This window comes from Triturus cristatus, chromosome 8 (genome assembly GCF_964204655.1).
Source record: "Triturus cristatus chromosome 8, aTriCri1.1, whole genome shotgun sequence".
In the NCBI taxonomy this organism is placed as follows: Eukaryota; Metazoa; Chordata; class Amphibia; order Caudata; family Salamandridae; genus Triturus; species Triturus cristatus.
Genome location: NC_140591.1, coordinates 1,055,582,485 through 1,056,434,580, shown reverse-complemented (window position 1 = coordinate 1,056,434,580; position 852,096 = coordinate 1,055,582,485). Strand labels below are relative to the sequence as shown.

The window sequence follows — 852,096 nt, the reverse complement described above, 5'->3', positions numbered from 1 at the left end:
TTCTAACTTTCTTTTCCGCCTCCCACCCACCCCAGAACCATGGCCAAGGGCACAGCTAGTGCCAAGGGCAAGGGACCTGCAGGAGCAGCAGACAAGGCCCGCCTGCCTTGCGGCAGAATGCGTCCTGCAGGGGTGCAGGCCCGGCAACTGTTTGGGGAAGAGGAGGTGGCCGCCCTTGTTTTTTTCATCCAGCGCCACCTCCCCTTGACCTTGGCAGCAGGCGGCAGGCCCAGCTCTGGGTATGCTACCCAGGAGAGGCACCGTCAGTGGGCGAAGGTGCGCCGGGCAGTGTTCCGGTGCTCTGGGGTCTGGCCCACCCACAATCAGCTAGCCCACCGGTGGTCCGACATCCTGGACCGGGAGCAGGACCTGTTGGACCTGCTAGGTGTCGAGGTCGTCGGGCTTGGTGAGTAACTTATTGTGTATAAATTAAATTTGATGAACAACAAGATTACTGCTGCGTGCCAAGCGTTGCTGGTAAATTACGTTCCAAAAAGCAAAATCTTCTTTGATTTAAGGACCCAGGTGCTCGGTGGTACTCTTACTTGTTTGCAACTTAGTTTGCGCTAGCTTGTGCTGATTATGTAAGAGTTTATTTTACAGAACTGAAGTTAGGTAATGCGATTTGCTAGAGAGACTCAAGTCCTTCCATTGTCCTACTGTGAAATAGTGGTGGATGGATATTGGATACTAGGTTTAGTTTGTTAGTATTAGTTAATAATTGTTTTATGTGGTCTGCGTGACGCCTCCTCTGTCACTGAGTGCTGCTTACCCCAGTCCTCCGTAGAACCTTTTGTACTTTGTTTAGTGAGTGGTAGGCTTAGCATGGTCAGTCGGAAACAGAACTAGATCAGAATCATGCAACCAACCCACATTTTGTTGTATGTATGTATGCACAAATGTATGCATTTGTCCTCCATGTGTCCTCCATCTCATCTATGCATTTGATGGCTGAAAAAAATGGAAATGCAGACTTAGTGATCAATTGGCCCGTCTGGAATAGGTGGTGTAGGTCAGATGGTACTTACTAGGCTTCGTATTGTAATCAGAATGATTATGGAACACTGGAGTGTTCATAAATAAGTAGACGATCCGTGAATGCAGGAAGAAGCCAGTAGTCGATCCATCTGATTAGATAGGTCAATTTTATTGCAATTGTTGTTTCCTAAAATGTTGTTTGACTTATTTTTCCAAATGATTTATTATTATTTGTTTCACAGCACTCCTTAATGTTTGTCTCTTTCTTTATTATATTTTACATGATCATCAGCACCACCCAGGGGAAAGAAGACAAGGTCGGAGTCGGCGGGGAAAACCACAGGACCGCTCCTCTACCGAGGCTCCTGCTGCTGGCCCCAGTAAGTCCTCCAGTGGTTATATTGACATTTATATTTCCCTAACTTTTACTGCATCTTTTTTTTCCGAACTATAAATTATGATTCCACTTTCTAATTCTATTTTTTCAAAAGCTTACTTCTTTGATCTTGACTATCTGTTTCCAAATTCTGTTTATCCCTGCCTCTAACTAAGTTGCTTCTAACTGCCCTTGCTATGACTCTCTGTACTACTACTACTACTATTACTATTATTACTCTGTCTGTAGCGAAGCTTGCACAGTTGCCCACTCTTTATTGAAGGTTTTCTTTGGAATAATAAAACTCTGATTGACCAATAGCTCTAGCCACTGTGTCCTGTCCTTTGGGTTGTCCTCTTCTAGTCTTCTCAATGTTGAGGCTTTGACAATTACCACAAACAAAATGGCCAACCAGATATTTGACTAGTATTTTTGATAGGATAGTACATGATACTACTATTGTCTAGTGATTCTGCAGAGCCACATACAGAACTATGCATAACAAAATAGGACGTTGGTGATGGGAGGTTGGACCTTACTGATCACACCTCAGTCTGAAGAACCCACGATCCCCTGACCGACTAGCTATAGTGTCTAACATAAGGGTCCCACTCCCGACCCCCCCACGAAGAAGATACACAATGTTGATGATGACTGAGACAGACAACCCAGAACATAATAACACCATTTTGCTCACTCACTTGTGTAAGTCCACCCCACCACACCAAATACCACAGAGTCTATGTGTAAGTTCAAAAGGTTTATTTGAAACAAGTAACAAACTCTGTACATCGTTAATATGAAATTTAATTTACTACAGCCATAGTCAATAAGCCAGCAAAAAGCCTAAGATTAAAACAGTAAACATTTACAAGTGCATGACAACAAGAACAAGAGCCAAGATCTTTTGAATTCTGGAAGACCCCTCACCGTAGAACGTAGAAATACTGGTTACATCATCTTGCATCATAATAAGCTCTGTAAATCTCTGGTTTGTAGAAGGGAATCTTCCGCCTATTATATGAGAAAAATTCTGCGCGTTAGCCGTTAGATAGTATACTGGTGAATGCAAGCATTTTGCAGTCATGGGAAAAAGTGTAACATGTATGTGATGGCTAAGCAATATGGACTAAACAAACTCAATAAGTGGGTTGTTTTTCAACCTCTTCACTTGTACGCAACAGTCAAGTGGCCTCAAAGACATCTACTGCACATGTCAATAAGCTGGCAGGAATAATTAAATATGCGCCAAAAGAGTAGTAGACGACAGGATGAATCTAAAAGGGTTACACATGGCTCAGGCTACTTTCAAAAGAGTAGAGTAGGATTATATGACCCTAGGAACCATATCACTACTAGTGTCTCTCTACTGACTGTACTTACTGTCTAGCCCTGATGTATGTTGGATTAACTTTTTTTTCAATGTTCCAAGTGAACACTATTAAAATAGGGGGAGGTTTCCAGGCATCTAAAAATGTTGATGTTTTTTTCTAGGCACACTACCATCCACCAGTGCCGGCAGGGCCTGCGGCGATGCGGCATTCCGGAGGGGGCAGGAGAACTGGCGGCACCTGCAGGAGAGACAGGGGGGAGCCAGCAGCAGTGGCCGGCGGCGGTAAGTTATATTCATTACTTCTTGACATTACTACTGGATGGAAGTGTGTTCACTATTTCCCTGTACTGTGTGACGTATTAAGTTGTAGTGAACATTATACAACGGTTGAAGAAGACACCCTTTACTTAGCATTAGCAGCGTGAGTTGAGTAACCAATGGCCTCTTCTATTTGACTCCAAAATCAGCTGTGAAGGTTTTATGGAGAAGACAAACTCAGATCAGATGACCTTGATGGATGTGTTGAACAAAGAGGGAAAGAACTAAGGGTGGAAGGACAGGCGAGATAAATAATATGACGGACTAGCAGAGAAGGATATGTTGTTGGAAGCATGCATAGGTGGCTGATAGTAATCAGATCAGATGCATGGGTTGTTGAAGGATGGGTGGAAGGTGAAAGAGAATGCCTGCCTGGGTGGGCGACACAGTATGGGTGGATAGTGCTAGATAGCAAGAATCAGCGGTGTTTGGTTCAAATTCAAACTCAAAGCCAAGGCAAGCAAGGAAGGAGCGGAAGCATGGGCGGTTGTTGGTGAAACCAACTAAGTATGAGATATATAAAAAAGAAGGATAAACATTTACTTTAATGGATGTATGCCTGGATGTACTATCATCAATTTACAGTATAGGTGGAAAGTGTCACTGGAGATTCTTACTTTGAAGAAAATGTAAAAGAAACTGCGCCACAGTAGCAAAGCGTAGGGGAATATAGGTAGCATTATCAGAATACAGTAGACTTGCAGTAGTTTGCAAGCACGTCATATATATATATATATATATATATATATATATATATATATATATATATTACCTACTGGCGGTCGCCAGTAGGTAGTTATAGTTAGGACCACGTTTCCATAGGAAAACCTCAACATTCTATTTTGAATAACTTTGGCGCCGGTCGACGAATCCTCGCGAATTTCTCAAAATAGGTGGGGCGCTACGCTCCGCTCCTACCCTGAAAGTCTCGGGGGGATTCGTCAAGCGGGGGCTGAGATAAAAGGGGGGTCCCAAAACGCGTTTTTCCCATGCATTTTTCCATAGGACCTTTAGAACGAGCTACAGCCCGAACGGCTGAACAGAATTACTAGAAATTTGGCAGAGAGGTAGTCCCTAGGTCAAGGAAGTGCCTTTTGTAGGTTTGGTGTAAATCTGTTCAGTAGATTCTGAGAAAATAGCCTTTAAATCAATATATATATCTGAGCCCGCTTACGGTACGCTTACCGTACGCTTACCGTACGCTTACCGTAAGCTTACGGTGGCGTGCGCGAGCGCGATTCTGATTGGCTCTTAGATCTTAGTAAACATTCGAATCGGCCGAAACCAGGAAGCGGTGTCCGCCATTTTGTCTCTCGCACTGAGTGTTGTTTATCAAACATGATGGCCAAAAACATGTTACGGGGCTGTTTTGACAACTCCCTCCCACATAGTCATGTTGAGGGAGTCCCCAAACATCCCCCAAGAGCAAAAACGGTTTTATTTTTTTTTCGGCAATTTCGCGGGGTACGCTTACCGTACGCTTACCGTACGCTTACCGTAAGCTTACCGTACGCTTACGGTAAAAAAATAAAAATAAAAAAAACACTATCCACACTTACCCCACCCCCTGTGCTTTTGGTGGCCGCAGGCCACCAAATGTGCAGGGCTTATTAATAGAGAAAAAAAACGTAATTTTGGCAACATGAAATTATAAAATCGAAATAAAAAAAACACTATCCACATTGACCTCACCCCCTGTGCTTTTGGTGGCCGAAGGCCACCAAATGTACAGGGCTTATTAAAGTTGATAAAAACCGTGCACGGAACGAACTGCGTTAAGTGGGCACGCACGCCACAAATGGCGTAAAGTAACTTAGCATTTAAAAAACCGTACAAATTCACTGAAAAAACCATAGGTTTCACACACGTTATAGTTAGGAAATAGCATTTAAAAAACCTTGCTAATTCACTGAAAAAACCATAGGTTTCACACATGTTATAGTTAGCTGGACATTTTACTGATAAAAAACCAATGAAATTCCCCCGTTATAGTTACTGTAGGCAACTATAACTCACGCGACCGTAATCCTCTGCTGATGACATATGTGTCTTTATGAAAAAAAAATATTTGTAATATATGTATAGCTAAAATTTAATGGAAGAAGATATGGGCAAATAAGTGTCTAAATACAGTATTAGCATCAGCAGAGGATTGCGGTCGCGTGAGTTATAGTTGCCTACAGTAACTATAACGGGGGAATTTCATTGGTTTTTTATCAGTAAAATGTCCAGCTAACTATAACATGTTTGAAACCTATGGTTTTTTCAGTGAATTTATATATATATATAAATACACACCACACTCCTTCGCTGTCTGCAAGAAGTAGAGCACACACGGGGATCTCAGGTAGAACTGCGCTTTAATGTGAACATTCGGCATGACGCGTTTCGTTCTTACGAACTTCCTCAGATGCCGTGATTAAGTGAACTGGTTGCCACCCTCAGTTTAAAACACAATGTTCCCTTGTGATTGGTGGGATGCACTGCGGGCACTGCTGCAGGGAAAGTGCGGCCCGGATTCAACTGTGTGCATCCGTGCATTGGCAGACAACAGGCGTTAGTACTGGCCCAAGTAGACGGTGTCTGCTAGTTCTCCCCGCTTGCCAAAGATCTTCTGGGGCGTGATGTTAGGCAGGCAGCAGTTCCTCTGACCCCTAACCTCACCGCTAGCGTCCCGGAACAGGATCAGCAGGAACCCCCTAAGTAAGAGATCTCCTCCTGCGAAGTCGCAGTCTGTCAGTTAAAGGCAGAATTCACCGTTCCAGGTAAGCAGGGGTCCAGCGTTTTCAAAAAGTTTTTGAATCACCAACACTTTGCCACATATTCCGCTGGATCACTTGAAAGGTGGGCGCTCACTGGGTGCTAGTGGCTGCACCCAAAACATACACACCACACTCCTTCGCTGTCTGCAAGAAGTAGAGCACACACGGGGATCTCAGGTAGAACTGCGCTTTAAGGTGAACACTCGGCATGACACGTTTCGTTCTTACGAACTTCCTCAGATGCCGTGATTAAGTGAACTGGTTGCCGCCCTCAGTTTAAAACACAATGTTCCCTTGTGATTGGTGGGATGCACTGCGGGCACTGCTGCAGGGAAAGTGCGGCCCGGATTCAACTGTGTGCATCCGTGCATTGGCAGACAACAGGCGTTAGTACTGGCCCAAGTGGACGGTGTCTGCTAGTTCTCCCCGCTTGCCAAAGATCTTCTGGGGCGTGATGTTAGGCAGGCAGCAGTTCCTCTGACCCCTCACCTCACCGCTAGCGTCCCGGAACAGGATCAGCAGGAACCCCCTAAGTAAGAGATCTCCTCCTGCGAAGTCGCAGTCTGTCAGTTAAAGGCAGAATTCACCGTTCCAGGTAAGCAGGGGTCCAGCGTTTTCAAAAAGTTTTTGAATCACCAACACTTTGCCACATATTCCGCTGGATCACTTGAAAGGTGGGCGCTCACTGGGTGCTAGTGGCTGCACCCAAAACATATATATATATATATATATATATATATATATATATATATATATATATATATATATATATATATATATTACCTACTGGCGATAGCCAGTAGGTAGTTATAGTTAGGACCACGTTTCCATAGGAAAACCTCAACATTCTATTTTGAATAACTTTGGCGCCCGTCGACGAATCCTCGCGAATTTCTCAAAATAGGTGGGGCGCTACGCTCCGCTCCTACCCTGAAAGTCTCGGGGGGATTCGTCAAGCGGGGGCTGAGATAAAAGGGGGTTCCCAAAACGCGTTTTTCCCATGCATTTTTCCATAGGACCTTTAGAACGAGCTACAGCCCGAATGGCTGAACAGAATTACTCAAAATTTGGCAGAGAGGTAGTCCCTAGGTCAAGGAAGTGCCTTTTGTAGGTTTGGTGTAAATCTGTTCAGTAGATTCTGAGAAAATAGCCTTTAAATCAATATATATATCTGAGCCAGCTTACGGTACGCTTACCGTACGCTTACGGTAAGCGTACGGTGGCGTGCGCGAGCGCGATTCTGATTGGCTCTTAGATCTTAGTAAACATTCGAATCGGCCGAAACCAGGAAGCGGTGGCCGCCATTTTGTCTCTCGCACTGAGAGAGATTTTTAAAATCGCCCAAAAACATGTAAAGGGGCTGTTTTGACAACTCCCTCCCACATAGTCATGATGAGGGAGTCCCCAAACATCCCCCAAGTGCAAAAACGGTTTTATTTTTTTTTCGGCAATTTCGCGGGGTACGCTTACCGTACGCTTACGGTAAGCGTACGGTAAAAAAATAAAAATAAAAAAAACACTATCCACACTTACCCCACCCCCTGTGCTTTTGGTGGCCGAAGGCCACCAAATGTGCTGGGCTTATTACAATGGAAAAAAACACTATCCACACTTACCCCACCCCCTGTGCTTTTGGTGGCCGTAGGCCACCAAATGTACAGGGCTTATTATAAGGGAAAAAAACTTAGCATTTAAAAAACCGTACTAATTCACTGAAAAAACCATAGGTTTCACACACATTATAGTTAGGAATTAGCATTTAAAAAACCTTGCAAATTCACTGAAAAAACCATAGGTTTCACACATGTTATAGTTAGTGGAAATTTTACTGATAAAAAACCAATGAAATTGCCCCGTTATAGTTAGCGCAGGCAACTATAACTCACGCGACCGCAATCCTCTGCTGATGACATATGTGTCTTTATGAAAAAAAAATATTTGTAATATATGTATAGCTAAAAATGTATGGAAGAAGACATGGGCAAATAAGTGTCTAAATACAGTATTAGCATCAGCAGAGGATTGTGGTCGCGTGAGTTATAGTTGCCTGCGCTAACTATAACGGGGCAATTTCATTGGTTTTTTATCAGTAAAATTTCCACTAACTATAACATGTGTGAAACCTATGGTTTTTTCAGTGAATATATATATATATATATATATATATATATATATATATATATATAATCAAGTGGAAGCCCCTTCCTCCCACTCTGGGGACCACTCCCTACCTATTATTATTAATGTATTTTCGATTGGGTCGGCCAGCCTGCAAAGGGTGGCCTATCTGTTGTTTATGGTTATTGGTTGCACAATCAATGAAAGCAAAGTACCCTCTGCAGTAGCAGTTGGTGGTGGGAGTGCTGGCGGGCAGTGACATGGGGAGGGGAAGGGTGGGTGGCACTGGCGAGTAAACTGTTTATTACGGCCAAATACAGGTAATCAACATAAAAATAAATAAAATATTTTCATTGTGCGCACTGCACCGCCGAATGCGATGTAGTGCGTGCAACAATTTTTTTTTTTAATGTATTGTTTAATTACCTGTGATTGACCTTAATCCATAGTTTACTATCCCCATCCTGCACCTTCCCACGTCACCACCCGGCAACACTCCCACCACCGACCGCTACTGACCTGATGTCGTATTACCATCTATAATATAAATATAAGCAATGATCATTGGATCAGATAAATAATCAGCCTTTTTGTAGTACTCAGGGCAGGGTGTACGTGAAATTGTTCATTTGCCCTCTATGTAACAGAGTATGGCCAGTGCCAACGGCCGTAAGGCATCATACAAAAATATTAGCTTCCCCACCTGCAGACAGTAGTAGTAAATAAAACTAACGTGAGTCTGCACCATGTGACTCATATCTGTTTCTCTTGGGTGCAAGCTTAGCTGACTGAGCTGGCATGCCGACTATAACAAGGTTATGTAATTACGCTAAACTACAGATAAGAACAACACGACTGGTGTACCGGAGTACATAGTATGATTATAATGTCCGAAACTCCCACAAATGTTAGAGTCCAAGGAAGTAGGAGTAGAGATACTTACCACCAAATCACAAATGTTATGAATTGTGCTTGCTAGTGATACTGTGACACTATGTGTTGAATGATTTTAGTGTTTCTGTTTTGCTAAGAGTATTGGCTACAACATGTTCTTTTTCTTTCTTGATATAGATACTCCTTCCACATCCACACCAAAACCATCTTGAAGGAGTTGGCCGCCGGGGCCCGGCGCCGTAAACTGGAGGCCATTTGCGAAGAATATCACTGGCTGGTGGCTCAGGCGGAGGAGGAGGAGGAGGCGGCTGCAGCTACCGCCTCCTCCAATGTCCCGGGCCCCAGTCAGGCCCTGCCTCCAGTTTCACAGCACCGTGGTCCGGCAGCCGCCCGCCGCCGCGCCTCCATCTCAACCACTGCTGCCCCCCACCCTGCATGTAACTGCAGGGCATTTCGCCGCCAGCTGCTCTGCCGGATGGCCCGCTTAGAGGAGAACCTAGAGGAGCGGGTAAAAATCCTGGTGGACAAACACCTGAAGGCCAGCCGACTATAGAGGACCTTGTCATTTGCCCCTTTTTTAATTCCTTTTGTTGGTGGGTGTGTTTTTGGGTGTTGGGGATTCGGTCGAACATTGGGACTCTTGGACTTTCGTTTCGTTTCGTTGTGGACATTGGTTAGGGTTAGGGAGGGGGGTGGGTTAGGTCAGAGTGGGATAGTTTATTTTTGTTAGGGGATATTACATTTTATACTATTTACTTATACGATGTTAATGTTTTGTGGTGGGTTACTGTTTTCCAAATTCAATCTAAGTTACATGGTTTGTTACTTTGTTTCCGTGCTGCTGTATGCCCACAGCCAGTGTTTGATTTAAAAGATCTGCCGATTTTGTAACACACAAACCGATAGATGCAGTACCCCTCACTGAGTTATTTTTAATTGTCATAATAGTACTGTCAGTCTCTCCTCCTAGTCCATACCGCCCACCAAACTTATCTTACCTGTGATTGATGATGAAGTTCGGCACACTGATGGCTGCATGATTGGTTTCCCAAATGAACAGAGAAGATGCCATTATTGTGGTGGTAGAAGTAGACACTGGCAATAGCATTTGAAAAAAGAAAGAGAAAGTCACTTGACTGATAGACTGTGGGAGGAGTAGTAGAACAAAGTAAACTACAGCATGGGTGGGCAAGCAGAAGAATATCCTTGCCCTGCCTTAGTTGAAATTCAATTAGTGTTGCTTTCACCACATCTGCCCCAGCAAGCGTGTGATCAATTGTTGGTGTACATTTAATGTAGTCACATCACACCTCAATATAAATCACACAGCCCGGGGGAAGAGGGTTAGGGATTGATGAATGGATGGGAAGTGGGGCTTTGGGAAAGTTTTGAGAAAGAAAAACAGACAGTATGCATAGACACAACAAAAGTAAAACACAAACTTGTAAGACAACCATGATCCATTATCAAAGAAATCAAAGTATAAAGTGAGAAAAAGCAAATGCATGCATGCTGAGGAAGAGAACTTGATGGTTAATGATAATGAGTTGTACTTACTAACTACTATTACCCAATGAGACAGTACAGGGAAGAAATTATTAATATGAAATTTGCCTTGCCTGTCTGCCACCCTCAGAGCTCAGACCGAACCAAATTACATAATGTACCGGGCTTACTTTTATTTTTCAAGCTAGCAAAGGAAATGAAAAAATAGTTGTAGGGATCAATTACCAAACAAACCACAACACACAGTCGTAATGATTGAAGAGAAAAAATAATCAAATAAATTTAAAGACGAATGATGAATGATACTAAAGTTACTGTATTATCCTGGTCCAAATGTGGAGTTGCATCATTCTCGTCATTCCTCTTGGTCCTCCCTTCCATGGACACTCCGCACATCAATCTTGGGTACCACTGCCTGCCTGATGCGGATTTGTAAGGTAAGTGTGAGTTGTTTCTCCCACTATAGCACAGGTTAAAGGCCGGCCTGTAAGTGTAGATGGAAAAACAAACGGAGCATTGAAAAATTACTGCATTTAAAACAATAAACTCAACTACAGTGGAGTGCAAGAAGAGAAGACAAGACTCTGGAGAGAACACTTTCAGACTGAGGCAGCTTGGATAGGATACATAGTGTCTACTCTACAGGATTAAGCTACAACAACAACGGGACAGGACTCAGGAGCCAGCACAGCCACAGAACAGGAGAACCGCGGCACAGGCCAGGCACCCTACCCCTTACTTACATTTTGACCGAGCCAGACAAATGTCATTTGCACTGCAGCAACCTAGCATTTTCCAAATGAAGTGACTAAATCAATGCGCCACTGTCCCTCATACCACTACACTCTACTCCAGTCCACACCACTACACGGACATCTAGCCTAGGTCTGCTGTGGTTCTTGTTCAAACTGTTTACCTTTTAAGTCAGCCCATGAAACGCAGTTATTCCATCAATTATCTCCGATCCAACTGACTGACTGTGTGCAAAGATAGTATGCTCAGCAGCGTCATGATGATGGCCGTGTGGTACGTGTTCTCCAACACCAACTCAGTCTGTAGTGACTGATTAAGTTTATAATATATTCCATATTACAAAATTGAAACGGATATTGGCCGGCACCTGCAGTGGTAGGAGTACAATGTGGTTATTAAACAACAAGGAAACATTAACTGTCACCTCACCTGAGTCACTTTTACTTTGTCGATAAACTAGTATAGTTCTACTTCATGCACATTCATTCGTAGTCAGCCAGCATCCAATGCAATGCATGCCATCATTCACAATAATCACTCATTACCTGTCTTGCTGTTCTCTTTGGCTGTCAGATCTGAGGCCTGCCTAGCCTTCTGACAGTCAGTGATGAGTTTCTTTCGGCTTGGAAACAAAACGGAATATAGCTGGAGTCACGTTTCACTTCTTATGGAGGGACTGTTAGAGGCAACATGTATTGTACTATTCTCCATCTCCATCCAATGTCTGGCTTGCTTGAAATGTATTTAGGGATAGTAAGGAAGATGGAGCAGGACCCTGAGGAGTGGAGTGGACAGTTATGCACAGACGTGCAACTCCAATAGGGAAATAAAAAGAGGAGACTGTTGATGGATTTGTTGTGATTAGATTTTGAACCAGACAAACTGATACACAGTCACACACAAATAAAGGAAGGGAGAACAATTTGAACGCCTAGTTGTCAGGGAAGAGGAGCTCATCCTCAAACTCTGGTGGTTCGGATAGAAGTACGTCTAACAACCCATTACTTATGTCATCGAAGTCGCTCTCCTCTTCCTGCTGTGATTCACGTATTTTGTACTCCGGTGGTATAAAGTGCTGATTCATTTTGATCATGGTTAACCTCTCAACGCTTTTGGGCGAGAGACTGGTCCTTTTGACAGTAACAATGGCACCAGCAGCACTGAAAACACGCTCTGAAGAGACACTTGCAACAGGGCAAGCCACATACTTTATCGCCAGCCTGCTGAGCACTGGCCATTGGCTTCTTTTCCCATACCAATACACCAATGGGCTTTGCTCCATGTAGACCTCTGTTGTGTCATCTAGATAGGCCTGAACCATCCGCTCAATGTTCAGGGGTGCTCCGATTTCCTGGGCCTCTTTTGCCTTTGCATCAGTCATGGATGTACAATACCCTTTCTGTAGAAACCAATCACCTGCCGTTTTTTTAAATGTGCCTGATGATCCTGTTGGTGCTGTTGATGTTATTGCTGGCAGTGTTGTTGACTGCTGGGAGGCAAACACACTGCTCTCGGCCTTTGAAGTAGAACTTGACTCTGGGTGCCCTGCAGTACTTTTTCTGCCCTGGGGGGGCGGGCCTCTAATTAAGATCCGTTCGTTTTCAAAGTCAGTGGCTTCCTCAGCTATCAAAGTTTTGTACTGGCCAACATCCACTTCTGAAAAAGGAATTACTTCATTACTGCGCTGCAATAATTTGTAACGTGGATCCAAAATTGAGGCAGTAATGTAATGTGGATATGACACAATGTTATTTTGAATCCTTGTATTGTCAGATAAGCGAGCGACTACGGTGTCTGCCAAATAATATTCGTCTACTTTGTCATCCACACCTGCGTACATTTCTGACACCTCCTTCAGCTCTTGCTCTAGCATGTACAACAATGGGATAGCTTGGCCCATAGTACAGTCCTCCCTGCTCACTTAACGTGTGAAGACCTCAGAAGGAAGTAGCATCTCTGTCAGGCATTTGACGAGGTCCCATTGGGCCATCTCAGCGGTCATGCCTTTCACAGTAGGATCTCCTGACCTTTTCATGACATAAGCATTAAGTGGTATGTACTGCTCAAACAGACGTTTAAGCATGTAATACGTTGAGTTCCAAAGTGTTGGCACCTCCTGGATTAGTGCTTTGACTGGCATTTTATGCTCACGTTGAATGACCCTCAGCTGCTTCCGAGCTTTAAAGGAATGGTTGAAATGTGTGCATATTCTTCTGCAGGTGGTCAGTAAGCTGCTGACATTGCTTTCATTTTTCAGAAAGTCTTGAACAACAATGTTAATGCAGTGTGCCAAACATGGGACCCTGAAATAGCCACCATCTTCATGGCCATAACTACATTACTGCCATTGTCCGTGGCAAAAAAAACAATGGTAAGCCCTCTTGGTCGCAGCCACTCAAACACCTTGCTGTTAAACTCATCCAAAATGTTTGCAGCAGTATGAGATTTCTCCATAGCAAACATGGCTATAGTTGCATGTTTGCGAGTGTCTTTAAAAATCTCAGCGGTGTCAACAACACCGTCAGATATCTTATCTTTAACACCCGAAAAAGAGACCCAGTGTGCAGTGATGCACATGTAATCAGTGGCTTGGCAACTGGTCCACATGTCTGTTGTCAGGTGTATACTCTGAACAGCACTCTGTTTTAAGGCTTTTCCAAGCAATTCCAGCACGTCGTGATGTAGTGCTGGAACAGCAACTCTTGCGAAATAGTAGCGGCTGGGAACTTTCCATTTTGGGCAGATGGTGATCATAAATTCAAGAAAACCCACCCCTTCAACAAAATAAAAAGGGAGAAGGTCCAGTGCTAACATTTTAGCCAGCTTCGCATTTTACACACGTGCTATTGGGTGGTTGCGTTCGTACTGCCCCTCCGGCCTAGTAAACATGCTAAGAATGGTAGGCTGCATGGTATTCCTTTCTGTGGTCAACGTCGCACTTTTTGGGCCAGCAATACTCCTTGGTGTCTCAGGCTGACTCTTACTCTTGTGCCAATGAGATGTGGCTGAGGATGTGGGCATTACCACTGCAGTGCTGGGGACAGGGCTACTTTGTGTACCACTACCACAGAGAATGTCTCCCTCTTCTTCCTGTTCCACCGTGAGCAGACTATCTACTCGTTTATGCCCAACAGCAATGGTTCCAGTTTTCATGCGACTAAGGTGCTCCTCCCACTGGATTGCGTGGTTGTAGGAAACCGGGGTCACCAGTCCCTATGGCGGTAACGTGACACGTGCGGCTGGGCACTAGGGGTGGGTGGAATTTGCGAAATCCACTTTTGCAAATTATCGCGAAAATGTTTAAAATTATCGCAAACAAGCGGAAATATCGCGAAGATGCGGAATTTTTTTTCCCGCATGTTCGCGAGATTTTCTGCTTGGTTGCGGGTCGCCAACTTACCCATGTGGTTGCTCGCGGGCGCGGCCATCTTGTTTTGAGTTGTCTCGCTGTGCATGATCGCGAGAAGAAAGACGTGATCGCGCGACGCATGACGTCACTGCGGGCGCGAACTGTCGCGAGACAGCGCAAATGGCTAAAAACAATCCAACATCTCATGGAGAACGCGACCGGATCAAGAAAACTTGTCAGCGAACGCAGGGATTCAGGTAAGGCGATCGCGCGCGCGCGAGAATGTATTATTTTACAGCGCGAGCAAGAAACAAATTATCGCCAAGCTGCAGAAAGCGGAAATTTTGACATTTTCGCGCTCTCCGCGGAACGCGAAAATGTCAAATTATCGCAGTTTCCGCAAACGGAACAAAATTTTCGCCCAGGCCTACTGGGCACCCAAAGGCCTGTGTGTAAAGCAACCATACAACACGCACCTCTCATGGAACGGGGAACACACACAATAAGGGACGCCACACTGTATATTTTATGCAAATAATTCAAGTTTATCCAAGCAGTTCATGATAGATGCAGTTCATGAGACATAGGTGCAATTCATGAGCTATAAATGCAATTCATTGAGATGTACCTGCAAGTCATGAGAGATGCATGCAATTCATGGACTATAAATGCAATTCATGAGATATCAATGCACTACAGGAGATATAACTGCAATTCAATGATAGGTACATGCAAGCTTCACTTATTCTGGCGTTGGATTAGCCAGCACCCTATTCACCAACACGTTATTTACCAGGATGTTTCCTGAAGGGTCTAGGCCACCCTCGTGTGTCTGACTCCCCTTGGTAGGGCTCGGGGAAACGTAGCGCCACTCCTGGGGGCGTGCAGGGACCCAGGGCAGACCTCGCGGGCCTGCCGCTTTACCTGTGGCGCCTCAGTGGCGATTACCGCGTTATACGCACTAAGCGGTGAATACCTCAGAACGGAGCATCTAGAATAAAGCACTACTCGTAATCAATAGCACTGAACACTTCACAACGGAGCATTTGGAATAAAGCGCTACTCGTAATCAATAGCACTGAACACTTCACAACGGAGCATTTGGAATAAAGCGCTACTCGTAATCAATAGCACTGAACACTTTACAACGGAGCATTTCAAATAGAGCGCTACTCGTAATCACTAGCACTGCAGATTTCAGACCGGAGCAGTTCACGGAGCACATCGGGTCTTACGGAGCGAGTCTCTCGTACTCCGGTGCAGTCCGCGGGGCACCATGCTCCTTGACAGTCACGGAGGAAAAAGGGGGCGGATCCCTCAGCGGGGTCTCTCAGTCAAGGTGACCGGGGGACTCCCACGGAGAGGGAACCCAGGCTCAGGGTGCGGTGTGGCTCCCAGCCAGCAGGGGGCGCACCGGGATCAGTCCCAAGCCTCCGGGCTTACCTTGCTCGACGTCGGGAGGCGTTCTCACCGGCTCCGCAGTCCGCAGGCGATCCTGTTGCGACGGAGGGGCCGGTCACAGCCTCACACGCCTTCACCACAGCTGCGACGGCAGGGACGGGGCCCCGGGCTTCTCCTCGGGCCTCGCGACGACGGGGGGCACTCTTCTGGCCTCCGGGCCGCAGCGGTGAGCGCGCTTCAGACTCCACACCACAGGGGGGCTCAAATTAAGCAGTGGAGCTCCGCGCTCAACGGAGCACGCTGCCGGGGATCCCAGGCCAGGTCGGGGAGCGCAAGGGTCACAGCGCTAAGACCTGGTTGATCCTCAGCGATTCCACAATCAGCTTGGCATTTAGGGTCAATGTTCAGTCTGGACACGCAGTCTCAGCATTCAGTTCCTGCAATCAGTTGCTCTAGGAAGTCTTGATGGCGCAGATGTATCTGGCGCCCTTAAGGGGTTCTGTTACAGGGGGGTCGGGAGTGAGTTGGCGACTAGATCCTTCCTAGTCAGGCTGGGCAGAGGTGTCCTGGGTCCTCCTACTGCTGGGCAAGATCAGTGGGTTTCACCGGGTCCCTCACTCACTTAAGAGGCAGCACCTAAATCCTTTCACTCTCAGAGGCATAAGTCCCTGGCTAGGTCCTACCGCCTACACTCCTGCGTGGACTCTCCAACTCTGCTTTACCCCACAGGCCAACTAACTACAAAAAGTTCCCTCCCTCACTTAAGAAGCCCTAAGTCAGGTGACCTCTAGCCAAGGCGGCAAAAGTAAAAACCACACCTCCCTTCTAGAAGGTTCCAGCACATTCCAGGAGCTTCCCCATTCTACCTATGGGACAAAAAAGGCGGGCTGGTGTCGCAACATTGTTGTGGGGTTCCAGCCAGCTCCTGGCAGCTAGGGTGCTACTATGAAGACCACTCTGCAGTAGCAGGGGCCTGTGGCAGCCATCTTGGGAGAAGGGAGCACCTGCACCTTAACACTGATTGGCAATGAAAAGGCGCCCGGAGACCTAGTCCAACATAAAAATGAGGGTGGAAAAAATGAGGCACGATCTAAAAATAGAAGGGGAGACCACCCTAGGGCTGACAGGTCTAACAGTGGTGTTTTTTCAGATGGGTCATTTGGCCTCCGGTACCAAAGTTTGTACCAAGCTTACCACGACTAACAGAGGTATGACAAACGGAGCATATAGCAATGTTCTCCTCCTTTCCGCTAACCGTAAAGAAGTCCCACATTGGGGAGCTTAACTTTTGTCTCCTGCTGGAGGTGCTACTCCCACTTCCAATGCCGGATGAACTGGAGGGTGTGTTGAATTTGACTCTGTGCAGTACCACTACCTACTTCTACTGAGGTGGTGCTTGTGCTGGATGTAGGACGCTGCCGGCCCTTTGCTAATGTAAATATGGAAGCTGGAGGTTGTGTTGGTGTTACCTGTGTTGGAGGTATGCGTGCTACATCCCTCGCAACCATTTTGGATAGTGTAAAAATGTTGGTCTCCATCTCATCAGGCCCAGGAGTGATGTTCATGATGACATCATCATCATCATCATCATCCTGCTCTTCTATATCAACATCCATAAGTGTAGGGCTTTCTGGAACCTTCCTTTTTCCATGCCTGCTCTTGTGACGTATTTCCCTCTCAGACTCAGTTTGTGGCTTCCAAGTGGCATCTAGATCATCAGAAGGGGGGCTTGGTGAAGAACTTAATGTACTAACCCTCCTTTTCCTTGCTGGGGATTTGGAAGCTAATGGAACTTGTAAAGGAGTGGCTTCCTCTTCTTCCTCTGCATGAGGCTCAATTTCCTGAACTGCCCCTACTTCGGGAGGAACTACAGCTACTATTGAAGGCGGTGGTTGCGGCTGTTGACCACTTATCTGCTGTGTTCCCTCCTGCGTTGATTGTGTACTACTTTGAGATAGCGATAAGTTTAGTTCAGGCTCAGCATCGCTGCTTTCCACCATAAGGCTGGCTACCTCTTCCACACTCATCTGCTTGGGCCTGGGTTGGTGGGTTGGGCCCACTGATGTGGAGGTGGTGCCCCCAGCTTGGCCCCCCGACACCGCTGCTGCAGGCGTCATTTTTGGTGTCCCAAAAAAGGGTTCGGGAGGCACACCACACTTAAGTAACACTTCCTTCTTCTTCTGTTCCTTCTTCTCCATGGCAACTTTCTTGGTACCGGAGGACCTGCTACCTGCTTTCTTTGGGGGCATCTTCATCAGATGTCAAAACAGCACTCAGTTGCACAAGTTGCAGCGATGCCTGGTCAGGTCACTCACACGTCACGTCGTGTACAGCAGCAGGACGCCGGTCTGGCACCACAACGGTCGATGATGATGACACACCTCCTGTCTTTTGTGCACCTAAAAGCAAAAAAGCCAGAAGAACATCAGTCAAAAGATCAATAATATAATAGATAACTTCTTTGTGTCTGGTGGGTGGTCACAATTATTAAATTTTATGAAGTCAGTGAACAACAACTGTATAGCCATTTAAGAGACTGACAAGGCCAGAGCTCCTGGTGTACTTGTACTGTGTACACTCAGGAAGAAGAATAGCAAAGAACAAAAACATAAATGTAGTGTAGCCTGTTTTCCCTAAATAAAAATTTGTGCATCTTATGGGATGGATGCAGCATCAGGGAGCAACAACAACGAACATATACACATAAAAACTAAAGGCATTTATTTACAACACCCAAAAAGTGAAATGTACCCCCGAAAAAAGTAAAGCCCACATTTTACAATTCAATCCAATGCATATTGAGAGCGCGAAAATGACAAAAACTGTAAGCCTGCGTTGTCGCGCTGTGCAGAGTTACCGAAAGTATGCGAGCTGAATCCCTAGGGTTACCTGCTGGCTGAAAATCCCTATTTTTTTAACACACACCCAAAAACTGCTATCCGACCCCAAAAAACACCTTTTGCAATGAAATCCAAAGCCATCCATTGTGTAAAAAAAAAATCAACAGACAACACAAGCTGTAAATTTAAATAATGCACCAAAAATTTGAGGATGACTACCTCTGGGCCTACTGGCAGACTAGGCCACAAGCTTGGAATAGAATGGCAAAAGCAAGCACACTGCTTGGATGGCTCCACAAAATGGCCGACACAGACCCACAACAACAAGAAATGGAAGACAGTCAATGTACGCCTATGGCAAAACCACAATGCCTGCCTTCCTAAAATGGCCGCCAAACACATGCTCAGGCCACCCACCACAATAATAACCAAAAAGTGATTACAAAGGACAGGAACAGGAAGTTGTAGTGTCTGTGGAACTTACTTCCTCACATAAAAATATTTTTTTTAAAATAAATGTGACTCCATGCTCCAAAACTACAGCTGAATGACAACCTGAGGAGTTTTTTTAGCCAAATGCACAAAATCAGCGTTTTCGAGAAGGATTTATGTTGCTCGCGAGATATTGTTTGCCAGATTGCAAATGCTGTGTGTTTGGGATCGCGAACTGTACAAAAAGGCTTTACCGCGTGCGCGAACACGTATATTGAGTGCGCGAAAATGACGAAAACTGTAAGTCCGCGTTGTCACGCTGTGCAGAGTAACCGAAAGTACGCGAGCTGAATCCCTAGAGTTACCTACTGGCTGAAAAGGCCTATTTATTTAACACACACCAAAAAACTGCTATTCCACCCCAAAAAAAACCTTTTGCAATAAAATCCAAAGCCATCCATGCTGTAAAAAAAAATCAACAGACAACACAAACTGTAAATTTAAATAACGCACCAAAGATTTGAGGCTGACTACCTCTGGGCCTACTGGCAGACTAGGCCACAAGCTTGGAACAGTCAATGTAAGCCTATGGCAAAAACACAATGCCTGCGTTCACAAACTGGCCGCCACACACATGGCCAGGAGCACACAACAACAACAAGCATAAGCCAAGGGGAACAAAGAAAAGAAATGCAGGCCTTTATGGAAAAAGAAGCACACACTACTAAACTACCACCACAAAATTGCCACAAGCCACATGGGCACTCACAGTCACAACAGGCCATGGAAAATAATGAACTGAAGCAGGCCTATAATATATGACCGGACAAAGGAGGCCTGCTAAACAACACAGCTTTAATACAAAAATGAAAATCAACAGGGCTACGAAAGGATTAGAAAGAAGGTACACATCAAGTACACACATCCAACAAAGGTATTTCACACACACACACACACACACACCAACAGTGAAATACACCACAGACACATTTAGCATTTCAATCCTATGCCATCCATGCCCTACATGATGTTGAAATTCTACAGACACCATGAAACATGGACCCATGGGTACCCTACTGGCTGAAATTGCAGAGAAAAACAACTAGTCCCCTATTGAAAGTACAGGCCACCCGCCACAACAATAATTTTTAAAAACAATGAAAATCCCTGAAAAATGTAGGTACAAACAAGCCCCAATGAAACAAACACACCAATTCTCCAACTTACTTGTAGTAAATTAAATCTCAAATCAAAAAGTCCTCAAATAAATCCAATCCAATGGTATGATGCAGCAGACAGACACAATAAGTGATCCTTCCAGCTCCAAATCCAAATGAAAGTGAACAGCACATGCACAAAGCACTGGGAGGAGCCTGCTGGACAGCAACAGGAAGTTGTAGACTCTGGGGCACTTCCTTCCTCTTGAAAAAAAGAGTTAAAAAAATTAAAGGACTCCTCCTTACACAAAAAGACTACAGCAAAATTACAATCTGAGGAGTTTTTCCGAGCAAAATGATCATTTTAGAGAAGGTTTTATGAAGCTCGAGAGATATTCTTCGCCAGATTGTAGTTTTTGCATGTTCGGGATCGCGATCTTACCAAGACAGCCGCCGGAAGTCAGCTCGCGCGCCCGAATGACGTGCTCGCTTTCGCACACTCTCTCGGGCTTGGGCAGCCATATTACAAATCTCGTGGCGCTCGAGAACGGACAGAAAAGCAAGTTGGCGATCTCAGAATCACGGTAAGACGTTACCGCGCATGCGAGAATGAATATTGAGCGCGCGAGGAAGCAAATCTACTAAGCTACGCGCTAGATTGCGTAGCAATCTGCAACTTCGCGCACTACGCGAATCGCAAAGTTACCTAAACTTCGCAAGCTCCACGAACTGAGCGTAGTTCAATGCCCAGGCTTAGTTTTGGGAAGCACGAAGTGAGACTTTCGCACTGACACCGTCGAAACATAAACCCGTTGTGGTCCGGAATTATCACCACAGACTGAGTAGGTAATGGGGGTATTATCTGAGCCACGATTGCAGATTATGATATAACCAGATTCTCCAGTTTGAACTGGCACACATTTTTTTCTACCCCTTCCCCATTTTTCATTTGTTTCCAGGAGTTTACAAACACGGAGAAATTAGGTATTTTTCAGTACTTGAAAGGGTGTTATGGTGTGATGTTATGGATGCTTTAATTACTAGCTTGACACTAGGCACCTATAATAAACGGGTACACGTCACGGAAGGTGTGTTAAGACCTTAAATGCACTTTGGTGTGACGCACTCATTAGAACTTTCACTAGTATTTTGAAAATAAACGGCGAAATTGTCTGGTCTATATGGGCCAAACCTTTTGTTCTCTCCATCTATATTTGGGTTATAGCCTCAAATCCACATTATCATCACTGTTATTAATAATCCTTCCTAATATCGTGAGTTTTTCAATTTTGAAATACTCTATGAAGATGACAGTTCACAAGTATATTAGAATACACAGTATTTACTTTGGTGTTAAACTTAATATGACTGTAATTTATTTAATTTAAAATTGGATTCCTTACATTGGCCTCTTGTATGTTTTTACTTGTACAGCCTTGAGAAAGTCGTGGGACTACATTCCTTACGCGACGAAACACGTGTTGGCTGTTGGGAACTATTGTGAAGGCCTTTTGAATAAAAAGAAAAAGAGAGAAGATTGGACTTACAATTCATTGTTACATGTTGCTTGTGGTGATTTGTTTTAACAAACGCGAATACCTTAAAACTTTTAATTTGCGTGTACTGGGGAATAAGTTGTGCACATCAGTGCATCCTTAAGGTGAGTGAGTTACGCTGAGCACCAGGGGCAGGATCCGCAGGTAGTACTATCCCAGCTTTTCATAGGAGTAAGTTTCCAGTCCTATCAAGAAGCTGGGGGGAGATTGACATGGGACTTACCCTTTTCAAACCTGGCGTTGTTGCTCTGTCAGGCTCCTCAATTGGGATTCATACGTTGCTGGTTCCATTGTCCAGCACAAGATTCCTGCTCTGCTTCTGATGTTGAGTTGTCAGCAAAGGAAGCAAGGTAAGTAAAAAAGGCTGTTTCTCTGTGCACGTGTGTGTATGTGTTTGTAAGTGTGCTTGTAAGTTATTGAGAGTGAATGTGATTTCGAAATTATGTATGCATGAGTGTTTGTGAGAGTTTCAATGAGACTAAAAGTGAGAAACTGTGTTTGAGAGATTCTATGAATCAGTGAAAGCGACATAGTTAGCGAAGGAATATTAGTGTGATAGAATGAGTGAGTGTTTGGAGATTGTGAAAGAGTATGAAATTAGTCAGTCAGGGGTGTAGCTATGAATGGTGCAGCAGGTACAATTGCATCTGGACCAAGAGATAGTGAGTATGTATAAGTGTGTTTCTGGGTGAGAGTGGAACCAGTGTGTCTGCGTATGTTTTATGTGAGTAACAGTGAGTGGGAGTTAGCATGAGTGAGAATGAATAAGAATAAGAGACACTTAGAGTGAACAAGGGGAGAGAGTAGTTACTATAAGAGGGAGTGAGTATGAGAGAGAGTGAGTGATTGTGATGAGTAAGAGTGTGTTTGTTGGTGCTTTTTATGATTGGACTCCTTCTGCTGCTCATGGCATACTTAAAATATTTCTAGACTTATGGTGGCATCCAAGGTAACATACTGCTGCTGGCATATTGAATATAATTCTTGTTATAAGGAAGGGCACACATGGCAAAACACAGGCCCTGACATACTAGCAGTATTTCCTGCCATGTTGGCGGTTGCCTACTGGAAGAAATCATTGTGGTGGGGGCACCTTTGGCAAAATGTTGGAGCTTGGATTTTGGTAGTAAATTTTGGCATAAGAGAGGGCACCCAAGGCAAAATGTAGACCTCAAAATACTGGAAATAATCCTTGATAAAAGGGAACACCTATGGCAAAATGTAGGTGCTGGCATACTGGAGGTAATTCTTTACCTTAGAAATGACAGCCATGTCATATTTTGGCTGAGGTTGCGGGTGGAGGAAGCAAACAATGAAAAAATGCTGGTTCACCCAGGGAATAGGGGCAGGATCATTCACAAAATTCTGATACTGGAATATTATATAAAATTTATGGCATAAGGGGGAGCCCATAACAAAATTCTGGCATTGGCACAATAATTCCTGATATATGGGATCACTAAAGACAAAATTTGGAAAACATGGGGTGAATCCCTGGCGAGTGTTACGCCCTATCACTTCCAAAGATCATCAGTCACCATAGCTAGTATTGTATTTGTGAATGATATGTCCTCCTCAGGAACATGCAGGACTTCCTCAGGGAGAAGATCCTGCTACATGCTCATTAGGCAAGTGTTTGCTGAGAGTAACAAGTTTCATTCAAGTGATTAAGCTTCTGCTACTTGTATGGTGAAAAAACATTTATATATATATATATATATTCACTGAAAAAACCATAGGTTTCACACACGTTATAGTTAGGAATTAGCATTTAAAAAACCTTGCAAATTCACTTAAAAAACCAAAGGTTTCACACATGTTATAGTTAGCTGGACATTTCACTCATAAAAAAACAATGAAATTCGACTGTTATAGTTAGTTCAGGTAACTATAACTCACGCGACCGCTATCCACTGCTGATGACGTCACATATTACAACACTGATGACATCATGCAGTGAAAATGTGTCTTTCTGTAAAATAAATATTTTTTATATATGTATATCTTGGAAGAATAAAAGCAGTGGATTGCTCTTTGAATACCAGCAGCAGACTTCCCTGGTGAGCAGTAGCTTTACTACAGTGATCTAATGAGCAACTAGAGTGCTAACATTCAGAATTTATTGCAAATGTGTGACACATCTGAATGTCTTCTTGATGGAACCAAATTAAAAAACTGAAAGTATTTCCTACTGAGGAGACTGCAGTAAATGAGGAAATTAGGAAACTTCATAACAAATAAATCTCCCAAGATGGCCACCAGAGACAAAAGAGCCCAAATGTAGCCCAAATATCACCCAGATGTAGCCCAAGTATAGCCCAATGACAGAATGTCCCAGAGTGTTCTAACGAACAACTAGAGTGCTAGCAGTCTTACTTATGACAAAAGTATGGCACACCTGAAGCCATCTTGATTGGAATAAAGTGGTAACACTTAAAACATTTAATTTACAAAGGAACAAAATGAGGGGGTTCATTTTGCCATAGAAATTATGATTAGTGCTGCAGAAAGAAAAATTAGGGCACATTTTGACTTCTCAAATCCTCTTCTATTTCATAAAAATATTCTGACATTCAGACTGAAACATGCACTTTGAATACCAGCAGCAGACTTCCCTGGTGAGCAGTAGATTTACTACTGTGATCTAATGAGCAACTAGATTGCTAACATTCAGAATTCATGGCAAATGTGTGACACATCTGAATGCCTTCTTGATGGAACCAAAGTAAAAAACTGAAAGTATTTCCCACTGGGGAGACTGCAGTAAATGAGGAAATTAGAAAACTTCATAACAAATAAATCTCCAAAGATGGCCACCAGAGACAAAAGAGTAGCCCAAATATCACCCAGATGTAGCCCAAGTATAGCCCAATGACAGAATGTACCAGAGTGTTCTTAAGAACAACTAGAGCGCTTACTGTCTTACTTATGACAAAAGTATGGCACACCTGAAGACATCTTTACTGGAAAAAACTGGTAACACTTAAAACATTTAATTTAAAAAGGAACACAATGGGGGGGTTCATTTTGACATAGAAATTATGATTAGTGCTGAAGAAAGAAAAATTAGGGCACATTTTGAGTGACTTTTCAAATCCTCTTCTATTTCATTAAAAAATTCTGATATGCAGACTGAAACATGCGCTTTTAGTACCAGCAGCAGACTTCCGTGGTGAGCAGTAGCTTTACTACAGTGATCTAATGAGCAACTAGAGTGCTAACATTCAGAATTTATGGCAAATGTGTGACATATATGAATACCTTCTTGATGGAATAAAAGTAAAAAACTGAAAGCATTTCCTACTGAGGAGACTGCAGTAAATGAGGAAATTAGGAAACTTCATAACAAATAAATCTCCCAAGATGGCCACCAGAGACAAAAGAGCCCAAATGCAGCACAAATATCACCCAGATGTAGCCCACATGTAGCCCATTGACAGAAGTGTGCAAAACACTTATTTTTTGTGTATTTGCAGTTTTATATAGTGCAGACTTGTCAGGTATTGGAGTGCTTTACATGAGCATTGGTTACATCACACAAGATCAAATTCATTTTGGTTGTAGATATGGGGAGATTAAGTGATTTGACCAGAATCACAGAATGTTGAGCTGAAGCAGAAACTCCAACCTGGTTTCCCAGTTGCAAAGTCTGCCGCTCTGGAAGTAACACCACATCCTCTCCCCTAAGTGCAACATTTAATCAAGTGGTCAACTGGATAAAAAAACATAAAGATTACAAATAATTTAAAAGTACTTTGTCGCTATTTGAAAACTCAGAAAATATGTCCTCATTTTAGTTTTTTAGAGCACTAACCATAATTTTGATGCAAATAAGACCCTCTCATATATGTAATTTCAAAAGGAAATGCTCTAGGTATTACAGTTTTGATTAAATCAAGATGACGCCAGGCGTTCCACACTTTTGTAATAAATATAGAATGTTAGCAATCTAGTTGATCATTGGGATACTGTTGAGAGGCAGAAGCCATGGGCACGGACTCTTAAAATTGAAAGCAGGTAGGAGAGTGCAGAGGCTACAATTTGACCATGCTGGGCAGGCAGGAAGGGCAGTGGCAGCACAACAGACTATGGAGGGCAGTGGAAAGGGGGGCAGGGGCAACAAAACAACAATACAGGACTGGCAAGAGAGGCTGTGGCAGAAATAAAAGGCAGTGGTAGTACAACCATACATGCCAACAGACGCATCTTCACGAACCTACATCCGCCGTGAGGGAAACGGCTGTCATGCTGATCTTGCCTTGACCATCTCATTTCCTCATCACTTTGCCCAGAAACGCCGTGAGGGGAACGGCAGCGCGAGGCACGAACTACAACCCCCAGAAGCCTTAGCGCGTTTGACGCTGTCACGTATCACGTGACCTCGCTGGTGGGCCTTATCTGGCCGAAGCACATCCCGCAGCGCGGGACGCGCGCGGGCAGCGCCCGGGCGAAGCCCGGGCCAAGGGCGGGCCCGTTTAAGCCCGTTCAAGCACGATCAAGACCGGACCGGGCCACCCCTCTGTCATCCCTGATACTGCTTGCTGTATCGGCTTCGAGGAGGATTGTAAGTACTGTTATTTTTGCTCCTTGATTAACGCACCATGGCTGCACCATCAACCAGAAGCAGGACTGTATTAACAGGAACTCTGGACAATTTTATAACAAGAGCAAATTCCGTAATAGACCAGGGGATAATATTAATGGAAAGAAGAGTCTCCCAAGACATAGCGTTTGCAAAAAGATCCTCCTTGGGTCATATTGCTAATGTAGGCTCTCCAAATGCTCCTAGCAGAGTAACACCAGATAATCGCCCCTCATGCATGGACAATGCATCCTGCAGTTCAGATCTATTGCAGCCCCTCCCATCTGAGCAAGCCCTAGATTCTACTTTAGCGTCAACAATGCTAAGCTCCCCTGAGAGGTTAAGTCTCCCCCAGTTGCGAGGAAGACGTGAGGGAGCGATGCCAAAAAGAAAATTGACTACGGTGTCGAGAGCGGGGGGAAAAAAAGCGAAATTTGCCAAAGGTCATACGGGTACTCAGATGATAACTGACTCAACTATAACAGCCCAACACGCAGCTGCTTTAGTCCAGGGCCCACCTATACCCTTAGGAACTAGGGCAGCAACTCCCATTAGTAGTGAAACCCCACGTGAGATACATGACACCTCAGCAGAGATAAATGCCACTATAACTGCTCTTCTGAGTGCTATTATTAATCCCCTGGAATTGAGATTGTCTCGTATTGAGCAGCAGCTTTTACGGCTAGAACAGGTGGCGTTGGACACACAGAGCAAGCTAATTCCAAATATACCTAATCCATGCCCTCTTCCTGCCAAAAATGGGTGTCTCCAGTCTGACTTAGATCCAATTAACAACACGCCTGTCCCTCCAAAAATACCAACAGCAACAAACCCAGCCACTATCCCAACCACCCAAATGGGGAAGGGGGATGCCAACACAAATGAAGGGAAGGGTGATCAGATGGAGAGCAAGGGGTATCTCCCCAAGGAACGTACCATAGATTTGCCACCAGAATGTAGCCCTTATGTGGCAATTTTGGTTGGAGTCCCCGAGCTCCCAATCTCAACCATAGAATCATACCCCTCCCTCAAAAATAAAGTAATAGATTGGCTTAACAAATACCGACCACTTCCCGAACGCATCACTAGCGAAATCCTTATGGTACGCAGAGCATCGTGGGTGGGTCATGGCCCAAAAAACATCAAAGGTGATTGTATTCTAGTAAACTTTAAAGACCCCCGAACTGCTGAATATATCTGCAATTGGAGGTACCAGGGACAGGGTGCACTGATCCAAACTCACCCGCTGTCTTACTTTTACCCACCGACCCGCTGGGATGCTAGGGAGAATGGCTGGACATTAGTACAACATAGAGGAGGAGCAAGGCCACCAAGGGCTCCATTTGACCATCCACCAGCACCCCCTAAAATATTAACACAAAACAGATACAGCTGTCTGGACCAAGTGGATTGACTTGATCGGGTAATGGGAGCGGCGCAAACTCAGAATAACAGCAAAAGTCGGGTTGTCAATGAAGCTGAAGGCCAATCAACAATAGATGGGCTCTCAACCACTATCATAGAGAAACACACCCATACTGCTGAACTCCCTTCTGAACTTCAAGAGGTTACATCTGATGCTAGGCGTCCAGACGTGCAAGAGGTTATAGAGCCGCACCTATGTGACAGTACTGTTACAATTAGGAGCGACTGTAATACCAGGGTACCTATGAACACTGAATCCATGGTAATTGCGTCTTGGAATGTTGCGGGCCTACATAGTAAAGTAGTGAGCGGTGAATGGGGAACGTTTATCGATGGAATGGACATATGTCTATTCCAGGAGACCTGGGCAAGAACTGAGGAAAGGAGAATGGGATTTGCGGGTTTTCATGTACCTGCACGATGGGGGGGTAAGGGTCGACCGTCTGGGGGTCTTACCATATGGGTGGCAACTCACTTGGGCTGTTCAGCCGAGTCTGTTAGCACACACTCGGACGATATACAGTGTGTAATCCTGAAATGGCCCAATAATTTCAAGCTGGCTGTTGTGAATGTTTACTCGAGGCCTGTCAGCCTATCTAGTGAGTCTACTACGGTCGACGAACTATCAAATTTTCTGTACTCCATCCCTACGGATGTGTCCTTACTAGTAGCAGTAGATTTTAACTGCCACTTTGAACCCTTACCGGGGATGGACCATGGTGCACTTGCAACTGAGGATGATTACTGGTCCATTCCGCAAGTCCAATCTCCTCACATCAGGTCCTGGTCCCCTCTAGCGGTCCAAATAACGGCCCTCACACTAAGCCACTCAATCAGGGCTTGTAACGGACGCACCAACTCAGATACTCCTTCCAGGTGCACATACAACAAAAAGGGCCACGAATCGCGTCTAGACTACATTATGGTTCGGACACAGTCGTGGTCAAAGGTTATCGACCTCGAGATTATCGTAAGGGACGACAGTGATCACAATTTGCTGAGGCTGGAGCTGGCTCCTCCGGTCACACAACCGAAGGATTTAGGACCCAGAGATGCCCGAGTAGACAGGTTAGTCCTAACCAATGACCGGCGCAGGGTCAAGTGGGACAAGGTGGAGGCATCCCCTGAGGACCTGGCAAGATTGTATAATTCAGTCTTGCCGTGTTTTATCGAATTAGATGTTTTAATAACCCAAGAACCTTCTCCAGATTTTAATATCAAACTGCAGGCCCTGCATACGAATCTCGTTAGTATCTTGTCAGATATGTTTAATCCAGCAGCAACCAAAAGAAAGAATAGGACCCCCCTTTCCTCTTGGTATAATGATGCTTGTCGCCTGGCAAAAAAAGAGTTGATTCGGGCTGTAAAGCAAGGCAACGACAAGATCCTTATCGCCGCCAAGAGAACTCATTATAAAGCTATGCTGAAGCTGGCCAAACAGGATTGGGACCATGTAAAATGGACCGATCTGTCATGCGCCCTAGAACAGAGAGATGCCCGTAAATTTTGGTCTATAATCAACACAGGAAGTGGGGATCCTAAACCGGCCACTGAGCCTAATATAGAGGCTAGTATCTGGGAAGACCACTTTAGAGCCCTGTATGCCATCGAAGTTGATATGGACACATATCCGGCACTATCAGCACTGAATGACTCCTATGATTGCATACAGTTTTTGCCTGAGGAAGTTGTTAATGCCATTTCGAAGCTTCCACCTAGCAAGGCCCCTGGGCTAGACAAATTGCCGGGAGACCTCTTTAAACACCAAATGGAGATCTGGGGACCATACCTATGCATTTTATTTAATGCAATCTTGAGAGGAATGAACGTGCCCTGCACTTGGTTGGGCGCAGAAATTGTTCCCATCTTCAAGAAGGGTTCCCCCTTGCTACCGGCTAATTACAGACCCATCAGCCTCATAGATGTCCCGCAAAAAATTTTTGCGCGGCTCATCCTTGAACGACTTGAGGACTGGATGGAGGAGCACGCTATACTGAGCCAATACCAAGCGGGGTTTAGGAGGAACACCTCTACCATGGACCAAATCTTTCGCTTGTTATTACTATTCTGGAAAACAGCAAAGATTGAGGGTGGCAGCCTCTACATGGTATTTGTGGACCTCCGCTCCGCTTTCGATATAGTACCCCGAGGGAAACTTTGGGGCGTGTTGGTCAGTCTGGGGGTACCCCTACCAATCCTGACAATACTGATCAAGTTGCATGAGGGCAATTTTGCCCAGGTGCGTCATGGGAAGAACGGGGCTTTAACCTCTAAGTTCCCCATTGGCAGAGGGGTGAGACAGGGGTGCGTTCTAGCACCCACCCTGTTCTGCCTATATGTCAATGGTGTGATTTCCCATCTTAATAGCGCCCTTAACAATGACGCCCCAATTCTGGCAGGTAGCAGGGTGCCAGCAATTATGTTTGCGGATGACACCCTGCTACTTTCCAAATCACCAATGGGAATTCAGCGTGTCCTTGACAGTTTCGAGGACTTCTGTAGAGGTCGAGGCCTGGAAATTAATGTGAACAAAACAAAGTATATGGTGTTTAATCCTTCACCTTCCACACGGCCAAACCCTAAACTTGATTCATCAAAGCTAGAAAGGGTAAAAACTTTTGATTATTTAGGAGTAACGCTGAGCGAAAATCTTTCATGGGCTCCACAAATTGCCAAGGCGCAGCTGAAATTAGCCCAGTATGCTGGGGGTATCCTTAAGTTTTCCAACACGTCCACATACAAACCAATTAAACCCCCGCTTGAAGTATATAAGAGCCAGGCCAGGGCAGCAATTCTATATGGAGCAGAACTTTGGGGGCACTTACCTGGGCTGGAACTTCTTAAAATTGAAAACAAGTTCATCAGACAGTTACTATCACTTCCACAGAGTACTCCGATGCATCCTCTGAGGATGGATCTGAATCTGAGGTCGATGGATGATGAACTAGCTTTGAAGCCCCTTAGGTACTGGCACAGGCTGTGGACTACACCAGAATTATTGTATTATAGATTAGAGCTGAAGGAAATTCTGGCAAGCAACTGTGTACCAAAAATCCCTTGGTTTGTGTTTATAAAATCCCAGTGCATCAAACTCGGGCTGGATGGCATGTGGTATGAACCGGAACTAAGCTGCAAGATGATCTCACGGAAGATGCTCACTAAGATCTATGTGGCTGAGAAACAAAACAGAGTGCAGACTGCCCCTAATATTGGAGTTTTAACTAAATCTTTTTTAAGTGTCAAGGATTTTTACCAATTTGAGAATTTTATGGATATTATTTATCCTATACCATCAAGAAAACTTTATTTGCAATGGAGATACGGCACACTACCTCTGCGAGCTTTTACTAGCAGCTGGGCATCAAATTCTGTTGAGACCTGCCCTGGCTGTAGTTGTGTTAAAGAGGATGAGCTCCATGTATTATTTTTCTGCCCTGCATACACAAAAGCTAGGAAGCAGTGGATAGTGCCTATCTGCAAAAACATGGGTTTTCGGCAATGTAGCCATGCTTTTAGAATTTTAAAAACAGACACATCTGAATGTATAGTTTTTGCAGTCTCTAAATTCCTCTTTGCAATGTGGAACAGGAGAAGGGGACTATGTATTACTTAATGTATTGTAATGAAATATTTCATTCTGTGCCAAGTTTGTCTGTATATATATTTATTTTTTTATGTACTTTTTAAGGCAAATTGCCGAAATAAAGATATCTTGATGATGATGATGATGATGATAATAAATATAGAATGTTAGCAATCTAGTTGATCATTGGGATACTGTTGAGAGGCAGAAGCCATGGGCACGGACTCTTAAAATTGAAAGCAGGTAGGAGAGTGCAGAGGCTACAATTTGACCATGCTGGGCAGGCAGGAAGGGCAGTGGCAGCACAACAGACTATGGAGGGCAGTGGAAAAGGGGGCAGGGGCAACAAAACAACAATACAGGACTGGCAAGAGAGGCTGTGGCAGAAATAAAAGGCAGTGGTAGTACAACCATACATGCCAACAGACCCATTTCAGCCAGGAAACGTCCAATGTTTTTAAGCTCAAATGGGCTTTATTTGATCTGTCTCCTGTCTACAATCTCCTCTTTTTCAATGTAACTCAAAGGGGAAAATCACTACCCCAGTTTTTTTTCAAAATCTTCCTCTTACCAAGTTCAAAATGTTTGCAAGTATGGTACATTGGATCATGTTAGGCAGGAGGAATTGGAGTAGGGACATGAACTCGGATAACAGAGGACAGGAGGGACAGGGAGAGGTACACCAAACTGACCCTACAGGGTAGGCATCAGGGTTTGCAGCAGCACAATACACCACACAGGGCATGCGGGACGGGAGTGCAGCACAACACTCCATAGAAAGCAATAGGGAGGGGACAGGACCATGCACATGGACAACAGAGAACAGAGGGGAAAGAGGCAATGGTAGCTAGCTGACCATAATGGACAGACAGGAGAGAAAGCTGCAGCATAACAGACCATAAAGGGCAGGAGGGACGGATCAGGGGCATTACAATGGAACAGACAAGCCAGGAGGGAGGGAATAGGGGTTTGCACATGGAAACAGAGGGCTGGGGGCAATGGGTCAGGGCAGGAGCAGCAAGATGACCATGGAGGTCAGGCAGGATGGGCACTAGAAGCAAGACACACAATGGTGAGCAACAGTGAGACTATGATGGCATACACACAGACCATGGAGGGAAGGTGGGAGGGGGTCAGGGGCAGCTAGCTGACCACACAGGGAAGGTGGGAGGGGCCATGGCAGCACAGAAGACCATGCATGGCAAGCGGGAGGGTTAGTGGCAGCACAATGGCTATGATGGGCAAGAAGGAGGGTGCAGGGGCATGCACAAAGGACCATGGAGGATAGAAGGGAGGGTCAGGACCTGGGCACAGACAGGAGAGTTCAGGGGAAGGGGCCTCACAGCAGACTGTGCGGGGCAGGCAGGAGGAGCAGTTGCAGCACAACAGACCAGGGAGGGCAGAAGGGTGTGGCAGTAAAATGGACCATGGAGAACAGGAGGAAGGGGATAAGGGCATGGCATGGGGACAGGCAGGGTGGAGGTGGCAGGGACAGGTTACACTCATCTGACAATGCTAGGCAGGTGGGAGGGGAGTGGCAGCTCAACAGAACACTCAGAGTAGATAGGAGTGGCAGGTCCATGGAACATGGTGGGCAAAAAGGATGGAGCAGGGGCATGCACAAAGACATCGGAGAGCAGGGGGAAGGAGAATAGGGGCAGCAAGCTAAGCACAGAGGCTAAGCAGGAGGTCAATGATGGGCCATAGAATTCGGCAATGGAGGGCAGGAGGAGTGGACTGGTACATCATGCAAAATGGAGGGCAGTGGCAGCACATCAGACCATGCATGGCAGGAGGGAGGAGGCTAGTCCATGGATTCAGACAACAGAGGATAGGGAGGAGGTGGATGGGGGAGCAAGCTAACTGTTCAGAGAAGGTGGGTATTAGGAACTTTATTGTTTTTAAAATGTGTGTCTGTGCGAACTACTTAAAATATGAACAAGTATGCAGCATAATCTCACTTTTATTCAGGAAGAAGAGGACGTTTGTGACTGTGACTCCGGGCTCACTTGGCAGAAACACCTCCTGACACTCCATCCCCCATTGCAAAATGTAATGCCCGTGAAAAGGGTAGGTGGACGCAGTGTTATATAGAACATAGTCCTGAGAGCATGATTGAAAATGAAAACTAGATATAGTATATGGTATAAACTTTGCACCAAAAAGTGTGATATAAGATGAACCGGGGCGTGAAATATAATATGCAATTGTGCACAATGACAGATTCATTGGAGAGCGCTAGATAGCACAGGCACAAGCGCGTGCTATACGATATGCGTCTTGGAGTATAATATGCACAGGGCAGGGTTGTGTAACCTAGCTAGTCTCTAAAGTTGTAATATAAAATATGTGCTGGGAGTGTAACGTTGCATATGCACTGTGACAAAGATATGGATCCCAGATTGTAATATGTATGGCATAGCGCTGTGCGTTATAACATAGGCATCGAGGAAGGCACGTTAGATGGGGCAATATAACTCATGCAAAAGCAAGTGTGGCATGACATATTCATGGGGCGGTGGCCTTATGAGGGGGGCAACGCAGCCCCCTCCTAAAGAATAAAAAAAAAACAAGGCCATGACCCGGGGGTTGGGGTCCCCGGGGCCGATAAATTAGAAAACGAAGGGGGGCAACACAGCCCTCCTTCTTAAAGAAATAAAATAAATAAAAGACCGGCATCGTGCTGGAGGCCACACCCCCTCCTTGCAGCACTCTGCAAACGTGCCCCCTGGCCAGTTGTAAGTTGGGGAATTAATTCCCCTTCAATACTGAAGGTCCCTGAGGGCCAACTAGCCCAACAGGTATCTCCAGTATGCACCGGGGAGCTGCGTTGCAGACAGCTGTTCTGAGGCCACGCCCCTTTTTACAACTCTATGCAACGCAGCTCTGTGGCGCTTACTGGAGGTGCCTAGTGGGCTAGTTTGACCCTAGGGACCCTTTGGGTTCAAGGGGACTTAATCTCTCAACTTAGAACGGCCACAGGGCGCGTTTACACAGTGGTGAAGGGAGGGGACGGGGCCTGGGGTGACGTGTGCAAACACGCCCTATGGCGCGTTTTAAGTTGGGAAAATAATTCCCATTCAATACTGAGGCCCCTGGGGGCTAACTAGCCCACCAGGTGCTTCCAGTAAGCGCCACTGCTCTGCGTTGCAGAGAGGTGGTCCAGGCCATGCCACTTTTTACACCTCTTGCAACGCAGGCTGTGGCGCTTACTGGAGGTACCTAGAAGGCTAGTTGGACCCTAGGGACCCTCAGGATTCAAGGGGACTTAATCTCCCAACTTAAAACGGCCACAGGGCGTGTTTACACAGCGCGGATGGGAGGGGGCGGGGCCTGAGGTGACGTGTGCAAACACGCCCTGTGGCGCGTTTTAAGATGTAGTTTTAATCCCCTGCCCTATTATACTAGGGGCTTACAGAGGAGGTCATGCTAATCACAGGGGGACCCCAACGCATAGTGTTCTCTAGTGTATGTAGGTGTTTTCACTGTATTCTGAGTGTCTTTTAACATAGCACTGGCTCTAGGACTGGTTAGTCAGATTCAGTTACCAACAGTATCCGTCTAAAAAAGTTGAGGGTACAGGATGATTTTGCAACAAGCCTTCTTTCTGCTCTTCTGTTTGTTCTTTCTGCACGTTATCCTTCTTCCTGCACTTTTCTTCGTCTTTGAGGACTTCTGTTGCTTCTTTCTGCATTCCTTTTTTTTCTTTCTGTGCGTTTTTTCTTCTTTCTTCACATGTCCTATCTCTGTAGGCATAGTTAGAAATTAGTATTTAAAAAACCTTTGAAATTCACTGAAAAAACCATAGGTTTCAGGCACGTTATATTTAGGAATTAGCATTTAAAATACCTTAAAAATTCACTGAAAAAACATAGGTTTCCGGGGCGTTATAGTTAGCTGGACTTTTCACTCCTACAAAACCATTGAAATTCCCCCGTTATAGTTAGTGCAGCTAACTATAACTCACGCGCCCGCAATGCAATGCTGATGACATCACATATTACATCACTCATGACATGGTCAGTGACATCACTCATGACATCACTGATGACATCTCAAATGAGATCACTGATGACATCACTGATGACATCATCCTTGTGATAGAGTGGCAGACCTCCTCTTCCCCTAATATTACCTTTGATGCACACATTCAAAAATAGAAACTAACATTTTCAAAACAATGGACATACCAATACCAGTTACAACAACCTATTCAGTAATTCTAAGATCCACATACACATCCACTCATTCACCAACAGTCCTATACAGTCACTCATATATGTACTCACTCATCATATGTACTCATACACCTATACATCCTATTACACAACGCCACTAATCCAGAGTTACTCACACACAGTCACTCATGCTAATAAAGAATCAAACATCCATTTACTTGCGTATTCAAATATACACACACCACCAAACTTACTTCCACAGAAACTTACACATACTTTCTTTTAAACAATCACTTATAGAAATATATACTTATTCATACAGGAACTCTTCCAATCTCTTACTCTCACATATACTCACTTATATACACCAATAGTCACATATACTAGTTTAAAACATATGTAGTTACTCATAAAGACAATTTTGAGACAGTCATTCACTCACTAACACACCCTTGCACACACTCATCCACCCATACAGTCCTGCACACATGCTGTCTTCAACACATACAAACAGTGAGTCACTCATTAATTCACCTATGCACTATGTAATACCCCCCACCCAACCATACAGACACTCAGACACTCATACTGATACTCAAAAAACCAACTAATAACCTATATAGACACTCATGTAGCTACTCACCAACCCATGCAGCCACTTATACACAAAGTGAGAGACTGATACAGATATTTACATATTTAAACATTACTCACTAAGCCATGTATTCACTAAGATACACTTAATCAGTCAGTTATACAATCAATGTAATATCTGACGTCATCAGCACTGGATTGCGGTCGCATGAGTTATAGTTCCCTTTACTAACTATAACGGGGGAATTTCATTGGGTTTTTATGAGTGAAATGTCCAGCTAACTATAACATGTGTGAAACCTATGGTTTTTTAAGTGAATTTGCAAGGTTTTTTTAATGCTAATTCCTAACTATAACGTGTGTGAAACCTATGGTTTTTTACGTGAAGTTGTACGGTTTTTTAAATGCTAAGTTATGTATTTATTAATATTTATTTTTTTCAGGTTTTTCACACCGTGAGTGCACCGTGCGCTTCGCGCACCGTGCGCGCTCTGTGGGCACTCGGTGCGCTTCGCGTACCGAGCGCCCACGATGCGTTGATCGTGCCGTGCTCGCAAGGTGCGCGCACCCCGCGCTTTTTCAAAAAAAAAAGGAACTTCCTACCCTGCCCCCTTTTCACGTTCTCCACCTTTGTTTTTCACTGCCTCAGACTGCGAGAGACAAAATGGCGGCCGACACTTCCTGATTTCGACCGATTCGAATGTTTACTGACATCTAACAACCAATCAGAATTGTGCTCGCGCACGGCAGGGTACGCGCACGGTGCACTCGTATAGATATTGATACGGTTTTAAATGCTATTTTCTCAGGAAATACTGAACACATTTACACAAGACCTTCATAAGGCACCACTTCCGTGACCTTATGGCTACCTCTCTGCCAAATTTCAGGTAATTCTGTTCAGCCGTTCGGGCTGTAGCTGCGACTAAAGGTCCTATGGAAAAATGCATGGGGAAAACGCTTTTTGGGACCCCCCCTTTTTCTCGGCCCCCGCTTGACAAATCACCCCGAGACTTTCAGGGTAGGAACTGAGCAGAGCGCCCCATTAGTTTTGAAAATTTCACGAAGATTCGTCAACCGGCGCCAAAGTTATTCAAAATAGAATTTTGAGATTTCCTATGGAAACACGGTCCTAACTATAACTATCTACTGGCGACCGCCAGTAGGTAATATATATATATATATATTAATTTCTAGATGGAGAATTAAGTAGCAGTGTGATTGACTGTTTACTTGACTAATTTATAGTGTCTCCCTAAATATATTGGATAGTGACTAAACTGTGTGAATATCTTTATCACTTTGTCAGTTGTTGTGTAAACTGCTGTACCAGTTGGTTACTAGCTACTTGAAAATCTAGTTATAGATTGGTTAACTGAGAATTTGTATGGGGAGTGAATATGTATGTGGTTCGGTGGGAGGTGTGTGACAGCCCAAAGATCTGTGAATAGTTGATTCAGTAGGTATATGAAGTTAAAACTACATGTTATAACAGTTGTTTGGGTAAGTGAATATCTTTATGGGTGTGGTGATGAGCCAATATATGTCTAAATGGTACTTGTCCAACAAACTAGAAAAATAAAAGCCAGTGTATGCGTCAGTTCTTGTATATAAATAAGTATACATAAGACTCAGTGATAGTATGAGTGACTGTATGGATAACTGTATACTTGTAATAGTGTTTTTATAACACACTAAGAATGAGGTATTATTATATATGAATAGATGAAGTGGTATTTTTATAAGTGTATAGCTAAGTAAAAGTAAGTATGATCCATTGTTTGCATAAGTGAGTAGGATGACTTCATAAGTGAATAGGTTGTGTGCTGGTGTGTAATGTCGATATAGGTGTATAAGTATATTTGATAGTGTTATATTGATCATTGACAGCATGTATGAGTGAATCTATAGGTGAGTGGTTAGATGTGTGTATAGATCTAGGAATCACTGAGTGGGTGTTTAGAAACTTGTATTGGTGTGTCAATGGTTTTAAACCTAGCACTCTGTATTTTACAGTGAGTGATGAAAGGTTATACTAGTGTATGATGAGGTGTATCTGATTGTCTCGTGGATGATGCCATCAGTGATGTCATCAGTGATGTCATTTTAGATGTCATCAGTGATGTCACTGACCATGTCATGAATGATGTAATATGTGACATCATCAGCAGTGGATTGCGGGCGCGTGAGATGTAGTTAGTACAACTAACTATATCAGAGGAATTTTAATGGTTTTGTTCAAGTGAAATGTCTAGCTAACTATAACACCCCTAAAACTTATTGTTTTTTCAGTGAATTTTTAAGGTTTTTTTAAATGCTAATTCCTAACTTTAATGTATTAATTGTTATACTGATTTTTTTTATACTGATTTTTAAAAAAAATATCTTTATTTGATTTTGCAACAGTTAGACACACCCAACCCCCCCCCCCCCCACACACCCTCCCAGGTCAGACACTTGATAATACAGTACAAAAGAAAGAGAAAAAAAAAATTGTATGTTCACACAAATTCATAGTCATGTTACATTATACATTATCCCAGCAAAATACCATTTTCAATTAAATCATAAAGTTGAATATAATTTACAATGTACTAGGTATTGTTTTGAGATTGACACCATTCTATTAATGGGGACCAAATTCTCAAACCCCTTTTAAGCCGTATCCTCCCTTTCCTTTTGTAAATAGCAGCCTCCAGATTGGAGATTGCAAGAAGCCTAGTGTCGTACTTTAATATTCGGGACCGCGTAGGGGACAGGGCCCTACCCCTGTCTATCTTGGTATTAGCGAACCGCAAATGGTAAATGCGGCATGTACGAGTGCTTTATATATCGTTCTAGCTATGAATGCACTGTGTACACGCTATTCTGCTTCACTACGCGGGTTCCATTTTGGAAGCAGTGGCCATCTTGTCATTGCCCTCACATAGGCTATGATGGAGTAAATACGGGCCTCTCAGTACATGGGTTTTCCCTCTGACTTCTCTGTGACCTGGGCAGCTGGCTCTGCTGCCCCGGGTCAAACCGGTCTCACGAGCTCCCCTTCCTCCGTCCACCTGTGATTAGCATCAGGGCTTGACCCGTCATAAAACCCTTTCATTCTACACAATCCCCCGGCTAATCTCTTCCACACCTGCTTGTTTCTGCTTTATGACTTGTTTCCCAAAACAGGAGATGCTCATGTTTATTGGGGGGTCTATTGACATACGATGTGGGATCTGAACCTTACTGTGTAAATCATTGTGGGCTGGCCGAACTGGAATGTGGGATGGTCATCATGACTCTGCTTTTTCGTTTGTAATGTATACCTTTATATGGCCATATCGTAAACCAAGGAATGTGTGCCTGGAGCATGATATTTTGTACTTAAGGAGAAGTCCGTTCCTATGATTTTCAGCAGTCTCCTGAGAACATACACGCTGTTGTACTTCTAGGATACCTGTCATTGGTCTGCAGCCAATAAACGATTCTTTGACTTCACCCAGAAGACTCTGTGTTTCTGTAGGTCCGGAACAGGGTGAACTCAGAAGTCATAGGGTGTGTGCCCCTGCACCGCTGGGTCTAAAATACCCAGTACTTCAGTTTGGCGCCCAACTCGGGACGATTTCAGCGGTACCAGTCCAAGCCAGAGGTTCGTGAGGAGCTTCGTGTGGAAATTCCGGAGGAAGGCCGCCACTTCATCGACCCCTGCATGTCGACGTGGTCCGAAAGTCTTTTCTGCGAGGTTCTCCGCGTCCCGGCGGCTACGAAGGACTGCTGCCCTGATTAATCGACCTGTTTTGGACCCTTGACGAGTTTGAGAGAGCGAAACAATCGAGAGAGTCTTCTGGTGACGCCATCGATCAGCAATATTCAGTTAAGTATAAGTGGAGCGTCTCCCATTTGTTTTTGGTATCCTTCGGGATCGTTTGACTTGGTAAATTGGTACTTTGGAGTTTGCAAACGCCAAAACCAGAGGACTCGTGTATTCACGAGAATATCGTATTCGATAATCCTTTGACGTTTGGATCTAGACTAGTGAGCGAAGATGCCTGGTTCTGGACTATTTGGTAGATTATTCTGTTTGGGTTGTGGAAAAGATTTCCAGCTAGAGGAATCATGTCCGGTTCCTCCGATTGGAACTCCAACTTATGAGCTCTATGTGAAACATGGCGTAGGCCCCATTGCATATAACGAAGTGTGGATCCACTACACCAGGAAAGATGGTGTTTTAAAATGGCCCCAAAATGGTAGTTTTGATACCGATATTTTAGATAATCTGGAAATTAAATTGTTTAAGAAGAAAGCCCGGCCGGCGATGTTTGACTCTTTCCGCTTATGGCGAAAGGAAGCCAAACAGAAGGAAATTAAGTTAGCGAAAAAGAATAAGAGAGAGAGAGGTATGTCAGTAATGCAAGCAGCTGTACAATTTGAAGACAATGAAGAGGAGCAAATGAATGAGCAATTGCACAGGCAGCGTAAGTTAGGGATTGACAAATGTTACCCAGCTTTGCCACATTCTAAGCAGGATGAGTCAGAAGAAAAGGAGAAAGATCCCTTGATGTCACATTTGTTGAGTTCGCCACCCCCGTATGCTCAAACTGCCACGGCGCCTCCCCAGCTTGTAAATATGCCGCCTCCAGTGCATATACTGCAAGCCTTGCCGCAACCGCCAGTTGCTTTGCAGCCAGTTCCTATTCCTGTAGCGCAGCCCTCTCAAGCGCCGCCAGTTGTGCTTCCAACTGCCCCCGCACTTCCTGCGACTTTGCCTAATCCAGTAACTGCCTCCCCTAACACTCTTCCTTCCACCACTCCAGTACCTGTCTCTACATCCTCTTTTCTTCCCTCTGTTTTTCCCCCTGTTCTCGCCTCAGCTTCTCCTTCAGCGCGACAGCGCTTAGCTAATGTGGTTACTACATTAATGTCTCCTCTCTTTGGGTCATCTGGTGCGACTCCTGGTTTACAGCGTAAACAGTTGCGCAGCCAATTGCCTAACCCCGATGAGAAAAAGGTAATAGATCACATGGCGCGTAGATGGATCGTTTTTCCTTCACTGTATGATGTGGAATCAGTTGTCAACATTTTCCATCAATGGGATGCCCCTAAACAGAGATATGTGTTTGAGAAAATGTGCGAAATTCTCTGTGAAGAATTGGAGGATAGTGGTAAAAATCCGAACCCGCAGGAATTGTGTAGAGTGAGGTTCGATTTTGGAACTGGTATAATTGTGGACCGCGAAGTAGATAAAGCAGTTGCGGTTGTATTGTCCTTAAGGAATGACGATTGCCAACAGTAATTGTTTGAACAAGAGGTCCTTGTGGGGAAAAAGGCAAAAGCGCGACAATACCCTATGAGAGAAGTTCCCCCGGTATGGAAGGAAGCGGTTGCAGCTGTTGGTGGTAACCCCGCTGTGGCAGCGCATTTCCAGCGTGTTTGGGTGCATGTTCCATGGAAGCGCTCTGAGGTGTTAGCGCTTAAGCAGTCCTTGCCTGATCCCCGTAAAAACCCAGCAGGTTATTATAAAGAGTTGTCACAGACGGCAGGGTCATGCATTATGAATCTGGCCGACATAGACATGTTGTTTGGTAATGTTGTTCCACAGCCTCTATGGGGATCAATTCGTAATGTAGATCACAATGCAGAACTAGGGGATACATGGGCTAACATTGTTGCTGCTGATGCTAGACAAACTGGTGGTGCGAAACCAGAACCTTTAGTAGCTGAATTGCCTGGTAGAATCATCACGTATATGAAGACAATAATGCCTGCGATGCACGTAAATTGGGACAAGTTATCTGCATGCAAGCAGAAGAAAGATGAGACAGTGTCAGACTTCTTCACTAGGTTTGAAGAAACGTTTATTGACCACAGTGGGCAGGATATGAGTACTGAGGGTGGCCAACGGCTGTTTGTGGATAAGTTTGTGCAGAATTTACTTCCTGACCTGTGTAAAAAGTTAAAAGATTCAGAAAGTTCTTCTGTTTCTTCTTCAGCGCAAATACTGGCTACTGCACAGTATTATGAAAATAGAGATAAAGACGAGAAAGATAGAACGGAGAAGAAAACGAAGGAACTCAAGACAAAGGTCCTTTTACAGCAGGCCTATCCGCCACGTGGAGGTGGTAAAAATTATAGGCAACCCCAACAGTTTCAGACAAACCAGCAAATGAACGGGTATTACCAACCACGTGTCCCTGTAGGTCCCAACCAATGTTCATACTGTAAAGAGGAAGGTCATTTTAAATACAGTTGCCCTAAATTAATGCAGCGGAACGGTAATGCGTATGGCGCAAGAGGAAGGGGTGGTCAGCAAGCTCCTAGAGGCAGAGGGCGTGGAAGTGTTCCCCAGAACGCGCGTCCTCTGCCGCCTCAAAATACCATCAATAGCTTTGATCAGCAAGCTAACGCGACTAGTAATACGGCACAGTATTATAATAATGATTATTATGCAGAGGACGGTGATGCAGAGAATATTGATTACTAGGACAGCCATAGACAGAGAGAGGGAGTTGTTTCAGTGCCAGTGGATCAGAGTGGACCGTATGTTGAGGTGACGACAGCAAATGTAACGGAGCCTTTTCTGCTAGACACTGGTGCTGCAAAGAGTTCAATCATGCATTCAAAACTCCCTGGCGCACCTTTGTCTGGCGATATAAATGTTTCAGTAGGTTTTTCTGGCGCCCCGGTTAGGAACCCGATTTCCAGTCCCATGTCACTTTCTGTTGGACCTTGTGAGCTGAAAGCACCCCTGATCCTGACAACAGGTTGTGGTGAGAATTTGCTGGGATTAGATTTGTTGAAAAGATTGCACGCTACACTGTATTGTTCTCCTTCAGGAGTACAACTTACATTAGGCAAGAAAGTGGTTTCCCCAATGTATTTGTCTAAAAACACGATGCCACCTGAATTGTCGTCCCTTCCGGATGCCCTTTGGGCTACTGGTCCCAATGATGTGGGCCTCTTGGAGATACCGCCATATGTGGTGACTCTAAAGGCTAATGTCAGACTGCCACGTATTCCCCAGTACAAGATCTCTAATGAAGGGCAGAAAGCATTGTTAGACATTGTCAGCGACTTGATTAAGAAGGGTGTGATTGAGGAGACAAGAGGCAACGTTTGCAATAGTCCGATTTTACCTGTCTTAAAACGAACGGACCCTTCACAGCCACCTGTTTACAGATTTGTGATCGATCTCAGAGAGGTTAATAAGATTGTTGTGCCACAGTTTCCGGTTGTCTCCGATATTACTGCCTTGTTAACGATGATTCCAGCCTCTGCTGCATGGTTTTCAGTGATCGATTTAAAGAATGCTTTCTTTAGTATCCCAATTGCAGAAGAGAGCAGAGATATTTTTGGTTTTAGTCTGGGAGGCCGAAGCTTCCGCTTCAAACGCGCTCCCCAGGGCTACTGTGAGAGTCCATCCATATATAGTCAGGCTTTGAAAGCGCAGCTTGATGCACTTGTTTTACCTAGTGGCGCTCTCCTGATTCAGTACGTGGATGATTTACTAATCGCCGCGGATACTGAGAAGATCTGTAAAGAAGCCACATTATCACTGTTGCGCCATTTATCCGTTTTCCATCACAAAGTGTCTCTCTCTAAGCTGCAATATTGTCGACAAGAAGTGACCTACTTAGGTCATCTCTTATCGAAGGAGGGAAGGAAACTGACCCCAGAAAGAATTCAAGCTATTGCACAGTTGAGTGTGCCAAAGACACAGAGAGAAGTGCGTGCTTTCTTGGGCATCACTTCATACTGTAGGCATTGGATCCCTAGTTTTTCCTTATTGGCAAAACCTTTGTTAGCCTTAACATGCAAAGACACACCGAATCCTATCCCATGGTCTGAAGAGTGCCAGAAAAGTTTTGTGGAATTGCGTAATGCATTATGTTCAGCACCTGTGTTGGGTACTCCCGACTACAGTAAGCCTTTTACATTGTATGTTCACGAGAAAGATGGATGTGCGTTGTCAGTGTTAACACAGCCTTTTGGCGACAGACCGCGCCCATGCGCATATTTTTCATCCACCTTGGACCCTGTAGCGAGGGCATTGCCAAGCTGTCTGAGAGCGACAGCTGCTGCAGCGATGTCTATCCGACAATCTGCTGGTTTGGTAATGGACAACACATTGATCGTTATGGTTCCACACGCTGTAGACACATTATTAAATAGGACCAAGACACAACACTTGACTAGTGCACGATTATCGGGCTACGAACTTACACTGTTAGCTAATCACATACACATAAAGAGATGCAATACGCTGAATCCAGCTACATTGTTGCCAATTCCAGCAGACTCAGATGAGATTGAGCAACATGACTGTCTGTTCAGAACAGAAGAAGAGACGAAAGGGAGAGTAGATCTAAAAGATACTCCCCTGACTGAGTGTGATGGCACTTTATGGGTAGATGGTTCATGTTTCAAGCTCCCTAATGGTGACACGACTGCTGCATATGCTATCACGACTTTGCACACGGTCGTGGAAACTGCACGAGTGCCACATAATTCGGCCCAAGCAGCAGAATTAATCGCCCTCAAGAGAGCATGTGTGTTGTCTGAAGGAATGAGAGTAAACATATACACAGATAGCCAGTACGCCTTTGGCGTGGCTCATAATTTTGGGCGTTTGTGGAAAGAGCGTGGGTTCCTGACGTCGCATGGAGCTAAAATTCAGAATGGCAAGTTGGTGAATGATCTCCTTGAGTCACTGACCCTACTGTTGCAAGTTGCGATCATGAAATGCAGTGCGCACAGGAAAGTCACAGATGATGTTGGACGTGGGAATGCGTTTGCTGATGAGACCGCGAAAGAAACAGCACAGAATGTGAAGACTAGAATGTATGTTGCAGGTCCCGCAAGATGGGTTAATGATGTGGGAATGTGTGAGAACACAATAGAGAGTGTGAAGTCGCTTCAAGCTGAAGCCACAGAGGAAGAGTTAAGCAAGTGGAGAGAAAGTATGGGTAAGTTGGATGAGAATGGTTGTTGGATTGATCTGACAGAACATAGGCGATGGTTGTTGCCTGATGCATATGTGCTTCCGGTGGTTACTATGGCACATGGAATGGCACATATCAGTACGAAAGGTATATGCAAGTTGTTGGCTCCAGTATGGCAGAATGCTGGGATTCCCAAGTGTGCAGAGAACGTGGTCAAGAATTGCATAGTATGCTTGAAGTACAACCCTGGTAGGGGAACCCCAACTCCGGCTGGTCACTTTGCACCCCCATCATGTCCATTTGAAGTTTTGCAGCTGGACTTTATTCACATGGAAAGATGCAACAACCTGAAATATGTACTGGTGGTTGTTTGTGCTTTCTCAAAATGGATAGAGGCTTATCCTCTGAAAGATAACACTGCCCTATCCACAGCCAAAGCCCTTGTGAAAGAATTCTTCCCTAGGTTTGGGATGCCAAGAATGGTGTGGTGTGATAACGGAAGTGAGTTTGTGGGTAAAGTGATGAAGAATGTATGTGAAGGGCTAGGGATAAAGCAGAAGTTCCATGCTGCAAATCACCCCCAATCAGCTGGATTAGTAGAACGCTACAATGGAGCCTTAAAGCTCAAGCTGGCCAAAATCCAGGCGAGCACCGGTCTTAAATGGCCTGACGCTCTGCCTTTAGCACTCCTGTCCACCAGAATGACCATACACTCACGAGTGGGGCTTAGCCCTTATGAGGTCGTCTTTGGCCGCCCGGCTAATGTATGGGGCGTGCCAAGACCGGCGAAATTTAGCGAAATAGAACATCCAGTACTGCTCGATTACCTGTATGATTTGACTGTTAAACTGCGTGTTTTGCACCAACAGGTACATGATACTCTTCCCCAAGCCTCTGAACCTCCTGGACACTCTATCAACCCTGGTACGTGGGTGCTAGTCCGAAATTTCTAGCGCAAGAGCAACGACGAGCCTCGCTGGATCGGCCCTCATCTTGTTCTTCTTTCGACAAGATCAGCAGTGCGAGTGAAAGGGAAGAAGCACTGGATTCATGGTACCCACTGCAAAGTAGTCCCCTTGCCTCTGCCATATGACCAGTGGGTCAAGGAGGGTATCGCCGACTCAGAGACAGACATTGTACCTCGCTTTGTACCGTTCAGTGACGCACGCTTAAGAGGCACAGTTTCAGACCACCGAGTGACAATATTCTGCAGGAAGCTGTGCCACCATCAAGTCGACTGGACACCACTGAGCCTGAACTTTTGTTTCAAGACCAAACAGCACCTGGCCGTCTCCGCTATAATTTGAGACCTAGGCCCATGGACAAATAAAGATTTCCTCACTATTTTCCCTTTTGACATTTTTTGCTCTCCCATCTGAAGGACTTTCTTGATTTTTGTTTTTCGAACCACCATCCGGGTTCTGCCGCAGGGTCGCGGTGCCAAGACTCTGGGGTACAGGCCGAAGACGCTAGGTCAACGGTTCTGGTTGGTCTAGGGCGTTTCCCTGGACTGACAGGCGTACTCTTTAGCAGAAGAAACTCATCCACCGCGAGCGGCCCGAGTAGAGGATGGAGTTTTTTAAGATGGAGAGACCGATTGAGGAAATGAACTTTAACGCAAGGATGTGTAGAATTGTAAAAAGTAAATGTTTTGTCTTTTTGTGCCTTTTTACACTGTGTAGCATAACAATGTTTATTGTAGGATTTGTGTTCTTCTCCGCTCAAAAGCCCATTGCACCCACTCAACAGCCTATATCTCTTTCTACTGCCTCCTCTCACTCTTTTCACCCTTTGCCTGAGCACGAACAGACCAGACGATCAGAGTTCGTAAATAACTCGTTTATCCAGCTCTTGCACCAGCACCAACTGGTAATGAATACGACCAATTGCTGGGTGTGTGGGTTAATGCCACATACCATTAACAAGGGTATTCCCTACCTGGTGCTGCCGTATAGTTACAATGGATCGTCATGGGCATTCCAAACCATGTTTCTCTATGCTCTAGATACATACTCCCCTCGCCAACCGCGTTCCATCAGACCTATCACCAATAATAAGGCTTTGATGAAAGGAGTTGCCGATATGAGTAGGGATATCGATGCATACTCATCTATTCCCAAAGAAGAGTTGAGACCTTATGTAGGATGGAACGCGACGGGGTATAGTATTAGTCTGGGTGAAAGACAGCGAAAAATCTCATCTCCAATCTGGGTCGTACCCCACATGGGTCGGTTCTGCTTACAGGGTAATGGTCAGAATCCTAGAGCTCAACTGGGAAGAAGTGACTGTACCGAAACGTACACCTTCCTGTCACAGTTTTCCCCTGCGTTTTTGGCTGCTAAGGGCACATATTTCATCTGTCATGACCGAGCATATACATGGCTGCCCCCTGATTTCTCGGGCACATGTTATATTGCGAACTTGCTACCGCCGACATTTACTGCTGCCTCTGACTATCACAAGACCAGAGTTGTGAGAGGTGTGATTAGTAAGGAGGATACTGCCGGTCAGGAAGCAGGAGACTTCTTCTTGGGTTTCCTGCCGTTTTGGGGACCTATGGTCAATAGTAGGAACCTGAGACAGCTGACACGTGTGGTTGAATCCACTGTCAATGTAACGGCTGGTGCCCTTAGTAATCTGACGGCTGAGCTCCAAGCGGATCGCCTTATGACTTTGCAGAACCGCATGGTTCTAGACGTTATTCTTGCAGACCGCGGTGGGGTATGCAAGGTCATCCAATCCAGTTGCTGCATTTTCATACCAGATAATGCTCCAACAGTGTATCAAGTCATCTCCAAGCTCCATAAAATATCTGAAGCCATACACGTGGATAAGGGAGATTGGTCACTGGTGGGGTGGTTCTGGGAATTGATATCTGCCTGGGGTTGGAAAGTTCTGATGGTCATTGGAATGATCTTAGCCATTCTTTTCCTGTTCTGTCTGTGTATACAGTGTGCTCCCGCGATATGTGGTCTCTGTACTACCTTATGTGTAAGGAAACCTGTATCGAGGGACGAGCTAAGTAGTAGGATGATGCTACAGCAACATCTCCATGACTTCGTGAACATTGACCTAGACTCGGATTAAGATGAGTATAGTGATTGCCTATGTAAGGGCAAAAGGAGGGTCTGTCGTACTTTAATATTCGGGACCGCGTAGGGGACAGGGCCCTACCCCTGTCTATCTTGGTATTAGCGAACCGCAAATGGTAAATGCGGCATGTACGAGTGCTTTATATATCGTTCTAGCTATGAATGCACTGTGTACACGCTATTCTGCTTCACTACGCGGGTTCCATTTTGGAAGCAGTGGCCATCTTGTCATTGCCCTCACATAGGCTATGATGGAGTAAATACGGGCCTCTCAGTACATGGGTTTTCCCTCTGAATTCTCTGTGACCTGGGCAGCTGGCTCTGCTGCCCCGGGTCAAACCGGTCTCACGAGCTCCCCTTCCTCCGTCCACCTGTGATTAGCATCAGGGCTTGACCCGTCATAAAACCCTTTCATTCTACACAATCCCCCGGCTAATCTCTTCCACACCTGCTTGTTTCTGCTTTATGACTTGTTTCCCAAAACAGGAGATGCTCATGTTTATTGGGGGGTCTATTGACATACGATGTGGGATCTGAACCTTACTGTGTAAATCATTGTGGGCTGGCCGAACTGGAATGTGGGATGGTCATCATGACTCTGCTTTTTCGTTTGTAATGTATACCAACTAGCCCACCAGGTAACTTCAGTATACGCCAGGGAGCTGCATTGCAGAGAGGTGTTCAGAGGCCACGTCCCTTTTTACAACACTCTGCAACGCAGGTCCGTGGCGCTTACTGGAGGTACCTGGTGGGCTAGTTGGTTCCCAAGGACCCTCAGGATTGAAGAGGAATTAATTCCCCAACTTAAAACGCGCCACAGGGAGTGTTTGCACACATATCACCTCAGGCCCCACCCCCTACCTTCACCACTGTGCAAACGCGCCCCGTGGGGTGTTTTAATTTGGGGGATTAAGTCCCCTTGAATCCTGAGGTCCCCTGGCAGACAACTAGCCCACCAGGTACCTCCAGTATGCGCCAGCGGATTTGTGATTGTCCGACGCTTGTTTGGATATATATATATATATTACCTACTGGCGGTCGCCAGTAAGTAGTTTTAGTTAGGACCTATTTTCCATAGGAAATCCGCAACATTCTATTCCCAATAACTTTGGCACCAATTGACGAATCTTCGAGACATTTTCTAAACTTTTGGCCAGCTCCAGTCCGCTCCTATACTGAAAGTCACGGGACGATTCGTGTAGCGGGGACTGAGAAAAAAGGAGGGTCCCAAAACGTGTTTTCCCCATGCAATTTCCCATAGGACCTTTAGCTGCAGCTACAGCCCGAACTGCTAAACGGAATTACACCATATTTGGCAAAGAGCTAGTCCTCAGTTCAGACTTGTGCCTTTTGCTTAAATGGTGTCAATCTGTTCAGTAGTTCCTGAGAAAATCAAAATCAAAATTACATATACATCTGGGTGGAGCCTAACCACACATCTCATCGTGAGATCTGATTGGCTGTCAGCACTTCATCCAAGAAGTGTTGGCAGCCATCTTGGGACCAATATACATGATAGCACCTCATTAAAAAGCATTGCAGTTAATAGAAGGTTTTAAGACTTTAGTTACATTATAAATCATTTGTTGATGGTATCATACTAATTTTAGGAATTCTGGTGTGTTCTAAGGTGATTTTACCATGTGAAAAAGCCTTTTGCTGGGATATCATGAATCATATTTGAGAGAAAAATATTTTCTCATGCTTTTCCCACAGAGGTTTGGAAGGTGATGTATAAGCTAACCTGACAGCGTATTTTCTGTAAATTCACATTATCTTTCTCAGTCATGTGAGAATGAAGTCTGACATTCTCAGTAAAACATGTACATCCAACAAGGGCAGAGACTGTCAGTTGATTCCTTTGTGTTCTACTGCAGCTTCCCAGAGTGTTCTAAAGAACAACTAGAGCGCTAACAGTCCTAGTTATGACAACCGAATGGCACACCTGAAGCCATCTTGAATGGAATAAAGTGGTAACTCTTAAAACATTTAATTTAAAAAGGAACAAAATGAGGGGGTTCATTTTGCCATAGAAAGTATGATTAGTGCTGCGGAAAGAAAAATTAGGGCACATTTTGAGTGACTTCTCAAATCGTCTTCTATTTTATTAAAAAACTTCTGACATGCAGACTGAAACATGCACTTTCAATACCAGCAGCAGACTTCCCTGGTGTGCAGCAGCTTTACTACAGTGTACATCTAATAAGCAACTAGAGTGCTAACATTCCTGATTTATGGCAAATGTGTGACACATCTGAATGTCTTCTTGATGGAATCAAAGTAAAAAACTGAAAGTATTTCCTACTGAGGAGACTGTAGTAAATGAGGAAATTAGGAAACTTCATAACGAATAAGTCTCCCAAGATGGCCACCAGAGACAAAAGAGCCCAAATGTAGCACAAATATCACACAGATGTAGCCCAAGAATAGCCCAATGACAAAATGTCCCAGAGTGTTGTAAAGAACAACTAGAGCGCTAACACTCTAATATATGACAAAAGTATGGCACACCTGAAACCATCTTGATTGCAATAAAGTGGTAACACTAAAAACATTTAATTTGCAAAGGAACAAAATGATGGGGTTCATTTTGCCAAAGAAATTATGATTAATGCAGCAGAAAGAAAAATTAGGGCATATTTTAACTTCTCAAATCCTCTTCTATTTCATAAAAAAATTATGACATGCAGACTGAAACATGCACTTTGAATACCAGCAGCAGACTTTCCTGGTGAGCAGTAGCTTTACAACCACTTGATCTAATGAGCAACTAGAGTGCTACCATTCAGAATTTATGGCAATCGTGTGATACATCTGAATGCCTTCTTGATGGAACCAAGTAAACAAGCATTGAAAATGCAATAGTTCTCGCCCTCGTTTAAGTTAAAGCAATTCTGTTTGTTATTAGGTGGCTTTTTAGCTTCGCTTTTATTAGTGTTTTCAAATTTTCATGTACATAACATGCATATGTATGCCTATATGTAGATGTATATGTATGCATGCATTTATATTTGTATTTATATAGATAGGCAGATTATATATATGTTTATATATGTATGTATATATATATTCCCTGAAAAAACATAGGTTTCAGGGGCGTTATAGTTAGCTGGACTTTTCACTCGTACAAAACCATTGAAATTCTCCCGTTATAGTGAGTTCAGCTAACTATAACTCGCGCACCTGCAATGCACTGCTGATGACGTCACATATTACATCACTCATGACATGGTCAGTGACATCACTGATGACATCACTGATGACATCTCAAATGACATCACTGATGACATCATCCAGTGAATGTGTGTTTTTCAGAAAATTAAATATGTTTTATATATGTATATCTCAAGGTCGATGGAAGAATAAATGGGTATATAAGTGTCTAAATGGATGATTATTTTAATGAAAAATTGATTGTATAACTGACTGATTAAGTGCATCTTAGTGAATACATGGCTCAGCGAGTAATGTTTAAATAGGTAAATATCTGTATCAGTCTCTCACTTCGTGTATAAGTGGCTGCATGTGTTGGTGAGTACCTACATGAGTGTCTATATAGGTTATTAGTTGGTTTTTTGAGTATCAATATGAGTGTCTGTATGGTTTGGTGGGGGGTATTACGTAGTGCATAGGTGCATGAATTAGTGATTTACTGTTTGTATGTGTTGAAGACAGCATGTGTGCATGACTGTATGGTGGATGAGTGTGTGCATGGGTGTGTTAGTGAGTGAATGACTGTCTGAATAGTGTCTTTATGAGTATCTACATATGTTTCAAACTAGTATATGTGACTATTGGTGTATATAAGTGAGTGTATGTGAGATTGAGAGATTGGAAGAGTTCCTGTATGAATAAGTTTGTGTTTCTATAAGTGATTGTTTAAAAGACTAAGTATGTGTAAGTTTCTGTAGAAGCAAGTGTGGTGGTGTGTGTATAACTGAATATGCAAGTAAATGGATGTTTGATTCTATATTAGCATGAGCGACTATGTGTGTGAGTAAATCTATGGATGAGTGGCATTGTGTAACAGGATGTTTAGGTGTATGAGTACATATGATGAGTGAGTACATGTATGAGTGACTGTATAGGACTGTTGGTGAATGAGTTGATGTGTATGTGGATCTTAGAATTACTGAAAAGGTTGTTGTAACTGGTATTGGTATGTCCATTGTTTTGAAAATTTTAGTTTCTATTTTTGAATGTGTGTATCAAAAGTTATATTAGGGTGAGAGGAGGTCTGCCACTCTATCACAAGTGATGTCATTTGAGATGTCATCAGTGATGTCACTGACCATGTCATGAGTGATGTAATATGTGACGTCATCAGCAGTGCATTGCGGGCGCGCGAGTTATAGTTACCTGAAGTAACTATAATGGGGGAATTTCAATGGTTTTGTACGTGTGAAAAGTCCAGCTAACTATAACGCCCCTGAAACCTATGGTTTTTTCAGTGAATTTTTAAGGTTTTTTAAATGCTAATTCCTAACTATAACGTGCCTGAACCCTATTGTTTTTTCATTGAATTTCAAAGGCTTTTTAAATGCTAATTTCTAACTATGCCTACAGAGATAATGGCATGTGAAGAAAGAAGAACAAACGCACAGAAAGAAAAAAAAGAAATGCAGAAAGAAGCAACAGAAGTCCTCAAAGACGAAGAAAAGTGCAGGAAGAAGGATAACATGCAGAAAGAACAAACAGAAGAGCAGAAAGAAGCCTTGTTGAAAAATCACCCTGTACCCTCAAATTTTTCAGACAGATACTGATGGTAACTGAGTCTGACTAACCAGTAATAGAGCCAGTGCTATGTTAAAAGACACTCAGAATACAGTGAAAACACCTACATACACTAGGGAACACTATGCGTTGGGGTCCCCCTGTGATTAGCATGACCTCCTCTGTAAGCCCCTAGTATATAATAGGGCAGGGGGATTAAAACTACCTCTTAAAACATGCCACAGGGCGTGTTTGCACACGTCACCTCAGGCCCCGTCCCCTCCCTTCCCCACTGTGTAAACACGCCCTGTGGCCATTTTAAGTTGGTAGATTTAGTCCCCTTGAATCCTGAGGGTCCCTAGGGTCCAACTAGACCACTAGGTACCTCCAGTAAGCGCCACAGAGCTGCATTGCAGAGAGATGTAAAAAGGGGCACGGCCTAGACCACGTCTCTGCAACGCAGCACAGTGGCGCTTACTGGAAGCACCTGGTGGGCTAGTTGGCCCCCAGGGTCCATCAGGATTCAAGGTGAATAATTTCCCCAACATAAAACGCGCCACATGGTGTGTTTGCACATGTTAACTCAGGCTCCGTCCCCTCCCTTCACCACTGTGTAAACATGCCCTGTGGCCGTTTTTAGTTGGGAGATTAAGTTCATTTGAATCCTGATGGGTCCCTGGGGTCCAACTAGCCCACTAGGTACCTCCAGTAAGCACCACAGAGCTGCATTGCAGCGAGGTGTAAAAAGTGGCATGGCCTGGACCACCTCTCAGCAACGCAGCTCAGTGGCACTTACTGGAAGCACCTGGTGGGCTAGTTAGCCCCCAGGGGCCCTCAGGATTGAAAGGGAATTATTTCCCCAACTTAAATCGTGCCATAGGGAGTGTTTGCACACTTCACCTCAGGCCCCGTCCCCTCCCTTCACCAATGTGTAAACGCGCCCTGTGGCCGTTTTAAGTTAGAAGATTAAGTCCCCTTGAATCCTAAGGGTCCCTTGGGGCAAACTAGCCCACTAGGTACCTCCAGTGAGCGCCACAGAGCTGCGCTGCAGAGAGGTGTAAAAAGGGGCATGGCCCCAGAACACCTGTCTGCAACGCATCTCCCTGGCGCATACTGGAGATACCTGTTGGGCTAGTTGGCCCTCAGGGACCCTCAGTATTGAAGGGGAATTAATTCCCCAACTTACAACTGGCCAGGGGGAGCGTTTGCAGAGTGCTGCAAGGAGGGGGCCTGGCCTCCGGCGCGATTCCGGTCTTTTATTTATTATATTTTTTAAAGAAGGGGGGCTGTGCGGCCCCCCTTCTTTTTCTAATTTATTGGCCCTGGGGACCCCATCCCCCAGGGCCTTCCCCCTATTTTTTTTTGTTTTTTATTCTTTATGAGGGGGGCTGCGTTGCCCTCTCCTCAGGCCACTTATGGCCCCAGGGACCCCATCTCCAGAACCGGCCTTTGTTTTTTATTATTTTAAAAAAAATATATTTATAGAAACACCTAGGACATGCTGGACAAACCGTATATACCTATCACCATGACAATTTGCATGATAATCAATAAAAGGCGACTATGCATAAAAAGAATTCACGTGGAATGTATTTACACCGCTAGTGAAGCTCTGACGTGTCTGACGCCCTACCGTGCCAAATCCCGGTGCCCCCGACAGTGGGTAGTCTCCAAGTAGACACCCTTGTCATTTATTTATACAAACATGGGTAGCTATTGAATGGCACACCAAGCCATTCAAAGGGGATTCAACAAAAATTAGACAAAAACTATGCAAGAAACCCCCCTCACGGTTAATAAAACACACATCCACTGCCGGATGTGTAATACCTTTAATTTTACTCTCTGGAAAGGAGACGAACCTCACTGGAGAGTCACAGCGGGCTCCTGGCTGAGCCCAATGCTGTGTTACACCCACCAGTGCCCGCCGAGTGCCACACATTTCTGTGTTGTATTCCACCAGCTAGTGCGTATGCTATGACACTATCTAGCCCATGTGCACTGTAACACCACCCCGTGAATATGTCATGCCACACTTGCCTTCGCACTGGTTATATTGCCCCATCTAACGTGCCTTCCTCAATGCCTTTGTTATAACGCACAGCGCTATGCCATACATATTACAATCTGGGATCCATATCTTTGTCACAGTGCATATGCAATGTTACACTCCTCAGCACATATTTTATATTACTACTTTAGAGACTAATTAGGTTACACAACACTGCCCTGTGTATATTACACTCCAAGGCGCATATCGCATAACACGCACTAGTGCCTGTGCTATCTCGCGCTCTCCAATGAATCTGTCATTGCGCACAATGTATTGCATATTATATTTCACGCCCCGGTTCATCTTATATCACACTTTTTGGTGCATAGTTTATACCATACACTATATCTAGTTTTCATTTTCAATCGTGCTCTCAGGACTATGTTCTATATAACACTGCGTTCAACTACCCTTTTCACGGGCATTACATTTTGCGATGGGGGTGGAGGGTCAGGGGGTGTTTCTGCCAAGTGAGCCCGGATTCACAGTCACAAACGTCCTCTTCTTCCTGAATAAAAGTGAGATTATGCTGCGTACTTGTTCATATTTTAAGTAGTTCGCACAGACACACATTTTAAAAACAATAAAGTTCCTAATACCCACCTTCTCTGAACAGTTAGCTTGCTGCCCCATCCACCTCCTCCCTATCGTCTGTTGTCTGAATCCATGGACTAGCCTCCTCCCTCCTCCATCCTGCCATGAATGTATGTCGTTACAACGCACACTTTTACAACGCATGCACTTACAACGCATTTTTTACAACGCAACATCCACTACAACGCATTCCATTACATAGCATGACACTACAACGCATGTTTAAAAACTACCTTTACAACGCATTTCATTACATCGCATACTACCTTTACAACACATACCATTACAACGCATAGTATAGGGGTAAAAATTACTATTCTAACTCCAGGGGGTGCAACAGTAGGGTAAGTGGTGGATTGCGTTGTAATGGTATGCGTTGTAAAGGTAGTATGCGATGTAATGGAATGCGTTGTAAAGGTAGTTTTTAAACATGCGTTGTAGTGTCATGCTATGTAATGGAATGCGTTGTAGTGGATGTTGCGTTGTAAAAATTTCGTTGTAAGTGTAGTGCGTTGTAACAGTTGCGTTGTAAAGGTTGTTCACCTCCTGCCATGCATCGTCTGATGTGCTGCCACTGCCCTCCATTTAGCATGATGTACCAGTCCACTGCTCCTGTCCTCCATTGCCCAATTGTATGCCCCATCATTGAACTCCTGCTTAGCCTCTGTGCTTAGCTTGCTGCCCCTATTTTCCTTCCCCCTGCACTCCGATGCATTCCCCTGCTCCATCCTTTTCACCCACCATGTTCCATGGACCTGCCACTCCTATCTACTCTGAGTGATCTGCTGAGCTGCCACTCCCCTCCCACCTGCATTGTCAGATGACTGTAACCGGTCCCTGCCACATCCACTCTGCCTGTCCACATGCCATGCCCCTATCCCCTTCCTCCTGTCCTCCATGGTCCATTTTACTGCCACACCCTTCTGCCCTCCCTGGTCTGTTGTGCTGCAACTGCGCCTCCTGCCTGCCCTGCGTGGTCTGTTGTGATGCCCCTTCCCCTGAATTCTCTTGTCTGTACCCAGGTCCTGACCCTCCCTTCTATCCTCCATGGTCCTTTGTGCATTCCCCTGCACCCTCCTTCTTGCCCATCATAGCCATTGTGCTGCCACTAACCCTCCCGCTTTCCATGCATGGTCTTCTGTGCTGCCACAGCCCCTCTCACCTTCCCTGTGTGGTCAGCTAGATGCCCCTGACCCCCTCCCACCTTCCCTCCATGGTCTGTGTATGCCATCATAGTCTCATTGTTGCTCTCCATGGTGTGTCTTGTTTTTAGTGCCCATCCTGCCTGACCTCCATGGTCATCTTGCTGCTCCTGCCCGGCCTCCATGCCCCCAGCCCTCTGTTTCCATGTGCAGACTCCTATTCCCTCCCTCCTGGCTTGTCTGTTCTATTGTAATGCCCCTCATCCATCCCTCCTGCCCTTTTTGGTCTGTTATACTGCAGCTTTCTCTCCTGTCTGTCCATTATGGTAAGCTAGCTACCATTGCCTCTTTCCCCTTGTGTTCTCTGTTGTCCATGTGCATGGTCCTGTCCCCTCCCTATTCCTTTCTATGGATTGTTGTGCTGCACTCCCGTCCCGCATGCCCTGTGTCGTGCATTGTGCTGCTGCAAACCCTGATGCCTGCCCTGTAGGGTCAGTTTGGTGCACCTCTCCATGTCCCTCCTGTCCTCTGTTATCCGAGTCCATGTCCCTACCCCAATTCCTCCTGCCTTCCATGATCCAATGTACCATACTTGCGAACATTTTGAATTTGGTAAGAGGGAGATTTTGAAAAAAAGCTGGGGTATTGATTTTCCCCTTTGAGTTACATTGAAAAAGAGGAGATTGTAGACAGGAGACAGATCAAATAAAGGCCATTCGAGCTTAAAAACATTGGACGTTTCCTGGCTGAATCGGGTCTGTTGGCATGTATGGTTGTATTACCACTGCCTCTTCCTTCTGCCCACAATGGTCTATTATATTGCCACAGCCTCTCTTGCCAGTCCTGTATTGTTGGTTTGTTGCCCCTGCCCCCCTTTCCACTGCCCTCCATAGTCTGTTGTGCTGCCACTGCCCTTCCTGCCTGCCCAGTGTGGTGAAATGGTTGCCTCTACACCCTCCTAACTGCCTTCAATTTTCAGAGTCCGTGCCCCTGGCCTCTGTCTCTCAACAGTATCCTAATGAACAACTAGATTGCTAACATTCTATATTTATTACAAAAGTGTGGAACGCCTGACGTCATCTTGATGTAATCAAAACTGTAATACCTATAGCATTTCCTTTAGAAATTACATATATAAGAGGGTCTAATTTGCATCAAAATTATGGTTAGTGCTCTAAAAAACTAAAATGAAGACATATTTTCTGAGTTTTCAAATAGCGACAAAGCATTTTTAAATTATTTGTTATCTTTATGTTTTTTATCCAGTTGACCACTTGATTAAATGTTGCACTTAGGGGAGAAGATGTGGTGTTACTTCCAAAGCTGCAGACTTTGCAACTGGGGAACCAGGTTGGAGTTTCTGCTTCAGCTCAACATTCTGTGATTCTGGTCAAATCACTTAATCTCCCCATGTCTACAACCAAAATGAATTTGATCTTGTGTGATGTAACCAATGCTCATGTAAAGCACTCCAATACCTGACAAGTCTGCACTATATAAAACTGCAAAAACAGAAAAAATAAGTGTTTTGCATACTTCTGTCATTGGGCTACATGTGGGCAACATCTGGGTGATATTTGTGCTGCATTTGGGTTCTTTTGTCTCTGGTGGCCATCTTGGGAGATTTATTTATTATGAAGTTTCCTAATTGCCTCATTTACTGCAGTCTGCTCAGTAGGAAATGCTTTCAGTTTTTTATTTTGATTCCATCAAGAAGGTATTCAGATATGTCACACATTTGCCATAAATTCTGAATATTAGCACTCTAGTTGCTCATTAGATCACTGTAGTAAAGCTACTGCTCACCACTGAAGTCTGCTGCTGGTATTAAAAGTGCATGTTTCAGTCTGCATGTCAGAATTGTTTAATGAAATAGAAGAGGATTTGAGAAGTCACTCAAAATGTGCCCTAATATTTCTTTCTTCAGCACTAATCATAATTTCTATGGAAAAATGAACCCCCTCATTGTGTTCCTTTTTAAATTAAATGTTTTAAGTGTTACCAGTTTAATCCAATCAAGATGGCTTCAGGTGTGCTAAACTTTTGTCATAAGTAAGACAGTAAGCACTCTAGTTGTTCTTAAGAACACTCTATGACATGCTGTCATTGGGCTATACTTGGGCTACATCTGGGTGATACTTGGGCTACATTTGGGCTCTTTTGTCTCTGGTGGCCATCTTGGGAGACTTATGTGTTATGAAGTTTCCTAATTTCCTCATTTACTGCAGTCTCCTCAGTAGGAAATACTTTCAGTTTTTTAGGTAGTGAGTGGGCCTCGGAGTCAGAGGGAGGTGCTTGATAACATACATACACAAAATATATGCTGTGCTGGTAAATTACTGTGAGTCAAGGGAGTATTCTGAACATACAACTTCTATTCTCCTTGGCTTTGCTACTCTGGCACGGTTTGTTTCCTTTTACATTCTCTTCAAAGACTCTACATCCAATGACAGTCTCCACCTATGCTATGATGGATACCATCCAGGCATCCATCCTTTCAAAGTAAAAATGTCTATCATTCTTTTTAAACTTTCAACAAACATTTTTCTTTAACCACCATCCATGCATCCTTCCGTCCTTGCTTGCATTTGAGTTTCACCCATGAAAAAGCACAGAGGATTCTTGCTATAACCCATAAAGTTTCATCCACCCAGGCCGGCTTCTTTACTTTCACCTTCCACCCATCCTTCAACAACCAATGCATCTGATTCCTATCAGCCACCTATGCATGCATCCCAGGTGGCTGGTATCCTTCTCTGCCAGTCATATATATTACATATCTCGCCCGTCCTTCCTCCTTCCATCCTTCGTTCCCTTTTCGCTCAACCCATCAATCCAGGTCATCTGATTCTTAGTCTTCTCCATAAAACTTTCCCAGCTGAGTTGAAGTCACATAGAAGAGGCCATTAGTTACTCAACTACTACTCCCACCGCTAATGCTATTGCTCTAATGCTAAGCAAAGGGTGTATTCTTTAACCGTTGTTCACAACAACTTAGTCTCTCTCAACATACAGTGTACAGTACACCCCTGCAGCGAGTGTGTAACTATTATAAATAATTAAGGAATATAAGTATAACATACCTCCGCCCGCCACTGCTGCTGGCTCACCCACCCCTGTGGCAGCTGCCGCATCCACTGCTCCCTCCTGTCTGGCATCTCCTGCCCCGCCCCTGGCCCCAGCACTGGTGGTCGGTGCACCTAGAAAAAACATTATACATTTTTTAGATGCCATATACACCTCCCCCTATTTATTCTTTTTCACTAGCAAAATTGAAAAAAAAGTTAAAATACATATATTTTTATATATACCACATACATCAGTAGTACAAATCGGGTACTAGAGTAGCGTAGACACTAGTAGAAGTATGTTCTATCCTATCAAACATAGTAAAATATCTGGTTGGGCATTATTGGTGGGAATTGTCAAAGCCTCTCAAGATTAAGAGGAGTAGAAGAGGACAACCCGAAGGACTGGACTCGGTAGCTAGAGCTATTGTTGAATCTGAGTTTTAAAAGCTTTTGAATAAAAATAAAGAGTGGCCAACTGGGCAAGCCAAGCTACAGACAGACTAGTAGGAGTACAGGGAGTCAGAGCAGAGGCAGTTAGAGTCAGGGATAACAAGAATTTAAAAACAGATAGTGTAGATCAAAGAAGATTTAGTAAAAAATAGAATTAGGAAACGGAAATAATAGTTTGGGAAAAATAAGGTGCAGTAAAAGTTAGGGAAATATAAGTAATATTAACAACTGGAGGACTTACTGGGACCAGCAGCAGAGCCCTGGTTAGAGAAGCTGTCCTGGCCTTGGGATTTGGAGGCATCTTGTTCTGCTCCCGCCGACTCTGACTTCGTCTTCTTGCCCCTGGGTGGTGATCATGTAAGATATAATAAATAAGGAGACAAACATTGATGATTAGTGTGAAACAAAATATTTTAAAAAACGCTCAAAAAAACACTTTCGGAAACAACAATTGATCTATCTAATCGACTAGTAATTTTGTGGGATTCGTGAACCATCTAGTTATTATTTATGAACACTAATACAGTGTTCCATTCTGATTCCAGAATCCTAATCCTAAGTACCACCTGACCTAGCCCACCTATTCCATACGGGCCAATTCAATTGTTCACTAAGTCTTGCATTTCCATTTATTTTAGTCCTCAAGATGCATAGATGGAGAACGCATACATACATTTTTGCATACACCAAATTGTTGGTTGGTTGCTGCTCAAGTTCTGCTAAGCCTATTACTCACTCACTCACTAACAAACTACAAAAGGTTCTACTAAGCACTAGAGAAAGCAAGCAGCACTCAGCGGCACGTGACGTGACAGAGAGAGGATGTGTCACGCAGACGGCTAAAAGATTACCAACTAATACTAATGAACTAATTAATCTACCTATCAATCCACCACTATCTTAGTGACAGGAGGACAAAGGAAGGACTAGAGGCTCTCTAGCATTACCTAACTTAAGGTCTCTAAAGTAAACTTTCTTACATAATAAGTTGTAAACACGTAAGATTAGTAGCGTCAAGCACCTGTGTCTAGAAGAATAACAATCACAGAAGATTTTTAAATGTAATTTACCTGCAATGTAAGCAGCAGCATTCTTGCTATTCGGAAACAAATTATATTTGCAATAACAGTAACACAGTCTAGAGACTACACAATACGTGTTGCTATTCACCAAGCCCCACAACCTCAACACCTAGCAGGTCCAGCAGGTTCTGCTCCCAGACCAAGATGTCTGACCACCGGTGGGTCAGCTGGTTTTGGGTGTGCCGGACCCCAGAGCAGCAAAACACTGCCCGGTACAACTTCGCCCACTGGCGGTGACGCTCCTGGGTAGCGTACATGGAGCCAGGCCTGCCGCCTGCTGCCAAGGTCAAGGGGAGGTGGCGCTGCACAAAAAAAACAATGGCGGCCACCTCCGCCTCGCTAAATAGAGACCGGGCGTGCACCCTTTCATGGCGCAGTCTGTCACAGGGAAGGCGGCTCTTCTTGGGTGCAGGCACCTTGCCCTTGGAGCCGGTACGTCCCTTAGCCATGGTTCTGGGGTGAGCGGAAGGCGGAAAAGGAAATGTAGCAGTAAAAAATAAAGTCAGGGTAAGAAGTAGGAGAGTAAAAATGGAAGTATTATGAAACAGTTGAAAAAAGTTTCAAAAACACAGTAAAAGTAGAAATAAAACCCAAAATATACACTTAGGGACAGAGATGGATAGAAAATAAATTACAAAGATCAGAAAAATAGTCTAAAAAATAAAGGATTGCAAAGATTGTAGAGGGATTGAAAGGCAGGCCCCAGAACCATGCAAAGAATAGGAAAACAAGATGTCCGCTCCCTTTGGCGACCGCGTGGTGAAGTTCGCATGATATGTCCCCCGAACAGGTCATCCGTGTTGCCAAACTTCCAAAACATCTTGCGAGCATATGCGAGCACACGCGAGCATGCGGAAAGCAGCAACTCCGCATGCTCGTGTAGCTACGCGTGACGCTGCAGAGGTTTTTATGCCGCTTCGCGTAGCCTCGGAAACTTCGCCCAGGGTTAATTATGATTGGTTATCCATGAGTGGCATATTTGATTGATTGGTAAGTCACTAGCAGAGTGCCTGTAATTCATATGCTACTAGTGGGCCTGCAGCACTGATTGTACCACCCACATGAGTCCAAACCTTCTCTTTTACTACATGTGAGGCACCCCTAAGGTAGGCCCGGTGTAGCCCTATGAGCAGGGCACAGGGTATGTGAAAGGTAGGACATGCACTTTTTTGTGCTTTACTTGTCCTTACAGTGAAATACTGCCAATTTCGTTTTTCACTATTGCAAGGACTGGCCCACCCATAGGTTATCATTGGAGCTGCCTTGTAACATATTATAAGTGTAAATTTGAGTTGGGAAGAGTTAGATGTTTGGAGTTTGGACCCTCTAAGCTCAGAATTTAAAAAAATATCTTTCAGCAAAGGTGGTTTTTAAATTGTGTGTTTGAAAATGTGTTTGAAAATGCCACTTTTAGAAACTGGGCATTTTCTTGTTTAACCATCCTGTGCCACTGCCTGACTGTGGAATCAATGTCTGGTTTAGACTGACAGGGGCCTGTTTGTTCATTTACTCTAGACAGTCACAAAAAGGGAGTTCAGGCGTGGGCTACATATCCTGTTGGCCCGTCACCAGGCTGATGGGCCTTTCTAGTGCATTACATCTGTTCTCGTTCATGTTTGTCCAGGAACCTGAACTATTAAAATGTACACCCAAATATAAGAAAATCTTAGTTATTTCAATTTTTCGAGTAGCAATAGAAAATGATGGTAATTGTTTTGGCTGTTTCCCCACTATTATGACATAGGTTTTTGATTTGTTTTCCTGAAGATCTAATGTAGCCATATATCACACATAATTGTCTATTTGTTTTTGAGGGCTAAACCTGTCCTAGCGACCAATACAACGTTGTCAGCATATAACAAGATAGGAATCTTTTTCTTCTTTACAATGGGCGCGTCCATCACCTCATAGTTTACTGCTGATTCCACGCCATTGGTATATAGTGAAAACAAAATAGGGGCTAGGACGCATCCCTGTCTAACACCCCGGAGAATAAGAAAAGTTCTTGTGCATTCACCCTGGCTGCCATACCTGACACATGCAAAAGACTAGGAGTATAATTGAGGGATAAAAAGTATAGTATTATCATCCACTCCCATGTCTTTCAAGATATTCCATAATTTATTGTGCAACACGGAATCAAAAGCAGCGGAGAGGCCATAAACGCCATAAAAACATTCCCTCCTTTGACATTAGTATACATTGCTGCAATCAAGTTTAGGTTTAGGCACTGATCCAGTGTCAGCATCCCGTTTTTAAAACCATATTGCACTGGAATTATAAAAATATTATTTTCAGCAGCCCATTCCTCAAGTCTGTTTAACAACAAATGGCCCATTAGTTGACATTTTCCGTCCAAAAGTGATATTGGCCAATACATTTTGGGCAGTGCTTTGTCCCCTTTCTTGTGTATTGGCACTATAACTGTCATTTTCCAGAAAGTAGGGGGGCCCTTATCATAGTTACATTGAAGACATTTATCAGAAATGGAATCCAGAGTACAGGGTAATCAAAGAATAAATCAATGGGGGCTCCATCTGGACCTGGAGCCTTCGCACTGCTGCATTGCATGAGTCTGTTTCCCACCTCTGCCAATGAAAAGGTAATGGGAATTCCCACTTCATAGATTGTATGAACTTCAATCAGGTTTTCCCTATCTAGGACTTGCTCAAATGTAGCTGAATAGTGGTCCACCCAAGCATTCTCCCCCCGTTTATACTTAGGGAGAGGCCTGTATCTTGGCTAAGAAAAGGTGAATTGACTTTCGCCCAGAATTCTTTAGAGCTTTTTAGAGCTGAGGCTAGTTGTAATTTGTTCCAGGCATCCTCTTTTATAGCTATAAGTCTGTCCCGCCTACATTTCTTGTATTTCAGACAGAGAGCACTGACCAAGAAGTTATTTCTTGGACTTTCCTGTAGGGCTTTATGTAGACTACTGAGTGACTAGGTTCAAGCCATATTAAACCAGTGGGGAGTCTTTGATACACAGGGTTTCTTCCAAGGTTGTAAATTACTTTCCACCATGCTCAACAGTGAGACAAAAGCCTGTCCTGTACTTTGTGGGTCACTATGCAAATCGAGGCAAGTTGATAATTCATTCTGGCTACTCCCAATTATAGTAGGTAGTAGTACATCTTTATTAGTTTTTGCCCATTTTAACACTATCCCATTCCTTCTTGCTATTCTTGGCATTGAATGTTTAGAACTGCACTATTAAAATAACCCTTCCAATGAATTTGAAAGATCAGCGAGGCAAGATCGCTAAAAGCTGAAGCAAAGTTTTCTATCAAGTTAAAAAACCTCTTAAAGGAAAACGCCACCACTAGGTAATCTAGTGTGGAGCTATGTATTGTGTCCCCACATGTTTTAGCCAAACTGTCAGTGTGCTCATCTGTAGGATTAAGTATTACCCGGTTTCTCATGACCAGAAGGCTATTCAATTTGTTCCCATACTGTGTATAAAAAATGGCAAGGAACAACCCCTTCTTCATCTACCAGCCCACAGAGCGGCGTTGATGTTCTAGCGCAGTTAAGATTCACCAACTTCATCTCAGAATACAAGAAGTCAATGTGGGATGAGTGTGGGATAAACTATAAGTTCTTGTAAGACTTTACTTTTACAGAGGGTTTCCCACCAGACGTTTTGCTTTTTGGCCTCCTGGTTTTGACCCTATTTTAGTTGGTTTTAAAATTCTGGGCACTTCACCACTGCTATTTAGTGCTAAAGTGCATATGCTCTCTGTGTAAATTGTTATTATGGAATGGTGTTTCCATAACTGGCTTATTTGATTTACTACTAAGTCCCTAGTGCAGTGCGCTGTGTGTGCCAGGGCCTGTAAATCAAATGCTGTTAATGGGCCTGCAGGACGATTGTGCCATCCACACATGCAGCCCTTCATAGGGTACTCACATCTGCCACTGAAGTGTCTGAGCACAGTTGTGACTGCCATGTCGACTTGGCAAGTGCACCCACTTGCCAGGCCCTAACCTTCCCTTTTCTTACATGCAAGACACATCTAAGGTAGGCCCAAGGTACCCCTGTGGGCAGGGTCCAGTGTATGTGAAAGGTAGGACATGTACTGTGTGTGTGACATGCCCTGATAGTGAGATAGAGTGTATTTCGTTTTTCATTATTGAAAGGTTATCTGTCCTATAGGATAGAATGGGAATACTTTGTAACATCTTAAAAGTATAACTTCCCATTGGGACAAGATAGAAAGGTGGAGTTTAGTATGCCTGAACTCAGAATATAAAAATGCATCTTTTAGTAAAGATGATTTTTATATTGTGTGTTTAAAGATACCACTTTTAGAAAGTGGGTATTTTCTTGCTTAGCCATCCTGTGTGCCTCTGCTGGTTTGTGGATTGACTGTCTGGCTTTGGAGTGACAGGGGCTTGTGATGCGCATTCTCTCAGACAGCCACTGGGGGGAGTTGAAGTGTGTCCTGCCTTTCTTTAATGAGTCAGGGCTGGGCTGAATAGATCTCGGTTAAATTTAGAGTGGTGGGAGGAGATTTCCCTTGCACCCAAAGAGGCCCTGTCTCCCTTGCACAATGCTGTCTCCACCTCCTGCCGGGAAGCTGTACCAGAGGGGACAGACTGGTTTGCACTCAGCACAGACACTCTCTGCCCCAGAGAACAAAGAGGAATGCAGTATAAATATTGGGGCCTAGACCTCAGAGCTTTAGATTAGTGCTGAACGAACCTGCCATGAAGCAGAGCTGGAAAAGCTGTCAGGAGGACCTGCCACTTGGCTGCATATTCTGCCGCCATCCACTATGTCTGTTAAGAATAATTTCTTTTTTTTCAGCTACTAATTTAATTCAGTATATTGTAAAGTTTAAAATAACATAATGCAAATAAAGATGTTTAAAAAATGGGGTTACAGGAGGTAGAAAAAATGGGTAAACTAGGTGGCTTGGAGACTGTAAACTTTGACTAATATATTGTAAACTATGTATCTGTATTAATATCATGATAATAGAAGCACATGGAGATGGAGACGAAGGCCATGGATTTATGTTTAGTATAATTCATTAGTGCTCACGGTAATTACCGTATTAATTAGTGCTCACAGTAATTACCGTAACTCCAGTGTGGGGCATTAATGGGTAACAAAATTAACCTCTACTGAGTTTCCCATGTCAGAATGCTCCCTATAGTGTGAAATTGGTGTTTATCACACTGATTACTACATGTTCTGCATTTATGTCTTAGCATTTTATCATGACAGAATTCCACTGGCATTTGCTGATGAAATCTGTCAGTAGAAAATTGCAAAGCTTGGTGATTGATGCACAAAACAGAATTCCGATCCATGTGCAAACATCCATTTGCACATGGAGCAAAATTTGAATCACAACTTTCAAACATGATCTAACTAAAGTCTGCACATTTATAGAAGGCTGGGATAGGTTAGGTCAATACAGGTTTGCCACCTGTGTATTGACATTATTATAACCTCATTGTACTGTTGCTGTATTTATACAATACAACACACCTATACCAAGCAATTATGAGTTAACCCTTATCTGAATGTGAATTTATGTGCAAATCCGGACTTACCATTTGGTGTTCCGAACGGTATTTCCTTTTCTGTGGAGTTTAACATCCAATTTGCCACCTGCTCTGAGCAGATTGTAAAACTGTGCAAAGGGCTGTGGTAAAAATATGCAGGGGGGTTGCAAGGTGGGGATCGAGGGTATCAGGAGGGTTAAGAAAGGGGTGGAGAAAGTTGATTGGCTGGGGGGGGCATGTAATGCTTCCTCTGTGCCTTGTCTGAGGTTCACGCAGGGGTTAGTGAAGGAGCTCAGGTTAGACGTCTGTCTTTTCCCACAGTTGTTTTACTTACTGAGTTTTCCCCCTGATAAAATCGTTTTTTTTATTTCTACACCCATTAAAACCAGGTGTAGAAACATTAGACCTTTAGAATTGTGTAGAATGGAACTCCAAAATGGAATTTATCTCCTCACAGTTCCCAATCTGGGCAGTGGCATAACACAAAATGGCGGGGTCCCCCTTCAGAATGTGAGAAGAGTCCCCAAGTCTCCCGTATCTTATAGATGTACATTGTCATTTGGCTGAATAGGGGGTCCCTTGATGGGTTGGGGCCCCCATACGCTACAAGGGCTGCAGGGGCGTTTGCGTTGCGCCCCTGAATTTGGCCTGTGTCTTTTAGGTGCACCTTGCCTGTGGGCTGATCAAGCTGAGTGAGCACGATACAATGAGGCACGAGGAGCAATGAAAAAACAAACAACGTCATCTCTACCTGAAATGGCTTTTAGATTACCTCAGGGGTTGAGATGGGCAGGATGATCTATTGTGAATGACAATTCAAATATTTTTTAATTTCCAAAATAGATAATGCTAACCTTCAGGTGCCTTTTGTTGAAAGGGGAAGAATGGGGTCTCCTGATCTGTGAAGCCAAGGGAGAGGCAGGAAGAGGAAGAAGAGACAGTCCAGAAGAAGAGACCGTCCTTCTCACAAGGGTGTCTGCTACCTGAAAGAAATGTAAATGTGTGCAAATGGTTATTCAGCAAATCTAAAGACAGCTTGAGAGGTAGTTTATGGATTTGATTGATGGAGTCATTTGTGGCTTTATGGTGAAGGGAGGTAATACATTTTTTAAGTATGACTTGCATATTGACAGTGCTTTCAGTCGCAAGAGGGGACCTCGTAGCACTACAAATGCACATATCACTATTCCCCAGTGCACCAACCAAGATTCAATTCTGTGACTGGTTCCACACACATATCTGCAGCGATCGCAGTAACCAATTGCTTTTTCCTAACATAAAAAAAATGCATTTTCCATCAAATACTTTGACACAGTTGCCTTCCATTTGTATGCACATCACCTAAAGATGAACTGCGAAATACTTTGTGGAAGGCTTTGTTGAGGCCCCATCTGCAGCTCAGTCCTAGCGGCTGGGAGGGAGGGTAGGTGGGGGAAGGGGGTATATAACCCTTTGAGCCCAATGGGTGTAGGTCTCCTCCTTTCCCTTGTGCCCACAATTCCTTCACCCTCTTCCCGTGTCTTCTATCCGATGACAGTTACTCCTTAGTAAAGCCACGTTCTGCTAGGAACCAGCGAGGCTTCAAGCTCTAATCAAAATCCAGTTTTTCTTGATCTTGTAGTCGAATTGGTGGCAATGAATTGCGAAAATCTGCTGTTTACGTCAAGGAAATGGAGGGAACGGTAACAAGGCTCAGAAAAAAACTGCACCATTGATTTGAAAAATATGCAAGTGATGCAACCTGGTCGGGCGTGAACCCCACGTAGACTGTGAGGAGCCCTTGTTACAACTAGTTGAAGCCTTCCTGTATTTTGTTAATAGAGCTAAACCACCAGAGACATCCCACTTTGCTGTAGGGTATTTTTTTTGCTTTTAAAACATGGACCCTGTCGCACAATTTAACAAGCTTCGAAATGAACTACCTGTGGCAAGAATGAACAAGCCATTTCTATTATGGCGTGTTCTGTGGTTTCCTTGCCCTTTCTATCCACACAATTAATACGCTGGATTAATTTTGCTTTTTTTATGTATATCACATTAGAGCACTTTTTCTTTGCTAGCTACTCACTGACACTATTTAGTGACTAATATTGTGCGCACTTTTCAGGGACATTCCTGTTTTTTGAAAGAGCGCTTATAAGCGCATCAACCTCTGTATTTATCTGGGATCGGCCTCAATTGTGGCGCGGGACATATCATTATGTTTTTTGAGAGACTAATCTTCGGAAATAGTGAGCTGGGATTGCCTCTTTGTGGTTCCGACTTGTTCTGTCTGACATTCATCATTCATTAAAACTCCGAGAAATTCCAAGATATGTGATAACTTTAGGCACCTCGCACACTAAAAAAGACGGATGCGCTTCCCATTGTTACTTTAATTCTCACTGTGAAGTAATTGGCACGCTTCCATGAAACAAGCCTTAGTCATCACTGCACACTTCCTTTTACCTATGATGCCACGCCCACTGTTGGCACTTCAGTACTTTGACTGCACGAGCTCCTTGTTTACTTGGGAACCGGGCGGAACAGGCAGCCCGCTCTAACTCTAGTCTGGCTACCGAACCCATTTTTACCAGGAAACTAATTGGATTCCTCTTCATAAATCCGTCTTTGTTTATAGAAAGACCGCGGCAGAACAAAATGAACTCGATAAGTTTGACAGTCGTTTTGATCCTCCTTCTCAAAGACTTCTTAATAGGTGAGTGGTTTTGCGGGTTATTAAAGGCTGTTTGTGCTGTCTTGTGTTGTGTTATCAGAGTTCGCGACATTTCTTCCTCTCATTGGCAAACATGACTAGTTTGGCCTTCCTTGCTTTTATCTTGTGTATGCTGTTTTAACCCAGCCCTCTGCTGACTGCATGACTACCTTTGCATGCTGTGTCAACTTTATTTCCAATCCATGCCATTTTAGTCCTTTTGATGATTGTACATTGCTCTTAAATCTATTTCGGGTGGGGATTTTTGTGTATAAGACAATACATATTTGAAGTTAGATATTGAGTTAAGACAGGATGTTTCTTGCCTGGTCTGTGCACATCCAATGTAGTGTATTGTCGAGAATCCTCTTTTTTTCAGTATGTGATAGTATTTTAGGGCATTGGTGAATGGAAATGCGAACATTAACATTTCTATCAATTCCCAATTGTGAATGGCTTACATTGTCGGGTAGCATCACTGTTTTAATGTAAGGTGTTTTTCGTCAATTAGAAGTCCTGCTATTTATGTTTCTATTGATGAAGATTCTTGTGCTTAGAAATAGAGAGCCCACATTGCCCCCTCGCCTGTCCCCCTAGTCCCAGTACAAACACATGAGGTGCCCCTACTACCGAGACAGCTCCTTCCTCAAGCTTTACATGTGAAGAAAATAGTTCTCTTCATTTTCTAAACCTCACCCCCCAGTATAAACCCCTCCTACCTCCCTGAGGCTTCCTTCTGGTTTCGCAGTCATTTCAAAGACTTATTTTGCATTTCATATATAAATGATTCTTTACTTACACCCTGGTACCTTACTGCAGCAGTTTGGAATGGCGTTCTCGACTTGTAGCAAGCCACCTGGACCCTAATGCAGTGGCTCAGTGCCCCGGATGTGCACTTTGTAGATCCTCTGGCCAAGAGTGGCCAGAGGCTATTTAATATAAAGGTCGGAGACCGCACTGGGGATTCCGCCTGTACTGTTTCCTAGTGTGTGCGTGTCTATGTGCATTGGTGTCCACTAGCAAAGCAACTATTGCCAGGGTAGCCGTGCAAGGTGAAGGGTCCCTGCAACAGTGGCGACAAGGGCTGTGCCTGCGTGCCTTTGCCACACCAAGTAAGGACATTCCGATGCCACTCAGCTGTAGTAAGCCTCACCCGTGCGATGGTGCATCCGTGGCCCCACCCCCATATGCAGCCACTGCACCCAACAGCTTCCGCTGTTCCTCTGGCACTGCTGATGAGGTCACTGCTGATCAGAGGAACAAACTCTGTACGTCTCATGATACCGATACTGATGACACCATCCCCAGTCATGGCCAAAAAGGCCTCCTGCCCGTGCCATGCCGGCCAGGTGTCATTGGGCCCCACCCTCCTTGCTTTGAGCTAAGAGCACACCAATTTCACGGTGAACAGATCACCGCCTTATTCCCATAGGCAGAAGGATTGTGTTTCCGCAACTGAAGAACGATCACGGCACGCCAGCCGAAAAGTCCACAGCCAGCACCCTGCCACCACCTAAAAGACGAAAGGGTATATAGTGGACATCAACAGTTTGCAAGAGGAGACAGCAGAGCAGCTGCCTGGCAGAAATGAAGTACAGAATTGTTTTTGTAAAGGGAGCACTACAACCTGCAAAGTGAGTGAGTACTTCCAAGTCTGGTTTATACCCCAGCAGGTGGGGAGTCAAATGCCGTGCATCCACAAGGACAGCATCCGCAGCAGCATGCACTAGTGGATGTTTTAAACACCATTCAGTGAGCTAGTCCACCCAGCTACAGCCTCACTCACAGGAAAACATGGCTAGGAAGGCTAGACAACTATTTCATTGCCACCTAGATAACGATGGAGCTGTTAAACGCTCACTGCTACTCCATTCCGCTGCAGGTGAAGAAATATATAAGTTATTCGAGCACCTTCCCAAAACCGGTGCATCAAATGACTATGATGCAGCAGTTTGAGCCCTCAACATGCCTTTTGATCCACAATTAAACCCGTACGTCGAGCGCTTCAAACTCCACCAAGCCTCCCAATGAGAAGGAAAGTCCATCAACACCTTCAATGCACGCCTATGCGTGGACAGAAGTTATATAATAAAAGAATCAGAGAGAGCCCGAGTCTTCCTCCTGTACGCTTATCTAGTGTGTGTATTTGCATTGGTGTCCACTAGCACAGCAACTATTTCCAGGGTAGCCGTTCAATGTGAAGGCTCCCTGCAACACCACTCATGTGCTGATCTGCTGAGGCAGGGATTGTCTACAGTGCTGCTTTCTGAAATTTTACATAAAAAGAACGGGAATTGAGACAAGACAAAATTGCACCTATCTCTAGTGTATTTGTTATCCGAGAAAGTAAGGTGCTAAGGACCGGAGTTTCATAACTCCTAAGACACAAAATGCATCAATTTATCACAAGCAATATACAATGGTCCAGCACTCTTAATGTTAGATAATATTCTTTAAGTATAACACATTTCCTCAAAGTAATGGCAATTCAGAAGTGTTGTTTCCATCAAGTTCTTTATTCATAACTTCTTTTTTTCAACACGATTAAAGACCGTAGCCAACGCGTTTCATCCTCTCGGACTTCTTCAGGGTAAAAGGCACATTTACTTGCGGTCTGTACTGTAATTCAAAGAGTGCTTTATCCCTTTCTGGATTCAATAAAATCTGATTATATCTTAAGTTAAAGTGCACTGTTGCAATCCTAATTATATATTGGATTGTTTCATTCTCATGGTAGATGGTCAGTCAATCTCAGCCATCCTCCGTGTTTCTTTTCCGAAAAGTGCCTTCGGTGAACGTTTAAATGTGGGGACGCTAAGTGAGCAAGTACATAGATTAAACCAATGACATGCACAGGGGTGCTTTCAAAGTGAGAGAAGAGATCTGTTCAATTTTGTAATAGCATGTATAAATGCTCCATTGCTCTAGCTTGGGCTGGGTGACACAATGAAGCACTGGAAGTGTGCAAAGTGGCATAACACTGAGTCGGGATCAGATGTGGAGGAAGTAATCTCATGTTAAAATCAGACTTGTAAATGCTGATAAAAGTGCTGTGAATTTTGCCTTAAAAGATTCAGAGGAGGATCTTAAAGGGAAAAATATTTCAAGCCAACAGCTCCTAATCCTTCTAGAGCATTTCATGGAAATGCTTAAGGTCCAATGTCAACCTTAACAAGAAGAGGAAGAATATTATTTGCAATATATCTCTGCGAGAGTTGATGGTGTGTTTCTTCATAATGTGATAAAGAATAGTATCACAAAAAAATAAAAGGAAATTGACAAGTTATAGAATTTTCCCAGCCTGGGTACTCGCCAATAACCATCATATAAGAAAGAAAGGTTTCCTCAGTTGCTTTTAGGTCCAAGAGGAGGGAAAAAAGGAGCAATTACAAAAGGTTGTAGCCTCTTATCCGACCTATCACTTTTTTCTCACCGGTAAGTACTCACAAACAATCTTTTTTTATATGTACATTAACAATTCCCCATAAGCAAAAACAACTCATCGTCTGTTAGATTTTTCATTTTTCATTTTTTTTATTTATCAAAATTATTAATTATTTATGTATTCATGTCATATTTGTCTTTTCTCTATTTTCTCTTTTTGTGCTCAAATAGTTCTAAAACATTTATATACATACAACTATTAGTGTGAACAATGTAAGCAATATTGTCAAATCACAATTATTTGATAAATGAGAGACCCCCATACAACACCATTAGTTCTGCATTCTCACCTCGCATACTATACATACATTCTAACAGACATACCACACAAAAAATGAACAATAAAATACACATCTGGAAAGATCATATAGGGTACATATATTTAGTGACTTCCCAAAGTCAACTATAACAATTGCAACATCTATTTGTATATCCTCCTTAGTTTTTTCAATTGATCCTTGGAAGGAATTCCCAGATGTGTAGTAGTTGGTCTACGTACGTTTCGGTGAAATACAATTTAGTATCACCTTCTTCAGGACCAATAAAAGAACAATTCTTTGATTCTGTATAGAGGGGGTTCTCTGTAAATACAAGTGTAATTCATATGAGATATGGGGAATTGATATACATAAGAGTCACTTTGCAAAAATGTTTCTTTGTTTTAATTTCTTTTTTATTTATCATGGCTTAGTCCTGCAAGGATCTTAAAGGGAAAAATATTTTGGGCCAACAGCTCCTATTCCTTCTAGAGCATTTCATGGAAATGCTTAAGGTCCAATGTCAGCCTTAACAAGAAGAGGAATAATTTTATTTGCAATATATCTCTGCGAGAGTTGATGGTGTGTTTCTTCATAATGTGATAAAGAATAGTATCACAAATAAATAAAAGGAAATTGACAAGTTGTAGCATCTTCCCAGCCTGGGTACTCGCCAATAACCATGCCACACACAGAACTTCATCTTTCTCGTCTTTATTCTGCTGTGTATAACTGCAAACTCAATATTCTAAAACAAGCTTTAATGGCATTGCGCTCTGACACCTACATCACAGACCCTTTAGTCCGTTCTAAAATCGCAAGATGCTACATCTCCCCTCTGTTAGATAAAAAATAAAAAAAGGTACAGATCACCAAATATATATAAATACAATCACATTTCCTCAATCAACCTGGTTGGCACATTAATTATTCGGCCTGATCTGGTTACTAGAAACTGTCATCTTCACTGTCAGAGAACTTCAAAGACGGTGAGGAAGTAACAGCAGCCGATGGTGACTCAAGTTCAGTCTTTCTTTCATCATCTTGATCAGAAGACCGAGGAATCAAATGCTAAAAGTGAGAAGAGTCTCTGGTAACAGACTTCCCAGGACGATGGGCAGTCACCATATATCCCTTGGTGGAAACAATGTGGAGAGAGGTGCAGTATCATATGGAGCATCAGATTTTCTCCTTTGCAGTGGCAGGCAATCTCTAGACCCTGTCTTAAATTCAATGTTCTTTGCATGTCGCCTCTTGTCAGCATAGACTTTAATTTTTTCTTTATTTACCAAGTCCTGCATTTGAGTTGTATTATTGCCTCCTTCTCTTTTGTTGGTCCATTGAGGTAACTTGGTTGCCATTGCTATTCCGAATATCAGTCGCAGGACTTGTTCCCGTTGTAAAGTGAGATGTTGAACAATAGGCTTGTAGGGTGGAATTGAAAACAGTTTGCAAATTGATCCTCTCAAGAGTTCCATGCTGTACTGCTTTCTTTAGCATACTCATAAAACACTCAATAAGACCATTGACCTGTGGCCACATAGGTCTACTCTTCTGGTGCTTTACATTCAGATGCTCCAGAAAATCATTGAATTCTCTAGTGTTGAACGGCAGGCCATTTTAAGACTTCAAAATGTCTGGAACATCCAATGTTACAAAAATGCTGTCTGGTCTCTCAATGACTCACTCATGAGTTGTAGAAAGGCAATTACATGGATGACAGGCTTTGAGTTCCTTTTCAACCCTCTCATCTTAATATGGAAACCAGACTCGATCTCGGAGAGCCGTTTTGGTGGCAACAATACCACAATGTCTTACCTAAGGCTCTTTGATTATCTTCTGTCTTGAACTTCCTGGAATTAAGATTCTAAATCTTTGCAGTACAACTCCTTCCTGAGTTATAGACAGTTCATCTCAAACGTTTTTGTACTCTTGGTATTCATCATCACTGATAAGAGGTCAATCATCATAGTTCCACGACTGATGTGCAATTATATCTTTTAAGTTCGGCATGCCACTATCATGGATCGTGGCAGTGATGATCTGGGTTAAGGATGTGGCAACTGGCATATTTGACTTTACAATTAAATTAATGTAGTCTGTGTCCATCTTGGATGGAGTACCTAACCTTATACTTTCTTTCTCGGGTTGAGAGCAAGCACGTTCTGTTTGGACAAATGTCTACTGACATATGCCACAATATACCTTTGAGTATGTGGGTGTCCGCTGTGCTAGGATAATGCCTAACCCAAAAGGGCTAGCATCAACAACAAATTGAGTGCCTGAAGCTTTAGATTGCAATTGGCCATTTTAGTAGCAGTTTCAATGGCTTGTTTGATTTTTTATAAACTTCTCTCACATTCCTGTGACCACTTGAATGAAACATTGTTCTTTGTTAATTGTTATAGAGGAGCACTTATGTTTGCAAAGTCTCTGCCTAAAACTCAACGCTGAAAAGACGGAAGTCCCGTACTCAGTACCACCCAATCAGCATGGGACAACACCTGGTGGGCGACCACCCTCGGAAGCCCACCAACCCCCTCGGACCACGCCAGAAACCTCGGAATCATACACGACTCATCTTTCACCATGGATTGACAGATCAACGCAGTCACCCCCAGGTGCTTCGACAACCTCTGCATCCTCCACTAGACTTTCAAATGGATCCCCCCCTGAGTCAAGGAAAACCGTCACCCATGCACTCATCACAAGCAGAAAAGACTATGGAAACGCACTCTACGCCGGCATCAACAAGTCCCTACTCCGAGAACTCCAGACGATACTGAACACCGCCGCCAGACTGGTCCTCGGCATCCTCTGGCACGAATACATCAGCCACCCCCTCCGAAGCCTCCACTGGCTCCCCGTGGATAAAAATGGTCACCTTCAAAATCCTCACCCACACCTAAAAATGCCTACGCAACACCGGACCCAAATACCTTAACGGCAGAGGTAACTTCCACATACCCAAGAGAAACCTCTGATCCTCCAAACTTGCTCTAGTCGAATCCCCGTGCATCCACAGAGCCAGGGCAAGTGGAAGATCCTTCTCCCACATCGCGGCCAAAACCTGGAACGAGCTCCTGGCAAACATCAGAGGCGCCCCCTCCTTGATCACCTTCAGGAAGACCCTCAAGACCTTGCTTTTTGGCTAACAGATCTGCGGACGCCCCCCCACGGGTGAATAGCGCGTTTACAATTCACTGATTGATTGATTGATTGATCATATGTATCTTGAACAGTAACTGGCCATGCCAATAAATTAATGTATCATAGAAACATCTTGTGGGAAATCAGCATTAGGCAGTGCTTGGACTTTAGCAGGATTGGGGGTACTACCTCCATCAGGAAAGATATGGCCAAAGAAAATGTAGTCTTGTAGAGCTCACACTTGTCTGCATTCGAAGTCAGGCCTGCATCAGACAGTAAGTGGCATACTTGACTTGAGTGAGAGATGTATCATGCTCCTTTTGTGTAGGACTGAAAATCAATATGTCATTGCTATAGTTGAATGCATTCACAATCTGAAGTATGACACATTGAATGACATATTGGAAAAGTTCCGCAGCCGATGACACACCAGAACTGAGTCTTTTATATCGAAACAGATGTATGTGTGTAGAAAAGGTTGTAATATATCTGCAATCTTCTTGAAGTTCTAACTGATGACAACCTTTATTTAAATAAAGGTGAGGGAAAACCTTAGCACAATTTAGTTGCATTATCATGTCAGCAATAAGTGGACCTGGATGTCGTTCTCCTTCAATTGACTTGTTTTCTTGGCTTATATCAACTCATATGCGTACAACTCCTTCAGTGTTTGTTTTGGGAATTACCACTACGGGAGAAAGCCATGGCATTGGACCCGTTGAAAACTCATTAATGTCATGTTTAAGCAATGATTCAAGTTCTTTTTCAACTGCTTCTTGTGAAAGAAAAGCAACGTGTCTATGTCTCTGAGCAACAGGATTGCCATTAATGTGTAACTTTACTTTCAGAGACATTAGCTTTCACAAACCATGAAACAATGAAACAAATTGACTCACTATTTCATGATGAGCATTCAGGTTATAATTCACAGAAATGAGTCCCATATCAACAGTGGTACTGTAACTGAGCAGATAGGCATTTGCTGGTGTACCTTGGAGCACATAGGTGGGTGCTTGCACCTTTGTTTTCTTGTGCTTCAATGTTGCTATAAATGAACCTTGACATTTTATAGGCATTGATGCATCCCAAGTATGCACTTTGGTCTTCGAAGGTGTAAGTTCAGGGTAATGGAGATAATTCATGATATTTCTCTTTAGGCATTATATTTATTCAAGCGCTACTGTCGATGATGAAAGATATCGAGCAGCCATTTTAGTCTGTGTCATTTTCGGACTGTGTTTGTATTACTTTGGTTCTTTGGCAAGCCGACTTTTCTTTGACTGACATTTTTCCTCGCATGAGGCCAGTCCGACATGCGATATTTTCTCTGAAGTAAACATTGACATGGCGCACCGTATTCCCCACTTTTCCTGGACACCAAGGTAGACAAACTGTGAAACTGTGAACTATGAAATAGATTACGATCAACTTCGTTCAGTGTCAATTTGCCTCAATTAATGTCGCCGCTTGACTTTGTGAGGAAGCATCGAGCCTTGACTCTGGAATGTTTTAGCGGCCATTTTGTCTTTGCGTCCGTGATGCACTTGCTTTTTCCTTTGCAAACCGTCCCAAAATGGTTGTCTTTCCCACAGCCTTTACATATCTGTCCATTGGCAGGACATTTACCTTCATGTGGAAACAAAAATCCACATCTAAAAGAAAACTGATTTTTACCTGTAGACTACAATTTATGTCCTTCAGTCTTTTGTTTTGGCTTACTTTTTATGATCATTACTGAATCACTTTGTGCAACTCCGGCCTCCATTTCAGTGGCTTGTCTTTCAGCACACTCTTTGGCTCTGGCAGCCATCAACACTCGCCCCATACTAAAGGTTTCTCTCAGCATTCATTTTCTGAATGAATCTGACAAGCATCCATCAATAACTCTAAATTGCATAGCTTCCTTAGCATTAAATTAAGTGAACTTGGTGTTTAATGAGCATATCAAGTCTCTCAACAAATTCATCTGTGGTTTCACCAACCTTTTGGCGCTCTTGACTGAAAATTTATCTTTAGTAATCAACATTTAGTACTGGATTGAACTTTAGATTCAGCATTTCTTTAATCTGATATTATGTAGTTTCTACATCAGTCTGCAGTATTTTCTTCATGGCTTCTTTCACACCATCACCAGCAAGATTTTTTAGATACCTAATAATCTTTTTATTAGTCTCTTCAAGTCCATCAATGAAATGATCAAAATGTCTCTATCCACGCAGACCATCGGTCGCCAATTATTTAGCTTTTTGGCAGTATCGGAAGGTGAGGGCAGTTTCAGGAACGCAGCAGTATTGTAGACCAGTGTGGAACTTAATGACACTGTAGGTGGATCCTTGTGACTTGCCTTAAGGAACTCATCTGTGAGACCTTGTGATGTGCTGGCCTCATCCTCATCTTTAATGGTTGCTGGAAACGTGGCTTTCTTCACAGCGATCTAAAAACTTTCACTATTCCAAAAGTTGCTCTTGGCTCCTTTTTTTCCGAAAACCTGTGAGGTTGTCCTGAACCTCAATCAGCACCTTTGTGAGTGAGACACTTCAGGTATGGATGGCTCCATAAGCACAACACTTCTCCTTGAGCCACCTTTACAGAGTGCAGTAGTATTAGGACTCTCTTCAGGACATTCAGTAAGTCATTCTTCTTGTTGTCTAAATGTCAATTTGCTTTTTGTAACACCTGGTTCATCTCCACCTTTCAGCATTTCTTTACTCAGTGTTATTTTGTAAGTTATGATTATCAGAGGCTGTACTTCATAAACCAGGTAGAATTTGCATTCAGCGTTAACACTCCGTATAATGTGCAGCTTTATCTTGCCTCGCAGCGTAGTACCTTTATGTATGACTTGACGATCAGGTTCTTGACCATCAATGTCTACATTCTTTGAAATGCTTCTGTTGTCTTCATATGCTTTACAGCAATTGGTGTTGCTCTTTGACTCCACGTGCATGATACAGCGACTGCGATCTTTGACAGTGACACACTTGGCACGCACAAGCAGTTTGCTTGGACCACGAAAAACCCTCTGGGAGAGCACATTCATTCTTCAGGTTCCTTATCCCCTATCTCGTCGCCATTTGTAGTGTCTTCCCAGCCTGGGTACCTATCAATAAACACACCACACATGGAGCTTATTATTACACGTCTTTATTCTGCTGCGTGTAACTGCAAACTCAACATTTAAAAACTAGCTTTTATGGCACTGTGCTCTAACACCTATGTCACAACTCTACAGGTTCCGTTAAAACCCCAAAAGGGCTCTATTCTAAAATATTGCAAGACACTACACAAGTCTTAGGGGCTTATTTACAAGAACTTAACGCTGCCGTATCGTCAATTTTTTGACGTTACAGCAGCATTTTTATCACCTAATTTGCAAGTTGCCTCAACTGCAGTTAGCGGCACTTTTCTAGCGTAAACTGGAATTTTCAAGATCACCATTTCTGTTAGTGGGACTTAACGAAAATGAGATGCAAGGTAAGCATTCCCATGAAAAAACTGCTGCTAACTGCTGATGCCACTTCGCGATATATAAAGTGAAGTTCCCGTACGTCGAAAACCTAGCTGGTCTTAAAATTGGTGCAAACACTTGGGTCCACATATAAGATGTTTGGGTGCTGGATAGCGCTGTAAGGAATATTGCTGCACTGCCCTGCCCTGCACCAGAACAAAAGGTCAGAAATGCCTCCTATCAATAAGATAGGGCGCATTCCTGGGCTTCACTCATGAAAAGTGTTGCACTGCTGTGACAAAACAGTGTTGCAACACTTTTCAAGTACGTCGAGAAAATGACACACCAGTGGCGTTAAACTGTTGGATAGGGCTAAGGAATTAGCCCCCCCTGTTTTATTCCCCTACGATGGCGCACAACGGTTGCCATGCGCCAACGAGGCACCCTTGCCACATGGTGCAAGGGTGACGGTGTTGCGGAGTTGATTGATGTTGTGGCTCCATCTATTCTCAAGTCGTCTGCAGGTGCGTCTGGACTAGTGGAGGGCGGGAGTAAATCAGTTGGGCTTCTTGGAGAGTTGTTTGCTTGTTTTTTTCTTGAGGGGTGCCAGCGCAGTTAGAGATCCATTGGTGGAGGTTGTGTGCTGTGGTGTTGGTGTCTGTAAGCGTTGGCAGAGTAGTGGTGTTGAGGGAGTTGACGAGAAGTTCTTTTGTGGCCTTGATACAGCTACGACGGGGAGGGGGCCATGATGGCGGTGGTGTACCATGGGCGTGGTGAACGCGTGATGTATACAATGATGGTTGGTCCAGGAAAGTTTGGTGGTGAGGTTGTAGTTGAATGTTACCACTGGTGGAGAAGCGTGTGTCTGGCTATGTGGGTTGGTGTGGTGACTATCTGCTTGAGTCCGATGTTGGCAAGGTTCTCCAAGAGGGTGGTGGTATTCTGGTCACTGGGGTTGTCCAGGTGGAAGTTGAGGTCTCCGAGTAGGATGTAGTCGGTGGATGGGAGAGCCTGGGGTGTGATGAGGTCTCCAATGGCATCTGTAAATGGGAGGATCATTAGCCTGGGGACCTGTAGACAGCGGGGCCTGCTGAGGGTGGTGTTGAGCTTGGTCCAGATCTGGAAGTGGAGGTGTTCGATGGTTGCCGTTGGGTCATTATAGTGCGTGGTCAGTCGGAGTGTGCTTTTGTATACAATGGCAATGCCTCCTCCTGGGCTGTTGGGGTGGTCCTTGTGGCTGATGTTGTAGCCGTCGGAGATGGCGATGGCGATGTCCGGTCCGGAGCAGAGGTTGGTCCAGGTTTACAAGAAGAAGGCAATATCTGAAGAGTTGGCGTCGAGGAGGTCCCAGATTTTTCTGCCATGTTTGTGGAGGGACCACACATTGAGGAGGATGCAGTTAAGATGGTCAGGTGTGCTGTTGGTTGGCTGGCCGGCAAGAGGCACAGTTGTGTTGATGTGGCAGAAGGTGTGTTCTCAGTTTCGGCAAGCAAAGGGTGCAAGGGTATTCTTCAGTGATGCTAGATGGCAGGCAGAGTGGCATCCAGGGTTGTGGGTGAGGAGGGTGCCACCATCATAGTGGTGGAGTGCCCAGGAGGCAGGGTTCCTTGCACTGAACGCTGTCCATGAGCGGACAGCGCAGATGGGCTTTCCTTTGTGTCACATTTGGGGCCCCAGTGGCATACCCACTGGGCATGGTCGCACAGCAGCCACCATTAAGTAGTACTGAGGAGGGCAGGACAGCTGGAAGGTGAGAAACACAGGAAAGGACACTGGAGGGGCGGGGCTGCGGGGAATTGCAGTGTCAATGAGGGAAAGGACAGGGAAAAAGGAACTCTACAAAAGCACAGGAAAGATAAAGTCAAACAAAGCAAAGAACAAAATACAGAGCCAAAGGTAGAAAGCAACAGAGAAGAGCAGAAAGAGGGACAGAAACAGCAGAAAAGAGGAACAGGAGGGAAGCCAAGCAGCAGAGCAGTGACACTCTACCACTGGACCACCAACGATGAGGTGCAGGCTGGAGCCTGTGGGGGAGGAGGACCTTGAACACCTGACCTCCGGGTCAGTGGAACCAGCAGCAGCAGATGGGGACAGCAACAGCAGCAGCTACCAGATAGGGCTGCACTGTGGGAAGAGGAAGTCCACCAAGGGTTAGTCGCCCATACACCCAAGAGGTTGCAGCACTCCCACCAAAGAAGTTTGGCGCAGGACAGGGGCCACACCCTTCACAGCATCTGGGCAGCGCCACATCCTCCGGCCTATGGTGCAGAGAGGCATGGCCCACCATTGGCAATCTCCACCGTGCACCCTGTTGTAGTGGTGGCACCTGTTATGCGATGCAGACCTCCCTACTTTGGTGCTCCAAAGGGTGCGAGGCAGTCTTCTCACGCAGGTCAGCAACATGTCTCCATGAGACCTGCCAGACTTCACCACCAGGTAAGGGCGATCGCCGATGCCTCAATATCTACTGCCATGGCCCAAAGTCTTGGTCCCGACGCTACCCGCCTCCACAGTCAGGCCGCAACAACTCCACAGCACCTCTACCTCACTTTCCGGGTATCAGACGCAGGCCGGGACTGTCCAAGCTTCCAGGCTTCGGCAGCCATGGTATCGCAAGGGAAGCGCTATGAAAAGTGATGCATCACAGTCAGGGAAGGTAGTCGAGTGGTGGTGGGGATGGGGAAGGAATCACATGTGTTGGTTTCACTTTCCCAAGTTCCACTGCTCTCCATGAGAGCAAAAGCAGTAGGAAGAAGCGGCTGCCGGCAGCCACAACCAGACGTGCTACAGGTACTGATTTGTATGAAGTGCTGTCTGCTCTCCCCATTAACTTTAATATAGATAGCGGGTCTGGGGGGTTTGCTTCCGGAGAAAGGACATGGTTTCCATGGTCCTGAGATGGGGATAAAATCCTGCTGTATCATCTCTGCTTAGCCAGATATCTCCTTGGCCAAGTCTGCGCTTTCTTTTGCCAGAGTCAAAACAGTCTTGTGTACAGAGGAAAGTTGAACAGTCTGCCTGTGCCATGGAATTTGGACTTGAAAACAATTGGATCTTGGAGGAAAAAAAAATTATTGCGCACTGCAGCATCTTTCTTGAGCTCAACTCCTGTCAAAAAATAGGTGTTGCTCTCCTAGAAAAGAAAACACAACTTGTAAAATCCATTTCCGCTGTGCTTGCTGTGCAGATCACATTTTTATAAATTAACTACGGCTGTGGAGGTCAAAATATGTTTTGGGTTGTGATTCTATGTTTTGGGTTGTGGTTCTATCTCTATTGGTGTTGGGAGGTTGGATAATTGATACAGCACCTCGAAGCAAGTGACTTTGCAGAGCGTGCGCTATTTACACTTCCAAACTTAAACAGCAAGAAACATGAACACAGTTCTGTCTAGTACAATGAATGGTTGTATTTGACATGGTAACGTTGAATTACATGCTTTAGATATCTGAAAGCATCGATTTATATGCTCTTGAACAATGTTTGTTGGGAAGTTGTTTTTTATGGAGAGTGGTGAATGGGGCAGTGGTTTGTTTTCAGTCAGTTTGCATAACTCGAGCTCATGCTCTGGCAAAACTGTGCTGGAATACAGATCCAGTGTCTATGGATGTAACATGCTCAGACTAGCATGGGGCAAAACATTTTTTAAATTATTTCTTTTTTTTTTCTTTACTAAGAATCGTGGGCGTTTAGGATAAAAGCAAATGCCACCTGTGTGTTTCTTCAAACTAAACATACCAAAAATTCTGCACAGAAGAGATGCAAAGCAAACATGCTGTCAGGGAGCCCGGTGGGACATGACTTAATTTCTCAGACGCTTACATGTTGCACAACTGCAAACTGTTTTATTCCAATTAGCAACGGTGCCAAAGGTCTTGTCAGGCAGACGCAGCTAGAACACGCACGTTGTTTTCCTGTATTGGGGTTTGCTTCTATTGGAGCTTTGCCAGACCAAGGCTGTTTGCTTATACCTCCCTTCGATGATTCCTAAGGTGCCCTTTTCAAAATGTATGTTCATTCTGGTTTCATAGACATAATCTACCACAGCTGCGGAGAACTCGATGTCAGGGGCGACTTTTTCTTACAAAAAACAGGGTGCCGTCACTGCTCCTCCAAACACTGCAAAAACCTTTAATTTCAGATGTTGTTTACTTAATATGTGCCAGTAGTAATCTCTGTATGCTTGTTGATCGATTTAAGGCACATGTGGTATGCCGATCAGTTGTCTCCAGAGGGCGGGTTCTGCTTATAGTAAATGTGAAGGAGTTTGGGGGCATATTATCAAGCCAGGCAATAACATTATCGCCGCTTTAGCGGCAGAAATCTGCAGCTAAAACGGCGATAATGGGCTTGATAATATGCTCTATGGAATTCCAATTGAAGCCCATGTTAGGCGTCCTTCACATTTAACATGGACTTCAATTGGAATTCCATAGAGCATATTATCAAGCCCATTACCGCCGTTTTAGCGGCGATAAATTTATCGCCAGGCTTGATAATATGCCCCTTAGTGTAATCCTGTGCACAGAATGGCAGATCAATACTCCGCACGTGCGCGGAACTCAGTGGACTTTGACTGAGGGTTCTTGTAACTCCGCGGAATTCCGTGGAGTCAAACCCCGCACGCTCCGCCCATGCAGTAAGTGAGAAATCCATCCTTTAGAAGAAGTCATTACAATCAACCTAGGGAACTGTCCATTTCGAAGCAGGGCCGCAGGTCGGGCACTGTGCTGTCTGATAAATCCTGGCTACAGTCAAGCGGTGTTCAACTGCTGACAAACCCTTGACTAAGGCTGGAATGGTGGGAGGAAGTTTAAACAAACATCACCATTGGTGGCAAAAACTGATAAATGACAACTGGGTATTTTCCATTGTCCGAGATGGTTACAGAATCACGTGGAAATGTGCATTTGAGTCCAATCTCCAAAGTGATGCAGTTTCCCAGATCAGAACTCAAGAGAAAAGTAATGTTGGAGGGGGTAGAACCATTGTTGAACAAAGGAGCTACTCTTCCAGTTCCTCAATTGCAGAGATGATATGGAATTTATTCTACAATCTATCTTATTAACAACCGAAAAGGGAGGTTCTGACCGATATCTGCCCTAAAGACTCTAAACAAATAGGTCCTGTATATATCATACAAGGTGTTGACATTGCAAAGCTTACTTCTTTTAATGATGAAGGGAGACTTTCTTGTATTCTGGACTTAAAGGAACATCTTTTTTGCACTCCCCTACAGGAGATCGGCCTGTTTGCGACCGCAAAAAAGGCTAATAGCATTTACAAACGCTATTTTGCGAGTCACTGACTAGCAAATTCGCGTTTGCGAATCTCGCTATCAGGAAGGGGCGTCCCTTCCTAATAGCAAGTCTGACTGCCATGTACTAATGTTTTGCAGCCGCATTTGTGGCCGCAAAACACTCACAGTTTACCACCTACTTCAAGTAGGTGGTAAACCACTCGAAAACGGGAAGGGGTCCCCTCCCCTTTGTGAGTGTGCGAGAAAATACTTTTTAAGAGCAGGCAGTTGTCCAAGGGACCACTGCCTGCACTTAAAAAATTAAACTGAAATGTATAATTTTTCTATGCATTCCATTTTCCTGAACAGTTAAAAAAAAAAATAAACTGCTTTATTTAAAAAGCAGTCCCAGACATGGTGGTGTGCTAACCCAGCAGGCCACCATCCTTGGGAGTGCTAGCCATTCCCAATGGGTTCGCAAATTGCGCTTGCCTCATGAATATGGATGAGGCATGCAATTTGCAACCCCATTGGGAATCACTAACAGTGTCTGTGACACTGTTGTACATTGCATTTTGCGAGTCGCAAATTGTGAGTCACAATTTGACGCAATTTGCAAAATGCAAGCGTCGTACATCTGGCCCTTAATGAGATAAATGAAAGATTTTTGCTCATCATCTAACCTGTATGTTTCCTATAGAATGGTGAACAAAGGTAAAAATGTTAGCTGCTAACTTTAGGTTTAAGTCAGTGGGTTCACCAAGGTATTTTACAGGCTTATTTCTCAGTAGGTCAGGAGCTGAAAAAGAGTATTCAAGGGCCCTCTACTACGGTGGTCGGTGCTTTATGGACAGAGGCAAGTAGGGTTTCTCTGCGAGCAGTTTGCAGGGTGGCCACTTGGTCTACCCCAAATGCTTTTTAATTTTATTATAGGTTATATTTGAGTAAGTAATTTTCAGATAATTTAACTAATGAAGTATTGAATATTTCAATGAAGTAATGGCAATAAATCAATATACTTCCATATAAAAAATAATGGCGTGTGGTGCATTGGTATTGCTAGTGTCTGGTTGAAAACAGTTGGGTATATGCTATGCATCAAGACTGGGTTGAGAAATACTGACAAGGAAGTATTGATTACTTACCTGTAATATTCATTACCCTCAAACCACCTTCTCTCCCAGCTAGATGAGGCACCCCCAATACCTTGTTGCTTGCTACTTGCGAGAAGGCTCAAGGATGTAGGAGGGGTTCATACTGGGGGGGTAGACACTAAAGGGGAACTATTTTCCTCATATCTAAAGCTTGTGGAAGGGGCTGGAATGAGCAGCATGACGAGTCTGGGTATTGAAGATTACCGGTAACTAATAGGATAATTTATGATGACATTTCCCTCTCAACCAGCAGCCAAACATATTATGGCCTGTATCTGAAACTAGGAGAACTTGGCAAATAAGTATCATTTACATTTGGATGGACATCTATGGCCCTTAATGAAGGGCTTGAAATATTGTATGCCGAAAAATGGAATCCAGTGGTAATGACACAAAGAGTTGGCACATTTCATACATGTTTAAGTGCATTATTCATGTTTTATTACAGGCTTAGCAATAAGTAGATAATCTTGATAATCTTGGAAATTCAATTTGAAATATTGAGAGAAGTGATATATTAATTGTATAAAAATGATTGCTATAGCCACAAGAATTTAAAATGTTCTTTTTAGCAAAGGAATCAATGGCACTAAAAACTCTATTAACAAAGCCCCGGCTTTGGAAGTCAGAAATTGCATCCATAGAGATTACATGATTGACAATAGCTCGCAGCAGTACTCTAAGAGTTCTAGGAAAGTCACAGATTGCCATAAGTATTCAAATGTCTAAAATGTATGCATGCATGATTTCCATCAGTTTAAACATTTTGTGTTGATAACTGCAGCACAAATCTGCATTTGAATATTTCAGGTTTTATTTGTTTACAATGAAGAAAGTAATTTCCCTACACCCCCATCAAACTTGGGATTGGTCCTTTCTCACTTCCCACCTAGAAATGCGTTTCTTGACTGGAGTAAATTTCCTTGTCTACCCTTGTTTTGGGAGAAAAACGTTTTCTGCATGATTAAAGATGTGTAACCCTGCCCTGAGTGCACTTCTGTACCATTGTTTGGATTCCTAATGCTGATTTTTTGTCATAGGCGAATACGGTTCATGCGTTTGTGCCATGACACAGGCCTGTCTTTCGGATTACAGTCTTGTTGAACTGGATCGGCACCCAAAGCACTACCCTCATAGTGGTGGAAGGCTACAGCCTTCAACAAGAGTTAAGCAGTACAAGCACTGTGGTAGCAGGATACTGTGTAGTGTTCAGAAGTAGGAAATAGGTTCTTTTTACCCTGTGTAATTAGAGTGAGGCCTTCAGGCTCACTCACCTTTTTAAAAATTCAGCTGCTGTGTGCTTAAATCACCCTTGGCCTACATCAGGTAGATGTGAAGTGCTGCGTAGCGCAGTAGTAGTGACTCTGTGCTGGATGTGTGTATGCCCGGGAGGGTGCAGTACAGGGATAGAACAGTCCTGTGTAGTCAATGGGGGAATAGTGAATGTGCTGAGTGTATGCTTGCCTGTGAGCAATTGATGATATGCAGAGGCGCAGCGTCCAGTGATGCAGCAGGTGCAATGCACCGGACATAGAACTGGAAGGGGGCCCAACTACAACAGCTGCTTGAGCACTGAGAGGGAACCTAAACAATCATGCTGAAGCTCAGAAGGTGAACGAGCATTAAACAGGACATTATTTTTTTTTCCAGTCACATTTGCTGTACATTGAAAGATAGAGGTCAAATGTCAGTTCAGTCTAGTCTTCTGACACATTGATGGCTATTCTTTTCAAATGAAGACTGGCATTTACTTTTCTTTCCCTTTCTGCAATTTTTGAGGAGTTTGTAAAGTGAACTATGTGAAAACCTTTCTGGTGTGACAGAGAAGGATGTAGGAAGCAAGATTTTAACAGGGTCAACCTTTTTTCCACCTATTACCAAATATGCGCTATATAGTTTTATCAGCAAAATTGTATGTCTGTCCAAATTGAGTGTTTTTGCCAATAGAAAATGTGCTGCATGTAAATGACAGGGGCTACCACACCATGATTTAGTGATATAATTGTGACAGTGTGGGCCTAACTGCAAAGCCAGCTACATACTACACTTTTACCAACCTCCTGCTGAATGGGCTTTGCTCATTTGCGACACTTTGTCTTTGTATGATGCTTGGATTTTTCAGAATCCCAATGAGTTTGGTGATGTAACATTGACGGCAGCACCACCAGTCTGAGAATTGCTCCAGCACCACTGCTGCAGGAGTCAGACTCTGGGAAGAATAATCTACTGAAGCACGTGCGGGGCACTGTGATGACCTCATTGTGTGCACACTAAATGGCTGAGCAGTATTCATGTTCACTTTTGAAAATGCAGAGTGCACATTCAGCCCTGGTTGCCTGATACCATCAGAGGTCAAAGAAGAAGTTATGACCACGGTTCTAGGTAGCTTCTGAAGACAAGGCTGTCACAGTAATCACTGTGTTCAGCCTTACAGATGGAGGGCAGGCAATGGTGGTTGGTAAATTAACACTGCTTACTTAAGACGTAGTGGTGGAACTGGGAAAATGAATTATCTGGGTGGTGTTTGATTTGTTTTATACTAAAAACAAAATGCACAGGGAATGTTAAACAACATCTTGCATTCTCTAATGAGCAATTTTTCATTATTAAAATCAGAACTAGGAATAGTTATCTTTCTGAGACCGGTGGAAACTGGCCAGAATCTCAAAAAACAAGATGTTGCTCCTCAGAGCAACATACCGAGATAGGGGGAGCTCGAGTAACTGCTATACACAATACTGCAGTAGAGGTGAGCCACCCAATAAATTAACAGTGAGAGCAGAGTTAAGGGTCTTTTTTAGCTGTAAGAGCCCCTCTTAGCTCAAAGGGCCCAGGCACGAGCTGAGACATGGGAACATTTGACATGGAAATCAAGCAACAAATAATATATAAAAATATGATAGTGTATTCAAAATTAAAAAATGTATATGTCTTTGACAAGCATTTCACCTTAGTACATCAGTTTATATGTAATGACAAAGAAAGGTAGTAGTGTTCCCAAATTGAGAGAGAACCGCACATCAAAAACAAAGAACAAAGGTCATACAAATCCAATCGAATGGCGTATCAAAAATACAATTGCTATGAGTATAGCAGGGGGCTGAGACAGCTGTAGGCACTCACTATGCAGAAGTGCCAATAGCAAGTTGACGAATCAACCTGCCAATATAGTTGCCAACAGAAAGCCAGCTATTTACGCACTCCCATGCTCAGTAAACAATGTCCTAAAATAAGGACCAATGTTGGATGCTAAAAAAGTACGAAATATACAGAAGACCTAAAGGAAAGTAATGTATTTCACAGTTCCACCGGATAGGATGAAAGGTCGTCAAAGCTTCAATATCATATTTTCTTTTTATTGGTTTTCAAGCCCATATCCATTTTCCAAAACAGCCAACACGTGTCATGGGATCAATGTATGATTCATCTAAGGTTTTCTGGTCTCACATTGTGTAATTCAGCCACTAGATTGATATCCTGTTCTCACTCCTGTTTGACATCAAAGTTTAATGCTTTTTCTTTCATTCCTGGTGCATGGGGTTCTAGCGTGGATAGCATGCACAAGCCAAAAGAAAGCTCAGCTCAGCTCATTGTGGGATCGAGGGATCAAGAGCACAAGCTGAATCAGAGCCTAGCATCTGACTTGAGCCGTCAGTGGCAAAAACACCTTCGTACTTTACTCTGCCTATTCTGTGCCTGAAATAAGCTTAGATGCTTCTGCCATTGTAATACCTGTTTTGTATGTGAGGATATCTGAGTTTCCACTGATAATAGCCATTCTGTACCTGAGATACATGTGAGGGGAACTTACACTACTGCCAAATGCTGCACGTTTTACACACAGGCTTGGACTGCTCTTGCAGATGGTGTCTACACTCTCTGCATGCAAGGGATGCTTACATTATTTCTGACCAGATCAGTATGTGTTCTATGGATGTGAAGGAAGCATGGACTCCTGCCTGATGCTTTACCTGTTTTGATTGTGAAAATCTTGCTATGCGTGTGAGTCAAGCTTGAACTCATACACCCCAATGCTGTTCCTTACAACCTCACCAAATCTGATATGCTGCTTGTTTATTGTATCTAGGGGAGGTGCTAAAAGGTGCCGCCCACATGTTACATGTCTTTGAAGTAAGCTTGTACTGGCTGTTTCTGCAGTCCCATACTTGTTCCATGACTTTGAAGCAAGCTTTCACTTGCCCTGAGTACCACACTTGTTCTATGTCTTTGAAAAGTGCTTGCACTGGCCCTACAGTGTCATACTTGATCCAAGTCTTTAAAGGAAACTTGCACTGGTCCTGAAGTATCACATTTGTTGCATGTCTTTCAGGGAAGATTGTGATGTTCTTGGCCAGTGCTGTATGTCTGGTGCATGTGACCTCAGGACCCCCTGTCATCCTGCTCCCTCTGCTCTATCAATTGCTGTGTGTTTTAGGTGTGATCCAAAGACTGTTTTAGCTGTCTCACCACCTCCATGTTTCTCAAAAATAATACATCATCTTTTTTTAGAGTAAATGGGTTTTAGATAAGCCAACTTCAGTTATTCATCAGACAGAATGCCATTCACATATTAGTTCAGTCCTTCTGAACAAAAAACTGGGCAGTGGATCAGCCCCCTTCAGCCAAAGACTTTGTTACTAATGTTTGTTTCTGCCTAGTAGACAACTGCTGTTCTTTAACCCCTTCCATGCTGCGCAAATTCCGCCGCTGTGCTGATGGAATCTTGCGCGGGCGTGGTCATGACGGAACGGTTCCGTCATGAGCACAGCTCAACCGTGGCTCATGACGGAACCGTTCCGTCATGAGCACCGAAGGGGTTAGTATGACAGGCAGTCTGAGTAACATTATGTTGCCTGCTTACTCTGTGCTACTCTGCATCCAGAGAAGTTCGATCTCAGGAGATATTTATTTTAGTTCGTCCCCCAGCAGCTTACATGCAAATTCAGATGTGTGCTATTTGAGTAGTACAAGCAGCTCTGTTGTATTGCTTCTGGACCACAACTTTATAATGCAGCATGCCAGGCATTACTGCTGCAAGCTTCAAAACCATGCCACCCTTATGAAATGGTATTCGGCATATGCTAAGATTTTCTACAGTTCCAAGATGGCAGACCAGTGCGAAACAGTACTTTAAAAACGTTTAATTGAAGCAAATGCTGTCCACAGTTAGGGGGCATATTATTTCTTTTGTTATTCTTTATTTTGTTTTTTATTTATTTTAGCATTTGTGTGGACTACAAAGAAAACCACCACCTTGTTTTTTTAGAAGGCAAGTAGGACTTTTTTTAAATGCCAAGACTATTCCCTGCAAACGTTCACAAAGATCAGACTTATAGTCTGCAGTGCTGGTCCAAGTATGGCTTATGGGAGATATGATAACCTCAGTGAAAATTCAGACTTTAGTGTAGCTTACAGCAATAACTTTGAATTACACTAGAGGACCAATGCACCATCCTATGCCACCATGTGTCCAATCTCTGCTCCTTCTCACCATATGTTCCCCACTATATGCTGTTTAATATCATTTGTACAGCCCTGAGGAAGCCCCAGGCCGGATGGCCATGTAAAAGGGGCGAAACACGTGTTGGCTGTTACTTTTTATTTTTTCTCTGTGACTCAAAGCTCTACAAACCACTCACAAACACGAAAAAATCAACAATTAAATATCTTCACCCTGCACACCCTGTTTTGGAATTTACTGCAGAAAAAGAAAATACCTAAAGCGTGTCCAGACATACATTTGGAACAACTTTTCGGAACTAGGGAGTCAGGGGTCTCAGACAAGCATATTCATTACCATTTGCTCCATGAAAACGGCTAGTATGGGTTTGGGACCAATTACCCCTCATTTCCCTATAGTTTTAATGCAATTTTACACCTGCATAAGGACTGCAGGAAACATCCAAAATGGTATTGAATACCAACAAGACAGTGCAAACTCATCAGTATGCGTGGATAGTGCTGTCCAACTAATCTGCCCTAATTTGATATTGTTTGGTTGCTTGTTTCTTACTTACTATTTTTTTATCGGTGGGCCAGATGTTTATGTTGTACTTGAAATAAATGTTTCCAAATGTACTTCTTTGTGTGTTGTGGTGCAAAACCATTGGCCAGGAGACTTGCTGGCATCCTGTCCTGAATGAGGAGAGAGCTCTGAGCTCTGTGGAGGTTTATAGGATGCTTTAGCGTGGTTTGAGGGGCATTCTCTGGCTCATTTATTCCCCCACAGGGAAGATGGTATAAATAGCATCTACTCTTCTGTGAAGTCTTGCCAAACAGTAAATTATTTCGCAATAGATTAATAATAAATAAATTTCAGTACACCCAAACATGCGATAATAAGAATAATCAAAGCTGTTCTGTCTGGCTCGCATTTTGAGTCCTGGCTAAAACAATGAGCAATGCCTTTTGCAGTAAAAATAACTCACTTTTTTTATGTTTGGTGCATGTGTGAGATAAAGAGTTCACTGAGTGATGTAACATAGTCCCTCATGCATTCCAGTGCAAGCACTCAGTAGGAGAGTCAATAGCATGAGCTGAAATTGGTACTATTTTCCTTGGGCAAAGCACTGTATACTTCCCTTTGCAGAATACAAAAACAAGGAAGTGGCTTGGCTGCTACTGCAGCCAAAGTCTTGTGATTTTTCCGGGCAGAATTACTGCCCAGAAAATTTTTGTCCAGTGTTCAAACACTCATGAAATTGGCATTGGGACCAGTGCTGGACAGGCCTTTTATTTCACTAGACGTTCCCCGGTGGGCTACACCCCTTGGAGGCTGGTTCTTAAATCCCAGGGCAGCTCCTGGTGCCTCCAGCTCTCAGAGGGTATTCACAGAAGGAATGGGAAGACCTCAAGAGTGAGAAATAAAGGGAGAAAGGGGTTTGTTAGAAAGAAAACGTCCAGAGAGAGGGAAGGAAGAGAGGATGGAAGTAGAGAGAGAGAGACTGGATGGATGGAAGGAGAGATAGTGAGTAAGTAAAAAAGAAAAGAGCGGCCTGGTTTGAGTATTTTTGCCAGGGTTATTTTGGTTCCCGAGTCTGGCTCTATGTGGAACCAATCTCAATCAGGCAGGGAGGAATTCCATACAATAGTTCTGCTTCACCTGACACATCGTCAGGGCCTTAGTCGTGAAGACAGCTGCGCCGTCAAGCCAGATTTCATAATTAACAACAACCACATTCATACTATTTGTAATGCTCTTGCCCCTCTGCAGATCTTCTATTCTGTCACTATCTAAAGTTAAATAAAGGAATCCGTACAGCATGCCCTGTGTAAACAAAGAAACATACCCTTTGAGGGGTGAACCACACCAGAAGGTAAACAAAATATTGTTTCAGTTTAGGTTAGGATTAAACAGAAGTCTACCTGTCTCCCTAAAGAGATCCAAACAGTGCTTAATCAGGCCAGGCCATCAGCTTCTAACGGTGGAGCTCCATCTTCCTTACATCCAAATCTTAGTTATGTGCAACCTGGATTGGGATGAAAGTAACAAAAAGGTAATTTTCCCAGCTTAAAGCTCAATTCAAAGTGGTGCACCAGCATGTGCTGCTCATTATGGCTTAACCCGAAAATACAAGTGATCAATATTCCAAACAAGCCTATTCTAAATGCTAAAAAATGAATGACCACTCGTGCATCACTCACTCTGCTAAGTAACTGGAGTACTGGCTGGTATACGCAACAATTCTAAACATGTATTTGTCACTGGGCTGCTGCTGTTGTGTAAAATTTTATAGTCAAACCATCATTCCACCTACTCTATGATATGTACAACCAGAGTTTCCCAAATACGTCACAGAAGAGTGATATTATCAATTGTTGGCAAATAATTGACTCACGTTTTGGAAATAATACCTTCGATCTTATCCGGCTCTTTTCATTCACCCTCATAGTACACTCACAGTAGTCAAAATTCACAAGCCTTCCATATTTTATAGACAAATGAAAGATGAGGTACTAGATATAATTAGCAAAAGGGATTGGTCATCGAATATCATGTGCTGGATAAGGTGACCAACAGAGAAATATGAAAAAGATGGAAAGTATCTCTATATTCCATAATTATGGTCCTCCAAACCACTCTTCTAGCAGCTGAGGCTAGGTTAATAATATCAGCTACCACAGACATTTTAGCTAAGATAGATGAGAAATACAGTAGACCTCAAAGACTCAAATTGGTAGTAGTTGAATTATTTTACTTAGATAATGAGATATACCAACTCACTGTCGAAATACATCTCAACTGCTTCACTATACATTGCGAAAATTTTGGGCAAAGTTTAATCAATCAATATTATGCTCAAAATCAGGTAGTTTAAAGAACATATTCAAATGTTTTTATTTTTTTTTAAAATATTTAACCCCTTCGGTGCTAGGCCTCCCCCCCCCCTGTGCTAAGCCCTTTTTTGGCAATTTGGGGTAGTTCGCGCTTACGCCCCTGTATCTTTTTGACCACATAAGGTATCCACGCCAAATTTGTGTCCTTTTCTTCTACCATCATGAGGATTCTAAAGGTACCCAGGGTTTGTGGATTCCCCTGGAGGGGACTCAGAAATTAGCCAAAATACAGCAAAAGTTTTTTTGGGGGGGGAAAAATGGGAAGAAAGGGCTACAGATGAAAGCGTCTGGTTTTCCCTACAAATGGTATCAAAAAAGGAGTTGTGGTGCTGAAATCACTATCTTCACAGCTTTCAGGGACAAGCAGACTTTTGTCAGAAAACCAACATTGTGTGTACAATTTTGTCATTTTTCTGGGACATAGCCTATTTTTGTTATTTTTTGTGCTTTCAACCTTCTTCCAGTTAATGGTAGAAATGGGTATGAAAGCAATAATGGATCCTGGAAAGCTATATATTTATGAAAAGTGGACACAATTCTGAATTCAGCAAGTGGTCATTTGTGTAGATCTTTCAAGGTTTCTTGATAGAAACTAACAGTTGAATATAGAAAAAAATGAAAATTAGTTGAAAAAAACAGCCATTTGTGCCACGTTTTCACCTGTAACTTCTCCAAATTATGAGAACTGTTTGAAAGCAATATTACATTACATCCGCTGGACCTTCCTGGTTGTGGGGATATATAGGACTTGTAGGTTCACCAAGACCCTGACGAACCCTGAGCCAATAACTGAGCAGCGTCTTACAATGTTTTTTTATAATGTACCAGGTATAGAGCAATTCATTTGGGACAATATATACATGGAAAAATCGGTATGAAAGACACCTATGAATTTCAGAAATAGGAATCAAATATAGAGTTTAGAAACAGTAGATATTTGCACATTTCCGAATTTGGGAGTACCCATACTAGCATGAGAATTATAAGTCATTTTTCAAAATGACTTCTGTTTTACACATTGTCTTTCATTTGGAAGGCAGAAATGCATCAAAAGTCAAAAGGTAATAACAAATGCTCTACAATTCTGTGTTACCCTAAGTCTCCCAATAAAAATGGTACCTCACTTGTGTGGGTAGGCCTAGTGCCCGCGATAGGAAATGGCTCAAAACGCAACGTGGACACACTTTTATTTCTACAGTGAAAACTGACCCTTTGTTTGCAAAGTGCCTAGCTCTAGATTTTGAACCCTAGCTCTGCCGGCACCTAGGGAAACCTAGCAAACCTATACAATTTTGAAAACTAGACACCCTGGGGAATCCAGGATGGGGTGACTTGACTGGCTCTCACCAGGTTCTGTTACCCAGAATCCCTTGCAAACCGAACAATTTGTCCAAAAAACACATTTTCCTCATATTTCTGTGGTGGAAAGTTGTGGAATCTGTATAGATCCACAAATTTCCACCCACCCCGCATTCCTTAATATCTTCCGAAACAAATGGTACCCCACTTGTGTGGGTAGGCATACTACCCTCGACAGGAAACAGTCCAAAACGCAACGTGGACACACCACATTTTTCAGAGTGAAAACTGACCCTTTGTTTGCAAAGTGCCTAGCTGTAGATTTTGAACCCTAGCTCTGCCGGCACCTAGGGAAACCTAGCAAATCTATACATTTTTAAAAACTAGACACCCAGGGGAATCCATGATATGGTTACTTGACAGGCTCTCACCAGGTTCTGTTACCCAGAATCCCTTGCAAACCTAAAAACGTGTCTAAAAAAACACATTTTCCTCACATTTCTGTGGTGGAAAGACCTGGAATCTGTGTGGATCCACAAAATTCCACTGACACGCGTTGTCTGAAGTCTTCCGAGAAAAATGGTACCTCAATTGCATGGGTAGGCATAGTGCCCGTGACAAGAAACCGCCCAAAACACAACATAGACACACCACATTTTCACAGTGAAAACTGACCCTTTTTTTTCCAAAGTGCCTGGCTGTAGATTTTGAACCCTAACTCTGCCGGCACCTAGGGAAACCTAGCAAACCTATATATTTCTGAAAACTAGACACCCAGGGGAACCAAGGATTGGGTGACTTGACTGGCTCTCACCAGGTTCTGTTACCCAGAATCCCTTGCAAACCGAAAAATGTATTTAAAAAAAAAATCTTCCTCATATTTCTTTGGTGGAAAGTTCTGGAATCTGCGTGGATCCACAAAATTCCATGCACCTGGCGTTCCCCAAAGTTTTCAGAGAAAAATGGTACCTCACTTGCGTGGGTAAGTCTAGTGCCCACGACAGGAAACGGCCCAAAACGCAACGTGGACACACCACATTTTCACTGTGAAAACTGACCGTTTTTTTGCAAAGTGACTAGCTGTAGATTTTGAACTCTAGCTCTGCCGGCACTTATTTAAACCTAGCAAACCTATACATTTTTGAAAACTAGACACCCAGGGAATCCAGGATGGGGTGACTTGACAGGCTCTCGCTAGGTTCTGATACCCAGAATCCCTTGCAAACCTAAAAATGTGTAAAAAAACACATTTTCCTCACATTTCTGTGGTGGAAAGTTATGGAATCTGCGTGAATCCACAAAATTCCACCCACCCCGCTTTCCACGTAGACTTCCGAGAAAAATGGTACCTCACTTGCGTGGGTAGGCCAACTGCCCGCGACAGGCAACAGTCCAAAACACAACGTGGACACACCACATTTTCACTGTGAAAACTGACCCTTTTTTTCCAAAGTGTATGGCTGTAGATTTTGAACCCTAGCTCTACCGGCACCTAGGGAAACCTAGCAAACCTATACATTTCTGAAAACTAGACACCCAGGGGAATCAAGGATGGGGTGACTTGACTGGCTCTCACCAGGTTCTGTTACCCAAAATCCCTTGCAGACCGAAAAATGTATTTAAAAAAACAAATTTTCCTCATATTTCTTTGGTGGAAAGTTCTGGAATCTGCGTGGATCCACAAAATTCCACACACCCGGCGTTCCCCAAAGGTTTCTGAGAAAAATGGTACCTCACATGCGTGGGTAGGCCTAGTGCCCACGACAGGAAACGGACCAAAACGCAACGTGGACACACCACATTTTCACTGTGAAAACTGACCCTTTTTTTGCAAAGTGCCTAGCTGTAGATTTTGAACCCTAGCTCTGCCGGCACATATTGAAACCTAGCAAACCTAAACATTTTTTAAAACTAGACACCCAGGGAATCCAGGATGGGGTGACTTGACAGGCTCCCGCTAGGTTCTGATACCCAGAATCCCTTGCAAAACTAAAAATGTGTAAAAAGAACACATTTTCCTCACATTTCTGTGGTGGGAAGTTATGGAATCTGCGTGGATCCACAAAATTTCACCCACCCCGCTTTTCCTGAAGTCTTCAGAGAAAAATGGTACCTCACTTGCGTGGGTAGGCCTAGTGCCCGCGACAGGCAATGGCCAAAAACGCAACGTGGACACACCACATTTTCACTGTGAAAACTGACCCTTTTTTTGCAAAGATCCTAGCTGTAGATTTTGAACCCTAGCTCTGCCGGCACCTATTGAAACCTAACAATCTATACATTTTTTTAAACTAGACACCCAGGGGAATCCAGGATGGGAGGTTTTGATACCACCCACCCCGCTTTCCCGAAAGTCTTCCGAGAAAAATAGTACCTCACTTGCGTGGGTAGGCCTAGTGCCCGTGACAGGAAACGGCCCGAAACGCAACGTGGACAAACCACATTTTAACAGTGAAAACGGACCCTTTTTTTGCAAAGTGCCTAGCTGTAGATTTTGAACCCTAGCTCTGCCGGCACCTAGGGAAACCTAGCTAACCTATACAATTTTAAAAACTAGACACCCAGGGGAATCCAGGATGGGGTGACTTGACTGGCTCTCACCAGGTTCTATTACCCAGAATCCCTTACAAACTGAAAAATCTGTCAAAAAAAACACATTTTCCTCTCATTTCTGTGGAGGAAAGTTCTGGAATCTGTGTGGATCCACAAATTTCCTCCCACCCACCATTCCCCCAGGTCTCCTTATAAAAAATGATACCTCACTCGCATGGGTAGGTCAAGTACCAGTGACAGGCAAGGGCCCAAAACCTATTGAAGCGACATCAAAATTACCTATCACAAAACAACCTGGTTTTGCAAGGGGGGTCCCATGAGTTTTTTGCCCCGGGCTTGGCGGCCATCTAGGGAAACATACCAAACCCACATATTTATGAAAACTGGACACCCGGGGGAGTACAGCGAGGTATGGCTTGCGTGGGTCCACTAAAGTTTTCCTACCCAGAATCCCCTGCAAACCTCAAATTTAGCTGAAAAAACACTTTTTTCTCAAATTTCTGTGTGAGAAAGTTCTGGAATCTATGTGGATCCACAAATTTCCTCCCACCCAGCCTTTCCCCAGGTCTCCCGATTAAATTATGATACCTCACTCGCTTGGGTGGGTCAAGTACCCGCGATAGGCAAGGGCCCCAAACCTATTGAGGCGACATCAAAATTACCTATAACAAAACAACCTGGTTTTGCAAAGGGGGTCCCATGAGTTTTTGGCCCAGGGCTCGGCGGCCATCTAGGTAAACCTACCAAACGCACATGTTTCTGAAAACTACACACCCAGGGGAGTCCAGCGAGGTATGGCTTGCATGGGTCCCCTAATGTTTTCCTACCCAGCATTCCCTGCAAACCTCAAATTTAGCTGAAAAAATCAAGTTTTTCACAAATTTCTGTGTGGGAAAGTTCTGATATCTATGTGGATCCACAAATTTCCTCCCACCAAGCATTCCCATGGGTCTCCTGATAAAAATGATACCTCACTCGCGTGGGTGGGTCAAGTACCCGCAACAGGCAAGGGCCCAAAACCTATTGAGGCGACATCAAAATTACCTATCACAAAACAACCTGGTTTTGCAAGGGGGGTCACCTGGGATTTTGTCCCCGGGCTCGCCGGCCATCTTGGGAAACTACCAAACCCAAACATTTCTGAAAACTAGACACCCGGGGGAGTCCAGCGAGGTATAGCTTGCGTGGGTCCCACAACGTTTTCCTACCCAGACTCCACTGCAAACCTCAAATGTAGCTGAAAAAATCACTTTCCCATATATTTTTGCATGGGATCACCGTGCCGGTACAAATGTCCTACCACCCATCGTTCCCCTTGTTCTCCCGAGTAAAATGATACCTCACTTGTGTGGGTGGACCAAAGGCCTGTGACTGGGAAGTGCCCAAAAGATAGGGATTTAGGGTATAGCACCGAGAATTGGTGCTACATTTTAAAAAAAATATGTTTTTAGCCAGTTCTGATTTGGACACCCACACAAGTGAGGTATCATTTTACTCAGGGGTAAAAGGGCAACGCTGGATGGTAGGACATTTGTGCTGGCATGGTGATTCCATGGAAAAATATGTGGAAAATATGTTTTTCAGCTAAATTTATGGGTTGCAGGGGATTCTGGGTAGGGAAACGTTGGGGGATCCCTGCAAGCCATACCTCATTGGACTCCCCAGGGTGTCTAGTTTTCAGAAACATGTGGGATGTGTAGGTTACCCTAGATGGCGGCGAGCCCGGGGCCAAAAAACCAGGTGCCCCGGTGTTATAGGTAATTTTGAAGTCTCCACAATACGATTTGGGCCATTTCCTGTTTCAGCCACTGTGCCTACCCACACAAGTGAGGTACCATTTTTATCGGGAGCCCTGGGGGAACACAGGGTGGTAGGGAATTTGTGGATCCATGCAGATTCCAGAACTTTCCCACACAGAAATGTGAGAAAAACTGGCACCTGGGGTTTTGGCCCTGGGCTCGCTGCCCTCTAGTAAAACCTACCAAACCCACCTGGAGGAGTCCAGCGAGGTATGGCTTGTGTGGGTCCTCCAAAATTTTCCAACCCAGAATCCTCTGCAAACCTCAAATTTAGCTGAAAAAATCACATTTTTCTCAAATTTCTGTGTGGGAAAGTTCTGGAATTTGTGTGGATCCACAAATTTCCTACCACCCAGCGTTCCCTATGGTCTCCCAATAAAAATGGTACCTCACTTGTGTGAGTAGGCATAGTGGCTGAAACAGGAAATGGCCCAAATCGTATTGTGGAGACTTCAAAATTACATATAACAAAACTACTTGGTTTTGGGGGGGGGCCTGGGGTTTTGGCCCCAGGCTCGCCCCCCCTAGGGAAACCTACCAAACCCACATATTTCTGAAAACTAGACACCCTGGGGAGTCCAATTAGGTATGGCTTGCATGAATCCCCCAACGTTTCCCTACCCAGAATACACTGCAAACCTCAAATTTAGCTGAAAAAACATTTGCCGCATATTTTTGGGTGGAATCTCTGTGGCGGCACAAATGTCCTACCCCACAGCGTTCTCCTTAGTGTCCCAAGAAAAATGATACCTCACTTGTGTGGATGTCCAATGCAGAATTGGCTAAAAATGTATTTTTAAACAAAATGTAGCGCTTAGAATTCTCGGTGCTATACCCTTATTCCCTATGTTTTGGGCTCTTCCCAGGCCCTTGCCCCACCCACACAAGTGAGGTATCATTTTACTCGGGAGACCAGGGGAACGCTATGGGGTAGGACATTTGTGCCAGCACGGTGATTCCACCCAAAAATATGTGGAAAATAATTTTTTTTCAGCTACATTTGGGGTTTGCAGGGCATTCTGGGTAAGAAAACGTTGGGGATCCACACAAGCCATACCTCATTGCCCAGGGGGCAGAAAGATAGGCATGCCCATCTTTGGCAACCCCCACCCCTAAATTTATCGGGGGAAAAAAAACCTGATGTCTAGTGGGCTTTCTGCCCCCGGGGGGGGCAGATTGGGGGCTACTGACCCCATCTGATGCCCAGGAGTGGCAGAAAGACTACCTTTGTGTTGGGGGTGGGACATTGGCATTCCCATATTGGGTAGCCCCTACCCCAAATTATAGTTAAATAAAATCCCTGGTATCTAGTGCGCTTTCTGCCCCCCCCCCGGTGGGTAGAAAGACTGTACCTTTGCGGCGGGGGTGGGGGCATTGGCATGCCCATATTAGGCAGCCCCCACCCCTAATTATAATTTGTAAAAAAAATCTCTGGTATCTAGTGGGCTTTCTGCCCCCGGGGGCAGAAAGACTGTAATTTTGTGGCCGGGGGTGGCGGCATCGGCATGCCCTTTTTGGGCAGCCCCACCACTAAGAAATATCCCATTAAAAATCCCTGGTGTCTAGTGGGCTTTCTACCCCCCGGGGGGGCAGATTGGGGGCTCATCATGCCAACATTTGTATGGGGGGAGCAAAGGCCCTTGCCCAAAGGGCCGCTCCCCTCTCAATGGTGCCTAGTGGGTTGATCCCTGCTTGGGGATCACCCTCCTGGGGTGATCCCCAAGCAGGGATCCACTAGGGAGGGGTACCATTGGAAAGGGGAGAGAGAAAGATAAAAGATTTTGAGACAAGGATTGAGAGAGAAAGATGTAGTCTAAACGAGAGAGGGAATTGTGAGGAGGAGAAAAGAAGGAGAAATACAGAGAATCAGGGTGGGAGAGTCTCCAAGAATCCACAAGGTGAACTTGGGAAATGGTATCAAGAAATTGTTTATGTGCTTTGTGGTGAGTGAAGCGAACTTGAGACCGGCGGTCAACAAAGGGGCCAACAACTTGATTACAATCACCTCCTAAAATAAAATAATCGTCTTTGAATTGAATACCTTTCTGTGTAATTAAGGGCCAGAAAGAAGAATCTGGATGTGTAGGCCCATAAACTTTAAAAACTGTTAAAGAAATGTTATTTATTAACAACTTAGCTAATAACCATCTCCCTTCAGAATCAGTCTCTTGTGATATAACTTTGCAATTCAATTTTTTGTGACATAAAATTATAACACCATTTTTCTTATTCAAGGAAGGGGAGTATAAAACTGAGCCTACCCAACCACGCTTTAACTTTAATGCCTCGGGTTCTGTAAGATGGGTCTCTTGTAAAAGGACCAAATCAGGGTTGTAAGAGGCAAGATGAGACAATATTCTCTGTCTTTTGATGGGATTAATAAATCCTTTTACGTTCCAAGAAATAACTCGGAACTCAAGGCATCAAGAAAACATATAAAACATATATGTGAAATGAAAGAATGAAGTGGATAAAAAAATAAATAGAGCAAAGAGATAAAAACGCTAGTAGAAAACCAAAGAGATACAAAAACCGTGAGATAGACAAGGAAAGAAGAAAGAAAAGGGAAAAAAGGAAAAAAGGAAGGGAGGAAAGAAAGAGTAGAAACAAAGCAGACAGTACATGTCAAACGACGACTGCAGTACGTACCTTAAGGAGCAGAGAAAGAATGGGAAGCGACAAAGGACAATAAAGACAGCACACCCAACAAGGGGCGACACAACACGTCAGGACATCCATAAAAAAGGACTAGGAGCAGGAGTGGGAACACGGAACACGGATGGAAGCTGAAGAATACATTAAGTCTGTAAATAGGAGAAAATAACATAAATGAAATCAAATACAAGGATGCATATACCAATTTTTTTTTCAAATCAAATAACTTTATTCGACAATTCTGTCATAAAAGCTTATCAAAACACATTACACCAGTTAGGCAATGTCAATGTGATTAATATATAAAACTATAAATGCAATTATTTACATAATAAAAGATCTTAAAGAGTATTAAATAAAAAAACATTAGTCGAATAATACTAAGAATGGTCTGGATACAAACCCCAGACAATTCCTATAATATAAAACACATTCTCTCCCGTGGGTACAAGACCACAGATTAGGGTTGCCTCCACATCCCCAATATTTCCAACTGTAAACAACTATCTCTTAGGGAGTAGGTGGATGTTGTTTTAACGCCTTAGCTCATATGGACCATGCCCAGCCTAAGAACTTGGCCAAAGCAATCGCAATATGAGGAGACGCATCTGATCGAAGAACTCTAAGTGCTTCCTCGTGCTTTCTAAAGCCCAGTGATTTGCAGATGGGAATGACCCATACCCTTCGTGGTACAGTATAGATAGGACAGAAAAACAATAGATGACTTAAAGTTTCCTGGTTATCTGGGCACCATGGACATACTTCTTTTGCGGACCCTACCCATCTGCTTGTGAACGGCCTCAATGGGAGGGAGCCAACCCTCATTTGAAAGTACAATTTCCTATCATGGGGTTTCATAATTGCATCCCAGTATTTTTCTAGTGCAGGTCTTTGTTTACACTCTAGAAATAGGCCTGTTAGGTGCATTGTGGATCTGCTCATACAGGCCTCTTCCATTACTCAATCCCAATACATGCTCTTCAATGCTTTTTTTGAGGGAAAAACTGAATTTTGGGGATCGTTCCACATTTCGCTCAAGCCCATCCTCACTAGGAGCGATCTGATTTCTTTTAGCCAAGGAATTTTATGGAAGGTATCAGCTTCCATAACGTCCTTGAGACCGTTGGCATAGTGTTCTAGTTCTTCTGTACACCAAAGTCTACGCCAATATAATAATGGTCGCAGCTTTGCGGAATCATTTACAGCCTTCCTGCCTAGATCTATCCGAAGTGGATACATCGGGGTACTCACTGGGACTCCAACCACTTTGCGTAAAAATGAATTCTCGACCACAGTCAGTTGATTCAGGTTCGCGAATCCCCATAACTCCGCTCCGTAGAGAACAGAGCTCAGAACCTTTAGCCCATAAATTTCCATTACCGGGGTAACGGGCTTCGTATAGGAGGTTCTAAACTTCCCTAGAAGCACCCCCACCTGTTGTTTAAATTTAAGAGCAGTCAGGTAGAGTTGATGTTTCCAACCCATGTCCTTCTGTAAGGATACACCCAAATATGCAAAGGCTTTAACCTGCTCTAGCATGACATTTTTCTTGCTAATATTGCCCCGAAAGGATCTATGTTCATTGAACGACATGAATTTAGTCATCCCCGTGTTTATTTCTAGCCCCCGGATATCACAGAACTCTTCAAACCTCTCTAAAGTTTTCTGTAGGCCACGGGGTGTCTTGGAAATTAGTAGGGTATCGTCCGCAAACATGAGGACAGGGATAAGGACTCCTGATAGTACTGGGGCGTCGGAGGGGACCCGGGCCAGGTAATCGGCCACCCCATTGACGAAGAGTGAGAACAGGGTAGGTGCAAGCACACACCCCTGCCGCACTCCCCTGCCAACAGGAAAGGTCTCCGTAACCTCACCCCTAGATCCCCACCGCACCCAAGCATAGTTTTCCTCATGTAAGCAGACGATTAGGTACAGCAACTCCAGAGGCATGCCCAATTCTCCTAATACGTGCCACAACTTGCAGCGTGGCACAGTATCGAACGCTGCCTTCAGGTCTACGAATACTGCATACAATGCTCCCCTGCCCAGTAAAACAGTCTTCCAGTAAATTGTCATAAAACGGAATACCTGATCTATTGTACTTATAAGAGGGCAAAACCCTGCCTGCAATGGGGTGAGTATATGGTGTTCGTCTATCCATGACTGTACTTTATGCAGAATCAACCGCCCTACGACCTTTTGGTGCATATACCACAATAGAATACTTAATAGAAATAAAATGAAGAGATAAATATATAGGAGACAAGGACGAAAATAACACCGGTGTACCTGCAAAGGAAAGAATAAGTTAATTAAAACGGACTTAAACAAATAACAATATAATTAGAAAGTATAAAATGAGCTAATTAGACAAATGAAGTAGTGCAATCAAAATACAATAGGAAAGTCAAGAACCAGATGAAGAAGTAGAAGTCTCCATTGACGTAGTAGAGTGGGATTGAATACATTTTCGAAGTTCAGCTGGGTCCCCAAAGGTAGAAATCTTGTTGAGAAAGGTGACTTTAAAGAGACATGGATGGAATAAACCATATCTTGCACCTAAGGAATGAAGAGAAGTACAAAGATCCAGAAATTCTTTGGGACGTTTAGCAGTCAATGTAGAGACATCTTGAGAAATAAAAACTTTGGTACCATGCCAGAATAAGTTATTTTTGGTTTTAGCTGCATTAGGAACCAACAGAAGGTCAGTGAATTGCAAAAATAAAATAATTATGCCACGGGGCTTAGCAGGTGCAGATGAGGAGGAGAGACGAGGATCTAGTCTATGAGCACACTGAATGTTTAATTTGGTGGGGGCAGGAAGGTCCAAAAACTGAGGTAAAAAAGACATAAAGTATGTGACGGGATCCTCCCCCTCAAGACCCTCAGGAAGTCCATAAATACGTAGATTATAACAACAATTTCTGTTTTCCAAGTCCTCAGGTGCTCTTTTCAGCCGAGAGATGTCTAATTCCAACGAGGATACCTTGGAAGACAGGATTTGAACATCATCCAGTTGATTCTCCACTGTCGTGATTCGAGAGTCCATGGAAGACCATTTATCATACAACATTTGTAGGCGAGAATTAGTTTCCTCGATGAAAGGGCGATGAGTGCGCAATTCCTCCCAAACCATCTCCAAGGAAACCGGAGAGGCAGATTTAGGGGGAGAAGGAGGACCCTGCTTGACAGTAGTGGAGGATAGTGGCCCTTTAGACGACATGTTGGAAGAAATTCCTGAAAGTTCAAGATGATTACAGTCTGAAGGTAATTGCGATAGGCAGGAAAATTTATTAAACGTAGATACTCTTGATGTGGAAGTGGTAGGAGTGATTGATGTCAATTTATGTTGGTGTAAAAAACGTCTGCCCCTACCCATGAAGTGCCGTGGAAGTTGCCTGGAAGAGGAAAGGCGCCACACAGAAAAAATGAGGTAAGTTAAGAAGAAAAATTTCCACAAAACAGTGACTTCTCTAAGGAAAGCTGGTATCGCAGAAAGAAAAACACCAAAAATAATGTCAAGGCATCCAAAAGCCATAAATACAGGGTGTCAGTAGCAATTTCGCGAAGAGAAAGTGGGCAGGAAAACCATCATGCTGCAAAATGGCAGACACCAAACTGCAACGCAAAGTTCACCTCAGTAGAAGCTTCATTCTACCGGACATCAAAAAGCAAATCAGCACTTCTCTGAGTAATATTGAATGTGGAAAGAAAAGGCACAGTTTTCCAGAGACAGCACTCGAAATATGTCATTAGAGGCACCATTCAAGAAGAAGCAGAAATTGAGGTCAGGGAAAAAAAAAACGGCAAAAGCAAAATGGCGTCCGTTAACGAGCCATGGACATCACCTGGATATTTCTCAGTGTTCAGGAGATTGTAGAAAACACAAAACACATCACTTTAAAACAGTGATGCTCCGATGTCTGAATCCATCATTGTTGCCATGTGAGATGTGCTGGAGCCGCTCAAGGGCCGCTCAAGGGCCGATCGAAGGTCCGACGACGTGCGGAGTCGCAGCGTCAGGCGCCCATCTTGAGTACCGGTGCGCAATGTTTTTTAGTTTTGAACCTGCACCATAATAGTCACGTCACTCCTTTAAATGAAACCTTGTTTTTAATCTAGATAAATCAGAAGCTCTCTAAATTAGCAGATCTTTCTGTACCTGGAATGAGTGACTATCATGAAGTGAGGGAAGTAGCAGTCGTCTTTAGGAAGATACCAACATTTTGTCGATTTTCTTGGCAAAAGTGAAGCCGGTCGTCTACACCTTCACAATGGTTTCAGTTGCCCAATAAATCTCAACAATCAAATGTATGGTTTAATGGAAGCAAAGAACAACAATTAAACAAAATGTAAATAACATCTTCATTCGATAGGCAAGTGACCGGTGGCCACTTCAATGTTTTTTGCAATAGTGTGGCTGTACTCAAGATAGCTGCGATTTCTCACTGTAGTTTAGCTTTTCCTATGGCCCAACTTATTTGTTTCAGTCACTGGGGAGAGGATGTGGTGTTACAGCCAGAGCTGCTGACCTTGGAAATAAGGAACCAGTTTCACCTCTCAGCATTGGCTCAACATCCTCCGAGTCTGGGTAAATCACTTCATTTCCCGTTCCTAAAAAATATAAGTGACCTTGTGTAATGTAACTAGTTCTCATATAAAGCGCTCCAATACTTTCGGGTTGGAGTTGTATAGAAAACTGAAAACAAGTGTTTTTTGATTTGCTGTTATTGCAAAAAATTGCATCGGTTTTAATAAGTGAGAAAATCTTCTGTAAAATGTTTTCAGCTTAAAATAATTAACTTTGTAGACAGCCCATCCTGAAGACCCATTTCAGGAGACAGACAGCCTTGTTTTTGTCAGAATTTACATGTTTGTGTTGCGTTAATTCTGTTAATTCCAGCCTGTTACACTCATCCATCCCAAATCGGCTTACTTTCTATATAGTGTACCATTGTTTCCGTAAAACATACAGTGCATTGGTAAGTGCACCTTTCATAAACGGAGATGTGTGCCAGTAGCAATTAGGAGTTTGATATTTCTGTACAATTCAATAAAATGTATCTAACACTGAAACTAAATTTCAGATACTTAATATTATGAATAGTTTATTTTCTGATTTAAATTAGAAATGCATTTGCAATGGAAAAAATTTCTGAGCTCACATTTTATAATAAGTGCAAACATTAGCAATCACACACCTACATTTTATAATAATTGCAAACATCAGACCTGCTTATTGTTTTATGTATGTGTGAGAAATATCCAAATTAGCATATTTCAGTTTCATTACGCGCTTTTGGGCATGACTTAGTAGTGTACAAAATAACTGACAAAATCGTGCAAGGATGTCTGACAGGGCACTCCTAGTAAGTCAGCATTTATGGACGAGCCAGACTGACTACATCTCATGGGCTCTTTTTTTCTGAATATTAACATTATTGTGGACTGGCTAGAACACTTACTTAGTCATGTATTTTCACGTATGTGTAGCATGACACGGCATAAGGGAATAGTGGAAAAAGATAATATCACTATGAAAATAAATGCTATGTTTATAATTTCTCATTAATGAAAATAATTACAATTATATAAAAACAACCCCCAACAAACTAAAACAAATTTAGATTTCAAAATAGATATTGTTAAAAACAATCTCCAACAGAAAGACATTATTTGTCTGCCATCGAGGATAGAATTGATTATTCAAGGTGCATAATTCTGATTTCTCTACCCAATCTAAACCTGGAACCTCATTTAAGATGCTGAACATCACCTGTATTTTTGTGGTTGAACATACTTGTGAAAGGGAACATGCTGATTTTAAAGTTAAGTCCAAAGATTTGTAAAACCACAAACTAGGTTTGCAAGAAATAGTTATTGAGCCTCACATCAGTACTAAGCCATATTTTATGCTAATAGTTGTTAGAGATAGGGTTTCTGGTTGACTAGGGTATGCACCTAAGCCAAGCAGTACCTACCACTCTAGTCCAGATAAGTCAGATACACAAATGAGATGATCTATGCTCACCCTCTGGTAGCTTGGTACAGAGCAGGCAGGCTTATCAAAAGAAACAATGTGTAAAGTATATGTGCAACACACACACACACACAGTAACACAATGAAAACACCACAAAAATACTTCACACAGTATGTATAAAAATATCTTTGTATTATAAAAACATTTAGAACCAACACAACTTAACAATCATGTATACTTTGTAAATTATGCAATTGTCAAGTTATCACAATTTTAAGAAATACTGTTGATTCTGATCTGAATTAGGCCAGAACAACATACATAATATATATACTTTATATAATATGAACCCTCGTTATCCTGCACAAAACAAACTTAAAAAATTAGAATCAGATAAGTAGGCCCGGACTAAAATTCCGTTCCGCTTGCGGAAATTGCGATAATTTGACATTTTCGCCCTCCGCAGAGAGCGCGAAAATGTCAAAATTTCCGCAATCTGCATTTTACTGGAAATTTTGGGCTTTTGCTTGCTCGTGCTGTAAAATAATACATTCTCGCGCGCGCGCGATCGCCTTACCTTCATTCCCGCATTCGCCGACAAGTTTTCCCGATCCGGTTGCGTTCTCCACGAGATGTTGGATTGTTGGTAGCCATTTGCGCTGTCTCGCGACAGTTCGTGCCCGCAGTAACGTCATTCGTCACGCAATCACGTCTTTCTTCACGCGATCATTCACCGCGAGACAAGTGAAAACAAGATGGCCACGCCCGCGAGCAACCGCGTGGGTAAGTTGGCGAGCCGTGACAACGCTGAAAATACCGCGAACGGGCGGGAAAAAACTTCCGCATCTTCGCGATATTTCCGCGTGTTTGCGAAGATTTTTAACATTTTCGCGATAATTTGCGAAAGTGAATTTCGCAAATTCTGCCCACCCCTACAGATAAGGGATTACAGAAATATCAATTTTTACAACTTCATAGGTAAAATCAGTGCTCAAACTCACTGGGCCCATTTTTAGAGTCAAGGTGGTAATTTACCTTTTGCTGCAATAAGCCCTCGAGTAGAAGTGAATTATGGCCTTTTGGGACCGGGAAAGCAGTACAGCAAATGCAGAGCAAAAGGTATGTCAGTCATGGTCCCTCAAAAACAGAACAGCAAATGCAACAACTGCAGACACAACAGGCAGCTCAAAACTGCAGCGCGGGGCCTCGCCCGGGGAACACCAGCATTGAGGTTGAGCAGTCCGCTCCCTCACTTATGTGTTCTCTATTCGTGGTTGAGCTACAGAACCTGCACACCCCAGGCAGGCCAGAGCTGTAGAGCTGGATGGGCTACCTCTTCCTCTGCAGGATCGGGAGCAGTACGGAGCGAAGCCTCTGCCGATCACATCCCATGTATCTCGGTGGAGGTCTCGCCATTGCTAGGCGACGCTGGGCTTCCCAAGCAGGATTTCACTCGGTGCCGACAGACGCCTGGTGAGCAGGAACACACGCCAATTCTGGGTCCAAAATAAAGCACCTCAACACGTGCTAACTGGCAGAATCTTGAGCAGCACTCCACATGCTCTTGAAACAAGCCATAGAACTATTGTTCACCACACACTGGCCAGCTGAAGCCGGGGAAAGACACAGAGCTGTAAAACACACTCCTTGTTGAGATGCACTACTGTCAGACTCACGAAAGACTGGGTTCCATAGCAGTGGTGCAAACTTGAAATCTTTGATGGCCCTGAGATCTCTTAAAAAGGGGGGAAGGCCAACAAGCCCTTGGAGATCACAATTTAGGTGCAGTCAAAATGCAGCAGGCCAGCACACCCAAGCAGGTCACATTGTATCAGTCTCTCCTGTAGCACAGCACTCAGCAAGCTGGAGACCAATACAGCAGAGTAGTTATAGAGGTGGCAGTCCCTTCTGGCAGCACAGCAGATCCTTATGGTAATGTGCAGATGTAGAGCCAGCAATGTCTCTTTACAGGTTCAAAATAAATCTGATTAGATGGGGACAAAGCCCCAGTACGTATACCCTAAATTGCCTTTGAAGTGGAGTTGAGTTCAACGGAAAGCCTTTGAAGTGCACAGGTCCACTTTCAGCCCAGTGTTGTCTGCCAAGCTACCCCAGGGTTTTTATCGGACCATTGTGTGGGAGCAAGACACTGCCTTTTCTAGTGTATGTGTTAGCTCCTCCCCTTTTCTCCTGCCCAGCAAGACCCATCAGAATGCAGATGTATGCAGATACAGCTGAGCGTCCTGTGCTTGTGGCCGTCTAGAGGGAGTGCACAAAGTGTAGCTTACACTCAAACCAAGACTTGTATTGAAGACAAGCTGTTAGGCACACAAAGAGCTGAGAAATGCCCACTATCTAAAAGTAAAAACAATAGTTGATGGACAGAATGCAGAACAATGTCATACATTCACCCCAGTACAGAGATCTAAGCTTAAATCCATTGGTTTTTTGCTCACCATGCCATTCCAGTTTGAACCCAGCCATATGCAAATCAGTCTTGACCCTGTGCCTCATGGGAACAGTCCAGCCCGAACTGCCAAGCTAGGTCCTCCCTGGACTGGAAACAAGCATCCTACAGACCAGTTTTGGGGTTTCACCCCTCTTCAGCCAGGATAGCTTGATTCCAGTGGCATGGAGAGCACGGGACCCACGTCTGGGCATACCTGTCCCACTTGGGGGTGACAAATGCAAAAACAACAGTTGATGGACAGAATGCAGAACAATGTCATACATTCACCCCAGTACAGAGATCTGGGTTTAAATCCATAGTTTTCAAACTGGAATGGCATGGTGAGCAAAAAAACAATGGATTTAAGCCCAGATCTCTGTACTGGGGTGAATGTATGACATTGGGTACATGGGATACCACTTTACAAGGGGCTTACATAGTGGATCAAATATGTCAAGCAGGTGAATCAGCCAAACAGGAGGTAAAAGGCAAAATGTATGGGGGAACACCAGACTGAGAATGCCAGGTCTGGTAATAGTAGTGTACTAGTGACCTTTTTCTAAAATTAAGTGTAATTGAAATTGAGGGCATACACACCCATTAATAAGTCTGAGTCCACAATCATGAAACACCCTGTATGCTTGTTTTGATGGGATTAGCTTTAACCACCGAGCTAGATCAGTAAGTGTCTGTCTTTAATCTTAGATGATATGTTGCTAGCATCAGTCATAATAACAGTAAAGTTCAGTTTCAATATGAAACAATCTTATCTTATTTATTAACAGGGAGTATATTTTAAAGAAAATCTGTAAATTAATGTAGTGATGGTGTGTATATATATTTATAAAGATCACTTTCTTTCTTCGACAGTGTTTTCTTGTGAAATTGATCTTAAACACTTGGATGTGCACCGCGTTGGTGTCAATTTCAGTAGCCACAACATCCTAAGTACTATTAAGTAAATGAACTAGGCACTTCAAAGTCAACCATCTCAGTTGTCCATGTTTCCTGAATAGAAATAACATTGTTAGTACCCAAAAAATCCCAGATTTTATTGACTCCAAAAATAAGTTTGATTCAAGTCACAGTGCAGAAGACTAAAGTAACATTTTCCACTGCTTTTGAATGTTCATATGATCCTCTATTAGCTCTGACATAATTGTCATTAGAGGTCTATCTGACAATTTTAGACTAGGGCAATCCAGCTCCAGTCAACATCGGCCCTAGTGTTTGGGTTTAAAATTAAGGCTGAAAGGTATAAACATCATCAAGACTTTCCTCTGCTTTTGTTCTCTTTTAGATTATCAATCTGTATGCATGTACAAAATGAAATAAAACAACTATAAGAATATATGACAAAATACATACACCAAAATTCATAAGCCCAGACTTGGAAATTCAGGTTATCTTAACAGCTCATCAAAAATGAATTAATGCTGAATATTTGTTTGAATCTTAAAATCCATCCCATCGCATTGCCAATTTTCCCCAACAACTGTGGAATTTTTCTGCTTTTAAATACAGAATAAAACAAATAATTCTACTGTTTGATTTTCATCGTTGTAACATGCCAATAGGAAAAAGATATACTTTTGGAGATTTCCAAAGATGAGATATAATTGATTGGGTGATGTGCATTGAGACAAAGATACAAAAGTTACCTTAAAATGTCAGATGCATCTCGTATTCTACAATGCCTAAATATACTGTTTTGGTAGTGGGGCTGAGTGGAAATGGAATTGCTTATTAAAGTAATTAAAAATTGCTCCACAAACTCATTCGGAGTGGTTCATTCCAAAAATCGGTGTTTCTGGTCCCACAAATAGAGATCTGAAAAAACCATGGAGGGCAATTAGCAGTTGTCAGGGAGATCTTATTCAATGTATCTGAAGTGTAGTATGAAAGCATATTAAAAACACTATCCAGTGCAAATTAGATCCCTTCACTGTTCATTGTGTCAGGTTGCTAATATTGCACCACTATTGGTCACAATATATTATCTGTGTCCAATCCTCCAGATTTCATTTTGCAAATTTACTGGTAACACCTATAGCCCATTACACAAAATTCCAACTTTAATATCAGTGTGACTTTTGTAATATAATTTCCGCACCAATTCTGTGGTATTTTCAATGTCTCCCTCGAGAAATTACTTTAATATGTGGCTACATTTGCACGTTAACTACATGAAACCTGCCAGAGTCTCGTTTATTCCCCAGTAGCTGAAGACACACAAAGACCTTAAGAGTAAAGTTAGTATGAAAATATCTGAGTTTGACATCCCCTACATGACTCTACTTTTGGAAAAAGAGCAGATTATATTAGGGGTCAAACGATTGTGTTGCATGAGTAGAGTTTACTGTTTCAAAACTAGAACCTGAGAACCACAGTAAAATATTGACTTAAGCTTACTAAAAGCTAGTAGAAACATGTACAGAACTGTTTTAGGAATCTTAGTAAGTTTAATGAAGCTAGACTAATGAAGCTGGTCTGGAATTTTCATTTCATTAAAAGAAATCTATGATCAAAGGAAGGCCTGCCCCTCCCTCATTTTCACAGTCTTAATTTTAAATCTGCACTGTTTGTTGTTCTAGATGATGCTTGAGAAAAGCCCTTCAATATGATTTAAAATCAGAATTCTGTTTAAAACTATGAATGCACATACCAAACCAGAAAACTAGCAATAACACAAATATATTGAATCCAAGAAATTCAACAGATAATCAAAAGTCTCAGGTTATCTTATCTTTGAAAATGATTTTTGATTTTACTAACCAGAGAATTATCATTGATATCAAAGAGGGCTTTGGGGCATTCGATGCATTTTATCCAAAGTTGCATTTTAGTTGTGTAATATAATGCAAGTGTAGTAATATGTCCTTTAAAGTGTTGAAAACCTCAAGTAGGTCTTACCAGCATCCACGGCTACTATTGTTGTATTTAAAGTCACCGTAAGATTTGCAGTGATCTAATACATGTTGAGTTTTTATCACTGAAATCTCTATAGGGAACTACTAAGAGATCAATAAATAAGGCAAAATGAATCAGAGAAAAGGAGCAACTTTGACTGTTACCTGTTTGTACCTGTACCCTCCCTTATAAATATTTCTGACGATGATTTAAGTTGATGAGATCTTGTACAAAGATGTTATTAACATACTGGGAAGGGAAGATACACACTTTGAAAAATAGAAACAAATATTCCCATCTCACAAAGTCAAATGCATCTTGTTATCAAGTAACATCAACCCAGATGATATTTTGTCATGAAAATAAACAGATACATCCGCCATGAACAAATGTACCAGTGCCTAACTTTTAACCGGTTAGGCAACTCTTCTGATCATTGTGAATTAAATGGGATCTTACAGACATAACACATCTAGTTATGATCTTAACACAATTTTACTATCAATAGTTAATATGTTAATGAGATGATAATACTTGAGTTCCAATGGGGATTTTCCAGCCGTCAAAAACTTACTAGGACTCCTTTTCCAAAAGTGAGTGGAAAGTTACCACCATCTTTTATAGTGTTACATACCTAGTGAAAGTAGTCGGTAATTTGTTTGTGAAAAATGTCAGAAATTCAGGTCCAAAATCATCTTCACTGGGAGTACCACTGGGCAACTATAGTACAGACTCTCCTACTTAAACTTTTGAAAAGGGGGTTATGAAATAGGCTGAAGAGTCTGTGGTAAGAGTGGACAATTGTAGATTGTTTAGAAAGCACTTGCAGGTAGCATGTTTTAATAAACAGATTCATAGTGATTCCAAAACAACTTAGAAATGTTATTATTATTGTTGTCCTGATTCTTCAAGGGTTTCTAATAAATGTAATAAGATTACTTTTAGCCCTTTCCCTTGCTGACAAAGTTAGGAAGCGCCCTATTTTCCATCCCTTACTCATACACTTTGTTTTTGAATGCTCATTCAATAATATTAGCCTTTTGAAGGTTGTATTCTTAAGTAGCCAGTTTGGCATATTCTTGCTTTTCTAATAAAATATGAATGACTATTTTTACCATTCTGACCTTAAATGCTTGCCTGACCACTAAATGGTCAGCAGTGTTACACCAATCAGAAAAATAATTTTAATTGTAGCCCTTATAGCGTGAGTGTTTTCCTATGAAGTAAACAAAATAGACATATGAGTTAAATCTATTCTGTATTTACAATAGAAAATGAAGGACCACCACAGAGTGGTCTGAGAAGCATGCCAATTGGTAACCTATCAATCCTAGATAAAACTGCTTAAACTAAGAAATAATCAATTCTGGAGGATTTATTAAAAATGTTGGAAATACATGAGTGATCATTGGCATTACTGTTATCGTGCTGCCACAGATCCATTCCTCATAGCACATTACAGAAACTTCAAACACATTAGGCATGGTTTATGTTATGGATGCACCTGGGATTTGAGCAACCTGAATCAAAAAGTGGTAAAAAATGTATGTCACCCTCAATTATAATTAAAACTGGCATAATTGACACCCTGACTCTTGTAGGGGAGCTGCATTATTGCTAGTAGGGCAATAAGATAAAGCCATTCTAATTAGTAATCAGTCAAGCTGAATGGGAACTATAACCTAATGTTCATGAGTGTCAGCAACCAGGGTACTAGGCTTTGGTCATGATTAGGGTGGCACCGACGAAGGCATTACGATGTCCCTTTCCAACAGCCTTTCCATGATGGTTCGACCACCATGGAGAGGCTGCTGAAAATGGACTTTGGGGCCCCCAACAGGGCCCCGACCCCCATGGTCCTCCTCTATTAAGCCCAGTGGTCTGGCACACGGGGCATGGATGTTTCAAAACATTCCCTTTTCCACTCCGGCTTGTGCTGCGGGGCTTTTCTGGGCCGCTAGTCAAGCTGCAATGGAAAAGAGGCTGTTTCCCACCGCCTACACGGCGGTTGCATCCTGATTTGGTGGGTCATACCACCGACTACATATTGGTCGGTTTCCAACCCACTGCGATAGTGGTCGGAGGCATTTTAATTAGGCCGTTTGTCATGCATACCCTTTTAACCACAATTACCATTCCCCTTTAGTTGCTGATGAAGAAGAGAAACGTTTTCAGCCAGCCATGGACATTTTAGTTTGTTTTTAGTGGCACTTCCCAAGTAGGCTTCTTGCACTATAATATTGGCAGACACCTTGACGTGAGCTATTTCAAGGCTGTTTTAATTTTGTGTCAATTATTTAACCCATTTACATTAAGGCTAAATATGTAAACCTTAACCATAGGACCTAAAGATAAAAAGCTTGATTTACATTACCTGCTGCAGAAACATCACAAGGCAGTGTACTACAGTGAAAAGATTTTACTGTCCCACACCTTTTTATTGGATGCCTAAAAATGCCAGATTAATTTTTCACAGCTAGTCTATAAAACTGACAGCTCTAAACATATTTAGCAATTCAAACATTGCAGTTATGTTCAGTTATCCTGTTTAAAAATGCAATGAAATACTTGATTGTCAATTTGCAATGGGCAGCCTGGTCTCCCTAAAGTGGAAAAGTATTCACAGTATGATCCTTTAGCAAAAATGAGTGTGACGCCTTTCAGGGTTATTTGGATCCCCCTCCCCTTTAACACCTACTCCCAGTCAGGACATAAGTGGCAAAAAATATTACTGGTGGCCATTTACAAGGTGACTCACTGCCACTCTGTTTTCACAAAAACTACACCACTCTTTTCAGCATTATGCTCATTTTGGCCATGACAGCAGGCAGAGTCTCTAAGTAGTTTAAGCTTCTTCAGCTACATCAGCTGGGTCTGGGCTCCTGCCGGTCTGACGTTTTCAAACAGCTGTCTAAATTCTCTTCTGAATCTTGAAGTTTCATAGCACACATCAGGATATATCACAAACCTAGATTAATTTTGGACCTCAACAGTCCTCAGTTGTATCGCTTTACCTACAATTAGTGTTTTAATCGTGAAATCCACAATGTTGACAAGAATTGTACATGCTTTGTGCCAGTCTTAAGAGGTGCTATCAAAATTTGACGAGCTCTAGTAATTGTGCAGTCCAAATCCTATTGCTTCATTTTTTAAGTAGAAATGTCCTTTGAGATGGATTGAATCAGAGCTTACATCTGACATTTGAAGGCCTATTCACAAAGGCAAATCTACATGTGTAGATTTACTAATAGCAAATTTACATTTGCACTTTTGAGTTTGACATGTCCTGGTAGTTTCACAAAAGTATAGAGTTGCACGTCTCCACCACCAGAACCAGTGGGTGACGTCAGTAAATATTTAATTTATGATTTTAAGTTTACTGCTAGTAGTGAATTTATGACCATATTTGATACTCCACACACTTTGCGGGACCTCAATAATTGAGGCAGAGCTCTTCCTATGGAAAAAGTTTTAAAAGTTAATAAAGTTAATAAAACAAAAATGTCAAATATTATTGGTAAATGATTTTAAATATTTACTTAAAATGTAGAACAAATGTATCCTAAAAGAATATTAAATTAAAATAAATTGTAATTAAGTTTGAATAAATCTAAAAATTCCCCCAAAGTATAATTTTTGTATATTTATTTTGTATGTACTAAAATACTAATAGTCATGTTTATAATTATATTAGCATAATCTAAATACTTGTATTAAAACATAAAATTTATATTAATTTTAAATTTAAAATAAAGTTATATATATATATATTACCTACTGGCGGTTGCCAGTAGGTAGATATAGTTAGGACCTATTCTCCATAGGAAATCTGCAACATTCTATTTGGAATAACGTTGGTGCCGATTGACGAATCTTCGCGAAATTTTCCAAACTTTTGGCCAGCTCCGGTCCGCTCCTATCCTGAAAATTTCACGGTGATTCGTCATGCGGGGGCCGAGAAAAAAGGGGGGTCCCAAAACACATTTTCCCCATGCATTTTCCCTTAGGACCTTTTGACGCAGCTACAGCCCGAACTGCTGAACGGAATTTCACCAAATTTGGCAAAGAGGTAGTCCTCAGTTCAGACTCGTGCCTTTTGCTTAAATGGTGTAAATCCGTTCAGTTGTTCCTGAGAAAATTAGATATAAAAAGATAGATATATCTATGGCCTTGGAGGATCCGCGCACCCTCCCCGCACCCAGCGCGCACCCTGCCATGCACGAGCTGTATTCTAATTGGCTGTCAACACTCCAGATCAGGAAGTGTTGGCAGCCATCTTGTGCCTCGGTAGCACCGAGGCAAAAGAAACCTATAAAACAAACGCGAAAAACGCGACAAGGGGGCAGGGTAGAAACACCCTGACCCCCTAGTCCTGCTCAGAGGGTCCCACAAGGACCCCCAGGGCCAAAACCCCCATTTTTTATAAAAATAAATCGGCAAGATTCACGCTCCCAGCGCGAATTTCGGCCTAAAATAAAAAACAGAAGCGCAGGGCTCCCGTGCTTCTTTGGTAATTGGCCCCCGGGGGGGCCAAATCCCGGGGGCGGAAATAAAAAAAGTGTGGGGTGGTCCCAATCCCCCCCACAGTGCCCCGGGGACCGCCACCCCCGGGGCTCAGAGATACTATATGCGGGGGGCTCACGGCCCCACCCGCAGCCCCGGGGACAACCACCTAACTTAGCTTATAGAAAATGGGAGGGGGGGCTCACAGCCCCCCCAGCCCCGGGGACTGCCACCCCCGGGGCTTAAACGTATTTGGGATGGGGGGGCTCTCAGGCCCCCCCAGCCCCGGGGACCGCCACCCCCGGGGCAACTTGTCCATGTGGTAGGGGGGCCATGTGGTCCCCCTCCAGGAGCCTTGAATAGGCCCTGGGGACCGCCACCCCCCAGGGCCGGCTCCTGCAGTGTCCTGGGGTGCACGCCCCGGGACACTGTAGTTTGCAATGACAGGGCGGGAGCCTCGCGGCTCCCACCCTGTCATTACAAACTACTTTGCTTCATTGAAGCGAGAGCAGGGAAAACTTCTCTCACTTCAATGAAGCAAAGCTGATTGCTTTTCCACATGGGGAGCAGCATGTTAGCTGCTCCCCATGTGGAAAAGCAATGCCGGCTCCCGCAGGATGCGGGGAGCCGGCTGGGACCGTGGGGGATTGGGGACCCCCCACAGCCCCCAACCGAGGCCAGGCCCCAGGGGATGGGGTCCCCGGGGCCATAAGTGGCCTGGGAGGGGGGCCACGCCGCCCCCTCCCCAATTTAAAAAATAAATAAAATAAATAAACAATGGCCGGCCCCGGGGGATGGGGTCCCCTGGGCCTTAAAGTGGCCAGAGGAGGGGGGCTACGCAGCCCCCCGCCATAACATTTTTTTTTTTAAAGGGCAATGCCCCGGGGGATGGGGTCCCCGGGGCATATTATGGCCCCTGTGGCGCGTTTTAAGTTGGGGAGTTAATTCTTCTTCAATCCAGAGGTCCCGTAGGGGCCAACTGGCCCACCAGGTACCTCCTGGAAGCACCACGGAGCTGCGTTGCAGAGTGTTGTAAAAAGGGGCGTGGCCTCTGAACACCGCTCTGCAACGCAGCTCCCTGACGCATACTGGAGGTACCTGGTGGGATAGTTGGCCCTAAGGGGACCGCAGGATTGAAGAGGAATTAATTCCCCAACTTAAAACGCGCCACAGGGCATGTTTGCACACGTCACCTCAGGCCCGCCCCCTTCCTTAATCATTGTACAAATATTCCTCTAAAATCAGCCGAACTACGAATTCCGATTTACTCACCTGTTATCAGGAGGGAACCCAGGGCTGCATCTTTTAGACCAACACTGACCCTGAAAAGTAATTCTAAGCGTACTTACCAGTAACTTGTATTTCCTTCCATAGGAATCCATTGTGTGATTTTCAGCAGAAAAGTTTCTAAGTGTCCATTTTTGAAACAGACAAATATTCCTCTAAAATCAGCCGAACTACGAATTCCAATTTACTCACCTGTTATCAGGAGAGAACCCAGGGCTGCATCTTTTAGCCCAGCACTGACCCTGAAAAGTAATTCTAAGCATACTTAACAGTAACTTGTATTTCCTTCCATAGGAATCCATTGTGTGCTTTTAAGTAGAAAATGTTATGTCTATTTTCACAAACTAAAAATATTCCTAAAAAATCGTCTGTATGACTTAAACACATTCTTTCAACTGTTTACAGGAGATTCACCTGTGCTGGATCCAGGATACACCACTGAGTGAGAAAAAGTAACGATAACACTACTTACCTGCTAAGTGAATTTTCTGCCATAGGATAACATTGGTGATTCTATGTGAAAAATGTTCAGTGTCAACTTTTAAAATACAATAATAATCCTTAAAAATCACTACTGTAACCAAAACGCTTTTACTCAACTGTTTACAGGAGATGTCCAAGGACTGAATCTAGTATCCAGTCCTGTGGTTAGAAATGTAATCCATAAAGTAACTAATTGCATTTGACTAGAAATTCACATTGAGCTCAATGTTGTTTTGTGTTTGAAATTGTGTTGCCCATTGCAACAACTGTAACTACTGTACTTAAAAGTCTATTGCCTATTTGCAAAGTATTTAAACTAAAGTAATTCATTCTGAGAAAGTATATTTTGTATTATAATGTATAATGTAAATAAAAAAATAAAATATCTAAAAATAAACAGTTTAAACAATGTAGTAAATCAGCATAAAAAAAATCAGTATAACAATAATACATTAAAAATTGTCATTTACAAAACCTTTGAAATTCACTGAAAAAACCATAGGTTTCAGGCCTGATATGGTTAGGAATTAGCATTTAAAAAACCTTTGAAATTTACTGAAAAAACCGTAGGTTTCAGGCCTGATATAGTTAGGAATTAGCATTTAAAAAACCTTTGAAATACACTGAAAAAACCATAGGTTTCAGGCCTGATATAGTTAGGAATTATCATTTAAAAAACCTTAGAAATTCACTGAAAAAACAATAGGTTTTAGGGGTGTCATAGTTAGTTGGACATTTCACTCGAACAAAACAATTGAAATTCCTCCCATATAGTTAGTTGTAATAACTACATCTCGCGCGCCCGCAATCCACTGCTGATGATGTCACATATTACATCACTGATGACATGGGCAGTGACATCACTGATGACATCTCAAATGACATCACTGATGACATCACTGATGACATCATCCACGTGACAATCAGATACACCTCATCATACACTAGTGTAACCTTTCATCACTCACTGTAAAATAGAGAGGGCCAGATTTAAAACCATTGACACACCAACACAAGTTTCTAAGCACCCACTCAGTGATTCCTAGATCTATACAAACATCTAATCACTTACCTATAGACTTACTCATACATGCTGTCAATGAGCAATAGAACACTATCAAATATACTTATACACCTATATCGACATTATACACCAGCACACATCCTAATCACTTATGAAGTCATCCTACTCACTTATGCAAACAATGGATCATACTTACTTTTACTTAGCTATACACTTATAAAAACACCACTTCATCTATTCATATAAATAATAACTCATACTTAGTGTGTTATAAAAACACTATTACAACTATACAGTTATCAATACAGTCACTCATACAATCACTGAGTCTTATGTATATTTATTTATATACAACAACTGACACATACACTGGCTTTTATTTTTCTAGTTTGTTGGACATGTACCATTGAGACATATATTGGCTCATCGCCACACCCATTAAGATATTCACTCACCCAAACAACTATTATAACATGTAGTTTTAACTTCAGATACCTACTGAATCAACTATTCACACATCTTTGGGCAGTCACACACCCCCCACCGAACCACACACACATTCACTCTTCCATACAAATACTCAGTTAACTAATCAATAAATAATATAGACTTTCACATAGCTGGTAACCAACTGGTGCAGCAGTGTACACAACAACTGACAAACTGATACAGATATTCACACAGTTTTGTCACTATCCAATATATTTAGTGAGATACTATAAATTAGTCAAGTAAACAGTCAATCACACTGCTACTAAATCCTTCATCCAGATATATATACTTTTATATCCACCCATTCTTCAATGCAAATTGCTATATATATATATATATATATATATATATATATATATCATACATATTTAAATAACGAATCAAATCACATTCACTGGATGTTGTCATTAGTGATGTCATTAGTGATATCATTTGAGATGTCATCAGTGATGTCACTGACCATGTCATGAATGATGTAATTTGTGACATCATCAGCAATGGATTGCGGGCGCGCGAGATGTAGTTAGTACAACTAACTATATTGGAGGAATTTCAATGGTTTTGTTCGAGTGAAATGTCCAGCTAACTATAACACCCCTAAAACCTATTGTTTTTTCAGAGAATTTCTAAGATTTTTTTAATGCTAATTCCTAACTATATCAGGCCGGAAACCTATGTTTTTTTCAGTGACTATATATATATATATATATATATATATTTATATATATAAATATATATATATATATATTCACTGAAAAAACCATAGGTTTCAGGGGCGTTATAGTTAGCTGGGTTTTTCACTCGTACAAAATCATTGAAATTCCCCCGTTATAGTTAGTTCAGCTAACTATAACTCGCGCGCCCGCAATACACTGCTGATGATGTCACATATTACATCACTCATAACATGGTCAGTGACATCACTCATGACATCACTGATGACATCTCAAATGACAACACTGATGACATCATCTAGTGAATGTGTGTTTTTCTGAAAATTACATATGTTTTATATATGTATATCTCAAAGACGATGGAAGAATAAATGGGTATATAAGTGTCTAAATGGATGATTTGTTTTTGAAAAATTGATTGTATAACTGACTGATTAAGTGTATCTTAGTGAATACGTGGCTTAGTGAGTAATGTTTAAACGTGTAAATATCTGTATCAGTCTCTCACTTTGTGTATAAGTGGCTGCATGGGTTGGTGAGTAGCTACATGAGTGTCTATATAGGTTAGTAGTTGGTTTTTTGAGTATCAGTATGAGTGTCTGAGTGTCTGTATGGTTCGGTGGGGGGTATTACGTAGTGCATAGGTGCATGAATGAGTGACTCACTGTTTGTATGTGTTGAAGACAGCATGTGTGCAGGACTGTATGGGTGGATGAGTGTGTGCATGGGTGTGTTAGTGAGTGATACTGTCTCAATAGTGTCTTTATGAGTAACTACATATGTTTTAAACTAGTATATGTGACTATTGGTGTATATAAGTGAGTATATGTGAGAGTGAGAGATTGAAAGAGTTCCTGTATGAATAAGTATGTGATTCTATAAGTGATTGTTTAAAAGACTAAGTATGTGTAAGTTTCTGTAGAAGTAAGTGTGGTGGTGTGTGTATAACTGTATGTGCAAGTAAATGGATGTTTGATTCTTTATTAACATGAGTGACTATGTGTGTGAGTAACTCTATGGATGAGTGGCGTTGTGTAACAGATGTATAGGTGTGTGAGTACATATGATGAGTGAGTACATGTATGAGTGACTGTATAGGACTGTTGGTGAATGAGTGGATGTGTATGTGGATCTTAGAATTACTGAATAGGTTGTTGTAACTGGTATTGGTATGTCCATTGTTTCGAACATTGTAGTTTCTAATTTTGAATGTGTGTATCAAAGGTTATATTAGGGGAAGAGGAGGTCTGCCACTCTATCACAAGGATGATGTCATCAGTGATGTCATTAGTGATGTCATTTGAGATGTCATCAGTGATGTCATGAGTGATGTCACTGACCATGTCATGAGTAATGTAATATGTGACGTCATCAGCAGTGCATTGCGGGCGCGCGAGTTATAGTTAGCTGAACTAACTATAACGGGGGAATTCCAATGGTTTTGTACGAGTGAAAAGTCCAGCTAACTATAACGCCCCTGAAACCTATGTTTTTTTCAGTGAACTTTTAAGGTTTTTTAAATGGTAATTTCTAACTATAGCGTGCCTGAAACCTATGGTTTTTTCAGTGAATTTCAAAGGTTTTTTAAACGCCTTTTTCTAACTATGCCTACAGAAATAGGACATGTGTAGAAAGAAGAAAAAACGCACAGAAAGAAAAAAAAGAAATGCAGAAAGAAGCAACAGAAGTCCTCAAAGACGAAGAAAAGTGCAGGAAGAAGGATAACGTGCAGAAAGAACAAACAGAAGGCAGAAAGAAGCCTTGTTGCAAAATCATCCTGTACCCTCAACTTTTTCAGACGGATACTGGTGGTAACTGAGTCTGACTAACCAGTCCTAGAGCCAGTGCTATGTTAAAAGACACTCAGAATACAGTGAAAACACCTACATACACCAGGGAACACTATGCGTTGGGGTCCCCCTGTGATCAGCATGACCTCCTCTGTAAGCCCCTAGTATATATTAGGGCAGGGGATTAAAACTACCTCTTAAAACGTGCCACAGGGCTTGTTTGCACACGTTAACTCAGGCCCCGTCCCCTCCCTTCACCACTGTGTAAACACGCCCTGTGGCCGTTTTTAGTTGGGAGATTAAGTTCATTTGAATCCTGAGGGTCCCTAGGGTCCAACTAGCCCACTAGGTACCTCCAGTATGCGCCACAGAGCTGCGTTGCAGAGAGGTGTAAAAAGTGGCACGGCCTGGACCACCTCTCTGCAACTCAGCTCAGTGGCACTTACTGGAAGCACCTGGTGGGCTAGTTAGCCCCCAGGGGCCCTCAGGATTGAAGGGGAATTATTTCCCCAACTTAAAACGCGCCACAGGGCTTGTTTGCACACATTAACTCAGGCCCCGTCCCCTCCCTTCACCACTGTGTAAACACGCCCTGTGGCCGTTTTTAGTTGGGAGATTAAGTTAATTTGAATCCTGAGGGTCCCTAGGGTCCAACTAGCCCACTAGGTACCTCCAGTATGCGCCACAGAGCTGTGTTGCAGAGAGGTGTAAAAAGTGGCACGGCCTGGACCACCTCTCTGCAACGCAGTTCAGTGGCGCTTACTGGAAGCACCTGGTGGGCTAGTTAGCCCCCAGGGCCCCTCAGGATTGAAGGGGAATTATTTCCCCAACTTAAAACGCACCATAGGGCGTGTTTGCACACGTCACCTCAGGCTCCTTCCCCTTCCGTCCACACTGTGTAAACATGCCCTGTGGCCGTTTTTTAAGTTGGGAGATTAAGTCCCCTTGAATCCTGACTATACCTAGGGGCAAAATAGCCCACTAGGTACGTCCAGTAAGCGCCATTGCATAGAGGTGTAAAAAGGGGCACGGCCTGCACCACCTCTCTGCAACGCAGAGCAGTGGCACTTACTGGAAGCACCTGGTGGGCCAGTTGGCCCTAAGGGTCCCTCAGGATTGAAAGGGACTTATTTCCCCAACTTAAAACGCACCACAGGGTGTGTTTGCACACGTCACCTCAGGCCCCGTCCCCTCCCTTCACCACTGTGTAAACACGCCCTGTGGCCATTTTTAGTTGGGAGATGAAGTTCATTTGAATCCTGAGGGTCCCTAGGGTCCAACTAGCCCACTAGGTACCTCCAGTATGCGCCACAGAGCTGCGTTGCAGAGAGGTGTAAAAAGTTGCACGGCCTGGACCACCTCTCTGCAACGCAGCTCAGTGGCGCTTACTGGAAGCACCCAGGGGCCCTCAGGATTGAAGGGGAATTATTTCCCCAACTTAAAACGCACCACAGGGTGTGTTTGCACACGTCACCTCAGGCCCCGTCCCCTCCCTTAACCACTGTGTAAACGCACCCTGTGGCCGTTCTAAGTTGAGAGATTAAGTCCCCTTGAATCCTAAGGGTCCCTAGGGTCAAACTAGCCCACTAGGTACCTCCAGTAAGCGCCACAGAGCTGCGTTGCATAGAGGTGTAAAAAGGGGCGTGGCCTCAGAACACCTGTCTGCAACGCAGCTCCCTGGTGCACACTGGAGATACCTGTTGGGCTAGTTGGCCCTCAGGGACCCTCAGTATTGAAGGGGAATTAATTCCCCAACTTACAACTGGCCAGGGGGCGCGTTTGCAGAGTGCTGCAAGGAGGGGGCGTGGCCTCCAGCGCGATGCCGGTCTTTTATTTATTATATCTTTTTTAAGAAGGAGGGCTGAGTGGCCCCCCTTCTTTTTCTAATTTACTGGCCCTGGGGACCCCATCCCCCAGGGCCTGCACCCTAATTTTTTTGTTGAAAAAAATAAATTTGGCTCTCCCAAGGCCTTAATCGGCCCCAGGGACCGCAACCCCCGGGTCATGGCTTTTTTTTAATTTAAATTCTTTAGGAGGGGGCTGCAATGCCCCCCTCCTCAGGCCACTTATGGCTCCGGGGACCCCATCCCCCGGGGCCGGCTTTTGTTTTTTATTATTTTAAAAATATATATATTTATAGAAAGACCTAGGACATGCTGGACAAACCGTATGTACCTATCACCATGACGATTTGCGTGATATTCATTAAAAGGCGACTATGCATAGAATGAATCCACATGGAATGTATTTACACCGCTAGTGAAGCTCTGACGTGTCTGGCGCCCTACCGTGCCTAATCCCGGCGCCCCCGCCGGTGGGTACTCTCCAAGTAGACACCCTTGTCGTTTATTTATACAAACATGGGTAGCTATTGATGGGCACATTTATTATACACGCACACCAAGCCATTCAAAGGGGATTCGACAAAAATTCGACCAATCTATGCAAGAAACCCCCCTCACGGTTAATAAAAAACACATCCACCACCGGATGTGTAATACTTTTTATTTTACTCTCTGGAAAGGAGACAAACCTCACTTGAGAGTCACAGCGTGCTCCTGGCTGAGCCCAATGCTGTGTTACACCCACCAGTACCTGCCAATTGCCTCACACCTCTGTGCTGTATTCCACCAGCTAGTGCGTATGCTATGACACTCTCTAGCCCATGTGCACTGTAACACCACCCCGTGAATATGTCATGCCACACTTGCCTTCGCACGGGTTATATTGCCCCATCTAACGTGCCTTCCTCGATGTGTATGTTATAACGCACTGTGAACAACACTGGGTGTGGCTCTGATCAGCAAGGCTGAGCCGAATAACTATGTGAACAAGGAAGTGCCAATGCTGATGAGTAATTCGAAACAATCAATGAAACGTAGAAGAAAACCTGAAACAACCACGCAAGTACTAATTAATAGTATTTATTTCAATATCTTTTCATAAGGTTATTGATTCATCTTATATGAAAATTATTTTTGTGTACATGAATAAGAAGCCGTCAACAAATTTAAATACATGAACAAGTAAACGCATAGTAAAGAAATAAAATTAGAAAACCTGAAAGGAAACTACACTACACTACACTCATCTGCCAGAAAGACAGACAAGATGCTTTCAATGAACATTCATACACCACTCCTCATACATCCAAACAAACATTCAAACACACTTTCCTTTGGTAGCCTATTTATTGCTTATTGGAATTTACCAACGGACCTATCAAACCTGGTGAGAATTGAACAAAATTATATAAAGGTGCATAACAACAATTGTTTCTCCAATCCTTCACAATTCAAGTAAATTTGTAAGAATGCACCAGCTTGATATATTTACACCAGTGTTTATCAATACAAAAAACAACAGGTCGATGCGTTTCGAACCACTAGTCCTTGGATAGGGGGTTCTCCTCAGGACCAAGACACTAGAACGGAAATGTGAGAAAAGAGGGTGTAACTACACCTGTGAAATATACAAGCGCCTCAGGATTAAGCCTGGGCAAAGCACTACGCTACGCTCGCGTACTTTGCGAAGTTCGCGCTACTTCGCACTACACGAACTGTACGTAGCACAGTGCAAACACGCGTAGCGTAGTGTTGCGTAGTGCTGCGGTAATTTTTTGCTTACTTGCGGTCCTCAACGTCAAGTTGGCGATTGCGAGCAAGCAAAATGACATCCCGGCGAGACTTTTTCCTTGTTCGCGATCAGCAACATCAAGTTGGCGATCGCAAGCATGGATAATAAACCTCCCGGCGAGATTCCCAACGCGAGGAGGTCAGGTTTCTCATTGTGAGGGGTCGCGTATGCTCGCGACCGCTCGCGATGAGAAACTACCAGTTCGCGTTGAGAAAGCTGCTGCTCGAGTAAAAATCTACTCGAGCCGCAGAAAACTACAGCTCGCACTGTGCAAGATGCCATTTTCAATGATTGCACAGTGCCGGTTGCTTGTCCGCACTGTGTAATCATTGAAAACGACATCTGACACAGTGCGAACAAGGTACTACGCAGTTCGCGAAGTGCTACGCGTAGCTTGCATAGTGCGAACTGCACTTTTCATAGCTTCGCGAAGTGCTACTTCGCGAACTACGCCCAGGGTTACTCAGGATTCTAAAAGCTAATAAATGGAACTCAATAGGTACGAGTCTTACCAGAGTGGCAGCGTGAGTCAAGCTTTTTAAACACGGGGCCAACTAAATAGGGAAAAATAGGACTGTATTAGCACTAGCAGTGAAAACATAAAACCATGTGCAAAATGTCAGAGTCATAACAGTCATTACGGTCACGCCATTAACTCACATCTTATGGCGGAGTAGAAGTTTTCTCATTGTGCAAAGTTGACAAATCCCATGATTGAAGTGGGGCGAGGAAGCTCTGTGCGGACGAAATGGGGGAAATTAAAAAATGACACCGGAACCGGTGAATGCTTAATGAGACTGTTTGAGGTGTTGGGGGGAACATACCTTAGTTGTCCCTTCGTTACCCCGCAATGTAGACTTTCGAACTGGAGATGGCAACGCCGAATCTGCACGGATAAGGAAGGCATTTAGATCAGAGCACTCCGAGCCACAGAAAACCTTTTTGAGAGCGGCTGACAGCAAGGGGAGTCTGAGCGGTTACCTGAATCACTGCGAAAAGCAATTGATTTGCAGCAGAGTGCGGGCATTAGCTCTGTGGATACTTCCGTAAAGAACCTAAATGGGATTATGGGATATCCGGAATTGTGGGTAATGTAGTTCCCAAGTGTGAGTTGGAGTAAAGTAGCGAAAGAAAACAGTGGAAAAAAACGTTGAACAGGTTTGAGCTTCAACTAAAGTGTAAATACTAAATCCTTTGAAAAATAGGGGGGTTTTTTGGGGGGGAGGGGAAAAAAAGGGGGGGGCTCAATGCAATTTTGTGTGTCTCTGGGGATGAAGGAAAGAGCTAAGGCAGACCAAGATCCCGTGCTGTAGCTGAAAATGAGAATGGAGATGGAGCCTCAACCATTACAGTCTGTAAATCTCAGACAATTCGTTAAGGCCATTAATGAAGGTGTCAAATTTCGCAATTAGCATGGCTTCGCGCTGGGATCGTTTTGAGAAAAAAATGTGGCCAACCACATAGTTAGGGCATCATTAGACAAAATTCCTCAACCTACACTAAGACAAATGTTGGGTCTTGCACCCATACAAGGCCACCACAAATGTGGCAATTGTTCTTGTTTCGATCAAACGTTTGGAGGAGTTCTATTCTCCCATAAAGGCATCCATTGGAAGCATGAAACTTTCTCCAACTACAAGACGAAATACGTCATCTATGGCATTCTATGCCGGTGTGGAAAGCTATATATTGGCAAAACTAATCAGGAGGTGCGCCATCGGATAACGCAACATAAATCCCGAATAAGGAAAAATGTGGAGACAGCCCCCCTTGTAAATCATTGGCATAAAATGGCATATACCGATCAAGATCTCAGGTGGACGGTAATTTCAAAGGTAGAATGTGACCCCCGAGGAGGGGATCTCGAGTTAAAACTATCCCAGCGTGAAGCCATGCTAATTGCGAAATTTGACACCTTCATTAATGGCCTTAACGAATTGTCTGAGATTTACAGACTGTAATGGTTGAGACTCCATCTCCATTCTCATTTTCAGCTACAGCACGGGATCTTGGTCTGCCTTAGCTCTTTCCTTCATCCCCAGAGACACACTAAATTGCATTGAGCCCCCCCCCTTTTTTTCCCCTCCCCCCCTAAAAAAAACCTATTTTCCAAAGGATTTGGTATTTACACTTTAGTTGAAGCTCAAAAGTGTTCAACGTTTTTTTTCGCTGTTTTCTTTCGCTACTGTACTCCAACTCACACTTGGGAACTACATTACCCACAATTCTGGATATCCCATAATCCCATTTAGGTTCTTTACGGAAGTATCCACAGAGCTAATGCCCGCACTCTGCTGCAAATCAAGTGCTTTTCGCCGTGATTCAGGTAACCGCTCAGACTCCCGTTGCTGTCAGCCGCTCTCAAAAAGGTTTTCTGTGGCTCAGAGTGCTCCGATCTAAATGCCTTCCTTATCCGTGCAGATTCGGCATTGCCGTCTCCAGTTCAAAAGTCTACATTGCGGGGTAACGAAGGGACAACTAAGGTATGTTGCCCCCCAACACCTCAAACAGTCTCATTAAGCATTCACCGGTTCCGGTGTCATTTTTTTATTTCCCCCATTTCGTCCGCACAGAGCTTCCTCGCCCCACTTCAATCATGGGATTTGTCAACTTTGCACAATAAAAAAACTTCTACTTTTGCCCCAAGTGACCATCTCCGCCATTAGATGTGAGTTAATAGCGTGACCGTAATGACTGTTATGACTCTGACATTTTGCACATGGTTTTATGTTTTCACTGCTAGTGCTAATACAGTCCTATTTTTGCCTTTTTAGTTGGCCCCGTATATAAAAAGCTTGACTCACGCTGCCACTCTGGTAAGACTCGTACCTATCGAGTTCCATTTATTAGCTTTTAGAATCCTGAGGCGCTTGTATATTACACAGGTTTAGTTACACCCTCTTTTCCCTCATTTCCGTTCTAGTGTCTTGGCCCTGAGGAGAACCCCCTATCCAAGGACTAGGGGTTCGAAACGCGTCGACCTGTTGTTTTTTGTATTGACAAACACTGGTGTAAATATATCAAGCTGGTGCATTCTATTTACTTGAATTGTGAAAGATTGGAGCAACAATTGTTGTTATGCACCTTTATATAATTTTGTTCAATTCTCACCAGGTTTGATAGGTCCTTTGGTAAATTCCAATAAGCAATAAATAGGCTACCAAAGGAAAGTGTGTTTGAATGTTTGTTTGGATGTATGAGGAGTGGTGTACGAATATTCATTGAAAGCATCTTCTCTGTCTTTCTGGCAGATGAGTGTAGTGTAGTTTCCTTTCATGTTTTCTAATTTTTTTTCTTTACTATGCGTTTACTTGTTCATGTATTTAAATTTGTTGACGGCTTCTTATTCTTGTACACAAAAATAATTTTCATATAAGATGAATCAATAACCTTATGAAAAGATATTGAAATAAATACTATTAATTAGTACTTGCGTGGTTGTTTCAGGTTTTTTTCTATGTTTCATTGATTGTTTCGAATTACTCATCAGCATTGGCACTTCCTTGTTCACATATGTTACAAAGCACAGCGCTATGCCATACATATTACAATCTGGGATCCATATCTTTGTTACAGTGCATATGCAACGTTACACTCCCCAGCACATATTTTATATTACAACTTTAGAGACTAGTTATGTTACACAACACTGCCCTGTGCATATTACACTCCAAGGCGCATATCGCATAGCACGCGCTAGTGCCTGTGCTATCTCGCGCTCTCCAATCTGTCATTGCGCACAATGTATTGCACATTATATTTCACGCCCGGTTCATCTTATATCACACTTTTTGGTGCATAGTTTATACCATATTCTACATCTAGTTTTCATTTGCAATCGTGCTCTCAGGACTATGTTCTATATAACACTGTGTCCACCTACCCTTTTCACGGGCATTACATTTTGCGATGGGGGTGGAGGGTCAGGGGGTGTTTCTGCCAAGTGAGCCCGGAGTCACAGTCACAAACGTCCTCTTCTTCCTGAATAAAGTGAGATTCTGCTGCATACTTGTTCATATTTTAAGTAGTTCGCACAGACACACATTTTAAAAACAGTAAAGTTTCTAATACCCACCTTCTCTGAACAGTTAGCTTGCTGCCCCATCCACTTCCTCCCTATCCTCTGTTGTCTGAATCCATGGACTAGCCTCCTCCCTCCTGCCATGCATGGTCTGATGTGCTGCCACTGCCCTCCATTTAGCATGATGTACCAGTCCAATCCTACTGCCCTCCATTGCCCAATTCTATGGCCCATCATTGACCTCCTGCTTAGCCTCTGTGCTTAGCTTGCTGCCCCTATTCTCCTTCCCCCTGCCCTCCGATGTCTTTGTGCATGCCCCTGCTCCATCCGTTTTGCCCACTATGTTCCATGGACCTGCCACTCTTTTCTACTCTGAGTGTTCTGTTGAGCTGCCACTCCCCTCCCACCTGCCTAGCATTGTCAGATGACTGTAACCTGTCCCTGCCACCTCCACCCTGCCTGTCCACATGCCATGCCCCTATCCCCTTCCTCCTGTCCTCCATGGTCCATTTTACTGCCACACCCTTCTGCCCTCCCTGATCTGTTGTGCTGCAACTGCTCCTCCTGCCTGCCCCGCGCGGTCTGTTGTGAGGCCCCTTCCCCTGAGATCTCACGTCGCGTCCATCCTTGAAGAATTAGAGTATCAGGGAGTGATTGAGACATGTGTGTCACCCATGAATAATCCTTTATTCACTGTGACGAAGCCTGACGGGTCGTACCGCCTAGTTTTAGATTACCGGCACTTAAACTCGCACTGCCGGACGTGTGCGGTACAGAATACTCATAGTTCGGCTCTCGTCGATAGTCTTGTGAGAAAACGGTTCAAAACCACACTTGACTTGTCCAATGGCTTTTTTTGCCATAACCTGTCCCCTCACAGTTATGAGTGGACGGCATTTACCTTGGGTGGAAAACAAAAATTGTTCAAAAGACTCCCGATGGGCTACAAGAACAGCCCTGGGGTTTTTGCTGCTCGTGTGGTCTCTCTCTTGGAGATGATAGACCCGGAGGCATACTCGTATGTTGATGACATCTATCTAACTGACGACGAGTTACTTCCACACCTTGCTCGCGTGGATAACATAGTAACTATGTTTGCGGACTTCGGTTACAAGTTTAACTTTAAGAAGTCCCACATTGCTGAGTACACAGTGTTATTCTTGGGGTACGAACTCAATAATGAGGGTCGAGGCTTGGCACCGCAGTTCCTTGAGAAGTGCGTATGCCTTTGTATCCCAACGACACTGAAAAGACTACAATCCTTGCTGGGCTTTCTGAATTTCGGTCGTTCCTACATTCCTGATTATGCCCAGCATATCAAGACGCTTTATGCCTTGGTACAACCAACTTTTACCAAATCTTGCTGGCTGCCAGAACATTCAGCTGCATTGTATTCATTGCAGACTGACCTTCTTACTGCTAAATACTTACAAACTCGTGATAACCACAAAAACCTGGTCATTAGAATTGTTCCAGGCGTAGAGGGTTTCACGTACTTAACGTTCAATGAGGGCGACACAGTCCCCATTGCCTATAAATCTCAACTGTACACTTCGGCTGAGCTGCGTTTTTCCACTATTGAAAAGGTTTTGACAGCAGTTCAGATGGCGATCCTGAAAGAACGAGCGCTATCACAAGGGAAGCGCATACTGGTGGTAACACCGTTCCCTGCTCTCGAAGCATTCACGAAAGCTAGTGTACCGAATTCTAAGGGTTTGCATCCAAGGTGGATACAATGGGCAACCTCCTTGGCTTCGCCTGACGTCGAATACATCTTTGACGCGGCGTTGCAGACTCAGGAAAGTTTGGAGTATGAATTCGTTCATCCGGCTCCTCTGTCATTGCGCCCGCTTGAGGAATACCATTGTGTCATATACACTGACGGGTCTGTGCAGCCCGCAATTGGATCAAAGCACGCTTATTCAGCGGCTTGCGCGATTGTTGTCGGTACTTTCGTGAATGGAGATTTCCAATCTGATGCTGTGCATACACAGTCATTGGGTGATTGTACCGCACAGTTGGCAGAGCTTCGTGCTCTAGTGCTTGCACTGGAGTTTGCTGATTACAGGGTCACTACTCTTATAGTGAGTGACTCTTACTATTGTGTTCAATCTTACAACGACAATTTGCCTTTTTGGATTATGAATGGTTTTCGTGATTCCAAAGGTAGCACTGTGAAGCATAAGATGCTTTGGGCTCGAGTGGCGGAACTTAAAGGGAGTCTGCCACTTGTGAATGTAGTTCACAATCTTGGTCACCAACGAGTTGGTGTCCATGCTGTCGGTAACAGTTTGGCTGACGAGGCAGTAAAAACAGCAGTGGCAACATATTTAGTAGCAGCAGTTACAAGATCCAAGTCTAAGATTGATGATGACAACATGGCAGCTATTGCTGCTTCAGTGTCTGGGGAAAACTACCCTAGAGGTTTCCCTTCAAGATACCATTATCGCTTAAGTCCTGATAACGTCCCGTTAGTGAGGATTAACGACGTTGGTGATAGATTAATTCCCAACGCGGACTGCAGACCATCTTTGATAACAGCTGCCCACGAAGGAGTTGCGTCTGTGCATGCTGGAGTGTCAGCAACTGTGTCTCTATTGCAGGAACGTTATTGGTGGTACGGTTTGTATAAACAAGCGCGGGCTTATGTACTTAGTTGTGACATTTGCCAGCAGATTAAACCTTCTTCTGTCGCGCGTCCGCCTCAAACGCAACTGCATATATCTAATCAACCACTTGCGTGTGTTTATTTAGATCACTGCGGTCCGTTTACCTCTGATACTGCGTACAAATACATCTTAGTTGCAGTAGATTCGTGCACACGTTTTCTGTGGGTGTGGCCACAAAGGAGTGCTGATGCCAGGACTGTCATCAAAGTATTGCGTGTCTTTATAGGGAGTTTTGCATGTGGCACCCTTCATTCTGATCAGGGCCCTGCGTTCGCCTCTAAGGCGTACAAAGAAGCTATGAGAAGTTTGGGGGTCCAAGTCAAATTTTCGTCTCCATACCGGCCTGAGGGCAATAGTGTTGTGGAACAAAATGAACCGTGACCTAAAGCAATCGTTGACAGCCAAGGTGTTAGGTACAGGCCGGAACTGGCTTGCCCACTTGTATGACGTCCAACGTGCACTTAATAATCTCCCTAGAAGGTCTCTGGGTGGGCGGACCCCGTACATGATGCTCTTTGGACTGAGAATGTTTGTTCCGGACCTTGATGGTCTAGACATGGCGGCAGCTGCCGCGCCTTTTGACCTAGATGACCACTGTGCTGTATTACAGACTCTACAAGAAGCAAGAGACACTCTAGCAAAGGAACACGTGCCCTCTACATCCGAAGCAGCGCTCCAGATTCCGGTAGTCGGCTGGCTACCTCGAGTTGGTGACCTGGTCCGTGAGAAGGTGGAGAACAAAAAGGAGTTCGGCCCCTCTTATCGTGCACCGGTCCCGGTGCTTGGAGTACTGGGTACACGTACAGTTGTTTTACCCCCACTTCCTGGTCGCAAGGATAACAGGTACATTTCAATTGAGAATGTCAAGCTACACAAGGTGGCCGATTCTCCATAGTATGACACCTTCGGTTTCTTGCCCTTCGATGCTGAGAAACTCTGTTGTGGTGCCATCCTCTACCATCTTGCCTGAAGTTTCCATTGAGATGCTCACAGTTACTGTTCCGCCTGTATCACCTACTGCTGGTGGTTTACCTGCTGATCCTGAGTATGCTTATCCTGCAGAAGTCCCTTTGCCTCTATCACCCTCGTCAACACTTGCCCAGTCCCATTCTTCCTTTGAAACTGAATCATTGACTTCCACTGCCCCTTCCAAAATGTTTATATTTTTTGCCTGGTTCAAGAGACATTTTTTGGTTGCACCTTGGAATTACAACTGGCTGGTGCTGATTTGTATTTTTTTATTCATGACAATTGGCTTTGTGGTAGTGTTTTTTAGACTTATCAATGGACACTACCTGAATGAACGTTCTACAATTCGATTAATTGATGGAACTTTGGCCCCACATTCCTCATCACACATCTTGAAAAGAGACCAGACTTTTGTGATCATCACCGCCTGGCCTGTACGTGATGGGATTGCCTGGGATGCAGTGAACTTTCAGATTCATGGTCCCACCGAAGTTGTTAATGTGCCTACTGTTTTTCGTGTTTCAATGGGTGATGTAGTTAAACAAAACATCCGATCGGATGATTGGGATGTACAAGCAATAGAAGCACTGTTTTCTGATTTGAAATATTATGCTGCATCCGATGCTGAAGATTTGTATTTAAATACTGCTAACTACGATGAACAATTTTGTTTTCAACATTATGGCACACATTTCCTACACAGAGCAAATACTTTTCGGAATTTTGAAAATTTCACTCAATGGGAACATTGTCCTGTCCCTATGTCCGGCAGTTCTGCCACATTATTGAACAAGTTCACATACTTTTCGGATTTTAGTGTGTCAAATCCTGCTTCCTTTTATTTTAAAGTGGTGGTAGAGCCCGCATCTAAGGTTAGATTGACACACACTAAATTGTTGTATTCCAAATTCTTCATGGATGAATTGGCTATTGTAGGTTATGATCTATGGAAAGCTACTATCGATCTTAAATCGGTTTGGGGAACTAAACCGTGGCAGGTACAGGGAACAGAAGCTTTGCATCGTGCCTGCCTTATCCCAAACCATATGTTATTTTTGAATTCATCTATTTTTCAGACCACCTGTTTTGGATTGGCTACATCTAAAAAATTAAATTCCCCCTCGACCCCGGATCTGGGTGCTTATCCTGGTTGGGGAAATCACTCAGATCTGTCCCTTACTATGTTGCAGTCCCTTGTTTCCAACGGTACCTTCAATATTTCGGCATTAAATCCTGAAGGTTGGTTGGTTTGGCAAGCAAGCTCAGATTCCTGTCAACGTCATTTTCTGGATTTGGCTCCTGGGTATACACAACTTAGGGTTGACCCTCGTTTCACATCTTCACACACAGTGACAACCTACTCTGTAGGTAAGTTATGTCAGTCATGGCTGCAACATTCCACGTTAGCTTCAGTTAAGCTTCACTTATCACAATTAAATGACAAAATAGATTTGAATGATTTTATTAAGGGTCCTGCGAATGGCAGGTCCAAAAGATGGGTTTATGCTATTTACAATGAAATTTGGAAATTGTCGCAAATTGAAGCTGCTTCAAGATTACGTGCTATTGACCAGGCCAACATGGAAAAAGTGTTGGCTGTCATAGATAATAGTATTAATACTTTGTCTTCTAGAATTTATACATTAGATAACATTGTTTCTTCTGTCGTAGACATTGTGCAGGATGATGTATCTGTGTTATATCATGGTCAAAATCAGTTACGTTCAATTATGCAGTTTGCATGGACATTGCAAACGTTAAAGGCAGGGAAGGTCCCTTGGGATTACATGAATACTTCATCGTTGTTCCTTCCTTTTAATTTGACAGCAAAACAGCAGTTCATGTCCATGAAGTACGCATCATACGCATTGCTGCATATTGAAAAGTTAGAACCTTTACCTTTCTCTGTTGCTGAATTGAATTACGCCGTGTGGCTTATACACGGATTGGTCACGCTACCATTCAGTCTGTTTAAATTCAGTTTGTGCATGAAATATTATGCCATCGGTAGATATGAACAACTTGGTGATGCCTTCCTGCACGAAGTTTGGTCACTTCCTTTCGCTTATAGATGCATGAGAGATGGGAGGGAGGTTTATTTGAAAGGTGAAGAATGCACTTCCGCACCTGATCACTCTGTAGTTTGTAGACATATACAGTTACATGGCGCTTACAATATAAATGCACCTAATTTAGCCTGTGTTCTGAAAGGGATTCCAGTGTCAGTTATATCGCCATCGTTTAAGTTGCTTGCTAATGGTAGTTATTTGCTTTTAAATAGTGAAGCATGCTGTGGGATGCTGGTCGGTATTCCTTACATAGTAACAGTTTCACGCAGGGTGATTTGCTGTAATAACGTCCTTTTCCCACCCCCGCAAGGCCGGCTTGATATTTCTATCTGGCCAGCGATTCCAACCTTGAACGCAGAGTTCAATAGGATGAGCAGAATAAGAGCTCTTTTGTCTAAAAAAGAAGTGGCTTTAACTTTGTCCCGTGAAACATTTCTTCTTAACGTGGCAAACACACGCACTGAGGTACAAGCTCTTTTAAATACTGACCTCCCCCTACATTTTGGAACTTTGATTCAGACTATCTTTAATGCTTCGTGTACGAGTGGCCTTGTTCATTTTTTTAAAATTGTGGGCTCGGGCCTCGTGACCTCTTTCCAAACTATTTTTGGTGTGATTCCCGCATTTTTACATTCTATTTTTTTGAGTGTCTTCGGAGGGTTTCCCCTGCTCCTCGCTCTTGTGGCTGGGATCCTGTTGTTGATCTGCGCACTTCGTTATGGCTGCACGCCTGGTGTCGCGAGACAACACGCTCCGCCTGCGTCATCTTTGTAGCCGGATGTTTGAATACTATGGCACTTTACCTCTGGCGATCTGAAGCGTCAAGTATGGATTGTCCTTCCGGTTTCCTTTTTTTACTTGTGTGCAGCCTGTTTTTCATTGCCTAGATTGTCCCTTCCAGTGGGCTCTGGATTTGTGCCTGTCAAACTTGGTGTCGCTTGACCCGGATTTTGATGAACTAATGTGTCCCTTAGTGGCACATGAGTTTGACTGTTCTGGAGTCGGGTTTATGGGTTGGGTGCTGCACAAGGAGTCCTTGGTAATTGGGACATCGAAGAGGCCGCAATTGGATTCCTCGAACGGAGTCATCTAGAGGATACTAACAGTTGTCCTATGATGGTGCTGGATGCTCCGTTGCTTGAAGAACATGTATGTTCTTTTCCCTTGCTCAATTGGATGGCAGATACATTTGCAGAATGCTCCAATGATTTCCTCTTGGAAACGGTTGCAACTTATGGTGCCTACACCTTGATGGATTAACATTTTTCAACTTGTCGCATCGATGGGCATCCATGGATGGTGATTTTTCCACATTTTTTTTTTACGTGGTTGTTTCCCCCTCTGAAGACATCGATCCTAAAGTTTTATACATTTTTTTTTCTTCTCTATTTCTCGAACTTTACACTCACTTTATATGGACTTCTAGTTCATGCCCTTGGTTCCGTTCTATCTAACTTGAACTCTGCGTTCTTGATAAGTGCGCCCCTATTGGTTAGTAGCTCGAGCAAGGGAGGTGTGGGATGGTTTAGCCCCTCCCTATTTACAACGCTAAGTTAGCATGACAGAAACAACGGTTGGAAAGCCAGCTTGCCATTTCTGCTGCTTTGCACGCGACACTGTTGTTATGTGTTATTCATTTTAGAAGTGCTTGCTCGACTTTTCATTACAGAATAACAGTCTGTTGTTTAACATTCTTAACAGTGTGCTGCGAACTTCGTCTGTACATCATGTAGAGAACGAGTCTAGGACGCTAGACAGTACAGGGTGTTGTGTTCAGATTGATCGTACCACCTTTTAGACATATCACACGTGCAGCTACCAATATCTGAAGGACAAGTGCTTTTAATATGGCAGTACAGAATGTTTTAGATTCATTCGAACAGAAGAGCTGATGCATGAGAGGGCTAGCTGATCCTTTGATGTGATTTCACTACGCTGATCTGTAAGGTACGGGGTCCCCTATGCAAGCCTGAGAGACCTTCTATTAGTATAACAATAATAATAATATATTAGTTGTTAGAGAAAGGAGTGTGGATGTAGACCACTGTCATTATTAATATGATTGCTCCTTTCATTTTATATGGTATCGTAACAATGCTGATGGTCTTGATCTTAACCATTTGTCTACTAGTGTTAGCCAAAGTACTGCATCTTAGGACGCGAGGTTTATAAAATAAACTCTTTAAACTTTCACCGTGTCTTTGTTATTCTGTTGTGGACGAATATAAATGTACAAACAGGTATTTCGGATTCCCACCACTCCTGAGAATATCTAAGTCGCTTGTTCTGGGTTGTCTATACATTGGGACCGCCTAGCTAGATCTAGGCTAACGAATGGGACACTAAGCTAGTCGGGTAAGGGGTTCTTGGTTCTGAGGGGAGTTTCTGGTACACCACAATTCTCTGAGGTCCTGGTTTCCTGCGCATAGTTCTGTGCATAAGCAGAATCCCTGCAACATGGCGCCCCTAACGTTTGGTCTTAAGATCTGAGACGCCTTATTAGTACTTGTATTAGTCCACAACCGCCCTCACTCTAGTTTCCGGATAACGGGAGTGACGGCTTAGCCTACCTGGGTTTGCGACTAAAGGTTCTTTCAAGCTTGATAATTAAAAAGGTTTTCATTTTTCTAAGCCCAAGTGCTACTGTAAAAATCGTCGTTGCTTTTTAGTGTGTCCTTATGGTGGTTAATATTCCCGCTCATAGTAGGATTCCTCTTCGCACTCATTTGAAGGCGTATGGGGTACCTGATGACGGGATGGCCGTGGTCTTTGTGGTAAGTGCTGAAGCCGCCTACCCCTATGAGTTGTTTTACTCTTGGGTGACCTTTGAAGAGGTGGATACGGACGATAATTTGTTCCACGAATATACAGCCACGCCTGTGCCTGCGGTTTATGCCCCATATAGGATACTAGAAATACCTATTTCTGCTTGGCAGCATACAATTTGGTTTAATGGCGCCCTCCCCCATGAGGTCGTACCGGCGAGAATGGGCCCGTTGTCCATTGCAGGGGCCACTTGGCCAGTACTGGCCGGATATACTCCACACCCACGCTACCTGACGGTGGGAGTGGGTGATTTACGAACACTACACACAGCCCTGATTACAGTACATAGGGCTTTAGTGCAGTATGTGTCATGCACAGTTCAGGTGGGAGCACCTGCGGTTGCTGGGCACGGGGCTGACCACCATCATGTGGTGGTCATAAGCCCTGTTATGGTAAATGCAGTTGTCGGCAAGCGTCCCCTGAGCAAAGATGAATTTCCTTTCTGGCTTGCTGAAAAAATTGATCAACTGGACGCCGTATTTCCAAATACAACTCCTGTGGATAAACACAGGATACTCACCATTACTTTGCCGAAGGACCTAGTCCCTGACATTGTCGATTGTGACAATTGGGGCAAGATCTTTGCTGCGACCTATTCGAAGTGCTACGGCACTCCGTCTATGTCTGTACTACCCTCCGTCATCAAGAAAGTCCAAGACAATCATGGTGCGGAGGCAGCTATTGAATTGGGAATGAGGCTTGTCGACAGTTTCGATGTGGTTTGTTCCATGGTAATGGGCAACCTCAAAGGAGATGCCATGCAGTTCCAAGTTGGTAATATGCTGGAACTTGTGGCTGCAGCCGACAGACCTAGGGAGTTCGCATAGTTCTGTGCATAAGCAGAATCCCTGCAACAGATTCAAATGAACTTAATCTCCCAACTAAAAACGGCCACAGGGCTTGTTTACACAGTGGTGAAGGGAGGTGACGGGGCCTGAGTTAACGTGTGCAAACATGCCCTGTGGTGCGTTTTAAGTTGGGGAAATAATTCCCCTTCAATCCTGAGGGACCCTGGGTGCCAACTAGACCACCAGGTGCTTCCAGTAAGCGCCACTGTGCTACGTTGCAGAGAGGTGGTCTAGGCCGTGCCCCTTTTTACATCTCTCTGGAACGCAGCTCTGTGGCGCTTACTGGAGGTACCTATTGGTCTAGTTGGACCCTAGGGACCCTCAGGACTCAAGGAGACTTAATCTCCCAACTTAAAACGGCCATACGGCGTGTTTACACAGTGGGGAAGGGAGGGGACGGGGCCTGAGGTGACGTGTGAAACACGCCCTGTGGTGCGTTTTAAGAGGTAGTTTTAATCCCCTGCCCTATTATATACTAGGGGCGTACAGAGGAGGTCATGCTAATCACAGGGGGACCCCAACGCATAGTGTTCCCTAGTGTGTGTAGGTGTTTTCACTGTATTCTGAGTGTCTATTAACATAGCACTGGCTCTAGGACTGGTTAGTCAGACTCAGTTACCACCAGTATCCGTCTGAAAAAGTTGAGGGTACAGGATGATTTTGAAACAAGGCTTCTTTCTGCTCTTCTGTTTGTTCTTTCTGCATTTCTTTTTTTCTTTCTGTGCGTTTTTTTCTTCTTTCTTCACATGTCCTATCTCTGTAGGCATAGTTAGATATTAGCATTTAAAAAACCTTTGAAATTCACTGAAAAAAACATAGGTTTCAGGCACGTTATAGTTAGGAATTAGCATTTAAAAAACCTTAGAAATTCACTGAAACAACCATAGGTTTCAGGGGCGTTATAGTTAGCTGGACTTTTCACCCGTACAAAACCATTGAAATTCCCCCGTTATAGTTAGTTCAGCTAACTATAACTCGCGTGCCCGCAATGCACTGCTTATGACGTCACATATTACATCACTCATGACATGGTCAGTGACATCACTCATGACATCACTGATGACATCTCAAATGACATCACTGATGACATCACTGATGACATCATCCTTGTGATAGAGTGGCAGACCTCCTCTCCCCCTAATATAACCTTTGATACACACATTCAAAAATTGAAACTAAAATTTTCAAAACAATGGACATACCATAGCTGGACATTTCCCTCGTACAAAACCCTAGAAATTCCCCTGTTATAGTTAGTTCAGCTAACTATAACTCGTGCCCCTGCAATGCACTGCTGATGACGTCACATATTACATCACTTATGACATGGTCAGTGACATCACTGATGACATCACTGATGACATCTCAAATGACATCACTGATGACATCACTGATGACGTCATCCATGTGATAAATTAGTGCATCTTCTCACATCCTAATATAACCTTTGTTACACCGACTCAAAATTTCAAAAGGCCATTTTGAAAACCATAGATACTCCAATACCAATAACTACATACCCACTCATTGACTCTTAGGTCTACATACACCTCCACTCACTCACCTGTACAGTCACTCATACTTACAGTCACTCAGTACAGGACAATCATATGCATTTATACACCTATATAGACACTCACACACCGCCAATCATCCATTGAGGTACTGACACACCTAGTCAGTCATGCAAATAATTAATTACAGTCCAATTTACTCACCTATACAGTTAAACACACTCAAGTTCACTTACTCATAAAAATACTAACAAATTCTGACTCTCTTATACAATTACTGATACAAGCACACACTCATCCATACAGCCACTCCCAAAATCACACACTCTCACATATAAATAGTTATATACTCTTACACACATATACATTGCGTTTCACATATGTAGTTACTGACACATGTACAACTGAGATATACATTCAATCACTAACACACCCTTACATACAGTCACTCAACCATACAGTCCATCACAGATGCACTCTTAAAACCATGCACCCACTGAATCACCCATTCACACATCTATGCACAGAGTCATACACACCCTACCCACACAAACACTCAGGCACCCATACAGATACTCAGACAACCAATCAATAACCCATATAGACACTCATATAGCTATTCACAAAACCATGCAGCCACTTATACATCAACACACAGACACATACAGACATTCACACAGTTTAGTCACTAGTCTGCAGTAAAATACATTTAATGACTCACTTATAGAGTCAGTTACGCACCTAGAAAATCACCCATTCACAGACTTATACACCCACTCATTCTTCCATAGACTTTTCACTATAAATATATAAAACATATTCAAACTTTTCAGAAAAACACACATTCACTGGATGATGTCATCAGTGATGTCATCAGTGATGTCATTTGAGATGTCATCAGTGATGTCAACAGTGATGTCACTGACCATGTCATGAGTGATGTAATATGTGACGTCATCAGCAGTGCATTGCTGGGGCGCGAGTTATAGTTAGCTGAACTAACTATAACAGGGGAATTTCTAGGGTTCTGTACGAGGGAAATGTCCAGCTAACCATAACGCCCCTGAAACCGATGTTTTTTTTAGTGAATATATATATATGTATATGTATAAATATTTTTTTTAACAACCACCACCAAAAAGTATTCTGGAATCTTAGTTTGTTGGGTGAGTGTGTGTGGGATTTGAGCATCATTGTGACATAGTGTACATGATGCCTCATTTAAATCTATTAGGTGGCCTCTGGGGTACACATATAGTAACCTGCCTTTAACCAGCTCTGCCTTCCATTATAGATACCCGGGTCAGAGTGGAATGAAGGCCTCACACTTTCTGTGCTATAAGTGGGCCTTTCAGTCTCAGATGCCTCCGTTGGAATGCGTAGCCCGGAAGAGATGCTATGCAATAACAGTCTCATTCTCTGAGTGAATGCGGGTGCTGGTGTCTTTTACCTATTGATGTGGCACATGAGTGCGCAATCCCGGTGTCCAATGTTTTCCCTGGGGCATAGCTTGAAAGGTTGGGGAGGGGTGTGTGCTTAGGGTATTACACCTCCCCCCACATTAAATGTCATTTCTGATCAATTGTTGGGTACAGTTTTTTTCAGTTGGGTATGCTGAGTTGTTTGTTGGATTTCACCAGGGATTTTTACTTACACACGGCCAAAAACGCACACACGCTCTCTCTCTCTGTTTTGAAAGTCCTCAAAAATGTTGGGTATTACAAAATATTGTGTTGTCGCTCTAAGTACTCCTACCAATTGGCATTCTTCTCTCTTTCCACTGTACCTTCGGCCGCTCTCATGGACACTGCATGGCGCATAATGTATTTTTGCATTATATGAATCTAAAGCTCACAACACCCCCCCACCCCCCTCATCTTCTGACCAAGCCGTGCCCCTGTGTCTTGCATGCATGTTCATTACAATGGCGGGATTTACGGCTGCCTGGGCTTGCAGTTAACGAACAACAAATATATTTTTTCAAATATTATTGATGCTGTGTCTCTCTTCATCTTAATGTGCCCTTTACCGAAATATGAAACAATCCAAAAAACGGTACGTCTTATGTTTGAGGTGGACCTCAACTAATGATTAATTTCAAAGTAAATCCATTGAAACTATACAGAAATATCTGTGTGATAAGGAAATACATGCAGAGCACAGTAAGGTATTGCAAACCTTAAGTATTATATACTACACTAGTCCTTCTTTATTTCGGACAGCGATCCCCCAGGTGCTGTGCAAAGGTAACCGTAGAACACAGATGGCAGAGAGAGTCACTGCACAATATCTCAAGACCTCCACCAAAAACGCATCAAGAGCCCAACATTCACAGAGGGCAGCCCCGGTGCCCCCTTCAAACCAAAGCTGGAGTACAGATGCAAATCCCATAGACAACTTTATACACCAAAACACAATTAAAACAGGGAAAATTAGTATTCTCACAGACTGAAAATGATGCTATTAAACACTTTCAAAGTGTTTTGTGGGGTGGGGCAGTGAGGGGGTGCATTTCAGCTTGTAACTTCTGGAAAACTTTATAGGACGCGTCATACTGAGAGGTGTAAACAAGTGAACACTACTAATATTGTAATAATGTATTACTATTTGTTTGTATTCAACCTTTTTTTTCTCTGGGCCAACTCATGGTGGGTTCCACCGTCACAGAAGCAGGTTTATGGGCATCGTTATGTCCAGCGGGCATGGTTGTGTCGTCTTCTCCTGCAGGAGGCTGGAGGTTACCCATAAGTAAGGCACGGGTCACACGTCACTGTCTGTTCAGGGATATAAGAATCCTCTAACAACAGACGCATGGTGTGACCTTGAGCAGTTCATGCGTACAACTATAGACACGGTACCTTATGCTGTTTCTTCACAATAATCATAAAGCGAGCTGTAAAGCGAGCCTTCTGCCACCTCCACCTGTGCGTTTGTGGTGGGTGTTGGCGAGGGTGGCTTGGGTGCAGGTTCGGCAGGGACCCTAGTGACACCTGCACGGTTCATCGAGCAGGTGTTACCTACTAATACAGGGCTCTGCTGCGCTCACTGCTAATAAACCGCACTTTGCAAAGCGCGCAGCTGCCAGCTCGAGACGCGGTGCGAGCAGGGCTTCAGGATGTGGGGGCTGCAGAATCCAACATCTGCAGAGTCACTTACTCTATGCACACTGTCAGCTGCAGTGAGCGTGCACATGCCGCCCGCTCTGTTCACCAGGCCGGGGGCAGCGATTCATTAATGGGAAACCAGCGAGACAAATATACAGGCAGACCTGTGCATCATGGTAATCCTACTGCATGTATTGATGTATGAGGTTGCTGTAGGTCTCTTTTCTGGTCTCTAACCTGTGAAACCACGTATAAGTGATTGTCCCTCTCTATAACATGATATTTTAAGAGATCAGAGTTAAAAAGAAAACGTTCTAAAATAAATCGCAGTGCACTGAAGTAGTCATTGTTTTACCTCATGTGTGTGGTAAAATGACTATAACGCACACTGCTTGGTGGGGTTATGGACTGCACGTTTTTAATTGCAGCATCACCCACTTATGTCTGCAGCCTTGCGCCCTACGAGTCACTGCCTGTAAATTGTTCCGGAAAATAGAGGCCAGCTGCGTGACGTCCCCACTTTGGATATAAGTGGAAAACACTAGCATCAGATCCAAAACATTGGATGTTGACCAATGTTGAAGGGTCCACTGCAGGCCGAAGTAAACACAGTTTAATGCAACAGTTACCCCAGAGAAATAGTCAGTTCAGCACAGATTACTATGAATTTTTAAAATCAAAATCCTAAATATTCACTCGTTCTACCCCAAAGTTTTGATTTAGGTCTCACTTCCCAGTCGTCGTTTGCTGGAGGCATCGATCAGTGCGAAAAAAGAAAACTAACCATGCTTACTTACTTTGTTTTGTTCAATGATATTGCACACATTTGATGCCGAAAATAGTCCCGTTCCCCTACCAAATTTTTCTTCGCCTGGCACTCACGGTCAGCCACAGGAATTTCAGGTATAAATATACGGCGAAGGACTTGCTGGAAACATATTTTTCAGGCTCTTTTCAATGTTCTACACTATATGAGGGCAACCTTCAAATAACACAGAGGCCGATCGATTCATAGGGAGCCGGTGAATGTGTGCACACGTGCCACCAAAACTGATTGTTTACATCTATAGGATGCTTGTGTGCGCTTCTGCACTTGACACATACCTGATACGCACATAGGTAGCCATCCCTGCTATATGAGGTTACCTCATTTTTTATTTTATTCAAGAAAATGCTGAAGATTCTTTCTTTCTGGTGCTGTCGGACCTCACATTCTTTAAGGGCAGCATTCGTACCCATTGGCAAATATCACACTTGTTCAAACACACGCAACAGGTGCACACCTGTACACAAGCTTACAAACAGAAACAGGCACAAACACATCCACTGACAATCATGAGCACAACACAGTACAATCCAAAACTCACACAGACACACACTACCACACATACACAAAATACACACGCTCAAACACAAGAGGTGCACACCAGTATTCAAGCAGGCATGCTGAAACACACACAAACACATCCAACACATGGTCAATAACGCACGCACACAACACACACGATGCAACTGCAGGCAGTTACATATATGCGTGAAGCACACACCTTTGTCTTAGTGTTCCACCCGGTCACCGGTCAGGCGTACACTCTCGGCTCAAAGTGACTTGGAAAAGTGTGCAGAGAAAGAAGCTGCCTCACCATGAGCATCAGGTGCGCGTCACATTACAACCAAAGAAAGCTTATTTATTTACCTGCTTGGAGCTGCATCTGAATTGCCCACTTGTTTAGTAATAAAAACGTGTGCTTTCCGACACATGTGGAAGCTCTTGGTCTGGGACGGAAACTGAGCCGCTTCTGGGGTATATGACTTTAGCAGGTTTTCTCCAACATGTCAACATTTTTGTGGGGCTGCTGCACAGCGTTTCTTTCAGTTGCTGATTGCGCTTGCAGCGTGCAGTAGGTAAGGCTCCCACGCATATCCGACCTGCTTCTGTTGGGTTGAAGTACCCGGCTTTCACTGGACATGAGTGGGTCTGTGGTTGCGCACACACGTAGGTATGAGTTGGAGAGGCACTGTAAGGTGACGGGAAAGTGTGTACCTGTGTGGGCATGGGTGGTGTGGCCCTGCCGTGCTATGGGGGCTTACGACGTGTTGTGTCTAACATAAATCTACCCATCGGCATCACTAAAAAAGCCTCTCTTTTGAGAGATTCGCACATCCTGCTTTAAAAATGCCAGTTTCTTTTGGCTTTGCACCATACAGCCCAATGCCTCTGATTTTAAAAACAGTGAAAACCAGCAATTGTCCTTTCCTCTGTGAGTCTGAGCACAGTTGCAGACAAGAAGACGTTTGGACGAAGCAATCCAAGTGTTCGTGGGGCAGGCTCGAAATTATGACCGATCTAGGATGTGTTATTTATTGCTTCGGGTTTTGCTTTAATTTTTTTAATCAACAGTTTTTTCTTGACGTTTTTAAGTGTAACCCTAAAGAGCGGCACAACGCACACGGAAACCAAAGCATTCAGGTAATACTGCAGTTGACGCTGATATGAGAGGTGTGAATAATTGGTGAGTGGACGGTCCCCGGGGTATCTCCTCGGGGCACAGGTGGCACCTTCTGCAGTTCCCGCTCTTTTGTTTCAAACTGTCATCAAACAGCCGAAGCATCTGCGTTGGCACACAGAAGGTGCGGCTGCACGTGCCCTGCGTGCAGTTACTGCTGGGTGCCTGATGCGAGGGTGGGTGCACGCGTGTCTCCCCCTAAGGGTGCTGGGTCTCCCACTGACAAGGTGCACAAAGCTACTGTTCGCACTAGAGGAGTGCACTCTCCCTTAACGTCTCCGCCTATGTGATTTGGGTTTTTTCTTGCACGTCAGGTGCTAATGCATTGAAACGTCCTGTCAACCTACTCCTGTCACTCAACGCTGGGAATTATGCATGGGGTAGGATGTCAGGAAATGGTACCCCCTGGACCGTGGGTGATAGCCAGGAAATACTCTATAATATTACCACGCGTGTCTTGGTGGGTCACCCACCCCCACTCCCCCCTCCCCTGACCATTTCTTCTCTTCTCCCACTCTCACTGGGGAGGCAGGCCAGTTGTAGAACCGGGGCCGTTTTCTAATGTTTGTTATCCCGGAGGACCAAACTGTGCAGTGCAGGCCTCATTTTATTTAGCTGCTAGATTGGGACCCACAGAAATACTGTACTATGTCTCTCTATACGGTTCCAAGTCATTGCACCACCAGACCCATCCGGAGGGTCCCAACAGGAAGCTTGAGCCTCTGCCTCCTGGGATACACAGTGTCGCTCCGGCGGAGACCAGTGTGCGCCGCGCTCTGGAGCGGGGTCAGGTCCGACAGCCTCTCCCGAAGACCTCGAGTGACAACGCCCAATCCGAGTGAGAGAGCTGCCTGCGATGTGCTGTCTCTTCTCCAGGCAGCCAGCTGGGATCCCGCCCCCTCCCCAGCCACGACCCCGCAGAGGAAACAATTATTATTAGTAATATCCAGCCCACAATAGGCTCCTGGAGAGCTGCTTCTTGCACTGCCCATACCAACTTTCACTTGATGCGAGGCACAAGATGGTTGCCAACACTTCCTGGTTTGAAGTGTTCACAGCCAATTAGAGCCAAGCTCGTGCTCGGGGGTTAGGCTCCACCCAGATATTGAAACTTTTTTTTTATTTCTCAGGAACTACTGAACGGATTTACACCCTTTAAGAAAAAGGGCTCTTTCTGAACCAAGGGCTACCTTTTTGCCAAATTTGGGGCAATTCCGTTCAGCAGTTCGGGCTGCAGCCGTGTCCAAGGTTTCCTATGGAAAATAACATGGAGAAAATACATTTTGGGACCCCCCTTTTTTCTCCGCCCCCGCAAGGCGAATCACCCTAAAACTTTCAAGACTGGAGCTGACCGGAGCGCCACACTAGTTTTGAAAATTGCGCAAAGATTCGTCATCCGGCACCAAAGTTATTGGGAAAACAAAAAACTATAATTTTCAAACCATCAACACACCAATACCAGTTAGTACATATCCACTCACTAATTCCTAGCTCTACACACACATCTACTCATTCACCCATAAAGTCACTCATACATACAGTCAGCCATCAATACAGCATTATCATATGCACTCACATATCTATACAGACACTCACACACTGCCTCTCATTCATAGAGTTACACACACACATAGTCAGTCATGGAAATAATCAATCACACTTTAATTTACTCACCTGTACTGTTATACACACACACCACCTCACTTGTTTAAACATATAATAACACATACTTACACTCTAATACAATAACTGATACAAGCACACACTGATCCATAAAGCCACTCTCACAATCACTCACTCTCAAATATAGTCATTTATACACTCCAACACGCACAAATGGTGCCTTTCACATATGCAGTTACTCACACATGTACCACTGAGGCATCCATTCACTCACCAACACACCCATACACACACTCACCCATCCATACAGCTCTTCACAGGTGCACTCTTGAACCTATACACCCAGTGTATCATCCATTCACACATTTATGGACAGTTACACCCAACCCCACTTACCGACACAGACTCTCAGGCACCCATAGAGATACTCAAACAACTAATCAATAACCTATATATATCCTCATTTAGGTACTCACCAACACATGGAACTGCTTACACACAAACTGACAAACTAAACTGTGTGAATGTCTTTATTAGTCACTAACTCATGCATTCAGTAAGACACAATTAATCACTCACTTATACAGTAAGTCACACACCTACTAAATCATCCATCCTGACTCTTATACACCCATTCATTCTTCAATACACCTTGGCATATATAGACAAAATATTTACATTTTATAGAAACACAATCACTGGATGATGTCATCAGTGATGTCATTTGAGATGTCATCAGTGATGTCATCAGTAATGTCATTTGAGATGTCATCAGTGATGTCATCAGTGATGTCACTGACCATGTCATGAATGATGTAATATGTGACGTCATCAGCAGTGCATTACAGGGGCGTGAGTTATAGTTAGCTCAAGTAACTATAACAGGGGAATTTCTATGGTTTTGTATGAGTGAAATGTCCAACTAACTAAAACATCCCGAAACCTATGGTTTTTTCAGTGCATTTCTAAGGATTTCTAAATGCTAATTTCTAACTATAACGTGCCTGAAACCTATGTTTATTTCAGTGAATTTCAATGTTTTTTTAAATGCTAATTTCTAGCTATAACATGCCTGAAACCTGTGGTTTTTTCAGTGAATTTCAAAGGTTTTTTAAATGCTAATTTCTAATTATAATGTTCATTAAACCTATCTTTTTTTCTGTGTTTTTAAATTATCATCCCATTCTCAACCTGGTCAAAACTGCAAATCTCACCACTTTTCCATCGATACCTTCTGCCAAAAAAATCACCACAAATGAGAGCCACAACTAACACTATTGATATGCAAAGTAGGCGTTCCCGTGGAAAAAAGAACTAAAACACCAGTTCCCCATATTTTCAGCGACCAGACAAATCTGCAATGCGATCCAAAAAGCAGGTAATAAGCCGAGTTAGCAGTAAGAAATTACCATCAGCCTTTAACTCGTGTAAGGAGGTCGACTATCTACAGCGTGAATTGGACCCAACTCACAGCCACATCTAAAGACCAACACATGATACAGCTACTGATCATGCAGCTCCGATACCCAAGAAGGCCACAACACCCACTGCCACAACCACCAGGACCTCCCCCCGGACCACCCCCCCTACTACCACCGAGGCAGCACAAAACAGGACAACGGACCTTCCCAAAACACCATGGCCCCTCAGCCGCACAATAGCTGAATGTTGGGAGATGTGGGAACCAAGTATGTGTGAAAGAGGCAAGTCACCCTTCAATAATAATGCACACAGTACCAAGTGTAGCGGTGATGTGCTGAACAGACCTCACTATGGAAAGCACAAACCTCTCCATGTGGACATATACTACTGATACTTGTAGTGTTGTGCACAGTGGACGCAACCATGTTACGTCAGGCAATGGGGAAGATCTCAGTCATGTAGCTGTGTTGTCCCCCCTGGAAGCTTAAGTGGAGTGGGCTGGTCTAACGTACGGCACTCCAGCGTAGGAGTATGAATGAATAGGCTGGGGCTCTGGGCATGGTTCACTTGTGGGAAGGCCAAAGCATCTGCCAGAGCGGCAGCCCTCACCCTGCCACATGGCTGCCGCCATGACTGCGGGCCTCCTCGACACAGGCCCCCTGCAAACCCAGCAGCACAGCACCACAGACTTATGTCTGTACAGACTACTGCCTCCGATCTACACTGAGGACAGCAGGGCTCACAATTCAGATGGAGTGGCAATTGCAGATGAAGCAGTCCAGTAGGCAAGACACATTGCTCCCAGTGCGGCCCACCCAGACCATGCATCATCGCAGGCTGCGCACACGCTGAGTGCCAAAGGTACTACTAACTCAGTGCACCATAAGTCATCGCAAGGAAGAGTGAACAGTTTTATGTCAGCAGTGAGGCATACTATCACTCAAAAATCGAATTGAGGCAGAATTCAATAGACAAAAGACATTGGTCAGAGTGCCGCCCCCCTGGACCACGCATCATCGAAGGTCAGGTACACGCTCAGCACCAAAGGTACTTCTAACTCACTGCACCACAAGTCATCACCACATGGCCTTATTGAGGCAGAATTCAACGCAAGCCGCAACATATCGTGCCACTAACCCTGTTCAACACAAGAGAGCGACACATGGTGCCATTAACCCTGTTCAACACAAGCTGCGACACGTGGTGCCACTAACCCTGTTCAACACGGTGAGAAGTCAAAATATTGAAAATTAAATATCGACCTACACTAATATCGAGTTGACAATATTAAAGGGACAGAATATCGATGTTAAGAATATCTATGGACAGAATATCGACCCTAAGGTAAGTAATATCGATTTTTTTTATATCGATGTTAGTAATATCGAAGTTAGTAACATCGATATCAAATATATCGATGTTAATAATATTGATGTTACTAATATTGATATTTATATTATTGTTATGTATTTTAATATGTATTTAATATGTATGTGTTATATGTTTTTTGTTAAGTGTTCTACTGGATTTAAAATAAATGTATACAATTTGTATATGTTAATAATGGTTTTTTAAGTCAATTTTGTGTTTTAGTACCGTAGCGGGTTGTGGGTTTATAGGGGAATAGGGTGGGAAGTAATTTAATTATATGAAATTAATTATACATTTTTAGGAATTATTAATTAATTGTAATTAATTTTTGCGTTTAAGTTCTATAGCGGGTTGTGGATTTATAGGGGAATAGGGTGGGAAGTAATTTAATTGTAATTAAGTAATAATGTATTTTCATTTATTGGTATTGATAATTATATTACTGTTAATTGGTAATTAATTTGTATTAATTGGTAATTAGTTTTTATTAATTGATTAATTGATAATTATGTTAAGTGTATTTTTTTATTGGAGTGTGTTGTGCGTTTATAGGGAAATAGTGTTGGAAGTAATTGAAATCTAATTAAGTAATTATTAAATTCGTTGTTGGGTATTGATAATTAATTTATTGGACATTAATTATTAATTGGTAAATATTTTAAATTATAATATGTTGGTTATGAAAACGAATTTATTGCTATTAATCATTAAATGGTAATTAAATATGATTCAATTGTATTTATTGATATTTCTAATTAATATATTATTAAATTATTATTAATTGGTAATTCTTGTATAATAATTATTATTTTTTGGTATAAAGAATATTTATTTGTTCAATATTTTTAAATTGGTAATTAATGTTTAATAATTAATATTTTTGGGTATAACAAATATTTAATTGTTCAATATATTTTAATTGGTAATTACTTTTTAATAATTAATATGTTATTTGTTATGAAAAATATTTTATTGTTCAATATTTATTATGTTGTAATTAATGTTTATTAATTAATATTTATTGGTATTTATTATAAATTTATTGCTAATTAATTATTCATTGGTAGTTTGATTTGTAATAATTATTTATTGGTATTTGTAAATAATTTCGAGGTATTTAATAATTAAATCAATAATTATTTTAAATAATTATTTTCTTTATAAGTATGTTATTTTTTACCCCTACGCTATCCAACACTTTCCCTACTGTTGCACTCTCTGGAGTTTGAATAGTAATTTTGACCCTTACGCTATCCAACACTTTCCCTACTGTTGCACTCTCTGGAGTTGGAATAGTAATTTTTACCCCTACGCTATCCAAGACTTTCCCTACTGTTGCACTCTCTGGAGTGGGAATAGTAATTTTTATCCCTACACTATCCAACACTTTCCCTACTGTTGCACTCTCTGGAGTTGGAGTAGTAATTTTTACCCCTACGCTATCCAACACTTTCCCTACTGTTGCACTCTCTGGAGTTGGAATATTAATTTTTACCCCCACGCTATCTAACACTTTCCCTACTGTTGCACTCTTTGGAGTTGGAATAGTAATTTTGACCCCTACGCTATCCAACACTTTCCCTACTGTTGCACTGTCTGGAGTGGGAATAGTAATTTTTACCCCTACGCTATCCAACACTTTCCCTACTGTTGCACTCTTTGGAGTTGGAATAGACATTTTTAACCCTACGCTATCCAACACTTTCCCTACTGTTACACTCCCTGGAGTGGAAATAGTAATTTTTAGCCCTGCGCTATCCAACATTTTCCTTACTGTTGTTTTTGTTGGAGTTGGAGTAGTAGTTTTATTCTCTCTGCTATTTAATATTTTTTGTATTATTTTAACTATGTAAATTTTTTTAATTTGTTATACGTAAATATTTAATTTTTATTCATGTTATTGTTTTATGTGTATAGATGTATTGGTAATTTATAATATTTTTTAATATTTTTTTTTGTAACACATTTTTATTGACATTTATTTTAAGATAATGATTAAAACTAATTATTACGTAAGTATATATATTATATATTATATGTATATGTTTAATTAATGTTTTAATAAATTATATATATTAATTATTAATTTTAAACATTATAAAATATATTTAATTAATAGTATTATTTGGTTTATTTTACATATCTTTTTAACTAAAGAAAAAACGATATTTTTTAATAACGATATTTTTGACATCTATATTTTATTTTCGATATTATTGTACTTACCATGATGTAGATAGGATGTCGATATTCTTGACATCGATATTTTTGCTCCAATATTTTTGTAGGTCGATTTTTTGACCTTTGATATTTTGTCAGTGATCCGTTCAACACAAGCTGCGACACGTGATGCCACTAACCCTGTTCAACAGAAGCCAGCGACACGTGGTGCCACTAACCCTGTTCAACACAAGCCGATCCCACGTGTGGAACTATGTCCTGAGTCCTGAATGGCTGTGACCCCATGTCTGTGGCAGCGACCACAGCACCAGACTCCCTTCGATCAGTGAGGCATATTTCTATATGCAAGGCCGGCGACACATGGTGCCACTAACCCTGTTCAACACAAGCCGGCGACACATGGTGCCACTAACCCTGTTCAACACAAGCCAATCCCACATGTGGAACTGTGTCCTGAGGCCTGAATGGGTGTGACCCCAACTTCGTGGCAACTACCAAAGCACCAGACTCCCTTCAGTTTTATTTGTTGCTGTTTTCTTTAAATAAAATGTTTTATATGTAAACCTATACATGACTAAGATTCTTGTTTGTCCAACCACACAGGGACACTTCCGGGGCCAAGAAGGTTGTTGGGGGTATGTTGGTAATGTGGGAAGAGGATGCATTACCTGCTGATGTGGGGAAAGTCAGCGTGAAAGGGGTATCTCTCACTGAAAGAACTCCAGTATGTTTTCAGAAATGCCTCAGACAGATGCCAGCTAACGGAATATATCACAAAATGGTTTTTCAATGCTTATGTAGTGTGAGTTATAAACAGTTCACACCCAGGCTCTCAGATGGACAACTGTGGCCCATCCGCTCCACTCACAAACACAGTACTACGAGCCGTCCGCTCCCAAAGGAACAGAAGCATAGTAGCTCGCAGAGGTGCAGGCACAGTAGCGTACTAGCTCGTAAAGGTAGAGAGCTGCGAGCCGACGGACTGGCTTTCAACGGCATAGCTGCAAAATGGTGATGTTGGGCAGAGGGAGCGTGAAAGAGTCATCTCGCAGAAACAGAGCTCCGGTATATTAAATTGCCCCCGAGACCTTTCTTTTATATTTTCACTCGATGCGAGAAAGGGCGCTTTCTGGACCAAGACCTTTCTCCGTGCCAAATTTGGTGTAATTCCGTTCAGCAGTTTGACCTGTAGCCTTGTCTAAAGTTTCCTATGGAAAATCAATTAAGAAAACACATTTTCACCCCCCCCACATAGCTACCTGTCACAGGCGTACTCGCTGTTGGTGTGCAGGTCAGTGGTCTAGTTGTCAACATTTCACGGCCACTCCCTGAGGGCAGGTTTGCACACATGCCACACCCATCCAGCACATGCGTCACAGGCCATGTGACCATGCAAATAAAATGGATCGACAAAGTCACATCCTTTATTGCCGGTGGTGACTGGATGGCGGACGCTCCACGGGTCTCAATCATAAAGAGTCCTTGAAAAGTTGCGTAGAGGGTTAGTCACACCCTGAGCAGTATGATCGTCAGGGGCCTACTACTATGTAGCACGGACTTGAGTTCCACAAGGTTAGTGCCACCCAAAGCTGATGTGGCCGTCAGGGGCCTACAACCACGTGGCGCAGACTTGAGTTGCACAGGGTTAGTGCCACCCGAAGCTATTGTGGCCGTCAGGGTCCTACCACCACGTGGCTCGAACTTGAGTTGCACAGGGTTAGTGCCACCCGAAGCTGATGTGGCCGTCAGCGGCCTACCACCACGTGGCACTGATTTGCGTTGCACAGGGTTAGCGGCACCAAAAGCTGATGTGGTCTCCGCCATTGATGACTCAGTACTCAGCGACATGTGTGTGATCTGACGGCCGCGGATAAGCTGATGTGGTCTCTGCCATTCATGACTCAGAACTCAGTGACATCTGTGAGATCTGCCGGGCCGCGAAGCTTTGACAGGCGTGGAGTGCCCACTGGTAGACACTCCAGTGGCAGCAGGTAATTATTTGGTCATGGATGCGCAGGGGCGGCAGTATCTCTCTCTCACTTCCCTCTCTTCACTCTCTCTGTCACTCTCTTCCTTCCTTTCCTTCTCTTTCTCTATCTCCCTTCTCCCTTTCTCACTCTCTCTCTTTCTTTCCTTCCCTCTCTTTTTCTCTCTGGCTTTTTTTTCCTTCTCTGTGTCTCACTCCTTTGATGTGCGCATTACACACGTCCTTATTTTGTGCTTTATTTTCCAGGTTGTGTCGTCGAAATTCATGGTCCCGAAAGGAGTCTTCCGCCTTGTTGTTTTGTGTTCAGTTTGTTAAATTAAGTTTATCCTTTATATATACGTATACGAAAAAATAACGTTAGAAAAAAAAATTCAATAAAGTTTTTGATTGTTACTTAAGTGCTGTGTGACTCTTTCTCGTTCTTATTACTAATATTTTGTGGTGTCCACCATGGTGTTAAATTTTGGGGCAGTTATCACGGGAATACTGGTGATGTCTGCAGTTTGCACCAGCTTCTGAATAGTGTGTTAGATTTATCTCAACTTTAGTTGCATTAAAGAACTGATAATGAAATGCAGAGTAGGCGTTCCCGTGCAAAAAGACACGAGGTGCACCTTTGCGATTTTTTCTAAATACTAAAATCCTCTATTGAACTGCACTGTGGTAGTGGGTGCACTTACAGTGTACACACAAAATCAATGAAGAAATGTCATTGTATTTATATTGATAGGGAATAGTGGGTCAGGTGCTGGATCTTGATGGGATGGGCCCAGTTAGTTTATTTTTCTGTACACGAAAAAACCACATCACAACTTTTGCAACAACTGCGATGCAAAACAAATTCCGGCGATAACCTGCATTAGCACCAGGGACTTTACACCTGATTTCTGCTGGTGTTAAGCAGGATGACTACCTGCAGCATGAAAGGGAACACAGCCAAGAGCCACACCGAAACACCCACAGGTGCCATAGAGTCAATGAGCATAATACACGGATACCCATGAGGTCCACAACACTCATCGCAACAACCCCAGGACCGCCAACGCCCCCGAACCTGCATCTGAGCAAGTGTGTAGGTGTGGTCATCGGACGTTACCATGTCACCTCAGCATTGGCTGTGAGCCTGAACATGTAGCTACACACGCATCCGTCTGCATGCACAAGCGGCGTGTGCTGGTCCGGTGTACACAGGTCAGCGCAGGGCTCTTCATATCCGGCAAGGGGAATGGGGTGTCTCAGACACGTCCGTGATTAGGAAGTGCGGTATGTGTGTCTCTGTGTCCTGGTGTGGCTGCCACAAGGGCCACAGCAGTCGATGTTGTAAAGTGGCATGCACCACCTCCAAAATCCAGTGTCACGGTGTGGTTGGAATGCTGCAGGACAGTGAACCCACCCATGTGCCACATGCTGGGCATCTCATCCATGATGACCAGGGTCGCAGACATCCCACAACACCCACGACCGGCCTTTGTACACATCCTGTATGAATTCAGCTGGAGAAGTTACTGTAGGGATGAAAGGTTCTTTGTCTGAGCTATCTTGCGCTAGCACATCTGCTGCTCCAAGAAGGAACTTGCAAGTGGCCAGCCCCCCTGACAGATATGATAATATTTGCATCCGTCTCCCACACTACGCACTGCCCGATTTGAGAACAATGAATACACATCCCACACTCAAAAGTCCTTCATTGTAGTTAGCGTGCGTGAAATGACCTTAACACATACTCCCACCACACCCCTGCCCTACTTCCATTGCACACAGACCCGGTTCATTGCACCAAGCTTTGCCATTTCATCCACAAGACTGGCACACAGCAAGCCAGTGCAGCTACAAGCAGAGCCACTGATGAAATGGCAGAGCATCCCAAAAACATGGTCGACTCCATTCGCGTCCACCTATACCTTGCACATCTGCTGCTTGTTCGGGTGCACTGCCTTTGGCAGTACTGCGGATCACTTACGGCCTGAGCTTATGCATTGCGGACGTCACCTAAGTTCAACCTGTATTGCAATGGACGTGTGCCTCTCCAAAGTGTGGGTAGCTGACATGAATTACGATGGGTTTGTGCTCCCCCTGTTGGCCCATGACCAGGAGTGTCATGATGATGCCCGTTTATGGCATGCATTGATGTTTGGCATGCATGTTGGGAACTGGGCCTGGGAGATTGCATGTGTTGTATTATGCAGTAAGCAAATTGACCCACTTCCCAATTCTGCTTTGGTGCATATTGGGTACAGTGGTTGGAGTCAGCACATCTGTCCCGGTCAGCTGATGGATTACGTCGATGACATGTCAAATATTGTGGCCAACCATCACTCATTAGAGATAGTGGCTTATGCAGCTGCACTCACGTTCATGGACGAGTGACAAAGTACCTGCAACCACGACTCGATGTGCCACATTGCACGTGTCCCCCCGCATCATTGCATGTTGTACATCTGGTCACATGTCCGAAAACAATAGTGGACATGGCTGCATTGGTGTCGAATCATGTCCGATGCGCGGACAACCAGCACTGCTTGACACTGACGTGTGTTGGTGATGAACTACCCCGAGGTGAACATGGATGTTTTCCTACGTTCCTTATTCAGGCATGCTGCTGCATTTCTCTGCATATCGTGGCACTACTCTTGGCCGTACTGACACACACTTTTTTTTATAAAGTTTCCACATTTTCACTTGTCTCCAAATGTGTTGTGTCTTCATTTGTATGCCAATGTGTGTGTCACGGACTCTCTGGCTGACTGCCATACGTGATTTGCTACACCATCCGGACTGTGGGTTTGTACTTATGCGTTCTCATGTGCCTGTTTCGTACTGATGCTTTTGGACACTTATCCACCACAGGCGAGTGCATTTGTGTCTTGTGTTCGATTGTGCGAATGTTTGTGTTTGGACAACATTTTGTTGGATGTTGGTGTACTCGGCTTCCTAAGTGTGTGTGCTGCATTGTGTGTGAGATGTCCCTTCATGTGAGCTTTTGTTCACCCTTCTCCCTTTCAGGCAGTGTGGTTTTCACTTCTAAGCTTGTTCAGTGGTGTGATGTTGGTGGGTTGTGTGACTTGTGCTTCTTGTTGGTGTGTTTTATTTTGGCCATGGTTGGTCTATAGTTGTGCTGTACTTTATTGTGCATGTGTGCCATTGTGCCCATCTCCCCCCGTCCCCCCACTCCCTGCTTCTTCCTCTTCCTGGTGCTGTTGTGTCTGTAAGTCTGTTGCTCCACACATAAATACATGTAATGAATACATTAGAATAGTTCCTTGATTCTTTGAGGTTTCAAAACTTTTCTGTATTGTTTTTTTTTAATCTTCCATATAAACAGTTTTGTTAATATTCAAGGACACATAGAAGTCAGACGTGCAACGTATTCTATCAACACACTTTCTAGAACATTCTACAACACGTGCAGGTTTAAAGTTCATCAATTTTTTTAAACCTAATGAAACTATTTTGCAACATTTTCTCGAACATTTAACGGCACATGCAGGGTAAAAGTTTACGATTGTTTTAAGTTCGAACAGTGCCTTCCAAATGCAAAAAGTAGCAGGTGTGGTTGAGTTGAGCAAATTTTATCCTATGATATGTACTCCACGTTTAAACTGCTTTTTCTTAACCAATCACAAAGATGCTTTTCCACAAAACTAATGTGCACCCTACTTTTAAAAAAGAATGCTTTTCATGATATCTTCAGAGATAAGTTATAGATAGGAATTAGCATTTAAAAAACCTTTGAAATTCACTGAAATAACCATAGGTTTCAGGGACGTTATAGTTAGGAATTGGCATTTAAAAAACCTTAGAAATTCACTGAAAAAACCAAAGGTTTCAGGGGCGTTATAGTTAGCTGGACATTTCCCTCGTAAAAAACCCTAGAAATTCCCCTGTTATAGTTAGTTCAGCTAACTATAACTCGCGCCCCCGCAATGCACTGCTGATGACGTCACATATTACATCACTCATGACATGGTCAGTGACATCACTGATGACATCACTCATGACATCTCAAATGACATCACTCATGACATCACTGATGACATCATCCATGTGATAAATTAGTGCATCTTCTCACACCCTAATATAACCTTTGATACACCGACTCAAAATTTCAGACGCCCATTTTGAAAATCATAGATACTCCAATACCAATAACTACATACCCACTCATTAACTCTTAGGTCTACATACACCTCCACTCACTCACCTGTACATTCACTCATACTTACAGTCACTCCGTACAAGACTATCATATGCATTTATCCACCTATATAGACACTCACACACCGCCAATCATCCATTGAGGTACTGACACACCTAGTCAGTCATGCAAGTAATTAAACACAGTCAAATTTACTCACCTATACAGTTAAACACACTCAAGTTCACTTACTCATAAAAATAGTACCACATTCTTACGCTCTAATAGAATCATTGATACAAGCACACACTCATCCATACAGCCACTCTCACAATCACACACTCTCACATATACCCACTTATATACTCTTACACACATATATACTGCCTTTAACATATGTAGTTAGTCACACATGTACCACTGAGATATACATTCAATCCCTAACACACCCATACATACACTCACCCAACCATACAGTCCATCACAGATGCACTCTTAAAACCATGCACCCATAGAATCACCCACTCACACATCTATGCATAGAGACACACACACCCTACCCAAACAAACACTCAGGTACCCATACAGATACTCAGACAACCAATCAATAACCCATATAGACACTCATATAGCTATTCACTACACACAGACACATACAGATATTCACACAGTTTAGTCACTAGTCTGCAGTAAGATACATTTAATGACTCACTTAAAGAGTCAGTTACGCACCTACAAAATCATCCATTCACACACTTGTACCCCCACTCATTCTTCAACAGACCTTTCCCTATATATATTAAACATATTAAAACTGTACAGAAACACATACCTACTGGATGATGTCATCAGTGATGTCATTTGAGATGTCATCAGTGATGTCATCAGTGATGTCACTGACCATGTCATGAGTGATGTAATATGTGACGTCATCAGCAGTGCATTGCGGGGGCGCGAGTTATAGTTAGCTGAACTAACTATAACAGGGGAATTTCTAGGGTTTTTTACGAAGGAAATGTCCAGCTAACTATAACGCCCCTGAAACCTTTGGTTTTTTCAGTAAATATATATATGAATATCACTGAAAAAACCATAGGTTTCAGGGGCGTTATAGTTAGCTGGACATTTCCCTCGTACAAAACCCTAGAAATTCCCCCGATATAGTTAGTTCAGCTAACTATAACTCGCGACATGGTCAGTGACTTCACTGATGACATCACGGATGACATCTGAAATGACATCACTGATGACACTGATGATTGATGAATTTCTAAGGTTTTTTAAATGCCAATTTCTAACTATAACGCCCCTGAAACCTTTTTTTTTTCAGTGAATTTCAAAGGTTTTTTAAATGCTAATTCCTATCTATAACTTATCTCTAAAATTATCATGTTTAATGATTTTCATTGTATTTCTATATTTTTCAATTTCAGTGTGTCAATTTCATTAATTATGTTTTTTTGAAATTCTTTTTTAACACTATTCTTTTAACCAATTTTTTCATTTAAATCTTTTCAAAATTAAAAAATATTATTTGTTTGCATTGGGTTTTTCAAACATATTTTTAAAAATATTTTTTTAACTATGTTCAAAACTTTATTTTATATATTTTTTTCTCCATGTTTTTTGGATCCGCGCACCCTATGCGCACCGTTCTCGATCCCTACGCGATTGCATCCGCGCATGGTTTGCGTTGGGGACGTGTTTAGTGCGCAATCGCAACGTGACCGGTACGTGACTCCCAGGCTATATGCGACACGTTCGATGTACGTAACGCGACGTTTACACGGTTCCGCGATGCGTCATGTGCGTGCAAGACGCCGTAGGTGCGCGGATCCCGCGCAATATTTAACATTTAAAAAAACAGATATATATATATATATATATTTCATGTGAATATTAATTGAAGACAAACTCTAAACTAGTCTTAAAAGTAATATATTTTTACATCTAATCCTATATTTCTTTTTAATTCAATTGCGCGGATGCGCGCTGGGTGCGTGCAGCATAAGCGAAGGGTGCGCGGATCCCATGTGACCTGCAAAAAAAGAGATTTGATTGGTTCATTACACTTCCTGTTCTAACTATTGAAAGACCCCACCCATTTCAATCATTCTTCATTCACCTTCTTTGGAGGAGAATCTCTTTGCAGAGAAGAAGATTTTTTGGACTAAGTTTACACTTAGCTCTAACTTTTTTCTCCTAAAAATGGCTTCAGGGCAGCAGGCATCACCTGCATCTCCTCATACATCTGAGGATGAATTTTTGGAGGAGCCAGCATGCAGACCACGTTTTTCTTCAGTGGTGTGGAAATTTTTTACTTTTCCCGAGGTGCAAACGAAGACCAATGAAACCTTGGTCACGTGAAAGATTTGTAAACGAGTGCTGTCTCGAGGGGATCCGACAAAGAAATACTCATGCGGGACAGCCAGGATGCTGAAACACCTACGGACCCTTCATCCTGTTAATCTTGCACAAGAAGAATGCCGACGGATGAGAAACACTCCTGCGCCTTCCACCTCATCGCAGCCGAGCACTTCAAGAGTGCATCCGTCAGCCCAAAACTTGGACATCCGTCCTCAATTTCAATTTTTAAAAGTGCTCTGCACTAAGTGCAATGCGACTATGCTACGGGGAGCGGTCGATCGATCTGATCTGCCGCCGGCAAGAAAGTCACCATTGCTAGTTTATTTTTTATTTATTTTTTTTGTTCCCTGAAGTTCATTGTTTGGTTCCTCCTGTTATGTTTTTTTTTTTCCCAGAAAAACCAAAAAAATCACAAAATCGTTGGAAAAACCAAAAAAAATATATAAAAGAAGAAAGAAGAAAAAAAAAGTTCTTCTAAGAACTAACTTTCCTGGTTTAAAAAAAGAGCTAAATTTCTTTTTTAGTCTGTGAAAGTTTAGATGAATGTATGTGTAGTACGTAATTGACTGAATGAATGCATTAGTAGCGTATGGTGAATGTATAAGTGCAGAACTATGAGGAAGTGCTGCAGCATCACACAGTAACCTCTTTAACTGCAGTGTGCTATAGTACTTCCGAAGCACAGGGATGCAACATATTTACATAAATATGTTGCAAATCTATGCTTCTCTCTGCACGGCTGCTTAAACTGCAGCCATGTGGTGACACAGGCACCCTTGCACCATAGTGCAAGGATATCTGTGTCATGTGCTGTTTGTTTTTGTGCAGGAAGACACACCTTCCTGCACAAAAACAATCAGTAAAGGCATTTTTCTCTTTCAATGTATGCTGAGCATTGTAGCATGCATTGAAGATATAAAAATGTGGAGAAATGAAAACAATTCTCCTTGTTGTGCTTTCCTAAACCAATTTTAGAATGGTGCAGCATTCACACACGTATCGAGATTTATGATTTCTGATAAATCTAGACATGTGTCTTGTTCTATGAGTATTCAGTGCAATCATGCACAAAAACACTTATAGAACACCCTTTCAACGCAAACTGGTGTGCATAATGAGGTTGTATTTAAATTAAGTATAAAAAAAGTGCACAGAGTGCCTTTTCCTCTCTTTGTAAATATGAAAGAGTGTCTTGCGCAATAACTATGTTACAAAAAGTGACATATTTCCGGTTTTAAAATTCCTTGCGAATGATAGAAGGTAAGCACAGAGTTTTGTCTGCAAAGATGTTCAAAGAAGAAAGATTGAAATGATTGCGGTCCTTCAATAGGTAAAATGGGAAATATTATGAACCCCTCAAATCTCTTTTTTTGCAGGTCCCATGATATCTGATTATGGTCAGATTTCAAAACTACATAGGTATAAACAGAGTGTTTTTAGAAACGTGTTTCAACTTTGTAGCTTCTTGCAGACCTCCTCAGTCTGCATATTGAGACTTAGTTAAACTTACCTTCACAGTAATAGGAATAAAAAATGGTACACATTTTTTTCAGATTTTCATTGCAATCTAAATTGATATAAATTGCTTATTTTAAAATGTGGATCTGTGAAAGAAAAGAAAAAAAAAATTATAACACAGAATAATTTCCACAAAGTAATTTGTTTGCCTTTTTTGCTGTTCTCACAATATATTGAATTTCACTAGAAATAGTGATTTCAATCGTACTCATCACTTAACAGCGGGCAAAAAAAAAACAATCAGAAAGATTGTTAAAAAAAACAACAACATGCTATTCTCAGTAAAATACCAGACAGTACAAATCACACATATATGAAGTGCTTACGGCTTACAAAATGTTATAACTTTAACTTATAAAAACTGTAAATATTGCCGCTTTAAAATATTCACCGATTCAATGACCACCAAAAAGTCCATAATTCAAAAATATACCTTTCCTTGAGGCCAAACGGTATTTTTGCACTCCTTCTTTATGTAAATTGTCCAATGGTAGTCCTATTAAATTATAATAATAAGTTCCTCAGAGAATGAATTATCTTCCTAAAACTTTGACTTTAAAAATATTAGGTAGGAATTTTGTAGTTCCCTAGGCAAACGTTGTTTAAAAACCAACTGAGAATCATTACAAAGTGTCTAGCTTTTGTCACATTTTAGATTGGTAGTGTAATGTCCAGATGTGGTGGAAGGACCATCATGGAAAATTATAGCAATTGCTACAAAAGTCCTTCCTGATATTGATAGTTGAGCTGCTACAAATTGCTTTATTAAAGTATCCAATTTTCTTCCGTCAGCTGTACAATGTTGCAGCATTAAAATTATGTATTTTCCATATTTTGTTAAGAATAATGTGGATAACATTTCTGATTTACATTGGCTACACTCCATGTTTTGATTTGCACCTTTAACTGATTTATTGAAAGACACTGATTTACAGTCCGGTAATGTTAAATACAGAAATCTCTCAGTGTCTACATTGGTGCTACATGTATACATGCAATTTTCACAATGATGTTCCCATTTGTAAGAAAGGCCAAAAATATTTTCTATTTCTACACCTTCATTTTCAAAAATGGTAAGCATATACATTAAAAATTCCTGAGCATCTTGTTGGATATTTTGTGAAAATTGTGTAGAACCAGAACACACATCCAAAACACTACGAACATCTGAAACAGATTGTATTTTACTTGTATCTGTTGTCAACTTTTCATAAACAGAATGCAACAGAGAACAAAATCTTTTTAGCCGATTCTGCATAATTTGTTCTCGCAAACCTTCCAGATAAAAAACAACATTGACCATTACATTAGCATAGCAGTTGACACCTGAACTATTTTCAAACTGATAACCAACAATCTCTTCAACAGTGTCCAATTTCTTTTTACCTGCAATCACAACATTATCTTGTTCTTTTCCCTTCTTGACATCTTCAGTACAGATATTCTCAAACCTTCTTTTTTGACCAACCACACGCTTTTCAAATACAGGATATTGACCTAAATTGTGAGCATACACCCTTCTTAACCTATTACACTCTTTTACACAGTTTGCATCTGAAGTAACCTTCGTCTCATCAAAATCAATCAAAAACAAACCAGATAATGTTCTGACTCGTGACAAAGCAACATATGCCATACCCTCTTTAAATACGATAGATCCAATGTTCACCAATGCACTGTCTACACTTAATACTGGAGATTTATGAATAGTCACTGCGTATGCCAGAGAAAATGGAAATTGTTTCCTACAGACATATAAATCTTTAACAAGCAAAAAACGAACTGAACAACGACCAATTTCTTTAACTTCATCAATCTGATCAAATCTATTTTTTAAAAATTAAATTCCTTCTTTTTTCTGATAATTCACAAAATCCACCACTTTACCCATTGCACCAATAACTAAACCTTTCTCTACATCCAAATTACGCCTTAAAATTACCCGACAGTTTACACACGCATATAGGTGCCGATCACGATCCGGCAAAAACCGGGTACGAACCGTCGGACGGAGCACAATCTCCGCCCGACGCGTACCCGGTCGTCAATTTTTACAAACACGGAATTACGATTCGCACGGGTACACCATTACCGTACGAATCGTAAAAAAGCCCGACCGAACAAAAAAACACCTACCAATGCGATCCGGGAAAGCGCCGACCTGACGTCGGGACGCTCCCAGCCAGCCATTCACGACCCAGGAATCACGATTCGCACCGACGTCACCCCGCACGGTGAATATTTTGCGGCAGCCAAAAACTGCCGGGAAATCAGGACGACGCGAACAAGGACCACCAGTACGCGACGGACAGACGACGACGCGAACAAGGAGGACCAGTACGTGACGGACACACAGGACGACGCCACCAAGGAGGACCCGTACGCGACAGGACGACGCGATCAAGGAGGACCCGTACGCGACAGGACGACGCGAGCAAGGAGTACCAGTACGCGACGGACAGACATGGACCCAAACCTACGAGTCATCCCTGCCCTCATAGCAGTCCACCTCCTCTACAGGTTACGACGCAGACGCCGCAGAAGGTCAGAATAACTAAGGGAGGGGGGAAAGTGGGGTGGGGTGGGGGTGGCACGACCAGGGCAGGCCACAAAACAACCACATAAGTCACACACCACACATGGCCTGGACATACCTGACTCCCATGCCCTGGTCACCACGAGGGGGTGGGGGCGTGTCCTGATAAGCCAGCGACCGCCACAACGGAAGTCCGTTACCACGCGAACCGGCAACACAACCAGACAGGTACGTCCCGTACCCACGCCTGAAGAGCATGGGTACGAGTCGGACCACGCCCACACACGTCACCCCAACAATGGCGGGACGGATCGCACCCACGTGGCAAAGGCCTGGGTACGGGCCGCACAAACATCACATAGCGTGGGGACGGATATGTACGGACCCTACCCCCACCCCGTATGCAAGGAGCGTACCCCCCACCCCAACAGTGAAAGTACGACCCGTACCCCCACCCGCGTATGCATGGAGCGCACCCCCCATGCCAACAGTGTAAGTACGACTCGAACCCTCACCCGCGTATGCAAGGAGCGTACCCCCCACCCCAACAGTGAAAGTACGACCCGTACCCCCACCCGCGTATGCATGGAGCGTACCCCCCACCCCAACAGTGTAAGTACGACTCGAACCCTCACCCGCGTATGCAAGGAGCGTACCCCCCAGCCCAACAGTGTAAGTACGACCCGTACCCCCACCCGCGTATGCATGGAGCGTACCCCCCACCCCAACAGTGTAAGTACGACTCGAACCCTCACCCGCGTATGCAAGGAGCGTACCCCCCAGCCCAACAGTGTAAGTACAACCCGTACCCCCACCCGCGTATGCAAGGAGCGTACCCCACAGCCCAACAGTGTAAGTACGACCCGAACCCCCACCCGCGCATGCATGGAGCGTACCCCCCACCCCAACAGTGTAAGTACGACCCGTACCCCCACCCGCGTATGCATGGAGCGTACCCCCACCACACCAGTGTAAGTAGACTCGTACCCTCACCTCGAATGCATTGAGCGTACCCCCACCGTGTATGTTCCAAGCGTACATATCCTGAAATCGGAGGTGTGTGTGCAGAGTCCACCCAGCAGTGCCCTGAGACAGGAGGGGTGGGTGTGGAGTCCTCCCAGCAGTGCCCTGAGACAGGAGGGGTGGGTGCAGAGTCCTCCCAGCAGTGCCCTGAGACAGGAGGGGTGGGGGCCTATCACTCACAGCAGTGCCCTGAGACAGGAGGGGTGGGTGTGGAGTCATCCCAGCAGTACCCTGAAACAGGAGGGGTGGGGGCCTATCACTCACAGCATTGCCCTGAGACAGGAGGGGTGTGTGCAGAGTCCACCCAGCAGTGCCCTGAGACAGGAGGGGTGGGTGTGGAGTCCTCCCAGCAGTGCCCTGAGACAGGAGGGGTGGGTGCAGAGTCCTCCCAGCAGTGCCCTGAGACAGGAGGGGTGGGTGTGGAGTCCTCCCAGCAGTGCCCTGAGACAGGAGGGGTGGGGGCCTATCACTCACAGCAGTGCCCTGAGACAGGAGGGGTGGGTGTGGAGTCATCCCAGCAGTGCCCTGAGACAGGAGGGGTGGGGGCCTATCACTCACAGCATTGCCCTGAGACAGGAGGGGTGTGTGCAGAGTCCACCCAGCAGTGCCCTGAGACAGGAGGGGTGGGTGTGGAGTCCTCCCAGCAGTGCCCTGAGACAGGAGGGGTGGGTGCAGAGTCCTCCCAGCAGTGCCCTGAGACAGGAGGGGTGGGTGTGGAGTCCTCCCAGCAGTGCCCTGAGACAGGAGGGGTGGGTGCAGAGTCCTCCCAGCAGTGCCCTGAGACAGGAGGGGTGGGGGCCTATCACTCACAGCAGTGCCCTGAGACAGGAGGGGTGGGTGTGGAGTCCTCCCAGCAGTGCCCTGAGACAGGAGGGGTGGGGGCCTATCACTCACAGCAGTGCCCTGAGACAGGAGGGGTGGGTGTGGAGTCATCCCAGCAGTGCCCTGAGACAGGAGGGGTGGGGGCCTATCACTCACAGCAGTGCCCTGAGACAGGAGGGGTGTGTGCAGAGTCCACCCAGCAGTGCCCTGAGACAGGAGGGGTGGGTGTGGAGTCCTCCCAGCAGTGCCCTGAGACAGGAGGGGTGGGTGCAGAGTCCTCCCAGCAGTGCCCTGAGACAGGAGGGGTGGGTGTGGAGTCCTCCCAGCAGTGCCCTGAGACAGGAGGGGTGGGTGCAGAGTCCTCCCAGCAGTGCCCTGAGACAGGAGGGGTGGGGGCCTATCACTCACAGCAGTGCCCTGAGACAGGAGGGGTGGGTGTGGAGTCATCCCAGCAGTGCCCTGAGCCAGGAGGGGTGGGGGCCTATCACTCACAGCATTGCCCTGAGACAGGAGGGGTGTGTGCAGAGTCCACCCAGCAGTGCCCTGAGACAGGAGGGGTGGGTGTGGAGTCCTCCCAGCAGTGCCCTGAGACAGGAGGGGTGGGTGCAGAGTCCTCCCAGCAGTGCCCTGAGACAGGAGGGGTGGGTGTGGAGTCCTCCCAGCAGTGCCCTGAGACAGGAGGGGTGGGGGCCTATCACTCACAGCAGTGCCCTGAGACAGGAGGGGTGGGTGTGGAGTCATCCCAGCAGTGCCCTGAGACAGGACGGGTGGGGGCCTATCACTCACAGCATTGCCCTGAGACAGGAGGGGTGTGTGCAGAGTCCACCCAGCAGTGCCCTGAGACAGGAGGGGTGGGTGTGGAGTCCTCCCAGCAGTGCCCTGAGACAGGAGGGGTGGGTGCAGAGTCCTCCCAGCAGTGCCCTGAGACAGGAGGGGTGTGTGTGGAGTCCTCCCAGCAGTGCCCTGAGACAGGAGGGGTGGGTGCAGAGTCCTCCCAGCAGTGCCCTGAGACAGGAGGGGTGGGTGTGGAGTCCTCCCAGCAGTGCCCTGAGACAGGAGGGGTGGGTGCAGAGTCCTCCCAGCAGTGCCCTGAGACAGGAGGGGTGGGGGCCTATCACTCACAGCAGTGCCCTGAGACAGGAGGGGTGGGTGTGGAGTCCTCCCAGCAGTGCCCTGAGACAGGAGGGGTGGGGGCCTATCACTCACAGCAGTGCCCTGAGACAGGAGGGGTGGGTGTGGAGTCATCCCAGCAGTGCCCTGAGACAGGAGGGGTGGGAGCCTATCACTCACAGCATTGCCCTGAGACAGGAGGGGTGTGTGCAGAGTCCACCCAGCAGTGCCCTGATACAGGAGGGGTGGGTGTGGAGTCCTCCCAGCAGTGCCCTGAGACAGGAGGGGTGGGTGCAGAGTCCTCCCAGCAGTGCCCTGAGACAGGAGGGGTGGGTGTGGAGTCCTCCCAGCAGTGCCCTGAGACAGGAGGGGTGGGTGCAGAGTCCTCCCAGCAGTGCCCTGAGACAGGAGGGGTGGGGGCCTATCACTCACAGCAGTGCCCTGAGACAGGAGGGGTGGGTGTGGAGTCCTCCCAGCAGTGCCCTGAGACAGGAGGGGTGGGGGCCTATCACTCACAGCAGTGCCCTGAGACAGGAGGGGTGGGTGTGGAGTCATCCCAGCAGTGCCCTGAGACAGGAGGGGTGGGTGCAGAGTCCTCCCAGCAGTGCCCTGAGACAGGAGGGGTGGGTGTGGAGTCCTCCCAGCAGTGCCCTGAGACAGGAGGGGTGGGTGCAGAGTCCTCCCAGCAGTGCCCTGAGACAGGAGGGGTGGGTGTGGAGTCCTCCCAGCAGTGCCCTGAGACAGGAGGGGTGGGTGCAGAGTCCTCCCAGCAGTGCCCTGAGACAGGAGGGGTGGGGGCCTATCACTCACAGCAGTGCCCTGAGACAGGAGGGGTGGGTGTGGAGTCCTCCCAGCAGTGCCCTGAGACAGGAGGGGTGGGGGCCTATCACTCACAGCAGTGCCCTGAGACAGGAGGGGTGGGTGCAGAGTCCTCCCAGCAGTGCCCTGAGACAGGAGGGGTGTAACACATGTGTGTGAGGCCAGAATTATCCACATGCATACTGGCTACAAGGGAACATGTCCCCATGAACTCATGTCAACAGACTCCACACACAAGTACAGTGATCACCAAGGATGCCACGATTGTTGCAGGTGGACACATGGCCCTGCATGCATGGCCAAAGTAGAAGGGCTCCGTCACACACACAGCTCATGTAGACACAGCTCTGCGCTAAACATTGGGAACACCCTGCAGGGAAGAAAGCTGGGTACACAGAGGAAGGAATACACCCTGGGACAAGTGCACCATGCAGTAACTGCTCACATGAACAAAGAAAGTTAGCCAACACCTTGTGATGGCACACAGATCCCAGGGTCCCACCAATGAGCAGTACACCACTACATATCCCACACACCCAAACCCATACACACCACCCAAAACCATGTAGCAGCCCCACCAACACCAATACCAGCATAGCAGTAGTGTGATAATGAAAACAAAATTAAGCTTTATTCAGCATGAGCACAATGTCCGTGGATCGCAGGCAGTTCAATATTCACAAAGCCCATAGGGCAGTCAATGATTCTCAGCTGGATGGGGGACACAGTGGGATGCGTGTCCCCTACCTTGCCTGCACAGTCAAATGGCATCGTCTTCCACACTGGTGAGGGCATCAGGGGGGGGGGGAGCAACAGGCACCGCAGGGACATCAGGGCAAAGGGGCGGCGTTGTGGGTGCAGAGATGGAGGACTCCACCACAGGGGGTGGGTCAGTGCCAAAGGCGGAGGCCAGGATGGCACTACACACCTTTGCAAGGTCCTCCAGGGAGTCCCCTGCACCCGAAGGGACCTCAGGCCCCAAGGAGGGGGGGGGGTCAGAGGGATGGGTCGCAGCGCCACCGGGGGAGGGTGGAGACAGGGGGGGAGACTCAACCACCCTGACCGGGGACCTCCTTGACCGCTTGCGTGGTGGTGTAACTGTGGGGCTCAGGGACAGAGCGGCCATGAAGGAGTCCTTGGGGGAGATGTGGCCAGGAGAGCTGAGGGGAGGGGATTTGGAGGGAGTGGACTGGGTGGAATGCGGACTCCCACTATGGCTGCGTGTCACACGTTTGCCCCCCGACCCAGTGGGTGTGCCTACCTCACCCTGTGTGTGCGTGTCAGGAGGAGTGCGGTGGACCTTCCCTGCTGGTGTGGTGCCCGTGTCCGTTGATGTGGGTGCATGCCGACGTCTGGGTGTACGTGGGACAGGCTTGGGAGTGGGAAGTGTGGATGGGGCAGGGGTAGGTGGGGGGAGGTCGCGCTGCAGGAGACCCACTGCTGCAGTCAGTGTGGAGTCTATGGACCTCAGCAAGTTGCGTTGGTCAGCCTGCGATGAATGAATGCCCTCCAAGAAAGCCTCGATGTTGGTGAGGGTTTTGCCGTGGGCATGGAGGACATTAAGGATCGCAGCCTGACCAACCTGCAGTTGCCGCTGGATGTCCACAGACTCTGCATTGGCGGCAGCAGTGGAGACAGGGGCAGGGGGTGCGGTGCCTGGCAGGAAGGAGACATGCTGTGACCGGGCACGCTGGGTAGGGACACGAGCAAGTGGGAGGCGGCTGGTGGAAACTGAGGGGGCGGTGCGAGGTGTTGTTCCGCTGTCAGCTGCTGGTGCAGCCTCCGCCCACTCGGAGACATCCTCCTCGGACCTGTCAGCTTCGTAGTCTGATGTGCCAGTCGACAGGTCCTCGGCCACACTCTCCTCCGCCTCTGTCCCACTCGATGTGCCAGACCCGATGTCACGGCTGGCACTGGTGCTCGGTCCCTCCGCCTGGTCTGTGTCCATGTCTCCCTCTGTGTCCCCCGACGATGCTGTGGGCAGGGTGGAGAGACAGAAATTAATCAGACACCTGTACACATCTGTCACATGAGTCCAATCTACATAGGTAACATTGCATGGCCTGAAAAGGAAGATCCCTAACATCTACTGAACAGGGTACCGATGTAGGGCATGAAACACACACTTGGTTGAGCCACCATGCCACTGAAATACCATGGAGAGCATGAGACAATAGCTAAACACAGGAAACAGAGTCTGACATAGCACCCAGGCCCTGGGGACAATCCAGCACTGCATCTGCACCACACAGCTTTGGCGAAAATACCGATGACCAGGGAGCATATCCATGAACTTGAGACACATGCTGCATAGGTAATGCTGAAAACATGCACAACATGACTCGGTCACTGCACCTTGCGTGTGTGTCCAGACACATCACACACTGCCCAGACCCAGCAAGTGGAAATCAGGAGTTAACACATAGGCATTGCCCGCCCCAACAAGACCCTACACGAGGCAAATTGTTGAGACACAGGTGGCACCAACATCTCATAGTCTGGGTGATACACACAGGGGCAGGCAAAAAGCAAGATTGGACGCCAAACAGCCAAGGTGCGCCTGTACAAATAATGAGGTACCAGTGCCCATCCTCAGATGAGTAGAAAAAGACACACAGGCACTGGCAACTGTGAGTATGAAGAAGGACAATCAGGTCAGGCTGCACAGTGGACACCTGTACATAATAGCACGTCTATATACATGGTGACAGGGAACAATGGCACAGAGCACAACCTACGCTGTAGACACTGAGATTGGCCACGTTTATGATGACACATACACCACTGAGGAAAAGGTGCCCCAGGGGACCGTAGTGGGTACGCAACTACATGCTACTGAATGGTAATGACTGCAACACACGTCACCATCCCTGCACTATGTGTATCGCACACTCATGCACATCATGTCACAGGCCACTACATAGGACATGCGCGCTGTAAGGCATGACACATGAGAGACCAACTCCCATGTCTGGAGTCAGCATCAGTGGCAACTGACATGGAACCCACATGCAGTGAACTTGACAGTGCACAGGCAAGGTCCCACAACCTGTTACACACCACCCCCACACATGATGCTACAGTCATTGTTCTCGTGGACAAAGCGCCAGCCTACATTACCTTGTGAAGGAGTGACTACACACAGACCAGGGAACACATTGCAAGGAGGGGAAGGGTGGCAGGGGCACAGCGCTATACTGGGGCAAACAGGATCTGCACAGCACCTTTAAACCCTGCCAGTGAAATCATGCTACTGTGCCCTTACAAATGCCGGTGACACACAACAAACACAAATGTACCTACCCCTTCCGGCTGCTGCATCGCCTGTAAGCGCCTCTCCAGGTCTGGAAAGACCACCGGCAGCACACGCCTGTGGAGGTGGCTCAGACGGCGGCGGCCGCGGTTCTTGTGGCTCTCAGGTGAGTCCCCCAGCAGGAGCTGTGCAATCCTCCGCGTCCAGCACCGGATATCCTGCCAGCGTTTCCTCACCTGGGGCAGGCTCCGCCTCCGACCATCCACACCCCTCACGGCACTGACGGCGGTCAGCCAGATCTGCTCCTTGGCAGTGGCGCCTACCTGTGAGGAGGAACAAGTGACACCACATCAATACACCAGCCACATGTCACAGAGAGACATATGGGTACAAATTAGCTGGTAACAACAAGGCATGTCATGCAGCCAACGCATTGCACCTTTGTCATAGGGACATCATCCCCTGGTGAGGGCAAAAGCAGTACGTGCCACAGTGGGTACACAGGTGGAATGATGGCAATGTCACAATCAATGATCAAGGCTCACACTGTGCATCACACCCACCCCTCCTGTCTCAGGGCACTGCTGTGAGTGATAGGCCCCCACCCCTCCTGTCTCAGGGCACTGCTGGGAGGACTCTGCACACACCCCTCCTGTCTCAGGGCACTGCTGGGAGGACTCTGCACACACCCCTCCTGTCTCAGGGCACTGCTGGGAGGACTCTGCACCCACCCCTCCTGTCTCAGGGCACTGCTGTGAGTGATAGGCCCCCACCCCTCCTGTCTCAGGGCACTGCTGTGAGTGATAGGCCCCCACCCCTCCTGTCTCAGGGCACTGCTGTGAGTGATAGGCCCCCACCCCTCCTGTCTCAGGGCACTGCTGGGAGGACTCTGCACACACCCCTCCTGTCTCAGGGCACTGCTGGGAGGACTCTGCACACACCCCTCCTGTCTCAGGGCACTGCTGGGAGGACTCTGCACCCACCCCTCCTGTCTCAGGGCACTGCTGTGAGTGATAGGCCCCCACCCCTCCTGTCTCAGGGCACTGCTGTGAGTGATAGGCCCCCACCCCTCCTGTCTCAGGGCACTGCTGTGAGTGATAGGCCCCCACCCCTCCTGTCTCAGGGCACTGCTGTGAGTGATAGGCCCCCACCCCTCCTGTCTCAGGGCACTGCTGGGAGGACTCTGCACACACCCCTCCTGTCTCAGGGCACTGCTGGGAGGACTCTGCACCCACCCCTCCTGTCTCAGGGCACTGCTGTGAGTGATAGGCCCCCACCCCTCCTGTCTCAGGGCACTGCTGTGAGTGATAGGCCCCCACCCCTCCTGTCTCAGGGCACTGCTGGGAGACATCAGGCACCCCTTCCCTGGGACCACCCCGACAGTACATGGCATGTGTGTTACACCTGGACGCAATGGCAGAAGTCACAGTCACAACATAGGGACAGTCTGTGGCAGTGGCCTATGCACTCACCTGATACCCTGATCGCCCATACAGCATGGAGTACTGTGGGAGGATCACATCCAGCAGAGCCATGTTCTCCTCCAGGGTGAATGGCTGTGTCCTCTCCACAGCCCTTGACATGGTTCCAGGGAATCAGTAGCAGCAGCTGGGTCGACGAATGCAAAGATGTGCAGGCAAGTGCTCCCTCATGGGACCTGGCTGCCTTATATGTGCCCTTCTGCCCAGTCTCATGCACAGGAGTACAGAGTGATTGGTCACTCACATTTGCATCCTATGTTTCCACCAATCCCTTCAAACCTAGCAGTCTGTGGGTTCTCTATCGGTTTCACTCTCCTGCATGATGTCAGCCCCACAAACACATTGCAACAAAGTAGAAGAATTCCAACTGACTTCTGCTGTGCACCTTCCAGAACAATTTCGAAATTTGAACTTGGTCTCCATGACAACCAGCATGCATGTAGGCCTTAATACTTGTCCCCTATGTAATTTGGAGCATCACACACAGGTACGGTGCGTTTCGGGGCCCTAGGGCACCCCAAATGCATGGCAATGGCAACGGCCCGTAATTCATGCCTACGTTCACTATCACTATGGGTCTACACGCGTATGCATACTCGTAGTGGTACGGACCGTACACACGCATGTACGCTCACTATCACTATGGGTCTGCACGCGTATGCGTACCCGTAGTGGTACGGACCGTACACTCGCATCTACGCTCACGATCTCTATGGGTCTGCACGCGTATGCGTACCCGTAGTGGTACGGACCGTACACTCGCATCTACGCTCACTATCACTATGGGTCTGCACGCGTATGCGTACCCGTAGTGGTACGGACCGTACACTCGCATCTACGCTCACCATCACTATGGGTCTGCACGCGTATGCGTACCCGTAGTGGTACGGACCGTACACTCGCATCTACGCTCACCATCACTACGAGTACGCATACGCGTGCCGACCCATAGTGATTGTGAGCGTACATGCGAGTGTACGGTCCGTACCACTACGGGTACGCATACGCGTGCAGACCCATAGTGATAGTGAGCGTAGATGCGAGTGTACGGTCCGTACCACTACGGGTACGCATACGCGTGCAGACCCATAGTGATAGTGAGCGTAGATGCGAGTGTACGGTCCGTACCACTACGGGTACGCATACGCGTGCAGACCCATAGTGATAGTGAGCGTAGATGCAAGTGTACGGTCCGTACCACTACGGGTACGCATACGCGTGCAGACCCATAGTGATAGTGAGCGTAGATGCGAGTGTACGGTCCGTACCACTACGGGTACGCATACGCATGCAGACCCATAGTGATAGTGAGCGTACATGCGTGTGTACGGCCCTATCACTATGGGTCTGCACGCGTATGCGTACTCGTAGTGCTACGGACCGTACAAATGCCTGTACGCTCGCCATCACGATGGGTACACATACGGCAGCACTCCCACAGTGATTTGGGAACATGCACAGGCCCTCTCAGCAGCAGTACGGCGGTTTTTACACATCACTGTGGTGATAGGCGACACACAGGTAGGAATAGGGCGGACATACTTGTCCATGGATGGACATACTTGTCCATGGATGGACATACTTGTCCATGGATGGACATACTTGTCTAGGAATGGACATCAAGGCATCGTCTGTGCATTACTACATGTGTGGGGCACAGGTGTCACAGGCTGTGATGTGGAACATGCCTCCTGAGTGGAGAAGGCACCAGATGTATGATGAGATGTGTACAGGTGTACTGTGTGATGGTGCAATGTGTGCCAGGCATGCCCTTGACTCCTTTGACATGTGTGCATGTGGGACTGCGCACTTGGGGTGAGCGTCACTGGCATGGCACGGACACCAACACACGGAAGTGTCCCATGATGCCCGGTACAGGGGTCATGACACATGACTTGTCACTACCCACAGTGCACAATGTGACTATGTCATATATGTGTCCGGGATTTACATCAGGTTGATGTTGTAGCACCCTCAAAAGCTGCAGCCGTTGCAGCAACCAACATGTGGCTGTGTGTAGATTGTCATTGCACACTGTTCCGCACACCATGCCACATGTGTTATCGGATGTGAGGTGCACATGTATGCATGGGACACGGAGTAGCGTGACAAGGCCATGTCAGCATCCTCACAAGGAATGTGTGGTGAGTCATGACATGTGCACCTTCATGGCAAGGTGTGTGGGCTGGACTAGTGTAATGTCATGTGACCTGTGGTTCCAGTGTTCCGCTACCAGTCTCTGCAATCGGCATCCCACTTCTGCTGATGTGTGGGCGTATGTCACTCCTGTCTTGCGTCTGGCTGTTCACTTGCACTGGGACACAGCTATTTCCATGGCGTGGCATGGGGAGGTTCTCAATCACCGTGTGTAGCTGGGTCTTGGAAGGAGTGTCACCTTGCATCCATACGTGTCCTGGGCATGTAGCACATACCGGACTCCCTATGTAGCATGTGTGTATTGCCAGATTTACATGTGCTCAGTAGACATGAGTTGTTCTCGTAGTGCACTCACTCTTCCTTGTCACTTCCAAATTACTGCAGAGCGCCGCCTCTTGCCCGAAGAATTCCAGACTTGGCTACCATGCAGGAGAATGACAGGATCCGGCTCTACCGCTTCACCCAACCGTTGATTCTGGAGCTGACGGCGAGACTGGCACCACACCTGCAACCGCAGCACAGGTATCCTACGGCACTGACACCCCAGCTGAAGGTAATGGCTGCCCTACATTTTCTTGCCACGGGTACCTTCCAAAATACCATAGCTCATGTTGGTGGCATGTCCCAGAGCATGTTCAGCGGTGTGCTGCATGATTTCTTGGAGGCCATGTTGATTCACCTGGATGACTTCATCAAGTTCCCAACCCCTGAACAGATGACTGAGGTCAAGCGTGGATTCTATGCGCTGGGAGGGATGCCCCATGTCATTGGGTCCATAGATGGGACACGTGTAGGTTTGGTACCACCACACGCACGGGAGGTGGCGTACCGCAATCGGAAGCACTACCACTCCATCAATGCCCTTGTGGTGTGTCTGTCCAATATGGTGATTTCACATGTCTGTGCTCGTTTCCCAGGGTCAGCACACGATGCCTACATCATGAGGCGTAGCGGGATGCCTGATATGATGATGCAGCTGCGCAACGAACGGGCATGTGTTGTTGGTGGGTACAGTCTGTCTGTCCTGTATTCTGTATAGCCGACCAGCACGACCGCCTCACCAGTTCTAACGATGTCCATGTGCTTCACATGTAGGGGACGCTGGCTATCCCAACATGCCTTAGCTGCTGACACCTCTCCGCAACCCCATCACGCCGGCCCAGCTCCGCTATAACACCGCCCATGGCCGGACAAGGCGAGTGATAGAGAGGACGTTTGGCATTCTGAAGAGCCGATTCCGGTGCCTCCACAAGACCGGCGGTGCACTCCCTTATGCCCCGGCGAAGGTCTGCAAGATCTTCATGGTCTGCTGCATGCTGCACAACATGGCAGTTGAAAGAGCTGTGCCACTCATCCTGAATCAACATGACGAGGACCATCCACCCGTGGAGGACGAAGGGCTTGGCAATGGGGCTAGTGATGTGGAGGATGTGGAGCCGCAAGAGGACATCCGGACTCGGCTCATACGTGACTTCTTTGCTTAGTGGTGAGTACCAGGGTCTGAGTGTGCACACATTGGTCCCCGTGTGGCATGCGTTGTGATGTGTGTCTCCACCTGCATGTATGGCACGTGTGTCAGAGGTGTGTGTGGGTGTGTCACTGGAGTGATGGTGGCAGTGATGGTAGTATTTCCCCAGTCATAATTGTGACCTAGCATGTTGTCATCCATACATGTGTCGAGTAAATGCACATGCAAGTGGCTGTGCTTTTTGTGGCTGACTTCTTGTGTGTCTCTCTTCCCCAGGTACCTGCGCATGCCGTTTGCTGGTTGCATTGTTGTGGCACTGCTATTCCTCATGGACATGACATCGTGGGCTGACTCAGCGTTACAGGCACGGACACGTTTGGAAGTCTCCATGGGGTAAGGGATGCATCTGGGGTGTATTGGGTGTGGCTGTTGTTCACGATGTGTGCACACTTCCCCGATCGGGGTTTGGTTCCTCTGCAGTCATGTGGCATCCCCATGGGACACGACATGCAGCTGGGTACACCTGAATAGATGGGCTGCCTGGTTGTCAGTCATCAGTGATGGGATAGTGGATTGTGATGATGGCATCAATGTGTGTGACACTGCCCTCGGACACATACGGTTGACATTGTCTTGGCATGGCGTGGGACTTCCACATCAGCGGATCTATGGTGTATGTCAGGCTCTCCATGTGCAGCTGTGGGTTTTAGCTGTTAGCCGACACTTGTGTGCCAGTTCCATGGCTATCACGCATTTGTGGTGCAGAAGGGGGGTGCCAGTGTTGGACCCACATGTTACTCCACATGATGTGTTCATGTGTACTTCAAGTTGCCTCTGCAATCCCAAAAACATGACTAATAAAGGTGTCCCTATGCCTCCAAGGTGCCTCTTCTCAGTCAATGCTGGTGTGTTGGCACGGTGCATCCTGCATGTCTGGCATGGTATTGCCTGATTGTGGCTATGTGTCAATGTGTCGTGTGGCAAGATGCAAGCTGTGTGTGTGTGCTGAGACTGTGTATTGGGCATGATGTCCATGACTGTGTGGGTATTGTGACATGTGCCATCCCCATGCATCCAACCTTGTCCATGACCCCATTCTCTGCATCCACCGGACTCAAGCTTGCAGGACATGGTTCTGCCACCTGTCTACACATACCTGGGTGCCCCCCAGGACACTGGCCAGGATCCCTGACCTCTGCGCATGACTGTTGCTGTACTCAATGTGTCTGTCAGCACGGTTGTTCGGCCACCCCCTCAGCTGGTTCTGCCCATCACGGGTGTGTATGGTGCTCCATGTCTGTCTTGCCTAATGAACTGTGACCCATGTGTCCTGTGCCAGACTCAGGCCCCAGGGTGTGGATGGTTGAAGTGCACAGATGACTCAGGCATGTTTAGACTGTACAAGACACATGTTAGGTAATAATGCTACCAGCAGGCATCTACTCTTAATAGTGTGATTTATTATTGGGGGGGGGGGACAAAGTGAGGGGCTTTCCGGGATTAGGGAATCCAAAGTTCAGTAGGGGAGTTGGTGTCCTTGCCATTGGAAATCCTCAGAGTCCATGCCACAGTCTTTGTCAACATTGGTCAGCCAGTGACCAGCAGGGCCATGTGGCAGAGAATGTCTCTTGATGCTGTGATGCTGTTGCTCCAGTGGGCCAGGTGCCAGGCCAGGTGTCCTGGGAGACGGTGATGTAGCAGCCACCCTCACGGTCCTTTCCGTGGACGACCCGGCTTCCTGCGGGGAACCTCAGCAGCAGGCCGTGACGACGTCTGGGATGCTCCGTCGGATGTTTCCTCCTCCTCCTCCTGATCCCTCCCTGTGGGTGGTGATGTTCTCCGCCTTCTGGCACAGGGAGGGTCGGCCATGGTGTCGGCCATCCGACGGAGTGTAGCGTGAATCCCCTGGAACGCCGTCACTTGCTCATCCTGTCTGTCCTCCATCCTCCGTTGGTGTACCTGTAGACAGGCTATTAGCTCCGCATGTTGCTGGGCCTGCTGGACCTTGATCCCCTCGAGGACGGACACAACCTGGGCCATGCCCGTGGTGTCCTGCCGGTATGAGTCCAGGATGTTACGGACATGGGAAAATACCGGATCCCCAGCCAACTGGTCAGGCTCGCGCCTCCGCCGTCCTCCACTCCCACCACCCCTGCCCACTTGCGTCTGGCCTGCACTTGTGGGCACATCGAGTCTCCGGGACCCCTGAGGGGTGGCATTGGCGTTCTCGCCTGCCTCCTCCTGGGTGCCCGGGACACCGTGTCCCTCCTGGCGAGCCTGGCTGCATTGTGGTGTTGGGGCAGGGATCCTGGGTGTCTCCTGGGATGTGGCAGGAGTGGGGGTGGTGGTTGGCACGGTTGTACCTGACGCAGGTGCTGCAGGTGGTTGGACACCAGAGGGGCCAGGTCGGTCGGGGTCGTCCGCAGAGTGGTGAGAGTGGTCGCTGCCGGTGGGATCGGTCTCCTGCAGATCCGGGTCCTGTGAGTGTTCCCCCCAGTGTTGGGGGGTGCAGCACGACGTTGACCTGTGTGTGAGAGAGAAAATGTTAATTTTGGTCCATGCAACATCCATGTTTCATCCGTTTCAAAGTTGGCACATTTCCTCTTGGAATTAGGATCTGTCTTGCATTCCACTCACAGTGCACTTGTGCATGGGTGTGTCCCTTGGGCACCAATTTGGCCCCTTTAACTATGTGTGGCACAGTCTTACTTGCTGCGTCAAGTGTGACTGCAGTCAGCCGTGGAGTGTGCAGGTGTGGCGAGCCATACATTTGCGCCTTCCTTGTAGCACTGTACATGTGCACATGGAGTGGATCCACACACTTATATGATGCAGGTGGCTGTCCTTGTGCTCGTGTACAGGTTGTGACATGGCCCTGCGTTTTGCCATGATGAAGAGGGGGGGTTCTGGCACTGGCCACCCTTGTCTACATGCACGCAGTCCACCTGCTGACGAGCAGACATTCCCACACACCAAAGGACTGATTTGCTCTCCCTGTGTCTCCCTCCTTCTCTGTCCCCCTCTCCCTCCCTCTCTGTCCCCCTCTCCCTCCCTCTCTGTCCCCCTCTCCCTCCCTCTCTGTCCCCCTCTCCCTCCCTCTGTGTGTCAGCCTCCTCCCTCTGTCCGTCTTCCTGTGTCTCCCTCCCTCTCTGTCCCCCTCTCCCTCCCTCTCTGTCCCCCTCTCCCTCCCTCTCTGTCCCCCTCTCCCTCCCTCTCTGTCCCCCTCTCCCTCCCTCCGTGTGTCACCCTCTGTCACCTTGGCCCAGCTTCCTGGGCACACACTGTTAGCAGATCTTTGAGTGGCCCTTGGCCTGTTGATGTGAGTTTGTTTCTGGTCTCCAGGCACCCATTGTGTCTGCTGTGTGTCTGTGCGCTGCTGCTGTGGTGGTGTGTGCTGCCACTCTTTCACAATGTTGGCTGTTCATTAGCTGCTGTCATGTGCAAAACAGTGCCTTCACCCCCATGTGTTGATGCAAGGCGTCCGCCATTTGCTGGCAAGTCATTCCTGTGTTGGGACACAGTGTTTGTCTGGCTGTGACCTAGGCCATATGGGCAGAGGGCATTGTTGTCTGCTTTGGAGTCGCACTATGTGATTTTTTGTGCCCAGCCTCCCGCCATCCGGGTTACCGTGTCATGTGTTGTTGTCTTCTGTGGCCTGTGACTTGACATTGTCCAGCTGGGTGCATGGGGCATGGTGGCAGCAGTGGCATGTGCCTGCTCATGGAGTGTGGTTGAGTCATGCGATGGCTTGTGGTGGTTGCGTGCCTGTTAGTAATTTTGGTTGTGGTTGCAGTTCCCCCCATGTGAGGTGCGTTGTTTGTGTACTCACCCGGGTCTCGGAGTCCTTCTACTCCTTCAACTGCCTCCACCGGCAGTATGGCCATCACCCTCTCCTCCCAGGGATGGTACTGTACGGCTCTGCGGGAGGGCCCTCCTCCGGTGGCGTTGGCCTGGTCGTGTTCCTCCTGCCTCTTGGCTCTGACCCTCCTCCGCAGATCGTACCACCTGTTCTGGCAATCCTGCTTGGTCCTCCTGGTGTCCGCAACAGCATTCACAGCATCGACGATGGTCTGCCACATGGCTGTTTTGGCTGCCTGGCTGGTGCTTCTGACCAATGTTCCAAAGATCTGTGGCTCGACTCTGAGGATTTGATCAACAAGGACCTCCAACTCTCGGTGACTGAACTTTGGATTCTTGGTAGTGGGCATGGTGAGGGGTGTGGGTGGGGATGGTGTGGGTGTGGGGGGTGTGTGGATGTTGGGGGGGGGTGTGGATGGTTGTGTGTGTGTGTGAATGTGATGAGAGGGTGTTTGTGAGGGTGGTCGTGTGAAGGTGTGCAAGTGTAAGGTGTGGTGTAGCTTGTAGTCTGGTTCTGTGGTGTCTGGCAGCAGTGAGTCTGTTGCAAAGGCTCATGGTTTGTGTGTGTGGGCCCTTTTTATTGGTCCATGGGTGGGTGTGGCAGTGTTTGAATTTTGGGTGGGTGTGTTATAAGGAGTGGTGGTGTATTGGGCCTCTGTTTGTTTTTGGCAGTTGCAGGTCAGTGATTGTGTTATTTTAGTGGTTGTTGGCCATGTTTAGTGGCTGTGTGCCTTTCGAATGGTGTATTCTTGTGTTGTTTTATTTTGTCCTGGTTGTGTACGTGCGTTTTGAGCGTGTGTACGGTGTGTACATGGGCCATTTGGTTGTACGATTATGTCCTTGTGTGTGGCTTTGTACGACTCGTACATGCGGTCGTGATGTTGGGGCATGGGGTGCGCTCCGTACTTAGGAGGTTGTGTTGGGGGTGCGCCAGGAACTACTGGGGTGTAGGTTCACGGTGGTACGACACGTACTGGGGTGGGGGCACGACTGGAACGTACTGGGGTGTACATGGACGGTGGTACGACACGTACTGTGGTGGGGGTACGACTGGAACGTACTGGGGTGTAGGTACACGGGGGGTATGACACGTACTGGGGTGGGGGTGGGGCTCGAACGTACTGGGGTGTACATTGACGGTGGTACGACACGTACAGGGGGGGGTGGGTGTACATTGACGGTGGTACGACACGTACAGGGGGGGGTGTACATTGACGGTGGTACGACACGTACAGGGGGGGTGTACATTGACGGTGGTACGACACGTACTGGGGTGGGGGTACGACTGGAAGGTACTGGGGTGTAGGTACACGGGGGTATGACACGTACTGGGGTGGGGGTGGGGCTCGAACATACTGGGGTGTACATGGACGGTGGTACGACACGTACAGGGGTGGGTGGGTGTACATTGACGGTGGTACGACACGTACAGGGGGGGGTGTACATTGACGGTGGTACGACACGTACAGGGGGGGGTGTACATTGACGGTGGTACGACACGTACAGGGGGGGGTATACATTGACGGTGGTACGACACGTACTGGGGTGGGGGTACGACTGGAACGTACTGGGGTGTAGGTACACGGGGGGTATGACACGTACTGGGGTGGGGGTGGGGCTCGAACGTACTGGGGTGTACATAGACGGTGGTACGACACGTACAGGGGTGGGTGGGTGTACATTGACGGTGGTACGACACGTACAGGGGGGGTGTACATTGACGGTGGTACGACACGTACAGGGGGGGGTGTACATTGACGGTGGTACGACACGTACAGGGGGGGGTGTACATTGACGGTGGTACGACACGTACTGGGGTGGGGGTACGACTGGAACGTACTGGGGTGTACCTAGACGGGTGGGGGTATACATATACGGGGGGTACGTGTCGGACATACGGGGGCTGGGGGGAGTGTTGGGCGCGTATGCGGGCACATGTCTCCATGGTTGCTATAGGTGTTCGGTGCGGACGGTGTTTTTTCCATACGGTTGTAGGCTCGGACGCACGGGATGGATCGTGATTCCTCGGTCGGACTTGGATTTTTACGTTTGTAAGGTAAATCGTCCGAGGACGTGTCGGACACATTTTCCGACCCGAGGACGTGTGGGGAATGATTCCCAGTGCGGTTCGTATGGACTTTTTACCATGCAAATCGTGATTGCCAGTTCGTACGGCACTTGTACGATTCGTACGGTAAAAAGACCCGATACGAGTCGCACGGGGACATTTTTTACCGGATCGTGATCGGCACCATAGTGTCTTTTCTAAACCAGCAGTTTTAGATATTTTTTTTCTAAACAATTCAGTTTTGATCTCAACTTTCCCGTCAAAATAATAGTGATTCCTTCATGCTGTATTTTATCGATGGCTTCCATTTTTACAATTTCTTCATTTTCCATTTTCAATAGTTCTTCGTTGGATATGGAACACTCGCGCAGTGTTGGCATTAAACAAATCACTGATTTAATTTTAGCAATTTCCACGTACACTTTTGCAGGAACTGCATTTTCATTTGGAAAGACATTGCAAAGTAATCGACTCTCCAAAGCTTGTTTGCCTTGTTTTGAAAGAATTCCAATTCTTATATCTTGAAGAATACTTCCATATTCAGCATCATTTGCCTGTCGCATATTTGTTGTCAGTTCTTTGTATTCAAAATGAGTCCAAATGTTCACATTACCAACACTGCAAAGAGACTTTCTGGTATCTTCATGGGCTAGTGTTTTAAATACCGGTTGTCCTTTTACCGGAGTCAGTTGCAGTAGATCTCCAAAAACTATGACGTGTTTTCCTCCAAATAACTAGGGGTGGGCGGAATTTGCGGAATTAACCTTCGCAAATTATCGCGAGAATGTTTAAAATTATCGCAAACAAGCAGAAATATCGCAAAGATGCGGAAGTTTTTTTCCGGCATGTTCGCGAGATTTTCTGCATGGTTGCGGGTCGCCAACTTACCCATGTGGTTGCTTGCGGGCGCGGCCATCTTGTTTTGAGTTGTTCTCGCGGTGCATGATCGCGAGAAGAAAGACGTGATCGCGCGATGCATGACGTCACTGCGGGCGCGAACTGTCGCGAGACAGCGCAAATGGCTAAAAACAATACAACATCTCATGGAGAACGCGACCGGATCAAGAAAACTTGTCGGCGAACGCAGGGATTCAGGTAAGGCGATCGCGCGCGCGCGAGAATGTATCATTTTACAGCGCGAGCAAGAAACAAATTATCGCCAAGCTGCGGAAACCGGAATTTTTGACATTTTCGCGCTCTCCGCGGAACGCAAAAATGTCAAATTATCGCAATTTCCGCGAACGGAACGAAATTTTTGCCCAGGCCTACAAATAACACGTCATATTCTGTTTTAAGAATTTGCTGCATTCTTAAATGCACAAAGGCAAGCATCAAGTTTGAGACCATGCTCACCTCATTAATAATGAGAAGTTTCATTTTCTTCAGGACTCTTGAAACTTCACAACAAGCTTCTCCAGATAGCTTGTGGTATTCCAATTTGTTCTCATGCTCTACTGGCAGCATTAGTAAACAATGTAAAGTAATTCCTTTAACCCCTTCAGCGCGGCGCGAATTACCGCGCCGTGCTGAAGGTTTTATTGAGCGGGCGGGGCCGTGACGGAGCGGTTCCGTCATGCGCACAGCGCAACCGACGCGCATGATGGAACCGCTCCGTCATGCGCATTGAAGGGATTAATGTTATGTGCTGCCAACCCAGTTGGAGCAGTGACAACACAAGACATATGCAAATCAGTTGTTTTCTGCAGATAACTTGTAATTACTTTAATTATTAAAAAAACTTTTTCCTGTTCCAGCTTGACCACTCACATACATTCGGATAGGTTGAAATGATGTACATGAGCACCCTCTCTTTTCATGAAGTAATCCATGGTCAATCTGCTCTTTCACTTGCTGATATATTTGTTTCCAAGTTCCAAGTTCTTCCAAGTTCTTGAGCTTGATATATTGCTGTTTCCCCTCATTCATTGCAATCGCTGCTTCTTTTTCAACAATTGGTTGTCCTAGTGGATCTTGACTCAGTGCAGCAGAACTTTGACTGTCTTGAGAACTGTCTCTAGCAATCTCAGCTGCAATTGTAGCTTCTTGATCAATTTCATCATTCAACATTTTGACATAATTTGCGAAAGCACTGCATTGTATGCTATCTTTACAAGCATTAAACGAATCTTCATAGCTCTGAAAATCTCCAAGTAATTCCAGTTCTGAACGCCATGGTTTGAACATTTGCAAAAATTCCATTTTATCAGCAGCGGTGCAGCTCAGTTTCCTGTGATTAATTACATTTCCTTTCCTCTGTTTCACCAGACATCCTTCAGAACCAATAACTGCATATTTTCCATCATTGATGTTCTCTGTAGTATTCCATTTAAAAGTGTAGTTTTGCAGCACTTCATAGAGACACATGCTCTCAAGATGATGACTTCTGTTCGGGTAGTATGTGTCCAACATATTCGTTTTCAAAATATCTGTACTTTCTGGTTCATTTTCTGCTAAATGTTCAATTTCTTGAACAGATTTCAGTACCCGATTTCGCATTCCTGCAAGACCTAGACTCACCCAAATGATTCTTCAACTTTTGGAATATGGACTTGCAGATGATAACCGATCTGAACATTCCTATGCTCCAATTTCACGATGTGATAACATCTTCAAACTGAAACTGTATAATTTCTTACTTAGAGTCTTCTCGTGAGAAATCTCTTCCCACATTTCTTTCAATTCAGTCTTTTCTGATTTAGTAATGTAAGATGTTACATATCAAGCAACAGCAATGGAATTGTCTGCAACATACTGAATATCCATGTTAGTGTTCCACATGGATAAAATAACTGGATTGTAGTCATTTATGTATTTCGATTCTTCGCTTCTTCTTAAGTTGTAGGTGTTTTTCGGAGACTTTCTTGTGATGGTATGTCGCACAGCTGACATAAAACTGTTCACTCTTCCTTTGGATAATACAGGACGTGGAAATCCAAAACGACATTTGGTATAGAACTTATCCTTTGACTTGTACTTTCGTCAACAGTATTTTCCACACCTGTGGCTTTGAAATCATAGGACTTGTTGTTTTAAGTTTTTATCTTCTCTGCTATTGGGAAGAGCACATGTAGCATAATCTTCAATGAAAGAGAAAACAGTTTCATCTGAATCTGTTTCAAATTTGGGGTCATCCTTGATCCATAACAACATATGTATGTGAGGAGCACCTCTTGCTTGATACTCCTTTCTCCAAAAGAAATCCACAACTTCTCCAAGAGGAGGATTCTTTTTATTGCAGATGAAAGACATCATTGCTTCGAATCTATGATTGAAATATCTGCATACATTGACAGGATCCAAAGAGCACAATTCTCCAGGTGTCTTGTATTCAATATATTTTATATTGGAATTTGCCTTTCAAAGAAATTTAGGTAAATCATCCCGAGCATACTCAGCACAGCTTAGTGTAACAAACCATGTAGGAGTTCCCAAGTTCCGTAGCATACATTTCAGTTCTCCATGTCGACGGTACCAATATTCTCTTTTTTTTTTTTTTAAATATCTTTATTCAAAAATTTTTAACAGCAATCTTAATTCCCCCCAGCTCCCCCCAACCCTCCTCCCTTTCCGGACAGACAGGAGTACATACATTTATACATCATGAATTTGGATCAACAAAAGGCAGGAAAGAACAAAAATATATATGTTAGGGTATCCACAACTGATTACCAGTTAAACCTACAATTCAGCCCAAAAAGCAAGGAGTCTGTCGCCATAGAATTAAAGGGGACCACATTTTTAACCCTTTTTTACGTCGCCTAATGCCTTTACATTTATAAATTGCAAATTCGGTGTTTACCGACAGCCAGAAATTGGGCTAACCATTGTTGGAAGGTGGGGGCAGAATTATCACGCCACGCTGAGGCAATACAAAGCCTGAAAACAGCTATGGCGATAAAGACAAGTTTGTGACCTACCCTGGAGTTTCCAGGGTCTACTGCCCCCAATAAAATAGTCCCGCTGGATAGAACAGTAGTGTTATGCAAAATTGGAGATAAAAATTTCTCTATCTCTTGTTTGACCGATTTTAGTCCTACACAAGTAGAAAAGATATGTATACAGTCCACCTTATAAAGCATACATCTAGGGCAGCAAGAGCTCGGGCCAGTGCCCCATTTTGCAATTCTATCCGGTGTGTAGTATAAGAAGAAGCAAGTTTTAAAGAATTGTGCTTGAAGTTTAGTTGGCATTAAAGTTGTTTGTGACATTTCGTAAGTGTAATTAAACTCTTCGTTAGCGATATCAGCCTTCTCTAACCATTTCTGTGCAATTTTCTCCATATCATCAGGAAACAAAGCGTTAACGTAAGAATAGATGCCCCCAATCGTGTTATTTGTATCAGATAGCAATGTGTCTACTAGTTTGGTTTTATACTTAACCATCCCCACCGTCTGTCTTATTTTCTGTAACAAAAAGTCTCTAATTTGCAAGTATTTAAAAAAATCCCGCCAATCTTACCAAATTTGTTTTTTAATTCTTCAAAAGAAGATACCCCAGTAGAGGAGAAGAAGCAGCCTAAATGGGTAACTCCTTTATTATGCCATTTATGGATATATTTGTCATTAAAAATTTCGGGCAGATCTGGATTGTTTTTTATAGGTGTATAGAATAGTGGGTAATAACTTCCAAGGCAATTGTTGTAGGATAATTATCACAATAAATGTCTATTTCAAGAGACAGAACCAAAACTTGTCTAAAAAAGCACAGTGTACCACAATAGATGATTATAAATAAACTTTTTTTCATTATTATAAAGAAATTATAATTTGTTATATAAAAATGTTTTTTTTGGCCATGAAACAATCACAGGTTAAAAAGAGGAACACATTTTTCCAAAACGTAAAAATAAATCCAATTTTCTCTGGTTATTTTTGTTGCTATTATTACATTAATACACCATGAAATTTGTGTATAATAACCACAAAAATTAAATTACTGAAACAATAACACGACAAAAAATCAAACAGTACATTAAAATATAATGCGGCAGTAGATTGTCTTCGACGCGCGTTTCGGCGCACTGGCGCCTTCGTCAGGAAAGCCACACAAATATTTTTTTTTTAAATTGAGAGGTACACTGGGTTTATGTTTACAATACTTGATTTACATTGACATATTTTAAGTTAGAGTCAGCTCTTCCAGAAAACCATAGTATTCTATTAAGATATAAAGATAATAGAGAGAAAAAAATCAGAGAAATATATATAAGAAAGGCCTCTACGGTAAGCCTATACCATAGAAAAGGTATGTAATCAACTCTTTATGTAATTATTAATGGTAACAGTCTATACGTCATGAAGAAAGAAAAAAGGAAAAAAGAAGAAAAAAAAGAGGAAAAAAGTGAGAGGAAGAAAGGAAGAAAAGGAGAAAAGAGAGAGAGAAAAGAAGAAAATCCCCGGATATAAAGTTTTCTTTAAAATGAAATTGGTGAAAAACAGATACACCCTCAAACCCTAATCAGAGAGAGTGATGAAAACAAGGGGCCTAGAAAATTAAAGCTAACAGATACAAAAACTTACTGATGACTGAAGAGTAAATTCTCATGTTTTTTCAGAAGACTTCTATTGGTAGAAATATATATGATAACTAAGAAAGGATTTAAGAGATAAAAAAGAAAACGAAAAAATTGATAAATATTTTTTATATATATAACTCTTATAATCAATTGGAACCTCTTTGGTGTATACCTTATGACGGCGTAATTAGTTGCCAATCATCCTAGTCGTATGCGGTTTAAGTATATAAAAACCAAATGGAGAGGCAGCAGAAAGGACCCAATGTTATCTAAAACGATATACATATAATGTATTTTGTTAATCACTATCAAAGATTTCTTTTAAAATTATTACCTATAAAGTTCAAAAATAAAAAGGAGGGCGTGATATTACCTACCTAACTGTGATATTGATGAATATGATATAAACTCATCTTTTTCTTTTCGTTGATTATCAAAGAGATCCAATGTTTTATTCTTTTCCACGATTGGTCTATAAGTTATCAAATAAAAAGGCAACATGTAAATTTCAAAGTTATAGGTTGCGATTAATTTAAGGACGAATTACATAAACTGTCAGTTCAGGTGAGCAATTCCATGAGCGAATTTCTAGAATATAACCTATATAGTTAAGAGCTTTTGTTACTGGTGAATTTATTTAAATTATTTCTTCCATCTATACATATCTTAGAGTATCACCGTATGTTAAAGAAGCATAGTTGCAAACATCGTTTGTGCAGAGAGACTTTAGAACCTTTATCTCTACGAGACTCGGTCATAATTATTTTTTACCGATAAATACGTCTCAAGGTGCCAAGACGTTGAAAGCAAGCATAATTAAATGAAAAATTAGTGCTATATTGATGGATAGCAATTCCTATTTTACTAACCTAGTGGTTAAAGATCCTCGTATGGGCACGATGCGCCTCACAAGTTCACCTCTTCTAGGCTTGAGAGATTTCCGCACACAAACATTGTATCTCGCACAGCGGTGTGATTTTAAATCGTTATCTGCATACGTAAAACGGTCATGTGCTAATGTACATATTACCTTTAAAAGGTAGTGGAGAATGAATAGTAGAAAGTAGTAGAGAGTGAGTAGTAGAGAGAGAATAGTAGAGAGTAGTAGAGAATGAGTAGTAGAGAGTGAGTGGTAGAGAGTAGTAGAGAGTAGTAGAGTGAGTAGTAGAGAAAAGTAGAGAGTGAATAATAGAGAGTAGTAGAGAGAGAGTAGTAGAGAGTGGGTAGTAGAGAGTAGTAGAGAGTGAGTAGTAGAGAGTGAGTAGCAGAGAGTGAGTAGTAGAAAGTAGCAGACATGTCAACTCATGCCCCGCCCCCTTCCTTCACCATTGTGCAAACGCGCCCTGTGGCACGTTTTAAGTTGAGGAATTAATTCCCCTTCAACCTTGAGGGTCCCTGGGGGCCAACTAGCCCACCAGGTACCTCCAGTATGCACCAGGGAGCAGCGTTGCAGAGTGGTGTTCAAAGGCCACGCCCCTTTTTACAACTCTCTGCAACGCAGATCTGTGCAGCTTACTGGAGGTACCTAGTGGGCTAGTTTGACCCTAGGGACCCTCAGGATTCAAGAGGACTTAATCTCCCAACTTAAAATGCGCCACAGGGCGCGTTTACAAAGTGGTGAAGGGAGGGGATGATGTAGGAAAGTGGCTCTATATATACTGAACCGAAGTAAAATCAGCCGAACTACGAATTCCGATTTACCCACCTGTTATCTGGAGAGACCTCAGTGCTGCATGTTTGAGCCCAGTGCTGATCCTGAAAAGTAATTCTAAGCGTACTTACCAGTAACTTGTATTTCCTTCCATAGAAATCCATTGTGTGGTTTTCAGCAGAAAAGTTTCTAAGTGTCGATTTTTGGAACGTACAAATATTCCTCTAAAATCAACCGAACTACGAATTCCAATTTACTCACCTGTTATCAGGAGAGACCTCAGTGCTGCATGTTTAAGCCCAGTACTGTTCCTAAAAAGTAATTCTAAGCGTACTTACCAGTAATTTGAATTTCCTTCCATAGGCTAACATTGACTGGTTTCACTTGGAAATTCTTCTAAGTGTGGAGTTTTGGAACTTACAAATATTCCTCTAAAATCAGCCAAACTACGAATTCGGATTTACTAACATGTTATCAGGACAGACCTCAGTGCTGCATCTTTCAGCCCAGTACTGATCTTGAAAAGTAATTCTAACCGCACTTACCAGTAACTTGAATTTCCTTCCATAGGATATCAGTGCCTCCCACCCCTGTTTAACAGTACTTCTGTGAGTCATTGAGCTGACGAGCTCGTGGATGAAGCACCCACATGCCTGTGAGAGGAACCTGACCTGAGAAAGATGTTGGCAGCCTACTCAGCAAACCCCAAATTTCAAAGACTGTAATCTCTACTGATGAAGGTTAAAGAACCAGAAACACGTGTCTAGAGATCTGCACTATCTGCGCCAACTGTGGTGAAATACTTGAACATTCTTGAAGCAAGCAAGTAACCGAAACTGCATTTACCACAATGCCAGGGGCGAACCTTGCTGGGAGGTGAAGCGGTGTGCTCCCACTCCTGTTCCCGCTTAATAGTACTCCCGTGAGTCATTGAGCTGACAAGCTGGTGGATGAGGAACCCGCATGCCTGTGAGAGGTACCTGACCTGAGAAAGATGTTGACAGCATTCTCAGCAAACCCCACATTTGAAAGACTGTAATATCTACTGATGACGGTTAAAGACCCAGAACCACGTGTCTAGAGATCAGCACTATCTGTGCCAACTGTGACGAAATACTCGAACACTCTTGAAGCAAGCAAGTAACTGAAACTGCATTTACCACAATGCCAGGGGCGAACCTTGCTGGGAGTTGTAGCAGTGTGCTCCCACCCCTGTTCCTGTTTAATAGTACTTCCATGAGTCATTGAGCTGATGAGCTCGTAGATGAAGCACCGTATATAACTATTCATAATTGCACCTTGCGCCATTGTCGCTGACTTCACAATTGTCACTTGCGTCGCTATTTCTGTCACTTACGTATTCCAAGCACCAAGTCCAATGCGGGTTGTTCTCGCATTTAATTTGCCTACAGTGCTGCTACAACTGTATTTTCTTGTTTTTTGAATCTTCATCCACAATTATATGATGCAATGTGCACATTCTAAAAAACAATTCAGAGTCTCCCGTTTTCTTTGCACGTAATGTTTTATACATACATGTCTATTTGTACTTCAGATTTATACCAGTTGAGATATTGTTCTTCTTTTTCGAGCTCGTGGATGAAGCACCCGCATGCCTGTGAGAGGTACCTGACCTGAGAAAGATTTTGGCAGCCTACTCAGCAAACCCTACATTTGAAAGACTGTAATATCTACTGATGACGGTTAAAGACCCAGAACCACGTGTCTAGAGATCAGCACTATCTGTGCCAACTGTGACGAAACACTCGAACACTCTTGAAACAAGCAAGTAACCGAAAATGCATTTACCACAATGCCAGGGGCGAACCTTGCTGGGAGGTGAAGCGGTGTGCTCCCACCCCTGTTCCTGTTTAATAGTACTCTTGTGAGTCATTGAGCTGACGAGCTCGTGGATGAAGCATCCGCATGCCTGTAAGAGGTACCAGAACTGAGTAAGATGTTTGAAGCCTACTCAGCAAACCCCAAATTTCAACTACTGTAATCTATACTGATGACGGTTAAAGAACCAGAAACACATGTCTAGAGATCAGCACTATCTGGGCCAACCGTGGCAAAATACTCGAACACTCTTGAAGCTAGCAAGTAACTGAAACTGCATTTACCACAATGCCAGGGGCGAACCTTGCTGGGGGGCGTAGCGGTGTGCTCCCACCCTTGTTCCTGTTAAATAGTACTCTTGTGAGTGATTGAGCTGACGAGCTTGTGGATGAAGCACACGCTTGCCTGTGAGAGGTACCTGACCTGAGAAAGATGTTGACAGCATACTCAGCAAACCCCGCATTTGAAAGACTGTAATCTCTACTGATGACGGTTAAAGAACCAGAAACACGTGTCTAGAGATCAGCACTATCTGTGCCAACTGTGGCGAAACACTCGAACACTCTTGAAGAAAGCAAGTAACCGAAACTCTATTTACCACAATGTCAGGGGCGAACCTTGCTGGGAGGTGAACCGGTGTGCTCCCACCCCTGTTCCTGTTTAATAGTACGCCCGGGAGTCATTGAGCTGACGAGCTCATGAATAAAGCACCTGCATTCCTGTGAGAGGTACCAGACCTGAGAAAGATGTTGGCAGCCTACTCAGCAAACCCCAAATTTGAAAGACTGTAATCTCTACTGATGACGGTTAAAGAACCAGAAACACGTGTCTAGAGATCAGCACTATCTGCGCTAACTGTGGCGAAACACTTACACACTCTTGAAGCAAGCAAGAAACCGAAATTGCATTTACCACAATGCCAGGGGCGAACCTTGCTGGGAGGTGAAGCGGTGTGCTCCCACCCCTGTTCCTGTTTAATAGTTCTCTTGTGAGTCATTGAGCTGACGAGCTGGTGGATGAAGCACCCTCATGCCTGTGAGAGGTACCTGACCTGAGAAAGATGTTGGCAGCCTACTCAGCAAACCCCAGATTACAAAGACTGTAATCTCTACTGATGACGGTTAGAAAACCAGAAACACGTGTCTACAGATCAGCACTATCTGCGCCAACTGTGGCGAAACAATCAAACACACTTGAAGCAAGCAAGTAACCGAAACTGCATTTACCACAATGCCAGGGGCGAACCTTGCTGGGAGGTGAAGCGGTGTGCTCCCACCCCTGTTCCTGTTTAATAGTACTCTTGTGAGTCATTGAGCTGACGAGCTCGTGGATGAAGCATCCGCATGCCTGTAAGAGGTACCAGAACTGAGTAAGATGTTTGAAGCCTACTCAGCAAACCCCAAATTTCAAAGACTGTAATCTATACTGATGACGGTTAAAGAACCAGAAACACGTGTCTAGAGATCAGCACTATCTGCGCCAACCGTGGCGAAATACTCGAACACTCTTGAAGCTAGCAAGTAACTGAAACTGCATTTACCACAATGCCAGGGGCGAACCTTGCTGGGAGGCGTAGCGGTGTGCTCCCACCCTTGTTCCTGTTAAATAGTACTCTTGTGAGTCATTGAGCTGACGAGCTTGTGGATGAAGCACACGCTTGCCTGTGAGAGGTACCTGACCTGAGAAAGATGTTGACAGCATACTCAGAAAACCCCGCATTTGAAAGACTGTAATCTCTACTGATGACGGTTAAAGAACCAGAACCACGTGTCTAGAGATCAGCACTATCTGTGCCAACTGTGGCGAAACACTCGAACACTCTTGAAGAAAGCAAGTAACCGAAACTCTATTTACCACAATGTCAGGGGCGAACCTTGCTGGGAGGTGAACCGGTGTGCTCCCACCCCTGTTCCTGTTTAATAGTACGCCCGGGAGTCATTGAGCTGACGAGCTCATGAATAAAGCACCTGCATTCCTGTGAGAGGTACCAGACCTGAGAAAGATGTTGGCAGCCTACTCAGCAAACCCCAAATTTGAAAGACTGTAATCTCTACTGATGACGGTTAAAGAACCAGAAACACGTGTCTAGAGATCAGCACTATCTGCGCTAACTGTGGCGAAACACTTTCACACTCTTGAAGCAAGCAAGAAACCGAAATTGCATTTACCACAATGCCAGGGGCGAACCTTGCTGGGAGGTGAAGCGGTGTGCTCCCACCCCTGTTCCTGTTTAATAGTTCTCTTGTGAGTCATTGAGCTGACGAGCTAGTGGATGAAGCACCCTCATGCCTGTGAGAGGTACCTGACCTGAGAAAGATGTTGGCAGCCTACACAGCAAACCCCAGATTACAAAGACTGTAATCTCTACTGATGACGGTTAGAAAACCAGAAACACGTGTCTACAGATCAGCACTATCTGCGCCAACTGTGGCGAAACAATCAAACACACTTGAAGCAAGCAAGTAACCGAAACTGCATTTACCACAATGCCAGGGGCGAACCTTGCTGGGAGGTGAAGCGGTGTACTCCCACCCCTGTTCCTGTTTAATAGTACTCTTGTGAGTCATTGAGCTGACGAGCTCGTGGATGAAGCATCCGCATGCCTGTAAGAGGTACCAGAACTGAGTAAGATGTTTGAAGCCTACTCAGCAAACCCCGCATTTGAAAGACTGTAATCTCTACTGATGACGGTTAAAGAACCAGAACCACGTGTCTAGAGATCAGCACTATCTGCACCAACTGTGATGAAACACTCGAACACTCTTGAAGAAAGCAAGTAACTGAAACTGCATTTACCACAATGGCAGGGGCGAACCTTGCTGGGAGGTGAAGCGGTGTGCTTCCACCCCTGTTCCTGTTTAATAGTTCTCCAGTGAGTCATTGAGCTGACGAGCTCGTGGGTGAAGCACCTGCATGCCTGTGAGACGTACCTGACCTGAGAAAGATATTGGCAGCCTACTCAGCAAACCCCACATTTGAAAGACTGTAATCTCTACTGATGATGGTTAAAGAACCAGAAACACGTGTCTAGAGATCAGCACTATCTAAGCCAACTGTGGTGAAACACTCGAACACTCTTGAAGCAAGCAAGTACCCGAAACTGCATTTACGACACTACCAGAGGCGAACCTTGCTGGGAGGTGAAGCGGTGTGCTCCCACCCCTGTTCCTGTTTAATAGTTCTCCCGTGAGTCATTGAGCTGACGAGCTGGTGGATGAAGCACCCTCATGCCTGTGAGAGGTACCTGACCTTAGAAAGATGTTGGCAGCCTACTCAGCAAACCCCAGATTACAAAGACTGTAATCTCTACTGATGACGGTTAGAAAACCAGAAACACGTGTCTACAGATCAGCACTATCTGCGCCAACTGTGGCAAAACAATCAAACACACTTGAAGCAAGCAAGTAACCGAAACTGCATTTACCACAATGCCAGGGGCGAACCTTGCTGGGAGGTGAAGCGGTGTGCTCCCATCCTTGTTCCTGTTAAATAGTACTCTTGTGAGTCATTGAGCTGACGAGCTCGTGGATGAAGCATCCGCATGCCTGTAAGAGGTACCAGAACTGAGTAAGATGTTTGAAGCCTACTCAGCAAACCCCAAATTTCAAAGACTGTAATCTATACTGATGACGGTTAAAGAACCAGAAACACGTGTCTAGAGATCAGCACTATCTGCGCCAACCGTGGCGAAATACTCGAACACTCTTGAAGCTAGCAAGTAACTGAAACTGCATTTACCAAAATGCCAGGGGCGAACCTTGCTGGGAGGCGTAGCGGTGTGCTCCCACCCTTGTTCCTGTTAAATAGTACTCTTGTGAGTCATTGAGCTGACGAGCTTGTGGATGAAGCACACGCTTGCCTGTGAGAGGTACCTGACCTGAGAAAGATGTTGACAGCATACTCAGCAAACCCCGCATTTGAAAGACTGTAATCTCTACTGATGACGGTTAAAGAACCAGAACCACGTGTCTAGAGATCAGCACTATCTGCACCAACTGTGATGAAACACTCGAACACTCTTGAAGAAAGCAAGTAACTGAAACTGCATTTACCACAATGGCAGGGGCGAACCTTGCTGGGAGGTGAAGCGGTGTGCTTCCACCCCTGTTCCTGTTTAATAGTTCTCCAGTGAGTCATTGAGCTGACGAGCTCGTGGGTGAAGCACCTGCATGCCTGTGAGACGTACCTGACCTGAGAAAGATATTGGCAGCCTACTCAGCAAACCCCACATTTGAAAGACTGTAATCTCTACTGATGACGGTTAAAGAACCAGAAACACATGTCTAGAGATCAGCACTATCTAAGCCAACTGTGGTGAAACACTCGAACACTCTTGAAGCAAGCAAGTACCCGAAACTGCATTTACGACACTACCAGAGGCGAACCTTGCTGGGAGGTGAAGCGGTGTGCTCCCACCCCTGTTCCTGTTTAATAGTTCTCCCGTGAGTCATTGAGCTGACGAGCTGGTGGATGAAGCACCTGCATGCCTGTGAGAGGTACCTGACCTGAGAAAGATGTTGGCAGCCTACTCAGCAAACTCCAGATTTCAAAGACTGTAATGTCTACTGATGACGGTTAAAGAACCAGAAACACGTGTCTAGAGATCAGCACTATCTGCACCAACTGTGGCGAAACACTCTAACACTCTTGAAGCAAGCAAGTAACCGAAACTGCATTTACCACAATGCCAGGGGCGAACATTGCTGGGAGGTGTAGTGGTGTGCTCCTACCCCTGTTCCTGTTTAATAGTACTCCCATGAGTCATTGAGCTGATGAGCTCGTGGATGAAGCACCCGCATTTCTGTGAGAGGTACCTCACCTGAGAAAGATGTTGGCAGCCTACTCAGCAAACCCCATATTTGAAAGACTGTAATCTCTACTGATGACGGGTAAAGAACCAGAAACACGTGTCTAGAGATCAGCACTATCTGCGCCAACTGTGGCGAAACACTTGAACATTCTTGAAACAAACAAGTAACCGAAACTGCATTTACCACAATGCCAGGGGTGAGCCTTGCTGAGAGGTGAGGCGGTGTGCTCCCACCCCTGTTCCAGTTTAATAGTTCTCCCGTGAGTCATTGAGCTGACGAGCTTGTGGATGAAGCACCCGCATGCCTGTGAGAGGTACCAGACCTGAGAAAGATGTTGGAAGCCTACTCAGCAAACCGCAAATTTGAAAGACTGTAATCTCTACTGATGACGGTTAAAGAACCAGAAACACGTGTCTAGAGATCAGCACTATCTGCGCTAACTGTGGCGAAACACTTACACACTCTTGAAGCAAGCAAGAAACCGAAATTGCATTTACCACAATGCCAGGGGCGAACCTTGCTGGGAGGTGAAGCGGTGTGCTCCCACCCCTGTTCCTGTTTAATAGTTCTCTTGTGAGTCATTGAGCTGACGAGCTAGTGGATGAAGCACCCTCATGCCTGTGAGAGGTACCTGACCTGAGAAAGATGTTGGCAGCCTACACAGCAAACCCCAGATTACAAAGACTGTAATCTCTACTGATGACGGTTAGAAAACCAGAAACACGTGTCTACAGATCAGCACTATCTGCGCCAACTGTGGCGAAACAATCAAACACACTTGAAGCAAGCAAGTAACCGAAACTGCATTTACCACAATGCCAGGGGCGAACCTTGCTGGGAGGTGAAGCGGTGTACTCCCACCCCTGTTCCTGTTTAATAGTACTCTTGTGAGTCATTGAGCTGACGAGCTCGTGGATGAAGCATCCGCATGCCTGTAAGAGGTACCAGAACTGAGTAAGATGTTTGAAGCCTACTCAGCAAACCCCGCATTTGAAAGACTGTAATCTCTACTGATGACGGTTAAAGAACCAGAACCACGTGTCTAGAGATCAGCACTATCTGCACCAACTGTGATGAAACACTCGAACACTCTTGAAGAAAGCAAGTAACTGAAACTGCATTTACCACAATGGCAGGGGCGAACCTTGCTGGGAGGTGAAGCGGTGTGCTTCCACCCCTGTTCCTGTTTAATAGTTCTCCAGTGAGTCATTGAGCTGACGAGCTCGTGGGTGAAGCACCTGCATGCCTGTGAGACGTACCTGACCTGAGAAAGATATTGGCAGCCTACTCAGCAAACCCCACATTTGAAAGACTGTAATCTCTACTGATGACGGTTAAAGAACCAGAAACACATGTCTAGAGATCAGCACTATCTAAGCCAACTGTGGTGAAACACTCGAACACTCTTGAAGCAAGCAAGTACCCGAAACTGCATTTACGACACTACCAGAGGCGAACCTTGCTGGGAGGTGAAGCGGTGTGCTCCCACCCCTGTTCCTGTTTAATAGTTCTCCCGTGAGTCATTGAGCTGACGAGCTGGTGGATGAAGCACCCTCATGCCTGTGAGAGGTACCTGACCTTAGAAAGATGTTGGCAGCCTACTCAGCAAACCCCAGATTACAAAGACTGTAATCTCTACTGATGACGGTTAGAAAACCAGAAACACGTGTCTACAGATCAGCACTATCTGCGCCAACTGTGGCAAAACAATCAAACACACTTGAAGCAAGCAAGTAACCGAAACTGCATTTACCACAATGCCAGGGGCGAACCTTGCTGGGAGGTGAAGCGGTGTGCTCCCATCCTTGTTCCTGTTAAATAGTACTCTTGTGAGTCATTGAGCTGACGAGCTCGTGGATGAAGCATCCGCATGCCTGTAAGAGGTACCAGAACTGAGTAAGATGTTTGAAGCCTACTCAGCAAACCCCGCATTTGAAAGACTGTAATCTCTACTGATGACGGTTAAAGAACCAGAACCACGTGTCTAGAGATCAGCACTATCTGCACCAACTGTGATGAAACACTCGAACACTCTTGAAGCTAGCAAGTAACTGAAACTGCATTTACCAAAATGCCAGGGGCGAACCTTGCTGGGAGGCGTAGCGGTGTGCTCCCACCCTTGTTCCTGTTAAATAGTACTCTTGTGAGTCATTGAGCTGACGAGCTTGTGGATGAAGCACACGCTTGCCTGTGAGAGGTACCTGACCTGAGAAAGATGTTGACAGCATACTCAGCAAACCCCGCATTTGAAAGACTGTAATCTCTACTGATGACGGTTAAAGAACCAGAACCACGTGTCTAGAGATCAGCACTATCTGCACCAACTGTGATGAAACACTCGAACACTCTTGAAGAAAGCAAGTAACTGAAACTGCATTTACCACAATGGCAGGGGCGAACCTTGCTGGGAGGTGAAGCGGTGTGCTTCCACCCCTGTTCCTGTTTAATAGTTCTCCAGTGAGTCATTGAGCTGACGAGCTCGTGGGTGAAGCACCTGCATGCCTGTGAGACGTACCTGACCTGAGAAAGATATTGGCAGCCTACTCAGCAAACCCCACATTTGAAAGACTGTAATCTCTACTGATGACGGTTAAAGAACCAGAAACACATGTCTAGAGATCAGCACTATCTAAGCCAACTGTGGTGAAACACTCGAACACTCTTGAAGCAAGCAAGTACCCGAAACTGCATTTACGACACTACCAGAGGCGAACCTTGCTGGGAGGTGAAGCGGTGTGCTCCCACCCCTGTTCCTGTTTAATAGTTCTCCCGTGAGTCATTGAGCTGACGAGCTGGTGGATGAAGCACCTGCATGCCTGTGAGAGGTACCTGACCTGAGAAAGATGTTGGCAGCCTACTCAGCAAACTCCAGATTTCAAAGACTGTAATGTCTACTGATGACGGTTAAAGAACCAGAAACACGTGTCTAGAGATCAGCACTATCTGCACCAACTGTGGCGAAACACTCTAACACTCTTGAAGCAAGCAAGTAACCGAAACTGCATTTACCACAATGCCAGGGGCGAACATTGCTGGGAGGTGTAGTGGTGTGCTCCTACCCCTGTTCCTGTTTAATAGTACTCCCATGAGTCATTGAGCTGATGAGCTCGTGGATGAAGCACCCGCATTTCTGTGAGAGGTACCTCACCTGAGAAAGATGTTGGCAGCCTACTCAGCAAACCCCATATTTGAAAGACTGTAATCTCTACTGATGACGGGTAAAGAACCAGAAACACGTGTCTAGAGATCAGCACTATCTGCGCCAACTGTGGCGAAACACTTGAACATTCTTGAAACAAACAAGTAACCGAAACTGCATTTACCACAATGCCAGGGGTGAGCCTTGCTGAGAGGTGAGGCGGTGTGCTCCCACCCCTGTTCCAGTTTAATAGTTCTCCCGTGAGTCATTGAGCTGACGAGCTTGTGGATGAAGCACCCGCATGCCTGTGAGAGGTACCAGACCTGAGAAAGATGTTGGAAGCCTACTCAGCAAACCGCAAATTTCAAAGACTGTAATCACTACTGATGACGGTTAAAGAACCGGAACACGTGTCTAGAGATCAGCACTATCTGTGCCAACTGTGACGAAACACTCGAACACTCTTGAAGCAAGCAAGTAACCGAAACTGCATTTACCACAATGTCAGGGGCGAACCTTGCTGCGAGGTGAACCGGTGTGCTCCCATCCCTGTTCCTGTTTAATAGTACGCCCGGGAGTCATTGAGCTGACGAGCTCATGAATAAAGCACCTGCATGCCTGTGAGAGGTACCAGACCTGAGAAAGATGTTGGCAGCCTACTCAGCAAACCCCAAATTTGAAAGACTGTAATCTCTACTGATGACGGTTAAAGAACCAGAAACATGTGTCTAGAGATCAGCACTATCTGCGCTAACTGTGGCGAAACACTTACACACTCTTGAAGCAAGTAAGAAACCGAAATTGCATTCACCACAATGCCAGGGGCGAACCTTGCTGGGAGGTGAAGTGGTGTGCTCCCACCCCTGTTCCTTTTTAATAGTTCTCTTGTGAGTCATTGAGCTGACGAGCTGGTGGATGAAGCACCCTCATGCCTGTGAGAGGTACCTGACCTGAGAAAGATGTTGGCAGCCTACTCAGCAAACCCCAGATTACAAAGACTGTAATCTCTACTGATGACGGTTAGAAAACCAGAAACACGTGTCTACAGATCAGCACTATCTGCGCCAACTGTGGCGAAACAATCAAACACACTTGAAGCAAGCAAGTAACCGAAACTGCATTTACCACAATGCCAGGGGCGAACCTTGCTGGGAGGTGAAGCGCTGTGCTCCCACTCCTGTTCCTGTTTAATAGTACTCTTGTGAGTCATTGAGCTGACGAGCTCGTGGATGAAGCATCCGCATGCCTGTAAGAGGTACCAGAACTGAGTAAGATGTTTGAAGCCTACTCAGCAAACCCCAAATTTCAAAGACTGTAATCTATACTGATGACGGTTAAAGAACCAGAAACACGTGTCTAGAGATCAGCACTATCTGCGCCAACCGTGGCGAAATACTCGAACACTCTTGAAGCTAGCAAGTAACTGAAACTGCATTTACCACAATGCCGGGGCGAACCTTGCTGGGAGGCGTAGCGGTGTGCTCCCACCCTTGTTCCTGTTAAATAGTACTCTTGTGAGTCATTGAGCTGACGAGCTTGTGGATGAAGCACACGCTTGCCTGTGAGAGGTACCTGACCTGAGAAAGATGTTGACAGCATACTCAGCAAACCCCGCATTTGAAAGACTGTAATCTCTACGGATGACGGTTAAAGAACCAGAACCACGTGTCTAGAGATCAGCACTATCTGCACCAACTGTGATGAAACACTCGAACACGCTTGAAGCAAGCAAGTAACTGAAACTGCATTTACCACAATGGCAGGGGCGAACCTTGCTGGGAGGTGAAGCGGTGTGCTTCCACCCCTGTTCCTCTTTAATAATTCTCCAGTGAGTCATTGAGCTGACGAGCTCGTGGGTGAAGCACCTGCATGCCTGTGAGACGTACCTGACCTGAGAAAGATATTGGCAGCCTACTCAGCAAACCCCACATTTGAAAGACTGTAATCTCTACTGATGATGGTTAAAGAACCAGAAACACGTGTCTAGAGATCAGCACTATCTAAGCCAACTGTGGTGAAACACTCGAACACTCTTGAAGCAAGCAAGTACCCGAAACTGCATTTACGACACTACCAGAGGCGAACCTTGCTGGGAGGTGAAGCGGTGTGCTCCCACCCCTGTTCCTGTTTAATAGTTCTCCCGTGAGTCATTGAGCTGACGAGCTGGTGGATGAAGCACTTGCATGCCTGTGAGAGGTACCTGACCTGAGAAAGATGTTGGCAGCCTACTCAGCAAACTCCAGATTTCAAAGACTGTAATGTCTACTGATGACGGTTAAAGAACCAGAAACAGGTGTCTAGAGATCAGCACTATCTGCACCAACTGTGGTGAAACTCTCGAACACTCTTGAAGCAAGCAAGTAATGCCAGGGGCGAACCTTGCTGGGAGGTGATGCGGTGTGCTTCCACCCCTGTTCCTGTTTAATAGTTCTCCAGTGAGTCATTGAGCTGACGAGCTCGTGGGTGAAGCACCTGCATGCCTGTGAGACGTACCTGACCTGAAAAAGACGTTGGCAGCCTACTCAGCAAACCCCACGTTTGAAAGACTGTAATCTCTACTGATGACGGCTAAAGAACCAGAAACACGTGTTTAGAGATCAGCACTATCTGCACCAACTGTGGCGAAACACTCAAACACTCTTGAAGCAAGCAAGTAACCGAAACTGCATTTACCACAATGCCAGGGGCGAACATTGCTGGGAGGTGTAGCGATGTGCTCCCACCGCTGTTCCTGTTTAATAGTACTCCCATGAGTCATTGAGCTGATGAGCTCGTGGATGAAGCACTCGCATGCGTGTGAGAGGTACCTGACCTGAGAAAGATGTTGGCAGCCTACTCAGCAAACCCCACATTTGAAAGACTGTAATCTCTACTGATGACAGGTAAAGAACCAGAAACACGTGTCTAGAGATCAGCACCATCTGCGCCAACTGTGGCAACACACTCGAACACTCTTGAAACAAGCAAGTAACCGAAACTACACTTACCACAATGCCATGGGCGAGCCTTGCTGGGAGGTGAAGCGGTGTGCTCCCACCCCTGTTCCTGTTTAATAGTTCTCCCATGAGTCATTGAGCTGACGAGCTGGTGGATGAAGCACCCGCATGCCTGAGAGAGGTACCTGACCTGAGAAAGATGTTGGCAGCCTACTCAGCAAACCCCAGATTTCAAAGACTGTAATCTCTACTGATGACGGTTAAAGAACCAGAAACACGTGTCTAGAGACCAGTACTATCTGCGCCAACTGTGGCGAAACAATCAAACACACTTGAAGCAAGCAAGTAACTGAAACTGCATTTACCACAATGCCAGGGGCGAACCTTGCTAGAAGGTGAAGCGATGTGCTCCCACCCCTGTTCCTGTTTAATAGTACTCTTGTGAGTCATTGAGCTGACGAGCCCCGGAATGCAGCACCCGCTTGGCTGTGAAAGGTACCTGACCTGAGAAAGATGTTGGCTGCCTATTCAGCTAAACCCGCATTTGAAAGACTGTAATTTCTACTGATGACGGTAAAAGAACCATAAACACGTGTCTAGAGATCAGAACTATCTGCTCCAACTGTGGCGAAACAATCAAACACTCTTGAAGCAAGCAAATACATGAAACTGTATTTACCACAATGCCAGGGGCGAACCTTGCTGGGAGGTGAAGCGGTGTGCTCCCACCTCTGTTCCTGTTTAATATTTCTCCCGTGAGTCATTGAGCTGACGAGCTGGTGGATGAAGCACCCGCATGCCTGCCTGTGAAAGGTACCTGACCTGAGAAAGATGTTGACAGCATTCTCAGAAAACCTCACATCACTCGTGCAGGCGATGCTGAGCTTTAGTTATGGAAGTTTGCAGAGTTGAGGCTGCTTTATCTGTTAAAGGATAGGTGCACCAAATCTTTAGTAGGTGGTGTGACAGCCATGTGTATGAGTGTCACGGCAGCTTTACAAATGCTGTGGGCATGTCATACATTGCGGGTGATGATTTTACTCCTGTGCACACGAGACAGGGGTAGTACAGGTTCTTTATTCAGGTCAGGGACAGGGCTGGCCTGAACTTTGTAGAGGTGGTTAATTTCCTTTTGTCAGTGCCGTCTATTATTTTACACTGGTATGCTGCAGTAGACTACCGCTAGGTGGTGCAGCAGCTTGCGACATAGGCTAGGCCACAGTAGTCTTCTGATGCTGGAAGCCTCTGGAGGTGTCGACATGGATAGTAACTTCCTGCAGGTGTGGCCTCTGCTGAAGTGCAACACCCTCCTTCCTTGGGGAAAAACAACAAACAGCCTCGGGCAGGGAATGCCAGTGCGGATTTCCCACAATGCTGATGACGGCAGATGGGTCGCTAGTCCCGCATCTTCCTTCTTCTGCACGGAAGCCGTTGCAGTTTGACTGCCTTCTTAGGGCCTGATTACGACTTTTGGCACAGCGGTAGCAAGTGGCTTGCCACCGCCCAACTGGGCCAAAGCCGTGGTCAGGCCTCCCTCCAGATTATGATTTTCCTCCTGTCTGCTGGGCTGTTTCTTGGTGTTTCTACAGGGGTGCCTCTAAAAATGGGCACCGCAATGGAAATTCCAAAAACAGTTCCTTCCCGGCTTGAACTGTAAAGCCCATGCCATGCAGGAACTGGTGTGCCCCCCACTGTGCATCCACATGGAGTGATACACCAGAGGGCCCTGTCGGTCCTCCTTTGTTTCCTCACTGCCACAGTTTTCATCGCATTGGAACCACCATGAAAATTGTGGCGGAGAGGAAATAAGATTGGTGGGACCACTGTGGTACAGCCGAGCATTGTGCAGCCTCAGGACAGCTGCACAACTGCTAGGGAATGCAAAAACAACAGTAGATGGACAGAATGCAGAACAATGTCATACATTCCCCCCAGTACAGAGATCTGGGCCTTAATCCATTGTTTTTTTGCTCATCATGCCATTCCAGTTTGAACCCAGCCGTATGCAAATCAGTCTTGACCCTGTGCCTCATGGGAACAGTCCAGCCCAAACTGCCAAGCCAGTTCCTCCCTGGACTGGAAACAAGCATCCTGGGACCGGTTTTGGAGTTTCAACTGTTGTTTTTGCCACTGCTAGGGAATGGAGGTTCCCTGGTGGTGTCTGCGGTCCCAGGGTGGTCTGACCAGCCCATTACAACTTGACTGGACTGCCACCACAACACCAACATGAGTCTGGTCTTCAGACTCATAATCGACCCCTTAGTGTGCTGGAGCAAGGGATGACAACAGCACCAGACTATTTCTAACAATTATGGCTTTGCAGAGCTTTTGCCAGTTTGTGCTAAGGGTGAGTAAATGTATTTTTTTTAGAAAATGCCACCATTCTTGATTTTGCAACTGAGGAAGAAGATGTTGCCCTGATAAATGCTGATGTTTGCATTTCTAAGATACACTATAGGGCAAAAATACCTTCATGCACACTATGTCATACAGCCCCTGATGTGTGATCACAGTGGCGTAGCTACTGTATGTAACATTGAAAGCAGCTGAATAGGCATGAATATGAAGTGGATGGTTGTTGCAAATGAATTTCAGTATCTTCAGTGTAATTTCGCAAGAGAATTTAAGTATGTTTGAATACACAATCGTAATTTCGATTGTTCAACAGTTTTATTTTATCAAGAAATAAGATGTTTTTCTTATTTGGCAATGTTTCCTTTTTCTTCAAGGCTCAACACAGTTCGTACCATCACCGTGTACCTTCGAAGGGGACGTCGCACAAATGAAATGTCCCCTGCTTAGTGAAGAAAATCCAAAGGATTCCCAGAACTCAGGAAATGTATTCACCTGGTTCAGAGAACATGAAAGTAAAGAGTGGACACGTGTGAGCCAAGAAACAAACAGCAGACTTCTTGCCATTAAAGACAGACTTCAATTCTGGCCAGTTGAAGCAAATGACAACGGGAAATATCGTTGTGTTTTGGGGTAAGTAAACAAGCTATTTAAAACCGTGTATTAACAGCAGAATGTCAGTGATCAGTGCAAGCCAATAATAAAACATGTTGGCTATCAATAGATCACTAATGGTTTTGCAAAACCTGAGACTAATTTTTCAACTGACTTTACTACATACTTCTCCTATGACCTTTCTTCATTGTTTATAATTGTAAGAAATTGAGTTATTAATTTTGCAGGATATGCTTGGAATTTAAATTTTTTTTTTAGGGGGAGGTGGCACTCACAACTCCAAAGTATGTTTTTAGCATCCTCTCCTCTCGATGAATTATAACCTGTTTACTATACCTTGATATATTTTGTATGTGAATCTTCCTGCTTCAAGGTCATGACTTTTTAAACTTTTTTTAAATGTATATTTATATGGGATGTGTATATATATTGTGACTTTTATGGTTTTTACATTGTAAAACCGAATAAAGTTTATGAAATGAAAATGAAATATCAAAGGTAAAAATATAATTTTTAGTGTTATTATTATTGTTGCAAAAAATATCAATGAAGAAAATATTGTTGTATGTTATATCATTTGCAAGTGTTAATTATTATGTAATGTTCACTGTGTTTTACTGTAACTGTTTTTTTTATATGTGTGTTTTTTTGTCAGATAATTTTTTAGTTATGAAATTGTTGCACTTTGTATATATAGTTTTGTTCATTTATACAAATAATTACTATATACATTTTTGGAGGGTTATTAGGGGATAAGGGTGGGGAGATCTAAAAAAATATATAGTTTACAATAAAACTAATAATTTTGAAGATATGACATCTAACAAAATAGAGTTTATAAATTCTTTTTGAATTTTTAATATTATCAAACAATGTATTTACATTTTAGATAAGATATATAATAATGGCATCAAATAAACTTAAACCAAAATAAAAAATAAATATATAGCAATCATTTTCATAAAATAAAATCTATAGAATTTTTTTTATGCCAGATTGTGTTCTTGATCATTTTTGTAAAACTTTATTTCAAATTGTTAAATTTGTTTCATTTCTTAAAAATAGCTATTTTGTTTAAATATATATATATATATATATATATATATATATATATATATATATATATATATATATATATATATATATATATATATATATATATATATATATATATCAAAGCTCCAAAGTTGCCCACGTGGCGGGAGCGCACTCGGGGAACAGCTAATGCTATGTAGATGCTGCCAGTTCAGGAGATACAGCCTGACGCGTTTCGAGTAAAATCTCTTTTTCAAAGGCTTGTTCGTCTGCTTGACACGACATTATAGGCCACACCTTTAAATATATTTAGCTGCCTTCTGATAGGCTGTTGCTCATGTGAGCCTTTTCTAGCTTTTCCCACAGAATTGTGGTCATTGAAGTGTGGCGTGCTTTAACCCAGATGGGTGTCGGAGATGCAGAGTCACTAATGTTCGCCCTGGATGGGTCTCGTGGACCGGTGCATCAGAATTTCAGCGCTGGTCTCCTCGAATAGCTGGGAAGATTCCCAGCCGTCGTCCCGCTTCTGATCCAGCGGTGGTGCGCTCCCCGCGGCAAGGCCCGCCGCGTATAAATCAAAGCTCCAAAGTTGCCCACGTGGCGGGAGCGCACTCGGGGAACAGCTAATGCTATGTAGATGCTGCCAGTTCAGGAGATACAGCCTGACGCGTTTCGAGTAAAATCTCTTTTTCAAAGGCTTGTTCGTCTACTTGACACGACATTATAGGCCACACCTTTAAATATATTTAGCTGCCTTCTGATAGGCTGTTGCTCATGTGAGCCTTTTCTAGCTTTTCCCACAGAATTGTGGTCATTGAAGTGTGGCGTGCTTTAACCCAGATGGGTGTCGGAGATGCAGAGTCACTAATGTTCGCCCTGGATGGGCCTCGTGGACCGGTGCATCAGAATTTCAGAGCTGGTCTCCTCGAATAGCTGGGAAGATTCCCAGCCGTCGTCCCGCTTCTGATCCAGCGGTGGTGCGCTCCCCGCAGCAAGGCCCGCCGCGTATAAATCAAAGCTCCAAAGTTGCCCACGTGGCGGGAGCGCACTCGGGGAACAGCTAATGCTATGTAGATGCTGCCTGTTCACGAGATACAGCCTGACGCGTTTCGAGTAAAATCTCTTTTTCAAAGGCTTGTTCGTCTGCTTGACACGACATTATAGGCCACACCTTTAAATATATTTAGCTGCCTTCTGATAGGCTGTTGCTCATGTGAGCCTTTTCTAGCTTTTCCCACAGAATTGTGGTCATTGAAGTGTGGCGTGCTTTAACCCAGATGGGTGTCGGAGATGCAGAGTCACTAATGTTCGCCCTGGATGGGCCTCGTTGACCGGTGCATCAGAATTTCAGCGCTGGTCTCCTCGAATAGCTGGGAAGATTCCCAGCCGTCGTCCCGCTTCTGATCCAGCGGTGGTGCGCTCCCCGCGGCAAGGCCCGCCGCGTATTAATCAAAGCTCCAAAGTTGCCCACGTGGCGGGAGCGCACTCGGGGAACAGCTAATGCTATGTAGATGCTGCCAGTTCAGGAGATACAGCCTGACGCGTTTCGAGTAAAATCTCTTTTTCAAAGGCTTGTTCGTCTGCTTGACACGACATTATAGGCTACACCTTTAAATATATTTAGCTGCCTTCTGATAGGCTGTTGCTCATGTGAGCCTTTTCTAGCTTTTCCCACAGAATTGTGGTCATTGAAGTGTGGCGTGCTTTAACCCAGATGGGTGTCGGAGATCCAGAGTCACTAATGTTCGCCCTGGATGGGCCTCGTGGACCGGTGCATCAGAATTTCAGCGCTGGTCTCCTCGAATAGCTGGGAAGATTCCCAGCCGTCGTCCCGCTTCTGATCCAGCGGTGGTGCGCTCCCCGCGGCAAGGCCCGTCGCGTATAAATCAAAGCTCCAAAGTTGCCCACGTGGCGGGAGCGCACTCGGGGAACAGCTAATGCTATGTAGATGCTGCCAGTTCAGGAGATACAGCCTGACGCGTTTCGAGTAAAATCTCTGTTTCAAAGGCTTGCTTGTCTGCTTGACACGACATTATAGGCCACACCTTTAAATATATTTTGCTGCCTTCTGATAGGCTGTTGCTCATGTGAGCCTTTTCTAGCTTTTCCCACAGAATTGTGGTCATTGAAGTGTGGCGTGCTTTAACCCAGATGGGTGTCGGAGATGCAGAGTCACTAATGTTCGCCCTGGATGGGCCTCGTTGACCGGTGCATCAGAATTTCAGCGCTGGTCTCCTCGAATAGCTGGGAAGATTCCCAGCCGTCGTCCCGCTTCTGATCCAGCGGTGGTGCGCTCCCCGCGGCAAGGCCCGCCGCGTATAAATCAAAGCTCCAAAGTTGCCCACGTGGCGGGAGCGCACTCGGGGACCAGCTAATGCTATGTAGATGCTGCCAGTTCAGGAGATACAGCCTGACGCGTTTCGAGTAAAATCTCTTTTTCAAAGGCTTGTTCGTCTGCTTGACACGACATTATAGGCCACACCTTTAAATATATTTAGCTGCCTTCTGATAGGCTGTTGCTCATGTGAGCCTTTTCTAGCTTTTCCCACAGAATTGTGGTCATTGAAGTGTGGCGTGCTTTAACCCAGATGGGTGTCGGAGATGCAGAGTCACTAATGTTTGCCCTGGATGGGCCTCGTGGACCGGTGCATCAGAATTTCAGCGCTGGTCTCCTCGAATAGCTGGGAAGATTCCCAGCCGTCGTCCCGCTTCTGATCCAGCGGCGGTGCGCTCCCCGCGGCAAGGCCCGCTGCGTATAAATCAAAGCTCCAAAGTTGCCCACGTGGCAGGAGCGCACTCGGGGAACAGCTAATGCTATGTAGATGCTGCCAGTTCAGGAGATACAGCCTGACGCGTTTCGAGTAAAATCTCTTTTTCAAAGGCTTGTTCGTCTGCTTGACACGACATTATAGGCCACACCTTTAAATATATTTAGCTGCCTTCTGATAGGCTGTTGCTCATGTGAGCCTTTTTATAGCTTTTCCCACAGAATTGTGGTCATTGAAGTGTGGCGTGCTTTAACCCAGATGGGTGTCGGAGATGCAGAGTCACTAATGTTCGCCCTGGATGGGCCTTGTGGACCGGTGCATCAGAATTTCAGCGCTGGTCTCCTCGAATAGCTGGGAAGATTCCCAGCCGTCGTCCCGCTTCTGATCCAGCGGTGGTGCGCTCCCCGCGGCAAGGCCCGCCGCGTATAAATCAAAGCTCCAAAGTTGCCCACGTGGCGGGAGCGCACTCGGGGAGCAGCTAATGCTATGTAGATGCTGCCAGTTCAGGAGATACAGCCTGACGCGTTTCGAGTAAAATCTCTTTTTCAAAGGCTTGTTCGTCTGCTTGACACGACATTATAGGCCACACCTTTAAATATATTTAGCTGCCTTCTGATAGGCTGTTGCTCATGTGAGCCTTTTCTAGCTTTTCCCACAGAATTGTGGTCATTGAAGTGTGGCGTGCTTTAACCCAGATGGGTGTCGGAGATGCAGAGTCACTAATGTTCGCCCTGGATGGGCCTCGTGGACCGGTGCATCAGAATTTCAGCGCTGGTCTCCTCGAATAGCTGGGAAGATTCCCAGCCGTCGTCCCGCTTCTGATCCAGCGGTGGTGCGCTCCCCGCGGCAAGGCCCGCCGCGTATAAATCAAAGCTCCAAAGTTGCCCACGTGGCGGGAGCGCACTCGGGGAACAGCTAATGCTATGTAGATGCTGCCAGTTCAAGCACGCCACACTTCAATGACCACAATTCTGTGGGAAAAGCTAGAAAAGAGGCTGTATCTCCTGAACTGGCAGCATCTACATAGCATTAGCTGTTCCCCGAGTGCGCTCCCGCCACGTGGGCAACTTTGGAGCTTTGATTTATACGCGGCGGGCCTTGCCGCGGGGAGCGCACCACCGCTGGATCAGAAGCGGGACGACGGCTGGGAATCTTCCCAGCTATTCGAGGAGACCAGCGCTGAAATTCTGATGCACCGGTCCACGAGGCCCATCCAGGGTGAACATTAGTGACTCTGCATTTCCGACACCCATCTGGGTTAAAGCACGCCACACTTCAATGACCACAATTCTGTGGGAAAAGCTAGAAAAGAGGCTGTATCTCCTGAACTGGCAGCCTCTACATAGCATTAGCTGTTCCCCGAGTGCGCTCCCGCCACGTGGGCAACTTTGGAGCTTTTATTTATACGCGGCGGGCCTTGCCACGGGGAGCGCACCACCGCTGGATCAGAAGCGGGACGACGGCTGGGAATCTTCCCAGCTATTCGAGGAGACCAGCGCTGAAATTCTGATGCACCGGTCCACGAGGCCCATCCAGGGCGAACATTAGTGACTCTGCATTTCCGACACCCATCTGGGTTAAAGCACGCCACACTTCAATGACCACAATTCTGTGGGAAAAGCTAGAAAAGAGGCTGTATCTCCTGAACTGGCAGCATCTACATAGCATTAGCTGTTCCCCGAGTGCGCTCCCGCCACGTGGGCAACTTTGGAGCTTTGATTTATACGCGGCGGGCCTTGCCGCGGGGAGCGCACCACCGCTGGATCAGAAGCGGGACGACGGCTGGGAATCTTCCCAGCTATTCGAGGAGACCAGCGCTGAAATTCTGATGCACCGGTCCACGAGGCCCATCCAGGGCGAACATTAGTGACTCTGCATTTCCGACACCCATCTGGGTTAAAGCACGCCACACTTCAATGACCACAATTCTGTGGGAAAAGCTAGAAAAGAGGCTGTATCTCCTGAACTGGCAGCATCTACATAGCATTAGCTGTTCCCCGAGTGCGCTCCCGCCACGTGGGCAACTTTGGAGCTTTGATTTATACGCGGCGGGCCTTGCCGCGGGGAGCGCACCACCGCTGGATCAGAAGCGGGACGACGGCTGGGAATCTTCCCAGCTATTCGAGGAGACCAGCGCTGAAATTCTGATGCACCGGTCCACGAGGCCCATCCAGGGCGAACATTAGTGACTCTGCATTTCCGACACCCATCTGGGTTAAAGCACGCCACACTTCAATGACCACAATTCTGTGGGAAAAGCTAGAAAAGAGGCTGTATCTCCTGAACTGGCAGCATCTACATAGCATTAGCTGATCCCCGAGTGCACTCCCGCCACGTGGGCAACTTTGGAACTTTGATTTATACGCGACGGACCTTGCCGCGGGGAGCGCACCACCGCTGGATCAGAAGCGGGACGACGGCTGGGAATCTTCCCAGCTATTCGAGGAGACCAGCGCTGAAATTCTGATGCACCGGTCCACGAGGCCCATCCAGGGCGAACATTAGTGACTCTGCATTTCCGACACCCATCTGGGTTAAAGCACGCCACACTTCAATGACCACAATTCTGTGGGAAAAGCGAGAAAAGAGGCTGTATCTCCTGAACTGGCAGCATCTACATAGCATTAGCTGTTCCCCGAGTGCTCTCCCGCCACGTGGGAAACTTTGGAGCTTTGATTTATACGCGGCGGGCCTTGCCGCGGGGAGCGCGCCACCGCTGGATCAGAAGCGGGACGACGGCTGGGAATCTTCCCAGCTATTCGAGGAGACCAGCGCTGAAATTCTGATGCACCGGTCCACGAGGCCCATCCAGGGCGCACATTAGTGACTCTGCATTTCCGACACCCATCTGGGTTAAAGCACGCCACACTTCAATGACCACAATTCTGTGGGAAAAGCTAGAAAAGAGGCTGTATCTCCTGAACTGGCAACATCTACATAGCATTAGCTGTTCCCCGAGTGCGCTCCCGCCACGTGGGCAACTTTGAAGCTTTGATTTATACGCGGCGGGCCTTGCCGCGGGGAGCGCACCACCGCTGGATCAGAAGCGGGACGACGGCTGGGAATCTTCCCAGCTATTCGAGGAGACCAGCGCTGAAATTCTGATGCACCGGTCCACGAGGCCCATCCAGGGCGAACATTAGTGACTCTGCATTTCCGACACCCATCTGGGTTAAAGCACGCCACACTTCAATGACCACAATTATGTGGGAAAAGCTAGAAAAGAGGCTGTATCTCCTGAACTGGCAGCATATACATAGCATTAGCTGTTCCCCGAGTGTGCTCCCGCCACGTGGGCAACTTTGGAGCTTTGATTTATACGCGGCGGGCCTTGCCGCGGGGAGCGCACCACCGCTGGATCAGAAGCGGGACGACGGCTGGGAATCTTCCCAGCAATTCGAGGAGACCAGCGCTGAAATTCTGATGCACCGGTCTACGAGGCCCATCCAGGGCGAACATTAGTGACTCTGCATTTCCGACACCCATCTGGGTTAAAGCACGCCACACTTCAATGACCACAATTCTGTGGGAAAAGCTAGAAAAGAGGCTGTATCTCCTGAACTGGCTGCATCTACATAGCATTAGCTGTTCCCCGAGTGCGCTCCCGCCACGTGGGCAACTTTGGAGCTTTGATTTATACGCGGCGGGCCTTGCCGCGGGGAGCGCACCACCGCTGGATCAGAAGCGGGACGACGGCTGGGAATCTTCCCAGCTATTCGAGGAGACCAGCGCTGAAATTCTGATGCACCGGTCCACGAGGCTCATCCAGGGCGAACATTAGTGACTCTGCATTTCCGACACCCATCTCGGTTAAAGCACGCCACACTTCAATGACCACAATTCTGTGGGAAAAGCTAGAAAAGAGGCTGTATCTCCTGAACTGGCAGCATCTACATAGCATTAGCTGTTCCCCGAGTACGCTCCCGCCACGGGGAACAACCTTTACAACGCAACTTTTACAACGCACTACCATTACAACGCATTTTTTACAACGCATAATCCATTACAACGCATGATATTACAACGCATGACACTACAACGCATTTTTAAAAACTACCATTACAACGCATTCCATTACAACGCATACTACCATTACAACGCATACCATTACAACGCATAATATTACACTATACTATCCAACACTTACCCTACTGATGCACCCCCTGGAGTTAGAATAGTAATTTTTACCCCTATACTATCCAACACTTACCCTACTGATGCACCCCTTGGAGTTAGAATAGTAATTTTTACCCCTATACTATCCAACACTTACCCTACTGATGCACCCCCTGGAGTTAGAATAGTAATTTTTACCCCTATACTATCCAACACTTACCCTACTGATGCACCCCCTGGAGTTAGAATAGTAATTTTTACCCCTATACTATCCAACACTTACCCTACTGATGCACCCCCTGGAGTTAGAATAGTAATTTTTACCCCTATACTATCCAACACTTTCCCTACTGATGCACCCCCTGGAGTTAGAATAGTAATTTTTACCCCTATACTATCCAACACTTACCCTACTGATGCACCCCCTGGAGTTAGAATAGTAATTTTTACCCCTATACTATCCAACACTTACCCTACTGATGCACCCCCTGGAGTTAGAATAGTAATTTTTACCCCTATACTATCCAACACTTTCCCTACTGATGCACCCCCTGGAGTTAGAATAGTAATTTTTACCCCTATACTATCCAACACTTACCCTACTGATGCACCCCCTGGAGTTAGAATAGTAATTTTTACCCCTATACTATCCAACACTTACCCTACTGATGCACCCCCTGGAGTTAGAATAGTAATTTTTACCCCTACACTATCCAACACTTACCCTACTGTTGCACCCCCTGGAGTTAGAATAGTAATTTTTACCCCTACACTATCCAACACTTACCCTACTGTTGCACCCCCTGGAGTTAGAATAGTAATTTTTACCCCTATACTATCTAATACTTACCTTAAATGTAATTTAATATTATGCGTTGTAATGGTATGCGTTGTAAAGGTAGTATGCGTTGTAATGGTAGTGCGTTGTAAAGGTATTTTTTTAAAATGCGTTGTAGTGTCATGCGTTGTAATGTCATGCGTTGTAATGGATTATGCGTTGTAAAAAATGCGTTGTAAGTGCATGCGTTGTAATAGTGTGCGTTGTAACGTCATACATCCTCCCGCCACGTGGGCAACTTTGGAGCTTTGATTTATACGCGGCGGGCCTTGCCGCGGGGAGCGCACCACCGCTGGATCAGAAGCGGGATGACGGCTGGGAATCTTCCCAGCTATTCGAGGAGACCAGCGCTGAAATTCTGATGCACCGGTCCACGAGGCCCATCCAGGGCGAACATTAGTGACTCTGCATTTCCGACACCCATCTGGGTTAAAGCACGCCACACTTCAATGACCACAATTCTGTGGGAAAAGCTAGAAAAGAGGCTGTATCTCCTGAACTGGCAGCATCTACATAGCATTAGCTGTTCCCCGAGTGCGCTCCCGCCACGTGGGCAACTTTGGAGCTTTGATTTATACGCGGCGGGCCTTGCCGCGGGGAGCGCACCACCGCTGGATCAGAAGCGGGACGACGGCTGGGAATCTTCCCAGCTATTCGAGGAGACCAGCGCTGAAATTCTGATGCACCGGTCCACGAGGCCCATCCAGGGTGAACATTAGTGACTCTGCATTTCCGACACCCATCTGGGTTAAAGCACGCCACACTTCAATGACCACAATTCTGTGGGAAAAGCTAGAAAAGAGGCTGTATCTCCTGAACTGGCAGCCTCTACATAGCATTAGCTGTTCCCCGAGTGCGCTCCCGCCACGTGGGCAACTTTGGAGCTTTTATTTATACGCGGCGGGCCTTGCCGCGGGGAGCGCACCACCGCTGGATCAGAAGCGGGACGACGGCTGGGAATCTTCCCAGCTATTCGAGGAGACCAGCGCTGAAATTCTGATGCACCGGTCCACGAGGCCCATCCAGGGCAAACATTAGTGACTCTGCATTTCCGACACCCATCTGGGTTAAAGCACGCCACACTTCAATGACCACAATTCTGTGGGAAAAGCTAGAAAAGAGGCTGTATCTCCTGAACTGGCAGCATCTACATAGCATTAGCTGTTCCCCGAGTGCGCTCCCGCCACGTGGGCAACTTTGGAGCTTTGATTTATACGCGGCGGGCCTTGCCGCGGGGAGCGCACCACCGCTGGATCAGAAGCGGGACGACGGCTGGGAATCTTCCCAGCTATTCGAGGAGACCAGCGCTGAAATTCTGATGCACCGGTCCACGAGGCCCATCCAGGGCGAACATTAGTGACTCTGCATTTCCGACACCCATCTGGGTTAAAGCACGCCACACTTCAATGACCACAATTCTGTGGGAAAAGCTAGAAAAGAGGCTGTATCTCCTGAACTGGCAGCATCTACATAGCATTAGCTGTTCCCCGAGTGCGCTCCCGCCACGTGGGCAACTTTGGAGCTTTGATTTATACGCGGCGGGCCTTGCCGCGGGGAGCGCACCACCGCTGAATCAGAAGCGGGACGACGGCTGGGAATCTTCCCAGCTATTCGAGGAGACCAGCGCTGAAATTCTGATGCACCGGTCCACGAGGCCCATCCAGGGCGAACATTAGTGACTCTGCATTTCCGACACCCATCTGGGTTAAAGCACGCCACACTTCAATGACCACAATTCTGTGGGAAAAGCTAGAAAAGAGGCTGTATCTCCTGAACTGGCAGCATCTACATAGCATTAGCTGATCCCCGAGTGCGCTCCCGCCACGTGGGCAACTTTGGAACTTTGATTTATACGCGACGGACCTTGCCGCGGGGAGCGCACCACCGCTGGATCAGAAGCGGGACGACGGCTGGGAATCTTCCCAGCTATTCGAGGAGACCAGCGCTGAAATTCTGATGCACCGGTCCACGAGGCCCATCCAGGGCGAACATTAGTGACTCTGCATTTCCGACACCCATCTGGGTTAAAGCACGCCACACTTCAATGACCACAATTCTGTGGGAAAAGCGAGAAAAGAGGCTGTATCTCCTGAACTGGCAGCATCTACATAGCATTAGCTGTTCCCCGAGTGCTCTCCCGCCACGTGGGCAACTTTGGAGCTTTGATTTATACGCGGCGGGCCTTGCCGCGGGGAGCGCACCACCGCTGGATCAGAAGCGGGACGACGGCTGGGAATCTTCCCAGCTATTCGAGGAGACCAGCGCTGAAATTCTGATGCACCGGTCCACGAGGCCCATCCAGGGCGCACATTAGTGACTCTGCATTTCCGACACCCATCTGGGTTAAAGCACGCCACACTTCAATGACCACAATTCTGTGGGAAAAGCTAGAAAAGAGGCTGTATCTCCTGAACTGGCAACATCTACATAGCATTAGCTGTTCCCCGAGTGCGCTCCCGCCACGTGGGCAACTTTGAAGCTTTGATTTATACGCGGCGGGCCTTGCCGCGGGGAGCGCACCACCGCTGGATCAGAAGCGGGACGACGGCTGGGAATCTTCCCAGCTATTCGAGGAGACCAGCGCTGAAATTCTGATGCACCGGTCCACGAGGCCCATCCAGGGCGAACATTAGTGACTCTGCATTTCCGACACCCATCTGGGTTAAAGCACGCCACACTTCAATGACCACAATTATGTGGGAAAAGCTAGAAAAGAGGCTGTATCTCCTGAACTGGCAGCATATACATAGCATTAGCTGTTCCCCGAGTGTGCTCCCGCCACGTGGGCAACTTTGGAGCTTTGATTTATACGCGGCGGGCCTTGCCGCGGGGAGCGCACCACCTCTGGATCAGAAGCGGGACGACGGCTGGGAATCTTCCCAGCAATTCGAGGAGACCAGCGCTGAAATTCTGATGCACCGGTCTACGAGGCCCATCCAGGGCGAACATTAGTGACTCTGCATTTCCGACACCCATCTGGGTTAAAGCACGCCACACTTCAATGACCACAATTCTGTGGGAAAAGCTAGAAAAGAGGCTGTATCTCCTGAACTGGCTGCATCTACATAGCATTAGCTGTTCCCCGAGTGCGCTCCCGCCACGTGGGCAACTTTGGAGCTTTGATTTATACGCGGCGGGCCTTGCCGCGGGGAGCGCACCACCGCTGGATCAGAAGCGGGACGACGGCTGGGAATCTTCCCAGCTATTCGAGGAGACCAGCGCTGAAATTCTGATGCACCGGTCCACGAGGCTCATCCAGGGCGAACATTAGTGACTCTGCATTTCCGACACCCATCTGGGTTAAAGCACGCCACACTTCAATGACCACAATTCTGTGGGAAAAGCTAGAAAAGAGGCTGTATCTCCTGAACTGGCAGCATCTACATAGCATTAGCTGTTCCCCGAGTACGCTCCCGCCACGGGGAACAACCTTTACAACGCAACTTTTACAACGCACTACCATTACAACGCATTTTTTACAACGCATAATCCATTACAACGCATGATATTACAACGCATGACACTACAACGCATTTTTAAAAACTACCATTACAACGCATTCCATTACAACGCATACTACCATTACAACGCATACCATTACAACGCATAATATTACACTATACTATCCAACACTTACCCTACTGATGCACCCCCTGGAGTTAGAATAGTAATTTTTACCCCTATACTATCCAACACTTACCCTACTGATGCACCCCTTGGAGTTAGAATAGTAATTTTTACCCCTATACTATCCAACACTTACCCTACTGATGCACCCCCTGGAGTTAGAATAGTAATTTTTACCCCTATACTATCCAACACTTACCCTACTGATGCACCCCCTGGAGTTAGAATAGTAATTTTTACCCCTATACTATCCAACACTTACCCTACTGATGCACCCCCTGGAGTTAGAATAGTAATTTTTACCCCTATACTATCCAACACTTTCCCTACTGATGCACCCCCTGGAGTTAGAATAGTAATTTTTACCCCTATACTATCCAACACTTACCCTACTGATGCACCCCCTGGAGTTAGAATAGTAATTTTTACCCCTATACTATCCAACACTTACCCTACTGATGCACCCCCTGGAGTTAGAATAGTAATTTTTACCCCTATACTATCCAACACTTTCCCTACTGATGCACCCCCTGGAGTTAGAATAGTAATTTTTACCCCTATACTATCCAACACTTACCCTACTGATGCACCCCCTGGAGTTAGAATAGTAATTTTTACCCCTATACTATCCAACACTTACCCTACTGATGCACCCCCTGGAGCTAGAATAGTAATTTTTACCCCTACACTATCCAACACTTACCCTACTGTTGCACCCCCTGGAGTTAGAATAGTAATTTTTACCCCTACACTATCCAACACTTACCCTACTGTTGCACCCCCTGGAGTTAGAATAGTAATTTTTACCCCTATACTATCTAATACTTACCTTAAATGTAATTTAATATTATGCGTTGTAATGGTATGCGTTGTAAAGGTAGTATGCAATGTAATGGTAGTGCGTTGTAAAGGTATTTTTTTAAAATGCGTTGTAGTGTCATGCGTTGTAATGTCATGCGTTGTAATGGATTATGCGTTGTAAAAAATGCGTTGTAAGTGCATGCGTTGTAATAGTGTGCGTTGTAACGTCATACATCCTCCCGCCACGTGGGCAACTTTGGAGCTTTGATTTATACGCGGCGGGCCTTGCCGCGGGGAGCGCACCACCGCTGGATCAGAAGCGGGATGACGGCTGGGAATCTTCCCAGCTATTCGAGGAGACCAGCGCTGAAATTCTGATGCACCGGTCCACGAGGCCCATCCAGGGCGAACATTAGTGACTCTGCATTTCCGACACCCATCTGGGTTAAACCACGCCACACTTCAATGACCACAATTCTGTGGGAAAAGCTAGAAAAGAGGCTGTATCTCCTGAACTGGCAGCATCTACATAGCATTAGCTGATCCCCGAGTGCGCTCCCGCCACGTGGGCAACTTTGGAACTTTGATTTATATGCGACGGACCTTGCCGCGGGGAGCGCACCACCGCTGGATCAGAAGCGGGACGACGGCTGGGAATCTTCCCAGCTATTCGAGGAGACCAGCGCTGAAATTCTGATGCACCGGTCCACGAGGCCCATCCAGGGCGAACATTAGTGACTCTGCATTTCCGACACCCATCTGGGTTAAAGCACGCCACACTTCAATGACCACAATTCTGTGGGAAAAGCGAGAAAAGAGGCTGTATCTCCTGAACTGGCAGCATCTACATAGCATTAGCTGTTCCCCGAGTGCTCTCCCGCCACGTGGGCAACTTTGGAGCTTTGATTTATACGCGGCGGGCCTTGCCGCGGGGAGCGCACCACCGCTGGATCAGAAGCGGGATGATGGCTGGGAATCTTCCCAGCTATTCGAGGAGACCAGCGCTGAAATTCTGATGCACCGGTCCACGAGGCCCATCCAGGGCGCACATTAGTGACTCTGCATTTCCGACACCCATCTGGGTTAAAGCACGCCACACTTCAATGACCACAATTCTGTGGGAAAAGCTAGAAAAGAGGCTGTATCTCCTGAACTGGCAGCATCTACATAGCATTAGCTGTTCCCCGAGTGCGCTCCCGCCACGTGGGCAACTTTGAAGCTTTGATTTATACGCGGCGGGCCTTGCCGCGGGGAGCGCACCACCGCTGGATCAGAAGCGGGACGGCGGCTGGGAATCTTCCCAGCTATTCGAGGAGACCAGCGCTGAAATTCTGATGCACCGGTCCACGAGGCCCATCCAGGGCGAACATTAGTGACTCTGCATTTCCGACACCCATCTGGGTTAAAGCACGCCACACTTCAATGACCACAATTCTGTGGGAAAAGCTAGAAAAGAGGCTGTATCTCCTGAACTGGCAGCATCTACATAGCATTAGCTGTTCCCCGAGTGTGCTCCCGCCACGTGGGCAACTTTGGAGCTTTGATTTATACGCGGCGGGCCTTGCCGCGGGGAGCGCACCACCGCTGGATCAGAAGCGGGACGACGGCTGGGAATCTTCCCAGCTATTCGAGGAGACCAGCGCTGAAATTCTGATGCACCGGTCCACGAGGCCCATCCAGGGCGAACATTAGTGACTCTGCATTTCCGACACCCATCTGGGTTAAAGCACGCCACACTTCAATGACCACAATTCTGTGGGAAAAGCTAGAAAAGAGGCTGTATCTCCTGAACTGGCAGCATCTACATAGCATTAGCTGTTCCCCGAGTACGCTCCCGCCACGTGGGCAACTTTGGAGCTTTGATTTATACGCGGCGGGCCTTGCCGCGGGGAGCGCACCACCGCTGGATCAGAAGCGGGATGACGGCTGGGAATCTTCCCAGCTATTCGAGGAGACCAGCGCTGAAATTCTGATGCACCGGTCCACGAGGCCCATCCAGGGCGAACATTAGTGACTCTGCATTTCCGACACCCATCTGGGTTAAAGCACGCCACACTTCAATGACCACAATTCTGTGGGAAAAGCTAGAAAAGAGGCTGTATCTCCTGAACTGGCAGCATCTACATAGCATTAGCTGTTCCCCGAGTGCGCTCCCGCCACGTGGGCAACTTTGGAGCTTTGATTTATACGCGACGGGCCTTGCCGCGGGGAGCGCACCACCACTGGATCAGAAGCGGGACGACGGCTGGGAATCTTCCCAGCTATTCGAGGAGACCAGCGCTGAAATTCTGACGCACCGGTCCACGAGGCCCATCCAGGGCAAACATTAGTGACTCTGCATTTCCGACACCCATCTGGGTTAAAGCACGCCACACTTCAATGACCACAATTCTGTGGGAAAAGCTAGAAAAAAGGCTGTATCTCCTGAACTGGCAGCATCTACATAGCAATAGCTGTTCCCCGAGTGCGCTCCCGCCACGTGGGCAACTTTGGAGCTTTGATTTATACGCGGCGGGCCTTGCCGCGGGGAGCGCACCACCGCTGGATCAGAAGCGGGACGACGGCTGGGAATCTTCCCAGCTATTCGAGGAGACCAGCGCTGAAATTCTGATGCACCGGTCCACGAGGCCCATCCAGGGCGAACATTAGTGACTCTGCATTTCCGACACCCATCTGGGTTAAAGCACGCCACACTTCAATGACCACAATTCTGTGAGAAAAGCTAGAAAAGAGGCTGTATCTCCTAAACTGGCAGCATCTACATAGCATTAGCTGTTCCCCGAGTGCGCTCTCGCCACGTGGGCAACTTTGGAGCTTTGATTTATACGCGGCGGGCCTTGCCGCGGGGAGCGCACCACCGCTGGATCAGAAGCGGGACAACGGCTGGGAATCTTCCCAGCTATTCGAGGAGACCAGCGCTGAAATTCTGATGCACCGGTCCACGAGGCCCATCCAGGGCGAACATTAGTGACTCTGCATTTCCGACACCCATCTGGGTTAAAGCACGCCACACTTCAATGACCACAATTCTGTGGGAAAAGCTAGAAAAGAGGCTGTATCTCCTGAACTGGCAGCATCTACTTGGCATTAGCTGTTCCCCGAGTGCGCTCCCGCCACGTGGGCAACTTTGGAGCTTTGATTTATACGCGGCGGGCCTTGCCGCGGGGAGCGCACCACCGCTGGATCAGAAGCGGGACGACGGCTGGGAATCTTCCCAGCTATTCGAGGAGACCAGCGCTGAAATTCTGATGCACCGGTCCACGAGGCCCATCCAGGGCGAACATTAGTGACTCTGCATTTCCGACACTCATCTGGGTTAAAGCACGCCACACTTCAATGACCACAATTCTGTGGGAAAAGCTAGAAAAGAGGCTGTATCTCCTGAACTGGCAGCATCTACATAGCATTAGCTGTTCCCCGAGTGCGCTCCCGCCACGTGGGCAACTTTGGAGCTTTGATATATATATATATATATATATATTTAAAATCTATGAAAATATAACATTTGTTCAAATATATTTTATTTTACGATTGTTAATTTTGGAATAACAGTTTAGTTGTTATTTTATGGTTTATAGTTTAAGAAGGTTATAAAACAATCTGAAATACTTTTTCTATATTAATATTTTAATTTACATAGGCTTGAAATGTAGGTCAGTTTGTTTTTATAATAAAAACATTTATGTGTATAGTTATGAAACTGTGTATGAGTATGGAGTATTGATCATGTATTTAAATAGTATAAACTGTATTACCTTGTTTGAAATGTTTTATATTGAAGAGGATATTGTACAGTTGCACCCAATTCCTGCAGGGTATGGCATGCATGACATGGTGCATGCCACACAATGCAGGAATGTGCTGCAGATGCTGTCACGATGATTGTCTGCTGTTAAGGCTCTCCTTTAGCCTTAAACAGCCACCACAGTGAGACCATGGCAGAACAGCCCGCTGGACCTGGATTCAACTCTGACTCTAGCAGGCAGGTGCACCACGGCCTTGGCGGTCCACCTGTGGACAGAGTGGTGGCAGTGCTGCAGCAAGACTGACAAAGTCATAAGAAGGCCTTAAATATTTGGAATGGTTTGAATCATGGCTTGCTCAAAGTCTCTGAATATTGTTTGGGGTAGTAAGTATTTGTTTTATGTTTGATATGGTGTAAGAGGTCATAGTAAGTGCTGCTTAGTTTATTTGGTAGTGAGACATATACAAAAGCGTTATTCGTGTTTTGATATTCGCCATGGATGGTGTACATCTGAGAAAAGGGTTTGGGACACATTTTGAATGTCACATCCATCATCTACTTTTCACATTGTCTCAGTTTTAGTAAGGTATCTGCTGTAGAGAATATTAGGATTTATTTTTCATTATTTAGGTTGTCATGTAAAAGGAAAGGTTCCTCATTATGTGTCATTTTTTAATGTTCTGGTGTGTATGTGTTAGTATCTTTTAAGATCAGGTAGGGTATCACTGGTGGCTTTTTTAGTTTGTGCAAAAAAAAACGTTTTAAAGTGGGGATAGGTGGTAGTTGGCCTGTGGTGTGTTCAGGGTGGTAGTTGTCTTGTGATGCAAACGGAGACTTTAGATAGTATATCTTTAAGGATTTTGCTTCAAGATTGTGGGTGCTAGTGCTTGCCTCCTGTATCTTGCAATATCGCGCTTACGTTCTGTGACATTTGGAGGATAGTTGTGCTCTCTTACATGAATTACAACATCATATTTTGTAGTTCTCCTCACATAGCATGTATTAAAATACCATTTAGTACATTTCCAGTTTAGGGTCGCTGTTGATGCACTTTCTTGACTGTTGGTGTATCCCATGTGATTTAGTAACTGTTTTCCTTTCTGCAAATTTATATACTTTGCAGCTTTGTCACTGTATCTGAAAGTAATTTAATAGTATAAATATATGGAATATTTTAAAGTGTGTACATTTGTTATTTACATGTAAAAATATGCAACTACTTCTATTTTGTATACTTACAAGTATGCAGTAGCAGCCCGTAGAGGGAGTGCCGCGGGGTGGTGGGGTGGGGCGGGGTGGTGCAGGGTGGGGGGTTGTAAACTCTGGCTCAATTCCAACCGCAGTAATGTAAACAAATAAATCAATAAAACGAATTTTGTTGCATGCGCTGAAACGCCAAATGCATTTCAGGGCGCGTAATGAAATTTGTGGTATTGATTTATTTGTTTACATTACTGCGGTTGGAATTGAGCCAATTGCGGTTGGAATTGAGCCTTGCATGCAGACGCATTGCCCATGTTTTGATTCGCAGCGGGTGCTGCGTGCTGCAGCACCCGCTGCAATACAAAAAAGGGACAGGAAACACATCCCTGCACTACCATAGGTGCCCCCAACACCCAAAGTCAGGGGTCAGCGAGGAATGGGGGCCCGATATGGGTCCCCAAAGTCCCTTTCCACCAGCCTGGTCATGGCGGGTTAAACGCAATGAAAAAGCCGGTGGAAAGGGACCTTGTAAACCCTACTGAGGTGCAAGGCAGCATGGTAGGGATTACAAGCCCCTCCACCACACCGGCGGGCTCAGGGAGCTCGTTGGATGCATGGAGGTCCAACTTTCCACCCTCCATTACCCCGCCCGCCATTGTAATATGGCGGCAGGAAATATGTCTCCGATGGCAGGTAGACCACCACCGACAGCCTGTCGGTGGCAGTCTCCCGGCCATCATAATCAGGCCATTAGTTAAGTAGTTGTCAGGTCTGGTAAGAAAATCCGCACGTGAGTCCTTTTTCATTTTTTACTGTGGTTTCGGCATGTGCGGTAAAAGGGGAGCACTTGTGGCTGCCGATTAGTGGTGACTGATATTCGGCAATTCAGTTGCGACGAATTTATTGAATTTACTGACGTTCGGGAGTTTTTGGGAAAGACAATGAAAGGACACTTTTCATCCACGATTGGCCGTGTGTGATTGACCCTAAACAGCTGCTGAGTTAAAGAGTTGAAAGAAGTTGAATTTTATAGAATGTCCAGTTAATATTTTCATCTTACACAAACATTAAAAAAAATTAAACACCAGCACTGAGTTACATTTTGCTTGTGCCCTTCATGCAAATAAAATTATCTGGTGGGATGCTCAGTTATTTATCTGTCCTGAAGATGACCATATGCTCATGACAAAGGTCGAAACGTGGTCGACGCAATTGTGGCCACAATTTATGAAGGACACATTGTTCTGTGTGTTGTAGTTCCAGTGTTGTTTTGGAACTCCGACTTTTATGTAACCTCATTTTGTATGCCACTTGTCTGTTCGTGTGTGTCTATTCATTGTTATATGTACCAGCTTATACGTCTGAGCCTCACGATACTACTTTTTTATTAAATAAAGAATGTTTTTCATGTTCTTATAACTAAATTTGTTTCCTATATAAGGGCCATATTTTCTAGTATTATTTTTTCTTCTTTATATTTTCTTTTCCCCTTGTTTTCATCTTAGGTGCCCAGTGTTGCTTGATTTAAGTATTTGTGATTAAAAAAATATGTGTGTGCTATGATAATTGTGTGTACGCTGTGAACCATTGTTAGGATAAAATACCGATTGCCCCTGGTTCAGGTGGTTAGGGCTGCCCCTGTGGTGGTTAATTTGGCGAGAAAATCCGGCAGAGGTTCCTTGTCTTACAGAGTTTGTCATTTTTAAATTTGTTATGTTTTTTTTAGTGCCCTTTTTATATTGCTAATTTCATTGTTTGCTTGATTTTTTTATTTGTTTATTACTTCTAGGGTGAACACTAACATAGGTATTATTTTTATATATGTATATATTTATTAATCTTTAAGTTCAAATGTTTATCGCTCATATTAATATTTTTTGGGGGAGGTATTGTTATAATTGTATTTATAATTTTTGGGGATGAATAATAAAGACTTTGTTGATGGGGATGCTTCTTTGGGCCACCAGAGGCCCCACTGATCTGCCACTGTTTGCTGCTGCCTTGCTGGGGTGGGACACGGTCCCCAGCGCATCGAGCACATCACAAGTGGGTGGGCCTGACCTCCCTGACATGCCGTAAAGGCGCCAGAGTACTCCTGCACCGCAGGATATTTCTTTGGGCCACATGAGGCCCCACTGACCTTTCGTTGTTTGCTGCTGCCTTGCTGGGGTGGGACAAGGTCCCCCAGCACAGCAAGCACATCACACGTAAAGGTGCCGGAGTACCAAGGGTGGGCCCATCTGTGCCCGTCAGCACCACAAAGAGGCAGGGCTGGGTCCCATCCATAACATCTTAAGTTTGTGACTCTGGTGCTCCTTCATGAGCTTTTATGTTCAGCCATAGCCAGCTGGGCTATTAAGTAACTGTGGGGCTGGGATTGTGACTCTCTGTAAGATCTGCATTGTCAGATGACCAGCCAGCACTGAGAAATAGCATGCAATAGGCTTTTTAGAATTGCCCACTACTTTGTTTTCTCTGATAACTGCTAATTTTGTGACATACTAGCGGATAGCTACAAAGGCAGCTTGCGTTCCATAAGTATTATCTGTAAAAGGAAGGCAGGGGAGGGTGCAAATGGCTCCAGGAAAACTAAGAAGGTCAAAAGAAATGAGTCAAAAAAGGCGGGGGTAAATGTCTTATAGATCGGATCGATGACCTCTTGCGGGAATGTGAAGAGTTGTTAAACCCTGTTACCTTTGAGCCCCCTATAGTAGCATCTACGAGGGAATCTCCCACATTGGCGGGCACGGATCGGTGTCAACCCCATATTCCAATTATGTTCATGAAACCTAAAACCTGTCCCGAGGGTATACAACTATATTTGGATTTAAGTAAAAATCTTGATTATGGCCCTAATTCCATAGTAAATGTATCATCTGGCAATGTTGGTTTTCCTTGCAAAAATCTGGTTTTACCCTCACTTGAATTAGCAGATGATGTTTCATTACAGAATTCTAGCACTAGCTGTCCGCCTATTAGTTTAACAGTTGTTTCTATCACTTCTGTTACTGATTGTATTCGTCTGATAATGGAACTCAAGGTGGAGTTGAGTGAGTTAAAAAACATTATTAGCCAGTTGATAACAACAGAAAAACAACTTCAGACACCCAAAAGTTTAATATCAAGGGTAACTTTAATCCAAGCTTCTGGGTACACAGTATCACTGCCACCACCTCTACCTTTGGCTAGCATGCCTGCGGTTCACAATCACCACTCACCACCTAATAGTGTGTATTTGTCTTACAAAGCTTGCGAGAGAGGTCCTAGTCCTCTAAATGTTGCTGGGTGTATGACTAAACCCACTCCCATTCACCAAGGTTGTACCAGGCCATTACTTCACTCTTATGATAGAGGGACACAGATACCTGATGGTTGTGCAGGGGGGTGGAGTGGTAGGTTTAGTATAAGTCAAAACAGAAAGAATCCACAGATGTATAATTCTGTTGCAAATGTAATTTTTATGGTAAATGTCCCAAGACCCCATTCCTCATCTGGTAAGCATGACTCAGAAGATTCACTTATTAATAAGGTAACACACTGGATTAGGTACGTCAGAGGGTGTCGCTCTTTGATTTGAGAAGATATCTCTTAGAGCATGGAGATAGTCTGGGCTCCTTATCTAAATCTTCTGTCTAATGCAGTTTCTGATGGGGGAGAATTACCTGAGACCTGGAGGGGGTGGAAATAATAACTATACACAAAAAAGGTTATGCCTCTGCCCCATCAAACGATAGGCCGATTAGCCTATTAGAAAACATGCAAATGTGCTAGACAGATTCTGGACAAATTCTTAACCTGGATGGGTGACAATAAGATTCTGTCATCTTATTAAGCAGGATTCCACACCAAAACTAGTACATATGACCAGGTGCTCAGGTTCATCTTACTTATTTGGAAATACATACCAATAAAAAGCAAGAATTTTATGTATCTTTTGTTGCTCTGCCTGCCACCTTTGACCAGATGCCGCGGGAAAAGCTTTAGCTTGTTTTAAAAGGAATGGTAGCCCCGTTCCATTTGGTGAATCTTCTTGTGAGGCCTCATGAGGGTAATTAAGCGCAGGTTCAATGGGGGAAATCCAGTGAATTAACTATGAAGATCCCTATCCGGCAAGGGATACAGCATGGTTGCGTCCTCACACCCACACTGTTTTCCCTTTATGAAAACAAGGTATTCAATGAACTGCAGGATTGTGAGAATGATTCCCCAATGTTAAATGGCAAAAAAATACTTATCCTGCTGTTCGCTGATGACTCATTAACCATATCTAGGACCCCAATGGGACTCAAAAGGCTAATTGACAAATTTCTGGTATTCTGTGAGACAAGGGCCTGGAATTAAATGTGGAGAAAACAAAATACATGGTATTTGGTAAGAACAAAGGGAAATGTAGACCAGTGAAGATAATGGGTAAATACCTGGAGAGGGTATCTAAATTTGATTATCTGGGAGTAAGGCTAAAGGAAACCCTGAATTGGGATCTCCAATTAGAGAAAAGCCTATGTTATAAATCCAAATCTATATTGTGATTCCACAAACAGGCTTGGTTCTGGTCAATTACTCCCACCCTGGAGGTTTATTGGATGAAGGCTCAAAATGCTGCACTATATGGTGCAGAGTTATGGGGTCACGCTACCTTGCACAAACTATTTGTGAGCAAAAATATATTTGCTACTTGCTAGAGCTTTAATTCCTGTTCATGCCAGCACTCCGCTGACTCCGCTGTTCTTTGATCTAGGGATGAAGAGAATTGATGACGTGGCTGCAATTAAATCATTGGTCTACTGGCTATGAATCTGGTCCACTCCGGAGCTAGGTGAATGCTGTGAACCCTGAAAGATGTTTTAAATCTAAGTGGTGCTAAACGGATCACTTAGCTTTGCCATGTTCAATTCTGGTGTAGATCACTGGGGCTGATTCGCTTGTGGGACTGCCCGGAATGCATTAGTAAGAATGCTATATCCTCTGTGAAGGTTAAGTATTGGGCCTTTGTAGAAGAACGGTATGTTTAAAGTAGACCTGCTGGGCGCTTGACTACTGAGTTCTTATGTTTCAAACCTTTTCCCGAGTTTGAGCTTTTTATGACTTGATTTCACCACCTATGGTAAAAAGTTTCATGTGAGATTTAGATTAGGCTGTTTACCCTTAAGGTCATTTGATTCAACGTATGGGAAACAAATACAGATACAACTGCATGCCCAGCCTGTGGCTACACATTGGAGACAGTCAATCACATCCTATTTTTCTCCAAATAATATCACTTTCATTGCAAAAAATGGATGCGCTCCATCTGTTGTAGATTGGGAATCAGACGTTTTAGGCTGGCACTGAGGACATTAAAATCTGACACTACAGCATTTATTGTATTTGCTGAAAACAGGTTTCTGATGAGTGTTTGATTCAGGTGCCAGAAGTTCTTGTCCCAGGTTTTTTGTGAGGTTCCAGCCTTAATTGAGGTGCAAGTATAGCCAGGATTAAACAACTGCCACCTTAGTAACTTCTACCTAGGATTGTTTGATGAACTGAGACACCTAGAACTTTATGGTTCTGAGTTGCAATCGTAGTTAGATAAATTGATTATTATTATAATAATATTCATTTCCAGGGATTACTGACTATTTGAGGTGTTGAGCATTTTATTGGATTTGATCATTTAATATTGATATGTTTTTGTCTTTTGGAGGTTTTATACTGTTTTATGGTTGTAATATATGGGTAATTTTTTACGCCATTGAATAGCAATTATGTATGTTGTAAGTTAACTAGCAGAATCCTAATAACATTAAAACAGTCATCTTCTGATTTACTTTGATTACGTAGATCTGAAATGTGAAGGTGCAAGTTGCCTCAAGCTCACTGACTGTTTGTGGTCATTGTTTGTGCCAAACCTATTTTATTATTCTGCATATCAATGGCGTTTTACTAAGGTTACTATATTTTTACATTTTTTATGCATTTTATTTTTGTGCACTTTAATGGCCATATGACCTAAATAAAGTATTAATTGATTGACTTTGTCGATGTTAAATTCTAATTTAATTATGGTATGTGTGTAAAATACCTTGGTTTTATTTGAAGTAATTGTTTAATACAAAAAGTTTTAAAAATATATTTATTAGTGATTATTTAATTATTTTGGTGATAATATTGTAATCCGTATTGTGATTCAATATTTTTACTTAAAGTTAAAAACATTTATTTTTTTATCCAATATATTTGCTTTCAGTTAAAGTTACAGTTAAAAATCAATATTTGTAACAATATTTTTGTTTTCAATATTTCTGGTTTTATTAGTTAAGTAGAGGGGGTTGATATTTTTTTTATTGATATTTATTTTCTGATATTTTTGTGTTTCAATAATGTATGCATCAATATTATTTCAGTGATCCAGTAGAAGACAAGTCTATTGCTTTTGTCAAAGGTCATCACATTAGTATACATGGCAAGGCTATTTGTTTTGTCAAAGGGTCACTCTGTCAAGAAAGCAACAATCATATGTTAAAAATTACCATCTTGTCACTGCAATCACTAACCATGTTCAAATGTGGGCATTATTGTTACTAAAACATTGGTGCGTTTGTCAAAATGACTCTCTGCAATATACCTTTCATAAAACATTTAAAATGAAAATAACATGAGTCTGAGTCTTTTTTAAATATCTTTAGGCCACATAGACTGCAGTCATAGAACCAAATGCTATAGAAAATTGCTCTCCCAGGCAGTAGAACAAAAGTTCAAGCTTTAAAAAAGTTAAACAACCTTTACAACACAACTTTTACTACGCACTACCATTACAACGAAACTTTTACAACGAAGCGATGTAACCACACTATGCCATTACAACGCACGTCTTTACATCGACTTGCGCTAGATGGCGTGCTAACATTTCAAATAGTGTAGTTTACTATCCTAACACCTTCCCTACTGTTAAGTGGACTGGAGTTGGAATAGTAAATTACGATTTTCTAATGTTAGCACGCCATCTAGCGCAAGTCGATGTAAAGACTTGCGTTGTAATGGCATAGCGTAGTAACATCGCAGTCGTTGTAACCGCGATGTAACTGCACGCGTTGTAATGACTCGCGTTGTTACGTCATACATCCTTTAAAAAATATTTGACAAAGAAGCCAAAGTACCGCCAAGTCATGCATTTTGGGACCTGGAAGACATAGGGTTATTTTCAAAAGTTACCCTAGAAGGATTCTACTGTGTTCCTGCAGACTCCAACCACTTGCTTAGACATGTTTCTGAAGCCCCTGCCCATTTTTGGGATCACCACAAGGCAAGATAAATATGAAAATTCAGGCCCTCTATGCAGCAATACATTTTGATGAGCGGGTTTACTCACTGTGCGGCATCCGATGACTTATTTCTTTATGCTGTTTTTATGAGGTGCTCAAAGGGTCCTAACCAGGAAAACCTGAAACTATCTTTTGTGTTTAGGGGTGCGGGAAGAGCTGCCATGACCCCAACCTGCTCCCTGCACATGCACACACACCTACGCTCAGGTAGCAAGGAGGAACTCTTTTGCTTGTTGTCCTGGGGTGGGTTCACAAGACCCAGTAGTTGACTTCGGTGCCCAGGGATTGGGCTCAGGGTCCTCATGAAAAGTATATTCTGGCACAGGGAATGGGGCCCTGGGATGAATAGAACTCTGAGGAGGGGGCCTCAAGCACTCTTCCTCCCTGGGAAGTAATTTAATTATTTGTGTCAGAGCTCAGGCCCTGACCCATGCTGGGGGAATTTCTGAAAATACAGCGGTGCCCCAAGTGCTCTGTTTCTCAGCCAGGGGGGTTATAGCACCAAAGTCTTTGGAGGTTCATAACTCAGGCTCTTTTGTGATGATTTTGATGATCCTGGGCTTGTACTCCTGGTGGTGAGCTTCAGCCACCTGGAGCAGATTTAGCAGGTGACTCTGCACCAGCTCCTGGGATACCACTCCTCCTGCTGAGTGCAGAAGTCTAGCTATTCCCATGATTGGTGTGCAGAGAGTGTAAGGGAGCCAGCAGCACTCGCCCTTGGAGACACACACTAGTCTTGGGATCAGCTACAGACCAAATCCTCAGTCCATTAGTACATCAGGGGGCTTTACTTTCCAGCTGTCCACGGTGCTGCTGCTGTCACAGTCCAGGGCCAAAGTCTTGCTCCCCTTCAGCTTTCTGTGATGTCACTTTCATGTCCAGTCTAGCTTGTAGGTGGGAGAATTCCCCCTTTGTCTAACCTTTCTCCTTTCCTAGCTTTTGCTACTGCCCGGCTAGTGATTCAAAATGCTGGTTTCAGGTCTCTTTGTGTATGCTTAGGAAAGACCCTTTGAAGTGTAACCAGGGAATGTCCTTTGTCCTCCAAAGCCATCCTGTCAGGAAGACTCACTCCCTCTATTCTCAAACTGTTGTTTTTTGCACTGTCTGACTCCAATATGCATTCACCAGTCGGAGAGCCATCACTGGACTCGGAAGCTTGAAACTCCCCAAAATGTTAGACAGGGAAATACCAACATTCTAAAAGTGGCATTGCTAAAATATTAATTTAAAATCTGACCTCATCATCTAAGTGGACTTTAATATACAGTTCAAAAGAATGGAAGAATCATTTTTCCAGCTGCTACCATTCTGAATTTAGCATTTACATAATGTAGCAATGTAGTCCGATGGTTCCCTGTGGCAGCAGCACCCTGGGTACAGTGAGAATCATTTTGGGAGTTATTTCACTGTAAGGACATGTTCAACGTTAATTCCTACATGTTCTATCTTTAAATATCTGCCCTCTTCCTTTATTGGCAATAAGCTCTTTATATAGTAGACTTATTAATATTTAAAAGGAAGGTTTATGTCTGTGAAAAGGGAAATTTTGTCTACTCAAATTTGCAGCCCAAAACTGCCACAGGCAGGTTACCAATGTGCAGCTACCAGTCTGTGCATGACTGTGATCTCTTAGGGGCAGCCTGTACAAATGCACCCACGTGCGTGCCCACATGTTCATGTGTATTCAGCTGATTGCTACTTAGCATAGCTGGGTCACAGTGACCTTATCTTAAAAGGTAGACACTGACAGTAAATACAAGCAGTCTAATTTCACCATGAAATTACTGGGACTGAGGCTCAGGTCGGGAGCCCGCAATAGGGGTCCAAAACAGAGTGCTAAAAAATCTAAGCAGAATAAACAGATGAAACCCATTTGCAACAATAATGTTAAGCAGATGCAATAGGAATTCTGTGGCAGCTACTATGTTGGTTGTGAAATAATCAATATTTTTTTCTGCACTTAACAGGCATTGGTTGTGGAAAATACAGCGTTTTTTGGTTTCATGCATGAAGAAATGATGCATGCACATAGCCATAGAAAGCTGAGAGCCTTATTCTGAATTTGGCAGTGTGGGAGCTGACCGCCATGCCAACGACCTGCTACTGCATGGCCATAGCCATGATTAGACCACCCGCCGGATTCCGACTGAAATCCTGTCAAATGCGGTGCCTGATTAAATGCTCACAGGAGAGCCATAACTGGCACCACAAAGGGACCACCATTGCAGGTTCCTGCAGGGCATGTACTGTTAAGTCCATGCCCTACAGGAACTGGGGGTGCATGCAGACAGAGGGGCACACCATATGCCCCCTGCGTGTATCAACTGGTGCAGAGGCAACAGGGGGCCCTGTAGGGCCCTCTTTGTTTCCTCTCTGCCACACTTTTCATGGCAGGCTCACTTTCATGAAAACTGCGGTGGAGAGCAAACTCTTAATATGCTTAGCAGGGCCACAGCGGCCCGCCAAGCATATTACAGCCTGAAGACCACCACAACACCACCAGGGATCTCTGGTGGTTGCGGTGGTTTCAATGCAGTCCGATCGCCCAAGATGTAATGAGGTGGTCAGACGACCAGTGCGGTGGCTACGGCAGTCCTATGGACTGCCATAGTCATAATAAGACCCTAAGTACCCTGTGGCTATACTGGAGTAGAAAGTCTTCCCCTGTAGGGCAAAATGTAAAAAGAAAAAAAGGAACTTCCAAAGGCATCAATAGACCAAAATACCAGGGAGAGACGGAGAGACATCACATATACTTTGACCTTAATGACATCACAGAAAGTGACATCATAAACTCTTGCTCTCATTTTCTTCAGGAAAGCATGTCACATGAACTCAATATTACAACAAGTGATATTGCTTAAGTTCTCTAATAACTGCAAGATTAGTGTAACAACACAGACAAATGCCTATTTAAGACACCCCATATATTAAGGAACTGACTTGATCTTTGAAAGTTCTGGGGCATAGTTCCTGCCCTGAATTATAGTAAGCAAGTTAAGCGAAAAAGTCAGACACTTTTCCTGAGATTCCCACCTAGAATGATTGGAAAAGAATAGAGTGAAGTGGTGCATTTTAAGGCACAATTTTTACATTAATTGCTCAGTAAATATTCAAATCCTTTCATTGTTTGCCAAGCTAATGAAACCTGATGCTCCCCAATACTTGAACCCATCTTTTTTAATATGTGCTATGGGTGCCCTCAGATGTAAAACAATTACCACTATTTTGCCAGGCCCAGCAATTTATCATAGCTACCCCCATTTGACTGGCATATTTAAAGTCATTTTTTATATTAGGGGCACCCCTTATATCAAAAATGACTTTAAACATGCCAGTGCCTGAATTTTGCAATTCATGCAGTCCCTCAAGCCCAGGTGACCCCTATGTTAACAAGCATTTGCAATGCAATCGGTCTCACCATTGGGACCTTATAAGTATTTACCTATGCAGCACATTATCGCACATTACTGCAACACAGCGATTTGGCAGCAGCTTTTGCAGCTGTAGCGGTGGAAGTGGACCACTTCAGTGACAGAGGTGGGTTGCCAAATATGGTTTTTAAAGCTGAAATTATGTATGTATTTAAAAAATGAATTGTGCATTGATCTTTAATTAACCACATAACAAAGAATAACATTGAAATATTGAAAATGTATTTTCATTCTAGATTTAGGAAAGGAAACAAATGAAGGAAGAATCCTTCCGAATACTAAAAGCAGATGCAGTGTTTTCACATAGGGCCAGATCTTGATTGTCAGACTCCTCTGAAAACTGCATACTTCATATAACTGTTGCACACATTGAAGGAAAGCATAACTAATTTGCAATTAGAAGAGAAGTGGGTGAAGAGAAATAAAATAAGACTAAGTGGATTAATTTGGAAGTTCCATGCCAACCACAAATGCACAAATACATTTGAAAACAGGCAAGAGGAAACTGACCAAAGCTAAATAAGCGAATCATAGTAGTTTAAATTAAAGTTTAGAAAACTGGATAAACTTCTCCTATACGGGCATCAAGCAGTGCAACTAGGGGAGGCTTCCTTAGGGGGAAGTGCTACTTTTAAACAATTAGGACATGTCTTGTATCAGAAGACGATATCCTACTGCACGCCTAGAATCAAATAAACAATGTTATATATATATACAGCAAAGTTTAAATTGGAGTGCATGAGGCACCTCACAAATGACAATTTATGACTTCAACCAATCTTCTTGTGTACACATTGCTCTATAAACGGGCATGGCATTAGAGCTATGAAATTAACAGGGTTGCCTGTTTGTGAAGCGGTTTCTTTGCTCCCTGTGTCACGGTGTCACGGTGTCCAAATCAGCGCCAGCGGGACGCACTCATCACCGCACCTTGGGGTTTCCCTGCCGCCGCCGTATCCACCAGCTAAACGGCCGCTGTGTGCAGGGAAACTACAGCTCCCGGCGGCCCTTGCGGGACGAGCCCGCCAACGTCAGCGGAAGCGCGCCTGAAGCGCATAAAGCGATTGAGAGCCCCCGGCAGAGCGGGGTTGCCTGTTTGTGAAGCGGTTTCTTTGCTCCCTGTGTCACGGTGTCACGGTGTCCAAATCAGCGCCAGCGGGACGCACTCATCACCGCACCTTGGGGTTTCCCTGCCGCCGCCGTATCCACCAGCTAAACGGCCGCTGTGTGCAGGGAAACTACAGCTCCCGGCGGCCCTTGCGGGACGAGCCCGCCAACGTCAGCGGAAGCGCGCCTGAAGCGCATAAAGCGATTGAGAGCCCCCGCGACGCGGGACGCGCGCGGGCGGGCGTCGGACGAAGCCCGGACAAAGGGCGGACCGTCTGAGGCCGTCAGAGGTCGGAAGAGGTTGGGTTGGGACTATCCTCTTACATCCGGCCTGATCCCTGATCCCACATTGACTGCTGTCTTGGGGTGAGTCGCACAACCCTTTGTCACGTATCCTGTCAACACCGGGGCGAGCCATGCAAAGAGGGAACTCAAAACCAAGTACGAGGGCTGCAGGCATGGGGACTTTGGACAATTATTTAAAACAGGCTGAAACAGCCGTAGTAAATGAAATTGCACTGGTTGAACGGCGACTATCTCTTGAGCCTAATGGTCATCTAAGTATCCCGCAACCTACAGTTGATATTTCCTCCCCGAATGTTACACAAGCAGTATTGTATCCCCGAGTCATTCCTAATGAGTTGATGGCGGAAGATTCTATTCCTATTCCCACTATTATTACTCCTTTAAGCACAGATAGCATTGCCCCCTCACCCGTGGCTATCCATACTAGACAGTCCAGGTCGAAAAATGGCACTAAGTGTAATGGGGGGAGCTCTGTTACTGGTAAAAGGAAAGCCATAAATAACCCTGCGGGGAATCGAAAGCAGGCAAAGCAACCAAGGATTAATACCTCTCTTTCTAGGCAGGAGAAAGTTAATTCTAGCTCTCTTCACTTGGATAGGGCAGATTCTGGCGAGAATAGACGTACTAGTTTAAACGTAGAGGTGGACCAGAGTAGGGAGACATTTATGTCTAGTATTATCACAACTATGGAAGCACATCTTACCTCACTTATTCAGCCCCTAATAGTCACCTCGAAACGAATAGAGGACCGTATTTGTATTATGGAATCTCACCTTAGAAGCAAAGAACCCCAAACAGGTCCAAAAATTGTTGCAGGGGATACATTAAGTACACTTACGGCTTCGGTAGATAACTTGTTGAGTTCCATGATCACTTCCTCACAACAACCAGCCCCTCCTGTAGTGCCCATCTGCCCAGGATCTACTACTTTCCAACCAGTCTTAGATAATTTGGGCAAGACCTTAGGAACGGTAGGGCAAATGCAGACTAAGGAGGGGGGCTCATATTTTCCTGTTCCTCAGCAAGGAGGGGATTTTTCCTTACATTTACCAGCTGAGGCATGCCCCTACACTATTATTTTAGCCAATGTGCCTAAACTGGAGCAAGACAAAAAGGAACATTGGTCTTCTCTGAAAAACAAGGCCTTTCATCATTTGTCTAATAAAACGGTTCTGGGCCATCATTTTAATAAGCACTTCATGATGATTAGAAGGGTACCTTGGGTTGGAAAGACTGTTAAACATCTAGAGGGTGACTGTATCGTTATAAGTTTCAGATCCCCAGGGTTAGTAAATGACATTTTAAGACAGGCAGGGTCTGTGAGAATCCATAAAGATTATGTGAATATTCTCCCCTTGGGTTTCTTTTATCCTCCATCTCACTTTGGTTCATCATTTTCCATTCAACCACTTAGACTCGGTACTAGATTCAGTTCCACCAATAACTTTGCTGTCCCTGTTTCCAATAGATTTGAGGTCTTCTCCAATCTGGATGATATTGAGTGACTAAAGACCAGCGATCAAGTCACCTTTCCTGATATACAAGTCCCTGTCCTTCCAATTGTGAAACCCCCAAATTGTGGTTCCATCTCACTAGGTCCAAATCAGGAGTCTTTGGGTCTTTCTTCTAAATTGATTTCTTGGAATATAGCTGGTCTTAGAAGTAAAGTAGATGATCCCACCTGGAGAGATCTAATTAGATCAGGTTACATTATTGGTTTACAAGAGACATGGGACACTGAGGATACGCTGTACATGGATGGGTATGAGAGTTTTTTTGTATCCGCCACTCCGTCTAGTTCGGGGAGGGCGAAGGGTGGGCTGGCTATGTTAATATCAGCATCTATACCCGGCTCATTCGCTCAACTAGATACAGGCTCGCCAAACTTCTTGGCTATTTTTATCCTGATGAATGAGGGACCTGATTTTCTGGTAATTAATTTTTATACCTCATATGACAGAGTTGCCACGACCGATCACCTGGCCGCATTAAATAGTTTTTTAGCTGATCACATGGAGACCAATAAACTCAACAGTAAGAATTGCCTTACTATAGTGATGGGTGATTTTAACATCCATGGCTGTCCACATCTTTGTCTCTCCTCGGATCCCCTGGGACCGATTGAATCAAGTGCTGCACATTTCGAACATTCAGCGGCGGGACTTCTTCTTGAATCCATCTTGGCAGACCACGGTTTGTTTCTCCCGTCTTTGGAGGGAGAAATTATTCCCACTTTTAAAGGAACTGGGAAAGATTCGGTTATTGATTACATCTTTGTTAGTTCTGTTTTGGGGGCTAATATTAAAAAATACGCGACGACCTGGTCCCATTTAAGTGATCATAACCCCGTGACTCTAATTCTCTGTTACATTTTTGAAAAACCGGCTAAACCCCCAATAAGAGTGGATAAATCCGACATTTGCCCATCAGATCAGGCGCGTAGAATTAGATGGTGCAAAGTAATCCCTGGCGACTTTTATAACAACCTGAAAAGTAAGGTAGGATCTGAGCTAAAAACTTGCCTGGACCTCGAAGCAGGGGATGATGAGGTCCTATCGGCCTACTCAGTCATCTGTAGTCAGATCTTTGCTGACTTGAGCCGTCCTGGGGAATACATGGATAAGGCAGAGCTAGGTTGGTTTGACAAAAGCTGTTCAACCGCTAACAGAAAGTTAATGGCCGCCTTGAAATTTAGGCCAGTAAATAGGATTTTGGTCACGGAGTTGAGAAAAGAATACAAGAAAACTCTGGATGCCAGGAAAAAGGTGATTAGGGAGGAAGCATGGGAAGAACTTTCCTGCGTGGATGTAATAAGAAATAGTGCAAAGTTTTGGTCTGTGGTCAATAAACCCTTTTTTTCCGATATAGGAAATGATCAACTAGACTGCGGCATCGGGAAACAATCGTGGCACTCTCATTTTAAAACAGTCTATGAAATGGGAACTAGTGGTGAATTGAGTATTTTTCCCACCACTGCGAACCCATATACTTTATTAGTCTCTAAGCAAGAGGTGGTCGAGGCCATCGGTAAGATGACAAGTAATAAGGCCCCTGGCCCCGATGGCGTACCAGCGGACCTCTTTAAATCTGATCTTGAGACATGGTCCATAGTACTAACCAATGTTTTTAACCGGGTATGTGTCGCTGGGATTCCTGACACCTGGTCCAAATCAGTAATCATACCCATTTTTAAAAAAGGTAACAGGGGGGATCCTAGTTGCTATCGGCCTATCTCCCTTATTGATTCAGCTGTGAAGGTTCTGGGGCGTGTGGTCCTGGGCAGACTAACTGATTGGTTAGAAGACACAGCTACTCTCTCGTGTCTACAATATGGGTTTCGAAAGGGCCGCGGGACCATAGACCAGAGCCTGAACCTCCAACTTCTAATAGGCAAGTATACCATTGCAAAAAAAGGGGCTTTGTATTTGGCCTTTATGGACTTGTCCTCGGCGTTTGACCGAGTGAATCGTTCAAAATTGTGGGGGTTACTACTTAACTGTGGAATAGATGCCAATATTGTTTATTTTCTAGCGGATTTGCATAGAGACCTCACCGCCACGGTTAGATATGACCGTCAGGGCAATTCCACGGATAAAATTGGAATCACTAACGGCGTTAGGCAAGGATGCATTTTAGCCCCCCTGCTTTTTACATTATATATTAATGATTTGGGTTCTACACTAACTAAGTCTTGCAAGGATATTCCTAGGGCAGGCAAATTCGCCATCCCAGCATTATTGTATGCTGACGATGCCGCTCTCTTAGCACGTACGGCTGTAGGGCTCCAAAATCTTTTAGATTCTTTCGCTAAATTTATGATTGCACTTGATCTTGGAGTGAACTTCTCCAAATCCCATGTGATGTTTCTGGGTTCTATTCCAAAGAGAGTTAAAACCATGTCTTGTGAAGGTCATGTTCTATCACGGGTCTCAAGATTCCCTTATTTAGGTGTCATTTTTGACGACAAGTCCACCTGGGCCCCACAATTGGCTGCCAAACGCAACGCTTTTGCTAGGGCCACACTTGCTGTCTTAGAGTTTGGACGCAAATTGGGGGTGAAGCCCATGCAAGCTATGTTGAACGTTTACGTAGCAAAATGCACCTCCATTGCACTATATGGGGCAGACCTGTGGGATTTTAAAAACATTTCTGATCTACAAGTTGTAGAAAACAGATTTTTAAAATCATTATTATCCCTCCCATGTTCAACATCAGGCTATATCGTTCATCAAGAGTGTGGGATTGACTACTTAACTGATCGTATAGCCATTGCCCCACTTTTGAAATGGATCTCAATTTGGCTAAATCCTGAACTAGAACTGAACCATGCAATTTTAAAAGATTGCTTATCCTTAGAGTATGGCAAAACTATACCGTGGTTGAACCATATTAAATTTCTAGCAAGGTATCTGGGCCGACCTGAGTTATTTGAGAATCCAAGCACTATAGTAAGGGGGGATTTAAAATGGGCTAAAGTCACCTATAAACAGAGGGCTATGATAATAAGGGAGGAAAGAGAATTACTCAAACCCACTGTAAAGGCACACCAGCTGATCACTACATCTAACAGTTTAGAGCCTTACCTGGGTATTGTCAATAAGATGGACCATCGTTTTTTATTAATTAAGTTCAGAATGAACAAATTCCATCTTTTATTGACTGACTCTCCTGGTTGGACTAAGGAGAAGGATTTGGGGATCTGTTCGTGCGACAGATTCTCCATAAAAGACACTATGCACTTTATCTTCTTCTGTGACCACCTGTCTTTAATCCGTAAAAAATACATTATTCCTCTTTTAAAAAATAAAGGTTTCAGACAGGCGAAACCAGCTCTCATGTATCTTCAGATGTTGGGTTCTCCTTGGGAGATATTTAATATTGCCACTTTTTTAGTAATATCAATGAGATTGAGGAAAAAGATCACATGGTTATAGTGTATATCATTTTTGTTTTCTGAGTAAATAATTATTGTAATTTTATGTCAAATGTTTTTAAATGGTTGTACTGTTTTACGTTTGTCGTACTTTTATGGTTTTTGCTATGAACCGAATAAAGTAATTTTGACTGACAAGTGCAAAATAGCTCAGAATGATATAAACCATAATTAATGCAATCATACATACAATCCTCATAGGTAAAACAAGATTTTGTTATTTGCAACATTGACCATTTACCATCCACTTCATGGGTAGCAGAGTTCCTGTTGATTTAACAACCACAGATAAAGGGTAACCTCTACTGCATACGATGTTCAATCTGCATACAACTTTTCAGAGAACACCAAATTCCTCTAAACACAGACACCCTGTTACATAACTAACACCCTTCCTACACACAGTCTTTACCTGTATCAAACCCCTCTCAGTCACCAAACCTACAGAGAGAAATGAAAGTGGATATCAGTAGAAAAGTGGGTACTGTAAATAGTGTTTACACTATGGAGACAGTTTACTCTGTACCACACTGTTTGCAGATAGTGAAACTCTCATGAGAAATAGACCACAGAGTATTACAAAGTACCTACTATGAACAGAATATACTTTATTCAAAACTTGTCCAAAGAGAGACTATTCACTTAAAATAACCAAGGTCTCAAGGTGCTAAAGGTTACACTACCTGCAGCCTCCATACTGTGGTGAAACCTTTACAGATAGGCAATCTAGTGAAGCAAAGCAAGCGCATGTACATGCCTTTGGCACCTGGTGCCCACCGTCGTCTATGTTATGTCAAAATTATCATACTGAGGCAATTCTGTGTAAGAACTCAAGGCTGCTTTCAATTCTATGTATATAGTACATAGAATGTTTGCTCTGTTGAAAACTTTTTTTGCAGCACAAAAAAACTTCTGTGCAATGTGCTGTCACCTGCACATAGGGTTACTCTTCAATACAAAGATTTATACTGTGTTAATTACCTGTACACAACTATGATGCACCAGGGGCATATGCATGTTGGGGACACTTACACTCATTAGCTGGACACAAGCTGTACAAAATTAGGTAGAAAAGGAATATGGAGGTTACCCGCCATTATGTTAACTATAAATGTATTGGAGGAGGTCATCGGGGATGTCATTAATTATGTCATTTGAGATGTAGCTATAATGTTAATTTCTCCTTTTTAATTGGATGAATGTATATCACAAATAAAAAGCCTGAGGTTTCTCAGACATATTCTTGTTTTCTAATAAAAGGAATTTGCTTTTTTATAATTGTTAACTTCTAGATAGTGAGCCAATACACAGTTTTTTTGTTGTAACCTATAAAGTATTTTTCATTGTTGTAAGCAATCATACCACCTGTTTTTTTATTTTACTTAAAAATGAAACTATATTATACCAATTATCTTTAGCAGACTTCCACATTTTTTCAGTAGATTGTATTTCTTTTTACATTTTTATATAGTACTATTAGCTCTTTCGGTATTGGCAAAACTATGGAAATAACATTACTTATTGTACCTTTATTGCATCTAATTTTAAACAACAAGTGGTATTACTTGCATCATTGTCCAAGAAATAATTCAGAAGTGCTTCATGCAGTACGTTTGTGTCCTTCAATCAAAAGAACATCAGAGATCATACGCCATATGGAACTTAGAAATGTACTGTCTGACATTCTCAAATTAAATTCAAGTTAAATAAAATCATAGCATGGTCTGAAACACAAAATGGAATAACAGAGCAAGGCAGAATGTAAACAGTAACTAGAAGTTAGAAAGGAGTCAAGAGAAGAATGTGATTTGTGAACATCAGATACAAAGGTAAAAATCTTTTGAGGTTGGATATTTTAAACACCAAATTGGGAGAGGTAAATAATGCAACACCTTGGATATGAAGTAGTGAAACGTATTGTTAAGGATACATTTTTCCTAGTGATACATTAATTCAAAATATTACCTTGTAGAACAGATGCGTTATCTGAACAAATCTGTGCTTTTTATATAAATATATATTTGAGTGTCTAAAGTCATAGAAGATGCAGTAGAAGACACACATATATATATATGTGTATATATATTATTTACTGGTGGTCGCCAGTAGATAGTTATAGTTAGGACCTATTTTCCATAGGAAATCCGCAACATTCTATTCCCAATAAGTCTGGCGGCGATTGACGAATCTTCGCAAAATTTTCCAAACTTTTGGCCAGCTCCGTTCCGCTCCTACCCTGAAAGTTTAGAGGTTATTCGTCAAGTGGGGGCCAAGAAAAGAGGGGGTCCCAAAACGTGTTTTCCCCATGCAATTTCCCATAGTATCTGTTGTCGCAGCTACAGCCCTAACTGCTGAACGGAATTACACCAAATTTGGCAAAGAGGTAGTCCTCAGTTCAGACTCGTGCCTTTTGCATAAATGGTGTGAATCTGTTCAGTAGTTCCTGAGAAAATTAGGGTAAAAAAGTTAGTGATATCTATGGCCGGGGAGGATCCGCGCACCCTACCCGCACCGTAAGCGAACCCTCTCCGAACCAAGCGCACACCCTGATGATCACGCACTGAATGCTAATTGGCTGTCGAGTGTCTGTCTACATTCGAAACCAGGAACTGTTGGCGTCCATTTTCTGCCTCGGTAGAAGCAAGGCTGAAGAAGCAAGGGAAATAAGTGTGTAAAACATATAAAGGGGGCAGAGTGGAAATACTCTGACCCTCTAGATCTGCTTAGGGGGTCCCAGAAGGACCCCCTGGGGCCCCTTTTTTTTTTTTTCTAAATGGTGAAATGCGCGCAGTGTGTGCGCATCCTATCGCGTTGGGTGCACGGATTCTCTCACATTGGGTGAGCGGTTCCTATCGCGTTAGGTGCGTGGATCCAAGGAATTTTTTTTTTACATTTTTGGGAGATAAACATCAAGCTTAATTGTTTTGTTCTTGAGTGGCTCTAAAAAGAGCCATTGTGTTCATTGAGAGATTTGGTACTTATAAGTAAGTACCTATACAGAGTCTAAAGTTGTTGAGGAAGACTCTGTTTCCTTCATCAGTAAAGTGTACTCCATCTCTCCTATATATCTCTTGCATATGAAAGCGCAGATTGTTATTGAAAATGAACCCCCTTCTATAGTCTCGGAGAAAAGCAGAAACAGATTCATTCACATGTTTCCTAGCTTTCTCAATTTGTGGACAAAAATGATCGGACTAGTTCCATTTCTGCCTTTGGCATATGTTAGAATACACAAAGGCAGTTTTGGGGAAAAGGGAAATCAGTCCTGCAAAGGTGTCCTTCATAAGCATTTCCAGACCAACCCCAGTCAAAGTGCCTTGGTCATTGCCACCACAGTGCACTATTATGAGGTCAGGGTGTTGGATGAAGGATATCACCAATGGCATCAATTGGTGCCACTTTAACCCTCTCTGTCCAATCCATTTAATGTCTACATTTGGCAAACCTAGGTCTTTGTGAATGCCTTTGTTTTCTGCATACCTTTGGCTCCAGAAAATATAGCTGTGTCCCACAATCCACACTCTAAGCATCTTGAAAGGAGGTCTGGATGCACTCAGATGGTCTCTGTAAATGAAATGGCAGTTTGGAAAGTAACATTTTTCTAAAATGGTGGCTAAGATGCAGTTTTGAAAAAAGACAATAAATCATTGGTTGTTTGACAACCTTCTACACTGAAAGGTAGGGTGCATATTTCTGTTTTTTAAACGCATGATTCTTATTGGTTAACAAAAACTGATTGTAAGGAACATTATATATGATAAGCTGATATGTTGAAAAGTCATGCACACTTGCTGTCTTGATTAGCTACATTGTGTGCTGAACTTGTGACCTGTGTGCTCAGTATAGTGTTCCTTGACCTGTTTCTATGGTAACAGGCAGAAGGCAGATTGGGGGAAGGGTTCAAATGTATGTCATTTGGAAAGGGTTGAAATGTTTAACCAATAGAAATGTGTGTTTGGTTTTGAATTTATGTGGGAAGGAATGTGATTTGATGTTTACATGTATATGTGGGGAAAATGAGAGGGAAACTTTGCCATTATTTGGTTATGCTGACAGCTGCACAGTGCAGAGATTCTGTATAAGAAAATATGGTGTGTGACTGATATACTTCTTAATCTACAAAACTACTTGAAAGGTGAGTTATTTAATTGAGAGGAGGTCTTTTGTGATAAGCATTTGTGTTTTCATGTGTTTGCAGGGAGATAACTGTGCTGTTTTTATATTTTGGTACAATTTGAAATCAGTGATTGTTTATGAATTTGTGAAATGACTTATGTTTCTACACTAAAATGTAGTACTCCTTCTAGATGAAGAAATGTGTTTTGGTATAGTGCAAGGGATAGTGTTGTTTGTCTGGAATCACACAGTGAGTCTGTGTGCATTTGGGAGTCACTGTGAGAGAAGCATTTGGTAACATTATGTATTTGCTGGCAGATAACTGTTTTAAAACCTGTCATGTTGTAAAGTTGTAGTAGCATTAGAAGGCAGTTTTTGCTTATGCATTCATAAAATGAGTCAGGCTTTGAGACTAAAGTGCAGTTCTGAAATATGTAGTTTGTGTGCAGTCCCCTTACCTCGTCCACTGTAGTGAATGAGTTTTGGTAAACTCCTAGGGATAGTGGTGCTTGTCTAGAATCACACTGTGAGTCTGTGTGCATTTGTGTAATCACTGTGAGAGAAGCATTTGAGAACTTCATTGCTTTGAATATGCATAACTGCTTAAAAAATTTCCTGTTCTCAAGTTTAGGTAGAATTAAATGGTAGTCATTCCTTATGTATTCACCGAGGAACTGTCCTTGCAATACTGTAAACATTCAGTTAATATTCAAGTAGTAATGGAGTGAGGCAGACCTTTGCACATGCATTGATTATCTACTATGCATGCAGTTCTCTAACCATCTACATAGTTCTCTTTCATACCTTTAATTCCACAGTCAGTATCCATACACTTCAAGCAAACGCCCTGTCACTCCCTATGTACTCCTCTAGTGACCCATTCAGCACCATGTACTAATCCATTCACTGCGCAAAAAGTAAAACACTTATAAATTCTCCCAGGCACTCTCTTTGAAGTACTTTAATCATTCAGTCAGTGTCTAAGTACTCATGGTGTGAGCCAGGCCTTTCAACATGGACTGCTTTAAACCCTATACAGTATGCATACAGGCTTCTAGTCACCTACAAACTTATCTTTCACTTCTTTAATTAACTAGTCAGTATCTATATATTTCAATAAACATCTTGTCAGTCATCTTGCACTCATGCAGTGACTGATTCAGTACCATGTACTATTCTCTTCACTGCGCCAGAACTGAAAATTTAAAAGTTTTACCCAGGCACTGTCCTAGCAGTAGTCTAATTATTTAGTCAGTTTCCAAGAACTCATGTTGTGAACCATGCATTACCACATAGACTGCTTCAAATGTCTGTGCAGTATGCATGCAGTCTTCTAACATACTATACACTGGTCTTTAACAGCTTCAATTCCCCAGTCAGTATCCATGTACTTCCAGCAAACATTCTGTCACTCCCCTTGCACTGTTCCATTGACCCATTCAGCACCATGTAGTAATGCATTCACTGCGCCAAAACTGAAACACTTATAAATTCACCCAGGCACTCTTCTTGCAATAGTATAATCATTCAGTCAGTACCCAAGTACTAATAGAGTGAGACAGGCCTTTGCACATAGATTGATTCACACGTGTTCCACTATGCATGGAGGCCTATAAGTACCAACACAATTGTCTTTCAGACCTTCAATTTCCCAGTCAGTATCTATAAACTCCAATAAACACTCTGTCACTTCAATTGCACACATCCACCGACTCATATGGCATTAAGTACTAATCTATTCACTGCACCAAAACCAAAAAACTTACTTCCAGTCACTCTTTTTGTAGTACTGTAATGATTCAGCCAGTACTCAGGTAGTTTTGCAGTGATCCAAGTTTTACTCTATGGACTGTTTTAAACGTCTATCTACTATGCATGTAGGTCTCTAGCCACCTACATACTTGTCTTTCACACCTTCAATATTATAGACAGTATTCATACAGTTCCCACAAACACTCTGTCACTCTCCTTCTACTTCTCCAGTGACCCATTCAGCACCATGTACTAATTCATTCACTGTGCCAAATTCTAAACACTTATAAATTCACCCAGGCACTCTCCTTGCAGTACTCTAATCATTCAGTCAGTACCCAAGTACTCATGCAGTGAGACAGGCCTTAGCACATGGACTACTTCAAACGCCTATGCACTATGCATGCAGTTCTCTAACCATCTACACACTTCTCTTTCACACCTTCAATTCCCCAGTCAGTATAAATACACTCCAGCAAACACCTTATCACTAAGGGTGGGCCTAGTTCGCGAAGTAGCACTTCGCGAACTGCGTAGTACCTTGTTCGCACTGTGGCAGATGTCGGTTTCAATGATTGCACAGTGTGAGCTGTAGTTTTCTGCTGCTCGAGTAGATTTTTACTCGAGCAGCAGCTTTCTCAACGCAAACTGGAAGTTTCTCATCGCGAGCAGTCGCGAGCATACGCGTCCCCTCGCAATGAGAAACCTGACCTCCTCGCGTTGGGAATCTCGCCGGGAGGTTTATTATCCATGCTCGCGATCGCCAACTTGATGTTGCTGATCGCGAACAAGGAAAAAGTCTCGCCGGGATGTCATTTTGCTTGCTCGCAGTCGCCAACTTGACGTTGAGGACCGCGAGTAAGCAAAAAATGACCGCAGCACTACGCAACACTACGCTACGTGTGTTCGCACTGTGCTACGTGCAATTCGCGTAGTGCGAAGTAGCGCGAACTTCGCAAACTACGCGAGCGTAGCGTAGTGCTTTGCCCAGGCTTACTTATCACTCCCCTTGCACTCCTCCAGTGACCCATTCAGCACCATGTACTAATGTATTTACTGCACCAATAGCCAACCACTTGTAAATTCACCCAGGCACTTTCCTTGCAGTATTCTACTCATTCTGTCAGTACCCAAGTATTCATGCATTGAGTCAGGCCTTAGCACATAGACTGCTTCAAGGATGTATGACGTTACAACGCACACTTTTACAACGCATGCACTTACAATGCATTTTTTACAACGCATAATCCATTACAACGCATGACATTACAACGCATGACACTACAACGCATTTTTTAAAAATACCTTTACAACGCATTGCCATTACAACGCATACTACCTGTACAACGCATACCATTACAACGCATTATATTAAATTACATTTAAGGTAAGTATTAGATAGTATAGGGGTAAAAATTACTATTCTAACTCCAGGGGGTGCAACAGTAGGGTAAGTGTTGGATAGTATAGGGGTAAAAATTACTATTCTAACTCCAGGGGGTGCAACAGTAGGGTAAGTGTTGGATAGTATAGGGGTAAAAATTACTATTCTAACTCCAGGGGGTGCAACAGTAGGGTAAGTGTTGGATAGTATAGGGGTAAAAATTACTATTCTAACTCCAGGGGGTGCATCAGTAGGGTAAGTGTTGGATAGTATAGGGGTAAAAATTACTATTCTAACTCCAGGGGGTGCATCAGTAGGGTAAGTGTTGGATAGTATAGGGGTAAAAATTACTATTCTATCTCCAGGGGGTGCATCAGTAGGGTAAGTGTTGGATAGTATAGGGGTAAAAATTACTATTCTAACTCCAGGGGGTGCATCAGTAGGGTAAGTGTTGGATAGTATAGGGGTAAAAATTACTATTCTAACTCCAGGGGGTGCATCAGTAGGGTAAGTGTTGGATAGTATAGGGGTAAAAATTACTATTCTAACTCCAGGGGGTGCATCAGTAGGGTAAGTGTTGGATAGTATAGGGGTAAAAATTACTATTCTAACTCCAGGGGGTGCAACAGTAGGGTAAGTGTTGGATAGTATAGGGGTAAAAATTACTATTCTAACTCCAGGGGGTGCAACAGTAGGGTAAGTGTTGGATAGTATAGGGGTAAAAATTACTATTCTAACTCCAGGGGGTGCAACAGTAAGGTAAGTGTTGGATAGTATAGGGGTAAAAATTACTATTCTAACTCCAGGGGGTGCATCAGTAGGGTAAGTGTTGGATAGTATAGGGGTAAAAATTACTATTCTAACTCCAGGGGGTGCATCAGTAGGGTAAGTGTTGGATAGTATAGGGGTAAAAATTACTATTCTAACTCCAGGGGGTGCATCAGTAGGGTAAGTGTTGGATAGTATAGGGGTAAAAATGACTATTCTAACTCCAGGGGGTGCATCAGTAGGGTAAGTGTTGGATAGTATAGGGGTAAAAATTACTATTCTAACTCAAGGGGGTGCAACAGTAGGGTAAGTGTTGGATAGTGTAGTGTAATATTATGCGTTGTAATGGTATGCGTTGTAATGGTAGTATGCGTTGTAATGGAATGCGTTGTAAAGGTAGTTTTTAAAAATGCGTTGTAGTGTCATGCGTTGTAATGTCATGCGTTGTAATGGATTATGCGTTGTAAAAAATGCGTTGTAAAGGTAGTGCGTTGTAAAAGTTGCGTTGTAAAGGTTGTTCCCCCTGCTTCAAATGCCTATTCACTAAGCATGCAGTCCTCTAACCACCTACACAGTTGTTTTTCACACCTTCAATTCCCCAGTCAGTATTCATTCACTTTCAGCAAACACCCTGTTACTCCTTTTGTACTCCTCTAGTGACCCATTCAGCACCATGGACTAATCCATTCACTGTGCCAAAACCCAAACACTTATAAATTCACCAAGGCTCTCTCTTGCAGTACTCTAATCATTCAGTCAGTGCCCAAGTATTCATGCACTGAGCCAGGCCTTAGCACATGGACTGCTTCAAACGCCTATCCACTATGCATGTAGTCCTCTAACCACGTACATACTTGTCTTTCACACCTTCAATTCCCCAGTCAGTATATATACACTCCAGCAAACACCCTGTCACTCCCCTTGCACTTCTCTAGTGACCCATTCAGTACCATGTACTAATCCATTCACTGTGCCAAAACCCAAACACTTATAAATTCACCCATGCACTCTCCTAGCAGTACTCTAATCATTCAGTCAGTATCCAAGTACTCATGCAGCGACACAAGCCTTAGCACATGGACTGCTTCAAACCCCTATCCACTATACATGCAGTCCTGTAACCACTATACACTTCTCTTTCATAACTTCAATTCCCTAGTCAGTATCCATACACTCCAGCAAACACCCTGTCACTCCCTTTGCACTCCACCAGTGACCCATTCAGTACCAAGTACTAATCCATTCACTGCGCCAAAAGCCAACCACTTATAATTTCACCCAGGCACTCTCCTTGCAGTACTCTAATCATTCAGTCAGTACCCAAGTACTCATGCAGTGAGCCAGGCCTTAGCACATGGACTGCTTCAAACACCTATCAATCAATCAATCAAGCTTTATTCGACAATTAAGTCATAAAAGCACATTTACAAACATTGCATAAAACAATTAATAAATTACCTAAAAAATTAAAATTACAATTAAGTCTTTGAACAACCGTCAAACGAAGAAAGAAAACATGATTTGTAGAGCCAGCCCATATGCACTTATATTACACAAGTATTAGCATGGTATAGCTTAATGGTCACACTACTTTGGTTACCTTCATATAATAACTACATCAGGTAGATTTAACTGAATACAGTTTTTGTTTTTGGGGGGGGGAGTTACAGCGTGCCTCAGAGCTTTTGACCTTATGCCCCAGGCCCACCCTAAAAATTTAGCCACGGCTATACAAATCGGGGGTGCGGAATCTGTGCACAGAATGCGAAGGGCTATAGCATATCTTCTGATACCCAAAAGTCTACAGATTGGTTTTATCCATATTTCCCGGGGTGCTACATACATTGGACAGAAAAATAATACATGTCCTACAGTTTCGCATTCTACTACACATCTGTAACATTTGTCGTTATTGATTCCTTGTCCCCCCCATCTGGAGGTAAATTCTGCAACGGGTAGAGTGCCCACCCGTATCTGGAAATATAGTTTACGATCTAAAGTTTTTTCAATAATATCCCAGTACTTCTCTAGGGAAGGGTAGGCTTTTAAATCAAGAAAACGGCATGATAGATGGGTGGAAAGGCCTTGAGAAATTTCCGACTTATAGACCCATTCCCAGTACATTATTTTCAACTTTTCTTTGGATGGGAAAGCAGCATTTGCAGGATCTTTCCAAAGTTCAATCAAGCCTATACTACCCAAGAGAGACTTAATCCCAAGTAACCATGTTATTTTGTGGAACCTATCAGATTCTATTATGTCCACAAAGCCACTCCTGTAATGGACAAGTTCGTCTGTACACCAGAGCCGGTGCCAATAGAGTATTGGACGAAGCTTCACCAGATGTTCAAGTGGCTTTTTGCCAAGGTCCAATAGTAAAGGTCGCAATGGCATGCTAGAAGGGAGATTTGTGATCTTGCGTAAAAACGCATTTTCTAGTACCTTCAAACTATTCAGATTTCCGAAGCCCCAGAGCTCAGCCCCATAAAGGCATGAGCTCAGGACCTTCATCCCATAAATTTCTAAAGCTGGAGAGACTGGCTTTGTGAATGAGGTTTTGAATCTAGACAGAAGAACACCTGATTTTGATTTGTGTTGTAGCACGGCACGATGTAACTGGCAGCCCCAGCGCATATCTTTCTGTAGTGTTATGCCCAGGTATGTAAATGAGGTAACCTCCTCCAAGGGTAGCTTGTTCATATACATTTTTCCTTTAAAGGATTTGTGGGCGTTAAATGACATGAACTTCGTTTTTCCCGTGTTAACTTCCAAGCCCCTCGCTGTGCAAAATTCTTCAAAACACCCGAGAGACTTTTGTAGGCCACTTGGGGTCTTGGAGATAATTAACGTGTCATCCGCAAACATGAGGATGGGAACGCGTACTCCTGCCAAGACCGGCACGTCGGTGGGGGTCAGTGAGAGGTGACCGGCCACCCCGTTGACAAAGAGCGAGAACAGGGTCGGCGCCAAAACGCACCCCTGCCGCACACCCCTGCCAACCGGAAAGTCCTCTGTCACCTCCCCCACGCCCCCCCACCGCCCCCGGGCAACATTTCCCTCATGTAAGCGGATAATCATGGTAAGAAGCTCAGGTGCAATACCCATTTCCCTCAGAACCTGCCAGAGCCTTTTACGTGGAACCAGGTCGAAAGCTGCTTTTAGGTCCACAAACACCGCGTATAGGGCACCATTCCCCAAAACCACCGTCTTCCAATACAAGTTGACAAAACGGAAAACTTGGTCAATTGTGCTTGTCCGGGATCGGAATCCTGCCTGCATTGGGCTTAAGATATCCCGGTCTTCTATCCATATTTGAATTTCATGGAGGAACATACGGCCTATAATCTTTTGTATCGAATCTATTAGACTAATTGGCCTGTAATTACTCGCGATTGATTTATCCCCCTTTTTGAATACTGGGACAATTTCTGCACCCTTCCACGAGGGGGGGATATCAGCTCCCTGGGCAATTGCGTTAGCAAGTCGCATAATATAGCTAGACCAGAGGCTTCTGCCATTGATGAACATGTCCGCAGGGATTCCATCCATGCCAGGAGCTTTTCCCCCAACCACTTTATCTAGGGCTCTATCTACATCTTTTAATGAAAATATTGCCTTACCATAATAAACATGGCTAAAAGTCTCGCTAGGGGTTTCTTCACAGGGGGCAGCATACTGAGGTTTGAAGTAATCAACCCATGCATTCTGCGCCACGTTGTTCTGTGGACGCTCTGCTATACCACCCCTGTCCCATTTGTATGTATCCCAGAATTCCTTGCTATTCTTGTTCCTGCAAGCGTCAAGGAGATCCTTCCACATTTCGTTATCCCACGTTTCCTTTGCCTCCTTCAATATCTTCCCATAGTGTGACCTAGCAGATCTTACCAGTAGTGGATCTTTCTGTTTAAGTGCGCTACCGAGTTCAGCCCGGGCTTTCCTACAATCAAAATTATACCATCCCTCTTTGTTGTGGTGTTTAAAATTTCTTTTAGAGATGGGTTTAACAAAATATTTTCTCAGGCCCTCAAAAAGCCTGTTATGAACTTCCACCACTATCTGGCAGGAGCTATGGCCCTCAATTGCTATAACCGGTACTTCTAGTGCACCAGTTACTTCTTCATTTATTGCTAACAGGGTCTTTGGATCTTCTACGATCCGGTCCCATTTTAACTCGTGTGTGCCGTGTTGAAGTGGTGGATTACCAAGCAAGGACATATTGAATAGTGAAGCTAATGGGTGGTGGTCGCTCTCAACCTTCATGTCTCTAAAATGGGGCCAAAGTGTAACATGGATAAGCAAATAATCTATTCTACTTGCCCTACGGCCATTATCAAAGGTGTTTGTCCCATATTTATCTGACAAACTTCTGCCGTTGGCTGCTCTCATATAGTTGCCTAAGCACAGTCCATTAAACTGGATTGCCGCCTCAGTCCACCTTTTTACAGGAGTGATCTCAAGAAATGGAATTCCCCAGCTAGCGTCTTCTTCTGCAGTGAGCTGTGATGTATCATGATCCAGGGGCTCAAAGGATGCATTGAAATCACCTGCTACAAGAGGTAGAGTGTTCGAGGGCAAGAAGTCTATTGCTTCTTCCAGTAACTTTACAACTTGAAGTACTGGGTATTTTAGACCCAGCGGTGCAGGGGCACACACCCTATGACTTCTGGGTTCACCCTGTTCCGGACCTACAGAAACACAGAGTCTTCTGGGTGAAGTCAAAGAATCGTTTATTGGCTGCAGACCAATAACAGGTATCCTAGAAGTACAACAGCGTGTATGTTCTCAGGAGACTGCTGAAAATCATAGGAACGGACTTCTCCTTAAGTACAAAATATCATGCTCCAGGCGCACATTCCTTGGTTTACGATATGGCCATATAAAGGTATACATTACAAACGAAAAAGCAGAGTCATGATGACCATCCCACATTCCAGTTCGGCCAGCCCACAATGATTTACACAGTAAGGTTCAGATCCCACGTTTGATGTAAATAGACCCCCCAATAAACATGAGCATCTCCTGTTTTGGGAAACAAGTCATAAAGCAGGAACAAGCAGGTGTGGAAGAGATTAGCCGGGGGATTGTGTAGAATGAAAGGGTTTTATGACGGGTCAAGCCCTGATGCTAATCACAGGTGGACGGTGGAAGGGGAGCTCGTGAGACCGGTTTGACCCGGGGCAGCAAAGCCAGCTGCCCAGGTCACAGAGAAGTCAGAGGGAAAACCCATGTACTGTTAGGCCCGTATTTACTCCATTATAGCCTATGTGAGGGCAATGACAAGATGGCCACTGCTTCCAAAATGGAACCCGCGTAGTGAAGCAGAATAACGTGTACACAGTGCATTCATAGCTAGAACGATATATAAAGCACTCGTACATGCCGCGTTTACCATTTGCGGTTCGCTAATACCAAGATAGACAGGGGTAGGGCCCTGTCCCCTACGCGGTCACGAATATTAAAGTACGACAAACTGGAGACTTTTTGCCCCCCGGTAGACCTCGTGCATAAACATTAAAGATTTCTAACTTAATCCCAAACTTTGGAATAATCCTTACAGATAAAATATCGTCACTAATTCTGGGGCCTTGGGTTACTCGGCACCCCAAGTCTTGCTTTAGCCATATAGTTAGCCCGCCAGACGGGCGACCTTTGACGTTTTTTAGTGCTGGGATATAAAAGTTAAGAAATCCATTGCATAGCAGGGGATCAATTAGCCAAGTCTCTTGAAAGAGACATATATCAAATTTGGATATGAAACCCAACCAATCAGGGTCTACAGCTTTGCGGCCTAGACCTGCAATATTCCAAGATATTATGAACATTAGGCCGTTCTCTCTGTTTCCCCCCTTGATAGAGTCGGGGCTCCATGGTAGAGGGCTTATACTATCCCTTTCTAGGTGAGCCGGATTGTCCTTAATGAGAGTGTTTACGTTAGTTATTACACCAAGCTCTGTTTCTTTTCCTAAATCAGTGACACAGCTTAATGGGAATATCACCCCTGTCCCAATGGTTGATCGGCTTTTCTCTCCTGTCTGATACCGGTCAGATGTTATTATCCCAACAGGCAAGTTGGGTTCATTACCGGTTTCAACATCCTCAATTGTAATTGTACAATCAACCCGTTTTTCTGCAGGGGTTATAATTGGTTTAGTTGTTTTATTCCTATTACTATAAGGGTTTAGTCGTCAATCACAGTCTTCTAGTCCAGAGGACCCAATTGCCTCATACTGTACATTAGGTCCTCTGTTGTGCCTGGGCCAAATATCCATACCTCTCTGGCCACAATCCACTAGGTTAGGCTGTTGATGATCACAGTAGAAGAAGGACAAGGGCAGGAAAAGAATAGGAGTACGAGAATTTGAATTCTGCCAGTTACAGATATGGTCCACTGCCCTAATGTCTCTAAAGTAGATTATTATACAGTCTCCTTCTATTGTTTTCCTCTTTGAGCCTACCCAGTTAACTCGTCTTACGAAAAGAATTTCTGTTGAGACATGCTGGGGTAAGGGGTGGTTTGAATTTAACCAGAACACACATTTATTCTTTAGTTCCCTATAATCCTCCCTTTTATCTAGGCCCAGAGGTTTAACCCCTGCCAATATTATCACGTAGGGCCTGGACTCTGGTGGGAGGTGTATACTTGGGAATTTTCTTGTTGCTGGAGTACTGGATGCTTCCCTCCCTGGTTGCTTTGCTACTGGACTTCCACTTGCTAGTGCCAATGCGCTCCCATTCTTGGTGGTAACCCGAGTTACCTGCCCCATTGTCGGCGGATTGGATTTAGCTACAGTGGGAATAAGAGTTGGGGTGACATTAACAGTTGTGATGCTTTTGTCAGGGAACATAGCTGGTAACTTGTCACACGCTTGACAATTACTAACATTTTTCTGGTGAGTCTGTGTTGACGAATACACCAACTCCAAACAGGTCAGCCTATTTTCAATTCCATCCAGTCTGTCATATATTGGTTGACATGTTTTGTAGAAGATGGACTCTATCTTTCCCCAAAATTCGTCTCCTACGTCTTGTAGTTCCTTAGGTGGAGCTAATAAAGACGGTATTGGTGCTCCATCCTTTTCTCCAGCTGTGGCTATTCCAGGGAGAACGGGGGACATCTCGGGGATATGCTCAGGAATAGTTCGCCTTGCCTTTGCAATTTGTCCTCCGTTTGTCGGTTCTCCGCGTTTCCTTTTGGGTCTCTGATTTTTCATGCTCCCCCTGTTGTTTGGGGGTGGTATTTTTCCCTTTGGATTCGTGGCGGACCGGGTCTTCACACTCTCGGACACGCCAGCCTTTCTTGGTCTAGCGCTGAGATTAGCCCCTTCAGATTCCGGAAGGCAGTGAATGGATCTTTCATGAGAGGGAGAATTATTTTCCGGCACACATATCGCAGAGTTTACATCGTTGTCGGATCCCTGTTTTTTGTTGTGGACCGGGGAATGTGCGTGAGTCAAATGGCCCAGAGAGGAGCGTTTGTCTACCAAAGATCCCAGGGATAGGCGTTTCTTGGTATAATCGATTTCCTTGTCCAAGATAGATGAAACTCTCACCAGGAATTGTTCTAATGTACCAGCCAGGGACTTCCGTCCCATATCAGTAACAGCAGTCATTATACAAACGTAAGTTTATAATTAGCTTGAGGCCCTAGACACGCTATGGGATGCTGCTGATGCAACAAATGGTAATTATATCCCTTTTATTTTGGGGCACCAAGTAGATAGTAGAATATGACTAACATTGTTGATGGAATCGAAGGGGGGGGCCCGACCCGTCCTCAAACGTCCTCTAACGGGCTCAAACGGGCCTGCCCTTGGCCCGGGCATCGCCCGGCGCGCGTCCGCGCAGCGGTGGTAGTGGTGGTTCTTTATGCTGGCGGATAGGTGATGCGCTGCAGGTGTGTGCCTCCAAGCCCTCTGGGCAACGTAGTCCTGGTCCCGCTTTCTGCTTTCTCCAGCCGCGATGTGGCTCCCGCGCTAGCGGGAGCGGCGAGGGTCTTTGTGCTGGCGGATAGGTGATGCGCTGCAGGTGTGTGCCTCCAAGCCCTCTGGGCAACGTAGTCCTGGTCCCGCTTTCTGCTTTCTCCAGCCACGTCAGGATGCACTGCGATAACCCGCGTGCAGGCAACTTTTCTTTTCAGTGGTAGCTCCTGGTGCCCCCACTATGTCCTCACAAAGTGCTAACTGCTACTGACCGCCACTGCTACTACTTTTATCTACATGGTCACAACTATTACGGGGTGAGCTTAGGGTAGGAGAGCATCCATCAGCTTTTGGCCACAGCGAGAGGCTATGTCTCCTCAAGTCAGCCTCGCCAATGCGTCTCCCTCCTTTCTAGTAAAGAATTGCGCACCGGTGACACAGATACAGCCCAGGCCCAGGCCCGTTCCACCTTTGAGGCTTCCAGTATTATGCCACCCTCTGTCTCTGTCTCTGTGAATGTTAATCTTAATAGCCCACTAGGCGCTCAGGGCGGTCTCCGGGGGGCCCCTGTACATAGGAGATGAAGGTAAGGTTGAAGGTAAGGAGGGGCAGACAACCGTACCTCCGTTCCCTGATCTCTGCTCTCTCTGTGCTCTCCAGAGCAGGTCTTCCTCCTAGGCTCCTAGATACACTTGCACAGTCCTCAGCACAATCCTCTGTATGAAAAACAGCATGCTAGGGGCTAGGGGCGGGGGTACAAGGGAACACCACTATGCCTGAATTGGTCCACCCTGCCCCGCTCCTCTCGTGCACCACTCCGCTCCTGCTTCCCACTTCCCCTCACCTTGCTCACTCGCTCGCTTGCTCAAGCTGCCCAGCTCTGCTCCAGCAGGCCGCCCACCACACGCATGTCGGCTTCACGCCTCAGACGCCCAAGCACCCAGGGACCGGCACTGGCACTGGCTCAGCAGACTCAGAGACCGGTGGCGGTCTCGACGGACTGGCAAACCGCGGTTTTGACAGTTTTGTGGCGGTTCTGCGGCTCACAGTGTTCGCCTATCCACTATGCATGCAGTTCTCTAATCACCTACACACTTGTCTTTCACACCTTCAATTCCCCAGTCAGTATTCATACACTTCTAGCAAACACCCTGTCACTCACCCAGTCTGTTTCCTTATAGTACTGTAATCATTCAGTCAGTTAGCATATAGTCTTTTAGTGAGGTAGGCTTTAGGGCATGAACTGTTTCAAAGTAGTATGCACTATGCATGTAGTGTTTTAACCATTATCACACTTGTGCTTCAGGGTTTTAGTTTCTTCGTCAGTTTTTATATAAAATGTGTTTCTACAGGAATAGAATAGTATAAATTTGAAAGTTATTAATACACATTTATTTGTGATTCTTTTTTACAGATACTGTTTTTCAACGTTAAAATAGAGAAATCATGCCTAAAAGAAAAAGAAAAAGAAAAGAACAGAGACAGAAGGATTACTTGAAGAAACATCAACCACAAGTATTGAATGTACAAGATAATGTGGCTAAAAGGAAAAGATCTTCTGGTAAGATCACAAAGCAATTTATTAAAAATGTTTGTAGGATCAAACAGAATGTACATAATGCTGGAACTACTGAGAATGCTTCAACTAAGAAAAAAAATTCAAAATAAGAGGAAAAGCAAAAAAGCAAATGGTCAGTCAAAGGAGATAAAGTATGGTAAAAGAAAGCAAAATCAGTATAAGGAATTACGCAAAAAAATATTTTACAAGAGAGAAGTGCATAATTTGCTGAAAGATGTTAAGAAATATAAAAAGAGAGCTTTATTTTATAAAAAGAAGAAGTATATTGAAAACATTGTGGTAAAGGCTTTTGAAATAAAAAGGAAACTGTTTATTTTATTAGTAAACAGAATTCGATCACTAGATAAACCAATCCATGTAATGAAGGCCAAAAGTAGGAGGAAAAGAGTTATTAATAAAAAAATAATTTGTGATGTTTTTTTGGGAGAATGGAAACACAGTTCCAGTTCACAGCCTTTTTTTAACGAAGAGAGTTATTCACAGAGCGTAAAATGATTGTATGCAGTTGACACCAGTGGTAGAGGTTATGAGGTTAGAGACGGTTGTCCAATTGAGAAAGAGAAAATGGTTGAAAGAAATGCAGAAGAAGTGATAGCTGATGAAGTTTTAGGTTGACGTGCTAAAAACCCTGTGTACACTTGGGATTGCAGTAGTATTTGCAGTGTACGACAGGAATCTATTGAACAATTATGTAGTTTCTTACGAGCCTATACTAAAAAAAGTGTAAAACAAAAGATTAAGCTGTTGCAAGGACTAGACCCTTGCAGAGTGAGAAAACATACTGGTTTACAAGGTCATTCTCTGGCTTGCCTTTCTAGGAAAGTTTGTCAAAGTGTTTTTCACCATTTCAGAATGCTGGCAGTACATCATACTCAAATGCGTAAGTTAGTGAGAAGGTTGTATTATGCAAAACGTCCAGCACTAAAGTTAAGTGAGTTGAACAGTGCTCTTTTGCGTGGGTCAGTATCAGATGTGAAGCAGGTCTGTGATGGTATTGAGTTTTGTTACTTTGGTCCTCAGCAAGAGAGTGAAGAAACTGACACATTAGTAGAACAAAATGTTGAAGACAATGTACAACCCGTAATTACAGAAAAATTGGAGGATGAAATCACAAAGTTTAAGGTAATTTCAGGTGAAAGACCAAATGTTTCTTGTATTTGTCGAAGTCACTATACAAATCAGACTAGGGGTGTCAATCTGTATTTAAAAAGTGAAATAGAAAATAATGATAAGTGGATGGAATTTTCAACTTATTTGTTGGTAGAGGATTGTTTTGATTTGGGATCTGAGCAGCATATTTGCAAATATTGTTATAACAAATTAGATGAGAATAAAATGCCTGCTAGAGCTGTTCATAATAATCTAGAGTTGGTTGCTATTCCACCAGAGCTGATAGATTTAAATATGTATGAGTCTATTCTCATACAATGTGTTCACTCGTTTTAGGCTATTGTTCGTATGGAGCCCAAAACAGATAAATTACCTCCATCAGAGTTGCAAAGAGGATTGAAAGGAAGAGTTGTGTATTTACCGGTAGATTTAAGGAAAAATATTGAAACTATTGGTGTAGACCATGCAGAAAATGAGCCACTAGTCATTCTAGTTAATATTGTTCCTACTAAGAATAAGAAAATTTGGCAAGAGTTAGTGGATGTTAGAAAAGTGCAAAAGGCGTCATTGTATCTGTTAAAAAATAATGAGTACTATAGAAATGTGTTTGTTGGAGAAGAAGAAATAGATTTAGCAGAAGATACTGAAACAATAAGTGGACAAATAGAAAAAGTGGACATGTCCAAATGTGAAGAGATCAATGAACATTACAGTGTACATCCTCTTCATTCCAAAGAGGTGATTGGGAATGTAATTGAGTTGTTTCAAATGAAAAAAGCAACAGGAAGTCCCATGAGTGTATGGGAAGAGAGCTTGGAAGCTTGTTGTTTCACGCAGTTGTTTCCAACAGGAAAAGGTGGACGATATGATGAACGTCCTGTGCAGATTCCTGCATCTGAATATCGGACAACAAGATTATATGCAGAAGATCCAAGATTTCGACAATGTATCCCTTATATGTGTCATCTTCTGTTTGAAAATGACTTGTCTGGACTTTCATATGCAGTAAATCACATTTTGAAAACTGGAATGCATCTTCAAAATGTAACTGCAAAGGATTTTATGGATAAAGTGCATCAGAGAGATGATCATTTAGAATCTCAGTTGATTAATCTGATGGCATGTCAGCATGGGACTAATGAATATTGATACCGTCGACATGGAGAACTGAAATGTATGCTACGGAACTTGGGAACTCCTACATGGTTTGTTACACTAAGCTGTGCTGAGTATGCTTGGGATGATTTACTTGAATTTCTTCGAGAGGCAAATTCCAATATAAAAAATATTGAATACAAGACACCTGGAGAATTGTGTTCTTTGGATCCTGTCAATGTATGCAGATATTTCAATCATAGATTTGAAGCTATGATGTCTTTCATCTGAAATAAAAAGAATCCTCCTCTTGGAGAAGTTGTGGATTTCTTTTGGAGAAAGGAGTATCAAGCAAGAGGTGCTCCTCACATACATATGTTGTTATGGATCAAGGACGCCCCCAAATTTGGAACAGATTCAGATGAAACTGTTTTGTCTTTCATTGAAGATTATGCTACATGTGCTCTTCCCAATAGCAGAGAACATAAAAACTTAAAACAACAAGTCTTACGATTTCAAAGCCACAGGTGTGGAAAATACTGTAGACGAAAGTACAAGTCAAAGGATAAGTTCTATACCAAATGTAGTTTTGGTTTTCCATGTCCTGTATTATCCAAAGGAAGAGTGAACAGTTTTATGTCAGCTATGCGACATACCATCACAAGAAAGTCTCTGAAAAAAACCTACAACTTAAGAAGAAGCGAAGAATAGAAATACATAAATGACTACAATCCAATTATTTTATCCATGTGGAACGCTAACATGGATATTCAGTATGTTGGGGACAATTCCATTGCTGTTGCTCGATATGTAACGTCTTACATTACTAAATCAGAAAAGACTGAATTGAAAGAAATGTGGGAAGAGATTTCTCACGAGAAGACTCTAAGTAAGAAATTATACAGTTTCAGTTTGAAGATGTTATCGCATCGTGAAATTGGAGCATATGAATGTTCAGATCGGTTATCATCTGCAAGTCTATATTCCAAAAGTAGAAGAATCATTTGGGTGTGTCTAGGTCTTGCAGGAATGCGAAATAGGGTACTGAAATCTGTTGAAGAAATTGAATATTTAGCAGAAAATGAACCAGAAAGTACAGATATTTTGAAAACGAATATGTTGGACACATACTACCCAAATAGAAGTCATCATCTTGAGAACATATGTCTCTATGAAGTGCTGCAAAACTACACTTTTAAAAGGAATACTACAGAGATCATTAACGATGGAAAATATGCAGTTATTGGTTCTGAAAGATGTCTGGTGAAACAAAGGAAAGGAAATTTGATTAATCACAGGAAACTGAGTTGCGACACTGCTGATAAAAGGGAATGTTACTATTTCGCCCTTTTGCAAATGTTCAAACCATGGCGTTCAGAACTGGAATTACTTGGAGATTTTCAGAGCTATGAAGATTTATTTAATGCTTCTAAAGATAGCATACAATGCAGTGCTTTCACAAATTATGTCAAAATGTTGAATGATGAAATTGATCAAGAAGCTACAATTGCAGCTGAGATTGCTAGATACAGTTCTCAAGACAGTCAAAGGTCTGCTGCACTGAGTCAAGATCCACTAGGACAACCAATTGTTGAAAATGAAGCAGCGATTGCAATGAATGAGGTGGAAACAGCAATGTATCAAGCTCAAGAAGATGCAATACAGTTAGGAAACTTGGAAGAACAACTAAATGTTGAACAGAAACAAATATATCAGCAAGTGAAAGAGCAAATTGACCATGGATTACTTCATGAAAAGAGAGGGTTCTCATGTACATCATCTCAACCTATCCGAATGTATGTGAGTGATCAAGCTGGAACAGGAAAAAGTTTCTTAATTAAAGTAATTACAAGTTATCTGCAGAAAACAACTGATTCACATTTGTCTTGTGTTGTCACTGCTCCAACTGGGTTGGCAGTACATAACATTAAAGGAATTACTTTACATCATTTACTAATGCTGCCAGTAGAGCATGAGAACAAATTGGAATACCACAAGCTATCTGGAGAAACTTGTTGTGAAGTTTCAAGAGTCCTGAAGAAAATGAAACTTCTCATTATTGATGAGGTGAGCATGGTCTCAAACTTGATGCTTGCCTTTGTGCATTTAAGAATGCAGCAAATTCTTAAAACAGAATATGACGTGTTATTTGGAGGGAAACACGTCATAGTTTTTGGAGATCTACTGCAACTGACTCCGGTAAAAGGACAACCGGTATTTAAAACACTAGCCCATGAAGATACCAGAAAGTCTCTTGGCAGTGTTGGTAATGTGAACATTTGGACTCATTTTGAATACAAAGAACTGACAACAAATATGCGACAGGCAAATGATGCTGAATATGGAAGTATTCTTCAAGATATAACCAGCGGGTAGCGTTCATAGCTTTGGCAGGGGCCTGTCGCCAGAGGAGCTGGCAGACAGACAGGCCACCAGGGATCATGAAATGAAATTGGCAGAGCTGAAATTAAATGGCCAATTGGAGCTAGAAAGCAAGAAGATGGCTCTGGAAGAAAGGAAAATTCAGATGGAGCATAATGAAAATGAGGGATCTGGAGCTAAAAGCCAAAAGTTTGGAAAACCCTCCCTCTGGTGGCAGCGCAACGCCGGTGCAGGTAGAGTCAAGGGTGTACATGCCAAAAGATGTAGTAAAAGAGTATTTTAAGAATGATGACATAGGGCAGTGGTTCAAGGCCTATGAGGTAGCCATGTCCTCCCACCGGGTCCCTGAGAGAGATTGGGGAGCGGGGTTGCGGGGGCGGTTCCTCAGTAAGGGGCGGGACACACTCTTAGATTTGCCCTCTGAAGTCTATAACTCTTACCCCCACATGAAGGAAGCTTTAATGACCAGGTATGGGTTAACTCCTGAATTATATAGACAAAGGTTCAGGGGGTGTACTAAGATTGTTGGGAGTACCTATGTGGAGTATGTAACCTTTTTCTGCAGAGCACTGGATGGCTGGGTGAAGGGTAGCAAAGTGAATGATTTCCAAGGTCTCTTTGATTTATTTGCATGGGAGCACTTGTCCCTTAATTGTTTTCCTGAGCTACGCCAACACCTGATTGATAGCAAGCTGACTAACCCTAGGATGCTTGCTGAAGCACCAGGGTCCATAAGGGTCACGTGGGAGACTCCGCCAAGGGTGGGCAGGGTCCCCAGCAGAAGAGTGGGGGGGACAGGGGAAAACAGAAAGGGTTCTCAAAAGGCCCCCAAAGTAATACCCAAGGGAACCAGCAGAAAGGTTCTCAGCCTCCCCCACCCCCAAAGCAGGCAGGGGCCCCGACAGTTAAACCTGTTCCCAAGGGGCCCCCACAATGTTATAAATGTGGTGAGCTGGGTCACTTTGCCAGTGATCCCAAGTGTCGCCAGTATGTAAAACCAGCACCCACTGGTGCTTCACCCAGGCAGGTGGCTACAGTAGCCTTTGGGGAGGAGGTAGAAGTCCAAGGTGGGTGGGACCCCGTCCAGATGACCCTAGTCTCATTAGGAGACAGTGAAAGGGTCCCTGAAACCTACTTGCCCTCCAACACTAAGAAATATGGGCAAGTGGTGACCGTCAATGGGAGGAAGGTAGAGGCTCTTCGAGACACAGGCGCCAGTTTGACTGCAGTCCGGCAGCACCTGTGTTGGACTTGGCCCTTTTTGCAGGGTCATCCCTAAACTTTTTGCCTTCCTCCTGTATTTTTTCTGACCTGTTGTTGGCTGTTTTAAGACTCTGGGCACCTTACCACTGCTGATCAGTGCTAAGGTGCATATGCTCTCCCTATGGTAAAATGTTGCTGTTCATTGGATTCCATGATTGGCTTATTTGGTTTACTATCAGCCCCTAGTAAAGTGCACCAGGAGTGCCAGGGCTTGTAAATACAAATGCTGCTGGTGGGCTTGCAGCACTGCTTGTGCCACCCACAGAAGCGGCCTAGTAAAATGTGTCTAAGGTCTGCCATTGCAGAACCTGCTTGCAGTCTGGTACTGTCAAGCTGACAGCGCAAGTGCACCTACTTGCCAGTCCCTAAACCTTCCCTTAACTACATATTAGTCACCCCTATGGTAGGCCCAAGGGCAGGGTGCATTGTAGGCATAAGGTAGGACATGCCCTGATGTGTGTGGCATGCCCTAATAGTGAATTACAGCCATTTTCGTTTTTCACTATTGAAGGCTACCTGATCTCCATAGGCCAGAATGGGCTGCTGGAATTATTAGACTCTATAATCCCAACGGACTCAGAGAGCATGGTAGAAAGTCAAGTTTAGTATGCCTGAACTCAGAATAATAAAATACTTCTTTTAGTAAAGTTTATTTTAATATCCTGTGTTTGTAAATACTACTTTTAGAAAGTTAGTATTTACTTGCTTAGCCATTTCAGTCCGCCTCTGCTTTGTGTGTGTGTGTGCTGCCTAGTTTCAGTGAGGGGCAGGGCTTGGGAATTCCAGGAGACAGGCTGGCTGCCAGGTGGTGGGTAGAGAGATTACACCAGGATGGGTGGGAGGAGTACATCTTGACTCTGAATAGACCTGTGCTCTACCACCACAATGCTGGCTCCGCCCCCTGTGGAGCGGCTGATGTCTCTGCCCTGTGCACTGAAAGGAAAGAGCAGAGTCACCACAACAAAGTGCTCCAAAACCGGACTGAGCCAGGCACAGTCCCCCTGGCGACAAAGAACAAAAGAAACTGTGTATAAAAGAAGGAGCCCTGCTCCTAAGAAATCAGATCCTGTTTACGCCAAGAAGAAACTCTGCCTGAAGAGGAGGACCTGGGAAAGCTACATGGAGGACTACTGTCTCTATGCCTGAGAGACTGGCCTGTGGTGGGTGCCTTGCTGCAAGAAGGAGAGGAAAAGACTGAGAAAGACTTTTGCATCAACTTGTGCTTTTGTGAACAATCTCCAAGGGCTTGCTTGTGAACTTGCCCCCTGAACTGCACCCCAGGAACAGTGGGCACTACCCCTCCAAGAGGAAAAGGAAGCTGCTGCTGTCGAATTGTCTCCTGACTCCAGAAGAACCTGTGTGTCCCCACCTCTCTGAGCACCGCGACCTCCACCCGACTGTGCTGCTGTGAGCACCGTGACAGCCTGCCCTGCCTGGCCCGAGCAAAGTGAACTGCTGCCCCCTCGAGCCGGAGTTCGCAACGTAAGGAAAGACTGTCTCCTCCTGAGCACCGAGGCTCTGCGACCCCCGCGTGTAGAACCCATCGCAAAGGCTGATGTCACGAAGGTTCAGCGCTTCTGGACAACGTTGCAGCGCTGCGCGCTGAATTCGCCCCCGAGCCGCCCCTCCTTCCTCGTACCTCGAGGTGACCTGTGGAAGTCCTGAGGCGCCCCACGAAGCATCGCTGTCCTCTGACCAAGCGGAACTGCAACGCGACGCGGGACGCCCCTCTGAAGACTGCTGAGGCCGCCGCGAACTCCCTGTAAAAGAATAAGGTACTGTGTGCCCCTGTACGACGCGTACTTCCCACCGTACGGCCTGGACTGGCTTTCCCGTATGCTGACCCCAGCGAGAAGCGTGAGGAATTGCAGGGGAAGCGGCCCAGAGTGTACGGAGCGTACTGACATCTGTACGACCCGTACCTTCGTTTGTACGGCCCGTACAGCGTACGCCGATTCACGCGGGAAGCGTGAGCAATCAAAGGGAGCGTTCCGAAGAGTGTACGACATGTACCTTTGTCTGTACGGTCCGTACAGGGTATGCCGGTTCTCGCGGGAAGCGTGAGCAATCACAGGGAAGCGTCCCGCAGAGCGTACCAACACCCGTACGACCCATACGAACCGCGCTATGGTGCGCACGGACCCCAAAGAAGTGCAGATTGCACCCAAATTGACCATTTTAAGAACTGTGGACCCCCTGAACATTGATTACAAGTAACTGGAACCCTCTTTTGAAGTGAAACACTGTATTTAAAGCCTGCTTGAAGAATCCTTTATATAAAGAACTTTATTTTGATATAAATACAGTCTTGTGTCTCTGTGTGGTGGGTTGGTGGTTATTGTGGGACGCCTTAAATGCTTAACCTTATGCCCTCTGGGATTTAGCCTGACTGCTCACGCTACGTTACATAGAGGGTGAGCAGAGGTTATTTTTCAAGAGGTAATCCTTTGCCCTGACTTAGAGGAAAGGGTCCCTGCTTGTTGCAAGTGCATACCTGCACCAACCAGAGACCCCGGATTCTAACAACCTGGTATCTCAAGAGCAGGTTGTACCCCATGCCTATTGTCGGGTTGTCAATGCTGACAACACAGAGAGTGGTTGTCCAATGGCTCAAGTTCCCTTTGAGTGGGGGGGTCTCTGGTACTCTGCAAGTCGCAGTGAGAACTGCCATGCCTGTAGACTGTCTCCTAGGAAATGATTTGGAGAGCTCCCCTTGGGAAAAGGTGGAGAAGACAGCTCACCTGCGGATGGTGGGTTCACCCTAATGGGGGTGCGTGACCACCCGGTCAATGGCAGCCAGTAGGGGTGTTCAAGAGATCCTGGAGCCTGAGGGAGAGGCCCAGGTACCGGCCTTAGGGAGAGGGCGCAGGAGGCGCGGGAAACCGGCCCCTAAAGTTCCCACGGCCCAGGAGGAAGCAGACCTTGCGGGGGATGCCCTGGAGTCTACCGGGGAACAGATAGCCAAACTGGGGGACCTGCCTGAGCTGACCCATTGGCAGCAAGAAAGCGGCCACTCCAGGGAGGAATTATGCAGGGAGCAGAGAGAATGCCCCTCTCTCGTGGGTATGCGCCAGCAGGCTGCAGCCCAGGCCAATGGTGATCAGTCCGGTACACATTTCATTTACTGGGAGAATGACCTCCTGGATTCCGAGCCTAAGGTTGCTGAACCTGGGTCAGCCCGTGCGCTGGTGGTACCCCAGAAGTTCAGAGCCTTCCTACTGGGGCTGGCTCACGATGTGCCATTTGCAGGGCATTTGGGGCAGGACAAGACCTATGAGAGGCTTGTCACCCACTTTTATTGGCCTCAAATGCACAAGAGCTCAGATGCTCATTGTAGGACCTGCCAGACTTGCCAGGCAAGTGGTAAGAATGGAAGGAAGCAAAAGGCTCCACTCCAACCTTTCCCTGTGGTCAGTACCCCATTCCAGCGAGTGGGGATTGACATTGTGGGGCCACTGGACCCCAAGACAGCCATGGGCAACAGGTTCATCCTGGTCTTGGTGGACCATGCCACCCGGTACCCTGAAGACATCCCTCTGAGGACAGTGATGGCCCCGTGGTGGGACGGGCACTGATGAGAATTTTCTCCCGAGTGGGATTCCCTCTAGAGGTGGTGTCTGACGGGCACCAATTTCATATCGAAATATATGAAATCCCTTTGGCAAGAGTGTGGTGTAACCTACAAGTTCACCACCCCTTACAGCCCCCAAGGAAACGGGTTGGTTGAGAGATTCAACCGAACCCTAAAAGGCATGATTATGGGTCTTGAGTAGGCCTGGGCGGTAAATTCCGTTCCGTTCGCGGAATTTGCGGAATTTGGGTAATTTCGCGTTCCGCGGAGAACGCGAAATTGCCCAAAAATCTGCGTTCCGCGACTTCGCGAAATTTTTTGCATGTTCGCGTTCTCAATATGCGTGTTCGCGAGATATTTCACCCCGAGCACGCAAACAGCGATCGCGAACAAGAAAAAAGTATCGCGAACAAGCAATTCCGCGTGTTCGCGGAATTTCTGCGTGTTCGCGGAGATTTTTTACCGTTTCGCGGAGATTTGCGTAACGCGATTACGCAAATTCCGCCCACCCCTAGTCTTGAGGAACCCATGAGGCTTAAATGGGACATCCTCTTACCATGCCTTCTCTTTGTGTACCGTGAGGTGCCACAGAAGTCTCTAGGGTTCAGTCCCTTTGAGCTTCTGTATGGCCACCCAGTACGAGGACCTCTCAGTCTGGTCAAGGAAGGCTGGGAGCAATCTCCCAGGAAACCTCCCCAGAATGTATACAGTTACATGCTGGCCTTCAGGAACCAGACTAGGTGTTTCAGGCAACTTGCTGAGGCAAATCTGGAAGCCAGCCAGGAGGAAATGAAGCGGTGGTACGACCAGAATGCCACTCTGGTTGAGCTTCAACATGGATAAAAGGTGTGGGTCCTGGCCCCTGTGGAGCCTTGTGCACTCCAAAACAAGTGGACCGGACCCTTTGAGATTTTGGAGCGCAAGAGTCCTGTCACCTATTTGGTGGACCTGCAGTCTCCCAGGAACCCCTTGAGGGTCCTACATGTCAATCGACTAAAGCCCCACTTGGAGAGGTCCGAAGTGGGCATGCTCTTGGCCACAGATGATGGGGCGGAAGAGGAGTCCGAGCCTCTTCCTGACCTTCTGGTAGCCTCAGAGCGAGACGGGTCAGTGGATGGAGTTAACCTCTCACCCACCCTGACCCCTTTGCAACAGGATGACTGCCGCCAGCTGCTGGGGCAGTTTCCTGACCTGTTCTCCCTGGTTCCTGGTGTCACAGATTGGTGCGTCCATGATGTGGACACATGAGACAGCTTGCCTGTGAAGCACAAGGCTTACAGAGTGACTGACAGGGTCAGAGCCTGCATCAAAGAAGAAGTCTCAAAGATGCTTGCTCTAGGGGTGGTTGAGCCCTCCAGTAGTCCTTGGGCCAGCCCAGTGGTCTTGGTCCCATAGGCTGCAGCGCTGGGTGCTACACCCGAACTCTGGTTCTGTGTGGACTACAGAGGACTCAATTCAGTCACCCAGACTGACGCGCACCCCATCCCCAGAGCTGATGAGCTCATCGATCGGTTAGGGGCTGCACGGTACCTCAGCACGTTTGATTTGATGTCTGGGTACTTGCAGATCGCCTTGACTGATGGGGCCAAAGAGAGATCCGCATTCTCCACCCCAGATGGGCATTTCCAGTTCCGGGTTATGCCATTTGGGATGAAGAATGCCCCTGCCACCTTCCAGAGGTTGGTCAACCAGGTGGTGGCTGGGCTGACCGAGGTCAGCGCCGCCTACCTGGATGACATCGCAGTGTTCAGTGGCACATGGAAAGAACACCTGCACCACCTCTGGGAAGTGTTGATGGCACTGCGCAAGGCAGGCCTCACGATCAAGGCAAGCAAGTGTCAGATCGGGCAGGGTTCTGTGGTGTACTTGGGACACCAAGTGGGGAGCGGCCAGGTGGCGCCCCTCCAACCCAAGATTGAAACCATCCTGGCTTGGGAGTCCCCAAAGACCCAGACCGAGGTGAGGGCCTTTTTAGGACTCACAGGGTACTACAGGAGGTTTGTCAAGGGGTATGGCAGCATTGTTGCTCCCTTGACAGAGCTGACTTCGAAGAAGCAGCCCAGGAAAGTGATCTGGACTGATACCTGTCAGAAGGCTTTTGACACCCTGAAGACTGCCATGTGCACGGCGCCCGTGCTCTTGGCTCCTGACTTCTCCAAAGAATTCCTAGTGCAGACAGACACATCAGAGCATGGTGTAGGGGCTGTTCTCTCACAGATGACTGAGGAGGGCTGGGACCAACCTGTAGCCTTCATTAGTAGGAGGTTACTTCCACGGGAACAAAGGTGGAGTGCAATCGAGAGAGAAGCATTTGCTGTGGTCTGGGCGCTGAAGAAGCTAAGACCTACTTGTTTGGGTCTCACTTCCGGGTTCAGACAGACCACAGGCCCCTCAGATGGTTGATGCAAATGATGGGTGGGAACCCAAAACTGTTGAGGTGGTCCATCTCCCTACAAGGTATGGACTTTACGGTGGAACATCGCCCTGGCACAGATCACGCCAATGCTGACGGTCTGTCCAGGTTTTTCCACCTTAGTGAAGAGGAACTCCCTGGGGTAGAGTAGTTCCCCCCACATTTCAGCTGGAGGGGACACGTGTTAGACCTGGCACCTTGGCGTGAGTCTCCCTTCCACTTTTTGCTGATGTGCCTCATGTGTTTTGTTGGTGTTAGCTGCTCAGGGCACTATGCCACTGCCAATCAGTGCCGCAGTGCAAGTGCTCCCTATGAAAAGTGTATACATTGATTGGTTTCCATGTTTGGCTTATTTGGTTTACTATCAGCCCCTAGTAAAGTGCACCAGGAGTGCCAGGGCTTGTAAATACAAATGCTGCTGGTGGGCTTGCAGCACTGGTTGTGCCACCCACAGAAGCGGCCTAGTAAAATGTGTCTAAGGTCTGCCATTGCAGAACCTGCGTACAGTCTCGTTCTGTCATGCGGACTGCGCAAGTGCACCTACTTGCCAGTCTCTAAACCTTCCCTTAAGTACATATTGGTCACCCCTATGGTAGGCCCAAGGGCAGGGTGCATTGTAAGCATAAGGTAGGACATGCCCTGATGTGTGTGGCATGTTCCTAATAGTGAATTACAGCCATTTTCGTTTTTCAGTATTGAAAGGCTATCTTCTCTCCATAGGCCAGAATGGGCTGCTGGAATTATTACACTCTATAATCCCAGCGGACTCAGAGAGCATGGTAGAATGTCAAGTTTAGTATGCCTGAACTTACAATAATAAAATACTTCTTTTAGTAAAGTTTATTTTAATATCCTGTGTTTGTAAATACTACTTTTAGAAAGTTAGTATTTACTTGCCTAACCAGTTCAGTCCGCCTCTGCTGTGTGTGTGCTGCCTAGTTTCAGTGAGGGGCAGGGCTGGGGAATTCCAGGAGACAGGCTGGCTGCCAGGTGGTGGGTAGAGAGATTACACCAGGATGGGTGGGAGGAGTACACCTTGACTCTGAATAGGGCTGTGCTCTGCCACCACAATGCTGGCTCCGCCCCCTGTGGAGCAGCTGATGTCTCTGCCCTGTGCACTGAAAGAAATAGCAGAGTCACCACAACAAAGTGCTCCAAAACCGGACTGAGCCAGGCACAGGCCCCCTGGCCACAAAGAACAAAGGAAACTGTGTATAAAAGAAGGAGCCCTGCTCCTAAGAAATTAGATCCTGTTGACGCCAAGAAGAAACTCTGCCTGAAGAGAAGGACCTGGGAAAGCTGCATGGAGGAGTACTGTCTCTAGCCTGAGAGACTGGCCTGTGGTGGGTGCCTTGCTGCAAGAAGGAGAGAAGAAGAAAAGACTGAAAGACTTTTTATTTCACTTGTGCCTCTAAAACAATCTCCAAGGGCTTGCTTGTGAGCTTGCCTCCTGAACTGCGCCCCAGGAACAGTGGGCGCTACCCCTCCCTGGAAGAAGGGAACTGCTGCTGGTGAATTCCCCCTTCACCGCTGACTCCAGAGACCTGAGTTCGTCTGGGAACCTGTCCCGCACTCTGAGAACCTGTGCTCCCTCATCCCGCCGAGCAACGTGACCCATGGATGACTGTGCCGCTGTGAGCACTGTAACGGCCTGCCCCGTCTGGCCTGAGCACCGCAAACTGCTGCCCCCTCGAGCCGGAGCTCGCACCACAAGAAAGGACTGTCCGGTCCAAGCAACGAGCCTCTGTGGCCCCCGAGCCGTAGAGCTCAACGCAAAGATTGCCTGCACCTGGGTTCGCCTCTCCTGGATGATACCCTGTTGGCAGCGCCCCGACGCTGGATTCACCCCAAGCCGCCGCCCCGCCTTCCTCAGCATCGCGACGGACGCCGGAGTCAAGAGGCGCCCCACAACGCATCGCTGCCCTCTACGAAGCAGGACCACACCGCGACGTGGGACGCCCCCTCTACGACTACTGAAGTCGCCTTGAACTCCCAAAAAGAAATAAGGTACTATCGGACCCCCAACGTACGGCTGCCTCACAAAGAACTGTACGCGTCCGCATAGGCAACCCGTACGGCCCGTACTGCCTGGAGATCTTGGCCCCGTACGCTTGCTCACACGGGACGCGTGAGACGTAGTATGGATCGTCCTGAAGAGTGGTACGACGCGTACCAAGAGCGGTACGACGCGTACCAGGAGCGATACGACGCGTACGAAGAGCGCTACGACGCGCACAGACCCCAGAAAGGTGCCAATAGCACCCAGCCTTGAATTTATAAGAACTGTGGCATAAGAAATCGTAACAAGTAACTGGAACCCCTTTCAAAACCTTAAGACTGTATTTAAAAACCTACTTAAGAAATCTATATAAAGAGCTATATTTTTACAAATACCGTTTGGTGCCTCTGTGTGGTGGGTTGGTGATTATTGTGGGACATTGCAAATGCTTAACCATATGTGTTCTAGAGATTAGCCTGACTGCTCGCATCACACTACCTAGAGGGTGAGCAGGGGTTGTCTGCTGAGAGCAATCCTTGCCCTGATTAGAGTAGAGGGTCCCTGCTTGTCGCAAGTGCATACCTGCGCCAACCAGTGACCTCCGATTCTAACACCCCCCTTCACTGGCCGAACACCACTGCACTGCCCTAAAACCTAAAACACCACCCCCCATCAAGACCCCCTACACTGCCCGACCACCACTTCACTGCCATAAACTCTAAAACACTACCCCAGCATGAGCCCCTACACTGCATTAACACCACTGCACTGCCCTAAACCCTGAAACACCACCCCTGAACAACCCCACTACCTGAACACCACTGCACTGCCCTATACCCTGGAACACCACCCCCTGCACGACCCCTACACTGCCCAAACACCACTCCACTGCCCTAAAACCTGAAACACCACCCCCTGCATGACCCCCTACACTGCCCAAACACCACTGCACTGCCCTAAACCCTGAAACACCACCCCAGCCACAACCTCCTACACTTCCCGGACAGCACTGCACTGCCCTAAACGTTGAAACACCACCCCTACATGACCCCTACACTGCCCGAACACCACTGCACTGCCCTAAACCCTGAAACACCACCACCTACATGACCCCCTACACTTCCTGAACACCACAGCACTGCCCTAAACCCTGAAACACCACCCGCAGCATGACCCCTACACTGCCCGATCACCACTGCCTGGCCCTAAAGCCTAAAACACCACCCCGCACATCCCCCTACACTTCCCTAACACCACTGATCTGCCCTTAACCCTGAAACACCAGCCCCAGCACGACCCCCTACACTGCCGACCACCACTGCACTGACCTAAACCTTGAAACACCAGCCTCAGCAAGACCCCCTACACTGCCCGAACAACACTGCACTGCCCTAAACCCTGAAACACCAGCCCCAGCACGACCCTCAATACTGAGTGAACACCACTGCACTGCCCTAAACCCTGAAACACCTCCTCCAGCACGACCCGCTACACTGCCCGAACACCACTGCAGTGCCCTAAACCCTGAAATACCACCCCCTGCATGACCCCCTACACTGCGCGAACACCACTGCAGTGCCCTAAACCCTGAAACACCACCCCCGCATGACCCCCTACACTGCCCAAACACTAAATGCAGTGCCCTAAACCCTGAAACACCACCCCCGCACAAACCCCTTCATGGCCCATACACCACAGCATTGCCCTTAAACCTGAAACACCACCCCCGCAAGACCCCCTACACTGTCTGAACACCAGTGCACTGCCCTAAACCCTGAAACACCACCCCAGCACAACCCCCTACAGTGCCCAAACACCAGTGCACTGCCCTAAACCCTGAAACACCACCCCCAGCACGACACCCTACACTGCCCGAAAACCACTGCACTACCCTAAATCCTGAAACAGCACCCCCTGCACGACCCCCTACACTGCCGGAACACTACAGCACTGCCCTAAACCCAGAAACACCACAACCTGCATGACCCCCTACACTGCACGAACACAACTTCCCGGCCCTAAAGCCTAAAACACCACCCCTGCACATCCCCCTACGCTTCCCAAACACCACTGCTCTACCCTAAACCCTGAAACACCAGCTCCAGCATGACCCCCTACACTGCCCAAAAACCACTGCACTGCCCGAAACCCTAAAACACCACCCCCTGCACGACCCCCTACACTGCCCGAATTCCACTGCCCTGCCCTAAACCCTGAAACGCCACCACCTGCACGACCCCCTATACTCCCCGAACACCACTGCACTGCCCTAAACCCTGAAACACCACCCCTTGCACGATCCTCTACACTCCCCAAACACCACTGCACTGCCCTAAAACCTGAAACACCACCCACTGCATGACCCCCTACACTGCTTGAACACCACTGCACTGCCCTAAACCCTGAAATACCACCCCCAGAACAACCCCCCGCACTGCTCGAACACGACTTCATGGCCCTAAACCCAGAAACACCACCCCCGGCATGACACCCTGCACTGCCCAAACACCACTGCAGTGTCCTGAACCCTGAAAAACCACCCCCGCATGACCCCCTACACTGCCCGAACACCAGTGCACTGCCCTAAACCCTGAAACACCGTCCCCCAGCAAAAACCACTATGCTGCCCGAACACCACTGCACTGCCCTAAATCCTGAAACATCACCCCCCACACGACCCCCTACACTGCCCGAACACCATTGCACTGCCCTAAACCCTGAAACACCAGCCCCAGCACGACCCCCTACACTGCCCGATCACCACTGCACTGGCCTAAACCCTGAAACACCACACCCTGCCCAACCCCCTACAGTGTCCGTTCACCACTGCACTCCCTAAACCCTGAAACACCACCCCCTGCATGACCCCGTACACTGCTGGAACACCACTGCACTGCCCTAAATCCTGAAACACCAACCCCTGCACGACCACTACACTGCCCAAACACCACTGCACTACCCTAAACCCTGAAACAACACCCCCTGCACGACTCCCTACCCTACCCCAACACCACTGCACTGCCCTAAACCCTAAAACACCACCCCAAGCACGACCCCCTACGCTGCCCGAACACCACTTTACTGCCCAAAACCCTGAAACACTACCCCAGCATGACCCCCTACACTGCCCGAACAGCACTTCACTGACCTAAATCCTGAAACGACACCTCCTGCACGACCCCCTACACTGCCCGAACACCACTGCAGTGCGCTAAACACTGAAACACCACCCCCCGCACGACCCCCTCCACTGACCGAACACCACTTCACTGCCCTAAATCCTGAAACAACACCTCCTGCATGACCCCCTACATTGCCCGTACACCACTCCACTGAACTAAACCCTGAAACACCACCCTCACACGACCCCCTGCTATTCCTGAACTACACTGCACTGCCTTAAACCCTGAAACCCCACCCCCAGCACGACACCCTACACTGCCCGAACACCACTGCAGTGCCCTAAACCCTGAAATACCACCCCCTGAAAGACCCCCGACACTGCCCGAACACCACTGCACTGTCCTAAAACCTGAAACATCAGCCCCAGCACCACCCCCTACACTGCTCGAACACAACTGCACTGCCCGAAACCCTGCAACACCACCCCCTGCATGACCCCCTACACTGCCCGAACACCACATCACCACATCACTGCCCTAAACCCTGACACACCAGCCCCAGCACGAACCCCTGCACTGACCGAACACCACTGCACTGCCCCAAACCCTGAAACACCAGCCCCAGCATAACCCCCTATACTGCCCGAACACCACTACTCTGCCCTAAACCCTGAAACACCACTCCCAGCATCACCTCCTGCACTGTTCGAACACCACTGCACTGCCCTAATCCCTGAAACACCAGCCTCAGCATGACCCCCTGCACTGCCCGAACACCACTGCACTGCCCTAAAACCTGAAACACCTCCCCCAGCTCAACCCCCTACACTGCCCGAACACCACTTCACTGCCCTAAAACCTGAAACACCACCCACAGCACAACCCCTACACTGTCCTAACAACACTTCACTGCCCTAAGCCCTGAAACACCACTCCCTGCACGAACCCCTACACTGCCCGAACACCACTGCACTGCCCTCAACCCTGAAACACCACCACTGCACGACCCCCTACACTGCCCACACACCACTGCACTGCCTTAAACCCTGAAACACCACCCCCCACACGACCCCCTTCACTGCTCGAACAACACTGCACTGCCCTAAGCCCTGAAACTCTAGCCCCAGCATGACCCTCTACACTGCCCAAACACCACTGCCCTTCCCTAAACCCTGAAACACCACCCATAGCATGACCCCCTGCACTGCCCGAACACCACTGCACCTAAGCCATGAAACACCATCCCGAGCATGACCACCTACACTGCCCAAACAGTATGGAACTGCCCTAAACTCTGAAACACCAACCCCAGCATGACCCCTACACAGCACGAACACCACTGATCGGCCCTAAACCCTGAAACACCAAACCCAGCACGACCCCTGCACTGCACAGACACCACTGCACTGCCCTAAACCATGAAACACCACCCCCAGCACGACCACCTACACTACCCGAACACCACTGCACTGCCCTAAACCATAAACACCACCCCCAGCACGACCCCCTACACTGCCCGAACACCACTTCACTGCCTAAAACCCTGAAACCCCACCCCCAGCATGACCCCCTACACTGCTTGAACACCACTTCACTGTCCTAAATCCTGAAACAACACCTCCTGCACAACCCCCTACACTGCTCGAACACCACTGCAGTGCCCTAAACCCTGAAACACGACCCAGCACGACCCCCTACACTGCCCGAACATCACTGCACTGCCCTAAACCCTGAAACACCAGCCCCAGCATGACCCCCTACACTGCCCGAACACCAATGCAGTGCCCTAAACCCTGAAACACGACCCCAGCACGACCCCCTACACTGCCCGAACACCACTGCACTGCCCTAAACCCTGAAACACCACCCCCTGCACGACCCCCTACATTCCCCGAACAACACTACAGTGCCCTAAACCCTGAAACACCACCCCCAGCACAACCCCCTACACTGCCCAAACACCACTGCACTGCCCTCAACCCTGAAATACCACCACTGCACAACCCCCTACTTGGCCCGAACACCACAGCACTGCCCTAAAACCTGAAACACCATCCACGCACGACCCCCTGCACTGCCCGTACACCATTGCACTGCCCTAAACCCTGAAACACCACCCCCCACACAACCCCCTACACTGCCTGAACAACACTCCACTGCCCTAACAACACTGCACTGCCCTAAACCCTGAAACTCCAGCCCCAGCACGACCTGCTACACTGCCCAAACACCACTGCTCTGCCCTAAACCCTGAAACACCACCCCCAGCACGACCCCCTGCACTGCTCGAACACCACTGCACTGCCCTAAACCATGAAACACCATCCCCAGTATGACCACCTACACTGCCCAAACACCATGAAACTGCCCTAAACCGTGAAACACCAGCCCCAGCACGACCCCTACACTGCCTGAACAACACTCCACTGCCCTAACAACACTGCTCTGCCCTAAACCCTGAAACACCAGCCCCAGCACAACCCCCTGCACTGCCCGAACACCACTGCACTGCCCAAAACCCTGAAACACCAGCCCCAGCACGACCCCTTGCACTCCCTGAACACTGCTGCCCTGCCCTAAACCCTAAAACACTACCCCCTGCACGACCCCCTACACTGCCCGAACACCACTGCACTGCCCTAAACCCTGAAACACCACCCCTTGCATGACCCCCTACACTGCCCCAACACCACTGCACCGCCCTAAAACCAGAAACACCACCCCCTGCATGACACCTTACACTGCTTGAACACCACTGAACTGCCCTAAACCCTGAAATACCACCCCCAGCACGACCCCTTCACTGCTCGAACACCACTTCACAGCCCTAAACCCTGAAACACCACCCCAGCACGAAAAACTACACTGCCCAAACACCACTGCAGTGCCCTGAACCCTGGAAAAACCACCCCTGCACGACCCCCTGCACTGCCCGAACACCACTGCACTGCCTAAAACCCTGAAACACCAGCCCCAGCACGACCCCCTGCACTGCCTGAACACTGCTGCCCTGCCCTAAACCCTGAAACACTACCCCCTGCACGACCCCCTGCACTGCCCGAACACCACTGCACTGCCCTAAACCGTGAAACACCACCCCTTGCACGATCCTCTATACTCCCCAAACACCACTGCACTGCCCTAAAACCTGAAACACCACCCACTGCATGACCCCCTACGCTGCTTGTACACCACTGCACTGCCCTAAACCCTGAAATACCACCCACAGCACAACCCCCTGCACTGCTCGAACACGACTTCATGGCCCTAAACCCTGAAACACCACACCCGGCATGACACCCTACACTGCCCAAACACCACTGCAGTGTCCTGAACCCTGAAAAACCACCCCCGCATGACCCCCTACACTGCCCGAACACCAGTGCACTGCCCTAAACCCTGAAACACCGTCCCCCAGCAAAATCCCCTATGCTGCCCGAACACCACTGCACTGCCCTAAATCCTGAAACATCACCCCCCACATGACCCCCTACACTGCCCGAACACCATTGCACTGCCCTAAACCCTGAAACACCAGCCCCAGCACGACCCCCTACACTGCCCGATCACCACTGCAGTGGCCTAAACCCTGAAACACCTCACCCTGCCCGACCCCCTACAGTGCCCGTTCACCACTGCACTCCCTAAACCCTGAAACACCACCCCCTGCACGACCCCGTACACTGCTGGAACACCACGGCACTGCCCTAAATCCTGAAACACCAACCCCTGCACGACCACTACACTGCCCAAACACCACTGCACTACCCTAAACCCTGAAACAACACCCCCTGCACGACTCCCTACCCTACCCGAACACCACTTTACTGCCCAAAACCCTGAAACACCACCCCAGCATGACCCCCTACACTGCCCGAACAGCACTTCACTGACCTAAATCCTGAAACAACACCTCCTGCACGACCCCCTAAACTGCCCGAACACCACTGCAGTGCGCTAAACACTGAGTCACCACCCCCGCACGACCCCCTCCACTGACCGAACACCACTTCACTGCCCTAAATCCTGAAACAACACCTCCTGCACGACCCCCTACATTGCCTGTACACCACTCCACTGAACTAAACCCTGAAACACCACCCTCACATGACCCCCTACTATTCCCGAACAACACTGCACTGCCCTAAACCCTGAAACCCCACCCCCAGCACGACCCCCTACACTACCCAAACACCACTGCAGTGCCCTAAACCCTGAAATACCACCCCCTGAAAGACCCCCTACACTGCCCGAACACCACTGCACTGCCCTAAACCCTGAAACATCAGCCCCAGCACCACCCCCCTACACTGCTCGAACACCACTGCACTGCCCAAAACCCTGCAACACCACCCCCTGCATGACCCCCTACACTGCCCGAACACCACATCACCACATCACTGCCCTAAACCCTGACACACCAGCCCTAGCACGACCCCCTGCACTGCCCCAAACCGTGAAACACCAGCCTAAGCACAACCCCCTATACTGTCCGAACACCACTACTCTGCCCTAATCCCTGAAACACCACTCCCAGCATCACCTCCTGCACTGTTCGAACACCACTGCACTGCCCTAATCCCTGAAACACCAGCCTCAGCACGACCCCCTGCACTGCCCGAACACCACTGCACTGCCCTAAAACCTGAAACACCTCCCCCAGCTCAACCCCTACACTGCCCGAACACCACTTCACTGCCCTAAAACCTGAAACACCACCCCCAGCACAACCCCTACACTGTCCTAACAACACTTCACTGCCCTAAGCCCTGAAACACCACCCCCTGCACGAACCCCTACACTGCCCAAACACCAACGCACTGCCCTCAACCATGAAACACCACCACTGCATGACCCCCTACACTGCCTGCACACCACTGCACTGCCTTAAACCCTGAAACACCACCCCCCACACGACCCCCTACACTGCTCGAACAACACTGCACTGCCCTAAACCCTGAAACTCTAGCCCCAGCACGACCCTCTACACTGCCCAAACACCACTGCTCTGCCCTAAACCCGGAAACACCACCCATAGCATGACCCCCTGCACTGCCCGAACACCACTGCACTGCACCTAAGCCATGAAACACCATCCCGAGCATGACCACCTACACTGCCCAAACAGCATGGAACTGCCCTAAACCCTGAAACACCAACCCCAGCATGACCCCTATACAGCACGAACACCACTGCTCTGCCCTAAACCCTGAAACACCAAACCCAGCACGACCCCTGCACTGCACAGACACCACTGCACTGCCCTAAACCATGAAACACCACCCCCAGCACGACCACCTACACTACCCGAACACCACTGCACTGCCCTAAACCCTAAACACCACCCCCAGCACGACCCCCTACACTGCCCGAACACCACTTCACTGCCTTAAACCCTGAAACCCCACCCCCAGCATGACCCCCTACACTGCTTGAACACCACTTCACTGCCCTAAATCCTGAAACAACACCTCCTGCACAACCCCCTACACTGCTCGAACACCGGTGCAGTGCCCTAAACCCTGAAACATGACCCAGCACGGCCCCCTACACTGCCCGAACATCACTGCACTGCCCTAAACCCTGAAACATCAGCCCCAGCTTGACCCCTACACTGCCCGAACAACACTGTAGTGCCCTAAACCCTGAAACACCACCCCCTGCACGACCCCCTACATTCCCTGAACAACACTACAGTGCCCTAAACCCTGAAACACCACCCCCGCACAACCCCCTACACTGCCCAAACACCTCTGCACTGCCCTCAACCCTGAAACACTACCACTGCACAACCCCCTACATGGCCCGAACACCACAGCACTGCCCTAAACCCTGAAACACCTTCCATGCACGACCCCCTGCACTGCCCGTACACCATTGCACTGCCCTAAACCCTAAAACACCACCCCCCACACAACCCCCTACACTGCCGAAACAACACTGCACTGCCCTAACAACACTGTACTGCCCTAAACCCTGAAACTCCAGCCCCAGCACGACCTGCTACACTGCCCAAACACCACTGCTCTGCCCTAAACCCTGAAACACCACCCCCAGCACGACCCCCTGCACTGCTCGAACACCACTGCACTGCCCTAAACCATGAAACACCATCCCCAGCATGACCACCTACACTGCCCAAACACCATGAAACTGCCCTAAACCGTGAAACACCAGCCCCAGCACGACCCCTACACTGCACGAACACCACTGCTCTGCCCTAAACCCTGAAACACCAGCCCCAGCACGACCCCCTGCACTGCCCGAACACCACTGCACTGCCCAAAACCCTGAAACAGCAGCCCCAGCACGACCCCTGCACTGCCTGACCACAGCTGCCCTGCCCTAAACCCTGAAACACTACCCCCTGCATGACCCCTACACTGCCCGAACACCACTGCACTGCCCTAAACCCTGAAACACCACCCCTTGCATGTTCCCCTACACTGCCCCAACACCACTGCACTGCCCTAAAACCAGAAACACCACCCCCTGCATGACACCTTATACTGCCCAAACACCACTGCTCTGCCCTAAACCCTGAAACACCACCCCCAGCACGACCCCCTACACTGCCTGAACAACACTGCACACCCCTAACAACACTGCACTGCCCTAAACCCTGAAACTCCAGCCCCAGCACGACCTGCTACACTGCCCAAACACCACTGCTCTGCCCTAAACCCTGAAACACCACTCCCAGCACGACCCCCTACACTGCCCGAACACCACTTCACTGCCTTAAACCCTGAAACCCCACCCCCAGCATGACCCCCTACACTGCTTGAACACCACTTCACTGCCCTAAATCCTGAAACAACACCTCCTGCACAACCCCCTACACTGCTCGAACACCGGTGCAGTGCCCTAAACCCTGAAACATGACCCAGCACGGCCCCCTACACTGCCCGAACATCACTGCACTGCCCTAAACCCTGAAACATCAGCCCCAGCATGACCCCCTACACTGCCTGAACAACACTGCAGTGCCCTAAACCCTGAAACACGACCCTGCACGACCCCCTACACTGCCCGAACACCACTGCACTGCCCTAAACCCTGAAACACCACCCCCTGCACGACCCCCTACATTCCCCAAACAACACTACAGTGCCCTAAACCCTGAAACACTACCCTCGCACAACCCCCTACACTGCCCAAACACCTCTGCACTGCCCTCAACCCTGAAACACTACCACTGCACAACCCCCTACATGGCCCGAACACCACAGCACTGCCCTAAACCCTGAAACACCATCCATGCACGACCCCCTGCACTGCCCGTACACCATTGCACTGCCCTAAACCCTGAAACACCACCCCCCACACAACCCCCTACACTGCCGGAACAACACTGCACTGCCCTAACAACACTGCACTGCCCTAAACCCTGAAACTCCAGCCCCAGCACGACCTGCTACACTGCCCAAACACCACTGCTCTGCCCTAAACCCTGAAACACCACCCCAGCACGACCCCCTGCACTGCTCGAACACCACTGCACTGCCCTAAACCATGAAACACCATCCCCAGCATGACCACCTACACTGCCCAAACACCATGAAACTGCCCTAAACTGTGAAACACCAGCCCCAGCACGACCCCTACACTGCACGAACACCACTGCTCTGCCCTAAACCCTGAAACACCAGCCCCAGCTCGGCCCCTGCACTGCCCGAACACCACTGCACTGCCCAAAACCCTGAAACACCAGCCCCAGCATGACCCCTGCACTGCCTGAACACAGCTGCCCTGCCCTAAACCCTGAAACACTACCCCCTGCACGACCCCCTACAATGCCCGAACACCACTGCACTGCCCTAAACCATGAAACACCACCCCTTGCATGTTCCCCTACACTGCCCCAACACCACTGCACTGCCCTAAAACCAGAAACACCGCCCCCTGCATGACACCTTACACTGCCCAAACACCACTGCTCTGCCCTAAACCCTGAAACACCACCCCCAGCACGACCCCCTACACTGCCTGAACAACACTGCACACCCCTAACAACACTGAACTGCCCTAAACCCTGAAACTCCAGCCCCAGCATGACCTGCTACACTGCCCAAACACCACTGCTCTGCCCTAAACCCTGAAACACCACCCCCAGCACGACCCCCTGCACTGCTCGAACACCACTGCACTGCCCTAAACCATGAAACACCATCCCCAGCATGACCACCTAAACTGCCCAAACACCATGAAACTGCCCTAAACCGTGAAACACCAGCCCCAGCACGACCCCCACACTGCACGAACACCACTGCTCTGCCCTAATCCCTGAAACACCAGCCCCAGCACGACCCCCTGCACTGCCCGAAGACCACTGCACTGCCCAAAACCCTGAAACACCAGCCCCAGCACGACCCCTGCACTGCCTGAACACTGCTGCCCTGCCCTAAACCCTGAAACACTACCCCCTGCATGACCCCCTACACTGCCCCAACACCACTGCACTGCCCTAAAACCAGAAACACCACCCCCTGCATGACACCTTACACTGCTTGAACACCACTGAGCTGCCCTAAACCCTGAAATACCACCCCCAGCACGACCCCTTCACTGCTCGAACACCACTTCACAGCCCTAAACCCTGAAACACCACCCCCAGCACGAAAAACTACACTGCCCAAACACCACTGCAGTGCCCTGAACCCTGAAAAACCAACCCTGCACGACCCCCTACACTGCCCGAACACCAGTGCACTGCCCTAAACCCTGAAACAGCGTCCCTCAACACAACCCCCTATACTGCCCGAACACCACTGCACTGCCCTAAATCCTGAAACATCAACCCCACACAACCCCCTACATTGCCCGAACACCACTGCACGGCCCTAAACCCTGAAACACCAGCCCCAGCACGACACGACCCCCTACACTGCCGATCACCACTGCACTGGCCTAAACCCTGAAACACCACACCCTGCCCGACCCCCTACACTACCCGTACAGCACTGCACTGCCCTAAACCCTGACACACCACCCCCTGCACGACCCTCTACACTGCCCGAACACCATTGCACTGTCCTAAACCCTGAAACACCCCTGCACGACTCCCTACACTACCCGAACACCACTGCACTGCCCTAAACCCTAAAACACCACCCCCAGCACGACCCCCTACACTGCCCGAACAACACTGCACTAAAACCTGAAACACCAACCCCTGCACGACCCACTACACTGCCCGAACACCACCGCACTGCCCTAAACCCTGAAACACCACACTCTGCACGACCGCCTACACTGCCCGAACACCACTGCACTGCCTTAAACCCTGAAACACCCCTGCAAGACTCCCTACACTACCCAAACACCACTGCACTGCACTAAACACTAAAACACCACCCCCAGCACGACCCCCTACACTGCCCGAACAGCACTTCACTGCCTTAAACCCTGAAACCCCACCCCAAGAATGACCCCCCTACACCGCCTGAATACCACTTCACTGCCCTAAATCCTGAAACAACACCTCCTGCACGACCTACTACACTGCCCGAACACCACTGCAGTGCGCTAAACCATGAAATCCACCCCCCGCACGACCCCATCAACTGCCCGAACACCACTTCACTGCTCTAAATCCTGAAACAACACCTCCTGCATGACCTCCTACACTGCCCGAACACCACTGCACTGACCTAAACCCTGAAACACCACCCTTACACTACCCCTACAATGCCTGAACAACACTGCACTGCCCTAAACCCTGAAATGCCAGCCCCAGCATGACCCGCTACACTACCTGAACACCACTGCTCTGCCCTTAACCCTAAAACCCCGACCCCAGCACGACCCCCTGCACTGCCTGAACACCACTGCTCTGCCCTAAACCATGAAACATCACCCCCAACATGACCACCTTGACTGCCTGAACACCACTGTACAGCCGTAAACCCTGAAACACCAACCCCTGAAAGAACCCTTACACTACCCGAACACCACTGCACTGCCCTAAACACTAAAACACCATCCCCAGCACGACCACCTACACTGCCCGAACAACACTGCACTAAAACCTGAAACACCAACCCCTGCACGACCCACTACACTGCCCGAACACCACCGCACTGCCCTAAACCCTGAAACACCACCCCCTGCACGACCGCCTACACTGCCCGAACACCACTGCACTGCCTTAAACCCTGAAACACCCCTGCACGACTCCCTACACTACCCGAACACCACTGCACTGCCCTAAACCCTAAAACACCACCCCCAGCACGACCCCCTACACTGCCTGAACAGCACTTCACTGCCTTAAACCCTGAAACCCCACCCCAAGAATGACCCCCTACACCGCCTGAAAACCACTTCACTGCCCTAAATCCTGAAACAACACCTCCTGCACGACCTCCTACACTGCCCGAACACCACTGCAGTGCGCTAAACCCTGAAACACCACCCCTCGCACGACCCCCTCAACTGCCCGAACACTACTTCACTGCCCTAAATCCTGAAACAACACCTCCTGCATGACCTCCTACACTGCCCGAACACCACTGCACTGACCTAAACCCTGAAACACCACCCTCAGACGACCCCCTACAATGCCCAAACAACACTGACTGTCCTAAACCCTGAAACGCCAGCCCCAGCATGACCCGCTACACTACCCGAACACCACTGCTCTGCCCTTAACCCTAAAACACCGACCCCAGCACGATACCCTGCACTGCCTGAACACCACTGCTCTGCCCTAAACCATGAAACATCACCCCCAACATGACCACCTTGACTGCCTGAACACCACTGTACAGCCGTAAACCCTGAAACACCAACCCTTGAAAGAACCCTTACACTGCCCGAACACCACTCCACTACCCTAAACCCTGAAACACCACTCCCCGCACAACCCCCTACACTGCCTGAACACCACTGCATTGCCCTAAACCCTGAAACACCACCCCCCGCACGACGCCCTATGCTGCACGAACACCACTGCACTGCCCTAAACCCTGAAACACCAGCCCCAGCACGACCCCCTGCATCCATCCCTTAAGTCCCGGTCCCCCATCTCGGGACCGGGACTTAAGGGATCGAGCCCTCGCGGCTCCTCCAATGACTCCTTTTCCGGGGCTCCCTCCAGCCAATGAGAGCCCCGCAACGCTCGCACTACTTCCTGCTTTGCTGACTCAGCCGCAGGTCCCGCCCACGTCACAGGCAGACTTGCCTGACTTCCGGGCAGCCGCGGCTGGGCAGCGGCGGCAATTTCTCCGAGCACAACGAGGGGTAGGCTCCCTCGAGAGCGAAAATAAATGTAGAAGCGGGGTGGGCACCCGCGTTGGACTCAAATAAGCGGGGTGGGCACCCGCATTAATTATGAAATAAAAAACTAAGAGGCAGGGTGGGCACCTGCATATAATTAAAGCAAAAGAAGCGGGGTGGGCACCCGCAAGGCTCATGAGGAGGGGGGAATCCCTACGATAGGGATTCCCTCGGCAAGGGCTGCTGCTTGGCACTGCTCAGCCTCCTAGGCTCCAAGGCAACACCAAGCCTTGGCAAAAGCAAAACAAAAGGAGACAATAGGTCCAAGAAGTCCTGGGCATAAAGAAATGGAGCAAAAAAGCTCCCAGAAAAGAAAAGTCCTCCAGGCATCCAGGGGCAGGGCAGGGCCCAGGGAGGCAAGCCTTCCCCTGAGCCCCAGCAGCAGCACGCCCCTGATAGTTTCCAGTCCAAGAACAAGAACATTTTCATGGGGTCACAGCCCTCTTTTATACACAGAATCCTTTGTCTCCAAAGGTGCAGAAAAGGGGCGAACCAGATGCAACTGGTTCCTGAGCACTTTGTTTTGCTCAGCCCCTCTCCCTATTCACAGGACAGGCCAGGGACATCAGACGCACCACAGGGGGTGGAGCCAGCATTGTGGAGGGAAAGCCCAGCCCTATTCAGGTCCCAGGTGTACTCCTCCCGGCCATCAACATGCAGATCTCTCAATTCACCACCGGGGCAGACCCATCCTGAGTCCTGGAGCCAGGCACACCAGCCAATCACCAGCCAGTCACTGCACATTTATTACACAGACATGCCTGCTTCTAGAAGTCAACCAACTGATGGTTGACACTGTGCATTGTGCTGGGGGTGTCTCAGACACTAGACAAATAATCGCCTAATCATAAAGAATCAAACACAACGGTCCAAATCAAAATAGGCATATATTAATAGATATGCAAGGTAAATATATACACAAATTGTTAAACCAATGATCATTGGTTTAACAATTTGTGTATATATTTACCTTGCATATCTATTAATATATGCCTACTTTGATTTGGACCGTTGTGTTTGATTCTTTATGAATAGGCGATTATTTGTCTAGTGTCTGAGACACCCCCAGCACAGTGCACAGTGTCAACCATCAGTTGGTTGTGTTTTAGTTTCCTTACTGCTATGCCCGATAGACAGCGAGCATCACACTGTAGCACCTATATCAAAAAATCACAAGTGTTTGTAAAGTTAAGCAACAGGAGTGCGCTGCCCCCCCATTTCTTCACTTTTGCTTCTAGAAGTGGCACTTCTACACTAGACACAGCAACGCTGCACGCATCATCGCGCAGCATTCAATCTCACATCAGGACTTAACACGGTCACTCAGATCCCCCATGCATTCCTATGGGAGGGCAGGTCAATCTCACTAAAACATACACAAAGCGCACGCACTTTCCACTGGGACACAGTGTATAAGCGCCTAGAGGTCTAAAACCACTAATGCAACATAGAAAAAAGGCTAGGATAAATGCAAAAAGTTCTAGGGGTGAACTTGCCAGAAGGGCCAAGTCCAACAACATTGCACTGCCCTAAACCCTGAAACACCACCCCAGCTCGACCCCCTACACTGCCCGAACACCACTGCACTGCCCAAAACCCTGAAACACCACCCCAGCTCGTCCCCCTACACTGCCCGAACACCACTGCACTGCCCTAAACTCTGAAACACCAGTCCCAGCACGACCCCCTGCACTTCCTGAACACCAGTGCCCTGCCCTAAACCCTGAAATACCACCCCCAGCATGACCCCCTTCACTGCTCGAACACCACTGCACTGCCCTGAACCCTGCAAAACCACCCCTGCACGACCCCCTACACTGCCCGAACACCAGTGTACTGCCCTAAATCCTGAAACATCAACCCACACAACACCTACACTGCCCGAACAACACTGCACCGCCCTAAACCCTGAAACACCAGTCCCAGCACGACCACCTACACTGCCCGAACACCACTGCACTGGCCTAATCCCTGAAACACCACACCCTGCCCGACCCCCTACACTGCCCGTACACCACTGCACTTCCTAAACCCTGAAACACCACCCCTGCACGACCCCCTACACTGCCCGAACAACACTGCACTGCCCTAAAACCTGAAACACCAACCACTGCACGACCCACTACACTGCCTGAACACCACCGCACTGCCCTAAACCCTGAAACACCACCTCCTGCATGACCCCCTTCACTGCCCGAACACCACTCCACTGGCCTAAACCCTGAAACAACACCCCTGCATGACACCATACACTACCCGAACACCACTGCACTGCCCTAAACCCTAAAACACCACCACCAGCACAACCCCCTACACTGCCTGAACACCACTTCACTGCCTTAAACCCTGAAACCCCAACCCCAGAAAGACCCCCTATACTGCCTGAACACCACTTCACTGCCCTAAATCCTGAAACAACACCTCCTGCATGACCCCCTACACTGCCCGGACACCACTGCACTGACCTAAACCCTGAAACACCACCCTCACACAACCCCCTACAATGCCCAAACACTGCTCTACCCTTAACCCTAAAACACCAACCCCAGCACGACCCCCTGCACTGCCTGAACACCACTGCACTGCCCTAAACCATGAAACATCACCCCCGCATGACCACATTGACTGCCTGAACACCACTGTACAGCCCTAAACCATGAAACACCAACCCCTGAAAGAACCCTTACACTGCCCGAACACCACTGCACTGCCCTAAACCCTGAAACACCATTCACCGCACAACCCCCTAGACTGCCTGAACACCACTGCACTGCCCTAAACCCTGAAACACCACTCCCCGTACGACCCTCTACAATGCCCGAACACCACTGCACTGCCCTAAAGCCTGAAACACCACCCCCCGCACGAACCCCTGCACTGCCCGAACACCACAGCACTAAACCCTGAAACCGCACCCCCGCATGAACCCCTACACTGCTCAAACACCACAGCACTGCTCTAAACCCTGAAACACCAGCCCCAGCATGACCCCCTGCACTGACCGAACACCACTGTACTGCCCTAAACCCTGAAACACCAGCCCCAGCACGACACCCTACACTGCCCGAACACCACTGCACTGCCCTAAAACCTGAAACACCACCCCCAGCACGACCCCCTACACTGCCTGAACACCACTTCACTGCCCTAAACCCTGAAACACCACCCCCAGCACGACCCCCTGCACTGTCATAACACCACTTCACTGCCCTAAACCCTGAAACACCACCCCATGCACAACTCCCTACACTGCCCGAACAATACTGCAGTGCCCTAAATCCTGAAACACCACCCCGCACAACCCCCTACACTGTCCAAACAACACTGCACTGCCCTCAACCCTGAAACACCACCACTGCACGACCCCCTACATGGCCCAAACACCACAGCACTGCCCTAAACACTGAAACACCATCCGCGCACGACCCCCTACACTGCCCAAACACCACAGCACTGCCCTAAACCCTGAAACACCAGCCCCAGCAGGACCTCCTGCACTGACCGAACACCACTGCACTGCCCTAAACCCTGAAACACCAGCCCCAGCACGACCCCACACACTGCCAGAACACCACTGCTCTGCCCTAAACCGTGAAACACCACTTCCAGCACAACCTCCTGATCTGTTAGAACACCACTGCACTGCCCTAAACACTGAAACACTAGCCCCAGCATGACCCCCTACACTGCCCGAACAACACCACTGCACTAAACCCTGAAAAAACACACCCAGCACGACCCCCTACAGTGCCCGAACACCACTTCACTGCCCTACACCCTGACACACCACCCCCTGCACGACCCCCTGCACAGCCCGAACACCACTGCACTGCCCTAAACCCTGAAACACCACCCCCGCACGAACCCCTACACTGTCCGAACACCACAGCACTGCCCTAAACCCTGAAACACCAGCCCCAGCATGACCCCCTGCACTGACCGAACACCACTGCACTGCCCTAAACCCTGAAACACCAGCCCCAGCACGACCCCCTACACTGCCCGAACACCACTTTACTGCCCTAAACCCTGAAACACCACCCCCAGCACGACTCCCTACACTGTCCTAACACCACTTCACTGCCCTAAACCCTTAAACACCACCCCCTGCACGACCCCCAACACTGCCCGAACACCACTGCACAGACCTAAACCCTGAAAAAACAGCCACAGCACGACCCCCTACAATCCCCGAACACCACAGCACTGCCCTAAATCCTGAAACACCAGCCTCAGCACGACCCCCTACAATGCCCGAACACCACAGCACTGCACTAAACCCTTAAACAGCAAACCCAGCACGACCCCCTGCACTGCCCGAACACCACTGCCCTAAACTCTGATACACCACCCACTGCACGACCCCCTACTCTGCCCGAATGACACTGCACTGCCCTAAACCCTGAAACACCACCCCCTGCACAAGCCCCTACACTGTCCGAACACCACTGCACTGCCCTAAACCCTGAAACAGCCCCCCAGCATGACCCCCTACACTGCCCGAACACCTCTGCACTGCCCTAAACCCTGAAACACCACCCCAGCAAGACCCCCTAAACTGCCTGAACACCACTGCCCTAAACCCTGAAACACCACCCCTGCAAGATCCCCTACACTGCCCGAACACCACTGCACTAAACCCTGAAACATCACCCCCTGAAGACACCCTATATTGCCCGAACACCACTTCACTGCCCTAAACCCTGAAACACCACCCACTGCATGATCCCTACACTGATCGAACATCACTGCACTGCCCTAAACCCTGAAACACCACCCCCAGCACGACCCCCTACTCTGCCCGAATGACACTGCACTGCCCTAAACCCTGAAACACCACCCCCTGCACGAGCCCCTACACTGTCCGAACACCACTGCACTGCCCTAAACTCTGAAAGGTCACCCCCAGCATGACCCCCTACACTGCCCGAACGCCTCTGCACTGCCCTAAACCCTGAAACACCACCCCAGCAAGACCCCCTAAACTGCCCGTACACCACTACCCTAAACCCTGAAACACCACCCCTGCAAGATCCCCTACACTGCCCGAACACCACTGTACTAAACCCTGAAACATCACCCCCTGAAGACCCCCTACATTGCCCAAACACTACTGCACTGCCCTAAACCCTGAAACACCACCACCTGCCAGACACCCTACACTGCCCAAAAACAACTGCAGTGCCCTAAACCCTAAAACACCACCACCAGCACGACCCCCTACACTGCCCGAGCACCACAGCACTGCCCTCAACCCTAAAACACCACCTCCAGCATGACCCCCTACACTGACCGAACACCACTGCACTGCCCTAAACCCTGAAACACCACCCACTGCATGACCCGCTACACTGATCGAACATCACTGCACTGCCCTAAACCCTGAAACACCACCCCCAGCATGACCCCCTACACTGCTCGAATGCCTCTGCACTGCCCTAAACCCTGAAACACCACCCCAGCAAGACCCCCTAAACTGCCCGAACACCTCTACCCTAAACCCTGAAACACCACCCCTGCAAGATCCCCAACACTGCCCGAACACCACTACCCTAAACCGTGAAAAACCATCCCTGCACGACCCACAACACTGCCCGAACACAACTGCACTGCCCTAAACCCTAAAAAAACAGCCCCAGCATGACCCCCTACACTGCCCTACCACCACTGCACTGCCCTAATCCCTGAAACACCAACCCCGCACGACCCCCTACACTGCCCAAACACCACTGCAGTGCCCTAAAAACGGAAACACCATCCCAGTACGAGCCCCTACACTGCCCGTACACCTCTGCACAGCCCTAAACCCTGAAACATCGCCCCCGCACGACCCCCAACACTGCCCGAACACCACTGCACTGCCCTAAACCCTGAAACACCAGCCCCAGCACGAACCCCTGCACTGACTGAACAACACTGCACTGCCCTAAACCCTGAAACACTAGCCCCAATCATAACCCCACACACTGCCTGAACACCACTGCTCTGCCCTAAACCCTGAACCACCACTCCCAGCACGACCTCCTGCACTGTTCGAACACCACTGCACTGCCCTAAACCCTGAAACACCAGCTCCAGAACGACCCCCTACACTGTCCGAATACCACTGCACTGCCCTAAACCCTGAAACACCACCCCGCACGACCCCCTACACTGCCCTAACACCACTGCACTGCCTTAAACACTGAAAAACAACCCTTGCATGACCCCCTACACTGCCAGAACACCACTGCACTGCCCTAAACCCTGAAACACCACCCGAGCACGACCCCCTGCACTTCCTGAACACCACTGCACTGCTCTAAACCATGAAACACCACCCCCAGCACAACCACCTACACTGCCCGACCACCACTGCACTGCCCTAATCCCTGAAACACCAACCCCGCACGACCCCCTACACTGCCCGAACACCACTGCAGTGCCCTAAAAACTGAAACACCACCCCCGTATGACCCCCTACACTGCCCGAACACCTCTGCACTGCCCTAAACCCTAAAACACCACCCCTGCACAACCCCCAACAGTGCCCGAACACCACTGCACTGCCCTAAACCCTGAAAAAAAAAACAGTACGACCCCCTACACTGCCCGAACACCACAGCACTGCCCTAAACCCTTAAACACCACACCCAGCACGAACCCCTGCACTGCCCGAACACCACTACCCTAAACTCTGAAACACCATTCCCAGCACGACTCCCTGCACTGCCTGAACACCAGTGCCCTGCCCTAAACCCTGAAACACCACCCACTGCACAACCCCCTACACTGCCCGAACACCACTGCACTCCCCTATACCTTGAAACACCACCCCTTACATGACCCCCTACACTGCCCAAACACCATGAAACTGCCGTAAACCCTGAAACACCACCCCCGTACGACCCCCTACACTGCCCGAACAACACTGCACTGCCCTAAACCCTGAAACACCACCCCCCGCATGCACCTCTACACTGCCCGAACACCACAGCACTGCCCTAAACCCTGAAACACCACACCCCGCACGAACCCCTACACTGCCCGAACACCACAGCACTGCCCTAAACCCTGAAACACCAGCCCCAGCATGACCCCCTGCACTGACCGAAAACCACTGGACTGCCCTAAACCCTGAATCACCACCCCAGCACGACCCACTACACTGCCCGAACACCACTGCACTGCCCTAAAACCTGAAGCATCACCCCCTGCAAGACACCTACACTGCCCGAACACCACTTCACTGCCCTAAACCCTAAAACACCACCCCTGCACAAGCCCCTACACTGTCCGAACACCACTGCACTGCCCAAAACCCTGAAACAGCACCCCCAGCATGACCCCCTACACTGCCCGAACACCTCTGCACTGCCCTAAACCCTGAAACACCACCCCAGGAAGACCCCCTAAACTGCCCGAACACCACTACCCTAAACCCTGAAACACCACCCCTGCAAGATCCCCTACACTGCCCGAACACCACTGCACTAAACCCTGAAACATCACCCCCTGAAGACCCCCTATATTACCCGAACACCACTTCACTGCCCTAAACCCTGAAACACCACCCACTGCATGACCCCTACACTGATCGAACATCACTACACTGCCCTAAACCCTAAAACACCACCACCAGCACGACCCCCTACACTGCCCGAGCACCACAGCACTGCCCTCAACCCTAAAACACCACCTCCAGCATGACCCCCTACACTGACCGAACACCACTGCACTGCCCTAAACCCTGAAACACCACCCTCTGCATGACCCGCTACACTGATCGAACATCACTGCACTGCCCTAAACCCTGAAACACCACCCCCAGCATGACCCCCTACACTGCTCGAATGCCTCTGCACTGCCCTAAACCCTGAAACACCACCCCAGCAAGACCCCCTAAACTGCCCGAACACCTCTACCCTAAACCCTGAAACACCACCCCTGCAAGATCCCCAACACTGCCCGAACACCACTACCCTAAACCGTGAAAAACCACCCCTGCACGACCCACAACACTGCCCGAACACCACTGCACTGCCCTAAACCCTGAAAAAACAGCCCCAGCATGACCCCCTACACTGCCCGACCACCACTGCACTGCCCTAATCCCTGAAACACCAACCCCGCACGACCCCCTACACTGCCCAAACACCTCTGCAGTGCCCTAAAAACGGAAACACCATCCCCGTACGAGCCCCTACACTGCCCGTACACCTCTGCACAGCCCTAAACCCTGAAACATCGCCCCCGCACGACCCCCAACACTGCCAGAACACCACTGCACTGCCCTAAACCCTGAAACACCAGCCCCAGCACGACCCCCTGCACTGACTGAACAATACTGCACTGCCCTAAACCCTGAAACACTAGCCCCAATCACAACCCCACACACTGCCCGAACACCACTGCTCTGCCCTAAACCCTGAACCACCACTCCCAGCACGACCTCCTGCACTGTTCGAACACCACTGCACTGCCCTAAACCCTGAAACACCAGCTCCAGAACGACCCCCTACACTGTCCGAATACCACTGCACTGCCCTAAACCCTGAAACACCACCCCGCACGACCCCCTACACTGCCCTAACACCACTGCACTGCCTTAAACACTGAAAAACAACCCTTGCATGACCCCCTACACTGCCAGAACACCACTGCACTGCCCTAAACCCTGAAACACCACCCGAGCACGACCCCCTGCACTTCCTGAACACTACTGCACTGCTCTAAACCATGAAACACCACCCCCAGCACAACCACCTACACTGCCCGACCACCACTGCACTGCCCTAATCCCTGAAACACCAACCCCGCACGACCCCCTACACTGCCCGAACACCACTGCAGTGCCCTAAAAACTGAAACACCACCCCCCAAATGACCCCCTACACTGCCCGAACACCCCTGCACTGCCCTAAACCCTAAAACACCACCCCTGCACAACCCCCAACAGTGCCCGAACCCCACTGCACTGCCCTAAACCCTGAAAAAAAAAACAGTACGACCCCCTACACTGCCCGAACACCACAGCACTGCCCTAAACCCTTAAACACCACACCCAGCACGACCCCCTGCACTGCCCGAACACCACTACCCTAAACTCTGAAACACCATTCCCAGCACGACTCCCTGCACTGCCTGAACACCAGTGCCCTGCCCTAAACCCTGAAACACCACCCACTGCACGACCCCCTACACTGCCCGAACACCACTGCACTCCCCTATACCTTGAAACACCACCCCTTACATGACCCCCTACACTGCCCAAACACCATGAAACTGCCGTACACCGTGAAACACCACCCCCGTACGACCCCCTACACTGCCCGAACAACACTGCACTGCCCTAAACCCTGAAACACCACCCCCCGCACGCACCTCTACACTGCCCGAACACCACAGCACTGCCCTAAACCCTGAAACACCACACCCCGCACGAACCCCTACACTGCCCGAACACCACAGCACTGCCCTAAACCCTGAAACACCAGCCCCAGCATGACCCCCTGCACTGACCGAAAACCACTGGACTGCCCTAAACCCTGAATCACCACCCCAGCACGACCCACTACACTGCCCGAACACCACTGCACTGCCCTAAAACCTGAAGCATCACCTCTGCAAGACACCTACACTGCCCGAACACCACTTCACTGCCCTAAACCCTAAAACACCACCCCTGCACAAGCCCCTACACTGTCCGAACACCACTGCACTGCCCAAAACCCTGAAACAGCACCCCCAGCATGACCCCCTACACTGCCCGAACACCTCTGCACTGCCCTAAACCCTGAAACACCACCCCAGGAAGACCCCCTAAACTGCCCGAACACCACTACCCTAAACCCTGAAACACCACCCCTGCAAGATCCCCTACACTGCCCGAACACCACTGCACTAAACCCTGAAACATCACCCCCTGAAGACCCCCTATATTACCCGAACACCACTTCACTGCCCTAAACCCTGAAACACCACCCACTGCATGACCCCTACACTGATCGAACATCACTACACTGCCCTAAACCCTGAAACACCACCCCCAGTACGACCCCCTACTCTGCCCGAATGACACTGCACTGCCCTAAACCCTGAAACACGACCCCCTGCACAAGCCCCAACACTGTCCGAACACCACTGCACTGCCCTAAACCCTGAAACAGCACCCCCAGCATGACCCCATACACTGATCGAACATCACTGCACTGCCCTAAACCCTGAAACACCACCCCCAGCATGACCCCCTACTCTGCCCGAATGACACTGCACTGCCCTAAACCCTGAAACACCACCCCTGCACGAGCCCCTACACTGTCTGAACACCACTGCACTGCCCTAAACCCTGAAAGGGCACCCCCAGCATGACCCCCTACACTACCTGAACGCCTCTGCACTGCCCTAAACCCTGAAAAACCACCCCAGCGAGATCCCTACACTGCCCGAACACCACTGTACTAATCCCTGAAACATCACCCCCTGAAGACCCCCTACATTGCCCAAACACTACTGCACTGCCCTAAACCCTGAAACACCACCCCCTGCCAGACACCCTACACTGCCCAAAAACAACTGCAGTGCCCTAAACCCTAAAACACCACCACCAGCACGAACCCCTACACTGCCCGAGCACCACAGCACAGCCCTCAACCCTAAAACACCACCTCCAGCATGACCCCCTACACTGACTGAACACCACTGCACTGCCCTAAACCCTGAAACACCACCCCCAGCACAACCCCCTACTCTGACCAAATGACACTGCACTGCCCTAAACCCTGAAACACCACAACCTGCACGAGCCCCTAGACTGTCCGAACGCTACTGCACTGCCCTAAACCCTGAAACAGCACCCCCAGCATGACCCCCTACACTGCTCGAATGCCTCTGCACTGCCCTAAACCCTGAAACACCAACCCAGCAAGACCCCCTAAACTGCCTGAACACCTCTACCCTAAACCCTGAAACACCACCTCTGCAAGATCCCCAACACTGCCCAAACACCACTACCCTAAACCCTGAAAAAACACCCCTGCACGACCCCCAACACTGCCCGAACACCACTGCACTGCCCTAAACCTTGAAAAAACAGCCCCAGCATGACCCCCTACACTGCCCGACCACCACTGCACTGCCCTAATCCCTGAAACACCAACCCCGCACAACCCCCTACACTGCCCGAACACCACTGCAGTGCCCTAAAAACTGAAACACCACCCCCGTACGAGCCCCTACACTGCCCGTACACCTCTGCACTGCCCTAAACCCTAAAACATCAACCACGCACGACCCCCAACACTGCCCGAACACCACTGCACTGCCCTAAACCCTGAAAAAACAGCCCCAGCACGACCCCCTACACTGCCCGAACACCACAGCACTGCCCTAAACCCTGAAACACCAGCCCCAGCACGACCCCCTGCACTGACTGAACAACACTGCACTGCCCTAAACCCTGAAACACCAGCCCCAATCATGACCCCACACACTGCCCGAACACCACTGCTCTGCCCTAAACCCTGAACCACCACTCCCAGCTCGACCTCCTGCACTGTTCGAACACCACTGCACTGCCCTAAACCCTGAAACACCAGCTCCAGCATGACCCCCTACACTGTCCGAATACCAGTGCACTGCCCTAAACCCTGAAACACCACCCCCTCACGACCCCCTACACTGCCCTAACGCCACTGCACTGCCTTAAACACTGAAAAACAACCCCTGCATGACCCCCTACACTGCCAGAACACCACTGCTCTGCCCTAAACCCTGAAACACCACACGAGCACAACCCCCTGCACTTCCTGAACACCACTGCACTGCTCTAAACCATGAAACACCACCCCCAGCACAACCACCTACACTGCCCGACCACCACTGCACTGCCCTAATCCCTGAAACACCAACCCCGTATGACCCCCTACACAGCCCGAACACCTCTGCACTGCCCTAAACCCTAAAACACCACCCCTGCATGACCCCCAACAGTGCCCGAACACCACTGCACTGCCCTAAACCCTGAAAAAACAGCCACAGCACGACCCCCTACACTGCCCGAACACCACAGCACTGCCCTAAATCCTGAAACACCAGCCTCAGCACGACCCCCTACACTGCCCGAACACCACTGCACTGCCCTAAACCCTTAAACACCACACCCAGCATGACCCCCTGCACTGCCCGAACACCACTGCCCTAAACTCTGAAACACCATTCCCAGCACAACACCCTGCACTGCCTGAACACCAGTGCCCTGACCTAAACCCTGAAACACCACCCACTGCACGGCCCCCTACACTGCCCGAACACCACTGCACTCCCCTAAACCCCGAAACACCACCCCTTACACGACCCCCTACACTGCCCGGACTCCACTGCACTGCTGTAAACCCTGAAACACCACCCCCGTACGACCCCCTACACTGCCCGAACAACACTGCACTGCCCTAAACCCTGAAACACCACCCCCCGCATGCACCCCTACACTGCCCGAACACCACAGCACTGCCCTAAACCCTGAAACACCACACCCCGCACAAACCCCTACACTGCCCGAACACCACAGCACTGCCCTAAACCCTGAAACACCAGCCCCAGCATGACCCCCTGCACTGACGGAACACCACTGCACTGCCCTAAACCCTGAATCACCACCCCAGCACGACCCACTACATTGCCCGAACACCACTGCACTGCCCTAAAACCTGAAACACCTTCCCCTGCAAGACACCTACACTGCCCGAACACCACTTCACTGCCCTAAACCCTGAAACACCACCCACTGCATGACCCCCTACACTGATCGAACATCACTGCACTGCCCTAAACCCTGAAACACCACCCCCAACACGACCCCCTACTCTGCCCGAATGACACTGCACTGCCCTAAACCCTGAAACACCACCCCCTGCACGAGCCCCTACACTGTCCGAACACCACTGCACTGCCCTAAACCCTGAAACAGCACCCCCAGCATGACCCCCTACACTGCCCGAACACCTCTGCACTGCCCTAAACCCTGAAACACCACCCCAGCAAGACCCCCTAAACTGCCCGAACACCACTACCCTAAACCCTGAAACACCACCCCTGCAAGATCCCCTACACTGCCCGAACACCACTGCACTAAACCCTGAAACATAACCCCCTGAAGACCCCCTATATTGCCCGAACACCACGTCACTGCCCTAAACCCTGAAACACCACACACTGCATGACCCCCTACACTGATCGAACATCACTGCACTGCCCGAAACCCTGAAACACCACACCCAGCACGACCCCCTACTCTGCCCGAATGACACTGCACTGCCCTAAACCCTGAAACACCACCCCCTGCACAAGCCCCTACACTGTCCGAACACCACTGCACTGCCCTAAACCCTGAAACAGCACCCCCAGCATGACCCCCTACACTGATCAAACATCACTGCACTGCCCTAAACCCTGAAACACCACCCCCAGCATGACCCCCTACTCTGCCCGAATGACACTGCACTGCCCTAAACCCTGAAACACCACCCCCTGCACGAGCCCCTACACTGTCCGAACACCACTGCACTGCCCTAAACCCTGAAAGGGCACCCCAGCATGACCCCCTACACTGCCCAAATGCCTCTGCACTGCCCTAAACCCTGAAACACCACCCCAGCAAGACCCCCTAAACTGCCCGAACACCACTACCCTAAACCCTGAAACACCACCCCTGCAAGATCCCCTACACTGCCCCAACACCACTGCACTAAACCCTGAAACATCACCCCCTGAAGACCCCCTACATTGCCCAAACACTACTGCACTGTCCTAAACCCTGAAACACCACCCCCTGCCAGACACCCTACACTGCCCAAAAACAACTGCATTGCCCTAAACCCTAAAACACCACCACCAACACGTCCCCCTACACTGCCCGAGCACCACAGCACTGCCCTCACCCCTAAAACACCACCTCCAGCATGACCCCCTACACTGAATGAATACCAATGCACTGCCCTAAACCCTGAAACACCACCTACTGCATGACCCGCTACACTGATCGAACATCACTGCACTGCCCTAAACCCTGAAACACCACCACCAGCACGACCCCCTACTCTGACCACATGACAGTGCACTGCCCTAAACCCTGAAACACCACAACCTGCACGAGCCCCTACACTGTCCGAACGCCACTGCACTGCCCTAAACCCTGAAACAGCACCCCCAGCATGACCCCCTACACTGCTCGAATACCTCTGCACTGCCCTAAACCCTGAAACACCAGCCCCAGCATGACCCCCTGCACTGACCGAACACCACTGCACTGCCCTAAACCCTGAATCACCACCCCAGCACGACCCACTACATTGCCCGAACACCACTGCACTGCCCTAAAACCTGAAACACCTTCCCCTGCAAGACACCTACACTGCCCGAACACCACTTCACTGCCCTAAACCCTGAAACACCACCCACTGCATGACCCCCTACACTGATCGAACATCACTGCACTGCCCTAAACCATGAAACACCACCCCCAACACGACCCCCTACTCTGCCCGAATGACACTGCACTGCCCTAAACCCTGAAACACCACCCCCTGCACGAGCCCCTACACTGTCTGAACACCACTGCACTGCCCTAAACCCTGAAACAGCACCCCCAGCATGACCCCCTACACTGCCCGAACACCTCTGCACTGCCTTAAACCCTGAAACACCACCCCGGCAAGATCCCCTAAACTGCCCGAACACCACTACCCTAAACCCTGAAACACCACCCCTGCAAGATCCCCTACTCTGCTCGAACACCACTAACCTAAACCCTGAAAAACCACCCCTGCAAGATCCCCTACACTGCCCGAACACCACTGCACTAAACCCTGAAACATAACCCCCTGAAGACCCCTATATTGCCCGAACACCACTTCACTGCCCTAAACCCTGCAACACCACCCACTGCATGACCCCCTACACTGATCAAACATCACTGCACTGCCCGAAACCCTGAAACACCACACCCAGCACGACCCCCTACTCTGCCCGAATGACACTGCACTGCCCTAAACCCTGAAACACCACCCCCTGCACAAGCCCCTACACTGTCCGAACACCACTGCACTGCCCTAAACCCTGAAAAAGCACCCCCAGCATGACCCCCTACACTGATTGAACATCACTGCACTGCCCTAAACCCTGAAACACCACCCCCAGCATGACCCCCTACTCTGCCCGAATGACACTGCACTGCCCTAAACCCTGAAACACCATCCCCTGCACGAGCCCCTACACTGTCCGAACACCACTGCACTGCCCCAAACCCTGAAAGGGCACCCCAGCATGACCCCCTACACTGCCCAAATGCCTCTGCACTGCCCTAAACCCTGAAACACCACCCCAGCAAGACCCCCTAAACTGCCCGAACACCACTACCCTAAACCCTGAAACACCACCCCTGCAAGATCCCCTACACTGCCCCAACACCACTGCACTAAACCCTGAAACATCACCCCCTGAAGACCCCCTACATTGCCCAAACACTACTGCACTGCCCTAAACCCTGAAACACCACCCCCTGCCAGACACCCTACACTGCCCAAAAACAACTGCATTGCCCTAAACCCTAAAACACCACCACCAACACGACCCCCTACACTGCCCGAGCACCACAGCACTGCCCTCAACCCTAAAACAGCACCTCCAGCATGACCCCCTACACTGACTGAATACCACTGCACTGCCCTAAACCTGAAACACCACCCACTGCATAACCCGCTACACTGATCGAACATCACTGCACTGCCCTAAACCCTGAAACACCACCACCAGCACGACCCCCTACTCTGACCAAATGACAGTGCACTGCCCTAAACCCTGAAACACCACAACCTGCACGAGCCCCTACACTGTCCGAACACCACTGCACTGCCCTAAACCCTGAAACACCACCCCAGGAAGACCCCCTAAACTGCCCGAACACCTCTACCCTAAACCCTGAAACACCACCCCTTCAAGATCCCCAACACTGCCCGAACACCACTACCCTAAATCCTGAAAAACCACCCCTGCAAGATCCCCTACACTGCCCGAACACCACTGCACTAAACCCTGAAAAACCACCCCAGTACGACCCTCTATCTACCGAACACCACTTCACTGCCCTAAACCCTAAAACACCACCTCCAGCATGACCCCCTACAATACCCGAACACCACTGCACTGCCCTAAACCCTAAAACTCAACCCACAGCACGACCCCCTACACTACCCGAACACCACTGCTCTACCTTAAACCCTAAAACACCACCCCCAGCACTACCCAAACACCAATGCACTGCCCTAACCCTAAAACACTAACTCCGCACGACCCCCTCTTCACTACACAAACACCAATGCACTGCCCTAAACCCTAAAACTCCACCCCCAGCAAGATCCCCTACACTGCCCGAACACCTCTGCACTGCCCTAAACCCTGAAACACCACCCCTGCACGACCCCCAACACTGCCTGAACACCACTGCACTGCCCTAAACCCTGAAAAAACAGCCTCAGCACGACCCCCTACACTTCCCGAACACCACTGCACTACCCTAAACCCTTAAACACCACCCCCAGCACTGCCCCCTACACTGCCTGAACACCACTTCACTGCCCTAAACCCTGAAACACCACCCCCTGCACGACCCCCTGCACTGCCCGAACACCACTGCACTGCCCTAAACTCTGAAACACCAGTCCCAGCACAACACCCTGCACTGCCTGAACACCTGTGCCCTGCCCTAAACCCTGAAACACCACCCACTGCACGACCCCCTACACTGCACGAACACCACTGCACTCCCCTAAACCCTGAAACACCACCCCTTGCACGACCCCCTACACTGCCCGAACACCACTGCACTGCCGTAAACCCTGAAACACCACCCCCCCGTACGACCCCCTACACTGCCCGAACACCACTGCACTGCCCTAAACCCTGAAACACCACCCCCCGCACGCACCCCTACACTGCCCGAACACCACAGCACTGGCCTAAACCCTGAAACACAACCCCCCGCACGAACCCCTACACTGCCCGAACACCACAGCACTGCCCTAAACCCTGAAACACCAGCCCCAGCGTGACCCCCTGCACTGACCGAACACCACTGCACTGCCCTAAACCCTGAATCACCACCCCAGCACGACCCACTACACTGCCTGAACACCACTGCACTGCCCTAAAACCTGAAACACCACCCCCTGCAAGACACCTACACTGCCCGAACACCACTTCACTGCCCTAAACCCTGAAACACCACCCACTGCATGACCCCCTACATTGATCGAACATCACTGCACTGCCCTAAACCCTGAAACACCACCCCCAGCACGACCCCCTACTCTGCCCGAATGACACTGCACTGCCCTAAACCCTGAAACACCACCCCCTGCACGAGCCCCTACACTGTCCAAACACCACTGCACTGCCCTAAACCCTGAAACAGCACCCTCAGCATGACCCCTACACTGCCCGAACGCCTCTGCACTGCCGTAACCCTGAAACACCACCCCAGCAAGACCCCCTAAACTGCCCGAACACCACTACCCTAAACCCTGAAACACCACCCCTGCAAGATCCCCTACACTGCCCCAACACCACTGCACTAAACCCTGAAACATCACCCCCTGAAGACCCGCTACATTGCCCAAACACTACTGCACTGCCCTAAACCCTGAAACACCACTGTTAGAAATGGGATTTCTGGTTGGCTAGGGCTTGCGCCAAAGTCAGGCAGAAACCACCACTCTAGTCCGGGCAAGGAAGTTACACGCCAAAGATAACCCCTGCTCACCCCCTTGGTAGCTTGACTCGAGCAGTCAGGCTTATCCCGGAGGCAATGTTTAAAGCGTTTGCGCGCGCACCCAGCAACAACACCCAAGGCCCACCACAAAGGAAACTCCACACAAGGTTATATAAAAATAGCCTTTGTATTATACCAAAACACAATAGATAATAAATACACACTTTACAATGTGCCACTGGCACGGGTAGAATTTACAGGGGAATTATCTACATGGGACAGGGCCTCATGGACCACTGTCAGGAATAAGCACTTCAGAACTAGCACGTTGTAGAACTGGCACTTTGTAGGAATAACACTTTTAGAACATAGCACATACAATGGCTGTAGCACCAATTAGAAAATGTAGCGCACAACCAGTAACCACTGGTAACAGGTAAGTACCACCTACGCAACCCTAACCACCTTAGGAAAATATTACGCAGGGAACCAGGAACACACTAGTAACACTATACTACTAGCAAAACAATCTCCAATGCATGAACCCAGTTTAGGAGTGAGAACAGCATAAAGGCATTGCGCAGGTGCTGAAGTACACAGTTAACAAGGTTCAGGTACCCTAGGTGAGGGCACAACACAGCAAAATTGTCCCCAGGCCAACTGGCCTCTCAGGGGCTCAAACGCCCTTTTTCCAGCAGAGTCAGGGCTAGGCTGCGCAAGCCAAAGCATAAAGGGCACAGCCTAAACGTTGCAGCTGCCCACTAAGTGCTGGGCAGCTGGGAAAATGAGCGTGGGCACCACTGTGCCTGTACCAAATATGGCATATGTTGGAGCCTCTCTGGGCTATGGGAAAATAATGCCCCCGACTTTGGAGCCTTCTAGGCTCTAGAACACTGCACTGCCCTAAACCTTGAAACACCACAACCTGCACGAGCCCCTACACTGTCCGAACGCCACTGCACTGCCCTAACCCTGAAACACAATGTGCCCCCGTCGTTGGAGACAACCTGACTTCCGGGTTTTCTGCGTTCGGGATGGCTCGGGCCGGCGGCGGTGATTGCGATCCGGTGGCAATGACGGGTGGGCTCCCTCAATCAAAACAAGGCAATAAGCGGGGTGGGCACCCGCGACAGCACCAGTATGCGGGGTGGGCTCCCGCAATAAAAATAATTAAATACGCGGGGTAAGCACCCGCGAGGACCGTGAAAAAGAAAACGGCAAGGTCCCTGGCGGGGTGGGCACCCGCTAGGGATAATAATTCCCTAATAAAGCGGGATAGGCTCCCGCTCGAACAGCTGAGAAAAGGGGGGGAGGCCCAGGTAGTCTTCCTTCGCTGCCAACACCCCCTGAAGCGCCCTCCTAGAGAAATGGCAGATCCCAGCAAGTCCTTGGGCTGGGGGGACCCCAGCAAAGCACAGCCAGGCAGGCCAGCACACAGGGACCCTCAGGAAGCAGCAGCTGGGTCCCGCGGCCATTCCTCCTGGCAGGGTGTCCCCCTAAAGTTAGGAACAAGTCAGAACATTTTACATGGGGTCACAGCCCCTTCTTATACTCAGGTTTACCTTTGTCTCAAGGTGCAGGGGAGGGGCGAACCAGATGCAACTGGTACTTGAGCACTTTGTTTTGCTCAGCCCCTCTCCCTATTCACAGGACAGGCCAGGGTCATCAGTCACACCACAGGGGGCGGAGCCAGCATTGTGTGGGGAAAGCCCAGCCCTATTCAGGTCCCAGGTGTACTCCTCCCACCCATCTGGCTGCTGATCTCCCCATTCACCACTGGGTGACTCCCCCTGACTCTGGGGATTCCCTAGCCCATCACATGACCTCAGCCAGCCCATCGCCAGACAAGGCACACATTTCACACTGCACACAGAAGTGCCCACTTCTAGAAGTGGCACTTCCACACTAGATGCATGCACGCCGCACACAGCATCGCGCAGCATTTCATCACACGAGTCCGTACATACCAAACTCGCACCTGCACTCCCCACGCATCAGGATCTACCAGGGACACATACATTCCCCCATGCATTCCTATGGGAGGGCAGGCCAGCCTCACTACACGCACGCACTTTACCCTGGGACACAGTGGCAAAGTGCGCAGAAGCCAAAAATCACTACACCAAGTCACAATAAAAAGCAAAAAGTTTCAGGGGTGAACCTGCCAGAAGGGCCAAGTCCAACAACCACCCCCTGCCAGACCCCCTACACTGCCCGAGCACCACAGCACTGCCCTTAACCCTAAAACACCACCTCTAGCACGACCCCCTACACTGACCGAACACCACTGCACTGCCCTAAACCCTGAGGGCCCGATTCACAGAACTAACTTAAGACAAAATCCTAAACTTACTACCATTTTCGTATTTACAGAAGGCACTTACTCATTTTGGTATTCACAGAAGTTAGGACTCCTAACTTTAGGACTCCTAAATGCCTTCTGTGAATACCGAAAGTCTTAAAGTTAGGATTTTTCTCAGTTTAGCAGTAGTGAAGTTAGGACTCCTAACTTTAGGACTCCTAAATGCCTTCTGTGAATACCGAAAGTCTAAAAATTAGGATTTTTCTCAGTTTAGTAGTAGTAAAGTTAGGACTCCTAACTTTAGGACTCATAAATGCCTTCTGTGAAGTCCTAAACCCTGAAACACCACCCCAGCAAGAGCCCCTACACTGTCCGAACACCACTGCCCTAAACCCTGAAACACCTCCCCCAGCAGGCCCCCTACACTGCCTGAACACCACTGCCCTAAACCCTGAAACACCACCTCATCACGACCTCCTACACTGCCCAAACACCACTGCACTACCCTAAACCCAGAAACACCACCCTAACAAGACCCCCTACACTGCCCAAACACCACTGCTCTAAAACCTGAAACACCACCCCCAGTAAGACCCCCTACACTGCCCAAATACCACTGCCATAAACCCTGAAACACCACTCCCTGCAAGACCCACTACACTGCCCGAACATGACTGTACCACTGCCCTAAACTCTGAAACATCACCCCCTGCAAGAGCCCCTACACTGACCGAACACCACTGCACTGCCCTAAACCCTAAATCACCACCCCAGCACGAACCCCTACACTGCACAAACACCAATGCACTGCCCTAAATCACCACACCCAACACGACACCCTACACTGCCTGAACACCACTGCTCTGCCCTAAACCCTGAAACAACACCCCAGCAAGACCCCTTTACTGCTCGAACAACACTGCCCTAAATTCTGAAACACCACCCCTGCAATATCCCCTACACTGCCCGAACACCACTGCACTAAACCCTGAAACATCACCCCCTGCAAGACCCCCTACACTGCCAAAACACCAGTGCACTGCCCTAAACCCTGAAACACCAACCCCTGCAAGACCCCTATACTGCCCGAAAACAACTGCAGTGCCCTAAACCCTAAAACACCACCACCAGCATGACCCCCTACACTGCCCGAACACCACTGCACTGCCCTAAACCCTAAAACAACACACCCAGCACGACCCCCTACACTGCCCGAACCCCACTGCAGTGCCCTAAACCCTAAAACACCACCACCAGCACGACCCCCTACACTGCCTGAACACCACTGCACTACCCTAAACCCTAAAACACCACCACCAGCACGACCCCCTACACTGCCCGAACACCACTGCACTGCCCTAAACCCTAAAACACCACCCCCAGCACGATCCCCTACACTACCGGAACATCACTGCACTGCCTTAAACCTAAAAACACCACCACCAGCACGACCCCCTTCACTACCCAAACACCACTGCTCTGCTCTAAACCCTAAAGCACCCCCCAAGCACGACCCCCTACACTGCTCGAACAGCACTGCCCTAAACCCTGAAGCACCACCCCCAGCACGAACACCTACACTACCCGAACACCACTGCACTGCCCTAAAACTTGAAACACCACCCCAGCAAGAGCCCCTACACTGCCCGAACACCACTGCCCTAAACCCTGAAACACCTCCCCCAGCAGGCCCCCTAAACTGCCTGAACACCACTGCCCTAAACCCTGAAACACCACCCCATCACAACCTCCTACACTGCCCAAACACCACTGCACTGCCCTAAACCCAGAAACACCACCCTAGCAAGACCCCCTACATTGCCCAAACACCACTGCTCTAAACCCTGAAACACCACCCCCAGTAAGACCCCCTACACTGCCCAAATACCACTGCCATAAACCCTGAAACACCACCCCCTGCATGACCCACTACACTGCCTGAACATGACTGTACCACTGCCCTAAACTCTGAAACACCACCCCCTGCAAGACCCCCTACACTGACCGAACACCACTGCACTGCCCTAAACCCTAAATCACCACCCCAGCACGAACCCCTACACTGCCCGAACACCAATGCACTGCCCTAAATCACCACACCTAAGACGACACCCTACACTGCCCGAACACGACTACACTGCCCTAAACCCTAAAACACCACCCCCAGCAAGACCCTCTACACTGCCCATACACTACTGCACTGCCCTAAACCCTAAAACACCACCCCCAGCACGCCTCCCCACACTGCCCGAACACCATGCACAGCCCTAAACCCTAAAAATCCACCCCCAGCATGACCCCCTACACTGCCCGAACACCACTGCACTGCACTAAAGCATAAAAAACCAGCCCCAGCACGACCCCCAACATTGCCCGATCACCATAGCACTGCTATAAACCCTAAAACACCACACCCAGCACGACCTCCTACACTGCCCGAACACCACTGCACTGCCCTAAACCCTAAAACACCACCCCCAGCATGACCCTCTACACTACCCGAACACCACTGCACTGCCCTAAACCCTAAAACACAACCCACAACACAACCCCCTACACTACCTGAACACCACTGCTCTGCCCAAAACCCTGAAACACCACCCCAGCAAGACCCCCTTTACTGCTCGAACAACACTGCCCTAAGCCCTGAAACACCACCCCTGCAATATCCCCTACACTGCCCGAACACCACTGTACTAAACCCTGAAACATCACCCCCTGCAAGACCCCCTACACTGCCCAAACACCAGTGCACTGCCCTAAACCCTGAAACACCACCCCCTGCAAGACCCCTATACTGCCCGAAAACAACTGCAGTGCCCTAAACCCTAAAACACCACCACCAGCATGACCCCCTACACTGCCCGAACACCACTGCACTGCCCTAAACCCTAAAACACCACACCCAGCACGACCCCCTACACTGCCCGAACACCACTGCATTGCCCTAAACCCTAAAACACCACCACCAGCACGACCCCCTACACTGCCTGAACACCACTGCAATACCCTAAACCCTAAAACACAACCACCAGCACGACCCCCTACACTGCCCGAACACCACTGCACTGCCCTAAACCCTAAAACACCACCCCCAGCATGACCCCCTACACTACCCGAACACCACTGCACTGCCTTAAACCTAAAAACACCACCACCAGCACGACCCCCTACACTACCCAAACACCACTGCTCTGCCCTAAACCCTAAAACACCCCCCAAGCATGACCCCCTACACTGCTCGAACAGCACTGCCCTAAACCCTGAAACACCACCACCCAGCACGACCACCCTACACTACCCGAACACCACTGCACTGCCCTAAACCCTGAAACACCACCCCAGCAAGACCCCCTACACTGCCCGAACATCACTGCCCTAAACCCTGAAACACCTCCCCAGCAGGCCCCCTACACTGCCTGGACACCACTGCCCTAAACCCTGAAACACCACCCCATCACGACCTCCTACACTGCCCAAACACCACTGCACTGCCCTAAACCCAGAAACACCACCCTAGCAAGACGCCCTACACTGCCCAAACACCACTGATCTAAACCCTGAAACATCACCCCCAGTAGGACCCCCTACACTGCCCAAATACCACTGCCATAAACCCTGAAACACCACCCCCTGCAAGACCCACTACACTGCCCGAACATGACTGTACCACTGCCCTAAACTCTGAAACACCACCCCCTGCAAGACCCCCTACACTGACCGAACACCACTGCACTGCCCTAAACCCTAAATCACCACCCCCAGCACGAACCCCTACACTGCCCGAACACCAATGCACTGCCCTAAATCACCACACCCAAGACGACACCCTACACTGCCCGAACACTACTGCACTGCCCTAAACCCTAAAACACCACCCCCAGCACGACACCCTACACTGCCCGAACACCATGCACAGCCCTAAACCCTAAAAATCCACCCCAGCATGACCCCCTACAATGCCCGAACACCACTGCACTGCACTAAAGCATAAAACACCAGCCCCAGCACGACCCCCAACATTGCCCGAACACCATAGCACTGCCATAAACCCTAAAACAACAGCCCTAGTACGACCCCCCACATTGCCTGAACACCACTGCAATGCCCTAAACCCTGAAACAGCACACCCAGCAGGACCCCCCACACTGCCCGAACACCACTGCACTGCCCTAAACCCTGAAACACCACCCCCAGAACAACCCCCTACCATGCCCGAACACCACTGCACTGCCCTAAACACTGAAACACCACAAACTTGCACGACCCCCTACACTGCCCGAATACCACTGCACTGCCCTAAACCCTGAAACACCACCCCCAGCAAGCCCCCTTACACTGCCAGAACACCACTGCCTTAAGCTCTGAAACACCATTCCCTGCAAGACCCCCTACACTGCCCGAACACCCCTGTACTGCCCTAAACCCTGAAATACCACCCCCAGCACGACCCACTACACTGCCCGAACACCACAGCACTGCCCTAAACCCTAAAAAACCACCCCCACCACGACCCCCTACACTGCCCGAACGCCACTGCAGTGCCCTAAACCCGGAAACACCACCCCCTGCTAGACCCCCAACACTGCCCGAACACCACAACCCTGCTCTAAACCCTGAAACACCACCCACTACATGACCCCCTACACTGATTGAACACCACTGCACTGCCCTAAACCCTGAAACACCACCCCCAGCACAACCCCCTAATCTGCCCGAACACCACTGCACTGCCCTAAACCCTGAAACTCAACCCCTGCACGAGCCCATACACTGTCTGAAAGCCACTACACTGTCCTAAACCCTGAAACACCACCCTTAGCACGACTGCCTACACTGCCCAAACACCACTTCACTGCCCTAAACCCTGAAACACCACACCCTGGATGACCCACTACTCTGTCCGAACACCACTGCACTGCCCTAAACCCTGAAACACCACCCCAAGCTTGACCCCCTACACTGCCATAATGCCACTGTACTGCCCTAAACCTTGAAACACCACCCCAGCAAGACCCCCTTAACTGCCCGAACAACACTGCCCTAAACACTGAAACACCACCCCTGCATTATACCCTACACTGCCCGAACACCACTGCACTAAACCGTGAAACATCACCCCCTACAAGACCCCCTACACTGCCAAAACACTACTGCACTGCCCTAAACCCTGAAACGCCACCCCCTGCAAGACCCCCTATACTGCCCGAAAACAACTGTAGTGCCCTAAACCCTAAAACACCAGCATGACCCCCTACACTGCCCGAACACCACTGCACTGCCCTAAACTCTAAAACACAAGCCCCAGCACGACCCCCTACACTGCCCAAACACCACTGCACTGCCCTAAACCCTGAAACACCACACCCTGGATGACCCCCTACACTGTCCGAACACCACTGCACTGCCCTAAACCCTGAAACACCACCCCCAGCTCGACCCCCTACACTGCCATAATGCCACTGTACTGCCCTAAACCCTGAAACACCTCCCCTGCAATATTCCCTACACTGCCCGAACACCACTGCCATAAACCCTGAAACACCACCCCCTGCAAGACCCACTACACTGCCCGAACATGACTGTACCACTGCACTAAACTCTGAAACACCACCCCCTGCAAGACCCCCTACACTGACTGAACACCACTGCACTGCCCTAAACCCCAAATCACCACCTCCAGCACAAACCCCCACACTGCCCGAACACCAATGCACTGCCCTAAATCACCACACCCAACACGACACCCTACACTGCCCGAACACCACTACACTGCCCTAAACCCTAAAACACCAACCCCAGCAAGACCCTCTACACTGCCCGAACACTACTGCACTGCCCTAAACCCTAAAACACCACCCCCAACACGACACCCTACACTGCCCGAACACCATGCACAGCCCTAAACCCTAAAAATCCACCCCCAGCATGACCCCCTACACTGCCCGAACACCACTGCACTGCACTAAAGCATAAAACACCAGCCCCAGCACGACCCCCAACATTGCCCGAACACCACAGCACTGCCATAAACCCTAAAACACCTGCCCTAGTACGACCCCCCACATTGCCTGAACACCACTGCAATGCCCTAAACCCTGAAACAGCACACCCAGCATGACCCCCCCACACTGCCCGAACACCACTCCACTGCCCTAAACCCTGAAACACCACCCCCAGAAGAACCCCCTCCCATGCCTGAACACCACTGCACTGCCCTAAACACTGAAACACCACCACCTTGCACGACCCCCTACACTGCCCGAATACCACTGCACTGCCCTAAACCCTGAAACACCACCCCCAGCAAGCCCCCTTACACTGCCAGAACACCACTGCCCTAAACCCTGAAACACCATTCCCTGCAATACCCCCTACACTGCCCGAACACCCCTGTACTGCCCTAAACCCTGAAATACCACCCCCAGCACGACCCACTACACTGCCCGAACACCACAGCACTGCCCTAACCCTTAATAAACCACCCCCACCACAACACCCTACACTGCCCGAACGCCACTGCAGTGCCCTAAACCCTGAAAAACCACCCCCTGCAAGACCCCCAACACTGCCCGAACACCACAACCCTGCCCTAAACCCTGAAACACCACCCACTGCATGACCCCCTACACTGATTGAACACCACTGCACTGCCCTAAACCCTGAAACACCACCCCCAGCACAACCCCCTACTCTGCCCGAACACCACTGCACTACCCTAAACCCTGAAACACCACCCCTGCACGAGCCCATACACTGTCTGAAAGCCACTACACTGCCCTAAACCCTGAAACACCACCCCTAGCACGACTCCCTACACTGCCCGAACACCATGCACAGCCCTAAACCCTAAAAATCCACCCCCAGCATGACCCCCTATACTGCCCGAACACCACTGCACTGCACTAAAGCATAAAACACCAGCCCCAGCACGACCCCCAACATTGCCCGAACACCACAGCACTGCCATAAACCCTAAAACACCAGCCCTAGTACGACCCCCCACATTGCCTGAACACCACTGCAATGCCCTAAACCCTGAAACAGCACACCCAGCATGACCCCCCCACACTGCCCGAACACCACTCCACTGCCCTAAACCCTGAAACACCACCCCCAGAAGAACCCCCTCCCATGCCTGAACACCACTGCACTGCCCTAAACACTGAAACACCACCACCTTGCACCACCCCCTACACTGCCCGAATACCACTGCACTGCCCTAAACCCTGAAACACCACCCCCAGCAAGCCCCCTTACACTGCCAGAACACCACTGCCCTAAACCCTGAAACACCATTCCCTGCAATACCCCCTACACTGCCCGAACACCCCTGTACTGCCCTAAACCCTGAAATACCACCCCCAGCACGACCCACTACACTGCCCGAACACCACAGCACTGCCCTAAACCCTAAAAAACCACCCCCACCACAACCCCCTACACTGCCCGAATGCCACTGCAGTGCCCTAAACCCTGAAACACCACCCCCTGCAAGACCCCCAACACTGCCCGAACACCACAACCCTGCCCTAAACCCTGAAACACCACCCACTGCATGACCCCCTACACTGATTGAACACCACTGCACTGCCCTAAACCCTGAAACACCACCCCCAGCACAACCCCCTACTCTGCCCGAACACCACTGCACTACCCTAAACCCTGAAACACCACCCCTGCACGAGCCCATACACTGTCTGAAAGCCACTACACTGCCCTAAACCCTGAAACACCACCCCTAGTACGACTCCCTACACTGCCCGAACACCATGCACAGCCCTAAACCCTAAAAATCCACCCCAGCATGACCCCCTACACTGCCCGAACACCACTGCACTGCACTAAAGCATAAAACACCAGCCCCAGCACGACCCCCAACATTGCCCGAACACCTTAGCACTGCCATAAACCCTAAAACACCAGCCCTAGTACGACCCCCCACATTGCCTGAACACCACTGCAATGCCCTAAACCCTGAAAGAGCACACCCAGCATGACCCCCCCACACTGCCCGAACACCACTCCACTGCCCTAAACACTGAAACACCACCCCCAGAAGAACCCCCTCCCATGCCTGAACACCACTGCACTGCCCTAAACACTGAAACACCACCACCTTGCACGACCCCCTACACTGCCCGAATACCACTGCACTGCCCTAAACCCTGAAACACCACCCCCAGCAAGCCCCCTTACACTGCCAGAACACCACTGCCCTAAACCCTGAAACACCATTCCCTGCAATACCCCCTACACTGCCCGAACACCCCTGCACTGCCCTAAACCCTGAAACACCACCCCCAGCTCGACCCCCTACACTGCCATAACGCCACTGTACTGCCCTAAACCCTGAAACACCACCCCTGCAATATGCCCTACACTGCCCGAACACCACTGCCATGAACCCTGAAACACCACCCCCTGCAAGACCCACTACACTGTCCGAACATGACTGTAACACTGCACTAAACTCTGAAACACCACCCCCTGCATGACCCCCTACACTGACCGAACACCACTGCACTGCCCTAAACCCTAAATCACCACCTCCAGCACAAACCCCCACACTGCCCGAACACCAATGCACTGCCCTAAATCACCACACCCAACACGACACCCTACACTGCCCGAACACCACTACACTGCCCTAAACCCTAAAACACCAACCCCAGCAAGACCCTCTACACTGCCCGAACACTATTGCACTGCCCTAAACCCTAAAACACCACCCCAGCACGACACCCTACACTGCCCGAACACCATGCACAGCCCTAAACCCTAAAAATCCACCCCCAGCATGACCCCCTACACTGCCCGAACACCACTGCACTGCACTAAAGCATAAAACACCAGCCCCAGCACGACCCCCAACATTGCCCGAACACCATAGCACTGCCATAAACCCTAAAACACCAGCCCTAGTACGACCCCCCACATTGCCTGAACACCACTGCAATGCCCTAAACCCTGAAACAGCACACCCAGCATGACCCCCCCACACTGCCAGTACACCACTCCACTGCCCCAAACCCTGAAACACCACCCCCAGAAGAACCCCCTCCCATGCCTGAACACCACTGCACTGCCCTAAACACTGAAACACCACAAACTTGCACGACCCCCTACACTGCCCGAATACCATTGCACTGCCCTAAACCCTGAAACACCACCCCCAGCAAGCCCCCTTACACTGCCAGAACACCACTGCCCTAAACCCTGAAACACCATTCCCTGCAATACCCCCTACACTGCCCGAACACCCCTGTACTGCCCTAAACCCTGAAATACCACCCCCAGCACGACCCACTACACTGCCCGAACACCACAGCACTGCCCTAAACCCTAAAAAACCACCCCCACCACAACCCCCTACACTGCCCGAATGCCACTGCAGTGCCCTAAACCCTGAAACACCACCCCCTGCAAGACCCCCAACACTGCCCGAACACCACAACCCTGCCCTAAACCCAGAAACACCACCCACTGCATGACCCCCTACACTGATTGAACACCACTGCACTGCCCTAAACCCTGAAACACCACCCCCAGCACAACCCCCTACTCTGCCCGAACACCACTGCACTACCCTAAACCCTGAAACACCACCCCTGCACGAGCCCATACACTGTCTGAAAGCCACTACACTGCCCTAAACCCTGAAACACCACCCCTAGCACGACTCCCTACATTGCCCGAACACCACTACACTGCCCTAAACCCTGAAACACAACACCCTGGATGACCCCCTACACTGTCTGAACACCACTGCACTGCCCTAAACCCTGAAACACCACCCCCAGCTTGACCCCCTACACTGCCATAACGCTACTATACTGCCCTAAACCTTGAAACACCACCCCAGCAAGACCCCCTTAACTGCCCGAACAACACTGCCCTAAACCCTGAAACACCACCCCTGCAATATGCCCTACACTTCCCGAACACCACTGCACTAAACCCTGCACTGCCCTAAACCCTGAATCACCCCCCCCTGCAAGACCCCCTATACTGCCCGAAAACAACTGTAGTGCCCTAAACCCTAAAACACCAGCATGACCCCCTACACTGCCCGAACACCACTGCACTGCCCTAAACTCTGAAACACAAGCCCCAGCACGACCCCCTACACTGCCCAAACACCACTGCACTGCCCTAAACCCTGAAACACCACACCCTAGATGACCCCCTACACTGTCCGAACACCACTCCACTGCCCTAAACCCTGAAACACCACCCCCAGCTCGACCCCCTACACTGCCATAACGCCACTGTACTGCCCTAAACCCTGAAACACCACCCCAGCAAGACCCCCTTTACTGCCCTAAACCCTGAAACACCACCCCTGCAATATCCCCTACACTGCCCAAACACCACTGCCCTAAACCCTGAAACACCACCCCCTGCAAGACCCCCAACACTGCCCGAACACCACAACCCTGCCCTAAACCCTGAAACACCACCCACTGCATGACCCCCTACACTGATTGAACACCACTGCACTGCCCTAAACCCTGAAACACCACCCCCAGCACAACCCCCTACTCTGCCCGAACACCACTGCACTACCCTAAACCCTGAAACACCACCCCTGCACGAGCCCATACACTGTCTGAAAGCCACTACACTGCCCTAAACCCTGAAACACCACCCCTAGTACGACTCCCTACACTGCCCGAACACCATGCACAGCCCTAAACCCTAAAAATCCACCCCAGCATGACCCCCTATACTGCCCGAACACCACTGCACTGCACTAAAGCATAAAACACCAGCCCCAGCACGACCCCCAACATTGCCCGAACACCTTAGCACTGCCATAAACCCTAAAACACCAGCCCTAGTACGACCCCCCACATTGCCTGAACACCACTGCAATGCCCTAAACCCTGAAAGAGCACACCCAGCATGACCCCCCCACACTGCCCGAACACCACTCCACTGCCCTAAACACTGAAACACCACCCCCAGAAGAACCCCCTCCCATGCCTGAACACCACTGCACTGCCCTAAACACTGAAACACCACCACCTTGCACGACCCCCTACACTGCCCGAATACCACTGCACTGCCCTAAACCCTGAAACACCACCCCCAGCAAGCCCCCTTACACTGCCAGAACACCACTGCCCTAAACCCTGAAACACCATTCCCTGCAATACCCCCTACACTGCCCGAACACCCCTGCACTGCCCTAAACCCTGAAACACCACCCCCAGCTCGACCCCCTACACTGCCATAACGCCACTGTACTGCCCTAAACCCTGAAACACCACCCCTGCAATATGCCCTACACTGCCCGAACACCACTGCCATAAACCCTGAAACACCACCCCCTGCAAGACCCACTACACTGTCCGAACATGACTGTAACACTGCACTAAACTCTGAAACACCACCCCCTGCAAGACCCCCTACACTGACCGAACACCACTGCACTGCCCTAAACCCTAAATCACCACCTCCAGCACAAACCCCCACACTGCCCGAACACCAATGCACTGCCCTAAATCACCACACCCAACACGACACCCTACACTGCCCGAACACCACTACACTGCCCTAAACCCTAAAACACCAACCCCAGCAAGACCCTCTACACTGCCCGAACACTATTGCACTGCCCTAAACCCTAAAACACCACCCCAGCACGACACCCTACACTGCCCGAACACCATGCACAGCCCTAAACCCTAAAAATCCACCCCCAGCATGACCCCCTACACTGCCCGAACACCACTGCACTGCACTAAAGCATAAAACACCAGCCCCAGCACGACCCCCAACATTGCCCGAACACCATAGCACTGCCATAAACCCTAAAACACCAGCCCTAGTACGATCCCCCACATTGCCTGAACACCACTGCAATGCCCTAAACCCTGAAACAGCACACCCAGCATGACCCCCCCACACTGCCAGTACACCACTCCACTGCCCCAAACCCTGAAACACCACCCCCAGAAGAACCCCCTCCCATGCCTGAACACCACTGCACTGCCCTAAACACTGAAACACCACAAACTTGCACGACCCCCTACACTGCCCGAATACCATTGCACTGCCCTAAACCCTGAAACACCACCCCCAGCAAGCCCCCTTACACTGCCAGAACACCACTGCCCTAAACCCTGAAACACCATTCTCTGCAATACCCCCTACACTGCCCGAACACCCCTGTACTGCCCTAAACCCTGAAATACCACCCCCAGCACGACCCACTACACTGCCCGAACACCACAGCACTGCCCTAAACCCTAAAAAACCACCCCCACCACAACCCCCTACACTGCCCGAATGCCACTGCAGTGCCCTAAACCCTGAAACACCACCCCCTGCAAGACCCCCAACACTGCCCGAACACCACAACCCTGCCCTAAACCCAGAAACACCACCCACTGCATGACCCCCTACACTGATTGAACACCACTGCACTGCCCTAAACCCTGAAACACCACCCCCAGCACAACCCCCTACTCTGCCCGAACACCACTGCACTACCCTAAACCCTGAAACACCACCCCTGCACGAGCCCATACACTGTTTGAAAGCCACTACACTGCCCTAAACCCTGAAACACCACCCCTAGCACGACTCCCTACACTGCCCGAACACCACTACACTGCCCTAAACCCTGAAACACAACACCCTGGATGACCCCCTACACTGTCTGAACACCACTGCACTACCCTAAACCCTGAAACACCACCCCCAGCTTGACCCCCTACACTGCCATAACGCCACTATACTGCCCTAAACCTTGAAACACCACCCCAGCAAGACCCCCTTAACTGCCCGAACAACACTGCCCTAAACCCTGAAACACCACCCCTGCAATATGCCCTACACTTCCCGAACACCACTGCACTAAACCCTGCACTGCCCTAAACCCTGAATCACCCCCCCTGCAAGACCCCCTATACTGCCCGAAAACAACTGTAGTGCCCTAAACCCTAAAACACCAGCATGACCCCCTACACTGCCCGAACACCACTGCACTGCCCTAAACTCTGAAACACAAGCCCCAGCACGACCCCCTACACTGCCCAAACACCACTGCACTGCCCTAAACCCTGAAACACCACACCCTAGATGACCCCCTACACTGTCCGAACACCACTGCACTGCCCTAAACCCTGAAACACCACCCCCAGCTCGACCCCCTACACTGCCATAACGCCACTGTACTGCCCTAAACCCTGAAACACCACCCCAGCAAGACCCCCTTTACTGCCCTAAACCCTGAAACACCACCCCTGCAATATCCCCTACACTGCCCAAACACCACTGCACTAAACCCTGAAACATCACCCCCTGCAAGTCCCCCTACACTGCCAAAACACCACTGCACTGCCCTAAACCGTGAAACACCACCCCCTGCAAGACCCCTATACTGCCCGAAAACAACTGCAGTGCCCTAAACCCTAAATCACCACCACCAGCATGACCCCCTACACTGCCTGAACACCACTGCACTGCCCTAAACCCTAAAACACCACACCCAGCACAACCCCCTACACTGCCTGAACACCACTGCACTGCCCTAAACCCTAAAACACCACCCCCAGCATGACCCTCTACACTACCCGAACACCTCTGCTCTGCCCTAAACCCTAAAACACCAACCCCAGCATGAACCCCTATACTACCCAAAAAATCAATGCACTGCCCTAAACCCTAAAACACTAACCCCGCACGACCCCTTTCACTACACAAACACCAATGCACTGCCCTAAACCCTAAAACACCACCCCCAGCAAGATCCCCTACACTACCCAAACACCACTGCCCTGCCCTAAACCCTAAAACACTACCCCAGCATGACCCCCTACACTACTCAAACACCACTGCACTACCCTAAATCCTAAAACACTACCCCAATCATGACCCCCTACTATACCCAAACACCACTGCACTGCCCTAAACCCTAAAACACCACCCCCAGCACAACATCCTACACTGCCAGAACACAACTGCACTGCCCTAAACCCCAAAACACCACCCCCAGCACGACACCCTACACTGCCCAAACACCACTGCACTGCCCTCAACCCTAAAACACCAACCCCAGCACGACCCCCTACAGTACCCAAACACCACTGCACTGCCCTAAATCCTAAAACACCACCCCCAGCACGACCCCCTAAGCTACCCGAAAACCACTGCACTGCCTTAAACCCTAAACCACCACCCCAGCACAACCCCCTACACTACCCAAACACCACTGTCTGCCTTAAACCCTAAAACACCACCCCCAGCACGACCGCCTACACTACCCAAACACCAATGCACTGCCCTAAACCCTGAAACACTAACCCCAGCATGACCCCCTACACTACCCAAACACCAATGAACTGCCCTACCCCTAAAACAATACACCCCACACGACCCCCTTCACTACACATACACCACTGCACTGCCCTATACCCTAAAACACCCCCAGCATGACCCCCTACACTACCCAAACAACACTGCACTACCCTAAACCCTAGAAAAGTAACCACCACCCCATGCCCAATCCCCCTTACCTCTCACACATCGTGGTTCCTATCTCCTCGAGGTTCCTGCTTCATGTCGTCTCTGAGGGGCGGTGCACGTCGCTGTGAGGAAACGGAACAGCCTCTGTTTCCTTCCAACGACATGGATTGTCTAAATTTTTTTAGAATGCACGGTCATTTTCCTTACATACTTTTTCAGCAAAATTTGTTGTAAAGGCATGCGCGGTAAATGACCATGCGTTCTAAAAAAATGCATAGTAATAACTTTGTGATGTACAACGCATGCGTGGTAATGCATGCGTTGTAATGGTATCCCGAAGTAAAAAAGTCCTTGTAACGGCTATTTACCGATTGAAGCTGGCCCCTGTTCTTCAGTGAGTCGTTTATTTGATAAATTAGGAGTTAGGAATGTGGTTTTTTTTACCGAAAAGTGCATTCCCGGCTGTTGCATTGTGAAAGTGTCCGCGTGGCCTGGGTTCACTTCTGGTGAGAAAATGGAAGAGTCTGTTTATATCTAAAGGGGTTCTGCTGTTGGACGGGTCCGGCGCGACACGTCATCAGAAAACACAGCTAATAGAAAGCGTTGTCCCCGAAGTGTGGAGCAGTGCCATGAGAGTTCAACGAGTATGCGTCCCACCTTAGCATGCCGTACCGCGTGACCCATATGCCGCCTCCAGTGTACGGAAGGCAGAAGCTGCAACCATCGCAGGTCCTCTTGAAGACTGTTGTAGCACTAATTCTCCATTTTGGAACTAGGGCATTTTAACCTTGTTGTTCCTGCCATATAGAAAGATAAGATCCTGTGTTATTCAGTGCCCTCGTTACCTTTTCTGTGGGTAGTGGTGATTGTCACTTCGCTGCCCCACCGGTGCACACGACTGGGCTCCCCACATTATGTGCCATCTGCAGGGCCTCTGCCCTCGAATCACTGGTTTCGGTTTCTGGAGTGGCAACATAAACAGTTGCTCCCAAAGGACTAGCCTGAACACTTAGGTGAATATCCCTTGCGCCAGCATTCCACAGAAATTCTTTCCTAGCTCTGCCACCTCGATGACGATGTCATAATAGCACGGCTCCGCTCGCGACACTGTATGACATCATAGGAGCCATAAGAGGACCTTGTCGGCGTTCTGACGTCAGTTCCACCCATTTTTTCCTTGCCACCGATGTAAACAGGTGGACCGACACACTTTCACATGTGCACATAGTATTATATATATATTATCTACTGGCGGTCGCCAGTAGATAGTTATAGTTAGGACCGTGTTTCCATAGGAAATCCGCAACATTCTATTTGGAATAACTTTGGTGCCGGTTGACGAATCCTCACGAAATTTTCAAAATAGGTGGGGCGCTCCGCTCCGCTCCTACCCTGAAAGTCTCGGGGGGATTCGTCAAGCGGGGGCTGAGAAAAAAGGGGGGTCCCAAAACGCGTTTTCCCCATGCAATTTTCCATAGGGACCTTTAGTCCAAGGTACAGCCCGAACGGCTGAACAGAATTTCTTGAAATTTGGCAGAGAGGTAGTCCTCAGGTCAGGGATGTGCCTTTTGCAGGTCTGGTGTCAATCTGTTCAGTAGTTCCTGAGAAAATCAAAAGTAAAATCATATATATATGTGGGCGGAGCCTAACCACACATCTCATCCTGAGATCTGATTGGCTGTCAGCACTTCATCCAAGAAGTGTTGGCAGCCATCTTGGGACCAATATACATGATAGCACCTCATTAAAAAGCATTGCAGTTAATATAAGGTTTTAAGACTTTAGCTACATTATAAATCATTTGTTGATGGTACCATACTCATTTTAGGAATTGTGGTATGTTCTAAGGTGATTTCACCATGTGAAAAAGCCTTCTGCTGGGATATCATGATTGAGAGAAAAATATTTTCTCATGCTTTTCCCACAGAGGTTTGGAAGGTGATCTATAAGCTAAACTGAGAGCTTATTTTCTGTAAATTCACATTATCTTTCTCAGTCATGTGAGAATGAAGTCTGACATTCTCAGTAAAACATGTACATCCAACAAGGGCAGAGACTGTCAGTTGATTCCTTTGTGTTCTACTGCAACTTCCCAGAGTGTTCCAAAGAACAACTAGAGCGCTAACAGTCCTACTTATGATAAACGTATGGCACACCTGAAGCCATCTTGCTTGGATTAAAGTCGTAACTCTTAAAACATTTAATTTAAAAAGGAACAAAATGAGAGGGTTCATTTTTCCATAAAAAGTATGATTAGTGCTGCAGAAAGAAAAATTAGGGCACATTTTGAGTGACTTCTCAAATCCTCTTCTATTTCATTAAAAAATTCTGACATGCAGACTGAAACATGCACTTTCAATACCAGCAGCAGTTTTCCCTGGTGAGCAGTAGCTTTACTACAGTGATCTAATGAGCAAAAAGAGTGCTAACATCCTGAATTTATGGCAAATGTGTGACACATCTGAATGCCTTTGGAATCAAAGTAAAAAACTGAAAGTATTTCCTACTGAGGAGACTGCAGTAAATGAGGAAATAAGGAAACTTCATAACAAATAAGTCTACCAAGATGGCCACCAGATACAAAAGAGCCCAAATGTAGCCCAAATATCACCCAGATGTAGCCCAAGTATAGCCCAATGACAGAATGTCCCAGAGTGTTCTTAAAAACAACTAGAGCGCTTACTGCCTTCATTATGACAAAAGTATGGCACACCTGAAGCCATCTTGATTGGAATAAACTGGTAACACTTAAAACATTTAATTTAAAAAGGACAAAATGAGAGGGTTCATTTTTCCATAAAAAGTGTGATTAGTGCTGCAGAAAGAAAAATTAGGGCACATTTTGGGTGACTTCTCAAATCCTCTTCTATTTCATTAAAAAATTCTGACATGCAGACTGAAACATGCACTTTTAATACCAGGAGCAGACTTCCATGGTGAACAGTAGTTTTACTACAGTGATCTAATGAGCAACTAGAGTGCTAACATTCAGAATTTATGGCAAATGTGTGACATATCTGAATACCTTCATGATGGAATCAAAGTAAAAAACTGAAAGCATTTCCTACTGAGGAGACTGCAGTACATGAGGAAATTAGGAAACTTCATGACAAATAAATCTGCCAAGATGGCCACCGGAGACAAAAGAGCCCAAATGTAGCCCAAAATCACCCAGATGTAGCCAAAATATAGCCCAATGACAGAAGTGTGCAAAACACTTATTATTTTGTGTTTTTGCAGTGTTATATAGTGCAGACTTGTCAGGTATTGGAGTGCTTTACATGAGCATTGGTTACATCACACAAGAACAAATTCATTTTGGTTGTAGACATGGGGAGACTAAGTGATTTGACCAGAATCACAGAATGTCGAGCTGAAGCAGAAACTCCAACCTGGTTCCCCAGTTGCAAAGTCTGCCGTTCTGGAAGTAACACCACATCCTCTCCCCTAAGTGCAACATTTAATCAAGTGGTCAACTGGATAAAAAAACATAAAGGTAACAAATAATTTATAAGGGCTTTCTCGCTATTTGAAAACTCAGAAAATATGTCCTTATTTTAGTCTTTTAGAGCACTAACCATAATTTTGATGCCAATAAGACCGTCTCATATATGTAATTTCTAAAGGAAATGCTCTAGGTATTACAGTTTTGATTGCATCAAGATGACGTCAGGCGTTCCACACTTTTGTAATAAATATAGAATGTTAGCAATCTAGTTGTTCATTAGGATACTGTTGAGAGGCAGAGGCCAGGGGCACGGACTCTGAAAATTGAAGGCAGGTAGGAGGGTGCAAAGGCAACAATTTAACCACACTGAGCAGGCAGGAAGGGCCGTGGCAGCACAACAGACTATGGAGGGCAGTGGAAAGGGGGGCAGGGGCAACAAACCAACAATACAGGACTTGCAAGAGAGGCTGTGGCAATGTAATAGACCATTGTGGGCAGAAGGAAGAGGCAATGGTAGTACAACCATACATGCCAACAGACCCGATTCAGCCAGGAAACGTCCAATGTTTTTAAGCTCAAATGGGCTTTATTTTATCTGTCTCCTGTCTACAATCTCCTCTTTTTCAATGTAACTCAAAGGGGAAAATCAATACCCCAGTTTTTTTTCAAAATCTCCCTCTTACCAAGTTCAAAATGTTCGCAAGTATGGTACATTGGATCATGGATGGAAATGGGGTAGGGACATGGACTTGGAGGCAGGACCATAATGGACAGACAGGAGAGAAAGCTGCAGCATAACAGACCATAAAGGGCAGGAGGGATGGATCAGGGGCATTACAATGGAACAGACAAGCCAGGAGGGAGGGAGTAGGGGTCTGCACATGTAAACAGAGGGCTGGGGGCAAGGGGGCAGGGCAGGGGCAGCAAGATAGCCATGGAGGTAAGGCAGGATGGGCACTAGAAGCAAGACGCACCATGAAGAGCAACAGTGAGACTGTGATGGCATACACACAGACCATGGAGGGAAGGTGGGAGGGGTTCAGGGGCAGCTAACTGACCACACAGGGAAGGTGGGAGGGGCCATGGCAGCACAGAAGATCATGCATGGCAAGTGGGAGGGTTAGTGGTAGCACAATGGCTATGATGGGCAAGAAGGAGGGTGCAGGGGCATGCACAAAGGACGATGGAGGATAGAAGGGAGGGTCAGGACCTGTGCACAGACAAGAACGTTCAGGGGAAGGGGCCTCACAACAGACCGCACGGGGCAGGCAGGAGGAGCAGTTGCAGCACAACAGACCAGGGAGGGCAGAAGGGAGTGGCAGTACAATGGACCATGTAGGACAGGAGGAAGAGGATAGGGGCATGGGATGTGGACAGGCAGGGTGGAGGTGGCAGGGACAGGTTACAGTCATCTGACAATGCTAGGCAGGTGGGAGGGGAGTGGCAGCTCAATAGAACACTCAGAGTAGATAGGAGTGGTAGGTCCATGGAACATGGTGGGCAAAAAGGATGGAGCAGGGGCATACACAAAGGCATCGGAGGGCAGGGGGAAGGAGAATAGGGGCAGCAAGCTAAGCACAGAGTTTAAGCAGGAGGTCAATGATGGGGCATAGAATTGGGCAATGGAGGGCAGGAGGAGTGGACTGGTACATCATACTAAATTGAGGGCAGTGGCAGCACATCAGACCATGCATGGCAGGAGGGAGGAGGCTAGTCCATGGATTCGCACAACAGAGGATAGGGAGGAGGGGATGGGCCAGCAAGCTAACTGTTCAGAGAAGGCGGTTATTAGGAACTTTATTGTTTTTAAAACGTGTGTCTGTGCGAACAACTTAAAATATGAACAAGTATGCAGCATAATCTTACTTTTATTCAGGAAGAAGAGGACGTTTGTGACTGTGACTCCGGGCTCACTTGGCAGAAACACCCCCTGACCCTCCACCCCCTATCGCAAAATGTAATGCCCGTGAAAAGGGTAGGTGAACACAGTGTTATATAGAACATAGTCCTGAGAGCACGTTTGAAAATGAAAACTAGATATAGTGTATGGTATAAACTATGCACCAAAAAGTGTGATATAAGATGAACCGGGCGTGAAATATAATATGCAATACATTGTGCGCAATGACAGATTCATTGGAGAGCGCGAGATAGCACAGGCACTAGCGCGTGCTATGCGATATGCGCCTTGGAGTGTAATATGCACAGGGCAGTGTTGTGTAACCTAACTAGTCTCTAAAGTTGCAATATAAAATATGTGCTGGGGAGTGTAACGTTGCATATGCACTGTGACAAAGATATGGATCCCAGATTGTAATATGTATGGCATAGCACTGTGCGTTATAACATAGGCATCGAGGAAGGCATGTTAGATGGGGCAATATAACCCGTGCGAAGACAAGTGTTGCATGACATATTCACGGGGTGGTGTTACAGTGCACATGGGCTAGAGTTTCATAGCATATGCACTAGCTAGTGGAATACAACACAGAGGTGTGTGGCACTCAGCAGGCAATGGTGGGTGTAACACAGCATTGGGCTCTGCCAGGAGCCCGCTGTGACTCTCAAGTGATGTTCGTCCCCTTTCCAGAGAGTAAAATAAAAAGTATTACACATCCGGCAGTGGATGTGTGTTTTATTTACCGTGAGGGGGGTTTCTTGCATAGTTTTGGTCGAATTTCTGTCGAATCCCCTTTGAATGGCTTGGTGTGCATGTGTATTAAATGTGCCCGTCAATAGCTACCCATGTTTGTATAAATAAACGACAAGGGTGTCTACCGGGATTAGGCACGGTAGGGCATCAGACATGTCAGAGCTTCACTAGTGGTGTAAATACATTCCACGTGGATTCATTGTATGCATAGTCGCCTTTTAATGAATATCACGCAAATCGTCATGGTGATAGGTACGTACAGTTTGTCCAGCATGTCCTAGGTGTGTCTATAAATATATATTTTTTAAAAATATAAAAAAATATAATTAGGAGACAGGCCCTGGGGGATGGGGTTATCAGGGCCAATAAATTGGAATAGGAAGGGGAACCACACAGCCCCCCTTCTTAAAAAATTAAAATAAATAAAAGACTGGCATCGTGCCGGAGGCCACGCCCCCTCCTTGCAGCACTCTGCAAACGCGCCCCCTGGTGAGTTGTAAGTTGGGGAATTAATTCCTCTTCAATACTGAGGGTCCCTGAGGGCCAACTAGCCCAACAGGCATCTCCAGTATGCACCAGGGAGCTGCGCTGCAGACAGGTGTTCTGAGGCCAAGCCCCTTTTTACACCTCTCTGCAACGCAGCTCTGTGGCGCTTACTGGAGGTACCTAGTGGTCTAGTTTGACCCTAGGGACCCTTAGGATTCAAGGGGACTTAATCTCTCAACTTACAACAGCCACAGGGCGCGTTTACATAGTGGTGAAGGGAGGGGACGGGGCCTGAGGTGACGTGTGCAAACACGCACTATGGCACGTTTTAAATTGGGGATATAATTTTCCTTCAATACTGAGGGCCCCTGGGGGCTAACTAGCCCACCAAGTGCTTCCAGTAAGCGCCACTGAGCTGCATTGCAGAGAGGTGGTCCAGGCCGTGCCACTTTTTACACCTCTCTGCAACGCAGCTCTGTGGCACTTACTGGAGGTACCTAGTGGGCTAGTTGGACCCTAGGGACCCTCAGGATTCAAATGAACTTAATCTCCCAACTAAAAACGGACACAGGGCGTGTTTACACAGTGGTGAAGGGAGGGGACGGTGCCTGAGTTAACGTGTGCAAAAACACCCTGTGGCCTGTTTTAAGAGGTAGTTTTAATCCCCCTGCCCTATTATATACTAGGGGCTTACAGAGGAGGTCATGCTAATCACAGGGGGACCCCAACGCATAATGTTCCCTAGTGTATGTAGGTGTTTTCACTGTATTCTAAGTGTCTTTTAACATAGCACTGGCTCTAGGACTGGTTAGTCAGACTCAGTTACCACCAGTATCCGTCTGAAAAAGTTGAGGGTACAGGATGATTTTGCAACAAGGCTTCTTTCTGCTCTTCTTTTTGTTCTTTCTGCACGTTATCCTTCTTCCTGCACTTTTCTTCCTCTTTGAGGACTTCTGTTGCTTCTTTCTGCACTTCTTTTTTTTCTTTCTGTGCATTTTTTCTTCTTTCTTCACATGTCCTATCTCTGTAGGCATAGTTAGAAATTAGCATTTAAAAAACCTTTGAAATTTACAGAAAAAAAACATAGGTTTCAGGCACGTTATAGTTAGGAATTAGCATTTAAAAAACCTCAGAAATTCACTGAAAAAACCATAGGTTTCAGGGGTGTTATAGTTAGCTGGACTTTTCACTTGTACAAAACCATTGACATTCCCCCGTTATAGTTAGTTCAGCTAACTATAACTCGCGTGCCCGCAATGCACTGCTGATGACGTCACATATTACATCACTCATGACATGGTCAGTGACATCACTCATGACATCACTGATGACATCTCAGTCTATGAATTTGTAAATAGATTTCGACTGTGTTTTTCTAGGTCAGCTTTGAGTGTTACCAGTTCTTTTCTCGTTGTTTCAAGATCTATCTGCGCGTACTTAATAAGCATCTCCAGCATGCCTTTACATGTTTTAGCCATAAACTGGGCCCATTCCGTAAGCAGATCCTGGTTTGGATTATCGTATGTTGGTACGATTGTAATTCTCAAGCCCCTTGGTACACGGCCAACCTCCACGTAGTTCGTTAGGGAGGCAACTTCCCACCACTTGTTTATTTCACGTTTGCTCAGTTTTTCCAGTAGAAGTAATTTCTGTTTGAGAGATGAATCAGCTCCCACGGGGACTGAACTGGTTGTAGATTTAATTATTGGCTCGTCCTGCTCCTCATTAAACAATGAGATCGCATCTGCTCTTCTCTCATTCTCCCAATTGCTCATAGTTCATCAGTTCACTGACGCCGCAACGTATTTTGCGGCAGTCGCGTCTGTAACCCGTACCATAAATTCAAACGCTGGACTCAGCACTCAGGGCAGAGGCTCCGTGTCGAGCATCACGAGAGATGCGTTTGGCCAAATATGTATATATATTAAACCAATCCTGAATTTCTGGCATACAAAGACAGGCGCTGACTCCGTGGGACGATAAATCAAAGAAATTTTTATTTCACAAGGACGCCCACACGCGTTTCGACGGATAAACCGTCTTCTTCACTACATCTGGTCCCTCTACAGTGTTTGTTTATATCACTAAAACGAGGCACATTCCACCATAGTTGCCACAGCAACTCTATACATAGACATAAAGAAAATATCAGGTATGTCTAAACCATATAACCAAAATTGTAATGCAGTAATTAAATAAGATACACTTCGCATTTAACCTGTATGGGGAAAAATATTAATGCGTATTAGCAAGGAAAACACCATGTGTTAGTTTAACTCTGCATGAAATACTATGATAATGCACTGGTGTGTGAAATTCAATGTGTCAAACTGATTTGATGCTTGTTTGTAAAGCCCAAGTGGGCAGACAAGCAAAGTGTTAAAAAATGAAAAAATATAATAAAGGTGTGTGTGCCATGAAAAATTGAAGTATTGTGAAAAGAGAAAGATCCACATGTTACGGATCGGAGTTCAGGAGCGGGATACGTACACAGTTAGGCATTTGCTAATTTTTAGAGATGTACATTTAGCGCTTCGTCAGCATTCATCCCGTTGGGGATCTTGCTGTCCAGAAGTATAATGTATTTCGATTCCAGTCGTCTCAGACTTAATTGTCTGTTCCCTCCCCTTATGTTTTTTGCAATGCTGTCAATTACAAAATATATATATATATCTACGTTGCACTCCAATCACTGCAAGGCTTCCAGCATCGAACAATAACGGAGGACGGACCACAAATACGTGCAAGTTCAATTTATTGTTCTTTTCCCTTGCACACTCGCCTGATGCGTTTCGATCCTCTAGGGATCTTGATCATATATATATATATATATATTATCTACTGGCGGTCGCCAGTAATTATAGTTAGGATCGTGTTTCGATAGGAAATCCGCAACATTCTATTTGGAATACCTTTTGCGTCGATTGACGAATCCTCGCGAAATTTTCAAAATAGGTGGGGCGCTCTGCTCCGCTCCTTCCCTGAAAGTCTCGGGGGGATTCGTCAAGCAGGGGCTGAGAAAAAGGGGGGTCCCAAAACGCGTTTTCCCCATGCATTTTTCCATAGGGACCTTTAGTCCAAGCTACAGCCCGAACGGCTGAACAGGATTACTTGAAATTTGGCAGAGAGGTAGTCCTCAGGTCAGGGATGTGCCTTTTGCAGGTCTGGTGTCAATCCGTTCAGTAGTTCCTGAGAAAATCAAAAGTAAAATCATATATATATCTGGGCGGAGCCTAACCACACATCTCATCGTGAGATCTGATTGGCTGTCAGCACTTCATCCAAGAAGTGTTGGCAGCCATCTTGGGACCAATATACATGATAGCACCTCATTAAAAAGCCTTGCAGTTAATAGAAGATTTTAAGACTTTAGTTACATTCTAAATCATTTGTTGATGGTACCATACTCATTTTAGGAATTGTGGTGTGTTCTAAGGTTATTTTACCATGTGAAAAAGCCTTCTGCTGTGATATCATGAATCATGTTTGAGAGAAAACTATTTTCTCATGCTTTTCCCACAGAGGTTTGGAAGGTGATCAATAAGCTAAACTGAGAGCATAATTTCTGTAAATTCACATTATCTTTCTCAGTCATGGGAGAATGAAGTCTGACATTCTCAGTAAAACATGTACATCCAACAAGGGCAGAGACTGTCAGTTGATTCCTTTGTGTTCTACTGCAGCTTCCCAGAGTGTTCTAAAGTACAACTAGAGCGCTAACAGTCCTACTTATGACAAAAGTATGGCACACCTGAAGCCATCTTGGTTGGAATAAAGTGGTAACTCTTAAAACATTTAATTTAAAAAGGAAAAAAATGAGGGGGTTCATTTTGCCATAGAAAGTATGATTAGTGCTGCAGAAAGAAAAATTAGGGCACATTTTGAGTGACTTCTCAAATCCTCTTCTATTTCATTAAAAAATTCTGACATGCAGACTGAAACATGCACTTTCAATACCAGCAGCAGACTTCCCTGGTGAGCAGTAGCTTTACTACAGTGATCCAATAAGCAACTAGAGTGCTAACATTCTGAATTTATGGCAAATGTGTGACACATCTGAATGCCTTCTTGATGGAATCAAAGTAAAAAACTGAAAGCATTTCCTACTGAGGAGACTGCAGTAAATGAGGAAATTAGTAAACTTCATAACAAATAAATCTCCCAAGATGGCCACCAGAGACAAAAGAGCCCAAATGTAGCCCAAATATCACCGAGATGAAGCCCAAGTATAGCCCAATACAGAATGTCCCAGAGTGTTCTAACGAACAACTAGAGCGCTAACAGTCTTACTTATGACAAAAGTATGGCACACCTGAAGCCATTTTGATTGAAATAAAGTGGTAACAGTTAAAACATTTAATTTACAAAGGAACAAACTGAGGGGGTTAATTTTGCCACAGCAATTATGATTAGTGGCGCAGAAAGAAAAATTAGGGTACATTTGGACTTCTCAAATCCTCTTCTATTTCATAAAAAAATTCTGACATGCAGATTGAAACATGCACTTTGAATACCAGCAGCAGACTTCCCTGGTGAGCAGCAGCTTTACTACAGTGATCTAATGAGCAACTAGAGTGCAAACATTCAGAATTTATGGCAAATGTGTGACACATCTGAATGCCTTCTTGATGGAACCAAACTAAAAAACTGAAAGTATTTCCTACTGAGGAGACTACAGTAAATGAGGACATTTGTAAACTTCATAACAAATAAATCTCCGAAGATGGCCACCAGAGACAAAAGAGCCCAAATGTAGCCCAAAAATCACCCAGATGTACCCCAAGTTTAGCCCAATGACAGAATGTCCCAGAGTGTTCTAACGAACAACTAGAGCGCTAACAGTCTTACTTATGACAAAAGTATGGCACACCTGAAGCCATCTTAATTGGAATAAAGTGGTAACACTTAAAACATTTAATTTACAATGGAACACAATGAGGGGGTTCATTTTCCCATAGAAATTATGAATAGTTCTGCAGAAAGAAAAATTAGGGCACATTTTGACTTCTCAAATTCTCTTCTATTTCATAAAAATATTCTGACATGCAGACTGAAACATACACTTTTAATACCAGCAGCAGACTTCCGTGGTGAGCAGTAGCTTTACTACAGTGATCTAATGAGCAACTGGAGTGCTAACATTAAGAGTTTATGGCAAATGTGTGACATATCTGAATACCTTCTTGATGGAATCAAAGTAAAAAACTGAAAGCATTTCCTACTGAGGAGACTGCAGTAAATGAGAAAATTAGGAAACTTCATAACAAATAAATCTCCCAAGATGGCCACCAGAGACAAAAGAGCCCAAATGCAGCACAAATATCACCCAGATGTAGCCCACATGTAGCCCAATGACAGAAGTGTGCAAAACACTTATTTTTTGTGTATTTGCAGTTTTATATAGTGCAGACTTGTCAGGTATTGGAGTGCTTTACATGAGCATTGGTTACATCACACAAGATCAAATTCATTCTGGTTGTAGACATGGGGTGATTAAGTGATTTGACCAGAATCACAGAATGGTGAGCTGAAGAAGAAACTCCAACCTGGTTCCCCAGTTGCAAAGTCTGCAGCTCTGGAAGTAACACCACATCCTCTCCCCTAGGTGCAACATTTAATCAAGTGGTCAACTGGATAAAAAAACATAAAGATTACAAATAATTTAAAAGTTCTTTGTCGCTATTTGAAAACTCAGAAAATATGTCCTCATTTTAGTTTTTTAGAGCATTAACCATAATTTTGATGCAAATAAGAAGGGCAGTGGCAGCACAACAGACTATGGAGGGCAGTGGAAAAGGGGGCAGGGGCAACAAACCAACAATACAGGACTGGCAAGAGAGGCTGTGGCAATATAATAGACCATTGTGAGCAGAAGGAAGAGGCAGTGGTAGTACAACCATACATGCCAACAGACCCGTTTCAGCCAGGAAACGTCCAATGTTTTTAAGCTCAAATGGGCTTTACTTGATCTGTCTCCTGTCTACAATCTCCTCTTTTTTAATGTAAATCAAAGGGGAAAATCAATACCCCAGTTTTTTTTTCCAAATCTCCCTCTTACCAAGTTCAAAATGTTTGCAAGTATGGTACATTGGATCATGGTAGGCAGGAGTAATTGGGGTAGGGACATGGACTCGGATAACAGAGGACAGGAGGGAGATGGAGAGGTGCACCAAACTGACCCTGCAGGGCAGGCATCAGGGAGTGCAGCACAACAATCCATGGAAAGCAATAGGGAGGGGACAGGACCATGCACATGGACAACAGAGAACAGAGGGGAAAGAGGCAATGGTAGCTAGCTGACCATAATGGACAGACAGGAGAGAAAGTTGCAGCAAAACAGACCATAAAGGGCAGGAGGGACGGATCAGGGGCATTACAATGGAACAGGCAAGCCAGGAGGGAGGGAATAGGGGTCTGCACATGGAAAAAGAGGGCTGGGGCAAGGGGGCAGGGCAGGAGCAGCAAGATGACCATGGAGGTCAGGCAGTATGGGCACTAGAAACAAGACACACCATGGAGAGCAACAATGAGACTATGATGTCATACACACAGACCATGGAGGGAAGGTGGGAGGGGGCAGGGGCAGCCAGCTGACCACACAGGGAAGGTGGGAGGGGCCATGGCAGCACAGAAGACCATGCATGGCAAGCAGGAGGGTTAGTGGCAGCACAATGGCTATGATGGGCAAGAAGGAGGGTGCAGGGGCATGCACAAAGGACCATGGAGGATAGAAGGGAGGGTCAGGACCTGGGCACAGACAAGAGAGTTCAGGGAAAGGGGCCTCACAACAGACCGCACGGGGCAGTCAGGAGGAGCAGTTGCAGCACAACAGACCAGGGAGGGCAGAAGGGTGTGGCAGTAAAATGGACCATGGAGGACAGGAGGAAGGGGATAGGGGCATGGCATGTGGACAGGCAGGGTGGAGGTGGCAGGGACAGGTTACAGTCATCTGACAATGCTAGGCAGGTGGGAGGGAAGTGGCAGCTCAACAGAATACTCAGAGTAGATAGGAGTGGCAGGTCCATAGAACATGGTGGGCAAAAAGGATGTAGCAGGGGCATGCACAAAGACATCGGAGGGCAGGGGGAAGGAGAATAGGGGCAGCAAGCTAAGCACAGAGGCTAAGCAGGAGGTCAATGATGGGCCATAGAATTGGGCAATGGAGGGCAGGAGGAGTGGACTGGTACATCATGCTAAATGGAGGGCAGTGGCAGCACATCAGACCATGCATGGCATGGATTCAGACAGCAGAGGATAGGGAGGAGGTGGATGGGGCAGCAAGCTAACTGTTCAGAGAAGGTGGGTATTAGGAACTTTATTGTTTTTAAAATGTGTGTCTGTGCGAACTACTTAAAATATGAACAAGTATGCAGCATAATCTCACTTTTATTCAGGAAGAAGAGGACGTTTGTGACTGTGACTCCGGGCTCACTTGGCAGAAACACCCCCTGACCCTCCACCCCCATCGCAAAATGTAATGTCCGTGAAAAGGGTAGATGGACGCAGTGTTATATAGAACATAGTCCTGAGAGCACGATTGAAAATGAAAACTAGATATAGTATAAACTATGCACCAAAAAGTGTGATATAAGATGCACCGGGGCGTGAAATATAATATGCAATACATTGTGCGCAATGACATTCATTGGAGAGCGCGAGATAGCACAGGCACTAGCTCGTGCTATGCGATATGCGCCTTGGAGTGTAATATGCACAGGGCAGTGTTGTGTAACCTAACTAGTCTCTAAAGTTGTAATATAAAATATGTGCTGGGGAGTGTAACGTTGCATATGCACTGTGACAAAGATATGGATCCCAGATTGTAATATGTATGGCATAGCGCTGTGCGTTATAACATAGGCATTGAGGAAGGCACGTTAGATGGGGCAATATAACCCGTGCGAAGGCAAGTGTGGCACGACATATTCACAGGGTGGTGTTACAGTGCACATGGGCTAGAGAGTGTCATAGCATACGTATGATACGCACTAGCTGGTGGAATACAACACAGAGGTGTGAGGCACTCGGCGGGCACTGGTGGGTGTAACACAGCATTGGGCTCAGCCAGGAGCACACTGTGACTCTCAAGTGAGGTTCGTCTCCTTTCCAGAGAGTAAAATAAAAAGTATTACACATCCGGCGGTGGATGTGTGTTTTATTAACCGTGAGGGGGGTTTCTTGCATAGTTTGGTCGAATTTTTGTGGAATCCCCTTTGAATGGCTTGGTGTGCATGTATATTAAATGTGCCCGTCAATAGCTACCCATGTTTGTATAAATAAACGACAAGGGTGTCTACTTGGAGAGTACCCACCGGCGGGGTCGCCGGGATTAGGCACGGTAGGGCGTCAGACACGTCAGAGCTTCACTAGCGGTGTAAATACATTCCATGTGGATTCATTCTATGCATAGTTGCCTTTTAATGATTATCACGCAAATCGTCATGGTGATAGGTAAATACGGTTTGTCCAGCATGTCCTAAGTGTTTCTAAAAATATTTTTTTTTTTTAAATAATAAAAAACAAAGGCCGGCCCTGGGGGATGGGGTCCCCGGGGCCATAAGTGGCCTGAGGAGGGGGGCAACGCAGCCCCCTCCTAAAGAATAAAAAAAAAAAAAAAAAAAAAGGCCTTGACCGGGGGGTTTGGGTCCCCGGGGCCGATTAAGGCCTTGGGAAGGCCACATTTTTTTTTAAACAAAAAAATTAGGGTGCATGCCCTGGGGGATGGGGTCCCCAGGGCCAGTAAATTAGAAAAAGAAGGGGGGCCACACAGCCCTCCTTCTTAAAAAAATAAATAAAAGACCGGCATCGCGCCAGAGGCCACGCCCCCTCCTAGCAGCACTCTGTAAATGCACCCCCTGGCCAGTTGTAAGTTGGGGAATTAATACCCCTTCAATACTGAGGGTCCCTGAGGGCCAACTAGCCCTACAGGTATCTCCAGTATGCACCAGGGAGCTGCGTTGCAGACAGGTGTTCTGAGGCCATGCCCCTTTTTACACCTCTATGCAACGCAGCTCTGTGGCGCTTACTGGAGGTACTTAGTGGGCTAGTTTGACCCTAGGGACCCTTAGGATTCAAGGGGACTTAATGTCTCAACTTAGAACGGCCACAGGGCGCGTTTACACAGTGGTGAAGGGAGGGGACGGGGCCTGAGGTGACATGCGCAAACACGCCCTGTGGCACGTTTTAAGTTGGGGAAATAATTCCCTTTCAATCCTGAGGGACCCTGGGAGCCAACTAGCCCACCAGGGGCTTCCAGTAAGCGCCACTGCTCTGCGTTGCAGAGAGGTGGTGCAGGCCATGCCCCTTTTTACACCTCTCTGCAACGCAGCTCTGTGGCGCTTACTGGAGGTACCTAGTGGGCTAGTTGGACCCTAGGGATGCTCAGGATTCAAATGTACTTAATCTCCCAACTAAAAACGGCCACAGGGCGTGTTTACACAGTGGTGAAGGGAGGGGACGGGGCCTGAGTTAACGTGTGCAAACACGCCCTGTGGTGCGTTTTAAGTTGGGGAAATAATTCCCCTTCAATCCTGAGGGACCATGGGGGCTAACTAGCCCACCAGGTGCTTCCAGTAAGCACCACTGCGCTGCGTTACAGAGAGGTGGTCTAGGCCGTGCCCCTTTTTACATCTCTTTGCAACGCAGCTCTGTGGCGCTTACTGGAGGTACCTAGTGGTCTAGTTGTGAGGAAATATGAATTTTTATGGTCAATTGTGTCCCCTATCTTAGACCCCAACGGCTCCATGTACATGCTACAAGTACATGTATGTTCCCTCCAGTTCCAGCTATGAAGACGCAAATACATGTGCGTCCAACGTCAACATGTCCTCTTTCAGATCCGCCATGAATGGGTCGAATATTCCATTCCTAAGTATGATTGGCCACCGACTTTATATGGTTCACTTTTCACGTTTTACAGTTCAGGCGAGCAGGCCCTGAATTCTGCCATCAAACCTTTTCCTGCTTCTGCCTCTGAAATGCTCCAGCTTGGACCTGCATCCGTATCCATGAACTTTGTCCTACTCCCTGCGCGGCCAACGGTGCCTGACGCGGCCTGTTGCCTGCCAAAAACTGTATTCAGCCTTCAAGTTATCTGCTCCGCTCCTCATCCAATGCATTCCTGTCTAGTAGTTTTAGGTAAACATCCTTCCAGCTACCGAGCAAAGAGCTCGGCCTCGCTGTCTTCATGCAAGTAACTCATAGCCCCTGTTACCATGGAAGATTCCTGCCCCCTCGCATCTCATGTAGACACATAGACGCTTGTACATGCACTAACAGTCAGTATAGAATAGATTCCGTCCGAGAGACTTTTCCTTTTGGATAAAACAGTTCCTTAAACAAAGATATTAGATACGATTTGGGATTAGGTTGACCTGACCCCCCAGACTTCTGTCTCCACATGTAGAGCTAAATGTCAATTTCCCCTTCACCCTTTAGTTGCACGTCAATCACACGTCATGCAGCTGCGCGCGCATCTCTGCCAAATATTTCTGCTGACACTGCAGGATTCTCTTATGGATCCACCCACTTGTGACATCATTTTAAATGACGTTTCTAGTATACGCCTGTTATTACGCCCATTTTCATTACGTATGTGTATTCTTATCTGTATTATCAGCTGTTACGCCTCCTGCATTTGTCTTAATGCAATGCTTTTCATATATATATTGTTACTTGTCAATAATGTATTGCCTATCCCTTCCTGAACCTTCGGGGTGATGGAATAAGATTGCCTGGTTCGAACCATAATTCCTTTGCAAGGAATAAAGCCCTTTTCAGAACCTCTAATACCACGGATTCTGCCTCTTATTTTGACTGAGTTATTCTTACTAGACTTTTCCGCATAAAAAATAGTACCGGTAATTTAAATATTTACCACAGTTGGACCCTAGGGACCCTCAGGATTCAAGGGGACTTAATCTCTCAACTTAAAACGGCCACAGGGCGTGTTTACACAGTGGGGAAGTGAGGGGAAGGGGCCTGAGGTGATGTGTGCAAACACGCCCTGTGGCGCGTTTTAAGAGGTAGTTTTAATCACCTGCCCTATTATATACTAGGGGCTTACAGAGGAGGTCATGCTGATCACAGGGGGACCCCAACGCATAGTGTTACCTAGTGTATGTAGGTGTTTTCACTGTATTCTAAGTGTCTTTTAACATAGCACTGGCTCTAGGACTGGTTAGTCAGACTCAGCTAACACCAGTATCCGTCTGAAAAAGTTGAGGGTACAGGATGATTTTGCAACAAGGCTTCTTTCTGTTCTTCTGTTTGTTCTTTCTGCACGTTGTCGTTCTTACTGCACTTTTCTTCGTCTTTGAGGACTTCTGTTGCTTCTTTCTGCATTTCTTTTTTTTCTTTCTGTGCGTTTTTTCTTCTTTCTTCACATGTCCTATCTCTGTAGCCATAGTTAGAAATTAGCATTTAAAAAACCTTTGAAATTCACTGAAAAAACCATAGGTTTCAGGCACGTTATAGTTAGGAATTAGCATTTAAAAAACCTTAGAAATTCATTGAAAAAACCATAGGTTTCAGGGGCGTTATAGTTATCTGGACTTTTCACTCATACAAAACCATTGAAATTCCCCCGTTATAGTTAGTTCAGCTAACGTGCATGAAACCTATGGTTTTTTCAGTGAAAAAAAAAAATATATATATATATATATATATATTCACTGAAAAAACCATAGGTTTCAGGGGCGTTATAGTTAGCTGGACTTTTCACTCGTACAAAACCATTGAAATTCCCCCGTTATAGTTAGTTCAGCTAACTATAACTTGCGCGCCCGCAATGCACTGCTGATGACGTCACATATTACATCACTCATGACATGGTCAGTGACATCACTCATCACATCACTGATGACATCTCAAATGACATCACTGATGACATCACTGATGACATCATCCAGTGTCTGTGTGTTTCTATGAACTTTAAATATGTTTATTATATATAGGGAAAGGCATATTGAAGAATGAGTGAGTGTATAAGTGTGTGAATGGATGATTTTGTAGGTGCGTGACTGACTCTATAATTGAGTCATTAAACGTATCTTACTGAATGCATGGGTTAATGACTAAACTGTGTGAATGACTGTATGCGTCTGTCTGTTGGTGTGTAAGCGGATGCATGGTTTTGTGAATTGGTACATGAATGTCTATACAAGTTATTGATTGGTTGTCTGAGTGTCTGAGTATCTGAATGGGTACCTGAGTGTTTGTGTGGGTGGGATGTGTGTGACTTTGTGCACAGATGTGTCAGTGGGTGGTTCACTGGGTGCATGGTTTCAACACTAGGTCTTAAATGGACTGTATGGGTGGGTGAATATCTGTATGGTTGTGTTAGTGTGTGAATATATATTTCATTAGTACATGTGTAATTTACTACATATGTGAACAGCAGTATATATGTATGTTGGAGTACAGAAATGACTGTAACTGAGAGTGTGTGATTGTGTGAGTGGCTGTATGGATGAGTGTGTGCTTGTATCATTGATTGTATAAGACCATAAGAATGTGCTAGTATTTGTATGAGTAATTGAGCTTGTGTGTGTATATCTGTATAGGTGAGTAAATGGCAGTGTGATTAATTATTTGCATGACTGAGTATGTGTGTAAGTAACTCTATGGATGAGTAGCGGTGTGGGAGTGTCTATATTAGGGGTGGGCGGAATTTGCAAAATCCACTTCCGCAAATTATCGCGAAAATGTTTAAAATTATTGCAAACAAGCGGAAATATCGCGAAGATGCGGACGTTTTTTTCCCGCATGTTCGCGAGATTTTCTGCATGGTTGCGGGTCGCCAACTTACCCATGTGGTTGCTCGCGGGCGCGGCCATCTTGTTTTGAGTTGTCTCGCGGTGCATGATCGCGAGAAGAAAGACGTGATCGCGCGACGCATGACGTCACTGCGGGCGCGAACTGTCGCGAGACAGCGCAAATGGCTCAAAACAATACAACATCTTATGGAGAACGCGACCGGATCAAGTAAACTTGTCGGCGAACGCAGGGATTCAGGTAAGGCGATCGCGCGCGCGCGAGAATGTATTATTTTACAGCGCGAGCAAGAAACAAATTATCGCCAAGCTGCGGAAACCGGAAATTTTGACATTTTCGCGCTCTTCGCGGAACGCGAAAATGTCAAATTATCGCAATTTCCGCGAACGGAACGAAATTTTCGCCCAGGCCTAGTCTATATAGGTGTATGAGTGCATATGATAGTCCTGTACTGAGTGACCATAAATATGAGTGACTGTACGGGTGAGTGAGTGGATGGGTGTTTAGACGTAAGAATCTGTGATGGGGTATGCACTTATTGGTGTTGGAGTGTCTATGGTTTTGAGAGTGGCAGTATGTAATTTAGAGTGGGTGTATCAAAGGTTATATTAGTGTGTGACAAGAAGCATCAAATGATCACATGAATGATGTCATCAGTGATGTCATTTGAGATGTCATCAGTGATGTCATCATTGATGTCACTGACCATATCATGAGTGATATAATATGTGATGTCATCAGCAGTGCATTGCGGGGGCATGAGTTATAGTTAGCTGAATTAACTATAACGGGGAAATTTCTATGGTTTTGTATGAGGGAAATGTCCAGCTAACTATAACGCCGCTAAAACCTATGGTTTTTAAAGTGAATTTCTAAGGTTTTTTAAATGCTAATACCTAACTATAGCGTGCCTGAAACCTATGTTTTTTTCAGTGAATTTCTAAGGTTTTTTTAATGCTAGTACCAAAAACTCTCAATGAACACAACAGCTCTTTTTAGAGCCACTCAGGAAAAAAAACACTTAGGCTTGATGTTTAGCTCCCAGGGAAGCTGAAGGGGATCAGCTGGCTGGTGCTTTTTTACCATTAAATGAGAGCTGATGCTTGGAGCTCTCCATCGCTGTTCGAGTGCATCTCGCAAGACGATACCAAGCGTGAAGCAGTAAGATAAAGGCGGCGGTCGTGCCGTCGAGTATGCACCACCCTATGAGAAACGTACACTGTCCAACCACAGTTCCTTTTATTGCTCAATAGCGCGCCCTTTGACGGGCTGCTCCTAATGAGACTGCGCAATGCTTTCTGGGAATAGTAGTATGGGGAGAATATTTGCATCCCTTTTTAGTGCACTCATTATCCTGTTGGTATCTTCAAAGCTCATAGATTGAACCTCAGTCAGCGTGTGCCTTCTAAATCCAACATCGATGACCCATAGCCAGAGGCTCGTTGAATACTCGCCTCTGTGGCCCGTCAAAGGGCGCGCTATTGAGCAATAAAAGGAACTGTGGTTGGACAGTGTACGTTTCTTTCCTTAACCACTAGCCTCTGATGAAGAAAGTTATTCGAAACGCGTTAGGCTAAGGTGGCAGCAGGACTGTGAAGGGGATCAGCTGGCTGGTGCTTTTTTACCATTAAATGAGAGCTGATGCTTGGAGCTCTCCATCGCTGTTCGAGTGCATCTCGCAAGACAATACCAAGCGTGAAGCAGTAATATATATATATATATATATATATTTATTTACTGAAAAATCCATAGGTTTCAGGCACGTTATAGTTAAGATATATATATATATATACATACATAAAAATGCATAACCATTAGAGACATAAAGAAATAGCAACAGATCAAGCATTTCTCACTATTAAAACATAAGCATGATTAAGACATATTAAAAACATTCATGCCAAACAATAAAAGCATCTTTTTTGTAGAAACAGGTGGACAACGGGGAGGCGGTGGGACAGTGAGGAATCCACAGGCAGATACTGTATCCACCAGAAAAAGCGTTACCGAAGGTAAGTAATTTGCTCTTCTGATGGATACTTCTGCCTGTTGATTCCTCGCCTTTTGAATGGAATCCTCTAGCCGTACCTCACCCGGAGGAGGGTGTCCACCTGACCAAAAAATCTTGCAAAACAGATCGAGAAAAATTGCCATCCCTCCTAACCTCCGAATCCAATAATAATCAAAATAATTTTTAGTCGAAATTATATTGAAAATAAAACTTTAAAAATACTTTTATTAATAAATTTAGATAAACACTTAAAGGAAAACTTTTATTTATAATTAATTTAAAGATATTTCATACTTTACAAATTACGTTGAAGTCGTGACCCCAGCGCGACTTTTAAAAATTGCTACCGGAATGCACGCAGCCATCGTATAGGGTGCGCGAAGGATGCATGACTTCTGTATAATATTTTTTTTTAAAAAGAATGAATATAATTTTCCTAACTAAAAATTATTCAAAATGTTTTTAAATATATATGGATATATAGGATTGAGGTACATTAGACTTACAAATTTTCATTAAAAAAAACCTTTGAAACTCACTGGAACAACCATAGGTTTCAGGCACGTTATAGTTAGAAATTAGCATTTAAAAAACCATTGAAATTCACTGAACAAACCATAGGTTTCAGGAATGTTATAGTTAGTTGGACATTTCACTCGTACAAAACAATAGAAATTCCGATGTTATAGTTAGTTCAGCTAACTATAACTCACGCCCCGGCAATGCACTACTGATGTCACATATTACATCATTCATGACATGGTCAGTGACTCTGCCATCTGTGGGTCCTGCCCTGCTAAGTGGTGCCAATCCAGTCTAGTCCTGGGCCCTTGAAATGTGACATTTGCTGTACAGAGCCCTCAAAAGTGACTCAGTGACGACTTTGCGCCAATCAGAACTGATGCATTGCCCTTCGATGCTGACACAGAAGCTGATCGATGACATTGCTTTGACGAATTGCGCAGCTCAAAAACGACAGACAGCCCGGCTCGACAACAACGCATTGCCTGCATTCGTAAAGGGGTTCATCGATGAAGCCTTTCGACGCTTGCTCCATCCAAGGTACTTTTTCAGCTCGACCTGCGTGAGTGCTGTAGAAGGCCTGCCCTTCATCATGGCTACTCGATTTGCTTCTAAACACTTCTTTTCCATTCATTCTTTAAAGATTTGTAATTTTGGTTCGAATTATTGGATCTTTGTAATTTTGGTCTTGCTTTACTCATATAAATGTTTTGTTTTTCCAACGTATTTTATTGCTTTTTACAAACATAAGGATTGCAGTTAGATACAGGATATTTCATACATTGTGACATATCCAGAAAAGATGCATTTGTTAGAACACCAGTGAAAAGACACATGAAGTGTATATATCACAACATTATAATTGACGTACAGTGCACTGGAAAGTATAGCCCCTAAAGCAGTAACCACTTCCCACCCAACTTACAAACCACCCAATCCTGCCACTAAGATAGTCTGGCCTAAAAACATAAAAAGGGCGCATGACTCGTCAGAGAAGTGTGTTGTGTTCCATCACATTATATACTTTTGTAGTCAGTTAACATACTACACATATGCTGAGGGGAATGTCAAATGCCAGAGATTAAGGGTTGAGGAATCTGCCACTATTTGACTGTCATCAGTCAGAGTCCTCTAATTTTGCCTTGAATTGTTCCAGCAAAGCGTCCCATATCAGAGCCACAGGCCCCTTGCGTAGCCCTCAGTATTCCCCCCTGCGTAATGCTGAACTTTCAGCGGAACCCCATCGGCTGACCCCCCAAGTACAGTAGGTGGGATTGGGGACTTCCAACAACGTGTTATCTATTGTTTGGCCACGAGGAGTGCCAAGACAATAAAACATGAATCTGCTGTAGAAGTCTTAGATCTGGGATAAAAAACAAATATGCAATGTTCCATCATGCCCCAGTGTGTGTTTTCAGTAAGATCTCTGAGTGTGTCCCATATCCCCTCCAAATATGATGACAAGACAGGGGACGTCCATATCATGTGTAGGAGATCAGCATTATCAGTTTAACATCTAGGGCAATTAGATACTGCTGTGGGAAATATTTTGTGTTATTTGGGGAGTGTTAGATATGAACTGAATACATTTGAATCATGTGTTGTGGGGTATCATGCTAGGGTATTCCAGAAGCAGCTGTCATTCATTATTGTGATGTGGATGATCCAAGTCTATTTCCCAGCGATCCTGCAATGAGGACATAGCTACAAACAGGTAGGAGTGTAGACCATTGTATAGCCATTGCCCACATCATTTGTTGGTTATTCCAGTGATTAAATGGCAGGTTTAGCCCTGATGGGCAACCAGTGATGTTGTACATAAAGTAGGATGATGGTATGTGTAAGAAACTGGCCCCAGGGACTTCATGTGAGTGTATAAAATCCAGGTGTAAAAGTAATTGTCCATTCTCGAAGAGGTCCCTGATGCTGGAGACACCCACTGCCTCCCAGGGTGCTAGGCTGTGAGGGCACAGGCTGGAGTGGTTAGTCCACGTCAGGGAATGTTTGGTGCATAAGGAGTTGTGGTGTGTGATATGAAGAGCAGTATTCCAATATGCAATAGCATTATGAAGTAGTAGAGGCAGCATGTTCGGAGGAGGTAATTTCCGCCTGGGTAACATTAGGATGTATAAGCTCCCAGTGCTCAATTTAGAAAGAGTGCACCCTATTTCTTGCAAGTTTAATCCCGATACCCAATATGATAACCACTGTAGTTGGGCCGCAAGGAAATAAGAGCGAAAGCCAAGTGCACCCAGTCCACCATTTTCTGTTGGTAGCTGTAACTTAGAAAGATTGATCCGGCAGCGGCCGAAGCCTATAATAGGTCTTTCATTAAGGAGTCCAAAGCTTTAAAGACTGACTGTGTTATGATTTTAGGTAGATTTACAAAATAGTATAAAAGTTTGGAGAGCATCACCATTTTGGCAATGGCCAAGCATCTTGTTACCGAAAGAGGTAGGGTGACCCACAAGTTCACTTCGGCTCTAAGTGCAGAGATAGCTTTGAGTAGGTTCCCCTCAAGAAGATCGATATGGGAACCATAACCTATATACCTAGATGCCTAAGTACCTAAATGTGTGGTTAGCTACCAGAATCATTTGTGTTTGTTAAGAGTATCTATCCTGGGGTATCGAGTTTTGGAAGGCAAATGCATGCAATTTGGCATCATTTATTCTCTAGCCAGATAAGTCTCTGAACTATTGGAGTGTGGTGGAAATAGGTGCAAGGTCAATTCCCAAATCTCTAGTGTACATAATCATGGAATCCATGTACAATGAAACTGCGTGGGATTGGATTCTGCATGTAATATCCCAGCCTGACGCTCCTTGATGAAGCCTCAGTGGAAAGCCTTCTATCGCCAGTACAAATAGTAAAGCAACAAAAGGAATCCCTCATGTGTGCCAAGATATATATACGGTACTGTGTGGAATTATGTGTGCCTATTTTAGCACGGGCTGTTGGGTTAGCATAGAGCACCTTAGCCCAGTTGATAAAGGTGGAAGGAATGTTAAATTTCCATAGCACTGAGAACAACTAATTCCAATCTGGAGAATCAAATGCCTATTGTAGGTCTAGGGAGAGACATCCAGCACCAGGGAAGGTTTTGCGTACAATTTCCACAACTTGGTACAGGCATCTGGGGGCCAGATGCATCAAAGGGTATTGACCATTCTGTGTCTATGGGAAAATGTGTTCATGCATATGGCCCCTAATGTTTAAAGAGATGCTCCTACGTGGAACAAAGCCACATTGATCAATATGTGTCAGGTCCGTGAGTAGAGGGAGCAGTCTCTGAGCTAGGCTTTGCTGAGGATTTTGTACTCTGAAGTTAATAGTGAGAGCGGTCTGTAGGATGAGAGATCATCCGGGGCTCAGTGGGCTTAAGCAGAGAGGTGACAAGAGCCTGACTATTCACTGAGGGGAAAGCCAGCCTCTAGTGACATCGTATAAAGCTTCTCTAAATGGGGCACTAGGCGTGTGGCAAAAGTCGAGTAAATGCAATGGAAAGTCCATCTATGCCTGTCGCTTTATTACTGTCTATCCCCCTAGTTGCGCTGTGCAGTTCTTCTGACATTATGGGAGCCACTAATGAATCCTGAGCGGCTACAGGTGCCTGTGGGAGTCGCAAGGCATCTAGAAATCTACCCCTCATTGCTGGGGGGAGGGTGTAGAACTAGCTGTATGAAGAGTTTCACAATAGAAACGAAAAGTGTTGTTATTGTGCAATTGCATAGTACAATGCTTTCCTGCTAGGGAAGTGATGGATGAGATTGGTGTGTGGGACAGTTGTGATTGGATCAGGCATGTTAGCAGCGTTCCTGCCCTGTCTCCTTCCAAATGCAGCTTTTGTAAGTAAGCTGTGTAATCAATAAGCCTCAGTTTTTCTAAAGTCTTTGTATGTTGTATTCTAGTGTCCTGTAGCTCTGGTAAGCTTGTGGTTACCTAATTGTTTCTCTATGCTCTTGAGGTCACGAAGAACGTTGGACTCCACTTGCAGTAGCTATTGAGACTCCACTGACCACCACCTTCAATGCTTCCCATTCTAATAAGGGTATGGAAGCTGTGCCCTCATTCTCAGCGCAGTAAGTGTCGATGGCGGTACCCAAAGTGCCCCTTAACACTGCATCTTCCAGCAGTGTTGGATGCATGTGCCATGTGGGTAAGGGATAGGGAACCCCAACCCATGTCATGACTAATTCAAGCAGAATATGATCAGAGAAGGTCTTTCCCAAATAATTTGCATTGGAGAAGTTTCCCATCATGTGTACAGGGTAAATGATATGGTCTAAATGTGTGTGTAAGCAAAAAAGGAAGTGAGACAAAGGAGTATTCCCACATATCTATTTTGTGGACACTCCATATGTCAGTCAGGGACCAGTGGGATATCCAGCTCGATAAGGATGCGGCCTGTCTGCTGAGTTAGTATTGGGAAAGGGTGGATGCGACCAATCAAGGTTTGTATCGAGGACCCTATTAAAACCTCCTAGCGCCCAGGGAATTTGCGCCCATTCAAACTGGATTATGGGTAGTTGTTGTAGGAAAGCATCCTGGTCAGTATTCAACTCATAAATGCTTCCCTTAACCCCTAGCGCCCTGTCCAACAACCCCCAAACAAAAACATACCTGCCCTGTGTGTTGATTGTTATGTCCTGTGCCGCAAATAGGACCACTGTCTTTAGCCAGATAGCAGCCCCACAGGCGAACCCCAAGCATGTAGTAGCAAATAATTGACCCTCCATTTCATGTGTAGCTTAAGCACTTCTGGGGCTGAGAGGTGAGTCTCTTGCAGGTACACATTTGTGAAATTACAGTAGGGAACAGAGCCACATTTGCATTGGAATCCGCGTCTGAGTTCACACTAGCTGAAAAGCTTGAGGAGTGTTGTTGACATTGTGGGGCAAGTGTTGACGTAGTCACCAGTACTGCCATTCTGCCCTCCAGGGCCTGTTGAGGAGAATTGACTGGTGAGCTTGTCTATGATGGCGGGGCAACCCAAGTTCTCTCCTCTGATTAAGCTCCCCTAGAGGTGGGCAAACCATATTTGGGTATTGGCGATCCAACAAGTCCCATCAGCCTAAGGAGTATCAAAAAACATTGAACACCCCTCATGCATGATCTTAAAGTGGGCCAGGATCATTAGGGCATAAGTAGGTCTCTCTGAGCGCAGATGCAGTTGAACCGTTTGGATGGATGCATGTAGTCTTTGCACTTCCAATGTATAGTCTGGGAAGTATATGCTGTGCGCGCTCTACAGTAGACAGGGGTGAGAGGCCCTGATGGGCTAATGTTTTCTTAAACCATTGTTCAATGAACAGTGTCAGATTGGGGCATGCATCTGGCATCCCCACTATTGAAACGTTATTATGACGTGCTCGGCCTGCTGTCTTCTGCCTCTTTATGCATCCTGTACTCTTGTTAATTCAAGGCTTGGTATATCGCTCTGGAACACAGATGGGTGGAATTCATGAAGTAGGAAACAAAAATAAATACATAACTATATGTCTTAGTCAAGCTTGGTCGATCTTACAAAAAATGCATCCTTGATTTGTCCATTGGAAGCTGTTATTGAGTTTAAATGTGGTTTAGGTGAGTTTTCATCATTATGGTACAACAAAATTCAAACAAATGTGTGATAGTAGAGCTTACTGTACTGGTGTATAGGTTCTCTAACAACTTCAAACTTCCCACAAGAACCAGAGCGCCTTAGAATGCAGAGTTAGAATACAGAATGCAAGATACAAGGAAGAGTGGTTCATGGCCGGATTACAAAATTATAGCATGATAGTAACTGTAAGCCCAACAGAACATATGCATCCCATAAAAATTATGCATATGCATTCACATCAATGAATACACAAAAAGGCCACAGCGCCTAAATCAGCTTTAAGGGTAAAAGACAATACAATTTCAAGTTAACTCTACATTTAGCCCTGCCATTGTTTAATTAGCTGGCCAGAGTAGTTGATCAGTGAACAAATGAGAAACTGCAAACCACAGTTTTTACAGGAGTTCTGTTACTGCCCTGCTAACCAGAGGGCACAGAACTCAATGTATTGGTTCTTTAAACTACAAATGCTCCATTATGACATGTAATCATTAACCTACCCTTGAGCTCAGTTACAGTCTCCAATCGCGTAGGTTTCTACTTACCTGGGCACTACCAGTAAGTTAGTTGATTTTATATTTATCAGTTGTTGATGAATTGGTATTTATATAGTGTGAAGTTATCTCGGAGGCAAGTAAATCATGTAAATCAAATAGGTGTTCAGAGAGTAATTAAATTTGAGTACATCAACTGTGGTTTTTACATATTTGCAGTAGACAATCTTCATGTTACACATTCACATTGTAGGGGAAGATACTGAAAAATTATCTTCCTGTTTCCCTCTTGCCATATTTGGCTAAATTACTAGAGGCACATGTAGCCTGCCATCTTTGCTCATTTATAGACGACTCAGACGTCCTTGACCCCTGTCAAGCAGGATTTCGTCCAGTACACTCCACAGAATCAGTGATCATGCCAGTAGTAGATGATATGTGAAAGGAAGTTGACAGTGGCTAAACCCAAGCTTTGGTGCTCCTTGATCTGTCAGCGGTGTTTGACACGGTTGACCATTCTCTTTGGGTTTGACCATGTCAGGGCCACAGGCCTACGGGATTCAGCCTTCAACTGGATCATTTAATTTCTGAGAGATAGATCTCAGTTGGTTAGATTATCCTCTTTTCATTCAGCAGAGGTACAATTAAAGTGTGGGTTGCCACAGTGGCCCTCTCTTTCTCTCCACCTCTACATACGCCCCTTGGTCAAATCTCTTCAAAACAAGAAAGTCAATGTATTAAACTATGCGGACGACATGCAATTGTTATTTACTATCAATGATAGCCCCACGTCCAGACAGCAGTTTCAAGACACTATGCTGTTTATCCGGACTGGATAAACAGCAACCACCTGAAGCTAAACTCCGATAAGATGGAGATAGTTATCACAAAAAATAAGGTTGATCGCTGGAATCCCTCGTTCTGGCCCAGCGAGATGGGGCCTCCGCCTCTGCCCAAAAAGTCAATAAAAAGCCTCTGTATCATCATTGATGAGGAGTTATCATTCGAGCAGCAGGTTGGTGCAGAGACTCCAGCCAGCGTCTGTCAACTCCGAAGCATAAAGAAGATAAAAACTGTCCTTACTAGGGATGCCTTGATACAAGTCATAATAGCCTTAGTCATGTCTACAACTGACTAAGCCAACAATGTTCAAGGTGTGCTGTACAATATTTAAGGTTTGAATATGAACTGTCCCCCTTTATTATATCCAAAGCTATTAAATATTGCCCTATCAGAAGACTTAGATCCAGTCCCCTACACAATATGGTCATCCCCTCATGCAAAAAAAAAGGACAGGAGGATGTAGGTTCTCTGTCATTGCTTGTCGGGCATGGAATACATTGCCACTGGAACTTATGACCACTACTAACTATGCTAGATTTAGAAAGCTACTGAAGACATGGTTCTTCAAACAAACAGGCCTACCGATAACAATGGATCACTGTGGAATCAGCTACTTAGCATCAACAGACCGTCTAGTAAACCGGCGCTTTAGAAATTTGCAGTAACATAACAAAAACATAACTTTTACATTCATTACACGCATTATTTGAAGAATGGGGCATTTGAGGTGTTGATTTAAAAGGTGTTTGAGCATATTGGTAATAATTGTGTAAACGTAGAAGTTTGTGATATTAATTTCCACATTGTACTTGGTAGAATAAGGATTTCTGGATTTTTATAATGATAAATTCTGCATCCTGGAAATGTTTTATTTCAGAAATACGTATTTTGTAAATTTAGAGTTTGGGGCAGGGCAAGTAACATTCTATGGATTGTGGGGGTGAGTGCCATTCAAAATGCAGTGATTGTGACAAACGTGAGTTTGTTGCTGTTTACAAGCAGTTTCTCATTGTGGATACCTATTCAAATATACTCCAATATGGGTTTGGGCACAAAGATGGTCCCAAAATTGGATAAATCTGTGCAGATCATGTCAAACCCTGGTGTATAGACTCCGTGTACGTAACATTTCATGCACAAATCACTTTTCTTTTTTTACTAGTAACTGTACTGAGCCATATAGGGTTCCAGTACGACGATCGGCCAAACTGGGACAATAGCAATAATAATAAAGGGCTCAAACTGATTGAGGTCAATTGGTATAGAGATTGTGTAGATCATAAACTGTCCTTTATTAGTGTTATTTTGTAATGACATTTCATGGTTTGGTGGGGGCGCAAATGAATTTGTGTTGTGATGTAATGACCTTTTTTATCGAATTTACATCCTGGGATGTAACGATTTTAATTATTCGAACATCAATAAATACATATTTTAAATATCCTATTAAAATATAATCCAATCAATGGCAGCAACAAATACCTTTCAAGTTTAGGGTGGAAGCTAAAATTCCCACCATTGAATAGCATACAGAGGAAGTAGCTTTGTCTGTAAGAAAATCATCCCACATGAAAAACGTTTCCCCTTTTAGAGTGAAAACATTTACGTTAAATGTGCAAATTAGCATTACTCCATTTATGAATGCAGATTATCCACCTACAGGAAAACCTTCATGAGGTCATTTTGTGACGTTGTAGTACGACCAAAGCAGATTTCCAGGTGTATTACTGAGACTCTTAGTAATTTACATAAAAGTTGAAAATCTATCGCATCAGATTAAGTTTATGGAAGTAGATTTCAGAATTAATTTTCAAAACCTGTGTTTTGTGAATCAGGCCCTGATCGATTTGCCCTGAGTACGATCACGTTGTCAGGGTTCCTAGGTCTACAGCGTACCCACTAAATCCCACATGGTTGTGCTATGGTTGCTAATTTTATTATTTGTAGATAATTATTGATTTTGTGCCACAGCTGGCTGGGAGTAATAGCAGGGATCCAAAAATAGATTAAGATCCAACCAGGAGGTGTTGATGGGGTTTCATGGCTTGATAGTTAAATAGTTAAAATGCTTCTATTCTCCCTGAACTGGATCCTTTGATGTTTGTTGGAAGTGCCATGTTCAGATACAAAGTCCAATACACATATGCCACCATATCGAATTAGAAGGAGTACCACGATAAAAGTGCACTTGAAGTTATATAGGAATAAACAAAGTGGGCTTACTCTGTAACCTAGTGGAAAATGGATATACAAGCAAAGACTCTTCAGGAAAGAAAAGCAAAGATGTAATCAGAACAGAAGGAGCTTGACCAAATATCCCAATATAAACTGGCATCATCTGTCATAGAGTTCCCAAGAGCTCAGCACTCCCAGGAGAGCGCAAGGCACCTTCTAAGACATGAGGCATGCTGCAATAAAGTAGAAGGAGAGGCATACATAGAGCCTGAAATTAAACAATGGGCAATTCTTATCTCTCAGTAATCAGCAAATGCCATACAATGGGATTAAGAGTTCTGGAAACAAAGGGAGCAGTCCACAACTCGATTCATGGTGTTTACCATGATTACACAAAGCTTACCAATGCAGAGAGGCGTAAGAATGATTGTTTAAATAAGTTTAATAATACCTTTGCTTGACTTAAGCCCCAGGAGACCTGTTCCGTAGCAGTTTCCTCAGAGGTTTCAAACTCACCACAGTTTTGAAAAGCTTACTATAATACTGGCATCATATAGCAACAGATAATGGCTTGACCTTAGAATCGGATGCAGGGGCCAATTAAATCGAACAGTGAGTCCATCAGAGCAATGAACCTATGAACCTATCAGAAATGGTATGCCCACATAATCAACTTGTGATTGAAGCAACTTACATTGGACGCTGAGTACTAATCTTCCTTTAGAGAGTCTGGAAACGGAGTCTACAAACACATCAAAATGGGAGTAATACTTTGGGTAAAAGTTAAGATTCCACATTGGAAATACTCAAATCGTGCATCCAAATCATCAAATATGTATCCCATAATTCTCCGATAAACAGTGATGGACAAAGCTCTCTAAAAGGTGCATTTTCAGGCCAACCCTATACTATGCTTGCGTTTGTTAGACGATCTGTTGTGTGCACTTTGTATGGTCTGACTCGTAACACCGCTGTTGTCTGTGACATTCAAAAATGGTAGCCTGCAAATGGCTATCGGTGTTTGTCCCACCTTTTACTCACAAGGGGGCATATCAACAACAACCGGCGATAATTATCTCTAAGCGCACTTAGCGCTAGGATAATTATCGCCGGCTAGCGTGAATTTTTATCGCTGAGATAGCGTGCTATTAGCAACGCTTATCTCAATAGCGATAAAAATCCTCACGCTAACAGGCTAACGTGAGATTATCGCTGGAAACCCAGCGATAATCTCACGTTAGCTTGTTGATAGGGACAGACAAACTTAGCCATGATATCCTCCTTCCATAGGATATCATGGCTAAGTCTGAAAAATACCCCACGTAAAAAAGCAGCGTTAACCGCGGTTAGTGCTGCTTTTTTTGTCTCTAACAGGGTTAGCGACATTCTTGATAATAGAAGAAATGTCGCTTAGCGACATTTCTCCTATTATTTTACTCTGGAACGCCCCCTTTGCATCTCATTAGAGATGCAAGGGGAAGCGTAGAAGAAAAGGGTGCTAACATGCAAATTTGCATGTTAGGACCCTGTTGTTGATAGGGCGCTAGTTTTATCTCTCCTTTTTTGGCTTTTAAAGCCAAAAAAGCAGAGATAAAGCCCTTGTTGATATGCCCCATAGTAAGTCCCATGGAGTATTGCCGCGGGAACGAGCAGCGATGCGCATGCTGCTTGCGTGCCTTTATATTGTTGTACCTTCCGGACCGATATTTCCGCCACTCGGCTCCAGTCATTCCTGGACCGGCTATAGTTACAAAAGACCTGATACACCTATTATATCTTGATAACAGTAGGTGTTTAGCAAAGGAGGTCACAACCTGCCACCAGGCATGTTCACTGACTGCCTCTGGATTCCTGGAGGTAGCTGAGACATCCGGTACTATGCTTCCAGTTCGAGATAATTATTTCCGATGGGTTCAGTTTCGATTCTCTGATGCTACCTGCAGGTGGCCAGTGAAACCAAGGCAGAGGAAGGAATCTGAGCTCCACTGAGTTGTGAGGGGCATGGACAGAAGAGAGCTCTGCTGCAGGGGCGGAAACTCACAGCCCACCATCTCTTTCTAAATTCCAGTGCATATTCCCTGCAGCCCTACAAACCCCTAAGTGCTTTGAAGCTATTCATTATATTAAGATGACTGTTTATATTTGCCCCTGCTTTTTATTTCCAGCACGCCATGCGTGCTTTCACTTTCACTATGTGGCCACACATACTACTCTTGGGATGCTGCCCTTGCTTAAGGTCAGGGATAAACAAGGTCAGTGTATATGTGATTGTTAGAAATGGGTTTTCTGGTTGGCTAGGTTTTGCACCTAAACCAGACAGAATCCACCACTCTAGTCAGGATAAGGGGATAGAACATCCAATATAACCCCTGCTCACCCCCTTGGTAGCTTGGCACGAGCAGTCACGCTTATCTCAGAGGCAATGTGTAAAGCATTTGTACATAACACACACTAATACAGGGAAAACACTAGTAAAGTACACCACAGTAATCCACAATACCAATAAAGCAAAAATTGATTTTACATACAGTTCCTTGAAAATCGATAGCTCCGTCTGTGGCTATCACTGCATCATGACCAAATAAATCCAAACAGTTCTGGCTGACCGCGGTGTCTCAGGCCAGCTACAGTGTTGGGAAGACAGACAAAACAGTACCTTTAAAAATGCAGGGCATCGGTGACCTCTTGTTGATCTCCGAAGAGACAGCATCGGCAGGCGTTTGCTCCAGAGGTCAGTGCATGAGCCATCAGGCCCTTGAATTCACACGGCACTGCAGGTCCAACTCTGTGGGTTTAATGTCAGGATCCCCTGCATCGGCAAGTGTCGGGGCTGCGTTTATGTGTGAAGTGCAGCGATGAAGCTTGCAGGGCCCTCAGGTCGGGGTGCAGGCAGTGGCTTGGTAATGGTTGTACGATGGCAGGTCACGGTGCAAGCAGTGTCGTTGTCGAAGCACTGTCATCATAAGACCCAAGGCCGTGGTGTGAGATGGGCCAATGCGTCATGCGGGGCCCACAGGGCACTGTACAGGCAGCAGCGTTGGTTGACCATCTGTAGTCTATTGTGCCGGCGGGCAAAGGCTGCTGTGTGGGATGGGGCGGTGCGTCAAGTAACCTATGAGCGGTACCCTCAAACCACGGTGCAAGCAACGGCGTCGATGTCAGTTTGGTTGACAGTGGCAGTGAGACCAGGGCTGTTTTGCAAAACGAGACGGTGCTCCGTGCTCTCCATGAGTGGTGTCCACAGGTCACAGTGCAGGCAGCGGCATCAGTGTCAGCATTGTGGCATCGTCGGGGATACCAAGATGGCAGTGTGTGCGAAGTGGTGCAAAGTGTGGTGCCCAATTGTCACGGTGCAAGCAGTGGCTCGGTGGCGGCGTCTCACAGGCATCATTGGTGAGACCAGTGTTGTGGTGTGAAGTGCGGCAGTGCCCTCCTTGGTGCATTCAGGTCACAGAGCTGGCAGCAGCATTGTTGACGGCAGAGGGTTACCTTTTTCCTCTGCGGCAGTTGAAACATCCAGTTCCAGAAGCTGGTACCCAGAAGATGTTGAAGTCTTTCATTTCCCTGAGACTTCCAACAGGAGGCAAGCTCTGCATCAAGCCCCTGGAGATACTTTGAATGCAGAAAGAACAGTCCAGTCCTTTCCCTGCCTAAGACAGAAGCAGCAACTGCAAGCCAACCCAGCAAAGCACACTGCAAAGGGGCAGTACTCCTCCTGGCAGCTCTTCCAGCTTTTCTTCCAGGCTGGTTCCTCAGTCTACCAGAAATCTAAAGTTCTGGGGTCTTGGCACCAATATTTATGCCACATTAACCTTTGTTCTCTTGTGGCAAAAGTCTCTCAGCTCAGTCTAAACCAGTTCTGTCCTCTCTGACCAGCTTCCTGGCAGGAGGTGGAGACAGCATTGTGCAAGGGAGTCAGGACCAAGGGAAATTTCCTCTCACCACTCTAAATGCAGACCAGGCCTATTCATCCCAGTTCTAAGTCACCCAAGAAAGGCAGGAAACACCTCAACCCATCCCCCCAGTGGCTGTCTGCAGTGAATGCACATCACCAGCCCCTATCACTCCAAAACCATTCAGTCAATACACAAACCAGCAGAGGTACATAGAAGGGCTAAGCAAGATAATTCCCACTTACTAAAAGAGGTATTTTCAAACATATAATATAAAAATCATCTTTACTAAAAGATGCATTCTTAAATCCTGAGTGCAGGCATACTAAACTCCACTTCTCTATATTGTACCAATAGGAAGTTATACTTGAAAGATGTTATACATTAGCCCCCATTCTATCCTATAGGACAGATAGCCTTTCAATAGTAAAAAACAAAATACACTGTATTTCATAATCAGGACATGTCACACACTCCACTACATGTCCTACCTTTCACATATACTGCACCCTTCCCATGGGGGTACACTGGGCCTACCTGAGGGGTGCCTCAATTAGGAAAAGGGAAGGTTATGGTCTGGCAAGTGGGTGCACTTGCCAGGTTGACATGACAGGTAAAAACTGAACACAGGCAGTGACAGGGCTGAGATACCTTTACAGGTCTACTCCTCTGGGTGGCACAATCAGTGCTTCAAGCCCACTAGTAGCATTTAATTTACAGGCCCTGGTATACCTTCTGAGGTACTTATCAGGAAATCAAATAAGCCAAACATGGAAACACCAATTCATAAACACAATTTACATGGAGAGCATATGCACTTTAGCACTGAATAGAAAGTGCCCAGAGTCCTAAAACCAACGAAAACAGGGTAAAAACAGGTGGGCAAAAAGCAAAAAGTCTGGGAGTGAACCCGCTGAAAAAGCCAAGTCTAACAGTTATGATCGCATTTGTCCCGCATTCATTGTAGCATGGACCTTCTTCCAAGTCCCGCTAGCTACAGCGCAGAATGGTTGAAGCTCAACTTTTAGCACTCTTTAACTAGAAGCTAGCTTCAGCTATGCCCACAGCTTATGTATTTAAGCATGGGTTAACAATAAATACACCGGAGGACCAATGCCGAGACCCTGCCCATACCCATTACCATTTCCCAGGCATAGCAACCAGTACAGTCCGAGCCGTAGGAGCAGCAATGCCAGCACTACCATGCTATTATCAATTTTAGAAACCGTGCTCCTTCTTATTGTTTTGCAGTTTTGTATAGCGCAAACACGACCCTAAGGTATTGACGCACTTTACATGAGCACAAGTTACATTACACAAGGATATGTTCATTTTTCCATAGGTGCTCAAAAAAACTTTTTTGCTTTTTTGCACTCAAATATTTATTTTGCCCTTCATTCCTCTTTCTCCTCCTTTCTACTTTCTTCTGTCCATCCTTCCTTCCTTTCCTCTTCCCCCTCATCCTTTCCCCATCCCTTCTTCAACTTCCCTCATCTAGCCTTTCCTTTCTTTCTCTATCTAACTGCTCTGCGCCCTCCACACCTCATTTCCCTTTCATCCATCCTTTCTCTTTCTCCGTCTGGCTACTCTTTGCCCTCCACACCTCTCTTGTATATCCTTTCCTTTCTTTCTCCATCTAGTTGCCCTGCGCCCTCCATACCCCTTTTCTTCCCTTGGTGTCCTTATCTCCCCGTTCAAGCCACATTCTGTGACATCTCATTGAATGACTACCCGGCGGTGGCCCTCATGAGTGGGAAGCGTTCTTGTCTTGGTGGGGCCCTCTGCACCCCTGCTGGAGACCATTCTGCTGCCAAAGAAGCCCCCAGAACATCGATCTCCTCAAAGAGGCTCTTGGAGTTCTCAGCCCCCAGGAGATGTGATAATAGAACCATTTGCCAGACACACATGCTTTACACGACCCTCTATACATTCACCTCCCACAGTGGACACCTGGGAATCTAACACCACAAACTGTCTTTTCAGTTTATTTTGGTTCTCTTCCTGCGAAACTACAAAGAGCTTTTATCATGACCGATCAATAAAAAAAAAAGTTGAAAAAGTGAGCATGTTCCGAGACAAGTGTGTACCCAATAGTCCCACCGGGTTCATCGCGTCTGACCCTGGGCTGTTGTCCATTTATTTCATTACTGTGTTTTGTGTGAAAATGTATCTTTCAAAACGCTACACAAATGTCCGCTCAGATTTTAGAACCTCAGCCGTACGACACGTTAATAAATGGTGTTAGCCGAGGCATGTAAACTGCACTTTTATGTAGTCATCGTTTGGCATAAGACTTCCTTCTCCTGCAATAAAATGTCATTTTTTTATAACGCGCTTTATACTGAAATACTGGCATTTCTAAGAACTGTGAATTACCATGTGAAACTGTTGTGCACTTCAATGTGTTAGAGTGTGGCACTACCATCAGAGCTGACGACTTGGGAGCTGGGGAATCAGGTTTGAGTCTCGGCGCTGGGTCAACATCCTGTGACTCTGGGCAAATCACTTAATCTCCCCGTGCCTACCACAAAGTGTCCTTGTGTAACATAACTGGTGCTCATGTAAAGCGCTCTGATACCTTTGCGCTATATGAAACTGCAAAAAATAAAAATAAAAAATGGCCCTCAATTTACCAACCGCTAAAGGTGATCAGCTGATCTGGCCTAAGCTTTGAATTTGTTACAACCGGATCATTGAGGATGCCAGCAGTGAGTGTTTAAATCACTAACCCATTGTGCTAGGCGAAGGGGTGCATATGGTTATAAAGAAGTATAAAACATGACTAACTCTGAAAAATGCAAGACCGATTGCATTGCAAGTGCTTGTTATACTTGAGGTCAAATGTTGGAAAACAGTGGCCCCTTCCAGCATCAAGACCACCGCATTTATTTGAGGTAAACGGCGGTAGTTGTCAATTACAATGCTAAACTTTGGAACTCTGGCTAGGAAAACAGGGAAGACCCATTCAGATGATTCTATTTCTTCATTTATGTTTTTTGAAGCCGTAATATGTAGTGATGGGTTTTGAGAAAATAAAACCTGGTCAGATTAAGTCCTTCATAAATTTTACTAACAGTGTGTTGTGGAAATAACGTGCAAATCCACAAAAAACATGGGGACATGCGTTGGGCATGCGTGCACTAATGCGTGGACTAATGCATGAAAGACTAGGCCACATTTGCACTCCACTTTTAAAATAAAACAAAATAATGCCACTCCTCCAAATTAATGCGCTTGTTAGGAATATAATGTGGGATAGTGCAATGGTGGTTGGTAAACAGTGAGAAATATATTTTCATGAAATTAATAATGTCTGTGTTTCGTTCATTGTAGTAAAGCAAACATGGGCCTACATCTTTGCATGTCAGTCGAGGGTTAAAGAAAATAAATTTGAATAAATAAGCTGAAAATCGAACTCTGAGAGAGAATGGAGAAGGCAAAGGCTGATAACCTTCAAGGATTATTGTGAGTCTGTCAAGTAACGGAAGGATGGCCATGAGATCAAGTGTAAATGTACAAACGTCTTCCACAAAAACTGCAGAGGCGAACAATGAAAATGGAGAGACTTGCAACATGTTACTTTTTGGAGGAAACGTGTATTCATGAGACGTGGCTAACATAATACAAAATGTGTAAAACAAAGAAATCAGTGAAAATTATGAACATGACTATGGTGGTGTGATAGAACACCCCCTAAATTAGCCAATGAGAGACTGAGTTTCTGAAAATGTTTCAACAAATGTGGGTTGGACATGTACGATTTTTAAGGTATAATTGAGGTGTCCTGGGAGGTGTAGGAGGGCGATGCTTTGGCAGAAACTGTAGGGAAGCTGGAGTGAGGCTGAGTCGGTGTTTGCCCAGAGCTAGAGGGAGATCGTCGCTGTAGTCGGTTTGCTGATAGAGGCCTACCTATTTCCTGCTCTTGACCTGAATGCCGTATTCTGATCAATTCTTTGCTCTCCAAATCTTTACACGGGTAACCCCCGCTATTCCTTTGGCCAGAGGGGTGGTTTTCCTCAGATTTCCATAGGTTAGTATAGCTAATTATTCATAATTTGCATAATCATTTGCAAATGTATTTTGGTCTCTGAAACTACTGTCTCTCCGCTTATCCACTCCTTCATTTGCATATGTTCATTTGATATGAGTTTGACACTATTTGCATTGAAAATGTTCTCTCTCTCTGTGATTGATTCTTTGTTTTCCTTGTAAACCTGTACTTGATCAGCATTTTTACCTTCACATTATTTTGCGATAAACATTGTTAACCTTACATAGAGTTTGTGATTATTTAGTAGTATAGATAGATGGATAGATAGATAGATAGATAGATAGATAGATAGATAGATAGATAGATAGATAGATAGATAGATAGATAGATAGATAGATAGATAGATAGATAGTATTAATTATTGCCATCAACTTCTCAACTATAGGTCCATCAACCAGAGGAAAGAATTTGAACTACAGGTTCAGTTATGTATTTAGTGTGTTAAATATGAGCCTGTATTATGAACAACTGATTTGTTTTTAACCTTGATAAACTTATACCAGCACAACAGGGATTTATTTTAAATTGGGTGAATGAGTATGGGCCTGTGTTTGTTGTATTGGCTGATTATCGATCCCTGATTGGTGCTGGATCAGTTTTTGGTAGCAAAGGATGATTATTTATTGATTCGTTTGGTAATAATTATTGATTATTGATTATTTGTTTCTTAAAGTTAGTGCTTTGTTCTATTTTATCTAGAAGTGCGGGTACGGAGTTACCTGAGATCCCGGGATAATATTATTTTAGCCTGAAGAGGCACAAGAATAGTGTGGATTAGGTATCGCACTACAGAAGTACTTTGTCTGTTGTCATAATACTGAATGATGAAAGGCTATTGGTGTTATATCATGGACTATTCGTTTGAGAGTAGATTTTGCTTGAAATAGTGAAGGGTCCACTTCCGAAACTCTGTTCTTACATCCCCAAAGGAGTATTAAGACCTCTTTCCATGAGAAAGTCCTTTTCCGAAACTTTGGCTAGTATCCCTAGAGGAGTACCAAGTACTCCTGTAGCTTGTTTGTGTGTAGAATAGCGCTGGTCATTATTTTACTTGAAGTGAAAGAATCTTTCTTTTTGAAGTGGAGACTATCTCTTCATTTAGAAGAACAGACAAGGTAGCATTGTTTAATGTTGTTTTCTAACAAATTTAGTTAAGAAAAACTGAGAAATATATTGCTGTATTATTTTGTAAAGGGAGGGTCAGTAGTTGGAGTGGTAACGATGCCACAAAATACCTCGCTGGCATAGGCCAGACAGCGGGTGCTTAGAGAGCTGTGATTGGTCGGTTGGTGTAAGTCGCACTGGTATTGGTCGAGGTACTGTTTTTGTAGAAGTATTTGGATTGGTCGGTTGGTTTGAGTCTTGCTGGTATTGAATGACTGTTAGCAAATAGGATAAGCAGCAGTATGAAGACTTTGTTGTTTGTTTACTGAATTTTATTTTAGCCTGAACAGTCAGAACAATGAAGCTGATTAATAAGATAAAGGCTTTCTTTGAAAAGGACAAACCAATAGTAACTAGAGAGGGAATTCCTATTCCACCTCCAAGAACGCCTGCTTTTTTTATGATGTTGGAACGTGGTTACCCTACGTGTACTTGGTTAGAGAATTGGGTGCGATACACGGAAGATGATGGTGTCTCAGCATTTTCAGAGTATGGTATATTTAATGTAAAGGATTCTCCAGAATCTGAGAGGACGAATGAACTCTCTCAAACCAAGTGCTTGAGGAATTGGAATATGAGGCGTACGAGCGCGAGAAATATACGGGTGGAAAAAGATATAGAAATATAATGTCTAGATATCCTTTTGAAAAACGGGCTGATAAAATGAAAAGATGAAGGAGAGCTGTGCTAGCGGATGGTTTGTATCAAGTTTAAGTTGCTGAAGAAGCAACTGGAGACAAACGTAAAGAGAAAAAGAAAAATGTATAGATATCAGTATTACATTTTGACCCGAGTGAATCTGATGACGAGTTGATAGATAACATCTTGATTAAGAGACCTCCACCATATCAGGAAAACGCAAGTGAAACTGTTCCAAATGCACCATTAATGGGAACCCCATATATTCCGCAGGTTTCACAAGTCCAGGTAGTTGCTATGGTGGTGTAAGAAAGTGAAATGGACATGTTGAGAAAGGCAGGGAAAATTTGACTCAGAAAATGAATCAATTGAGTCTGAATCCAGAAGCATTAACAGTGTCAGTAACGATTGGTCCTCTAGTTCCATTGTATGTAGAAAAACAGAATATATTGAGAGTACCTGCATTGACAGTCCCGATGAATAGTGACAGGAATAAGGTGGTAACGATAACTGATCAGGCTGGACAAGCTGAAACAAGTACGTCATTGATTGATCTTCCAGTTTGTGAGTTGATAACTGAAACCCCTAAGAGAGGTGTGCAAATGGATCCGAGGAGAATAGTGCGGAATGTCACTCCAGTGTCAGGGAGTTCGATGGGTGAGTCGCAAGATGAATTAGATGATTGGATAAGGGGGATGGATACGCCAAAACCTCAACCACAGAGTATAGATGTGAGTAAACCGAGTGGATTTGGAAGAAATTATTATTGGTACGATAAGTCCAGACAGATTGAGTACTTACCGTGATAAAGAGTTATTATTCTTATGTAAAAATATTACTTGGGAAGCAAGAAATCTTCATGAGAAATTGACAGAGGCTGCTTGTGAATATGGAGTAGACATAGAGAAGTCAAGGATGTTACAGAAAACATATAGATTGGATTTGTCTGAAAAGGATTTAAAGAGTTTGAATGCGTCTGGCAAAAGATTTCAAATAAAGGAATTGAAAGCATCTTGAAGAAATGGGGAAATGTAGAATGGTGGAAAGGTAGATGGGCGAAAAAGAAAGAAGAAATGATTGCCAACACAAATGCGTCTTTATTTCCATTAAGAGAGTCAGGACAGGCTGAAATGGTGTGTCTGATGAGAGAAGTTCCAGGTGGTGAATATGTTCATGTTCCTTGGACAAGACAGGATATATTATCCTTCATTAATGACTTTCCTATATTGAGGGAAAACCGGTTGAGTGGTACAAACACAAGTAGAGAGGTTTGTGAAGGTTTCAAAGGTTTTGTTAATACATTTAGATAGATTGTTTGAGATTGTTGTTCCAGATGATTTATGGACTGAGTGTAAGATTGCTGTTGATTGGCCTAAAGAAGAATATTCTAGAGGTGCGAAAACGGGTGCACATCCAGATGAGGTTATGAAAAAATACAATCAGGTAATCACATACCTGAAAGGTAAACATTCCCCAAAGGAAACCGATGGGGTTAAAATCAACAGGACAACACAAGAACCAAAAGAGTCGGTACATGCCTACTATGAGAGGTTGTTCCAAGTGTTCAAACAGTACAGTAGGTTTGAGAATATCGGAGACAAAGATATGGGACATTTTGTGTATAGTTTTGTGTTTGGATTGAAGCCAGAAATTAGTAACATGATTCAGCAACACTTGATTTGGAGTGATGATATTGAGTCGAGACACAAAAAGTTAAAAGAGAAAATCATGTGGGCACAGGTGAAAGTGGCAGGACAGCAAGAAGGAAACAGTGGTTCTTAGACAAATTATCAGATGAAAGGTCAGAATCAGAATGGTCAAGTATCCAGTGGTGGTAAAGTTAGAGGTGAAATGAATAAAGATGAATTGAAAAAGAAATATCCTTGTCATGCGTGCAAAAAGATTGGACATTGGAAGAGTGTAGATATGTTCCGAAGAATAGTGGGATGAATCAAAATTTAAATTCACAGATGCAGAATGAAGTGGTTGTGAATCAACAAAAGAAACAGCATCAGCAGGTAGTTACTCCACAATTACAGGTGCCACAAGCTCCTATGCCAAATATTATGAATGCTCAAGTGCAGAGATACAGTGCGAACACTGGGTTTCACGCAGGTGAACAAGTTGGTAAGAATCAAAATGTGCAAATGGTTTCGCAATTAACCGTGGGCGTAGTTCGCGAAGTAGCGCTACGCATAGCTACGCAAAGAGCACTTCGCACTACGCGATCTACGTGTAGCCCTTCGCGAAGTGTGTAGTACCCTGTTCGCACTGTGCAAGATGCCGTTTTCAATGATTGCACAGTGCGGACAAGCATCCGGCACTGTGCAATCATTGCAAACGGCATCTTGCACAGTGCGAGCTGAAGTTTTCTGTCACTCGAGTAGAATTTTACTAGAGCGGCAGCTTTCTCAACGCGGACTGGTAGTTTCTCATCGCGAGCGGTCGCAAGCATACGCGATAACTCGCAATGAGAAACCTAACCTCCCCGCGTTGAGAATCTCGCCAAGAGGTTTATTTTCCACGCTCGAGATTGGCAACTTGATGTTGCTGATCGCGAATGAGGAAAAAGTCTAACCGGGATGTCATTTTGCTTGCTCGCGGTCGCCAACTTGACGTTGAGCACCGCAAGCAAGCAAAAAATGACCGCTGCACTATGCTATGATACGCTACGCGTGTTTGCACTGTGCTACGTGCAATTCGCGTAGTGCGAAGGAGCGCAAACTTCGCAAACCACGCGAGCGTAGCGTTGTGCTTTGCCCAGGGTTATTTGCAATACTTGTTACAGTGCAATGAGAGTGATTCAGACTCATCTCAATGACGGTGACTGAGGGGGAAGGAAGAGTGCGTGCTTGGCGCATCTCTAGAGCTAGATCAGTCAGGTCCATTTGTTGATGGAAAAGTGGAAGGTCATAATATTTCATTCCTTGTGGACACTGGTGCTATCTGTTCTACTGTGAGAGCAGCAAAAATTACAAACCTACCCCTCTCAAGAGAAACTATCCAAGTCATAGGAGTCTCCAATAAGCATATCAAAACCCCAATCACAAAGCCAATAGAAGTTCATTATGGAAGATTCAAAGACATGCATTAGTTCGTGGTATGTGATACGAGTCTGGTGAATCTTTTAGGGAGAGATCTGCTTTGCAAGATGAACTGCACCATCTATTGTACACCAGATGGTATCACTTTTGAAACACCAGATGAGGATGTTAAATTTTAAATGATGATACCAAAGCAAGGGACAGAAGTGGATGAGTTGTTTTCACTTCTCACTGAGGAACATTTGCCTGCAGAGTTGAGAAATACAGTAAGGTCTGATGTATGGGATTTTACTGGAAAAGAGAATGGTCTGATGAAGGGTGTGGATCCTATTCAGATTGCGGTGAAACCGGGTGCAACATATATAAAAACACCTCAGTACAATATGAGTCCTGAAATAACAGCAGAAGTTATTCCTGTGATTGACCAAATAATGGAGCATGGTATTTTATGAGAAATACTAAGCAGTCCATGTAATTCACCTATTATGGGAATTAAAAAGCAAAGAGGAAAATTTAGAATAGTACAAGATTTACGCAAAATTAATAAGACTGTGGTACCCTGTTGTCCAATAGTGCCAAATCCAGCAGTGATTCTTTATCAAATTCCCAGTGATGCAGAATGGTACACAGTAATTCATCTGTGTCAAGCATTTTCTCGGTTCCTTTACATCCGGATAGCCAGTATTTATTTGCTTTCTGGTTCAGAGACCATTTTTTGGCATGGTGCCGAGTTCCTCAAGGGTACACAGAAAGTCCTTCAACTTTTTGACAGATACAATTGACTTACTGAACCATTTGGCAGAAGGTGGGCACAAAGTGTCAACAGCAAAATTACAGTTTTGTAAACAGGAGGTTCAATATTTAGGACACAAGATAAAAATGGGAGTCAGGAAGGTGACACCAGAACGGATCAGTTAATTCAACAAATGAGCGCTCCTAACACTCTGAAAGAAGTTTGGATTACCTTGGGAATGGTTGAATACTGCAGACAGTGGATCAGTGGCTTTTTACTGATTGCAAAACCTCTACAGAGGTTGACACAGAAAGACGTGACTGATCCGATTGAGTTGGACGATGAAGGTATGAAAGCTTTTATTGAATTATGAGACAGTCTTTGTCGGGCACCTGCATTAGGGATGCCAGATTATACAAAGGATTTTGAATTGTACTGCTGCGAGAGAGCTGGGTGTGCACTTTCAGTTTTAACTCAAAGACATGGAATGGCACGAAGTCCAGTGGCATATTTTTCTGCTTTTTGGATTCAGTGGCTGCAGCGTTATCAGGCAGTTTGAAAGCAGTTGCTGCTACTTGTGTGAGTCTCGAACAGAGTGAAGCGATTGTGATGGAACATCCAGCCAAAGTATATGTGCTACACTCAGTTGAGATTCAATTAACAAGAACATGAACACAGCACATGAGCTATAGTCAAGTGACTAGGTATGAAAGAGTAATCTTGGGTGCTTAGAATGTGACTGTGGTAAGATCCGCAACAATAAATCCGGCAACAAAGTTACCTAGTCCATTTTGTGAAGAAGTGAAAGATAAAGCAGATCATGATTGTTTGGATGTGACAGAATTGTGCACGAAACCAAGGCCAGACATTAAGGATTGAGGATAGAAGTTGTCCTAAAGGCTAGGGCAGTTGACCTCGAATCTGGGGAACTGGGTTCGAGTCTCGGCAATGACACGGAACATCCTGTGATTCTGGGCAAATCACTTAATCTCCCTGTGCCTAACAAAAATGAATGTGTCCTCATGTAATGCAACTGGTGCTATATAAAGCGCTCTGATACCCGATTCGGGTCAAGTTCACGCTATATAAAACTCTGTAAAAAAAAAAAAGGATACACCGCTCGAGGAATCAGATAGTGTGATGTTTGTTGATGGATCATGTCTGAGAAATGAAAGTGGTGTATCGAGTTCTGCCTATTCAGTGTGCATGGTAGCTACAGTTCTAGAAGCATCCTGTCTAAAAGGGGTAAACTCTGCACAAATTGCTGAACTAATAGCTCTGATTAGAGCATGTAAAATTGACTGAAATCAGAGAGTAACCATATTTATTGACAGTCAATATGGTTTTGAGGTGGTCCACGATTTTGGTCAGTTATGGATGCAAAGCTGATTTCTGGCTTCTTGAGGTTCTCTGATCAGGAACAGTAAAAATGTAAAAGATTTATTGGATGCTTTGCAATTGTCCAAAAAGATTGTGGTGGTCAAATGTTCTGCACATAAGTCAGAAAATGATTATGTGATGAACGGTAACAGATACCCTGATCAGGTAGCATTTATCTGTGCACAAAATTCAATTGCAATAAACAGAGGGGTGGAAAAGAAAAATACTAATTGTCACTTGATGTTTCCTCTTTAGAAACTTTGGATGAAATTAGGCAGTTGCAAGAAGAGGCAGGAGATGAAGAGAAAGAACTTTGGATAACACCAGGCTGCAAAAAAAGAGCAGAGGATGAAGTATGGGTGTACACAGATGGAAGACCAGTCATGCCAGACTGTGTACTTTCTCAGGTGACAAGGGTATACCATGGAATTGCACATGTTGGAAGGGATGCAATGATCAGGCTCTTCAAGCAGTCATGGTATAACCCTAAGTTCAGTGTCATTGCAGAGAGTCTATGCCAGAGGTGTGCTATATGTCAGCAGCAAAATCCAGGTAGAAAGACAGTTGTTAGTTGGGGATGAATTGGAAAGGCAGCAGGACCATTTACAAAGCTTCAGCTCGAGTTTATCGAGCTTCCCCCATGTATTGGACTAAAATATGTGCTAGTTGTTGTTTGTTTGTTTTCTTGTTGGGTAGAGGCCTTTCCAGCAAGAAGGAATGACAGTCTTACGGTTGCAAAATTGCTTTCGAGAGAATTAATACCAAGGTTGGGCTTTCCAGTCACTTTAGAAACAGATAGGGGATCACATTTTAACAATGAGATAATTTAAATGATTTGTGCAGCATTACAAATTGAGCAAAAGCTGCATTACACCTATCCACCAGAAGCATCTGGAGTGGTCGAGCAAATCAATGGCACTATAAAGTCTAGACTGGGAAAGGTGTGTGCATCCACAACACTGAAATGGCCTGACGCTTTACCTCTGGTATTGATGAGTCTTAGAAGCATTCAGATAAAAAGACTGGACTGAGTCCTCATGAAGTCCTAATGGGAAGAACAGTGAGACAAGCGATTGTACCAGCAAACAAACTGAGGAGTATTTCTGATGAGCTAGTGCTTCATTGTTGCAAAGAATTGGCTGATCTGGTGCATTCTGTGTCTCATCAGGTTGGAGAAATTGCAACCACAACACAGCCGCATCAAGCACATGATCTGTGTCCAGGAGAGTGGGTTCTTGTCAAGAAACACGTGAGGAAGTGGTGTTTAGAACCCAGATGGCATGGACCATATCAGAATATTTTGGTGACAAAGACAGCAGTGAAGTGTGGAGGCTTGCCAAATTTAATACATACAAGACGTACAACAAGAGTCTCAAGTCCACTTGAAAAAGAAGGTGAGCAGCAACTTTCAATGGAAATAAGAAACCAGAAGCTGCAGCTTGTGAAGCTAAAGAATCTAAAGTGACAGGTTCTGACAAGCAAGTGGATGATGAACAACCTAGCACAAGTCAAGTAGAGTGGGCACCGGCTACTGGGTCTTGTAAGACTGTTGTTGAGCAAGAAGAAGAGAAAGTTACAGAAAATAAAGAGCAAGTACAACAAAGAAAAGGGCTAAATAAAAGAACTTGTGAACTAGAAAAAGAAGGTGAAGATCCGATTCAAGCAAAGAGAGCAAAAAATGCTGACAATTGGCCAAGTGGAGTGAAAAGACTGAAATGCACTTTTGAAAGGAGAAAACCAGATCAAATAAATGAAGTTTCAAGCCAAACTGAACAAGAAGAATCAGAGGAAGATTTAGTGCAAAGAACAAAGAGAATAAGAATTCTGAGCAAGAAATACACAGCTCCAGAATGGAGATATGTGATTTTGGTAGAAATTGCAAGCACAGATCAAATAAAAAGAGAAGTTGGTTCTGGTACTGAACAAATTAACAAGAGCAAATTGAAACCGCCTTAAAAAGAACTGTGGAAAGGTAAGGTGCAACAACTTCAGTCAAAATAAATTTAAAGATCCGGAAATTTGAAAAAGAGGGGGGTAAAGAAGAAAGCCATGAGGTGTAGGATACACTATTTTCTGGGGGTTTTTGAACAAGTTTGTCAAAATCTTTAGAGAGTTTTTAGAATTTTTTCTTGGAGTTTTCCTAGATTTCTTTAGTTTTTTTATAGTATACAAAATGGCAGGAGATATAGTGACTGGGCATCAAAAACCTAGTCTAAAAAGTGGATGTATTAAAGTTTGCTTATGTAGAGTCCTACTACTAATGTTGAGGTGGTTAATATGGACTGTCATTGTCCCTGTTCCAATGGTGACTAATAATAAAATTAACACTAATAATGTGATAAGTGAGAGGGTGAATTCAGTTACTAAAGAAACACCTATTACTAAATCAGAAGAGATAGATGAAAGTATGTATCATCATGATAAAACGATGAATGATTTCTTGTTAAATGTTTTTACAAAATTATTGTATGAGTATAATGAGACAATGAATGTGAAAGATTGTTATGTTTGCATGCAATCACCTTCGTCTGTCTCAGAGGGGGTGACTTACCATCACTTACCTTTAACATATGGTGTGTCATGCAGTGTACTAACCAGTTTTGCTTTACTTGACGGGGAAGTTAAAATATTATTATTCAAACATAGATTTAGTGTTTTCAAAAATTCCAATTAGAAAATATATGAATAAAGTGTATAGTAATAGAAATGCTGGATACGTGGGAGAATTGTTTCATATTACTTAGACACTAGATATAGTATATTCTCATAGACATAATCTTACCTGTAGTTTATGGGATGAAGACAAAGATTTTATTAACATGGAGAAGACAAGATTTCCAAAGAAAAGCTGCTGAAAAGAAGTCACATGTACCACCATGCGCTTTCAGAGAGGGAAATTATAAAAAAGGTGAGACTTACGCTGCAATGTCTCTGGATTGGTATCAGAAAGGGAAACTTTGTTTGCATAGACTAAAAAAGGACTATAATAATTATTTCATTGGTACTAGTGAATGTGAACATACCTTTTTAATAATTAGTGGATGGGGATTGAAGGGTGCAACTGATCCTTTTTTTCCAGGAGTTTAATAAGTGTGCGGTAAGAATGTTTACTATAGGTTGCCTGTACATTGGTATGGTAGTTGTTATTTTGGAATCGTATTTTCCAAGGTGTATCACATTGATAGAAACAATAAAATCAATGAAATAAAGCATTGACTAAGACCACGTTTTTCATAAATAATTGGTGATATTTTTGGTGCACTGATACCTTCAGTTGGAGTTGTTCTTATTTCGCATAAAATTCAAAAATTGTCCACAGTGTTTGATAGTTTATCAGCAGATACTGCTTGTGAGTTCTTGATGATTGATACTAAAATGGTTGCAATTAGATCAATGGTTTTGCAAAATCGACTTGCCCTTGATATTTTATTGGCAAAAGAGGGCAGAATCTGTGGCATGTTGAAAATACAACATTGCTGTACTTATATCCCTGATAAAAGTAAAAGTCTTGAGGGGTATATTGAGAACATTACAGAACTACATGACGATTTGATCCTATTTCACTAGCTGTAGTGACATTATCAATAATAATGGCATATAAATGTTGCAAGTGTAGATGTGGAAAGAAGGAGATGACAGAGTCAGAGAATAAACGTAGAGCAAGAAAGAGAAAAAGAGAGGAGATAGAACTAGAAGATATGAGAGGAAATTATTATGAAATAATAAAGAACTTAAATATGAAAATAGCAAAACGGGAAATTAGTACAGCCCTTTAGATAAAAATAAAAGTAGCAATTAGTATGATGGTTATTTTTGCGATGGCTAAAAAATGCCATCAAAAGGGGAAATTGAGGGAGCAGGGTTTTGAGAAAATAAAACCTGCTCGGATTAAGTCCTCCGTAAAATTTACTAACTGTGTGCTGTGGAAATATCGTGCAAAAACACTAAAAACATGGGGAAATGCTTTGCGCATGCGTGCACTAATTCGTGGACTAATGCATGAAAGACTAGGCTGCATTTGCGTTCTACATTTGGAATAAAACAAAATAATGCCGCTCGTCCACATTAATGCACTTGCTAGGAATATAACGTGGGATAGTGCAATGGCAGTTGGCAAACAGTGAGAAATATATTTAATACAATTCATAATGTTTGTGTTTCATTCATTGTAGTAAAGCAAACATAGGCCTACATCTTTGCATGTCAGTTGAGGGTTAAATTTCTTCCGCAGAAACTGCAAAGGCAAAAATCAAAATGTAGAGACTTGCAACATGTTACTTGTTGGAGTAAACGTGTATTCATGAGATGTGGCTAACGTAATGCGAAATGTGTAAAACAAAGAATGCAGTGAAAATTATGAACGTGATTATGGTGGTGTGCCAATGAGAGACTAAGTTTCTAAAAAAAATTCAAAAAATGTGGGTTGGACATGTAAGTTTTTAGGGTATAATTGAGGTGTCCTGGGGGGTGTAGGAATGCAATGCTATGGCGGAAACCGTAGGGAAGCTGGAGTGAGACTGAGTAAGTGTTTGCCCAGAGCTAGAGGGAGATCTTCGCTGTCCGTCGGTTTGCTGATGAAGCCCTACCTTTTTCCTGCTCCTGACCTGAATTCCGTATCCTGAGAAATTCTTTGTTCTCAAAATCTTTACACTGGGAACCAGCGCTTTCCCATTGGCCAGAGGTGTGGTTTTCCTCAGATTACCTTAGGTTAGTATAGCTAATGATTCATAATTTGCATAATCATTTGTAAATGTATTTTTGTCTCTGAAACTACTGTCTCTCCGCCTATCCACTCCTTTATTTGCATATGTTCATTTGATGTGAGCTTGATATGAGTTTGACACTATTTGCATTGATAATGTTCTCTCTCTCTGTGATTGACTCTTTGTTTGCCCTGTAAACCTGTACATGATGAGCATTTTTACCTTCACATTATTTTGCGATAAACATTGTTAACCTTACAAAGAGTTTGTGATTTTTTAGTAGAATAGATAGATAGATAGATAGATAGATAGATAGATAGATAGATAGATAGATAGATAGATAGATAGATAGATAGATAGATAGATAGATAGATAGATAGATAGATAGGATTAATTATTGCCATCAACTTCTCAACTATAGCGCCATCGACCTGAGGAAAGTATTTCAAATACAGTTTCAGTTTTGTATTTAGTGTGTTAGAAAGTAGCCTGTATTATGAACAACTAATTTGTTTTCAAACTTGATATACTTACACCAGCACAACAGGGATTTATTTTAAATTGGGTGAATGAGTATGGACCTGTGTTTGTGTTATTTGCTGATTATCAATCCTTAATTGGCACCGGATCAGTAGCATAGAATGCAGCTAGTTTCTGACACCAATAGGTGCGCCCCATAGATTCTGCTTATCAGGAATGGTGAGGTTTTAGGCTGTCATGCAGAAACTATTGCAACTTCCCATGACTGTCACGGAAGGATCTGGGAATGTGTTAATATTTGATGTTTGTTTTATCTGCGTCCCTCACAATCATGACTTGTAGAAGTTTGGTCTATGACATCCCACACACAAACCTCTTCATCAATCAATCGATCAGTATTTTGCATTTAGGTTGAGGCTGCAAAAAGTGTTTATTAAAAATCCGTGATCACAAAAACAGGACAGAGATGTAGAAAGATCTACAACGTTGGCTATCTAAGGATTCACATTCTTTTCGTCTTCATTGTAAGCCTTGGCAACATGTCCTTTCCCGATGCATATTTTACAACTTGTGTAACTTTTGTGTAAGTTAAGCTTTTTGGGGGTTTTCACAAACTATGAGTTTAATTTTAATGAAAGCAATTTTATGACTGTGGCGACTGTGCAGTCAAGCGGAAAACTCTGCACATAAAAAGATAGAAAAAGCCTATCTTTTTATGTGCGAAGTCTCCACAGTCGTAAACCTATTATTAGTAAAATTAAACTCTTATTTTGTGAATACCAAAAAAATAGTAAATTTGAAAAAAAGTGTACATTTACCTTTGTGAATCATGGCCTATATTCCTGATTTGTAAAGGCAAACACACACTTTTTAGTAAGATTGATATTCACAAACTACGAGTTCAATTTTACCACTAGTAATTTTATGACTGCAGAAACTCAGCATTCGTGGAGGAGACTCATCAGTCATAATATTACTAGTCCTTACTTCAGAGTGTATGTTTACATTTGTGAAACAGGCCCTTACCTAATTAAGAGAGTGCCTAGTTAAAAAACAATATGGAAAGTACTTCCATTAAACATGGAGTCATTTTTTCGACTTTTGTTGACTTCTGATTTTGGCAATTTGTTACTAACACTACCAGTTTCTCAGAAGTTTTTCCGACAATTTTCACTCACTGTCATAACCCAAGATGCTGACTGTTTAGTCAATTTGGCAATTGTGATGACTTTGTCTGAAGTAAGGTTCCACATAACCCAATAATGTTCCCGGATTTTTTTTACTGTTTGTTTTGAAAATTAACTGCTCCCTGAGCATACCATCAATAGTTGCATGAAGTTACTGAGTGTGTAAGACCTCTCTTGGCAAAAAATATTTATCAAAGGTCTACCTTTTTGCTGATATGTTTGAACATTGTACCTATAAATAGAAAAGCTAATGCACAGACTAAAGTATATTTTTAATCCATTGAGAGCCTCCTCAAATTCCTTAATGCTTCACTTTGCAACAAATAGGTCAACTCTGGATAGTTGTCTTAAAATATCTTAGTATTCATATGCAAGACAATTGGACCTGCAGTTTGTACTATGTTTAGCTTGTGCCCATCAAGGACTTTATAATAAGCAACAGCTATGTGTTCCTGTCACAGTTTTGAATAATGTCGGACTATGTTTGCATGGTGTGAAGAAAAACTTGTTGAGGGAACCTTTAAATTTACTTTACAGAGCACGCTTTAGAGGTGTGTGTCTCATCGAATTGATAAGAAATAATTATTCTGTCACAGGTTTAAGCAAAAACTACTTCATAGACTAAAAAGAGTTTAATTTGAAATATTTATGACCTGTATATTGGTTGTGAATAATTGAGTTGTTGGTGGGAGGGGGTGAAACCCCACTCAAGTAACAACCATAATCCTGGTCAGAGTGAACCACAATAAGCCACTAAATGAATCTGAGCTCAACCCTCAGGAAGCAGGGCACAAAAGCAGTCAGGCCTTCATGCAGCACACAAACAGCAATAAAGTGAAAACATATAAGCAAAATCTCACACCAATTTAGAAAAATAGAGCAAAATGTACTTAACTATTTGGCACCAAATTGACAAAAATCTATTCAGTAGAACCAGAAATATACTATTATAAAGAATTAAAGTAAGTATAGCACCTAAAAGCACAAAGCGCCACTCGCGGTTATGTGGTTTTCTGAGACAGGATGAAAGTCCCAAGTTCAGGTTAGTCCAGCTAAAAAAGTTACCTTCAAAAGGATAGTGTGAAGAGTCCAGCTCGTAGTGGAGGAGGCCGCGATGAGAAGGGGGAGCTTTGCGGATGGTCATTGCTGTAGTGCGACACGCAAGATGCATGTTGTGGATGGTCATCGCTGTAGGGTGAAGATCCTGTCTGGTGTCGTGGACGTTCGTTGCTGGAGATTCGCATTAGGTGTTACAGTGGACTGTGTATGCTGTAGCACAAAGTGCAGATCTCACATTGCCGGTCGTCACTGGGATTTGCTGTAGCGCGAAAAGTGGTATCCAGCAGAGCTTTGAATTGGTCATCAGGCGGCAAGATCTTGGCACGAATGGGCCCGTTAGTGGTCCTGAAGGGACCAACATTTTTGTATTTCTCCTTTTCTTCAAGGAGGAACTCAACTGATGCCACACCACATGTGTCTGTAATTGCCTGCCTCCCTGCCCTAGTCCCATTCTGTCTGGGGGCGCAATAGGCTAGTCCGAAGTCCTTGTGTGTGGGCTGCAGCAGCTCCATTGAATTGCAATTGTGCTAGTTGACAACTCCAAAACTCTCATCCTGCCAGAGATGGCCCATTCTGCCAGCACTCAGACCCTCTATTGTGTGGCTGTCTAGGAGTAATACACAAAGACCCACTACACCTATTCATGTGACCTAGGAACAGCCTGCAGGCACTGAATGGTCAGGACAAGAAAATGCAAACTTTCAAAAAATGTCATTTTCAGAATTGTGACTTAAAATGTGACTTTACCATTAGTGAGAGTTTTAAAATACAATTTATCAGATACCAAACATTATATTCTCACCTGCTCCCACATATATTTTCAACGATTGTGTTCACATCACCATGCAATTGTTCATACAAAAGTGCCCATTTACATCTTTTTTATTAATCTGTCTGTCACATTGTTTTAAATATTTTTTTATTAGTATGATGACCAACTGCAGGTTAAGTAACAAACATTGCAATTATGTTGTTGAACAATCATAAAATACACCTGTACATTCTTTGATGGGATTCCCGTGTAGGTGTTGAGCATAATAAACATTGTTCAGTCTTGAAATATTTCTGCATTTAAACTGTTGCATTAGCATTAGGAATCACAATTGGAAAATATAATATGTAATAACATATATAACAGTTTAAGCTAAGCAATTAAATGAGTGTGAGCACCTGAGATATCCACAGGGAGAGTTGGCTGGTGGTGGTAGGGGAATGTGTTACCTGGGAGAAAGTTGTTGTTTGCATACAGCCTCTCTATACAGGAGAACGATACAGGGTGGGAGGAAAGCGGGAGCGGCCTGTCTGTAGGGCCTTGTATGACCTTGCTTTTAAGGATACATTTGCGGGGGCGTTACAGGATTTGGCTTCCACTGTCTCCAAGTATCTCTGCCAATTTGGGGGTTAGACGGGGTAGGGCACCCTGACATAGCATTACATAATGCTTCTTGCTCAGCAATTATGCGAGTGTGTAAATCGGATAGCCACAATTTAATAGATGGGGCAACAGCTGACTTCCAGCTCATGGCTATCCTGTGCTTAGCTAAGGCCAATGCTAGATTAATAGATTTCTTGACAGGTTTATGTGCAGCAGAACTGGACGTGATTCCTAGTAGGTAATGTAGGCCATCCTTTCTGACTGGGGATCCTCAGGTCTCAGAGAGAATCTGTTGCAATACTTGTTTCATCATGAAGATGGTATTTTCAAGATTTGAATTTCCTAAAATGCAACAAATGTTCCACTTGAACACTGTTTTGTTTTTGATCATGGTTACATTCCTCAGATCAATGCTGTCAAGTACCCAACAACCAGTTCACATTGAGTTGACAAGCAATGTGTTTTCCATTCCAATCAGGATTTTACAGTCAGTCTAATGCTTCAAATGCATCACAGAGGAATGCCACTGTGTAATGACCTTCATTGTGTGCACCTCAAGGGACCATTTTATTTGGTGTACTTTCTTGCACTCCACTCGACTGCTCTCACACACAACCAGCATTCTCTTACTGAAACTTCCAGCATTCCTGAAATATAGCCCTCGCAAGCTACTCACTTCTCTTACTTTGTGTGCGTGGTGCAGTCCCTTTGCCTACGAGTGCCACCAAATAGAAGTATTTATTTTTAAAATTACAATTAGGATAGTTACTAAAAACCTCTGTGTAGCTTACTATCTTTCCCCTGAAATCAGAATAGTGTAAATATAATGCCTGATGGCCCTGCAGAGCTGGCAATCCTGGCCACTTTCTGAAAATTCAGTTCTTTCTATCAAGGCATGTTACCATGTCTTCTAGGCATGCTGGTCATCAAAGTGAAGTTTATTTCAAGAAAAAGATGTAAAATATCAAGGCTGATCTGAAAATGTAATGTAGAGACACCCCGGTCACATCTAACAGAATTCCATTTCACACCAATGCAAAATCTCTGCTTAATATAGATGTGTTCATGAATAGAACTTGAGAGAGAGAATCAATGTGATGGCCAAAAATCACACTTTAGAACCCAGACCTGAGTGCAAAAGATAGTTTGCACCCAAATCAGGACTCACGGGACTCACAGGACCATGAAAATGAGGTCCCAAGATGAGAAAATGGATCTGATCATCTAACAGAAGGCTTGCAGCTGCTAACAGCTTCTTGTATAAATAAAACTATGTCATATACTGAGTATAAATTATACATCCCTCAGCAATATTGGTAAGGTTGAAAGAATCCCTTTTCATGTTTTGGCAAAGGTAAGTCTGTTTGGCAATTAAAGACACATTTACTGAATTGATTAGAAATACCTAAAGGTCTTATTCATTTACAAAAATAGCTGTATAGCTGTCTTTATTATGAATCAAATGTATTAATATCTTAAATAACCTCTTTTATCATACAGAAATAGTACTCACAACGCCACCTCTGCAACTTTATCTTTCATTGTGAAGAAGAGAAAAGCAGATGAATGCTCCAATCCACTTTGTGCCCAGTATATATCTTCAACCGGAGGAATTTCTGGATCAGTTTCCTGTGAAATTTCTAAGACTGTTCTAAATATTACTAATATAGTCTGGTACAAGGTAGGGTTTTAAATTATTGATTACATTATCTGCATATTAAAGGTCATCCATTTCTAGATAGATTAATCTGTAGTAAAATATTGCTGCAGCTTTCTGGTCTGAATAGGGTGGCGTGTTATGTAGTGCTCTGTACTCTCCTGCATCTTATGGTATTGTCTGTCCTATTAAACTATTACATTGTATAATGTTATGTTATGTTATATTTTGTTACATTACATCTCCCTCTCAGACTTCCTACCAACCATCGAAGACTGGATACTTTACAACTAGCTTAAAATTAATCCCTTCAAAAAGTAGGGCCCGATTGCCAAAGAATTTGCTGTGATTTATGCTTGCAGTACTCCTAAACTCAAAGAGTAAGCCAGGAATAAGCCATCATCAAATTCATGAGCCAAGGATTCTAGCAGAGCAATTCCCACCTACTCATAAACCAGTCAATCGTTATTTGTCTTCTGCAACTATTTTGATAGCTGGTCTTCTGTCTTGCTGGCTTTTTTCCACTCTGCTCTACAGTAGCAACCCCAGTGAAGAACCTGGGAAGCAGAAATAATATGCGTTGTAGTGTTGGTAAATTCAAGCCTTGATCACACCACACAAATCCCTTGTTTGAATAAGACTAGAAAGCCAGAGAATGTGGCTGGTGCTGTAGGAAGATAAATATAGACCATGGTACGGAAAAAGTAACTTTCCCGCATAGAAATTCTGTTGGTCTGTTTAAAACCAGACGCTGGATCTGGGGGCAGCTTTCAGGGTCCTGAGAAATAAACATCCAGAAAAATAAACTCCTTCCTGGGGTGGATGATGCTAAACAGTCTGCTGAAGGAAAAAAAAGGTCCAACTGTTTTTGACTGTAAAATAGTTTTTAGGGTCCTGAAATTGTATGCTGCGAAAAGCAAATTCTTGAGTTTCATCTACAGATTGATTATAGGTTAATAAATATAGATTAAGACAGTGTTGGGAAAATCCAAGACTTTAGGAGAAACATTTGAAAATGTAACTGTTGGTGGCATTGTGAGCATTGTGATAAATGGCTCCAAGTAAAAAGCATCAGTGGGAATACATGGAAACTGCTTTATGTCCTATGACATCCGATGTACTCAGAATGACACAGTATTAGTTGCGAACAAGGGGGCCTATTTACAAGCCTCTTGCGCCGCCGGTACGTCACTCTTTCCCAAATTAAAAGGGACGAACCGGCGGGTGGCGCAAGGGACTTGTAAATAAAACCCAAAGTGTTGGTATTCATAATCTTTTTACAGCCTTTAAACTCTATTGTTTCCAGCAGAACATAAAAACAAATGCTGGGACGCATAACATTATTTTTATAGGTATAAAGTATGTTTATTTAGGTCAATTCTCGTTTCAGTTATGGTTCGGTCTGCAAACCAAAGCTCACACAACTTACCATGCAAACCATAACTCACTCACCAAATGCAATGATTATGACCTCACATTTACAAAAAGTTTTTAGTGTGTCGTACTAAGTGGGGACAGGTATGTTCAGACATGGGTCCAATGCACACTGTTTAAATGGAGCCAAGTGATACCTAGCTGATGAGCCCTAACTAGGGAGAAACTAGTCCTACGTTGCCTGTGTTCTGGTTAAGGGAGGACCTGGCCTGGGAGTTTGGGCTGGACTGTTTCCAGTGGAGCAGGGTCAAGACTGATGTGTATAAGGCAGGGTAAAATTAAGGTGGCATGGTGTACAAAAAAATCTTTTGACCCGAGTATTTATCAGAGGCTGAAATTAATTGAAGCATCCCATCCATCACTTTTTGTATACTTCAAGCATTCCATTCATCACTTTTTTGTAAACTTCTGTGTGTTACCCTAAGTGGGACAGGTATACTTAGACGTGGGTCCTGTGCAGTGGCAGCTGGTGACATTTGAAAGTGGTGAGGGTTAACATTATTTTACTGCACTGCGGCGAGTGAGCGTAGCGAGTGAGCTCAAACACCCTACGGGGGTTTTGGGGTGGTTCTCCCCCCAAGAAAATTTTGAAGACAGAGTGGACAAATGGTGAATTTTTAAGCAAATTTGAGGAAGCAGGAAGGTTAATAAAGCAATTAGTGCTGGGCCTAAACTTCCCTCACAGGCTTATCTACAAGTTCCTCATCTCAGCACATCTCAGACACTGATAGGCTGGCCACCCAACCTTACTTGCAGATCTCACCTAAGCCTTGTTTGATGGTAAAGCCAAAGAGTGCATATCCTATCTCGCCGATTGATCTTTCTTAGCCTTCTGCTGCTCCTCCACTTGCCACCTGCCCTCCTACCTGTTAGTGAGCCCCATGGTTCTGTCCTGGACCTTTCTTTTTTTTACCCTTTACATGATGGTGATCCCAATGATGTTCTTTTTTCTTCCTCCTCTGCCTGGAACTTAAGGACCCTATTTAATCCTAGTTTGTGACAACAGTTCTTCAGAGCATGCACAGCTACCATGAGTTGATTACAGCTACTTAACAGAAGAAATAACCCCAAGCGCATTACCCGTCCACACTGCTAATGTTCTGATTAGCACACTGCTTGCTAATAGTAAACTAAATTACTGCAACAATCTGATACTGCGACCCAACAGACTGTTTCTCAGCAAAAGAACATTTATAATTTTGCTACATACACACTGTTCAAATTTCACCGCTAATCACCAAGCACTGCACAATAAAAAGAGGGAGGCTGACTCTAATACACAAAGCGCACAGGACATGTTTTCCATCCGACCTCTCCCATCCAGGGCTAACGGCGCCTCTTGGAAACCCCAGGCCCAAATAAATGCACCCTGCATGAACATTCAAATATCCTCCCATAAGCAATATGGTGCAAGCAGCACGGGAACTTGTGTATACATGTACCACCAGCTAACTGGTGTCTCGCTGCACATGTGTTCTATGGTGAAGCGCAGCTGTGCTTACTGTTATAATTGTAACCTACATAATGCAAACACCAGTTCAACACGTGCAGCACAGCACAAGTCGAATGTAATTAACTGCACAATTTCATGAGCATTTTTTACAAAAAGTGATAAGCGGAAGCATGTTGGTTAATAGATGGCTGGCAAATGAAAAGGAAGTGCTTATTGATTTCCGATCAAATATAATTTCGAGAACGTAAATGGTCATATTTCTCTATAAGGGGGGTGGAAAGGGAAGCAGCTGGAGATACTGAAAAGGGTGCGTTCACAGTGTATTCACATTCAAAGTGATACAAGGAGCAAACACAAGTAAATATCTGTAAAAATGGGCATTTCTTATTAATCAGAGCAGATTCCTTATTGCACACAGGAAGGAGGGAAACTTTCTTTCAAGAGTTTCAAACTTTAAATAAATAAAGTTATAGTAATTCTGAGAAATCAAATATACAATTGAAAAAACACAAGCGACGAGAGGCCAGGAGGAACGTTCTGGGCAGTAACCAGTTCAAGTTTCTCTACAAGGGATTGTGTTTTGGGGCCTCTTCTGCCACCGAAAACTGACTGTCCCCGCAGAAGGAAAGGTTGAATAAGGCAGTACTCATTGTCCATACAATTGAGACGGTTGCACACTCTAATAACATTGGCACCACCTTCTGCCGCTCCGCACAAAAGAAGCTCAATGGGGCAGATTTACATTTGCGTCGATGATTCTAGGATTTCCACCTCTTGCCTGTCAAGAACTCGGGTTGCATTTGAGGCGCTGTGAAAGTTCACACAGATGACATTAAACCCAGGCTCAGTTTTCTATCCACCTCTGGTGTGCTGGTGACTTTCTCACAAAACCATAATTAAACGACCTATTAGCACATGACAAAACAATGACCACACACGGCACCATAGATTAATGGCCACAAACCACCAAACTCAAAGAACAGACACATGGCATACACACGTACACACACATTCACATACATGCACATACATACACACTCAGCCACACACAAGTCAACACTCCGTTAAAAATGGGTGATTTCTCCCCTTTCATAAGAACTCTAGCAATGACGGAATGCAAAACATATGCCTTCTCTGAGGTAATTCTTCAGTGCCTTTGTTTTCAGATGACCTTGTAGCACGTTATGCCCCCCTATAACGTATTGAAATTACTTCCAACCTGATAAGAGACCATGGTGTAGCCCCATGCTTAATTTCTGGAGACTTTAACACCAATCTATTCTCAAGCACCCCAGAGGACTATAACGAAATACTCCCTGCCGCACCGTCATACCTAGTGCCCCATCTCAAAACCACCTGGCATTAGGCCGAGCAAATTGGGTGAATATGCCGTTTTACAACTCAATGGTCTGGGTTTCACTGTATTGAATGGGAGATTTTCCATATATTCTCCACTGGCCTGGACTCGAACTAACGGTCTTTCCTACTCATTTCTTGATTACACGCTTGGAAACTTCAAAAGGCTCTTATTAATAGAGAACTTTTATATTGCATCACCGGGCGTCAGTGATCATCGCCCTCAAATAATAGGATTATCCCTCAATGTTGTTCAGCACTCGGCAGTAGCCCACACTACAACTGGCATATATACAGAGAACCTTAAAAGATTGAAATGGACTGATCATCTAATTCCTGCAATAATGGACAAATGCAGATCTCTCCTAGGAGAATGGAGCACAGCAGAAATAGTCCCAATTAAAATATGGGAGCTCCTTGTTCAACAATTACTGAGACAATTTCTGTCTTCAGTACATAAATCTTCAAACTCTGAACAAACACCTATTACAGCTGAGACCAAAAAATTAAAGACCAAACACAATTCTGCATTACGTCTCGCAAGGAAACGTCAGGGAGATGTTCATGCATTCTCCATCTATAAGCAAGCCCAGAAAGCATTTAGTATATCCTTTAACAGGGAAAAACAAAAAGCAGCCGACCAGTTCTGGTTAAAATTAGTCCACGCCAGTAAAAACTCCAATTCTAAACCATTTTGGTCATTGGTGAACAGGAGGACATTGGGCGTAACTGGCCAATGTAGTGCAAATATAAGTGAAGCCGAATGGGCTCTTTTTCTAACAAAGCACTTCCAAGACCACACCAAAGGAAGGGATCGATTGAACATCATTTTACCATGGGAAACACTGAGAAATGGCACATTAACCACACTTGATAAATTAAATGCTTCTGCTTCACTTATCAATACCGTGGAAACCAAGTTTCAGCAAGACTCTTTATTTTTCTGGCTCTCTTTTGAAGGCATGAGACAAAATATTACTCGCCGTATCAGCAACGCCCGGATGGATGGGGCCCCAGGCCCTAATGGGCTCCCGCAGGCACTGTTTAAAGCCGGCCCCACGCTTTGGTCCGATCATCTGGCCCCACTATTTTTGCACTGTGGGCACACTCATGACATACCAGAATCATGGAACGGAGCAATAATTCACCCAATTTTTAATGGAGGCAGGAGAGCCGATCCTAAAAATTACAGGATGGTAGCCATCCTAGATGTAGACTACAAATACTACGCAAGCCTCCTGTTTGAAGACCTCTCGTACTGGGCGTTAAAAACTCAGCGGCTGCCATTTACTCAGACTGGCTTTGTGGCCAAATCAGGCACCACTAGCAACCTATTGGCCCTATCCGTACTTACGGAGAAAGCAGTATTCTCAAAAATGTAATTACACTGCTGCTTCGTTGACTTTAAAGCGCCCTTCGACCGGGTGCCTAGGGACCTGCTATGGCACAAATTACAAAAATGGGGAATCCCGAGTGCCCTGTTAAAATCAATAATCCAACTTCATTCAAACACCTGGATTCGTATCAAGCCGGGTGACGGGTCACACGTTTCAAGGAAAATACCGATCTTCTGTGGGGTCAAACAAGGGTGTGTGTTGGCCCCCCTCTTATTCAATCTTTTCATTTCTGATTTATCCCATCTATTGGACAAGGTCAACTCTCATCCCCCCTACTTGGTGGATCCCGAATTAGTAATTTGCTCTATGCCGACGATCTTGTTTTATTCAGCCATACGAGGGTCGGTTTACAGAGACTTCTTGACCAGCTGCTTTCTTTTACATTAAGAAACGTTCTGGAACTAAATCTTTCAAAAACGAAAGCCATCACCTTTGGGAACCGGAAGCAGCAAACTGGTGGGTGGTTCTTTGATGGCAAAAAAATTGAAACTGTGACATCGTACAAATACCTGGGCATTTACATGGATTCCAAGGGCTCTTTTGTAAAACAGAAAGAAGCGGTCAAAACAAAAGCATTGTCCCTTGAAGCAGCATCAATGAAACTTTTGACACAGCTACTTGGACCTAGCTTATCCCCCATCCTGACAGTCATGAAGGCAAAGGTTACAAACTGTCTAACATACGGCCAAGAAATAATGTTGGGGAGCAATTTGTTAATGCTGAATAAAACAAGAACTAGAATCTTCAAACGAGCCTGGCACCTTCCGAAATCAGTATCGCCAGCCCAGACCAGTCTCGAGTTTGGCCTTCAGAACCATGAGGGTGTCGGAGCAGGTGCATTCATCAAGTTGTGCCATAGGCTGCGTAACTCAAGGGAAGGAACCCTGGAGGCCAAGTTGTGGAAAGAAATATCAGCAGGGCAATCTAGTCAAAAACACCGACGTTACCTTGAACACTCCTTGAAATTGCTTGACGTTGTGGATTACTGGGGTACTAATCTGCCGCAGCAGGCACTAAAACTGTCCATTAAAAGAAGTGTTCGACTCTGGTCTTTCCATCAGGACAGGGCACAATTGTCTAAAAGAAAACACGCCTGGTCTATAATTGCGGAGCTCAAATCCAGACCCGAGGCCCTATATCTTTCGAGCACTTATGCAGCCATCTGGAAGAAAAGATTCATGGCTCTGAGGATGGGTGAATGGCCCTTTTTTAAACATTTGCCAGCATGACGTCGCACAAACAAGGACATCAACTGTAGGGGTTGTGGTCATCACCCAGAAACAATCGAGCACATGGTGTGTGTTGGCCCCGCATTTCTCAACGACAGAAGGCGGTTGCTGCTGGGCGAATGGATCAAATACGGCATTCGATCTTGCCGTCAAGCCATTATATCAGCAATGAATCCCAACAACATGATGCTTAATGTTAGGTTTACAAAATTTGTCTTTAAAACTGTAAAAAAAACTTAACTCTGTAGGTTTACAAGAACCCTTGTCACAATCTGTGAATATATGACCAAACCGGGACCCCCGTGTTCTCTACCAAACCTCAAGACTTTTGTTGGTGGTGCCTTTGCTTGTTTTACTGAAAGCCAGGGGCGGGTTTCACACCCACCAACAAGGTCTCTATGTTTTTAAACTCATTTTAGCTTTTTCTTGCACACTTTGAAAAAAGAAAGAAAAAATATATACATATACATATATACATTTATATATATATTTGGCACCACTGTAATTTTATTTTTATTCTTTTCAACTTCTTCCTGTTGCACTTAAGATGAAATGTGTCTTCTTGCTTGCTTTATCCCAAATTGTCATGATTTTAAGTAATCGAACAATTAACAATATCTTTATTGGGGGGGAATAACGTGCTACAAACAGAACACTGTTTGCAACTGCAAAAAGAGGGAATTCCACTCTCAGAATGCCGACGATTAAGACAACACAACAGCAATGCTTTTTACAGGACCCTCTGCCGAGCCTACCCAGCCAGAAATGCATTTCTCAAGTCTGCGGAACTCCCGGAGGAGTCCTATAATAGGCTCAAAAACAGCCCAACTGCGCAAAATGTGCTTTGGTGATAAACAGCTGGATGACGTGAAAAGAACACACATTGGGGCATATTAACAAGCCAGGCGATAAAATTATCGCTGCTTTAGTGGCAGAAAACTGCCGCTAAAACGGCGATAATGGGCTTGATAATATGCTCTATGGAATTCCAATTGAAACCCATGTTAGATGTGAAGGACATCTAACATGGTTTTCAATTGGAATTCCATAGAGCATATTATCAAGCCCATTACAGCCGTTTTAGCGGCAGTTTTCTGCCGCTAAAGCGGCGATAATTTTATCGCCTGGCTTGTTAATATGCCCCATTAAGTCTGATCCGCGGGGTGTTAGTCTAAATTATGGCACAGTAGCAAACTCTTTAATTACCAATAGACCATTTAATCTTGCCTATGTTTAGAGCAACAACAACATATATTTAAAATATAGAGATATTTTGCTGCTCACCCACAGATTTATAAATGTATTCATGCTTTCAGTTTTTATATAGCGCGAACTCGACCTGAAGGTATAGGAGCTCTTTACATTAGCACCAGTTACTTTACACAGGGTCACTTTGTAGGCACGGGGAGACTGATGATTTGCCCAGAATCACGGGATGTTGAGCCAACGCCGAGACCCAGTTGCAAAGTCAGCAGCTCTGGCTCTAACGCCACCTCCTCGCCAATACTTAAACTGATACTATCGGCTACTGACATATTAATAATATTGACAGTCTAGCGTATATCTGACCAGCATGCAACTCGAAATACAGGATCTTTCATGCAGGTCTTTATTTCAAACCTAGCGCCAAGTGTTCTAATGCAGGCTTCTCCGAGCTTCTAGAAGAGAAGGGTTTCCTCCCAATAACCACAAAGGTGTCAATGCACGCATGTGCTTCTTCCCAGGGGTGAAGCCGGGACTTTCAGACTGCACACTTCACCCGTGCATTTCTAAATACGCCCTCCCAAAACTGCACCCATATCCACTCAAATACCTTTAAATCCCGCGTTAAAGTCCCGTTCCATTTAGAGCGCAGACTGGGTTGGTGCTTAAATCCCAGCTGTGCAGCCGGCACCACTGCATGCTGTTGAAAACTACAAGGCACTAGGGAGTAGTTGCGTGCCCTCACTATGCTGGGTAGGTCACACCGAACATTCTATTCCATCGATTATGAGCGATGTGACCTGCTCGCCAGAAAACACAGGTACCGGCTCTTGGAGAGGGGGTAAAGACTATGAGGGCAAAAATACAGTCGCGACCAGTGATACCCCCGGGGGGGGGGTCGCGTGTTTGTGTGTGTGGGGGCCGGGGGAGAGATAAAAATTTTAAAAAAGAACACTTACCTGACCGGGTCAGTCCGCGCCGCCTCCCCTCTGCTCCTCGGCTGGGTCCCACGTGGGCGCAATGGCGCCTCTTCTAAACAGGAACAGCACTGGAGTGGCAACCACTCTAAGTCAATACTGGCGCTGCTCCGCCAACATCAGGATTGGCTTAGCAAGGCTGCTTGCCACCCGCCTGCCCATTAGGAGACCGAGGTTTGAGCCTTTGCTCAACCCTCAGTCTCCTAATGCGCAGACGCCAGCCTGAGCAGACACTAGTGCGCATGACTGGGCTGGTCGGAAAAATTTGCTGACCTTCACCAATCATGCACACTTGTGCTCAGTGGCTGCGTGCCCCATGTCTGACAATGCATGTCAGTCAACATGACGCCAGACCGCCCACCCCCTTCAGACTCTGAAGGGGTGGGCGGTCTGACATCCTGCTGACTGACCTGATTGTCAGTTCTCCCTCTGCGTCTCTGAACTTAAGTAAACTGAGAGTTTACTTAAGTTCAGAGACGCCGAGGGAGCTGCGGGCGGCTTGTGGGGCAACGCCCAAGCGCCCTAATGGACGTACTGCCCCTGGTCCTGTGCACAGTGTGTTATTGGAAACAAGCTATACTAGGCTGATGAGCACTAACTAGGGTGAAACCAGTACTAGTTTGCTAGTTTTCCAGTTCATGGAGGACCTGACCTGGGAGTTGGGACTGGACTATTCCCATTGGAGCAGGGTCAATATGATTTGCAAATGGCTGTGTCCAAACTTAATTTTCAAGGTGTGCAAAATAATGATGGACTGGAAGGCGGCCCGAGTTATTACCAGTGGCTTAGATTAATTCAAGCATTCCATCCATCACTGTTTTGTATGCTTTAGTGTGATGCACTCAGTGGAATGGGTATGCCCAGATGTAGGTGCTTTGTAAACTTTGTGACTGGAACCATGTTGTACCTGGCTGATGAGCCCTAGCATAGGCAAAACTGGTCCTAGGTTGCTTGTGTTCCAGTACAGGGAGGACCTGGCCTGGCAGTTGGGGCTGGATTGTTCCCAATGGAGCAGGCTCAAGATTGATTTGCATATGGCTGGGCCCAAACTGAGGTTGCATGATGTGCAAAATAATGATGGACTGGGATACCACCCAGAGTAATCACCATTGGTTGAGATTAATTCAAGTATTCCATCCTCACTTTTGTGTTTACTTTTTTGTATACGTTAGTGTATCCATAGTAATGGCACTCATAATGGGAACGGAATTATAATATGGCATGTCACTAGTGAGATAATTAACATAATTTAGAAGTCACCTGTTACATCAAACTTACATTAAGGTTTTATGGTCAATTAACCATAACATTATATTAACTATTATTAAATGGAAGAGGGAAAGCGTTTTATTGGCAGTTGGGTGGATATATTTGATGTATTGTGGTGAATCATGATGCCACTGTATCATGCTGCAGCCTACCCCCATTTCTGCATGGGTTTCAGGCTGTGTGCAGTGATGATTGACTACAGGCCTAGCTCCAGACCAGGACGCGGCAATACCACCTTAAACACTTATCATGCCTTTGAAATTAATAGTAGAAAATCTATGTCCAATGGGACAATGCTTTTATAAACCATATTTAGGACACAATGTTTATGTCAGATGGTATCATGACAAAAGTAGTCAGACATATAACATATAACCCCTCACACGTGCAATCTATAGGTGAACAGAGCCTTCAAGATCTCCCCTCCTCTTCTGACATGTATACTTTGTGGGATGAGTGCAGAAACCCAGAAAATGAAAACAAACAAATTGATAATCTGCTGCTGAAGTTCCAAAAAGTAGCTTCTACTGCGTACATGCTGGTGCTAGTGCTGCAATAGAGACATGAGCAAAATCTGTCAGTGCATACAAGAATGACTCCATGATGGTACATTGAAGGCCCATGTCTGAGTACATGTCATGTATGGCTTAAATTTAAACCTTCACCCGGTCTATAACTCTCTGCTTGCTTTTGAGTGGAACTCTTTACCCTTGGACATTCGTTGATAATCATACTTGGTTTAGGAAAGAATTGTTTCTTTCCTGGTTAATGGATGGCAGTACATTCCTGTCTTGGTTTAATGAAACTCTCTCAGTGGACGGGTTGGCATTGTTATATCCCCTAGGGGATAAGTGTTGTGCTCTACAAATACGAAAAACAAATAAATAATTTGACACTTAGTCTATCTTCAGTTCTTGAATGTGACCCCATCTATTGGGTGTGTCAATAGCCAAATCTAAACTGGATCTCTCTTCTTGCCATTAAGACTTCGGAACAGAGGGCACCAGCATCCCTGAGGTCTCACCTTTTTGGATTGTAGACCAGCTGACACCTCTGTTCCTGTAGCAATTCATTGTGCTTTTCAGTTTTGAAACACTAAGACTCATAGTCTCCAGGCTTAAAGTTTGACTACTGGTTTCACAGTTCTTTCTTCAATACCTACCGGAAGATCAATATCCAAGTAAGATTAGACAGTTTGGGAGCCATTGCCACATTTTCAAATGCTTTATGCAATGCAGCACTGTATTGCAGGAAAAGAAAACAGCAGTAGAAAATACTATTGTATGCAGTAAAAATACTTTACTCAGACATAGTTTACAACTTTTCCAAGTTTGTATGTCTGCCATAAATAGTTGGAATAGTTTGGAGAAAAGAAAACTTTTCTCCAACATTAATTCTATCTCCAGGAGGCATACCTTTTTAATGGAAAGCTATATCTAACTTTTTAGTGGATATTGCTTTGCTCCATAAACCATGGGTGGTTACATGGAAACACCTATTCTATCCCCATCCACACAATGTAGAGCACAGTCGTGCTTAAGACACTTTCCATTATTTCAGGGCTACTCTCCAATGCAAAACAAGTTTTGGCTGGAAAGTAAATCCCAAATCAAAACTCTGTGCCAGTGTGCATTATTTTGTGATGTAAACCTGGCACAAACCATTTGTAAATGTGTGTCTTATTTTATGCATCATGATCTTTTGTATTATCACACCTGAAGACTGCGTTTGGGACTAGTACATTTAACAAAGACTTTTTCTGACTGTAACAGCGCTGCAAAATTGGCTTTGCAGCACAGCCTTCAAGAGCTACCTGGTTCTGTGGAGGTTGCCAGCTGGCTATTGGCATGTCATGTGTTTCTTAGTTTATTTAGTCGTCCAGTCATTTATCTGAATGTATGACTACTAAAAGACAAAGAGAATTCTAGAACCTACCACCATGAGTGAGTACTAGTATAGGAGATAGGTGAATGTTTCTGAATAATGTTTTGTTAATATTATTTCAATAGTAGCTAAAGTAGACCCGTGGTAACCTTGATTCTCTTAAATTTACAGCATAATATAATAATTATTGCCAACTAGTATTGTACACTGCTCTATATTGAGAGGACAGGAGAAGCCTCTTTAGAAAGAATACAACCAGATAGGCACTTGAACAGACTGTATATACCACACAAGGTGTGTGTAGTGGGAACGAGTGGGAAAAGCAATAAAATACGTGTATTCTTTTTTTTCTCTTAGTTCCTTTCCCCTGCTCATGTGTGTCACTCACCTCATGATACTTCATGCAGTAGTCACAATTAATTTAGGGAGTGGGGGTTCCACATTGCTCCTGCAGGACCAATGACGGCATCATACAAGTTAGTGCATGTTGTCTTCTAACAGTGGGACTGTAGCTGTGTGAGATCAATCAATTTTGGAGTTGTTCTGAGACTACTAGCAGGTGAAAAGTAAATTTAGCTAATGCTACTAATAACATAAAACATTTGTGATTCTTGGTTGTGCAAGGAGAATGAAATGTGCTACTTAAACATAGAACTTCCACTTGTGTGTGGCTGGGGCCAAACACATAACACATCTTTTCCCACCAATGTACATTTGTGACATCTAGCATAGGGTTGACAAGTCAAGTTAGATCCACCACTGTAACCCAAGGGGTACTTAACCATTGATTATAAGGGGATAGAAGGACTCAAACACATGCATCATGCCTTGAATATAAAAATAAATCGAACATACAATGAATAAATAGGAGTTAAGCTAATAGTTGCTAATGCTTTGTAGCCACACAGGTTGCTCTAATAGCATAGAACTCGGGGTGAGGGGTTCAATAGTGATCTAGCTGCTCCCTTCACCGAGGGATGATGTGAAGTGAATTAAAACCCAATGTAGTAAAAAACATTACAATCATAAAACCAAACCTAGTCCCCTGTAGATAGGCAATGTCTGGATAATGATGTATTTGCTTGACCTTGAATATTACTCTGTTGCCCTGGCATTTAACTCTAAAGAAAACAAAGTGAATGCCCAAAACCAAATACAATGCTGTAGATGTCTTATTATGTGCCTGACCTAACACTGCTCCCCATCCTCAAATTCTACTAATCTGGCAACTTTATTTTCATCCCATGTCTGATTAATGTATATAGTATTTTTATGAAACACAGCTTTCCATCTATAGCTGTTATTTTACTAAGAGAAGAATTATATCTACCACTTGATTTATTTGAAAAGCAAGTAACTGAGTAACATGTAGGGCCATTATCCATGTACTTTTGTATATACTAACTCCAGATACGTTGCAGATGGTCGGTTCCATCTTGAATGCTAACTGTATTTATTTTGAAATTATATGCAAGTGAGATGACCTTTAGAGGTGAATACAACTGTAAAATTGTGCTTTTCTAAAAAGCACAGGAGGGGAGGAGAGGACAGGACAGGACAGGAGAGAAGAGGAGAAGAGAGGAGATGAGGGGAGTGGAGGAGCGGGTAGGGTAGTGTATTGCTCCGCCTTTCAGATAATACAGAATCTCCCACACATTGGCTCAAACAAAACATAAAACACAACAACACCGAGAAAGAGGTTTACTTTACAAGATGCAAAGACTCTCTTTTTAGAATTTGGCTTGGGGTTTTCTTTATGCAGGTTTATCGTTTTTTTCCCGTGAACAAGGTCTCGGCTGAGACCGAAACGCTTTGGGGTGTGTTGGCAGCTTTGAAATTAAACACCCTTGAACTACAACATACGGATTGTGATTAATTGATTTCTAAAAATACGCGGAGCAGTGAGTGCGGTGAGAAATCCCTTGCATGAGAAGTGTGGCAATAATTAAAACGGCTTGGTCCTGCCATACTCCGAATGCACCACCTTAGAAGCGCCCACATGGCCAGAAAAATGGGACTATGCGGACAGGAATATATATATATATATATATATATATATATATATATATATATATATATATATATATATATATATATATATATATATAATGAATACTTTGGATGTGTACTCTGACTCAATCACACATCTCAAGGAAAACACCTCAAATGATCAAAGCCACTGGCCATACATCACAATGGCAATAATCAAACCTCATCACTTTACCTGGTGCAAACACTGCATCTTAGCCCACTCCGGACCGGGGGATTTAATATCCAGGGAAAGGAACCTCAGCAACCAGGGTTCCGCTGTAATGAAGTAGACGCTTCCCTCTCCATTCGGATTCCAAAATCTCAGTTTCTAATTCAACAACCATCAGCTTTATAATCTCAAAACACACTAGAAGGTTCGAGAGTCTTTCCCTCTGTGCCAAAGAAACTTACTGGAACCAGCTAACTTTCAGGCAAGCATTCCACAGCAAGAAGGAGTTCGCACGTTCCCTCTACATTCTCAAATGTTCCAGCCTTTAAGTTGACGAAGCTTACGAAAGCCTTCCAGGGTACATTAAACAATCTCTCACAAAACAATCCTTGAACGTGATTAACACAAACAACTTTCAGGCCTGTCTGTGCATGCTGAAAAGCTCAAGCAAGGCAGAGTCAGAATCCAGGATGACAGGAGGCCATTTCAAAGCCAATAGTAAGAACTTAATACTTGCCAATGTACAACACAATGCATATTTGTGTATCACTGCCTATAGCATCTCCTACTTCATCTCTCAATGTACAACACGGTGCACATTTGTGCACCAGTACTCATTATACTACACTTTGGGACCAAAAAGTACATTCCACACCTCTCTCTCTCTCTCTCTCATGCTTTCAAATGCACATCCCACACCTTCTGTTCTTGGCAAGCTGTTCTACTGTGACAGCTCCCACTTCAAAACTATGAGAAGAGAAACAAGGCATATGAAGGATGTCATACATTCAGGATAGGATAAAATAACACACCAAAGTAAAATAAAATTATAGTAGTCAAAGGTCATCAAGTGGTGTCAGACCACAAGAGTGCCTCTAGCACTACAGGGAGGAGAGTGGAGGCAAGATAAGGTGGGGAGGGGAGGGGAGGGGAGAGGAGAGGAGAGGAGTGGAGAGGAGAGGATAGGAGAGGAGAGGAGAGGAGAGGAGAGGAGAGGAGAGGAGAGGAGAGGAGAGGAGAGGAGAGGAGAGGAGAGGAGAGGAGAGGAGAGGAGAGGCGAGGAGGATCCATTCCTTCAAAGAAGCTCCGATAAGGTAAATTACCTGCGAGACAAAAAAGGAGTCTGTGAAAATCCCTTGTCTTTAATCATCTTCATTTCATCCCCCTCTTTGGCCTACTCTGCTCAGTCTTTCCTGGAATATATTAAGTAGAAGGTCTGTGATCTAAAATTGGAAATCAATAAGACGTTCATTGAAAGGACAATCATGCCAGTCCTGTTACTTTATTTGCCAGACAACAATGACTTAATTTCATAAAAGGCCCAGTGTAGTACCAGCAAAGCAATAGTTCTGGCTATTTGCATGCTCCTACCCATCTTCCAATTAACAAACATGTGAAGAAGCTTCTTTTACAAGTGTTTGTTGTGATTTGCATTGTTTTGTATTTTTAACTCATCGCTTTTTAAAATCAGTCGACCCTTAAATGCAATATAGGCCTAACATGCATTTCCTTACCATTTGCAATATACTGTTTTGTAGAATATATAGGGGGCTGTTTCCTGACAATTGAAAGCGGATCCTTGTTGCTTACCTGTGTGGCCTCGTGTGTTTCTTGGGACCACTCGTTCTTCTTCATCTGGCCTCACGACCCCCCCCCCCCCGCCGTCGCCTGACATCGCGACCGCCGTGTGGGGGGAGTTTTCAACGGGGACTACATTACCCAGGCCCCTCAGCGACCCGGAAGCAGAAACCACGCACTTTGCGTGCCCGGAGGCGCTACTTAACTGATCCCGCCCCCGGCAGAGCGGGGGCTGTTTCCTGACAATTGAAAGCGGATCCTTGTTGCTTACCTGTGTGGCCTCGTGTGTTTCTTGGGACCACTCGTTCTTCTTCATCTGGCCTCACGACCCCCCCCGCCGTCGCCTGACATCGCGACCGCCGTGTGGGGGGAGTTTTCAACGGGGACTACATTACCCAGGCCCCTCAGCGACCCGGAAGCAGAAACCACGCACTTTGCGCACCCGGAGGCGCTACTTAACTGATCCCGCCCCCCGCGTCGCGGGATCGCGCGCGGGTCGGCGCCGGGAGAAGCCCAGGACAAGGGCGGGACCGTCTGTGGCCGTCCGGGGCCGGAAGAGGCCGGGCTGGGCCACACCCTGTTTCGTTCGCCATTTCAAGTAAGCCGCTGTTGGTTGCTAAACCGGGACTATTGATGACTGTTGATATTTACACTTTGTAGATCACTGCGCTGTAGGTCCCGTGAAAATGGCAGGGAAGGGGAAACGTACCGCAGCTCAAACCACAATTGCAGGGACCATGGACCAATTTATCACCCGTGCCGTCTCGGTCCTGGAGCATGAAATTGCCATTACCGAAAGACGTCTCTCAACAGAGCCCCTATTTACAAGGCGTTCATCACTGGGCCCCTTAGTTCACGTAAGCTCACCAAGCAATAACAGAGAGCAGCCACGAGAGGAGGTATTACGACTTATATGAGATACAACTGACCTAGTGGCTGCATCACCAGTAGAGGAAGTAGAATCTATACTAGCACCTAAAACCCCTCGCCCCCAGACTAGAGCAGGGGCTAGATCTTCTACACCCACTAGATTAGTTGCACAGAAAAGGAAAAGGGGGAGGGCGACTGAGCGCTCTAGACCAGCTAAAGTTTCCAAAGCACTTAAAAATATTGTGCCCCTTGACTCACCTAATATTAGTCCCGGCACTTCTGAGGAGGATGCTGGTAGACTTGAGTTACCTCCTTTTCACCCAAGTAACTTTGCTCTTCAGCTAGAAAGCATCATTCGTACTCTAATATCCCCTTTAATGGAAAGGATCGAAATGGTTGTATCCAAAGTAGATAAATTGGAACAAACTATTCTGGATAACTTTTGCTCGGTGAAGAATGTCGTTAAACTATGTGCTAATACATATCCAAAAATAATTACTCTGTCGGTTCTGCTGGTCCTGTCCTACCCATATCTGTCATACCGCCTGTCTCTGCCCCTATTCCAACTGCTGTAGATACTTCAACCACAAACAGCAATCAGTCATCTCGACAGAAGGGAACGACACAAAACTGTAAATCCCCGAGGTGGGAGGGTAGGTCAAGTATAGATACACAGGGCACCAATACAAATACCATGCATTTGGGTGGTCCGAGCACTAATCCTCCTAGTTTGAACGCTGTTCCACAAGGAAACGAATCTAGGCCATCCCCGATCCAACTCCATCTCCCTTGTGAATCCTTCCCTTATGTTGTAGTTTTAACTGGTGTTCCTGAACTTCCCACTAACAAATATGAATCTTATGAGCAATTAAAAAACAAAGTTAGTCACTGGCTCAACATTCATAGACCTATTCCAAATGAATTGAATGGTCGAATTCTTTTTGTTAGAAGGGTCCAATGGGTAGGACCTTTAACCAAAAATACCCAGGGCGATTGTGTTGTTGTTAATTTTAAAGATGCGCGCCTTCCAAAGTTTATCACGGAAATTAATTCCTATGGCCCTAGATCTGGAATTGCGGTGCATGATTTAAACTACTTCTATACTACACCTACATGCCATTGACAATTTCGTAGTATTGACACCCCCCTAATTCCTGTGGCATTAGGGGCTACTGTTAATCCAACAATGGATGGACTGGTAATCATGCCAGAGATCTCACCGTTGTCATCACATATGCGCGAAGCGAGGGTAAATGTATCTGGATATTCTGCTGAGCCCCGTGCTATATGCGCGGGTAAAAACTTGGGCACTCTTTTGTCTTGGAACCTGGCTAGTATCACAACTAAAATTGATACTCCTGAATGGGCGAGTTTTATTAATGATTTCGATGTCTGCCTATTCCAGGAAACATGGTCCCTCGAGGCCCAGTACATGCCGGGCTATCTGAATTTTCATGTCCCAGCAACCAAAGGCACAAAAGGACGTCCTTCTGGTGGTTTAACTATATGGGCTCGCCAGAACTTATTTTCACATGCCACAGGGATTGACACTGGGTCCCAGGATATTCAACTGGTTAGGCTCACGTTCGGCCCCAAGAAGTCTGTGGATATATATAATGTCTACCTGCGGGGCACGAAGGGTAAGAAGTCAAGTGTGCTTGAATCCCTTACTGCACTCATAGAATCCAAATCGAGTAGCAGGGACTTGATTGTAGCTGGGGATTTTAATGTCTCCTTTGAACCCCTCCTAGATAGCGATTCTGAATGGGGGCTTGACCCCGAAGAGGACCAACGCTGGGGCATCCCAGCCCTCGCATTACCTCCAATCAAACGGTGGTCTATGGTGGCTACACAGGTCAATGCACTCTGTCTAGAATTCGGGCTCCGGGCATTGAACGGTAGAGTCAACGGAGATAAGCTTGGAGCACCGACCTTCGATAACGGCCGCTCATGCAGCCGGATTGATTATGTCCTCTGCTGTATGAGACTGTGGTCCCCCCCTATTGATATGGAGGTGGTGCAAAGATTGGAGAGCGACCACAATCCCATTTGTGTCTCTCATAGCTGGTGGGGTAAATCATGCTTAATGTTAAAAGAAGCAATTCGGGTCCCCCCCGCAAGCGTGCCTACCAACGACCTACGAAGGTTAAAATGGGCATCAGTAAAGTCCAAAGATTCAGTATTAGCCCAGATTAATATTAAACTCTCTGCAATCATGGCGAATCTTGAGGATATTTCGCAAAGCCGAGACCAAGTAATTAGGCTGCATGAGTCATTTTTTGAGGGTCTACGTCCCTTTTTTTTTAAGCAAATAAGGCACGGTACTAAGCAGCAGCCCAAGCAACCTAAGTGGTACGATAAACACTGTAAAAATGCAAGATCCACCCTGGCTAAAGCCTTATCTAGTGGTAGCACCCCACTCATCCAATTAGCAAGATCTGCTTATAGGAAAAGCATCACACAAGCTAAAATAAAGTGGGAAGAAATGTTTTGGCAGGACCTAAAGGAAGCCAGCGATTCCCGAGATGCTAGACTATTTTGGAACGTTCTGAAGTGGGGCAGAGGAGGTCTATCAGAAAATCCTTCAAACCATGTCTCAGAAGGGGATTGGCTGGGCCATTTTAAGCCCCAATATGCGCGTGATCCCCTCTACATAAGTCAGGGCACAATGCCTTATGCTTTTTATTCGTCAGGGCCTTTCACCCCCGAAGACTGTTTAGCTGCACTGTCTTGTGTAGCTGCAGGACGGGCTCCTGGGTTAGATGGTATTCCTTCTGATCTCTTTCTAGAGAATAAAGATTCATGGAGCAAGTATATCGCTCTTATAGCGAATGCCGTGGCTGAAGGTGCGCCAGTACCTAAATCTTGGGGAGGCGCAGTCATAATTCCAATTTATAAAAAGGGTGACAAAAGCCTCCCGGGGAACTACAGGCCCATCAGCCTAATTGACACAATTCAAAAAGTCATTGGGAGGATGGTCCTGAATGAGGTACATAATTGGATTGACGCGAACGAGATTCTTTCTAGTCTCCAGGCGGGTTTTCGCAAATCCATTAGCACCATTGATCAGGTGTTCCGCTTTAAGCAACTGTTATGGAAAGTTGTTGAACTGGGCAAAGGCAGTCTCTATGTCACCTTCATGGACTTAAGAGCTGCCTTTGACCTCGTCCCTCGTGAACAGCTTTGGAGGGTCCTAGAAAAGCTAGGACTATCCTTGGAACTCCTGACCTTAATCCGAAGATTGCATGAGTCCAACTTCGCAAAAATTCAATGGGGTGGCCTGGGGGAATCAGCCATCGAGTTCCCAGTAGAGCGGGGAGTCCGTCAAGGATGTGCAATGGCCCCAACACTATTCTCTTTGTACATTAATGGAATAGTGGACTACATGCTTCAGACCAATACTGATGCTCCAAAATTGGCAGGTGTTACAACACCAATACTAATGTTTGCCGATGACACTCTTATAGTGTCAAAAACCCCGAGCGGCATGCAGAAGGCATTGGCAATTTTTGAAAATTTCTGTAAAGACCATGGACTGGAGGTCAACGTGGCAAAGACAAAGCTTATGACCTTCAACCCACACACTAGCTATAGGGTTGGTAAGCTTAGGATGAATGGCCAAACCCTCGAGGAGGTTACGAACTTCACATACTTAGGCATTCATATGTCCCACAACAACCGGTGGAACAGGCATTTGGAAATGTCAACATTGAAACTCACACAAATATCGGGAACGCTGGCCAAAGAGTTCAAAAAATCTTTTACTAAACCTCTTAAACCGGTGTTACAAGTCTACGAGGCAAAGGCCTTAAACTCGGTTCTGTATGGAGCTGAGTTATGGGGCTTTGATATATTAACACCCCTCATGGTAGTTGAAAACAAATTTTTCCGCTCCATTACAGGCTTGCCGCAAAGTACGCCAATGGTCCCACTGCGTTACGACCTAGGTAGGAAGTCCATCAAAGATTTGGCAAATCTCCGTCCAGTTTTATACTGGAGGAGATTGTGGACTACTCCGGAGCTTCGATCTTACGCAGTGGGTATCATGGACGTAATCCAGGTTGACACATTTCACAAAATCAAGTGGTTAAGGAACCTCCGAGATTCACTAATTGCCTTGGGACTGGAAAACTTATGGAATGACCCAGTGGCCGCTGTCTTCCCTATAAAAAAGCTTATGAAAAAACTTTATTGGGACAAGGTAAATCACAGGGTGTGGGCAGCTTCTACTTCCCCTTCCATGACTCATCGTTTCCTAGAGGCAAAGGTTATACCCCTATTGGAACCCTACTGGGATCTGATAACATCTCCAAAGGATAGGAAACTCTATTTTCAACTCAGAGCAGGCTCTCTTCCATTAAGGGCTTTAACTTCTGGGTGGTTTGGTGGAAGTACATGTATTTGCCCTGCCTGTGGAGACAAACGAGAAACCACTGGCCATTTCCTTTTCGTGTGCCCAGTATATGCCGCCCCTCGACGTCACTGGCTTTCCCCTTTATGCAAATTGATGGGCACTAGGAGCTCTGCCGTAGCTATTCGAATCTTATGCACGAGCACCTTACCAGTCCATTCAATAGGCCTAGCTAAATATTTGGGGTGGGCATGGTCACTTAGATTAAAAACCCTTCATTCCTTAGAGAATGTACATGGGCTGGCTTGAAGTTTGCAAAATGCACTGCTGTCACTTTTGCCTCAATTATCCTCTTTTAATCTTGTGCATTTCACGTCATTTGTCTGTTGCTTGTTTAATATTTTCTTATCTAAAAGGTTTTATCTATTCATTGGAATGTATTTATTGAACCGGTTACTGTGATTTTATATATTTGTGATTTGTTGTGTCTTGTATGAATTATTTTTAATTCGAATAAAGACTTTTGATGATGATGATGAGAATATATGTATATTATAAACATTTAGCAAACCACCTTTGTCAGAAATGGGATTTCTGGCTGGCTAAGGCAGGCGCCAAAGCCAGGCAGAAACCACCACTCTAGTCAGGGCAAGGAAGTTACATGCCAAAGATAACCCCTGCTCACCCCCTTGGTAGCTTGGCACGAGCAGTCAGGCCTATCCCGGAGGCAATGTGTCAAGCATTGGCGCACGCACCCAGCGACAACATCCCAGGCCCACAACAAAATAAACTCCACACAAGGTTATATAAAAATAGCCTTTGTATTATCATAACACATTAGAATAGTAAGCACATATTATACACTGGGCCAATTGGCACTGGGCAATATTTACAAGGGATTATGTACACATGACAGGGCCACATGGACCACTATCAGAACCATCACAAAGCGAACTTAGTAAAAGTACAGCAGATCACAAACACACAACCTGCAACCACTGGGAATCACTGTTCTTAGCATCCGCCTGTAACATAAACTACATTATGCACAGTATCACATTAGGCACCAAACGCATTGTACGCCAACCTCATCAACCTAACCACATTATGCATTTCTCTCCCAAGTCTAAACATATTAGACCCTAACCTCCTAAGCATAGCTACATTAGGGAATAACTCTCACTAGCCCAACCCATTATATGCGAACCAACCTCATAATCATAACGCACATTTAGAGGTATCAACACCGGTTCGTAAATCATTCTACATACATTACATTTCCTAGCACGCATGAATCCCAGTCGGGCCTGGTGCCCTATAACTCTAACATTCCCCCCTGGCCAACTGGCCATCTCAGGAAGTGGGCTCAAATGCCCTGTGTCCCCAAAGTCAAGGCGTGCTGCAAAGGCAGCGAAAGTCGAGGGTGCGCAATCTGCGCAGACCTAAAGGTTTCAGCTGCCCACTACTTGCTGGGCAGCTGGGAATATTAGAATGAGGGCCTAAACGGTGCAGCTGGCACTAATTGCTGCGCAGCTGTAAATACTCAAATGCGGCATGGGCTTTCAGTAGCCCTTAAAACAAATGTACCAAACGTTGGAGCCACTTAGGCTCTAAAAAGGATGGGGGCAAACGTGGGAAAGAATGCGGGCTCCTCTGGCCCCTTTTAAAGTAGATATGCCCCCAGCGTTGGAGCCATCTGGCTCTGAAAATAAGTAGCCCCTCTGGAGTGCACTGGCTCCGTAAATAACGCTGGCCTGAGCGTTGAAGCCATTTGGCTCTAAAGTAATGATGCCCCCGTTGGGGCGACCCGCTATCAGAAGGGGCCACCCAAGAACCCTAATCACGGTGCCTTCACTGGCACGTAAATCAAGATATGCTCCCTTCGTTGGAGCCCGCAGGCTCTGAAAATAACTCTGTCCCCGTTGTTGGAGTGGCCCGCTGCCATCTGGGGCCGCTCTAAAAGCATAACTGGCACCGTGCCTTTAACAGGCACCAACAGTAGTCCCTAGGGAGCCCCCAGCCCTTCTAGACTCACCGGGCTTGCTCCTGGGGACTCCGCTCCATCTGCCTCCTCTTCACCCGGTCCCTCTTCTGGGACCGGGGCTTTTTCCCTCGCCGCACATCTCGCTCGTCCCCCGGGGCTCCCGAGTCTCCCAGCCACTCAAGGGAGCCCTGTTGGGACGCGAGGCACTTCAACCGGTCCTGCCGCCTCCTTCTCTTTCTTCACCTGGGCCCCTTCCTGGGACCCGGGACTCGCATCGGTAAGGTCAGCACTACGCGGGGCTTCCCTCCCACATGGGAGCCCCGCGCTGCTCTCTGCCGCTTCGGCTGCCTCGCTGGACATCCTCCTTCCGGTGCAGGCTCCGCCCCAGGTCAGGCGAACGTGCCGGACCTCCTCCTTACAATCCGCGGCGGTGATTTCTTTTTTGGCGGCAAGAGGTTCCCAAAGTGTGGAAATAAAGTTAACATGCGGGGTGGGCACCCGCTAGGGCTCACATAAGCGTGGTTGGCACCCGCATTAGTTTATTAAGTAAAACGAAGACGCAGGGTGGGCAGCTGTGCACTAAAAGCTAAAAATAAGCGGGGTGGGCACCCGCAAGGCTGGCATCACGGGGGAATCCCTCGGTTGGGGATTCCCCCTTTCTCCCTGGAATCAGCACGGTGCCGCAAAGCCTCAGCACTCCTCCTAAAATAAAGGGCCAAATTCAGGGCAAGGCGCTCCCAGGCGTTAGAAGAATGCAGCAAAAAGGTCCTAGAGATGAAGAGAAAGTCCTTCAGGCATCCAGGGGCAGGGCAGGGCCCAGGGAGGCAAGCCTTCCCCTGAGCCTCAGCAGCAGCACGCCCCTGGTAGATTCAAGTCCAGAACAAGAACATTTTCATGGGGTCACAGCCCCTTCTTTTATACAGCATTTTCCTTTGTTCTGCAACTGTAGGGCCAGGGCCGAACCAGATACAACTGGTTCAGGAGAACTTTGTTTTGCTCATCTCCCCTCTCCATTCACAGGACAGGCCAGGGACATCAGACGCACCACAGGAGGTGGAGCCAGCATTGTGAAGGGAAGGCCCAGCCCCATTCAGGTCCCAGGTGTAACTCCTCGATCCCATCTACATGCAGATCTCTCCATTCACCACCAGGCAGACTCACTCTGGCTCCTGGAATTCCCCAGCCCTCTCAGCTCCTGTTAATCACAAGCCAGACAGGCAATTCACATCACACAGCACACAGACATGCCAACTTCTAGAAGTGGCACTTCCCCACCAGTCACCATAAATCTGTGCACACCATTGCGCAGCATTTATTCCCACGAGTTCTCACATACCAAACACGCCCCTGCACTCCTCTCACCTCAGGAACTACCACGGACACACATATCCCCCATGCATTCCTATGGGAGGGCAGGCCAGTCTCACTACATGTAACACAGAGCGCACGCACTTTACACTGGGACACAGTGCTAAAAGTGCCTATAGGCCTAAAACTACTAACACTACATAGGGAAAAAGGCCAGGATAAATGCAAAAAGTTTGGGGGTGAACCTGCCAAAAGGGCCAGGTCCAACAACCTTGATGTCATGATATAGGTTAGTTTTAACGAGGATTGTAGTTACACAATAAACTGTGCAATATTTTTATTAATGTGAATGCCCTCGTTGTAGAAAAATGCAATAATAGTGTTTTTGATTATTTTTTTAGGGTTGTGACATCTTCAACCGGAATGAATTAACTCTTCGATTTGGAGAATTAAGTGATACCGACTCTGGGAACTACACATGCATGGCTACACTTACTAATGAAGGAAAGAACTACAACTATGCCAAAACAATTCAATTGCTTGTAAAAGGTGTGGAGATTTTTTCTAATTTTTTTTTTTGTCCCAATTCCAAAAACAAATGCTGAGTTCCACCATTTGAAAAGGGATTTATTGTTAAAAATTAACTTATTTTTTGTGGGGCTGTTATGTTTGCCATATTACAAAGCTACTGTTTCTCTACATAACTAGGCCCGGGCAAAATTATAATTATAGTGGCATGATTAGCATTAGAAAGTTTGCACTATGGTTGTTACATGAAATCCCCGCTAGTAAGACACCTCATGTAATTACAGCGCTGTACACAACAAAATTATACTGAAGGCGAAAGAACAATGGGAACAACCAGGACGCGAAAGGCTGTCATTCGTGGAAGATGCATTTTGCTTTAAAATATCATGCTAAATGACAGATTTGCATCTCATGCAATTAGTAGTAATTATGCGTAACGTTCCCAAATTTCACATAAATATGCAAAAGCAAGACACACGCTCCCTGTGCCAAAATACTTTTGATGTAGATTTTTGAGGCAACATATTCTGCATGTATGGTCAGGACTGATATTTCTATTGCATGAGAGAGAATATTTGCATCTTTAAGCCAGTGAGAAAGGGAAAGTAATTTGCAATCCAGGCAAAGGAATCAATGTCATGCTTAGATGGCCAGGGTTGAAGTATGCCATGATATAAGATTAGAGATGGTGGGCTAGCCTGACCTCAGCCACTGTGCATAGTGAGGTGGAGGCTGTCACCTTTCTAGGACGTTTTCTCATTGGAAGATGGACAAGTGCATATGCATGCACCATCAATGTCTCATCATCATCATATAAATTTTTATTCGGATAAAAGTCATATCCATAAAAGAATCACAAAAATAAGAAAATATAAAACACAATAATAAAGTAAAATTAATTTCCATTTCACAATAAATCATTGCAGAGGTAATAAAGTTTAAAAGGAAATAAGTATTTGAAATAACATAAGACTGAGCACGGGCTCTCAAAAATCTCCTTGAAGGCATGCCTCTCTCATAAATCTCATAGGTGACTAGTAAAGGAGCATCTCACTTCAATACAGTAGGCTTGTGTGATGATCACCATACAATATCCTACATCATCAGAAGTGCAGAATGTTCTCAGTCTTTGTAGCGTATAAAACACATAAAAAATAAATCACATTTTGACTCCAAACCATTGTCATAACTCAACCCCGTATGTTAATGCTTCCAAGTATGAAAGACGTTTCCTTCTAAAGATGGCACTTAAGATAAAAGTGGAAACATAATAACATAGATCTACATTGTCAAGAGTACAGATATAGCTGAACGCTTCCTGGTAATGCATACAATTTCCAGTTATAAACAAAGGTTGTAAAATTTGCTTTCTTATGTCCCTATAAAATTTACAGAACAAAATAAAGTGCTGAGTTGACTGATTAGATTCCCCATCATATGGACATTTGGGAAGCATCTGTGACCAAGCCCACATTTTAGGAAAAGCAGCCATAAAGTGCAAAGCACCTAGCCAATATCTTGTAAGATAAAATCTGTGTTGCATATTTTGTACAGTTAACAGATAATTTTGAATTCCTTCTTTTGTGGGGCATGAGCAATAGCTCTGTACGGAAGACTTATTACTCTCTCATTTGTCCCTATCTGTCTTCTTACCATAACCTAAAATGCTGACAAGATCCTGAATACCAATATTTTCATCCACCACCTTTAGGAGGTTTTTTAAGATAGGCCAGCCATGGGATCTTCTCTCTGTGCTGAAGGGTTAAACAATCTGTTATCAGCTTTTTAGTGAACCTTGTAGTAGATTTACTCCATATGCTGTGCAAAAATAAGGCAGGACTTGTCTTGATGGCACCTCCTAGGAAAGATACTGCAATTCCTTGTGTACAATTTAAGAGGAAGTTGACTTCGGTGCTGCCAAACGTCTGCCTAAGAAAGGATTCTCTGGTATCTGTAGGGGAGAGCAATTTGCCCAAACCCATGATGGGGCCCCATAGCTAAAACTGGGTGGATATTAACTTTTGTATAGGGTCAATAATTCTCTAATTGGTTTATTTTCTATTTTAGCAGAAAATCTGGAAAGGGCTTCTGTAGATTTTCAATTTCCAGGTTTTCAGCTGTGGCTCCTACTGACCACTGCTAGAAAATCAAAAACCAAGGTATGAAAAATGTTGGGTTTTGGCTAAACCCTCACCTTTAATACAGTGGATCCTCTTTTTGGCCCTCCTTTTTCCACACACCATGGTAAAGGATTTCTTTAGATTAATTTTCATATCTTTGTCCTCCATATATGAGGTGAAGGTGTCAATCAAAAGCTGGAGCCTATTGGTGGTTCTAGAAATTCGGACCGCATCATCAGCGTATAGTAGGAAAGGGGTTGGAAATGTATCATCCCTAGAAGCCTCAGCCTTCACTTTTTGAAATATCTCATCCTCTCTATTAAAGTATAATGAAAACTGGAGGGAGCAAGGGCACAACCCTGTCGCATCCCACGTGTAACTTTAAAGCGGGAAGTGCCTTCCCTACTCGGCCCGTATCATACACGGGCTGTCAGGCGGTTATACAATTGTGACGGTAAGATAATGATCCCAATTGGGGCACCCACCTTTGCGAGTGTCTTCCACAACTTAGCATGATTCACTAGATCAAATGCGCTACTTAAGTCTGCAAACCATAGATGGATATGTCCCTCTTTTGCTACAGTGTATTTGCTAATGAGGAGATGTAAGTTAGCACATTGTTCCATAGTGCCAACATCTCTCCTGAACCCATATTGTGAGTCTGTAAGTATATGATTTCCAGAGGGAATCACTGACTGCAGCTTTGCAAACTTGCGTTAATATAGTGGCCCATATGGTTACATACGATTTTTTTTTTTTTATTATTATTTTTCTTTTATCAATGTTCCACAAAATGAAGCAGATAACAAACAATTGAAATAGAAGCATACCAATACGTATATATATATATTTTTTAACATCATATATATAATAAGTACATAAGGATTGATAAATAATAATAATAAAAACCAGTATAGGAAAGAAATCTATTTAAGGCTCATCACAAATAGCAGAACAAAAGAAAATTAATCAGTGAAATAATCCTTTAGCGGATGCCAGATAGCAAGGCCAAATTTCATTTTAAGTGATTTTTTAAGCGAATACATACTAGTTTCCAAATTATACAAGTTAAATAATTTGGCGCACAACAAATCAAAGCTCGGAGCCTGAGGTTGCAGCCAGGCTGTAGCTATTGATAATCGTGTTACTGCAGCTATAATGAAGAGAAAGTAACGAAATTCAAAAAGAGGTTGCCCCTGAGTAAGATCCCCACCTATCCCTAATAAGATCATACTCGAAGACATTGAAATGGGTTTGCCAAGAACATAAAACAGAAAACTTCTAATTTGATTGAAAAGAGGTAGCAAAGAAGGACAAGAAAAAAAAACATGTACTATATCGGCATTACATTCTCTACAACGAAAACATTCCCCAGAATTAAAAAATTGAGAAGAGCTGCCCCATTTCATCATCACCGCAGGAGTGCGGTATAAATTAAACATGGTTTTATAATGCTGGGCCTTTAATGAGGCAGAATGGAAAACCATATGGGCAATCTTGATGGAATCTTTGATACTAATAGACGAAGATGAAAGCCGGCATCTCCACTTCTCATTTGTTTTATCAAGATCGTCTGGTCTAAATTCTAACAGCACATAATAAATTGATCCTATTCGCAATTGAGATCTGACAACATCAATGATGCGAATAGAGGTAAGTTGAGTAGTATGTATATGAAGAAAATCACGAATCTGAAGAAATTAAAAAAATTGATTATTAGATAAGTCAAATTTCTGTCTAAGTGCATCAAAAGAAAGACAGTCACCCTCCCCTGAAACAAAATCCCCTAGACATGTGATCCCTTTGGAATACCAGTAACGCATAACTGAATCACAAAAAATGGGGGGTAGAAGGTGTGATGCAGTAGGAGGAGTATATACTGTATATTTAGGAATATGGCACATTTTTTTAACAGTTTTCCTAACAGTAAAGGCAGAAATAATAATTTTAAACCGAGTACGTTTATAGTAACTACCATCGACCTCGGATATCAGGCAGTTTTTAGCAAACGAGCCAAGCGCAATTTGGTAGATCGATGGAACTTCTGCCAGATTACCAACTTCCTCACCCGTAAGAAGAATACGCATATTGAGGAGTAAGCACGAGATCTGATATAATGCAAAATCCGGGATTCCCCACCCTCCTCGGGCAGATGGTAACGTCATCAAGCGTGAAGCTCTGCGAATCTTCCCAGGGGCCCAAAGATATTTTTCGCATACTGACTGAAATTGGCGAATCTGAAGTTTAGGAACCAAAAGAGGAACAGCTCGAAAAAAATAAAGTACTCTAGGTAAAATAATCATTTTTAACAAATTAGATCTACCAACAAGAGTGAGGTGAAGGCTCTGCCAAGAGTCCAAGGCAGATTTGGTTTTATCCAAAATATCCTTCCAGTTAACCGTAATCACATCTTCCAAATTGGGTCTGATCTTGATGCCTAAATAAACCACTTCCTCCACTAGCCTGGGATCCGACACTATAGCTCGGTCCGTACATAAGCATTGTGTCTTGGCAGTGTTGAGCCTATACCCAGAATATCTGCCAAAACACTCCGCTAGATGTTCTATGATGGGCAAAGCGATGTTTAAATCTGACGTAACCACGGCTATATCGTCCGCGTAGGCGAGGACGCTATACTGCGTGTCCTGAGCTATAAAAGGGGGAATTTGTGAATTAAGATCTAGCATTTTAATAAATGGATTGATATAAAATGCAAAAAGAAGTGGGGAGCAGGGATCTGAACCCCCTCCGATTTAATGCCCATTGCGCATATCTTAGCCGTAGGGGCCTGATAGAAAACCTGAAGGGCGCGGATAAAGCCAGAACCAAACCCCGACCGTGCCATTAACTCCCATAGGAAGCCCCATGAAACCTGGTCAAATGCCTTCTCGGCGTCGAGCAGGACGAGACCCAGTACCTGGACTCGACCTGCGCGACGTCGAGAAGAGCAATGACCCTGTTGATTATGGTTAAGGCTCCCTGTTTTCCGTTTTTACTGATTTTTACAGATAAATACAGACCGAATACATTTATTTTCTTGTCTGTATTTATTTTTAAATTTGGATAAAAACGGAAATCAGGTTCATTTTTGAGTGATTCTAAATACCGTCTGCCATGAATGTAAGGCAAATAGTTGTGTGGATTGATAGGTAAGGGGGTTAAAAAAGAAAATCATTTTAGTAAAGCATCTCACTCAGCAGTAGATATGCACAAAGTTGATACTGAAATGTGCATATTTTCATGTAAGTGCATTGATTTATCTTCTGCGCGTATTCATATAATTGAAACATGGCAGGTGTTCAAGCATGAGTGCATATTATCCATTAAATAAATGTGGAAATATACTATTTTCAGCTTTATTTTTTCTCAAAACCCCAAATAAATATGGATAAATACAAATAAAAGTAGCAAAAATAAATATGGATAAATACAGACGGAAATGTCAAAAAAATAAATACCATAAAACTGGGAGCCCTAATTATGGTCAACTGTGCCCCGGCCCAGTACAAAGCCATGCTGCTGCGGCGATACCAGTCCAGCAACGAACGGGGCCATTCGATTTGCCAAAAGTTTGGCATACAGTTTGCCATCACAATTAACCAAGGAGATCGGACGATAAGATCCTGGTTGATCAGGAGGCTTCCCCTTCTTGGGAAATATAACTACATGTGCTTCATCCCATGAACGGGGGGAGAATCCTATCCTAGCCGCCTGAAAAGTATTCAGCAGATCCTCACGCAATTCCGAAAAAAAGACCTTATAAATCTCCGTCGGGAGAGAATCTGGTCCAGCCGCCTTGCCAGAAGGCAATTTGAAAAGTGCTTGTTCAATTTCTTCACTAGAAAATGGCATATCTAATCTCTCAGCATCTACAGGATCGAGCTTTTCCCATTCTAATGCAGGTAGCCCAAGATCAAGAGGAAGATCTCCAATATCCGGCTGGCTATATAAATCAGAATAAAAATGCTGGAATACTTTCATAATAGCCTGGGGTTCGTAGATTAGTATATCTTGATCATTATAGATAGAATTAATTTTTAATGCTTGATTTTTCACGCGTATTCTGATTCCCCAAACTCATAAAGTTGCCTCCTATGGAGGTGATGTTTAAGCGCGATCTCCTCGGCCCATACACGATTAATATTTGCCTTACAACATGCCAATTTATCAAGACTATCCTTAGGATCAACCGCTGCCCGCAGTTGAACAGAAAGATCTAATTCAGCATTCCTCAATTGGGTAAGCAGTTGTAGCATATTCTGTTTACGTAATTTGTGTGCATGAAGACCATAGCTGAGAACCTCACCCCTAAAACATGCCTTAAAAGAATCCCACACTACCGCAGGGCCGGCTGTGCCTTGGTTAAGTTGAAAAAAGTTTGGGGTCCATTTTTTCATGTGACTCAAAAAAAGAGCATCAAACAAAAGCTTCCTATCAAAAGAAAAAGCCTTAATATATCTGGGAATAACAACATTCGAAAGAGAAATAACTAAAGGAGCATGATCAGATAGTAGTCTAGGGAAAATTTGGATTTGAGTACAGAAGGCCCAGGCTACAGGAATAAGAAAATAATCCAGTCAAAATAATTTATTGTGAGGTGAGGAAAAAAACGTATATCCAGGATCTTGTGGATATACGGAATTCCACACATCTGCCAACCCATGATCACCCATCAGATTCCTTAATGCCTGGAACACCTTAGGCTTACGACCCCTATATACCTGAGAAGAGGAGCTCGTCCAGTCACCATCCAAATGAATATTAAGATCTCCACAAGGTATTAACGGTGAGGGCCATAGAGCGAGTTCCCCATTCAGGAAATCAAAAACATTTGCCTCATCCAAGTTAGACCCATACACAGTGCACAAAGTAAACCGTATCTCTCCCACTGAGCATTCAAGAACTGCCCAGCGACCATGTATGTCTACCAGAGAGCGCTCTGACTTAACTAAAGAGGGTCGTGCTAATATAGCAACTCCTCGCGTCGTATCCGATTGTTTAGGGGCAGCAAGTGTAACATATCCTAGGTCAGCCAGCTTCTACCTGTGGGACCAAGAAATATGTGTTTCCTGAATGCACATAATATCAGGATTAATGATTTTTAATTCAGCCTGCATCTTCTTCCGTTTGTCATAATTATTGAGGCCACAGATATTATACGTACCAATTTTTATCCTCATATTAGCCGTTTACCTTCATATATTGAAATACCAACATAGAAAAACTCAGTCATAAGTACAACAGATATTAAACAGGAACAAGACAGAAAAAAAAGTAGAAAATATAGATCTAGAATCATTTTGTGGAACATAGTTTTTTTAGTACCCCCCCCGGGTCCCACCCCTTCCTCTTCCCACATCCTCACCCTGCCCAACCTCCCTTCGCCCTCCCACCTCCCACCCACCACACCCTCCCTTTATTGAGGCAATAGGACCTGGGTCCCTAACGATGTGAAGCTGGTGACGCTCCCCGCGGTGCCCCCCCTTAGGAAAAACAGAAAAAATCATAAAACTAATCAATTAATCAACATATGCCACTCCACCTTCAGCTACCGGGCCCCAGTGAGTGTAAATATTCTTTAGCCTGGATTTCAGAGGGAAAAAACTTATTCTGGCCCTGGTATACAACCTTCTTTGCGGGGTTGAGTAAAAACGCCTGCCCCCCCTTAGCTTGAAAGAGAGGTATCAGCTGGCGAAACTGCCACCTGCGCACAACTGTCTCATGACAAAAGTCAGGTCTAACGAAAAAACGGACACCTTTAGCAAATCTCTTCTGATTCGGTCTGGCCAAATCATAAACAGCTTCTCGCGCGAGAAAGTTGTTAATTGAAATCAGGATGGCACGAGAATGGGCAGGTTCATGCCCAGGACGGGCAGCTTGTTGCTTGCTGTGAAAAGGGAATCGATGAGCTCTCTGTAGTTCAATCTCCCAGTCCCATTGAGAGAGTTCCGGGAAGGCCTCTACAAATAACTGGATGATAAATTGCTCATATCAGCCCCCTCTGCCCCCTCTGGAATGCCCAAGACTCGTAAGTTGTTACGCCTCATCCGGTTTTCAAGTTCAGACAGTTTCCAGGTGACATCATCTTTCTGTGTCTTTAAATCATCTACCAATCCTTTCTGTGTCATTAGCTCATCCTCCAAAATAGATATACCAGTTTCTGTCTCGCTCACTCGAGTGCCAATCTCGGCGCTTGTCTTATTTATACGTCTAATAGCATTTTGTAATTTACGACAAGCCCCCTGCATTCTGGCATTCTCAAGTTTGGTCTCGGCCCTATGTGACAACATCGTATCATAAATCATCTCCAACGTAATTGGTTTCGGAGGATCGGAAGAACTGGCTGTGGCAGAAATCCCTTGTGCCCCATCATTACCGGGGACAGATGGCTGTGCAGTGGAAAATGAATAATCCCAAGCCAGATTCTCCACCTGAGGGTCAGAGATGTTATCAGGTAGAATGGAGCCCAAAGGAATCACCTGTCTGCTCAGAGTCTTACTTTTCCGAACTGTACCGCCCGGGGGAGCCAGATTCATATATCCACCCAATAAACAGTCATCGATCTCTCCCTGACTGGCTGACCCGGCCTCATACTCGGCCCAGTCCCGGCTGGTTGTGTCATCATCATCTGAAGTCGTGGATGCATCTGACAAGGAAAATAAATTATCTAGCGGGTCATTTTCCGGGTTGGACCCAGCCCTACCACAAGCGCCGTCCCCCTGAAAAAGCCCAATCTTCAAAGTATCACCCGAGGCCTCTACCGACCTGATAGAGAGAACCTCAGATCCCAGAATGCACCTTGAAGGACCAGCCAGGTCAGCTTGAGAACCAACAGCCAAATCGGTAACTACTAATTGACTCACAGCATTTTCACCCCCGCTATCTTGGCCGTGAGGGGTCGTTACAGAGAGATCGACCAGCTTATGCCCTTCCGATGGAGAGTTCAGGGCAGAATCCGAGGCTTGCAACAGCCCGGGATCAGCAGGTTTAGATTTAGATACAATCTGTACCATATTTTTAACTGAGCGTTTCACAAATAACGGTGCCGTGTGCCTTATCGTGGCCATTGCTGTGGAAGCAGAGGGGATCTTATCCGCAAAAATCTTCACGTTAGGTGCAGAATCAGCGACAGGACCAGGGCCAGTATCCGTGGGCATTATTTTCACCAATCCCCCAGGTGTAGACTCTGTACCTGTTGTGAGCTGACCGCTATGGAGCTTGGAGCTCCTTGCTGAAATCTTGATGGCTGGCTTGGGCGGCATTCTACCGGCAGGCAGAGGGGATTTGCCGGCAGTCAAAAAAGTGGAAGAAAAAAAGAAATGCTGAGCTCCGCAGCAGAGAGCTCTGAGACGCCAGGTGCCTCTGCGCTTCAAAGTCAGGAAGGACGCCGCTGTGAGTACTATCATCGCCGGGAGCTTCAGACAGCAAATTCCGCTTTCAAAACTTTTCTCGGATACCGCAGCCTCAGGGATCTAATCAATATCGTAGCATACGAAAAGGAGGAATCAACCGCAGGGAGCGTTCAGATCCAGCTCACTCGGCCAAAGCGTCGGCCGCCATCTTGCCTATTGTTGTTCGGTTACATACGATTTAAATGTACCTAATGATACCCAATTAGGACCAAGCACCTTTGAGTTAGCAGACCTTTCTAGGGCATAGGTTACCTCTTCTAGACTTATTGAGTTTAGATGTGCCAGGCCTGTTGGGTATATGGCAACGGGGTGTAAAGTCATAGCACTAAGGTCATTTGAATTAAAAATCCCTCAATGGTTTTTTAACTAATCCTCCTGCTGTATGAGGGCATCAAACCTGGAAGCAGCTGAATCTTTAAAGAATGGCTGATTAATAATTTTACAGAAAAGTGTGTTATCTTTTGTGTCAGCTGCCTGTTCTAAATTTGCCCAGGCCTTATCTTGCCTCTCTCTTCTCCTTTTTGCCAAGGCTTGTTTATAAATGACTCTTAGGGTAAACAATGTGTCCCTATTTCTGGGTATGACATGAAGAGCTTTCTTCAGGTTCTGAATCACTCGGGGTAATTATAGTCAAAACAACCATGAGCCTTTTTATCAATGGCCATATTGGCAGATCTCATTTTGCCAGCAATTTCTGCCATTAATTTACAAAAGGCAACTATAATTACGCATGGAGAGGTGTTCTGATCAGGTCAAGTAACAAAATCACTAAGATTTTCTTGTATTACACTTTTTAGGAGAGAGGTACTATTAACACGTGTCCATCTGAGGCTGATGCCATTGTTATAGTGGGTTTCAAAGTGGTCTGTAAGTGATGGGCTATTTGTATCGGATCTCTTGATGTTAAAAACCATCAGCAGAGAATGATGGTCACTAAAGGGACTCGGGATGACCTCAAAAGATTCCATCAAACCCATGCCTTTTTCAGAAACCAAGATATGATCAACAGTAGAGTTATGACCATTCCCTTGAAAAGTTGGGATTGATGCTTCTTCTAGATCGTGAGAATGTTCTAGCAACACTAAGTTGTATTTAAAAATTATTTCATTGATCTTCTCCCCATATAAATTATGCACGAAATGTTGAAGGTCGTCCCTGGTTTCTCTTAGATAAAGAACAAATTTTAGCCAATGAAGCATCACTTCTGCTGATATTAAAGTCCCCTACCCATGTAACTATACAATCATCTTTAATGTGACGCATAAAGGATTCCAGCTCCCTTCCAAGATCGACTACGACCCTAGTTCTAGTGATGTCAAAAATGTTATTATAGAAATTGATTAAGATGATATTCAAATGATCATCAGTCTGGAGATGAAAAATCAGAAAGTAAGGTGAGCTGGAGTATGACTTTTTAATATGAAAGGGGCAGATATCGATATTAATCACTATAAGATCATTTACCTGCTGGTCGGCTGGCTGGCCGGCCGCCTCCGTCCTCTCCTTCCTCTTCATGGCTTCTCTGCTAACAGAAAGCAGGAAGCACTCAGGCTCCCTAAGCCAATTTACAACGCTGCAATGCAATGTTGTGATTTGACTGAGCACCATGGCTCAGCGCTCAGACAGGGAATGCGAGCCTGGGCATGATCTCCACCCAGGCTGTAATGAAGCCTGGGTGGAGAACATGCAAAGTGCGCATGACTGTTTGGCTGGCCCAAGACAGCCAGCCAAACGGTCATGGGCAGTTAGAGAGTGCCACCACTTCTCCCCCCTGCACTGCCCAGCTTAGATCCGCCCCACCCTGCAAAACTGTCTCAGTACAAGAAAATAAAATGATAATGACCGTGCCTTATTATAATTTTATTTTTCCTTTTTTTCAGTGCTGGAAGGCAGTGGGGCGACGCTCCTGCCACTAGAACATATTATAAATTTTCTATGTTCAGAGTGACAGTCGATTCAGGCTAGACGAGCCCCTGGAGTCAGTCCTGTTCTTCAAAACTTGTGAGAGGTGCAAATCTGTTTGAGGTTGGAACATTTATATACGTGCTGGATTAGATGGAGGAAGTAAGTGTGCAGGGCCATTATATATGTTATTAATCAAAGTGGGTTTATAGAACAAACCAAGGGGTTCAGCCCTGATTACCCCACATTGTATTACCTCTAAGATGATGTCTACGACCAAGGTCAGAAACGAGAGATTTAACCACCTTGGGGGAGTGGAAATTTACATCAATGCAATCGCTCTAGCCTACTTTTCTAGAAGGGCCAACCCAATCCACTCTTCTCATTCTTAACACTTCATGGAAAAAAACATTTGAGTCACAAATCTGTTTTGACATCCAGTGTATCACCTTGTTTTTTAAAACTCTCCATAGCTCGAGTAGGTTTGAGCGTAATTTAGCAACGTCTCTTAATACAATAACATACGGGGTCGCCTCTGGTGGAAGGAGCAGGAAATCTGATACAACAACTATAGGCTACAGTTCTAAATCTCTCTCAGGAAGCGCAGGTAGTGATTCCTGGGGAACAGGGCAAGGGGTTTGTAACATTCAAGAGTTATGTGAAGTGGGATTGCCTGCTATCTTAAGGCTAAGTGGACCACCATTAGATTGGGCTTTACTTCCAGGGCCTGAGGGAATAGTATTAATCATTGAAGTAGTCGAAGAAATGGTGTGAGGTTGTTTCGTCATCTTATGTAAGGCTAAGATTTCATTTACAGGTTTCTCCAGTATGGAGATTCTCTCCATCATCTCACCCAAAAGATTTTCCTTCAAGTTCTCCAACTTAACATATAGCTTCTTGAATGTAATTTCTAGATTTTTAGAAAGTGCTGAGTCCTTCTCCTTATCAGGCACCTTGGTGCTGCTATCCTTCCTGCAGGCCCTGATAGAAATACTCACTTTCTTAAGTCTAGGGGCCGAAGGAGTCAGAGACTTATGGCATTTCTTCACTGGAGGTGGGGTCAGCTTGCGAATGTATGACGTTACAATGCATACATTTACAATGCATGCCTTTACAACACAGTTTTTACATTGCAACATCCTTTACAATGCATTATTTTACATCGCATGCCATTACATCGCATTTTCAGAAACTACCTTTACAACGCATTCCATTACATCGCATTATACCTTTACAACGCATAGCATTACAATGCATACCATTACAACGCATTTAAGGTTAGTGTTGGATAGTATAAGGGTAATAATTATGATTCTAACTCCAGTGAGTGCAACAGTAGGGTAAGTGTTGGACAGTGTAGTGGTAAAAATTACTATTCTAACTCGAGTGAGTGCAACAGTAGGGTAAGTGTTGGATAGTGGAGGGGTAAAAATTACTATTCTAACTCCAGTGAGTGCAACAGTAGGGTAAGTGTTGGATAGTGTAAGGGTACTATGCGTTGTAATGGTATGCATTGTAATGGCTTGCGATTTAATGCCTGCGTTATAGTTTGGTTGTTTCCCTCAGCTCGCTGTTAGAGGATAGCTCAGTTATCTGAAGAGGAGCGTTAGAAACACAGGGAGACTGGGCGTGCTTTGGTATATTTTTTGCCGTGTTATCACATATAAGCAAAGGTCCCTCATCTAATGAGGCAATCTCATCGCATACATCCTCCATAGCACTATGTAAGGTGGACTTAGTTGCAGCTAGTCTTACCTCTGCATTAGCAATTTCACTGTTTAATATGCCCATGGCATTAGTAAGATAGTTTGTAATGGCATTGGTGGTTTCCGCTGGCTTCATGCCTTTCCCTCCATGGACATGTGCCAGATTCCGCTTGTCCATTTTTATGCTTTCTTAACAAAACTGGGCTAAAATACAGTCATCATCAATTACCATAGACAAAAAGGGTGTTCTTACAAGCTCTGAGGTTCGGGGCCTAGATCGTAAAGACCAATAGAGTGGGCCCGGCCTCGGTCGGCCACGAACGGGCTCACACAGGCCTGCTCTTGGCCCGGGCGCGATGCACATGTCTGCAGGGAATTAGCAGCCCTTAAATACAGGCTGCTGCTGATGTGCGGCACCTGTGTCTGCCCTGCCGCAGTGCATGTTGGTCATTGTAGTGTTTCCTGTAATCCTGGTGTGGTGTACCCATGAAGGAGATGGTGGGCAAGTAATATCAGCCACAGACATCCAGAGAAGTTGCCCTCAAATATGGTGTAAGGCCCTCCTTTGCAACCTGAAGCACCCACGGAGCTTTAGCGCTACCAGCGCCGCAGAGTTTAGCAGCCCTTAGGTACTGGCTGCTGCTAATGTGCGGCACCTGTGTCTACCCTGCCACAGTGCCCCCCGGGAATTTTAGTGTGTCCTGCGACTCTGGTGCAGTGTGCCTGTGAAGGAGATGGTGGGCAAGTAATGTCAGTCACCGAAATCCAGAGAAGATGCCCCCGCATATGGTGTAAAAGCCCCCTTTGCAACCTGAAGCCTCCACAGACCTTTAGCTCATCACAAATGATTGTTTAACTGGCAACATTACAGCAAAGGACCTGTCAACTGTATTCTTGTTCCAGGTGTGACCTGTAATATAGTTTGAGGCAGATTTATCAAGACACAAAGTCATACAAAGTGACTCAAAGATGTGTAAGCTCTTGAGAGGGAATTTACTTTCCAGCATAAAAGCTTTTTTTATCCTGGAAATGGCTTTTTCTTTTTTAGCACAAATACAATTTTGCACCACTTTTCATCACGAGGATATTACATGGTTGGTATTTGAGCAATCCAGCACAAGCACCCATGTTTTTGATGCAAACCCCTATGTACAGTTTGTACTTCGTATAAAACAATACCTGCTCCTTGAGCCAGGCGCAAAGTTGGAAAAACATATTTATATCTCCAACATTTCACAAATTGCATGTGTACTGCACTGAATAACACACATCCAATGTGTGAAAAGTTTTGAACATTGTCTTGGCGTAGGATTTTGTTTAGAAAGGGGATGTGTCAAGTACTAAACCTTCTAGAGATCATGAACACACGATTGTCTCTTGATGCAAAGATGTGCAGATGGCGCTATTCAGCCTGTTTGTGCAGTCTAAGACAGAAGCAGCAGGCCATGTTTAGTAAATATGGTTGTGGGCTTCTTTCACACCCTTGGGGTCTTACATACTGTCTTTATTAGTGCAAAATCGAGATAGCCAGCAGCATTTTGGTAAAAGCAGCAAACAAAATACAGTAGGGAAAGATGCTGTTTAAAGTGTCTAGTGTACGTTCAGTAACTGATTTATATATGGACTTGAGTTAGTAGAGAGCACATTTAATCCATTGGATTGTATTGCTATTTCTTTCATGCTGCAATATCTTTTAGGTCTTTGGAAAAATATGAAATATTTTTTCTCTGTGTAAGAAGAGAAAATACCCAAAAATATCCTGGGTCACTTTTGCGCCACCGGTGCGTCACTTTTTGTGACGCACCAGTGGCGTAAAACATGCGCCATGTTGCGCCATATTTACGAAGTGACGCATCTAGGTAGATGCGTCACTTCGTAAACCCCTGCGCTACATTACACCTGCGCCAGGTATAATGTATGCAGGGTGGGCGTACCCCCGCAAGAAAGGGTCGTAGGAGTGGCGCAGCAAAATCTATGAGATTTCGCTGCCCCACTACTAGGACGCCAATGCGTCAAAACCTTACGCCTGCCTCATGGCAGGCGTAAGGGTGGCGCAGGCCCTTTCACGTGGGGCTTGCCCCATGTGAAAGGAACATTGCTGGAATTGCATCAGGCTTCCGACACAACTCCAGCAATGTGCCACTTTTTGTGCCGACAGATACGTCAGTTATACTAACGTATCTGTCCTTGCTTGAGACATGATGCGTCATATTATAAATATGACGCCTCATTGGTGTCGCAAGGAGGGCGCACCGAGAAGTGACGCATCGCTGCTTTCACGCAGCGATGCGTCACTTCTCATAAATGAGGCTCTCACTTTCTATTCATACTATGCGTAGATGTTTACTGCCTAAAATTGTACAAAGGGTATTCCCTCTCGTACAAATGGCATGCTGGTTACCAAATCAACTTATTGTACTTGCAATTGCCAATGCCATTCTGTGAATGCTGTTAGTACAGCTGCGGCACATATACAGTTTAACAAGACCCCCAAGGCTATTTCTTCTCGAACCAAGCTTTCCATGACAAAATTAAATTAAAAGCGTAAGCTTTAGAAAATAGAAAATTATAAGAAATAAGTAATAATTGGGATTTTTCGCTTCACTTTAAATTTACCTTTTGCCTTCTATTTTAGCAATTCTTGATTCCATTTTTCCACAATCCCATTTTCGGCACAAAGGTGAGACATTCATGACTCCTATTTGCATTTGATTATCAAAAAGTGTTTTGGGATGTATGTGAAACAGACACAATTATATTTTGTTTAGAGGAGCAAGTACACCTTGGAAAAGACGTAACTTGCTTAAATGGTACAAAGGTGTGCAAGATTTTTTCCCCCCACAAAATTGCACTTTATAAGTAGAACCTGGAAACATCTGGTTAATATTTACAATTTGTCAATTGCATATGCTAAGCCTGGACTGGAGAATTTCGAGTCAAAGAAAATTGTTGTAAATATACCACCCCACTTGAGCTAATCAGTACAATTTACTCTGAGATTTGGTGCATCATCGAACCATCCTTTATTTGAATTGCCTGCCATTAATCCCTCCTCCGAATTCTCAAGTGTGGCATTAAATGTGCATGTTCAGCGTCCTATGGGGATCATATGCACTACATTGCAGGCATAAGCTTGCTGAGAACACATCCACATATCCATCAGGACCTCCCCAACACTGCTCCAATTTAGGAAAGAGTTGAAGACTCATCTCTATAAAGAGCAGTAAGACCCAGCTTGCTCTACTATTACTCCATGACTTCACGCTTGTCTTTGACCATGTACAGTGCTCTGCTGACTTTGGTTAGGATCGGGCCATAGAAATACCATATAAATACATACATACACATTGAATGGTGGCCAGCAAGGCCAGATCCATGCCAGATTTTCAGGGCCATCGCTGAACCTGTGAATATGTTCCAGTTAGGGTTATTGGTCCTGCGGGCGTTTCCCCGGTGGGACGGAAGAGTGGGGGCCATTTTTGTTGCTGGGGGCCGGTTTGCAGCAGTGCTGCAAAATTGGCCCCTTGTAACAAAAGCACAGCAGCAGTAGTGTTCCAGCCCTGGCAATTACGTCCAACCGACCTTCCAATACCCCCCACCCCAGGGACAGTCGTACGTAATTGCCAGAGCTGGCTTATGATACCAGTCCAGCCCTAGGTCCTGCTCACAAAAAACAAGCTTGGGAAATGATACTTTAAGTGTAGCCTGAGCAACAGTTTTGGACTGATTCGTTTCATGTGAGTTTGTGGAGCTGTTTCAAATGCATTTGTCCCATTTAAAAGTACTAAGAGGTATATTTACAGGGCTCTATCGCCACCACATCTCTTCCAGTGACACTGTGATGGCGATGGGGGCCTCACCTTATCTACAAGGCAGCGTTAAGCCACTTAACGTGACCTAATGCTGCCTTGTAAATAAGGCACCCTTTCACGCTGTATTTGGTGTGAAAGGGGAGGGTAATGGGTGTTGCGGTGGGTGTTCCACCACAACACCCATTGATTTTGATGCTGCCTCCTATTTACAAAGGCAGTGTAAATAGGAGGCAGCGCCATCATTTAGATCAGGGTAAACCTGGTCTTAAGCAGAAAAAACAAGGAGAAATGCTTTATTTCTCATTGTTTTTGCTGTTTCCATGTGTGCTGCCTTGTGCAGCACACATAGAAACAGCAAATTGCCTATTATTGTTTATGTGCAGGAAGGTCTCCCTTCCTGCACATATACAATATATTTTTTTTAAATGCCAGTTTGCGACTTCTATGAGTGCTGCATTAAGTAGCACACATCGAAGTTACAAAACAGCATTTTAAGATTGTTTATGTGCAATGCCGTTTTGTAACTTCTATGTGTGTATATGTGCGAAAGTTCAGAAAGACTTGGTGCAGTGAGGATGAGGAGTCTGCTGCGTGGGATACTTGTGGGATGTATGGGCTAGTGACCACTAGCTCCTCCCCCCTTGACGCTGCTCCCACTAGTCAGATGCACGGCAGGTGATGATGATGGCGGCACACCGTGCGCAAATGCTCCCCGAGGTGCAACTGGAGTGTGGAGTGTGGTGGCAGTAGCAGAGAGCAGCAGGCAGCAGGTAGCCAGGACTATTAATTTCTGCAGGCTCACGGTGTGCGAGGAAATCGATGTGAATAAGAGGGACAAAAGGCTCTCTGTGTGCTCCAAGGCTTCGATGTTGGGCGGAATCCAGCGCTGAGTGTGGGGGTATTTGGATTACTGTTTCCTCCTTGCTGGCTCTTTGCTCCCGGAGTTACAATAAAAAAATAAAATAAAAAAGAAGAAAAATGGCACAAGAAGAAGACGACTGTGGAGAGCTGTGGGGAACTTTACTATAAACGGCTGGTAAGACTGGAAAGCGACCTGGAGGTAATCGCTGAGTCCTTATGATTTGAGGTGAGCTATTCAGCTAATTGCTGGCTAATTACTGGCTGCATGGGTGGTTCTATGGACTAAGACTTAATTTTGGCACACTGCGAGGGGGCAAGAGTCCTAGAAGCAGAGGGGATTGGAAGTGGGGCCTGTTGATTTCACCCTTTAGCACAGCTAGTGATTCTGGACCCCCCATCTCAATAATCCTACTTGGGGGATGCTATTAATAATAAAGGAAGGCAGGATATCAGAGGTGTGACCACGGCCCTGACCAAGTTAAATTTGCCCCCTTCGCACCAGGAGGCCCTTGCCTTTGCTGTAGGTGAAAAAAATGGGAAAGCATTTAAAAGTAACAAATCTAATGACTAAAGTAAACTCTGAAAGCCAAAACATGACTAGCACAAGCCAAGGGAGCATCAGCAGTGGCAAGAGTAGAGTATAGTTGAAAAACACAAACCAGTTCTACTAGACACTCTAGCTCGGCGAGTTCAGAAGATGAGCTGCCTGAAACCAGCCAGGACTTTGAAGCAAGGGAAGCAGCAACAGGGAATACAGCGGAAGGAGGGCCAGTGGTTAATTCAAATCAACAGCAAGAGCCGGGCCCACTGGACAAAATATCAAGAAAATAAAAAACAAGACCTAGTAACAGGGGCTCGGGATGATGGAAAGAGTACAATAAACACCCCTTCTTTACAAGATATAAGAAAAGACAAAATGGGTATTACCTGCAAGCAATGTAGGAAAGAATATTTGTTGTAGTCTAAAGGCAAAACACCCGTGGCCATTACGGTTCCAGTGAAGACACCCCTCAGCTCCTTGCAGGAAGACCAAGCCTCTGTGGATCAATCAGTTTTCCTGGATGAAAGAAATGAGCACAGTTCTCCTCAACAGGACAACAGCCTTTCCGCGGAACAATAGCAGGCCTCACTATCTCCTTTATCCCTGCAGCTACAACTACAGCAGTCTATGCAGGGCTCGATATTTCCGCAGCTGCAGTTTCAGCAACAACAGCAGCTCCAGAGGCTAAGTAAAACAGGATTAGATGTCTCAGGCCATCAACGAGAGTCCCTGAATTGAAACAAAGGACTCGAATCCATCCCGTCGATACAACCACAGGAAGAAAGAACTCTTCTGCAATGCAAATTAAAAACTATGCTGAATCTCATCTTAGACAAGATAAGGGAGCTTAAGACAACACAAGCCAATGAGATAGCATCCCTTCATCAACGCCTCTCAAAGATTGAGGAAGCAGTGGGGAGTCTGCCGACAAGGATGCAAGAAGCAGAATTGAGGATCGCACACCTCGAGGATCGAATGATTACAATCCAAAGGCAGGTGACTGTGGCCACTGAAGAGAAAGTCCCAATGGAGATTAAGCTAGAGGAGCTTGAGAACCACTCACAGAGTGTAAATTTGTACATAGTGGGGGTCTGAGAAGAGAGTGAAGGCTTGCAACCCTTTCTTTGGGTCAAATTTTTCATCAAAAAGAGCGTACTCCCAGAATTTAAAGGCGATCTTGATATAACAAGGCAAAGACGTGGGTCCCTTGCTCATTTTGCCACTGGATTCAAGCTAGCCTGGCTGATGATGGCTGATTAGCCAGAAACCGGTCCCAGGATGCTTGTTTCCGGTCCAGGGAAGACATGGCTTGGCTGTTCGGGCTGGACTGTTCCCGTGAGGCACAGGGTCAGACTGATTTGCATATGGCCATGTCTGAACTGGGGTGGCGGAGTGAGCTAAAGGTTGATGATGGATTAAACCCAGATCAGTTGACTGGGGGTGAGTGCTTGCAATGACCAACACTCCGTCCATCATTCCCTTTGGTTTTGCTTTGTTCACCCTAAGTTGGCAGGGTATGCCCAGACGTGTGTCCCTTGCTCACTTTGCCACTGGATTCAAACTAGCCTGGCTGATGAAGGCTGATTAGCCAGAAACCAGTCCCAGGATGTTTGTTTCCGGTCCAGGGAAGACATGGCTTGGCAGTTCGGGCTGGACTGTTCCCATGAGGCACAGGGTCAGACTGATTTGCATATGGCCATGTCTGAACTGGGGTGGCGGAGTGAGCTAAAGAATGATGATGGATTATCCCCTTTAGTTGTGCTTTCTTTTCTCGGACATGTAGGGCAGAATCCAAAAAGGGGGAGAGAAAAGGGAAAAAGGGGAAAAAAGAAAGGAAAAAGAAAGGAAGGAGGGGAAAAAATGAAATAAGGTACAACTAGTATTAAAACATTTTTTTTTCTCACTTTAGCACTTTTTTGCACTGCACTTTGGTATTTTGTAGCTTGGAAAGTATTGTAGTGAATTCTACAGGCGGCGCTTGGTGGTGTGCCTGGAAGATGAAGATGATTGTTTTCTTTTCTTCTTCATTTTCTCTCTCTATTAGAGTATGTTCAGATGGTAAATCACCATATTGCACTTTACACAGAACTATGTCCGAAAGTAGAATTTTTAATATCATGTTTCGATGGTAACCAGCACAATCCTAATTGGATTGGAATAGCATATATTCCTAATATATTGCATCTCATACTTTATACAGGTTTGTTATTATTGTATTGCACTTTGTTTAGTTTTTCCGCAAAGATCAATTGCTATTTTTATGTCTAGATCGAAATTAGCATACTGTGCTGCTATTGGAAAATACCTGCTAAAGTCAATTCCATTAGGAATGACATATCGTGGTTAAATATGGCACCTTGCACTTTATATTTGTCTTAGTTGGAAATGTATATGTACACAAGATGCCTATTCTCCAAATCATTTTGCAGTTTTTTCATTTTCTGTATCTTCTGTGTTTCTGCTCAATGCATATGGTGCACCGTTGCCTGCTTTGGCACTAGGCATCTAAATTTAGCGCCAGTGTAGGGGAAAGACAAGGCTGCACCATATTCTAGTCATTATGGTGCAGCCCTGCGTTTCTAAAGTGACAAAGCATGTCATTAGCCTTCTTTGCTTAACAACATGCTTCAACACTTTATTGTAAATATGCCCCTTAAAGCCCTTGATGTAGCGCCCGTTAATGCTCTGGAATTTCAGACTTCCTTTTTAAAAATTGAAGCAGAGAGCCATTCAAGCTTTTTCCATCTCCCTTAATGACATTTAGGTAATGTCCTTTGAAATGTACAGCAACATGTACTCCAGGTTGTACGGTGAGACTCTTTGAATTACAGCCACTCTTCACAGACATCTTACTCCAAGGGAACATAGTAAACTGTAATTTAAGAGTGAACGAAAGATCAAAGTTAATATTTTTGCACAAAAAATGCTGAGTGTGGCTATACATTGCTTTGTGTAAATCACCCATCATTAAGAATGCATATAAAAGCTGAAGTGCCTCGATATAGTGCAGACCTATTGTTTCCAACAGTTTATCATATACGTACACTGGGCTTTGGGACAGTTCTTGCTCGTGGAGGCTTTCTTTGCCTGTGTTGTCCACTTGAAGTCGCTGCTGGTGAATGGATGGATTTCCTCCATATTCATGTGCTTATCTCACCCAGAAACATCTCAGTTGTCCTATGCTTTCATTAGACGAGGTGGTGCCTTCCATTGCACACCTCAGTAAACTATTCTTTTTCAGGCCTGGGACTGTAGCCTGGTTAAGGAAAGGGAATATGCCTGTCCCCTTGGGACCTCTGAAAACAGACTAAAAGAGTACTCCCTGCTTCAGCAAAGGATGTGTGCCTGACTCCTGGGAGTCTGGTTCAGAAATGATTTGTTTCTGACTACAGAGGCCTGTAGTGATGACCTTTGGCACTGCAGCCTGATTACAGCAAGTACACATGCCTGACGCCAGGAACCTCTGGTAATGACTTGGATCCTTCAGGCTGATTACAGCAAGGACATTTGTCAGACTCCATGGACCCATGCTTAGCCCTTCATTGAGAGTTATACAGTACTGGGGGCATAGTAAAATTGCATGTAATATTATTGTTGCTGTACAGTATATCGGTCCAAGTATCGTGCAATTACAGATTACACCCCATGGAATGGGAAATTACCGTGTGAGGCTGATGTTTTTCTGATCATGAAACTACATGGAATCCCCATTGAGGTTTCACGCAACAATTTACCACCTCAAGCAGGTGGTAAATGTATGCAAAGACTTCTGGATGTGGTAGGGGAAATGGATGAGTTAGGGGAGTGGAGGGAAAGAGAATGTGTTTTTTGGCCGGGATAAGCATTGTATTCTCCCTGGTCTGAAAAGAACAAGGAATGAGACTCAGCTGCTACTGTAGCCAAAGGTCGTGGTATTTTACAGTGCGAAATTACCACCCAGTGAAATAGTGTCTCGAGGGAGCCTGCTTCAGAAAAGTTTATTTGTGATTTCAGGGACCTCTTGTAACTGTCTAAGGTACTGCAACCTGCTACATTTGTTTTTACGTTTATTTATATTATTACTTTGTTCACAATACAATTGCACACTTATTGATTTATCAAAACATTTGCTGCACAATAAGTAAGTTAAAAGAATTGTCTTTGTTTTCCATTAGTTCAAACAGTTATATCATCCATTTTAACAGATGTTTACCACCCCATCCCCAGTGCCCAAACATGCTTACAAGAAATATTTGTTTAGGACTCCAGCGGTGGCGAGTAACATCTTAGGGAACAGTAAACTGTTACAGAAAATGATTTGTGTCTTTCTCCAGAGAGCCTGCTACAGAATGGGCTTCATACCATTTTCATTCATCCCTGTGCTCCCTGCTTTCAAGCTGCCCCATTGTATTCCTGCATGCCTGTTTCGACATGCAAGTGTTGGTACTAGTTACAAATATTAGAAAAGCCTCTTCCAGAGCATGTTGAAAAGCATTTAGACCCATCAAAATTACTATCATAATAAACCCGCATTAACATATGTATTTTGAACATAGAAATCAAAGAGTAATAGACTTGATAAGGTAAATATGCAACTTTATGTTGAAGTTACACCCTCTCTGTGGTTTAGCCTGCTGAAAACAAATGAAGACTCATTCCCATTGTTTCTTTGTACCTACAATAAAAGACTGATGCTGAGTTCCATGTTCTAAATTTACTCAAGAGCCTCTTGCTGATGGTCTTTGTTGCCTAAGTGTGGAGGGGAGGAAACAATTTCTACGGATTAGACATTTCTCTGTCTCCATGCTTCTAAAGGAGCACAGACACTTGATCAGTGCCGGACTGGCCGTAGCGCGCACCGGGCAATCCCCCGGTGCACCGCACGGGTGGTGGCCGGTTTTGGGCCCCTAGAGCTGAATTGTGTGCACACCAGAACGCCATTGCCTCGAGGCGAGTGCACTGCTGCCGAGGGAAGCGGAAAGCCACCGCAGAGAGCAGTGAGCAAGGGAAGGGAAAGGAAAAGCAGGCTGCCGGTCGGGCGGCCGGCCCTCGGCTTCACACCTGTCACTCGTCCCCATCTGCCGATTCAAACGGCTCACAGGCTGGTTGCTCCCTGCCCTGTGGTGTGCAGTGCTGACCAGAGCGCGGGAGCTCGACCGCAGGTGGCCGCCAGAACTCGCAGCCTTTGCAGCAGCGGCCGCGGGCAAAATTCGGGAACGGCCCGGTCGCGGCGGGAGCCCTCGGCAGGCAGCCGGCCGGGGCCACGAGAGCTCTTGGTCAGCTCAGGGACAGTCTGGAAAGCGGAGAGGATTGCAGCAAGGTCCCCTACAGCGGCAGGAGCATTCCAGAAGCCGCGGGAACACTCAGCAGCAGGAACAGTAGCAGCGAGGGCTTCCCCTGAGGCGGTGGGAGTCGCAGGAGCCACTGAGACCAGCCTGTACATCTGTGTATCTGCCGACGCGGGAGACAAGAGGTAAGAGGTGGAGGCAAGCGTGGCAGCCGTTAGAGGTCGCCGCTAAGTAAGAGCCAGAGGGTGCGGTCTGAGGGGTTGGTAGACTAGGTCTCCAGCTTGCAGCCCCCCTCGTGTGCACCGCTTGCTAACCCCCTCCATCCCCCTCCACGCCCTCAAAACAAAAAACACAGCTCAACCCAGGGGCCCACATCAGCACTAGTACTGGTATTCCCTCCCCCCCAGCACAATCAGGCACAAACAAGCCTAGCCCCAGCAAACGGCGCAAAAAGAGATGACGCTGAGGAAGACTAAATCCTGCACGGAGGATGAGGGGGAAGTGAACCCTGAGAGTCTAGCTCAAAGAAGGGTAACCAGAAGCATAAGCACCCAAAAATCCCAGGATCTGGTCTCTGGCAATTCCCTCCCCCAAGGCCTTATCACTCAATTCTTTCAGGCCTCAAACTGCCCCTCACCTTTGGATGAAACGTCACAAGATCCCGCGACCAATGCCATACCGGGGATCCCAAAGATCCACCTGGACCTAAGGGACTCTTACGCCTGCGAGTCTGCTAACTTCGAATCACCTGGGAGCCTTGATGCTTGTTTTCAGCCTGAGGCCAGGACAAAGAGCCCGATTAGGGTCATTGCCGACATTCACGATAGGCCAAATCTGGGGGCAAACGTGGATTCAGATACTGGGAGGACAAGCGAGGCTGTCGCATCCTCCTCCCCAAAGTGCACAGGCACAGGCAAGGGTCTGAATGCAATTGTGACACCTAGGGAAATACAGAGGCCAATCCCCCAAGGTACGGAGGTTCCAACAACTTCGTTTTTATTAAAATTGGAACAGACCATTGAACGAACACTTGAAACTACCCCTATTAATATAGGAAGAGCTAAGGCCCCGAGAACTGCACAAACGGAGGGTTGGAGTCCGCTGAGTTTAACTCATCACCAAGACTTAACCGACCCAATTGATGAACCCACCTCTAAAGACCTTAACTTGTCAGCAATAAGAGAAGTCCAGGACACAATGGCCAGGGCACTGCTATGGCAGTCCGCAAAGATGGAACTCCAAATCGAACTTTTGCAGTCGATAGCCCAGCATTTGGTGTGCCAAGATGATAAGCTGGCAAAGCTGGAAGTTCAACTTAATGTCCAACAAGCTCATGCCGCCAGCACCAATTCCTGTGACGTCTTAATTGATAAATGGGCAAGTCTACCTGAAGTCTTAAAAGAGATGCTTGCATTAGCCAAGGGTCAGGGCGAGACAACCACGCAAGAACAAGCCGCGCAAAAGCCACCACCACAGACGACAGAGCATGCCGAAACAGCAACCCTTAGTACAACGGGCAATAGCGCCTCAAAGGTTCCCCTAGTAGGGCCCCGCATTAACTTTACTTTGGCTAATAAAGGGAATGGTGACCCCGAGGTCTCGGATCTCGAGTCCGTTAGTGATGACCTGTCTGTTACTACCTCTCAGGTGGAGAGGGTCGAAGGAGCATTAGCAAGTGCCAAAGCCCCGTTATCAAGAAGAGCCAAAAAAAGACTCAAAAAACAACTTAAGAAGTCCAAAGCTAGAAGCAGAAACACACCCTCGGTGGTATCAACTCTGGGCGACACTGAAACTAAACGCATCCCTAAACCACTCTTCCCCATTTTCTTACCCAAGCAGGTGTCTAAAATGGACAAGTCATGTGACGCACCTCTTGTTCGCGGTGAGGCCCAAAGTCAACAAATCCCTCTCATGGAGGGTCAAACCAATGAGCCTCTCCAACAAAGGCCTTCACAGGTGGCCGTCGCCGCTCCATTAAGTGCCCCCAGCCCTTCTGGTTGGGTTCTGAAACATGAGTCTGTAACAAATCCCAAACTACAACAGGGCACACAGCCAGTACAGTCTAGAGTGGTAGGTCTACAAACTGAGGGGCAGGGGAATCAGCAACCAGGAGTTGCACTCAAAAATCACCTAAACTTAGCATCAGACCAGGGGGAGTGGCAAGGATGTCCGAGTGTGGAAGGCCAATCAAGCATGGGGCCCAATGGGCAGCAGCCAGAACCCACTCACAAAAATCCTTTAAATTTCAGTTACCAGAGGCTAAAGCTCCAGGGAGAAGGGGTGAGTTTGTGGTCCATCACACAAAAAAACAAACAATCCACCTATGAGCTGCAGTTAACCCCAAGGTACACAGCAAAAGGCTCATTTGACATCTTGAACAGGTCCAACATTGTCCGCCTGTTTGGCCATATTGCCTCCCTGGCCCAAATCACCTCAGAAAACATCAAGTGGGTGACATTCAAGAGACTGGAGACAGACACTCATGACGATTCCACCATAATCGGACTTGCGAGTCAGCAAGTCCAACAGGCTGTCCTTAAGGAAGCAACACTGTTCGCTGAATGGGGCATTGAAGTTGCAGCACCAAGTACACTGAAATATCCACACGTCCTGTTGCCGCAACAGGACACCCCAGAACCGTCATCCATTCTCAAAGGCATAAGGCACACCCGCCCAGAAATAGGGGCGAAATCAGGGCGGGCAAAAACCCCGCTAAAAATTAAAATCCAGCAAAATGACGGGCAACGGAGCGTGCAGCGGCATTTCCAGACATCGGATCACCTGGAGGCCACATGGAGACAGTGTCCCTAACCTAATAAACAGCCATGTAAATAACGCCTGTTCAAAACCACTTAGGGGCCTAGTCCGCGAGTTATCCATCATCTCATGGAATATTGCGGGGATGAGCAACATCTTTAGGGACATAACTACACCTGAATACCTCGCACAGGGGGACATACTGTGTATTCAGGAAACCTGGGCAAGGGCAACGACCGCCATCGGTGGCTTTTACGAACATTTTAAACCAGCGACCAAAAGGACAATCTTCGGACGCCCGTCAGGGGGCCTCTCTATCTACGTAAGTCATGCGTGCAAAATTAACACAACTGAATTAAAGTTGGGGTCTCCTGATCTTCAAGCCATCCTAATCAGTGGGTTGTCATCGGGTCGAAAATCTCGCCCCTTTTTACTAATTAATTGTTATTTCAACCCAATCAAGTATCAATCCTTCCAGGCCATGGAATCACTTATTTCAATTTTGGAAGATCTTTTAATAAGTTGGAAGGACCAAGACGTAATAATCGCGGGCGACTTCAATCACAGAGGCTTGGGTTTAACTTCGGAGACTCCATCAAGCAAGAAGTCAGTCCCATTGACTGAATTTCTCGCAAATTTTAAGCTGCACTCCACCCATAGAATACAAAAAAAGACCCAACCAGAATGGACCACCATTCCGACCTTTAGAAATGTCTCTACCATAGACTACATCTTTATCAATGAAGGGCTTGCCCACAATCTTTGCAACTTCACAGTGGACGACAGAGAGGAAAGCGATCATAGGCCCCTCCGCGCCACATTCAATCTGGCGCGGGTACAAGCAGAATTACAAGCAGTTATTGGAACTACCACGGGGGAGGAACATCACAATGTGCTTAAAAGAATAAAATGGTCAACCAATCTTAGTCATAGCCTGCTAGACTATGTAGCTAGAAGGGAGGAAGAACCTAACCCAGTTCAAACTAAGAACATCACCCACCTCTGGGAAACTCTGACCTCCGACTTATTGGAACGTCTGGGCAATAACCATCATCCAAGAAGTCGCCAATTCCACTCTGATCCTCGCCGTGTAACATCGTGGTGCCTGTCACAGTGCAAGCGTGCTCTAAACAAGGCAATCAGGGCACAAAAGAAAGGCACTCATTTGTCAGGGAGATATTCCATTGCTGCTCTGCGAACAGACTATAAAAAGAAAGTCTGGGCCCACAAAAAACTGCAGACTGAACAGAATTGGTTGACTGTGTTCTCCTTAATTAAAGGTAATGACAATAGCAAGCTTTGGCGTTTCATTAACAGTCTGACCCCCAGAGGAGAGCAAAAGGAAAATAGTGTTGCAGGGAAAGTGTGGGAACAGTATGCCAAGGGGCTGTATACCTGCGAGTCAAATCTGCAGGAAGCCGTGCGTGGTCCAAGGTGGCGGCGGAAATTATCGAATCCGAAAGAGCTACGTCAGAAGGCGTAAACTCGACCTGCACCGGATCATTCACAGAAATGGAGGTACTAAAGTGCATCAAGGCCATAAGAACTGATGGCGCTCCAGGCCCAAATGGGATTCCGGCCCAGGTTCTGAAAACCGCCTCAGCCTTTTTTGCATCCAGACTCACCCCTTTATTTAACCATTCTTTTGCCACGGCAATGTTGCCATCCTCTTGGAAAGGTTCTATTCTATTCCCCATCCATAAAAAGGGGGACCACACGAACCCGGCCAATTATAGGCTTATAGCTCTCCTCGACATAGAAGCAAAGATTTACGCCCGCCTTCTTCTCAGGGATCTGGAGGATTGGGTGGACAAGAACGGCATTCTTCCGCCCACACAGACCGGCTTTAGGGCCCATAGCTCCACTCTTGACAACATCTTAGCCCTCTCCTACCTCGCGAAGAAGGCCAATACGAGGAACAAACCGCCCCTGTTCTGCTGTTTCATAGACTACTCCACAGCCTTTGACCGAGTGAACAGGGGCCGGCTCTGGGCAAAACTTGACTCGTGGGGGCTACCACAGGCTCTGCTAAAAGCTATAAAAGCGCTCTATGAGGGCACCTGGGTCAAGGTGAAGCTAAGCCCCACAATAACAACTGAAAGAATTGAAACCAACTCGGGCCTCAAGCAGGGGTGCGTCTTGGCCCCCATGCTTTTCAACTTGTATACTGCGGACATGGGGACAGCTCTGAAAGATGCCAACTTAGCACCTCCAAAACTGGGGAGGCTCGTCTTGGGAACACTCCAGTATGCAGACGACACGGTGATCATGGACCACACTAGGGTGGGGCTCCAAAGAGCCTTAAGCAGTTTGGCCCTATACAATAAGTCAAATGACTTACGGATCAACGTGAGCAAGACCAAAATCGTCATTTTTGGCAAATACCCCCTCAAAAAAGAAGCTTCATGGTCTCTGGGGGAGCACCGTATCGTCACTGCCCCATTCTACAACTATCTGGGCACCTGGGTCTCTGAGAGTGCCTCTGCAGTCAAACATCTGAAGGAGCTTAAACCCAAAATTAACAAAACCATTCTGTCGTTAAGACGCTTATGCCACCGCTTGGACAGTCCCTCAGCAGAACCAATGTTGACAGTGCTCCGGGCAAAACTGATCCCTGCCATTTCATATGGGCATATAGCCTACCCTGGTGCATTTGACAAAGTGGTAAACGCTGCCCAAGCGAAAGCCTATAAGATGGTGCTACAGGCCCCTAGATACGCAAGGAACACTAGATTAAGGCTAGAAATAGGCCTTAAGCGACCTGAGCTGGTATTACTGGGGGACCTTTTAAAACTCTATATTAGAGTATTGAAAGCACCAGAACATTCGCTAAAGCACTCCCTAAAATCAATCTTTGATGAGGTGGGCTCCCCCTGGTACTCAAAGGTAGGACAAGCTATTGCAGCATTGAAAATCGAAAGAAGGAGTTTGCCCCTGCATGAAATTCCTTTCTCAGCCTGGGCCCAAGCAGTTAAGCGCCAAGTCCGGATCATCTCCTTTGGACTTGACCTTGCATCTCTTCGGCAAAATCCACTAACTCAGGCCCTGGACAAATCATATATTCCAGGTAAACCCCAACCTTACTTGCAAGATCCAGTATCCACTTGCGCGAGAAAGAAAATTTTGTATTTTCGACTTTTGGCCCTCAGGATCATGGACTTCAACCCCAAATGGGCCCGTACGGATGGCACCCTGGCCTGTCGTCTATGCAATTACCGCAGGGAATCCTGGCTACACTTGCTGTGCTGCTGCACAAAGCTGGCCAATGACCGCCATCGCTTGCTGCTTCCGATTTTATGGAATACGGACTACAGAACTTGCAGAGAGGCTTCGGACTGGTGCCTCTCAGTCTCCACGACCTGTCTGATAGCCAGAGTTGCGAAATTTATACACCAGGTAAAAATGGCACTCGACTCCCACTCAACGGCATTGTCTGCAAAGTAACTGGAAGCCTTTCGCCCCAGTTATCTAATCTGGGCTGGTTTAAAGACCCACGAAGAATCCATCTTTCGTCAACAGCCCTTGGTACATGAATTGACTTTACCGAACTTTCATGTGCCTCCCCTTATCAGTTGGGAAATACTGGTACAACCTATACATCACTCCTTTTAAAAGAACTCTGCTCTGGACAGCTAATCAGGACTAATATGCTAATATTTAACCCAAAGTGACTTTCACTTTTATGTGTGGATGGGACTTGTGAGGGGGTGAGTCTGGACGTTCATAAATCTTTTTTCTTTTTTTTTTTAATCTTATACTGTAAAGATTTTAAGTAATCATGCAGTTTATTAATAAAATTGTCAAAATTGTCAAAAAAAAGAATTGTCTTTGTTTTCCATTAGTTCAAACAGTTATATCATCCATTTTAACAGATGTTTACCACCCCATCCCCAGTGCCCAAACATGCTTACAAGAAATATTTGTTTAGGACTCCAGCGGTGGCGAGTAACATCTTAGGGAACAGTAAACTGTTACAGAAAATGATTTGTGTCTTTCTCCAGAGAGCCTGCTACAGAATGGGCTTCATACCATTTTCATTCATCCCTGTGCTCCCTGCTTTCAAGCTGCCCCATTGTATTCCTGCATGCCTGTTTCGACATGCAAGTGTTGGTACTAGTTACAAATATTAGAAAAGCCTCTTCCAGAGCATGTTGAAAAGCATTTAGACCCATCAAAATTACTATCATAATAAACCCGCATTAACATATGTATTTTGAACATAGAAATCAAAGAGTAATAGACTTGATAAGGTAAATATGCAACTTTATGTTGAAGTTACACCCTCTCTGTGGTTTAGCCTGCTGAAAACAAATGAAGACTCATTCCCATTGTTTCTTTGTACCTACAATAAAAGACTGATGCTGAGTTCCATGTTCTAAATTTACTCAAGAGCCTCTTGCTGATGGTCTTTGTTGCCTAAGTGTGGAGGGGAGGAAACAATTTCTACGGATTAGACATTTCTCTGTCTCCATGCTTCTAAAGGAGCACAGACACTTGATCAGTGCCGGACTGGCCGTAGCGCGCACCGGGCAATCCCCCGGTGCACCGCACGGGTGGTGGCCGGTTTTGGGCCCCTAGGGGCCGTTTTTGTTACCTGGCCGTTTTTGCAGCATAGCTGCAAAATCGGCCCTGTAACAAAATCGGCCGAAAACCGGCCCTGGCAAAGAGCTCAGCGACACACCCAATCCCCCGGGTTGGCCGGACGAGCACTTTGACAGGGTCGGTTTTGGTTCCCAGTCCGGCCCTGCTCTGGATTCCAGTTGCTGACTTTATTATGAGGCCAAAAGAGGTTGAATTCCTGCACCTGCAGTGAGGACGAGAAAGAGAAACTCTCTATAAATGCATACATTCTAATGAAACTTATAACTTGAGAGCAGACAAGGAGAATTTAGAGAATCAAAAGTTGGGCTTGCAAGATTGGCTAACCTAAGAGCATCCATTTACACACCCACATTACACAAGTCTCTTATATGAATCACTTACACAGAAATGGATGCATTTCATATATGCGTAATATTCGTAATATGTATGCATAACTACATTATTTCTTTAAACATGTGCAACATCCATCCTAATCGTTCTCGTATACAGCATTACAGATGTTTTCCACTGTTCTGATATAACGATACAGGTATCATTCTAATAACATGAATTACAACAAAACAATGGATATATATGAGTGCACATTATTCATGAGTATAATACACCGCTACAATTTTATTAAGAGCTCCGAGCGCTCTATCAAGACCATCTAAGGCATTTGCTCTATACATAATTCTCCAGTTTCCTGAGATTATTGGAGTAGTGGTGGACCTCGAGTACTTGCCTAAAGTACTGCAGTCCAAATAAAAGTAGGACATGTCTGAAATCAGGGGCATCTAGTAACAGCCTAGGAAACCGCATCCAAATAATTTGTGCCTCATTCCTGGCAGCATTCTTCAGAAAAGTGTTGTTTCTGACCCCTGCAAACTTCATTTATGGCCTAAGACATTGCAGCCCGATTACAGGAAGGTCATACATCTGACTCCAGTGACCTCAGGTTGTTGTATTGCAGCCGGCTAAAGAAAACAATTTGCATCTGACTCTAGTAAACCTCTTACCATAGGAATTATTTAACATTTTAGTTTTACCAGACAACTGCAGCATGTCATTGTTTTTCCCTTACTTTCGTGTAGCTGATTCTATACAGTCTTTCCATTTTCCACTTAATTTCAGGTTACAAGTGCTGGCTTTAACTTAATATGTTAGGGTGAGGTGTTCTAGAGAATGCATGAATGCGTATAATGCCATGACAATGACTAATGTACTAAAAAAAAAAATAAACAACATAAGAGTGAGGCCAGTGAATGAAGAGCCAGCCAAGAGGAATCACTCGTTTAAAAGAACCCTCACTCACCAGCCTAGTTGGCGACATGCTTCATCATTCGGTTCCCACCAGAGAGGCAGAGTGCCTCCCTGGTGTGCTACAACGCCAGACTACAGCGGAGCAGGTTTATTTGTGATTCGTGAGTGTGAAACAGTGTAAGTGAGTGAAAAAAAGGGGGGTTTTAAAAATGACTTGATTTTATCCAAGCAAAACATTATTTATTGGTGGATAATCAGGCACAGGTTAAAAATGGTGTGGCGGATGTTCAGAACTGGGTATATTGACCAGTTACTTCCTAATGTAAATAGAGTGTGTGATCAACATGTTTCTGCCTCCTGCCGCCCCTAGCGAGGCATTCGTCAGGACCAAAACCACGGCGGTATGCACACGCTAAGGCGCACCCTAACCTGTGGTAGATGAAAACAAGACCGATGTGGACGTACGGTATTGGGAGTGCCTTCAGGATTACTGAAAGCTCAAAAAGGGATATGGGGTGTAGGAGAACCTTACACCATGGGTCCAGGGGGACAGGGGCTAGTAGTCACACATACTCCAAAGCCAAGCGCCCGTGTGGCGACTAGCAACTCCCTTCGTCAGGACCCCGTCTCTAATATCCTAACAACCTAACACTGGCATATTTAGTAGTACATAGAAAGCAATAAAACATTGATGCACTTGTAAAAGTGAACATACCCTCCCTTTCATCTAGTCTGCTGAAAACAAACGCCTGGTCAATTTTTTATTATTGTGTCTTTGAACTTTCAATAAAAGACATTCAAGGACATCCAGTATATACATAATTCTCTGGAATCCTGAGTTTGAAGGGACAGTGGTGAATACCAGTGGGACCTTCAGGATGTATATAAAGTGCTACCGCCTGGATAGCTGAAGCATATATGTCTCAATTAGGTACCTCATAAAACAGCCTAGGCGACTACACCCTGCTTCAGAAAAAAACATTTGTAACACAACAGACCATTAATAAAGACCCAGTGCACTGCAGCTTGCTTCAACATTTTTTAGTATCTGACTCCAGAAACCTCTTGTAAAGACCTATGGCACTCAGCTCCACTGCAGAAAATAATCTGTAATGCACCTTGTTCATGAATGTATTTGAGTGTAGCTCAGGGGGCCTCGAATAACAACTAAGAATACTGCAACCAGATTACAACATGAACCTATGACCTAGTCTGAGGTACTGTAGAAACAATTGTTTCTGACTCCAGGGACACATAAGGTACCATGGTGTACTACAGAAAACATATGTTTCTGACTCCAGGCTCCTCTAGTAACACCTGAAAGTAGCACAGGCTGTAAAGGATTGGTGTTGGATTCCATTGAGGCTTCGAGTGAGGTATTTATAGAAAGAATGTATGTCTGACTTCACAGTCTGCTAGTAACTACCTAAAGTACAGTAGCCTCCTACAGCAAGTACCATTGTCTGATTGGAGGGATCTTTAGTCGCAAGCATTAGCAAGCTAATATGGCTGACTTGCTTTTTCAGTTACCTGACAGAGCTATTGGCTTTGGCAAAGGTTGGTAAAAAAATGTGGGATCTATTGACTTTGCCTAGACTTGTTTTCTATTGAAGACAGTAAACATGTCTAATTTACATTTCAGGTTAGGTTTCTGATCGGTAATTTAGGGGTCCCGCTTTCTTAGCCGCTCAAGCTTTTTGCCATTACCTGCTGTCTCCGCTTCTGCTGCCTCCGGCCTAAGGGGACTACAACCACTAGCCTGCCTGTTTTCCAGGGCGCTCGGCCGACAACGCCATCATCAAGCGCCAGGAGGCGCTTCAAAGGCGGCCTTGGGTTCCCGCAGTTTGGGTCCTGCTTTCTTAGCCGCATAAGCTTTTTGCCCTTACCTGCTGTCTCCGGTTCTTCTGCCTCTGGCCTAAGGGGACTACAACCACCAGCCTGCCTGTTTTCCGTGACGCTAGGCCGCCAACACCATCATCAAGCACCAGGAGGTGCTTCAAAGGCAGCCGCGGGTTCCTGCAGTGCGGAACGCGCGTGGGCGTGCCCAAGCCACGCCCGGGCGAAGCCTGGGCCAAGGGCTGGCCCGTCTGCACTCGTCCGCATCTGGACAAGGCTGGGCTGGGCCAGGTTATTGACACTTCAAGACCCGTGGGATTTTGTCTGGTATAGTAGCTTGAACTGTGTGACTTGGGCATCAGGAAATAATGGATATAATGTTTGCTTTTGAGGCAATTTATATATTGTATAAGAGGGGGCCGGTAGAATGAGCAGACATAAATCGCTAATGGGACCGTGGTCGTGGGAACTCTAGATGAATTTTTAATTAGGGCTCAGTCGGCATTGATGCATGAAATTGCCCTAACTGAATGCAGAATATCGCTTGAGCCTTTAACACACCCAACTCATTTTCCAGTGACTGCCCCTGTAGTTAACACCATACATATAGTTGATCCCCCTGCCTCCACTATGCCACTTTTAGTAACAACTGACCCTGAAACTACAAACTTACCAGAGGTCCAGCAGCTGTCTAACAGAGTAAATAGACCAAATGTTACCACCAGGGGTGAAAAGGTGAAAAATAGTCATATGAGGAATCTTGCCCCCCCACCCAAGAAGAGGAAGAATCAGGGTACTAACAAGAAATCTCACCTCATGCATGAGATAGGGGGATGTATATCTGACCCCGGGGGGAGTGAGTTGAATCAGGAACATGCTCTGCCCCCTAACGTTAGGGCAGTAACTAGCGGTATTTCGGCAGTGGATCATGTCGATTTTTGGGAAAAGCTGGAGCTAACTGTTTCAGCCCTTTTGAAACCATTAACAACTATATTAACCAATATGGAGTGTATGTTAGTCAATTTGGAAAGGCATATTAACAGTTTTTCCTTATCTCCAACCGACCTTCCTTTAAGCAGATTAACAGTCGCACCCCCCAGTAGCAGAGGGGATTGTATATTAAACCACTCACATGTTAATTCCACGAATGGAGTTCCCTGCCAAACACAATTACAAGCATTCAATTCCCAAAATGTATTCAATAATCTGTCTCAGACTAGGTCTAGCCTGATGGGTGCATCAGCTGGGTCATGTTTATTATGTTTAGATATTGACTCCACCCAGAGTAGACTTATAGGGAAACAAACCACGAGCAATGATTCAAAATGGGTTACTTCAGGCAGGGGGGGCCTTACATCAATCCCAGGGGATCATACCCTAGGTAGATTAGGATTTCAAAGCATGGCTCGGGGTCACCATTCGGAACCAAGGCAGCTACATCTCCCCCTGGAAGTAACCCCACACAGCGTGATTTTGGCCAATGTTCCCTTATCTCCAGCAGGAGAGGTAGAGCACTGGTCTGCCCCGAGAAATAAATCTTTGCACTTTCTAAGCAGGATGAACGGAATAACCTGTAAGTTATTTACCGAATTTAAGATGGCTAGGCGAATTGGCTTGGTTGGTGGCACTAAAAAGTAATTGCCTGGAGACTGCGTAGTGTTGTCATTTAGGTCTCCAGCCTTGGTCCAAACTATTTTGGACAGGGTGGGCAACTGGCCGGTCAGAAGCATGGGTTTCTTTTACCAACCAAACAGACTACCTCAGTATACTTTGGAGGAGGAAAGACCCATGGGAACAACACGTTACAGATATGCAGTTCCATTCAATAATTACTTTCAGGCTTTCAACGATCTGGAAGATATTGACTGACAGTCACCCTCTGCCCAGATCTCAAAAAGGAATGGCAGTCGGGCCAACTACAACATAGTGGGCACAATTAATAAGTTTAGCTGTCAAGATCAAACCACTATTGCAGAAAGATTTTCCTCCTCCTCATTCAATAAAGAACACAATAATAGGGTAGGTAGCACTGAGCTGTTGACTGCCCTGTTAGAACAGCATGAGTGCCCTTTTAATTCACTTGTTCCACCCGGTATTGATCATCCTGCTACCCCAGTGTTGTTGCCTTCTAGTCCCCAGGCTACCATTGCGCCCCCTCCTGTAACATAATCTCATGGAGTATATCGGGGCTGCGCTCTAAGATCCATAATCCTGTTTGGGGGGAGTTCATTTCAAATACTGATATCCTCTGTCTACAGGAAACCTGGCTTTTAGAACCAATCCATATAAATGGTTATAAGACCTTCTTTACTGAGGCCATGAAGGGGCTAGGGGAAAGACCAAAGGGAGGACTCTGTACGTATATCTCAAACCAGCTGAAGTACGATAACATAGAATTCCATTTGGGGGATTGTTATTATCATATAATTGTATTATCCTTAACTGCTACCTAGCATTTTGTTTTGGTTAATTTTTATAATAATGGTCCATCTGGTAAACTTTATATGGTGGTAAAGAACTTAGGGGGTGCTTCAATGACATCTGTAATGCTGGATCGAAAGCTTCCATGATATTTGTGGTGGGGGATTTCAATTGCACTTTGTGCAATTTGCAGGATCTGAGAATGTGTGGCACTGTTAACGAAGAGGGGAGTGTAATACCCATTGTTGTCACACTTTGGTGGGGGAACTGTTCAATGAACTCCTATTCACTAGTGATCTGAGATTTGTGAATGAATTTTTAGCCACTCCAGGCCACATGCCAAGTACTTTCAATAGTAGAGGCCTTTTATCCACTTTTGATTTCATGTTAGCCTCAAGGATTTGTGCAACTTGGGTGCTTTCTTTTAAGGTTGGGATATCTCCATAAGTGACCACTTTCCACAATGCTTATCGGTTAAATTGCCTATGCATCTGACCAAAAGGGCCGAAAAAATCAATCCGGTTATTGGCAATATAGAATTGATCAAAACTAATGCTTACTCCTTACGGTGGGCTAAAGTGGACTCAGAAGTGTTATTAAAGCAATTAATCAGGAATTGTAAACCCGCCTTCGATGCTTGCCTGAGTGAGCAAACCCCCTGTGAGGACATAGTGCAGTCTTTTGTTGAAATCTCAAAAGAGGTTAAGAATCTATTATTGTAAAATGTTGTAATAAATCCAAGGCTTCTGGGTGGTTTGATAAGAAATGTACTCAAGCATATTCAAATTTGAAGCGCGAGTTACATAGGCAGCCTAGATTACCTAATAGTATTAGACTGGCAAGACTGGAGTATAAACGGGATATTAAAGCGAGAAAAAGCACTATGAGAGATGAAGCATGGGAATCCCTCCACAGCGCGTCGAAACAGAAAGACAGTGCTGCTTTCTGGAGAGCAGTGAGGGCCCCTTTTTTAACAGCTGGTGAGGATCCCACAATTTAGATCACTATATCCAAGGATTCTTGGATCAAGCACTTTTCTAAGGTCTATAGCGACCAAGGAAATCTTGTCTCACATTCGAATGGTACCCCGTTAGAATATACTGACAAGGTGGTGCTGAGAGTCACACTGGAAGGAGTGAATAGAGCTCTTGCTCTCAGTCTGGGTGGCAAGGCCCCTGGACCTGACGGTGTACCAGTAGATTTGTTAAAATCCAATGTCTCCTTATGGAGCCCTATATTAGCTCAAGTTATTAACGCAAGTTGTGAGACAAATATCCCTAAGTCCTGGGTGGAATCCATTATTATTCCGATTTGCAAGAAGGGGGACCGCATGACCCCGGTTGCTATAGAACGATTTCTTTGCTTGACTCGATGGTCAAAGTGACTGGACGTGTTATCTTGGAACGCTTGCAAGACTGGGCAGAGGATACACATATACTCTGACTTACAGTATGGTTTTAGGGAAGGGCTCGGCACTATTGAACAAAGCCTAAACCTAGTAATTTTAATTGGAAAATATACAAGAGCGAAAAAGGGTAGAATATACCTGGCCATTTTGGACCTCACCGCGGCCTTTGATTCGATCAGGCACAACAGATTATGGGAGGTCCTTAAGTCTGCAGGGGTGAATCCACATGTAATCGCTTTTTTACAGCGTCTGTATAGCGGAGCTACTGCTAGTGTGCACTACGGCCTGGGTGGTGAGCGCTCTAAAACCTTCCCTATCAGGAGAGGGGTCAGGCAAAGGCTGTGTGCTGGCCCCCTTCCTTTTTAATCTCTATAATAATGGACTGGGTGAAGCCCTACTAAAGAAGGACCAAGACTATCCCCAAGTTAATTGGTGACCGATACTGGCTCTGCTTTACGTGGATGACGCTGTACTGATGGCGCGTACACAAATAGGCTTGCAGCGGGTCCTAGACAGTTTTAAGAACTACATGAAGGACCTTGGCCTAAGCATAAACATTCCTAAGACGTATAATATGAGATGTGGTCACGGGACCCACAGGTTAAGAGACAAGTTTGTGGATGACAGTTAATTATCCTCAAATAAAAGTTTTTCTTATCTTGGCATCTTATTCAGCCAAAATGACTCATGGTCCCAAACAATAACTATCAAAAATTGGCGTTCGCTATGACAACCACTTTACTTGTATCTTTTGCAAAGAAGTTGGGCAGGAAGCCACCAGGCGAACTCCTGCATATATATAAGGCCAAGTGCATTTCCACCATGATGTATGGAGCTGGGGTGTGGGGTTTTGTTAATTCCTCGGCACTCCAAACTGTGGAAAACTCCTTTCTGAGGTACATCCTATCCGTTCCACCCAGTACCTCCTCTTATGCCTGTCACGGGGAGTTGGGTCTCCCCTTTATTTCTGACCTCATTAAGTTGGAACCTCTACTTTTATGGTATAGGTTATGGAGTATATTAACCAAAGGACAGGGTCAGAGCTTTTAAGGAACCAAGCACCAAACGTCACCAATAAATCTGCCTAATGTATCACTATTAAGCCTCGGTGCAGTAAGATCTAGGGTGTGACCCACATACACCCAAATTGGTGGTTAAAAACCACGTTGCCAAACTATACACTGATCCTGCACCCGAGAGATGTATATTTCATATTTCCCAATATAATATGGCTGATTCTGATGGAAACATTACAAAAACACAGTTATTAGGCTTCCCATGCATGCATTTGTCTATAAACGACGTAAGTCTTGATTGTAGCTTTTATTCCATTCTTTATTGAAGTTCAATTATCTTCCTTTAACACCAAAAAATGATTGCTTTGCCAACGCGTTTCATCCCTCATGGGACTTCTTCAGGGCTAGAAAGCAATTTATAAAAACACTATTTACAAATCTAAATGTACAACTCTTATATACAATATTTATATGTTAAAAACATTAGTGTGTAGCTCTATGTACCACATGAACATCAATTTATATCATTTTGTATGTCATAATACTCTATCAATGACACAATTCATATTTATGAATATAGGTATATTCTCATTGCATGCTAAGTAGACTGGGAATCAACTTTATGTAGTGCCTAGAATTTTACAGCTTTAATTTACTAAGGAGGAAGCATCTCTACTCTGTGATACTTTAAGGTATTACAGTAACTGTATTCACTCTATAGTTAGTGTATTCTCTAAATAAGAGACCCAATTCATTATGGCTATCTCATAATCAATAAGTAAATTCATAGATCATACATTGAATCACTCCTAGTTCTAATTTAAGTCAGGTTGTTGTTTATATTAATAAATTGCTCTAATGCTGTTATTCATACCTCATCAACGTGCTGTCTTTTTTTTATGGTAAATATAGTGCCAGATCAATATTGTCTGCACCCAAAATGAAATTCCGTATACCTGAACAAAAACCAGTTATATCTCAGCATTTTGGCTTTGGCTCATCATATGTTCATATTATAAACATATAATTCAATATGCTTATAGACTACAACAATTATATCTCTGCTCTTGGGCTTTAACTCAACACATATTTATATTATATACACACATACAATCGCAAAATATTAATTGTATTAACAAATCAAAAGATAATAATGCACAGTATACTGACAAACAATAAATTTAGAGCAATAATGCATTTCAGAATATGTGAATTACTGCTCATTGTGCATTAATGTGTGTATATCACCAATATACTGTGACTAGCTCAGTTAAAAAGCTAGCTTTTTATCCCCAAATAGTGTCATAAATTGTGTCACCAAAAGACTATGAAAGAACACTGAGAGGCATTGAAGCAGACTTTAAGGCAAGAGGGTATAGCAACACCTGCCTTAGACAGTGGTGGCTGTTGACATTTTGAAATGGTGAGGTGTAAAATTTGCAGTACAGTGCGCCGTGGAGGGCGAGCGAGGCCAAACCATCTATGGGGGGCTTGGGGAGGATTAAAAATATTATGCATAAACATATAAGCTGTACATTTACACATGTGAAAACACGCTACAGAAGTGCCCTTTGCAAATGCAATCTGTACTGTTTTTTGAGGAGAAACCCCACATCTCCACTAATTATTGGGTACTCCCTTCCAGGCCATTCTCTTTCTGGTTGGGGACTTGCCAATGCATTTCATAAGAGTGAAAAAACATCTCTGCGCACCACAGAGAAGCATACACACTGATTGCCAATGCTCTTGGCTTTAGTAACATTGCTATCTTGCAGATAGAAATGTTTCTGAAGCTAAGAGCATTGGCACGCAGGGTCACAATGGTGCGTGCCACAAGGACATCTTAATAATTACGTCGTTTATAGACAAATGCATGCATGGGAAGCCTAATAACTGTGTTTTTGTAATGTTTCCATCAGAATAAGCCATATTATATTGGGAAATATGAAATATACATCTCTCGGGTGCAGGATCAGTGTATAGTATAGGTTATGGAGTAAGGATCAGACCAAACTAAATAGGGAGATTCTGCAAGACACTCTCAGATTGGAGGGGGCCCTTACGATTCCCTTGGTTAGGTTTGTATGGGATTTCATGAATGGTCTGGGTCATCCAGACTACATCACTAACCTGAGCGCCATGCTGGCAACTACCAGAAAGGCTTTAACGAAAGAGGGTCTTGAATTATTGTGCTCTATATGAATGTCAGATGAAATCCTGAAACCTAGCGTCATGCAACATCAACTAACGCTCACTACCTAGGGAATGGAGCCGTATTTATCATTTGTACCCCATGGGTTTGATAGGTTGCTTTTAAAAAGATTTAGATTGGGCAATGTTCACAGACTAGTGACATTCACAAAAATGAACGATTGGTCACGTACGCTGATACTCTGCCCTTGCGATAAACGATCTGAACAATCCACCATCCACTTAGTCCTTTTTAAAAATTTTAGGTAGAGTTGAGAAAAGTGTGGATAATAGCACTTTTAAAACAACTGGGGTTGAGGCAATGCCACCCAGCTCAAATCCGACTGCAGTTACTTGAGCACGAACGTGTAGCATAGAGGTTATCAATGTTCCTGAAAAAGGTGCTCCAACTCACAAAGAGTATGTAGATTGATAAATTACAACTGCTGTGTATTCACTCTGTTTTTGTATGTGGTTTTTAATAGAGTTGATTTAATCTTTATTTATTTTGTAAATAGAGTTATTTGATCATTTTACTAATTTGTGTAGATTTAAATGTAATTTTATCTGTATGTTTTATGTGTTTTTATGATTGTTAAATATAACAGTCGAATAAAGCTTTCCTTGGCTTGATTTGATCTGTAATTCAACAAGAAATATTTGTATCTTCTGATCTTCTGTGTGCCAGAGGCTTGGATTAAACCATACTACCACAGAAGCCCACGTTTTATGATACAGTGATATGCGTGTTTAGATCCTGTACTGTGCCATCTTTCACCTAAGAGATACAGTACTTGCTGACCATAAAATGTTTTGTGATCCAGCCTGTGAATTCAAATTTATCTCATGTGGATAGCATGAAATTCTGTAAAGGATCCAACCCTTCTGGATTTACATTTGCCTCCTGTACAGTTTTATTTGCTGCAAGGCCAGAATAAGTGATATTGCATTTCTTATAAGTGTGCTTATGTTCATTCCACAGAACCTGAGGAGAGTGTGAGCCCACACATACTAGAGAGTGATTCAATTAGTTTTGAAGCAGTGGAAATAGGTAAGTTTTAAAATCACATTCACTGTATTGGTTTTAAAATCATTGAGCTGTTAGAACATATCTTAAGCACTTATATAAAAGTACATGATGAAAAAACATGTTGCTCTCCAGTTTTCAAAAGTATGATATGAAACAAAGCAGGATCCAAAATGATTGTGTTCTATTTTTTTTTCAAACTACAAAAGTAGTGCACAATTGGTTTGCTTCTTTTTTCGTGGGCCAGGATTTCCCTTTTAAAATGTCTACTGTAGCCTGGGTGAAATTTGAATTCTTTAGCAGTAAAGGAGGTGAGGATTATGTTTGTCTTTCTTGTATTCAACTCTCCAGCAGACTTTACCGAACACTAACATCAGAACTAACTTTCCCATGAACATGATGGAAAAGGAAGAACTACCATTCAGTCAATTATCTGTCCCAATTGGCAACAACAGTCCTTGGTCTCACTCTCTCTGCCTCCTCTATCCTTAATACTTCAGCAGCCATCAGTTAAGCACCTCTAGCTCCCTTCAACAGGTTGCTAGACCTGTCAGCCTTAGGGTGGTCTTCTCCCCAACTTTTTCCCTTCCTCCTCCATTTTTCTGACATCATTTATTTTGGTCTTACGACTCTGAGCACTTTATCACTGCTACCCAGTGTTAAAGTGCATGTGCTCTCTCCTTTAAACAAGGCTCATAGCCAATTGGCATATTTAATTTACTTATGAGAGCCTAGTAAAGTTGTACTATAAGTGTCCAAGGCCTTTAAATTAATTGCTGCTAGCAAGCCTTCAGCACTGGTTGTGCCACCCACTTAAGTATAGCCCTTTAAACATGCCTCCTGCCATTGCAGAACCTGTGTGTGCTGTTTAACTGCCATTTTAACCTGGCAAAATTAACCTTTTGCCAGGCCCAAACCTTCCTTTTTAATACGTATAAGTCACTCCGAGGGTAGTCCCTGGACAGCCCAGAAGGCAGGGTGCAATTTATTTAAAAAGCAGGACATGTACTGTTATATTTTACTTGGCCTGGTAGTAAAAAACTCACTTTTTTCACCATTGCAAGGCCTATTGCTCCCATAGGATAATATTTGAGTTACCTTATTATATTTTATACATGTAATTACCAAATGGGAAGCGATAAAGCCTTCAAGTTTGGGGTCTCTGAAATCACAATTTAAATTCATTACATGGTTAAGTCAGATTTTAAATTGCAATTCACAAAATGTCACTTTTAGAAAATTGGCATTTTCTTATCTTAGCCATTTGGTGCCTGCAGCCTGTCTCTAGTCACATGACTGGTGTAGTTGGCAGTTGGACTTTGTGCATTCCTCCTAGACAGCCACACACAATGGGAGCTTAGGTGTGAGTAAATGGCCCTTCACTGGCAGGACGGGAGGGAGGAGCAGGGCCCAGCCTCACTCACACCTTAATAGGCTGTGTCCTGTCTCCACACAGAGGGCTACATACACCTGTAGTTAGTCTGGAGCCAGGGCGGGGAAGGCAGGGCATCTGTGCACTTCAAAGGCATGCCTCTAGGAGCTTCTCCAAACTTCAAAAGCACAACTGTGTATAAAAGAAATACCTCAGATACCACCACTTCAGTACACTCCTGGATCTGTGGATACCCTGCCAGGATGAAGGACTGGGCTGTGCTGCTGAAAGGACTGCAGCTCTTCAGGTCTGCTGCTCTGAAGGAATTGCTGCCCTGCTGTGCTGATCGACTGCCTGTTGCCCTCTTGCCTGGGTGAGGAGGAATGGGCCTGCATCTCTTGAACCCAGAGTGACTCCAAGGGCTATTTGACTGGCCTCATGATCTGAAGCCTCAGGGAAATAACAGGCTTACAACTTTGCATCTGCCCCAGGAATATGCCACCTGTGAGTGTACCCTGCTAAGTGGTGTTACCCCAGTCCTGTACCCTTGTACGTGGGCCTCATGTGCTTGCCAGCTGAACTGATTCATCGTTTCCGCTGAGTGATGCATCCCCGAGCACCACTGATGCATCTCCTCAGCTGAGCAGTTCATCTCTGAACAGAATTGCTGCATTGTTGCTGCTGTATGGATTGGACTTAGGCAGGATAGAGAAAGCCGGTCAACCAAGAACCCCGATAAAAATCCATATCACGCACAGGGATACACAGTGGAGAGTGCAGCTGCTTCAGCAGGAGCAGGCCCATAAGGTGGAGCCTCAGCAACAGCGTCCCTTACCCAAGAAATGAGAATGCCAGAAGGGGACGCACCCCATGTATTGAAGAACAAGGTAAACTAACCCTCATTTCATGGAGCACCAACCTCAAGGATAAGGCTACACAAGATTATCTCGCAAAGGGGGACATTTTGTGCTTCCAGGAGACCTGGGCCAAGTCAAATATCCCAATAAGTGGCTTTTACGAACATCACAAACCAGCTACTAAAAATAACATCTTTGCTCATCCGTATGGTGGTCTTACCATATTCCTAAATCATGCTCGTAAATTCAAAACCACAGTCATAAAAGTAGAAACAGAAAGTGAGGAACAAACACATTCAGCCGGTGACGCCATTCTAGGTCACCATCTTGGTTTTACTGACGGACCAGGGTTTGTACCAATTAGTACAGTTTTTTGGTGGCAAACTACCAATCATGCTCAGTATTTAAGGACACTGACCACACTGGCTCAATGTTCCACGGTGCCGTGGCGAGGCAGTGTCCTGGTGAGGAGGTAACCTTGATATTGTAAGCACAGCACAGCCGATTTGCATCAGTGAAACGCTGCTCAATAAGGAAGGATCTCAAAACCAACAGTTTTTCTTTTTCTCTTTCAATTTCTTCCAACAGTGTGTGCCTATAGGTACCCCTTCCCTCCCGTTTTGATGGCTCATGGGGCATTATCTGGGTGATATAAGAGTACGTGAACAGCCTAAACTTTGGAGGCTTCTTTATCTGTCACTAAACTGTTCTTTGAAGGAGAGATATATTTAACAGATACTCTTAGATATACTTATCATATGGATATGCACACCATGCAGTCCTTAGATATAGAGTATGTGTTTTATGTTTTGTATGTGTATGTTTTTGTATTGTCCCATCTCGCCACATAACACAGCACTGATTACCAATCATAACGGATAAAGATAAGAAAAAATATATCACAGAAATATATCACTTTTCTTTACAGGTCAACACCACATATGGTGCAGGTTGGATGTGTTATGTTATTTTAACTATGTTTTTATTCTTCCAGAACCTATTCAGCAATATACCTACTGAGGTATAGTATAGTGTGGATGTAGAATTTATGTGCACCACTTAGTTAGGATTATATATAAATACACAGTTGTTTTGATTTGAGTGTAGAAGGAATCTCTTCTAGTTCCCGATGACGCTCATTAAAGCATAGTATCTCCATCTCATTCCCCACTTTTAACAATACTAGCTCAAAGGAACATTAACATTTATTTTTTCCACTGAGCCAGGTATTTTTTAATTTTTCACCATTCACCATTCACTCACTCTGACCCTTCCACTCACACTCCTACACCACACAGTATTGTTTTTCATAACCAGTGCTCCCACGTAGTCGTAAGTCTAAGCACACCCCATCCCGCAGCGGGGCGGGAAGACCCCGATGATGAAGCATGCCACCAAGGGTCCTTTTGGTGGGTGAGGGGTATTTAAAAAAGCTGTGTGATTTCCACCACTGGAGGAACACTATACTTTCCCAAAAGGATGGACCCCTTGTTTTTTGACAATATAATCTGAGGAGGACATATCCACCTCTTATGCTTTTTTGAGCATTACCTCTTCACTTCCTTCTTGTGTTACTTTGATAAAAGTAGAAACACCAGACATCCAAGGTATTATAATCGAGGAGCTGAGAAAGGGAGAAGAGGCCCAGTTTCTACTATTAATTAATTGTTACATCAATCGATCAAAACTTCAAACTCAACAGGCCATGGAATCCTTCATTAATATCTTGGAAGATATACTCATAAGATTTGAGCAATTGCAGGAGATTTCAATACAAGGGGTCTAGAGCAAGACCCAGTGTTATCTAGCTGTGGGAAGAAGGTGGGCCTGTTGCTCTCCCTTCTCAAAAACTTCAAGCTTCAATCCACCCATGGAATAAAAAAAAACATTGTCCCGCTTGGAGCCCACTGTCAGCTTTCAGGAATGTATCCACTATAGATTATATTTTAATCAAAAAAGGGGAGGCTCTCAAACTAAGCGACTTCGCAGTGGATGACAGAGATGAAAGGGATCATAGGCCATTTTTGCCATTTTCAATCTGGCCCCGGAATCAGCAGATGTCCAGGAATCAATGGACGCATCCCTAGGCGAAGAACGATATCTAATACCTAAAAGATTAAAATAGACCGCTAACCTAAGCACCAACCTCCTGGAGTATGTAGCCTGAAGGAAAGAGACATACCAGACTCAGCAAACTAAGAAAATCAATGAACTCTAGGAAATGCTGATAATGGATTTACAGCACTATCTGGGACATGCCAACAGACCAACAGGAGCCATAACCCTATTCAATCTGCCCCGGAATATAGAGCACCAAAATTCCTGAAACAATGCAAACGTGAGCTCAGAAAGGCTATTAAGGTAAAAAAGAATGGAGCCCGTGTGTCAAGGTCGACCTCAATTTCGGCCCTGCGAACCACATATAAAAAAAAAGTGTGGGAGCTGAAAAGATCCCGTACGGAAAGGAATTGGTTTAAAGTGTTCTCATTAATCAAAGGAAAAGATAACTGCAAGTTATGGAGCTTTATTAACAGCATGAGCTCCCGTTGCCCGCCCAAAGAAAAAAATATAGAGGGTAACGTGTGATAACAGTACATGAAGGTGCTGTACACAGGGGCATCGACCACAGTGGGCCCTTCCAGCACAGAGTGGGCTCAGGCCGCAGCAAAAAGTAACAAGCCACATATGGTGCAGGGAGAACCCATACTGCCCAGTCAGTTCGATGTATGTACAGTGGGTGAGACCCCCAGGAACATCAAGGCTACCAGAACCAATGGGGCCCAAGGACCAAATGCTATTCCAGGCCCAGTCTTTAAATCGGCTCCAGACTTTTTTGCATCTGCCCTTACTTCATTATTTAATCACTCATATCTCACAGCAACAGTTCCACATTCTTAGCAAGGCTCTATTCTGTTTCCAATATATAAGAAGGGAGATCACTAGAATCCTGCCAATTATAGGCTCATAGACCTGCTCGACATTGAAGCAAAGATCTACGCCTGCCTATTATTAAGGAACGTAGAAGACTGGGTGGATAAGAACGGCATCCTCCCCCATACCTAACTGGTTTTTGGGCAAACAGCTCCATTATGGACAACATCTTAGAACTATCCTACCTTTCGAAGCAAACAAGGGCTCCAAAGAGCATTAAAAGGTCTGGCATTATACAATCAGGAAAATAGCCTGCAATTCAACACAAATAAGACAAAGATAATCATCTTAGGTAAATACCCCCATGAAAAGCAAGCGACATGGTCCCTTGGTGAGCATCGAATTAGAACAACTACTGCCTATAATTACTTGGGGGTATGGTCAACAGAGCGGGCCACAGCATCCAAACATATAAGAGAGCTACGGCCGAGAATTAATAAAATAATTCTGTCTCTTAGACGACTAAGCTATCATCTAGCAAGTCCATCGATAGAGCCCATGTTGACCGTACTCAGGGCCAAACTAATGCCTGCAATTACTTACGGTTACTTAGCCTTTCCAGGCGCCCTAATGAAAGTTATCAATTCAGCTCAGGCAAAAGCATATAAATCTGTGCTGCAGGTGCCCAGACATGCTAAGGCTGAAAATATGCCTAAGCAGACCTAACTTAGTTCTTCAGGGGGAACCTAATAAAATATTACATCGGAGCATCGAAAGCACCAGAAAAGAATCTTAAACACTCTTTAAAGCTGATCTTTAGGACTGAGGGTTTATTTATTTATTTAACAGTTTTGTATAGCGTGGACATGACCCCGGAGGGTATCAGAGCGCTTTACATAGGTTTAGGTAGACAAAGGAAAATAGGTAGGTGAGAGAAATCATGGAAAGAGTAGGGCAATATACAACAGGGGCAAGCAGAAATTGGGGTGGGCAAAGGAAGCAGGAAGGGTGAGAGCGACAAGTAGGGCAATATACATCAAGAGCAAACCAGACAAAAACCAATCACTTAGAGGCAATAGGAGCACAGCATCAAGTTCAGCGCATTGTTCATTAGAAGAGTTTGTTCAATAGTAGAGTTTTGACTTCCCTTTTGAAGGCAAGAGTAGAGGGAATCATTCTTGTTTCCACTGGAAGGGAGTTCCAGATTCTCGGGGCGATGCCAGAGAATGCACGGTTGTAAGTTTTAAGCTTATTAAATTTCTTGGGCTTGAGCAGCAGTGTGCCGGTGCTCCTTGTGGACCTGGAGCCACCCTAAAGTTCCAGCTTGTTTGTCAGGTAGAGTGGGGTGTTGAAGTGTAGTGCTCTGTGATTCATACAAGCGATCTTAAGTTGTATCCTAGCTTCAAAGGGAAGCCAATTGAGCGGTTTCAGGTCCGGTGAAATGTGATTGGTCTTCTTAGAGCCCGTGGTGAGTCTAGTGGCAACATTTAGAGATGCTCTGATAGGTGCTAAACTGAGTTTAGTTAGACCGCAAAGAGTCGCACTGCCGTATTCTAGTCCCAAAATGACAAATGCTTGCACCGCTGATTTAAAGTCATTTTGGAGAAGGTAGGGTTTGAGTTTTCTTAGGATGCAGAGTTGAAAGTTCGCTCCTTTGGTTGATGATCTGATGTGATCTTGCTGTTTAAGTTTTTGTCTAGCACAACTCCCAGTGATTTAGTGAAGTCAACGATGTGAGGTGCTCAGTTGAGGACAGTGAGGTTACAGAGAAATTTCAACACATTGGGGGTTTGCCTAGCGGGTGCAGTGAGGAGGAATTCCGTCTTGAGGGCGTTTAATTTGAGATGGTTGGAGGTTAGCCAGTTAAGGGTTTTGAGAAGGGTTCTGTTGAGTGATTTGATGTCTTCGGGGGAGGAGATTTTCATGTAGAGTTGGGTGTCGTCCGCATACATGTGATATTGGATGTTGGAGGCTTTAAGAAATATAGTCAGTGGTTCCAGGAAAAGGTTGAAGAGAGTGGGGGAAAGTGAGGATCCTTGGGGAACACCCAGTGTGCAGGGACTCGGGTTGGAGAGAGAATGGTTGGATTAGACCCTTTGCGTTCGGTTGTTGAGGAAAGAGGCAAACCATTTAAGGACCGTGCCTGAGAGCCCCATTCTGCGTTCCAAGAGGAAGAGTAGATTGTCATGTTTGACAGTGTCAAATGCCGATGAGAGATCGAGTAGAATTAAAAGGCAGGTTTTATTTTGGTCAAGTAAAGTGAGAGCGTCGTCCACAATGTGAGTGATGGCTGTTTCGGTGCTGTGGCCAATGCGGAAACCCGATTGGAATAGGTCGAGAAGCTGGAATTGCTCAAAGTGTTTGCGAAGTTGTTCATGAACACTTTCTCCAGAAGCTTCGCCAGGGTCGGTATGTTTGTGATTGGGCAGTAGTTGTTCAGGTCAACAGGGTCAGCCAAGGGTTTTTTGAGAATAGGGAGCACTAGGCCCGCCTTCAAGCAGTCCGGGATGTCACCTTGAAGACGTGAGGCATTGATGATTTTGGACCAGAGTGGTGCTAGTGAACCTATCATTTCTTTAAAGAAGTTAGGGGGGAGAGGGTCATTGAAGTGTTTTGAGGGTTTAAGGATAGAGAAAATGTTGAGGATGTTTATGTCATTGAGGGGAGTGAAATGGCTCCAAGAGGCATCGTTTTTGAGAGAGAAACCCTGAGGCAAGGGCAGGGGTGTGGATAAAGAGGAGTCATGAGAGTGCGAGAGGGTGAGTGCAGCAGACCTTAGATCTGATTCAATTTTATTTGGCTTTTCGAGGAAAAATTCAGCCACCGCATCGCAGTTTGGTTGCAGGCGAGTGGTGTGCTAAGATTGGGTAGAGGTGTTGTTGGATTGTGATTTAATGAGCTCAAAAAGTCGCTTTGGGTGATTTTTGGCTATGTCAAGTTGGTGTTTGAAGAAATTGGCTTTCACCTTTTTAATGAGTTTGTTGTATCTGCTTCTTTGGGATCTTAGAGTGTTTAGAAGATCCGTGAAGGGAGAGTATCTCCACTTGCATTCAGCTAGTCTAAGACTGCGTCTGTACGCATTTAGTCTGTCATTGAACCACGGTTTGGAGTCTTTTATGGGAATTCTTTTTAGTTGAAGAGGGGCCGAGTCAATCAGGGCAGATAGCATGGAGATGTTATAGTGGTCGGTGAGGTCATGAACATCAGTCATGTTAGAAGGCGGCGGAAGGGAGAGATTGCAGTGTTCTATGAGATCTTTAACGCTAGTGTTATGGAGCGGTCTTTTCCAGTGTTTTCGTTTGAGTGGTTGAGCAGATTTGTGGTTCCAACTTTCAGGTATCAGGAAGTTGATAAAATGATGGTCAGACCAGTCACAGGGGAGAATGGATTTGAGATGAATGGAGTTGGGGTTGGAGATGATGAGATCCAGTGTCGAGCCTAAGTTGTGAGTGGGGCTGTCACAGAATTGAGTGAGAGATAGGTCGGTAAGGAACTTTTTGAGGGTTGTAGCAGCCTGATCGTGGGGGTCATTCCAGTGGAGATTGAAGTCACTAAGGAAGATCTGGGTGGAGTGACAGCCCGGGTTGGAGGAGATGGTTTCCATAACTTGTTCGATTAAGTGGAGGTTATCACCTGGGGGGTGGTAGAAGATGTGAAGGCTGCATAAGGGTCTGTGTGTGCTATTGATATCTATGCAAAGGTATTCACAGGAGGAGAGATTAGCTGAGGGGGACTGTTTTGCTGTGAGAGAGTTGCAGAAGATACAGGCAATGCCACCTCCTAATTTCTTAACTCGGTCGAGTCTAATAATGTTTTTTTTTTCTTTTTCTTGTCCTCATCAGCTCAGGTCCACAAAAGGTATAAGAAACTAAACTCTGGGGTCTCCCTGGAAATAGCACCGTCTGGAGCCCTTTTGTAATCAGACCTAAGATTGGTCACTCTATACCTTGCTTCTTGTACTCCCACCACAGGAAGCCTTTCAATCGACCAGACCCTCTCTAAGGCCGCCACTGGGGTAATCAAGCAAAGTGGTATAAAGGCCTAATCATAAGACTACAATGATATATTTACATTTACAAAACGGTTATCCCGTTCTCAAAGGGGAGCCAGAACTCATTACGCTTAAGCTTTGAAGCTCTGTCCCTCCTAACCATATATTTTATAGAAGCCAACAATTCTGCTTTTTTCGGGGGCGTAGCTTTAATCCAATACTCACAAATTTCTCTGCGGGCAAGCAATATTAAGTAAAAAAATGGCTTTGGGTATTATGTGATAGAGTTTCGTGATTAACCGGAAGCCCAAAAAAGACAAGGTAAATGCTTACCTGGAGCGGTTCTCTTAGTAGTAAAGATACCGTATTACTCACATCCTGCCAATAATCTCGGAGTACAGGGCAATCCAAGAACATATGTTCATCATTGCTTTTTTCTTCCCCACACTTGGGACACCTCAGCGTGACACCTCTCGCAAATTTTGCCAGCTTATATGCGTCCAATATACCCTGTGGAGACAAAATAGGTGGTTCTGCCTTAAATTTGCGGCACGTACTGTGGGGTATAGCATGTTACAAGATACTTGCCATAAGTCTGTAGACTGCTCTCCCGGCAAGCTCTTTTCTCACAGTGTTGCTGGCAGATTAAAGTCTCCATCCGAACTCTCCACTAGGCTCCAGTACCATCTTGCCACCTCTTTTCCATGGGATCCTTCAGATTTTATTGAAGATTCTAGTACGTTAGATTGTCCTGCGCCTAGCCCATCCATGAGGCTCCAACTTTTAATTTGAAGAAATTTAAACCTTGACAATTGCCCATCCGTTATCTCCTGGGCCTCCTCCCAGGAAATTAGTACTCCATCAACCACCAGTTGACCCCAAGTTTTTATTCCTGCTTCTTTCAAAGGATGAGCCAGGCAGTCTTTTGACCAATCCGGAGAGCCCGGGAAGTCCCAAACAGGGGCCAGTCCACTGTAGTAGTTTATATCAGTCTCTCCTGATTTTATACCAAGTTATTGCAAAACGTTGCAAAGTCTTAAGCCTCACTTTTTTAAAATAGAGTGGATCTCCATATTTGTGTATGAACTCCTGCTCGCCCCCTTGTACATCACATAACATGGCTTTGAACATTCTCCCAATATCAGAGCTATCTGGCTTGCTTAATAGACATTTTCCTCCTTTTAATAAAAGCACCCAGGCATAATAAGACAGATCCGGGAGTCGTAGCCCCCCTTTATCATATTGCCATCTAAGCTTTTTCCAAACAATTCTTGTACCTTTCGACGCCCAGATGAAGCTCGTTACCTTGGATTGGGAATTCGTGAGCCAAACTTCCTTAAAGGCCATTGAAATATTTTGAAACAAAAAAGTAAACTTAGGAAGGATTGCCATTTTTACAAGGTTAACTATGCTGTAAATTGTTAGAGGAAGGTGGGACCAGCTAAGTAAGAGTTTCCATACTGCCTTATTGACCTTTTGGAAATTGATTTCGGGGTTTGTTCTATTTTCTGCACAATTTGGATTCCTAGGTACCTAATTTCTTCCTTTACACAGCTCAATTGCTAGTTAATATTCCACTTCATTACAACTGTTTTGTTTTCATTTATCTCGTAACCAGAGAGCTGCCCAAACCATGCTGCCATGTAGTATACTGTTGGTAGTGCTGTGTTAAGATCTGAGGTATACACTACTAGATCATCTGCATGGAGCCATACTTTTTTCTCCCATTTCCAAAATCTAAAAGAATGTATGCTCTCATGACACCTTATCTTTTCCGCTAGTGGCTCGATATACAAATTAAAAAGTAGGGGGGACAATGGGCACCACTGCCTGGTCCCTCTATAGATGTTAAAACTATTAGAAATGTTTCCATTCACCAAAACCCTGGCAGTAGGATTCTTATATAAAAGATCTATTGCCCTGCAAAAGTTTTATCCCAAGTTAGAAAGCTGTAGAATTTCCTGCAGATAAGACCAATTGACCCGGTCGAATGCCTTTGTCGCATCTACAGTAATAACTGGCAATGGTATTTTGAAAGTGGTTGCTATGTCAGCAGCACCAATTAAGTTGTAGGTTAGTTCTTTAATGCCCCTGCCCCGCACGAAGCCCTTCTGATCCTCACGTAGAAACACGTTCAGTACTCCACTCAGCCTATCTGCTAATAACTTCGTAAAGATCTTGTAGTCTGAATTGAGCAGCGAGATAGGCCTGTAAGAGTCGCAGCAGTTAGGTGGTTTAGCTAGCTTGAGGATCAGAGTGACAATGGCGTCATACCAAGATTGAGGGATCTCCTTACCCCCTTCAAAAATCTCAGTAAACAATCTAACCATTACCGGGACCAAAAATGTCTCCAGTTTTTTATATACCTCTACCAGGATACCATCTGGTCCTGCTGCCTTCTTTGCTTTCCCGGCTTTAATAACATTTCTAATTTCAGGATCTAGAATTGACCTATTTATTTCTTCCCTTAGGGGTTCAGACAGCTTGTGGGGAACTTCTTGACCCAACCACTCTATCACTTCCTCTCCCTGCGTAACTAAATTTTCAGAGTATACTTCCCCGAAATTATTGATCATAGCCTCTTCTATACCTTCCCTTGACCTGGCTAGGCCCTCTGACCCCTCCAACTTTCGCTCTTTTATGAAGTTTTTTTGCTTGATCGTTTTTTATCTTCCAGGCAAGTAGCTTGCCACATCCTTCTCCATAGTTAAAATGGGCCAGTCTGCTCACTAGCCATCTCTCCTGCACTCTATTTTCCTAAACACCAACTAACTCCACTTTAAGGACCTCAATAGCAGCAACCCCGGACTCCTGTACTATTTCTTTGTCCTGTATTTTTTGTTCTAACCGCTTGATCTGATCTTCAATGGTAGCTATTTCTCCCCTCCGTTGCCTGTTTTTATAGGACTGGATAGATGTTACCCTCCCTCTTAAAAAGACCTAGTAAGCATCCCATACTGTACCTATTGGGGCACTATCTAAGTTCTGTCCAAAGAACCATTGAGATCCCACCCCCAGTTCTTCCATCATCACCTCATCAGCTAGTATTGTACAATCAAAGGTCATCTCCTTTGACGCAGTGTATTTGGGGGAGCCAAAAGTAGAGAGATGGCTGAGTGATTCAACAAATGAGAACCAACATGACTAGCATCCCTAACCTCGCCCTTTATAGCTTGGTCAATCAAAAAATAATCTATTCTCAATTGGTGAGCATATTTTTTATTGTTAAACATAAAGCTTTTTAAAGACCCCTGCCTTTCCCGCCAGATGTCACTCCAACCTAGATTCTTTATTGAATTTATAATTAGAGAGCGTGATTTATTATAGGTAGTCGCTCTACTTTTAGTGGGGCGATCTAGCCTGTCATCTAGCACCACATTAAAATCACCTGCCATTATAATAGGGTCAGGGAAGTCCAGCAGTTCCAAGAGTAAATTACTAAATGGAGTAGGATTGTCTAAATTTGGGCAGTAATAGCCTACCAACGTGTAGGTCAAGTTATAACAACTCATTTTAGCTATTACCCATCTGCCTAACTTATCAACTCTGCTATCTTCAATAATTATCTGAGGATTGGATTTTACAAGAATCGCCACTCCTCTTATAGTGAGTTGATGATCCATGCAGAATACTCTCTGAAGCCATCTTCTAGACTTAAAAATTTCCATTGTTTCCTTACTCGTTAAATGAGTCTCTAGGAGGAGTATAATTTGGGCAGGGGCATCCCTTATATATTGCAAGATTTTTTCCCTTCTTTGCCTCACCCTAAGGCCATTAACGTTCCAAGACAATAACTCTATCTGGGCCTCCCTACTAGTACTCATTTTAGATTCCTAACTTTCACCCATCCCTTGCAACCGGCGTTCCTGGACATTGGAAGAGGACACATTTTTTTTGTATTTTTTCCCTTTGCTCCCCTATTCGGGCCTTCACCTGTGCCCTCCCCTTCCCCTCCCTTGGAAAACCCTCCTCTTTCTCCTTCATAGCCTAAGCCTAGCCTAAGCCTTAAGGAGACTTCCTGAGGTTAAAGAGCTATTGCTAAAAAATGAACAAAACCCAGTGAAAGAAGTGATTTTCTGAATCAGGACTAAGTGCAAAATACAACAAAATAGGACAAAAAGGACATAAAGAAGATATCAGCGTGTAGGTAGGGGGATAAAGATTACAAAAGAAGTAGTCAAAAAAGGACCGAAACACCGAGAAAAAACATCCTCAGCTTCCTACTTCACACTAGTGTCAGATAGAGATCTAAGGAATTCTTCGGCTTCGTCTACTCTCCCAAAGGTTTGAATTTTTATTGTTTTGCATCACCCTCAAACTAGCGGGGAATCTTAGATGTGCCGTCGCACCCCATTTTCTGAAGGGTTCAATCAGGTTACCAAACTCCCATTGCTTATTAGCTGTAATTTGGGAGACATCCGATCTAATATCAAAGTTAATTCCATCTACTGATAGATTTTTTTGTTTTAAGGCTCTTGGTAATATTTCTTCCTGTATTTTATACGTAAGAAAATTAACCAGGATTCTCCTGGGTTTTGGTTTCTTTGGGTTTAACCTGAAGGGGTCTCTCTGAACCCTCTGCATGTCTTTAACCAGGTCTTCTTCAGAACATTCCATATGCACTCTCAGTTTAATCAGCCGTGCCACAAAGGTCTTGATATCCTCTCCCCATTCCAAGATTTTTAGAATACGCAGATTGTTTCTTCTCTGATTATTCTCCATTGATTCCAACTTTTCCTTCAATATGGCCTCATTCCCTTTTAAAACCATGATCTCTTTTGAATTGGCCTCAGACTGTTCTGTTAAATTTCTTACCGAGCTTTCCAACTGCGATGTCCTAGCTGTGATGTCATCCAGTTTTTTCTCCAGACTGTCACAGGAAGCTCTGATCTCTTTTTGATTAGTTTCGGAGGTTTCAAATCTATTCCTAACCTCAATTGTTAACAACTGAATGAGATCCGAAACTGACTGGGACTGTGACTGTTCTTGGGGCTTATGTTGCATCTGGATATGGCATACGTCTTTTGTAGGATGCTCCCCCCCTGCACATTCCTGAAATTCCGGGAGGGCATTACTAATTAATATTTCTGAGTGGGAAAAATGCTAATCCATATTACCAGAAGGGGAAAACGCTCCTGCCTCGCTGGTTTGAGCGCTGCCTCGAGACTGTATACGCAAAGGCGAGGAGTTCTGGGCTGAGATTGAAGGTTTACCTGGAGACCTCTGGCAGGCTGCGGTGGGTGTTGTCCGTTGTTTGTGAGAGGCCCCTGGGGGGGGCGAGCGATCCCATGGAGGTTTTGGGATTGCCCGACCGGGTCTCCTGCTTGGCTCGTGCAGCTTGAGAGCTCGGCAGGGGCCGGAGGGCTGTGGCTCGGCGCTCCATTCGGAGTGGCTTGGCCGGGTTCAGCAGAGGCAGCACAAGTACCAGTGTCGCGGGTATCCCGCGCTCCAGTAAATCAGACAGTCGGCCAGCGCTGGAAGAACAGAGGTATCGGGAGACGGCGGAGCCGGTGGAGCCTCCCAAAGCTGGGAGGACTGCTAGCTGCACGGCACAGGAGGTAGGGCAGACATTTTGGGAGGTAAAAACAACAAAAACTGGAAAAACTGTTGAGGGGAGAAACGCCGGGGGTGTCGTGGAAGGGAAACTGTGTAACCTTAATATCGACAGGAAAGAGGCTCTTCTCCCTGAAAAGCAGGAAAGCACATCTTTGAGCACACAATCTAGTGGTGACTCAAGGGTGGCAGAGTTAGGTGAGCCAGGAGAGAAAGTCGCGCTGCCTGGGGATTACAATTGAAGAAGTTTGGGGGCTAGGAAAAACATAAAGAGCACTCTGAATAGAACCCATAAGAATATCTGCAGGTTTGAGCCTACCCTTTCTCTTAAAGCTGATGAAGGAGAGTGGGTGACCCCGAAAAAGAGGTCAAGAAGAGAAAAAAGGGACTAACAGGTATCTAACCTAAAAATTCCCCCCTCATTAAGAACATACTTTAAAGTGGTGCCTAAGACTTTGGAATTAAAAAACCTTTGGCTTCGGTAATTTCAAGGGAGAATGGGGATGGGAACCGAGACATTTTAAGCCCTAACAAATATCAGGTGTTGGTAGAATCTTTAGAGGCCAAAAAATTTCCCCTCCCAGTACCCCCAGAAAAACAAAAAGATAATGTTGTGACTAGGAGGGACTAATAGGTCAAGAATGAGGCCAGAGGAGTCGTTGAGCCATGCTTCTGTGAGGATAAGGAGGTCCAGATCTTGGGCTAGGATGAGATCAGCAAGGTCTGTGGCACGTTTCACCGCTGATCTAAAGTTAAGTAGCATGCTTTTCAGGTGTGATTTGTGCAGGGTGTCCTACGGTGCAGGTTGTGAAGTGGGGATCTGCAAGAGGTTATTGAAGTTTATGGAATTGTCGATGAGTCTGGGTGCTCTATGGGGGTTAGGCGTGATGGTTTGGATGGGATCCGCATTATCATGGTTAGGGAGTGTCGAGTTATGTGCAATTAGTGGGGCTGTTAGAGAGCATATAGCAGGGCTAGATATGGTCAAAGGAGGAGAGGTGTGCTCAAGGAGGAGGGAGAGAATATCAGGTTCTGGATATGGATTTAAGGATCTGGCAGGTCTACCCGGGGCGATAGGGTAGGGGGTGGTGTTCGAATTTTGGGCAGTGGGTTTCGGGGGGATCATATGTGGGATCTCAAGTGTTGGCCTGATGGAAGAGAGATGGTGGATCTCGAGTTTGGACATGTTGGGAGAGAGATCAAGGGCTAGCTCTTCGGTGACCTTAATGAGTTTAAGTATAGTAGTTTTGAGAGTTAGCAGTCCATGGTTAATTTTCCTGAGTTTAGAGGCAGGATCAGAGTGTGGATTATGGCTAGCGTGGAGGGGAGGAGGACTGTTGGTCAATGGGGTGGGTGGGGGGAGATCAGGGCAGGTGTGCTGGAGGGGTGGGGGATGACCCCTAATGGAGAGTTCCATCTCTGAGGTACTGTCGCACGAGTGGGTGATGTAAGGAAGGTTACGGGAAGGGAGATTGATTGAGTTTCTGTTGGAAAGTGGGCAAGCCTGCTGTCTAGTGAGGGAGTTATGTAGGCAAGGGCTAGTGGGAGAGGGGGTGGGGGAAGTATCAGAGAGGTGGTCAGGGCGAAGGAGAACAAGTAGATCAAAGTCTGGTCAGGTCGTGGCACGAGGGGTGAGTTAGGGGAGCCTGGTGTTGGAGGAGCTATGGTCCAGTGGGTGTTGATCGGGGTAGGTGAGGCAGTCCTCAGGCTGTGGTCCGTTAAAGAGGGATCAGGGACCTCCTGAGATGGGGTAAGGTAAAGATTGTACCTGGATTGAGTAGGGGAGTTGCTAGGAACCAGGGATCTTTTAAAGAGTGCAAACCTGTCATCAAAGATGTCCAGGCTCTGATCGGTGGCCTGAATGAGAATAGTCCCATTGTTGAAGATGGATATAGTGGTATTTGCTCTAAAAGTGGGGGACTTTGTGACCAAAAGTCGCAGACCGTGCAGGAATTTATGGTAGAGGTGATGCTGAGTAGAGCGTGGAACGTCGATCTCCACTGAGCTCTTCTTTTAGTGTAGAAGATCAGGTCGTTAGTAAGTACCTTTTTTTGGGCAGAGGTAGGGGTCAGAGATAAGGGTTTCTGGGTTGGCTTTGAGGAGTCTGTGTTTCAGAATTTTGGTCGCATTTTTGGAGAGGTTGTACGGCTAGTTAATTGTGTAGCTGTTAGATGCAGACTTTTCAAGTCTGGAGTCCACGCTGCAATGTGAAAGAGTGGTCGTGGAGGAGAGAGCTTAGTATACGTGGTTAGGCAGTGAGGTAGGAGAGAGCAGGATCTTAGTTTACGTGGTTTGGAAGTGAGCTAGGAGTGCGCAGGAATCATGCTCAGCACTGCATTGAAGCTCCTACAAAGTTACCCACTGAGTTCAATACATGACAATTATGGTAATTACATTTATCCAAAAACCTGCCAAAAATATGCATTGACTTTTCCTGTTTTCTTTAGCACCCCTTTTGTTCATACACACAGCTGATGCGAGAAGTACTGCAGACTAAATAGTTTTCAAAAAGCCACTGATTTTCTGCTGATTACAATCACTGCACAGCAGCAGATGGGCGAAGGGGTGGGGGCCGTTACACAATGGCAGGCATTGTGTAATATTCCATGGGCATAGGAGGGGGACAGCAGTTTAGCAATAGGGAGCAGTTACAAATTGATGCCCCTGAGTCGGTAGCCATTACAAAATGCTGCCAGTGTATGTGACTACACCATACTTTCAATTTGTGATGGTTCAACCTTTTTTGCTTTTGTGATTGTTTTTTTTTAATAGATAGATTTGGCTAATAAGGTTGTTGGTGGTTAAGCGGGGGAAGGCCTGTAAGAAATTACCCAGGTTAATTTCCTAAGGCACTCTCCCAGGTCATGAGATGTAATGTGCCTATCTGGCACGATGTGTGCTGTGTTTTGCAAAATCTATTTCTGACAATCCATAACTACCAAGATTTCCCAACATCTCCAGGCACAAAAGGCAAGAGTCAATTCAAACAGCAGGGCATCCGTGAGGCTTAGCGCTGCCGGGCATCGGGAGAGGCTTCTGCCTTACGGGGCTAGCTATGAAGGGAGGGGTGAGCGGATCAGGTGATGAGGGGAGAGTGTGCTGGTAGTAGAACTGGGCTGGTATAGAGGTTCATTGGATGTATGGGGCCTCAGTTGGAGCTACGGGCAGAGCTCTGCGTGCATCGTGGAGCTCACCTTGGATCCGATGTGGCGTCTGATGGAGCTTGCAGCAGTGAGAGAGCGCAGAAGGGTTCTGGGCTGAGTGAAGAAGGTAACTTGGCAATCAAGTGCTACCGCAATGGATGGTGGTATCGTGGACAGGGACCAACACCAAAGAAAGGGTATCTCCCACGTACCTCGGCTCAGCAGCAGTCGGTCTCCGGCATAGTCACGCTTCCAAAGATGAGGAGAGGTGGGGTGGGCCACCGTAGAATTCCAGGGCCGACCACGTAAGATGCCGGTTGAAGAGTGCGGCTCCAGGCTCAAAACATTGCAAAGGGCCTAATCTCGAGTGTGGCAGCACACCAGGCTGGGAAGGCAATGGGCCTTCGTGGCAGGAAGGACCTAGCTAGGCTCAAATATCACTAAGAGGTCTGTGGCAAGATGGCACCCAGCAGCTCATCTGGTTGAAGCTTCTCGACGGGCATTGAAGCCGTGACCAGGGTTTATTCCTCTGCCAGAAGCCCGCTGAGGTAGAACGCCATCAGCAAACCAGGCTGAAGGAGATAGGGTCCTCGCAGGGATAAGCAAACCGCAGTGCGCCGCCAGCTCCAGATGCAGCGCTCACCAGTTTTGTGAGGTGGTTCCAGTTCGTGCCTGACCCAGCCAAGCCCCCGGTCTGCTGGCAGAGGGAACCGGGTGAGGGAGGTGTTTCAGAGTGACCAAGTTCAGACTCTGTCCTTTGAACTGCATCGATCCTCACTCCGGTATAATTCTTTCACATTGTCGCTAGACAAGTCATACGCTCCTGGGAAAGTTCAACCTTACATGCGAAACTCTCTCAGGTCAAGCAAGAAAGAAAATCCTGTTTTTTCACGTCGCCGCCCTCAGGATTCTGGACTTCAACCCAAAATGGGTGCAAAAAGACAACATTGTCTCTTGCCGGATATTCAACTACCACAGGGAATCCTGGCTACACCTTTTATGCTGCTGCCCAAAACTAGCCACAGACAGTCATCATCTGTTGCACCCAGCCCTAAAGGATAAGGGCCTGAGAACGTGCAGGGAAGCCTCGGACTGGTGCTATTCAGAAATGACTACCTACTTACTTGCTAGAGCTGGCAAGTTCATTCATCAAATAAGAATAGCACTAGACCCCCAGCAAAAGGTCATAGACCCCAGGGCTTCAACTTCTCTGTAATTAAATCAACTGACGTCCCCACTCTGATGGAAGTTATCCAACTTAGGGGTCCGCAGCGTGGCCAATTAGACTACAAGAGAGAGCTGGTCCACGAAGGGGGCTCATTTAGAACTGGTACCAATGACTGACGGATTCTATATAAACAGGGATTTTAATGGGACTAAGCAAACATTGGGGTGAACTGGAGTGCCCTCATAATTTTAACTCATTGTAACGTAGTGTCTTTTAGTGACATACAGTTAAAAATTGCACCCATGCAGGCATGGTGCATTTTATTTGTTCACTGTGTTTTACTGTAAAGATTTCAAGTAATCGTATGGTTAATAACAAAGAAACAAAAGATTGAACTTGTCGCAAGAAACTATAATCGCCTCTGCAGTCCTCAGAACCAATGCATCACCCTCATGGTGCTGAACATCCACAGCCCAGGTTCGCGCCTCCCTCATTGAAGGCAGCCTTGACAATGACAGTGGGCTCTGCATCATGGCCTTGCAGCTCTTCAGAACCAACACACCGCTCACTGTGGGACGCATACCCACTAATGGGAATACCTCTCTTCCTGCTGCCATAATCGTGATATTCTTCCCTTTGGTATGTGAACATGGTCGTGAATTCTTTCACCTCGTGGAGGGCCAATCAATACCTCAACTGAAAGGACATATCTGGTAAGTTAGCTAAGCTGCTGCATCTTACACCGTACAGAAGAGTTCCAGATATCAGAGAACTAGACATATTAGGTAGGGTGTTCACTCCCACAAGGGTTACTTTTCACATATCTAGGTGAACGCAAGGTAGTTCAAGTTCTGTGTCATATCAGTGATTCCCACACTATGGGGCCTATTTATGAGCTGGTTTGCGTCGCATTTGCACCACACAACATGGTCAACGTGTGAAGCAAACCTTAAGGAGGATTTATGAAGCCATGCAAGACCGCTTTGTGTGGCCCTGAGTGGCTCCATAAATCTGGTGTAAAGCAATGCAGCGCAAATCGGTGCGTTGCCTTACTCTGTGCAAAGGAGACGTTCCACGGGTGTTGCGTGGGTGATCCCATGCAACTCCCTTGGTTTTTTTATGCATTACCGGATTTACCAGAATTGGTAAACCTGGGAATGCAACAAAAAGATATGCCTGCCCAGTGTGAGAAAGTGGCTCTGTATATACTGTTCCTTAATAGGTACAGGGTGTACAGAGTCCACAGTCCCCCAGTGTTTGACAGAGGTTAAAGTTAGATATAACCTTACTCTCTAAAGTGGTAGCTTGGTCGAGCAGTAAGGCAGTATCAGAGGACAGTGTAAAGCAGGTAGGTACCCCGGGATTGGGCACAGGGGGCCGCGGGGCGCCCCGTGCAGGGGTGCCTTTGGTGTCGGGAAATCTTACCCTCTGTTGATCGCGGTAGGGGGGCACCTTGTTCTGAGGTTGCAGGCTTCTTCAGGAGTGTCGAGGGAGGTCCTTGGGTGCCAGACTCGGGGTCACAGTCGCCGTGGGGTCGTCCTCGTGGTCTTTGTTCAATCCGGCACTGGCCAGGCTTGGCTGGTGCAGAGTGTGCTGGGTTCGCGGTTCCGGGCTCCTGCCAGGGATTAGAGGTACGTTTTGAGTAGAGCCTCTACTCATGGGAGTCCCAGGGGCTTAGAGCCAAAAGGTATCCAGGTCCTCCGGGGTTGGTGAGGTTGCTGGCCACAAGAGATGCCGGGTTGGAGCAGGAGCAGGTTCGAGGGTCGACAGGCCAGTAGGGCTGGGGCCAAAGCAGTTGGTGTCTTCCTCTTTTTAGCAGCTGCAGAGCAGGTCTTCTTTCTTCTTGCTCTTCTTTGTAGTTTTTGAATCTGGAATCCGGGGAAGGAAGGTTCAGGGTGCCCCTAAATACTAGATTTAGGGGCGTTACAGGTAGGTGAAGGGCAGGGACCAATGGGTCCCTGTCCCGGGGTGGGTAAACCCCCTATCCTGTGGGAGGGGGGCAGTAGCCTAGTCCTGATAGGGTAGGGCTCCCCATCTGCAAGATGGCGAGAGCCCGGAGATGTGCTTCACCTCGCCTCCCCCACCTGAGAGGTGGGGTTGGCAGGCTGGCACATCCCCTGTCCTTATTTGGGGTTTCCGGCCAAAGCTTCCTGCCAGAGTGGGGGGTTGCAGTGGCCTGGGGAAGCTCACAGAGGCGGCATGCCTTTGAAGCTTCCCCCTGCCCATCCTGAGGGAGGAGATTTAGCACCTCGCCCAGGATGTGCATTGTTGCAGGCCCAGGAGAGCAGGGGCTCTCCTACCCAGGGGTCCAGCAACATGTCTGCTGGGTGGCAGCCTAGGCAGCCTCAGGGCAGACGTGGATTGTAGGTTAGGTTTAAGGGGGCACCTCTAAGATGCCCTCTGGGGTGCTGGGTGCAGTAAATCCCACACTGGCCTCAGTGTGGGTTTAATGTGCTGAGAAGTTTGATACCAAACTTCTCAGTCTTTAGTGTTGCCATTATGGTGCTGTGGAGCTCGTGTTTGCTCAGGAATGGACCTGGGCACTGTAGGGGCTCCTGGTCCTGTGCCCACACCATTGGCATAAGGCACCCAGCTAGAGGGGTGGCTGATGTATGCCATGGCAGTGTAGGTGATGGGCATGGCACACAGGGATGTGTGTCATGTCGACTTTGTTTTTGTCTTGCACCCAAACACTCAGCCTGCAAAGGCAGGTTGTGTGTGTAAGGGTACAGGGCCTCTAAGGGTGGCACAAGGAGTACTGCAGCCCTTAGAGGCCTTCCCTGGTCACAAGGCCCTGGGTACCTAGGGTACCATTTACCAGGGGCTGACATGTGGTCAGGGTTTGCCAATTTGGGTTTGTTTTGTTTTAGGGAAGGAACATAGGCCCTGGGCACCTGCTTGGCAGGAGTCCAGGGCACACTCAGTCAAAGTACATTCAGCAATTCAGCAAAAAGTGGGGGCATACCATGCAAGAAAGATGGCACTTTCTCACACCCAGGTATTATGCAACACACATAAAAGAGGAATATGCCTCTCAGGAATGTTTTGTGGAGGGAGGCACCCTTTCCTGCACAAAAACAATCCTGCATGCAACATAGACACCTTTACACCATGGTCCAATGGTGCCTGCATTGGCACTAGGCTGCCAAAGTGTGCCAGCACAGGGAAAAAGGCAGGAATTCAGACGGCGCATTCCTGCCCTTTCCCTGTCAAGCAGTTTAACTCAGCAAGGTAATTTGTTGTGCTGCACTGCATGACAAGTTCGTAAATAGGCCCCTCTGTGTGCCTGGAAGTGTTTTAGGGCATGGCCAAAGAGTTAAGCCCAGCAGGTGAGAGACAACTTCTCATAGGGCTGTTTCCACCCCAGCAATTGCCAGGTAGGTTTGTTTGATTTTTCAGGAGGCAGCATAGTTACAAAGGATATTGGTGCCCACTGCGCCAGAGGGGCTATGGCGTCTAAGGTTTTTGGTCTAGGGGCCAGGTTGGAAGACATTCTGGATGCAGCAGATTAGTCTTCAGATTCCACTTTTAAGCGATTTTATTTTAAACCGGTGGTGGATATGGCCTCTCTGGTGGTAAATAAGCTTTGAACTAGCCTCCTCTCCTGCCATAGAATTAGAAATTTCACAGCTAACGTGCCCTCAATAGAATTGAAACATTCCATTATGTTAACTAGGATATTTTGCATTACACTGGTCTAATTCGCATAATTTCAGGAAGTTCTAATCTTACAATAGTCTACCCATAATGCTATCAAAATAAGTAGTCTTTCTTTCCTCGAATCTCAGGTATGATTGATATAACAAGCTTGTTACATATTAGAAAAGCTATCAAAAAAGCCATTGAAACATACAATTATTTCTAAAGACAGTGGTCCCTAGACAAAAGTTAAATGAAGCAGAGAAATCAATATAGACCCAATCAGTGCTATATTACAAGGCTGTCCACCTGGACATCGGTCTCGCCTTTGGAACCTTATATGTATTTAGCAATACAGCATATGAATACTTATTATGATATACTTTTTTCTCCCTGCAGTTCAATTTCAGCATTTTGTACTTTCTCCTCCTCTCCGCTATTGTGTTCTTTCCGCCAGCTGAGTGCCAAAATTCTGACAAAAAAACAGAACAGACTGCTAGATGATGGCACTGGTCCTAAAACGTGCTGTAAATGAAACCACGGGCCATTCCAGCCTCCTGTAACCTGAAAACGAATGAACACCCTATTCCCAGTTTTAGACATTTTCCCGTTTCTGAGATTCATACCAAGGTCAGGGTTGAAATGAGAATATATTCAAATAAAATGGACCATGCGAACATCATCTCAGAAATGTCCGAGTCCACAGTCTGTCAAGAGTGTTAGCAGATAGGCTATTAAACACTTCTTCCATACTTAAAGAGTTTTGAAGAGCATGCGCGCGTTTTGGTCTTCGTGTCCTGCATAGCGCTGCATGTCAATACAATACCTTTTTGTTTAAAGGGTAAAGAGATGGCCAATCAGCTTTTGAATATGTACATGGTACCATAACCTCTTGGCAGTGCTCAGAATTTAAAGCGGTTTTATCTGCTAATTCGGAGAAACGCACCATCCAGCCACAACTCATGTGTATCACAATTGAACATTATGCTGCAGTTATGTCACTGTTTTATGGCAGCGTTGATCTCGCTACAAAGCCCTTCTTGTATCAATTATTTTCGACCCAAACATGGAATCTTTCTACCTCTCGCTTCCTGCCTGCCTCACTCTCTTTTTCGCGGATGTCATGTTTTCTTTCACACTCATTATCAATTACCGACATGTCACTCTCGAATGACAAATTCTGCCACGGGACGGTAATGGGAATCAAAATATTGTTTCCTAGACAAACATATAGCTTGCGGCCTTCTGCACAGTGATACTTTTCGTTATAAACATCACTCGCTCATGTCACTGCGCGGTTCGAGTTTTCTCTTGTGAGCATTAGTGTACATTAGTTGGCTGTCAGTGTCATACGGTTGCCAGTCTAATCCAGCAAGAAAAACTTTTCTTTTTAAAATTGCTGTATAGCCAAGAGCCCGTGTTTTATATCAAGGGTGGTGTTCTTGAAAAATGCGCCGCCCTTGCCGCCGACCCCACATACGGTCGCACAAGCATCTCCACGAATCTTTCGTGAGATATGTTCAGCATGTCTGTCTTTTGTGAACCATAAATACAAAAGCTAGGCGATCGAAAGAGTGGTCTTCTTCACTGACTCATTATTATATGAAACCTGGCTACTTCGTGGGCTTCTGCTAACACTGCCATCGGCGCCCTTTGGAACCAGTCCTCTGCCCTCGTCATCTCACACGGTACTTGTGGGCATGATCTTAGTGTGCAGTTGTGTCAAGCACGGATCCCGTGTCAGTCAGAAATGCCATACTTTGATCACAATCTGCAGTATAACTGCATATTAGTAAACAAGCCTAGACAAACTCTCTTACCCTCTCCCGTGAATGTTTGATTCCTCGTGCATTTAAGGGACGGGGAGCGAGAAGGCACCGGACTAAGGAGGGGGGGGCGAGAAGGCACCGGACTGCGGGGGCGGGATGAAATTGCTTCACGAGTAACGCGAAAATGAACCCATTACTCCAGAGCAAATAAAGTCGCATTGCGAGCCGCCGATTTATATTTCTTCCTTACTAAATACCGCATCCAGCCTGCAATACACCAGCGTGCCCACCGCCCATTTTAACCACAATGCTCGCTTTAACCAATTCCGGACTGCAGGGGGGAGCAAGACGGCATGGGACTGCAGGGGGGGAGGGACGGGAAGGAATTGCCTGAGGCAGAACGCGAAAATGAAACCATGTCTGCCACACAACTAGCGTAGGAGGGAGCCTCTAGGGCGGGTACAGCACCGCTTCCGGCATCCTATACGCCAATAGCATACCAGTTAGGTGCTCAAGGACGCGCCTCCTGCCCTGGAATGTGCCATCAGGCAGCCGTTTTGGATTTGCTAAACCAGTATCTCAGTGCAATCGAAGCAATGCGACACCCATTGTACCTAATGTACAAAATGCTGAAAATAATTCTAGACTCGCTCGAAAAACTTTTTGAGTAATACGTAATTGCTCCTAGTGCATTATATTTGTAAATATTTTGAAACATTCTTTTTACGAATTAAAGAAGATATTGCAAGAATCCCATTGAAATAAAAAAACAACGCATTTTCTTCCGTTTGCTTTACCTAACAATGCCATTAGCTTTCCATTAACTTCCAACCCTGCCCGTCAAAGATGGCCGCCTTCGTTGCACTTATCTCCAGGAAGTAGGCGCGGCTGGTAGCCGGTGTAACTCCAGAGCTCGGAGCACGATCCCTCCGCAACGCAGACAGACTGCAGGAGGGGGAGAGAGGGAGGGACGGGAGGAAATCGCGTAGCGTGTAACGCGAAAATGAAACAAGCTTGCAAAAGAAGTAAAAAAAAAAAAAAGAAAGGCACATTTAAACCGGAGCAAAGAAAAATAGTCTGTGCAGTTAAGGGGCTGATAGCCGTGGAAGGACACAAATGACGACATGGCCGTCATGGGGAGGGACTAGGAAGCTGAAAACCAATCAGAATGCAGTATTTAGGATGTAAGCCAATCCAAAAGATGGGCGGAGAGTGGGCGGAGCTTAAATGAAGCTTCCCTACTATAGTATATACTGCATGTCTCAACGAGACAGCGCAAGCGTGCCTAGGCGAGACCTAAAAAGGGCAACAACATAAAGCAGAAGGCTCAGGCATGGCAAACTGTTTGTTTAAAAACCATTTTGATAGAACAAACAAATTATAGAGGAGACACCTTTACACAAAGTAAGTAAAAATAAGAAAGTGTATAAGGTGTACAATTTGTCGACGGTGTTCGATCCTTAAAGGAGCATACAAGGATCATTATCAGGACATTAGAAATAACCTGCCTGTGTACATATGCCTGCAATGGCTAGAACCATGAGAAAAAAGGGGAAGGGGGAGAGAAGTAGTAAGGAGTTAGTGCAAGGCAATCAAAACATATAAGTACAAGCGAACCAGTCGCTGGCAATGGAACCGGCGTAATGAGAATCACTTAGAAAAATTGAGAGTGTACACACGCAGCAGCTTACGGTGCATCCGAGAAGGATGAAGCAGGTGCAAGACAATCGAATAAGTAAAGAACATAAGCAGTATGATCGTGCGAACTGATTTGAAAACCAAACCGTTCCCTCGAGAGACATAGATAAATTCCAGGAGAGGTAAGTATCGGCAGCTGCGTGCAGTCTGAAAGTGCACGATGCTAAAGGGGAAAGTGATCACGTTGAAGTGAAGTAGTTAAGGTGATGGTAGTGGACTAATGAAGTGAGTGCTATATACCTATCCAGGCGGTGGATTACATAGGAAGGCATGGAATAGTTCAGAGGAGTGCTAGCCCATTACAGTGAGGAAGGTGAAGTGAAGATATTGCCAGATGAGAAAGTGCAGTTTACCTATCCAAGTGAAGTATTCAGGATGCGTCCAACTGGACTGAATGACTGGGTATAGGAGGAGCTGCACGTACAGTCTCAAGGTAGTCCGTAGTGCATCCGAGATAAATCTATGAGGGAGAAGTCAGAAGAGGAATAACGGAGGAGGGGGAGAGGACGCACAATTGACCGTTGCTTACCAGAATACATGATGCTGTGTGGACGACGCACAATGGCGCTGTGAGAGTAGGATCTGAAAGGGCCACAGAGGGTTGTCGTAAGAGGCAGGAATGGACTGACTGGCTAGAGCAGGAGGAGCACAATGAAGATAGCTTATCAGGTGACAGTTTGCTTTGTACATGGAGTTGGCGATGTCCTGCTGGGGTCAGCGGAAATTCTACGGGAAAAGTGAGCACAATGGTTTGTGCAGGGAAAAGGGGAAGAATTAAAATAGCCGGGCGAGCAAGCCGATAGTGGCCGTCCTTACATGGCGGTTAGAGGCTAAGATGAAGCCCGATCTGTGAATATGCGTATGATCCGAGGGAATTTGTGCCTTTATCTAAAGTAGAAAGGAAACTGAATCAGGGGGTCTCAACGGAAAAATGATTCCGTGTAGAGGCGCCCTGCATTGTCGCGCTTACAGAGGACTGCAGTCTCTCACAGCGGGGAAAGTCCTTATTCCATGGAGATCAGCAGTGTGTGAAACACCAGGGGTGGCTTAAGGCGGTGATGGAGCTGGTCATGTGACTCGGTGAAAAGTAGGAAGTGAGAAATAGAAGAGGGTCACGGAGTGCGAGTGAAGTGGCCATTTTGGAGTGGTGTGAGGTGAAGGGCACGTTACTTAATAGAAGATAGTGGAGAAAAGTGAGCAACAGTGGCATTTGCGCCTAAGATGCTTAAGAAGGTGACAGGATTAGAACCAAGAGAGATATATTTACTAAAACAACATAAACAAGGGCTATTAAAACATTACACAGGCTGTTGGTGAAAGATCTGTTTAGTACTGTTCATATTAAAGAGGTCCAGTCCTCAAGGCGATTGAGGCCAGTGTGGATGCTTCCAGGATGCAAAATCCACTTCAGTTCCTCCTTGAGGAGTTGAGAGATGTCCGCACCTCTTGGCAGTGGTTTTATCACGCTGATGATTGTCCAGCGTATATCATCTTCAGTATGGCCTGTTGTCACAAAATGTTCAACAAGGGGGGCATTCGGTGTCCTGCAGCGAAGTCTGCTGCGATGTTAACAAATTCTTATTCAGGCTTTTTGTATTGTTTGTCCAATATAGATCTTATTGCAGGGACAAATATTGGCATAAATGACATTGCAAGTGTTACAGTTTGAAAATGTTTTAAATTCAATTTTGACTTTTCCAAACACAAATTCTTTACATTCTATTGTAAATTTGCATACAATACAATCACCGCATTGTACATGTCCTGTTAGGGGCGGTAGGCCAAAGTGTGCGCAAGGGTGCCCGTGGATTTAAAGATGGGTACGGCAGTGCAAACTAAGTGATCATTAATGTTTTTATTCTTGCGAAATACAAATAGCGGCCGCTCTAAATTCAAGATGCCAGCATTCAAGACCTCCCAGTGTTTAAGAATCCTTTTCCGTATGGTGTGTGACACTGGGCAAAAAGTAGTGACACACACCAAACGGTTCTGTGTGTTCTTAGGTTTGGGTTCAAGAAGTACATCCCTCGTACAGTACCAGGCTCTTTTGAGGGAATTGTGAACCAGCCTGCGATGGTATCCTCTGGGGGTAAGTTTGTTGCTGAGGACTTTGGCCTCGTGAAAGTAATCCTCTTTAAGTGAACAATTCCTTCTGATGCAGAGAAACTGGGAGCAGGGGAGTGAATCTCTAAGGGCACGTGGATGATTGCTATCATACCTCAGAAGCATATTGCATTCTGTGGGCTTTCTGAAGAGGCTTGTAATCAATGTCCCGTCTTTGTGTTGGATGTTTAAATCTAGGAATGGTATGCTAGTCTTGCTGTGACCAATGGTGAAGTTGAGTCCCTCACAATTGTTGTTGAGCCAGTGGAGAAATTGTGTCTTGTTGGTGAAGGAATCTTACCAAATCATGAAAATGTCATCTATGTATCTTTTCCACATAGCAATTCCTGTGTGGAATGGGTTTGCTGGTGACAGGATACGTTTGGTCTTGAGGTTGTCCATACACAAAATAACCAGGTTCGTGCAAAAGCAGCCGCCATGGAAGTTCCCTTAACTTGTTGATAATACTGATTATCAAAGAGAATTATTTTTTTCTTGTAAGGCAGATCTCGAGCAGCTGGAGTATGAAAATAGTGGGCACAGTATGTGGCGTGGGGCGTTTGTTAGGTACTTGTTCAATGACAAGAAGGGAGTCAATTTGAGGGATGTTGGTATAAAGAGACTCTACGTCTAATGTACACATAGTGTCTGAGGTCGGGTTGAAAGGATGGTCTTCAACCAAGTTAATCATTGCCATGCTGTCACGAATGTAACAGTCGGTTTCAGGTAAAAAGCCCTTGATAAAGAAGTCTACGTAGCGGTCAAGAGGTTCCAAAATGGAACCACAGCCCGATACTATGGGGCGGCCAGGTGGTTTTTCTGAACTTTTATGTATCTTGGGAAGAGTGTAAATTACTGGGGTGAGGAGTGAATTAGTGTTGAGAAACTGGTGTTCGTGTTTACTTAGAATTCCTTCCTCTACCCCTTCATTTGTGACTTGGAGAATGAGATTCTGAAGTTCTTTCATGGGGCTTGTAGGTAGTTTACAGTAATGGTCAGAGTTGGCCAATGGTCTAAGGGTTTAGTTTTTGCATGCTGCTGTCTCTTGGAGGACTATGCCTCCACCTTTGTTAGCTGATTTGATGACAAGGGTATCATTAGTTTTCAAATTTGTAAGTGCCGTTTTCTCTTGTATGGAAATGTTATAAGGAGTGAAGCGGCGTGAGTTTTCAAGTTGTGTGATATCATTGAGGATTAATTTCTCGAACGTCAGTATTTCTCCTTGAATCATATTGGGCAACAGTGAAAAGGTGGAGGGGGGGCCTCAGTGGGGTGTTGGGGCTACTGCTAGGTTTAGGATTGAGCATGAAATTTCTGTGTAATCTTATCTTGCGAAAGAACCGTGAAAAGTTCAGTTTGGAGGTCCAAAAAATTGGGACGGATAGTGGGTACAAACGAGAGTCCTTTATTTTGCAGAGATTGCCTAAGGACCACTGTCTTTAGAAATAACTAACTACCCAAGGTCCCTGACCGACTGTATTTGGGCCCCCTTGTACTTCATAATATTAAAACATGCAAAGGCTTACCTTGTCTCCATGTAGGTGGCATCAGAAATGTCTGCCAATGACCCACACATCACGTTTTAATATGGACTCTGCCTTGCAAAATATCAAACTCTTTTTATTTTCGGGTTATGAAACCAGACAAAATGAATAATACATAGGATGAAATTACTGCAAATATCACACCATGAAAAACTACAGAATATGTAAGAAGCTGCTTAAATTAAAATCCATTACTATAAAAGTGTAACTGTGAGATAGACCAATAGACTGTTAAATAACTACAAGTTCTTCTGTATTTGGATTGCTACAAAATTCATTAGTGCTCAAATGTTCCTAAAAAGGCCACATATAGGGCCTCTTTGAGACCTGAGTTTCTTCAGAAAGACCTGCTAGTAGTTTTACATATTTGTGTAGTGAAAAAACAGATGACGATTAGGTTTAAATTCATTGCCACAAAGGTTACAAACTCTCTCATGCTGGAAATATCATGCCACTCCCCTTCAACTTTAAGGAACATTGAATTTTTAAAGGTAGCATGTATTTCCATCTCTCCTCAGTATCAAAAGGAAGGTCTGATGGACACTTCTACCTGCAAATTCCTTACCTTTTGAATATCCCAAGCTCAAGACTAGATCGGAAAACTTTTCAGTAACTCTTCCACACCGTTAGGGTGTACCCACTCCATCACGGCTCTGAGCGCTGCACCCCATCGCCATATGATGTCACTGGAGCCATAAATTGCACCCGTTTGCAAACTGATATCAGATCCCTTTTTTCTGTGCCATTGACGCGATCTGGAAGTTGTCATTATTCAACTATTTCTCTTTTATCTTCCAACTTCAGTGCAGTTTTCTTTTCAGATGTTGCCAATGAAGGAGCCCGATTTCAAGCCCTGTCGAGTCTTAACAAGACTGCGAGGGTTCGATGTTCATCACTGACTCTCATCAAATCTGACTCTGGTGGCTGGGATATGACCATGAAGTTCACACATGTCAATTGTTCCAGAAGATGCATCCCAATGATTGTCAGGAACATCGGAAGGCCCCTCCTAGATCCAGATGCCTGTCTTCGAAGTCTTTGCGGAAAAAGCACAAAAAGTGAGAAGGCATGAACCCGACAACATTTGTCAAAAAGTAAGTCACTGAGGCCTTTGACTCCACAACCAATGTCAGACTAGTAGCACAATGAAATCGACTCCATGCCTTTGGTGTTGCCTCCTTTTCTAACTGGCACCTGCGGCGCTATCTGACCTGGCACCAGCCCCGGTTCCGATCCTTCCTGTAGTGCCAACTCCTCTACCCCAAGGTCATTCACTGTACCCAGAGCTTCCAATACCTAGGGCAGATATATTTCTTTCTGAATGCTATTTTCAGTATCTTTAAAGAACCATGCTTCCATTTGGTGCGCCGGCTGGCCTAATGGGACAAATATCCAATTCCTTAGGAGGCTTACTAGTGCCCCATCATCTGGCACCTTTCATACTGCTCCAGCTGATGCCGCAGTTGAATTAGACTAGCTCTCTTTGTCTACAGTCCCAACCTAGAGATGATAGATGATTTAAGAAATGTTGAGGCTTTATTAAAAGCTTCTTCTTTTGAGGGTGCAACAGCAGCAACAACAACATCAACAACATGCAAATCCCCTCTACAGACAGCACAGGTAAAGTGGCATAGGAAGACAGCGTGGCCTACCTCTTCCTGTGTCCTCTTCCTCCTCCTCTTCTCCAGCCACCACAGGAAAGCAACCCTATTTCCACTGTGTTGTAACATACTCTACCCATTGGAGGATGGGTATCCTCCTTTCTACAAATGTGGAGGACCATTACCTCAGACCTTTGGGTTTTGCAGATTGTGGAAAGAGGATATGCCCTACCCTTCCTTCAGCAAGATATCCAAACTGTATTCCTAAAGAGTGCAGTGGATTTGATTCCAGCAGTCCTTCATAGTTCACAGACAGGAAAATTACAAAAAACAGGAAATAAGGATAATCCTTCATTGTACAAAATGGAGCAGATAATATAGGTAAGACAACCAAATGCTGGTACAAGTAGAAAAAAGAAAAGAAAGCATAATGACATCAGCAACATGGAAGATGACTGTTATTTGCAGGAAAAACAAAAGCAGGTGTGAATACAGCTATACATAAAAAATACCAAAAGATAGAGAGGAGAAAAAAAATCACTCCTACACCAGTACATAAAGGGAGAGTGATAAAAATCGAAAAGGGGAAATGGCGAGAAGAAATGCACTCATTCTGGAAGAAGGATGATGTGTCACTAATGTCTCTTAGCCTGGAGGGGGTCGGTGGGGAGCTGGTAGGGCAGTTAATCAGTAGTATGGGAACCAAGGGGAGACCAAGGGTACTCAGCATGCTTGGTCAAGGAGTGAGTTGAGTGGTCAGTGCCTACTCTTGGAATTTGTCTACAAGGGTGTCCCAAAGGTCGGAGATAGTATGTTTACAGACTACTCCCTGTACTTCATGATACACAAAAAGGTGGCAGTCTCTGCTCAGCCTTAGGGCTCGGGATTTTAAACTGGTTCCTCAAAAAGGAAAAGTTCAAAATGCTGTCTCTAGCTCTGGTTCTGGTTGTGCTGGAAGAGGAAGATGGGATGGTGTCTGTCAATCTGCAGGATACTCACCCTACAGCTCTACAGGCAGCATCTTGCTTTGTGGTTAGATCTGAACATTACCAGCCCACTGTCCTTCCATTTGCCATACTTCTGCAACTTGAACTTTCAAAAAGGGGATGACAGTGGTAGTGGCCAGATAGATCTGTCAGCCTTGGGGAGGTTTTACCCTAAAGCTTTTGTCTTCATTCCTCCTGTTTTGCTGAATTCATTTTATGAGCCTTAGGACTCTGCACGGCTTTCCCTTGCTAACTTGCTTGTGCCCTCGCTTTTAAACATGGTGACATTTCTCAGGAACCCAATTGGCACATTTAATGTACTTATATATACTCCCTGGGCCTGTAATTCAAATGCTACCAGTGGACTTGCCGCATTGCTGCATTGATTGTGCCACCCACTTAAGTAGCCTTTATACCTGTCTCAGGCCTGCCTCTGCCCTTTCGACCTGGCAAAATAAACCTTTTGTCAGGCCTAAACCTTCCTTTTTAATTCATGTCAGACACCTCTAGGATAAGCTGTATATAGCCCACAGGGCAGGGTACAGCACATCTAAAACGGTGGAAATATACTTTTAACTTTTGCATGTCCTGGTATTGAAAACACATTTTTCACTACTACAAGGCCTATCTCTCGCACCGGATAATATTGGGTTACCCTATTACATTTAATAAGGAATAGTTAGGAATGTTGAGTTTGGTTCCTAAAGGATGAGGATTTTAAACCCTCTCTAATAGAAAAGGTCAGACTTCAAGTCACAATTCAGAAAATGAAGACGGTGGCAGCACAGTCATTGATGAATGTGTCCCCCTAGGCACTCTAGTGATCTCCGTTAGGAGATGTGAATTTGAAAAAACAGGTTCAATGAGACGTTTGTGTATTACTTATGAAGTTTTATTCGTTGCACTTCAAAGTGTTCGTTTATTCATTTGTTCATTTGTTCATTCAAAGTTTTCTATAAACATCTTTTAGATCATCTGATATTTATGTCCTGTCCAATGCATTTCGGGTTACGTGAACCCTTCGTCAGGGACAAATCTAGAATGCAATTATAATGAGGAGGTAAGTAAAAATCTAATTTTCAGAAACAAGATAGTTACGTTATCGCAGTGACAACGGTGATTTCGACATTATGGCAACGTGATCAGAGTGAGGATCAGGTTGTTAATGGTCTGTGTTTAGGGGAACAGGTGGGGATTCTCGACGTTGCGGTGTTATAAATCCGATCTTTAAAGTGAATAAAACGGTGTGATTAGTATTTGTTCAATGTGTGTGATAGAGTAAACATGGATTTCCGTGTGGCAAAGTGAACATGGATACCTGTATTAATATCCTTGAAGTGGTGTTAGTAATTATTACGGTCGATGTGAATGTAAAAGCGCCAAATTACATACGCCGTATTTATAGAGTAGGAAACACGTTGTTCATAATCTGTAAAGAATATTATATATTTGTTGCGGAGTCTCAAAAAATGCTCTCAAGTCATGAGCTGCTGTACTGGGTGAAAGTTGCAAACAAACAAATCACTTACTTTAAGATTCATGTTGGCGGGTGTTTGCTTCTCCATGTATCAATGTGGTTAACGGCGTTTGTTAACGCTGATAATAAATAACGGACTAATGAGTTAGAACGCTTGCGTAAAAAATGAGTGAAACGCTGCTTTAGTGTGGTGGCGTTTTTTTTTGGTGGCCATGTTTAATTTCAACGCGAGTGTTGTTAGTTTGTATGGCTGTTGTTAGTAGGGCAGGGGGTGTATCAAGATTCACATAATAATCATAATAACATGGCGTTGGTGAGCGCTCGTGATAAAATGAAAAGCTACTCTGGTATGGTAGCTAGTTGTTGGTGGTTATATTGGGATTCAACGTGAATGGTATTTAAAAGGGACTATTTACAATAAACTTATGAAAGGTGGGCGGGTTAAAGAACATTGTTTACAGTTATGTAATGGTCATATTAACACAACAGATTACAAGGGTACAACAGAAAGCAGGAGTTTAAACAAGATAAAGCGTACATCTATATAGGTTATCAGCATGATTTTAGAATATAGGTGTGAATGTTAATACAAATAAAAGTGAAGATAAGAATAAAAAAGATAAGAATAAAAAAGAGAAAATAAAAAATAATAAATGAAAAAAAAATTAAAAAAATAAGAGTAATAAAATTAAAATTAAGATAAAAATGAATTTAAAAAAAAATAAATAAAAATGAAAATGAAGATGAGGTATAAAGAAGAATGAGAGTTAGTGAAGATAAATATGTCCATGGACAATACAAGCTGAAAAATTGCGAATCGCTGTTGATTCAAAATCCGAGTGTTTTGACTTTGTTCATAAGTAACATTGATATTCCATACAGTCATTGAGACCGTGTGGTTTCAAAGAGTCCATTTTTTTGATCCAGAAATTTTCACGTTGTAGTAAATGTTTGTTGATGTCTCTGCCTTCTTTTCTTGTCGCGGTTTCTAAAATTAAAAATTTCAGTTGCCTGATGTGATGGTTTTCAAGAAAATGAGTGGCAATGTTGGATTTGATGTTGCATGTGCGAATGTTAAATTTGTGTTCATTAAATCTTGTTTTGATTTTCCGTTCGGTTTTTCCAATGTAAACTTGGCCACACGGACATTTTAATAGGTATATCACATTAGCTGTGTCGCAGGTAGCTGTAACTTGTAGTTTGATTTTGTGTCCTTTCCGTGGGTGTGTGATGAATGGTCCTTGGATGATGTTGTTGCAATTGTTGCAGTTATGGCATGGTTGAGTCCCTTTGTAGATTTTGTTTATCTTCTCATCTTTAGTTTTCAATAGTTCACCCAAGTTTTTACTTCTCGTAAATGCAAAGATTGGGAGTTCATTGAATAAGTTGTTGAAGTCTTGTTCTTGTTTTAGTATAGGCCAGTGTCTTTTAATAATATTTTTGAAATTGTTGCTAACTGTAGAGTATTTAGATACCAGAACATTCCGTTTGGTGGCTTTCGGAGTGGATTTGGAAAAAAGATCATTGCGTGTTTTTTGTTGACTGCGTTTAATTGCTTCATGTAGGATTTTATTAGGATACCCTCTTTGTTTGAAGCGGAAAGACATTTCTTGTATCCTTTGGTTTGCCAATTGTGGTTGTGAAACAATTCATTTAGCTCTCAGGATTTGCGAATATGGTAAATGGTTTTTGAGTGGTTCCTGGTGGAACCTGCTGTAGTGTAGGATGTTATTGCGATCTGTTGGCTTTCGGTGCAAATCTGTTTGTAGCGTGTTTCCAATCTTAGTGATGGTTACGTCCAAATAAGAGATGCTTTTTTCTTGTATTTCATAGGAGAATTGTATGCGTTCATTGATGGTGTTCAGATCATTTAGGGCTTGTATCAAGATGTCTTTTGATCCATTCCATAGGATGAAAATATCGTCAATGTAACGTATAAACATTTTGCTATATATGTTCCATGAGGCTTTTGAAATTATATGATCTTCCTCGAATTTCTCCATGAACAGATTGGCATATGCTGGCGCAGCACAGTTGCCCATAGAAGTGCCAGTCATTTGCAGGAACCATTTGTCTTTCCATTTGAAATAACTCTGGAATAGGGTAAAGTGTAGTAATTCCATTAGAAAGAGTTGCATGTCATTCTTGAAGTTAGAATGTGTTAGAGTGTGTTCGATGGCCTCAATGCCAAGGTTGTGCGGAATTGAGGTATAAAGAGTCTTGACGTCTATTGTACATAGTAAGATGAATTTGTCGTTGTTAATGTGTATTTTATTGATTTTTGACAGAAAGTCTGTGGTACCTCTGATGTATGTTTTCATCTTAACAACGCTAGGTTGAATATATTTATCGATAAATTGGCCTATAGGTTCGTGAAGGCTTCCACGTGTTGACACGATTGGTCTGAATGGAGGATTGTGAAGGTCTTTGTGGATTTTTGGTACCATATAAAGTGTAAATTTTAGGATTGCTCTGTATCAGGAACTTAACAGCTTTGTCATTGATGGTACCATTGTTGTATGCTTTTTCAACGATTGTTTTGAGCAAATTCAAGAATGACTCTGTGGGGTTACTGTTTAATTTAATATATGTGGTTTGATCAGTAACATGTTTGGCTACTTCATTTTCGTAATGTGCAGTATCGAGAATCACAATGGCTCCCCCTTTATCAGCTTTTGTACATGTTATTTTGGGGTTGTTGGCTAGTTTTTTGAGGATTCCAAATTCTTTTTGTGTTAAATTACCTTTTCTTTTTTTCTCATAATTGATTTTCGTCAGTTCAGATTGTACTAGGTTTTCAAAAGTATCTAAGGTTTTGTGGCTAATAGGTGCCATGTATGTACTGTGGGTTTTTAAACCTAACAGTTGATCCGGTTCTACTGATCGTTGGTTTGATAATACGTTGTCAAAAAAGTGTCGTAGTCTGAGTTTTCTCATAAACTTAAAGAGACTAATTTCTAATTCTAGTTGGTTTGTCGATGATGTCGGAACGTATGAAGTACCATTTTGAAGTAGTTTGAATTCATTGTCATCAAGGATATGTTCTGATATGTTGATAACTAGGTTTGTTGTGTCTGTTTCTTGCCTTTGTCCTTCTTTGTTGTGGCAGTGGTACTTCTGGTAACTGGTGTTCCTTTGTCTTTTTCCTCCGGGGTCGTCTCTTTCGGTTTGTCCCAATTCATAAAATGCCACTTTAAGAAAGGTGGCTCTTTCTTGTCCTAATAATTGGTGCCTGCAGCCTGTGTTCTGGGTCACGTGACTCGGTGTAGCTGGCAGTTGGCCTTTGTGTATTCCTCTCAGATAGTGATACAAAGGGGGACTAAGTCTTTTTAGGATGGGCCACCCTTAGCAGGATGGCAGGACGGAGCTGTCACCTACCACACCTGCACTGCAAAGGGGCTACCTCAGCACACTTACAAAGGGTTTAGCAATAGTCTATTGTGACCCCAGACAACCTGGGGCTAGGACAGGGAGGAAGGAAATTCCAGACACATCTGTGGGGTTAAAACTCTCAAAGCTTCTCCCACTTCAAAAACTGACAGCAGGTACATATGTTTGACGCTCTGCTGCCTTGCTGCTTGAAAGACTGCCCTGCTACAAGAAGGACTGCCATGCTACCTAAGCAAGGGAGGACTGAACCTGCACCTTGAACCCAGGACCACCAGAGTGACTCCAAATGCTTGTTGGGTAGCCCCATGTTCTGAGTTACATGGACATAACAAGCTACAACATTGAAGTGATAAGGTGGCAATATCGGTGTATTATACAAAAAAGTGACATGATGCTGTACATATATGTACAGGTGAAGTTTTTGAAAACAAGGCCCAATTCCAAATTGTAACGACAATGACCCTAGCTCGGTAATTGAATCAGGCCATCTACTCAAGAGACTTGGCTTAGGCCACTCTGAGTGCCAGGACCTCCCGGTCACCAGGAGCCTGATTCAGTCAACCCCTGGCTACCAGTTGGACCAACCCCTGGTTCCCTTATCCTAAGACTTTAGCGTCTTAATCCACGTGCGTCCTTCGATTTGTTTGAAGAACCGGCTGTGCAGCTTATCCCTTGTCCTGAAGAAGACCAGTTTTTGACATCCTTAATTTATGCTGTTTGTCACGGTCGACGGTTATCTGTCCATGCTTCAAGAGGTCTCCTAGCTTAGAAATCTATGTAATTCAATTACCGAGCTAGGGTCATTTTTGCTACAATTTGGAATTGGACCTTGTTTTCAAAAACTTCACCTGTAAATTTATGTACACTATCATGTCACTTTTTTGTATAATACACCGATTTTGCCACCTTGTCACTTCACTCACCGTTTCACTATAAATCAGGTTCACATGCGCTGCTTTGTCAACTGAATTAACACACTGCCTGTTTCTTGTTTTTTCTTGGTAATTCTTGATCTTGCATAATAACTTGGAAACATGAAGTAAAGTATTATCTTCCTTCCAAAATAATTCTGTTTTTGTGGTTGTGTTCAAGCGCCCCGTGTACTCTAATCACTTTGTCCCATGTAAATGTTTAAAACTACAAAGAAATTGTTTGACCTGACAGAACCGATTGTTGTTTGTAGTATTGCTTGAGAAAGTCTCACACCCCCTAAACCAACAACCAAATTTCTCACATGGCCAATCTCAGAGAGTTGAGAATTCCGGTATTGCCTTACCTCGATGAGGGGCTCATTAAGGCCAGTTCACCATAGATGGTGTCTTACTGCTTGCAAGAAACAACTCAGTTGCTGTTTAACCTGGACTTTTCAATAACAAGCCCAAATCTCACCTGGCACCCTCTCAGTGCATTCTGTTTACAGGGAAAGTACTGGACACAACATCGAGTTGAGCCTTTCCACCTCCTCAGAGTACTAAGGATATGCAGGCTGCAGTTCTGATGTTTCAGGATGAAGCGATCATTCCAGTCCTGATGGTCTTACATCTGATCAGTCTGCTAGCCTCCTGCATTCTGTTGGTAACTCATGTTCGTTGTCACCTAAGGGCCATCCAGTATTACCTCTTAAGGCTATGTTTCCAACACAATGTATATCTGTAAGCCTGCATCAAGATCGAAAGGGACACTACAGCAGATCTGCAACGGTAAAGTGTGAGCATCAACCTTTCTCAAGGGAAGCCATTTCACCCCCTTTCTCTGATGGCAACAGTAAACACAGATGCCTCCATCCTATTCTCATCTGAAGTAAATGGATTTCAGATGCCTATAGTCAGCAGAAAAACAGATTCTGCACAACAATCTGTTGGAAATGCAGGCAGTACATCTGCCTGAAGGCCTTCCTCCTTCCCTTTGTGGTTAGTCCGTCCATATCTTGATAGCCAACATGACTGCTATATGGTACATCAACAAGCAAGTGGGAGAATGGTTTGTTTCTTCTCTACAGAGAAGCTCCACAACTCTGGTCCTGGGCTCAAGGCCAAATTTGCAAGGCCACACAGGGTGTAGTATGCAAACCTCAATCACCACTCCCTACCTACCTACATGCCTGGAGACTGACTTCATCAACTATCATTCTGTAAATCTCCTGTTGTTCAAAGATTCCTTAAAGGTCTCACAAGCAAGATCCCTCCAACTGCCTATCTTTGGATCTCAATTTGATTCCTACCTTCCTAAAGTGTTCTCCATTTGAACATTTACATAGTTGTCCTTTGTCAATATTTATATTCAAGACTATCTTCATAATTGCTCTCATGTCGGCTAGACAGGTAAGTGAACTTCAGGTTTTGAGTGTGAAGTCTCCCTTCACCTTCTTTCCTGACAAACTGGTGTTGAGAACCAGGACTGCCTCCCTACAAAAAGTGGTTACTCCCTTCTATTTATTTCAATCTATCACTCTTCCCACGGTCCATTCTATTCAATATGCAACTAAAGAGGAGGAAAGAGGAGGGAAACAACTGTTAGCTTCTAGATAGAAAGAACACATGAGTTCAGACTGGGTGATCATATCTTTATGTGATACATTGGAACAATGAAATGCAAGGCAGTCCCGAAGTGGACACTCTTAAGATGGATTATCTTCTCTATAAAGATCAGCTATGCCATGTTACACAAGGAGTCTCCAGAAGGTACGCATGCTCATTCCACCAGAGACAAATCTTCTAACTCAGCACTGGCAAGAGGAATACTTGTAGCAGATATTTGCAAGGAAGCGAGTTGGTTGTCCCTTCACACTTTTTTTGGAACAGTATTGCTTGAATTCCAAAGTAAGGAGGGATAGTCACTTTATTTACTCTGGTCTTCAGAATTTTGGGGTATAGACAGTCATGCACCCACCTCCAGGTGTGGGACTGCTTGGGGAGAATCTATTCAAAAGATGACAAATCTGCAGGTAGAAGTATCCAGCAGAAGAACTATTTTCTTAACTTCAGTAATTCTTTTTCTGATAGATACTGTATCTACCTGCAGATTCCTCACCGACATGACTACCTCCCCTTGCTTGGTTGTATTTACCAATGATCCTGATCATCGGAAATCTTCATTTCTATAAAACCTGCACCTATATCTCTGATGTTAGTTTCATCCATTTGTCTCAAAGGCGCACTAAAATAATGGATGGTAACTGACGTCAGCATGCTGATCGGAGAGCTTTATGGCTGCAGTGACATCATGCTGGGCTGCGTGCAGAGCATCATGCAGTTGGTGCCCCCTACAGGCATGGGAGAGCTATCGAAAAGTTTCCAGATCTAGTCTGGTGCCTGGGATATTCAAAACGTGAGGATTCTGCAGATAGATACAATAGTATCTAGCAGAAAAAAGCATTGTTGAAGGTAAGTAACTTGTTCTTTTGTGTACTACAAACATCTCCCTTGATAATACCTGCATAAAGTAGCAATATAGATATTTTTTGTTATGCAAGGATTGTATTGTCATGTACTCGCGATAGCTCCTTGATCGCTACATTTGCTACTTTCTTGTATGCTTCCCTAGATATATTGGCATCATTTTAGAAGCTAATAGGAGATGCCAGAAGGTGTTCATGTACAACCTGATTTCAGCTCTCCATCGGACCCCCTAATTGCTCCCAAAGTGAACGCATGCTTCCCTCAGAAATGTGAATATTATACCTTCCCAGTGCATCCTTCAAATCATACTCAGAATTCCAGATGGCTGTGAAGCAGGATTCTTAGATAGAAATAAAGTCATGCGTGAGTCAAATCAGGTCTTCTGGTGCATAAAGGGCACACACTTATTAATGTTTGCCTTACTTGCATTTCCATATTTAGTTAGTAAGTATGGCAATCAAAAGGCGCTTTAGAGAATAAGGTGGGATATAATTTTCTTAGAAGGCCCTGTTAGTCTCATTCAATTGAAAGATTGTCATACTTGTCATTGAAGTGACACATAACTTTAATAATGGTCTGAACTCTGGTATGCTTAGCCTCTTTCATCAAGTACCTGGAGAGAAAAGTATGAATTATGATAACTCGTTAATGTGACACCATTGGTCACTAACCACCCTAATGCTATTCTGGTCCTGGCCTATTCAAAAGTTACCAATGAGCTTTCTTAGGCTGACCATCAGATCTTTCTGCAAAGTGCATAGGATTTGAATATTGAAGGTGTACTGGTAACCTTAGCCGACAGATGACAATACTTTAACTGCCAACACAACAACCTTGAGACCATTGCTATAAATTGAAAAACTACTAGGGGCCACAACACAATCCCCAGCAAACACCTGCCATACAATGCCCTTTTTATTATTATCCCTCTTATGGTAGAGTTGTACCATAGACTATTGGGATACAAGATGCCTAGAATATGTAGCCTTGCCAGTGGGGAGGGTGGGTGTTTAGTGTAGATTCAGGAAGTGTCAGAGACCATGTTCCCGTTGGGATAGGTGGGTAGGGTGAGTTGAGAGAATATTGTGCAGGTTTGTGTTGGTTTGTGTGTATTTTGGATGAGGACCACTGGGGCAGCCAATTCCATCTGGTGGTCCCTGGATTTCTTGAAGGGGTGAAGGTAGATGGCTGTGACAGAGCACCCATCCTCCTTCCCATTATTTCCCTTACCCTTTGCCTTGAGCTTAGTGTAGTGTAGCCCTTATGTCATATGTAGAATATTTAGCATAGCACATTTTTATTCAATAATAGCTTGTCTCCTTGGAGACTAAGATTGTGCTGGGAGGACCGGCAGTTGACAGTTGGTGTTGCAGCTGATGGTCCTACTGCGTGTCTGATCGTAATTAAAGACTGTGAAACGTACCTTCATGCAGTATCTTTACTACACTTAGCTACCCCAAAGTAGTTCTTTTAACACTTCCAATGCTCAGTTGATGTATGTAAACATCATACAGTGGTCTCTACGGAATTCCTTTATGACGTATGTACATGTCAAATTTGAAAGGGGCCTCTTCTTTTGTTTTATTTCCCTGATGATGAACAAACTCCTTTGTCTCCTGGGGAATGGGGGAATATTTTTCCGGTGCCCGATTCCCTTTCAATGAAGTGGCTTGATACTCATTTCTGATGTGTTCCATGAATATGCATGTGACATGACTAGATGTCACCCGCATATCGGAATGGGCCTTGGAGGTATTCCTTAGCTCCTTCAATGTGCATCCAGAGATTGAGCTGCATCAGCTCTTCACTAGTCATGCTCACTAGCTCAAGACATTATTTTCTGTTAGTGAGGGGAGAAGTGGGAGGGAGGGTGGTAGTCTTCCCACCATCCTTCCCACCATCTCTTACCTGCCAATAGTAACAACTTGAATCAAGAGTTTTGGAATGAAAGCTCATCGATTAGTATTGTTCCCAGTCCCTCGTGATTATAATCACCACTTTCTGATTCCGTTTCAGTCAGCTCTTTTGTCTCCCAATGTGACTGTGTCAGAGAGAGGCACACGGAGAGGAAGAAACTGTATCTTTGTGGCTCAGAGAGGAGCCAGTTGCTGGTTGGGGTTTCTTTCACCTACAAAGTCCCAACAGTGACTTACTCCTTTCAGTGGAACAGACGCACACAGTTCTGGACCTCAACAAGGAGCCACAGGTTGTTTGGATGTTTTCTTATGTTAGGAAAAAATCCACACAGAGTCTGAGTACTTCATCAGGTGCAGGCATACAAGTATGTGCACCAGCAAGGAGCCACAATGCTGTTTGGATTTTTGCTTGTTTCCCGAAAAAAAACCAAACAGCACCGGGCTTCTTGTTGAGAAAGAAACACAAAGGCCTGCGAACCAGCAAGGAGCTCGGATACTGTTATGAATTTTCTTAACCTGAGAAAAAAATCCACACAGCACCTGACTTCTCCCTAGGGTGCAGACACACAAACTTGTGCAACATGAAGGAGTCTGGATGCTGGTTGGATTTTTCCTGAGCTTCATGTAAAAATAAAACAACGCCTGGATCCTCCATGGGGCACAAACATGCACACATCTGCCTGTCAGCTGGGACGCCTGATACTCCATGTTTTTTTTGTAATCCTAAGAAAGAACCCACACAGAGCCTGTCCCCTTGGTGAGGTACAAAAACATATAGCTGGGCATAATGTTCAGCATCTAAGGACACCAACCAACCTCAGGCATTTCTGATCATTAGACATGTGGAAGAATCTTGGCTATTGTAGTTTGCGAGGATGCCGTAACTTTTTCTCACACAGGTCAAATATTGGTTATGAAAGGATTTCCTCATGCTTCTGTGCCAAAATGTTCTGGCATGTCTGGGAATCAGCAACACTCCCACCATCCAGTGTTCTCACATATCTGATAATAAAAATAGCACCTTGTGTGTGTTGGCCTAATATGGGACTGTATAAAGTCAATGCAGTATCAATATAGTTTAGACATTGTCACAGTTTTGACCTGTTCCTGTCAATAAGTCCATCCACACATGCACTCTTGCTGTTGAGAGAAGTGAATGAAAATTGAATTGAAGGACTTTTGCCATTAGCCTTAAGTTCTGGAGTTGTCTGTCACAAAAGATTGAAACATTTTTGTTTTTTTTCATCCATACCCTTACACTTGCAGGGGACTCTGCATAATACTTGTGGTGGGACTTATGAAAGCCACATCGCCATTGATTTTCCCTTTGACTATAGTTTTCATAAATGTCTAGGGTAAGTGACTTCCCTGGAAGTGGGCTGACCCTTGTACCCACAAACTGCAGACATAGCCAAAGGAAGGTCCCCATCAAAAACATTCCCTTGTGTTGAGTGTGTGGTTTGCATCACAGACCGAAAGAATACCCACCCATATCTGGTAAATTCCGGCTTCCAGGATTAGGAGGCACAAAGAGGGTGATCATTTTTTGACAGGGATATGTTACCTTGTGAGGGAGACTGGAGGGAATAACCATTTAGTTAAGGTGGGGCAAAGACATGTCATTGATGGGCAGTCCCCACCCCTATGTTAAAAATATAAACTATACCTGGCATTGAGTGGGCTTTTTGCCCCCGGAGGGCAGATAGGGGGAATCAACCCATCTGCCCCCAGGGGGAGCAGAAAGAGTGTTGCCCTATTTACTAGGAGTAGGAGGCATGGCCGTGCCCATACTGGGCTGTCCCTACACCTATATCTGAAAATTGAAAAACATTCACTGGTGGCTTGTGGACTTTCTGCCTCGGTGAGGGGAGATTGGGTGTAAATACCCCATCTGCCCCCCAGGGGCCAATAGAAAGACTGTTGCACCATTTACGCTGGATGGCAGTCCCCTCCCCTAAATATTTATAAAAAGAAAAACATTCTGGTGTCTAGTGGGCTTTCTGCACCCCCCGGGCACATATCGGGAGAAATCACCACCATCTGCACCCCTGGGGGATCAGAAAGATTGTTATTATATGCATTAGGAGTGGTGGCATGGCCATGGCCAGGTGGGCATCCCCAACCCCTAGATTTATATTTAAAAAAAGAAGCCCCTGGTGGCTAGTGGGCTTTCTGTCCTCCCCAGTGGGGCAGGGCAGGGACAATTACCCTCCTTTGCTACCCAAGGGGGCAGAATGACTTACAATTTTAAGAGGCTGTTGAGGGGAGCACAAGTCCTTGCCTAAGGGGCCGCTCCCTCTATTCCTGGTGTCAAGTGGGTCGATCCCTTCTTATGGATTGCTATTCTAAGGCAGATCACAAGCAGATATTCACTGAGCACAGGGACCATTGGAAAGAGGAGATTGTCCCCTTTCCAACATTATATCTCCTAAGAGAATCAGTGCTCTGGGCTGAGATACACCTGTAGTGAAGTTCCTATATCCCTGATAGGCTCTGTGCATTGGAATAACATACACTATAGATTTGACATAGGACTAAGGTCAGTATGTCTCTATCGAGTATATTAAACTTAATTACTTGTGTGTGCCAACTAACTCAGAGGTCACTAGAAACTTCTCGAATATACAAGAAGGGATTAGTCTCTGACAGCTGCATAAACATGAAAACTTTGTTTACCTTTAGAATCGGAACAGTCTCAGAATCATGGAGACAATAGATAACAGTTTCACTCAGTCAGTCGTGCATGCTTTGTTTCTACAGAGTTGCACAGTAATAGGGAGATGGCCGTTTCAATAAAAAGGGTTTATTGAACAGTCTTATTTCTCGTGCAAGAGATATGAATTGCTACAATCGTAAGACAGACTGCAAAGTACAATATGTACGAGGTTAGCAGTAAGATAAAATGATACTGCAATAGCATGGTTTGTGGCTATGATATATATTAATCAAAATACATATGCTAAAATGTGATACTCCTCTGATATTTCAAAATTGTTCTACCCCAGGGTACCTAACCTAAGTGCAACACGAGGTTTGAAGTAGGTGCTATTTCTAAAGTATAGCTAGCTATATTTTAGTTTAGCCAAGAGTTGTCAAACGTTTCTCTAAGTTCTAGTCAGCTCTATACCTAAGAATGAGAGAGGTTGGAATCTCTTTTCTGGACTCAATAGTCTAACCCCCGCAAAGGAAGTCAGAGAGCACTGGAGCTGGATTCTCTGCAAGGAGGATGACAGCGTCTGGTCAGTGCATCAGGCTGGAACTCGATCTCCTTCCGAACTTGCCGTGGCAAACCGTGTAGTCTAGGTTGGATCGAATCCTCCGGGAACCACAATTTGCCAAAGCAAGTGCTGGTATATTTATACCTTGAAGGTGTCTAGGAATGCCAGTATTGATGTAAAAGTCAGGCAGAGGAACGTCATGAATGAACCACTAAGGAATAGATTTTCATGCATACTTAATGAGTTCTTGGAGAAATCAATATTCAAGCTCGGGGAAATTCCTTAAGGCTTAAGGGTCTGGTTTTCCAGGAAATCATTGTGACGTGGATGGACGGATGTAGGTGGCCATGCCTGTATTTGGTATGTACGGACAATGTCTAAATAAGGGCCGGATTTCTATGTCCAAATAAGGGCAATGTGAATTGTACCTATATAAGGGCATAAATCGGGATACCTATAAACAGAATCTAAATCTACACACAACACGCCCCTAAGCATTGATTACGTGAAAGTATGAGCACATTGGCTTATTTTACTTTCACTTTCAGGAGTAATGATGCCAGGGTGCCCTGTGTGCTGATTGTCACTACAAATAAAAGAAAACCCTGAGGCCTTTTGAACCCACCTCTGTGTCGGCCAATAGCCGACAGACACATTGGGAAGGGAGTGCGGCCATTGGCTATTGGGGGCAGCCATATTTAAGGGGTTAATAAAAAGCTCAATTTCTAGGAACAAGTATTACATATCATTTCTTTCACCTTTTTAAGAGTCAGTGTCCATATTATCACTTTGTTGCATAAAGCGCTGTACCAGCATCATATGCATCTTATTTTATTCCAAATAGATGCCTTGCAGCCTGATATTTGTGTTATTGCATTATTTTCATAGCATAAAGCATGATTGAGAGGTGTTTTCAAATACTTCAGAGCTTCATTTCTACTTGTATGCCATTTACGGATTCGATTTAAAATAGATAAGACTGATGCCTTCCCTACAAGTCATTCTTATGTATATAAGCATAGAGCAGAGTGCACACTCTTTGTTTATCTTGAACTGCCTTTATTAGCACTGTTCATTTGAACCCATATGTATATATATATTCATATATATATATATATATATATCAGCAGCTTTATTTATGATAGGCAGGAACAAGGATCCGCTTGTAGAAGGCGCTCCGTAATGGAATTGCCTGACGCGTTTCGAAGCTCCATATGCTTTTCCTCAGAGGCTTGGACGGAGACGGTGTGTGTAAACGCTGAACCCATTTCGTCATTTTCATATTGCACACCCACCAATGGGAAGCTCGAATGAGACTGTGCATTGTGGGAAATGTGGTCTGGATAGCACACAAATCTTGTCCTGTATGGACCCTGCAAGTGGACTCGTCCTCAATCCTGTTTGCCGCTGCTGGCCCACATTGCCGACATGATAGTTACCATGTCGGGTTGCCCCATAACATTATGGGGTGGTGCACACTCCGCGGCAGGATGGCCGCGTATTACATTCTGCTCCAAAGGTTGTCCACTTGGCGAGTAGCACTCGGTCAGCAGCTTTATTTATGATAGGCAAGGACAAGATTTGTGTGCTAGCCGGACCACATTTCCCACAATGTACAGTCTCATTTGAGCTTCCCATTGGTGGGTATGCAATATGAAAATGGCGAAGTGGGTTCAGCGTTTGCACACACCGTCTCCGTTCAAGCCTCTGAAGAGAAACTTATGGTCACCAGTAGGTAGGTATAGTTAGGATCTATTATCCATAGGAAATCTGCAACATTCTATTTAGAATAACTTTGGCGCTGGGTGATGAATCTTCGTGAAATTTTCAAAACTCATGGCCCGCTCCAGTCCGCTCCTATCCTGAAAGTCTCGGGGTGATTCATCAAGCAGGGGCCGAGAAAAAAGGGGGGTCCCAAAACATGTTTTCCCCATGCAATTTTCGATAGGGACCTTTAGTCGCAGCTACAGCCCAAACTGCTGAACGGAATTACACCAAATTTGGCAGAAAGGTAGACCTTGGTTCAGAGTCGTTCCTTTTGCTTAAATGTTGTTAATCCGTTCAGTAGTTCCTGAGACAATCAAAAGTAAATTCCCATATATATCTGGGCGGAGCCTAACCACACATCTCATCGTGAGATCTGATTGGCTGTCAGCACTTCATCCAAGAAGTGTTGGCAGCCATCTTGGGACCAATTTACATGATGGCACCTCATTAAAAAGCATTGCAGTTAATAGAAGGTTTTAAGAATTTAGTTACATTATAAATCATTTATTGATGGTACCATACTCATTTTCGGAATTGTGGTATGTTCTAAGGTGATTTTACCGTGTGAAAAAGCCTTCTGCTGGGATATCATGAATCATGTTTGAGAGAAAACTATTTTCTCATGCTTTTCCCACAGAGGTTTGGAAGGTGATCTATAAGCTAAACTGAGAGCATATTTTCTGTAAATTCACATTATCTTTCTCAGTCATGTGATAATGAAGTCTGACATTCTCAGTAAAACATGTACATCTAACAAGGGCAGAGACTGTCAGTTGATTCCTTTGTGTTCTACTGCAGCTTCCCAGAGTCTTCCAAAGAACAACTAGAGCGCTAACAGTCCTACTTATGATAAACGTATGACACACCTGAAGCCATCTTGATTGGAATAAAGTGGTAACTCTTAAAAAATTTAACTTAAAAAGGAACAAAATAAAGGGGTTCATTTTGCCATAGAAAGTATGATTAGTGCTGCAGAAAGAAACATTAGGGCACATTTTGAGTGACTTCTCAAATCCTCTTCTACTTCACTTTAAAATCCTGACATGCAGACTGAAACATGCACTTTCAATACCAGCAGCAGACTTCCCTGGTGAGAAGTAGCTTTACTACAGTGATCTAATGAGCAACTAGAGTGCTAACATTCCGAATTTATGGCAAATTTGTGACACATCTAAATGCCTTCTTGATGGAATCAAAGTAAAAAACCTGAACGTATTTCCTACTGAGGAGACTGTCGTAAATGAGGAAATTAGGAAACTTCATAACAAATAAGTCTCCAAAGATGGCCATCAGAGACAAAAGAGCCCAAATGTAGCACAAATATCACCCAGATGTAGCCCAAGTATAGCCCAATGACAGAATGTCTCAGAGTGTTCTAAAGAACAACTAGAGCACTAACAGTCTTACTTATGACAAAAGTGAGTGAGTAGTAGAGAGTGAGTAGTTTAATTTAAAAGGAACAAAATGAGGGTGTTCATTTTGCCATAGAAATTTTGATTAGTGCTGAAAAAAGAAAAATTAGGGCTCATTTTGACTTCTCAAATCCTTTTCTATTTCATTAAAATATTCTGACATGCAGACTGAAATATGCACTTTGAATACCAGCAGCAGACTTCCCTGGTGAGCAGTAGCTTTACTACAGTGATCTAATGAGCAACTAGAGTGCTACCTTCAGAATTTATGGCAAATGTGTGACACACCTGAATGCCTTCTTGATGGAACCAAAGTAAACAATCACTGAAAATGCAATAGGTCTCGCCCTCGTTTAAGTTAAAGCAATTCTGTTTGTAATTAGGTGGATTTTTAGCATTGCTTCTATTAGTGTTTTTCAAACTTTCATGTACATAACCTGCATATGTATGCATATATGTATATGTATATGTATGCATGCATTTATATTTTTTGGCCTAACCATCATAGTCTTTATTCGAAAGTTCAAATTCATAAAAGACACAAGTATCACATAAATACAAGTACAATAAAAGCACCCTAATGGATGCAAAGAACCATAAAATATATCATATGATAAATATTAAAAATATGAATATAAAAAGAGATTAAACAGTAATTCGGATGACTAGATGGTGGAATAACATATAAAAATGCGAAAAGTTAAAACATCAAGAGTATTCCATGGCCCTACCAACAAAGCTCAATTAAGAACTAACAGAGTGAGCGTACCGATTTATTCCTTAGATTCCATGCCCAACCCAGATATTTGGCAAGACCAATAGAAATAATCGGAAGGGTATTAGTGCGTAGGATCCTTAGGGCCACAAGACTACTCCTTGTGCCCAAAACCCTACACAATGGAGACAACCAGATACGTCTGGGGTCAATATAGGCAGGGCAGACAAACAGGAAATGGCCAATTGATTCAGACTGCATGCCACATGCGGGGCATGTATCATTACCAGCACTCGACCACCTGCTTGTAAGGGACCTGAGTGGCAAGGAACCTACTCGTAGCTGAAAATATAACTTCCTGTCACTTGGTTTAGTAATCAAGTCCCAGTAAGTTTCTAGGGCTGGAGTAACCTTTACCACTCGGAACCAATTAGTCATCCAAGAACAATTAACTTGGCTCCAGGTTTTATAATCAATATGTTCCCAGTATAACATTTTCAAGGAGCTCTTAGAGGGGAATGTCGTTGTCATTGGATCATTCCACAGCCCCTCCAAACCCAGATCTAGGAGGGCCACACGTATCTTCCTCAGCCAACCAATCTTATGAGAAGTATCAGACTTGATGACATCCAAGAGCCCCCTGGCATAGAAGGAGAGCTCCGGAGTAGACCACAACCTCCGCCAGTATAAAACCGGACGGAGATTGGCTAGTTCCAGAATAGCTCTCCTACCTAGATCGTATCTTAAAGGGACCAAGGGAGTACTCTGGGGAAGGCCTGTAATACTACGTAAAAATTTATTTTCAACTACCATTAGTGGACTCAATGAGTCATTTATATTTGTATTTATATAGATATGCAGATTATATATATATTTATATTTGTATATATGTATTCACTGAAAAAAACATAGGTTTCAGACATGTTATATTTCGGAATTAGCATTTAAAAAACCTTAGAAATTCACAGAAAAAACCATAGGTTTCAGGGGCGTTATAGTTAGCTGGACATTTTATTCGTACAATCAATTTTACAAAAAAAAAAAATTCTGCCATTTAGACACTTATATATAGGGGTGGGCGACAATTTCCGTTCTGCTCGCGGAAATTGCGACAATTCGACATTTTCGCGTTCCGCGCGGAACGCGAAAATGACAAAATTTCCGCGATCCGCGAGGGAACAGAAATTGTCACCTTGAGTCCTTTCTTTTCCTGTCACAATAATTAAACCTTAACAGGAAGCACTTACAGATATAAATAAAGCAGGGGCCCGAGTTGAAGCTCAAATTCAGTAACGCATTAATCAGCACAAAACATTCGGGAGCTAGGTCGAGGCTGGGCAGGTGTGCTTTTCTCCCCATATCTATCGTCAAAAATTAGCTGTGATCTTTGATGGAGCTCTGTGCACCCATGACTTTCTCGGGCGCAATCCCCGTGTAGCTCCTGACACCAGGAGGTTCTGTCTCCTCGTCTGCTGCTCTGATCGGTCTCTGGCCCTTTAAACAAGCGGCATGTGAACTGCATGGAACCCCCACCACACACACCAGCGGTGGGCAACGTCTTCCCGCCCTTTCCCCCACTATGATGGACAGCTGACTCGAGGGACCCCAGGGCCGTCGGCGCAGTGGCAACGTTACAGACACACATTGCCACTGTGACTGGAGACAACTCTTCTGGCCCTTTACGCAGCTGTAGTGTAGGAAAAGCACTATACATTTACCCAACGAGGTAGCACTTACTGATTAGCCAGTAGAAAGTACTCAAGTTGAGTAGAGGTATTGCACAAAACGGTGGCATCTTCTTGGGTAAATATGCAGGCCAGGATTCATTCTGGCACGATGCTCCTGTCACAAAAATAATGAAACCCCAACCAGAAGCACTAATCTCCGCGATCACGCGGAATATCGCGAGATCGCAGAGATTTTGTGCCGTTTCACGATATTTTGCGAAAGGCACTTCCGCTAATTCCGTCCACCCCTACTTATATACCCATTTATTCTTCCATCGACCTTGAGATCTACATATATAAAAAATATTTAATTTTCAGAAAGACACACATTCACTGGATGATGTCATCAGTGATGTCATCAGTGATGTCATTTGAGATGTCATCAGTGATGTCATGAGTGATGTCACTGACCATGTCATGAGTGATGTAATATGTGACGTCATCAGCAGTGCATTGCGGGCGCACGAGTTATAGTTAGCTGAACAAACTATAACAGGGGAATTTCAATGGTTGAGTGAAATGTCCAGCTAACTATAACGCCCCTGAAACCTATGGTTTTTTCAGTGAATATATATATATATCAAATTGAATGACAGGGAATGTTACCTCCCGCACACGCAACTTACTGGCACTTAGGGGAATATACAGTGAATTCTACGGCAATCTTGTAGCTTGGAAACGTGCGGGGCTTCTGACGACTGATGAATATAAGTTTATCAGAAACGACAACCCCAAGGTACCGAATATATATTTCATTTCTAAAATCCACAAAAATGTAAAAAAGCCACCAGGAAGGCCGATTATATTGGCACAGAATAGCTTACTAGAAAATGCTTCAGTCTATGTAGACTACTTTCTACAAGATCCCGTTAAAAAACTACCATCCTACATAACAGATACCAGTGATTTTATATTGAAAATTAAGGATTTTGTGTGGAAGGGAAACTATTTGTTAATGACTCTCGATGTGGCATTACTATCCACATGTATTAACCACAAAGACAGACTACGTGCCCTGGAATTCTATTTAAGAAATGCTGAGACTGTATTAACTCCACACAGCGCAATGTTGATGAGTATGATTAGTTTTTGCCTTAATAACAATGTATTTTTATGTGACAAAATGTATTATCAACAAATGCGCGGAGTAGCAATGGTCTTGGGGGTGGCACATAATGAATACATGGAGAACGATGTTAAAGCATATTTTCGTTTTATAGATGACTTGTTCATTGTATTGAAAGGAAGTGTGGAAAAAGCAGATGAATTTTTAGCCGCTATTAACATGAATGATATGGATTTAAAATTCACGCCACCATTAGTGAGAAAAATATTAATTTATTAGATGGAGAAATTACAAGAATAAAGAGAGTATGCAGTAATCTGTCAGATTTAACAGCTGCACAACTGGAAAGTAAAAAGAGATTTCTAGAAAGAGGATACTCCAGGAAGACAACAGAGGCAGCCATTACTAAATCCAATACTACAAACAGATCTCTCTTACTACAAACTAAAAAGAAAAGAGAAGAAAATGTAGAGCGACCGGTACCAGAAATTAGGTTGATTCTAGCATATAGTGCCCAACAACGAGAAATAAAGAAAATCATGCAATGTAACTGGTCAATTGTGAAAACTGATCCGGTTATTGCCGATATTATTCCATGCAATTTGGGGGTGACATACAAGAGAGCTCCGTCCATGCATAACAGCTTAGTAATTAGCAGCCCAGAATTCAAGGAGCAAAGAAAATGGTGGCTACAGAATGGATTTACCAAATGTAAAAACTGTGAGGCATGCCAATATGGAGTCAATACCAAGACCTACAGATTAGCATTTAGTGAAAAAGTTTTAAAGATTAACAAACCACTAAAGTGCAAAACTGAATACGTCATCTATATCCTAGAGTTCTCTTGCAACCTTAAATATGTGGGCAGCACTAAACTCCCTGCCCACAAGAGAATTCTGCAACATATCAGGGCGATCAATAATAATGATCACAACTACCCGGTTGCAAGACACTTTAAGGAAATACACCAAAATAACCTAAAAGAGTTCTCGTAATATTTGATTGACTCTATCCCTCTGAACAGGAGTGGAGGAGATAGAGAGGGGCAGTTGAGAAAGCTGGAAACTAGATATATTCTCAACTTTGACAGCAAGCCCTTGGGGGTTTGAATACAACCGAGGATCTGTATACATGTCTGTAAATCAAATAATATGTCAAGTGTACACCGAAGGCAATTTAGTACTCTTTTCAATATTTAAATGGAGAGTGATATAAAATTATTAGCTGAACTAAGTGAGGCCGCCAAACCGACCACAACCACGAATATAGTGTTTTTTTAATTTTCACTCCGAAAGAAAATGTATAAAAAGAAAAATCAAAGAAAACAAGGTTATATTTTTCATTACGGTTATGGGATGTGCACTTTTTACCTTTTGTATCACTCAGCATTTGCACTTTATTGAAACAGTTCAAAGAGATGGCAATAGACTAAGTTTAGGCAGAGGTGATAAGGGGCTTTGACTCGTGTAAAGACAAGGGGAAAGTAAAGGAAAAGAATTGTTTAATTGCGTGAAAACTATGCATTATGCTGCAATTGTGATCACTAAAATGAATTCGCTGACCTCTAAAAAATGATTTTGATAAACCAATAATTGATTTTTAAGTGAATAATTATGTATTTATATATTTATTCTACAGAAATGTATGAGAATTAAGTGTTTTTCATAAAAATAATTTGTATTGACACTGTTTATACTGTGTATAAATTGTTTTAGACTTTTATCATGAAGTTATAAATGTGGTATTACATAGAGGACCAGTGAATTACGCATTGGGTTAAGCAATTAAGTGGGGTCTTATTTTCACTTTTTCCTTTAAACATTTTAGAGATTAGATCCTTTGTAAATGCAAGGATGTATTAAGCTTATTTATTTATTTATTTATAAATAATATAATGTTTGTAGTTTTTTTTCTATGCCTATAGCCTTCCTCTGATTGAATTTAAAAGGGGTGAAAGTAACTATGAGCATTGTCATGTGATCAAGGTCCGGCTGGACCGAAATGCGTTATGGCCGACAACGATAAAAATTAAATAAGCACTCATCTTGTGGTCCGTGCCTGCTTTTCCACGACGTGAAGCAGTTGGAAGAGAATGCAGATGAATTGTATATATATAGTTAGGAGCTATTTTCACAACATTCTATTTCCAATAACTTTGGCGCCGGTTGATGAGTCTTCGCAACATTTTCAAAACTCGTGGGGTGCTCCGGTCCGCTCCTATCCTGAAAGTTTCGGGGTGATTCGGAAAGCAGGGGCTGAGAAAAAGGGGGGTCCCAAAATGTGTTTTCCCCATGCAATTTTCCATAGGAAACTTTAGACACGGCTACAGCCCGAAATGCTGAACGGAATTACACCAAATTTGGCAAAGAGGTAGTTCTTGGTTCAGAAAGAACCCTTTTTGTTAAATGGTGTAAATTCGTTAAGTAGTTGCTGAGAAAATCAAAAGTAAAAACACATATATATCTATGGCAGCAGAGGATCCGCGTACCCTCCCGATCACGAGCTGTATGCTAATTGGCTGTCAAGACTCCAAACCAGGAAGTGTTGACAGCCATCTTGTGCCTCGGTAGAACCGAGGCACAAGAAATCAGTCATACAAGTGTGCAAAACGCAAAAAAGGGGGCAGGGTAGAAACACCTGACCCCCTAGGCCTGCTTAGGGGGTCCCACAAAAATCCATGGAGGATCTGCGGATCCAGCCGCGAAAAAAAACAGAAGCGTGGGCTCCTTCGCTTCGATACTATTTAGCCCCCCTGGGGGTCAAGTCCAGGGGCAATATTTGTATGTAGCCCCGGGGACCGCCACCCCCAGGGCTCTACTTGATTGTGATTGCGGGTGGCATACTGCCCCCCACAGCCCCGGGGACCGCCACCCAATGGGGCTTCCTAGTTTAATGTTGGGGGGCCTCTAAGGCCCCCATGCCCCGGGGATCACCACCCCCGGGGCTTTAAAAAAAAAAACCTGTGTGGGGGGCTCAAGCCCCCCCTCATGCCCCCGGGACCGCCACCTCCCCGGGGCTCTAAATATTAAAATTTGAAGGTCCGTGATGGACCCCCCAGCCCCGGGGACCATCGCCCCCCGGGGCTTTGTAAATTGTGGTAGGGGGGCCACATGGCCCGCCTCCTGGAGCCTTGTCATGGCCCTGGGGACTGCCAACCCCCCAGGGCCAGCTCCTGCAGTGTCCTGGGGAGCCCACCCCCGGTACACTGTAGTTTGCTATGGCACCGCCCTGCCATAGCAAACTTGGTTTGGATTTTGAAAGAGAGAGCAGGGAAACCTGCTCGCTCTTTCAAAACGCAAATCAAATTGCTTTTCCACACGGGGAGCTGCATCTTAGCAGCTCCCCATGTGGAAAAGCAATGCCGGCTCCCGAGGGACGCGGGGAGCCGACGGGACCGTGGGGGGATCGGGGACCCCCCACCGTCCCAAACGGAGAGCGCCAGCCCCAGGGGATGGGGTCCCCGGGGCCACAAGTGGCCGGATATGGGGGCCATGCGGCCCCCTCCCCAAAAATGTTATTAAAAAAACTAAATAAATAAAAAACAAAGGCCGGCCCTGGAGGATGGGGTCATAAGTGGCCTGAGGAGGGGGCAACGCAGCCCCCCTCCTAAAGAATTAAAAAAAAATGCCAAGCCCCGGGGCATGGGGTCCCCAGGGCCGATTAAGGCCTCGGGAGGGGGGCCACGCGGCCCCCTTCCAATTTTATTTTTGTTTAAAAAATAATTAGGAGGCAGGCCCTGGGGGATAGGGTCCTCAGGGCCAATAAATTAGAAAAAAATAAATAAAAAATAAAAGACCGGCATCATGCCGGAGTCCACGCCCCCTCCTTGCAGCACTCTGCAAACACACCCCCTGGTATTGGTATGTCCATTGTTTTGAAAATTTTAGTTTCTATTTTTGAATGTGTGTATCAAAGGTTATATTAGGGTGAGAGGAGGTCTGCCACTCTATCACAAGGATGATGTCACCAGTGATGTCATTTGAGATGTCGTCAGTGATGTCATGAGTGATGTCACTGATCAGGTCATGAGTGATGTAATATGTGACGTCATCAGCAGTGCATTGTGGGTGCGCGAGTTATAGTTAGCTGAACTAACAATAACAGGGGAATTTCAATGGTTTTGTATGAGTGAAAAGTCCAGCTAACTATAACGCCCCTGAAACCTATGTTTTTTTCAGTGAATTTCTAAGGTTTTTTAAATGCTAATTCCTAACTATAACGTGCCTGAAACCCATGGTTTTTTCAGTGAATTTCAAAGGTTTTTTAAATGCTAATTTCTAACTATGCCTACAGAGATAGGATATGTGAAGAAAGAAGAAAAAACGCACAGAAAGAAAAAAAAGAAATGCAGAAAGAAGCAACAGAAGTCCTCAAAGATGAAGAAAAGTGCAGGAAGAAGGATAACGTGCAGAAAGAACAAACAGAAGAGCAGAAAGAAGCCTTGTTGCAAGATCATCCTGTACCCTCAACTTTTTCAGATGGATACTGGTGGTATCTGAGTCTGACTAACCAGTCGTAGAGCCAATGCTATGTTAAAAGACACTCAGAATACAATGAAAACACCTACATACACTAGGGAACACTATGCATTGGGGTTCCCCTGTGATTAGCATGACCTCCTCTGTAAGCCCCTAGTATATAATAGGGCAGGGGGATTAAAATTACCTCTTAAAATGCGCCACAGTGCATGTTTGCACACGTCACCTCAGGCCCCGTCCCCTCCCTTCCCCACTGTGTAAACACGCCCTGTGGCCGAGAAGACCACTACGCTATTGCTGCTTTCACTGATCTTGCTGCTCGTTTTTAATTTTTTTAGCACTACTTTCGTGATTTTTAATATTACATTGTTGAGAGTGTAATTGTGTTGTTTTTTACTGTCCTCATTCCCCCTTTTGTCCGCACTGCCCGCACTTTAAAACAATAACGCACAAGACTCACCATTTCGGTGTTTTAAACTCGGTGCTGCTCCCGACCGCCATCTTGTGTGGGTATAGGTGACGCTCCCAGGACGCTTTTGGGGTCAGCGTTCAATTGGCGGCACAAACCTCCTGGCAAACTCTATTTAGGGGACTGGTTGTTCGTGCAGGGCTCTAGAGAAGACCACTACGCTATTGCTGCTTTCACTGATCTTGCTGCCCGTTTTTAATTTTTTTAGCACTACTTTCGTGATTTTTAATATTACATTGTTGAGAGTGTAATTGTGTTGTTTTTTACTGTCCTCATTCCCCCTTTTGTCCGCACTGCCCGCACTTTAAAACAATAACGCACAAGACTCACCATTTCGGTGTTTTAAACTCGGTGCTGCTCCCGACCGCCATCTTGTGTGGGTATAGGTGACGCTCCCAGGACGCTTCTGGGGTCAGCGTTCTAGTGGCGGCACAAACCTCCTGGCAAACTCTATTTAGGGGACTGGTTGTTCGTGCAGGGCTCTAGAGAAGACCACTACGCTATTGCTGCTTTCACTGATCTTGCTGCCCGTTTTTAATTTTTTTAGCACTACTTTCGTGATTTTTAATATTACATTGTTGAGAGTGTAATTGTGTTGTTTTTTACTGTCCTCATTTCCCCTTTTGTCCGCACTGCCCGCACTTTAAAACAATAACGCACAAGACTCACCATTTCGGTGTTTTAAACTCGGTGCTGCTCCCGACCGCCATCTTGTGTGGGTATAGGTGACGCTCCCAGGACGCTTCTGTGGTCAGCGTTCTAGTGGCGGCACAAACCTCCTGGCAAACTCTATTTAGGGGACTGGTTGTTCGTGCAGGGCTCTAGAGAAGACCACTACGCTATTGCTGCTTTCACTGATCTTGCTGCTCGTTTTTAATTTTTTTAGCACTACTTTTGTGATTTTTAATATTACATTGTTGAGAGTGTAATTGTGTTGTTTTTTACTGTCCTCATTCCCCCTTTTGTCCGCACTGCCCGCACTTTAAAACAATAACGCACAAGACTCACCATTTCGGTGTTTTAAACTCGGTGCTGCTCCCGAACGCCATCTTGTGTGGGTATAGGTGACGCTCCCAGGACGCTTCTGGGGTCAGCGTTCAAGTGGCGGCACAAACCTTCTGCCACACACTATTTAGAGGGCAGTATGCAAGCGCACAGCGCACGCGCACAGCGCACGCGCGCAGCGTCGCGCCGGAGGAGCTCCAGAGGAAAGCCCGTCTGTGCCCGTCCGAGCCCGGACGTGCCCAGGGCCGACCATTATGTCCGGTACATCATACTTGCAAGGTAGTCGTATCAGGTATGACACGACTGATCTCACATTACGACCATCGAAATCGGATACATGTGGTTTTTTCGTGAAGGATGGTCAACCTTTTATAAGTTGTAAGGTGTGCAGCCCGGGGTTTGGGGCCCATAAGACCAGAAAAAATTTAGAATTTGGCCTGTTGAATTGGAGGTCACTTCCTCGCCACTCCACGGAAATTAATTCATTAATCGTGGACTATGACCTTGATATTTTATTCTTAACAGAGACATGGATCACGTCCACTTCCAGCCCAGACATGGTCCAAGCCCTCCCGCCGGGATTTGTGATTTTCCATCTTGATAGACCCACAGGGCGGGGAGGAGGTTTGGCTATTTTGTATAGGGATACGCTCAGTTGCAAAGCACAGGAAGCAGGGATTAAGGACTGTGAAAGTTGTCAATTTACCCTTCAACTGTCCCCCACGGTTGTTATTTCAGGGCTCCTGGTGTATCGCCCCCCTGGGGCAGTGGCCAGCTTCACTGACTCACTAATGGAATCCGTCACCTGTCTTGCCTCCTCAACTACGAATTTTATCATGCTAGGAGACTTGAACCTTCATTTTGAAGACGCAACGGATCTGCCGGCTATGGACCTGCAGTCTGACATGGGTGCTATGCAGATGAAAAGAATCAACTCAGGTGCGACCCATGGAAAGGGTCACCTGCTTGATCCTATTTTCTCCAATATGGAGCAACTAACCGCCCTACCTCCCCTTGCTATACCATGGTCGGACCATTGTCTAGTTTTAGCTAGCTGGTCTCCTGTGGGCTGGGATTCTTCCACACCTAGGACATTCAGGATAGATAGAGCTTGGTCGAGGCTCCCCATGGATAAATGGACGGCCCATTTGGAGTCCACATGCCCCCAAGGGGGGTCTGACCCGGAGGAGGCGGACGCCATCTTGGAGAGCTGGTTGAGTAGTTCCTTAGATGCCATCCTTCCAATGAAAAAGATGCTCATCAGGGAGAAGAGAGTGGGCTCGGCCCCTTGGTACTCTCCTGAGTTAAGGGCACTTAGAAAGAGCTGCAAAAGGTCAGAACTGGCGTGGAGGAAGGACTGGGGGATAACAAGTAGGAACAAGTATCGCTTAGCCATGAGACTATATAAGAACGCGATAAGGGAGGCTAAGATCAAATACTTTGACGAAAGAATTTGTAAAGCCACCTGTTCCTCGAGAGAGTCCTTCAAAGTAATGAAAGAGTTGCTTAAAACCCCCGACCCACCGGTTATTTATGATAATGCCCAAGGGAAATGTCTGGAGCTGGCTACTTACTTCAGTTCTAAAATTGAGACCATCCTACGCTCACTCCCCCAGCTAACCGCAGTGGCAGTGTCAACGGCTCCGTATAGGGCAGGTACACCGGAGTTGGATCTGTTTGGCCCTGTGACGGCGGAAGAGGTTTTGAGTGTGCTTGGGAAATTGAAGAGTGGCTCCCCTAAAGACCCTGTCCCGATGCGATTTTTAAAGCAGGCTGCGCCGACCATTGTGGCCCCAGTGACCGAGCTAATTAATCTGTCTCTGTCACAGGGAGTGGTGCCACCTGGATGGAAAGGAGCGGTCGTCAAGGCCCTCCTGAAGAAGCCAAGCCTTGACCCCTCTGATCTGGCTAATTTTAGGCCGATTTCCCTGCTCCCGGGTGTAAGCAAGATTGCGGAAAGATTGGTTAACCACCAACTATCTAAGTTCTTGGAGACCAATGGCCGGCTACGGGATTCCCAGCCGGGATTCTGCCCTGGACAGGGTACTGACACCGCCCTTCTGGCCGTGGTGGAGGGAGCCAGGTGCATTCTGGATTCAGGAGGGTCAGTGGCAGTGATCCTCCTGGACCTGAGTGCGGCTTTTGATACCGTAAACCACCAGGTATTACTCCAACGGTTGGAAGGGCTGGGTGTCACAGGGATGGCTCTGAGATGGCTTGCCTCCTTCTTAGGAGGACGGTCATTTGAAGTGTGGGAAGGAAATGAGAAGTCCCCCCCCTTTGCCCTCCAGTGTGGGGTCCCTCAGGGCTCGTCGTTGAGCCCGACCTTATTCAATGTATATATGGCCCCCCTGGAGGATGTGGTGTCTCCGTTCGGCTTTAACATCATTAGCTACGCGGATGACACGCAGTTGGTTGTTGGGCTCTCTCAATTAGAGAAGCAACCTGCGGTCCTTCATTCTTGCTTGGAGGAAGTGTTTAGGTGGATGTCGATTTCATCCCTTAAACTGAATGGCTCAAAAACTGAGCTCATGATTTTAGGCCAAACGTCTTTTGCTCTGTCTCCCAGTAGCTGGCCTGATTGCATGGGAGTCCCTCCCAGCCCGAAGAAGGAGATCAAGAGCCTTGGGGTGTGGCTGGAGCAGGATTTGACATTTAGAACACACGCCAAAAAGACCGCTGGTGTATGTTTTAGTATGCTCCGGTCAGCCCGCAAGATTCTGTCACTCCTCCCTGACACCTCCCGTAAACTGCTTATGCAGGGGCTTGTCATTTCGAGGCTGGATTACAGCAATGCACTCTTCCTGGGCGCGCCGGAATCCACATTTAAGAAGTTGCAGCAGGTGCAAAATGCCGCGGCCAGACTGCTGATAAATGTCCCCAGAAGGCAGTCGGCCAAACCGGCACTAAAGGCGCTTCACTGGCTTCCGGTGCGGGAAAGAGTAACCTTCAAAGCACTCTGCATGGCACAGAAGAGTCTGCAGGGGAAGGGTCCTGCGATCCTAAGAAATATGATCCAACCCTATAAAGCAGCAAGGGCCCTCCGTTCGGATCATAAATTCCTCCTTCAGTCTCCTAGAGTAAGACGAGCCCGTACTGGAGGGAGAAGGTTCTCAGTGAACACGGCCTCCGCTTGGAACTCGCTTCCACTTGTTCTGCGGGCAGAGACTAGTACTCGGCGTTTCAGCAAACTTCTAAAAACTCATCTTTTTCCAGACTAGTGGATCACGTGTTAGTTTCGGTCGGTCTCTGGATAGCGCTGGGATGCTCTAGGGTAACCGTGCGCGATATAAAACTCCAAATAATAATAATAATAATAATAAGTTGGGAGATCAAGTCCCCTTGAATCCTGAGGGTCCCTAGGGTCAAACTAGTCCACTAGGTACCTCCAGTAAGTGCCACAGAGCTGAGTTGAAGAGAGATGTAAAAAGGGGCGTGGCCTCAGAACACCTGTCTGAAACGCAGCTCCCTGGCGCATACTGGAAATACCTGTTGGGCTAGTTGGCCCTCAGTATTGAAGGGGAATTAATTCCCCAACTTACAATTGGCCAGGGGGCGCATTTGCAGAGTGCTGCAAGGAGGGGGGGTGGCCTCCGGCATGATGCCGGTCTTTTATTTATTTTATTTTTTTAAGAAGGAGGGCTGTGTGGCCCCCCTTCTTTTTCTAATTTATTGGCCCTGGGGCCCCCATCTCCCAGGCGCTGCCCCCTAATTTTTTTCTTTAAAAAAGAATTTGGAAGGGGGCCGCGTGGCCTCCCTCCCAAGGCCTTAATCGGCCCTGGGGACCCCAACCCCAGGGGCATGGGCTTTTTTGTTTTTATTCTTTAGGAGGGGTCCTGCGTTGCCCCCCTCCTCAGCAACTTATGGCCCCGGGGACCCCATCCCCCGGGGCCAGCCTTTGTTTTTTATAAATTAAAAAAAAAAATTATAGAAACACCTAGGACATGCTGGACCAACCGCATGAATCCACGTGGAATGTATTTACACCGCTAGTGAAGCTCTGACGTGTCCGTCACCCTACCATGCCTAATCGCGGCGCCCCCGCCGGTGGGTATTCTCCAAGTAGACACCCTTGTCGTTTATTTATACAAACATGGGTAGCTATTGACGGGCACATTTAATACACATGCACACCAAGCCATTCAAAGGGGATTCGACAAAAATCCGACCAAAACTATGCAAGAAACCCCCCTCACGGTTAATAAAACACACATCCACCGCCGAATGTGTAATACTTTTTATTTTACTCTCTGGAAAGGAGACGAACCTCACTTGAGAGTCACAGCATGCTCCTGACTGAGCCCAATGCTGTGTTACACCCACCAGTGCCCGTCGATTGCCACACACCTCTGTGTTGTATTCCACCAGCTAGTGCGTATGCTATGACACTCTCTAGCTCATGTGCACTGCAACACCACCCCATGAATATGTCATGCCACACTTGCCTTCGCGTGGGTTATATTGCCCCATCTAACGTGCCTTCCTCGATGCCTATGTCATAACGCACAGCGCTATGTCTTACATATTACAATCTGGGATCCATATCTTTGTCACAGTGCATATGCAACGTTACACTCCCCAGCACATATTTTATATTACAACTTTAGAGACTAGTTAGCTTACACAACACTGCCCTGTCCATATTACACTCCAAGGCGCATATCGCATAGCGCGCGCTAGTGCCTGTGCTATCTCCGCTCTCCAATGAATCTGTCATTGCGCACAATGTACTGCATATTATATTTCACGCCCCGGTTCATCTTATATCACATTTTTTGGTGCATAGTTAATACCATACACTATATCTAGCTTTCATTTTCAATCGTGCTCTCAGGACTATGTTCTATATAACACTGCGTTCACCTACCCTTTTCACGGGCATTACATTTTGCAATGGGGGGTGGAGGATCAAGGGGTGTTTCTGCCAAGTGAGCCCGGAGTCACAGTCACAAACGTCCTCTTCTTCCTGAATAATAGTGAGATTATGCTGCATACTTGTTCATATTTTAAGTAGTTCGCACAGACAAACATTTTAAAAACAATAAAGTTCCTAATACCCACCATCTCTGAACAGTTAGCTTGCTGTCCCATCCACCTCCTCCCTATCCTCTGTTGTCTGAATCATGGACTAGCCTCCTCCCTCCTGCCATGCATGGTCTGATGTGCTGCCACTGCCCTCCATTTAGCATGATGTACCAGTCCACTCCTCCTGCCCTCCATTGCCCAATGCTATGCCCCATCATTGACCTCCTGCTTAGCCTCTGTGCTTAGCTTGCTGCCCCTATTCTCCTTCCCCCTGCCCTCCGATGTTTTTGTGCATGCCCCTGCTCCATCCTTTTTGCCCACCATGTTCCATGGACCTGCCACTCCTATCTTCTCTGAGTGTTCTGTTGAGCTGCCACTACCCTCCCACCTGCCTAGCATTGTCGGATGACTGTAAACTGTCCCTGCCACCTCCACCCTGCCTGTCCACATGCCATGCCCCTATCCCCTTCCTCCTGTCCTCCATGGTCCATTTTACTGCCACACCCTTCTGCTCTCCCTGGTCTGTTGTGCTGCAACTGCTCCTCCTGCCTGTCCGACGCGGTCTGTTGTGAGGTCCCTTCCCCTGAACTCTCTTGTCTGTGCCCAGTTCCTGACCCTCCCTTCTATCCTCCATGGTCCTTTGTGCATGCCCCTGCACCCTCCTTCTTGCCTATCATAGCCATTGTGCTGCCACTAACCCTCCCGCTTGCCATGCATGGTCTTCTGTGCTGCCATGGCCCCTCTCACCTTCCCTGTGTGGTCAGCTAGCTGCCCCTGACCCCCTCCCACCTTTCCTCCATGGTCTGTGTGGATGCCATCATAATCTCACTGTTGCTCTCCATGGTGTGTCTTGTTTCAAGTGCCCATCCTTCCTGACCTCCATGGCCATCTTGCTGCTCCTGCCCTGCCCCCTTGCCCCAGCCCTCTGTTTCTGTGTGCAGACCCATATTCCCTCCCTCCTGGCTTTTCTGTTCCATTGTAATGCCCCTGATCCATCCCTCCTGCCCTTTATGGTCTGTTATGCTGCAGCTTTCTCTCCTGTCTGTTCATTATGCTCAGCTAGCTACCATTGCCTCTTTCCCCTCTGTTCTCTGTTGTCCATGTGCATAGTCCTGTCTCCTCCTTATTGCTTTCTGTGGATTGTTGTGCTGCACTCCCATCCCGCATGCCCTGTGTGGTGTATTGTGCTGCTGCAAACCCTGATGCCTGCCCTGTAGGGTCAGATTGTTGCACCTCTACATGACCCTCCTGTCCTCTGTTATCCAAGTCCATGGCTGTACCCCAATTCCTCCTGCCTTCCATGATCCAATGTACCATACTTGCGAACATTTTGAACTTGGTAAGAGGGAGATTTTGAAAAAAAATGAGGTATTGATTTTCCCCTTTGAGTTACATTGAAAAAGAGGAGATTGTAGTCAGGAGACAGATCAAATAAAGCCCATTTGAGCTTAAAAACATTGGACATTTCCTGGCTGAATCGGGTCTGTTGGCATGTATGGTTGTACTACCACTGCCTCTTCCTTCTGCCCACAATGGTCTATTATATTGCCACAGCCTCTCTTTCCAGTCCTGTATTGTTGGTTTGTTGCCCCTGCATCCCTTTCCACTGCCCTCCATAGTCTGTTGTGCTGCAACTGCCCTTCCTGTCTGCCCAGTTTGGTCAAATTGTTGCCTCTGCACCCTCCTACCTGCCTTCAATTTTCAGAGTCCATGCCCCTGGCCTCTGCCTCTCAACAGTATCCTAATGAACAACTAGATTGCTAACATTCTATATTTATTACAAAAGTGTGGAACGCCTGATGTCATCTTGATGTAATCAAAACTGTAATACCTAGAGCATTTCCTTTAGAAATTACATATATGAGAGGGTCTTATTTGCATCAAAATTATGGTTAGTGTTAAAAAAAAAAAAAATGAGAACATATTTTAAGAGTTTTCAAATAGCGACAAAGCACTTTAAATTATTTGTTATCTTTATGTTTTTTTATCCAGATGACCACTTGATTAAATGTTGCAGTTAGGGGAGAGGATGTGGTGTTACTTCCAGAGCTGCAGACTTTGCAACTGGGGAACCAGGTTGGAGTTTCTGCTTCAGCTCAACATTCTGTGATTCTGGTCAAAACACTTAATCTCTCCATGTCTACAACCAAAATGAATTTGATCTTGTGTGATGTAACCGATGCTCATGTAAAGCACTCCATTACCTGACAAGTCTGCACTATATAAAACTGCAAAAACAGAAAAAATAAGTGTTTTGCACACTTCTGTCATTGGGCTACATGTGGGTTACATCTAGGTGATATTTGGGCTGCATTTGGGCTCTTTTGTCTCTGGTGGCCATCTTGGGAGATTTATTTGTTATGAAGTTTCCTAATTTCCTCATTTACTGCAGTCTCCTCAGTAGGAAATGCTTTCAGTTTTTTACTTTGATTCCTTCAAGAAGGCATTCAAATATGTCACACATTTGCCATAAATTCTGAATGTTAACACTCTAGTTGCTCATTAGATCACTGTAGTAAAGCTACTGCTCACCACGGAAGTCTGCTGCTGGTATTAAAAGTGCATGTTTCAGTCTGCATGTCAGAATTTTTTAATGAAATAGAAGAGGATTTGAGAAGTCACTCAAAATGTGCCCTAATTTTTGTTTCTTCAGCACTAATCATAATTTCTATGGCAAAATGAACCCCCTCATTGTGTTTCTTTTCAAATTAAATGTTTTAAGTGTTACCAGTTTTTTCCAATCAAGATGGCTTCAGGTGTGCCATACTTTTGTCATAAGTAAGACAGTAAGCGCTCTAGTTATTCTTAAGAACACTCTGGGACATTCTGTCATTAGGCTATACTTGGGCTACATCTGGGTGATATTTGGGCTACATTTGGGCTGTTTTGTCTCTGGTGGCCATCTTGGGAGATTTATTTGTTATGAAGTTTCCTAATTTCCTCATTTACTGCAGTCTCCTCAGTAGGAAATGCTTTCAGTTTTTTACTTTGATTCCATCAAGAAGGCATTCAAATATGTCACACATTTGCCATACATTCTGAATAGTAGCACTCTAGTTGCTCATTAGGTCACTGTAGTAAAGCTACTGCTCACCACGGAAGTCTGCTGCTGGTATTAAAAGTGCATGTTTCAGTCTGCATGTCAGAATTGTTTAATGAAATAGAAGAGGATTTGAGAAGACACTCAAAATGTGCCCTAATTTTTCTTTCTTCAGCACTAATCATAATTTCTATGGAAAAATAAACCCCCTCATTGTGTTCCCTTTTAAATGAAATGTTTTAAGTGTTACCAGTTTATACCAATCAAGATGGCTTCAGGTGTGCCATACTTTTGTCATAAGTAAGACAGTAAGCACTCTAGTTGTTCTTAAGAACACTCTGGGACATTCTGTCATTGGGCTATACTTGGGCTACATCTGGGTAATATTTGGGCTACATTTGGGCTCTTTTGTCTCTGGTGGCCATCTTTGGAGACTTATTTGTTATGAAGTTTCCTCATTTCCTCATTTACTACAGTCTCCTCAGTAGGAACTAATTTCAGTTTTTTACTTTGATTCAATCACGAAGAGGTGTCACACATTTGCCATAAATTCAGAATGTTAGCACTCTAGTTGCTCATTAGATCACTGTAGTAAAGCTATTGCTCACCAGGGAAGTCTGCTGCTGGTATTGAAAGTGCATGTTTCAGTATGCATGTCAGAATTTTTTAATGAAATAGAAGAGGATTTGAGAAGTCACTCAAAATGTGCCCTAAGTTTGCTTTCTGCAGCACAAATTATACTTTCTATGGCAAAATGAACCCCCTCATTTTGTTCCTTTTTAAAATAAATGTTTTAAGAGTTACCACTTTATTCCAATCAAGATGGCTTCAGGTGTGCCATACGTTTATCATAAGTAGGACTGTTAGTGCTCTAGTTGTTCTTTGGAACACTCTGTGAAGCTGCTGTAGAACACAAATAAATCAACGGACAGTCTCTGCCCTTGTTGGATGTACATGTTTTACTGAGAATGTCAGACTTCATTCTCACATGACTGAGAAAGATAATGTGAATTTACAGAAAATATGCTCTCAGTTTAGCTTATAGATCACCTTCCAAACCACTGTGGGAAAAGCATGAGAAAATAGTTTTCTCTCAAACATGATTCATGATATCACAGCAGAAGGCTTTTTCACATGGTAAAATCACCTTAGAACACACCACCATTCCTAAAATGAGTATGGTACCATCAACAAATGATTTATAATGTAACTAAAGTCTTAAAACCTTCTATTAACTGCAATGCTTTTTAATGAGGTGCTATCATGTATATTGGTCCCAAGATATCTGCCAACACTTCTTGGATGAAGTACTGACAGCCAATCAGATCTCACGATGAGAAGTGTGGTTAGGCTCCGCCCAGATATATATGTGGTTCTGATTTTCTCAGGAACTACTGAATGGATTTACACCATTTAAGCAAAAGGCACGGCTCTGAACCAAGGTCTACCTTTCTGCCAAATTTGGTATAATTCGTTCAGCACTTCGGGCTTTAGCTGCGGCTAAAGGTCCCTAGGAAAATTGCATGGGGAAAACATGTTTTGGGACCCCCCATTTTTCTCAGTCCCAGCTACACAAATCATCCCGAGACTTTCAGGATAGGAGCAGACCAGAGCTGGCCAAAAGTGTGTAAATTTTCGCAAAGATTCGTCAACGGGCGCCAAAGTTATTCCAAATAGAATGTTGTAGACTTCCTATGGAAAATAGGTCCTAACTATAACTACCTACTGGTAATATATACATACTATCGCCCTATAAGTCTGATAGACTCCACCCAAAAGATAGCTGGTAAAGCTATCCTTGGAAGGATTCTCCATTGGGTGGAGGAGAATAAAATCCTATCAGACTTTCAGGCAGGTTTTCGGGCTGGTATGGGGACAATAGAGAAGGTGTTTAGGCTGGCACTATTGGGGTGGAAGGTGGTGGAACTAGGCAAGGGTAGTCTTTATTTGGCCTTTATAGACCTGAAGACTGCCTTTGACCTAGTCCCCCGGGAAGAGCTCTGGAGGGTGCTTTGTGAGTTGGGATTACCCCCTTACATCTTGTCCCTTCTCATTAGCCTTCATGCCCATACCTTTGCACAGGTCCGTTGGGGTAAAAATGGAGAGCTCACCGAGAAGATACCAGTGTCCAGGGGCGTAAGACAGGGCTGTGTCTTGGCACCCACCCTATTTTCACTATATGTGAATGGGGTGGTAAAACATCTTCAACAAGAACCAGCCAACGCCCCCTGTCTCGGAGGAGTCCGTATCCCCACCCTGCTTTTTGCGGATGACACGCTCCTGATCTCGAAGACCCCACAAGGCCTCCAGAAATTGCTAACGCGATTCCAGGAGTTCTGTGCTGCAAAAGGCTTAATAATAAATGTGGACAAAACAAAATACCTAGTCCTAAATCCTCCTAAGAAACTGGGCCGTCCACCTACACTTAACTCGATTCCCTTAGAGAAAGTAGCCGAATTCGATTACCTTGGTATTCGGATTACGGATAGGATGTCTTGGGCAAATCATATTGACAAAATGGTCCTCAACCACAGGAGAGTAGGAGGAGCTCTCATGAGGGAGTTCAGGGCCTCACCTAGGAGATCACTTACCCCAGTAATCGATATCTACAAGGCCAAAGTAGTGACATCAGCCTTGTATGGGGCAGAACTGTGGGGCCACTGCCGATTGGACGCCCTAGTGACAGCGGAGAGCAAGCTACTGAAATCCATTATCTCCATTCCACTGAGCACACCATCTGTACCAGTGTGGTTGGACACGGGTTGTAAAAACATCAAAGATCAGGCCCAGCTTCGCCCGCTCCTGCTATGGACACGAATCTGGAGGGGTGAAGAACTAAAATCCTATGCTGATGCCCTGGGGGAAATAATGAGTCTGGGGGCTTGGGCTAAGATAAGATGGTTAAGAGAAACTAAAAAGCTTCTGGAGAAGATCGGTCTAGGAGACTGTTGGTCATCACGTTCAGCCCCTCCAAAAGAAGTTGTCAAGGCGCTTTACTGGAAATGGACTGCGGAGCGTCTAATTACAAACCCTAACCACTGCAAGTCCACTGTCGCCTTTTTACAAATCAAAGACATTGTGGCTTTTGAACCCTACCTGGACCTTATCACCCTCCCCTTTGACCGAGCCCTTTATTTTAAATTTAGAGTTGGATCCCTCCCCCTAGGTGCTGTGGTATCGAATTGGACATCAGCGGCCCGTACTTCTCCAAACTGTGCATGTTGCCCGAGTAGGGTTGAGTCCATTGCGCATGTCCTATTTGAATGCCCGGATTATGCAAGGCCTAGGAGTTTTTGGTTGAAACCTCTTTGTCGAAATATGGGCACACGTAGCCACCTAGTAGCCTTGCGTATCCTAACCACGGACACTTCCCCCCTATAGTGTGTGGAACAGCAAAATTTTTAAAGCAGTTTTGGCTTATTCGTAGTAAGAGATTGTCAGTAGCTGTTTAATTCCTTTTTTAGCTAATTTAGTAACGGGCATTTCATGTCCTTTTATCTTTTCTAATGAATTTTATACTGGCTTCTTGTAGCAATGCTTTTTGTACACTGTAATGATTGTATTCTAATTGTGCTTATAAGATATCTTGCATATCGAATAAAAGCTTATGATGATGACATATATGTATATATATATATATATATATATTCACTGAAAAAACCATAGGTTTCACACATGTTATAGTTAGCGGAAATTTTACTGATAAAAAACCAATGAAATTGCCCCGTTATAGTTAGTGCTGGCAACTATAACTCACGCGACCGCAATCCTCTGCTGATGCTAATACTGTATTTAGACACTTATTTGCCCATGTCTTCTTCCATACATTTTTAGCTATACATATATTACAAATATTTTTTTTTATAAAGACACATATGTCATCAGCAGAAGATTGCGGTCGCGTGAGTTATAGTTGCCAGCACTAACTATAACGGGGCAATTTCATTGGTTTTTTATCAGTAAAATTTCCGCTAACTATAACATGTGTGAAACCTATGGTTTTTTCAGTGAATTTGCAAGGTTTTTTAAATGCTAATTCCTAACTATAACGTGTGTGAAACCTATGGTTTTTTCAGTGAATTTGTACGGTTTTTTAAATGCTAAGTTACTTTACGCCATTCGAGGCGTGCGCGCCCACTTAACGCAGTTCGTTCCGTGCACGGTTTTTATCAACTTTAATAAGCCCTGTACATTTGGTGGCCTTCGGCCACCAAAAGCACAGGGGGTGGGGTCAATGTGGATAGTGTTTTTTTTATTTCGATTTTATAATTTCATGTTGCCAAAATTGAGGTTTTTTTTAGATGTAATAAGCCCTGTACATTTGGTGGCCTGCGGCCACCAAAAGCACAGGGGGTGGGGTAAGTGTGGATAGTGTTTTTTTTTCTATTTTTTTACCGTACGCGTACGGTAAGCGTACGGTAAGCGTACTCGGTGAAATTGCCGAAAAAAAAATAAAACCGTTTTTGCTCTTGGGGGATGTTTGGGGACTCCCTCAACATGACTATGTGGGAGGGAGTTGTCAAAACAGCCCCGTTACATGTTTTTGGGCATCATGTTTGATAAATAACACTCAGTGCGAGAGACAAAATGGCGGACGCCGCTTCCTGGTTTCGGCCGATTCGAATGTTTACTAAGATCTAAGAGCCAATCAGAATCGCGCTCGCGCACGCCACCGTACGCGTACGGTAAGCGTACCGTAAGCGTACCGTAAGCGGGCTCAGATATATATATTGATTTAAAGGCTATTTTCTCAGAATCTACTGAACAGATTTACACCAAACCTACAAAAGGCACTTCCTTGACCTAGGGACTACCTCTCTGCCAAATTTCTAGTAATTCTGTTCAGCCGTTCGGGCTGTAGCTCTGTCTAAAGGTCCTATGGAAAAATGCATGGGAAAAACGCGTTTTGGGACCCCGCTTTTATCTCAGCCCCCGCTCGACGAATCCCCCCGAGACTTTCAGGGTAGGAGCGGAGCGTAGCGCCCCACCTATTTTGAGAAATTCGCGAGGATTCATCGACCGGCGCCAAAGTTATTCAAAATAGAATGTTGCGGATTTCCTATGGAAAAGGGGTCCTAACTATAACTACCTACTGGCGACCGCCAGTAGGTAATATATATATATATATATATATATATATATATATATATACATATATATATATATATATATATATATATATTCACTTAAAAAACCATAGGTTTCACACATGTTATAGTTAGCTGGACATTTCACTCGTAAAAAACCAATGAAATTCCCCCGTTATAGTTAGTGCAGGCAACTATAACTCACGCGACCGCAATCCTTTGCTGATGACGTCAGATATTACATCACTGTATTTAGACACTTATTTACCCATGTCTTCTTCCATTAATCTTTAGCTATACATATATTACAAATATTTATTTTTCATAAAGACACATATGTCATCAGTGATGTAATATCTGACGTCATCAGCAGAGGATTGCGGTCGCATGAGTTATAGTTGCCTGCACTAACTATAACAGGGGAATTTCATTGGTTTTTTACGAGTGAAATGTCCAGCTAACTATAACATGTGTGAAACCTATGGTTTTTTAAGTGAATTTGCAAGGTTTTTTAAATGCTAATTCGCAACTATAACGTGTGTGAAACCTATGGTTTTTTCAGTGAATTTGTACGGTTTTTTAAATGCTAAGTTATTTATTTATTAATTTATTTTTTTTCAGGTTTTTCACCGTGCGCGCACCGTGAATTATTTTTTTTTAAAAAAATCGCCTAGCGCTCTGTGGGCGCTTGGTGCGCTTCGCGCACCGTGCGCCCACGGGTCAAAATCCGTGCCGTGCACGCTAAGTGCGCGCACCTCACGATTTTTAAAAAAAAAAAATTGTTTTTTTCTCCCTTGGGGGTCCTTTTGTGACCCCATGACCAAGGCTAGGGGGTCAGGAACTGTCCACTCTGCCCCCTTTTCACGTTCTCCACCTTTTTTTTTCACCCCCTCAGACTGCGAGAGACAAAATGGCGGCCGACACTTCCTGGTTTCGACCGATTCGAATGTTTACCGACATCTAACAACCAATCAGAATTGCGCTCGCGCACGGCAGGGTGCGCGCACAGTGCGCGCACGGTGCGCGCGTATAGATATTGATATGCTTTTAAATGCTATTTTCTCAGGAAATACTGAACAGATTTACACCAGACCTGCAAAAGGCACTTCTTTGGCCTTATGGCTACCTCTCTGCCAAATTTCAAGTAACTCTGTTCAGCCGTTCGGGCTGTAGCTGTGTCTAAAGGTCCTACGGAAAAATGCATGGGGAAAACGCGTTTTGGGACCCCCCTTTTTTCTCGGCCCCAGCTTGACGAATCACCCCGAGACTTTCAGGGTAGGAGCTGAACGCAGCGCCCCATTAGTTTTGAAAATTTTGCGAGGATTCGTCAACCGGCGCCAAAGTTATTCAAAATAGAATTTTGAGATTTCCTATGGAAACTAGGTTGTAACTATAACTATCTACTGGCGACCGCCAGTAGATAATATATATATATATATATATATATATATATATATATATATATATATATATATATATATATATATATATATATATATTCACTGAAAAAACCATAGGTTTCAGGGGCGTTTTAGTTAGCTGGACTTTTCGCTCGTACAAAACTATTGAAATTCCCCCGTTATAGTTAGTTCAGCTAACTATAACTCGCGCGCCCGCAATGCACTGCTGATAACGTCACATATTACATCACTCATGACATGATCAGTGACATCACTCATGACATCACTGGTGACATCTCAAATGACATCACTGGTGACATCTCAAATGATATCACTGATGACATCACTGATGACATCATCCAGTGAATGTGTGTTTTTCTGAAAATTACATATGTTTTATATATGTATATCTCAAGGTCGATGGAAGAATAAATGGGTATATAAGTGTCTAAATGGATGATTTGTTTTTTAAAAATTGTTTGTATAACTGACTGATTAAGTGTATCTTGGTGAATACATGGCTTAGTGAGTAATGTTTAAATATGTAAATATCTGTATCAGTCTCTCACTTTCTGTATAAGTGGCTGCATGGGTTGGTGAGTAGCTACATGAGTGTCTATATAGGTTATTAGTTGGTTTTTTGAGTATCAGTATGAGTGTCTGAGTGTCTGTATGGTTCGGTGGGGGGTATTACGTAGTGTATAGGTGCATGAATGAGTGACTCACTGTTTGTATGTGTTGAAGACAGCATGTGTGCAGGACTGTATGGGTGGATGAGTGTGTGCATGGGTGTGTTAGTGAGTGAATGACTGTCTCAATAGTGTCTTTATGAGTAACTACATATGTTTTAAACTAGTATATGTGACTATTGGTGTATATAAGTGAGTGTATGTGAGAGTGAGAGATTGAAAGATTTCCTGTATGAATAAGTATGTGTTTCTATAAGTGATTGTTTAAAAGACTAAGTATGTGTAAGTTTCTGTAGAAGTAAGTGTGGTGGTGTGTGTATAACTGTATATGCAAGCAAATGGATGTTTGATTCTTTATTAGCATGAGTGACTATGTGTGTAAGTAAATCTATGGATGAGTGGCGTTGTGTAACAGGATGTATAGGTGTATGAGTACATATGATGAGTGAGTACATGTATGAGTGACTATATAGGACTGTTGGTGAATGAGTGGATGTGTATGTGGATCTTAGAATTACTGAATAGGTTGTTCTAACTGATATTGGTATGTCCATTGTTTTGAAAATTTTAGTTTCTATTTTTGAATGTGTGTATCAAAGGTTATATTAGGGGGAGAGGAGGTCTGACACTCTATCCCAAGGATGATGTCATCAGTGATGTAATCTGAGATGTCATCAGTGATGTCATGAGTGATGTCACTGATCATGTCATGAGTGATGTAATATGTGACGTCATCAGCAGTGCATTGTGGGCGCGCGAGTTATAGTTAGCTGAACTAACTATAACGGGGAATTTCAGTGGTTTTGTACGAGTGAAAAGTCCAGCTAACTATAACGCCCCTGAAACCTATGGTTTTTTCATTGAATTTCTAAGGTTTTTTAAATGCTAATTCCTAACTATCACATGCCTGAAACCTATGGTTTTTTTCAGTGAATTTCAAAGGTTTTTCAAATGCTAATTTCTAACTATGCCTACAGAGATAGGACATGTGAAGAAAGAAGAAAAAACGCACAGAAAGAAAAAAAAGAAATGCAGAAAGAAGCAACAGAAGTCCTCAAAGACAAAGAAAAGTGCAGGAAGAAGGATAACGTGCAGAAAGAACAAACAGAAGAGCAGAAAGATGCCTTGTTGCAAAATCATCCTGTATCCTCAACTTTTTAAGACGGATACTGATGGTAACTGAGTCTGACTAACCAATCCTAGAGGCAGTGCTATGTTAAAAGACACTCAGAATACAGTGAAAACACCTACATACACTAGGGAACACAATGCGTTGGGGTCCCCCTGTGATCAGCATGACCTCCTCTGTAAGCCCCTAGTATATAATAGGGCAGTGGATTAAAACTACCTCTTAAAACGTGCCACAGGGCAGAGAGATGTAAAAAGGGGCACGGCCTAGACCACCACTCTGCAACGCAGCGCAGTGGCGCTTACTAGAAGCACCTGGTGGGCTAGTTGGCCCCCAGGGTCCCTCAGGATTGAAGGGGAATTATTTCCCCAACTTAAAACGTGCCACAGGGCTTGTTTGCACATGTTAACTCAGGCCCCGTCCCCTCCCTTCACCACTGTGTAAACACGCCCTGTGGCCGTTTTTAGTTGGGAGATTAAGTTCATTTGAATCCTGAGGGATCCTAGGGTCCAACTAGCCCACTAGGTACCTCCAGTAAGCGCCACAGAGCTGCGTTGCAGAGAGGTGTAAAAAGTGGCACGGCCTGGACCACCTCTCTGCAACGCAGCTCAGTGGCGCTTACTGGAAGCACCTCGTGGGCTAGTTAGCCCCCAGGGGCCCTCAGGATTGAAGGGGAATTATTTCCCCAACTTAAAACGCACCATAGGGCGTATTTGCGAATTTACGAATTTATAACTTTATTCGACAATAAGTCATGTTTGCACACGTCACCTCAGGCCCCGTCCCCTCCCTTCCCCACTGTGTAAACACGCCCTGTGGCCGTTTTTTAAGTTGGGAGATTAAGTCCCCTTGAATCCTGAGGATCCCTAGGGTCAAAATAGCCCACTAGGTACGTCTAGTAAGCGCCATTGCAGAGAGGTGTTAAAAGGGGCACGGCCTGCACCACCTCTCTGCAACGCAGAGCAGTGGCGCTTACTGGAAGCACCTGGTGGGCTAGTTGGCCCCCAGGGTCCCTCAGAAATGAAAGGGAATTATTTCCCCAATGTAAAACGCGCCACAGGGCGTGTTTGCACACGTCACCTCAGGCCCCATCCCCTCCCTTTAACACTGTGTAAATGTGCCCTGTGGCCGTTCTAAGTTGAGAGATTAAGTCCCCTTGAATCCTAAGAATCCCTAGGGTCAAACTAGCCCACTAGGTACCTCCAGTAAGCGCCACAGAGCTGCGTTGCATAGAGGTGTAAAAAGGGGCGTGGCCTCAGAACACCTGTCTGCAACGCAGCTCCCTGGCGCATACTGGAGAGACCTGTTGGGCTAGTTGGCCCTCAGGGACCCTCAGTATTGAAAGGGAATTAATTCCCCAACTTACAACTGGCCAGGGGGCGCGTTTGCAGAGTGCTGCAAGGAGGGGGCGTGGCCTCCGGCGCGATCAGTCAGTCAGTCAAAAAGCTTTTATTTCGGTATAATACCATAAAAAGACATAAATAACTATTTACAATAAAAATGATTAAAATCAATTGCATTAGATATAATCCATCATAAACACCTTGTTTTAGAATTCCCATTAAAACACAATTGCAAGCACTATTAGTAAGGACGAAATAAAACAATATTCAATCCTTAAATAGTCTCATATCTAAACATGCTTTCGCTACATCCCTAAAAAAATCATCATTGGAGACAAATTAATACCTCACATTTTGTAATTTTTTACACCTAGAGAACCACATGGAAAGGAGAAATCTAGCCGTTGCAAAAACTATCATAGGGGTGGTGTCGTATTTGAGGATTCTAAACACCTCCTGACTTACAGAGTTGGACCCTGGACCCTGGACCCTGGACTTACAGAGTTGAATAATCCACTTTTTTCTTGCCGTGGCGTAGAGAGGGCAAAAGAGGACAACATGCAACTCTGACTCACAAATATCAATACATTCTGGACAAGAGCTCGTGAGACAAGGCGCATTAGACCATCTATGGGTGAAAGCCCTTAGTGGTAGTGAGCCGTGTCTAAACTGAATGTAAAGTTTCTTGGCCAATGGGGGCTGAATAACGTGTTGGTGAGCCTACCCAAGGAAGAGTGTAATAAGATTTCCTTTCGATACTGCTGTAAGGCCACAATCAATGATTTCTTAGTTAACATACAGCAAGACTCTTCAGGAGCCGACCACAAAACCCCCTTTCCTATAAGGTAGCAAAGGTTCTTAATATGCATCAGCCATGGGATTTTCCCCAAATTCCCTCTTGACAAAATATCACCAAGATCCTGCCTATAACTCACAAGCTCGGGTGTAGACCAGAGTCGTCTCCAATACAGGAGTGGGCGGTTCAGGGCAATATTTTCAATGGGAACTAAACCCAAATCCCATCTTAGGGGGGTTAAGGGGGTACTCATAGGTAATTCAGGAGTCTCCTAATAAAAGAGTTCTCAATTGAAGTTAGAGGGGCGATGCTACAATGTCCCCATAGCTCTGCACCATAAAGCGCACCCCCTCTAGCTTGAGATTTATAAATTTCCATAGGAGGGCCTAGGGGTTTAGATGAGGTATTATTAAAAACCTTCAAAATACCCCCCACAGTTTGTGCTAACTTCAAATTGGCCTTCGCCATATGAGACCCCCATATCATTTTGTCATTAAGAGTAACCCGCAGATAATCAAATGTGGATACACGATCCAACTCTGTACCATCCATCTGGGGGTGAGGACAATTGGCTGGGCTAGAGCTGAAAACCATGAATTTAGTTTTAGATAAATTCAATTCCAGACCCCTGATTTTACAAAAGGAGCAAAATGCCTCTAGGGAACGCTGGATGCCCATAAATGATTTTGACAATAAGAGCGTATCATCCGCGAACATTAGGGCAGGTATCTTACGCCACGCTAACATTGGGGAATCCAGATTATTAGCACACAATAAGTACTCAATCAACCCGTTAATAAAAAGGGAAAATAGTGTTGGAGCCAGAACACATCCCTGCCTCACACCCTTTTCAACCGGAAATGGGCCCGAAATTTGCCCACATCTCGCGTATCTCACCCTTGCATAAGTACCTTCATGCATACGTTTAAATAAATGACAGAGATAAGGGGGAGCACCCATCTCCATTAATAATACCCATAATTTCTCTCTTTGGACCATATCAAACGCGGACCGAAGGTCCACGAAGATCAGATACAAATTGCCAGCCCCCATAGAAACTGTCTTCCTGTAGATCAACTGTAGCCTGAACAGTTGATCAATGGTGGAAACTTTTGCTCGAATGCCTGCTTGAAGAGAGGTTAAAATTTCATATTCCTCCATCCAAGTCAGTAATCTTGTTAAGAGCACACGAGCAAACAGCTTCTGTAAAACATCGATCAGGCTTATGGGGCGATAATTGGCCGGGTCCAGAGGTGAAGATTTTTTGTGGATGGGTATAATTTCGGCTCCTAACCATGTATGGGGAATTTCAAGGCCCTGCAAGATAGCATTGAAGTATACCCGAATGTAGGGAGCCCATATCCTATCGAGACCCGGGGCTTTCCCCACAGATAGGGTACTAAGAGCCAACTCAATTTCCGGAAGGGTGAAGGGTCGGCTCTCCATATCCACATGTTCCGGATGCGCCACAATATTGTTTGGCCGGATTACTGAATCTAATCTACTATTGGTATTACTGAGCGAATAGAGGGGCTTGAAGTACTCAAGCCAAACCTCCTCGCTAAGATCGGGAATGATATTTAATTTTTTTAAGAAGGAGGGCTGTGTGGCCCCCCTTCTTTTTCTAATTTACTGGCCCTGGGGACCCCATCCCCCAGGGCCTGCACCCTAATTTTTTTTGTTGAAAAAAATTAATTTGGCCCTCTCAAGGCCTTAATCAGCCCCGGGGACCCCAACCCCCGGGTCATGAACTTTTTTTTAAAAATTCTTTAGGAGGGGGCCCCGGGGCCACTTATGGCCCCGGGGACCCCATCCCCCGGGGCCGGCCTTTGTTTTTTATTATTTTTAAAAAATATATATTTATAGAAACACCTAGGACATGCTGGACAAACCGTATGTACCTATCACCATGACGATTTGCGTGATATTCATTAAAAGGCGACTATGCATAGAATGAATCCACATGGAATGTATTTACACCGCTAATGAAGCTCTGACGTGTCTGACGCCCTACCATGCCTAATCTCGGCACCCCGGCCGGTGGGTACTCTCCAAGTAGACACCCTTGTTGTTTATTTATACAAACATGGGTAGCTATTGACAGGCACATTTAAGCCATTCAAAGGGGAATCGACAAAAATTTGACCAAACTATGCAAGAAAGCCCCCTCACGGTTAATAAAACACACATCCACTGCCGGATGTGTAATACTTTTTATTTTACTCTCTGGAAAGGAGACGAACCTCACTTGAGAGTCACAGCGTGCTCCTGGCTGAGCCCAATGCTATGTTACACCCACCAGTGCCCGCTGAGTGCCTCACACCTCTGTGTTGTATTCCACCAGCTAGTGCGTATGCTATGACACTCTCTAGCCCATGTGCACTGCAACACCACCCCGTGAATATGTCATGCCACACTTGACTTCGCACAGGTTATATTGCCCCATCTAACGTGCCTTCCTCGATGCCTATGTTATAACGCTCAGCGCTATGCCATACATATTACAATCTGGGATCCATATCTTTATCACAGTGCATATGCAACGTTACACTCCCCAGCACATATTTTATATTACAACTTTAGAGACTCGTTAGGTTACACAACACTGCCCTGTGCATATTACACTCCAAGGCGCATATCGCATAGCACGCGCTAGTGCCTGTGCTATGTAAATGTAAAATGTAAATTTGATACTTGTATAGCGCGCTACTCACCCGCAAGGGTTTCAAGGTGCTTGTACGAATACCGCTGTGGAACCAATCCTTGCTTTCCCTGTGAGGCGTCCACTCCTGGGCACCCCCAAGGTGGAGGCCAGGTATCCTTAGCGTTGTAGGGTTTGTTGTGGAGATTAAGCAAGCTATTGCCCAGAGTTGCAGAGTGGGACTCCATGATTGGAATAGGCACCGAGGCGAGAATTATCAGGTCCATGGAATTTTTGAGCCCAAGACCCCCCGACGTGGGGAATTGAACCCTGGTCCCGGGCTAGACCTCTGCATCAGGGTCTGCCGCTCTAATCATTGAGCCACACTTCTCCACTGCTATCTTGCGCTCTCCAATGAATCTGTCATTGCGCACAATGTATTGCATATTATATTTCACGCCCCGGTTCATCTTATATCACACTTTTTGGTGCATAGTTTATACCATATACTATATCTAGTTTTCATTTTCAATCGTGCTCTCAGGACTATGTTCTATATAACACTGCATCCACCTACCCTTTTCACAGGCATTACATTTTGCGATGGGGGGTGGAGGGTCAGGGGGTGTTTCTGCCAAGTGCACCCGGAGTCACAGTCACAAACGTCCTCTTCTTCCTGAATAAAAGTGAGATTATGCTGCATACTTGTTCATATTTTAAGTAGTTTGCACAGACACACATTTTAAAAACAATAAAGTTCCTAATACCCACCTTCTCTGAACAGTTAGCTTGCTGCCCCATCCACCTCCTCCCTATCCTCTGTTGTCTGAATCCATGGACTAGCCTCCTCCCTCCTTCCATGCATGGTCTGATGTGCTGCTGCTGGAGCGGGTTATGCAAAATTTCTGTATACCCATCCCATTTTGCATGTCGTTTTAATAATTAGATTAATTAATTAATCATAATCGTACTAATGGTTTGGAGTGATGTGGAAATAACTAATCAACCTTATTAATGACCGAAATACACGTGGGTTTTGCATCTGCATGGCCTAATTAATGACGTGAACTAAATTTCGTACGCATATTAATGATAGATAATTAGAACATTGCATGATATATGTCGCTTTGGTGATGAAATTGTGATTCGTGCTTTATTTAGTACGTATAAACCGCATTGAGTGTTGCTTTTGGCTAGATAAATACACACACATATGGGTATTAGCGAGGGAATAACATTTAATGAGTCATTTCTATGTATTCATTACGTTTTTATGTTTCTTTGCTTAAGTTGACTATTCTGGCCTATCAAATGATGGCTGCTTTTGGTGCCTAACACAACTGCCGACACTGAACCAGGCTTGGGTGAAGTGCGCCTGCACTAAAAGATGAGCAACAATGGCCCTGTCTTGACCCCAGGCAAACTGTACTTATCAAGGCCACTGGGAAAGGTGCCAGCGCTACAGACAAAAGGCTTTATTAAAGAACCGGAACCAGCAAGTATGCTGACAACATGGACTAAACCTTATGGGAACGGAGAGGTTGACCCCTGATCAGCCAATCAGAACAGTTTAAAACTCAATAGTGTTACATTTTGCTATTGAAATTATTATGAAACCCATAGAATAGAGAGGTTGGAGGGTCGCTCCTTCGATTTCCTGATGATATGCTGACGAAGAGGACGGTGACACTGCAGGACAGCTGTTAGCCTGAATCTTTGACGGACTGAATTAATGCCCAAAATCCTGATGAACTTAACCTGCTAAATTGATGGGCATAGATTTGCGAGATTGCCAGATTTGACATAGAGGATGACTTTAGCCAGAATAGGTAAATATGAATGGCAACTTGATCAAATGAATGATTTAATCTGCAATATTAATATACATTTGGATTTGAACATGTACAGAAATGAGTTGGGTTGTTTATTCATTGAAATGTGTTAATGAAAAGGTTAATTAGAGTATTAGAATTTCACTCAAATCTACAACTAACAGATCCATCCCGGTCATGAGGGGAATACCAAATGTAGAATCTAGGGCATAATGAGTTTAAGAAGGGTTTGAAGGTTTGTTGCTCATTAGGGTAAAGTGGTATCTTCCTCCCTCATTATCCAGCACTTGGAAGGATAATCGCCTCTCGTACGGACTGATGGTGAGTGTGTGTTGGTGTTATGGGCCCCACTAGCGAATGTATGGATAGTGTGCGTGTGTGAGATCTTTTGGTCTGCAACGGTAGGGAGGGATTTTGCACTCCGCGCTGGAGCACTGCCACTGCCCTCCATTTAGCATGATGTACCAGTCCACTCCTCCTGCCCTCCATTGCCCAATTCTATGGCCCATCATTGACCTCCTGATAAGCCTCTGTGCTTAGCTTGCTGCCCCTATTCTCCTGCCCCCTGCCGTCCGATGTCTTTGTGCATGCCCCTGCTCCATCCTTTTTGCCCACCATGTTCCATGGACCTGCCACTCCTATCTACTCTGAGTGTTCTGTTGAGCTGCCACTCCCCTCCCACCTGCCTAGCATTGTCAGATGACTGTAACCTGTCCCTGCCACCTCCACCCTGCCTGTCCACATGCCATGCCCCTATCCCCTTCCTCCTGTCCTCCATGGTCCATTTTACTGCCACACCCTTCTGCCCTCCCTGGTCTGTTGTGCTGCAACTGCTCCTCCTGCCTGCCCACGCGGTGTGTTGTGAAGCTCCTTCCCCTGAACTCTCTTGTCTGTGCCCAGGTCCTGACCCTCCCTTCGATCCTCCATGGTCCTTTGTGCATGCCCCTGCACCCTTCTTCTTGCCCATCATAGCCATTGTGCTGCCAATAACCCTACCGCTTGCCATGCATGGTCTTCTGTGCTGCCATGGCCCCTCCCACCTTCCCTGTGTGGTCAGCTAGCTGCCCCTGACCCCCTCCCACCTTCCCTCCATGGTCTGTGTGTATGCCATCATAGTCTCATTGTTGCTCTCCATGGTGTGTGTTTGTTTCTAGTGCCCAACCTGCCTGACCTCCATGGTCATCTTGCTGCTCCTGTCTTGCCCCCTTGCCCCCAGCCCTCTGTTTCCATATGCAAACCCCTATTCCCTCCCTCCTGGCTTGTCTGTTCCATTGTAATGCCCCTGATCCATCCCTCCTGCCCTTTATGGTCTGTTATGCTGCAGCTTTCTCTCCTGTCTGCCCATTATGGTCAGCTAGCTACCATTGCCTCTTTCCCCTCTGTTCTCTGTTGTCCATGTGCATGGTCCTGTCCCCTCCCTATTGCTTTCTATAGATTGTTGTGCTGCACTCCTCTCCCGCATGCGCTGTGTGGTGTATTGTGCTGCTGCAAACCCTGATGCCTGCCCTGTAGGGTCAGTTTGGTGCACCTCTCCATGTCCCTCCTGTCCTCTGTTATCCGAGTCCATGTCCCTACCCCAATTCCTCCTGCCTACCATGATCCAATGTACCATACTTGCGAACATTTTGAACTTGGTAAGAGGGAGATTTTGAAAAAAAACTGTGGTGTTGAATTTCCCCTTTGAGTTACATTGAAAAAGAGGAGATTGTAGACAGGAGAGAGATCAAATAAAGCCCATTTGAGCTTAAAAACATTGGACGTTTCCTGGCTGAAATGGGTCTGTTGGCATGTATGGTTGTACTACCACTGCCTCTTCCTTCTGCCCACAATGGTGTATTATATTGCCACAGCCTCTCTTGCCAGTCCTGTATTGTTGGTTTGTTGCCCCTGCCCCCCTTTCCACTGCCCTCCATAGTCTGTTGTGCTGCCACTGCCCTTCATGCCTGCCCAGTGTGGTCAAATTGTTGCATCTGCACTCTCCTACCTGCCTTCAATTTTCCGTGCCCCTGGCGTCTGCCTCTCAACAGTATCCCAATGAACAACTAGATTGCTAACATTCTATATTTATTACAAAAGTGTGGAACGCCTGACGTCATCTTGATGTAATCAAAACTGTAATACCTAGAGTATTTCCTTTAGAAATTACATATATGAGAGGGTCTTATTTGCATCAAAATTATGGTTAGTGCTCTAAAAAACTAAAATGAGGACATATTTTCTGAATTTTCAAATAGCGACAAAGAACTTTTACATTATTTGTATTCTTTGTTTTTTTATCCAGTTGACCACTTGATTAAATGTTGCACCTAGGGGAGAGGATGTGGTGTTACTTCCAGAGCTGCAGACTTTGCAACTGGGGAACCAGGTTGGAGTTTTTGCTTCAGCTCAACATTCTGTGATTCTGGTCAAATCACTTAATCTCCCCATGTCTACAACCAAAATGAATTTGGTCTTGTGTGATTTAACCAATGCTCATGTAAATCACTCCAATACCTGACAAGTCTGCACTATATAAAACTGCAAATACTCAAAAAATAAGAGTTTTTCACACTTCTGTCATTGGGCTACATGTGGGCTACATCTGGGTGATATTTGTGCTGCATTTGGGCTCTTTTGTCTCTGGTGGCCATCTTGGGAGATGTATTTCTTTTTTTTCTTTTTTTTTTTTTTTTTTTTTTTCTCACCAAAAAAAAAATAAGCACAGTTTCACTTACATTGAATACACTTTAACACGTGCAATATTTCCCTTAATTTCTATTATTTAAATTCCATCTTTGGAATATGCCACACAATTTTAGCACTTTGTTTAAACAATAAGGGAATCTAAAATAAACAATGACAAAAACCAAAAAAAACTAAAGGAGAGGTAAAGCCACCGCATTCTTCCCATCCCCCCCTTATTCGTCCTTACTTTGCTTCTCCTTCCATTTACTTAATGGCTCCCAGATCCTTCTTCCCAAGCATCTTCCTCTCCTCCCTTTCCGAGCATAGATATTTTCCTCCATATTGTATGCGTACAACGTATTTGCCAACCAAGTTTGAAACTTTGGGGGATTTTTATCTAGCCAAGCCCTAGCTATTGTCAATCTATAAACAGCCATTATAACAAACAAAAATTCTGCGTACTGCTCCTGCTCCCCTTCAGCCACTCCTAACATAATCCAAGATGGTACAAAAGAGATCACTATACCCAAGGACCTTGCTAAGAACCCCTCTATCTCTTTAATCAGTGATTGTAGCTGGGGACATGTTGCGAAAATATGTATGCTATCTGCCTCTAACGCATCGCAGCGAGGGCAGTTAATTCCTGAACTCCCACCCCATTTTGCTATCCTTGCAGGCGTAAAGTAAAGAAAATATAATGTTTTATAATGCTGAGACTGCAAAGGGGCTGCACTTAATATTGTGCGTCCTAAGTTCAGAGATTCGACAAACAAATTGCTTTCAACTCCTATTTTATCTGCCCATTTCATGCTAAATGTCTCTAGATCATCCTGGCTTTCTTTCAACAGAATTGCATAAAACGACCTTATTGAGCAATCCCCCATCAGCTTAATTTTCTCCATTATTTCTATTTTATTAAAGCCTGCAGGGCCTCCCGCTTTGTTTTTAAAGAAGCTTCTGATCTGCAAATACTTAAAAAAGCCCCTGTTGTCTATACCATATGCAGCTCTCAGATCTGAAAATTGCTTAAAACCATCCTGAGAAAACAAATCTCCTATTTGCGTAACCCCCCTTGCTGCCCACTCTGCCATTATCTGATCAGCAAATATTTCCGCTGGGAGTGATCTGTTATTAATTAAGGACACATATCTATTATACCTCCCCATCTTAACTTTCTTTGAAAAAGCGTCCCATACCGTAACTGCCGCCTTAACAGTTTTAAACCTGGTTCTCTTGAAGTAACTAAAATCTGTACATTTTAAAAAACAGTTATAGGCATTTGCCCCTAGCACAACAGCATATACCTCAGTAGTCATATTATGCATTCTTACATCATCAATATTCCCCCCAATTAATCCTTGTATATATTGCAAAACAGTTGCCATATAATATAAACGGAAATCTGGTGCCCCCATCCCCCTTTTTCCCTAGAAAGTGTCATAAACCTATAGGCCCTCCGGGTCTTACCGTGTGCCCAGATGAACCTATTGCATATGGTCTCTAGGCCATTGAACCAGCTGGCTTCAAACAGCAGGGGTATGGACCTAAAAAAGTATAAAAATTTAGGTAAAACCAACATCTTAATGATGTTTGTACAGCCTACCAGTGACAGGTGTAGATTATTCATTTTTTCCAAATCCTTTTTGACTTGAGCTATTAAAGTTGCCATATTAGTTTTAACAATCTTATCTACCTCTGCTGTAATTTGCACCCCTAGGTAGGTTGCCGCTCCCACCACCCTGTCATCATTACATATTACCCACTGGTTTTTGACTATCTGAGTTTTATCATTATTCAGGCTATATCCTGAGAACTGTCCAAATCGCGCGGCTTCTTCTTCAATTGCCCTGATAGCGTCTGAAGGTTTTGCAGTCAGGATGGCCACATCGTCAGCATATGCTAACGTTTTAAATCTACAACCATTTAAAGCTAGCGATGGAATCTGATCATTGCTTTCCAACTTACGTATGTAGGGATCAAGGTATAAAGCAAAGAGGAGGGGAGAAGAGGGACATCCCTGCCTTGTTCCTCTCTGGATATTGACTGCGGATGCTTGTCCTCTATTGACCCTTATCTTGGCCGTCGGATTTATATATAAGGTCTGCAGGGCCTTAATAAATCCTGCCCCTATACCATACCATCTCAAGACTTCCCACAAGTACCTCCAGGAGACCCTATCAAATGCTTTCTCAGCATCCAGAAACAAAGCTGCCATAGGGTCTTCTAAAGTGCTTGCTGCATCAAATGCCGTGATTACTTGTCTGATGTGTTGAGTTGTTCCTTTACCCGGAATAAACCCATGCTGAGAAGGAATTACCAATGATTCGACTACCCTAGATAACCTTTTCGCCAGAATTTTAGAGAACACCTTGACATCTGCGTTCATTAGAGTAATGGGGCGATAGGACCCCGGGATGTCTGCAGGTTTACCCTTCTTCGGTATTACAATGATATCTACGCCGCCCCACGATTCTGGAGCAGACTCGCCCTTTTGTGCTAGCACCATAACGTTAAACATTTCTTTTACAAGAGAAGGTTGAAAGGTTTTGTAAAATTCTACCGGAATCTGATCCGGACCAGCTGCCTTCCCGGATGGTAAATCCCTCAGAGCCTCAACCAGTTCATCCAACTGCAATATCTCTTCCAACCCCTTCCTGTCCTCCTCTGCTAGCACTGAGGGTTCTATCTCACTTAGATAAGACCTTATATCCTCCTCTCTCTCCAGACCATCCTTTGTGTAGAGCTCCGTATAAAATTGTTTGAAAACCTCTCTGATCTGTTCAGCTTCTTTCACCCTAATTCCCTGAGAATTTTTAATCTCCTTTATATCAGCCATCCCGTCCCTTTGCCTGGCTCGCACAGCCAGTATATGGCCAACTCTTTCACTGAGTTCATATACCTTTTCTTTATTTACTATGTACCTCTCTACTGTTTTTTTCGCCATCCCGTCCATAGCTTCGGCCTTAAGAGCAGCTATTTTCAATAAGATCTGGTCAATTGGAGAGTGTGTATGTATGGCTGTAATAGGTGCTTCCTCTGCTTCCATGATTAACTTATTAGCTTGTTCAGCTTTTACCTTCAACATTCTTTGATCCTTAATTACATAACTCAGGGTTTCCCCTCTTATTCCAGCTTTAAAAGCATCCCAGACTATCCCTGGCGATGATGTACCCCTGTTTATCTCCCAATATTCCTTAATCCAATTACTCATTCTTTCCCTATACCGATGATCCTGGAGCAGTGTTCTATCAAATGTCCATTGCCTTAACTCTTTATTTCTTCTTTGCCCAATTATTACAGTTAAGACTAACGGGCTATGGTCTGAGATGATCCTTGGTTCCCTATCTATTCTTGCTCTGTCCAACAGTCCTCTTGTTATTAAAAAGTAATCCAGCCTAACCATTATCTGGTGAGGAGCTAAAAAAAAGGTGCTCCCATCTAGGTTTGGGTGGCATTTTAACCAAGGATCTTCCAACAAGTTATGTGTTACCATATCCGCCAAGGCTGTATAAGTCCTCTTTTTCCTCCCTGAGTATTTTCTACCAGGGTCTAAAAAACTACTGTCTACATCATGCAGATTCAGATCACGGCAAAATATAATGGGCTCCGGCCATTGCGCCAATTCTGTGTCTAAAAATTGAAAAATATCCGGATCATTTCCTGTAGAGCCATAAACCGAGACAACCGTGATAGTTTCCCCCCTAAACCTTAGCTCTACCATAGCCCATCTACCCCATTTATTTCATTTCATTTCATTTATTCCATTTGTAACGCGCTCGGCTACTCAGGAGTGTCCCGGCGCGAACCAAAAGGGGGGGAAAGAGACATTCATACAAAAAGGAGTGTTTTAAGCTTTTTCTTGAAAGATGCGAGCTCCTGAGTGTGGCGAAGATGAAGAGGAAGGGCATTCCAGGCCCTACTAGCTCTGACCACCAGAGAGCTGCCTCCCATCCTCTGAAGCTTGAATCGCGGGACGACAGCCAGGCGGAGAGCCGAAGAGCGCATGACCCTAGCAGGCGCATAAAAGGCAAAGCGTCTTTGAAGATAGAGTGGGCCCTGCCCATGAAGAGCACGATGTGCCAGGACCAAAGATTTAAATTTAATCCTGGCCGAGATCGGCAGCCAGTGAAGAGATTTAAGGTGCGTGGTGACGCTCGACCTAGATGGAAAACCTAAGACCAGCCTAGCCGCCGTGTTCTGGACCACCTGCAGCTTCCTGACCAAATAACCAGGTGCTCCAGTGAACAAGGAATTGGCATAGTCTAGCCGAGAGAGAATAAGCGCGCAGGCCACGGTTACTCTGGCTGCCTGCGGGATCAGAGGGAAGAAGCTTCTGAGTGTTTTAATCAGGCCAAAGCAGCATCCGGCCGTTTTCTTAATGTGTGTGGAGAAGGACAGGTTCTCCTCAAACCAAATGCCCAGGTTCTTAGTGGGCTGTCCTTCCGAAAAGGGAGGAGGGAGCTCTTGAGGCCACAGCTGTTGACGGAAGTCAGTAGGAAACGTGCCGAAGAGCAAGATCTCAGATTTCTGCTCATTGCACTTGAGCTGAGCATTAGCCAGCCAGGAAAAGATGGATCGAAGGCACTGTTGGGCGGCCAGTACAGAGCTGGAGGTCTTATCCCACGTAAAAAGTAGCTGGGTGTCGTCAGCATACGCCAGTACCTTAGCCCCCAGATCCTCTGCAAGATGAATCAACGGTGTGACGTAAATATTGAAGAGCAGGGGGCTAAGTGCAGAGCCCTGCGGGACTCCCGTAGTGACCAAATGCGGGGAGGAACTAAACGGGGGGATCCAGATCTGTTCGGCCCTTTCCTCCAGAAAAGACCTGAGCCAGCCCCACACGGCCCCAGAGACTCCAATCTCCGTGAGACGGGTCAACAAAAGGCCGTGTGGGACCGTATCAAAGGCCGCCGAGAGGTCCAATAGGATCAGGGCAGCTCTGCCCCCATCATCCAGGCAAGTTCGAACCGCCTCAACCACCTCGACCAGGACCGTCTCGGTGCAATGGCCAGTCCGAAACCCCGATTGAGCCTGGTGTAAAATACCCTCCGTCTCCACAAAATCCGACAACTGTTTGTGCACCACCTTCTCACAAACCTTAGCAATAGCAGGGAGGAGGGAGATGGGCCGATAGCTGACCGGATTGAGCGGGTCCAAAGACGGTTTCTTCAGCAAAGGAAGAATCTTTGCCTGCTTCCAGACCTGAGGGACCACCATAGACTGAAGGGAAAGGTTGATAATCAAATTAACCTCCAGATAGATACAATCGGCAGCCTCTGCTAAGAGTCTGGCCGGGCATGCATCAGCAGGGGATCCCGACTTGAGCCCTTTAAGAATTTTCAGAGTTTCCAAGGGAGAAACCGGGGAAAAAGCAGACAGTAAGGTAGAGGGAGTGGGCAAAGCAGTCCGTACACCATCCCGTACATCACTGTCAGGAGAAAAAGATGCCTGAATGGCCAGTATCTTATCTCTAAAAAACTCTGACAGAGAATTACACCAATCGAGAGAGGAGGGTGTGGAACTTTTCTGAGCCAAAGGAGAGATGAAGCTCTGAACTATAGCGAAGATTTCTTTGGAATTGTTCCTGGCCGCCTCAATGCGGACTGCATAAAACTGCCTTTTAGCCGCAGATATGGCACCATAGTAGGATCTTTGCATAGAACGTAGTTTTAATTTCGCCTCGGGGCAGTAATTACTCTTCCGCCATGCCCGCTCCAAGATTTTGCAATCGTGTTTTAGAGCTTTGAGAGCCGGGGTAAACCATGGTTTAGAGGGGGATGCTCTAGCTGGTTTTATGGGCTGACGAGAGGTAACAGAAATCACCGCTTTGGACAGCCAATCCGTGAGTCCCGTCATACACTCTTCTAAGCTCCCGGACAGTGCCGGCCTGGTGGAGTCCAAAGCGTGCAGAAAGTCCTGGGTGTCAATTTTCCCCAGGACAGGTTTCGAAAAGCCAGGCAACCCAGCCTCTGTCCTGGAGACTGTCCAGGAAAAATACGATATATAGTGGTCGGACCACGTCAGAGGGAGAGGGTCGTTAACCGTGATGGCAAAATTGGAGCAAATAGGATCCAATAGATGGCCAGCCTGATGAGTAGGCAGGCGAACAAGCTGGACAAGTTGGGCCATGGCTAGATGATCCAATATGTCCATCACCTCCCTCTCATGAGGCATATCCAAGTGAAAATTCAGGTCTCCCAACACCAAATAATGAGAGAACCTGACCGCCCTAGCAGTAAGGGAATCTCCCCAAGTTTGGAGAAAAGAGCCGGGCGGGCCCGGTGGCCGATAGATCAGGGAGGCCCCAAGAGTGAAGTGAGCTGAAAGTCGGACACTAAAGTCCAATACCTCACAGCCTGCCCAATCCTGAGAGTCACCCAAGGAAAGATCCCAGCATTCTTTGTAGATGACAGCAACACCTCCCCCTCTTGACCCTTTACGATCAGCTCTCAAGATCTTATAGCCCAAAGGGGTGGCCAACGCGACTATAGGGGCCGCGGAGGAGTCAAGCCAGGTCTCCATAAGAAACAGCATATCCAAGGCCCCATCCTCTAACAGCCCATGAACTTCCGCATGATGTTTTCTTAGTGAGCGAACATTGATGAGTGCAGCAGAAAGCTGCACCGGGATAGATCCCCCTTTAAAACCCCGGGTTATAGTAGGGGGAAGCGCACAAACCAACCCCAACTGGAAACCGCAATAGCTACAGGCTCCAAGCGGGATGGCTGTAACATCCCATGCATGTGAATGACGACAGGCTGCCACATTCAAGCCCCTGAGAGCGGCCCCAGAATATACCACCCGACCGGCAGTAACAATCCTCCTTCTTTCTCTTAACCAGCGTATCCTGTCTCCTACCTAGAATCGCCACACCTCTCGTCTTTGTGTTTTGGTTAGTTTTTGCTAGTACATTAAAGCCAAGCTGGTCCAGCAAATAAGCCTTAGTGCCTTCAATATGTGTTTCCTGTAGGCACACTAAGTCGAGATTTAACGATTTTAGCAGGGCAGCCGTTTTAAGCCTCTTATTTAGCTCATTTAGCCCACAGATGTTTATTGAGGCTATCCTACAAGTCATTGTGATTCATACTTTTTCCTACCCTCTGTATATACCTGTGCCAACAATATTTCAATAAGCTTCATTATTTCCTTACCTATAGTTTTATTTACTAAGCTACTGTGTAACCTGCCTCGCCAATCTTCCTTACATGTACTGTGCTTGCGAGCACCTCCTAAGTGCGTGTCTTTCCCCCCCCACCTCCACCCCCTTTCCCCCCTCTCCCCCCCTCCCTTTTGAATCCCATCCCCCCTTACTACAGGCAAATAGGTCAATCCTGACCTATGTGTAGCCCCTGTAGTCTGCAGTGTCGCTACTCTCTCCTATCCTGTTCTTTCATCTGTTAGTTATATCTATGTGTCTCTTACGGGGCTTTTGGTGGGCTATTTGGTGGCGTTTTCGATGGAGTTCTTCCTTTGTCTAGCTCCGTGATCTCTGCTAGGTACTCTCCCGCTTTTATCTCAGACGTAAACATCTTGGTGTACCCCTTCCTAATGACTTTCAGTCTTGCCGGAAACAACAAATAAGCTTCTGCACCTTGCTTTTGAAAGGGTACTATCATCTGCCTTAACTTCCACCTTCTTTCCACGGTAACGTGGCAGAAATCTGGCCTGGCGAAGAATGTGTTTCCGTCAGCTGTCTTTCTGGAATCTGGTCTAGCTTGATCCATTATTTCTTGCCTCGCTAAAAAATTCCCTAGAAAAACCAACATTGCTCTTGGTAGTGCGTTCTCTTGACCCCCACAATTTTTTCTTACAAACAGAGGATATCTGTGGGCTCTTTGCACTTCTAGATCCCAGTGCCACTTTGATTCTGGAAAGGCTTCTTTTAGTACCTTAACCACATATCCTCTCGGGTCCTGTCCCTCCCGCCCTTCCTCAAGTCCCAAAAGTCTTACGTTGTTCCGCCTTTGGCGGTTTTCAAAATCTTCTAGTTTCCATTGTAGGTCTTCCACTACTTTTCCTTGTTCCATTCTAAAAGTCTGCCAATCTGTTACCTCATCTTCCACTCTGCTAGTCCTTTCTTCAACTAGGGTTACTCTCTCCTCAACCTCTTCGTACTTTCTGTTTACTCTTCTTAGTGAAGCTTGTAGTTTTTTTGTATCTCTTTTTGCTCTTCGACTTTCTGCTCTGGCCTCTGACTGCATCTGCTTTAGTGTACCAAATAACATTTCAAGAGTTACATTTTGAGGTTTTGGCCTCCCAACATTATCTCCTTCTCCCTGCTCATTTTCCTTGTAAGTCTCTGACGTAGCAGAGTAGTCCCACAACAGCTTTTTATTCATAATACTTCTAGACCCTCGACCATCTCTTCTAATTCCAACTCTTTTTTTTTGGGTCACTAGATCCCTAGAGTCCTTACTTGTGTCTGAGCCCGAAGTGTGTTCTGTGCAGCTCCGCTCCTCCTCATTTTCAGGATCACTAATGTCCGTTGTATCAGAGCCCTCATTGACTGAGAAAAATTCAGGGGATCCACCCCTCATGCCTCTGTCTTCTCTGCCACCCTTAACACTGTCCCGATCAAGGTCTTGGTGCCCTTCGAGGCTCTGGGTGCTCCCCCAGCTCGGCTCAGAATGTTGCAAAGTTCTTTTGTTCAACCCTGCCTCCACGTTTAGCAGTGCGTCTAGCATTTGCACGTTATTGTGCCTCTCCAGCTGCTCTAGCGCGTTACAATCTGCTTCAGCTTTCTGCGTTCCCCCCTCGCTCAACTTCTTGGCTCCGGCGCTCTGCTCCGCTTGTTGCGTGCTATTTCCCTCAGCGTTCAGCGGTTGCCCAGCAACCGGGTCTACAGCGCTTACGTCCTCACGGTCTGCCGTTTCTTCGGCGCCCACGTTCAGCGCGGCTGGAAGCCGCGGGGCTCCTGCTCCGATCTGTGATGCCGTTGGATGTCCGCTCATCCCCCCAGATTGTCGAGGTTCGTCCGCTTGCTTCTGAACCAGCGGGGCTGCTTTCAATACGAAAGATTCAGGTAATGTTGATTGCCGCATCTGTTCCTTTGAGGTCGCCGTTTGCGAGCGCTGTGTTTTCCCTTCTGGCTCCAGTGCCAACTCCCTTGCAGCCTTGCTCGCTGCTAAGCGGGTCTCTGGTTTTGCCTCAATTTTCTTTTCATGCCTTTCAGTTTTTCTCAGCAGGGCACTCTTTGTGGAGCGATTGAGATGTTCCGTTTGTTTTTTGGCGGTAGTGACTGGCACTTTTGGGATCGCTCCAGAGCGATTTTCTTCTCTTGTTGCTGAGCCTTTAGTCGACCCAGTTGCTACTGCTTTGTCTTTATCTCTATCTTTGTCCTTGTCTTTATCCAGTTTACTTCTCTGCGACATTTTGAAAGGTGCTTCAACTCTGTTAATTATACTTCTCCAGCAGCCAGACAGAGTTGTCCTCGCCTCAGTTGAAATTCTCCTTAGTAAGCCTAGGCTGGGTGCTCCTGCCGAGATACTGGATAAAAGTCCACCAAGGACCCACATCCCCGTATTCACCAGCCGCTTAACATCCTAGGATAGGAGAGAGGAGGAAAAGCGACTTCCTTCTACAGAGCTACGGCGGCCATCTTGCCCCCTCACTTTTGTCATAATGAAGACAGTAAGCGCTCTAGTTGTTTTTAAGAACACCCTGGGACATTCTGTCATTGGGCTATACTTGGGCTACATCTGGGTGATATTTGGGCTACATTTGGGCTCTTTTGTCTCTGGTGGCCATCTTGGGAGATTTATTTCTTATGAAGTTTCCTAATTTCCTCATTTACTGCAGTCTCCTCAGTAGGAAATGCTTTCAGTTTTTTACTTTGATTCCATCAAGAAGGTATTCAGATATGTCACACATTTGCCATAAATTCTGAATGTTAGCACTCTAGTTGCTCATTAGATCACTGTAGTAAAGCTACTGCTCACCATGGAAGTCTGCTGCTGGTATTCAAAGTGCATGTTTCAGTCTGCTTGTCAGTTTTTTTTCATGAAATAGAAGAGGATTTGAGAAGTCAAAATGTGCCCTAATTTTTCTTTCTGCAGAACTAATCATAATTTCTATGGCAAAATGAACCCCCTCATTTTGTTCCTTTGTAAATTAAATGTTTTAAGTGTTACCCCTTTATTCCAATCAAGATGGCTTCAGGTGTGCCATACATTTGTCCTAAGTAAGACTGTAAGCGCTCTAGTTGTTCGTTAGAACACTCTGGGACATTCTGTCATTGGGCTATAATTGGGCTACATCTGGGTGATAATTGGGCTACATTTGGGCTCTTTTGTCTCTGGTGGCCATTTTGGGAGACTTATTTGTTATGATGTTTCCTAATTTCCTCATTGACTACAGTCTCCTCAGTAGGAAATACTTTCAGTTTTTTACTTTGATTCCATCAAGAAGGCATTCAGATGTGTCACACATTTGCCATAAATTCAGAATGTTAGCACTCTAGTTGCTTATTAGATCACTTTAGTAAAGCTACTGCTCACCATGGAAGTCTGCTGCTGGTATTGAACGTGCATGTTTCAGTCTGCATGTCAGAATTTTTTAATGAAATAGAAGAGGATTTGAGAAGTCACTCAAAATGTGCCATAATTTTTCTTTCTGCAGCACTAATCATACTTTCTATGGCAAAATGAACCCCCTCATTGTGTACCTTTTTATATAAAATGTTTTAAGAGTTACCACTTTATGCCAACCAAGATGGCTTCAGGTGTGCTATACGTTTGTCATAAGTAGGACTGTTAGCGCTCTAGTTGTTCTTTAGAACACTCTGGGAAGCTGCAGTAGAACACAAAGGAATCAACTGACAGTCTCTGCCCTTGTTGGATGTACATGTTTTACTGAGAATGTCAGACTTCATTCTCACATGACTGAGAAAGATAATGTGAATTTACAGAAAATATGCTCTCAGTTTAGCTTATAGATCACCTTCCAAACCTCTGTGGGAAAAGCATGAGAAAATAGTTTTCTCTCAAACATGATTCATGATATCACAGCAGAAGGCTTTTTCACATGGTAAAATCACCTTAGAACACACCACAATTCATAAAATGAGTATGGTACCATCAACAAATGATTTATAATGTAACTAAAGTCTTAAAACCTTCTATTAACTGCAAAACTTTTTAATGATCTGCTATCATGTATAATGGTCCCAAGATGGCTGCCAACACTTCTTGGATGAAGTGCTGACAGCCAATCAGATCTCACAATGAAATGTGTGGTTAGGCTCCGCCCAGATATATATGTGATTTTACTTTTGATTTTCTCAGGAACTACTGAACGGATTTACACCATATATGCAAAAGGCACATGCCTGACCTGAGGACTTCCTCTTTGCCAAATTTCAAGTAATTCTGTTCAGCCGTTCGGGCTGTACCTTCGACTAAAGGTCCTATGGGAAAATGCATGGGGAAAACGCGTTTTGGGACCCCAATTTTTTTTCGGCCCCCGCTTGACAAATCACCCCGAGACTTTCAGGGTAGGAGCTGAGCGAAGCGCCCCATTAGTTTTGAATATTTCACGAAGATAAGTCAACCGGCGCCAAAGTTACTCAAAATAGAATTTTCAGATTTCCTATGGGAACTCGGTCCTAACTATAACTATCTACTGGCAACCGCCAGTAGATAATATATATATATATATATATATATATATATATATATATATATTCACTGAGAAAACCATAGGTTTCACACATGTTATAGTTGGGTGGACATTTCACTCGTAAAAAACCAATGAAATTCCATTGTTATAGTTAGTTAACCTAACTATAACTCGCGCGCCCGAAATCCACTGCTGATGACGTCACATATTACATCACTCATGACATGGTCAGTGACATCACTGATGACATCTCAAATGACATTACTGATGACATCATCCATTGACTGTGTGTTTCTGAACATTTTTAATATGTTTAATATATATAGGGAAAGTTATGTGGAAGAATGAGTGGATGTACAAGTTTGTGAATGGATGATTTTCTGGGTGCGTAACTGAGTCTATATGTAAGTCAATAAATGTATATTACTGCAGAGTAGTGACTGAACTGTTTGAATGTATGTATCTGTCTCTGCGTTGGTGTATAAGTGGCTGCATGGTTTTGTGAATAGCTATATGAGTATTTATATAGGTTATGTATTTGTTATCTGAGTATCTGTATGGGTGCCTGAGTGTATGAGTGGGAGAGGTGTGTGTGACTCTGTGCATAGATATATGAGTGGGTGATCCTATGGGTGCATGGTTTTAAGAGTGCAACTGTGACGGACTGTATGGTTGAGTGAGTGTATGTATGGGTGTGTTAGGGATTGAATGTGCATCTTAGTTGTAGATGTGACAGTAAGTACATATATGAAACAGTGTATATGTGTGTAAGAGTATATAAGTATCTATATCTGAGAGTGTGTCATAGTGGAACTGGCTGTATGAATGAGTGTGTGCTTGTACTAGAAATTGTGTAAGAGTGTCAAAATGTTTTTTTATTTTTATAAGTAAGTAATTTTGAGTGTGTTTAACTGTATAGGTGAGTTAATTTGACTGTGCTTATTTATTTGCACAACTGACTAGGTGTGTCATTACCTAAATGCTTGATTGGTAGTGTGTGAGTGTCTATATATGTTTATAAATGCATATGATAGTCTTCAACAGAGTGACTGTAAGTATAAGTGACTGTACAGGTGAGTGAATTGAGGTGCATGTAGATCTAAGAGTCAATGTGTAGGTATGTAGTTATTGGCATTGGAGTATCTATGGTTTTCAAATTGCCCGTCTGAAAGTTTGAGTTGGTGTTTCTAAATTTATTTTAGGGTGGGAGAATTTGTACTATTTTATCACATATATGACGTCATCAGTGATGTCATCACTGATGTCATTTGTGATGTCATCAGTGATGTCATCACTGATGTCACTGACCATGTCATGAGTGATGTAATATGTGACGTCATCAGCAGTGGATTTTGGGCGCGCGAGTTATAGTTAGGTGAACTAACTATAACGGTGGAATTTCATTGGTTTTTTATGAGTGAAATGTCCAGCTAACTATAACATGTGTGAAACCTATGGTTTTTTCAGTGAATTTGCAAGGTTTTTTAAATGCTAATTCCTAACTATAACGTGTGTGAAACCTATGGTTTTTTCAGTGAATTTCAAAGGTTTTTTAAATGCTAATTTTAGAATTTTGTAATATATGTTTTATATATTTCTTTTACAAAAATTGACCTATGTATACATTTATAGATTATCTGTATCCTTTAATTTGGTGTGGCTCATTTTTTTTTTACTTTGAATTTGGATAAAGTTGAACAGCATAGTTAATATCTTCTATTAGCTTATGTACACTTTAATTCTTTTGTTCTTTTCTATAAATTTTAAGGGTGCGCGCACAGGGCGCGCACCTAGTACGCATGCGTACGTTTTTTGTGTATGCATGCGTACGTTATCTACGTACGCATACGTACGTTTTAGTACGCGCTCTCAGCGCGCAACCAGTACGCATGCGTACGTACGCTTGCGTGCCTTGTACGTGCTCCACGCGCTACACTCGCGCATACGCGCGGAGTACGCGCGCTGACGTTCGCGCATGCACGCTACGTACGCGCATAATACTTATGCGCATGCGCGCGTACACATTCGCGCATGCGTAATTGCACCGTGCGCGCTCTGAGCTTGCTCCGTGCGCGCTCCTCGAGTTATGTGATTAATAAAACAACACTTTTAATTGGTTTTCATTACTTTCAGTTTCAGATTGTTTCAACACCACACCCAATCCCCTCATGGCAAGTCATGTGATCAAGAAACATCACTTTTCATTGGATCAAAGTACTTTCAGTTCCAGATTCTTCCAAAACCACACCCACTCCCCTCATTGTTAGTTCTGATTCCCTTGGAGAAGGAGCTACTCTGTTTTTGTGAGACAATGGCAGAGCACCAGCCATCTTCTGAGAGTGAACAGGACAATCTTGAGAGACAGAGGCAGAGGAAGCAGAAAGACTCCTTTATATGGCAGTTTTTCACTTTTCCTGAGGGACAAAAGAAGGTGAATGCACCAAAAGTCACCTGCATACTTTGTCAGCGGACCTTATCACGTGGGAATGCTAATAAGAAGTACTCTTTTAGTATTCACACAAGGTTGAGGCATGTTGAGAAAATGCATCCTGTGACTTTTCGTCAAGCTTCTGGGGCAAACCCTCCACCTGCTCAGCCGACGACATCTGCAGCAGCTCAGCTGAGCACTTCTTCTGCAATGGTGCCTTCACCTTCTTACACACCTCTGGCTATTCGTCCTTGTTTTGAGAGGATGTCTACACGGTGCATGGATTGTGGTACTTTTATTACTATGGGTGAGAGCAGTGTTGATCTCATTCAGAGAAAATTTGAGCAGCACTCTTGCACTAGGCCATAGTTTTGTTATTTTTTTTTTGTTTTTCTCTTCCTCTGTCCCTGCATTAACTCAAGGGCTCTTTTTAGAGCCACCTAAAATCTAAACACAAAAACTTGTTTTTTGAATCTATTTGTCATCTTTTTTTTTGGGGTGCGCGCACCCTGCGGGCACCCAATGATGTTTTTTAAAAAAAATAATCATTTTTTCAACTTTAGTAAACCTTCAGGGACTCCCTGACAAAGAGAGGGGAGTGGCAAAGTAATTAAAAAAGAGATGGTGTACATTTCACAGATGAAGGGAAGAGAGTCTTCCTATTAAACTTTAAACTCTGCATCAGTACTTACGTATAGGTACCCTAAACCTATCAAAAAAGATAATAGCTCATTTTAGAGCCAACCACCATCAAAACATTTAAATTTGATTTATGATTTCTCGTAAATAAGGAGATTGGTCTAGTTCTATAAGTGTTGTGTGGGAACACAAACAACAACACCCATAGAATACCCCTTCAACACACAGTGTTGCATTTGAATTGGCTGTATTTACAAGGAGAGGAAAAGACACACAGAGTGGCTTATCCTCTCCTTGTAAATATGGAGGAGCACCCTGCGCCACTAGTACGTCAAGAAAAGTGACGTAGTGGTGGCGCAGGTGGCTTGTAAATCTGCCCCAGAGATGTTAAGGAAATTAAGGGTAAAACAGACAAACAGAGAGTGACAGATACAGAGACAGAGAGCAAACAACTGAGAAGGAGTAAGGCAGTTAAAAAGACATATGGATACAGAGAAAGAAACATGGATCAAAAATTAGTGATGGAGGTAGTAAAGGTAGGGGAGTAGTAGAGAAGGAGTGAGGGAGTTATGAAAGAGTAGTAGAGCAGGAAGAGAGAGAGAGAAGAGACATGAGAAAAGCAGAGTGAGGAGAGGTGAAGAAAAGGAAGCTTGAAACGAAAGGAGTGAGAAATACAGATATTTGAAACTTACCTGACCATCAAAGTAACTTATTTAGAAATAAATGTTTTTATTTAATTGCAAGGAAACTGAATTACATTTTCTAAATTTTCTTTCTAGTTCTGAAAAAAAGAAAAAAAGTATTAATATTCAACAATACATTTTATTAAACAGTACATGTTTTGTCATATTTAGCAAAGCAATTTTTTGCCCTTTTTTTGCTGTTTTCAGAATGTTTTGATTTTCACTGAAAATAGTGAAATCAATTGTATTCATCATTTAACAGCGGGCAAAAAAAAAAAAACAATCTGAAAGATTGTTTAAAAAAGCTCAAAATGTATCCTCACTAAAACATACCTTGATAGAAATGTCACATATGTATTAAAAATACCTTTTAAGTACAATAATATTTTTCAAGAAATAACGTCTGTAAACCTTGTTGCAAAAGAACATATGCCAAAATAATATCTGTCAAAGAAGTCCACAATTGTTTGTTTTACCTTTCCATGAGGCCAAATGGTAAGTTTAAAATCCTTTTTGAGTGAAATATTCAATTTTAATCCTTTAAAATTTAAATAATGCTTTCTTCAGATGCTGAAATTAGTATTTAAAATTTGTGTTTCAGAAAAATTAAGTAACAATTGGGTAAATCATAAGGCAAACGTTGCTTGAAAATCAATTGAGAATCATTACACAGTGTCCATCCTTTTTCACATTTAAGATAAACTGTGTAATGACCAGAAGTTATAAAAGGACCGTCATGAAAAATTATTGCAACTGCTACAAAAGTTTTTCCAGATATAGATAATTGATTACCAACAAACTTCTTTAGTAAAGTTTCCAATTTTGTTCCATCAGCTCTACAACGTTGTACCATTAAAATTACATACTGTCCATATTTCTTTAAAAATAACGTTGACAACATTTCAGATTTACATTCAGAACATTCCATGTTGTGATTAGCATCTTTAACTGATTTACTAAAAGTCACTGATTTACTTTCTGGTAATGGTAAATATATGAACCTTTCAGAATCAACATTACTACTGCATGTGTTCATACAGTTTTCACAACAATGTTCCCATTTATAAGAGACACCAAATAAATGTTCTACTTCTACCCCTTCATCTTCCAGTACCATCAGCATATACATTAAGAATTCCTGTTCATCTTGCTGGACATTTTGTGTAAACTGCGTACATCCAGAACATACATCTAAAAGATTTCTAACATCAGAATCACTTTCGATTTTATTTTTATCATTACTCAGCTTCTCATAAAGGAGACTCAGCAAAGAACAGAATCTTTTTCCCTGATTTACTATTATCTGCTCTTACAAAAATTCAAGATAAAATACAACATTCAGCACTACATTTGCGTAGCAGTTGACACCAGAGCTATTTTCAAAATGACAACCAACAACCTCTTCCACACTGTCCTTTTTCTTTTTGCTTGCAGTCACATCACTGTCTTTTTGTTTTCTCTTCTGTACATCCTCATTACAGATATTCTCAAATCTCCTTTTCCGACAAACAACACGTTTTTCAAACACAGGATACTGACCTAAATGATGAGCATAGCTTCTTCTTAATCTATTATACTCCTTTACACAGTTTGCATCAGCACTTACTTTTGAGTCATCAAAGTCTATCATGAATAAACCAGATAATTTTTTCACGCGTGACAAAGCAACATATGCCATACCTTCTTTAAACACACTAGATCCAATATTTACAAAAGCACTATCTACAGTTAATCCTTGAGACTTGTGAATAGTTACAGCATATGCTAGAGAAAACGGAAACTGCTTCCTACGTATATATAAGTCTTTCACTAGCAAAAAATGAACGTAACAACGACTAATGACTTTAACCTCTTCAATCTGATCAAATTTTATTTTTAAGAATTCAATTCCATCTTTTTTCTGGTACTTTACAAAATCCACAACTTTACCCATAGCTCCATTCACTAAACCTTTTTCTACATCCAAATTACGTCTTAAAATTACTCTACAGTTCATACATACATAAAGATTCTTTTCCAAACCAGCTGTTTTTGAAATGTTTTTCTCCAGAGAATCCAATTTAGTAGCCAATTTGCCTGTCAATATAATAGTCATTCGTTCATGTTGAATTTCATCCACAGCTTCCAGTTTTATGATCTCTTCATTTTCCAATTTCAAAAGTTCTTGATTGAATACAGAGCATTCATGTAGTGTTGGCATTAAGCAGATTACAGTATTTTTTTCAGCAATTTTCTTGTATATTTTCTCTGGAACTATTTCTTCTGTTGTAAACAAATTACTCAGCAATCAACTCTGTAATGCTTTTCTGCCATGTTCTGTGAGTAGTCCAATTCTTATATCTTTCAGAATACTTGCATAATCCTCATCATTGGCTTGCCTCATATTGGTAATGAGTTCCTTATACTCAAAATATGTCCAAATATTTACATTGCCTATACTTCCTAACGACTTTTTCGTGTCTTCATGTGTAAGTGTATGGAATACCGGTTGTCCTTTAACTGGAGTAAGTTGCAAAAGATCCCCAAAAACTATGACGTGTTTTCCTCCAAATAACACGTCATAGTCTGTCTTTAGTATTTGCTGCATTCTTAAATGCACAAAGGCAAGCATTAAGTTTGATACCATGCTTACCTCATCAATAATGAGTACTTTCATTTTCTTCAATACTCTTGAAACTTCCAAGCATGCTTCTCCTGCTAGTTTGTGGTATTGTATTTTGTTCTCATGCTCTACTGGTAACATTAGCAAACGATGTAAGGTAACTCCTTTTATGTTATACGCTGCTAACCCAGTTGGAGCAGTAACAACACAAGACAAAGTTGAATCCGTTTTGTTCTGTAGGTAGCTTCTAATTACATTAATTAAGAAACTTTTTCCAGTTCCTGCATGTCCACTTACATACATTCTGATTGGGTCAAAAGATGTGCATGAGCACTCTTTATTTTCATGTAGTAATCCTTGATCAATTTTTTTCCTGACTTCTTCATAAATTTGTTGTTGTTCATCATTCAGTTGTTCTTCCAAATTCGGTAAGTTTATTAAATCATCCTGAGCTTGATTCATAGCTGTTTCGACTTCAGTCATGGCTATTGCTGCTTCATTTTGACAGATTGGTTGTCCTAGAGGATCTTGACTGAACGTCCCAGAACTTTGACTGTCTTGAGAACTGTCTCTAGCTACTTCAGATGCAATTGTTGCTTCTTGTTCAATTTCTTCATTTAACATTTGAACATACGTTGTGAAAGTACTGCATTCTATGCTGTCTTTGCTAGCATTGAAGGAATCTTCATAACTCTGGAATTCTCCAAGTAGTTCGTCCTCTGAACGCCATGGTTTAAACAGCTGCAAAAGTGCCAAGTAGTAAAATTCCTTTTTGTCAGGAGTGTTGCAACTCAGCTTCCGGTGATTTATCAAACTTCCTTTTGTTTGCTTCACCAAACATCCTTCCTCACCACTGACTTTATATTTTCCATTGTTGATGCCTTCTGTGGCATTCCGTTTAAAAATGAAGTTCTGCAGCACTTCATAGAGACACATGTTCTCAAGGTGATGACTTCTTTGTGGGTAATATGTGTCCAACATGTTTGTTCTTAAAATGTCTGTACTTTCTGGTTCGAACTCGGCTAAATATTCAATTTCTCGAATAGATTTCAGTACCCGATTTCGCATTCCTGCAAGGCCTAAACTTACCCAAATTATTCTTCTGGATTTCGAGTACAGACTTGCAGATGATAACCTATCTGAGCATTCGTAGGATCCAATGTCTCGATGCGATAACATCTTTAAACTGAAACTGTATAGCTTCTTACTGACAGTCTTCTCATGAGAAATCTCTTCCCACATTTCCTTCAATTCCATTTTCTCAGATTTAGTGATGTAAGATGTGACATACCAAGCAACAGCAATAGAATTGTCAGCCACATACTGTATATCCATGTTAGCATTCCACATGGATAAAATGACTGGGTTGTAGTCATTTATATATTTTGACTCTTCTTTTCTTCTTAGGTTGTAGGTATTCTTAGGCGATTTTCTTGTAATAGTATGTCGCACAGCTGACATAAAACTGTTTACTCTTCCTTTTGAAAGAACAGGTCATGGAAATCCAAATCGACATTTTGTGTAGAATTTATCTTTACTCTTGTACTTTCGCCGACAGTATTTTCCACACCGATGACTTTGGAAACGTAAAACTTTCTCTTTTAAGTTTTTCTCTTCTGTGCTTTTAGGTATAGCACATGTTGCATATTCTTCAATGAAAGATAAAACTGCTTCATCAGCATCTGTTCCAAATTTTGGGGCATCCTTGATCAACAACAGCATATGAATATGAGGAGCACCTCTTGCTTGGTACTCTTTTCTCCAAAAGAAATCCACAACTTCTCCAAGAGGTGGATTTTTTTTATTGCAGATGAAGGACATCATAGCCTCAAATCTATGATTAAAATATCTGCAAACATTAACCGGATCCAATGAGCACAATTCTCCTGCTGTCTTGTATTGTATGTTTTTAATGTTTGAATTTGCCTCTCGAAGAAAATCCAGAAGATCATCCCAAGCGTACTCAGCACAGCTTAGGGTAAGGAACCATGTAGGAGTTCCTAAATTCCGTAACATACACTTCAATTCTCCATGGCGTCGGTACCAATATTCATTAGTCCCACGCTGACAAGCCATCAAATTGATCAATTGAGATTCCGAATGATCATCTCGCTGTTGCACTTTGTTGATAAAGTCCTTTGCTGACTCATTATGTAGATGTACTCCAGTTTTTAAAATGTGATTTACTGCATAAGATAGTGCAGACAAGTCACTTTCAAATAAAAGATGGAACAAATAAGGAATACTTTGACGAAATCTTGGATCTTCTGCATATAATCTTGTAGTCCGATACTCCGAAGCAGGAATCTGTACTGGACGTTCATCATATCGTCCACCTTCTCCTGTTGGAAACAGTTGGGGAAAACAACGAGCTTCCAAGCTCTCCTCCCATACACTCACAGGAGTTCCTTTTGCTTTCTTCAACTGAAACAGATCAATAGCGTTTCCCATAACTTCTTTAGAATGAAGAGGATGTATGCTGAAATGTTCATAAATTTCTTCTTCTTTTGACTCATCCACTTTTTCAATTTGCCCAGTTGGTATTCCTGTGTCTTCTAGTAAAACTTCTTCATCTTCATCCATATAAATTGTTTCATACCATTTATTATTTTTTTTCAAATACAAATTTGCTCTTTGTACTTTTCGTACATCCACCAGCTCCTGCCAAATGTTCTTATTCTTTGTAGGTACACCATTAACCAGAATAACTAATGGTTCAGTTTCCAAAGTATCTGCATCAATTGTTTCCATATTTTTTTCCAATCCAATGGCAAATAGACAACTCTTCCTTTTAAACCTGTTTGTAAATCCGAAGGAGGTAATTTACCTGTTTTTGGCTCCATACGCACTATGGTCTGAAACGGATGGACACATTGAATGAGTATAGACTCATACGTATTTAAATCAGAAAGTTCAGGAGGAATATCAACCAATTCTAATTTATTATGTACAGCTCTAGCTGGCATTCTATTTTCTTCTAACTTGTTATAGCAGTATTTACAAATACGCTGATCTTCACCCAATTCAAAACAATTTTCCAGAAATATATATGTTGCAAAATCTTTCCACTTATAATTATCTTCATTTTCACTTTTTTTATACAGATCAACATTCCTTGTTTGAATTTTATAATGGCTTCTCCGGCAACAAATACAAGTAATATTTGGTCTTTCATTAGAGATGATAGTAAATTTTGTCATTTCATCTTCAAAATTTTTACTATCAGTAAGTTCTACATTCTCTTCCACATTTTCATCAATAACTGTGTCATTTTCTGCACTTTCTTGTTCTGGACCAAAGTAACAAAACTGAATCTCATCAGTAACCTTCACTACATCTGATACAGATCCACGGAACAGAGCATTATTCAACTCATTTAACTTTAGTGCTGGACTTTTAGCAAAATACAATGTTCTCACAAACTTTCTCATTTCAATATGATGTACTGCCAGCATCCTAAAATGGTGAAAAACACTTTGACACACTTTCCTAGATAGACAAGCCAGAGAATGTCCTTGCAAACCAGTATTCTCTCTCACTCTGCATGGATCTAGTCTTTGAAGCACCTTAATCTTCTGTTTAACACTCTTTTTACTATATTCTCTTAGAAAGTCACGTAATTTATCAATAGATTCCTGACGCACAGTACAAATACTACTACAATTCCAAGTGTACACTGGAGCTTTAGGACGTCTCCCCATAACCTCAGCAGCCATCACTTCTTCCTCATTTCTTGGAACCATTTTCTCCTTTTCCATTACACAACCATCTTTAACTTCATATGCTCTACCATTGGTGTCAACTGCATGCAACAAACTATTACTTCGAAGATAACTCGCTTCATTAAAAAATGGTTCAGTACTTGAACTATGCTTCCAATCTCCTACGAACACTTTACAAAAGTTATTTTTTTTCACTTCTCTTTTCCTTTTGCTTTGTGACTTCGTTGCATTGACTAATTTATCTAATCTACGCATCCCGTTCAAAATTAAAATGAATAGTTTTTTTTTTATTTCCAAAGCCTTCGTAACAATACTTTCAATAAATTTCTTTTTCTTATAAAATTTGGTTTTCTTCTTATATTTTTTCACATCCTTTAGCAAATTTAACATCACTCTTCTCTGAAACATTTTTCGACGAATGTTTTTAAAATCAATTTTTCGTGTTAAGTCACTCTTTCTTACTTCTGATTGTACATTAGCATTTTGTTTTTGCTGTCGACTCTGTTGTTGTTTTGTACTTGAAACACTGTTTGAAGATATTTAACAATTTTTTTTTTTGAAGATATTTTTTAAAAATTCTTTAGTCTGCTTACCAGAAGACTTTTTCTTTTTTTCCAACACAAGCTTCTCCTCCTATTTTTTTTTTACCAGTTGTCTTCAAATATAGTTGTTGTTGCTTTTCTTTTCTCTTTTATGACTTTATAGGCATCTTTAAATTTTTTCACTGTTGCTCAGCAATACCTGCAAGAAACAAAAAAAAAATACCTTTATGTAATTGTAATTCATTACAATTTTTTTTTGAGCTTTTCAAATCCTATCATATGAGCTGACCCTTTCCTACGAGTCCAAGTCTTACAAAACAAGAGAAACATGAATTAAATCCCTGACAACAATTGCTGTGTGCACACAGACTCATGGTGTGATTCTAGGCAGAAAGCGATATTTCTTTTGGCAATTTGAAAGCACATTTAGTACTGTGGTGGAGCAAGTGATAATTACTGTGACAGCCTGACACATTTTTCTTATATTTTAGACAAGCAGAAAAGAGCACATGTCCTAACAGCTCCTTGAGACCATGACCATGTGTTGCAGGGTGAGTGATTAGACTACAGCAAAGGAAATGAGCCTTGGTGACGTTGAATGTGTTTGCGTTACACACTGCTATCTGAAACACAACACAGAGCTGAGTATTACGCATGGGAGTGTAGGAGAAGCTGCCGCATGTGTGCAAAGAGTATGTTTCTGGAGACTGTGTATTGTCAGGTGCAAGAGAGATCTGCATGGAGACTTCCACAACTGCATGAAGACTGCAGATATGTGTGTAAGAGTCCATGTGTGGAAAGGGTTAATTGGAGTTTTGAACATGTAGGGACTACCTCACCCATTACAAGATTGGAAGGAAAATCTACCCTGTTGATTTCAAATGTGTTAGCATTTGCCTCTCATTTGTGAGTAACTGATTTCTGCTGAATGCTAACCATCACACTTTAAGAAAACAAACTGCCCCTTTCCTGCGAGTGCAAGGCTAACAGCACAAGAGCAACACAAATTAAATCTCTGACAACAAATCCTGTGTGCAGACAGACTCATGATGTGATTCTAGGCACAAAACAGTATTCCTCAGTGATACCAGTATACCTTAACTTATAGTGAAGACATACTCCATAATATCTTACAAGTTCAAGACAGTTGAATATCTCCTAAAACACAAAATGTAAAACACAACTTTAAAAGAAGAATGACAATTCTAATATTTATAACAAAAATCACCACATACATCCCCTCTCAAACTCATAACTCACCTTTAAAATTAGTTAGTTGAGAAAGAAATGTGGCACTCAAACAGCAGATTATCAGAGCCAGAATCTCAGAGCTGCACACCTCTCTCCTCTCACCACAACCAGTAAATGGCAATGTTCCCCTCCCTTTTTTCACACATATACATGTTAATGTAAAATCACAGTCCTTCCCACATTTTTTCAAATGGAATCACACATTTCTATTGGTTGCAGCTTTCAACCCCGCGATGTTTTAAAAAAAAATTAAAATCTTTTTTTTGGCCCTTCGTGGTCCTACTGTGACCCCCTGACAATGGCTAGGGCGTCAAGAACTCCCTACTCTGCCCCCTATTCACGTTCTCCACCTTTCCTTTTCAGTGCGACAGACAAAATAGCAGCCGACACTTCCTGATTTCGACCGATTCGATGTTTACTGACATCTAACAACCAATCAGAATTACGCTCGCGCACGGCAGGGTGCGTGCACAGGGCTTGCACACTGCGCGCACGCTGCGCGCGCATAGATATTGATATGCTTTTAAATGCTATTTTCTCAGGAAATACTGAACAGATTTACACCAGACCTGCAAAAGGCACTTCCTTGACCTTATGGCTACCTCTCTGCCAAATTTCAAGTAATTCTGTTCAGCCGTTCGGGCTGTAGCTGCGACTAAAGGTCCTATGGAAAAATGCATGGGGAAAACGCATTTTGGGACCCCCCCTTTTTCTCGGCCCCCGCTTGACGAATCACGCCGAGAAGTTTGAAAATAGTTTATTGTTTACTGATTTATGATTATAAAAAATAAAGTTTGAAAAAAATAATAATAACGTTTTTGGTTGTTCTCTTAACTACTGTGTGACTATTACTGGTGTTGAATTTTGGGGCATTTATCGCTGGAATACTGGTGATATCTGCAGTTTGCACCAACTTCTGAATAGTGTGTTAGATTTATCTCAACCTTACTTCCGTTAAAGTGCTGATAATGAAATGGAGACTAGCCGTTCTCGTGCAAAAAGACACGAGGTGCACCTTTCCAATTTATTCTAAATACTAAAATCCTGTATTGAATTGCACTGAGGTATTGGCTGTACTTACAGTGTACACACAAAATCTATTAAGAAATCTCATTGTATTTATATTGATTGGGAATAGTGCGTCAGGTGCTGGATCTTGACGAGATACACTGCTCAGTTCATATATTGTTCTGCACACGAAAAAAATCACATCACAACTTTCACACCAATTGCAATGGGAAACAAATTCCGGCGATAAGACACGTTAGCACCAGGGATTTTACACCTGTTTTCTGCTGGTGTTAAGCAGGACAACTACCTGCACCATGAAAGGGAACACAGCCAAGAGCCACACCAGAACACCCACAGGTGCCATAGAGTCAATGAGTATGATACAGGGATACCCATGAGGGCCAGAAGACTCATCTCAACAACTCTAGGACCGCCAATGCCCCCCAAACCCACATCTTAGTAAGTGTGTCCCTGTGGTCATTGTCTTAGCATGTTTGGCACGAGCCCTGCAACATCACAGTGTGCTGTCACCTCAGCGTTGGCAGTGAGCCTGGTCGTGTAGCTACGCACGCATTCTCCTGCATACACAACTGGCGTGTGCTGGTCTGGGGTTCACAGGTCAGTGCAGGGGTGTGCCTATCCGGCAAGGGGATGGGGTGTCTCGGACATGTCCGTGCACAGGAAGTGTGGTAAGTGTGTCTCTGTGTTCTGGTGTGGCCTGCTACAAGAGCCGCAGCAGTCAATGTTGTAAAGTGGCATGCACCACCTCCAAACGGCACTGTGATGGTGTAGTTGGAATGTAGCAGGACATGCGCAAATAGGCATTACAATGGTGTGCTGTACGTGTGCATGAGATACAACAGCGCACCGTACAAAAGTGTGGGGGCTCGTGGGAGGGAGGAGCAGCCGTTTGGCAATATAACACACAGTGAACTCGACCATGTGCCACATGCTGGGCATCTCATCCATGATGACCACGGTCGCAGACATCCCACAACACCAAGGACTGGCCTTTCTACACATCCTGTATGAATGCAGCATGGTTTTTACTTCTATGCTCGTTTAGTGGTGTGATGTTGGTGGGTTGTGTGACTTGTGCTCCTTGTTGGTGTGTTTCGTTTTGGCCATTGTTAGTCTATATGTGTGTTGTACTTAATTGTGCATGTGTGTCATTCTGCCCATCTCCCCCTCCCCCCACTCCCTGCTTCTTTCTCTTCCTAGTGCTGTTGTGTCTATAATTTTGTTGCTGCACACATAAATACATGTAAAGAATAAATTAGAATAGTTCCTTGATTCTTTTACGTTTCAAAACTTCTCTATTGGTTTCTTTTTAATTTTCCATATGAACCGTTTTTTAAATATTCAACAACACATAGAAGTCAGAAGTGCAACGTATTCTATCAACACACTTTCTAGAACATTCTACAACACGTGCAGGTTAAAAGTTCATCAATTTTTTAAAACTTAACGATATTTTTGTGCAACATTTTCTTGAACATTTAACGACACGTGCAGGTAAAAAGTTCACGATTGTTTTAAGTTCCAACAGTGCCTTCCAAATGCAAGTAGCAGATGTGGTTGAGCTGAGCACATTTTATCCTATGATATGTACTCCACGTTGAAACTGCTTTTTCTTAACCAATCACAAAGATGCTTTTCCACAAAACTAATGTGCACCCTCCTTTTAAAAAAGAATGCTTTTCATGATATCTTTAGAAATAAGTTATAGATAGGAATTAGCATTTAAAAAACCTTCGAAATTCACTGAAAAAACCATAGGTTTCAGGCACGTTATAGTTAGGAATTAGCATTTAAAAAACCATAAAAATTCCTTGAAAAATCCATAGGTTTCAGGGGCGTTATAGTTAGCTGGACATTTCCCCTCGTATAAAACGTTAGAAATTCCCCTGTTATAGTTAGTTCAGCTAACTATAACTCGCGCCCCCGCAATGCACTGCTGATGACGTCACATATTACATCACTCATGACATGGCCAGTGACATCACTGATGACATCACTGATGACATCTCAAATGACATCACTGATGACATCACTGATGACGTCATCCATGTGATAAATTAGTGCATCTTCTCACACCCTAATATAACCTTTGATACACCGACTCAAAATTTCAGACGGCCATTTTGAAAACCATAGATACTCCAATACCAATAACTACACACCCACTCATTGACTCTTAGGTCTACATACATCTCCACTCACTCACCTGTACAGTCACTCATACTTACAGTCACTTTGCATTTATACACCTATATAGACACTCACACACCACCAATCATCCATTGAGGTACTGACACATCTAGTCAGTCATGCAAATAATTAATCACAGCCCAATATACTCACCCATACAGTTAAACACACTTAAGTTCACTTACTCATAAAAATACTAACAAATTCTGTGTCTTCCTGCAGAAAAACAAACAGCACATGATACAGATATCCTTGCACTATGGCGCATACAGCCACTCCCAAAATCACACACTCTCACATATAGATAGTTATATACTCTTACATACATATACACTGCGTTTCACATATGTAGTTACTGACACATGTACAACTGAGATAAACAATCAATCACTAACACACCCATACATACACTCACCCAACCATATAGTCCATCACAGATGCACTCTTAAAACCATGCACCCACTGAATCACCCAGTCACACATCTAGTCACAGAGTCACACACACCCTGTCCACACAAACACTCAGGTACCCATACAGATACTCAGACAACCAATCAATAACCCATATAGACACTCATATAGCTATTCACAAAACCATGCAGCACTTATACACCAACACACAAACACATACAGACATTCACACAGTTTAGTCACTAGTCTGCAGTAAGATACATTTAACGACTCACTTATAGAGTCAGTTACACACCTAGAAAATCATCCATTCACACACTTGTACACCCACTTATTTTTCAACAGGCCTTTCCCTATATATATGAAACATATTAAAACTGTTCAGAAACACATACTCAATGGATGATGTCATCAGTGATGTCATCAGTGATGTCATTTGAGATGTCATCAGTGATGTCATCAGTGATGTCACTGACCATGTCATGAGTGATGTAATATGTGACGTCATCAGCAGTGCATTGCGGGGGCGCGAGTTATAGTTAGCTGAACTAACTATAACAGGGGAATTTCTAGGGTTTTGTACGAGTGAAAAGTCCAGCTAACTATAACGCCCCTGAAACCTATGGTTTTTTCAGTGAATTTCTAAGGTTTTTTAAATGCTAGTTCCTAACTATAACGTGCCTGAAACCTATGGTTTTTTCGGTGAATATATATATATATATATATATATATATATATATAAATATACATAAATACATACATACATACATACATGGTTTAAAGTTCTATCGCCTAATTGCAATGTAGACGGTCGGAGCTTAAACTGGCCGGTCGGACCGACTAACTTCCAACTCACATAATCCCCTATGGACGGCGTTTCCACCGTCAGGATTATGATGTCAGTTACTGGAAGGCTTTTCATGTCAGGTTTTCCAACATGAAAAGCCTGTCGGAAAGCGACTTTGGGGACCCTAGCAGGGTCCCCATGCATCTGCAGCCTCCAGTTGGGGACCTAAGGGGCACCCATGGTGCACCTCTGTAAATCCCTGCACTGTGGGCAAGCATCGTGAGGGATTTACCAGAACTCCCATTTCTCTATGGGAGCTTGTGCTGCGGCCGGTTTCTGATTGCCCTACAAGCTCCTATAGGGAAATGGGAGTGTGCTTCCGCACCAAGTATGGTCGCATTGTAATAGGGTGTTCGGTACTGCCGATCTACGGTCAGTTGGTACCTTCACAGAGACAGTGCCTGTCGGACGCAACTACGACCAAAATCGTAATTTGGGCCTTAATTTTAAATAGTAACTAAAATAAAATTAAAACTATCACACATCTATACAAACAACAAAACTATGTAACCTTATTTACATAACATAACAAACACAATTAATAGGTCTATACATTGAATTACACTAAAAATTCAAATAATATACACATTTATATATTTGAAAAAATATAATAACAATGTTTTAACAAAATAAAAAGTATATATTAAAAGTTAGTATTCAAAGCAATATAATCAATATAAAACATGTAAAAACAGTTTTTAAAAACCATGCAAACATTTCAAAGAACCAAAATATTATACATAAAGAGAAAAATAATTAAACAACAATAAAAAAAAACAGCATAAATCCTCTCTAACCAACATTAGGGAAGCTGTTAGACTTCAAAGAGTTTAGATTTATTATTCTCACTCTAATTTATGGAACAGTTGGAAAGTATCTAGACTCTGGAGGGGTTAGATTTACTATTCCTGCTCTTACTGTTCTCACTTCAGTCTAAGCACCAGTAGGGGAAATGTTGGTATTCATAGTGGTTATATTTACTATTCCCATTCCATTCTAAGCAACAGCAGGAAAAATGTAGGACTTCAGAGAGGTTATTTTGACTATTCTCATTCCAGTCTAAGTAGCAGTAGGGAAAGTGTTGAAATGCGGAAGGGTTATATTCACTATACCACTATAATGCATGCAACAGTAAAATGAGTTGAACTTCGGAAGTATATAAACCATTGTAACAAAATTATTTTCTTGAAAATAATTAAATACTTCACAACAATAAATGTTTAAAACATATCTTACAAATGTTTTACAATGTATAATTACAAAATAAATAAGATATGAAAAAAATGTTTAACATTTTTTTATAATTGAGCAAAATTAAATAAATTCCCCCACAACCCCAAAAACACCCACAAATAAAAAAATAAAAAAATAAAAATATTTAGATGAATGTATTTCTGAAATTGAACAAATAAAATGAAGAAATTCATTCCACTCATAATATTATTAAAAGCACATATCAATGAATAGTTTAAAGAAAACATATAAAATATGCATCATTTCCACTTATAATATTAATTAAGATGGACTCTTAAATAATCTAGAATTCCAATTAAGATTAACTGATAAAAAATGTACATACTTTGAATCACTTCCATCCCTATTCCCCTTTGAAACCGACAACCTACTACCAAAATATAAATTACTATCAAAAGTATAACAATTTAAATATGCATTATAATTACAAATTAAACCTTAATAAATTGAAAACAATAATTTAAAAAGCAATTAAAAAAATATGAATTGATTAAATATGTATTTTACGGTAAAAACATTATTTATCTCATGAATTAAATTAAATATTATTTAATTACCTTCTAACCCTGTTACCCTACAAACTCAACAGCCCACTCCTAAAATATGAGCTGCTAGCATGCATAAAAAACATATACATTAAAAATTAACAAATTGCAATTAAATAAACAAAATAAGAATTAAACAATTCCTTAATAGTTAATCAATAAAAATATCTATTTAATAATAAAAATAACAAGCAATAGAATTAAATAAAACAATGAATTAAATGTGTATTCTATTCCTATGCAAACCCAACAGACGGCTACTACATTGCAAATTACAAATAAAATAAAATGATACAATTAAACATTTAAAATTGCAAACTGTGTTTTAAAAAATAAACACAATTATGCTAGCAATACAGACATGTAAAATAAACATGTATAACAAATATATTACATTGATAAAACAACAATATTTATTACTATTAAACAGTATTAAATACAACAATATTCTTGAAAAGGTATTAAATACAATAAAATCAATACTCTGTTCCAGGATATTCTCTTCCACATTAATTTGAAAGTCAAAATATTTTTGACACGATATTCATGTCACACATTGTTTAGAATCCGATATTTGTGTCATTTACCCTTGTCAGGGGGTGTGGGGGTGGCAGCTGACAATCTTTTCCAGTTGTCCATAAAAAGTAATACTCTTTGCATGGGCATAAAGTGTAAAGTGAAAATCCAGTACTCTCCTTTTCATGTGTGTTCAAGTGGGCCATACATGCACAGAGCCTCTGGAGACGCTCAACCTACGAATTGATGCAAAGGTTGAAAGTTGGTGTATCACCCATGTAGACTTTGGGTGTGGCCTTGGAGAAGTCTAGGCACCCTACCAAACACCCATTCGAAAAAAAAGCCTAAAGCAGTAAAATACAATTCAAGTAGTCTAGTAAATCTGTACTCTTAATTTGAGTCTTCTTTTTAACTAATTAAATAATCACCAATCCACTATGTTGTTTCATTTGCTCCTTGTTTTTGCAAATGGCACTAGCACAATATTAGTCACTATTTTCACTATCCACCATCATTGCTCTGTTACTGTGGCATACCTACGTCATGCAAGATTGTTTGTATATAATGATAACTAGCAAACAAATCAAGTCAAACTTTATTCGGTTAGTTAAAACCATCAAAGTACATATCACAAAACAAAACAATTCAGGCACAGCACATACATACATTAAAATGACTCAATCAAGTTATGGTGCCTTACTAGAAATTGGGATAAAACATCATATAAAAAAGTCGGGCCCCAGATCATCCCTAATAGGAGAAACCAGGATGAAGTGCTCCAAGCAAATTTAATCAGTCCTGGGAATTAAATAAATATCTAAAATAACAATTGACCAGATAAAAACTTAACCATTATCAAACGAGGTAAAAATAGAATAATAAATGAGTGACATAATTAAGAAACGGAGTCCCCACCATGGTCCGGTGGTAGCTTGTTCCTACGCCTAATTGCGCCTACTATATAGCTTGCCACCCCAAAACACACCACTGGTGTCGCCAGCATTTGCAGGTATGCCAGTGCTGGCCTAACTTGTTCAAAGTTGTGACCTTTTAGGAGGGGGATAATATGTTTCTTACGTAGTGAGTGATAACTAGCAAACAATTTAATACATCTACATATATGTACAAATGCGTAGACCACATTATGGTGTCAGGGAAGCTTAGGTTTAAATCTTCCTCAGAGGGAACCACAGTTTATATGACTAAATACGGAGGTTTCCAGGAATACAGGGTTGCCTCTTAATATTTTGTACAGTAAAATACACAGCAGTGCTTTGATCTCTAACACCATCTTTCACTATTGTGCTCTCTTAGGGTTAGGAGCTATTAAAACATTAGGCATCCGCACTGATAGAGTGCATTTGTTTTGTATTCAGAGGGCCTTATCACTGGCTATGTGGAGCAAAGAGGGAAATGAGGTCTGTGCTTTTTCTTTTCTTGAAATAGTTCTGTCTACAGTGCATGCATTACCTTGATACATCCATGAATTAATGCATGAGTTATAGACTGCATAACTCAGAAACATAAAGAGGAAATTAGTTCTCACTGTTGCGAGCTCTGCTGTTTGCAGCCATTGTACTAAAACGGAGATTTTCTGAATTAATGTATGTGCTGTGGATATGGGAATATTGGGAAAACAAACAGACAGAGGAGCACAATAGTGTACAGGGACATTGTGACTGATTTTGTAACACAGACTCTACTGGCAAACAAGCACTGGCAAAGCTAATAGGTCCTGCCTTGGCAAGATGATGCAATGGTCCATTTCGTTATTATATTTTACTGGAAGAATGTGCCACAAAAAGAATAAAGGAAAATATGACACAACCTAAACAGAGCCACCATATGCTTGCTGATGTGACCTTTTCTTTTTAGCAGTGATGATTTTTATATAGAAACCTTTCAGTTGTACCATGAATATTCTTCTTCTTATTCTACTTCTTCTTCTTCTTCTTCTTCTTCGTCTTCTTCTTCTTCTTCTTCTTCTTATTATTATTATTATTATTATTACTATCATCATCATCAACATAATCATAATTATTATTATTATTATTATTATTACTACTACTACTGCTATTGGAGAAGAAGATCAGCATACATCCCCGTATAACTCAGCTCTAAGACTGCTGGCAGTTACAATGTTACAATGCCTCACAGAGTGAGGGGTTTTGATCTGGATGTCGCAAACCCTTTACGTTTGAGGTAGAATTTTGTTATTCCCCATTAGTCTCAGTGGGGGGAGAATCCCCTTTCCCACTGAAACATAAACTTCTCTAGAAGATGTGAGCTCAAAATGGGCTTATAGGTGTCCTTAAACTGTAGATTCAATTCTATGCAGAGTGTAACTAAGGACGCTTATAAGCCAAATTTGATCTTGCATCTTCTAGGGAATGTTACAATGCCACATTATTGAATGAATGAACTGCCAATTGTACAATGTGACAGCTGCTTCCAATGAAGTGTTCTGGTGCTAGAAAGCACGGCCAACGAATCTAGGTACTGAACTTTCCTAAACAGGAAAGTCTTCAGGCTTCTGTTTTAATCACTCAAATCTTTCGGCAAGTCATTCTACAGCTTAGCAGCCAGTATAGAGATAGAATAGTCACCTCTCCTAGTCTTTTCAACTCTGGGAATGCAGAGAAATCTCTGGTTTGAGGAGTGGAGCTCTCTGATGGGAGGATATTCAGTAAGGCTGCTACAGGGGTAGTGAGGCCCCTTTCTTTCAATAGCTCTACAGCGATAAAGAGAATTGGCATAGTTGTGCACTCTTGTTTTTCGTGAATGGGCTGGTAAGCATATTAGGGTCTTTTTAGAGACATCAGCATTGCGAAAAAAGTTGCTGTAATTTCGCTAATTTGTGGTTTGAAGGAGAGTTTCTCATCAATGTATCCCTAGGTTTCTCATTATGTAGCTGAGGCCTGTGGTTCTCCAAGATCCTTTGGCCATAGACTCAACAGGTCTAATGGAGAGGGGGTTACCAAAGACAAGTTCCTCCAATTTATTGGAGTTCAGCATTAGGCCACTCAGCTGCATCCACCTTGTCATGGCAGAGACAGCCTTGGAACCTTTCCGTCATTAAATCATTTACGTGCTATGAAGAGACACAGGGACTTATTACGATCAGAGTTGGAATACCTCCGACCTCAGGCTTAACGAGCCTCATCGCAGTTTCAACTCCGACCTCCTAATTTCATGACATGGCAGAGACAGCCTTGGAACCTTTCCATCATTAAATCATTTACGTGCTAGAAAGAGAATGTAAGTTGGGCATCATCTGCATACAGTATTACATTGAATCCCCTATGTTCCACTGCCTTTGCTAGAGACACCGTATAGATGTTAACCAAGGTGTTCTTAAGGCAGAGGCCTTGGGGACACTAGGGGCTCTTTTATGATGCCGTCGGAGTTGCCTCCAACTGACACCGTTGTGGTCTCTGGAACATCCGACCTCCAGTCCGCAGTCCCGACACAGCAATTACAATACAACTGCACATGGTGCGGTCAAACTACTCCAATTGCTCTATGGGAGATTATTCTGCGGCAGTAAACCGGTCGCAGTACAAGCTCCCATAGAGAAATGGGAGATTCTGTTCATCCCTACACCACATGCCAGGCACCTCAAGTTGCCTGCCACACAGTGCAGGGATCAACAGGGGGGGCACAATAGGTGCCCCCTCGACCCCTAACTGGAGGTAGCAGGAGGAGGGGGGCTCTGCTAGGTCCCCAAACTCGCATTTCAACAGGCTTTCCATGTCGGAAAGCCCGGCATGGAAAGCTTGTCAGAAACCAAGCATCGTAATCCAGATGGTGGAAACGCCATTGTATAGGGATTACATGCCGGTTCCGACTAGCCAATGGGCTCCTTGAGACTGTCGGAAGCTAGCCAGAATGACTGGCCGGTTTCAATTGCGACCGCCTACATTGAAATTAGGCGGTCGGAATTGAAACTGCAATGAGGCTTATTAAGCCTGAGGTCGGAGGCATTCCAACTCTGATCATAATTAGTCCCTGTGTCTCAATTCTTTATAGCTTGATGTGTAGGAGGGAGATAAACGGCTTCGCCCTCTCTGCTATAAAAGGTTTTAGCCTTAGATTGGCCTTGCCACCCACCCCATCTGTCCCTAGCCATTGCAACAAGATCTTGGGGAATCCGTGTCAAAAGTAGTTGAAAGATCTAAAAGAATGATGCCTATTATTTCCTATTAGTTGGTTTGAATAAACTCCAGGACCTCTAAAAGCGCAACCTCAGTACTAAAGCCTGGCTAAAGTTGAATTAAGATGTATGCACGATCTCAATACATTCAGAGAATTGGCAGAGCGGCTTGTTCGCCAGTTTTTCCAGAATTTTCCCCGGAGCTCAGAGCAAGGAGATAGGTCTATAGTTGTGCAATATTGAAGAATTAGCATTAGGCTATTTCAACAGTTCTGGCACTTGGAGATTTTTTACAATGGGGTGACTGAACCTAGCTCCAGGGATTGGTTGATCAACACATTGATAGATTTCTTGAATGTTGAGTCCACATATTTTAGGATTCTCGGGTGACCCCAAGTTTGCATTGGGGATAGCAGATTCTGATCCTCCAGCAAAACATTTTCAAAAGCATCCAGTGCTTTGCCATCTCTCTTGCTCTGATCTTGTGGGCCCTGGGCAGACATTGAAGCATCTGAGCTTTTGAAAAAATTGTAATGTATGACCTTCACCTTCTGATGAGAGTATTCAGAGAGATTTTTGCAAAGAGATTGTGACACGATTATTTTTTGTTGTCCTTCTGCAGGAGATGGAAAGGACTGAACTATCTTAAAAATCTCCTTAGGTACTTTGCCAGTCTTACCCATTTGTCTTGAGAAAGCCTCTGCCTGTACTCTTTTGATTCTTTTATCAAAATTTTTTAGAACTATTTTATAGACTGTCTTGCCCTCCAGAAGGTAGTTCTTCCTCCATTTTTGTCCTGAACATATTATAACTTCAAAAAGGAGTTGGATAAGAAATCACCCTTTAATTGAACCTCCAAAAAAGGAGACAAAATCAGTAACCTCTATTTTAAGTTAATATTGAAAAAAGACTCAAATTAAAAGCACACTTGAAACTATGTTTATCACTGGAGAGAAAGGTACTGTGTTCAGGGGGCTGTGAGTAACGTACAGAGGTTTTATCAAGTCACTCACATTTAAAGGAGCCAATGGGTAAGATGGGCTGAGCCGTTTCCCCATGCTGTATGCTGTGGTGGGCATAAGGAAAATGTGAATGGCAATATAGCAGACAAGTGGATGAAGCTAGCCTCAAAGTCACGTGTAAAAACAACACAATTTGAGCTGAATATTTGTGGTCAATTTAGTGTGAGAAATTTGCTGCAACAAGATGTTTGTCCAAGAGAAAAAAATCTGTTTGTGCTAATGTGCTACAAAATTTGGTAAAAACAAAAGGCAGCCTCATAACCATGTTTCTTTTATATTTCCAAATAAGTAGTATCAGTTGACCAGAAAACTTGTTACAAATTCTGCCTAAGGTTTTAAAAAACTACCCTGACATCACAATTGCAATAATATTTTATATTTTAGGTTTGGGCAAAAAACAGCACAGTTTAAGTTGATTATTTGAACTGAAATTAGCATGAGAAAGCAGTTGCAACATGATTTATTTGCCAGAGAGAAAAACATCAATTTGTGCTAATTTGTTGTAATGTCAGTGTCAACCACAGAATCTGGCAAAAAAACAGTAACCTCACAATCAGTGTATATTTCTAAATTTGTAGTATCCATATCAGTTGCTCAAAAAATTAATTTTCAAACTTTGAGGTTTTATGAGCTACCCTGACATTACAATTGAAGTAATGTTTTATTTGCTTGTTTATTTTTCTTGTAGGAAAGCCACATACACTAAAGTGCAAAGGATTTATTGGCCACATAAAAGAAAACAGAGATGGTAAACTTTACTGGCTAAAAAAGGAAGCAGGGAGTAATCCAAATTTTCTTATGGAGTGTGCAAATAAAATATGGAAAACACCGTGCGAAACTGAGGTCAAATTTAAGTAAGCATAATAAGATTCCCCTTCCTTAGAGCTCTAGGGAAAGTAATGGGAAAACTGGCAATTTATGTTCTGAAATATACCTGCAGATGCCTGCGATTATTGAAAGTATTTTCTTAAAATATTGTTTATTGCCATTAATGCAATGTTTCTTGACTATTTCCCCACATTATCTAGGATCCTAATAGACACTTACCTAAATTGTCTATTCACTAAAAACATAAAGGTTGAAGTGATATTATAGTTAGTTATAGTATTAAGATCTTACCTTACATGGTTATTCTCTAACTTGGGCACCCTTAAGAGTAGCTTAGTTGTGCATGTCTTCCCCAGTTTTTTTTCAAAATCTCCCTCTTACCAAGTTCAAAATGTTCGCAAGTATGGTACATTGAATCATGGTAGGCAGGAGGAATTGGGGTAGGGACATGGACTCGGATAACAGAGGACAGGAGGGACATGGAAAGGTGCACCAAACTGACCCTACAGGGCAGGCATCAGGGTTTCCAGAAGCACAATACACCACACAGCGCATGCGGGACGGGAGTGCAGCACAACAATCCATAGAAAGCAATAGGGAGGGGACAGGACCATGCACATGGACAACAGAGAACAGATGGGAAAGAGGCAATGGTAGCTAGCTGACCATAATGGACAGACAGGAGAGAAAACTGCAGAATAACAGACCATAGAGGGCAGGAGGGACGGATCAGGGGCATTACAATGGAACAGACAAGCCAGGAGGGAGGGAATAGGGGGTCTGCACATGGAAACAGAGGGCTGGGGGCAAGGTGGCAGGGCAGGAGCAGCAAGATGACCATGGAGGTCAGGCAGATGGGCACTAGAAACAAGACACACCATGGAGAGCAACAATGAGACTATGGTGGCATACACACAGACCATGGAGGGAAGGTGGGAGGGGGTCAGGGGCAGCTAGTTGACCACACAGGGAAGGTGGGAGGGGCCATGGCAGCACAGAAGACCATGCATGGCAAGCGGTAAGGTTAGTGGCAGCACAATGGCTATGATGGGCAAGAAGGAGGGTGCAGGGGCATGCACAGAGGACCATGGAGGATAGAAGGGAGGGTCAGGACCTGGGCACAGACAAGAGAGTTCAGGGGAAGGGGCCTCACAACAGACCGTGCGGGGCAGGCAGGAGGAGCAGTTGCAGCACAACAGATCAGGGAGGGCAGAAGGGTGTGGCAGTAAAATGAACCATGGAGGACAGGATGAAGGGGATAGGGGCATGGCATGTGGACAGGCAGGGTGGAGGTAGCAGGGACAGGGTACAGTCATCTGACAATGCTAGGAAGGTGGGAGGGGAGTGGCAGCTCAACAGACCACTCAGAGTAGATAGGAGTGGCAGGTCCATGGAACATAGTGGGCAAAAAGGATGGAGCAGGGGCATGCACAAAGACATCGGAGGGCAGGGGGAAGGAGAATAGGGGCAGCAAGCTAAGCACAGAGGCTACAGGAGGAGTGGACTGGTACATCATGCTAAATGGAGGGCAGTGGCAGCACATCAGACCATGCATGGCAGGAGGGAGGAGGCTAGTCCATGGATTCAGACAACAGAGGATAGGGAGCAGGTGGATGGGGCAGCAAGCTAACTATTCAGAGAAGGTGGGTATTAGGAACATTATTGTTTTTAAAATGTGTGTCTGTGCGAACTACTTAAAATATGAACAAGTATGCAGCATAATCTCACTTTTATTCAGGAAGAAGAGGAGGTTTGTGACTGTGACTCCGGGCTCACTTGGCAGAAACAACCCCTGACCCTCCACCCCCATCGCAAAATGTAATGCCCGTGAAAAGGGTAGGTGGACACAGTGTTATATAGAACATAGTCCTGAGAGCACGATTGAAAATGAAAACTAGATGTAGTATATGGTATAAACTATGCACCAAAAAGTGTGATATAAGATGAACCGAGGCGTGAAATATAATATGCAATACATTGTGCGCAATGACAGATTCATTGGAGAGCGCAAGATAGCACAGGCACTAGCGCGTGCTATGCGATATGCGCCTTGAAGTGTAATATGCACAGGGCAGTGTTGTGTAACATAACTAGTCTCTAAAGTTGTAATATAAAATATGTGCTGGGGAGTGTAACGTTGCATATGCACTGTGACAAAGATATGGATCCCAGATTGTAATATGTATGGCATAGCGCTGTGCGTTATAACATACACATCGAGGAAGGCACGTTAGATGGGGCAATATAACTCGTGCGAAGGCAAGTGTGGCATGACATATTCACGGGGTGGTGTTACAGTGCACATGGGCTACAGAGTGTCATAGCATACACACTAGCTGGTGGAATACAACACAGAGGTGTGAGGCAATCGGCGGGCACTGGTGGGTGTGACACAGCATTGGGCTCAGCCAGGAGCACGCTGTGACTCTCAAGTGAGGTTCGTCTCCTTTCCAGAGAGTAAAATAAAAAGTTTTACACATCCGGCGGTGGATGTGTTTTTTATTAACCGTGAGGGGGGTTTCTTGCATAGTTTGGTTGAATTTTTGTCGAATCCCCTTTGAATGGCTTGGTGTGCGTGTATATTAAATGTGCCCGTCAATAGCTACCCATGTTTGTATAAATAAATGACAAGGGTGTCTACTTGGAGAGTACCCACCGGCGGGGGCGCCGGGATTAGGCACAGTAGGGCATCAGACACGTCAGAGCTTCACTAGCGGTGTAAATACATTCCATGTGGATTCATTCTATGCATAGTCGCCTTTTAATGAATATCATGCAAATCGTCATGGTGATAGCTACATATGGTTTGTCCAGCATATCCTAGGTGTTTCTTTAAATATATATATTTTTCAAATAATAAAAAACAAAGGCCGGCCCCGGGGGATGGGGTCCCCGGAGCCATAAGTGGCCTGAGGAGGGGGGCAACGCAGCCCCCTCCTAAAGAATTTAAATAAAAAAAAGGCCATGACCCGGGGTTTGGGGTCCCTGGGCCGATTAAGGCCTTGGGAGGGCCAAATGAATTTTTTTCAACAAAAAAAACTTAGGGTGCAGGCCCGGGGGGATGGGGTCCCCAGGGCCAGTAAATTAGAAAAAGAAGGGGGGCCACACAGCCCTCCTTCTTAAAAAAATAAAATAAATAAAAGACTGGCATCGCGCTGGAGGCCACGCCCCCTCCTTGCAGCACTCTGCAAACGCACCCCCAGGCCAGTTGTAAGTTGGGGAATTAATTCCCCTTCAATACTGAGGGTCCCTGAGGGCCAACTAACCCAACAGGTATCTCCAGTGTGCACCAGGGAGCTGCGTTGCAGACAGGTGTTCTGAGGCCGCGCCCATTTTTACACCTCTATGCAATGCAGCTCTGTGGCGCTTACTGGAGGTACCTAGTGGGCTAGTTTGACCCTAGGGACCCTTAGGATTCAAGGGGACTTAATCTCTCAATTTAGAACGGCCACAGGGCGCGTTTACACAGTGGTGAAGGGAGGGGATGGGGCCTGAGGTGACGTGTGCAAACACGCCCTGTGGCGCGTTTTAAGTTGGGGAAATAATTCCCTTTCAATCCTGAGGGACCCTGGGGGCCAACTAGCCCACCAGGTGCTTCCAGTAAGTGCCACTGCTCTGCGTTGCAGAGAGGTGGTGCAGGCTGTGCCCCTTTTTACACCTCTCTGCAATGGCGCTTACTGGACGTACCTAGTGGGCTATTTTGCCCCTAGGGATCCTCAGGATTCAAGGGGACCTAATCTCCCAACTTAAAAAACGGCCACAGGGCATTTTTACACAGTGGGGAAGGAAGGGGACGGGGCCTGAGGTGACGTGTGCAAACACGCCCTATGGCACGTTTTAAGTTGGGGAAATAATTCCCCTTCAATCCTGAGTGCCCCTGGGGGCTAACTAGCCCACCAGGTGCTTCCAGTAAGCGCCACTGAGCTGCGTTGCAGAGAGGTGGTCCAGGCCGTGCCACTTTTTACACCTCTCTGCAACGCAGCTCTGTGGCGCATACTGGAGGTACCTAGTGGGCTAGTTGGACCCTAGGGACCCTCAGGATTCAAATTAACTTAATCTCCCAACTAAAAACGGCCACAGGGTGTGTTTACACAGTGGTGAAGGGAGGGGACGGGGCCTGAGTTAACGTGTGCAAACAAGCCCTGCAGCGCGTTTTAAGTTGGGGAAATAATTCCCCTTCAATCCTGAGGGACCCTGGGGGCCAACTAGCCCACCAGGTGCTTCCAGTAAGCGCCACTCCGCTGCGTTGCAGAGAGGTGGTCTAGGCCATGCCCCTTTTTACATCTCTCTGCAACGCACCTCTGTTTCGCTTACTGGAGGTACCTAGTGGTCTAGTTGGACCCTAGGGACCCTCAGGATTCAAGGGGACTTAATCTCCCAACTTAAAACGGCCACAGGGCGTGTTTACACAGTGGGGAAGTGAGGGGACGGGGCCTGAGGTGACGTGTGCAAAAACGCCCTGTGGCGCGTTTTAAGAGGTAGTTTTAATCCCCTGCCCTATTATATACTAGGGGCTTACATAGGAGGTCATGCTGATCACAGGGGGACCCCAACGCATAGTGTTCCCTAGTGTATGTAGGTGTTTTCACTGTATTCTGAGTGTCTTTTAACATAGCACTGGCTCTAGGACTGGTTAGTCAGACTCAGTTACCACCAGTATCCGTCTGAAAAAGTTGAGGGTACAGGATGATTTTGCAACAAGGCTTCTTTCTGCTCTTCTGTTTGTTCTTTCTGCACGTTATCCTTCTTCCTGCACTTTTCTTCGTCTTTGAGGACTTCTGTTGCTTCTTTCTGCATTTCTTTTTTTTCTTTCTTCACATGTCCTATCTCTGTAGGCATAGTTAGAAATTAGCATTTAAAAAACCTTTGAAATTCACTGAAAAAACCATAGGTTTCAGGCACGTAATAGTTAGGAATTAGCATTTAAAAAACCTTGAAAATTCACTGAAAAAACCATAGGTTTCAGGGGCGTTATAGTTAGCTGGACTTTTCACTCGTACAAAACCATTGCAATTCCCCCGTTATAGTTAGTTCAGCTAACTATAACTCGCGTGCCCGCAATGCACTGCTGATGACGTCACATATTACATCACTCATGACATGGTCAGTGACATCACTCATGACATCACTCATGACATCTCAAATGATATCACTGATTACATCATCCAGTGAATGTGTGTTTTTCTGAAAATTACATATGTAACTAGGTTTTTTAAATGCTAGTTCCTAACTATAACGTGCCTGAAACCTATGTTTTTTTCAGTGAATATATATATATATAAATACATACATACATACATCCACGGTTTAAAGTTCTATCGCCTAATTGCAATGTAGACGGTCAGAGCTTAAACTGGCCGGTCTGACCGACTAACTTCCAACTCACATAATCCCCTATGGACGGCGTTTCCACCGTCAGGATTATGATGTCAGTTACTGGAAGGCTTTTCATGTCAGGTTTTCCAACATGAAAAGCCTGTCGGAAAGCGACTTTGGGGACCCTAGCAGGGTCCCCATGCATCTGCAGCCTCCAGTTGGGGACCTAAGGGGCACCCATGGTGCACCTCTGTAAATCCCTGCACTGTGGGCAAGCATCGTGAGGGATTTACCGGAACTCCCATTTCTCTATGGGAGCTTGTGCTGCGGCCGGTTTCTGATTGCCCTACAAGCTCCCATAGGGAAATGGGAGTGTGCTTCCGCACCAAGTATGGTCGCATTGTAATAGGGTGTTCGGTACTGCCGATCTACGGTCAGTTGGTACCTACACAGAGACAGTGCCTGTCGGACGCAACTCCGACCAAAATCGTAATTTGGCCCTTAATTTTAAATAGTAACTAAAATAAAATTTAAAAAACTATCACACATCTGTACAAACAACAAAAATATGTAACCTTATTTACATAACATAACAAACACAATTAATAGGTCTATACATTGAATTACACTAAAAATTCAAATAATATACATTTATATATTTGAAAAAATATAATAACAATGTTTTAACAAAATAAAAAGTATATATTAAAAGTTAGTATTCAAAGCAATATAATAAATATAAAACATTTAAAAACAGTTTTTAAAAACCATGCAAACATTTCAAAGAACCAAAATATTATACATAAAGAGAAAATTAATTAAACAACAATAAAAAAACAGCATAAATCCTCTCTAACCAACATTAGGGAAGCTGTTAGACTTCAAAGGGGTTAGATTTTTTATTCTCACTCTAATTTATGGAACAGTTGGAAAGTATCTAGACTCTGGAGGGGTTAGATTTACTATTCCTGCTCTTACTGTTCTCACTTCAGTCTAAGCACAAGTAGGGGAAATGTTGGTATTCATAGTGGTTATATTTACTATTCCCATTTCATTCTAAGCAACGGCAGGAAAAATGTAGGACTTCAGAGAGGTTATTTTGACTATTCTCATTCCAGTCTAAGTAACAGTAGGGAAAGTGTTGAAATGCGGAAGGGTTATATTCACTATACCACTATAATGCATGCAACAGTAAAATGAGTTGAACTTCGGAAGTATATAAACCATTGTAACAAAATTATTTTCTTGAAAATAATTAAATACTTCACAACAATAAATGTTTAAAACATATTTTACAAATTTTTTACAATGTATACTTACAAAATAAATAAGATATGAAAAAAATGTTTAACATTTTTTTATAATTGAGTAAAATTAAATAAATTCCCCCACAACCCCAAAAACACCCACAAATAAAAAATAATAAATAAATAAATAGTTAGATGAAGGTATTTCTGAAATTGAACAAATAAAATGAAGAAATTCATTCCACTCATAATATTATTAAAAGCACATATCAATGAATAGTTTAAAGAAAACATATAAAATATGCATCATTTCCACTTATAATATTAATTAAGATTGACTCTTAAATAATCTAGAATTCCAATTAAGATTAACTGATAAAAAATGTACATACTTTGAATCACTTCCATCCCTATTCCCCTATGAAACCGACAACCTACTACCAAAATATAAATTACTATCAAAAGTATAACAATTTAAATATGCATTATAATTACAAATTAAACCTTAATAAATTGAAAACAATAATTTAAAAAGCAATTAAAAAAATATGAATTGATTAAATATGTATTTTACGGTAAAAACATTATTTATCTCATGAATTAAATTAAATATTATTTAATTAACTTCTAACCCTGTTACCCTAGAAACTCAACAGCCCACTCCTAAAATATGAGCTGCTAGCATGCATAAAAACATATACATTAAAAATTAACAAATTGCAATTAAATAAACAAAATAACAATTAAACAATTCCTTAATAGTTAATCAATAAAAATATATATTTAATAATAAAAATATCAAGCATTAGAATTAAATAAAACAATTAATTAACTGTGTATTCTATTCCTATGCAAAACCAACAGACGGCTACTACATTGCAAATTACAAATTAAATAAAATGATACAATTAAACATTTAAAATTGCAAACTGTGTTTTAAAAAATAAACACAATTATGCTAGCAATACAGACATGTAAAATAAACATGTATAACAAATATATTACATTGATAAAGCAACAATATTTATTACTATTAAACAGTATTAAATACAACAATATTCTTGAAAAGGTATTAAATGCAATAAAATCAATACTCTGTTCCAGGATATTCTCTTCCACATTAATTTGAAAGTCAAAATATTTTTGACACGATATTCATGTCACAAATTGTTTAGAATCCGATATTTGTGTCATTTACCCTTGTCAGGGGGTGTGGGGGTGGCAGCTGACAATCTTTTCCAGTTGTCCATAAAAAGTAATACTCTTTGCATGGGCATAAAGTGGAAAGTGAAAATCCAGTACTCTCCTTTTCATGTGTGTTCAAGTGGGGCATACATGCACAGAGCCTCTGGAGACGCTCAACCTACGAATTGATGCAAAGTCTGAAAGTTGGTGTATCACCCATGTAGACTTTGGGGGTGGCCTTGGAGAAGTCTAGGCACCCTACCAAACACCCATTCGAAAAAAAGCCTAAAGCAGTAAAATACAATTCAAGTAGTCTAGTAAATCTGTACTCTTAATTTGAGTCTTCTTTTTAACTAATTAAATAATCACCAATCCACTATGTTGTTTCATTTGCTCCTTGTTTTTGCAAATGGCACTAGCACAATATTAGTCACTATTTTCACTATCCACCATCATTGCTCTGTTACTGTGGCATACCTACGTCATGCAAGATTGTTTGTATATAATGATAACTAGCAAACAAGTCAAGTCAAACTTTATTCGGTTAGTTAAAACCATCAAAGTACATATCACAAAACAAAACAATTCAGGCACAGCACAAACATACATTAAAATGACTCAATCAAGTTATGGTGCCTTACTAGAAATTGGGATAAAACATCATATAAAAAAGTCGGGCCCCAGATCATCCCTAATAGGAGAAACCAGGATTAAGTGCTCCAAGCAAATTTAATCAGTCCTGGGAATTAAATAAATATCTAAAATAACAATTGACCAGATCAAAACTTAACCATTATCAAATGAGGTTAAAATAGAATAATAAATGAGTGACATAATTAAGAAACGGAGTCCCCACCATGGTCCGGTGGTAGCTTGTTCCTACGCCTAATTGCGCCTACTATATAGCTTGCCACCCCAAAACACACCACTGGTGTCGCCAGCATTTGCAGGTATGACAGTGCTGGCCTAACTTGTTCAAAGTTGTGACCTTTTAGGAGGGGGATAATATGTTTCTTACGTAGTGAGTGATAACTAGCAAACAATTTAATACATCTACATATATGTACAAATGCGCAGACCACATTATGGTGTCAGGGAAGCTTAGGTTTAAATCTTCCTCAGGGGGAGCCACAGTTTATATGACTAAATACGGAGGTTTCCAGGAATACAGGGTTGCCTCTTAATATTTTGTACAGTAAAATACACAGCAGTGCTTTGATCTCTAACACCATCTTTCACTATTGTGCTCTCTTAGGGTTAGGAGCTATTAAAACATTAGGCATCCGCACTGATAGAGTGCATTTGTTTTGTATTCAGAGGGCCTTATCACTGGCGATGTGGAGCAAAGAGGGAAATGAGGTCTGTGCTTTTTCTTTTCTTGAAATAGTACTGTCTACAGTGCATGCATTACCTTGATACATCCATGAATTAATGCATGAGTTATAGACTGCATAACTCAGAAACATAAAGAGGAAATTAGTTCTCACTGTTGCGAGCTCTGCTGTATGCAGCCATTGTACTAAAACGGAGATTTTCTGAATTAATGTATGTGCTGTGGATATGGGAATATTGGGAAAACAAACAGACAGAGGAGCACAATAGTGTACAGGGACATTGTGACTGATTTTGTAACACAGACTCTACTGGCAAACAAGCACTGGCAAAGCTAATAGGTCCTGCCTTGGCAAGATGATGCAATGGTCCATTTCGTTATTATATTTTACTGGAAGAATGTGCCACAAAAAGAATAAAGGAAAATATGAGACAACCTAAACAGAGCCACCATATGCTTGCTGATGTGACCTTTTCTTTTTAGCAGTGATGATTTTTATATAGAAACCTTTCAGTTGTACCATGAATATTCTTCTTCTTCTTCTTCTTCTTCTTCTTCTTCTTCTTCTTCTTATTATTATTATTATTATTATTATTATTATTATTATTATTATTATCATCATCATCAACATAATCATTATTATTATTATTATTATTATTATTACTACTACTACTGCTATTGGAGAAGAAGATCAGCATACATCCCCGTATAACTCAGCTCTAAGACTGCTGGCAGTTACAATGTTACAATGCCTCACAGAGTGAGGGGTTTTGATCTGGATGTCGCAAACCCTTTAAGTTTGAGGTAGAATTTTGTTATTCCCCATTAGTCTCAGTGGGGGGAGAATCCCCTTTCCCACTGAAACATAAACTTCTCTAGAAGATGTGAGATCAAAATGGGCTTATAGGTGTCCTTAAACTGTAGATTCAATTCTATGCAGAGTGTAACTAAGGACACTTATAAGCCAAATTTGATCTTGCATCTTCTAGGGAATGTTACAATGCCACATTATTGAATGAATGAACTGCCAATTGTACAATGTGACAGCTGCTTCCAATGAAGTGTTCTGGTGCTAGAAAGCACGGCCAACGAATCTAGGTACTGAACTTTCCTAAAAGGAAAGTCTTCAGGCTTCTGTTTTAATCACTCAAATCTTTTAGCAAGTCATTCTACAGCTTAGCAGCCAGTATAGAGATAGAATAGTCACCTCTCCTAGCCTTTTCAACTCTGGGAATGCAGAGAAATCTCTGGTTTGAGGAATGGACCTCTCTGATGGGAGGATATTCAGTAAGGCTGCTACAGGGGTAGTGAGGCCCCTTTCTTTCAATAGCTCTAACGCGATAAAGAGAATTGGCATAGTTGTGCACTCTTGTTTTTCGTGAATGGGCTGGTAAGCATATTAGGATCTTTTTAGAGACATCAGCATTGCGAAAAAAGTTGCTGTAATTTCGTTAATTTGTGGTTTGAAGGAGAGTTTCTCATCAATGTATCCCTAGGTTTCTCATTATGTAGCTGAGGCCTGTGGTTCTCCAAGATCCTTTGGCCATAGACTCAACAGGTCTAATGGAGAGGGGGTTACCAAAGACAAGTTCCTCCAATTTATTGGAGTTCAGCGTTAGGCAACTCAGCTGCATCCACCTTGTCATGGCAGAGACAGCCTTGGAACCTTTCCGTCATTAAATCATTTACGTGCTATAAAGAGACACAGAGACTTTTTACGATCAGAGTTGGAATGCCTCCGACCTCAGGCTTAACGAGCCTCATCGCAGTTTCAACTCCGACCTCCTAATTTCATGTCATGGCAGAGACAGCCTTGGAACCTTTCCATCATTAAATCATTTACGTGCTAGAAAGAGAATGTAAGTTGGGCATCATCTGCATACAGTATTACATTGAAGCCCCTATGTTCCACTGCCTTTACTAGAGGCACCGTATAGATGTTAACCAAGGTGTTCTTAAGGCAGAGGCCTTGGGGACACTAGGGGCTCTTTTATGATGCCGTCGGAGTTGCCTCCGACTGACACCGTTGTGGTCTCTGGAACAACCGACCTCCAGTCCGCAGTCCCGACACAGCAGTTACAATACAACTGCACATGGTGCGGTCAAACTACTCCAATTGCTCTATGGGAGATTATTCTGCGGCAGTAAACCGGTCGCAGTACAAGCTCCCATAGAGAAATGGGAGATTCTGTTCATCCCTACACCACATGCCAGGCACCTCAAGTTGCCTGCCACACAGTGCAGGGATCAACAGGGGGGCACAATAGGTGCCCCCTCGACCCCTAACTGGAGGTAGCAGGAGGAGGGGGGCTCTGCTAGGTCCCCAAACTCGCATTTTAACAGGCTTTCCATGTCGGAAAGCCCGGCATGGAAAGCCTGTCAGAAACCAAGCATCGTAATCCAGATGGTGGAAACGCTATTGTATAGGGATTACATGCCGGTTCCGACTGGCCAATGGGCTCCTTGAGACCGTCGGAAGCTAGCCAGAATGACTGGCCGGTTTCAATTGCGACCGCCTACATTGAAATTAGGCGGTCGGAATTGAAACTGCGATGAGGCTTATTAAGCCTGAGGCATTCCAACTCTGATCATAATTAGTCCCTGTGTCTCAATTCTTTATAGCTTGATGTGTAGGAGGGAGATAAACGGCTTCACCCTCTCTGCTATAAAAGGTTTTAGCCTTAGATTGGCCTTGCCACCCACCCCATGTGTCCCTAGCCATTGCAACAAGATCTTGGGGAATCCGTGTCAAAAGTAGTTGAAAGATCTAAAAGAATGATGCTTACTATTTCCTATTAGTTGGTTTGAATAAACTCCAGGACCTCTAAAAGCGCAACCTCAGTACTAAAGCCTGGCTAAAGTTGAATTAAGATGTATGCACGATCTCAATACATTCAGAGAATTGGGAGAGCGGCTTGTTCACCAGTTTTTCCAGAATTTTCCCTGGAGCTCAGAGCAAGGAGATAGGTCTATATTTGTGCAATATTGAAGAATTAGCATTAGGCTATTTCAACAGTTCTGGCACTTGGAGATTTTTTACAATGGGGTGACTGAACCTAGCTCCAGGGATTGGTTGATCAATACATTGATAGATTTCTTGAATGTTGAGTCCAAATATTTTAGGATTCTCGGGTGACCCCAAGTTTGCATTGGGGATAGCAGATTCTGATCCTCCAGCAAAACATTTTCAAAAGCATCCAGTGCTTTGCCATCTCTCTTGCTCTGATCTTGTGGGCCCTGGGCAGACATTGAAGCATCTGAGCTTTTGAAAAAATTGTAATGTATGACCTTCACCTTCTGATGAGAGTTTTCAGAGAGATTTTTGCAAAGAGATTGTGACACGATTATTTTTTGTTGTCCTTCTGCAGGAGATGGAAAGGACTGAACTATCTTAAAAATCTCCTTAGGTACTTTGCCAGTCTTACCCATTTGTCTTGAGAAAGCCTCTGCCTGTACTCTTTTGATTCTTTTATGAAACATTTTTAGAACTATTTTATAGACTGTCTTGCCCTCTAGGAGGTAGTTCTTCCTCCATTTTTGTCCTGAACATATTATAACTTCAAAAAGGAGTTGGATAAGAAATCACCCTTTAATTGAACCTCCAAAAAAGGAGACAAAATCAGTAACCTCTATTTTAAGTTAATATTGAAAAAAGACTCAAATTAAAAGCACACTTGAAACTATGTTTATCACTGGAGAGAAAGGTACTGTGTTCAGGGGGCTGTGAGTAACGTACAGAGGTTTTATCAAGTCACTCACATGTAAAGGAGCCAATGGGTAAGATGAGCTGAGCCGTTTCCCCATGCTGTATGCTGTGGTGGGCATAAGGAAAATGTGAATGGCAATATAGCAGACAAGTGGATGAAGCTAGCCTCAAAGCCACGTGTAAAAACAACACAATTTGAGCTGAATATTTGTGGTCAATTTAGTGTGAGAAATTTGCTGTAACAAGATGTTTGTCCAAGAGAAAAAAATCTGTTTGTGCTAATGTGCTACAAAATTTGGTAAAAACAAAAGGCAGCCTCATAACCATGTTTCTTTTATATTTCCAAATAAGTAGTATCAGTTGACCAGAAAACTTGTTACAAATTCTGCCTAAGGTTTTAAAAAACGACCCTGACATCACAATTGCAATAATATTTTATTTTTTAGGTTTGGGCATAAAACAGCACAGTTTAAGTTGATTATTTGAACTGAAATTAGCATGAGAAAGCAGTTGCAACATGATTTGTGGTAATTTGTTGTAATGTCAGTGTCAACCACAGAATCTGGCAAAAAAAAACAGTAACCTCACAATCAGTGTATATTTCTAAATTTGTAGTATCCATGTCAGTTGCTCAAAAAAATAATTTTCAAGCTTTGAGGTTTTATGAGCTACCCTGACATTACAATTGAAGCAATGTTTTATTTGCTTGTTTATTTTTCTTGTAGGAAAGCCACATACACTAAAGTGCATAGGATTTATTGGCCACATAAAAGAAAACAGAGATGGTAAACTTTACTGGCTAAAAAAGGAAGCTGGGAGTAATCCAAATTTTCTTATGGAGTGTGCAAATAAAATGTGGAAAACACCGTGCGAAACTGAGGTCAAATTTAAGTAAGCATAATAAGATTCCCCTTCCTTAGAGCTCTAGGGAAAGTAATGGGAAAACTGGCAATTTATGTTCTGAAATATACCTGCAGATGCCTGCGATTATTGCAAGTCTTTTCTTAAAATATTGTTTATTGCCATTAATGCAATGTTTCTTGACTATTTCCCCACATTATCTAGGATCCTAATAGACGCTTACCTATATTGTCTATTCACTAAAAACATAAAGGTTGAAGTGATATTATAGTTAGTTATAGTATTAAGATCTTACCTTACATGGTTATTCTCTAACTTGGGCACCCTTAAGAGTAGCTTAGTTGTGCATGTCTATTTAGATTTGCTCCACTTCCCACAGTGCCTTATCTGGTCTATCGCTTAGATGCCTCTTGTTTTAATGAGCTTTAACAAATCCTAATTGTAATTACAAAACATCTTAAAAAACGTTCACTGAAAAAATCCAAGGTTAAAGTAACATTACAGGTAAGGTGAAAAGATTTTAGCTTACATTAAAAAATCATAGCAATTCACTGAAAAAAAAGGTTGAAGTGACTTTATAGTTTGGTGTTGAAATAATACAACCACTAACATTTAAAAAACTAAAAAGACACACACTGGTTATGATCTCACATCACTCATGACATGTTAAATGACATCATTGTTAACATCACTGATGACATCTCAGATCACATCATAAAATTTGTATTACCTTACCTAACTATAACATCACTATAACATCACTTTAACTTTTGTTTTTTACAGGGAATTTCTTGTTTTAAAAAAAAACATATTCACCCTACTACCCTGCTGAACACTGTTTTTGGTCATATGCAGCAGGAGGCTGCCGAAGGGCCTGACCTGCAGCATGGCCCTGTGCCCAACCCCTAGCAGACAGCAAACATCCCCACCAAGCATAGCCTTTAGCCGTGGGTAGTGTGGGTTTGCCTGGAGAGCCTGGCTTGTGACTAGTCCCTGCACCCATCTCAATGCAGGCACCTGACTCCTACAGCACATGGTCTTTGACCATGGATGTTGGGGTGTTCCGTATATGGCCTGACCTGTGGCCAGGCCCTAGACCCAATGGCCACAGGTTCTCAACACCCACTGCACATAGTCTTCAGCCACGGGCAGTGTGGATTTTGCCATAGGGACTTGCCTGAGCCTAGGCCCTGCACCCAATCCCCTGTAGCTGACCAATACTTCCTAGATCACCCCATAATTTTCCTATTTTTTTTTGGCAATACAATCACATGGAAATGCCACACAAGCTTCCCCTATATGGCACTCTGGGACTGTATAAGCTTCACTTATTGAATCTTTTGCTGTTGTGTGGTACCATTGGGGTGCCACATATATAGCCGCTCCCATGGGAGTCCCATACTACCTAACAGTAATGGCACGCTGTGTCCCTTGGGAGTACCGCAATACTGACGGTACACAATTTATTTTGCCCATATATGTTTTTCTTTAAATAACTTTGGGATAGAGGATCTGAGTCCGGAAACCCCTAACAGTGGCCACAACATTTAAGTTCAAGTTACAGGCAGCTAAACAAATCACACCGATGAACCGGTACTAGTTCTATAGACCAAGATGACCAACAGAAATAAAAGCTCCCTTGGACAATAAGATAACTTAATTATTTGCATTTATAGTACTGCAAGAGTCTCAGGGGACTCCTGAGGGACTGAACATCAAGGTATGCCTTATCCCTTTAGAGCACCACGTTAAACACAAATTTCTCAAAACCAGCTGAACAGATATACACCAAAATCATGGTTTCTTTGTAAAGTTCCAATAAAATGCCAACTTTAGTAATTCTGTTCAGCCATTTTTCTTGCTAATGCTTACCAACATTTTCCATGGGAGTTAGCATAACAAAGTTTTGGGACCCCCCCTTTTTTCTTGATCTCTGTGTGATGGATCACTACAGGAAGGAGCTGAGAAGAAAGAACTTTTTTGGAAAAGTGTTGCACAGATTCGACAAACAGTGTCAAAGTTATTGGCAAATCAAAAATGATTTGCTGATAGAAACTCTGACCTAACTATAACAACACAGGGGCTACTGCAACTGTGTGATACATTGACAACCTCTTTGCTCCCTAACTAGAGAAGATCAAGTTCTGTGAGCAACAAAAAATGTATTAAAATTAATTTGATGACTGTAATGGTTTTTAAAATCACATTCACTCTTCATGGGCCCCACTTAGTTTAGAAGTGCATCCCTGTCATCAGGTGTATGCCCGTCCTCTATCAAACCAAGTTTTTAGAGAGCGAGGGTGGCTGATGATGAAGCATGACACCAGGTAGTGTGTGAGGCAAGTCCTTCACTTTTTGTGAGATGCCAACACTCACAGTATGAATTTGACTTCTTGAGCACCACAGGTCATTCTAATCTGGGAACAGCCCCATTTGTGTGTAACATTGAATGTTGGAGGCTGGCTCGCTCCTGGCGTCCTGTGCCTCTAGTTCCCTCCCCCAGCTATCTGCTGGAGCTAGTGTGGTTTAACAACAAAAAACTGCAGTGACATTTACAGAGTTTACCTAGATCATTTATCTTTTTACTATTTGTCAATAAGCTTCAAAACTTTAAAAAAATATTTTTATGTCTACAATTTTGGTTTTAGATATTCTATGTAAAATGTAGCTTTGAATATGAGCACCCTGGATGGGAAAGTTCTGTTTATCACACCTGTTAAAATCTGACACCCAGGGGATCTGAATTGAATTGGTGTAATACATTTCACCTATTACAAGTAGTGCCCAAATATGTGTTTACTGGGCCTTTTCCCGAGTTAAACTCCAGCAGATTGACATGCCGGTATTTATCTGTGGTATGATCTAATACTCAAGTGGCAGTGAATGGCTGCCCTAAGCATCGCACAATTTGTAATTGTGGTCCATGTGCAAAGTATTGTTATTTTACGAGGCTGTCAAAATCAAGGCCTTAGAAACATTTTATATAGAAATAACCTCCTGGATGAACATCTGGGGCTGTATTATGTTGAAGGCGCATTTTCATTGTTTGCACTGGGTGCACCTTTAAAAAGGTGGATCCGACACAAAAAATGAAATTGCGCCGTATTACTGTGAATGAGCTGCCCCAGGGCAGCTGTGAACACACAGTGCCATGGGGGCAGCATATTCCAGTGAAATATGGAGCGGCTACATTACAGTTACTCCGTGATTCACAGTGCAGGCGGCAACCTGCCTGCACTTTGAAGGAGGATGAGAGATCCCCTTGAAGGTAGGTGCAGTCAGTGACTACAGATGCCTGCAAGGGGATGTCTGAGGGGTCTGTGGACCCCCATTTACCCCCTGCAGAAGGCTGCTCTCAGGAGGAGCACTGACAGTGCACCACCTTTTAAATGACACACTGTCTTCACGCCTCCTGAGGGCTTCTTTGCCGCTGTGCCCACATCTGCAATATGACGTGGGCGCAGAGGCAAAGGGATTCCCTCATTTATATGGGGCACAACCCCCATGCAAATGAGGAAACACACCCTGCAGATAGCGATGGTGCTCTTTGTGCACCAGCGCTATTGGTATTACAGAAGGGGTCGTCCCAGCGTCTGCGACCCCTACTGTAATACCAAAGTGCCCTGGGGGAGCGCAAAGTGGGTGCAAACGCCCTTTGCGACCCCGTGGAACTTAGTGTAATAAGGCCCCAGATAGGATTCACCCAAGATATAATACGGAAAGTGTTATCCTAAGACTTGTAGATAATGCCTTACACTCTCGGAATACCCATACCTGCTGTTTTTGCTAGATCTTTATCAGAATCTGACACCATTGCAAAATCCTGATTCACACATTGAAGTTTCACATGGAGAAAGAAGCGAAGGCCTTTTAAAGGTTTGAATCATAACTTGCAATCTGTTCTCAGCAGATAAACATTGTTACTCTTTCTCAAGCACTGTTCAATAGCACATACAGAGCCCTTTTCACAAAGATAAACTTTCAGACGTAGAATTTACTCATGTGTAAATTTACACTTTCATGTCTCTGTAAATCTACACTTTTTCCTTATTCCTCATTTCTGTATAGATGTACCCTTAAATGTAGAATTACATGTCTCTAGCCCCTCAGTTCAGGGGGTGGTGAGATGTAAGACTGAATGTTTGAGTGTGAAGTTACTAAGTGTAACTTTTCACATGTAGATGGAGATCCCCACCACCGGGGAGAAAATCTTCCTATTAGTATGTACAGAGAGAAAGAATAAAGTTTATAAATTATTTGTGAAATATTGAACATATTTTAATGAAAAATCTAAATGTAAAATAATTATTATAAACCTAAATCTAATTTCATAAAATGCCACAATACATTAACTCATTTGATTCAAAAAGTTTATTAAATGTTTAAATATTTAAAATATATAATAATTGTATAGATATAAAAAAAGTGTTCAATTAAAATATACACTATTAATTGATAGTTAAGTATTTTGTATTGATTTACAATATTTTAAAATAGTGTTATAAAAATAAATTATTGATCAATAACTATAATATATGCTATTTTAACTTTGATATAATATTTTAAACTACATTTTCTAATATATTTATTTAAACTTCAAAATAGTTTATTTTATTTATGTCATTTCCGTGGTATATTATATTAAGTCGCTTCCTCCATTATTTTCTATGAAAGTGAGTTGCACTACCTGAGTGGCCATTTGAGGTGTTTGTGCTTGCCTTATTCCAAGGCTTAGCTGGAGTACATTTACTTCTGTTTTGGTGACCCATTACAGTAGTAACTGTAGTTTGTGAATAACAATGGGCTTACTCTTTTGTGGGTGTGTGTTTGTATTTCCATGTCCCTCTCTAAACCCTTCCTTACCCCAGCCTTAACTTCGGCCATTTAGTAGTAAGTAGTTCCCATCTCTCAGCCACTCTCCCTGAGCTTTGCCATCTTTACCAGCAAAAGTGTTTAGCAAAGATCTCCACACTAAAAAAATAGGAGTGGAGGAGGCAGAGGTCTCTGCCCCTAGGTTAATGAATAGCATTTTGTAGTATGTGAGTAATTGTAGTAATACCTTACCTACTATAAAATGCAGTTAGTGAATTGGGTCCAGAGTCTTCAACCTTTATCTCAAACCTCTTGGTAACCTTCAATAGGACCCAGTCATACTATATCACCAATATCCAGACGATGATGAATTTTACATGAAGATCTCCTCTCATCTCCTCTCATGGCAATAGGTCCCACATAGCCAAGGCTCCTAGTAGCAGTAGAACATAGTCGGACTAGCCATTTTCCAAGACATCCAGGGATGCAGGTGGTCTTGTGGGCCTTTTTTGGCCCTCAGTCCTATTTCAACCTCAATTATTACAGAAAAATAAGCAATTAATAAAAAAGTGCAGCATGCCATTAATTTCTATGTTTGCTACTGTCTGCTTATTTTATCTGCAGCTCATTTTCGTCTGTATTTATCCATATTTATTTTTAACCATCTTATAGGTATTTATTTTTATTATTTTGTGTTTCAAGAATGAATGTATCTGTAAAATGGAATATTTTCGTGTTTATAAAACTCTTTGCTGTGCACTCAAACATGGATGCCTGTCACATTTTAGCAAACTAAGCAGTCGTGTATAACAAAAGACTACACCCACGGGTACATATTAGCATCATACTACAAATGTATGTTAACATATGTCTGTATTTAAGGAAATCTCATCCTGTATTTTAACCCTCCATGCTGTCTGCCTGCTCAGATGTTGCCTAGAATTCATGAAAGAGAGCATGGATAGTTTCTCACAAGAAGCACCGTTTTCAGTATTTTTCCACTTTTGAAAATAAATACAGACAGGAAACACATTGTTTTCTGTCTGCATTTATCTGTAAAAATCAGTAAAAATGAAAAAACGTTTTCTGCCTGTATTTTTCTGTAAAAATCAGTAAAAATGAAAAAACGGAGGACCTAATTATTAACCAATCCTACATAATAATTGATCCTTTGCAGGTTTCATTTTTTGTGATGATAAATAGTTTGACAATAAAAAATTACATTACTGCTAGTGTTAGACTTCATGTATAAATTGCATACCTTATCTACCAATTTCAGCCAGTTATTGACTACAGGAGGATTAGGTTGGAATCAGTTAATACAAATGCCTCATTTAGCAAGAAGCATCAAGTAAAAGACAAAGCTTTTTTGATAATTTTGTATATGTGTATTAAGATGGATATTCCAAAACATATTAGGTCAAACCTTACGGTAATCCTCAAGGAGAGAATTTCTGGTAATGTGCCACTTACTTTTGACTAAATTTTCTCAACTATAGGGCAGGTAGCAAATGTGTTCATCATGTGTCCATCTCCGCACCTTTTGCAAAACTGTGTATTTTCCCTTAATGAAGTCTGCCAGATTCTTTGCTGTCATATGTAGTCTATGTAGAGTATAAAAAGGATTTTTCTCAATAGTGGCCAATTTCACAGTGAAATAAAAAAAGGTTCAAAGATAATTGCCATACGTTTGGTTGGTCCAGCATTGGTAAGAATCCTTTCCATTGATGTTGCGGGATTTCAGGCTTTTATCATCTGCATTTATGAACTCACAGTTCCAGATGGATATTTACTTTTGTAGTGGCTGTGAGTCTTGTATCTGTTCTTTGAATTCCCAACTCTTGCCCAAATTATATATTTAAGCTCACCACCTTGATATCAGTTGGAAGTATTTCAACCTCAAGGCACCTTTGATGCCACTGCTAATCTATCCGAAGAAATCAAATTCAACCCTTCCCACAGTTGTCCCCAGTGTATTAAGATTGATTGCATCATTAGTAAGCTAAGACTATCTTTCAAGAAGGTTTGTGCACCTGAGGAGTTCCATATAGGTGAAAATGTTGAGCAATAATAAGTGTTTCCATAGGTTGTACCACAATTCTAGGTCAGCTCTCAGCACTTTCATTCGCACATTTTTGAAAAACACAAGGGCACAAAATTTGTCTAGGGTGCCTATCATAGAGGAATATAACCTCTGTCTACTTGAGTCGCCAGGCTGCAGAGAAGCATTCTACCGTTTTTAAATTGAAAAGAGTAGCAGTATATCTATACTTCAGGAAATGTCAGGGCACCTTTATCTAGCTTCATTCTTATTGTTTTCCAAGTAACTCTGACACTTTTAGAAGCCCAGATCAAACTGCGCAGCATTACCTCTATCCTGACCATAATATCTTTAGAAAAAGAGACTGGAATTTTGTTGAATATGTAGGTTAGTATCGGAAGAATTTACATTTTGATTACATGGGTGCAACCATAATTTGTCAAAGGAAGGCTTCCCCCACTGGTTAATTAGCCCTTCGATCTCTTTCATTACCCTATTTAGATTGACCCTGGGTAGCTACTCTAATTTTTGCATCAAAGTAATGCCTAGGTATCTGATCTTAGTTTGACTATGGGTTCAATTTCTCTTTATCTTCCAGCTCATAATCTCTGTCTTAAATTTGTTTATCTGGGATACTGCGAAAGCCCAAATTAATCTCTGATTTATTCCATCTGGGTTACCAGTTTTCTCAGATTGTTAGTGTTTAAAAATGATATTGTTTACCTACATGGCAATCTTAATTTCAAAACTATGGGACACAAAGGAGAAAATCCTGTTATTTCTTGGATGAACCTTTGCCAGGGGTTCAATATTAAGATAAAAAAAGTAGCAGAGACTGCAGGTATCCCTGTCAGGTCCTTGTTGAGATGTTAAGTATCCTAGTTTGATTCTCATCAGTATGATTTGTGTTGATGGTGCATTATATATAGGTTATTATTACATTTATCAATACAGGGTTAGTCCAAAAGTTGACAAAACCTCCCATAGGTGAACCCAGATTACTCTATCAAATTCCTCAGTAGCATCTATGGTGACTATGGCTAAAGGGTTGGATTTGCAGCAGACAAATCTATAAAAGATATTAGAAGGTGAGTTAAATTGTGCAACTGGCTACCCAGTATATATACTTTCTGATCTGGGTGCATGTTGTTAGGGGACACAATGATGAGCCTTTTAGGGAGAATGCCTGCAAAAGTGATAATTCAGCAGAGATAGTGTCCTGTAAGAGTCAGCTCTTTGGGGTTTTTATTAGGCTTTAAAATTAATGTTGTTGTGGTGTTGTACAATGTAGGGGATATCCCAATTGTGTTCAAATATGTTAAATTAAACAGGTCCTTTCTGATGGGGATTATAATCTCTAGCAGGCCTTATAAAGTTTGCCTAGTTTACCGTCTTTGCCCTCAGCATTCGTGCGACTAGTTTTCTTGATTTGCTTAAAGTTTTCATCTACTGTAATTTCTCCTAGTAAAGTTTGCTGCTCCTCTTCATAGGGAAGCAATAGTTGTTTTTCTTTTAACCACACTCTTAGCTCAAGAAGACCCATAATACTTGTTTGTATATATAGTGTTTTGTAAGACAAGTTGGGTCAATTTCTCAGGATTATCTGATAAATTACCATTTTCAGTTCATTTCAATAATTTCTCCCTTTGTCAGTTTTTGTTCAACAAGCTAAGAGGCTATCACTTCTCTCCCCCTATTCAAATTGTCTCAATTTACTCTCATGCCATCTAAATCGAATTCTGTTCTCCATTAATTGCTTGAAAGCCTTTTATTTAGTTTTTGTTTTGTTTCCAGTTTCCACGTAAATAAATCACTCTTTATGTCTGAGCTCTCCCTCTAGCTTCTTGACCTGTTCCCGAGCTCTCATAGCTTTGATGGCTCCCTATTTACAGAAGATTACCCAAATATACATGTTGCAGGCATCCCTGATGAGATTTGAGGAGGCAGTTCCAGCATTATTCTTAAAACATTGTCAGCTCTCTTCTCGTAAATCTCATAGCCCTTCAGGACCAAGTAAAAGTGTTCGATTCAGTGTCCATCTAGAGTTAATCATAAAATCTGAATCTCAATGTTAGTACCATAGCTGAGTGATCAGAGCAGTGTGCTAGAATATGTTTGGTTTCTGTAATTTTATTTAGAAGGATGGTATCTACAAGAATTTAGTCAAATCTTGAATAATGTCCATATTTGTTACTAACAAAAGTGTAGCCTCACTATACCCCAGTTTTCTTACATCAAATATCGTACAGGTCAAATCCTGCATAAAGTTTCTTATTGCGTTTCTGACCTTCGGGGCATTTATGAACTGTTTTTTAGTAGATCTTTCTGATTTGATATTTAACAGTGAATTAAAATCCCTTTCAATAAAATTAGTCATATGGAAATCTAATACATTTGATGCTAAAGTGCTAAAAGGAGAAGATTCATCACCATTTGGACCAAAAAACAAGAGCATCTAAAGGTTGTCTGTCTGTACTTGACTTTCCCAAAGATCCACCGAATAGAAGAGGCAGTTTTACATTCTATAAGATCTTTGACAGATTGTTTTCAATAAGGGAGGTTTACCCCTTTGAACTAATTGATTGTCAATATTTGCTACCGGGTGCACCCAGCCTTGTTCACTAAAAAGTGCTTTACACTCTGATGAAGGCAGGCGTGTTTCTTGCAATATTTAGACATGTGCTTTACTACCTTGTCGGTAATCAATCTTTTTTTCTTTTTGGTGTGAAGGCCGTTCACATTCCATGTTAATATATTACTTTTGTTTAGTCCGTCAGCATCTTTTGTAAGTAATTCTTCTCACATCTGCCACCCCTTCAATATTTCTGTTGCAAAGAAATTACAATGTGAATGAGGAAAATATTTGCCTTTTCCCACTATGTTCGCCACCAAGTGTCCGGACCTTTGAAGCACTCACAGTCATCTGTGGCATGTAATTTTTATGCCTATGCAGATCTTTGCCTGTAAGTGTACAATATCGCAAACCCCAGATAAGAAATAACTCTTTATTAAAGCAAACAGGATCACATTTAATTTATCCTCCTGTTCCTTCTTCTCCTACATCATTTCCGTCCTCTTATTTTGTTTATTTGGTGCCCATTCTGAAAAATACTCTGGGATATATTCTCAAGAATGGGCGATAATCATCTCCAAAATTGGTTAACGCAATCTTTCATATCGCCGTCTATCATAGGAAAATACCTCTGTGTCAATGTCATATTCTCAAAACGGCGGTAACATGCGATATTGTCCCTACAACGCGTCAAATGTCCACGATAAAAGTCACTGGATGGTGATAAAAATCTAAACCCCAACGTGAAAAAACTTGCAATGGGCACAACTGCGATAAAAAATCCAGCGAGAAGAAGCACCAGCCTGCATGTCCCACAAGTCAGGCGGCCAAAATCACTATAAAAGCGGCAACCAAAAACACAAACAAGACACAAACAACTGCAAAACACCGTGGAGGTAGCCAGAGCAAGTACAGAGGACAACCAGAACCACACAAGCCCCACGGAGGACCAGCCTGGGACCATCATTGGGGAGACGGTGGCAGGAGTTGGGGGACCGGACACTGCACAACATGACCTGAGCCAACAGCAATAGGGTGAGTAACGACCAGGGACTGGGGGATCAGGGGGTGATGGGCAGAATGGCACACATGCACAAGTAAGTATAGCACATCTGCGGACAAACCATTCCCAAGAGTCACAACTCCAACCAAGAGCTCAATTTACGCACGTCTGCAACATCTGAGCACTGTATAAGAACAGAAGTGAAAGGCACACTGCCTGAAAGGGATAAGGGCCAGCCAAATCAGAGCCAAAGGGGCAACTCACCCACAATGCTGCACACACACATAAGAATCAGAGCAAATCAACATTGACAACAATGTGGTACAAACTGCAACACTTTCACAACAGAAGAGGACAAAACTGTAGCCGCTTGTGTGTAGAAAATGGCCATTCGCATTTGGCATAGCAGGAAACTGTGAGATGACAATGTACAAGTACAACCTCACATCCCTGATAGTGTAGAAATGCCAAGTGTCCCGCTTCAAATAGGTGTCTCCTCAGAAACAGTCACAATGTACATTGCCATGCAGTCTGACAGTAAACTTGTACAATGCATGAACATACATGTGAACACAATGTCAATATGCATTTCCCCTTCACATTGCAAAGGGAGAATCAACACCTCCTGCAGAGCAAACCCAACACTCAGCACTGATGATGAAGAAGACCTCCCCAACATCTACACTGGCGCACTCCAACAGCTCAGGGACTGCTCCGGTACCCCACTTCCAGGAGCAGGGCAGCCCAGCTGCATATATGAGACCCCATCCCCTGCACAGACCACAAAGCAGGAAGCACCCACCACCACGGCTGTCTCCCAGGACCCCCACGACCAACACATGGCAAGCCAACGCCGTCTGTTAGGGTGCCAGGAGGAGATGTCTGACCAGCTGCGGGTGGGGTTCGACCTCATGGCAGCCAAACTAGAGTCCATACATGGGTGTCTAAGCCCCATCAGGGACCACTCACAGTCCCTAATGAACACCCACTGTCCGCTCCTTGCTCTACAACAAGCCATGGCTGACATCGCCGGAGTCAAGAATCTGAGCCAAAAACAACTGTCTAGTCAGAGTGGCGCCAGCGATGTCATCCGTGAGTTAGGACACATAAGGAGAATGATGGAGAGCCTGGAGCGGATGCAGGTGGAAAGAATGTTTGCCACGGCTGCTCACCAGCGAGATGTAGCTGTGATTTCCATGCCCTGCAGATCCTCGTCATGGCATTGCCACCACAAGGCCTGGCGCGGCTGGATGCTGGTGCTAATATTACATCCACATCTCCTCCCCCAGAAGTGTCAGTGTCACACAGTGATGCAGACAAAACACCATCACCGGCATGTGAGGCACCAGACACATCAGAGGACGAAGATGATGATTAATCTAGCTTTGTGGCTAGAATGAAGTGGTAGCATTCATCTCCGCCATATGGCTATGTTCAGCTTGGTTCTGTCCTCTGTATCATGACCTGTAATAACACCTCCCACTGTTCCCCTATACACAGAGTGACATTCACCGTGGACCTCAACATGGACTGCCATATTTGGTTTGGTTACCAATGACACAGCAATCACACTTCAGACTGTAGTCTTCCACTCCCTATGAACTTGTCAACCCTGAAAGGACTCTGGCTGGCCCTCCACGGGCCAACAATGTAAAGTGGTGTTTGCATGGCCCTGTACTGGTCCAGCTTCAACACTCCACTGCATGTGAATAAACATTCCAATTCACACAGTTCTGCCATGGCCATGATCAATCAAGAAAGAAAGTATAGATGAATGTAGGGACAGTGATTCCACAAAAAGGTATTCCCTGGGTAATGCTATCCATGCGCATGTATGGCCCTGACTCAGATAGGCATTGAGGCACACATTGTCATTCAAATCAACACTCATCACAGTTGAATACAGGTGACGGTGCATAGACTTTATTAGCATATGCGTGTCAGTACGGGCAAGATAAGTGCCACAACATGCAGACCAATGCAGCAGTATGTCAGAATGAGGAACGTTGCCAAGCGCTGCTGATCACTCCCGCGGAGTGCCTCACCTTTCACAGGTGTGTGTTAACCTGCATTGTTGTCCGCTCATGTATTCGGAGTCCAGGCGAAGGCAGCCATGCCCACTGTTGTCATGGGATATGTGACCAGATCTCCAAGATGCAACTAGGTGTCGGGACATGTGCAATGTGTTCCAATCTGTTGTGACTGCAGGTACGTAGTTACTTGTCCATGAAAGTGATTGCAGCTTCGTAGGCTAACATTTCCAACATGAGGTTGTTGTCGACTTCACCAAACACGACGGCAAGGCGATCCATTAGCAGGTCCGGACAGATGTGCTGCATCCGCCCGTTACACCAATTAGCACTACAGCCCAATAGGGGGGGCCGTTCAATGTGGTCAGTGCACACGAGGATTTGTGCAATCTCACAGGTCCATGTATGGCAAGTATCAAGGCATCCCATAAACGGGTATTAGGGTGACACTCCTGGTTGTGGGCTAACAGGGGGCGCACACACATATCAAAATCCAGTTCAGCTACCGTCCAGTTGGATAGGCAGACATCCATGGACCACTCGAATATGCAGGATCGACAATGCAACACAGGCTGAATGCAGGTGATGTTGGCAAGGCGGAAGCTTAGTTGGTAACTGATCCGCTGCACTGCCAATGGCAGTGCCCCCAGTAAATGCAGCATTCGTGCACTGTACAGTTCCACGTGACAGGGGTTGTGCATGTGTCTGGGATGTTCGGCCATTGCATTAGTGGCTTTTGTTGCAGCGGCACTATTCTGACCTGCGTCAGTTCTGTTGATGAAATGCCACATCTCGGCTCAATGAGTTGTTTTAGTGTTCAGCGGTTGTATGCCTGAGATGTTGTGGGAGTAAGAGTGAAGGCCATTCCATGCAAAATAACTTCAAGCAAGGACTCCTGTGTGTGATGTGTATATACGTTGTTCTCTCGTCGGACTGTGTGTAGTGTGGGAGTCAGCATCAGCTGCCATAGTATCTCTAAGGGGTCGCCGGGCACATGCAATTCCGAGATCGGAGGTGCAGATGTGCTTCCGCCTGATAGTTCAGACAAAGGAGATATCATCCCTAGTGTAAGTTTTAAATCTGCTTGCATTCATGAAATGTAAACTAGCTTGTTGGGGGTGGGGTGGGATGAGTGCGACTTTGGGATTCATTTTTGACATGTCTTGCATATGGCATATGAGCGGCATCACTGTGTGTTACGTTGCCTCACAGCTGCTCCTCCCTCCTCCCGAACCCATTTACTTATGTGCGCTGCGCGATTGCATCACTTGCACTCCTATGGCACAGTATTGTCATGCCTGTGCGTGCATGTCCAAAAGCCTGACAACGACACTGTGATGTTGGCCGTTGAATGTGGTGGGCCACGTAAGTGTAGGCTTATGTTAAGGATAGGGCGGACACAGATGTAGAGTACATGCCTGGCTGAACTGGCGCAGCTAATGTGGCTAAGCATTTGGCTCATGCTGCGCCAATACAGATACACACAACACTTGGCATGTATGATCCTGGACCCCCAGCGGTCTTGCTCTCCTTCATTATTCCGTTTGTGCGAGCCCGCCCTCCGGGTACATGCTACATTGCAACATTGTTGCTTACAGGGGGGATGACTTAGCTACATGTCCAAGCTCTGACCCACTGCCTGAGGTGACATGGTTGCGTCCGAGGTCCACAGCACAATGTAATGTGGTAGGGCCCAGGGCCATCATTCATACATATTGACCACACGGACATACATGGATAGGCAGTGGAACTGGCTATGGGCACGTGGTTCCGGACCCTTTTTATTACCAGGATCACATATCCAGTGACGCCTGTGCTGGATGGGTGTGGGGTGAGTGTGAGCCAGCCCTCAGGGAGTGGTTGGTGCTGGCAACAACTTGAACAGGGATCACTATTAAAGCGGAAACAGAAAACCCCAACATAAGTAATCCAAACAACTGCGAAGCATCATGGAGGTAGCCGGAGCAAGTATAGAGGTCACCCAATATTCAATCAGAAGGGGCCATGACCTGTAGTGCACTGAGATAGGGGCACCAGAGCTGAGAGTGCTCATGTGAAGAAATTGTCAATGATTGTGTCCCTTTGGGATATTCCTGCTGCAGCTGCAGTGAGGTGTGTTACACCTGCCTCATCTTCAGCACCATCGTCCCAGGTGTTACGAACTGCCTGAGGTGACATTGTTGCATTCCGCAGTCCACAGCACGTAACTCAATCATAAAGGGTCCATGAGTTGTGGTGCACAGAGTCAGTTGCACCTGTGGTGCTCAGCAGGTGCGCAGCCTGCGATGATGCATCATCCGTGAAGGTCAGGAATGGATTTGATGTGTGTGAGCCCTGCTGACCGCAGTGTAGGCTGGAGGCAGAGGTCAGCAGGGGCCCAAAGCCACGTGACATTGGCTTGTGGTGCACAGAGTCAGTGGCACCTGAAGCGCTCAGGGGGTGCGCAGCCAGCGATGAAGCATCAGCCGGGAGGGCCGCACAGGGAGCAATGTCTTTTGCATACTGAATTCTGCTTCAATATGGCCCGTGGCGTTGGCTTGTGGTGCACAGAGTTAGTGGCACCTGAAGTGCTCAGGGGGTGCGCAGCCTGAGATGATGCGTGGTCCGGGTGGGCCATACTGGTAGCAATTACTGTTGCCTACTGGACTGCGTCGTCTGCAATCACAACTCAATCTGAATTGTGAGCACTGCTGACCGCACTGTAGGTCGAAGGCAGTAGTCAACACAGACATAACTCAGTGGTGCTGTGCTGCTGGGTTCGCTGGGTGCCTGTGTTGTGGATGCCAGCGATCGGCTGAGGAGGCTGGCGGTCACAGCAGCGGCCTCGTGGCAGGGTGAGGGGCGCCGCCCTGGCAGATGTGTTGGCCATCCTGGAAGTGAACCACACCCAGAGTCACAGCCTATTTATTCACACTTCTACTCTGGACTGGTGTAGGTTGGCCCAGCCCACTATGCTTACACTTGCAGTGGAGACAACACAGCTACATGACGGAGGTCTTCCCCACTGCCTGAGGTAATATGGTTGCGTCCACTGTCCACAACACTACAAACACCAGCAGTATATGTCCACATTGACAGGTCTGTGCTATGCATACTGAGGTCTGTTGAGCACATCACCACCACACTTGGCATTGTGTGCATTCTTATTCATGGGAGACTTGCCTCCTTCACACATACTTGGTTCCCACCTCTCCCCCATTCTGCTATTGTGTGGCTGAGTGGCCATGCCATTTCGGAATGTCTGCTGTCCTGTTCTGCGCTGCCTCGGTGGTAGTCTGGGGGGAGTGGTCCGGGGGGGGATGGGGGTGGTGGTGGTGAATGTTGTGGACCTCTTGGGTCTCTGAGCTGCATTATCAGTGTCTCCATGCCATGTGTTGGTCTTCAGATGTGGCTCTGGGCTGGGCTCCCATGCTGCTGGTAGTTGTCCTGCTTTACACCAGTAAAACACAGGTGTTAAATCCCTGCTGCTAACACCCCTTTTCACCTGTTTTTGGATCGCATCGCAGATCTGGATGGTCGTTGAGAATATCTCGTAGTGGTGTTTTTGTGTGTTTTTGCACGGGAACGCCTACTCTGCATATCATTGGTGTTAGTTATCTCTCTCATCCGTGGCGATGTTTTTTGTGGAAGCTATCGCTGGAAAGCTGGCGATATCGGCAGTTTGCACCAGCTTGAGAATGGGTCGATAATTCTTTTGCCACTTTTGCTGCGCTAAAGTGCCGATAACTCGGTGATAAGTCCTTGAGAATATGCCTCTCTGGATCTTATTTACAAGCCCCTTGTGCCAGCGGTACATCACTTTTTCCCCATACCGGCGACACAAGCGGATTGTAAATAATCCCCCCTGAGTCTGTTCTAAACGGAACTATGTATTGTGTTAATTAACTTATCTTATTGTTCGACTTTCCTGATATTATACATCTCATTTATCCACATACTTCTGAGCAAAGATTGGAATTGTAATTACACTTTGACTCCAAGCTTCTGTAGTTCTTCCATTTGCGACCAAGCTCTCTTTGCTGCTGTTCTGTAGTTCTACATATCAGATCTAAGGGTATATGTAAAATCTTTGCCGGCCAAGGTTTTAGCTTTCAGTGGCAGACTCAGGAACTGCCATTGGGTGTTATAATACTGTAAATTCCTTATGATCTTCCTTGGTTTCTTCTGATTCACAGTTTTGTCTACAGGGGTCTCTATGGACTCTCTAAATTTCTTTTTCTGGATCTATTTCCTAACTGTCTTTGGGACTCCTTAAGAAGACTTATTATAAATCCCTTATGGTCACTGCCCTTAATGCCTTCCAGGACATTTAACACTCTTAGGTGAATGCACTGAGAATGAAGTTCCAGAGTTTCTTTATCATCTTGTCGACTCTGATTACATTGTATCAATACAGTGATTTCGGAGGTAATTTGGTCAGTTCTTGATCCAATTGATCCATATTAATATATAATATAGAATAACTTATACTACCATAGTTATGTGAGTGATCTCGTCAGGTTTGGCACATGTCCTGGATACCTTTCTGAATAGATTAAGATATCTCAAATCTCTTCTCGATCTCAGACCTGAGACCCCACAACATGTTTTCAAATGAAGCCGGATTAGAAATTAAAAGTAGTTATTTTATCTTGGTGCTCATATATTTACCACTGTGATGGGGCCTTCACCAGCCCTCCCAAGCCTTATTTCCCATGCAGGCGCATCCTTTGGGGAAACCTCAGGGCACCTGAAACAAGTTCTTTGAAGTTATGTCCTGCTTACTTTTAAAGTTTGGACTATCAAGGGCAGGGGTCTGCATAGAATTAGCCGTGTAACCAGTATGATCTGTGCGAAGAAGTGTACCTGCATGTTTTTTTTTTGCCAAAGTCCTTGTCTACCAATGGGGTAGATTTGTTATGGATTTGTCTAAAACAAAAAAATGGGCAGTTGCATGGGAATGCTCATGTGACACCCATGAAACGCCCCCTTTATGCAAAGTAGTGAAATGTGTGTATGGTGCTTCTTTGCTTTACTTTAGACAGCTTTCCAGTACAAATCAGGATTTGTGCTGCAAAATAAGTTCTCATACAATATTTTGCGCTTTATGCCACTTCTGCAACACAAACCCTGTGCAAAGTGTTGATACATCGTCTTAGTCTATGAAAATCTATCATTCTTACCCTCCTCAGTAGAAGTTAACAAATGAAGATCTCTGAGTTCAATGTCGATATACTCTTCACATAAGAAAAATATTTCATGCTAAACATTAATACATTTTTGCTATCACAGTAATGAGAATGGCGACGCATTCCTGTCGACAGAACTACACTTCGAAGAGGTGAAAGAAGAAGATATTAAATTCAATTACATTTGCAAGTTGGATAGCCCTTTTGAAAGCAAAAACAAAACATTTGCACTCAGAAAAAAAGGTACAGTCCAAAAGGTTTAACCAGTTGTCAGTATACATTTACTTTTGCACCGTGTAAGAATGTAATGCTTTTGAATATTAATTTAACGAATCGGAAGCGAGCAGCATACAGTTACTCAGAAAACACTGCTCGAGGTATGGGTGCCCTTTACACTCACTTATGAAGGTGTTTCAATTATTTGCTATACATAACAGTTATTAAAATAATATCTGATAAATTAAGGGGCAGCGCCGCGCCGTCTTGTTTACTTAGAGATGTGCATGTGCAGGCCTAAATGTATACAGCTTGCCTAAACATTTCCAAATGCACAATTTGACTGATTCATAACAGTGACGTGCATGTTTCTCGAAGTCCTCTACCACTGTGCAGTGTTGTGGTATCAGCTTGCTCTAGAATGTGCTAGAGCCGAGCAGAATGCTCATCCTTGAGTAATTACTGGATTGGACGTCCCACTCAGTGATTGGGACAAAGGGTCTGATTACGAGTTTAGCGATCCCACAGCAGACGGTGCAACCTGCCGTGTCTGCTGTGGGACCGCCAAACCCATGGAGCGACCGCCTGCCAAATTAGGAGTCAAATCCTTGTCTGGTGGGTGTTTTTTCGTGCAGGCATGATTGTCACACTGTGCAGAAACTGTGGGTACAAATATAGGGGGTCACTACATGTGCCCCCTGCATGCGCCCCCTGGGCCCAGCGGTGACAGGGACCCCTAAATTGCCTCACCACCACCATGAAAGGGGTGGTGGTGAGGCAACTAGGAGTATGCTTGGCAGTGCCACAAAGGCACATCAACATTGATCCTGGCGGTTCAAGTGGTCTCGTGGTGGTCTGACCACAGCAGCCAAAATACTACGGGAAGTCCCACCGGGTCGGTGGAGGTCGGACCACTGGACCTATGGTCCACTGAACTTGTAATCCAACCCAAAGACTTGTATGGACAGATGTGGCCATATCACGGAAACTGCATTGTGTCATAGTTATTTATTTTCACCCCATCAAAGGGTTCAAAATAAAGTTTGTCAAACTGTTTCACCCTCTGAGTCTGTCTCAAATCGGTTGTGATACTGAATTTAGTGGCAGAAGGCACACTTGTTTGAGGTAAGTGAGATTGTTGAGTTTACCTAATCTGTTACTGCATAAAGATGCATCACAATTTAAAAACAAGCATTGGAAATGCAATAGGTCTCGCATTTGTTGGAGCTCGAGCTATTGGTATTGTAAATGGCAATGTTTTGTACTTTGAAAAAGGTCTTGTGTTTGTTGGAGCTATTCACATTGTAAATGGCAATGTTTTTTTTAATCCTTAGGGTTCTATATAGCACGAACTTAACAGCCTCTGTTGTGAATTTCGATTCATCAAAGTTTTGTGAGCCCTGAAATTTGCAAATGTAAAGTGCTAACAGTATAAATATGGGCACTGTTTAATAAACAAAGCCACTGCAATACAAGAGCAAAGGTGACCGAGTGACTGCTTCTGGGTTTACGGAGTTGCTTACACTCACTGCCCGTTAAAGCTAGCTAGCCCGCTACTATGAGTTTATCAAACTTAATGCTATGTTTTCTTATGTGTTGTTATGCTATGCTATTCTATGTTTTGTTATGCTATGCTATGTTTTGTGTATGCTATGCTATGTTTTGTTATGCTATGCTTTGTTTTGTTATGCTATGCTATGTTTTGTTATGCTATGTTTTGTTTTGTTATGCTATGTTTTGTTGTGTTTTGCTATGCTATGTGTTGTTTTGTTAGGCTATGCTATGTTTTGTTAGGCTATGCTATGTTTTGTTATGCTATGCTATGTTTTGTTGTGTTTTGTTATTCTATGCTTTGTTATGCTGTGTTTTGTTTTGCTATGCTATGCTTTGCTGTGTTTTGTTATGTTCTGTTATGCTATGCTATGTTTTGTTGTGTTTTGTTATGCTATGCTTTGTTAAGCTATGTTTTGTTTTGCTATGCTATGCTTTGCTATGTTTTGGTATGTTCTGTTATGCTATGCTATGTTTTGTTGTGTTTTGTTATGCTATGTTTTGTTTTGCTATGCTATGCTTTGCTATGTTTTGTTATGTTCTGTTATGCTATGCTATGTTTTGTTGTGTTTTGTTATGCTATGTTTTGTTTAGCTATGCTTTGTTATGCTATGCTATGTTTTGTTATGCAATGCTATGTTTTGTTGTGTTTTGTTATGCTATGTTTTGTTATGCTATGTGTCGTTATGCTATGTTTTGTTATTCTATGCTATGTTTTGTTTTGTTATGCTATGCTATGTTTTGTTTAGTTATGCTATGCTACGTTTTGTTGTGTTTTGTTATGCTATGTGTCGTTATGCTATGTTTTGTTATTCTATGCTATGTTTTGTTTTGTTATGCTATGCTATGTTTTGTTTAGTTATGCTATGCTACGTTTTGTTGTGTTTTGTTATGCTATGCTTTGTTATGCTATGTTTTGTTTTGTTATGTTATTTTTTGTTATGCTATGCTATGTTGTGTTTTGTTATGCTATGCTATGTTTTGTGATGCTATGCTATGTTTTGTTGTGTTTTGTTATGCTATGCTTTGTTATGCTATGCTGTGATTTGTTGTGTTGTGTTAAGCTATGCTATGTTGTGTTTTGCTATGCTATGCTAGGTTTTGTTATGCTATGCTATGGTTTGTTATGCTATGCTATGCTTTTTTATGCTATGTTTTGTTTTGATATGCTATTCCATGTTTTTTATGCTATGCTATGTTTTGTTTAGTTATGCTATGCTATGTTTTGTTGTGTTTTGTTATGCTATGCTATGCTATGTTTTGTTGTGTTTTGTTATGCTATGCTATGTTTTGCTATGCTATGCTATGTTTTGTTATGCTATGCTATGTTTTGCGATGCTATGCTATGTTTTGTTGTTTTTTGTTATGCTATGCTTTGTTTTGTTATGCTATGTTTTGTTTTGCTATGCTATGTTTTGTTACGCTATGCTTTGTTATGCTATGCTGTGATTTGTTGTGTTGTCTTATGCTATGCTATGTTTTGTTGTGTTTTGCTATGCTATGCTATGTTTTGCTATGCTATGCTATGCTATGCTTTTTTATGCTATGCTATGTTTTGTGATGCTATGCTTTTTTATGCTATGTTTTGTTTTGTTATGCTATGCTATGTTTTGCGATGCTATGCTATGTTTTGTTGTGTTTTGTTATACTATGCTTTGTTTTGTTATACTATGTTTTGTTTTGCTATGCTATGTTTTGTTATGCTATGCTGTGATTTGTTGTGTTGTGTTATGCTATGCTTTGTTGTGTTTTGCTATGCTATGCTTTGTTATGCTATGCTATGTTTTGTTATGCTATGCTATGCTTTGTTATGCTATGTTTTGTTTTGATATGCTATGCTATTCTATGTTTTTTATGCTATGCTGTGTTTTGTTTAGTTATGCTATGCTATGTTTTGTTGTGTTTGTTGTTTTTTGTTATGCTATGCTATGTTTTGTTATGCTATGTTATGTTTTGTTATGCTATGCTTTGTTATGCTATGTATTGTTTTGTTATGCCATTTTTTGTTATGCTATGCTGTTCTGTTGTGTTTTGTTATGCTATGCTATTTTGTGTTTAGTTATTTTACGTTTTGTTTTGTTATGTTATGCTATGTTTTGTTATGCTATATTTTGTTATGCTATGCTATGTTGTGTTTTGTGATGCTATGCTATGTTTTGTTATGCTATACTGTTTTGTTGTGTTTTGTTATGCTATGCTTTGTTTTGTTATGCTATGTTTTGGTATGCTATGCTATGTTTTGTGATGCTATGCTATGTTTTGTTGTGTTTTGTTATGCTATGTTTTGTTTTGCTATGCTATGCTATGCTATGTTTTGTTATGCTATGCATTGTTATGCTATGTTTTGTTTTGGTATGCTATGTTTTGTTTAGTTATGCTATGTTTTGTTGTATTTTGTTATGCTATGTTTTGTTATGCTATGTTATGTTTTGTTTAGTTATGCTATGCTATGCTTTGTTATGCTATGCTATGTTTTGTTTTGCTATGCCATTTTTTGTTATGCAATGCTGTTTTGTTCTGTTTTGTTATGCTATGCTATTTTGTGTTTAGTTATGCTACGTTTTGTTGTGTTTTGTTATGTTATGCTATGTTTTGTTATGCTATATTTTGTTATGCTATGCTATGTTGTGTTTGTTATGCTATGCTATGTTTTATGCTATGCTGTTTTGTTGTGTTTTGTTATGCTATGCTTTGTTTTGTTATGCTATGTTTTGTTATGCTATGTTTTGTGATGCTATGCTATGTTTTGTTGTGTTTTGTTATGCTATGTTTTGTTTTTGTTATGCTATGTTTTGTTATGCTATGCTATGTTTTGTTATGCTATGCTACGTTTTGTTGTGTTTTGGTATGCAATGCTTTGCTTTGTTTTGCTATGTTTTGTTATGCTATGTGTTTTTGAGTTTTGTAATGCTGTGCTATTTTTTCTTATGCTATGCTATGTTTTGTTATGCTATGCTATGTTTTGTTATGCTATGCTATGCTTTGTTTTGTTATGCTATGCTATGTTTTGTTATGCTACGCTACGTTTTGTTGTGTTTTGTTATGCAATGCTTTGCTTTGTTTTGCTATGTTTTGTTATGCTATGTGTTGTTGAGTTTTGTTATGCTATGCTATTTTTTCTTATGCTATGCTATGTTTTGTTATGCTATGCTATGTTTTGTTATGCTATGCTATGCTTTGTTTTGTTATGCTATGCTTTGTTATGCTATGCTATGTTTTGTTTTGATACTTTTGTTATGTTATGCTATTTTTTGTGGTGTTTTTTTATGCTATACTGTTTTGTTGTGCTATGCTATGTTTTGTTGTGTTTTGCTATGCTAGGCTTTGTTTTGTTATGCTATGCTATGTTTTGTGATGGTATGCTATGTTTTGTTATGTTTTGTTATGCTATACTATGTTATGTTATGCTATACTATGTTATGTTATGCTATACTATGTTATGTTTTGTTATGCTATGTTATGATTTGTTATGTTATTTTATGTTAGGCGAGGCTATGTTTTTTTATGTTATGTTTTGTTAAGTTATGGGATGCTATGCAGTGGTTGTGTTTTGCTATGCTAGGCTTTGTTTTGTTATGCTATGCTATGTTTTGTGATGCTATGCTATGTTTAGTTATGTTTTGTTATGCTATACTATGTTATGTTATGCTATACTATGTTATGTTATGCTAAACTATGTTATGTTTTGTTATGCTATGTTATGATTTGTTATGTTATGTTAGGCGAGGCTATGATTTTTATGTTATGTTATGTTTTGTTAAGTTATGGTATGCTATGCAATGGTTGTGTTTTGCTATGCTAGGCTTTGTTTTGTTATGCTATGCTTTGTTTTGTGATGCTATGCTATGTTTTGTTATGTTTTGTTATGCTATGCTTTGTTTTGTCATGCTATACTATGTTATTTTATGCTATACTATGTTATGTTTTGTTATGCTATGTTATGATTTGTTATGTTATGTTAGGCGAGGCTATGTTTTGTTATGTTATGTTTTGTTAAGTTATGGTATGCTATGCAATGGTATGCAACGCTAGGCTATGTTTTATTATGTTATGTAATGGTATGTTTTGTTATGTTAGGATATGTTCTGTTATGTTATGCTGTTATTTTATGTTAGGCTAGGCTATGTTTTGTTATGTTATGCTATGTTATGGTGTATTAGACTACTGTGGATTTTATAACATCCAAAAGCTGATGAATGGAGCGGGCTTGTACGTCTTTGGGCTTGCGCGCGCTCCCCTCCCTCCCCCACCACAGTACTTTGCATTTTGTCCTTTGTCTGTGTTTAGTTATGCTACGTTTTGTTGTGTTTTGTTATGTTATGCTATGTTTTGTTATGCTATATTTTGTTATGCTATGCTATGTTGTGTTATGCTATGTTTTATGCTATGCTGTTTTGTTGTGTTTTGTTATACTATGCTTTGTTTTGTTATGCTATGTTTTGTTATGCTATGTTTTGTGATGCTATGCTATGTTTTGTTTTTTGTTATGCTATGTTTTGTTTTGCTATGCTATGCTATGTTTTGTTATGCTATGCTATGTTTTGTTATGCTATGCTACGTTTTGTTGTGTTTTGGTATGCAATGCTTTGCTTTGTTTTGCTATGCTATGTGTTGTTGAGTTTTGTAATGCTGTCGTATTTTTTCTTATGCTATGCTATGTTTTGTTATGCTATGCTATGTTTTGTTATGCTATGCTATGCTTTGTTTTGTTATGCTATGCTTTGTTATGCTATGCTATGTTTTGTTTTGATATTTTTTGTTATGCTATGCTATGTGTTGTTGTGTTTTGCTATGCTAGGCTTCGTTTTGTTATGCTATGCTATGTTTTGTGATGCTATGCTATGTTTTGTTATGTTTTGTAATGCTATGCTTTGTTTTGTTATGCTATACTATGTTATGTTATGCTATCAGTGGAAGCAAAGCGTGAAGGCGATACACTGAGGACAAATGAGTGTGTGGCAAAGGAGCAGAGAGTGATGTAAAGTTAACTAAGGACAACATAGGAGGAAGGGCGAGATGGAGAAACATGATGCAAGCGTCGATGTATAGTCATGAGCGAGGAAACATGAAAATCTGCTGCGCGCTGACAAACACACGTGCTGAAGACAAAGTTGAATGGAAGCACAAGCGATTATCCTTACCGTTTGTCTGATCGTGCCTTTACATTTATTTACATGCGTTAGAGGACACGCGCTGTAGATGATATGAAATGAAAGTACAAGCGATAATCCTTCACGCTTGGCTGCATGCTGTTAGTTGAAGATGGGTAAGACTTCCCTTGAAATCGGAACAACCGCGTATGAATCAAGGCTCAGCAAAATAAAAGAAAATCAAAGGCGGTAAAAGGCTTGAAAAGTTTGTAGCGGCGAAAGTGAAAGTAATCGAGCAGAGCATCAAAGGGCTGGGTGAGAAGGGAGGGGGGAATGCAAGGGTCAAAGCGGCTGAAGTGAAAGAAAGCTATAGAGAAGGGAGGGGGGAGTGGGAGCAGCTGTGCACGTGCATGTGATCGTGCACTCAAGGTTTAGGCCAGCCAAAACTGTGGGTAGCACTTTGAAAATTCCACATACAAAATGTCTCTTCGAGCCTTTGGCTCGCGAGACCTAATCACACATACAAGTCCCTCTTTTGCACAAATGTGATGCACATCTCATAGTCTGTTCTAATTAGAAATTGTTTCAGTTTTTAATTTAGAAGAGCGTGGTAATGATTTAGCTGCCAAAAAAGAAGGATAAATGTATTTATGACCTCTATAGTGTCGTGATACTATGAGCACTAGGCCCCTATGGTCCTGTGAGGACTCTAAACAGGAATTATGTAATCTGCTGGGAAGTGTTAAGGTGTGGTTATAAAAGTTATGACGCAATGAGTGCAGTGTGATAGTACGCCTGTTATAGAGCTCCTGTGTTATGTGTTCATTTGCGTGCTCTTGTGCTGGTGATGACATTACATTCTCCTTTCTTTATGCCCGCCTGTGGTACAGTACAGGGGAAACAGAGTTCCTGATGGTTGAGATGCTATCTGTTCTGACATCTCAGGAATTCCCTTATTAAGGAACCGATGTTAGTGGACAGTGGAATGGTGTTGAAGAGGCTATCCTAGTTGAAGAAGCTCTCTCGTGCTATTTGCGCTGCCATCCTTTCTTTCCGGGACTCCATTGTGATCCTAGACATTTAAAGTAATGAAATGAGCAACGTCTGTGGGGGAAAGCTTCCAGCAGGTGGGGGCTGTAGTGATGTCATACTGGTATACCCAGTTTTCCATTTTTTATCAGATAAAAGGCACTCTGGGTATGTTTCTATAGTGGACTTGACCTGACTTTCCATGGAAGGCCACCAATAGAACTCCTTAATTCTCTTGCAAGTTTTAGAAATACCAAGGTGGCCTTGGTGTGCTAACTGAATGATATTCTTGCACAAGTTTTCGGGAGGAACAAACAAATCATGACGCATGACAATATTACTCACAATAGAAAGTTCCTCAGCGACATGAGCAAATTTATTTAAGTCGCAAGATAGTGTCCTGGTTGCTGGCCAACCGCAAGTAATAAATTGTTTGACCTTTTGAAGATTATGATCTCTATCACACTCTAACATCCAAGTGTGCTCAGAAATAGAAGGAAAGCCCACAACAGCGTCAATAGCTGCAACTACACACTCAGAAATATTATTGTTATCTTCATTTTGAACATCTTCTAGAGACATCCTGGAGAGGCAATCAGCTCTAAAAAATGTTCCTCCCGGTAGATGTTTTATTACAAAATGGTATTCTTGCAAGGTGGATAGTAAATGAATACGTCTAGCAGACACTTTGTTTGTGCCAGAACCTGAAAGTATGTAAACTAAAGGTTTATGGTCAGTGAAGACATCAAATTCTCGTCCCCAAATATATGACCTACATTTTTGAATAGCCCAGACGCAAGCGGCTTTACTGGATGTATTATTTCTGAAGATGAACTACTACTTTGGTGTTCTAGCTTCAGGAACAGCATAAGCAGTCCTGTCAGGTATGGTATGCCAGAAGGGCCACTAAATTTTTCTCCTGGAAAGAGGGCAGGACTTATGAACCAAAAGGAGCCCTACTACAAATGCTCAAAGACAGTCCTTCTTTTTTCACTATTCACTCTATCTCTCTGTTTTGATCCATGCATTCTCTCTCCCTCCTCTCTTTTCTCCCTGTCTCATAGCTGCTTTCTACCTCCCTCGTTCTCTTGTTCTCTTTCACACACTTGAAGATTTTTTCACCTGGTCTTTTTTGCAGGGTTGTCCCCAAGCATTTTGCCTTCTTCCTCCTATGTTACTGGCCTTCTGTTTATTGGATTTAGGACTCGCAGCTCATTGCCACGGCTAATCAGTGGTAAAGTGCATGTGCTCTCTTCTTTAAACATGGTATGATTGGTTTACACCTTTTTGGCATACTTAATTTACTTGTAAATCGCCATATAGTGGTATCCCATTGACCCAGGACCTGTAAATTAAATGTTACTAGTGGGCCTGCAGTGCTGCTTGCGCCACCCACAGAAGTAGTCTTTCAAACCTGTCCCAGGCCTGCCACTGCAGTTTACTGCCACATTGACTTGGCATTTAAAAGTACTTGCCAAGCCTTAAACTCCCCTTTTACTACATATTGGTCAACCCTAATATAGGCCCTAGGAAGCCAATTGGGCGTGGTGCTGTGTAGATAAAAGCTAGGACATGTGTGGCATGTCCTGGTAGTGAATCATTTCATAATCTAGCACTGGGAATTCTCTTATAAGTGCTTAGGTGATAATTTCTGACCTGAAAGGGGTAGCGTTGCCTTGTTTGGTATGTTTGGAATAGTGGTGCAAGATCAAGCTTACTGAGTAGTTGATTTTACATTACTATTTTAGAAATACCACTTTTAGAAAGTGTTTGCCATGGAGTGAATAGTAGCAGAATGAACTGAGTCACACGTTTAAATAACGAGAAAGAAGTCATTCATATTTGGGAACACAGACTTTCTACAATGTCAACTACTGCTTCAAAACTCTGAAGTAAATCTGTGCCAAGCCAATCGTGTATGATGCATCCGGCATGTTTCATCTTTTCAGTAAATTCAAATGCAGCAAATTAAAGACATCCACCATTGAAAAATTGATGCATTGCACTGCCAAAAACTGCATTGGGAAATCTAAGAGGCGACTCGCACAACCCATACTGCATTTGGCGATTAGTAATTCCATAATGCTCTGTGTTTTGGCCTCAATGGAACAATTTCCACAAAACAAATGCAGGAATGAATAACCCCAAAATCAATGGTGGGTTTGAAATTTGTTTTTTAACTTTATGGTTTTGGGTGCTCCATTCCTTTGGATATAAGAGCCCCCTCTCCTTGAGATTCAAGGGTTTGAAATGCATCAGCAGTTTGTCACTTACTGATTGTGTCTATGTAAAAGAGAATTATAGGCTGACAGGGAATGGTTGGTGGAAAATAAATTGAATGTTCAGATCTCGTGAGACCTTAAACTAAAAAAAAGGTTAAGTTAACAGTCATAGGTTATAAGTCAATTCAGCAGGGGCTAAATAAGGAAATTGCACTTTGTGCCCCTTTTGGTTTCTTCCATTTTCAGAACTGGTATATTGAGTGTTCCATGTTTTCTCTCATGTGTTTTAATGTTGTGTTTGTCAATTCACAGTAGTTTCAATGTGTTGATGTTTATTTATTGTGGGAGATGTGATGTATGATTTTGTGTTCTGCTACATGAAGATGTTTCTCCTCTGTTATTAAACGTTATACGTGCAATGGATAATTTCTGATGTACAATGTGAGAATTAAAGGGGGATAACAAATTGAAATCATTGTGTTGTGAAAACAGAGTGAGTATTGGTGCTTATTTTGTCCTTGGAAATATGATAGTAGCCTAGCTTTGCTGACATTACACAGACCAAACCCCTCGTTAGCTATTGATCTTTTAGAAAGTGGACATTTCTCTGTGCTTATAACTCTTGTGCTTTGCAGCCTGACTCCAATCCACTTCAAGGGCAGAGTGAAAGCTACACTTTGTGCATACTTTCCAGACAGCCACAACACAGGGAGGGCTAGGTGTGACAGGAGAGACATCTGCATGCATTCTGATAGTCTTACTGGGCTGGGAGAGAGGGAGGTGAGGCACACTTACATTTGTTTAGGTTGTGTCCTGTCCGCACACAAAGGGCTGATTTCTTCCCAACTGACATCTGAAGCCAGGGTTAAGATTGAAAGGAGATGTTGTTCATTTCTAAGGTTTCTTTTGAAGTGCCCCCTAGATCGAAGACATTTTGAGTCTACGTACAGGGGCTTTGACCCCACATCTTTAGAGCACTTTTGGAACTGAGACCAAACCTTTGTCAGAAGTATTGCTGCTCTGCACAAAGGACTCATCTGGACTGCCCTTCTACTGTTGCCCTGCTACCTGCTACTACTGGGTGGCCTAAAGGACTCATTGGATTGCTTTTCAACTTGTTGCCCTGCTGCCAGCTGCCCCCCAAGACACAGATCCAACCAGATTCTCCAAGCTGCACAATTGCAAGAGGATGCTAAGTTACAAGAAGGGACCACCATTTGCATCACTTGCTCTCATGAGCTGGCCTGTCTTCTGCTCCCTGCTCTGTGCCTAGTGTTCTCAAAACACACTGCAAGAAATCAATGGTACCTGTGGAATTAGTATGAAAATGAACCTAGTATTTAAAGTAAGATACAGAATCAGCACAATGTCAAAATATGGAGCCCAGTAGGCATTGTGATTTATATTAAGTAGAAAAAGTACAAACAAAGGGGGTTCAATGAACAGTGTAGGGTACCCCAAGTGAAAGGTGAAACCTATAAATGAAAGTGACAAGTAGTGACATATACGAAGGTTTGAAAAGAATACAGAAAAGCAAAAAGCAACCAAACTTAATCAATTTGCAGAAAACTTTCACAGTCTCCTGTGACAATGACGGAGGCTGTGTATAATATTTCGCTTTGCAATTGTGAGTAGGGTTGTCCTTGTCTCCTTTGAATGCAGTGTTTTCAAAAGGCATGCTGGTTGCCCCAACTGTTGTTCGGGGAATCTCAGGGACAACAAAAAATTCCCCCACAGCGCTGTTTTCTGCTCCTGGACTTCAAAAAGTCCATTGCGTGTGGAGCGCTTTGCTGTTTCCCTAAACAAACATGTGCTGAGCGCTGTTATACTTGAACCCAGTGCTCGTGCTGCACTCAGAGTGGTGTATGTATTTATATCAGGAAACCAGTGTCAGAAACTCAGAGGCACACCAGATCGCCAAAAGCCTCTGTCGATGTGTTGCTGATCGACCGAATGCACCGCCTGCACTTCTTGCTTTCCAGATCACCAGCTTTGTTGAGTGCAAGTGTGGATTGAGTTTGTCAACCCTGTGGGTCATGAAGACACTGCAGAGCTGAGAGAAGGCTGGGGGCAAGGCACCCACATTGCCGTGGTGATCCTGGGATTCCATGTGATGTTGGTTCCAGCCCAATGGAACAGAAACAATGCCAACGCCCGCCTCAGAGTGCAATAACCCCTCCCCTACTAGTTGCAGGGGAAACGAGGCTTCTAAATACTTCAGGACATCATTGATGCCTGTTAGACCTGGCATTCTTGGCGTGGTTTTCCCTGACTTTTTGCCTCTACCTCCTATGTTTTTGATGCTATGCTGGATTTTGTTTTTGCTGGTTTAGATGCTTTGGGCACTTTGCCACTGCTGATCAGTGTCAAAGTGCAAGTGCTCCCTATATAAATTGTTATGGTGATTGGTTTCCCATGATTGGCATATTTGTCTTACCAATAGATCCCTAGTAAAGTGCACTAAGTGTGCCAGGGCTGGTATGTCAAATGCTACTAGTGGGCCTGCAGCACTCATTGTGCCACCCACCTGAGTAGCCCCAAAGAGATGTCTCAGGCCTGCCACCGCAGTGCCTGCACACAGTTGCTAACTACCATCTTGACTTGACAACTGCACCCACTTGCCAGGCCATACCACTCCCTTTCTGTGCACATGGGACACCCCAACAGCAGGCCCAAGGTAAGATGGTTTTTAAATTCTGTGTTTAAAAATAGCACTTTTAGAAAGTGGCTATTTTCTTGTTCATCCTTTCTGTGTGCCCCTGCCTGTTTGTGGATTGACTGTTTGGCTTGAGAGTGACAGGGGCTGGGTGGCTCCAGGAGTCTGGGTGAGTCAGCACTAGGCTGAATAGACCTATCTGCATTTGGAGTGGTGGGAGGAGTAGGACCTTGGGCCTGAATAGGGCTGTGCCTGCCTTCCACAATGCTGGCTCCACCTCCTGCGGTGCGTCTGAAGACCCCGCCCACATTCACAAAGGGAGAAGTTGCGCACTGTCAGAGTGCACCCAGAACTGGTTTGAACTGGGTCCGGGACCCCCTGACACATAGAGAACAAAGACTGTTGGGGTATAAAAGTAAGAGCTGAAACTCCTGTAAGATTAGACTACTTTGTGATCAAGAGGAACCTCTGCCAAAGAAGAACAGCTGAAGAGACTGAGGAGTAGTACTGCCCTTTGCTGTGTGCTCTAGGGCTGGCCTGCAGTTTACTGATTTAACTGAGGAGAGAACAAGGGACTTTGCTGTGTGCTGTGTCCTGCAGGAGTAATTCTCCAAGGGCTTGAGGAGAGCTGGCCTCCTGTTGCTGAAACACATGGATCTAAAAAGTTTCCAAGGATTTTGAGGCTCGCACTTTCTGAACATTGCTTCGCTTTTTATACTGCCTCTGAACATAGCTGTGTGTTCCAAGACGCAGCTGGTGCCCTATGTGAGACATGCATTGCCTACATGTCTTTTGCGCCCAGGATCATTGTGTTCCCGTTGTGTGTAAGTCAGTGCCCAACTGAAGATCTGTGGGGGTTCTGCTTTGTCCCAGTGTGCTGTGTATTTCACCGCTGCCGGCCTGATCACAGGACCGAGCAACCCTTCCTTTGGAGCGCGCCGAGCAGCTGCTACGTGCTGTCTCAGGCAGAGACAGCCGCTACAAACCCCCTTTGTTTCGTCACCACCTGCGGCCTCGGGCTCGAGGAGGAGATCGCGCTGCAGCAGAAGCCATGCGAGAAGTTGCCTAGCAACGCGGATCAATCGCAGCAGGACAGTGAAGCATGCTCTCTCTTGTGGGCCAAGAATCTATGTCATCGAAAAAGCTGTCGAGAGTCCGGCTGGCTGTGCATAGAAGGCCGGAGGTGCCTGGAGGAGACCAATACCCCAGGTAATGACCGGACTGAAGTCCGGGACCATAGAATGGGTGGCGTTGCCTGGGGGCAGGTTGCCGGCTTAGAGGGGACTACGGACGGCCGTACGTAATTCACAAGGGATAGGCTGTCCCGGGGGCCGGAGATACGCCTCCCACCTCCGTTAATTGAATTTGGGGGCATGTTGTGGCAGTATTGACTGTGGGGTCAGCTGTGACATGAGACAGAGCCATTTGTAGGCTAGAGGAGGCACCGTGCACCGCTAACGAGTGCCCGGTGCTTGATGATAAGGTCTGAAGTTAAAGCAGGAACTGTCTCATCATCCACAGGGACAGGATAGTCTGCAGTCCTTCTTTTTGCATGCCAACGGAAGAGAGACAGTCTATACAAGTCCTTGATTTCATTCTCCTGAAACTGCCTTTTGATCCCCGTATATTTACCTAAAGGGATACTGCCCCTACCAGATTGTCTTGTGTGATAATACCTACCAGATACAGAGCCTACAAGGTTATTACCAAGAACTTTATCAAAAACCTTTCTAAAGAAGAGCTAATCGTGTATGTCAGATTTTTTGTAGTTTGGGTCTTGCCTAAAATTAGATAAAGATAACTTTAGTTTTATAATAACCTGTGCGGTGTCCACTTGTGGTGTTTCAATGTGTTGCTGTGGGTAATGTTAGGTGCAAAGACTTTACACATTGCCTTGGGGAGAAGCCTGTCTGCTCATGCCAAGCTACCAAGAAGGTGAGCAGGGGTTATCTACAGCGTGTTTCCCCCTTACCCTGACTAGAATCAAGGGGTTCTATTTGGTCAAAGGTACCTACCTCTGCCACCTCAAGACCCCCATTTCTAACATTGGTGGGCAGCGGTGAGGATTTAAACTTGTATTTGTACTTGACCCACAGTGATTGGTGTACATCACTAGTTTTAGCGCAAAACACTACGCAGCCACATACTGTGTTTTGTTTTGGTTCTACTTTTGACCCGATCTTTGAACCATCCAAGCATCATGTCTCAGAATGGGAAATCAGCAAGTGAGAAAGCAGAATTGGAGTTTCGCATTGAGGATTTGTAGTGCTACAAAGTAGATCAACTCAAGCAATTTTGCAAGAACTTGGGATGCCCCATGAGGAGTAGCTCTAAGAAGGATGAGCTACAGATGGCCTTGAAGGCCTGGTGGAAAAATAAAGAAGCTGAGGAGGGAACTAATGCAGAAGTGGATGAGGATGCACCAGTGGACTGGTTCAGGTCACAGGATTTGCCTGTGCCAAGAGGAGCCTCGATGGCAGGCAGTGTCCATTCCGCTGGAAGCTTTACCCCAGAGAAGAGGGAAGAGAACCAAAGAATCAGAGAGCACAAGCTAGAAACTATGAAGCTCAAGGCCAAAATGGAGGAAAGTAAAGAGGCTTGTTCCCTAGAGGAAAAGAAATTGCACTTTGAGAGCAAAAAGAGAGCAGAGGAGAGCCAGAACGCTCTTGCTTTAGAAGAGGAGACACTTCTTTTGGCTCAGGAGTTGAGCATGAGGGAACTGGACATTAAATCCAAACAAGTGGAGTTCAGTTCAAATGGTGGCAGCGCACAGCCAGTGCAAGTGGGTAAGGTGTATATACCCAAGGTTTTAGTGCAGAATTATCAGAAGGGTGACAATATTTATGCCTGGTTAGAATCATATGAGCTTACAATAAAGATGAATGGGGTACCTGAGAAACACTGGGGGGGGCGGGCCTTTGGAAACACTTTTAAGCTTCTGGGAGGGATGTCTTGCCACCCTTAGAGAAGGCGGGTAACCTGACCTACGTCAATATGAAGGAGGCCTTATGACTCAAGTATGGGCATATGTCAGAACAGTACAGAGTAAAGTTCAGAAACTTCAAGAAGCTTGATTCAAATACTTGGGTTTAATGTGTGGGTTCGTACACACGTGCATTGGAAGGTTGGATAAAGGGCAGCAAGGTAACTGATTATGTGGGGTTGTGCCATTTAATTAGTTGGGAGCACTTGAGTAGTCTGTGTGTACCAGAGCTGTACCAGCATATTTTGGATAGTAAGCTAACTGACCCCAGTGAGCTTGCTAAGGAGGCGAACCGCTGGACTAGCACCAGGGTCCCCAAGGGGATTGTGCGTACCACAGCCAAAGGTGGACAGGGTCCCCAGCAGAAGGTGGGGGAGGACAAGGGCAACAAAAAGGAGTTCTCTAAAGGGCCCCAAAATAGTTCCCAGGAGAAGGAGTCTCAGCCCCCCAAGCCAAAGAGGTACTGGCCCCCTAAGAACAGACAGGACAACCAAGCTCCACCCACCTGTTATTCATGTAAGGAGGTGGGTCGCCTTGCCCCTCAGTGCCCCAGAAACCCAAGCACCCACTGGTGCTCAGAAACTGGATTTAGTAAGTGGAACATTGGGGGAGGAATTAGTTTCCAGTGAAGTGGGGAGCAAGCAGTGATGACCCTTGTCTCTTTAGGAGACAGAAAGATGGTCCAGGAATCCTACCTGCCTGGGAACATTAAAAAAAATACAGGCAGTGGGTGACCATCAATGGGAGGAGGGTGAAGGCTCCTAGAGACACAGGAGCAAGTGTGATGTCTGTCAGGTGTCAATGGGTGTCTGAGAACCAAAAAAACAGACCCTGCAGCTCCTACCACCCTACCACCCTATGGAACCTACCTCCGGTTAGCGGACATTACCCCTGTGGTCAATGCGTGGTTTGCCCACTAACCCGAGCTACAAAAACAGTTCAACTCACCAGCAACTGGAGCTGGACCCAGAAAAAACACACAAACTGTAATACACGTAACTGTATTTACCTCATTACGTGTCCTTGCCCCTTACAATACATTGGGATGACCACACGCCCAGTAAAAACCAGATTAACTGAACACAGAAGTAATGTACGGTGTAAAAAAACCAATACCAAAATGTGTTCACACTTTGCGGAACATAATCACACGCCTAATGACCTAAACTGGACTATTCTAGAGGCCTTCCCTACCATCACAAAAGAAGCCCTGTTTAGGAAAGAACAATGCTGGGTGTTCAAGTTGGGGTCACACTCAAGGGGTTTGAATGAAGACATACCTTGGGCTGAACTGAACTTAAATAGCTAGCGCATCTAGGCTAATTCGGTATGATGTCTACTTCAACTCCCCAAAATCTCCAACTTACATTTTACTTTATTAGCTGATTACGTTTGGGTTTTCAAGTGGGACTACTCTCAAGGGTTTTAAATGATGACACACCTTGGGCTGAACTGAATCAAATAGCAAGCCCGTCTATGTACACTCGGTATGAGGTCAACTTGAACTCCCCAAGTCTCCAACTGATACTTCATTTCATAGCAGACACTGTGGGCACGTTCCTTATGAGTACTTCCGGAAGTGTTCCTTGTTTACCATTCTCCCATGGTAACATCACGAATTGCAAAATATTTTTTGAGAGAAAAAATATCTCGCCGAATCACTAGTACATCATCACAGTAAAGTTGTCTACCCTCCTGTTACAAAGAATTTACTCGTCCCTTCTGATCTGTTTCAACATCTATACTGGTCATACCCTCTTTCCCCGTTACAATATGACTTCCACGAAACAACTCGGGTCACTACCACTTCCCGGATGCTATGCTGATTGAAGAGCGAAGATAGCCCTATCCAAAATGGCCGCCACGTTCGGGGACGCTTCTCAAACAGCGCTATTTAAGAACTCCCCCCGGAAGGTTTCCTTACGGGGCCCAGAGCGAGGGTAGGACACCGGCAAGTTGCTCGTCTACCGCCGTGAGTACTCTATTGGTTGTCTGGATCTAGACGGTAAGCTTATTATTATTTTTCGCCGAAGTGTTGTCACTAGTTTGATGTAACCGGACCTCTCTTGTTCCTTTAATTGTTTTCATAGACTCCGGAGCAACTAATGTGCTCTGTTCCTCCCCGTCAGCCAGAACTAGGTTATTGGGGGTGAGTCTTCAGCGTGTGCCCGGCGCTTTACTTTTCTGACACCAGCGCGTCGAGCTTGCATGCTTTTATGTCAGTCACCAACATTTCATTTTTAGTCTCCTTTGGCTGCCTGTTTTTAGCCCCTTTTTCATTTGTCAGTGTCCCTCAGGTCCCGACCTTTTTAACTTTGCTTAATTTATGTTGCCAATACATGTGCGCAAGGGATGAACGTTGAGAGTGATTCTCACCAATAATGACGAGTGATTAGATTGGTTCCTCTACCAAGTCACACGAGATCGCTTATTTTTCGTTCACGTTACCTTCAGCCAAGTAACCACTTCTGGCACCAGAGCACTGTTAAAGTCACGCCGCATCTACTTAGTCAACCTGCACTCACTGGCCGGTTTTGGATGTTATACAGTGAATTGAATCTTATTTTACGAATCACAAGTGTGCTTCTCACCGTACCACCCACCAGTACATGTATTGTATGCCTCCCGGCAGGTTTAACCGCTGGTTCTGTTTTCTTTTTCCTTTTTCCCTTTTTGGTCTTCTCTCCCCTCTCCTACAGGTCTCTGTACATCCCAGTACCAGTTCTTAATTAATTACCCCCTACCGTAATTAGCAACTAGTGCTATACGGTAGTGCACTCATCTCACACTCACTTGGTCCTGACGAAGTGCCATTGACCCCTTCTTGGGCAGCTGGGGCACGAAACATGTTGACCACACCCACGCTTGATTAGCCCTTAGGGAACATTATTTCCTACACAGGGCTTCTACATATTTTTATTAAGGCTGGAGCTACCTCAATAATTAAAACTTGAATTTAGTAGGACGGCTCTAAAACCTTTTTTATCTATCCCACTCCTTGTGCACTACCTAGCCCTCACACCCACACGCACCCATACGGCTTCTTCAAAAGATCCCTGATAAAGAGCCCCGGCTTCGGGAGCCCGTCAGGCATTGCAGCGCCGGCCTGACGAGGGGCAAATGCCCAAATGATGAAGCATGACATCCCTTGGGGTGTGTGAGGGCATTTCGAAGAAAGACCTGTTCCTCCCCTTCCCCTCATTTCCCCTCCCCCTGTCCTACACAGTAACCCCTAGGAACTGCTCATTCCTTATACAATACTTCCTTGGGGCCTACGAGCAGGACCTTAAAAAACTTGGCTCCGTGTTCCCCTTTGGTTTAAAAGTAACGCGTGGCGGATCAGCCGTGGGACTTTCGTTCTTTCTACTAGCCACTGCTAGTTCCCTCACGTTCACCATGGATAACATCCAAGGTCTCTCCTTTGGTGAGGATTGCGTCTCAGAAATTCTGAGTGGACCCTCCATACTGGACCCAGATGGAGGAGCATCGACTAGTAATTCTGCTGGTGATTGGACTACTATCACAAACATGAATAGGCAACTCATGAAAATTATCATGCATGGTGCCATCATCACGGAATACTTGCGTGCAAATATAGCACCGAATGGTCTGATCGTCACCAACACCCCAAGGATCTTCCTAGAGGATAAATTATTCAAGGAAGAATGGTCCCTGGTGTCATGGAAATGCACCAGGGACCTTTTGGTACTCATTATCAAGACTAAGGGTGGGCGTAGTTCGCGAAGTAGCACTTCGCGAAGCTACGCAAAGTGAAGTTCGCACTACGCGAGCTACGCGTAGCACTTCGCGAACTGCGTAGTAACATGTTCGCACTGTGCAAGATGTTGTTTTCAATGATTGCACAGTGCGGACAAGCAACCGGCACTGTGCAATCATTGAAAATGGCATCTTGCACAGTGCGAGCTGTAGTTTTCTGCTGCTCGGGTAGATTTTTACTCGAGCGGCAGCTTTCTCAACGCGAACTGGTAGTTTCTCATCGCGAGCGGTCGCGAGCATACGCGACCCCTCGCAATGAGAAACCTGACCTCCTCGCGTTGGGAATCTCGCCGGGAGATTTATTTTCCATGCTCGCGATCGCGAACAAGGAAAAAATCTCGCCGGGATGTCATTTTGCTTGCTCGCGGTCGCCAACTTGACGTTGAGGACCGCGAGCAAGCAAAAAATGACCGCAGCACTACGCAACACTATGCTACGCGTGTTCGCACTGTGCTACGTGCAGTTCGCATAGTGCGAAGTAGCGCGAACTTCGCAAACTACGCGAGCGTAGCGTAGTGCTTCGCCCAGGCCTAATCAAGACTGCAAAAAGGTTGGCTGACGAACTTATCCAAAAAATTGCCATAGCAGAAGGTACCATGAAGGCAAATATTACTATCGCCGCCTTCAAGGCCAAATTGGCAGAAATAACAAAAGAAATCAATGATAATAAAGATTACTTGATGAGACAAAAAGTAACAAAGCTCCAGAAGGACATCACGCGGTTCAGCAAGGAAAAGGTATATCCCTATCTAAAGGACGACTTTGTACCTTCCGGAGATGATTACTTATCCGATGACAGTACTAACTCTCGCCGGCGTACAAATTCCTCAGGCAGCAACTCTAGCTCTGAGACGCAAGGCACATATTACCATAACCAGCAACCTAGAAGACCTACCAATATCATGTACGGGTACGGCCATCCACCATACCAAGGATCGGGGCCCTTCCAAGGACCGCCTCCTTTCCAAGGACCCTTTCCATTCCATGGACCACCCATGTGGCAATACCCACAAGGACCACCACCCCTCTTTCCACCCTTCCAACCACAACCTTTTTTAGGCAGAGGCTGGGGCAAGGGGCGAGGCAGAAGAAGAAGAGGCGCACAGAACCAACAAAAACAAGTACAATGGCAGGATCAGGCACAACAACCACTACTGCACATGGAACTGCGGAGCCACCAGGAGAAGAAAAACTAATCGTTAACTTGTCAGATCGCCTTCTCACTAACACAGAAACTAATATCCTTAAAAGAGGCCTAGGATTTGTGCCCACCCCTAAAGTGGATTCCTTTGGCACAAACCTTGAAGTTCACAATCTTTTTAGGAAAATCCGCCTCAAGGCTTACTTTGGCGATCAACCTAATTCACCTCCAACTGACACCGGTCTACGAAAACCTTCTACTTTCACTCCAACCACCAGTATGGTTCCATCAGAAGTCCTGACTTTCGAAAAAGCAGTACTGAAAGAAATATCCAAAAAACGCCATACTTCGAATTTTTCAAACATTACCAATGTAGAGGCACTAGCTATCAAAACACTAGCCAACGACGCTTCCATAACAATCAAGGAAGCAGATAAAGGCGGTGCCATAGTCATTATGGCCAGCATAGACTACCGGACGGAATGTCTACGCCAATTACAGAACACCAACTACTATACACCACTTACTGCGGACCCCACGCCACGCCTATCTACTAAAATAAGTTCAATGGTCACAGCGGCTAAAAACCAAGGATGGATTTCTAAAAACGAAGCTGAGTTTTTAGTGAACACCAACCCAAAAGTACCCTACTTTTATACACTGCAAAAATTCACAAAGGGGTCTCCCCACCCCCTGGAAGACCCATTGTGTCTGGCATAGGGTCCCTCTTGGAACCATTATCCAAATTTTGTGACCATTTCTTACGACCATTAGTTCGTACCACCCCCACATTTCTCCAAGACACCAGAGATGTTCTGAAACTGATTGAACTAACCAACTCGGAGGGTCCACATCCAGATGTACTCCTTACACTGGATGTAGAGGCCCTCTATACCAATATCCCTCAGCTCAACACTCTTAAGGTGGTTGAGACGATCTTGCTCAATACAAACTGGGATTCACCAACCCCCGTGAGCTTTATCATGCAGTGTGCTAGCATCGCTCTTACTGAGAACTTTTTTCAATTTGAGGAACAGATGTTCCACCAGACCCAAGGTACTTCGATGGGCAGTACCTTCGCCCCGAGCCTGGCATGCCTCTATATTTCAGATTTCGAGGCGAGGTATGTGCTCACGGATACCAACCCTTTCTCGAGTAACGTTCTCCTATGGAAGCGTTACATCGATGACATTTTAATTTTTTGGAAGGGCAGCATGGATAGTATTCCAAATTTCATGTCATGGATTAATGATCTCAACCCCTTTTTAAAATTCACTGCTAACTGTTCCGAACAGGAACTACCATTCCTTGACCTGACTATTATTAACCACACGGGCTACCTGGAGACTATCACATATAAAAAACCCACTGACAGCCATTGTCCCCTACAATACAACAGTTTTCATCCCAAGGCACTTAAGGACAATCTTCCTTATGGGCAGTTCCTGCGTATTCGCAGGAACTGCAGCCAGATAGAAAACTACAAAAAACAAGCATCTGAACTTAGTGTCAATCTAGCTCAGAGAGAATACCCTGCTCGCATCATTAGCAACGCACAAAAACGAGCACGTAACACTAACAGATCGACTCTTCTTGAATCACAAACTAAACCTGAATCAGATCTTATCACATGTGTGACCACTTTTACCACAGAGTCTAATTTGTTAAAAAGGGTCATCAACGAACACTGGCGAATACTAGACTCGGGCGAATTGTTCCTACAAAAACCGAGATTCGCTTTTAAACGCACATCCAACCTCAAGGATCTCCTCATTAACACCAGACCCAAAAAAACAGACCCTGCAGCTCCTACCACCCTATGGAACCTACCTCCGGTTAGCGGACATTACCCCTGTGGTCAATGCGTGGTTTGCCCACTAACCCGAGCTACAAAAACAGTTCAACTCACCAGCAACTGGAGCTGGACCCAGAAAAAACACACGAACTGTAATATCGTAACTGTATTTACCTCATTACGTGTCCTTGCCCCTTACAATACATTGGGATGACCACACGCCCAGTAAAAACCAGATTAACTGAACACAGAAGTAATGTACGGTGTAAAAAAAACAATACCAAAATGTGTTCACACTTTGCGGAACATAATCACACGCCTAATGACCTAAACTGGACTATTCTAGAGGCCTTCCCTACCATCACAAAAGAGGCCCTGTTTAGGAAAGAACAATGCTGGGTGTTCAAGTTGGGGTCACACTCAAGGGGTTTGAATGATGACATACCTTGGGCTGAACTGAACTTAAATAGCTAGCGCATCTAGGCTAATTCGGTATGATGTCTACTTCAACTCCCCAAAATCTCCATCTTACATTTTACTTTATTAGCTGATTACGTTTGGGTTTTCAAGTGGGACTACTCTCAAGGGTTTTGAATGATGACACACCTTGGGCTGAACTGAATCAAATAGCAAGCCCGTCTATGTACACTCGGTATGAGGTCAACTTCAACTCCCCAAGTCTCCAACTGATACTTCATTTCATAGCAGACACTGTGGGCACGTTCCTTATGAGTACTTCCGGAAGTGTTCCTTGTTTACCATTCTCCCATGGTAACATCACGAATTGCAAAATATTTTTTGAGAGAAAAAATATCTCGCCGAATCACTAGTACATCATCACAGTAAAGTTGTCTACCCTCCTGTTACAAAGAATTCACTCCTCCCTTCTGATCTGTTTCAACATCTATACTGGTCATACCCTCTCTCCCCGTTACAATATGGCTGCCACGAAACAACTCGGGTCACTACCACTTCCCGGATGCTATCCTGATTGAAGCGCGAAGATAGCCCTATCCAAAATGGCCGCCTCGTTCGGGGACGCTTCTCAAACAGCGCTATTTAAGAACTCCCCCCGGAAGGTTTCCTTACGGGGCCCAGAGCAAGGGTAGGACACCGGCAAGTTGCTCGTCTACCGCCGTGAGTACTCTATTGGTTGTCTGGATCTAGACGGTAAGCTTATTATTATTTTTCGCCGAAGTGTTGTCACCAGTTTGATGTAACCGGACCTCTCTTGTTCCTTTAATTGTTTTCATAGACTCCGGAGCAACTAATGTGCTCTGTTCCTTCCCGTCAGCCAGAACTAGGTTATTGGGGGTGAGTCTTCAGCGTGTGCCCGGCGCTTTACTTTTCTGACACCAGCGCGTCGAGCTTGCATGCTTTTATGTCAGTCACCAACATTTCATTTTTAGTCTCCTTTGGATGCCTGTTTTTAGCCCCTATTTCATTTGTCAGTGTCCCTCAGGTCCCGACATTTTTAACTTTGCTTAATTTATGTTGCCAATACATGTGCGCAAGGGATGAACGTTGAGAGTGATTCTCACCAATAATGACGAGTGATTAGATTGGTTCCTCTACCAAGTCACACGAGATCGCTTATTTGTCGTTCACGTTACCTTCAGCCAAGTAGCCACTTCTGGCACCAGAGCACTGTTAAAGTCACGCCGCATCTACTTAGTCAACCCGCACTCACTGGCCGGTTTTGGACGTTATACAGTGAATTGAATCTTATTTTACGAATCACAAGTGTGCTTCTCACCGTACCACCTACCAGTACATGTATTGTATGCCTCCCGGCAGGTTTAACCGCTGGTTCTGTTTTCTTTTTCCTTTTTCCCTTTTTGGTCTTCTCTCCCCTCTCCTACAGGTCTCTGTACATCCCAGTACCAGTTCTTAATTAATTACCCCCTACCGTAATTAGCAACTAGTGCTATACGGTAGTGCACTCATCTCACACTCACTTGGTCCTGACGAAGTGCCATTGACCCCTTCTGGGGCAGCTGGGGCACGAAACATGTTGACCACACCCACGCTTGATTAGCCCTTAGGGAACATTATTTCCTACACAGGGCTTCTACATATTTTTATTAAGGCTGGAGCTACCTCAATAATTAAAACTTGAATTTAGTAGGACGGCTCTAAAACCTTTTTTATCTATCCCACTCCTTGTGCACTACCTAGCCCTCACACCCACACGCACCCATACGGCTTCTTCAAAAGATCCCCGATAAAGAACCCCGGCTTCGGGAGCCCATCAGGCATTGCAGCGCCGGCCTGACGAGGGGCAAATGCCCAAATGATGAAGCATGACATCCCTTGGGGTGTGTGAGGGCATTTCGAAGAAAGACCTGTTCTTCCCCTTCCCCTCCTATCCCCTCCCCCTGTCCTAGACAGTAACCCCTAGGAACTGCTCATTCCTTATACAATGTCTGAGAAGCAGGTCATTACCAATGCACTTCACCCTGTAGTTGCAGCAGACAACTCTGTGCGCCTGTGTAAGGTGGCGCTAGTTCCCTTTGAGTAGGGGGGTCTCAGGTCTCTTCAAGGTTGTTGTTAGTTCATCCATGACTGGTGAGTGTCTGCTTGGAAATGACCTGGAGGGTTCCCCATGGAAGGAGGTGGAACGCCAGGCTCATTTGGGGATGTTTGGACTGCCTGAGTGGGCCTGTGTGACTACTCAGTCAAAGGGAGCCAGTAGGGGTAATCAAGAGGACCTGGAGCCTGAAACAGTTGCCCAGATGCATGCCTGGAGGAGAAGGGGCAGGGGGTGCGGGAAACCAGCCCCAGCCATTCCCACGGTCCAGGAGGAAGCAGAACCTGAGGGGGATGCCCTGGAACCTACAGAGGAACAGGCGGCCGAACTGGGAGACCTGCCTGAGCTGGTGGTGAGTCTGGAACTCATCTTATTTACTGGGAAGATGGATTACTCTATAGTGAGCCTATGGTTGCTGAGCCCGGTGCAGCCCGTGAACTAGTGGTTCCCGAGCACTTAAGGGCCTTCCTAATGGGTCTGGCTCATGACTGGCCCCAAATGAGGAAGCACATCGGTACACATTGTAGGACTTGCCAGACTTGCCAGGCAAGTGGCACGAGTGGAAGGAAATATAAGGCTCCCCTCCAACCCTTTCCTGTGGTGAGCACCCCTTTTGAGCGGGTGGGCATCAACATTGTGGGGCCACTGGAACCCAAGACAGCCTTAGGCAACAAGTTTATCTTGGTCTTGGTGGACCATGCCACCAGGTACCTGTAAACTGTTCCTCTCAGGACAATCACTGCCCCCATGGTGGGCCGTGCATTGATGGGGATCTTTTAGTGTGTGGGGTTCCCCAGAGAGGTGGTCTCCGACTGGGATACCAACTTCATTTCAAAGTACATGATGTCTTTGTGGGAGGAGTGTGGGCTAAATTACAAGTTCACCACTCCTTACCATCCTCAAGGGAATGGGTTGGTTGAGAGATTCAACGAAACCCTGAAAGGCATGATTATGGGCCTTGCGGAGCCCATGAGATGGAAGTGGGACATCTTTCTGCCATGCCTGTTGTTTGCCTACAGCGAGGTACCCCAGAAGTCCTTAGGGTTCAGTCCCTTTGAACTCCTGTATGGTCACCCTGTGTGAGGACCTCTGAGTCTGGTGAAGGAAGGTTGGGAAAAGTCCCCTGGTAAGACCCCCCAAGATATGTTCAGCCATGTGCTGGCCTTCAGGAACCAGACTCAACACTTCAGGAAGCTCGATCAGGCGAACCTGGAAGCTAGCCAGGAAGAAATGAAATGATGGTATGACCAGAATGCCACTCTGGTAGAATTTCAACCTGGGCAGAAAGTGTGGGTGATGGCACCAGTGGAGCTCTGTGTGCTCCAGTAGAAGTGGACTGGTCCTTATGATGTAGTGGAGTGGAAGAGTGAAGTAACTTATCAGGTTGACTTGTAGTCTCCCAGGAACCCTTTGAGGGCCCTACATGTGAACCGCCTCAAACCACACTTTGTGAGGTCTGATGTGACAATGCTCCTTGCTACAGATGATGGGATGGAGGAGGAGAATGAACCTCTTCCTGACCTCCTGTCAGCAAAGGAGCAGTATGGTTCAGTGGATGGGGTGAACCTCTCGCCTACCCTGACCCCAGAACAGCAGAGGGACTGTCGCCATGTGTTGGGTCAGTACACCTCCCTGTTCTCCCTGACACCAGGAGTCATCAATTGGTGCATCCATGATGTAGACACTGGGGACAGTCTGCCTGTGAAACAGACATTTTACAGAGTAGCTGACAATGTCAGGGCCAGCAGCAAGGAAGGGATTCCCAAGATGTTGACGCTAGGGGTAATTGAGCCCTCCAGCAGCCCCTGGGCTAGCCCAGTGGTTTTAGTGCCAAAAGCTGCTGCACCCGGTGCCACTCCAGAACGTCTGTTTTGTGTGGACTACCATGGGCTCAATGCGGTCACCAAGACTGACGCACACCCCATCCCCAGAGCTGATGAGCTTGTAGATCGGTTAGGCGCTGCCCGGTACCTCAGTAGGTTTGATTTAACATCTGGGTACTGGCAGATTGCCTTAACTGAGGGGGCCAAAGAGAGGTCTGCATTTTCAACACCTGGGGGACACTACCAGTTCGGTGGTATGCCCTTTGGATTGTAAAACGCCCCTGCCACCTTCCAGAGACTGGTCAACTGGGTACTGTCCGGGTTGGAGGAATTCAGCGCTGCTTACCTGGATGACATTGCTGTGTTCAGCTCCACTTGGGAGGAACATCTGCAACACCTCTGTGAAGTGTTGAAGACTCTTCAAAGCGCAGGCCTCACTATCAAGGCCGGTAAGTGCCAGATAGGGCAGGGATCAGTGGTTTACTTGGGACACCTAGTAGGGAGTGACCAGGTGGCGCCCCTACAGGCCAAGATTGATACCATTCTGGCTTGGGAACCCCCTAAGACCCAGACAGAGGTGAGAGCCTTCTTGGTCTCACCGGGCATTACAGACGGTTTGTCAAGGCATATGGCGCCATTGTTGCCCCCTTTACAGAGCTGACTTCAAGGAAGCAGCCCAAGAAGGTGATCTGGACCGATGCCTGTCAGACCGCTTTTGATGCCTTGAAAACTGCCATGTGCACGGCACCCGTGCTCAAGGCGCCTGATTTCTCCAAAGAGTTTGTGGTGCAGACAGATGCTTCAGAGCATGGTGTGGGAGCAGTACTTTCACAATTGAACGACGAGAGCTTGGACCAACCCATAGCTTTCATTAGTAGGATGCTACTTCTCAGGGAACAGAGGTGAAGTGCAATTGAAATGGAAGCTTTTGCTGTGGTCCGGGCAATGAAGAAGCTAAGGCCCTACATGTTTGGGACTCACTTCCGGGTACAGACAGACCACAGGCCCCTCAGATGGTTGATGCAGATGAGGGTTGAGAACCAAAACTGTTGAGGTGGTCCATCTCCCTACAGGGAATGAGCTTTACATTGAAACACCGCCCTGGCACCGAATACGTCAATGCTGATGGTCTGTCCAGATTTTTCCGCCTTAGTGATGAGCACTCCCAAGTGGAGGGGTAGTTCTCCCTACTTTTCAGCTGGAGAGGACATGTGTTAGACCTGGCATCCTTGGTGTGGTGTTCCCTGAATTTTTGCCTCTATCTGCTATGTTTTCGATGCTATGCTGGATTTAGTTTTTGCTAGTTTAGATGCTTTGGGCACTTTGCCACTGCCATTCAGTGTCAAAGTGCAAGTGCTCCTTAAATAAATTGTTATGGTGATTGGTTTTCTCTGATTGGCATATTTCTCTTACCAATAGGTCCCTAGTAAAGTGCACTAAGTGTGCCAGGGCTGGTAAGTCAAATACTACTAGTGGGCCTGAAGCACTGATAATGCAACCCTCCTAAGTAGCCCCAGAGAGATGTCTCAAGCCTGCCACTGCAGTGCCTGTGCGCAGTTGCTAATTGCCATCTTGACCTGACAAGTGCACCCACTTGCCAGGCCATACCTCTCCCTTTCTGTGCACATTGGACACCCCTATAGCAGGCCCAAAGTATTCCCCTGGGCAGGGTGCAATGTATGGGAAAGGTAGGACATGTACTGATGTGTGTACCATGTCCTGATAGTGAAATACTGCCGATTTAGTTTTTCTTCATTGAGAAGCCATCTTGCCCATAGGACAGAATGGGAAATGCTGTGTATCATGTTTAACAGCATACCTTCCCTTAGGAGTGGGATAGGACATTTGTGTCTGGTATCCCTGAACTCAGAATTCAATAACACATCATTTAGTAAACATGTTTCTCAAATTCTTTGTTTGAAAATGGCACTTTTAGAAAGTGGTTATTTTCTTGTTCAACCTTTCTGTGTGCCCCTGCCTGGTTGTGGATTGACTGTCTTGCTTTAGAGTGACAGGGGCTGGGGTCTCCAGGAGTCTGGGTGAGTCAGCACTAGGCTGAATAGACCTATCTGCATTTGGAGTGGTGGGAGGAATAGGACCTTGGGCCTGAATAGGGCTGTGCCTGCCTTCCACAATGCTGGCTCCACCTCCTGCAGTACGTCTGAAGTCCCCGTTCCACATTCACAAAGGGAGACGTTGTACACTGGCACAGTGCACCCAGAACTGGTTTGAACAGGGTCCAGGACCCCCTAACACGTAGAGAACAAAGACTTTTGGGGTATAAAAGTAATAGCTGAAACCCCTGTAAAATTAGACTACTTCGAGATCAGGAGGAACCTCTGCCAAAGAAGAACAGCTGTGGAGACTGAGGGAAAGTACTGCCCTTGCTGTGTGCTCTGGGGCTGGCCTGCAGTTTGCTGATTTAACTGATGAGAGGCAAAGGGACTTTGCTGTGTACTGTGTCCCCCCTGCTTGCTAAGGACTTTGCTGTGTGCTGTGTCCTGAAGGAACAAGTCTCCAAGGGCCTGAGGAGAGCTGGCCTCCTGTTGAAGAAACACAGGGATATTAAAGGTTTCCAAGGATCTTGAGGCTCACACTTTCTGAACAGTGCTTCACTTTATATACTGCCTCTGAACAAAGCTGCATGTCCCAGGATGCAGCTGGTGCCCTTCGTGAGACACGCATTGCCTACACGTCTTTTGCTTCCAGGATCATCGTGTTCCCGTTGTGTGTAAGTTGGTACCCCACCGAAGATCTGCGGGGGGTTCTGCTTTGCCCCAGTGTGCTGTGTATTTCACCACAGCCAGCCCGATCGCAGGACAGAGCAACCCTTTCTTTGGAGCGCGCCGAGCAGCTGTGACGTGCTGTCTCAGGCAGAATGAGCTGCTCCAAACCCTCTTTGTCTCGTCACCGCCTATGGCCCCGGGCTCGAGGAGGAGATCGCGCTGCAGCAGGAGCCACGGCGGGACGTTGCCTAGCATCGCAGATCAATCGCAGCGGGAGATTGAAGCATGCTCTCTCACGCGGGCCGAGATCCCGTGTCATTGAAGAAGCCGTCGAGAGTCCGGGTGTCCGTGCAGAGAACGCCGGAGGTGCCAGGAGGAGACCAATACCCCAGGTAATGACCGGACTGAAGTCCGGGTCCGCCAAGTGTGTGGCGTTGCCTGTGGGCAGGTTGCTGGCTTAGAGGGGACTACTGACGGTAGTACGTAAACCACAAGGGATCGGCTGTCCTGGGGGCCAGAGTTAAGCCTCCCGCCTCCGTTAATTGAATTTGGGGGCATGTTGTGGCAGTATTGACTGTGGAGTCAGCCGTGACAAGAGACAGAGCCATTTGTAGGCTAGAGGAGGCACCGAGCACCGCTACCAAGTGCCCGGTGCTTGAAGATAAGATCCAAAGTTAAAGCAGGAACTGTCTTACCGTCCACAGGGACAGGATCAGCTGTAGTCCTTCTCTTTGCTTGCCAACGGAAGAGAGACAGTCTCTACAAGTCCTTGATTTCTTTCTCCTGAAACTGTCTTTCGATCCCCATACATTTACCTAAAGGGAAACTGCCCCTACCAGATTGTCTTGTGTGCTAATACCTACCAGATACAGAACCTACACGGTTATTACCAAGAACTCTTATCAAAAACCTTTCTAAAGAAGAGCTAATTGTGTATGTCGGATTTTTTGTCGTTTTGGTCTTGCCTAAAGTTAGATAAAGATAACTTAATTTTTATAATAACCTGTTTGGTGTCCTTTGTGATGTTTCACTGAGTTACTGTGGGTGTTGGTGCAAATACTTTACACAATGTCTTGGGGATAAGCCTGTCTGCTCGTGCCAAGCTACCAAGGGGGTAAGCGGGGGTTATCTACAGCGTGTTTCCGCCTTACCCTGACTAGAAGCAAGGGTCCCTATTTGGTCAAAGGTACCTACCGCTGCCAACTGGAGACCCCATTTTCTAACACTGCCACACCCAGCAACGCATGGAACCCCAAGTAGCCCAATATTGGTGGCTGGCAGCCTTACTAAAGGTATTTATACACACACACAGTCCCACCGTGTAAGAAAAGGATGAAGTTCTCTGTTGCTCTACAGCTGCACCATGGTTTTAAGTTAAGCCACCTTTATGTTTCCTACACGCGGTGGACCCAATTGAGTCTCCCTGCCCTAATCTATGGTGTGTGCCCCCCAGCAATGACACATAGCTTGGGCACATGTGCATGGTCAGTGATGGCATGGGCGAAACAGCCCAAACGTCCAGTAACAGATGTAGTAGGAGTGCAGGTGTTCCTATATCTACATTTGGAGTCGAATTACCACACAATACCTAACAGGTGCTCTGGAGCACTGTGCCCTATGATTTCCTGGGAATATTTGGTAAATCATATGTGTTTTCCTGACTAAACTTGCATCCCATGCCCTGAGAGTATCAGGTATGTCATTCTGATCTTTGCCTCATCATGAATTGCACACTATGTACGGTATGGATGATTCCTGTATTGGTAGCATATAACCTGTTGCATTTCATACCCTGTTGGTATAATGTATATTGCCCTCATTCTTGCACCAGCAGGATAATGAGTTCTCTCTCATTGTTGGTGTAACATGCACAATATCTATGATTTATGTTGTTCTGGTCTATGTGTTGTGTACAGTATACTATATATTTTTATATAATGCTATGTGAGGTCTCTTTTGTGGTGTGGTCTCTGTATTACTGGTGTAAGTGTGTGGTGCAAACACTTCACACATTGTCTATGGGCATTAGCCGGACTGCTCTGTGCCAAGCTACCAAGGAGGTGAGTACAGGTTAGCTTTGGTGGTAGTATACTTGCCCTGACTAGGGTGTGGGTTATTCCTGGCTTAGTTACATACACTAGACAACCAGAAAACCCAATTTCTATCATTGGTGATCAGTAGTGAGGATAGAACTTGTGTTTGCATGATACCACAGTAACTCAGTGTTGCACTATGACTCTGCGCTCAGACCATTACATGTGTTCTTTCCTGATTATTGCATAGGTAATTTTTATTGTTTTCTCATGCTTCAGCTCTTCTGCCTGTTAATCTTGTTTTTGCACTTGTGGTTTTGTACCTTGTCGAAATGGGTTTAATCTTTGACTTAGATGACCTGTTCTATTACAATTTGGCTGGGTTCAAGATTATCTGCAGTGAGAAGTGGCTTACTGTGAGAGAGGAATCTCATGTAGCAGACCTTTGCAGAGCCCTGTACTATTTTTAAAGGGACTGCAAAAAAGTGTCAACAGAAAACCAGGAGGGGTGGTGTTAGGGAGGACTCTGAGTGGGAGTTTTCCCAATCTGCATGCCTCGAGGGCAGTGGCCCTGAAGAAACTGAGGAGGAGGAAGAAAATGACTGGGCAGGGATGCAAGTAGACAGAGAGGACACCATAGACATGGAGTCCCTTGCTGGGTCTAGTGTCAGGAGCAGTATCACCTACCATACCATGTCTTCCGAGGAGCTCAGAGATAGACAGGCTGAGAAGGACCTGAAGTTGCAGCTGGTGCAGCTAGCTGTAACAGAGAGAAGGCTTGAGGCAGAGAGCCCTAGCTCAGTAGAGAATGGTGGAGGCTGAAAGGGCCTTCACCACCAGAGAGAAACAAGAGGAGAGAATGGTGGAGGTTGAAAGGGCCTTCACCAGAGAGAAGCTAGCTCTTGAGGAAAGGTTGTCCCTTGAGCATAGTTTAGAGTTCTAGACTTGCTAGCATTACAGGTGGAGTCCAGTGGTGGCACCAATTGTGAATCTAGTGTTAGGAACACCACCCACATACCCATGGACTTGATGCCTAGATTCAAGAAGGGGGATGACTTACATCAATGGCTACAGGAGTATGAGAGGGCACTAACAGGAACTGCAGGATCCCTGAGGAGGATTGGGGCACTAGCCCGGAAGTTTTATTCCTGGTGATGGGAGGAATGCCCTACTGGCCCTAGAAGCGATAGACAGGCAGAGGTACACCCATGAAGGAAGCCCTGATTACAAGGTATGAAGTCTCCCCTGAAGGGTATAGGTTGAGGTTCAGGGGCAGTAGGAAACTGCCTCTCCATTCTTGGGAGAGTTTGTGGAGGATTGTTGCAAAGCTCTAGATGGATGGGTGAAGGGTAGCACAGCAAACCATTTTAAAGAGCTGGGCAATCTAATTATTAGAGAGCACATATTCTGTTGTTTGCCAGGGTCATGCCAACACCTAGAAGGTAAGTTCTCTGACCCCAGAGAACTTGCGAAGGAGGCAGACCTTTGGGTGAGTACCAGAGGGTCTGGCAAGGCCCTTGGGATTAATCCTAAACGGACTGGCTCAGATTCCCCCCAAATGAGGACGGGAGAGTTTTAGAGTAGCCCAGACAGTTCCCAGTGTAGTGGGGTGGGTACAGGATTCCATGTCCATTTTTTAAGAGGAGCAGGAGACGTGGGGCAGGAGAAGTCCTGGGTACCATATGCCCAGTCCAAGAGCCTCGAGAGTACCCCGAGGTGCCCCAAGAAGGGGATCTAGTTTGTAACCGAAGACTATGCATTGGGGGGACCTTTACAGCACTGAAAGAGGAGCTTAAAAGCGACGGTCTCAGAGGTCATTTTAAAAAATGTGGTTGTCAGGCGATAATCTGAGAGGAAAATGAAAATACTGTTTAGAGGAATGTGCACCCAACAGTACTCCTTACTACGGACTTCCTCACATAGTTATTTAAGTCTGTGTGGCAATTGACATTTGAGCCATTTTATTAGGATATTGCATATATTTGGCATTGTCTCAGTTATCAAACATTGTGAATATTTACTCACAACTCATAAACTGATAAATTCACCTAACAAGGAGTGTAACGGTTGGGACAAAAACCTTCTGCTTAACATCTCGCCATTGTAGGTTTTTTTGGATAGCCCTGTATGTTTTGCTCCAATAACATTGGCGATCCCGTGAGTCTGTTGGAAGTTATCCAGTTTACATGATTTAAGACATCGGAGCTGGGACACACAAAACATACCCTCTTTTGTGAGTGGCTAAAGCCCTCTGCAGCAGGCTATACAATAATTGTCAGTGGTAGCAGTGTTTTTATAGTCAGGCACAAAGTCATTTTAATGTATCCGTGCAGGCTTCTGCCTACTGGCTTCTACCAGTAAAAAAGTTGTTAATTCTCCATAACCGGAGTTCTTTGCCTTCATCATGTCCGAGACATGTATGAAAGGTATATGTTGTGGGCTTGGATTTGTTTGTGTATTGAATGAACTGGTGAATGCTAGAATACACTGTGTTCCACATGTGGGTGCTTCACAATATAGGTGTCTCCATTGTCTAGGGCAGACATTGTTCTTACAAATATGCTAGCCCACATGAACGAATTGCCTGTGCCCTCCTTGAAACAAGGTGTATATGGTGGAGGGAAAGGAAGCTACTCCAGCCCCTTTTTGTAGCTTAGATTTGCACTCCCAGGAGGAAATTACACCCCACCTTAACTTCTGTCTTCGGGTCATCTACCATGACAATTATCATGCAGGCAGCAATGCTGGACATCCCAGTCTTAATCAGACGAAACTGGTACCAGTGCAGGCAGCAATGTGGACAGCAGGGCAGGAAGTCTGTGAATTTGGCCACAACAGCAGAAACATGATCACTCAGGTTTGGAAGAGCCTTTAAGCATCTGAATAATGCAGTCTTTGTGATTGGCAAGGATTGGCCACCAGAGGAAGATTGGTACCCCCTAGCTCCTCAGCCAATACTGGTGGCCATATTTATGGCCAAGCCAAGCAGTGCAGCACAGCAAATCACCTTGCTGTGCTGCACTGCATGAATGGGAAAGGGCAGGAATGCACTGTATTTAAGTCAATACTGTGCATTTCTGCCTTTTCCCAGAGCTGGTGCCCTTTTGACTGCCAAGCGCCAATGCAGGCACCCTTGCACCAAGGGTGCCTGCATTGGTAGGAGGATTGTTTTTGTGCAGGAAGAGTCACCTTCCTGGACCAAAACAATCCAGAGGCTTTTTACTCTTTTTATTTGAGCTGCAGAATGCGGCACACATAAATAGAAGAAAAAACATGTTTCTCCTTGTTACGCCTCACTTGCGGAGGCGCAGGTTTTTGGCGCATTCCCAGGTCTGCCACTTCTGGTAAATATGACAATGCGTCAAAATCCATGGATGTTGTGTGGGAACACACAAGCAATGCCTATGGAAATACCTACCTGGCACAGAGTAATGCAACACAGTGATTTGTGCTGCATAGCAGTACTTGAGATTTATTAACCCCTTGCATGCTCATGACGAGCTGGACTCGTCATGGCACACAGTGCTCGTGTGCTCATGATGAGTCCAGCTCGTCATGAAACATCGCAATGGAAATTCCTCTGGTGCGGGAACCAGAGGGATTGCCTTTTTGCCAAAAAAGCCTCAGGAGCTGGGGAAGAGCTTCCCCAGCTCCTGTGGCCCCCTCACTGGTTTCCCTGAAATGACGATCGGTGCGCATGTCGTGCTGGCGTCATTTCAATGAAACCGAAACTGAAATGAGCCAAGAGGTTGGGGGCATTGCCACAACTTTCCCACACAAACATGTGTGAAAAAAGTGATTTTATCAGCTAAAATTGAGTTTTGCAGGGGATTCTGGGTAAGGAAACATTGACTGACTGAGTTATTTATTAAGCGCACTTATGCCGAGGCGTCTTGGCGCTGTGATAGAAGGGGCGAGGTGGAGCTGGACTAAGAATTGGTGAACAGCCAGGTTTTCAAGGCCTTTCTGAACGGGATCATGTTTGTTCCCAATCGAAGTGCTGTTGGTAGGGTGTTCCATAATCTTGCTGCCTGGAACGAGAAGGCCCTGCCTCCCCATCGGGACCTCTTAAATTTTGATGGGCAAACTAGGCCCATGGTAGAGGATATGAGTGTGCGAGAGGGGGCATAGGTAGGAAAAAGGGACTTCATGTCGTCAGCCCCTCCTCCATGTACAGCTTTATGCACTAGACATAAGGTCTTAAATTGGATCCTGTTACGCACAGGAAGCCAATGGAGTCTCCTCATGTAAGAAGATGTGGGATTATGCTTCGGGAGATCGAGCAGAACTCTGACAGCCGCATTTTGCAGGGATTGAAGCTTTGAGAGCTGTCGCTCCCCTATCCCAGCATATAATGCATTGCAGTAGTCTATGCGGGAGAGGACTAAGGCCCCCACTACTGTTTTCCGTAAGGTAAACGGGATAAAAGGTAGGATCTTCCGAAGTATTTTGATCATCAGGAAACAGGCCGAGGTCACCTGATTGACTTGGAGCGTCAGTGAGAGGTCTTTGTCCATCAGGAAACCTAGGTTCTTTACTTTGGGTGCGGGAACTGGACAGGTGCCCGCTTCAGTCGGCCACCAAAGATGGTTCCAGATGGACGGCTTGTGACCGAATTCTATCACCTCCGTCTTCTCAGTGTTAAGTTTGAGGAAATTCAGACTTATCCAACTCATCACTCTAGAGAGGCAAGTTCTAAATTTCTCTGCAGTAACTTCAACACTTTGCGACAGGGACACCACTAATTGTGTGTCGTCAGCGTAAGAAACCAGATTTAGCCCATGATCCTTTATTAGGTTAGCTAGTGGAGTTACATATAGATTGAACAATGTGGGGGATAATGCTGATCCCTGAGGAACACCACAGGGAAGAGAGAGTTCTTCAGACTGAAGACCATCCCAGTGGATCTGCTGAGATCTGGACTCGAGAAAAGAGTGAAGGAGCGCCAGAGCAGAGTCCTTTATGCCTAGCTGGATCAATCTATCATGTAAAACTCCATGATTGACGGTGTCAAACGCCGCCGTTAGGTCGAGTAGGACAAGAGTGGCCCTGCCCCCACTGTCCATGGCTCTACGGAATTCCTCTGTAGCCATTATTAAGGCAGATTCAGTGGAATGGCGTGGTCTGAAACCATGTTGTGTGGTGTCCAAGGAGCTATTAGTCTCGATGAATTGCATTAGCTCCTGATTGATCACTTTTTCTAAAACTTTGGCGGGCAGTGGAAGACAGGATATAGGGCGATAATGCTTAGTGACCTGAGGGTCAAGTGAAGGCTTCTTAAGAATAGGCCTTATACTAGCCTTTTTCCAAGTTGAAGGGAAGACACCTGAGCGAATGATCTCGTTTAGCAAGGGAGTCAGAGATGCACTTATTACCGTAGGGGCCAAGTGGTAAATGCGAGGAGGGCAGGGATCTAGGGGAGAGCCTGATTTTATTTGGAGTAGTATGTCACTGACCTGTTCCTCACTAAGAGGAGAGAATTGGGACAGGCTGTTGGGCGATATGGGGACCTCCAAGGGATGGCCTATGTTATTCCCAGGATCAGATTGTAACTCCTGGAGTTCCTTATAGACATCTTGGATCTTGCGTTGATAGAAAAGGGCGAGATTATCAACGAATTTTTGATCAGGACAGAAAATGGAATCGTTGGGACTCTTAGATAATAATGTCACTATTTTGAAGAGTTCCTTCGAGGAACTATTAGCCTCTTGAATTTTGTTAGTAAAGTATGTGATTTTGGCTTGTTTTATAAGGGACTTATACAGATTCAAAGTATGATTATATTCCTTCTTTAATGCAGGACTGTAATCTGATCTCCAAAGACGTTCCTGCCGTCTACATTTGATTTTAGCAAGTTTCAGCTCTGGTGTATACCAGGGTGACGTCAATAGTCGTTTTTTTGGCTGGGTGGGTTTCACTGGGGCTAGTTTGTCTATTGCCTTACTGATCCAGGAATCAAATTTAGTGGCCCCGCCATTGCTATCCTTAGGGTGGGGAGAACCATCTAGCAAGGCTTCAGCTAGTTCGATGCCTTGGATATCCTTTCAAGGGCGGGTGTTAACCAGCCGAGGGCGAGATTTCCGTCCGGTTATGGGTAGATGGAGGTTCACCTTAAAAAGGATTACTGCGTGGTCCGTCCAAGGGACCCGTTGAATATCTTTTACTGCAAGCCTATCATTATTGGTAAAAATTCCATCTAGTGTATGACCTGCCAAGTGAGTGGGTTGTGTTATAATTTGACAAAGTCCATATCCTGCCATGATGTCAATAAGGTTAGATGAGTCTGAATTGGTAAGGTCATCTAGGTGGAAGTTGAAGTCACCTAGAACTGTAAGTGTTGTGGTATCATAGCACGATTCAAGAAATGTCTGTAAAGATTTTGTAAAAGGAGCTCTTGCTCCAGGGGGTCGATAGACCAGTAGACCGGATAGAAGTTCCACATTGTTGAATTTTATAATGAATGACATGGCTTCGGCCTCTAATGCGGATTCTTGTTTAAAAGAAATTTTGAGATGGGAGCGATAGATAAGCGCAATACCCCCTCCGACCGATCCTGTCCGGTCTACTTGCGCCAGTGTCCCTGGGGGATAGCACTGTTCCAATCTGGGGCAGAGGTGACCGATGACCAGGTTTCTGTGAGAAAGACCAAGTCAGAACTGGTGGCTGAGATGAGATCCTCCAGTTCATACTTATGCTTTGCCATTGACCTTGTGTTAAGGAGAATACAGTGCGACTCGTTGGAATATTTTGCGATATTAGCAGAACTGAAGTTCCTTTCAAAGGGAGCCGTCTGATCAGAACATTGGGTAGGAGGTCTGAGGCCAGAGTGGTACAAAGGGGTGGAGATACCATGAGGCGTAATAAAAACCGTCTTCAGGCCGCACATTGAGCAGCAATTAGGACCTACTGCATCATGGTCGAGCAGGAGAGTCGGCCGCTGACACGTACCAGTGTTTAAGGCCAGTAGTTCGTCCGGCTGATACCTGAGTCTGTCACCGACCGTACGGCCCATGGCGTTGGCCACGATCTTGGCGCGGACGGGCGCAGACGGGCTTGCCTTTGGCGCGCCGCCGGCGCGCCGCCGGCGCGCCCGCTGCGCGCGTCCGCTGCGCGGTCGCGTCATTGCGTGTTTTATAGTGTGCGATATGAGAGCTAGAGCGCTGACTCAATTGGGAATGAGCTTGCTCCGAAATGGGCTCCGCGCTAAGCAGCGGTGACAAAACAGATTACCCACGTTAAAAACACAGTGCAAATTCGGCAAAAAGCAATCAATAATTCGTTAAGATTAAAAAGGTGGTCTGAGCATCAATATTAAAACAGTCTCTCTCCCCCCTTCAATCAGGTGCGCGGTCGCGTCATTGCGTGTTTTATAGTGTGCGACCTGAGAGCTAGAGCGCTGACTCAATTCGGAATGAGCTTGCTCCGAAATGGGCTCCGCGCTAAGCAGCGGTGACATAACAGATTACCCACGTTAAAAACACAGTGCAAATTCGGAAAAAAGCAATCAATAATTCGTTAAGATTAAAAAGGTGGTCTGAGCATCAATATTAAAACAGTCTCTCTCCCCCCTTCAATCAGGTGCGCGGTCGCGTCATTGCGTGTTTTATAGTGTGCGACCTGAGAGCTAGAGCGCTGACTCAATTCGGAATGAGCTTGCTCCGAAATGGGCTCCGCGCTAAGCAGCGGTGACAAAACAGATTACCCACGTTAAAAACACAGTGCAAATTCGTCAAAAAGCAATCAATAATTCGTTAAGATTAAAAAGGTGGTCTGAGCATCAATATTAAAACAGTCTCTCTCCCCCCTTCAATCAGAACATTGGGGGTCCACGCAAGCCATACCTAACTGGAATCCCCTGGGTGTCTAGTTTTCAGAAATGCGTGGATTTTGTAGGTTTCCCTAGGTGGCCGCCGAACACCGGGCCAAAATCCCAGGGTACCCCCTTTGCAAAACCAGGTCATTTTGTGATAGGCAATTTTGATGTCGCCTCACTATGTTTTGGGCCCTGGCCTGTCACGGGTACTTGTGCCTCCCACACGTGAGAGCCACAGTTTTTATCGGGAGACCCGGGGGAACGCTGGGTGGTAAGACATTTGTGTCAGCCCAGTGATCCCACAACTTTCCCACACACAAATGTGTGAAAAAAGTGATGTCTTCAGCTAAAATTGAGGTTTGCGGGGGATTCTGGGTAAGGAAACGTTGGGGTATCCACGCAAGCCATACCTCCCTGGAATCCCCCGGGTGTCTAGTTTTCAGAAATGTGTGGGATTGGTAGGATTCCCTAGGTGGCCACCGAGCACTGGACAAAAGACCCAGGGTACCCCCTTTGCAAAACCAGGTCGTTTTGTGATAGGCAATTTTGATGGTGCCTCAGTACGTTTTGGGCCCTTGCTTGTCACGGGTACTTGTGCCTCCCACACTTGTGAGGCACCGTTTTTATTGGGAGACCCGGAGGAACGCTGGGTGGTAGGAAATTTGTATTAGCCCGGGGATGCCACAATATGCCCACACAAAAATTGGGAAAAAAGTGCATTTTTCAGCTAAAATTGAGGTTTGCAGGGGATTCTGGGTAAGGAAACGTTGGGGGATCCACGCAAGCCATACCTCCCTAGAATCCCCTGGGTGTCTAGTTTTCAGAAATGTTTGGGTTTGGTAGGTTTCCCAAGGTGCCGGCAGAGCTAGGGTTCAAAAACTATTGCTAGGCACTTTGCCAAAAAAGGGTCATTTTTCACTGTGAAATTGAGGTGTGTCCACATTGCGTTTTGCGCCATTTCCTGTCGCGGGCACTAGGCCGACCCACACAAGTGAGGTACCATGTTTATTGGAACACTTTGGGGAAGACGTGGAGCATGGAAATTTGTGGATCCACGCAGATTCCAGAACTTTCCACCACAGAAATGTGGGGAAAATGTGGTTTTTTTGACAATTTTTTAGGTTTGCAAGGGATTCTGGGTAACAGAATCTAGTGAGAGGCAGTCAAGTCACCCCATCCTGGATTCCCCTGGGTGTCTAGTTTTCAAAAATGTATAGGTGTGCTAGGTTTCCTTAGGTTCCGGCAGAGCTATGGTTAAAAAACGACAGCTAGGCACTTTGCCAAAAAAGGGTCATTTTTCACTGCGATACTGAGGTGTGTCCACGTTACGTTTTGCGCCATTTCCTTTCGTGGGCACCTGGCCGACCCACACAGGTGAGGTACCATTTTTCTTTGAAGACTTTGGGTGGAAATTTGTGGACCATTATGGACCATTTTTCCCGGAAGATTTTGGGAAACGCGGGGTGGGTGGAAATTTGTGGATCCACGCAGATTCGAGAACTTTCCACCACAGAAATAGGGGGAAAATGTGGGTTTTTTAACAAATTGTTTGGTTTGCAAGGGATTCTGGGTAACAGAACCTGGTGGGAGGCAGTCAAGTAACCCCATCCTGTATTCCCCTGGGTGTCTAGTTTTCAAAAATGTATAGGTTTCCTAGGTTTCCCTAGGTGCTGGCAGAGCTTTGGTTAAAAAACTACAGCTAGACACTTTGCCAAAAAAGGGTAATTTTTCACTGGGAAATTGAGGTGTGACCACGTTACATTTTGTGCCGTTTGCTGTCATGGGCACTAGGCCAACCCACACAGGTGAGGTACCATTTTTCTTCGAAGACTTTGGGTGGAAATTTGTGGACCATTGTGGACCATTTTTCCCGGAAGATTTTGGGAAACGCGGGGTGGGTGGAAATTTGTGGATCCACGCAGATTCCAGAACTTTCCACCACAGAAATAGGGGGAAAATGTGGGTTTTTTAACAAATTGTTTGGTTTGCAAGGGATTCTGGGTAACAGACCCTGCTGGAAGGCAGTCAGGTCACCCCATCCTGGATTACCCTGGCTGTCTAGTGTTCAAAAATGTATAGGTTTGCTAGGTTTCCCTAGGTGCCGGCAGAGCTATGGTTAAAAAACTACATCTAGGCACTTTGCCAAAAAAGGGTAATTTTTCACCGCGAAATTGAGGTGTGACCACGTTGCGTTTTGCGCCGTTTCCTATCACGGGCACTAAGCCGACCCACACAAGTGAGGTACTATTTTTATTGGCAGACTTAAGGTAATTCAGATTTGTAAAGCAACTGTTATTACCTATTGACTTTCGATGCATTTCTGCCTTCCAAATGAAAGACATTGTGTAAAAAAGAAGTCATTTTGAAAAATAACCGATAATTCTCATATTAGTATGAGTATTCCCAATTTCGAAAATGTGCAAATATCTACTGTTTCTAAACTCTATAATTTGTTCCCATTTCAGAAATACATAGCTGTCTTTCATACCGATTTTTCCATGTATACATTTTCCCACAATAATTGATATATACCGCTACATAATAAAAAGCGATTGCCAATGCTGCTCAGTTTTTGACTCTGGGTTCGTCGGGTTCTTGGTGAACCTACAAGTCCTATATATCCCCACAACCAGAAAGGTCCAGTGGATGTAAGGGTATATTGCTTTCAAAGAGTTGTCATAATTATAAGAAGTTACAAGTGAAAACGTTGACACAAAAGGCTATTTTTTTCAACTAATTTTCAATTTTTCCTATAGTTAACTGTTAGTTTCTATAACAAAACCTTGATGGAGCTACACATATGACCCCTTGCTGAATTCAGAATTTTGTCTACATTTCTGAAAAGTATAGCTTTCCCAAAAGTCTGTCATTCCCTAGAAGCTGGGAAAATGGTGATTTCAGCCCCAGAAACCCTTTTTTGATACCATTTGCAGGGAGAAACCCAGATGCTTTAATTTGCAGCCCTTTTTTCCCATTTATCCCTCAAAAATAAAATGTAGCTGTATTTTGGCTAATTTCAGGGACCCCTCCAGGGGAATCTACAAACCCTGGATACCTTTAAAATGCCCATGATGTTGGAAGAAAAGGACGCAAATTTGGCGTGGATACCTCATGTGGTCAAAAAGTTACAGGGGCCTAACCGCGCACTACCCCAAATTGCCAAAAAAAAGGCTTAGCACAGGGGGGGAAAGGCCTAGCAGTGAAGGGGTTAAGTCACTCAGGGCCACGCAAGGCACCAATGAGTGGCTTCATAAATCTTATTTTTAAATTGCGTCGCTCTTGCACCACATTGTGTGGTGCTAGAGCGATGCAAAGGGGCTCATAAATATGTCCCTGGGTTCACAACTATTGACTCAACACCAAGAAAGTTTGTATACTAATGCAGAAAAGGAATACTAGAGCCATTATTTTAGCCTTTCTTTGGTGGTAACTCTACCTATGTACTGGGCCTAAGTCGTGGAAAGCGTTTGCAGTCATTTTCCTGCTTTACCTGTGGATGGAGGGAAGACCTACTCCCTTGCTTCAGATGCTAGACTACGCCAGCCTGGAGGAGTACCTGATCCATGGAAAGAGAACCCTAGGTCTAGAGCCTTTCTGAATGGGGAGCCTACACTATTCTCAACCCTAATTATACACATCAGGTGATTGTATTTAGTTCCTTTGATGTTTTGTGGGGCTTGAAGACAGATGGTCTTTAACCACTGGTGTAGCATTCCATCCCACTGACTCAAGGAGGATGTACTGATTCCAGAGCCAGCAGAATCATTGCTTTAGCGGCCACATTTACAGAGATATCCCTGGGTGCAACCATTGACTTAGATTTTTAGCATGGCTGGGTTTTGGAAATTGGCTCTTTACAATCCAGAGGATATTTTTCATTTTCAAATCATTGCAATATTGTTGTTACACTGTTTCTTATGTTGCACCTCTGCTCTATTGGCTGGGTTCCAAAACCAAAACACTTGAAACTCACCCAGTTTGATCTATTGCAGCTTCTAATATTTAGCATTAGCCATCGGGCTTAATGCTACCTGGAAATCCAGTCACCTAGCATGAGGTGTAGTGTAGTTCCTATTTCCCTAAAAGGCTCTGCGCATTGGAATAATATATCCTATAGATTTGGCATAGGACTGAGGTCAGTATGCCCCTATTGTGTATATTAAACTTAATTAATTTGTACCAGCTAACTCATAGGCCACTAGAAACTCCTTTTAAGCAAGAAGGGAGTAGTTTCTGGCAACCGCATAAACATGACAACTTTGTTTCCCTTTAGATTTGGAACACTCTCAGAATTGTGGAAAAACAGATAACAGTTTCACGCAGCTAATCATGCATGCTTAGTTTCTTCAGAGTTACACAGAAAGAATAGATGGGCGTTCCAATAAAAGGATTTATTGAACTGTCTTGTTTCTCGTGTAAGAGATATGAGATGTTAAAATCACAAGACAGTATGCAAGATATATTATGTACAGCGTAAGCAGTAGGAAGAAATAATATTTCACTAGCATTATCTTTTAGCTATGAAACATATATATTCATATACATAAATAACATAAGCTAAAAAATGCGAGTACTCTTGAGATGCTTCTCTAACTAGTTCTACCCCAGTGTACCTAACCTAAGTGTAGTACAAGGTAAGAAGTAGGTGCTGTATGCTATAGTATGGTAGGCTATAGTATGGTATGCTAAGTTTAGTATGCCAAGAGTCCCTCTAGGTTCTTGTGAGCTCCATACCTTGAGAATGAGAAAGGTGGGAATCTCTTTCCGGGTCTCCAACTCTAACACCCCGCGAAGGGAGTCAGAACACTGGAAGCTGGATTCTCTGCGAGCAGGGATGAAAGCGTCTCTTGTCAGTGTGTCGGGCTTGGACACGGGCTCCTCTAGAGTCGAGGTCTCCTCCTACTTGTTTTGGGCAAGGGAAAGTATATTTCTACCCGGTAGGTGCCTTGGAATGTTAGCATTGACGTAAAGTCGGGCAGAGGAAGACGTCAGGAATGAACCCTTAAGGAATGGTGGTTCATGCACAATAAATGAGTTCTTTGAGAAATCAATAATCCTGTGCTATAGGAACTCCCAAGACCTTAAGGGTCTGGTTTCTAAGAACTCATTGTGACATTGGGGTGGACGGATATAGGAGACCATGCCTGTATTTGGATAGCATGGCTAATGCCTAAATAAGGACTGGGTACTAAATGAAATAGTGGTAAATCAGGTGACAATGTGTCCCTGGAATCCTTCAAAGAAGTCCGTTCTATATGAATAGTTCTACTGTAGCAGATTGAATTGCCATGTATTTTCGAATTTAGAAAAATGTCAACTTTAGGAAGAGTTCCAAGTTCTGTTCTCTTATGAAAATATGGAGGCCAAATTCATTGCTTCCCTGGTACACTGTGAGCCGAATCAAAGTCAGTGTATGGGTCTGGAGAAAACATGAAATAATCAACTCTTGTAGACAAAAGATCATCTACCGATGTCGGTGACAGTTGGAACACATCATTTAGAAGGTTAACTGCACAGCGATGTGAAGCATCGCCTTCAGCATGGGATGCTGCAGCAATGTTCGCGTAAGTTGTTACCTGTGTGCCTGTTGATCCATCTCGAACCTCAGCAGCAGCAGGAAGCATCTGTGAGATCTCAACAAATGCCGTCATCAGGGCTGGTACCCTCTGGGTACAACACAGAGCATGGGCTGTTATCGGGTCCAGCAGAGTATCGATATCCGTTGGCATGACTGATGGGAGTGTTAGACATATGTCTAGCATGCATTCTTCACCGCAAAGCAGGTAGCGTAGAACAGGTAAGATACAATCTTGCCAGATTGGTCTAAATGACAGAAACCATGTTGTATTAAGTTCCCATAGACAAGGTATGACCAAAAGTTGCACTATGCGCTCACGGCACTTCTGTTCTAGGAGAGCTTTCTCCAGGTTTCTGGGAGTGACGACGGTGGTTAGGCTTGCCATAGCATTGCTGTAAGAACAGAAACAGGATTCCTCCAATGAGCGCTAGAATAAATGGCAGACCACCAAACACTGAATGCACAAAGTTTGGAATGATTCTGATGACTGCCTGAAAAGGTGAACATATGGTCTTAAATACATGAACATATGGTCTTAAATTCATGTACAATCCCGCTCTTATCAGACATGTTTAAGATACGTCCCATCATTTCTACGAAATGTATCGGGCAGTTTGTACTTATTAGATCCTTATCTCAGCCGAAGTCCTTGCAATTTGTAGATCATAGGTTTCTGTGGCCGAGGTCAAAGGCGCGGTCTGTTGCAAAAGCATGGCTTTCATTCTGCTTAAAGTATCAAAACGTATAAAAGAAACATTCAATGAAGGCCATAGAGGCGACTCCCTGACTGTGTCTATTTGGGGGAACAATACTTGCATACAACAAGTAACCCTGGAGCTAACCATTACCAGATATGGGATTCCTGGCAACATACCACAGCAACTTTGATCATTCAACATGAGGTAACTCCTGTTAGAAAGTTGGCCAAACGTTGGATTAATCAAAGCAGCTGGTGTACCCTGCAGGTGGCAGGACACGTTTGCCACAGGACCATTGCAAGCCCCGTGTAAAGAAATGTCCTGACATATCAGAGATCCGCTCAGTGCATTTTCACAGCGTGTACCGCTTAGAAACACTTCACGACATCCACTCCAACATCTGTATTCGTAAGGTAAAACCCAGGATGTCTTAATGTATTCTTTACCCAACCTTTCATATTTGCCTGCTTGCATTTGTTTGAGGCTATACTGAAAATGAAATGTAGTGACAGGCAGAGTTATTTTGCCATGGATAAGCCATTCTCTAGCTGGTTTTTCTGCTACCTGAAATGGTACTTTTTCCAGTTATTCACTGCTCAGCACTGTATACTTTGCTCCCCTTTGTGCCAGTTCGATCTGTTCATTTATGAGATTGTATTCTGAAAACAGAGACGACGTGTTGATAAAACACCAAGGCACATAGCCTGCGCGCAAGGATTGCAGCGTCCATCCTAATAACATAATAGAACATAACTGAGATTGGCCTTGTTGTAACATGGCTAAATCTTGTTCCAGTATGTCAATAGCAGAGGATACAATGTTGTCCAGTGAATATATTCTGGATGTCAAAGTTGTTAACCCATTGTCGACCACAGAGAGAGTTAATACGATCAAGCTCACATATTCTTTCGGCGGCCTCCGCCTGTGAAACCTTCCGTATTCATTCTAAGCAGCATAAATGGCGGCATATATGAAACGTTTTTGACGTGGTTTTCTCGGTCCTAGCAAAAAATCCCTAAGGTCTGCGTCTTCTTTAAGTAAAGATAAGTGTTGTTTCACATCCTCGAGTGTAGATTTTTGTAGCCAGTCGACGCACAATTTTCCTACACTGTATGTTATTACTACCCCTGGATGCTGTCGTTGAACATAACGTGGGTCTGGCCTATGTATAGTACAGCCCTATCTTCTATTCAGGAATCTTTCTTGACAGATGTTTGTGTCTGTGGGCCAGAGCAATCATTTTTCCCAATCAGGATCTGATCTGTTGGTTTGTAGTATTGTGTGTACTGTGACCGCTCCCTGTGTAGTGCTATTGCTTGCAGTTGTTGGAACAGAAGGTGTGTTCATGTCTTTGATTTTGGCTAATGCAAGGCAAGACATTTGTTGCACAGTGTCATTCAAAACATTATTTGCTGTGGGCTTATACAGGCTCTAAACAAAGCTTCTATCCCCTGCACTTGCCAATTTTTAGAACCCCAGACAGATTTTGTGTCGATTGTGTCTTTCCAAAAGTCAAACCCTTGTCTAGAGAATTGGGCAATAAAGGCTGCAGAATAAATCTGTTTTGTATGTATTAACATATTTGCTGTCCTGTTTTGTTTACATTTCTATTGAGGAATGTTTCTGGATCAGATATATTGTACCCTGAAAAATATGGAAACTTATTTGCAAATGCTTTTGAACTACCCTTTGGCGGTGTAGGACAATGTCTCCATTGGTTAAACATAAATACATTTCTAGGTGTTGCAGATCTATGCTAGAAATGATGACCATAGTGGGTGTAACAATAAAGCTAGTCGTAGTCTGATGTACCCTCTAAGTTTTAATTTTTAGAGAACGCAGCAGGCCTTTCTAAATCAGAGATCATTTTATTAACAGGCTCAAAGTCCCCATCATCAGAAAGGTACTGGAGGTAATAAAGTCACTGAATGAAATTTTAAATAAATGTGGAATCTTCAAAAGTTACGTCGGGCAGAATAAGTCGAAATCGGTTTTGTCCCAAACTATACCATCCTGTACAGGAACGGTGGTGATGTTCACTGCTGACAAATCTCTTGCTTCATGATGGGAAGACTGGTGTGGTTTTAAAAGTAAGTTCACATTTTTACTTTCAGTGTCCATACGAATGTATCTGCCATTCAAAAGCACGCTAAGAGTTATTACCAAAGCTAGCCAAAGCAGAAAGAAAAAAATTCCAGAAATAATCCATACTTCAATCCATGGTGAAACCAGATAAGTGTCTTCAGAAAACGAAAAAATTCTTGTACTTGTCCTTTGAACGTTTTTAGGGCTGGCGTTGTTTCAGGCTCACTTGGATCCTCAGAAAACGTATCACAGTTAATGAAGTAGCCAGAAGCAGTTTGGTCAAGTGTTGGATTTGCATCACGATTCGTCGAAATTGCTGGAACCAGTTGCTCACGGGTTACGTTTGTATAGACAGGTGTATCTGGACGAACTGTTACTTGAGTTTCAAGTGGGATGAGTTCTATAGCATTGTTACTTAGTCCTTCATCTCTTACTGCTGAATTCTCTATGGTTATGAGTCTTTCAGTCTGAACCTCTTGGATAGTAGCGAGAGGAGGGCGTCTGCTACTAGGTCGGAGTTCACGATGCCTACTATTTAGTATCGGCCACATAGTGTGGTTTGATGAGGTTGATTGACACAAATCTTTTCTCCTTTTTTTCCAGCAAGGGGCGGCAAAAGTACTGTTGTTGTTGCGTGGACGGCTAGGACAGGTACTGGTTGTCTGTAAGAAGGTCCATATTCCTTCTTGTCTGCAATCTTCTCTCCGACTGGATCCCCAACTTTTAGGATCCAGAAAGGCCTTGCTGGGACTGCCAGTTTTTCCCCAGTGGTGGTTGGCTTCAGGAACATGTTGCTTTGTTTCGATCTTAGTTCATTTAGATCCTGTTAAACAGCCAAACGATCTTTGATATCAAAGGGTTTATTTTCCACCACAGTGCCTTTACATTCAAGATCAGGACCCCACATTCTTGTCCCAAATAGGATCCCATATGGAGTGACCCACCCTAGAGAACTTCTTGGCCAATTATTTAATGAGCGTTGGACCCTATAAAGATGTTTGACCCACCCATCACCCGAACCTAATACTCTAGCTGTTATAGACTGCTTTATGTTCCGGTTTTTCCTTTCCACAACAGAATTTCCCTCAGGATGAAATGAAGAGGAGTACCGCACTGCTACACCCAAAGTGGCCATGGCTTCTTTGTAAGCCCGAGATCTAAACGCAGGGCCCTGGTCAGAATGTAGTGTGCCAATTGCGTATGTGCCGATAAAGACTCGCAAATCATTTATAACAGTTTGAGCGTCAGCCGAGAGCTGAGGCCACATCCATATGAACCTTGAGCATGAATCCACTGCGACCATTATATCTTTATAGTTACCGTCCCTTTGCAAGGTACCGCAATGGTCCAGGTAAACACAAGCTAATGGTTTGTCTGAAAACAACAGGGGTGTCTGCGCAGGACGTTTCACTGTGGAGACTTTAATCTGCTGGCATATTTCACATTCAAAAACATAGTTTTTGGTTTGGTCTGTTTCCTAATGCCAGGTCACCAATATCTTTGTTTTAGGAAAGATACTGTTGCAGAGACACCTGCATGGGCAGAGGCTATCCCTTCATGTGCTGCTAGGATCAGTCCTAATCTATGTTTCATGTTTGGAATTACCCTATCCCCGACTCCAGGGATTCGAGCAAAAGGCACGTTGTTCACATCAATTACATAAGAGTACTTGAGTGGAAATTTCTATGGTAACGCTGCACCACTGCCTTTGCTTCAAGCATTGACAGCCAACAATATCTCACTGTCTGTTCTCGTTTTTGAACGAATGATCGCAGCTACGGAAGCCATCTGAACAGCCCCCTTTGCGGCTTGATCAGCCAATGAATTCCCTGCAACATGAACGCCATCACGTTGATGAATAGGTTTTCTAGGTTTCCCTAGGTGCCGGGCACTAGGCCGACCCAAACAAGTGAGGTTCCATTTTTCCCGGAAGACTTTGGGGAACGCTGGGTGGATGGAAATTTGTGAATTCACGCAGATTCCAGAACTTTCCACCACAGAAATATGGGGAAAATGTTTTTTTTTTCACAATTTGTTTTGCTTGCAAGGGATTCTGGGTAACAGAACCTGGTGGGAGGCACGTCACCCCATCCTGGATTCCTATGGGTGTCTAGTTTTCAAAAATGTATAGGTTTGCTAGGTTTCCCTAGGTGCCGGCAGAGCTAGGATTAAAAAACTACAGCTAGACACTTTGCCAAAAAAGGGTCATTTTTCACTGCGAAATTGAGGTGTGTCCATGTTGCGTTTTGCGCCATTTCCTGTCACGGGCACGGGCACTAGGCCGACCCTCACAAGGGAGGTACGATTTTTTTCCAAAGAGTTGGGGAATGCGGGGTGGGTGGAAATTTGTGGATCCACGTAGATTCCAGAACTTTCCACCACAGAAATATGGGGAAAATGTGTTTTTTTTGATAATTTGTTTGGTTTGCAAGGGATTCTGGGTACCAGAACCTGGTGGGAGGCAGTCAAGTCACCCTATCCTGGATTCCCCTGGGTATCTAGTTTTCAAAAATGTATAGGTTTGCTAAGTTTCCCTAGGTGCCGGCAGAGATATGGTTAAAAAACTACAGCTAGACACTTTGCCAAAAAAGGGGCATTTTTCACTGCGAAATTGAGGTGTGTCCATGTTGCGTTTTGCGCCGTTTCCTGTCGCGGGCACTAGGCCGACCCACACAAGTGAGGTACCATTTTTCTTGAAATACTTTGGGGAACGGGGTGGGTGGAAATTTGTGGATCCATGCAGATTCCAGAACTTTCCACCACAGAAATGTGGGGAAAATGTGTTTTTTTGCAAATTTTTTAGGTTTGCAAGGGATTCTGGGTAACAGAACCTGGTGGGAGGCAGTCAAGTCAGCCCATCCTGGATTCCCCTTGGTGTTTAGTTTTTAAAAATGTATAGCCTTTCTAGGTTTCCCTAGGCGTCAGCAGAGCTAGGGTTCAAAAACTACAGCTAGGCACTTTGCCAAAAAAGGGTCATTTTTCACAGCAAAATTGAGGTGTGACCACGTTACGTTTTGTGCCGTTTCCTGTCGCGGGCACTAGGCTGACCCACAAAAGTGAGGTAGTATTTTTCTCGGAAGCCGTTGAGAGACGCGGGGTGGGTGGAAATGTGTGGATCCATGCAGATTACAGAACTTTCCACCACAGAAATGTGGGGAAAATGTAGTTTTTTTGCCAATTTTTTACCTTTGCAAGGGATTCTGGGTAATAAATGGAAAATTTCAGGGACCCCTCCAGGGGAATCCATGAACCCTGGTTACCTTTACAATGCCCATGATGTTTGAAGAAAAGGACGCAAATTTGGCGTGGATACCTTATGTGGTCAAAAAGTTACAGGGGTCAAAGCGTGCACTACCCCAAAAAGCCAAAAAAAGGCTTATCACAGGGGGGGAAAGGCCTAGCAGCGAAGAGGTTAAGCCACTCAGGGCCACGCAAGGCGCCAATGAGTGGCTTCATAAATCTCATTTTTAAATTGCGTTGCCCTAGCACCACATTGTGGGGTGCTAGAGCGACGCAAAGGGGCTCATAAATATGTCCCTGGGTTCACAACTATTGACTCAACACCAAGAAGGTTTGTATACTAATGCAGAAAAGGAATACAAGAGCCACTATGTTAGCCTTTCTTTGGTGGCAACTCTCCCTATGTACTGGGCCTAAGTCATGGAAAGCGTTTGCAGTCATTTTCCTGCTTTACCTGTGGATGGAGGGAAGACCTACTCCCTTGCATCAGATGCTAGACTACGCTAGCCTGGAGGAGTATCTGATCCATGGAAAGAGCATTTCTGAATGGGGAGCCTAAACCATTCCCAACCCTAAATATACCCATCAGGTGATTGTATTTAGTTCCTTTGATGTTTTGTGAAACTTGAAGACAGATGGTCATTAACCAGTGGCGCAGTATTCCATCCCACTGACTTGAGGAGTATGTACTGATTCCAGACCCAGCAGACTCATTGCTTTAGCTGCCACATTTACAGAGATATCCCTGGGTGCAACCATGGACTTAGATTTTTAGCATGGCTGGGTTTTGGAAATTGGCTCTTTACAATCCAAAGGATATTTCTCATTTTCAAATCATTGTGATTGATTTTGAGGTCTAGATATATCATTGCAATATTGTTGTTACACTGTTTCTTATGTTGCACCTCTGCTCTATTGGCTGGGTCCCAAAACCAAAACACTTTGAACTCACCCAGTTTGATCTATTGCAGCTTCTAATATTTAGCATTAGCCATCGGGCTTAATGCTACCTGGAAATCCAGTCACCTAGCATGAGGTGTAGTGTAGTTCCTATTTCCCTAATATGCCCTGCACATTGGAATAATATACCCTATAGATTTGGCATAGGACTTAGGTCAGTATGCTCCTATTGTGTATATTAAACTTAATTAATTTGTACCAGCTAACTCAGAGGCCACTAGAAACTCCATTTAAACAAGAAGGGAGTAGTTTCTGGCAACCGCATAAACATGACAACTTTGTTTCCCTTTAGAATTTGAACACTCTCAGAATAGTGGAAACAACAGATAACAGTTTCACTCAGCTAATCGTGCATGCTTAGTTTCTTCACGCAGAAAGAATAGATGGGTGTTTCAATAAAAGGATTTATTGAACAGTCTTGTTTCTCGTGTAAGAGATATGAGATGTTACAATCACAAGACAGTATGCAAGATATACAATGTACAGCGAAAGCAGTAGAAAGAAATAATACTGCACAAGCATTATCTTTTAGTTATGACACATATATTCATATACATAAATAACATAAGCTAAAAATTTGAGTACGCATGAGATGCTTATCTAACTAGTTCTACCCCAGTGTACCTAACCGAAGTGTAGTACAAGGTAAGAAGTTGGTGCTGTATGCTATAGTATGGTTGGCTATAGTATGGTGTGCTAAGTTTAGTATGCCAAGAGTCCCTCTAGGTTCTTGTCAGCTCCATACCTTGAGAATGAGAGAGGTTGGAATCTCTTTCCGGGTCTCGAACTCTAACACCCCTTGAAGGGAGTCAGAACACTGGAAGCTGGATTCTCTGCGAGCAGGTATGACAGCGTCTCTTGTCAGTGCGTCAGGCCAGGACACGGGCTCCTGTAAAGTCGAGGTCTCCTCCTACCTGTTTTGGGCAAGGGAAGGTATATCTATACCCAGTAGGTGCCTTGGAATGTTAGCATTGACGTAAAGTCGGGCAGAGGAAGACGTTAGGAATGAATCCTTAAGGAACAGTGGTTCATGCATAAAAAATGAGTTCTTGGAGAAATCAATATTCCTGTGCTAGGGGAGGATAAACACTTGTGAAGTGGTAACTTGACCCTGAAGGTGCTAGGGCCTCCAGTTTTCCCTTTTAAAAGTAAAGCACTGACTGAGCATTCAGATTATTCCCTATCATATAGTGTGACACTTTGTGGTTTAACTCTTTAAATCCCTACAAGTCCTACCGTAAGCAGTGACTGCTTATCCTGGCTATGCAGAGAGAAGAACGAGCTAAGTGGGAGACCTTGCCCATTCAATGGGAGTGCAGTGCTTTTGTGATCCTAGGACAGCAGTGGGAAATGACCCTAAACATACAGGGTCGGGCCCTATAAACCCTGACTGCCTGGGGTCCCAAGCTAAGACCTCACATGTCCCTCAGACCTATCATTATGATCTCAAACATTCTAAACAATACATTTTAAAAACGATTTGTGTTGAAATTCCATTTAGCTCATCTTAGAAAGTCCTAGCTACCTTTGCCACTTGCTCAGTGACAAAGGAATTATAAAGTGCTATATTCACTTGGTGTTGCCAAAGGCTAGCATCCCCCATTCTATCAACTGTTTAGGCACCACTGACAGGGCCTTGAGAAAGTGACAAAGGCACAACCAACGGACTTGGGCTTTTAAAACTGCTTCCGATGGGTCAAGCCCAGCAGGGAAATGCCAAATAGAATGAAAAAGCAGTCGGGCCTTGTATGGAAATGGCTTTGTGCGGAAAATCAATGAAGATGTGCTTCAATGGGAAAATGCCCTATGAAAGTGCAGACTACTATTAATTATGTAACTTCCCATCGTTGGCGTGGGAGAGATTGTGCCTACCAATAAAATACCTTACAGTGGCTTTCATAAATACTGGGGTGAAAGGTTTGGTGAAAGGGACACAAATGGTTGGAAAGTCGTTTCAGTGACACCAATTTAAAAGGCACAGATTTGAAATGCATGCAATGTGCACTGGGTGATCCCACATTTGCCCGTGCACCCACGCAGATCTAGTCACATGGACAAATAAGCTATGAGTGACACAATTAATCTAAACTAACCAAGAGGTGGTGCCCAATTAGTGCACCCACCTGAACACCATCACAAATGAGGGTAATCAAAAAGAGAAAGACCACTTGGGGGAGTCCCTGACCCCTTCAATAAAATCCAGGGTGAAACTGCAGAGACACAGTTGTGCTACCAAATCTGTGTTGTTCCCTGTGTCTTTACATGGGAACCCTACACGCCAGTCTCTCAGTCGATGATAGAGTGTCTGAATGCCATCATGAGAGTGGAGTCAGTTATAGACTTCAGGTTCAGCACTAGAGTCAAAGTGGCACTTGCAGGGAATTGATTTGTCTTTCACTCACAGTTTTTGCACGTGTGCGGACGGTGTTGTTTTTTCATAATAATGCATACATCTCTGCTCTGTGTCAGGTGTACCAGATAATGGCATGTGACAGTGCAAACTGTAGCCATGCTCAGTATGTCCCATGGTGTACATAATTATTGAAACGCTTAGGCCCTGATTGCGATGTTGGGCCAACACCGTAGCGGTCTGGAAACCACCCTACCATAGGTCAGTGGTTCCGACCTCGATATTACGATGTGACCGCCCATAGGGTGGTCGCAAACATGCATTTTACAATGGAAATATGTGCCGGCAGAAAAGGCCCGCAGCACAAGCTTCCATTGTAAAATGCATGTTTGGAAACATGGAACGTGAGGTGCCAGCCACACAGTGCAGGGATGTTTAGGGGGCAAACCCCCATTGCGGAGGGCCAGGGGGAAAAAGGAGGCTTTCTAGGGGCCCCCGAAACACTTTACGTCAGCCTATCCATGTCGGAAAGGCCGAAATGAAAGGGTTGTTGGAAACCGTCATCATAATCCTAACAGCAGAGCTGAGCCTGGCTCCGCTGTCATTAGGGGATTATGGTATTATCCGATGACCCAACAGGCTCCTTGGGCCAGTTGAAAGTGCCGTGGATGTTCTCTTTGCCTGATGCCTCCAACCACTGCATCATAATGTGGTGGGCGAACTGCAATGTCAGATGTCGGGCGGACCGCAACCAACGGTCGGTCAGTTGCGGTCTGCCGGACATCGCAATCCGCCCATTATATATTAGAGAGAAATACGCTCAGTCAAAAAAGACAGTGACATATGTCGGGCAGTTTCATAATGTTCATCTGATGGAGCACTGTGCCACAGCATGTTGACATGCTGAGAAGGCCTGGGCAAAACAGAAATCATGCCGGTATAAATTGTTAATTTTGGGAATTTTATGTTACACTTGTTCTGCAAAATTCTTGACATTACGCCATTATGGCACGTTGCATAATGATGCGTCCATTCATGGGAAGACCAGAAACACTGCAAACAACTGGAACGCGAGCTAGTGTTGCTTGCAGTAATTGTGTTTTTCATACTTCCTTTAGCGCAAAATTTGTCCTCGCTTCATAAATTGACACATATCACATGCCATGCTTAAATATCGTACTAAATTATAGATTTGTACTGTGCGTAATTACGTTTAATTTTGCATAATGTTCCTGACATTTCTCGCAACGACAAAAAAGCAAATTACACAAATATCACACTCATATTGCAGAATATTTCACCAATGTAAACCCAACAGCTGATGGATCTAGAGACAGAGCTTCAAGGACTAATAAAAATGGCTGCAGAAATTAATTATAGCGACCTCTCAAAAACCTTTGTGCCTACTACAAACTGCAATTTGTAATACATTTAGTTGTATTACAATATTATTACTACTAATGCACTACAAAACGCTATTTCCAAATCTATGTGCGAATGTCTCTGCTTCTGTTGCGCCTATACTTACCGTCCGGAGCTCATTGCCTCAACTTCGGAGATCTCCACACATGTAAGCCTACATTTAGTAATAAAGGTAAGAAGAGCAGAGAAGAGTGGCTGAAAAATGGGGATACTTATGATTAATGGGAAGGGATTAAGGGAGTAGCTAGGAACGTTTTAGGGAGCGCAAGGTAACGGTTTATGAGGGACATAAATCCACCCACAACTGAGTAAGGTCATTGCTGTTCAAAACTGCATGACTATAGTCAGTAGAGCCAAAAAAGACTCAATACAGAAATAAATGTACTCAGCTCAGAAAAGGAGAAAGTCTAGCACCACACATGGCCAACTACTGGAGATGCAACACCCTTCCATGAAAAATAATGGAGGTAGGAAGTCAAAATATACCTTACAGGGACCAATGTTAAATTAAATTTAGTTTTTTAAACTATTTAAAAGTATCAATAAATGTAATTTAATAGGAAACAATCTTCAAAAAAAATACTCAGTTATTTCTAATTTATTCAATAAATCATTTTTATTAGATACAAAAAATATGAGAACTCATTCACAAAGCAAAAAGTACACTTTTGTATAAGTTTACTAATTTTCAGCGTATTAGGAATAGTAATGTTACGACTGCAAATACTTCGCACTTGTTTGCAAATTCCCCAAAAAACAGCAAACGTGCAAAAAAGTGTAAGTTTACCACTGTGAATCAGGCTTAATTGTTTTATTTTAGGTGGAATTATTTTCTTAATTTAAATTTTAGAAATAATTAAGATATTCAAAATAATTAAATATTTATTTAAAATGAAGTTGTTAATGACATAACATTTTTTGTTATGTTCTACATTTAAAATAATTATATACAATTAATTAACATTAAAAAAAATCAATTTAAAGAAAAAGTGTAATAAACTTTTACTCTTTTCATTATACTTTACCTAAAGGAGATCTCTGCCCCAATTGTGGAGACTCTGCCATTGTGAGATTGTCAAATACTGTTGTAAATCCCCACTAGTAGTAATTTGATGGTCGTTTATGACATTTTTAATGATTCCACCACATCTTTTAGGGGATTTGAGTGTGCATATATATGCATATATATCATCGCACATCATAATAATCATTGCTGGATCCTGAACATTAGTTTATGAAACATTTAAAATGCTGAGTTTTCATGCAAATACAATGGTGTTTATTCACATGAAGAGACTTCCACATGATCAAATCTACAATTGTTTACTCTTACACTAATACATTTCTAGTTTAAGCTATTCACGAATTAAGACTGAAAATTTACTAAAACTTGCTAGCTTGCATGTCCAAATCCTCTAAAAGAAGTGTATATCTATGTGTATATATATATTCACTGAACACCTTAGAAATTCACTTAAAAAACATAGGTTTTAAGGACGTTATAGTTAGCCGGACATCCACTTTTACAAAACCATAGAAATTCCACTGCTATAGGTAGTTCAGCTAACTATAACTCACGCACCCTCAATTCACTGCTCATGACGTCACATATTACATCATTCATGACATGACATGACGTGTATTACTAAACACATGGGTTAGTGACTAAACTGTGTGAATGTCTGTATCAGTCTGTCTGTTGTTGTGCAAGCTGCTGCATGGGTAGGTCAGTAGTTATATGAGTGTCTATATAGGTTATTGATTGGTTGCCTGGGTGGCTGAGTGTGTGTATGGGTGGGTAGGAGGTATGTGACTCTGTGCATAGATGTATAAGTGGTTGATTCACTGGGTGTATGGGCTCAACAGTGCATGTGGAAATACCTGTATGGGTACGTGCGTGTGTGTATCGGTGTGTTGGTGAGTGAATGGATGTCTCAGTGGTACATGTCCCAGTAACTACACATGTAAAAGGCAATGTATGTGAGAGTTGAAGTATATAAAGGACTCTACACGATAGTTGGTGATTTTGAGACTGGCTGTATAGATGAGTGTGTATCACTGATTATATAATAGAGTAAGTATGTGTTAGAATCTATATAAATAAGAGAGGTGGTGTGTGTATAATTGTATAGGTGAGTAAATGGGACATTGATAGATTCTTTGCATGACTAAGTAGGTATGTGAGTAACTGCATGGATGAGTGGCGGTGTGTGCTTGTCTGTATAGGTGTATGAGTGCATATGATAGTGTTGTATTTATGAGTGACTGCGTGTATGAGTGATTGTATGGATGAATGAGTAGATGTGTGTGTAGACCTAGCAATCAGTGATTGCATATGTAGTAACTGGTATTGGTGTGTTAACAATTTCAAAAATGGTTGTCTGTATTTTACAGTGGGTGTATTAAAGGTTATATCAGAGTGTGAGGAGATGCATCAGTTTTTCACGTGGATGATGTCATCAGTGATGTCATTTGAGATGTCATCAGTGATGTCAATAACCATGTCGTGAATGATGTAATATGTGACATCATGAGCAATGCATTGTGGGTGCACAAGTTATAGTTAGCTGAACTAACGATAACGGTGGAATTTCTATGGTTTTGTAGGAGTGAAATGTCCAGCTAACTATAACATCCTTGAAACCTATGGCTTTTTTAGTGAATTTCTAAGGTTTTTTTTAATGCTAATTTCTAACTATAAAGTCTGTCAAACCTATGTTTTTTTCAGTGAATTTCAAAGGTTTTATAAATGCTAATTTCTAACTACAATGTCCCTGAAACCTATATTGTTTTTAAGTAATACTTTTTGTTGTGAAAAACTAACTGTAACAGTAGTCTGTTGTTAAAGTGAGAATGTGATGCCCTTTAGGGTGTGGTCACCTCACCTGTGAACACAGGCCACCGACACAACTCTTCACTGAGGAACAAGGAAGAAAGATATAAGATGACGAATAATCTGATTGGAGTGGCACTTTTATTCCATAAGTAAAAGACATATCAATAAATGCATATCATTTCATTATGTTAAGCATAGTCATTATGAAAACCTGACTCCGTCAGGGATAAACCACATGATCATTATAATGCTCAGAAGTCCAGAAACCTGGTTGGAATTAGGACCTGTAAAATGGCATAATTGAAATCAGTGAGAAATTCAAAAGACACCGAATACATTCTTATGAAAATATAGCGCCTAGAGGCAAGCTTTTCTAAAGAGAACTAGATATGCAAGATTAACATTTCAAGAGACCCTAAATGCAAGGAATTGGGTGTGGATGGAAAATACACATTTAAGATGTCATTAGTGATGTCATCAGTGATGTCACTGGCCATGTCATGAGTGATGTAATAAGTGACATCATCAGCAGTGCATTGCGGGCGCGCGAGTTATAGTTAGCTCAACTAATTATAACAGGCGAATTTCTCTGGTTTTATGTCAAATGTTCAACTAACTATAACGTCCCTGAAACCTATGTTATTTTTAGTGAATTTCTAAGGTTTTTTAAATGCTAATTCCTAACTATAACGTCTGTAAATCCTATGGTTTTTTCAGTAAATTTCGAAGGTTTTTTAAATGTTAATTTCATATTTTAATGTTTATAAAACCTATATTTTTTTGTTTTATATTTTTAAATATTTTGGAACTCTATTATACTTCTTGTTTTTAACTTTAAAAATCATGTAATGTTTTATATCTTCCCCAAAAAATATGTACATATTTTTTTGGGGGGTGAAAACTAAACTCCCATACCAGTAGCATACCAAGCTCCACCACCACACGAATCCTATCCACCATATTGCTAAACTCGTAAATAATGCACATTTCGTATCTGACGAGTTCGTGGCACCATGTCCCGCGTAACATCATATACGCATGTCACCCCAGGTACTACTTTGGTATCCGGCGGTCACACAGTACCAAGCCATGCATTACGTCATGTACGTATGGGGTCGCGGCTGCAGCGTGTTGAGTATTCGATGAGTACACGCTGCCAGGGTACGCCATTCTCTTTTTTTTTGTCTCAAAAGTATATCTAAATAACTTTAAACAGTATATGAGAGCACGCGAAAATCTAAATTATTTTAAACATTTATATATTTCTAACTGTGATAAACTTATATTATGATAAATATATTTTTTCAAAATCGCGTCAGGTGCAGCCTCCTTGCGCGCTCGGTGCGCGATTGACATGTGACCTTAAAAAAAAGCATTTGATTGGTTCAGAACATTTCGCATTGTAACAGTTGTACGGCCCCACCCATTTTACTCATTCTCTCTACAGCGTTTGATGAGAGACACCTTTTCTGCTTAGAAAGCTTTTTTGAAAAGTGCTTTCCTGTATTCACATATCTTATACTACGCACAACATGCAATGATCATCTTGATCAATATTCATGCTCTGTACATTAGCCTTCCATGTGTGATTGCCATGCATCTCAAACATTCCATCAAAAAACAAATATGTGTTACACGATGCCCCTGGTGTGTGTGTCTGCACATTATTGTGCTGCCTTTCGGCCTGGGTATTGCTGGCTCTAAGGAGCATCATCAGCCACGGGCAGACTGCACATCCTAGAGCACATGCCATCTCATTAACGATAGTTTATGCCCTCCCGACACATGCTACACTAATCTAAATTTCTCACTCTGCGAGGTCAAAACTACAAAAGAAACACACATAAGTACACTTCCTGGCCAGGCAGGAACTGGAAAACGGCCAAGTACCCGAAATAATTATTCACACCCCTACGCTGGCCTGGCGTACGCAAGCCAAGCCCACTTTGTGTACGTATAAATAGGATAACCACAATGCCAGACGTCCCTCTTCTTCCACACTACCTCAAATGATTTGCCGCATCCACCTCGCATATCACAATGGGCAATAAAAAAAAGAAATGGATCCATGAGATGTACTCCATCCTGGCAATCAACACGGGCTCAAAATTATGAGCCCTACTGCCCGTCGTCTACGAAAGGGATCCATGAGGTGTATACTCTCCTGCAATCAACGCTCCATCTGAATTGTGAGCACTGCTACCCGTAGTGTTTGCTCACACAACAATGACGGCAGGTAAGCAGAGTGGCCTGGGTACACAGGGCCTCCAATTGAGCGTGCTGCGGTGAGAGGGGTGGGGTGCTTCAGCCTAGCTACGCAGGTCCGAACAAACAATATTGCCATGTTTTATGATGTGATCTTTGACCTCATTCAGTCACATCTCTGTTTCATTTTAAAGACCTGCTGGATTGTACTGTAGGCCTGAGACAGCGGGCAGCGCTGCCCTACAGACACCTCTTCAGCGCGCTGCTGTGGGAGGGATGGAATGCATCAGCCAGACTGCGCACGTGCGAATAAGCGATATTGCCATGTGTTATGATGTGATCTTTGACATCATTCAGTCACATCTCTGTCTCATTTTAAAGACCTGCTATACCATAAGGAAGGCCTGAACCTACGGGCAGCGCTGCCCTACAGACACCTGTTGAGGGCGGTTCTGCGGGAGGGGTGGGGTGCATCACCCTGAGTGCGCAGGTGTGAAAAAGCGATGTCACATCAGTCTAATTTTAAGGACCTGCTGGACTGTACTGTAGGCCTGAGCCAGCGGGCAGCGCTGCCCTACAGACACATGGCGTTGGCTTTTAGGACACTGTAGTGAGCTCCTTACTAAGTGTACATGCACACAGGCTCCCACCACTGCATATCACGCGCACATTATGCTTCTAGCATGCGCTCTGTTCCTTTGTATGTGAACGTTGGCATAACATATTATTATTTAACCTTGTATATTCTCATGCACTCCAACTCCTCCTTGAACCATGATTACCACTAACAGTTGGTAGATTGGACTTCAAAAACGAAGGATGCACTCAACTCCTATTTTCTACCAAGCTTGAAATAAACCTTCATTTACCTCCATACGTTTCAACCATTAAATTATTTCTCCCTTTTCAGACATTCCATTGATTGCCACAAGAAGGGCGGAGCGGGAGATGACCCCGCAATGAAGCCCTGGCATTCTGACACCTTCCATCGTGGTATCAAGACACCGTCCCTGACCGGAGACCTGGTCTATCATACAAACATACCCCGGACTAGGAGCTTGCACCAACACGTCGTGGGGCACACCAGTGGTGGCATGTGAGCAGTGAAGCCTCGGTGTGCAAGACCTACAATTGAGCACAGTGCGGGGGAAGGGACAGGAAACTGCTGCTAAAGCGACGATAAGGGGTTGATAATATGCCCTTATAAATTCCCATTGAAGCCCAGGTTCACACGAGAACCTGGGCTTTTAAGGGAATTCACAAGGGCATATTATCAACCCCTTATCGCTGCTTTAGCAGCAGTTTCCTGCTGTTAAAGCGGCGATAATGTTATCTCCCTTTCTTCATAATATGGCCCATAATCTCTGGCCTCATGCTTTTAATTTTAAGGACTTGCTGAACCACACTCTTTCTCACAGACCCCAGCATCCTAGACAAACGGGAGACGGAGGGTAAACACTAAGGGCTGGGTGCAATAGGCCGACGCTCTGTCTCCTCCTCCCTTTCTTCTTTTGACTCTCTCTCCCCTTCTCCCTTCCACCCTCTCCCTTCCATTCTCACTGTGGTCCTTTCATTCGGATTACCTTTCTTTACCTCTTCCACATAGCACACATACTTATGTTTCATTTCTGTCTTGCGGGTTTCCTACGCTGCTTCCACTGGAGTCCAACCCACGTTTTTCTTATTATAATGTTCTATTAAAGTTACATTTCTATTTATTTCTGTTTTAATAAAGGTTACTTATTTTTTCAAATAAATAACTGAGTGTATAGCTCTTCTTTTTCTGACGACATTTGTCTATTGTTCATTGTGAAAATCATATGTTTATAGGATATTTTAAGGACAACATTATTTAATATTAGAGTGCACCTACCAAACATAATCTAACTGACTATTAGACAAACGAAGCCTGGGTAATTGTACAACTGAAAGGGTTCTATGAGTGTATCACTTTATAACACCATAAGTACTGCCCGTGTGATTACAGAACAAATAAGGCACTGCCTAGGACCACCGAGGCTTCAGGGACTGCCATTGTCCACCCTGCATATTTAAATAAAGACCCGGAGTGTGGCGATCCCCGGACTTCAGTTGGCCTCGAACCCCCCGAACAATTAGTAAACAATACCCGTTGTGGCGCTCCCCTAGGCTGCAAAACGTCTCTGTGTCCTTCGGTGCCTAATTTAGATGTGACATTAAGATTCCCAGTCCTACAGAGGCCCCGCAATATAATAATTGGATTGGCCACGGAACATTACCCACCCACCAGGGGCCTCATTCAAAGGAACGGATGAGACCCTGCTTTTTTTTGTTGTTTCTACATTTTTACCATCCGCATCCGCTCTATTACAGGGATAACAGGTTGTCCTCCTCTCGCTTCAAGTAGTCGAACAAGTATTTGCTATCACAGGGTGGAAGCCATGCACCACCCTCTAATAGAAAACACAAATGTCCAATGAATGCACACCCCGGAACATTGATTGAGCTGCGCCTGAGAGGTCGCCCTCCTTATTACCATGATGCATTTGTTATTATAAACACATACTAACACTACTTACACATGTGTAGTACAGCGACCAGAATGTAGAGAAGAAGCAGAGGAAGCGCAAAATCTAAAAATATAAATCCTACCAGAAGTCGGATGACATAGTTCAATGAACCGACGACCCTGGCATGAGTAGAAACAGCTACACGAACAAAACGGGTCTTCAGTACAACGCAAGCAAGTTTGAAATATTGCTGAGTGGTGCCTTCTTTTTGCCTTCTCCCACTTGTCGCCAAATTTATGTAGTGAAGAGGCAGACAGCAGTGAATCCAATAAGTAGATTTATTACAAGAAAACAAGACACCTGAAACAACCACCAACAGGAGCAGACAGCAAAGCAACCGTCTAATCCAGCACCATGTACAAACTCTGCAAGGTTACCCTCATGACAGCCCTACATTCTAACATTACATACTGTGGGCCATATTATCAAGGAACGATGTTAAAATTATCTCCGATTTAGCGGCAGGAAACTGCCGCTAAAAGGACGATATTGGGCTTGATAATATGCCGTAGAGAATTCCAATAGAAGCCCGTGTTCTCATGTTAACACGGGCTTCTATTGGAATTCTCTACGGCATATTATCAAGCCCATTACGCCGTTTTAGCGGCAGTTTCCTGCCGCTAAAGCGGCGATAATTTTAACGCCGTTCCTTGATAATATGCCCCTTAGATTCTAGTAGAATTTCATACTAATATTCTTCTATGACTGACAATGGAATACTACACAGAGCACATGACTTTACAGCAATGAGCTCATAGTTTCATCCACAAGTCTTGACACCGGTAGGGGTAATACTTTCGCTTCCCACTCCCTGTATTGTATGAACGTAAACTAACACTTCTTCCACAAGTATGCTGCAGCGCCCAGAGCACATCACTTTGCAGCAATGAGCTCACAATTTAGGCTCACGGTTTAATCCCCGAGTCTTCACATCAGTAGAGATGAGTAGTTCGCTTCTTACTCCCTATATACTATAAACGCATACTAACACTACTTACACACTTATAATACAGCGGCTAGTATCCTACACCGCCCAGAGCCCATCACTTTACAGCAATCAGCTCGGTTTCATCCCCAAGTCTTCACACCAGTAGGCGTAACTACTTCACTTCCTGCTTCCCGTATACTATCAACACACAGTAGCAGTCAGTAATTTGCTTCCCACTCCCTGTATGCTATAAACGCCTACTAACACTACTTGCACATGTATGCTACAAACACCAGACCACATCACTTTACAGCAATGACCTCACGGTTTAGACTCTCGGTTTCATAACCGAGTGTAGCACCATATCATATCACCACCATGCCATTCTGAGCAATACCGCACTTTCAGACTGTTAACAGTGATAGCGACCGCCAATAGGTAATCAAGAACAAATTACAATAGTTCATTGATTCTTTTAGCTTTCAAAAATTCTCTCTATTACTGTCTTTCTACTTTTCCATATAAATATGTTTAATATTCAAGTACACATCGAAGTCAGAAATTCTATCAACACACTTTCTAGAACATTCTACAACACGTGGAGGTTAAAAGTTCATCAATTTTTTTTAACCTAACGATATTGTTTCACAACATTTTCTCAAACATTTAACGGCACGAGCAGGTTAAAAGTTCACAATTGTTTTAAGTTCGAACAGTGCCTTCCAAATGCACGTAGCAGGTGTGGTTGAGTTGAGAAAATGTTATCCTATAATATGTACTATAATATGTACGTGCAAACTGCTTTTTCTTAACCAATCACAAACATACTTTTCCACAAAACGAATGTGCACCCTACTTTTAAAAAACAATGCTTTTCATCTCCCAATCAGGTACCGTACTGTATGCGAAAAGAAACTAGTTCCCCATCTTTGAACATATCTCTTATTCTACGAAGGAACTGCATGAGCTACAGACATCTTTCCATACCTTCCAGCCATACCTTCAAAATGCTAGTGTGGATCGTAGGACATAGCTATGTTTTCTGGTACAAGAGGTATGTAGAACAAAGATGTATTGACTTAGACATAGGTTTACAAAATGTGGATATTAAATGGTTTGGACAGAGAGGATTGAAGTGGCACCAATTGTTGCCTTTGGTTAAAACCTGTTTGCATCTCCAACACCCTGACCTCATGATTGTGCACTGCGGTGGAAATGACCTAGGCACATTGACTGGGGTAGACGGTTCAGGGGCTACCTGTCCCTGCTCTGGCGTGAAACTGGACAAAGGGAAGTGGGTGTAACCACCCCCTACCCTGACCCTCCCAGAGGAGTGGTCATAGAGCTAGTCCCTCCCCTATCTTCAGTATAAGATAGCAAACTTTGCCATTGCAAAACAGATAACCCTGGACAATGCTCTACAAAGAAGAATCCTGGCCCTTCGACGTTCCACTACCTTTGGAAGACAGAAGAATCCCCTGCTTGGCAGGCACCAGGAACTCTAATCAACGGTCGCAAACTTTCCCGCTCCCGCCAGAGTCCAAAGTCCCTGCAGCCCCAGAAGTAGATTTCCTGTCTTCTTGATGGCCATTGTGAGTCCCCAGCAAAGCTGAGGTGAGTGGACCCCACGAGTGACGAGGAACTGCAATACCTGGGAACCATGCACTATTGTCGAGTACAACCCCTTCATGACATTCTACAAACTTGTGCTTTGGACCATTTGTGTCCCAAGCCTCCAGCAGGTTGTGCAGTGAAAATCAGAGGCCTACCCCATCCAGAGGGCCATGGGCTCCTGTGAAGCATTTCCTCATGAGGCGTCTTTGCGATCCCTTGCCCGTTGCCTTGTGGGTCCCCCAAAGACTTTCTTATCAACTCAAAGGGCTCCCCTGGTTGCTCAAGGCCTGCCCTCACTTACCCTCACTGGGTGAGTCCCTCTACACCATTGACTTTCTTCACTCTACACAAGACTTTCTGTTGCCAAGGCTTGTTGGCTCCAATCTGGTTGCCGACACCACAGTCAGCTGCAGACATCGTGGGACACTCCGAATCGAGCTGCTGGTCATCATTGATCCTTTCTGGACCTTGTGAGCAAAGAGTCAAAACACCCTTGAAACCCAGACGGTAACTGATTCGCAAAACTGCCATTGGCAGAGCTCCCAACAGATGCAGCATTCATGCACGGTACAGTTCCATGTGACAGAGGTTGTGCATGTGCCCAAAATTGCCTGCCATTGCGTTTGTTGGTCTCGTACCACCAGCTTTCCTCAGACTGACGGTTCTGTCGGCGATATGCCACAGCTCGGAGACATGAGTCGTAGGTGTGTTCAACGTTTGGACGTATGGGTTGTTTTTAGGCAATGTGTTTGGGGCATGCCATGCAGGTGTACCTCGAGTAGGGACAGGTGTGTGGACACGTTGTACTTTCATTAGCGCAGTTCATGATGTGGGAGTCATAGGAGTCTGGTATGGTATCTCACTCAGGGGGTGCCTTGCGCAATGGAGACCAAGGTCGGAGGTTCGGATGTCCTTTCGCCTTGTGTATTGAGACAAAGGAGCTTTCATACCTAATTTTAGTCTGACTAATGCTTGCATTTTTTAAATGTGATGTGGCCTTCGCTCTGAAATCGTTGCCAAGCCTTAGATTTAGGGTGCACCAATTGCGAAACACACGCAACAGTTGGCATGTATGAGCCAAGGGCCCGATTGTCCTTGTGCTCCTTGTTCAGTCTCTCTCTCTCTCTCTCTCTCTCTCTCTCTCTCCCTCTGTCCTTCGATGAGTGCCTGACAAACCTTCTTATCTTGGATATTGCCTTACAGGCTGTCACTTACAGATTGTCCAGGGGTGAGCCACCATGACTCTTCCAAATAGTTTTTGGGAGAGAAAGTTGATTGTGATATTTTGTTTGGACTTTCGTTGGTGAATGATTCATTCTGCCTTTTCTGTACCCACATGACTGTTAGTTGTTGTGATTTTGCGGCATCAGGCAGATGATGTTGTTCATGTTTCAAGTCATTGATGTGCAGTCTCTTGGTCCAGGGGAGGTGGTGGGTGCCCAGGGTGGGGCCTGGGGTGGGAGGGTGGTCCAGGCATGGGTGTCGGTGGGTGTTGTGGCCCTGTTGGAGCATCGAGCTGCATGATCGTTGTCTCCATGGCTTCTGTTTCTCTTCAGGTGTGGCTCTGGGCTGTGCTCCATTGACTGCTGCCGGTTGTCATCCAACTTGTTACCAGGTCTGAGCTGGTGTTAATTTCCTGCTGCTAACTTGCCTGTGTTCGTATCATGGATCTGGCTGGTCATTGGGAATGTTGAGGTGTGGTGTTGTCGCTGCTTTCTGCTCAGGAACACCTACTCTGCTTCTCATTGGCGATAGTTCCTGGGGTCATCCGTGGCGATGTTGTTGGAGGATGCTATAGTCGGAAAACTGGTGATATCGGCTGTTAGCACCAGCTTGTGAATATTTATCGTTACTTTGGCTGCGCTAAATTGCTGATAACTCAGCGATAACTCCTTGAGAATATTCGCCCCAGTGTACACACATTTGGTCATAATAGTAGGCAGTTCTAGCTTTCTGCGTCACAGCATTAGATTTTCTTAGAGCTAGGATGTAAGATATTCTGGGGCATTATTACAATCCCCTCTTGCCACCACAGCATCTCTTTTGCCAATATTGTGGTGGTGATAGTGGCTTTGCCTTATTTACAAGTCGGCGTTAAGCCACTTAACGTGGCTTAACACCGCCTTATGAATAAGGCACCCTTTCAAGCTTTACTTATCATGAAAGGGGCAGGCAATGGGTAATGCGGTGAATGTCCCACCGCAACCCCCATTGATTTTTTGACGCTGCTCCATATGTACAAGGGTGGCATAAATATGGGGCAGCGCCAAAATTAAGACCAGGGAAAACCTGGTCTTTCACTGACACATTGAGGAGAAATGTTGAATTTCTTCTCGTTTTAACTGTTTCCATTTGTGCTGCGTTATGCCATTGATTGTTTAAGCGCAGGAAGGTGTCATTAAAAAAATATATGTTTTGCAATTTCTATGTGTGTTGCATTAAGCAGCACACATAGAAGTTTGAAAACGCCATTTCAGATTGTTTATGTGCAGGAACCAACACCTTCCTGCACATAAACAAGAATTCCCCTCAATGCAGGCATCCTTACACTATTGTGCAAGGGTGCCTGCATTGGCACTAGGCAGCTGATATCAGCACCAGCGCAGGGTAAAACACAAAGCTGCACCATATTCTTGTAAATACAGTGCAGCCCTGCATTTTAGAAGTGGCAGAGCGCGGCGTTAAGCCAAGGAGGCTAACACAACACTCCATCACTACCTTGTAAATATGTTTCTCTGTTTTTCTGCGGTCATCAGTTTCCTTGAGTGGCATTCTTGCTGTTTTTCTCTGTATTTTATATTATTAAGTTCATGGTCATTCATTGCGACCTGATTTTTGGACTTCCATCTTTACTGATATGGGGCTCTTCTTGATCTAAAGCTTTAGTTATCTGGCTAAAAATTGTTCATATGCCTCTGAGGGGTCAGAGTAAGAGTTGGACAGATGGAGTTGTAGAGACTTTGAAATTAATATGACTGGTATGAAGAAACATATCTCCAATATAATCCAACCAAATATGTTTGGCCAACTGAATGAATTTTAATTTGCGCCACTGAGCAAAAATTAGGTCAATGGTTTGACCTGTCCAGTGAGAAGGATTGTTCAAACTTTGCAAGGCTTAAAGAACGGTTCATGATACCCACATTGTCTGGTGTGTCAGTTTTTATATTAAAGTTGCCTAAAAAGATGAACGTAGAGGATTTCAAGACAGAAAGGGAAATCACAGCAAAAAGATCAATGCCAAACTTGGTAGAAAAGCCTGGGGGGTGGCGTAATTCAATGTTTGTAGCTCAAGCACGATCGATTTCACTTGGTATCTGCCTACGTACCATTTCCTGAATTCTGTTCTGGTTCATTGTTTGGATTTTGACTTCCATTACGCTATAAACTTACCTTGCTGGGGTGGTCCTAGTCTCCTTTCTGTCCTCACCACTAGATTTCTTCTAAAATACACAACATTAACCTTCCCTTTCTGGATTAACAATTCCATTTCCCCTGGATCTTTGTCAATGTCTTCTTCATTTTATCACTGCCTAACTATTAGCCCAAACTAAGTTATGGTGAGAGGTTATTGCCACTGATCCAGCACAAGACTGGAAAATGGGGAATAACCTTTACCAATACCCTCCCTGCGTCGCAGACCCGCTGTCACACTAGCTCATTCACACATGCAGCCATTGGTGGGGCCCATAACACCAACACTCACACGTCTCTCACTCACGAGTCTGCACACACAGGAGGGATGAGCAATTCAAGCGCTGGACATGTGGGGGAAATACCTTATATACCATAGGGAGAGAAACTTTATTTTACAAAATATACATTGACATCCTTCGTCTACAGATCCCTAATATCAAACATCAAGGCACTCCTCCCACTTGGTCGAATGGACCAATTTAGTTGGATTGGTTGATGGTGATTTAGAACCAGCTAAAACAAATTTTAAGATTCAAAATCCTTATCTTTCTTAATGAAAAACCACAAACTCATTAATTCTCGTTAATCAATATTTGTTTATCTACATTTTCATAATGATTATTATTTGCATTTGTCTCGTTAAAGTTTTAGGGATTTAGATCAATTTAAATAAATCGCAGAACATCATATTTACCTAATCTGGCTATTTGAAGTCCTCTAATTCTTTGGCTCTGCATAACCAAAATTTGTCGTAAATTGTCCGAAAAGCAGGCCAAAGCTCAAAGTCCTCTGCTCAGCACGCTACAATCCCAAATTTATCAAAGGACCAGAAGCCGTGCAAGCATCTATCATAGCCCGTAGATTTTGGAAAAGTTTGCAGTCATCAAACAATCGGGCAGCATCTGGATCACCAGGAAAAGCGTCACGAACCCAGTGAACGAACAAAGCAATGAACCCCTTTTTCTAACCCATCCCTCATTTTTATAATAAAAGCTAGGTTAACATGATACAATTTTTAGGCAAAGAACGGTGGTGATTGGCTGGTTGGGATCGTCTGATTCTTATGCCCAGATTTTCTGTACAGTTCGAGGGGTGATGTCACTTGTTAGCCCAAGTGTCGGATTGTTCCGGTTTACTGTAAGGTTGATTGTTCCCCTTTCTTGGCGAAAGTCCCATTTGTCATCCTTGACCAGGGACAGTCTGTGTAAAGGTCGCTACGAGGTTTAGGAGATTTCTTGCACATGCGCAGTTCACTCCGCACCTCATGAGACAGTGGTATCTTCGTCGTGTGGTGACAGCGGCCATCTTTGATTTAGGCCCAAATGCCAAACAAACACAAAATAATAATTAATTCATGGAATTGGTGATCCTAATGTTAACCCCTTGCTAATCCCTATATGTGCTTGTATTTATCTAGCATATAGCGACATTTAAAGCCATTATATTCACCTTTTCGATCCAATCAGGAAAGCAAACATCACAAAAGCAACATATATCATGCAGTACCACATATACTATTGTTAATATGCGTACAGATTTAAGTTATAAGAGTTATTTAGCCATGCAAAATGCAAATCCCATATGTAGTTTGAGTTTTAATAATGTTGATTAGCACACATGCAATACTCGTTTAATAATATTATAATAAATAGATTATTTAATTAGTATTTTCATGCAAAAATGGAGGAGGTATACAAAATTTTGCACTACCTGCTCCATCAATCCCCCCTTTGTGATTTTATCACCACAATACCTAAAATGTTGTATGTTTTTTTATGAAAAGAAAATGAATTCATAGAGTTTTAGTTCACAATTCTGTTTCCCCAATTTCTTCTTCTCTCGCTTTTCTATACATACTATCTTTCATTTCTTCTAATTCTACTTCTTCAAATTCTCTTTCTCGTCTTTTATTCTCTTTCTTTTTCAAAGTTTCTCTTTTTAAATTTTTCTGCATATTCTTTCTTTTGCAACATAAACACCCTAGTCTTAAAATTAATACTAGAAAAATTACACAGGTTAGTGGAAATAAGATTTTACCTATAAATGTACTACTTAATTTCAATAGAAAATATTTAATAGAAGATAATTTCTTTCCAATCTTTTCCCAAACACCTTCAACCTCCAGTGGTGCAATTTCCTCATGCAGATCAGTTATATTTTTAATGTATGACTTTAGATCTTGACTTTCATCTGGAATATAAGTACAACAATGTTGGCATTCCACAGACTTCACCCTCTTTTGCCAAGATTATATCAAGGGCAAGTCGATTTTGCATTACCATGGCACGCATGGCAACCATTTCTGTATTTACCAATAAAAATCCTCCAGCGGTGCTTGTTGACAAGCGATCCACTATTGTTGATAATTTTCTAATTTTATGTGCATTCAGAGATATTCCCACTACTGGTATCGATGCTCCAAAAATGTCTCCCACAATTTCCGTCCAAGATTCTCTCTTTCTACGTGTTAGTTGTCTACCTAGCTCATGTACACCATCTCTTCCTCTTCCCACATGGAATATCTTTGGGAAAACCAGGCCCACATAACATGTGCCAAACCAATGATCTGGTAATCGATAATATGCTTTGTTCACGCAGATAAAATATAATCCAGGAAAAACTGGATCATTTCCTCCTTTACATCCTCATCCACCCATGATTTGATATGTATCATGGCAATCATTGTTACCTACAAAATAATTATCATATGCTGTTTGATTCCTTCTAATACACATTTTTCCTTTCTGAGGCCAATCTAAAGCCATTGTTGGACTAATTTCTCCTTTCAAATGTTTTTCCTTTTCAACATCCCAGACTGTCTTTTCCTCTCTTCCCTTAGATGCTTTCTTTTGTATTTTTAATCTCCTTTCTTCTACCATATCCAAGAACACTTTCTCCTCCTTCTTTAAACTACAAGTTAGATTATTTCTAAATATAGACTCTAATGTTAATTCTTTAGTTTCTAAGAAAAATTCACCTAATACCTTTGCAGGTTTTACTTTATTCAATTTGTTAATTACAGGTACTTGTGAAAATATGTTATCTACATCTGAAAAGTAATATTCTAATTTCCCTATTTTGTAAAACAAACTTGCTATTACGCTACAGGTTATTCCATACGTTACTGGGAGGTGATGATAGGTCACTCCCTCAGATACAGATGCAGGTAACTGCATGCAGACGTAGCAATCCCTCACATCCATTGTCTTTACATATTCATATAGTAGTTTTGAAAATACATTGTTAGAAAAATCATTTAAAGACCTGTCTGTATGTCAACAATTTCTATCTATATTAGTCAGATATACTTTCTGAAACTTTTCTACATTAGTTTTATTCTCACTATGTCCTTCTATTGTATCTAGTGTAACTTTAAATGAGATCATCAAAGCCAAAGCACTCCATAGAAGCATTAGTAATCCTTTACAACAACAACACATTTTTAACCACCTTCTAAGAAATATACATTTAGTTTTTCTATTCTCTGTGTTTGCCATTTCGAAAAATGAACAGTGTCTTTTGACTTAGCCTCCTCTACTTCACAACTAGTTTTGTCTAACTCAAGGCTCTAAGCACCTACTTGGTTCTATCAGTTATGTCTCTTCCAGTAATTTTATTGTCTTTCCATTGGTATCGCTTTTGGTCTTTTCAGTTTGACATTTGCTCGTCTTTCACTTTTCTTTCACAATCTTGATACAGAACTTCCTGAACATCCGTTTCTTCTCCAATGTCGGACAAGATAACTCTCAGGATTTCCGATTCTTCGTCTTCCTCATCCACTTCTGGTACAGTCACTTCTGGATTTTCTTGGCTATCCGCCTCTTCCTTTATTTCAGGCAGCGCCACATGTGACCATTCCGGCGACTTATACTTCTGGTTAGGTTTTCTTGTTCTCTTATTTTCTTCTGTTGTCGTTTTACCCTCGTCTTTCAACTTTTCTTGACTAGATACTTCATTCACTTGTTCAGCTCTAGATGAATTCACTCGTGTCAATCGGTATCTCAATCTCTTTATTTTGTTAGGCCAAATTTCATCTTTTGCTGGTCTTTTCAATTTATTTCCTTTATCATTCTTCTCAGCTCTCCATGCTCTTTTTCTCAGAACTCGACCTTCAGGTACCTCTTCATCACTGTCTTCTGATTCTGGTTCAACTTGACTTTTACCTTCAACCGTTTTTCTTTCCACCACCTTTTCAATTGTCCCTACTTGTGTTCCTCCTCGTGTTTCTTGCATACAATCTTCCTGCTGACTAACTGTCCCTTCCTCTAACTGGATGTTTGAATTCTCTACAACTCCTCGGGGGTCCTCCGCAAAAATCTTTCCCTCACTCTCTATATCTGGCACCTGACCATCTGCTTCTGTTACTTCCGGTGGAATTTCTCTCAACTTTCCATCAGTAATTTCTTTATCGAGAACCTCTTTTATTGTCTCTTCACTGTTTTTCTCTTGTCCAGTATGTACTTGTGCTTGTTCTGTTTCTGAGTCTGAGCTGGTGTCTGATATCTGCAACATTCTTCTCAAGGGAATATTCTCTGGGGCAACAGTCAAATTTGGTTCTGACTCCCCCCCTTTCAGAGTTTTGTCCTGTTCTTTTGTCTTCAGTATCAGATTCAGAGCTGGATTCTGATTCTTCAAAATACTCTCCTTCCTTGTTATCTACTGGATTTGGAATTCGCAGGGTATGACTAGCATGGATCCAGTTCTTTATTCCAGCACACTTTACAGCTGTTGTTGTAGTTAAAATCACTTGTTGTGGTTTTCCCCAACGTGGGACCAAACAGTTCCTTCTTCTGTGCACTTTAATTCTCACCCAGTCACCTGGGCTCAGATCATGAGCTGGCTTCTTTTCAAGGGTGGTGGCATCCGATCCAACCTGATGAAACACAGAATGTACGGCGTCAGCAAGCCCCTTACAGTAATCCAACACCAAGTCATCAGATATAGGCAATAACTTGTTGACTGGAATGAATACATGCCTCATTGCTCTCCCCACTACACTTTCGTGGGGACTCAAACCTGTGTTTCTATCGGGAATTGATCTAATAGTCATGAGTACCAGAGGCAAGACATCAGGCCATTTCAGACCTGTGGCTAAACACATCTTTCCTAATCTGTTTTTAATAGTGCCATTTACCTGTTCTACCACACCAGAAGCCTCTGGCCAATAGGCGCAATGCAGTTTTTGTTGTACATTCAATGCCTCACAAGTTAGCTTCATGATTTCATTATGGAAATGTTTTCCTCTATCTGACTCAATTCTGACTGGAAATCCGAATCTTGGGATGAACTCCCTCAAAAGCAGTTTTGCTACTGTTATTCCATTACTTCTTCTTGTGTGATATGCTTCGACCCATCTAGAAAACATGCAGACCATCACTAAAACATACCTCAACCTGTTACAGGGAGGCATCTCAATTAAATCGATTTGCATTCTGGTGAAAGGCCCTCCTTCTCGACCTATTGTTCCTAGAATTACCCCTGTTTTTCTTCCAGGATTGAACTGCTGACATATAAGGCATCGTTGACAAAGACTCTCAGCTACAAGTCTGAATTTTGCATTGTACCATGTCTGCTTAGTCTAAGCATGGCATCTCTCCCTACATGTGCTTGTCCATGATACATCCGGGCCATGGCTGACACCATGCTATCAGGCATAACTGGTCTTCCATCCCGATATACCCACACATGATCTGTTTCCCTTGGTACACATCCTGCCTTGACCCATTGTCTCATTTCCTCATCTCCTGCTTCTTCCTGTAACTGCCTCACCTCTTCCCAGGTAGTCACAATGTTAGTAAACAACAAAGGACATGAATTCATTTCCTTATCTTTTGCCCTGTTAACCGAATTCTAGTTTCACGCACAAGATTGAGCCATAACGTTTGCATACATGTTCCCTACTGCTACATAATCTCCAGTTTTGGAGTGTGCAGCACACTTCACAATAGCCAATTGCTTAGTCAGCTGTATCGCCTCAAGCAATTTTCCAACCACTTCAGCATTCTTTATAGGGGTTCCACTCGAAGTCAAAAATCCTCTCTGTGACCAAATCTGGCCAAAGTCATGCACGACACCAAAGCCATGCTGACGATCAGTTATCACAGTCACTCTCACATTCTTTCCCAATTTACATGCTCTTGTCAATGCGAAGAGCTCAGCTATCTGGGCTGATTTTACTCCTTTTAGGTAAGATGCTTCCATTACTGGTGCAACTGTATATACTGCATATGCTGCACTCAGATTTCCTTCGTCCGTTCTCAAGCATGACCGTCCACAAACATCACATAATCACTTTCTGACAAAGGTTCATCTTTTATATCAGGACGTGGTTTGGTACAGAAATCAAGTACATCCAAACAGTCATGATCCACGTCGTCTCTGACTTCCACATTCTCTGCATCCGGCAATAACATTGAAGGATTCACATCCAGACATCTCATAAGGCTCATATTTGTTGCACCTAATATGACTTTTTCATATTTATTCAGCCGACTATGTGTCATGAACTGAGTGTGGCTCCTTGTTAGAAGGATTGCCACATCATGAGGTACAAACACTCGCACAGGATATCCCATCACAATTCCTTCACTCTGTTCCAGACTCTTACAAGTGGTAGCCACTGCTTTCAGACAACCAGGTAACGCTACAGCTACTGGGTCAAGCATAGCTGAAAAATATGCAATTGGTCTTCTCAGTTTCCCATGTTTCTGTATTAATACAGACAGTGCACATCCATTCCTCACACTGCAGTACAATTCAAACTCTTTCTCATATTCAAGCATACCCAAAGCTGGTGCCTCACACAAACTGTCTCTCAATTGTTTAAAGGCTGTTAACTCTTCTTTATTCAATTCACTGGGATCTTTAACATCACTTCTTGTCAGACGTACCAAAGGTTTTACAATCAGGGAAAAGTTACTTATCCACTGACGACAATATCCTACCATTCCAAGGAACATTCTCACTTCTCTTTGCGTCATTGGTGCTCTCATTCCTTTTATTATCTTGATTCTTTCTGCTGTTATTTTCCTCAGTCTTTTTTCAATTTTATGGCCAAAATATTGTACTTCTTTCTGGCAGAATTGCATTTTCGATGAGGATACTTTAAGTCCTCCATCTGCTAGATGATTTAGCAATGCTATGGTATCCTCTACACAAGCTTCTCGTGTTTTTGACGCCACAAGCAGGTCGTCAGTGTACTGGACTAGTACTGAGCTCTCGGACATCTCTAGATCTTCTAAGGACTTTTTCAATATCTGGTTAAATATTGAGTGGCTCTCTGTATACCCCTGTGGGATTCGGCACCATGCCAAAATACGGTCGCCAAAACGGAACACAAATATCTGCTGACTGTCTTGATGCAATGGGATGGAAAAGAAAGCATGACACAGGTCAACCACTGTATACCATTCTGCATCATGTGGAATCTGATACAAAATTACTGATGGATTTGGTACAATAGGACAACAAATATTTTGTTAATTTTTCTCAAATCTTGCACTAGTCTGAACGTTCCATTAGGCTTTTTCAGTCCCATAATTGGTGAATTACATGGACTATTCATTATTTCTCTCAAAATACCTTGTTTGATCATTTTCTCTATTATAGGAGTAATTCCTTCAACTATTTCGGGTGTCAATTTATACTGAGGAATATTTGGATAACGTATTCCCTCTTTCACTGTCACTTTTACAGGGTCTACATTTTTCATGAATCCCACATCTTCTCCTGTGAAATCCCAGACTTCTGCCATTACTGTCTTTTTCAGTTCTTTCGGTAGCTCTTCAGGGTTAAATATAGCAAATGCTTCAGTAATTTCGGTTTCCATGTTGGCCATAGTCATTTTATACAATACATCTTCGTCAGGGGTCTCAAATGCTATACCATCGGGAGTGCAAAATATGGTGCAATTCTTTTTGCACAACAAATCTCTTCCCAACAAATTTACAGGGCTTGAATCACACACGACAAAGCGGTGCATTTCAGAAAATTTCCCTATGTTAACCTTTACTGGTTCCGTAAGATACGTTTTAATCTGTCTGTTGGATACTCCAACTACTTGGATTGTTTCATCCGAGAGAGGAAGGTTTTTAACATCAGCTGACCTAACTGTGGACCGAGTAGCACCAGAATCTACTAGGAAAGTAATATTTTCATCATTTAACTTTCCATCCACAAAAGGACCTGTCTGGTCTACTTCTAGAGTTGCGCCAAGTAGGCACTCTTCTTCCTCCCCACGGCACCGTCAATAACTTTCTTCTTACTCAGTCTCATTGCGTTGTAGCCAATACTGCGAAACAGCACTAGCGCACGGTAGCCTAGTTACCTGTTCTTCGTTGTAGAATCCTGTCTCATTACTGTATTTCTGAGGATTTACGCTCTGTGGAAAAGGTGGTTTTGGCGCCTGATTCTGTGGGGCAACAACCTGCTGCTGTCGCTGTGGTGAACAACTCACCTCTTTCTGCACCTGCAAATTTAATGATGCATTATCACTATTAGTACTCTGGGGAAATTTACACACGGATTTCCAATGCCCCATTCTTCCACAATTGTGACATGGCCACTTCTTTTTGGCTTCTTCTATATTAAATTGTCCCTTTCCTTTTCCATTATTACATTTTTGTTTCATACCTGCACCATTGGCCTGTACAATTAATTGAGCTTCCTGTCTTTCTGCCACCTTGACCTGTGCCCACATAGCTTTTTCTTTTAACTTACACTGCTTGGCTTCAATTTCATCACTGAAATATTTTGCATGTCTCAGTACTTCATCTATTTTCTTATTCTGCCAGTCTACTGTATGCTGTTTAATCATTTCACTTATCTCTGGACGCAGCCCAAATACAAATCGGTATACAAAGTGACTTAAATCCTTTTCACTCAAATTTTCATCACCACTAAACTTCTTAAAGGCGAGGATCAACCTCTCATAATAAGCGTGTACTGATTCCAAAGCTTCCTGATGAGTCCTGTAAATTTTTACCCAATCAGTCTCCTTGGGACGTACTTTGTTTTTCAGAAAGGCAATTACCTGTTCATATTTCTTCATGACTTCGGGGTCAGGGGCTCCCGTTTTTGGATCCCTAGGGTATTCTTGTGTAGGCCAGCTAATCATAATTTTACGCTCTGTCCATAAATCTGCTGGTACTATTATGTCAAAAAGACTAGTTAAATCAATCCATTAAACTTTCGATAACTTTACAAACCTTTCCACTTGCCTATACCACTCGAGTGGCTTTTCGCGTAGTCGAGGGAAATCATTGGTAAATGACAAAATATCTTGTCTAGTCCAAGGGACATGTACATATCCCCCTCCTGGAATTTCTCTCATGGGACATTCTGTTACTACCTTTTCCTTTTCTCTTACGGGGAAAGCTGCAAACATTTTGTCCGAGGCATCATCTCGTTTTCGAAACCACATACTCTTCCATTTATCTCCCCATTTTCTTAACAAAATGATTATGTCCTTGATCTGGGTTGTTCTTCCTGCGGTATTCAGATTTTCAATATCTTTTTCAGAAAAATCTACTCTATATGGTTTTTGTAAAGCTTTAACTTTTTCGAAGTCTATACCCATTTCATTTGCCATTTCTTCTAGTCTTTCATGTAGGTTTCTTGCTCTCCAGGTTATACTTTTACATAAAAATAGTAATTCTTCATCCTGGTAGGCTTTTAACTTCTCCGTGGAGATAGTCCCTACTATTAATTCTTCCAAAACAATCTTCAGCTTGGCCACATCTATAGATTGGGATTCTTTATCTTTTTGCTGCAAACTCCTTAGCCATTCACCTAATTCTTCTGAAGTAGGCCCTACACTATCTTTCTCAGTAATCTAATAATAACCATCATACTGCTACCAGAGAAACTGATCCAGAGCAAGACTGGGATATGGGGAATAACCTTTACCGATACCCTCCCTGCGTCGTAGACCCGACGTCACACTAGCTCATTCACACATGCAGTCATTGGTGGGGCCCATAACACCAACACTCACACATCTCTCACTCACGAGTCTGCACACACAGGAGGGATGAGCAATTCAATCGCTGGACATGTGAGGGAAATACCTTATATACCTATAGGGAGAGAAACGTTATTTTACAAAATATACATTGACATCCTTTGCCTACAGATCCCTAATCTCAAACATAAAGGCACTCCTCCCACTTGGTCGAATGGATCAATTTAGTTGGATTGGTTGATGGTGATTTAGAACCAGCTAAAACAGATTTTAAGATTCAGAATCTTTATCTTTCTTAATTCTCGTCAATCAATATTTGTTTATCTAAATTTTCATAATGATTATGATTTGCATTTGTCTCATCAAAGTTTTAGGGTTTTAGATCAATTTAAATAAATCGGAGAACATCATATGTACCTAATCTGGCTATTTGAAGTCCTCTAATTCATTGACTCTGCATAACCAAAATTTGTCGTAAATTGTCCGAAAAGCAGGCCAAACCTCAAAGTCCTCTGCTCAGCATGCTACAGTCCCAAATTCATCAAAGGACCAGAAGCCGTGCAAACATCTATCATAGCCCGTAGATTTTGGAAAAGTTCGCAGTCATCAAACAATCGGGCAGCATCTGGATCATCAGGAAAAGCGTCACAAACCCAGTGAGCGAGCGAACCAACGAACCCCTTTTTCTAACCCACCCCTCATTTTTATAATAAAAGCTAGGTTAACATGCTACAATTTTTAGGCAAAGAACAGTGGTGATTGGCTGGTTGGGATCGTCTGATTCTAATTCCCAGATTTTCTGTACAGTTCGAGGGGTAATGTCACTTGTTAGCCCAAGTGTCGGATTGTTCCGGTTTACTGTAAGGTTGATTGTTCCCCTTTCTTGGCGAAAGTCCCATTTGTCATCCTTGACCAGGGACAGTCTGTGTAAAGGTCGCTATGAGGTTTAGGAGATTTCTTGCACATGCGCAGCTCACTCCGCGCCTCATGAGACAGTGGCCACTTCGTCGTGTGGTGACAGCGGCCATCTTTGATTTAGGCCCAAATGCCAACTTAAGCGGAACAAACACAAAAGAATAATTAATTCATGGAATTGGTGATCCTAATGTTAACCCCTTGCTAATCCCTCTGTGTGCTTGTATTTATCTAGCATATAGCGACATTTAAATCCATTATATTCACCTTTTCGATCCAATCAGGAACGCAAACATCACAAAAGCAACATATATCATGCAGTATTCTATTACCACATATACTATTGTTAATATGCGTACAGATTTAATTTATAAGAGTTATTTAGCCATGCAAAATGCAAATCCCATATGTAGTTCGAGTTTTAATAATGTTGATTAGTACACATGAAATACTCGTTCAATAATACAGTATTTTCATGCAAAAATAGAGGAGGTATACAACATTTTGCACTACCTGCTCCATCACTACATTCCCGCTTGGTGTTTTTAATGGTGCAGCTTCAGTTTTGTCTCAAATTACACATTCTGTTTCATCATTTATAATGGAATAGGACAGGGAGTGAAAAGTTCCTCTGTGACCTCCAATAAACTGTGACTCAGGCATTCTCCTTGATGTTGTGAACCTGATAGTACTTTGGAAAAATATGGGCATTGTGTGGATCTAAAAGTGTGACCACATAGCAACATATGCATCTTGAGGCCAGGTATAGTTGCGAAGGCGTGCTGACGTTTAAAGGAGGATTGTTTTCAGTGTGTTGGGAAGGGGCATTAACATCAAATTTCAGGACATTCACTTTGCATAACAGATGTCATCATAGCACTGTTTTATATTGAGAGTGGCTACCTCATCCTCTGCTCTGCAAGAGAGACCTAGCTTTTTTGGTAGGATCTGATTCTTCACTTGCTGACTCAAGGGAGTGGCTCTGCATGGCATGGGCATGGCCCACATTCTTTCGGCATCTGATTTGAATTTGTAGCTGGTGCATTATGCCTCTGAGAGTGTGGAACATCTGCAAGCCGTTATCCATTCCTAATATTCTTATATGTTTGTGTTGCAAGTTCACTGAGGCCACTAGGGTTGATCCTACATACTGTAGTCATACTGCCTAATCTTGTCTGAGTGTTACTGAGGGACCACCCAATAGACGCCTGTACGAACCTCATTGCCTTCTGCTTTCGAAAAAACCCTCCTCTGATGGTGTAGGACTACCATTCCTCCACTCACAATTCACAAGTGATTGACCCTCTGTGAATGACAGAGGGAGTTGGGGTGGTAAGAAGAATGGTTTGCTTAAATGAGCAATGGTGAAGCACAGAACTGTCAACGAGAACCAAACCAGGACCCTGTAGACTAAACAATGGAGTTTTATCATGTTGATTGAGAGAGGCTGGAGAAGCACCATATGGGAAGGGTGAGGAAAATAAACAGGAGAATCTTTTGAAACTGGGACAAGCACTTATGGAATTGGTCAAGACAGCTGTAGAGTTAGAATCTGGAAAATTCCTAGCTGAGGAAGAGCATAAAGCTACAACGTGTCCCAGAGGCCTTGAATTTTTGATGATTGCATCTCTCTTATTTGTGGCCTGGGAAGAGTGTACATATACTCAACATTCGTTATGAAATTGCATGCACTGGTCGCTTGCTAGACAGTGATTTTCTGCACAGAATTTCATATCAACACTAGCTGGTTGAAGGTGCATGAAGGTAGCCCTAAATGAAGTTTGCATTCTGCCAATGACATTTCTGAAATTCCCAAATGTTATATTACATGAAATTTAGAAAGTTTCTCAAAATTTTACATTTTGGAATTTTGCATTAATGTTTAAAGCGAGTGCATACCTTCCATAAAAAAAATGTCTTGTGAGAGACCAGCAGGAGTCTGATGTGCGAAGGAAATGTCCTGCCAAGAGACAGTTTCTGCCTGAACCAGTCTCCTGCTGGTCTATTGCTAGACCTTTGAACATAAGGTGTGTGCACACATTTAAAAACATATGTGTGATACCAGCAAACCCTATTTTGCTTTGAAAGTGTAATATGGCAAAATTTGCATGCACTTTTTTAAAATCTCATTACGAAATTCTGCAATGTTGCACATCTCAGCATAGAAGCAACTATTTGCTCCACGGGTGCTGTGAAAAAAATACGGCTCAGGTATCACTGGTTTTGACTGTGATCCAGAATAAAATGCAACATAGGTGGTCAATTTACCCAAAGGGTCAGTGACAACATAGCCTGGGAAAGTCTGGTACTTGAGGTACATGTCACATATAAAGGGGTGGTGATCAGAAGAGACATTGTGGTTGATCATATGGGAGGAAGCCACCTACCTGTAGCTGTGGCCCAAATATTGACTGTCTATCCAGTCCCAACAATGACATTATGACACCCTCTCTGCTGGCTGGGGCTGTTAGGGGACATGTTGCAAGACTTTAGGTGTAAGTAAAACAGGGAATGTCTTTATGGCCCCTTGACCTTGGAATCATAGAATATGTATTTAAGACTCACACCTGGTCAACAGGGTGGCAGTATCACACCTGCAAACAGTCTAATGATGGCAGTGGCAACATGAGACAGACATCAACAATTCTTATTGGATCATGAGGTGGCCCAATTCTGTGACCGGCCAGCTCATAACAAAGGAGAAATTCTGGATCTCATCTTCTCAAAAGGAAACCATCACACAGGATGCCATCACCCCTTGCTATTTGTCCGACCATTACAGCATCTTCTTCTTTACTAACAGGGCGGTGTCCCTGAGGAGGGATCAACCAAAGAAAATGAAGCCATGGCAAAGGAACCTCAGAAATATCAATATGGCTGAACTAGCAACCCATGTAAATATACCTTGTCTTCCCAAGTTCACATGACAGAGGTTCATGTACTCACTGAATTCTATAACTCTACTATCTCTAGTATCATGGACTCCAAACCTTGGTTAAACGACAACCTACATTTGGAACGTGCAATTTAAGGCCAGTTGAACGATCCTGGAGTGCCAAACCATCCTCAGATCATCTAAAAGTCCTTAGATCAGTTAAGGGAGCTCTAATAACAAACAAATCAAGAGTACTAAGGCCGACTACTTCAGATCCCAACTTAATCAACCCTCAAATCGCCCCAAGAAACTTTTTGAAATTGTTAAACAACAATCGGTGGAAGCACCCAACCGCCTCGACCCAGAAGACAGCCCTTCCTTATGCAAAGAACTGGCTGCTTTCTTTACGGAGAAAACAACACTCATCAGTATTGATCTGGAATCCTACAGGATTGCGCCTCCGCCGGCCTAATTGGAGAGGCTCGAGCCATTTAGTTTTAGCACCAAGAACAATGCATCATTGTGTACCTTTACTCCCCTCAGCAAAAGAGACAGTCACAAGATTCTTCTTAGTATCAACCCTGCTAATCATTTCAGCGACCCGCTGCCACCACCCGTCTTCAAAGAAATCAAGGATGCCTTCATCTCCCTTTGGAGAAAGACTGTCAATGCTTCATTGTCTCAAGGCACGAACACTGAATGCCTAAAAGCAGCTCAGGTTTCACCCGTTCTACAAAAAACTAATGCAGATAGAGCTGATCTTAACAGCTTTTGCCCTATCCCCAACATCCTCACTCTGGCTAAACCCCAGAAAAATGCATCCAATCACAATTCTGCCCTCACATTGCAAATTTCCAACTCCTGGATCAATATCAGTTTGGCTTTCGGAGTGGTCACAGCACAGAATCAGTACTCTCTGGTATGGATTACATTTAAAAAAATTCTTGACCAAAACGAATCTTGCCTCCTAATCCTCCTTGACCTTTCTTCTGTGTTTGACACTGTTAACCACAACAGTCTTTAATCCATTCTTGTGCACAGCATGGACCTTTCCGGTCTGGTTTTGCAATGGTTTTCATTCTTCCTTCACCACAGATCCCAAAGAGTAAAGGTGAATCAATCTCCATCCCAGTCCTTGACAGTCTCCATGGGGGTCCAACAAGGGTCTGTCTTATCTCCAATACTCTTCCACATGTTCTTGGAACTGTTAGATAATGCACTAAGCTCCATGAACATTCTTTTTCATATGTATGTGAATGACACGCAACTTTACCTGAAAACTTCACATCACTCAACACTACCCTGACAAATACTCAAAACTGGCTAACTGAGAGCCACCTCCTGCTCAACACTTCCAAACGAAATTCCTTCTCATATCTCCTCCTAATCACACCCCCAAGATAGACCCCTGGATGAAACACCTCACAGCCTTCAACTGCTCTCCTCACATTATTGATTCAGTCAAATCTCTCAGATTCACCCTGGATATGCACTTGAACATGAAGAATCATATAAGTAAGGTGTGCAAGGGTGCTAATCACCAGATGAGGGCACTTAGGAATCTCAAACCATTCTTTCCACAAGTTGACTTGAAGCAGGTGGTCCAAGCGCTTGTTTTGCCAAAGCTAGACTATGGCAGTGCTATGCTCTGCGGCCTCTCCATATATACCTTGGCCCCACTAAGGGCTTCCTTGAATGCCACTGCCAGATTGATTACAGGCACAAAAAGAAATGCTCACCTATCCCCAGCCCTAAAATCCCTAAATTGGTTGCCCTGCGAAGCAAGAATACAGCTAAAGATTGCTTGCATGACTCACAAAGCCCTCCATTCCAAAACCCCCGGTTATCGGGCTCAAAAGCTAGAATTCTCTGGAGGTGGTAGACCATAAAGAAGTGCAAACTCTTTCCTCTTGAAACCACAGATTTTTTTGCATAAAGAGAATGAGTCACAGAGATTTCTTAAGCTCTGCCCAGAACATCTGGAACTCTCTCCTACCGGAAGTCTGCGGAGTCTCCTCCACGGTTGCTTTCAAAATGGAAGTAAAAATAATCCTAATGAACAAGTTCTTTCCTTAAATGGCCATGGATCGTCTGTTTTACTACTGTAGTGGACTTACACCTTTGAAGGCCAGAGTCAGCTGCTATACTCCTATAAGTAATTGTCTGTTTCTCTCTCAGTTCGCTATTGTACTAGCTAAATGTGATGTTCTTTGATGCCCCTTTGTCATTGTTCTTCCTTGCATACTTAATTGACGCCTGTCTTTCCCTTTATTATTTCCTACACTCCAAGTGTGAAGTGCTCTGATACCCATCTGAAGGCGGCTGAAGACGGCTGAAATGCCAGAAACCGGTCCTAGGAAGCTTGTTTCCGGTCCAGGGAAGGCATGGCTTGGCAGTTCGAGCTGGACTGTTCCCATGAGGCACAGGGTCAGACTGATTTGCATATGGCCATGTCTGAACTGGGGTGGCAGAGTGGGCTAAAGAACGGTGATGGATCAAACCCAGATCTGTTGACTGGGTGTGAGTGTTTGATTGGTTCTGATGCTCCCACCATCACCACCCCCTTTTGTACTGCTCTGATACCCATCTGGGTCATGTTCGCACTATGCAAAACTTTACAAATAAAAATAAAATAAAATAAAAATCAAGAGTGATGGTAAGAGGAAGAAGGTGCTGTAGGGTAGAGAGTGCAAGTGAAAACATGATAAAAGACCTCTACCTAGCTCTACCATAGGGTTCGGGTATATGGTCTGCTGCAGTGACACTGTTGCATCAAAGCCTTTTGTGGTGGTGTCTGGAATTAGGGAATGTTGCAAGAATGTAGATGCAAAATAAGACAGATATGGGTTCATGCCCTATTCACATTGGATGCACATGAGAATGAGACGCAACCTACATCTTCCTCAAAGGAAGGTGCATATGCATATACATTAGTTAAACACCAGTTAACTTGCATGAAGTTAGTGACAATGGGCGGCCTCTATACTCTAAGTTTGTTGATGCTGCAGGTACTGGAGGACTCTGTGGACTGAACATCACTTGGCATGTCACTAAATCATCTGCTCCATGCTACATGCAGGAGTATACACACACATTTTTCGTGATCACCTCTATATTGCATGCACTAGAAATATTGCTGAGCTTCCTTCCTCTAGGAAGCTCATCATCCCCCTGTATTCACCTATGCATGCTATGATCATCCGTCTTTATTTAACTATGCATGCTATATAGCTCCTGTGGCTACCCCTAGGGTTGGACTCAATTGACAGGCTGTACCCAAACAAAGGCACTATTGCCTAACTATAGGCTATGCTTCATATGCGTCTAATAACCTCACAAGATATATTGCACACCTGAACTTCACAAGATGGGCTGGCTCTGCATTTACTTCTCACGTGATGTGATGTAGAGGGAAGTGGCATATTTTCAACACTTATCCTGACTCTGCCCGGAGGTGGCCAGCTTTTGGTAAATAGTATTCCATAAAATAGATAAAATGACGAGAGCTGAGGTTCAATGCATTCCACTTGTATCCCGTTTGGGCTCTGTCAAGGATGTACCCCAGGGGTGCCTAAACTCACTGCATTAATGTTGCTACTGGCTAAGCATAGGTTGGCGATCCATTTGGTACGTGGTACCACACCCCATTTAGATAATGCTGGAGCCTGTAATATATTGCCAGGAGCAATTAGAGGAATATCAAAAGCTTATGCCGTTTCGAACCCCACCTTGTGACATTTGGGGCACCCTTGTCACCTGTCTGGCTTTGCAAGAGAGGAGTGAGTGAAAAATGAAGACTGGAATACTGGATGTAACCCCTTAAAAAACTGCATTTGGACAATTAGTGCTGTAATTTTTGTGACGTAGAGAAAAGAACAAGGGGACCCGTTTTGGTAGCCTAGGGACCTCGGGTAATAACTTATTTTAAAGAACAAAGGTCCTTGGCATAAAAGGAAATAATTCGAATGTTTCAACATAGACTACAATGAGCACTATGGAGGTTCTTCCAATGTCCAGCCGGACAGAGGAATATTTATTCAAGTGAGGTAACAAGATGGGCAAAATACAAGGCACAACAAAGATGGCGAACGGCACAGTCCTGTACCGAGCGTTTGAAAAGAAGGTATAAGTGGTATAGATGCAGGAAGGAAACAACAGGCAAAAAGAGGGGAGAGAGCAAAAGGCGGCTTACATTTACATAATAATACTATGTAAGCTCAAACCAACAAACAGCACACTCATTTTTTCACAATGGTTAAATAGTGGTGTTTGTTACATAGGTCGACGTTTCGATCCCTAGCTCTCAATACTAAGGGATCATCATCAGGACTAGGAATTGAACTGTTGCCTGATAGAAAGTGTCAAGGAGCCTGTAGGGTAGTAAGACAGGAAAAAGGAACAACAAAAAATTGGTAAATAAACAATAAAGCAAGTCCACCTTACTACGAACAAAACTGGTCAGGAGACCGTTAGAGGGGTCTAAAATTCCGCTACGTGAAGAGGGTGAGTGCATGTACATGTGAGGGTACACATGCGGAAGGAAATGGCAGCGTTGTTGCAGTGCAGTGCAGTGACGCACAAAGTGAAGACAAGACCAAGGAGGTCAAGGACGGTGAGGAAACAGGTGGGGACGTGAAGAGTGCCCGTATGGATCAAACAGAGAAGATGCTAACGATGCGTGGTCTGTCATTGCAGGAATTACAATTCGAGAAAGATGCTAACGACGCGTGACCAATTAGACAAGGAATGGATGTGTGTCCTACCGAGAGAGGAGGGTGAAAACAATGGTGGTGGGACGGAGGGGGTGGCGCCGTGCTGTTGGGAGCAAGTAAGTGCTGACGAGGCGGGATCCGTGTGAAGTTTAGGGAACCGGGTTCAGGTGTGAAAGGGGGGGAGGGGAAGGGGGGGCGGGGTGTGTGCTAACCTGGGAGCCAGCTCGCAGTGGAACTGGGAAGGCTCGGTGAATGCCAGGGGCAGCTCAATGGGTGCCTGGAGTTCGTCGGCAATACGTGAAAGCCTGACGAGGGCGTCTGGAACAGCCAACCGATCAGGAGGGCTGGAGCTGGAAAAGGAAAGGATAATGTTGACGGGACCCCAACAAAAATCGACTAGTAAGTTCCGGGGCCGTCGTAGGAAAGGGCTTACCTTATGAATAAAACCAGGGCGCAAGGGGCCAGAACCGAGTGTTCAAGGGCCTGCGGTGGACAGTCTATGCAGCGGAGTGGGCTGCCAGACAAGGCGGGACCGGAGCTGGGAGAAAGTTAAAATAAGGAGATTATATGGGGGAGCACATAGTTTGCGCTCTGGCGGATGGCGTGTGGATCAAGGCTTACCTCTCAATGAGTAGCTGGCGGCCGGAGGAAGCACGGGTCTGCTTTTCCGTTCGGCGTGATAGCAAGGAACAAACGGGACTGTGGGTGTTTTAAGGCGGGCCCGGGGAGTGGGCGAAAGCAAGGGAGGACTATGACGGGGATCGGGAAAGGCCGGCGGCCATGATGGAATGGGGAGGAAGGTGAGGGGCTACGTGAGCATGCTTTAGGAATAGACAATTGTCACTGGAAGTTGACAAACCGTAAAACAAAGGGACACATAATAAAATGAACACAATTGACTTGGAGGTTGATGATAGCAATTGTCAACAAGGGGAAAAAACAGCTGAATATTATTTGCATAATTTTACAAATCAGGTTTAGGCATGGAGTCCCAGCGGGGGTAGTCATGCCAACTTATAGTGACTGGAGCGAGGAAAACAGGTGATTCACAACTCGCACATGATTACAGTAAGGATGTCCAGTCTTCTGTTCTATTGAGTCCAGTGTTGATAGAATTGAACAGAATGATTGTCTTAAGTTCCTCTCTGTTTAAAAGTTGAGCCATGTTGCCACCTCTTGGAGGTAACTTCAATGATTTGAGTACCGTCCAGCGCAAATCGTCCTCATTGTGGTTGGCCTCAGTGAAATGTTCAACGAGGGGGGCGTTCTGTGTATTGCTGCCAAAAAACTGTTGGAACAAATTGAGAAAACTGTTGCAGATTTCCATAGAATCGAACAGAACAAGAAAGCTAACAAAATAAAGAAAGACATAAAAACCTATAACATTGAGACTACCTACCCTTACCTGCAAAAAGACTTCTATACTAATAGGTCCTATTCCACACATCAAAACAACCGTCCGTGGGGCCGCTACAACAGACGCCACAACTTAGTAGGCTTTTCGGATACATCTGCTGATTCATCCGACAACTCAGACCCAGGAGAGGGAACTAGTACCACTAGACGTGTAGGCTTAAATCAAAACACTTTTTTAGCCAGGGGCCAACAAGAGCAACCCCAACGAGGCAGAGTGAAGAAAACTCAGCGGTGGTACAATCCACCGGGAGAGAGACGCACACGCAACAATTTTTACCAATGGTAATGACAGATACTTCTACCAACCAACATACTGATGTGATTCCCATCTTCAATCTCTCCTCTCACTCATTGACCCCCGACGAACTCTCTCTCCTCAAAAAAGGTTTATCCTTTGTCCCTACAATTCCACCCAATTTCATGGACCTACAGACTGAGCTTCTCAGATTTTTCCGGCGCATCCGCCTACAAGCATTTTTTCAACTGCACCCTATGCCAGATCAAGTGGCTAATACTCCCTTCCGGCCCCCATCCACTTTCTCACCATCAGCCAGTATGGTACCCCCAGAGGTAATCACCTTTGAGAAAATGTTATTGAAAGATCTCTCTAATCTACAGAACAACAAAAGGTTCATCCCATTTAACATTACACGCAAAGAGAAACAAGCTATCACCCAGTTAAAGAACACCGACTCCTTGATCATCAAAAGTGCAGATAAAGGTGGTGGAATAGTGCTCCAGGAAAAAACAGCGTACATATCGGAGATCCAACGCCAACTTGACAACACAGAACACTACTTGAAGTTGGCATCGAATCCTACTAAAGAGATTCAGGGTTTGATCCTCAAGACAACCACAGAGGGTCTCCTTGCTGGCTTCCTTTCAAAAAAGGAGTTTAATTTTCTCAACGTTAAGTCAGCACGCACACCCGTTATATACACGCTACCCAAGGTCCACAAAAATATTTCAAACCCTCCGGGCCGTCCCATTGTTTCTGCCTGCGGTTCGATCTTAGAACCACTGGGTTCTTATGTAGATTTCTTCATTAAAGACTTTATCCCCACCACTCAATGCTTTGTCCGAGACTCGATGGCAATGATTAACATGGTTGAGCATCATCCTTTCGATCCTTTGACTGAAACTCTGTGTACTATGGATGTTGAGTCATTGTACACTAATATCCCTCAGACTGCTGCCCTTCTAGTAATCCAAAAAACACTAGATTCACGTCCACGCCCACATGCTGTCCCCAGCAATTTCATACTACAGCTTCTTGAACTTTGCTTAACCCGTAATTTTTTCAGCTTCAATAACACCTTCTACCAGCAGATCAAAGGCACGTCAATGGGGGCCATTTTTGCCCCAAATCTGGCAATACTCTTCATGGACCAATTAGAGACTAATGTCATTCTGACTGCCTCCAATCCGTTCTTCCCAGGCATCGTGTTTTGGCGTAGATACATCGACGACATCTTCATCATTTGGAAACAGCACGTCGATGTTCTACGCCAATTCTTACACTGGCTGAACAACAACTGCTCTGGTTTATCTTTCACTACCACCACTGACACCGCCTCCATAGCATTTTTAGACCTTACGATTTTCCATGACAATGGTGAACTACTCACACGCCTCTTCCGTAAGCCCACAGAACGCAACACCCTATTAAACTACACCAGCAATCACCCTAGGGCTCTAAGGGATTCATTGCCTTACTCTCAATTTTTGAGAATAAGGAGAAATTGCTCCTGTAGGGTTGATTATTTCAGAGAATCTGCTGTTTTGGCCTCCAAACTAAAAGACAGAGGCTATCCTAAAAGAATCGTAAAAAATGCTTCAAAAAGAGCTTGGTATTGTCCCCGGGAGGTGCTTTTGACTCCTAAACCCAAAAAAGAACTGCAGAGAATTGCCTGTGTGACCACTTTCTCTTTGGTATCCAACAAATTGAGAAAAGCGATACTACACCACTGGCCCATTCTAAATGCAGGGAATCTCACTATTGATAAACCACTATTTGCCTTCAAAAAAAGCAAGAATCTGAAGGACCATCTGGTCAGGGCTGCACTACCTGTCGCTCCCAATACTACCCTCCTTGCCAGTTGGGGTCTGTCCCCCATCGTTGGTCATTCCAAATGCGGTTCGTGCAATGTCTGTGTGTTCACCATTGAAGGAAAAAGTTTCACATTTGATAACATTACAGTGCATTGTCAAGCTTTCACAAATTGTAATTCCTGCAATGTCATTTACCTTATCCAATGCCCTTGTTTGAAGATATACATCGGACAGACCACCCAAAAAATCAAGACCAGAATCTGTCAGCACAGAAGCCGTATCCGATGCAATACACAGAACGCCCCCCTGGTTGAACATTTCACTGAGGCCAACCACAATGAGGACGATTTGCGCTGGACGGTACTCAAATCATTGAAGTTACCTCCAAGAGGTGGCAACATGGCTCAACTTTTAAACAGAGAGGAACTTAAGACAATCATTCTGTTCAATTCTATCAACACTGGACTCAATAGAACAGAAGACTGGACATCCTTACTGTAATCATGTGCGAGTTGTGAATCACCTGTTTTCCTCGCTCCAGTCACTATAAGTTGGCATGACTACCCCCGCTGGGACTCCATGCCTAAACCTGATTTGTAAAATTATGCAAATAATATTCAGCTGTTTTTTCCCCTTGTTGACAATTGCTATCATCAACCTCCAAGTCAATTGTGTTCATTTTATTATGTGTCCCTTTGTTTTACGGTTTGTCAACTTCCAGTGACAATTGTCTATTCCTAAAGCATGCTCACGTAGCCCCTCACCTTCCTCCCCATTCCATCATGGCCGCCGGCCTTTCCCGATCCCCGTCATAGTCCTCCCTTGCTTTCGCCCACTCCCCGGGCCCGCCTTAAAACACCCACAGTCCCGTTTGTTCCTTGCTATCACGCCGAACGGAAAAGCAGACCCGTGCTTCCTCCGGCCGCCAGCTACTCATTGAGAGGTAAGCCTTGATCCACACGCCATCCGCCAGAGCGCAAACTATGTGCTCCCCCATATAATCTCCTTATTTTAACTTTCTCCCAGCTCCGGTCCCGCCTTGTCTGGCAGCCCACTCCGCTGCATAGACTGTCCACCGCAGGCCCTTGAACACTCGGTTCTGGCCCCTTGCGCCCTGGTTTTATTCATAAGGTAAGCCCTTTCCTACGACGGCCCCGGAACTTACTAGTCGATTTTTGTTGGGGTCCCGTCAACATTATCCTTTCCTTTTCCAGCTCCAGCCCTCCTGATCGGTTGGCTGTTCCAGACGCCCTCGTCAGGCTTTCACGTATTGCCGACGAACTCCAGGCACCCATTGAGCTGCCCCTGGCATTCACCGAGCCTTCCCAGTTCCACTGCGAGCTGGCTCCCAGGTTAGCACACACCCCGCCCCCCCCTTCCCCTCCCCCCCTTTCACACCTGAACCCGGTTCCCTAAACTTCACACGGATCCCGCCTCGTCAGCACTTACTTGCTCCCAACAGCACGGCGCCACCCCCTCCGTCCCACCACCATTGTTTTCACCCTCCTCTCTCGGTAGGACACACATCCATTCCTTGTCTAATTGGTCACGCGTCGTTAGCATCTTTCTCGAATTGTAATTCCTGCAATGACAGACCACGCATCGTTAGCATCTTCTCTGTTTGATCCATACGGGCACTCTTCACGTCCCCACCTGTTTCCTCACCGTCCTTGACCTCCTTGGTCTTGTCTTCACTTTGTGCGTCACTGCACTGCACTGCAACAACGCTGCCATTTCCTTCCGCATGTGTACCCTCACATGTACATGCACTCACCCTCTTCACGTAGCGGAATTTTAGACCCCTCTAACGGTCTCCTGACCAGTTTTGTTCGTAGTAAGGTGGACTTGCTTTATTGTTTATTTACCAATTTTTTGTTGTTCCTTTTTCCTGTCTTACTACCCTACAGGCTCCTTGACACTTTCTATCAGGCAACAGTTCAATTCCTAGTCCTGATGATGATCCCTTAGTATTGAGAGCTAGGGATCGAAACGTCGACCTATGTAACAAACACCACTATTTAACCATTGTGAAAAAATGAGTGTGCTGTTTGTTGGTTTGAGCTTACATAGTATTATTATGTAAATGTAAGCCGCCTTTTGCTCTCTCCCCTCTTTTTGCCTGTTGTTTCCTTCCTGCATCTATACCACTTATACCTTCTTTTCAAACGCTCGGTACAGGACTGTGCCGTTCGCCATCTTTGTTGTGCCTTGTATTTTGCCCATCTTGTTACCTCACTTGAATAAATATTCCTCTGTCCGGCTGGACATTGGAAGAACCTCCATAGTGCTCATTGTAGTCTATGTTGAAACATTCGAATTATTTCCTTTTATGCCAAGGACCTTTGTTCTTTAAAATAAGTAATTTTTGTGACAGCCGGCTAGTTCATGTATCTCTTATCTTACATGCAACAATGCATATGTGCAATAATTTCCTGAGTTGTGTGGGAGTTTAGGGATGATTTGTTATATGAAGGTAGTGAATTGCATGAATGATATGCCTGAATGGAGTGGAAATATAGTAAGTTTGTATATTGACATAATTCATCTTGTAATCTTCAGATTCAATGTTATAAATACTAATACGAGTCCTGGGACTGTGGCGTTTCTCAGTATATTTTTCGATGTTTTGATGCTGCTTTTTGAATAACCCAATAAATGTGTGCAAGTATCAGCACGAAATTCAAATGTGGGGTGTAAGCTTCAATGAGTTATTTTCCCCATTTAAATCTAAGAAAATGGTGATGTATGCTTATAAGTACGTTTATTGCACAGGCCATTAAATTCAGAGTTAAAATATATAAGCATGAACAAATCTATAGAAATATTCGATTTTCATTACTTTTCTCCTTATGCACATAGAAGTTGTCATTCTGCCTGTCTAAACTTTAGCAATATAGGGGCATAGGGGCCGATTCACAGAACTAATCTGAGATAAAATCCTAAACGTACTACTTTTGGTATTCACAGAAGGCGATTAGTAGTAGTAAAGTTAAGACTCCTAACTTTACTACTACTAAACTGAGACAAAATCCTAACTTTACGACTTTCCGTATTCACAAAAGGCGTTTAGTAGTAGTAAAGTTAGGAGTCCTAACGTTACTACTACTAAATTCCTTCTGTGAGTACCAAAAGTAATAAGTTTAGAATTTTATCTCAGATTAGTTCTGTGATTCAGCCCCACAGTTAAGAAAGAGCTAATTTAATTTCTCTGTCAAAGATCGTTGTGGCTTGCATCTGCTTTCCCCACTATACACTTAAGGCCAGATTTACTAAGATTGTGCACAACACAACACAGTATGACAACTTGCTGTGCTGCATCAAATGGAGAAAGCAGAAATGCACCATATTTAGTAACATATGGCACATTCCTGCGTTCTCTCTGAGCTGGCTCACTTGTGGCTGTGAGGCACCAACGTAAGTACCATTGTGCAAAGGTGCCTGCATACAGGCAGGATTGTTTTTGTGCAGGAAGGGACACCTTTCTGTACAAACTCAATCCTCTGAGGCATTTTCCAGTTTCTATGTGTGTTGCAGAGTGCAGCACACGTAGAAAGAAGAATTAACAAAGAGAAATAAGTACACCTGCAAAGCTGTAGTATTTTGATGCATTTCCGGGTTTGCTATTCGTAGTAAACCTGGAACTGTGCCAAAAACCATGGATGGATGCTTGGGAACACCTATGCTCCACCCATGAAATGCCTTCCCAAGACAGAGTGACACAAGGCAGCAACTTGTGTTGCCTTGCTTTACTCTTGATTTACCAAGCCACGCAGAACCACGCAAGGTGACTCTGCGTGACTTAGTAAATCTAACAAAAGGGCTTTCATTGCCTTGCCTCACCTTGTGTGACGCCAGGGCACAGCAAACCCTTAGTAATTTTGGGCCTTAATCTTTTCTTTAGCTACAGATTGCAATGGCCTAGCTTCAAAAGTTTGCAGTGCTACGAATTTTTGGAAGGGAGATATTCTGCCTTCCCCATATTAAGGGCAGTTCTCCCTCTCAAAGGACGCTACAACACACGCTCTGTTATCCTTATACTGCATAGGATGGGGGCAACCAGGATCTGCAAGAAAAGCAAGAAAATAATGCTAGAAGTCAGCTTTGGCATAACGTATGAAATATTTTACATAATTCTGACACAACTATATCATGGTGTGTGAGTTTGATTAGGGTCACTGCATCTACAAAAAACATCATTGCTGTCTTCCTCAGCTGCACATCCTATCAATATATCTCTCCATAGCACTAATGCATTTGCTCCTTGATGGAGAGTCTGACTCTTAAAATAGATCACATTCTATAGACACGGTGATGGCTTAAGGTAACCTTTAACTTTATCCTGTTTGTTATTATTAATATTGGTTGAATGTGGTAGATTTTGAGAGCCTCTTGCTTTGAATGTTCTACCAAATTCCCCACTCAGATGAGCTATATTAAATACTTCAGGCTACTTTGAAAGGGTTCGAATTTGGTTATGGTCACTTGAGTTTTTTGCTAATTCATATTAACCAGGATATTTAGTCGCAGCCTTTAGTGTCTGGTCTTCCATGTTTTACCAAAATGCTTATGACAATGAGGAATTCAGATTTGTATGTTTACTTGCGTCAATGACTGTTCTCTCCATAAGTCTTTGCAATGTGGCTGGTGCTTCACAGCTTACTGCATATTCCAACATTCAGAGAATTCTGCTGGTCAGCCAGAAGTAGCCTTTACTTAGCACCTTGACCGTGGCACGAATTCCGCCGTGGTGCTGAAGAAATAATGAGTGGGCAAGGTTCGGACGGCCCCCGGTCGTCCTCCACACATGCCCACTGTGACGTCGGACAGCCGGGGGCCGTCCGACGCATGGAACGGATGAATCAAACTTAATCTTTAACTCAATTTTTATTTCGTCCAAGACACGCTTTATGTTGTAATAAAGCAGATTGCATGGAGTATGTGGTTCCTTGAGAAATAAGTTCCAGGAGTCAGTGGCATCATCAGAGAAAGTGTGATGTGTTTTACAACTGTTAAATCTTAGTATTTTAAGAAAGTTTGAAATCTTTTTTCTGGGCCATTTCTCTTCAGCTCACATGGTAAGTACTTCAGCCAGGTTAGTTGGTGTGTTTTGTGCATTGCTTTGTATTCTGGGTGGCAGGCTGAATTTGATTCTGGCCAAGACGTTTCCTGAAGATAGGTGAGATGGGGTCAAATTACCTTTTGCCAAAGATGGGTCTAGCAAGGGGTCTAGTCACAGTGCACACCTGCCAGGAGATGGGAGTGCACAGTTGTTGGTGAACCCATTAGAAAGACAATTGGAAAGACACTAGTAAGGCCTCATTCAAATGTTGGATTAAATGGATCACGCACATTAGAGGCGCAGCCAATTTCTCCCTGCAACACTCCCCATGGAAATCCCCATCTAATCACATAAGGGTCAAATTAGACAACTTCTTCACCACAAACAAACCACCTTAGGCAGATCTATGGGTGTACACTATCTCATTTAAGAACTAACGGATTAATCGCATGGATTATTAGCAACCGCTGGTGGCTCTTCCTATAACATATACCCACAACCACAATTTGCAACCCTATTCACTGAAGATTATTGTGCACATCTCAATACACATGGTAAGTAATTGTCTCCTTTTCCTTCTTCTCTCTCCCTCTTTACTCTTACATATATTACAGACTAGCTCAATACATATGATCTCAGGCCAATTATGGATTTGCACTATATTATTGCTTTGTATTGTTTTATTATATGTTCTGTATCTTGCTTTTTATATTTGATGGTCTATTTCTTTGAATTGATACCCAGCACTTTGAATTGATACCCAGCATATTACATATGTATTAATCGTATTATTTGTTCTCACAAAATTCAATAAACACTTTGAAATTAAAGAAAGGCGTTGCCAAAGAAGACAAAAGTCAATAACCCTGAAACGTTTTATAGCATTAGAAAAGTGGTCTCTGGGTCAGGGCCCCCACCATTTAAGGGGGGCCCTCATTTGGTTTTTATGACAGTCTCAGACTGTCTCGAGTATTTATATAACTAGTTTGTCCTCTTTTGTTTAGTTTTTTTTAGCCAGCCCAGACTGTCCATCTAATCTGGTCCCTACCTGAGAGATAGTGAGGGATAAAGAAAATTATCTTTTAGATTATGGTTAGATTCAGCAAATATTTAACATTGTAAAGTCAGTTGGCCCAGCCCACTGATAATCATTTGCCCTTATGCAGTATGCAGGATTCAAGCTAGCCTGTCTGATGAAGGGTGTCATACCCCGAGACCAGTCCCAGGATGCTTGTTTCCTATCCAGGGAGGGCATGGCTTGGCAGTTCGGTCTGGACTGTTCCCATGAGGCACAGGGTCAAGACTGATTTGCATATGATTGGGTCCAAACTGGGGTGGTGTAGTGGGCAAAAGAACAATGGATTTAACCCAGATCTCTTGACTGGGGGAGAATGTTTGAATCATTCAGCATTCCATCCATCATTTGTTTCAGTTACACTTTTTGCCCTAAGTGGGATGGGTATGGCCAGATGTGGGTCCCTTGCTCACTGTGCCACTGGATTCAAGCTAGCCTGGCTGATGAAGGGTGACATACCCCGAAACCAGTCCCAGGATGCTTGTTTCCTGTCCAGGGAGGACCTGGCTTGGCAGTTCGGTCTGGACTGTTCCCATGAGGCACAGGGTCAAGACTGATTTGCATATGGCTGGGTCCAAACGGGGGTGGCATAGTGGACAAAAGAACAATGGATTTAACCCAGATCTCTTGACTATGGGAGAATGTTTGAATCATTCAGCATTCTGTCCATCATTTGTTGCAGTTACACTTATGAAGTATGTGCCACTCACAGTGGAGTAAAGATTGGCATTGTGTGCTCTCTCTGTGACTGCTTTGTTCTTGTCGAGCTGCTGCCAGACCAATATGATCACAGCCTAGTGCCTCCTGACTCCGAATACCAGTCTCATGCAGAAGAGTGCAGTAAACAAAAGCACCCATCAGCACCATATGCTTGAATGGTGCTGACAGACTAGCTTCACCATTCATTGTAGGCAAAAGTCTTTGTTCGACCACTAGTCTTTCTGCCTTTCTGGCAGAATCTAGCTGGAGACTGCTTGTGCCAAGGTAGGAACCAATCTTATGTTATGATGGTAGATCACATGTCAATGTGCATTGCACAGCAGCATTATATGCTCCCTTCATGAATTCACTGTACCTGCCGAGCCACTGCTGAGTTGGTATGATCACAGGCTAATTCCAAACCAATCCAGAAGCCCTATTCCCCATAGAGAAAGAACTGGAGTGCATTAAACAAACACTTCACCCTCCGTATACACAGGCCCAAAAGATGAGACATCAGTCCACTGCAACACAGACAGTGAGCAAGTTCACACCACTACTCTTTATGCTTTTCTGGTGCTAGCCAGCTTAAATGAAACAGTGTGTTGCATGTTGGGCCCAAATGTAGTCTGGCCAAGAAGAGGGTTCTCAATGATCCCACCATAGTTGCAGAGGGTATGTCTCAGTTCAAAATATCTAATAGATTCAGAGTTGTTCCGCGCAGGGGACCCCAAATTATGACTGGCTGAGGGCCCTCTAAACCCATCAGATGTCCCTGCATAACCACTGTGCAATGTAGTATTATTGTAAGTTACTTAAAACCATGTAAACAAAGACAGTGCTCAAGGGAAACAATGCACAGAAACACTCACATAACCCATTTACTAGCAAGAATAGATACATAGGATTGAATGTTTGACTGAATCTCAATTAATCTGACTGAAACATACATATGTGTGCCAACCGTACACACTACTGCATGTCTTTTTCACACATGTGAGTCTACCAGTCCCCTATGGCTGAATCACCTTACTCCGTTCAGCTGTCCTACTATACTGGCTATGGAGCGTTGCAAAGGAGCACTCATGCAAATCCATGACATCATTAAGCGGGCATTGAGACTTTTGTTTTTGAATTAGGCATGCACTACTATTCTCCCAAAATATAGGGAGCGGTTTTGCCTTTGTGTGCCCGCCAATGCTCTCAAGATGTAGTGTGCATGTTTGCTTTCGTGGTGCCCTTCTATGCCTTCAAGATTTAGTGTGCAAGTTTGCCCTAGGCTTTGTGTATCTTAATAAAACACTGTATCATGCAATGCACTGGCATTTCATCTAAATATGACACCAGAAACTGCTGATGGGCAAATCGTAGTAAGTCAAAGGGGTAGTAGGTTAGGGATGAGAAACCATCTGGTAGCATGTTTAGTTTCTTAGGTTCCCATTCATGGACTTCCAATTCTATGTCAGGCATAGTAATATGATTTTCCAATTCGGGGTCTCATTATAAGTACCCCGGTAAACCTATTGGAGTCAGTACAAGGAGTTGTCAGCCCCACTGGGATCACAAGTAGTCTGTGTTTTACACAAACATTTTAGCTGAAAGCTGCCTAAATCTCGCTTTGAAACAATGGGGAAAGATTTATGAGTATCCATTTAGAGACACTGATTCTCACTTGGCATTCCCTTAACTCTTGTAGTCCATTTACCCATCCTTAGTATTACCAGGGTCCGGTATGAATTTGAGGGTAATTCACAAGCTTCTTGTCATTACTGAAACATATTCAATTTTTTGTATTGCTTCGTATAAATTAGACAACTCACATTTAAGTGTGTGCCCGACCTGGTACACCTCAGTACACACTTTTGGTCAGTATCACAAATAAGTGCCAGACGATTGGGCTATAAGAATGACATTGCCCCATAGTATATACACCCTGAAGGGCAGCAATGTCTGGATGGGGCATGTGAAAATGTGCTAGACTAAACCACATAAGATTGTGCAGCCCATGTAGCTGGGTTTCCTTCCAAGAAGCATGTATACCTTAATGCCAGATATGTGTAATGAGTCCAACAAAATGTTGTGTACATTGACTAAGCACTGTATATGCATGTTATTTTGAAGATATTCAAATGGATTGTACTACTGAATATTGAGGCTATGAACATCAGGATACAATAGCATCATGGACAAGATATCGAAGACCAAAGTGTTGAAAGGTAAGTTCATATAGAGGAAGTATAGATTCTCTCTTCCAAACTTCACATCTACATACCTTGAAAATATATATATCTTCATGGTACATATATGTGGAGTTAGCTAAAGAAAATCTGTGTTTCCTTTCAATATTTGCATAACTCAGTATTCTGGCTTCAGTATTTAGGGGACATGTCATGTATAGGATGTATCATTTCCCTGTTAGTCTAGCCAGGCCAGTGGAACATAAGGAGAAGATATACTATGAGGTAGAATACAAGTGACCTAAAGAGAGAGCACTGACATCAGAGGGTGAGAAGGAGGATCACTAGTCCTTACCAGCAAAGAGCCTGTTTCATTTTGCCTAGAGGTAGAGATGGTGACTGACTGGCATCTGGGGTGCCATGGGAATTCTGGATCATTTTATGATCTAAAGCACATTCAAGGACTTCCAATTGCCTGATGCCCTCTGGAGATGTCAGTACATCTGCTTCAAATGAAAACTCTCCTGTCCCTCCACCACCCTCTATACCAGCCTGCCTCATCAAACACAGACTCCACTTAATCATCTCATTGGCCCCTGATGCCATCACACAAGCTCATATCCTTGTTTAATCCCAGAAAACTCATGAAATTGCATGTAGTCTTTGATAGGTAGGATGCTCTAAAATCGGTATTACAGTGCCACAATGAGACCGTATATTTTCAACTGTGATCCTAGTTTTCTAATAAGCAAAGGGAAACCACATACCTCTGTTTCTACACTTCAGGCATGATGCACTCTGACCTTCCACATACGTCTCTCTAAGGATACATTGGCCCAACACGTCCTCATTTCCATCATCCCATGGCGAAACCAAGGCCCCACACAGCTGATGTGAATGCAAAGCAGGAAGTTTAAGTGGAAATGGCGCTGAGTGCACAGGAGACCCAGCAACTTTGCAAGACAGTGACATCCTGATAGGACTACGTTAGGCACCATGAAGACCTTTTGTTCAGACCACAATTTTTTTTTTTCTTACTCAGTCATTATTTTCTTTTTAGTTCATAACCAATGCTTGCTTTTCCATTTGTTCCCTAGTCAGGAAAGTGTCATTGATATGTGTTTCATATTCCCCTATTCTGATTTTCCCATAAGCACTCACAATTATACACTATGACTTCTAAAGCACCCCACTCCCCTTCATTGATTGAATTGTTATATTCATATTTCCTACAACCAACCCACCTCATTCCATTTCTAGGATACATATTTGCGACCCATACTCTTTTGTACATGTCCATTCATCAAAACCGTATCATCAATGTGAATGGTGAGTAAGTGTTTGGAAATATCACTTAAGGGCACAGTTATTTAACACATGGGATACATGTTTTCTGTATAGCATTACACACCTCATACACCAGCATGCTTTTGTCTATTGTTACATGACAAGAAGCCCAAAGTTCTACAAGCAAACATAAGCAATAAGTATAAGGGGTAGAGACAAGAAGTGAGACAGGAGAGCTATTATGGTGGTGCTGAAGATGTTTTGGTCCGATCATGCTGTGAGGTGTATAGCAGATATTAGATAGGCTGCTTGATGGAGAGAAAACAGTTGGGGAGGAAATGGCTAGAGATATATCTGACACCAATAAGGGAAAGTAGAGCTTTCTCGTGGATCCTGAGTTGAGATCACTAGAATGCCAAGTGTAGAGTCCAAATCGTATGAACTAAAGCCAGAGAAATTGCAAAATATGAAGAACAGACTAGTGGCTGCCATCAACCCTGCCAGTGGCTTTACTCTGCTCCTTCTCATTGTGTTCCTGTACCTGATGCTGGTGACTGACGACTATCTTTAAGTGTCCTGCACTCTCTCTCTCTCAGAGCTGCTAGGCAGCTTCCAATTGTAAGTAGGGTTTAGAGCCATAGAATAAAACAAAATGCAAACAATTTGTTAATGAGATTCCGCGTTGAGAAACAAAGGCATTTCATGTGTCAGATACAGGGTAGACATGGTATCAAGAGACACATGACAACAAAGGGTGATGGTGATGGGGGACAGGGGAAACATAGGACCAATATGAGACTGCGGACATTCATTGACAAAGTAGGAAGCAGAGAGGAGAAATGATGAAAGAAGTAATAGAGCAACAGAGTTGATAGTGCAACAATAGACAAAGGGAGAAAGATATACAGGGTTACACTGGAGTTCTTGTGGTAGGTGGACAGGGAGACAGGGGTCACCCAGAAGACAGGAGTAACGAGCAGAAAAAAGGAGAGCAAAATAGGAGAAAATCAAAGATATAGGAATAAATCCAACAGAGTTTGAAAGCTTGTTTATCTACATGGCCATGCCACTCTGGAATTCCATGGCATACAGCTTTTGGACAGGATGCTCCACGTTTCCTCTTGTACCATGTGGGTATGCTGAGGACATGATCAGGGTCTGCCCCCCAACAGAGCAACTGCCACATGTATCCTGGCAATTTGATCTTTTAGCTACTTTTTGTCTTGCCACCATCATAACAGTGAACAGCACGACCCGGCAGGGCACTCACCATATCAGTGATATTCTGCTACATGACTTGCTTGAGAGGAGCACATAGGCTGTGATGAGGCATTTGGAATAGCTCACTAAAGTTAAACACTGCGCAAGTCTACCTCCTCTTCTGAAAGGTTTCGCTTTTTCGTCAGCGTCTCGGTTTCTAGGGTGGTGGTGATGATGTTCAGCAAATTGTGGTGAAAGACGAAAAGGCCATGTGACTAAACTACAACTGCTGTTTATGAGTTTCATAACTACTGATAGATGTGTGTGAGGAATTCTAAGCGTGTGTGTGTGTGCAATTGTTTACCCTGTCAGCATGTTTATTGTTTCATAAAATTCATTGTGCAAAGTCCTGCACTGGAGCATGTAATGTGTACAGGGATCTTAGTGCTCACACTACCTGTCTGTGCAGAGACTTAGGTGAGCAAATGGGCCAATGGATTTTTTGCATGCAAAAGCTTTAAAGTTAATTGGACCTATGTGGGATTTCTGTTACCATGGTGTAAAACGTACGTGAATTTCATGTTACACTTGTTACACATTTCTTGAAATTTCACTTTTACACCACATGGTGTAATTATGCCACTTTTGAGGCAAATTTTTAGCATAGGAGCATGCAAATCTAGGAAACAACTGGGACAAATGTGGCTGTTGTATGCATTACGTATGTCTTTGCACAATTTTGTAGTGTAAAATGTGTCCTTACTATCAAAATGGCCGCAAGGATGTATTTTGCTCTAGAATATATTGCTAAAAGTCAGTTTTGCTTTTCACATAATTTTGTAAAATGACACAAAAGGAAATTGCATGAATTTTGCACACCCCTAAGGTAATCACTGGTGTACATCCAGCTATATATACATAGTGGTGTTTTTGCGAATACCTTAAGTTGAGAAATTTGCACACAGGTTTAGGTGTGCACTTTCACAGGTGCCCATTTTTTGTGGTTAATCATGCCCAAGGAATCTGGGTGAAAATAATGGGCCTGATTCCCAAAGATAAACAAACTGGTGTAGATTTACTTATGTGTACATTTACTCCTACACCTAGGAGTAACTTTACACTTTTTTGCTGTTCACCATTTTCGAGTATAGATTTACACCTATCTGTAGACTTACATGTTTCCATCCCCTCAAATGACAGGGGTGCAGCCACCTACAACAGAATTTGTGAGTATACAATTACTATTAGTAAATTTGTACCTGTTGGGTGGAGCTCCCTATAGGAATGTATAGGGAAAATCTTAAAGTGTATTATTATTTACCCAACAAATAATAAAGATGTATTATTAACTTAGAACTAATAAATAAAATGTTACATCACAGTAACTCATCAAATCATACAAATCATTAAATAACAAATGAATGTACATGTGTTTATTTAAATTCAAAATAGGCATTTTTATACAATAATGAAGAAATAATTACCTACCCTCACTAACATTTATAGGTTTATTAAATATTTATTAAATGGTGTTAACATCTATGTTTAATTAATTTAAATATTTTTAAATTTTTAATGCAAGTTTAATTTCATGTTTAAACTGTTTATTATTACTTTTTCAAAATGATAAAATAAATAATACTTATGTATAATTATCTATCTATCTATCTATCTATCTATCTATCTATCTATCTATCTATCTATCTATCTATCTATCTATCTATCTATCTATCTATCTATCTATCTATCTATCTATCTATCTATCTATCTATCTATCTATCTATCAATTTCTAGCTATCTTTTATTATATATGATTTTATGTTAATCTTTATGGAATTTTCTATCTATCTGTGTGTGTGTGCACACGTGCATGCGTGTGTGTGTGTGTATGTAAGTGTGTGTTAAATGTTAAACTGATTTATTTAACATGTAATTGTATTTCACTCCTTCCGTTGATTTCTGTGGGAGTGCCTTGTAGGGCCAATGGTTGGCCATATGTGGTGCTTGACTCACTTCAAGGCTGGAGAGCAGTACATTTGAGAGTATTTAAAAACCTGCACGGCTGTATCAACTTTAGAAGTGTAGTTTATAAATGGTAATTGCAGTTTTCTTTTGCTAATAGGTTATTTATTATATAAATTCCTTCTGAAATTCTCCTAAAGCCCCCTATTTAGTTGGAAATATTCCCCATTTGCCAACCATTCCTCGAAACCCGCCCACATTTACTACTGATACATAGACCTACATGTGCGGAAATCTCTGCCATCTTGACAGAGATTTCCACACAGAAATGACTAAAGGGGTGGAGGCAGAGATCTCCAACTTTAGGATTGTGTATTTCATTTTTGGTATGTGAATAATGCTAATCTAATACTACTTTATGTGCTACAAAATTGAATTTGTTAATTGGGCTCACTGTGTGGCTGGCAGAAGTTGAAAGAAAATAGCAAAAGGGAGAATGTAACCATATATTTATGCTATGTTACTCCTATCAGGCTTCATTACTTAATCACCACCTGTGCAAATATTTACTTTTGAGCTAGATTTAAACACTGTCATGGTGGAAATGTAGATACACTTGGTCCTTCGCATTACAAAGCTGATATGTAATGTTTACTTTAACCTACCCATAATATTTGTGATACTACCGAAATACTTATCTTTACATGATAGCAGTCAATTGCCTTTCTGTAATGAGAGGTAATGTATCAATGATGACCGTTCAACATTATTAGTTGCAGTTGGGCTATTGCACATCATGAGAAAGGTTTTTTGTTTTTTTTTCAAAAGTGTGTCATATCTAACTTGTCACAGACATCCAGGGTTAAGCACAACTTTCTTTAGGTAATTGTGATTTTGTTTATTGCATTACAATATTCAGGGCAAATGACTGCCATAAAGTTATATTTATGGTTGATTTAGAATTTTTTAAGAGTAGGAAATGCCTCAACAAAACAGAGGCAAAATGAGACAGTTCTAAGTTTTGGTGGGCTAAGGCATTTACATTATATATCACCTTTTTGCTTAAGTAGTAATTCCTACATTATTTGCAGTGGCTAGAAAAACAATCATTTGCATATTTTGTGAATCTATCTTAGTGACTTCTTTCAAATACTTCTTTCTCCATGCGATCCCATTTGTGAATATCAGGTTTTATATTTTATAGATGCTAGAGCTGAACCCCTACAGAACTAGAGCCAGGAATGCTTTTCAGTGATAGACCAGGCATATCTTTGAGGTATCATTGTTACACAATTTAAAGACATGGGGCCCGATTAAGGTAAAGTTAGACCAAAGGTCTTCACTACTTTTGGTATTCGCAAAGGTAAGTTATTAGTAGTCTTTATGACTGAGGAGTGTGTGCACTCAGGGCGGAGCTTCCACACTCGGGGTGGAGGTTTCACACTTGGGGAGGAATCTCCACAATTGGTGCGGAATTCCACCCCGAGTGCACAGATTCGGACCCGAGTGCGGAGTTTTCACCCCGAGTGCAGAGATTCTGCCTCAAGTGCTGAAATTCCGTAGTCATAGAGATACTACTTGTAACTTACCTTTATGAACACCGTACAGTAGTAAAGTTAGACTTTTGGTCTAAACATAGGGCTTTTTAGATCTCGGCGGACGGGTTACTCCGTCACAATGATGACGGATATCCTGTCCACCAAAATATATATACCTTTATAAAATATGGGATTTGTATTTCGGTGGATGGGATATCTGTCACCGTTGTGATAGAGTAACCCATCTGCTGAGATCTAAATCAGGCCTTTAGACCTTTGGTCTAACTTTGTCTTTGTGAATCAGTCCCATTGGTTCTAGTTGTGCAAGGATCAACAATTCAAAAATAAGACCACAAATAAAAGAATCAATTATGTATGTTCACATTAACTTCATAAATGTAGTCAAAAATATGAACTACCACCACTAAAGTTTAGTGAAAATTAAAATTGACTGCAACATAGCACATGAGACCAAAGATTACAATGGAAGTGCCCTGTGATAAGAATATTTACTAACCCTGGGCATAGTGGGTGTAGTGGGGCTACGTGGAGCATCACGTAGTCTGGCCAAATCTACGCACACTCGCGCACTCCGCGTAGCCCCACTAGGCGCCGCCCGCCTCCCGCCCGCCCTCATTTTAAATTAACTTAAAGTGGTTAAAAGTAAGAAAATGTCTTACCTGCCGTGCAGCGTCCTGGGGCTACCTCTTCCTGCTTCAGCGGCAACTTCTTCCTCACAAATGCACATGCGCGGGCACCCACACATGCGCATTTGTGAGGAAGAAGTTGCCGCTGAAGCAGGAAGAGGGAGCCCCGGGACGCCGCACCTCAGGTAAGACATTTTCTTACTTTTAAACACTTTAAGTTATTTTAAAATGAGGGCGGGCGGGAGGCGGGTGGCGGGCAACTCTGCTCCGCCGTGGCGTGTGCTTAGCGCTGCCTGCTATGCCTACTTCGTGTACCACGAAGCAGGCAGCACTACGCACACTCCGCAGGCGGAGCGGAGCACTACGCCCACCCTTACTATTTACACCCTTGAGAAGATGTTAAAACTGAATAAATGGTGTCTTTATGCATTGTAGCCCTAGTGCCAATGAAGAGCTAAGATCAAATTGCGGTCACTTAGGGTCAGCTCGGGTTTGCCCCATATTTACCACAAGCTTAGAACGTGGGGTAGGTGTGAGTGCAAAGGACAGAAAATGCAAAAATGAATTGATGAAGTGGACATAAATGCCATTTGTACACACTTTTCTCCCTTTTTGATGCACATGTTTAAATCGGGTGCAAAAGTCCAGACACCCTGTTACACAAATGTAATGTATTTTGAGGTATTTTATTAACAATTTTATGCACAGAGCTAAGTTACCCAATTATGTGCTATGTGGTTGAAAAGTCGAAGACGCTCCTTATTCCCAATGCATGTCTTTTCAGTAGAACCAGGAGTAGAACGTCAGACTTAATGACAAGTATACAAGGCTATACTGGGATTTAACGTTTAAAGTTATATATATGGGCCAAAGTACCCCATGCCGTAAACTATAAGGTTATAGCACACCACTGAGGAGTTCCGTGACATTACAGAGGAACGAGGCTGAACTGATAGAACTTCGCTGGCCCAAATCTATCTGGGCTGGATCAAGATGCTGTGTAACATAGACCTAGCAACACTATAATAATCACTCATGTCAGAGAGCAAAGAAAGTCACAGCCAGCTCCGGGCATGCTGCATGAAATCCACTCTCATGTCAGCTGTGCTATGATCCGACTGCTGATTTATACCACTTGTCAGACACTCAGCACAGGCTGTAACAGCTACATAATAGCCTCAAATGTTATTTGCAGATTACAGGCACACAGACCTGTGCCTATGGAGAAAAACATATGAAAAACCTCTTAAGAAATTGGCTGTCAATCTTAATCCGTGAAAGAAATCCATCAAAAGAAAACCTTAAAATGCATTCATTTATACCATCATGATCACGCATTTTGATCTTACTGGCTTTAATTTCACCTTAACATGAATGTTAAAATGTAATGTGTGTTTTATGTCACATCAAACTACAATGCTTACTATATTTGTATTTTTTTCAGAACAACCTGACATTGCACAGCGGACATTCACTACTGCAATCACTTTAGCAATTGTATTACCCACCCTATTGATTTTAATATGCGTTGTGTGTTTGATATTCAGAATTGACTTAATTCTGCAGTACAGAAGAATAACAAATAAAGACGAGACAAAATCAGGTACGTTTTTCATTTCTAAACACTATCCATCAAGGATATTTCTTTCAAAATAAGTTTGTTGAATTGATACATATTTGCTTATATAAGAATCAGAAAAAGTCATAACTAACTGTTGAATTAATTTCTTCCTTGCCCATCTGCATCAATTTATTGTGCTTCCCTGCTGCTTTAATTATCCACTTGGCATCCAATCGCTATATTCCCTCCCCCTCATACTTTGGAAAAGTTGTTAGGTCTGGCTCTACAAAGCAGCTTTTATCCCCTCCCTAAGCCCGACCCTATTCAACACCTACATGTCCCCTCTGGCCAGCCTGGTCAGATCCTACAGCAGGAACATAATCTCCCATGCGGACGATATTCAGCTCATCCTCTCACTCTCCTCAGATCCGATTAACACCAAGTCTAACTTCCACAAATGACCAGTGTCACAAGCTGGATGCAAAACAGATGCCTCAAACTCAACAGAGACAAAACAGAAATACTCATCTTTAGGAGAAACAACTCCCTGTGGGACAACTCCCTTGCCCACAGAAACATGCAAGATACCTCTGAATCATTATGGACAGCAAGCTCTCGAAGAGGAAGCAAATAAATGCTGTCTCATCCTCCTGCTTCTTCACCCTACGCATGCCCAGGAAAATCTTCAACTGACTCCCCATCAGCAGCAGATGCACAGTCAACGAGGTACTAATCACCAGCCACTACCTCAATGTGAGAATCACCTCACTACTACTAAACAGAATCCAGACCATCCAGAACATAGCAGCCAGGCTCATTCTTGACCTCCTGACTTGGACGCATATCACCCTCCACCTCAAATCCCTGCACTGGCTCCCCATCAGCAAACAATGCCAGTTCAAACTTCTCACCCACACCTACAAAGCACTACACAGCAAGGGAACTGCATATCTCAACCACAGGGTGAAATTCCACCAACTTACCCATATACTTCACTCCTCATCCCTCTTCTTGGCCCACACACCCCACATTCACAGACAGGATGGCCGTACCTTTTCACACCTGGCAGACAAATCCTGAAATGGCCTCCCCCTCCATTTTCACATAGCCCACACCCTGCAGGAGTTCAGGAAGGACTTAAAGACATGACTCTTCGACTAGTCCATCTCAGCAGCACCAACCCACCCCAGCTCCTGGATACCCTGACAGGGGATAAGCAGTGCTTTACAAATTGCAATTGATTTGATTTGATTGTGTCACTACTCTTAAAACATATACCTAGAGTTTCAATGGAGTAAACATCTCTCGCTGCAAGCTACTGACAGTTTAGCGTATCATTCTACCTGATAGGAAGTACTACCATTGCAGTGAATGATTTGCATTGTATTCACTATGAAGCAGACACTATTTTATTAATGCAGAGACTGTTTTGGAAAGACTTCCCTCTAAAGAATCACATCGTGCTTTTAAGCTGTTTACTCAAAAATGATGTAGGTAAGAATTTAAAGGCAGCATAGTACTTGTAAGGTCATTTGTTTAGGAAAATATTTTATGAGTGCAAAAATACACTACTCTATGAAAAATAAAAAATTATTTATATTAGGAACTGAAAACTAATATACATCATTACCATAATTTACCTAAAAGAAAGCATCTGCTGGAAAACTATGGTTCTCTTTTGTATGCCTCTCTCCCAACTGTGGCATGCAGGTAAATGAATTCAAATTAACCCTGGGCGGAGTACCCAGAGTGCCACTACACAGAGTTAAAAAAAATCAGTGGAACTCTGCTCCGCTCGGCTCCACCTTCCCTAATAATAAAAAATAGAAATTAAAACCACTTCCCTGCTCTGGCTTCCCGGGCTGCCCTGCTCCTTGCCCTGGTCTCTCCTCCTCGCCATCCTCTTCCTCTTTGGGAGGACTGCACCCGGGCTTCATTAAAATGTCCCTCTCCCAGCTGAGTTCACCCAATTTCAAATATTTTCGTTTCTTCACTTTCCTTTTTTCACTATATCTTAGTGATGAGGACTTCTGCTAATAAAGAAATGATAAGATATGCAGCTTCACATCTCCAGCAAAGCATTTCACTCTATTATGAATGCTTACCAGTGGACAACACCACTAAATGGGTTCACTTCCAAAAGAAAGTTTTTTCTTGCTTTCTGAGATAAAGAAAATGGCCTTCAAAACAGGCTTGTTTATGTAGTTTGCCATTCTAACTTGGCCTGGGCTGAACTCACGGAATTTCAATTCACGGAGTTCTGCAGAGTTACATAAAAGTAAAACTCTGTGAGATTCCATGGAGTTTCGCAAAGGACCGGAAAATGCATGTTGCGCTGCGATTTTGCACTTGTAGTGCATTCCGTGCTCAAAAATCAGCGCAAACAGCATCACACAGTGTGTAAGCACGCAGACATTTTGTTTTCTCCAGCCTGCTCGTGCTATTTTCTCCTGACTCTGTCCTTCTCCATCTCATCCAATCCACCCATCTGATCACTTCTCTTAAACGGTCCCACCTTTTCTTTACTTTATTTATTACTTTCTGATTTTCCCTGTGTGTATTTAGGTTTCTCTGTGTGTGTTTTTGTGACTTTTTTGTGCTGTATTTTTCTTTTGCTTTCCTAACCTGTCCTCTCTGTCCTCCTGTTTACCTTCCCATCCCATTCCGACTCCATACCAGTCCCAGCCCAAAATGGCAGAAACAGGCAGTGCCACCCACACTCCCTGTGGGCCACGCCAACAGGTGTGGCTGCTGACCCGCCCTATTTTTGGCAAGGTGACGGTGGGCGCATTCATCTTTTGGGTGCAGCGCCCCCTCCGCTGCATGTTGGCAGCAGGCAGCAGGCCTAGGAAAGGTTACGTCCTGCTGGAACGTCATGTGCTCTGGGGGTGAGTGCGGCGCTGTGTGCGCCACACCACCAACGTTATCTTAACTTAGTAAATAACGGCTTGTGTGGCCAGGCAAGATGGACAAATAGATGTGGAACTAGAGAGCTTCTTAATAATGCTGAACACAACAATACCACCCACGTGAAATGGCAGCAGGTTAAACTACTGGAGGCTGCAGAGAGACACTGGATGTCATGGAAAAGAAAAATTAACAAGTAGTGGCGTCCTCTCATGAATAGGCCAGCAGCAGATGCCTGCAAGCTGGACCATAAGGCTTTAATCAAAAACAGAGTGCTATACATGGTAGGCTCGAAGATGAGGACCACACCACAAATTGTGGTGGAGAGGAGAGCAACAAGGGGAAGGGAGAGGCTGGGGGACACCCATAAGTGAATGTAGCAACAGACCAACAAGCAAAAAGAATATGGCCAGCAGCAGACCTCCAAAATGGCTGGCTTTCGGTGAACTCTGTGACACAGAGGAGATGTGCTGCACCTGCAGAAGTTGAAAAATGGAGCCCATAGAATTAATTGCCCCGACTGGGGCCTTTTGCAGTTAACCAAGTGGTTTTCGGTGTACAGCAGAAGCAGAGAAGTAGGCGCCAAGCGGGGTATGTACCTGAATGAGGAGATGGTCCAGTTAGGAGGAGAGAACTGACCAGGGAGAGGAGCTGTCAGCATTGAGCTCTGAAGTCAACGCTGGAGCAAAGCATATCCTGTCAATAAAAAAGAGAGAAAGTTTAGATTCCCCAGGACTAGTAAGAAGAGGGAGTCTGGGACATGTGCTATTGGGTCTCGGAGCACAGGGGACATGGCAGGGGACATGACACAGTGCTGAAGCCCTAACTTGAATACATCATTAGAGAAAACTGCTGACAAGTGGCATTAAATAAAGGGGATTCATGAGCCACCATTAGGTTTAGGAGGCCGAATTGGAGAGTAAAAGGAATGAGTTAGCTTTGAAGTGCACCCTTTTTATTCATTAGTTAGGAAGCATTCAGGAGTGACTCCCACCCATTCACTAGTGAGTCCGACAAAAGTGACACTTCACCCTCAGTTCATCAGAACACTCTCTGGACTTGCGTATGAATGGAAGAAGACTAGACATGCTGTGCGGGACCTGTGTGTGGACCCAAAGGGCTGGACATGCTCCCACTTCTACCCAGAACTAAGAAGTGGCTTTCAATAGTTAGCTGGCTGACCTTCTATGTGGTTACAGGGACACAAAAAGCTGCAAGAGGCCTTCTTTCTGGAGTGAACAATTGACCATTGAGAAGTGGGACTAGACTGGACTTTCAGGGTGGACTCTGCTGGAGTAAGACCTGGTCCCTAGGTACCATCCCTGAAATTCTGGGAGCCTTAGACGTGGCCAAGAGACGGTATTCAAGAAAGTCTGAAAAGTTTCCAAGACCATCGGAGCTTCAGTGGGATCTTGCTGCTAGGACAGTGGTTCCCAAACTGAGTTCCAAGGACCCCCAGGGGTCCATGACACATTACCAGGGGGTCTACAGGCAGCAGTTTTAAAAGCACTGCAATGTTCCATGTATAAACAGCCATTTCTGGGCAACAATAAATGTATCAAGATAACTCCTGTGATTAATATACCTGCAGGAGAGAGATGGGAGTTTTGTCCTGTGGCAGCTTTGACTGATCTAAGATAGCGCAGAGGGTTAATATGCCTGCTGAAAAGAACGTGTACCATGCATTACAAAAAACAGTATTTTATGTGCGTAGCTCAGTGGGTTACAACATTTGTCACAGAGATCCTGCTGTTACTGTGTAGTTCATAAGTTGCAATTGAAGTCTAGCACAGTGAGCTATAAACGGCCATTAAAGAGCTACATGCAAACCTCATGGTACTAGTTAGTAATTTATCTTTTTTTCCCAGTCTTTCATTATCCTGATGCTGCTAAAAAAAGGTTGTTGGGGTAGAAATACTTTCTTTTTTATTAAAGTCAACGCTGACCACTGTGTTCTGTTCTGGATCCTGAATTTGTGCTTCTCCAGACCAAGCAGCCTAAAAAATGCTTACCAGTATGGATGACATGTCAATTCTGCACCGTGTAGTCCCCTTTGCCTTATGTAACATTTTCCTTACACTGATTTACACATGGATTATTCATTGTCTCTGTATGTGTGTGATGAAAGGTGTTCTTCTGACACCCTACACTGTTATGTGAGGTGCTATATAACAAATGAAATACATGTGACAGAGGGGCTAAATTGAGACAAGAGGCACTGTTGGAGGGTGATAGTGAGGGATCCATTGAAGAGCCCCAACAAAGATTGTTGTATCCTGGTGCACAGTAATGTCATCATTTACTATGCTTTAAAAGCTAATACAATTCAATGTATAATGACAACTGTGTTGTAGAATGCACCATTTCTTCCCTGATTTTCTTGGCGGGAGAGCCCCCCAAAAACCCCTTTATAGTGGTCAGGCTCACTCGCTGGACTTGGTGTGCACCGTACAGGGACTGGTCTGACAACCTTTGCCAGGGCTGCTTTGGGTTTCTATTCTGGCCCTAGCAGGAGCAGGAGCCTTGTATTGTGAAATAAAGCCAACCATTGAAAAGTTAGCTGGGGAGATGCAGCCCCAACCTTCCCATTACATTTTTTCAATTTTTGCAAATGTTGTTCAATATAAAATATTGAAAACTTTAGTAATTTGAGTATTTGTTTGGTGTGCACTTTTTTGTGTGTTTTTTGCGAACTACTGTTTTAATGTTTGAAATTTCAATAGTACAAATTGCTTGGGGGTCCCCGACTTCCAGTAGCGACTCAATGGCGGTCCTCATGAGTCAAATATTTGGAAACCTCTGTGCAAGGAGATCACCATGCACTAATAATGACCTCACATATTACATAATTCATGGCATGTCTTATAACATCACAGCAACATCTGAAATGGCATAATTGATGACAAAACTGTGCATGGCGGGTGGCTAGTTATCGTTAATGTAGGGCATGAGTTATAGTTACTTTAAATAATAATAACTGGTGAATTTCAGTGGTTTTGTTCATTTAAAATCGTATGCTTTAACTAACATATTCGCCTAATTATAACGTCCCTTTAATCTTTGGGTTTTTTCAGTGAATTTCTTAGGTTTTTTTAAATGCAAATTTAGATATTATTACTAAACCTAATTATAAAAGTCACTTTAAACTTATTTTTTTTCAGTGAATTTCTAGTGTTTATTTTAAAGTAAAGTAATATTTTATTACCATATTTCACACCAACCCCACTCCTTGCATAGCCTTTGGCGCCCAACCTCCTCACAGGCGAGCATGACTGATAATGTATTGTTACAATCGAAAGGGTGTCATTTTAAGTAAGGCAGATCTACTGACTTTGTCAAAGGGTCGAACGGATCAGAACACCAAAATATGATAAGTGTGCCTATTGTCTTTTTGAAGGGGTCAGCATATCAACGTATATAAACCACACTTATCAAAACATCACCCATAAAAACCAAAAGTATTTTTAATTTATTCATACAGTTCAAAAAGAATCCACGTCTTTGAGTCTTTTTAAAATTTTTCAAGCTACAAAATTCTGCCATAAAAACAACCAAAAGGTGGATCTCCACTCCAGCTAAAGAGCATAGAGCTCCTGCTAGGTGTACTTTAAAAAAATATGCTAAGCTGCCTGGGGTGTTGGATTTAAAATATTGCTTGGGGGCTGCTGTGCTCTCTGCAACCCCCCACAACATAAAACAATGCTTGATGGTGCCCCTGACCCTTCTAGGGGCAATACCAAGCTCCAAAAATTAGTAAAAAGCCTTGCATGGCCACATGGGGAGATCCATGCTTTGAGATGTAAATAATAAATGAGCAGTCCTTGCCTCTCTTTTATTAGTCCTTTATTTTGCTCTTTGTTATTTCTGTGTCCTCTGGTGCCCACCTGTGACACATCCTAATTTTTGTTGGGGGCTGCTTGGGGAACCCCAGGGCCCCTACAGCCCTGCAAGCTCCCTCCAAGAAACACCATGAGCTGTGCAGGAGCCAGCAACACATTAGAAAATGTTTTTTTAATAAATAACCAGGGTACCCCGGTTTGTACGCGGGTTACCCCACAACATATATTATGTTGGTGGCCAGAGGGAGAGCCCCAGAGCCCCCATGGCCCCACCTGCTCCCTGCAAGACAGGAGCCAGCAAGACTTTCTTATTTCTTTGTAATACTGGGGGCCAGGGTGCCCATCTGGGGCACCCCATAGTGTTTTCAATGTTGGGAGCTTCAGGGGGAGCCCCTAGGCATCCACAGCCCTGCCGGTTCTCCTGTCAGCACCCATCCCAGGTGGGGCGGCAGCTGGCATTGCTCCCACTCCCCTAATAAATGCATATGCCTCAGAGGATGGTGTGCCTGGGGCCTTAAGAAAGCTCGGAAGGGTGCTGCATGCTTCCCCCATTAAATATATTTTGATGCAACCCGTTGGGCCCTGGCACTGTCGGTTATTTTTTTTTTCAAATGACGCAGATCAGAGAATGTTCTGTAAATTCAAAGCAAAATTTTAGTTTTAGGCCCCTGGGATGTCCCTCTAGGACCCCCCTCCTGGCCTAGGGAGTCAGCGCATCCCCACCCTGCCCCCTATTTGTTTTTTTTTCTTTTTCTCAGGACAGGGGATTGAGTCCCCAAGACCTAAAATTTCTGCTGCCACATCTTTGTTGATGTGGTGCGAGTCAATCAGATCTTATGTTAAAGTCTGCCGCCTCCACAGAGTTTCCATGGTGTAAAAAATGCAGTTTTTGACCCTTAATATCTCAAAAACTAATTAATGGGTTTACACCAAATCACAAAAATCACGCTTTCCGGATGAAGATGTAGCTTTCTGCCAAATTTGGTGAAATTCCATTCCACCATTTTGGCTGTTGGTGTGTCTAATTTTCCGACGGAAAAAAGAATTGTGAATGGGGAAAATGCTTTTTCTCAGCCCCCGCTTGACGATCATCCTGAAACTTTCAAGTAAGCAACTGAGGTGGAAGAACTTTTGTTTTTGGGGAAAGTTTTGTGAAGATAAATCAAAAGGGCCAAAGGAATTGCAAACCAAAATTCCTTTTTCTATAGAAACCTTGTTTAAACCATAACTACCCAGTGGGTATATATATTATATATATATATGCACTCGCGGGTGGGTACTTTATGTTATGAGGTGCTCATGCATGTATAATATAGCTCCAAGGTTTCCAAGATATGCGCATCCACAAAAGAAACCCAGTACTCACGGGGTGAGTTTTCCGTAATTTATTCAACGGACTCCAGCCAAACAGATGCATTTCGGCTGACGCCTTCCTCGATGTCAATCGGGTGCATCTTGGCCACCATTTTATTATATACATTAAACATCTCTGATACATTTCCTGTATAGGCAACACAAACAAGGGACTGACATGGTGGACACAAATTTAAATTCTAATGGTACCGCCATGTTGGCATGGTGTGAATACACTGGTCCCCCTTCAATTTAAACTTGCCCATGTGGGTGAAATATACGGACTTCTAGTCCCAGGATGCTTTGCTGAATACTCATCTGAATGTGATTATAAATAAAGAGGGAAAATACCAGGAGTGTTCTTTGTTGGTCGCCTGTTTCGCAGTCTACTTATGAGGAAGGGTGTATGGCCCGAAACGTGTCAGGAACTGCTGAAATTGGGTTCGGCAAAAGACCTTCCCTGATCGTTATGTGCCTACCTGGGGGTGCCTCTCACCTGGGGGCAACTCTTTCCGAGCGATTGCCGTTTGGCAGTTATTTTGCCTCATCTCAAATGATCCCAGCGTTCGATTTTTTGGCATTTTGCCGCTTGCTGTCTGGAACTCTCAAACTAGTTCCATCTAGAATTAGCTTCACAATGCACTCTTATTCAGGGGCATCAGCACAATCACAGCGCCGGGCAGATAATTTAAACATCTTGATATCACCGCTTGATCCTTCTTGCAGATACACTGCGAGTCACAGGAGTTACAGATTTCTGGACCTCACGCACGTATATATAGAGCACTAGTCAATTGTCTATGTGTGTTACTGCATTTTGCTTGTCATTGTGCGCCTAGTCATCAGCTGATGACTAGGCTAACTTACCACATATCGTAAATGTACTGTTTTCTGCCATGTCACAACAAACATAGAAAAGTCACTACTATGAGTATATAAACCATGTTGGTTTACTAAGCGCACTATGTGATCAAGACCACAGGTTTGTAGTCGAAACGCTTCATCATGACATGTTAATGGAATAAACAATTTATTGCATCTTCAATTGGAGTCTGTGCCCTTGTTTGACCCAGCGTGGTTGTTCGGTGGGATCCTGGTTTTGTACTGCAGCAGAGCACGACTGGCTCTGCACTACAGACCCCCTCTTTGTCTTCAAGGCCTCCGGTGATTTTCTTCAGTCGGAAGAAAATGTGTCTCCTGGAGGAGAATGGTTATATCACTGTCCCCTGCCTAGCCCAGGATACGCTGCTTCAGTCCTGCCACGGGAGAGCTGTGCGTCGAGTCAGAGGACCCATCCATCACCTCTATACCCATGAGTAAGTACATGCATGCATGGGAGTTGGCAGGTTAAAAGAGGTCACAAGATTGGCTGCCTTATAACATTGGTGTTCACACAGGCAACATCGACAGCCACAATGAATATCTGCATCAAGTCAACATGTCAAACCAAGCACTGCGGAAAAGGGAAGCAGCAGCCGATGCATTTTTTGACAACTTACTGACAATTGACAACCAACAACGAGCCACCGCATCTGCAGGGGCTCCCAACAGCGACATCGAAACAAAACTCAAATACCTTGAGAAACTAATGCGCAATGAATTAACCAAGTGGTGGGAATGCAAGTCTTTGCAAATGTACCGGGATGTGGGCCGCATTCTGCGAGGCCTTAGAATCATGCTAGCGCCCAGCTTTGACAACCCCAACCCACTCATGCTCAAAGAGTGGGTTGAGCAACCTAGAAGCCTCTATGCGAAATTGATAAAATCAACGGCGAGCTTGACAGCTCAGATCAGAAGGAGTTAATCAATAAGGATCGAGAAGAAATCAGAACAAAACTAAAAAAACATGAAGAAACAATAAAAACCCGTAATGCATTTAAATTTACACGAGACAAGTCGGATTATGAATGTGGATAAATCTTCACTTTCACAAGGAAGTTTGACAGAAACTTAACAAATTGGCGAAACTTACCACGCATACAACGGAGACGGCTCTGACCCATGAGGAAGTGGACTCTGTGGAATCTGAGTTTGGCCATCAAAACCGGTACGGATTAGGAAGATGGTGGTAACATGAGCAGCAATGATCCCAGGCAACACAACAACTTCAGCCTAACAGAGGAGCTGTTTTTTTTAGTCCAAGACAGGTGCCAAACATTGCGCCCAAAAGCACTGAGGAAACAAAACACAGGCGCAACTGCAGTAGACGCGAGCGCAGAATGCGGAGGAAATCCAAAAGGAAATTAAAACAAAAAAATAGGAAATTGGAGACGCAAACAATGGATGTCTTCAAAACTGTAATCAATCTCTCAGACATACTACTAACCAGCGATGAGACACAACTCCTCTCCTTGGGCTTGACCTACTGCCCAGAAAGCAGTTTTGATTATACGACCACTAGAATTGAGATCTTCAATTTTATTTGTATAGTCAAACTTATAACATTTTTTAAACAGAAACATGCCAATAATCCTCCTACTACTGACACTGGCAATAGTGCTCACACTGAGGGGAATCTTGTGGTATCAGACATTGTAACAATACGCACAATGACTGAGCTTGAATCTCCTACTGATTATGCCTCAAAACAGCAGTTGCTTCACAATGCTGGCATCAACACCACTACCAAAATCATCAGTCCATTTCAACCACCTTCCACGTTCACGCCCAACATTCCCAGGGATACCATCGACATCTACAATGATGTTATCATTGAGAAGGTTAAGAACCTCCATGAGCGCAAGACCCACGCCAAACAAAAAAACAACTTCAAACACCAAAAATATATCGACCTCATGAAAAACTTAAAAGAGAGGTCTGATGTCATTATCAACAAATCAGATAAGGGCGGGAACATTGTCTTATGGCCCAAAAAGATGAACATGGAGGAACCAAACAGACATTTGAACTATGGCACATGCTACAGGCTGACCAACATGAAGGAAGTAGTTGCCAGTGGAAAAGAACAAAGGAAATATATGAACAACTACAGGACACAAGTCGCTCTCAGTAAAGAGGAGTTCAATTTACTGAACAACGAATTTCCTGTTCTCCCCAATTGTTTTTTCTTCCGAAGGTCCACAAAGTAACTTCATCACCAGTGCCAGAGCGCCCAATCATCTCGGCACGGAAAAGCCTTTGCGAAAACATCTCTAAATATGTGGACTACTTTCTTCAAGAGCATGTCACTCACCTACCCACTTACTTAAGAGACACCAATGACTTTCTTCTCAAAATCAAGAATGTTCCGTGGTCCCCAATGTGTCCTGATGTCTCTAGACATAACCTTGCTTTATACCAGCATTCACCATCACGATGGACTGCAAGCAGGTCAACAATTCTTGGCGAAAAGACATATCAGATGTTACAAACACAATGAACTTATCATGTTCCTTATTGAGTGGTGCCTCCAGCACAACTTTTTAATGTTTAACAACAAGGCTTATCAACAGCTTAGGGGGGTTGCCATGGGGGCTTGCTTCTTCCTCAGCTATGCATGCCTCCATGTGGGCTTGTGGGAGGAGCGGGTCCTCCGGATAACACACTCAGAAGCTTGGTCTATTAACATCCTTTGCTGGCTACGATACATAGATGACATTTTTGGGATTTGGAATGGCTCCATTGATAGTGCTAAATCTTTCATTGATGAAATCAATTGCAATGATTGCAATTTGGAGTTCATTGCCACCATGAGTACTGTGTCAGGGGATTTTCTATATGTAAGATTTTATGTTGCCGAAAACACATTACATTCCACCCTCCATAGAAAAACCACAGCAGGCAACTCCACTCTCCACGCCACCAGCTTCCTCCCGAAACATCTCATTGCCAGCATTCCATATGGGGATATGCTGTGTTTGCGCAGAATTAGCAGCAACCCCACTGACCTAATCAGATGCCAAACTGAGTCACACATGAGATTTAAGGCCAGAGGGTACACTGAGAAGACCATCACTGCAGCTATCATCAAGGCCAATTCCATACCTAGAGAGGTGCTATTACAGGGCACAACTACTGACTCCACAGGCAGCACTGATACACAGCCAGAGCCATCAACTGAGAATTGGGTAACTACTTGCCTGATTATCACACACAATACTGAGGCACGGACACTTAAGTCCATCATCAACAAACACTGGGGTATTATCAAGACTGACTCCACACTGGGACCCTTGGTAGCTCCCAGGCCTGACATTACCTACAGGAGAGACAGTTCCATGCATGATGCCTTAGTCAGAAATAGCCCTGAGATCACCACTACAACTAACTGGCTATCAGGCGCCAAAGGGTTTTTTAAGTGCAGCAGCTGTAGGTCGTGTAGATTTGGCATCAACACTAACCAAATCACGGCGCAATTCAGGAACAAACCCATAGTCATTCAACAAAAGCTGACTTGCAGAATTGAATTTGCAGTTTACATCCTCACTTGTAGTTGTGGTCTCAGTTTTCAACACATCAGGGCAATAGTCAACAGTGACCCGAAATACCCTGTTGCCAGGCACTTTAAAGAAATACATCAGAACAACTTGGACCACTTTAAATACAGTGTAATTGATAGTATTCCACCACTCAATTGGGGTGGCAACAGAGAAAAACTGTTACAACAACTGGAGTCTAGATACATAATAGAAATGAACACCAAGACCCCAGCAGGTCTCAGTCTTAGTGAAGATTTATACAATTTCCCATACGAGGTGCCTGCTCCAGTCTAGTCAGTTCTATCACAAACTTGTTTCTTGTGTATTTTTTGGTATTGTGTGCATTGTGCTCTGTATTTGGTTATCATCGCCTTTGAGTCATTTTTTCTGTAGAACATTATACCTGTACACATCAGTATCGCACAGCACGTAGTTAGGTAACCTTTCATTTGTTGCATTCAGATTGCACGTTCCATCCATTAGTATTTTCGCTGCTATGGCATTTACCTTTATTCTAGAGGTCGGCTGACTTCTATTTGGTTGTCATTTTTAAACTCACTATATCCATATCCCCAATTTTTGGGATAATTTTAATTCACAGCACCAGTTTCGCCTAGCACAGGTAAGACTCATTTTGCACATGCCAAAACAACACTGCACCTTCTCACTTCTTCTGTCCCTCTCACATTAGCTCAGTTTTACTCGCCTATGACTTTGCTTGACTGCACTTGCTGCAGATCTGGTCTTACTATTCCCTTTGGTTTCCGCGGACAGGATAATTTCACAGCCATACGCACACACATACATCACACGCTGGTGGGGCCCATAACACCAACATTCATTCAAATCAACCTATCCACGCCTAGCAAGGGAAAAGTAACTTCCTTAATTTCTCTATCGCATTATACACTAGATCAAACCTGCCTCAGTTGAGGTCAATCGAATCTATAAGGTGCCTTAGTTTAAATCAATCCTAATTACCATAATAACATTTGATAATAAGACAGTGCACTGAAAGAATCACCGGACACTTTACTTAAATTTGTTAGGTTTTATCTAGATTCAATTTGCAAAAAAAAATTCATTACGGCAACACCCTCTTTCATATTTGTCTAGTCTGGCTAAGTGCTGTCCTCTAAGTCAGATCATGGTCCTCTGGAAAACGGCTAAGTCCCAATCTATAGAGTCACCGTCCTCTCCGTCAGCATAACCTCAAGATCTCGTAATCAGGAAAATACGAAGTCTAATGCCCTCTCTGGTCTACCTTTATTTATACCAAAATTTACATTCTTCATGTTGCAAAAATCACATTGGGGTCCTCTAATTGGTTGAGAATACATCATCCTAGTTCATTCTGCAACACTACGAAAATTTCACACCTATGTCCTGTGTCAAATATCGAAAAGAAATCAACAGTTTATTATGAAATTCTGCAACATTTGGCGGATGTGTTTCTCCCGTAATGTATAACATTGTTTCTTGATCCACGGGGACATGTAGAGTTCACTAATCGATTTAATCAAAATGTACGACTTTTCAGAAAAGTTCCCATGGCGCAAACAGTGTCCTTTCATAGGTTCAATTTCGGAAGGAATAATGTTTTGCATTTGTATCCAAATGGAGCATTCAGGGTCTTTGGCAGACAGCCCGGTATGACCTTCCTCTGGTACACTGGTGTCAGGTCATCTGCAGTTTGCCACTGCTGAAACTCGCGCAGGCGCACTTGCATCTCCCCTCTCGGGTGTCAGTCAGAATAGAAAACCCGCTCACGGAAACCATTTTAGAATGGCCAACTTAAGTAAAGAAACACAAAATCGTAATTAATACATGGAAATAATGAGAACAGTGTTAATCCCTCGCTAATACCCATATGTGTATGCAATTATCTAGCCATTTGCGACATCAAAAGCCATTAATGCGTGATTATTTAAGCGCAAAACCACAAAACTTCACGAAAGCACACTTATTTTATAAGCAGGCCATCACACTTAGTTCATATATTAATTTAGCCATGCAATTTGCTTTTCCCACGTGTATTTCTTAAATTAATAGGGTTGGTTAGTCCACTTCCACTTCAAACTATTAGTCGTTAATTAATCACCTAGTCATTTTAATAAAACATGCAAGAATGGAGTGGGTACAACCATTATACCTGCTCCAGCACACTGACACATAGCACAGCACTAGCCTCCTTGAGGTATTGGCACAAACACACACAGACAAGTGTATGTTGGTCCACTCCTAACACACAAACACTTTGTGCTCGAGATATGCTCCAGCACTATGTACTTCTAATCTTAGCTTTTTGACGCGCTCTCCAACAACTGTCATATTTTTTTGGGTACTCCCCTATGAGGCTGGGTTTCTTTGCACTGAATTGCCTGTTCCCCCTTTTTCGGTGACATTTTTACTACAATAGGTTCTGTTGGACCAAGCAATTGCCACTTGGCAGTTAATTTGCCACAACTCACGCAATCCCAGCGTTCAATTTTTGGGCATTTTGCCGCTTGCTGTCTGGACCTCTCAAACTAGTTCCATCTAGTATTAGCTTCACAATGCACTCTTATTTGGGGGAATCAGCACAATCACAGCGCCGGACAGATATTTTAAACATTTTATTATCACCGCTTGATCTTACCTGCAGATACTCTACCCGTCACAGGAGTTACAGATTTCTGGACCTCACGCACTTATATATAGAGCACTAGTCTATTGTCTATGTCTGTTACTGCATTTCGCTTGTCATTGTGCGCCTAGTCATAGGCTGATGACTAGGTTAATTTACCACATGTCGTAAATGTGCTGTTTTCTGCCATGTCACAATGAACATAGAAAATTCACTACTATGAGTATATAAACCATGTTGGTTTACTAACTGTGCTATGTGATCAAGACCACAGGCTTGTGGTCGAAACGCGTCCTCATGACATGTTAAAGGAATGGTCGTTCGGTGGGATCCTGGTTTCGATATATATATCGCCAGTAGGTAGTTTTAGATAGGACCTAGTTTCCATAGGAAAAGCATTTTTTGTATTCCCAAAAACTTTGTCACCGATTGACGAAACTGAGTGAAATATTTAAAACTAGTGATCAGATCCAGTCAACTCCTGTCTTGAAATTTTTGGGGTGATTCGCCAAGCGGGGGCTGAGAAAAAAGGGAGTCTCAAAACACGTTTTCCCCATGTTACTTTCCATAGGAAACTGTAGACAAAGCTACAGCCTGAACTGCTGAACGGAATTACACCAAATTTGGCAGAAAGATAGCCCTTGGTTCAGAAAGAGTCCTTTTTGTTAAAAGGAGCATTTCCCAGGGCTGCGGGGGGCCTTAGTGCCCTCTGCATACATTGTAATAAGCCCCCTGAAGGTGACGGTCACCGGGGCTGTGGGGGCCCCCGCGGGCCCCTGCTAATATTGTTTGGGCAATGCTCCCAGGACCTGGCCTGGCCTGACCTGATTAAACATCTGTGATGCATTTCCTGTATAGGCAACACAAACAAGTGACTGACATGGTGGACACAAATTTGAATACTAATGGTACCGCCATATTGGCATGGTGTGAATACACTGGTCCCCCTTCAATTTAAACTTGCCCATGTGGGTGAAATATACGGACTTCCAGTCCCAGGATGTTTTGCTGATTACTCATCTGAATGTGATTATAATTAATGAGGGAAAATAACAGGAGCGTCGTTTGTTGGTTGCCTGTTTCGCAGTCTACCTATGAGGAAGGGCGTATGGCCCGAAACGTGTCAGGAACTGCTGAAATTGGGTTTGGCAAAAGAGCATCCCTGATCATTATGTGCCTACCTGGGGGTGCATCTCACCTGGGGGCAACTCTTTATATATATATATATATATGTATATATATATATATATATATATATATATTCACTGAAAAAACCATAGGTTTCACACATGTTATAGTTAGCGGAAATTTTACTGATAAAAAACCAATGAAATTGCCCCGTTATAGTTAGTGCTGGCAACTATAACTCACGCGACCGCAATCCTCTGCTGATGCTAATACTGTATTTAGACACTTATTTGCCCATGTCTTCTTCCATACATTTTTAGCTATACATATATTACAAATATTTTTTTTTCATAAAGACACATATGTCATCAGCAGAAGATTGCGGTCGCGTGAGTTATAGTTGCCAGCACTAACTATAACGGGGCAATTTCATTGGTTTTTTATCAGTAAAATTTCCGCTAACTATAACATGTGTGAAACCTATGTTTTTTTCAGTGAATTTGCAAGGTTTTTTAAATGCTAATTCCTAACTATAACGTGTGTGAAACCTATGGTTTTTTCAGTGAATTTGTACGGTTTTTTAAATGCTAAGTGACTTTACGCCATTCGTGGCGTGCGCGCCCACTTAACGCAGTTCGTTCCGTGCGCGCACGGTGCGCTTCGCGCACCGTGCGCGCACAGTGAGCACGCGGTGCGCTTCGCGCACCGCGCACCCACTTTACGCAGTTAGTGCCGTGCCCACGTTACGCTAGATGGGCCATGTACGCACGATGCGCTTCGCGCACCGTGCGCACATGGAGGACATATTATGCGCTTCCTTGTGATAGGTAATCTGTTGAAATTTTTGGGGAAATTTCTGTGCTCTGATAAGCCATGCACAAATGGTGGCCTTCGGGCACCATTTGCACAAGGGGTGGAGAAAGTGTGGATAGTGTTTTTTTTATTTATATTTTTTTACCGTACGCTTACGGTAAGCGTACGGTAAGCGTACCCCGCGAAATTGCCGAAAAAAAAATAATGCCGTTTTTGCTCTTGGGGGATGTTTGGGGACTCCCTCAACATGACTATGTGAGAGGGAGTTGTCAAAACATCCCCGTAACATGTTTTTGGCCATCATGTTTGATACATAACACTCAGTGCGGTAGACAAAATGGCGGACGCCGCTTCCTGGTTTCTGCCGATTCGAATGTTTACTAAGATCTAAGAGCCAATCAGAATCGCGCTCGCGCACGCCACCGTACGCTTACCGTAAGCGTACGGTAAGCGTACCGTAAGCGGGTTCAGATATATATATTGATTTAAAGGCTATTTTCTCAGAATCTACTGAACAGATTTACACCAAACCTACAAAAGGCACTTCCTTGACCTAGGGACTACCTCTCTGCCAAATTTCTAGTAATTCTGTTCAGCCGTTCGGGCTGTAGCTCGTTCTAAAGGTCCTATGGAAAAATGCATGGGAAAAACGCGTTTTGGGACCCCCCTTTTATCTCAGCCCCCGCTTGACGAATCCCCCCGAGACTTTCAGGGTAGGAGCGGAGCGTAGCGCCCCACCTATTTTGAGAAATTCGCGAGGATTCGTCGACCGGCGCCAAAGTTATTCAAAATAGAATGTTGAGGTTTTCCTATGGAAACGTGGTCCTAACTATAACTACCTACTGGCGACCGCCAGTAGGTAATATATATATATATATATATATATATATATATATATATATATATAATCATAATCTACTGGCGGTCCCCAGTAGATAGTTATAGTTAGGATCTATTTTCCATAGGAAATCCGCAACATGCTATTCCCAATAAGTCTGGCGCCAGTTGATGAATCCTCGCGAAATTTTCCAAACTTTTGGCCAGCTCCGCTCTGCTCCTACCCTGAAAGTTTCGTGGTGATTCATCAAGCGGGGGCCGAGAAAAAAGGGGGGGCCCAAAACACATTTTCCTCATGAAATTTCCCATAGGATCGCTTGTCGCAGCTACAGCCCGAACCGCTGAACGGAATGATATTAAATTTGGCAAAGAGGTAGTCCTCAGTTCAGACTTGTGCATTTTGCATAAATATATTATCTACTGGCGGTCGCCAGTAGATAGTTATAGTTAGGACCTATTTTCCATAGGAAATCCGCAACATTCTATTCCCAATAAGTCTGGCGCCGGTTGATGAATCCTCGCGAAATTTTCCAAACTTTTGGCCAGCTCCGCTCCGCTCCTACCCTGAAAGTTTTGTGGTGATTCGTCAAGTGGGGGCTGAGAAAAAAGGGAGGTCCCAAAACACGTTTTCCCCATGCAATTTCCCATAGGATCTGTTGTCGCAGCTACAGCCCGAACCGCTGAACGGAATTACATCAAATTTGGCAAAGAGGTAGTCCTCAATTCAGACTCGTGCCTTTTGCATAAATGGTGTGAATCTGTTCAGTAGTTCCTGAGAAAATTAGAGTTAAAAGTACATATATATCTATGGCCGGGGAGGATCCAGGGACCCTACCTGCACCATAAGCGCACCCTCCCCGAACCGAGCGCGCACCCTTCTGATCGCGCTCTGAATGCTAATTGGCTGTCGAGTGTCTGTCTACATTCGAAACCAGGAACTGTTGGCGGCCATTTTCTGCCTCGGTAGAAGTGAGGCTGAAGAAGCAAGGGGAATAAGTGTATGAAACATATAAAGGAAGTAGAGTGGAAATACTCTGACCCTCTAGAGGTGCTTAGGGGACCCCTTTTTTTTTTTTTTAAACGGGGAAATGTGCGCACGGTACGTGCATCCTATTGCGTTGGGTGCACGGATTCTCTCATGTTGGGTGCGTGGATCCAAGGAAAAATATTGAAATTGTTGGGAGATAAAGATCAAGCTTAAGTGTTTTGTTCTTGAGTGGCTCTAAAAAGAGCCGTTGTGTTTATTGAGAGCTTTTGGTACTTATAAGTAAGTACCTATACAGAGTCCAAAGTTGTGGAGGAAGACTCTGTTTCCTTCATCAGTAAAGTGTACTCCATCTCTCCTATACATCTCTTGCATATGAAAGCGCAGATTGTTATTGTAAATGGACCCCATTCTATAGTCTCGGAGAAAAGCAGAAACAGATTTATTCACATGTTTCCTAGCTTTCTCAATTTGTGGGCAAAAATGATCGGACCAGTTACATTTCTGCCTTTGGCATATGTTAGAATACACAAAGACAGTTTTGGGGAAAAGTGAAATCAGTTCTGCAAAGATGTCCTTCATAAGCATTTCCAGACCTACCCCAGTCAAAGTGCCTAGGTCATTGCCACCACAGTGCACTATTATGAGGTCAGGGTGTTGGATATGCATGAAGGATTTCACCAATGGCATCAATTGGTGCCACTTTAACCCTCTCTGTCCAATCCATTTAATGTCTACATTTGGCAAACCTAGGTCTTTGTGAATGCCTTTGTTTTCTGCATACCTTTGGCTCCAGAAAATATAGCTGTGTCCCACAATCCACACTCTAAGCATCTTGAAAGGAGGTCTGGATGCACTCAGATGGTCTCTGTAAATGAAATGGCAGTTTGGAAAGTAAGATGTTTCTAAAATGGTGGCTAAGATGCAATTTTGAAAAAAGACAAGAAATGATTGGTTGTTTGACAACCTTCTACACTGAAAGGTAGGGTGCATGTTTCTGTTTTTTAAACGCATGATTCTTATTGGTTAACAAAAACTGATTGTAAGGAACACTATCTATGATGAGCTGATATGTTGGAAAGTCAAGCACACTTGCTGTCTTGATTAGCAACATTATGTGCTGAACTTGTGACCTGTGTGCTCAGTACAGTGTTCCATGACCAGTTGCTATGGTAATGGGCAGAAGGCAGATTGGGGGAAGGGTTCAAATGTATGTCATTTGGAAAGGGTTGAAATGTTTAACCAATAGAAATGTGTGTTTGCTTTTGAATTTATGTGTGAAGGAATGTGATTTGATGTTTACATGCATATGTGTGGAAAATGAGAGGGAAACTTTGCCATTCTTTGGTTCTGCTGACAGGTGCACAGTGCAGAGATTCTGTATAAGAAAATCTGGTGTGTGACTGATATCTGGTGTGTGACTGATATACTTATTAATCTACAAAACAACTTGAAAGGTGAGTTATTTAATTGTGAGGGGATGTATATAGACCATTTTGATTTTAATCAGATTAATGTATTTCTCCTGCTAAAGTGTAAGGAGTACTTTTTTTTCTACTATCTTATTGACAGTGTGTGTGCATGTAGAAACCATTCTGTGATAAGCATTTGTGTTTTTCATGTGTTTGTAGACAGATAACTGTGCTGTTTTTATATTTTGGTAGAATTAGAAACCAGTCATTGTTTATGAATTTGTGAAATGAGTCATGTTTCAACACTAAAATGTAGTATTCCTTCTAGATGAAGAAATGTGTTTTGGTATGGTGCCAGTCTTTGCTTATGCGTTGATCAAATGAGTCAGGCTTTGACACAAAAGTGCAGTCCTGAAATATGTACATTGTGTGCAGTTCCCTTACCACTTCCATAGTAGTGAATGAGTTTTTGTAAACTCCTAGGGATAGTGGTGCTTGTCTAGAATCACACTGTGAGTCTGAGCGCATTTGGGAACCACTGTGAGAGAAGCATTTGGTAACATCGTGTATTTGCTGACAGATAACTGTTTTAAAACCTGTCATGTTGTCAAGTTTTAGTAGCATTAGAAGCCAGTCTTTGGTTATGCATTGATAAAATGAGTCAGGGTTTGACACAAAAGTGCAGTCCTGAAATATGTATATTGTGTGCAGTTCCCTTACCACTTCCACAGTAGTGAATGAGTTTTGGTAAACTCCTAGGGATAGTGGTTGTTGTCTAGAATCACACAGTGAGTCTGTGTGCATTTGGGAACCACTGTAAGAGAAGCATTTGGTAACATAGTGTATTTGCTGACAGGTAACTGTTTTAAAACCTGTCATGTTGTCAAGTTTTAGTAGCATTAGAAGCCAGTTTTTGGTTATGCTTTGATTAAATGAGTCAGGCTTTGACACAAAAGTGCAGTCCTGAAATATGTAGATTGTGTGCAGTTCCCTTATCACTTCACAGTAGTGAAGGGTTTTTGGTAAACTCCTAGGTATGGTGGTTGTTGTGTAGAATCACACTGTGAGTCTGTGTGCATTTGGGAACCACTGTGAGAGAAGCATTTGGTAACATTGTGTATTTGCTGACAGATAATTGTTTTAAAACCTGTCTTTTTGTCAAGTTTTAGTAGCATTAGAAGCCAGTTTTTGGTTATGCTTTGATTAAATGAGTCAGGCTTTGACACAAAAGTGCAGTCCTGAAATATGTAGATTGTGTGCACTTCCCTTACCACTTCTACTGTAGTGAATGAGTTTTGGTAAACTCCTAGGGATAGTGGTGCTTGTCTAGAATCACACTGTGAGTCTGTGTGCATTTGGGAACCACTGTGAGAGAAGCATTTGGTAACATCGTGTATTTGCTGACAGATAACTGTTTTAAAACCTGTCATGTTGTCAAGCTTTAGTAGCATTATAAGTCAGTTATGGCTTATGCTTTGATTAAATGAGTCAGGCATTGACACTAAAGTGCAGTCCTGAAATATGTGGATTGTGTGCAGTTTCCTTACCACATCCACTGTAGTGAATGAGTTTTGGTAAACTCCTAGGGATAGTGGTGTTTGTCTAGAATCCCACTGTGAGTGTGTGTGCATTTGGGAACCACTGTCAGAGAAGGATTGGGTAACATCGTGTATTTTCTGACAGATAACTCTTTTAAAACCGGTCATGTTGTCAAGTTTTAGTAGCATTAGAAGATAGTCTTTGCTTATGCATTTATAAAATGAGTCAGGGTTTGACACTAAGGTGCAGTACCATGTACTATTCTCTTCATTGTGCCAGAATTGAAAATTTAAAAGTTTTACCCAGGCACTGTCCTAGCAGTAGTCTGATGATTTAGTCAGTTTCTAAGTACTCATGTTGTGAACCATACATTACCAGATAGACTGCTTCAAATGTCTATGCAGTATGCATGCAGTCTTCTAACATACTATACACTTCTCTTTCACACCTTCAATTCCTTAGTCAGTATCCATACACTTCCAGGAAACACCCTGTCACTCCCTTTGCACTCCTCTAGTGACCCATTCAGTACCAAGTACTAATTCATTCACTGTGCCAAAAGCCAACCACTTATAAATTCACCCAGGAACTCTCCTTGCTGTACTCTAATCATTCAGTCAGTACCCAAGTACTCATGCAGTGAGCCAGGCCTTATCACATAAACTGCTTCAAACGCCTATTCACTATGCATGCAGTCCTCTAACCACCTACACAGTTGTTTCTCACACCTTCAATTCCCTAGTCAGTATCTATACACTTCCAGGAAACAGCCTGTCACTCCCTTTGCAGTCCTCTAGTGACCCATTCAGTACCATGTACTAATCCATTCACTGTGCTAAAACCCAAACACTTATAAATTCACCAAGACACTCTCTTTCACAGTACTCTAATCATTCAGTCAGTGCCTAAGTATTCATGCACTGAGCCAGGCCTTAGCACATGGACTGCTTCAAACCCCTATTCACTATGCATGCAGTCTTCTAACCACCTAGACACTTGTCTTTCACACCTTCAATTCCCTAGTCAGTATCCATACAGTCCAGCAAACATCCTGTCACTCATTTTGCACTCCTCTAGTGACCCATTCAGTACCAAGTACTATTCCATTCCCTGCGCCTTAAGCCTACTACTTATAAATTCACCCAGGCACTCTCCTTGCTGTACTCTAATCATTCAGTCCGTACCCAAGTACTCATGCAGTGAGCCAGGCCTTATCACATAGACTGCTTCAAATGCCTATTCACTATGCATGCAATCCTCTAACCACCTACACATTTGTTTTTCACACCTTCAATTCCCTAGTCTGTATCCATACAGTTCCAGGAAACACCCTGTCACTCCCTTTGCAGTCCTCTAGTGACCCATTCAGTACCAAGTACTAATCCATTCACTGTGTCAAAATCCAAACACTTATAAATTCACCAAGACACTCTCTTTGCAGTACTCTAATCATTCAGTCAGTGCCTAAGTATTCATGCACTAAGCCAGGCCTTAGCACACAGACTGCTCCAAACCCTTATCCACTATGCATGCAGTCTTCTAACCACCTAGACACTTGTCTTTCACACCTTCAATTCCCTAGTCAGTATCCATACAGTCCAGCAAACATCCTGTCACTCCCTTTGTACTCCTCTAGTGACCCATTCAGTACCAAGTACTAATCCATTCCCTGCGCCAAAAGCCTACCACTTATAAATTCACCCATGCACACTCCTTGCTGTACTCTAATCATTCAGTTAGTACCCAAGTACTCATGCAGTGAGCCAGGCCTTATCACATAGACTGCTTCAAACGCCTATTCAGTATACATGCAGTCCTCTAACCACCTACACAGTTGTTTTTCACACCTTCAATTCCCTAGTCAGTATCCATACACTTCCAGGAAACACCCTGTCACGCCCTTTGCAGTCCTCTAGTGACCCATTCAGCACCATGTACTAATCCATTCACTGTGCCAAAACCTAGACACTTATAAATTCACCAAGACACTCTCTTTGCAGTACTCTAATCATTAAGTCAGTGCCTAAGTATTCATGCACTGAGCCAGGCCTTAGCACATGGACTGCTTCAAATGCGTATTCAGTATGCATGCAGTCCTCTAATCACCTATGCAGTTGTCTTTCACACCTTCAATTCCCCAGTTAGTATTCATACACTTCTAGCACACACCCTGTTACTCACCCAGTGTGTCTCCTTATAGTACTGTAATCATTCAGTCAGTTAGCATGTAGTCTTTTAGTGAGGTAGGCTTTAGGGCATGAACTGCTTCAAAGTAGTATGCATTATGTATGTAGTGTTTTAACCATCGTCACACTTGTGGTTCAGGGCTATAGTTTCTTAGTCAGTTTTTATATAGAATGTGTTTGTACAATAATGGAATAGTATAAATTTGAAAGTTATTAATATACATTTATTAGTGATTCTTTTTTACAGATACTGTTTTTCAACGTTAAAATAGAGAAATCATGCCAGAAAAAAAAGAAAAAAACAGAGACAGGAGGATTATTTGAAGAAACATCAACCACAAGTATTGAATGTACAAGATAGTGTGGCTAAAAGGAAAAAAATCTTTTGGCAAGATCACGATAACATTTATTAAAAATGTTTGTAGGAGCAAACAGAATGCAGATAATGCTGGAACCATTGAGAATTTTTCAAGTAAGAAAAAAATTCAAAATGAGAGGAAAAGTAAAAAAGCAAATGGTCAGTCAAAGGAGATAAAGTATGGTAAAAGAAGGCAAAATCAGTATAAGGAATTACGCAAAAAAATATTTTACAAGAGAGTAGTGCATAATTTGCTGAAAGATGTGAAGAAATATAAAAAGAGAGCTTTATTTTATAAAAAGAAGAAGCATATTGAAAACATTGTGGAAAAGGCTTTTGAAGTAAAAAGGAAACTGTTTATTTTAGTGTTAAACAGAATTTGATCACTAGATAAACCAATACATGCAATGAAGGCCAAAAGTAAGAGGAAAAGAGTTATTAATAAAAAAAAAAATGTTGTGATGTTTTTTGGGGAGAATGGAAACACAGTTCCAGTTCAGAGCCTTTTTTTAATGAAGAGAGTTATTCACTGAGCGAAAAATTATTGTATGCAGTTGACACCAGTGGTAGAGGTTATGAGGTTAGCGACGGTTGTCCAATTGAGAAAGAGAAAATGGTTGAAAGAAATGCAGAAGAAGTGATAGCTGATTACGTTTTAGGGAGACGTGCTAAAAACCCTGTGTACACTTGGGATTGCAGTAGTGTTTGCAGTTTACGACAGGAATCTATTGAAAAATTATGTCGTTTTTTGCGAACCTATACTAAAAAAAGTGTAAAACAAAAGATTAAGCTGTTGCAAGGACTAGACCCTTGCAGAATGAGAAAACATATTGGTTTGCAAGGTCATTCTCTGGCTTGTCTTTCTAGGAAAGTTTGTCAAAGTGTTTTTCACCATTTCAGGATGCTGGCAGTACATCATACTCAAATGCGGAAGTTAGTGAGGAGATTGTATTATGCGAAAAGTCCAGCACTGAAGTTAAGTGAGTTGAACAGTGCTCTTTTGCGTGGGTCAGTATCAGATGTGAAGCAGGTCTGGGATGATATTGAGTTTTGTTACTTTGGTCCTCAGCAAGAGAGTGAAGAAACTGACACATCAGTAGAACAAAATTTTGAAGACAATGTACAACTCGTAATTACAGAAATATTTGAGGATGAAATCACAAATTTTAAGGTAATTTCAGGTGAAAGACCAAATGTTTGTTGTATTTGTTGTCAGCGAAGTCACTATAAAAATATGTCAATCTGTATTTAAAAAGTGAAATAGAAGATAATGATGAGTGGATGGAATTTACAACTTATTTGCTGGTAGAGGATTGTTTTGATTTGGGATGTGAGCAGCGTATTTGCAAATAATGTTATAACAAATTAGATGAGAATAAAATGCCTGCTAGAGCTGTTCATAATCATCTAGAGTTGGTTGCTATTCCTCCAGAGCTGATAGATTTAAATACGTATGAGTCTATTCTCAAACAATGTGTTTACCCGTTTCAGGCTATTGTTCGCATGGATCCCAAAACAAGTAAATTACCTCCATCAGAGTGCAAAGAGGATTGAAAGGAAGAGTTGTGCATTTACCGTTAGATTTAGGGAAAAATATTGAAACTATTGGTGTAGACAATGCAGAAAATGAGCAACTAATCATTCTAGTTAATGGTGTTCCTACTAAGAATAAAAAAATCTGGCAAGAGTTAGTGGATGTTAGAAAAGTGCAAAAGGCGTCATTGTATCTGTTAAAAAATGATGAGTACTATAGAAATGTGCTAGTTGGAGAAGAAGAAATAGATTTAGCAGAAGATACTGAAACATTAAGTGGACAAATTGAAAAAGTGGACATGTCCAGATGTGAAGAGATCCATGAACATCACAGTGTACATCCACTTCATTCCAAAGAGGTGATGGGGAATAGGATTGAGTTGTTTCAAATGAGAAAAGCAACAGGAAGTGCCATGAGTGTATGGGAAGAGAGTTTGGAAGCTCGTTGTTTCCCGCAGTTGTTTCCAACAGGAAAAGGTGGACGATTTGATGAACGTCCTGTGCAGATTCCTGCATCTGAATATCGGACAACAAGATTATATGCAGAAGATCCAAGATTTCGACAATGTATCCCTTATATGTTTCATCTTCTGTTTGAAAGTGACTTGTCTGGACTTTCATATGCAGTAAATCACATTTTAAAAACTGGAATGCATCTTCAAAATGTAACTGCAAAGGATTTTATGGATAAAGTGCATCAGAGAGATGATCATTTAGAATCTCAGTTGATTAATCCGATGGCATGTCAGCGTGGGACTAATGAATATTGGTACCGTCGACATGGAGAACTGAAATGTATGCTACGGAACTTGGGAACTCCTACATGGTTCGTTACACTAAGCTGTGCTGAGTATGCTTGGGATAATTTACTTGAATTTCTTCGAGAGGCAAATTCCAATATAAAAAATATTGAATACAATACACCTGGAGAATTGTGCTCTTTGGATCCTGTCAATGTATGCAGATATTTCAATCATAGATTTGAAGCTATGATGTCTTTCATCTGCAATAAAAAGAATCCTCCTCTTGGAGAAGTTGTGGATTTCTTTTGGAGAAAGGAGTATCAAGCAAGAGGTGCTCCTCACATACATATGTTGTTATGGGTCAAGGACGCCCCCAAATTTGGAACAGATTCAGATGAAGCTGTTCTGTCTTTCATTGAACATTATGCTACATGTGCTCTTCCAAATAGAGGAGAAGACAAAAACTTAAAACAACAAGTCTTACGATTTCAAAGCCACAGGTGTGTAAAATACTGTAGACGAAAGTACAAGTCAAAGGATAAGTTCTATACCAAATGTCGTTTTGGATTTCCACGACCTGTATTATCCAAAGGATGAGTGACCAGTTTTTTGTCAGCTTTACGACATACCATCACAAGAAAGTCTCCGAAAAACACCTATAACTTAAGAAAAAGCGAAGAATCAAAATACATAAATGACTACAATCCAGTTATTTTATCCATGTGGAACGCTAACATGGATATTCAGCATGTTGCGGACAATTCCATTGCTGTTGCTCGATATGTAACATCTTACATTACTAAATCAGAAAAGACTGAATTGAAAGAAATGTGGGAAGAGATTTCTCATGAGAAGACTCTAATTAAGAAATTATACAGTTTCAGTTTGAAGATGTTATCGCATCGTGAAATTGGAGCATATGAATGTTCAGATCGGTTATCATCTACAAGTCTATATTCCAAAAGTGGAAGAATCATTTGGGTGAGTCTAGGTCTTGCAGGAATGCGAAATCGGGTACTGAGATCCATTCAAGAAATTGAATATTTAGCAGAAAATGACCCAGAAAGTACAGATATTTTGAAAACGAATATGTTGGACACATACTATCCAAATAGAAGTCATCATCTTGAGAACATGTGTCTCTATGAAGTGCTGCAAAACTACACTTTTAAACGGAATACTACAGAGAACATCAACGATGGAAAATATGGAGTGATTGGTTCCGAAGGATGTCTGGTGAAACAAAGGAAAGGAAATTTTATTAATCACAGGAAACTGAGTTGCGACACTGCTGACAAAAGGGAATTTTACTATCTATCCCTTTTGCAAATGTTCAAACCATGGCGTTCAGAACTGGAATTACTTGGAGATTTTCCCAGCTATGAAGATTCATTTAATGCTTGTAAAGATAGCATACAATGCAGTGCTTTCGCAAATTATGTCAAAATGTTGAATGATGAAATTGATCAAGAAGCTATAATTGCAGTTGAGATTGCTAGAGACAGTTCTCAAGACAGTCAAAGTTCTGCTGCACTGAGTCAAGATCCACTAGGACAACCAATTGTTGAAAATGAAGCAGTGATTGCAATGAATGAGGTGGAAACAGCAATGTATCAAGCTCAAGAAGATGTAATACAGTTGGGAAACTTGGAAGAGCAACTAAATGTTGAACAGAAACAAATATATCAGTAAGTGAAAGAGCAGATTGACCATGGATTACTTCATGAAAAGAGAGGCTGCTCATGTACATCATTTCAACCTATCCGAATGTATGTGAGTGGTCAAGCTGGAACAGGAAAACGTTTCTTAATTAAAGTAATTACAAGTTATCTGCAGAAAACAGCTGAGTCACATTTGTCTTGTGTTGTCACTGCTCCAACTGGGTTGGCAGCTCATAACATTAAAGGAATTACTTTACATTGTTTACTAATGCTGCCAGTAGAGCATGAGAATTAATTGGAATACCACAAGCTATCTGGAGAAGCTTGTTGTGACGTTTCAAGTCCTGAAGAAAATGAAACTTCTTATTATTGATGAGTTGAGCATGGTCTCAAACTTGATGCTTGCCTTTGTGCATTTAAGAATGCAGCAAATTCTTAAAACAGAGTATGACGTGTTATTTGGAGGAAAACACGTGATAGTTTTTGGAGATCTAATGCAACTGACTCCGGTAAAAGGACAACCGGTATTTAAAACACTTGCCCATGAAGATACCAGAAAGTCTCTTGGCACTGTTGGTAATGTGAACATTTGGAGTAATTTTGAATACAAAGTACTGACAACAAATATGCGACAGGCAAGTGATGCTGAATATGGAAGTATTCTTCAAGATATAAGAATTGGAATTCTTTCAAAACAAGGGAAAGAAGCTTTGGAGAGTCGATTACTTTGCAATGTCTTTCCAAATGAAAATGCAGTTCCTGCAAAAGTGTACGTGGAAATTGCTAAAAAATAAGTCAGTGATTTGCTTAATGCCAACACTGCATGAGTGTTCAATGTTCAACGAAGAATTATTAAAACTGGAAAATGAAGAAATTGTAAAAATGGAAGCCATCGATAAAATACTGCATGAAGGAATCACTATTATTTTGACGGGAAAGTTGAGATCAAAACTGGATTGTTTAGAAAAAAAATATCTAAAACTGCTGGCTTAGAAAAGACACTATATGCGTGTGTAAACTGTCGGGTAATTTTAAGGCGTAATTTGGATGTAGAGAAAGGTTTAGTTAATGGTGCAATGGGTAAAAGTGGTGGATTGTGTGAATTATCGGAAAAAAGACGGAATTGAATTTTTAAAAATTAAATTTGATCAGATTGATGAAGTTAAAGAAATTGGTTGTTGTTCAGTTCGTTTTTTGCTTATTAAAGATTTATATGTCCGTAGGAAACAATTTCCATTTTCTCTGGCATACGCAGTGACTATTCATAAATCTGAAGGATTAACTGTAGACAGTGCATTGGTGAACATTGGATCTACCGTATTTAAAGAGGGTATGGCATATGTTGCTTTGTCGTGAGTCAGAACATTATCTGGTTTGTTTTTGATTGATTTTGATGAGACAAAGGTTACTGCAGATGCAAACTGTGTAAAAGAGTATAATAGGTTAAGAAGGGTGTATGCTCCAAATTTAGGTCAATGTCCTGTATTTGAAAAGCGTGTGGTTGGTCGAAAAAGAAGGTTAGAGAATATCTGTACTGAAGGTGTCAAGAAGGGAAAAGAACAAGATAATGTTGTGATTGCAGGTAAAAAGAAATTGGACACTGTTGGAGAGATTGTTGGTTATCAGTTTGAAAATAGTTCTGGTGTCAACTGCTATGCTAATGTAGTGGTCAATGTTGTTTTTTATCTTGAAGGTTTCAGATGTTCGTAGTCTTTTGGATGTGTGTTCTGGTTCTACACAATTTACACAAAATATCCAACAAGATGCTCAGGAATTTTTAATGTATATGCTCACCATTTTTGAAAATGAAGGTGTAGAAATAGAAAATATTTTTGGCCTTTCTTACAAATGGGAGCATTATTGTGAAAATTGCATGTATACATGTAGCACCAATGTAGACACTGAGAGATTTCTGTATTTAACATTACCAGACTGTAAATCAGTGTCTTTCAATAAATTAGTTAAAGGTGCAATTCAAAACATGGAGTGTAGCCAATATAAATCAGAAATGTTATCCACATTATTCTTAACAAAATATGGAAAATACATAATTTTAATGATGCAACGTTGTACAGCTGACGGAAGAAAATTGAATAAAGCAATTTGTAGCAGCACAACTATCAATATCAGGAAGGACTTTTGTAGCAATTGCAATTAATTTCTATGATAGTCCTTCCACAACATCTGGACATTACATTGCCCAACTAAAATGGGCCTACCTAATATTTTTAAAGCCAATGTTTTAGGAAGATAATTCACTCTCTGAGTATTCTATTATTATAATTTAATAGGACTACCATTGGACAATTTACATAAAGAAGGAGTGCAAAAATACCATTTGGCATCAAGGAAAGGTATATTTTTGTATTATGGACTTTTTGGTGGTCATTCATTCGGTGATTATTTTAATGCGGCAATATTTACCGTTTTTATAAGCTGTAAGCATTTCATATATGTGTGATTTGTATTTTCTGGTATTTTACTGAGAATAGTATGTCGTTTTCTTTTTAACAATCTTTCTGATTGTTTTTTTTTTGCCCGCTGTTAAGTGATGAGTACGATTGAAATCACTATTTCTAGTGAAATTCAATATATTCTGAAAACAGCAAAAAAGGCAAACAAATTACTTTGTGGAAATTATGCTGTGTTGTAAATAAAATGTATTATTACATGTTATAATTTTTTTTTTCTTTTCTTTCACAGATCCAAATTTTAAAATAAGCAATTTATATGAATTTAGATTGCAATGAAAATATGAAAAAAATTTATACCATTTTTTATTCCTATTACTGAGAAGGTAAGTTTAACTAAGTCTCAATATGCAGAATGACGAGGTATGCAAGAGGCTACAAAGTTGAAACACGTTTCTAAAAACACTCTGTCTATACCTATGTAGTTTTGAAATCTGACTATAATCAGAATTCATGTGACCTGCAAAAAAAGAGATTTGAGGGGTTCATAATATTTCCCATTGTACCTATTGAAGGACCGCAATCATTTCAATCATTCTTCTTTGAGCATCTTTGCAGACAAAACTCTGTGCTTACCATCTATCATTCGCAAGGAATTAAAACCGGAAATATGTCACTTTTTGTAACATAGTTATTGCGCAAGACACTTGTTTATATTTACAAAGAGAGGAAAAGGCACTCTGTGTACTTTTTCTACTCCATGTAAAAACAACCTCATCATACACACCACTTTGCGTTGAAAGGGTGTTCTATAAGTGTTGTTGTGCATGATTGCACTGAATACTCATAGAACAAGATATATCTCTAGATTTATCAGAAATCATAAATCTCGATATGTATGTGAATGCTGCACCATTCTAAAATTGGTGTAGGTAAGCACAATAAGGAAAATTATTTTTATTTCACCACATTTTTATATCTTCAATGCATGCTAAAATGTTCAGCATACATTGAAGGAGAAGAATGCATTTTCTCATTGTTTTTGTGCAGGAAGGTGTGTCTTCCTGCAGAAAAACAAACAGCACATGACACAGATATCCTTGCACTATGGTGCAAGGGTGCCTGTGTCACCACATGGCTGCAGTTTAAGCAGCCGTGCAGAGAGAAGCATAGATTTGCAACATATTTATGTACATATGTTGCATTCCTATGCTTCGGAACTACTACAGCACACTGTAGTTAAAGAGGTTACTGTGTGATGCTGCAGCACTTCCTCATAGTTCTGCACTTATACATTCACCATATGCAACTAATGCATTCATTCACTCAATTACGTACTACACATACATTCATCTAAACTTTCACACACTAACAAAGAAATTTAGCTCTTTTTTTAAACCAGGAAAGTTAGTTCTTACAAGAACTTTTTTTTTCTTCTTTCTTCTTTTATATATTTTTTGGGTTTTTCTAACAATTTTGTGATTTTTTTGTTTTTCTGGAAAAAAACAAAACACAAAACAGGAGGAACCAAACAATGAACTTGAGGGAACAAAAATAAATAAAAAAATAAACTAGCAAATGTGACTTTCTTGCCGGCGGCAGATCAGATTGATCGACTGCTCACCGTAGCACAAAGTCGCATTGCACTTAGTGCAGAGCACTTTTAAATATTGAAATTGAGGACTTATGTCCAAGTTTTGGGCTGATGGATGCACTCTTGAAGTGCTCGGCTGCGATGAGGTGGAAGGCGCAGGAGCAGGAGTGTTTCTCATCCATTGGCACTATTGTCGTGCAAGATTGTTCGGATGAAGGGTCCTCAGGTGCTTCATCATACTTGCCGTGCCGCACGAGTATTTCTTGTTAGGATCCCCTCGCAACAGCACTCTTTTGCAAATCTTGCACGTGACCAAGGTGGTTTTGGTCTTATTCTGCCCCTCGGGAAAAGTAAAACATTTCCACACCACTGAAGAAAAACGTTCTTTGGGTGGTGCCTCCACCAAAAATTCCTCCTCAGATGAATGAGGAGATGCAGGTGATGCCTGCTGCCCTGAAGCCATTTTTAGTTGAAAAAAGTTAGAGCTAAGTGTAAACCTAGTCTAAAAAATCTTCTTCTCTGCAAAGAGATGCTCCTCCAAAGAAGGTCAAAGAAGAATGATTGAATTGGGTGGGGTCTTTCAATAGTTAGAACAGGAAGTGTAATGAACCAATCAAATCTCTTTTTTTGCAGGTCACATGGGATCCGCATACGCATACGCATACGCAGCACGCACCCAGCGCGGATTCGCGAAATTGAATTAAAAAAAATTATAGGATTAGATGTAAAAATATATTACTTTTAAGACTAGTTTAGAGTTTGTCTTCAATTAATATTCACATGAAATACATATATATATGTTTTTTTAAAATGTTAAATATTTCGCGGGTCCGCGCACCTACAGCGTCATAGACGCATATGACGCATCGCGGAAGCGCGTAAACGTCGCGTTACGTACATCGAACGTGTCGCGTATAGGCTGGGAGTCGCATACCAGTCGCATTGCAATCGCGCACTAAACATGTACCCAACGCATACCATGCACGGATGCTAACGCGTAGGGATCGAGAACGGTGCGCATAGGGTGCGCGGATCCAAAAAACGTGGAAAAAAATTTATAAAACAAAGTTTTGAACATATAGTTACAAAATATTTTGAAAAATGTAAAAAAATATGTTTGAAAAACCCAATAAATTCAAATAATATTTTTTTATTTTTAAAAGAATTAATTGAAAAAAAAAGTTTAAAAAATGGTGATTAAAAAGTATTTTAAAAAAAACATAATGAAATTGACACACTGAATTTGAAAAATATAGAAATCCAATCAAAATCATTAAACATGATATCTTGAGAGATAAGTTAAAGATAGGAATTAGCATTTAAGAAACCTTTGAAATTCACTGAAAAAAACATAGGTTTCATGCACGTTATAGTTAGAAATTGACATTTAAAAATCCTTTGAAATTCACTGAAAAAACCAAAGGTTTCAGGGGCGTTATAGTTAGGAATTGGCATTTAAAAAACCTTAGAAATTCACTGAAAAAACCATAGGTTTCAGGGGCGTTATAGTTAGCTGGACATTTCCCCCGTACAAAACCCTTGAAATTCCCCTGTTATAGTTAGTTCAGCTAACTATAACTCACGCCCCCACAATGCACTGCTGATGACGTCACATATTACATCACTCATGACATGGTCAGTGACATCACTGATGACATCACTGATGACATCTCAAACTACATCACCACCCGGGCGCCTCATTTAAATGAAGCTCGGGAGCCCGCGCTTCATTAATTTTTTTATTTTGGCAGGATTCGCGAACCCACGCAAATCCCGCTGATTTTGATTAAAAAAAATTGTTGTTTTTGGCCCTGGGGGTCCTTGTGTGACCCCCTGAGCAGGCCTAAAGGTTCAGGGTGTTTCTACCCTTTTCTTCATTTTTCACCTTTTTTTCTCTGTTTTCATGTGACTCCGTTCTAACGAGTCACAAGATGGCTGTCAACACTTCCTGGTTTGAAGTGTTGGCAGCCAATCAGAGTGAAGTTTGTGGTCGGCAAGGTTCGCGAACCCTCCTCGATCACAGATATCAAAACTTTTTCTTTCTTTAATTTCTCAGGAACTACTGAACGGATTTACACCATTTAACAAAAACGACTCTTTCTGAACCAAGGGCTACCTTTTTCCCAAATTTGGTGTAATTCTGTTCAGCAGTTCAGCCCCCCCACCCTATTTATTTTCTAGCCCCGGGTGGGTACGGGTCCCCGGGGCTGGGGGGCCCCCATTAACTTTTACACATTTTGCCCCGGGAATTTGGCCCCCCCAGGGGCTAATTATTAAGGGAGCGCGGAAGCCCGTGCTTCGTTTTTGTTTACCTCCAGTAAGCACCATGGAGCTACGTTGCAGAGAGTTGTAAAAAGGGGTGTGGCCTCTGAACAACTCTCTGCAACGCAGCTCTCTGGCGCATATTGGAGGTACCTGGTGGGCTAGTTGCCCCCCAGGGACCCTCAGGATTGAGGAGGAATTAATTCCCCAACTTAAACGGCGCCACAGGGTGTGTTTGCAGACATGTCACTTCAGGCCATGCCTCCTTACTTCACCAATGTGCAAACGTGCCCCGTGGCACGTTTTAAGTTGGGAGATTAACTCTCACGAGTTATAGTTAGCTGAACTAACTATAACGGTGGAATTTCAATGGTTTTGTATAAGTGAAATGTCCAGCTAATTATAACACCCCTGAAACCTATGATTTTTTCTGTGAATTTCTAAGGTTTTTTAAATGCTAATTCCTAACTATAACATGCCTGAAACCTCTGTTTTTTTAAGTGAATATATATACATATAGACACACACACACATAGATGAATATGTCACTTAATTCAGACTTTTCTCGATTTGTTGATTTTCTTGGTTCATGCAATTTATCAGTTGTTTACCAAAAAATAAAAAAAATAGGATTAGTAAATGCCATCCACTCCAAACAGAAAAAAGACAAAAGTCTTATACCGTTCCAGGGACAGTATTAAAGCTTTGGATTTATATTGTATTGATAAAATACGATCAAAGCCAACCAGTACATTTTCTAGCTGGACATAGATAATGGCTCTGTGCCAATCCTATGCTTGAAAACTCTGCTAGAAAAACAGACATTTGTGATAAGCAGATCTGGAGTGTTGGTGGTGTTGTTGAGCTTTCCACATAAAGGAGCTGATTCCCACCTATATACCCACTGAAAAACACCAAACATTGTTTCGAAGTAGTCCGGGTTGATGGGGTATGATTAGGGGGCTTAAACACAAAACACGTAATGCTGATAAATTCCCCAGATAAGGTATTCATGTATCCTGAAACTATATACATCTTTACCCGATGTCCATGAACATGTATATAGATTCCTTAGAGTGTATGCACACTAGACCCTGGGGACCTCAATTACAGGTTGGTGGAGTGCAAACCCCATCATTCCAATCTTGTGGTTCCCCTACTTCAGTATAGGTGGGGAAAGCAGCAGGTGGTGACTGAGGAGCCTCTTTTGGCTCTGCAGTTGGAAGCCTTTGACTGTTGTACCATCCACCACAGGTTTAGGGCTATCCTTCCATCATACATTTTTCCTTTTCAGGACTGCCAAGCAAAGCCTGGTTGTCCTGCTTAGGAACCAATATACATGACCATCAGGCATTGGTAAAATACTCTCAGTGCATCAGGTCAATTTTCTGTTTGCTTTTTTGAAAGCAAACTCCCCCTTTGGAGGTTTGTTTCTGAAACAAAGAATGGAGAGCCAGACAAAACAGCATGGCATCCGCTCAGTATACTATTCTGTGTTGTGTGCAATTACTGCAACTGTGGATTCAAAGACAACAGTAAGTTCACTGCCAGGCAGGTCAGAATGTCATGATTTGTTATTCTTTCTACCACTGGCAGAATAGAGAGTATGGGCCCCACTTACCTTGTAGGCTGGCAGGTTGCCTACTGACACCTAAATAACCCCCTTATTTTTGGTAAACAATTAATACATTGGCTAAACAAAAAAATCATCAAACCAAGAAAATACTTTGAATGAAGTGAGAGATTAGACATACACATGCTTAATTTTGTGCAATTTCGTTTAGCGTTGTTGAAATCTTCACAGAGAAAGTAACATACAATTATTTCCACTTCAGAACTTCAATTGGATTTCGAACCCCTTTTATGATGTATACATGTAGAGATATATCCGTGGTATTTACCCATTCACTTGACAGTTATGAATATTAGTGGGTATGTGAAAAAGGAATTTCACTTTAGTGAGAACATCTTGGTATTTTTCTTTCAGATGGAAAAGAATATGATGCCTATGTGTCGTATCTAAAATATTCGAAGCTTGATGCTGAAGCTGAAACAAAGTTTGCACTGGATGTTCTATCCCGCACACTCGAAGACTCTTTTGGATACAAGTTGTGTATATTTGAGAGGGATGTTTTGCCTGGCAGAGGTAAGAAAATGCATCCTTCAAAGAAAGTAGCACAAGATTTTTCTCTGATTTAGATTGATGTACTTTTATATCTAAAAAGAAAGGGACACGGGTTAAAGAATACTAAATTGTGAAAATAGGGCGTACAATGATTCATATGTGAAAGAAGTTGTTGATGATTCAAAATAGTGCAGAGGAAGCTTTAATAGCATATTGGCCATATGCAAATAAATTATATGCGTGTGTAATTAATATTTTAGCAAATAAATGTAAATGTAAATGTTGTAGACTTGTAAAGCGCACAGCTGCCCCAGCAACGGGGCATCCCGGCGCTGTAGACCGCTGGGGAACCCGTCCTGGCTATCCCTGTGAGATGGTCCCTTTCTGGGTATCTCCAAGGTGAAACCAGGCATCCCCGGCGTCTGTGGGGGGCCGTTGTAGAGATGAGGCAAGCTTAATGCCCAGAGTTGCCGAGTGTGTTCCTGGTTAGAGTAGGTACCGTGGCGAGAATTATCGAGTCCGTTTTTACCCTGGTCTACGACCCTGCCGCGTCGGGAATTGAACCCTGGTCCCTGGCCGATTCTCTGCTTACGGGTCTGCCGCCTCTAACTAGTGAGCCCCACCTCTCCACAGTAGTTAACAATTGTATTAGGCTTATAAAGATGTTTATTCAGGAATCTGTTGCTAAACCTTGGTACTAACATCAAGGGTTTCATGAGAGAAAATTGCATATGATACACCCATAGCTACAACAAATCATCATCACAGGTAAGAAATAATTAGTTTACAAATCCTACATTAATTTAGTTGAAAGAAATACCACGAGGTGACCGAAATAAAACTGAAATGAAGGAAATCAAATGTAGGTCTTGGGACTGTAGACAATGAGAAGGAATGATTAATGTAGGTCAAAAGTACTGTTTGACCAGGACCTGTGTACCCTCTGATACTGACTGGCAATGTTAGAAAGGGAGATACACGATTGACCTGAGCCAAAGGTTACGGAGGAGTAGGACATGGGTACCATTTGTGGCCGACCATTAATGAAGGTAGACCAGGCAAGCCACTGAGCAGAACAATCCAGGTCCTACAGAGATGAACCGTAGTGTTTCCATCCGTCCCATCAAGGAATTCCAGGCTATGCGGTAGGATGTGCTCATTTAGTCCCGCTTCCAATGACAATCTGGATGGAGTCTGTCCTAGTTCTTACTCAAGTTATTGTTGACGAGCCGACTTCAGAGCACCACGGTTTGACAAACCTCAGTATGTGAAGGACATACACAGCTCTGCGGTGTTGTGCCAGTGATCATGGTTTGTCCTGAAGAGACCCATGGGAAATAGAGTGTGGTTCAAACCATTGGTACTGAAATAGGGATTGTCTAGGTGTAAAAAAACCTCTCCCCAAAAATCTGAATTCGCATTTTACTGCGTCATTTCAAACAGTAGTTGACTTCCTTACTGTATATATGTATAACATTTTATTTTTCACTTCACTGCACCTTTGACCATTATACCATCTGCATCAATGTAAATAACATAACACCAATTTGGAAAATAAATACAAAGAGTCATAGTTGGCTTTGAGAAAGACTTTATTGTATTATCAGATTGTAACTTCATGGAGATTCATGAAATAGGTCCGCGGAACCCTTGTATTGATTTTCTGTTGTACCCTGGTTCCGTTAATGGGATTTAGGGTTTGGTCCTGTGTATTTTTTACTTTGAAGAGGTTGTATGTCACAACATATCAAGAGCAAGAACATTGACACTCTTCTATGTTGATTGCGGACTATTGACTTCAGACTTAGGACCCTTTTATGAGTTTGGCAGACCAATGGACTGCTGAACCAGTGGTGGCGGTCTGTGGACCGCCAGACTGGCAGTCCGCCTGCCGTATTAGCAGTGTAGCAGTTGGACCACCACAGGACTGCTGCTGCCACAAAGCATCCATGATCACCAGCGGTGGCGCATCAGTCTGAGGCCCCTAATGTGACCGCCATGAAAAGTGTGGTGGTGAGGAAACCAAGTGGGCCCTACAGGGCTCCCCTGTTGCCTCTGCACCATGAGGTGCATGCAGGGGGGCCCTGTGTGCATGCAATCCCAGTTCCGACAGGGCATGGACTTGGCAGTCCATGCCATGCAGGAACTGCCTTTGATTCTCCAGTTGCTGTGCCTTTTTCAAAGGCACCACAGTGGGACTGTCAAAGAGCCTCCCAATGGGGTAAAAATAAGTCGTACTCTGGCAGGTGGTCTTTAATGGCTTTGAGGGTCTCAGAGACGGGCGACAGCATGGTGGCCCACTTCAAGACCGCCAAAGTCATAATAGGCCCCTAAGCTTTAGTGAAAATCTATTATTCTTGACCACATCTACTTACCTTGACGATATGTTGGCAGTCAATATTGTTCAGTCGACAAAAGTGCTGGATAATATTTAGCCCTCAATATTCCAGTAGTAAATCAGGCTAGATAAAGATAAAGTCACAATTATGGTTATTTATACATTGAGTTAACCATACTTATTTAGCTACACCTGCACAATTAGTGTTTTAGCCTTTTTCTGACAAAAGGGATAAACCAAAATGTCACTCCTTACAACGCAGTGTTCTCTAGGCTGAGCACAATGCAAATTACTTATTTCTTTTTGCACATTGGCGAGGATGACATGTTACATGTCAGATTTAAACCGTAGGTAGCCGTGCACACCTTTTGGACAATTAAAGCTGACATACTATACATTTTAAAGTACCTTCATGCACTGAAACAATCCTTAGAGGCATATACATCTTGCTATATGTGCTGCAGAATACAGCACACATGAAAAAAGGAAGAACCAAGGAAAACATTAGATATTTCTCCTCTAAATGCCTCTATTAGGTAGAGAAACCTTTTTGGCACAAACCCGGTTTTACAAGTCTTTGTAAATCTGGCTTTGGGTCGAAATACATGGGTGGATGCAAGGAATATCTATTCCCCATCCATGTAACACCTACCCGAAGGTATGCTCTGCCTCGCATTACTTTGTACTTACTAAACTACTCAAAACCACACAAAGTGGCTTTCCATGGCTTCGTAAACACCAAAATGTATTTTGCCTCGGGCTGCATCACAAAAAAGTGCCTCAAACCCGATGAAAAATCATAGTGAATCTGGGCCTGGATTTGCATGAGGCGGGGGCAAAATCCCAAAGCCACGATAACAGATGCCTACAGTTTGGGCACATAGGGCAGGGCACATGAGTGTGTACCATACAGGGGATTTTCCCTCACCAGCAGGTAGAGAGGAGACATTTAGGTCCTGGACTTGTAGTTTCATGGTCTGCTCACCTCTGTAAAGCTGGCTATCAGGTAGACATCCGTTCTGGTTGTGCAGTAGTATTATTCTAGGGTCTCTGTGGAGCACCCCAGATTCGGTTGAAGAGAACTAGGAATCTGGAACAAATAGTGGGCCAGTAGCTCCCACTATTATACAGAATTAGGAGACAGGAGATTTGGATTCTCTATCTTGCTTTGCTGTTTCCAGGTTGGAGTACCCACAACGGAGGCGCAAAGAGGTGTGATCAGTCTGCACTTTGATTATCAGCAGTTACATTTGACAGTGATCAAGAAGAGAGACAAAGAACTGCCAGCTTCCAAAGTACCCCTCACATGCTGAGACAGGTTCTGCAGTCCCTCCATTTCCTCCTGCAACCCTTGAAATTGCAGTCTAAGAAAGACTGATCAGTAGCTTTCTGTATAAGAAAGGAATTAATTGTATGTTTAAGGGCAGCCTGTCTCCTCTTTCCCCATTTCAGTGACTGGTTCACCAACTCCAGTCTCAGGAATGTCAGTAATATACTTCCACTGTCTGAGAAAGCACCCCACCTGAACCTTGTCCACATGCAAAGCCCACTGGCTTCTGAAATGGAACCCAAAGGCCTTTCCCAGGCAATCATGCATTGCATCTTAAAACCAGGAGCATATATGCATATGCCAGGTGCTTGTGATCTCAGCATTAGGATTTTGGGTTCACCATTAGCAGTGGAAGTTTGGGTGGATGGGCCAATAAGCTCACATTCACCAGATGTAGGTAAAAATACTTGGTCAGACTCTAATTACTAATAGCCATGGGTAACTGTTACAAGTGTGAAACTTGTGACAGGAACAGTAGTCCTGCAGTCACTATGTAAAATGATTGGAGCACCCCTCCAGGTCCAGAACAAGAAGAAAACACTTTGTGAGGCAACAATCTAAAAACTAGCATAACAGATGCTCACAATTTGGTACACAGGGAAAGAGAAATGAGTGTATACTATGCCGCAGCTTTCCTACCCCAGCAGGTAGAGAGGTGAAATATGGGTCCTGGACTGGAAGTATCATAGTCTATGAATGGCAGGCAGATCTTCCCCCTGACTATGTTCATACAATTATAGAACATAGACTCTTGTACAATCCTTTTGGAAAGGGTCACTAGGTAAACCCACTAATATCAATATGGATCCCAAGGCTTCCCTAAGATTCCGTTCCAACCCTGTGCTACATGTGGAAGCTATTCAAAAACATGGGTTATGCCCTAATCACCCCAACACATCTGGGCAGAAGCATACAAAAGCGACAAGAGATTGATGTATGGGGATTGATAAAAAACAAGGGAAAAAATATATTATTACCCAAAGTGGTGGCACTTATGAACGATATCATCACTCACGGAGCTTTCCTCAATTCTTTCACGTCTCTGTTCAATCTCTTTTTTTTATATGAATGAATATATTTTTTCATAACACAAAAAAATGGTACATAAAAAACTCAATAATCCCAAAAACTCTTAGACCTTTCCATACCCATCCATTTTAACCTGATTGTGTCACAATACATATATATAGGCAATCCGAGGGGAGGTAGTCCTTTCCACACAACAAACCAGAGGGACACTACCCCTCTACTCAGTCCATGTAATGTGTGTGTTATCACATTACTATATAATTTTTTTAATTTCTTGCACTCCTCCTCTTCTTCTGGTTGAAGCTTTTCGACCCACTGATTCGGGCCTCATCAGGACATGGGTAACAAAACACAACCATAAAACATGAAGGTGCGTGACACGGTCAGGGGCATGTGAGAATCGATTTATCCACTCATCCGCTTTAAAGGTCCCCTGCAATGTGTCGCCAAGTCAAGCACTTCAGTATCAATGCACAAAGAGAACTTCCCATCCATATAAATCGGGTTTCCAGCCAGCATATGTTTAAATTAGATCCCTTCCGCTCTTAAAATTCTTCAGAGAAGCATTCTACTCTCCTATGCTCCTACGCTGGCGGTCTCATCCTCGCGGCTGCCTCCGTGGAAGCTAAGCACAATACACAGCACAAAAGGTATATGATTTAAGGGAGTTCTTCCCTCATTGCCACTGACATTGCAACATTTTGAAAAAACATAACAAATTAGTAAAGCATAGGAAAAACAAATGTTCCGTGTGATTCACATAAAACACGCCTTAAACTAAACACGTTTTGAAAGCTAGGCATTAGGAAAAAATACAATAGTAGGAAACAGGTCGTGTATTTCATTGTCCTTATATTTGGCTTTGATGAGGCAAGACAGAAACATTGGTTTGCAGCCAAAGTTCCTATTTTCAAACGATATGCGTCCAGAGTCAAACCCACTATTTGCTTCATGGGGGAGTCAACATTTGTAACCTACTCCACTGAATTGCTTTGAAAAGTAAACGAAGGACTATGAATGGGCGTACATCCCGAGACTGACCAGAAGTAACACATTTCTGAATTGTTTAGACCTGGTCTGATTGACTGCATTTTTATACATCTGGGAGACCGATGGAGTATTTTAGATTTGGAAGAAACTCGCCATTTTGATAGTGACAGTAACTACAATCCATTAGCAACGATAGTTTAGTTTTTCACAGTCACAATGAAAATGAATGAATGCCTAACCAACAATACAGTCTCCCCTCAAACAAGTAATATTAGTTTGTGCAAGATAGTATATGATTTTCTTTGTTTTGAACCATTTTTTATTGATGAATGAATGCCTAACCAACACTACAGTCTCCCCTCAAAAAAGTAATATTAATTTGTGCAAGATAGAATATGATTTTCTTTGTTTTGAACTATTTTTATTGATGAATGAATGCCTAACCAACACTACAGTCTCCCCTCAAAAAAGTAATATTAATTTGTGCAAGATAGAATATGATTTTCTTTGTTTCGAACCATTGTTATTGATTTCAATCAATGCAGACAATTTTGCATCAATGACAGTAGTCAGGTACAAACTACATCCCAGTACGGGTTCCCAGAGGAGATAGATTATGGTGGTGATAATCATGCTGGTATTAGCTATATGTAATGTTGTTTTAGTTGCTGCTAGTATTAGCTATTTAGCATTGTATCTTTTTTACCGCTGGTATTAACTATAACTCTCGGCCACAAACTGAAGTGTCTTATTTTATGGATGGAATCCGCTCTATGAAATGTTTCAAAGCTTACAAAACAGTGACAGTGGATATGACCCTAGGTGGCTAGCATATAATATACCTCCAAAAAGCAGATACATTAAACAAGCTTTCCTATTTTTACTCGTCAGAGTACAGCTTTGTTCTCCTTGAGGGGCGTGGAGTGTTTCTTCCAGCACTTTGGCTGTAATGCTCCGAGTGCATCTGCAACACAACAGATGAGTCTTCTGCTATTCAAGGTTAAAGACAGGGTAGGGATACTAGGTCACAGGTAGTATGTAGGGGCAGTACCTAAGTTGTGCCGGTGGTTGCTGGTGAGGCCCACAGGCAATTATTTTGTGAAACAGGCACATACGTTTCCTCATCAGACATTAATTGGGAGCAAGAGAGGAATACACAAGCACGGGGAAAGAAACAGTAAGGGAAAGACTGAAAAAGTCCCAAAGGGTGACAGCAGAAACCCACAAGAGTGATATAAACAGCCAGGCAGTGTCTGGTAGTGGTTTAAATAGGCATGAGGTGGATTTAAGACTACACATTTTGCAGTGCCGTGTATAATACCAAAGTGCCCTGGGGGTGCAAGAAGCCAGTGCAAATGGCAGTGTCTGTACCTCTGCGTTTCTTGAGAGAGCAATTACATTTGCTTATTTAAAATCTTGAAGCTATCTATTTGTATGATTTCTTTTCCATATTCTATTTTCAATTATTTTATGGCTCTCTGGACCTCACCTGGGCTTGGTTCACGTGGCCACAAACTACAAAACAATTAATAAAATGGACTTATGGATCCTGCAAGGGCACTCCTGGACGTCATTGTATAATACAATTAACAGTGCTCTTTACCTATTCTTCTTTTAAGATACAGATGTTTTTTTTTATTTTCCAGCCACTGTGGATGAGATTGATTCACTTATTGATAAAAGCAGAAGATTGATCATAATACTGAGCAAGAACTACACCTCTGACAGTGCAATGTATGAACTGGAGAGTGGACTCTACAAGTCACTGGTGGAACGAAAAACTAAAGTGATATTAATTGAATACAATCTTCCAGAAGACTTTACACTATTGCCAGAGTCTTTAGACCTGTTGAAGTCCAGCAGCAAACTAAAGTGGGAAGAAGATAGACCTCGTCCATTGAATTCAAAGTTTTGGAAGAAAATGCAATATTTAATGCCAGCAAAACCATTCAAGCCACCTGGCGAGAAACCGATAGCGTGCAATAGAAAGGTTGTGACTTTCTCTTCTGAGAATAACTGTGCACTGATTAATGTCTGCTCAAAGGAAAACTGAATATTTACAAATTGACATGTTTAATGTTTCAACCTACTTTAACTTTATGTTGCTAATAAATGACACTGTTTTTACACTTTGTTGCCAACATGATTTGGTTGTAATATCCAGAGATGAGATGAATGGCTTGGAGCACTGTTTGTCTTTCTTCTCACTGCAGAGAAAAATAAACATTTAATCTTCTCTGCAACCTGCAAACGAGATAGGCTACCTGCATACGTGAGTACCTGGAACAACCAATAAGGAGGGGACCGGGTCGTTACCTGACCTCTTTCACCCAGATATTTTTGGCATGTGGTGCCACTACAATGGTGAGCATTTTAAGATTCTTCCCCACATGCTGTGAATTTATTACAATGCTGTTTCTTTTAGAGTGGAAATTGCTGCGATCCCAAACGAATGCGTTTTGGGATTTAGGGGCATATTTACATGCCCCTATCCCCACCACAGCGTCACTTTCAGTGACATTGTGATGGCGATAGGGGCCTAGTCTTATTTACAAGGCATCGTTAAGCCAATTAACATGGGATAATGCTGCCTTGTAAATAAGGCTGTATTTAGCATGAAATGGGAGGGCAATGGGTGTTGCTGTGGGCGTTCCACCGCAACACCCATTGATTTTGACGCTGTCTCCTAATTTCAAGTGCAGTGTAAATAGTAGGCAGTGTCAAAATTAAAACCAAGGAAACCCTGGTCTTAAACAGGCGAAACAAGGAGAAAAGCTTTTTTTCTCCTCTTTTTTGCTGTTTCCATGTGTGCTGCCTTGTACAGCACACAGAGAAACAGCAAATTGCCTATGATTGTTTATGAGCACGAAGGTCTCCCTTCCTGCACATAAACAATAATTAAAAAAAAAATCTGTTTTGCAACTTCAACATAGAAATTACAAAACAGCATTTAAAGATTGTTTATGTGCAGGAAGGGAGACCTTCCTGCACATAAAAAATCTTCCCCTCAATCACATGTACTCTTGCACTATGCTAAAGTTAGTGCCAGCGCAGGGGGAAGGCAGAGCCGCACCATATTCTAGTAAATATGGAGTAACCCTGCGTTTATAAAGTGAAGAAGCATGTCATTAGCCTTCTTGGCTTCACCACTTTATTGTAAATATGCCTCTTGGGGGCACATGCATCAACATAGACAATAGCGATTCTTTAAGTGCGATTATTAAGGAATCGCAACTAAAGAATCGCTATTGCCTATGCATGTAGGAATCGCATAAAATTGAGTGATTCATACAAATTCCTTAATTGTTACTTGCAAATTGTGAGTCACAATTAAGGAATTGATTCCCATTCATTCCTATTGGCCCAGAGGCCCGTAGGAATGAATGGGAATTGCACATGCAATTTCAAGGGTGCAATGGTTCTAAAAGGATACCCTGTTGCACCCCTGAAATTACAATTTAACCACATGTTGCGCACACACATGCCCCAAGGGCATCTGTGTGTGTGTAACATGTGACTTTGAAAAATGCACTTAATGCAGTTTTCAAAGAAATCGAAAATTATTATCAACTTTAGATTGATGGTAATTTGCGATTTATATTAGCAAATCACTAAAAAAAATTGTTTAATGCATTGCATTTAAGGAATCGCAATTTGCGATTCCTTAAATGCAATCGCAATTTAAGTAATCGCAAATTTAGTGATTCCTTAAATAGCGATTTTTGCATTTGGGATGATGCATCCCAAATGTAAAAATACCGGTTGCAAAGGGGCCCTTAGTTTTTAGTATATTTAGTTTTTAGCATTTGTGTTCTGCCTATTACTGCACCATCCATAGGGTAGATGTGGTCTAGTGACTAAGGGGGTGATTCACATAGATATGTGTTCGACTCCACCTGAATGTTCTTTTACACTTGTTTTCTGGTCACAAAACAGGTGTGATTATTTTTGATGAATAAAATCATATTTAAGCTAGCAATGGACAACAGTAAAGTAAAGCTCTGCCTATTGGTTTGGAGCTGTCACTTTATGTCATTTATGTGAAATATGGATAACTTTCACAGGTCCCTATACTATACCACAGCATAATATGTGTAATAGAAGACCAGATGTAATAGAAGACCTGGGAGCGAATACCAGGTGTTGTATTTGTCATGTGAGTTTTTGAAGGCTGCCTATTCCCCTTGTGCTGAAATTAAATTAAAAGGAAATTTATAAAGCACAAAAACATTTACCCAAGGGTGTCAAGGCGCTAGCTCACCAGACAAAAGATAACAAACAGATTTTACCACATAAGAGATTAAAATGCCACATTCCTTATGCCTTTCTGAAGGCCAACAGATGAGTTTCTTCTTTTAGCCTTAGTGGAAGCGAGTTCCAGAGTTGGGTCGTACTGACCAGGAAGCTTCTTCCACCCCAGGAACACTTTTTAAACCTGGGAACTACCAGGTTATGAGCATAGGCTGAGCGGAGATGGTGGATCGGAATATAAGGCTGCAGATTCTGCTTAAAAAAGGCCGGTCCTATGTCGTGAATAGCTTTAAAATCTATGCAGAGGACCTTAAATTTGATCCGTCTCTTCACAGGCAACCAGTGTAGCTCTTTAAAGCGTCTAGAGACAGATTTATGTTTTGGGATATTCAACAGTAAACGTGCTGCTGCATTTTGCACAATCTGCAACTTAGTCAGACATTTCTTCTGAAGTTTGATAAAACGGCCATTACAATAGTCGGACTTGGATAAAACAACAGCCACCACCATTAATTTACGCAGGTTAGCCGGGAAAAAAGGAAGAATCCTTCTAAGTAATTTTAAAGTGTAGAAGGATGTCGAGGTAACCTGGTTCACATGACCCTCGAAAGAAAGCATAGAATCAAACTTGACACCTAAGTTCTTTACTTTATTCACTAGATTTGGTAAAGAGCCTAGCTCTGAAGGCCACAATGCAGGAGACCAGAAGTTTATGTGGCTGCCAAAAAGAAGAACTTCGGTCTTACTGGAGGTCAATTTCAGACAGTTCGCTGCCATCCAGTCCCTGACTTCAGGAACACAGGTGTGGAACTGTGCAGCCATGGCTGATGGTGAGCCTGTCCCTGAAACCACAATCTGAGTATCATCGACATAAGAGACAGCCGAGAAACCCAGAGATTGGATCAGCCTTGCCAATGGAGCAACATAAATAATAAAAAGAGTGGGGCTCAGCGAAGAGTCCTGGGGTACTCCACAGGGCAATGTGAAATTAGGTGACTTAAAATTTGACAGACCCACAAACTGTTCCCGATCTGACAGGAAAGACTTGAGCAAGGCAAAAGCTTTCCCCTTAATGCCAATCCTATCTAAAACTTCCAGCAACTTTTGATGATTCACAGTATCGAAAGTGGGCAAGAGGTCAAGCAGCACAAGTGCTGCACTACCTCCCGCATCAACTGTCTGCCTGATCAACTCAGACGCTGAACTGAATGCTAACCCAGAACTATGATGCTTTCTAAAACCAAACTGAGTGGTATCCAGAAAGGAATGTTTTTCAATGTAGCCCAATAAAACACCATTCATGGATTTTTCAACCATTTTTGCAGGTAAGGGGAGTCTTGAGATAGGGCGGTAATTACTAGGATCTGCCCCATCAAGGTTTGCCTTCTTTAAGAGGGGAAGAACCATTGCCAGTTTCCAATTAGTCGGAAAGATTCCAGAGACAAACATTTGATTAAAAATAAATACCAGATGAGACGTAAAAACTTCTGGTAGTAGATGGAAAATTTTGGGCGAGCATGGATGCAGTGGAGAGCCAGATTTGGTAGATAGCAGAAGATTAGTTACATCATCCACAGTCAATGGAGGGAAAAAAGATAATTCTGGAGGGTCACGAATATCTAAGGTAGCTGGTGGCATTTCCCTTTCCTCCCTAGGATTTGTTACGGTCTCCAAAGAAGATGATGTCCCTTGGGCCAACAGTTGGGAGAAGCCACTATAGACTGCACTAACTTTGTCTTGGAAAAACGTGGCTAGTGAGTTGCAAAATTGCTGATTCATTGGTGAGTCTATCACCTCTGGACATTTGGCTAGTTTTTTCACTGTTGAAAAAAGTTCCTTAGTAGAGTTTTTTGCAGTAGTTATCACTATGGTAAAATAGGCGGTTTTCTCCTTTTGTACAGATTTTTTATATTCTAGCAAAGCTTGTTTATAAGCAGATTTGTCGTTAATTTCATAACTAACTCTCCATTTTCTTTCGAAGCGACAACATTTTTGTTTTGAAATTCTAAGACGTTCGGAGTACCAGGGTTCCATATGTCTTATCCTACAATAACCGTGGATTTGACCGGTACCACCTGATCAATTGTACTCTTAAGTCAATTATCAAATGAGGCAGCAGCCTCATTTGGGTCCTCTGTAAGGTTGGGTGGGTTCTGAGACAAAGAACTTTTGAAAGTGTCAATAGCAATCCTGTTCCAAGGCCGAACCCTTCTCGACTGTTTGTTTTTCAGTTTTGCTATCTGCGTATTTTGGAGGGAAAGACAGAACATAACAGCTGAATTGTATGCAGCATACAAGTCCAAGTGTGAAAGACCACCAAATGAGTAAAAGCAAAACAAATTCTCTCTGCAGAATGTACAAAAGTGCAACTTTGTGGGCGTTCACAAACTTAAAAGGCTATCCACGCATTCTTCCACCCTCTTCCCACTCATTTGACGGATTTACAACTGTAATTTCTCAGCACTCCTCGAGGAGAAATAGATAGAGAAGGCATTTACCTTTGCCAGGAATACTTTTGTAAATTCCTGACAAGCATTAATGTAAACATTTTTTACCACAAACGGAAGTTTATAGTTGAAAATGTGTTTGTGAATCTGGCTGTGAGTTCTTAACTTTGGAAGCCAGGAGACTTAGGACTAAGTGTACAAAGCTTTTGTGAGGTCTCAAATGGCCCAATTGTGATTTGTTAACACATTACTGAATTGCGATTTGTGTTTGCTACTAATTACCAATTCGGTATTTAGAAGGGGTGTCCCTTTCAAATACGGAATTGGAATGGTATGTATTAATGTTTTGTGACTGAATTCTGGTCAGAAAATAGTCATATTTTGCCACCAATTCAAAATTGGTGGTAACTCATTGACAAAGGGAAGGGACACTCATATGATCCATTCCAATTTGAGAATGATAAATAAAATATTTTTTAAGAGCAAGCAGTGGTCCCACAGACCACTGCCTACTCCTAAAAAATGAAACTTAAATGGTTCATTGTTTTTTTTTAACCAATCCCGTTTACATTAAAGCCTTCATTCCAAAAAACGAATAGACTGCTTTATTAAAAAGCTATCACAGAGACGTGATCTGCTCCAGCAGGCCACCATCCCTAAGGTGGCTACCATTCCTTGCAGATCACTAATGTCGACCTACCTTAATAATATTTCTGAGGTAGGTTGATTTGCAACCCACTAGGAACAGCTTTTTTTAAAAAAAACCTGTTTTACATTAGGCATTGTGATATCCACCTGACATTCAGTAAGAATTACAATTTGTGGATCACAATTCGTAATGTTGATACATTTGGCCCCCGGTATCTAATCTTGACTTTAATATGTTATTGAATGTCATGGAGTTTGGGGCAATTCACTTAATCTGCCTGTGCCTCATATTGTAAAAATGTGTACTGTAAAACCTGTACTGCACATATGTAAATCCACACTAACAGTACAAGTTCCTTGGGCCAGAAGGCCTTTTATTCCACAGGGCATGTCCTCAGTAAGCTGCAGTACTTAGAGGCCAGCTTTTAAAGACCAAGGCCGCTCATGGTACCACTGTCACTTTCCTAGGCTCTCCGAGGTTAATTGCTGCAGGCACACAGAGTTTTCAAGAAACAGAGTGAAAGAGGGCAAGGGATAGAGAGAATTCACATGGCATCATTGGCGTGGTTTCCCCAGACTTTTTGCCTTCCAAACTCAAGTTTTGCTGACTTCATTCTTGCTAAATGTAGCGTTCTGGGCACGTTTCTACTCCTAACTAGTTCTAAAGTGCATATGCTTTGTACTCAAAATATTGTAACATTTGCTTATCCACAAAGAGCATATTTAATTTACTTATAACTTCCTAGTAAAGTGCACGATATGTGCCCAGGTCCTGTATATTAAATTCTATTGGTGGGCCTGCAGCTCTGATTATGCGACCTACTTTAGTAGCCCTTTACAGATGGCTCAGGCCTGCCACTGCAGAGCCTGATTGTGCAGTTTAAACTGCCATTTCAACCTGGCAAGTTAAGCTACTTGCCAGGCCCAAACCTTCCCTTTTATTACAAATAAGTCACCCCTAAGGTAAGCACTTTTGAGGTAGGCACTTTTTAGTTTTACATGTCCTGGCAGTGAAAAACTGGAAAATTTGATTTTCACTACTGCAAGGCATATCTATCCCAAGGCTAACATTGGGATTGCCTTAAACATCTTTTTATGTGTAATTTCTAATTGGGACAATATAGAGATTTGAAGTTTGGTGTTTTTGGACTCACAATTTAAAATCACAACTTATAGTGAAGTCGTATTTTAAATTGCAAGTCTAAAAATTACAGTTTAAGAAGATTGGCATTTTCTTACGTTAACCATTCTGTGCCTCTTCCTACTTCTGACTACACATCTGGGTTGGATGACATCTGGGCTTTGGGCATTCCCTCTAGACAGTCACACAAAGGGAGAAGGGGTATAACATTTGCATCTGGATGGCCCATCACCAGGCCCGATGGGCCTTCCTGAGGTACATTGGGAGGGAGGAGCTGACACTTGCACCTGAATTGGGCTGTGCTTGCCCCCACACAAAGAGCTGCATACCCCCTGTAGTGAGTCTGAAGCCAGGGCAGGAATGGCAGAGATCCTGTGATCTTCAAAGTCCTCTTTGAAGTATATCCCACTTCAACGGCATATTGGGGTATAGGCACAATTGAGTATAAGTACTAGATCCCTGACACTACCAAATCAGTACTGTGCTGGAACCAAGCACATTCTGCCAGGAAGACGCGCTGCTGTGTTGCAGGCGGAACTGCCACTTTGCTAACTGCTTTGCTGTGTTCGCCTGCTGATTGCTGTGCTGTAGCAGGGACTGCCACTTTGCTACCTGCTTTGCTGTGTTGATCTGCTGCCTGGGAGTGGGCTGAACTAAAACTGCTCTCTACATCATTAAACTCAAGGTTCTCCAAGGGCTTGCTGGCTTGCCTCCTGTTGTTGAAGTCTAAGGGCCATCAAAGACTTCCTTCAACACTGCTTCAGCTGCTGGACTCTGCCATCTGTGAATTCTCCCTTGCCTGAGGTGCCCCTCCAGTACTGCATCTCAGAAGTGAGTTCTGCAGCTGTTTTTCTCAAAAATGTCTTCATTATCACCTCTGCATTGATCAGAACTGCTTCAGCGCCCTTTGACGCTGACGCAGTGCCATTCTGAGGACATTCCTGCGTGGCACGACAACAATACCCGACAGGACTGCAAGGTTCGACAACAACATATCGCTGATCCAAGGTCCCGATTGTGAGGTTCAACGATGACACAGCACCTGCACCATAAGAAGTTCAACGGCGATGCAAGAACCGAGTGCGAGGTTCGACTTCGAAGCATTGACCCGACTGCGTGAATCGGAAATGGCGTATCTGGTCTTCTGCTCTTGCTCCAGCCAGGATACTTTTCCAGCGGATCCTGCGCAGGTCCTGTAGCCAGCCTGTCCTCCATCGCAGTTGGCCTAAACTTTGGATTTAGCCCTGTCTAACACAAGCCCAAGTAACCTTTTAGTGCTGTTGACTTCTAAGGAATTTAATCTTTAGAAATGTATATCTCAAGTTCTAATTATTGGATGTTTGCTGTTTTGGTCTTGTATTACTCAGATAAATATTCTCTATTATTCTAAACTGGTGTGGAGTATATTTGTGCTGTTTTCCCCGTGTTACTGTAATTTAAGTGTTGTACAAATACTTTACACATTGCCTCCTAAGTTAAGCCTGACTGCACTGTGCCAAGTTACCAGCTAGTGAGCACAGGTTAATTTAGGTTGTGTATCTGACCTACCCTGACTAAGATTGTGGTCCCTACTTGTACAGGGTGCATAGCTGTGTAAACTAGAGACACAGGGCCCCATTTATGAAAAGTGACACATCACTGTGAGAAAACAGTGATGCATCACTTTTCATCACGCCCTCCTTGTGACACCAATGATGCGTTATATTTATATGATGGCGCATCATGTTGCAAGAAGTTACAGATATTTCACTCTTTCTGACGTATCTACAGGTGCAAAAATTACGCATTGCTGGAGTGTGTCACAAAAGTGATGCAATTCCAGCAATGGGTCATTACACATGGGCAAGTCCCATGTTAAATGTGCCTGCGTCAGTCTTACGCCTGCCATGAGGCAGGTGTAACATATTGCCGCATTTGCATCCTAGAAGTGGCTCAGTGAAATCTTATAGATTTCACTGCATCACTTCTACGACCTTTTCTTGCGTCGGTACGCCCCCCCCCAAATACACTATACCTGGCGCAGGTATGATGTGGCCCAGGGGATTACAAAGTGATGCATCTCCCAGATGCATCACTTTGTAAATATGGCGCAACATGGCATGTTTTTTACACTGCTGGTGCATCACAAAAGGTGACCATTGGAGGCACAAAAGTGACACCAGGGCCCATAAATAAGGCTCACAATTTCCAACAGCTTATTAAATGTACTTGTAAGTCCCTTGCAAAGTGGCATACCATACACCCAGGGCCTGTAAACTAACAGCTACTACTGGGTCTGCAGCACTGATTGTGCCTCCTTCACTAGTAGCATTTCAAACCAATCTCAGGCCTGCCATTGCAGGGCCTGTGTGCGCAGTCTACTGCCACCTTGACTTGGCATTTAAAACTATTTACCAAACCTTCAACTCCCCTTTTGTTACACATAAATTACAGCTCAGGTATTCTCTGGGTAGCCCATAGGGCAGGGTGATGTTTACGTAAAAGTTGGGATATGTGTTTTTAAGTTTTGCATGTCCTGGTTGTGACAATTAGCTCTCATAGGTTAACATTGGAAATTCCTTAATACAGTTTTAAACTGTAATTGCTGATTAGAAGGGAGTGCTTGGTCATGTTTTATATCTTTAGAATGGTAATGATAAATCCTCCTTACTGGTAAAGTTGGATTTATCATTACTATTTTAGAAATGCCACTTTCAGAAACAGGATATTTCTCCGCTCTTCCTGGTCTGTGTGCCTGCAGCCTGTCTCCAATCCATCTGGGGTGGGTGGCAGCTTCACTTTGTTCATTGCCTCTAGACAGCCACAAAGAAAGGAAGGTTAGGTGTGTCTGAGTACACATCTGCTTTCTAATGGCTCCTCCTAGACAGGAAGGGAGGGAGGGGCTGACATTCACATCTGAATAGGCAGTGGCCTGACTCCACACAAAAGGCTGCTTACCCTCCACAGATAGTCTGGAGCCAGGGCTGAGGAAGAAATTATATGTTTGCACTTTAAAGACCCTTCTCTGAAGTCACCCTCACTTCAAAGGCACATTTGAGTGTACGTACTGGGATTCTGAACCTGTAACTGAACTCTGTCAGAAGAACGCCTGTGCTGCATCAAGGACAGACACACTCTGCTGGACTGCTGATCTTGAAGATCTGCTTTTCTGCTTTGCTGCCCTGCTCTCTGACTCTGCTGAGGAGAGCTAAACTCTGCTTTTGCACCAAAGTGATCTGTAAGGGCTTGTTGGGTTGCCTCTTGTTGCTTGAGACTCAGAGATATCACAGTCTCTACCCCTGCTCCTTTGCCTTGTTCACTGGAAGTGGACCCAGATGCTTGCATCCTGGAAATTGACGCATCTCCAGTCTTCGTGTAGCAGAACTGGTGCATCGACTCAGTTGTGGGAGTAGAATTGGCGCATAGCTCTCAGAACCAATGCATCGTTGTGAGTGCCTGTCACAGTGGAACCAAGCATCACTGCCACAGCAGTGTGGAGAGAGTGATGCATCCTTCAACTGCGTGGAGAAACCCAGCACATCTCACTTAGGAACCAACACATCTCGGCTCGTTGCTTCATCTACAGAACCAACGCATCACCACCACTGCGGGATCAACATAGACGCATCGCTTAAGTGTACCCCATCTTGCTATTGCAACCAGGATAGGATCCTTTGTTTTCTGAGGCCTGCATGGGTCCTGTAGCTGGCCTGCATTACATCAGGGTTGTCCATAACTACTGACTTTACCCCGGTCCATTGCGACCGGATAACCCCCATTGGTGCTCATTGATTTTAAGTCCTAGAACTCTTTTTATTCTTTCAAATTCTTTTTGGTCTGGATTTATTTATACAATTATTGGCTATTTTTTTCTAAACCAGTGTGGAGTCTTTTTGAAGTGTTTTCTTTGTGTTGCTATGTTTGTGTGCAGCACAAGTACTTTACAAAAAGCCCTGTACCCAGCTACCAGAAGGTGAGCACCGGTTATGTTTTTATGTGTATCTAGCTTACCCTGACTAGAGTGGTGGTTCCTACTTGGAAAGGGTGCATACCTCTGCCAACTAGAGACCATATTTCTAAAAACTTCCTGTAAAGGTTAGCCCTTCAGATATTTGCTTTGAAAGAAGGCATATCATCATTTTTGTAGTATTGAGGGTTTGCACGATCTCCCTGACTATTTGGTCTGTGGTACCAAAATCAGAAGAATTGCTTCATTAGAAGCATGGAGTACTTCTTCCATCACCTGGGGTCTGAGTGATGAGTAAACGGGTACATAGATCTCTCTACATTCCAGCTGGTATGTGCTAATATTCACATTGATGTAACCAATGTATTCAGACAGAACATCTCCAGCACCCAGTAGACCAGAGGTTTCAAGATTAAATCATTGGGGAATCTTGTGAAGTAAGTTTCAAAGATTGTGGTAACCTGGTTCCCACTGTCCCAAACTTCCTCCATCGAACTATATGGTTATGCACATCATCTGTGTCTTCAGCACAACTAGTATGCTGTTGTCTTCAGTGGAACTGGGTTTCTTGTCACAGGTTTGCAGGTCACTCCGCGGACATTCAGAGAGCTCTTTGCACGACAATCTCACTTGTTTCTTGCTGAAAAGATAAAAATTTGAACTCCATTGAAAATGGTGTTCACCTACTTCCTAATAATCTGCAAGCTTCTTGCAAAATGTGGTCATGTGCCCATCACCACCCCATGTGCCGGAGAAAGTTTAATGCCGGGTGTGTTGTGTCACCTGAACTCAGAGATCCGATATATATGACCATTTATGTCACCTACTATATATTTTTCATGTTACATGCTTACAAAAGGTGTTTTGTTTTCAAACAGGAACATGTTTAATGAAATAATAAGAATAATACTGAAGCATGATATATAGTAGTTTATTGTAAAAGTAGAATAAAGTTATGTTTGAAGCTACAAATGTAGAATTAAAAAAAATATGTTTTACTATCTTAAAAAATACAGAATTCAGTAGACGAGAGACATTGTTGAAGCTGCTAGTGGCAATGTGCAGCTCAGAATGAGCACTGATCAGGTTTTGTTTGCTTTTCATGAATATAAACCTGATTAAACAATGTGATCAGGTAAACCTCTGCAGAGTGGTTTAGGGATGTCATTATTTCATGGGTCCTGTGATTTTTTACCATTACAAAAGCTAATTCCTATCTCTGGAAACAATATATCTTTCAGCAAACCCATGTGCCATAGTGGCACAGGCATGACCAGAAACACCTATCAGACAATACTGAGAAATAACTGCTATTTGACACCTGTGGGTCCAGATATATTGGTTGGAGATTGATTTGTTGGAAGGGAATGACAGACTAGCCACATCATGAAAGTCAAAATGCACGAATGCACTCCTTCCCTTATAATCTTCATATTTCTCTATAATTTGACTCAACGGTTGTGTGCGTTAACTGGTGCCGCGATCTGTCCCATTTTCACAGATATATATGAGCACATATCTACAGTGCTGTCCAGTCGCACTGCTCAAAACCAGAATAATTCCTCGCACTGCACTTGTACCTGTATACTGTTTCACTTACAATTCACTGTGTAAACCAGAAAGTAATCATTTTGACCAATGCTTATACCCAAGTTAATCCAAAAGATCACAGTCACGACGAGGACAGCATAATTCCATGTTTTGCTTTTATTTCATGATTTTCAAATGTCGCTGCATTCCCATCTGGGCTTCAACATAGACACGTCAGATCTAAGCAATTCATTTAGATGGCCTCATACGATATAGTGCCATTATTGGCAACTCCACCCACCGACTGAGCATGCAAGATAAATAAATACACAAGACAACTTTTTGTTCTGGGAAAATATTGCTGCAGGTTTATTCCATACAAGAGTATGCAATATGTGGGTTATCTTACGGGCGATCCAAGGGCGGGCAGCTGTACCAACCTATGCTGACCCAGCCCACCTGATGAGCCAGAACTGTGGGACACCCAGTCAGTTCTACACCTTAGGTGATCCTCTTCCGGATCACGTGACACATTGGTTTCTTATACTTACGCCCTTTTCAGGGTGGAGCGTATCAGGGCAAACTCCCGGTTGGTCAGGCCCCCAACTGGCCGAAGGACTAACGGGGCGCCATCGCGGTTTTACAGGAACATGCCCTGAGGCTCCTAGTCTTTGGCTCTGGCACCCCTACTGTGCCGCGCAGAGGTACCCTTACTGTACCCGTCTGCCGCAGAGGTACCCTTACTGTACCCGTCTGCTTCCAGATCGCCCTGTAACTCCGCCACAGCTCTGAGGTGGCTCCCATAGTTGCCGGAGCCCCCCCACCAACAAGCTATATTGTCACCTGCAACCTGCCATTCCCAGCACCTCCTGCAAGTCAAACAGGAACAGGTCCATCCCCACAGGAGATAAGTGGACCCCATCCTTCTGAAAGTATCCCTCGACTTTTGACTGAATCAGCTCGTGCCTGATGAAACCCAGCCCCCTCTGATCTGTGAACTTACGCATAGGACCATTGACCCTTTTGCGAGAATGTTCCACCACCTCGCTGGACCTGGCCCCATGTCAGTTTCTGCGCAGGATGATTTCAGACCACCAGAGCTCGCATTGTCCCATGTGTTTGCTTATTTCCCCCAAGTCAGAATTCATGGCTTGTAAATGTGCCCTCCTCCCCATGGGAATAAGGTCTCTGCCCCCCAAATGGATCACCAAGATGTTGTGGAGGCCACCCCCTTGAGCCAGTCATTGTTCAAGTCTGTTAATGATGCTACTCCATCTCATTCCGGGGAAGCCCATCCAAACAAACTGCGTTTGTGTAAAAACCCCTGCATCCACTTCCTGCGTGTAGCCCACTGTGCCACCCTGGAGATGAATGAATGGCCGATCACCCACACTCGAGAACCTGGTGAAAAAACAGACGACATTTTTTACACACTTGTTTAATGTCCATTAAAACACACATTATAATGGTCACTACAAACCACTGCACTCCATATTATAATTACATGCTGAGCCTTCAATGGCGAATGTAACGCTCAAAGCAGCGCGATTGCCAGCGCCCAACCCTCTTTATGCCCTCCGGCTCCATACCTGCCTTGAATGCCGCTGTTGCCGCCCCAATTCTAAAGGAGTGGCTGGAATACTCCTTGTCAGGGCGAGCAAGTCCAGTGTGGGCTAGGCAGGCACCCATGATCCGGTCTATCTGGAATTTAGTCAGGGGACCCAAGTCTGCATGTATCAAGAGGTACCCCTGAGCGGCGGGGCGCTCAGACATGTAATCCCACTAGCCACTGGGCAATACCTGGGATCCCCTAGTGGTTCCAGAACTAAATCGACCCCTCGCCCTGCTTGATCTGTTTTGGATTTCCTAATACGTATCACCAGCTTACCCGTTAGTTTAACGTCCTGGTTGCTTAAGGCGACGCCAAACAAGTCTGATTTTGATCTGGCTACCAGTTCGTCCATCCTGAACGCCCCAAAGAATGCCAGGCAGAAAGCTGCTGAAAAGAGTCTTGCCTCAAATTGGGAGTGGGTGACCTGATGTTCTATATCTAGCATCCCCTGGAGGGTGGGAAAATCAATGGGCCCCCTAATGTCAGAGGTCCTAACCTCCTCTCTGACCCACCCCTTGAGAGCTGCCCTGATCAGGAAGGACTTGGTAGAGCTTAGTGTCATAGCTCACCACCGCCAGGTGGCCACAGACCCACAAGTGGCTATTTCCTTGATCTTTGGCCCATAATACAAACGCCTGCACCTTCTGATCCAGTGGAAGTGAGCCTGTGCTCAGAGTCTCTGTGACACTAACAAATGTGTCAAGATGGGCCTTGTGCTTCTTCCTGGTCCCCGGTGCCAAGGAGCATTCCCCCACTGATTTCAACCGCTGCTCCACTGCAGGATGTGCTATAAGTGTAACGGGAAAGGTGTCATCTCTGCTCTCGCCCGCGGCCAGGCCTCCCAGAAACGGAGCCACTGAAAACGAGAGAGAGCGTCAGCTGCCACATTTGTGGCCCCCTCAATGTGCCTAGCCCTAAATTCGATGTTGCCGCGCAAGCCAACTCTAACCAATTCCCGTAACAAGCACAACACCAAGGGTCACCTCCCTGTCTGCCTATTGATTGCCTGCACCACAGCCATGTTTTCAGACCAAAAAATTACCTTCCTGTCTGCTAACGCCTTCGGCCACAAATGCAGAGCAATCACAATGGGGAACATCTACAGTACAGTTATCTTCAGGGTTATGTTATGCTGCCACCATGCATTCGGCCACTTCTGCTCACACCATTCTTCCCCCATTATGGCACCAAAACTCTCTCTCCCCGAAGCTTTGGTGAAGAGGCACAGTTCAGGGCTGCCTGCCCAGGGGGCTCTCCAGATCACTGTCCCATTGAAGTGACTTAGGAACTCAAACCACATTAGCAGGTCCTCTTTCAAACCTCTGCCCAGCCTCACCAGGTGATGTTTCTTGTGTACCTTGGCCATTGCTCTAGCTAGCCTTCTTGCAAATACCCTCCCAGCCGGGATGACTCTCGCTGTGAAGTTCAGTTTACCCAACAGACACTGGACCGCGCCCAGGGTAGCCTTGTCCTTGCCCAGTAATGCCTGGATATCCAGCCGCAGATCCTCAACCTTCTCAGCAGGGAGCCTGGACTCACTCTTGATGGTGAGCAGTTTGATGCCCAAAAACGTGAGGACCTTGGCCGGACCTTCAGTCTTACCTGGTGCCAGGGGGACTCCCAGATGCCCCGCCAAGTTTTGGAAGCACTGTAATCCCTTGCTGCAATCCTGGGTCCCTAAATTCCCGATGAACAGGAAGTCATCGAGGTAGTGTGTTACCCCCTCTATGCCGTATGCCCAGGAGAGTGCCCACTGGAGGAAGGAGCTGAAGGCCTCAAAGTACGCACAGGACACCGCACAGCCAATTGGCATCCAATGATCAAAGAACACTTTTCCCTGCCATTTGAACCCCAGGAGATGTTGGCTACCTGGGTGGACCAGGAGTAGGCAGAAGGCAGATTCGATGTCAGACTTGGACAGCCAGACCCCCTTACCTGCTCTCCTTACCATGTCCACTGCCATGTCTAGAGAGCAATAAGAGACTGAACATAACCCCTCTTCCAGCCAGTGGTTCACTGAGTCGCCTTCCGAGTAGGACAGATGGTGGATCAACCGGTAGGCCCGAGCTCCTTCTTGGGAACCACACCCAGTGGGGAGATTAAGAAATGCTCTGGCGGGGGTGATTGAAGGGACCCGCTACCCTACCCAGTGCCACCTCCTTCTGAACCTTCTCCCTTACTACTCCCAGCAATTCCCTGGCTGACTTGAGACTTCCTGCCTCCCTGCAACCCAGGGGGCCCTGGTATGGAATCCTGAACCCTTCCACGCAGCCGTGAGCAGTCTGTCTTTAGAGTTGGGATAAGACCTGAGCAGGGGAAGGAGGTTCTGTATGATGATGGGGGAGGGCCCCTTGACATTGGCATTCAGCAGAGTGAGGCTCGCCGGTGTTGGAGGGTGAGTGGGGGAAGAGGGAGGCAGCGGGTGGTCCTGTCTCCTCTATGCTACTGGATATCTTGTCTCTCAGTGGCAGGAGGTAGACCCTCTTGCCTGACAGTGTATGACATGGCCAGGTGTGTGGCCCCACACTTGCTGCAGCTGTCGGCAAACTTGCAGACCTTGCCCCAGGAGCATGACCCTGCATTTAACAGCCTGCAGGTGCCGGAGTTGAATTTCTTAATTCCTTGCTTCTGTCCCCCTCCCTGGCTACCTCGAAAAGGCTGTTTGAAAGAGCGTTTCCCAGCCTACTTGGTCCCTGTTTGATTGTCCCACCCCTTTTGATTCATGCTCGCCCCCTCCTTTTGCTCAGCGGTAAATTTTCCCATGTGCTGAACCCATAGCTGGATCTCTTTTTGATCCCACCCTAAGTCCGGGCATAAAGCCATTCCCTTGTGAAAGTCCTGGTCGTAGTTGAACCACCAAATCCCGCCTGACAGTTTCGCCTCTTGTTGTATGGTGTGTGATATTGCATTAATGCCTGTCCCTGCTCTGGATACATAATTACGGCTGACAGGATAGTGAATGCCTCCACCCAGTTCTCGATCGTTTTCTCAAGCCAATGTTGGTACCTCACTTTCTTATCCTCCTCCCTCCCCCATTTTCCTGGTATCTGCTCCTTTCACCCATGCATTAATAAGGTCAGGATGTCAACAGATTCCAGCCTCCAAATCCCCTCTTTAGCCGCCTGGGGCACCTGCCAAGACAAAGAACAGCGTCCCGACACCAGGGGTGCCACCGTAATGGGTGGCAGGGGCGCTGCACTGCTGCTGGTTGTTGGGGATCAGTAGCGGTGGTGGTGGAGTGGAGCTGCTGTGGGATGATCGTCACTGCCCCCTGACCACTGGTCAGCGGCAGACTCTGTGCGGCCGCATTAACAGCATTTGTGATTGTCGCCAGCTGGTTGCCCCCCAGAACCGGGGCAGAAGTGACTGGTACTGTGTTTCTGGTGCCCAACGCTGTGTTGGACCCTGTCCCTGCCCCGTGATGGCCCCAGTCTCCACCGCCGTAACGGCTCAATTTGCGCTGCTGTCCTGGCCCCCCAAACCTGCATTGCTGTTGGTACCCCAGCTGGCAGCGGAGGTGGTGGCGCAATGGATTCTAACCGCATCTGAAATTGCACCATCAAAGTCAGCATATTGTCCATCACCTTACCCATTTTTTCAAAGTTCTCGGCGCCTGCTTAGGCAGTGTTCAGTGTGGTCGCCGGTACCCCTGTGGGTCCTGGTTCTTGACGGGTGAGCACTACTCTGACCTTCGCTGGGGGCGGGTTCAATGGAAAATGCTTGTTGGTGGGCCTGCACACCCACTTATATCTGGCTGATCCCCGGTCCACGAGCCCCGTCTGTGTCACAGGTGTGATGTCCACCACCACCCCAGAATCCTCCTGCCCGCTGGCATCAAGGAATCCTTGTGCCCATTCTGTTCCTTTAGCCTTGGCCATGGTCATGAAATTCTCCCAAAGTGTATCCTGGGACGTGCTGGGCTGGGACTCATCTACACAGTTTATTTGCAAGAACAATGGGGCGGGAGTTTCTTGGCTGTCCATGACTCTGGGTTGTCACGCCGACTGTCTAGACGTGCCCTGGGACGGAAGAAAATCGTAAATACTTGCACCGCCCCTCCTTGAGGGTGCCACCACACTACAGGGCCGTAGGGGGCCCTGTTTCCCAATCCCCGGCGCGTGTCCAACCCCCCTGTTGCCCCGGTACTGTCTTCACTTCTTGCTTCCTGACAACCTAACCTCCTGAACGGTCGCGGGAAGAAACGGATTTGAGCGGTGGGTGTTCGGCCACCTGTGGGGGTAAGGCATCCACGACAACGGATCCAGGTGTGATTTGGTTGCTCCAAATCAAATTGTAGGATAAGACACTTCACCACAATTCGAGCCCATCCTTCAAGGCTCATATTGCCCCGCCGGCCCCCAACCCAGACGTTTATGCCCACTCTTGTCTGGATACCTCCCCAGCCTATTACCCCTCCTCTTACAGGCACCCAGTGCAGTGAGCACATTTGTGGCAGAGTGTTGCCCCCATGCTCTGATAGTCACCTCACCAATGCCTGCTTGTCCCCTAGATATGAACCTCCTTATTGGTCCCAAGCGACTGGCTTCCAGGGATGGAGCCTGAAATGTTCCTAGCTGTGAAGACAGTAACATTTCATTGTTAGCATACAGTGGTCCTTGCCACGGCAATCCATGGGCATAGCTGCGGCCACAACGGACCTAGGACATATACCATGCACCTGGTGAACGCACTCCCAGGTTACACTTACAGGCTCATCTGCAACCACCCTCGTACCCCCCCATGTGAGGGTAACCCACTGCTGTGCCCTTGGCTACCACTTGTGGCCACTACCGGCCCAGCCCTGTCTGCTTAAGCTGAAGTAATTGCCCAGCAACTGGATTTCCAGTGCCGCCCGGGTCCCGGTGCTGCTGCAGACCCGCGGTTGGGGCCCAAGCGAGGATGCGGTCTCCCTGATGTGAGGGGGGTGGGGCAGTAATTGTTCTGCCTGCTCGGGACTGTCACTGGGCCCACAGGAGCATGCCCACACACCAAAATGGTAGTGGGGGAAAACACCTTGCCCACACCCAAAAAGGCCTGGCCAGAATCATTAAGTAAAACATTATTGGTGAAGAAACCATTTCGATGAAAACCTTCATGTAACACTGCCTGACCACCTGGGAATCGAACCAGCTGTGTATTTATTCCAGAGTGACATACTGTAACCGCTGGAGATGTTTATACGCAAAACGAATTCAATCGCCCGGTTTAAATTGACATCAGCATGTGAAAACATGTAAAACATTCTAACATTTATATTGTGTCATTGCAACCCCATGTGCCTTCATCGTTACGGAGGAAAACAATTGCATCTGCTAAATTATCCCCTATGCAGGCTTTCCCGAAGCCCTGGAACCAGCATTGGCTGATCGAAGTTCCCCACCCATCAGAGCCGCAGCCGGGCTCACCGCGACCCGACACCCCAGGGGTACTCCCGGAACATTACGGCTACGCAAAATGGACTCTCCATGTTGCCTACCTTAGATGAGGGTCTGAATGGGCCCTGTCGGGATCCGCTCGTGACCGTCGCCATATGCCCGGAGGTGATTGCTATCCCCCGGCTGCCTTGACATCCACCGAGGTTGCTGCAGTCCCCTGAACCAGGCACCCTGCGATTCCAAAGCTGTCCCAGCATGCAGAAGCTGGGGTGGAGGCAGCTTGACTGTTTGTACTGCTCGATTTTACCGGCCTTTCTTGTGTTAAAGGGGAACCAATATGACTTCAGTCTCTTTCCATCCAAGTCTAAGGGTTAGAGTAGTGAATGGAGCCTATTTACTAGGCTCTTTGACATGATCCTGTGCTCTTCCCCATAGATCAGGGCTTGCACACATAGCCTAGGGGATAGATTCGTTAGTATTAGGGATAACCTGTCTTTTAGTGGGGGTATTTCATGGAGCCGTGCTGAATTCAGGCCTGGTAGGCCTCAAACGGGAGAGACTCCATCTTTCTTTCTGCTCCGGCAGCTTGGGATGCTTCTAGGTCAAATGTAATGTTTTAGTTATGAGGTGTTATTCGCTTGGAGAGAACCGGTTCAGGCCGGCCCTTATCGAAGGATTGTATTTTTCTTCATGCCGAAGACACTACATCAGGCCGGCCGGCTGGGAACGTGTCCTTGGCACGGGGAGGTACAAGAATTTGGTGGGCGGCAGGTTACGGGCCGGAATTTTCCATGAGAGAATGCACCTCTATATTAGTGAAAGTCTGAGGCAGATACTGGCACTGGCTTTTTAGTCCGTAGGCGGCCCCTGGCCGTTAGCAGTAAAGCTACTACTTATTTCAGGGAAGACAGATGACAAACTTGAAGGTGGAGAAAAACCGAGAAATAGATATTCCAAAGAGAAGAGAGTAGCCGATGAGGAAGAGGTCCCAGTGACTCGGAGAGGGAGACGGGAGTAGATCCGTGACTGCGGAGGTGTGACTTCCAGGCGAAGCCGAGGCACAGACGAGAAGGGAACCTAGATGACCATTGAGTGCAGGCTACATACGACCAAGGTGATGTCAACCCCTTTTTATTAGAGTGTACAACTTAATCTTTTCACTTTTCTTTGCAGGTTATGATATGTATTATGTTCTGTGAGTGTGTATGTAGTAACTAAATAAAGTATCCAGTTTGTAGTGAATCAACATGAGCTGCGTGTTCTTGTATAAGAGGGTAGCCTATTCTTCTAGTCAGCTGTGACTTGATATGAACAGATGTTAACCCTGATCAGGTAAGTGGTAACTGAATAAGGGAGAAAGGAGCCCCTAGAACTGGAGAACAGGTTGTGCTCAACTAGCAGTCTTTGTGTGATCTGATACATATTAACACTGATTCCCCTGTTGTATGTCGTGGTAATCATAGGATGAACTCGTGCTAAGGCTGCCGTCTGGGCAGGAAGTCCTGGGTCCGTTTGGGACCGCGAGGCCGCCACTTGTCTGAGGCTGCCGTCTGGGCAGGAAGTCCTGGGTCCGTTTGGGACCGCGAGGCCGCCACTTGTCTGAGGCTGCCGTCTGGGCAGGAAGTCCTGGGTCCGTTTGGGACCGCGAGGCCGCCACTTGTCTGAGGCTGCCATCTGGGCAGGAAGTCCTGGGTCCGTTTGGGACCGCGAGGCCGCCACTTGTCTGAGGCTGCCGTCTGGGCAGGAAGTCCTGGGTCCGTTTGGGACCGCGAGGCCGCCACTTGTCTGAGGCTGCCGTCTGGGCAGGAAGTCCTGGGTCCGTTTGGGACCGCGAGGCCGCCACTTGTCTGAGGCTGCCGTCTGGGCAGGAAGTCCTGGGTCCGTTTGGGACCGCGAGGCCGCCACTTGTCTGAGGCTGCCGTCTGGGCAGGAAGTCCTGGGTCCGTTTGGGACCGCGAGGCCGCCACTTGTCTGAGGCTGCCGTCTGGGCAGGAAGTCCTGGGTCCGTTTGGGACCGCGAGGCCGCCACTTGTCTGAGGCTGCCGTCTGGGCAGGAAGTCCTGGGTCCGTTTGGGGCCGCGAGGCCGCCACTTGTCTGAGGCTGCCGTCTGGGCAGGAAGTCCTGGGTCCGTTTGGGACCGCGAGGCCGCCACTTGTCTGAGGCTGCCGTCTGGGCAGGAAGTCCTGGGTCCGTTTGGGACCGCGAGGCCGCCACTTGTCTGAGGCTGCCGTCTGGGCAGGAAGTCCTGGGTCCGTTCGGGACCGCGAGGCTAAGGCTGCCGTCTGGGCAGGAAGTCCTGGGTCCGTTTGGGACCGCGAGGCCGCCACTTGTCTGAGGCTGCCGTCTGGGCAGGAAGTCCTGGGTCCGTTTGGGACCGCGAGGCCGCCACTTGTCTGAGGCTGCCGTCTGGGCAGGAAGTCCTGGGTCCGTTTGGGACCGCGAGGCCGCCACTTGTCTGAGGCTGCCGTCTGGGCAGGAAGTCCTGGGTCCGTTTGGGACCGCGAGGCCGCCACTTGTCTGAGGCTGCCGTCTGGGCAGGAAGTCCTGGGTCCGTTTGGGACCGCGAGGCCGCCACTTGTCTGAGGCTGCCGTCTGGGCAGGAAGTCCTGGGTCCGTTTGGGACCGCGAGGCCGCCACTTGTCTGAGGCTGCCGTCTGGGCAGGAAGTCCTGGGTCCGTTTGGGACCGCGAGGCCGCCACTTGTCTGAGGCTGCCGTCTGGGCAGGAAGTCCTGGGTCCGTTTGGGACCGCGAGGCCGCCACTTGTCTGAGGCTGCCGTCTGGGCAGGAAGTCCTGGGTCCGTTTGGGACCGCGAGGCCGCCACTTGTCTGAGGCTGCCGTCTGGGCAGGAAGTCCTGGGTCCGTTTGGGACCGCGAGGCCGCCACTTGTCTGAGGCTGCCGTCTGGGCAGGAAGTCCTGGGTCCGTTTGGGGCCGCACGGCCGCCACTTGTCTGAGGCTGCCGTCTGGGCAGGAAGTCCTGGGTCCGTTTGGGACCGCGAGGCCGCCACTTGTCTGAGGCTGCCGTCTGGGCAGGAAGTCCTGGGTCCGTTTGGGACCGCGAGGCCGCCACTTGTCTGAGGCTGCCGTCTGGGCAGGAAGTCCAGGGTCCGTTTGGGACCGCGAGGCCGCCACTTGTCTGAGGCTGCCGTCTGGGCAGGAAGTCCTGGGTCCGTTTGGGACCGCGAGGCCGCCACTTGTCTGAGGCTGCCGTCTGGGCAGGAAGTCCTGGGTCCGTTTGGGACCGCGAGGCCGCCACTTGTCTGAGGCTGCCGTCTGGGCAGGAAGTCCTGGGTCCGTTTGGGACCGCGAGGCCGCCACTTGTCTGAGGCTGCCGTCTGGGCAGGAAGTCCTGGGTCCGTTTGGGACCGCGAGGCCGCCACTTGTCTGAGGCTGCCGTCTGGGCAGGAAGTCCTGGGTCCGTTTGGGGCCGCGAGGCCGCCACTTGTCTGAGGCTGCCGTCTGGGCAGGAAGTCCTGGGTCCGTTTGGGACCGCGAGGCCACCACTTGTCTGAGGCTGCCGTCTGGGCAGGAAGTCCTGGGTCCGTTTGGGACCGCGAGGCCGCCACTTGTCTGAGGCTACCGTCTGGGCAGGAAGTCCTGGGTCCGTTTGGGACCGCGAGGCTAAGGCTGCCGTCTGGGCAGGAAGTCCTGGGTCCGTTTGGGACCGCGAGGCCGCCACTTGTCTGAGGCTGCCGTCTGGGCAGGAAGTCCTGGGTCCGTTTGGGACCGCAAGGCCGCCACTTGTATTATAAGAGGTCTTAGTGTATATATATATATATATGTATGTAATAGGAATTCCCTGTCCTTAGGTGGTACATATATATGTGGTTTCTTAGGTGTGAATAGGCCCTAGGGAGGGGGTAACGTTCTGGTTTGGGTTAGAGAGGCTCTGTTGAGCGGGTTCTATCTGATCCGAAAACCCAAGCAGAACACTGTTGCACCGGGAAGGGCCCAAGGACTCTCATGGCACCCTCATGGCAGATGCTGGCTAACCCTGAGCATAGTTCGTGTAGTAGCGCTACGCATAGCTACGCAAAGTGCACTTCGCACTACGCGAGATACACATAGCACTACGGGAACTTCGTAGTGCGCTCTTCACGATGATTGCATTGTGCCGGATGCTTGTTCGCACTGTGCAATCATTGAAAACGGCATCTTGCACAGTGCGGACTGGTAGTTTCTCATCACGAGCGGTCACGAGCATACGCAACCACTCGTAATGAGAAACCTGACTTCCCCGCGTTGAGAATCTCGCCGGGAGGTTTATTTTCCACGCTCACGACCGGCAACTTGATGTTGGTGATCATGAACGAGGAAAAAGTCTCACCGGGATGTAATTTTGCTCGCTCGCGGTCGCCAACTTGATGTTGAAGACCGTGAGCGAGCAAAAAATGCCAACTACGCTACGCGTTTTTGCACTCTGCTATGTGCAATTCGCGTAGCGCGAAGTACCACAAACTACACAAGCTACGCAAACTACGTGAGCGTAGCGTAGTTGTCTGCCCAGGGTTAGTGATGGCACGCTGGAGGGGGTGGGGGGATCTCTGCACCGTGGTGCTTTGGGGGTCGTTGCGATGCCAACCGTGCAACTCCTGAAACTCCATCAGCCAAATTATCTCTGAGTCCCACCAGCGGATGTTTCCCAACCCAGGAAGAGGAACTCACGTGGCACCCTTGCGGGACATAAGCCCGCCCTAAATACTATCAACAACCGTGGTGTGTGCCCAAGAACCCAGGTGCCCCACGCTCCCCTCGCCATTCGGCAACACATGCAACCCAGGCTTCTGTATCCACAATGTGCCCCATCTAGCATGGGCCAATCACATCGTGCACAGTCACTTTACTTTTTAGCCTGGGACCAGACCACCCTCACTCTGGCCCCCAGCAGTCCTCCCAACATACCCTTTGCTGCAATTACCACAAACCATCGGCTCTCTCGCCGGACCAGGCGGTGCACCCACGAGGGTGAAAAAAAGGGGGTGACGGAACACTACCGGCTAGTGGCAGGGAATTGTCTGAACCGAGAGGGGGCCGAGTCACCTCGTTACCTGACGGGGTCCCTGACTGACGGCGCTCATACGACCCACGATGGTGATGTTCCACGACAAGACGACGGCGACGTTCCACGATACGATAGACGGCGTAGCTGGTGAGACAGAGACTGCCTGGAGGGGCTTGGGAGGAATATATACCCTCCCCCCACCTTGGCACTCAAGATATGACGCGCTAGTGGCGCCCTGGCGAATGGACTCTCTACCGGAGCCCAACGACTAGAGAGGGGTGAGCTGGTGCCTAAATGGCACTAAAGGGCCCCCTGCGGGGGGCATGGACAGCCGCATTTCCCAATGCATTTCAAACTATTTACATTCTTCATCAGGGGTAACTGCTAAAAAGACATAATGACAGAATATCTAAACCGTCTGCTTAATGAAAACAATGCTCGATGATGCAAATTCACATAAACCCCACTACAACTTGTACCCTCCACCCTCAACAACCGAGCTCTTATCAACACAGTAAACATGCCCATTCCCCTACACCTAGACGTCTCTTCTAGTGCTCAAAAGCCCATAAGCTACTCAAAACCCAACTCATCCATGTTATACAAATAACACAAAAATACTAAAGGAAACCTAATAAACCCCTCCCAAACATCCTCCCCATTTCCACCCGAATACTCGTTAAGTGCCAACACTTTTTTGAAGCTTAAAAAAACTGAACAACTACTAGTTGCAGCCATCAGCCTGAGTTAATCCTCCATACTCGATCTGACAACTGGAAATGCAAGTTCTCTCTCCTTCCCCTTCTTATCTAAGCGCTTCATGCAGCGACATTTGAAATTCATGAAATAAAAGCAAAACATAGAATTATGCTTTCCTCGTCGTGACTGTGATCTTCAAGACTAGCCACAGCGGCATTTAGAAGTGAAGTGCATTTCTGGAGAAATATTGCTATCCGTGCTGGCAAACCTGGTGGTTTAACACCTTTTTTTGGACTATTTTTGCTACCCTTGCCAATTCACACACAGAGAGTGATATCAAAGGAAATAGATGAAATATTATTTTTCTTAAAATAGGCTTCCAAAAATAAGGGAACAGCCAGAGATGCCAATTGTTTGAACTATATGGCTGCCACTAAGTGAGTGAGTTGACCCATGAAATCATGACACTTTAAAGGAAGGTCTCCAGAAATTGCTTCCCCATGAAAAGTATCCTTCAATCCTTCTTTCATCTCCTTTCCATTTTTCTTTCCGTCTTCTGATTTTTCTTTCTTACAACTCAAACCCTTTATCTCCGATTTCCCTTCCATCTTTATTTCCATTTTTGTACTCTTCTTCAATCCCTTCTTTTGCCCTTTCACTCCATTTGCCCCTCAAAGTTTCCTTAAAATTTAAATATTTCTCTTTGTAACAACATTTGGGTCTTCTGTCGCCCAATGGTCCGCATTACAACTGTTTCATTCTGTCTTCTTTCTGTTATTTATTTTGTTCTGCAACATGGAAGTCTTAGTTCAAATATAGAAAGAACAATAGAAAACAATGTAATCTTGCCCCTGTTCAAGCTGGCATGGATGGTGCCCAAAAGACATAGAATAGCACTGCCCAAACCAAAACTCCCCATGCGTAAGGGAGAGATGGCCATGTCAGACTATGAACTCTGTTTGGTATTCGGACAAAATACAGAAGAAGAAATATCGAGTTGTAAATATGCAGCAATATTGTGAGCAAAAATATTGTTGACAAGAACATTGACTCTTAAGGTAAGTATTAAAGTAAGCAATATCAATGTCAAAAATATTTATGTTATTAATATGAATGTTAAAACATTACTTGCTTGGTGCACGACATACGGTGGAAATTTACACCGACCACCGAAACCTCCTCTTTTTGTAAACAGCACGAGCCCTAACTCCACGCCAGCTACGATGGTCCTTATTCTTTTCTGATTATGATTTCCTAATTAAATACAAACCCGGTCCCCAGAATGGAAAGGCAGATGCCTTGTCCCGAAAGGAAGATGAGGCCTTTCCTTCCCCGGACGAAACCCAAGAGCCTCCTCCCATACTCCCGGCTTCAGCGTTTCAGGACAACACCCTCGCCTTCGTAATCTCCCAGGATTTCATCGAAGACATTAAAGTTGCGCTCACCAACGTGGATAGCCAAACATGGCTACAGGAAGCACCTGAACACAGAACCACCACAGGGGACTTGTTATACCACCAACATGCTATGTACATACCTCACGCAGCACTACAGCAACAAGTGTTAACCTGGGCTCACGACTCCAAGTTGGGAGGACATTTAGGGGAATATAAAACCATAGCGAACATCAAAAGGTCGTTCTGGTGGCCTACGCTGCGGAAGGATACGAGAGAGTATCTAAAACACTGTGCTGTGTGTGCTCAGGGAAAAACCAGCAATTCCAAACCTGTGAGGTTGCTAAGGCCCATACCGATACCTCCAGTACCCTGGCACACGGTCTCCATGGATTTTATAGTTGAAAGGCCCCCAGTGAAGGATACACTACCATTCTCGTAGTCGTCGACCATCTAACAAAAATGGGACGCTTTATTCCCCTAAAGAGACTACCTTCCTCAGCAGAATTGGCTTTGATCTTCTTACAACACATAGTGAGAGCCCATGGGATCCCGCAAATTCTCATCACCGACCGAGGATTCCAGTTACCTTCACGGTTTTGGAGGGCGCTGTGTACGGCCATGAACCTTGATGCCCGGCTGTCCATAAGCTACCATCCCCAAACTGATGGGAAAACCGAGCGGCTCAACCAAACATTAGAGCAGTACTTAAGGTGTTTCACCCTCCAAAACAACTCTGATTGGTATTCCTTGATATGGACAGCTGAATTTGCGTACAACAACGCAGAGCACTCCACACTAGGGTGCTCACCTTTCTTTTGTTTACATGGGTTTCATCCCAATATACTACCTTTCGACTGGCCTGTGGAGTCCAAACACCCCTCAATACAGGAACATCACGCTCATTTGAGAGCGGTACTCATAGATGCCAAACATCATTTAGCCCACGCACAGACCACACAGAAAAAGGCAGCAGACACAAAAAGGGTTCCAGAACCTACATATCAGGTGGGTGACAAGGTGTGGTTGTCCACTAAGAACCTACACTTAAAAGGGGTGGGAAAATTAGCACCTAAATACATCGGGCCCTATGAGATAGAGGAAATCATCAACCCTGTGGCTGTGCGGCTCACTTTACCCCCTGCATGGCGAATCCACCCAGTATTTCATGTTTCGTTACTTCGACCATGCCCTGTAAATATGAGGTTGCCAGTCAAACCTACTCCGTTGGAGATAGAAGGACATGAAGAATACGAAGTCAGAGACATACTAGATTCTCGTTTAATCCGAGGCAGGGTGCAGTACCTAATTGATTGGGAAGGATATGGGGTTGAGGACAGAACATGGGAACCAGCCAGCAACCTACATTGCCCCCGGTTGTTAGAGCGTTTCCATGCTAGATATCCCGGTAAACCGTGACAACCGCCAAGACGGCGGTCCGTAAGGGGACGTTCTGTCGCGATAACTGGCCCGCGGCCGAGATGTAGGGCAGAAAACAGTAACGAACGCATGTCTCGCATACGAGAAAAAACACAGAGACTACATTACCCAGACGCCCCACGCCGAGACAAACCGGAAGCAGGAAGTTTGCTCCCCGACCTCCGGAACTACAAAACCTCGCCACTCCCACTGCTGGGGGCTTGTCAATTTCCCAAAGTCCCGACCCAAGCTCTAGAGACCGAGTTCCTCTAGCATCCCTCTACCTCGTCCTGTACTTCACCGCTCTTCATCCGACGAAGCGGCATTATCCCCCTGAGCCCGGTTTTGAGGTACCTACCAGCCTCCCGCGAGACTCGGTCGGCGGAAGGTGTTTTCCCCGCAGGACGACCGAGTCTCCGTATTGCATTATTCTACGCTTCCCAGTGAGCGCTAAGGAGCGCGTAACCGCCAACGGAAGAACTTCACTTCACCTACGGTGAGGAAACCGCAGGTCAAGCACAGAACCTTTTCTCCCAGAAGGACTACATTCACGTTCAGGTATTTCGGCTTAGACTGTGGGCCATGGTATCCTGCCAAGACTAGGGACTAGTCTTTTGCACTCTGAGCGTCCCCATTGATGATTTTGCTTTTTGCTTGTTTGTTTGTTTTGTTTTAAGAGAATGCACGTGCCACCGCTACGTGTTATACTCCAGTCTTAATTACCAGTCCTGATTTTGATTCTTGTTAACGGAACCTGATTCACTAGAGCCCACAACGGGGAACTACTCTTCCAGACTTCGGACTGCTTCTTGGTTAGATCTTCCCTGGATCGTCGCCACTCTTTCCTCATTCCCTGTTTCCAGTCGTGTTATTCAGGTACGGAACCCTAGTGCAGCTATTGGAGTGGGAGGAACCTGGGGAGGGTCATTATTCTCTGCTGACATTGGACCTCTTGTCTCTCTTCTTGTGTAGTTTCCCCGGCTGGCCTGGCCTGACTGAATCGGAGACCTGGGAGTTGCAAGGGAAGCCGTGGTGTTTATTCTTTGTCCCCTTTCCTTTTCTTCCCTAGAGGGCAGTACACATAGCGGTGTTTACGTTGCCCTGTGTGGGGCTGCGCCCTGGGGAATTAGGGGAACTATCAGCTGATCCTCGTTCCTGCTGATGCTCTACTGAGGTTAGTGGCTATCCTTGTTCGTGAGCTACTGGCACCGTGACAGGTGGGCACCCCGGGACATTGCAGGAGCTGGCCCTGGGGGGTGGCGGTCCCCATTGTGGGCTCCAAGAGGGAGGCCTCTTGGCCCCCCTCCCGAAATTTGAATAGCCCCGGGACTTGGGTTGGCCCTTGAGGCCCGGTTTCTAATTATTCTCAGCCCTGGGGAGGTGGCGGTCCCTAGGGCTGGGGGGGCCAGCGAGGCTTCATAATAACAAATGCCCCCGGAGAGGTGGCGGTTCCCGGGGAAGCGTGGGGGGTTGGGACCCACTAAACATTTATTCATCAAACCCTGGGGAGGTGGTGGTCCCAGGGGCACCGTTAAAATTGTTTTTTTTTTTTTATTTAGCTTGGAGTCACAAACCCATCGCTTTAACACTGGGGGCCTCGCTGGACATGATGGAGTCACAACTCCAAGCGCGCAAGACAAAAAAAAATGCCCCTTATTCTGAATAGTTTAATTCTGCCTCGGGGACCCAGTCCCCCAAGGCTTGCCCTTGGAGGTCGTGGGGGGAGTCTCAATGCCCCCATGGTCCTTGCCGGCTCCCTGCCTCCTGGAGCCAGCATTGCTTTTGGAAAGGAGAGCTGCTAATATGCAGCTCCCTTCGCCCAAAAGCAATACTGATTTGCTTCTTGGAAGCGAGAGCAGGTTTCCTTCTCTCACTTCCAAGAACCAGACCAGTGTTTGCAGTGACAGGACGGGAGCCACACGGCTCCCGTCATGCAAACAGCAATGGCCCGGGGTTGGGCACCCTGGGACATTGCAGAAGCCGCCCCAGGGCCATCAAGGGCTCCAAAAGGGCGGCCCACTTCCCTGAATTTGAACAGCCCTGGGGAGGTGATGGTCTCCGGGGCTTGGGGAGCCCGCGAGGCCCCTGTTTATAATTATTCTAAGCCCCGGGGAGGTGGTGATCCCCGGGGCAGCCCACATAATTTCACATTGCCCCTGGGACCTGGCCCACCCGGGGGCTTAAGTACAACAAATCGCTTCTTATTATTTTATTTTCTTGCCCGTATTTGCGCACCCATCGGTTCTTATGGAACCCCCTGAGCAGTCCTACGGGCTCAAGGTGTTTCTACCCTGCCCCCTATTCTTGTTTTTCTCATCTTTTTTTTCCCCTTTTTCTTGTGACTCGATTATCCGAGTCACTAGATGGCTGCAAAGACATTCTGCTTTGGAGTGTTGGCAGCCAATCAGAACTAAGCTCGTGCTCGGGAGGAGTCGTGACTCCTCCTCGAGGCTCAGTTATATACATTATTATTTTTTGAATTCCTCAGGAACTACTGAGCAGATTTACACCATTTATAAAAAGAGTGTTTTCTGAACCAAGACCTACCTGTTTGCCAAACTTGGTGTAATTCCGTTCTTCAGTTCGGGCTGTAGCCGTGTCTAATATTCCTGTGGAAATTAACATGGGGAAAATGCGTTTTGGGGCCCCCCTTTTTTCTCGGCCCCTGCTTTACGAATCACCCCCAAACTAACAAGAAAGGAGCTGACCAGAGCGCCCCATTAGTTTAGAAACTTTTGCGAAGATTCCTCAAACGGCGCCAAAGATTTTGGCAAAAGAAAAAATGCTTTTTGAATAGAAACGAGGTCCTAACTATAACTACCTACTGGCGACCGCCAGTAGGTAATATATATATATTTGAATTATTCTTTTAATATTAATTTTAAATTAAATGTGTAAATAGACATACACACACATATATCCAGAGGTCCAGAATCAGTGATATTAATGCAAGTGAAACCCTCACTTTTGAGCTCAAGTTGTGCTGTAAACCTTGTGGGAAGCGGAGGGAGTATTTCAAGGTCTCTGACCTAAATCTAAATAAAGGTGAGCACACCCAACTCCTGGTTATATTCATCAGGTATTCAATTGGCACAGCTCCAAAATTAGCAAGTTAGTAATCCCTGTTACTGGGTTTCTGTGTATCCTTATGCAACCAGATACCTTGCAATATTTCTAACAAAAGGCCTGCGCTTGCTTTCTGCTGTGTAGCACGCCTATAGCTGACTCAGGTACAGCAAATCTTACACCAATCCCTTCCAGAGACTTTTTTTTATGTGGAACAGCCAAGGAATAGAGAGCCTTTTGTCACAGGACAGGGAGTAAAAGGTATCTTTCCAGTGAGTGAGGGTTCCACATTGCTCATTACAGAGACACAACAGAGCAGGGCGAATTTGTATATACTAATAAATAATTTAATGCCAACTCCTTATGGAAAATAAAAGGTTGATCCAGGTACCATAAATAAACACCTTCAGAAATGATTTTCTTCCATTTTCATTGGCAGCGGGTCACTAATCCCCCATATTCCCCACTTTAGGTAGCAAAAGGTACACACTGAGCTGAATATATTTGTAGCAGTGGGACAAGGGCCCTTCCTCCTGGTGGTGACAGTAAGCCAAGGGGGGAGCCTACTGCCTTCAACATTTTATTACTATTTTGTGCTATTTGGGATGCTCATAAACTAGCGGTGCCAAATTAAATCCCTATATATTGTATATACTTCAGGCCACATGACATAGTCAATGATTTTGAAAAATTCGTCCTTAGGTCCTATTTCTCCTTAAAATCCACAAAATAATTGATTATAATGCATAAGGCTTTAGGAATGCAGGCCATTAATACAGCATCATTCGCATATAAAAGTATGGGAATGGGAGCACCGTTTACCATGGAGACATCGATGGTGCTATTTCTAAGATCCGGACTGAGGTTATTTATGTATAAAATTAATAACAGAGGGGCAAGCACACACCTTTGACGCACACAGCGTTTAACATTAAGACTATCTAATACATCCCCATCAGCCACAAACCTGACAAATGCTTTTGTCTCATGGTGCAAAGATATTTAAGTGCGCACCAGTATTGGGTCCACCCTCATTTTGATAGAAATTTACTATAACTTAGCCCTGTTTAAACAGTCGAAGGCCGTCAAAAAGTCCATAAAAGCAAGATACAGGTTAGATTGCTTCCCCATGGTGTATTTGCCTATAATAAGGTGTAAATTCAGGTATTGTTCCATCGTACCTATTACATTTGGAAAACCCAGCTGACACTCATTCATTACATCATTTTATTGACCAATGTTAGTTTCCTATTGTATAGGACTCAAAGATCTTAGAAAGTATGTCTATCTGTGAAATAGGGTGGTAATTGTTAGGCTCAGTGCGACACCCCTTTAAAAAAATTGGCACTCTAATTGAAAGGGCCCAGGATTTTGTAATTGTGTGATGGCTCATGAAATTAAAGACATTTGCCAATAAAGGTGCCCATAAAATCAGATCACACTTAATCAAATCCATGGGAACACCATCAGTGCCGCGGGTCGAACTGCCCTCTCCTGAAAGGCAGTTGTGACTTCCAACAGTGATAGAGATAATAAAGTGGAAGTGTCCGTTTTGACAACGTCAGTGTTGGTTTGGTTACTGGCAGCATAGATGGCATTGAAATGCACCGCCCAATCCTCTCCTCTTATATGGCAGCTAATGGTGGTGCCAGTTTGATCTATTGCCCTAATATGTGATACTCAGTGGTGGCTTCTCCACTAAGGCAGAGGAGCGTCACCCCACTGAGAAGGTCAAAAAGGTAAAAATAAAATGATAATAACTCATTGTTATTATAATCTTATTTTTATGTCCTTGCTCAGCTGGGGCGGGGCGGGGCTGCTCTGCTCGCAGAGCAGGGCAGAAGAGGAGTGGTTTATCCACTCCTAGTGTATATGACGCTTTGGCCTGTCCTCACGGACCAGTCAAACTCTCATGCACACTTTGTATGTTCTCCATGTAGGCTGCATTACAGCCTTTATGGAGAACATGCCTAGCATTCCATTCTCTGGCTGAGTGCTGATCCAAGGCGCTGAGACAAATTACAACGCTGCATTGCAGCGTTTTGATTGGCTATCGAGAGGCTGGGAGCCAGATGCTTTCTGGGTCCAGCCCTACAGGCAAAGAGGACAAAGAGGAGGAGGAGGAAGCGGCAGCAGAGGCAGCAGACACGTAAGTGTATTTTAATTTTCACTCCATACCCCCCTCCCCCTGCCGCCAGTAAATACCAGTCGCCACTTGTGATACTGTTCTCCAGAAAGCCTTACAATGCTTCGTATGAGCGGAATATGTACAGCTAGCCCACTGGTCAGTTATAATTTCCTTTTTGTGCTTTCAGGTCACAGACCTATACTCTTTAAGCCGAGAGAGTAATGTGTGACTTGCATATGAGGTGATTAGTCAATGAGCATGCATGATCGAACCACCAAGGTGCCTGCAAAGCTGATTTAGCTAGCTTCAATTAGGACACCCTGATTTCACCACAAAAGGGTTGCAAAGCTGTCCACAACCCCCTCCATACCCATTATCTCAGTTAACCATCCCATCATAAGAGACATTTTTGGACCTACTATTTCCCCCAAAGACTTTATCGGTTTAGGTAGCTTCCAAGACAATCTAAGGTTGTCTGGGGTTGGCTGTACACTGCTCAGACTGGGTTTAGTTCAGGCAGGATCCCTGATGGGTATTGCTAGGGCCATCTCAATTGGATTATGGGTACCGAAACTGGTGTAGATGACAGCACCATATAACAGGCGGATTATAACTTTTTGGGAAATAAAGACATAGTCAATTACGGAAGAACTATTCCTCCCCCTAAAAGTAGGTCGCGCTTGCATGTCTAGCCCTGCCCCCGCTACTATATCATATATGTCTACCACAGTGAGCACGACCTCCAGTTAATTTTCTCTTGTATCTGATCTCAATATTGGAGCTGGACCTATTTTTGCTATGCAACTGGGTAAGCTAGCGTTAAAATCGCCTCCTAGGCACAGGTGCATTTGTTGGCCCTCTGAGACCTGACCTCTACAATGGAAGATATGGAGGTAAATAAATCTGGAAAAAGTTGATTTGTTGCATTATTAAATCATTGTTATAAAAATGTATAAGATACAGTTATAAACCCTTTCTATAGGACTGCTTGGTAATTGCTCCCTTGGGTTTTCAGAACTTCCACCCGCTGCCCGCCTAATAACAGATTTATCCATATGGATAAGCCACCCAAAGCGTGCCCTGCATGCAATGGGACAGCCAGTATGTTGAAACACGATAAACCCTCAAAGATCACAGGGCTGAGTTTCTATGATTCTTGGAAAAGCAAGATGTCATAGGCCTTTATAAACATTTTCCAGTCTGGGAGTGATATTTTTGAGTGGAGACCCGCTACATTGTAGCTTAGAATTTTTATTCAGCTTCAATGTGGTACTCGGTAGATTGTGGTAGTCTGCCCCTACTTTAGGTAGATCCACGCCGGTCCTTGCGTGCATTGCACAGCTAAGTCAGCTGCAATACTCATTGTCAGGGAAGTAATACCCACATGGGGGGTACCAGACATCATCCTGCCAGACAACAGAAAGCCCTTTGGGAACTCCATGATCAATCACATCTGCACCCTTTTAGGAATAACACCTAAACTGGCCTCTGGGTATCACACCCCAAAGTAAAAGCATTGTTGAGAGAATGAACGGCCTGTTGAAAAATAAAATAAGGAAAAATTGCACCATCCTTCATATGAAATGACCCCACTGTCTGCTCCTAGTCTTGTTTGTGCTTAGAAGCAAGCACAGCAGTGATCACCATCTCACACCGCACCACAACACGACTGGTAGATTGATGGGGATGCACATCCCGAAAACCATGACCAAATTGAGCTCTGAGGCTAACTCTCAAGCACTAGGCAATGAATTGCATGTGTAGCCCTCTGAATTAACCAAAACTGCCAGATTCCGATGTAAGCAGGTCCACCACCGGAACTCCAGGAGCACCAATTCCAAACCAGCATACCATCATCTCAACGTAGACAAGAAGTCTACATTCACAACTTTGTAAGGAAATAGAACCAAGCCAAGTCTGAAGTGCCCTACAAAGTAGTCTTCACAACAACAACCGCCCTCAAGGTGGAAAAGAAAAATGCATGGGTCTGAAACTTTCAATGGCAACCCCCCCCATGAACTGTACAGTGAACTTTTTGACTCAAACTTTGTTAACTAAAGACACTCTCAATTTCCAGAGGATTACACACATCTGGATCAAATCCCAAGACCTTTAATGTTTGATAAGTTATATATTGTTGCACTTCTATGTACCCTTTGTTTACTATGGGCGTTTCCACATCCATTCATCACCAAAGCATTGCCCAGTCTAATGGAATCCACCCTGAAGCTATCACCGTGCATGTGTAGGGACCTCTCCCACATCACCTATAATTACACATAACCCAACACTAGCATTCCACATGTACTTCATAGTGCCCACTTACTCAACATGTGGTATTACCATATGACCGCCGTGGGCCCCAAGACAATGGCCAGGTCATGCTACGTCTGTTCGCTGATACCCCATGCAGTAGGCACAGACAGGCTTTACTTGTCCCAACAGGTAGCCTCTTGAAAAAGCAGAATGCCTTCTCCATACATAGCTATGTATAGGCTTTTCTGTTTTCAGTTTCTATTTTTGGTAAATTCTGGTGGGGTTTTCTCAGTTTTTTCAAAACCTTAAAAAAACAGTGGTTATCAGTGGTTACACATTTCCGCGCCATTAAAAACAACGGAAACAGTGTTTTTCAGTGTTTATAGGTTTAAACCGAAAACCAGATAGCCTAGCTATGTAGGATTATGGCCAAGATACAAACCAACAGAGTAGAACCCCATGGAGTGGTAATTAATTTGATCTGATACAACACCAATCCCACAGCATTGTACCTTTTCACTGAGCCTAGTGACATTCAGACTGAGCTAGATTGAATGTACAGGAGGGGCACCATAGGGGGACAAACTGTTTGGCCCTGACACTTTCCAGAGAAAAGATTCTTGGAGAAACCAAAGCCACCACACCAATGCACAACACATCCACTCCGCTTCCATCTGTGGTCACAGGGTGGGCCATAGCATAGCTGGGGCTGTCTTAAATGGACCCCAGACAGGGATTTCCAGTGTTGAGCTATCCACCTCGATGATACAAAGGGAAATGAGCCTTGTAGGGGATGATTGAACAACAGGATAAATATCCCATGTCAGAAAATCTGAGATACTGAGGTAAATAGATATACGTGGTTAGGAGGGAGAGGACAACCCTTAATTGTATGGAAACTTACACTTAAATACTTGTATTTAAGAGGTAAAAGAACCATTCCACTGGGAACAAATGAGAAATGTGGCAGAATACTGCACTTTCTGGACATGCAATGTGGCACCTCCACGCTTATGGATACCCACTGGCAATGCGGCGAGTTTGCCTACACTCAGCTCATTCCCAGATGGAGTGGCCTCTGCTTCCTTGTCATTATACACTCCTTGACCGTAGCCATTCCCAGTGAAGATCTGTCAGAGTTGCACCAACATCCGCTAAAGAAGAAGACAACTCTGTTGCATAAGGCTCAAGAAAAAAGAATTGCTGAGTATTTTGTCTGGGTTCAGTACAAGACATTCCGGGAGAATTCAGACTGTTTTCTGACACACATTAAATGCAGGAGGGTTCATACTCTTCTTTACAGTGCAGACAAAAGCGAACGCCTGCTGGTTACAAATAACCATGTGGGAAATGCTCACAGTGACGAACAGCAATGAGCTCAGCCTTAATGCAATAAAGGAAGAATTCAGATACATCCGCCTCCTGGTGATGCAACATTGATATGTTTTGAACTTAATAACCACAATGAAGGAAGGGGTGTGTGTCAAGATCGGAGCACCCTGTCGCACATTTATCCCAGGCAATGACCTAGACAACAGGACTTTAACTCTTGCACTCCAAGCTTTGCACGGTTTACAAAGAGGCCTGCGTGAGGAGGGAGGTGCCCCTGAGCAGGAATGGTACATGACCTGGCTTTCCTGGCTCCCCAGTGGCTGACTGGCTGCGCCTGTCATTGTTGCCCATTTTCATATTTTTATTTGTTTGTGTGTTTTCCCGTTATTGGGGTTTCCTGCTGTAAAAATGCAGTCCTCAAATTGGGTAGAATACAAGTAACTAGGAAAGTACTGATAGTCAAAACTGAAGAACAACAAATCCCCAATAATATGACTGTCATGAAGCATAGATTAAATAATGTAGTTGAAAATTCAACTAGTGGGAGGAATGTCACTATTGATAAAATTGATGGCAATGTTTATAATGCTACACTCACATATGAGTGAAATCGCATCACTGTTATAAAACTCTCCTGTCATGAAATCTCTATCAACCCCGACTCAGACATACATAGTCAGGCAGGATCTGTGACCTAGGCCTGAGGTCAATGATAGACAGATCACAGGTAGAGTGGCACACGGCCAGCAGACGAATGTGTGAACAGGAATCTCAGGTCAATCCCCAGATAAGAGCTGTGACACCACAATAGTCCAGGTAGATTGGCCCCAATAAAGCACACACGACCAGAGGGGTGCGTGCATTCATAAAACACCATGAAGTCAGATGCCACTCGAAGTTGGGATCACATAGCTAAGCAGGAGACAGCACACACAGTAAATGCAGTGATCATGCCCCCCTCATGCTGGACATCTGGTCACGTTACCCACTGGCACCCAACTTGACTAGGCAAGGTCAAAGCCCACCTGCATTTGGTATCAGGGGCCTTATTTATGACTCCACAGACAAGTCCCACATTATTTTACAAAAAGAAGGATCATTGAAAGCACTTATGGCACCCACAAACTGTATAAAGACTCGTTCAGATTGATTATACTTTGAGACCGTCTTCAGACCTGCCTCTGTAACTGTGCTCCCGGCCGAAGTGTTTAATTAAACCAACTGTTCCTGTTTTGCCAAACACCTCTTGTCATTTGTTTCTTGAAGATAAATTAATGTTCGAGCAACAGTGGCAAAGAAGAAGGCATTTGTCATCAAGTTGTCAAAATATTTTATAAATGTCATAAGCAATGACCTCAATACTCTTGTGAAACTCAGTGTCTCCAAGCCACCCAGAGGTTTTAATGTTAAATACTCCCCTCCAATGCTGTGTTAACAGCATATATATATATATATATTCACTGAAAAAACCATAGGTTTCAGGGGTGTTATAGTTAGCTGGACTTTTCACTTGTACAAAACCATTGAAATTCCCCCGTTATAGTTAGTTCAGCTAACTATAACTCGCGCGCCCGCAATGCACTGCTGATGACGTCACATATTACATCACTCATGACATGGTCAGTGACATCACTCATGACATCACTGATGACATCTCAAATGACATCACTGATGACATCACTGATGACATCATCCAGTGAATGTGTGTTATTCTGAAAATTAAATATGTTTTATATATGTATATCTCAAGGTCGATGGAAGAATAAATGGGTATATAAGTGTCTAAATGGATGATTTGTTTTTGAAAAATTGATTGTGTAACTGACTGATTAAGTGTATCATAGTGAATACATGGCTTAGTGAGTAATGTTTAAATATGTAAATATCTGTATCAGTCTCTCACTTTGTGTATAAGTGGCTGCATGGATTGGTGAGTAGCTACATGGGTGTCTATATAGGTTATTAGTTGGTTTTTTGAGTATCAGTCTGAGTGTCTGCATGGTTCGGTGGGGGTATTACGTAGTGCATAGGTGCATGAATGAGTGACTCACTGTTTGTATGTGTTGAACACAGTATGTGTGCAGGACTGTATGGGTGGATGAGTGTGTGTATGGGTGTGTTAGTGAGTGAATGACTGTCTCAATAGTGTCTTTATGAGTAACAACATATGTTTTAAACTAGTATATGTGACTATTGGTGTATATATGTGAGTATATGTGAGAGTGAGAGATTGAAAGAGTTCCTGTATGAATAAGTATGTGTTTCTATAAGTGATTGTTTAAAAGACTAAGTATGTGTAAGTTTCCGTAGAAGTAAGTGTGGTGGTGTGTGTATAACTGTATATGCAAGTAAATGTATGTTTGATTCTTTATTAGCATGAGTGACTATGTGTGTGAGTAACTATGGATGAGTGGCATTGTGTAACAGGATGTATAGGTGTATGAGTGCATATGATGAGTGAGTACATGTATGAGTGACTGTATTGGACTGTTGGTGAATGAGTGGATGTGTATGTGGATCTTAGAATTACTGAAGAGGTTGTTGTAACTGGTATTGGTATGTCCATTGTTTTGAAAATTTTAGTCTCTATTTTTGAATGTGTGTATCAAAGGTTATATTAGGGTGAGAGGAGGTCTGCCACTCTATCACAAGGATGATGTCATCAGTGATGTCATCAGTGATGTCATTTGAGATGTCATCAGTGATGTCATGAGTGATGTCACTGACCATGTCATGAGTGATGTAATATGTGACGTCATCAGCAGTGCATTGCGGGCGCGCGAGTTATAGTTAGCTGAACTAACTATAACGGGGGAATTTCAATGGTTTTGTACAAGTGAAAAGTCCAGCTAACTATAACACCCCTGAAACCTATGGTTTTTTCAGTGAATTTCTGAGGTTTTTTAAATGCTAATTCCTAACTATAACGTGCCTGAAACCTATGGTTTTTTCTGTTAATTTCAAAGGTTTTTTAAATGCTAATTTCTAACTATGCCTACAGAGATAGGACATGTGAAGAAAGAAGAAAAAATGCACAGAAAGAAACAAAAGAAGTGCAGAAAGAAGCAACAGAAGTCCTCAAATACGAAGATAAGTGCAGGAAGAAGGATAACGTGCAGAAAGAACAAAAAGAAGAGCAGAAAGAAGCCTTGTTGCAAAATCATCCTGTACCCTCAACTTGGACGGATACTGGTGGTAACTGAGTCTGACTAACCAGTCCTAGAGCCAGTGCTATGTTAAAAGACACTTAGAATACAGTGAAAACACCTACATACACTAGGGAACATTATGCGTTGGGGTCCCCCTGTGATTAGCCTTACCTCCTCTATAAGCCCCTAGTATATAATAGGGCATGGGGATTAAAACTACCTCTTAAAACAGGCCACAGGGCGTTTTTGCACACGTTAACTCAGGCCCCATCCCCTCCTTTCACCATTGTGTAAACACGCCCTGTGTCCGTTTTTAGTTGGGAGATTAAGTTCATTTGAGTCCTGAGGGTCCCTAGGGTCCAACTAGCCCACTAGGTACCTCCAGTAAGTGCCACAGAGCTGCGTTGCAGAGAGGTGTAAAAAGTGGCACGGCCTGGACCACCTCTCTGCAATGCAGCTCAGTGGCGCTTACTGGAAGCACTTGGTGGGCTAGTTAGCCCCCAGGGGCCCTCAGTATTGAAGGGAAATTATATCCCCAATTTAAAACGTGCCATGGTGCGGGTTTGCACACGTCACCTCAGGCCCCGTCCCCTCCCTTCACCACTGTGTAAACGCGCCCTGTGGCTGTTCTAAGTTGAGAGATTAAGTCCCCTTGAATCCTAAGGGTCCCTAGGGTCACACTAGACCACTAGGTACCTCCAGTAAGCGCCACAGAGCTGCGTTGCAGAGAGGTGTAAAAAGGGGCTTGGCCTCAGAACACCTGTCTGCAGCGCAGCTCCCTGGCGCATACTGGAGATGCCTGTTGGGGGCGCGTTTGCAGAGTGCTGCATGGAGGGGGCATGGCCTCCGGCACGATGCCAGTCTTTTATTTATTTTATTTTTTTAAGAAGGGGGGCTGTGTGGTTCCCCTTCTTATTCTAATTTATTGGCCCTGATGACCCCATCCCCCAGGGCCTGTCTCCTAATTATATTTTTTTGACCCCAATCCCCAGGGCCGGCCACTGTTTTTTATTATTTTTAAAAAATATATATTTATAGACACACCTAGGACATGCTGGACAAACCGTACGTACCTATCACCATGACGATTTGCGTGATATTCATTAAAAGGCGACTATGCATGCAATTAATCCACGTGGAATGTATTTACACCACTAGTGAAGCTCTGACATGTCTGATGCTCTACCGTGCCTAATCCCAGTAGACACCCTTGTCGTTTATTTATACAAACATGGGTAGCTATTGACGGGCACATTTAATACACATGCACACCAAGCCATTCAAAGGGGATTCGACAAAAATTCGACCAAAACTATGCAAGAAACCCCCCTCACAGTTAATAAAACACACATCCACTGCCGGATGTGTAATACTTTTTATTTTACTCTCTGGAAAGGGGACGAACATCACTTGCGAGTCACAGCACGCTCCTGACAGAGCCCAATGCTGTGTTACACCCACCATTGCCTGCCGAGTGCCACACACCTCTGTATTGTATTCCACTAGCTAGTGCATATGCTATGACACTCTCTAGCCCATGTGCACTGTAACACCACCCCGTGAAAATGTCATGCCACACTTGTCTTCGCACGGGTTATATTGCCCCATCTAACGTGCCTTCCTCGATGCCTATGTTATAACGCACAGTGCTATGCCATACATATTACAATTTGGGATCCATATCTTTGTCACAGTGCATATGCAACGTTACACTCCCCAGCACATATTTTATATTACAACTTTAGAGACTAGTTAGGTTACACAACACTGCCCTGTGCATATTACACTCCAAGGCGCATATCGCATAGCACACGCTAGTGCCTGTGCTATCTCGCGCTCTCCAATGAATCTGTCATTGCGCACAATGTATTGCATATTATATTTCACGCCTGGTTCATCTTATATCACACTTTTTGGTGCATAGTTTATACCATACACTATATCTAGTTTTCATTTTCAATCGTGCTCTCAGGACTATGTTCTATATAACACTGTGTTCACCTACCCTTTTCACGGGCATTACATTTTGCGATAGGGGGTGTTTTTGCCAAGTGAGCCCGGAGTCACAGTCACTAACGTCTTCTTCTTCCTGAATAAAAGTGAGATTATGCTGCATACTTGTTCATATTTTAAGTAGTTTGCACAGACAAAATGTTTTAAAAACAATAAAGTTTCTAATACCCGCCTTCTCTGAACAGTTAGCTTGCTGCCCCATCCCCCTCCTCCCTATCCTCTGTTGTGTGAATCCATGGACTAGCCTCCTCCCTCCTGCCATGCATGGTCTGATGTGCTGCCACTGCCCTCAATTTAGTATGATGTACCAGTCCACTCCTCCTGCCCTCCATTGCCCAATTCTATGCCCCATCATTGACCTCCTGCTTAAACTCTGTGCTTAGCTTGCTGCCCCTATTCTCCTTCCCCCTGCCCTCCGATGTCTTTGTGCATGCCCCTGCTCCATCCTTTTTGCCCACCATGTCCCATGGACCTGCCACTTCTATCTACTCTGAGTGTTCTGTTGAGCTGCCACTCCCCTCCCACCTGCCTAGCATTGTCAGATGACTGTAACCTGTCCCTGCCACCTCCACCCTGCCTGTCCACATGCCATGCCTCTATCCTCTTCCTCCTGTCCTACATGGTCCATTGTACTGCCACACCCTTCTGCCCTCCCTGGTCTGTTGTGCTGCAACTGCTCCTCCTGCCTGCCCCGTGTGGTCTGTTGTGAGGCCCCTTCCCCTGAACTTTCTTGTCTGTGCACAGGTCCTGACCCTCCCTTCTATCCTCCATCGTCCTTTGTGCATGCCCCTGCACCCTCCTTCTTGCCCATCATAGCCATTGTGCTGCCACTAACCCTCCCACTTGCCATGCATGGTCTTCTGTGCTGCCATGGCCCCTCCCACCTTCCCTGTGTGGTCAGTTAGCTGCCCCTGACCCCCTCCCACCTTCCCTCCATGGTCTGTGTGTATGCCATCACAGTCTCACTGTTGCTCTTCATGTTGTGTCTTGCTTCTAGTGCCCATCCTGCCTGACCTCCATGGCCATCTTGCTGCTCCTGCCCTGCCCCCTTGCCCCCAGCCCTCTGTTTACATGTGCAGACCCCTACTCCCTCCCTCCTGGCTTGTCTGTTCCATTGTAATGCCCCTGATCCGTCCCTCCTGCCCTTTATGGTCTGTTATGCTGCAGCCTTCTCTCCTGTCTGTCCATTATGGTCAGCTAGCTACCATTGCCTCTTGCCCCTCTGTTCTCTGTTGTCCATGTGCATGGTCCTGTCCCCTCCCTCTTGCTTTCTATGGATTGTTGTGCTGCACTCCCGTCCTGCATGCCCTGTGTGGTGTATTGTGCTGCTGCAAACCCTGATGCCTGCCCTGCAGGGTCAGTTTGGTGCACCTCTCCATGTCTCTCCTGTCCTCTGTTATCCAAGTCCATGTCCCTATCCCATTTCCTTCCATGATCCAATGTACCATACTTGCGAACATTTTGAACTTGGTAAGAGGGAGATTTTGAAAAAAAACTGGGGTATTGATTTTCCCCTTTGAGTTACATTGAAAAAGAGGATATTGTAGACAGGAGACAGATCAAATAAAGCCCATTTGAGCTTAAAAACATTGGACGTTTCCTGGCTGAATCGGGTCTGTTGGCATGTATGGTTGTACTACCATTGCCTCTTCCTTCTGCCCACAATGGTCTATTACATTGCCACAGCCTTGAAGGAGGGTAGATTTTGTATCACAGGGGGCCCCTGGCCCGTTCTGTCCACACCTGAAGTATGAGACCCTTGTCCTTGCCCTGCCAGCCGCATTTGTAGGCCGTATTAAATTGACCAGCGGGTCCTGTGTTGCTATATAATTATCCTGAGACATCCTTACCACTCAGCCAGCATAAAACCCCTGTGTAGGCCCTTCTGTTCAATATGTAGGCCTCTTTGTTAAATTGACCATAGCTCTGCAATTTTAGTGTATAGCAGTCTGAAGGCAGGTCTGCGAGGCCTTCTGCTCCAAACCAGTAGCCCCCACCCTACCCGAGTGCTCCGTGCTCGGTATCAAAGTTCAACATCCCCCTGAAGCTGTCGACATACAGTAGGCTGCATCCTGGACTGGTACTTGCTTCCTGGGCAGGTTTCCCGCTTTTAAGGAAGTGGCAACCGCAGAGCGTCAAGTTAGGAGAACTGAGGAGATTTTATACATGAATATATTGAATTCCTGTACAATACCCATTATTTTCTGCTTGCTCTATGGAACTTACGATAAGCGATTGGCCTGAGAGACTGACCTTTTCACCCAGTCCATTGTCAGCATTAAGTGGGTAAATGACGAAATGTCTGGTAAAATCTGCAGACGAAGCTTTTGGGTAGCATACGTAGGTAGATGTAGCGTGCAAAGGAGCCCACAAAATGATATAAAAAGGGAGCACCCACAGATATCGACGGACAACCTCGCCGTCTGTATGTAGGTTAACAGGCTGTGCAGGTTTTCCCCAAGAACTGGGAGCTCTTGTCTTCCTTTGCTTAAAATGTCTTGCTCGGCTTTGCTTGAAGTATCTTATTCTATTTTACCTATATGAAATGTCATGTTATGTTTAACCATTGTTCTCTTTACTTTTGCATTTAAAAGATGTTGTATTGTAATTGCAGGAATGCTTGCTCTAAGAGTAAATGTGAGTGTCCCTAGGTAACATTTTCCTTGGTGTAACTTGTTTCTCATGATGCATTTATAGATGTGTTTTCTCTCTCTCTCTGTCAGTCCATTAATTGAGATACAGAGAATATCATGACAGCTGTATGATTATCTGGATTCTGTATTTTGTACTTTAGGTCTCTATTCTGCGGTTTCTTTGAAGTTGCATCTTCTCATTAAACTGCCATTGTATTCTGCCTCCAATTCCATGTCTCATATGTCTGTTTTCTTCATTTTTGGAGCAAGCGTTCCTAGGCACCCCGGCTCAAATTAAGGTGCCCCTTTTGTCCCTGACTCACTCTCCTGCTCAGTTCTGTGGTGGCTCCCGGGGCTCTGGGGACCGCCCCTAGCTTCCTTGACCCGTAATAGATCTTCCCTCCAACAGCCTCTCTTGCAAGTCCTGTATTGTTGGTTTGTTGCCCCTGCCCCCCTTTCCACTGCCCTCCATAGTCTGTTGTGCTTCCACGGCCCTTCCTGCCTGCTCAGTGTGGTTAAATTGTTGCCTTTGCACCCTCCTACCTGCCTTCAATTTTCAGAGTCCGTGCCCCTGGCCTCTGCCTCTCAACAGTATCCTAATGAACAACTAGATTGCTAACATTCTATATTTATTACAAAAGTGTGGAGCGCCTGACATCATCTTGATGTAATCAAAACTGTAATACCTAGAGCATTCCTTTAGAAATTACATATATGAGAGGGTCTTATTGGCATCAAAATTATGGTTAGTGCTCTAAAAGACTAAAATAAGGACATATTTTCTGAGTTTTCAAATAGCGACAAAGCACTTTTAAATTATTTGTTATCTTTATGTTTTTTTATCTAGTTGACAACTTGATTAAATGTTGCACTTAGGGGAGAGGATGTGGTGTTACTTCCAGAACTGCAGACTTTGCAACTGGGGAACCAGGTTGAAGTTTCTGCTTCAGCTCGACATTCTGTGATTCTGGTCAAATCACTTAGTCTCCCCATGTCTACAACCAAAATGAATTTGTTCTTGTGTGATGTAACCAATGCTCATGTAAAGCACTCCAATACCTGACAAGTCTGCACTATATAACACTGCAAAAACACAAAATAATAAGTGTTTTGCACACTTCTGTCATTGGGCTATATTTGGGCTATATCTGGGTGATTTTGGGCTACATTTGGGCTCTTTTGTCTCCGGTGGCCATCTTGGGAGATTTATTTGTTATGAAGTTTCCTAATTTCCTCATGTACTGCAGTCTCCTCAGTCGGAAATGCTTTCAGTTTTTTACTTTGATTCCATCATGAAGGTATTCAGATATGTCACACATTTGCCATGAATTCTGAATGTTAGCACTCTAGTTGCTCATTAGATCACTGTAGTAAAACTACTGCTCACCATGGAAGTGAAGTCTGCTCCTGGTATTAAAAGTGCATGTTTCAGTCTGCATGTCAGAATTTTTTAATGAAATAGAAGAGGATTTGAGAAGTCACTCAAAATGTGCCCTCATTTTCTTTCTTCAGCATTAATCATAATTTCTATGGCAAAATGAACCCCCTCATTGTGTTCCTTTTTAAATTAAATGTTTTAAGTGTTACCAGTTTATTCCAATCAAGATGGCTTCAGGTGTGCCATACTTTTGTCATAATGAAGACAGTAAGTGCTCTAGTTGTTTTTAAGAACATTCTTGGACATTCTGTCATTGGGCTATACTTGGGCTACATCTGGGTGATATTTGGGCTACATTTGGGCTCTTTTGTCTCTGGTGGCCATCTTGGGAGACTTATTTGTTATGAAGTTTCCTAATTTCCTCATTTACTGCAGTCTCCTCAGTAGGAAATACTTTCAGTTTTTTACTTTGATTCCATCAAGAAGGCATTCAAATGTGTCACACATTTGCCATAAAATCAGAATGTTAGCACTCTTTTTGCTCATTAGATCACTGTAGTAAAGCTACTGCTCACCAGGGAAAACTGCTGCTGGTATTGAAAGTGCATGTTTCAGTCTGCATGCCAGGATTTGAGAAGTCACTCAAAATGTGCCCTAATTTTTCTTTATGCAGCACTAATCATACTTTTTATGGAAAAATGAACCACCTCATTTTGTTCCTTTTTAAATTAAATGTTTTAAGAGTTACCACTTTAATCCAAGCAAGATGGCTTCAGGTGTGCCATACATTTATCATAAGTAGGACGGTTAGCGCTCTAGTAGTTCTTTGGAACACTCTGGAAAGCTGCAGTAGAACACAAAGGAATCAACTGACAGTCTCTGCCCTTGTTGGATGTACATGTTTTACTGAGAATGTCAGACTTCATTCTCACATGACTGAGAAAGATAATGTGAATTTACAGAAAATAAGCTCTCAGTTTAGCTTATAGATCACCTTCCAAACCTCTGTGGTAAAAGCATGAGAAAATATTTTTCTCTCAATCATGATATCCCAGCAGAAGGCTTTTTCACATGGTGAAATCACCTTAGAACATACCACAATTCCTAAAATGAGTATGGTACCATCAACAAATGATTTATAATGTAACTAAAGTCTTAAAATCTTCTATTAACTGCAATGCTTTTTAATGAGGTGCTATCATGTATATTGGTCCCAAGATGGCTGCCAACACTTCTTGGATGAAGTGCTGACAGCCAATCAGATCTCAGGATGAGATGTGTGGTTAGGCTCCGCCCACATATATATATTGATTTAAATGCTATTTTCTCAGGAACTACTGAACAGATTTACACCAGACCTACAAAAGGCACTTCCTTGACCTGAGGACTACCTCTCTGCCAAATTTCAAGTAACTCTGTTCAGCCGTTCGGGCTGTAGCTGTGTCTAAAGGTCCTATGGAAAAATGCATGGGAAAAACGTGTTTTGGGACCCCCCTTTTTTCTCAGCCCCCGCTTGACGAATCCCCCCGAGACTTTCAGGGTAGGAGCGGAGCGTAGCGCCCCACCTATTTTGAAAATTTTGCGAGGATTCATCGACCGGCGCCAAAGTTATTCCAAATAGAATGTTGCGGATTTCCTATGGAAACAGGGTCCTAACTATAACTATCTACTGGCGACCGCCAGTAGATAATATATATATATATATATTTTGTCTGCTCCATTTAAAACTTTTGACCTTCACTGAAACATTTAGCTAGTGTTTCCTGCAGGTATTATCTCTTTCAAAGCCCTAGCAGTGCAGGTATAAGGCTGAAAAGCTTAAAAAGATGGGGAATCTTTCTCATAGAAAGTAAATTAAGCTGGTGCCCAGGACCTTTTGCGTGGCTGATCAAGTAGCATTTGTAAACCTTCTTTGCATAGGATTGTCCAACAGAAGCAGCTGCAATGCCCAGGCCTTGTAAAGCATGGAACATGTGAACATTTGGTGGAAGGAGGTGCAAGAAAGATTCCCAGTGCCTGAAACTTCAGTTGCCTCTTTCTAGCAAACCTTCTGAGGAGGGCAAGTATGCAGCCAGATATGCTAATCCCCCAAAATGTTCCTCCTGGCTGATCTCCTGTTTTGCACATAGGCAGCACTTATGATCACGTGTGGCAAGGAAACATGAGCACAACTTTGACAAAGAGAGGGACAAGTTTGTTCAGTCCCAGGGCAATCATATTTCAGCTACCAGATCAAACCGTGTAGTACTTCCCACATTCCTACATATGATAAATGCGAATTTTAGATGGCTGTATCGTGGTGCATGGAATGTACTGGTGGAGGAATGGTAAGTGGAAGATGCCTTCGACTGAGCCACTAAATATTGTGAGACATTATCTTGATGGCACCTCATCAAATATTAAAATAAAACAGCTATGTCATGTTCTCATTTTCCTTCCTATTGACAGTGTTCACCTGTAAAGTGCCTAAATTCTCTAGGGGGCTACAGTGTTGTACACAACCATTAAGGGCCTGATTCACAAAGGTAAACACTTTTGGGTGCGTTTACGATTCTTTGCTATTCACAAAGGTATTTTTCTAGTAGTATCTTTACGAGTGCTTAGTCTCCACACATAAAAATCTGTGGAGACTCTGCACTCGTAAAGATACTACTAGTAAAATACCTCTGTGGATAGCATACAAATGTGAACTTAAACAAAAGTGAAATTTTACCTTCGTGAATACGGTCCTTAATGAATCAATACAAATGCCTGGTTACACCCACTGATCCAAGCCCACACTACACAGCAGGAAACAATCCTCAGGAGCCTTTGAGGCATTCTGATTGCTTCCCTTCATGTGCTTTTACTCTCTGTCTCTTAACATTATCCTGAGCTATCAGCTATACTCACCCATTTACACTTCTATCAAGTTAAATGGCCACACAGGTGGCACCATTCAGCTCACTCCACTGTCTGAGTAACTTCCTCAAGGCTTTTTTACATGTGATCAGACCCGCTCTGCCGCCAATACAATTTGATAGGATGCTTCATGCAAGGCCTTGGGATATAAAGCACTTGCTCAGATGCTCTCAATTCAGCGCTGGCCAACCAAATGATGACCTTGATCCCAAATTTGTAGATTTTGCAGAAAGAAAAATTACGCTTGTTACTATACTACCCCTCAGACATAGATATCAATCAAGATGACATGATTGAAATCCATGTGTGATCAATTATATGTTTTTGTATTGTATATTTTGGTGGAGTTAGCATGACGATGGCTATTACAAATAATAAGTAAAATACAACGCTGTTTTGGTTGTCTGTACAAAAAAAAGAGAAAACCTTTTTATTATGAATTTTTGACATTGGGGGTTTTAGTAAAAACGTTATTCATTCTTTGCTGAAGGAGAGATTTGTGAAGATCCAGCTTCCAAAGTTTAGCTAACAACAGGACCCTATTTTAGTTAGAATATTCAGGATTTGGTTAGCTTATACAAAGAGTCCAGAGGGGTTGAGCTATCATTATCTAAAGGCATTGTCATGCTGTTGAACTAAGCGCCTTATTTAGAGTTTGGATGACGGGATACTACCCATTTGCTCTATTACAAGTGCCATAGGCTATACCGCACTTGCAAAATGGATGGCAGGATATCCTCCATGTTTGAAATGGAGTATCCGGTCCACCTAATTCTGAAAAAGGTCCTAATTAACCGGATAGAAGGCAATGTGTTGAGTAGACATCTCATTGGATGAAGCACCTGTTTCACTCTTATCTGCGAAATAACATCATATCCTTGTAAAATTTGGGCTTTGAAACCACATCTTTTCACAAGGATATTAATATTTGTTTTCTTTTTTTGACTACAACCAAATGAGCAACATTATCCAGTATTTCAGTTACTATTTTCAATAAAGACACTCCGTATTTGCACACCACTCTTCCGATGTCATCGGAACCCAGCAAGGGCAATATATGACAGATTCACATGGTTACCAAGAATGCAAATCTACACCATATAAATCGTTGAAAAATACCTGAAGGTAATTTACAATTATCTTTGCTGATGTTCATTTAGAAAACCTTGAGACATCCAGTGAAAGATAGAATTAGAGAGATACTGCATTTACAATAAAAAATTAAATAACGTATATTTCCCAGTTTATTGTAAGTTGTGCAAACTATAAATCACACATAACCTTGCACTGCTCATGATCTCACACCTGACATCACTGATGAGACCTCAAATTATATCATCAGTGACATCATTAATGACATCTTAAATGAGAGTACAGATGAGATTACTGGTGATATCAACAATAATAGTGTATGAATAAGGATAAGGAATGATATAAAGTATGCCTCCAAGACCCAGAAGGAAAAAAAAACACTGGACAGAGCCTTGGGGCATGCATTGCCCAAGTAGAGGGCAGGGCTTGGCATCTGATCAGACCCTGCATCTGGGCTGTCAATCAATCAAGAATCAGCATTTGTATAGCACAGCACTGTCACCCCGAGGGGTATCTGAGCACTATGGGTGTGATGTCTAATGGCCTAACTGTTAGGGCGCTCGACCTCGGACCTGGGGGAACTGGATTCAAGTCTCAGTAATGATGTTAAAACATCCTGTGATTCTGGGCAAATCACTTAATCTCCCCGTGCCTAACAAAAAAAAAAAAAATGAATGTGTGTCCTCATGTTACGTAACTGGTGCTATGTAAAGCACACTGATACCTGATTGGATTCGGGTCAAGTTTGCGCTATATAAAACTCTGCAAAAAAAAAGTGAGGTCTAGAGTTTCTTTCTGAAGTCTGCCAGGGAGGGTGCTGTTCAAAGATGGAGGGGCAGGTTGTTCCAGGTCTAGACAGCAATGTAGGAGAAGGAGCAGCATCCGCTGTGGCTGCAATGGATGTGGGGGATGTGCGCACTGGTTAGTAAAGAGGTGCGCAGTTGTCTTGAGGGTTGATAGAAGTTAAGTCAGTGGATGATGTAGCCCGGTCTTTGATCATGTAGAACTTTGTGGGTGTGCATGAGGATTTTGTACTGGCCTCTCTTCTGAATGGGGGGCCAGTGGAGGTTTCTGAGGTGTGGGGTGATGTGGGTCTGTTTTAGGAGGTCTAAAATGAGTCTGGCTGCGGCATTCTGTATGGTCTGGAGTCTTCTGAGGACCTGGGAAGAGATGTCAGCATAAAGAGTGTTGTGGTAGTCACGGCGGCTGGGGACAAAGGCCTGGATGACAGCCTGCCTGGTGTTGACTGGGATCCATCTGAAAATTCTGCGGACCGTGTGAAGGGTATGGAAGCAAGAGGAAGCGACTGCATGGACTTGTCATTACATGGTCAGTTTGTTGTTGAGGATGATGCCTAGGTTCTGCGCATGGTCTGTAGGTATTGTCTGAGTTATGCTGACCACCAGCTATTGTTCCATATGGAAGTGTTCTTCCCGAAGATTACTACTTCTTCTCTCATCCAGTTTGCTACGTTGGTCATGGCGTTGCAGAATTTAGTTTTGATGGTGGAGGGGTCTTTGGTGAATGAGAGGATACATTGAGTGTTGACCGTGTAAGAGATTATGTTGAGGGGGAAGGATCTGATGATGTTAGGGAGGGGGGTCATATATGTGTTGAACAAGGTGGGACTGAGGGATGATCCTTGAGGTAAGCCGGAGATGAAGGGCGGCAGCTAGATGTTCTGTATGCATCCTGTGAGTAAGGAGGCTATCCACTTGAGGGCATTTTGCTGTATGCCAATGTTGTAGAGTCTGTTTATGAGGTTGTGGCGGGATACGATGTTGAACGCAGCAGAGAGGTTGAGGAGGATCATGGCCATGGTCGTTCTGTGGTGGAAGTGTGAGCCTGATGTCTGTGGCACTGATCAGAGAGGTCTCAGAGCTATGGTTAACATGGAATCCGGATTGGGAGTCATCAAGTAGGTAGTTTTGTTCCAGGTATTCGGTGAGCTGTTGGTTAATGGCCTTCTCGAGTACATTTGCAGAGTAAGGGAGCAAGGAGCTCGGTCAATAATTTTTGAGTTTGCCCGGATCGGTGAAGGGTTTCTTTAGGAGAGGTCTGACCTCTGCGTGTCTCCATCTGTCCGGGAAGACTCCAGTAGTGGTGGAGGTGTTAATGGTGCTGGAGAGTTCTGTGCTGATTAGGTTGTTTCCGAAGTTGAAAAGATGGTAGGGGCAGGGATCGGTGGGTGCCCCGGAGTGGATGGATGACATGATGGCCGTGCTGTTCTGAGTGTTGAGCGGGAACCAAGTGGTGATCCTTCGGCTAGAGTGCATTGGTTGGTCAAATTTTTTGAGGTTGAGAGCCATGGGTTGGTAGTTGAAGTTGTTGGAGATGGTGGCAATCATGATGTGGAAGTAGTCAGAGAGGTTGTTTCAGAGTTCTTAGAAGAGCTGGATTGTGTTCTTTGTGACTGCTGGGTTGGAGAATTCCTTGACTATTTTGAAGAGTTCTTTTGTGGTTTTGGCCACTATGTTGAGGCAGCCTGTGATGGCTGCTCTCTTGACTTCTCTGATGGGCTGTGGCAATATATAACCAACTGTACAGGGCCTTCAGCTGTTCATCACAGCAATTGAGCACATGAGATGGTCATTGCCCAGGCCCTGCACAAATCCATTGTGTGGAAAGAAATCCCCTGAATTTGATCTTCATTCCAGGCCCTAGCAGCAGTGGGATACAGGGCCTGTCGACACAGCCACCCCAGTGACTTCAAAATTGTTCATTTCTCATTGTCACTACCTCTTTTTGCACCTGTGATGCAGAATGGTGCCATGTAGAATGGGTCCTGTGCTGGCTCCTGCTGTACTCCCACTGGATAGTAAAAAAAAAACAAGTTACTGTGGGCACAAGTGATGGATAACCCACTCCCTAAAGACACTCAAGCCACTTTAGGTAGCCAAGCCCCTGCTATGCACACCCTTCACTCTGTATTGGTTCCTTTGCACATAGGCATTCTCTCATGTGCAATCAATGAGACAGGGGTGGCCAAGCCCCTACAATGCACATTGTTCACTTTGTACAGAGGTATTCACAGAGAGCCCGCTCCCTCAGGAAAACTCAAGCTCCATTTGGTGGCCAAGCCCCTACTGCATACAGCCTTCAGTCGTAACCAGGCCCTTTGCGGATAAGTGACCTCTCCTGTGCAACCAATACAATGCTGGTGCCCAAACCCCTACAAAGCACAACTTCACTTTGAACAGAAGCCTCTATGGAGAGACCACTCCCTTCAGACATGCAAGACCCATTTGATGGCCAAAACCGTACTATGCGGGGGGAGGAGCCTAGCGCGCAACCAAGATGGACGCGTAGGCACAGGGCTCCCGGGACCCTCGCGGCCTCCCACGTCTATCCTGGCTATAATCCTGTTATTCTGAAGGAATATTACTGGTGAACCGAAGCGGAGGTGATTCCCGTTTTCGGGACTTAAATCGGACTTTGGGAACTCGACTTATCCTCTGCTCCAGAAAGAGGCCTACTCCGTGGCGCCACCCCGGACTTGGGTTGGCACTGTCCCCGAGCTCCATTGAACAACAACGGCACTGGGGTCTTGTGCTGGCATCCCCCCCCTGGTTTCACTTTCGTTTTCGACTTTCCTCTACGAGTCTGGTGGCGGGCGCTCACAGTCGCCCGGAGTTTGGACCGAACTGTAGCGGTCGAGTGGCATTGACGCGGGGGATGCCCGTCAGTCAGGTGGACTCCCCAGGGTGAGTGCTGCGTCTACCAAGTGTACTGGATCTGCCCTCCCTGCTGAGTGATGACGACCCGGCTGGACGGCGACAAGTCTAGAGCTCCCCGGAGGGGTAGCTACGTGCAAGCGAACAACATGGACCGCTATGCCCAGCAGAAGGGATCTCCCGGATCGAGTGGACTTTCAGATACGGCCAAGGAGGGCCCGTCACCCTCGACGGAATTGTCACTACAAGACGTCATGGGTGCCATCGACGCCATGAAGGCCTCGGTCGGCCAGCAATTCGACTCGCTGGCCCACAAGCTGGACACCGTGTTGATCGATATCAACTTACTTAAGGCTGATCTGTCGAAAACTAGTGAGAAGGTCAAATCACTCGATCTTACGTCATCTGGCCTCAAGACGGATGTCTCGGAACTGCAGACGGAGATCCGTAGTTTGCGGGCCCTCAGCGACCTCTCTGCCAAGAGACTGGAGGATTTTGAAAGCAGGGCCCGGCGGAATAACGTACGCATTATCGGTGTGCCGGAGCGGTCGGAGGATGGGCCGGTCGATCTCTTTGTGGAAGATCTGATCCTGACCAAATTGGCGCCGAAAGGCCTCAGCAAATTCTTCACGGTGGAGCGGGCACACAGAGTCCCGGGGGGCCGGCCGAGGCCTGGGGCCCACCGCGACCTATCATTGCCAGGATATTCAACTTCAGGGACCGTGACGCAATCCTGCAGGCCTCCCGTGTGCATGGCCTGACGAAATATGACAATGCGGATATCAGTTTCTATCCTGACTTTACACAATCGGTGCAAAAACAGCGAATGGGCTTCATGACTGTCAAGCGGCGGCTGAGGGACATGGGCTTGAAGTACTCTATGCTTTTCCCAGCCAAGTTACGCATTGAAATGGAAGAACAGACTCATTTTTTCGACCGGCCCAAGGCGGTTGAGGACTGGCTTGATACCTTGCACCGTCGGCACGGCGGGGAGGAACGAGCTGCAGATGTGGGTGTTGGATCAGCAGACCAAGGGTGAACGAATGACTTGTGGTTCCTTGACAATTTTGGGCTCACCCCCGACTTGGGTTTGACGTACTGGTTTTTTCTTTTCTATGACTGCATTACCCTTCCTTCATCATTGGGAGGCTGCGGGGTATCTGGTGAGACTCTTCCTCCTCGGGAGGGGTTTTCTTCTTTCTTTCCGTAGAGTAGGTTCATGGGGGGGCGACAGGCACACTGCGAGTTGGGGTGGCTTAATGGTCTTGTGCAGGGGTGCAGGGTGGGGGGGTTTGTAGCGGGAGTAGGGGGGGTGGTGGTAGGGGTGTTGTTTTTGTGTGGTGTTCGTTTTGTACCGGGCAATCAGTGTGCTGTTTTTAGCTCTCATCGTGGGTGGGGTGTCCGTTGCTGTGGGGATGGGGGGTAGGGGATTGCGCATTTTAACATGGAATGTAAATGGTTTGGGGGACCGATTGAAGCGAGGGGTGGTGCTACAATATTTGAAACGTCACTCTCCTGATGTGGTCCTGCTGCAGGAGATGCATTTGGTGGGACACTCATGCCATGCTATGAATAGAAAGGGCTACCGTTTGGTGGCCCACTCTGGTTTTACAACCGGCTCCAGAGGGGTGGGCATTCTGGTTCGATCCTCTCTCCCGCTGGAAATTGATGAGGTAATACATGATGACCTGGGGCGCTACGTGGTGTTGGTGGGCCGGTGGGAAGGACAGACTTGGTGTTTGGCTTCAGTTTATGTTCCCCCGGGGTTGCAAACCACTACCTTTGCAGACTTGGGAGGGTTGCTGCTTGGGCTCCCGGAGGGCCTCTTGCTGGTGGGTGGTGACTTCAATTCTGTGGTGTCGGGTAGAGAGGATCGGCACCCTCCCAGAGACCTCTCCGGGGCGCACTCTTGGCTGGGTGGCTTTATTGACACTATGGGGCTTGTGGATTGTTGGAGATCAATGCATCCGGGGCTCGCCCAATTTACATTTCACTCTGGCGTCCACGGCTCCTTATCTAGATTGGACTATGTGCTGATGCCGGCCGCCCAAGCCCAAATGATCGGGGAGGTCCGACATCTGGCCCGGGGCATCTCTGACCATTCCCCGGTCCTGCTCCACTTAGATGTGGCCATGGGGGCAGAGGGGAGGGTGGCCCCGATTAATCCCTGGTATTTGCATGACCCCACGACTCGTGCCCTTTTGGTTAAGTCTCTGGACCGCTATTTCGAGGAAAATCAGGGTTCGGTCTCCTCGGCTGTAACGTTGTGGGAGGCTTTCAAGGTGGTCATCCGTGGGCAGGCCCTATCTTTGATCTCCCATGCTAAGAGGCGTAAAACTGAGGAGGTGGTACGCCTGGAGTCGGACATAACTGACTTGGAAGAGGATCTCGGGCGGGGGGTCACAAGGGACAAACTCCATGCCCTTGGCCTGAAGCAAGCGGACTACAAGGCGTTGGTTACGGATGCCGCTAAGCTCGCTAGTAGGGAGCAACAGGGGCGCTTGTATGATGTTGGTGACAAGGCTGGAAGGTTGATTGCATGGTTGGAGAGGAAAGAACGAGCGAGTCGTGTGGTCCCAGTGATTGTGCGTGCTGATGGTGTGAGTGTTACAGATCCGAGGGAGATTGTGGGCTGCTTTGCGGACCATTTGCGGGACGTCTACTCTCCGGTCTCGGAGAGGCCAGAAGAGGACTCTTGCCAATTGTTGTGAGATATTGCTTTGCCGTGCCTTTCGGTCAATGATAAAAAACTGCTGGACGCGGCGCTTACAAACGATGAGATAGCGTCAGCGATTCGCTCGGTCCGTTCAGGAAAGGCTCTCGGCCCTAACGGCCTTCCGATCGAGCTTTACAAGCTTCGTCCAGATAAGTTGGCGCCCCATCTCCGCGAGATGTTTCTTGCATCCAGAGAGGCCGGCGCCCTGCCGCGTGATCAACGTCTAGCGACCATTGTGATGCTCCATAAAGAGGGCAGGCCGCGTGATTGCTGTGCGTCTTATAGGCCCATCTCACTCCTAAACGCTGAACCTAAGATTCTCGCTAAAGTGCTCGCTAATCGTCTGATTAAAGTCATCGGCGACCTGGTACATCCGGACCAGTCTGGTTTTATTCCGCATCGCAACACCGCGCTGAACCTGCGGCGCCTCCATGGAGTCCTCGCGAGAGTTGACTCTATTCGGGAGCCTGCCATTTTGGCGTCACTGGACGCCACGATGGCGTTTGACACGCTGGAATGGCCGTATCTCTGGGCGGCACTGGCTAGATTTGGTTTTGGACCTGGGTTCATTGGATGGGTGAAGTTGTTATACGTGGAACCACTGGCGCAGGTGGTGGTGAATGGCAGAGTCTCTGCCCCCTTTTTGCTTGGCAGGGGCACGCGGCAGGGTTGCCCCCTGTCCCCGCTTCTCTTTGCTCTTGCGTTGGAGCCCCTGGCGGCGTGGCTCCGGTGGGAGCCCTCCATCACGGGTATTCGGTGGACACCGACGTTTGAGGATCGCGTATCACTCTATGCAGATGATATTTTGCTCTATCTCACATCCCCGCGGAAATCGTTGATAGTGCTATTTGATGTACTGAACTCCTTCGGTCGCAATTCGGGGCTTGTCATTAATTGGGTGAAATCCTGTGTTTATGTGCTGGTTGGCGACCCCCCTCTTCTCCCGCGGGGCTGTCCGATTCAGATTTCACAGTCTGGATTTAAATATCTGGGTATCCACGTGTCCCTCGATCCGGCGGTCCGTTATGCTCTAAATCTGTTGCCCCCGCTCCGGCGACTGCGGGCCGATGTAGCTCGCTGGCGTAGGCTCCCGCTATCGCCGCTTGGCCGGGCAGCCTTATTCAAAATGATGTCTCTTCCACGCTTTTTGTATGCATTGCAGAATACGCTGGACGTGGTGCCCGCCCGATACTTTAGTGAGGTAGAGAGCTTGCAGAGGCAGCTAGTTTGGGATGGGAGGCCGCGCATTGCTCTCGCTAAACTGACCCTACCGTGGTATTGTCGTGAATGTCAATCCACTCACCTGAAATCCAGGTAGTTGGCAGGAGCGATGTGAAGAGAATTCCCAAAACCTTCTGGACTATTTCTCAACCTCACTGGCTAGACAATGATGTTGGCAAATACTCCAAAAGGGAAGGGGATTGGGACAACGAACAACACGTAAATAAGAGAAACACCGCAACTCTTCTCCTGGACCAGCCGGGCTCTTACGTTGGAAGGTTGCTTTTTCTTAAGTGGGCTGCAGGGAAGAACAAGGAACAACCCTAAATAACCTAACTCAGAACAGGTGTTTATCTTTAACACTTAAAAAGTACATATTCCTAAATTACCTTTGTTTAGCAATATTGTTCAGCCTCTTAAGATACATCTCTTTCTGTGCTTAATTACGTGCTTTATACATGCAGATGCTTGTGTGGCTGTAGTAAAACAAAACAAAAGGTTGATCTTCGAATCAGGTTTTCTACAGTAACTAACAATTGGACTTTCAATACTTCGGCTCACCTTTCTTTTAGTCACTGTGCACCTTTACTTTTCTCTGCCTGGAGGTGCTCTCTGTAAACTTTCTTTACTTAGGGAGAAAAGACTTCACCAACCCTTTTACACTTTTACAATACAGAGTATACATAAATCACTACCTTAATATACATATGGCGCTTCCTTATGGAAAGACTTCCAAGCGCTTATAAACAAAAGATTTCACAACCAAAACACGTAGTTTTTAACATGGAACTATCAAGGATCTCTCATATGGCTTTGATTAACATCTCTGAGTTAACAATGTCTTTTAACAAATGTCTTTAACGAATGTCTTTAACAAATGTCTTTGTCCGATTTTGTCTGATTCAAATCCGATACCAAAATGCACACTTGGTAATTGACACATTCCTTGCACTCTTCCGAGCGTTCGTTGGACTGAAACGAAATTGACTGGAGATCGCGAGCATAACAAAAGGGACAAAAAACCCGAAGCAACTCGGGACTTAACTGCAGGTTGAACGGAGCTGATCACTGCAAAGTTAAACAGGATTCCCTGTCCAAACGGCGTTCACTGCTCTCAGGGTCATCTGCTCACCGGGAATGACGAGACGAAGTCAAGCACTCGTGTCCCCGCCCCGCGGTTATTTATAGCCGCATCAGGGCGTTTCCAAACTGCACGTGTATGCGCTGGTTCCTTAGCAACCAGCAAAAGCGTCTCTGCGCACGTGATCATATGGACGCGTGCGAAAGCTGGTTTCTTTAGCAACCATCAAAGCATCTCTTTTGCACCTTGGAAATGTATGCGTGCAGAACCAAGTAAAGGGAATAAGATCATCTCCGCGTGTGGTACCATCAATATAACAAATATTACGGAAAACAACAGCAAATAAATGTTCATACAAATTGAGTAAGACATACATGATTACAGTTATGCTGTGTCTGGGAAGCACAAATCAGACAATTAGGAAAACCAGAAAGGCCACCAGCTTGCAGCTTCCTGACAGTCCTCCCTCTCAAAACCCCTAATACAGGGCGTGGTTTTGAGGGATTATGTTGATGAAACAGTTTAACCAACCGGGGAGCGTGAACGGAAGATGCGGGCTCCCAAGAATTTTCCTCAGAACCATAACCTTTCCAGTGTATTAAATAATGCAAAACCCCTCTTTTTCGTTTGGAATCCAATATCTTAGCAACCTCGAACTCCAAATGACCATCGATCTTAACTGGAGGAGGGGGTGGTCCTGCTCTAGTTTGAGAGACATAAGGTCGCAGTAAAGACACATGAAAAACTGGATGAATCTGGTACTCATCAGGTAAGGATAATTCCATAGTTACGGAATTAATAATTCTCTTAATAGGAAAGGGACCTACAAATCGAGGCTGTAGTTTCCGAGAACCAGTTAACCTTAAATTCTTGGAGGACAACCAGACTAAATCTCCTTCAGAGTATTGTGGAGTTTCCCTTCTATGTTTATCTGCCTGAGTTTTTACCTGCTGTTGATAGGATACCAAATGATCAATCACTCGTCTTTGTATAGAATGCAAGTGTGAGTGATGAGAGGAAACTGCTGGAACAGGTGAATCAAGAGCTAGCTGAGGTATAGGTAACATACGAGGATGATAACCTAATAAACAATAAAAAGGGGAAACTCCAGTAGCAGCATGCAGCGAGTTATTATAAACAAACTCAACCAAGGGTAAGGCTTTATCCCATTCTGTGGACCACATAGAGGAGAAACAGCGCAAAAATTGCTCCATAGTTTGGTTAAGTCGTTCAGTTTGTCCATCTGTTTGAGGATGGTAAGCTGAAGACAACCGAACATCCATATTCATTGCGGAACAGAAAGTACGCCAGAACCTAGAAACAAACTGGGGGCCCCGGTCAGAAACAATAGCATCTGGCAAACCATGCAATTTAAAAATATGTTGAATGAAAAGATCAGTGAGTTCTTTGGCTGTAGGTATTTTTTTTAGAGGGACAAAATGAGCCATTTTGGTCAAAAAATCTACCACTACCCAGATTACATGGTAACCGTTGGAATCCGGAAGATCCGTGACAAAATCCATACTTAGAGTATGCCAAGGAGCAGGAGGTATAGGCAATGGGTGGAGGTAACCCGCTGGAGCTACATGGGAACTTTTAGATTTTGTGCAAATTGAACAAGTTTGAACATATGTTTTTACATCTTCTAGAAGAGTTGGCCACCAGAATTGTCGCTCTACAAGTTCAACATTTTTCCTACACCCAGGGTGACCAGAAAAAACAGAATCATGTGTCCAAGACAAAATTGTTTGTTGCAAGTCTTTGGTTGGAACATAAATTTTTTCACCAAAACACCAAAAATCTTTATTCTTTCTTAAATCGGGTAAAACAGTGTTTTCTCTTTGAGCCTTCTGTAGTTGTAACCAAAAGTCCTGTGGACCACAGAGAGCAACAATCTTTTCATCACCAATTACTGGCTTACATTCTTCTTGGTCAACCTCGGTACCTTGGAAACTAAGGCGTGATAAGGTATCAGCCTTCTGCTGTTCTTTACCAGGCTTGTAGGTGATAACAAAATCATACTCATTAAAAAAAAGAAGCCAGCGCAACTGTCTAGGTGTTAAAGCCTTGACATTCTGATAAAATTGCAAATTGCGATGATCAGAATAAATAGTGACAGTATGACGTGCCCCTAACAAGTGATGACGCCATTCCTGGAAGGCTAATTTTATGGCGAGTAACTCTCGTTCAGCCACAGTGTAATTTTGTTCCACAGGTAACATTTTTTTTGAAAAATAGGCTACAGGGTGAAGATGCCCGGTAGTGGGATTTCTCTGTGACAAAATAGCTCCTACTGCCACTTGTGAAGCATCCGCTTCAACGTTAAAAGGTTGAGTAGGATCAGGATGTTGTAAAACCGGTGCTTCAGTAAAGGACTTTTTTAAACTTTGGAAGGCTCTCTCAGCCAAGTCAAACCAACAAAAGCGAACCCCTTTTTTTAATAACTGTGTGATAGGGGTCACCATAGAAGAAAATCCTGGAATGAAGCGTCGGTAAAAATTGGCAAACCCTAGAAATCGTTGAATATCTTTAACAGTCTTAGGGGATTCCCAACGTAAAATGGCCTGCACCTTGGAAGTATCCATGGCTATGCCCTGCGGAGAGAGCACATAACCAAGGAACTCAACAGAGGAAACATGAAACATACATTTCTCCAATTTAACGAACAGTTGGTGTTCCCTTAGTCGTTGCAACACTGACCTGACATGAAGAATGTGTGCATCAGTGGAAGTAGAGTAAATAAGAATGTCGTCTATATAACAAATGACACAGACATCCAAAAAATCCTGTAACACCTCATTGATAAAAAATTGAAATGCAGCAGGAGCATTACAAAGCCCAAAGGGCATTACAGTATATTCAAACAATCCGAACTTAGTTCGGAAAGCCGTCTTCCACTCATCACCTTCTTTAACACGAATAAGGTGATAAGCACCTCTAAGATCGAGCTTGGTAAAGATGGTGGATTTTCCAACCTGATCTAAAAGAACAGGAATGAGTGGAAGAGGGTACCGATTTTTCACTGTAACCTTGTTAAGCGCACGGTAGTCTATACAGGCGCGAAGTTCTTTGTTCTTCTTCGGTACGAAGAATAAAGGAGAACTTACTGGGGAGGTGGAGTGACGTATAAACCCTTTAAGGAGTAAATCATCCAGGTACTCCCGTAAATAGCGTGTTTCTGGATCTGAAAGGGCGTAGATCCTGCTACAAGGTAAGGTAGCCCCCGGAATGAGGTCTATTCGACAATCGAATGACCGATGTGGTGGAAGTTGCGTAGCCTGAGTCTCGGAAAAAACATCAGAAAAGTCTTGATAATGGTAAGGTACAGTAAGTTCCTGCTCAGTACCAGGTACACTAACTGAGGCACAATGTAAAGGTGTAACAGACATCCTCTTATTTGAGTAACAAGAGTGAGCACAAAAAGAAGAATCCAAGGTGATTGTTCTTTTCACCCAATCGATCTTGGGATTGTGAGTCTGAAGCCAAGGTATACCTAAGATAGCGCCAAAAACCGGTGTATCAATCAAATCGAATTGTATCTCCTCTGAATGCCCATCAGCACAAATCATAGTTAGTGGGTGAGTCTGAAATTGAATCAGACCAGAGGTCAACTCAGAACCGTCCACAGCTCGAACAGGTTCGGGAACCGTCTTTTTAAAAGTTGCAATACTCAAGGTTGCAGCTAGTCCGATATCTAAAAAGTTACCGGTTGCACCGGAATCAAGTAGGATAGGTATAACCTTCCTAACCTGGTTTGACAAGAGCAAGGTGACTATAAGTGTCAAATGTCGAGATACAGAAGTCATAGTATTTGCCAAAAATTGTGGGGAGACCCGCAAATCAGAAACGCTCGATAGGGGGGCTTCTTTCCTTATCGGGCCTGGACGTTTCCCGAAAGATCATCAGAAACCAGGGGTGATTCGCTGCAGCCAATTATCTTTCGAGGCGTGGTTGGTTTAGAGGAACATTCTCGAGCGAAATGCCCGGATTTTCCACAGTACAAGCAAAGTTTCAATCTACGCCTCCGATCTTTCTCTTCTTTTGATAATGGATCTCTAACTCCACCAATTTGCATGGGTTCAGTGCCATCCGAGATGGCATGATTGAGCTCCTTTCTTTCTGGTTTAAAAACTAGGACTCTGGGAGAATCAGTTCGTGTTTTTTCCCCTTTACGTTCGCCTAACCTATGATCAAGTCGAACCACTAAATCCATAAACTCAGAACAATCTGTAGGTAGGTCTACAATTTGTGCCAAAACGTCTTTGAGCTCGTCTCGAAGCCCACGATAGAATAGTGAAGTTCTTTTTTCTACAGGCCATTCAGTTTCAGCGATAAGACGATTGAAGGAGGTCATATAGGTCAATAAATCCTTTGACCCTTGTCGTAAATTCAAGAGTTCATTATCACTGGCCTGAATGAACTGATGTCTAGAAAACAGTTTGCGCAATTCCAATCTAAAACGCGGGAAACTATGTAAAATAGGATCGTCCCTTTCAACAAAGGGAATGGACCAATTCGCTGCTACGCCACCCAGATACGATAATACAAAGGCTACCTTAGCTTCATCATTAGGAAAAGAAGTAGGGCGACACAAAAAATGTAACTGGCATTGATTTAGAAAGATGTCAAATTTGGTATGATCCCCAAGGAAACGCTCTGGGGGAGCCAAGGGTACCGGCGTCGGGGTGGTGACGGACACATTAATTGGCTGAGCCGAAGGAACCTCGGGACTTGTGGACTGTAACGTAAAACGGGGTGGTTGTAACACTACTTTGGGACGAACAGACGGATCCCAAGGGTTGTCTCGGGGCTTGTAACGCTGTAAATCAACTTTTAGTTGGGAGTTTTCAGATTGTAAATCAGATACTTCTTGTCGTAGGTCCTGTAGAACCTTTGACATTTCTTTCAAGGACAGGGCATGTTCAGCTACAGGTGAATCCATCGCTCAGGCCAACCGTAAATGTTATGGCTTGACTTTCTGTCGTGAATGTCAATCCACTCACCTGAAATCCAGGTAGTTGGCAGGAGCGATGTGAAGAGAATTCCCAAAACCTTCTGGACTATTTCTCAACCTCACTGGCTAGACAATGATGTTGGCAAATACTCCAAAAGGGAAGGGGATTGGGACAACGAACAACACGTAAATAAGAGAAACACCGCAACTCTTCTCCTGGACCAGCCGGGCTCTTACGTTGGAAGGTTGCTTTTTCTTAAGTGGGCTGCAGGGAAGAACAAGGAACAACCCTAAATAACCTAACTCAGAACAGGTGTTTATCTTTAACACTTAAAAAGTACATATTCCTAAATTACCTTTGTTTAGCAATATTGTTCAGCCTCTTAAGATACATCTCTTTCTGTGCTTAATTACGTGCTTTATACATGCAGATGCTTGTGTGGCTGTAGTAAAACAAAACAAAAGGTTGATCTTCGAATCAGGTTTTCTACAGTAACTAACAATTGGACTTTCAATACTTCGGCTCACCTTTCTTTTAGTCACTGTGCACCTTTACTTTTCTCTGCCTGGAGGTGCTCTCTGTAAACTTTCTTTACTTAGGGAGAAAAGACTTCACCAACCCTTTTACACTTTTACAATACAGAGTATACATAAATCACTACCTTAATATACATATGGCGCTTCCTTATGGAAAGACTTCCAAGCGCTTATAAACAAAAGATTTCACAACCAAAACACGTAGTTTTTAACATGGAACTATCAAGGATCTCTCATATGGCTTTGATTAACACCTCTGAGTTAACAATGTCTTTTAACAAATGTCTTTAACGAATGTCTTTAACAAATGTCTTTGTCCGATTTTGTCTGATTCAAATCCGATACCAAAATGCACACTTGGTAATTGACACATTCCTTGCACTCTTCCGAGCGTTCGTTGGACTGAAACGAAATTGACTGGAGATCGCAAGCATAACAAAAGGGACAAAAAACCCGAAGCAACTCGGGACTTAACTGCAGGTTGAACGGAGCTGATCACTGCAAAGTTAAACAGGATTCCCTGTCCAAACGGCGTTCACTGCTCTCAGGGTCATCTGCTCACCGGGAATGACGAGACGAAGTCAAGCACTCGTGTCCCCGCCCCGCGGTTATTTATAGCCGCATCAGGGCGTTTCCAAACTGCACGTGTATGCGCTGGTTCCTTAGCAACCAGCAAAAGCGTCTCTGCGCACGTGATCATATGGACGCGTGCGAAAGCTGGTTTCTTTAGCAACCATCAAAGCGTCTCTTTTGCACCTTGGAAATGTATGCGTGCAGAACCAAGTAAAGGGAATAAGATCATCTCCGCGTGTGGTACCATCAATATAACAAATATTACGGAAAACAACAGCAAATAAATGTTCATACAAATTGAGTAAGACATACATGATTACAGTTATGCTGTGTCTGGGAAGCACAAATCAGACAATTAGGAAAACCAGAAAGGCCACCAGCTTGCAGTTTCCTGACAGGTATGATGGTGGCATAGCCCTCCCTGATATTAGATGATATTATTGGGCGTCCCAGTTGGTGGCGGTGAATCATGGGACATACGGCCCGGCGGTGAACCCTGCGTACGAGATGGATAAGCTACTGTTGCCGGGCAGAGACTTCAATAGGGCGCTTTACTCCACGAAGGGAAGTGCTAAATTGACCGGTCCTACGAAAAACGCGGTGCGCGCCTGGCATAGCGCCACCGCTGCTACGGGATGGACGGGCTGTCTGTCTCGTGCGACTCCACTGTATGCGTCGGATGCGTTGGGAAGTCTATGGCGTTCGAAAGGCTTTGAGAGGTGGGATTTGATCGGAATTAGTCGTGTGGGGGATCTTTGGACGAAGGGCACTTTTAAATCGTTTGAAGCTCTTCAGACGGAATATAAGCTGAGCGATAGGGAGTTCTTTCGTTATGCGCAGATGCGCCATGCGCTACTTTCCGCTTTCCCGGATCCTGCAGCTGTCCCCGAAGCCTCCCAGTTGGAAGATCGTTTGCTTGATGGTTACCTGCCAGATAGTACTATCTCCCTGATCTATAAAAAACTGATTAACATTCGAGCGGACCTCTTCACGCATTTGCGAGAGGTCTGGGTCGCTGATGGCCTAGAGTTGGATGATGAGGATTGGGTCGCGGCCATAGCCTCACCGAGGGAGGTGGCTATACCGGATCGCCTTCGATTTGTGCAGTTGAAGATACTCCATAGGGTCTATGTCACCGGTCCCCGCTTGCTTCACATGGGTTACACAGATGATGGTCTATGTCGGCGTGGTTGTGGCTTGCTTGGTACTTTTCTTCATATTCTGTGGGAATGCCCGAAGGTGCTACGTTTCTGGACTGGTGTACATGCAGTGATGGAGGAGGTTACGGGTGTGGCGCTGCTCCCTGAGGCTCGGCGATGTGTGTTGAATGTATGGGAACTGACTGCGATGTGGCCCAAGAACGCTGGGTGACTTTGGGCAACATGATCGCTAAAAGGGACGTTGCGCAGCTCTGGGGGTCCGGCCGGCCCCCCACAGTTGCGAAATGGAAAGAAAACATGGATTGGTGCATGTTTTGGGAGAAGACGGTGTACGTGGCCAGGGGCAAGCCTAGGGCATGGAGTAAGATGTGGGGTCCCTGGAATTCCTATCGGGGGAATATCTGTGCCCCCCCCTTGGTGGTCGCACCAGACGTGACGATGTCCCCTTGACTTTGAGGTTCCTGGTCGCTTTGCGGGATTGATGCCCGCTCCTCTCCCACCCCCCCCTGCCCCCTTTTTCACACGAATATCTGTGTAATTGGCTGAGTTGTCGTTGTTGTCCCCCGCCCATGAGAGAGCAAGTCCCTATTCATGGAGCTCTTTTGCCTGGTATAAGTTTCTTTTTGTTGTTTTCTTTATAAAATAGTTAATAAGAAACCTTTCTGTAGTACTATGTTCAATTGTGTGCGGCTGTAGCCGTTATGCGTGCGGCCCGCTCCGCCTCTTGTGACTACTGTATTATTGTCTTACACTAGTGGCCGGCCCACGGCGGTTGTAGGCCCATGACTGTGAATATTCGAAGTGTAAATAAAGGTTTTCGAGAAAAAAAAAAAAAAAAAACGTACTATGCAAACCCTGCACCCTGTGCACCACTCTTCTCAGAGAGCCCACTTACACCAGACACCCAAGCCCTGCACTTTACCAAGCACCTACTATGTACAGTGTTTGACATGTAATTAACCCTTTATGGTTAACTCATCTTGGGTAGGAAGTAGGGGTGGGCGGAATTTGCGAAATTCACTTTCGCAAACTATCGTGAAAATGTTAAAAATCTCTGCAAACACGCGGAAATATCGCGAAGACGCTGAAGTTTTTTTCCCGCCCGTTCGTGGTATTTTCTCAGTGATCGCGGCTCACCAATTTACCCATGCGATTGCTCACGGGCGTGGCCATCTTGTTTTCACTTGTCCCGCCCGCTCGCGTTCGATATGACGTGCCTGCGTCCTTAAGCTCCCACTCGCGGTGGAGAATGACGTGTTCGAGATCTCAATCATCTCATACTCTCGCCGTGCATGATCGCAAGAAGAAAGACGTGATCACGCGATTAATGACGTGATCGCGCGACAAATGACGTTAATGCGGGCGCAAACTGGAGCGAGACAATGCAAATGGCTACCAACAATCCAACATCTCGTGGAGAACGCGACCAGATCGGGAAAACTTGTCAGCGAACGCGGAGATTCAGGTAAGGTGATAGCGTGCACGCGAGAATGTATTTTTTTACGGTGCGAGCAAGAAAAAAATTTCCAGTAAGATGCGGATTGCGGAAATTTTGACATTTTCACGCTCTCCGTGGAACGCAAAAATGTCAAATTTTCGCAATTTCCGCCAGCGGAACAGAATTGTCGCCCAGGCCTAATAGGAAGCCCCTGCTGTGAATTAACTTTGCACGGGATTTAATCCCTAAAAGTTGGTTCTAAAAAGAACCTTTCAGGTTGATTTTTAAGCTTTTTAGTTATTTTTGTATTTTTGAATAAAAACGTTTTTTACTTTGGACAGACACCAACTTTTCCCATGCCGATGTATTTACTTGGGCTTGGACAGTATCCACTGGTCCAATGGATGGTTCTATGGTGGAGGTGGATGCCTTCTACGCATCCTATTAGCTCTCAGCTCAGGCAGGCATAAAGGATGGTCTTAAAAACTGCTTGTCACTGATGGTGCAGGTCACAAGTTTACAGGAGACTTTCTTCCCCCATGAAGCGATGGTAGAAAACTGCCACACTAGGGTCTCTCTGGTGGTTTGAGCATTCTCCTGCTTCTCCACCTCCAGCCCTTCCAGTCTCTCATCACCAGAGGCCTTGGTGAGATAAAGGGTCTGTGGGTTTAGGTAGTTCTGTGGCTGCAGCATTTACCACATAATGGATATAGTGCGTTTGCCGCATATTTGGCAGATTTCACCAGAAATAAATATATTTATCACACACATGAAATTCTGCAGTTATGGGATGCAACACACACACTGCATGTCATGTGGTGTAAGGAAATGCCTCTTTTTGCATGTTCACCTCCACATGTTTATACAGTAAGAGTGCACTGAGGCCTGCTGACCAGAACTCAGTGCCAGTGCTCTAAACCTGTACCAAAAATATGTTTAATTGGATACACCCAATTGGCAAGTAATGACTTACTAATAATTCCCTAGTATATGTTACCCAGGGTACAGAGGGCATGTAAGGCAGGGTATCCAGCCAGGGCTGCAGCATTGTTTGTGCCACCCTGAATTGGACAAAGGACACAATGGACCACAGCCTGCCACTGCAGGCTGCAAGGGCAGTGTCTGCACTGCTATTTCAACATTGCTATTACCATTAATGGCAAAGCCGCCACTTCCCGTACTGATATATGTAAGTTTCCCCTAATGAAGCCCTATAGAGCTCTCAGGCAGGGAGCCATATAGTATTAAGTAAGACTTATGTTTTTACTATGTCTTAGCAGCAACACTTCCAAGTTGTCTTTTTGCTGTGAAAAGATTAGTAGCCCAGTTGTCCAACACAAGGCTACTGTCTGGCACTCCAGCCTGGACAACCTCTGAATGGGACTACCTAACAGAGTCATGTGTGGTATCAAATGAATCATTGCATTAAATCCTACCAGATGCCCAGGTCACATTTAAGGTCACCATTAAAGTTAAGCAACTTTGGAAAGTTGCCACTCATCACACCAGCTAGTCCAGCAGCCTCACAAAGGCTCCGGAACACAGACAGATTTCGTCCCACCTGGGAAGATGTGTGAATAACTCCCAGGCCCAGGAACAAAGGCAGTAGCTGCAGAGTGAGGTGTCATCTCCCAGGATGGCTACTCAGGGTGTTAGCAGAAAAGGCGAGATTCAAAAGGGAAAGCCACATTTGAAGGACCACCTGCAACAACACCCCTGAGCAGGATGACTTTTGTTCCTGCAGAAAATTAAGAGACAGAACAAGGGAGGGAAAACCAGTCCTCAAACCAGTTTTGCCATCTCCATGTAGCCGACTGGTAGCCACACCTCTAGGACCGTCTAGCTCCCTCTTGATGACCAACAAAGGGCCATGCCATCTTGAAAGGTGCAAAAATGGGGAATTCTGGGACATCCCAATGCCACACATCACAGGAAGCACGTCAATAGAGAGGAGGGGCCCAGCAGCCCATTGGCTAGTGACGGCGTGGTCATCCTGGGGCTCTTTACAGGGATAAATATTCCACCCCTGGCACCCTTCCCTTCAGATCATGCTGGAATTAAAGCAAGGAATGGAAAAAGGACTACCCTGCTTCCCTTAACCTTCACGAAGAAAGTCTGTAACACCAAGAGGACTGCACCTGCTGCACTTTTGGGCTAAGGAGATTTGAACTCTGCCAAAGGCTCCTGGCTCAGGGAAAAATCGATTCCAGGCCTTTAGTGACTCCAAGGATCAGTCGACCGATCCTCTGGAACCAGCTCCTGGGATACAAGAGCTGAAGAATCCCAAACCGACAAGCCATTGTAGAAATGTAGCTGCTATCAGTTGCCGTGCATCCAAGACACCAATGTGAGATAGAAAGGTTAGAGAGTAGATTAGGAAGTGAGAGAAGAGTGCAAAGGAGAGAGGCAGAGGTATATACCCGGTGTCAAGGATCCAGTCCCGAAGGGGAGGGCTCAATCTTGCCTCTTAGTTGCCCTCACACACCCCAAAGGATGTCATGCTTCATCATCGGACATTTTTGCTCCTCATCGGGCCGGCGCTGCAATGCCCGATGGTCCCCCGAAGGGTCACTTTCGCGGAGATCTTTTAAAGAGAAAAGCTGATAGGTGAGTGCGGGTGTGTGGGGTAAAAAAGGATTAAAAAAACAGGTTGTTGCATGCGTGCAGAAGTGTGTGAGTAAAACTACCTAGGGGTGTCCAGATAAGGTTATTTATTGGTGTGGGACCCCTGATAGGATAAAAAACCCAAAGGTCAGTGAGTTACTGTTGGGCGCGATGTGCCCGTGTAACTAAAAATAAGGTCGACATGTTTCACGCCTGCTTAGCCTTAAAAGTGCAGTGGCGTTTCTTCAGGACCTAGCTGCTGTGAATAGTTGTGCACGGTATAGGTGGGGTTCCGGGTTAGGAAGGTAACCAGTGTGAGTGTGGAGGTGTGCTTGGGTATGACCGCAAGGTTCAATGGCCTAGTGTGCGGTATATATATCTAAATGTCGTCCATAGATTGACCCAAGGCTTGAGGTACCCTCGTGTGTGGTGGCGAGGGCTTCCTAGGCTTGTCCGTTGGCTGCCCGCACCCTATTTGGGTTGCGCCGGGTGCCGGCTCATTAAGCACCTACCCTCTGCCACCGGCTGTCTGCAAATAGTTGCAGGCAGCCGCTGGCAGCCAACAGCTTTTCTCTTCAAAAGATCTCCGCGAAAGTGACCCTTCGGGGGACCGTCGGGCATTGCAGCACCGGCCCGACGAGGAGCAAAAAAGCCCAATGATGAAGCATGACATCCTTTGGGGTGTGTGAGGGAAACTAAGAGGCAAGATTGAGCCCTCCCCTTCGGGACTGGATCCTTGACACCGGGGATATACCTCTGCCTCTCTCCTTTTCACTCTTCTCTCGCTTACTAATCTACTCTCTAACCTTTCTATCTCTCTGTTAAGCAGGTGTATATATCTTTTTCCACCTCCAACTCAGAACAAAGTCCTCATTGATTTAATAGTATACTATGGAGCACAGACATTGGACCAGAATTAGCTCCAGGTCCCCCCCTCTCTTTTTTTGTTGACATAACCAGTGTGAGATAGCCAAAAGTTGCACCCATGTCTGCCAGACTCAGAAGTGCTATCAAAATCTGGATTCATTGCAACCAAGGGACAATAGCCCCACCAAGGATTTCTGATCTGACCGCTAACCCATGAGAATGGTGACTCAATCACAGTTGGCTGTTTGCCCTCGCATAGAGGATGTTTTGGGACCCCGAGTTCTGTGGACAAAGTCGCTCCACCTCACCCGTGAACCGATGACTCGACCGGAACCCACCCCCGTTTACCGCAAAGCACCAGGAGCATCCTTTGCCTGTATCCTCAGCATCAAGACCACTCCATTGATGTCTATGGCTGTCATCCGGGAAAGTTTGGAACTTGCCTTAAAAATGCTCTGGTGGTCAGGTAACTGTTTAAAGTTTCCTCACTGACCCTATAGACCTTTTCCCTGTTGGACTTGGTCGCCTGGACCAGGCCAGAGTACTCACACCAACATTTTCAACCTTCTCAAAAGTTTACAAACTTTTTGGTGACCAGTTCTTGTTTGCGGTTGCATTTAAAAATGGCAACAACTTCTTAAAATCTGTATCTCCGGAACTCTTTCAAGGATTTTGATGATCAAGGTCTCTAGAAATTCATAACAATATGCTCTATGTTTATAAATTGTTGGCATGTCTCTTTATTGGTGTGTGACCGTCTTATTTCATTCTTTTGTGCTGCTAAATGCGTTCCACTAAGATCAATTGCCAAACCTTACTGTGTGCAACCAAAGCTACCCAGAGGTGAGCTAAGGTTAAATAAATGAGACTAACTTGACCCAGGACGGTATTTGCAAGTGTACTCCACCATAAGTCTCTCTGCCATATCATATAGTACAATCAAATCCTCACACACACTATGTTTAACTGTTGTTTGATTACCTTTATTTGAGTGCAATTTGTAAATGGATATTTTGTGAATGAGGTGATATCAGTTATGATGTGCATTGGGTGCATTGCATATCATAAATGGAGAATTTCAGTGGGTTTGCACATTTGAGCTATGACCATACCTTAGTTTTTAATTCTACTTTCTCATGGAAATGTTATGATTTTTTATAATATACTTTTATAATACCATCACATCACACAGGCCATAGATGTGAACAGTGGGGTCACTGCACCCAATCCAGTCACTTTCTCCCAACACCTATGGGAAAGGTCTTTGACTCTCCCTCTCTCTTTTGTTTTTTCTGCCCCTTTCTTTCTCTCGATTTTTATATCTCATACTTCTTCAGGGTTTTTATTTATTTTTAACCCTTTTTGAATCTGAAGTTCAAAATCAAATACAATTCACATTTTTTCCCCAAAATGACGAGCACATCAACTATTTAAAATGCAAATATTCCTTTGGAAACAAAAATGGGAAAACACATCTTCTTTCACCCTCTTGTCCAGGAGTTTCCCTCTATGGAAGAGCATGAAATCTGGAGTGCACGGTTTTAGCTGACTAGAGTGATTATGCAGTTTTGTCCTTAAAAGGCAAAGTTATAGGCAAATCAAAATAATTCCATCTCAATGCATAGTGCAGCTGGACCACACAGTGGTGACTTCCACCAAGTAACATATACACACATACAGACACATTAAAAAGTTAGCCGTATTCATTCTACAGCTATGGTTATGTCACCGTCTCCCTTGAAATTCCTTTTTTTGTTTTGTTTAAAATGTTGGTACCGTTTAACAAAATTTAATCAAACTTTCCAAAACAAATGTAAATCCTGTTCAGGGTCACAATGGCAACATTTGTGCAGATCTGTCTCGGGCAAATGCAGGGCAGGGTAAAAAGTCAGTGTTTCCGATTGTAATTCCTTGAAGCAAGGTTCAAAGACAATTTATGCACCAAAATGTTTAAAAACAAATCCATCCCAGTTGAAAAAGATAGTTTTTTCTACTGTAGCCCATTTCAGAACTGAATTTGCAAACCCGAACAATCTGATCATCTAGCCACAGTTGAATACTTTATAGCATGCAGGACACAGACCGCATGTCCGAAAAAGATCTACATAATGGGAAGGTTGAGAACACCTGAACTCTAGACTGGGGAGCAATATTGGGTATCCTCCCATAGTCCCTGAACCCTCTTTAGAGCTTGAAAAGTACACTTACATTTCAGGTGCGTGGTGAATAAGTGCATTCTGTGATTTGATTGGCTGACACTTGATGTATCCTTGAACCACACCACAAAGTGCCAATTCTATAGCTACAGGAGCCATTTTAGAAACAGCAGGGAACACTTGCACATGATAGCGACAGGTACTGTTGCATTTGAAAACATAACTAAGGCATAAGGAACTGAATGAAGATTTGAGGACCATCATCTGCTTCTCAAGAAAATGAACTAGAAAGAGTGTTAAAGAGGGGAAAAAAACCAAAAATACATCATGTGGGAGTTCTTCACTCTTCTACCAGGAATATAAAAGTGAAAGTCAGAAAGATCAACAAAAAAACTCTGCGACCAGAAATTAATACAAAGGGGCAGAGAGGTCAGCAGTCTTTTGGACCGTCAACCATTGCACAACACCTCAAGTCGAAGAATTAAAAGGAAAAATTAAGGTTCTTCCAGCATCAGGCACAAAAACACCTTAGACAAAGGATGCAAAATGTTCCTGCACAGGTGTTTACTCAATGTGTGCAGGAGAATAATCTATACTTAAAACTCTTTGTCATATATTGCTTGAAGTGCAAAACAAAAATGGGGTGTGAAGAACTGAAGCCCAAGATTGGGTATAAGAACATGGGAGACCACTACAAAACAATTGTGTTAAGTTTATACTTTGGATTTTGCCACCATAGTTTCCCCAAAATTAAATGAGAATACTAAAAACCCACAAAAGAAAAAAACAAGAAAAACAAAAAGAGCAGAAGGTCAGGACTTGTGGCCAACATTTGCTTCACAAGACAAAGACCTGCACTGTGGAGGTTGGCTGCCTGTGGTACCCTGTCTGGCAAGGCCCTATTGCCTTTTCTGCTGCATGCCATCAAAGCCAGTAGTATGCATTGGTATGCAGTCCATGGGTGTTGGGCTGGAGCCTGCCTGAAGACCTGACCATGAGATCAAAGGCCCTGGGCTCCAACGATTGGTTGCCCCCTGTTGGGTGTCTTCTAAGTATGATAGAGTATATAACCAAAAATAAAAACAGACGTTCACTGAGAAAGTACACAGTTAACATGAAGTTATGTTTGGGACCTAAATGTTCTGAGGTTCTCTCCTCCAAAGCTGAGCCCATTTTGTGATGTGTATGGATCTATGCAAGGAACACCACCTCTTTACTCTTTTGAGTATCTACTTTTCAAAAATATCTGGTGTTAGTAGGTTTTCGGGGTGCTAGATGACCCTGAGCCTAAATACTCCAGCTCCATCCTGCGTGAAGTTACCATTCGTTAAATGTGGGTGCAGTGCCAATCTTTTCCTCTGATGTAGGGAAAGCACATACATAAATGCCAGGTTTAATTTTAGTCAAGAGTAGTGTGAGATAGATAAATGGTGTAACATTCCTCTTTGAGAGGCAACATAAGACTTACAGCACAGATACTGAATTTCCACTGTTGGTGTGCTCATGACATTTTCCCACTTCATTGTTGCGTGTTGTTTTATTCTCTTAACTCTGTGACAGAAGTTGTGTAGGAGGATAGACCCTCACCGACATAGTGCACATTCTTCATTATTGGATTCTCTCATCTAGCACTGGTGAGCTTCGTTTTATGTTAATTGGTATTTGTATAGCACACTAGTGTCAGGAGCATGGATAGTTTACAGGCAGACATGTATGCATGGTTGGATGGGGTGTGTGTGAAGAAAGATGTATGTGAGTAGTGGGAGTGTAGTGATCTGTGTGCCATTCCTACCTTGATCATCTGCCTTCTCCAACATGTGATTCCTATGAAAAAAGTATAGGTTAAGCTTTGATTATGTCTTCATAACTGACTCACTCTGAGTCTTGGCTGATATTGTTAGAGTGGCCAGGTGGCACTTTACCAATGCCCCCTCATAAAAATCTGCTTGGGCTCAGCGGGGCTTGTCTTTCTTTTACTTTCACTGTGTTCAGAGTGCTTGGCAGGGTCCTCCTCATTGTGGAATTTGTCTTCTCATTAGTATTATCACAGCCAAAAATGTAGTCAACAGCTGCAAAATCCAACTCCTTCCTCTATGTGGTACTAAGTTAAGGGGGTCTGAAGATATTCTGAAGACCCATTCCTCGGGGAGTGTGAGTATGTTTACATGTATGTTTACATTTGGAAACTGTGCAAAACACCTAGGGGATACTCTCCTAAGTTCCCTAAAAAACATTTTGAGGAGAAAATGTGTCTTATTTACAGTTTGGTCAGCAGATTACTCAGTCTGAATGTGAGTAATAATCCCATCTACCATTATGTGCAGTGGCATAGTGTCAGACATGGCCCTTCTTAGGGGATTTCCCTAAAACCGTTTGCTTTTTTCCTCCTGGTTTATGCTGAGTCCCTTTTTGTGGCCTTAGGACCCTGGGATCTTCCCCACTGTAATGCAATGTGAAAGCGCACACACCTTTTCTACAGATGCTAAGAAGTGGGGCTTGCTTGATTTGTTGAGGTGCTGTACCTGTGAGTGCCCATTAAAAAGGAACACCACATACCCAGGGCAGCCACTGCACTGGCTAATCGTGGGATGCAGCAATGATTGTGCCACCTACCAGAATAGCCTTTCAAACACGTATCAAGCCTGCCATTTCAGGCTGTGGATGTGCAGCTGCGCATATGCTCAGGTTGGCACTTCTGACTCATTAACCAACCCTGAGTGGGCCTTCCACTACCACTAGAGCACCCCTAGGGTACACCCTTGGGGGCGGAGCAAGTGGTAGGTGAAAGGCAGGGCAGGTACACATGGGTGTTTCATGCCCAGGTAGTAAAGAACCCCCATGTGGGTTTTCATTACCTAGGAGGTCGAGTCTCCCTATGAGACTACACTGGGGTTGCTGATTCTCTGCTTGCGGCCTATGGCTTGGTCACTTTCCCCCATAAAGGCAGTGTGAAAGTGTGCGCGCCCTACCGACATGTTAGGAAGTTGTGCTTGCCTGATGTTTTACACATGTCTCAAGCCTGCCTTTGCAGGTCTGTGTGTGATCATTGCACTTGTGCTCAGGTTGTCCTTTCTAAACCACTGGCCAATCCTGAGGGGACCTTTCACTACCACTAGAAAACCCCTGGGGTAAATCTTCAGCGGTGAAGCAAGTGGTAGGTGAAAGCCAAGGCAGGTCCACATGCATTTTCCCTGCCCAGGTAGTGAAGAAGACCTATGAGGTTTTTCTTCCGATAGGTTAACATGAGGAAATCATTGAAATTACTTCAAGCTGCAATAGTGGGTTGCAGTGGAGCAGCCTCCTAATTGGAATCGAAATACAACCCCTCTTCTGTGGTAAAGGTGAATTTGTTATCAATAGCTTAGAAATGCCACTTCAGGAAAGTGGGCATTTCTGTGCTCTAAAACTCTTTGTGTGCCTTTTATCTTCATTCCAGTCCAAACTTGAGGCTGGAAGAGGACATCCGTACATTCTCCAGCAACAGCTATAAACATTGTGCATGCAAGTGGAACAATAGACTTCTGCCAATTGAGAGTCTGGCTGGATGGATTGGACGGAGATGTTTTGGCACTTAGCCACTGGGAAGCCAGAACATGGTCCTACTATAGATTAAGATCTTCATTCAACGGTCCCATTGCATACAGGACTGAAAATTAGGGAAGACATGTGTGGTTCAAAGGGAAACCTTCTGAACCACCCCCAACTTCAAAAACACACTACCATACAACTACTGGTGCCATACTTCGGCAGGGCAGAGATACACTTGTGGGGATGTGGGAATGGAGATCCTGGAACTGTGTGGTGCACACTGCCAGAGGAATGTGTTGTGCTCAAGGAGGATTACTGCCATTGGAAGGGATTGTGCACCCTTCCTGAATAGTGGCAGGCCTGGGCTGACTACCTGCTGCTGTGTGACACCCTGAAGAGTGCTCTCTAAGGGCTTGTTGGCTTCCCTTGTTCTCGTTAGGAGGTCTCAGGGACATCAAAGGCCTCCCGCGAGCGGCCCACACAATCTACTTGTGACACCTGGAGAGTAGTGCCCACATTGTCTGCTGGATCCCAACTCATAGTGGGGCATGAGCGTGGAACTAAGTATTGTGCCTGGAGACTGGAATGCCTTGTGTGGAGCCTCAAATGTACTGCCTGCATCTAAGGAGTGTGGCCACCGCTACACACATAAGCATTGGTGGTGAGCAGATTCACCAGTGTGAATGTGATTGTGACCTTGTGTGGCCCACTTCATTGATCATGCCGCATCTCTCTTGTGCGACATGCAGACCACATGCACCTTGCGTGCAGTGTCTGAGTCACACATTGTGACTCTTGGAGGGGAGGGTGTACCCGTAGTAGTGATTCATTCTACCACTGTTGAACTTGCACCTGTGTGTGTGACCGGAATTGTCTGGTGAGACCTGTATCAATGCACACCATGCATTGTGCCTCATTTACAGGGAGGTGCGGAGGAGCGGATTTATGTTCCGTTGTGCCTTGATTGCATGGGTGTTGCTTTGATTGAAGTGTGTCTGACAGGGTGCCTCCTTATTCTGAGAGGCTCCCGTACTTAATTCCCCATTCATCGATTGGTCCTATTGTGCTCTCAGTGCGGCGGACCAACTGCCTTCTCCTCACCCAGCCTGATGACTTTGGGTTGTCAGGTAGTATTGCCCAGATTGGGCCTGGGTGGTGAGAGTAATTGACCGGGCTAAGGAACGCTCCTGAGAGTGATCCGAAGCGGGTCAAGAAACTGCGTACCCCTCCCCCCCTCTGCTCTGTAGAACTGGCTGATACCGGAACGCACACTGCAAAATCCTTTGATTGAACGACTATTGTCCCTAGCCTGCTTCTGCTCTGCATGCCCTGGGTGAAATTCTGAGTGGTGGCAATCCCCCCATTTGTCGATTGCAGCCTAATTGGCCCTGCTACCTACACCCAGCTTCTTCCCTGGGACCCTGAATAAGTGTGACTCCAGCTGCCATTGGCCTAGTATCAGGGGAAGATTTATTTTTCTCCAACCCGTGGGCCAAGGCTAGTTTGGGTTAGCTGAAATGTGGAGAAGGGCTTGGGCCATGGGGTCTGCACGTGTATTATCAACCGACCTGGCAGGTATCAGTTGCACCACATCCCGGGGCTGTGTGTGTGTGTGTGTGTGTGCTTGAGTGCGCTCCATACAGACCTGCCTGATATATGTGGTCCTACGTATCAGTGCTGAATGAGTGTGTGAGTGTGATTGCATGAGGAACGACTAATAATAATTACAAAGCACGAGAGTGGTGCTGTACACGCTAATTCCTTGCCAAAAGATGCTACGTTTCACATTGGGTTTGACAAGTGTGACCTTGGCCCACGGTGCTGTTTATAGAGTTGTAATTATCTATTTGCACATATTTCGTTGTGATCTAGGATGGTATAACTGTGTGGTATTGAATTATAATAATTGTCAGGGTGGGCATAATTCTGACAACGTTTTGCACTGCATAAGGGTGCTGGGGTGTAAAGTAGGATATCTCCCAAGTGGGGATATTTTTAACACGGTTGAGCCTAGCACTGCTAGTGATCTTTCTAAATGTGATTTATGCCCAGAAGTACATGATGTTCATGTTGTTTTAGTTAATGTGTGTGTTGAATAAAAACTTTATTTACATACGACACGTGTGAAGTCTCTTTTGTGACACTCAATGTGTTTATTGTGTCAGAATGCTGTGCCAAAGCTTTACACAATGCCTCTGTGGCACGTTTGATTGCTCAGTGCCAAGCTACCCAAGAGTGAGCGCAGGTTATACTATGAGAGTTATCATCCTCCCATCATGAGGGGGGTAGGTCCTGCCTGGCTAGGGCGCCCCCTCAGCCAATCAGAAAATGCCAGATCCAACACATAGGGTATAACAAACTTGTAATAAACCGGACAGAACATCTGCCATGTTTTGACAGAGTTTGAAGGTAGCTAGCTGGCTACCAGTATTACTAATATGTAACTATTTACTATAGTCATGGCAGACACAGTGGCTCAAATCTAGTTTTGGAAGAAAAACATGTATGGAGTATGGTAATTCTTTGGGTGAAAACTTTTAGAAAGATTTTCTAACTTATTTGGAACAATTTAAAAGCCTGCATAAAAAGTCAAGTAATAAGTCATGAAAGGTATGTATTCATGCTCGGCCATTTAAAGTCACCTACTCACTCTTACACTGTCTACTCCGTTTCAGTCGGTTTCTCAAAGCTTCACACTTGTGTGGTATAGAATGCAACAAGTTGGAAGGCACTGGCCTCTCTTGGATGGGCACTGGGGGCAGTAGTAATAAGGCTCCTCCCTTTTTCCTAACTAAGCGCAAACTCTGCATTTGTGGTATGGTTGACAGTTATCTGTTGCAGGAATGTGGCCTGAAAATTATTTTCTCTAGGATTGCAACGCCCTCTGCAGCAGATGAAGCAGAGGCTACTGATAATGGCGAACCCAAAGTCAAGAAGGGAATCAGTCTTCCTGAGGTAGTCTGACAAAAGACAACATATGCATTGTATACCGCAAAATGGACCAGGTGGTAAGCCAGCTTCCTGTACTATGTACAGCTTTTGCAAATCACATAGCTAATTCACTAAGTTTAATGAATCAATAGCAGTTTTTTCAACTGAACCCATGTACTTGGTATAATTAGGTAGACAGTTGGGGTTGTGAATTTCTACCAACAGATGCCCAAAAAGAGAGACCAGAGAAGTGTTTTCAAAATGAATTATAGTGAGAACATGCATTTCTCATCTGTCTGGGAATTTTAATTGCTGTACGTTTGTTGCACTGACCTTTTAAGAGCTTTTATAAGCAAGTTCTGAAGGGAATTTTATGCAATGAATTCGAAATGTATACTCTGCAGTTGCTCCATGCCTCTCATGGCGCATGAACTGAGTGCCATATCACATCTACAGCACACCCTATGTCCCACACTAACGTAATAACTTGGAACATCAGGGGAATTCACACGCCGGCACGTAGATTTGCGATCTATGACTATTTGAAGCGTGACACTGGATACCTCGCATTCCTCCAGGAAACACAGATCTCCCAACCGGATACACATAGATTACAACAAAAATGGAAGGTTCAGATATTCGCCAAGGGATTCTCTGCATATGCCAGGGGTACCCTGATATGGGTGCGGCCTGGGATCCGCTTTGAACCTGAGGAGATATTAGTAGATGCATACAGTAGATATGTATTTGCTCAGGGCCGCCTTAATGGACAGCAGGTAGTATTAGGCTCCATATATGCACCAAACACGGAACAGACCCCTTTTTGGTGCACACTCACCGGTCTACTGTCCCGCTGGTGTGATATCCCTTGGCTTCTGGGTGGTGATTTTAACTCTGTTCTAGACACAGCACATGATAGGTCCTTCCCACCACGACCGTGAACGACAGCAACTTCTAATGCTAGGCATCTTGGGGACTGCTTAGCTCAGTGGCATCTGGCGGATGTATGGAGAACTTTACACCCAGGGGAGTCACTATACTCGTATTACTCACACCTGCACAGATTGCATGTCCATATTGACCGATTTGTTGCAAACGTGGCACTCATTGAGAAGTGCACCAAGGCGGATTACTTAGGGAAAACGCACTCCGATAACAACACGCATATTATGACTTTAAAGGGGACAGATGATTATCACACGAGACGCATCTGGCAGCTTCAACCCATAGCGCTAGAGGATCCCCCTTTTAGAGAGTAAGTGGCCACCACTCTGGAGGACTACTTCCAGCACAATGAGGGGTCGGTTGCAGATGTTGGTGTGCCATGGGATGCCGAGATGGCAGTACTCAGGGGACATTGCATGGGCTGAAACTAGTGCCTCCAAAAACAACTAGATGCCGAAGCCAAACACATAGAGGACGATCTTACTTGCTTGGAAGCTAGACTCAAACGAGGCGCTACAGTTCAGACAGAAATGGATGAATGTCGAGCGTGACACACCACAGTATTAGAACGCTTGCGCTGCCTCAATTATGCATCCCATGCTGCTCATGCACATTCATCCGCAGAGAGGGCGGGTAGGCGGCTAGCACGCATGATTCGACAGGACCAATCCCACACATCAATCATGTGGCTCCATTCTGAGACTGGACTGTTACTCACTACTCAACGTGGCATTCATGAACCATTTGTCACACACTACACCAGGGTCTACCAATCTGCGCATAATGCAACACCTACTGATATGGAGGCGTTCTTTGCGCCTCTAAGGCTACCCTGCATCACAGCTGAGCAACGTGCTGAGCTGAATGAGCCGCTTACGTTGCTGAAGGTGCAGGCTTCCATCTCCTCCCTTGTTACGGGCAAAACGCCTCGACCGGATGGCTACCCAGCCGACTATTATAAAGCTTATCAGAAAATTCTAGCAGTATACCAGAATGCACAGAAGGCTGGCACGTTACCGGACATGTTATGCGAATCCTTATTAGTATCCCTCCCTAAACCATATAGAGATACAGAGCCGATCGGCTCTTATTGGCCACTAGCACTCCTTAATATGGACTATAAGGTATTGGCAAAGGTGCTAGAGAATAGGCTTGCTCCGTTGGTGCCTCAGTTGGTACACATGGATCAAAATGGGTTCGTCCCAACTCGGAATACTTTGTTGAACCTGAGACGATGTTTTAGATTAGCGTGATACTTGGGAGTCAGCTGGCCACATGCTGGATGCTTAGTCCTGGACCTAGAAAAGACTTTTGACACCTTGGATTGGGGTTTTCTGTTTGAAGCGTTACAAAGGTATGAACTTGGCGATGTGTTCCTAAGTTTCCTTAAACTGTTATACACGAACCCCACAGCCAAAGTCAGGACAGGACAATATGTGTCGACCCAAATTCCCATTAGGCGTGGCACGTGGCAAGGTTGTCCACTCTCTCCCCTATTGTTCGCACTGGCGGTAGAACCTTTAGAGGAGGCACTCCGCATCATGCAAGATGAATGGGGATTCCACTGGGCGAAGGCATACATGCGATATCGCTGTATGCAGATGACCTGCTCATTTATCTTTGAGACCATGGACGGCCGTGCCGGTCGGATGTATGATGTTACAACGCATACATTTACATCGTGGTACATTACATTGCGGTTTTGACAACGCAAGTCGTTACAACGACTTGCGCTAGATGGCGCTCTAGCACAAGGAATAGGACTTAGGAGTAGTATAATTTACTATTCCAACTCCAGTCTACGTACAGTAGGGAAGGTGTTGGAAAGTAAATTATACTATTCCTTGTCCTAGCGAGTAATGCGCATGCGTGGACGCCCACGCATGCGCATTTGTCAGAAAAGTTGGAAACCAGGAAGAGGGAGCCCCGGAGACGCCGCACTTCAGGTAAGTGGTGTTTAATTTTCTTTATTATAAATTAATGTTATCTTTTATAAAGGAGGGCGGGCGGGAGGCGGGTGGCGCGTAGTGGGGCTACGCGAAGCGCGTAGTGTGCGTAGATTTGGGCACACTACGTGCTGCTTCACGTAGCCCCACTACGCCCACTACGCCCACCCTTAGCGATAGGGATACGTAAGCAACCATTGGCGCTGGCATGGGATGCAATATTGTTAGATTTTCGCTCGGCGGAACAAGATCAGGATGCAACACCGACGTGGCAGTACATACCAATGACGACATTGTCCCACCGATGTAACCCAACCAGATCCATTAGTACATGGATGGGACATACTTAGGGGCAGATTTATGTTGGACTTGCGCCACTTTTACGCCGCCGTTGCGTCACTTTTGTGACGCAGCAGCGGCGTAAACCCTGCGCCACGTTGCGCCCTATTTACATTGTGACGCATCTATGGAGATGCGTCACGGTGTAAAGCCCTGCTCCACATTAAACCTGCGTCAGGTTCAATGTATGCAGGGTGGGCGTTCCATCGGAAAAAGCCTCGGAAAAGTGACTCAGTGAAATCTATAAGATTTCACTAAGTCACTTTTCCGACGCTGCTGCGTCAAAACCCTGTGCCTGCTTGAAGCAGGCGTAAGGCATGACGCAGCATGATAGGTATGGGCAGCCCCTAAACATTGCTGGAGTTGCGTCGTGCTTGCGACACGACTCCAGCAATGCGCCGCCTTACGCCATCAGATGCGTCACGCATCTGTTTATCCTTGCGCCACGATGCGCTGCATTGTAAATGCGGCGCATCTGTGGTGGCACAAGGGTAAACTTGCGTGACGCATATTTCCTGGCGCATCCATGCTGATTTGCAGGGATGCGCCAGGAAAAATAAATCTGCCCCTTAGTTATTACTGCTCATTGAAATCTTAACTCGCACCGCGATCACTCAGAAGGCAATGTTTATACCTATTCTAAGGTCTGTCACTAAGCCAGCAATTCTTTGATGGACTGGAGTTATACCCTTTCCTTTTAACCTCATGCAATTTAGCCTAAGAGTTTGTATTATGGTTAAACATGATTCCATATATATGTACTGATTGATACCTCGTTAACTAATATATCCTTTTGATTTCTTCCCCCCCATTGACATTTGTTTTCTCAACTTCGTAATATATTGGACTGTGTATTATCTTCAATGATGGCTGAGCTATAACCTTTTTCTTTTACATATGATTGTATGTTGTTCACAACCATATTGTTCACTGCATTGGACACCTGTATCAGAGATTACCAAAAATGTATAGGGACTGTTTATACACAGTTTTGTTTATCAAACTTTAATTAAACTATAAAAACAATAAAAACAAATTTTACCACATGTCACAGTGCAAACATTATAGAGCTCACTAAACAGCTGTATTGCTGTGTAGAAATAGTACACATAAAGGTTACTATCCTTATGATAGAGTGATTGAGCAAGATTGCAGCCAACCGTTTAACTTGTTCATAATTTGAAACGGTAACCAACAAGTTTTATACAGGCATCCTTTCAAGAATACATCTCTGGCTATACACATCCCCAGTGGAACTCTCACACATATAGAGCTTCATGCTGTAAATGAGCTGTCTTGTTTGGTATAATCTGACTGAACAGCAGTCACCATTTGTAAACAATTGCATGCATTATGACTGCAACATTGTTCTCTGAATTGTAACTATCAGCAAACATGGCAGATGTCCCATGACACTCCGATTTTTGAACAATCTGTCATGGCCCGTTTTTATATGTGGCAGAGTTATCACAATAATGCAGCATATGTTGTGGCTTCAGAACACGATCTCTAATCTTGAAACATAGGATTTGAGTTGTTGCCTAAACCTTACGAGAAGATAAATAATACTGCAATGATCTTTTGTGCAATATTCCCATGAGCAATTCAAGGCCCAGAAAATATTTTCAGCTCCCCAAGTGAAGTGTGAAGTGGGAAGTATGCCCTAGAATGAAGTTCCAGAGTGCCTTTATGCTTACTCAAAAACTCTTCAACATGCTAATGTATTTGCTACAGAATGAACGCTTCATCTGCAAAAAGGTAGAAGTAGCCAGTGGACAAAAATGCAATATTGACTTCACATCCAGTATCTACAGTGAAAGTGGTAGTCAGAGACTGGAATCTTTTTGGGGGCTGTTAAGTGAGCCCTCTTGCTGTACTGTGGGCAGTAGCGACTTGCACTATGGATTGTGCTACACTGCCACTGTCTCTCAGTGACACACGTCACTCCTGTGAAACGATATTTTGACTGCCTTGTTCTGCTGTATGTCATTATTCTTCAGAATGACTGCAAGAGGAGTCTTAACATAATATAACTCCACCAACTGAAAAGTCTTTTGCGGATTGAGATCCATGAATGCAGTATCAGGATCAAAACTGATCTCAGAGTTCTCTTCCATTAATCAACTAAAGCAGTCATCCAAAGAGATGCCATGTCATTTTCCTATCTAAAAATCTTTCCTCAAATACTGTGGGCTAGGAAGAATGCAGAGGTACTATAAAATGTTCATGCACTGAGAATGTTGATAATCGTATGTGATGTGAGCAGAAAATGAGACTGCAATGCAGTGCACCCAAAAGTGGGGTACAAAAGGACTTGAGGCAGAAAAAAGCTGGAAGAAGTCATTATATTTAAATTGAATATTAAACCACTAGGGGTATATTCACAAGAACGTGTGATAACTACCACAAGAGTAGCGTAACGCAACTTTCAATATCACAGCCTTTCGTGGGAAAATAACCCTGTGACAACGTGATATTCACAACAAGGCGGTAGCATGCGATAGTCACCAGAAAACGCGCCAAATGTCTGTGTCAAAATCAATGCCATGCCGCATAAAGTCGATACGCAAACGCAAAAAAAATGCGATGAGGCCAACCGCGGTACAAAAAGTAGCGAAAACCAGCCAGAGGCCTGCAAAACCCATCCGTGTGGCGTAACATTGCACAATAAAAACCACAGAAAAAATACACCAAAACAATCCAAAGTGCGTAGCAACATGAATGCACCCTGACACAGCGCAGGGGCCAACCCGAGCCCCACAATCCCCCCAGACTACCAGCAAGGAACAAGAGAGAGCAGGAGAAGAAGGAGAGGAAGATGGGGTGCAGACCACAGGAAAACATGATCAGCGTCCCGGAGGTGACAGAACACTACCAGCAACTGACCCACAAGCAGACCACCTGGAATGCAGGCGGAGTGCCGAGGAGGCCAATCCAGGAAGCCAATAGGCGCCGGAATTACATGACTACCTAAACCAGGCAAAAACCTGCTGCCAACAGGAAGGCAGCAACTGCAACAGGAGGTGGCAGTCCAGCACCAGCAGAGGAGCTGAAGGAAACCCAGGCCACAGTCATCAGTGTGGAGAAGGTGCAAGGAGTAGGGAGTACGGACACAGCTCGAGAGGACCTGACACAACATCAACAGGGAGTGCAACGAACAGGGACTGGGGGGACGAGGGGAGTGGGCACGATGGCATACATGCACAACGAGGTGTACCACACTGCACATCCACAGTCACCCAGGTCCATGGCCCAGATCCCCTTGGCACACTGCAGCACACACACATAGCACGAACAGCACACCAACATTGATGACAACGAGGAACAACGTGCATAGCCGACACTGCAGAACAGAGGACACAACTGGCTCCGCACATGCACAGAAACATGCCTACTACATCTGGCGGAGCCGGAAACTGTGAAATGAAAGTGTACGCGTACGACCTCATATCCGTCATGTAGACCAAATGTACACTGTCCGCAGAAGAATCCTGCACCCCCCAAACAGTCACAATGTACATTGCCATACAGTCTGCATGGAAACCTGCACAATGTGCCAACATATATGTCAACACAAAGTCAATACGCACCTCCCCTTCACATCGCAGAGGAGCACACAGCACATTAGGCAGAGCACAGAATACAACACATCAGTGATGCTGGAGAGGACCACCACACCATCGACACAGTTTCCCTACAACAGCACATGGATATCCCACGCAACCCCCCACCAGGACCCGGACAGCCAAGCTACTCAGAGGAGAACACCGAGCCTGCAACAGACCACACAGAAGGAAGCACCTGCAAGCAAATCTGGCTCACAACACTTCACCCACCCACACATCGCACCCCAATGCCATGTTCCTGCACGCAAAAAGGATGTGGCCCAACAGGTGTGGATGCGGGCCGAACCCATGGAATGCGAACCAGGACACATACGTAGGTGTCCGTCACCCTTCAGGGGCCACCTACACCCCACTAAGGAGACCCACACTGCCATAGAGACACATGCAGATGCACACTCACAGTACAGAGCCACAGGCAGGGGTGCTCAAATAGAAGTCACACACCCATGATGGCTCTACGTCTGACGGCCCTGGACATTCCCCTTTAGAATTGAGTGGGTGATGACAAAGCTACATGTCCAAGCTACAACCGACTGCCTGCGGTGACACGTCTGCTTCCGATGTACACAGCACAATGTAATGTTGTAGGGCCCAGGGCCATCATGCATACAACAAGACCACAGGGACAAACGCCGATATCATGTTGAACTGGCTACGGACACATGCGCCTGGCCCCTTTATTGGCAGGGCCACATGTACAGTGATGCCTGTCCTGGATGTGAGTGGTGTGAGTTTGCCTTGCCGATGATAGAGACGCTGTGTACGGCTCCCTGTATCCTAGACTTTTGGAGCTATAGAGCCCATTTTAAGCTACAGGAAATGGGAGGAAACGTTCTAAGAATATTTATCCTTAATAATTACTACGGATTCATTCTCTGTCCATAGAAGCTGAGAATAGCGCTATAATCTGTAGACGGATCAGAATTCTTCCCGAAGATCTGGATACTACAGATTTTCTTTTTTAACTGAAGACGCAGCTGTATGATCTATGGCGATATTTATTATACACATTGAAGCATGTGCCTTTTAAACGGATATCCAGCTCCGGTTAATCAGACGTATTGAAAACATTACAATACTACGAGTTGAATAAAGATACATTGATTGAAATTGAAAGAGGAAGGAATATTCTTGTTAGTCCTGAAGAAGGTGGCTTTATCCATTTAGCTCCACCGAAACGCGTCGACGCAGAAAGTTGTGTTACATTTGAATTGGGACAAGAAGCATAGAGGCCAGAGTTTATTGTTCCTTGCCTTGTTCACAGTCGTTTCAAATTAACCCTGTAAAGGCATATTTTGACTGCCTTATTCATGCTCCTTCCATGTGGTGTTTGATTGCTGTTTTAATCGTGAGATATTATTTGTAGTAATCATGTATTTTGACTATGTTTTTTAATTGCTGCAGGGCACTGTGGTACCTTGATATGTTTTTATTATCTACTTTATGTGATGATTTAATATTGTGATTTTCAATTTTGATATTTTAATAAAATAAAAAACATTTTTTATAAGGACTACTATATTCCAAATGGAGGTGCTCCAAGTGTGACAGGGTGGATTGAGTGCCATTATAGGTGTTGTATGGAGTAATACGAAGTACTTTAGTCCGACGGAAATTTTTATAACTTCATTGGTGAGTGTAAGACAGCCCACACGGAATGCTTGGTGCTGGCAACAACTTGAACATTGGACACCAGTGCAACGGAAACAGAAAACCCATGCATAACAGAGTCAACTGTCCAGCAACATGGAGGAAACCAAAGTAAGGACAGAGTTCATCCGGAATTCAGTCAGGAGGTTCCGTGAGTTGCAGTGCACTGAGGTAGGGGCACTAGAGATGAGTGCACTCATGTGAAGGTAATGCTAGGATTATGTCCCTTCGCGTTAGACCTATTGCAGATGCAGTGGGGTGTGTTACTACAACTGCATCAACTTCCTCATCAACGTCCCAGGTCTCCCACACTGTCTATGGTGACAATTGCGTGCGCAGTCTACAGGGCAATACCCAGTAATGGTTCTGGGTTTGTGGCTCAACTACCACCTCCAGTCTGCATTCCTGCCTTGAGGATGTTGCCTCCTTCCCTCCCATTGTCTGTGCTATCTACCATCCACACACTTGACACATCTTCCTCACCATAGTCCCAGCTCTTCCGCACTGCATGAGGTGACATTGATGCACAACATCTCCACAGCACAAATGTCAATCAGTAACGCACAATGGCTTGTGGTGCACTGAGTCACTGGCACCTGGAGTGCTGCGCAGAGTATAAGACTGATGATGGCATCCATGACAGGTCTGAGCAACTATAAGTCTGTCAGGACCACCGTGTTGACTGTGGTAGATGGCTGTTGGAGGTGGTCCTTGCGGTGGTGGTGTGTGCCTCATGTGGTGATGCCACGTCTGGGCCGGTCAGGACTCGATTTATTGTGTGAGCCCTGCTGGGATGCTCTTGGGCCCGGAGGCTGCTTACAGCGCAGTGCCACAGAGAAATGGTATTGATGACCCCAAGCCCAATGCTTCAGAGGCCATCCAATTTCTCATAAGAAGGGGTCCCAGACCTGACTAGTACAGAGTTAGTGGCACTGGATGCACAGAGGCCGGCATAGGCACCCAGCCACGGGAGGGTGACTTGCGGTGCAGTCAGATGGGCCATGCGACCTGAGCGGGTCACCATCAATGTCCGAGGTGTGTGTTGCGGAGGGTATCGGGGAACATGCCGCCAAAAGGTTTGATTTTATCCGGGAGCAGCAAATGGAGGAGTGGAATGCAACAGCCTGTTTGCCACCACCAATTCGGTATCAGTTACATGAGGATGAAAACTGCCCTCTGGTCCATAGACTCAGATGCCACCAAAGTTAGACCAGAGAGTGTCCATGATTGTCGGGGAACAGTCTTAGTGGCACCGGGACTGAGAAGGGATGCAGTCTGCAATGATGTCGGTACTCTGATATGAACTCATCCAATGCAAAATGAAGAGTCTGTGACCTACTGGACCGCAGTGTAGGCGGGAAGCAGCGGTCAGCACGGGCCATTCACCGAGTATTGCCGGCATAGGTTGTATGGCCCCACCAGCCTGCATAGTTCAGATTCAGTGGCACCACGTGTTTGTTCACCTCCGTGACTCTGACCTGGCTTTCGTCTGGACTGAGCCGCATCTTCCTCTTACTCCTCTCCGTGCGACCACTGGTGTGGACTCTGGCATTCGTGATTTGCGCCAAGATGCTGGATGTGGGACCTACTGGTCAGCAGGGTGGTCCTGGTCCCTCATCCATGTGTCACAGGCTGGCGTTCAACAGGGTTAATGGCACCACATGTTGCAGGCTGTCGTTTAACAGAGTTAGTGGTGCCACGTGTCGCAAATAGCCCATATGGAACTATGCCTCACTGATCGGGTGGGTCTGGTGCTGTGGCCGTTAGCCCGGAATTGGGGTCACTGCCATTCATGAATCTGGACACATTTTTGCACATGTGGCCAGTTGGGCCGAAGAGTAGTCTGAAGGCGGCAGTAGAGTACGTCAACGAGAAAGGACTAAAGCGGGCCTGTGTCATGAAGGCCATAATGGACTGAGGAGGCTGCCAAGGTTGCGGCCCTCAGGCTTGGAGCTTGCGCCGGCAAGTGGTTGGCCCTCCTTGACACATGCCGGTGTCGGAGGTGATCAGTGTGGCCTGGCTGTGCAGGGGCGGGCCTGAAGGGTTTGTGGTCCACCGTGCCAGGGTCCGGCAGGCGAATGGCATCGCAGGCAACTTCGCTCACAAGGACGGCCTCGGACTCATGGCGGGGTGAGAGGTGCCGCCTTGGCAGAGACATTGTGCTTTCCGGAAGAGAACCACACCCAGGGCTACGTGCTTTTTATTTACACCCCTATGCTGGCGTGGCATATGCCGTGCCATCCCACTCCAGTCACGCTTGGGGGGGCATAACAGGCAACATTTCCGCAAGGTCCCCCACTGGCTGGGGTTAAATGGTTGCATCCACTGTCCATTGGACTCCATACACCAGAGGTGAGTGTTGCCATGGATATGGGTGTGTTCTGCATACTGCGGTCTGTCCAGCACATCTCTGCCACTCTTGGCATTGTGTACTTTTCCAATCATGGTTTTCCTGCATCCTTCACACATGCCTGGTTGCCACCTCTCCCCACATTAGGATGTTGTGTCGCTGATATGCCATGCCATTCATGGGTCATGTTCACAGCTTGGCCAGGTAACCATTGTGAGTTGTTCTGGCATGTCTGGTGGGTGGGCATGTTGTTGTGCATGTTGGTAGTGATTTTGTGACGTGTGCTTTGCCAGAGTTGTAAGTTTCATGGTTGTGGAGTTGAGGTGAGTAGAGTGTCCATTTGAAACTTGCCATGGGGCTGTGCATTTCCATTTGTGCCTTCCTGGGTAGGCTGGTTGATGATGGACTGTCGGAGGGTGAAGGAATCATGCATACTGGCTGTGTTTTTGGAGACAACATTGTTGGAGGTTCCACGGTGTTCCGATGTTGCCTGGAAATTGATGTGAGATGTGTGCTACCTGTTGCGGTGAGTGTATGCTGTGTCACCAGGGGGCCTAGGTGGGACATGTGTGCTGTGGATTGCCCCATACACGTGCGTGTATCCTGCTATGGCACATGGTCCTTGCTTGGTCCCCAGTGGATCCTGCGCATTGTGTTGGATGTATGGGGACTGAGGTACCAGGGTGATGGTGATGTCCAGGACAGGTGTGGGGGACTTGGATGTGGCTGGCAGTGAGACTCCTCCGACTCTGGCAGGTGTTGTTTGGGGTGCCAGGGGCCAACAGGTGCATCAAATCCAGCAGCTTGGTCTGGGGTGGGATGTTGGTTGTCCGCTATGTTGGTGCCATGGGCCTGTTAGGCGATGATGGTCAGGATGCGTAGGATGGTTGTCCCTTTCAACCTGTAGTGGACTGTGACATTATCAGATGTTGGGTCTGTGAGGCTGTTACGTTTCCTGGGGGTCCGCTTTTTTTGTCTGCGCTGCCTCTGTGGTTGTCCGGGGGGTTCCGGGAGTGGGGTGGGTTCCTGGGGTGGTGTCGGTGGGTGGTGTGGCCCTCTTGGGTGTCCGAGCCACATGATGAGTGGCTCCTTGACATCTGTTGCACTTCCGATGTGGCCCTGGGCTGTGCTCCCTTTTGTGGTGTTGGCTGCCATCTGACTTAACACCAGGTCAGAGCAGGTGTAGATTTCCTAGTGCTACCCCACCTTATCACCTGTTTTGTGTTTTTATCGCAGATCTGTCTGGTCGTTGAAAATGGTGAGGTGCGGTTGTGGCTTTTGGCACGGGAACGCCCAATCTACATCTCATTAGCTATAGTTGCAGGGGTCCTCTGTGGCGATGGTTTTTGCGGCTGCTATCGTGGGTAAACTGGTGCTGTGGGCTGTTAGCACCAGGCTTGTGAATGGGGAGGTAAATTTATCACGACTTTGGCTGCGATAAAGTGCCGTTAATTCAGCGATAGCTCCTTGTGAATATGGCCCCTAGTGATCTGTTGGGAGAAATCTGCAGGATATGAAAAAGAAAATATTGCATCACATTGCAACACACACATCAATAAGGCAAAATTAAATGCAATTACAATATTAAAGAAGCAAGAAAGCAAAACTGTACAGCTAACGGTTGTGATCAGATGTCAAACAAACTATTAGGGCACTACAGTGGCAGCTAGTGATCTTTGAAAGTGGTCGGGTGTAATACTTGCCAAGAGCTTATAATGATTTTTGTTGAAATTTGCCTAAAGAGTTTCCCATATGTTAACATTACCTGAAGCAAAGAATTAGCTCCAGCAAGCCAGCACCAGCCATTTGCCAAGAAACACCTTCAATATCCCAGTGGCAGCATTTTACCCCAATAATTTGCTCCAATTGTAATTGCCAGCAACTCCCAAAGGGGCCGCTAGGCCAAGAATTTGGTCTAGTATGTCAGGGTCTGCGTTTTACCATCGGTATCCTTCCTTGTACCAAGAACAATCTGCAATATAAAGGCAATAGCATGTTACCGTAGTCACAGCAATAAGCACAGAATTAAATTGAGTATACCATGGCTACCTGTAGACTCAAAATCATAAAGCAGGCAAACAAACACACTCTTGCTCACTCACCCTCTCTTGCAGTCACTTTCTTCACGCTCACTGTAACACACACTCTTTTACTTACTCAGTCTCACTCATCTTCACTCCCACTCACTGTAACTCATATGCAAACATACTCATACTCACTGATTCTCCCTCTCACAAACACAGACACACCCATCCTTTCACACTCTCCGACATTGCCTGGTGTAACTGCACCTTCTGCACCATTGATAGCTACACCATTGCCTCACTTCTACTCCCTCTCGTAATTTCCATTTACTCTCATCTTCTAACATACTCGCCCTCCTTCCTTCACACTTATTCATACTGTCTCAATCTCAGATTTTTATTCACTTTCACTCTCATTGACTTTCTCAAACACACACACACACACACACGCACTCAACCCAATTCACTCTCATTTCACTCACAAACACTTACACACACATGCACATAGAAACAACTTTTTTAAACCTACCTTGTTTCCGTTACCTGCACATTGGAGGCCCCATTGCAGAGCAGCAGGGCAAGAAGCTGGTACTGGACATTAGAACAAGCAAGCCATGATTTCAACAATGGGCTAGCCACAGCAGCAAGGCCAGGTTTGAAAATGGGAAGCTGCACCTTAATTCCTCTCACAGCTTCTTGATAGGACTAGAATCACAACCCTATAAGAAGCTGGGACCCTATCCCTGCTGCTGTGTGTGGCTTCTCCAAACATCCACCTACAGAGTGTTGTTTCATAACAACACTCTCTAGCTGGTTTGTGCTTCAGCTCTCACAGCCTCTCTCTACCTCCTGTCTGTCATCAGGAGCTTGGAGATGGACTGAGAGGGCTGACCAGCGCTCTGATAGTGTTCAGTAATACAAAAAAGTCATGTTTTTATGAACACTGTTCAGTTAATTACTTACAGTTGTGGAGCCTCACAAGAGGTAGGGTTACACCCTGAAGCCCATGATAAGGAGTCACCACTGGGGCTCTAACTACTTTGTGGCTTCAAAATAGGATTACAATTCATATGCAAAATGCACTTGACAAAAGAGCTGCTTCCCACATTACTTTCTCTTTGGCAGGGCCAGGGGAATGCTTACAAGGATACCAAGTGCCAAGAAGACAAATTCAAACTTGTGGCTGCCAATTTCCCCTCTCTGGTGTGGGACAGGGCCGATCAACTACCCAGACAAAACAAAACTGTAAATAGATAGATAGATAGATAGATAGATAGATAGATAGATAGATAGATAGATAGATAGATAGATAGATAGATAGATAGATAGATAGATAGATAGATAGATAGATAGATAGATAGATAGATAGATAGATAGATAGATAGAGAGACAGACAGACAGACAGACAGACAGACAGACAGACAGACAGACAGACAGACAGACAGACAGACAGACAGAAAGACTGATAGATAGATAGATAGATAGATAGATAGATAGATAGATAGATAGATAGATAGATAGATAGATAGATAGATAGATAGATAGATAGATAGATAGATAGATAGATAGATAGATAGATAGATAGATAGATAGATAGATAGATAGATAGATAGATAGATAGATAGATAGATAGATAGATAGATAGATAGATAGATAGATAGATAGATAGATAGATAGAGGTAGGTAGGTAGGTAGGTAGGTAGGTAGGTTGGTAGGTAGGTAGGTAGATAGATAGATAGATAGATAGATAGATAGATAGATAGATAGATAGATAGATAGATAGATAGATAGATAGATAGATAGATAGATAGATAGATAGATAGATAGATAGATAGATAGATAGATAGATAGATAGATAGATAGATAGATGGATAGATGGATAGATGGATAGATGGATAGATGGATAGATAGATAGATAGATAGATAGATAGATAGATAGATAGATAGATAGATAGATAGATAGATAGATAGATAGATAGATAGATAGATAGATAGATAGATAGATAGATAGATAGATAGATAGATAGATAGATAGATAGATAGATAGATAGATAGATAGATAGATAGATAGATCATCTGTGAGACAATGCGCAGGCGGTGCCTGTACTCAGCCCCTGCCACTTCATGGATTTGAATGGAACATACCATCTAAATAATATGGAAGAACACATTTTGCATGAAGTTCGGGATTTATGAATATCAAAAAATTACTGTCAGTCTCCTTAATGTTCCAGCAACTTTTCAGCGTTCATAAATGAGGTGTTATTGGATTTCTTTGGACATATGTGCTATAGTCTATTTCAATGAAATATTTATTTTTTGTATACCATAAAACATATAACAGGTGTGGAAAGTTTTACCAAAATTGAAAGAGAACCATGTATATGAAAAACTAGAAAAGTGATTATTACAGATAATTACAGTTGCATTCTGGGCTTTGTTAAAAAACATAAAGAAATACCATGTACCTAAAAAAATAGAAGCTATAATTCAGTGGAAGACTCCAAGATCATTTAAGGATGTTCAAAGCTTTTTAAACTTTGCACGTGTTTTTAAATGATTTACTAAAGATTCCTTAGCCTGAGCTGCACAAATAACTAAATGAATGAGAAAATGTGTTTGTAGCAGCATGGAATCACAAACCCTGAATAGCCGTTCAGAATCTAAAGAAAAATGTCTTTCAACCTGTTCTCTGGCTTCCTCATCCAGCTTTGTTATTTTTAGAAAAAGATCCTTTTGCAAGTGGCTGTGGGCAGTCTTTTGTCACAAAAAAGATCCTGATAGAGGAGAGTTGCACCCAGTGGCTTATTTTTCCTGTAAACTTACAGCCGCAAATAGCAACTATGGGCCTCATTACGATGTCGGTCGGAAAACAATCCAACTGTCTCCTGGTCAGAATCCGTTGTGACCGACTCATGTTCGGGGAGTCCGATCAACAGATTACGATTGTTCAAAACACCGTTCGGAATGTCTCCCATTGACTTCAATGGGAGCCTGTGTTCCAGCCGACAACACAGGCTCCCATTGAAAAAATGGGGCTTTTGCAGAAAACCTTGCACCCTGTGACAGGCATCCCATGGTGCCTGCCATATTGTCCATTGTTTTACAGGGGGGTCCCTTGGGTACCCCCACAGCCCCCAACCGGAGGCCTCAGGGTGAGGGGGGCCTGCTATGAGCCCCCAATGTCAGTTTCCGACAGCCGTTCCGTGTTGGACAGACCAATTTGGAAAGGCTGTCCAAATCCGACATCGTTTCAAATTGGTAGGAAACGCGGTCCGTAGAGCTGTACAATTTGGCTCCTACCATCTCGGACTCTCTGAATGCCGGTTGCAACCAATTTGGACTGACCAAATGGTTACATTTCCATAGTAACCGGTTGGATGAAAATGTTTCCGCTTCTGTCAGAAACATAGGTTCCGAGAACGGTGTAGGAGCATCCGAATGCCGTTCGGAGCCTTTCCGACCGACATCGTAATGAGGCCCTAAGATGTGATTAACAAGGATGAAAAATAGAAAAATTACTTGTTAGGGGGCCAGTCAAATAGTCACAGTTTAGAAAACCTGCAACAATTTGACATTTTTAAGAGCTGCTGGACAACTTCAGTGGGCCCAACTGATTAGATAATATGACTTTTTTGTACAGCATCCTGCAGGTTCTGAAAATGGTAAGCTGAATGCTTTGATCAGATATCGTCATTTGGAGGCTTGGCAGTAATTTTGATTATGCAGGATCAATATGGAATAAATTCTGGAATTTTGCATTGAGAAAATTATGCATAATACCTTAATTTATGGTGTCTCACAGAAACAAGATGTCCGTTCGTGTGAAAAAGAGTACCATTGGAGTGCGGGAAAACTGTGATCAACACATGATAGCAATAAGATTGACCAGAAAGTAAGCAGCATTTATTTTGTTATGCGGGCATTGAAGAAATAACCCAGAAAGTAATTTCTGATTTACTTTTTTACCCGAGCGGACTCTTTAGGTAAATAATGAGTGTGAAATGGATCTCTTCTTAAATTTATTTTTATTTACACATAAGACATGTCGTAGAGACTACAACCTGTGGTTTGTCTCTCCCGTGACAGGTTTGCATTTGAATTTTGAAGGCAAAGAACCACTCTTACTTTGTCTGCTATTGCTGTTGCATCATTCACCCGTGGAAGTTAGACTCTTAGTTACTTGATTTCAGTTTTTTGCCAAATGTTTGTGTTGGCCGGCACTCCTAATTTTGTTTGTATTTGCTCGTGGCCTGGAGTTCCAATTCAGGAGTGTTCAGGCACGCTCATGTGAGATTATGGAATAATGGACATTTGTGGATGTTGGAGACATAGGAACAATGGGCCCGATTCACAGAACTAACTTAAGACAAAATCCTAAACCTTCTACCATTTTGGTATTCACAGAAGGCACTTACTCATTTTGGTATTCAAAGAAGGCACTTACTCATTTCGGGGAGCTATCTGGGGAAATCCATTTTAAGTGTGGGGTGCCGCAAGGGTGTATGCTCACCCCCTTGCTGTTTATTTTGTATATTACAAAACTCAATTCTCATTTGATATCTGCACCCCGGATGTCCCTAGTTTAAAAGGTGCACCACTCCCCATATTGCTGTATGAGGACAATGCCGTAGCAATAGCCCAAAGTAATTTGTGCAATTTATGGCCACTCTGGATTTACTAACACATTTTTCCAAATCATTTATAATGTCATGTGGCCTCAAGTGCAGTTAGTTCTCCAGTTTTTTTAGTTCTGTCCAATTGTTTACAAATTTACAAAAGACAGACACTTTTCCCAATCTGGGAGACACTTTTATCCCAGATGGCTCATGGGTGCGGAAACTAATTTAGCACAGGGTGAAACTTTCTAAGGCCATAGGTTCACTTTTTAGCCTCCGATCTCAAACAGGTGGCAGAACCATCGCACGCTTGTTACAAATATACAACTCACAATGTGTACCTGTGGCCTCTTATGGGGCAGAAATTTGGGGCATAGGTCATCCTTATTCAGGTGGAGAAAAATTGCTTTAGAAGGAAACCTTTGTCCGTCCCATTATCTTCCTCTCATTTTATTTGTCACAAAAAACTAGGCTTAAATTATGTGAGCGACAGAATTCAAACCTGTCTGCCAATATTATGGCTATCCGTTTGGAAGAAGAAGAGGCCTCTTTAATGAGAGATATAATTAGCGATTGCTTAACCTACAACAGAGGCCTCTCCATCCCATGGTTAGCCTTCGTAAAAGACTCTTATAAAGAGATTGACTTCACTCAAGCATTCGATAGTGTAGAATCGAGTAAGGGAGGAGATATATGTTCAAACTATTATTAGACAAAGCAAAGGCTAACCGCAGAATTGCTGAAACCTATCATTGCAACATATCTGCACCTGTGCCCGGAAATCTCTCTAAATACCTTTATACTTAGTGCCAGGAATCGATAGGAATGCACTTTATTGTTTAGATTTAGGGCGGATACAATTAAAATATGCTTTGCTTCCTGTTATGTTTTCAGAGTAATCTTGAACTCAGTTTGTGCCAATGTAATCACATATTATTAATGCAATCTATGTTGCATTTTATCTTCTTCTGTGGTTTCTATAAAATTTTTACTAAAATTTTTATAGTTCCTTTTATGAAGTCCCGAAATTGGAGGATTTGTATCCAGGCATATCATTTTTTAAAGGGGCTCTCTGATAAAGAAACATGGGGCATATGTACAACGAGTTAACGCCACCGTTGCAGGAATTTTTTGACGGTATGGTGGTGATTTTTTTATCTCGGTATGTACAAGCTGTCGCTAACCTCAGTTAGCGGAAGTTTTCTGGCGAAAACATGCATCGACACTTCTGTTAGCGATAGTTAACGCAAATAAGATGCAAGGTAGGCATTCCCGTGGAAAAATGGCCACTAACCCCACTTTGCGATATTTCTAAGGAATTCCTTGTATGGAGCAAGACCAAAAAAACTGCCTCTAACTGCAGTTAGAGGCAGTTTTTTAAGACCAGAAAATAGCTGGTCTTAAAAATGGTGCAAAGACTTCAGGCCTCATTTCAGCAGGTTTTGGTGCTGGATAGTGCTGAAAGGGATGTTGCTGTGTTGCCCTGCGACACAACTACAGGGCAGGAATACGCACCATCAATTAGATAGGGCGCATTCCTGAGCCTCATTCATGAAGTGTTGCAGCGCTGCGACAAAACAGCGTTGCAACACTTTTCACTATGCCCTTCTTGCCACACCATGGATGTGCTGTATCCACTGTACAGCGCTCCATGTTGCAAATAATGACATATACCTCTGGAATCCTGATGTACCTGTCAGCGCTAAAGTCACGCATTGCTGCAGTTGTGTCACCAGCATGCCGCAACTCCAGCAATGAATGAGTCCAGCCTATCCCTGTGGCACTGTGTTACCCTTACAGGAGGCGTGAGGTACTGACGCAGTGCCGTCCTACAAATGTCACAGTGAAATATGATGGATTTCACTGTGCCACTCCTATGAGGCTTTGTAACGTGGGAACACACACCCTGCATACATCATACCTGATGCAGGTATAATTTGGCACAGGGCTTTACAAGGTCATGCATATGCCTACATGTGTCACTTAGCAAACACGGTGCAACGTGATGCAAGAATCACGCTGCAAGTACGTCAAGAAACTGATGCACTGTCGGGGGTGAAACTGTCAGAAGAGGCTGATAAATAAGCCCCCCTGTCTTTTTCACCTACGTTGGTGCACAATGGCTGTCATGCGCCAACGCAGGCACCCTTGCATCATGGCGCAAGGGTGCCTGTGAGGCAGAGGTGATTTATGTTGTGGTTCCATCACCTCTCGAGACGTCTGCAGGGCATCTGGCTAGTGGAGGGTGGGAATGAACCTGTGGTCTTCTTGGAGAGTTGTTTGCCCAGTCTTTTCTTGAGGGGTGCCAGGGTGTTGGCGCAGTTGGAGATCCATCAGTGGAGGTTGCGCACTGTAGTGTTATTGTCTGTAAGCGTTGGCGGAGTGGTGGTGCTGAGGCAGTTGACGAGTAGTTTTTCTGTGGCCTTGATCCAGCTGTGAGGGGGGTCGATGATGGCGGTGGTGTATGATGGGCATGGTGAAGACGTGATGTATACAATAATGGTCAGTCCAGGAGAGTCCTGTGGTGTGGATGTAGTTGAAATTCCTGCTAGCGGAGGAGATGTGCTCGAGCATGTGTCCTGCTATGTGGGTTGGTGTGGTGACTAGCTACTTGAGTCTGATGTTGGCGAGCTTCCCCAGGAGGGGGTGGTGTTCTGGTCACTGGGGTTGTCCAGGTGGAACTTAAGGTCTCCGAGTAGGATGGGAGAACCTGGGGTGCAATGAGGTCTACAATGGTATCGGTGAATGGGGGTCCATGGCCCAGGAGGGCCAGCCGTTTACGGTGCTGCAGAGGATTGGGTTGGTTTGGATCTGGAAGTGGAGGTGTTCCATGGTCATCGTTGGGACATTAGAGTGTTTGCTCAGTTGGAGTGAGCTTTTGTAGGAGAAGGTAATGCCTCCTCCTGGACTGTCGGGGTGGTCCTTGCGATTGATTTAGTAGCCGTCAGATATGGTAATGGCGATGGCGATGTCCGGTCCTGAGCAGAGGTTGGTCCAGGTTTCCGTGAAGAAGGTGATGTCTGAAGAGGTTGCGTCAAGGAGGTCACAGATTTCTGTTGTGTGTTTGTGGAGTGACTGCACATTGAGGAGGATGCAGTTGAGCCAGTCGGGTGCACTGTTGGTTGGCTGGGCGGCACGAGGCACTGGTGTGCTAATGTGGTTGAAGGTGCGTTTGTAGTTTCGACTGGTGCAGGGTTCACGAGAATTCCACAGTGTTGCTCGATGGCAGGTGATGTGGCGGCCAGGGTGGATAGTGAGGAGGGTGCTGGCATCGTAGCGGTGTAGGGTCCTTGGTGCTGGGCGCAGTCCAGGGGCGGTCGGACGCATACAGGCTTGCCTATGGCTTGCCTTTGGCATTGGAGATGTCCATTACAATGCAGGGATTACAACGTAATGCCTTTACAATGCAACCTTTACAATGCAGGTGCCTTTACAACGCATGCCATTACAACGCATGCCTTTACAACGCATTGTAAGGTTAGCAATGGAGAATTTTAGGTTTTAGGGTGGGTATGGGTTTTGGGGGGCAAAGGTGAATTTTAGAGTTCAGGGTGTGTTTGGGTTTTGGGGTGCAATGGTTAGTCTTGGGGTTTCACTCGCTGGAGTGGGAATAGTTATTTTAAACCCTCCACTATCCAGCACTTTCCCTAATGTTGCAATATGTGTAGTATTAGTATGCATTGTAATGGAATGCGATGTAATGGTATGCGTTGCAATGTCATATATTCCTTTGGGACAACAGTGGTACACACGCTTCGCATGGGCACACAGCG

At 44.5% G+C, this 852,096-nt stretch overlaps 1 protein-coding gene across 2 annotated transcripts; it reads left to right on the top strand.

Annotated features, from left to right (window-relative positions):
• Nucleotides 1-69,282: 69,282 nt before the first annotated feature.
• On the top strand, nt 69,283-752,140 carry LOC146805373 (interleukin-18 receptor 1-like). 2 transcript variants are annotated; one of them, XM_085622594.1, is made up of 10 exons: nt 69,283-69,467; nt 208,372-208,627; nt 380,319-380,499; nt 405,370-405,517; nt 447,572-447,640; nt 567,737-567,902; nt 599,254-599,393; nt 707,437-707,595; nt 744,146-744,304; nt 751,617-752,140. In XM_085622594.1, exons 1-10 carry the CDS (start codon nt 69,410-69,412, stop codon nt 752,021-752,023), a joined length of 1,743 nt encoding a protein of 580 aa, XP_085478720.1. In that variant the 5' UTR covers nt 69,283-69,409; the 3' UTR covers nt 752,024-752,140. The 2 variants fall into 2 exon arrangements, with proteins under 2 accessions (XP_085478720.1, XP_085478721.1); XM_085622595.1 differs by lacking the exons at nt 567,737-567,902; nt 599,254-599,393.
• Nucleotides 752,141-852,096: the final 99,956 nt, after the last annotated feature.

Coding starts and splice junctions, on each gene's coding strand:
- LOC146805373 (XM_085622594.1), top strand. CDS start 69,410: ATGAACTCGATAAGTTTGACAGTCGTTTTGATCCTCCTTCTCAAAGAC. Junction 447,641..567,736: donor TTTTGAAGCAGTGGAAATAG/GTAAGTTTTAAA, acceptor TTTTTCTTGTAG/GAAAGCCACATACACTAAAG. Junction 744,305..751,616: donor GGATGTTTTGCCTGGCAGAG/GTAAGAAAATGC, acceptor TTTATTTTCCAG/CCACTGTGGATGAGATTGAT.